The sequence below is a fragment of the Tachyglossus aculeatus genome, chromosome 1 (assembly GCF_015852505.1).
Source record: "Tachyglossus aculeatus isolate mTacAcu1 chromosome 1, mTacAcu1.pri, whole genome shotgun sequence".
In the NCBI taxonomy this organism is placed as follows: domain Eukaryota; kingdom Metazoa; phylum Chordata; class Mammalia; order Monotremata; family Tachyglossidae; genus Tachyglossus; species Tachyglossus aculeatus.
The window spans coordinates 122,321,982-123,475,414 of record NC_052066.1 but is presented as its reverse complement, the minus strand read 5'-3'; the positions used below and the strand labels follow the sequence as shown (position 1 = coordinate 123,475,414).

The 1,153,433-nt window shown below is 41.3% G+C and overlaps 2 protein-coding genes, 1 long non-coding RNA gene and 7 other non-coding genes across 30 annotated transcripts; 7 read left to right on the top strand and 3 right to left on the bottom strand.

Moving 5' to 3' along the window:
• Positions 1-86: 86 nt before the first annotated feature.
• On the top strand, positions 87-224 carry LOC119937279. The gene has a single exon (XR_005453965.1). It is a non-coding gene; the product is annotated as a small nucleolar RNA SNORA7 (small nucleolar RNA).
• An 83,741-nt stretch (positions 225-83,965) lies between these two features.
• Positions 83,966-111,353, top strand: OGFRL1 (opioid growth factor receptor like 1). 2 transcript variants are annotated; one of them, XM_038752155.1, is made up of 7 exons: positions 83,966-84,091; positions 93,912-93,998; positions 94,266-94,344; positions 100,569-100,647; positions 100,726-100,792; positions 100,958-101,103; positions 110,290-111,353. In XM_038752155.1, exons 1-7 carry the CDS (start codon positions 83,969-83,971, stop codon positions 111,044-111,046), a joined length of 1,338 nt encoding a protein of 445 aa, XP_038608083.1. In that variant the 5' UTR covers positions 83,966-83,968; the 3' UTR covers positions 111,047-111,353. The 2 variants fall into 2 exon arrangements, with proteins under 2 accessions (XP_038608083.1, XP_038608076.1); XM_038752148.1 differs by having other exon boundaries at positions 94,263-94,344.
• Positions 111,354-178,685: 67,332 nt separating this feature from the next.
• Positions 178,686-232,585, bottom strand: LOC119929850. Its single transcript, XR_005451595.1, has 3 exons — positions 232,376-232,585; positions 216,348-216,410; positions 178,686-179,148 (listed from the first exon to the last, which is right to left on the bottom strand). It is a non-coding gene; the product is annotated as an uncharacterized LOC119929850 (long non-coding RNA).
• Positions 232,586-262,949: 30,364 nt separating this feature from the next.
• Positions 262,950-263,087, top strand: LOC119936349. The gene has a single exon (XR_005453709.1). It is a non-coding gene; the product is annotated as a small nucleolar RNA SNORA7 (small nucleolar RNA).
• A 334,836-nt stretch (positions 263,088-597,923) lies between these two features.
• On the top strand, positions 597,924-1,152,563 carry RIMS1 (regulating synaptic membrane exocytosis 1). Of its 20 annotated transcripts, XM_038748550.1 has the most exons (32): positions 597,924-598,545; positions 711,545-711,625; positions 797,119-797,193; positions 821,892-822,105; positions 828,593-828,604; positions 857,186-857,523; positions 864,510-865,387; positions 919,456-919,523; positions 923,416-923,526; positions 930,761-930,860; positions 933,512-933,635; positions 937,501-937,547; positions 940,004-940,116; positions 942,349-942,479; positions 943,349-943,520; positions 944,471-944,624; positions 945,764-945,835; positions 956,669-956,825; positions 960,124-960,249; positions 963,213-963,275; positions 970,741-970,830; positions 992,712-992,783; positions 997,762-997,944; positions 999,090-999,202; positions 1,027,842-1,027,954; positions 1,044,118-1,044,284; positions 1,062,852-1,063,087; positions 1,131,484-1,131,625; positions 1,135,280-1,135,392; positions 1,144,480-1,144,581; positions 1,145,305-1,145,444; positions 1,149,991-1,152,563. In XM_038748550.1, exons 1-32 carry the CDS (start codon positions 598,376-598,378, stop codon positions 1,150,207-1,150,209), a joined length of 4,896 nt encoding a protein of 1,631 aa, XP_038604478.1. In that variant the 5' UTR covers positions 597,924-598,375; the 3' UTR covers positions 1,150,210-1,152,563. The 20 variants fall into 20 exon arrangements, with proteins under 20 accessions (XP_038604478.1, XP_038604495.1, XP_038604487.1 ...); XM_038748567.1 differs by lacking the exon at positions 797,119-797,193 and having other exon boundaries at positions 1,149,991-1,150,209; XM_038748559.1 differs by lacking the exon at positions 828,593-828,604 and having other exon boundaries at positions 1,149,991-1,150,209.
• Positions 642,722-642,859, bottom strand: LOC119936671. The gene has a single exon (XR_005453820.1). It is a non-coding gene; the product is annotated as a small nucleolar RNA SNORA7 (small nucleolar RNA).
• Positions 650,557-650,694, top strand: LOC119936661. Its single transcript, XR_005453818.1, has one exon. It is a non-coding gene; the product is annotated as a small nucleolar RNA SNORA7 (small nucleolar RNA).
• LOC119937495 lies at positions 672,507-672,644 on the bottom strand. Its single transcript, XR_005454131.1, has one exon. It is a non-coding gene; the product is annotated as a small nucleolar RNA SNORA7 (small nucleolar RNA).
• On the top strand, positions 745,920-746,057 carry LOC119935854. The gene has a single exon (XR_005453469.1). It is a non-coding gene; the product is annotated as a small nucleolar RNA SNORA7 (small nucleolar RNA).
• Positions 887,568-887,705, top strand: LOC119936912. Its single transcript, XR_005453877.1, has one exon. It is a non-coding gene; the product is annotated as a small nucleolar RNA SNORA7 (small nucleolar RNA).
• Positions 1,152,564-1,153,433: the final 870 nt, after the last annotated feature.

Sequence of the window (1,153,433 nt, the reverse complement as noted above, 5' to 3'; positions counted from 1 at the left end):
TTAGTTGACACATCACCTGCCAAAAAGTCTAGAGCAGGAGGCAGACATTAAATATAAATAAATTATGAATATGTACATAGGTTCTATTCCTCTCAGGGTCACACCTGGGGAGTTTCCAGTACTCTACCAGTCTTGGCTATGGGAGGGAGAGTCAAGCAGAGGCATACCCATTCCATTCTTAGCTTGGGCAGTGGCTAGCAAGTAGAAGATAATCTGCTACAAGTCAAAACTCACCCGTTCAGGGCAGCAGCAACAAGGAAGAGAATCGAGGGTGGAGACTAGAGTTTACTGTACGGAAGGCATCAATGGTAAACCAATTCCGTATTTTTACCAAGAAACTTCTATGAGTATAGTACCAGAATGATTGCAGATGGAGAGTGGGACGTTCTGGAGATATGTGTCTGTGGTGTTGCTATGGGTCAGAAACAACTCGACGGCATAAGACAAGACATAAGTTCTGTGGAGCTGAGGGTGGAGTGAATATAAAGTGCTTAAAGAGTGAAGATTCAATTCTATAGGTGAGGTAGAAGGGAGAGGGAGTTAGGGGAAACTGGGCTTAGTCTAGGAAGGTCTCTTGGAAGAAATGGGATTTTAGCAGGGTTTGGGGGGACAGAGGTGGTGTTACTAGTAAAATGATTTGATTTGATTTTTAATGATATTTGTAACTGTTTACTATTTGCCTAGCACCATACTAGGCACTGGGGTAAATACAAGATAATCAGGTCGGATACAATCCTTGCCCCCACATAGGGCTCACAGTCTTAAGTCCCGTTTCACAGATGAGGTAAGTGAGAAACAGACAAGCTAAGTGACTTGCCCAAGGTCACATAGCAGACACGTGACACAGTCGAGAACAGAACCCAGGTCCACTGACTCTCAGGTCTGTGCTCTTTCCACTAGGCTGTGCTGCCTCTGGGGCATTTAATGAGTGTCTATTGTGATTAAAGCACTGTACTTAGGTGAGAATCAGACACTACATGGCTCCCAGGAGGCTCAATGAAAATAAGGGGAGGATAAGAACTGGGGACAGATATATAAGGATAGAGGAAACAAGAAATATGCAAAAACAATGGATAAGATGTTGACAGAGGAATACAAAAAATAAACACAAAAAAGCCACAGTAGGATACTGTGATGAGAGGAGCAGAGTTTCAGTCACAATAGTCACAGCCTCCCCAACGTTCTCCATTCTGTAAAGACCTCATGTTGCTGAAGCTTATGTTCTTCCCACTGGTGCAGTCCAGGTTGGAAGCAAGGCCCCAGTAGGGACAGCGAGGATGCCCATTCATTCATTCATTCAATCGTATTTATTGAGCACTTACTGTGTGCAGAGCACTGTACTAAGCGCTTGGGAAGTACAAGTTGGCAACATATAGAGACGGTCCGTACCCAACAGTGGGCTCACACTCTAGAAGGGGGAGACAGAGAACAAAACATATTAACAAAATAAAATGAGTAGAATAAAAATGTACAAGTAAAATAAATAGAGTAATAAATACGTACAAACATATATACAGGTGCTGTGGGGAAGGGAAGGAGGTAAGGCGGGGGGCATGGAGAGGGAGAGGAGGGGGAGAGGAAGGAGGGGGCTCAGTTTGGGAAGGCCTCCTGGAGGAGGTGAGCTCTCAGTAGGGCCTTGAAGGGAGGAAGAGAGCTAGCTTGGCAGATGTGTGGAGGGAGGGCATTCCAGGCCAGGGGGATGACGTGGGCCGGAGGTCGACGGCGGGACAGGCAAGAACGAGGCACGGTGAGGAGACTAGCGGCCGAGGAGTGGAGGGCGTGGGCTGAGCTGTAGAAGGAGAGAAAGGAGATGAGGTAGGAGGGGGCGAGGTGATGGACAGCCTTGAAGGGTGAGGAGTTTTTGCCTGATGCATAGGTTGATTGGTAGCCACTGGAGATTTTTAAGGAGGGGAGTAACATGCCCAGAGCATTTCTGGACAAAGACAATCTGGGCAGCGGCGTGAAGTATGGATTGGAGTGGGGAGAGACAGGAGGACGGGAGATTGGAGAGGAGGCTGATACAGTAATCCAGACGGGATAGGATGAGAGCTTGAACGAGCAGGGTAGTGGTTTGGATGGAGAGGAATGGGCAGATCTTGGCAACGTTGCGGATGTAACATTGTAACAATGTTGCCCAGTGATGTAACTTTATGGAGACCAAAGGAGCTGGAGAACAAGGGCATACTTCACATAGGTCCAAACAAGGAAATTAGCCAGGTACAGACAGGAAAGAGGAAAAAGGGAAAAAGAGGAGAAATTTCCCTACTCTTTCACCTTTTGTAACTGGCATTTTCAGGACTGAGACCTTTGTCACTGCCAATATTTTCTCCATTGGCAGTGTTTTACTGAACAATAGTGAACCACCTAAGAGAGCAGTATGCAAATACTCCTTTATGGTTTCTTCCACGGGCTCAACCCAAAAAGGGAGTTTCATGGGAATCAGTGTTCCCCAGGTCCAAATTTCTGGCTGCCGTGGGGCAGAATATAGGTTGTAAATTATTTCTACCCTGTATCATTATGGTACCGACTTCGAACATGGCATTTCCTGAGGTGAGATCATTAATTGCCCAGAAAAAATGATGTCACTTGTAGCCCATGGGCTGGGCAAATGTGGAATTGATATCACAACTCTGCAAGTCTGCTAGGCCAGATGAAGAATGGCCCAAGGAGACAGGATCTGGGTCCTCCTTGTTTCTTCATCAAAGCAGAAGCAAACTGGGGGATCATTTCGCAGTCGGGCAGTGGCTGATATAAGGTTCCCGCAATCTGCTCAGAGGTAGAAGTCTGGTGATCAATCAATCAATCGTATTTATTGAGTGCTTACTGTGTGCAGAGCACTGTACTAAGCGCTTGGAAAGTACAAGTTGGCAACATATAGAGACAGTCCCTACCCAACAGTGGGCTGCTGTGCTACCCCCTAATATGGCTGCTCTGGTATCCATATGTCCTGCTTTGATGTTCTCCTGTTTTCCAGCTATGGTCTGTCTTCTTGTATAAAGAACATCTATATGTTTTAGTATGGCTGCTGTTTTTTTGTAGAGGCATTTTTTGTTTTGTTTTGTCTTTTGGCTTGTCTTACTGGATTTTTTTGATAAACACTCACTATGTGCTAAGCACTATAGTAAGTGATGGGTTAGATTCAGGTTGGACAGTCTATGTCCCACATGGAGCTCATAGTCTTCACCCCCATTTTACAGATGAGGTAACGAGTGACTTGTCCAGGCACACAACAGGCAAGTAGCATAGCTGGGATTGGAATCCAGGTCCTCTGCTCTTTCCACTAGGCCATGCTATTTCTGCTTATCAATGGGTTCTCTTAAATCTTGAATAGGAAAGGGCCCTCCCAACCCACATTGTCAATTTAGGAATTGTATTCAACAACGGCTTACCAAACAGGTGAGGGCACAGTGGTATCTGTTGCTGTTGAGGTCTCAGAGAATTCTTTTCTGTGACCACAAGCTATTCCTATTCTCCCAATTAGTGTGCTGTTGAATACAAAGGGAGTGTGGATGGCTCAGTGCACAATGTAACCACTAAATAACTCAAGTGCATGTTCTGATGGTGGTATTTGTTAATTTATTCCCCCCCTCTAGACTGTGAGCCCGTTGGTGGGTAGGGATTGTCTCAATCTGTTGCCAAATTGTACTTTCCAAGCGCTCAACAAATACGACTGAATGAATGAATGAATGAACTTACTATGTGCCAAACACTGTTCTAAGCACTGGGGGAGACACAAGACTATCAGGTTGTCCCAGGTGGGGCTCACAGTCTTAATCCCCATTGTACAAATGAGGTAACTGAGGCACAGAGAAGTTAAGTGACTTGCCCAAAGTCACATAGCTGACATATGGATTAGAACCCATTAGATTGGATTAGAGATTGGATTAGAGAAGCAGCGTGGCTCAGTGGAAAGAGCCCGGGCTTTGGAGTCAGAGGTCATGGGTTCAAATCCCCGCTCCACCACTTGTCAGCTGTGTGACTTTGGGCACTTAACTTCTGTGGGCCTCAGTGACCTCATCTGTAAAATGGGGATGAAGACTGTGAGCCCCCTGTGGGACAACCTGATCGGGGACAACCCGATCAGCTTGTAACCTCCCCAGTGCTTAGAACAGTGCTTTGCACATAGTAAGCGCTTAATAAATGCCAATTAAAAAAACCCCAAAAAACCCATAAGGTGGACCATACCTTTCCCTTCTTTGCCACTTAGTACAGTGCTCTGGACATAGTAAATGCTCACTAAATACCAATGAGAGATTGATTAACCATCAGTGTCAAAACAACACTCCCCTAAACGCAAGTGGCCAAAAAATGTGCACAGCTGTATTTACACGATCGAAGTGTGCAAGGGTTTTTCTATCAAAAGCACGCTCATTCACTGATGCAATCTGTCGGCAGCATCATCTTCTTAGTGAAGGACCATTAACTATGCAAAAAGCTTGAGGCTTTTCCCCCAGTTCAACCAGAATAAATTTAAGTCTGCTAAAAATGGAGAGTAAACTAAATTGTCATTCATCAATATTTTGATGCTTTTTATCCATATATAATTTCTATTAACCATCTTTTTTTGTTAAACAAGACTTGTTTCTTTCAGTTTCATTTCTCTGTACACTAACCCACTTTTGTGGATTCTTTCCATGTGGGCACAGAACGATAGGGCTGAATGAAACATTTTTATTGGCTATTCAGCTCCTTTAAACAACCATGGGAAGGTTCAAAAAAGAAAAATGAACTGGCCTTTAAGAAAAACCAGGTACATGAAGTCCATTAAAATATAATCTCCTAATGTAATTCAACAGAATAGCTATATACCGGTGGACTAGAGTACAATCCAGTTTCAAATCAGGTGGGAATCTCAGATTCAGATCCCAGTTTTGTTAAGCAGAGGCAAAAGGGATGCCTTCTCTGCTTACACTGGTTAACTAGGTTCTCTCCTATTATTAAGAAAATCCTGTAATTAATTTTAATATCTGAGTTATGATAAATTTAAACATAGAGGTTGTCTTCATTTTTGAAAAAAAAATAATAAAACCTTAGTACTGTATATCTTCAGCTACATTCTGAATATTTAGTAAATGTTGGGCCCAATTCTCTGTCCTCATTGAGGGTAGATCAGGTAATATTCACTTTAACTAGGAGGTAGAGCTTGGAGAGTGGAAAAGAGTGTGCAAGGAGAGGGGCAAGGACTGAACACCAAAGAAACTGTTCTGGGTGAGTATTTTTGATAGTACAATCTTCCAATGGGCTTAGGTGCACATAGCCATATCCCTGGCCTCTCTCTTCTCCACCAGTAGACTTTCATATAGCTCTGGTGGCCCAAATGGACTTCTTCTATCTCAGATTCTCAAGAAGAATGGGCACTTTCTTTTAAAATCACTTACAGTGAGTCATCCTGCCATAACTGCCCAGGATTCAAGGGCAGTTCAAGGCCCTACAAGGCCCTACTGAGAGCTCACCTCCTCCAGGAGGCCTTCCCAGACTGAGCCCCTTCCTTCCTCTCCCCCTCGTCCCCCTCTCAATCCCCCCATCTTACCTCCTTCCCTTCCCCACAGCACCTGTATATATGTATATATGTTTTATACATATTTATTACTCTATTTATTTATTTTACTTGTACATATCTATTCTATTTATTTTATTTTGTTAGTATGTTTGGTTTTGTTCTCTGTCTCCCCCTTTAAGACTGTGAGCCCACTGCTGGGTAGGGACTGTCTCTATATGTTGCCAACTTGTACTTCCCAAGCGCTTAGTACAGTGCTCTGCACACAGTAAGCGCTCAATAAATACGATTGATGATGATGATAACTGCTCAGGATTCTTCTAATTAATCTGCCAAAAGTATTTACAGTGTGCAGAACTGTACTAAGCACTTGGGAGAATACAATGCAACAGAGTTGGTAGACATACTCCCTACTCACAATGAGTTTACAGTACAGAGGTAGAAACAGACATTAATATAAATAAATATCTTATAATATAATTTATAGATAAACATATACAAGTACTCTGGGCATGCACTTTAGGGTTGCCCAAATCATTCGAATAATAATAATAATTTTGGTATTAATAATAGTAATACTAATAATAATAACTGTGGTATTTATTAAGCACTTACTTAATAAATTTATTAAGCACTTTATTAAGCCAGACACTGTACTAAGTGCTGGGGCAGATACGAACAAATCAAGTTGGACACAGTTCCAGTCCCACGTGGGGCTCACAGTCTTAATCCACATTTTACAGGTGAGGTAACTGAGACACAGAGAAGTTAACTGAATTGCCAAGGTCACACAGCTGACAAGTGGTGGAGCCAGGATTAAAACCCATGACCTTTTGACTCGTGGCCCATGCTCTATCCACTACACCATGCTTTGAAAGGAAATACAAGGCGAACTCATCAGAATTTTAACACTCCAGGAATTTAGATTGTCAGCCCATGATTAACTTGTATCCACCTCAGCACTTAGAATAGTGCTTGACACTTAGTAAGCACATGTAATAATAAAATAATAAGAATAGTAATTCCTCATTCTGTACCCTAACTGCCAATTGGGGTTGTCTTTAATACTAATAATAATGGTAATAATTATGGTATTTGTTAAGCACTGTTCTAAGTGCTGGTGTAGACAGAGGTAATCAAGTTGTCCCACGTGGGGCTCACATCTTAATCCCCATTTTACAGATGAGGTAACTGAGGCCCAGAGACATGAAGTGACATGCCCAAGGTCACACAGCAGACCAGTGGCAGAGCTGGGATTAGAACCTATGACCTTCTGACTCCCAGCCCTGTGCTCTATCCACTATGCTATGCTGCATAAACCTTGGGCTGTTGCAATGGGCCCTGATCTCTAGGGCTCCCCTCCCCTTAATAATAATAATGATGGCATTTGTTAAGTGCTTACTATGTGCCAAGCACTGTTCTAAGAGCAGGGGGGGAATACAAGGTAAACCAGGTTGTCCCACGTGGGGCTCACAGTATTAATCCCCATTTTACAGATGAGGAAACTGAGGCACAGAGAAGTTAAGTGACTTGCCCGGCTTCAACTATCACCTCTATGCTTATGACAACCAGATCTACATCTCTGCCCCTGCTCTCTCCCCCTCTCTCCAGGCTCGCATCTCCTACTGCCTTCAGGACATCCCCATCTGGATGTCTGCCCGCCACCTAAAACTCAACATGTCCAAGACTGAACTCCTTGTCTTCCCTCCCAAACCCTGCCCTCTCCCTGACTTTCCCATCTCTGTTGACGGCACTACCATCCTTCCCATCTCACAAGCCCGCAACCTTGGTGTCGTCCTCGACTCCGCTCTCTCATTCACCCCTCACATCCAAGCCGTCACCAAAACCTGCCGGTCTCAGCTCCGCAACATTGCCAAGATCTGCCCTTTCCTCTCCATCCGTACCGCTACCCTGCTCGTTCAAGCTCTCATCCTATCCCGTCTGGACTACTGTAGCCTTCTGTCTGATCTCCCATCCTCATGTCTCTCCCCACTTCAATCCATACTTCATGCTCTGCCCGGACTGTCTTTGTCCAGAAACGCTCTGGGCATGTTACTCCCCTCCTCAATAATCTCCAGTGGCTACCTATCAATCTGTGCATCAGACAGAAACTCCTCACCCTCAGCTATAAGGTTGCCCATCACCTTGCCCCCTCCTACCTCACCTCACTTCTCTCCTTCTACAGCCGACCCCGCACCCTCCGCTCCTCTGCCGCTAATCTCCTCACTGTGCCTCGTTCTCGCCTGTCCCGCCATCGACCCCCGGCCCACGTCATCCCCCGGGCCTGGAATAGCCTCCCTCTGCCCATCCGCCAAGCTAGCTCTCTTCCTCCCTTCAAGACCCTACTGAGAGCTCACCTCCTCCAGGAGGCCTTCCCCGACTGAGCCCCTTCCTTCCTCTTCCCCTCGTCCCCCTCTCCATCCCCTCATCTTACCTCCTTTTCTTCCCCACAGCACCTGTATATATGTTTGTACATATTTATTACTCTATTTATTTATTTATTTATTTTACTTGTACATATCTATTCTATTTATTTTATTTTGTTAGTATGTTTGGTTTTGTTCTCTGTCTCCCCCTTTTAGACTGTGAGCCCACTGTTGGGTAGGGGCTGTCTCTATATGTTGGCAACTTGTATTTCCCAAGCGCTTAGTACAGTGCTCTGCACACAGTAAGCACTCAATAAATATGATTAATTGATTGCCCAAAGTCACACAGCTGATAAGTGGTGGAGTCGGCATTAAAACCCATGACCTCCGACTCCGAAGCCCGGACATGAGCAGCCGAGCTATCTGATGTGGAAAACCAGTTATCCCTAGAATCAGTGGCTTCAGGGGCTCCTTAGAAGGATGGGGATCAGGTGGAGCATTTAAGGTAGAATAGCTACACTGGCAAGTACTTTGCACTCTTAAACCCTCTTCCCTTCCTCCCTGGATTAATGGCCTAAACCAGACAACATATATATAATTATTACATTATTTATTTATGTCTGTCTCCCCTTCTTGACTTAGCTCACTGTGGCAGGGAACATGTCTACCAACTCTGTTGTATTACAGAGTTCTGTACATTCTGTATATTGTGGTATTTGTTAAGCCCTTACTTTGTGCTAAGCACTGCTCTAAGCACTAGGGTAGGTAATAATAATGATGGCATTTTTATTAAGCACCTACTATGTGCAAAGCTCTGTTCTAAGCGCCGGGGAGGTTACAAGGTGATCAGATTGTCCCACGTGGGACTCACAGTCTTTATTCCCATTTTACAGATGAGGGAACTGAGGCCCAGAGAATAATAATAATAATAATAATAATGATAATAATAATAATAATGGTATTTATTAAGTGCTTACTATGTGCAAAGCACTTTTCTAAGCACTGGGGAGGTTACAAGGTGATCAGGCTGTCCCCAGGGGTGCTCACAGTCTTAATCCCCATTTTCCAGATGAGGTAACTGAGGCTCAGAGAAGTTAAGTGACTTGCCCAAGGTCACACAGCAGACATGTGGTGGAGCTGGGATTAGAACCCACAACCTCTGACTCCCAAGCCAGTGCTCTTGCCGCTGAACCACGCAGTGACTTGCCCAAAGTCACACAGCTGACAAGTGGAGGAGTCAGGATTTGAACCCATGACCTCTGACTCCAAAGTCCATGCTCTTTCCACTGAGCCACACTGCTTCTCTACACGGTACATGGTAATCAGGTCAGACACAGTCCCTGTCCCACGTGGGGCTCACAGTCTTAATCCCCATTTTACAGATGAGGTAACTGAGGCACAGAAATGTTAAGTGACTTACCCAAGGTCACAAAACAGACATGTGGTGGGGCTGGCATTAGAACCCACATTCTCTCCCAGACCTGTGCTCTAGGCCATGCTGCTAGCCCCTAGGCCTTGCCACATATGTAGTAAGCTGCATATATAGTAAGTGCTCAATATACACCATAGAAAAAAACAAAACAAAAAAAATTTGCCCTAGACAAACTTGCAGGTTTGCCAGCCCTACTGCCTATTAAATGTGAAATGAAATTTAAACATCTGATTATCAATGAGTCCTTCTGCCTCAAAAGCTTAACAAATTTGAACTCCAGTTTACGATAGAACAATTTACAGAACTGCCTTTTTGTTTTCCCTCTTGGCTGAATCTAAAAGAAATGGTTTAGACCACTCCAGTAGCTCTAGGATGTGGAAATTCCTCCTGCCCCTCAAGCCTGCCTCAAACTTTTCAAAGAAGAAATTAAAATCTGGTATTTTTCTTACGCAGTTTTTCAGCTAATAACGTGGAAATGTTCTCCCAATCTTTACCTTTCTCATCCTACTCACTCAAATAAACCTGAAAAAGATGTAGTAATGATAACTTTGCTGTACGAAGTACCACTTCATAGTTTTGGACACAGTAAATTCTAATTAGATACTATCAAATGATTGTCAGCTAGTTCAGAACCCCATTATTTAAGCACTAACTAGCATTTCTCTCTTTTCTTTCTTTTAATAGTATTTGTAAAAGGCTTACTATGTGCTAGGCACTGTACTAAGCAGTGGGGGGGATACAAGCTAAGCACACTGGACACAAATTATGTCCCACATAGGGCTCACAATCTTAATACCCATTTTACAGATGAGGTGGCTGAGGCACAGAGAAACTAAGTGACTCACTGAAGGTCTCACAGCAAATGTAATGGATCAGGATTAGAACCCAGATCCTCTGACTCTCTGGCTTGTACTTTATTAGGCAACACTGCATCCTGCTGCTTTGTTTCTTTCAGTTATCTGTACGTTATTTCAGGATCATTCATTCAATCGTATTTATTGAGCGCTTACTGTGTGCAGAGCACTGTACTAAGCGCTTGGGAAGTACAAGTTGGCAACATACAGAGACGGTCCCTACCCAACAACGGGCTCACAGTCTAGAAGGGGGAGACAGACAACAAAACAAAACATGTGGACAGGTGTCATCAGAATAAATAGAAGTAAAGCTAGAAGCAGATCATTAACAAAATAAATAGAATAGTAAATAAGTAATAAATAAGCAATAAATCTGTACAAACATATATACAGGTTCTGTGGGGAGGGGAAGGGGGAAAGGGAGAGGGAGTCTCCGTGGCTAGATCGCAAACTTTTGGAGGGCAGGAATCATGGCTACTAACTATTGTACTCTCCCAAGCACTTGCTTTGTACAGTGCCCTGCACACAATAGATGCTGAATACATATGATAGACTGATTAAGATCAAAGAATGAATGAGGCACTAAAAGACTCTCTCTCAAATTTCATTCATTCATTCAATCATTTATTGAGTGCTTACTGTGTGCAGAGCACTGTACTAAGCACTTGGGAAAGTATAGTACAGCAATAGAGACAATCCTTGACCACAACAAGCTCACAGTCTAGTAGGGGGATGACAGACATCAATATAAATAAAAATTACAGATATTTACATAAGTGCTGTGGGGCAAGGGGAAGGGGCAAGAGCAGAGGGAGCTAGTCAGAGTGACGCAGAAGGGAGTGGGAGAGATTTCAGTGGGGACATTTAGTTCACTGTTAGTGTTGCACTAAGAGCATCTAATTTAAGTTATTTACCTTCATTTCACTAAATAAAGAGAATCAGTCAGTCAATCATATTTATTGAGTGCTTACTGTATGCAGAGCACTGTGCTAAGTGCTTGGGAGAATACAGTATAACAGACACATTCCCTGCCCATAAGAATAATAACAATAATGATGGTATCTGTTAAGCGCTTACTATGTGCCAAGCACTGTTCTAAGTGCTGATAAAATTGGTTACTTCAACTAATGGACAAACTTTTATTTGCTGAACAAGTTTTACAGTGAATTTCAAAAGCACCTGAAGCTGGTAGGATTTTAGGAATATTGGTATAAATTTCATTCTACCTGAAGTCTGTTTAATAAACCTATCTGGAAAGATCATGTGGCAGGCAGAGTGGTTCTTGTAGCAAACCAATACTAAGGCAGTCCTCATCATCTGGAATATTGAGAGAGCTAATGGGAAAGTTTTAGTCGTGAATGTTCAGGACACATAAGTAGGGTGGATTGGCAAAGATAGCAAGGCTAGGAATTTAATAAATCTACAAAAAGCACTGGCCTATGTCGAGCCTTAAAATAAATCAAATTAGTCTACAGGAAATCAGTCTAGACCTAAATGAAATTTCCCATACACTTCTTCCATTTGAGTGTACTCATGTCCTTACATTTCCCTGTAGTTAGATGTTCATGGTAATCCGATCTATGAGAAACTTGGTCTATATAAGATTCTTATTCATATATATATATATACATATATATATATATATATATATATAGTAGAAGTAGTGTGGATTAGGGGAAAGAGGACGGGTTTGAGAGTCAAATGCTGTAGGTTCTAATCCCGGCTCCTCCCCTTGTCTTTTGTGTGACTGTGGGCTAGTCGCTTACCTTCTCTGCACCTCAGTTATCTCATCTGTAAAATGGGGATTAAGACTGTGGGGCCCCAAGTGGGACAATTTGATAACCTTGTATCTTCCCCAGTGTTTAGAACAGTGCTTGGCACATAGTAAGCGCTTAATACCATTATTGTCACTATTATTCAGGATGACGTTTGTATGTACTTAATCTGGTGATACGGGGTCCAGCCACAGGAGGTAGGGATGGTCAGAAGGAGCTAAAAGAACAAACAGGGGAGGAGCCAAATTAAGTTTTGTGGGCAGAAACTATTAGGCAAACTTGCTTCATTAGGACTAATCAGGGAGTACACATAGTCCTTTCAGTAATATTTATTGAGTACCTACTGTGTGCTGAAGACTATAATACAGAAAAACTACTGAGTTGGAAATTGGGCACAGGAACTGGCCCCCAAGGGGCTCCTAATCTAAGAATAAAAGAATGAAGGAGGGTCAGCTATGGACACACAGGAAAAATGAAGCAATAAAAACAGAAACATAAAAGACATGGATAACAATAATGGACCTGCTCTCCCCAGAAAAGGGTTTTAAAGCTTTGCCAGTGCGCTATCATTACAAGTCCATAGTTTCTTCTGTAGACGTGTCACAGTATGACTGTTTGGTCCTTTATTGCAAATGAATTTCAGAGTCACATTTTTGAAATCCCAAGGCAATTTACTTCAATGCTACAGCACATCGCATTAACTGTATGATGGAGAATAACTGACCAAGAGTAGCTAAGTGGCCCTAATATTGCTAAAAATGATGTTTTAGAATTTAGGCTCAGTCTGTTTCACAAGGAGCTATTCTAAATAGACTCTAATGCCACTCTACTTATTGTACCGTGAGCATATCTCTCATCATTGACCCCTTTCCCAAATCCTCTTCTGAACTGCTTTACACACTCTTGGCTGACAAATGGGGAGAAAGACCTTGGGCAGCACCAACCTTCCCAAGGCCCAGACTGACGTCCCCTCTGCTGCAACAGCCAGCTCCATCTTCAGTTTTGGAAGAAACCATGCACACCTCCAGAGCTTCATGGAAAACCTCAGCAACCTCTTCCTCGGCCCCACCCCTGCTCATCTTCAAAGGAGTAGAAAGAGAGGGATAGAAGGGATGGAACTGTGGGGCAAGAAGGAAGCCAGCTCTTCCCCTTTTCCCACTGAGTCTTGGGGAGTGGGAAAAGCTGAGGTATTCCTTGGAAGAGAGCAGCAGGGGAGACAGTGTCATCTTGGAAGAACCAGATTTCAGTGATGTAAAGAAGGAATTAGTAAATGAATCAGGAACAGGTTCAGAATGAAGGAGTGTTTATGATGGAAAGGGGGTTCCTCAGGCCTCTCTTGGCTGGGGCTTTCCAGTGAGGAAAAGTATAGGACATGGGGCAGGTGTTACCTGATGGGGGTTACCTGATGAGGGTGGTGATGCAGGGGAAGGAAGATGTGGGGTGGTGGTGGGAAAGAACAACAAGGAAAGGATGATTAGAGGGAGGGGTTTGTGGGGACATAATAATAATAATAATCATGGTATTTGTTAAGCACTTACTATGTGCAAAGCACTGTTCTAAGCACTGGAGGGGATACAAGGTGATCAGGTTGTCCCACGGGGGGCTCACAGTTTTAATCCCTATTTTACAAATGAGAGAACTGAGGCACAGAGAAGTTGTGACTTGCCCAAAGTCACACAGCTGACAATTGGCAGAGCCGGGATTTGAACCCCTGACCTCTGACTCCAAAGCCCAGGCTCTTTCCACTGAGCCACGCTGCTGTGCTAATGGTTAGGTCAGAGAGTTTTAAGAGCCATAGGTGCCAGCCAAGCCATGGATTAGATTGTAAACAGTTTGAGGGCATGGACTGTTTCCTTTATTGGAGAAGCAGCATGGTAGAGAAATAAATACAGACTGGTCAGAACACAAGGTTTTAAAAGTTCAGGGTTACCACTTTCCGACTGAGTGTCTTTGGGCAAGTCACTTACCCTCTCTATTTCTCAGTTTCCTCAACTGTAAAATTGGGATAAGATAGATTGTGAGCTCCATGTGGGACAGGGGCTGTGTTGGATCTACCTCGTGATTTAGCATACAGTAAGCACTTAAAAAATGGCATGATTATTATTACATTAACGCCAATCACATAGTGCAGTGCTTTACTAACAAGAATTCATTCATTCATTCAATCGCATTTATTGAGCGCTTACTGTGTGCAGAGCACTGTACTAAGCACTTGGGAAGTACAAGTTGGCAACATATAGAGACGGTCCCTACCCAACAGTGGGCTCACAGTCTAGAAGGGGGAATAATCAAAGCATCACTGTGTTGTTTTAATTCAGTGAGCTTCAAACATGTAGTTTACAAAGCAGAGTTAAAATATTTTAATTCACACTTCCTCAGAAGTCTGATTGAGAGGAGGAAATCCCAACCCTTGCTTCCCTGAACCCTGGCCTAGCTAATGGTTCATTCATTCATTCAATCATATTTATTGAGCGCTTACTGTGTACTGTACTAAGCACTTGGGAAGTACAAGTTGGCAACATATAGAGATGGTCCCTACCCAACAACGGGCTCACAGTCTAGAAGGGGGAGACAGACAATAAAACAAAACATGTGGACAGGTGTCAAGTCATCACAGCACCTGTATATATGTATATATGTTTGTACATATTTATTACTCTATTTATTTATTTATTTATTTTACTTGTACATATCAATTCTATTTATTTTATTTTGTTAGTATGTTTGGTTGTGTTCTCTGTCTCCCCCCTTTTAGATTGTGAGCCCACTGTTGGGTAGGGACTGTCTCTATATGTTGCCAATTTGTACTTCCCAAGCGCTTAGTACAGTGCTCTGCACATAGTAAGCGCTCAATAAATACGATTGATGATGATAATGATGATGAAGAATTAAAGCTAGATGCACATCATTGAAGGATTGAGGGTTGAAGGAACAGTAACCCAATGTAGTGCCCCTGACTGAGAGGCTGGGGGGGCCCCTGGGGGAGGGGAAGCCCTGCCAGAGATGGTGCTGCTTCTGGCACCAGTGACAACGGGGTTTGAGGATGGCTCTCCAGAGGTTCTGGGACTCTGGGAATCCACTCTGTGTGTCAGTTATGAGACTGGCCTGAGGTATGTCCACAGTCATCAGACAGGAGTGAGGCAAGCTGACCATTTTGGAAAGGCCCACCATCTCCTCTTTAATAATAATAACAATAATGGCATTTATAAAGCACTTATGTGCAAAGCACCATTCTAAGTGCTGCTGAGGCTACACGGTGATCAGGTTGTCCCACGGGGGGCTCACAGTCTTAATCCTCTCCTGGTTCTCCTCTTACCTCTCCGGTCGTTCTTTCTCAGTCTCTTTTGCAGGCTCCTCCTCCCCCTCCCATCCCCTTATTGTGGGGGTTCCCCAAGGTTCAGTGCTTGGTCCCCTTCTGTTCTCGATCTACACGCACTCCCTTGGTGACCTCATTCGCTCCCACGGCTTCAACTATCATCTCTACGCTGATGACACCCAGATCTACATCTCTGCCCCTGCTCTCTCCCCCTCTCTCCAGGCTCGCATCTCCTCCTGCCTTCAGGACATCTCCATTTGGATGTCTGCCCACTACCTAAAGCTCAACATGTCAAAGACTGAACTCCTTGTCTTCCCTCCCAAACCTTGCCCTCTCCCTGACTTTCCCATCTCTGTTGACGGCACTACCATCCTTCCTGTCTCACAAGCCCAAAACCTTGGTGTCATCCTCGACTCCGCTCTCTCATTCACCCCTCACATCCAAGCCGTCACCAAAACCTGCCGGTCTCAGCTCCACAACATTGCCAAGATCCACCCTTTCCTCTCCATCCAAACCGCTACCCTGCTCATTCGAGCTCTCATCCTATCCCGTCTGGACTACTGCATCAGCCTTCTCTCTGATCTCCCATCCTCGTGTCTCTCTCCACTTCAATCCATACTTCATGCTGCTGCCCGGATTATCTTTGTCCAGAAATTCTCTGGGCATATCACTCCCCTCCTCAAAAATCTCCAGTGGCTACCAATCAATCTGCGCATCAGGCAGAAACTCCTCACCCTGGGCTTCAAGGCTGTCCATCACCTTGCCGCCTCCTACCTCACCTCCCTTCTCTCCTTCTACAGCCCAGTCCGCACCCTCCGCTCCTCCACCGCTGATCTCCTCACTGTACCTCGCTCTCACCTGTCCCGCCATCGACCCCCGGCCCACGTCATCCCCTGGGCCTGGAATGCCCTCCCTCTGCCCATCCGCCAAGCTAGCTCTCTTCCTCCCTTCAAGGCCCTGCTGAGAGCTCACCTCCTCCAGGAGACCTTCCCAGACTGAGCCCCTTCCTTCCTCTCCCCCTCGTCCCCCTCTCCATCCCCCCCATCTTACCTCCTTCCCTTCCCCACAGCACCTGTATATATGTATATATGTTTGTACATATTTTTTACTCTATTTATTTATTCATTTTATTTGTACATATCTATTCTATTTATTTTATTTTGTTAGTATGTTTGGTTTTGTTCTCTGTCTCCCCCTTTTAGACTGTGAGCTCACTGTTGGGTAGGGACTGTCTCTATATGTTCCCAATTTGCACTTCCCAAGCACTTAGTACAGTGCTCTGCACATAGTAAGCGCTCAATAAATACGATTGACTGATTGATTGATTAATCCCCATTTTACAGATGAGGTAACTGAGGCACAGAGAAGTTAAATGACTTGCCCAAAGTCACACAGCTGACAATTGGCGGAGCTGGGATTTGAACCCATGACCTCTGACTCCAAAGCCCGTGCTTTTTCTACTGAGCCACACTGCTTATCTGGGAATTGTTACATGCTCTTAGTTGTTTATGTATAGGTAACAAAGGACTTGTATTTAAGAGGCCACAGCTTACAGACATGACCCAAGGTTTCACTTAACAGGGACTAGACATAATAATAATGATGACATTTGTTAGGCGCTTACTATGTGCGAAGCACTGTTTTAAGTGCTGGATAATAATAGTATTATTATTGTAATAATACTGTTCTAAGCACTGGAATACTAATTATGGTATTTATTAAGCGCATACTATATGCCAAACACTGTTCTAAATACTGGAGTAGATACAAGGTAATCAGGTTGTCCCATGTCGGGCTCACAGTCTTAATCCCCATTTTGCAGATGAGGTGACAGGCACAGAGAAGTTAAGTGGTTTGCCCAAGATCACACAGCAATCAATCAATTGTATTTATTGAGCGCTTACTGTGTGCACAGCGCTGTACTAAGCACTTGGGAAGTACAAGTTGGCAAGTAGACAAGTGGCAGAGCTGGGATTAGAACCCACGTCTTCTGACTCCCAAGACTGTGCTCTTTCCTCTATGCCACTCACCTAAATTCCCCGAAACCTTCCCTGCCAGCAATTGCCACGAAATATTTATATGTAGATTAGGGTCCAAGCAGAAGAAGCTCATTGTTATGTGTTAAACAGATAACCCTTTCCAAAACATGGCAGTGATATGGTATGCTTGCCTGGTTGATCAGAGGAATACAGATGCCCAACTTCCACATCCATGCCCCTCCATCATCAATCGTATTTATTGAGCGCTTACTATGTGCAGAGCACTGTACTAAGCGCTTAAAGCCATGTGCACTTGGGTACGCTGCTGCTCCTTGCAACCCAGAGGGGAGGCTAGGAAAGCTTGGAATTTGCTTGGCTCACCCGGTCCAAATGCCTGGTCCAAAGCTTAAGGGACCTTCCGAGTACCCAGCGCTTAGAACAGTGCTTGACACATAGTAAGCACGTAACAAATGCCATTATTATTACTAGAGAGGTGAAAGTGTTTGAGGACCTGTCCATCTGTGATAGAGGTCAGTGCATGCATAGGACCGCTCCGTGGTGTGGCGAGACTTTGGGGCTCTAGGGGATGTAATATGTAATAACTTTTTTTTAATGGCAAAGCACTGTTCTAAGTGCTGGGGAGGCTACAAGGTGATCAGGTTGTCGCACGTGGGGCTCACAGTCTTAATCCCCATTTTACAGATGAGGGAACTGAGGCAGGGAAAGGAAGTGACTTGCCCAAAATCACACAGCTGACAAGTGGCGGAGCCGGAATTTGAACTCATGACCTCTGACTCCAAAGCCCGTGCTCTTTCCACTGAGCCACGCTGCTTCTCAACTTTGCTTGTGGGACCCTAGGGGATGTAATACCTTGTGTTTGAGGTTTGGGTATGTTTTGAGCATTAGATCTATAGCTTTTTTCATAGGTTTATACATATATTCTAAAGCCATAGCTTTTCGTAGGTTTACGTATTAAAGCCATAGTTTTTGTAGCAAAATTCAGTGAGTCTGTTTCATTCTTTTGGGCCTGGATATAAGTGCCCACAGACAAACTCCCTCCTTCAGGGTGCATCAGTCAGTATCCTGCAGAGAGCAACTCCCCTCACCAGCAGCCTCCCCAGATGAGAAGCAGCGTGGCTCAGTGGAAGGAGCATGGGCTTTGGAGTCAGAGGTCATGGGTTCTAATTCTGGCTCTGCCACTTGTCAGCTGTGGGACTTTGGGCAAGTCACTTAACTTCTCTGGGCCTCAGTTACCTCATCTATAAAATGGGGATTAAGACTGTGAGCCCCCCGTGGGACAACCTGATCACCTTGTAACCTCCTCAGTGCTTAGAACAGTGCTTGCACATAGTAAGCACTTAATAAATGCCATTATTATTATTATTATTGACAAACAAGAATGGAGGCTGTAGAAAAGGCTCAAATCTCTAAATAATAGACCTTGCCTGATATGCCAGATCACCTTTTTCCTCAACAACTCTCCTGCGCTATAACAGTCTCTTCAATACTGTAGGCAAACAAGATTCCAAATGTTACTGGAAACCCTAGACTCATTATGAGTGACACCTGTCCGATTTGAGAAGCACGGCTCCAACAGCCTCCTTAGTGAAACTGACAGGGAGTTAGAGCAGAAACCTGATAAAATAAAACGAAATACATAGGGGAGCAACAGAAATTTTGGTATTCCAAACTGTTTTTTTTGACATCACAATAAAAAAAAGATAGGAACTGAAGACATTGAGGTCTTGGTGATACTGACATTTTCAGTGGGAGCAACTCATGAACTAGATAACCTCATATGATGAAGTGTAAAACTTTGAGGAACTGAAGTAATACTCAGTTTAGAAAGTACTTTAAATGCTGGCTTTTGATTTTAGAATAGGAAGGCTCTTCATAGATGGTATACAGAACAGTTTTACCTCAGGATAAATCCCTTCCCCATCCTCTACTCAAAATTATCAATTAATCAATGGTATTTATTGAGTGCTTACTGTATGCAGAGGACTGCACTAAGTGCTTGGGAGAGTATAATACAACAGAGTTAGCAGACATGTTCCTTGCCTTCAATGAGCTTATAGTCTAGAGGGGGGTGACAGACATTAATTGATTAAGTTATGGATATGTACATAAGTGCTTAGGGACTGAGGGTAGGGTGAGTACCAAGTACCGAAGGGGTACAGATACAAATACATAACTGACACAGAAAGGAGATGGAGTTGGAGAAAAGATGGGGAAGGCCTCTTGGAGGAGATGTGACATTAATACAACTTTGGGGAGAATGGGCATATTTGAAGAGAGAGGGAATTCTGGGCCAGAGAGAGGAAAATTACACCATCAGATGTCCTTTATGTGTTTTTTTAACCTCTTATTTTTCAAAGACATTAATTCTCCAGAAAAGATGCTTATTAAACAGTCCAGTTAGATGCAATTTCTGTTAATATAATCTCACAGATAGTGAGATAGTGTTAGTAACACTGTTCCCTTCTAATATTCTGTCAGCGTACATTATACATAATCTGGAGAGGCCACCTGGAACGACTATTGATTAGCCGAGTCTCTACGTTCTTTTAATGGGTTTAATGCTTCAAACTGACACTTTGACAACTAGAATACTGATGCTAGGTTTCGTGATTGAGGGGGTCCTCTGTCCATGGAGAAGTGCACCTTAATTCCCACATAACCTAGGCTCCTGAATAGCCATTAAGTGATGACTTTCAGACATTGGACAAAGAAAAATTTAAAATTTTGACCTGTGACACACTTTACATATATCACACTCCTGAATCATCGACTCCTCAGTTTGACGTGAATTCACATAAATTTCTGCATGCAAAATAGTAATCTCCTTACAATAGCAATAGTTTGAAAAAACAATTTAGTTGAATTCTAATACAATTTTATATTTTTTGCCTTTTTAGTGAACAGTGAAAATAGTTCTTGAAATATAAAATGAAAGATAGATCATTATTAAGATGAATATGCAATATTTCAGCCTTTAGCACATTTCCTTTTTAGGTAAAAATAATGAAAACTAATCAATCAACAAAATCTAGTTTTTGGGGATTGGGTACTATGAAAAAATATTTCAAATCCTTAGTTTTCATTACATTCTGACACTCAGTTTGAAGAGAGACAAATCAATTTAAAGGATTTTTTGTCTTCAAAGCATTAATATTTGTGCTGCCAAGCTTTACCCTGATGTGATTTGAAAATGGGCAGTTACAAAACCCTGATAAATGGAGTTCATAAGGGAACACTAATAGACCTTGAACTGTGGAATAGCTTTTGGGAACTCATATGGTGCAGTATATAAATTATTATGGCTACTTTGAGACAGTTTCCTCTCCTTGCTCCATCAAAATTTCCTCTCTGAACCACTGTACTGAGTTTTCACAGTGTTTTCCTCCAATAATTTTTGACAATTATCACAACCTACATGATAAGCAAAGAATTTGTGTTTAGTACCAAAAAACCCCCCAAAACCCTTTGAATTTTGATAACAGTGAAACAGTGTAGGCTAGTGGAAAAGCACATGCCTAGGACTCAGCGACCTGGACTTTAATCCCAGCTCTGCTGGTACCAACTGTGTGACCTTGAGCAAGTCACTTAACTTCTCTGTGCCTCAGTTTTCTTATCTGCTAAATGGATATTCAATATTTGTTCTCCCCACTACTGAGAGGCCGATATGGGACCTGATAACATTGTATCCACTGCAGTGCTTAGTACAGTGTTTGGCACATTGTCAAACACTTAACAGTACTAATATGTGAACCCACTGTTGGGTAGGGACTGTCTCTATGTGTTGCCAACTTGTACTTCCCAAGCGCTTAGTACAGTGCTCTGCACACAGTAAGTGCTCAATAAATACAATTGATTGATTGATTAATATTATTAACATATTAATAGATATGTTGTTTTTGGAGTGGGAAGAGGGCTGGTAAAAGAAGAGACCCTAGTAGGAATAACAATGCTTTACAAACCATACAGCACATTTGTATCCCAATCTCATCACCTGTTGTGAATTATACTGTGAAATTTACAAAAAAAATTTCAGGACATATGGAAAAGGCTTTCTAATGAAATGACAATAACTTCACCTCTCATAATCTTATTGCTGGACCTTCCATTTCATTAAATTGTATTTATTGAGCACTTACTGTGTGCAGAGCACTGTTCTAAACACTTGGGAAAGTACAATACAACAATAAACAGTGACATTCTCTGCCCAAAATGAGTTCACATTCTAGAACGTGTGAGACGGACATCAGTACAAATAAAGGGAGCAAGTCAGGATGACACAGAAGGGAGTGGGAGATGAGGAAAAGTGGGGCTTAGTCTGGGAAGGTCTCTTGGAGGAGATGTGCCTTCAATAAAGCTTTGAAGGAGGGGAGAGTAATTGTCTGTTAGATTGAGGAAGGAGCGTGTACCAGGCCAGAGACAGGATGTGGGCTAGGGGTCAGAGGCGAGAGAAGTGAAATCGCGGCACAGTGAGAAGGTTAGCACTAGAGGAGCGAAGTGCTATTTGGTCTCAGCCTGTTGTTGGGTAGGGACCGTCTCTATATGTTGCCAACTTGTGCTTCCCAAGTGCTTAGTACAGTGCTGTGCACACAGTAAGCACTCAATACGATTGATTGAATGAATGAATGAATAACCAAGACTAAAAAGAACACAGTTTGGAAAAGAACTAGGAATGGGGCACAGGAAATGAAACACAGAAGTAGAATACTGCATTAGCACTTTCCCAGGAGCAGATCTAATATAGAGGCAACAAGGAAGCTGCCCTTTAATGCTACCCAGAAATGAATTCATTCATTCAATCGTATTTATTGAGCGCTTACTGTGTGCAGAGCACTGTACTAAGCATTTGGGAAGTATGAGTTGGCAACATATAGAGACGGTCCCTACCCAACAATGGGCTCACAGTCTAGATGCGAATGGACCCAAAGTGACCAAGCTAATGAGCTTACAGTCTGTTGTAGTACTGCTGGAAACTGGAGGACAAGGACATTTCTGGGATGTGTCCATGAGGCAGGAGGATGGATTGCATTATCTGGTTACTCCATAAGGGACACAACAGAAATGGATGGATCTGTTATCATTCCCTGAGTAAATTATGGCACAGCTGCTGGTGGGGGGGGCAGGAGAGGAAAGAACTCCCCACTGCATCTGGGGAAGAGCAAAGCCGGATGCTCTGGGTGAAATTAGGGCACAGGCTCAACACTCTCTAGTTATGACACTACCTGGTCTTTCTCTCAGTTGTTAGGAGGTAGAGAAATTGGAAGCAACAGCAAAATAAAGTGGGAAGTTTAATGAGAAGTAACACCATTAGGATGATCTAAGAATGGGGAAATGGTTGAAGACAGAGATATACAGTGCTCAGAAAATCAGAAAAGGGGGTGGGGTGGGGTGGGAGTGTGTGTGTGTGTGTGTGTGTGTGTGTGTGTGTGTGTGTGTGTGTGTGTGTGTGTGAGAGAGAGAGAGAGAGAGAGAGAGAGAGAGAGAGAGATAGAGAGAGAGAGAGAGAGAGAGAGAGAGAGAGCAACTGGCATATACCAGTTAGTTTTACTCTTAAAGGAAATTTGTCTCAAAATGTTATATTATACAAGATTAGATTTAACAGTTCCTTGTTTTTACTTTCAAAGTCAACCAGGGGTATTTACTATATTATTGAAAAAAATTTCTGAAATACAGTTTTGAGGTCATTTCAAACCCTTGAATTGTAATGCATCCCTAATGCATACATATGGACCCTACACATTGCCAAGGTATTACTAAAGAGTAAAGGTAGCTCTATCCTCATTGAAAGCCAAGAAGAAATCTTAAAAAGCTAACAGCACTTTCAAAATCTCCTTAACACTACTTTTACCAGTGAGAGGGAGGATCTCTTAAGAAAAGTTAACTTGTCAACATGGAAGCATGCAGGTTTTACTCCTACACTTAATGAAATCACCTCTGAAGAAAAATTTCAAAGCTTCTGGACAAATGGTATACCGGCTAAGATCTCCAAACAGGGAGAGGATACTTCTGTTGAGTCACCTGCACAGACTTTTGCTCAACACATGGAATATGTTTAGCTTTTCTACAATGCTGGGATTACATTCTTGAGGAATCCCACATTAGGAAAATTTTTGATATAGTTACATGTGCCTTGATTAATGCATATGCATAAGCAAAATCATTTCTTTCAAAAATCACATTATGTTCTATCCAGATAGATGTCCAGTAATACACATTTGAAGTATTTATTCTATTATATTACAAGCACTGTACTAGCACTAGGGTAAATACAAGATTATCAGGTCAGACGGAGTACATAGCCCACATGTAGGAGAGAGACCAGGTATTAGTTTCCTCATCTGTAAGATGAGGATTCAAGGCACAGAGTAGTTAAGTGACTTGTCAAAAGATTCACAAAAGGCAAGTGGTGGAGCCTAGATTAGGCCCCAGGCCCCTTTGACTCTCAGGTCTGTGCTCTTTCCACTAGACCACACAGCACTGTTGAAAGAACATTCCCTCAATTCCAAACATTCTTCTTTACAAAACTAGTAGTGAAAAAAAATGAATTATGGAAGAACTCTCAGGCAGTCAGTCATATTTATTGAGCACTTATTGTGCGCAGAGTATTGTACTAAGCACTTGGGGAGTGCAATATAACAATAAACAGACAGATTCCCTGCCCACAACAAGCTGTCTGTGCATTAAGGAATCTGGGTACTGTTTTCAGAATATGATTCTGATTCTCTGGGGAAGTCTTTTAACCCAGAGGGCTGAGAGCATCATCACAAGTCCTTGAATCCTTTATACAATGATACTTTACTTCAAACAACTCCCTGGCAGCATCCTTGAAGGTAAAGAGATAGATGGCAAAGGGCATCACTATCACATTTTTCCTTCCAGCATTCTTTGGTGCCATGGTTACAGATTTAATACCAGATGGAATATTAATCTGATCCAGATGGTGTTTCTTATGTTCTTATGTACTGACAATTTGTAATTCACATAAGTAGATCTGTATATCACCAGTACAAACTTTCCAGGAGATCTGGGGCTGAACAGAAGTTAAAGGAAGCAACATCAGTCTCATCAAAGGAGCAGCCACAGAAGACAGAGGGCCATTCATCTCTCTCTTTTCCAAATTCTGGCTACCACCCTTAGCTCTCTTCTGCTGCAGGCTGAAGACTGCTCCTTTGTCTTAAGTAAATTCAGTTATTTTTTTTTTTTTTGCTTTCCTTGATCTCTCTTTAGCAAGAGCTAGCACTAGCACCCCCACGCCTCTGGCACAAGATTGTGAAGTCTTGTTCACTTCTCTTCTTACTGTGACTCTTCAGCATCTTTTCTGTTGCAAAATTCTTCCAGCTTCTCTCCACTCTTGGCATTCAGTGGGAAGAAAGTGGTCTTGAGAATGACAGTATCTGCCTGAGCTACTTGACAAATTTTCTTTCTCTGACAGTCCCTTAGAGACACTGCAGGATATAGCTCATTTTAAACTGAAAATAATTTCAATGAGGTGGATTTTCAAGATCCAATGGGCTGACCAGATTATTTTTTGGTATAGGTTGCATATTCACCTTCTCTCTCAACGACTAAGAGAGTGGGAGAAGGGATGAGGGAAGTGGAAGACAAAACTCCCCTATATTTTGGGATCCGAAAGCCTTCTTAATGTTGTCTCCCCTAGTAGGCATTCTGTAAATACCCCTGACCTTTCTGGCCATACCACCTGGCATCCACCTCAGCATTCACATGCTGTTCATTTTTTTGTTGTTGTTCATTTAAATTTAAAATGACTTTCTTTCTTTTGTTATAGTTGTACTTATTCTCTTTTTTCCTGCCTTAGGTCCAGTGGAAAGGGCACAGCTGTGGAAATCATCTTCTGGTCTCAGTTCTGCAAGTACAAGAATGCCTTCTGGGACTATACTATCAGAGGTGAAGGGTTCTGACCTACAAACCAGGAAAGGCATTTTATCAGGTGGACTGATCCAGTAGGAAACCTGAAAGAGAGCTGTCTAATGTGGGTGGCAGACACTGCAATGAAAACCAAGGCAAAAAATCTGCTTTTTTATGGCACTTATGTTGCAAAGCACTTTGGCCACAAATGCCAGCAAAAATCCTCTTGGACACTTGGCAATGGGCTACATCCCTGGCCACCTTGTCTCTGATTGCACTCTGAGTCCCACAGGAAACATGAAAGGCAGGAACAAGAGGATGTGATTGGTGCTGTGTAAAACACTATTTCTATAATCAACTCCTTCAGGCAGGCTCTGATTCCTAAGGTCTCAGAACTTAGGCTTGTTTTTCATTCTTTACCTATTATATACCTGGCAATTTGTAACTGATTATCTCTTCTTAGACTACAAACTTTTTGTAGACAGGAATGAACAATAATGATTATTGTGGTACTTGTTAAGTGTTTATTATGTGCCAGGCACTGTGTTAAGTTGTGGGATGGTTACAAGCAAATCGGATTGGACACAGTCCCTGCCCCACATGGGGCTCACAGTCTCAATCCTCCTTTTACAGATGAAGTAACTGAGGCACAGAGAAGTGAAATGACTGCCCAAGGTAACACAGCAGACAAGTGGCAGAGCCGGGATTGGAACTCATGATCTTCTGACTCCCGGGCCTGTGCTCTATCCACAGTTTGGGACTTCCTGTCCCAAACACCCAGGAGAGTCATTTGTCACACAGGAGGTAGTCATTGAAATTTGGGTTGATGATGTGATCTGAACTACAAGACCCCAAATTCTGTCGGATGTCGATCTCCTTACCTTCAAGGGTGCTGCCAGGGAGTTTGAAGTAATGTATCATAGTACAAGGGATTCAAGGACTTGTGATGATGCTCTTGGCCCTCTGGGTTAAAGGATTTCCCCAGAGAATCAGAATCATATTCTGAAAACAGCATCCAGATTTTTGGATGCAACTGAGAGCCCAGGAGAACTACAAAATCCAGGAACTACAGCTGGGAATCACAGCTATAAAGGCAAAAAATAACATCTTCAGCTATGAGGTGAACATCTTCAGCTATGGTATTTGTTTGGGTGGTGCTCTTTTTAGATATGTGTAGGTAGGAGTATTGCACATTATACAATACTGTATTAAATTTACATATTGTATTATTCACTTTTTATATAATTATATCAACATGATTGCTACTTCTAACAAATACATGGTGTAGCTATATTACTCATCTACAATTCCGTGTTACATTTTGATTTGATACCATTTTCATTCATTTATTAAATGGTATTTATTGAGCACTTACTATGTGAAAGGCACTGCACTAAGCATTTGGGAGAATACAGTAGAACAACAAACAATAAACTAGCGGTTTGATGATGTTACCACCATCAATACTGGGCTGTGGTGGCATGGGTTGGAACCAGTCTGCGGCCCGTAAGGGTGGGTTCAATAAGGCCCCAGATACCCAGCCTGTACCAGAGCAAACAGGGACATTCAGACATAATGGGCAAAGGAGGATCCAATAAAAGAAAGAAAAGGACCACCTCGTTGACACGGGAAGCAGCATGGCCTAGTGGATAGAGAACGGGCCTAGGAGTTAGAAGGACCTGGGTTCTAATACCAGCTCTGCCCCTTATCTGCTGTGTGACATTGGACAAGTCATTTCACTTCTCCAGAACTAAACGTGCTGCAAGCCTGAAAACTGCCAAGTACAACATCCCATGAAGTTTATTTACAAAGGGCAGAGAAATATCCCCTTCTCTTTTCCATCTTCTTTTCTGACAAGAATTTTTCTCCCTCATATTTTTCAGATATCAATCCATAAAACATAAAATTGAAAACTTCTTAAATATCATAATACAAATTAAAATCTTAACCCATGTTGCAAAATGAACAAAGGTACATTTTAGTTTAACTTCAGAAACAAAAATGCTTTCACTCTTTCTCAAGATCTTCCAAAACCCAAATTCAATGACTGGTTTCTCAAAGGAAACTTCGGTTTTATCTCTTCAGTTGGTGTTACTCCAGTCTTCCCCAATACCCAACCTTTCCCTTCCATCCCGATGACCAGTCAACTTGTAGGTTCCACAGTTAATTTAAATGCAGTTGATGTAGTTACAGCAATATAGCTGCTAGAGGTGCTCACTTCAGCACCCAAGCCAAAACTATCAGCTTTACATTAGAAAATTATCCGTATTAGGCCCCAAATTACAGTTTTTAATCTCAATTATTTGGATATTTTAGGTAACAAAATGTTTTTGGTTTGAAATATCCAGATAATTGAGGCCGGAGTAGAGGTTTCCTTGAAAATAATAATTGAAATTATCAAATTATTCTATTATCGTCAAGTCATTTTCAGCTTCTGCGGCTTGAAGGTGCCTGAAAATAAGTCAGTTATGATCTCCTACACAATTCACATAAAATGGTTTCCAAATGCCTTGCTCTTAAATGAGAACTTCAACTCACATGGACGAGTTGACTTATATTGGTTTAATTTCTTTGAAGACATATTTCTCCCAGGATGGAATTTTCTCTCTCTAAAAGCCGAATGGAGAAATATATAAAATACTTGGTGTTCTCTTTGACTCCAGGATGGAGTTTTCTCTCTCTAAAAGCCTTTAAGTGAAAACAGAGAAAATATGAAATACTTTCCTTGGAAATGTACTCAAAGCCTATATTTAATCAAGCAGGCCATTAAAATCATTGCAGCTATTACTGCTTATTACAACTTTCAATATAGTTGTACCAGCACATTTTCCAGAGAATATAATCTTATTTAAATTGTTTTAAATACACTGAATTTCTACTTTATTTTTTTATTTGGGGCTTTTAATCTATTACCTGGTATTCTGATTTTCCTTCATCTTAAATATTAAAAATTATTCTGACACTATCAAAATCTGTTTAAAACAAACTATTTAAAACTGAACTTCAAGGGTAATATGTTTGAGAAAATATTTTCTAAAATATCCCCACTTGTGTGATCACTAATGGAGAGACTAATGGTGTTGGTTCAGGGAGAAGTTGTCAAATATATGTGGGAATTTAAAAGCCCAGAAGAGTACATGTAGTAAAATCCCCAAATAGGAAAATTAAAGACCCTTATTGTGACTGTTGGTCTTAAGGGTTGCATCAAGAGAAGCAGCATGGCTCAGTGGAAAGAGCCCAGGCTTTGGAGTCAGAGGTCATGTGTTCAAATCCCTCTTCCTCCAATTCATTCATTCATTCAATCGTATTTATTGAGCGCTTACTGTGTGCAGAGCACTGTACTAAGCGCTTGAGAAGTACAAGTCGGCAACATATAGAGATGGTTCCTGCCCAACAATGGGCTCACAGTCTAGAAGATGGGCTCACAGTTGTCAGCTGTGTGACTTTGGGCAAGTCACTTCACTTCTCTGGGTCTCATTTCCCTCATCTGTAAAATGGGGATGAAGACTGTGAGCCGTCCGTGGGACAACTTGATCACCCTGTATCCCCCCCCAGCGCTTAGAACAGTGCTCACACATAGTAAGCATTTAACAAATACCACTATTATTATCCTAAAAATACATTATGGGGGTGGTGAAATTCCCCTAGATTTTCAGGCCTTTCTTCTCCCCTCTTGTTCTCTTTCCAGGAATGGGGAGGGCTACGAGCAAGGGATTGGTGATAAGAGAAACAAGCCTCAATTGCATCTGTCTCGCTGCCAGCCCCTTGCCCAAATCCTCCCTCTGGCATGGAGCTCTCCCCCACTTCATATCTGACAGTCCATAGCTCTCTCCAACTTCAAAGTCCCCCTAAAATACTCCAAGAGCCTTCCCTAGGTCCTCATTTCCCGACTCTAATCTCTCTCCCCTCTAAATCATTTTCAAACTTGGGTCTGTACTCCTGAAGCACTTTTTCATCTCACCCATAGCACTGAAATTCATTTTAATGTCTAGCTCCTGCTCTAGTCTATAAATCCTTTGTGGGAAGGCATCATGCCTACCAACTCTATTGTACTGTGTACTTTCCCAAGCACTTAGTACAGTGCTCTGCCTACAGTGAATGCTCAATAAATTCTACTAATTGATTTTATGGTCTAGGCTTTTCCCACCAATTTTTCTGACAGGAATAAAGTGGCCTTTTCCTCATTTCTGAGAGCAAATCTTTAAGGAGGTTAAAGTTAAGACTCTGTCCCAAAAGTTTATTTTTTATGAGATCAAAATGCATTCCTACGCAGCATTTGCAGTGACAAAAAAAAGGTGTTTCCTCTTTTACTTCCTCTCATCCTCCTAAGAACACAAATACAAGAAACATTGGACTTACATCACACAGAATCATCTCACTTACCATTTTGGCTGTCTATATTCTCTCTTCCCTGAAACACCAGTGTGACTTCTCTTTCCAGTCACCTTATGAATGATTATTCTAGAGCCTGAAAGAGGTGAAAAAAGGTAACAGTAAGATGCTTCACCCAACAATTCTGAATAGTTCATAAGGCTAGTGACAGAAAGCAGGGGTAGAGGTAGGGCAGACAGGTCTATCTTCAGATGGTAAGCAAGAGGGGTAGCCTCTGTCAGAGGTCATCTCTGTGGGTCAGATAATTTAAAGGAGGAATGCTTTAATTGGAGGAATTCAAATAACAAATGTGTTGCCCAGTAGATGAAAAGACAGAGTTTTTGCACTCTGAAAATCATTAAGAAAAGCTGGAGAAATATATCTGACTTCTTACCTGGAAAATACACTAGTTAAGATCATAGTTAGTTAACTAATATGTAGCTTATTCTCAATAATAAAGACATTTTAACATTTTTCCCAAGTAAGCAACTTACTTTGAAAATACAATTTTAAGAAGACTATGCTGTGACATGTATTTTATCTCATTTTTAATTTTAAAATATTAAATATTGTTTTAAATATATTTATCATATAGATACATTTCTCTCTTCTGAAACACTACCTTCAATTTACATGGGGTACCCACTGGGGAAGAAATGATTAACACTGTTTTAATTTTCCAAGGGAATTATTTTCAAAACAGGTTAAAATCATAAGAGTGTAAGAAACTGTACTAAGGAAAAAAAGTAAAACTCTAAGGCATGAAAAGAAGTTTATGAAATTTCTTTTGACTTGTGCCACCTTGACAAAATGTCCTTAGTATAAATCCACCTCTTTCATTCTCCTTCTCTATGCTGGCCTCTCTAGAAATACGTGACCAGGGTAAATGCTTTATAAATAAAATGCTATACTGCATGAGATAGTTAAATTTCAAATTGTGTATAATAAAGCCCATTCAAAATATGTCACCAGGAAGAGGAGTGATTTTTTTGTAAAAAAGCACATTTCTGAGCATCTGGGCTATTTTCAAAAAATTATGATGCTCATTAGCAAACACCCCAGAATTCAGTGACAAATCACCAGCATTACATAGTCCACCTGTCTCTGCAAAAAAGAGTGGGTAGCAGTTGGTATTAAATGATTACATAAATATCATTCCCAAATAGGAAAGAATTACAAAAAGTTTAAAAATATCCACAGAAGGACCCGAAAAAGCCATCCTAAAGAGGGCTTTCTATTGCATTTTTCAAATAAACACATTCTTTTGAATGGTCTTAAGACATTAAATCTTGATGTAGTGTTTTCCATCTTATTAAATGTTAATAAAAAGCTTTCTTGCTCAAAGGCAAGAAACAGCTCATTTGGAATGATCCATTAATCCCTAAACTATGCCTATAAATGAAGTGGTTTCTAAAGTATTAAAGCTATTACCATCTCTGCCCAAAACCCAAATCTTTATATTCCTCCGTGAAAGATTCAGCCATTCCAAGGCAGAATGTTTTAACATTATTTTAGGATGCTTCTGAATAGACCAAATCCAAAGGAGATGGACTGTCCCCTCCCAAACCGAAGGAAGATAATGAGAAAGCACAGAGCCAGAAAGAAATAAAGTAGTAAACTTCTGGAATCTCAGCTGGAAAAAAAAAGAGAAACAAAACTTTGGTAAACTTTCATTTGCAACAATTCTACAAATAATTTTCAAGAATCGTTCTCTATCTCTGCTCCCCTCTTCCCCACCAAAAATCAGATTTTAGATTTCCAGGAGACCTTAATTTTGATTCTGAGATATTATTCTTCAGGGGTGACTCCTACTCTACAGCCTAATAATACTTATGCCAAATGATTGGGAGACAATGAGTATTCGACTGACCCACAGTCCAGTCAGTTCTCCCGAAGAAGAACGCATGGACATCTGTGGGCCTGGACGTGAGTGAACCTGCAATCTAGTCCTACCTACACCAGGTGCCTGCTGGGTGGACTTGGTAATAATAATAATATAATAATAATGGCATTTGTTAAGCGCTTACTATGTGCCAAGCACTGTTCTAAGTGCTGGGAGGGATACAAGGTAATGAGGTTGTCCCACATGGGGCTCACAGTCTTAATCCCCATTTTACAGGAGAGGGAACGGAGGCACAGAGAAGTTAAGTGACTTGCCCAAAGTCACACAGCAGTTATGTCTCTTGTTGACTCCATGCCTCAGTTTCCTGTAAAATGAGGATTCAATAATTGTTCTTTGTCCTATTTAGACTGAACCCCATGTGGGACAGGGACTGTGCCAGACTCGATTATCTACCTCAGTGCTTAGTACAGCGCCTGACACATAGTAAGCACCTAACAAATATCACCATTATAATTATTAACCTCACATTCCAGAAAACTCACATTGTACTATGCCATCCATGTCTGCTGTTGTATAAATGCACAACTATGTCTCCCAATGTCAAAAGGTGGTGTAGCCTGATACACACACATTGATTTATTGAGCACTTACTTTGTGCAGAGCACTGTACTAAATACTTTGGAGATTACAGTACAATACCACACATGTGGTCAGAAAACAACTCCCCAATTCCTTCATACACATTAGAGAAGCAGCGTGGATTAGTGGAAAGAGCACAGGCTTGGGAGTCAGAGGTTGTGGGTTCTAATCCTGGCAAAGAGCACAGGCTTGGGAGTCAGATGTCATGGGTTCTAACACCGGCTCCACCACATGCCAGCTATGCGACTTTGGGAAAGTCACAACTCCTCTGTGCCTCAGTTACCTCATCTGTAAAATGAGGATTAAGACTGTGAGCCCCACGTGGGACAACCTGATAACCTTGTATCTATCCCAGCACTTAGAACAGTGCTCGGCACATAGTAAGTGCTTAACGAATACCATTATTATTATTATAGCAGAATTGACTGTCCAAAAAATTATTTACCTAATTATTGAGAGCCAATGTATGGTAAACAAAAAGCCACCAATCCATTTGCTCACTCAACTCACCTCTTTCCAGGTAAAATAAAACAAACATTCAAGCCCAGTACTTTCTGAATTACCAAAAGTTCTAGGGAACACTGTACTAGCTCTACTAAGTCAAGCATTGAGAAGAGATAATAGTACACTCTACTTGTAAAGGAAAAGGGGGACAAATTACTGTTTTCCCGAGGGTTCCCCATCGCCTCATATAAGACTTTTAAAGGAAAAATTGAAGGGTCCAAAACATCCACCTTAGCCAAAGAGAAGCACAGGCCCACTGAATGTTTAGGGGAGCTGGTCTGACAGGTCTCCTCACCTGAGTTGAGTTGCTACCACGTGATTTTCTTCAGCTGTGCCAGCCCTTCAGCCCCCTCCCCCCATGTAATAGAAGATTACTTCTAATTCACTTTTCAAATGATGAAATAAACATTTTTCCCAGCATTTTCAAACAGCTTCTTTATTGACCTAATAATGATAGTTAGGACCATTATTGTATTTATTGAGTACTCAGCATGTCCCCCAGAACAGTGATAAGTACTGGAATAGATAACATAATAAGATCAGAGTTCTTATTCCCCATGGGGCTCACAAACTAAGTTGGAAAAACAGGTTTTATCAGTAACAGATGAGGAAACTGTATATATGTATATATGTTTGTACATATGTATTACTCTATTTATTTATTTTACTTGTACATATCTATTCTATTTATTTTATAATGTTAGTATGTTTGGTTTTGTTCTCTGTCTCCCCCTTTAAACTGTGAGCCCACTGTTGGGTAGGGACTGTCTCTATATGTTGCCAACTTGTACTTCCCAAGCGCTTAGTACAGTGCTCTGCACACAGTAAGTGCTCAATAAATATGATTGATTGATTGAAACGGAGACCTAAGGAGATTAAGTGACTGTCCCAAAAGTCGCACAGCAGGATAATTTGATTGATTACTTATTGAACCCATACTGTATTCCAAAGGATTACCGGAGTAAAATAGAATTGATAGATATGGGCCTTGCCCCAGTATCATTAGGAGTGTGAACATGTAGAATATTCGGATTTAAGAGTGGAAAGGAATGTGTGAATGTGTCCCCCTCGTGTTTGTGTGCATAAAATGGAGGGTGTTCTGGGAACGATGAATAGTTGATATTTGAGGTGATGCCTATTGAAAAGTTATGTATATGGAAGTGGGTGCAGCAGGAATGAGGAACGATTGTAAAATGGAAAAGACTGAGAGGTTTGAAGGAAAGGCCCGAAGGGTTTTCTCCAAAAATAAAACAATGGGGGAATGAATGTAGCGAGAGGGAATCCCTATGTCTCAGGAAAGAATGAAAATGTTGAAGAAAGATTTAGGTATTTGTAATGAACGGGAGGGGCGAAAATTGAAATCCCTGTTTGATATTCCAGCTCTGCCACTTGTCTGCTGTGTGGCCTTAGGCAAGTCACTTCACTTCTCTGAGCCTCAATTAACTCATCTGTAAAATGGGGATTAAGACTGTGAACCCCAGGTGGGATAGGGACTGTGTCCAACCCGATTTGCTTGTATCCACCCCAGCGCTTAGTATAGTGCCTGGCACACAGTAAGCGTTTAACAAATACCACAATTATTATTGTTATCATCATTATTATTATTATTAGGGGGAATTGGTTGTACCCCACTGTCGGTGTGAAGGTGTGTTTGGTATGAGTTGCGTTTGAATGTATTGGCCAGTGTTGTGAAAACGTGTATTGCGCATTGCAAAGAGAAATTCCTAGCTGAATTTGGGTAGCTCCACAGGTTGACAGTCATTTTACTGGCCTGGTGTTTTCAATTCTTTTCCTTTCGCTCAGCTATTCATGAAATCACCTTGTTATTTGCAGGAAATCTGCAGTTAAGGCCTAGGGGTAGGAAACTTAACCAACGTGCCTTCAGGGCCGAAGCTATCAGTTTATAAGATCAAAAGGAAATTCCTTTGAGAGAAAATACCTCCCTCAAGTAAATAGTTGCCCTCCTCAATCTAAGGCATCTCCCTCTAGCAAATAGTTAAGTGTGAAACCACAGGGGAGGTAATTGGGAGAGAATTTGCCGTTGCTTTCCCAAGCTAGAAATAACTTAAGGGGTGGTGCTTCAATCACTATATCTGAAATTCTACTGCACTAGATTTTGCTAAATTGGTAAAAGAGAAAAGAGACATATAAGCAAACCAAATATAAACCGTCATCTTGATATATATATGTGTGTGTATATATATATATATGTGTGTATATATATATATATATATATATACTTGGCTGGTATAAATGTGATGGTTTGAATAAGAAGCAGTGTGGCTTAGTGGAAAGAGTTCAGGCTTGGAAGTCAGAGGTTGTGCGTTCTAATCCTGATATGCCACTTAATAATGATGATGGTATTTTTTACGAACTTACTACGTGTCAAGAGCTGTATTACCGCAGGGGTAGATACTATGTAATCAGGTTGTCCCACGTGGGGCTCACAATCTTAATCCCCATTTTACAGATGAGGTAACAGGCACAGAGAAGTTAAGTGACTTGTCCAAGGTCACACAGCAGACAAGTGGTGGAGACGGGATTAGAACCCACCACCTCTGACTCACAGGCCCATGCTCTTATCAACTGTATGACTTTGGGCAAGTCACTTAACTTCTCTGTGCCTCAGTTACCTCATCAGTAAAATAGGGATTAAGACTGTGAGCCCCACGTGGGACAACTTGATTACCTTATATCTACTCCAGCACTTAGAACAGTACTTGGCACATAGTAACCACTTAGTATCATTATTATTATTGTTATTATAACCTCGATCTCCTGACTTCCAGGCAAATTCTCTTTCCACTAGTTCACACTGCCTTCCCTTAATAATTTAGGTAGAATTTAAATGGGCAAATGCAAGGAACCAAATTCATATCTCAGATGAGTCTGAGTTTTTCTCTAGACTGTAAGCTCATTGTGGACAAGGAATGTGTCTATTTAGTATTATATTGTACTCTCCCAAGTGCTTAGTTACAGTGCTCTGCACAGAGTAAGTAGTCAATAAATACAATTGAGTGAGTGAACACTGAATTTGTACAACACTGATCTTTCACATTTTATTCTCACAATAGCCTTAGGACGTAATAATAATAATAATTTTGGTATTTGTAAAGCACTTACTATGTGCAGGAACTGTACTAAGAACTGGGGTGGATACAAGCAAATTGGGTTGGACACAGTCCCTGTCCCATATGGAGCTCCCAGTTTCAATCTCCATTTTACAGATTTGGTAACTGAAGCCCAGGAAGTGAAGTGACTTGCCTAAGGTCACAAAGTGAACAAGAGAACAATCTCTCCTCATATCCTGACTGGATTACTGCATCACTCATTCATTCATTCATTCACTCGTATTTATTGAGCACTTACTGTGTGCTGAGCACTGTACTAAGCGCTTGGGAAGTACAAGTTGGCAACATATAGAGACGGTCCCTACCCAACAGTGGGCTTACAGTTTAGAAGGGGGAGACAGAGAACAAAACAAAACATATTAACAAAATAAAATAATCGTTGCGGTATTGTATCCACAGAGTTTTCTTGGTAAAAATACAGAAGTGGTTTACCATTGCCTTCGAGACAGACAAGAAGGGGGAGACAGACAAAGAAGGGAGAGACAGACAAGTATGAACAAACATACATTAGTATGAACAAATCAGTAATTTATAATATAAAGTTTAACGATATGTACATAAATGCTGTGGGACTCCTCCCCCTCCCCATCCCCTCCACTTTACCTCCTTCCCCTCCCCACAGCACCTCTATATATGTATATATGTTTGTACATATTTATTACTCTATTAATTTTATTTGTACATATTTATTCTATTTATTTTATTTTGTTAATATGTTTTGTTTTGTTCTCTGTCTCCCCCTTCTAGACTGTGAGCCCATTGTTGGGTAGGGATCGTCTCTATATGTTGCCAACTTGTACTTCCCAAGTGCTTAGTACAGTGCTCTGCACACAGTAAGCGCTCAATAAATATGATTGAATGAATGAAGTGTGGGCTAAATATCAAAATTCCAAAGGTCATGAATCCAAATACTTAGATGATGCAGACGGTAGAGCAAGTTGGGGGAAATGGGCTTAATTGGGGAAGGCCTCTTAATCCTGATTCTGCCTCTTGTCTGCTGTGCAACCTTGGTCAAGTCATTCAACTTCTCCTTGCCTCTGTTGGCTCAAAAATGCAGATTAAAAGTGTGAGCTCCATGTGGGACATGGACTGTGTCCAACCTGATTATCTTGTATCTATCTACCCCAGCACCTAGCACAGTGCCTGGTACATAGCAAGCACTTAATACCATAAAAAAGTCAGAATGTTCAAGTGGAATTTGAGTAATAATAATAATAATAATGTTGGTATTTGTTAAGCGCTTACTATGTGCAAAGCACTGTTCTAAGCACTGGGGGGGATACAAGATAATCAAGGTTGTCCATGTGGGGCTCGCAGTCTTAATCCCCATTTTACAGATGAGGGAACTGAGGCCCAGAGAAGTTAAGTGACTTGCCCAAAGTCACACAGCTGCCAATTGGCCGAGCCAGGATTTGAACCCATGACCTCTGACTCCAAAGCTCAGACTCTTTCCACTGAGCCACGTTGCTTCATAATAATGATGGCATTTCTTAAGCGCTTACTATGTGCAAAGCACCGTTCCAAGCACTGGGGAGCTCACAAGGTGAATAGTTTGTCCCACAGGGGACTCACAATCTCCCAACTTCCTGCCTCTCCCTGCTTCAGTCTACACTCTGCTGCCCGGATTATCTTTATGTAGAAATGCCCTGGGCATGTCACCCTACCTCCTAAAAAATTTCCAGTGGCTGTCTATCAACCTCTGCATCAAACAAAAACTCCTCACTATTGGCTCTCTATCACCCTGCCCCCTCCTACCTCACCTTCCTTCTACAGCCCAGCCTGCACACTCCGCTCCTCTGCCGCTAACCTCCTCACAGCGCATCGATCTCGCCTGTCCCAGTGTCGACCCCTAGCCCATGTCCTACCTCTGGCCTGGAATGCCCTCCCTCCTCTCGTCCTCCAAACTAGCTCTCTTCCCCCCTTCAAAGCCCTACTGAGAGCTCACCTCATCCAGGAGGCCTTCCCAGACTGAGCTCCGCCTTTTCCTCTGCTCTTCCTCCCCTCCCCATCGCCCCTATTCCCTCTCTCTACTCTACCACAGCACTTGTGTATATTTGTACATATTTTTCATTCTATTTATATTATTAATGATGTATATATATCTATAATTCTATTTTTCTATTTTGATGTTATTGATGCTATTGTTTTGTTTTGTTGTCTGTCTTGCAGGAGGCTTCTAGACTGTAAGCCAGTTGTTGGGTAGGGATTGTCTCTGTTGTCGAATTGTACTTTCCAAGCACTTAGTACAATGCTCTGCACACAGTAAGCACTCAGTAAATATGACTGAATGAATGAATGAATGAAAGTAGCAGAGCTGGGATTAGAACCCATGATTTTCTGATTCCCAGGCCCATGATCTATCTACTAGGCCATGCTGCTTGATGTAGGAAGAGACCACAATTTTTTTCCCTATTTTACAGAGGAGAATGAGACAGAGGTCCAGAGAGGTTAGGTGCCTTATTCTACATTACAGAGCAGCTTCTGGCAGAGATGGGAATAGAACCCAGGCCTCCTGATACCCACACCTATAACGTGTCCACCAACCTTCACTGCCTCCCAGTGATGGACATTCTCCTAACAAAAAAACACAACGCCACAAATAAGGGATAGCTGAACTATCTCTTGGGCACAGTGAATGTATTAGCAGTGCAGTATATTATTTTTAAAATTTAGCATAACACCAAGATGTATTAACATACATGATGTATTAAAATGCATGACATGCTGGGGCCAAGAAAACAATTCTTCCATTTAATGCTTTAATAAGGGTCACACCCGTCCAGAATAGTTTCTAGTTTAGGATCATTACACTTTTAAAAGGCTGGGGATACAATAAAGATCCAGAGAAGGGTTTCAAAAAAAAAAATGAAGTAAGGGTTGTGAAATGTTTTATTGAGGAAATCAAAAGAATTAGCCTTGTTTAGCCTAGAGAAGAAAGGTAAAGAGTGACTTAAGATCTTCAAGTATAAGAATATCCGTTGGTCTCCAGGTCTACCAAGATCAAAAGAGCAGGGCATGGAGTTATCACACAAATTATGTTGTTTGGATATAAGAACTTATTTACTATTAGTATAATGTTACAGTTTGTAGAGTTCCACCTTTGGAACATTTTCAGAAAGACAACAATCGTCTTTACTGGACTATTCAATCATTCCTCTGTCCAAGGGAAGGGGACTGGAACTGATGACCTTTTGATGTCTTTCCTAGCCCTGTGAGTCACATTAGTGGAAAGTTAATTGGCAGAATTTGTGCTAACATAACAGATATGATTCTTACATGTGCATAATGAGGTAAAGTGGGCTCACACATATGTGTATATTATTATTATGGTATTTGTTAAGTGTTTGCTATATGCCAGGCACTCTGCTAAACTCTGGAGTGGATACAAACAAATTGGGTTTGATACAGTCCCTTTATCACATGGGGCTCACAGTCTCAACCCCCGTTTTACATATGAGGTCATTGAGGCCCAGAGAAATGAAGTGCCTTACCCAAGGTCACCCAGCAGACAAGTGGCAGAGCCAGAATTAGAACCCAAGACCTCTGACTCTCAAGCCCATGCTCTTTCTACTAAGCCACGCTGCTTCTCCAGTACCCTTCTTCGTTGCTTTTGCCCATTAGTAGGGTATTCATATATACAAATGGAAACGCAAAAAGAAAGCCTTATTACTAGCTGCCATACAACTGGAAGAAGGACTTCTTTAGGCAGTCAGCAGATTCACTTCAAACAGTCAATCAATCACTGGTATATATTGAGTGCTTACTGTGTGCAGACCACTGTACTACTAAAGCCTTGGGAACATAAAATACAGTTGTGTTGGTAATAATAATGACAAAGATGGTATTTATTAAATGCCTACTATATGCACTAAGTGCTGGGATGGATATAAGCAAATTGAGTTGGACACAGTCCCTGTTTCACTCACAGTCTCACAGTCTCACAGGGCTCACAGTCTCAATTCCCATTTTCTGGATGAGGTAACTGAGGCCCAGAGAAGTGATATGACTTGCCCAATGTCACCCAGCAGAAAAGTGGCAGAGCCAGGATTGGAACCCATGACCTTCCGACTCCCAGGCCTGTTAAATACCTTCCCCTCCCTTCTCAAGAACAGTATTTGGTCCCCAGTAGAGCCAGATATGACTCTTGAGTCTTAGGCTGTCAAACTTGGCACAGAGGAAGTAGGCCCGAAGGCTCATCTCAAACATGAGCCACTCTACATTTGCTCCCCCGTGAACCCCAAACCAAAAGAGAAGAAGTGTGGCCTAGTGGAAAGAGCCTGCATGGGGCTTGCAGTTAGAGGACTTGGGTTCTAATCCTGACTCTACCAATCACTTGCTGTGTGGCCACACTATCCTCTCTCATGAGGAGTTTATAGTATAGAAGGGGAGAAAGACATTGAAATAAATTTCAGATAGGGGAAACAGCAGAGTGTAAGGATATTCACATAAGTACTGTGGGGCTGGGGATAGAGTGAATATCAGTTTCTTAACGGGTACAGATCCAAGTACATAGGTGATAAAGAGGAAAAGCATATACCTGAAATGAGGACTAAGTCAGGGAAGGTCTTTTGGTGGAGATGGGATGTTAGAAGGATTTTGAAGGTGGGATGAGTGGGAGTCTGTTGGATATGAAGGGGAAGGGAAGTTCCAGAACAGAGGGAGCATATGAGCAAGGGGTTGGAGGCAAGACAGATAAGATCGTGAAACAGTGTATAGGCTGGCATTAGAGTGAAGTGGGTGGGCTGGGTTTTTAGGTAGGAGGAAAGGTAGGAGGGAGAGAGTTTATTGAGTGCCTCAAAGTCAATGGTAAGGAGTTTTTCTTGATGCAGAGGTAGACGGACATCACTGGAGGTTTTTCAGTAGAGGGGAGACATCCGCCAATCAATAAATATGATTGATTGATAATATTATTACTTTTGGGGATTTACATATGATGCAAATGGCATAACCAATAGACACCCAAATCTACATCTCCAGCCCTGCAGTCCTCCTGCCTTCACATTTCCTCCTGCCTCCAAGACATCTCTATTTGGATGTCCTCCCGTCACCTCAAACTTAATATGGCTAAAACTGAACTTCTTATCTTCCTACCCAAACCCTGTCCTCCTGCTCACTTTCTCATCACTGTTGATGGCACCACCATACTTCCTGTCTCACAAGCCCATAACCTTGGCATTATCCTTGACTCCTCTCTCTCGTTCTACTCACATATTCAAACCATCACCAAATCCTGTCAGTTCTTCCATCACAACATCACCAAAAACTGCCCCTTCTTCTCCATCCAAACAGCTACTACACTGATGCAAACACTTATCCTATCCCGCCTTGATTATTGTATTAATACTACAATAAGCCACCTTGTGACCTCCCTGTCTCCTCCCTCTTCCCACTCCAGTCCATACTCCATTCTTCTGCCTGAACGATTTTCCTTCAAAAATGTTCCTTGTTTCCCCCCTCCACAAGAAACTCCTGCGGTTGCCCAACCACCTCCACATCAAACAAAAACTCCTCACCATTGCCTTTAAAGTACTTAATCACTTTGCCACCTCCTACTTCACCTTGCTACTCTCTTACTACATCCCAGCCCGCACACACTTCATTCCTCTAATGCTAATCTTCTCACTGAACCTCGATATCACCAAGCTCACGGCCAAACTCTCACCCACATCCTACCTCTGGCCTGGAATGCCCTCCTTCCTCATATCAGAAAGATAATTTCTCTTCCGCACTTCAAAACCTTATAGAAGGCACATCTCCTTCAAGAAGCCTTCCTTGACTAAGCACTCCTCTGCTCTTCTCCCACTTCCTTCTGCACCACTTTTACTTGCTCCTTCATTCATCCTCCCTCCCACCCCACAAAACATATATCTATCTATATTTAATATGTTTATTTATTTATTATTTTATATTTATTTATTTGTATTAATGTCTGTCTCCCCCCAGACTGTGTGCTCACTGTGAGCAGGAATGTGTTTGTTTGTTGTTATAATATACTTTCCCAAATGCTTAGTACAGTGCTTTGCACAAAGTGCTCAATAAATATGATTGATTGAATGAACGAATGAATAAAATAAACAGCATTTGCTACTCCTAGATGCTGGATAGAACGCTTTGCAAAGGACATTAAAATCCTACCTGGTGCTTAAGGTTCTTGGCATCCCTTTCTTTATCCTTTTCTTCATTGCCAAAGTAAACATGACGATATTGCCAACAAGAAAAAGCTAAGTAGGCTTTACTAAAATGTCATACCCCCTGTGGCTAATAACAACCCCTATTTGAGGTTGATGAAATTTTGCTCTTGACAATTATACAAACCTATTTGTATATCAAGATGAAAAACTTTTATGTAATCAACTACTTTTCATCCAGATTTAGAAAAAAGTTTTATAAAACTATATAATCATCTATTGAAGACAGAAGTGTTAGATAAAAGGAAAAATTTCCTGAGTGTTTTGTGGTTCAAAAAATTCTATATAATCATCCACTTTTCATCTTTATTTCCTAAAAAAAGTTTGTTAAAAGTATATAATCATCCCCTGAGGAAAGAAGTGTTAGATAAAAGCAAAAATGTACTCTCAGGGTTATTTATTTTATTTTTTTTACAGGAATGGGCTTCAGGCAAGTTTTATGGCAACTCCTTCCCTGGAGGTTTTAAAGAATAAGATAGATGAAGATCTTTCAAAGATTGTTTAGGTACAGTTTTGTCTAAAGGCATGGTACTCAAAATGATAGGTTTGGTTCAAAATAGTTCTACTTTCATGACTAGAGATTTAACCAAATTCCTTTTCAATTAGCAGTGCAATCCAAATCTTCTCCTTAGTGGATTTGTTTTCAAAATCTAATGCTAAACTTCTCACTGTGCCTCAATCTCACTTATCTCACCGCCAAACCCTTACCCATGTCCTACCTCTGGCCTGGAACATCCTCACTCCTCAAATCTGACTGACAATTACTCTCCCTGCCCTCAAAACCTTATTGAAGGCACATCTCCAGGAGGCCTTCCCCGACTAAGTCCCCTGACTTTCCTCTTCTCCCACTCCCTTCTACATTGCCCTGACTTGCTCCCTTTGTTCTTCTCCCATCCCAGCCCCACAGCACTTAAGTATACATCTGTAGTTTATTTATTTATATTAATGTCTGTCTCCTCCACTGAAGACTGTAAGCTCGATGTGGACAGGAAATGTGTGGACAGGTTTCACCTAGGCCAAATGTCTCTCCCCTTCTGCAATCTCACTTCCTCTTACCTGCAAGACACATATATATGGATATCTTCTTCCTAAAATGTTGTTTGGCACATCTCATCCTCCTCAAAAACATCCAGTGGTTACCCATTTCTTTTCACATCAAATGCAAACTCCTGATCATTGCCTTTAAGGCACTATTTCATCTATCTCTTTTCCCTATCCACTCAGCTCCTCCTCTTCAAGAAACTCCAGAGGTTGCTCATCCACCTCTTCATCAAACAGTAAATCCTTACCATCAACTTTAAATCAATCAATCATATTTATTGAGCGCTTACTGTGTGCAGAGCACTGTACTAAGCACTTGGGAAGTACAAGTTGGCAACATATAGAGACAGTCCCTACTCCACAGTGGGCTAAGCACTCATTTATTTATTCATTCATTCAATCGTATTTATTGAGTGCTTACTGAGTGCAGAGCACTGTACTAAGCACTTGGAAAGTACAATTCAGCATCAGTTTGCCTCCTCCTACTTTTCCTCACTGATCTCCTACTACAGCTCAGCTCACTCCTTTAATGCCAGCTTGCTCACTAATCTATCTTGCTGCCAAACCCTTTCCCACATCCTCCTTCTGGCTTGGAACACCCTTCCCTTTCATAAATACACCAGACCACCACTCTCTCCACCTTCATAGCCTTATTAGGGTCACATCTCCTCCAAGAGCTCCCCCCGCCCCCTCAGCCCCACCAATTAAATCCTCTTTTCCCCTGACTCCCTCTCTCTTCCGCATCATCTATGTACTTGGACACTTGGAATTAACCCTACACTCATCCCCACAGAATTTATGCACATAACCATAATTCATTTATGTAGTGTCTGTCTCACTCTCTGTACTGAAAACTCCATAGTGTTGTACACTCCCAAGCATTTAGTTAAGTGTTCTGCATACAGTAAGTACTCAGTAGATCCTCAGAAGCAGCAAGCATGACATAACAGAAAGAACACAGGCCGGGAGTCAAAATGTTGTGGGTTCTAATCCCAGCTCCACCACTTGTCTGCTGTGTGACCTTGGGCAAATCACTTCACTTCACTGGGCCTCAGTTTCCTCATCTGTAAAATGGAGATTGAGACCGTGAGCCTCACGTGGCACAGGGAATGTGTTCAACGTGATTTGTTTGTATCCACCCCAGTGCTCAGTACAATGCCTGGTACAGAGTAAGTACTAAACAAATACCAGAATTGTTAATAAATACCTTTGAGTGAAGTGTTAACTACTCCTATGCCACTGCATCACCTTTGATAGCTTCACCACAGACTTGAAATAACAGCTAATACTAATTTCTATTTCTTTTAGAAAATAGAAAAATCCATTTATTAAAATCACTTAGACTGTGATTGCATCCAACATGATTGATTGTATCTACCCCAGTGCTTAGGTCAGTGCTGGACACATACTAAGTCCTCTTATCTCTCTGACTGTTCATTCTACATCTCCTCTGTGGGCTCCTCCACCCCCTCCCATCCCCTAACTGAAGGGGTTCCTCAAGGGTCAGTTCTTGACCCCCTTCTATTCCCCGTCTACAGTCACTCCCTTGGTGAACTCATTCACTCCCACGGCTTCAACTATCATTTCTACATGGATGATAAGTGGAAATCTTTATCTCCTCCCCTGTTCTCTCTCCCTCCCTCCAGGCTCTCAACTTCTACTCTCTACTTGGATGTCCTCCCGCCACCTAAAGCTCAACATGTCCAACACAGAGCTCCTTATCTTCCCTCCCAAACCCTGTCCTCTCCCTGACTTTCCTGTCACTGTGGCTGGCACTACCGTCTTTCCCATCTCACAAGCCTGCAACCTTGGTGTCATCCTTGACTCCGCTTTCTTATTTGTCCCACCTAACCACTCTGTCACCCAAACCTGCAGGTCTCACCTTCACAACATCGTCAAGATCTGCCCTTTCTTCTCCATCCAAACTGCTACCACATTAGTAGAGTCACTCATCCTATCCCAACTGTACTACTGCATTAGACTCCTTTCTGATCTCTCAACCTCCTGTCTCTCCTCACTTCAGTCTATACTTCACTCAGCTGCCTGGATTATCTGTCTATAGAAACATTCTGGGCATGTCACCCCTTCCTCAAAATCTCCAGTGGTTGCCTATCAACCTCCATTCCAAGCAAAAACTCCTCACTATGGGCTTCAAAGCTCTCGATCACCTTGTCCCCTCCTACCTAACCTCCCTCCTCTCCTTCTATACCCCAGCCCACACACTCTGCTCCTCTGGTGCTAACCTTCTCACTGTGCCTCATTCTTGCCTGTCCTGCTGTTGACCCCTGGCCCACATCCTACCTCTGGCTTGGAATGCCCTCCCTCCTCAAAACTGCCAAACAATCATAGTTCAAACCCTACTGAAAGCTCACCTCCTCCAAGAGGCTTTCCCAGACTAAGCTCCCCTTTTTCTCAGATCCCCCTCCCCTCCCCATCACCCTGACTCACTCCCTTTGCTCTACCCCCCCACCCCGCCCCACAGCACTTGGGTATATATGCACATATCTAAAATTCTATTAATTTATATTAATGTCTGTTTACTAGTTTTGATGTGTATATACCTATAATTCTATTTATTTGTATTGATGCTATTGATGCCTTTTTACTTGTTTTGATGTCTGTCTCCCACCTTCTAGACTTTAAGCCCACTGTGGGCAGGGATTGTCTCTATTACTGAATTGTACTTTTCAAGCGCTTAGTACAGCGCTCTGCACACAGCAAGTGCTCAATAAATACAATTGAATGAATGAATGAACAAATACCGCCATTATTATTCCTCTTTTTCTAAACACATCCGCCAACTAATGACCTTGCAGAATATCAGTTGACTTATTTCAACAAGAATAGTTTCAGAGATAAGTTCCTTCCCGAACTGAGTTGCCTTTTCCACCGATGACATATCTACAACATTTGGTAGAAAACCAGGTGTGATTATCTTGGCCTAAAGTTAATCACTGTCTAGCTACTTGGCAAAATTCCAACTTCTGCCTGGAACTACCAGAAATGGTGTCAAAGATATTTATGGTAGGCATTTTTAAATTTTCCTCACAATTCTCCCTTGAAATAGATCACTGGAGAAAACAACATGTGGCACTTAATGCACACTTTAAATGCCAAGGGGCACAGACACCTTAAGGTGAAGCCGGTTTTTGAAATAATTATACTACCCTGTCTAGTACATGCAGTCATATAGGCTCCTTCTACACTGCTTTTAAACCTGCCCATGTATGCCATACCCTAAAAATGCCCTCCCTTTACCTCCTGGCTCCCTCTAGTTATGGCCCTATCTCTGTCATACTATTCTTTTCCAAACTCCTTGAGTTGGTCGTCTACTTACTGTCTGCACTTGCTTGTCTCCAATTCTTCCCTCCCAACTCCTTTCAATCTAGCAGCTTTCACTCCACAGAAATGGCCCTCTCTAAAATCACTTAAAACGTCTCCTTGCCAAATCCCATGACATCTAGCAAGCTTTCTGTTGCTTTCACCACTGTGGACCACCTCCTTGTCCTGGAAACCTTATCTAATCTTAGCTTCATTGAAACTCTTCTCTCCTGGCTCCTCTCTTATCTTTCTGACCACTCCATCTCAGTCTCTTTCATTAGCTCTTCCTTTGTCTCCTACCCTCTAACAGTAGGAGTTTATCAAAGCTCAGTTCTGAGTCTCCTCCTATTCTCCATCTACACTCACTCCCTCGAAATATTCATTCATTCCCACAACTTCAACTATCATCTTTATGCACAGGAGTCTCAAATCTACCTCTGCAGCCCTGACCTCTCTCCTTCTCTCTAGTCTTGCATTTCCACCTGCCTTTAGACATTTCTACTTGGATGTTCCACCAATACCTCAAACCAAACCAGACTCCTCATCATTCCACCCAAACCCCGTCCTCCCCTTCCCTTACTCATCACTGTAAACGGCCCCACAATTCTCCTTGTCTCACAAACCCTTGACATTATCCTTGACTCATCTCTTTTATTCACTCCACACATTCAGTCTGTCACAAAATTTTGTCAGTTCTACATCCTCAACACTTCTAGAATCCACCCTTTCCTCTCCATCCAAAGTATTGCCTCACTGATCCAAGCACTCATCATTTCTCGCCTTGATTACTGCATCGGCTTCCTCGTCGACCTCCCTAACTCCCATCTCTCCTCTGTCTAGTCCATACTTCACTCTGCTGCCTGGATCGTTTTTCTAAAAAGACATTCAGGCCATATCTCCTCATGTCTCAAAACCCTCCAATGGTTGCCCATCCACCTCTGCATCAAACAGAAACTCCTTACCCTTGACTTTAAGGCATTCAACCAGCTCTCACCCTCCCATCTTGCCTTGCTGACCTCCTACTACAACCCAGCCACAAAATTCATCACCCTAACCCCAACCTATTCTCCGTACCTCTATTTCATCTGTCTCGCCGCTGACCCCCTTCCACACTCCCTCTCTTTATACCCAACAGTCCACCACTGTCCCCACCTTCAAAACCCTCCTAAAATCACATCACCTCCAAAAGGCCTTCCCTGAGTAACCCCTCATTTCCCCTATCTTCTGTCCTCACTGCATCGACTATGCACTTGACACTGGACCCCTTAAGCTCAGCCCCACAGCACTTATGTACATATCCATACACTCTGTCATTTCCCCTATCTGTAATTTAACATCTGTGTCCCCCTGTAGCTGGAAATTCCTTGTGGGCAGGGATCATGTCTACCAACTCTACTGTGTTGCACTTTCCTAAGTGCTTAGTGCAGTGCTCTGCATACAGAAAATCCTCAATAAATGCCATTTATTGATTGATTTTACAGATTGCTGATATACACTGATGAATTCCCTGATAAACCCTGATGGGGAAGCAACGTGGCTTAGTGGAAAGAGCACGGGCTTGGGAGTCAGAAGACATGGGTTCTAACCCTGGCTCTGCCACGTGTCTGTTGTGTGACCTTGGGCAAGTCCCTTAACTTCCCTGTGCCTCAGTTACCTCATCAGTAAAATGGGAATTAAAACTGTGAGCCCCACGTGGGACAACCTGATTACCTTGTATCTACCCCAGTGCTTCTAGACTGTGAGCCCATTGTTGGGTAGACATGTCTCTATATGTTGCCGACTTGTACTTCCCAAGTGCTTAGTACAGTGCTCTGCACAAAGTAAGCACTCAATAAATATGATTGAATGAATGAAATGCTTAGAACTGTGCTCAGCACATAGTAAGCACTTAATAAATACCATAATAATAACAACAATAATAATTCCTATAGTGGCATTTTAGCAATATTGAAGATTTTGGGATTCTATTTAAAACCAGATCATTACTAAACTGTATGGATACTGCCACAATTCTATAAGGTCTCCAAAACCTCAAGTAACCCGCTGATGATCATTACTCTATGGAGTTTCTAGGATGTTGAAATTTCAACCACAAAAAAATGATATGACATAAGCTCAATAGTCAGGCATTTGCAAGGGTAACCAGGACTTAGGGTAGGGGTGGCTTGTCATTTTTAAAGTTGTGGCACAATCCCTCTTCAGTGCCCTCATTTTTTTCTTACAATAGGGAGTCGTCATATTACCGCCTGGAACAACAGTTTTTATAAATAAACTCTCCCTTCTGTGTTGTCTATGCACCTGGATCTGTGCCCTCAAGCCATCTGGTATTCACACCACCCTCAGCTCCACAGCACTTTTAATAATAACGATGATGGCATTTATTAAGCGCTTACTATGTGCAAAGCATTGTTCTAAGCGCTGGGGAGGTTACAAAGTGATCAGGTTGTCCCACAGTGGGGCTCACAGTCTTAATCCCCATTTTACAGATGAGGGAACTGAGGCACAGAGAAGTTAAGTGACTTGTCCCAAGTCACACAACTGACAGTTGGCAGAGCCAGGATTCAAACCCATGACCTCTGACTCCAAAGCCCGGGCTCCTTCCACTGAGCCACACTGCATATCTCTAAATTATTCATTTATATCAATGTCTGTCTCCTTCTCTATACTGTAAATGTATAAAGGACATGGATGACAGTAAGATTAATTCATTCAATCATATTTATTGAGCGCTTACTGTATGCACAGCACTGTACTAAGCACTTGGGAAGTACAAATCAGCAACAAATAGAGATGGTCCCTACCCAACAACGGGCTCACAGTCTAGAAGGGGGAGACAGACAGCAAAACGAAACAAATAGCTGTCAATGCCATCAGAATAAATAGAATATATAGATGTATACACATGTATATATATATATATATTATACATAGCTATATACACATATACACATGTAGGATAAAACAGCTGTTCTACTTTGAGCTGAAATTGGAAAATCAAAAGCAAGGAGAACAGCGGAAACGTTTTAGGGAGACAGGAAAACCAAGCCTGCTTCTGTCTCTATTCTGCTTCTGGCACTCCAGTGTCTTTTTCTTTCTGCAGTATTTCCTATATCCTTTCCTAATGGAAAATTATATAGTATCTTTCCCTTTATTGTAGCTAATACAGAGGAAGCATGGCCTCAGTCTCTTTTGCAGGCTCCTCCTGCCCCTCCCATCCCCTTACTGTGGGGGTTCCCCAAGGTTCAGTGCTTGGTCTCCTTCTGTTCTCGATCTACACGCACTCCCTTGGTGACCTCATTCGCTCCCACGGCTTCAACTATCATCTCTACGCTGATGACACCCAGATCTACATCTCTGCCCCTGCTCTCTCCCCCTCTCTCCAGGCTCGCATCTCCTCCTGCCTTCAGGACATTTCCATCTGGATGTCTGCCCACCACCTAAAACTCAACATGTCCAAGACTGAACTCCTTGTCTTCCCTCCCAAACCCTGCCCTCTCCCTGACTTTCCCATCTCTGTTGACGGCACTACCATCCTTCCCGTCTCACAAGCCCGCAACCTTGGTGTCATCCTCGACTCTGTCTCTCATTCACCCCTCACATCCAAGCCATCACCAAAACCTGCTGGTCTCAGCTCCGCAACATTGCCAAGATCTGCCCTTTCCTCTCCATCCACACCGCTACCCTTCTCGTTCAAGCTCTCATCCTATCCTGTCTGCACTACTGCATTAGCCTTCTCTCTGATCTCCCATCCTCGTGTCTCTTTCCACTTCAATCCATACTTCATGTCGCTGCCCGGATTGTCTTTGTCCCGAAATGCTCTGGGCATGTTACTCCCCTCCTCAAAAATCTCCAGTGGCTACCAATCAATCTGTGTATCAGGCAGAAACTCCTCACCCTGGGCTTTAAGGCTGTCCATCATCTCGCCCCCTCCTACCTCACCTCCCTTCTGTCCTTCTACAGCCCACCCCGCACCCTCCGCTCCTCTGCTGCTAATCTCCTCACCGTACCTCGTTCTCACCTGTCCTGCCATCGACCCCCGGCCCACGTCATCCCCTGGGCCTGGAATGCCCTCCCTCTGCCCATCCGCCAAGCTAGCTCTCTTCCTCCCTTCAAGGCCCTACTGAGAGCTCACCTCCTCCAGGAGGCCTTCCCAGACTGAGCCCCTTCCTTCCTCTCCCCCTCGCCCCCCTTTCCATCCCCCCATCTTACTTCCTTCCCTTCCCCACAGCACCTGTTTATATGTATATATGTTTGTACATATTTGTTACTCTATTTATTTATTTATTTATTCATTTTACTTGTACATATCTATTCTATTTATTTTATTTTGTTAGTATGTTTGGTTTTGTTCTCTGTCTCCCCCTTTTAGACTGTGAGCCCACTGTTGGGTAGGGATTGTCTCTATATGTTGCCAACATGTACTTCCCAAGCACTTAGTACAGTGCTCTGCACACAGTAAGTGCTCAATAAATACGATTGATGATGATGATGATGATGATGATAGTGGACAGAGAACAGTCCTGTGAGTCAGGACCTGGGTTCTAATTCCAGTTCTGCCAATGGTCTGCTCTGTGACCTTGGAAAAGTCACTTCTCTGGGCCTCAGTTACCTCCTCTGTAAAATGGAGATTAAGATTGTGAGCCTCATGTGGGACATGGGCTGTGTCCAATCTAATTACCTTGTACCTACCCCAGTGGGTAGTACAGTGCCTGGCACATATTAAGTACCTAACAAATACCATAAAAATCTTAAAAAAGGTCTTGACACATTTTACATTATTACATTAACACTTACTTTAAATGCCTTAAACAGATCTAATTAGGATGTCAGGCAGTCTTCCAACTCTACTGATCCTTCCCTATTTTCTTCACTCTTGTTGCTGATATAATCATGTTTTCACCTGGACTTCAGCATGGTATGGATTATCCTTGCTTATCTTTGTTGCAGTCTTGTTCCATACTGGACTCACCTGAATTGCTGATTCTGACCTACAACAGACACAAAAATTTTCACAAGCAATTTCCCAGGAAAGTACTAAACACAGAGTGTCTATTAGTCAGGGAAAGATCTTCATTCAGACATGGACAACTAAAAGCCCTTGGCAATTCAAAAAGGCAGGAATGTAGTTCATAACTATCATTATTATTCAGTTTGACTTGTATCTGAAAGTGGACTAAATCTAAAAGAGTATAGAGTTATTGTTATGCTGAAGGCAGCACCAGATCTTGTATAGTTATTTTGAAACATTCAGACTTCTACCAGAGAAGCAGTGTGGTTTAGTGGAAAAAGCACGGGCTTTGGAGTAAGAGATCACAGGTTCAAATCCCAGCTCTGCCACTTGTCAGCTGTGTGACTTTGGGCAAGTCACTTAACTTCTCTGTGCCTCAGTGACCTCATCTGTAAAATGGGGATTAAGACTGTGAGCCCCAGGTGGGACAACCTGATCACCTTGTAACCTCCCCAGTGCTTAGAACAGTGTTTTGCACATAGTAAGCACTCAATAAATGCCATTATTATTATTACTATTATTATTACCAGTTGGGAAAAATAAGGCAATAAGCTTGATCAACATAGCACCAGTAGAAAGGACAAACACAGCTAAAAAAAGATACCTTGGAACTGGAGAAAAGGCAGAACACGGACAAAAATAGATCATTTTTCCAATGCTTTGTATACTGAATAAGATATGTATGATCCTGCCAGTTGGCTAGACTTCTTTGACAATGAGACACAGTGAAAATGATTTCTAAAGAATTATAACAATTGATGCTTTTCAGAAAACCTGTACTCATGAAAATTGCCAAATGGAGAAAGGGCTGGAAGGAGTTGGCTGGCATATTCAAAGAGAGCTGATGCCACTTCTGCTTCTGCTGCAAATTTGGACACCTCAGTAATGAAGACTGCAATGACTGGCAGCATCTCAGTGTGAGACTGCAATCTCTCAATCTCACAAATTACACAACTAGAATATTTTAAACTCAAAATCCAGCTCTTATGACATGTCCACCTGATCTGAATAAATATAAAAATATGCCAACAATATCAATTTTCCGTGTGATGTGAAGAAATGTAAGGAAATGAAGGAGGTGAAAAATAAGTCATGGATTTGGGTCATGAACTGTTTGATGAAGAATCTCATTATAGCAAAGGTAAGAATGCTTCTCATTTTATTTGGGTGCCCTAAGAAATAAGACATGCACTTCAATTCCTTTGGTTTCTTAAATCCCTCAGTGCTACCCAGCAACACTGTACAGGAATTTGTTGGCAAATCCAGTCATATTGTTTCAGACGAGGAAAGGTTTTATGAATTAAAAATTGTCAAGAATGAATTGCGGGTCACTAGCTCCTCAAGGACAGGGAAGATGTCATTTTGTTATCCTGTACTTCCCAAGCTCCTAGTAATATGCACCAGAGTGGGCATTCAGTAAATGCTGTTTTTCATACTGCTATGCCTAAGGAGAGACTGGGTGGACCAGCCTTCTAATAATAATTTGTTAAGCACTTACTAAGTGCCAAGCACTGTTCTCAATGCTAGAGTAGATGCAAGGTTATAAACAGTCCCTGTCCCACACTGGACTCTCAATCTTCCTTCCTTCTTCCCTCCTATCACCAACATACTCACTGTATCTCAATTTTGCCACTGACGCCTTGCCCACATCCTCCCTCAGATCTGGAACTCCCTCCCCATTCATATCTGACAGTCAATCGTTTTCCTCACTCTCCAAGCCCTCCTAAAATCGCATCTTCTCTGAGAGGTCTTTCCTGACTAAGCCCTCATTTTCCTACCCTATTCTCCCTCCCCTCTATATTGTTTCTGCACTTGGATCTGTAACTCTTAAATACATGAACGCCCCACCCACAACAGTTATATTCACATCCTCTGGCTGAAATGTTATTGTCTTTCTCCCCCTCTAGTCTGTAAGCTTGTAGTGGGCAGGGAACATGTCTGTTTATTGTTGTATTGTACTCTCCCAAGTGCTCAGTACAGGGCTCTGCACACAGTAAACGTTCGATAAATACGATTGAATGAATGAATGAATGAGCAGGGATCATGCCTATTAACTCAATTGTACTATACTCTCCCAAACGCTGAATACAAGTGCTCTGCATCCAGTACATGCTCGATAAATGCCGAATCTCTGATTGATTAATAATATATATATAGGAATTTCCAATTACATGGATAAATAGTACTTTGAATTCTTCCCTAATTTTTAGTAGAAAAACATTTTTAAGGTCTTCACAGCCCTGAATTTTCTCAGTAATTTATTAACGTAAATTGAGCTTCAGAATGTAGAAGCAAAAAAAGAAGTATTTTAAGAGAAAAAGAACTACTGATTAATTGAACAGTATAGCTTAAAAATGCAATGTAGTATCATCTTTTATCTATTGACAGCAAATCATGATACACTTTACCTTCTTCCCTAATTAATCATTATTATCAACAGCAGATGTTTGGCTGCTTTTGAATGATACAGTTAGAATACAAACTCTTGGGGATTTACTAAAATTTTTAAGCCCTGATTGCTTTCTGGAAAATCTGGGTTAAACCCAATTTTACTCAACATTTTTAAGAAATCCTGATAATTACTCCAAAATTACAAAGGGGTTTACATCCCCTCAATTCATATTCAATTCATATTGTGATATTTGCTTCTCTCTCTGAAGAAGAATAAGTACTCTTAAAACAAGTATGTTCTATAGGCAGGGCTCAGATGTGCTTTATTTTATGACATACATATTTAAAAGTCTAGTTCAAGCAATCGATCACTGGTATTTATTGAGCACTTAGTGAGTGGACAGCACAATACAATAGAGTTGGTAGACACATTCCTTGAGTTTACAGTCTATGAGACAGGTAGCATCATCATCATGTTGGGTAGGGACTGTCTCTATATGTTGCCAACTTGTACTTCCCAAGCGCTTAGTACAGTACTCTGCACACAGTAAGCGCTCAATAAATATGATTGAATGATTGATTGATCATCAAAAACAAAGAATATATGTGTCCTTTAGACATTGGCTATCGACATGATTTCACCACCCACTCTACTGAAGTAGTTGTTAGCCATTCAGATTGGGTCTATACAGATTAACCTACTGAAAGTCCTCAAAATGCTGTGAAATCTACCTGCATCCTAATAATCCTAATGAGACATCAACCTTGTTGATAGTGATCTAACTAAAAAGAAATTTACTGCTAGCACATTTGTTGCAATTCAGCCTGATAATGCAGACTGGGTATTTTCTTGCATGAGATGGCATTCTCCTTCGTATCTCCTAATTAGTCTGGAAATTTGCCCAACTAACAGCTACTGCTTGGTAATGCTGGTGGTTTGGAGCTACTCCTGGCCCCTGCCACTAGCCTAAATGGAGCACTCTGAGGCGAGGCAGAGCAGCAGCAGTGTAGGGCGTAAGCTGTAGGATAATAATAATAATGATGGCATTTGTTAGGCGCTTACTATGTGCAAAGCACTGTACTAAGCGCTGGGGAAGATACAAGGTGATCAAGTTGTCCCACATGGGGTTCACACCCTCAATCCCCATTTTACAAATGAGGTAACTGAGGCCCAGAGAAGTTAAGTGACTTGCCCAAAGTCACACAGCTGACAGGTGGCGGAGCCGGGATTTGAACCCATGGCCTCTGACTCCAAAGCCCGTGCTCTATCCACTGAGCCATGCTGCTTCTCCACCTGTCCCACCTGAAGCTCACAGTCTAGTCTGCTGTGTGACCTTGGGCAAGCCACTTAACTTCTCTGGGCCTCAGTTACCTCATCTGTAAAATGGGGCCTAAGACTGTGAACCGCACATGGGACAATCCGATTACCTGGTATCTATCCCAGTGATTAGAACAGTGCTTGGCCCATAGTAAGTGCTTAACAAATACCATAACCATTATTATTATTAATCCTCATTTTACAGATGAGGTGATTGAGTCACAGAGAAATAACTTGCTGAAGGTCACACAGCTGATGAATGGCAGAGTCAGGATTAGAACTCAGATCATTGAACTCCCAGGCCATGCTGTTTCTACTAAGCTACGTTGCTTATAATGTACATATCCTTACGCTTTGCTATTTCCCCTAGGTGCAAATTATTTTAATGTCTGTCTCCCTCCCCCTTGGACTGTAAACTCGTTTGTGTTGCATTGTACCATCCCAAGTGCTTAGTACAGTGCTCTCCACACAGTAAGTGCTCAATAAATGTCATTGATTGACTAATAACAATAATAATGATGGTACTTGTTAAGGGCTTACTATGTGCCAGGCACTATAGTAAGCACTGGGGTGGATACAAGCAAATCAAGTTGGCCATAGTTCCTGTTCCATGTCATCCCCTATGACCTTCTGACATCTAGACATATGATCTATCTACTACACCATGCTGCTTCTCATGACACTAGCTGTGTGCACCGTCTGGATCATGTCAAAATGACATGTAATGTTCAGTTTGTTCTGGCCTGTTTGGACCAAAACAGAATTGACTGAGCCAGCATGGTATAGTGGATAGAGTATAAGCCTGGGAATTGGTAGGTCATGGGTTCTAATTCCAATTCTGCAACTCATCTGCTGTGTGACCCTGGGCAAGTCACGTCACTTCTCTGTGCCTCAGTTACCTCATCTGTAAAATGAGGATTGAGATTGTGAACCCCATGTGGGGCAGGGACTGTGTCCAACCTGATTTGCTTGTATTCACCCCAGAGCCTACTACAGTGCCTGGCACCCAATAAGCACTTAATAAATACCACAATTATCATTATTATTATTATAAAGTTTCCTTCAAAAAATGTCGGGTTTATGCAGGCACGGCCCAGCAGTCAATCAGCATTTGGTAACAGCGCTGGCTTGTTAATTTAAGCCAATAGATGCAATTTTGAAAATGCTTCTTCGGAAATAGTCCCTTAAAAATTAAATTCTGAATAATGATTAGAAAAGACTACCTGCTTGGAACGGTGGGTGTCTGAGGATTTCCGTGCCAAGAACTATTATTTACTGATTTGGTTTGATGATTGTCATTTTTGTGTGTAATCCATTATTATCATTCTTTGTGCCTGTTCACCTCTAATGGGATTGCAAGGCCCAGATGAGAGGGAGAGACCATGTCGGATCTAAGTATCTTGAACCTACCCGCATGCTTAGCATAGGACTTGGCACAAGGTAGGCACTTAAATACCGAAGCTGATGAGAATTTCACTGGAGTTACAAAAAAAGAAATAATTATTTCCTATCCCATTTCGGAAGTAGAAAACAAAATTACAAAGCTGATTCCTGAAGAGTGGGAAAATTGTGAGATAAAAAAAAGTGGTTTGCTCCTTGGTATTAGCACTAACATTCTTATTAAAAAAAAGAGTTGTAAGCACAGAGATACTAAAATCAATTTTTTTTCGGTTCTGGCTTTGCGTTTCTTTGTTTCCACATGCACTGTTTTGTACTTATTCGATTTGATCCTGTTTTTCAAGGAACAATTCTCTAATTTCTCCAAGTGACATTAATTTATTCCTGCCTTTCAAAGTTTTTAGCTTCCCAGGCCAACTTAGAATAATCTGCAAACTTGATGACCAAATGCAGTGAATTTAAATTTCTAGGGGTTTTTTTCCTGTTCTATTTCTTCATTCTTACTAACAGTTTATATTCACCTTTGTATCTGATGCATTATTTTAGCTAACAGTGTTCTTTTATTATGTTATTTTGCATCTTGTAGAGAATGATTTTATTCATCCTAAATTACTATTAATCAAGTATCTGACTTCTTTGCCTTTATTTTAGTAATGATGATGCAACAGCTTCCCTTGCAATTTGTTCTTTTTGACCATTATGGATTTTACAGAATGTTCAAATTCCAAAATAGGAAACAGGAAGATTTGTTTCATTTCTGTACTTCCCAAGCACTTAGTACAGTGCTCTGCACACAGTAAGTGCTCAATAAATATGATTGAATGAATTTCTGGCGAAAAAGACAAAACAAAACATGGACTTGGAAGATGAATTGTTGATACTTGCTTACTTTGGCTTTAGGAAAATACTTATTTAGCCTCAGGATATTTTACTTAGAATGAATTTAAATTCTAAATAGAAAAATCCTCAATTTTAGGTTAATGATAAAGTGATAATGAAGAAATGTCTAAAGTGTAAGAGTGGCCTTTGATCAATTTTGGGGGAAGCTACTGTCAGAGTCAAAACCATAAAAAATGGATCTGATGATATTCCTGTAAACGTCTGCATGAAAGAATGGGACATTGCTTAGTAGCTGGATCAGTCTTTCTTCTGCATATGAAACACTGAGATAATGCCATCTGACTTCAAAGATCTCATTATAATCACATTTTTCCAAATGAAAGGTGGTAGAGAGATGGGAAGCAGCGTGGCCAAGTGAAAGAAGTGTGGATTTGCAAGTCAGAGGTTTTGAAGTTCTAAACTTGTTTCAGTCACTTTGCTGTGTGACTTCAGGCAAGTCACTTAAGTTGGTGTGCAACAACAACATTTTGGTGTGCAACAACAACATCAGTGATACGTATTGAGTGCTTACCATTTTCAGACCTCTATACTAAGCACTTGGGAGAGTGCAATACAACAAAGTCTCTGGACATTTCCCTGCACGCTGTGAGCTTACAGTCTAGAGGGAGAGACATTAGTATAAATAATTTATAATATCTTTCTCTTTTCTACTTAAACTGTCAGTCCCATATAATAATTGTTGGGTAGGGACCATTTCTGTATGTTGCCGACTTGTACTTCCCAAGCGCTTCATACAGTGCTCTGCCCACAGTAAGGGCTCAATAAATACAGTTGAATGAATGAATGAATAAATAATAATGATGGCATTTGTTAAGCGCTTACTATGTGCCAAGCACTGTTCTAAGCACTAGGGTAGATACAAGGTACCACGTGGGGCTCACAGTCTTCACCCCCATTTTACAGATGAGGTAATTGAGGCACAGAGAAGCCCGAAGTCACACATCTGCTAAGTGGCAGAGCTGGGATTAGAACCCACGACCTCTGACTCCAAAGCCCAGGCTCTTTCCACTAAACCATGCTGCTTCTCTATGGAACAGGGACTGTGTCCATCCGGCTTTGTAACTAGCCCAGCGCTTAGTAGAGTGCTTGGCACATAGTAAGTGCTTAACAAGTAACCTAATTATTATTACAATTATCACATCAGCTATCCGAATAATCCTAGCTTCCAGCCACCTCAAGCCACTAGCCAGAATCTCTCTGGACAAGCCACTGAAGGCTGTTGTCTGTGTTCCTGAAGCTCATCCCCAAGAAAACATGCAGATGATTGTGAACGGGTTTCCAGGCTCAAGCTCCATTCTATAGCCAAAGTTTACAATGTCCAATATGTATCCGGGGAAAACTTATACTCAACCTTCTAGGTCTAGACTGTTTGCTCGTTGTGAACAGAGAATGTTCTATCACCTCTGTTGTACTCTCCCAAGCACTTAGTAAGCACTCAGTAAATACCACTGATTGATTTTCACTGGCAGCACAAGAACAAAAAAGGGTATCTTCTGCCATGTTTCGCTGCATGTATTGGATGTTACCATCAGTAACAATATCCTCGACCAAAACAGGCTGACATATATATATAGATATATATCTATATATCTATATATCTCTCTATATATAGATATATAGATATATATAGATATGTAGTTTTACTTAATGTTTTCATCTGTCTTGTCTCTCCATCCAAACTTCTACCACATTAATTCAAACACTCTCATCCTATACGGTATCAGTTTCCTCCCTACCTACTGTCTCTACCCACTCCAGCCCGTGTTTCACTGTGCTGCCTGGATCATTTTTCTACAAAAACATTCAGTCCATATTTCCCCACTCCTCAAGAACCTTCAGTGGTTGCCCATCTATCTCCATATCAAACAGAAACTCTTTACCATTGGCTTTACATTACTCAATCATCTTGTCCCTTCCTAATTTACCTTTCTGATCTCTTACTGCAACCTGGCCTGCTCACTTTGCTTCTCTAATATGAACCTAATCACTGTACCTCTATCTCATCCATCTCACCATGGACTTCTCATCCACATCCTGCCTCTGGCCTGGAATGCTATACCTCTTCACATCTGACAATCACTTTCCCCACCTCCAAAGTCTTACTGAAGAAGCATCTCAAGAAACTTTCCCTAAGCCCTCATTTCCTCTTATCCCACACCCTTCTGTGCTGTCCTTCCATTTGTATTTATACCCTTTATTCATAACTCCCTAAGCCCCACAGTACTTACGTACATATCGGTAATTTATTCATTTATATAAATCCCTGTCTCACTCTCTGGACTGTAAGCTTGTTCTGGGTAGGGAACATGTCAGTCAGCTCTGTTATATTGTGCTCTCCCAAGTACTTAGTGCAGTGCTCTGCATACAGTAGTTCTCAATAAATACCATTGATTGCTTGATTTTCATAACAGTTCACAAGAAAAAGCCAACAGCATGTTAATAAAATTGTGGAGGACATGAATTTGGGAAGTGTTTCCAACACCAGTCAAGACAGGTATTAAAAAAGGACATAAGTAGTAACAAATATTCATAAAATAAAAATTTGGCTATTTGGATAAAAATCAACAACAAAAAACTGTGGACAAATGTTTTTTTTTTCCCCATTGGTGAAGAAAAATTTTTTTTTAGATTCTTCTGCTTCTCACACTCCTTTCTCCAGTATCAGACATTCACAGCTCATAGCTTTCCCTAGCAACTTTTTTTTAAGTGCTTCAATTAAACCATCTACCTAACTGAATGTAGTATTCTAACCGAGGTCTAAACAGTGTCAAAATATCTCACAACAATTTTCTCAGACCATCATCAACACTTTTTAAGTAAAGGAGAAACTTTCACTCACAATCACTTTATCATCTAAAATAGAATTCCATTTCTTCAAATGTGGAAATAGGATATTTTCCTGCTTTACGATTTAGGGCTTTTCAGGTTAGCGCTCTTACTTGGTTGCAAGAAAAAAAGAAGTTTTAACTGAAGAAATGTTAAACAAAGTAAAACACAGTCTTCTAGACTGTGAGCCCTTCTAGACTGTGAGCCCGCTGTTGGGTAGGGACCGTCTCCATATGTTGCCAACTTGTACTTCCCAAGCACTTAGTACAGTGCTCTGCACACAGTAAGCACTCAATAAATACGATTGATTGAATGAATGAATGAAAGTAGTTTCCCATAGGAAGTGATGAGTAGCCCAAGATCTAAGCTGACAAAAATATCTAAGATATTGAAAAAAGCAGTTAGCGTTATTAACTTACAAGTTAAGAAAGCAATGTAACTAAGTATTGACAGTGAAAGATTTTCCTTTTTTTAAAACAAAATACTTCTATCTGTATTCATTAAAATACTGAAGGACTTGCAGGGCTTCTTTCACCATTTGCTGGTTGTTCCTCTTCAGCCTCTATGGCAATGTCCCTTAGGCCATCCTCGTCATCTGACACAGGGTGTGCAAAAAGCTCCTGATGTCAAAGAGATTGCAGGGGTCGATTCTGCGGCAGATAGATACGGGTTGATGGGACTTTGAATAGAAATATTTCAAGCTCCATTTGCCTCTTGGTCTTTTTCTTTTCTGCATGCATGCAAGCTCTTTGCTGCACTCTGGAGCTCGGTTTAATGTTTGGATCATTTTCTGAAAAAAATCAAATACCCTTCTAAATGTTCCAACTGCTGTGGTTAAACTTTGGCTGGGGCATCTGCTTACCATATTGGCGTGGTGTCCCTTCAGGCCTCTCTCCTGATCTCTACTAATCAGTCAAGTAATCGGTCATATTTATTGATCAGTTACTGTGGGCAGAACACTGGATCCTTACCTGGTAAGTCTTCCTGATGAAATTCAATAATAACAATAATGATAATAATGATGTTATTATTATTATTAATTATTATTGTTGTTGTATTTGTTAGGCAGTTACTATTTGTCAAGGATGGCACCAAGCGCTGGAGTAGTTACAAGATAATCAGGCTACCTTAGTTTATTTAGTTCCTTAAATTTATTAGGGTGGTTTTGTTTAATCCTCAGTTCCCCCAAAGTGCCATCCATTTGTAACTGAAATCAGGGGGTGAAATATGGCTCTGCTATCAGCGAGTGAAGGTTTTTGATCAAAGAAACCCCTGAAGCGATCCAAGTGATGGCCAGGCTCAACAGAAACCCTGGAAATAGCTTCCTAATGTGGGAGGAAACTGCCTGGTCTATGGCCAAGAATTGGCACTCTGCTACAGTCACTTCAGCAATTTTTTGCTTTTGAATGTAAATATTTTTTTCATGCACAAGACAACGTTCAGTCAATCATTAGTATTTTTGAACGCTTGCTGTGCTCATCCCGGCTCCGCCAATTGTCAGCTGTGTGACTTTGGGCAAGTCACTTGACTTCTCTATGCCTCAGTTCCCTCATCTGTAAAATGGGGATGAAGACTGTGAGCCCCCGTGGGTCAACCTGATCACCTTGTAACCTCCCCAGCGCTTAGAACAGTGCTTTGCACATAGAAAGCGCTTAATAAATGCCATCATTATTATAACAGTGTTCTCTATCCCTGCTATTTGCTTGGTTCACCCATTGTCCCAGTAAAAACATAACTGATGAGAACAAGAGAAGGGGAATGGCACTGGGTAAACCGTGAACATTATAATCAATTCTTCTCCACCGGCTCTCAAACCTGAAGTTTTTCTGACTTGGCCAAGGCTTGTCTATTTACAACAGGGGATTTCATCACCTGGATCCAAAGCGTTGCTTACCCCTATCGGTTTTGAATTATCCGTATGCTGAATATCAATAATGGTCCTGCTGCTTGATAGTCCAAGTCATCTCAATACTAAAAAAAATTAATCTAGAACCTGTCTTCCTGTTAGATTGAGAACCTGTCTCAGTGTGTTTAAAGTGAGCTGCCAGCAATTTCTAAACAGTATTGGCTTTCTGCTCCAAACGTCCTAACCATTCTCCTTTCCCAACAAAAGATAAAGGAGGTAGTAAACTGAAACAAGAAGGGATATAATTTAAGGATACACTAAAGCAGCTCCTTAGGCAAGAAGCATGGAGCATTGTGATCTATCAGTTCTATATAGTGAACATCTACTGTACTCAATACTCTAAGCACTTGAGAGGAGTATATAGCACACATACCAGCCCTCTAGAAGTATACAATCTAATAGAAAGGCAGATACTAAAATAGTTTACAGCTAAAAGGAAGAAGGAAAATATTATATATATATATATATATATATACATGTACACACATACAAACATACATAATATACATACTATATATATACATATATATATATATATATACATTATACATACACACACATAAATAGTCACTTGAGTTAGTGGTTAAGTAATAGGGCAAATAAGTGGTATGGAAGGCTGTAAGCACATAAGTGCATAGGTGATTCAGAGGTGTGGAAGTAGTGGGTGGATAGTCATTCAATCATATTTATTGAGTGCTTACTGTGTGCAGAGCACTGTACTAAGTGCTTGGGAAGTACAAGTTGGCAACACAAAGAGACGGTCCCTACCCAACAGGCTCACAGACCGTCGACCCCCGGCTCACATCCTTCCCCTGGCCTGGAATGCCCTCCCTCCACACATCTGCCAACCTAGGTCTCTTCCTCCCTTCAAAGCCCTACTGAGAACTCACCTCCTCCAGGAGGACTTCCCAAACTGAGCCCCCTCTTTCCTCTCCCCTTCCCCATCCCCCCTGCTCTTCCTCCTTCCCCTCCCCACAGCACCTGTATATATGTTTGTACAGATTTATTACTCTATTTATTTTACTTGTACATATTTACTATTCTATTTATTTTGTTAATGATGTGCATCTAGCTTTACTTCTATCTATTCTGATGACTTGACACCTGTCCACATATTTTGTTTTATTGTCTGTCTCCCCCTTCTAGGCTGTGAGCCTGTTGTTGGGTAGGAACGGTCTCTATATGTTGCCAACTTGTACTTCCCAAGCACTTAGTACAGTGCTCTGCACACAGTAAGCGCTCAATAAATACAATTGAATGAATAAATGTATTTGTACAGATTTATTACTGTATTTATTTTACTTGTACATATTTACTATTCTATTTATTTTGTTAATGATATGCATGTAGCTTTAATTCTTTTTGTTCTGACCATCTTGACACCTGTCTACATGTTTTGTTTTGTTGTCTGTCTCCCCCTTCTAGACTGTGAGTCCGTTGTTGGGTAGGGACCATCTTTATTTGTTGCCGACTTGTACTTCCCAAGCGCTTAGTACAGTGCTCTGCACACAGTAAGTGCTCAACAAATACGATTGAGTGATTGAACGAATGAATAAATGAATGAATGAATATAATCTGGGGACATTAGAAGTTAATTGGGGAAGGTCTCCTGGAGATTTCAGAAAGGCTTTAAAGATGAAGAGAGCTGTAGCCTGTCAAATTGGGAGGGGGAGGAATTTCCAGGCAGCGGAAGGGCACAAACAAGAGGTTGGTAGTAGGAGGGATAATTAATCGATCAATGCTATTTATTGGGCGCTGACTGCAGCAGAACACTTCACTTGGGAGAGTACAATACAACAAAATCAGCAGACACATTCCCAGCCCATAATGAGCTCACAGTCTAGAGGGAAAACAAGACACAGTGAATAGTTTAGTTTGAGAGAGATGAAGAGTGCAAGCCAGGGTATATTGGGAGAATAGAGTGAATAGATAGGAGGGATCTTGTTGTGGCTGAAGAACATACCAACTCTGTTATACTGTACTACCCAGTGCTAAGTACAGTGCTCTGCTCATAGTAAGCACTCAATAAATAGGATTGACTGATTGAGAGAGCTGCTTTAGTGCCTTAAAACCAACTGTCAGAGTTTTTACTTGATGAAGAGGCAGAGAGGAATGGGTAACCAGTACGGGTTTCTCAGAAGTTGGGGAGATGTATTCCTGAAGGACGATTTCAAAAAAGTCAGCTGTGTGAAGACAGGAGAGACTTGAAGAAGTCAGGAAAGGAGTTGCTGTTTTGGAGCATAAGCTCTATAAGGATTGTAAAACCAGGGAGGCCAAGGGATGCAAGCTAGCACAGTGCTCTGCACACAGTAAGCGCTCAATAAATATGACTGAATGAATGAACAAACATGACAACTTAAGGGTCAATCTTTGTGTGTGTGCTATGGCTTCATTACAGGCCCTTTTCGGTCACACAGGCAGACCAAGGTGAATTTCGCTCTCTTCTAATACAGAGGAAAACTATTGCTAACAGCTATGGTACTAGCATTCATTCAGTCGTATTTATTGAGCACTTACTGTGTGCAGAGCACTGTACTAAGCGCTTGGGAAGTACAAGTTGGCAACATACAGAGATGGTCCCTACCCAACAGTGGGCTCACAGTCTAGAAATAATAATGACATTTATTAAACACTTACTATGTGCAAAGTGCTGGGGGGGGCGGGGGATACAAGGTGATCAGGTTGATCCCACGTGGGGCTCACAGTCATCATCAATCGCATTTATTGAGCGTTTACTGTGTGCAGAGCACTGTACTAAGCGCTAAATCGTCATCCCCATTTTACAGTTGAGTTAACTGAGGCACAGAGAAGTGAAGTGACTTGCCCAAAGTCACACAGCTGACAAGTGGCAGAGCCGGGATGTGAACCCACAACCTCTGGCTCCAAAGCCCGTGCTCTTTCCGCTGAGCCACGCTGCAGCCACCACTATCACGGTGTGTCCTAATGGTTAGAGCGCAGGCTGAGAGTCAGAAGGACCGGGATTCTAATTCCAGTTCTGCCATTTCTCCGCCGTGTGACCTTGGGCAAGTCACTTGACTTCTCTGTGCCTCAGTTCCCTTATTTGTAAAATGGGGATTAAGACTGTGAGCCCCATGTGGGACAGGTACTATATCCAACCCGATTTGCTTGTATCCACCCCAGTGCTTAGTATGGTGCTTGGCACATAGTAAGTGCTGAACAAATATCACTTGTTTAAAAAAGGGTCCTGTCTTGCCACCCGACAATAAGTGTCTGTGTGATGATGATGGTCATTCCTGCCAAATTACTTCAAGGGAAAAAGTTTGGAGTCTCTAGGACAGCATCTGAGGGGCAGGGGTGATCTTGCCGGAAAGGGCGGACATGGAGGACAGTCAGCTGGACACTCCGAGAAGGGAAAGGTGGAAGGCCGGAGCCAGGAAGAACGGGACCAAAGAGCAGGACTTGGGTGGAGTGAAGTAAAAAAAAGAATGGGGTCAGTGGGTCTGTGAGCTCATTGTGGGCGGGGATTGTCTCTCTTTATTGTACTTTCCCAAGTGCTTAGTTCAGTGCTCTGTACAGTAAGAGCTCAATAAATATGATCGAATAAATGAATGAATGAGGGAGAGAAGGCAGCAGACGGGCTGGGTGCCGCACTGGCTCTGGAAATCCTGGAGCTCCTGGCTCTTCCCCGCAGGTGTACGCTTGTGTGTCTGTGGGTAATAATTATGGTATTTGTTAAGTGCTTACTGTGTGCCAAGCACTGTTCTAAGTGCTGAGCAGTGTCCTAAGCATTGGTAATAGTAATGATTGTGATATTTTTTAAGGGCCGGACACTGTACTAAGCGCTGGGGTGGGGATACAAGCAACTTGGGTTGGTCACAGTCCTTGTCCCACGTGGGGCTGTGGGTGTACGAGCAATTGTAGCTGTGTGCGTCTGTATGTGCCTGCCGCCCTCTCATCCATGGGGTGAAGAGAACGGCCCCCCATTCATTCAATCGTATTTACTGAGCGTTTACTGTGTGCAGAGCACGGAACTAAGCACTTGGAATGTACAATTCAGCAATAGAGACCATCCCTGCCCACAACGGGCTCACAGTCTAGAGGTGGCGGGGGAGAGACTGACATCAAAACAAGTTCACGGGCATCAGCAGCATCAGTGTCGATAGAATTATAGATACATGCACATAAATATATAAATATTATGGTATTTGTTAAGCGCTTACTCTGTGCCAAGCACTGTTCATTCATTCATTCAATCATATTTATTGAGCGCTTACTGTGTGCAGAGCAATATACTAAGCGCTTGAGAAGTACAAGTCGGCAACATATAGAGACGGTTCCTACCCAACAACGGGCTCACAGTCTAGAAGGGGGAGACAGACAACAAACAAAACATGTGAACAGGTGGCAAGTCATCAGAATAAATAGAAGTAAAGCTAGATTCATTCATTCATTCATTCAGTCGTATTTATTGAGCGCTTACTGTGTGCAGAGCACTGTACTAAGCGGTTGGCAACATACAGAGACGGTCCCTACCCAACAGTGGGCTCACAGTCTAGAAGAGCGGGCTCACATCATTAACAAAATAAAATCAATAGAATAGTAAATATGTACAAGTAAAATAGAGTAATAAACCTGTACAAACATAGATACAGGTGCTGTGGGGAGGGGGAGGAGGTAGGGCGGGGGGGATGGGGAGGGGGAGAGGAAGGAGGGGGCTCAATCTGGGAAGGCCTCCTGGAGGAGGTGAGCTCTCAGTAGGGCTTTGAAGGGAGGAAGAGAGCTAGTTTCCCCCTCTTCGTCCCCCCCCCCGCCTTACGCCTTCCCTTCCCCATAGCACCATATATATGTATATATGTTTGTTCATATTTATTACTCTATTTACTTATTTATTTTACTTGTACATATCTATTCTATTTATTTTATTTTGTTAATATGTTTGGTTTTGTTCTCTGCCTCCCCCTTCTAGACTGTGAGCCCACTGCTGGGTAGGGACCGTCTCTATACGTTGCCAACTTGTACTTCCCAAGCACTTAGTACAGTGCTCTGCACCCAGTAAGCACTCAATAAATCCGACTGATTGATTGATCGATTTGGCGGATGTGCGGAGAGAGGGCGTTCTGGGCCAGGGGGAGGACGTGGGCCGGGGGTCGACGGCAGGACAGGCGAGAATGAGGCCCGGTGAGGAGGCGAGTGGCGGTCGAGGAGCGGAGGGTGCGGGCTGCCCTCAAGGTGTTTAGAATCTAATGGGTGCACCGATTTGTACTTAGTCCAGTGCTCTGCACGCAGTAAGCACTCAGAAAGAATGAGTACCGTGCTCTGCACACAGTAAGTGCTCAATAAATACGATTGAGTGAGTGAGTGAATGAGTGAATGAATGAATGAGAAGGGCCCTACCTGGGGCGTATTCCTGGAGGGACTGTGAGCCCACTGTTGGGTAGGGACCGTCTCTATATGTTGCCAACTTGTACTCCCAAGCGCTTCGTACAGTGCTCTGGATACAGTAATTGCTCAATAAATACGATTGATTGATTGATTGATTGAGGGGGCAGTGGGCGCGGGGCGGGGCCTGGAGAGGGGAAGGGGCCGGGGTCTGGGGATGGGGCGGGGCTCCACATGATAATAATAATGATAATGGCATTTGTTAAGCGCTTACTATGTGCAAAGCACATATTGAAGCAGCGTGGCTCAGCAGAAAGAGCACGGGCTTTGGAGTCAGAGGTCACGGGTTCAAATCCCGGCTCTGCCACTTGTCAGCTGTGGGACTTTGGGTAAGTCATTTCACTTCTCAGGGCCTCAGTGACCTCATCTGGAAAATGGGGATTAAGACTGTGAGCCCCCTGTGGGACAACCTCGTCACCTTGTAACCTCCCCAGCGCTTAGAACAGTGCTTTGCACATAGTAAGCGCTTAATAAATGCCATTATTATTATTATTACATATTTATTACTCCATTTATTTGTACATAGTTATTCTATTTATTTTATTTTGTTAATATGTTTTGTTTTGTTGTCTGTCTCCCCCTTCTCGACTGTGAGCCCGGTGTTGGGTAGGGACCGTCTCTAGATGTTGCCAACTTGTACTTCCCAAGCGCTTAGTCCAGTGCTCCGCACACAGTAAACGCTCAATAAATACGATTGAATGAATGAATGAAGACAAGGGGCGGGGCCTGGAGAGGAGTAGGGCCCGGGACCTGTGGAGGGAGCGGGGCATACGCCGGTGGCGCGGCCTGTACAGTGCTCTGCAATCAATCAATCATCATCATCATCATCAATCGTATTTATTGAGCGCTTACTATGTGCAGAGCACTGTACTAAGCGCTTGGGAAGTACAAATTGGCAACATATAGAGACAGCCCCTACCCAACAGTGGGCTCACAGTCTAAAAGGGGGAGATCAATCAATCAATCAATCAATCAATCGTATTTATTGAGCGCTTACTGTGTGCAGAGCACTGTACTAAGCGCTTTGGAAGTACAATCAATCAGTTGTATTTATTGAGCGCTTACTGTGTGCAGAGCACTGTACTAAGCGCTTGGGAAGTACAAGTTGGCAACATATAGAGACAGTCCCTACCCAACAGTGGGCTGTGTGCAGAGCACTGTACTAGGCGCTTGGGAAGTACAAGTTGGCAACACATAGAGACGGTCCCTACTGTGTGGGATAACGGCTCCCTCCACCCACCAAATCACAGTCCGAATCAGGATCAGAAAGAGTCTTTATTCTTTCTCATGAGAAAGGGCACCACCCCTGTAGCTCAAACAGCTTCAGCAGGGGATTGCGCTTGTTAATTGCGAGAAGCCGATCTTTATAGCCCTAACACATCCTCTTCCTCCCAGTGGAAAGAGCCCGGGCTTTGGAGTCAGAGGACCTGGGTTCAAATCCCGGCTCCGCCACTTGTCAGCTGTGTGACTTTGGGAAAGTCACTTCACTTCTCTGGGCCTCAGTTCCCTCATCTGTAAAATGGGGATTAAGACCGTGAGCCCCCTGTGGGACAACCTGATCACCTTGGAGCCTCCCCAGCGCTTAGAACAGTGCTTTGCACATAGTAAGCGCTTAATAAATGCCATTATTATTATTATTATTATTAGGGCATACAATTTAATCGCAGCAGCTAGCACCCAACACGCGCTGGCATACAAGGCTGACAGTGGCCTTGCGATTTAAGCTGCATCCTGTTTTTCAGTAAGCAGGTTCTGCAACGTGGCTGTTTTTATTTCCCTTTATCTCCTTCCGGTTCGTTGCATCTGGTGTAACCCAGCCTGGCCGGGGAGACAGCTTCTGCCTTCCCTCTTGGGGTCTCATGAGGGAAATTCACTGGGTTCCATCCCTCTACCCAAAAGTAGGTTCACAGTCTAGAAGGGGGAGAGAGAACAAAACAGAACATATTAACAAAATAAAATAAAAGGAATAGATATGTACAAGTAAAATAAATAAACAGATAGAGTAATAAATACGTACAAACATACACAGTAAGCACTCAATAAATACGATTGAATGAAAGAATGAAGACAAGGGATGGGGCCTGGGAGAGGAGCAGGGCCACACTCGGGGGGCGCGGCCTGTACAGAGCTCTGCAATCAATCAATCGTATTTATTGAGCGCTTACTGTGTGCAGAGCACTGTACTAAGCGTTTGGGAAGTACAAGTTGGCAATACATAGAGACGGTCCCTACTCAACAGTGGGCTCACAGTCTAGAAGGGGGAGACAGAGAACAAAACAAAACATATTAACAAAATAAAATCAATAGAATAGATATGTACAAGTAAAATAGAGTAATAAATACGTACAAATACACAGTAAGCGCTCAATAAATACGATTGAATGAATGAATGAATGACGACAAGGGGCGGGGCCTGGATAGGAGTAGGGCCCGGGACCTGTGGAGGGGGCGGAGCCTGTCCAGTGCTTTGTACACAGTAAGCGCTCAATAAATACGATTGAGTGAATGAATGAAGAGTGCTTTGCACACAGTAAGCGCTCAATCAATACGATTGAATGAATGAATGAAGACAAGGGGCGGGGCCTGGAGAGGAGTAGGGCCCGGGACCTGTGGAGAGGGCCGAACCTGTCCAGTGCTCTGCACACAGTAAGCGCTCAATAAATACGATTGAGTGAATGAATGAAGAGTGCTCTGCACACAGTAAGCGCTCAATAAATACGATTGAATGAATGAATGAAGACAAGGGGCGGGCCCTGCGGAGGGAGCGGGGCTGCACTTGGGGGGCACGGCCTGTCCAGCGCTCTGCCCACAGTGAGCGCTCAATCAATACGATTGAATGAAGACAAGGGGCGGGGCCTGGGGAGGAGTAGGGCCCGGGACCTGTGGAGGGGGCGGAGCCTGTACAGTGCTCTGCACACAGTAAGCGCTCAATCAATCAATAGTATTTATTGAGCGCTTACTGTGTGCAGAGCACTGTACTAAGCGCTTGGGAAGTACAAGTCGGCAACATATAGAGACGGTCCCTACCCAACAGTGGGCTCACAGTCTAAAAGGGGGAGACAGAGAACAAAACCAAACATACTAACAAAATAAATAGAATAGATCTGCACAAGTAAAATAAAGAAATAAATAGGTAGAGTAATAAATATGTACAAACATATATACGTGCTTAGTACAGTGCCAAGCGCTTAGTACAGTGCTCTGCACATAGTAAGCGCTCAATAAATACGATTGATGATGATGAAGGGAAGGAGGTAAGATGAGGGGGATGGAGAAGGGGACGATTGAATGAATGAATGAAGACGAGGGGCGGGCCCTGTGCAGGAAACGTGGTCGCACTGGGGGGGGGCGGCCTGTCCAGTGCTCTGCACACAGTAAGCGCTCAATAAATACAGTTGAATGAAGACAAGGGGCGGGGCCTGGAGAGGAGTAGGGCCCGGGACCTGTGGAGGGGGGCGGGGCCTGCCCAGTGCTCTGCACACAGTAAGCACTCAAGAAATACGCTTGAATGACTGAATGAAGACAAGGGGCGGGCCCTGTGGAGGGAGAGGCGGCCGCACTTGAGGGTGCGGCCTGCACAGTGCTCTGCACACAGTAAGCGCTCAATAAATACGATTGAGTGAATGAATGAAGAGTGCTCTGCACACAGTAAGCGCTCAATAAATACGATTGAATGAATGACTGAATGAAGACAAGGGGCGGGCCCTGCGGAGGGAGCGGGGCCGCACTTGGGGGGCACGGCCTGCACAGTGCTGTGCACACAGTGAGCGCTCAATCAATACGATTGAATGAAGACAAGGGGCGGGGCCTCACTTGGGGGGCGCGGCCTGCACAGTGCTCTGCACACAGTGAGCGCTCAATCAATACTATTGAATGAAGACAAGGGGCGGGGGCCGCACTTGGGGGGCGCGGCCTGCCCAGTGCTCTGCACACAGTGAGCGCTCAATCAATACGATTGAATGAAGACAAGGGGCGGGGCCTGGGGAGGAGTAGGGCCCGGGACCTGTGGAGGGGGCGGAGCCTGTACAGTGCTCTGCACACAGTAAGCGCTCAATCAATAGTATTTATTGAGCGCTTACTGTGTGCAGAGCACTGTACTAAGCGCTTGGGAAGTACAAGTCGGCAACATATAGAGACGGTCCCTACCCAACAGTGGGCTCACAGTCTAAAAGGGGGAGACAGAGAACAAAACCAAACATACTAACAAAATAAGATAAATAGAATAGATATGTACAAGTAAAATAAATAAATAAATAAATAGAGTAATAAATATGTACAAACATATATACATATATACAGGTGCTGTGGGGAAGGGAAGGAGGTAAGATGAGGGGGATGGAGAGGGGGACGATTGAATGAATTAATGAAGACGAGGGGCGGGCCCTGTGGAGGGAGCGGGGGTCGCACTTGGGGGGCGCGGCCTGCCCAGTGCTCTGCATACAGTAAGCGCTCAATAAATACAATTGAATGAAGACAAGGGGCGGGGCCTGGAGAGGAGTAGGGCCCTGGACCTGTGGAGGGAGTTGGGCCTGTCCAGTGCTCTGCACACTGTGAGCCCACTGTTGGGTAGGGACTGTCTCTATGTGTTGCCAATTTGTACTTCCCAAGCGCTTAGTACAGTGCTCTGCACATAGTAAGCGCTCAATAAATACGATTGATTGATTGATTGATTGCACACAGTAAGCGCTCAATAAATACGATTGAATGAGTGAATGAATGAAGACAAGGGGCGGGCCCTGTGGAGGGAGCGGGGCCTCACTTGGGGGGCGCGGCCTGTCCAGTGCTGTGCACACAGTGAGCGCTCAATAAATACGATTGAGTGAATGAATGAAGAGTGCTCTGCACACAGTAAGCGCTCAATAAATACGATTGAATGAATGAATGAAGACAAGGGGCGGGCCCTGTGGAGGAAGCGGGGCCGCACTTGGGGGGCGCGGCCTGCACAGTGCTCTGCACACAGTGGGCGCTCAATCAATACGATTGAATGAAGACAAGGGGCAGGGCCCTGTGGAGGGAGCGGGGCCTGTCCAGCGCTCTGCACACAGTAAGCGCTCAATAAATACGATTGAATGAGTGAATGAATGAAGACAAGGGGCGGGGCCTGGAGAGGAGTAGGGCCCGGGACCTGTCCAGTGCTATGCACACAGTAAGCGCTCAGTAAATACGATTGAATGAATAAATGAAGACAAGGGGCGGGCCCTGTGGAGGGAGCGGGGCCGCACTTGAGGGTGCGGCCTGTCCAGTGCTGTGCACACAGTGAGCGCTCAATAAATTCGATTGAGTGAATGAATGAAGAGTGCTCTGCACACAGTAAGCGCTCAATAAATACGATTGAATGAGTGAATGAAGACAAGGGGCGGGCCCTGTGGAGGAAGCGGGGCCGCACTTGGGGGGCGCGGCCTGCACAGTGCTGTGCACACAGTGGGTGCTCAATCAATACGATTGAATGAAGACAAGGGGCGGGGCTGCACTTGGGGGGCACGGCCTGTCCAGCGCTCTGCCCACAGTGAGCGCTCAATCAATACGATTGAATGAAGACAAGGGGCGGGGCCTGGGGAGGAGTAGGGCCCGGGACCTGTGGAGGGGGCGGAGCCTGTACAGTGCTCTGCACACAGTAAGCGCTCAATCAATCAATAGTATTTATTGAGCGCTTACTGTGTGCAGAGCACTGTACTAAGCGCTTGGGAAGTACAAGTCGGCAACATATAGAGACGGTCCCTACCCAACAGTGGGCTCACAGTCTAAAAGGGGGAGACAGAGAACAAAACCAAACATACTAACAAAATAAATAGAATAGATCTGCACAAGTAAAATAAAGAAATAAATAGGTAGAGTAATAAATATGTACAAACATATATACGTGCTTAGTACAGTGCCAAGCGCTTAGTACAGTGCTCTGCACATAGTAAGCGCTCAATAAATACGATTGATGATGATGAAGGGAAGGAGGTAAGATGAGGGGGATGGAGAAGGGGACGATTGAATGAATGAATGAAGACGAGGGGCGGGCCCTGTGCAGGAAACGTGGTCGCACTTGGGGGGGCGGCCTGTCCAGTGCTCTGCACACAGTAAGCGCTCAATAAATACAGTTGAATGAAGACAAGGGGCGGGGCCTGGAGAGGAGTAGGGCCCGGGACCTGTGGAGGGGGCGGGGCCTGCCCAGTGCTCTGCACACAGTAAGCACTCAATAAATACGATTGAATGAATGAATGAAGACAAGGGGCGGGCCCTGTGGAGGGAGAGGCGGCCGCACTTGAGGGTGCGGCCTGCACAGTGCTCTGCACACAGTAAGCGCTCAATAAATACGATTGAGTGAATGAATGAAGAGTGCTCTGCACACAGTAAGCGCTCAATAAATACGATTGAATGAATGACTGAATGAAGACAAGGGGCGGGCCCTGCGGAGGGAGCGGGGCCGCACTTGGGGGGCACGGCCTGCACAGTGCTGTGCACACAGTGAGCGCTCAATCAATACGATTGAATGAAGACAAGGGGCGGGGCCTCACTTGGGGGGCGCGGCCTGCACAGTGCTCTGCACACAGTGAGCGCTCAATCAATACGATTGAATGAAGACAAGGGGCGGGGCCGCACTTGGGGGGCGCGGCCTGTCCAGTGCTCTGCACACAGTGAGCGCTCAATCAATACGATTGAATGAAGACAAGGGGCGGGGCCTGGGGAGGAGTAGGGCCCGGGACCTGTGGAGGGGGCGGAGCCTGTACAGTGCTCTGCACACAGTAAGCGCTCAATAAATACTATTGATTGAGCGCTTACTGTGTGCAGAGCACTGTACTAAGCGCTTGGGAAGTACAAGTCGGCAACATATAGAGACGGTCCCTACCCAACAGTGGGCTCACAGTCTAAAAGGGGGAGACAGAGAACAAAACCAAACATACTAACAAAATAAGATAAATAGAATAGATATGTACAAGTAAAATAAATAAATAAATAAATAGAGTAATAAATATGTACAAACATATATACATATATACAGGTGCTGTGGGGAAGGGAAGGAGGTAAGATGAGGGGGATGGAGAGGGGGACGATTGAATGAATTAATGAAGACGAGGGGCGGGCCCTGTGGAGGGAGCGGGGTCGCACTTGGGGGGCGCGGCCTGCCCAGTGCTCTGCATACAGTAAGCGCTCAATAAATACAATTGAATGAAGACAAGGGGCGGGGCCTGGAGAGGAGTAGGGCCCTGGACCTGTGGAGGGAGTTGGGCCTGTCCAGTGCTCTGCACACTGTGAGCCCACTGTTGGGTAGGGACTGTCTCTATGTGTTGCCAATTTGTACTTCCCAAGCGCTTAGTACAGTGCTCTGCACATAGTAAGCGCTCAATAAATACGATTGATTGATTGATTGATTGCACACAGTAAGCGCTCAATAAATACGATTGAATGAGTGAATGAATGAAGACAAGGGGCGGGCCCTGTGGAGGGAGCGGGGCCTCACTTGGGGGGGCGCGGCCTGTCCAGTGCTGTGCACACAGTGAGCGCTCAATAAATACGATTGAGTGAATGAATGAAGAGTGCTCTGCACACAGTAAGCGCTCAATAAATACGATTGAATGAATGAATGAAGACAAGGGGCGGGCCCTGTGGAGGAAGCGGGGCCGCACTTGGGGGGCGCGGCCTGCACAGTGCTCTGCACACAGTGGGCGCTCAATCAATACGATTGAATGAAGACAAGGGGCAGGGCCCTGTGGAGGGAGCGGGGCCTGTCCAGCGCTCTGCACACAGTAAGCGCTCAATAAATACGATTGAATGAGTGAATGAATGAAGACAAGGGGCGGGGCCTGGAGAGGAGTAGGGCCCGGGACCTGTCCAGTGCTATGCACACAGTAAGCGCTCAGTAAATACGATTGAATGAATAAATGAAGACAAGGGGCGGGCCCTGTGGAGGGAGCGGGGCCGCACTTGAGGGTGCGGCCTGTCCAGTGCTGTGCACACAGTGAGCGCTCAATAAATTCGATTGAGTGAATGAATGAAGAGTGCTCTGCACACAGTAAGCGCTCAATAAATACGATTGAATGAGTGAATGAAGACAAGGGGCGGGCCCTGTGGAGGAAGCGGGGCCGCACTTGGGGGGCGCGGCCTGCACAGTGCTGTGCACACAGTGGGTGCTCAATCAATACGATTGAATGAAGACAAGGGGCGGGGCTGCACTTGGGGGGCACGGCCTGTCCAGCGCTCTGCCCACAGTGAGCGCTCAATCAATACGATTGAATGAAGACAAGGGGCGGGGCCTGGGGAGGAGTAGGGCCCGGGACCTGTGGAGGGGGCGGAGCCTGTACAGTGCTCTGCACACAGTAAGCGCTCAATCAATCAATAGTATTTATTGAGCGCTTACTGTGTGCAGAGCACTGTACTAAGCGCTTGGGAAGTACAAGTCGGCAACATATAGAGACGGTCCCTACCCAACAGTGGGCTCACAGTCTAAAAGGGGGAGACAGAGAACAAAACCAAACATACTAACAAAATAAATAGAATAGATCTGCACAAGTAAAATAAAGAAATAAATAGGTAGAGTAATAAATATGTACAAACATATATACGTGCTTAGTACAGTGCCAAGCGCTTAGTACAGTGCTCTGCACATAGTAAGCGCTCAATAAATACGATTGATGATGATGAAGGGAAGGAGGTAAGATGAGGGGGATGGAGAAGGGGACGATTGAATGAATGAATGAAGACGAGGGGCGGGCCCTGTGCAGGAAACGTGGTCGCACTTGGGGGGGGCGGCCTGTCCAGTGCTCTGCACACAGTAAGCGCTCAATAAATACAGTTGAATGAAGACAAGGGGCGGGGCCTGGAGAGGAGTAGGGCCCGGGACCTGTGGAGGGGGCGGGGCCTGCCCAGTGCTCTGCACACAGTAAGCACTCAATAAATACGATTGAATGAATGAATGAAGACAAGGGGCGGGCCCTGTGGAGGGAGAGGCGGCCGCACTTGAGGGTGCGGCCTGCACAGTGCTCTGCACACAGTAAGCGCTCAATAAATACGATTGAGTGAATGAATGAAGAGTGCTCTGCACACAGTAAGCGCTCAATAAATACGATTGAATGAATGACTGAATGAAGACAAGGGGCGGGCCCTGCGGAGGGAGCGGGGCCGCACTTGGGGGGCACGGCCTGCACAGTGCTGTGCACACAGTGAGCGCTCAATCAATACGATTGAATGAAGACAAGGGGCGGGGCCTCACTTGGGGGGCGCGGCCTGCACAGTGCTCTGCACACAGTGAGCGCTCAATCAATACGATTGAATGAAGACAAGGGGCGGGGCCGCACTTGGGGGGCGCGGCCTGTCCAGTGCTCTGCACACAGTGAGCGCTCAATCAATACGATTGAATGAAGACAAGGGGCGGGGCCTGGGGAGGAGTAGGGCCCGGGACCTGTGGAGGGGGCGGAGCCTGTACAGTGCTCTGCACACAGTAAGCGCTCAATCAATAGTATTTATTGAGCGCTTACTGTGTGCAGAGCACTGTACTAAGCGCTTGGGAAGTACAAGTCGGCAACATATAGAGACGGTCCCTACCCAACAGTGGGCTCACAGTCTAAAAGGGGGAGACAGAGAACAAAACCAAACATACTAACAAAATAAGATAAATAGAATAGATATGTACAAGTAAAATAAATAAATAAATAAATAGAGTAATAAATATGTACAAACATATATACATATATACAGGTGCTGTGGGGAAGGGAAGGAGGTAAGATGAGGGGGATGGAGAGGGGGACGATTGAATGAATTAATGAAGACGAGGGGCGGGCCCTGTGGAGGGAGCGGGGTCGCACTTGGGGGGCGCGGCCTGCCCAGTGCTCTGCATACAGTAAGCGCTCAATAAATACAATTGAATGAAGACAAGGGGCGGGGCCTGGAGAGGAGTAGGGCCCTGGACCTGTGGAGGGAGTTGGGCCTGTCCAGTGCTCTGCACACTGTGAGCCCACTGTTGGGTAGGGACTGTCTCTATGTGTTGCCAATTTGTACTTCCCAAGCGCTTAGTACAGTGCTCTGCACATAGTAAGCGCTCAATAAATACGATTGATTGATTGATTGATTGCACACAGTAAGCGCTCAATAAATACGATTGAATGAGTGAATGAATGAAGACAAGGGGCGGGCCCTGTGGAGGGAGCGGGGCCTCACTTGGGGGGCGCGGCCTGTCCAGTGCTGTGCACACAGTGAGCGCTCAATAAATACGATTGAGTGAATGAATGAAGAGTGCTCTGCACACAGTAAGCGCTCAATAAATACGATTGAATGAATGAATGAAGACAAGGGGCGGGCCCTGTGGAGGAAGCGGGGCCGCACTTGGGGGGCGCGGCCTGCACAGTGCTCTGCACACAGTGGGCGCTCAATCAATACGATTGAATGAAGACAAGGGGCAGGGCCCTGTGGAGGGAGCGGGGCCTGTCCAGCGCTCTGCACACAGTAAGCGCTCAATAAATACGATTGAATGAGTGAATGAATGAAGACAAGGGGCGGGGCCTGGAGAGGAGTAGGGCCCGGGACCTGTCCAGTGCTATGCACACAGTAAGCGCTCAGTAAATACGATTGAATGAATAAATGAAGACAAGGGGCGGGCCCTGTGGAGGGAGCGGGGCCGCACTTGAGGGTGCGGCCTGTCCAGTGCTGTGCACACAGTGAGCGCTCAATAAATTCGATTGAGTGAATGAATGAAGAGTGCTCTGCACACAGTAAGCGCTCAATAAATACGATTGAATGAGTGAATGAAGACAAGGGGCGGGCCCTGTGGAGGAAGCGGGGCCGCACTTGGGGGGCGCGGCCTGCACAGTGCTGTGCACACAGTGGGTGCTCAATCAATACGATTGAATGAAGACAAGGGGCGGGGCTGCACTTGGGGGGCACGGCCTGTCCAGCGCTCTGCCCACAGTGAGCGCTCAATCAATACGATTGAATGAAGACAAGGGGCGGGGCCTGGGGAGGAGTAGGGCCCGGGACCTGTGGAGGGGGCGGAGCCTGTACAGTGCTCTGCACACAGTAAGCGCTCAATCAATCAATAGTATTTATTGAGCGCTTACTGTGTGCAGAGCACTGTACTAAGCGCTTGGGAAGTACAAGTCGGCAACATATAGAGACGGTCCCTACCCAACAGTGGGCTCACAGTCTAAAAGGGGGAGACAGAGAACAAAACCAAACATACTAACAAAATAAATAGAATAGATCTGCACAAGTAAAATAAAGAAATAAATAGGTAGAGTAATAAATATGTACAAACATATATACGTGCTTAGTACAGTGCCAAGCGCTTAGTACAGTGCTCTGCACATAGTAAGCGCTCAATAAATACGATTGATGATGATGAAGGGAAGGAGGTAAGATGAGGGGGATGGAGAAGGGGACGATTGAATGAATGAATGAAGACGAGGGGCGGGCCCTGTGCAGGAAACGTGGTCGCACTTGGGGGGGGCGGCCTGTCCAGTGCTCTGCACACAGTAAGCGCTCAATAAATACAGTTGAATGAAGACAAGGGGCGGGGCCTGGAGAGGAGTAGGGCCCGGGACCTGTGGAGGGGGCGGGGCCTGCCCAGTGCTCTGCACACAGTAAGCACTCAATAAATACGATTGAATGAATGAATGAAGACAAGGGGCGGGCCCTGTGGAGGGAGAGGCGGCCGCACTTGAGGGTGCGGCCTGCACAGTGCTCTGCACACAGTAAGCGCTCAATAAATACGATTGAGTGAATGAATGAAGAGTGCTCTGCACACAGTAAGCGCTCAATAAATACGATTGAATGAATGACTGAATGAAGACAAGGGGCGGGCCCTGCGGAGGGAGCGGGGCCGCACTTGGGGGGCACGGCCTGCACAGTGCTGTGCACACAGTGAGCGCTCAATCAATACGATTGAATGAAGACAAGGGGCGGGGCCTCACTTGGGGGGCGCGGCCTGCACAGTGCTCTGCACACAGTGAGCGCTCAATCAATACGATTGAATGAAGACAAGGGGCGGGGCCGCACTTGGGGGGCGCGGCCTGTCCAGTGCTCTGCACACAGTGAGCGCTCAATCAATACGATTGAATGAAGACAAGGGGCGGGGCCTGGGGAGGAGTAGGGCCCGGGACCTGTGGAGGGGGCGGAGCCTGTACAGTGCTCTGCACACAGTAAGCGCTCAATCAATAGTATTTATTGAGCGCTTACTGTGTGCAGAGCACTGTACTAAGCGCTTGGGAAGTACAAGTCGGCAACATATAGAGACGGTCCCTACCCAACAGTGGGCTCACAGTCTAAAAGGGGGAGACAGAGAACAAAACCAAACATACTAACAAAATAAGATAAATAGAATAGATATGTACAAGTAAAATAAATAAATAAATAAATAGAGTAATAAATATGTACAAACATATATACATATATACAGGTGCTGTGGGGAAGGGAAGGAGGTAAGATGAGGGGGATGGAGAGGGGGACGATTGAATGAATTAATGAAGACGAGGGGCGGGCCCTGTGGAGGGAGCGGGGTCGCACTTGGGGGGCGCGGCCTGCCCAGTGCTCTGCATACAGTAAGCGCTCAATAAATACAATTGAATGAAGACAAGGGGCGGGGCCTGGAGAGGAGTAGGGCCCTGGACCTGTGGAGGGAGTTGGGCCTGTCCAGTGCTCTGCACACTGTGAGCCCACTGTTGGGTAGGGACTGTCTCTATGTGTTGCCAATTTGTACTTCCCAAGCGCTTAGTACAGTGCTCTGCACATAGTAAGCGCTCAATAAATACGATTGATTGATTGATTGATTGCACACAGTAAGCGCTCAATAAATACGATTGAATGAGTGAATGAATGAAGACAAGGGGCGGGCCCTGTGGAGGGAGCGGGGCCTCACTTGGGGGGCGCGGCCTGTCCAGTGCTGTGCACACAGTGAGCGCTCAATAAATACGATTGAGTGAATGAATGAAGAGTGCTCTGCACACAGTAAGCGCTCAATAAATACGATTGAATGAATGAATGAAGACAAGGGGCGGGCCCTGTGGAGGAAGCGGGGCCGCACTTGGGGGGCGCGGCCTGCACAGTGCTCTGCACACAGTGGGCGCTCAATCAATACGATTGAATGAAGACAAGGGGCAGGGCCCTGTGGAGGGAGCGGGGCCTGTCCAGCGCTCTGCACACAGTAAGCGCTCAATAAATACGATTGAATGAGTGAATGAATGAAGACAAGGGGCGGGGCCTGGAGAGGAGTAGGGCCCGGGACCTGTCCAGTGCTATGCACACAGTAAGCGCTCAGTAAATACGATTGAATGAATAAATGAAGACAAGGGGCGGGCCCTGTGGAGGGAGCGGGGCCGCACTTGAGGGTGCGGCCTGTCCAGTGCTGTGCACACAGTGAGCGCTCAATAAATTCGATTGAGTGAATGAATGAAGAGTGCTCTGCACACAGTAAGCGCTCAATAAATACGATTGAATGAGTGAATGAAGACAAGGGGCGGGCCCTGTGGAGGAAGCGGGGCCGCACTTGGGGGGGCGCGGCCTGCACAGTGCTGTGCACACAGTGGGTGCTCAATCAATACGATTGAATGAAGACAAGGGGCGGGGCTGCACTTGGGGGGCACGGCCTGTCCAGCGCTCTGCCCACAGTGAGCGCTCAATCAATACGATTGAATGAAGACAAGGGGCGGGGCCTGGGGAGGAGTAGGGCCCGGGACCTGTGGAGGGGGCGGAGCCTGTACAGTGCTCTGCACACAGTAAGCGCTCAATCAATCAATAGTATTTATTGAGCGCTTACTGTGTGCAGAGCACTGTACTAAGCGCTTGGGAAGTACAAGTCGGCAACATATAGAGACAGTCCCTACCCAACAGTGGGCTCACAGTCTAAAAGGGGGAGACAGAGAACAAAACCAAACATACTAACAAAATAAATAGAATAGATCTGCACAAGTAAAATAAAGAAATAAATAGGTAGAGTAATAAATATGTACAAACATATATACGTGCTTAGTACAGTGCCAAGCGCTTAGTACAGTGCTCTGCACATAGTAAGCGCTCAATAAATACGATTGATGATGATGAAGGGAAGGAGGTAAGATGAGGGGGATGGAGAAGGGGACGATTGAATGAATGAATGAAGACGAGGGGCGGGCCCTGTGCAGGAAACGTGGTCGCACTTGGGGGGGGCGGCCTGTCCAGTGCTCTGCACACAGTAAGCGCTCAATAAATACAGTTGAATGAAGACAAGGGGCGGGGCCTGGAGAGGAGTAGGGCCCGGGACCTGTGGAGGGGGCGGGGCCTGCCCAGTGCTCTGCACACAGTAAGCACTCAATAAATACGATTGAATGAATGAATGAAGACAAGGGGCGGGCCCTGTGGAGGGAGAGGCGGCCGCACTTGAGGGTGCGGCCTGCACAGTGCTCTGCACACAGTAAGCGCTCAATAAATACGATTGAGTGAATGAATGAAGAGTGCTCTGCACACAGTAAGCGCTCAATAAATACGATTGAATGAATGACTGAATGAAGACAAGGGGCGGGCCCTGCGGAGGGAGCGGGGCCGCACTTGGGGGGCACGGCCTGCACAGTGCTGTGCACACAGTGAGCGCTCAATCAATACGATTGAATGAAGACAAGGGGCGGGGCCTCACTTGGGGGGCGCGGCCTGCACAGTGCTCTGCACACAGTGAGCGCTCAATCAATACGATTGAATGAAGACAAGGGGCGGGGCCGCACTTGGGGGGCGCGGCCTGTCCAGTGCTCTGCACACAGTGAGCGCTCAATCAATACGATTGAATGAAGACAAGGGGCGGGGCCTGGGGAGGAGTAGGGCCCGGGACCTGTGGAGGGGGGCGGAGCCTGTACAGTGCTCTGCACACAGTAAGCGCTCAATCAATAGTATTTATTGAGCGCTTACTGTGTGCAGAGCACTGTACTAAGCGCTTGGGAAGTACAAGTCGGCAACATATAGAGACGGTCCCTACCCAACAGTGGGCTCACAGTCTAAAAGGGGGAGACAGAGAACAAAACCAAACATACTAACAAAATAAGATAAATAGAATAGATATGTACAAGTAAAATAAATAAATAAATAAATAGAGTAATAAATATGTACAAACATATATACATATATACAGGTGCTGTGGGGAAGGGAAGGAGGTAAGATGAGGGGGATGGAGAGGGGGACGATTGAATGAATTAATGAAGACGAGGGGCGGGCCCTGTGGAGGGAGCGGGGTCGCACTTGGGGGGCGCGGCCTGCCCAGTGCTCTGCATACAGTAAGCGCTCAATAAATACAATTGAATGAAGACAAGGGGCGGGGCCTGGAGAGGAGTAGGGCCCTGGACCTGTGGAGGGAGTTGGGCCTGTCCAGTGCTCTGCACACTGTGAGCCCACTGTTGGGTAGGGACTGTCTCTATGTGTTGCCAATTTGTACTTCCCAAGCGCTTAGTACAGTGCTCTGCACATAGTAAGCGCTCAATAAATACGATTGATTGATTGATTGATTGCACACAGTAAGCGCTCAATAAATACGATTGAATGAGTGAATGAATGAAGACAAGGGGCGGGCCCTGTGGAGGGAGCGGGGCCTCACTTGGGGGGCGCGGCCTGTCCAGTGCTGTGCACACAGTGAGCGCTCAATAAATACGATTGAGTGAATGAATGAAGAGTGCTCTGCACACAGTAAGCGCTCAATAAATACGATTGAATGAATGAATGAAGACAAGGGGCGGGCCCTGTGGAGGAAGCGGGGCCGCACTTGGGGGGCGCGGCCTGCACAGTGCTCTGCACACAGTGGGCGCTCAATCAATACGATTGAATGAAGACAAGGGGCAGGGCCCTGTGGAGGGAGCGGGGCCTGTCCAGCGCTCTGCACACAGTAAGCGCTCAATAAATACGATTGAATGAGTGAATGAATGAAGACAAGGGGCGGGGCCTGGAGAGGAGTAGGGCCCGGGACCTGTCCAGTGCTATGCACACAGTAAGCGCTCAGTAAATACGATTGAATGAATAAATGAAGACAAGGGGCGGGCCCTGTGGAGGGAGCGGGGCCGCACTTGAGGGTGCGGCCTGTCCAGTGCTGTGCACACAGTGAGCGCTCAATAAATTCGATTGAGTGAATGAATGAAGAGTGCTCTGCACACAGTAAGCGCTCAATAAATACGATTGAATGAGTGAATGAAGACAAGGGGCGGGCCCTGTGGAGGAAGCGGGGCCGCACTTGGGGGGCGCGGCCTGCACAGTGCTGTGCACACAGTGGGTGCTCAATCAATACGATTGAATGAAGACAAGGGGCGGGGCCTCACTTGGGGGGCGCCGCCTGTCCTGCGCTCTGCACACAGTGAGCGCTCAATCAATACGATTGAATGAAGACAAGGGGCGGGGCCCTGTGGAGGGAGCGGGGCCTGTCCAGTGCTGTGCACACAGTGAGCGCTCACTAATCAATACGATTGGGTAGGGACTGTCTCTCTATGTTGCCAATCTGTACTTCCCAAGCGCTTAGTCCAGTGCTCTGCACCTAGTAAGCGCTCAATAAATACGATTGATGATGATGATGATGACTGAATGAAGACAAGGGGCGGGGCTGTGCAGGCGGCGAGCGCTCAATAAATAGGATTGATGAATGGAGAGGGGAAGGGGGCGGGCTCCGGGTGGCGGGTCCGCCCCCTTCCCGTTGCGGTGGGCCGGGCGAGGCTGGCAGGCAGGCTGGCAGGCTGGCAGGCCGCGGCCTCCTTGTCGCCGTCCATGGGCAATCTGCTGGGCGGGGTCAGCCCCCGGGAGCCCGCCACCGTGGACGACTGCGACTCCACTTGGCAGAGCGACTCCGAGCCCCCGACCCCCGACACCGACCCCGAGGGCCCGGACCAGGTAAGCCCGGACCCCCGAGGGGGCACCGAAGGGGGGACAGGGCGAGCGAGCGGGCAGCCGGGCGAGGTGACCCCTTGGTGACCCCCTGCTGACCCCCTGCTGACCCCCGGCCGAGCGGCCTCCATCCATCCAAGCCGGGCGAGGTGACCCCTTGGTGACCCCCTGCTGACCCCCGGCCGAGCAGCCTCCATCCATCCAAGCCGGGCGACGTGACCCCTTGGTGACCCCCTGCTGACCCCCTGGTGACCCCCGGCCGAGGCCGAGCGGCCTCCATCCATCCATCCATCCAGTCGTATTGCTTGAGCGATTACGGTGTGCCGCCAACCAATCGATCAATCAATCGTATTTATTGAGCGCTTACTGTGTGCGGAGCACTGGGCTAAGCGTATGGATTCCCAGACTGAGCCCCTTCCTTCCTCTCCCCCTCGTCCCCCTCTCCATCCCCCCATCTGACCTCCTTCCCTTCCCCACAGCACCTGTATATATGTATATATGGTAGTACATATTTATTACTCTTATTTATTTATTTGTCGTATTGCTTGAGCGATTACGGTGTGCCGCCAACCAATCGATCAATCAATCGTATTTATTGAGCGCTTACTGTGTGCGGAGCACTGGGCTAAGCGTATGGATTCCCAGACTGAGCCCCTTCCTTCCTCTCCCCCTCGTCCCCCTCTCCATCCCCCCATCTGACCTCCTTCCCTTCCCCACAGCACCTGTATATATGTATATGTGGTTGTACATGTTTATTACTCTTATTTATTTATTTGTCGTATTGCTTGAGCGATTACGGTGTGCCACCAACCAATCGATCAATCAATCGTATTTATTGAGCGCTTACTGTGTGCGGAGCACTGGACTAAGCGTATGGATTCCCAGACTGAGCCCCTTCCTTCCTCTCCCCCTCGTCCCCCTCTCCATCCCCCCAGCTTACCTCCTTCCCTTCCCCGCAGCACCTGTATATATGTATATATGGTTGTACATATTTATTACTCTATTTTACTTGTACATTTCTATCCTATTTATTTTATTTTGTTGGTATGTTTGGTTCTGTTCTCTGTCTCCCCCTTTTAGACTGTGAGCCCACTGTTGGGTAGGGACTGTCTCTATGTGTTGCCAATTTGTACTTCCCAAGCGCTTAGTACAGTACTCTGCACATAGTAAGCGCTCAATAAATACGATTGATTGATTGATTGAGCGCTCAAGGTGTGCCATCAATCAATCAATCGTATGGATTGAGCGCTCACGGTGTGCCATCAATCAATCAGTGGTATGGACTGAGCGCTCACGGAGTGCCATCAATCAGTCAATCCTATTGATTGAGCGCTTACGGTGTGCCATCAATCGATCGTATTGATTGAGCCCTTACCGTGTGCAGAGCACTGGACTAAGCGCTTGGGAAGTACAAGTCGGCAACGCATAGAGATGGTCCCTACCCAGCGGCGGGCTCGCAGTCTAGAAGGGGGAGACAGAGAACAAAACCAAACATATTAACAAAATAAAATAAATAGAATAGATGTGTACAAGATAAATAGAGTAATAAATATGTACAAATATATATATATATATATATATATATATACAGGTCAATCAGTCATATTGAGCGCTCACGGTGTGCCATCAATTAATCGATCATATCGATTGAGCGCTTACTGTGTGCAGAGCACTGTACTAAGCGCTTGGGAAGTACAAGTTGGCAACATAGAGAGACGGTCCCTACCCAACAGTGGGCTCACAGTCTAAAAGGGGGAGACCGAGAACAAAACCAAACATATTAACAAAATAAAATAAATAGAATAGATATGTACAAGTAAAATAAATAAACAAATAGAGTAATAAATCTGTACAAATATATATACATATATACAGGTGCTGTGGGGAAGGGAAAGAGGTAAGATGGGGGGGATGGAGAGGGGGACGAGGGGGAGAGGAAGGAAGGGGCTCAGTCTGGGAAGGCCTCCTGGAGGAGGTGAGCTCTCAGCAGGGCCTTGAAGGGAGGAAGAGAGCTAGCTTGGCGGATGGGCAGAGGGAGGGCATTCCAGGCCAGGGGGAGGACGTGGGCAATCAATCGTATTTATTGAGCGCTTACTGTGTGCAGAGCACTGTACTAAGCGCTTGGGAAGTACAAGAATCGTATGGATTGAGCGCTCACTGTGTGCCATCAATCAATCAGTGGTCTTGACTGCGCGCTCACGGAGTTCTATTTATTTTATTTTGTTAGTATGTTTGGTTTTTTGTTTTTTTTTTTCTCTCTGTCTCCCCCTTTTAGACTGTGAGCCCAATGTTGGGTAGGGACTGTCTCTATATGTTGCCAATTTGTACTTCCCAAGCGCTTAGTACAGTGCTCTGCACATAGCGCTCAATAAATATGATTGATTGAGTGCCATCAGTCAGTCAGTCCTATTGATTGAGCGCTTACGGTGTGCCATCAATCGATCGTATTGATTGAGCGCTTACTGTGTGCAGAGCACTGTACCAAGCGCTTGGGAAGTACAAGTCGGCAACGCGTGAGGTGGAGAAAGCAATGATCTTTTTGATGGCATTTTGTGTTAGGGCGCATACAGCTGTAAATAAAATAGTAATGGCTCCTAAATATAGGGCGACTGTTAGGGCGATATGATTTCGTTCAAGTATGGGGGAGAATCGGATTAAGAAGAAGATCCCAGAGACGGTCCCTACCCAGCGGTGGGCTCACAGTCTAGAAGGGGGAGACAGAGAACAAAACCAAACATATTAACAAAATAAAATAAATAGAATAGGTATGTACAAGTAAGCTAAATAGAGTAATAAATATGTACAAATATATATATATATAATATATATACAGGTCAATCGATCGTATTGATTGAGCGCTCACGGTGTGCCACCAATCAATCGCATGGATTGAGCGCTCACGGTGTGCCATCAATCAATCGATCGTATGGATTGAGCGCTCACGGTGTGCCACCAATCGATCGATCGTATGGATTGAGCGCTCACGGTGTGCCACCAATCGATCAATCGTATGGATTGAGCGCTCACGGTGTGCCATCAATCGTATGGATTGAGCGCTCACGGTGTGCCACCAATCGATCAATCGTATGGATTGAGCGCTCACGGTGTGCCACCAATCGATCAATCGTATGGATTGAGCGCTCACGGTGTGCCATCAATCAATCAATCGTATGGATTGAGCGCTCACGGTGTGCCACCAATCGATCAATCGTATGGATTGAGCGTTCATGGTGTGCCATCCATCAACTCACCTCCTCCAGGAGGCCTTTCCAGACTGAGCCCCCTCCTTCCTCTCCCCCTCCCCATCCCCCCACCTTACCTCCTTCCCCTCCCCACAGCACCTGTATATGTGTGTATATATGTTTGTACATATTTATTACTCTATTTTATTTGTACATATTTATTCTATTTATTTTATTTTGTTAATGTTTTGTTTTGTTCTCTGTCTCCCCCTTCTAGACTGTGAGCCCACTGTTGGGTAGGGACTGTCTCTATATGTTTCCAACTTGTACTTCCCAAGCGCTTAGTACAGTGCTGTGCACACAGTAAGCGCTCAATAAATATGATTGAATGAATGAATGAAATGAATGGGACCGAAGGCTGCCCAGGCTGGCTGCTCTGGGGCCCTAACGGGAAGGGCTGGGGGCTGGGGTGGGTGTTTCTCTGGGGGCACCCATTCATTCCATCGTATCGATTGAGCGCTTCCTGTGTGCAGAGCACTGTACTAAACGCTTGGGAAGTCCAAGTCGGCAACACATAGAGACGGTCCCTACCCACAATGGGCTCCCAGTCTACAAGGGGGAGGAGACAGACTTTAGCAGAGCCTTATTGTTCATTCAGTCATATTGATTGAGCGCTTACTGTGTGCAGAGCGCTAGACTGAGCGCTTGGGAAGTACAAATCGTCCCCTATAGACCCCTGTTGCCTATAGAGAAGAGAGAACAGAGTGGGGTGTGAACCCGGGGTGGGTAGGGATTGTCTCTGTTGCTGAATTGTCCGGCGCTTAGAACAGTGCTTTGCACATAGAAAGTGCTTAATCCCCCTTCTAGACTGTGAGCCCGTTGTTGAGTAGGGACCGTCTCTATATATTGCTGACTTGTACTTCCCAAGCGCTTAGTACAGTGTTCTGCACACAGGCGCTCAATAATAATAATAATAATGATCATGGTATTTTTTAAGCGCTTACTATGTGCAAAGCACTGTTCGAAGCGCCGGGGAGGTTACAGGGTGCTCAGGTTGTCCCACGTGGGGCTCATAGTCTTAATCCCCATTTTACAGATGAGGTCACTGAGGCCCAGAGAAGATGAGTGACTTGCCCAAAGTCACACAGCTGACAAGTGGCAGAGCGGGATTTGAACCCATGACCTCCGACTCCAAAGCCCGGGCTCTTTCCACTGAGCCACGCCGCTTCTCTGTACACCCATATTGGCGTAAAGAGAAGAGGGAACAGAGTGGGGTGTGAGCCCGGGGTGGGCAGGGTTTGTCTCTGTTGCTGAATTGTCCGGCGCTTAGAACAGTGCTTTGCACATGGAAAGCGCCTAATCCCCCTTCTAGACTGTGAGCCCGTTGTTGAGTAGGGACCGTCTCTATATGTTGCCAACTTGTACTTCCCAAGCGCTTAGTACAGTGCTCTGCACACAGTAAGCACTCAATAAATATGGCTGAATGAATGAATGATGGCTGTTAGGGAGGGAAGGGGGCAAGTGCTTATTATTACTACCTCCCAAGCGCTTAGTACAGTATTACACAATATTCATTCATTCATTCAATCATATTTATTGAGCGCTCACTGTGTGCAGAGCACTGTACTAAGCGCTTGGGAAGTACAAGTTGGCAACATATAGAGACGGTCCCTGCCCTTAGTATACAGTAAGCGTTCAGTAAATACGATTGAATGAATGTGCTCGTTAGGTGCAGGGGATGCTCCTGCTAATTCTGTACCCTCTCAAACGCTTAGTACGGTGTGCTTAGCGCTCAGTAAATACGATTGATTGAATTAGGGAGCTGATGTGCATAGTTTGGTGCTTATCTCCCCCAATGTTCCAATTTATGTGCAACTGTCAGTGGGTCGGAGTTTCCCCCCCCGCCCCCCCACCCTTGCACCCTTCACCCCCCTTCCAGGCAAGTGGCAAAACTGTAAGCTCGTTATAATAATAATGATGGCATTTATTAAGCGCTTACTATCCGTGAAGCACTGTTCTAAGCGGTGTTTAGAAGGGGAGTGTTTTAGAACTGGGGAGGTTACAAGGTGATCAGGTTGTCCCACGGGGGGCACGGAGTCTTAATCCCCATTTTACAGATGAGGGAACTGAGGCTCAGAGAAGTTATGGGCCGGGAATGTGTCTGTTCAGTGTTATAGCATACTCTCCCAAGCGCCTAGTACAGCGCTCTGCACACAGTAAGCGCTCAGTAAATACCATGGAATGACTAACTTTGTTATAGAAGACATTGCAAGGTTATGGGCAGGGAATGTGTCTGTATAGTGTTTTATCGTACTCTCCCTTTTAGACTCCCTTTTAGACTGTGAGCCCACTGTTGGGTAGGGACTGTCTCTATATGTTGCCAACTTGTACTTGCCAAGCTCTTAGTACAGTGTTCTGCACACAGTTAAGCGCTCAATAAATACGACTGATTGATTATCTTGTTACCCTGGCACATAGTAAGTGCTTAACAAATACCACTATTATTATTATTAGTATTAGTGGTAGTAGAGAAGCAGCGTGGCTCAGTGGAAAGAGCACGGTCTGGGAGCCAGAGGTTGTGGGTTCTAATCCCGGCTCTGCCACTTGTCAGCTGTGTGACCTTGGGCAAGTCACTTAACTTCTCTGGGCCTCAGTTCCCTCATCTGTAAAATGGGGATGAAGACTGTGAGCCCCACGTGGGAGAACCTGATTGCCTTGTATCTAGAACAGTGCTTGGCACATAGTAAGCGCTTAACAAATACCAACATTATTATCACCTTAGGGTCACTTCAGCATGATGGAACAACTCCTTGCATTGCTGAGGACCTTAGGAGCACCAGGAGGTCCTTGGCTTTTGCCCTAACTCTGGCCGTGTCTGCTCCTAAGGTACTGAAGGCCTCCCGTTTGCCCTAAAGTAGGCTGGTTTTCTCTTTCTCAGGCCCGTTTCATAATTTCACAAGCACTTCGTCCTGATATTTCCTATACTTTTCACCCAGAGCCATGACTGGATTTTTAAAGTGCCCTGGCCTGGTTCTGCCACTCTTGAAAATTAAAAGAGAGAGCCCTTGGGGAAAAGGGGAGAAAGTGGACAAAGGCAGGCACAGAACAAGCCTCTTCCCCATACTGCCAACCTTTCCGGCTGCTGCTGCTGCAGCTACTTACTGCCGAGAGGTTGGGAGGGATGGTGCTGGCATCTGTACGATGATGCCCATCCCTCCCCCTGGAAGGGCCCTCTTGCCTCAAGTTAATATCTCTTTCTCCTTGGAAACTGCGACTGTGCTGATACAAGCACTTATCCTATTCCCACCTTGATTACCGCATCAGTCTCCTTGCTGACCTTCCTGCCTCTCATCCCTCTCCACTCCAGTTCAATGTTTCCCCACTCCTCAAGAACCTCCAGGGGTGCCCATCCAACCCTGAATCGAACTGAAACGCCTTTCCAGGGGCTCTAAAGTACTTAATCAGCTCACCCCCTACTTTACCTCTCTGATTTCCTATTATCCTCATCAATCGTATTTATTGAGCGCTTACTGTGTGCAGAGCACTGTACTAAGCGCTTGGGAAGTACAAATTGGCAACATATAGAGACAGTCCCTACCCAACAGTGGGCTCACAGTCTAAAAGGGGGAGACAGAGAACAAAACCAAACATACTAACAAAATAAAATAAATAGAATAGATATGTACAAGTAAAATAAATAAATAGACAACCCAGCCCACACACTTTGTCCTCTAATGCCAATCTCGTCTATCTCGCCCCTTGCCCACATTCTGCCTACCTCTGGCCGGGTACTCCGTCCCCCTTCATATCTGAAGGACTATCACTTTCCCCCACCTTGTTTTATTAAAAGCACACCTCCGCCAAGAGGCCTTCCCCCACTAAGCCCCCATTTCCTCCTCTCCCAATGCCTTCTTCATCACCTTTGCATTAAGATGTGCCCCACCCTCAGCCCCACAGGACTTATGTCCACATCCATAAATTTGTTTGTTCATATAACTCAGCGCTTAGAACAGTGCTTTGCACATAGTAAGCGCTTAACAAATGTCATTATTATTATTATTAATGTCTTTCTAGACATTAAATTCATTAAATCCCTCTCTAGACTGTAAATGCATTGTGGGCAGGGAAAGTGTTGACCAACTCTGTTACTTTGTGCTCTCCCAAGTGTTTACTACAGTGCTCTGCATACAGTTACCACTCAATAAATACAATTGATTAAGCACTCAGTAAATACTATTGATTGATTGTGACAGGTTCTGGTAGAAATATGGCCACATCAATGGACAGAACTCTCCGCTCCCCAGAATGCCCTAGTACTAAGAAACAGTGATATGTTGGCAGGTTGTTTGAGAGAGTTAGGCCATTATTTTATCCCAATGGTCATTTACAACCTGCTAGAACCCTGAAATAAGGATATTGGAGGGAAAGTGAGGCATGAAAGGCAGAAGTGATTATAGCTGCCCCTACCTGCTTCACATGCTGCTCGGGAAAATCAAGGGCTCTTGATTTTCCTGCCCCACAACAACAGAGAAAGAAAATATATGGTGTGTTTTTTTTTTTCCCCTGCCACCTGGGTCTTTGTCAGCTGTTAACCTTCAAAAGAGGTTGGAGGCGTCCTTCGATGGGAAGAAGATAGGATATGCTTACTGGTGAGATCCTGTAAAACTTGCCTGTAAAAAAAACAAAACAAGGAAGAGTTAGGTACAAGAAAGAAAAGAGACAAATTATTTTATAATCCAACCAGCCAAAACCCCAGGGAATAGGTCTTTTATACTGTTTTATTGTATTTCCCAAGCGCTTAGTACAGTGCCCTGCCCACAGTAAACACTCAATAAATACGATTGACTGACGGACCATGCCTGGTATCTTCTCCCTGAGCCAAGTCCCACTTTGCTTCTGCCTTTCTCTTCCTGCCTCTTCATTCCCATTTCTGAGGAAGTTCCTGCCCTCACGCCTACTCTTTCCAAAATTGGTTGCCTTCTCCCCAGGTACCACCTCAGTCTGAAACTGTTGGGATGATAATAATAATGATAGTATTTGTTAAGCACTGTTCTTAGTGTTGGGGTAGACCCAAATTAATCAGGCAGGACACAGTCCCTGTCCCTCATCTGGCTCACATTTTACATAGGAGGGAGGGTAAGTATCGAATCTCCATTTTACAGAGGAGTAAACTGAGGCCCAGAGAAGTGAAGTGACCTACCCAAGTTCACACAGCATACAACGGGCAGAACTGGGATGAAAACCCAGGTTCTTTGGCTTCCAGGCCTGGGCTGTGTCCACTGGGCCATGCTGTTTCCCAAGATGAGGACTGGTAGCCATGGGTGGCTAAAAACTTGACTCCAGCTTGCCCTTCTCCAAAAGCTGTAGGAGTAAATTTTCTTATGGCTTTGTCCCTGAGGTGCTGCAATCGCCTCTGTCGCTCCTGCGGAGCTGCCACCCCTGGTAAAAATCCAAATCTAAAGTTTGGTTCTCCTGTAACACAGTAATAGCAGAATAATTGTTTCATATAAAACATTGAGGAAGATTTAGTGTTCAAAGTAGTATTTATGTAACTTAAGTACTGGAAAGAATCACAATACTTCAAGAAAGTGGAAGATATTTTGGGGAAAAAATACCAATCGCAAAACAAGTAGAACTGATCATTTATGCAAAAATGCCATCAAATTAATATTTAATAGTATAGTTGTCTTTTGCCTTTAATAGTGTAATTCCAGGAAGAAGGCATTCAGTTATGTAATATGTACATTGAGATCACAGGTTTTAAGATGCGCAATGAAATGTTCACTTCATTTTAGAAAATGTGATGGGAATAGGGATTTTATCAATAATAAGTGACTTGTCCAAGATCACAGCGGATGTAGTGGAGCCGGAATTAGAACCCATTACATTTTGACTTTCAGGCCCGTGCTGTATCCACTTCACCATGCTGCTTCTCATAGCATTTTGCTAAGGCTATCAAGAAACATCTATAATTGTAAATTCTTCTTTTCCTGTGTTTTAATTATCCCAATTAATTTTTATGTACTATGTTCTGTATTATATTGCATAATAGATAATTATTCATGACTTCATGTACTTAATCTTAGGAATAGATACAGCTCCCACGGCTATTTATGGCTGTGGAAGGTCCCACTTTGGGTCATAAATATTATGTAACTCATAAACATAGACAGATTTCAGATTTAAGCATTTTAAAATTTACATTTCAATTTAAATTTACATCTAGTGTTTCAATTAAGATCCAATCTTGAGAGAAAACCTGTACATCATGCAATAAAGACATATTGTATAATTGGCTATTACTATTAAGCATTTTTTGTCACTTGTCAATTTTTCTGCCATTAAATTTTTCTTATGAATTTTATGCATTTTTTTTTTTAGCAAAAAGTACATTCTACAAAGGCATGTAGAATCCCAAGTCCAGAAAGTAGACCATTATCAGTGTTATTCAATTGACATGTATAATGCTCATTTTATTTCTCATAAATCAAATTTTAGGAAGAGTTAAATGCTTTTAAACGATGTTAAATATTTGAAATTTATCCTGGAAAATGCTCAGGGAAACAAGCCTCATTATTCTTGCTGTTACTAATGTATTTTACAGCAGTGTATTCCTTCAATGCATAAACTTTTACTTCTTTCAGAGTGATGATGCCAATGAATCCACAGCCAAACCAAAGAGAAGTTTTTATGCTGCAAGGGACTTATACAAATACCGGCATCAATATCCAGTAAGACATTTAATTTGTTTTTAAGGATTCCTTTGTACTTAATATGAAGTGACTGTGAGCCCACTGTTGGGTAGGGACCGTCTCTGTATGTTGCCAACTTGTACTTCCCAAGCGCATAGTACAGTGCTCTGCACACAGTAAGCGCTCAATAAATACGATTGAATGAAAAGTTACAATTTAAGCAGGAGGTGAATTGCTGAATGTTTGTGTGTGGGTCTGTATATACATACATATATGGGCATCAGTTTATTTTTTGTCTTTTAGCAGAATTTTAAAGATCTTCGATATCAAAATGACTTGAGCAACCTCCGTTTTTATAAGAATAAAATTCCTTTTAAACCAGATGGTAAGTAACTATAATAAAAAATAGATTTTAAAAGCCATTCAAATATACCTGTATAGAGAATATACTTTATACATACATTCATTAGATAAATGTAAATATATGCATCAATGGATGCTAGCCTAAGTCTCCCGAGAGCCCCAATAGATATAGCAAGGGCTGCCAATACAGTTGAGGTTGCTTCCATAGTTATCCTCTCCCTAGAGCTGGGAATCAGGGGCTTGGGATCACAATCACCAGTCTAAATCAATCAATCATATTTATCAGATGCTTACTATGTGCAGAGTACTGGACTAAGCACCTGGAAGAGTATGATGCAACAGAATAATAAAGCATATATAAACCCTATCTTATGTCATACTTTTATCCCCTGATTCAGAAATCTCTAGTGGTTGCCTATCAACCTCCATATCAAACAAAAACTCCTCACTATTGACTTTTAAAGCTCTCTATCACCTTGCCCCCTCCTACTTCACCTCCCTTCCCTTCTACATAGCCCGCACACTCCTCTCCTCTGGTGCTAACCTTCTCACTGTGCCTTGTTCGCTCCTTTCTCACCACCGACCCCTGGCCCACATCCTACTTCTGGCCAGGAATAACCTCCATCCTCAAATCTGCCAAACAATTACTCTTTCCCCTTCAAAGCCCTACTGAAGGCACACCTCCTCCAAGAGGCCTTCCCAGTCTGTTTCCTTTTCCTCAGCTCCCCCTCCCTTCCTTGTCGCCTCGACTCACTCTCTTTACTCTTCCTCCTTGCCGTCCCACAGCACTTATATATATCTACAATACTATGTATTTATATTGATGCCTGTTTACTTGTATTGTCAACCTTTAGACTGTGAGCCCATTGTGGGCAGGGATTGTCTTTCTTTATTGCTGTATTATACTTTCCAAGCACTTAGTTCAGTGCTCTGTACACAGTAAGTGCTCAATAGGAGCACAAGAGCACAATAAGGAGCACAATAAGGAGGAGCTGGGATTTGAACCCATGACCTCTGACTCCAGAGCCCGTGTTCTTTCCACTGAGCCATGCTTAATAAATACCATAATCATTATTAATTATTACTTCTCTGTGCCTCAGTTCCCTCATTCGGAAAAGGGGAAAAGGGGGGTTGAAACTGTGAGCCCCAAGTGGGACAGGGACTGAGTCCAATAATAATGGTGGCTTTTGTTAAGTGCTTCCTATATGCCCAGCACTGTTCTAAGCACTGAATCCGTTCTGCTTGTATCCACCCCACAGGTGGGACAGGGACTGAGTCTATTTTATTTTGTTAATATGTTTTGTTTTGTTGTCTGTCTCCCCCTTCTAGACTGTGAGCCCGCTGTTGGGTAGGGACTGTCTCTATATGTTGCCAACTTGTACTTCCCAAGTGCTTAGTACAGTGCTCTGCACACAGTAAGCGCTCAATAAATACGATTGAATGAATAAATATGATTGAATGAATGAATATCCTCTAGACAGTAAGCTCATTGTCAAAAGGTGTGTCTACCAACTCTGTTACCTTGTACTCTAAAGTGCTCAGTACAGTGCTCTGCACACAGTAAGCGCTCAATAAATTTGATTGATCTCCTGCTTAGACCGTAATCATGGTCTAAGCCCCATGTGGAACGGCTACTTCCAATCTGATGCCATAATAATTATCACTATAACCAATCAATCATATTTATTGAGTACTTTCTGCAGAGCATTGTGTTAAGTGCTTGGGAGAGTACAGTATAACAGAGACGGTAGACATGTTCCCTGCTCACAATGAGCTTGCATTCTAGAGTGGGAGACAGTCATCAATATAAATGAATTACAAGTATTACATATAAGTGCTGTGGGGCTGAGGGAGGGGTGATTAAAGGGTGCAAAATTCAAGTGCCTTCCCAGACTGAGCCCCCTCCTTCCTTTCCCCCTTCTCCCCCTCCTCCCCATCCCCGCTGCCTTACCTCCCTCCCCTCCCCACAGTACCTGTATATATGCTTGTATATATTTATTACTCTATTTTATTTGTACATATTTACTATTCTATTTATTTTATTTTGTTAATATGTTTTGCTTTGTTGTCTGTCTCCCCCTTCTACACTGTGAGCCCGCTGTTGGGTAGGGACCGTCTCTATATGTTGCCAACTTGTACTTCCCAAGTGCTTAGTACAGTGGTCTGCACACAGTAAGTGCTCAGTAAATACAGTTGAATGAATGAATGAAAGGGAGTGGGAGAAGAGAAAATGAGGGCTTAATCAGGGAAGGCCTCTTAGAGGAGATGTGCCTCAGTAAGTCTTTGAAGGTGGAGAGAGTGGTCATCTGTTATAATGAGGGAGGACACTGCAGGCTAGAGGCAGGAAATGGGTGATAAGCTGGCAGTGAGATGGATGAGATCAAGGTATAGTTGAGTAGGTGTAGGGACTGTCTCTATATGTTGCCAACTTGTACTTCCCAAGCACTTAGTACAGTGCTCTGCACACAGTAAGTGCTCAATAAATACGATTGATAGGTGGGCATTAGAGGAGCAGAGTGTGTGGGCTGGGTTGTAGCAGGAAAGCAGTGAGGTAACGTAGGAGTGAGCTGACGGTACTTTAGAGCAAATGGTCAGGAGATTCTGTTGGATGCGGAAGTGGATGGGCAACCATTGCAGGTTTTTGAGGAGTGGGGAAACGTGGACTGAATACTTTTGTCGAAAAATGATCTGGGCAGTATGGACACAGATTGGGGAGAGACAGGAGGCAGGGAGGCCAGCAAGGAGGCTGATACAGTAATCAAGGCAGGATAGGATCACTGCTTGGATTAGCATGGTAACAGTTTGGGTGGCGTGGAAAGGGCAGATTTTTGTGATGTTGTAAATGTTGAACCAGTTACTGCAGTATTCTGTACACAGTAAGTGCGCAATAAATTCTATTGATTTAGTGATTGAATGTGTGGGTTGAAAGAGAGATGTCAAGGATAACGCCAAGGTTATGGGCTTGTGAGACGGGAAGGGTGGTGGTGCTGTCTACAGTGAGGAGAAAATCAGAGGAGGACTGGGTTTGAGTGGGAGGATAAGGAGTTCTGTTTTGGACAAGTTAAGGTTGAGGTGTTGGTAGGACATCCAATTAGAGATCATCTGAAAGTAAGAGGAAATACAAGACTGCAGAGAAGGTGGTTTCTGTGGAGTGAAGGGAGCGGAAGCCCAACTGGAGGGGGTCAGGAGAGAACTGGAGACTTGGTCGAGGAATTTGGAGAGGAATGGAAGGAGGGAGATGGGACAATTACTCCGCCCTGCTTAAAAGCCAGACAATTACTCTCCCCAACTTCAGAGCCTTATTGAAGGCACATCTCCTCCAAGAGGTATCTTCCCTGACTAAGCCCTCCTTTTCTCTTCTCCCACTCCCTTCTGCGTCACCCTGACTTGCTCCCTTTATTCATTTCCCCTCCCAGCCCCACAGCATTTATGTATATATCTGTAATTTATTTATTAATGTCTGTCTCCCCTTCTTCAGTGTAAGCTCATTGTGGGCAGGGAATTCATCCATTTATTGTTATATTGTACTCTCCCAAGCACTTAGTACAGTTCCCTGCACACAATAAGCATTCAATAAAAGCGATTGACTGACTGACTGGATGATAACTGGATCAGAACCATAGGGTCCAGGGAGGGGTTTATCTTAGGGCTCAGGAGACATGAACAAGTTTGAAAGCAGTGGGGGAAATGCCTTTGGAGAGGAACAGTTGAAGATGGCTTGTTGGGTAGGGACCGTCTCTATATGTTGATGATTTGTACTTCCCAAGCGCATAGTACAGTGCTCTACACACAGTAAGCACTCAGTAAATATTCAGCACTTAGAACAGTGCTTTACACATAGTAAGCGCTTAATAAATGCCATTATTATTATTATGATAGAATGAATGAATGATGGCTGTTAAGGAGGGAAGGGGGCCAGTGCTTTGATAAGGTGTGAAGGAGTGGGGTTGGAGGCGCAGGTGGAGGGGATAGATTTTGAGAGAAGGTAGAAGTTCTCCTCTTGAGGTACTGCTAGGAAAGATGGGTGAGTTGAAGAAGGGGCAGGAGGAGAGAAGGACTGGAAAGGAGCAGGGAAAATTTTAGGGAGCTCACACTTGATGTTTTCACTTTTCTCAATAAAGTATGTGGCCGAGTCATTTGGGGCAAGAGAGTGGGGAGGCAGTGGGACACGGAGTTAGAGGAGAAAGTTAAACATCGGGTACAATTGCTGAGGGCAATGAGCATGACAGTCAATAAAGATAGAGAAATAATTTTGCCGGGCAGTGTTAAAGCATGCAAGGATGGATTTGAGGTGGTCGAGGTCAGCCTGATATCTGGATTTCTGCCAGCAGCGCTCTGTGGCTTGTGCCCAGGAGTGAAAAGAAGCGGAGTGTGCAGGTGATCACTCCCTCCCTGACCCATTATGATACCCTCTGGGACTTTTGAGTTGGTGAAGATGCCGACTTGTACTTCCCAAGCTCTTAGTACAGTGCTCTGCACACAGTAATCGCTCAATAAATATGACTGAATGAATGAATCATAGTGATAGCTACTGCATCTGAACCCCTGAATAGGATGCAAACAGAGACTTTCAGAGGGCCGCGTGCCCTTACATCACGGATGGATTAGGGCTGACGGGGTATCCCAGTCCCGCCCCAAATATTCAGCTTGTGGGGAGGTACAAGAATTTGCAAGTCCATCGCCATAGACCTGAGCTGCATTTCCTGTTCCTGTCTGGGGAACCCACACTGAATCCCCAGATGGATGATCAATCAATCAGTCGTATTTATTGAGCACTTACTGTGTGCAGAGCACTGTACTAAGCGCTTGGGAAGTACAAGTTGGCAACAAATAAAGGCAGTCCCTACCCAACAGTGGGCTCACAGTCTAAAAGATCCACAAATGCTGGGGATTTGCCAGGTACTAAAACCGTCTTCATTCACCCAGAGTGGGTAGCAGGAAGTGTCCTCTGGATGGCTTGACCATCTCTAGACTATAAGCTCCTTGTGGGCTGGAAACAGGTCTACCAGCACTTTTATTGTCCTCTCAAGCTCTTAGTACAGTGCTCTGCGTACAGTAAGTGTAAGTGGTCTGCGTACGTTTCATTCAATCGTATGTATTGAGCGCTTACTGTGTGCAGAGCACTGTGCTAAGTGCTTAATAATAATTATGATATTTGTTAAATGTTTACTACGTGCCAAGCACTGTCCTAAGCACTAGGGTAGATACAAGGTAAGCAGGTTGTCCCACATGGGGCTCACAGTCTTAATCTCCATTTTACAGATGAGATAACTGGTGCACAGAAAAGCTAAGTGACTTGCCCAAAGTCACACAGCTGACAAGTGGCGGAGCAGGGATTAGAACCCGTGACCTCTGATTCCCAAGCCCATGCTGTTTCCACTAAGCCATTCAAATTCTATTGATTGTTTGATGGATTAATTGATTATCTCCCAGCCCTATTTAGTTAGCAGGAAATCACAGCCATTGTTTTCAGCTGAAGTTTGAAGAGGAAGTTTGAGTTACTTTCCCTAACGTTCAGTTGGGGTGATAGCTAAAGGATATTTCCAACCTGTATAGTTCTGCAAAAGCATCCTTAAAGGGAACTAGCTGAATTACATTCATTAATATATTTTGTACAAGTGGGAAATAAAACTATGTAAAAAAATCAAACAATAAAGTCTGTCTGGCTCAAGCCTGAGGTTTTAGTACTCAAAGGAAATTGCTATACTGACTGCCATGAACATTCATTCTTATAAGTGAATACTGAAATTCCTTTTCATGTTAGAGCATAATGGCATCTGTATTTTCAGTCAGTGGGGATTAGACAATTTTTACATTAGGATTAAAGATGTTATCGTCCTGACAATAGAAACTTTAGTTTATTTGTTGGCATATCAATGGGATCCAAAGATTTATCCACCATTACTTCTAATAATTTTCCAAATATGAGCTATTTAGATTGAAAAGATGTTTTTTAAAGTATTAAAATACTTGAAATGCAGATATTTTACTTGAATAATGTGTTGCAATGATGGAGTTCATACTGATCTAGTGCCTAATTAACCCTATAAATAAAAAAGTGTATTGGACTCAATCAGCTTACATATTTAGTATGTAAACAGAAATTATTTTTCAAGTTTACCATTCTAATACAAGATGCTAAGCATCTAACCCTATATATAGCTGTTTTAAATTTGACTTGAAATATTTTTGAAAGATACAGTGTAGAGAACAAGTTTGTTAAATACTACTGTATCTGTTCTTTAGGCGTTTACATTGAAGAAGTCCTAAATAAATGGAAAGGTGACTATGAAAAGCTAGAGCATAATCACACATACATCCAATGGTAAGTTATTAAAACACTGATCTTTTAAATACATATTTCCCGGAAGGTATTAATATAAGACTTCATTTTCTTTAACAGGCTTTTTCCATTGAGAGAGCAAGGTTTGAACTTTTATGCTAAAGAACTAACTACATATGAAATTGAGGTAATATAAATAGCAGTTTAATTTGGACATAAATATATATATATATATATATATATATATATATATATATATATATATATTAATGGCTGATTGAGAAGGGGGGCTTTTTTGGTATTTTAATTCATGCCATGGAACCATCTTAGCTGAAAATTTTTCTTCCACTAGGAATTCAAAAAAACAAAAGAAGCAATTAGAAGATTCCTCTTGGCTTATAAAATGATGTTAGAATTTTTTGGAATAAAACTGATTGACAAAACTGGAAATGTGACACGAGCTGCTAACTGGCAAGAAAGATTTCAGCATCTGAATGAGTAAGTAAATGAATCTGTTAGAAACCTGGGAATTGCTGCTATGTCACTCCAGCTGTGTCCTCTGTAAGGGAGGGCAGACATTTCAGAGCCATAAAGACAGAAGCTATATCCAGAAATTAATAATCAAAGATAGTTTAGTGGTAATTTTATTTCAGTTTCACTCATCCTGAAAATGTGGCCCATATTTCTATGAATCTGGCAGCCAACAGAAGAGTGACTTGACTATGAATGCAGATGTGGAGATGGTTTAGGGAAAAAAGTGTGTGTGTGTGTGTGTGTAAAAAGGAAAAAAAAGTTGTACTTGTTCTTCAGGATAACAAAAGTTTTGCTTTTGGGTTGGTTTTATTTTTTTTAAACCTACTGCAAAAATTTAGAGTTCAGTCTATTTCATTCTGTTGAATCAGGTTGACAGTTTTTAAAATTTAGACTGTAAAATCATTAAGTAACAAGAGATTGAGGTTTGTTACACAATCTGAATTCCACTGATTTTTAAATTTGTAATTGACTGAGGGCGCACATATGATAAATTTCGGAACAATAGCCATAGAGCATTTTGAGCACATTTTAATTTTATGAATTAGGCAATAATAAAAAAAATAACCGTTAGAAACAACCTTGGCAATTTTCTTTATCAAAACATTCCAAAATTTGGAGAACAAGTAAATTAAGGTCTTTGTATCTTTTACAAACTTAATCTTGCTTTGACATGTGAAATTTAAAGAAAACCTTTTCCTTCTGTATAATAACATAATCAACTCCATTTATGTGGCATAAGCAAGTGAAACTATTAGTTGATGAGGGCATGGAACAGGGAAGGGAACAGAGAAGAACTAAGAAATAGCAATAATATTATTTTAGCTATAATTTAAAAAGTAGTTTGAAAATAGATCTCACAGTTAGCATTCAGATGCAGAGGAACAAGAGCTCTCCTATTTATTGCATACACCTGGATATGGCCCTCAGGAAAATCCTAGGGGACACTATTGATTCCCTTTAAAATCCTACTTTACTAAAATTTTTGCCACCTCACAAGCTTGTTGCAGAGTTTAAGGAGCTCATTAGATGTTCCCAGTGTGACCAAATCAAGAAACCCTAGACAAAGCAGGCTGTCTGATTTATATAGCACTTTAGTTCACACTCCCGCCGAGGTTTAGCATTGCATTTACCAGCAGGTAGGCCAGATAGCCCTACTTTTAGCTTTTTATGTAGAAGAGTCATACAGAATATAGGACATGAATGGATTCTCTATATATTTCTAAGTCATTTTACCAATGTCAGAATCTAGAATCAGGATGGTCACTTTGAAGTGAATTTGAAAATCAGAGATTTTAGAACTTTTGTCTAAGATTTTCCTTGGCTTTAGTTATTTCAGAGTGATTGCCAAATCACTTATCTTCAGGTATATAGAATATTTTTGGAAAGAGCTGAGAGCACATTGAGAATATTTGAGTGAGAACTGTGAAAGAGGACAAAGTGGACAAAGTACTCCTTTTATCACTCTGGGGTTTTGGTTTTTAGTGTCGTCATTCCCTCTTGTTTTTTCCCTCCTTCTAATCGCCATGTACCAGAAATAAATGAGTGGCTCAAATGTGGAAGTACCTGGCAACATAGCAGAGGGAAGGTTGAGAAGAAATGCAGGTCATTCATTCATTCAATCGTATTTATTGAGCGCTTACTGTGTGCAGAGCACTGTACTAAGTGCTTGGGAAGTACAAGTCGGCAACACATAGTGACAGTCCCTACCCAACAACAGGCTCACAGTCATCTAAATGGCTCAGTATACACCACATTTTAGGACTTGACAGGACTAATAGCCTTCCCTGATCTCTCACCCTCCTGCCACCTTTTCCAAAATAATCCCAAAACATTAAAATGCTTGTTATAAACATGTCACTACTGCATTACTTAATGTGAATTTGAAGTATCTGTTTATTAAGCAGTATAGGCTGAAAGTGATCCAGTTTGGTCTGTGATGCAAAAGTTGCTAGATTTGCAACATATTCCTATAACTGATATTGCTTGGGTTTGTTTTTCTTTTGTAAAGAAAAATACAATTGATTGGTGTTTTCTAGGGCCCAAGAACAGAGTAGTCTGATGCTTTTTCAGAGATCCAATAGCTTCTAGAAAAATTTGAATCAGTTTTCTTCAGGGCTGTCCTATGAAGAAAACCGATTACTGGACAGGGCCTTGTCTTCTTAATTTCTTTAATTCAAACAGATGACGGGTCTTTTTCCTGTATTTAATGAAGTGTCACATTCGATTGCTGGCCATCCCAACTAGTGAGTGAAGCCCCACTGTAGGAAAATGAAGGAGATAAAGGGCTCAAAAAATACCATTGATTTATTGAGAAGAGACGAGAGCCTGAACACCACCTTAAAGGACACCCACATTTAGGGGGTTGGAGGAAGAGGAAGAGCTGGGAGAAGGAGACTGGAAAGGATAAGCCTGAGAGATAAGAGGGGGACCAGGACAATTGTTAGAAAAACCACGATTAGATAGTGCTTCCAGGGTCGGGGGTGGTCCACAGTGTCAAAGGCAGCCAGGAAGTCGAGGAGGATTAGAATGGGGTAGAGTTTATAAGATTAGACAAAAGTAAATTCATTCATGACCTTGGAGAGGGATGACAACTCACTGATTTGTAGTTCAAGTGTATTTACATAAACCCCGGATTGTGATCTTTCAGACTTAGATCTATCTTCAAAGCCATCTTCAGATGCCGAAGCGTAGTGGAATGGTTGACCCCACTATACTCACTCTAGTGCTGAAGACTTTCCTATGTACAGTATCCTTAGATGAAGAAAGGCACTCCTTTTCCCGCTCAGTGGCATGCCACCAAATCAGTCCATAAATGGTATTTGAGCATCCTCTACATGCAGAGCACTGTACTAAACACTTGGGAGAGAACAGTACAGTAGAACTGAGAGACACAATTCCTGCCCCCAAAGAGTTTACAAGTCCCATGTTGCAGCCCACTGGTCCTGAGACTTGGTGTTGCTGTCGATAGTCTCACACTGCTCTTGAGGAGCTGGATAAGATCCACAGCCTGACCGAAATGAAGTGCTGTTCTGATGCAGTTTCCTCATCAGGAATGATGGTCGCCTCTTAATCTGGGGATTTAGGGACTGAGAAGCTGTGTGAAGGAATTGATTTTAGCACTGGTGGTTTGTGCTGCCCGACTTGCATTCTGTTGCTCCTACCAGTCACTTTCCCCCTGTGGTATGGAGGGATATGAGTGAGTAGACGAGCAGGAATGTGGTTTTTATGTACGGGACAATTTGATAGCCAAACAGACTGCAGCAGACTTGTCTTGGGAGCAACTCCGATATTTGTCATCCACTTTAGAAATATTCAGGATTCCTGCTGGGCCTGTTCACTCTTGGAATGCCCTAAACGTTCATGAGGAAGACACATCCCCAGCAGGTATTCCTCTACTTAATTGTGGTATTTGTTCAGTGCTTTCATTCATTGTCGTGTTTATTGAGTGCCTACTGTATGCAAAACACTGTACTAAGCACTGGGGTAGATACAAGACATTCAGTACCCACAAGGGGTTCACAGACTAAAGAGAAGGGAGAATGAGCATTGACTCCCCATTTTGTAGATGATGGAACTGAGGCCCAGGGAAGTCGTGACTTGCCCAAAGTTACCCAGCAGGTGCTTGTCAGAGCTGGGATTGGAACCCAGTCCCCCGACTCCTGGATCCATACTCTTTCCACTAGGCCACAATTTACAGTATCGGGATTAGAACCAAGCCTCCTGATTCCCACAGCTATGTTTTTAGTCCTGGACCAGCAGCCCTGCCTAGGTGCTGTTCCACATTGAGAGGACAGAAATAGTTTCCTACCAGCCTCCTGAAATATAGCCCTGTGGAAGAGTTCAGTGTTAGTTTTTCCCTCAGAAATTTGTGTGGACCAAAATTTTGAAGATTGGCCCAACCCCATCCTGGAGAGGTCCAAATTTCACGTGACTGAAGCCGATGTGAGCCCAAGTGTATGTAAACCCGTACTCTTACAAGATCCTCTTGAATCCAGCTTCATATCTTTGGGCCGGAGCAGGTGGGGAGGGTCATGCGTATACCAGGTGGTGCCTGCACATACATCCATGATTGTGCCATTAGACTGAGAGCCCACTGTTGGGTAGGGACTGTCTGTATATGTTGTCAACTTGTACTTCCCAAGCGCTTAGTACAGTGCTCTGCACACAGTAAGCGCTCAATAAATACGATTGATTGATTGACTTGTAGCCCCCAAGGATGCACTGGGGTCTCTGGGTAGGCACAGTTTTTCACAGGCTTGCCAGCTCCTAGTCTCTCACAGGGGAAGCAGGATGGCTCAGTGGAAAGAGCATGGGCTTTGGAGTTAGAGTTCATGGGTTCGCATCCTGGCTCTGCCAATTGTCAGCTGTGTGACTTTGGGCAAGTCACTTCACTTCTCTGTGCCTCAGTGACCTAATCTGTAAAATGGGGATGAAGACTGTGAGCCCCCCCGTGGGACAACCTGATCACCTTGTAACCTCCCCAGTGCTTAGAACAGTGCTTTGCACATAGTAAGCGCTTAATAAATGCCATTATTATTATTATTATTATGCAGCCCTCTACAAAATCTCATCAGCAGAAGAATTCTCATGAAAATATATTTTACTTCCTATGAGTTTGGCTCACTGATTTCCTATACTTTTTGCCCTGCCAATTCAAGGGTTTTTTTTTAATTGCTGTTGTAGCAAGATCCATGGGTACACCTCATATACATATTTGTAATTTATTTTATGTATTTATTCATATTAATGTTTGTCTTCCCTTATAGACTGTAAGCTCATTGTGGGCAGGGATTGTGTCTGTTTATTGTTATATTGTACTCTCCCAAATGCTTAGTACAGTGCTTTGCACACAGTAAGCACTCAATAAATACAATTGAATGAATGAAAGAATGATGTGATAGACCACATCACTTCTTGGTGGTAGACCACTTCTTCAAGTAATCAAATTAGGTCTTTATCAGAGCATCCTGCCTTTTGAGGCTTCCTGGCCATGGCTGACTTTTATTCCATCCCCAACCATCAATGATTTTTAACACTCTCCTCACTTAGAGGCCCCTGAGAGACCCCCTCAAAAATCAGGTCTCCTGACCTAAGCAGGAGGCCTGGAAAAGACATAAGGGCTTTGTCGTTCATGAGGAGATATTGCATTGCAACGTGCTGGTTGGACTTGAGACTGTAAATTCAAGTTCCCTGCACATTTGCGAGCTGGGAACATCTGCCCACTCTGTATTATGTTCTCCCGAGCACTTAGTATAGCACACATTAAGAGCTCCATAAAAACCATTGATGACGATGTTTCTGTTCATTCATTCAATCATATTTAAGCAATTACTGTGTGCAGAACACTGTACTAAGTGCTTGGGAGAGAACAGTACAACAATAAACAGTGACGTTCCCTGCCCACAATGAGCTCACAGTCTATCAGGGAAGTTCTAGTCAGCAGACGGGGGCCCTGGATCAGAGACATTCAAACGATAGGAGGGACTGGAGAAAGACAGTAATACTTTGAAAAGGGAGAAAACACACTTCCTCAGAAACAGACACCTCCATCCCCTTTCCCGGGCTAGGTCAATGAAAGGATGTGGAGGTTAAAAAAATACTCTGAAGAGAGAAACTAAGAGACTGCAAGAAGGAAAGCATTCCATGTCTATGCAATGAAAGAGATATTGTACATCAGAGATTATTAATTAGATTGTAAAGTTCTTGAGAGCAGGGATTGGGTCCATTTAACTGTTGTATTCACTCAAATGCTTAGTACTGTGTTTCATTCAATGGTATTTATTGAGCGCTTACTGTGTGCAGAGCACTGTACTTAGCCCTTGTTGTGCAACCAATGGGCACTTGGCAAACACCATCATCAATCGTATTTATTGAGTGCTTACTATGTGCAGAGCACTGTACTAAGCACTTGGGAAGTAGAAATTGGCAACATACCATTGATTGATTAGCTGAGATTGGTAAACAATCATACTCTAATCATTCCAAGGTGTTCCCTTCTCAGAGTTATGGCATTTGTTTGTTTCATGGCTTAGTGCATCAAGTTTCTGTATGCTCAGAACACAAAAGCTGAATCTGTGAACTATCTCCCTTAAGCTCACATTGTAAATGTCAGGAGCACTTTGCCACAGAGCTCTATAGTGAACTTTCTGCACGCCTCTCCATTGACTTTGAATATGTGGAAGTCAGGGAGAGTGATAAGTTTTTAAATTAGTAGTGTCCCAAGAAATCAAAAAGTTCACTCAACTGGTAGATGGCAGAGTACATAAAAATGATACTTTGTTCCATTTCTGTGGAAGGACTTTGCAGCTGACAAAATAAGGCAACACTGATTGTGTTTCATTGCCAGTACCAGCACATTTCAGTGACACATAATAGGCTGCCAGTCCAGACAAAACTCCCTTAGAATCTGTCATGACAGTGTATATCTATTTCAAGGGATGGCAGGGTGCTTTTTTAAAAGCATCTTCCCTCATTTGCAAAAATGGCTTTCTTAAGGGTGTACGTTGAACATGTTGCTCTTAATATGTTTAGATTAATTTCATGAGTTTTTGCATGATTACTCGGTCTCAGTATTTCCAAGAGAAAACGTAGTATGTAAAACCTGATAGCCATCCTAACATAATCTAGCAACTACCACTTGCTGAAGAATTTCTAGATTCTGAAGACTGCCCTCTCCTCATGAAGGAGAGAAAAATATTGTGAAACAAAACATTTCATTCATTCAGTAGTATTTATTGAGTGCTTACTGTGTGCAAGCACTTGATATTACCTTTATATAACTACTATTGCCATCTATCTCTTTAGCCCGGACCTCTCTCTTAACTTGCAATCCCACATTTCCTGTTGCCTCCAGGAGTTCTCCACTTGGTTAATGCCATTCATGAATGATGGGAGAAAGATTTAGACACCCATATTTAAAAATTAGCTATCTTGATCCTACTGTTAATCTTATGACACTTCTTCCTAGTGCAGAGTACAAGTATGTTTTAGGAAAAATTTGTCTTACTGGGATTTGTATTTGGGATATTTGAGGGTACAAATTGTTATTGGTCTACACCGTTATGATATACTGTGAAATGATGTGGTTTCTGAAGAGATATAAAGCAACAGGATCACCTCTAGACTGTAAGCTCTTTGTGGGCAGGGAATGTGTCTGTTTATTGTTACATTGTATTCTCCCGAGCACTTAGTACAGTGTTTTGCACACAGTGAGCACTCAACAAATACTAACAAATGAATGGATTGAATGAATGAATGAATGAGTGGTTAGCCTACCATCACCTCAAACCTAACATGGCTAAAGCCAAGCCAGCTCCTCATCTTAAACTTTGTTGTACTCTCTGAAACATTTAGCATAGTGTAAGCTCTCAACAAATTCCACTTTTGATGATGGTCTGTTCCTCCCCATAACTTTCCCATCTCAATGAATAATACCACCATCCTCCCTGTTCTAGAAGCCCACATCTTCTCTTGTTCTTCCTTCAACTCTCGCATTCAATGTACTGCCAGATTTTTCTGGTTCTTCCTTAACAATATCTTCCACATCCACCTCTTCCTTTCCACCAGTGCTGCTTCCACCTTGGCATAAGCTTTAGTTATATTGCTCAGACTCTGAGCCCCATGCAGCACATGGATTGTGTCTGATGAGTATCTTGTATCTACCTCAGCACTTAGCACACAGTAAGGGCTTAATACCATCATTATCAGCCTCTTCGCTAGTTTTTCAGCCTCTCCAATCTAGTCTACATGCTGCTACAGACTGGTGTAGTGGTTAGAGCATGGGCATGGAGAAGGTTATGGATTCTTATCCTGGCTCTGCCACTTGTCTGCTGTGTGACCTTGAGCAAGTCACTTAATTCCTCTGGGCCTCAAATCACCTCAGCTATAAAGTGGGGATTGAGACTGTGAGAGACTGTGTCCAACACGATTTGCTTGTATCCACCCCAGTGCTTAGTACGGTGCCTGACAGATAGTAAGCACTTAACAAATACCATTATTATTATTATTATTATCATCGTCCTGAAGCAATCTGTACACATCTTTCCACTGCACTAGACTTTCCATTGGCTCACCACATCCCTCCATATCAAGCTAAAACTCACCATTTGACTTCGTGGCTCTCCAACAATTCATCAGCTATCTCTTGCAATTATGTACTTGTTTATATCCACTCAACTCTCTCTCTCACACACACTGGTATTTACACATATGCACATACCCACACATACTGTATTTAACACCATTAAATAATGTTATGTTCGTTTTCCCTCTTAGAGTGTAAGCTCCTTAGGGTTAAGTAGCAAGTCAGTTCCTTGCTTTGTACCTCTGTGATGCTTAGTTCCCACTGAATACATTGTCAGAATTGCTTCAGTGTGTACGAAGCAACAATCTCCTTTCACTAGATATGATGAATAGGATACTTTAACTGAAACTGAGAAAAGTTCAGTTCTGTTTATCCAAATAGCACTGAAACATAGTAAATTTATGATTAACAACTTGTCTATCTCGCCTTCAACCTCTCACCCACATCTTACCTGTGGCCTGGAATGCCCTCCCTCCTCATATCCAACAATTACCTTCCGTCTTTCAAAGCCTTATTGAAGACTCATCTCCTCCAAGAGGCCTTCCCTGACTAAAATCTCCTTTCTTCTTCTCCCACTCCCTTCTGTGTTGCCCTGACTTGCTCTCTTTATTCATTCCTTCTCCCAGACCCACAACACTTATGTACATATCTGTAATTAATTTATATTAATGCCTGTCTCCCCCTCTAAACTGTAAGCTCATTGTGGGCAGGGAATTTGTCTGTTTATTGTTATATTGTACTCTCCCAAGCACTTAGGTACAGTGTTCTGCACACACCAAATACAATTGACTGAGTGCTGTAAAACATAAACAAAAGGGTCCAAAAATCACTTTTCCAAATGGGAAAATATTATACAAGGCAATTACACTACTTCTTGAAGAGTTTGGTTGTCGTAGAAATGGAAATTTTGGCCTAATGTCTCGTACTGTACATCGTTTTTGCTTCCAATAAATGTCCCATAATGTTTTTTTAAAATGGCATTCTAAGGCAATGTACTGCTACAGTATCCCAAGTTTCCAAGTTTTTAATGGTATTTTTACGTAATTGAAGTTAATTCTCTCTTCCAGGTCCCAACACAACTATTTAAGAATCACTCGTATTCTGAAAAGTCTTGGTGAGCTTGGATATGAAAGTTTCAAATCACCACTTGTTAAATTTATCCTGCAAGAGGCTCTTGTAGAAAACACTATTCCTAATATTAAGCAAAGTGCTTTGGAATATTTTGTTTATACAATTAGAGACAGAAGAGAACGAAGAAAACTTCTCCGGTTTGCACAGAAGCATTATATTCCTTCAGAGCATTTTATCTGGGGACCTTCTAAAAAACAGAAATCCGCAGGAAACAAAGCAACGAAAATTCCAGTACCTCCTGCCTCTGCTCAAGATGATCAAATTTCTATGCACAAAAAATCCAAGGATCCTAAGACTGCATCCCCAACAGCTGATGAGAGTGGCAAGGCAGCTGAAGAAAAGGATCTGGAACTTAGAGAAAATGGAGAAGAAAATGATCAGGTTAGAGTGGAAACCACTTGTGGAGTCGTTGAGCCGGAAGGTAATGAAAAGGGTAGCGAGACTGAAAGGCCAGATGCTAAAATAGAAAAAACTGTCAATAATTCTTCAGATAAAAGGGAGAATGTCTCTCTTTCTGAGAAAGGTGAGGACAGTGAAAATCAGGACCGAGAGTGTGAAAATGAAGGAGCTACAGGTACCGATTTCTGTGATGACGATACCAAGAACTGTTTAACTAGTTTGTCAGAAAATCCACAAACTAGTTTAGGCGAGGATAAATCTCCTGTTAATGTTACCCCCCAAAGTAATGATTAGGTCAAATCTAAAAATAAGAGTTTATGTTGAATGAATTTATTTTTAATTTGCTGATTGAAATTTAAGATAAGAAGGCTTGAAGTAGGGTCTGATAAATGAATGTCTTGAGGGTCAGTTTTCGAATTCAGCTTTTAAACAATTCCTAAAAGCTTTAGAATATTTTGAGATAAATATTTGTGTGGTTTATGTATAATTATTTTTACAGAATATAAAATGTTATCTATTGGAAAAAATAAGAAAGGCTTATTCATGAAATTCTCTCTTGTCCTCTACTGAATTTCTAAAAAATAAAAGTGAAAAAATTCGGTCTTCCCAGAATTTATTTTGAAAATCACAGATTTACTTAAAGAATAGTTTTGAAACTTGCAGATTGAAGTGTGTCAAAGGCTATATTATTTGAATTGTTTAAAATCACTCCATCTTCATCATCTTTGAAAACGGTCAGTCTTCATCAGTATGAAATGTCATTTCTATTTAAGAATAGTGTCTTAAAACAGTTGTGCCAAGCTTAAACATCTAATGTTGGAATTAGCACAAGTGTACTAAAACATTTATGCGGCGGGCTCTAGATTTAAATGAAACCACCATTTTTTTTTTAATCTAAAATACCTAAGTTGTTTAACAGGTTCATGGAAGTAAACATGATGCTCCGTTCATGTGATTATATTTGATCTAAGGCTTGACCTTGTATTCTTCAGAGGTAACGTATATTTAGCTGAACTAAAGATTGTATTTTTCATGGTCTTTCAGACTATGACTATTGGGAGGCATTTTACATCAGTGTAATCTGAATTTTTTTCTAAATGAGGAGCCCTATCAAATTAAGAATTCCTTTACAAAAATGAAAAAACCCATCTGATATATTTAAAAACTGTCTGGTTATATTTAGAAAACAGCAGAATAAATATCACTTACTAAAGAGAGAAAAAGGCTATTAGGTGAACCATTTGAAATGTTGAGATTCAAGGTGCTTGCTTTAACCTTTTTCATGGGTTTATTTGGTAAAAAAAAATTTCTATTTTCTAATGTGTATGTTTGGTGCAAGGTTTTCAAAACCTATAATACCAATTTGCTTTAGCAAGTTGCATAAAATTGTTACTTTTTATATTTCATTTAGGAATTGGATGATCTCTCCCTTTTCGTGTTTATATGATCAAACGTTAAATTGATGTTTACTGTTTTTTGTTCTTGACATCTCCATTCTGCTCCTTCAGGCTCACTTTTTCTCTCTTTTGTCACAGTTATGGTATTTAGTCAGTGCTGGGACATACAGAAGAGTAGCAAAGTGGAGTCCCCAACAGTGGAAAAACATTATGTAAGGAATATAATGAGACAGGACAAGTTTTAATCTAGCTTTCAGAAATCCTATTTTTAATTATTCTGTGGTTAAATGTGACTTGTCCAGAGAATGTAATAACATACTACATGTGCTTGCAGAAATGTGCCTCCTTTTGCATAGGTTTTGTAACATTAAAACCGGAGTAGGACCGTAACATGGTCATATAAGACTTCAGGCCAGTGAGAAAGAGAATAAATAGAAGTGGGAAGAAGGAAAAATAAAAGGTTACTTAAGATTACATATCATACTTCTATTGCATGCTTCCAAGTACTGCTAAAGTAGGCACTAAATGAATTAGTATGCCCTTCTTCCTGCCATGGTGGTGGTGTTCACATTGTTAATAACAACAATAATCGATCCATTATTTGAGGGCTTACTGTGTGCCGACCACTGTATTACATGATTGTGAGAGTCCAACAGTGTTAGTACACACAATCCCTGCCTTCAAGCACCTTGCAATCTAGAGGAAGTAGATTATAGCTATTAGTGTTAGTAGCAGCAGCAATTTTGGGGGGCCCACTTGGTATGGTACACTGAACTAGGTGCTTGGGAAGTACAGAACTATGTCCATAAAACCCATGCAGCTTTCACTGTGTACAATTATGTGCTACAAAAAACAATCTCATTCCCTCTTCAAATATTGGGGAGGGGCTATCATGTAGCTAGGTAATTATGTAAGTATAAACGGTACCCATATTTTGCTGCTTTGGACTCTAGTCTGGATCAGTTTCTGGGAATCACTCATACCTGGAGAAAGGAGAGAATCCCCAGAAATTTATGACACCTCTTGACGTTCTGCTGGGTTTGAAAGGGTTCTGTGGAAACCCGACTCCATCTGGATCTCCTGAAATTCCTTCCATAATCCAGAGGGGTGGAGAACAGGCCCAGGCTAGTCTCCTCAGTAATAATAATAATAATAATGTGATATTTGTTAAGCACTTAGTATGTCCCAAGTACTATACTAAGTGTTGAGGTATATTACAAGATCATCAGGTTCCACATGGGGCTCACAGTCTGAGTAGGAAAGAGAACAGGTATTGAATTCCCATAAAATCTCCAAAGAGAACTGAAGCACAGAGAAATTAAGAGACTTGCCCAAGGTCATACAGCAGACAAATGGTGGAACCGGGATTAGAACGCAGGTCCTCTGGCTCCCAGGCTCCTGCTCTTTCCATTAGCCGCGTTGCTTCTCTGCGCAGGGGGATCTGGCCTCTCTTGGTTCCAGAAAAATCAAACATTAAGATTTATTGGGAGTTATACTCTCGCAAGCACTTAGTAGAGTGCTCTGCACATAGAAAGCGCTCAGTAAATACCATTAATAATGAGTCTGAGTGCAGAACACTAGCAGCAAAACACATTCTCTGCGCTTAAGGAGCAGACTTAATGAAGGAAACAGACTTATTAGTTTGGTACTTTAAAGGCAGTCTGGGCCATAGAAATGTGGATGATGTCATGCTACAAACCAATTTTGGCTGCTTAGTGATGTTTTCCCTTGCTTGGAGGGCAACACTGCTGGTTGTCATGGGATATTTTAATACTCAAAGACTAATACTGAAATGTGGAGAAAAAAATCGAAATACATGGGATTGAAGGGTTTGAAGAGGTGGTCTCTTCCTATTCAGTGAATGGGCTCAATTCAAATTTACATTCAATAATATAAAATTTTAAAAATATGTGTCTTCATTGTATCCAAGCTATAGGTTGTGGTGCTTTGTTGATTATATCAGTTTCTGATAACCAGTTAGAAGGTTGCTTCTATTCCTGCTATTATGTGTGATTCAGAGAGCTGGATTGGCCATTGCTTAATACTTGCTAAATTTTCAGTAATGATCGAAGTGTAAAAATGTCACCAAACCATGTAAATGGTTGAAGAATATGTACATCTCGCAAACAATGCAGAGTAGTTCCAGACATGCATCATTTTTAACATTGTTTGTGAGGGGAAGCAGCGTGGCTCAGTGGAAAGAGCACGGGCTTTGGAGTCGGAGGTCAGGGGTTCAAATCCCGGCTCCACCACTTGTCAGCTGTGTGGCTTAAGTCACTTAACCTCTCTGTGCCTCAGTTACCTCATCTGTAAAATGGGAATTAAGACTGTGAGCCCCCCGTGGGACAACCTGATCACCTTGTAACCTCCCCAGCGCTTAGAACAGTGCTTTGCACATAGTAAGTGCTTAGTAAATGCCATTGTTATTATTATTATTACATGAAGTTTCAAAGTAGCCCTCTGAGGGAAAGGAGTCCTATCTTGACTCCAGCAGTGCAAGAAGTGAATGGTTGTCTGAGGTATTGTCTACCAGGCAGCTATTAAGACTTAAATCATGAGGAATGGTTTGTTTATGAGGATGTAGAGAGCCAATGCTACCCAGAACAAAATGGAAAGTCACAGATTTCATAATCCCTGCATGGGTCAAATGAGGAAAACATTGCATGCAATAGTACATGACCTAAAATGGTAAAACCATAACTAGGCAGAGCAGAAGGAATATTTTAAAGATATAGTGATGCCAAATCATTGGTGTGGCATCATGATGATGAAGGGTTTTGATAGAAACGCCCACCAGGAACAACAGGCAAGCTTTGGCCTTGAAACTTCAAGCCTGTGGGAAGGAAATGATTGAAGTGTGAACTGAGAAGCAACATGGGCCTAGTGACAAGAGCATGGGCTTGAGGGTCAGAGGACATGGGTTCTTATCCCGGCTCCGCCATCTGTCTGCTGTGTGACCTTGGGCAAATTCTCTGTGCCTCAGTTATCTGTAAAATGGAGATTAAGACTGTGAGCTCCACATGGGACAACCTGATTACCTTGATCCATCCCAGCGCTTAGAACAGTGCTTGGCACATAATAAGTGCTTAACAAATACCATAATTAGTATTAAGTGCCACCGACTTGCACCACCCCCATATGCCGGTCATGTGCCTGCAGGGGCATGAAGTACAAACAGGCAGGGGGTTTTTTTTGTGTGCAGCATCCATATGCAGCTGAAGGGAGTGCCAGCCTTCTAACACAACACCCTCGCTGCTGCAGCTTTGGTCTTTGCTGTTCTCATTTACCAGTTATTTTTCAGGAGTCCTTTTTGGGCCTTTCTACTTCACGAGAAGCCCCAAGTAATTCTCGGGTCAGAAACCTTTATCACTGATGGCATAATGCATAACTCCCATCAGCCAGAACCAAGACCAAAACTCGGGCCACTAGATTCCCGCAAGAGTCCTGCTGGCCCAACAGCAGGGTTTCATATTGCATAATTGTGTACAGTGGGAGAGAAGAGCAGAAAACAAAACTTCCTGACAGTACTTACAAATGGAATAATTCAAGCACAGGTTTCAGAAAGATTGTGATATGAGGTAGAAACACAAATGGCACTATGTACTCAGCCTAGGAACCCTGTTGTAGCAATTCACAATCTTTACATGTACGTTGTGTGTAAGGGGATTGTAAAATCATGCATGGGTTTATTGTCTATGTACCCATTACTGAAGATATTTTAGATTTTATTAAAACCCTAGAGGACATCCATATTGACTCATTTCATGTTAAGAAAATGTTTTGATATATTTGGTTTCTAAACCTTTCCCTTGCCATCATTAAGTAGTCTGATTTTGGAGAAAAGCTAATTAAGCACAATGCATTTTATATAGGAGTTTCTTTAATCAGTGTAACAACATCAAGGGCCAAAATTTCATATTGGCAGCCTGAGTGTATTTCCCTCTTTTGTAATTGTCTAAAAATCCTGAACTTGGTTTACAAGGAAAGTTTAGGAAATGTTTTAAAATACAATTTCTCCAAACCACAATGTAATGGTAGTCAACTTTTGTAGTAAACTCAATCAGTTAATACAGCACTTTTTTTAAGCAAAATAGAAAAACAAAACCTTTTGATGCCTCTGCCAGAGAGTAAACTATAATTTTATGGTGGTTGGCTTTTATAATAAATGTAATATCTAAATGTGGCAAAAAGTTTAGGGGAATAGCAAAATGAAACCCTTTAATTTCACAGTCAGCCACTATGCTGGTTTTATTATCATGGCACTTAGGATGTTTTGGATCTAAATGTATTGCTGTTATTAACCCATGCATCTGCCAAAATAGATGCCAAACATTCTCTGTTGGTTTCTCCTTGTAAATAATAAAGGATCCTATTTTTAGGTAGTTGTCTTGGGAATATAGATGCTTAGAACTTTGGAAGGCTTGGATCCTTGAAATTCTATCACCAACAATGCTCACATGATCTGTGGAAGAAAGGAAAAGCCATTGCAATTGCACAGTAAAAATGATGCATGTCTGGAACTACTCTGCATTGTTTGCAAGTGTAAATACGCTTACTGCCAAAATCCACCATATGGTTTCCAAACATTTATCCCTACTCACAGCATGATTCATGCCATTTTCCTCCCTGTAGAACACTTTTACTATTGATTTTTCTCTTACCTTTTGCTTTTCACCTTAACTCTATCCATTGCCACGATTTCAAACATTTTAGTACTTTTCTTCACTCTTCAGAAAGCAAGAGAAATATGTGTATTTTGTTTCGCTCATGGGTTATGCTGTGAGCCGGTTGTTGGGTAGGGACTGTCTCTATATTACCGACTTATATTTCCCAAGCGCTTAGTAAAATGCTTTGCACACAGTAAGTGCTCAGTAAATACGATTGAATGAATGAATGAATATAATCAGGCTTTAACTTTGTAAAGAGACATTTCAAACATTAAGATCAAAATAGAACATTTCCCCCATTCATGATTCAAACAGATGCAGTTACGATTCTTCCAGTTTGGGGATTAGCAATATATATAACTTTTGTTGCCAAAATATTAAAATAGCATTTAAAGTCTGCTTCACACTCTTGAAACCAGGAAGTTTCCATTGACTTGCAATTATTTTAGAATCGTTTGACTAACAAACATTACCTGAATCATTTCAGATGTTAGTGCAATTAGAGAGAAAAATGTATGTTGGTGAAACGTGAAAAAATCTGGGCCTGGAAAGTAGGACAAGTTTACATTTTCCCTTTTAAAGTATTTTCCTATTGCTTATTGTTTCTAAGTAATAAAGAAGCAAAGTCCTGGGTTATTGGCCCATATATACACATCTCCATTCAATATATTGTGTTCTTAGGTTTTTAAGTTCTCATCTAATTCACGTACAATTGAAGCCACTAAGGAAAGTTTCAAATGACTCTTTCTAGAGAAATTCTGAAGTGCCTTAATGTATGGAAAGGGATTTTCATTAAAAGGCTGACAACTTCCTATTCCTTTGAGACTGTAGGAGCTTTTAAAAAATGATGCTCATTCTAAATTTTTTTACTTTGCAGTTACCCTTTACACTTTAAAAGTGTTTATTGGAATCAAGTTGTTAGTTTCCTAAATGCTTGAAAAATGCCATTTCATCCTTTCTTCCCTTATATAAAAATACCATTCTATTCACAGCCTTCTTTTTGACTTGACGTCTATCTTCCTTACCTAAAAGTAAGATGATAATATGTATACACATGTTGAAACATAAAGGCTAGTGCAATTTTTCATTGACATCTGATTACTAAATTCAAATGACAATTTCCAAATTGTTTCTCAAGAGTGATTTTAATCCGAAGAAAGCAATTTCAGAAATTTCATGCCCCAATTTTGTTATTGCTAGACCACTGGCTGAGAATAGTTTGGCTCCTGTTCTTCTGATTGCATTGTTATCCCATGATCATTCTTCGGCTATCACAATAACCAACAACAGTTCCTAGTTTTAATCTCTTTGGTTGCTTTCTGGGAAGACATCACAGGTAAGAAGATACAGAAAATAGATTAGTGCACTTAAAAAAAAAATGAACAAGTATGTCCTTGATCAAAACTTTTAAAGAAAAAGCCATGCAATCAAAAACTGGAATAAAACACCTGCATGACAGTATAAATTACAGAATCTATCCATTGCCTATTCCTCCTAGTAAATACAAATTTGTATTAAAATGATCAGAATACTGGAAAAATGTTTCAGGTTGTTTTTTGTCACAGAAAGCTACCAATTTACCACTGTTAACCGTTGATTTCAGTCAGCTCTTGGTTACTTATGATAGATAGCTTAGAAAAGTCTAAAACCTTAATTATAACTATTAGTTTCACCTCTTCCTCCACCAAACTGTGTACCAGAACTGCTAAAATGCAGTTTAGATGACATCTGAGCTTTGCTTCCTTCCTCTCCTACCTATCACACTGTCTGGTGGAGGTGCTTTAAATAATAATATAGCCAGTCGTGGAAGCAAGGAGAACAGAAATACAATGTAAGAGAGGTGGATAATTTTCAAACTGGGAAATTTGACCCTGAATGATAATAAACAATCAAAAACATAATAATGATGCTGGTACTGACTTGGTTCTTCACAGATCCTCAAGGCCAAATAATCTTCCAAGTAGTTTTTTTTTTTTAAATCTTTCCAGACATCCAGTCATCTAAAGTTTACAATTCAACGAGAAGGCGGGGTTATTTATCCACCGTTTAAAATGTGGAAACTATCATGTACTGTGTTATGTACTTCAGGAAAAAAGTGTGGTAAATGTAATATATTTTTTATGATCCTTGCTTTCATTTTAGAGTGGCAAATGTGTCACTGGATGGGCCTGCTCTGTGCTCTGTATTCTCTTGCAGTTTCAAAATTACAGAATGCTGTGCATGTTTGTTAGTACCGATACCATATGTATGTGGTAGAAGTTGTAACCAGTTTCTGGATCTGTAAGGTACTATAAAATGCATATTTTATAATTCTGTAACTGTATGGCAGTGTTATGCCAAAATGTATAAAAGCAATAGTTTGTTGCTTATTGCTGTATTTTAAAATATTGTTTATAAAATAATATATTTGGAGTTTCTTTCAAGTATTTTTAAATAACCATAGCCGACATACGTATCCTGTAATATAAATTTATTTGATTTAGAAGCAATATTTTGGCATTGTTTTAAAGAATCTCTTATCATCTTGCATGATTAAATTATTTTTAAGCTCTGGCCTAATGGTTTCCCGTTTTCACTATGTGTGTCATTTTTTTTCCTCAAATTATATGAAAGTGCCGAGATATTAATTTTTCCATTAAAGTTATATTGGTAAATCTAGAATTTAAGTGTTGAAAACAAGGTTAAGCCTTGTGTTTATCCATTTTTCAGTGACTAAGATACTTATTTCCTGTTGGCAGTAGCACAATGGGATTATGAAATATTTAATTTGTTTGAATATTTATGATGTCCTAGGATTTTGAAACGAACATGCAGTCCACTGCCCTCCAAAAACTCATATTTTAGATTAACATGATGGATTGCATAAACTTTGTCTTATTTTTTCCACTTCAAAGGTGTAGAAAGGAATGTGGTAGTGGCCATGCCTGCGTGGGATTCGATTTTTTATTTGAATCGGATTTTGCAGAGTGTACTACTTGAGGCACATTGATAACAAGCTAGTTTACCCTGGTTGAGATGATATAGAAGGTAAATAATGTTGTGCATCATGGACCACTCATTAGTTGAAGGTCCAAACTCAGTCAGAGAACTGTGCCAGCCGGTTATCTGCCTGATAAGCAAGTTACATTTTAGGTTGTGTCACTGTCCAGTCCCATCCAGCCTCTCATGCAGGTAGATAGGCAGTGGGGCATGAAAGGATGAGAGTAGAAGGTCACCAGCAGCTTTTGGGCAGTAACTGTCAAGAGTCCCCAGACAAATACATTCAGGAGGATGTGCACAAACACACAAAAAACAGAACAAAAATCCTTTGCTTTGCAGAGTCAACCTTAATTTTTTTTTCGTTTTTCTGCGCTAAATTGGTTCTAAGCCAACCTAAGCACTGTAACTCAGTCTCGTCTATCTCGTCTCTGACCTTTCATCCACATCCTACCTCTGCCCTGTAACATCCTCCCTCTTCACGTCCATCAGACAGTTACTCTCCCCACCTTCAGAGCCTTAGTGAAGGCACGTCTCCACCAAGAAGCCTTCCCTGACTAAGCCCTTTTTTCCTTTTCTACAACTCTCTTTTGTGTTGCCCTGACTTGCTTCCTTTACTCACCCCTCCCTCTTCTAGACTGTGAGCCCACTGTTGGGTAGGGACCGTCTCTATATGTTGCCAACTTGTACTTCCCAAGCGCTGAGTACAGTACGTGCTCAATAAATACGATTGAATGAATGAACCCCACAACACTTACGTACATACCCCTAATTCATTTATTTATATTCATGTCTGTCCCCACCTCTAGACAGTGAGCTCATTGTGGGCAGGGAATATGTACACCAACTCTGTTGTATTCTCCCAAGTGCTTAGTACAGTGCTTTGTGCAACTAAAAGGTACTAGTAGCAATTTTCATAAGGTTTAGCTAACAAGTCAGATATTTTGAGTCACTAAGATTCTGCATAAACTCTATCTTATGACACTTCAGTGGTGTTGGATTCACTATTGATTAATGAGAACCTGGAACTGACCCATTTAATCAGGGCTGCTTTCCTGTTGGAAATGGATTTGAAGGTCATTTTGAATAAAGGAGATGGCTTGGCAGGACTAAGGTAGCTCTGGGCGATCCTGGGAAAGGCATGGAAAAAAAGATAATGAATTGAAAATAAACAGAAGAGCAGGAAGAGAAGGTTGTTGGCATTGGTAGGAAAGTTACGTGGAAGGTTCTAAGATAAAGCTAGAGATAGATTGACGACTTCTAGCCAGTGATATTATTGAGTATTTTCTGTGTGCAGTGTATTAACCACTTGAGAGAGTACAGTACAGTTGAGTTGGGTGACATGATGTCTGCCCAGAATGCCAATTGCTGGACATCTTAAAAACAGGTTTTTGAGAAGGAGAGTAGGTAGTTTAATTGGATAGTGCAGAACTGTTTGGAGTGACAGCATTTTATCAGACTCAGCTGATTTAGCAGACAGATAAAATGGAGACAGCTGTTGGTACAGAGGTGGAAATTCAAATTTCAATTCTATTGATGTCATCCTATTATTTTAGAACATCTAATTCAGTTGAATTAAAGTTTTACATTCAATGTAAAACTTTTAAAATCACATCTACTTGAAGTTGCTAGACCTTACGAATCAGTTAATACCCTCAATATTTATATGGAAAGAATCGTACTCATATTTTTATGGTCTTGAAATTCACAAGAACCTTTATTTACCCTTTTTGGATGTTGCCCATTACTGCTGACAGAAGAGCAAGAAGACTAGATGCTGTTCCTGGCAAGCCTCAGGAAAGGTACAAGATCAAACTGTTTGCCTTTTGTAGGACACACAAAAATTTTGTCATATTAAATTTGAAGTTTAAACACTTCATGGGATATTAACTTCACAGCTAAAGGGGATCATTTAAATGTCAGTGCCATTAACTCTTTTGACTGTATGCTTGTCATTGTGGGCAGGGAACAGGTCTACCAACTCTGTTATATTGTACTCTCTCACATGCTTAGTACAGTGCTCTGCATTCAGCATGTGCTCAGTAAATACCATTGATTGATTAACTAGTAAGTTGATCATTAAAACTGCAAACAAGATATTTTGCTTCTTTCCATCTCTTAAAAACAAGACCTCCCATTTTTGCCAAAGAACATAAGATTTTCACAAAAATCTTTTCTTAAGCTGAAATGGAGAATGAGTTAATCTCATATTTTTTGGAGAACAAACCATTCAGAACCCTAATGCAACAATCCCAGTCCTCCCAGGGCCACTTCATAGCTGTAATTTATTACAGTCATAAATTATTTATATTAATGGCTGTTTTCCCCTCTGGACTCTCAGCTCGTTATGGGCCACAATCTTTTTTTTTTAATGGATGTGTTAAGTGCTGCCTAGAACAGATTGACAAGGATTAAAGGTAGGGGTTTGAGCCTATGAACTTTTCTCCATGTCCTAGGAGGCCAAAAAGGGAAGTGACAAAATGAAAGCAGGAGATATTTTAGTTGGTTCTAAGTGCTGCGGTAGGTACAAGTTAATTATTCATTCAATCGTATTTATTGAGCACTTACTGCGTGCAGAGCACTGTACTAATTAGGTCGGACACTGTCCCTGTCCCGCATGGGTCTCAGTCTAAGTAGGAGATAGAATGGTTATTTAATCCATTTTACAGTTGAGAGATGTTGAGTGATTTGCCCAAGGTCACACAGCAGTTGGCAGAACCCAGGTCCTCTGGCTCTAAGTCCATGCTCTTTCCATTAGGCCACACTGCTTCTCCTTCTTATTGAGTGTTTACTATGTGTGGAGCACTATAGCAAGGACTTGGAAGAGTACAATAAAATAGACTCAGCAGCCATGATCCTTGCCCACAAGGACCTTACAGTCTAGGGCAGGGAGACAAATTAAAATAAATTAATGAACATAAGTATATGACATAATACAAGCACGTAAGTGCTGTGAGGCTGGGACTGGAATGTCAAAGTGGTTAAGGGGTACACACAAGTGCATAGGGAATGCAGATGGAAAGATGAACAGTCATCACACTCTTAAAAAGATACCTAGAAATCAAAGAAAGCCTGGAAGGGAGTGACAAGTATTAAAGGTGGGGGTTTGAGCCTATGAGCTGTTCTCCATGTCATAGGGGACCAAAGAGGAAAGGGGCTTAAAATGAAAGCAGGAGACATTTTAGTTGGCTATAAGAAATAATTTAACTCTCTGGGTTATCTAACTCTGGAAAAAGCACCAAATAATCAAACATGGCTGTGCAAGCTCCCTGAGGAACACCATCTTACTCTTGCTCTACATCCTCAAGTTCAAGTTCCATAAATGAAGGTTATGGTAATTCAGGGCTCAAGGATTATCGACCCTATCTACTCATTCCACCATCATGTATAATACCAAAGTAACATGGTAATGTGTTAGAAAAACTTTATGAAGAAAACAATTGTTCTCTATTTCTCTGATTCTTCAGTTGGTAGAGAAGCAGCGTGGCTCAGTGGGAAGAGGCTTTGGAGTCAGAGGTCATGGGTTCAAATCCCAGCTCCGCCACTTGTCAGCTCTGTGACTTTGGGCAAGTCACTTAACTTCTCTGTGCCTCAGTTACCTCATCTGTAAAATGGGGATTACGACTGGGAGCCCCCCGTGGGACAACCTGATCACCTTGTAACCTCCACAGTGCTTAGAACAGTGCTTTACACATAGTAAGCACTTAATAAATGCCATCATTATTATTAAATCAAGTGGTGTGGGATGGTTCCACGAGGGGTTGGCACACATTTTGCTCCACCGAACGTTATGTAGGTGAATTTCTTCAAGATTATGTAGCAGATGTAAGCTTTTAGTGGCTAACGATTGATCTTCTCATAGTTTGAATTACCAGGTCAACCGATCTTGCGAGCAGGGGATGGCGCCGGCAAAGAGGGAGGAGGGAATTTCCAGGAAGCTAAGCAGGAAAGCACGCGGGTTGACTGCGGGCGTAGGCATGGTTTCTTCTGAAACTGAAGTGGGGGTGGGTGGAGTTGGAGTGGAGTACACAGCAGGCAGGATGCTGGTCAGCTGGTGGCAAAGAACTGCCTCTGTTATCACCCACCACTACTACCACATGGGACTGGGAGGGGAGGAAGCCGGAGTGCTTTAGGCTGGTAGAGGAAAGCTGCCCCTGAGGCCATGGGTGAAGGGAGATGAACATTCATGCAGTTTCTACTGCTCGATCAGGTAACAGAGAGGCCACTCTGACAGGGAAAGAGGGGAGTCAGAGGACATGGGTTCTACTCCCGGCTCCACCACTTGTCCGCTGTGTGACCTTGGGCAAGCCACTTCACTTCTCTGGGCCTCAGTTACCTCATCTGTAAAATGGGGATTAAGACTGTGAGCCCCACATTGGGACACCCTAATTTCCTTGTAGCTACGCCAGTGCTTAGAACAGTGCTTGGCACATAGTGAGCACTTAACAAATACCATAATTATTATTATTATTATTACTTTTCCCTCCATTCAAAGCAGTAAAGTGGCACTAATTCAAGTGACTCTGTACAAGCTCCCCTGGTCCCGAGGTCCATTCTCTGTCAGCCCAGAGCATGGAAAGCAAAAAAGCACCTTCTACCACCACTCAAAGAAAGCACCACTTAATCCCCTTTGCCCCTCCTACCTCACTTCTCTGTTCTTCTACTACAACCCAGCCCACACACTTCACTCCTCTAAGCCAACCTAAGCACTGTAACTCAATCTCGTCTATCTCGTCTCTGACCTTTCATCCACATCCTACCCCTGGCCTAGAACATCCTCCCTCTTCATGTTCAAAAGAGAGTTACTCTCCCCACCTTCAGAGCCTTAGTGAAGGCACGTCTCCACCAAGATGTCTTCCCTGACTAAGCCCTTTTTCCCTTTTCTACAACTATCTTTTGTCTTGCCCTGACTTGCTTCCTTTACTCACCCCTCCCTCAACCCAACAATGCTTATGTACATACCCCTAATTTATTTATTTATATTCATGTCTGTCCCCACCTCTAGACTGTGAGCTCATTATGGGCAGGGAATGTGTCCACCAACTCTGTTGTATTCTCCCAAGTGCTTAATACAGTGCTTTGTGCACAATAAGTGCTCAATAAATACGACTGACTGAAACACCGGTGGGAAGCCTCGTGTTTGTTTACTTTAGAAAACTGACAAGCCTCTCGGGGCCATCAGTGGTCCAAGGAAGGGGCAAGGCCAAGACGAGAGAGCGCTTTAGCCACTGCCTGGTTCAGTGGGCCACATATGGGGAGCGGGCACCAGGATGGCATCAGATTGCATCACAGGGCTAGCAGGGAGTTGATGCCATGATGGATCGTAGTTCAACCCCTTCGGTTTGGGATTGGTAGGATGTCCAGACAAATTTGTAACCCATCAAACCCAGGACCTGATGGGATTTCTTCCTTCAATCAGTCTACTCACTGGTCTCCCTGCGTACAGTCTCTCCCATCTCTGGTCCATACTTCTCTGCTACCCGGATCAATCAATCAATCGTATTTATTGAGCGCTTACTGTGTGCAGAGCACTGTACTAAGTGCTTGGGAAGTACAAGTTGGTGACATACAGAGACAGTCCCTACCCAACAGTGGGCATCATTTTTAATGATACATTTTAAGTGTTTACTATGTACCAGGCACGCTATTAAGCGCTGGAATAGATACAATCTAATCAGGTTGGACATAGTCCATGTCCCATTCGCGGCTCACAGTCTTAATCCCCGTTTTACAGATGAGGTAACTAGGCACAGAGAAGTTGTCTTGCCCAAGATCACACAGCAGGTAAGTGGTGGAGTGGGGATTAGAACCCAAGTCCTCTGATTCCCGAGCTCATGCTCTTTCCACTAGACCATGCTTTTTCAAGCTTTTTCTAAAGCTTTGCTCTGCACAAAGCCGTCCACTCCTCAAAATCTTAAATGGTTACCAATTCCTCTCTTCATTAAGCAGAAACTCCCCATTATTGGCTTTAAGCTACTCAATCAGCATTCTCCCTCTCATCCATTCTTCTTCCTCTACACATCAGCTAATAGTCTTCATTCTCTCGCACCAACATAGTGACTGTGCCTCATCCTTGTCTCTCTTGCCTCCAACTTCTTGCTCTTATAGCATTCCTTCTGCTTAGAACTCCCCTTGTAAACCCACCAGATCACAGTTCTCTGCATCTTCAAAGCCCTTCCGAAATCACAGCTTCGTCGGGAGGCGTTCCCCAATTCATTTCTCTTCTCAGATACTAGTTCTCCAAATCAATTAATCAATCAATCAATGGTATTTATTGAGCGCTTTGTGCAGAGCACTCTATGGCCACTTAGGCATTTCCATGCTGTCCTCATAACCTCCCATAGCAATTAGAGTACATATCTTACATACTCTATTGTTTAAGTGGTAACATATACACCTAAATCAATTTTTCATTCATTCTTTTGTATTTATTGAGTGCTTACTATGTGCAGAGCACTGTACTAAGCATTTGGGAGAGTACAATATAATAATAATAATAATAATAATAATAATAATAGTATTTATTAAGCGCTTACTATGTGCAAAGCACTGTTCTAAGCGCTGGGGAGATTACAAGGTGATCAAGTTGTCCCACGGGGGTGCTCACAGTCTTAATCCCCATTTTACAGATGAGGTAACTGAGACACAGAGAAGTGAAGTGACTTGCCCAAAATCACACAGCTAACAATTGGCAGAGCCGGGATTTGAATCCATGAACTCCGACTCCAAAGCCCGACAGCGCTTAGTACGGTGTCTGACACATAGTAAGCACTTAACAAATACCATAATTATTATTATTATTAGACACATTCTCTGACCACACCACATTGAGCTTACAGTCTAATCCAGTCCCACCCTGCCCCTTCTACCTCCCAGCTCAGTTTTGAGTTCCTTGAAAGCAGGGGTCACGTCTACTAATTCTATTGCTCTCTCCCAGGCACTTAGTACAATGGCTGCACACAGATGCTCACTCAGTGAATGCTACTCAATGACTGATCAAATGAACACAGAAAAAGAGCTTCAGTTAGTTCAGTTGCTTAGCCGTTATGCCCATCTTTCTAGAGAAGCAAATCCTTGTCTACAACAACAAGTGTCAGCCAGTTGTCACTTTTGTGTTTGCCTTATTAGCAATATTTTAGACAGGGGAGCTTGTTAGTCTATATTTAGCTTGTTTTTAAATTCCTTGTTTCTGCCATTTTCAAATAAAGAGAAGTGAAAATATGCTGTGTACTTCCCTTTTCTTTTTTTAACTTTAAATTTGAAGCACTCATTGAAATCCATTTCTACCAACTTACAGACAAGTCATTAGAGGGGCTTTGTGAACTCTGGAAGTGGCTATGGGAGACCTACACATAAAAACACATCAAACAATGGCATTTACTGAGTGCTTAGTTCAGAGCACTGTACTAAGTGCTTGAAGAGAGGACAATACAACAGAAGAAGTGGACACTTTGTTTCCTGCCCAAAAGGAGCTTACAGTGACATGGAAAGACTTTGATAGGTTTTCACATGCAAATATTTACTTTCATTTACAAATGAGCTCTAAACACTTTAAACATTTTCTTTACATCACAGGGGCTCAAAAAAAAGCAAAAAATCTAAACGATGTTGAATGACATATATATGTCCCTTGAATTCAACTGTGATTCCTTTTTCTTGAATGTGGCCAGAAATATCCTCACAGGTCAGTAGTCTTTCATGCTATATATAAGGATTCTCTCTGGGTAGTGGGTACAGACATTATTTCTTCCTTCCCGTCTCACAAGCCCGCAACCTTGGTGTCATCCTCGACTCCACTCTCTCATTCACCCCTCACATCCAAGCCGTCACCAAGACCTGCCGGTCTCAGCTCCGCAACATTGCCAAGATCCGCCCTTTCCTCTCCATCCCAACCGCTACCCTGCTCGTTCAAGCTCTCATCCTATCCTGTCTGGACTACTGCATCAGCCTTCTCTCTGATCTCCCATCCTCGTGTCTCTCCCCACTTCAATCCATACTTCATGCCGCTGCCCGGATTGTCTTTGTCCAGAAACGCTCTGGGCATATCACTCCCCTCCTCAAAAATCTCCAGTGGCTACCAATCAATCTGAGCATCAGGCAGAAACTCCTCACCCTGGGCTTCAAGGCCGTCCATCCCCTCACCCCCTCCTACCTCACCTCCCTTCTCTCCTTCTCCAGCCCAGCCCGCACCCTCCGCTCCTCCACCGCTAATCTCCTCACTGTACCTCGTTCTCGCCTGTCCCGCTATCGACCCCCGGCCCACGTCCTCCCCCGGGCCTGGAATGCCCTCCCTCTGCCCATCCGCCAAGCTAGCTCTCTTCCTCTCTTCAGGGCCCTACTGAGAGCTCACCTCCTCCAGGAGCCCTTCCCAGACTGAGCCCCCTCCTTCCTCTCCCCCTCGTCCTCCTCTCCATCCCCCGTCTTACCTCCTTCCCTTCCCCACAGCACCTGTATATATGTTTGTACATATTTATTACTCTATTTATTTATTTACTTATTTTACTTGTACATATCTATTCTATTTATTTTATTTTGTTAATATGTTTGGTTTTGTTCTCTGTCTCCCCCTTCTAGACTGTGAGCCCACTGTTGGGTAGGGACTGTCTCTATATGTTGCCAACTTGTACTTCCCAAGCGCTTAGTACAGTGCTCTGTGCACAGTAAGCGCTCAATAAATACGATTGATTGACTTCTTTTATATTTGGGACCTCTATGTTTCACAGACTATAGTGTCTTTGCCCAGAAAGGACCCACATCATAATGATGTACATATAGCTTTAATTCTATTTGACGATTTTGACACCTGTCTACATGTTTTGTTTTGTTGCCTGTCTCCCCCTTCTAGACTGTGAGTCCGTTGTTGGGTAGGGGCCGTCTCTATATGTTGCCGACTTGTACTTCCCAAGCGCTTAGTACAGTGCTCTGCACACAGTAAGCGCTCAATAAGTACGATTGATTGAATGAATAACAAAAGCTACCTGGATCACCTTCTTGAAATGTCACTCCGAACACTCTTCCCCTCTCCTTAAAACCCTCCAAAACCTGCCTGCTTCCTTCCACATCACACAAAAGCTCCTCATCACTGTCTTCAAGATTTTCCCCCAGCACTCTCCATTTTACTTATGAACTCTTCTCACCTCTTCTCTGTGCCTCAGCTGCTCCCGAACTCTCCTCCTAATGCTATCCTACTCATCTCACCTGCTTCCATCTGCTTACTCATGCTGTCCCCCCACAGCCTGGGATTCCCTTCCCTGATAATAATAGTAATAATAATGGCATTTACTAAGCGCTTACTATGTGCAAAGCACTGTTCTAAGCGCTGGGGAGGTTACAAGGTGATCAGGTTGTCCCACGTGAGGCTCACAGTCTTAATCCCCATTTTACAGATGAGGTAACTTAGGCTCAGAGAAGTTAAGTGACTTGCCCAAGGTCACACAGCAGACATGTGGTGGAGTTGGGATTCGAACCCATGACCTCTGACTCCAAAGCCCGTGCTCTTTCCACTAAGCCACGCTGCTTCTCTAAATCTGCCAGACCTCAGCCAATCAATCTATTGTATTTACTGAGTGCTTATTGTGTGCAATCAATCAATCAATCAATCGTATTTATTGAGCGCTTACTGTGTGCGGAGCACTGTACTAAGCGCTTGGGAAGTACAAGTTGGCAACATATAGAGACAGTCCCTACCCAACAGTGGGCTCACAGTCTAAAAGGGGGAGACAGAGAACAAAACCAAACATACTAACAAAATAAAATAAATAGAATAGATATGTACAAGTAAAATAAATAAATAGAGTAATAAATATGTACAAACATATATACATATATACAGGTGCTGTGGGGAAGGGAAGGACTGTTCTAAGCACTTGGGAGAGTACAATGTAACAGAGTTGGCAAACCCATTCACTGCCCCTAATTAGCTTTCAGTCTCCCTTCAAAATCCCTCTAATCTCCCAACCGCTCCAACATGTCTTCTCTGGCAATTTTACCAGCCGCCTAGGCTTCATCAACCCAACAGCCACCTCTAGCTCATATTCTCATAGTATTAATGTTCTCTTAATAGCATAGTTAACTATTAACTGTAATAATTAGATATCACATTATTTAATTATATGCAATTAACTATTAATTAATAACTAATAATAATGATGGTATTTGTTAAGCGCTTACTATGTGCCAAGCACTGTTCCAAGCGCTGGGATAGATACAAAATAATCAGGTTGTCCCACGTGGGGTTCAAAGTCTTAATCCTCATTTTACAGATGAGGTGACTGAGGCACAGAGAAGTGAAGTGACTTGCTCAAGGTCTCAAAGCAGACAAGTGGCAGAGCCGGGATTAGAACTTGTACTTCCCAAGCGCTTAGTACAGTGCTCTGCACAAAGTAAGCGCTCAATAAATGCGATTGAATGAATGAATGAATATGTACCTGTATATATGTTTGTACGTATTTATTACTCTATTTTATTTGTACATATCTATTTTATTTTGTTAATATGTTTGGTTTTGTTCTCTGTCTCCCCCTTCTAGACTGTGAGCCCACTCTTGGGTAGGGACCGTCTCTATATGTTGCCAACTTGTACTTCCCAAGCGCTTAGTACAGTGCTCTGCACACAGTAAGCGCTCAATAAATACGATTGAGTGAATGAATGAATTGCATTTATATCCATCCTCAGCACTTATAATAATTAATAACTGTGGCATTTGTTAAGCACTTACTACGTGCCATGCACTGTACTAAGCGATGGGGTGGATACAAGCAAATTGGGTTGGACACAGTCCCTGTCCCACTTGGGGCTCGCAGTCTCAACCCCCATTTTACAGGTGAGGTAACTGAGGCCCAGAGAAGTGAAGCGACTTGTCCAAGGCCACACAGCAGACTAGTGGCCCAGTGGAAAGAGCCCGGACTTGGGAGTCAGAGGTCATGGGTTCGAATCCTGGCCCCGCCACTTGTCAGCGGTGTGACTTTGGGCAAGTCACGGCACATGCCTGGGCCTCGTGGCCTCATCTGTAAAATGGGGATGAAGACTGTGAGCCCCATTGGGGCCAACCTGATCATCTTAGGGGAAGCAGCATGGCTCAGTGGAAAGAGCCTGGGCTTTGGAGTCAGAGGTCATGGGTTCAAATCCCGGCTCCGCCAATTGTCAGCTGTGTGACTTTGGGCAAGTCACTTCACTTCTCTGGGCCTCAGTTACCTCATCTGTAAAATGGGAATTAAAACTGTAAGTCCCCCGTGGGACAACCTGATCACTTTGTAACATCCCCAGCGCTTAGAACAGTACTGTGCACATAGTAAGCGCTTAACAAATACCATCATTATTATTATTATTATTGTTAGTGGCAGAACCGAGATTAGATCCCATGACCTTATGACTCCCAGGACCTTGCTTTATCCACTAACGCCATGCTGCTTAAAAATCAATCAATCAATCATATTTATTGAGCGCTTACTGTGTGCAGAGCATTGTACTAAGCGCTTGGGATGTACAAGTTGGCAACATATAGAGACGGTCCCTACCCAACAGTGGGCTCACAGTCTAGAAGGTATGTAGGTATGTATTAAATTGAACAATGATTTATTCTGATTCCACTGTTTGTAACCATTTTTATGTCTCTTCTGTCAGAGTGTTAGGTCTTATGGGTTGGGAACATATGTTGGACTTCTGTTGTTCCTTCCCCAGCACTTTATACAGTGCACTGCACTCAGTGGGTGTTCAGTGGTAATCAATCAGTGGAATTTATTGATACTTATGTGCAGAACACTGTGCTTTGCACACAGTAAGCGCTTAATAAATGCTATCATTATTATTATTATTATTATTATTATTATTATTATTACTAAGCATTTGGGGGAGTATAATGCAATGGAGTTGGTAGATACGTTCCCTGCCTACAAGGGGCTTACAGTCTACACGGGGAGACAGAGGTAACAATTATAGTAATAATTACGGTACTTGTTTAGCCCTTACTATATGTCAATCACTGTTCTAAGCATTGGGGTGGATATAAGATAATCAGTCCGGGTACAGTCCCTGTCCTAAATGGGACTCACAGTCTAAGTAGGATAGAGTAGGATTTAATTCCCTATTTACAGATGATGCAGCTGAGGTACAGAGAAGTTAAGTGACTTGCTAGGGTCACACAGCAGGCCAGTGGCAGAGCTGGATTAGAACCCAGGTCCTCTGACTCCAGGCCTGGGCTCTTGCCATGTTGCTTCCCATTAAAGTATAATACAGATATGCACATAAGTGCTGTGGGGCTAAGGGTGGGACAAAGATCCAAGTGGGAGGGCAGTGTAGAAGGGAGAGGAGGGAATAGGGGAAGAAAGAGATGTGATTTTAGTAGGACTTTTGAAAGTAAGATGAGTGATGTTCTGTATGAGATGAAGGGGGGAGGAAGTCCAGGCCAAGGGGAGCATGTGGGCAAGGGGTCAACAAGTTGATAGAACAGTTCCTTCCCTCAAGGACCTTACAATCTACTGGGGAAGACAGATATTAAAATAAACTTCAAATAGGGGAAGCAGCCGAGTCTAAGACTTTGTACTTAAGTACTCCAGGGGTTGGTATCGAAGTTCTTAGGGATACAGATCCAAGTACATAGTTAATGCAGAAGGGAAGGAGAACAGGGAGACAAAACTAGTCAGGGAAGGTTTCCTTGAGAAGATAGGATCTTAGAGGGACTTTGAAGATAGGAAGAGTCGTAGTCTGTCGGGTATGTAGGGGGAGGGAGTTCCTGGCAGGATGAAGGGTATGAACAAAGTGTCGGTGGAGAGAGAAACAAGATTGAAGGCCAATAAACAGATGGGTGTTGGAGGAGCCAAATATGTAGGTTGGGTTGGAGTGGGAGATGGGTGAGAGAGCTGACGGAGCATCTTAGAGCAGACGAGGAGTTTCCGTTTGATAAGGTAATCAGGTTGGACACAACCCTTGTCCTTAGCAGTGTTCAGAATCTAAATATGAAGAGCAGCAGGTATTTAATTTCCATTTTACAGATGAGTAAACTGAGGCATAAAGATAATAATAATGATGGCATTTATTAAGTGATTACTATGTGCAAAGCACTGTTCTACGCACCGGGGAGGTTACAAGGTGATCTGATCGTCCTATGGGGGGCTCACAGTCTTAATCCCCATTTTACAGATGAGGTAACCGAGGCACAGAGAAGTTAAGTGCCTTGCCCAAAGCCACACAGCTGACAATTGGCAGAGCCGGGATTTGAACCTGTGACCTCTGACTCCAAAGCCCGTGCTAGAATCTATGTGATGTGAGTGACTTGCCCAGTCACACAAAACAGGCAAATGTCAGAGCTGGGATTAAAACCCGGTCCACTCTCCCAAGCCTATGGGCTTTCCACTAGACAACACTTCCATAAAAGCTGTTGTCTGAGTGATATTCCCTTTCTTCATCATTTATTTATGTGTAAATCTAGATCTTTAGCAGCATGACTCAGGGGAAAGAGCATGGGCTTGGGAGTCAGAGGTCTTGGGTTCTAATCCCGGCTCCTCCACTCGTCAGTTGTGTGCCTTTTGGGCAAGTCACTTCAGTTCTCTGTGCCTCGGTTACCTCATCTGTAAAATGGGGATTAAGACTGTGAGCCCCACGTGGGACAAACTGATCACCTTGTGTTCCCCCAGTGCTTAGAACAGTGCTTCGCACATAGTAAGAACTTAACAAATACCATCATTATTATTCCAGTGCTTAGAACAGTGCTTCGCACATAGTAAGAGCTTAACAAATACCATCATTATTATTCCAGGGCTTAGACCACTGCTTCGCATATAGTAAGTGCTTAACAAATACCATCATTATTATTATTATCCTTGCTGTCTAATGGGTTTGTCTCTTACAGGGCCTACTCCTTTGAGCCTGTCCCATAAAATCTGATGTTTGCTTCCCTCCCATCAGTGACCACAGGGCTGGTCCGTCTGTCCAAGTCATCTCCCATCACTCAACTGCTCGGGTCATTGCTTGAGGCTAAGGTTCATTATCGCTTTGCACATAGTAAGCACTTAACAAATGCCATTATTATTATTATTATTATTATTATTATTATTATCATCAATCATCAATCGTATTTATTGAGCGCTTACTATGTGCAGAGCACTGTACTAAGCACTTGGGAAGTACAAATTGGCAACATATAGAGACAGTCCCTACCCAACAGTGGGCTCACAGTCTAAAAGGGGAGACAGAGAACAAAACCAAACATACTAACAAAATAAAATAAATAGAATAGATATGTACAAGTAAAATAAATAAATAGAGTCTTATGGGTTGGGAACATATGTTGGACTTCTGTTGTTCCTTCCTCAGCACTTTATACAGTGCACTGTACTCAGTGGGTGTTCAGTAGTAGTCAATCAGTGGAATTTATTGATACTTATGTGCAGAACACTGCGCTTTGCACATAGCAAGTGCTTAATAAATGCCATTATTATTATTATTATTATTATTATTATTAATAATAATAATAATAAGCACTTGGGGGAGTATAATTCAATGGAGTTGGTAGATACGTTCCCTGCCTACAAGGGGCTTACAGTCTACATGGGGAGACAGAGGTAACAATTATAGTAATAATTACGGTACTTGTTTAGCCCTTACTATATGTCAATCACTGTTCTAAGCATTGGGGTGGATATAAGATAATTATGTACTTCATGCCCTTCCAGGAAGGGCTGCATTGACCTAGACTCTGACTCTGTATCCCTTTTATCAGTTGATGGTATTCATTGAGTGCTTACTGCGTGCACAGCACTGTACTGAGTACTTGAGCACTGATGAAACCTTTCTTCTCTCTCATGAGGTCCCTTGCCAGTGCACTAATTGCAGAGATGCAGTTGCTGAGTCAAATTAAAATCTCTAAGCATTTGCTAATTTATGACATTCGTTTGACCTTTTTATGTGTGGGTGGGGAAACCCTGAGAATTCCAAGGAATTATTACTTTGACCATTTTTCACTTGTATAAGCAAACTTGTATAAACATACAAGTCCAGGCAGTCATTTTTAATCCCTACTATACAGATGTTCAGTATGTAACCATCTACCACTGGTCCCTTCAGGTGCTTATTTTCTTCATTATTTATTTAGTGTTACCACCAACTCTTGACGTAAATGCCCCCTTTCTGAACAGAAATATCTATTTTGGTATACCCACTTGGAACTGGTTAAAATAAATAAAATCAAATATGTAAAGACCTTTGAATCTAACGCAAGTCCTAGGTTGGTTCGAAATAGTTCTAATGTGTTCTTTATTCTTGGGATTAGTTTCTCAAACTGCAAATATTCTGATTGATTAACCATTAAGGCATTTGGGATCAAATCAATAGTGTAAAAGTGTATTTAAAAATTTCCTCCAACTTAGGGGTGTTTGGGGGAAGGATAAAATGGAAATGAAAGCTGGAAATTTTCCCAAAAGGGAATGCCAGAGAACTACAGCTACCTTGGGAAGAACTCTGCTGATGAAACCTTTCTTCTTTCTCATGAGGTCCCTTGACAGTACACTAACTGCAGAAATAAAATTGCTGATCCAAACTAAAATTTCTAAAAAGCTGCAAAGAGACGCACATGTGTCCACAAATGAGACAGATCAAAGACTATTTCTGAGCAACAGCTTCACACAATTCCATACGGTGGCTAGTAATTTTGAACACATGACTTTTAGTCAAAATTTTTGAGAGTTGCCTTGTCTTTGCCTGTAGAAAGTAGACACCCCATTATCTCTGTGCAAAAATAAATGCCTTCAACTCTGCCCTGTTCACTAAGTTCAACTCCCTTGCTCCCATTCATCTATGGCTACCCAGCAGTTCTCGGATGTCCTGTGAACTAGTTGCAGGTCTATCTTCGTGCAATTAAAAATATCTTAGTTCTTCTACATTGCCACATTAAATCTAAAAATTTTCACTGGAATCCTTTTTTGCCTGAAGTGGTTAAGCAGCTTAACTTCTAGCCCCAAGGACAAGAAATTACATTTCATTGAGAGGTGGAAACAGGCCAGCAGCTGAGAAAATAGCCCCACACGGCCCCCAGGCAACAGAAGGAGACCTAAATGACCGATTTGCTGTGGGAGGTAATTCCAAAGCTAACAGCTTTGGAAAATTGTGGTCTTCGGGATAGGTCCGAGCCAGCTCGTTTTATTGTTGCTGAGTTCATTATGAGAAGCAGCGTGGCTTAGTGGAAAGAGCACGGGCTTGGGAGTCAGAGGTCGTGGGTTCTAATCCCGACCCCACCACTTATTAGCTGTGTGACTTTGGGCAAGTCACTTAACTTCTCTGTGCCTCAGTTACCTCATCTGTAAAATGGGGATTTAGACTGTGAGCCCCACGTGGGACAACCTGATTACCTTGTATCTACCCCAGTGCTTAGAACAGTGCTTGGCACATAGTAAGGGCTTAACAAATGATTATTATTATTATTATTTAAATAAATTGTGGCTTGTCTCAAGTTGTTAGGCTTATTCTGATACCACCTTTGGAGCCCTAAGATGCATTAAGTGGTATCTCAGTTACGATTTCATAGTACGGCAGAGGGAGCTCAAAGACATATAGATCACAGCTGCCATTTGTAGAGAAGAATGTTGCTTATCTCTCTGAACCCTCATTCTCGGTCTCTTTCGTGGGCTTCTCCTCTGTCTCCCACTCCCTAATTGTCGTGTCCCTCCAGGTTCAGTTTTGGATCCCCTCCTATTCTCCATCTACACCCACTTCCTAGAAGAACTCATTTGCTCACATGACTTCAATTACCATCTTTACATGGATGATATACAAATCTATATCTCCAGCCCAGATCTCTCTTCCTCTTTGCAGTTTCACAATTCCTCCTGCCTTCAAGACATCTCTACTTGGATGTCCTCACATTCATTCATCCATTCATTCATTCATTCATTCATATTTATTGAGTCCTTACTGTGTGCAGAGCACTGTACTAAGCACTCAGGAAGCACAAATTGGCAACATGCAGAAACGGTCCCTATCCAACAGCAGGCTCACAGTCTAGAAGGGGGACACAGAAAACAAAACAAAACATATTAACAAAATAAAATAAATAGAATAGTAAATATGTACAAGTAAAATAGAGTAATAAATCTGTACAAACATATATACAGGTGCTGTGGGGAGGGGAAGGAGGTATGGCCGGGGGGATAGGGAGGGGGAGAGGAAGGAGGGGGCTCAGTCTGGGAAGGCCTCCCTCAGTAGGGCTTTGAAGGGAGGAAGAGAGCTAGCTTCGCGGATGTGCAGAGGGAGGGCATTGCAGGCCAGGGGGAGGACGTGGGCCGGGGGTCAATGGCGGGACAGGTGAGAACGAGGCACAGTGAGGAGGTTAGTGGCAGAGGAGAGGAGGGTGTGGGCTGGGCTGGAGAAGGAGAGAAGGGAGGTGAGATAGGAGGGGGCGAGGTGATGGACAGCCTTGAAGCCGAGTGTGAGGAGTTTTTGACTGATGCGTAGCTTCACTGGTAGCCACTGGATATTTTTGAGGAGGGGAGTAACATGCCCAGAGCATTTCTGCACAAAGAAACAGCAGCATGAAGTATAGATTGAAGTGGGGAGAGACAGGAGGATGGGAGATCAGAGAGGAGGCTGATGCAGTAATCCAGTCAGGATAGGATGAGAGACTGAACCAGCTGGGTAGCGGTTTGGATGGAGAGGAAAGGGTGGATCTTGGCGATGTTGCGGAGGTGAGACCGGCAGGTTTTGGTGACGGATTGGACGTGAGGGGTGAATGAGAGAACAGAGTCGAGGATGAAACCAAGGTTGCAGGCTTGTGAGACGGGAAGGATGGTAGTGCCGTCAACAGTGATGGCTGTAAGTGGCACTATCATCCTTCCTGTTTCACAAGCCCATAGCCTTGGCATTATCCTTGACTCCTCTCTCTCATTCAACCCATATTTTCAATCCATCCCTATGTCTTGTCAGTTTGGCAACATATAGAGACGGTCCCTACCCAACAGTGGGCTCACAGTCTAGAAGGGGGAGACAGACAACAAAACAAAACATATTAACAAAATAAAATAAATAGAATAAATATGTACAAGTAAAATAGAGTAATAAATACGTACAAACATATAGACATATATACAGGTGAAAGTGGTTGATCGTGGCTCAGCAAGTGGCAGTGCCCCTTCCTGCCTTCCTCACCTGTTTTGTTCTCTCCATACCCCTGCTCCCGCATTTGCCCCTCAATCCTTCCCTCACGGTCTGAGCCCCAAATATCACTGACATTTTTTCCCCATCTTCCACCCCACCTCAGGTCCCTTCTTTTCTGTCTCTTTTCTACCTCCTGTTGGCTCCTACCCCAGAGGACTCCCTCTTCACCCTACCCCCGCAACAGACTTCACTCTCCCTTGTGTCCCAGGAGCCTGGTCATCTTAGGAAAGAAGCTAGTACGAACACGTTATCAGGTACCAGGAATGGCAAAAAATGTTCAAGCCTGAGCTTCAGAGATCTGCTGTGGTCTTTTCTTAAATTAGAGGCAGCTGATGAGACCTTGCCCTTTTTCCTACTGTTCATTTCTATCTCAGACATTCTCCAGTCGGCATTTTTGCTTGTGCGAGTATATCCATTTACACCCTGTCAGCTTAGTTCGCAGTTCCCTTAACTGTCTAGCTCCAAGGGGCGAGCACAGACGTTATCTGTGTTTGTATGAGCAACCTACTGGCAGGTTGAAAACGACTCCACAGTTGCTGGCTGCTTCTTAAAGAGCTAGGAGTCTGATTCTGACTCTCCTCTGCCGCTCACCTCCTCACTGGGCCTCATTTTCACCTGTCCCGCTGTCGACCCGCGGCCCACGTCTTTCCCCTGGCCTGGAATGCCCTCCCTCCGCATATCTGCCAAACTAGCTCTCTTCCTCCCTTCAAAGCCCTTCTGAGAGCCCACCTCCTCCAGGAGGCCTTCCCAGACTTAGCCCCCTTTTCCTCTGCTCCTCCTCCCTCCCCATCACCCCTCCTTCCTCCCTCTGCTCTACTCCCCTCCCGCCCCACAGCACTTGTGTATATATGTACATATTTATTATTCTATTTATTGTGTGTATACATAACTATAAATGCTATTGATGCCTGTCTACTTGTTTTGCTGTCTGTCTCCCCCCGTCTAGACTGTGAGCCCATTGTTGGGTAGGGATTGTCTCTGTTGCCGAATTGTACTTTCCAAGCGCTTAGTACAGTGCTCTCCACACAGTAAGCACTCAATAAATATGATTGAGTGAATGAGCTCCTGAGAAGTGCCTACTACCATTTTTGTTGTAGTTCAGCAGGATAGACAAAGTTTTCTAAAAAAGGTATTTTTGCCATAATTGTGTGTCATTGAATGCACTCTGTGGAGCCACAGCCAAGATGAATGCTTGCATGTGTGCACATGTCTGTTAATCTTATTCACTAAGCTCTTATTATGTGTAGAACAGTGTACTAAACACTTAGGAGGGTACAATATAATGGAGTTGGCAGACATGTTCCCTGCCCACAATGAGCTTATGGTCCTAGAGGTTGGAGATGGACATTAATATAAACACATAAATTATGGATATGTATGTAAGTGCTGTGGAGCTATCACTGTTCCCCTCCTCCAGGCTCTCTATCTGTGACTGCCTATCTCTTCTTTTTTGTTTTGTTTTGTGTTTTTCCTATCTTCTTTTCCTCTCTACACCAGCAGCCCCAACCCTGTAGAATTTCCACCTCTAGTCCGCTCAACTTCAGAAAAAACATGGTCGCTTATGGCAATTCTACTTCTGAATTGCCAAAGTTTTTTTTCAACAATCTCGAACTGAAGCTCTCAAAAACCCTTATATTTACGTTTGAAGATAAGATCATCTTTTAACCTCCAAGCTGGGAGTTTGCACCCAGTGGATACAACTAAGACCTATAGCAAAAAGAAATATATTTTAAAAATATGTTTATTATCAGAAGGCCAGCATCAGAAGAGAATGAATCCAAATTATGTTGAACTTCAGACTGTGAATCAGGAAGGAACTTGGGTGGAAGCAACAATTCTGCATGTCACTTGTGCTGTCTGGTTATCATCACAAAAATCTCTTGCTCTCTGCTTCAGAACCTGGAGCAAAATTATATTTCAAAAACTGAAACTGGAGTATAGCACATTTTAAGAGTGTCAACTTTCTAGTCCTAAAGACAAATGATGGATGCATTTATAACTCTTTTTGAGAGCGAGCGTAAGGTATAATTCTCTATTCAGTAGTTTTGCCATTCAAATTAGGGAGGACAGTAACAAACAACTACAAGGAAAGATCAGAGATGCGGCTGAGTTTGGGGATAGAGGAATTGAGCAGATATCTCTGCATAAACTTGGCATAAATACTCTGGCTACAATTTTGGTGCTTACTAAATCCTGCAAAGTTATTGTCTTCCAAGGATAGCCTCCAAGGGGAATAAGTTGCGAAGGTTTGACTTTTCCCTGACTCTTTCTTAGCAGTTTCCCCAGAGTTGGCCTGGAAATCTCTCCCCTAGGAAGTCATTCTGCCTAGACTGAGTTATCACAAGGCATTCCCTGCTCTGGCCTAATTAAACAATATACTTTTTTGGTATAAAATCAAATAGAAATGCTGACAGACAGAACATTTATGGCTGCTGACACCGATGTTCTGAATGCAGTCAATGCAAGTGATGCTGACATAAACCTTCTCCTTGAGAACAGCTGCTAGTGAAGAGCTTTCTGTAACCTCCCGTGTGGTAACTTTTGACTGCTGACAGTGCTGAAGCATCTTCTACTGAATCTTGGTACAGTTCCCTACAGCAATGGGCAGGACTGTAGCCATGGTTTCCATCGACTCTTACTTCACCCATAGAGTTAGGGATCTTTTCTGAAGGAACATACAGCATCGGAGTTCTGCTAAGTGTGTTACTGAGGGAAGAGACAAATAGTGATTGACATTGTTCCAGCGGAAACAGCCATTTTGACCCATATCTGCATGGGAAAATCCCAGCACTCAGTGCCAAACCAGCCTTTGGAAAAACAGAAACACTGTGCACCCAAGCTTAGTATTTATGGCTGCCTCGTGAATCACATCAATAGTACAGTCAGTTCTGCCAGAACACATGTTTTCAGGACCCAGCTGGATAGAACATGATGGCAGAATTAAGGAGCCCTCCTCTGGCTTCAAAAAGTGGGTCTGGAGACAGTGTCAGAGGAAACGGTTAGTACGGTGTTTTGCACACAGTATGTGCTCAATAAATACGATTGAATGAACGAATGAACAGTTTTGCTCATGCACACTACATGTGGCTACAAGACAAATTCTACAATGCGAATTTTCCTCAGCAGGGAGTTCTGCAAGAATGCAATCCCTGTGTTTATATGGGTATGGATTTTTAGCACCAATTAAGCATTAATGAGAATTTATTAATCAGTCAGTGGTCAAAGTGCTTATTATGTGCAAGTACTGTACTAAGCTCTTGGGAAAGTACAACTGAGGTGGTAGATGTGATCCCTGCCCACAAGGAGAGGAGAATCAAGTAGGGCTCCAACCTATGAAGAACTTACAGGAGCAGCGTGGCTTAATGGTTGTACATATTTATTACTCTGTTTATTTATTTATTTATTTATTTTACTTGTACATTTCTATCCTACTTATTTTATTTTGTTGGTATGTTTGGTTCTGTTCTCTGTCTCCCCCTTTTAGACTGTGAGCCCACTATCGGGTAGGGACTGTCTCTATGTGATGCCAATTTGTACTTCCCAAGCGCTTAGTACAGTGCTCTGCACATAGTAAGCGCTCAATAAATACGATTGATTGATTGATTGATTGATTAATGGAAAGATCATGGGCTTGGAAGTCAGAGGTCATGGGTTCTAATCCTGACTCCACCACTTGTCAGCTATGTGACTTTGGGCAAGTCACTTAACTTCTCTGTGCCTCAGTGACCTCATCTGTAAAATGGGGATTATCGCATTGAGCCCCACGTGGGACAACCTGATAACCTTGTATCTACCCCGGTGCTTAGAACGGTGCTTGGCAAATAATAATAATAATAATAATAATAATAATAATAATAATAATAATGACATTTATTAAGTGCTTATTAGGTGCAAAGCACTGCTTTAAGAGCTGGGGAGGTTACAAGGTGATCAGGTTGTCCCACATTGGGCTCACAGTCTTCATCCCCATTTTACAGATGAGGTAACTGAGGCACAGAGAAGTTAAGTGACTTGCCCAAAGTCACACAGCTGACAAGTAGCAGAGGCGGGATTTGAACCCATGACCTCTGACTCCAAAGCCCGTGCTCTTTCCACTGAGCACTTAACAAATACCATCATCATTATTATTATTAGAAAAACATAAAACAGCTGTTTTGGGGATTCTTCCAATTCTGTTTATCGACTTACAGATAGAGATGAATCCCAGCAACAGTGGTGGTTGGCGGGTAGATAACTTATGTAATGGCGTTTATTAAGCACTTACTATGTGCAGAGCACTGTTCTAAGCACTGGGGAGGTTACAAGGTGATCAGGTTGTCCCACGTGGGGCTCACAGTCTTAATCCCCATTTGACAGAGGAGGTAACAGGCACAGAGAAGTTAAGTGACTTGCCCAAAGTCACACAGCTGACAATTGGCAGAGCCAGGATTCGAACCCATAACCGCTGACTCCAAAGCCCAGGCTCTTTCCACTGAGCCACGCTGCTTCAGGTACTTCAGGTTGGGGGTAATGGTGGGAGCTCTAGAGTAGAATAATTTGAGAAAGGTCGCAGGTCAAGAAGTTAATGTGGGCAGAAGTGACAGCCCGAACTTGGAGATAGTGGGAAAAGAAAGTCTTGAGCCCACAGATCAAGGACTGAGAAGCAATGTCGCCTTGTGGAAAGAGCAAGCGCCTGGGAGTCAGAAGTACATGGATTCTAATCCCAGATCTTCCACTATGTTATCTTGAGCAAGTCCCTTAACTTTTCTGTGCTTCAGTTACCTCATCTGTAAAATGGGGAATAAGAATGTGAGCCGCATGTGGGGCAGGGACAGTGGACAACCCAATTATCTTGTACGCATTCATTCATTCAATCACATTTATTGAGTGCTTACTGTGTGCAGAGCACTGTACTGTTTGGGAGAGTTCAATACAACAATAAACAGACACATTCCCTGCCCACAATGACCTTATAGTCTAGAGTCCGGAAGACAGACATTAATATAAATAAATAAATTACATATATGTACATAAGTGCTGTGTAGCTGGGAAGGGGGGAGAACAAAGGGAGCAAGTCAGGGTGATGCAGAAGGGAGTGGAAGACAAGGAAAGGCTGGGGGCTTAGTCAGGTAAGGCCTCTTGGAGAAGATGTGACTTCAATAAGACTTTGAATGGGGGGAAAGTAATTGTCTGTAGGATTTGAGGAGGGAGGGCATTCCAGGCCCGAGGCAGGATGTAGGCGAGGGGTCAGCAGTGAGATAGATGAGACCAAGGCACAGTAAAGAAGGCCAGCATTAGAAGGAACAAAGTGTGCAGGCTGGGTTGTTGAAGGAGAGCAGTGAGGCGAGATAAGAAGGGGCATGGTGGCAGTGGTTGGCACACAGCATGCACATAACAAATACCAAAAAAAGAACAAAATATCATCATAATTGCCCAACTGATCTGGAAAAAGCTCCTAGCTTTGTCTTCCAACCATCCCCCTGACAACCATATGGCAGGCTCCAGGGTCTGGGTAGGTTGCCAGCTGGGCAACAGCTGACAATTGGCTTGGCCCCCTAGGCCTGTCTGATGAGTAACCGTTGACAACCAAAGATCAATTCGGCTTAGGCACAAACCCACACGTTTCAGCAGATCTAGAAAAGTTAACTTGAAAGGAACAGTTATCAGTTCCTTTTGCCTTGGACTAAAAAATTGGCTGACTCCAGTTATGCCTCTAAGAAGCACGTGAGCTCTGAATTTGATCTCAAATGGGTTGGTTCAGGTCTATGCAACATCAGACAGTGGGGCAGGACAGCAAACCTTAGGATGGAAAACATACATGGAGGGTCAAACCCTACCATTCCCAAGTAGCCCTTCAAATTCCTGGCTCTGCTCACCAAGACTGACATCATTGAAGAATCTAAGTGGTTCAGTGAAGCCTTAATGGCACAGGTCACTTATATTTTTTGCAGATCTACAAAATGCACACAATATAACTGGATAAGCTATGGGGAAAAACCAAGTAGGTGTCTTTGTGTTTCCCAAATCATCTTGTTAGATGAACATAAAGATAAGGTTAATGGGGAACTCTTGGATTTACATCACATCTTCCTCCTGAGGCAGCCGCTATGAATCACGACAGCTTCCAGATCAGCCAGTTTTAACTTGGTGCACTTGGATTATGTCAATCCTGATTGGATTACATCTACTGTTTTGTGCTCTCCATTATTATTATTATTATTATGGCATTTATTAAGTGCTTACTATGTGCAAAGCACTGTTCTAAGCGCTGGGGGGGATATAAGGTGATCAGGTTGTCTCACGTGGGTCTCACAGTCTTAATCCCCATTTTCCAGATGAGGTAACTGAAGCCCAGAGAAGTTAAGTGACTTGCCCAAAGTCACACGGCTGACAAGTGGCAGAGCCGGGATTTGAACCAACGACCTCTGACTCCAAAGCCCTTGCTCCTTCCACTGAGCCATGAGGCCAGTAGCCTCTGAAACAGGCACCAATGACTTTTCTTCCTGTCCACTTTCATGACATTGGCCACCAAAGCTAATATTCAAGGCTAAATTGAAGGTGGGATAATCCCTGCACATGTCTGTTTCTGACAAGACGGTTTTTGTCCTAGATTCATCTCTTTCATTCAAACCCACATGTTCATTCATTTATTCATTCAATCATCTTTATTGAGCACTTACTGTATGCAGAACGCTGTACTAAGCTCTTGGAAAGTACAGTTCAGCAACAAATAGAGAAAATCCCTACCCAAAAACGGGCTCACGGTCTAGAAGGGGGGGGGGGGGGGCGGTTATCAATCTTGTCAGTTCAACCTTCACAACATCACTAAAATTATCCCTTTCTTCTCCATCCAAACTGCTACCATATTCATCCAATCACTTACCCCTATACCACCTTGATTATTATCAGCCTCCTTGCTGACTTTCCTGCCTCCCAACTCCAGTCCCACTTCAATCAGCTAACCTGGATCATTTTTCTACAAAAATGGTCAGTCTGTGTTTCCCCACACCTCAAGAACCTCCAATAGTTGCCCATCCACCTTCTCAAAGAGAAATTCTTACCATACGGCTTTTAAGCATTCAGTCATCTTGCCCCTTCCTATGTTATCTTGCTACTTTCCGACTACAATTCAGCAAATACACTTCGCTCTTCTAATGCCAACCTCCGATACCTTGATCTCGTCTATCTCGCTGCCGAGTCCTTGTCCATATCCTGCCTCTGGCCTGAAATGCCCTCTCTCTTCATATTTGACAAACAATAACTTTCGCCACTTTCAATGCCTTAGTAAAAACACATCTTCTCCAAGAGTCCTTCCCCGGCTAACCCCTCATTTCCTCTTCTCTCACTCCCTTCTGTCACTCTAGCACTTGGATTTACACCCTTCTTCAGCCCCACATCATTTATGTACATATTCATAATTTATTTATTCATATTAATAATATCTGTATCCCCCCCTAGACTGCAAACTTGTTGTGGGCAGAGAACGTGTCTGCAAACTCTGTTATACGGCTTAGTATGGGGCTCTGCACATAGTACGTGCTCAATAAATACAATTGTTTATATGTCTTAGCACCTTTGCCTATTCTGAACATTAAATTACACATTTCTCCTTCCAATACTTCTGCTCTCAAAAGTCGTAGTACTCTGCGATGTCAGTCTCCCCCTTTAGAAAGCAGGGACTGTGTTTTACTCAAGTGAACTCTAGCAACAGTGCTCTGTATACCACAGGATCCACCTAACTGAAAATACTTAGGTTTTTCCATCTCCTCTGTCCTGTGCTCCCTTTCAGCTCCACCTGATTTTTTCCTGTTGGTTTATAGTTCTTTCCCTTCCATCATCTCCTGTCTCAAGCAGATGTGTGCATGATGTACAGGCCAGATAGAGGCAGTGTTTTGTTTGGAAAGCCAATGAATGCTCATCAATTTATATGGTGGTCATAATCAAATTGTCTGGACATGCTTTGTAAACTGATCATTGAAAACTTATAAAGCCAGTGCTTAGAACAACAGTGCTTTGCACATAGTAAGCGCTTAAATGCCATTATTATTATTATTATTATAAAGGAGTAGGCTACATTTTTCTACTGAGACAAGCACATTCTTACAATGGAATAAAAAATTAGCTCAGAGTTCACCGGACAGAACAAATTACTTTCATTTTTTCGTGTATATAGATACACTTTACCTTAAAATACTTTGAAATACATTTGTATTGTTTTTGAAAATATTTGCAATCAATCAATCAATCAATCGTATTTATTGAGCGCTTACTATGTGCAGAGCACTGTACTAAGCGCTTGGGAAGTACAAATTGGCAACACATAGAGACAGTCCCTACCCAACAGTGGGCTCACAGTCTAAAAGGGGGAGACAGAGAACAGAACCAAACATACCAACAAAATAAAATAAATAGGATAGAAATGTACAAGTAAAACAAATAAATAAATAAATAGAGTAATAAATATGTACAACCATATATACATATATACAGGTGCTGTGGGGAAGGGAAGGAGGTAAGATGGGGGAATGGAGAGGGGGACGAGGGGGAGAGATAGGAAGGGGCTCAGTCTGGGAAGGCCTCCTGGAGGTGAGCTCTCAGCAGGGCCTTGAGGGAACCCTTAAGGTGATACTGTAGGAAAATATCACAGCACAATTTCTCAAAGCTTTCTGATATTTTCCTTACCTTATTTCACAAAATTTAATGCAGTCACAGAGTGCCAGGTGCTAACAACTAAACCCTCATAAATCATCGGGATATTTTATTGTCTCCATAGATCAGCAAGCACTGTTCTGGTCTGTGAGAGACAACTCATATGTTTTCACAATATCAATCCATCAGTGGTACTTCTTCAAGAGGCAACTCGAATTTTGAAACCTTCAGACTGTAAACTCACTGTGAACATATCCTCCAACTCTGGGAAGCAGCATGGCATGGGCCTGGGAATCAGAAACTCATGGCTTCTAATCCCGGTTCTGCCACTTGTCTGCTGTGTGACCGTGGGCAAGTCATTTCACTTCTCTGTGTCTCCGTTTCATCATCTGCAAAATGAGGATTAGAGTGTGAGCCCCATGTGGGACATGGACTGTGCCCCAACTGATTAACTTGTATCTACCCCAGTGCTTATTTATTCATTCATTCCTATTTATTGAGTGCTTACTGTGTGCAAAGGACTGTACTAAGTGCTTAGGAGAGTAAACTATAACAAAAAAACAGAAACATTCCCTTACCAAAGCAAGCTTACAGTCTAGAGGGGGAGACAGACATTAATATACATGAATACATAAATTACAGATATATATATATATATATGTAATAAATAAATTACAGTAATTTATTTATTCACATATATATATATGTATGTGCTGTGGGACTAGGAGGGAGAATGAATGAAGGGAGCAAGTCAGGGAGACACAGAAGGAAGTGGGAGAAGAGAAGAGGAGGGCTTAGTCAGGGAAGGCTTCTTGGAGGAGATGTCTTCAATAAGGCTTTGAAGTGGGGGAGAGCAATTGCCTGCTTGTCAGCTGTGTGACTTTGGGCAAGTCACTTAACTTTTCTGTACCTCAGTTACCTCATCTGTAAAATGGGGATTAAAACTGTGAGCCCCATGTGGGGCAAACTAATTACCTTGTATCTACTCCAGCACTTAGAACAGTGCTTGGCACATAGTAAGCGCTTAACAAATGCTATTATTATTATTATTATGACAGAGGGTGTTCCAGGCCAGAACCACTCTCCCTCTGTTTAAATTCCTCCTGAAGGCACACCTCCTCCATGAAGTCTTCCCAGACTAAGCCCCACTTTTCTTCATCTCCCACTCATTCATTCAATCATATTTATTGAGCACTTACTGTGTGCAGAGCACTGTACTAAGCACTTGGGAAGTGCAAGCTGGCAACATATAGAGATGCCCATCCTCATTCACCCTGACTCGCTCCCTTTGCTCTCCTCCCCCTCAGCACTTATGTATATAACTATAATTTCATTTATTAATATTTATATATTCATTCAATTGTATTTATTGAGTGCTTACTGTGTGCAGAGCACTGTACGAAGTGCTTGGAAAGTACAATTCAGCAACAGAGACAATACCTGCCCACAGCAGGCTCACAGTCTAGAAGGGGGGAGACAGGCATCAAAACAAGTAAACAGGCATCAATAGCATCACTATAAATAGTGATAATAGTGATAATAGATAGTAATAGATCATCATTATTATAATACTCATTATATCATTACAATTATCATTATTATAGATCATTAATGCATGTTTATTTGTATTGATGTCTGTCTCCCCCTCCTCCTTCCTCCCTCTAGAATGTGAGCTTTTTGTGGGCAGGGATTGTCTCTCTTTATTGCTGTCTAGTACTTTCCAAGTGCTTAGTAGAGTGCTCTGCACAAAGTAAGTGCTCAATAAATTGAGTGAATGATGCGGGTGAGAGGTCGGTGGTGAGATAGACGAAATCGAGGTTAGTATTAGAGGAATGAAGTGTGCAGGCTGGGCTGTAGTAGGAGAGTAGTCAGGCGAGGTAAGAAGTTGCAAGGTGATGGACTGCTTTAAAGCTAATGATGAGGAGTTTTTGTTTCATATGGAAGTGGATGGGTAGTTTCTTGAGGAGTGGGGAAACATGGTCTGAACTTTTTTGAAGGAAAATTATATGGGCAGCAGAGTAGAGTAGAGATTGGAGTGGGGAGAGACAGGAGGCAGGGAAGTTAGCAAGATGGCTGATACAATAATCAAGGCAGACTAGGATTAAGTGCTGGTAAAAATCTGGTAGTAGTTTGGATGGAGAGGAAGAGGTGGATTTTAGTGATGTTGTGAAGGTAGAACTGACAGGATTTAGTGATGGCTTGAATATGTGGGTTGAATGACAGAGAGAAGGCAAGGTTAATGCTAAGGTTATGGGCTTGTGAGACAGGAAGGATAGTGGTGTCGTCAACAGTGATGGGAAAGTGAGCAGGAGTACAGGGATGGGTGGGAAGATAAGTTGAGTTTTAGCCATATCAAGTTTGAAGTGATGGGAGGACATGCAAATAGAGATGTCTTGAAGGCAGGAGAAAATGTGAGACTGTAGAGAGGAGCAAGATCAGGGCTGGAGAAGTAGATTTGGGTATCATCCGCATAGAGGTGGTAGTTGAAGCTGTGTGAGTGAATGAGTTCTCCAAGTGAGTGGGTGTAGATGGAGAATAGAAGGGGATTCAGAACTGAACCTTAAGGGACACCCACAGTTAGGGGATGGGAGGCAAAGGAAAAGCCCATGAGAGAGACTGAGAATGAGCAGTCAGAGAGATAGGAGGAGCACCAGGAAAGCACAGTTTCTGTGAAACTGAAGATGGATAATGTTTCCAGGAGAAGGGGCTAGCCAACAGGGTTGCTTAGAACAGTGCTTGGCACGTAGTGCTTAACAAGTATTGCAATTATTATTATTATTATTAATTACAAAATGTACTCAGCACACCCCAATGTTCTTAGTCACACTAACATAGCAAGCAAAAGCTCCTCACAGAGAGCTTCAAAACTTTCAACCAACTTTTCCCACCTTAAATATCAGCTCTTCACCCAGTTCTCTCCAGCTCACTCTCCTCACAACTTTTGAATTCGCAATTTTCAACCATAGCTCTCATGCAACTCCCTCTCCACCACTTCTCCCCATCTAACATATTGCCAAAACATCCTCCTCTCCCTAACTCACTCTCCCCATGTCTCCTGATCCTACCTTATAACACATAGATCTCTTTCAATTCCCTCCCCTTCAAATCTCATTCAGACTGCTTTCCCTCCCCTTCATCTCTCAATGCTTTCCCCTCCCTTCCTCCCACAGTCAGTTCCCAGCTCTTCCTAAGTTCAAATTCTTCTTAATACTTCAACTGTTCTCAGAGACTCAAGTCGTATCAATTCGGCTCTGCTACTTATCTGCTTTGTTGTGACCTTGGACTTCACTTCTCTATACCTCAGGTCCCTCACCTGCAAAATGGGGATTAGATGGTGAGCCCCATGTGGGACCTGATTATCGTGTATAATAATTCTGGTATTTTTTAAGCCCTATGTGCCAGGCACTGTACTTGTCCCAGTGCTCAGAGAAGCAGCGTGGCTAAAGAAGCAGTGTAAAGAGCTCAGTGGAAAGAGCACGGGCTTGGGAATCAGAGGCCATGGGTTCAAATTCTGGCTCTGCCGCTTGTCAGCTGTGTGAATTTGGGCAAGTCACTTAACTTCTCTGGGCCTCAGTTACCTCATCTGTAAAATGGGGATTAAGACTGTGAGCCCCACATGGGACAACCTGATCACCTTGTATCCTTGTATCCCAGTGCTTAGAACAGTGATTTGCACTTAGTAAGCGCTTAACAAATGCCATTATTATTTTTATTATTATATTGTTTAGCACATGGTATCACTTAACATATGTCACAATTATTATTAACCCAGCATCTATCTCTAACACTTATGTATGTTTTATACCCATCCTCGGTACTTATGCATACATGTCCATTCAATTTTTTATTCTGATGGCTATTTTGGCTATTCTGATGGCCATTCTGATGGTACAGGTATTTTGGTACCTGTCTCCCCTGTACGAGCTCCTTGTGGGAAGAAAACAGGTCACTTTATCCTGATGTACTCACCTAACTGCTTATTACAGTGCACTGAACGCAGAAGGCAGTTAAATGCTTTTACTATTACCTGAATTCTGAAATATCCATCGGCAGTATCTACTGAGCTCCAACTCTGTACACTTTGCAGAGTACAGTACAGTTGGAAGACAATACCTGCCCTCAAGGAGCTTATGAGCAAGCAGGGAAGATAGATACTAAAATAAATTACAGATGATGGAAACAACAGAGTTTGAAGATAATGTACATTAAGCGCTACTGGCTGGGGGCAAGCCCCCAGGTGGTTAGATGACCAAAAACTGTGACGTGAGGGGAAACGTATCTCAATTTTTGTTTTTCAAAATTACCCTATTCAATAGTTCACCATGAACACACTCACATACACCAGCTAGGACAATTTGGGACCAAAATGGCTAAGCCTATAGTAAATACAAGACTGCAATTCAAAAAAATCTAGCAGAACAAACCCAGATAAGGCAGGGAGGAAGGAGAATTTTGAGCTTCAGTGATTACATCTCCTAAATGAACATGAGGAAACAATAAAAGTGCTCAGCTGAGCTGAAGACAGACATTTCAATTTTCCTTTGCAACATTAAACAGCACAATCTGACATCCAGAGTGACAAGATGAAAAAGCCAAGAAGTAATGACTTGCTGCATAAATAATTAAGGTCCTGGCTCAGGGTCAGGATTAATTGAAACAAGGAACTTTCATTGAACTTAATGACAGATTTTCCTGTGAATAGGCTGTAGAACTTAGGCCTTCAGGGTTCATTATTTTTGAATAATTAGTTGCTTTACACTTAGAACCAAATGTTTTCCTTCCAAGTGAGAACAGGAACTCGCCCAAGTCACCTAGCCAACTCGAAAGGTAGGAAATACTAGAATTATGGCGGGTTCAAAAAAATTTCATTTTCAGACTCTTTATTTATGATCAATACTGTAAATATTAGCTAAAGTCTAAGGAGTCTTAAGCCCTAGCATGTATTAAGAGGACATTTGGGAGCAGCTAACAGATGTCACCGCTGAAACTGCAGTATTCCGTGGTTACTGAACACAATGGGCTAAGTCCGCGTGGGATGAAGCCAAGGCTAATTTCCAAAGACACTCTATACCCACAGATCCTGAACGGATGGTGTTTCCATCTTATCCCTCATTTACTTCAAAAGCGAATACTTAACCAGGAATTTGTGACTTATTTCAGGCACTGAAAGGTACTGCCTTCAGCCCCAGCCTCCAGGGATTTGGGCTGTGGAATCACAATTCTCCAAAGGAACTCCAGAAAAATCTGGGAATACGCCCAGACCTCTCTGTCTGCTGCTTGTTCACTCCAGCCCAGGATTCCCAGTGCAGCAGTGGGCCTAGTGGAAAGTGCACAGGCCTAGATGTCAGAGGACCTGGGTTCTAATTCCAGCTCTACCACTTATCTGCTCTGTGACCTTGGACAAACCCTTAACTTCTCTGTGCCTCAGTTCCCTCATCTGTAAAAATAGGGATAAGTCCTACTCCCTCATACTTAGACTGAGAGCCCCATGTGGGACAGGGATTGGGTCCAATCTGATTATTTTTATCTACCCCAGTTAATAATAATAGTATTTGTTAACCACTTTCTATGTGCCAAACACTGTTCAAAGTGCTGGGGTAGCTACAAATTAATCAGATTGGACACAGTCCCTGTTCCACATGGGGCTCACGCTTTTAATCCCCATGGCAAATGGAAAACGTTGTATTCTTCATGATTTCCTTGCTCTGGAAATAATCTACGTTCTGAGTTCCTCAAGAAAAATTGCTGTCAGAATTTTGAGACGAGAGAGACATTCATGGTGACAGAAAATGAATCTGATCTATCAAGGCTTAAGCTTTTTTCTTAAACAAGGCACATGAAGATGAATTTCACTTTATTGAAAAATTATTAGGCATAGAATTTTGTATTCCTGAGTTAAATCTTCTGGAATGAATAACATAGCATGACCCTGGCAGAAACTGATGAGGTATTAAGGAAACCGAGTGTTCAGAAACATTTGTAAAACTATGACCTAATACACTTCCTTCTAAGAATACCATAAAAGTAAATGAGTTTAGAAATTTGAGGTTAGAAATAGAGTTCTAAGATTAACATAAAAAATTTAATGATGATGTATAAACTCAAGTAAATACAAATGTATAAAATTAATCAACTTTGCAAACAGGGGATAGAGTATATATACCAGGTGATGGATTACTGATATGGGAGCAGCGTGGCTCAGTGGAGAAGAGCATGGGCTTTGGAGTCAGAGGTCACGGGTTCGAATCCCTGCTCCGCCACGTGTCTGCTGTGTGACCTTGGGCAAGTCACTTAACTTCTCTGAGCCTCAGTTCCCTCATCTGTAAAATGGGGATTAAGACTGTGAGCCCCATGTGGGACAACTTGATCACCTTGTATCCACCCCCAGCACTTAGAACAGTGCTGTGCACATAGTAAGCACTTAACAAATGCCATCATCATCATTATTATTATTATATGGAAGATCAAATCCCCGATTCTCAACCAAGGCCACATCCAGGTATTCTTGAATCCAAGGAAGGACTGAGTCAAATCAAATGAGGGGGACAGGAAAGGAGAGGGAAGGGGCAAAGGTGTTTATTACTAGCCTTTTGCTGACAGTGCTCTGTATACAGTGGACACCTCGTAAAGGCTATTACCTCCAAAAAATGGCCAAAAGTCAGACTTTAATCAATCAATCAATCGCATTTAGTGAGCGCTTACTGTGTGCAGAGCACTGTACTAAGTGCTTGGATCTGGATGGCTATCTTTGGGGGCTGGAATGTATGGCCAAATTGATATAACCCCATTTAATGCAGAAGTACTAGTTTCCTTTCCCTGGACAACAAGCAGAAGAAAATTTTATTTATTTTTTATAATGGCCTTTATTAAGCGCTTACTATGTGCAAAGCATTGTTCTAAGCACTGGGGCTGTTACAAGGTAACCAGGTTGTCCCACAGGGGGGCTCACAGTTTTCATCACCATTTTACAGATGAGGTCACTGAGGCCCAGAGAAGTTAAGTGACTTGCCCAAGGTCACACAGCAGACATGTGGCAGAGTCGGGATTCGAACCCATGACCTCTGACTCCAAAGCCCGGGCTCTTTCCACTTGAGCCACGCGGATGAGCTAAATAAGGGATTTAGATAGAAAGTGCATTGGAGCATGTACTAGAAATGCACACTCTAAAGGGCCAGTATGAACATTGTAAAATTTCTCTTCTCCTTGCGAAGGTATACAAGTTTTTGTAACGCTTTATGCTTTAAGCTTTAAGATTGAAATGTCTTTTCCTTTCCATCACCTTGTCCGTTTTTTCCATTGTTAGAGTACTAGAGTGCCCTCTGCTGCTGTATGATGCCTTACTGTAGCTAGAAGTTTTAAATAGAAATCAGTTCTTAAGAAAATGTGAAATACAAAAAAAACCCCAGTTGATGCAGCATTATAAAATTCATGAATTCATTCACAATTGGAATGTTAATCAATTCAATAGGAAGAAAAATCTCACATCCTCCTTTCATCAAGATTTTATTTAAATACTAACATGATTAACTTGGGCTAGTCAAACAACTCTCTCTCCGGAAACAATTTGGCCCCTAATAGTATCTGATTTCAATATAAATTCAAAAGAACTGATCCATATCTTTTTAAGAGCATACTTTTTTCATTCAGATTTATTCTTATATCACCACAAGTGAAATATCCAATGGTGTGAGAATTTTTTCATCATAGATTATTTTCTATAATTTGCACAAATAGCTCCTGGAAACATTTTTCAGGGTGAGGTGGTGAAACAATCTGAATAACCGTAAAATATTGATAAAATTGCCATTTGTTTTGGACTTGAAAGAGCTTTCTGCATGCCACCAAAATTGTAGCTCACAAATGGATGTACTAACATACAGCTATACATTATTATATAATAATACATAAACGCATACACATATTTAACCTTCCTATTTTGTTCGATGTATGTCACAAATGGGTGCACATGTGACTGAAAAGGCCAATATAGGACATATGAACGAGTTGTCTACACGCGCTGCCTAGAATTCCTCAACAACAACTCTCTCCTCGACCCCCTCCAGTCTGGCTTCCGTCCCCTTCATTCCACGGAAACTGCGCTCTCAAAGGTCACCAATGACCTCCTGCTTGCCAAATCCAACGGCTCATACTCTGTCCTAATCCTCCTCGACCTCTCAGCTGCCTTTGACACTGTGGACCACCCCCTTCTCCTCAACACGCTATCTGACCTTGGCTTCACAGACTCCGTCCTCTCCTGGTTCTCCTCTTATCTCTCCGGTCGTTCTTTCTCAGTCTCTTTTGCAGGCTCCTCCTCCCCCTCCCATCCTCTTACTGTGGGGGTTCCCCAAGGTTCAGTGCTTGGTCCCCTTCTGTTCTCAATCTACACGCACTCCCTTGGTGACCTCATTCGCTCCCACGGCTTCAACTATCATCTCTACGCTGATGACACCCAGATCTGCATCTCTGCCCCTGCCCTCTCCCCCTCCCTCCAGGCTCGCATCTCCTCCTGCCTTCAGGACATCTCCATCTGGATGTCCGCCCGCCACCTAAAGCTCAACATGTCAAAGACTGAGCTCCTTGTCTTCCCTCCCAAACCTTGTCCTCTCCCTGACTTTCCCATCTCTGTTGACGGCACTACCACCCTTCCCGTCTCACAAGCCCGCAAACTTGGTGTCATCCTCGACTCCGCTCTCTCGTTCACCCCTCACATCCAAGCCGTCACCAAAACCTGCCGGTCTCAGCTCCGCAACATTGCCAAGATCCGCCCTTTCCTCTCCATCCAAACCGCTACCCTACTAATTCAAGCTCTCATCCTATCCCGTCTGGACTACTGCACTAGCCTTCTCTCTGATCTCCCATCCTCGTGTCTCTCTCCACTTCAATCCATACTTCATGCTGCTGCCCGGATTATCTTTGTCCAGAAACGCTCTGGACATATTACTCCCCTCCTCAAAAACCTCCAATGGCTACCGATCAATCTGCGCATCAAGCAGAAACTCCTCACCCTGGGCTTCAAGGCTCTCCATCCCCTCGCCCCCTCCTACCTCACCTCCCTTCTCTCCTTCTACTGCCCAGCCCGCACCCTCCGCTCCTCCACCACTAATCTCCTCACTGTACCTCGCTCTCGCCTGTCCCGCCATCGACCCCCGGCCCACGTCATCCCCCGGGCCTGGAATGCCCTCCCTCTGCCCATCCGCCAAGCTAGCTCTCTTCCTCCCTTCAAGGCCCTGCTGAGAGCTCACCTCCTCCAGGAGGCCTTCCCAGACTGAGCCCCTTCTTTCCTCTCCCCCCTCGTCCCCCTCTCCATCCCCCCGTCTTACCTCCTTCCCTTCCCCACAGCACCTGTATATATGTATATATGGTTGTACATATTCATTACTCTATTTATTTATTTATTTATTTATTTTACTTGTACATTTCTATCCTACTTATTTTATTTTGTTGGTATGTTTGGTTCTGTTCTCTGTCTCCCCCTTTTAGACTGTGAGCCCACTGTTGGGTAGGGACTGTCTCTATGTGATGCCAATTTGTACTTCCCAAGCGCTTAGTACAGTGCTCTGCACATAGTAAGCACTCAATACGATTGATTGATTGATTGATTCCTATTTTGTTTGATGTCACAAATGGGTGCACATGTGACTGAAATGCCAATATAGGACTAAAATAATCCCAGTGATGGTGTTAGAGAAGTGGAGGACTGGGTTGCAATAGGAAGTCAGCGAGGTAAGGTAAGAGGAGGTGAAATGATTGAGTGCATTAAAACCAATGATTAGGAGTTTCTGTTACATGCAAAAGGGGATGGGCAACCACTGGAGGTTTGGGCAGGTATGAAATGAACATTTTGTTTAGAAAAATGATCCTGGCAACAGAGTGGAAATAAGGTCTGGAGTGGAGAGAGGCAGGACGCAGGGAGGTCAGTGAGTAGGCTGATGCAGTAGAAAAGGTGGGTTATGTGGATATCCATAAATTATATATCATGTTATGCATTTATATTAATGTTGGCCCTCCCCCTCTAGACTGTAAACTCGTTGTAGGCAGGGAATGTGTCTATTCATATATTGTACTCTCCCAAGCACTTAGTACCATGCTTTGCCCACAGTAAGCACTCAATAAATACAATTGAATGAATATACACCAAAAAATGGTTTTTTCTTGGCCTGTTAGCATCTCCTACCATTTTTTTTTTCTCTGTCTCATCATCCTCTTAATACTTCAGTTCACAAAGAGCATTCCTTTCTGGCTTGCAGTCTACTAAATTAGTCTAAAAAAAGGTGTCATCTCCCAGCTGCATGTAATCACCACCCGCCTTTCAGTGTGATATTAGGTCTGAGGCTTTGCTTGAAGGTCCTTAAAACCTTTCCTCTGGCCCTTCATTTAGGCGATCCTAAATGGTATTCAGCTACCAGCCATTCTCTCAGCAACCTCACCCTGTGAAGCAGTGTTTCAATGCTAGTGGACTGATATTGTTCTAAGGCCTATTGTTTTTGAGTCCATCTGCCATTTAATGTTGATTCTGCTTCATAAGTGACTCTGGTGAATGGCTCAAAAAGCCAGACGTGCATTTGTGATGATTCGAAGTTTCACAACCAGGCAGAAGAAAGTTGGGCAACATGACAGCACTACAGACATTTAGTTTGGGTTGAAGCCAGATGCCACACTGTCACCACAGTGAATTCCCCAAGGGTTTGTTGGCTTTCTTGATTTGCTTTTCTACTTCCTTTCCTATTATTGCAGCTTTGGAAAGTGTGTTGCGTAGATAACAGAATTCCATGACAGCATTTAGTTCTGGGCAATGAGTCTCCCTTTCTTGAGAGTGTCCCTCAAGGCACTGATCTACGCATTTAATACTCCCTTGGTAAACTCATCCCCATCCACAACTTTGGCTACCACCTCTAGATGAATGATTCTGAAATCTTAGTTTCTTAGCCCCAAAGTCTCTCATTTCCTCCAGCATTCCAAACTTCTCAATAAGGGGACTCCAAGAGTCCCTTGTGTGATCAATGGGTCTAAAACTGAACTTAAATTCATTCGCATATTCTTGCCTCCACTTAGCTTTACAATTGGCAGCCCCTTCATTCTCTCGCTCTCCAAATTTTCCACATTGGCATTATTCTTGCTCTCTTTCAACTCCCACATGCAATCTGTAGTTAAATCCTGTCTGTTTCCCTCCACAAAGGTTTCTGGATCCATTCCATCCTCTTTATATAAACAGTCCATTTTGTTCTGGGTGCAAGCTGTATCCCAACTGAACTGGCGTATCCACCTATCCTATTTCCAGCCTCTCCCTTCTCCAGTCTAAACTTCACTTTACTGCTTGGAAGATTTTTCAAAAAGTTGTTTTCCATATGTCTTTTCCACTCCTCAAACTACAATGGTCACCCATTATTCTCTGGATCAAGCAGAACCCAACTCTCTTCCTCTTACCTATCTATTGTAGCAGCGTGCTTAGAGAAGCATCGTGGCTCAGTGGAAAGAGCACAGACTTTGGAGTCAGAGGTCATGGGTTCAAAACCCGGCCAATTGTTGGCTATGTGACTTTGGGCAAGTCACTTAACTTCTCTGTGCCTCAGTTACCTCATCTGTAAAATGGGGATTAAGACTGTGAGCCCCCCGTGGGACAACCTGATCACCTTGTAACCTCCCCAGTGCTTAGAACAGTGCTTTGCACATAGTAAGTGCTTAATAAATGCCATTATTATTATTATTATTATTATTGTCTTCTATATCTCAGCTCTTCATTCATTCATTCAATCATATTTATTGAGTGCTTACTTTGTGCAGAGCACTAGACTAAGCGCTTGGGAAGTACCAATTTGTAACATATGGAGACAGTCCCTACCCAACAATGGGCTCCCAGCTCACCTATTCACTATGGCTTGTAACCTCAGATCTCCCTGCCTCATAACCTTTCCAGTCCATGGTTCACTATCCTGCCTGTATCCTTTTTCTAATTTTTTTATATATTTTACATGAAATATTTTATATTTTTTTTTCTTATTTTTTTATATGGTATTTGTTAAGCACTTACTATGCACCAGGCACTGTACTAAATGCTGGAGTAGATACAAGTTAATCGGGTTGGACACAGGGATCACAGTCTTAATCCCCTTTTTAGATGAGGTAACTGAAGCACAAAGAAGTGAAGTGACTTGCCCAAGGTCATACATCAGGCAAATGGCTGAGCTGGGATTAGAACCCAGGTCCTTTTGACTCCCAAGCCCTCCACCACATGTTTGCTGTGTGACCTTGGGCAAGTCACTTAACTTCTCTGAGCCTCAGTTACCTCATCTGTAAAATGGGGATTAAGACTGTGAGCCCCACATGGGACAACCTTATTACCTTGTATCCCCCCCCAGCGCTTAGAACAGTGCTTTGCACATAGTAAGCGCTAACAAATACCATCATCATTCTATCCACTAGGCCATACTGCTTCTTGTGTATGACTGCATGTTGTTCTACGCATATTTCTCCACTTCTCAAAATCAATCAATGATATTTATTGAGCACTTACTGTGTGCATAACACTGAACTAAGCTCTTGGGAGAATACAATATAGTGGAGTTGGTGATATGTTCCTTGACTACAAGGAGTTTACAGTCTAGAGGAGGAGCTATAAATCTTCCAATGATTGCCCATCCATCTCTTCAAACAAACTCCTCACCCTAGCTTTTAAGGTACTCATTCAGCGCTCTTCCTCCAATCTATCCTCACTTTTTTGCCACTAAAACCCAGCTTAAACACTTTATTTCTGTTAAGGCTACCTACTCACCATCCCTCACTCTTGTTTCTCACTGATGACCTCTAGCTCACATCTTCCCTTCAATTTGGAACTCCCTTAATCTCCACCAGGAGACCAGGGATCAAGCAAAAACTCCTCACTCTCGGCTTCAAGGCTGTCCATCACCTCGCCCCCTCCTACCTCACCTCCCTTCTCTCCTTCTCCAGCCCAGCCCACACCCTCCGCTCCTCTGCCGCTAACCTCCTCACCGTGTCTCATTCTCACCTGTCCCGCCATCGACCCCCGGCCCACGTCCTCCCCCTGGCCTGGAATGCCCTCCCTCCGCACATCTGCCAAACTAGCTCTCTTCCTCCCTTCAAAGCCCTACTGAGAGCTCACCTTCTCCAAGAGGCCTTCCCAGACTGAGCCCCTTTTTCCCCTCTCCTCCTCCCCATCCTCCCCGCCCTACCTCCTTCCCCTCCCCACAGCACTTGTATATATATTTGTACAGATTTATTACTCTATTTATTTTACTTGTACATGTTTACTATTCCATTTATTTTGTTAATGATGTGCATCTAGCTTTAATTCTATTTGTTCTGATGATTTTGACACCTGTCTACATGTTTTGTTTTGTTGTCTGTCTCCCCCTTCTAGACTGTGAGCCTGTTGTTGGGTAGGGACTGACTCTATATGTTGCTGACTTGTACTTCCCAAGCGCTTAGTATAGTGTTCTGCACACAGTGCATTCATTCATTCAATCATATTTATTGAGCGCTTACTGTGTGCAGAGCACTGCGCTAAGCCCTTGGAAAGTACAATTTGGCAATAGAGACAATCCCTACCCACATCGAGCTTACAGTCTAACAGGGGGGAGGCAGACATCAAAACAAGTAAACAGGCATCAATATAAGTAAATAGAATTATAGATATGTGCACATCAAAACAAGCAAGCAGGCATTGATATAAATAGAATTATGGATATATACATATAGACGTAAGTGCTGTGGGGCAGGGAGATGGGGAACAGCAAAGGGAGTGAGTCGAAGTGACATGGAAAGGAGGGTAAGCTGAAGAAAAAGGGGGCTTAGTCTGGGAAGGCCTCTTGGAGGAGGTGAGCTTTCAGTAGGGCTTTGAAGGGGGAAAGAGTGATTGTTTGGCAAATTTGAGGAGGGAGGGTGTTCTAGGCCAGAGGGAGGATGTGGGTCAGGGGTTGATGGCAGGACAGGACAGATTGAGGTCCACCCAGTTAGAAGGTTAGCACCAGAGGAGCGGAGTGTGTGGTCTCGGATGTAGAAGGACAGAAGGAAGGTGATGTAGGAGGGGGCAAGGTGATGGAGACCTTTGAAGCCAATAGTGAGGAGTGTTTGTTTGATATGAAGGTTGATAGGCAACCAGTGGAAATTTTTGAGGAGGGGGATGACATGCCCAGCACATTTCTGTAGAAAAATTCATTCATTCATTCAATCGTATTTATTCATTCATTCATTCAATCGTATTTATTCATTTATCCAATCGTATTTATTCATTCATCCAATCGTATTTATTGAGTGCTTACTGTGTGCAGAGAACTGTACTAAGCACTTGGGAAGTACAATTCAACCACAAATAGAGACAATCCCTGACCACAATGGGTTCACAGTCCAGAATGGGGGGAGACAGGCATCAAAACCAGTAAACAGGCATCAATAGCATCAATATAAATAGAATTATAGATATACACACATTAATAAAAAGAAATAGAATTATAAATATGTACATATATACACGAGTGCTGTAGGGTGTAGAGCAAAGGGAGCCAGTCGGGAGATAGGGAGGGGAGGGGGAACAGAGGAAAATGGGGGGTTAGTCTGGGAAAGATAATCCAGGCAGCAGAGTGAAATACGGACTGAAGTAGGGAGAGATAGGAAGTTGGGAGGTCAGAAAGGAGGCTGATGCAGTAATCCAGTCAGGATAGGATGAGTGCTTGTACTAATGTGGTAGCGGTTTGGACGGAAAGGAAAGGGCGGACCTTGGTGATGTTGTGAAGGTGAGACCGGCAGGGATCATATCTACTTCCTCTACTATACTCTTCTAAACACTTAGTACAGTGCTCTCTCTGCACACAGTATGTGCTCAATATAGTCCATTGATTAAGATTCAGTCTGCTCTGTCAGACAATTATTTTGTGGTTTCTGTACTTTTTCAATATTTCTTTTGTCACTTGAAAGTGTTGGACACTTTAAGGCACTTGCGTTCTCTTAAAGTAATAATAATAATAATAATAAATATAATTCATGAAGTACTCTAGCTTTAACCCAGAATCTGTTCAGGGACCCAGCTGAAAGCCTGCCTGATACTTGAAATGGATTTCTTCACTTTCATTCTCCACCTTGGTCCTCTAACTTCACTGCTGCCATAACAAGATTGTTCCTTTATCTTCTAAATACTTTTACTAATCTGAACTTTCAGCAACTTGCTGCTCTTCCCACCCTAATCGTTATCCAGAGAAAGAAAACATCCCAGGGCACAAAAGACAGCAGGCATATTGATACCTGGAATGTAATCTCCAGGAAAAAGTCTGGCTCTAGACTTCATGGTTCCTCTCACCCTCTGAACAAAATCTGCTAATGCATTTCCTCCCTTCGCTGCATCCATTCACATTTAGCTGCAGTTTTGGTCAGTTTGGTGCAAATTCAGCTATTGAGTAGGCTGTGAAAAGTGTTACACTAGGAAGAGGATCTGTTCTTCCTCCGCTGGAGAAGCGGCGTGGCTCAGTGGAAAGAGCACGGGCTTTGGAGTCATCAATCATATTTATTGAGCGCTTACTGTGTGCAGAGCACTGTACTAAGTGCTTAATTCATTCATTCATTCAGAATGAATCAGTCAGAGTCAGACGTCATGGGTTCAAATCCCAGCTCTGCCAATTGTCAGCTGTGCGACTTTGGGCAAGTCAGTTACCTTCTCTGTGCCTCAGTTACCTCATCTGTAAAACGGGGATTAAGGCTGTGAGCCCTCCATGGGCCAACCTGATCACCTTGTACCTCCCCAGCGCTTAGAACAGTGCTTTGCACATAGTAAGCACTTAGTAAATGCCATCATTATTATCCGTTCATGAGAATAGAATGGCTCATTAGCTCTCTGAAGACTTTTAGCTTCAGGACCCAGAACCGCCTGCATCATGGGGATTGGAGAAGGAGCAATGATCTGAGTCTATTACCAGAGGACTCTGGAGGACCAAACAGTTCACTCACTCAATGGTAATCGAGCCCATACATTGCACATTGGGAGGGTACAATATAGTAAGCAACAGCTGATCATTGAGAAGAAGCATGGCCTAGTAGAAAGAGCATGGGTTTCGGAGCCAGAGGACGCGCGTTCTAATCCTGTCTACTTATTTTGTTTTGTTTTCTGTCTTCCCCACTTCTAGACTCTAAGGCCAGTTATGGGCTGGGATTGTCTCTGTTGCTGAATTGTACTTTCCAGGCACTTAGTACAATGCTCTGCACACAGTAAGCACTCAATAAATACAATTGAATGAATGAATAATCCCAGGTCCACCACTTGTTTGCTGTATGACCTTGGGCAAGCCGCTTAACTTCTCTGTGCTTCAGTTACCTCATCTGTAAAATGGGAATGAAGACAGAGTCCCACGTGGGACAACCTGACTGCCTTGTATCTACCCCAGTGCTTACAACAGTGCTTTGCACATAGTAAGTGCTTAACAAATGCCATCATTATTACTATTGTTGTTATTAGACATGCAGGAAACCCATGAGCGAATTACATTCCTTAAGTTTTGGTGGAGAAGAACAGGTCAACACTCTAAATTATCCAAATCTCAGCTTCTCTACCTGTTTGCAGTGTGATTTTGGATAAATCACTTCTCTGTGCTTCAGTTACCTTATCTAAATAATGGGGATTAAGATTGTGAGCCCCATATAAGACATGGACTGTCTCTATATGTTGCTAACTTGTACTTCCCAAGCGCTTAGTACAGTGCTCTGCACACAGTAAGCGCTCAATAAATATGATTGATTGATTAGCTTTTATTTACCCCAGAGCTTAGTTCATTGCCTGGCACTTAGTAAGCACTTCACATTCATTCATTCAATCATATTTATTGAGCGCTTACTGTGTGCAGAGCACTGTACTAAGTGCTTGGGAAGTACAAGTTGGCAACATATAGAGATGGTCCCTACCCAACAATGGGCTCATAGTCTAGAAGGGGGAGACAGACAAAACAAATCATGTGGACAGGTGTCAGGGCATCAGAATAAATAAAAATAAAGCTAGATGAACATTATTAACAAAATAAATAGAATAGTAAATATGTACAAGCAAAATAAATAGAAGTAGTAAATCTGTACAACATATATACAGGTGCTGTGGAGAGGGGAAGGAGGTAGGGTGGGGGGGGATGGGGTGGAGGAGGGAAAACGGGGGCTCAGTCTGGGAAGGCCTCCTGGAGGAGGTGAGCTCTCAGTAGGGCTTTGAAGGGAGGAAGAGAGCTAGCTTGGCGGATGTGCGGAGGGAGGGCATTCCAGGCCTGGGGGAGGACGTGGGCCGGGGGTCGACAGCAGGACAGGCGAGAAACGAGGTACAGTGAGGAGGTTAACGGCAGAGGAGCGGAGGGTGTGGGCTGGGCTGGAGAAGGAGAGAAGGGAGGTGAGGTAGGAGGGGGTGAGGTGATGGACAGCCTTGAAGCCGAGAGTGAGGAGTTTTTGCTTGATGCCTACATCAAAATAGGTAAATAGAATTATAGATAACTACATATCATTAATAAAATAGAGTAATAAATGTGTACAAATATACACAAGTGCTGTGGGAAGGGGAAGGGGGTAGAGCAGAGGGAGGGAGTAGGAGCAATGGGAAGGGGAGGAGGAGCAGAGGAAAAGGGGGGGCTCAGTCTGGGAAGGCCTCCTGGAGGAAGTGAGCTCTCAGTAGGGCTTTGAAAAGGGGAAGAGAGCTAGTTTGGCAAACATATGCATCATAAATTGTAATTCTTATTATATCACATTTTAAAATATTTTAAAAGATTCTTATTTGTGACTACCAAATTTATTTTTCTATGAATCTTGTTTAGCAGTTTAAATTAAACATGCAGATTGTTGACATAATCCTTACACTCCATTTTACTAATTCATAGAGAGAAAAGACAAATTATACAGTGAGTCCAGGAATGACTAAGCAGTCATCGAGGTGAGATAAGCTTTTCTAGTCACTATTTTCCCCACCCCTCACTGCCACCTCTGCACTTGTAGTCACCTAAAACCTTGAGTTGTCACCCTCTCCTTATGCCCCCTACCACCTAGGTTGCTTTGCCCTACCTGTAACATTTTAGCGACTCTCCCCTCCTAGACTGAAAACCCACTGAGGGCAGCGTTCAGGGATAAAAACTATTATATTCTCCCAACAGCTTAGATCAGTGCTCTGAAGAAGCGACATTAGCCTACTGGATAAAGCACGGGCTGGGGACTCAGAAGGACATGGGTTCATTCAGTCATATTTATCGAGTGCTTACTGTGTGCCAAGCGCTGTACTAAGCGCTTGGGTGAGTACAATATAACAATAAACAGGCACATTTCCTGCCTGGGGTCTAATCCCGTTTCTGCCACTTGTCTGCCGTGTGATTTTGGGCAAGTCACTTAATTTCTTTGTGCCTCACCTGTAAAATGGTGTTCCATAACTATTATTATTACTACATCCTGCTCCGGAGAACCCTGGACAATGGGGGGCAATTTAACTAGGATTTCAGCGTCCCTAGAGTCTTACTGGATTGAAGCCCAGTTGCTTCACCTGAAGCAAAAGGGTCAGGGTTGACCCAACCCTACACTCTAGGACCCCAACAGGGTTGGCCAGAGACAACCCCAGTGATTGTCATCCATGTGGGTGGACCCAAGGGAAGCAGATTGGACATATCCAGACTAGAATTAGCGGGATTGGGAGAAAAAGACCTGGCCAGCACTCTTAAGAAACCAGACAGTGATCAAGCCGTGTCAACCTCCCGCATCCGTCTCTGTGTCACAAGTACAAGATAAATCATAATGAAAACTGTGGTATCCATCAAGCGCTGCATGCCAAGCACTATAAAAGGGGCTGGGAAGATGCAGTGGAATCAGATGTAGCACACAGCAATTCAGTCGGTGGCCTAACTAGTGAGAGTTACTGTTGTTAGGCCAAAGAGAAGAAATGTAATTTGAGAAATTTGAAGGCCTCTTAAGGGAAGTGAATTGAGAAAATTCAGGGTACCTATCTGAAAATCCTATGGCTTTAGGCACACATTTGATAAGCAATCAAACAATGCACAAGCCCGGGTGTTAGTTTCCAGACCTGCCCTGTGATTAGTTATCAGGGGGACACACCTGGTCAGATTTCCACCCTCCTTAGCCAGTATCAGCTATAAACCCACTGTTGGGTAGGGACTGTCTCTATACGTTGCCAATTTGTACTCCCCAAGCGCTTAGTACAGTGCTCTGCACACAGTAAGCGCTCAATAAATACGATTGATGATGACGATGATGATGATTTCCCTATTGAAAAGCAGAATAGAGGAAAAAGAAGACTGGAACAAGCAATACAAGCTTTGGAAACCAGGAACCTCTCCAGGGTCAGATTCTGGTGTTCCTAGGCAAAATATGAACTTGCTTAATGGAGATTAGGGGAGAGCCAGGAAAAGTCCACCTTTCTATATGTAGTGAGATTTCAAAGAGAGGGGAGAGATAGGAAGGTAGAGTCAATTTTTACATAACGAGCAGAATCTGACTTGATGGGCCCTGGTAGATGTGAATCTTTTTTAACTGTCTCAGTTCTAGTCTGCAGGATTGCAAATGTCATACGAGCGCTTATGAAAACTGGTTGTCCTGGAGGAAACAGAGGAAAACTTACAGTTGCTTTGGTCTTTTTCAATCCACCATAAAAGCCTTAGATTCAGGAGTTTAACAAACATCAAGGGATAGGAAAAGGGAGAATACAGGCCTATATCCAAATGTTTACATTCCCCTAAATATACAAGCTCCAAGAAATATACCAACTTCTATCAATACATAAACATTTTGGAGCATGAGAAGAAGTACTTCTAGACTGTGAGCCCGCTGTTGGGTAGGGACCGTCTCTATATGTTGTCAACTTGTACTTCCCAAGCGCTTAGTACAGTGCTCTGCACACAGTAAGCGCTCAATAAATACGATTGAATGAATGAATGAATGAAAGTACTCACAGTTCAGCATGGGGCAGGGGCAAAGTTGCATCAGAGGACATAAAGAGAGAAACGAAGCATAAATGGTAGACGCCTCAAATTTATAAGCTCTTCCTCAGCTGGTAGGCTGAGCTTCCCCAAAGATGCTATTGGCCCATCAAATCTCTTCCCAGGGGATATCAATCTACTTTTTAAAAGATTCTGGGAAATCCAGCTCTTCCAGATCTTGGAAAACCAATTCCCAGAAGAGAATTGAGGAAATATATTTTCTACTTCTCTTGGAACCCGACACTTTTGTGACCAGTAAGCCCTGCTGAATATTTCTACAATTAAACTCTGTCACACAAACGCTTCTTTCATTAGCTAATGAATTCGTGGGAAATGTGGGACTGGGACTACTCTGTTTCAGTTGTATTGTACAATTATAATAAATAATAACAGTGGTATTTGTTAAGCGCTTACTATGTGCCAAGCACTGCTCTAAGCTCCGGGGTAGATACAAGGTAATCAGGTTGTCCCACGTGGGGCTCACAGACTTAACCCCCATTTTACAGATGAGGTAACAGGCACAGAGAAGTGATGTGACTTGCCCAAAGTCACACAGCTGATAATCAATTGTATTTATTGAGCACTTACTGTGTGCAGAGCACTGTACTAAGTGCTTGGGAAGTACAAGTTGGCAACTTATAGAGACAGTCCCTACCCAACAGTGGGCTGGATTAGAACCCAAGACCTCTGACTCCCAAGCCGGTGCTCTTGCCACTAGGCCATGCTGCAACTGCTTAGTACAGGGCTGTGCAGACAGTAAGTGCTCAATAAATATCACTGATTGATTAAGCACTTACTTTGTGCATAACAATGTCCTAAGTGCTGGGAAAGAGTACACAGGGGGGATTTAGACATAGACCCTCTGCCCCTCAAGGGACTCACAATCTGTGAACCACCTTTTCCCTCCTAGCTGGGACTGCTCCATTCCAGTTCCCTTTCCCTGCTCGAAAAATAGGATGAAGATCCACGGAGTTGCAAATGGGACAACACCTTGATAGGAGCTCGCCTGAAGAGCTTTAAGTTTGGTCCACGGCTAAAGTGAGTTTGCCTGATCAGAGACAGGCTTGTAGTGGAGAAGCAGTACAGCGCATTAAATAGGGACTGTAGATAGGTCCCGGTGATGATGATGTGAATCAAGTGAGATGGAAGAGCAAATGGATCTGAGGCAGTAATAAGTGCATGGTTTATAATTATTGTTATTCATTCATTCAATCGTCTTTATTGAGCACTTACTGAGCGCAGAGCACTGTACTAAGAGCTTGGTAAGTACAATTCAGTGACAAATAGAGAGAATCCCTGCCCACAATGGGCTCACAGTCTAGAATGGGGGACACAATCAATCAATCAATCATATTTATTGAGTGCTTACTGTGTGCAGAGCACTGTACTAAGCGCTTGGGAAGTACAAGTTGGCAACATATAGAGACAGTCCCTACCCAACAGTGGGCTCACAGTCTAAAAGGGGGAGACAGAACAAAACCAAACATACTAACAAAATAAAATCAATAGAATAGATATGTACAGGTAAAATAAATAGAGTAATAAATATGTACAAACATATATACATATATACAGGTGCTGTGGGGAAGGGAAGGAGGTAAGATGGGGGGATGGAGAGGGGAGCGAGGGGGAGAGGAAGGAAGGGGCTCAGTCTGGGAAGGCCTCCTGGAGGAGGTGAGCTCTCAGTAGGGCCTTGAAGGGAGAAAGAGAGACAGACATCTAGGTTGATATATCACTGTGGGGTAGGGATAGGGGATTGATCTGGGTAATAAGTGGCTTTTGGTCAAGGATGAACAGTTCTTTTTCAACAAGTCTGTGACATGAGTGTAGTTCATCATCATCATCATCATCATCATCAATTGCATTTATTGAGTGCTTACCATGTGCAGAGCACTGTACTAAGCGCTTGGGAAGTACAAATTGGCAACACATAGAGACAGTCCCTACCCAACAGTGGGCTCACAGTCTAAAAGGGGGAGACAGAGAACAAAACCAAACATACCAACAAAATAAAATAAATAGGATAGATATGTACAAGTAAAATAAATAAATAAATAAATAGAGTAATAAATATGTACAACCATATATACGTATATACAGGTGCTGTGGGGAAGGGAAGGAGGTAAGATGGGGGGATGGAGGGGGGACAAGGGGGAGAGGAAGGAAGGGGCTCAGTGTGGGAAGGCCTCCTGGAGGAGGTGAGCTCTCAGCAGGGCCTTGAAGGGAGGAAGAGAGCTAGCTTGGTGGATGGGCAGAGGGAGGGCATTCCAGGCCCCGGGGGATGACGTGGTTCCAGTGGGTGAGTGGAAAAAGGACCTGGGTTCTAATCCTCGTTCTGCTTACTTGTCTGCTGTGCAACCCTGGGTAAGTCTCAACTTCTCTGAGCCTCAGTTCAGTCATCTGCAAAATGGAGATTCAATACTGTTCTCCTACTTGGACTGTGAGCCCCATGTGGGACCTGATTGCATTTATTATAATAATTCATATTGTTAATAAAATTAAATCAGAGAAGCAGCATGGCTCAGTGGAAAAGAGCCCGGGCTTTGGAGTCAGAGATCATGGGTTCAAATCCTGGCTCTGCCAATTGTCAGCTGTGTGACTTTGGGCAAGTCACTTCACTTCTCTGTGCCTCAGTTCCCTCATCTGGAAAATGGGGATTAAGACTGTGAGCCCCCCATGGGACAAACTGATCACCTTGTAACCTCCCCAGTGCTTAGAACAGTGCTTTGCACAGAGTAAGCACTTAATAAAGGCCATCATCACTATTATTATTAATAATACTATGTGCCAGCACTTAATAACATCAAGGGGTAACCTTTAGGGAACAGTTTCTACCTGCTTCAAGGAATAAAATAGTATAATGGAGTTTTCCTTCAGTTTGAAAATGAGGCAGCTGTTCTCCAATCTGCCAATCACACTTCCCCCTTTCAAAGCCCAATTGAAGGCTCACCTCCTCCAGGAGGCCTTCCTAGACTAACCTCCCCCCTTTCCTCTGCTGCCTCTCCCCTCCCCATCACCCCAATTTGCTCCCTTTGCTCTAACCTCCTCCCCACCCCACAGCACTTGTGTATGTAAATATATATTTATAATTCTATTTATATCAATGATGTGTATATATCTATAATTCTATTTACTTATATTGGTGCTATTGATGCCCGTTTACTTGTTTTGATGTCCGTCTTCCCCCTTCTAGACTGTAAGCCCATTGTGGGCAGGGATTGTCTCTGTTGCTGAACTGTACTTTCCAAATGCTTAGTACAGTGCTCTGCACATAGTAATCAATCAATTGTATTTATTGAGAGCTTACTGTGTGCAGAGCACTGTACTAAGCGCTTGGGAAGTACAAATTGGCAACACATAGAGATGGTCCCTACCCAACAGTGGGATCACAGTCTAGAAGGGGGAGACAGACAACAAAACCAAACATATTAACAAAATAAAATAAATAGAAATGGAGAGAGAGAAACAGAGAGGGGGCAGAGAAACAGAGAGACAGAGAAAGAGAGGAAGAAATGGAGAGAGAGAGAGGGCAGAGAAGCAGGCAGAGACAGAAAGAGAAACAGAGACAAACAGGGAAACAGAGACAGAGAAACAGAGAGAGAGAGAGAGAGAGAGAGAGAGTTAAGGCAAGTTAATCAGGTTGGACACAGTCCCATAATCCCCATTTTACAGATGAGGTAACCGGGTCACGGAGAAGTTAAGGGACTTGTCCAAGGTCACATAACAGAGACAGGATCTGTTCAGGCTCAGATCCTTCTGATTTCCAGGCCCCTGCTCTTTCCAGTAATTCAATCAATCATATTTAATGAGCGTTTACTGTGTGCAGAGCACTGTACTAAGAGTTTAGTAATTCTAATTTATAGATCGTCTGTAGATCGTCACTTGGCTCCCTCTTCCAGATTTACCCTCCCTCCAGGAGTTAGCACCTCTTCATCTGTTAAATTGCCCATAGTAAGCGCTTAATAATTACGATTGAATGAATGACCGTGAGACTGTATTTATGAATGAAATTGTCAGAGAGAGAATATCATGCACACTTTGCCCATGAAAATACAAACGTGCACCTTCTGTGGCCCTTTGCCATTCACGGGGAACACTGCTCAGACAGCGGGTAAGAGGAAAGATGTACGACCTTTGCCAGAGCTATTTTTGCAGTAGTGATGAAGGTTCGCATTGAGCCATTTACTACGCTCTTTTGCCTGTCCCTCTGTGTCCTGTGGCACACATGGAAAGAAAGCTGGCAGGGACAAGGGACATAATCAGTGGTCACGGCGCAAAACAGCTCTGTGACCTCAAGAGCAGCAGGCATGACTGTACCCTCATTTGTATAAGCCACTGTCGGGTATAATATCTGAGTAGCTTATTAAGGGTTGTAGAGGGGAGGTCTTTTTCCCCATTCATGAAAAAGCAAACAACAAGAAATGCAAAACAAAATAAAGAGCAGCAGTAGCAATGAAAGCATTCAGTTCTCAAAGCAACGAGACATGCTGGAAACCCAAATAGCTAGAAAACAGTCCATGCAACAGAGCAGAGTATGTGCAGTCTAAGACAGTTGTTTCAGGGGCTAGCATAGACTCACCAGACATCTATCTTTGGGCAAAGTCAGAAAATGTGATTCCCAGTAATTGACAGGTTGCAAAAATCACTTCCCCCGACCCCCAATACCAACCTATTGCTTTGATGAGGAAGCAGCTCTTCAAAACAAGGTACATTCTGATCTTCTCCCCGTGAGCCGTGCTTTATCAAGCCATCCTAGGTCTTTAATATTGACTTCACACGTGGTCAGCCCATACTGCAAAGTGACACCTGGTTTTCTGGGTGACGGATTTTCATCTTCACACCATGCTCAGTAAGAGAAGGTACAACATCGAAGTAACACTTGGAGATAGTAAAGGAATAGGGTAGGAAAAAAAAAACCCCAAAACAAACCTACTGTCTATTCCACACCGGTCAGCAAACCAAGAATATTAGAAACATGATTCCCCAAAAGTCTCCTTTTCTTGATTGGGAAAGTGGAAGGACAAATTAAAAAAAAAAAAAACGAGAAATGGTTTACCCCTGATTATTGCTCTTTAGTTTTCTGGATCTAGTTTTCTCGCTTTGTTGAATGGGACTTGATTCCACTTACAAAATATTGGCAGTCGGAAGGATTTTTATTTCTTTGGAAAAGCAAAAACTGAATTTTGTACTATACTCCACGATAGATAGGAGGCATACACACTTCCTCAGACAGCCCCCTTTCCTGGATTAGCCAGTGAAGGGGCCAAATAAAGTCAAAATAAATAAGAACAGAGAGAGGGGGAATTTTACCTGCTTGTTGCCTAACACTGGGTCTCCTATCACATATATGCAAGTAAGTTATGGTGGCAAAGTAAAAAAATCTTATTTTGAAAAACTTATTTCCCATTGTAAGAATCAAAACAAACCAGGCAAGACCGAAAAGTGGTGTGTGGGTGAGAGTGAGAAAGAAAAACAGGTTAGAAAATTGTTCATTACATGAAAATAGTTTGTTGATTTCTTTTCAAGTTGTTTCGAGTATGTATACCAAATTCAAAAAAAAGATAACAGTTGCACAAATTAGGAAAATATACAGTAAGCTCTTGATTACTGGTGGTAATTGGTACAGATACCAAAGATAAACTTGAACCCATGCCCTCTGACTCCCAAGCCCGGGCTCTTTCCACTGAGCCACACTGCTTCTCAATAATAATGATGGTATTTGTTAAGCGCTTACTATGTGCCAAGCACTGTTCTAAGTACTCGGAGGGATACAAGGTAATCAGGTTGTCCCATGTGGAGTGCATAGTCTTCATCCCCATTTTACAGACGGGGTAACTGAGACACAGAGAAGTGAAGTGACTTGCCCAAAGTCACACAGCTGATAGGTGGTGGAGCCAGGATTCGAACCCATGACCTGACTCCCAAGCCCTGGCTCTTTCTGCTGAGCCACACTGCGGGATCCCGTCTGTTAAGTGCTATGTGTCAAGCACAGTGGAATAGATACAAGGTAATCATATTGTCCCACATGGGGGGCTCACAGCCTTAATCCCCATTTTACAGATGAGGTAACTGAGGCCCAGTGAAGTTAAGTGACTTGCCCAAACACACAAACATATATGTGATGGTGATAGCACAGTTAAAATGCCTTATTTAACCATTACTACATCGAGAAGCAGCGTGGCTCAGTGGAAAGAGCCCGGGCTTTGGAGTCAGAGGTCATGGGTTTGAATCCCGGCTCCGCCACTTGTCAGCTGTGTGACTTTGGGCAAGTCACTTCACTTCTCTGGGCCTCAGTTTCCTCATCTGGAAAATGGGGATTAAGTCTGTGAGCCCCACGTGGGACAACTTGATTACCTTGTATCTACCCCAGCGCTTAGAACAGTGCTTTGCACATATAGTAAGCGCTTAATAAATGCCATCGTTATTATTATTATTGCTACTAATTCACCCAAGTTATCAAATGGCAAGGCAGGATCACAAGCCTCAAGGGTGTCTTTTGTTTCCTATTGCAGACATGCTGTTTGTAATGCTGTCGCTCAGGTGAATCTGTTGGCATATTTAGTCTTTATTTGCCCTGTCTCCTTGGGTGACCCTTAACCCCCACCCCCCGCAGCCTTCCCCCAGAATAAACCAGGTAAAGGAGGGAAAGATTCATTCATTCAATCATATTTATTGAGCACTTACTGTGTGCAGAGCACTGTACTAAGTGCTTGGAAAATACAATTCGGCAACAGAGACAGACCCTACCCAACGACTAGTGGCAGTCATTTTCTGATTAGCCCCCTGTTCGGTCCAGTCTCCGTTGTTTTCCACTACTGGAAAATAGAAGGGGACCCAGAAAGGAACCTTAAGGGACTGGGAATGAACGACCAGAGATAAGAGGAAAACCAGGGACGAAAACCAGAGTGTCAGTGAGGCCAAGATTGGATAATGTTGCCGGAGAAGGGGACGGTCCACAGTGACGAAGGCAGCTGAGAGGTGGAGGAGGATTAGGATTACTATTACATGCTTGGGAGAATACAATAAAGAGGGAAGACATGATCCCTGCCATACAAGAAGCATACAGTTTAATGGGAGAGACAAACAAAATACTACTACTAATGATAAATGAAACACTGTAGTAGATATAAGATAATCAGGTCGGACAGTCTCTGTCCCACATGGGGCTTACAGTCTAAGTAGGAGGGAGAACAGGTATTGAATCCCCGTTTTACAGGGGCCCAGAGAAGTGACTTGCCCAAGGACACACAGTAAGGAAGTGACAGAGGGAGGATCAGAACCCAGGTCTCAGAGCCCCAACCCATGTTCTTTTCACTAGACCTTGCTGCTTCTCAGGAAATATACCATGAAATAGCTTACAAAGGAGAGGATGAAGTACTCAGTAGAAGTGTAATAGTGTAAAATTTGCATGCAATTGTGACAAGAGGCTGTTTAAGTGCAAAAGTGCTGAGATAGTAGTGGGGATGAGACCGGGGGAGAAGACAAATGAACTGGGGAAAGCTGCCTAGGAGAATGAGGCAAAATTAGCAGGTGAGTTTGAGAAGAGCAAAGAGTGCAAGTTGGGAGATATTAATCAATCAATCGTATTTATTGAGCGCTTACTGTGTGCAGAGCACTGTACTAAGCGCTTGGGAAGTACAAGTTGGCAACATATAGAGACAGTCCCTACCCAACAGTGGGCTCACAGTCTAAAAGACTTTTAGACTGCATTAGGGGAAGATAGTGGATAAGTAAAAGGAAGAGAGCCAATGGAAGCATTGTGGCCTTTTGGCTAGAGCACAGGCCTGGGAGGTAATGAAATTGGCTGTGTGACCTTGGGCAAGTCTCTTCCCTTCTCTGCACTTGTTACCTCATCTGTAAAGTGGGGATTTAGGACTGTGAGCCCCAAGCAGGAAATGGACTGTGTCCAATCTGATTAGCTCGTATCTATCCCAAAGCATAGAACAGTGCCTGGCACACAGTAAGCATTTAACGAATACCACAAAAAAATGGACAGCCTTAAAGCCAATGGTTAACAATATCTGCTTAACGCAAAGAGGAATGAGCAGTCATTGGAGATTTCTGAAGGAATAGAGAAACGTTTTCAGCATCCAGGTGGCAGCAAGTGAACCCTGTCACTTTACTCTGTGAAAAGCAGGGCGGAAAAGGCAGGTGTTGGTTTAATTTCAAGTGTTGAGACAGGCAAGAATGGTACAAAAAAGATTTTGAATGAACTAAACACAATCAATAGATCGATGGTAGTTATTAACTGTTTACTGTAAGACAACAGAGTTGGTAAACATGTTCTCTGCCCACAAGGAGCTTGCAATCTAGGAGGGGAGACAGATATTAAAATAAATTATGGCTCTGTACTTATGTTCTATAGGGCTGAGGCCAGGTGAATAAAGTTTACACATCCAAGTGCAAGGATGACGCAGAAGGGAGAGAGTAGGGGGAATGAGGGCTTAGTCGGGGAAGGCCACTTGGAGGAGATGTGATTTTAATTAGGCTTTGAAATTGGGGAGAGTGGTGGTCTGTTGACGATGAAAGGACAGCGAGTCCCAGGGCAGAGGGAGGATGTGGGCCAGGGGTCAGCAGTGAGATAGATGAGGTTGAGGTAAGGTGAGTAATAATAATAATGATGGCATTTGTTAAGCGTTTACTATGTGCAAAGCACTGTTCTAAGCCCTGGGGGGATACAAGGTGATCATGATGTCCCACGTGGGGCTCACAGTCTTAATCTTCATTTTACAGATGAGGTAACAGGCTCAGAGAAATTAAGTGACTTGCCCAAGGTCACACAGCAGACATGTGGGGGAACTGGGATTAGAACCCATGACCTCTGACGCCCAAGTCCAGGCTCTTTCCACTGAACCATGCTGCTTCTCTAGACTGTGAGCTCACTGAAGGTAGGAAACGTATCTACACACATTGTTCAACTGCACACCCCCCCCCCAAACGCTTAGCACTATGCTCTTCACATAGTAAGCACTCAATAAATCTCACTGATATGAGGGGATGGATGGGCAACCACTGGAAGTATTTCAGGAGGGGGGAAATATGAATAGTTTTTTTTAGAAAAGTGTTCCAGGCAGCAAAGTGAAGTATGGACTGAAGTGGGAAGAGATAAGAGGCAGGGAGGTCAGCAAGGAGGCTGATGAAATAGGAGGGATAGGATAAGTGCTTGGCTCAGCATGAGGGCAGTTTGGATAGCGACAAAAGGGCGAATTATAGTGATGTTGTGAAGGAAGAACCGATAGGATTTGGTGACAGATCAAATATGCGGGTTGAATGAAAAAGATGAGTCGAGGATAACGCCGAGGTTATCCCAAAGATGCAAAATAGCGTGGATTCTTGGGAAACAACAATAAGCAAAAATCAGGTCTTTTTAGGCACACTTCACACCTCAGTATAATCTTAGTAAATATACTGTCCAGCATAGATCAGACACGTGACCAGTAAGAACATGAATAGAGCTACGGGTATTTATTAACATAATTCAATCAATCAATCATATTTATTAAGCACTTACTGTGTGCAGAGCACTGTACTAAACATCACTGTTCAAACTTGCAAGGCACATGAAAGAAAAGGCCTCATCAAAAGCTTGGCAAGTTTACATAGGCAAATATGAAGAACCCTTGTATAAACAATGGACAGACTGCTCTGAATTGTTTAAATACAGTTCTGGGTTTTAAGAGATTGACAACCACAATAAAATCCTATTCCTTAAATCAAACTTGCTTTCAGTCCATTTTTATAACTTCTCTTTTATCATCAATCGTATTTATTGAGCGCTTACTATGTGCAGAGCACTGTACTAAGCGCTTTTAATTTAATGTGTAAACACACACACAGAATAATTATGACAAAGAAAACAATACAGGAAGTAAAGTTCCACAAAACTCCCTCCATACTTCAAATTAGTTTTCCACTGTATTAATACAGCTACTAAATCATTAATAATTATGATATCTGTTAAGCACTTTCTAGGTGCCAGGCACTGTACTAAGTGATATGTTTCAACTTCCATCTTTGGACCTCCTATTTCTCCTGCACATTATCCGTCTAAATTTCTTTCATCACAATATGGCTAGGTTTTACTTCACCCTTTAACGCCAACCTACTCACCGTACCTCGATATCGTCGGTCTCGCCACTGACCACTTACCCACAGACTGCCTCTGGCCTGGAACTCCCTTCCCCTTTCTATCTGACAGACCATCACTTTCCTCCTTCAAAGTTTTATTAAAATCACATCTCAGAGGCCTTCCCTGACCAAGCCTACTTTCACTTACTTCCTAACCCTTCTGCATCATCACCCCTGCACTTAGATCCGCCCTTTAAGCGTGTTGTGGGCAGGGAATGTGACTGTTTATTGTTGTATTGTACTCTCCCAAGCGCTTAGTATAGTGTTCTGCACACAGTAAGTGCTCAATATGATTGAATAAATACACCCACTGTCTGCAGTTCCTCTCCTCCATTTCTCTTTTTGACACCCTTCAATCTGGCTTGAGCCCAATTCCACAGAAACTGACCTCCTTCTTGTCAAATCCAATGGCTTCTACTCCTCTCTAATCCTCCTTGACCTCTCAACTGCCTTTGACACTGTGGATCACTGCCTTCTCCTGGTTCTCCTCCTATTTCTCTGACTTTTCAGTCTCTTTCGTAGACTCAGCCTCTGCCTCCCACCTTCCGTGGGAGCCCCACAAGACTCAGTTATGAGTCTCCTTTTTCTCATCTACACTCACTCCCTTCAAGAATTCTTTTGCTCCTGCAGCTTCAACTACCATCTCCAGGCAGATGACTCCCAAATTTACCTCTCCAGCCCTGACCTCTTTCCTTCTCTGCAGTCTCACATTTCCTCCTGCTTCAGGACATCTCTACTTGGATGTACAATCAACACCTAAAACTTAACACGTCCAAAACAGAACTCCTTATCTTTATGGACAGCACTACCATTCACCCTGTGTCACCATAAACATGACATTATCCTTGACTCATCCCTTTCATTCAACCCATATATTCAGTGCCACCAAATCATATCGATTCTATCTTCACAACATGGCTAAAACATTCCCTTTCCTCTCCATCCAAACTGCTACTATATTGACCCGAGCACTTATATCAATCAACAGTATTTATTCATTCATTCAGTTGTATTTATTGAGCACTTACCGTGGGCAAAGCACCGTACTAAGCACTTGGGAGAGTACAATGTAAGAATAGACACATTCCCTGCCTAAAATGAGCTTACAATCTAGAGGGGGAGGGCCAACATTAATATAAATGCATAACGACGTATAATTTATGGATATGCACATAACCCACCTTTTCTTCTGCATCAGCCTCCTCACCGACCTCCCTGCCTCCTGCCGCTCTCCACTCCAGTCCTTACTCCCACTCTGTTGCCAGGATCATTTTTCTAAAAAAAAAGTTCATTCCACATCTCCCCAAACCTCCAATGGTTGCCCATCCCCTTTTGCATCAAACCGAAACTCCTAGTCATCGGTTTTAATGCACTCAATCAGCTCACCTCCTCCTACCTTACCTCTCTGATTTCCTATTACCACCCAGTCCTCTATTTCGCTTCTCTAACGCCAACTTAACTGCAGTATCATAATCTTGTCTATCTTTCTGCCAACCACATGACATATCCTGCTTCTGGCCTGGAACTCACCTCTCCTCCATATATGACAGACCATCACTCTCATCACCCTTAAAGCCTGATTTTAATCAAATATCCTCCAACAGGCCTTCCCTGAGTAAGTCCACTTTTCCCCTACTCCCCTACCTATACACTTTAAGTCTTGATATTCACCCTGCTCTCAGCCCCAAAAGCATTCATGCACATATCTGCAATTTACTTATATTAACATCGTTCTCCCCCTCTACACTCTTAGCTCCTTGTGGGCAGGGAATGTGTACAACTCTGTTGTATTGTACTCTCTCCCAAACAGTACAATGTTCTGCACACAGTAAGTGCTTAATACTACTGATTGACTGAGCGCAGGAAGTGCTCTTCCCAAATACAGTCCAAACACAGCATTCAGAAGGTGCTCACTACTATTACTATATGATGTGGCATATTTTATTTGTATATTTGTATTTCACACCATTGACACAACAACACAAAGAACTGATCACATCAAGGAGTCACAACAGTTGCAAAAAATAAACCAGTGCATGAAGAGAACATAATTCCATTAACATTACTTGGTCTGGCCAAGATAAATAGATTTCCTTTTGAATATTTCACCCTCAAATGTTAATAAAGCACAACATCGGAATGGACACCCAGGAACACCACACGATCCTCAATTCTGTTCTCTTTGGCTGATTTCCAAGGCAGAGAGAGTAAACAGCCTTCTCCCAGCTTTCTCACATCTACAGCTGAGAGTGTAGGATGTTTACAGTACCTGTCACTCAGGACTCTTTAGAACAGGTTAGGGTTCAGCAAAACAAACTTCAGGAAATCCAGTGTGCCAGCGCGTTAATATCTGTGCCACATGATTAGTCCAGAAATGACCTCATAAAACATTTCCCTTTCCCCTTTAAAAAGGACGTCTTCAAAGATCAAAGGAAATCCAGCTTCATCACTCTATGCTGTACAACTTCACTCCAGCTCACTGCCGCATGCTGCTGATGGTTGTGGCTGCGTTGTACCTGTAGGCAGAAGAGACAAGTCATTTTCATTGTAGATAATTAATGATATTCAATTATGGGGTGCACAGTAATAAATGCAATCATCAAACAAAAAAAAGAACACCTGAGGTAGCATAGTACTGCTATATGAAAACTGAAATGCCATTTCCCAGCACAACACAAATATTTTTAATCTATGTGAAAGGAACTCTTTGGACTGGTAAATATATATTCCATAGAAGATAAATTAATCCAGAAGCAGCGTGGCTCAGCGGAAAGAGCCCGGGCTTTGAAGTCAGAGGTCATCGGTTCAAATCCTGGCTCTGCCACTTGTCAGCTGTGTGACTTTGGGCAAGTCACTTCACTTCTCTGGGCCTCAGTTACCTCCTCTGTAAAATGGGGATTAAGACTGTGATCCCAAGTGGGACAACCTGGTCACCTTGTAAATTCCCCAGCACTTAGAACAGTGCTTTGCACATAGTAAGCGCTTAATAAATGCCATCATTATTATTATAATTACTTTCCCCCTCCCCCTCATATTTTCATTCATTCAATCGTATTTATTGAGCGCTTACTGTGTGCAGAGCACTGTACTAAGTGCTTGGGAAGTACAAATTGGCAACATATAGAGACGGTCCCTACCCAACAGCGGGCTCCCAATCTAGAAGGGGAAGACAAGAGTCTAGACGGGGGAGATCTATAAGGGCTGGGATTACAACTTTTGTTGTTCCTAGGTTCTCTAAGTACCTCACACAGTAACCTACACAGAGCAGGCAACTAATACTACTGATATACTCCTACTGAAATCTTGCCAAATCTAATATTGTACTCCATCTTCACACTCCACTATTTACTGTCTTTGACAATGTGGGTTGCTCCTTTCTTGTAGACATCATCTAACCTTTATGTTTCTGACACCATATTCTCCTGGCCTACCCTCTCATCTCTTTCACTGACTCTTCTTCCACTTCCCACTCCTTAACTGAGGGGTTCTCCCCCATTGCTTAGTTTTGGGTCCTTCTCTATCCTGCATCATAGATTCACTTTTTGGGGGAGTTGATCAGCTCTCCTGGCTTCAACTCCATGTGAGTGACTCCCAAATCAACCTCACTAGTGCCGGCTTCTTTCCTTCTCTTCCTACTCATATCTCCTCCAGCAACCAGGACATCTCTTCATGGTTACACCACTAGCACTTCAAAGTGTCCAGAAGTGAATTCCTTCTCTTCCCTTCCAAATCTTCTCCTCCACCTAATTTTCCAAATACAGTTGAAAAACACCACCACCTTTCCTCCTTGACACCTCCCTTTTATTTAATCCCCATAATCAGTCTGTCCCCAAATCTTAATAATAATAGTGGCATTTGTTAAGTGCCTGGCACTGTTCTAAATACTGAGGTAGATACAATCTTAATCACAACTTTAATACCCATTCTGCAGCTGAGGTAACGGAGGTACTGAAAAGTAAAGTGACTTGTCCTAGGTCACACGGCAGACCAGTGGCAGAGTGGCATTAGAACCTAGGTCTTTCCGATTTCCAGGCCCGTTCTCTCTCCACTAGGCCATGCTACTTCTCTGTCCAAAATCCTGTTGGTTCTTTCCCCACAACATCTCCAGAATACCCTTCTTTTAAACCCAACTGCCCACACACTGGTCAGGACACTTTTTATATCCCAGCTGTACTTCTGCATCAACCTCTTCGAGGGAACTCCCGGCCTCCGGTCTCTCCCTTCTCCAGGCCATAATTCCCTCTGCTGCCAAGAACACTGGCCTGAAACATCAATTAATCAATGGTACATATCGAGTGCTCGCTGTGCGCAGAGCATTGTACTAAGTGCTCGGGCGAGTGCAATCCAACAGAGGTGGTAGACACGTTTCCAGCCCACAATGAGCTTAACAGTCTAAATGGGGACATCATTCTACTCGTGTGTTCTTGTCTCACTGACCTCTTCTCCCTGGAACTCCCTCGTCGTTTACACCCAGAACACCAATGCTCTTCCGATCTTCAAGGCCCTTCAGAAATCATTTCTCCTCCTAATCAGGCCTTCCCTGATTAATCTTTCATCTCACCACCGTATCTCCTACAACTGCCATCTCAGCCACTCTGCATTACCTAAGCACTTGGATATTCAAAACCCTACACACACTCCTATAAGCTCGTTGTGGGTAGGGACTGTGTCTGTTGTATCGTTGTGTTGTACCATCCAAAGCGCTTAGTACAGTTCTCTGCACACAGTAAGCACTCAATAAATACAATTGATTTATTGGTTACCTACATACCTTTATAATCTTTTGCTTCTTCCTACCTGCAATTTATTTTAGAATATTTCCCTTGCTTGATTGTGAACTCCTTGAGGGCAGAGACTAATAACTCTACTGTACTCTACTAGGTATTTACTGCAATGCTCTGCGCAGAGAAAGTGCTCAATACACACTTTAGGTTGGTTGAAACAATAATAAATAAGGATTACTTAAGCAGAGCTTTTGCAATAGTATTTATTAACGATGAGGCTTGGCTTTCAAGGACATGAGTATCCTAAATGATGCAAATGAAAGAATGAGAAAAATAGAAGTCATGGATATTTCAAAGGGAAATCAAATACAATAAATGTGGGGTGAGACCTGGTTATAAAACTGGAAGATCACCACTCAAGCAGGATAAAAAGAAACAGAAGGTTTTTACTTTTCTTATTTACAAAATACTAAATTATATGGAAATTGAAGGGACTGAAAGGAACAGTATATTAACATTGTGTCTTTGCATTTTCTACTTCCATTGCTGGGCAGCAGCAGCAGCAGCATGGGGGAGAGTCAAGGGCAGGGACTGAAGTTGACTGAGCGGAAGGTGGCAATGGCAAACCACTTTCATATTTTTACCAAGAAAACTCCACGGGTTCTACGAGAATAATTGCAGATGGAGGTGGGGCGTTCTGGAAGAGATGTGTCTGTGGCGTTACAATGGGTCAGACACGACTCGACAGCACAAAACAACAGATGCGCAAAAATACACATAGAGTTAACAACATGCATATGTAAGTGCGTATATACAGATAGACCTATCTGTAATTTTTAAGATGATGCTATTGATGGTACAGTCCTATCCATATGCCTGCCCCATGCTGAAAACACTGACGTCTGACCAACACACCCTGCCACACCGTCTGCACTTAAAAACTGTTGTTAATTCCGCCGATTATTGAACCCCACAATAAAGGCTCACTGAGCAGTCAAGGTGAGACAGGTTTGAATTTGGTAAAGCAGGCTAGGGCACTCAAATAGGTTCTAAACACTTCCCAACAAGGTAGGAAATATGTCTTTTTGTCGTAGAATAAAGCAGCATTTGTAGAGGAAGTGCAGACTTCAGTGGGAGATGACTGCAAAGATCCAGCTGTTTTGGATAACTGTTTCCAGGTGTTGTTCATTTGAATCCTTGGTTCCAGCTCTGGATCTTCTGGAGCCCATTCCCACAGAGAAGCCAATGAAGCTTTCTTCTCCTGTGCACATCCTCCATTTGCCTTCACCGGCTCGGCTCGTTGCCCTTCATTTCCAAGCTGACCAGGCTTGACCGGCAGCAACAGTTGAATAAATGAGGGGGAGGTGCAGCTCCCTTTGATTTTCAGCCAGGGTGCTGGCACCGCTTTTATAAATCATTTGCAAGTCACTTCACTGTTATGCCTTTTTTTTCCCTCATCACAGTCAATCGTATTTATTGGGCACTCACTGTGTGCAGAGCATTGCACTATAGGCTTGGAAGAAGTACAACACAATAAACAGACACATCCCCTGCCCAAAAAGAACCCACCGTGCATATACAACTCATTCCTTTCCTCACGCTAATTTCAAAGGACTAGATTGAGGACAGGGATTGAGACTTCCTAAACTATAAAATTTGTAGTGTTTAGCAATAATGACTTATAGACATTCCGTACCTGTTGCTAATGGCAGTGGCCTTGTTCATTTCCTCTACATTGAGGAGAGATATGCTACTTTCTACAGATCTGCCAGGGCTGGGCCCCTTATATATTCAAAGGAGTCAGGGGAAGAAATAGACAATGAACAATACACCACAAACAGCTTTCCCTTAATGAAAAGCAACACTTTAGGAAGTGCCAAGTAACATTTCAGGAGGCAAGGCAGTCTGACGTTAGAATGAATTTCCAATGAGGAAAAAACAGGGGGCAACGGAAGTTCGAGCAGAGGAGACAATTATATAAACAGAGTAAAAGCAACAAGAAAAAGAGGAAATGAGTCTGCAATAAATGCTTAGTTGGGTTGGGTTAGAAAAGACTCACTTTCAGACTGTTAACACAGGCTGTAACTTCAAGGTTCCAAACTGTTTGCTAAATGTAGTCATCTATGCAATTGCAACCACATAAATGGCAAGTTTAAGTACCCAAAAAGCAAGTGTAATTAGTCACATAACTTGGAATTCTGTCTTCCGTTTACAACTTCACTGCAAAAATGAAGTATTATTTGGCTTCTCAAACCTTGAAAACATCAAATCTTTATATGAACAGATAATCTGTGAGGCTTCACTATAAGGGGGAGACTGTTACGATACAATTGCACATAAAGAAAAAATAATAAACATAACTTTGCATATTAATAACATGTAAAAAGCCTCAATAATCAGCTCTGCTTTGTTTTACAACTGAAAAAGACAAAAATAAAACAAAGCCTCGTTTTTTGTTGGGTTTTTTTTTGTGGGGGGAGGAAAGCAGGCCATTTGGAAGTAAAGTCCAAAAATAACCGTTTTTTTACTACTACAAATTCCTGGAAAATAGGAAGTTGCAGATGTGTGATCATCATCATCATCATCATCATCATCAATCGGATTTATTGAGCGCTTACTGTGTGCAGAGCACTGTACTAAGCACTTGGGAAGTACAAGTTGGCAATATATAGAGACAGTCCCTACCCAACAGTGGGCTCACAGTGTGATCTCAACTTTAAAATTTAAAATTAATATGGTAGTTTTTATATAAAGAATAACTGGGTTAAAAGTTAATATATTCACTTAGCTTCAAGTCAGAAACAGATTCTAAAATAAAACCTACAATAATTCGGATTGGCAGGGGCACTGGGTATTTACTAGCACTTAAATGGATCCTCAGGGCTATTTTAGGTGACTTTGTCAGAGTGGCAATATTTACATTCCTTTAAAATCATATAAATGAAAGAATACATCATCGTGACCACTTAGATTATATCAAAAACCACTAGTATACAACGATAATCCAGACTATTTGGGCCTCAAGCTGGTTCAGCTTCCCAAAAGTCTGGGTAACAGAACACACAGAAGCTAATTTAGATCATTACAAATGGGAATAATTGAACCAAATTATTTTAAATGACATTTTAAAAATATTATTCAAATAAGTCTCCGTTTGGATAATCACTTTTTCACTCTAAAGAGGGGTTCCTATATATGTTTGCATGCCTATCTAGCTACAACTACACACTATTTGAATGCGAGAATACCACCAGATGTCAGTGTATCCTAAAGCTAGTTTAGACCTTGCTCTCCTCCATTAAAGTGTATTTTAGCTACAAGACACGATCCAGACTCCATCCACCTGAAACAACTTGCAGCCCAGAGATAAGTCGTGTATCGGTGTCTGATGCACCCCAGGGACTGTACTTCCTGCCCCTCAAATTACATCCCAACAACGCCGGTAAATCAATCCTCCCTTTCCCTTTCCAACCCATACACGCTCCTTTCTTGCTCTCCCTTGCTGCAAACGCGAATCTTTGTCCCCACCCCTAACTCGGCTGCCCCATGTCTCACACCTTCCCTACCCTTCGTCCCTCATGGTTGCTTTATTTTTAAGCCCAGGGCCACCCAGGGGGACCTGCGCACACAAACACATCACCACAGCAGCCGATGAGAAGGGGGAAAATGTTAACGAGCCAATGCTGGCACCTGATGTAAAAAATAAACCAGAACAGTCCAGAAGTGTACAGAAAGGATTATTCTGAAGTATGGGTCTTCCGCTTGCCCGGTTCGTTCCCTTGTGGGTCGCCTCAGGTCTGGCTGCCAACTTCCGCTGCCGGGCGGCTCTTCACAAGGATCCGCGGAGGAGAAATAAAGGCTCTGGAGCATGTGCGGATCCAATTAGAGCTACGGAAATCTCCTGGGCACCAGCGCAGTTCCCCAGTTGCCTAGTGCAGGATGGTGGCCACGGGGCTTGCTGTGACCAGTGCGGGGCCCGGGCTGAAGCACACTGGCAGCACCACCAGCTCCTGCGGCACACCTGGCACAGCTCTGGGGCGGGACGGAGAAAGAAGACGCCCACTGTTGGGTAGGGGCCGTCTCTATATGTTGCCAACTTGTACTTCCCAAGCGCTTAGTACAGTGCTCTGCACGCAGTAAGCGCTCAATCAATACGATTGACTGAATGGATGAATGCCCCAGGGTAGGAAAGGGCAGCCTTTCGCCTGCCCTGCTCCAGCTCTTTAACCAGTCAGCAGATGCAGATGGCACCTGGAGAAAGATGCCAGGTGTTCGGTGCATTGAGGGTGGTGGTTGGCAAATTGAGTGCTGCCCACGGAAGCGTTTCTGCTCTCTGGCCTTGCGGCCTTGTACTAGGTGGCGGGTACGGATATGACAGCGACCTAGCACTTAACAGGCACCTGTGTGTCCTGGGTATCGAGCCTTCTCCTGAGAATCCCGAGTCCCCACCTACAAAATTTTAAATGTCCTGGTGGACAGACAAATGTCCGTCGCCTCACCTTTAGACTGTAAGCCCTTTGTGGGCAGGGAATATCACTGTTCACTGTTGTGTCCTACTTTCCCAAGTGCTTAGTACAGTGCTCTGCACACAGAAGCTCTCAATAAATATGACTGAATGAATGACCCATATGAAAATACTCTACTTTCCACCCAAGCTGGGACTTCGACACGGACAGATGTCTTGATCCTGGTCTCTCCTTCCTGGCCCAAGCGGAAGCGAGCTGGCTTGGTATGTGACACCGATGGATGCCTCCCTCTCACAGCTTTGTCTGGTTCTGCCCTCCTATTTTCCATCCTTTAATGCATGGTTAGATTAAAAAGTTAGAAAATAGGGAAAATAGAGGCAGACCAAAAGGCAGCATGGTGACGGCGGGGCCGCACATTCCATACCAAGTAGCCGGGCAGTATGGCTGATGTGGTGTTGGGATTCAAGCTTCTCCACTGCTGAAGCACGTAGGTCTAGTAGTAATAATAATAATATTAATAATATTATTATTATTATTAATAATAATAATGGTATTTATTAAGGGCTTACTATGAGCAAAGCACTGTTCTAAGCGCTGGGGAGGTTACAAGGTGATCAGGTTGTCCCACATGGGGCTCACAGTTTTAATTCCCATTTTACAGATGAGGGAACTGAGGCCCAGAGAAGTGAAGTGACTTGCCCAAAGTCACGCGGCTGACAAGTGGCGGAGCCGGGATTTGAACCCACGACCACTGACTCCAAAGCCCGGGCTCTTTCCACTGAGCCACGCTGCTTCTCGCTGCTTCTAGTACAGAAGGTCGTGCCTGCGTCTAGCTCAGCTTCTAGAGCAGCTCCATCAGGACCACCAAAGAAACAAACTCAACATCAAGCGGTAAAATAATCTTTCCCCTGAAAGACTCAATCTTCAAACTTACCTCCTAACTTGTGTCTGATAGCACCTGACAGCAGCTGCCCCAACCAGTTTGCTGAAAAGGTAGATTGCTCTACCACAGATCTGTCTTTAATGCCCTTTTAGGATAAGTTGTTAAGGTTCCTTAGTTAAAAGAAAAATAAAGTAGAAAAGCAGCTTGGCCTAGTGGAAAGAGCATGGGCTAGGAAATCAGAGGACCTGGATTCTAATCCGGGCTCCACCACTTGCCTGCTATGTGAACCTGGACAAGTCACTTCATCTCTCTGGGCCTCAGTTTCCTCCTCTGTAAAACAGGGGTTCAGTACCTGTTCTCTGTCTTCCTTAGGCTGTTAGCCCCTTGTGGGACAGGGACTGTGTTCAAAATGATTACTGTGCACCTACCCCAGCGATTAGAATGGAGCCTGACACATGGTGAGTGCTTAAAAAGCAGCATATTATTATTGCATTTTTAAAAATATCAAACCACACTATTTGAATGTGAGAAATGGCTTGTTGTTCATTTTCCCCTGAACTACTTTGCCTTTCTAACTGTAAATGTTCTCACTACTTTGCTTTTATTCTTTACATTTAATTCCCACCAAACTATTTCTCAAGACAAGATGTGTATCTTGGGAAAGCTGGGATTTAAGGCAGGTGCTCTATACACTGAAAGTCCTAAATAAACATAGATGACTGACCATTAAAGTGTGTGCACCTTTTAAAGAGCCCGATGCTCAAATGTACAGAAAAACTGAACGTCCTTTCTACATATAAATTCATCCTAAGAATTGTCTTTTATATATTGCATCCATTCTTTTATTCAATTGTAACTGTATTTATTCAATTTATTCAATTGAATAAATTCAATTGTATTTATTGAGCACTTACTGTATACAGAGCACTGTAATAAGCGCTTGGAAAGTACAATTCAAGTACATCCAGTAAAGATGCAATAGTTGGTCAGAGAAAATCTGTGCTAAACCAAGTACTGATATTAAAGCTCGAATGATTGAGTGGTCAGACTCTTCGTTTTACCACCGACTCATCAGCTGGCTTTGGTAAGTCATTTCACCATCTGTATTTCAGTTTCTCTAGTGAAACATGCATAATCCTTTCCATCTATCTTCCATGTAGGTTACCACTCAGTCAACAACAATCTGCGGGTCCCTTAAAGAAAATACCACTGTACTGCTATGCCTCGAAGACTTCCAGCCTAGTGTGATCCCTTATGTGGATTTTCAAATCCTTTTGATGACCTTTTCCCACTTTCCTATTGTCTACTTTACACCATTTCAGTCTGCATTAGTGTTCCTAAGAGGGTGGATAAAAGAAATGAAGACGAAAGTGATGAACTCTTCTTTTTCAGTTTGATGGAAAGTTTTGTGGAGAAGATAGTTGCCTTCTCCAGGAAGCCTTCCAGATTAATTCACAATACACTCGTCATGACATGTCAACATCCACTCTCGGCACTAATGCACTCGAATCCTATCCTCAGCACATATAAATATAGATACATGTGCATTTATATATTTGTACACTCCATTATTCATTGTTATTTCATTCTGACATGTTGGCATTACTTCTTGCTACAGCCTTGTTTTTCCTTCTGTTCCCCTCCCTTTAAAATAATTTTTGTTTGTTTTCCCACTAGATTTAAACTCCTTAATGACAGAAAATTTGCATCTTGCTACTACTGTACTCTCTCAAGCACTTGTAAAGTGCTCAGCAGGGAGCAGACATTTAATAAACTCTTGACCAACAGAGTGAAGCTGTAACTACTGCCTAAAATATGCTTTCTGGATTCTTTAGATTTGTCAATTTCATTTATCTTGCTCATCCCACTTTCTATTTCCAGAGATCATTTTACTAGGGCTTTTTCTCTAGAACTTAGACTATCGCTTACTTGTAGATAAGAAATACTAAATTAATTTTAAAATAGCACAAAAATCTATCAAAATATAAAGTTTTGTTACTCGCATTACTGTTCTTTAATGATATTAAATTAAAAATACTTTCATTACATGAGACAGACATTTGTATTAAACATTCAAATGCATTTTAGAGGCATTTAGCGAGCAGTGTGAAAACTCATTGATTTTCTTTCATAATTGTGTATTGTAACATGAAAACAGGATTCTTTTCTTAGTCTGGTTGAACACTTTTGTTAATAAACCAATATCTCACATTTCACTTTGACATTTCATCAATAAAAGACTCTGATCATAAATGCACGCTGAAATAGGCACCTATATATGTATATACACAAACATATATATGTCCATTGTATACCTAAAATGAAACAAAAATTTTGCTGATCAAGTTCCCGCCCCTTTTCTTAATAGGAAACAGCTTCTGGTGCATGCAAAATATGTGACAATTCACTACTGATTTTAAAAGTCCTGCTGCAAACTATTTAATAAAAATGTGTCATGCTACCCCAGTCTTACCTCTGCATTCAAACAATTCTTATGTGGACTTTAGATGCACAGAATGCTGTGAAAATTCACTAGCTCATGCTCAGTTTGATTACTGCAGTGAAGTAATGAATCCGAATTCTTGAACTTTCACTCTAATTGTAAAGAGGCTCCTTCACATCAATGTGGCATTTCTACAGCATATTTGTCATATTTGCAATTCTTTATTGTCTGCCTTAATGGAGGTGGCAAATTGGAACAGATAACGCAGAAAGGAACAATGCTTGGCACAAAATAAGCATTAAATACCATGATTATTATTATCATTATTATTATTATTCAAAACAGGGGAGGCATCTTGGGCACCTGGAACGGAGAGGAGGTGGCCCTAGTCCCTCTCTGAGGGATGGAGAATATGGTAGCCACGTGTTAATGGGACACTGGAAAGAGTAAGTGTCAAAGAGTTGAGTGTTCTGTAGTGTTTGGAAATAATGGAAGGTAGGCCAAGAACTGGTGAAATTTTAAAAAATCTGTTGTGGATAATTTATTGTGGAAACTCACGGATAATTGTGGGATGTACAATACCACTGAATGGCTACTGTACTGCTTTTTTAGAAGTTCTGTTAGGCTCTAAATAACTTTGTTCAGCCATTTTCCAGCTTCTGTAGGCCCCGTTTTTTTTAATGGTAGCAATCAATCATATTTATTGAATGCTTACTGTGTGCAGAGCATTAAACTAAGTGTTTGGGAGAGTACGCTATACCAGCTGGTAGACATGTTCCCTTCCCACAATGAATTTACAATCCAGAGGGGGAGACAAAATTATATGAATAAATAAATTACGAATACGTACATAATCACTGTGGGGCTGAGGGAGGGTGAAAATCTAAGTGCAATTCAGAGAGGGAGAAATGAGGGCTTATTTAGGAAAGGCCTCTTGGAGGAGATGTGCCTTCAATAAGGCTTTAAAGGTGGGGAGAATGATCGTACGTTGGATATGAAAAGGGTGGGCATTTCAAGTCAGAGGCAGGACGTGACGAAGAGATCGGCAGTGAGATAGAAGAGAACAAGGCACGGTGAGCATGCTGGCATTATAAGAGTCAAGTGTAGTAGGAAAGCAGCAAAGTGGTATTTGTTAAGTGCGTAATATACACCAGGCACTTTAGTAAGTACTGGGACAGATAAAAGCTAGTTCTCTGTTGCTCTTGCTCGTCTTATTTGGTTTGCTTTCCCTAGAGCCAAGCTCCATTCTGTTCCTGGTAACTCTTTCTCTCTCTGGCTCCTAATATACCTCCATTACTTGGCATTGTCTGGTTTGTCCTCAATGCCTTTCTAAAGCTCAAGTCTGCTTTTGGTTCCTTGTCAGATTATTCTCAGCCATAGCTCAGGTGCCTTTTCTGACTTTCGCCTTCCCATCAGCCAGTCTGATTGTTTCCTCTTTGATTTTTCTCCATGTCAGCACTCGTCCCAAGAGGCCCTGTTGTGGGGTTTTTGTTTTGATTTTGGGTGGGGAGGTGGGAAGAGGCGGAGTAAAATCTAAGCAATATGGTGCATATCATTTATAAATAAATCTCCGTTTCCTTCATAATTTTGCAGCAGAAACTTCCAAAGAAAGAGACTTCCTCAGGAAGTAGGGTTGGCATCTGAAAAATGCCTTAGCTTTTTTAACAAAGGAAATAGTTTAATTTTTAACCTTAGAGAAAACACGAAACAAAACAAACAGGCAATCTCAATTTGTATATTTCCACAGACATTACCATCAGTAGATCTACTCCTCAATTCCTCTTTGTGTAGTTGCAAGATGGATGATAATGAATGGGACGAGGATCACTAGAGTCAACACAGAACTCCCTGTGTACTGAAAAATGAGTTACTAAAATGGATTTGCTAATGGCATTTAAAAACTCATTTGCGGCCTAAAGGCCTCATACCTTTCTTTTGTTGAAAAAAAAAAAAAACAACAACCTGAAATTAAAGGATTTCTTAGAAGGGCACTGTGTATGTTACCTCATTTTGACCACTACTTGAGAGCTTTGACACAGGACCTCCACTATTCCATTTCCTATTTCCATTTCGTAAGTCTGATGGCTAAAATCACATCTCCTACAGGAGACCCATTCCATCTCCCCGGCCCACTCTCCCTTAGGCATTATCTACACACTTCAATCTGCCCTCTTCAAGCACTTGATATTTACCATCATCATCATCATCAATCGTAATTACTGAGCGCTTACTATGTGCAGAGCACTGTACTAAGCGCTTGGGAAGTACAAATTGGCAACATATAGAGACGGTCCCTACCCAACAGTGGGCTCACAGTCTAAAAGGGGGAGACAGAGAACAAAACCAAACATACTAACAAAATAAAATAAACAGAATAGATATGTACAAGTAAAATAAATAGAGTACTAAATATGTACAAACATACATACATATATACAGGTGCTGTGGGGAAGGGAAGGAGGTAAGATGGGGGGATGGAGAGTGGGACGAGGGGGAGAGGAAGGAAGGGGCTCAGTCTGGGAAGGCCTCCTGGAGGAGGTGAGCTCTCAGCAGGGCCTTGAGTTTTACCCCACCTTCAGTCCCGGGACACTTAGGTACATAGCTTATTCCCTACCATTTCCCCTATCTGGAATTGATTTCAGTGTCTGTTTCCCCCTCTAAGTTGTAAACCCTTCCAACTGTATTGAATTGCTCTCCCTCAAGCGCTTAGTACAGTGCTCTGCACACAGTAATCATCGAGTCACCTCAATCATACAACCCACATTATTCAATCTGTCGCCAAATTAGATCGGTTCTATCCTCATAACATGGCTGAAATCTGCCCTTTCCTCTTTCTAAATTGCTACTAGGGGAAGCAGCGTGGCTTAGTGGAAAGAGCCCAGGCTTGGGAGTCAGAGGTCGTGAGTTCTAATCCCGCCTCCTCCACCTGTCCCCTGTGTGACTTTGGACAAGTCACTTCACTTCTCTGTGCTTCAGTTCACTCAGCTGTAAAATGAGGATGAAGACTGTGAGCCCCACATGGGACAACCTGATTACCTTGTATCTACCCCAGCGCTTAGAATAGTGCTTGGCACATAGTAAGTGCTTAACAAATATCAGCATTAATTAATTACCCATGCACTTATAACAATAATAATAATTATAGTATTTATTAAGCTCTTACTATGTGCCAGGCACTGTTCTAAGCGCTGGGTTACATACAAGGTAATAGGTTTGGACACAGTCCTTGTCCACATGGGGCTCACAGTCTTAATCCCCATTTTACAGATGAGGGAACTGAGGAACAGAGAAGTTAAGTGATTTGCCTAAGGACATACAGCAGAACACGCAGCAGAGCCGGGATTAGAACCCCTGACCTTCTGACTTCTGGGCCCGTTCTCCATCCGTTATGCCATGCTGCTTCTCTTATTCATATTCATCAGTCCCTGTCCCAAACTTATATTATTCCCCCCTTGACTAGTGCTTCTGCCTCACTGCTGACCTCCCTCCCTCCTGTCTGTCCCAATTCCAGTCCATACTTCACTCTGTTGACCCCATCATTTCTCCAAAAATAAAAAATAAATGAATAAGTTCAGTACCCATCTCCCCACTCCTCAAAACCCTCCAGTAGCTGCCCATACAACTCTACATCTATCAGGAAGTCCTTACTAGTCAGAGAAGCAGCGTGGCTCAGTGGAAATAGCACAGGCTTTGGAGTCACAGGTCAGGGGTTCAAGTCCCAGCTCTGCCAATTGTCAGCTGTGGGACTTTGGGCAAGTCACTTAACTTCTCTGGGCCTCAGTTCCCTCACCTGTGAAATGGGGATGAAGACTGTGAGCCCCCGGGGGACAACCTGATCACCTTGTAACCTCCCTAGTGCTTAGAACAGTGCTTGGCACATAGTAAGCACTTAATAAATGCCATTATTATTATTACTATTGGCTTTAAAGCACTCAATTAGCTTATCCATTCCTACCTTACCTCACGGATATCCTACTATAGCCCAGCCCCGACACTTTACTTCCTAGCACAAGCTTGCCCATTGTACCTCAATCTCATTTATCTCACTGTACACCCTTTTCCCATATCCTCCCTCTGGCCTGAAACTCCCTCCCCCACCTCATAAACCAGATCACCACTCTCCCCAACGTCAAATTAAGGTCACATCTCCTCCAAGAGGCCTTCTTTAAAATGGTATTTGTTGAAGCGATTATTGTGTGTCCAACACCGTTCTAAGGGCTGGCGTAGGTAGAAGTTAATTAGGCGGACCCGATCCCTGTCCCGAATAGGGCTCACAGTTGAAGCAGGAGGGAGAACATGTATTTCATCCCCATTTTACAGTTTAGGGAACTGGGACACAGAGAGGTTAAGTGACTTGCCCAAAGTCACCCAGCAAGCAACTGCCGGAGTTGGGATTAGAACCCAGGTCCTCTGGCTCGGAGGCTTTAACTCTTTCCCCTAGGTTACTGCTGCTTCTCCAATTAAGATCTTCTTTTCCTGACTCCCTCTCTCTCCTGTGTCATCTATGCACTTGGTTCTTTTACCCTTTACGCACTTGTAATTCACCCCAGCTTGGGCCCCACAGCCCTTATGCACACATCCATAATTTCTTTTTTATTAATGCCCGTCTCCCCCTCTAGACTGTAAGCTCACTGTGAGCAGGGGATGTGTCTCCCAACTGTTATTATATTTCCCAGTTGCTTAGTACAGTGCTCTGCACCTAGTAAGTGCTCAATAAACACCATTGATGGATTGATCGAGAACTCAAAGACCACTGACTGATTGATAAAGTCACAGTAGACCACGCCTTTGATGTATGCTGACACTCAACAGTTACTTCAGAGTTTTCCCAATTCTACTGGGGAGACATCTTTACCTAGACAAACAAAATAATATAGTCTGTTTTCACTAAGATGTTTATGTTTAAGAAAAGCTGTAGGGTGCATTTTGTGTTCGCCAATCACTGGCATTAAAAGTTTTATTTTCCTGTAAAGAAAAATTGGAACTCTATATTTCTGCACAAATTCTCATCACCCAAAATGGATGAGGGAGTTGAGAATTGGAAGCTACCACTCTAATTTAAATAGAAAAGCCTTAAATAGAAATGATAAATTTGAAAAAAAAAATCTATTTCCAAGTACAGCCATGAGTAGTGTCTTCAGGCACCCTGATACCAATCTTTACACAGCGATTCCCTCCCTCAATTACTTATTTATTCCAAACCCAGGACTTCCCTCCCAACCTAAGTTTAATAACATCAATCTATTGCATTAAATGTAATAAATTCCCATTTTGAATCATTCCGCACACATCTGTGCCAAGCGAGGGGATTTGTGCTGGAGCAGTTTAGGAGCACGTGGCTTCCTCCCTCTACCCAGATGAATGCCATGGTTACCCTCTGGCAAGGATCCACATTTTTTTTTGTACTAAGGAGGCAGCTTTCCTAGATAGGAAGGATCTAGAATTAGAAGTTTTGTACTCAACCCATTTCCTCTATTGAAAGGAAGGCTCCCAAAAAATCCCCCGGGAAAACATCACTTGGATGCAGCCCACGTGAGCTGCTATTTCCTAATATGACTACGTCAGAAATAATCAAACATGGGAGTTAGACCAGAAGTTCACTGTACTTAAAAAAACATTTTTAAGTAAATAAACATGTGAATAGGCACACAAACCTATGCACACACATTCTTTGTCTCTTATCCAGATCCATTTAAGGGTCTATTAAAAATATAGTAACAGGTTTTTAGGGAAGTAATGGCTACTAAACCACAGCAATTATTTAACAAATGTGAAAAATATTATTCCCGTTTAAATATTCTAGGATTCAGAAAAGACAATCAAGATACTATGCTCATTTTGTCAAGATGTAAGAAATGGGAGTTTTGGCTGTTGCCTCGGAGAAAAGGTCAGTAAAAGAGGTGAAATGATTTAGTAATGGGTACTAGTTACAATTTTACAGTGCTCTGCACACAGTAATCGCTCAATAAATATAATTGAATGAATTTAATAGTAATCTGGCAATTATATGGAAGGAAACCATTCTACTAAGTACAGTTAAAAATAAAGGTTTTTTAGGTTCTTTTTTTAAAACAACAGACTTCAATAATACTGCAACTGAAGTACTGAAAATGACATTTACAAATGTTAGAAGGTCATAGGGAGTTTCATTGAAGGCTTGTTCACTAGCTTGGTCAGAGGTGAATTTGGCTCAGATTAGATCTGATTATGGTATTGGAAAGTATTTTATTAAGCAATAGCTCTCAGGCCTTTGTGCCATGAGATGGGGGTTACAGCCCAGGTCCCTCCTCAGAATTGCAAATTTCATTTTTACTTTTCTCCTCGGTAATATTTCCGGAAGTTAAAGATTTCCCAAGCCTAGCACTTGAACCATTCCCTTGTCTCACTCCGGTAATACCTTCATTCTTCAAAGATGTTATTTTGGCACCTTCTGCAGGACTAAAATTAACTTCATGCCAAGAGTGAGAGTCTGTGCATGTGTGGTATATGCTGCTCTGGTTTTAAAAGCAGGAGGATGTGACACAGATGATCAGTACCAAGAGCATACTTGGATTTATATATCAGCAAAGAGTTGAAATAATTTATAAATATTCTAGCAGTAATCTATTTAAATTCAATAGGATAAGGGGTAGGAAAGCATACAAATAAGATTAAGGGTGAGGATATGTGACATCTGTGCCTCAGAATGGGAGAATATCCTGGGACTGGAAACTCTTTTTCCCCCTCTTTCCATCTCTGCCTCTCCCTCTCTTGGTATTTAAGTACCTACTATAGCCCAGGCACTGTACTAACCACCAAGGTAGATCAGGTTGGACAAAGCTAATCAGCTTGGACAAGCTAATAAGGTTGGACAAACTTCCTGTCCCTCATGGGGCTCACAGTTTTAATCGCCATTTTACAGGTCAGACAACCGAGACACAGAGAAGCTACGTGACTTTCCTAAGGTCACACAGCAGAAAAAATGGCAGATCCAGAATTAGAGCTCAGGTCTTCTTACTCCCTGGCTTGGCCTGTTTCCACTAGGCCAAGCTCCTTCTCTACTCCTATCCACCTCAAGGCACACCTTAGCTCATGTGTTTAATTCTCAGTCTTTTCTTGCATTACAGCTATATTCTTTGGAATCGTCTGATAACCCACAGTCCATTACATTTGTTCTTTTCATAGGAAAGGTTCATTAAAATAATCGGTGGCCATTTCTGGGCCAATGCATTTCTAAAATGGAAGGAGCTGAGATTATCTGGAAATAATGATTCTGCCACACAAACCGAAGCCGAAGCTACAGCATGGTCCGTAACTCCATGCTCTGAAAATAGTAAGCTGCTGCTTCGTTATTTCTTCACTAATACCCCATAGTTTCTGCCACAGGGGTCTGCCCATAGTGGGTGTTCGATAAGGGCGGTTGACTATCCCTGAGGCTATTTTGCTAAGTATATTCCAAAATTGTGCTCATGCTGAAAAACGCCTGACCTTCATAATGTGGACTATTCAATAGTAATGATGCTAAAATTGGCTGTCCACAAAACTCAGCTAAAATTTAGGGATGTTCCAAGAATTGATAATCCCCAGAATTACATTATACCACATTACACTCTATCTCAATCCTATCTCCCCAACAACCTCTTGCCCAGGTTCTCCCTCTGGCCTACAACTTCCTCCCCCTTCATACATGGCAGGCCTCCCTTCTCCCCATCTTTAAAGCCTTCCAAACAACTCCTCCAAGAGTCCAACCCCAACTAAACCCTCATTTCCCTACTCCCTCTCCCTTCTGCAACACCTATGCAATTGGATCTGTACCCTATAAGCATGGGATATTCACCCCACAATAAGGCCCACGGCGCTTATGTGTACATATCCATAGTTTATGTATTTATTTTAACGTATGTCTCCCCCCAAGACTGTAAGCTCTTTACGGGCAGGGAATTGTACCTACCAACTGTGTTATTCAGTACTTTCCCAAGAGCTCTGTACACAGTAAGCACTCAATAAATACAATTGATCCTGTACCGTAAAAACTCTTCTTCCGAAGTACATATACGTGACATGCAAATGCATATGAACTACTTTGCAGAATCAGAGTGGTTCCTCAATAAGTCTGAAGAAGCAGAAGTCAGATATGAACCTGCCTCTGGAAACTCCTCCATGCAAAAGTTTTCAACAGGGAAATCACAGTATTGTCAGAATTCTTCTACCACAGAGTAGAACAAAATCAGAATACAACACAATCTCTGATCACACTTGGGGCGGAAGAGACCAGGCATTTTATCCCCGTTTTACAGTTGAGGAAACTAGGGTATGAGAATATAAGTGATGTGCCCAATGTCACGCAGCAGGCAAGCGGCAGAGTCAAAGTTATGGACTTGTGAGACAGGGAGGATCGTGGTGTTGTCTATAGTAGTGGGAAAGGCTAGGGGACGACAGCGTTTTGGTAGGAAGATGAGGAGTTCTGTTTTGGACATGTTAAATTGGAGGTGTCAGCGGGACATCTAAGTAGAACTGTCCTCAGGGAAGGAGAAAATATGTGACTGCAGAGGAGGAGAGAGATCGGGGATGAAGACGTAATTTTGGGAATCACCTGCACAGAGATGGTAGTTGAAACCATGGGAGTGAATGAGTTCTCCAAGGAAGTAGGTGTAGATGGAGAATTAAAGGGGACTCAGAACTGAACCTTGAGGGATTCCCACAGTTGAAGGTGGGACAAAGAGGAGCCTGTGAAAGAAACTGAAAATAAGCAGCCATGGGATCAGGAGAGTACTGTGACAGGGAAGCCAAGGTTAGATAATGATTCCAGACGAACGGGGTGGTCCACAGTGTTGAAGACATCTGAGAAATTGAGAAAAATTACAATGCAGTAGAGACCGTTGGAAATGGCAAGGAGGAGGTCATTGGTGACCTTTGTGAGGGCAATTTCGGTGGAGTGAAGAGGACAGAAACCAGACTGAAGGGGAACAAGGAGAGAATTGGAGGAGAGGAAGAAGAGACAGTGAGTGAAGACAACTTGCTCAGGGAGTTTGACAAGGAATGGTAGGAGGAAGATGGGCTAATACCTGGAGGGGACGGTAGGGTCATGGGAGGGATTTTTTTTAGGATGGGGGTACATGAACTTTGTACATGTACTCCCATGGCTTTGTACTTCCCAAGCACTTAGTACAGTGCTCTGCACACAGTAAGTGCTCAATAAATACGATTGAATGAATGAACGAATTTGAAAGCATGTGGGGAAGAAGTCATTGGAGAGTGAGCAGTTGACACTGGTGGTGGTGGGGGGACGGAAAATGTTTTAACAAGGATGGGGTCAGAGGTGCATGTAAGAAGAGGTAAATTGAGAGGAGGCAGGAGATCTCTTCTTGACATATTGCTGAGGTAGATGGGAGAGTCGAAAAAGGTACCGAAGGGATGGAAAGACTGGAGAAAAACAGAGGTCATTTTAGGGCAATCATGCCTGATGGCTTCAATTTTCTCAACAAAGTACTGGCCAGATCAATTAGCCTCTCCCAGGATCACACCTGGAAAGTTTCCAGTACTCTACCAGTCTTCGACTATGGGAGGGAGAGTCGAGCAGAGGCATATCCATTCCATTCCTAGCATGGCCAGTGGCTAACAAGTGAAAGGCAATCTGCTATAAGTAGACACTCACTTGTGCCGGGCAGCAGCAGCATGGGAGAAAGTCGAAGGCGGAGACCCAAGTTTACCGCGCGGAAGGAGGCAATGGTAAACCCTTTCCATATTACTACCAAGAAAACTCTATGGATACACTATCAGAACGACTGCAGATGGAGGTGTGGCGTTCCGGGAGAAATGTGTCCATGGCGTTGCTAAGGGTCGGAGACAACTCGAAAGCATAAGACAAGACAAGGTCAATCAGGGGCAAGAGATGGGGGCTGGGGACAGGTGGTTTAGGGAAGCAGTTAGAACATCTGAATCACTGGTGAGGGTAATGAGCATAGGAGTCAATAAGGATGGAGAAATCATGTTGCTGAGTGAAGAAGAGGTCAGAGTTAAAACAGAGAAGGATGAATTCATGATGGACAAGGTTGGCTGATATCTGGATTTCCGCAAGCAGCACTCTGCAGCTTGTGTAAAGAAGCGAAAAACTCAGGAGTTCTCTAATGGCTGATTCAAAGACTTTCAATGATCCTCATAGCCTATTGAATTGGAAGAATTTTTCTGATGCCTGAAAGCATATTTTAATACCAGACTGGACAACTGGTTTCCTGAAGTGATTTGCTCAGTAAGAATCCTAATATCCACATGGCCTCTTCGTAATCAATCCCTAAAGAAGTTTTAATAACTGAAGAGAAGTTGAAAATTTTGCAGGATAAATTTAATGACATTTTTGCTTTTTCCATAAAGAAAGAACCAATGTCTTCCCATTAAAATCAGAGCATTAGATTTTAAGGTGTCATATTCAAATCTACAATTGTGCTCTCCCTCTTAGACTATGAGCCCTTGCGGGACAGATACTGTGTCCAACCTAATTGACTTGTACCTATCCCAGATCTTAGAACAGTGTTTGACACTTGACACACAGTAATCACTTAAATACCACACACACAAAAAAAGAAGCTGGCAGGCTGATGGTTGATTAGTGACAGCCACCCATATACTGTCTTGCTCATTGTTCCAGCCTATCCATGCTACGTGCCACTTAGCTCATGAGCCTGTGTGGCTGAATATGTGTTTAGGAAGGAGAGAACTTGGAAAATGATGGCTAGTAGATGTTCCTGGAGATATTAGAGGGTGGGCCCTATGTGGACCCAAGAGCGCTCTTAGGACACACGCAAACTGTGCCTTTCCAGCCGAGCTGAATGGAGCCTGAGACTTAGGTGTCTAGTTGAATGGAATACAAAATTTATTTAGCAGCTGCTCCATCTCATTAAGGACATTGAAATGAAAGATTCTTCACCATTACAAAACCAGAGAGAGAGAGACATGAATCTATTTATAGATGCAGCAGGAGTCCTTTATGTATTACACAGCTTTCAAGGAAAAGAAGATATGTCTGGATGAGAATTTTATCTCCTTTTAAAAGGGGAGTCTGCCTTATGCTCGGGAAGTTTGTTTTTTTATATATATACAGAATTTTTAAAAATGCAACTAGAGCCCAATGCAATTTTTGCCTTAGCAGTTAGGATGTTAATGTTACAATTGTTACATGTTATCTTTAGTTATTTGATCAAAATTTTTCCCGACACCAAATGCCTACTACAGGCACAGTCACTCAGTAGGCGCCCAATAAATGTTAATTTATGACTGAAGTGGAACCCTGCTGAATTTTCAAACACAGCAAATACTAATCCTATCAAATCCACTTGTGTAGTCAGCACTTTCAGTAAATGTACCTGCTAGGAAAGTTTAAAAAACACCTAGCTTCAAAATGGCACTCAATGCTCCATTTCAGAAGCGTTCATTTTTTAATCAAAGCCTGAATTAATAACTTCAACACAACCTGAATGTTCCATTTTTATAAAGACAATCTTAGGGGTGGCAGGAGGAGGGCAGAGAACTGTGATGGAGGGAGAGAGAGCTGGTCTAGCAGATTTAAGAGGCACAGTGCAAGTGGACAAGTTGGAGACCCAACTTTGGTACAGAAACATAGCAGGCATGGATTGGGGAAAGACCCAACAAGTTGTTGCCAACTTGTACTTCCCAAGCGCTTAGTACAGTGCTCTGCACACAGTGAGCGCACAATAAATACGATTGATTGATTGACCGGTCCCCCTCCTGACACTCTTTCCTGAAACTCTTCACCCTACTTTACCGGACCTTTAGCCCCTCTTCAGTAGGGTGTGGATGTTTGCATGAACAATTTGTATCAACCAATCAACAGCTTTTACTGTGTTAACATACTAGAGCTTAGTAAAACTGTTATTTTTAAGTGGGGGAAATGTCTAATTTAAAGTAGCTTAGCTAAGCCCTTTACCTACAGCAACGTTGTATCCACACCTAAGGGCAGTTCGACTACTTCTGCCCACGGCTGCTGTATTATTACAGCTCATACTACTTAGGTAGGAGTACCATTTCAGTTCTCTCTTGCTATACTTATAAATCTAGTTGTCCAAATCACACAGGAACGCCAAGTGATTTTCATGTGGAAACATAGTTTAGTGCAGGATTTTCCAGAAGAGTCCTCTATTAATCTAGACTGTGAGCTCGTTTTGGGCAGGGATTGTATCTGTTAATAAAACATACTTTCCCAAGAGCTTAGTACAGTGCTCTGCACACAGTAAGTGCTCAATAAATACATTTGAATGAACGAATCTATGGAGGATGGGGGAACAGGCACCTAGAGAAGCATAGTGGTCTACCTGTCCGACTGTGAGCCCACTGTTGGGTAGGGACTGTCTCTATATGTTGCCAACTTGTACTTCCCAAGCGCTTAGTACAGTGCTCTGCACACAGTAGGTGCTCAATAAATGATTGATTATCTACCTGTTGCCAAATTGCACTTTCCAAGTGCTTAGTACAGTGCTCTGCACACAGTAAGCACTCAATAAATATGACTCAATGAATGAAAGACCACGAGCCTGAGAGTCAAAGGACCTGGGTTCCACTCTCAGTTCTGCCACCTCTCTGTTATGTGACCAAGGGCAAGTCACTTAATTTCTCTGGGCCTAAGTTTCCCTCATCTATAAAATAAGGATTCATTATTTGTTCTCCCTTCTGCCTTACACAAAGCCCAGTGTGGGTCAGGGCTTATTTCTGACCAATTATCTTCTATTTAACCTGGCATTTAGCAGAGTGCTTGGCACAAATATCACAATTCTTCTCCTTACTATAACCTATGTTTAACTAACCTTAACTCTGAAGCGTATGGCACACACTGAAAGCTTGAAGCCCCTACACCTATTTTGTGCCACAAAAATCACTACAATACACTTTTGTGTGCAGAGATTGAGTACAAGAATATAATTCCAATATTCTGTATAAATACCCATCAGTATCTAGTGAATGGTGGTTTGCTCAATTCAGTTCACCTCCAAAGACCACCAAGAGAAAAAATTTGAGCCATTGGATTAATGTCTGAAGCAGCTGCTGGGTCTCATTCTGCTCTGCCAATGACTTGGTGTGTGGCCCGGTTAATTTATTCCGCTTTCCTCTCCTCCAACATTACTTCCCTGCCTAAATGGAAGCACCATAATGATGGACGACTTAAGGTCTTCAATTAGTGCACTGGGACCTATTTGGAAAAGAGGCAATGTAAATATACACTACTTTATGAATAATAAAACCATGGGCCCACTGAGACAGATGAGGGGGCTGGGAGTACAGATTCTTATCACTTTCTGAGACCCAAACTCATTGGTGGGAAAAGCTGGGTCTAATCCAACAGCATGTGTCACTGGAAAGATCTTGGCACGAGGTGTCATGGGACTTAAATTCTAAAGCCAGGTCCGTCACTTGTCCTTTGTGTGACTCTGGGCCAGTCACTATGCTTAAGTTTTCTCATCTGTACAATGGGCATTAAATACCTTTTCTCCCACCCCTTGGACTGAGGTCCACGTGGGACTGGGACTGTGTTTGGCCTGATTATTTTTTTATCTACCTCAGCATTTAATATACACTGCTATGCACACAGAAAGTGCTTAAATACCACTGTTATTATTAGGTAATAATATTATTATACATATATATTATTAGGTAGCCAAAATTTGAACGGAGGTAGGGGAAGGCAGATGACAATTTCAGGAATTATACAGAGCAGAAATTTACTAATATCAGAACTCCAAATAACACAGATCAAGAATTAAAGACAAGATGTAGCAGAACTGGAAATGATTTTCCAACTTCTTTCCTACCTTCTCAAATGAAGGTTTAAGGTAAGGATAAAGTTAGCATAAATTTTATATGTGGGTATCAAAGAATTTAAGATTCTGACTGTCTAAAATGAATAACTTATCTGACAACCTTATTGGGCTTTTTTGAGGTTTTCCACTTGCTTTTTATGATAATTCCCTGGGGATACTGGCTGACTTCTGAAGTACACTGAATTGCTTCTCTTATGCCACCTTTAAGTCGGGTTTCAAAACTGTATCTCTCCACGGGTTTTTTTTTCATTGATAAACACCAGGATATAAAATGGACACTTTTACCACTTTTGAATTTCACAAAATTCCCGGGTGCTACAAACCCCTCTAGTTTTGAATCACTGGATAGGATTATAATAACCTAAATAAAAATGTCCTCAACCACGGGAAATACTTGGGAGTTCAATATATTAATTCAGGACATGAACACTTATTACTGTAAAAATGTCTAGCTTCATAGATTAGAACCTGTTCCTCTACTTCTTTGAGAATAAAAGGGCACAAATCATAAACAGTAATTATCTGTCCAGGACTTTCCTTTCTCTCTCTCAGCTATTAAAAAGGCTCTTTTAGAGACCGCTACTTGAGCTAGCTCATTTTCTGCCTGACCTGTTGTGGCAGAAAGAAGGCACTTAGATTTCCCAAAAGCAGAACTAGCTATTTGCTTGGATAATGGTATGGATACTGCTGAAATGACAGAGCTATAAACTTACTTTACAAAAATCTAATGTTAGGCTCTGTGCTCATTTACTTGCTCACGTTAGTCACCAGGCAGTCAAGGTCAAACCATTCCTTTCGAAGTTTCAATTCTTCAGTGCTTTCCTATTTCTATATTATCTCCAGCCTTCTAAAATTTTATATCATTCTGAAAATAAGAGACGCTGCAGTAAAACTGCCATTTAAAAAGCAGATGGAGTTGTCTTAAAAATTTGGGCTATTCATATTTACAAAGAGAACCATTACCAAGTAATTCAATGAGGCAGATTCACGTCTCCTCCGGAGAGCAGCCACGTATACCTGACCGTCCAATTGTAGCTCCCATCGTGTCCTTGTACACCACAGGCCGTGAAGACTGCAGCTATGGCTGGGAATTCCACTGTGTCTCTCTCCACCAGATAGTACCCGCTGCCCATCGTTGCTCCCAGGACCCTCAGTATCCTCTTTTATAATAATAATAATAATAATAATGGCATTTATTAAGCACTTACTATGTGCAAAGCACTATTCTAAGCGCGGGGGAGGTTACAAGGTGATCAGGTTGTCCCACGAGGGGCTCACGGTCTTCATCCCCATTTTACAGATGAGGTCACTGAGGCCCAGAGAAGTGACTTGCCCAAAGTCACACAGCTGACAAGTGGCAGAGCTGGGACTTGAACCCTTGACCTCTGACTCCAAAGCCCTTGCTCTTTCCACTGAGCCACACTGCTTTTATCACACTGCCACGGTGTCATGCTGGGAAGCTGCAGCGGCTTTCCTTTGCAACCCCAAGGAGCCTCCATTCCCACCTCCCTTCCACCTTCCCAGTGGGCCAGAGACAATCAGCCTTTCCATAAAACCTTGGAAAAACGTGGCAGCTGCAGCCGTCACCGTGGCTGCAGTCGTGACCGTGGACTTGGAACTGCAAGGTGTCGGAATCTCTGCTCGTCTAGCCGGAATACCATAATGATTTTTGTCTTTATGCTGCTTAGTGCTTTGTTTAATTTCTCATGCTTGTACTTGTCCCCAGTCCCCTCCCCTCTTTCTATTTTTAGATTGTGAGTCCCCTGAGGGATAGCTGCTTTTTTTTTTTGCTAAAAACTACTGTGTATACCATTTAAATATATCAATTTTATGGCTTAGAAGATGGACCGCTAGGGTGGCCAGGCATCGTTTTTATACCAGATAGTCTGGTGTTCAGCTGCTCTTTCCCCTGGCAGGTTTAGATACACGAATGGATAATTTTACGTCCCGTATTTTTGTTTTAAGCCCCCAGTCTCCCTATGCTGTGACTGCCGTCACGGAGTCCCATGGCTTGGATCTGATGCATGCGTTCAAGAAGATCCAAGAGGGGAATGTGAAGGCCTTGGACCATGGAGGGAGATTCACAGAGACAGAGAAACATTCAGGGTTTGGGTCAACTTGGAGTAGTGCCACTTTGTGGCATATATTTTTTGTTGTGCTGCAGTCCTAGCATAATACATATAACGACCTATGAATCGCTCCAGGTGTGCTTTTGAGTGCCGTCAGTGGGCACCTTATAGAAAGTCTTCTAGAAATGACTATACAGAAAAAAATACCTCCATCTGCCTTTTAGAAAAATACACAGAATGGGGCACATGAAGGATCCAGTTTGTATTAAGTCCTTAAAGCAACCACCGACATTTTGCAGAAAGGCTTAAAATGCCCCATCGTCTGAGGTCGCCAAAAATAAAATGAAATAAAAAGTTTCTAGAATCAGAAAAGTCAGGTTAATCCCAGTGGTACTGTCAAATTTAAACATTTTTTTGGGGGGTCACCGTAGGGTTATAGAAGCAGGGAGTGCTGCTACCCTGGACTCTGGAGCTGCTAAAACCGGCCTCAAAGGCCGGTTTATGACCCTTACTCACTGGGAAAAACACTCAATCGCCAGTCAGGAACTATTTTACGTGCCCGAGATGTGCAGTCTGCTTTAAACCACAATTAGCTGAAAACAATACGAACATGAGTCGTAAGCCTTATACGTTATAGATGCGCCAATGGTCGATTTAGATCGCTTTCTATGCAAAATAAACTATTCCATTTTTGTTAAATTACACTAATAAATAAAAATCGCCTAGATCTGTTTTGTGGATTCCTAATACCGTGTGGATTGTTAAGTTATCCTTTAATTTACTCTAACTTTGTTGACAGCAGGATTTAGAAACAAGCACTGGGTACACAATAACGCAGGCCCGATAACAGATCTCAGCTATTTCGGCATTACAGTGATGTGCTCAGGACTAAGGATTTGGGGGAAAATAGGGAAGGGGGGGAAAATGCTAGAGAACCTGGGAAAAGCAGGAATTCTCTGTTCCTTGCCCAAAACGAGCTTGCGGTCTATAGAGCCAAGTGCTTAGATGACTGAAGGGAGGGTGGAGGGGGAAAATGTGGGTTTAGTCAGGCTTGAGGCAATGGCTTTCCTTGCTTACTATCTGAAGCCACCCGACTGCTTCCTTGTGCAACTTTTGTATCATTACCACACCCGCGGCATGCAGCATACCGCTTCCATTCCAACTCACCCAGAAAACCTAGAAGAAGAAGGAAAAACAGAGTGTTGGTCTGCTGGGGAGAAGTGGGAGATCCAACAAGACCAGATTTCAGCATCTGATTGAAATTGATTTGCTAAAATGGGAATATACCAGGAAAGTGACAAAATGTATAAAGATGCCATGCTATAACAGCGTTTTTTTAAACGGAAAATCCATAAATCAACTGGAATGTAAAAATCCTTTTCTATATGATTGTCTATGGTTCTGTGCATGGATGCAGCGCGGCTCAGTGGAAAGAACCCAGGCTTGGGAGTCAGAGGTCATGGGTTCTAATCCTGGCTCCGCCACTTGTCAGCTGTGTGACTTTGGGCAAGTCACTTAATCAATCAATCATATTTATTGAGCGCTTACTGTGTGCAGAGCACTGTACTAAGCCCTTGGGAAGTACAAGTCGGCAACACATAGAGACAGTCCCTACCCAACAGCGGGCTCACAGTCTAGAAGTGACTTTTCTGTGCCTCAGTTACCTCACCTGTAAAATGGGGATTAAGACTGTGAGCCCCACGTGGAACAACCTGATCACCTTGTATCCTCCCCAGCGCTTAGAATGGTGCTTTGCACATAGTGAGCGCTTAACAAACGCCATTATTATTAACATCTTAGAGGAAAAATTAAAAAACTCCCACCAAAATGTAAAAATAATAATGAATGGGCTATTTATATTAAAACAAATGTTAGGAGTTAACACTAAAGTCCTTTTCCCATTTGATTCTTAAAAAAACTCTCACTGCCACAATACTAAATGTTAATTAAACCTGAGAAATACTTGAACTTGAGATTCTCGTATAATGAAACAAAGGAAGACGGCAAGTGAAATGAGTATCATTATCAGTAACTAAAGTATTCATCAAGAGTCCAACAAATGGAGATCATTGGATTTTGGTGCTAAAGCAAAACTGAAGTAAAAAAGCACGATCTCTTCCACAGAGTTTACAGCGTAACACATTTCCAAAGTAGTTTAATGTTGCACTTATTTCTTTAGTCTCTTCAATCAAAAAAAGTTTTGTTGTTTTTTTCAAGATTCCAGGCATCTTAGAGTCAGGACCCTGTCATCACTATAAATCATCCCCAGGACTCCAGGACAGGAAGCTGTGGAAAGCCGGTACTGGAATATTATTGATGATGGATGGTGCCACTGTAATCAATACTGAGAACTGCTTTTTGCCCAGGATAAAAGTGTATTACAGTTGGAGAGGAACAAATGCTTTACTCTTTCTCATTAAAGTACTATTGGTATAAGGCTGTGGTTTGACAATCCGGAGGGTTCCTTCTCCTGGTCAAAGCTAAAAGGAACAACTCAGCATAAAGTGATTAACCAGGACCTGCAAAAGGAAGCAAGTTTTGACTTCATTGTCATCTGAAAAAAAATAAGCGAGAAATTTAGGGTACAGCACAGTGACTCATTTTGTCAGATATACATGACCGAGATTCCATTAACAGGGAACACTGGAACCTTTAGGGACATTTTGAACTGAATATATTGGACTTAAATGGACCTCTAGGTCATTTGGGTTAATCTGCATTAAAATGTTTGCTCCGTTCACAAAGAAGACACCATTAACGTTACAATTGGATGTTCAAAATTAGGAAAGGCAGATTTCAACCATCACAAGGTAACTTCACCTTGTTTGTCTGACTTGAATATGTGACATGTATCATATTGTGAAACTGTGGTCCATGCAAAGCACTTGAAGAATTGATTCCTATTACATCAATACTTTAAAATATAAAACTACATAAGTTAGTTGAATGAAAACATGCTAATCACTGTTCCTTCAATTGTAATTTCTAAAAGGCAGGACTAGAGAGTAAAAATAGTAAATGCTCAATTTGTTCCACACTTGCAAATGCTGGCCTATCTCTGGAATACCACAGATAACTTGTCTGAAATGGTAATGTGCACATTTTTAACAATTCCTATTTCTAGTTTAGATAGTGACTACTGCTTACCAAAATTAATCTACAAGACACTTGTAAAAACTCTGGAAAAATTAATTAGCTGTCTGCTATTCTTGTGACCTAGAAAGCTGAACAGATTTTACATCAACATATGCTATTCACCTTTTGGCAAAGACAAGATTTGGAAACTTTTAGCCCCAAAAGAAATAGCGAAATAAGGAATTCCAAAAGAAAACTGTATATAGTCTGATCTTAATGTCAACTTGTATAATTGCAAACATCACTCTCTCTCAGGCCTGTTGGACAGATCTTAGTTAAAAGAGAATGGGCTTGGGAGTCAGAGGTCGTGGGTTCTAATCTCCCTTTGCCACTGAGCTGTGTGACTTCAGGCAAGTCACACCTTCTCTGTGCCTCAGTAACATCATCTGTAAAATGGGGATCAAGACTGTGAACCCCACATGGGACAACCTGATTACCTTGCATCTACCCTAGCACCTAGAACAGTGCTTGGAACATAGTAAGCACTTAACAAATACCATGATTATTATTATTATTATCTGGCAGACATTTAACAGTGGAAAACAACATGACAAGATGAAGCATTGGTTCAACACAATTTTTAAGAGAGATAAAAAAACAACTCACTGCCATTTAATGAATCATCTCACCACCCCTTCCAGCACTACCCACATTTCCTCTAAAGGTCTCCCTTCCAGAAAAATACCGACTGTTCTGTAGAACCACAAATTACACCCAAAATGTTCAATGCTCGTAACATGTTTAGTATGTGCTGAAATAACATCTTAAAGCATTATAAATTGGGTAATGGTGACATGACAATATTTACCTGGCTTGCCTGCTGACATTTCCTTCCCTTGTAAAAAAACAGCTTTAAACGTGAAAGAGTACTAGACCTAAACCCAGTACGAAATACACCTTGGAAGTTTCACAATTATGAATACAAACTGTGATGTTTTACTAGCCTTATAATTTATGCTGCCTGAATGATGATGAAATCATTTGCAGCATCACAGCAAAAAGCAAAATCCTCGGACTGGATGGGCTACAAACAATGCAGCATTTCTAGCTCATGTAGAAATGTTAATTCCATCTATCACACAAGTTTATTATGAAAGACCCTGCACCTGTATAAGTGTAGAGGTGTAAAATTTGTAGTACGGTTGAAATGTTTTTAATAAAGTGCAAATGATGAGGAAAAAGATGGTCAGCCATCCAGGTCTCAGTTGGGCTTGGCTGGAAATTACCATTTAAATTTAAACAAAGGTTTAGATATTATTGAGAAAGATAGTATAATATCCTGAAGCAGCATCGTCAATCTTACTATTGACAGGCAAAAGACCATTTTTTGGCTTAATATGCACAATTCTTCGATAATGGCTCTGCCACATGTCTGCTGTGTGACTGTGCCTCAGTTACATCATCTGTAAAATTGAGATTAAGACTGTGAGCCTCATGTGGGACCAGGGCTATGTCTAACCTCATTAGCTTGTGTCTACCCCAGCGCTTAGTACAATGCCTGTCACATAATAATAATAAAAATAATAATGATAATAATAATAATTTTGGTATTTGTTAAGCACTTAGTGCAAAGCACTGTTCTAAGCGCTGGGGAGGATACAAAATGATCAGATTGTCCCACGTGGGGCTCACAGTCTTAATCCCCATTTTACAGATGAGCTAACAGGCACAGAGAAGTTAAGTGACTTGCCCGAAGTCACACCGCTGACAAGCGGTGGAGTCGGGATTTGAACCCATGACCTCTGACTCCCAAGCCCATGCTCTTTCCACTGAGCCACGCTGCTTCTCTAGTAAGGAGCATAGTAAGTACTGATCAAATACCATAAATAAAATGCAGGTTTTAAATTTTGGATAGAATGCTGCTGGGGAGCTTTCTTCCAACAGAGAATGATTATCTGAATAGAGCACAACTGTGATGTCTAAACCAGGGTTATGTCCAGTACCAAAGAGAAGCAGCGTGGTTCAGTGGAAAGAGCTTGGGCTTTGGAGTCAGAGGTCATGGGTTCAAATCCCGACTCCGCCACTTGTCAGCTGTGTGACTTTGGGCAAGTCACTTCACTTCTCTGTGCCTCAGTTCCCTCATCTGTAAAATGGGGATGAAGACTGTGAGCCCCCCGTGGGACAACCTGATCACCTTGTAACCTCCCCAGCGCTTAGAACAGTGCTTTGCACATAGTAAGCGCTTAATAAATTTCATTATTATTATTATTATTACCAGTCGAGGATCACATACTACAGCCCGAGTTTTCTCTAATGCAGGGCACCAGGAATGTAAACTGCCTTGTAGGTGAACAGAGTGCAGAATATCAGTTACCCAATTCTATGGTGAGTAGCAATGTTCACGGATAATTAAAGTAGCAAATAATTAACAGTTCCACCAGATGCAGGCCTTTATCACTTTCCAATACCTACACAATCCCCGAACTAGAACTATTAAAGCAAAGGCACTGATTGAGCACCTACTGTGGGCACTGTACTAAATGCTTAGAGAAGTACAGTGGAAGCAAAGACATGATCCCTATTCTCAGGTGTTTTACAAGGCTGTGAAGATACTAGGGATTAGGATATTAGGAAGTTTAGGATTTGATTTGCAGAACAGAGTGTATGAGAAGCAGCATAACCTAGTGCAAAGAGCAAGAAGAGCTTGGCAGTCAGAGGACCTGGGCTCTACTGTTTGTACATATTTATTACTCTATTTATTTATTTTACTTGTACATATCTATTCTATTTTATTTTGTTAGTATGTTTGGTTTTGTTCTCTGTCTCCCCGTTTTAGACTGTGAGCCCACTGTTGGGTAGGGACTGTCTCTGTATGTTGCCAACTTGTACTTCCCAAGTGCTTAGTACAGTGCTCTGCACACAGTAAGTGCTCAATAAATACGATTGATTGATTGATCAATTGCTTGCTATGTGACCTTGGGCAAATCACAACTTCTCTGGGCTTCAGTTCCCTCAACTGAGCCCCCTCCTTCCTCTCCCCGCCCCCCATCCTCCCGCCTTACCTCCTTCCCCTCCCCACAGTACCTGTATATATGTTTGTACATATTTACTACTCTATTTCTTTATTTTACTTGTACATATTTATTCTATTTTATTTTGTTAATGTGTTTTGTTTTGTTGTCTCTCTCCCCCTTCTGGACTGTGAGCCCGCTGCTGGGTTAGGGACCGTCTCAATATGTTGCCAGCTTGTACTTCCCAAGTGTTTAGTAGAGTGCTCAGCACACAGTAAGTGCTCAATAAATACGACAATGAATGAATGAATGAACTGTAAAATGGGGATTAAATACCTGTTCTTCCTCATGTTTAAACTGTGAGCCCAATGTGGGACACGGTCTGTGTTCAACCAGATTGGCATGTATTTACCCCAGCACTTAGAACAGAAAGAGGAGGAGAAAGAAGGAAAAGAAGAAGGAGCATGGTGGGTAATAGGAAGAGATAAACTTTCCCAGGTTAGGTTTTTTTTTTTGCTTCTTAATAGTATTTATTAAGCTTTTACTATGTGCCAGGCACTGCACTAAGCACAGAGAAAGAAATAAGCTAAGTCCCTGTCTCACACGGAGCTTGCAGTCTTAAGTGCCATTTTACAGAAGAAGCAACTGAGGCACAGAGAAATCAAGTGAGTTGTCTAAGAAAACATAGCAGGCAAGTGATGGAGTCAGAATTAGAACCCAGGTCCTTCTAACTCCCAGGGCCATGCTCATAAGTGGCCCAAGAAGACTATAAGAAGACTCTATCCTGTGCAGGTAAATTTATGCAAATGTCCTGTGTAGCTAATTCACACTAGGAATATTTTGTGTGATAAGCAGAGTTTTCCGAGAGAGAGAGAGAGAGAGAGAGAGAGAGAGAGAGAGTGTGTGTGTGTGTGTGTGTGTGTGTGTGTGTGCGCACAAAAGAGACAGTGAGAGAAAAACTGAATTAGGAAAAGAGAAGAACAGATGCGCTTGAAGGAAGAAGGTTAGGGAGCCAGGAGGAGGGAGAAACACAGGGAATGAAGATGAAAAGGAAGAGTGTGAAGGGTGTGGGAGGGTGTGGTAAAGAAGGAGCACTTTCCTAAATCCATAAGTCTCCCTGAAAACATGGTTTCACAGGACGTATCTGACAACCTTGTGCCAAAGGAAATTCAAATTTCATATTAAAAAACCAGACTGTTTAATAGGTCCTACCAAACGGCACGACATAGTGAAAGTCCCCCAACCCGCTCTGATGGGATAGCCGAACTACTAACTCTGCTACTTTGAAGGATTAGCTCTAGGGATGATTAGTTGAATTCCTTAATAGATTACTTTATGCAAATGTTCAGATTAATATTTTTTTCCATTTCTGCTTGATTTCTTTGCCCTTCACGATTGAAAGCAAACTCCTGTAGGTCGACAGCTGGTAACACGGGAAAGTTTACTAGGGCTGTGCCTTTGGTAATGAAGGTTTATGACCAAGGAAACAAAAGGCAATCCTGAAAGAAGCACCTGGTAGTCGTGGGCAGCAAAGACCATAATGGCTACTAAGGCGGGGTGCCCTGTACAGTTCCATTTGTTTTAATGGTACTTGTTAAGCGCTTACTATGCGCCAAGCACTGTTCTAAGCTCAAGAGTAGATTACAAGACAATCAGGTGGACACAGTCCCTGTCCCACATGGGTTTTACAGTCTAAGTAACCGAGGACATGTCGCACGGAAAGGGAACGTGATAAATCACTCCACTATGGACACTTTGGCACTCTGCTGCTATCACTCTGGACATTCATGGGTTTGGTACATAAAATTAACGTATGCGCTTTACAGTGTGCTGGACACTCGCCCAACTTCTCGTGCACTGTAGCTGCCACTGCCCAGGTGGGAACGTGCTTAGCAAGGCCGAAAGAGGGTGAGGGGTTCTGCGTAGCCCATCGGCACTACAAGTCCCAGTGACTTCAGGATGGCCTTGAGCTTGTATGTAATTTCCACGAGACTCCGTCGTCACAGCTTGATAGATATATCAAATATTATTATAGATACAGCTATAGGTGCCAATTTCATGGGGTAATTTTCCTCACAGCTATTGGAACCGGACTGCCAATCACTCCCCCTCAGGCCTCTACTGGTAAACCTGACAGTTTCCAGTTAGGGGCCATAAAACCAGTTCTGGCCTGTTAGCTCTTAGTTCTAGCTTCTCCAAAAATCTCTGCCTTTTTCTTATCCTAGCACTAAAAGTGAGTACTTGGCATACGTAGATACAAATAAAATGCATAATCTACTTTTTATCCCTAATCAATGGCATCATCATCATCATCAATCGTATTTATTGAGCGCTTACTATGTGCAGAGCACTGTACTAAGCGCTTGGGAAGTACAAATTGGCAACATATAGAGACAGTCCCTACCTAACAGTGGGCTCACAGTCTAAAAGGGGGAGACAGAGAACAAAACCATACTAACAAAATAAAATAAATAGGATAGATATGTACAAGTAAAATAGAGTAATAAATATGTACAAACATATATACATATATACAGGGCACCGATGTGTGGCACAAAGCAAACTGCTCAGAAATTATAAGACTTTCCGCAGACTACAAAAAGCGAAACAAATTGAAAAATCATGTGCAGCTGAGATTTTCTAGACCTCAAAAATCAACTACCATATTTTCAGTATATTAAGATTGCTATCCTCATCTGTTTTAAGAGGCTTCTATTGTTTCATCAATGGAGATGCATCTATGCGAGAACTAACCACTGAGCCCCAAACACACAGATTCATTAGAGAGGGAGTATTAGTTGATGATTGTCAAACGAAAGCTGTTTGACTAACACATCAATCGATTGTATCTGCTGTGTGCAGAGCACTGTTCTAAACACTTGGGACAATTCAATACAGTTGACAGATACAATCCCTGCCTGCAAGGAGATAGGCATATGTGTATTTATGGAAATAATAACTGGTGCATATGTAAGCACATATTTGAAAGTAAATGATCCTTTTCTCCTCTCCCTTCTCAGTTTGCCACGTGGCTGAGTTTGATATCTTTGGGAGGTATTACTTGACTTTAGTGAACAATTCACTCTCACAGAGTACAAACTCAATCTTTGCTAATGAATAACTCTCTTTGGTTTTATAGACCACAGGCCCAGAAATGAATTACTAACCTAGAACACGTTTTATGAAGACAGGAATAAGATAAACTTCAGGTACTCCAGAACACCATTTCATTCAGCTCACACGCTACGCGATTGCTTCAACTGTGATTTTTCTACAAAGTATGAAAAAATGGCTGTAGACCGGTGTGGTTTGTCCAAAATATTTTTGCCTCCATCAGCTAGGTGGCAAATGAATAGAAACCTCAGTGTCTAGGTTTTTGTGCGTACACATTAAAAACAACTATATTAACACTTCTTGAAGTCTAAGGCAGTAAGCAGCTGCAAACATCCGACTGAAAGCCCCATCTGCTGCTTCACAGCTTCCAGTCGAGGATGTTTACAGTCGCTCACTGTCAGTGCCAATATCCATTCTTTAGGTGTTAACTTACATACGGTCTCAGGCAGGTTGCTTTATGAAGGATTTTACCATTCTCTTCTTTGTCATTTCAGTTTAGTTATCGGTACACTGATTTCCTGTGCTCTGATTGGTATGGTAACAAAGGCCCCTATTGAAAAAATCGCCCCCCAAAGTCAATCAACGGCATTTATTATGTGCGGAACACTACACTAAATGCTTGAAAAAATATAATATAGTTGGCAGGCACAATCCTGCCCCACAAGGAGCTTACAGACTAGAGAGGGAGAAGAGGTTATTTAGCTATCAAGAGACATCCTCCAGATGTTGGATAGTTTACAGACTACATAGATTCATGGCAAAATATAAGCACTAAAAATAGTCCTGTTTCAGAGTTGAGAAATAATTGGAAGATGTCAAGACCTTTGGTATTAAGAACACAGTACTAATTACATAAGAGAGTTAACTTCTACAGGCAAAAGTAACTAAACATTAAAAAAACCTATTTTGGGCCCAGGGTTACTGCTAAAAGCAGCTTCAAAATAATTTTCACATATCATAAAGAAAAAGCCCCAGTCCAAAAATAATATACTCAAGAACAGAAAAAATAAACGGCTCCAAGAAACAGTTTTCCATGTGAAAGTATCCACTTTGGATCTAAATTCTAGTCTATAAAGAAGTGCAGAAAACATGAATCTTGGCTCTTTTACGAATAAGAAACGTCCAGCATTAATTGGTGGGAAAAGAAAAACTAGCTTAGTACTTCATAGCATTTTACAGATCAACATTTTCCATTGGAAAAACATAAAATCCACCACCCACAGCACAGTGACACCCATTAACTTCAATTTGTGTATTCTGAATCCACTCCCATTCTCTAATGAAAATAAATGAGGAACAATGAAGACGTAACACTAGTAGTGCCTATTTTCCTGAAGTAACTCAAAACCAGGCCAAGACCGATTAACTGAAGTTGATGTAGGACGAACGGTGTGTCAGATTTTTAAAAGAAATTAACCAGTCACTTTGGTTACTGGAAAGGTTATTGGCAAGAAATAAGTGGCATTTTTATTGACTGATAAATATGAAGAGCTCCATAAATCACAAATTCAAAACACTGGGCTATTTTTTCATTCCAGAGATAGGAAAATTAATCTTTTAGGCAGCAGGTAAAAATGAAAAGCTGAATTATGCTGTGGCCTTTCACTTTATTAAGGACTGACTTTAAGATATTAAACATCCTAGGAAACCACTTTTCTCAATGGGTCAAGTCACATAAGCGAACAAAGCAAACTTTATCAGTGCTGTGCAATTCTACATTCCAGGAATTCCTAGCACTTGGCATCCACGTACCACTCGAGACTAGAGAGGGTAAGTCAATCTACTTAGCAAAAGCACTGCTACAAGCTTCATGAAGTTCTCACCATAGTGCCCACTTCACATAAAAGTTACAGACTAGGTACTCTTTAATTTAGTAAATAACTCCCCAACCCATCTGCATTGGTAGGCAGGAAGAATGTCACAGGAACTGTTTACATATGGAAACTCTCACATACTTTTCTTAAGGTGAAGGGTCCAATGGTTGTTTGGGAATTTTACCTCCTTTAAATGCTATGCAAAAAATAGAAAAAAGGGAACAAGTTGCTGTTTATGGTAACTAACTTCATAGGCAGGCATGAACAAATAACTCAGTGACAGCAAAGAAAAGATTTCAATGTAATCTTACCTTGACACAAATCTGGGAAATTAGTCTTTCTTCTAGAACTGTATTACTACGATGGACAATTCTCTAAAAGAAAAATGAAGGACAAAAAGATCTTAGTTGATTGAATTCATGATATGAAAGACTTCATAACAGCAACATTACAGAACTTCAGTACCATTATGCATGTGTTTTTTTTTTAAAGTCTTTGTAAGGCACAAGTTAGATACCTCCGTGAAAGTCAAATGCAAGGTCATCTCTACAAAATGCTGAGCAACTTAGCCAGCATGATAAAAGTCAATTTACAAAATGCTACGTGTGTGTGCATTCGGATATATAGCTATGTATATCCACATTTAGGTATAGCTATTAAATCTGTATGTGTGAATGTCTCCCCCTTCTAGACTGTGAGCCCACTGTTGGGTAGGGACTTTATATGTTGCCAACTTGTACTTCCCAAGCGCTTAGTACAGTGCTCTGCACACAGTAAGCACTCAATAAATACAATTGATTGATTGAATATATGCACACACACACATATATATATATATAGAGAGAGAGAGAGAGAGAAAGAAAGAGAAAAAGAGAGTTATCTAAAAAGTTGCTAATGTTCTAGCTATTCGGCATTTATAACATACCTATACCATTAAAAAGGTCAGCTAAAATCTAAAAACGTACTAGCCAAAGTAACTGAGGAACAAAAAGGAAAAAGGTCAGTACTGAGAGAAGAATGGACGTGAGAAAGTGGTGGGAGCCATCTTCTGCACTTACAGTGCAACAATGACACTGATTTCAGTGGTGGGAATAGGTAAATGAAGGTAGAGAAGTTTTTGTTTTAAATCCGTCAGTTTTTCTTCCAATTCCCAAAATGTCTGTGTATGTTTAATAAAATAAACATGAAAAACTAGACAGTATAATTGAAAGCATCATAGCCTAGTGGAAAGAGCATGAGCCCGGGAATCAGAAGACCTGGGTTCTAATTCCAGCCAAGCTTGCCACCTGTCTGTGGTACAGTCTTGGACAAATCACTTAACTTTCCTGTGACTCAGTTCCCTCACCTGCTAAATGGGGATTCAACATCTGTTCCCCCTGCTACTTAGACTGCGAGCCCTAAGTGGGACCTAATTATCCTGTATCTACCCAAATGTTTAGTGCAGTGCTTGGCATATAGTAGCAACTTAAATACCACAATTATAAACAATATTTTAAGGGAAGCCTGCTCTTGCTGTTGGCCTCATGACACATAAAATCGTAATGGCCTTGAAGAGGTTCACTCTGTAGAAAACAGAAAATTCAAACCTTGAATCTAATTCTAGGTCACAAAAATCAGTTCACATTCAGTTATTACTACATCTATACAACACAGAGAAAATGTCAGCCACAAGACGAAGGCCTTAATCTTAAAAGAACGAAAAACTGCTTTTAATCCGTAGCATGAGACTTCAATGGGAATTTCATCTTCCTCTAGCATCACTCCAGTGTGTAAGATACCTTCATTCATTCATTCAATCATATTTATTGAGCGCTTACTTTGTGCAGAGCACTTTACTAAGTGCTTGGAAAGTACAATTCAGCAACAGATAGAGACAATCCCTACCCAACAATGGGCTCACAGCCTAGAAGGGGGAGACAGACAACAAAACAAAACAAGTAGAGAGGCATCAATACCATCATAATAGATAAGCAGAATTATAAATACATATTAATAAAAGAGTAATAAATATGTACAAATATACACAAGTGCTGTGGGAAGGGGGTAGAGCAGAGGAAAAGGGGGGCTCAGTCTGGGAAGGTCTCCTGGAGGAAGTGAGCTCTCAGTAGGGCTTTGAAAAGGGGAAGAGAGCTAGTTTGGTAAACATAGGCATCATAAATTGTAATGTTTATTGTGAATATCACATTTTAAAATATTTTAAAAGATTCTTATTTGTGACTACAAATATACCAAATTCATTCTTCTATGAATCTTGTTTTAGCAGTTTAAATTAAATGTGATGATTGTTGACAATCCTTTAACTCCATTTTACTAATTGATAGAGAGAAAAGACAAATTATACAGTGAGTCCAGGAATGATGAAGCAGTCATCGAGGTTAGATAAGCTTTTCTAGTCACTATTTCCCCTGCCCCTCACTGCCACCTCTGCACTTGTAGTCACCTAAAACCTTGAGTTGTCGCCCTCTCCTTATGCCCCTACCACCTAGGTTGCTTTGTCCTACCTGTAACATTTTAGCAACTCTCCCCTCCTAGACCGAAAACCAACTGAGGGCAGGGATCAGGGATTAAAAACTATTACACTCTCCCAACAGCTTAGTTCAGTGCTCTGAAGAAGTGGCATTAGTCTATTGGATAAAGCATGGGCTGGGGACTCAGAAGGACATGGGTTCATTCAGTCATATTTATCGAGGGCTTACTGTGTGCCAAGCACTGTACTAAGCACTTGGGAGAGTACAATATAATAGTAAACAGGCTCATTTCCTGCCTGGGCTCTAATCCCGGTTCTGCCACTTGTCTGCTGTGATTTTGGGCAAGTCATTTAATTTCTTTGTGCCTCACCTGTAAAATGGGGATTAAGACCATGAGCCCCATGTGGAGAAAGTGCAACCTGATTAGTTTGTATTTATCCCAGTGCTTAGAACAAGTGCCTGGAAAATAGTAAGCATTTAAATACCATTAAAAAAGTGCTCAATAAAATATGACAGAAGCACTCTCAGCCTCCCATACTGCTTATATATACAATTTACATATTCTAGCACTTCCATTAATCTATGGTTTATTTTAGTGTCTGCCCCCCTATGCTAGACTGTAAAATCTCTGAGGACAGGGATTACATCTACTAATCCCATTGTACCCTCCCAAGCATTTAGTACAGTACTCTGCTCATTGTAAGTATTCATTAAATACTGCATACAACGGTCCATTTCTTACATTTAGTAGTAGAATGCTGAAGTGGAAGGTGCACATGCAGGGAAAGGAGGGAAGCTGACATCAATTTTATCCTCCCAATGGCATCTAATTTCTTTCCCTCCCTCCCTCAGAAATTCCTCTGGTTCCTTACGTACCCTCTGGATCCCTGCGCTCAGCACTTGGAACTCTAAAATAAATCCTGGGAAGGGAGGGAGGATCCATGCAGAACAGAGGGAGGAAGGGGCAAAAGTAGACACTGCAGAGGTGAAAAGCTATTTATACCCCCACAATTAAAGAAAACAAGCAAAGAGCTAGGGAATCTGCTGATGAAGCCTTCATCATCACCTTTTCCTCCTACCTCCCAAACTTGCCTAACCCTGAAAATACTCAAAATTAGAAGTGTATGTCTAAGAAAACTGACCTTAAGGTAATTTCTGTTGCTTGCTGTTCTTACAGATAAATTCCAAGATTAGAATTAGAAGAAAATGGTCTCACAGAGGTCCAATCTGATCAGCTTGTACCTAACCTAGTATTTAATCCAGTGCCTGGCACAGAGTTAAGCACCCTCCTCCCAGACCGAGCCCCCTCCTTCCCCTCCCCATCCCCCCGGCCCTACCTCCTTCCCCTCCCCACAGCACCTTTATGTTGGTACATATTTATTACTCTATTTATTTTACTTGTACATATTTACTATTCTATTTATTTTATTTTGTTAATATGTTTTGTTTTTTTGTCTGTCTCCCCCTTCTACACTGTGAGCCCGCTGTTGGGTAGGGACCGTCTCTAGATGTTGCCAACTTGTACTTCCCAAGCGCTTAGTACAGTGCTCTGCACACAGTAAGTGCTCAATAAATCATCATCATCATCAATCGTATTTATTGAGCGCTTACTATGTGCAGAGCACTGTACTAAGCGCTTGGGAAGTACAAGTTGGCAACATCTAGAGACGGTCCCTACCCAACAGCGGGCTCACAGTGTAGAAGGGGGAGACAGACAAAAAACCAAAACATATTTACAAAATAAAATAAATAGAATAGTAAATATGTACAAGTAAAATAGAGTAATAAATACGATTGAATGAATGAATTAAAAACAAAAACTAAGGAAAAAAAAAAGTTCCCCTGGGGTTTCCATTATTCTCTGCTTGTCCACTGTCTGTCAGTACTAGGAGAGAAAAGGGCACGTAGGGTTGTATGGGGAGAGTCAGTTACTCAAGTCTCTCTCTTATACAGCATTTATTGAGAACCTATTATGTGCAGGACAGTATATTAAATGTTCAAAATAAAGCTAGGAGACAATCTCTATCTTCAAGAAGCTCATATCAAGTGGGAAGACAAAGACGATACATTACAGGTAGGGGGAAGAAATGGAAAGGTGGGCATGTGGATGAGTATGAGGTTAAACTGTATACAAGTCAACAGTGTGGAACTGCTACAGACAGTTGCACGTGCATAAGTGTGGAGATGGCACAAAAATGCAGAGTGGTAGTTGAGAGGATCTGACCTGGGGAGTAAAAAAAAAAAAAAATGAATCTAGGAAAGCCTCCTAGAGGAGATGGAGTTTTAGCAGGGTTTTGAAGATAGGCAGATTTGTGGTCCAGTAGACTTGATGGAGGTGGGATGGGCAGGGGTGCTCCAGGGAGGAGGAAGAGTATGAGCAAGAAGTTAGAGGTGGAGAGATGAGAACGATGCCCAGTGAATAGGTTGGATTGAGAGGAAGAATGAGAGCTAAGGTGTAGTGAGGAAAGAACAATGGAATAAGTGAGAGGGAGAGAGTAGACAATAATTTAAAGCCAATTCTTAAAGAGCTTTTTGCTTGATGCAGGGAGGAATGGGAAGCAAATGAATGTTTTCAAGGAATAGGCAGATGCTTATAGAACATTTTAGAAAACATTTCAGGCAGAGTGAACTCAAGATGGAAGAGACAAGTGATGAGGCTCAGCCAGTGGGATATGACTAATGTGGGGATCAGGCTGGTGTCATTCAGATGGAGAGAAAGGGGTAGGTCTGGAAGACAGAAACATGACAACAATCAGCTCAGCCTTTCACAAATTCTTGGGCCTCCATCTCTCTCTACATCCCTAGAGTGAAGCAGCAATACTGTTTGGCACTGACAGAGGAGAAAGAATGAATACTGGAGCAGAGGTGAATGAAACAGAATATGTTGCAAGTACTAGGGAGGGGAGGCAAGGAACTGAGGGTGAAAGGGCCATAAGTGAAAGTGTAAGAAAGTTCTTGAAGCAAGAGAATGAGGACGGATGACAGAAGATGAACTTCCTTCTGGTTTATTTCTTCTCCATTGCTTCCTGAAGCTATTGACAGTAACCATTTTTCCCCTCTCTTCCTCATGTTTTAACTCAAAGCAATTCTCTAAATAGTAGGGGTTTTTTTGGGATTCTCTTTTCAAGTACATCTATAACCAGACCTCTCAATAATGTATGCCAGGGAAACAGGAAAGTCGGAATATTAATCACTGGATTCTCTTTTGCTCAGAAGACAGGGAGAATGTGCAGGGGAGGGGCAGATAAAAAGACAGGGTAGACATGGAGGAATAAACACAGGAGGGTTCACTTTCCTCTGTTTCCAAGGAACATCCATTTCTTGGGACATAAACCCATCACTGTTTAGAATACTTTCACGAGTGTTAGTAAAAGACTGACTTTTGTCACAGGGTCTGTAGCTAAGCAATAGAATTCAGATTCTAAGTGTCTACAATCATATAAATGGAAGATACCACCACCAGTCTGATTTTTAATAAAAATTTAGAGCCTAAAAATTAAGACTACTATTAGTTGATTTTCAATCCACTTGCTTCAGATTTTAGCAGAAAGTGAAGCTTGTTCTGGAAACAGTATTATTATTTAACTGTTACCCCCCACACACTTGGTACAATGCATTGTGTTAAGCACTCGGGAAGTACTAAATAAAGTAGTGACATCGTCCCTGACACGGAGGATTATTCTGCAATGCAGGAAGTTATGGTATGTGCCTAAATACCTGCTTGGCAATCCATCAGCAGTATTTATTAAGCACCTGTGCAAATGCAAAACCCTTTACTAAACACTTGGAAAGGTAAAACAAACAAAACACATGGTTCCTACCAACAATGAACTTGGAATGGAGTGGGGGAGGCAGACATGCAAAACACAAAGAGGGAAGAAGTAAGAACATGGATCAAATAAGGTACCAAAGTGAACAGAAATGGAATATTGGTATAAGCCAGAGTAATTGAATGTGCAGCTCAACATACGTATCAATAAGTGGATGGGAAGGGTCTTAGCACAGGAGTACTGAGGGTGACCGCTCGGCTGGTATGAGTTGGTGTGTTGGGAATTGCTTCCTGGATGAGATGAGGTTTTAGAAGGGATTTGGAAAAGGACATGGGCTGAGGTCTAGAAAATTTGGAAGGGGAGTGAGCTCCAGGGCAAACAAACATCATGAGCAATGGGTCACACAGGCAGGCGAGTTGAAAGTAAGGTACAGCTAAGATGAATTTGGGAGGAGCAAAATAGAAGCTGGAGGGAAGTGGTTGAAAAGAACTGATGTGTCAGATGGAGAAATCTGGTGGAAAGCCTTGAAACCAAGTGAGGCATTTCTACTTGATGCAGAGGGAGATGGGCAGCCACTGGAGGTTTTGGATGCTTTCCACAACTATAGAAACCATCTTATCCTTCCCTACTCAATGCTACTGCCGAAATTCCTGCTCATCACGTCCCTCTGACCTTATTAATCCCACTCGAAAAGCACCGACAACTGCTTCCATTTACTTATGGATCACGATCAAGAACCTCATCCTCTGCTTCAAGCTCTTCATCAAACATTCCCAAATTACATTATCTCTCATTGCCTTCTCTATTAAGTCCAGCTTACATTCTGTGACTGGGACCGTGTCTCTGCATGTGTTAACACAAATCTTGATTCTAACAATTACAGAATAAATTGACCACAATTGAACATGACATTCTATGCAGTTGGGCCTTGTAATTCAGTACATCCAACTTGCTCTGCTGCACTGTATTCTCTCAAGCACTTGGTATAACGCTCTGCACACAGCAAGCACTGAAATACCACTGACTGCTCGATCTGACACGATGGGCGTTTGGACAGAGAAGCTGGGGCAGATTTTGAAAATGTTGCTGAAGGTCTGGCACATGCTGATTATGGAGGTTGAGAGGGAGGAGTCAAAAATAATGCCAAGTTACAGGCTTGAAAGGTGGGGACAATGATAGCACCAACTTTCATTCAATCGTATTTATTGAGCACTTACTGTGTGCAGACCACTGTACTAAGCACTTGGAAAGTACAACTCAGCAACAAATAGAGACAATCCCTGGGAAGCAGCATGGTGCAGAGGTTAGAACACAGTCCGGGAGTCAGAAGGTCATGGGTTCTAATCCCAGCTCTGTCACTTGTCTGCTGTGTGGCCTTGGGCAAGTCACCTCACTTCTCTGTGCCTCAGCTACCTCATCCGTAAAATGGAGATTGAGACTGTGAGCCCCACATGGGACAGGGACTGTGTCCAACCCAATTTGCTGGTAGCCACCTTGTTCATGAGATGAGAAATATCTTGGAATGGAAGAAACAAACAACAGGCTTCCCAGCAATGAGTCTCAACCCTGGGAAAGAGCAACTACTAGTGTTTTCAGGAAGTCAATGGTATTTACTCAGCACTTACCGTCTGCAGAGCACTATACTAAGCTCTTGGGAAAGTACAATATAACAGAGTTGGTAGATATGTTTCCCGTCCCTGTCCTGTCTAGAGGGGGAAAGATGCAAGCAAATGGATATGCATGATGATTGTGGAAGCCAGGGGGTGAATTTTGCCACTTATCAAAACCATGGTATGTTGCCATCTCTTGGGAAGGAAATAATAATTTGTGTGGAAAGATTGAACACACAGCTTTTGTTCACCAGATCCCATAAATTCAATTCACCCACTGAGTCTTGAGGATGGTAGAATCAAAACAAAAGGAAACCCTTCTTCACACAGCTAATCGGAAACATATGGAAATCATAACCACAAAAAAAGTTGAACAGGCCAAAAACATGAGGAGGTTCAAGAACTGTGTTTAAATTCTTGGATAAGAAGTCCATAATGGGTTTCCAGAAAGTTAGGGATGTAAACAGTAAAGTTAGAGGATAATGTCTATTAAGGTGGAGACTTAGAAGGACATATAACTCCTTTAAAGACAAACTGTTGCCTCTGAAGGCAGAATTCTGGACTTAGGTTGTTACCTAGATTAGGTTACAATAAAACTTGGTCAAAACAAAACCTTTTTTTTTGCTACATTCAAAATGCTTACAAGGCAAAATTTGGAATACCATGAATACATTTGAATATTATCTTTCATTTGTCAATAATGATGAATGAGAGCCAGAATGCTGAATAATAATAATGATAATAACAGCATTTGTTAGGCACTTACTACCAGGCATTGTAATAAGAGCTGGGGCAAATTGGGTTGGACACAGTCCCTGTCCCACGTGGGGCTCAGAGTTTCAATCCCCATTTTACGGATGAGAGAACTGAGGCCCAGAGGAGTGAAGTGACTTGCCCAAGGTCACACAGCAGACAAGTGGCGAAGCCGGGATTAGAACTCATGATCCTCTGACTCCTGGGCCTGGGCTGTATCCCCTATGCCATGCGGGTTACTAAAGATAATAGCAATCTAAGGGAATGGATAAAAACTCCCATAGAGTTACGATATGTCTGTAAACATTTAGTGTAGCGTAAAACTTATTTTGGGTGCTAATATCTTTTAAGTGAACAAATACAAAAAGAAGTGTAAATACATTTTCAATTTTAGTGAAAACGTAGTGAATAAAGACTCTTTCTATCAGATTACATAATATTCCCCACTAACACTGCCAAACTCACAGCATATTTTTGTCAGGCTGTTTTTTGCTCTCTTCCAGTGTGAAGCAACTTATTACCAAATTACAAATGGAGAAACAGGGGCAACAATGTTATTCAAATGGTGAAACCAGATGCAGAGACAGGGAAAATGAAAGTACTGATTTTGGCAACATGTTCCCAGTTGGTTAGGATCCTCCTGAGTGATAAGATTGAGAATCCAGGCAAATAGATTTACTATATCACTTTGATGCTTGCCCAGGCATTTATCAGAAGAAAATGTAGGAGGATGGTTTAAGAGATTCACCTTCTCTAGCGATCTTATCTGTGCACTTTCTGTAACCTCTACCAGGGGCTGGCAGCCCCTGATTCATGTGCCAGGGCACTGAAAAAGCACCACACACTGTCTCTGGAATCCTGCTGGTTGGGAGGAAAGGGCCTCTGAGCCACCTGGAGTTGATCAGCTCCCTTCCACACTGCCTTTGCACTTGGATTTGCATCCTTTATTCACCGCTCCTTCAGCCTCACAGCGCTTATGTACACAAACATAATTGATTTATATTACTTATATTCATGTCTGGCTCCCCTTCCAGACTGTAAGCTCGTTGTGGTCAGGGAACGTGCCTACCCATTCTGTTATATTTTACTCACCCAAGTGCTCTGCACACAGCAAATCCTCAACACAAATAATTGTTTTTTTAAAAAGATTTGGTCTTCAAACTCTTCCTCTCCCTAGATCCACTGGGTTCTGCCCTGACTTAGCTGTCCAGGCTGTAATTTCGGCTTCGCTCCCTTCTCCCATGGGCAATCAGTGGTAACTACTGAGTGCTTACTACGTGCAGAGCCCTGTACCAAGTTCTTGGGAGTGTACAATACAAGAGTTGGAAGAAACATTCCCTGCCCACAGTGACACTCCTTGAATCAATCCTCGGCTTCCCTCTTCTTTCTCCCTGCACAAAGTTCTTAGACGAAATCCTGGGATGGTAAGGGAGGAGCTGGAAGTTTTTGCTGCGAGGGTGTGGGGAGAGATCTCTTGGGCTGGGAACTATGTGCAGGAGAAGAAATGAAGTGGAGATGAACTGCAGGCATCCACCACCACTTTTCCCTTCTTTCTCACTCTTCTCTAGTTCTGTTTTCTCTCTCCTCTTCTCCTCCTACACATAGCTTTGCTTTGCTTCTGTTAGCTCAAAAAGCCCTCACTGCTTAACTCGGAGCAGCAAATCTCTGTACCTCCTCCCAGATCGCAGAGCTATCAGCAGAAGCCTGTTTTATGTCCAAATAAGCAAAATACATATTTATATACGGGCGCATAGCAAGCGCTCCTCGGTTCTGCAATGTGCCTCTTTGGCAGGACAAAACTGAGAACCAGAAAGGGATCGACTGAAAGCTGCTTATGTGGAAAGTAGGTATTTGAGACTCTCTTGGGAAAGGGCAAAAGGGCAAATGCCCAGGAAGAGGAGAGAGAAAGACAGCAAGTGAGCAAAAGAGAGAAAGTAAAAAAGAAAGAGAGAAAAGACCTAAAAGAGGAAACTTTGTTTTCTTCTTTTGTAACTTCTCCCAGGGCCAAAGCTGTGTATAAGTGCCCAACACTGTTTTAGACAGTCATGATGATGACAACCTTATTTTTTAGGCTCTTTAAACCAGGGTGATCTTTCTCTAATCAAGATCTGCAATTGAGGTGGAATAACCACTGAGTGCACAGCCGAGCCAATTCTTAAAATACCTGAGTTGGCATTAGTGCTTTGCACATAGTAAGCGCTTAATAAATGCCATTATTATTATTATTATTATTATTATTAGTGCCAGAGCATATCCAGCATTAATTATGGGTAGAAAAATATCATATCATTGGTAACCGCAACTGAGTGCCTGGGTATACAGTACTGAATTAGATGTATGGGAAACTAACCAGAGAAGTAGAAAAAGCAATTTCTATCACAGAAACACTTCTAACAGGGTGAATGGTAAGGTTTTATGCAGAAAAGTGATTGTTGGATCCTATTTGTAGCCAGGGGCAGAACTACCTTTGAGATAGCAGAGCCACGGCCATTGGGCCCTAGCTACTTGGGGGCCCCTAAATGGGAATGGAGATGATATAGAAGTCCACACATTCTTCAGCTCTGCTGGGGCAGCCTCAACAAGTGAGGCTAAAAGTAGCAGATATCGCAAAAAGTACAATGCCATTGTGGCAATCGATAATGTTTTTTTGAGTATTTACTGTGCACAAAGCACTTTTCTAAACTCCTGGGAGACTACAACTCATCCAATCGTATTTATTGAGCGCTTACTGTGTGCAAAGTACAATGATAAACGGACACATTTGTTTTGCTGTCTCTCTTCCCCTTCTAGACTGTGAGCCCGTTGTTGGGTAGGGACTGTCTCTATATGTTGCCGAATTGTACTTTCCAAGCACTTAGTACAGTGCTCTGCAAACAGTAAGCGCTCAATAAATACGACTGAATGAATGAATTCCCTGCCCACAACGAGCTTACAATACTGTGGAGATGGCAGACATTAAAATAAACTACAGTTAGGTGGCATAAAGTGTACGCAAGCCTCTACTTCCTTCTCATCAGGAGAAAGCACCAACAGGAGGAATCTGCAGCCTTTCTATATAAGCCTCAAAGTTTTCATCCCTTTATAGTGCAGAGGAAAAGTAGTATTACTGTTTGCCTTGCCACTGCAAGATCTATAAAACAGACTTTGTGGCATCTAGACGCCCTCTCAGACCATAAAGTAGTTGTAGTACCTGTAGCATTTGTTAAGTGTTTACTGTGTACCAAGCACTGTACTAAACACTGGGGTAGATAAGAGATAATCAGATCAAAGTCCCTGTCCCACACTGAGTTCACAGCCCACAGGGAAGGAAGAAAAGGTATTTCAACCCCGTTTTAGAGATGAAGAAATGGAGGCACAGAGAAGTTAAGTGACTTGCTCGAGGCGCACAGCGGGCAGAGCAGGGTTAAGAACTCAGGTCCTCTGACTTCCAGGCCTGTTGTGTGCTGTGTGACCTTGGGCAAGCCACTTGACTTCTCTGTGCCTCGGTTACCTCATCTGTAAAATGGGGATTGAGACTGTGAGCCCCATGTGGGACAGGGACTGCACCCAACCCGATTCGCTTGTATCCATGCCAGCTCTTAGTACAGTGTCTGGCATATAGTAAGCGCTTAAATACCACCATTACTATTATTTCCATTAGATCATGCTGCCTAATATACATTTTTCTGCCAAATATAGGTGCTCTGGAAGAAACAGGCAACTTTAAATTTTGAATAATTTAACAGCTTATTCTTAAAAGATTAAAATTTAATACCCAATTTGGATGAAGAGTTTGAAAAACTGATCTGGGGAATACAGACTGTAAGCTCGTCTTTCTAGACTGCAAGCTCGTTGTGGACAGGGAGTGTGTCTGCACATAGTAATCGCTCAATAAATATGACTGAATGAATATAGAGGAATTTCAACCTAATGATTCAGGTGTACATAATTCCATTTTAAGTATTTATCTCCTGTTCCTGGAGAAAAGTTGATGACATACTAATCATGAAAAGTTGCACCAAGCATTGTTACTTTATATTAAAAGTCATTCTAGAAGATTAAATCATAATTACTTTTTAAAAAATTTCCTGAGAAACACTTAAAACACTAAGTTTCTGGGAAAATAAAATACTCTATTTTATGAACACAAGTTTACTACAAACACTTCACTTTACAGACACGTGCTAACTCGAGAGCTAAAACACGTTCACAAAATACGTAGTTCTTCAAATCTGCTTCAAGCAAATCTTCAAGCAAAAAACTGCAATAAAATATTGTGTAGTAATTTTAAAAAATCCTGTTAAGATGTGATACCTTAAAGCCCAAATTGTGAGTGGCTAAAATGACCTTGAAGATAACCTTATTTCAAACATCCTTAGGAAGGGGAAAACCATACTACAGCTAGACAAGAATTTCCATAACTCCCTGAAACTAGAAGCCACACCCTACACAACTTACTAATGACAGGAAAGCGTTCAATTCCAATGTCTACAAGTATCCAGCCTGAAGCAATGTTAAAAAAAAAAATAAAACATTTTCAGAGAAGGAAGGAAACCCTTGCTCAATAAGTAGCAATTATGCTGAAGTATTTATATGCTGGGCACGACTGAATGTAAAAACACCAGATCAGTCAACCATAGCTCTAGCACTTTGAGTATGATTAACAGAATGAACATTCAAAGGTCAATTAAATGTCAACACGTTTTAAAGAGATATTCTTCTTAAGTTTGGTCAATGTGTAACGGCACCTCATAACTCAGCGATGCTGTTCTTAATTTTAGTGCAATCTGCGCATGATAAATATGCACACACGGAGTGGGTTGGGCGGTCTGGAGAGAGTTAATACCTACATTGCAAGAGTAACAGCGTTAACTCATTGCAAGTTTTGAAATGTTGGTTCAAAAAGACAAATGCCTTTGATTTTTATGGCTGCCTATGAGGAGGATGAGAACATATCTAGTACATTGCGGATTCCAAGAAAATCTATGATGCCAATCCAATGGTTGATGGCTTACCTGTTCCTCAATGGAGCTCCCCTCACTCCGCGATCACTGCTTTTGCTTTCCTTCCCTTCTGCTCCTCCACCCCACGTAACTTTCAATGAATGTCAGTGATTAAAATGCTTGCTAGGAGAGAAACTACACTCCAAGAGTTGCCAGATTCGGATACGAGAAAGTTTTTAAAGAGAAACGTTCTGAAAGCAGGAGCCCTTCACCGAAAAGGCCCAGAAGCCAATTATGGACAAGCCTACTCTGGAATTTAACAACAGCTTCAGCATTTTCAGTTTCATGGCAGGCAGGCAAAGAAGTTTCGGACTTATCTCTCACTCATCCCCTGGGGAAAAAAGCAAACCGAACACAGACTGCAGTGTCTTTCTCGATTAGCAAGAGCACTACAGGTCAAGTGACCAAAGATCTTCTGAGCACCTAGGTGGGGAACCTCTCTTTTCTTGCCTTCCCTTTCCCTGGCAACAACACATCTGAGTAGCTCTCCTAAGTTCTTATCAAAGCAGTGTTGGAGGTCTCTAAACTGTCCCCCTAAGGGACAGAGGGGTGTTCTCCACAGTTTATGTAGATTCCAATCCTCTGCTGCTGAGCTTCCACATTTTTGGAATTAGCTGTCAGAGCAGCCACGATTCCCCCTATCACACCCATCCCTAGCAGGAGCTACAGCCCAGGCAATACGGCAATTCCTCACCTGACCTACTACTACTACTAACTGTGGTAGTAGTTAAACGGGGACTATGGGCCAGGCAGTGTACTAACCACTGGGATGGAGGCAAACCAAACTGGGTGGGACACAGTCCCCCTCCCTCCCCCAAGGGGCTCACAGTCTTAATCTCCATTTTACAGATGAAGTAACTCAGGTGCAGAGAAGTGAAGTGACTGGCCCAAGGTCACCCAGCGGAGAAGAGGTGGAGGCAGGATTAGAACTCAGGTCCTTCTGACTCCCGGGCTCATGCTCTATCCACTAGGCCACGCTGCATCTATTGCCATTAGGTCCCTCTAGGAAACACTTGGTTACCCCTTGCTTGGGCCTCCGGGCCTGGTCCACTTACTGTGTGCAGAGCACTGTATGGAACACCGTGCGCTTAGAACAGTGCTTTGCACATAGTAAGCACTTAAATGCCATTATTATGACTTGGGAGAGCACAACATAAGTGACAGAAATATTCCATGCCCACGGGGAGTTTACAGTCTAAAGGGGAAGTCAAGAAGTCTCCTCCCAGAAATGAGAAGATTCCTCAGTGCAGAAGTGCAATCCCTATAACACCTGTAGCCATACTGCACAAGTACAACATTAAGGATTGTGACACCCAGCATATTATTAAACTCTAATCTCTTAAAGTCAAAAAATATGACCAGTTTGCTTGAATTACAAAGACGAGTTCATTCATTCTATCGTATATATTGAGCGCTTCCTGTGTGCAGCGCACTGTAGTAAGCGCTTGGGAAGTAAAAGTTGGCAACATATAGAGACGGTCCCCTACCCAACAGTGGGCTCACAGTCTATAGTTTTGAGGAATTCTATAACCAGAATTCCCTCCTTTTCCCATTCATACCTCCCCAGTCCCCAACAAGTCTCCCTCCCTCTACACCACAATCTGTTCATATTTTCAGCCTATCAGCGTCCCTCTTCATTCCGTCCTTGGGCACGTCCCAGCAAACGCATTAAAACTTTCAGCGTTATTTTTGCATTTACGTCATCAATCCATTCTCCCACTCCTCTACTTACAATCATCGCTTTTCTCCCTGCTAGGCCAAATTCAATCTCGGAAAATTAAAAAAAAAAAATGGGAATGTAAATGTTGGCTTCAAATCCATTTCCGCTCTACGATTTTCCGTATAGGCTTATCTCATAAAGGAGAACATACTGTATCTCATCCTCGTCTTTGCTCTGTAGAAAGATGATCCAGCACTATTTCAAACGAAGGTATAAACTGAAATGGCGTTAATTCGGTTGGACTATCCCAGGTGTTGCCAGCCGAAACCCGCACCATTAAAACTTTATCCACTGATACGTGTCAGGCCACGAGCCGGCCTAATAAAAATGATGACATAAACGTTTAAGCCGGCTTCAGCAACACTAAAAAAAAAAGCAAGCGGCTATTTTCAATGCTTTCGTTAAACCTAGATACTACATATGTTAGATGTTGGTCTGAACAGGCACCAAACTTCAATTTAAGGCTCTGTTTGCGGGGGAAGGGGAGAGGGTGTAATCTCCTTTTAATGTCTTTAAGTAAGGGCAAATAGAACTATAAATAGAACTATAATAGAACTATAAACATGAGCAAAATGAAGTGGAAAAAAAACCCCAAATCCAACCACATCGCCTAGTAAGTAAACCGCACAGATTGCGTGTTTCCTCGAACCGTGGCCGGGTCCGAATCGCGGGGCCTAATATGACCGGTAATTTTGGGGGGGGATGTGAGGATACGATAGTAAGGGGGGGTTAGGCGCGCACAGAATTAGAAAATAAAAAGGAAAACCCCTTGAGTGGCAACAAACTTAGAAACTGTCGAGACTGGACCGCTTGGACGGTGAAGTAAATGCATTACTTGGCCCTATTTCCTAGGTCTGGAGGGAACGCGGCCTCCCCGGGAGAAGCCGTACGGGGGATTTGGGGGTTACTTGAAGGCGAAGCCGTCGGTCGGTCGGTCGGTCGGTCGGTCGGGGGCCCTCGGCCGCCGGAAAGGGTCGAAGGAGCGAGCGGCGGGGCGGCCGGGGAAAGCCGAGGGGCGGGCGGGCGGCGTACTCACTGGCTCCGGTGGGCGGGCGGGCGGCAGCCCCTCGGTGTCCCGGCTCCGGAGAGAAGCGGAGGAAAGTCAGCCGGCAACCGGCGGCGGACGAGGAGGACGAGGAGGACGAGGAGGACGAGGAGGAGGCCCCCCGCCCGCACGGCAGGGAGGCCAGGCCACGCCACGGCCGGCGAAGACCGTCCCTCCGGGACCCACCCCGGCCTCACACACACACACACACACACACACACACACACACACACACACACACTCAATCTCTCACACACACTCAAAATCTCTCACACACGCAATCTCTCTCACATACACAATCTCCCTCACACACACACACACACACACACAATCTCTCACACACAATCTCTCTCACACACAATCTCACACACACACAAAAAGAATCTCTCACACGCACACAATCTCTCTCACACACACTCTCACGCACACACTCAAAATCTCTCACACGCACACAATCTCTCACACACACACAATCATCTCTCTCACACAATCTCACACACACAATCTCTCACACACAATCTCTCTCACACACAAAAAGAATCTCTCACACGCACACAATCTCTCACACACACACAATCATCTCTCTCACACAATCTCACACCTCACACACGCAATCTCTCTCACACACACTCTCACGCACACACTCAAAATCTCTCACACGCACACAATCTCTCACACACACACACAATCATCTCTCTCACACAATCTCACACCTCACACACGCAATCTCTCTCACACACACTCTCACGCACACACTCAAAATCTCTCACACGCACACAATCTCTCACACGCACACAATCATCTCCCTCACACAATCTCACACCTCACACACGCAATCTCTCTCACACACACTCTCACGCACACACTCAAAATCTCTCACACGCACACAATCTCTCACACGCACACAATCATCTCTCTCACACAATCTCACACCTCACACACGCAATCTCTCTCACACACACAATCTCTCTCACACACTCTCACGCACACACTCAAAATCTCTCACACGCACACAATCTCTCACACACACACACAATCATCTCTCACACACAATCTCTCACACACGCAATCTCTCTCACACACACAATCTCTCTCACACACTCTCACGCACACACTCAAAATCTCTCACACGCACACAATCTCTCACACACACACACAATCATCTCTCACACACAATCTCTCTCACACACACAATCTCTCTCACACACAATCTCTCACAGACACACAATCTCATACACAATCTCTCACACACGCAATCTCTCGCACACAAGCGCAATCTCACACACACAATCTCACACAATCTCTCACACACACAGTCTCATACACAATCTCACACACACGCACTCACTCTCTCTCATACACATTCTCACTCTCTCTCATATACACACAGTCACACAATCTCTCTCTCTCTCTCTCTCTCTCATACGGTCCCCCCCTTTCCTCCGCCCCGCGCTCTCCCCGGGACTGTCCCGGAAACTTTTCCCTGCGAGGTGCGGGGGCGGGGCGGGGGGGTCCCCGTGTCTCCCAGCCCCCGGCGTCCCGGGCGGCGCTTCTCCCGGCCGGGAGGGCCGGCCTGACGGAAGGGAAGGGAACGGGAAGGGAAGGGAAGGGAAGCACGGAGGGGCGGGGCGGGGGGGAAGCGAAGTTTGGCTCCAGGTTCCAACAAAGTTCCGGCCGCTGGGACCGGGCGGAGGCGGGCGGGAAGGCAGGGGGAGGGAAGGAGGGCGGTGCACGCACGCGCACACGCCCCCACGCGCGAGGGGCGGGCCGCGGGCCTGCGGGAGAATCCCCGCCCCACGCCTTCTCCCTGCTGACTATGTGTCTCTCTTCTGCCTTTGACCGTTTGGCTCCTCCCCTCCCTGGCTCTGGCCAGAGGAGGGGGAACAGCAACAGCAGCAGGAGAGGGAATGAGACGAGCTCCAACCGACACAGCTCCCCAGCAGCAGCAGCATGGGAGGGGACTCGGGTCAATAGCCTCCCAGAAGTACTTTTCGACTGTGAGCCCACTGTTGGGTAGGGACTGTCTCTATATGTTGCCAACTTGGACTTCCCAGGCGCACACAGTAAGCGCTCAATAAATCATCATCAATCGTATTTACGGAGCGCTTACTATGTGCAGGGCACTGTACTAAGCGCTTGGGAAGTCCAAATTGGCAACATATAGAGACGGTCCCTACCCAACAGTGGGCTCACAGTCTAAAAGGGGGATTGATTGATTGGTGAGGACCCTCCCTCTTACCACTTCTGGGAGACCCAAGATTAAAGCATCCCGTTTTCTGTCTTCCCCCTTCGTTGCCCCCCAACTTCCGACCCGCTAAGGCTCAGCTCGGCTGAGACCGCGGGCGCGCGGGGAATCCGTCCCCTTCTGCCCCGAGCCCACCAATCAGCTCGCAGAAAAAAGGCAACATCCGCCAATGACGTGCAGGGAGCGAAGCCGGGGCCGCGGGATCAGCCAATCGGAGCGGGGAGTCGGGCAGAGGCCCCGCCCCCTTCTGTAACCACGAATCCCAAGTGCGATTGGTTAAATGAATGAATGAAAGAAGACAACGAACACGCGGGAGTAGAGACGCGAACAGAGGGACCTAGCGGAAAGGACGGGAGGCTGAGAGGCAGGAGTCCTGAATTATAATAATAATAATAATGGCATTTGTTAAGCGCTTACTACGTGCAAAGCACCGTTCTAAGCGCTGGGGAGGGGAAACAAGGTAATGAGGTTGTCCCATGTGGGGCTCACAGTCTTAATCCCCATTTTGCAGATGAGGTGACTGAGGCTCAGAGAAGTTAAGTGACTTACCCAAGGTCACACAGCAGACATGTGGCGGGGCCAGGATTCGAACCTATGATCTCTGACTCCAAAGCCCGAGCTCTTTCCACTGAGCCACGCTGCTTCTCCAATCTAATCCTGATGCTGTCCTGACTCTCCTACTATAACCCAGCCTGAACACTTAAATCCTCTAATGCCAACCTATTCACTGGTCCTCCATCTCCCCAACAAACCCTCACCCACATCCTATTTCTGGCCTGGAACGCCCTCGCTCTTTAATCCGTCAGACGAGGACTCTCTCCTCCTTCAAAGCTTTATTGAAGACACATCTCCTCCAAGAGGCCTTCCCTGACTAAGCTCTTTTCATTCATTCATTCAATCGTATTTATTGAGCGCTTACTTCCCTTTCCTTTTCTTCCACTCCTTTCTGCGTCGCCGTGACTTGCTCCTTTTATTCAGCCCCTCTCCCAGCCCCACACCGTCTCCCTCTTCTAGACTGTGAGCCCGTTGTTGGGTAGGGACCGTCTCTATATGTTGCCAACTTGTACTTTCCAAGCGCTTGGTACAGTGCTCTGCGGAGGCATTAATTGATTTATTCAATCCTATTTATTGAGCACTTACTGTGTGCAGATCACTGTGCTAAGCGCTTGGGAAGTACAGGTCGGCAACAAATGCCGTTTGCAGCGCATCGGGACAGCGGAGGGGCCTGCTGGCAAAATCTCTTGATGCGCTCTTGTCGAGCTGAACAAATTCTGTTCATAAGAGTTTACATGGAATAAAAAAAAAAATAAAAATAATGATAGTATTTGTGACACGCTTACTATGTACCACAGACTGTTCTAAGCGCTGGGGTAATAACGATGGCATTTGTGAAGCTCTTACTATATTCAAAGCACTGTTCTAAGTGCTGGGGGGATAGAAGGTGATCTGGTTGTCCCACGTGGGGCTCACAATCTTAATCCCCATTTTACAGATGAGGTAACGGAGGCACAGAGAAGTTAAGTGACTTGCCCAAGGTCGCACAGCTGACAATTGGTGGAGCCTGGATTTGAACCCATGAGCTTTGAACCCATACCTACAAGGTCATCAGGTTGTCCCACGTGGAGCTCACAGTCTCAATCCCCATTTTTCAGAAGAGGTAACAGGCCCAGAGAAGGGAAGTGACTTGCCCAGAGTCACCCAGCTGACAAACGGAGGAGTCGGGATTAGAACCCATGACCTCTGACTTCCAAGCCCGGACTCCTTCCGCTGAGCCACGCTGTTTCCCAGCAGGAAGGGAGGTGTGAAAACTTAGAAACGTTGGAGTTTGCACAACGCTTTTCCCCACCCATCTCGACTCTTGGAAGATGTTCTACTCGAAAGAAATGCTGCAGAAATTAGAGTGGTTCATTCATTCATTCGTATTTATTGAGCGCTTACTGAGTGTGGAGCACTGTACTAAGGTCTTGGGAAGTATAATTCAGCAACAGAGACAATAATAATAATAATGGCATTTATTAAGCGCTTACTTACTAAGCGCTGGGGAGATTACAAGGTGATCAGGTTGTCCCATGGGAGGCTCACAGTCTTAAGCCCCATTTTACAGATGAGGTAACTGAGGCCCAGAGAAGTTAAGTGATTTGCCCAAAGTCACACACCTGACAATTGGCAGAGCTCGGATCCCTAACCACAGTGGGCTCACAGTCTGAAAGGGGGGAGACAGACATCAAAACAAGTAAATGGGCATCAGTAGCATCATTATAAATAAATAGAATTATAGCTATATATACACATACCATCAGTGGAGTGTCTTACCTACGCTAGCTATCTAAATGCCTGTAACTCGGTCTCTGAATTGAAGGAGGGGTGCTTTTTTATCCTCAACATCCTCCTGCTTAGATTGCGAGCCCCAAACTGTATCCGACTTGGCTGTCTGAAAAGCAGCATGGCTCAGTGGTAAAAGCCCGGGCTTAGGAGTCAGAGGTCCCAGGTTCTAATCCCTACTCCACCACTTGTCAGCTGTGTGACCTTGGGCAACTCACTTAACCTCTCTGGGCCTCAGTTACCTCATCTGTAAAATGGGGATGCAGACTGTGAGCCCCACGGGGGACAACCTAATTACGTTGTATCACCACCACCCCCAGTGCTTAGAACAGTGCTTGGCATATTGTAGGTGCTTAACAAACATCATTATTATTATTATGTGCCCCAGCGCTCATTGCAGAGCTTGGCACATAGTGCTTAACAAATACTGTAATTATTACTATTGTGATTAAAACAGGAGGTGGGGTTTAAAAAAAAAATCATTTTCCAAATGGAAAGGTAGACTAACCAGATGTTAGGAGAGTAAACTCTTGGATTGCTTTAATGGATCAGAACTGGAGGAAGGTGTTTGACACCAGATGTTGGCTTCAGCAAAAGCTTGCAAGAAAACAACAGAAAACAGTAACAACAACAACAAAAACATTGAATATAGTCAGGCAGGATCCTGCACATTTATAGGAGCAGAGGATAGGGGTGGAAACAAATCCAAAAAGCTCCTCAGCATCAGCAGTGGCCTTCTGAGGTTAATAGCCAGGAATACAGAAGTAAGGCTGTTTTGAAGCTTATGGTAAAATACCAAGAAATCAAGTATCGCAGAGGTATGCTGACCAAATTTTGCAGAATAAGGGTGGTGGGAGAACATTACTATTGCTCATGCTTCTTAGTGGAATTATTTTTTTCTGTGAAAGTGAACGATCTTGAAGCTCCTGATCAATTTCTGAAAAGTTCTCAGTATTTTATTGTTAAGAAATCTGCATCCTCTGTTTCTAGTTTTGGGGGCTTATTTTTTGGATATATTTTCATTTGAGAAATTCCTGACAAGTGAAAATCATAGTGGACTTAGTGCTGAATAATGACACCCAGTATATGTGAGTAATAAAAATGATTGAATGTGATCAACCATTTTCATGGAATATCACATATTACTCCATTCTTTCAATTTGCCTCCTGGATTTGTTTTCACGGGGCCAAATTCATTGAAGAGGCTATCACTGTTTATGCATCTATTAAAATATTCAGAATCGAATCTTTTAGGCACTAAATTACAAGTGCTACTTCTCTTAGGGAGAAAAATGATTTGAGAAAAACACAAAAGTACCATCAAAAGAGTCTTTTAAAAGTGTTAGACATTCTGTCCGGTCAAAAGCAAAGGATGTATGTGAATGAGTGATCTTTAGTCATTTCTTTGAAACAGTTTATTTAATCTCATGCTTCAACTGGTCAAATTTAAGCACATTTCTGACATCAATTTTGATTTCAGACTGCAATTCGTTTGATACTCTTCCATACTCGTTTAGCCAAAGTCCTCTGTCTGTGTACAAGTATTACCAGCATTTTCCTCATTTACCTCAAAAAATGAGGACTAAAGTTGAGCATTTCAATTAGTGCTCATACATTTCAAGAAAATGTGATAGAGCAAAGGTGAATGTGAAAGGGTGTGTACTTTTGGTGAATGCAACTACTTTTGAAACAAAAGTTGGGGTAGGTAGGGGTTGCTGCCACGGCTACATCACTCTAAACCTGAGCAAATCAGAGCCATTCACTAATAATAAGTAAGAAATAATAATAATAATAATAATTGTGGTATTTGTCAAGTGCTTACTTGGTGCCAGGCACTGTACTAAGTGCTGGGGTGGATACAAGCAAATCAGGTTGCTCACAGTACCTGTCCCACATGGGGCTCACAGTCTCAATCCCCATTTGACAGATGAGGTAACTGAGGCCCAGAGAAGTGAAGTGATTTGCCCAAGGTCCCCAACAGACTGAGCTGAAGTGTGTGGCATCAATTGTTGACTCCCGAGCAGGACTTTATCTGTGTTGTCAGGTGCCCAATATTCTTGAATAAGACTTCTTGGAAAATGGATGCGACTTACTAGAGCAGGCATTGGCCCAGAAATCAGGAGACCTGAGTTCTAATCCTGTCTCTTTCACTCAATTGTTCATTTGATCATATTTATTAGAGAAGCAGCATGGCTCAGTGGAAAGAGCACGGGCTTTGGAGTCGGAGGTCGCAGGTTCAAATCCTGGCTCTGCCAATTGGCAAGTCACTTCACTTCTGTGTGCCTCAGTTACCTCATCTGTAAAATGGGGTTTAAGACTCTGTGAGCCCCCTGTGGGACAACCTGATCACCTTGTAACCTCCCCAGCGCTTAGAACAGTGCTTTGCACATAGTAAGCGCTTAATAAATGCCATTATTATTATTATTATTATTATTATTATTATTATTTGAGTGGTTACTATGTGCAGAGCACTGTACTAAGCACTTGAACTTGTACTAAGTGGCCCTGCCACTTACCCCCTGGGGCAAGTCACTTAACTTCTCTGTGCCTCAGTTCCCTCATCTGTAAAATGGGAATTAAATGTCCGATCTCCATCCTCCTGCCCCACACCTTAAACCGTGAACCCCATGTGGGATTGGGGCTCCGTCTGATCTGATTTATCATCCACCTATACCGGCGCTTAGTAGAGTTGCTTCGTAAATAGTAAATGCTTAACAGTAAGTAAATGTTTAGAGAAGCAGCGTGGCTCAGTGGGAAGAACCCGGGCATAGGAGTCAAAGGTCATGGGTTCTAATCCCACTCTGCCACTTGTCAGCAGTGTGACTTTGGGCAAGTCGCTTAAATTCTCTGAGCCTCAGTTACCTCATCTGTAAAATGAGGATTAAGACTGTGAGCCCCATGTGGGACAACCTGATCACCTTGTATCCCCCCCAGCGCTTAGAACAGTGCTTCACACATAGTGAGCGCTTAACAAATGTCATTATCATTATTATTATTAACAAATACAATAGTTGTTATAATTAGTAATAATTCTTGAATAAACATTTTCATAATTGAACAAACATTCCCACTTTTAGATAGCTTCCCGATTTTTAATTTTTACAAGCTATATTCTTGGTTGTGATCACTCTTTATTCTTCAGGTAGGAAATTCTCCCTTTAGGAAATGCCTTGATTTTCAATAAATGAAACCTGTTTTGAATATCATTCGTGTATTTAAAGGTTTTATAAAATATAGGTTCCCCCCAGATATGGTTATTCCTGGCCTTTAGATTCAAAGATGACCCAATTAATGATGAGATTTTTGTCAGTCATTCCTTTGACATATCAACCATACCGTACACAAAATGTGCATATTCTTTGCTCAAGTGTTGCATTTACTTTCACTCCTGGCACTGTTTTCATTTTTTTTTCTCTTTGTGGCACAATCTTTCCTCTGTTCATAGACACTCAACCTGTTTCTAGTTGGTGCATGCTTATATATTGATTGATTGATTTATGTATATCCATGTTTTGATATACGGGAAGCAGCGTGGCTCAGTGGAAAGAGCCCGGGCTTTGGAGTCAGAGTTCATGGGTTCGAATCCCGGCTTTACCAATTGTCAGCTGTGTGACTTTGGGCAAGTCACTTACCTTCTCTGTGCCTCAGTTCTCTCATCTGTAAAATGAGGATTAAGATTGTGAGCCCCCCATGGGACAACCTGATCATCTTGTAACCTCCCCAGCGCTTAGAACAGTGCTTCACACATAGTAAGCGCTTAATAAATGCTATCATTATTTATTATTTATTTATTATTTATGTCCATCTCCCCCTCTATATTGTGAGCTCGTTGTGGTCAGGGAATGTGTCTGTTGTTGTATTGTACTCTCCCAAGTGCTTAATACAGTGCTTTGCACAAAGTAGATGCTATTGAATGAATAAATGCTTAAACTCCTTCAGGTCTGAGTTCATGTCTATCAACTCTGGTGTATGCTTCTGAACATTTTACTACAGTGCAATGAAGAAGGTAAACACAATCAACTAGATTGATTGTTCTGTTGCTACCTCACAAATGTCCAATGCTAAACTACGTTGTGTGGCATTTTGCTTTATTGTATTTTTAAAACAATTTTTTGATAACCCTGTTGGCAGGTACCCCGTTTTAGCTAGCTACAGAACACCAAAGCGGGTGCTCTTCTATTGCCATTCTCTTTATATGTCCCCCACAGTGAAGGTGTGCTATGTTGTGTGTTGCTTCAGTACTCCTGAATGCATTGCATAGTTGTGATGTTGGTGATACCGTCTTGAGATTTGATGTTGATAGGATCATTGATAGAACTGCTCCAGTAGAATAATGAAGGCTGGGCTTTCCTCCTGCTGACTTCATTACGTGGATGCAAAACCTTAACTGCGATAATATTTCCTTCATTATTGGTGACAAATTGCTGTGTAGCTCATTAGTAACACCAGATTTGTTTAGATGTGAAATAAAAATGCTTATTGAAAAGGAGCTGATTCTTCCATACGTTGAAGAGAATGAAAATGGAGTTAATGGTGATAGATGGAAAAAAGGTGTCCTAAATTAGAATAAGCCAGAGTTTAGAGTTCGTTTTTGACATCTTTACCGTAGAACTTAAATTTGGCATCTCTGTTATAGAACTAAATTTACCTCTTTCAAAACATAGTGGAATTAGGCGATTAATTTTGTAATTCGATTCATAGGGTGTACAGGAAAAGCCGTATGGCTTAGAACGCGTAGAACATGGGCGTAGGAGTCAGGAGGACCTGGTTTCTAATCCCAGCTCTGCCACATTCATTCAGTCGTATTTATTGAGCGCTTACTGTGTGCAGAGCTCTGTACTAAGCGCTTAGCACTGCTTGACCTTGGGCAAGTCACTTCACTTCTCTATGTTTCAGCTACCATATCTGTAAAAATGAGCTAACCCGATTTGCTTGTATCCACCTCTGTCATGTAGTAAGCATTTAACAACTACCACAGTTATTATTATTATTGCTATTGTCTGTTGGGTGACCTTGGGCAAGTCACTTCTCTGTGCCTCAGTTACTTCATCTGTAAAATGTGGATTAAGACTGTGAGACCCATGTGGGACAGGGACTGCGTCCATTCCGATTTGCTCGTATCCACCCCAGCTCTTAGTTCAGTGTCTGCTACAAAGACGTGCTAAGCAAATCATCAATCGTCATCATCATCAATCGTATTTATTGAGCGCTTACTGTGTGCAGAGCACTGTACTAAGCGCTTGGGAAGTACAAGTTTGCAACATATAGAGACAGTCCCTACCCAACAGTGGGCTCACAGTCTAAAAGGGGGAGACAGAGAACAAAACCAAACATACTAACAAAATGAAATAAATAGAATAGATATGTACAACTAAAATAAATAAATAAATAGAGTAATAAATATGTACAAACATATATACATATATACAGGTGCTGTGGGGAAGGGAAGGACATTAGATGGGGGGATGGAGAGGGGGACGAGGGGGAGAGGAAGGATGCAACTATTATTATTACTATTATTATTATTATTATATAGGGAGCTAGGCAACCAATCAGGTTACAAGTTTCACTTCAGGAAGCCTGCCTAAAGTTTTGGGATAGTGCTTGGTTAGATTAAACACCCAATCTGTAGTTAAGGAGCCTCTGCATTGATATTCCTTAGGGCATAGGAGATTGGAAGTCTTCCTAATCATCATTAATGGTATTTACTGAGTGCTTACTGTGTGCAGAACACTGTACGAAGCTCTCCGGAGAGTACAACAGAGTTGGTAGGCATGTTTCCTGCCCACAATGAGCTCACAGTCTAATGTCATCCAAGATTCTCCTACCTTCTCAAGCAGCGTCATCGTGCATCAGACATGGCTCATACTCCAAATCAAGCTTTCTAAATGACGAGTGTTCTGCCAAAAGGGAGCAGACCAACTTTTGAAATCTCAGTCTGATCAAGTGGGCAGATTTCTGGGAGAACAAACCTAATATGGCAGTTGACTTAGTACAGTGCTCTGCGCATAGTAAGCGCTCAATAAATACGATTGATGATGATGATGACTTCTCATTCAGTCCCGCTGACAAACTAGTGCAGCCTAATTGTGTAAAGAGCACATCTGAACCAGGATGGGAATCAAATCCTATTTCCATAATCATCTCCTTTCTGGCAGCTTCACTTGCCATTATCTTAAAGGACTATGGATTTCAGGATCCAAAACCTCCAACAGCAATAGCAATCTGGCTGGAGTTCAGCCAATTGATGGGGTAAATCTCCTTCTGTAATGCTGAAAAGGAGCACTTCGTGCAAATCTCTACACACATAGGGTCTGCAATAAATGATGTCGACTGACTGAGTGATTGCATGTGTCAGTTAATCCTCTTTACCATAGCCCAGAAACAAATCAAACCAGTTTTCAGTGTTTATCATCAATCATCAATCGTATTTATTGAGCGCTTACTATGTGCAGAGCACTGTACTAAGCGAGTTTATAAACTCTGTATCGGGGCTCAGGATGAACCTTACTTGTCATGATCAAGAAAGTGCGACGAATAACAGTCATGCAAGCCAATGGCAATGCAATTATGGATAAATAATAAAATACTTAATTTTATTATTTGAATGTAATATTTTGAATGTATGTGAATATAATGTTTTCACGTGTACAACTGTAAATATTTAATTTTCAAAGTATTGTCTTTCACCTACTACTCACTAGAAAGAACCCGGTATTATCTACAAATCTATAATCTGTGCTAAATATGCTTGCCATTGCCAAATGTTAAGTAGAAGCAGGTTTCAATCACTATTCAAATCAGTCAAAATATTTTAAATAATAACAATGATGGTATTTGTGAAGCGCTTACTACGTGCCAAGCACTGTTCTAAGCTCTGGGGTAGATACAAGGTAATGAGGTCGTCCCACATGGATCTCACAGTCTTAATCCCCATTTTACAGATGAGGTAACTGAGCCACGGGGAAGTTAAGTGACTTGCCCACTGTTGATAAGTGGCAGAGTTGGGATTAGAACCCACAACCTCTAACTCCCAAGCCCAGGCTCTTTCCACTAAGCCACATGTTTGAGTTTTGCAGCATTGGTTTGAAGTAACAGAGCCCTAAAAGTAATTTTGTCTTATGCTGTCGAGTCATCTCCGACCCATAGCGACTCCATGGACATAGCTCTTCCAGAATGCCCCACTCTCCATCAGCAGTCATTCTGGTAGTGTATCCATAGAGTTTTCCTGGTACTTCCCAAGCGCGTAGTACAGTGATCTGCACACAGTAAGCGCTCAATAAATACGATTGAATGAATGGTAAAAGTACAAAAGTGGTTTACTGTTGCTTTCTTCCATGCAGTAAACTTGAGTCCCTACCCTCGACTCTCTCCCATGCTGCTGCTGCCCAGCACAGGTGAGTTTTGACTTTTAGCAGATGGCCTTCTACTCGCTAGCCACTGCCCAAGCTAGGAATGGAATGGGTATGCCTCTGTTTGCCGACCCCTCTTGTAGCCATGACTGGTAGACTACTGGAAAATTTCCAGGTGCAATCCTGAGAGGGGGCTACAAGTAATACCACCAGTAAAATCCTACAATGCAAAGGAGTGCTAAAAGATCAATACAGTGTGGGGGGATGGTTGTGAAAGTAAAAATAGAAAAATGACTGAATGCAAATGAATTCCCTAAGTGTACTAAATTAATCATGCATAGTTTGTCCTAGGTTTACTGGAAGTCCTGTTTTACATATTTGTGATGTCCCAAGCAAACACAGGCTTTCTAAAACGTTTTCTAAACCTCAGCCTAATAATAATAATGGCATTTGTTAAGCGCTTACTATGCGCAAAGCACTGTTCTAAGCGCTGGGGGGGGATACAAGGTAATCAGGTTGTCCCACGTGGGACTCACAGTCTGAATCCCCATTTTACAGATGAGGTAACTGAGGCTCAGAGAAGTTAAGTGACTCGCCCAAGGTCACACGGCAGACATGTGGAAGAGTCGGGATTCGAACCCATGGCCTAGTCTCAACTGGATTTGTAGAAGTTCAAGATCTAACTTTCAGGTATTAGTGCTGCAGTAGAAGTGTGTGTGTTTGTGTATGGGTGTGTCCATCTGACTGGAATCGTCCCAAATCAATCAATCAATCAATCAAGCATATTTATTGAGCACTTACTGTGTGCAGAGCACTGTACTAAGCACTTGGGAAGTACAACAGCAAACCTCAATTCTGGGTCCTGACTCCAGTCTCTCCCACTGGCTTCTGCCCATCTGACTTCATTTATTGAAGGATCCCAAGCAACATATCTGTTTATTGTTACATTGTACTCTCCCAGGCACCCAGTACAGTGCTGTGCACACAGTAAGCACTCCGTAAATACGATTGAATTGAATGAGAGATGAGTTGAGGATAATGCCAAGATCATGGGCTTGTGAGACAGGGAGAATTTTGGTGCTGTCTACAGTGACGGGAAAGACAGAGGGAGGACAGCATTTGCATGGGAAGAAGAGCTCTGTTTTGGACATATTAAGTTTGAGGTGTCTGAGGGACATCCAAATAGAGATATCCCGAATGCAGGAGGAAATGCGAGACTGCAGAGGAGTAGAGAGGTCAGTACTGGAGATATAGATTTGGGAATCATCTGCATAGAGATGGTAGTTGAAGACATGGGAGCAAATGATTTCTCCAAGACAGTGGGTGTAGCAAGAGAATAGAAGGGGACTGAACCAAAACTGAACCTTGAGGGACTCCTATAGTTAGAGCATGGGAAACAGAGGAGAACTCTGTGAAAGAGATGGAAAATGTGTGACCAGAGCGATAGGAGAAGTATGAGAGAACGCTGTCAATGAAGCCAAGGTTGGATAATGTCTTAAGGAGAAAGCAGTGTTGTCTAGTGGAGAGAGCATGGGCTTGGGATTCAGAAGGTCCTGGGTTCTTATACCGGCTCTGCCACTTTTCTGCTGTACGAACATAGGCAAGTTACCTCACTTCTCTGTGCCTCAGTTATCTCACTTTTAAAATGAGCATTAATATTAGGAAGCCCATGTGGAAAAGGGGCTGTGTACAACCTGATTATCTTCTATCTATCCTATTGCTCAGAACAGTGCCTGTCACATGATGATGATGATGGCATTTGTTAAGCGCTTACTATGTGCAGAGCACTGTTCTAAGCACTGGGAGGAGATACAAGGTGATCAAGTTGTCCCACGTGGGGCTCACAGTCGTAATCCCCAGTTTACAGATGAGAGATGAGTTGAGGATCATGCCAAGATCATGGGCTTGTGAGACAGGGAGAATTTTGGTGCTGTCTACAGTGATGGGAAAGACAGAGTGAGGACAGCATTTATATGTTAATTAATATGTTAATTAATATTATGTTATTAATATGTCACATAGTAAGCACTTAACAAATACCATTAAAAAAAAGAAAAAAACAAGGGAAGGCCCAGAGTGCTGAAGGCAGCTGCAAGGCCCAGGAGGATTAATGTGGAGTCTTTTAGACTGTGAGCCCACTGTTGGGTAGGGACTGTCTCTATATGTTGCCAATTTGTACTTCCCAAGCGCTTAGTACAGTGCTCTGCACATAGTAAGTGCTCAATAAATACGATTGATTGATTGATTGATTGGAGTGGAGGCCATTGGATTAGGCAAAAATAAGGTCATTGGTGGCTTTAGGGAGAGCGGTTTCCATAGAATGAAGGGAGTGGGAGCCAGATTGGAGTAGGTCAAGGAGAGAATTGGAGGAGAGGAAGGGGAGACAGAAGATGTGGACAGTTCTTTCAAGAAGTCTGGAGAGGAAAGGTAGGCCAGAGAGGGGGCAAAAAGTAGAGGGAGCTGTAGGGTCAAGGGAGGGTTTTTAGGATTGGGATTTATGAACATGTTTGGAAAGCAGTGGGGAAGGAACAATTGAAGAGTGCAGAATTGACTGACGATGGCAGTCAGTGAGGGAGGGAAGAAAGGAGAGGGCAACGTTTTGATAAGGTGAGAAAGTATGGGGTCAGAGGTTCAGGTGAAATGAGTAGATTTTGAGAGGCGGCAGGAACAAGGGAAAAGAGGAAGGGAAATAATTTTACCACCTCAGACCAGCGTTTAGTACAGTGCTCTGCACATGTCGCTTAATAAATACCATTCACTGATTGATTGATAATTGTAGCACCCAAGACTCCACCCTACCTTCAACCTGCTCTGGTGTTACCACATAGATTTATAGTCCACAAACATAATCCCTTTAGTGACTTTATCATCATATTAGCATACCTTGAACTCTGAATTAGATTCTGTATATAAGGCTAAAGACAGGAATTGCAAAAACTAAAACAAGAATCCCAGTGTATTTAATCACACATGTCTTTATGTGGTGTCCGCTTACAGCAACAACCTAAGAGTTTTCAACTCTTGTGGCAACTTAAATATTTGTTTTTCATGCTTTCAAAGCCTTAAGGGTAAAGTTGTGTTTTTAAAATCCTTGATCACTACCTCGTCCTATAGCTCATGCCAGTTTGAGTTTCAGGAACCAGAAATGGAAAAAGAATGAAGCATCAAAGAAGCCAATACTTTTGGAAAGGATTTGCTTTATCTTGAATGTCTTTATGATGATCTAGAAGGTGGAATACCCTTTTCATTCTCTACAGGTGGTACCATTTAGTCCCTTTAGTTATGTGTATTTTAAAAATACAAGATAGCCTCATCTTCAATTTTATACCCAAAGGCATAATGATTTACTCTTTCTTTGATGCAGAAGGATAAAGATGTAATAACATCCTCTCCTAGAAGTCAAAAGAAAAAAAACCAGACGACTTTACCTGATACAGAATGATATATATATATATAAATCTAGGGCATTCCTTCTGTGCTGTTTGAGAAAGCAGATTAGGGGAACAGAAATGCCTTTCTAGAATGAGTATACTTGTTATTTAAATAGAAACCAAATTTAAAATACATTTATTAAGGGGCTAGTATATGGTAAGTGCTGGAATGGTTCCAAGATAAACAGATCAGACACAGTCCCTGTCCCACAGAAGGCTCTGTCATCCAAAAGGTGATGGAATAAGTATTGTACAATACTTTGTACCCCTTCTTCTACAGATGAAGAAACTGAGGAACAAAGAGATTAATTACTTGCCCAAGGTCACTAAGCAGGTCAGTGGCAACTCCCACATCCATGCTCTTTCCACCGAATAAATATTATTGATTGATTGATTGATTCCACAAGGCCATCCTGTCTCTTAGCATCAGATATTTTATTTTTCCCTAGATGAATTTTTGACTCAAAAAGTCAAAACTGCTAAGAAGACGAAGACACTGACAGATCTGAACAGTGCATTAAAGAAGATTGCCATTTTCTTCTCTAGCTCAATTTCTTATTGAACACTTCTAAAATTAAATGAATTTGTCATGGTTTGTGATTGAGTCATTAAAACATTTCTTCTAGGTGTAACATTTCTCTTCTGCATCAGTTCTCTCCGGATTGTGAAACTAACATTCCAGGAGGAAGAAGCTTGGATTGCAAAAGAACAACAGGAAGTTTGGCCAAGTCTTTGTTTTGATAACCCGGCCACCTGTGAAGTTTTAATAGGAAATGGTTTCAAAGATGCAATTTGGTGTATATGTTGAAAGGTCACTATGTTCAAGTTTTTTACTAAAGCATAGAAAGTCTTCTAAGTAGAATTATTATTTAGCACACTCCCTAGAGCTAGTGTTCATAAAAACATATTTTATTCATTTGTAGAATCAAAGATGGCAAAGAGCATCTGGCACATTAAAATTTGGCCAAAATTAAATACAGACTATAGTGTGAGGAGGTTCTTTGTAGTAAGGAAGGAGGTCGATGTAATCAATGTTTATAGGAAGAAAAGGATTCCTATATAGCAAATATTTATTATAACCCATACTTCTTACTTGGGGCCACCAACATGCAGAGCAATACGTGGGAGAGTGAATAAGTGATCATTCCTCCCCTCAGGACCATAATTTGTGACGAGTTCCTACAGAGGTTACTACACGGTTAAATCACATGATTGAACTATGCGCTGAACTTTGTCAGAGTTCACTGTTTTCTCCATCATTTACAGTGCCAAGTGGTTATACAGTTGCTCATGCAGTCATATAATGTGTCTAGTTTTCTGGATCTCCCTAGACAGTTATTCAAATCAATTGCCATCATTTTAGCCAGAACATGCGAAGTTTAGAAGAAACTCTGAAATTGCAACTGTGTTAAACAATCAGTACAGGGCATAAAGATTTCAAATAATTCATTATCACTGTTATCATGCCTACTCTATGTTTTCATGCTATTCTACTGTCTTGTACACATGCACACACTTCGTTCCCTTAATGCCAACCTACTCTCTATACCTTGATCTTACCTATCTTTAATAACAATAATGGTATTTGCTAAGTGCTATGTGCCAGGCACTGTACTAAGCACTGGGGAGGATACAAGCAAAGTGAGTCAGACACAGTCACTGTCCCATGTCGGGCTCACATTATCAATCCCCATTTTATTCATTCATTCATTCAATCGAATTTATTGAGCGCTTACTGTGTACTTCCTAAGTGCTTGGGAAGTACAAGTTGGCAACATATAGAGATGGCCCCTACCCAACAGCAGGCTCGCAGTCTAGAGGGGGGAGACAGACAGCAAAACAAAACACATTAACAAAATAGAGTAGTAAATATGTACAAGTAAAATAAATAGAGTAATAAATCTGTACAAACATATATACAGGTGCTGTGGGGAGGGGAAGGAGGTAGAGCGGGGGGGATGGGGGAAGGAAGGAGGGGGCTCAGTCTGGGAAGGCCTCCTGGAGGAGGTGAGCTCTCAGTAGAGCTTTGAAGGGAGGAAGAGAACTAGCTTGGCGGATGTGCGGAGGGTGGGCATTCCAGGTCAGGGAGAGGACGTGGGCCCAGAGTCAACGGCGGGACAGATGAGAACGAGGCACAGTGAGGAGGTTAGCGGCAGAGGAGCGGAGGGTGTGGGCTGGGCTGTAGAAGGAGAGAAGGGAGGTGAGGTAGGAAGGGGCGAGGTGATGGACAGCCTTGAAGCTGAGAGTGAGGAGTTTTTGCTTGATGCATAGCTTGACTGGTAGCCACTGGAGTTTTTTGAGGAGGGGAGTAACATGCCCAGAGCATTTCTGCACAAAGATGATCCGGGCAGCAGTGTGAAGTATAGATTGAAGTGGGAAGAGACAGGAGGATGGGAGATCAGAGAGGAGGATGATGCAGTAATCCAGTCGGGATAGGATGAGAGATTGAACCAGCAGGTTAGCAGTTTGGATGGAGAGGAAAGGGCAGATCTTCGCAGTGTTGTGGAGGTGAGACCGGCAGTTTTTGGTGACAGATTGGATGTGAGGGGTGAACGAGAGAGCAGAGTCGAGGATGACACCAAGGTTGCGGGCTTGTGAGATGGGAAGGATAGAGTGCCATCTACAGTGATGGGAAAGTCAGGGAGAGGGCAGGGTTTGGGAGGGAAGATATGGAGTTCAGTCTTGGACATATTGAGTTTTAGATGGAGGGCAGACATCCAGATGGAGATGTCTTGAAGGCAGGAGGAGACACGAGCCTGAAGGGAGGGAGAGAGATCAGGGGCAGAGATGTAGATTTGGGCGTCATCAGCGTAGAGATGATAGTTGAAGCCATGGGAGCAAATGAGTTCACCAAGGGAGTGAGTGTAGATAGAGAACAGAAGGGGACCAAGAACTGAACCTTGAGGAACCCCTACAGTAAGGGGATGTGAGGAGGAGGAGGAGCCTGCAAAAGAGGCTGAGAATGAACAGCCGGAGAGATAAGAGGAGAATCAGGAGAGGACAGAGTCTGTGAAGCCAAGGTTGGCTAGCGTGTTGAGGAGAAGGTGGTGGTCCACAGTGTCGAAGGCAGCTGAGAGGTCGAGGAGGATTAGGATAGAGTAGGAACAGTTGGATTTGGCAAGCAGGAAGTCATTGGTGACCTTTGAGAGGGCAGTTTCGGTGGAAGGTAGGGGACGGAAGCCAGACTGGAGGGGGTCGAGGAGAGAGTTGAAGTAAAAGGGTGATACAGAAGGGAGTGGGAAAAGAGAAAATGAAGGTTTAGTCAGGGAAGGCCTCTTGGAGGAGATGTGCCTTGGGTAAGGCTTTGAAGTTGGGGCAGTGATTGTCTACCAGATATGAAGAGGGAGGATGTTCCAGGGAAAAGGCAGGATGTGGATGAGAAGTCATCGGTGAGGTAGATGAGATTAGGGTACAGTGAGAAGGTTGGCATTAGAGTAGCAAAATTGTGAGGGCTGGGTTGTAGTAGGAGATCAGTGAGGCAAGGTAAGAGGGGGCAAGGTAATTGAGCGCTTTAAAGGTGATGCTAAGGAGTTTCTGTTTGGTGTTGATGTAGATGGGCAACCAATGGAGGTTCTTAGAGGAGTGGGGAAACATGGACTGAACGTTTTTGTAGAAAAATAATCTGGGCTGTCAAGTGAAGTAGCAGCATGATGGAGTGGCTAGAGCACAGGCCTGGAAGTCAAAAGGTCATGGGTTCTAATCCCAGCTCTGCCATTTGTCTGCTGTGTGGCCTTGGGCAAGTCACTTAACTTCTCTCGGCCTCAGTTACCTCATTTGTAAAATGGGGATGAAGACTGTGAGCCCTCTGCAGGACAGGGACTATGTACAGCCAGATTTGCTTGTGTCACCCCAGCAGTTAGTACACTGTCTGGCACATAGTAAGTGCTTCACAAATACCAGAATTATTATTCTGAGGCCAGAGCCAGAAGGTCCAGGGTCTGGCTAGGAGCCACAGAAGATTTTCCCACTCTGGCCGCTCCTCCAGAGCCTGACATGCCCATCCACCAAGCTAGCTCTCTTCCTCCCTTCAAGGCCCTGCTGAGAGCTCACCTCCTCCAGGAGGCCTTCCCACACTGAGCCCCTTCCTTCCTCTCCCCCTCGTCCCCCTCTCCATCCCCCCATCTTACCTCCTTCCCTTCCCCACAGCACCTGTATATATGTATATATGTTTGTACATATTTATTACTCTGTTTATTTATTTATTTATTTTATTTGTACATATCTATTCTATTTATTTTATTTTGTTAGTATGTTTGGTTTTGTTCTTTGTCTCCCCCTTTTAGACTGTGAGCCCACTGTTGGGTAGGGACTGTCTCTATATGTTGCCAATTTGTACTTCCCAACTGCTAAGTACAGTGCTCTGCACATAGTAAGCGCTCAATAAATACGATTGATGATGATGACCGGTGAGGAGACAGACCTCGGACCCTCCAGCCGCCCCTGTTGGAGCGGCCTTTCTGTCCTCTGGAAGGTCAGTGTGAAATCATGTGAGGGACTGGGACAGTGGAGGAAAGCACATGCATACATGCCCCAGTAGACAGTCTTCATCCCCCAGTCCTCGTGCCCGTGGTTGGAGTGGTTTCCTTTCTCCAAATCTACACAGCGGCCACAACTCCCTCCTTCCAGGCCGTTTCCTGGTCATAGGATCAGGCGACCTAGTAATTTAAATTGTGAAGCCGGCTGATCAGGAGATGCTATAAGCCACTTAATTGATTGGATCAACTTGAGGGATTTCACCTGATTAAGGTGCAATAAGGAATAATTCACCAATCCATCGTGCAGCAGCCTGGAACTAACAAATGGTGCCACCTATTGATTGACTTTATGAATTATAACCTACCCTGAAACCGGTAAATTTCTCTGAGTCCCTGGATAACTTTAAATAAGAACCTTAAGGCTTTTCTTTTCTTTTTATTGTGTTGCTAATCCGTACAAATCCCCACAAGGAAGATTTAATTATCCTCATTTAATGAAACTGAAACGAAAGGAGGCTTAAGTGATAGGGCCAAGGTTACCCAGCAAAGCAGTTCTGGAGGCAAAAATGGAACCCGATAATAATAAAAATAATAATAATGGCATTTGTTAAGTGCTTACTATGTGCGAAGCACTGTTCTAAGTGCTGGGGGGGATACAAGGTGATCAGGTTGTCCCGAACGGGGCTCACAGTCTTAATCCTTATTTTACATATGAGGTAACTGAGGTACAGGGAAGTTAAGTGACTTGACCAAAGTCACACAGCTGACAAGCCATGGAGTCAGGATTAGAACCCATGACCTCTGACTCTCAAGCCTGTGCTCTTTCCACTGAGCCACGCAGATGACCTCAATCAACCAGTAATACTTATTGAGGGGCCTACTCTGTGCAGAGCACTGTAGTAAGCACTTGGAAGAGTACACCAGAAGCACATGACAGGTTGCTTCTAAGGAGACTTTCAATCTAATGGGGGAGACGGATACATTTATTATTTACAAATACAGGGAGCAGGGAGAAGGACAAGCATGCAACACATAGTGATGATGCCTTCAATCTTGTCACTTCCAATACATTTGGTGGAGCATTTGGAAGCCAAGGCATGAGCCCAGTCATGCAGAGGTCAACCCTGGCTGGCTGCTGTGTGGTGCCTGAAACTACCTTTTCTGGAGCATTTTTCTCTGCTGTAACAATGCATCCGTTCTCACTGGACTGAATAGACAAAAGGCAGCTCAAACCCCAAAGGGACCTGGGTTGGGCTGCAAGGAATAATATTAGTGAAGCACTTTTTGAAGTCAGCCTCCAGTTTATCTTCGTGCCTTTTCCCCTCGCTGACTCCAGCTGTCTCCAGTGCTGAACTACATTCTCCAGTGCTGAACTCTCTGTAGAAGATGGTCCGGGGATTTCTTTAATTATTCAATTATATCAGGTGAGCACACCATCATAGCTAAGCTGTGTTTTTCATCACCTCAGTACCAGTGATCCTGCAACCTGGCAGGTAGTAGTACAAATATGTCAGATGGAATAGCTGAACAGTTAAATGTACAACTGATTGTACATAAGGACATATGAGGACTGAGGGGGAGTGTAAGTGGGTAAGTTACACTCCCAAAGGGAGTCTTGGGGGTCTTTCACATCAAGTGGGAAAAGGTTTCTTGGAAGAGGTGGGATTTCAGGAGGACTATAAGGGGAAGGGTTGTGGGGCGGTGTATTTTGGGGGAATGGAAACTTCAGGTACTGGTAGGATGAAAGGCATGAGAAGAGGGTCAGAGACAGAGCACTGTAGTAAGCACTTGGAAGAGTACACCAGAAGTATGACAGGGGGCTTCTAAGGAGGCTTTCAATCTAATGGGGGAGATAGGCACATTTATTATTTACATATACAGGGAGCAGGAAGAGGACAAGCATGCAACACATAGTGATGATGCCTTCAATCTTGTCACTTCCAATACATTTGGTGGAGCATATGGAAGCCAAGGCATGAGTCCATTCTTTCACATCAATTGAGAAAAGGTTTCTTGGAAGAGGTGGGATTTCAGGAGGGCTATAAGGGGAAGGGTTGTGGGGCAGTGTATTTTGGGGGAATAGAAACTTCAGGTACTAGTAGGATGAATGGCATGAGAAGAGGGTCAGAGGCAGGAGACGTGAGAACAAGGAATTGTTAGAAGCTGTGCTTAGGATAGTGAAGACTGCCAGCTGGCTTGTGGCAGGTAAAGAGATATTTCAGGTGGAGGAAGCTGGGGGGAGAGCCTTGAAGCTAATGTTAAGTAGTTTCTGTTTGATGTGAAGGGAAATGAATAACCACTGGAGGCCTTTGCAAAGTGGAGAGATGTTTGCCAAGTGATGTTTTAGAACAATTATCTGGACAACAACACAGAGCATAGACTGGAGGCTGGAACACCATTAAGGAAGTTAGTACAATATTCTAATTTGTGATATAATAATAATAATGGCATTTTTTAAGCGCTTACTATGTGCAAAGCACTGTTCTAACCACTGGTAGGGATACAAGTTCATCAGTTTGTCCCACATGGGGCTCACAGTCTTCATCCCCATTTTACAGATGAGGTAACTGAGGCCCAGAGAAGTGAAGTGACTCGCCCAAAGTCACACAGCTGACAAGTGGTGGAGGCAGAATTTGAACCCATGACCTCTGAGTCCAAAGCCTGGGCTCTTTCCACTGAGCCATGCTTCTTCTCTGATATGACCAGAGCATGAACCACGGTGGTGAATATGGGTAGAGGGGAAGGGGCAGATCCAGGAAATGTGAAGGAAGAATGAACAGTTGATTAAATGTGAGCAATGAAAGACAGAAAAGTGTTGAGGATAATAATGATGGCATTTATTAAGCACTTACTATGTGCAAAGCACTGTTCTAAGTGCTGGGGAGGTTACAAGTTGATCAGGTTGTTCCATGGGGAGCTCATGGTCTTAATCCCCATTTTACAGATGAGGTAACTGAGGCACAGAGAAGTGAAGTGACTTGGCCAAAGTCACACAGCTGACAATTGGCAAACCTGGGGTTTGAACCCATGACCTCTGACTCCAAAGCCCGGGCTCTTTCCACTGAGCCACGCTGTGGCCTACTTGGTCAGGAAGGAGGAATTGGTATCACAAGAGAAGATATAGTTAGGAGTTGGAGAGTGTTTAGGAGGGAAGATGAGTTTATGCCTTCTAGGAGGGAGCACTATAATTAGACCATGCTATCTTCTTTCCTCTCTATAGTGGGAAATGGACTATTGTAATTGCAAAGGGAAAGGTCAAACAATTAAAAGAAGGATATAATATCGAAAGCGGGGGTGGTCTCAGATCAGTCTTGAGTAATGCCTGTTAAGTAGTTCCACTTGGAAAGAAAGTACTTATTCTAATGATGTTCAAGAGTCTCCACACTGATTCTGCTCAGGGCAGAGAGATCATTATACAATTGAAAAGTATGCGAAAAGAGAATTTCAATATAAGATTTTATAAGTATTAGGATAAATCTTCCCTCTGGATGGACTTAAAAAAGAAATCAGGCAGAGGGCCCAAAAGGAACTTGGCATTTAATCATTTCTGCTTTTGTTTTCGGTTACCTTTTTGTTAGGTTGTCCTACAAAAATGTGCTTTTTGGATAAACTCCCCACTTTTCGTAGTTGTATATGGCAGACAGCCACTTGTCTCTCCTTACTTTGGTAAGATGTTGAGCAATGGAAGGTGGAGTGGAGATTTTTTAGAGCAGTTAAAATCTCTGGGGGTCCAAATCATTTTTGATGTGATCTTTGGACTACATTTTTCAATTTTAAAGCCCTAGGGACTAAATCATGTCTTTGATTCGCTTTGGGGGAAAATTATTAAATTTTCTCTGATTGTCATGCCTATGGAATAATAAAGAATTAAGTGGAACATTTTCTAAAGGATTAGTTCAGGCGATGTATTGCTTTGGAATATCTTCCCACATTCCTTTCCATTTGTTCCACTCTGCTGGGTATCCCTCGGTCCACAGCTTAACCTTTGCTATCCTAGTTTAACACCCTGAAGAGTGGGAAAGCATTTTAAAAAGAAACAAAATTGTCAGAGTGGCCAGCTGGCATGAGGAAAATCCAGTCATACTGTGCCACCCATTGTGAGCTTTTTCTCCAAGGCTTCCTCTGGTACATTCAAGTTAAAATCTCAGCTAGTAGCCAGCTCCTTGCCTTATAACCCCATAATATCCCAAATGGTAAAACAGCAGTAATCCAAGTATGGTCTCATTGGATTTCTGAGGAATGCTTTAGTGAAGGAAATAAGTTGGTGAGACATAGGTTGCTAGCAACAAAAGTCATTAGGGCATAGAAAGCAGTTTTTATGGTGAAAAAGCAAAATAACCAAGTCAACTTAATGATAGGCCTAATGGCAGGTAAAAGCATAATAAGCAAACTTAAATGTTTCTTTATTGTCCTAGTAATGTGCAGCTTCAGATACTTGTAATTTCTTTAATAATCATTATGGTAATATTCAAAAGTGTCAGGTTCATCCGTTAAGGTTTTTTTAAAGAGATTACAGTTTTATCCATGGGTCACTTCTGACTGGCCCTGGAGATTGCCTGGTTAACAGCTGCTGCCCAGGGCACTGACAATTCTTGGGGTTTTTTTGCTCATTCCATCTTCAGGCTGCCTGGACTTTGAAGACTACCCAGAGCGATGATAGAATGGTTTGGAGACTGGGTGGAGCTTGGAGCTCCGAAAAAAGAAAAAAACAACAAAAAACCCCAAATGCTGAAATCGGGGTTTGCATGGAGTGCTGTGATGTGGGATTAAAGGTGGGTAGCTTCTAAAGCATTACTCTTGTCTTTCCATTTGATCCCATAGCATCAACTTGGTGTTTAATGTTAGATTTATTCTGCACAGACTTGAGTCAGGGTGCCTTCCAAAGTCATCTCCAGGAGCTGTCCTTTGAAACATGGAGTGGTGACTAGATCTTTCTGAAGATAATAATAATGATAACGATGAGAATAATGTTTAAATGCTTACTATGTTCCAAACACTGGGATAGATACAAAATAATCCCACAAGGTCCCACATAGGGCTCACACTCTTAGTAGGAGGAAGAACAGGTATTGAATCACAATTTTGACCATCAGGAAACTAAGGAACAGAGAAGTTTGGTGACTTGTCCAAGGTCTCATAGCAGACAAGTGGCGGAGCTGTAATTGAACCCAGGTCCTCTTACTCCCAGGCCTGGGCTCTTTCTGCTAGGCCACACTGCTTCTGTACCTTGTTTGTTGTTTAGGGATATCCTAAACTCAGGGAGGAGCAGCACTGCTTGGAAATGCTCTCTAGCTTGATAATAATAATAATAATGACATTTATTAAGCACTTACTATGTGCAAAGCACTGTTCTAAGAACTGGGGAGGTTACAAGGTGGTCAGGTTGTCCCACCGGGGGCTCACAGTCTTAATCCCCATTTTACAGATGAGGTAACTGAGGCACAGAGAAGTTAAGTGAAGCCCAGAGTCAAACAGCTGACAATTGGTGGAGTTGGGATTTGAATCCATGACCTCTGACTCTTTCCACTGAGCCACGCTGCTTCTCAGCACACGTTCAGGGGATAGTGTTTGAGACCTGGCTCCCTCCAAGAAGGGCAGAGAATTGGACATATTACCCCTTAAAGGACTATTATAGAACACTTTGGGGATTATACACATATCCTGTTTGATTATACACATATCCTGTTTGCCTCACCAAAAGTCCATGTTTTACAAACACATCAGGAATTCTCCTAAATCTGATATTACCTTACCCTCTGTGGAAAGGTCAAATGCAAAAGAGCCAAGGGAGTCAAAGGGGGGGCACCGCGTTATCAATTCATAGACTAATAATGAGAGAGGCATTGGCTTGAAGGTTTAGGCAATTACACCCCTAAAATCTGTCCCCATTTTACCTGTGACTTTTTTTTTGACCCGGCTTGGCAGAAAAGTAATCTGTGTTACAGCTAAGAATAGACTTTCACACACAGACACAATCTTTATGAAATTCAATGGCTGAGCAGCCTAAAGAAGATTTCTATTTCAGCCTTTTGCTGTCATAACAACCATAATCTGCTCTGGTTTCATAGATGCACTGAATAAAGTGCTGTGTTCTTTTATAATTACTTCATTGTAACAGTTGAAATTCTTGGCTGCTAAGAATGCGGTTAAAAGGGAGAGTGCCTTAATACTCCAAATAAAGGGCCATCTGCTAACACACAAACCCTTGCAAAAGTACTATGATTTATCTTCAAAGTGTTACTGTTTGGGCAGGAGTGAAGCAAGGGGCCACCTGCCCTATGTGGGTGACATTCTTCTCTTGTTTCCAAACCTCTTTGACAGGACAGGTGTCAACAAGCAGTGTCAAGAAACAACATGATCTAGAGGATAAAGCACAGGTCTGGGAATCAGAGGACCTGAGTTCGATTCCTGACTCCACCACTTGTGTGCTGTGTAACCCTGGGCAAGTGATTTCACTTCTCTGTGCCTCAGTTACCTTATCTGTAAAATGGGGATTAAGACTATGAGCCCCATGTGGGACAGGGACTGTGTCCAACCTAATTATCTTGCATCTACCCCAGCACTTAGCACAGTGCTTGGCATGTAGTAAGTTCTTAACAAGAACCATAAAAAAAAACCAAAAACAAGGCCAGTGGGATATTGGCTTATGTTTCTCTTCGCCATCATACTCCCCTACTTCAAACCAAAGTAACACCTTCTCATTTTACTCCCATCCCTACATTCTCCCAAATTTTCCTACACCTTTTCTTTGGCTCTGGCTCCCAACTAACCTCTCCCCTCCAAGCAGCCTCTTATTTTTAATATGGTAATAAGTCCTATGTCTAAGGAAAAATCGTGTCTCCCAACATGATTTTGTGTAGTTATTCCATTTCACCCTTAGATAAACTTCAGCTGAAAAGGAGGGCTGCCCAAGAGAACTATACTATATTACTACATATCCTATATTATTATATAGAAGAATTAGAAACAGAATCTGAAATTTTCTGAATCCCACATTTTCACATCAAGAAAATAGCCCTGCCTTAGTTTAAACCAGCCGTTTCAAGTCAGGATTTCATTTGGCCCAGGGCATATTTTTGAAGCTTGTCTGTTTATCATAGTGCAGACTGAATTGGGAACATTCAATCATAGCTGCCAACTTTTCATTTTGAAGGAAGAAGACAGATGTTTTAGTGGAGAGGAAGAGTGGAAGGCTTCAAAGCCTCTGCAGGCCAGAAAACTACCATTTTTTATTTATTCAGTCTTTGCCAGGGAGCTGGAATGACAGTGCCTGGCACATAGCAAGCACTTAAAATACCATTATTATTATTGTTATTATTATTATTAATAAATGGAGCTTAAACAGCAGTGGGAGTGATCATCCCATCACTTCCAGGGAGTTGACATCTATGCTTACAATGCAAATGCTCAAAGGTATAATGGAAAATATGCAAAATTATCATATTTGTTAAATGCGTACTATATGACAAGCACTTTTCTAAGTGCTGGGGTAGATACAGGGTTACCGGTTTGGACACAGTCCCCATCCCATAGGGTTCACAGTCTAAGAGGAAGGAGGATTTACTCCCTCAAAGGCCTTCCCACACTAGTTCCCCCACCTTTCCTCTCCTCCCACTCCTTTCTGCATCTCCCTGACTTGCTCTCTTTGTTCTCCTCCTCACCCTCCAATCCGCCGCACATCAATTTGTAATTTATTTATTTGTATTGAAGTCTGTCTCCCCAGCTCTAGACTGTAAGCTCATTGTAGGTCAGGAATGTGCCTGTTTATTGTTGTATTGTTCTTTCCCATGCACTTAGTATAGTGCTCTGCACACAGTAAGCACTCCATAAATAAGTTTGAATGAATGAATGAATCCTCATTTTTACAGATGAGAAAACTGACACAAGACTAAATGTCAGCAGACAAGTGACAGAGCCAGGATTAAAATCCAGGTCCTCTACTCCCAGGCCCATATTCTTTCCACTGGGCCACACTGCTTTCTCTACATGCCATTAATCAATCAATTAATGGTATTTATTGAGCGCTTACTGTGTGCAGAGCACTGTACTAGGCACTTGGGAGAGTATAATAAAACAGATAGACATATTCCCTGCCCACAACAAGCTTACAGTCTCGGAGGAGGGTTAGCCATGAATATAACTAAATCATTTATTGATCTGTATATAATGATAATGTCTACAGTAGTGAGAATGTTGCAGGAGGGAGGAGGTTTCTATGGGAAGCCAAAGAGTTCTGTTTTGGACATGTTTAGTTTGAAGCGTGTGGGGAATTTCCAAGTAGAAATTTTTTGAAGGCAGGAGGAGATGTGAGACTGCAGAGTCTGGGGCTGGAAGAGGTAGATTTGGGAGTCATCCACAAAGAAATGGTAGAACTACTTCCTTCACTATTTCTGAGAAATCCTATGGAAGAGCAATCCATCTTGCCAAGAAACTTTTGGCAAAGTTGGAAATGAGTACTAAAATTTTACTGGTTTATAATTATTTTTAACAGCCCACCCTATCCCTTAGTGCAGTCACTGATAGTATAATGAAAGAAATCAGGATTCTTTTCTATTCATCTGGCATAAATTGTAACTCGCCATAGGCAAGTGGCCATGTATCTATTTCAAAGGCAGATTAAAATCCCCTGATGCATGAAAGCCTTTTTGGTCTGGGTCAGCAGATCTTTCCCAGTGCTGGAACACATTTGCTGGCCATCAAATAGATGACAAATACTTAGATTCTTTGATGTTTAGATAATCAGGAAAGGATCTGAAAACAAACTGTTGTATGGAAAATGTCATATTTTTATATTCATATAACTATTAGGAAAACATTGTTGACTTACAGTGGCTTTGTCTCCTAATGGAATAGTGCAGGAATCTCTGCTGATTCTCACCTCACTTCTGAGCTTAACATACTTTCAATAATTATTTATTAGCAAGTCTCTAATATTTTTGAGTTCATGAGAAAGTCAATGGGATGAAGTCCAATTAGGGTTCCTGTTAAACATTTGCATACATGCACAATTTTTCTAGCTTGATGAAATTACCTCTCTTGGGCTTATTCAAACAATGTTACTCAGTTTCACACTGTAACTCAAGTACATAGCTCCTGAATCAAAATTTCTAGGGAAACAAATAAACCATATGCTGTTTTCTTCCTGAGCATATTTTAACCATATGGCCCTAGTCTTCAGGGTGTTTCAGTGGTACTAATTTAGATTCCCTGCGCTCTTATCATTTACCAGTCAGTCTCAAAAAATCCTTATTGCTGACCTGGAAAAACCTCCTCTGACAGTGAGTCAAAGGAACATTGTCCATATGCTTCAGAAGGGGAATTCAGTTTCTTTAGAGACTTCCACATGGATAGGAAAAGTTTAGACACCTGAATAAAAAGCAAGTCCATAGTTGATGAAAGTCATTGTATTTCTAGGCTTCACCTCATTCTTCCGGAAATTATTTTGCAATGTGCTTCCCTGGAAATACATTTTCTGCTCAACTTTGGAGAATGATTTTACTTAATGATCAGTTGAGTTAATTATCTTGACATCTCTCTCATGCAATCCACACTATCACTAAATCCTGTCGGTTCAACCTTCACAACATCACTAAAAATCCACCATTTCCTCTCCATACAAACTGCTACCACGTTCATCCAAGCATCTATCACCTATTCTATGCGGAGTGTAGATACCTAAATACCTAAATAGACAGATACCTAAATCTCCAGCCCGATCTCTCTTCCTCTCTGCAGTCTCACATTTTCCCCTGCCTTTGAGACATATCTACTCAAGAAACTCCAGTGGTTGCCCATCCACCTCCTCATCAAACAGAAACTCCTCACCATCATCTTTAAAGCACTCATCACCTTGCCCCCTCCAATCTCACTGCACTACTCTCCTACTACAACCCAGACTGCACACTTCACTCCTCTAGTGCTAACATTCTTTCCATGCCTCGATTAATCCATCGTCGCTGACCTCTCTCCCAAATCCTGCCTCTGGCCTGGAATACCCTCCCTCCTTGTATCTGACAATTTCTCTCCCCCCTCTCCAAGCCTTTTTGAAGGCACATCTCCTCCAAGAGGGCTTCCCTGACTAAGCCCTCTTTTCATTTTCTTCCATTCCCTTCTAATATTGCACTGACTTGCTCCCTCTATTCATCCCTCCTTCCAGCCCCACGACACTGATGTACATATCTGTAATTTATTTATTTAAATAGTTGTCTGACACCCCATCTAGACTGTAAGCTTGTTATGGACAGGGAATGTGCCTATTTATTTATAGTGTACTTTCCCAAATGCTTGGTGCAAGTACTCAGCACATAGTAAGTGCTTAATAAATATTACTGATTGATTGACTGACTTGCCCCCTTCTACCTCACCTCATTGCTCTCCTACTACAACCCAGCCTGTACACTTTGCTCCTCTAATCCCAACCTATTCACTGTACCTACTGACCCAAGTAGTGCCTCTGGCCTGGAACACCTTCCTTCTTCATATCTGACAGACAATTACTCTCACCATCTTCATAGCCTTATTAATAATAAGTATGACATTTGTTAAGTGCTTACTATGTGCAAAGCACTGTTCTAAGCACTGGGTTGAAAGCACATCTCCTCCAAGAGGCCTTCCCTGACTAGTCCCTCACTTCATCTTCTCACACTCCCTTTTGTGTCACCCTGATTTGCTCCCTTTATTCACCCCTCTCTCAGCCCCATAGTGTTTATGTCCATATTCCTAATTCATTTGTATATTAATCCCCTCTCAGGGTCGCACCTGGAGAGTTTCCAGTACTCTACCAGTCTCGACTGCTGGGGGGAAAGTCAAGCAGAGGCATATCCATTCCATTCCTAGCTTGGGCAGTGGTTAGAGAGTGGAAGGCAATCTGCTACAAGTCAAAACTCACCTGTGCTGGGCAGCAATGGCATGGGAGAGACTCGAGGGTGGGCACTCAAGTTTACTGCATGGAAGGAAGCAACAGTAAACCACTTCCATATTTTTACCAAGGAAATTCTATGGATACACTACAAGAACAATTGCAGATGGAGGTGGGGTGTTCTGGGAGAGATGTTTCCATGATGTCACTATGGGTCAGACATGACTCAACAGCATAAGACAAGCTATATATTAATGTCTGTCTCCACCTCTAGACTGTAAGCTCGTTGTGGGCAGGGATGTTTTATGTTGTTGTGCTCTCCAAAGCACCTAGTACTGTGCTCTGCACACAGTAAATGCTTAATAAATATGATTAAATGATAACTCCTTCTCTTCAAAATATTTATTTTCCAAATTGTTTTCCATTTTATTCTCCTTTTCAGGTTAAGGTGTAATTGAAGTAGTTAGGATGTCTTATTTATTTGAAAATTGTTTTCCTTTGCAACTACCACTACTAATGGTATTTATTAAGTGCTTAATATGTGCCAAGCACTGTACTAAGCATTGGGGTAGATACAAGATAATCAGGTCAGATTCAGTTCCTGTCCCACATGGGGCTCACAGTCTAAGGGGTTGGGAGAACAGGTATTTACTCTGTTTTTATATATGAGGAATCTGAGAGATGGAGAAGTTAAGTGACTTGTCCAATGTCACAAAGCAGGCAGGTGATGGAGGTGGAATTATAACTCAGGTTCTCTGATTCCCAGGTCTGTGTTCTTTTCTCTATACCATGCTGCTTCTTTGGTGACCTCAGAGAAAGAGGATTTTGTTGACCAGTGGGAAATGTAAACTAGATTCTAGGATGTGATGCCATTGAAGGAGTTTGGGAATTTTATGTGGAGAGCAACTGTAAGAAAGGCACCTAGGATGCAGGGGAAGCTAACTTAGCTTGGAGATTTTAGGGGGCTGATCATTGAGGGAACAAGGGAACAAGAGTTGGGGGGAAATGAGGAAAAGAGGAAGAGAAGGAAGGGAAAGAGGAAAATAGAGGAGGTAAAAGGTATAAATGAAAGAGTGTATCATTCTACACCTCCTCAACAGGCACCGGGCAAGTAAGGCAGCTCTTTTTCCCCCTGCCTCCTAACTGTCCACCCACATGCCTCACTCCTGTCCAATCAAGTGCCCTGTAGGACCACACAAACCAGAATACCACACCAAGTATGATGGTCATTCATTCATTCAATTGTATTTATTGAACACTTACTGTGTGCAGAGCACTGTACTAAGCACTTGGGACAGTACAATACAGCAATAAAGAGGGACAAACCCTGCCCACAGGAGCTCATCTTGTTGCAGCTTCAGAATTCTGACCCCCAACTCGTTCATTCCCAGCCCCTGTGCACATTGTAAAATCTGAGTTCTAATCCTGGCTCCATCATTCATTCATTCAATTGTATTTATTGAGTGCTTACTGTGTGCAGAGCACTGTACTAAGCGCTTGGGAAGTACAAGTCAGCAACATATAGAGATGGTCCCTACCCAACAATGAGCTCACAGTCTAGAAGGGGGAGACAGACAACAAAACATGATCAATTGATCTACAAACAAACCATTGATCTACTGTGTGTCCTTGACATCAGTTACCTCACCTATAAAATGGAGATTAAGACTGTGAGCACCATGGGGGTCATGGACTTTGTCCAATCTGATTTTTCTTTTTTACAGTATTTGTTACTCATTTACTATGTGCCAGGCACTGTACTAAATGCTGGGATAGAGTCAAGTTAATCTGGGTGGGTTCAGTCCATGTCCTACATGGAGTACATAGTCTTAATCCCCATTTTTTACAGATTAGTTAATTGAGGTACAGAGAATGGAATGACTTGCCCAAGGTCACACAACAGACTAAGGGAAAGAGCTGGGATTAGAACCCAGGTCCTTCTGACTCCCAGGGCATGCCCTAACCACAAGAACAAGCTGCTTCTCTAATTACCTCATATCTTCCCAAGCACTTAGTTCAGTGCCTGGCACTTAGTAAGAGCTTAAAAAATACCATAAAAAAACAGACAAAAGAAATCCCGTCAGTCACAATCAATCAATCAATCAATTGTATTTATTGAGCGCCTACTGTGTGCAGAGCACTGTACTAAGCGCTTGGGAAGTACAAGTTGACCACATATAGACTGTGAGCCCACTGTTGGGTAGGGACTGTCTCTATATGTTGCCAATTTGTACTTCCCAAGCGCTTAGTACAGTGCTCTGCACATAGTAAGCGCTCAATAAATACGATTGATGATGATATAGAGACAGTCCCTACCCAACAGTGGGCTCCCAGCTCCACACTCATGCCTTGGAGACCTCAGTCTCTATTTGTGTCACAGTAGTGGAGTCTAAATCTATTCCCAGCTTCCAGCTTGTGCAGTGGAGATCTCACACACTGGAGCAGGCACAAGAACTCCAGCCCCAGCTGGCAGGGTTAAGATGTACAGACACCATAATAATAATAATAATAATAATAACGGCATTTCTTAAGTGCTTACTATATGCCAAGCACTGTTCTAAGCGCTGGGGAGGTTACAAGGTGATCAGGTTGTCCCACGGGGGGCTCACAGTCTTAATCCCCATTTTACAGATGAGGTAACTGAGGCACAGAGAAGTTAAGCGATTTGCCCAAAGTCACACAGTTGACGATTGGCAGAGCCAGGATTTGAACCCATGAACTCTGACCCCAAAGCCCGGGCTCTTTCCACTGAGCCACGCTGCTTCTCTTCTTAGCTCCTCTCCTAATTTTTTTTTTTTCCAAATCCAATAATGGCACTAGCAACGCAACACTGACACAACAATGGTCGTGAAGCTAATGGTGCTGCTCCCAAGTGCTAAATCCCGGGCCTTCTGTGGCCTTCTCAGAATGAGTGCCCACACTAGATTCCTATCATTTAAACTGCCCTAAAGGAAGCCCTTAGTACAGTGCTCTGCACACAGTAAACACTCAATAAATACAATTGAATGAATCAACCCTAAGCTATAACTCAAAAACAAAAATTCTAAGCCTACACAATTGCTCTAACAATAATAATAATAATGATGGTATTTGTTAAGTGCTTACTTTACTATGTGTGAAGTACTGTTCTAAGCAGTGGGGGAGATACAAGGCGATCAGGTTGTCCCACGCGGGGCTCACAGTCCCCATTTTACAGATGAGATAACTGATGGACAGAGAAGTGACTTGCCCAAAGTCACACAGCTGACAAGTGGCAGAGCCAGGATTAGAACCCATGACCTCTGACTCCCAAGCCCATGCTCTTTCCATTGAGCCACGTTGCTTCTCTATCACTCACCCTTCCAAAATGAGGGAGTAACCAAAACCCCATAAAAATAATTGCTTGCTTGTCATCTGGAAATTAATTGAAGACAAATTTTTTTTGCCATAAATATAACAATAGTATGTCTGATAATAAATACCTGGAGTGTGGAGTGTAGCTCTTACCTTCCCATCTTACGAAGGTCTTCCTTCTTATTTTAGGGAAGCAGTGTGGCCTAATGTATAGAGAATGTGCCTGGAAGTCAGAGGACCTGGGTTCTAATCCTGGCTCTTCCATTTGTTCGCTCTATGACCTTTGGGTAAAACATTTAACTTCTCTGTGCCTCAGTTCCTCAGCTAAAAAATGAGGATTCAATGCCTGTTCTCTCTCTTATTTAGACTGTGAGCCCCATGTGGGGCAGGGATTCTATCCAACCTGCTTGCCTTGTATTTTCCCCAGTGCTCAGAATAGTGCTTGACATAGAGAAAGCACTTAACAAATACCATAAAATAAAGCAAAACAAACAAGGTCATAGTAGAACTGAATAAGGTGTGGAGGATGGCATCTGTTTTTATCAGGGACATGGAGCAGCTTCTGCACTAAGGTGGACTGGAAGGATTGACCCACTTTGTCTTAAATGTAGGCAAGAACATGAGGGCTATTAAGGGAGAAGGGAGGCTGTTTCCTGAGAGAAATAGGTGGGGTTCATTCATTCATTCACTCACTCGTATTTATTGAGTGCTTACTGTGTGCAGAGCACTGTACTAAGCACTCGGGAAGTACAAGTTGGAAACGTATAGAGACGGTCCCTACTCAACAACGGGCTCACAGTCTAGAAGGGGGAGACAGACAACAAAACAAAACATGTAGACAGCTGTCAAAATTGTCAGAACAAACAGAATTACACCTATATGCACATTACTAACAAAATAAATAGAATAGTAAATATGTACAAGTAAAATAAATAGAGTAATAAATCTGTACAAATATATACAAGTGCTGTGGGGAGGGGAAGGAGGTACGACGGGGGATGGGGAGGAGGAGAGGAAAAAGGGGGCTCAGTCTGGGAAGGCCTCCTGGAGAAGGTGAGCTCTCAGTAGGGCTTTGAAGGGAGGAAGAGAGCTAGTTTGGCAGATGGGCAGAGGGAGGGCATTCCAGACCAGGGGAAGGATGTGGACTGGGGATCAACGGCGGGACAGGCGAGAACGAGGTACAGCGAGGAGGTTAGCAGCAGAGGAGCGGAGGGTGCGGGCTGGGCTGTAGAAGGAGAAAAGGGAGATGAGGTAGGAGGGGGAGAGGTGATGGACAGCCTTGAAGCTGAGAGTGAGGAGTTTTTGCTTGATTCATAGGTTGACAGGCAGCCACTGGAGATTTTTGAGGAGGGGAGTAACAAGCCCAGAGAGTTTCTGTACAAAGATAATCCGGGCAGCAGAGTGAAGTATAGACTGAAGTGGGGAATGACTGGAGTTGGCAGTGGAAACATGGAGCTAGCTTCATCTAAAGAAAGACTTGGGAGAGAGGCCACCCACAAGGGAGCACGGCCCGGAGAACCCAAATGGTCATCAAAGACTTGGAATACCAATATTACTTTGTGTGTCATAGATTGTTTTCAAATTTATTTGGAAAAAAGACTTTTAAAAGGTTATTAATGCTAGTACCAAGTTTACTGCCCTTCAGACCAAGGTGCCACTCCAAGTCTTTGATGAATGGTACCTTGGGCTGAAGGGAATCAAACTCGGTACTAGCATTAATAACCCTTTAAAAGCATTTTATTTTAATTCATTCATTGATTCATTCAATCACATTTATTGAGCCCTTACTGTTGCAATGCACTGTACTAAGCGCTTGGGAGAGTACAGTATAACAACAGACGCATTCCTGCCCACAGTGAGCTCACAGTCTAGAGGGGGAGATGGACATTAATATAAATAAATGCATAGATAAGTAAACAAATTACAGATATTATACACATACATAGTGAATTTGAAAATAAATTCAAATTTGAATGAATGAATGAATTTGAAAAAGAATTTGAAAGAATTTGAATTTGAAAATAATCTATGACACACAAAGTGTTACCGGTATTCCAAATTTTTGAAATATCAGTACATTTTGACCTTCATTAAAATGTTTGATTGAAGATATCAATAAACTCTATGAGAAATAACAATTCAAGCAATGTCATCACTGTGGTGATGCCCCTGAGTAATTTTCAGTGGAAGGTCAAGCATTTAATTTGAGTGAACCAAAGAAATATGGAGATTGCTACTAACATTTGCATTGCTCTATGTTTCTTAGCAATTAAATGTCCTTTATCAGAGAAGCAGCCTGGCTTAGTGGAAAGAGCATGGGCTTGGGAGTCAGAGGTTGTGGGTTCTAATCCCGGCTCTGCCACTTATAAGCTCTGTGACTTTGGGCAAGTCACTTAACTTCTCGGTGCCTCAGTTACCTTATCTGTAAAATAGGAATTAAGCATGTGAGCCCCGCGTGGGACAACCTGATTATCTTGTATCTATCCCAGCACTTAGAACAGTGCTTGACACACAGTAAGGGCATAACAAGTACCATCATTATTATGACAAATGGCCCTGATGCTAGTCCAGTTGAGTATCATTCAAGATATCAGGAAACCTGGATTTGAAACCCAGCTCTCTCCTTTCTAGGGCTACACCTTCAATGGCCAAGGTTTTGGACTGAAGAACAAACTAAGCTATTCTGGGAGGTGGATAGGTCCAGCATGAATTCTGAAAAATCCTGACATACATGGTGGAGAAAATCAAAATGTCTATCAAGGCAAATGCCTACTGAGCATTAGCTCTACTGCACATCACTGATACTATACTGTGGTCACTTTGGCCATAAATATGTCCTACACATAAAAAAATGTGAGTGCACTTAGCAATGTCCTGCACTCCTCCCCATTAATCCTTTCCACTTGACTCTGCATTTTGGGAACCAGTGGGAACGTGACTGGCAGGGACCAGACTGGTAGGGCAAACCACTACCACTGCAATCAATTTCTTTGAACAGATTATATGTACTGAAGTCTTGGGACCAGTATTCATTCATTCAATCATATTTATTGAGCGCTTACTGTGTGCAGAGCACTGTACTAAGCACTTGGGAAGTACCAAGAGACTCACTCCATCATCACTATCACCATGATTATTACTGAATGTCTTTTTATTGGCTTGGAATAATATTCATCATGTCTCCCTGGAGAAAGGTGATCGTATGTGGTTTTCTAAATAGAGCAGGAGCAGGATTCCGGGGAGTAGGGCCCAAGGCCTGGAAGGAACCAGAAAGGTGGACAGAAAGAGCACATGGGGGCTCTGGAGGCAACAATGAAGGAGAAATGAAAAAGGGAGAAGGGAAACACTGAGGAAAATGGTTAAAAGTAGGATGCCAAGATACCACCCTTGAAAGCAAGCAAGACAGTAATGTTGTAAGAAAATGGAAAAGCAAACAAGGCTGAATGTCAGCTGAAAAATGGAAGAAACTGTGGCAGACCAACCAGCTAGGTGTACTGCCATTGTGGAAACAGCAGTTCATTTTGAGCAGAGTCTTCCTGGAGAAAGCCAGAAAACGAGACAAAATAATAATAATAATAATTATAATAATGGCATTTGTTAAGCACTTACTATGTTCCAAGCACTGTTCTAAGCACTAGGGAGGATACAAGGTGATCAGGTTGTCCCACTTGGGGCTCACAGTTTCAATCCCCATTTTACAGATGAGGGAACTGAGGCACAGAAGTTAAGTGACTTATCCAGAGTCACACAGCTGACAAGCGGTGGAGCTGGGATTTGAACCCATGACCTCTGACTCCCAAGCCCGGGCTCTTTCCACTGAGCCACGAATACAAAACCACATCAGGTACTGTAGATAAGAGCATGACAGCATAGCGAAGGAAGATCTTCTCTGTGTGCGTTGTGTGGTCCAGGACTGTGGAACCCTCACTGGCCTTTTCAGCCTTAGACGATTTTCACTATCGTTTGTCATCTTCACTGAGTATAAAGGACAACTATTCACACAACACACACACACACACACACACACACACAAACACACAAACACATTTTACTTTTTTGTTTTGCTGAGTGAAACCAAAATGCTCCTAAAGTATAGCTATATATATATATATATATATATATATATATATATATATATTTAATGGAACTAGTTGTTAGTATGTGCCAGGCACTGTCCTAAGTATTGGGGTAGATATAAGATACAGTTCCTCTCCCTAATGGGGCTCACAGTCTAGGTAGGAGGGGGTAGAATTTAAACCCCATTTTACAAATGAGGTACTGAGGCAGAGAAAAATGAAGTGACTTGTGCAAGGTCATTCATTCATTCAGTCGTATTTATTGAGCGCTTACTGTGTGCAGAGCAGTGTACTAAGCACTTGAAGTACAAGTTGGCAACATATAGAGATGGTCCCTACCCAACAACAGGTTCAGTCTAGAAGGGGGAGACAGACAACAAGACAAAACATGTGGATAGGTGTCAAGTCATCGGAATAAACAGAAATAAAGCTAGATGCACATCATTAACACAATAAATAGAATAGTAAATATGTGCAAGTAAAGTAAATGGAGTAATAAATCTGTACAAACATATATACAGGTGCTGTGGGGAGGGGAAGGAGGTAGGGTGGGGGGGGATGGGGAGGAGGAAAGGAAAAAGGGGGCTCAGCCAGGGATGGCCTCCCAGGAGGAGGTGAGCTCTCAGTAGGGTTTTGAAGGGAGGAAGAGAGCTAGTTCGGCGGATGTGCGGAGGGAGGGCATTCCAGGCCAGGGGGAGGACGTGGGCTGGGGGTCGATGGCGGGACAGGAAAGAATGAGGTACAGTGAGGAGGTTAGCGGCAGAGGAGCAAGGTCACACAGAGCAGGTAAACTGAGGAGCTGAGATTATAAACCAGATCCTCTGACTCTCACACCCAGGCTCTTTCCACTAGGCAATTCTGCTTGACAGTTTCATATTTCATGTTGATTTTAATGTAGATTTTCCTTCATTTTAAAGGTGGTGTTGCTGATAAGCTGTATTCATGAATGTGAGAATACTTGAGAGAATCTTTTGCACATTTCCACACTGCCCATGAAAGTAAATTCTAATTTCCTGCCATTCAGCTGGGCATGGTTTTTTTATGGCATTTATTAAGTGCTTACTATGTGCAAAGCACTGTTCTGAGCACTGGGGAGGTTGCAAGGCGATCAGGTTGTCCCATGGGGGGCTCACAGTCTAAATCCCCATTTTACAGATGCGGTAACTGAGGCCCAGAAAAGTTAAGTGACTTGCCCAAAGTCACACAGCTGACAATTGGAGGAGCCGGGGTGAAGAGGGGAAAGGTGATTACAGATGTAAGGCTATTATAAAACCACTTTTTAGCAGAAGATTTAAAAACACTCATAGTTTCTATGGTGACTTCTAGGGAGCTAGCTAATTGCTGAATCTGTCAAATCTCAGTCTCACTTCAGGACAGCCAAGAGAGAGCAATAGCATAAATAATAAATGAATTGGGTAGCATTTCATTTAGTAAATTTTACGTTCCCTGAGAAAATCCAATCCTGATAGTACTGTTGAAAATTTACAATTCAAAGTAAAAGATCAATATCATGACTTTTTTTTGGTTAAACCTCTCATTTTTCTGACTTGACTGGTCTATTTCATGTTGAACATTTATCTGTTATTCCATAAAAATGATGTTCCCAGAACTGTTGACTTCTGGGTTTAAGCCTGATTATGAGTTGGCAAGAGGGGTGATATTCTTCAGGAAAACACTTTAAATTCCTCCTCCCCCACCAAAAATAAAACAAACCCAACTCTCTTATTGTTCTTCAGTAAATTTTCTCAGAGGCAATATTTTTAGTTTAGAACAAGAGTTATTTTTAAGGTCTGTATGTCTTAATCCTACTTTAATGAAATGTAAACTCCTCGAGGGTAGGGCTTGTTTCTCCTACTTTAACTGAATGCACCCAGTCGCTAAATTCAGTGCTCTTTACATGATGGGTGCCAGATAACTACAGTGCTTTTCATACAACGACTAAATAAATGCTGCCATTGTTCACAACAGCCATGGAAACAAATTCAATTTCCCCAATCAATCTTCCCATATTACGTGTTCTGAGATTGAATTTGATTTCCCTGAAAAGTATGCTTTCCTGTAGGCTTTCACTCCTACAATGCCTCATTAAGTAACTTTTACATGGGATTTGGAGAGTTGTAATAAAAGATTCCTGAGCTTTATAGCACTAGCTCTCACAGGGTTAAAACATATCGATTATTTTGCATTGTTATAAGCCTAAAATGAAATAAAAAAAATCCAACATTTTAGCTTCTTCCTGGATACAGAGCATAATGTCCAACAGAACTCAAATAGCACACGGAACAAAGAGGCCAGTGACAAGTGGGTGAAAAGAAATGGCAAAAGAAGCAGTGGAATAATTTTTCCAGTTGGAAACACTGAGGTGAAGCCTACACGAATGACCAGTTTCTCAAGAGCCATAAAGGAATGAGAATGAGATATTAGAAATGGGCCTGAAAAGGCAGAAATTCAGTTGAGAAAGAAAAACAAACTCTACTGCTGGAACTAGAAGCAGACTTCTTCCAGAAAGCCCAGTAGTTGCTGGGAAATCTAGGAAGTCAGGTCCTTTGTCTATCAATCAGTCAATTGTATTTATTGAGTGCTTACCGTATGCAGAGCACTGTACTAAGCAATCAATCAATCGTATTTATTGAGCGCTTACTGTGTGCAGAGCACTGTACTAAGCAGTTGAAAGAATACAAAATAACAATATAACAGAAACATTTCCTCCCCACAATGAGCTTACAGTGTAGGACATAATGTTTAAGTGCCTACTATGTGCCAAGCACTGTACTAAGCTCTGCGGTAGATACAAGATAACCAGATCCCACATGGGGCTCACACTCTAAATAGGAGAGAGAACAGATATTGATCCTCATTTTTCAGATGAGGGAAATGAGGACTTGCAGAGTGTATTGGGAACTGTAGTTATAATTCCATTCTCTGCAGTTCCCTTCCACAGGAGATTTGATTGGCTGTTTTGAAGTGCAACACTGATACATGATGACAAAATATACAAGGGAATGTTGATAAAATAAAAATAAAATTACTAGCTCCCTCCCTTCAAAGCCCTACTGAGAGCTCACCTCCTCTAGGAGGCCTTCCCAGACTGAGCCCCCCCCTTTTTCCTCTCCTCCTCCTCCTCCCCTCCCCTTCTCCCCTCCCCACAGCATTTGTGTAGATTTGTACATATTTATTACTCTATTTCATTAATGATGTGTATATAGCTATAATTCTATTTATTCTGTTGTTATTGACACCTGTTTACTTGGGGTTTTTTTGTCTGTCTCCCCCTTCTAGACTGTGAGCCCGTTGTTGGGTAGGGACTGTCTCTATATGTTGCTGATTTGTACTTCCCAAGCGCTTAGTACAGTGGTCTGCACACAGTAAGTGCTCAATAAATATGATTGAATGAATGAATGAATAGGGGATTTGAGGAGAACCAGTGCGAAGAAACCAAAGGGTGTGTGAGAAGCAGCGTGGCTCAGTGGAAAGAGCCCGGGCTTTGGAGTCAGAGTTCATGGGTTCAAATCCCGGCTCCGCCAATTGTCAGCTGTGTGACTTTGGGCAAGTCACTTAACTTCTCTGGGTCTCAGTTACCTCATCTGTAAAATGGGGACTAAAACTGTGTGCCCCCTGTGGGACAACCTGATCACTTTGTAACCTCTCCGGTGCTTAGAACAGTGCTTGCACATAGTAAGTGCTTAATAAATGCCACTATTATTATTATTATTGTTATTATTAACAAGGTATAGCCTAACCTAGGTCAGGCCATTGCCACCATTCAAATTCACAAATGAATATTGTCTCTTTATTGTTTGCAGAAAGGGACAGGGTCATCCTTACATTACTGGTTATGGGTGTACCATCTAACAAAACTGTTCACTCTCCATTCATTCATTCATTCAATTGTATTTATTGAGCACTTACTGTGTGCAGAGCACTGTACTAAGCACTTGGGAAGTACAAGTTGGCAACGTATAGAGATGGTCCCTACCCAATAATAACAACAATAATAATAATAATAATAATAATAATAATGGCATTTGTTAAGCGCTTACTATGTGAAGCAGAAAAGCAGTGTGGCTCAGTGGAAAGAGCCCGGGCTTTGGAGTCAGAGGTCATGGGTTCAAATCCCGGCTCCACCAATTGTCAGCTGTGTGACTTTGGGCATGTCACTTAACTTCTCTGGGCCTCAGTTACCTCATCTGTAAAATGGGGATTAAGATCGTGAGCCCCCTGTGGGACAACTCGATCACCCTGTAACCTCCCCAGCACTTAGAACAGTGCTTTGCACATAGTAAGCACTTAATAAATGCTATTATTATTATTATTATTATTATTATGTGCAAAGCACTATTCTAAGCGCTGGGGAGGATACAAGGTGATCAGGTTGTCCCACATGGGGCTCACAGTCTTAATCCCCATTTTACAGATGAGGTAACCAAGGCACAGAGAAGTTAAGTGACTTGCCTAAAGTCACACAGCTGACAAGCAGTGGAGCCGGAATTAGAACCCATGACCTCTGACTCCCAAGCCCGGGCTCTTTCCACTGAGCCACGCTGCTTCCCCTGCTTCCCAATAACGGGCTCACAACAGGCCTTCCCCAATTAATTCCTCCTTTTCCTGTCTCCCTTTTCCTTCTGCATTTCCTATGCATTTGAATCTGTATCCTTTGGGCATTTGGTATTCACACCCCCTCAGCCCCACGGAACTTATGTACATATCCTGATTACTCCTCTGCCGCCCGCCTTCTATCTCTCCTCGATGCTGCCAACCTCTTCCTCCACCCCACCTCACCCACTCACCAACTTGGTCATACCCTCGACCTCATCATCTCCTACCGCTGCACTGTGTCCACCCTCACCAACTCTGAAATCCCTCTCTCTGATCATAATCTTCTCACCTGCCTCCTCACTCACACTCCTTTCTCCTGTAAATCCATATTACTCCCTCACAGAGATCTCCACTCTCTTGACCCCACCCATCTTTCGGAGCGCCTCACACCCCACCTCGCCTCCCTCTCCTCTCTCCCCAGTCTTGATGATCAGATTACTGCTCTCAACTCTACCCTTTCTACTCAGCTAGACTCACTCGCGCCCCTTTCCCTTCGTCACTCTCGTACCACTAACCCACAGCCCTGGATCACTGCCACTGTCCGCCTCCTTCGCTCTTATGCACGAGCTGCCGAATGCTGCTGGCGAAAGTCTAAACACCATGCCAACCTCATTAACTTAAAGTTTATCCTTTTCTGCCTTAACTCAGCCCTCTCCTCTGCCAGACAAAACTATTTCTCCTCCCTTATTGACACCCATGCCCATCACCCCCGCCAGCTCTTCCGTACATTCAACTCCCTTCTCAGGCCCCCGGTTCCTCCCCCTCCTCCTTCCCTCACCCTCAACGATCTGGCCTCCTACTTCATTAACAAAATTCAATGCATCAGGTCCGACCTCCCCAAAGTCACTACCCCCCCTTCTCCAACCCCCCAGCTCTCAACACTCTCTGCTACTCTCCCATCCTTCCCAGCAGTATCCTCAGAGGAGCTCTCCTCCCTCCTCTCAAGTGCTACTCCGGCCACCTGTGCTTCTGACCCCATTCCCTCTCATCTCATGAAATCTCTCGCTCCATCCCTTCTCCCCTCCTTAACTTCCATCTTCAACCGTTCACTCTCCACTGGTTCCTTCCCCTCTGGCTTCAAACATGCCCATGTCTCTCCCATCCTAAAAAAATCCTCTCTTGACCCCACCTCACCTTCTAGTTATAGCCCCATCTCCCTCCTACCATTCCTTTCCAAACTCCTTGAACGAGTTGTCTATATGCGCTGCCTCGAATTCCTCAACACCTACTCTCTCCTCGACCCTTAAGCGCTTAGTACAGTGCTCTGCACATAGTAAGCACTCAATAAATACGATTGATGATGACCCCCTCCAGTCTGGCTTCCGTCCCCTACATTCCATGGAAACTGCCCTCTCAAAGGTCACCAATGACCTCCTGCTGCCAAATCCAATGGCTCCTACTCTATCCTAATCCTCCTCGACCTCTCAGCTGCCTTCGATACTGTGGACCACCCCCTTCTCCTCAACACGCTATCCGACCTTGGCTTCACAGACTCCGTCCTCTCCTGGTTCTCCTCTTATCTCTCCAGTCGTTCATTCTCAGTCTCTTTTGCAGGCTCCTCCTCCCCCTCCCATTCCCTTACTGTGGGGGTTCCCCAAGGTTCAGTGCTTGGTCCCCTTCTGTTCTTGATCTACACTCACTCCCTTGGTGACCTCATTCGCTCCCATGGCTTCAACTATCACCTCTACGCTGAGGACACCCAGATCTACATCTCTGCCCCTGCTCTCTGCCCCTCTCTCCAGGCTTGCATCTCCTCCTGCCTTCAGGACATCTGCATCTGGATGTCTGCCCGCCACCTAAAACTCAACATGTTGAAGACTGAACTCCTAGTCTTCCCTCCCAAACCCTGCCCTCTCCCTGACTTTCCCATCTTTGTTGACGGCACTACCATCCTTCCCGTCTTACAAGCCCACAACCTTGGTGTCATCCTCGACTCCGCTCTCTCATTCACCCCTTACATCCAAGCCGTCACCAAAACCTGCCAGTCTCAGCTCTGCAACACTGCCAAGATCTGCCCTTTCCTCTCCATCCAAACCGCTACACTGCTCATTCAAGCTCTCATCCTATCCCATCTGGACTACTGCATCAGCCTTCTCTCCGATCTCCCATCCTCGTGTCTCTCCCCACTTCAATCCATATTTCATGCTCTGCCCGGATTGTCTTTGTCCAGAAACGCTCTGGGCATGTTACTCCCCTCATCAAAAATCTCCAGTGGCTACCAATCAATCTGCACATCAGGCAGGAACTCCTCACCCTCGGCTTCAAGGCTGTCCATCACCTCACCCCCTCTACCTCACCTCCCTTCTCTCCTTCTACAGCCCACCCCGCACCCTCCGCTCCTCTGCCGCTAATCTCCTCACCGTGCCTCGTTCTCACCTGTCGGGCCATCAACCCCCGGCCCACGTCATCCCCCGGGCCTGGAATGCCCTCCCTCTGCCCGTCCGCCAAGCTAGCTCTCTTCCTCCCTTCAAGGCCCTACTGAGAGCTCACCTCCTCCAGGAGGCCTTTCCAGACTGAGCCCCTTCCTTCCTCTCCCCCTCGTCCCCCTCTCCATCCCCCCCATCTTACCTCCTTCCCTTCCACACAGCACCTGTATATATGTATATATGTTTGTACATATTTATTACTCTATTTATTTATTTATTTATTTATTTATTTATTCATTTATTTATTTTACTTGTACACATCTATTCTATTTATTTTATTTTGTTAGTATGTTTGGTTTTGTTCTCTGTCTCCCCCTTCTAGACTGTGAGCCCGCTGTTGGGTAGGGACTGTCTCTATGTGTTGCCAACTTGTACTTCCCACGCACTTAGTACAGTGCTCTGCACACAGTAAGCACTCAATAAATGTGATTGATTGATTCATTGATATCCATAATTTATTTATTTATATTAATGTTTGTCTCCTCCTCTAACTTGAAAGCATCTTTTAGTCAGGGGTTGTGTCTACTGTATTGCATTTTCCTGTGAGTTTAGTATAGTGCTCTGCACACAGTAAGCACTCAATAAATACCATCAATTAATTGATTGTTATATGGCAGACCACCACTCTCTCCACCTTCAAAGCCTTATTAGAATTCCATCTCCTCCAAGAGGCCTTCCCTGACCAAGTCCCTTTTTTCCCCTACTCCTTCTTCTACATCACCTACACACTTGGATCACTCTTCACGCATGTGATATTCACCATATCCTCATCCTCACAGCATGTATGTATGTAACTATAATTTATTCATCTACATTAATGGTTGTTTCCCCCTCTAGACTGTCAGCTCTTTGTGGGTAGGGAACATGTCTACCAACTCTGTTGTATTTTCCCAAGCACTTGGCACCATTCTCTGCCCCCAGTAAGTGCTTGTCAAATACCACCGAATGATTGATTGATATAATTTCATATTTAGGAATTTGAAAGTGCAAACATGTTTGCTTTTGCGTATGCTTTTGCTGTAGCTTGACATTATTATGTCAAAAGAAAGAAATAAGCTTTAACTCGCTTGAGGGAAAATAGTTTTTAAAGTGTTGGCTTAAATTTTTAAAACCATGTAATAATAATAATAATAATGATGGCATTTGTTAAGTGCTTACTATGTGCGGAGCACTGTTCTAAGCGCTGGGGGGAGACAAGGTGATCAAGTTGCCCCACGTGGGGCTCACAATCTTAATCCCCATTTTCCAGATGAGGTCACTAAGGCTCAGAGAAGTGAAGTGACTTGCCCAAGGTCACCCAGCAGACATGCGGCGGAGCCGGGATTTGAACCCACAACCTCTGACTCCAAAGCCCGGGCTCTTTCCACTTAGCCATGCAAACTATATTTAGATAAAGAGATTTTCTTCTCTTATTTTCGGAAACAGGCCTTTTTAAGGTTATTAATTTAATGGTTTGTTTTGGTAAGCTGCTAGTTTAACTTATTAGATTTTCTTTAGAAAATAGAAAAGTAGATGGATTTGAAGAATTGCACTTATAAAACTGTTAAAAGACAGTCTTGCGTGCATGGAATGAAGAGCCACATCTGGGTGCGGCAATTGAATGGCAGGTTCAGAACACTCTATTGCTAACAAGGCACCACGGCTGAACATCATCACTCTACTGCAGTCACTTTGGCCATACACATAAAATAACAAGCAAACAAAAAAAACCCTGTAGATGCACTTCGTAAAACACTAATCCCTGCTTACCTACTCTCTCACTGCCCTCTGTGCCCCAGTGGGGACCCGATTAGCCACTGTGAGAATGCATATGTTGTGTTCCTCAAACCACTATCACTACAATCAATTCCTTCATGCAGTTTCTTGGATGATTATCGCTCATCATGGAAGATTGCATCATCAATCATCATCTCTATTTGCCTGGGTCTTCATTCCTAGTGGGAGCTCTAGGAGAAGACTAGGTTAAGGAAGAGACCCCAGGACTGTGCTTAGCTGCAAGATAATCGGATCAGACATGGTCACTCTCAACCTGGGACTCACAAGCTAAGCAGTAGGGAGAGCAGGTATCTTATCCCCATTTTTCAGATGAGAAAACTGAGGTTCTGAGTGGTTAGGTGACTTGCCTAAGGTCTTGCAGCAGTCTAGTGGCAGAGCTAAGACTAGAGAAGCAAATTTGGTCTAGTGATAAAAGTATGGGCCCAGGAGTTAGGAGATCTGGTTTCTAATCCTGCCTCTGCCACTTACCTGCTGTGTGACCTGGGCATGTCACTTAACTTCTCTTTGCCTCAGTTTCCCCAAGTGTAAAATGGGGATTCATTACTAAACTGTGAGCCCCATATGGATCAGGGGCTGTGTCAGACCTGATTACCTTAGATCTACCCGAACGCTTACAACAGTGCTTGAGAGACAGTAAGCACTGTGAGAGTGCATATGTTGTGTTCTTCAAACCACTATCACTATAATCAATTCCTTCATGCAGTTTCTTGGTTTTGAGTCTCAAGTTTGAGTCTCCTGATTTATCGCTCATCATGGAAGATTGCATCATCAATCATCATCCCTATTTGCCTGGGTCTTCATTCCTAGTGGGAGCTCTAGGAGAAGACTAGGTTAAGGAAGAGACCCCAGGACTGTGAGTTGCTGCAAGATAATCAGATCAGAGATGGTCACTCTCAACCTGGGACTCGCAAGCTAAGCAGTAGGGAGAGCAGGTATCTTATCCCCATTTTTCAGATGAGAAAGCTGAGGTTCTGAGTGGTTAGGTGACTTGCCTAAGGTCTTGCAGCAGTCTAGTGGCAGAGCTAAGATTAGAGAAGCAAATTTGGTCTAGTGAGAAAATATGGGCCCAGGAGTTAGGAGACCTGGTTTCTAATCCTGCCTCTGCCACTTACCTGTTGTGTGACCTGGGCATGTCACTTAACTTCTTTTTGCCTCAGTTTCCTCAATTGTAAAATGGGGATTCATTACTTAAACCGTGAGCCCCATATGGATCAGGGACTGTGTCAGACCTGATTACCTTAGGTCTACCCGAACGCCTACAACAGTGCTTGAAAGACAGTAAGCACTTGACAAATACCATTAAAACCCAAAATAGAACCACGGCTCTGACTCCTGGCCCCACGCTCACCCAATGAAGGCACACTTCCCCCTTACCTCTCCGGCTTCCCCCTTCCTTGACTTTTCCTTCATTTTTGCTCCGGCATAGAAAGACTGGATTAAAAAATCTGATTTACCGCAATATATGCTACTGCGGGCTATAATTCACTTATCCCTCATTTGGTGAATTTGCTTGAATCTGGGAGGGGACCTAAGCTCCCAAATAAAGAGAAGATAAATATGAATTGTAATGCCAACAGGCAGATTAGAAAACAATGAGAGGCACAGCAAGTAGCAAACCATTAGCATAAGAGCCTATTTTGAGGTTGAATTTCATCCTGTCTTTGAAGGACTCTTTATTTCATTTATCAAAGCAATTTGATAAAATGTATTTAATGAAAGTCATTTTGAATTTTATTCCTGCCTTGCAATATGTTAGTAAACTTGTCCAATTTAGAGTCATTTATAAGTCTGATCAGGATGGAGTTCTCCAAGTGTGTTTCTGAAGAATTTTGCTTACATGAAAAATGCTGTAGCACTCAGTCGTTGCCACTAACACACTATGTACAGGTGCAAAATTGTGTCTTCTGACACCTCCTTGTGTTGAATCCAAAGACACAAGCAGTTTGGGAAGAATTTGCCCTAACAGTTCAATAGCCTTCTATCCAAATTGTGTAGGGAAAACACGTGTTATAGAAGAACTGAGTGCAGCTATTTGAAACAGGTTATATGCTCAAAACTAGGAAAGGGGTTTCCCCTTGAAATTCACTACTAGAGCTATTTAAAAGTATAGTGGTCACCAGAGTTAAAATACTGAATGGGTTTATTTTCACCAGAGCACAAAGAGCATAGAAAGAAAAGGTGTAAACATGGCTTCACAGAATTTCATGGCCTTCAGTGTGATATAAAGAATCTTCCAACATCCCAATTCAGTCCTTTAGCTTCTACGATTTTTTTCTTGAAAATTTTAATGTCATTCCACCAAAAAGTATAATATTTTCTGCCTTATGAAAATAATGGATAGAGGGAGATAATCTTACCAAGTGAAAGTGGGTAAAAAGATGTTGAAGCATTAAAATGCTGTTCTGTTCCTTAAACCTCCCTAATTATTTCTAATTTGTTTATTCAAATTTACTTCAGGCCTCCAAGTATCTGATTTTTTCTTACTGAACATCCAATGGTGGACTTCCCTTATTTAGCGAAGTCCAGATCAAATCTCCATAGCTTAATGATGAGAGCAAATCAATCAATGATATTTATTGGGTGCTTTCTGTGTGCAGAACACTGTACTAAGAATGTCTCTTGAGGCCCAAGTAAAAGCCTTTCTGTGGTCTAGATTCGCATCTACTGCTTGCCTCTTCTATACTGTGAGTCCCACGTCGGAAAACCTGATCACCTTTTATCCCCCCCCAGTGCTTAGAACAGTGCTTTACACATAGTAAGCGCTTAACAAATACCATCATTATCATTATTATTACAAGGTGGTCACTTTATTGTGGGGTTGAAAATAAATGTAGTGCAAGCGTGCCCTTTGAAAATTGCCTGTTATTTTTCTTGGTGTGGTTAACTTATTAACAGAGATGAAAGAATGCTTGGTTCCAGAGCCTCTAGTTATGTTTACATTAACTACACTTTAATTAGTAATACATAATTAGCATAAGTAGAATAATGCCATTAAAAATACCAGTAGAGGAGAAAAATATAGATGCTCATAGGAACAATTTGAATGTTTGTCTCAGGTTTCAAATACTAAAACTGATTCTACTCTGGAGTGGTCTGAGACATGAGAAACCTTCTTCATGGTCAAGGAGGAGAGTGATTATTCCTTGGCCCTTCCAGAATGGCCATACTGGAGGAGAGGAGTGTGTGTAGGGACGGAATGGAATTACACAGCAGTTAGAGATCCTGAGTTCTAATCCCAACTCCACCATTTAACAGCTGTGTGACCTTGGGCAAGTCACTTTACTTTTCTGTCCCTCAATTTCATCATCTGTGAAAATGGGGATTATGATGAGCCTACAACAAGCTGCCTTATTAGTGACTGTGAACCCGTGAAAAACGACAAGGAAGGGATTCGCAAAGGCACTGAGGAGTGGTTGTAGGGAAGGAATGGAATTACACAGCAGTTAGAGATCCTGAGTTCTAATCCCAACTCCACCATTTAACAGCTGGGTGACCTTGGGCAAGTCACTTAACTTTTCCGTCCCTCAATTTCATCATCTGTGAAAATGGGGATCATGATGAGCCTACAACAAGCTGCCTTATTAGTGACTGTGAACCCGTGAAAAACGTCAAGGAAGAGACTCGCAAAGGTACTGATGGGCTCTACCTGAGGACACGTGATTGCTGGCCTGTTGGGGCATGGCCTTCTTTCCCTGCTCTACTCAGTATCAGGCCTGGACCAAACAATGACTGCCACATAGAGCCATGGCTGCGACGCTTAAGGCAGATAAAAGGCAGTGGCTTTGAATCCCCCCAAAAGCACTGAAGCACCTGGAGGGGAAGTATGCAGAGGAGAAGCAAGAAGGACGCAAGCAGCAACAGCACTCGAGAGCAGCAGAAGGCCGCAGCACTTGGAATCAGAGAAGAAGCATCGGCAGAATGGGCTCCCTTGACCAGCAGGCTGGTACTGGACCCTTGGTGAAGTGGAGTGAGTTAGTATGTGTGTATGTGTCACTCCCTTATATGTTGGTAAAACTAAGTGAAAACCTTCCCCAGTAACCCTGGTGCTCGGTGGTTTGCTCCACTACACGTCACTGAGGCTCCAGCAAAGACCTGGGTGGTAGGAGCCGGGGGAGAGCTCACAACAGGGATTAAATTCTTATTCCTCTTCTATTTAGACAGTGAGTTTTGTTAGTATGTTTGGTTTTGTTCTCTGTCTCCCCCTTTTAGACTGTGAGCCCACTGTTGGGTAGGGACTGTCTCTATATGTTGCCAACTTGTACTTCCCAAGCGCTTAGTACAGTGCTCTGCACACAGTAAGCGCTCAATAAATACGATTGATGATGATGATGATGATGAGCCCCCTGTGGAACAGAGACTGTGTCTGATTTGTCTATGCTTTATCTACCTGGAGCTCAGTACCATTATTATTAATTAGTAGTAGTATTGTTATTCCAGAACTTGTTTCCTGATCAATCAATCAATAAATCAGTGGTATTTTTGATTGCTTACTACGTGCAGAGCACTATGCTAAGCGCTTGGGTGAGCACAATACAGCAGAATTAGCCGACACGATTTTCTTGCCAGGGGTCGGAAGGCAGTGTGGCAATGTACAAAGCTGTTCCACTCACATGTAGGGCAGAGCAATTTCTCCCCTCACCCAAATTCACCACATTACAGAAAGGTTTGGGGCCACTTCCTCCCTCTAGAAAGTAGAGGAAGAGTTGGTCCTATTGCTGACAAATTTTTCTCAAAGAGACTGGAAGACACCCAAGCTGCGCTGACTGGTTAATGCCGGTCACAATTAGACAGAGAGAAGTGAATTTCCTCCGTCTGCAAAATCTTATTTAATCGTAGCTAAAACTGCAAAGTAACACGAGAATCTCAATGAGCTCTGAGCCATTCACTGCTTTTTAATACAGTCTGCTTTATATTCTGATTATGCTACTCCCAAAGAATGAACAAAGAGAAACATGGGATTTCATAAAGACAAGAAAACTTTTATTAAACTTTTACAATAGTGGAATAAATTATTCATGCAGTTGAATGAATAATGGTGTTGAGGCTCATTAAATCATCCAAAAAGGGACAAAATATTGACATGCCTGACATGTGTCTCGTTTTGCCGTAGCACTGCAGTGAAAATGTAATATGAAGCAATACTTGGGTGGGCAAAATGAAAATAAAAGGAATTTGAGTTTTTCAAGAGAAAAAGGTAAAACTGTTAAAGCCCTCTCTCCAGAGGGATTTTTCAAAGGAAAAAGAAATTCATCCCTTCAAAGGAGCAGAATGAAACATAGAAGCAATGGAAATGGCCAGGCTGAGGGCACAGGAAACTGAGAAGGGCAGAGAGAAGACTATGTGCAGAATGCAGGTCTCTTAGGGATTTTTTTCACTGGGATATTTTAATATTTAGGATTTGCTGTGAGTTGGCTAGTGGTGAACAAGGACAGCTTAGTAAGAATAATGGATCGGTATGATTTGGTTGAGAAGCAGCATGGCCTCGTGGATAGGGCACAGGCCTGAAAGTCCGAAGGACTTGAGTTCCAGTTCCAGCCCCCTCACTTGTCTGCTGTTTGACCTTGAACAAGTCACTTAATTTCTCTATGCCTCAGTTACCTCATCTGTAAAATGGAAATGAATTCATTCATTCGATAATATCTACTGAGCGTTTATTGTGTGCAGAGCACTGCATGAGAGCTTGGGAGAGCACAGTACAAAAATAAATGGACACATTCCCTATCCACAACAAGCTTATAGTCTATAAATAATAATTTTGGTATTTGTTAAGCACTTTCTCTGAACCAGGCACTGTACAAAGCGCTGGGGTAGATACCAGTTTATCAGTTGGACACAGTCTCTGTCCCCCAGGGGGATAATAATAATAATAATAGTGATGGCATTTATTAAATGCTTACTATGTTCAAAACACTGTTCTAAGCGCTGGGGAGGTTACAAGGTGATCAGATTGTCCCACGGGGGGCTCACAGTCTTAATCCCCATTTTACAGATGAGGTAGCTGAGGCCCAGAGAAGTTAAGTAACTTGCCCAAAGTCACACAGCTGACAGTTGGAGGAGCTGGAATTTGAACCCATGACCTCTGACTCCAAAGCCCGGGCTCTGTCCACTGAGCCACGCTGCTTCTCACAGTCTCAATCCCCATTTTCCAGATGAGGTGACTGAGGCAAAGTGAACTGACTTGCCCAAGGTCACACAGGGGACCCCATGTGGGATGTGGACTAAGTGCAACCTGAGAAACTTGTATCCACCCCAGCACTTAGTACAGTGCCTGGCATTGAACCCCAACTTACTCCAGTACCTTCAGATTTTCTTCACAGGCCAGGGTGGAGTTTGGAAGAAGGTCCAACTGTGGAACTCAGCCGAGCAGTCATGATGGAGAAATATTTTAAAAACAATAACAAAAAGATGTAAAATCACCTGAGTCCATTTGACTGCTGAACAAGCTAATAACCGAACACATGACCACTTTAGATAATAATAATAATAATAGGAACAGTCATGATCACATTATGCTTTATGTGTCAAGCACTCTGTTAAGCACTGAGTAGGTACAACACAATCAGATGAGACACAGTCCTCATCCAGCATGGGGCTCACGGTATTGACACCTGTCTACTTGTTTTGTTTTGTTGTCTGTCTCCCCCTTCTAGACTGTGAGCCCGTTGTTGGGTAGGGACCGTCTCTATATGTTGCTTAGTACAGTGCTCTGCACACAGTAAGTGCTCAATAAATACGATTGAATGAAAATAAGACGTAGAAAAGTTAAATAACTTGCCCAAAGTCACGCAGCGGAAAAGTGGCGGAGCTGGGATTAGAACCCAGGTCACTGACTCCCTCTTGGATTTGCACTCCCACTAGCTTTTGGATTTGCACCATTTATTTACCACTCCCTCAGCCCAACAGCACTTATGTATGTATTCATAATTTTTGTATTTATATTAATGTCTGTCTCCCCCTCTAGACAGTAAGCTCATTGTGGATAGGGAACATTATCAACTCTGTTATATTGTACTCTCCCAAGTGCATAGTACAGTGTTAAGCACACAGTAAAGCTCAATAAAAATGATTGATTGACTGATCCCAGGCCTGTGTTCCTTTCACTAGTTCTTAACATAAGGTAGTCTATCCCTGTCACTGACACTGGCTTAGTGATTATAATTCTAACAAACTAGAACTAGAGAAGCAGCATGGCTCAGTGGAAAGAGCACGGAGTCAGAGGTCATGGGTTCAAATCCCAGACCTGCCAATTGTCAGCTGTGTGACTTTGGGCAAGTCACTTAACTTCTCTGGGCCTCAGTTACCTCATCTGTAAAAGGGGGATTAAGACTGTGAGCCCCCTGTGGGACAACCTGATCACCATGTAACCTCCCCTGCACTTAGAACAGTGCTTTGCACATAGTAAGCACGTAATAAATGCCATTATTATTATTAACACAGTTTTCTAAAATATATTTTTTGAGAAGAAAAATTCCCCAGTTCCTGATCTTCCTATTCAAAGAACTGAGCACATGCAGTGAAGGAAAATCACCACCCCTACAAAGTTTCCAACACTTGAGCAAGTGCAAAGGACTTAGTGGTAGAAAGAATAAAGGTAATGGCTTTTAGAGGGAGGATGATCAATCAGTTGACCAATCAATAGTGTTTGAGTGCATACTGCATTTAGAGAAGTGTATTAGAAACTTGATTGAGTACAATACAATAGAGTAGGTAGATATGATCCCTGCCCACAAAGAGTTTGTCAATCAGTGGTATTTATTGAGTGCTTAAAAATAATAATAATGATGATGGTTTTTGTTAAGCACTTATTATGTGCAAAGCACTGTTCTAAGCGCTGGGGGATACAAGGTGATCAGGTTGTCCCACGTGGGGCTCACAGTCTTAATCCCCATTTTACAGATGAGGGAACTGAGGCCCAGAGAAATGAAGTGACTTGCCAAAGTCACACAGCTGACAATTGGCGGAGCTGGCATTTGAACCCATGACCTCTGACTCCAAAGCCCGTGCACTTTCCAGTGAGCCATGCTGCTTCTCTATACTGTGTGTAGAGAGTGTGTGTGTGTGTGTGTGTGTACTGTGTGTACGGTGTGTACTGTGTGTAGAGCATTTACACACTAGGAGAGGCAGACATTCAAATAAATGACAGTTGTATATGTACAACTTGTTATGTTGTTATGTTATTAACTTGTTATGTAACTTGTGTGTAACTTGCATATTATGTTGTTATGTAACTTGTTATGTTGCCAATTTGTACTTCCCAAGCGCTTAGTACAGTGCTGTGCACACAGTAAGCACTCAATAAATACAATTGACGATGATGTACATAAGGTTTGTGGATCTGGGAGTGAGGTGAAAATCGAAGTTCAGAAGAAAGGGCCAATAGGGGAAATGAGGGCTTAGTGAGTGAAAGCCTTTTGGAAGAGATGAGCTTTTAGTAAGGCTTTGAAAGAGGGGAGAGTGGTAGTCTGATACAGGCTGTGGGGTGGAGTTCCAGGCTACAGGGTGGATGTTAGATTGAAAGCTCCTTGTGGGCAGGAATTGAGTCTACCAACTCTATTGTACTGTAATGATGGCATTTATTAAGCACTTACTATGTGCAAAGCACTGTTCTAAGTGCTGGGGAGGTTACAAGGTGATCAGGTTTGTCCCACATGGGGCTCACAGTCTTAATCCCCATTTTACAGATGAGGTAACTGAGGCACAGAGAAGTTAAGTGACTTGCCCAAAGTCACACAGCTGACAATTGGCGGAGCAGGGATTTGAACCCATGACCACTGACTCCAAAGCCCATGTTCTTTCCACTGAAACATGCTGCTTCTCGAGTTTCCCAGGCTCTTAGTACAGTGCTCTGCACACAGTAAGCGCTCAATAAATACGATTGATGAAATATCATTGATCATCTCCTCATCATTAATGGTATTTACTGAGTGTTTACTGTGTGCAGAGAGAGCACTGTACTAAGTACTTCATTCATTCAATCATTTATGAGTACTTACTGTGTGCAGGGGTACTGTACTAAGCACTTGGAAAGTATAATTAAGCAATAAAGAGAGACAATCCCTGCACACACTGGGTTTACAGTCTAGAAGGGGGGAGAAAGACCTCAAAACAAGTAAACAGACATTAATATAAATAAATAGAAATATATATATTTTTATATGTATATATACACACACACACACACACCAAGACAAGTAAACACGCATCAATATAAATAGAATTATAGATATATGCATATATACACAAGTGCTGTGGTGTGGGGAAGGGAGTAGAGCAAAAGGAGTGAGTTGGGGTGACGCGGAGGGGAGGGGGAGCTGAGAAAAAGGTGGGCTTAGTCTGGGAAGGCCTCTTGGAGAAGGTGAGCCTTCATCATCATCATCATCATCAATCGTATTTATTGAGCGCTTACTGTGTGCAGAGCACTGTACTAAGCGCTTGGGAAGTACAAGTTGGCAACATATAGAGACAGTCCCTACCCAACAGTGGGCTCAGTAGGTCTTTCCTCAAAAAGAGGAAAAAACAATGAAAAATGAAAGAGGGAGCAAGAAGAAAAGGAATTGATTCAGTTTCGAGACATACAAGTCTTGCTAAGAACTTATTACTGGAAATACAGTGCTCTTCCTTGGCACACATTTTTATATCCCCAATCCCTCCATCGTGGCCTAGTGGAAAGAGCATGGTCCTGGGGGTCAGAAGATCTGGGTTCGGATCCTGACTCTGCCTCTTTTCTGTTGTGTGACCTTGGGCAAATTACTTAAGTCCTCCAAGACTCAGTTACCTCATCTGTAAAGTGGAGATTGACTGCGAGCCATGTGTGGGATGGAGATCGTGTTCAACCCAATTATCTTGTATCTACCTGGGTTAAGTACAGTGTACGACACATAGGTAAGAGCATAACAAATTCCACTTAAAAAGAAAATGCCAACCTCCTCTTCTCTGAGCCTAGTCCCTCCAACAGGTGACCTGACTATGGTTGTCAATTGCTGAGTATGATTTTTGGAAACAAAATGAAAAAAATGACTGAATTCTAATTTTTTTTTTTTGCTCACCTAATTTTACAAAATATAAGATGGTAATTGGGCGTCTGTTGTGGCATCTATTTGGCCCGTATTTAAACAAGGCAAAAATGAAGTTTCTTACAGATGCACGCTCTCCCCTACATCCATGCTTTCTCTGTTTCCTCAGAACATTCCCTGTTAGCCGAACCAATCCATTTAACTCCATCTGGGGGACACTGTTGTGGCTCAGCCTTCCCTAGAACCCTGCTTCGGGTCCCACCTCCAACATTGAAATCTTCTTAGCTTTAACTATCACCCACTTCCTGAACAGGTCCCCTGCTGTCCTCAGTCAGTCAATCATGTTTATTGAGCACCTACCGTATGCAGAGCACTGTACTAAGCACTGGGGTGAGCACAATATAACAATGAACAGACACAATTCTTGCCCACAACAAACTTACAGTCTAGAGGGGGAGACAGACATTAATATAAATAAATGAATAAATTACAGACCTGTACATAAGTGCTGTGGGGCTGGGAGTATTTGGCTGGTGGTAATTAATAATGACGGCATTTATTAAGTGTTTATTATGTGCCAAAACAGTGAGCAAAACCCTGCATAGATGATGAACAAGATAAAATGATTAACAAGCAGCAAAATATCATGGGCTGTCAGTCAAAGGATCTGAGTTTTAATCCTAGCTCAGAGAAGCAGTGTGGCTCAATGGAAAGAGCCCAGGATTTGGAGTCAGAGGTCATGGGTTCGAATCCTGGCTCTGCCACATGTCTCCTGTGTGACCTTGGGCAAGTCACTTAACTTCTCTGAACCTCAGTAACCTCATCTGTAAAATGGGGATGAAGACTGTGAGCCCCACGTGGGACAGCTTGATCACCGTGTATCCCCCCCAGCACTTAGAACAGTGCTTTGCACATAGTAAGCACTTAACAAATGCCATTATTATTATTATTATTTGTCTGCTGTCTGACTTTGCAAGTCACTTAACTTCTTTGTGCCTCAGTTCCCTCATCTCTTCTCCCTCCTACAATCTGATGATGCCCACTGTGGGCAGGGATTGTCTCTCTTTATTGTTTTATTGTACTTTCCAAGTGTTTAGTACAGTGCTCTGCACACATTAAAGGCTCAATAAATACGATTGAATGAGTGAATGAATGAATGATCATGATGATTATATTTGTTAAGTGTTTACTATTTGTTAGGCACTATACTAAATGTTGGGGTGGATACAAGCAAATGAAGTTGGGCACAGTCCCTGTCTCATGTGGGACTCAATCCCAATCCCCATTTTACAGATGAGGTAACGGAGGGCCAGAGAAGTGAAGTGACTTGCCCAAGGTCACACAGCAGACAAATGGCAGAGCAGGGATTAGAACCCAAGGTCCACCCTTTCCTCTCCATCCAAATGGCTACCTTGTAGGTGAAATCACCCATATCCTGACTAGATTATTGCATCAGCATCCTTTCTGATCTCCCAACCGCCTGTCTCTCCCCACTTCAGTCTATATTTCACTCTGCTGCCCGGATTATCTTTGTACAGAAACACTCTGGACATGTCACTCCCATCCTCAAAAATCTCCACTGGTTGCTTAACAACTTAGTATGAAGCAAAAACTCCTCACTGTTGGCTTCGAAGCTCTCCATCACCTTGCCCCCTCCTACCTCACCTCCCTTCTCTTCTTCTATAGCCCAGCCTGCACCCTCCGCTCCTCTGCCGCTAACCTCCTCACTGTGCCTCGTTCTCGCCTGTCCCGCTGTCGACCCCTGGCCCATGTCCTACCTCTAGTCTGGAATGTCCTTCCTCCTCACATGCGCCAAACCAGCTCACTTCCTCCTTTCAAAGCCTTACTGAGGGCTCACTTCCAGGAGGCCTTAGCAGACTGAGCCCCCCTTTTCCTCTGCTCCTCCTCCCGTCCCCATCACCCCTACTCCCTCCCTCTGCTCTACCCCCCTCCCCGCCCCACGGCACTTGTGTATATATGTACATATTTTCTGCTTCTATTTATTTTATTAATGATGTGTATATATCTTTAATTCTATTTATTTATTTTGATGCTATTGTTTTGTTTCGTTGTCTGTCTCCCCTCTTCTAGACTTCTAGACTCCCCTCTTCAAAATTGTTTTGTTGTCTGTTTCCCCTCTTCTAGACTGAGAGCCCTTTGAATAGTGATTGTCTTTATTTATTGCCAGATTGTACTTTCCAAGCATTTAGTACAGTACTCTGCACTCAGTAAGTGCTCAATAAATACGATTGAATGAATGAATGAATGAATGAGACTGTGAGCCCACTGTTGGGTAGGGACTGTCTCTATATGTTGCCAGTTTGTACTTCCCAAGTGCTTAGTACAGTGCTCTGCACACAGTTAGCGCTCAATAAATACGATTGATGATGATTAACCCATGACCTTCTGATTCCCAGGCCCTTGATCTATCCACTATGCCATCTGCCCTTTTCCTAGCCCCTTGTTTGCCACCAAGGGCTTCTTCCCTTCCAGTTCCCCCAAACCAACCTCCTGTTGTTCTTAAAATGCTCATTATGACACACATTTACACATGCAAGCTCTTGCTTTCCCCGAATCCCTTAGGTCTCTTTGTTGAATTTCAAGGAACAACAGATAGTGGAGATAAAACCTTTGTGTTCTAAGTAAGTATTCATCTCGGTTTAGCTGGAGTTGAAAGAGGGTATTTCTTAAAAAAAAATCAAAAACATTCTGGAGATGCAGATGTCCTGATGCAAGCCTGGTGGTGAGGCTCAGGGGAGAAAGAAAACTGTGGAGATTGGCTCAAATTCCACAGTAATGTTGGTTCCTCAGATCACAGCGGAAGTCTCTGTGCTGCTGTTCGAAGGTGACAGAATGGTAATTTCTTTAACATCCTCCTAAGCCCCCATCCCTATCTTTTCCTTACTACAGTGCTTTACACACAGTATGTGCTAAATAAATACCATGGATTGATTTTCCTAGCCTAAGTTTTTGCTTGCTAATAATGATTATTTTTAACCTTCAAGTTGACAGAACTTCAGTTCTAATGCATTACTCTAAGAATAAAAATGGGCCTCAACTCTGTCGTATTGTACTCTCCCAAGTGCATAGTGTAGTGCTCTGCACACAATAATCGATAAAATGCCAACTAATCAATCATATTTATTGAGTGCTTACTGGGTGCAGAGCACTGTATTGAGCCTTTGGGAGAGTACAGTATAATAGATTTGGTAGACATCTCTTCCCTAGCAGCAGAGGGAATTGAGCCGCTCTGTATCCTAGTCTTCTACAAGACTACTGTCTAGAAAGATAAAAAAATCCTGAGACAGCCACAGTAGACTACACTTTTCCGACTCTGGACTGCAAGCTTGTTGTGGGCAGGGATCATATCTATCAACTCTATTGCATTGTACTCTCTCAAGCACTTAGTACAGTTCTCTGCTAATAATAATAATAATTGTGGCATTTCTTAAATGCTTACTATATGCCAGACACTCTACTAAGCACTGGGGTAGATACAAGATAATCAGGTTGGACACCGTCCCTTTCCCACATAGGTCTCACAATCTTAATCACCATTTTACAGATGAAGTAACTGAGGCACAGAGAACTGAAGTGACGTCCAGTGTCACACAGAAGACATGATCAACACTTAACCATACCATGATAATAAAAAAAATATCTTTGGTAGATTGATTGATTGATTACAGAGTGCTGGGCTACAGGAAAGCTGGGCTTCGGGTGTTGGTTTCTGGTGTGTCCCAAGGCATGCTGCAGACTGGGAGGGAGAAGAGCACATGGATAGCACTTCAACATAACATTCCAGTCCCCATTCATTGGGGTCAGAAGATAGATTTTATTTATTTATATGGACGTCTGTTTACTTGTATTGATGTCTTGCTCCCCTCCGCTAGACTGTGAGCTCGTTTTGGGAAGGGATTGTCACTCTTTATTGCTGTAACATACTTTCCCAAGTGCTTAGTACAGTGCTCTGCACATAGTAAGTGCTCAATAAGTACGATTGAATGAATGAATGAATGAATCAGTGGTTACCTTATGTGCTTGTGAAGCAGCTTTCTTCCTCCATATCCCCAGGGGAGGAAAAGGAGAACAGTGCTGATTAAGTGTCAGCTCTCCTAGCATTTTGAAAGGGAATAATTGGTGTTTGACTTTAATGACAATAATAATTCATTCAATCATATTTATTGAGCGCTTACTGTGTGCAGAGCACTGTACTAAGCACTGGGGAAGTACAAGTCGGCAACATATAGAGATGGTCCCTACCCAACAACGGGCTCACAGTCTAGAAGGGGGAGACAGACAACAAAACAAAACATGTAGACAGGTGTCAAAATTGTCAGAACAAATAGAATTAAGGCTACATGCACATCATTAACAAAATAAATAGAATAGTAAATATGTACAAGTAAAATAAATAGAGTAATAAATCGGTACAAATATACAAGTGCTATGGGGAAAGGAAGGAGGTGGGGAGGGAGGAGAGGAAAAAGGGGGCTCAGTCCGGGAAGGCCTCCTGGAGGAGGTGAGCTCTCAGTAGGGCTTTGAAGGGAGGCAGAGAGCTAGCTTGGCAGATGTGCGGTGGGAGGGCATGCCAGGCCAGGGGAAGGATGTGGGCCAGGAGTTGATGGTGGGACAGGCGAGAACGAGAAACAGTGAGGAGGTTAGCGGCAGAGGAGCAGAGGGTGCGGGCTGGGCTGTAGAGGAGAGAAGGGAGGTGAGGTAGGAGGGGGTGAGGTGACGGAGAGCCTCGAAGCCAATAATTATGGTATTTGTTAAGTGCTTACTATGTGCGAAGCAGTTCTAAGCACTGGGGTAGATACAAGGTCATCATGTTGTCCCATTTGGGGCTCACAGTCTTAATCCCCATTTTACAGATGAGGTAACTGAGGCACAGAAAAGCTAAGTAACTTGTCCAAAGACACACATTTGACAAGTGGCGGAGCCACGATTAGAACCCATGACCTCTGACTCCAAAGCCCAGGCTCTTTCCACTAAGCCACGATATGCTTGACCATACAGTTGTTACTATTTCTAAAAATGTCTAAGGGTTATCACTTTGTTTAAATATGCCATATACAACTAGCTGCAATATTTTGATTTGCACTCTTTAGTCAGCCTTCTCTCAGCCACAGACTACTTATGTACAGATCCAAAATGTATTTATTTATATTAATGTCTGTCTTTCCCTCTAGACTGCAAGCTCACTGTAGGCAGGGAATGTGTCTATCAATCAATCCATCAATCAGTCATATTTGTTGAGCTTTTTCTGTGTGCAGAGCAGTATACTTAGTGCTTGGGAGCACTAAGCGCTTAGTACAGTGCTCTGCACACAGTAAGCTCTCAATAAATACGATTGATTGATTGATTGGGAGAGTACAACACAACAATATAACAGACATATTCCTTGCCCACAACAAGCTTGCAGTCTACCAACTCTGTTGAATTGTACTCTCTTAAGTGATTTGTACAGTACTCTGTACACAGTAAGTGCTCAATAAATATGACTGATTAATTGACTGATGCTTGGAATTGAAAATTCCTGTAGCATATGGATTCAGTAGGTTCTGTACTTCCACCCAGCAAATTGAGTGCCAAGGCTAAAACATCTCAGTGATGACCCAAGTAAATGAAAATGAAGACAAGTCTGCTCTCTCAGTGATAAATTTGTATTGATTCAGCATTAAAGGTACTGCCGGGAATGTAAGGCAAAATTAAGGACACTGATGGTCAGGAAGCAACATTTTTAACAAGTCACTGATCTGGGAATTTTAAATAGATATTGGCTTACTTGTGAATGTTTCGTGAGGGGCAGAGTTTTTTTCCAAAGGATCTATGTAAAATCTTTCCTGGAATTATAAAATGCAAACTCTGTCTTAAGTGACAAAAGTTATGAAGATATCCAAACAGGTGAAAAATAGCATGTCCGATTATTATTCAAGATCAAACATGTCATTATGATTTTAACCTTTGTTTCATGAGGTAGGACCTGACACACTCCATTAAGAGATCCTCCTGTCACTAGGCTTGAGTTCCACCCAAGAATCCCAGACCCTGATTGGGAGTCAGAGGTCATGGGTTCGAATCCCACCTCCCCCACATGTCTGCTGTGTGACCTTGGTCAAGTCACTTCACTTCTTTGTGCCTCAGTTCCCTCATCTGTAAAATGGGGATTAAGACTGTGAGTCCCACATGGGACAACCTCATCTCCTTGTGTTCCCCCCAGCGCTTAGAAGAGTGCTTTGCACATAGTAAGCGCTTAACAAATACCAACATTATTATTATTATTCTGGGAACCCCTATGGACACGACCGCTCAGAAGCACCAATAAGGGCAGTGTATTGGGTTTTAGAAGGATCAGTAGGACACCTTACCCTGGTACTCCAAACATAACACAGCACAGGTAGTCCCTCAAGAGAAGCAGCTTGGCCTACTGGGTAGAGCATGGGCTTGGGAGTCAGAAGGACCTGGGTTCTAATCCTGACTCTGCCACTTGTCTGCTGTGCGAACTTGGGCAAGTCACTTCACTTCTCTGTGCCTCAGTTACCTCATCTGTAAAATGGGGATTAAGAGTGTGAGCCCCATGTGGGACAGGGACGGTAGCCAACCTGATTAGGTTGTATCTACCCCAGCGCTTAGAATGGTGCTTGACAAATACCGTCACCATCATCATTATCATGACCAGGTCACAGGACTATGCCTTCTAGTGTAGTCTGGTGTATTAGATTACTGACATGGAAGCAGCTGTAACCCTTGTGGTTAGGGACGCAGGTCCTCAACCCATGGCTAATCCCTGCAGAAGCATCAGATCTCTTCAGGTGGCAATGGTTCCAGGGTCATAGCTGCAACACTATTCTCTCATAATGCTAGTTTGAAATCACAGATGCAGGAAATCCTAACCGGGTTTTATTAGGTCAGTGCTGCAGAAGCGGCACATAAAGTGGACAGAGTTATAAGGCTCTAACTCAGGCCTTGGGGATGAGTTTTATTTTTTCTCTAGTCAGCAAAGACTCTCGGATTTGGCGGAATCATGTTCACCAGAGTGACAGAATTTCCAGGCAACAGCTCCTCTCTTAGACTCTGTGTGGCCCTTGTACTTTCCAGTGGAGTCTGTTTTATCTTGTCTTATGCTGTCAAGTCACCTTCAACCCATAGTGACGCCATGGATGCGTCTCAACCAAAATGCCACACCCCCATCTGCAGTTGATCAGGTGGTGTATCCATAGAGTTTCTTGGTAAAAAATATGGAAGTGGTTAACCATGGCTTCCTTCGTGCAGTAAATTTGAGTCTTCGCCCTTGATTCTTTCCCATGCTGCTGCTGTCCAGAACAGGTGAGCAGAGGCATGTTAAAGCCCTATAGCTTACTCACACTACCTGACAAGGTAAAACCTTTGCTTATTTTAAGTGAAGACTTCTGCCTCCAAATATCTGTAAGATTTTAAAGAATGCATCCAGTGTTTCTTCATCCCCAGATGTCTGCTGTCAGGCAGAACAAACAGAAATAAGCACTGAGTGAATAAAACCACTCAATGGTTGCAAGCGAACAAAGTTACATTATGATCGAGCATATGGTCAGTAAGACTGACAAAATAATAATTGCCTTTTATAACATACCAATTGGTTAAAACGTGTTTCTTCTCCCCATGCAAAAAGTAAAACCAAACTGGTTGGGTCTGAATCACTTGGGGTGCCTTGCTTTTCCTTCCTCTATGGAGTTCTCTCAGTTCCCCTTTTACAGGGCTCTTACTCTCTGAACAACAGGGCCTACCATTCCTGTTGTTGAAGCTGGAATGGAAATCAGTCATTGTGTCTAAAAACCCGGTCAAATGTACCATCCAACTGAAGGTCCAGTTCAGTTGCTAGGTGGCAGCAAAATCCCTCCATGCAAGTCCTCTTGTTACATTTTGTAGTATAACCTTTCCAAAAATAACAGTATCTCTAAAATTTCAGCTGAACTTGTCTCATGGAAAATAGCATAGAGTACATAGCACAGTGTATAAAGCTGAATGAGGGAAGTAAAAGCATACCCAGCATTCCCAGCATTCCCAGACTGAGCCCCTTCCTTCCTCTCCCCCTCGTCCCCCTCTCCATCCCCCCATCTTACCTCCTTCCCTTCCCCACAGCACCTGTATATATGTATATATGTTTGTACATATTTATTACTCTATTTATTTCACTTGTACATATCTATTCTATTTATTTTATTTTGTTAGTATGTTTGGTTTTGTTCTCTGTCTCCCCCTTTTAGACTGTGAGCCCACTGTTGGGTAGGGACTGTCTCTATATGTTGCCAATTTGTACTTCCCAAGCGCTTAGTACAGTGCTCTGCACATAGTACTCAATAAATACAACTGATGATGATGATACCCAAAATAAGGTATTGGAAAAAGGAATTTTAAAATCCTCATTTCTCAGGGCCTTGGGAGAGCAGCAAAGATGTCTCTCTCTGCAAGACCTTCTATAGAGTAATATAATTCAAACGTTGAGTCTGTTTATTCAGCTCTTTCTGGTTTTCAACATTCCATCCATCAATTCATCAATCAATCAGTGGTGTTTATTGAACTTCTACTGAGTACAGACTACAGCACTAAGCACCAAGAAGAGCACTGTAGAAGCAGAACATATATTCCTGGCCCTCAAGAAGCTTTCAGTTCCATGGGAGAAATAGGCAGAAAGAATATTTACAAATGATGGAGTAGGAGGGTGAGGAAAAGCAAAAATATATTGGATAGTAGTACAATCACAGAATGAAAATAACTGAATACATGATTCATTATGAATATAATAAGAAAAGCTCTAGCTCTGATCTAGCTTTACCGTGGTGGAATAGAATTTACCTAAATCCACCAAGGATTCACCATCATAGAATAGATTGCAACTTCTGACTGATACTCTCTTGAATCACTGTAGTTGACCCCTAGATTAGATTCTCTTGTAATCTACAGAACTAATTGGCTGATGAATGGATACTTCTAGGTGAAAGTATGAAGCTACTTTTTGCCTTTATATTGGCTTTTCATTATATTGGATCTTACAAAATATTTACAAAGAAGAGAGTCTGATGTGGATATACAATTTAATGGACTGACCAAGGTAGTTTGGAAAGGTAAATACTCGAGTAGAAGCATTTGGAGGGTTGGGGTCATGTATAAGGGTTATGATTTGCAGTTCTGAGAGCAGCAGCATGCATATCTGGGCATAATCAGTGCTATGTGTGTTTTTGTGAAACATTGGCTCGCCTTCTCCAGACTCATCTGTCCATGAACAATAGACTTTCTTCCGGCCCTCCTCCAACCCTTTGTAGTTTGTCTTTGCTCAGTTTCCTCTCGAACTTTAACTGAGCTCCACCCCTTCTTTTCTCATCTCCAGATGTGCTTGTGCTTATAGAACTGGAAGGTGAAGAGGTGACATGAAGGCCATTTGGGCTGGGACCCCTGAACCAGAGTTTGACAAGCATCACCACACCAGGCCTGACAGAACTCCCTCTCCCCTCTTCTGATCTAAATGAGTCCAGGGCAAACATACTTATTTTCATCAGCACGTCCCTTTTGCTCCTTTGTTTTCTCTCTCTTTTCATCTACTGACTTCCCCATTACTCACCATGTACACCTATTCCCAGAACTTAATAAATCAATAGTATTTATTTGGTGCATATTGGGTAGAGAACTCTATACTAAATGTTAGGGAGATTTTAATAGAGTTAGAAGACATGATCTCAGGCCTCTCGGAGCTTACATTATAGCAGGGAGACAGATGCAGAATAATTTACAAGAAGAGGAAGAGGAAGTACATGGTTAAGTGTTAGTATTAGAGTATGTGAGTCAGTATGTACAAAAGTGCCAAGAGAGTATGTATACTGGATTGTAGAAGAGGACCGTGACCAGAGGAGAAAAAACATATTAGTAGTAGTAATGATTGTGATATTTGTTAAGCGTGTACTTTGTGTCAAGAGCGGTAATAAGCCCTGGGGTAGTTGCAAGATTATCAAGAACCAGGTGGGGCTCACAGTCTATGTAGGTTGGAGCACAGGTATTGAATCCTCATTTTGATGATGAGGGAACTGAGGCACAGAACAGTTAAGTTACTTACCCAAGGTCACCACAGCTGACAAGTGGAGGATCTAGGATTAGGACCCAGGTCCTCTGGCTCCCAGACTCATGTTCTTTCCAATAGATCATACTGTTTCACACGCTGCTGGTCCTCTTATTCTTTAGCAGTAGCGTAGTAGAGGTAGTAATAGGATTTATTCAGTGCAAAACATTGTACTGAGTGTTGGGAAAGAAATACATGCTTGAGGTCTAGTCACAGTCCCCTACATATCTTTTTTACTATCCCTTCCCACTCACTTGGTGTAACTCTAAGCCTCTTGTTGGCAAGTTGGAGGAGGGAAGAGAAGCCATAGCTAATCTTCCCTAGAAGTGAGTGAGCCCTGTTGGGTCGACTGACAATAAGGGTGAGAAAGACCAGGAGAGTCCCCTTGTTCCTAAAACCTTCCCAAATCTGAGAAACCTAACCTGAAATCTCCCACCTATAGTCTACTTCCTGGTGGAAGCTGTAATGAATGAATGAATGTTACTGGGCAGTCACTGATGCTCTGGATTTTAATAAGCATTACACAGCAATATGCTAGTCTACCTAAGTGCTAGTCTTTTGCAGATTTCTATCTTTAGAATACATTTTTGTTTAACTATATTAACATGGCCTTAATATTTAAAGTTTTCCATTCTTAAGAAATGATAAAAAACCTAAATGATGAAGCAATCTGAATGTTGGTTTTAAACCTGGGCTAAAAATTTCCAATTCTAATGTTACTATTCCTTGCGTAAAACCAAATGAAGTGCATATATTATTCCTGGCCTAGTAATGAGGCTGCTGACCTACAGGAAAATCTAGATTACAATTTCTAAAATAAATTGTCTTGAAACTGTAAACCCAGAACTAAATATCCCTTGAGTCTGTAAAACAAAGCATACAGAATTGACAGTAGAGGGAAACATGGGGATCCCTCTTAGTCAAAAAAATATATTCAACATGTTTTCCCACTGCAAGAATGAGTTTGAAGAAACCAGTAAACTCAGTGTGTGCAAAGAACGTTTCAACTAACTGCATATTGTACTCTTTCAAGCTATTACAGTGCTTTGCACACAGTAGGCACTCAATAAGTATGATTGATTGTTTGGTTGATTGGAGGTAAGCTATCTATTCTCTCTCCCTCACCTCAGCTCCCACTTGTTAACCATTATCAAAGGATTTCTTTGTGTTTAACAGCAATTATCCTCAAAAAGGTCCCCAAATGTTCACAACTGCTATGAATAATGTGAAGAATAAAGCTTTTATTTCTTTTCATTTGCTATGCCTGAGCTTTGGCAGGAACCATAATAGGAAAACCCATTTATTTAGGTCCATCAGTTTCAAAATAATCCTGCTCCATAAAAATAATTCAGTGATTAATGTAGGCCAAAGCAGGCATCTGTCCACCCCTTGTTCAGTTTAATACTCTTACAAAGAAAAATAAAGTTTGAGAAACAAAATAAGCTCCAAGTGTGAACAAAAATGCTCAGTGAAACCATGCAGACTCCCAAAACCTTCAGGTGATATACATAATTTGCTATGAACCTTCACCTAACTTTACAAAATAGAATCTAACTCACTATCTATAGCAATTTTAAAAGGAGAATTGTCAAATATTATCATTATTAGCATTTTCATTTTCGAGGAATATTTTTTACATTGCAAACTACGTAAAAACCCTTCACCCTCTCCATCCCCAGCAAAAGGTCCTACAAAAAACTTGAAAAAAGAGCTAGTGCAGAGAGCTGTCTCAGTTCAGTCAGTTTTGTCAATTTGACCTTCACAGGTCTGTAATTACTGTAATCATGGCTTGTTTTATGTGCTAATAATCAAAGCATCCCACTGCTAAATGGTTTCAAAGTAACCTCTTTTTTTTTAACAATGTTCAATCCATGAACACTGAAAGTGAGTTCTTTGCTTCCACCTTTTTCTGGTGATACTGGAGAATGGATTCCAAGTATCGAGCAGTTCATGTTTTTCTTTCCTTCAATCTACCACACTACAGAGAGTGATCATCTACTACCGTCAGAACCCCTGAGTGGCTAGAAAGAATATGTAATTTGCTCTTCTGTTGTTATTATTCTGGCCACTTGATTTCAGAACTGTTTGTAGCCTTGTTTTAAGAACGTTAAGCTGGGATGTTTTCTAAGGCCAAAGAGATATGAAGTTTTGGGAAGGCACAATATAGTGTAGAATATAAAGTTTCCTTAAATTACTTTATCAGCAATTTGTTTTCAGGAGAATTTGGATAGCATTTTTTTTTTTCAAAAATACCCTTGGTCTATTCCATTTCATGGAAAGAGCACAGCTCTCTTTTTTTGCTCGCATGAGCCTGACAGGGAGTGTGGGTTTTAATTCCGGCTCTGCCACTCATCTGCTGTGTGATTTTGACAAAGTCACTTCTCTTCCCTGGGCCCCAGTTTTCTCAGTAAAATCAGGATTAAATACCTGTTTTCTCTTCCCCTTAGCCAATTATCTGGATTTGGGACAGTGGTCTTATATTGTATGTATTCCAGCTCTTTGTACAGTGATTGATCCATAGTAAGCACTTAATGAGTATCATTATTATTATTATTATCAGTGGAAAGGGTATGGGAATAGAAATCTGGAGACTCGAGTTCAAATCCCAGCTTCACTAGTGTCCTGTTATGTGACCATGGGCAAGTCGTTTAAACTCTTTGGGTCTCAGCTTCCTCATCTGTAAATGGGGATGAGATAGATTGGGAGCCTTATGTGGGACAGGGACTAACTATGTTTGATCTGATATCTATTCCAGAAATTAGCATATAGTGATTGTGCTAGCTATCACCAATAGGGTTACCTAGTGGTCCCTAGGTTCTTAAAGTAATATCTGAGAAAGAAGAATGCTGCAACCCAAAGTAATAGAATGTGTCTGAATACAAAGCAATTTCACCTTAATAAAATTCTCAAGTAGTCCAAAGGAATCTGGCTTCCTGGTGAATCATTGCTTAGCAATTCACGAACCCTGTGAGTGCTTGGAATTCATTTCTATTGTACTCTATCTAAATTGCTTAGAGAAGGGATCACGTGAGATGGAAAGGAAGTTTTAACTTTCACATGCCTGTTATTACTAAGGAAGCCGCTTCCTTGGTTTTCACATATTCAGCATGTCTTCAGTTTTGGCACTCATACAAATTACTGCATTAAGAAACAAACTGGAGTGGAGAATATTTTAAAAACAACTCAACTACAACATGCACAAGGAACAAAAAGAGGAGTTTTGCAGACTTGCCATACTTTTTTGAAATAGGTATGAGTAGATGGAACCACTCAGACCTAACAGGATGTCTGAGATTCACAGGAAATGGCCTGTGATCTGCCTATAAACAAATGGAAGAACGAATACAGCTTTGTTGTGTTTTCTGACTGGCAACAGCTCTGAACTATCTCCTTCTTGTAGACTAAGACAAAGCCGGGGGAGATGAATTACTATGTTCTAGGACTAAGTGTTCCTTTACTCAACAAACTGCTATAGGAATTAAAAACTGTTTAGTGATCTTGGATTTACAGAGATAAGTTTATATAACTAATCTCTTCTGTTGTCATAAAAACAAAGCAAAGGAGTCTGGCACATGGCTGAGGTCTCATTGTAAATACGATGACAACATCCTAAGGTTATGATATGCTGAGAGACTTCTCAGTATTTACAGACTCTTCTTTCTCTGTATATTTTTATCTTCTATTTCTATTTTTGAGAAAAAACAGCAATCAGTTTTTTTTACAAAAACTTCTCATTCCCTGCTAAAGACTCCCAACCGTTTCTAATTCTAGCTGCAGTTGGGAGGGAAAAATACTTACACCATATAACCACATATTTCTGGGAATAGTTTACCATATGTTCTACAAATATGGGATTTTCCTTTATTTCTTAATGTCTCTTATTTTTTATGGTAATTGTTAGTCACTTATTAGGTACTGGCACTGTAATAGGAGCTGGTGCAAATAGGAGCTAATCAGATTGTCTCACATGGGGCTTACAGTCTTAACCCCCATTTTACAGATGAGGTAACTGAGGCTCAAAGAAGTGAAGTGACTTGCCCAAGGTCCCACAGCAGATAAGTGGCGGAGCCAGATTAGAACCCAGGTCCTCCTGATTCCCAGGCCAATGGTCTAGTCAGTCAATCAATCAATCAATTGTATTTACTGAGCACTTACTAAGTGCAGAACACTGTATAAAGTGGTTGGGAGAGTACAGTACAGTAGAATTAGCAGATAGGTTTCCTCCCATAATGAGTTTACAGTACAGTGTGCAGTTTACAGAGGAAGAGACAGACATTAATATGCATAAATAATTAATTTTAATATATAATTTAAAGATATGAACATGAGTGCTGTGGGTTTGGGGGTGAGGAAAATACAAAATGTCCCATATCATGGTTTAGTGGAAAGCACGTGGGTTTGGGAGTTAGAGTTCGTGGTTTCTAATCCCGGATCCACCATTTGTCTGCTGTGTGACCTTGGGCAAGCTGTTTAACTTCTCTGTGCCTCAGTTACCTCATCTGTAAAATGGGGATTAAAAGCATGAGCCCCATGTGGGACAACCTGATTACCTTGTAGCTACCCCAGGGTTTAAAAGAGTGCTTGGCACATAGTAAGTGCTTAACAAATACCATCATTATTATTTTTATTATTACTGTAACCACTACTTGGAAAACCTGGTTTCTGACATTCTATATTGTGATTTTCCCCTTTCTTATTAATTAAATCTTGATTTTGAACTTGTCTAGTTTAGCACTTACTATGTTAGATACAAATTAGTCATGTTGGACTCAGTCCCTGTCCTACACCAGGCTCACACTCTTAATCCGCAGTTTACAGATGAAGTAACTGAGGCCCAGAGAAGTGAAGTGACTTGCCCAAGGTCACACAGCAGATATGTGGTGGAGCCAAGATTAGAACTCATGACCTTCTAACTCTACGCCCATGCTCTAGCCACAAAGCCACGCTGCATGTGATTCAGTTGTGTTTGCTGAGGCCCAGACACTACTTTCAATGGAGTCCTGGATGAAAGTCCCCTTTCCTTGCCTTCCTTTATTCATGTTAAATACGGGATGGCTGTTATAGGTTCTAAAGTGGTCCCAAATTCCACCCAAGGGAAAAAACTTATGACATTCTAATACTTGCCTTTTATTTCCTCCTTCTTATTTCCTTCTCTCTTGTCTGTATGTCTCCTATTCTATATCTTTTGTTTCTTTCTATTCCTGCCTGCCACAGGGCCCTGATCCCACCTTCTGCCCTAACTCCTGTTAAACTCCCACTATTCTGGTCACCTTAACTTACATAAGTTAAGTGAATGAGAAATGTAGGAACTGTATGCAGAAACTCTAACCATTTATACACCTTATGTACTTCAATAAAATCAGTGATAATTTCTAATGGGATACAGTCAACAAATAGCACCTGAAATGTATTCTTTGCATATTACATAAAATCAGTTTTGTTTATTTCCAAAAAAAACTGACATGCCTCCAGTTTACTCAGAGACTATGTACTATTGAACTTATCCCAATAATTTTCTATAACCGGTTGATTATAACTAATTGTGCATTATTATTCTTGTGATTTTCATCATATTTTCTTCCAGATGCAGATGCATAAAATCGCATTTGAGTTTGTCATTTTCATGAAGGAAGAAAGACATGTATTGTCATTTACTGCCAAAGTGATTGGCAGATGTCTTGAGCAAATAGTAAAGAAATTCTATTGGGAAACATTTTTTTCTGGAGAACATATTCCATGCACAAAAATCTCAAACTGAAATATAAAGGCAGCTGTAACCATTGTCAAAATGTCAAAACAGTGATCAAATTATAATATTTAAATATTTTCCATGGTGAATCTCGTTTATTTAATGACTAAGTAAAGTTTATAACTAAATAAAATTCATTTAGATCCAGCACAAATTCCAGTTAGGTGTCTCTATAATTAAATGCCCCAATTACAATCTTTGCTTATCTAAAATACACACCTCTATCATATGTACTTGCTAAACGAGCTTAAAAAAGCTTACAGTCTCACAGCCCCTTGAACACCTGTATAGCAGACAGATACTCCAGACACTGGAATTCTAGTTTATGGTTTGAGGAGTTCTATGTTTTGGGTTCCTCTTTACTTGACCTGATCTTCCCCAAGATGGAAATTAATTTGATCTCATATGATCAGCCATTCCCAAGGCCAAGAACACACTTGACTCTTCTAAATATTTACAAATCATTTTTGGATAAGTTTTTAGTAACTGCTTAAGTATTGAACTCAAGCTGTATCAAAAGTGAGCTCGTGTGTGTTCAGGTTTTCTGAAATAGGCAGAATACATCGATTCACTGCAGATGCAGGCGTAGTAACTTTTCAATTTTGAGTGTGTGGGTGAAAAGGGGACAGGGATTTTAGTTGGCGAGGAATCACAGCTGGAAGGGGATAGGCTTTAGAGAACTACTAATCCAGAAAGCAACACAAATTGGACTTATAAAATCATCAGAGATTCAGACTGGTAAATCTGGGAAACCAGCATAGAAAGCACTAGGGAAAATTGCTTCTATTGCCATAGTAGAGTGGGCTCCTGTGTGTGTGTGTAAGATCATGTGCATATACAGATATGTGTACATAAATCACGCATCTATATTTTGATGACAATGATGATGGTAATGATGGAATCTCACATTAAGCATGATATACAGCTTTGGTTCCTGAAACTTCAGGGCTGAGAATCTGGACCAAAGGAATGGATTACAGTAATAGTGGTTTGTACAGTGCCAGTCCCATTTTCTCAAACCTACCAGTCATGTTTATCTAGACTGTAAGCTCGTTTTAGGCAGGAAATGTATCTATTAACTCTGCTCCCAAGAGCTTAGTACAGTGCACTGCATACAGTAGATGCTCAATAAATACCGTTGATTTGTTGATTTATTCATGTTAAGTATGGGATGGCTGTTATCGGTCCTAAAATGGCCTCAAATTATATCCAAGGATTGATTGATTTATTGATTGATCTAGTAGATTGCTTGAGTAGAGAGTGAAACAAACAAATGTTGGGTAGGAGTGCAGCACATTGCAAAGTACATGTAAATCCTTTTTATGTGAAAGTGTCCCCCCGAGACCATAAACTCATTATGGGCAGGGAACATATCTGTTAATTCTGTTTTATTGTACTCTCCTTCCACTTAGTAATGATGATGATGGTATTTGTTAAGTGCCTACTATATGCCAAGCACTGTTCTAAGCTCTGGGGTATATACAAGGTAAACAGGTTGTCCCATGTGGGGCTCGCAGACTTAATCCCCATATTACAGATGAGGTAACTGAGAAGTTAAGTGACAGGCAAAAGCTGACAAATGGTGGAGCCAGATTAGAACCCATGACCTCTGACTCCCAAGCCTGTGCTCTTTCCACTAAGCCACACTGTGCATAGTAAGCGCTCAATAAATATGACTAATTGATTGATGAATTTACAGCTGAAGTGACCACAGCATATTGTTGCTGTGTAGCACCATATCCCTGCAGGCATTACCTTGGAAGCTCCTGCAGCCTTCACTTTCCATGTCAGCTACCTATTTTCCAGGATTCTTGCTCGGCCCGTTCATCTCCCTGATTGCAGTAGAATCAATCAATCAATCTATTTATTGAGCACTTACTATTTGCAGAGCACTGTTTTAAGTGCTTAACAGAATGGTTCTTTAATCATCATCATCAATGGCATTTATTGAGCGCTTACTGTGTGCAGAGCACTGTACCAAGTCCTTGGGAGAGTACAATACAACAGAGTTCATTCATTCATTCATTCATTCAATCACACCCAGTGCTTAGAACAGTGCTTTGCACATAATAAGCGCTTAATAAATGCCATCATTTACTGAGCACTCATTGTGTGCTGAGCACTGTACTAAGCGCTTGGGAAGTACAAATCGGCAACATATAGAGACGGTCCCTACCTAACAGTGGTCTCACAGTCTAGAAGAGTTGGTAGACACGTTCTCTGCCCATAGACACGTTCTCTGCCCACAACAAGTTTACAGTCTAGAAGAGGAGACGGACATTAATATGAGTAAATAATTCACAATATATGATTTAAAGGTGTATATGCAATCAGATCCCATCTCAAGATTGCATCTGGAGAGTTTCCAGTACTCTACCAGTCTTGGCTATTGGAGGGGGAGTCAAGCAGAGGCATACCCATTCCATTCCTAGCTTGGGGAGTGACTAGGGAGTGGAAGGCCATCTGCTTACAAGTCACCTGTGCTGGGCAGTAGCGGCACAGGAGAGAGTTGAGGCTGGAGACTCAAGTTCACTGCAGGGAAGAAGGAAAAGGTAAACCACTTCCGTATTGTTACCAAGAAAACTCTCAGGATCCACTGTCAGAATGATTGCAGATGGAGGTGGGACGTTCTGGGAGAGATGTGTCTATGGAGCTGCTATGGGTCAGAAATAACTTAACAGCATAAAACAAGACAAGACACAATCAGAAAAACCGTCACCAACGATGGCCTAACTCTGGCAGGTAGAATTGGGGCTAACACTCAGGTCTCTTGCTTCTTAGGGCCTAATACCTTCAGAACCTTTCCTCAACATTGAAGAAGCTAAATGATCTCTTTGATTGTTCTGGCCTCCAATAAAGATTTGGATCCTACTCCATAGAATATTCCACTTGTGAACGAAACCATCAGTAATAAACAATTTAGGGCTCTCATTTGAGATAGGATATCCAAAGTGAAGCAATCAGCTAGATCAGGCAAATTAGCACTGACAAGGGCCATTTTAGTACATACTCAGTTTTTATTAACATTACACCTCTTCTCATTGAGCACTACTGGTCCCTTACAGCCTGCCTATACCCTGCACACCACCAAACATGTGTTCTTAATATCACACCTCCCACCGAACATGCCCAGAACCTGATCCTGACCCCCAGGTAATTTTTCTCTCACATCTACACACTCTTCCAGTCTTTTCTTTAGCTTCTCTATTGTATGAATGAATTTTAATGACAAATTTGAAAACAGAATTTCAAAAACATGGCTATGGAAAAATTTGTCTATAGCTAATTTTTGCTTTTGACATGACTTGGAGCTTATAAAAGTTGGCATTTGTTTTTAAAATGGTATTAAAGGTTTAATTGAGATGTATAAAAGTGGGAAGAGGGACTTTTAAAAAAATGGTATCTGTACTGTGTTCCAGGAATAGTATTAAGTGCTGGGGTAGTTTTTTTTTTGATGGCATTTGTTAAGCGCTTACTATGTGCAGAGCACTGTTCTAAGCGCTGGGGGGATACATGGTGATCAAACTGTCCCACGTGGGGCTCACAGTCTTAATCCCCATTTTACAGATGAGGTAACTGAGGCTCGGAGAAGTTAAGTGACTTGCCCAAGGTCACCCAGCAGACATGTGGCAGAGCTATAAACTAATCAGGGTGGACACAGTCCATGTCCCATGTAGGGCACAAAGTCTTAATCCCCATTTTACAGGGGAGGGAACTGAGTCACAGTGAAGTTGAGTGACTTGCCCAAGGTTACTCAGCAGGTAAATGGCAGATCTAGGATTAGAATCCAGGTCCTCAGACTCCCAGACCAGTGTTCTTTCTTCTAGGCAACACTGCTTCAAACTGTACTTCTCTAATTTGGAACAATTATGCATTCCCTCATATAGATCTTTCTTGGAAATGGGACAGTGCAGTAGGATAGGATAGGATAGGATTAATTGAGCATGTAGGGACATCTCGTAAACCTAGTTTAACTGCATCAATCAATCAATCCATCAATTCTTTTGAGTGCTTACCGTGTCCTTTCCTGTTTGGGAGAATACAATACAATAGAATTGATAGACTTGATGCCTGCCCAAAGAGCTTACTGTCTATGGGGAGAAGCAGCGTGGTTCTGTGGAAAAAGCCCGGACTTTGGAGTTAGAGGTCATGGGTTCGAATCCTGGCTCTGCCAATTGTCAGCTGTGTGACTTTGGGTGAGTCACTTAACTTCTCTGTGCCTCAGTTACCTCATCTGTAAAATAGGGATGAAGACTGTGAGCCCCCTGTGGGACAATTTGATCACCTTATAACCTCCCCAGTGCTTAGAACAGTGCTTTGCACATAGTATGTGCTTAACAAGTGCCATCATCATCATCATCATCAGAAACAAAGTAGTAGAATCTAAGTAGAGTATTTTGATTCCTTTCTCATATTCCTTCTCCTTTTCTCCATCCCCACATTGATCCTTGGGAAATTCAATATCCATGTGGATATACCTGGTGACCCTTCCCCTGTCTGCTTCCTCTCATTTCTCAACTCCAGTGACCTCTTGCTCCACCCCATCTGACACATTCACCATCCTGGACACTTGCTTGACCTCATCATCCCTAGTCACTATACCATCTCTACTCTCCCTAACTCTGAAATTCCTCTAAGCTACCACAACCTCCTCACTTGCCTTCTCTCCCCTATGCCCACACACCCTCTGCCAATATCTGTTCTGAACTGACACACTTCAATTCTCTAACTTCATCACATCCCAGTTGGCCTCCATACCCAAACTACCTGCTAAATGCACAGACTGACAGCCCCAACACATCCCTCTCCAATGAACTTAACTTCCTCAGTCCTGTCTCTCCCCAATCTCGTACCATTGGCCCACAACCCTGGACCACCTCTATAATATGCTTTTTCCACTCCTGTGCTCGAGGTATGGAGCGCTACTGGCAGAAATTCAGACCCCAGGTTGACCTCGTCCATCTCAAATTCATCTATAACTTTGCTTTAATTCTGCCCTCTCTGCTTGACAACAATACTTCTTCATCCGTATTCTACTCCCATACTAATTTCCTGAGACAGTTTTTCCAGAAGTTTAACTCCCTCGTCAAACCCCCTGTCCCCTTCCCTTCCCATCTCTTTCCCCTAATGACCTGGCTACATACATTATTGAGAAAATTGTAAACAATCAGGCATGATCTCCTTAAAATCAACTCTGCTCCTCTCCAGTCCCTCCCTCCACCTGCCTCTTCTTTGACTGCCCCATATTTCCCATGAGTATCTCAAGAGGAGATCTCCTGTCTTGTCTGAAAATCTACCTCTTCCAGCATTTAGTACAGTGCTCTGCACACAGTAAGCGCTCAATAAATATGATTGAATGAATGAATGAATATAACCTCTAACCCCATCCCTTGACACCTTATCAAAATACTTGCTCCCTCCCTTGTTCCTTCCCTGATTTCCATATTCAATGGTTAACTATCTAATGGCTTCTTTCCCATGTCTTTCAAACATGATCATGTAACCCTTTTCCTAAAAAACCCCAAAACCCTCCTTCATCCTAAGGCTCCTTCCAGTCATTGTCCCATCTCCCACCTACTATTCCTCTCCAAACTCCTTGAGAGAGTTGTGTACAACTGCTGCTCCCAGTTCCTCTCCAATTTTCTCCTTGATCCAGTCTAGCTTCAGTCCCCTTCACTCCATGGAAACTGACCCCTCTAAAGTCACTAATGACCTTCTTTTTACCTAATCCAACTGCCTCTACTCCACCCTAATCCTTAAAATGTTTCAGTACTTTCAACGCTATGGATCTATCCCTTCTCCTTGAAACATTGTCTAACCTTGGCTTCACTGATACTGTTTTCTCCTGGTTCTCTTCCTATCTCTCTGGCTGTTCCTTCTCAGTCTCTTCTGCAGATTCCTCCTCTGCCTCCCTCCCTCTAACTGTGGAAGTTCTTCAAGTCTCAGCTCTGTGTCCTTTTCTATTTTCTATCTACACCCACTCCCTTGGAGAACTCATTTGCTCCCAAGCTTCAGCTACTATCTTTACATGGATGATTCCCAAATCTACATCTCCAGCCCTGACCTCTCTCTTTCTTTGCAGTCTCATATTTCTTCCTGCCTTCAGGACATTTCTACTTGGATGTTTCACCGACACCTCAACCTTAACATGTCCAAAACAAACTCCTCATCTTCCCACCCAAACCCTGACCTCCCTATGACTTTCCCATCACTGTAGACAGCACCATCATCCTCCCTGTCCTATAAACCTACAACAGCATGGCTTAGTGGATAGAACATGGGCCCGGGAGTCATAAGGACCTGGGTTCTAATCCTGGCTCTGCCACGTGTCTGCTGTGTGACCTTGGTCAAGTCACTTAACTCCTCTGGGCTTCATTTACCTCACCTGTAAAATAGGGATTAAGAGTAATATATAATATCATACCATATATGATATTATTATTATTATTATTATCATCATCATCATCATCAATCATATTTATTGAGCACTTACTGTATGCAGAGCACTGTACTAAGCACTTGGGAAGTACAAATTGGCAACATATAGAGACAGCCCCTACCCAACAGTGGGCTCACAGTCTAAAAGGGGGAGACAGAGAACAAAACCAAACATACTAACAAAATAAAATAAATAGAATAGATATGTACAAGTAAAATAAATAAATAAATAGAGTAATAAATATGTACAAACATATTATCCTCAACTCACCTCTCTCATTCAACCCAAACATTCAATCTGTCATCAAATTCTGCCTCAACAGCATCACTAAAATCTGCCCTTCCCTCTAGATTCAAACTCTGATTCAAGCCCTAATCATGTCCTGCCTTTTCTACTGTTTCGGCCTCCTCTCTGACCTCCCATCTTCCTGTTTCCCTCCATTCCGGTACATACTTCACACCGCTGCTGGGATCATTTTTCTAAAACAACATTCAGTCCATGTCTTCCCACTTCACAGGAACTTCCAGGGGCTGCCCATCCATCTCTGCATCAAGTAGAAAGTACCATTGGCCTTAAAGCACTCAATCAGCTCATCACCTCTTTACTTACCTGACTGATCTCCTAATATCACCCAATTTGCTCCTCTAATACCAATTTACTCACTGTTTCTCAATCTCATCTATCTTGCCACCAACCTTTCCCACATCCTCCCTCTGGTCATAACCTCCCTTCCATCCTCATCTATATGACAGACCACCACTCTCTCCACCTTCAAAACCTTATTAAAATCCCACATCCCCAAGAGGCTTACCCTGATTAAACCTTATTTTCCTCTACTTTCTCTCTTTACTGCATCACTGCTGCACTTTCATCTGTACCCTGAAAGCACATGATTTTCAGCTCACCCTCATCCCCATAATACTAACGCATATAACCATCAATTATTTATGTATAATATTTCTGTCTCCTCCTCTAGAACATAGGTTTCTTGTGGGCAGATAATGTGTCTACTATCTCTGTTGTATTATACTCATCCAAACACTTAGTACAGTGCTTTGGGTGGAGTAAGTGCTCAAGAAATGCCACTGATAGATTGGTTGGAGTAGAGAATAGCTGCATGTCTCTAAACTCCCAGATTAATAATTTGCCCATTTTCCTAGGTAGCACTGCTCTCTAAATCTAAATTCCCAGGTTGCTAAACCTGAACAAAATCCTCCATATAACTATCATTTTCTCTTTTGGTAAAAGAAAATCTAGTACCTTTTATGATTATAAAAGCATTGTTATTAGAATAAGAATGCACATTGATATTTCCTCTGAGCTTCCCCCCCATAACCATATACCTGTGAGTAAGAAACACAATGACCAAATCTGTTGCACTGAACTCTCCCAAGCTCTTACTTCAGTACTCTGCACACAATAAGTGCTCAATAAATACCATTGACTGATATATCTACTGAAATCCCAAACTCAGAAGACAAGATTGATTTAGTTTTACTTCTTCCACAAGAGGAGAGCAGTGTGAATGCCTTAACACCTCATTTCCCTTCCGCATTTCACTGTAGAAAAAAAGAGGCTCTTAGTAGTAGGCTTAATTTTTGAGCCAATTTTAAGAACATCTAAACACCTTATTTTTTTCCCTTTTCATATTTCACTGCAGGAAAAAAAGAGGCTTAGTAGCAGACTTAATTTTTGAGCCAATTAATACCTTAATTTTAGAGGTTTGGCTGCCAATACTATATTGCCTACTTCATGAATTTAGTCAACTCCTTTTTGTAACTTTTCATTATTAGAATTATCATTATTATTAATAATAACAGTCATAGTGAGCACTTAGTGGGGGCAACTCTACCAACTCAACTATAATATACTCTCCCATGCTTTCAGTACAGTGCTGTGCACACAGTAAGCACTTAATGAATATGATTGATTGATTGATTATTATGTGCTAAGCCCTGGGATAGTCAGTCATGATGATGATGATGATGGTATATGTTAAGTGCTTACTATGTTCCAAGCACTGTTAAGCACTGGGAGGGGGAAGCAAGGTAATCAGGCTGTCCCACGTGGGGCTCACAGTCTTAATCCCCATTTTACAGATGAGGGAACTGAGGCACAGAGAAGGCACAGTGAAGGCACAGTGAAGGCATAGTGAAGGCACAGTGGGAGTCAGAGGTTGTGGGTTCTAATCCCAGCTCTGTGACTTGTCAGCTGTGTGACTTTGGGCAAGTCACTTAACTTCTCTATGCCTCAGTTACCTCATCTGGAAAATGGGAATTAAGACTGTGAACCCCACATGGGACAACCTGATTACCTTGTGTGTACCCCAGTGCTTAGAACAGTGATTGTCACATAGTAAGCGCTTAACAAATACCATCATTATTATTATTAAGTGACTTGCCCAAAGTCACACAGCTGACAAGTGGCGGAGTCGGGATTAGACCCCATGACCTCTGATTCCCTAGCCCATGCTCTTTCCATTGAACCATGCTGCTTTTCTGCACGTCATCCTAAATGGCTCCCAATATATTGTATTCACATTTAACAAATGAGGAAACTGAGGCCCAGAGAGGGTAAGTGGCTTGAGCAAAGTCACTCAGCAGGCCAGTGGCAGAGTTAGGAAATGAATCTGAATCTCCTGATCCCAGTCCTATGATTCTTCATATTAAATTCCCCTTCTTTTATCCGTGTCAATTCACCCTTACTCCATTTCATTTTATTCTTATTCTATTTCCTAAATATGCACTTCCTTCTTCTTTGTGGAGTGGCCATGCTTCCTCAAGCCTAATGTGGGACTGGGACAGAACTCCTAGGGAACATGTGGGCACTGTGAGCCTCTGGTGGGACAGGGATTGTGTCCAGCTTGATTAACCTGTGTTTAACATATAGCTGGTGCATAATAATAATAATAATGATAATAATAATAATTCAAAATGTGAGAGAGGCCTGGGTGAAATGATATCACAAATGCCTCTACCTGGGGGAGGGGGAGAGAGGGAGAGTGAAAGAGAAAGAGTGACATTAAAATAATTTACAGCTAGGAGGAAGAAGGAAAGTAGAGGTGGAGATGAGTGCTGAAGTAATAGGGTTTTTAAGTTGATACAGAAGGGCTACAGGTTATTATGAGTAGTTGGATTGTGAGTGCTGAGTTGGTATTTGGGGAAGCCTAACCTGGGGGTAAATTAATCAGAGAAGGCCTTGTGTGGCTCAGTGGAAGGAGAACAGGCTTTGAAGTCAGAGGTCATGGGTTCAAACCCCGGCTGTGCCAATGGTCAGCTGTGTGACTTTTGGCAAGTCACTTAACTTCTCTGGGCCTCAGTTACCTCATCTGTAAAATGGGGATTAAGACTGTGAGCCCCCCAGGGGACAACCTGATCACCTTGTAGCCTCCCCAGCACTTAGAACAGTGCTTTGCACATAGCAAGCGCTTAATAAATGCTATTATTATTATTATTATTATTATTCTGCAACATCCCTTACATTCCTTTCTCACTGCAAAGCAGCCTATCACCTCCTACCTCCATGGTCTCCTTAGAATCAAAAGTTCATGCCCTCCACCAACCCATTAATCTTGACTCCCTCACTTCCTTGTCACCCCAACACTCTACTCCCTCTGTTCCTGACTCCACACAACTATGCAATTTTGGAAGAAAGCAAAAAGCCATCTTGACCCCTCTCATTCCAAATTTACTCTACTCTTTCACCTACAAGACAACCTACAATTTCTCTCTTATTAATCCCTTCATGCAAAGCTTCCCACCAACAGAACATTAAAGAGAGCTGGGGAGAAGTCAAGAAACTTCAGCATGGATCAGTGGAAAGGGCACAGGCTTTGGAGTCAGGGGTCATGGGTTCGAATCCCTGCTCTGCCAATTGTCAGCTGGGTGATTTTGGGCAAGTCACTTAACTTCTATGTGCCTCAGTTTCCTCATCTGTAAAATGGGGATGAAGACTGTGAGCCCCTCGTGGGACAACCTGATCTCCTTTTAACCTCCCCAGTGCTTAGAACAGTGTTTTGCACATAGTAAGAGCTTAATAAATGCCATTAAAAAAAAGAGAAACTTCACAGAATCACATTGTATTTGCAAGAGGTGCTGCTTTAGGGAGCCCATGCTAAGAAAAATAGTTTCTTCCCTACTGCATAGAAAACATTAAATCAAACAAATCTCAACATAGCTATGCTTGGAAGGAGGCATGAGGAAAATGAATGACAGCAGGACATCCGAACAACTGTTGTATGGATAGCTAATATTTAGAAAACAAATTCAAGCAGGCAGAGCCAATAGGGTACAGTAAAACAAAGCCTCAGAAATGCCTCCTAGTTGAAAATTGGGAGTCAATTATGATGCTAGAACAGCATGGTATACTGCTAACAAGGAAGCATAACAAATATAATAATAATAAATAAATAATTAAAAATTGCAGCCCCAACAATATCCTGATTGTCATGACATTTACAAAGTTGAGTTTAAGGTAGAAATACTTTTCTGAAAAAAGAGCACATGCAGAAGAAAACATAATTTTTGGGGGAGACATTTTATTTAGTATTTCATATTGAACTTGACACTTCCTTGTTCCTGGAAGTTATAAGCAGCAAAATTTATTGTACATTTTAGTGATTTCTGTGAGTCTACAACCTCTTTGCCACCTGCAGAGCAAAAGCTTTTGGCAAATATTACAGAATTAAACTCAAAGACTTTTATTTAAGAGCATCTGAGCAGGGACTCTCCATGATAGTGCAATAGATCATTTTTCAATTGTTACATTCCTCCCAGTTAGAAAATGTAGGCTTTATGAATATTAATATGATAAGGCAATTACATTGCAATACAATCAAGTTCTGAAAAGAACCTATTTTTAGTGCCCACAAAATTTCTATGAATAGCAACCACTTCTACATCCCTAATTCTCAAAGAGTAAGACACTCAAGAATATGCGCTGTTTGCAGGCTGAACCCTAATAAAGGTCTGTGTTGCATTTTCACTCCCAGAGAATCTGCTATTATGTTCATGTTACAGTTGCATAATGTATACTGTGCCAGATGTTTACCACACACACAAATATACACACACCAGGGCTACTTAATATACAGTTTAGCACATTTTCTAAAACAAAACAAAAATTCATTCAAACACGGAACAGATGTGAATAAAAAGGAAGAGAGTAGTTTTAAAAAAAATTTCCGTTCCTATCAGCATTTATTTAGTCCTATGAATGATGGCAGGCAATGGTTGAAGAATCTCAATAAGGCCTGTTTTGTTTTTATGGAAGTTTGGTGCAATAGCCGGCTTTTCTGTTCATGAGATCAACACTTAGAGGTTCGTTATGCTTTTTTAACCTATATTTGAAAGAGAGTTTCAATTAGAATTTTAACAGTGTCCTAGATCACGAAACTAGAATGTTCTATATGTTTTAATGTGAATATTTACCAAATGCAAAATCTGGTATTTTAAAAAAGTATTTTTTAAAGCTTATTCAAAAAAACACCTTATTCTAAATATTTTTTTCCGTGAAAAATATTCTCAACTTTTAATCAATCATTCATATTAATTGAGTACTTATTGTATGAGAAGCACTGTCCTAAGCGCTTGGGAGAGAGATCGTTGTAGGCCAAGAATGAATATGTTGTTGTACTGTACTCTCCCACGTGCTTTGTACAGTGCCTTAAACACAGTTAAGTGCTCAGTAAATATGATTGAATGAATGAATGAACAATGCAACAGAGTTGGTAGACATGTTCCCTGCCCACAATGAGCTTACAGTCTAGAAGGATAAACTTGAATAAACTTCAGTACTCCTCATCCTCCTAGGGCAACATTTAACCTAGTATTTTAAAAAGAAATGAGAATACAATTATTCTTTTCTGTGAAGGGGCTCAACTGAGATACCTATTTTATTCTTTTGTTTTTTTCTTTCATTCACTCAATCGTATTTATTGAGTGTTTACTGAGTGCTTAACTGTGTTAAGCGCTTAGTACAGTGCTCTGCACACAGTAAGAGCTCAATAAATATGACTGAATGAATGCCAAGCACTGTACTAAGCACTTGGACAGTACAATACAGCAAAAAAGAGAGACAATCCCTGCCCACAATGGGCTTACAATCTAGAGGGGAGACAGACATCAAAACAAGTAAACAGGCATCAATATAAATAAATAGAATTATAGATATATACATATGTACATAAATGCTTTGGGGCGGGGAGAAGGGGAAAAGCCAAGGGAACAAGTCGAGTTGACACAGAAGGGATGGGGAGCTGAGGAAAAGGGGGCTTACTCTGGGAAGGTCTCTTGGAGGAGCTGTGCCTTCAGAAGGGCTTTGAAGGGAGTAAGAGCAACGGGGAGATTTGAGGAGGGAGGGAATTCCAGGCCAGAGGTAAGATGTGGGCCTGGGATCGGTGGCGAGATTTTACTTGTACAGATTTATTCTATTTATTTTGTTAATGTGTCTTGTTTTGTTGTCTGTCTCCCCCTTCTAGACTGCGAGCCCATTGTTGGGTAGGGACCATCTTTATATGTTACCAACTTGGACTTCCCAAGCGCTTTGTACAGTGCTCTGCACACAGTAAGCACTCAATAAATACGATTGAATGAATAAATGAGAGATAGAGATCGACACAGTGAGAAGGTTAGCACCAGTGGAGCAGAGTGTGAGAGCTGGGATGTAGAGGGAGAGACAGGAGAGATTTGAATTTATCTAAATAGTTTCCTTCATCCTATATTCAAAATTTCATAATCATAATTCATAATAACAATAATAATTATGGTATTTGTTAAGAGTTTACTATGTGCCAGGTGAAACCTACACTGGAAGGCTGTGTGATTGGAACTGTTACATTTCCAAGCACAAAGTCTTCACGGACTCAGTGGCATTACTGTCATGGCCTGTATAAGCATGGAGTGTAGCAGAGTTTGGGTGTGGAAATGTTAAGGCCCCATTTGGGAGTAGACCTGAAATTGGAGAGGCTAACAGAGAAGGAGGAAACCAGAAACCTCCTGTCTGAGAACTAAGATTTTCCAAATGTCTGAAGCCTATATGTACCATGTCTCTGGTCATGAGACCCACTGATCAAGTTGGGAAGAACTTTTAAATTTAGGAAGAGAAGCAATTTATTAGGGAGGCCGTTTGCTAGGCTTTCTACTGGACAGTTTGTTTTTCAGCTGGCCTCCTTTTTTTTTTTAATGGCATTTTTTAAATGCTCACTATGTGCTAAGTACAGTACCAAGTCCCGTGGTAGATACAAGATAATCAGGTTGGATACAGTCCCTGTCCCACACAGGGGATCACAGTCTTAATCCCTATTTTACTGATGGGTAATTGAGGCCCAGAGAAGTCGAGTGATTTGCCCAAGGTCACACAGCAGACAAGTGGAAGAACTGGGATTAGAACCCAAGTCCTCTCACTCCCAGGCCCGTGTTCTTTCCACTAAGTCAAACTGCTTTTCTGTTCCCTGTCTAGTATGAATTTGACACTAGACACCTTCATGTCTTTCAGTATCCTGCCCCATCCTGTCTCGACTCCCACCATGGAATTCTGTGCACAGCACAGTGTGTGTTGTCATTGTGTCATTCATTCATTCACTCGTATTTATTGAGCACTTACTGTGTGCAGAGCACTGTACTAAGAGCTTGGGAAGTACAAGTTGGCAACATATACAGACGAACCCTACCCAACAACGGGCTCACAGTCGAGAAGGGGGAGACAGACAACAAAACATGTGAACAGGTGTCAAGTCATCAAAATAAATAGAAATAAAGGTAGATGCACATCATTAACAAAATAAATAGAATAGTAAATATGTACAAATAAGATAAATAGAATAATAAATCTGTACAAACATATATACAGGTGCTGTGGGGAGGGGAAGGAGGTAGGGCGGGGGGGATGGGGAGGAGGAGAGGAATAAAGGGGCTCAGTCTGGGAAGGCCTCCCAGTGTGGCTGAAGTAAGCAGGTGACAGTGGATGCATATCAATATCCAATGTTCCCAAGGCCATCGTGGGCCCACCAAGGATTTGCCTCCTTCTGTATGTTGTCATGTTCTGCCAGCAGTGATGGATGACCAGAGACTTTACAATCTCTAAGATTTTGTGGATGTCTTTGTTGTACAATCATGTGTGCAGTGCTCTACACACAGTAAGTGCTCAATAAATACAATTGAAAGAATGTGTCCAGATCATGTGTCTATTATATTGTTGTGCTTAATAAAGTGCTCTACATACAGTAAATTCATTCAGTCGTATTTATTGAGTGCTTACTGTGTGCAGAGCACTGTACTGAGCACTTGGGAAGTACAGGTCGGAAACATATAGAGACAGTCCCTACCCAACAATGGGCTCACAGTCTAGAAATGCTCAATAAATATGATTAAGTGATCTTGGTAGGTGGGTCGAAGCCTGGAAAAAAACTGAGCATGTGGATCTGGTTTTAACACTTCCCCACTTTTTTCTCCTGTATTAAACTAAACTTCTGTTTCTTGGGTGTTTTAAACTCTCTGGAGGTGCCATGGATTGCTCTCTGGTTTCTCTGTAACTGCCCTGATAGACCATATGGACAGTAATTGCAGTGTTGTGACTTGGAAACTTGATCTGAAATGTCTTCAAGATTTCCGATTCCAACAATGGGGAAAAGCAAATGATTGCTTGAGGAAAATCTTCAGAATCCACATGTTTCTTAATAGCCTGAACTTTAGCAGCCTCATTTTCAATGCAATCAATGAATGAGAGAATTACAAGAGCAGCTTCTATCATAGTTTATATGTATTAGTTAAAATCCAGCTGGTGGAGATCAGACAGGCTGCGAGTTGGAGTCTCCCCTGCAGGCATCCTGATAATAATAATTATGGTACTTGTTAAGCACTTACTGTGTGCCCAGCACTGTACTAAGTGATGGGGTAGATACAAGATAATCAGTTCCCAGTCCCTGTTCTATAGGGGGCTCACAGTCTGAGTAGGAGGGGGTAAGATTTAATACCCATTTTACGAATGGGGCAACTGAAGCTTTGAGACGTTAAATCTGTCAGTCCATCAGTCATATTCGTTGAGTGCTTACTGTGTGCAGAGCGCTATACTAAGTCCTTGGGAGATTACAATATAATAATATGCCAAACACGTTCGCTGCCTACAACGAGTTTACAGTCTAGACGGGGAGACAGACATGTGATGTGCACACTTACTATGTGCAAAGCACTATACTAGCACTTGGGAGAGTATAGAATAAGTAGACACATTCCTTGTATGTAACAACCTTAGCCATGTGGTCCTAATGCTGTGGGGCGCAAAGGGCAGAGGGAGTAAAAATTTACTGTTTTGTTTTAGAGTATAGGCCCTCTATATGCCTTCTACTATCACGGTTGAAGCTAGGATGCTGTATCTGCCACATATAAAGAGACTCCCTAATGTGTGGAGTTGAGTTGGCCTTAACTAGTAGAGGAAACTCTGTCTTTCAACCACTACTTCCTATTAGCGTTAGTAGAAATAAACTTGTCTCTGACATATCCCCTTAAACATAATGCAGAGAAACAGCATGGCTCAGTGGAAAGAGCACAGGCTTGGGAGTCAGAGGTCGTGGGTTCAAACCCTGGCTCCGCCAAGTGTCAGCTGTGTGACTTTGGGCAAGTCACTTAACTTCTCTGTGCCTCAGTACCTCATCTGTAAAATGGGGATTAAAACTGTGAGCCCCCCGTGGGACAACCTGATCACCGTGTAACCTCCCCAGCGCTTAGAACAGTGCTTTGCACATAGTAAACACTTAAGAAATAAACGCCATCATTATTATAATGCAGAGTCTTTGAAGTTTTCTTTGACAGGGTCTTGGGGAAGAGGCTGCCTTGTACTGCCTGGTGGGCGTATAAGACCTGCCCCAAATGCCATTGAAGCTGCTCCTCCTTCCAGCCCTGAAGAGCTGCAAGTTGGGAGGTTATGTGTGTGTAGGGGTTTGCGCCATGATGGAAAGGATTCCCCTTGGGGGAGGAGTGAAATCTTACTTCCTGGGTGGAACAGAATGAAGATTTCCCAGTGCAAACGGAGCAGAGTGCATGGTTTGAACGATGTGGGTCTGGATCAGGCAACTGAGTTCCCCAGGGGGCATCCCAGCCCACTCTCGAGTCCCTTAGGAGGGGAAATTTTTTTAGACTGTGAGCCCACTGTTGGGTAGGGACTGTCTCTATATGTTGCCAACCTGTACTTCCCAAGCGCTTAGTACAGTGCTCTGTACACAGTAAGCACTCAATAAATATGATCTATATGTTGATTCATTCATTCAATCGTATTTATTGAGTGCTTACTGTGCGCAGAGCACTGTACTAAGCGCTTGGGAAGTACAAGTTGGCAACGTATAGAGACGGTCCCTACCCAACAGCTGGCTCACAGTCTAGAAGGGGGAGACAGACAACAAAACTAAACATATTAACAAAATAAAATAAATAGAATAGTAAATATGTACAAGATAGAGTAATAAATCTGTACAAATAAATAATAAATAATAAACAACAAATGAACAATAAATCTAGCAATGGTCTAGAATGAGCATTCTCCACTGTGGCTTTTAGATGGGTTTCAATGGTGGTGCTCTATGAGGTATTATCACCGTGCATTGCGCGGGGGCTCAAGGGGAGCTGCTTCCCTCGGTCTGAGGCCTCCCCATCTTTGGGTGGAGAGCGACGTTTGTTTCAATGAAGAGGCAGATCTAGCTCCAGATACATAGGTTGCAGACCCCTGGTCCAGGCTTTGTTATTTTGCTACTTGACTGACAATACAGTTCTGGGTCACTCTTGAATATTTAAGCCCTTGTAACCCTATGATGAGCTTGGAGGGAAGGTTGCCATGGAGATTAGAAGATTGGCAGAGCAGGCTGGCTTTGTCCCAACCTACAGAAGGAAGGCATTTAAGGAAGGCTTCCTGGTTTTGGAAGGCTGTTGATACTCCTTTATTTCTTTTAAGAGAGTCTGCCCCGATAAATGGGAACAGGGAGCCTGGTGAGAAGGCAGAGAAACCCTCTGCATTCAGCCAGTAGTCTTATAATGCCAGAAAAGCGGTGTGGCTTAGTGGAAAGAGGTCGGGCTTGGGAGTCAGAGGATGTGGGTTCTAATCCCAGCTCTACCACTCATCTGCTGTGTAACCTTGGGCAAGTGACTTCACTTCTCTGTGCCTTCTCTGTAACTACCTCATTCTGTAAAATGGGGATTTAGACTGTGAGACTGTTATATGTTGCCAATTTGTACTTCCCAAGCGCTTAGTACAGTGCTCTGCACATAGTAAGCGCTCAATAAATACGATTGATGATGATGATGATGATGAGACCCATGTGAGACAACCTGATTACCTTTTATTACCAGTGCTTTGAATAGTGCTTGGCACATAGTAAGTGCTTAACAAATACCATTATTATTATTATTATTATTATTATTATTATCATTATTATTATTATTATTATTATACCCTCTCAGATAAAGTGATCAGGATTCCAGCAAACCCAGGATTGTCCTCTTTTTTTCCTTTTTATTGTATTTGTTAAGCACTTACAATGTGCCAAGCACTGTACTAAGCCCTGGGGTAGACACAAGATGATCAGGTTGGACACAGTTCCTTTCCCACATGGGACTCACAATCTTAATCCTCATTTTACAGGTGTGGCTACAGAGCCAGAATGAAGTGAAGTGAACCGACACCCTACTAGCTGAGGTACATTTGCATCTCGATTGCACTTTTTTTTAAAGACAGGTATCTCAAAAGGGATTACTGGGGTACAATTTTGGATTGTTTCATTGAAATCAAGACATCTGGTCACCTAACTGTCAGTACCTGTTCTTTCTCTTTTAGTAGTAACCTGAGTACAAAGATCCATAACCCAAAAGGAACCGGAAATTTGACAGCCAAGAGAGGTCTCAAAAGACAAAGGCCAAGGAAAAGTAGGGTAAATGTAGCCTGATTTTTTTTTTTCATACCCTCTATCTGAACCTCATCCCACCATAACTTACTTGTCCATTTCTGCTTAGCTAGGGCTTTATAAGCCTCTTTAACAATCTTGCTGCGGCAAAGATTGCACTGAATTGCGGTCGGTTGCACTGAATGTCAAGGGTCAAGAGATGGACTAGTGGGATGCCCAGATCCTTCTGCCCCACTCCCTCACTAGAACTGACTGGAAAGAAAGGCCACAGTCAACTCAAAAAAGTCCCTATGGTCAAGAAAACTGTAAAAGTTCTTGATGTTCAGTTTCACAAGAGCTTTTCTAATTTTTTTTTCTATTTTCCTTTAAATCACATTTTTCTATTCTCTTCATTTGTCTTGCAAGGTTCAACCCTATGCCTTGGCTAGCAGAACAAATTTAACACTCTCCATATGATGCTACCTCGGCTCACTCTGTCACTAGTGTGGACAATCATTTCATTAACAATTTCTCTTGTGGTCATTGTACAAGGTATGTTGCATTCTTTGCTGGTGGTGGCATTGCCCCAAGTCTTTTGTGATTTTTGCCAAAAATAATATCACAAAAAATGAGTTACATTGGAGAAAATGCACAGAGATAATTGCACTAAATGAGATATTCAAACATATGCCCAGAGGAAAATACTTTGTTCAAAAATGTTCTCCTCAAATGAGAAGCAATGATCTTTCTAACAGGACTTATTATGCTGCAACACATTATTTAGGCATTTAATACATACTCGTTTACTGACTTAGTGAAGCTATTTTTCTACCAGACACAATTCATACTTTTAACGGAAACACTAATACTCCAGTGTCATTTTCAGGTAAAAGTATCGTTAGTTAGTGAGTCCAACTGTCCTACTGTAAGCTTGCTGTGGGCAGGAAATTTGTCTATTTATTGTTATATTGTAAACTCCCAAGCGCTTAGTACGGTGTTCTGCACACAGTAAGAACTCAATAAATATGATTGACTGACTCTCTTGGATGGGAGCTGGCTGTTAAGAACTTGTTGTTACCTGCTAGGGCTGTATACAAAGGGAGGAAAAAGTCTGTTTCACTTTGTCCCCATGCCACAGAACTGTACTGTATGCTCCCCCAGGGCAGGGAGCGTACATTGTATGTGTATGTAAGATGTAAGATGTATGTAAGATGTATGTATGTGTATTGTATTCTCCCAAGTGCTTAGTACAGTACTCTAAACACAGAAAGCCTTCAATAAATATCACTAACTGGATGAGGCTAATCATATTTCTGACAATCTAGCAAAAACTAGGAATTTGGCAAGGGTTGTTGCTGGCAACTGTCCAGTGGGAAGCAGCGTGGCCTAATGGAAAGAGCACAGGCTTGGGAGTCAGAGGACCTGAATTCTGATCCTGGCTCCACCACTTGTTTGCTATGTGACCTTGGGCAAGTCACTTAACTTCTCTGTGTCTCATTTACCTCATCTGTAAAATGGGGATTAAATCCTATGCCCTCCTATTTAAAAAAAAATCATATATATTCAGCACTTACTGTGTTCAGAACACTGTACTAAGTGCTTGGGAGAGTAAAATTTAACAATATAAGAGAGTTGGTAGACACATTCCCTGCCCATAATGAGCTTACAGTATAGTGGGGGAGACAGACAATAATATGAATAAATCAATTTTGGATATATAATAATAATGATGATGATGACATTTATTAAGCACTTACTGTGTGCAAAGCACTGTTCTAAGCACTGGGGAGGTTACAAGGTGATCAGGTTGTCCCACATGGGGCTCACAGTCTTTATCCCATTTCACAGATGAGGGAACTGAAGCCCAGAGAAGCTAAGTGACTTGCCCAAAGTCACACAGCTGACAGGTGGTGGAGCTGGGATTTGAACCCATGACACCTGACTCCAAAGCCCATGCTCTTTCCACTGAGTTGTTGGGCTGAGTGTTGTTGGGCTGTGTTGTTGGGCTGAGTGAGGAGAGAACTCCTCACTCAAAGAGAGCAAAGAGAGCAAATCCAAATGCAATGGTGATACAGAAGGGAGTGGAAAAAGAAATGAGGGCTTAGTTAGGAAGGCTTCTTGGAGGAAATGTGCCTTCAATAATGATTTGAAGGTGGGGTGAGAAATTGCCCATTGACTATGAAGAGGGAGGGCGTTTCAGGCCAGAGGCAGGACATGGGTGAGAGGTCAACGGAAAGATAGATGAGATCGGGGTGCAGTTGAGTCGGTTGGCATTAGCGTGGCAAAGTGTGCAGGCTGGGTTGTAGTAGGAGAGCAGTGAGGTAAGGTAGGAGGGGTCAAAATGATTGAGTGCTTTAAAGCACATTGGAAAGAGTTTCTGATTGATACTTAGACTGTGAGCCTCATGTGGGACAGAACTCTGACCAACCCGATAATCTTGTATCTACTCCAATGCTTAGTACAATGCCTGTCATATCATAAGTGCTTAAAAAGTACTATAAAAAAGCCAAACAAAAACAAAAAAAACCAGTCTGTCTTTACTACATGGGTAAAGAAATGCCATAGAGAAGTTCTTCTCCCAGTACATTCTCATTAACAGTTGAAGCTGTCCTCCTACTTACACCTGCGGTATCTAGTGAAAAGCTTTTCTTACATTGCCAGTGCTGTACAGGTAAGGGAAGAATCTCTCCCACCCTCTTCATATCAGACAACTGGTCACTCAACCCACCTTCAAAGCCTTATTAAAAGCACAGCTCCACGAGAACTTCCCTGTCTAAGCCTTCATTTCCTCTTCTCCTACTCCTTCTGTGTTGTCCTTGCAGTTGGATTTGCTTCCTTTACTGTATCAGCCTCCTCTCCAATCTCCCATCCTCTTGTCTCGCCCCACTTCAATCCATACTTCACGCCGCTGCCCAGATTGTCTTTGTCCAGAAACGCTCTGGGCATGTTACTCCCCTCCTCAAAAATCTCCAGTGGCTACCAATCAACCTGCACATCAGGCAGAAACTCCTCACCCTCGGCTTCAAGGCTGTCCATCCCCTCGCCCCCTCCTACCTCACCTCCCTTCTCTCCTTCTACAGCCCAGCCTGTACCCTCCGCTCCTCTGCCGCTAATCTCCTCACCGTGCCTCATTCTCGCCTGTCCCGCTGTCGACCCCCAGCCCACGTCATCCCCTGGGCCTGGAATGCCCTCCCTCCCAACATCCGCCAAGCTAGCTCCCTTCCTCCCTTCAAGGCCCTACTGAGAGCTCACCTCCTCCAGGAGGCCTTAACAGACTGAGCCCCATCCTTCCTCTCCCTCTCCTCCCCCTCTCCACCCCCCGCCTTACCTCCTTCCCTTCCCCACAGCACCTGTATAGATGTGTATGTTTGTATGTATTTATTACTCTATTTATTTATTTTACCTGTACATATCTGTTCTATTTATTTTATTTTGTTACTATGTTTTGTTTTGCTCTCTGTCTCCCCCTTCTAGACTGTGAGCCCACTGTTGGGTAGGGACTGTCTCTATATGTTGCCAACTTGTACTTCCCAAGCACTTAGTACAGTGCTCTGCACACAGTAAGCGCTCAATAAATATGATTGATTGATTGATTGATTGATTCCTTTAGTCACTCCTCCCTCAGCCCCATAGCACTTATGTACCTCTTCCTAATTTATTTATTTATATCAATTTCTGTCTTCCCCTCTAGACTGTAAGCTTGTTGTGGGTAGGCAACATGTCTACCAACTCTGCTATATTATACTCACCCAATAATTTAGCACAATGCTCTGCACACAGTAAGCACTCATTAATATGATTGATTGAGAATCAAGGTCCATCCTTTCACTGCTCTCTTTACGAAAAGTCACCACATAAATGATTGTATTGATCACACATTGAAGAAATTGCAACTAAATCACCTTCTTTCCTCCAAAGAACTATACATAGGCATTAACTACTGGATTGCAAAAAGTTCTGAAAAAAAACCAACCAATTTAATTTTTCCTCTTCCACACTCCTCTCATCTAATAACAAGTATGCAAAAACCCACACCTCTGCAGAGCAATCTCAGGTTCTTCCTCATTCATTAGAAATGGGAAAATAAAGTGTGAGTTGAAGTATTTTTAAAGAATAAGATTAAGAAGCTAACTAGCACAATTTTTAGGTTTTAAAACTGTCAGCTTCAGTTGATTAAAACACAATTAATCTTAACATTCCTATTGCTTTAAAAAACATTAAAGAGCTGTCCTTCTATATTTACTGTAATTGAACAAATGAAATAACTCCAATCTTTGGGGAAGTCTGAGGTTTGTCATTTTCCAGAAAGGTGCTTCAGACGGAAGAAAGTAACTACAAAAGGGGCTCGGTTTATATTTCAAGGCCATGACATTAACAGAGAAACGCCAGGTCATTCAGGCTGCCAGTCGTATGGCTGTGAAAAATAAAGCAGAGACATGAGGGGAGAACAGCATATCAGTCTGCATGAGCCTTTCTGGCTTTTGTCCATGGAATGGGTCAGGCTTTTAATGTTAAACATTGCGGGTTTATTTCCCAGAATGTGCTGGTATATTTCTTGAAGATCTCTGGTGAACTTGAGATATGAAGAAGCATTCCAGAATATAAAAGAATGAAAAGGGACTTAACAATTGATATTTAAAATCCTCTCACCCATTCAGTCATTTCAGACGATAGGAGACAAACAGCAAGTTAATACCCATTCACTAACTGTAGGCACAGGTTTTGGTGGGGAACTGCGGTCCTTTATTATGTCTGGAAATGTACTTGGGATAAAGCAATGAACAAAACCTAACAGGAAACTCACAGAATCCGAACTCCTTGGAGTGAGAAACCTGGAACTGAGCAGCCAGAGAACTGCCAGAGGGAACGAGGCCAGATCAAATCACATTGGCTTTCAGCTGTTTGGCATCAAGGAGGCAGGGCCATGACTCAGTAGTATCTAGACATTAGGGTCCCAGGGTCCCTCTAGCATATTTCTGTCCCTTTTCTGCTAGAAACAGTTGCAGTGCCACATGGCATAATAATAATTATAATAATAATAATTGTGGTATTTGTTAAGCACTTAGTATATGCCAGGCATTGTACTAAGTGTTGGGTAGATGCAAGATAATTGGATCAAACACAGTCCCTGTCCCACATAGGGCTCTCAGTCTTAATCCCCATATTACAAATGAGGAACTGAGGCCCAGAGATGTGAAGCTTTTAGACTGTGAGCCCACTGTTGGGTAGGGACTGTCTCTATATGTTGCCAATTTGTACTTCCCAAGCGCTTAGTACAGTGCTCTGCACATAGTAAGCGCTCAATAAATACGATTGATGATGATGATGATGAAGCGACTTATCAAGCTGACAAGCAGACAAGTGGAGGAAATGCCATTAGAACCCAGGTCCTCTGAATCCCAAGTGAGAATTACTCAAGTCCTCAGTACAAAAAAACAAACAAACCTGGCTAGTGTGTAGAATGGAAGACCATGCTTGGAGTATACAGGGATCAAGAAAGTCTAGGAATAATGGAGTGGAAGAGATGAGGAGAAGGGAGAGGAAGGAGCAGGCAGGATGGAGTGATATGAAATGGCTTTGTTGTCATATTGGGATTGGGACTGGAACAGTAAATAAAAAATTGTGGTGAGCCCATAGCAAATTACCTTATTAATGACTGTTTGTGATCCGATGAACAACAACAAGGGAGAGACTTTGCAAAGGCATTAATGAACTGTACCTGAGACAGATGATTGCTGGCCTGTGGGGGTGGAGCATGAAGGGAGACAGGGCTTTCTCTCCCTGTTCTACCCAACAATGGCCTAGACTAATCAGTGACTGTCCTGTAGAGCCACAGCTGCAATGAATAAAACAGATAAAGGGGGAACCTGGAGGCAGAAGTATGTAGAGAAGATAGCACATTGAGAATAGCAGCAGGAAAGCAGTACTTAGTATGTGCAGAAGCAGAAAGAAGAAGCATTGGTAGAATCAGCTCCTTTGACCACAGACTGGTATTGGGCCCTTGAGTGAGTGAGTGTGTGTGTGTCATTCCCTTGCATGTTGGTAAAACTAAGTAAAAAACTTTCCATAATAACCTTGGTGATCAGAGGTATGGTTTGACTTCTACTATGTGTCACCTTAGGAAAGTCAATCAATCAGTCAATCATTCACATTTATTGAGTGCTTACTGTGTGCAGAACACTGTACCAAATGCTTGGGTGAGTACCATGTAGCAGTGTTTTTAGACATGATCCCTGCCTATAACAAGCTTACAGTCTAGAAGGGAAGACAGAATTAATATAAATAAGTTAATAAATTATATGTCTGGATGTGCTGATGGGCTGAGGATAGGGTGAATAAAGTGTGCAAATCCAAAGTTGATGAAGAGGGAGAAGAGAAAATGAGGGTTTAGTTGGAGAAGGCCTCTTTGAAGTGATGTGCTTTTAATGAAACTTTGAAGTTGGGGACAGTGTTTATTCAATTGTATTTATTGATCACTTATTGTGTGTAGAGCACTGTACCAAGCACTTAAAGTACAATTCAGCAAAAAGAGAGATAATCCCTGCCCACAATGGGACCACAGGCTAAAAGTGGGGAGACAGACCTCAAAACAAATAAACAGGCATCAATAGCATCAGTATGATAATGGTGGTATTTGTTAAGCACTTACTATGTGCCAAGCACTGTTCTAAGCACTAGAGTACTGTTCTAAGTGGTGGATGGTATTTAAGTGCTTACTATGTACCAATCACTGTTCTAAGTGCTGGATGGTATTTAAGTGCTTACTATATACCAAGAACTGTTCTAAGTGGTGGATGGTATTTAACTGCTTACTATTTGCCAAGCACTGTTCTAAGCACTGAGGGAGACAATCAGTAAATCAATCGTATTTATTGAGCGCTTACTGTGTGCAGAGCAAGGTAGTCAGGTTGTCCCATGTGGGACTCACAGTCTTAATCCCCATTTGACAGATGAGATAACTGAGCCACAGAGAAGTTAAAAGACTTGCCCAAAGTCACACAGCTGATAAATGGCAGAGGCAGAATTAGAACCCACGACCTCAGACTCCCAAACCCAGACTCTTTACACTAAGCCACACCCCAATATATGGAATGCTTCACAAATTTGTGTGGCATCCTGGGTGTTCCAGGCCAGAGGCAGGATGTGGGCGAGAGGTTGGCAGTGAGATACTCGTCCAAGTCATGCAGCAGACATGTGACACAGGCAGGATTAGAACCCACATCCTCTGACTCCCAGGCCAGAACAGAGCATGCTGGTTCTTAGCTGTACTAAGCACTAGGAAGAGGATAATACTAGAGAGTTGGTAGATGCAATCTCTGACCTCATGAAAGCTTATAGTCTAGTGTGAGATAGGCATGATAATAATAATAATATTAAGAAGAACTGTGTTATTTAAGCACTTACTGTGTGCCAAGTACTATACTAAGCACTGGAGTTGATAAGAGGTAATCAGGTCCCGCGTGGGACTCACAGTCTAAATAGGAGGGAGAACAGGGATTGAATCCCCATTTTACAGAAGAAGGAACTAAGGTACAGAGAAATTAAGTGATTTGCCCAAGGTCCTCTGGAGCCCAGGCTCATTCCAGTAAACCATCTGCTTCTCATTGAAATAAACTACCTTCACAGTTAGCATCCCTGGGGGAACTGCCTGGGAGAATTCAGAATGTTAGTCAATCAACCAGTGTTTGGCATAGAGTAAGCACTTACTAAATACCACAATAATAGTAATTATTATTATCAATTAAACAACACTACTGACCAATTTGTTGATGGCACCAAAATGCTTAGTACAGTGCCTGGTACATAGTAAGCACTCAACGAATAACACATTTCTCCCAGGCTCACCCCACCTGCCTCCCATCCCCTCCCACCTGTCTCTCCTTCCATCCCCTTCTCTCCTCCTTCCTTTTCTTCCTCTTCCTCCCCTCCATCTCCTCCTCAATCCCTTCTCCCATCCTTTCCCTGCCCTCCCTCACCTCTGTCCCTTCTCCTTCCTATTCATTTCCTCCCACCTCCCTCTCATCCCCAAACACTTCCTCTTCTACCTCCTTCTCCTCTCCCTCCTTCCTCTTTTCCCCCTGTTCTCCCTCTTTCTCCCCTCTCCTCCCTCTTTCACCCTTCTCCCTCTTTCTCCCCTCTTCTCCCTTTCTGCCCTCTTCTCCCTCCTTCCCTTCTCCCCGTCGCCCTTCCTTCTCCTTCCCTTTCCTTCTCCCCTCCCTCTTCGTTCCACATTTTTCTCAAGTCTCTCCCACTTACCTCCAGCATCCTTCCAGATGTCCCTTCTTTTTCCCTCTCATTTTCTTGAGAAGCAGTGTGGCTTAGTGGAAAGAGCACGGCTTCAAAATCAGAGTTCATGGGTTCTAATCCTGGCTCCGCCACTTGTCAGCTGTATGATTTTGGGCAAGTTATTTAACTTCTCCATGCCTGTTATTTCATCTGTAAAATAGGGAGTAAGACTGTGAGCCCCACATGGGACAACTTGATTACCTTTTATCTCCCTCAGTGCTTAGAAAGGTGCTTGGCACTTGGTAAGTGCTTAACAAATACTACTATTATTATTGTTATCATTAGATGAATGAGACTGAGGTATAGTGAGTCGGGCACTTAACTTCTCTGTGCCTCAATTATCTCATCTGTAAAACAGAGATTGAATCATCCTCCCTCCAATTTAGACCATGAGCCCCATGAGTGTCAGGGACTGTGTCTAACCTGATTATCTTGTACCTACTTAGTAAGCATTTAATAAATACCACAATAATAGTAATTATTATTATTATTATCAATTAAACAACACTACTGACCAATTGGTTGATGGCACCAAAGTGCTTAGTACAGTGCCTGGCACACAGTTAACACTTAACAAGAACCATGAAAAAAGTGAGTAGGTTGGCTTCTGAGGAACAAAGTATGTGAGTTGGTGTGTAGTGGGAGAAGAGTGAAGATAAGTAAAGGGGTAGATCAAGATCGTCTCCAGAATTGTGAGTTCCTAATTTCAGTGGTTATTTTTCAGTTTCAGAGGCTGAATATGTGGACCACTGAGAGGATTTGAGAGGGTGTGGTGATTGTGATAATCATGATTTATCTTTACAAGACCGTGTGTCCCAGCAGCATAAAACATTTCATGTTGGTAGTCTTTTGGGCACAGATAAAGTGTGCCACTCCAGCTCCTTCCACCACAGGATACTTGGAACACCATGCTACATCCTCCACCCCATTTGTTGTTGTCTTCATTAGCCTCTCATTATACAACAAGCTCCTTCATTATCGGCTTTGGGTCATCCAGGGGACACTCTGTGGCTGAAGAAGTCTTCATCAAGCATAGGTATTGGGTTTCAAGGCTATGGGCTGCGGCCAGTAATTTATTACTGTTAGGGTTTGCTGGCAATTTGGGGTCTCAAGGCTGAGGGCTATGGACAGCAATTTATTGCTGTTAGGATTTGATGATAATTTGGGGCCCCAGGGCCGGTGATTGGTTGTTGCTAAGGGTATTGATAAGGTAGATGGCCTTGCCTGTTGCTGATTTCCTGGGTGGAACTCAGCACAACTAATCAGTATACATATTCAGTGACAGTAATGCATATACAAGAGCTAATCAGTATACATATTCAATGACAGTAATATTAATAATAATAATAATAATGATGATAGTATTTGCTAAGCACTTATATACATGAGCAGGGTTAAGTCTTGACCACAGAACAGTGCTTGGCACAGAGTAAAAGCTTAACAACTACCATTTTAAGCAGACAAGTGCAGAGACAGGATTAAAACCAAGATCCTGTGACTCTCAGGCTCTTCCCACTAGGCCACACTGCTTCTCTGCTTCAACTGGTGCCGTGTACTCTGGAAGGGAATAGAGGGTATGCAGTGCTTAAGAACAACAAGTCCATCTCTAAACACAGGGGTGTGACCAGCTTTGGCTAAGCCACTTTAAATTCAAGGGCGGTCTTGTTCTCCTAGGCAGGGTAGAACTGAGCTCAGTGATTATGGAGCTCTTTTTGAGTTGGCAGGAAGGAGACAGATCTAGAGAGAACAAGATCTCCAATGGGCTCCCAGGGTGAGCACGTGTTTTCAACTGCTTAATAAGAAAAATAGGAAAAGCGATACTGACCAAACTCATGGGGCTGCTCAAGGGACTAAATAATTGTGGTTGATGATAGAGAGTATAGTTATGTTAAAGAATTATTTGGTGCAATATGCTTATATATACACACATATATATGTATTGCTTTATGTGTGTACCATAAAGATCTGAGTTCCTAGTTGACAAAATAGTCTACATGGCTCTTCTGGATCTTCTGACCTTAATTAAATGACAATTTAGAGTGACTCATAGTTAATGGCTATAGTTATACGGGTCACAAACCTTTATTCATTTTTCAAATTTTGGATACATTTGACCCTTCTAGACTGTGAGCCCGTTGGGTAGGGATTGTCTCTATTTGTTGCCTAATTGTACTTTCCAAGTGCTTAGTACAGTGCTCTGCATAAAGTAAGCGCTCAATAAATGTAATTGAATGAATGAATGAATGAACCCAAATGGACATTTTTAAATAAAGGGAGATGTGGAGGTTTTTAGTAGTGCAGCAAGTAAAGGTTTATATATATATGCAAGTAAAGGTTTATATATATATGCAAGTGAAGGTTCATATATATATATATATATATATATATATATATATATATATATATATTTTGACCACCAGATGGAGCCAGTATTATTTCTTAAATGCAAAGAAAATCGAACAATTACAGCCCGAGAATTCTGAATAATACTTGGTCCAGCACTTGTATAAATAGATGATTTTGGATTTTCATGACTGAGCTCAGTTAATTTAGGATTGACCTTTAATGAATAAATTTTCCTAGGTATTCCTTTTCATAGAAATATTCTTGAAAAAGCCATTTCAAACCTGACTGGTTTTGGGTGTGGCTGTATATAAATGAGTGAGAGAGTGTGTGTGTGTAAATTATAAAACCTATTGTGGCATCTCTGTGCTTTTCATTGCCTGTGAGAACCCCCTGGTTTCTTCTGGATTGACCCTGGGAAGAATGTTAGTTACTCTCACACTTCACTCCTCTTACATTAACCTTTTCAATGTACCTCGATCTCATTTATCATCATCAATCGTATTTATTGAGTGCTTACTGTGTGCAGAGCACTGTACTAAGCGCTTGGGAAGTACAAGTTGGCAACATATAGAGACAGTCCCTACCCAACAGTGGGCTCACAGTCTAAAATTTATATCTTGCTGCTGACCTCTTTCCCGTGTCCTGCCTCTGGACTGGAACCCTCCATCCTCATATCCAACAGCCAGTTACTCTCTCCCATTCAAAGCCTTCTTACAAGAGGCCTTCCCTGATTTAGCCCTCTTTTCCTTTTCTTCAACTCCTGCATCATCCTGACTTGCTCCCTTTATTCATACCTCCTCCCAACCCCACAGCACTTATGTACATATCTGTAATTTATTTATGTATATTGACGTCTGAATCCCCCTCTAGACTGTAAGATTGTTGGGGGCAGGGAATGTATCTGTTATATTCTTATATTGTAATAATAATAATAGTGTTGGTATTCGTTAAGCACTTACTATGTGCAAAGATAGATACAAGACAATTGGGTTGTACCACATGGGGCTCACATCTACATCCCCATTTGACAGATGAGGGAACTGAGGCCCAGAGAAGTGAAGTGACTTGCCCAAGGTCACACAGCTGACAAATGGCAGAGCCGGGATTCGAACCTGTGACCTCTGACTCCCAAGCCCGGGCTCTTGCCACTAAGCTTGTACTCTCCCAAGTGCTTACAGCAGTGTTCTCTACACAGTAAGAGCTCAATAAATACGATTGACTGACTGACTAGAATCATATTGTGAGTTTGGACTGAACTTGTTACAGCAGTTGTTCGGTCCTTCACGGAGTGTGGAACCTTGGAGCAACCAGACTAGAGTCACTCCCAGTCAGTTTAGGGGAAGGAGAGTAGATTTTAGGGCAGAAGTAAATCTTGTACATGGGAATTAGAGGAGACTTGGTCCTCTCTCTGATGATGGTATTTGTTAAGCACTTACTATGTGTCAAGCACTGTTCTAAGCACCGGGGTGGATACAAGGTAATCAGGTTATCCCATGTGGGGCTCAAAGTTTTAATTCCCATTTGACAGATTAGGTAACTGAGGCACAGAGAAGTGAAGTGACTTGCCCAAAGTCACACAGCTGACAAGTGGCACAGCTGGGATTAGAGCTCATGACCTCTGAGTCCCAAACCCTTGCTCTTTCCACTGAGCCATGCTGCTTCTCACTTCTCCTACTTCTTGGCCCTCTACCTCCTCAATTCTCCTACCTCTCTGTGGACTGCCCTGAATCTATCACCCTAATGCACCCTGCTCAGCTACACCCTGTGTGACCACAAAATAATATAATAATAGTGTTTAAGTGCTTACTATGTCCCAGACTAAGCCCCCTCCTTTTCCTCAGCTCCCCTCCCCCCACCTTGCCCTGACTCACTCCCTTTGCTCTACCCCCCGCCCCAAAGAACTTGTGTATGTATGTAGATATCTATAACTGTTTATATAGGTGCCTGTTTTACTTATTCTAATGTGTGTGTATATAGATCTCTCATTTTATTTATTTTTATTGATGCTATTGATGCCTGTTTACTTGTTTTGATGTCTTTCTCCCCTCTTCTAGACTGTGAGCCCATTGTGGGCAGGGACTGTTGCTCTTTGTTGCGGAATTGTACTTTCCAAGTGCTTAGTACAGTGCTCTGCACAAAGTAAGTGCTCAATAAATATGATTGAATGAATGATTGAATAAATGCCAGACTCTGTTCTAAGTGCTGGGGTAGATACAAGATAATCAGGTTCCTGTCCCACATAGGGCTCACAGTCTTGATCCTCATTTTACAGATTAGAGAACTGAGGGACAGAGAATTTAAGTGACTTGCCCAAGGTCACACAGTGACTGAGCCGGGATGAGAACCCAGGTTCTTCTGACTCCCAGGACTGTGCTCTATCAACTAAGACCATACAGCTTCTCTAAGCAGGGCCTGGAGGACATTGAATGAATTTCATTACTCTGTGAAGCTTGATAATGATCTTAAAACTCTTTCTCAGAGATATGGCTGGCTATTTCAGAGTTGAAGGTTCCCTGCTGGACTCTCTGTCCTTTTCTAGTTCAGTAGTCTTTAAGCTTCCTCATTCATTGCTTCACAAATCCAACTCAGTGACAGAGCATTGTATTCTGTAAAACACCTACATTCACCCATGATCAAAGTATTTTGCTATTGGATATGTCCAGTTCATTCTTATTTTTCTGTGTGGACATGGTTATCAACTGCTCCCTGATTAGTGCACACCAAACTGGTGTGTCAGCTGCTCTTATCTCTCAGAAGACCATGGTTATGTAACATCCAGCTCTTAGAACAGTGCTTCACACACAGTAAGCACTTAACAAATGCCATCATTATTATTATCACCTTATGATACTATAAAGTCTACCTAAAAAGATTTCTTCTGCCTTTCTCAGTAGTAGTCCATCTAGGCTCAAACAGTCAATTGATCAATCAATGAATGGCTTTTATTGGGCATTTACTGTGTGCCCTTGGAAGAGTACAATATAATAGAAGACATGCTCCCTGCCCACAGGGAGCTAACAGTCTATATGGGGAGACAGACACTAAAATGAATTACGGATAGGGGAAGTAGTAGATTATACCAATATGTACATAAGTGATGCAGAGTGGAATGAATAACAAATGCTTAACAGAATCCATTGCCATTTGCTCTTCCACCCTTCTAGGCCCACGGCACTTATGCACATATCTATAATTTTATTTATTTGTATTCACATCTGTCTCCCCCTAGATTGTAAGCTCACTGTGGGCAGGGAATGTGTCTGTTTATCACTGTATTGTACTTTCCCAAGTCCTTAATACAGTGTTCTGCACACAGAAAGCACTCAATAAATATGATTGAATGAATGAATGATGTAGAAAGGAGGATGGATAGGGGAAATGAGGGCCAAGTAAGGAAGTCCTCTTGGGAGAAGTGTAATTTGAAGATGGGTAGAGTGGTGTTGAGTGGCTGTTGAATATGAGGGGGAAAGGGGTTCCAGGGACAAGGGAAAACATGGGCAAGGGATCAGTGGCAGGATAGATGAGCTTGAGGTACAGAGAGTAGTTTGGTGTTAGTGGAGTGGAGTATCTATCAGACTAGAGGGAGGATATGGGCAAGAAGTCGGTAGTGAGTTTGCCTTAAAACAGATGATAAAGGATCTCTGATGTGGGGGCAGATGGACAGCTTTTTCAGGTTTTTGGGGAAAATCTTTGAGGAGTGGAGAGTTGAGGATCCAATCAATCTATCAGTCCAGTAAGTTCTTAAAAGGTACAGATCCAAGTGTAAAGGTGATGCAGAAGGAAGGAGAGGGAGTGGGGGAAAAGAGGTCTTTATCAAGAAAGGCCTCTTGGAGGAGATGTGATTTTAATAAGGCTTTTGAAGGTGGAGAGAGTGGGGATCTGTTAGATATGAAGGGAAAGGAAGTTGCAGACATGAGAGAAAGTGGGCAAGGGGTCAGTGGCACGACAGATGAGTTTGAGGTACAGTGAGAAGGTTGGTGTTAAAGGAGTGGAGTGTATGGGTTGGGTTGTATTAGGAAATCAACAAGGTTAGGTAGAAAAGAGAAAGATGATTGAGTGTCTTAATGCCAATGATAAAGAGTTTCTTTTTAATCCGGAGGTGAACAATCTTTGGAAGTTTTGGAAGAACGGGGAGATATGGACTGAATGGTTTTTCAGAAAAAATGATCCAGGTAGCAGAGTGAAGTAGGGCCTAGAGAAGGGAGAGACATGATGTAGGGACGTTAGCGAGGAAGCTGATGCAGTAATTAAGACAGAACATGATGAGTGATTGGATCAGCATGTTACAAGTCTGTATGGAGAGGAAAGGGAGGATTCCAGAGGTGTTGTGAAGGTGGAACTAACAGGATTTCATGACATTGTATGCGTGGTTGAATGAGGGGGATGAGTCCAGGATAACGTTGAGGTTACTGGGTTGTGAGACAGGGAGGATAGTGGAGTTGTCCACAGTGATGGAAAAGGCAGGGGGAAGACTGGATTTGGGTGGAAAAGTGAGGAGTTCTGTTTTACACATTAGGCTTGTGGTATCAGTGGGACATCCAAGTAGAGATGTCCTGAAGGCAGGAGGAAATATGAGAATGCAGAGAAAGAGAAAGAAAGGTGCAATGGGAGTGCAGTTTTCATGAGACATGTTTGGTTGTCTTACAAAGTTGTCTGGGTATCTTCTTAGATCTACCAATCCCAAGGCAAAGGGGTTGACCTACAGTCCAACATGGCACTGCCTCCACCCTCCAAATGTCCCAGTCAAACAACACAATCTGATTCCCACCTGGGTAGTCCCAGTTTGTGGAGCCCAGATTTCTGAGAGAGTCTGAAGTTGTTGGATTGGCTTATTTGGTAAGGACTGCTGCCCATGCAAGTCTGAAGCAGCTGTCATGGCTCATGTATAATGAACTGCTGCTGCTCATAGGGTTAAGTTCCAGTGAAGAGGTCTCATAGCAGGGAGGACACTCCCTACCCTCACAATCCAAAAACATTCCCGGGCAGCCCTTGGCTGGGGGTCAGCTCTGGAGAAGAGTCCCACCTCCTGCTTCCCTGTCACTGCTCCATGCTCTTGGCTGATGAGCTGGGTGGTGGATTTCGGGCATAGCTGGTCTCTCCCTTCCTGAGCCCAGAAAAATTAACTGGGACAGCAGAGGAAAGTGTGTGCACCCATGCAGTCAGCCAGGTTTCCCTCCTTCCGAACTTCATGGAGAGGTCTGCCTCCTTTCCTGGTGCCACCCCCCGCTCATCAGGTTGGATGACCTCATAATAAAAACTGAGATGGATCACTTCACCCTCTAGACTGTAAGCTTGTTGTGGGCAGGCTGTGTCTGCTTATTGTTAATAATAATTATAGTAACTGTGGTATTTATTGATTGCTTACTATGTGCCAGGCACTGCATTAAGCCCTGGGGTGAATACAAGCGAATAGGGTTCGATGCAGTCCCTGCCCCACATGGGGCTCACAGTCTCAATCCCCATTTTACAGATTAGGTAACTGAGGCACAGACAAGTGAAGTGACTTGCCCAAGGTTGCACAACAGACAAGTGTCGGAGTCAGGTACTGTATTCTCCCGAGTGCTTGGTACGGTGTTCTGCACACAGCACTCAATTAATACAATTTATTGATTGATTCTGAGGACATTTATAAGCACCATTTGATATATTGTCTTGAAGATTTCACCTGAATAACACGCTACAATGAAAAATGTGCATCCCATAGTGGAACCAGGGAGAGGTCAGGGCTGGAGAGGTAGACTTAGAAATCAACCATGTGGAGATGTCAGCTGAAGTTGTGGGAGCAAACGAGTTATCCAAGGGAGTGGGTGTAGGAAGGGATGAGAAAGGGATCCAGAACTGAGCCTCGAGGGACTCCACAGTTAGAGGGTGGGAGGCAGAAGAGGAACCTGTGAAAAAGACTGAGAAGGAGCAGTCAGAGAAATAGGAGGAGAACTAGGAGAGGACACGGTCATTGAAGCTGGGGTTGGATAATGTTTCCACAAGGAGGGCATGGTTGACAGTGTCCAAGGCAGCTGAGAGATCTAGAAGGATTAGGATGGAGTAGAGGCAGTCCAATTTGGCAAGAAAGTCATTGGTGATCCTATAGATGGCACGTCCCATGGAGTGAAGCAGGTGGAAGTCAGGTTGAAGTGGGTCAAGGAGAGAATGGATGAGAGGAAGTGAAGGATATGGGTGTAGATGACTCACTCAAGGAGTTTGGAGAGGAATGGTAGGAGTGAGCTGGGGCAATAACTGGAGACAATAATAGAGTCAAGGGAGGGTATTTTTAGAATAGAGGATACATACCTACGAATCAAGCAAAAACTCCTCACTCTCGGCTTCAAGGCTCTCCATCACCTCGTCCCCTCCTACCTCACCTCCCTTCTTTCCTTCTACAGCCCAGCCTGCACCCTCCACTCCTCTGCTGCTAACCTCCTCACCATTGACCCCGGCCCACATCCTTCCCCTGGCCTGGAATCAATCAATCAATCAATCAATCGTTTTTATTGAGTGCTTACTGTGTGCAGAGCACTGTACTAAGCACTTGGGAAGTACAAGTTGGCAACATATAGAGACAGTCCCTATCCAGCAGTGGGCTCACATTCTAGAAATGGAATGCCCTCCCTTCACACATCCGCCAAGCTAGCTCTCTTCCTCCCTTCAAAGCCCTACTGAGAGCTCACCTCCTCCAGGAGGCCTTCCCAGACTGAGCCCCCTTTTTCCTCTCTTCCTTCCCATCCCCCTGCCCTACCTCCTTCCCCTCCCCACAGCACTTGTAGATATTTGTACAGATTTATTACTCTATTTTACTTGTACATATTTACTATTCTATTTATTTTGTTAATGATGTGCATATAGCTTTAATTCATTCATTCAATCATGTTTATTGAGCACTTACTGTGTGCAGAGCACTGTACTAAGCGCTTGGGAAGTACAAGTTGGCAACATATAGAGATGGTCCCTACCCAACAGTGGGCTCACACCTGTCTACATGTTTTGTTTTGTTGTTTGTCTCCCCCTTCTAGACTGTGAGCCCGTTGCTGGGTAGGGAACCAACTCTATTTGTTGCCAACTTGCACTTCCCAAGTACTTAGTACAGTGGTCTGCACACAGTAAGCACTCAATAAATATGATTGAATGAATGAATGAACATGTTTGATAGCAGGGGGAAGCAGCCATTGGCAAACGAAAGGTTGAAAATGACAATCAGTTTGGCAAGAAGGGAGGCAGCAAGTGTTTCGATAAGCTGTGAAGGGATTAATTTGGGGGCGCAGGTAGAGGGAGTCAATTTTGAGTCAAAGTGGGATATTCTATCCAGATACTGCTGAAAAATATGGGAAAGTTGGAGGGCAGAAGGAGGGTGGGATTGGAGTCAATCAGATGTATTTATTGAGAACTTACTATGTGCAGAGCACCGTACTAAGTGTTTGGGAGAATACATACAACAATAAATAGATACATTCCCTGCCGACGATGAGCTTAACCATCGAGAAGAGAGGAGCAAGGGAGTTTTAGGGGTGATTATGCCTGATGGTTTCAATTCCCTCCCTCTAACTGTGATATTCCCTCAAGGCTCAGTTCTGGGTCTACTTCTATCCTTCATCTGAACACATTTCCTTGGAGACCCCATTTGTTCCCATGGCTTCATCTACTATCTTTGTGTGGGTGATTCTCAAATCTACATCTCCAGTCCTGATCTCTTTACTTCTCTGCAGTCCCATATTTCTTCCAGCTTTCAGAACATCTCTACATAGATATCCCAACAATATCTCAAACTTAGCATATCCATACAGAACTCCTCGTATTCTCCACTAAACGTCCCTCTCCTCTGACTTTTCCATCAAGGCACCTCCATCCTCCCTTTCTCACAAACCCATAATGTTGGGAGTATCTTTGACTCATGTCTCTTCAATGTACATATGCAATCTGTTAATAAATCCTAACCCAACATCTCTAAAATCCTCCCTTTCCTCTCCACGCAAACTGCTACTACATTAATCCAAGAATTTATCTAATCCCTCCTGGATTACTGCATCAGCCTCCTTGCTGACTCCCTCCCTCCTGTCTTTCCATACTCCAGTCCATACTTCAGTCTGCTGACTGGATCATTTTTCTAAAATAACATTCAGTTCCCATTTCCTCTCTCCTCAAGAACCTCCAGTGGTTGCCCATCTACCTCCCCATCAAACAACAACTGCTTACCGTTAGCTTTGAAACACTCAATCTCCTTGTCCCCACCTGTTTTAGGTCTACTACAACCCAGCACATTCACTTCACTCTTCCAACACTAACTTACTTACTGTACCTCTGTCACATCTATCTCACCACAGACCCCTTGCACAGTAAGCGCTCAATAAATACGATTGTTGATGATGATGATGATGATATCCTCTTCTGCCTGGAAATACCTCTCACTTCATATTGTACAGACGATTACTCTCCCCACCTTCAAAGCCTTATTAAAAATCACATCTCCTCCAAAAGGCTTTTCCTGACTAAGCCCTCATTTCCCCTATTTCCTCTCCCTTATGTATATATCCATAATTTATTTAATTGTCTGTCTCCCCTCTATACCACAAATACAGCCTGGTTTATTGGAAAGAGCCTGGGCTTGGAAGTCAAAGGTCATGGGTTTGAATCTTGGCTCTACAACCTGTCCACTATGTGACTTTGGGCAAGCCACTTAACTTCTCTGGGCCTCAGTTACCTCATCTGTAAAATGGGGACTCAGACTGTGAGCCGCATGTGATACAACCTGATAACCTTGTATCTTCCCCTGTGCTTAGAAGAGTGCTTGTCACATAGTAAGTGCATAACAAATATCATTATTATTATTATTACTATTATTATTATTGTCATAAACTCACTGATGGCAGACTCACTGATGGCAGGGAATGTGTCTACGAACTCTGTTATATTGTATTCCCCCAAAAGCTTAGTACAATGTTCTGCACAGAGTAAGCTCTCAATAAATACCATGATTGAATGATTGATTGAAATAGGTGGCAAGGTCAACTGGGCAAGAGATAGCTTAGATTGGGACAGAGGATTTGAGAAGGGAGTTAAAATTCTGAAACATTTGGTGCAGGAGCAGGGGAATGAGAGATAGTGCTGGGAAAGAAGGACATGGATGAGGTGATTAGAGGGAGCAGATCGAGAGTCCCTGATGAGGTCACAGTGGTTTAAGAGTGGAGTTTTGGAACAGTAGCAGTTTAATGTGGAGTTTTTCAGCTATGATTTGGAGGTTCCTCAAGTAGGTAGGAAAAGACACACCTAATGGCTCCCCGCAAGGAGAATTTTTCAGAGTGGAAGTTGTTGATTACTTAGCTGACTGTACTGATTTGTTAACAGCAGTTCTTACCCCTGTGCCAGATTGTTCTAGGCTGAATTATCAGCTGTATATAAAGGCCAGGTGAAGCCAAAAGAGATCCTGGCTGTTGAAAGTATGGTTTAGGCTAGTTTTCCTTCCTCAACAGGCAGCCACAGGCCCACAGCAAGGACAGAGTCCCATCCCCTTGGCACGGTCTCAGGCTTCTGGTGTGCAGAGTGAGGCTGAGAGGACAACCTTCTCATCATCCTGCTATCACCCATTCTCATGAGTCCCATGGCACTTATGTACATATCTCTTATTTATTTATATTAATGTCTTCCTCCCCCTCTAGACAGGAAGCTTGCTGTGGGCAGGGAATCTGCTATTTTGCTGTATTGTACTCTCCCAAGTTCTTATTACAGTGCTCTGCATACAGTAAGCACTCAATAAATACAACTGACTGACTGACTGACCCAAACTGAGACTCTGTAAGCACCTCTTCAATATGCCAAGTTGCACAGCATTCCAGAACCTTGATTGTCGGTAATCCTGCTATAATTCGGTATTAAATTGAGCATGATGTGGACTATAAAATTGCTTAGGAAGCTATGTGACAAAAAACAACAGCTGCTCTTTAGACCTACATTTTAGGCTTATATTTTTATGCTACAATTGCACCACATACTGTAAATCTTCAAAAAATGTGCTGGTTTCCTTGATTCATTTTCTATCCCTTCTCTATCAGTGAATCATTAGACAGGATGTTGTCTAGGTAGCCATATTTAGAGACAGTTTTCAGTTCTGAATACTGATAATAGTGTTTGGTTGTGTGAAAGGATTTTTAAGTACAGCTGGGATGCAAATTTGGTGTCCTTCACATTTATCATCAATGTATAATACTGATTTTGTAAGGTAATTCAGTCAAAATATTTGTATTCTTAGCACACAATCATTCTTTTACATTCAGAAAACAGTCATTACCATGGAGAAATTCCTATATGATTGAGTCAAGGACTTTCAAGATTCTTTAGTACAACCTCTCCCAAGACAAATTTTTTTCCAGCCTTTTTAACCTAGTCCCACCTTTGTTCCCAGCATGCTGAGACCAATTTGAACTTCATAATTTTGGCATCCAAGTTCAGTGTAGGTCCAGATAACAGGAAAGAGCCTGACCTGGATGGTTACACATATGTGGTGTGGACGTAATAGTCCCATCATCTCTCAGCGACCCTCAAGCGCAACCACAAAGCCTCAGCGGGTCCCCAAATCCAGAGCCGTGGGAGAGCGTGGATACTACCCAGCCTCAAAGTTTGCTCTCGATTAACCAGACATGAAAACCCATAGAGGTGCTGCAGGTGAGGAAGCTGACCAAATGGCCCAGGCGACTGAGCCACCGGCCCCTGTGTCCCCGGGAATCCAGAGGAATCGCCTCCATATGACCTTGTCTTCTGAACCAGCACGCGGAGATGTTTCCACTGCATTCTCAGGGTCTCCCCACATCCAGAGGCCTCCTCGGGCTGGGGCCTTCTGCCCCCTCAGAGGGACCGCCTAGTGGGCTGGTGACCGGACAAGTGGCTGCTGACCTAAACCCAGCGCTCCCGGTTTGGAATCATCATCAATCGTATTTATTGAGCGCTTACTATGTGCAGAACACTGTACTAAGCGCTTGGGAAGTACAAATTGGCAACATATAGAGACAGTCCCTACCCAACAGTGGGCTCACAGTCCCGGTCTTCTCTGGAAAGGAATGGACGTGCCCTTAAGTCACTGGCACTCCCTGGCTCCCTGGAGCACCATCATGCCACTCGTGCCACAGAGTGCTTTTGGGGGGGGAATCCAGGCACTAGAACCAACTCATCCATCTCATAGCCGCCCAGCCCACAGACTCCACTCCTCTGCCACTAACCTCCTCACTGTGCCTCGTTCTCGCCCGTCCTGCTGTCGACCCCCCGCCCACATCCTCCCCCTGGCCTGGAATGCCCTCCCTCCACACAACCGCCAAGCTAGCTCTCTTCCTCCCTTCAAAGCTCTACTGAGAGCTCACCTCCTCCAGGAGGCCTTCCCAGACTGAGTACCCCCCTTTTCTCTCCTCCTCCTCCCCTCCCCATCACCCCTATTCCCTCCCTCTGCCCCACCCCCTTTCCTCCCCACAGCACTTGCATATATTTGTACATATTTAATACTCTATTTTATTAATGATGTTTATATAGTTATAATTCTATTCATTCTGATGGTATTGACACCTGTCTACTTGTTTTGTTTTTTTCTGTCTCCCCTTTCTAAACTGTGAGCCCATTGTTGGGTAGAGACTGTATCTATATGTTGGCGATTTGTACTTCCCACGCTCTTAGTACAGTGCTCTGCACACAGTAAGTGCTCAATAAATACAATTGAATGAATGAATGAATGAGAGACAGCATGGCGTAGCAGAAAGAGCACAGGATTGGGAGTCAGAGGACCTGGGTTCTAATCCTGGGCCTACTCCTTGCTTGCTGTATGACTTTGGTAAATCACTTAACTACTCTGTGCCTCTGTTTCCTCATCTGTAAAATAGGTATTCAAAACCTGTACTCCCTCTCACTTAGATTGTGAGCCTCATGTTGGATAGGGACCGTGTCATAGCTAGAGAAGTTAGAGAAACAGCATGGCTCAGTGGAAAGGGCACGGGCTTTGGAGTCAGAGGTCATGGGTTCAAATCCCAGCTACACCAATTGTCAGCTGTGTGACTTCAGGCAAGTCACTTAACTTCTCTGTGCCTCAGATATCTCATCTGTAAAATGGGGATTAAGACTGTGAGCTCCTCCATGAGACAAACTGATCACCTTGTAACCTCCCCAGTGCTTAGAATGGTGCTTTGCACATAGTAAGTGCTTAATTAATGCCATCATTATTTCCCTTCCCCATCCCCCCTGCCCTACCTCCTTCCCCTCCCCACAGCACCCGTATATATGTTTGTACAGATTTATTATTGTATTTATTTTACTTGTACATATTTACTATTCTATTTCTTTTGTCAATGATGTGCATCTAGCTTTACTTCTATTTATTCTGATGACTTGACACCTGACTACATGTTTTGTTTTGTTGTCTGTCTCCCCCTTCTAGACTGTGAGCCCGTTGTTGGGTACGGACCGTCTCTATATGTTGCCAACTTGTACTTCCCAAGCGTTTGGTACAGTGCTCTGCACACAGTAAGCGCTCAATAAATATGAATGAATGAATGAATGCCTGATTATCTTGTGTCTATCTAGTGTTTAGATTATGCTTCACACATAGTAAGTTCTTAACAACTACTCTAGTTATCATCACATTGGTACTTGTAGTCTCAGAAGCCCATAGAGATATCCATACATACTCCAATGATCATAAATGATAGAGATGCAGAGATCCCAAGAGCATGCAAGCCCCTTAAATTGGGCCAGAATCTAGGAAGGTAAAGGCTGGCTGACACAAGACAGAAGGCAAGGTCTGACCCTTGCAGGTGTCTTACTTCAGAATTATGAGATTCTTCTAAAACTGAAAATGTTTTCTTTGAGATTTCAGGTACCCTCTTATATTCTCAAATACATAGGAGCGATGGGTGTGATAGCATTTTGAGCTGCAACCCCAGCACCTTACATCCCTGGCCTCATAAAACCCGGGAGTTTCCAGTCAGAACTGAAGAGACCAAAAATGGCAGCCTTTAACTTAGAAATTTGTCCTCTCTTTCTGGAGGGGATGCCTAAATAAATTATAGATAGGATGATGATGATGACAATAATAGTGGTATTTAAGTGCTTACTATGTGTCATGCACTGAACTAAGTCCTGGGGTAGGTACGAGATAATCAAGCCCCAAATGAGCCTCAGAGTATAAGAGGTAGAACAGATATTGAATCTCCAATAGCTACCTAAGTTCACAGAAGGTAAGTAGAGGTGCTGTGGCTCACGCTCTTTCCACGAGGCGACACTGCTTCCCATGAAAGCAGTACATATTTCTAAGGGTGGTTGTGTGTATTTAACGACTTTAGTGATATGAAATTGGAGTATAAAAGGTGGGAAGATTAGCAGTCAGGAAAAGATGATATTTCAGAAGGGTGTTGAAGATGGGGAGAGCCGTGGTCCATTGCACATGAAGGGCCAGAGAATCCCAGGCTTGGGTGAGGTCTGACTATAAGCTTAATTTGGGCAGGGAACATGTCTACCAACCAACTGTTATATTATACTCTTCCAAGCTCAAAGTACGATGCTCTGCACACTGAGCATTCGATTGATTGATTGGTCTTAAGTAAGAGGCTGACGGTTTGAGAAATGAGAACAAGTCACAGTAAGTAGGGAAGCTTGAGAGGAATGAAATACAAGTTGGGGTGGTGGAGGAGAAATGAGTGGATAAGTGGAGAAGCAGCATCATCGAGTGGATAGAGCATGGGCCTGGGAATCAAAGACCTGGGTTCTAATTCCTGCTCCACCACTTGTCTGCTATGTGACCTTAGGCAAGTCATTTCCCTTCTCTGTGCCTCAGTTCTGTCATCTGTAAAACAGAGATTAAGATAATGAGCCCCACGTGGGACATGGACTGTATCCAACCTGATTACCTTGTATCTACCCCAGTGCTTAGAATAGTGTCTAGCACATAGTGCTTAACAAATAGAATTAAAAGAAAGTAGGAAGGAGAGTTCTGAATGAATATTTTAATGCCAGAGTCAAGAGTTCCTGCTTAATATGGAGAGGGGTGAGCTGCCATGGGATGCTTTTGAGGAGTGAGGAGATGAGCACAGTACAATATTTTAGAAAAATGAGCCAGGTAGCAGAGTGAAATATGGACTGGAGATAGGAAAGCCTGGAAGCAGAGAGATCAGTGAGGAGGCTTAGGTGAAGTACTGTAAGTGCTTTAAGAATAACAGGTATCACAGTGTGATAGATATTTGTTTGGAGAGGAAGGGGCAGAGCTTGGAAATATTATGGAATAATCATCGACAATTTTCAATAGACTGAATATGAGTATTGGGAGAGAGGAGTCAAAGATAATTCCAAGGTTGTGGGTATGAGAGACTTGGAGGATAGTTTTGTCAGCTATGATAGGAAAGTGAGGTATGGAGATGACTTATGGGGGAAGATAGAGAGTTCAAGTAGGGACATATTAGGCTTGAAGTGTCATTAGGACATCCATGAAGAGATGGATGGAGGCTCAAAGAAAAGTCTCATGCCTTCCCACTCTTCAGAAACCTTCATATCAAGGAAAAACACCTTCCCATGGGCCGTACACTTCTTTTCTCTATCACTAACCTACTCACTGTACCTTGATCTCATCTATCTTGCTGCCAACCCCATGTCCAAGTATGGCCTCTGACCTGGAATTCCTTCCTCCATATCCAGCAAGACCACCATTCTCCCCTCCTTCAAAGCTTTATTAAAATCACATCTCCTCTGAGGCCTTCCCTGACTAAATCCTCATTTCCCCTACTCATTCTCCCATCTTCATAGCCTATTCACTTTAAGCACTTGATACTAATCCCACTTAAATACAAATGCTTCTACCTTTTCCCTATCTGTAATTCATTTCTATGCCAAATTTTACTTTCCAAGCACTTAGTACAATGCTCTGCACACAGTAAGTGCTCAGTAAATATGATTGAATGAATGAATGCCTGTCTTTCCTAATAGACTGTAAGCTCCTTGTGGGCAGGGATAGTGTATACCAACTTTATTGCAGTTACCTCCAAAGCACTTAATACAGTACTCTGCACACAGTAAGTGCTCAATACGTATCATTGATTGATTGACTGAAAGGAGAGATTGTCGAGAAGATTAGTCAATGCTAGGGAGGTAGATTTGGGCATCATCCATGTAGAGGTGAGAATGGAAGTTGTGGGAGGGGATGAGATTCCCCAAGAGAGAGATTAAATTGAGAAAGAAGGGGACCCAGAAAATAACCTTGGGAATGTGAGGCAGAAGAAGAGCTGGTGAAAGAGCCTGAAAAAGATCTGCCAGAGAAGTCAGAGGGACACCACGAGAAAACTGTGTCAATACAATCAAGGTTAGGTAATGTTCCTAAGAGAATGGAGTTGTCCACAGTGATGAAGGTAATAATAATGGTAATGATAGTGATGGTATTTGTGGGTCATCACGACACTGTTAGGAAATATTTGGACAGTGTTAACAGCCATTGGAAAACGTTTAGTACATATTTACTATTCTTTTTATTTTGTTAATGATGTTCATATAGCTTTTATTCTATTTGTTCTGACGATTTTGACACCTGTGTACATGTTTTGTTTTGTTGTCTGCCTCCCCCTTCTAGATTGTGAGCCCGTTGTTGGGTAGGAACCGTCTCTATATGTTGCCGACTTGTACTTCCCAAGCATTTAGTACAGTGCTCTGCACACAGTAAGCGCTCAATAAATATGATTGAATGAATGAATGAATGAATCTCTTACAATGTATAAAGTACTGTTCTAAACTCTGGGTAGATATAAGTTAATCAGGTCAGACCCAGTCCCTGTCTATATGGGGCTCACAGTCTAAAAAGAAGGGAGAACAGATAGTGAATCCACATTTTACAGTTGAGGAAACAGGGAAGTTAAGTGACTTGCTAAAATCACAAATCAGGCAAGTGGCAGCATTGGGATTAGAACCCAAGTCCTCTGACGCCCAGGCTCTTTCCACTAGGCCATGCTGCTTGAAAGATGAGATGGGACTGAAGTGCTGCATGAGGAGTTTGGGTTAGATCAAAGGAAATGTTTGATGAGTACATGAAAGTTTGTGTCAGATTAAGAGGGAGGAGAATCCATTAGATTGGCAAGAAGAAGGTCACTGGCTACTTTGGAAAGAGCAGTATCAGTATAGACATAAATTAAATTAATAAAGGGTCAGGAGGAAAGTTCAAGGAGAGGAAGTGGAGGGAGTAGGTGTATACAACCCTTTCTAGGAGTTTGAACATGAATGAGAGGAAGGAGAAAGGGTGATAGTGGAGCAGTAAGGTCCTGAAAAGGTTTTCTAGGATAGAGGAGGTAAGGGCATTTTGAAGGCAGAGGGGAAATAGCCAACAATGAGTGAGTGGTTGGAGGTGGTGGTCATGGAGGTGGAATCTATTGTTTTCAGAAGGTAAGAGTTAGGTCAGAGGTATGGATGGAGAGATTAGATTTAGAGAAGGTGGAAGATCTTCACTTAAGTGGTGGCTGGGAGTGATCAGAAAAATGGATGGGTCTACAGAAAATGGGTAGACAGTAAAATGTCTACTGACTCTGTCATAGTGTTATATTGTACTCTCCCAAGTGCTTAATACAGTGGTCGTCACACAGGAAGTGCTCAGTAAATACGATTAATTGATTGAAAAAGGGATGTTGAGATAGGGTGGAGCCTGGGAAGAGAGGGGAAGATTTTTGCAGCACTTCTGCTCTTGTGAAACTCTGCTCTGGAAGCCCCACCATAAGTAAATCTTTCCCCTGCCTCCAGATTTCTTAACCTACACAGCAATTTTTGAACTATCCTTTCTAGCCCATGAATACTTGCTCTGATAGTACGTAATGATTTGTTCTGTCTTTACAGGAATAAGAGAGAGGGGCTAAGCTGAATACATTTTATTCAATTCCTAAAAAGTGACTGATAGAGTCTGCCAACAGGATGACAGATGAGCCTCAGTTCTGAATCCCAAGGACAAAGAACAACATGCGTAGGAATCGATTATAGTGATAGTGGCCTAAACAGCAGCACTCACTCTTATCCCTGCCAATCATGTTCCCACTGAGGCATGGGGTACAACTGAGCAAAAAAGGCAAGGGTGCAACACATGATCTTTGACCATGTTAGCAAACTACAGGTAGAACTCAGGTTTCCTGATTTCCAGAGCAATACTCTTTCCCCTGGACGAACAGCCAGGACAGAGCTCCAAGAAGACCGGTTAAGGAAAGGGAAAACAGTTATTGGCGTAGAAAAAGGCTTGAGGCTTTGAGGCTTGAGCCTCTGTTTTCTTTATGTATTTACCCTGTGTGAGAGGTAAAGAGGAAGAATTTAAATTCTGTAATAATTTTTTTAAACTGAAAAAATGTTACTATGCATTTTCCTTTAAATCGTTCTCTTATTTTTAAAATGAGGTACAAACATAGAGGGGTGTAGCAATATAAGAGATGAAGTCCAAAGGGAAAGAATGTTCTTTACTCATATGCACATTCAGCATACCTTTTCCAGAACAAGTTGAGCAGGCTTTATTGTGTTAGCAGACTGCAGATAACCGCTCCTGAGGCAAGGTGCTTTCCATTCATGATAATAGAATCCATTTATGCTTTACCCTATCCACTGAAAATATCTGTAGCCTAAAACCAAAAGTGTATAGAGGAAGGGATGTGGGAAGGAGGTAGGAGAGAGGAGGCTAAGAAAGATTAAGAACTAGGTATGGCATGATTCTATATTATCATTAATTCTTAGACAGTTACATTTAATCTGTTTTTAACAGATTATTATGTGATTGATTACTAAGTCATCCAGGTGTAAGACTAAAGGATTGCTCTAGCATAACCACCAACTTTGAAAGTACATAATTACTAATAAGCATTGCATCATACTATGTTTTCTTTCTAAAGAACAGTAAATAGATTAACAGTTTTAAATATATGGAGAAGTACAGAATAGATACGTAGGATCAAAGTTTGCCTATCTAACCAAGAAAGTGTGTCTTCATTCAAAATTACTTGGAGCCTAGTTACTCAAATTAAGTTTTAATGGATTCAAACAAAGCAGATTTAAAAGTTTTGTGGCTAAAGAACCCCCAGAGCAGGTGTTGGGAACTATTGGTTCTTCTTAATACCAAACTATGTGGCTTCCAACATAGAGCCAATCCTCAGGACTATCATGCCGATTGACTCAGCACTGAGACGGTGATGCCATTAGCTTGGCTCCCACAATGAAAATCTGAACAGAAAGTTGCTGCCCCAAACCAATCCCTTTTGACCTGGAAAGGAGACACAGGGCAAGATGGCAGCTTCACTTTTCAGCCTGGAAGGGCAGGACAAGGAAGCAGGAGAGCTCTTGTCTCCTGCTCTGTCTACCGTCTACCCACTCACCACTGCATCAGTGCTACAGCGGGCCAGGAAGGAAAGGAGACCACTCATTTTTCCACCTGCCCTGCCACCAACACCACTGACAATATCTCAGCTGCCCTGGATCTGGCACATGTTGGAAGTGAATCTTCCATTTCTCCAGTGCCTGTGGGGACTGCAGTAAGACTGCAGTGCTTTGGGCATAAAGGCTCAGCTTTTCCCCTGCCCCAGCACTTCCCTTACCAGCATATCATCCATGCATGTCATCTACCCACAGTTTCTATAACGCCCCAGCATGGGGGCTGCTCTTCATCATCATCATCATCAATCGTATTTATTGAGCGCTTACTATGTGCAGAGCACTGTACTAAGCGCTTGGGAAGTACAAATTGGCAACATATAGAGACAGTCCCTACCCAACAGTGGGCTCACAGTCTAGAAGGGGGAGACAGAGAACAAAACCAAGCATACTAACAAAATAAAATAAATAGAATAGATATGTACAAATAAAATAAATAAATAAATAGAGTAAAAAATATGTACAAACATATATACATATATACAGGTGCTGTGGGGAAGGGAAGGAGGTAAGATGGGGGGGATGGAGAGGGGGACGAGGGGGAGAGGAAGGAAGGGGCTCAGTCTGGGAAGGCCTCCTGGAGGAGGTGAGCTCTCAGCAGGGCCTTGAAGGGAGGAAGAGAGCTAGCTTGGCGGATGGGCAGAGGGAGGGCATTCCAGGCCCGGGGGATGACGTGGGTAGGGGGTCGATGGCGGGACAGGCGAGAGCGAGGTACGGTGAGGAGATTAGCGGCGGAGGAGCGGAGGGTGCAGGCTGGGCTGTAGAAGGAGAGAAGGGAGGTGAGGTAGGAGGGGGCGAGGTGTTGGAGAGCCTTGATTCCCAGGGTGAGGAGTTTCTGCCTGATGCACAGATTGATTGGTAGCCACTGGAGATTTTTGAGGAGGGGAGTGAGTGATATGCCCAGAGCGTTTCTGGACAAAGATAATCCTGGCAGCAGCATGAAGTATGGATTGAAGTGGAGAGAGACACAAGGATGGGAGATCAGAGAGGAGGCTGATGCAGTAGTCCAGACGGGATAGGATGAGAGCTTGAATGAGCAGGGTAGCGGCTGGGATGGAGAGGAAAGGGTGGATCTTGGCAATGTTGTGGAGCTGAGACCGGCAGGTTTTGGTGATGGCTTGGATGTGAGGGGTGAATGAGAGAGCGGAGTCAAGGATGACACCAAGGTTGCGGGCTTGTGAGACGGGAAGGATGGTAGTGCCATCAACAGAGATGGGAAAGTCAGGTAGAGGGCAAGGTTTGGGAGGGAAGACAAGGAGTTCAGTCTTCGACATGTTGAGCTTTAGGTGGCGGGCAGACATCCAAATGGAGATGTCCTGAAGGCAGGAGGAGATGCGAGCCTGGAGAGAGGGGGAGAGAGCAGGGGCAGAGATGTAGATCTGGGTGTCATCAGCGTAGAGATGATAGTTGAAGCCGTGGGAGCGAATGAGGTCACCAAGGGAGTGCGTGTAGATCGAAATTGGAGAAAGTTTCCTGAAGCAAGTGGAATTTTGCAAGGCTCAAAATTAATCAAACAATGGTATTTACTGAGCATTTACCATGTGCAGAGCCCTGGACTAAGTGATTGACAATGATTGACGTACTCTAATAATGATAATGATAATTGGGAGAGCATAAAACAATAGACACAATCCCTGCCCAAGAGGAGATTATCATCTTGACAAGGAGCTTTGAAGATGGAGATTGCTGAGACTTGGCAGATTTGAAATGGGCAGGAGTCCCATTTTAGGGGTAAGTAGGACAGGAGCAACCACAAACAGTGAGAGTGCAATTGAGGGGAATGGAGTGTGTGAGCTGGGGTATGCAGGAGAAAAATGAGGAGAAGTGAATCAATCGATCCATGGAATTTACTGAGTGCATTTTGTGTGCAGAGCACTGCAGAGCTGGAAGACCCGTTTCCTGTCCACTGTGAGCCTACCATCTAGAGTGAACTGATAGATGCCTTAAAGCCAGTGAGTTTCTGTTTGTTGTGAAGAAGAATGAATAACCATGGAAAGCATTAAGAAATGGAAAGATGTATACATAATAACATTTTAGAAAATTAATCCATGCAACAGACTGACTGAAAAAGGGAAGGCTGGAGGTAGGGAAGATAGTGAGGAAGCTTGGGGTTTTTTTATTGTATTTGTTCAGAGCTTACTAAGTGTTAAACACTGCTCTAAGTGCTGGGGAAGAAACAAATTAACCAGATTGGACACAGACCCTGTTCTGCATGGGGCTCACAGGCTAAGTAGAATAGAGAGCATTATTTAATGCCCATTTTACAGTTGAGGAAATTGAGGCCCAGAGAAGTTAAGTGACTTGCTAAGGACACACAGCAAGCAACTGGCAGAGCTGGAATTAGAACCCATATCCTCTGACTCCCAAACCCATGGTCTTTTCACTAGGCCATGTGCTTCTACAGCTGTTGCTGTAGACCATCTGGGATAGAGCTCGTTGTTGGGTAGGGACCGTCTCTATATGTTGCCGACTTGTACTTCCCAAGTGCTTAGTACAGTGCTCTGCACACAGTAAGCACTCAATAAATATGATTGAATGAATGACTGAACTTGGAACAGGGTGGTAGCCCCTGGTGTGGATTGAAAAGGGAAAATCTAGATAATGTGGTGGAGGAAAACCAATAGGATATAGCTACTTGGTGTGATAGGTGAAAGAGAATGAGGAATTCATCATTCATTCATTCAATCGTATTTATTGAGTGCTTACTGTGTGCCGAGCACTGTACTAAGCGCTTGGGAAGTACAAGTTTGCAACATATAGAGACGGTCCCTACCCAACAGCGGGCTCAGAGTCTAGAAGGGGGCGACAGACAACAAAACTAAACATATAAACCAAATAAAATAAGTTGAATAAATAAGTACAAGTAAAATAAATAGAGTAATAAATATGTACAAACATATATACAGGTGCTGTGGGGAGGGGAAGGAGGTAAGATGGGGGATGGGGAGGGGGCGTAGGGGGAGAGGAAGGAGGGGGCTCAGTCTGGGAAGGCCTCCTGGAGGAGGTGAACTCTCAGTAGGGCTTTGAAGGCTTGGGGGAGGGTTATCAATACGACTGAACGAATGAATGAAATGCTTCGCGGCGGTCCCGGGGCTGGGGTGGCTCACGGGCAGTTTCCTCAGCGTGCTGGCCCCCTCCTCCTCGTCCTTCTCCTCAGGAGGCCATTGCTCGGGGCCCGCCAAGGCGGCCACACTTCAAGGATAATGTCCAGTTGGCTGGCTTTGGAGACAGGAAAGATGGTTGTGTTGCGGAAAGTTGGAGGAGAGAATTTGAGAGGGAAGATTACTTTTGTTTTTACTAGCAAAAAGCCAAAATTTTCCTATTTTGTACATGTGGATAATAATCCTTCAATATTCCTAAGAGACTTCTGGAAAAAACCACATGAATGAGGTGAAAGCAATCCATCACTGGTATTTACTGAGCTCTTGCTGTATGCAGAGTACTGTACTAAGCACTTGGGAAAGTATAAACAACACAGTTGGTAGACCCGTTCCCTGCACACAAGGAACAACATGAATATATATATATATATATATATATGAATATATATAGATAGATAGATATAGTATTTATTAAACACTTATTATATGCCAGGCACTGTCCTAAGTGCTTCGTTGGATACAAGCAAATCTAATTAGGCACAGTCCCTTTCTCCCATGGGGGACTGGACAACCTGATCATGTTGTAGCTTCCCCAGCACTTAGAACAGTGCTTTGCACATAGTAAGCACATAACAAATGCCATCACTATTATTATTATATCCGCATTTTAAAGATGAGGTAGCTGAGGCAAAGAGAATTTAAGTAACTTTCCCAAGGTCACATAGCAGACAAGTGGCAGAGCTAGGCTCAGAACCCAGGTCCTTCTGATGCCCAGACTTTATCCATTAGGCCACACTGTTCCTCATTTAACCAATCACAGCTACATTAAAGCACCAGAAATTTATCCTATAATTCATGGCCACCTGGATTTTCCAGAAGTGGCCGAGTAGGTAGCCACCACCAGAGACATGGTCCTATGACTGCTGCCGACCAGAGTGCAGGCTTCAGGGGCTGGGGCCAGGGCTTGGGACCAACAGGCCACAAATAAGTGAACGCGACACAAAATGTTCAAATCCCTAGGAACTACTGTATTTTGTGTTTCCTTCTCAAGTTCTATCTTGAGCTTGTTTCTTTTTACTTGTTTGCTTCCATCATAATTACTCTTTTTGAATCCCAATCCTGTTCTCCAAGGTTCTAGCCGCTTCCCCACTCTCTCTCCTTAATAGCATCTGCAAATTAAGCACCGTGCCCTACTCCATCATCCAGGTAATTGATGAAAATGGTAAAGAGCACTGGGCCCAGGACTGACCTTTATAGAGCTCATTTGTTATATCTTTCCACATTGACATGGAACCACCAGTCGACTCCCTTTTCACTTTCTTGCTTGAACCTCTCTAAAATCTGAATATAGTGATATCTATTGCTTCTCCTCGACTTACCAGACCCATAACTTTACTGTAAAAGGAAATAGAATTAGTCTGATAAAACATATCCTTTGCCAAATTCATGCTGAGAATTACAAAACATGCTCTTCTCTGTAGGGTCTAGACATTATTATTACTATTTTTTACTTAATTATAGAAGTACTTTGAAAGTGGACCTCATCAGAACTTTGAAAACATGTCAAAAAACAAATTTAGAAACGTAATTAGTCTGAAGTTGTACTATTTTTAGTGGATTTTAAGGAAATCAAAAAAAGGCAGACTTTCATAATCAATCTGGTATATGTCACTTATGCAAAGATGGGTGAAGCAGCTTAAAACAGCAGCTTCTCCTACTGAGTAGAGCAGTTGATTCAGAATCAGGGGCCTGGGTTTCAGTCCTTGATTTTCTGACTCTAATCAGGGCACAAGACCTTTCTGCATTTGTTCCTTTTAATTTCTTTGGGATTTTCATTGAATTGTGCAAACCCTCTTAAAATGCCACCTCCTTCTGCCAACTTTCCAAAATGAATTCACTACACTCTAGACGTGTCAACCCAACTGTTACCTGTAAATTCATATATTTTATCCTCAATACTTCTTACATATATATATTTATTTGTATATTCAATTTACCCTGCTGTTGATCCAATGGAAAGAGAATTGCTATGACCACCTGCAAACTTGAGTTCTGGTCTTAGCTGGGAGTGTGTCACTGGTAGTGAAGGTTTCTGACTGAAGAACTCTTCAGGGAAGTCTGTGATGGACAGCCCCTGTAGGAATCCTGAAAAAAAAATATCTCCCTGACATGAGTGGCAAAGCCTGGATCGGCTACCAAGTCTTTCAGTGCTTTACAGATAGTAAGCGCTTAAAAATGCCATAATTATTATTATTATTTCAGACTATAGCATTACACACAGTACCAGCATTATTCTACATTCACTTAGCTGAAAATGGGTCCCATAAGTAAGAATCAAACTTCACCCAATCGATCAATCACTGATAATTAAGCACTTACAGGGTACCAAGCACTGTACTAAGCAATTAGGAAAATGCAATATGATATAGTTGGTAAATGTGATCCCTGCCCACAAGGAGATTAAAGTCTACAGGGGGACAGACATTAAAATAGATTGCAGATAAAGGAAATAATAGAATATTAAGATATTTACATGAGTGCTGTAGGGATCGGGTGAGACTCAAAGTACCTATCTACCCGCTCATAAAGATGTCTGGAAAGGATAACAATAATAATAATAATGGTGGTATTTGGTAAGCGCTTACTAAGTGCCAAGCACTGTTCTAAGCACCCGGGGAGATACAAGGTAATCAGGTTGTCCCACGTAGGGATCATAGTTTTAATCCTCATTTTACAGATGAGGAAACTGAGGTCCAGAGAAGTGAAGTGACTTGCCCAAGGTCACACAGCAGAAAGTGGTGGTGCATGGATTAGAACCCATGACCTCTGACTTCCCAGCCTGGGCTCTGGTGAGAGGGGCATTGCACAAACCACTATCACCGTCATCTCTTCCTTTGAGCAAATTCTTGGTCCTGAAGTCTTTAGATGAAGGTTCATCCATTTTTGCTGGGAGAGTCCATCACATTCAAATATAATATAGCTATTTCATCCTGACTCATTTCCACTACCACATGATATAAACTTGTTCTTCCTCCTGCTCCCACCAGAAGTTGCATTCATGATAAACCCTGCGTTAAGGAAACTTTGCACTATGTGTGCTGTGTCCAAAACAAAGTACGTGTTCATGACTGTTTCTCCTTAGATAGCTTCATGTTCTATCCAGACAGATGTATGTTGGAAGAATGTTCCCTAATTCCCTAACTGCCTTCATTCCAAAATAAGTAGAGAAAACATGTACTATGTGTTTAATAAAAATAGGCTTACTAACACAACACAAATTTTCCTCAACCCAAGAAGTGGGAGAAGATGGTTATAAAATAATTCTTGCACATCTTTTTTAAAGTGTGGGGGGAAGGGATGAATCATCCTTCCTCAATGCAGTGCTTTTAAGTAACTCTTGTGGTCACATGACCATTTGGCGGATTTTGCTCTATGAAATGTTAATCAGATGAAATCCTTCAAGATCATCCCACAAAGCAGTACTATATAAAACCTCCCGGCTGGCTCCCTGAATAGTTTAAAATGCAAAGTTGCTGGACTTTCTGAGCAGGGGACGGCGCCAGGGAAGACCGAGGTTTTTCTGTGAAGACTGGGAGGAAGGAATCAGGGCTGACCATGGGCGCGTTTGGTTTCCTCCATTGTCCTGACTCATTTTCCTGGGCTTTGGAGTGGGGCAAAGCAGGAAAAAGCATTTTCCTCTATTGTCTTGGCTAACGTTTCCAGACTCCAGAGTGAGAGAAGCAGGAAATTCATTTTCCTCCACGGTCGTGGCTCATTTTCCTGGGCTCCAGAGTGGGGAAAGCAGGAAAACACACTTTTCTCTCCTGCCTCAGTTCATTTTCCTTGGCTGTGGAGTGGGGGAAGCAGAAAAATGCATTCTCCTCCACTGTCCTGGGATCATTTTCCTGGGTTCCGTGGCAGTGGATGCACAGGGTCAGGGGAAACAGGAAAACATTTTTCTCCCTGCTGACCTAACTCATTTTCCTGTGCTGATCCCTGCAGAAGAAGGGGAGAGCTGCTGCTGATGCGGCCCTGCCTACATGGCCGGGCTTGGCTGGGCTTTCCCAGCAGGGCGCTAAGAGTTTGAGAAGGTTGGTACTGTCCAAGGCCCACAGTCGAAGGTCTCTCTCCTCATAGGGCAGGTAAAGGAGACAAAACAAGAAGTCTTGTGTTTGTTTTCTTTTTATTTACTAAACCAACAAAAAATACAAGTCCCCTGGGAACATCAGTCCGCCCTACCACCCCCAGACCAAGGGGCACTGTGGACATTGGCTGACTCAGTGGGGCTGTGTGTGGGGGTGGGCACTTGTACGGTGTCCAACTGCATCATATGACTAGGGGGTGAGGGAGGAGGGCAATAATAATCAATCAATCGTATTTATTGAGCACTTACTGTGTGCAGAGCACTGTACTAAGCGCTTGGGAAGTACAAGTTGGCAACATATAGAGACAGTCCCTACCCAACAGTGGGCTCACAGTCTAGAAGGGGGAGACAGAGAACAAAACCAAACATACTAACAAAATAAAATAAATTGAATAGATATGTACAAGTAAAATAGAGTAATAAATATGTACAAACATATATACATATATAATGAATGATTATGGTATTTGCTAAATACTTACTATATGCTAAGCACTGTTCTAAGCACTGGGGCAGGTACAAGGTAATCAAGTTGTCCCATGTGGGGCTTACAGTCTTAATCCTCACTTTTCAGATGAGGTAACTGAGGCCCAGAGAAGTTAAGTGACTTGTCCAAGGTCACACAGCAGACAAGTGGCAGAGCTGGGATTAGAACCCATGACCTTCTGCCTCCTAGGCTCCTGCTCTTTCCATTATGCCATGTCATGTTAGACCATCGTCCAACCCCCTTGCCTCAGGATTGGTTGAATTGATAGACCTCTAAGAAAAAATTGTAAACCAACCGAATACCTTGTATGCACATTTGACCTCTGTCATGGACTCTAGCTATAAAAGGACAGCAGCTATTCCTTGTTGCCAGGGATACTCCTCTCCAGTTCTAATTGATGGGGAGAGTCCAACGCAACAGTCCAAAACCCCATCAGAAAACTGTAGGAAATTATCACCTGGAGCCTAAGTATTCTCAGCAGATCCAAGTCAGCTGGGCTTGCCCCAGATGATTTCAGTTTCCCTTCCAGATTTATTCTTAGTTTTTCTTTTTTATGCCTGTTCTCTCTCCTATTTCAACTGTGAGCCTTATGTGGGTCAGGGACTGTGTCCAAACTGATTATGATGTGCTTAGTACAGTTCCTGACCCAAAGTAAGAGCTTACAAATACAAAACCTGTGATTATTATTATTATTATTATCGTTAATTATTGGTATTTGTTAAGCACTTACCATGTGACAAGCACTGTCTCTAAGTGCTGGATTAGATATTAGATAATCAGGTTGAGCACAGTCCCTTGTCCCCTCTGGGGCTCACAGCCTTAGTAGAAGGGAGAACTGGCATTTAATCCCTATTTTCAGATGAGGAAGCTGAGACAAAGATGAGTTAAGTGATTTGCCCAATGTCTCACAGCAGGCAAGTGGCAGAGGTGGGATTTGAACCCATTTCCCCTGACTCCTAGGCCTGGGTTCTCAAAAAAAAAAAAAAGACCCATGCTCTTTCCACTTGGCTGCATTAATTCCCAATATTATTATTGTTATTGTCATTATTACTTGAGGAAAAGAGTATTTGCATTTTACAAGCGGTTTTAGTCTGCTCCATCCTTCATGTCCTACTCTGGTTCATGAATGATGGTTTTTGTTGCCTCTTGGTAAAATTTCCCGAGTTTCCCTTATTGTATGGGTCTTTGAAGAAACAAGAATTGCTTTTTTACTCCAAGAAAAAAGAAATTAATTGTTTTGCTTAAACTACAAACTGGAAATACATTTGGAAAATGTTTAGAAGTCTAGTCTTATGCTGTCAAGTCATCTCCGACCCATGGCGACTCCATGGACACATAGCTTCCAGAATTCCCTACTTCCGTCTACAATCACTCTGCTATTATATCCATAGGGTTTTCTTGATAAAAATGTGGAAGTGATTTACCATCACCTTCTTCCACGCAGCAAACTTGAGTCTCTATCCTTGACTCTTTCCCATGCCGCTGCTGCCGAGCACAGTTGAGATTTGATTTGTAGAGGTTTGCCTTTCACTCTCTAGCCACTGCCTAAGCTGGGAATAGAATGGGTAGGCCTCTGCTTGACTCTCCCTCCCGTAGCCAAGACTGATAGGGTACTGGAAACTCACCAGGTGCAATCCTGAGATGGGATTTAGAAGTTAGACCTCCTTAATTATGAAGTACTTAGTACAGACATCTGCTTTATTTTGCTAAAACCAAACATTCTTGCCTAAGAAAAATCTATCTTCATACAGTTTTACATTTTACTGGTGCAGGCACTGCATTCGCGGAAAGCACAGAACACATTTCAACTAGTAAACCTTTTAGAAGAGATATTCCAACACGTTTTAAATTCTGAGGGATTAACATTTCAGTGAAGCGGATAACGTTTCCTAGAAAACCTGAGTTTGAATGTATTTTTGACTTTAAGCCTGAGCATAGGATGCATTTATTTAACATATGTATTTGGGAACTGGTGTGGCCTAGTAGAATGAGCTTGGACTTTGGAGTTAGAACTTGGGTTGTAATCCCAACTCCACCACTTGCCTATGGTGGGACCTTGGGAAAGTCACTTACCTTCTCTTTGCCTCAGTTTCTTCATCTGTAAATTGGAGATTAAGTCCTACTCCCTCTTACTAGACTTTGAGCCCCATGCAGGACAATGATTATTACCTCATTATTTTGAAGGCACTCCAGTATTTAGTACAGACTTTGGCCCATAGTAATTGCTATTATTATTATTCATTTGCCATAAAACTATGAAGAGTAACACACCAAGTCTCTGAAATGCAATGATTGTAAAATTCATTGAACATTATCAGAGATATTAATGTTAAATTCCAAATACTTCTACTCCTGTGACATGAGAAAATTTATAGGAAATGAAGTGGGAAATGTTTCAGCAAAATAAGAGCTGGTGAAGAAAGTGACTCAAATTTTGTGGCTAGTCTCTGGCCTTTGGACTGATCTTTCACACTTGAATTTTGTTTGAAACAGGAGAGAACTAAAGAGCCACATTGACCTGGTTTATTAGTGCTGCCTGGGCACCGAAGTGCTTACAAGTAATAATAATAATGTTGGTATTTGTTAAGTGCTTAATATGTACCAAGCACTGTTCTAAGCGCTGGATGTCACGACATTCTGAGGTGGTGATACTATATGCATTCTGGAGCAATACTCTAGCCATCTCTGTATAACCAACCTAATCCAGAACTGCTCTGGAGTCAGACAGCAGCTGTGGAAAGTCTGGTTACAGCTGGAGTGGTCTTTAGGAATGACCCTTCCCCACAGCACCTGTATATATGTATATATGTTTGTACATATTTATTACTCTATTTATTTATTTATTTATTTTACCTGTACATATCTATTCTATTTATTTTATTTTGTTAGTATGTTTGGTTTTGTTCTCTGTCTCCCCTTTTAGACTGTGAGCCCGCTGTTGGGTAGGGACTGTCTCTATATGTTGCCAACTTGTATTCCCAAGCGCTTAGTACAGTGCTCTGCACACAGTAAGCGCTCAATACGATTGATTGATTGATTGACAGTAGCAGCCCTGCTCTTGGGCTGAGGGAGATACTGGATTATTGTTGGATTACAGACTGCCCTATGCCAGGCTCAAGATTTTTCTGCTACTGTTCCTTGCTTGACTCAGCTCTAGTGGTAGCAGTAATGACAGAAGTAGCAGTAGTAGTAGCTATGGCATTATTGCATTTGGCATTTATTAAGGGCTTACTCTGTGCAGGGCACTATATTAAGCAGTAGGAGAAAATACAGAGGTGGGAATTAGATATGGTTCCTGATCCTCCAGGGGCTCATGCAGAGCACTATGCTAAGCATTTGGGAGAATACAAGACTAGACTGTGAACCTGCTGTCGGGTAGGGACTCTATATGTTGCCAACTTGTACTTCCCAAGTGCTTAGTATAGTGCTCTGCACACAGTAAGCGCTCAATAAATACAATTGAATGAATGAATTTGTATATATGTTTGTACATATTTATTTATTTTACTTGTACATATTTATTGTATTTGCTTTATTTTGTTAATATGTTTTGTTGTCTGTCTCCCCCTTCTAGACTGTGAGCCCGTTGTTGGGTAGGGACCGTCTCTAGATGGTTGCCAACTTGGACTTCCCAAGCGCTTAGTAGATTGATTGAATGAATGAATATGTATATTTGTTTGTACATATTTATTTATTTTATTTGTACATATTTATTGTATTTGTTTTATTTTGTTAATATGTTTTGTTTTGTTGTCTGTCTCCCCCTTCTAGACTGTGAGCCCATTGTTGGGTAGGGTCCGTCTCTATATCAATCAATCAATCAAATTTACTGAGCGCTTACTGTGTGCAGAGCACTGTACTAAGTGCTTGGGAAATACAAGTTGGGATGGTTGTCAACTTGTACTTCCCAAGCGCTTAGTCGATTGAATGAATGAATGAATATGTATATATGTTTGTACATATTTATTTATTTTGCTTGTACATATTTATTGCATTTATTTTATTTTGTTAATATGTTTTGTTTTGTTGTCTGTCTGCCCCTTCTAGACTGAGAACCCATTGTTGGATAGGGACTGTCTCTAAATGTTGCCAACTTGTACTTCCCAAGCACTTAGTACAGTGCTCTGCACATAGTAAGCACTCAATAAATACGATTGCATGAATGAATGAATGAGAGTTTAAGTGGGAATAAGGGATTGGGGACAGACACATCAAAAGTAATGAAACATTAAAACACAACACAGACACAGAATATAAGTTCAAAATTCAGGACACACTGTAGCCACAGCAACAGTTGCAGCAACCACCTGTCTTCCCAGGGTTTTGTGAAGGCCTCATGCTGTGAATGCACAAAACAGCAGATACCATGGGGGTAATGAGACAGTCCAAGAGTGCGTGGGTGCAGCTTTTATATCAGGCCCGGTGGACACGGGAGCAGTAGGTATGGTGGTGTTTACAATGGAGCAATCCTGCCTCCCCTCAGGTTCAGCAGGTTGGTCTGGGGAAGGCCTTTGGTGATGTGGACAGACTGGAACCAGTAGGTTTGTTGTTCTGGGGCTTGGAAGGCTACAAGGCTATGCAAATCTCCTCGTGTGACATGATGAAAGGACCTACCGCCCTGCCCCTGCCTGCCTCTCCATCTAATCCTATGGAAAATGGCCTTTAACTGTGACTGTATATACTTGCCTTGCAAAAACATTTTTATAAAATGTTTTACTGGTCACACACTATAAATCCATCAATGTATCCTTCTTTAGACTATATGCTCCCCTGCTAGGCTGTAAGTTTGTTGTGGGCAGGAAATGTGTCTAACAGCTCTGTTTCTTTGCACTCTCCCAAGTGCTTAGTATGGTGATCTGCACAAAATGATCAATAAACAAGATTGATAGATTTATATCTATTGAGTACTTACTGTGTGCAGGACACTGTACTAATCAATCAGTAAATCGTACTAAGCCCTTGGGGGACTACAACACAATTGGTATCCATGCTGTTTGCTGACAAGGAAGCTTACAATATAGTGGGGTGGAACAACAATAACAATAATTACAGATAGGGGAGCAGCAGATTATAAGTATATGTACACAAGTTTTTTGGAGATGAGAGTGGGGCAATATCGATGAGCTTGAGGGTATGAATGAAAGTGAGTTGGCAATACAGAAGGGAGAGGAAATAGGGTGGAAAGATAAGAGTCAGGGAAGACTTGGAGAAGTAGCATGGCATAGTGGATAGAGCACAGACCTGAGAATCATGACATCATGGGTTCTAGTCCTGGCTCTGCCATTAGTCTGCTGTGTGACCTTGGGTAATTCACTTTACTTCTCCATGCCTCAGTTACCTCATCTGTAAATTGGGAATTGAGACTGTGAGTCCCCTGTGGGACAGGGACTGTGTCCAACCTGATTTCCTTGTATCTACCCCAGTGCTTAGTACAGTGCCTGGCATATAGTAAGTGCTCAACAAATACAATAATTATTATTATATTATTTTATTAGAGCTTCGAGTAAGGGAGAATCTAGTTGGTCCAGTGGTCTATTAGGCGGGAGGGCATGAGCAAAGCGTTGATCAGATAAGAGATGAGACTGAGGTACAGTATGTACCCTGGAGTTAGCAGTGTGGGCTGGGTTGTAGTGGGAAAGGAGTGAGGTCCGGTACGGGGAGAGATGATTGAGTGCTCTAAAGCCAGTGACGAGGAGTTTCTGCTTAACAGAGAAATGGATAGGTAACCATTGGAGGTTTTTGACTAGATCTGCTGTTGCAGAACTACACTTCAGAATTAAATGATTTTACTTCTGGCCTGGTTTATGTTATATGGCAAGGTAACAGCTACAGTGTTATGCTTTGAAACCTTCAAACAGTCCTGGCAGCCTGGCAAGGGAATTGCAATAACAGAATCCTGAACCCCAAAGTCCATCAGGCAAAGGGGTGGATTTTTGCCCACACTTCCTAGGAGGTACTGGAACATATGAGGAGGAGATTAGCCTCTCTGACAAAAGACAGAGAGAGCCACCCCACTTCAGGGGCAAAACAGGGTTTTTCTCAGGGCAAGTTTGGGGTAGGAGCAGTTAGTTTAGCTTCCTGTGTTGTTCTGTACTCTGTCTGCTCCTTTGAGATCTAACCAGAAGTTGGTCCATATGGTAATGTATTTCTCTTTGCTTTAACTCTGGCCAAAAGGAAGCCAATCTGTGCTAATTTGGGTTTATTGTAATCCAAGCTCTCTTCCAGTCATGTCCCACCAATCAAAGCTTCAGGGTGGTCAGGCAGCTGAGAACATGGAGTTGTAATAGTATTTATTAACACTCTACTAAGTGCTGGGAAAGAATACACAAGGTGGGAATTATCAATGAATCAATCAGCTGTACTAATGGAGCACTTACTATGTGCAGAGAACTATACTAAGTGCTTGGGGGAGTACAATATAACAGAGTTGGTAGAAACGTTCCCTGCCCACAATAAGTTTACAGTCTAGAGAAGCAGAGAGACATTTATATAAATATATGAATAATAATAATGGCATTTGTTAAGCACTTACTACATCCCAAGCACTGTTTTAAGTGCTGGGGTAGATACAAAGTAGGTTGTCCCACGTGGGGCTTGCAGTCTTAATCCCCATTTTACAGATGAGGTAACAGGCCCAGAGAAGTTAAGTGGCTTGCCCAAGATCACACAGCAAACAAGTGGTGGAGTTGGGATTAGAACACACATCCTCTGACTCCCAAGCCCAAGCTCCTTCCACAAAGCCATGTTGCTTCTCTGTAAAAATAAATCCTGCAGGGCTGAGGGAGGGGTGAATACAGGGAGCAAATCCAAGGGCAAGGGAAACAGAGAAGGGAGTTTGAAAAGAGGAAATGGGGGTTTGGGGAAGGCATCGGAGGAGATGTGCCTTTAATAATGCTCTCAAGGTGGGGAGAGTGACTGTCGCACAGTGCCTAGCACACAGTTAAGCACTAATGCATCAGCCTTCTCTCTGATCTCCCATCCTCGTGTCTCTCCCCACTTCAATCCATACTTCCTGCTGCTACCTGGATTGTCTTTGTCCAGAAACGCTCAGGGCATGTTACTCCCCTCCTCAAAAATCTCCAGTGGCTACCAATCAATCTGCGCATCAGGCAGAAACTTCTCATCCTGGGCTTCAAGGCTGTCCATCACCTCGCCCCCTCCTACCTCACCTCCCTTCCCTCCTTCTCCTGCCCAGCCCGCACCCTCCGCTCCTCCGCCGCTAATCTCCTCACCGTGCCTCGTTCTCACCTGTCCCGCCATCGACCCCCGGCCCACGTCCTTCCCCTGGCCTGGAACGCCCTCCCTCTGCCCATCCGCCAAGCTAGCTCTCTTCCTCCCTTCAAGGCCCTGCTGAGAGCTCACCTCCTCCAGGAGGCCTTCCCAGACTGAGCCCCTTCCTTCCTCTCCCCCTCATCCCCATCTCCATCCCCCCATCTTACCTCCTTCCCTTCCCCACTGCACCTGTATATGCGTATACATGTTTGTACATATTTATTACCCTATTTATTTATTTATTTTACTTGTACATATCTATTCTATTTATTTTATTTTGTTAGTATGTTTGGTTTTGTTCTCTGTCTCTCCCTTTTAGACTGTGAGCCCACTATTGGGTAGGGACTGTCTCTATATGTTGCCAACTTGTACTTCCCAAGTGCTTAGTACAGTGCTCTGCACACAGTAAGTGCTCAATAAATGCGATTGATTGATTGATTGACTAAATGCATAAAACAAAAACTGAATCACAGTACCTCCAATCCCCACAACCCTGTAGAAATTACTTCCAAAGGGAAGAACTTAACTATCGCGAGGAACTGGTAGTCAATGGAGGCATCCACTTTACCAAGGCATCCAGATACTGTTATGATTTGGGTTGGAGATGAGTCAGGCTGCCTCTCTGAAAGGGAATTCCTGGCATGTGTACATGTGGATTTGGTGTCAGCTGCCCCTCTGATTTGACATTTGCAGCTATAAACCCCAGATGCCATTCCAGCAGCGGGACCAATAGACTCTGGGTCTCAGGACCCTGTTCATGACACCCCCTTACTCTGCCCCAACCTGAAACAATGCACAATCACCTGTGGTCCCAAGCCAGGAACAATAGGCAGCAGGTGAGGTGCTGATGCTGAGTATGAGCAAGGTGGGAGGCAGCCAGTTTAAGTGAGTGATCTCTATGAAGAGGAGGCTTCATTCCTCTCCTACTTGATGATGGCATTTGTTAAGGGCTTACTATGTGCCAAGCACTGTACTAAGCGCTGGGGGTTACAAGGTGATCAGGTTGTCCCATGTGAGGCTCACAGTGTTCATCCCCATTTTACAGATGAGGTAACTGAGGCACAGAGAAGTGAAGTGACTTGCCCAAAGTCACACAGCTGGTAAGTGGCGGAGCTGGGATTAGAACCCATGACCTCTGACTCCAAAGCCCGGGCTCATTCATTCATTCAATCATATTTATTGAGCACTTACTGTGTGCAGAGCACTGTACTAAGTGCTTGGGAAGTACAAGTTGGCAATATATAGAGATGGTCCCTACCCAACAGTGGGTTCACAGTCTAGAAGGGGAAGACAGAGAACAAAACCAAACATATTAACAAAATAAAATAAATAGAATAAATATGTACAAATTAAATAAATAGAGTAATAAATACGTACAAACATATATACAGGTGCTGTGGGGAGGGGAAGGAGGTAAGGCGGGGGGGATGGAGAGGGGGAGGAACTAATCCCAGCTCTGCCTCTTGTCTGCTGTGTGACCATGGGCAAGTCTATTTCTCTGGGCTCCTTCCACTGAGCCACACTGCTTTTCTTACGTACCTGCTATCACCTTCCTTCCAGAATCTTCAGGGAAGCTTGGTTGCTTAGTTGGCAAGGTCACCTTGATCCAATGCTTAGAACAGTACCAGCATTTAGAACAGTGCTTTGCACGTAGCAAACACGCTTAACAAATGCTGTTATTATTATTATTATTGTTATCTCAGGAGGCAAGACCAGGACAGCTCCCAGAACAGTCAGCATCCCTCCAGGCTCCCTGCAAAGCCCAGAGATTATGGGAGAGAGTTATAAGAATTTAGGTAACTCTGCTTCCACCACCCCACCCTAAACCACTCAGTTATGGTCTTCAAGAGCATAGGGGATTTTTACAAAGAGAAGAGTGACCACCTGAGAGAGGAGGATAAGTAGTTTGGGGCCAGGTTGCTATACCTTTAATACCTTCCACTGCATGCAGACCCTGGGTACTGAGGATGAGCGGCCTGACTGCTGAGACCCCACAGGGGAGCTGAGCGGCTTGGAGGGAGCTGATCAGGAGGAGGAGCCCCTGGGATCAGCAGCTCCCAGGAGGTAGAATTGCGGAGAAGGGACTGACTGCAGAGAGGTGCTGGAGAAGATGGAGCAGTGAGAGAAAGAGAGAAGAGACTACCAGTTCCTTGTCCTGGCCTATGGATATGGAAGCTGCTGTTTTGCTTGTGAGTAAAAAGCCTGAAGAAATGCAGTGTCCCATTCACGACCTCCAAGGTTGTGCTAGTCCACAAATCCCTTTCTCCATGGTACATGGGGTGTGTGGGGTTACCTAAATGTCCTTCTCAATGTCCTCACTGTGAAAATCCATCAGTGGTATTTATGGAGCATTTACTTTATGCAAAGCACTGTACTGAATGCTTGGGAGAGTACATGACTCAGTGGAAAGAGCATGGGCTTGGGAGTCAGAAGTCATGGGCCCTAATCCTGGCTCTACCACTTGTCAGCTGTGTGACCTTGGGCAAGTCACTTAACTTCTCTGGGCCTCAGTTACCTCATCTGTAAAATGGGGATTAAGACTGTGAGCCCCATGTGGGACAACCTGATTACCTTGTATCCCCCCACCTCCAGCACTTAGAACAGTGCTTTGCATATAGTAAGTGCTTAACAAATGCCATTATTATTATTTTTATTATTATTATTATTACAAGGTAGTGCTTTGAACATAGCAAGTACCCAATAAATATGATTGAATGAGTAGGAGTTGACAGGTATGATCCCTGCCTCACAGGAGCTTATAAGTGTAGTGGGAAAGTCAGACTTTAAAATGACAGGGGATAAATTTCAAGTTGATAGATTCATTTACACTAAATGCACTCCTAGTTGTATTACGTATTGTACAACCACATAACATGAATGGAATGCATGAGAACATAGTAATCATTATTTCTTAGTGGCTTGTTTTTTGACTTATCTCTTGAGTACAGAGATATGGGAGCTGGTTGTACTGTGATTAGGGAGGTAGGGGTTCATTTCATCTTATGAAGGAGAATGTGGTTTGATCTGGCCTGGGAAAGAAAAGAAGATTTGACTTGGTAAATGTGGAAGGAGGTCTGAGGTAGCGATGAATGGGGTAGAGAGAAAGCTAGCCTGACTGCTATCTGGTAGTAATAATAATTATGGTATTATTGTTCCAGTATTATTGTTAACAGTATTAACAATGTTAATGTTATTAATGGACTTCAGTCCATTATTGTTAACAGTAATTATGGTATTACTGTTCTAATCTAAGCACTGTGTCAGATACAAGATAATTGGGTTGGATGCAGTCCCTGTCCCACACAGGGCTCACAGTCTTAATCCCCATTTGCAGATGAGGTAACTGAGGGACAGAGATGTAAAATGACTTGCCCAACGTCACACAGCAAACAAGTGGTGAAGCACGGATTAGAACTCAAAACCTTCTGACTCCTAGGCCCATATTCTATCCACTAGACCATGCTGCTGAGAAGCATGCTCTCAATAAGCATGCCTCTGCTTCAAAGTAGTGTCTACTGTGATAGGAAAGTCAGGGTGAGGACAGCGCTTGGGAAGGAAGATGAGGAGTTACATTTTGGAGTAGCAGCATGGCTTAATGGATAGAGCATGGGCTGTGGTCCTGACTCTGCCACAAGTCTGCTGTGTGACCTTGGGCAAGTTACCTAACTTCTCTGGGCCTCAGTTGCCTCCTCTGTAAAATGGGGATTGAGTGAGAGCCCCTTGTGGGACAGGGACTGTGTCCAACCTGCTTAACTTGTATCTACCCCGGTGCTTAGAAAAGTGCTTGGAACATATTGAGTTCTTAACAAGTACCATAATAATAATTATTATTACTGTAAGGAGATGGAGGGTGTTCAAGGCCAGAGGCGGGATGTGGGCAAGAGGTTGATGGCAAGATAGACGAGATCAAGGTAGCATGAATAGGTTGTCGTTAGAGGAGTGAAATGTGTGGGCTGGGTTGAAGTAGGAGGGTAGTGTGGTAAGATGGGGGCAAGGGGAATGACTCCTTTAAAGCTGATGGTAAGGAATTTCTATTTGAGGCGGAGGTGAACGGACAGATAGTGGAAGGTCTTAAAGAGGGGAAACATGGATTAAATGTTTTTGTAGAGAAATGATCCAAGCATAAGAGCAAAGTGTGGACTGGAGTGGAGAGAGACAGGAGGCAGGGAGCTCAGTGAGGAAGCTGATTCCATAATTAAGGCAGGATAGGATAAATGCTTAGATTAACATGGTAGCAGTTGGTGAGGAAAGGACAGATTTTAGTGATGTTATGAAGGTTGAACCACAGGATTTGGTGACAGATTGAGTATGTGGGTAGAATGAGAGAGATGAGTCGAGGATAATGCCAAGGCTATGAGCTTGTTAGGAAGGTGGTGGTGCTGTCTACGGTACCGGAAAGTCATGAGGAGAACAGCGTTTGGATGGGAAGACAAGGAGTTTTATTTTAGACATGTTAAGATTGAGGCATTAGTGGAGCATCCAAGTAGAGATGTCATGAAGTCACAAGGAAATGTGAGACAGCTGAGAAGGAGAGAGATCAGGGCTGGAGATGTAGATCTGGGAATCATCCGCATAGAGATAGTAGTTGAAGCTATGGGAACAAATGAGTTCTCCAAGGGAGTTGGATGTAGATGGAGAATTGAAGGGAACCCAGAACTGAACCTTCAGGGACTCCTACAGTTTTGGAGTAGGAGGCAGAGGAGGAATCTCCAAAAAAGATTGAGAATGAAAGACCAGAGAAATGAGAGGAGAACCAGGAGGTGACAGTTTCAGTTAAGCCAAGATTGGATAATGTTTCCAGGAAAAGGGTCTGGTCAACATGGTCGAAGGCAGCTGAGAGGTCGAGGAGGATTAGGATGGAGCAGAGGTCATTGGGTTTGGCAAGAAGGAGATCATTTGTGATCTATGAGAGAGTGGTTTCTGTGGAGTGAGGGGGCAGAAGTCAGATCGAAGGAAGTCACAGAAAGTATTGGAGGAAGAAACTGGAGGCAGTGGGTATAGAAAACTCTCTCACAGAATGGGGCAATCACTGGAGGGAGCCATGGGGTTAAGGGAGGGTTCTTTTAGGATAGGGGCATCCATAAGCATGTTTGAGAGCAGTGAGGAAGAAACCTTTGGAGAGTGAACAGTTAATGATGATGCTCAGGGATGGAAAAAGAGAAAGAGGCAAGCATTTTGATAAGGTGCCAAGAGATGGGGTTGGATGCACAGGTGGAGGAGGTGGATTTTGAGAGAAGGCAGAAAGTCTCCTCTTGAGATACTGCTGGGGAAAACGAGAGAGTTGAAGAAGGGGCAGGAGGAGGGAGGGATTGAAGAGAAGCAGAGAAGGTTTTAGGGCAATCACACCTAATATTTACAATTTTCTCAATAAAATAAGTGGCCACGTCATTAGGTACAAGAGATGGGAGAGTTGGTGGAACAGGGGGTTTGAAGAGGAAGTTAAATGTCTGGAATAACTGGAGAGGGCAATGGGCATGGGTGTCAATAAAGCTGGAGAAATGATTTTTCCAGGCAGAGTTAAAGCATGCAAGGATGGATTTCCGGTGGATTTCATTCATTTAATCATATTTATTGAGTGCTTACTGTGTGCAGAGCACTGTACTAAGCGCTTGGAAAGTACAATTTGGCCACAGATGATGAGGTCATTCTGATTGGTTGAGGTGGGAGAGAAGAACATGATCTTTAGTGACTTAAGTTCCACAGGGCATAAAAAATTCTGGGACCTGAACTGGAGGAGAAGCAGGCACATGGGAATTGTCTACTGATAATCAGACAAATTTTTCTTTTGGAGCTTTAAACTATAGCTTTGGTATCTCAGTTCCTAGCCTTTACAGTTCATAATACTGATTCTTTCCTAGCATCCCAAGTCACATAAACTCATCAGCCTTCTTTATGACTTACATACTTAGTACATCCCTATCCTCAGACATATATATTTATTCAGTTGTGCACTCATTTTGAATTATTCTGTTCATAAATACTTTTCTCTGTCTAACCCCTTGGAGGGTAAATTCTTTGTGAGCAGGGAATGGGTCATTTAATTATGTTGTAATTCCCAACCACTTAGGGGGCTCACAAATGTTATTACTACTATTAATAATTACCATATTGAAGCATTTACTCTGTGCCAAGTACTAAACACTGAGGTATATATAAGATAATCAGGTCCCACATGGGGCTCACATTATAAATAGGAGGGAGAACGGATATTGAATCCCCATTTTGCAGGTGAGGGAACTAATTTCTCTGTGGCTTAAGTAACTTACCCAAATTCACACAGCAGGTAAGTGGCAGAGTTGGGATTAGAACCCAGATCCTCTGATTTCCGGGACTGTACTATTGGGAAGCAGCATAGTATAGTGGGTAGAGCACAGGCCTGAGAGTCAGAAGGTCATGGTTTCTAATCCTGCATCCGCCACTTGTATGCTGTGTGACCTTCGGTAAGTCATTTCACTTCTCTGTGCCTCAATGACCTCATCTGTAAAGTGGGGATTGAGACTGTGAGATCCATGTGGGACAGGGGTCTGTATCCAACACATTTGCTTGTATCCACTCTAGGGCTTAGCCCAGTGCCTGACACATAATGGTAATAATAATAATAATAATAATAATAATGATGGTATTTGTTAAGTACTGTGGTGGGTGGGGGGATACAAGGTAGAGAAGCAGCATGGCTCAGTGGAAAGAGCCCGGGCTTTGGAGTCAGAGGTCATGGGTTCAAATCCTGCTCCGCCACTTGTCAGCTGGGTGACTTTGGGCAAGTCACTTCACTTCTCTGAGCCTCAGTTCCCTCATCTGTAAAATGGAGATTAAGGCTGTGAGCCCCACGTGGGACAACCTGATCACCTTGTACCCCCCCAGTGCTTAGAACAGTGCTTTGCACATAGTAAGCGCTTAACAAATACCATTATTATTTTTATTATTATTAGGTGATCAGGTTGTCCTATGTGGGGCTCACAGTCGTCATCCCCATTTTACAGATGAGGTCACTGAAGCCCTGAGAAGTGAAATGACTTGCCCAAGGTCACACAGCTGACAAGTGGCGGAGTTGGAATTAGAACCCATGACCTCTAATTCTCAAGCCCGGGCTCTTTCCACTGAGCCTCGCTGCTTCTCTATTGGCACATATTAAGAGCTTAACAAATGCCATTATAATTATTATTACTTATTAAATCTCTACTTTGCTCACTATCCTGTTTGGTAATCTCATTTGGTCCTGATTACTTGGGTCTTTACAGAGCTCTAATTGAGGTACTGTATTGAGTTTCTAATCAAACATGTTCCTTGAATCACTCTGAATAGAAAGTGGCTGTGAGTCTGATACTAGTTTGGTGTTATACCATTAAATGGTCCCAATCTCTGTCAGCAAAGTCTTCAGAATCTATGTATAGGACAAACTAAATAAAATCCAGGTACTTCACAACCAGAGATTCCAGTATGCGAATGTTTCTTAGCCCAGATGAAGATTTCAGGAATATTGTTTCATTGCTGATTCAAACAACCACTGACAAAGACCTTCCACTGATACATTCATTCATTCAATCGTATTATCCATTGAGCGTTTACTGTGTGCATATTAACCTGCACATTATTTTTCTAAGGAAGATGCACGTGATCACAAGTATAAAATGTTTTTCCTGATAACTGTATTTTTTTTCATGGAATTTAAATAACCTATCCACTGAAATGAAAAATAGAAGGAAGCTTCTGATACAATGCATTCAATAATATTGGTGGCCCTTCCTGTGTACCAAACACTACTAAGTGCTGGAGTAGATACAAGATAATCAGATTGGATACAGTCCCTGTTCCACATGAGGTTCACAGTCTAAGTAGGAGGGAGTAAGATTCAATCCCTACTTCACAGATGGGGAAACTGAGGCACTGAAAAGTGACTTGCTCAAGGCCCCACATCAGGCAAGGGACAGGCTCCAGGTCTCCTGGCTTCCATACCTGTGCTCTTTCTACTATGCCACACTGCATCAATAGTGGTGAACTGCAGGGTCACAGTACAAAACAAGATTTAAGAATTTTTCCTATTATATCCTATGATAGGGAAGCTTATTTCTATAATATATAGTAGAAAATAAGATTAGTAGACTATATTGGCAGCTAATTTCCCTTTCTCCTTAGAACGTGAGCCCAAGAGGGACAGGTACTGTCTGATCTTGTACAGATTTATTACTCTATTTATTTTACTTGTACATATTTACTATTCTATTTATTTTGTCAATGATGTCCATCTAGCTTTACTTCGATTTATTCTGATGACTTGACACCTGACCACATGTTTTGTTTTGTTGTCTGTCTCCCCTTTCTAGACTGTGAGCCCGTTGTTGGGTAGGGACCGTCTCTATATGTTGCCAATTTGTACTTCCCAAGCGCTTAGTACAGTACTCTGCACACAGTAAGTGCTCAATAAATATGATTGAATGAATGAATGATCTGATCTATCTACACAAGCACTTATTACAGTGCATGGCTCATAGTAAGAGCTCAACAAATACCATTACAAATGAATAAAAAAATACATATTTGGAAGAAGATCCAAGTTATATACTGATTTAAATTATAAAATCACAAAGTAGGGTCTATACCAACCCTAACATTTTGAATAGCACCTTCCTCAATTATTAGCAATAATAATTGAATACTTGTTAAAATATAGTTTTAGCTTGATTTGTTATTCTACAATTTCAAGCTTGAGGGTTTTCCAGAAGAAAAAAGAAGTAACCCAAATAAAGTAAAACTATCCATTGGAAAGAGAATTCCCCACTTCATTATTAAATCTTTTGGAAACACTAGAAAATTCCCGGGTGTGGTCACTTTCAATTTCCTTAAACCACCAGTTCATTTTCAAGTCATATAGACTCTAAGATTAAACTAGAAACATTTTGCAAATATAGGGTTTCAAGGTTCACTTAATGGGCTTACAATTTATATTGGAGAAGAGAAGAATAAGGAAGGAAAATACACTTCCAAGGAAGTTAATTGATAAGTAGGATTGAAGGTCTTTCAAGAGAAGACAAAATCAATTTGACATCCCGCTATCTTCCACAGCTTTGACAGCCCATCTTTAAACCAAGGAACCACTCCACCACCACTATAATACCCTATATACCATAACTCTAGGTGTTACAATGACTTAAATGTCATTTTTAATTTTTTAAAGAGACTTGTCATTTTGAATTTTCCTCAGAAAACATGGCTCACAAAATTGTAAGTGCCTTTGGAAAGGGATCACATTTTCCAACATTATTATACTCTTCTAAGTGCTTAGTATAATGCTCTGCATAAAGTAAGAGCTTAATAAATGCCACCAATAGATTGCTTGTTAATTTTACAGTAGAATACAGTTTTCACATTCATCATCATCATCATCATCAATCATATTTATTGAGCGCTTACTATGTGCAGAGCACTGTACTAAGCGCTTGGGTAGTACAAATTGGCAACATATACAGTTCCTACCCAACAGTGGGCTCACAGTCTAAAATGTTCATAGATATTAAACTTCATAAGTAACATGTATTTAAATGATAAAGGATAAAGGATTTTAATAGATCCACCTATTTCTCCATATGGATTCCAAAAAAGCTTTCTTTTTTAGGCAAGATAAGGAGCTATAAAGTCACTGAAAATGCATGTCCCCCCCCCCCCCCCCCGCCCCCGGCAAAATGGCCTGTTAATAAAATCTTTTCAGCTCTCTTAAATGTAGGATTCTTTGTGGTCAATTACGGTAAGCAGTGACAAATTATCTTTACACTGAACCCATATTGATATCCTTAAAAAATGGCTCTTCCCAGGTGATATTCAATACATTTAAGCAGCTTTGCCTTTCACTGTTTTCTGTCTTTATGAGTTGATCTGCTCTCTGATAATTTCAGTGCTAGGCAACCAACCCCTCTCATGCTGGCACAGATGTCTGTAAAGAAAGGTTTGTAGGGCTGGCTCGTCTAAACGCTGTAATAGGTCCTCTTTCAAATGTAATTCAAAGAGTTGATCATAATAAATAAAAGCTCTAAATAGTGTGATTTCCATAATGTCATGTGGCCCCTTAAGCCTCAGTAAAAGAGTTAAGGTCAGCTGCATCTTTACAGCTAATCATCAAAGGATTTGAACTTTGAAAAAATGGATATATTTTTATGAAGAATTTGGATCCTTTCTCTTCCTATCCTAGTCTGATAGTTTCAGTATTTTTTCCCTGATTTCATGGTTTGGGGAAATACATTTCTACTCTATCTGGTCTACCCTGTGACTAAAGACCCAATTGAAACTGTTTCCTTTTCTATATAGCTTTTTCCTTACATCCATTACAGAATATTGTGAAGATTATTGCGATTTATTTTTGGAATGTTGGACTTCTCAGAGGAAAGTTTACTTGATTCGAGGATAGGAATAAAGTAAAGTTGAAGGAAAGCCAGTGAAAAACGGAAACTAGTACTATGTTCCGGTATGTAAACGTTATCAGACACCATTAAGAATATGGACAAAACAGAAAAAGAAACCACTCCTTTTCATTTCCCCTCTTTTTGTCACCATTTTAACTTTCTACACCAATTCTCAAGATCTCACTAAAGCTACATCCTCTTTGGTACCCATCAACTCAAACCCCTGACACCCCAGGCTGCTTATTTATTTTGTTAGTCTCACTTCCGCATAAACATCCCCTCCCTACCCCACCTCTTTTCCCTTCTTTCATGTACCCTCAGATCTGCCTCAGAGGTGAGAATCAGTCAATCAATTATATTTATTGAGGACTTGCTGTGTGCAGAACCCTGCACTAAGAGCTTGGGAGAGTACAATACAACAGAGTTGATGGACATATTCCCTTTTCACAATGAGGTCACAGTCCAGAGCGGGAGACAGACATTAATATAAATAGATAGTGGATAGGTATATAAGTGCTGCAGGGCTGAGGGAGGGATGAATACAGGGAGCAAATCAAGGCAACACGGAAGGGAGTGGGAAAAGAGAAAATGGGGGCTTGGACAGGGAAGGCTACTTGGAGGAGATGTGTGTGGAAGGTGAGTAGTGGAGAGGGAAAGGGCACAGTAAAGACAGCTGCTCCCATACTATAAGGCTATAGTTTGCCAAGAATCTGTAAATTCATGCTGCTGTGCCCACTGCAGCTGAGCACAAAGGGCTAGAGCAAGCTTGGCAGTTTGCAGTGCAGCAGGATGGAAAGTGCTTTATAAATACATGTTATTGCTATTTTATGAACAGAAAGATTCCCATAAGATAATAATAATAATAATGACATTTATTAAGCGCTTACTATGTGCCAAGCACTGTTCTAAGCGCCGTGGGGGATACAAGGTAATCAGGTTGTCCCACGTGGGGTTCACAGTCTAAATCCCCATTTTGCAGATGAGGTAACTGAGGCACAGAGAAGTTGAGTGACTTGCCCAAAGTCACACAGCTAAGTGGCAGAGCTGGGATTAGAACCCATGACCTCTGACTCCCAAACCCTGCTCTTTCCATTGAGCCATGCTGCTTCTCTAGATGGAAGTCAGCATGGCTCAGTGGAAAGGGCGTGGGCTCTGGAGTCAGAGGTCATGGGTTCAAATCCCGGCTCCGCCAATTGCCAGCTGGGTGACTTTGGGCAAGTCACTTCACTTCTCTGAGCCTCAGTTACCTCATCTGTAAAATGGGGATTAAGACTGTGAGCCCGCCGTGGGACAACCTGATCACCTTGTAACCTCCCCAGTGCTTAGAACAGTGATTTGCACATAGTAAGGGCTTAATAAATGCCATTTTTATTATAATGTCAGAGAGTGATACTGATGATAAACATCAGAGATGGTCAAAAATTGGCTCACCAAGAACGTCTTTCTACATTACCTGAATCTCTCCTCTGGTTGTGTTGTAGGGGATTCACTTCTAATTTTCTGTCAGTGGAGACAAGGATGGTTCCTTGTTCTTATACATCTGGGCTCAACCCTGGCCCCATGTATCATCTATGAGAAGGTAGGAACAGAGATTGGGTCCTGTGGTCATCACATCTGACGCATCTCAATCTGAAAGTCATCAGAAGTCCAAGGCCAGGGCCAAGATTGAAGGTAGAGATTCAAAGTGCTTAGTACAGTGCTAAGTGCTTAGGACAGTGCTCTGCACACAGTAAGTGCTCAATAAATATGATTGAATGAAATGCAAAGGCAATGCAGAAGGGACAGGGAGAAGGGAAAATGAAGGGTTAGTCAGGGAAGAACTCTTGGAGACAGTAATAATTGCAAACTGTATTGTACTCTCCCAGGCACTTAGTATATACTCTGCATTTAGTAAGCATTCAGTGAGAGTGAGAGTGGGGCTCTGCTTGATATGAATAGAGAGGGAGTTCCAGGCCAGAGAGAGGTTGTGGGCAAAGGGTCACTGGTGAGATAGATGAGATCGAGGTACAGTGGGTAGGTTGGTATTAGGTAAGATAGGAATGGGGAAAGCTGATTGGGTGCTTTAAATCCTAAGGTGAGGAGTCTCTGTTTGCAGAGTGAGGTGGGAAACCACTTAAAGTCTTTGAGGAGTGTGGAGATTTGGGCTAATCTTTTTTTAGAAAAATGATCTGGGCAGCAGAGCGAAGTATGGAATGGAGTGGGGAGAGACAGGAGGTAGGCAAGAAGGCTGATACAGATGTCCGGGTGAATATGATAAGTGCTTGGATCAGCATTTACAAAAGAATCCCCCAAACTCTGGAGGCTATCTGAAAGAAAGGCCAGAAAAATAACCACCCATGGTATTTTTTTCCCAAAAAATGTATTTCCCCATGTCCTAGAAGAAACAGCCTGTGTCAAAACCACAAACAAATCAATGAGCAGTAACACTGCCATGGAGAATGAAGAGTGATTCAGCTTCCTCACACAGCCCATATGATGAATAAAGTAGTGAAAGGTTTGATAGCGCTTTGTTGCTTGTCCCAAAATTGCGGACTCTTCCTTGTGCTCAAACAATCTGGAATCTGTTAGAAGATGTTCTGAAAGCTCTGGGAGCAGAATGTGGATCTGTTCCAGGTCTTCAGTACTTCTTATAACAGAACATGATGTCCCAGAATTCTGTAATTCCATGACATCTATTTCATGTGAGCAGATAAACTCCAAATCAATTTGAAGCTCTGCCAGTGGAGAAGGCTCTTAACCAAATTTTGGACGCATATATGCACAGAAACATTCGGCCCTCTATGCACTATTCAATGCACAAAAGCATACGTACATATGCAGGCCTTTTTCTATAGGATGCTTAATAGGGAAGGTGAGAAACTGTAAGGGTTCAAAAAATGTTAACTTTCACAGCAGGAAAGCAAGCATTTAGCCTAGGAAAAGAAAGTGGAAAGAAGAGGCTTTCAAAAAACTAACCTGGTCTTGCCACCATCAAAGGTTTCAGAAATCTTTTTATTAGAAAGAAGTTATTGTGCGCATAGGATCACAGTGCAGGCCATGGGTATAGTTTCAAAAATAACCTAACCCACCAGTTAACGGTCATGAAGCTTTTTACAATGTAAAATCTCTCCCCATTCCATATTTCTCTTATTCGTTCCCATATCCACCTATCCCTCAACTGTTTAACAATTTGATAATTGGTATTTTTTGAGCATTTACTGTGTGCAGAACACTGTACTAAACACTTGGGAGAGAACCACCAGTGGAAAGGGACACTTTCCCTACCCACAACAAGCTTCACAGTTCTCACCCAATAACTTGTATATGCACTGCACTAAGTGCTTGAGATAAGCAGCGTGATTTAGTATAAAGAGCAGGGGCTTGGGAGTCGGAAGACATGGGTTCTAGTCCTGGCTCCACCACTGGTCTGCTGTGTGATGTTGGGCAAGTCACTTCACTTCTCTGTGCCTCAGTTACCTTATCTGTAAAATGGGGATTAAAAGTGTGAGCCCCATGTGGGGCAACCTGATTACCCTATATCTACCCCAGTGTTTAGAACAGTGCTTGGCACAAAGTAAGTGCTTAAATACCATCATTATTATTATTATTATTGTTGTATAATAGAATAGAGTTGGTAGACATGATTCCTGCTCTAAAGGAGCTTACAATCTTTGTGGCGGAAGGCAAGCAGAGTATAAGGACATGTACAAAAGTACTGCGGGGCTTGGAGTAGGGTGAGTACCAAAGTGCTTATGGAGTATAACCTAAGTGCAAAGGTGACTTAGAAGGGAGGAAGAATAGGGTAGGATATCAGAGATTAATCTTGGAAAGCTCCCTGTTAACTGAGTGGGAAACACATTTGCTACTTCTGTTGTTTTGTACTTTCCCAAGTGTTTAGTACAGTTTCCTGCATGAGTGCTCATTAAATACCACTGATCGACAGCAGTTGAGAAGTCTAGGAGAATTAAGTTGGAGTAGAGGCCATGGGATTTGGTAAGAAGGAGTTTTGGGTGACCTTAGGGAAGGTCAGAGATGGAGGAGAACCATGTTAGCTCTAGACCAGCAACACCAAGTCCTGATAGTATGTTGAGGAGAATAGTCTGTGTCATCCTAAGCAACAGAGAGATTGAGAGGGATCAAAATGGAGTATAGCTCTTTGAACTTAGAAGATATTGGTGCCCTTGGAGAAATCAGTCACAGATGAGTGAAAGGAACAAAAGCCAGACTGTCTAGATGAGAGTTGGAGAAAAAACTAAAGCAGCAGTTTGGGTAGAAATTGGAGCATAGAGGGCTTGCAGCCTTATTTTTCAGATGGGTGAACTGAGGCACAGAAAAGAGAAGTGACCTGCCCAAGGTCACACAGCAGACAAATGGTGGAGCCAGAATTAGAACCCATGACCTTCTGATTCCCAGGCCTGTGGTCTAGCCACTACAACATGCTGCTCCTCAAACGTTTGTACGTATGCATCTATATAAAGATAGATGCACTGAGCTGTATATACATTTATCTCTATTTCTATATTTCTAGTTAAGAGGTTGGAAGCCTATAGCTCTCCTGCCACATCTAGCTCTTCCGATATCAGATGGGACTTTCCAGCCCCAGCATCTACTCCATGGGCAGACTCGACACCATTAATTCTTCCTTCCTTGGGCGACTCAAGATGGCATCCCCATTCCTTTCCCTTTGCAGCATACAGTCCTAAACTGGGAAATGCTGGGATTCCTACCATCCTCACCAGCTGGTGGGTAAAACCAGAGCTTGCCTTTCCCATCTTCTCTTCCCTCCTGGTGTCTGGGGAAGGAGCATCAGCACAAGGGAAAAGGATAACCAGCCCATGGATACTAGGGGCCATGCACAAGGGTTCTGGCAGTGGTTAAACACATTCTGGACTGGAGTGTGCAGGGGCAGAGGACAAGATGAAGCAACATGGCCTTTTGGAAAGAGTATGGGCCTGGAACTCAGAGGTCCTGGGTTCTAATCCTAGCGCCACCATTTATCTGCTATGTGAACTTGGGGAAGTCACTCAACTTCTCTGTACTTCAGTTACCTCAACTGTAAAATGGGAATTAACTCCTCCTACTTCTTACTTTTTTTGATGGCATTTATTAAGCGCTTACTATGTGCAAAGCATTGTAATAAGTGCAGGGGAGATTACAAGGTGATCAGGTTGTCCCACAGGGGGCTCACAGTCTTAATCCCCATTTTACAGATGAGGTAATTGAGGAACAGAGAAGTTAAGTGACTTGCCTGAAGTCACACAGCTGACAATTGGCAGATCCAGGTTTCTAACCCATGACCTCTGACTCCAAAGCCCGTGCTCTTTCCACTGAGCCACGCTGCTGCTTAAGACTGTGAGCCCCGTGTAGGACAGGGATTATATCTAACCTGATTATCTTTATCTATCTCCTGGCACACAGTAAGTGCTTATCAAGTCCATTTGAAAAAAAAGAAAGAAAGAAAAAGTCCCGGCACCTAGTACTGCCCTCTCATCATCATCATCAATCGTATTCACTGAGCGCTTACTGTGTGCAGAGCACTGTACTAAGCACTTGGGAAGTACAAATTGGCAACATATAGAGACAGTCCCTACCCAACAGTGGGTAACAGTCTAAAAGGGGGAGACAGAGAACAAAACCAAACATACTAGCAAAATAAAATAAATAGAATAGATATGTACAAGTAAAATAAATAAATGAATAAATAGAGTAATAAATATGTACAAGCAGTAATTAATATGTACAAACTGATTATGCTGTGATGGGCTGTTCTCTGTGCAGGGGGCAAAAAGGACATAGCTCTGTTTCCATTTGTCCATGTTGAGCTAGCCTCTAGACAGACAACAAGAACTTTAGATTAGGCTCTGTGTGTCCCACATACATTGAAGGAAAAGAATCATCTTCTAAAAGCAATCACTCTATCAATGGTACTTATTGAGTGCTTGCTATATGCAGAGCTTTGGACCAAGTTCTTGGGAGAAGTACAATATGACAGAGATGGTAAACTCATTCTGGATATATCTGAGGGCTATGGGGTTGAGGGAGGGGTGAATAAAGGGTGCAAATGCTAGTGCTAGAGAAAAACACAAGGAAGTGGGAGAAGGGAAAATGAGGGCTTAGTTGGAAAAGGCTGTTTGAAGGAGATGTTCTTTCAATTCATTCAATCATATTTATTGTTTACTCTGTGCAGAGTACCATACTAAGTGATTGGGAAAGTCCAATACAACAATAATCAGACACATTTCCTGCCCACAATGAGTTTACAGTCTAGCGGGAAAGAGAGAGACATCAATACAAATAAATAAATTACAAATATGTACATAAATGCTGTGGGGCTTGGAGTGTTTTGGACGTGAAAATTGGAGGGGGGGAAATGGAGGCAACAGATGTAGACAACATACCCAAGGAGTTTGGAGAGAAATGGTAGGAGGGAGGTGGGGTGATAACTGGAGGGAATTGTGGGGTGAAGGGAGTGGGGTTTATTTTAGGCTAAGGGAGATATAAGCATGTTTGAAAGCAGTGGTAAAGAAGCCACTGGAGAGTGAACTGTTGAAGAGTATGGTCAGGGAGGAAAGGGAGGAGTCAAGCATTTTGATAATGCGTGGGATTAAGGCACATGGTGAGGGAGTGGGCTTTGAGGGTAGGCTGGAGATCTCTTAATATACTGCTCAGAAAGAAGGGAGATTTGAAAAAAGGGCAGGAGGAGGGAAGGACTGGAGAGGAGCAGGGGAGATGTTAGGGAGATCATACAAATGATTTCAATTTTCTCAAAGTATATAGTCAGGTAATTAGGAACAAGGGATGGGGGAGACAGAGGGACGGGGGTATGAGGAATAAATTAAATGTCTGAAACACCTGGCAAGGGCAATGGACATGGGAGTCAATAAGGAAGGAGAAATAATGCTGAATGGCAGAGGAGAGACTAGAGTTAAAGCGGGCAATGATGAAATTGAAATAGACAAGGTCAGCCTGATATCCAGATTTTGACCAGGAGCACTCTGCAGCTTGTGAGGAGGAACAAAGGAGGCAGACTGCGGAGGTGATCCAAGGCTGTGTCTTTAGTTGTATAAGATCCGCAAACAGATAGGAATTGAGTCTGTATAAAGGGTGGTGTTGAGGACATCAATTTAATCATCAAGGGAAGGTAGTTTGGGTAAAGAGACTAAATGGGGCATGATGACTTGAGAAAATTGGATGGGGTCAAAGGTTCAGAGGTCCCTGTTGGGAAAAATAATAGATTAGTGTGTGGGAGAGAAAGGAGGTGAGGGGGTTGTAGTCAGATAGAGGGATTTCAGAGTTGGCGACGGAAGAGATAGTAATGACTGGTGATGATGAAATTGAGCATGTGTTCAAGTTGGTGTGAGTGGGTGAGGTGACGTGGAGCAGGATGACAGTGGAATTGAGGAGTAATTGGGAGAAAGCAGCGAGCAGAACAGTTATCAGGAACACCTACAGGGATATTGAATTCTCCAAGGACCAATGTGGGGATGGAGAAAGAGAAATTTCTCTTCTCATTTGCGAAATGTGAAATTTCCTTCACATTTTAAAGAATGTGAAAAAGGGATAGAAGTGGTTCAGAACGTTGGAGATGCGTTCTTGGAGGTTCGTTCATTCAGTCGTATTTATTGAGCACTTACTGTGTGCAGAGCACTGTATTAAGCGCTTGGGAAGTACAAGTTGGCAACATATAGAGACGGTCCCTACCCAACAGTGGGCTTACAGTCTAGAAGGGGGAGACAGACAACAAAACAAAACATGTAGACAGGTGTCAAAACCATCAGAATAAATAGAATTATAGCTATATGCACATCATTAATAAAATAGAGTAATAAATATGTACAAATATACATAAGTGCTGTGGAGAGGGGAAGGAGGTAGGGCAGAGAGGAAGGGAAGGAGGTAGGGCAGGGGGTGATGGGGAGGAGGACAGGAAAAAGGGGGCTCAGTCTGGGAAGGCCTCCTGGAGGAGGTAAGCTTTCAGTAGGGCTTTGAAGAGAGGAAGAGAGCTAGTTTGGCAGATGTGTGGAGGGAGCACATTCCAGGCCAGGGGAAGTACGTGGGCCAGGGGTCAGTGGTGGGACAGGCGAGAACAAGGCCCAGTGAGGAGGTTAGCAGTAGAGGAGTGGAGGGTGCAGGATGGGCTATAGAAGGAGATAAGGGAGGTGAGGTAGTAGGGGGCAAGGAGATGGACAGCCTTGAAGCCAAGAGTGAGGGGTTTTTGCTTGATTCGTAAGTTGACAGGCCACCAATGGAGATTTTTAGGAGGGGAGTGACATGCCTGGAGCGTTTCTGTACAGAGATAATCCAGGCAGCAGAGTGAAGTATAGACTGAAGTGGGGAGAGACAGGAGGATGGGAGGTCAGAGAGGAGGCTGATGCAGTAATCCAGTCAGGATAAGATGAGAGATTGAGCCAGTAAGGTAGGGTTTGAATGGAGAGGAAAGGGTGGATCTTGGAGATGTTGTGGAGGTGAGACCAGAAGGTTTTGGTGATGGATTGGATGTGAGGGGTGAATGAGAGAGCGGAGTCAAGGACGGCACCAAGGTTGTGGACTTGCTCATTCATTCATTCATTCAATTGTATTTATTGAGCGTTTACTGTGTGCAGAGCACAGTACTAAGCGCTTGGGAAGTACAAGTTGGCAACATATACAGACGGTCCCTACCCAACAGTGGGCTCACAGTCTAGAAGGGGGAGACAGACAACAAAATAAAACATATTAACAAAATAAAATAAATGGAAAAGTAAATATGTACAAGTAGGAGTAATAAATATGTACAAACATATATACAGGTGCTGTGGGGAGGGGAAGGAGGTAGGGCGGGGGGATGAGGTGGGAGAGGAGGGTGAAAGGAAGGAGGGGGCTCAGTCTGGGAAGGCTTCCTGGAGGAGATGAGCTCTCAGTAGGGCTTTGAAGGGAGGAAGAGAGATAGCTTGGTGGATGTGCGGAGGGAGGGCATTCCAGGCCAAGGTGAGATGTGGGCCGGGGGTCGACGGCGGGACAGGCGAGAATGAGGCACAGTTAGGAGGTTAGCGGCAGAGGAGAGGAGGGTGCAGGCTGGGCTGTAGAAGGAAAGAAAGCAGGTGAGGTAGGAGGGGGCGAGGTGATGGACAGCCTTGAAGCCAAGAGTGAGGAGTTTTTGCCTGATGCGTAGGTTGATTGGTAGCCACTGGAGATTTTTGAAGAGGGGAGAAACATGCCCAGAGCGTTTCTGCACCGAGATGATCTGGGCAGCAGTGTGAAGTATAGATTGAACTGGGGAGAGACAGGAGGATGGGAGATCAGAGAGGAGGCTGATGCAGTAATCCAGTCGGGATAGGATGAGAGATTGAACCAGCAGGGTAGCGGTTTGGATGGAGAGGAAAGGACGGATTTAGGCGATGTTCCGGAGGTGAGACTGGCAGGTTTTGGTAACAGATTGGATGTGAGGAGTGAAAGCGAGAGAGGAGTTGATGATGACACCAAGGTTGCGGGCTTGTGAGACGGAAAGGATGGTAGTGCTGTCTACAGTGATGGGAAAGTCAGGGAGAGGACAGGGTTTGGGAGGGAAGATAAGGAGCTCAGTCTTGGACATATTGAGTTTTAGATGGTGGGCAAACATCCAGATGGAGGTGTTCTGAAGGCAGGAGGAGATACAAGCCTGGAGGGAGGGAGGGAGCAGGGGTGGAGATGTAGATTTGGGTGTCATCAGTGTAGCGATGATAGTTGAAGCTGTGGGAGTGAATGAGTTCACCAAGGGAGTGAGTATAGATAGAACAGAAGGGGACCAAGAACTGACCCTTGAGGAACCCCTGCAGTAAGGGGATGGGAGGGGGAGGAGGAGCTTGCAAAGGTGACTGAGAATGAAGGTGGTTGTGGTAGATGAAGGTGCTGGAGGTGGTAGATGGATGTGACTAGTAACTGGAGTAGGTGGCAAAGATGGATGATATGGGCTTCGAAAGAAGTGAATGAGAGAGTATGAGGCCTCTTCTAGAAAGAGCAGGAGAGGAGAGATAGTGTCATCTGGGGAGAGCCAGTTTTCAGTGATGGTGAGAAGGAGCAGTGACTTGTTAAGGAACAGGTCAAGGGTTAAGGGAAGTTTTCCCATAATGAAGCAGGGGGTTCCACAGGCTGCAGTAGGCTGAGGCTGCAGAAGGGTGCTGGGAGAAGGGATGGTGCTGGGGGAGGGGACAGCACAAGGGGTGGAGAGGGGTTAAATGGGACTGAACTGACAGGGGCTGATGTGAGGGTGAGAGATGAGGGGTGTTGATGGGACAGGGTAATGGATGGTATGGGGAAGAGTCGGGGGTGGTGGAGGGGGCACAAGGGGTAGGGAGGGGTTGGATGGTGGGTAATGAGAAGGGGCATTTGGAAGGAGGGACAGGGTTGGGCAGATTATAGGGAAAGGATTGAGGGGACATGTTGGGGTTGTAGGTGAGGTTGTCAACAGCAGTAACTACATAATCCAGTGGTTCCCGAGCAAACCAGGCCCAGAGGTAGGGGCAGGGGCGCAGCTGGAGAATGGGTTGAGTGGGAAGTAACAATTACAGGCACAGTTGTTTTTAGCTCTCTGGCCTCATACCCACCTCCAATCCCAAATGAATTTGTGCGCTCTCTCTCCCTCTCCCGCTCTCCCTCTCTCTGTCTCTCCCTCTCTCCCTCTCTCCCACTCCCCCTCTGTCCCTCTCTCCCCTCCCTTCACCACTTTTCATTTCCTCCTCTTATTTTTATTTCCCCCACTTCCCACTTATGTTTGAATTTGATGACTGGCTCTTTGCACACTAACTTCTCAAAGATTCATTTAATATGGTTTTTCCACTGAAAAATGTTGCAGACCCCAATCTTTATAGAGCGCTATGCTCTAATTCTGCCATAACGTGCACTTGACTGGAATGGTAGCAAATTAGGAATATTTGTCCGACAGCATGAGCCAATTCAGATATAGCAGGCATGATGTTAGAACAAATGGTTTGTGCATGGGTACACAGCATAAGACACTGTGAGTGCTCTTAAACCAATTTTCCTTAAAGAGGGATTCCACAAGACAGCTGGTTGTGGGTCTCTGAGAGAAAGAGAAAGCCCTAAAATGATTCTCCACAGTTTGGTTCACCATAATCTCACATCTCAAATATCAAATTTTAACTTATCCGCACATATATTATATTTTAATCCTAGCTGATTGGTTTAGGTTTTGTAATAACCAGCATGCTTTATGCACTGAACGTTGCAAACATTTAGTCTTTTTACAGTTTTGCATCATCTCCAACTGCTTCATGCAGCTGACAGGCTAATCGTAATGCAAACAAATGTATGAGGCGGAGGCGGCTGTGAAATAATATAGCATATCATAAATGCACTTTTCCTGGCAACCAGTTGCGAGTTTTATTTTAGTTATTTGGGGTTAAACACGAGTTGGACTTGAAGTATTGACTTAGAGATATATTAAGATTGGTTAGATCTTTAGGTAGGTATTTTGGAATGCATTTTATTGAGGAAATTCACTATAGTCCATCAACCAAGGTCCTTCAGAATTGTAGATTTCCCCTTAGTCTGCAGTTGTACTCTACTTTCTCCCTAGGTAACCTCTTCCTTGGTCAATCCCACTTCTTAGTCAGTGTGGACTAGTGGAAAGAGCCTGGGTTTGGGAGTCTGAGACCTGAATTCAGGCCTGGATCTAACATTTGCCTGCTGTGTGACCTTAGGCAATTCACTTAACTTCTCTGTATCTCAGTTTTCTCAACTGTAAAATGGGGATTCAATATCCATTCTCCCTCCTACTTAAGACTGTGAGCCCCATGCAGGACAGGGGGTATGTCCAGTGTAATTAACTTGTACCTACCCCAATGCTTAGGAAATAATGTGAAAAATAATGTGAAAAATAATGTGAAAAAATATTGGGCAATAAGAAAGTGATCTGTGATTTCAGGGAATTGGGACCAGGTCATGGCAGAGGTCATCGTGGGACTGACCCAACCCTTAGACAGGCGGCCTCCAGTTCAGCCTCCCAAATAGACACTGACTGACTCAGTAGGTGATACTTTATTGGAAGTGATATACAAGGCCTAGCTCCCCACTTCAATTCTGGACCAACTAGTGGAGTGGAGAGATCAGATTTTATCTGATTCCTCTGTTCCTATGCTGCAGCTGATTCCCTAGCTCCAAAACCCTCAACAATCCCTTCAGCATCACTGGCTGTCTTACACTGCTGCAAATGCATGATGGTGGTTGGGTTGATTGGGAGAAATCTTAATAATTGAGTTATTTCTAAGTGCTTGCTAGGTGGGTAGGATTGTCTCTGTTACCGAATTGTTCTTTCCAAGCACTTAGTACAGTGCTCTGCACACAGTAAGCACTTAATAAATACGATTGAACGAATGTGCCAACCACCATACTAAGCACTACAATTAGATACAGTTCCTGTCCTACATGGGGTTCACAATCTATGTAAGAAGGAGAACAGATATTAGAACCCCATTGTGCAGATGAGAAAATTGAGGCACAGAAAATATAAGGTATTTGACCAAGATCACTGAGTGGGAAAGTGGTAGCTGATTCCATCATGTACTCTTTCCACTTCTTGTGCTCTGACACCCTGAATATGGGGTAGAATGGCAAGTTGTGGGGAAGGGGATGGGAGGGGGTTGTTGGGGTCAGGGAAAGACTGGTTCAATCTTTCACTGCTTTGCTCAAGTCTCAGCCACTTCCAACCTCTTTAGCCTTGGGGAGACTAATTTAGTGAGTCTGGGGCTTGGAATGTCATGCTGCTGCCTGGATTATCTTTGTCCAGAAACGCTCTGAGCATATTACTCCCCTCCTCAAAAATCTCCAGTGGCTACCAATCAATCTGCGCATCAGGCAGAAACTCCTCACCCTGGGCTTCAAGGCTGTCCATCACCTCGCCCCCTCCTACCTCACCTCCCTTCTCTCCTTCTACAGCCCAGCTCGCACTCTCCGCTCCTCTGCTGCTAATCTCCTCACCGTACCTCATTCTCGCCTGTCCCGCCATCGACCCCCGGCCCATGTAATCCCCTGGGCCTGGAATGCCCTCCCTTTGCCCATCCGCCAAGCTAGCTCTCTTCCTCCCTTCAAGGCCCTACTGAGAGCTCACCTCCTCCAGAGGCCTTCCCAGACTGAGCCCCTTCCTTCCTCTCCCCCTTGTCACCCTCTCCATCCCCCCATCTTACCTCCTTCCCTTCCCCACAGCACCTGTATATATGTATATATGCTTGTACATATTTATTACTCTATTTATTTTACTTGTACATATCTATTCTATTTATTTTATTTTGTTAGTATGTTTGGTTTTGTTCTCTGTCTCCCCCTTTTAGACTGTGAGCCCACTGTTGGGTAGGGACTGTCTCTATATGTTGCCAACTTGTACTTCCCAAGTGCTTAGTACAGTGCTCTGCACACAGTAAGCGCTCAATAAATACGATTGATGATGATGATGATGAAGTAGAAGCAGCATTGTCTAGTGGATAGAGCAGGGGCCTGGGTGTTAGAAGGACCTGGGTTCTAATCCTGGCTTCAACACTTGCCTTCTAGGCAAGTCACTTAACTTCTCTGTGATTTAGTTCCTTCATTTATAAAATGGGTATTGGGACTGTGAGGCCTCATGTGGGACATAGACTGTGTACAACCTGATTATCGTCTACCCCAGCGTTTAGTACAGTACCTGGCATACAGTAATAGTAATAATTATGGCATTTGTTAAGCCCTTACTATGTGCCAGGCACTTAAGCCCTGGGGTGGATACAAGAAAATTGGCTTGAACACAGTCCCTGTCCCATGTGGGGCTCACAATTTCAATCCCCATTTTACAGATGAGGTACCTGAGGCACAAAGAAGTTAAGTGATTTGCCCAAGGTCACCCAGCAGACAAGTGGTGGAGCCAGGATTAGAATCCATGGCTTTGTGACTCCCATGCTCTATCCACTATGCCATGGTGCTTCCTGTAAGTATAAGTATATAGTAAGAACTTATACCATAGAAAGAAAAAAATAGAGCAGGTCATGGCAAGTGTTTTCCGGTGCCAGGTAAGTTGCCCAAAATGATTTCAGCTAGTAATCAGCCAAGCAGGTGGAGCTCAATTTAGGACTGCTTGGCCCTGCTGCTGGTAAAACAAGTCACAGTTGATCATATTTATTGAGCACAACCTGTGTGCAGAGCACTGTACTAAGTGCTTTGGAGAGTACAATAGTAAAAACAGACACATCCCTGCTCCCAGTAAGCTTAAGGTATAGAGGGCAGTGTAGGGACAAGTAAATTTCCCCTACATGACATGCCTAAAAATGAGGGACTTTAGAGTTAATATTTGAATACTCACTCTTCTTTGCTAGAAAAGAGTTCAGTAAAATAAAGTTAATTCATTCAATTGTATTTACTGAGTGCTTACTGTGTGCAGAGCACTGTACTAAGCATTTGGGAAGGTAATCCAAACCTCCTTTTAGAATGGTGATTAATTTATATTGCCCAGCTAACAAAGATGGTCCGAATTTATTTACAGAAAAATATTTTTGGTACAAACTCCTTTAAAACAAAATCTCCATTTAATGAAGTTTTCCACTGGTCCAAGAAAGCCTCTGAGTATTTTGATAGTCTTCTGTCAGGCTTCTAAAAAAAAAAGTGTGTGTGTGTGTATGTTTGTGTGTGAACTCCTACTCCTATTCTCTAGACAACTTTACAATTTTTGAATAGTGAACATTTTTAGCAGTTTCAACAATCACAAGTTCGGGTGCTGGATATGTATGAGCAACTCACTCTGCTTACAAAGAACATAGAGGAAAAAAGCACTTGGAGGGAAACTAGGACATGCTTTGTGCTAAAATAATCCCAGTTTGTAAAAATCTGATATTAGGAATCAATCCCATTCATTTTCATTTCTTTCTGGTTGAGCTGTAATCTGCAGTATTCAGCCTTATACCGCACTTTTAACTTGGATTTAAAAATAACCTCTCGATGGTGCTTAAGATTTATGGTGGTCAGTTGGATTTTAAGAGTTGCACATGGCCTATATCTGCCCAGGGCAAAGCTCACAGAAATAGGAAAAGCACAGTTTACCTGTTTCTTAAAACAGGGTCCACAGAATCTGATTTAATAGTCATCTAATCAGAGAGGACTGTGTTATAGGTGTTTTGGCTTAAATTCAGTGCGGATCATCTGAAAAATGATGGATTGGGGTCATGCAGACAGAGTGATTTTTCAATTGGGTATGTCATCAGAACAGCTTACTAATTGGCCTCTTAGTCCATCTGATTGACAGTTGCTCCCTGGGGGTCTGGTGACCCTGTGTTGTCATTCATGATTCTGTCACAAGCCAACTTGGATACTGGAAATGGTCCTAATGTCACCCCAGAATTGCAATGGGATTTAGAGACCAGAGAAGAGTGGGACATGGAAAAAAAATAACAAGAAACAAAAAACTGATGCGATAATATTAAAGTAGCTGGAGTGACCCTGGAAGTAGGCTCCTGGTTGTAGAAAGTTTGATATTACTGCATGGCCCAATGACTATGTTAGAGCTGTTGACCATTAGCCTTGCTTTGTTCAGTTTTACTGAAATCACATCTTCCAAAAACACAGACAAAACCATTATTGGTTCATAGTTATTGAGCACATACCCCATGCATAGCACTGCACTACGCATGTGGGAGAGTAAGTACAATGTAACAGAGTTGTAGACACTCCCTGTTCACAAGGAGCTCACAGTCTAGACAGGGAGACAGACAGAATAAATTACAGATATGCACATAAATGCTGTTAGGCTGAGGGTGGGGTGAATAAAATACACAAATCCAGGTGCAAGCGTTATGTGAAAAGGAAGGTAGAAGTGAGTACCTCAGAAGTGTCCCCATCTGTGGCTGCTATTTACTTTCTCTGCTCTGTTGGTAATTTGCAATGTCTTCTTCCCTCTTACATCTTGTGCGCTTTTTTAGAAATGAGTGTGAGGAGCAAGGGGGAAGGAGGAGTGTCTGGCGGCCAGTGCTGTTGCTTTGAAGAGTCTCAGTTTGCAACTTGGATTAGGATTAAGGGAAGAATTCTGAGGTTTAGTATCCAGGCTCCCCTTTCATGACACCATTTCCTTATTTGGGAGTGCAATGGACAGCCAGCTATGCAGGTTGTTTTGGTTTATTCCCTTGCCAGATTGGGTTAAATGAAATAGACAATGGTAAGTGGAGTCATTTTATTTCATTGCCTCATTCTATCAATCATTTTTGAGTACTTACTGAGCGCATAGTGCTGTATTAAGCACTTGGGAGAATGCAGCATAGCAGAATTGGTAGGAATGTTCCCTGCCCACAGTGGCTTACAATCTAGAAGGGAAAACAGACATTAATATAAATAAATAAATTACAGATATGTTCATAAATGTTGTGGGACTGAGGAGGGGTGAAAAAAATGAGTAAAAGGAATGCAGAAGGGAGTGGGAGAAGAGGAAATGGGGGCTTAATCAGGGAAGGCTTCTTCAAGGAGATGTGTGGTCAATAAGACTTTGAAGGTGGAGAGAGTAATTGTCCGTCGGATATGAAAAGGGAGGTCGTTCCTGGCTAGTGGCAGGATGTGAGCGAGATGTCAGTGGCAAGATCAAGGTAGAGTGAGTAGTCTGGAATTAGAGTGTGAGCCCATGTGGGACAGGGACTGTGTCCAACCTGTTTAACTTGTATCCACCCCAGAGCTTAGAACAGTGTTTGGTACATAGTAAGCATTTAACAAGTACCAGAATTATTATTTTTATAATTATTAGAGGACCAAAGTGTGGGGGCTGTGTTAATAATTAATAATAATAGTAATTGTGGTATTTAAGTGCTTACTGTGTGCCAGGCACCATACTAAGTGCTGGGGTGGGTAAAGGCAAATCGGATTTGACACAGTCTCTGTCCCAAACGGGGTTCACTTCATGGGTTTTAATCCCAATTTTACAGATGAGGTAAACTGAGGCACAGAGAATTTAAGTGGCATGCCCAAGTGACAGAACCTGGATTAGAACCCAGGTCCCTCTGACTCTCAGCCCCATGCTCTATCCACTAAGCCACGCTGCTGGGTTGTGATGGGAGAGCAGCGTGGTAAGGTAGGAGGCAGCAAGGTGATAGAGTTCCTCAATGGTGTTGGCTGCTCTCCTTCCGTGAGACCAACAAGTTCTGTTGCAGGACAAACATGAGGCAGAAGCCACTTCCCCCTAAGGCTGTTTGGGAATGGAAGAGTTTGAACCCATGACCTCTGATTCCAAAGCCCATGCTCTTTCCACTGAGCCACACTGCTTCTCTATATGTATATATGTTTGTACATATTCATTACTCTATTTTACTTGTACATATATATTCTATTTATTTTATTTTGTTAATATGTTTTGTTTTGTTGTCTGTCTCCCCCTTCTAGACTGTGAGACCGCTGTTGGGTAGGGACCATCTCTATGTATTGCCAACTAGTACTTCCCAAGCGCTTAGTACAGTGCTCTGCACACAGTAAGCACTCAATAAATACGATTGAATGAAGAGTGTGGTACACTGGGTAGAACAGTCGCAGCACCACGCGGCCTGAAGGCCTTGGCAACCTCAGCTTGGCAAAATCTGCAGCAGGAGAAATGTACAGCTGATGCTACCTCACACATCTGGGTTTTCTCCAAGACAAAAGACAGCAACAGGCCCATGTTTGGAGGTCCATTCATTAGAGGGCCAAAGACCAACACAGGAGAAGACCCCCACCCTCTCACTGTACGCCAGACGCAGGTCCTGTCAGGCAAAAGACACTGCTGACAACCTATCTTCTTGACATCTAGATAATTTTTACCATGGACTGCTTACTGTGGACTGTGGAGTGGACTACTGGAGCAGTGAAAAGCCCAAAAACTGCTCCTTTACCACCCTTATTTGCTCTTAGTGACATCCTTGTTACCTTATATTGGTTAATTCAATCTTTCTTTGTGTTTCAATTGCTATAATCCTTTCCTCATTCTTAGAGTATGAGCCTATATGGGCCAGAAGCCATATCTGAATGAATTATCGTTCTTGTTCCTTTCCCCAGTGCTCAACAGTGCTTTGTACCCAGTAGGTGTTCAGAAAATACTACTGAATGGATGAATAAATGAATGATTGCTCAAGGAAACTCATGTTGAGAAAGAATCTCAGAAACTCTTAGAAAGGCATACATTTATGCACTCTGGCAACTGTAGGCAAAACTGGCTCCCTGAAAAGTTTATCCCAATCCTAAATTTATTCCATAATGGTTGGGCCAGAGAGTTATAGCTGGATATTTTCCTTTCTAACCCTCTCAGATCAATCCTGATCAACATGCTTTTTGCTGCCAAGCTTGAGGGTGTTACAGGGGAGCAGCTGGAAGCCCTTCGAAGCAACAGGAAATTATTCCAACCTAACAGTGTACTAGTATCATTGAAAATCTTTAAAGCCATCACTGTCGAGGGCTGAGTGTCCTCTGAGGTAAGTACCCAAAAAGATATTCAGATGGCTATGAATTACTTCACGAGTTAGAACATCTTTTTAGACTGACAGTAAGTCTGGTAAAAAAACAACAACCAAACAACCAGGGTTAGATATCAAACCTACACTGGGAAAACTGTAACACAGCTGTGGATTTTCATCAGCAACCTAGAGGTGAACACTGTGACCTAAGTCTTACCTGGACACTACACTGTTCAATGAGGCAACAATTAAAAATGAAATGGAAAGATGAACAAAGGAGTCTTTGTCTGGGAATCACAAAATTCCTAAAAAAATCATTTATACAAATTTATACTTAAATATCTTTTAAAATGCAGCGTATTTCCCTTTATTCTAATTAGTTCCTCTCCCCTATTGCTCCCTTCCTCTTTTTGTACTCCAGCCCATCATCTGTTCTCATCTATATGTTGCCAACTTGTACTTCCCAAGCGCTTAGTACAGTGATCTGCACACAGTAAGCGCTCAATAAATGTGACTGAATGAATAATATTCATTTATTGAGCGCTTACTGTGTGCAGAGCACTAATGTAGTTCTACATTTCTGTCTTACGGTTTAGGACATTAATTTCAAGTCATCTGTTCTCATCTGATATAGTTCTGCATTTCTGTCTTACCGTATAGCACATTAACTTCAAGGCTATCTTCCTTTGTTCTGTGTTTCTTAGTTTTAAAAACATCCCATCCATCTCTCCATCAGAGACTCTTCACCATCGGTTTTAAGGCTCTCCCCTATCACAACCTAGGCCAGATACTTTCCTCCTCTGACGCCAACGTACTACCTGTGCCTCGAGTTTATCTCTCCTGCTTTTGACCCCTTGTTCACACCCCTGCCTCTTGCTGGTAATTTCCTCTCCCTTCATATATGGCTGACCACCACTCTTCCCATTTTCAAAGCCCTGCCAAAATTTTATATCCTGCAGGAGTCTTTTCTGACTTACCTCTCATTTTCCCACCTTATTCTGTGCTTCTGTGTTATTTTGTCCCATACCTTCTAAGCACTTTGACAAGCAACCACCCTACCCCCACCCCACTATTCTTATAGTCCTCTATACTTCCCCTATAATAATAATAATAATAATGGCATTTATTAAGCGCTTATATGTGCAATGCACTGTTCTAAGTGCTGGGGAGGTTCCAAGGTGATCAGGTTGTCCCACGGGGGGCTCACAGTCTTCATCCCCATTTGACAGATGAGGTAACTGAGGCCCAGAGAAGTGAAGTGACTTGCCCAAAATCACACAGCTGGCACTTGGCAGAGCCAGGATTTGAACCCATGACCTCTGGCTCCAAAGCCAGGGCTCTTTCCACTGAGCCACGCCTATCTGTAATGTATTTTCCTGTGTGTCTTGCCAACTATCAATCAATCAATCAATTGTATTTATTGAGCGCTTACTATGTGCAGAGCACTGTACTAAGCGCTTGGGAAGTACAAATTGGCATCACATAGAGACAGTCCCTACCCAACAGTGGGCTCACAGTCTAAAAGGGGGAGACAGAGAACAGAACCAAACATACCAACAAAATAAAATAAGTAGGATAGAAATGTACAAGTAAAATAAATAAATAAATAAATAAATAGAGTAATAAATATGTACAACCATATATACATATATACAGGTGCTGTGGGGAAGGGAAGGAGGTAAGACGGGGGGATGGAGAGGGGGACGAGGGGGAGAGGAAAGAAGGGGCTCAGTCTGGGAAGGCCTCCTGGAGGAGGTGAGCTCTCAGCAGGGCCTTGAAGGGAGGAAGAGAGCTAGCTTGGCAGATGGGCAGAGGGAGGGCATTCCAGGCCCGGGGGATGACGTGGGCCGGGGGTCGATGGCGGGACAGGCGAGAGCGAGGTACAGTGAGGAGATTAGTGGTGGAGGAGCGGAGGGTGCAGGCTGGGCAGTAGAAGGAGAGAAGGGAGGTGAGGTAGGAGGGGGCGAGGTGATGGACAGCCTTGAAGCCCAGGGTGAGGAGTTTCTGCCTGATGCGCAGATTGATTGGTAGCCACTGGAGGTTTTTGAGGAGGGGAGTAATATGTCCAGAGCGTTTCTGGACAAAGATAATCCGGGCAGCAGCATGAAGTATGGATTGAAGTGGAGAGAGACACGAGGATGGGAGATCAGAGAGAAGGCTGGTGCAGTAGTCCAGACGGGATAGGATGAGAGCTTGAATGAGCAGGGTAGCGGTTTGGATGGAGAGGAAAGGGCGGATCTTGGCAATGTTGCGGAGCTGAGACCGGCAGGTTTTGGTGATGGCTTGGATGTGAGGGGTGAATGAGAGAGTGGAGTCGAGGATGACACCAAGGTTGCGGGCTTGTGAGACGGGAAGGATGGTAGTGCCGTCAACAGAGATGGGAAAGTCAGGGAGAGGACAAGGTTTGGGAGGGAAGACAAGGAGCTCAGTCTTCGACATGTTGAGCTTTAGGTGGCGGGCGGACATCCAGATGGAGATGTCCTGAAGGCAGGAGGAGATGCGAGCCTGGAGGGAGGGGGAGAGAGCAGGGGCAGAGATGTAGATCTGGGTGTCATCAGCGTAGAGATGATAGTTGAAGCCGTGGGAGCGAATGAGGTCACCAAGGGAGTGAGTGTATATTGAGAACAGAAGGGGACCAAGCACTGAACCTTGGGGAACCCCCACAGTAAGAGGATGGGAGGGGGAGGAGGAGCCTGCAAAAGAGACTGAGAAAGAACGACCGGAGAGATAAGAGGAGAACCAGGAGAGGACGTAGTCTGTGAAGCCAAGGTCGGATAGCGTTGAGGAGAAAGGGGTGGTTCACAGTGTCAAAGGCAGCTGAGAGGTCGAGGAGGATTGGGACAGAATATGAGCCGTTGGATTTGGCAAGCAGGAGGTCATTGGTGACCTTTGAGAGCGCAGTTTCCGTGGAATGAAGGGGACGGAAGCCAGACTGGAGGGGGTCGAGGAGAGAGTTGTTGTTGAGGAATTCTAGGCAGCGCGTGTAGACAACTCGTTCAAGGAGTTTGGAAAGGAATGGTAGGAGGGATATGGGACGATAACTAGAAGGTGAGGTGGGGTCAAGAGAGGGTTTTTTTAGGATGGGAGAGACATGGGCATGTTTGAAGGCAGAGGGGAAGGAACCAGTGGAGAGTGAGCGGTTGAAGATGGAAGTTAAGGAGGGGAGAAGGGATGGAGCGAGAGATTTCATAAGATGAGAGGGAATGGGGCCAGAAGCACAGGTGGCCGGAGTAGCACTTGAGAGGAGGGAGGAGAGTTCCTCTGAGGATACCGCTGGGAAGGATGGGAGAGTAGCAGAGAGTGTTGAGAGCCGGGGGGTTGGAGAAAGGGGGGAAGCAATCAACCAAATGTATTTATTGAGTACTGTGCACAGAGCACTGTACTAAACACTTGGGAGAGTGCAATATAGCAGAGTTGGTAGACTAGTTTAATGACCACAATGATCTTACAGTCTAGAGATTATAAACTTGATTGTAAACTAGATTATAAGTGGTTTGAATGCTGGGATTGTGGCCGACAACCCTATTGCACTGGCATTCTTCCAAGTGCTTAGTAAAATGACTCAATAAATACCATGTATTGCATGATTAACCAGTCAATCATCGCACACTATTCCTTTATAAATTAAATCTCTGTCGGCTTCTCTCAACTAGTTTGCCCACTTTGTCCAAAGTTTTTTTTTTTGTAACTTTGGGCTCATTTTATCTACTTTGCCTTTGCTTTCATATTCTCTTTAACTTAACTTTCCACCAATCACAAGAAATATTAGAGCCTTATGTTTTCCTCCTAGACTTATATGAATTCTGTAAACAAAAACTTCTTTAATCTCCTTTTCCATACATCTTTTACACTGATTCCGTGATTGAAGTTTCTAAAATTCTTTAAATATTTCAGATCAAGAAAGCCAATATTTATGTAGGGAGAATGATAGAGTTTGTGACAGTAAAGTATTTGGATTTATTATCATTTATAGGTCTACAAACTATAATAGTGTCTGACCTTCTTCATGGTTTGAGACCTGGTTTTCCCCTGTAATGTTCCTTCCCTCCTAAAGTAGTTATTAATATCACCTATGAGCTCTACTTAACAATGATAGGACAACTTTAAACCAATTTTATTGCTTTGTACTTCTCAAATGCTTGGTCATGTGCATTGCAGCCAGGGTTATTACTACTCAACAAATGCTTTTATTATTGCTAATAGTACTAAAAACCAAATCATTTCTGATGATAATAGTATGTGAAATACTGCTCTTTGAAAAACAGAGAGTGTAAATTTCAGCTTCAGTGAACTAGTTCCACCTTAACATTGACATTATACATGCTAGAAAATTGGGACAGAGAGTTTAGTACAAGATCACCAAAAAAATATCTTGGAAATAAGTCCATCCACCACTACTGAGTCCATGACTATTGTGACATAGCTTCTCCTGGTCAGACGTGTATAAGGAATGAATTGCAGCAGCATATTTAAGAAGATTCTGCCTGATAAAATGAAATATGTAATGAACAGTTGGTAGTGCTGTATTATGGTCAGTTCATCATCATCCAAGGGGTCATCCAAAAGATTCTTTTAAAGATTATCAAAGGAATTGCAGGGAAGAAAAGAAAAATGATCTTTATTTCTCTGGAAACAAAGTGGCTGACTGCCAACCTTTTAACCACAGTAAATTGTGGTCCTGGGTGGGGCCAATTCCCATGTTGCCTTGATTAAAGTGGAGAAAGATTTCTCCCCTCTATCATTGCTCCTGTTGCTAGGCTACTAAGGAGCTTTATTATTATACCTGCTAATAATAATAATCATGGTATTTGTTAAGTGCATGCTTACTAAACGCCAGGCACTGTACTAAGTGCTGGGGTAGATAAAAGGTAATTGGGTTGTCACAGTCCCTGTCCCACATGGGGCTCACAATCTTAATCCCCATTTTAGAGATGAGATAACTGAGCCACAAACAAGTGAAGTGATTTGCCCAAGGTCACACAGAGACAAGTGGTGGAGTTAGGATTAGAACCCAGGTCCTTCTGACCCCCAGGCCTATGCTCTATCCACTAACCACACTGCTTAGAAGGTAGGACAGGAAAGCATGGGTTGGTGATCTATTTTGATGATTTTAGATCTACCTTAGTTGTGCTGTAACTAGCTATTTGTGCTCTGAATTACTTGTTCATCCTGCCTGTTCATGTGTGTGGCACAAGGTCTACTAATAGCTTTACTAGTGGACTTTTGGGTGGAGTTTCGAGCCCATACTTTCCTTTGAGCCTTATAAATTCAGGATGGCTCTGATCAATCCTGGTTTGTAGATATGTAGCAGCCCCCATATTCAGTCGAGAGAGAAGTGGAGTGGTGGAAAGAGCATTCTCCTCATTTCTTGGGTTCCAGTTACCAACTCTGCTACATTCAAGTACTTGACCTTCTGTGTGCCTCAGTTTCCTCATCTGGTAAATGGGAATCAAACATCTGTTATCCTTCCCTATTTGATTGAGTCATGTGGAACAGGGACTGTGCCTGACTTGATGATTGTATATCTGTACCAGTGGTTAGTAAAGTGCTTGGCACATGGATTGTCCTTGAAATACCACTACTAATTATGATTATTGTGATGATTATTATCATGAACAAGTAGGAAGGTCAGAACAGGCATTTTAGAGATACGATGAAATCTTCAGCCATGTGGCATAGCAGTTAATAGAGTGGCAGCAGACAAACCATCCCAGTATGCTGCAGTCGGGGAAGGAGTTGTTTTCTTCAAAAGAATCTCAGGAAAATTGGGATACCAAGAGACAGATGGGAAAATAACAAAAAGGTGTTGCAAATAGAAAACACATTAATGTGGCACAGCATCATCTTTATAATCTTCATAATATGTAATAGTTGGCTAGTCATTCAAACTTCAGTCTTTGTGTCACTTCCTTAAATCTGACTCTTCTTATTTTCTTATTTTCAGTAGTAACATCTTGAAACACGAAGGCCAGTTATTTGTAGATAACATATACACATCCATACCAAAATACCAGTCATGTTGATGAATTCTATCTGTGTGTGGGTGTGACTGAAAAGGCTGATGCGTGAAGAGCAAGCCTTCCCACATTGTGCACATGCAAAGATCATCCTCTGCCATTCTGTTGCATTTGCTATTTGCAGCAGCAGGTGCTGTTTTGAATTATCCTCTCAGTATCTTGATTTCCCCAAAGCTTGTGCTGGAAAGGAGCTATCTCATTCCGGACTGTCACAAGCCAGGCTCTATGTGACTGCTGGTATCTGCCAGCAGCCTACTGTACTACTAGTAGTAGGAGTAGCAGTATATTGTATAATAATCATTTGTACTCTACCAAGCACTTAATAGAGTCCCCTGCACATAGTAAGTGCTCGATAAATACCATTGATCGATAGATCAGTAGTAGTAATATTATTTTTAGAGCACCTACTGAGTGCAATGCTGCATTTTACTAAGCATTTTGGCGATGCGGATGAAGCACAAGATTTTTTTTTGACCACAAGGAGATTACAGTTTAATAAGAAAGCCAATCATTAAAATGTCAAAATGTGTGTGTATTTATCAATCAATCAGTTGATGCTACTGAAGATTTACCATGTGCTGAACACTCTACTAAGTGATTTGGAGAGTACAATACAGTAGAGTAGGTCTCATCAAGTTTACAATCTATAAATATTTATAGGTCCATGTACAGGCGCATATGCACACCCACACGCAAATGTGGTGGAGGTCCATAAATAAGTAACTATATAAATGCAAAAGGCATCTGAAAGCATAATATGAATTGGGGTACTGACATCTATAAATTATATATTATAAATAATTTACATTAATGTTTATATCTCCCTCTGTACTCTAAGCTCATAGACAGCAGGGAATGTGCATCAACTCAGTTGTATTGTACTCTCCCAAGCACTTAATACAGTGCTTGGCACACAGTGAGCATTCAGTAAATGCCATTGATTGTTTAATTGATTTAGTCAAGGGTTGGTGAGGGGGTGCAATTTTAGGAGGACTTTGAAGATAGAGAAGCCTGAGTTCAAGTAGAGGATCGTGTCTACCAATTGTATTGTATTGTACTTTCCCAAGTGCTTTTTACAGAACTCTATACACAATAAGCACTCAAATACCATTGACTGATTGACTGACTGGAGTTCCAGGCTCTGTGGATATCGTGACAAGGGTTTGGAAGTAAAGAAGATAAAATGGATTCAAACAGGAAGTGGGCTTGGAAGGAGGGAAGAGGACAAACAGGAGAATAGGAGGATGAGGAAAGGCAGTAAGTACAAAGTTGAGAGAGTTGGTGGACACCCTTAAATGCATTTTTTTTCTGAAATGCAAAAAGAAGAGAAACTAATGGAGGGTTATGAGAAATATAAGTATTTAAATCAGAGGCTAAAGTATATCCTAGTTTCTGGCTTCTCTAAAATATAGGAAATGGAAAGTCTAATAAGAGATACACTACAGAAGATAGGTCTTTATCTTTATTTCAGGTTCTGGTAAATTTTAATTTTTGAAACCTATACCAGTGTTTTTAAAAATCCTCAATTACCAAAACTGTAATCAGTAAAGGACAGAGTATGTCTCCTCTAATGACATTTTCATTTATAGACTTTGGATTCTATTCTGTAGTCATTCTTGTCATTCTCACTTACAATCCTCATCATTTTGTATTATACCGGATCAACACTAGCATCTTATATACATGACATTCAGTGAAATACAGTGATTTGTTTTTTTAGTGAGAGCAAGATATATCACATAAAATCATTGACAACTCTTTTCTAGCAAGTCTGTATTTTGGATGAAAAACAAACATGTCACTAAAATATGGCTCCGTTGGGATGTCTGCTCATGGTATGAGAGCAAATCAAAGAAGCAAGTTGTGCCCTGTTGTAGACATCCTAGTGCAGCACCATGGTGCAACAAAGTCTCAGAGGGAACCAGGCCTAAAGAGAAGCAGTGTGGATCAGTGGAAAGAGCCCGGGCTTGGGAGTCAGAGGATGTAGGTTCTAATCTCAACTCCACCACCTGTCTGCCATATGACCTTTGGCAAGCCACTTAACATCTCTACACCTCAGCTTCCTCATCTGTAAAATGGGGATGAAGTCTGTGAGCCCCACGTGGGACAACCTTATTAGCTTGTATCTATCCCAGCGGCTAGCACAGTCCTTGGCACATAGTAAGTGCTTAAAAAATTCCATCATTATTATCCAGCACTTAGAACAGTGTCTGGCACATAGTAAGCACTTAAGAAACACCATTAAGAAAAAAAGGAATCTATAAGGGGTGACAGACATTAAAATAAAGTACACACTGGGGAAACAGTGCATAAGGATATGTTCATAAGCATTGCGTGGCAGGGGTGAGTATCAATCAATGGTATTTATTGAATGCTTTCTGTGTGCAGAGCCCTGTAATAAGCACTTGGGGGGTAGTGCAGTAAATTGAAGTCAGTAAACACATTCCCAGCCCACGAGGAGCTTACAAGTCTAGAGGGGGAGACAGGCATTAAATAAATTATGGTTATGTACATGAGTGCCCTGTGGCTGAGGGTGGAGTGAATGTCAAGTACTAAAGCGTACAGATCCAAGTGCAAAGGCGATGCAGAAGAGAGAAGTAGGGGAAATGAGGGCTTAGTTGGGGAAGGCCTCTTAGAGGAAATGTGATCCTGGTAAGATTTTGAAGGTGGGGAGAGTGGAGATTTATTATATATAAAAGGTGAGGGAGTTCCAGGAAAGAAAGGGAATGTGGGCAGGGGGTTAGTGGTGAGATAGATGAGATCGAGGTACAGTGAGTAGGTTAGTGTTAGAGGAGTGATCTGTGAAGACTGGGTTGCAGTAGAAAATCAGCAAGGTAAGGTAGGTGGTGGTGACCTGATTGAATGCTTTCAAAGCCATTTTAAGGAGTTTCTGCTTTGGTAACTTCTCAAGCTTCTTGGAATGGGAAAGCATGGCCTGAGCTTCTTTTAGAAAAATGACTTGGGCAGCAGAGTGAAATATGGACTAGAGTGAGGAGAAAACAGGATACAGGGAGGTAATCAGCAGTACCAAAGTACTTAAGAGGTACATAGCCAAGTGCACATACTTAATGCGGAAGAAAGAGGAGTAGGGGGAATGAGAGATTAGGTGGGGAAGGCTTGGAAATGTCTACCAAATTTACTGTCTCTTTCTTTGTGCTTAATATGGTATTCTGCACACAATACGTGCTCAATAAATACCATTGGTTAATTGATGGACTCAACATAGATAAACTCTCCATCAGAAATGTCATTGATAAACATGAAGCCCAGTTCTCTATCTCTCACTTTCTCTCTCTCTCTCTTACTTTCTTTGTCCATATGTAGCTGTATTTTAGGGTTTCCATATTGTAATGTGCTACACAAAGGTTGTGCCTATTGACAGCTTTGGTTGATATTCATTTTCAGAATATATAATATTTTCAAAATAATGATAATAATTATGGTATTTAAGCGATTACTTTGCACCAAGCACTACACTAAGCTCTGGGCTAGAAACAAGAGCATCAGGTCCCACATGAGGTTCACAGTCCAAGTAGGAGGGAGTACAGATATTAATCCCAATTTTGAAGATGAAGCAACAACGTGGTCTGGTGGTTAGAGCACAGGCTTGGGAGTCAGAGGACCTGGGTTCTAATTCTGGCTCTGCCATTTTGCCTATTGGGTGATCTTGAGCGTGTCACTTTACTTCTCTGTGCCTCATTTACTTCATCTGTAAAATGGAGATTAAGACTGTGAGCCTGAGGTGGGACATGGACTATGTCCAACCTGATTACTTTGTATCTACCCCAGGGCTTTGAACAGTGCCTGGCACATAGTAAGTGCTTAACAAATACCATTAAAAAAAGAAGAAAAAGGACCAGAGAAGATAAGTGGCTTGCCCAAGGATCCCAAAGGAGGCAGAGCTGGGATTACTGCTCATATCCTCTGTTTCCCAGGCCTGTGATTGTTTCCATTAGGCCAATTTGATTCTCTAGAATAGTTGTCCGTGCTGTAGTCAAAGACGTTATCACTGATTGACTGGTCTGAGTTGGGGAGGAGAAAAAAGGGAGAGAGAGAATTAAAGCACCATGACACCTTAAGTGGTCTCTCTGGCCATTCAGTCTCCTTTACAGGCTCTTCCTCCCTCCCCCATCCCCTAACTGTAGGTGTCCCTCAAGGGTCAGTTCTTGGTCCCCTTCTGTTCTCTATCTATACTCACTCCCTTAGTAAACTCATTCACTCCCACGACTTCAACATCATCTCTACGCTGATGACACCCGAATCTATATCTCCTCCCCTGTTCCCTCTCCCTCCCTCTAGGCTCGCATCTCCTCCTGCCTTCAGAACGTCTCTACTTGATGTCCTCCCACCACCTAAAACTCAACATGTCTAAGACTGAGCTCCTTATCTTCCCTCCCAAACCCTGTCATCTCCCTAAATTTCCCATCACTGTAAAAAGCACAACGATCCTTCCCATCTCACAAGCCGCAACCTTGGTATCACCCTTTCATTCATTTATTCATTCATTCAATCAATCATATTTATTGAGCTTACTGTGTGCAGAGCACTTTACTAAGCACTTGGGAAGTCATCCTTGACTCCACTCTCTCATTCACCCCATATATCTAAGCCATCACCAAATCCTGCTGGTCTCACCTCCACAACATCGCCAAGATCCACCCTTTCCACTCCATCCAAACTGCTACCATGTTAGTGCAATCACTTATCCTATCCTGACTGGATTACTGCATCAGACTCTTTTCTCACCTCCCAGCCTCCTGTCTCTCCCCACTTCAGTGCATACTTCACTCTACTGCCCGGATTATTTTTCTACAGAAACGTTCTGGGCATGTCACCCCCTCCTGAAAAATCTCCAGTGGTTGTCTATCAACCTCCGTATCAAACAAAAACTCCTCACTATTGGCTTCAAAGCTCTTCATCACCTTGCCCCCTCCTATCTCACCTCTTTTTTCATCTTCTACAGCCCAGCCTGCACACTCCACTGTTCTGCTGCTAACTTTCTCACTGTGCCTCATTCTCACCTGTCCCGCCATCAAACCCTGGCCCATGTCCTGCCTCTGGCCTCTAACACCCTCCCTCCTCAAATCCACCAGCCGCTCCTCTCCCTCTTCAAAGCCCTACTGAAGGCTCACCTCCTCCAAGATGCCTTCCCAGATTAAGCTCCTCTTTTCCTCAGCTCCCCTTCCCTTCTGCGTCACCTCAACTCGTTTGCACAGTAAGCACTCAATAAATAGGAGTGAATGACTGAATCTGCTGAAATACACTTGTTTAATTGTTATCTTTCAGTTTAATTGTTATTCTAGTGTTGTACCTCCACTGAATTGTGAGCCCCATATGGGAAGCCACTGTTTTCAGTTCAATTTTTCTTTGTAAATCTCCAATGCCTGCTAGTGCTATATGTATTTTGATGATGTCTGACAACCAGAAATAAAATATTAGGGAAAGGAGAACTATCCCGACTGTGTCCAATGAAACTAGGATGAAATGCTGATCCCAGCAGCTCAAGGGGATACCACAGATGGCATATGCCAAAAACAAGAAGTATGTAAGTCTATCACTTATAGTGAAAATCCATGCTACAGCATATGTATATGCACAGGATAATTGCCTCCCAAATTCCTTATTTAGCAGCTATTTAAATTAACACATTTGGCTAATACTAACTAGCTGGAAAATAAAATAAAATTTGATTCTCTTTAGTTGGAGCCCTCATTCTTGACATCAGCAAGATTTTACAGTGATGGGGCCCCATGTAGTAATTACACCTTATCCCCATAATCAATCTGTCGATCGATCGATCAATAGTATTTATTGATGGTTTACTGTGTGCAGAGCACTGTACTGAGTGCTTGGGAGAATTCAATGCAACAGAGTTGGTAGACACTTTGCCTGCCCACAAGGAGCTTACAGACATTAATATGACTACGTACATATATACATATGTTCAGCCCACATATTCAATTTTGTCACTAAGTCCTATTGGTTCAACCTTCACAACTTCACTAACCTTTGCTTTTCCTCTCCATCGAAACTTATTCCACATTAATACAAGCACTTATTCTATACCAGCTTGATTACTGCATCAGCTTTCTGGCTAATCTTCCTGTCTCTCCCCACTCCAGTCCTTATTTCATTCAATCGTATTTATTGAACACTTAATGTGTGCAAAGAACTTATTTCAATCTGCTGCCCAGATCATTTTTCTACAAAACCTTTCAGTTCATGTTTCCCCACTTCTCAAGAACCTCCAGTGGTTGCCCATCCACATGGCCTAGTGGCAAGATCACAGGTTTGGGAGTCAGATGTTGTGGGTTCTAATCCAGACTCCACCACTTGTCAGCTGTGTGACTTAGGGTAAGTCACTTAACTTCTCTGTGCCTCAATTCCCTCATCTGTAAAATGGGGATTAAGACTGTGAGCCTCATGTGGGACAACATTGATTATCTTTTATCCCTCCCTAGCACTTAAAACAGTACTTGGCACATAGTAAGTGCTTAAGAAATACCAACATTATTATTATTATTATTCTCTGTGCCTCAGTTACCTCATCTGTAAAATGAGGATTGAGACTGTGAGCCCCATGTGGGAGAGGGATTGTGTCCAACCTGATTAACTTGTATATACTCCATTGTTTAGAACAGTACTTGGCACATAGCACTTAACAAATACCATTATTATTATTATTATTATTATTATCTGCATCAAACAGAAACTTCTTACCCTCAGCTTTAAAGCATTCAGTCACCTTACTCCCTCCAACCTTACCTCGCGGCTGTCCTACTACAACTCAGCCTTCACAGTTAGCTCCTCTGATGCCAATTGCCTCACTGTACCTCGATCTCATCTGTCACACTGCCTTCCTCTTGCTCATATCCTGCGTTTGGCCTGGAAAGCCCTCACTCTTCATATAACAGAGAATTACTCTCCCCTCCTTCAAAGCCTTATTGAAGGTACATCTCCTCCAAGAAGCCTTCCTTGACTAAGCCCTCATTTCTTCTTGTCTCACTCCCTACTTCACCGCCCTTTCATTTGGATTTGTTCCCTTCATTCACCCCTCTCTCAGTCCCACAGCACTTAGGTACATATCTGTAATTTATATTAACATCTGTCTCCCCCTCTAGACTGTAAACTCACTATGGGCTGGGAACGTGTCTACAAACTCTGTTACGTTTTTATATTGTACTCTCCCAAATGCTTAAGGGATCTTTGCCCTGCCTGGAGTCCCCCAGGCTGCTACAGATTCACCTCATCCAGACTCCTGCTTCACCTGAGATGAAATCCCTGGATTCACCTCCCTAGATTCATGGTCTCCTAGGATGAGATCCGTAGATTCCCCTCATCCCCTGGGCAGCCCTAATTAATTGGGAGCTCCTGTTGGGTCAGGTACCCACTGACAAGTTCTAAGTTAAATCAAACCACCACTGTATACAGCGGAAATTTTTACTCCATCCTTATTCTACTTGGGGTAAATATACACACATATACATATACATGTATACATTTATATATATACATATAAATATACACACAAATATTATGACAAAAAGCAGCTACCCATCCAACTGCTTCTGGCAAGTTCATCCAGGTGGTTCCACGTCGGAGGAGTTCAGGGAGTCTGGGTGTTTGCAGCTCAACATCCCAGTCCTAGTCTTAGATAGTTTCTGGCAGGTGCAGTAGGTGTCTCAATGTATTAGATGGTTTTGCTGCTGCAATAGGTGTCTTGGCTTAGGTGGTTTTGCCACCCACTGTGGGACCAGTTCTTTCCCATAATAATTATATATCAGTTATACAAAGAGAAGCAGCGTGGCTCAGTGGAAAAGAGCCCGGGCTTTGGAGTCAGAGGTCTTGGGTTCAAATCCCGGCTCTGCCAATTGTCAGCCGGGTGACTTCGGGCAAATCACTTAAATTCTCTGGGCCTCAGTTACCTCGTCCGTAAAATGGGGATTAAGACTGTGAGCCCCCCGTGGGGCAACCTGATCACCTTGTAACCTCCCCAGCACTTAGAACAGTGCTTGGCCCATAGTAAGCGCTTAACAAATGCCATCATCATCATCATTATTATTATTACAGTACTCTACACCCAGTAAGCGTTCCGTAAATATGATTGCTGGACAGGCCACACAGTTTCTTAATGTAACACAGGGAATCACTTGGGTATGTTCAGACAGTACTGGACTCTGACTTTTCACCACCCTTATTGTCTTCATTGGTATAAGCTCATTGTGGGCAGGGAATGTGTCTGTTGTTGTGTTGTACTCTCCCAAAGTACTTAGTCCAGCACTCTGCACACAGAAAGTGCTCAATAAATGTGATTGATTGACTCAAATTTCTTGCCTGTCGTCTGCCCGCAGAAAACTGTACTGGGCGCCGAATGGGCCTGCTGTTGAAGAGCTTACCATCTTACAACAGGCTTTCCTTTCTCCTTGCCTCGGCTTTCTGATCTATTCCATGAGAGCTTGAAAGCTTATGCCAGGTGCTCTGACTGACACCTGTGAGCCCAAACTGCAAAATAATCTTTAAAGTGCAGTGCCAGGATAGGGTTGTGCTCCACAAGCAGGGCCGTCAGAAAGAGGAGGATAGCAGAAAGCAGATTTCAAAGGGAGGCATTAATAATAATAATAATGATAAAATTGTAATTAGTGCTTTACAATACTTTCCAGGGCAATTTTAGGAGCTTAAGGTGTGGAATGGATAGATGCTGGGACACCAGGCTGTCTTTTCCATCTGCTGCGTGTGAAATACATCTCACCCAGCAGCAGTGTCTTCCAACTCACCAAGCTCTGTCTGGAGTGGCTGCCCTTTGTGTTTGAACCACTGCCAAGAAACTTTCTATGTCTGGGAGTGGAGCTGAAAAAGTTGATGATAATCATGATTTTGGTATTTGTTAAGCACTTACTATGTGCTAAGCATTGGGGTAGATAAACGACCAGGTGTAATGCAGTCATTCAGTGGTGTTTGATTGATAATCAGTCTCTGTCCTACACGGGGCTCATTCTAAGGGGTAGGGAGAACGGGTATTTAATTCCCATTCGACAGATGAGGGAAATGAGGCTCAGAGAAGTGATTTGTCTAAAGTCCCAGAGCAAGCGAGTGGCGGAGCTGGCATTAGAACCCAATTCTTCTGATTCCCAGGTCGGTATTCCTTCCACTCGGCCACAGTAATTGACACTGCCCTCTGCACTGTTTGGCTTTAATTGGTGCTTGCTGTGTGGACGGGCCAGCTGCAGCTCCAGCCTGCCTCTGTGGCTCCTTATTGGTGTAAAGCTTTGTTACAGGAGAGCAACCTTTCCCCTGATTATCCTCCCCCTGACTGGTCTGTCTGATCAGTCAACCAGTTGTATTTATTGAGTGCTTACTGTGTGCAGATCACTGTACTAAGTGGTTAGGAGAGTACAATACACTTAACAGAGTTGGTAGACAAAGTGGAGTCTCACTCCAGACTCCACTTGAGTTGTACTGTTTAACATTGTGCTTAGCTAATGTCTTTAATGTAGGTAATATAAGTGTCATTTTAGAACTATAAAATGTGTTGTCTGAATACTAGACTGTGAGCCCATTGTTGGGTAGGGATTATCTCTATTTGTTGCTGAACTGTACTTTCCAAGCACTTGGTACAGTGCTTTGCACACAGTAAGCGCTCAATAAATATGACTGGATGAATGAATGAATTAATACAATTGAATGAATGAATGAATTCTATCTCCTCCAAAAGGCCTTCCTAGACTAACTAGGCTCTCATTTCCCCCTACACCAGCTTCCTTCTATGTTGCCCTTGAACTTGAATTTGTACACTTTAAACCCTTGATAGGGAAGCAGCATGGCTTAGTGGAAAGAGCACGGAATTGGGAGTCAGTGGACCTGGGTTTTAATTCCTACTCCTCCACATACCTGCTGTGTGGCCTTAGGCAAATCACTTAACTTTGTGCTTCAGTTTCTGCATCTGCAAAATCGAGATTCTATACATTTTCTCCCTCCTACTTGGACTGTGAGCCCCATGTGGGACCTGATGATTCTGTATCTAGCCTAGAGCTTAGTATAGTGCTTGGTACATAGTAAGTGCTTAACAAATATTTTATTATTATTATTATTATTTACCCTTTCCTCAGTCTCAGGTCACTTATGTAGATTTATTTGTATTATCCATCTAGACTGTAAGTTCTTTGTAGGCAGAGAACATGCCTACTAGCTGCTATATTGACTCTCCCAAGTGCTTAATACAGTGCTCTGCACTTTGTTCAATAAATACATTTGAAGATTTATTGATTAAACTGGAACAATAGAAAATGCCCAGCATCTTGAGAATCTGGGTGGAAGGTGCTTAAAGAATTTCAGTTATCATGAAATTGGAGTGAAACCTCTCACATGCAGAATTGGTGTATTGACAGATAAAAGCTTTTGGTACCACATTGTATTACATGAAATGTTGGAAATTAAGAATAATCATCCACTACAAGTTGTATAAAGGATTTACATTCAGGTTTAGACCATGTCTGAAACCTACACAAAATCTACAGAGGACATTCGTGTAGCAGTGGGCACATACTTATTTTGAAGAATATGCTTCCTGAAATCAAGCCCTTAATTTAGGCAGTGATTTTAAATGGGATTTTGACACCTTTGGCTAAGAGATTGGCAGATATTGTAATAACATGACAATTCAAATCCAAAATTCTTTGGAATAATTATACCTCCAATTATCCCTAATGGAACTACAGATCACATTTGTTGTTGTTGCTACCTTTTAATGATATTCAAAAAGTAACATTGTCCTGATTTGCCCTTTTCAGGTTCTCATCCTTTTTACTAAAAACTAAATTTTATTTTTTTCAGAAGTTCTGAAATGAGTTGCAGTGACAACACAAAGCAGGAAGAAGCATTTTCTTTCTGGAAAATCCTGAATGGAAAAATAACATGAATTCCTTGGGATTTCATGGAAACTAAAAATAGTTTTTCTCCCCACTGAAGATGAAAAGAATGAATTGAGTGAATGAATGAATGATCAGTGGTTCCGGGACTTGAATACACAAAAAGGAAATTGGGAAGATAAATCTCAATCTTAACATCTAAGACTGTCTCTTTGGAAATAGAGACAGAGAAGCAGCGTGGCTCAGAGGAAAGAGCACAGGCTTTGAAGTCAGAGGTCATGGGTTCAAATCCCCATGCTGCCAATTGTCAGCTGGGTGACTTTGGGAAAGTCACTTAACTTCTCTGGGCCTCAGTTACCTCATCTGTAAAATGGGGATTAAGACTGTGAGCCCCCCGTGGGACAATCTGGTCACCTTGTAACCTCCCCAGTGCCTTGCACATAGTAAGCGCTTAATAAATGCTATTATTATTATTATTAAATGGTAGTAAATATGAGTCTGAAAGATAATGAGATGCTGGATTTTAAATTTTAAATATTCAAAAACCTATCTTATAGTAAGACTGGAGGGTAACACTTCATTGCTGGAATTAAAAGAATAATGATGGCTAGATGTGCATGAAATAATAATAGCATTTGTTAAATGCTTACTATGTGCCAAGCACTTTTCTAAGCACTGGTTGGAGGGGGATACAAGGTAATCAGGTTGTCCCACATGGGGCTTACAGTCTTAATCCCCATTTTAAAGATGAGGTAACTGAGGCCCAGAGAAGTTAAGTGACTTGCCCAAAATCACACAGCTGACAGTTGGTGGAGTTGGGATTAGAGCCCATGACATCTGACTCCCAAGCCCGGGCTTTTTCCACTGAGCAACGCTGCTTCTCAGAAGAAGTGCAGACTTATTAAGCTACTTCTGATTGAGAAGTAGCATGGGCTAGTGGATTGAACATGAGACCGGGAGTCAGAAGAAGCTGGGTTCTAATCCCAGTTCCACCACTTGTCTGCTGTGTGACCATGGGCAAATCACTTCACTTCTCTGTGCCTCAGTTAATTCATCTGTAAAATGGCAATTTGAGCCTGTGAGCCTCACAAGGAATGGGGACAGTGTCCAACCTGATTATCTTGCCTCTACCCCAGAGCTTAAAACAGTGCCTGGCACATAGTAAGCACTTAACAAATACCCTTTTTTAAAAATTGCATTGTAACCATCCCAGGCACTCCTACCTGAACTTGCTTCACTCAGTTGAAGGGATTAATATACAGCACAGTTGTGATAAGTCTCATTTGATTAGTTACTGCCACCGTGAACCATGTTTTGTATTGTTTCCCCAGCTCGATTGTCCATGATGCAGGAGGGGTTGGGAGCCCCACCCTTCCTGTCAAAAGGATCTGAAATTTCATGGAGAGAATGTTTCTGAAAAATCAAAATCAGTATCCTTCCCAGTCCCTAACTCCATTTTTGCTACTCCACATCTGCAACCAGAGCCACAGAAAGGGACAGATGGATAGAAGCTGGACTCACCAGCACTGGGGGGTATACTTTTTATTTATTTTTAAATAAAAGGAATGCCTGCACCCGGCTTTTCCCTTCCACCCCCCACCCCCGATAAGTCATCTCTACAGATGGGATAGCCCTAACACCAGGGGATTGATCAATCAATCAAATTTATTGAGAGCTTACTGTGTGCAGAGCACTGTACAAAGCGATTGGGAGAGTACCATATAACAGAGTTGGTAGACATGTTCCCTGCCCACAATGAGCCTACAGCCTAGAGGGGGAAACACATATTAATGTAAAGAAATTACGGGTGTAATAATGATGGTATTTGTTAAGCGCTTACTATGTGCAAAGCACTGTTCTAAGCGCTGGAGAGGTTACAAGTTGATCAAGTTGTCCCACGTGGGGATCACAGTTTTAATCCCTATTTTACAGATGAGGTAACTGAGGCACAGAGAAGTGAAGTGACTTTCCGAAAGTCACAAAGCTGACAGTTGGAGGAGCCGGGATTTGAATCCATGACCTCTGACTCCAAAGCCAGGACTGTTTCCACTGAGCCACACTTCTTCTCGATATGTACCTAAGTGTTATGGGACAGAGGGAGGAGTGAATAAAGGGTGCAAATTCAAGTGCAAGGTCGACAAAGAAGCAAGTGGGAGAAGAGGAAATGAGGGCTTAGTTGGAGAAGGCCTCTTAGAGGCAGCTCTCAGGCTCCCTTCTTTCCCCTCCCATAGCTCCGGTGGCAGCAGCAGTAGTAGCAGCACTCTACAACTGGCTGGGAGTCCTCTGGCTGAGTCCTCAGCTTCAAGGCTGTCCATCCCTTCGCCCCCTCCTACCTCACCTCCCTTCTCTCCTTCTACAGCCCAGCTCACACCCTCCGCTCCTCTGCCGCTAACCTCCTCACTGTGCCTCGTTCTTGCCTGTCCCACCGTCGACCCCAGGCCATGTCATCCCCCTGGCCTGGAATGCCCTCCCTCCGCACATCTGCCAAGCTAGCTCTCTTCCGCCCTTCAAAGCCCTACTCAGAGCTCACCTCCTCCAGGAGGCCTTCCCAGACTGAGCCCCCTCCTTCCTCTCCCCCTCCTTCCTGTCCCCCTCTTTCCTTTCCCCCTCCTCCCCCTCCCCATCCCCTTGCCGTACCTCCTTCCCCTCCCCACAACACCTGTATATATGTATATATGTTTGTATGTATTTATTACTCTATTTTATTTGTACATATTTATTCTATTTATTTTATTTTGTTAATATGTTTTGTTTTGTTGTCTGTCTCCTCCTTCTAGTCTGTGAGCCCACTGTTGGGTAGGGACAGTCTCTATATGTTGCCAACTTGTACTTCCCAACCGCTTAGTACAGTGCTCTGCACACAGTAAGCACTCAATAAATACGATTGAATGAATGAATGGTCCAGACTGGGGTCTCCCCTTATTCCTGCCATGGAGATCAGCTCCAGGTTTGCCCAGATGTGCTTCAGTCCCAGACAAATCCTGATGGCCATATTGCCTTTCCCAGTTTCAGGGAAAGTCCAACCTCCCTCTTTCCTGGATCCTCCCCCTGTTCACCAGATCAGGAGATCTAGTAATTTGAACTGAGAGATAAATCACCCCAAGGACATTTAAAAATGCTATCTAATATATCATCCTGAAAGATTTTTTCTGAATAATGTGTCACAGCAAAAAATGCACTGCCCTGCCATGGAACCAGCTCAATGTGTACTGAGAAATACAACTTCCTAAACCCTGTGACTGAAATTTTCCAGAAATCCTGGTAGGATACAGTAACATAAGACTTTTTATGAACTGCTTGTAAATCATCATCAATTGTATTTATTGAGCGCTTACTGTGTGCAGTAAATGAAAATGTAACAAGATTAATTTTCAAAGAAAGAGCACATTTCTCCCTAGATACGTGAAATCTCCCTAGAGATTTCAACCTAGATAGGTTCAAAATTTCTGATTTCAAATCACATAGATGAATAAGAAAAAAATCTCAACTGAGAGGTAATATGTACAATCTGAAAAGTGGATGGCCTAAAATCAGTCTATCAATCAATCAATGATATTTCATTGAGCTTGTTCCATGTCAGAGCACAGTACTAAGTGCTTGGTAATAATAATAATAATAATTATGGTATTTAAGTGCTTACTATGTGCCAAGCACTGTTCTAAGCGCTGAGCTCTGTTCTAAGTGCTGATAGAGTTAGTAGACATGATCCCTGCCCACAAGGAATTTACAGCCTATTGCAGAAGATAGAAATTGATAGACTTTAAGAATCATATGTAATATATTCAAAATAATAAAAAATCTAATTTGTATTGACTCATATGTTCAAGTTACTTTCAAATGTCTTCACAGACTCCCAGACTGAGCCCCCTCCTTCCTTTCCCCCTTCTCCCCCTCCCCATCCCCCTGCCTTATCTCCTTCCCCTTCCCACAGCACCTGTATATATGTATATATGTTTGTACATATTTATTACTCTATTTATTTATTTTGTAAATATGTATTCTATTTATTTTATTTGGTTTATATGTTTTCTTTTGTTGTCTGTCTCCCCATTCTAGACTGTGAGCCCGCTGTTGGGTAGGGACCGTCTCTATATGTTGCAAGCTTGTACTTCCCAAGCGCTTAGTACAGTGCTCTTCACACAGTAAGTGCTCAATAAATATGATTGATTGAATGAATGAGTAAATAATGGAGCAGAATTATTTTTATCTCCTGGAACAGCAGTACTTCCTTAAGTAGAGTAATTAATTCAAATTTAAAGCATAGTTTCATTATCCTTGTCTCCCCTGATGAGAATCAATTTGTTAATATTGAAGAAAGTAGGAAGTACAATGGATTGTTAGCACGACTTTTCAGAAGCATAACTGTTGTGAAAAATAAAATATAAAGATAGTAATAATATTTTATTTACACAATTGCAATTGGATAAATTTATGCAATTGTAGAGGTCATTTACGCAGCACCCCTAAGAGGCAGATAAAGGGCAGGAAATGTGTTCATCGTTGGACATGTAAGAATCAGTCTGAAAATCTTGTGCTATCATAGTGCTTAAAACAGAGTTTTGGTATCTAGATAGCTTTTTTAAAATACCAAAATTAAATGCCATAGTCATTACCAGAGCTATTGTGCAATTTGTGCAAGGACTGCTCCAATACACTTCGCTGCAGTCCTTGCACAGTGTATAGTAATGGTTGAGTTCTGATTCCCAGTCTAGTTCCTAAGCTTCTTGTGGACAAGGATTGTGGCTTCCAACTGTATTGTACTGTGCTCTTTCAAGTGCCTAGTACTGTGTTCTGCACACAATAAAAGCTCAATAAATACCACTGACTGATTTAGTTTATCCCAGATAGTGAAATGCTAGGTTAGTATGAAATGTTTCTATTTTAAAAAGCAAATAGTTTCCCAACAAACACTCTAGATAACAGTTTACCCTTTCTGTTTCTCCTTTCCCAATCCAACTCAACTTTTCACCTCTCGGATTCCCTGCAAGGTTAATGTGTTGGTCTGGGTGGGAGCTCTTGCTAGGAAAAGATATCAACCACCTCCTTAGTCCAGAAATGTTTCCTTCCTCACCTGTAGTAAGAAAGTGATGAACTGCTAATAACAGCCCTGTTACTCTTTCTTTGCAGTCTTCCTCCTGCTCTCAGGACTTCTCTACCTGGATGTCCTGCTGACACCTCAAACTAAACATGTCCAAAATGGATCTCCTTAACTTCCCACCAAAACTGTGTCCTCCCTATGTCTTTCTGATCACTGTAGACAACACCACTATCCTCCCTATCTCACAAATTCATTCATTCAGTCATATCTGTAACCTTGGTGTTGTCCTCGACATCTCTCCAATTCAACCTGCATATTCAGTCCATCACCAAATTCTATTGTTTCTACCTCCATAACATTGCTAAAATCTGATCATTTTTCTCCATCCAAACTACTACAAACCTGATCCAAGCATTTATCCTATTCTACCTTAACAACTGCATCTGCCTCCTTACTGACCTCCCCACCTCCTATCTCTCCCAACTCCAGTCCATACTACACTCTGCTGAATGGATCATATTTCTAAATCCAGTGTTAAGTCCATGTCTCCCCAATCCTCACCTCCACGGATGGACCATGCACCTCCGCACCAAACATAAACTCCTTATATCATTGGCTTTAAAGCACTCATTCACTTCTCCCCCTCCTACCTTACTCCCCTTTCTACAGATCAGCTGGTACACCTCCCTCTTCTACTGCCAGTTTACACTCTGTGCTCTGATCTCATCTATCTCATCACCAACCCCTTTGCCATGTAATAATAGTAATAATAATAGTAATTAAGGTAACCGTTAAGGATTTACTGAGTGCCAAGCACTGTTATAAGTGCTGGGGTAGATACAAGTTAATCATTCATTCATTAATTCAATCATATTTATTGAGCACTTACTGTTTGTAGAGCACTGTACCAAGCACTTGGGAAAGTACAATACAACAATAAATAGTGACATTTCCTGCCCACAATGAGCTCACAGTCTACAGTGGGGGAGACAGACATCAGTACAAATAAATAAAGCTACAGATATGGACATAAGTCCTTTGGGTCTGGGAGGTAGGAAGACCAAAGGGAACAAGTCAGGGCAACGCAGAAGGGAATAGGAGATGTGCCTTTTCTCCTCTACACTTGGACTCTTGGAGGAGATGTGCCTTCAATAGGGCTCTGAAGCAGGCAAAAGTGGTTGTCTGTCGGTTTAGAGGAGGGAGGGTGTTCCAGGTCAGAGGCAGGATGTGGGCTAGGGGTTGGCGGCAAGGCAGGTGAGAACAAGGCAGAGTGAGAAAGTTAGCATTAGACGAGTGAACTGTGTGGGCTGGGTCGTAGAAGGAGAGAAGCAAAGTGAGATAGGAGGGGGCAAGGTGATGGAGTGCTTAAAAGGCACTGGAGAAGAGCTTTTGTTTGATATGGAGGTGGATGGGCAACCACTGGAGTTTTTTGAGGAGCGGGGTGATGTGTCCCAAACGATTTTGTCGAAAAATGATCTGGGCAGCAGAATGAAGTGTGGACTGGAGTGGGGTGATACAGGAGGCTGGAAGGTCAGAAAGGAGGCTGATGGAGTAATCCAGGTGGGATAGGATGAGTGATTGTATTAATGTGGTAACAGTAAAGATCAATCAATCAATCGTATTTATTGAGTGCTTATTGTGTGCTGAGCACTGTACTAAGCGCTTGGGAAGTACAAGTTGGCAACATATAGAGACAGTCCCTTCCCAACAGTGGGCTCACAGCCTAATGGAAAGGAAAGGGTGGATTTTAGCAATGTTGTGAAGGTGGGACCGACAGGATTTGGTGACAGACTGAATATGTGGTTTGAATGAGAGAGAGGAGTCAAGGATAATGCCAAGGTTAATCAGGTTGGACACAGTCCCTGTCACACATGGGGTTCACACTCTTGACCCCCCATTTTAGAGATGGGGTAAATGAAACCCAGAGAAGTTAAACGACTTGCCCAAAGTCATACAGCAGACAAGTGGCAGAGGTGGGGTTAGAACCCAGGTCCTTCTAACTCCCAGGCCCTTTCTCTATCCACTAAGCCGCACAGCTTCTAGCCTGAAAGTCCCCCTCCATATATGCCAGAGCTGAAGCACCATGGTCTAGGAGAAAGAGTATGAGCCTGGGAGTCAGAGGACATGGGTTCTAATTCTGGTTCTGCTACATCTGCTCTGCAACCTTAGGAAAGTCACTTCACTTCTCTGTGCCTCAGTACCTCATCTGTAAAATGAGAAATGAGTCACATGTTGGACAGGGATTTTGTCCAACCTGATTACCTTGTATCTACCCCAGTGTTTAAAATAGTGCTTGGCACATAGTAAGTGCTTAACAAATACCACAATTATCATTATTCACCCCTCACATCCAAGCCGTCACCAAAACCTGCCGGTCTCAGCTCCGCAACATTGCTAAGATCCGCCCTTTCCTCTCCATCCATACCGCTACCCTGCTCATTCAAGCTCTCATCCTATCCCATCTGGACTACTGCATCAGCCTTCTCTCTGATCTCCCATCCTCATGTCTCTCCCCACTTCAATCCATACTTCATGCCGCTGCCCGGATTATCTTTGTCCAGAAATGCTCTGGGCATATTACTTCCCTTCTCAAATATCTCCAGTGGCTACCAATCAATCTGCACATCAGGCAGAAACTCCTCACCCTGGGCTTCAAGGCTGTCCATCACCTCGCCCCCTCCTACCTCACCTCCCTTCTCTCCTTCTACAGCCCAGCCCGCACCCTCCGCTCCTCTGCCGCTAATCTCCTCACCGTACCTCGTTCTCGCCTGTCCCGCCATCGACCCCCGGCTCACGTCATCCCCCGGGCCTGGAATGCCCTCCCTCTGCCCATCCGCCAAGCTCGCTCTCTTACTCCCTTCAAGGCCCTACTGAGATCTCACCTCCTCCAGGAGGCCTTCCCAGACTGAGACCCTTCCTTCCTCCCCCCGCCCCCCTCTCCATCCCCCCCATCTTACCTCCTTCCCTTCCCCACAGCACCTGTATATATGTATATATGTTTGTACATATTTATTACTCTATTTATTTATTTATTTATTTTGTACATATCTATTCTATTTATTTTATTTTGTTAGTATATTTGGTTTTGTCTCCCCCTTTTAGACTGTGAGCCCACTGTTGGGTAGGGACTGTCTCTATATGTTGCCAATTTGTACTTCCCAAGCGCTTAGTACAGTGCTCTGCACACAGTAAGTGCTCAGTAAATACGATTGATGATGATGATGATGATTATCACTCTCCATACCTTCAAAACCTTAATTAGGTCACATCTCCAAGAAGCCTTCCTTAATTAAGTCCTCTTTTTCCTGGATCCTTCTCTGTTGTCTGTGATCTTGGTCTTGGATCTTGGATCAAGCACTTAGTATAGTGCTCTGCACACAGTAAGCGCTCAATAAATATGATTCAATGAATCTGTGACCCTTGAGCATTTGACATTTGTCCCACCCTCAGCCCCACAACATTTATGTACTTATTTTTATATTATGTATTAGAAATTACTTTCTGATATTAGTGTCCTTCTCCTCCTCTAAAGTGTATGCTTTTTGTGGGCAGAGAACTTGTCTATCAATTCATTTGTATTGTGCTAGCCCAAGAGCTTAATACAGTGCTCTACACACATTAAATGTTCAATAAATACCACTGATGATGATGATGATACTGAGGATGATATCTTGGGATTATTTTGCTCCTTCCATATGCCGTTTTCACAGGGCTCCAACACAAATTCTGCAGCTTTGTCCAAAGATTTGGTGGCTAAACCCCAGTAAATACTGGCATAGACTAAGTTAACAGAGTTCTACTGACTCCAGGAGCATGAGAAGCAGCATGGTCTAGTGGATAGAGCTCAGGCCTGGGAGCCAGAAGGAATTGAGATCTAAACCCAACTCCACCACCTATTTGCTAGGTGACCTTGGATAAGTCACGTCATTTGTCTGTGCCTCATCTGTGAAATAGGGATTAAGACTGTGAGTCCTTTGTGGGATAGGGACTGCATCCAAACTGATTACCTTGTTTCTACCCACAGTGTTAGTTAAAGTTAGTACTTAAGTAGTAAGTACTTAACAAATGCCATAAAAAACAAAACAACACACGTGATTTCTTTGCATACTTCACTGTTAGTAATGTTGAAGCATAAATGAGCAGATTAGAGCTTGAGCCTCGGAGTCAGAAGGACCTGGATTCTAAACCCAGTTCTGTCTTGTAGCTGCTATGTGACCCTGGGCACATAACTTCTCTGTGCCTCAGTTGCCTCAACTGTAAAATAGGGGGGAAGACTGTGAACCCCATTTGGGACCAGGACTGTGTCCAACGTGATTTACTTGCATACAATGCAACTCTTAGTGCGGTACCTGACACATAGTAAGTGCTTAGCAAATACCATAAAAATAAGTAAATAAATACTTAAATAGGATTATCAGGATTTGAAGCATGGGGGCTAGGTGCCCCACTTAAATAGAAGAAATAAGGATGTTATACGCAGAGGCATTCAGGTGTAACCCTAACCCTCAGGTACACATTGACTTCCACAAAGCATACATCATGCTCAGGGCATTTGTCCAACTGAAAATGTTCAGCAATGATCATTTTAATATTTCGGTTCATGCACAAAGTCTCTTTTTGTATCAGAAATAAGGTGAAGTTTGCTGGAATTTTGAAAACAGTTAATGTCAATTGTCAAGAAGGTTATTATTCCGCTATGATGTATAATTGTTTGCTATACTGCAGTGAAATCTGCATCTATTTTGTGGTTTCATTATGGAGTGAGTATTTCACTACAAATAGTCTGAACATGTTGTCACAGCATTAAACTTTGCTCTGTTTGAACAACAGGTATGGCCAAAATGAATTAAAACTAAAAGCAGCAATGAATAGAAATGGCAAAGCCTAATAACAGGGCTGCTTGATATGTTTTTCCAAAATGTTTCCGAATATTCTTGTTGTATGATAATCTGCATAATCTCTCTCTGCAATGGCAAAGTGAGACATGTAGCCTGCGTATTGACAGTCCCTTTGTAACAAGTGTCTTCCATATCATAGAATAGGAAATATGAAATAGTTATAAAGTGACACCATCCCTCCAAAGAACAGAGATGGCTCATTTTGTAGACTTCCATAATGCTTAGTGTCATAAACCCAGGGAGTGTTTAATACGCTTTAATTAATGAGGATACATAGTTTTATTGCTGGGTTTCTTTGGTGAATTTGTTGTAATTTGATTCTAATTATGTGTTTATCTATATTATACTGATCTGAGATTTGATTTGTGAGTATTTAGGGACTGGTTTAGAGAGGTTAATTAACCTAATTTGAGAAGAGTATATATCCTCTGCTTTTTAAACTCCTGAATAAGTACTTATCAATGCATATAATTCTTTCTGTCATTTTTGATGAGATATTTAGATCTTTTAAAATGATTTTAAATGATTAGCAGAGAATAATGCAAGTTCATTCCCTTAAAATAGGGATAGTACAACATACTTGATCACCATGATTTGTATTTTTTTTAGTATCCTCTGGCTCTGACCATTGAGACTTTACATCATGCTGAACATAAAATTGGCATTCTAACTACAATATAGTTGGAAACGTGTTCAAAGAAGGAGTATATCTTTCCAGTTCTGCAACAGTGAAGCTTGGATCCATAGACACTTGGGACTGAAACTATTAGAATATGCAGAAACTGCTTTTCTTAAAGACTTTTTTTTCTGATAGCTGAAATTTTTGTTTATTTTTCCAATTTTTACTTGATAACTATTATGAGAAGATCATCTGAGGTTTTAGTGTAATTAATTGGATAACTTGGCAGAACATTAAAATTCAGATTTGTTTTAGCCAAACAATGCCAGGGAAACACATTTTTTAATCAAATAATATAGCAAAGGTATAATGCAAGTGGTTGCTTTGATCTCATTCTATTGAGAAGGAAAAATCCACCAAGGTTGACCTAATGATGTAAATGACCAAAAGAAGTAAACAAATTTATGGGCAGCAAAAGCAAGAGTGTGTATGTTTGTGACTGTTTGTGTGGGGCGGGTGGGATGGGTGGCTGTATGTGAACATCTCTTTTTTCCTCTCTCTCTATAGGACCATTGAGTTCCTTGAGCCTAGAAAACATGACAATTTAAAAAATCAATCAAAAATCAATCAGTGTATTCATTGAGCACTTACTATGTGCAGAGAACTGGGCTAAATGCTTGGGAGAGTAAAATACAACAGAATTAGCAGAAACATTCCCTGCCCATAGAAATGGTGAAACTTAAACTGCTTTTCTGTTGAAAAAGATGAAACTACCTTTTAGACCACGAATAATTTGATTCTCTTATTAAAAGGCTAATGAGTCAAGTGGAAAGTAAAACAAATTTTCTGCAGAAAATCTTCCATCTCATGGAAATGCAGAGGTCTTGTAATCCCTGCAAAACATGGTGATTTACAAATGAAGTAGTCAATCCAAGGAAGCTGTGCAGTTGTTTGTTCATTCTCTTCATATGTCTTCTTGGCTGTTCTGCTGAGTGTTATGAAAGAGAAATCTTGCTTCTCCCTGAAAGGGATTTGATTAAAATAGAGGGTACTGTAGATAAGAATGATAAACTACTTTTAAATTATTTTCAAGGGAAGAGTAACCAACAACTTCTTACTAGAGAAGACATATTAGGAAGGATAGAAAAATGATGCAGCTCTACAGATAAACATAGTTTGCTGTTGCTCTGCATATTCGCAGTAGTGCCATTAATGGTGAAATCTACCCATGATACAGTGTGACTGACAAGATAGATGAGGAACCAAAAGTCCTTCCAACACAATACACGTACAAAGCCTTTCTCCTGTTGTACTGTGTGTTTGCTCAATTTAGCACCAACCGTTTCAGTTATTCAGTCTCACCAATCTCCTCATAGCTTCTGCTTGAAAGGAGCTACTCTATTCTTGTCTGCAGCTTTCCCAATACTCAGCTGTAATAACACGTTACCTAAGTCTGAGCTTCACTGAGTCCTCAAATGTATTTATTTATATTAATGTATTTCTCCCTTTATAAACTGTAAACTTGTTGTGGGCAGAGAACGTGTCTACAGAGACTTCTTATCATTGGCTTTAAAGCATTCAGTCACCTTGCCTCCTCCTAACTCACCTCGCTTCTCTCTTACTACAATGCACTCACACACTTTGCTCCTCTGGTGCCAACCTATTCTCTGTTTACTCTACTTTCTACAGCTGTTTACAGCTGCTGACCCCTCACCCATGTCCTGCCTCTGGCCTGGAATTCCCTCCCTCCTCAAATCTGACAGACGATTACTCCTCCTGGCATCTTCAAAGCCTTTCTGAAGGCACATTTCCTCAAAGAGGCCTTCTCTAAATAAGCACCCCCTTTCCTCTTCTCCTCTTCTCCCAGGCCCTTCTGAGTCTCTCCGACTTGCTCCCTCTGTTCTTTCCTGCTCCCAGCCCCACAGCACCTATGTACATTTATTATTATATATAAAATTATTACTATTATGTAATATTATAATATGAATACATATTATTCATTTATATTAATGTCTGTCTCCCCCCTTTAGACTGTAAGCTCGTTGTGGGCAGGGAATGTGTCTGTTTATTGTTGCACTGTACTCTCCCAAGTGCTTAGTACAGTGCTCTGCACATAGTAAGTGCTCAATAAATATGATCGCAAGAATTAATGAGTATGTACTGAGGATCCCACCATTGCTGGGGGTCTGCACTCCCTGCTTCTTCCTAGCTCAGTAGCATAAACAGCCATGTTATTAGGGAGTTCCACTGACAGCCATCTGGCATGAAGACATGTTCTGAAAATATATAAATATTTCTAAAATTAGGTTACTTACTATAGCACACTGGGGACCAGCTCATGATGACTGCTGCTGCAGTGTTTCTATTTCTGATACTGCTGATCACGTTGAGAATTTTTAATAACTAAAGTTGCCTGTGTAACTCTTTCGAGCTGCTTCTAGTTTGAGAATGAAAACCTAGAAGGGATTCTAAGCTCCTAAGAAATACTGGATAACTACCTGGGTAATAAATACTGGAGAATGAGAGATCCAGCTGACACTACAGCCAAGCCTGAACCAAGTAAATCTGGCATCCATTTGAAGAGATTCCATTTGCATCTGGAAGCAAAGTGGTTGGTGCAACAGAGGGAAAAATGAAGAGGAAATTTTCATGTTTTCTTTGCCTGGGATAAAATCCCCTTCTTTGGGACCACATAGACAGTTTTATCTGGGGGTCAGGATTTTATACCTCACATTTCTTGTGATCGTTTGGAAAGCCTCCCTGACTGATGCTTCATATCTGTCTCTTCTGGTTTCTCCTCACTGAAGAAAAGGAAGTATGTAGAACTACTGTGACCAGAAGTTCCACTCTAAATGGGATGTCACCATTTTATTGGACTCTATTCTTCCATCTGATTTCATAAGGTGGAACCCACAAAGGGTTTCTGCCTTTAGTTGAGGGGGTGGGCGGGGACCATTAGAAAAGAGAAGGAAGAAGAACTAGGCAGCTTTCTAATTAGACTGTGATGAAGTGCACTGCAGCAATCAATCTTGGGTGAGAGCTGGGTGATTTTGAAACTTTGTCAGAGGTCCAGTTGGTGGTTGCTAAGGGAGTTGTAGGTAAGGAAAAGAGAAGCCACAAAGGGGCTGATTCTCTACATTTCACAGCAGTAAACAACCTGTTTTGAGTGGTTGTCCTAGCTCCTAGAGTTCTCCTGGAGGGGCAGAACCTTTCCTTTCTGACTCTAGGACTGGTGTCTGTGGGCCATGTTCTCCAGGTTTTGGCCTGTGTCCTGTGGGGTGTCATCTTACTCAGTATCCATAGACAGGTTAATAAAAGTGTGAGGGACTAGCTTCCTTTTTTCTGGTTTATTTTCTGGTTGGTAGTTTAAATCTGAAATTTCCCTTTGGAGTACTCTTGAAAACTACACTGTGAGCAAGTTTCATTCCTATTTTATTAGGATTTACTTAGTTTGTGGAATGGAACTTTAGATATTTTTTTTAATTCTTCGGACCAATTTACACACAGGGACTCTAGAAGGTAAACTGTGGTCTAAAAGAATTATAGGGATTTAAAAATTCCACGATGCTCTGGAACCAGGTTGATCCTGGATTTAAGACTAGCTCTTAAAACATAATCCTGAAGTCAGGGGTCTCCATGCTTGACTTTAGTCACAAGGCCTAACTTGATTTGAAGCAATGGGGGATGGGGAGGAGCAAAGCTCTAAGGACTAAAGTGGGGAGAAAAAGAAAGGCCAAGCCGGGCTGGAAGGAGGAGAAATAGCCCTTGGTTCTAATTCTTTTCTTTACTTTTGCAATCAATTCCTCTGAATAGGTTATCTGTTCTGTAGTCTTTTATGGGACTGAAGCTCAACTGTTATTTTGTTTTGGATAGGAGACATCACCATAATTATTACTGTAAGTGGCCACTTCAGTCCTTTGCACACAGTAGGCATAGGGCACCCAAGTGAATGAAAACATGAAAATTGCTGCATTTTCATCATCTGTCTCCCCTTGACCTGCTACTACCTCTGCTTAGTCTATAACTGAGTGGTGGGGTCAAAAATGGGGTCCTTTGCATGTCCCCAGATACAGAACAACCTGAAGCAAGTCATCCTCTTCCCTGGTACCCATGAGGCCTGGCACTGGAGTTGCCATTACCCCCAATCCTGGCTCCAAGGGATAACAAGATTAATGGGCACTGTGTCTGGCACGGGGGCTATTGTTACCTCCCATTTGTTGCTCCTGAGGGAGATGCAGCTCATTGGAAACTGGGTTCAAGGGCAATAGCTGTTTTTGCTCACCTAGCATCCAGTGAAGATGATGGGAAGCCAGGGCAAAGGGGCAGGAGCAGAGCCACCATCTTGGTTCCACTGGAATATTATGTTTGTATTATATTCGCATATTACACATTCCAAGGGACAGAGTACGCTACCTAGATCCTTCCCGCAAAACAGTGAGAGTGGAAGTAATGCCATCGCCCCCACTGTACCGAGCTCAGTTGGGCTGTCCAGTGGAGTGGCTATGCCTGGAGGTATGAGGAGTGGGGCCATAATAATAATAATGATGGTATTTGTTGAGCGCTTACTATGTGCCAATCACTGTTCTAAGCGCTGGGGTAGAAACAAGGTAATCAGGTTGTCCCTTTTGGGGCTCACAGTCTTAATCCCCATTTTACAGCTGAGGTAACTGAGGTACAGAGAAGTTAAGCGGCTTGCCCAAGGTCACATAGCAGACAAGTGGTGGAGCCGGGATTAGAATCCACAATCCCCTGACTCCCAAGCCCGTGCTCTTTCCACTAAGCCATGCGCCTTCGGGTTTTGTTGTAGATAAGAAATGCATTCCAGAGGAAGCATTCATCAGTTTTATAGACTTCATCAAACCTTAGGGGTTGGCAGCAGAAGATAACGGGGAAGATAGGTGCCAGGAAAGGTTCAACTGGTTCGAGTAGCACTGGACTTTGAAAAGTCAAAATGGAAATTGCAATTCCTTAAGTAATCAATTGCTAAAGCAAGCCTTCATTTGCTGGTGCCCAAAATTGTTTAAAATTTCAAGGCCATATTATAAATCAGAATGTTGAGGGTTTTCTGTTCAACAATTGATGAGAATTGCCATTCATGGAAATCAAATCTTATTCCAATTTAACAAAGATTAAGACTCACAAGAGGACATTAAGATTTTTTTTTTAAACCTGGGTACAGGAGCCAGGCTGACCCAAGGTATTTTATCACCTCAGGCAAAATGTTTTTAATTGCCCTCTCCAATTAATACCCACCATCCCAAAATGTTGTTATTTATTGCTTTTTTAAAAGGATCACTTTCCCAAGTGCTTAGTACAGTGCTCTGCACACAGTAAGTACTCAATAAATACAATTGAATGACTGAATGAATGAATGAATAGAGAATTATTTGGGTGTTTGGTGCCTTTCCTCTCACTTTAGAGATTCGTTTAACTGTTTTGAATCTTTTGAAAACAAAACTCTTCTCTCTGGGATGGGGACTGGGCCATGTTTTCAGCGTTTCTAATTTGCAAATGACAAAAATCCAAGTCATTTACCTAAGCATTTTAAATTTTCTTTCCATGACCTAATATCTTCCAGGTCGCAGGATAAGATGTCTATATCATATTTGAGATTTAATCAAGGAACCCAGAATTACTGTTGTTCCAGCCCTTACATCCAGCGTGGCTCAGTGGAAAGAGCCCGGGCTTTGGAGTCAGAGGTAATGGGTTCGAATCCCGACTCCGCCACATGTCTACTGTGTGATCTTGGGCAAGTCACTTAACTTCTCTGGGCCTCAGTTACCTCATCTGTAAAATGGGGATGAAGACTGTGAGCCCCACGTGGGACAACCTGATCACGCTGTATCCTCCCCAGAGCTTAGAACAGTGCTTTGCACATAGTAAGTGCTTAACAAATGCCAATTATTATTATTATTATTACTGAGCCATGTGACATTCATTCTAGATTTATGAAATCTTTGCCAGGATGGAGGAGCTGGCTTTGTCATTATTGGCCTCAGGGCTCTTTGGCTCACTGCATTCAGACAAAATGGAGGCAATAGTTGGATTCCGGTGGCTTTATTCTTGCCACTTAATAGGATTTCAGTATGTTGATGATATCAGGAAGTAGTTTAGATTGTGTATTTGTCATTGCTACTCAGTTCTAATTTTCATATCCTTATCAGGCAAAGGGGAAGTACATGTAAAATCTATCAAAGTTTGTGACACATAAAAGTGATTAAGAAATAATTTATTCTAGATAAAATAGTGCTAAGTAATAAGCAGCTGCAGAAATATAGTGCTGGTCTGGTCCTGATTTTGTTAAGCTTTGTCAGCAAACTTAATCCAAGCATTTATCCTATCCCACATTGATTAATGTATCAGTCTCCAGGCCGACCTTCCTGCCTACTGTCTCTCCCCCATCCAATTCATACTTCACTCTGCATCCTGGATTATTTTTCTACAAAAACATTCAGGCCATGTCTCCCCACCCCACAAGACCCTTCAGTGGTTGTTCATCCACCTCCACATCAAACAGAACCGCCTTACCAATGGCTTCAAAGCACTCAATCCCCTGGCACCCTCCTACCTCATCTCGCTACTTTCATTCATTCATTCATTCATTCATTCATTCATTCATTCATTCAATTGTATTTATTGAGTGCTTACTGGGTGCAGCTTGGAAAGTACAATTCAGCAACAAAGAGAGACAATCCCTACTCACACTGGGCTTACAGTCTAGAAGTGCTACTACAACCCAGTCCACACACTTCACTCCTCTAATGCCACCCTTCTCACTGTACCTCAATCTCATCTATTCACCTCAACCTCTTGCCATGTCCTGCCTCTGACCCGGAATGCCCTCTCTCTTCATATCTCTTCATATTACTCTCCCCTCCTTTAAAGCCTTATTGAGGGCACATCTCCTCCAAGAGGTCTTCCTTGACTAACCCCTCTTCTCCTCTTCTCTCACTCCCTTCTGTGTTACCTTGACTTGCTCCCTTTATTCATCCCCCTTTCCCAACCTCACATCACTTATATACAAGAGAAGCCGCATGGCTAAGTGGAAAGAACACGGGCTTGGGAGTCAGAGGTTCATCAAGTCATATTTAGTGAGCACCTACTGTGTGCAGAACACTGTACTAAGCACTTGGGAAGTTCAAATTTGGCAACATATAGAGACCATCCCTACCCAACAACGGGCTTGTGGGTTCTAATCTCAGCTCTGCCACTTGTCAGCTGTGTGACTTTGGGCAAGTCATTTAACTTCTCTGTGCTTCAGTCACCTCATCTGTAAAATGGGGATTAAGACTGTGAGCCCCACATGGAACAACTTGATTACTTTGTATCCAGCCCAGTGCTTAGAACAGGGCTTGGCACATAGTAAGCTCTTAAAAAGTACCATTTATTATTATTATTATTCTTTTTGTTCATTTATTTAATCGTATTTATTGAGCACTTACTGTGTGCAGAGCACTTTACTAAGTGCTTAGAAAGTACAATTTGTCAAAAGATAGAGACAATCCCTACTCAACAATGGGCTCACAATTTAGAAGGGGGAGACAGACAACAAAACAAAACAAGTAGACAGGCATCAATAGTATCAAAATAGGTAAATATAATTATAGCTATATATACATCATTAATAAAATAAATAGAATAATAAATATGTACACTATACACAAGTATTGTGGGGCAGGGAAGTGGGTAGAAGAGAGGGAAGGAGTTGGGGTGATGGGGAGGAGAGGAGGAGCAGAGGAAAAGGTGGGCTCAGCCTGGGAAGGTCTCCTGGAGGAGGTGAGCTCTCAGTAGGGCTAAGAAGGGGGAAGGAGAGCTAGTTTGGTGGATGTGAGAAGGGAAGGCATTCCAGGCCAGAGGTAGGAAGTGGGCCAGGGGTCGATGGTGGGACAGGCAAGAACGAGGCATAGTGAGGAGGTTAGCGGCAGGGGAGCAGAGTGTGTGGGCTGGGCTGTAGAAGGAGAGAAGGGAGGTGAGGTAGGAGGGGGCAAGGTAATGGAGAGCTTTGAATCTAATAGTGAGGAGTTTTTGCTTCATGCAAAGGTTGATAGGCAACCACTGGAGATTTTTGAGGAGCAGGGGGGTGACATGCCCAGAGCATTTCCGTAGAAAGATAATCCGGGCAGCAGAGTGAAGTATAGAGTGAAGCAGGGAGAGACAGGAAGATGGGAGATCAGAAAGGATGCTGATGCAGTGATTCAGTCGGGATATTATGAGAGATTGTATCAACAAGGTAGCGGTTTGGATGGAGAGGAAAGGGAAGATCTTGGTGATGTTGTGAAGGTGAGACCAGCAGGTTTTGATGACAGGTTGGATGTGTGGGGTGAATGAAAGAGCGGAGTCAAGGAAGACACCAAGTTTGCGGGCTTGTGAGATGGGAAGGATGGTAGTGCCTTTCACAGTGATGGGAAAGTCAGGGAGAGGACAGGGTTTGGGAGGGAAGATAAGGAGCTCAGTCTTAGACGTTGAGTTTTAGGTGGTGAGTGGACATCCAATTGGAGATGTCCTGAAGGCAGGGAGAGAGAGCAGGGGTGGAGATGTAGATTTGGGTGTCATCAGAGTAGAGATGATAGTTGAAGCCAGGAGAGCAAATGAGGTCACCAAGGGAGTGAGTATAGATGGAGAACAGAAGGGGACCAAGAACTGACCCTCAAGGAACCCCTACAGTTAGGGGATAGGAGGGGAAGGAGGAGCCCGCAAAAGAAACAGAGAATGAATGGCCAGAGAGATAAGAGGAGAACCAGGAGAAGACAGAATCCATGAAGCCAAGGTTGGATAATGTGTTGAGGAAAAGGGGATGGTCGACAATGTCAAAGGCAGCTGAGAGGTCGAGGAGGATTAGGATATCTGTAATTTTATTTATTTAAATCTCTGCCCTTAAACTCTGTTTGATGTGGGCAGGGAATGTACCTGTTATATTGTTATATTGTATTCTCCCAAGCACTTAGTACAGTTCTCTGCAAACAGTAAGCACTCAGTAAATAATATTGACTGACTGACAAACTTTGCCTTTCTCATCACTGTGTTGTCTAAGGGCATTGGGGAAGACATGGCAGTGCCTTTAATGTCTATCAAACCCTTAAGGAACTCTATGACTTTTATCCTGTGAAGCGTTAAATGATGACTACGTTCTAGGGGCACACACAATAACAAGACAAACAAGAACTTGATCTGTTTTGCAGAATCACTTAAGTACTGTGGGCTGACAATAGTTGAGGTGTCTTCAATTCAGAAGATAACCAAAACTATATACCACCCTGCACAGGAGAATACCTATGCAAAACGTGGATTAATGTGAACTTTTGTGAGGTCATGGACAAGACATGGATAAGTTCCATGGAATCTTATTCAACTAGGGTCTACTGAGAAGAATCAAGATGGACAGAACGTTCTTTGAATAGCTCATCGAGTGAGGAGCCCATTTGGCATCGTGATTCAGACAAAGCAAAGCCTCCAGAACAATTATATTGTCCAGGCTTCTATATGACAGTGAGCAGAAACTGTAAGCCCCATGTGGGACTGAGGCTGTGTCCAATGTGATTATCTTGCATCCACATAATTTTACACATTGATCAAAGACAAACACAGTCTTAGAACACAAGCAAGTGCTTAAGAAATACTATTATTATTATTACTATCAGAGCTAGATTAATACAAGGGCTCATGGGGCTTGAAGCTCTGTGCCCTGGGCAAAGGTGGGACCCAGAACACCCCGCAATACATATTCTTCAGCTATATCAATCAATCGTATTTATTGAGCGCTTACTGTGTGCAGAGCACTGTACTAAGCGCTTGGGAAGTACAAGTTGGCAACATATAGAGACAGTCCCTACCCAACAGTGGGCTCACAAGCTATATAAGTAGCTCTCAAGCATGGGTGGTTAGAGCATGCTTTCCCCTCCAATCACTTCCCCTCTCACCGCTGACCTCTCGCCCACATCCTGCCTCTGGCCTGGAATGTTCTCTTTTCTCAGATCCGATAGGCAATTACTCTCCCACACTTTAAAGCTTTACAGAAGGCACATCTCCAAGAGGCCTTCCCAGGCCAAGCCCTTCTTTACTCTTTCCCACTCCCTTCTGTATTGCCCTAACTTTTTCCCTTTATTCACCCTCCCTCCAAAACCCACAATACTTATGTACATATCTGTAATTTATTTATTTATATTAATGTCTGCCTCCCCCTCTAGACTGTAAGCTTGTCTGGGGCAGGGAATATGTCTGCTTATTGTTGTAGTGTACTCTCCCAAGCACTTAGTACAATATTTTGCACACAAAAAGTGCTCAATAAATATGAATGAATGAATGATTGACAGAACTCCCTCACCTCCCTGAAGCTCTGGTCTGAGGGTGGGGATGGTACCTATTCCACTGTACTCTCTCCCAAGTGCTTACTATGTAGTGTTCGGCACAGAGTAAGTGTTCAACAACTTCTATTGATTGATTGATTGTTCCAGTCTAGCAGGCCAGAATGATGTGGGATCCAAAGCCCTGTTCCACCCAACATGGGAAATCTCAGGCAAAGTTCAGTGAATTGAGAAGGTGAAAAAGCCCCCAGATCCTCAGGGAGAGAAACAGAGACAGAAGATCACCCTTTCACCATTTCTCTCCCCGTTTTCCCTTCCCCCAAAACACTTGGCTGTGGAGAGTTGATGGGGTTGAAATCATAGCAGCTGCAAGTCCAAGAAAGCCTCAATCCCTGCTGCCATCATACATGCTAGTAAGACCCACTCACTTATAATAATAATTGTAATTATAGCACTGGTTAAGCTCTTACTATTACAAAGAACTGAACTGAGTGCTGAAGCAGATTCAATAGACTCATACTGGACACTGTCCCTGTCCCACATGGGGCTCATAGGAGAAAGTAGGATTCAATCTCCGTTTTACCGATGAGGAAACTGAGGCATAGCAAGCTAGGTGACTTGCTCAAGGTCACATAGCCAACAAGTGGCAGAGCCAGAATTAGAACCCAGGTCCACTGACTTGCAGTCCTGTGGTCTTTCGGTTAAGCCACACTGCTTAATAAGGTAATTCTATATACCCAAGGCGTAAGAAATGATAATAGTAATAATAATAGTGGTATTTATTAAGTGCTTACTATGTGGGGGATTTGTGAATACTAGTGGAGGGAACCATTTGTTTGGGGCCACACGGTTGGCTGGGGACCAATTAGTTCCCACTGACCTGATGGAGCACTGTGGGAAAGGCAATTTAAGGATGGGGGTGGCTGTTGGCTGATGGAATATTTTGGAGCCTCGTGTATGTAGTGCATGAACTTGAGGGCTCAGGGCATTTGCTATCAGGGGCTAGTCATAGGCCCAGATGTGTGTGTGTGGTGTGTGTGCAAAGATTGATGTGTGGGATTGGGAGGAGCTTATACACAGGCACGGGAAAAATGTCCAGATGAGGTCAGGATCAGAGCATGCCAGGGGATGCTACTCTAATGTCGACAATGACAGCACATCACACGACTTGGGGGAATCCCACAAAATTGATTAGCCTCGTGGCCCATAGATGGATTTTACTGCCATGACCACAAGTTCCGCACCTCTATCAGACATGACGTCTGCTCATCAAATTCGTATTTCCTCTTGGAAGGCATCTTAAATTGCTGGAGGAAAACAGCTTAAAATGAAAATGAGTCAGGATTTCTTAGAACATTTCAGTGCAATCAAATGCTTGCTCTGTTTATTAATTTTTGTCCCATAAGGAATGTTTTCAAATCAATCACATTCTGAATCAAGGTGACTCAGGGTAAAAGTAGTATTTTTTAAAATCCATATGTTCTTCGTTAATAACTTTTGCCAAAAAAAATTCCAAATAGGGCAGTAGCAGTTTTTATGAATGCTCTCTCAGTATTTCTAGTGAAAAGACAGTCACTAACAGCCGACCCCATTCCAATGACCCCTGCCTTTTAGACAGTGCTGAGATGACTGTTGCTTGTATTGCAGAAGCTAAATGAAACCTGTTATAGCTATAGAAAACATCAGCATTAAAGGACGAGGTAATTGCCTTCAGCAGTGTTTTTAAAATGCTACTGGAAAATTGTTATTCCTGGGTGCCTTTGTGTTTAAGAAATTTAATTGCTTTTCCCAATTTTCAGTGAGGCGAAAGAACATTTTGAAAGTATCTTCCATTAGGTGAAAATGATAAAAGATGCATCTGCTTTTAGTAATCATCAATTTCCTCATTAGAAAGTACTTTCTCCTTATTTTAAAGAATTCTATGAATCAATTGTTTATCTCTTGTGCTGCCATCAGTTCCACTGAAATAATTATTCACGACCAGAAATACTTTTCATCTCTTACCCAATATATCAAAAAGCACTTTTTCTAGTTTTGTTTCCTATCATGATTGAATCTCTATCCTATTTCAATACAAAAACTTTATTTTAACATTTCAATCCTATCATGATTGAATCTCTATCCTATTTCAATACAAAAACTTTATTTTAACATTTGCTCCATATGTCATATTTTAGTTGTTTGGCTGGAAAAACATGGACAATCTCACACTCACAAACAGGCATTTCCAGAGATCTAGTGTGGACAAACATGATGTTTTCATGGACTCACTATATCCCCATAGATGTCAATAATTTTTCATACAGTGGTTACAGAAGACAACACTTCTGGATTCGACTCCTTGTCATTGAATGACACTGAATGAATGACTGAATGACAATCAGTAGAGATGTACATAGAAATAGTGAGTTATCCATGTTAGTTTTTAATTCTCCATTTCCTTGGAAAATTGGAATACCTGGCCTTTTGACACCAAGGAGAACATAGCTGGAATTAAATATAGTCCATTGCAATCTAAAAATTTCAATAATAAAACATAGAAAAAAGTGTTTTCCCTCTCATTAGCCGTAGCTAAGTTTCACGCCTTCGCCACTTCTGATTCACCAAGTATCCATGCATTTTGAAACTGTAACAGCAATACAGAAAGTATTCCACAAGTAGAAATTAAAAATAACTGAAGAGAATAAAGTGGATTTGGCAGAAAATTTTACCCATTTTAAAACTGAATGACATTTTGTTCCAATCTCAATAAATATCAACTTTTGACTTCCATTTCCTTTCTTTTTGCTTTCCAAGGCCACAGTTTGAATGGGTAAATGAAAGTACAAATTGGAAATGGAGTCCAGGATTTGGAAAGGAACAATGAAATAATTTAATCTTACCCCTGCTTCCATGATAATGTCTTGTTTCCCCTTCTGAAGCTGCCTAGAAACATTTCTTCTGCTAGACTGTAAGCTTATAGAGTGCTGAGATCATGTCAACCAACTCTACTGTACTCTTCCAAGCATTTAATACAGTGTTCTACACCAAGTATGTGCATGCTATTAATTGATAGTTTTATTGATTGTTTTAATTCATGACTGTGTCTTTCAAGTACTGTTCCAAAGAATGGGAAGCAGGTAGTGATTTATGATGGTTTCTCAGTTTCTGAGTCCTAACTCTTTCATCTGTAAGTTAAAGTGAATTAAATGAATTTGATATTAGAAAGGACGAGAGCAAGTAATACAGTTTTGGTAAACCATCCTACCCAGCATGTTTTAAAAGTAGCCAGTCACCAATTATGATTATGCATAGATTATACCACAATGGACTGCAGACTATAACTCAGAACCTAGATGTTTCTTATAAATGGATCATTTTAAGTAGTTGCATATTCTCTATATGTTGCCAACTTGTACTTCCCAAGCACTTAGTACAATGCTCTGCACACAGTAAGTGCTCAATAAATACGATTGATTGATTGATTGATTAAAGTACTAATGATTGAGGGCAAGTTTAATATATATACATATGCACCATGTATATTAATATATTAAAGGATGTAAAGCTCATGGGTCACGCAACCATATCTTGTTAAGAAGCAGAGCTTCAGTTTATTAGACAGCTATCAGAACACTGGAACTACCATTAATCCTCTTGGCATCCAGATTTGATAAAGAAAGGAAATGAAAGCAAACTGTTCAAAAATGATACCAACAAGATATTTCTGCCAATAGATTATGACAGTCTTTTGAATGGAGTCCTCTCATGAACATGCAATATATCAGAGCTGTTCTTCATTTTACTTTTTTAAAATTAAATTTGGTCTCACTTTGCTTTTGTAAAAACAAATGCAGTTTCTTTGCCAGAACAATCAATCCCTCAGTAGTATTTATGAACGCTCACTGTGTGCAGAGCACTCTACTAAGCACTTCAGAGAGTACAATAGTTTGTAAATTTGATACTTGCCCTCAGGGAGTTTACAGTTGAGCAGGGAACAAGACACTAAACTAAATTTCAGGCAGAGGGAAGCCAAAGAGTTCAAAGATATGCTCATAAGTGCTCATTTATTAACTTGTATTTATTGAGTGCTTACTGTGTACAAAGGGTGGATCGGGGGAGTCAAAGGATTGGCACAAGGTCGGGGTTGTGTGTGTGAGTATTTAAGTCTAAGCTCCTCTTGGGCAGGGAACATATCTACCAAATCTGTTAAGAGTATATTCTCCTAAGTGCTTAGTGCAATGCTCAGTACACAGCAAACGCTCAATAAAGACTATCGATTGATTAGGCCATGCAGAAATCATACTTCACTACTAGAGAGTTATCAATCAATCAATCAGTTGTATTTATTGAGTGATTACCGTGTGCAGAGCACTGAACTAGACACTTGAGAGAGTACAATTAGTTGGTAGGCACCTTCCCTGTCTACAAGGAGCTTATAGTCTAGAAGGGGAGAGAAACATTAATATAAATACATAAATTATGGATCTGTGTGTAAGATCTATGGGGCTCAGACAGGGGTGAACAAAGTACAAAAATCCAAGTGTAAGAGTGATGTAGGAGGGAGTGGGATAAGGGGAAATCAGGGCATATTTGGGGAAGGCCTCTTGGAGGAGATGTTCTTTTAATAAGGCTTTGAATATGGGTAGAGTGATTATCTATCAGATATGAAGAGGGACAGAATTACAGGCAGGATATTGGTGAAGGATAGGTGGTGAGATAGAGCAGATCAAGGTACAGTGAATACACTGGCATTAGAGGAGTGAAGTGTGCAGAGAGGGTTATAGTAGGAAATCAGGGACGTAAGATAGGCAGAGCCAAGGTGATTGAGTGCCCCACTTTTCACTAGTGCCTGCTGTTTGTAGTCTTGCAGGCCAACAAGATTTTCAAGGGATTTTATTTCTTGTGATGGGACTCGTCATAGGTGCTGATTTTTCATTTTGAATGTGGAGGTGGAAAGAGGATAGGGGTTTGGAAGGGGCAGGTTTCAAAGAGCAAACAGTCCAGAAGGCCACCATTTTGGGTCTTTTCAGCCCTGATTAGAGACTGTTAGGCATTTCACCTGGGATGAGTGAGGTAGATAATCCAGCTCAAAATCTCAATGGGCACAATTAATTCTTTCATTCATTCATTGTTGTATTTATTGAGTGCTTACTGTGTGCAGAGCACTGTACTAAGCGCTTGGGAAGTACAAGTTGGCAACATATAGAGACGGTCCCTACCCAACAGCGGGCTCACAGTCTAGAAGGGGGAGACAGACAACAAAACATATTAACAAAATAGAATAAATATGTACAAGTAAAATAAATAGAGTAGTAAATATGTACAAACATATATACAGGACATACATGCATATATACAGTATATATACACCGTTAAAAACAGAGGGTGCTTGGATGGGCACAGAAGAGGGCGTTTAGCCTGGTATGGGACAGCGATGATCCAAAGGCATTTTGAAGCCCAGCCTCGAGTCTCTCACCTGCCCCGAGACATTTCAATCCATCAATCAATCAATCGTATTCATTGAGCGCTCACTGTGTGCAGAGCACTGTACTAAGCGCTTGGGAAGTACAAGCTGGCAACTTATAGAGACAGTCCCTACCCAACAGTGGGCTCACAGTCTAAAAGGGGGAGACAGAGAACAAAACCAAACATACTTTAATGATTCATCGAGCATTCACTCGGGCAGGTGGTATCGTGACTGCTCTCAGGGTGCACTGCAGCACAATGGGGATGTGGCAGCCCCCGGGGAGGGTAGTTGGCCAACCCTTTTAGAAGGAAGGAAGTGAGTCAGAGGGAGAAGGAGCTCCTGATAAAAAGGCCTGCCAGTGAAAGAGCAGGATGCAGAAGTGGGGAGAGATCCAGGGATTAGTTAGCAGAACAGAAAAGAGGCCAAGAATGGGAAAAATAATATGGACTGTCAGCAAGGAGACAAACGTAAGGGTTGGGAACTGAGTCTGCCCACGAAGGATTTGGGAAATCCCAAAGAAAAATGTTCACGGGCTCCCAAATGGTAGCAATGGCTTCCAAATCGGAGGCCTTCAAATCCCCTGGAATAATAAAATATGTTCTCCTCCTTTCCATCAGAAATCCTCAAGTGTAACCCCCCAAAAAGAGACTGGGACAGCTGAGAATGAAAAGGGGGAAAGTACTCAAGTCAAGTTTGAGTAAACTCAGGAGTTAAGGTGGATTAAGCAGATTTAGACAGGCAGAAAGTGGGGACCTCGCTAGGTCCAGAATTGGGTGTTTTCCCCTCGGCAGCTCCACTCGGCCACTGTCCACATGAACTCCATGCCACTTGGGGTCGGGGTCATTCTTTCCCCACTTCACTGCAATCTCCTGTTGGCCCAGGGGAAGCAGTGCAGCCTAGTGGATAGAGCCCGAGTCTGGGAATCAGAATCACCTGGGTTCTAATCCCTGTTCTGTCACTTGCCTGCTCTCATGACCTTGAGCAAGTCACTTCACTTCGTTGTGCCTCAGTTACCTCATCTGTAAAATGGAGATTAAGACTGCAAACCCCATGTGGGACAGAGACTGTGTCCAACCTGAGAAGCTCGTATCTACCCTGTGCTTACTACTCTGCCTGGCACAGAGTTAGCACTTAAAAAGTATCATTGAAAAAGCAGGGAAATCCCTGATAAAATAAATGCTTCATTTCTTTATATATAACCCTAAACTTAGAGAGAGGGAGAAAATAACTAAGTCCTTCAAGGAGACTGAAAACCTAGGTGGTGCTTGCTAAATCCAAGATGGGACATGGAGAAAATCAACACGGACCAGCCAAAAGCTGCCCTAAATCCGCCGAAGTGGAAATCGGTTGAGAACCCCAAAAACTAATCCCAATTCTGCCTCCCGTCATGCCACACTCACCCTCTCCTTCAAACGGGAGGGCAAAGAATATTCAGTGACTTCCCCAGAAATTCCAAGTATCATTTGTTTGTGAAATGCTGGCATGGTGCTAAGCACTCCCCCTGCCTCCCTCAAAAGTCATAATAGGGGATTGTCATCTGGAAGAGTTGAAAGGAGCTCAATCCCAAAAATGCCTGCTGGAATGATGCTAAAAGGGGCTTTAAATGTGTAAACTTCCTCCCTATTGTGTCTGCTTTGTTTGGCAATCTTTGGGAATAAGGGAGGGGTGGATGGTGGTGGTAGGTCTTTGGAATCCCCAAACACACTCCAGGATGGCGGGGAAGGGAGGCCAGAGAAGAGGGTCCTTGACATCTTGGAACAGGGCCAACTCCAGATGATGAGAGAGGCAGCTGCCTGAGGGGGTGCCGTCGGAGGGTGAGGCAGGAGGGTGAAGACCGGAAAATGCTCGGCTTCCTCCCGCTGTCCTTGTCTGAAGCGGCGCCTTGCCAGAGTGGGGACCTGGGAGGAGGAAGGGCGCGACAGCCCTGGTTGGGGCAAGTGTTTGGGGTCAATTCTGCAGCGCGGAACACCACAGGCCTGACATAATGCCCACAGCGAAGCCCAGTTACCTACGGACCTCTGTTTCATCTCCTCACATATCTGTTGCCAGTCCCCTTTGCCTGCTTTTCTTTTCAGATTGAGACCTTGGAGGGACAGGAACCGGGCCCAATTGCCTCTTGGATTTTAATAATGATAATAATAATAATAATGGCATTTATTGAGTGCTTACTACATGAAAAGCACTGTTCTAGGCACTGGGGAGGTTACAAGGTGATCAGGTTGTCCCACGTGGGGCTCACAGTCTTAATCCCCATTTTACAGATGAGGTAACTGAGGCACAGAGAAGTTAAGCGACTTGCCCAAAGTCACACAGCTGACAATTGGTGGAGTTGGGATTTGAACCCATGACCTCTGACTCCAAAGCCCTTGCTCTTTCCACTGAGCCACGGTGCTCCTCAAGCTAAGCTCCCAGCACTTAGTATAGTGCTCTACACATATTACTACTACCGTTACTAGACTGTAAGCTCATTGTGGGCAGGGAATGTGTCTGTTATATTGTGCTGTTCCAAAAGAGCTCAGTACAGTGCTCTGCAAATGATGTGTTCAATAAATATGATTGACTGACGGCCTGCTGCTACGATGAGTCAGGTGGTCTGAGGTCCGAAGTCGGCCCAGCTCACGGACAGCCCACAGACAGTTCACCAGCAGTCCTAAGCATCAGGCCCCCAAGAGAAGCTCTTTGGAAGAGGCTGGAGGAAGTCCATTTCAATCAATCAATCATATTTATTGAGCGCTTACTGTGTGCAGAGCACTGTACTGAGCGCTTGGGAAGTACAAGTTGGCAACATATAGAGACAGTCCCTACCCAACAGTGGGCTCACAGTCTAAAAGGGGGAGACAGAGAACAAAACCAAACATACTAACAAAATAAAATAAATAGAATAGATATGTACAAGTAAAATAAATAGAGTAATAAATATGTACAAACATATATACATATATACGGGTGCTGTGGGGAAGCGTTTAACAGATACCACAATTATTAATACGATTATTAGTACATCCACACAGACCACCACTCTTCCTACTTCCAAAGCCTTTTAAAAACCACATCCTCAACCAAGAGGTGCTACCCAATTAAGCCTTCATCTTCTCTCCCCCCTCCCTCTCCCTTCTGTGTCACTTACGCACTTTGAATTTTACCCTTAATTGATTTTAATGTCCGTCTCCCCCTCTAGACTGTAAACTCCTGGTGGACAGGGAACACGTCTACTGACTCTGTTGTAGCGTACTCTCCCAAGGGCTTAGGACAGTGTTCTGCCATTGATTGACTGACCGATTACATAGAAGTTTCACTTGGCGGCCAGCAAGAGCCCACCACCAAGCCTTAGCGGTCAGGGGTAGTCAACCATGGCCAGGTCCACCCATGTGCTGGCCATCCAGGCTTGCAGCACCACAGATCCTGCAGACTCCTCAACGGGCTGCAAAGGTGGAATGTGCAGGGCAGCCACTGCAAACCGTCCTCTGTGGTTTGACCGACGGCATCCCAAGAAGCGCGGATGCTCTCGGAACTGCTCCTGTGGCGCTGCCATCTCAACCCCTAGTTCTCAGTTGACCTATGTAAAGCTCTGTCCTGAGAATATTTTGTTAGCCAGAACCCCAACAGTTCTTCTCTCGTGCTCCCACCCCCACAAGTGACACCTGTGGATTTTGTACTGGCATGGAGCAGATCTAAGTATCAGTTCATGTCCCCAGCAAATCCTCCCTCATGTTATCTATCAGAAAAAAACATATGTTATAGCTTGGGTCCATCTGCAGACTGCTACCCTGCAGTCAGGGTCACAGTTTTATTGTGTATATTTTGTGTGAGCACCACGCAGAGCGATGTCAGTCATTTTCCTTCCCGCCTTCACCGTCTACTACACAGGATTAAGGTGAGTGTATATGCTGCATATTTTTGGTGTGACCATTCATATAAGTCTTTTGAGATGGCATCTTTGCTTCTGCACATGTTAAGTCCTCATGGCAAGGCCACAGGTCAGCTGTTAGGGAGTTGATTTCACCTAAACCATAATTGGCTCCAAATGGTGGCTCCCTGCATTGTTTCAAGGCATCCTTAGCACCATCCATGCAATCCCTTATCTTGTGATTTATCTTTGTTGATATGTTTTGTTTTGTTTTGTTGTCTGTCTCCCCCTTCTAGACTGTGAGCCCACTGTTGGGTAGGGACTGTATCTATATGTTGCCAACTTGTACTTCCCAAGCACTTAGTACAGTGCTCTGCACACAGTAAGTGCTCAGTAAATACGATTGATTGATTGATTGATTGGGGAGCTGTAAATGTGTTGTGTGCGGGGAACATACCTAGCAACTCTATTATATTGTACTGCCCCAAGAGCTTAGGACAGTGCCCTGCACATAATTGGCACTCAGTAAATACCACTGATTGATTGGTTACCTTGGGAATGGCAAAGCTTCCCTATCAGGTGTACCTCAACATTAACTCTTTCTTTTCCCAATGTATTTTCCTGTAGTAGTCCAAATCTTCAACTTCGAATTTGTTTCTCAGAATTTTTTACTAATAGGCACCTTTCCTTTACCCAGAATGCGGTAATACAAAGCCTTTTCCATATTGATATAGTTTCTCATTTGCACTACGGTTGTGGATTTTTGAAGAGTTATATTAGACCACATTGGTATGACTGCTCTGCTCTTATCTATGTCATGTTAGACAGCTGTTCACTTTGGAACCACTACACTGTGTGTCAATTCACTGCAAAAGACTTCCTACATGAGTTCTGCAGCCAAAGAGCTTGAAAGACATTTTGGCTTCTATCTCATAGCACCATTAATAAATCTCCATTTTCTGTTGATTAAAAAATAGTGTCTGTAATTGTGTGAATTGAAATTATCCCTATTACGGTCTTCAGGAACTTTTTTTTTCTCCATCACCACCACTTCTATCTTATTTGATTTGAGCTTTAATCAGCAGGCTACCAACCATGCTTCTAACCCAGGCAGAATTTGAGAAGATGGAGTGAACTGCGTTATCAACGGCAGGTGAAACAAAAACACCATCTCTTTACAGGTGGTATTGTTTCCTTAAATGGCCCATATACCTATTTCCCCTTTCATCATATCCAAATTCAAATGGAAATCTACTTGACAAATGAATCATTTTGGAAAGAGGCATACTGGGTTTGGAAAGTCCAGGTTCTGAAATTCTATATTAGCATATTAAAAGGTTTGTTTTTATCTTGTTAAAATTAGAGCTTCATTAAATGACAAATAAATCAACTGCAGTCACTGGATCAAAAGCTGATGAAGGTGATTGCTAGGATTAAAAAGCTACAGAAGTTCTGCTTATATGTAAGCAGAAAATCAGAAAAATGCTTCTAGTTCAGTGGTAAATGGAAAAATCATAACTTCCTTAGATTTCTGTTTATGATTCAATGAATAATTAATCATTACAATAATACTTGGCCTGAAACTTGAGGATGGCATATTATATCAGAAATCTTGGAAGAAATTCGTCATATAGATCATAGTACCATATGCTGCGATGAAGGTCAGAGTAAAGAAAGTTGTGTTTTTTTAAAAAACAGAACGAGCAAGGGCTATTTCAGGAAAAGGAGTTTCATCTGTATCCCAAATGCAGAAATGTCTATTAATATTAAGTATTGGATATTTTTAGTTAAAACGTAATTTTAAAAATTGAAATGAGGGCTATGTCGAAGCAAGAAGAGAGAAAATACACAGACTGTCATTCTTACCAAAATGAACCCATAGAATTGTAATTCAATTGATTATTCCAGCAGGCCCTTAGCACTAAAAGTTTAGTTCACACTTTTTTCAAGGCTGTTTATTATGTCCTCTCCTCCTTTTTGATCTCCTCTTCATCCTCTTCTCTTGGCCAAAGCTTCTCTTCCTCACAGCCTGTCTCCATGATTTTTCTCTAAATGCATCTGCCTTCTACAACCTGCATATTCTAAGTTTCTTATTAGTAAGACTTTGCTAGAAATGAATGATCCCTCTCCAGTTTGATTGGGCACCTCTACCTCCCTGGCTTCCACATTTTCCTGTTCTGAAGTGCCTCAATTCCCAGAAGCAATTAAGATCCTGGATCCTACCCTATAGAAATCCTCATCGTTTAGGACTTAAGGCGATCTGATGTAGATAAAAGTGTGGAAAAGAACACAGGTGGAGGTAATTTTTAGAGCAAGGCTGATTAGACAGAACCTTAAATTAAATTCTCACTCCACTATCAAAGGTACTTATTTAAAGTGAAAAATCAAGATTATACTGTGAAATTACAGTCCTATTCAGATTATTAAACAATTGGGCAGGGAATATGTCTAACAACTCTAAGCCAAGGGCTTAGTACAGTGCTGTACACACAGTAAATGCAAAATAATGATGATTGATTGCAAATAAGGAGCACAATTGTGAGTAGGAATCTCAGAGACTCTCAGTGTATTAGTTCAATAATCAGGAAATCAAGATTCTAGTCTTGCCTTTTTTACCTGCTCTTCTCCAAGGAATTTATTACTACAATAACATTTCCATCAGCAACATCGTATACCCCACTCTACACAAGGCATCCAGGGAAAATCTGTGAAAGCTCTTGATCCCTTAGAGTTTGTTTGCCCATGAATCTGGAGTGACATAGAAACGTTGACTGTACTGGCTTCGAGCAGAAGAATATGTTCTCATAGGCCAGTTTTCTGGAAAATGGTCAAAGGAGGTGGCACTGGTAAATCAGAATGGGTTTAATAATTTAATTCAACTGAACACGGTTGTATAGTATGGAGGTAGAGGATATCTCCAAAACTATGAAGAAAAATGAAATATTTAACTTGTATCCCTGATTATTAACTTTGAGTTTAAGCCTATAAACAAGATGACGTCTCCTCTGCTTGAAGTAAGGAAAAAACAAAATTTAAAAACTGTCACATACATTTAGCTGCGTGTTTTGTTCGAAATATCTCTACATGCATAAAGTGACCCTTATGATATTAAGTGGATGTTTTCAATGTTCTCTAGTCAGATGTTGTGCATCTGTTAAACTGCTAGTAGAAACATAATGCAATGTATTTGAAAATTAAACATTAAAGATAATTTGTCATTGCAGCATATTAAAATAATTGGTGTTATACTCTGCCCAATGCTCAGTATAGTGCACTGCCTACTGTAACGATTCAAATAGTTCAAATGAAATTGACCTCATAGTAGAAAATAGCTAATAATGCTGGCCTTTATTAAGTGCTCACTCTGTGCAAGGGCAGATGCAAGATTATCATATTGGACACTGTCCCTGCCTCAAACGGGGCTCACAATCCTTGTTATCCCCGTTCTACAGGTGATGCCCAGAGAAGTTATTTTCTAAGTGCTTAGTACAGTACTCTGTACAGTAAGCGCTCCATAAATACGATTGAATGAATGACTGAAAGTTAAGTGACTTTACAATAAGGCAGTGGTAGAGCTGGAACTAGAACCCAGGTTTCCTAACTTCTAGTTCAGTGTTTCTGATTCAGAGGTTACAGTGGCAAGTCCATCTTTTGTAAATGTGGGCTTTTCAGATAGTAAATGACATCACAAATGCATTCATTAATGCTGTCAATAGTTACAGATATGCTTCAACCCACAGTATTCTCTCAGCCAATCAATTAATGGTATTTATTAAGCACTATCTGTGTGCAGAGCAATGCACTAAGCACTTGGAAGGTAGTGTTTCTAAGTGCGGTCCATAGATCACCACTGGTCTGACAAACAGCGCTTGGCACATAGTAAGCAGCATGGCTTAGTGGAAAGACTCTGGGCTTGGGAGTCAGAGGTCATGGGTTCTAATCCCGACTCTACCACTTGTCAGCTTTGTGACCTTGGGCAAGTCACTTAACTTCTCTGGGCCTCAGTTACCTCATCTGTAAAATGGGGATTGACTGTGAGCCCCACATGGGACAACCTGATTACCTTGTATCTCCCCCAGTGCTTAGAACAGTGTTTGGCATATAGTAAGCACTTAACAAATACCATTATTATTATTATTATTATTATTATTATTAACACTTGCTTGCCACATTCAAGGGGCCAAGGGAGCAGCAGCTCCCTGCTGCAACTTTCTTCACAGCCCCTCTAAACCTCTCACCTTGGATTTTTTTTTTAATTTTCCACCTTCAACAGATCATTAACCTTCCAGTTCCTTCTCCAGGCTTTTTGAGGTGTAGTACCAGTAGTGGTAATAGTATTTATTAAGTGTTTACTGTGTAATAAGTACTGCATAAAGAACTGGGAGAAAATATGCAGGTGGGAATTAAACATGGTCTCAGTCCCTCACATACCAGTAGTGGTAATAGTATTTACTAAGTGTTCACTGTGTAATAAGTACTGCATAAAGGACTGGGAGAAAATATGCAGGTGGGAATTAAACATGGTCTGAGTCCCTCACATGGCACCCCAGAGGTAGAGAAAGGGTTAAGGGTCACTGGAAAGTGCCAGGAGAGTTTCTCCCTCCAAAGATGGAGAAAGTGGGAGAGAGACCTACTACCATGCTGGGTGTGGTAGATTTGCAAAGAAAAAGTGGTCCTCACATGGAATCAATTTGAATTCCACTCCTAGAAGACAAAATGTTTGTTAAAATGGCATAATTTACAATGTTTGGGCATCACTTAGGTATTTTTATGTCTTTTTAGTTTTTATTTTGCGGAAAAGATCCTTGAGATCATAGCTGCATTTATCCCAACATATGCAGTGGAAGAGTTATTCAAATGTAAATGCTTTAAATGAGAAGGAAACAGTTGGTAATACACACTTTGGTGCTGCAGTTAATGAACTATTTGATTTTGTTTTAATTGGACTTTTAATAACAAAGTGCACTCACGGTGATGAGTTTGACTTATTTGAGCAACATCTAACATAAGTACAGTAATTTTCTAGTAGCTTTCTGTGCAAATCAGCATTGGTGCCTTGCCCCCTTCTTTTTTCAGTTTAAACATTCTTACTGATTTCATAAATGGAACAATTACAAAATAGCTTGGTTGATAAATGAAAATAAAATATTTTACATTTCATATTATTTTCATAGGAGAACTCTAAGGGAAAATTGCAACTTAGAGGTATGGGGGAAGGGCTGTATCGTCTAATTCTATTGTATGTTCCCAGGGGCATCGTTGGCTCAGTGGAAGAGCACAAGCTTTGGAGTCAGAGGTCATGGGTTCAAACCCGACTCCCCCAATTGTCAGCTGTGTGACTTTGGGCAAGTCACTTAACTTCTCTGTGTCTCAGTTACCTCATCTGTAAAATAGGGATTAAGACTGTGAGCCCTCCGTGGGACAACCTGATCACCGTGTAACCTCCCCAGCGCTTAGAACAGTGCTTTGCACATAGTAAGCACTTAATAAATGCCATTATTATTATAAATGCCATTATTATTATAGTAAGCACTTAATAAATGCCATCAAAAAAAGTCTTCTCAGAGTAGGTCTGCAGTAAATATGGATGATGATGGTGTCGATGTTGATGATGATGAAGCATTCCAGAAACTTTCATGTGGGAGACTACACACTTTGGACACAAGAAAATTTGATTGATAGATATTGGACTTAAAATTTGGGATCCAAATTGACAGGAAAATCTTGAGCGCTTCAGGTTTTAATGACAGGACAGTAAGAGTTTTCACACACTTTTAATGAACTTTCTAACAGAGAAAACTTAACTTTTTGCTTAGCAGCTATTTATATATTTATTTTCATTGTATTTGTTAAATGATTGCTGTCTTCCAGTCAGTCAATCAATTGTAATTATTGAGCACTTTGTGCAGAGCACTATACTATTTGGGAGAGTACAATACTACAGAATTAGCAGACCTGCTCCCTGCCTATAACAAGCATTGTGCTAAGCGCTGGGGTAGATGAGCTAGTCAGGTGGGACACAGTCCACATCCCAACTGGATTTTAAAGCAAAATCAAATAGTTCATTAACTGCAACACCAAAGTGTGTATTACCAACTGTTTCCTTCTCATTTAAAGCATTTACATTTGAATAACTCTTCCCCTGCATATGTTGGGATAAATGCAGCCATGATCTCAAGGATCTTTTCCCCAAAATAAAATTCCCATTTTACAGATGAGGTAACTGAGGCAAAGAGAAGTTAAGTGGAGCCGGGATTAGAACCCAAGTCCTTCTGACTCCCAGTCCAGGGTTCTATCCACTAGGCAGTGCTGCTTCTCTCTTCATTTAGTCCTCTTTTTTGGCAAATACCTGTTACAACTATTCTCTTGAAATCAGAAGACTGGCTATCGTAAAGTAACAGAACACCCGCCTCTTCATGAAGTCAGTGATGGACAAGGAGATGCAAATTCTGCCCAGCCAGGAGGGATATCTTCCTAGCTCTGAGCCAGGGGCAAGAGTATGGGTGTCTCAGCTTTGTCTTTGAATTTTGACTTCTGATGAATAAAGGTCAACATTGCTTTTCATTAAAAATAATTCCAATTTCTGGGAAGCCATAGTAACTACCAGAGACTGCATGAGAGTAAATGATAAAAAGAGAAAAACACATGGGCCAGAGAGTCAGAGGACCTGGGTTCTAATCCTGAGTCCCCCACTTGTTTGCTTTGTGACCTTAGGCAAGTCACATAATTTCCCTTTGCCTCGGTTTGCTCATGTGTAAAATGGGGATTAAATCCTAGTCCCTCTTAACCTAGACTGTGAGCCCCATGTGGGAGAGGGACTGTGTTCAACTTGGTTATCTTTCTTTCATTCATTCAATCATATTTATTGAGCACTTGCTGTGTGCAGAGTGATAGTAATGATGATGATGGCATTTGTTAAGCACTTACTATGTGCAAAGCACTGTTCTAAGCACTGGGGAGGTTACAAGGTGATCAGGTTGTCCCTCGTGGGGCTCACAGTCTTCATCCCCATTTTACAGATCAGGGAACTGAGGCACAGAGAAGCGAAGTGACTTGCCCAAAGTCACACAGCTGACAAGTGGTGGAGCTGGGATTCGAACCCATGACCTCTGACTCCAAAGCCCATGCTTTTTCCACTGAGCCACGCTGCTTCTCCGATAATAATAATAATAATGATGGTATTTGTTAAGTGCTTACTATGTGCAAAACACTGTTCTAAGCGCTGGGGGAGATACAAGGTGATCAGGTTGTCTCATGTGGGGCTCATAGTCTTAATCCCCATTTTAGAGGAGGGAATTGAGGCACAGAGAAGTTAAGTGACTTGCCCAAAGTCATACAGCCAACAAGTGGCAGAGTCGGGATTAGAACCCATGACCTCTGACTCCCAAGCGTGGGCTCTTTCCACTGAGCCATGCTGTACTAAACGCTTGGATAGTACAATTCAGCAACAAAGAGAGAAAATCCATGCCCCAACGGTTTCACAGTCTAGAAGACTTCCCAGCCCTTACTGTGCTTGGCACTGTACTATGCCTTGGAATAGATATAAGGTAATAGGGTCAGTCACAATTTCTATCCCACATGGGGCTCACGATCTAGAATGGTAAACTGCCTGCCAGCTGGAACACAAAGTAGGGGAATCCCTTAATAGCCTCAAAGACTGGATCGGGAAGTCTATTCAGTTGAGATTTTTCCATCTTCCTTACTAGATCCTTTCCCAGAGATCCTTTTCAGGTGCCTCACCCTCGGAAGTTTCCTCTCTGTCCTATTTTTTCTTAAAAATGTAGCAGTTGAGAATAGATTCAGAGTGACATGGGTCTATCCAAGCCAGATGGCCCCAGGAAGAGAGCCTCTGCATTATTCTGAATCCGTGGCACCCTAGAATTCCACGTGCACAATCACACAGCCCTTTGTAGGTGTGGTGTAGCGTGACACCCAATCATAACTTGCATTTTCAGCTCCCAAGGTAGAAAGAAAGGCAGCATAAGCAAAAGCAAACATCCAGAAGAAAAAAAGAACAATCTACAATAAATGAAATCTCCTGTGGGTCAGTCAGGCAGCCAACAAGGCTTACTAGAAAAGAGTTTCACTGGCAAAGGAATCTAAGGAACCTGCTCTCTTTTTCATTGTCAGTCAATCATATTTATTGAGTGCTTACTGTGTATAGAGCTCTGTGCTAAGTGCTTGGGAGAGTACAATATAACAATATGACACATTCCATGTGCACAGTGAGCTTACAGTCTAAAGGAGGAGACTGACATTAATATAAAAGATAAACAAAATTACATAAATATATATAATTGCTGTTGGGCTGGGAAGGGGAATGAATAAAGGGAGCAAGTCAGGGTGATGCATAGGGAGTGGGAGAAAAGGCAAAGAGGGCTTAGTCATGGAAGGTCTCTTGGAAGAGGTGTGCCTTCAAAGAAGCTTTGAAGTAGGAAAGAGTAATTGTATATCAGATTTGAAGAGAGAGGGCATTCCAGACCAGAGGTAGGATGTGGGCGAGAAGTTGGCAGCAAGGTAGACTACATCGAGGTACAGTGAGGTTATTATTATTAGTAATAATCATATTTATTGAGCACTTACTGTGAGCAAAGTGCTATACCAAACACTTGGGAGAGTAGAATATAATATCAAGCACATTCTCTGCCCACAAAAAGCTTGCAGTCTAGAAGGCTAGTAATAGAGGAGTGAAGTGTGTGGGTTGAGTTGCAGTAGGAGAGTCATGAGGTGAGGTAGAAGGGGCCAAGGTAATTGAGTGCTTTAAAGCCTATGGTAAAGAGTTTCTGTTTGATGTGCAGGTAGGTGGACAATCACTAGATGTTCTTGAAAAGTAGGGAAACACGGCCTGAACATTTTTATAGGAAAATGATCAGGGCAGTAGAGTGAAGTATGGACTGGAGTGGGGAGAGGCATGAGGTAGGAAGAACAGCAAGGAGGCTGATGCAGTAATTAGGGCAGGATAGGATAAGTGCTGATCCTACTAACAGTTTTGCAAACTTAGGACCAACCTACCAATGCAAAGAGGATAAACATTGTAACAAGACTCCATGAAGCCAAAACCCACACTAAATGGAAGGTAAGTGAAGAAGAACCAAGAATGGAAAAATCAGGCCAGTTCACGGGAATGATATGTAAATGAAATGCATGGGCTCTGGGGAAAGGCTATAAAAAACTACTGTTACAAATTAAGATGAAGCTAAAAAGAAACATCAAGAATACTGTTTAAAATCCCTAAATAAAGAGTGAACCAAAGAAACCTTTGCATGCCCTACTGGCTTTCTTTACCTGTCAATCCTCTAAATTGTGAGCTAGTTGTGGGTAGGGAATGTGTCTTCCTGTTGTTCTATTATACTCTCCCGAGCGCTTAGTACTGTGCTTTACAGACAGTAATTGCTCAATAAATGATTGAATGAATGAATCTCAGCTAACCCCTAAAAGGCAAAGTCTTCTAGAGTGTTTTAACCTCTACATTTATTGAAATGATACCCACATCCTCAGGTAACAGAAGTAAGTGCCATTTATCATGCAAGGCTGGAAAATCAAAGTAGATAAAGAATAGAGAAAAAAAGTTCTTTACATTCTAATCAGGAAGACCTGATAATAATAATAAGTATTATTATGGTATTTAAGTGCCAGGCACTGTATTATGTGCCAGGCACTGTACTAAGCACTGGGATGAATACAAGCAAATCAGGTAAGAACAGTCCCTGTCCCACTTGGGGCTCGCGTTCTCAATACTCATTTTCCAAATGAGGTAACTGAAGCCCAGAGAAGTGAAGTGAGTTGCCCAAAGTTACACAGCAGACAAATGGTGGTCAGGATTAGAACCCATGACCTTCTGACTCCCAGGCCCTTACTCTCTCCACTATGACATCCCTAGGAACTTAAAGAATTGGTGGTTACTACAGACCCACCAGTTTGCCTAACTCCTGGAAGGGAGGGAAAGCCTCCAAAGGCACATAAAAGACACAGCGCAGGCCCACCTTCATAGAGAAATAAGGGAAGACTAATTTCAGCCTATTCTGTTGAGGTTTCAATGTTCTGGAGTTACTGGAACAAAGTGTCAGTTTACAACTTCAGTTTTGAGACTTCTAGATGGTGATAATAATAATAATAATGGTATTTAAGTGCTTACTATGTGCAAAGCACTGTTCTGAGTGCTGGGGAAGTTACAAGGTGATCAGGTTGTCCCTCAGGGGGCTCACAGTTTTAATCCCCAGCTTACAGATGAGGTAACTGAGGCACAGAGAAGTTAAGTGACTTGCCCAAAGTCACACAGCTGACAGTTGGCAGAGTCAGGATTTGAACCCATGACCTCTGACTCCAAAGCCCGTGCTCTTTCCACTGAGCAGGCTGCTTCTAATAAGCATTGTAGAGAGATATGGCTTCACAAAGTGAGAGAGGTGCTGCCACCAGGTACAGTGTTGGGGCACCAGCAGAAAAGCAGTTGTTGACAATCTAAAAGTGCCCAGACTTCCTGGCACCAAGTCGAAAGTGTTGTCTGTAGGGACCCGGGAAGGGAATACCTTGACTTAGAAGCAAGGCTGGGGAGCAGAGGGGGTGAAGGGATTATCCCTGCAAAAACACTGGGATCTGGGCAGTCTTGGATGGACTTCCATTTAGCATTGCATGTGTGTGTCCAGCATCATGTATACAGCATCACATTAAGTGTGGAAGCATCACTTTTCTAGTTCAGGTCAACCAAATATCTGGAGCCAGACCTTCATGTAGATGATAGCTGCAATGTTGCTACACTTCAATATAACTTTTTAATTTGTTAGGTATTTAATTCAAATGAGTTATTTGGATGGCGTAGTGTATGCAACTTCTTAACTTTCACCTGTTAGGTGTGTCTTTGGGAACCACCAGCTTAGGTATTGCCCTTTATGCTTTAGAGTAAGCGTGTCTGGTAAGTATTCAGGTGTGGGTCAGCCCAGAAGCAGTGTGGCTTAGTGGAAAGAGCACAGGCTTGGGAGTCAGAGGTCGTGGGTTTTAACCCGGCTCCACCACTTGTCAGCTGTGTGACCTTGGGCAAGTCACTTAACTTCTGTGGGCCTCAGTTCCCTCATCTGTAAAATGGGGATGAAGACTGTGAGCCCCTTGTGGGACAACCTGATTATCTTCTATCTACCCCAGTGCTTAGAACAGTGCTTGGCACATAGTAAGCACTTAACAAATACCAGCATCATTATTATTATCATTATTAATGCCATCTTTGTTGTGGTCAGGTACATGAGAGTCTCTCCAACTCTTGGGAGGACAACTACTTGTAAACAGTTCAATTAACAGTGGCAGATCCCCTCAAATTTAGGAGTGCACTAGAAGGCTTTCCAAATCACGAATGATATTAAAGTGAACTTGATAAATTGGAGAAATGGATCTACAATTTAGGAAGAAATGACGTATAAACAAATACAAGATAGAATGCGTAAGAATGAGAATCAAATAACCAAGTTACATGGTGTCTAGGCAAAAATTCAGTAGAAGAAAGTTCTGAAGGTCTTTATTGGACCACTATTTTTAAAAAGCCAACAGAATGCTGGGATGTACGAATGGGATTCATTCATTCAGTCAGTCATATTTATTGAGCACTTACTGTGTGCAGAGCATGCAACAGATATTCAACCTTACCTTTCTGGAGAGGACAAGACTTGTATTTTTGTCTTTTAATTATTTAATGGTTTTTTTTTACTACTTCTGTTAGGTATTTTAATACATTTTATGTTTCTAATTGTGCTCTCACATCATTCATACAAATTAAACAATTTGAAAGACTAATCAAAGGAAAATAGAAAGAAAAACAAATTTGATAAACATCTGAAAGAATCTGAAGGTAGTAGTGTTCTTTGAAGAATGAGAAAAAGAGAAAGTGAAAAATGAGACCATTATCGTAAATCTGAAAGATATGGAGAAGAGCGTAGTCATAAATACAAATTAAAAGGAATGGAAATGGTGTAGATAGAGGTGGAGAAAATCACTGGCTTAATCTTTTGAGTTAGCCATTAATCATTATAGACAAGATATCAGAGTCTGAAATATGGAATTGACTAGTAGGAGAAATGATGAAGCTAGTGTAATCTAGCATAAAGATAATAGCACTGAAACTCAGGAGACTTGGTTTCTAGTTCCAGCTCTGCCACGGGCTTGCTGTGTAATCTTGGGCAAGACACTAACCTCTCTGTGCCTCAGTTTAGTCTGTGAGCCTCTTGTGGGACAGAGACTGGCTCCCACCTTGTTATCTTGTATATACCCCAGTGTTTCTCACAGTGATTGGCACATAGTAAGAGTTTAATACCACGTTATTATTATTATTATCATCAGTACCATCATCATAATTTGTTCATCTATAAAATAGGGATAATAGTACCTGTTTCTCCTTACTTCACGGGGTTGCTGTAAGGTTAAAATTAAATAATTAACATGGAAGTACTTTAAACAATAAAAGCAGTATACAGATACAATGTATCATGCTGGGCTCATTAATTTGTGAACATCAGATAAATGTTAGTTAAAGCTATGACTGATTAAATTTCCTTGTGACAGAGTAGAGGCAGCTATTCCCTGAGAGAAAGAAGTATCTAAAACATATTATGGGGAGTTTATTAATATTATTAAAGATTGGAGAAGAAAATAAACCAGAAGCCCCCAAATTTGGTTTTGAATGTCTTTCATGGTTTTTGTAAGAAGAGCATCAGTGAAACAGAGTTGACTAGGAAGAAGATTGAGAGTTTGAAAGTTGAGGGCATTTTGAAATGTTCTCTTTTATTATCTTCAGGCTATCAGTATTTAGATATCTGAGGAATTAATAGTTGTTGAAAATCATGGTGTGAAATATATTTTTCATTTTCAAAAAAGCTAATTATTCAGAATAAATATAGATAGGCCATGCTTAAAATTTCTTACATTTTCTTTGAATAAATGCAACAAACAATGAGAAAAATTTCCAGGGAAATTCAATAAAATGCTGTTTATAAAACAGGAAAAAATATGGGACCATGTCAGATTTTGGCTTGTGGTTGTGTTTTGCTCTCAAACTGTAGTGGGATTCAGATCACGATATTCTTCGGTTGCCTGTCCTAGGCAACACTGGCTGAGCTTTTGCCAAAAGTGTAGAAGAGAGTAAGGCAACCTGATGTTTTCCTCAGTCTGCTCTGTAGCCTTTCTTCCAGAAAATGGCACTTATGATGGTGTTTTAAGTCCTGCAATACTTCTGTTGTTTCATATGTTGAGAAATAACCTTCAAATTAAGTCTTCTCCACAAGCATATTTCTGCAGGAGTGCCACCAGATTCTGAGGCTTAGCTGTTTTTCATGGCTTTGGAGAAAGTGACTTTGGAGAAAGTGACTGCTCTTTTAGTGGTAGTGTCTGAGCAAAGACTATGTTTTTCATTTAAGCCTGTTATCTCTTCTTAGAGTTCAATGTGGATGATGGAAAGTTCAAACTTCATCGATGTGTTGTTGCTGTTTCCCTAGGACTCTCCCCTTATCTGTAGTAAAGATGATCTCAGAAGGTTTCTAATGACTTATCTGAAACCAAATGACTGGCACATGCAACTGGGGTAGAGAGGGCATAATATAAGAAACTGCAATATGATATTTTCAGATACACCAGGTGCTTCATTTGCATGTCTGAAAATACTTCAACATTTTAACACACACAATTGTAGTTAAAATTCAGTGTGAAAAACTATCCCTTAGCACCCGAAATCTCTTCTCTTTTTACTCCATACTCCCCCATGGTTTCGTCATCCAAATGTCAAACATGCTTCCTATTGTGTTCTATTTAACCTTACAGATTGCCCTGTTTCTACCCAGTAAGAAGCCCTCTTTGGAGTTGAAGCGGAAAAACGTATTATTCTGTTGCATTCATTTTAAGCTGTGAGGGTAAAAGCAGAGAATTTGAAGGTACTGACTTAGAATTGCAGTATGCCATCTTGTGATGATGATGACAAGGATGGAGTCCCCCATCAGAAATGATAGATGAGTCATGGCCCCATCACTTCATCTCTTCCAGTGAGTTGCGAGAGCAGTGTGGCTTAGTGGAAAGAGCATTGGCTTGGGAGTCAGAGGTTGTGGCTTCTAATCCTGCTTCGCCAGTCATCAGCTGTGTGACTTTAGGCAAATCACTTAATTTCTCTGTGCCTCAATTACCTCATCTATAAAATGGGGATTAAGACTGTGAGCCCCATGTCAACCTGATTACCTTGAATCTACCTCAGCACTTAGAACAGTACATGGCACATAGTAAGCGCTTAACAAATACCATTATTATTATTATTATTATTATTATTATTATGGTCAAGGAAAGAGGTACAAGAGTTGACCACAGACTCTACAAGTGCGTGTTAGCCCTGGCTGTTGAGCAGAGCTTAAATCTGCCTTTCACCTAGAACTTTTCTCCTTTGCTGTGGCAGTGCATTTGTTCTCAATAGTCTGAATAGTCAAATGGCAAATGTGTCTCCTAAAAGGGTCAGATCTATTCTGTCCTGCGCTGCAAGGTACCAAGCATTGCTGTCAGTGAGCTGTTTTGACGCTGGATTCCAATACATCCTTGTACCATTTTTTTCTGCTCACCTTTGAAATGTGTTAAGCTCTACATAAAAAAAGAAAGCCTTGGGCATTTTTCTTATCGATTATATCACCACATGACTTTTCTATATCAGGTGAAGTGTAATAATCACCTCCTTGGTGCTTATGATCCCACAGTTTTGCAGGATTTTTGTTTCAGAATGAGATCTTACCACTTTATGTCAGCTCCCCACCTCAGATAGCACAGATGGAATTATTTCAAGGTGTTTGATGTGCCATCAGACAGTATGCTATTTATGCCTCATAATTGCGTAGAAGTGGATCAAGTCGTTTAATACTTTCATTCATTCTTTCAATCATACTTATTGAGTGCTTACTGTGTGCACAGCACTGTACTAAGCTCTTGGAAAGTACGAATCGGAAACTATATATAGAGACAGTCCTTACCCAACAACGGGCTCACAGTCTAGAAGGGGAGAGACAGACAACAAAAGAAAACAAGTAGACAGGTGTCAATACCATCAGAATAGATAAATAAAACAGTTCTGATATTTTTACAGCTTCTCTAAGAGCTATTTAGGATTGGAAATCTGGGAAAGTTTTCCCTCTTTGGGACAAGTCTTGGAACGGTTATGGTGAAGCAGGCAAAATAGTTCTGGGACATCCCAGGTACATGTGCATGTCTTTGTCACTTGCAAACATAATGCACATACTCTTCTACTAGACCCTGGAAGTTCCTGATGCAAACATTGAGTAGTATTTCCCAGCTGTAGGCTCTTACATCATTTTGCTTCTTCAGTGTTACAGTAAATTCATAGTCATGTGCCAACTCTATGAAGTCATGAGGGACAAGGACTGTGTCCAACATGATTAGCTTGCAGCTACCGCAGTACTTAGAAAAGTGTTTGACACACTGAAAGCGCTTAAACACCATTATTAGGGGATTCTTAATGATATTCTTTTCTTCTTGTGCACGTGTCTGAAGGGCACTCTCGTCAGTGTCCAACAGTGGTCATCATTCCTTACTTCATTCATTTGTATTTATTGAGCACTTACTGTGTGCAGAGCACTGTACTAATTGCTTGAAAAGTACAATTCAACAATAGAGAGAGACAATCCGGTAATCCACACTGGATTTACATCAGTTCTTGGATACTTGTTCTGAAGACTTCCCATCCTCACAGTTTGTATCTTGCGGGATGGGAAGTGTAAGGAGATGCCCAAATAGTTGAAAGAGGAAATATGCAAGCAGGGAGGACTTAATGGATGGTTCAAAGACATAGTGGAGCTATTAGCAGACTTCTGCAACAAACAGACCAACCAGCAGGCACCAATAGGATAAGGGGTTGCTTTCCTTGAACCAAGACATCGCAAAGAGCAGGAATCAGAAGGCAAGCTCAAAGACAGATTCAGCCAGTTAATCAGACTCAGTGGTGGGCAGATTATTCCACTCTCATTGTAGATCTATCCTGTTTCTGGTAAAATGGTAACGACTTTCTCTCTAGTGATCCCTTGATTTTGGAAATTCCTTCTCTTTCAGACTCATAAAGAAGCAGATCTCTGGGGCAGAGCACAGAATACAAATGAAAACTACAAACTGAGGATGAGAGGTGAGTTGGAGTGGATCATAGGTTCTTGGTCCAGTACCCATTTATTGGTGTATCTCTAATGATGAAGTGATCCAAAGCATGACTGGGAGAGAGATTTGGTAACTATTCTGTGATCATTCATTCCCTAATTTCAGTTTACAATTTTTGAGAGGAGTGATAATGATAGTAACAAGAATGATGGTATTTGTTAAGGGCTTACTATGTATCAGTGCAGTGGGGCAAATGCACGCTAATCAAACTGGAGGTGGTTCCTGTCCCTCATGGGGCTCATACTCTTAATCCCCATTTTACAGATGAAGTAACTGAAGAACAGAGAAGTTAAGTGACTTGCCCAAGGTCACACAGCAGACAAGCTGCAGAGTCAGGATAAGAACCCAGGTCTTTTTAACTCCCAAGACCATTTTCTGGCCACTATACCATGATCTTGGCAGAGGAGGAGGCCACTAGAAGCAGAGTAGCCTAGTAGAAAGAGAACAGGCCTGGGATTCAGAGGACATAGGTTCTAATCCTGGCCCTACCACTTGTCTGCTGTGTGATCTTGGGCAAGTCACTTAATTTATCTGTGCCTCAGTTCTCTCATCTGTAAAATGGAGATTTAATACATGTCCTCTCTCCTATTTATACTGTCAGCCCCATGTGGGTCTTAATTATCTTGTATCTACCCCAGTGCTTAGTGTCGTGAGCCCCTGATTTGTACCAACCAGGACCTTCCTGGACCAGGGGAGCCTCAGTGACATGTAATAGAAGTCAAACCACACCTCATCACCAAGGTTACTGTGTCACACGCAAGGGAGTGACACATACACACACACTCACTCACTCCACTCCATCAAGGCTCAAATACCAGTCTGTGGTCAAAAGAGTCCATTCTGCCAATGTTTCTTCTTTCTGCTTCCAACTGTGGCTGCCTTCTGCTGTTTCTCTGAGTGCTTCTCCTGCCTCAGTGCTTGCTCTCTCTGCATCCTTCTGTACCAGGTGCTTTCCTCTGCATGTGCTTTTGCATGCCTCTCTGCATGCCCCCATGTGTGCTGCCTTTCTTCTCTCACTGCCTCCTCACAATTCAAAACAAGCACCTTTTATCTGCCTTAGGCATTGCAACTGTGGCTCTACATAGCAGTCATTGATTGTTCCAGGCCCGTAACTGGGTAGAACAGGGAGAGAAGGCCACGTCTCCCTCCATGCTCCACCCCCACAGGCCAGCAATCACCTGCCTCAGGTAGAGCCCATCAGTGCCTTCAGAAGTCTCTTCCTTCTCATTGTTCACAGGATCACAGTCACTAACAAGGCAGCTTGTTGTGGGCTCACCACACTTAGTACAGTGCTTGGCACATATTTAAGAGCTTAACAAATACCATTAAAATTCTCATTAGAAGGTGGAAATTATTTGACTATCTTTTTAGGAACTGTGAGTGATATTCATCCTTCCATTTGATATTTACGTTCCACCTCTATTCAGAAGGGCCTTTGTAGATTGAATTTATCAACCCCATTTCAAAAATATACCACAAAACATATAATAATAATAATGTTGGCATTTGTTAAATGCTTACTACTACTACTACTACTACTACTACTACTAATGGTATTTGTTAAGCACTTACTATGTGCCAAGCACTGTTCTAAGCACTGTGGGGGTTACAAGGTAATCATGTTGTCCCATGTGGGCTCACAGTCTTAATCCTCATTTTGCAAATGAGGGAACTGAGGCCCAGAGCAGTTAAGTGACTTGCCCAAAGTCACACAGCTGACAAGTTGTGGAGCCAGGATTAGAGCCGATGACCTCTGACTCCCAAGCCCGGGCTCTTGCCGCTGAGCATGCCGCTTCTCTGTGTGCCAAGCACTGTTCTAAGCGCTGATAATGATTATGTATATGCAGATGTCGTCACTGAAAGGCATATATCCACACATTCTAAGCAGTGGCTGTGCCCATGGAGAATTAAAATATTAATCTTAGAATAAAAGGCTCTTTATTGCAAATATGATAATGCAGAATTTCAAATGCCTGGCCATGTCTAAATACAATCGTCAGAAGATTTTGAATAAATTCAGAGCTAGTGTTAAATTGGCATTTACTGAACAGTGCTACGGAATTAATAATTAATGAACCCTGGATGTCTTTTCAGACTTTGAATTTAACCTAGAAGCTATCCGTATTTAGTACATGCTAAGATTTCACAACAAATTATCAGACACTCGTCTATAAGGATGTTTTGAGCTATCCCAGCTACCAAAGAGATGAAGGATGCATATTTTTCCCTGCAGGTCAGTGACAGAATTAATTAGTACATTAGTGCCAACTTCACATTCAAAAGAAAACAACAATAAGTTTCATAGTATCAACATGATTCCTTGGAAAATATACTATCAGAGTGGGACCTGATAGACAATGATCAGCATAAAACTAAATATAGCAGATCCTGGAGGAAAGATGCTTAGTGGATAGAGTCAGGGCCTGGGAGTAAGAAGGTCACGGATTCTAATTGCAGCTCTGCCGCTTTGCTGTGTGACCCTGGGCAAGTTACTTCACTTCTCATTGCCTCAGTTACCTCACCTGTAAAATAGGGACTAAGTGTCTGAGCCCCATTTGGGTCAGGGACTGTGTCTAACCAGATTTGTCTGTATCCACCCCATTGCTCAGAACAGTACTTGGTACATAATAAGTGCTTAAGAAATACCATACTTATTATTATTATTATTATTAGGCATCTAAATCAATCAATCAACCAATCATATTTATTGAGTGCTTACTCTTTTCAGTGCACTGTATTAAATGCATAAAAGAGTACAGTATAATCAATCAATCAATCAATCATATTTATTGAGTGCTTACTGTGTGCAGAGCACTGTACTAAGCACTTGGGAAGTACAAGTTGGCAACATATAGAGACGGTCCCTACCCAACAGTGGTCCCTACCCTACTCACAGTCTAGAAGGGGGAGACAGAGAACAAAACAAAACATATTAACAAAATAAAATAAATAGAATAGATATGTACAAGTAAAATAAATAAATAAATAGAGTAATAAATACGTACAGACATATATACATATATACAGGTGCTGTGGGGAAGGGAAAGAGGTAAGGCGGGGGGGATGGAGAGGGGGAGAAGGGGGAAAGAAAGGAGGGGGCTCAGTCTGGGAAGGCTTCCTGGAGGAGGTGAGCTCTCAGTAGGGCCTTGAAGAGAGGAATAGAGCTAGCTTGGTGGATGTGGGGAGGGAGGAATAACAGAATTGGTAGACACTTTCTCTGCTCATAACAAGCTTACTGTCTAAAGGGGGATACTGACATTAATATAAATAAATCCATAATGGATATGTACACAAGAGCTGTGAAGCCGAGGAAGGAGTAAATAAAGGTTGCAAATCCAAGTGCAAAGGTGACATAGAAGGGATTGGGAGAAGATGAAATGAGGGTTTAGTCAAGGAAGGCCTCTTGAACGAGATGTGCTTTCAGTGATCCTCTTTGACCTCTCAGCAGCCTTCGGTACATGGACTACTTCTCCTGGAAACATTATGTAACCTTGGATTCACTGATCCTGTCCTCTCCTGGTTCTCCTCCTACCTCTTTAGCCACTCCTTCTCAGTCTCTTTCATGAACACCTACTCTGCCTCCTACCCCCTAAATTTGGAAGTCTCTCAAGGCTTAGTTCTGAATCCCCTTCTATTAGCCATCTACACCCACTCCCTTGGAGAACACTTTCATTCCCATGGCTTCAATTACCATCTCTATGTGGGTGATTCCCAAATCTACATCTCCTGCCCTGATCTCTCTCCTTCTCTGAAGTTTTGTATTTCCTACTGCCTTCAGAACATCTCTACTTGGATGTTCTGCTGTCACCTCAAACTTACGATGTCCAAAACAGAAGTCCTGATCTTCCCACCCAAACCCTATTGTCCCTCTAATTTTCCCATCACCATAAACAGCACCACCATTTCTCTGCCTTACAAGCTTGTAACCTTGGCATTACCCAGCAACTCATTTATTTCATTCAATCCACATAGTCAATCCGTCATTAAATCCTGTCTGTTCAAACTTCACAACATCGCTAAAAATCCGCCCTTTCCACTCCATCCAAACTGCTACCATGGTAATACAAACACATTTTCTATACCACCTTGATTATTGCATCAGCCTCCTTGGTCACCTCCCTCCTTCCTGACTCTCCCTAGGATAAAAATAAAGAAATTACAGATATGTATATAGGTGCTATGGGACTGAGGGAGGGGGAAATGAAGGGTGAAAATCCAAGTCAAGGGTGATGCAGAAGTTAGTCAGAGAAGGAAAAAAGAATGCTAAGTCAGGAACGGCCTCTTGGAGGAGCTATGCTTTCAGTTAGGTTTTGAAGGTGGGGAGAGTGATCGTCTGTTGGATATTCATTCATTCATTCATTGTATTTATTAAGCCCATCTCTCTCCCATCCTAAAAAAAACCCTCTCTTGACCCCACCTCACCTTCTAGTTATCGCCCCATCTCCCTCCTACCAATCCTTTCCAAACTCCTTGAACGAGTCGTCTACACACGCTGCCTCGAATTCCTCAACACCAACTCTCTCCTCGACCCCCTCCAGTCTGGCTTCCGTCCCCTACATTCCACGGAAACTGCCCTCTCAAAGGTCACCAATGACCTCCTGCTTGCCAAATCCAATGGCTCATACTCTATCCTAATCCTCCTCGACCTCTCAGCTGCCTTCAACACTGTGGACCACCCCCTTCTCCTCAACACGCTATCCAACCCTGGCTTCACAGACTCCGTCTTCTCCTGGTTCTCCTCTTATCTCTCCGGTCATTCATTCTCAGTCTCTTTTGCAGGCTCCTCCTCCCCCTCCCATCCCCTTACTTGTACCCCAAGGTTCAGTTCTTGGTCCCCTTCTGTTCTCAATCTACACTCACTCCCTTGGTGACCTCATTTGCTCCCACAGCTTCAACTATCATCTCTACACTGATGACATCGAGATCTACATCTCTGCCCCTGTTCTCTCCCCCTCCCTCCAGGCTGGCATCTCCTCCTGCCTTCAGGAGATCTCCATCTGGATGTCTGCCCGCCATCTAAAACTCAACATGTCCAAGACTGAACTCCTTGTCTTCCCTCCCAAACCCTGCCCCCTCCCTGACTTTCCCATCACTGTTGACGGCACTACCATCCTTCCCGTCTCACAGGCCTGCAACCTTGGTGTCATCCTCAAAAATCTCCAGTGGCTACCAATCAATCTGCGCATCAGGCAGAAACTCCTCACCCTGGGCTTCAAGGCTGTCCATCACCTCGCTCCCTCCTACGTCACCTCCCTTCTCTCCTTCTACAGCCCAGCCCGCACCCTCCGCTCCTCCGCTGCTAATCTCCTCACCGTACCTAGTTCTCGCCTGTCCCGCCATCGACCCCCGGCCCACGTCATCCCCCAGGCCTGGAATGTCCTCCCTCTGCCCATCCGCCAAGCTAGCTCTCTTCCTCCCTTCAAGGCCCTGCTGAGAGCTCACCTCCTCCAGGAGGCCTTCCCAGACTGAACCCCTACCTTCCTCTCCCCCTCGTCCCCCTCTCCATCCCCCCCATATTACCTCCTTCCCTTCCCCACAGCACCTGTATATATGTATATATGTTTGTACATATTTATTACTCTATTTATTTATTTATTTTATTTGTGCATATCTATTCTATTTATTTTATTTTGTTAGTATGTTTGGTTTTGTTCTCTGTCTCCCCCTTTCAGACTGTGAGCTCACTGTTGGGTAGGGACTGTCTCTATATGTTGCCAATTTGTACTTCCCAAGCGCTTAGTACAGTGCTCTGAACATAGTAAGCGCTCGATAAATGTGATTGATGATGATGATGATGATGATGATGATGATCCTCGACTCCGCTCTCTCGTTCACCCCTCACATCCAAGCTGTCTCCAAAACCTGCCAGTCTCAGCTCCACAACATTGCCAAGATCCGCCCTTTCCTCTCCATCCAAACCTCTACCCTACTCTTTCAAGCTCTCATCCTATCCCGTCTGGACTACTACATCAGCCTCCTCTCTGATCTCCCATCCTCGTGTCTCTCCCCACTTCAATCCATACTTCATGCTGCTGCCTGGATTGTCTTTGTCCAGAAATGCTCTGGGCATGTTACTCCCCTCTTCAAAAATCTCCAGTGGCTACCAATCAATCTGTGCATCAGGCAGAAACTCCTCACCCTCGGCTTCAGGGCTCTTCATCACCTCGTCCCCTCCTACCTACCTCCGTTCTCTCCTTCTACAGCCCAGCCCACACCCTCCGCTCCTCTGCCACTAATCTCCTCCCCGTGCCTCGTTCTCGCCTGTCCCGTCATCGACCACCAGCCCACGTCATTCCCCTGGCCTGGAATGCTCTCCCTCCCCACATTCGCCAAGTTAGCTCTCTTCCTCCCTTCAAGGCCCTACTGAGAGCTCACCTCCTCCAGGAGGCCTTCCCAGACTGAGCCCCCTCCTTCCTCTCCCCCTCGCCCCCCTCTCTATCCACCCCGTCTGACCTCCTTCCCTTCCCCACAGCACCTATATATATATATATATATATATATATATATATATATATATGTTTGTACATATTTATTACTCTATTTATTTATTTTTCTTGTACATATCTATTCTATTTATTTTATTTTGTTAATATGCTTGGTTTTGTTCTCTGTCTCCCTCTTCTAGACTGTGAGCCCACTGTTGGGTAGGGACTGTCTCTATATGTTGGCAACTTATACTTCCCAAGTGCTTAGTACAGTGCTCTGCACACAGTAAGTGCTCAATAAATACGATTGATTGATTGATTGATTATGTGCTTACTGATTGATTAAGCACTTACTGTATGCAGAGCAGTGTACTAAGCACTTGGAAAGTACAATTTGGCAACAGATAGAGGCAGTCCCTACACAACAACAGGCTCACAGTCGGGGGTGGGGGTGGGGCGATATGAAGAGGGAGGGCATTCCAGGCCAGAAATAGACACGATCAAAATATATTGAGTAGGTTGGTATTAGAGGTATGCAGGCTGGGTAGGAAATCAGGGAGGAAAGGTAGGAAGGGACAAGATGATTGAGTCCTTTAAAACCTATGGTAAGGAGTTTCTGTTTGATGTGGAGGAGGATGGGCAACTACTAGAGGTTCTGGAGGAATGGGGAAACATGGACTAAATGATTTTGTAAAGAATGATCTGGGCAGCAGAGTGAAGTATGGACTGGAGTAGGGAGAGACAGGAGGCAGGGAAGTCAGCAAAGAAGTTGATCGATTAATCAAGGTGGGATAGGACACATGCTTGATTTACCATAGTAGCAGTCTAGATGCAGAGTAATGGTAGGATTTTAGCAATGTTGTGAAGGTTGGACTGACAGGATTTGGTGACAAGTCGAATATGTGGCTTGAAGTAGAGAGACGAGTAGAGGCATTTCATTAGAATCATGGTGATAGTGATAATGGAGTATTTTGTTAAGAATGATGAGTCCTGAGATTTCAATATGTGAATCTGTGCAAAGAATTTGAATGTAGAGGTAGTTACGGGTTTTATCAGACTGATTCCATTTTGTTGACCAGATCCACCATTAGCTCAAACTGAGTACACCACATCGACAGGCATGGCCAGCAGATCAGTGGAGCAAATCTCAGCTGATATTGCTGACAGTGAGTGAAAGGCCACCAGAAAATGGGAAACCATGTGTTGCCAAAAGCACTGTCAGCATATTAACGGAGCAATCCTCCACCAGCATTGCAGATATCGAAAGTTAGTATTTGTCCTCACCTGCCCTGATTGGCAGAGAGAGCGACATCAGCACAGCACCCTGGGTGGGAAGGTGGATGGGCCAGATGAATCAATCAATTGTATTTATTGTGCACTTACTTTATGCAAGGCACTGCATTAAGCACTTTGGAGAGTACAAACAACAAAATAACAGGCACATTCCCTGCCCATAATGAGCTTACAGTTTACAGGGTGACACAGACATTAATATGAATAAATACATTACAGAAATGTATGTAAGTGCTCTGGGGCTGGGGGTGGGGGTGGTGAATAGAGGGCACTAGTCAGGGTAATGCAGAAGTGGAGTGGGAGAAGAGAAAAGGAGGGCTTAGTCATGGAAGGCTTCCTGGAGATGATGTGCCTTCAATAATGCTTTGTGGGGAGAGTAACTGTCTGTTGAATATAAGGAGGGAAGGCATTCCAAGCCAGAGGCAGGATGTGGGCAAGAGGTCAGTGGTGGGATAGATGAGATTGAAGTATAGTGAGAAGGTTGGCATTAGAGGAGCAAACTGTGCGGGCTCCCTAAGAAACTCCAGTAGTTGCCTGTCCACTTCTGCATCAAACAAAAACTCTTCAACATTGGCTTTAAAACACTCAATCAACTTGACCACTCTTACCTCGCTTCGCTACTCTCCTATTACAACCCAGCCCACACACTTCACTCCTTAACACTAACCTTCTCACTGTACTTCGATCTTGTCTATCTCACCACCGACCTCTTGTCCACATCCTGCCTCTGTCCTGTAACACCCTGCCTCATCATATCTGGTTGCCAACTTGTACTTCCCAAGCGCTTAGTAGAGTGCTCTGCACACAGTAAGCGCTCAATAAATACGATTGAATGAATGAATGAATTACTCTCCCCATATTCAAAGCCTTATTGAATGAACATCTGCTCCAAGAGACCTTCCCTAACTGAGTCCTCCTTTCCTCTTCTCCCACTCCCTTCTGAGTCACCCTAACTTGCTCTCTTTATTCATCCCTTGTCCCAGCCCCACAGATTTATTTACATATATGTAATTTATTGTAATATCTGTTTCCCCCTCTTGACTGTATGCTCATTGTGGGCAGGGAATGTGTCTGTTTATTGTTGTATTGTATTCTTCCAAGTGCTCAGTACAGTGCCTTGAATAAAGTGCTCAATAAATACCATTGAAAGAATGAATGAATCACTTGAGAAAATTGATGGGATCTAAATATTTGAGGTGTCTGTGGGAGGACAAGACATATTTGTGGGAAGAGAGTGTGTGGGAAATAAGGCAGGGGAGGAGGTTTTTGTTGGATGGAGGGATTTCAGAATTGGTGAGAGTAGAGATTATACAGTGACGAGATGATGAGATCAGATGTATATCCAAGGTAAGTGGGAGAGGTGGGGTGGAGCAAGAATTCAGTGGAGTTGAGGTGGGATAGAAAACTGGCAGTGGAAGGGTTGTCAGGAACAGCCACATGGATTTTTGAAGCCCCCCAGAATCAAAGTAGAGCTATAGAAAGAGAGAAAGAATGTGAGAAATGGATCAAAATGATTCAGAAAGGTAGAGTAGAACATTGAGAAGCAGCGTGGCTCAAAGGAAAGAGCACGGTCTTTGGAGCCAGAGGTCATGGGTTCAAATCTAGGCTCTGCCAATTGTGACTTTGGGCAAATCACTTTACTTCTCTGTGCTTCAGTTACCTCATCTGTAAAATGGGGATTAAGACTGTGAGCCCCCCGAGGGACAACCGGATCACCTTGTAACCTCCCCAGTGCTTAGAACAGTGCTTTGCACATAGTAAGCACTTAAGAAATGCCATCATTATTATATTATTATTAATTCCCCTGAGTCATAAACATAAAGTAAGTGAAATCCTAGTGCTACTGTTTACGTGAGACTTCAGTAGATGTTCAGGATGTTTTTTTGAAGAGGAATTATTACTGGTGCACTGGTGCCTCTCATATTCAAGGAGAGGGAATAGTCATCTGGTGTGCCAACTCTTCTTCCTTTACATCCCATTTAAGGATATAAAGAACCTAGAGAACTAGAATATCAGATGTGAAACTATAAAACAGCCCGTTTTGGTTCATCTATTTCTCTCCTTTTTTTGTCATGTTAATGATAACATCTTCCAGGCTGGAGCTCTCACTCCATAATTTGAGACCCCGAGAGATCATGAGTAGATGGGAAAAATTGATTAGTAAGCTTCTAGTAAACATCTGGGAGTGGAAGAATTGCTGAGAAAAGAATCAGTTCACAGTAAAAGTATTTGAAAACAAAACCCATTGCTTGTAGTAAAAGGGAGGTCTGAAACTCCCTTTCACATTAGCTTGTAAGTCTTCTACTGTTCTAAGCTCATGAAATGTTTTGAGATGGATACTTCTCTTAACTAAGTGCCAAGAGCTATAAATCCTCCAACACAATTGACAAGTTTGGCCAGTTAATAAATAATTTTTTATGCTGCAGGGCAAGCAGTGGACCTATATTTCCTGGACCTAGAGCTTGGAAAGAACTAGATGAATGAGTGCCATAAAGACCTTTCAATAATAAAAGCCTAAGGAATGGTTGCATCTCTACTCAACATAATCTTATTATTTCTTTTTAACTTCCAGGAGAAACTGAAACAGCTATCAAGTTTAAAAATGTTTTAAGCAATGATCAGAGTACTAATAACTAGTCTGAAAACCTCATTTATAATAACAATAGTAATTATTGTGACTCCCCATCCCCCCCGCCTTACCTCCTTCCCCTCCCCACAGCACCTGCATATATGTATATATGTTTGTACGTATTTATTACTCTATTTTATTTGTACATATTTATTCTATTTATTTTATTTTGTTAATATGTTTTGTTTTGTTGTCTGTCTCCCCCTTCTAGACTGTGAGCCCGCTGTTGGGTAGGGACAGTCTTCATATGTTGCCAACTTGTACTTCCCAAGTGCTTAGTACAGTGCCCTGCACACAGTAAGCGCTCAATAAATACGATTGAATGAATGAATGAATGTTGAGCGCTTACTATGTGCCAGTCACTTTTACTAAGTGCTGGGGTAGATACAAGATCATCAGGTCCCACAAGGAGCATCCAGTGTAAGTAGGAGGGAGAACAGGTATTGAATCCCCATTATACAGGTGAGGGAACTGAGGCACAGAGAAGTTAAGTGACTGACCCAAGGTCACAAAGCAAGCAAGTGGCAGGAACTTGAGTTGAACCCAGGTCCTCTGACTCCTAGGCCCATGAAAATGTATTATTTTTATTCTCTAAATCTTAACACAAATGCACAAAGGTAGCATGTGTCCTTCTATCTATTAATAACTTGTTTTGTATAGGCAAAGTGCTTATTTGTGCTGTTTTTAAATGGCTTATTTTAAATACACAGAGACATTTCAAATTATATATGAACAATGATATTGAATAATTCATCTATATTTCTCTCAAAGTATATATTATTTATAAAGTTTGTCTCAGGTAGATTTTTACTTTTCAGGATTTGCTTAGTCAAAAGGAAGAAAAATAATGATTTTGGATATGTACATATGAGAAGCTGAAAATACAATTGCAAGAGTATGAAACTTACAATTTCAAATTCCATTTTAATTGTGTCAGGTAATATCATTTTAAGATTTTGGAACTGGTCTATTGTCTGTATGACCACTCAGTACTAGTTGTAAATTTATGAGACAGGTAATTCATGAAGTAAGCGCCAAACCTAGCATATTTAGTATGCCATTTGGAAGGGTATCGATTTATTCTTCCATTATTTGGAATCAGTTCAGCACCTGATGATCCCATAGAATAATTGTCAGTGGATAGAGGACATCGAGAGTGCTGAAACCTACATACCCAGTTTCCGATTTGAAAGCTGACGTGGAAGACTGATTTGAATTGGAAGAACTTAAAATGCCACAGCGAGGACTCTAAAGCTATTCTTGGGCTTGATCATTAGCAGGTTTTGCAGATCATCTCCTGCAGGAGTTAAAGTATCAGTATTCCTTTATCTTCTACCTGAATTTGGAATGTATTAGCATTCCTGAGATGTGTCTAAAATGCCTATCTTTCTGGGTTTTGGAATGATTACTGTGAGTACTTCAGAATTGTAAAGTATGAAGAAAGTTAAAAAAATGAGATTTGCTATCTGATCCCCTAAAACGTCACTCCCTTGCAATGACACTTTATTTTCTAATTTATTTTATACCCCTAGACTGGATGCCCATTAATAATAATAATAATAATAATAATAACAATAACAATAATAATAATAATGGTATTTACTAAGTGCTTACAACATGCCGGGCACTACAGTAAGCACTGGGGTGGATATAAGAAAATCAGGTTGGACACAATCCCTGTCCCTCATGGGACTCACAATCTTTACTCCATTTTACAGATTAGGAAACTGAGGCACACAGAAGTGAAGTGACTTGCCCAAGGTCACATAGCAGACAAGTGGTGGATTTGGGATTAGAACCCAGGTCCTCTTGACTCCCAGATACCTGCTGTTTCCACTGGGCCATCCTGCTTCTCCTTGTGAACAGAGAATGCATCCACCAACTCTGTTGTACTGTCTCTCCTGAGTGCTTAGTACAGTGTTCTGTACACAGCAAGCACTCAATAAATACTATTTAAAGACTGACATTAAAATGGAATGACAAGCGAGTTGCCTTTTTTAAGAGTTTAGCATGTGTGGACACACATCCCTCTGCCTTCATAAAATTTCCTATTTTTCTTATTATTCAAGTAGATATTCAGTCGTTCTGTTTAAAGATAGCATTAATGAAGATATTTTCTCCTTCCCTCACAAATGGATCTTAAAACATTAATGCTTGCATCAATTCAGAAATGCAATTAATACTTTAAATATCCCCATAGACACAAAAATCTCAATCTTCCAAAACAGACCTGTCTTCTGTGGTTATTGGTTTTTATTTAATTGGATTAACACAAATATATTAATATTGTCAGACATATTAATTAGTCCATTAACTTAACCATTTTTTGATCTCTTAGTTAATGGATAATAAATAGAATGAAGCAAGTATAGTGTTGTCTAGCTTTCTGAATTCAGGTTCGACCAACTGAACCAGAAGTCTGTAGTTACAAACCAATTGTTCAAGAATTACACATAAACATTTCAGGCTGTCAGCTGTACTGAGGTAAATTGCTAAGTAGGATAATTTTGGTTCCTTCAATTTATTATGCCAAATTGAGACTTTGTACAAAGTATATATAATAATTTGGCATTAGTATTGCAGATATTTGACACCACAGAATATATTTTTCTACGGCACATTAGGGCATCTCCAGTTTTTGCCAATTCCCATTATGATTTAATGTAAGCCTCCTTAATACACAGTGTAATGAGTTACACCCTCAGGTTTGTATTAATACAGTTTTTCCTGACCGAAGAAGCATCATCATCATCAGTCATATTTATTGAGCGCTTACTATGTGCAGAGCACTGTACTAAGCGCTTGGGAAGTACAAATTGGCAACATATAGAGACAGTCCCTACCCAACAGTGGGCTCACAGTCTAAAAAGCATGGCATAGTGAGATGAGCCAAGACCTGAGAATCAGAGGATATGGGTTTTAACCCTGGTTCTGCTACTTGTCTGCTGGGTGACAAATGGATAAATCACTTAACTTTTCTGTGCTTCTGTTTCCTCATCTTTAAGGTGGAGATTGAATGAATACTTGTTTATTCTCCCTCTTGTACTGTAAGCCCCATGTCGGAAAAGGCCTGTGTCTGATCTGCTTATGTCATATCTACCCTAGTGCCTCACACATAGAAAGTACTTAAATGACATTATGATTATGATTATTATTGTAATTATTATTCCTAAAGGCCAAGTGATAAAGTTCCCAAAGTATAGCCGAATTGAAATGAACTAAGCAAATTTGTGTAAGACAACTTGGTTGAAGACATCCCTTGCAGATGAAGCCTGGCTAAATATAGACTATTTATATGTCCTCCATGTGAGGGAATTTTCACTTTCAGGTGCACCATTAGCCAGTTTTTGTCTTGAATACCTCACCACATATTTCTGCTCTGCTGAAAATTGGTGTCAAAAGCAAATCCTTGACAGATATTGCTGGATCAGGAGCTGTGTTGAAGAGATTCCTTGTCAGCTAATAAATTGAGGTCTGGGTAGAAAATCCTCCAGAGAAGTGCCTGTGTGCTTTGTGACTACACTGAAGTAGAAGACAATGTACTGATCAATGCCCACTCTGGAGGAGGGCATCCACCTGTGGAAATGGCAGCCAGGAGAATATGCACAGAAGTGCCTTGGTAGCTGCTCCATTTGGAATAATCAATAGCTCATAATCCACGTAGACATGGCTTTCATTCATTCATTCATTCATTCATTCATTCAATCAATCAATCAATCATATTTATTGAGTGTTTACTGTGTGCAGAACACAGCATTTAGTTCTTGGGAGAGAACAATATAATAAGACAGATTCCCTGCCCACAACAAGATTACAGTCTAGAGGGGAGACAGACATTAATAGAAATAAATACATTGCAGACATATACTAAGTGCTGTGGGGCTGGAAGGCGGAGGATGAATGAAGGGAGCAAGTCAGGGCAGTGCAGAAGAGAGAGGGAGAAGAGGAAAGGATGGCTTAGTCAGAAAAGGCTTCTTGGAGGAAAGGAAATAATCAATCAATGGTATTGACTGAACAGTTTCTGCATGCAGAACACTGCACTAAACTCTTGGGTGAAGACAATACAACAAGGTTGGTAGATACGTTCCCTGCCCACAAGGAACCTAAGAGATGTTTTGACTAAAAGGGATTGAGGAAAAACTGATTTTATAATTCTAGGTTATATACCCGTCTCCAAAACAAGAGAAATATGTTTTCCATTGTCCTTTCATTCGTACGTAGTGCTTCAAAAGAGGACATTGAGTTCCAGTGTAACCAGTTAATTCATGTATCGACTTTGATATTTGTTTGAGAACACGTATATGGAGTAGATGTATTTTGATGCAAATCTGTATTGTGGGGGTCATACTCAACTCTCTGGGACTTCCTGGAGCTGGTTTTTGAGCCTGAAGGAACAACAAGCAGTTAAAAGAAGCACTCCTCCTTTTACTTAATTTCAACAACTAAAATGAAATAGCTGTTTAAATTACACATCTTGTGGAGTGATCTGAGGGGCAAATTCATGATGTGTGCATCCATGAAGAGATAATTACCTCAACAACAACATGTATTTGTAATGTCCCTGACAAAAGAATCATGGGATGCTTTGCAATTAAGAGCACACACCAATAAAATTCTTTTTTTCTTAAGTATTTTCAAATGCAGCAGGAAGCAAATGTGATTTTAGTTATAATGCCAAAGTAGGCAAGTCACTTGGAATAAAATTTGGAAATGAATTCCTCAGTTGGAAGCAGACTTTCCCCAAAAGACTGGAGATTATGGGTTGGACAAGGGCAAAAGCATGATGATTCTGACCTTAATGAGTGACCAGGGACAAATACGATTGATTGATATAGTGATGACAAATTTATTGTCAGAGCCATTAGATGTCTCATCAGTAATACATATTATAAATCGATAGAATTTTATAGGTGTCAAAGCAGGGATTCTTAAATGGAGGTAATGTGTTTCGCTGTAAGAGTCATCCACATGTGCATGTGAATAGGCTCATAATGTTCAGTTTTGATTCTAGAGATGAGATACTCAAAGAAATTCAGAAACTCAAGAATTAAAACACAACAAAAATATACAATTCCACCCTTATGCCAATACATTTTATGAGGTAAAGATATCTTAGTAATAAAGATAGGATCAGACACAGAGAATCAACAAAATGTTATTTTTCCTTTGGACTGAATTTCCTGGAGTTGTGCAATACATGAGTGGGTGTCTTAGAAGCAATTAGTTCATTACAAGGGGTAAAAGAACTCCTAGGCAGGCAGTCGGTTTAATTTTCATCTAAACTATTTTCTGGGCCCAAATCGCCTTTGCCATTTGTTCATTAAGAAAGAACTTCAGTAAAACCTGAGGGGGCTTAAAAATTTACATTCTGCTTTAATGAGGTTTATTTAACTGCACACAAAATCTTGCTCAAAACGTCAGCTGATTACATGAAAAAAATCTGCAAACGCAAATAATTTTAATACAATGCGCAAATTAATTTTTGAAAATGTACAGTTTATGAACAGGTGTTAACCAAAATACTTTATATGGTCTCCTATTCCTATTTCAGGAGATAGCAGCATGATCTTGTTTATTCATTTACCTCAGTGAAATGGTAGTCAAACGTTTTCCGCTTAATGCAGCAGTATGTGCGGGTATACACAGCGCTGAACTGTGATGAGCAGAGTTGGATGTCAGGATTTGGGGAGGGTGTGGGGGTGTGAAAAGAGAAGAATGTCAGCAGCCTAGTTAACCGGGGCGTGGACCAAGGGCATTTTTGAAGAACCTGATCACTGATGAGTGGGATCAGTTATTGCAGATCATAACTCCTTTTCCTGGTGAGCCCCAAGATCTAATCCTGAGCCAGAGGGCTCTCTGTCCATGGCTGTCAGCCCAAACCACTTAAACAGTGGGAGGTGGAAGCCTTGACTATAATTTGGTGACAAAAAAGGGCCTGGTCAGAAGTGTCAGGGTTAAACCTGATGTCTGGTCCTGGACTCACAAATGGAAGCTGGCCAGAGAGGGAGAGGTGTGGCCCTGCCTCTGAGCTCCCCCACACTTAATCCCATTTCAGTATCCAGTGGGAATGTGTCCGCAAGATCTGGTGGACCTCTGCCTTGGAGCTTACTATTGCTAAAATGGCTGAGATTGCTAAATGGAAGTTATGTAGGGTACACAACAATGGGGCCACTTGCAAAATTATGACCTGCTCGGAACTCCAAAGTTTCTAGGTCTGACTCGATTAACTTGTGTCTGCTCCATCGCTTAACAAATACCAGAGTCATCATCATCATCTGTAGATTTCTCCAACTCCAAACAAAGAAATCCAATTGATGATCTCTTCCCCCTCCTCCTCTGATTCGTTCCATTAGGCCTGATCTAATTGGTAAGTAAATGTGATTGTCGAATAACTCGCCACCCCCATGCCAGTGATACCCCTCCTTTGGTCGCAAGAGGCTGGATCTAATGGGTAGCCACCACACCCCTTCCTCTGATTGGTTTCCCACAACAGTAACATACACATTCCCCTATATGACCAGGATAGTGTGTGTGGAAATAAATCATAAATCACTTCATTTGTAGGGGGGAAAGGGGAAGGGGGTAGATACAACTGCTTATTCTAGGACTCCTCTGAGCCCAGAGCACTCTCTCATGTTTCTTTCCTCCCCTGATGCTAACTGAAGGTGTGGTTCAGAGCTTCTCCTCAAGCATATATACTAAGACTTTTTTCCCAGTTTATCCTCCTCCATGTTCAGCAGGTTCCCCAAAGGCTAACATCTCCAGAAATGGATGGAACATCAGCATCCTGATGGCCACTCACCTGCTATATCTTGCTTCTCATTACTGCAGGCTGCACCTCCACCCCATACCTTGCTTTCTCACCTCCTATATTGGGCCATGCAACGTTTATCAGTGGCCTTGGTGACATTTTGGCAATAATTAATAGGAAAATGTCTCTTTAGGCAAACTATCACTGCTCTTTCAAGACCAGGTCTTAACTGTAAACTCCTTGTGCAGGGATCATGTCTACCAACTCTACTGTACTGTTCTTTCCCTGGCACTTAGTACATTGCTCTGCACAAAGTAAGCGCTCAGTAAATGTTATTGATTGATCATAACAGGTTCTGTTCTCAAGAATCTTCCACTAGTTTCATTATTTATGGTATTTACTAACGCCTGCTGTGTGCAGAGCATTATATTAGGTGTTTTGAGATCCCTGCTCTCCCACATGTCTGCAGTGTGACCTTGGGCAAATCACTTAACTTCTCTGGGCCTCAGTTTCCTCATCTGTAAAATGGAGATTAAGAGTGTGAGCCCCATGTGGGACAGTGTTCTGCACATAGTAAGCGCTCAATAAATACGATTGATGATGATGACAGGGACTGTGCCCAACCTGATTGACTTGTATTTCCCTCAGTGATTGGGAACAGTGCTTGGAAGAAAGTAAGCACTTAACAAGAACCATAATAATAATAATTATTATTACTATTATAAAATAGAAGTAAAAGACATGGCTCCTGCTCTTAAGGAACTTGCATTCTATTGGGCCTGCAGACATCAAAAAAGCATTATCTAAAGTCAGTGGAAAATAAGAGAATGGTAAGTTTCTCTGTTCATTTCTTTTGAGTGAGAACGATAAAAGTTAAAGTTTCCAAATCCTGACACTAAGTTATTTAAACGCTAGTGTCCGCTCATTAAACTGCCCTCCTGCAGGGCAGGGATCATTTCTACAAACACAATTGTACCTTCTAAAGTGCTTAGTGTATGCACTGAGAAGATGCTCATCAAATGCTATTGATTGATTCTGACAGCAATAACAATGGTATTTGTTAAGCACTTAGGAAGGACCTGAGTAATTATAAGATAATCAGGTCAGACTCATTCTGGACACAAGTTAGACACAGTTGTGTGCTAATAATAAAATAATAATAATAATAATGCCATTTATTAAGCGCTTACTATGTGCAAAGCACTGTTCTGAGCTCTGGGGAGGTTACAAGGTGATCAGGTTGTCCCACCGGGGGCTCACAGTCTTAATCCCCATTTTACAGATGAGGTAACTGAGGCACAGAGCAGTAAAGTGACTTGCCCAAAGTCACACAGCTGACAAGTGGCAGAGCAAGGATTTGAACCCATGACCTCTGACTTCAAAGCCCGTGCTCTTTCCACTGAGCCACACTGCTTCTCTAGCCACACTGCTTCTCTGCTAGAGAACATAACCTGTTATTCGTAAGTTCCAAAACCCAGAAGAGGCTCTGAAATCAGGTGCTGTTCTAAGAGACAACCCAGAAAAGAGGATTGGGAAGAGCTATACTAGAAATACTCTAAACTTCCTCAGCCGTGAAGCTCCCATAGAGTACTGTTTTGAAGAGTTCTTTCCCTATCAGCTTATTTGATTTTCCATCTGAAACAAACAGTGGAAGATTAAGGGCAGGAGAGCATAATTAGTTTGTTGTGCAGACTTCTAGTAGTACTAATGTATATTGAGCATCTGGTACCTTTTCCTATGGGATGGCAGTGTGATGTGATAAAAAATGTATATTCTCAGCTTAGTTTACAGAGTCAAACCACCATCTCTAAACCACTGGCTCAAAACTAAAGGAATGCAAATATCAAGATAAATGTATGTTTAGAGTCACTCTCTGTATTTGAAAATGATGCTATATTAGTAAATAATGAAATGCATCTAGTGCTATTTTACGATCAGAAAATACACTAATAATTAAACAATTTTGTCATTTTCCTTTAGGTAGATGCATAAAGCTATTAAAAACAGGAACATCCAATACAAATTATGAGGCAGCCAAGAATGGACTGAACATTTAAGGACTATTTGCCTCATTGTCCCTGTGCTGGGAGAATAGTAGGTCAGGTACTTTGGAAAAGACATTAAATCTTTCACCAAGGTCTCTAAGAGATCACTTTATACACTGCTACATATACAAACATATAGTCCACAGCATAAAGCCCATATATACTAACTTCTAAATGCCAGAAAGAGACTGTTAAATTAGATGTTGCCCTCAGTTTCCTCATTTGTAAAACAAGGATGACAGTACCCCCAATTGTCCTATGTGATGGTTATGGTTTTGCAAAACCTCATGTTAAGAAAGTACTCACCCATTATGATGCCACGAATATCACCAGCCCAAACTCAAACACTTTATTCTGCTAAAACCAGACTGTGACACCAAATAAGATAACATTATTGGAGGATTTTTATCTTAATTCCCTAATGGCATTCTAGCTAAAATATATATTGAAAATACAGGTTATGGAATAACTGAGTGCATTTCAGTTACCTGAATAAGGCATAGTCTTTAAAAAGTAGTTTTAAAGTTCTTCCTATGTCCTCCATTTCATTCTACATTCCAGGTTTTACGCACTGCCATGATTTCTGATTATTTTATGTTAGAGAACAATGATTGTACAGACTTGCTCAGGTCTGTCAGACCACCGCCAGCCCAGGGTCACTGGGATATTCTGGGAGGTGACTGGTTTCTTGGCCAATAGAACAATATCTCCATCCCCAGGGAGTGGGGCTTAACTCTCTTAGGAGCCCAAGCAAGGGGAATGACAGTTGGAGGTGTTACATGCTGGGGCCTTCTGTCCTGGAGATCCAGCCACAAAACACTGTTCATGGAAATATATTTCTCTTTTCCCAAACTGGACATGTGGGTTTAAAGGAAACTAGCATGAGATAATTTGGTCATTAGCTTAATCAATCAATCATATTTATTGAGCACTTACTGTGTGCAGAGTACTGTACTAAGTGCTTGGGAAGTACAAGTTGGCAACATATAGAAACAGTCCCTACCCAACAGTGGGCTCATGTGTGGGTTGTTTTAATCTTAACTTTGTTCATAAGATTTTCTCCAAGCAGAATTCTTAGGCACCACAAGGCATAAAAGCTTGGCCTGTTAATCTGACTTTCAGCCTGGCCCTGGCCATCTTATACTTCAGGTTCTGTAAATGCTACCTGACCTTTATTAGTCTCTGCTGCAATTGTTTCCATTTGCATTATTAATTAAATCCTGATTTTTATGTTGTCTGGTTTAGTAATTTTGTTCAATTATGGTAGCTGGGGTTTACGTAGAACTTTCAATTAGCTCCTGGTTGGAATTTCTAATTCCATATTTTCTTTCAGAATTCTTAAATATTGGATGGCTGATACAGTGGAAAGAGCACGGGCTTTGGAGTCAGAGGTCATGGGCTCAAATCCCAGCTCTTCCAATTGTCAGCTGTGTGACTTTGGGCAAGTCACTTAACTTCTCTGTGCCTCAATTACCTCATCTGCAAAATGGGGATTAAGCCCCCCTTGGGACAACCTGATCACCTTGTAACCTCTCCAGTGCTTAGAACAGTACTTTGCACATAGTAAGAGCTTAATAAATGCCATCATTATTATTATTGTTGATCCTTGTCTATGACTGTATAGCAAAGCAGCTCCAAATTCAATCCAGAAAGGAAAAACATTATTGAATCCTATTACCTTTTCAATAACTGTATCTTCTGCCTTTCAGTAGTAGTTGTCATTAGCATTTATTAAGGGCCCACTGTGTGCAATGCACTGAACTAATCACTTGGGAAGTACAAAGAAAACAAGTTACAAATGCCATGTCCAAAAGGAGCTCACACTCTAAAGGGAGATAGACATAAACATATTTACAAACACAGTAATCAAAATAAGTAATTAAATGTAAAGTGAAATAAACAAATATATAAGAGCTGATGAAGGGTATAAGTATACAAGTATGTGTGATAGCTTATGGGTTTATAGAACTTGGGATGCTGGAAGCAGCATGGCCTGGTGGAAAGAATATGTGTCTGGGAGTCAGAGGGCCTGAATTCTAATTCTGACTCCACCACTTGTCTTCTGTGTGATCTTGGCCAAGTCATTTCACTTCTCTATGTCTCATTTTCCTCATACGTAAAATAGATATAAAGCCCAACTACTTAAACTGTGAGCCTCATGTGGGAAAGGGACTGTGTCCAACCTGATTCTCTGGATTAGTGCTCACTTCAGTGCTTGATACAGAGTAAGCATTTAATAAGTACCATAGTTTAATTAAAGGGGTAAGGCAACATGTTTGCCAAAGGCAACCTATTCCCTTGAGACTTTGAAATGAAATGATCAGAATGACTTATGAGAGAACTATAGGGTATATGAATACAAAAAATACAATTGCAAATTCATGGTTTTTCATTATTTTTGGAGAAAGAAAGAAAGAACGAATCTTTTGAAGCCTGTGATATTTTGTTATATTTAGGCATCATTTTCATGTCTACCCACTGATATATAACCGTAATGGGATTCTTTCTTCCTTTCTTTCTTTCTGTTTCATTTTAATATACCTGTTCTTGGGACCAACTAAAGACCCTAAGTAAGATCAATGGTTGCCTCAGAGAGGCATGTAACAGAAACACCCATGATGACTTTAATACTCCCAAGATGGCTGGTCCTTGGGTCATTCAAGATAGCACCCATTTCATACCTCCTCATAAAGATAGCCACTATTCATGCGCAAAATCACTGCTGTCCCTCCTCCTGCCATGCATGCATGCATACATAATAATAATGATACCATTTGTTAATGATGTTAATAATGTTAATAATGATAGCTTACTATGTGCAAAGAACTGTTCTAGGCACTGGGAGGGACACAAGATGATCAGATTGTCCCACGTGGGGCTCACAGTCTTAATCCCCATTTTCCAGATGAGGGAACTGAGACACAGAGAAGTGAAGAGACTTGCCCAAAATCATGCAGCTGAGAAGTGCTGGAGCTGGGATTAGAACTCATGACCTCTGACTCCCAAGTCCGGGCTCTTGCCACTGAGCCACGCTGCTTCCCATAAAGTGATTACTATGTGCCAAGCACTGTTCTAAACACTGGGGGAGATACAAGTTAATGAGGTTTTCCCACATGGAGTTCACAGTCTTCATCCCCATTTCACAGATGAGGGAACTGAGGCACAGAGAAGTTAAGTGACTTGCCCAAAGTCACACAGTTGACAAGAGGCAGAGCCGGGATCAGAACCCATGACCTCTGACTCCCAAGCCCGGGCTCTCTCTGTTGACCCACGCTGCTTCTCATGCATGGTTGGAAGCTTTCATTAGTTTTATTTTTATAGGGATTCTATGCTTTCCCACTCTCAGAATGAAATGAGTCTTTTCAAAAGATTTGATTTTGTTTAAGCACTGGAGAGTTTTTCCCTCCTTCCATCTGCCTTGGCCCCAGGATTGACCCAGCCATTTGATTAAGTGGGAACTAGAGCTTTCCTTCATTTAGATTGGGCCACTGTAAGGCCCGAGATTGCGGTCAGGGTGGTAAATAAGCAATTATGAGCCGGGGAGCAGTGACTGGTAGGAGATGGAACTGGAGGACAGATAATTGGTTGAAAAGGTGCCTTACCCAGTTTGAGTCAGGGACACTGAGAGAGATTATGAGACCTCCCGTGGTCGGGGGGACTTCTCCATGTTTGGGGAAGTGGTGGGGCTTTGCTATATTCATGGGAGTACCCAGGTAAAGGGGAAAGCATCTTAGAGCCCAGTAAATCTGAGATTCCCTCCATATGCTGGGACAAAGGCTGCCAAGGAGAGTGAGTGGTACGGCTCTATATACTGATAACCTATTCTGTTCCTGCTGGGATGGGTCCCCAGGGCAGGAAACAGAAGAAAAAAGTAGAGAGCAATAGACTGCAGAGAGGGAGAAGCAAAGGAAAGAGGTGAACAATAAAAGGACAAGGGTAGAATCGGGAGTGATGGCTCTAGCCGTGGAAGGTGCTGTTTCATGAAAGATCCAGCAGTCTGGGTCATTTATGCCATGGCCCGAGGCAGGGCTGTGGGTGGTCCTGCAGCTCTGGTGTAGGGTTGAAGGGACCAAGTAAGTCTGAAAAAATTGCCATTTTGTCACGTGGTGAAATAGTGCAATTTGATGATGCATCTCTCCCCCTCGTCCCCCTCTCCATCCCCCCGATCTTACCTCCTTCCCTTCCCCACAGCACCTGTATATATGTATATATTTTTGTACATATTTATTACTCTATTTATTTATTTATTTATTTATTTATTTATTTATTTTTACATATCTATTCTATTCATTTTATTTTGTTAGTATGTTTGGTCTTGTTCTCTGTCTCCCCCTTTTAGACTGTGAGCCCACTGTTGGGTAGGGACTGTCTCTATATGTTGCCAACTTGTACTTCCCAAGCACTTAATACAGTGCTCTGCACACAGAAAGCGCTCAATAAATACGATTGATTGATTGATTGATTGATTGATCACATGGGGTGTGATCATGCTGCTTCCTGGAAGGAGCCCTGATCACTTAAATGGTTAGTATTACTATCGTTATTATTATTATTATTATTTTATTCATTAAGCTCTTACTATGTATCAAGCACTGTTCTAAGTGCTGGGGTAAATAAAAGGTAATCAGGTTGGACACAGTCCCTGTCTCATATGGGGCTCACAGTCGTAATCCCCATTTTACGGATTAGGTAAATGGGGCACAGAGAAGTGAGGTGACTTGCCCAAGGTCACACAGCAGACATGTGGCAGGACTGGGATTAGAACCCAGGCCTTCTGACTCCCAGGCCAGTGCTCTATCCACTAGGACATCCTGCTTCCCAAGATTGAACACCTGCCTTAGACTGCACGGCCGACCAAAGATTGACCTGCCTCGTCTTCTGTTTCCTATAATTTGTAATATCCCTTGGAAAAATTAAAACCTTAGGATAAGTATTGAAGTCAAACTAATTTTAAATTATGATGAAAGGGTCAGCAAAATAATCTTAGTAAGTATACAAGGAATTTAACATGTCCATTTATTTAAAAGACATAAACAGGAGTTTGGCCATGGAGTTAACAATAAATAATATAACTGAAACCGTGGCTTCAAGATGCGAATTTTAGGAAATCAATGTAGCAATGAGTTAATTATTCTCTCTCTCACCATGTTGCCAATCATCAGTTTCAGATTTTACCTTAATGGCTTTAAGTGACAACAGCAGAATTTGTTTACTCAAGCATCTCAAGTTCCCAAGGTTCTTTCATCTGAATCTAACTTGTCATAATTTCTCATAGTTTACTCATTCCTCTTCCCAGAAGAGCAACCATGTAACGCCCAAGCACTCACTACATTTTTCAATAGAAACCATGTAGCTCTGGCCTGCCTAGGTTACATAATTATGTACTTCATGTTCCGCCAATTTTGGTTTCTTTTTATTCTTTATGAAAGATCTTTACAAGAAGGGATCAAAGTAGAAAGAATCAAAACAATAGCTCATTGGCACTACTCATAAATCTATGCACTGTGCTTGGGGTAAATATAGACTACCTATCGCTCCCTTTTCTGTTCTTTCTTCCTAAACACAAAACAAGAACTTGGAAATTGTTAGGCTGCAAACCCAGAAGAATGTCTTTCCTCTGTGAGGAGGGAGTTACAAAAGCCCCAAACTGAAAATTAGAGTTTTAAAACTCCCCTGATAATGTTTACCACACAAATTTAACTGAAGTACATGGACAGGTTTTAATTTAGAAAAGTGTGAAAAGTTGGAATTGAAGCAGTATCTTCATTTGGAATATTCTGATTGCTGTTGAAGAGTTGGTTCTTCAAATTTTTAGTTTCGTAAGCTTTCTGGAAAATTGGGCCTTAGTGAGGTTGTCAGTGATAAGCACACATACTTTTAGGCAATCTGGGATGACAGGCCATTCATTTGATTCTGGACTTCTGTTACTTTGTAGAAAATGACAGGCCGTCATAATCTTGGATTGCAGGTTATTTGGAATACACTTCTGATGCATCTCCTTGTCAGATATTGGGGTTATGGTCGGTTCAGGTCAATCTGGATTTCATTGTTCCTGTCCCAAAGAGGAATACTAGATTCTCTTAGAGGTGGAGTTTGTGACCCTATTGACCTGTGATTGGCTGCAGTCCTAATAGCAGAAGGCAATTCATACTGCTTTTTTTTTTGGCCAATCCTGTTCACCATATGCATAGTGGACAGTGACAGAGTAAAAGGGAAGCATTCCTTAAAGTGTATCATACCTGTTGTAGATGGATCTTGGTGTGGTCGTGAATTGGGAATTTATCAAAGATGCTTTATACAATTAATCAATATACTTACTATATCCCAACTGAGATTTAGGTATTGTACCAAGTGCTTGGGAAAGTACAATAGCAAGGTGCATATCTCCTGGGCCCAAGAGGCTTACAATTCAATGGGGAAAGAAATGCCCAAAAAAATTATTGATTATGAAAGCGGGAGGAAAAATAAGATTTTAATCTTAGGCAGCAACACAAACATCGAGATGAAAAAGCTGGATAATTGAATGTAGAACTCTATGAATAAAAACACTGATGTGTCGAGTATAGGATTTTTTAAAATACGTAATTGCTATAAGTAGGTGTTGGACTGATAAGATTTAGATGTGTACTCCAGACCAATTGGCATTACAGTTTTAAGGTATTGTTGCCCACCATGAAAAAGATATACCTCTGCAGACACAGGTTTAATTTGTTTGTCAACAAGCCAAATTCATACAGGCAGAGATCCCTATCCTATAAAAATGCATTACAGGGCCTTCAAAAATTGAAAGATAGGTTTTAAGAATGGTGTTCTGGGTGCTATTTTTCTTCAAATCCAGGGATCATGGGGATGATTTTTTAAAACATGTTTTAGCCTGAAATCAGCAGAGGCAAAATTACAATGAAATGGAAATTATAACATGGGTAGTACTTCATGTTTGTATTCTCTGTGAAAAAGACCAAGAAAATACATTTTTTTCCACTTTCAAGTTCCAGGCTCATACTTCAGCATGGCTTAGTGGAAAGAGCCCAGGCTCAGGAGTCAGAGGTCATGGGTTCTAATCCCGGCTCCACCACTTAATAATAATGATGGCATTTGTTAAGTGCTTACTACGTGCCAAGCACTATTCTAAGCACTGGGGAGGATACAAGGTGATCAGGTTGTCCCACGTGGGGCTCACAGTCTTCATCCCCATTTTACAGATGAGGGAACTGAGGCACAGAGAAATGAAGTGACTTGCCCAAAGTCACTAACTGACAATTGGTGGAGCTGGAATTTGAACCCATGACCTCTGACTCCCAAGCCGTGCTCTTTTCCCTGAGCCACACTGCTTCTCTTGTCAGCTCTCAGCTGTATGACTTTGGGCAAGTCACTTAACATCTGTGTGCCTCAGTTCCCTCATCTGTAAAATGGGGATTAAGACTGTGAGCCCCACAGTCTTAACTTGAGGGCAGGGATCACAAAATACTTAGAACAGTATAGTCTGCATTTAGCAGGCACTCAATTCTAATGATTGATTCTAGCATTTTGGGAGATTTCTCCTCTGGATCCTCTCAAATATGATTTTATTAAGGCAATATATTGAGCACAGTAAAAGTGGCTATCTTGTCATCTTTATCCCATAAACTCTGATTTCTGGGTAAATTGTGACATTAATGTGAAGCAGTCATTCAGAACCAATTGACCAGTTAGAACTAAGCTTCCACTTTTATAATGTACACATATGTGTAAAAGGACTAGCTTAAGTTTTTATTTCAGTCAGAACAAATTGTAACATCTGCGGGTAGAGAAACCTAGCAACTAACAACTTCCACAACCTAACAACTTCTTAATAACATTTCATCTGCAGTATATTACACACTCAGTTGAATTTATGGACTAATAAACTGTGAGAATTTAGTCTTGTGTCTTTAAAATATAGCCCTATAAAATGGGAGAAGTCAAGCACAGAGAAAAAAATGTTTTCACAAAGAAAAAAAAGGTCTAAATTAGGATATACCCCTTGATCTGGGTGGTTCTTCAGACAGAAAACAGCACCTCCAATGGCAAAAAGCCAAGCAGGCATTTCCTTAATTCTGACTGCACCACAGTGAGGGTTGAGAGGGGCTAAAGCTAGAGTATATAATTTTATAGTGTCAATCTGGTTGGTTTTTTTTTTTTCATTTTAGGCTTTAAACTTAATCTATAAATACCATCTAAAATGAAAACCCAGATTGACAGTACAGAAAAATTGCTGAGCATGAGCATTTGAGTTCAACATGTCAGTATGCAAGTTGTACATTATGGAAATGTTATGCTGCTATTTTGAAAATAAATACACAGATGTGGCCTCAATCTTGTAGATTAAGCAATATACTTTTTTTCATCATACACAATAGGCTGAGAGATTGAATGAATATTTATTTTGATTTTATCTTGTTTCAACACTTTCAAAACAATGTGATAAAAAATATTATCATTATCATTCAAGGTAATGAAGAGTGGCTTTTGTTCTCCATGGAATACTTACAGGTTCAGCGATTAATCATTTATAATTGAACTCATTCATGGAATTCTATCTGTATGGATTTAAATAATCCAAATCCCTTTAACCAAAAAAAGAAATAACCTTTACCACAACTATTTTTGTTTGCGAAAACATTTTAAGAGATTCATTAGTCTCCTCATAGTATGAAGAATGTGGTTTTTATGGTTGTGTAGGCATGGATGTTTGTATTCACTGGAAAAAGCTGAAGGAAGTGTAAATGGAACCACTTCCAGGTCTTCTATAACACAGTGAGAATGAAGATGTGCAATTTGCCAAAATGCATAATGAAAATGCTCATGAGAACATAACTGAGAATATTCTCTGTATCTCAGTTTATTCATCTGTAAAGTGGGGATTAAATAGTTATTATTAATAATAATAATAAAAACAAGAATAACAATAATAATATTTAAGGGCCTACTATGTGCCAAGCACAGTACTAAGCTCCAGAATAGATACTATTTATTTTACTTGTACATATTTACTATTCTGTTTATTTTGTTAATGATGTGCATATAGCTATTATTCTATTTATTCTGATGATTTTGACACCTGTCTACATGTTTGTTTTGTTGTCTGTCTCCCCCTTCTAGACTGTGAGCCCGTTGTTGGGTAGGGACCGTCTCTATATGTTGCCGACTTGTACTTCCCAAGCGCTTAGTACAGTGCTCTGCACACAGTAAGCGCTCAATAATTATGATTGAATGAATGAATGAATACAGGATAATCAGGTCAGACACAGTTCTCTTCTCCCTGTTCTTCTTCCTACTTAGACTGTAAGCCCCATGTGGAGCTGTGTCTGATCTGATGGTCTTCAATCAATCAAGTAATCAGTGGTCTTTATTAAGAGTTTACTTTGTGAAGAGCACTAACATCACTGAATAGATACAATTCCTGCCCTCAAGGAGCTTAGATTCAACTGGGGAAGACGGACATTAAAATAAATTACACACAGGGGAAATAGTAGATGTAAGGATATTTACATAAATGCTGTGGGGCTGCAGCAAGTATCAAAGTGCTTATACACAACCAAGTGTATAGGTGATGGAAATAGGAGGGTGAGTTAGTACAGTAGTAGATAGTAAGTGCTAACAAATACCACAAATTATTATGAAAAGGAATCATGTGTTAATTTCTACATGTTCATAACTGAAATGCGTAGGAGAATTTTCATGAGTTATTTAGGCGTAAGAGTTTGTAGAGAACTATAATTATGAGGTATTTAACATTGGGCTAAAAACCTATATTATTTGGTGGTTTTGGAAAGACAAACTTAAGGAGAAGGAACTTGATCACACTTTCCTGCTAATAGTTTTTGTGTAGACCTTTACATTAACATCACTGTGCTAAAACATGCATCATTTTAGATAAAAATGATAACTGGAACAAGCAGGGACATTCTGAATCAACAACCAGTGCAGCACTTTGGTATTTCAGCTAGTCCATATGGTCAACTACCAGGGGGTCCTAAAACTCTAGGTGATCTTAGAAGAACATTTGGAACCTAGGATCAACTGGAGCTTGGTTAATACCCTCACAAAAACCTAAAATTGGCTTTAAATGGTTATAAACGGTCAGAAACAAGTCTTACTGCTATTGTTATTTACCCTTGAGTATTTAGTTACCTTTTAAATGAGCCTTAGAAATACATCCTTATAAGCAGAAGTGTGTTAAAGGCACTAGGGAGATTTCAACAGCAGAAAGACACATTTACTGTCCTCAGGGAGCTTGCAATCCAATGGGGTGATCATACAAGAATGATTTACAGAGAGAGGGAAGGACCACAAAATCATAGGTAATAGAAATGTCAGGATAAAGGAGCTAAATAAAGAAAACAACTAGACAGGCAAGGATTCTGTAGTATATTGAAAAGCACTTGCAAGACCTTTATGTGTACAAGCCATTTATGATCAAAGTGACCAGGGTACCTAATGCCATAATCTAGCAGGCGGTTGCCAGGGTTGCAATTTTGGTAGCAACTGCTGTCTTCAGTGTCTACATTAGCCAGAAATTTTCAGAATTCCTGTTGAATCTGACCATTACACAAAGTGTCCACTGAGGTTATGAGGTCAGATACTTTCATTTCTGATGACCTAGGCTCTTCAGGCATCCCCTACTTCTTGTGGCTTCTGGAGATTGTATGTTCCAGGAGATCAGGGATCATGTTTAGCAATGCTGTTGTATTGTACTTTCCCAAGGGCTTAGTACAGGGCTCTGCATGTACAAATCACTCAAATACCTTGAATGATTGAATCACTACTACCATTGCAGTGAGGTGTAGGTTAGAAGTAGAGGGACAGAAAATCCTGAGGTGACTTGGGCCAAAGGTAAACGGACATTCTTCAGACTTACATTTACTCTTACTTCCTGCTTCCTTTTTTTATTTTTATAGTATTTTTTAGGTGCTACTATATTCCAGGCACTGGGCTAAGTGCTGGGGTAGATACAAGATAATCAGGTTGGACACAGTCTATGCCCCACATGGGGTTCACATTCCTAATCCCCTTTTTTACATGAGGTAATGGAGGCACAGAGAAATTAAGTGATTTGTCCAAAGTCACACAGCAGACAAGTGGTGTAGCTGGGATTAAAACCCAGGTTCTTCTGACTCCCAGGCCCAATGCTGTATCCACTAGGCCACTCTCATTTTCCCACAGTTTGCTAGGAAAATGCCTGACTCTCTCCTATCTTCAGACCAAATAGACCAAAGAGAATCAATCCACTAATCAGTGTATATATTGAGTGCTTTCTGTATGCAGAGCAATGAACAAAGACTTGGGAGATCACAATACAATGGAGTTAGTAGACACAATTCCTGCCTACAAGAAGCCTATGGAATAGAGGGGACAAACATTAAAATAATTACTGGTAGAAGAAATGGCAGAATATAAGGGTTTGAACATAAGTGCTGCAGTGCTTAGGGGATACAGACCCAAGTGCATAGGCAATTGCAGAAAGGAGGGTGAGTAGTTGGGGGTGGAAGACAGGAAAGGCTCCTTGGAGAACATATGATTCTAGAAGGGGGCTTTGAAGATAGGGAGAGTTATGATCCATCACATATGAAGGAGGAGGAAGTTCCAGACCAAAGGAAGAACACGTACAGTGGTTGGCAGTGAGAAAGATGGGATCTAGACACACTGAGGAGGTTGACACTAGAAAAGTGAAGAGTGTGGTCTGGGTAGTATGTAGTGGGGTATTAGTGAGATAAGGTGGAAGGGGAAGAGCTGATTTGAGTGCCTTAAAGCTAATAAAAAGGAGGTTCTACTACATAGAGAGGTGGATGGGCAATGACTGGAGGTTTTTGGCAGAGTGGGGAATTAGAGACTGAATGGTTTTATAGAAAATGATCCTGGATTTGGGAGGGACAGGAGGCAGGGAGATCAGCAAGGAGACTGCTGCAGTGGTCATGCGGGATATGCTAAATGCTTGGATCACCATGGTAGCAGTTTGGATGGATAGGAAAGGGCAGATTCTAGGGATTTTGAGAAGGTAGAACTGACATATTTGTGACTGAATATGGGGGAGGTTTAAGGAGAGAGTGGAGTCAAGGATAATGCCAAGGTTATGGGTTTGAGAGACACGAAGGGTGGTGGTGCAGTCTACAGTAAGGAAGACAATAATAAAGTCAAGGAGAGGACAGGGTTTGGAAGGGAAGATGAGTTTGGTTTTGGACATGTTAAATTTGAGGTGTTGATGGGACATCCAAGTAGACATTTCCCAAAGGCTTGAGGAAATGTGAGACTGCAGAGGAGAGAGGTAGGGCTAGAGAAGTGGAGTTGGACTTCACCTACGTAGAAGTAGGTGAAGCAGCATGGCTCAGTGGAAAAGAGCCCTGGCTTTGGAGTCAGAGGTCATGGGTTCAAATCCCGGCTCCACCAATTGTCAGCTGTGTGACTTTGGGCAAGTCACTTCACTTCTCTGGGCCTCAGTTACCTCATCTGGAAAATGGGGATTAAGACTGTGAGCCCCACATGGGACAACCTGATTACCTTGTATCCCCCAGCGCTTAGAACAGTGCTTTGCACATAGTAAGCACTTAATAAATACCATCATTAAGTAACAGTTGAAGCAGTGGGAGTGTATGTGCTCTCCAAAGGAATGGGGTGTAGGTGGAGAGTAGAAGGGGACCAGAACTGAATCTTGAGAGAGACCTACAGTTAAGGGGCAGAAGGCAGCAGAGGAGCCGGCAAAAGAGAAAATGAGAATGAGTGGCCAGAGAGAAAGGAAGTGAACCAAGCTTAGAAAGTGTTTCCAGGAGAAGGGGGTGGTCTATAGCGTCGCAGACAGGTGAATGGTGGAGAAAGATAAAAATGGAGAAGACTGTCGGATAAGTAACAGGCTAACAACATAAAAATGCGTAAGAAATAACATAAATGCTTAAGGCACTTATATCATCTCCCACCTTACATCACTAATGAACCTGGTCCTGCCTCCCCGCAACACACAGCTGTCTCTCCCCCACCTATTTTACTCCACCGTTGGGGGTGGGGTGGGGCAATCTGCCAGCTGCTCCTATGATCACTTTCCCCACTTTTAAAGCCTTATTTAAATCACATCACCTCCAAGAGGCCTTCCCACACCAAACCCTCATTTTTCCTATTCCATCTCCCTTCCTCATAACGCTTGCACTTGGATTGTACCCTTTATTCAGCCCATCCTCAGTTGTATGGCACTTATGTACATATCTGTAATTGATTTAAATGTCTGTATCCCCCTCTAGAATGTAAACTTCTTGTAGGCAAGGAATGTGTCTTCCAATTCTGTTGTAGTGTACTCTCCCAAGTGCTTAGTATAGTGTTCTGCTCACAGTGAGTGCTCAGTCAATACAATTGATAGATTTTGCTGGATCAAAGCAATGGCTCTTTTGGCCTCTCATTCACCTCCATGAATGGCAACAGGATGTTTCAAGGGACAGATCCTTCCTGATCTGCTACGATCCAACATTCACAATCTGCCCCTTTAACACCAACCTACTCTCTGAACTTTCTGATTATGTCCAAGAAAAATAGGAAACATTCTTGCATATAGAAAAAACCTAGAGTACATTTCTATGGGTTGGTGATGAGATAGGTGAGATTTAAGTTCAGAAAATAGGTTGGTATTAGAGGAGCAGAGTGTGCATTTTGTATTGTAACAGATCAAAAAGGAAAAATCAATCAATCATATTTATTGAAAAAATAAGGAGAGAACTGCTTCAGTGCCTTAAAGTTAATAGTAAGAACACACAAATCAGAACATTCTTCAGTTGGAAAAAAATCACAAGGAAAGTGTTAAGCCTGCCTACCGCTAAAAAGAGTATGGACAATTGTGATTATTTATCCAAATACTATAAGGAAAATAAATGAGTTCTTACTTGTGTTGGCAGAGCTGGTTATCAGAACATTCAGGGTTTCTTTGAAAATGAACCTAAGGAACTCCTAGGGTGGAGGAACTAGAACAATCTCTCCGAGAGCATTATTACATTGAAGTTAGACAGATGGGAGCTCTTTCTAGGGTATGCCTGGCTTACTTGCTCTATATCTTATCACATTCCTATCAGCCTATAGGAGTGCTAATCCTGGCTCTGCCATTTGTCTGCTGTGTGAATTTGGGCAAGTCACTTAACTTCTCTGTGCCTCATTTACCTCAATTGTAAAATGGGGATTAAGACTATGAGCCCCATGTGGGACAGGGACTGTGTCCATCCTGATTAACTTGTATCTCTAGCAATTAGAACAGTGCTTTGCACATAGTAAGCACTTAACAAATGCCATTATTATTATTACCTCAGTGCTGAGTAGAGTGGCTGCCACATATAAATTGTTTAATAAATACCGTAAAAAAAGAGAGCATAAAATTTCTTATGCTTCAAAATAGATGCAGGATAATAGATCTTTTGAAGTGAGCCTCCAGCTTTGACCCCACTCTCTATTGATTGTTAAAGCCAATCTGCCCCATCCTTTAAACCCTTGTGATCGGGTTTAAAGAACCCGATCACACACCTCTGGTCACCTCCTCCAGGAGGCCTTCCCAGACTGAGCCCCTTCCCTCCTCTCCCCCTCGTCCCCCTCTCCATCCCCCCATCTTACCTCCTTCCCTTCCCCACAGCACCTGTATATATGTATATATGGTTGTACATATTTATTACTCTGTTTATTTATTTATTTATTTTACTTGTACATTTCTATCCTATTTATTTTATTTTGTTGGTATGTTTGGTTCTGTTCTCTGTCTCCCCCTTTTAGACTGTGAGCCCACTGTTGGGTAGGGACTGTCTCTATGTGTTGCCAATTTGTACTTCCCAAGCGCTTAGTACAGTGCTCTGCACATAGTAAGCGCTCAATAAATACGATTGATTGATTGATTGATTGATTTACTAGTATTGCAGAACTTAATCTGATTAGTAGTTGGAGTCCAAACCATTTAAAGTGCCTTGGAGTGTGATTACTAACCATGGAACTATAATGAGGATTCAGGGGCTGTCAGCAATAATTAGTTTCCCAGGGATACTGGGAGAGGGGTCTGACATCAGTTCGTGGTCTTACTATGTATTCCCAAGTGTTTGGAATTTCAACACCTAAAGGAGTTTAACTTCAAAATGCGAAAAAGGAATTGAAGACCAAGCAAAAAGAAAAACTGAATTACAGCTACAACATCCCAAAACATATACATTTCTCTCTCTCTCTCTCTCTCTCTCTCTCTCACACACACACACACACACACACACATGTAAATAAGGTTCCAAAATGATATTCTTGCATCCAGTACATGATAGCATCTTCCCCCAAATATCAAACAGAAGATAAATCCAGAGACAAATAGTGAAAGTCAGAGCTACTGCAGGTTGAATTTTAAAAGAGTTCCACCTGCTTGATTGGCTCTAATTCCCAAAGGTTTCTGGGAATTTTAGGCTGTTAACCTTCTGGGTTATGTATTACCCTTGGAGAGACTGTTCTAGTTCCTACATCCCAGTAGGTCCTTAGGTTCATGGTCAAAGGAAGCCTGAATGGTCTGACAACTAACTCTACCACCACAAGTAAGAACTCATTTATGTTTCTTATTAATATTTAGGTAAACAATAATGAGTACCCACTCTCTTTTTAACCCAATGTAGGATTAACACTTTTCTTATGATTTTTTTTTCCAACACCAGCATGTTCTGATGTATGTGTTCTTTGCCATTAGTTCTCACGCACTGAAACAGTTCTCTTATGTTCTTTCCTTGTTGATCTGCTACAATCCAAAATTAACATTCTGCTCCTCTAACACCAATCTACCGTCTAAACTTCAATCTCATCTACCTCATTATTAATGCTTCCTAGTTCTACCTTAGCACTTCTTCCCCTTTCATATCTGGCAGTCCACCACTCTTCCCCTCAAAACTCTCCTAAAAATCACGTTTTCTCCAAAAGGCTTTCCCTGACTAATTCCTCATTTCTTTTATTTGCCCTCTCTTCTTCCTCAGCTAAACAAATCTGCACCCCTTAAACACTTGGTATTCACTCCACCTTCAGCCCCACAGCACTAATGTACATATCTCTAAGTACTTTCCCATTTTGCTTACCTGCCATTTATTTTAATGTCTGTCTCCCCCTCTGGTCTATAAAATTCTTGTGTGCAGGGATTGTGTCTACCTACCTACTATATTGTATAGCTCTCTCCCAAGGTCTTAGTACAGTGTTGGGCACAAAGTAGTGTGGTCTAGTGGATAGAGCATGGAGCTGGGATTCAGAAGGACCTGGGTTCTAATCCTAGGTCTGCCATTTGTCTTCTGTGTGACCTTGGGCAAGCTACTTAGTTTCTCTGTGTCCTCAATCACCTCAACTGTAAAATGGGGATTAAGACTGTGAGTCCCAAGTGAAATGTGGACTGTGTCTAACGTGATTAGTTTGTATTTACCCCAGTGCTTAGTACAGTGTCTGATACATAGTAAGCACTGAGCAAGTACCATTAAAAAACAAACAATCAGTAAGTGCTCAATAAATATGACTCTAACTGCTACAAGACTTGGATCAGGGATATGGTGTTTACTAAAGGAAAACAGTGTGAGATCCTTGAGTAGAGTTTTTTAAGCAGAGGGGAAGCCATTTGGGAGGTTGTAATGTATGTTAACTACCAACTGAGGCAAGAATAGGTGAAGCATATTTTGGGGTAATCACCCTTCTCCCTTCCCCACAAGAAGTGTGGCCTAGTAGGAGCATGGGCCTGGGATTCTGGAGACCTGGGTCTCCACATCTGCTGCTTGCCTGCTCTGTGAACTTAGGCAACTCACTGAATCTCTCTGGGCTACAGTCTCTTCATCTAATAATTATGGTACGTGTTAAGTGCTTACTATGTTCCAACCACTATAAAATGGGGACTAAATACCTGTTCCCTGTCCCCCTTAGAATGTGAGCCTTGTGTGGGACAGGGTCAGAATGTGCTCTGGTTGCATTGTATCTAGCACTTAGTACCAAGCAATAGCACATTCATTCATTCAATCATATTTATTGAGTGCTTATTGTGTGCAGAGCACCGCCAACATGAAGCCCCCAACCTTTTCATAGTAAAATACTCAACGGATTGAGACTGTCTCTGTATGCTGCCGACTTACAAGTACTACTTGTACTTACAAGTCGGCAGCACATGAAGCCCCCAACCTTTTCATAGTAAAATACTCAACGGATTGGGACTGTCTCTATATGCTGCCGACTTACAAGTACTACTTGTACTTACAAGTCAGCAGCATATAAAGACAGTCCCAATCCGTTGAGTATTTTACTATGAAAAGGTTGGGGGCTTCATGTTGGCGGTTTGAGGAGATGTAAAGATAACCTGACTGCCTCTCACATCAACCTGGACCATCTAGGAAGCTTGTGAAGGGACCACATCCTGGATCCTCCACTTGTCTGCTGTGTGACCTTGGGTAAGTCACTTAACTTCTCTGTGTCTCTTATCTCATCTCTAAAATGGGGATTAAGACTGTGAGCCCCATGTGGGGTATGGACTCTTTCCAACCCAATTTGCTTGTATCCACCCCAGCACTTACTACGGTACCTGACACATAGTAAGAACTTAACAAATACCACCATTATTAGTATCATTATTTTGTGGTCCACCATTTTGAGAACCATTTTGACATGTGGTGGAGTAAATTTCAGGGAAATAGATAATGGAGGCCTAACTCTACCTAAAAATCAAGCAAACAAATATTCTATCCCTGGTTACAGCTGACACCTAAGTAAGGAATCATCCATCAGAAGAGCCAAGCAACCTTACAATATATTTTTTTATGCATTTATTCTTTCTGGTTCACTGTCATTGCACTGGGGTTGAATTTAAGGCATTCCATGTCCATCCAGCCCCTTAGGAGGTCTATGAATAGCTGCACATCTTACAGAAGCAGCATGGCTCAGTGGAAAGAGCATGGGCTTTGGAGTCAGAGATCATGGGTTCAAATCCTGGCTCCGCCAATTGTCAGCTGTGTGACAATGAGCAAGTCACTAAACTTCTCTGGGCCTCAGTTACCTCATCTGTAAAATGGGGATTAAGGCTGTGAGCCCCCTGTGGGACAACCTGATCACCTTGTAACCTCCCCAGCACTTAAAACAGTACTTTGCACATAGTAAGTGCTTAATAAATGCTACTACTATTATTATTATTATGTTGGAGTGTTTCTAGATCAACAGCTGCAAGCCTAAGCATAATTGGGTTACAGCACCTCATTATTGAAAATATCAAAGGCAGCTGATCAGCCTGAAACTATTGGCACAGTCTAAGTGGGAGAATCAATCAAAGAAGATTATCAGTCCCTGAAATATAAAAAGGCCTCTTACTCTAAATTTGATTGACTTAAATGGTTTCTAGACTGTGAGCCCGTTGTGGGGTAGATACCGTCGCTATATGTTACCGATTTGTACTTCCCAAGTTCTTAGTACAGTGCTCGGAACACAGTAAGCTCTCAATATATCCAACTGATTGAATGAATGGTTTAAAAGGGAAGTAATAGAATAGATTCCAGATAATCAGGGTTGACTTGGGCTAGTGAATTGTTAAACTGTGGGTTTGGTTGACTAACAGTGTGGAGTAACTGCGGTAGATGTACCAAGAAACTTTTATTAATACACTGATATGGATAATAGGGATTTTCCCCTAAAATACGTGTTTTACTAGAAGTTTTTTTTAGAACTAAGGATCAAGTCTGTGCGCTATAATCTTAGATGCTTTTCTTTGGAATGGAGAAATAAAATGATGTCAGGTTCCTGACTGGTTCAAAAAGGTAAAATTAGCAGAAAGTCATAGAGATGATCTAGGAGTGGGAAGGTAAGTGAGGCATTTGCAAACTGTTTACTATGTGCCAGGTGCTGGGGTCAATATAATACAATCAGATCCGACATAATCTCTGTCCTACATTGGCCTCACAGCCTAAGCAGGAAGAGGGAATGGATATTTAGGTCCCCACTGTGGCTCAGTGGAAAGAGCCTGGGCTTGGGAGCCAGTGGTCATGGGTTCTAATCCCAGCTCCACCACTTGTCAGCTGTGTGACCTTGGGCAAGTCACTTAACTTCTCTGGGCCTCAGTTACCTCATCTGTAAAATGGGGATTAAAACTGTGAGCCCCCATTGGGACAACCTGATCACCTTGTATCCCCCTGCAGCGCCTAGAACAGTGCTTCGCACATAGTAAGTGCTTAACAAATGCCATCATTATTATTAGTATTATAGAAGAAAACCCTAAAGCTCAGAAAACCTGTGACTTGCTCCAGGTCACACAACAGGTAAGTGGTGGAGCTGGAAACAGAACTCAGGTCTCCTGAGTCCCAGACCACACTATGAATGACAAAAGAGACTGAATGAATGACAGTACAGAAGTTAGGCCTGGAAATTAAATTAGAGGAAGGTTGAAATAGGGACAGGCAAGAAGTTCAAAGAGTCTTTCACTGGGCAGGGCTTACTGAGGCAATGCAGACCCCAAGAGGGGATAATGCGATGAAGGTATTTGAAGGAGAAGATGCCTTCGTGCATTGCTCTGCACACAGTAATCACACAGTAATTACCATTAATGGATTGATGACTGTGCCAAGAGGAAGACCTCCCAAAGACTTGGCTGCTTTCATTATATGAAAGACTGGTTATTCATTCATTCATTCATATTTATTGAGTGCTTACTGTGTGCAGAGCACTGTACTAAGCACTTGGAAAGTACAATTTGGAAACAGATAGAGACAATCCCTACCCAACAACGGGCTCACAGTCTAGAAGGGGGAGACAGAACAAAACAAGTAGGCATCAATAGCATCAGAATAGATAAATAATAATAATAATAATAATGGCATTTATTAAACACTTACTATGTGCAAAGCACTGTTCTAAGCACTGGGGAAGTTACAAGGTGATCAGGTTGTCCCAAAGGGGGCTCACAGTCTTAATCCCCATTTTACAGATGAGGTAACTGAGGCACAGAGAAGTTGTGACTTACCCAAAGTCACACAGCTGACAATGGGCAGAGCTGGGATTTGAACCCATGACCTCTGACTCCAAAGCCCGTGCTCTTTCCACTGAGCCACACTGCTTCTTGTAGCTATAATCTATAGAATCATAGATATATATATACATCATTAATAAAATGAATAGAATAATAAATATGTACAAATATACACAAGTGCTGTTGGGGGGAAAGAGGGTAGGGCAGAGGGAGGGAGTAAGGGTGATGGGGAGGGGAGGAGGAACAGAGGAAAAGGGGGGCTCAGTCTGGGAAGGCCTCCTGGAGGAGGTGAGCTCTCAGTAGGGCTTTGAAGTGGGGAGGAGAGCTAGTTTGACAGATGTGATGAGGGAGGGCATTCCAGGCCAGAAGTAGGACATGGGCCAGGGGTCAATGGTGGGACAGGTGAGAAGAGGTTAGTGGCACAGAGCGGAGGGTGCAGGCTGGGCTGTAGAAGGAGAGAAGGGAGGTGAGGTAGGAGGGGGCAAGGTGATGGAGAGCTTTAAAGCCAATAGAGAGGAGTTTTGGCTTGATACGATGGTTGATAGGCAACCACTGGAGATTTTTGAGGAGTGGGGTGACATGCCCAGAACGTTTCTATGGAAAGATAATCCAGGCAGCAGAGTGAAGTATAGACTGAAGCGGGGAGAGACAGGAGGATGGGAGATCAGAAAGGAGGTTGTGGATACTGCAGCTTGTGGCAAGGTCTGCGGAAAGAAAAGATGGTATTTTCTAACTGGATTTTATTTTAAGCATTTTGTTCTTAGTAGACTAGAATTGTAAGGTCTGTAATAGTTAAAGGCATATTTGGCTTTTTAATGTAATTTTCAAATCTATCTTTGAGTAAAAATACTCAATATCTAGTTTATATATTTTAAAAAGGTATAGAATATATTACTCAAGTTAAAGGTGAATTTTTTTTGATGGCATTTATTAAGCGCTTACTATGTGCAAATCACTGTTCTAAGCACTGGGGAGTTTACAAGGTGATCAGGTTGTCCCATGGGGGGCTCACAGTCTTAATCCCCATTTTACAGATGAGGGAACTGAAGCCCAGAGAAGTGAAGTGACTTGCCCATAGTCACACAGCTGACAAGTGGCGGAGCCGGGATTTGAACCGATGACCTCTGACTCCAAAGCCTGGGCTCTTTCCACTGAGACACGCTGCTTGAATATTGGTTCTGGGTATACATGCTGATGTGTACACAACTGGAGCGCTTAGTACAGTGCCAGTGCTTAGTATAGTGCCTGGCATATATTAAGTGCTTAACAAATACCATTATTAATTAATAATTGTGGTATTTGTTTAACTTTTACTGTATGCCAGGCATTGTTCTAAGTGCTGGGGTAGATACCAGTTAATCAAGTTGGACACAGAACCTGCCCACATGGGGTTCCCAGCCCCAAAGCACTGATATACAAAGCTGTAATCTATTTATATTTTCTATTATCTGTTTTTCCCCCTCTAGATTGTAATCTCATTGTGGGTAGGGAATGTGTTTGTTTTCTTTGGAATGGAGAAATAAAATGCTGTCAGGTTCCCGACTGGTTCAAAAAGGTAAAATTAGCAGAAAGTCATAGAGATGATCTAGGACTGGGATCCCACACTCATGGGTCTCGGAAAGTCAGAAGGTCATGGATTCTAATTCTGACTCAGGTACTTGCTGTGCAACCTCGGGCAAATCACTTTATTTCTCTGTGCCTCAGTAACCTCATCTGTATGGTACTCTCCTAAGTGCTTAGTGCAGTGTTTTGCACACAGTAAGCACTCAAATATGATTGATTGAGGGCAAGTGACTTGTCCAAGGTCACACAGCAGACCCGTGACAGAGCTGAGATTAGGAGCCAGATCCTCTGACTCCTGGCCCCGTGCCCTCTCCTCTAGACCACACTGCTCCTAATCGGCAGAAAGGTCTACAATATGGTAGCTATTCTCAGGGCCTGCTTCAATTTTCTGACTACCGAAGGCAAAAACCAAATTAAAACGCCAAATTACCACTCCTACATGACATGTACCTCAGTCATGCCATGTGCAGAGTACATTGTGATTATGCTATGAGTAGAATTTTACATAAAGTCCTCACCACTGTGAAAGCCTTGGGGGTCGGCGGTGGGGGAGGATGTTTCTGGGTCCGGGAGCAGACAAAATGCCCCAGCAGGGTGGTAATGAGGAGCCAGGCAGAGGCTAAGAAGGATTCCAGCAAGATGGTGGGTAACATGAGCTCATCAATTAATCAATAAATGGTATTTATTGTGAGCTTACTGTGTACTAAGAACTTGGGAAAGTACAATACAACAGAATTGAAAGACACGATCCCTACCCACACGGAGTTTACAGATTAAGTTTGTGTGTTAGAAGGGGATGACAGCAGCAGCAGGGAAGCCAAGGGTGGAAGATATGCATGAGGTTGTGACCGCTGCCATAGCTTTGGCTCTACACACCTGGTGGCTGGGGTACCAGGTCTACCAACCTCCCAGGGACAGTACTAGTCAATCAATCAATCCTACTTACTGAGCACTTGTTACATGCAGAGCACTGAATTAAGTGCTTGGGAGAGTACAGTACAACAGAACTACTGCATCAGCCTCCTCTCTGATCTCCCATCCTCCTGTCTCTCCCCACTTCAATCCATATTTCAAGCCGCTGCCTGGATCGTCTTTGTGCAGAAACGCTCTGGGCATGTTACTCCCTTCCTCAAAAATCTCCAGTGGCTACCAATCAACCTATGCATAAGGCAAAAACTCCTCACCCTCGTCCTCAAGGCTGTCTATCACCTCACCCCTTTCTACCTCACCTCCCTTCTCTCCTTCTACAACCCAGCCCACACCTTCCACTCCTCTGCTGCTAATCTCCTCACTGTGCCTCGTTCTCACCTGTCCCACCGTCGACCCCGAGCCCATGTCCTCCCCCTGGCCTGGAATGCCCTCCCTCCGCACATCCGCCAAGCTAGCTCTCTTCCTCCCTTCAAAGCCCTACTGAGAGCTCACCTCCTCCAGGAGGCCTTCCCAGACTGAGCCCCCTCTTTCTCTCCCCCTCCTCCCCCTTCCCATCCCCCCGCCTTACCTCCTTCCCCTCCCCACAGCACCTGTATATATGTATATATATTTGTACGTATTTATTACTCTATTTATTTATTTATTTTATTTGTACATATTCTATTTATTTTATGTTGTTAATATGTTTTGTTTTGTTGTCTGTCTCCCCCTTCTAGACTGTGAGCCGCTGTTGGGTAGGGGCCATCTGTATGTGTTGCCAACTTGTACTTCCCAAGCGCTTAGTATAGTGCTCTGCACACAGTAAGCGCTCAATAAATATGATTGAATGAATGAATGAATGAATGAACTAGCAGACACGTTCCCTTCCCGTAATGAGTTTACAGTCCAGAGAGGGGGACAGAACACTAATATGAATAAGTAATTTATAATATAATTCAAAGATATTAATAGAAGTGTTGTTGTGTTGGGGGTAGGGTGAATATCGAATGTCCAAAGGTCACAGCAGCTTGAGAAATAGGCAGCAGCTTGGAAAGGGACTGAAAACTTGATGAAAGTCCACACAGTGTTTGACACATAGTAAATGCTTAACCAGTACCATAAAATGAACAAACAAACATTTGAGTGTCTGGTAACTGCCGCAGCCCCCATCCTGTAGCTGTCCAGAATTACTAAGCCAAACCTCATGAGCCTAAACCATACTCATGGGTCTGGGAAAGTCAGAAGGTCATGGGTTCTAATTCTGACTCAGGTACTTGTTGCTGTGCGATCTTGGGCAAATCACTTTATTTCTCTGTGTCTCAGTAACCTCATCTGTAAAATGGGGATTGAGACTGTGAGTGCCACGAGGGACAGGGACTGTGTCCAACATGATTTGATTGTATCCAGCCCAGGGCTTAGTACAGTGCCTGGCACATAGTAAGCACTTACAACACACTAAGTATTCATCATCATCATCATTATCATCAATCCTATTTATTGAGCGCTTACTGTGTGCAGAGCACTGTACTAAGCGCTTGGGAAGTACAATTTGGCAACATATAGAGATAGTCCCTACCCAATAGTGGGCTCACAGTCTAAAAGGGGGAGAAAGAGAACAAAACCAAACATACTAACAAAATAAAATAAATAGAATAGATATGTACAAGTAAAATAAATAGATAAATAGAGTAATAAATATGTACAAACATATATACATATATACAGGTGTTGTGGGGAAGGGAAGGAGGTAAGATGGGGGCGATGGAGAGGGGGATGAGGGGGAGAGGAAGGAAGGGGCTCAGTCTGGGAAGGCCTCCTGGAGGAGGTGAGCTCTCAGTAGGGCCTTGAAGGGAGGAAGAGAGCTAGCTTGGCGGATGGGCAGAGGGAGGGCATTCCAGGCCCGGGGGAGGACGTGGTCCGGGGGTCGATGGCGGGACAGGCGAGAACGAGGTACGGTGAGGAGATTAGCAGCAGAGGAGCGGAGGGTGCGGGCTGGGCTGTAGAAGTAGAGAAGGGAGGTGAGATAGGAGGGGGCGAGGTGATGGAGAGCCTTGAAGCCGAGAGTGAGGAGTTTCTGCTTGATGCGTAGGTTGACTGGTAACCACTGGAGATTTTTGAGGAGGGGAGTAACATGCCCAGAGCGTTTCTGGACAAAGATAATCCGGGCAGCAGCATGAAGTATGGATTGAAGTGGGGAGAGACACGAGGATGGGAGATCAGAGAGAAGGCTGATGCAGTAGTCCAGACGGGATAGAATGAGAGCTTGAATGAGCAGGGTAGCGGTATGGATGGAGAGGAAAGGGCGGATCTTGGCAATGTTGCGGAGCTGAAACCGACAGGTTTTGGTGATGGCTTGGATGTGAGGGGTGAATGAGAGAGCGGAGTCGAGGATGACACCAAGGTTGCGGGCTTGTGATACGGGAAGGATGGTAGTGCTGTCAACAGTGATGGGAAAGTCAGGGAGAGGACAAGGTTTGGGAGGGAAGACAAGGAGTTCAGACATGTTGAGCTTTAGGTGGCGGGCAGACATCCAGATGGAGATGTCCTGAAGGCAGGAGGAGATGCGAGCCTGGAGAGAGGGGGAGAGAGCAGGGGCAGAGATGTAGATCTGGGTGTCATCAGCGTAGACATGATAGTTGAAGCCGTGGGAGCGAATGAGGTCACCAAGGGAGTGCGTGTAGATCGAGAACAGAAGGGGACCAAGCACTGAACCTTGGGGAACCCCCACAGTAAGAGGATGGGAGGGGGAGGAGGAGCCTGCAAAAGAGACTGAGAAAGAATGACCGGAAAGGTAAGAGGAGAACCAGGAGAGGACGGAGCCTGTGAAGCCAAGGTCAGATAGCATGTTGAGGAGAAGGGGGTGGATTATCCTGGATCTCAGTCTCATGGACTCAAGGTCTATGCTGCTCTATCTATCCTGCTCTACTACATGGGGTTATGATTCTTCACTGGAAGGCAGCGAGACATTAGGAAGAAAGGAAGGAGAGAATCACAAAGGGGTTTCTGGGCATGTGATTCATCAGAGGGAGTTTGGGTGGAGAGGTGTGGTGGGGAATTGGAAGTCAGCTTCATTGACACCCCATCCCATTTGACATTTTGGTAAAGACTGCCATCTTGTTAAGGCCTGCTCCAGGGGCCATATCCCAGGCCACTACTTGGGTGGGACAGGAGGCAGGCTGCCACCCCATTGATTCAACCACCGCCCAGGACAGGGACTTGCCCGAGGACACCAAGATCTCTCCATCAAGCGGCCTCAGCCTGATCAGGTCATCAGCCATCAGAACAACTGCCTACCACGATTGCAGGACACTTCATTACCAATCTGCTGCGGCGAAGAAGCAGCCATTTTCTTCATCTTCTGTCTTTCCCTGCAGTCTGATCAGAGTGTGGCTGCCTAATTCCAAGGTGTCAGAGGCCCAAGTTCACACATTATTACATTTCAAAAGCTATCTGCCTTCACACCTTCTCTGCCCAACCCAGGCTGTTTACTCCTATTCACTGGCCTCTTCACTCCCAAAGCCTCAAGGACAATTTAACTTGGGTTCTTCTAGTTCCTGGTCTTTTCACTCTCAATGACCTAGAGAAAATTCAACCATTTCCTTTGGGTATTACCAGATTGAGTTGTTATTGCTGTCGTTTACTCACTGACCTCACCATGACCCTTCCATTCCACCAGCCCCTTTCCTGTCAGCCCATCCCAGTCCTCTTCTCCTTCCACACTTCCCCTGCCTCCTCTGACATCCAACTCCCTCCCTCCCCTTACACCACCCACCCCTCCTCCTCACTCCATCCCTGTCACCCCACCCTCCCAGACTGTAAACCCTTTATGAGCAGGGATTGTCTCTCTTTATTTCTGTATTGTACTTTCCAAGCGCTTAGTACAGTGCTCTGCACACAGTAAGCGCTCAGTGAATACGATTGAATGAATTAATGAATTCTGCCCCGTCAACTCACTCCCATCCATACCCTCTCCACCCTTCATGCTGTCCCTTTCCCCACAGCCGTCTCCATAGTTTCAACCAAGTGCGGCCTTGGAACCCCTGCTCCATCATGAGGAAGCCTCCCATTATTCTTGACCTGTTCCTGACTCATTCACTCCTTCTCCTCCTCACCATTACTGAAACCTCTCTCTTCCCCAGGCAACATGGTCTCCCCTGCTCCTCTCTCCAGGCGGGGGGCGGGGGGGGTGGGGGGGGTCTCATCTTCCACTCCCCCAGACTCACTGGAAAATGAGGGTTGTTGGCTTCCATCTCTTGCTCCAATGCCATTTCCACACCATTCCATCTCCCCCATCCCTTTCTTTCCCTTCCTTTGAAGCCCATATCATCTGCAACTAGTACCGGTAACTGTAACTAGTAACTGATTCTAGTAACTGTCATCTACCACCCCCGCGAAGTCCCGCCTTCAACTTCTTAACCATTTTGATCTCTCTCTCCATGCCCACACTGATCTTTGGGGACTTCAATATTCACATATATGTTTCTTCTGACCAACGTCTTTCACTCTTCTACTCGACTGACCTCCTGCTCCACCTCACCTCGCCCACTCACCAATTTGGACACACAATCAATCTTATCATTACTAACCACTGCACAATCTCTACCTTCACCAACTCTGAAATCCCTCTATCTGACCACAACCTCCTCACTTGCCTCCTCTCCCACATACCTCCTCAACAAAAATCTGTACTATTCCCTCAGAGGCCTCTGATCTTTTGACCCCATCCAACTGCTCAGTGGAAAGAGCACGGGCTTGGAAATTAGAGGTCATGGGTTCAAATCCCGCTTCTGGCACTCATCAGCTGTGTGACTTTGGGCAAATCACTTAACGTCTCTGTGCCTCAGTTACCTCATCTGTAAAATGGGGATTTAGCCTCTGAGACCCATGTGGGACAACCTGATTACCTTGTACCTACTCCAGAGCTTAGAACAGTGCTTGACACATAGTAAGCACTTAACAAATATTATTATTATTATCATGCTCACCTAACCTCCATACCCAAACTACCCTCCCTTGATGGCCAAATAGATGCTGTCAACACCACCCTCTCTACTGAGCTCAACTCACTCGCTCCCCTATCTCTTCACTGATCTCATATCAGCATGGCTCAGTGGAAAGAGCACGGGCTTTGGAGTCAGAGGCCATGGGTTCAAATCCCGGCTCCGCCAACTGTCAGTTGTGTGACTTTGGGCAAGTCACTTAACTTCTCTGTGTCTCAGTTACCTCATCTGTAAAATGGGGATTAAAACTGTGAGCCCCCGTGGGACAATCTGATAGCCTTGTAACCTCCCCAGCACTTAGAACAGTGCTTTGCACATAGTAAGCGCTTAACAAATACCATTATTATTATTATTATATCACTGACCCATAGCCTTGAATCACCTGCACAGTCTGCCTCTTTCATTCTTGTGCCTGAGACACAGAGAGCCGTTTGCAAAAATCTAAATATCGGGCTGACTTCATCCACTTCAAGTTTATCCTTGCATGCTTTAATGCTTTCCTCTCCTCTGTCTGGCAAAATTATTTCTCCACCCTTATTGACATCCATGCCCAACACCCTCCCCAGTTGTTCCAGATATTTGTCCCCCCTCAGGCCCTCTGTTCCCCCACCTCTCCATCCCTTGCCATCAATGACTTGGCCACCTATTTTTATTAAGAAAATTGAAACTATCAGGCATGAGCTCCTTAAAATATCCCCTGCCCCTCCTCAGTCCCTCACCTTCCGCCTCCCTCTTCAACTCTCCCATCCTTTCCAGCAGTATCTCTAGAGATCTCCTCCTCCCTCTCAAAAGCCACCCCACTCAATCATCTTCCCCCCCCCAACCTCACCTCGCTATTCTCCTACTCCAACCCAGCCCATACTCTTTGCTCTTCAAATGCTAACCTTCTCGCTGTGCCTTGATCTCATCTATCTTGCCATCTACCCCATGCCCACTTCCCACTTCTGGCCTGGAATGCCCTTCCTTCTCAATTTGACAGATTTCAAAGCACCACAAAGTCTTATTGAAGGCATATTTCCTCCAGGAGGCCTTTCCTGACTAAGACCCCTTTTCTCCTACTTCCTTCTGTGTTGACCTGGCTTGCTCCCTCTGTTCCTCCCCAGTCCCTGCCCCACAGCACTTATGTCCTGACTTGTCTTATGCTGTTGAGTTGTTTCTGATCCATAACGACACCATGGACACATCTCTCCCAGAATGTCCCACCTCCACCTGCAATTGTTCAGATAGTGTGTCCATAGTTTTCTTGGAAAAATACGTGTTTTTTTTTACCATTGTCTCCTTCCGTGCAGTAAACTTTAGTCTCCACCCTTGACTCTTTCCCATGCTGCTGTTGCCCAGCACAGGTGGGTTTGACTGCTTTCAACACATCTCTACCTGGATGTCCTCCTGTCACTTCAAATTTAAAATGCCCACCCAAATCCTACCCTTCCTCTCACTTTCTCATCACTGTAGACGGCACCACCATTCTTCCTGCATCACAAGCCCATCACCATGGTATTATCCTTGACTCCTCTCTCTCATTCAACCCACATATTCAATCCATTGCTTAATCCTGTCAGTTCCACTGTCACAACATCAATAAAATCCACCGGACCGCCCAGGCTCCTGTCTCTCCCCTCTCCAGGCCACATTTCACTCTGCTGCCTGGATCAAGCTAGGAATGGAATGGGTAGGCCTCTGCTTGACTCTGTCCTATAGCCAAGACTGGTATACTATTGGAAACTCTCCAGGTGTGTTCCTGAGAGGGGACAGAACTTATGTACATATCTGTAATTTATTTTTTATATTAATGTCTGTCTCCCCCCCACCAAACTGTAAGCTCACTATGGGCAGGAAATGTGCCTATTGTTGTATTGTACTCTCTCAAGTGCTTACTACAGTTCTCTGCACAGAGTAAGTGTTCAGTAAATATGATTGAATGAATCACTGAGCACTTACTGTGTGCACAGCATTGTACTAAGCGCTTGCAAGAGTACAAAATAACAATAAGCAGACACTTCCCCTGCCCACAATGAGCTCACATTCTAGAGGACAGCCATTAATATAAATAAATGAATTACAGATATGTACATAACTGCGGTGGGACTGGGAGGGGGGATGAGTAAAGGGAGCAAGTCAGGGCAGTGCAGAAGGGAGTGGGAGAAATGAAAGGAGGGCATAGTCAGGGAAGGCCTCTTGGAGGAGATGTCTTCAATAAGGCTTTGAAGCTTGTCTGTCAGATTTGAGGAGGGAGGGTGTTCCAGGCCAGAGGCAGGATATGGGTGAGGGGTCGATGGCGAGATAGATAAGATCAAGGCATTTTGAGAAGGTTGCATTTGAGGAGCAAAGTGTGCGGGCTGGGTTGTAGTAGGAGAGTAGTGAGGTCAGGTAGGAGAGAGCAAGATGAGTGAGTGCTTTAAAGCCAATGGTGAGGAGTTTTTGTTTGATGCAGAGGTGAATGGGCAAGCACTACAGTTTCTTGAGGAATCGGGAAACATGTCCTGAACGTTTTTGTAGAAAAATGATCCAGGCAGCAGAGTGAAGTGTGGCCTGGAGAGGGGGGGAGACAGGATCCTGGGAGGTCCGGTGGATTTTAGTGATGTGACAGTGGAACTGACAGGATTAAGCAATGGATTGAATATGTGTGTTGAATGAGAGAGAGGAGTCAAGGATAATACCATGGTAATGGGGTTGTGAGTCAGGAAGAATGGTGGTGCCATCTACAGTGATGAGAAAGTGAGAGGAAGGGTAGGGTTTGGGTGGACATGTTAAACTTGAGGTGATGGGAGGACATCCAGGTAGAGATGTGTTGAAAGCAAGAGAAAATGTGAGACTGCAGAGAGGGAGTGAGATCAGGGCTAGAGAGGTAGATTTGTGAATCATCCATATAGAGGTGGTGGTTGAAGCCATAGAAGTGAATAAGTTCTCCAAGTGAGTGGGTGTAGATGAAGAAGAAAACTGAACCTTGAGGGACATCTACTATTAGGGGGTGGCAGGCAGAGGAGGGCCTCATGAAAGAGACTGAGAATGAGTGGCCAGAGAGATAAGAGGAGAACCAGAAGACAGTGTCAGTAAAGCCGAGTTTGGATTTCCAGGACAAAGGGGCGGTCGGCAGTGTTGAAGGCAGCTTAGAGGTCGAGAAAGATTAGGATGAAGTAGAGGCTGTTGGATTTGGTGAGAAGGAGATCATAGGTGACCTTTGAGAGGGATGTTTCTGAGGATTGAAGGGGATGGAAGCCAGATGGAAGGGGGTCAAGGAGAGAATTGGAGGGGAGGAATTTGAGACAGCTGGTGTAGACTACTCGCTCAAGGAGTTCGGAGGGGAATGGTAGGAGGGAGATGGGGCAACAACTGGAAGAAGTCATCTGGTCAAGGTAGGGTTTCTTTAGGATAGAGGAGACATAGGCATATTTGAAAGCAGTGGGGGAAAAGCCATTGGAAAGCAAACAGTTGGAGATGGCAGTTTAGGAGGGAAGAGAGATGGCAAGTGTTTTGATAAGGTGTGGAGGGGATTGATTTTGATAGAGGGCAGGAGAAATTTATTTTACTCCCCCTTGAAGAATCGAACCCTGCTGTGCCCCACTGAGAAGCTATTGCTGACCTCATTTACTGTCTGAAACTAGGCCTGGCTATTCTGTATGCATCAGACTAGACATGTTGGACTGAACCATTCCCCACAGCACATATGTATATATCTGTAATTTTATTCATTTAGGCATATTAATGTCTGTTGTACCCTCTGGACTGTGAGCTCACTGTGGGCAGAGAGTTTGTCTGTTGTATTGTACTCTCCTAAGCACTCAGTACAGTGTTTTGCACACAGTAAGTGCTCAGTAAATATGATGAATGAACTTATTTCCAATGCTACTTTGCAAAGATGTGGCAAGGTATAACTTGCCATTTTAGGGTGCTCTAGCCTGAAACTACTCTTATAGTAATGCAGAAAGCATGTCTTATAAAAATGACTGACAGTTTCTGGCTAAGTAAAATCTGTGGATGTGCAGAAGAAGGTCAGGACTAGGCAGGAGATTCCTTCTGTTTAGAAATTCCCTGGTGTAGTTCTGTCATGTTATGGTAATTCTGGGATTGAATATCTGGACAAGCACTGCCCCTGCTTTCTGGATGACATCAGAAGTCAATCCACAGAAACAAAAGGGAGTCAGAAGAAATGAGGACGGTAGGAACATGACATTCACACTTGAATTATTTTCCGTCAGGGCCTGGGGATGTTCTTCTACCTGCTTTACTATCCTAGCAGCCCTGACTTCCCAAGCAGATATCGAAAGATTCGTAGCTACCTCTCTGGCAACTCCTTTCTATTTCTATCAAGGTGGCCTAAAGCAGTTATCCAGGTCTGTAGCCTGGTTTGTGTCTCAGAGGCCATTGTTACTACTGTAGTGGTAAACTGATCCCATTTTCTGGGAATTGGCTTAATTGATGCAAAAATACTCCTGTTTGTGGGAGTCAGAGAGACAGTATTTGATCATCCAGTTCTGCACTGCTAGCTGGCCAGAAGGACATGGTCATATGATGGCTTGAAATATATTTCTCCAGGGCTCCTGAACCACCATTGCACGTGTCATTGTGATTAATGAGTGTTGGAGTTCAGGCTTATGGATTTCTTATGCACGTGAGACAGAGGCAGCAATTGTGGCTTCACTTCAGTTTGGCTCTTTTGGAGAATATGTTGCCGACTTATACTTCCCAAGCACATAGTACAGTGCTCTGCACACAGTAAGCACTCAGTAAATACGATTGAATGAATGAATGAGAATCCTGGTGGTAAATTACTTAAATTTGAGGAGGAATGGGTGAGATGATACCTGGATTCCATCCCTACTTCCCCTGTATGATGACAAGATTGTTCGTTCTGTCAGCCACCACTCCTGCCAACAGTAAGACATTATAATTATAATTATTATGGTATTTGTTAAGTGCTTACTATGTGCCAAGCACTGTTCTAAGTGCTGGGTAGATACAAGGTAACCAGGCTGTCCCACATGGGGCTCCCAGTTTAATCCCCATTTTGCAGATGAGGTAACTGAGGCACAGAGAAGTTAAGCAAATTGCCCAAGGTCTTACGGCAGAACAAGTGGAAGAGCCGGGATTAGAATCCATGTCCTCTGACTCCCAAGCCCATGGTCTTTCCACTAAGCCACACTGCTTCCCAGTGACATGATACCTGTCCTCAAGGCGCTAGCCACCTAAGGGAGACGCAGGCTTTAAAATATATTATAGGTAAGAGAAGCAACCTAGTACAAGGATATGTACATTAAGTGCTGTAGGGCTGATGGAGAGTCCCCAAGTGCATGGGAGAGTCAGTGGTAGAAAAAAAATCAGTAGGAGCCTGGAGTGTGGAGATACGGAAATTAGTCTAGAAAGTGGACATCAGCGAAAGATGCTTGGTGAATGGCCTGTGGAAGTGGGAAATGGCTGTATGAGTCTGGGAGTCAGAAGTCATTGGTTCTAATCCCAGCTCAGCCACTTGTCTGCTGTGAGACCTTGGGCAAATCACTTACCTTCTCTGTGCCTGTTATCTCATCTGTAAAATGGGGATTCAGACTGTGTTTGGGACAAGGACTGTGTCCAATCCAATTTGCTTTTATTTATCCCAGTGCTTAGTACAGTGCCTGGCACATAGTAAGTGATTAACAAATACCTTCATTATTATTAAATATTAACGGTCTTTGAGCTCTCTGATTTTCACATGTACTTGAATGTGTTTCTCTTACCTCTGTGGAAAAAATACCTCGTTTTTTTGTTGGACTAAAGGGTAAACTCTCTCTCCAACTAGAATTGAAGCCACTAGAATTTTCACAAGGTATTTCCCAGAAAACTGCTTAGAAGTTAGTTCCAAATAATCTCTGTCTTGGAAAGGATTTGTTTAGGATCAGTCCCTCCTCCTTATCTCCATAACATATTCCTGAGGACCCCTGATTGTTTACAATCTAGGGATTAAACAGACCCGTATAAGCAACCTAACCTATTCTGTCGAACACATGTTAGTGGCTAAACCTGAACTCATTCTACGAGCTGCCTGTTTATGATTGCTATCTCCCTTCTATTTCAAATGAGCATATGATGTTGATCATTTTCATATCAACATAAGTCTTACAGAAAGGCCATAGGAAAGTACAAGAAGCTCTTAGTTACCATAGGTGATACAAAGGTTGCTCAATTGATATTGGGAGTCCCAAATGGCAAGCTAGACGTGCAGACACATCTCCATTCATTTGTGGCTGGCAAAGAAACTTCTCCCCCACTCCCCGCCTCTCCCCAACCCCACCTAAATGGAATTTGGATGATAAAGGTCCACCCTTGAGAGAATGTCCTTTTTTTCAAACCTGGCTATGCATGCGCGCATGTGCATGTGTGTCTGTGTGTACGTGTGTCTGTGTGTACGTGTGTCTGCCCATGAGGATGGGTTAACCTTTTCCAAAATGCTGCAGTGAAAGTCATAATACGGAAGCTAATCTAGAAACGTAGTTTTTTTGACCAAGGAACCCTATACTTTCTTGCTTTACCTCCACACCCCCCTCTTTCCAGCCTCTGTAAGGTATTGTTTTCAAGATAGTGATTTAAAAATGAATACCGTATTCAAACAAATGTAAAAAGATGAATGACATTTATTTCATGCTATACTTCTCTGAAAGTCATGTTTTTTAATAACTTCATAATTCACTGGGTAAATAGCATTCATTTGTTCATAATATTGTCTGCATATTTTGGTTGCAAGGTTACATTTAGAATTCATCAATATTTACAGGTACTTTAATTGTGCCTTTAAAAATCATTATCTTAAAAGAAATAGATCCCTTCATTAATTAGAGTGGGAGTCTAATACAATTTTTTCCTCAAATTTTCTAATGAAATGAGGATAATACAAGTGTTCCATTGGACTAACTTTAACAGAACATAATTGCAAAATGTATCAGATGTGCCACTTGTCTGCTGTGTAATCTTGGGTAACTCACTTAACTTCACTGTGCTTGTTACCTCATCCATAAAATGAGGATTAAGACTATGAGCCCCATGTGAGACGTGGACTTTGCTCAAACTGATTAATTCGTATTTGCCTCAGGGATTAGCATTGTTCCTGGCACATAAGCACTTGACAAATACCATTAAAAAAATTAGTGGTATTTATTGAGTGCTTTCTATGTGGAGAGTGCAGTGCAATACAGTTGAAATACAGTAGATCCCTGCTCTCAAGGAGCTTACAGATCTGTTGCTTATGTTGTGTCTGCAAATGAACCTTCTGAGTGCTGGTAGGGAATCCTAGTGACATCTTTCATTGGTCATTGCACAGAACCCTGGTTGTGGACTCTGTCTTTTCTTCCTATCTCTAGTACTCTTAAGGTGCAGCCATTAATTCATAACATTAAATTAGCAGAATCTCACTTTCTTTCTCTATAGTGTGGGCTCCATCCATGAGAGTCAGGACTGCATATGCCTAGGAGGCTATAATCAATCAATCAATCATATTTATTGAGTGCTTACTGTGTGCAGAGCACTGAACTAAGCACTTGGGAAGTACAAGTTGGCAATCACTAACCAACAGAGTTATTGGTTAACAAATTGCCCACCCAGCCACATGCACTACCAAGTTATCTAATCCTAAACCTTGATTCCCAAAGCTTTTTTTTTTGGTGGAAGGATTTTGTTGATGATTGTATTTCAGTGTTGTCATCATTGATATCATATACCTGATGCTGCTTGAGCAGTAACTGCCTGATATTTTCAACCAGTTGCCTTTATGGTATTTTGCTAAAGCACATTTTTTTTGGCAGTGATTCAGGCTCATTCTTCAATTGTGTAAACTTCATCCTAGAGCTATCAGCCACCTGTGAGTCTGCAGTAACTCCTGCAGGCTAGAGTTCCCTAGGAAGGCAATTTAGCAACTGAAATAGTAGTAGTTCCAAGTGTGAGGTAGTAACATGTACATCTATGTAATATAACTCACTAAATGGCAAATGGTAATTTGTACTTTGAGACTTAATTAAGAATTATGAGTGATTTAAATCTTGCTGACCTAAAATGAAAGGATCCAGGGTTATCGGGGATATTGGAAAACTTGGAAATTAATGAATGAGCAGAAATTCTCATTTTCTGTAGTGGGAATAAGCTGCCTGTGTTAATTGGCATTAATGATTTCCTATAAAATGTGATTCTAGCAGTATCATGGGTCTGAAAGAGCAACTTTGAAGTGAAAATTTGTCTCCCATGGATTAATCTTTTTCCTCACACTTGCTCATTTTGGATAATTGTGGAGATGTCTTCAGGTTTTGAAGTCAAACGATATGTGATATAATAACTGCGGTATTTGGTAACTGCTTACTATATGCCAAGCACTCTACTGAGCGCCGGGGTAGGTACGAGATAACCAGGTCCCACATGGGGCTCACAGTCTGAGTAGGAAAGAGAACAGGTATTGGATCTCCATTTTGCTGATGAGGGAACTGAGGCACAGAGAAGTTAAGTCCTGTGCTAAGATTATCACATCCTCTGACTCCCAAGTCCTTGCTTTTTCCACTAAGCAACACTGCTTATAGATCTGCTAATTTTTCTTTGCTGTTATCTAGCTGTGCAATTTCCTCTGCAATTGAGCCATTGATGAGATGCCAATGTATCAGTGGATCTGTTTTTTGCTTTGTTCTGTTTTGTTTTCCGGTGGGATGCAGAATGACTATGTGGCCTAGTGAAAAGAACGTAGTACTCAGAATCAGGAGACATGGTTTCTAGTCCTGGTTCCACCACTATCCTGTTGTCACCTTGAGCAACTCTCTTACCTAGCCCGAGCCTCAGCTTTCTCATCTGTAAAATAGGAATAAAATAACTGTTATCTCTTTCTCTTAGATGTGAGTCCCATGTGGGACAGGTTCTGTGGCCTTTCTGATTATCTTTTATCTACTTCAGTGCTTGGCACAATGCTTCATAAATAGTAAGTGCTTAAAGGCTATTAGGGACAATGAAACCTAGTAGAAAGAGCCTAATAATAATAATGATGGCATTTGTTAAGCGCTTATTATGTGCAAAGCACTGTTCTAAGCACTGATAGGCTTGACACTGGACAAACTTGGGGCAGCCACAACGCGGGGTGAGGCTCAGTTTCTGTATCTGTTTTCTCATTGGCCTCTCTCTATCTCACAGAGGTCTTGTGAGGGTAAAATGAAATTAATTAATGTGAAAGTGCTCTGAGAAAATTAAAAAGGGCTATGGGGACAAAAAAGGAATATTATTATAGGAAGTAGTGGACACTAATGGGAGAAAATAGGATTTAGGCTTTAGTCCATAAAAATAAATCTTTACCTCCTTCTCTGTCTCTTTTCTCTTTCTCTCTGGCTTTGTCTCCTATGCACACACACTCTCTCTCTTTCTCTCTCTCTCTTTCAATAGCTAATCAATATCCGTCATTATTTATAGTCTGTATTATAAATCTATTTGTTTCATTTCCATGAAGCCTCGTTTCCACACTTTGTCCTGATCCCTGATTACTAATTCTTTCTGCTAAATGGTTAATTGTAAATCTAAAGCACAAGCATCACAGTTATTGCATATAGGCATCTTTTTGACAATCCTAGTTGCGGATGAAAAACATCTATGACTCTTACGAAAAAGAGTCCATAGATGAAATCTGGCACACCATGAGAGCAGTCCAATACTTTTTTTGATGACATTTAAGTGCTTACTTTGTGCCGAGCACTATACTACGTATAGGGATGGATTCCAGGAAATCAGGTCAGACACAGTCCCTGTCCTATGTGAGGCTCACAGTCTAAGTTCAATACTTTTGAACGCTAAAGAAATTCTAGCCCATCCTTTAGAAATGAAATTAAGCCGTCATACAATTGAGCAAATTAATTCACAGTGCCAATAAACTAGGTTTTTGACCAGAATCTACATATTAACCTTTTCAAATCTTGGTTTTACTATTCACCATCCAGAAATTCCTACATTTGCAAAAATTGAGGGAGGATACATTTTGTTCCACTTTTTTGGAATGTAAAATTTGAAAAACTTGAAAGCAAAATGATCAAATGGGCAGGTTTTACTTTTGTAATGACCTCATGTAAAGGTTCACGGGATTTTATGGGTGAGAAAGATGACTTCCTTTATAAAAGTGTTTAAAACTATCCATTCCTTTTAAAGGCAGTGATGCTCTTTTAAAGCAGATGGTATTTAAGACCCATAACTGTATCTATATGTGGCATGATTGTTTTGAGAAGATACATTTTCTTTTGAAAATATAATTTTGGCCACCTATGCGTGGGAGACAAGTACCCATTAAGTACTAACTACTTAATGCTTGATGCTATTGATACCTGTCTACTTGTTTTGTTTTGTTTTTGTTGTCTGTCTCCCTCTTCTAGACTGTGAGCCCATTATTTGGTAGGGATTGTCTCTACCTGTTGCAGAATTGTACTTTTCAAGTGCTTAGTATGGTGCTCAGCACACAGTAAGCGCTCAATAAATACAATTGAGTGAATGAATGAATGAACTAACCTACTGATTAACTAACCTACGAGAAGCAGTGTGGCTCAGTGGAAAGAGCCTGGACTTGGGAGTCAGAAGTCATGGGTTCTAACCCCGGCTCCGTCACATGTCTGCTGTGTGACCTTGGGCAAGTCAGTTAATTTCTCTGAGCCTCATGTACCTCATCTGTCAAATGGGGATGAAGACTGTGAGACCCACGTAAGACAACCTGATCACCTTGTGAATACAGTGCTTAGAACAGTGCTTTGCACATAGTAAGTGCTTAACAAATGCCATTATTATTGTTATTATTATTATTACTATGGCATCCATGGAGATAAAGCCAACATTGAATAATGAAATTTCTCAAGATCCATCTCTTACCTTCCTCCTGGTTCAATAAATCAACGGTATTGATTTAACACTTTCTGTGTGTAGAGCACTGTATAAAGCACTTTCCCAAGTGCTATTCACCTGAGCTGATAGACGCGACCCCTGTCCCTTGTGCACTTAGAGCCTACAAGCTCCCTGTATCCCTGTGTCAGCACATTCACTTGTCTGGCCTGCAAGCCTTTTAGTCTGTCCATTCCTGAACCCACCCACACTCTGATGCTGCCCCAAGTCAACTCTGAGTCTTCCAAGAGTTGAGGTAGGACAATAGTGGGATGGGGCAAAATGCAGATGCACCGGCAAGACCTGGCCAGCAGCTATTACACTGTTCAACTCTGAGACTAATCAGAAAGCAAAAATACCTCCTCAGCATGGCCTAGAGGAAAGATCACCGACCTGGGGGTCAGAGTACTTGGGCCCTAATCTTGGCTTTATCACTTGTCTTTTAGACTGTGAGCCCACTGTAGGGTAGGGACTGTCTCTATATGTTGCCAACTTGTATTTCCCAAGCGCTTAGTACAGTGCTCTGCACACAGTAAGTGCTCAATAAATACGATTGATGATGATGATGATGACTTGTCTGCTATGGGACCTTGTGCAGTCTGTTTCCTCATCTTTAAAATAGGGATTAAATACCTATTTCCCTCCTTCTTAGACTGTGAGCCCCATGTGGGACAGGGATTATGTCCAGGCTGATTATTTTGTATCCACTCCAGTGCTTGAGACGTACTAAGTGCTTAATAAATACAACAATTATCATTATTATTGATAATAATGATTCAACTTAATGAGTTCCGTGCCTGCCTTGCTGAACTGCAACCTGTATAGACACACTTCTTAGGTTTGTTGTCATGACCATTGCCACTTGTTTGTTGGCTAATCATAGAGAAACAGCATAGCTCAGTGGAAAGAGCACAGGCTTTGGAGTCAGAGGTCATGGGTTTGTATCCCTGCTCTGCCAATTGTCAGCTGTGTGACTTTGGGCAAGTCACTTAACTTCTCTGTGCCTCAGTTCCCTCATCTGTAAAATGGGGATTAAGACTGTGATCCCTCTGTGGGACAACCTGATTGTCTTGTAACCTCCCCATCACTTAGAGCAGTGCTTTGCACGTAGTAAGTGCTTAATAAGTGCTATTATTATTATTGTTATTATTATTATTATTATTATTATCTCTGAAAGGAAACTAAAAACATGTGATGCAATGTCCTGATCCATAAATTTCAATAATTCTTGATCCAGGAAGCTCACAGGATACATGACCTAGTTTCTTAGACCTGAGTAGAATCCTCTTCCTTTAGGCACATTTTTCTAGAGTTTGAGGCTGAGGGATTGGAATGGGAATCCTGGTAATCCTTAAAGTACTCAGCAGATTTGTGCCTCCAGTTTCAAACTGAGGTGGCTCAGTAAAACATTGAAAAAGCAGTACATGGATGTTATAAGAAATCAGAAAAACTAACTGCTGAGGTGCAGATTCAAAAATAGGTTCTGTTTGAAATGAGCATTCTGAAATAAAGGAAGTAAAAAAGGAATCGAAAGGAAAGAGGCTTCGGCCCCCTTCACTCCGCAGAAACTGACTTCTATAAGGTCACCAATGATCTCCTTCTTGCCAAATCCAATACCTCTATTCCATTCAAACCATCTTCAACCTCTTAGCTACCTTCGACACAGTCAACCACCACCTTCTTCTGGAAACATTATCTAACCTGGGATTTACTGACACTGTCCTCTCCTGGTTCTCCTCCAATGTCTCTGGTCACTCATTCTCAGTATCTTTCCCAGTTCCTTTCCTTTCATTCATTCATTCATTCATTCATTCAATTGTATTTATTGAGCGCTTACTGTGTGCAGAGCACTGTACTAAGCACTTGGGAAGTACAAGTTGACAACATATAGAGACGGTCCCTACCCAACAGCGGGCTCACAGTCTAGAAGGGGGAGATAAACAACAAAACAAAACATATTAACAAAATAGAATAAATAGAATAAATATGTACAAGTAAAATAAATAGAGTAATAAATATGTACAAACATATATAAATATATACAGGTGCTGTGGGGAGGGGAAGGAGGTAAGGCAGGGGGGATGGGGAGGGGGAGGAGGGGGAGAGGAAGGAGGGGGCTCACTCTGGGAAGGCCTCCTGGAGGAGGTGAGCTCTCAGTAGGGCTTTTGGCTCTCAGTAGGGCTTTTCTGCCTCTCACCCCCTAACTGTCAGAGTCCCTTAAGGCTCAGTTCTAGGCCTCCTTCTATTCTCTGTCAACACCCACTCCCTTGAATAACTCATTCACTCCCAAGGCTTCAAGTACCATGTCAAGTCTACATCTCCAGCCCTGTTCTCTCTCTTTCTCTGCACTCTCACATTTCCTCCTGTCTTCAGGAAATCTCTACTTGGATGTCCTGCTAACACTTCAAACTTAACATGTCCAAAACAGAACTCCTTATCTTTCCACTCCCTCCCTTTCCCATCACCATAGACAGAACCACCATTCTCCTTCCCTCACAATCCCATAACCTTGACATTATCCTCAACTCATGTCTGTCATTTAACCCACACATTCAATCTGTCACCAAATCCTTTTGGTTCTACCTGCACAACATTGTTAAAATCTGCCCTTTCCACATTACCTGAACTGCTACTATGCTGCTCCACACACCTACCCAACCTTGACTACTGTCTGCCTCCTCACTGACCACCCTGACATCCTGATTACTGTCTCACCTCACTCCAGTCCATTTTTCACACAACCACCCAGACTTTTTTTTCTAAAAAAGATTCAGGTCACATCTCTTCACTACTCAAAAACCTCTGATGGTTACCAATCGACCTTCACAGTAAACAGAAATCTTTTACCAGTGGCTTTAAAGCACTCAATCAGCTCACCCACTCCTATCTTACATCACTGACTTCTTACTACAACCCATTTTGCACCTTTCAGTCCTCCAATGCCAACCTACTCACTGTACATCCATATTGTCTCTCTCACTAGTAAAACTTTGCCCACATCCTCCCACTGACCTGAAACACCTATCCATCCCCTCCATATACAGCAGACCACCATTCTTCTTATTAAAATCACATCTTCTTTCATTCATTGTCATATTTATTGAGCGTTTACTATGTGCAGAACACTGGCTTTTCTGGCTAAGCCCACATTTAGTTTACTCCTTTTCCCTTTTGCTTTGCCAATGCACTTTGATCTGTACCCTTTGAGTATACACTCAGTCCTAAAAGAACTTGTATTTTGACTAGATGGTTTGGATAAAGCTCAACGACAGAATTAGGGAACATTCTTCTGAAATCTTGTGTGTCTGGATACAGCCTGAAACAATGTTGGAAGAAATATTTGCATGCACATGACTGGGGCCAGATGTCAGCCATACAGCACTTATATACATAGCCATTATTTACTTTAATGTCTGTCCCCTTCTCTAGACTGTAAGCTTCTGGTAGGCAGGGAACGTGTCTACCAACTTTGATGTACTCTCCCAAGCACTGAGTATAGTGCTCTTCCCACAGTAAGCACTCAATAAATACCATATATTGATTGATTGAACATGGCAGTTAAACATTCAGACAGAGAAGTAAAATTTTAGATGTGGTATACTTTACTGTCTTTTCTGTTTGGTACATACACCCAATTCTATCCATCAGGCAATAAATCGATGGTATTTACTGAGTGCTGACAGTGTGCGGAGCACTATACTAAGCACTTGAGGGAAGTGCAATACAATAGAGTTGGTAGATGCAATCCCTGCCCACAAGGAGTTTACAATCTATAAAATAGAGGTTGTATTCTTTCAGAACCCTATGTTAAAGAAAACATATATTGTAAAACTGACCCTACATAATAATAATATTAATAACGGTATTTGTTAAGTGCTTACTACGTGCCAGGCACTGTTCTAAGAGCTGGGGTGGATACAAGATAATTGGGTTGGTTACAGGGCCTGTCCCACATGGGGTTCAGAGTCTACATCCCCATTTTACAGTTGAGGGAACTGAGGCACAGAGAAGTGAAGTGATTTCACCAAGGTCACGCAGCAAACAAGCGGCAGAGTCGAGATAAGAACCATGACCTTGTGATTCCTAGGCCCATGTTCTCTCTGCTAAGCCATACATCTGGCCGCATCACTTGCATGCAAATATTTCTTCCAACATTGTTTCAGGCTGTATCCAGACAGACACAAGACTTCAGAAGAATGTTCCCTAATTCTGCCTTTGAGCTTTATCCAAACCATCTAGTCATAATACAAGCTCTTATAAGACTGAGTGTATTTATGAAAAACATTGTAGTAAACCTTGTGGTTTTTAAGATCTTGAATGACATTGGCTGCCCTCTTATATATAATGGCATTTATTAAGTGCTTACTATGTGCAGAACACTGTTCTATGTGCTGGGGAGGTTACAAGGTGATCAGGTTGTCCCACGTGGGGCTCACAGTCTTAATCCCCATTTGACAGATGAGGTAACCGAGGCACAGAGAAGTTAAGTGACTTGCCCAAAGTCATACAGCTGACAATTGGCAGAGCAGGGATTTGAACCCATGACCCTCTTCTAAGCTGTAGTCAGGCAGTTCAAGAGGCAACTGGTGTCATGAGCACATTCAGGGGATTTAAAATTGTACCAGAGCTGGAACTGATTTTTAAAGTTATTAATTTCCTTTTATAATCAACCAATGGAATTTACTGAGCACCTACTGTGTGCAGAGCACTGTACTAAGTGTTTGGGAGAATACAATATAATAGAGTTAGTGTACATGTTCCCTTCCCACAGTGAGCTTAGTCTAGTGGTTTATAATGGAAGGATATTACATTTTGAGAAATTGTCCCAATTTGTTTTCCCTTTCCTTTGCATTTTTTGGGTTGTCATTAGCGTGTGGAGAAAGAACAGGTATGTTCCATCAAATCAGCATTTTTGGGTAAGACTCGTTAAGCAAATTGCTATGGTTTCTTTTCCTTCTATTATGATAACAGTCTCCTGCAAAGGCTAACGTTGGTTTTGATGTGACAGTAGAGGTCACTTTTACTATGCATGAATTTAAAGAGAATACAGACTCCCAAGAAAATATAAGTGGATTTGGGGCAGCATCTGTCTGTGGAGTAGCTATTGAGATTCTTAGCACTGAAGACCGGGATAACTTTCCCCCACTTTAATGGTGCTCTGCTAACAAAAGTCAGGCCAAGGATGAGCTCCACCTCTAATCCTTCAATGGTTTTATTTGCACCATTAATCCTGGGCTTTTGGAAACTACAAATACAGTAAATCACCCTCTTTGGCTGTGAGGAATTAAAGGTGAAGATGCTAGGAAGGAAGCTATGCCACAGATGAGTCAGAATTATTTTTAACATGGTAGAGGGAGGGAGAAGGAGGTCAGATCCAGCTTCAGAAAAGCAATCTCTCAGATTTAGTTAACTTTAGAAAAAGGCTTTTCTTAGATCTCCATCTCCTAACCCTCTTTCCACAATCACAGCTTTCACTCCTCATGCAATTCTTCATATTTTCCACTTCCCAGAATTGATTTTTTTAAATAAAAATTCTTTGTGTTTTTTTTTTAAAACTTCTCCATTCATTGTTTGTGGTTTCTGAACAATTTAGCATTTGGAACAATTACCAGGTCCTAATAGCACATGGGGCCTGTCCAATCCGAAAGAGTGAACCATGAAGAAAAAAGTTGGATTTTTGAGCTACTTTTATTATTTAAAGACAATTTAGTCCAGTGCTAGAATATTCAGATGAAAAATTGTGCATGTGCGCATGCACACACACAAACACACACACACACAGAGCAGAAAAAAGACGGGCTTGGGAGTCAGAGGTCGTGGGTTCTAATCCCAGCTCTACCACTTATCAGCTATGTGACTTTGGGCAAATCACTTAACTTCCCTGTGCCTTTTACTTCATCTGTAAAATGGTGATTAAGTCTGTGAGCCCCACATGGGACAACCTTATTACCTTGTATCTATCCCAGCACTTAGAACAGTGGTTGGCACATACTAAACACTTAACAAGTACCATCATTATCATTATTATTATTAAATCAAATCAGAATATGTTCCTCTAAACTAGTGCCTGATTTAGGGGAAAAAAAATTGAGTCTTGAGTACTTAGTTCCTTATCTCAGTGCTCTAGTGATAAAATAGTCTCTAATCAATCTCCTCTATTATTAATATGGACTTGGAAGGCATATATCTGAGTCAGAATCCAAGTGTTCTAGACTTGGCTCCTTTCTTGGTTTCTTGGGGGCAAGTAACTACATATGTTAGTACATCTCGCTTCCTCCTGTTGGATTTGAAAGGAAGAAGCAGTGTGGCCTAGTGGAAAGAGAACAGGATTGAGAGACAGAAGACCTGGGTTCTAATCCCATCTCTGCCAATTGCTTGCTGTGTGATGATAATAATAATAATGATGGCATTTGTTAAGCACTTACTATGTGCAAAGCACTGTTCTAAGTGCTGGGGGGGGGGATACAAGATGATCAGGTTGTCCCACGTGGGGCTCACAGTCTTAATTCCCATTTTACAGATGAGGTAACTGAGACTCAGAGAAGTTAAGTGACTTGCCCAAGGTCACACAGCAGACATGTGGTGGAGCTGGGATTAGAACCCATGACCTCTGACTCTTAAACCTGGGCTCTTCCCACTGAGCCACACTGCTCTTGGGCATGTCACTTAAGTTCTCTGTGCCTCAGTTTTCTCAATTGTAAAATGGGGTTTAAGTACCAGCTCTCCCTCCTACTTAGACTGTGAGCCCAATGAGGGACAGAGACTGTGTTGCCAACTTGTACTTCCCAAGCACTTAGTACAGTGCTCTGCACACAGTAAGCACTCAATAAATATGATTGATTGATTGTGTCTGACCTAAATAAATGTACCTTCCCCGGTGGTTAGACCAGCGTTGACACAAAGGTAGCACTTAACAAAAGAAAGGGAATGGGCAGTTGTTCCAAGGGAAACTGACTAAGGGAGAAAGTTTGGAAATGGCGGTGAAGAAAGCAAATATCCCAACACAATGGAGTGGCTTTCTGAAGGGAATGAGTAGAAGGTAGATGAACATGTGTGTTGGCTTGCCCATGTTGTTTGTAAACCATCCTGAAATTGGGAAAATATTTTCTTGTTTCTGCAAAGAAAATCCTAGCCGCATGTGTCGCTTACATTTTTTCCTCGGATTAGGCCTTCACATTTCTAGTGACTGCAGGTAGGAATGGGATTTAGAGAAAGAGAAAGGAAGTTGAAGGAGAGAGCTATATGATGCCAAATGTACAAAATGGCTGTTATGGCCAGCATATAATAAAAGGGAGGTTTCTGGTTATACTATGAGTGAGGTCCCCACAGGAGAGGTTTTGATATTTGGTCACTAGAAGATGTGACCAAAATGCACATATAATGTAACGCAGAAAACTATTTCTCAGTCACTGCCCCCATGAGTTACCCATTTTCTGAATAACCCAGGCAGTTCAGCTCAAAGACTCTGCCTTTTTTTTAATAGTATTTGTTAAGCACTTACTATGTGCCAGACACTGTGTTAAGCTCTGGGGTAATTATAAGATGATCAGGTTAGATACAGTCCATGTGAACCTGGTGAATATAGTTTACTTCTGGGATGGAATAAAAGAGTGATGTCCTCCCAGTAAAGAGGGGAATCTGACTCTTGGCAGTGAAACTTTAGAACAAGTATATGTGGCAAAGAGAAGTGAGAAGTCTACTTGGGGGATTCTATGTTATTAGTCCCCAGATAAGTTCTGGGCACAGTTTCCTTACAGTTCCTTGAGCAAATGACAGTTTTCACTAAGAGAAGATCATATATTGACTTTTATGAACTACTACACTGTTAAACTTGTAAACTCCTAAAGTGTTAAGCTCCCCGGAAAGATGAAATCCAAGAGGTCTATCTCTTTTCTGCAGACACCATGGAGATTACTGTATGGGTATTTTTGCCTTCAAAAACAGTATTTCTTCAGCTCCACTAAAAATAGGTCAGGTTCAAACATCCCACTGATTTTTTCCCCTAATATAACAGGTTTTTTTTTGTGTGTGTGTGTTTGTGTGTGTGTGTGTGTATTTGTATGGGTGGGGTGGAGAGGAGTTGGCTTTTTTTGAAGTAGTGGGTATTTTATAACTACCTGACCAGCTTTTGCTGTTTCAACTTCTGTTTCCATGGTATTCTAGGAGGAGAAGAAAGAAATCTGGTAAATTTTTGCAGACTTTTAGAAGCAGAAAAGCTGATTGAGTATCCCTTTTCTTAACCCCTAGCAAGATTCTGTTGGGTTAACTCTAAAAAGAATAATTTAATTGATGTCTTTCTCCTTCTCCTTCTTCCCTCACCCTCCTTTTCTGTCTCCAGGAGGCGATAGAAAAGCTCAAGCTGGCCCTTTTGAACCTGATCTCTATACAATGGCAAACGGAATAAGCGATCCTATGCCTCATTTTATGTTTTTTCACTACTTCAGTATTGACAGTCTTTATAGTGAACCTTATGTAGTCACAGTCTTCTAGGCTAACGGTCAGGAACATACAGAAATGTTGAAAGACTACCTCCTCCAACATGTCATCCCTCATTGATTCTCAGCAGCCCAGGTCATATAAACCCACCAGCCATCTAGAGCACTGATGCACCCCAGCACCTATACATATGCATTTCTTCAATCATAAATTCAATCATTTACTTTTATTATTATGTTTAAAAAATATTTTCATGACTCTCTTCCCCTTTTAATCAATCAGTAACTCGATGGTACTTATTGAGTGCAAGCTATGTGCAGGGCACTATACTAAGCATTAGAGAAAGGGAAATTCAGTTGAGTTGGTATACAAAAGCCCTGTTTACCATTTACAGGAGACAGACGGATAGGGGAAATGGCAGAATGTAAGGATAAGTGTGCAGGTGCTGTAGAGCTAAGGTTGGGGTGAATATAAGTGCATGAGGGGCACAGATCTGAATGCATAGATGACACAGTGAAGAGAGTGGGTAGGGGAAATGAGAACTTTGTCAGGGATGGCCTCTTGGGGATGTGATTTTTAGGAGGGCTTTGGAAATGGAAGGGTGGTAGGCTGCCAGATATAAAGGGAGGGTGAATTCCAGGTCAGTGGGAGGGTGTGGGCAAGAGATCAGTTGTGGGATAGACCAGATCAAGGTACAGGGAGTCAATTGGGTTAGAACAGTGAAGTCTGTGATCTGGGTTGTAGAAGGCGATTAGCAAGGTAAGGTAGGTGAACTGATTGAATGCTTTAAAGCCATTGATAAGGAGTCTTTCCGTTTGCTGCAGAGGAAAATGTACAACCATTGGAAGTTTTAGAGAAGCAGCATGACCTGGTGGATGAGGATAATAATTAATATAATTATGATACTTGTTAAGCACTTACTCTGTGCCAAGCAGTGTTCTAAGTGCTGGGGTAGATACAAGGCATTCAGATTTGACAGAGTCTGTTTCCCACATGGGACTCAAACAACCCCCATTTTACGGATGAGGTAAGAGTCTGTTTCCCACATGGGGCTCACACTCTTAACTCCCAATTTATGGATGAGGTAACTGAGGCCCAGAGAAGTTAAGTGACTTGTACAAGGTCACACAGCAGACATATGGTGGAGCTGGGATTTGAACCCAGATCCTTCTAACTCCCAGGCCTGTGATGTATCCACTCGGCAATACTGCTCCTCTACTAGAGGAGCACAGACCTGGCAGTCAGAAGGACCTGTGTTTTCATTCTGACTCCACACTTTTCTGCTGTGTGACCTTGGGTTAGTCACTTCTTTGGGCCTCAGTTACCTCATCTGTAAAATGGGGGTTGAGTGTGAGTCCCATGTGGGACATGGACTGCTTCCAATCTAATAGGTTTGTATGTACTCTAGTACTTAGTGCAGTGCCAGGTATGGAATAAGTGCTGAACAAATTCATTCATTCATTCAATCAATCATATTATTGAGCACTTACTGTGCTCAATACTGTGCTCAATTGAGCACTGTACTAATGTCATTAGAAAAAAAAAGAGCGAGGAGACATGGACTGAATTTTTTATTTTTAAATTTTTTTTTTTACAGAAATGATCTGGGCAATAGAGTGAAGTAAAGGCTGGAGTGCAGAAAGAGAGGAGGCAGTGAGGTCAGTGAGGAGGCAGATGTAGTAATCAAGGCAGGATAGGATAACTGCTTGGATCAGGATGGTAGCAGTTTGGATGAAGAGAAAAGGGAAGACTTTGCAGTGTTGTGAAAGTAGAACCAATAGTATTTGGTGACAGTTTGAATATATGGGTTGCATGAGATAAGTGAGTTGAATAATAATAATAATGATGATGATGATGGTATTTAAGTGCTTACTATGTGCCAAGCACTGTTTGAAGTTCTTGGGGAGACACAAGATAATCAGTTTGTCTCACGTGTGGCTCACAATCTTTAATCCCTGTCCCATATGGGGATTGAGATTGTGAGCCCCTTATGGGACAGGGACTGTGACTAACGTGATTTGCTTGTATCTACCCCAGTGCTTAGTAGTGTGCCTGGCACATAGTAAGTGCATAATACCATAATTATAATAATAATGATGGCATTTGTTAAGCACTTACTATGTGTCAAGCACTGTTCTAAGCACTGGGAGGGATACAAGGTAATCACTTTGTCCCACATGGGACTCACAGTCTTAATCCCCATTTTACAGAAGAGGTAACTGAGGCACAGAGAAGTTAAGTGACTTGCCCAAAGTCACATAGCTGATGTGGCAGAGCTGGGATTAGAACCCATGACCTCTTATTCCCAAACCCGTGCTCTTTCCACTGAGCCATGCTGCTTCAGTGGGCACTTAATAAATGCTATTACAGTATGGCTGCTGCCCTTGAGGAAATTACAATCTAATGAGGATAATAGTGTACATGAATTAATGAAAATACTGTAGTTAAGATCACCAGCAAGTAAACCAGTAACCTATAAACAGATAAATGCCTGTGTGTTGAGGTGCCTGGAGGGGTGATTGGACTTGGAATGTTGGGGATTAATTAGTTGCATCACAGTACTGCACCTAGGGAAGATTTATATAAACACCATGTCCAAATGGATAGGACCTGGGAATCAGAGGACTTGATTTTTAATTCTGGCTCTGCCACTTGTGTGCTCTGTGACCTTGGGAAAGTCACTTCTCTGGGCTTCAGCAGTAAAAAGAGGATAAAGTCCTACACCCTGTACTTAAACTGGGGTCCCATGTGGCAGAGACTGTGCCCAATCTGAATATCTTGTTTCTACCTCAGTCCAGTGCTTGGCACATAGTAAGCACTTAACAAATATCAATATCATTGTAAGATGCAAGCCCAGTGTACCTGCTCTGTTGGCATCTAGAGCCTCTTTTCCTTTGCTTCCTGAATACGTAATTCAAAACTTCATGATATACTTTGTTAATTCTTGTCTTATTCTACCATAGATCAGAGTTGATTCAGTCCATTGAGACTTAACTATATTCTGTTATATATGGCACAATAGAAAGTGGTCTGTCTACAGCACTGCAAGGGTATCCAGCCTGGTACAGCTCTTATAAATTAGGCACTTGAATGCATTAAATTTTCGTGTAGACAATAAAATACTATTGATTGTTAACATTTTGAACCTATAAGACCATTTTCCTGGAAAGTGTGCTGTCTACAGACTCAAAAGGAGCATCCATGTCACAAGTTGGAGCAGTAAGGGTCAGTGAATAATGATGATATTTAGTGCTCAAGAGCTGGGCCAGATTAGACACTGCCTATATACCCCAAAGAGTTTGCAGTCTAAGGGGGAGGGAGAACAGATATTTTAATTCCCATTTTACAGATAAGAAAACTGAGGCACTGAGAAATTAACTTGCTCTAGGTGATAAAACAGATAAGTTGTAGGCCTGGGACCAGAACCTGGGTGTCTTGAATTCTAGTCCTGAGCTCTTTCCACTAGACCATGGGGCAACAGGTATCATTTCCTATAAAATAGCCTTAGTTTTTACAAATGAGAAAGGAATGTTGGGCCAGGATAAGAAGGAAAGTTTCCTGGCTTTGGACACTGCTCAGTGTCCCAGGAATCACCTCATATTTCACTGAGATGTTATGTGACTCTGATCTGGACTAGCTAACGCTGGTAGAGATGATTACATGTACTAACTTCGCTTCAGCAAAGCCTGCAGTTACATTTGGATCAACAGCAAGGAATCTGTCCTCTTCCAATGCAGTGAGTAAAGGCTCTTTAAGCTGAGAAAAGGACTGTGAATGAGTGGAGCTTTGGCTATCTAAAATACAGTTCTTAGCTAGACCTGGTTAGCTCCTAGGATGAAACTGAGGAAAGCAAGTCTCCCTCCTTTGAGAGGACAGAACAAGGTCAGCCTGAAAAATTCCCTCATCTGGTCCATGGAACCCCAACCCGACTGTTTCCTTCTGTGGTGGGGCTAGTCATGAAGGAAGCCTAGTTTGGTTTTACATCCTAGGACTTCATGATAAAATCCTAGCCTTCAGAAGCTAATTATAGTGAGCGTGAGAGGGACACAGAGTGGCTAAAAGAAGACAGTGGTAAAATCCAGGTATATATCTCCCTCAGATCCTGTAGAGAGTAGCTGTTTGGCCTAGAGAATAGAGCACAGGCCTGGGAGTTATAATCCTGGCTTTGGCACTTGCATTCTGTATGAATTTGGGCAAGTAACTTAACTTCTCTGTGCCTCAGGTTCCTAATTTTCAAAAGAGGGTTTAAATACTCATTCTCCCTCCTATTTAGACTGCAAGTTCTATGTGGGACAGGGAACCTCTCCAATTTAATTGTCTTGTATCCAGTAGTACTAAATAATCCCTAGTATCCAGAGCTTTTTAAGTGCTTGGTTCATTGTAAGTGCTTTATAATAATAATAATTGTGGTATTTAAGCCCCTACTATGTGCCAGGCACTATACTATTTGCTAGGGTACATACAAAGGCAATCAGGTCCCATATGACCCTCACAATATCAGTAGAATAGAGAACAGGAATTGAATGCCCGTTTGGCAGTTACGGGAACTGAGCAACAGAGAAGTCAAGTGACTTGGCCGAAGTCACACAGCAGGTAAATGGAGGATCAGGATTAGTACCCAGGTCCTCTGACTCCTAAACCCATTCTTTTTCCACTCGGCCATACTGGTTCACAATTATTATTATTAATAATGATAGTATTTGTTAAGTGCCTACTATGTGCCAAGCACTGTTCTAAACACTGTTAGAACCAAGGTCACCAGGTTGTCCCACGTGGGGCTCACTGTTTTATTTCCCATTACACAAATGAGGTAACTGAAGCCCAGAGAAGATACTTGCCCAAGTTCATACAGGAGACAAGTGGTGGATCCGTGATTAGAACCCACATCCTCTGACTTGTTCCAAGTTGTACTTCCCAAGCGCTTAGTACAGTGCTCTGCACACAGTAAGCAATCAATAAATATGATTGATGATGGTGATGATGATGATGACTCCCAAGCCCGTGCTCTTTCCACTAAGCTATGCTGTCTCATTATTATAGTTGTATTATATATTATATAATTATATGTTATTATTATTATTATTATTATGAGGTGGGGCTGGTAGGAGTAAATGAGGCCACCTGTCCCTTTAAGTGACAGCATGTAAGGTTTAAAAGCAATTTTTGATAAAATGAGGTGGTAGAGAACGGGAACCCAGTGCCATACAACGATGGTGAATTGGTTATGACAGTGCAACTTTCAGGAATTCTGGTTTCATCATTTTAAACTGAACAGTGTTATCAGTGATCCAATAGCATTAACATTACACTGTTACAATTGTTTACTTGAAACTTACACATTGTTTATCTGTGTAGTGTGAGCAAGAGAAGTGTCCCCCTTTTTTCTCTCCTCCTTCCTATCCCCCCGCGGTACCTCCTTCCCCTCCCACAGCACTTTCATATATATTTGTACAGATTTATTACTCTATTCATTTTACTTGTACATATTTACTATTCTATTTTACTATCACTATACTATTTCTATTTTGTTAATGATGTGCATATAGCTTTAATTCTATTTGTTCTGACGATTTTGACACCTATCTACATGTTTTGTTTTGTTGTCTGTCTCCCCCTTCTAGACTGTGAGCCCGTTATTGGGTAGGGACCATCTCTATAGGTTGCCGACTTGTACTTCCCAAATGCTTAGTACAGTGCTCTGCATACAGTAAGCGCTCAATAAATATGATTGAATGAATGAATGAATAATCCATGAAACTCTGGAAAACATTTTCCCCCTAACTCTTTATGATTAAATCAATAATTGAAGCCAGTTCTTTGGATAGCACCCGGTCTGCAGGAATTCAGTACCTTGCTGTAAGCTGAATGCCCAAACTCTAATGGACAATTGGCCCACTGGAAATTGTGATTTCAAAGAGGGGTGTGGTAAGTATAAATGATGGCATATGTTGGAGATGGAGGGAACCCTTCTATACAAGCTTAGGTGTAGTATTGTTACAGGTTAGCACTACTATTGCACAGACCTCCAAGAGAGCAACCCTGTACTGGAGTGAGTTCCAAAACACATTTTCTTCCCTTCTGTACTTTTTGGTACCCCACCCCTCTACACCATAGTACTTATGTGCATATCTTTGTTTTGTGTTGCTTCCCCTACCTGTAATTTATTTTGATGTCTATCTTCCTCACTAGATTGTAAACTCCTTCAGGGCAGGGATCATTCAATTCAGTCGTCTTTCTTGAGCCTTTAGTGTGTGCAGAGCATTCATTCATTCATTCAATCGTATTTAATGAGCGCTTACTATGTGCAGAGCACTGTACCAAGTACTAAGAAAGTACAATTTGGCCACAGATAAACATCTCTACCCAACAACAGGCTCACAGTCTAGAAGAGGGGAGACAGACAACAAAACAAAACAAGTAGACAGGCATCAGTAGGATCAATATAAAGAAATAAAATTATCAATATATACTTATCATTAATACAATAAATAGAATAATAAATATCCACATATACACAAGTGCTGTGGCGTGGGGAAGGGGTTAGAGCAGAGGGAGGGAGATGGGGCGATGGGGAGGGGAGGAGGAACAGAGGAAAAGGGGGGCACAGTCTGGGAAGGCCTCCCAGACATGGAGATCATGTCAGCCAAGTCTTTTTGAACTGTATTCCCCAAGGACTTAGTACAGTGCCCTGTACACAGCAAGCACTCAATAAATACCAATGTTTGAGTAGGATGAGGTTGAAGAAATGTTTCCAACTGCCATTCTTTAGCTCCTCCCCGGCCCAGTCAATGAATTGATGGTATTTATTAAGTGCTTACTGCATGCAGAACACTATACTAAGAGGTTGGGAGAGCACAGTATTGTATGTACTGTGTGGTATGTTCTCCCCAACGATGCCTACATCATGTGTTCTCCTCTCACTGACCTTGCCTGACCAGTTGTTGTACAGGCAGGAGATGGGAAAGTTATTTATGTACACTAACTTACTCATTTCAGCAATCCATTCAGCCCTTTATTTTGAAACAGGAGGTAATGCTTTCTGCCTCACCAGTAAATCCTTAGAAAGCCTCAAAGCAACAATTATAACTCTCACTGGGTTTCTAACCCAGGAAACTATCACAAACAAATCTCCCTTTGCCAAACTCTCTCAAACCTACATTTCCAAATGAGATGAATGGACCTTTCCTGTGGACTCACTGAAAAAAACAGAGAACCCTGTTGCTTTGGTCTTCCTATTTTCCCTCATTATGACCAGACCACATGACAACACTCTTCTTCAGACATATGCAGTTGAGAGAAAAGAGCTGAAAAGCCATATACTGAAATAGTCTTAATCTGCTTCCTGGAGTGAGAGAGGAAGGGGAGGGGAGAGCTAGCAAGTATCATAAGAGCACTTTGTTCTACCAGTGTGGGAATGTTTTTATAGCATATTTATCCTGAGCCTAACTAAAAGGATAAACAAATGACCCCTTCAGTACTTATAAATGCAAATAGCAGCATAGTCTAGTGGAAAGACTAAGGTCCTGGGAGTCAGAGGACCTCCAACATTTATCTGCTGTGTGACCTTGGGCAAGTCACTTGTCTTTTCTGGGCCTCGGTTACCTCATGCAAAATGGGGATTTGATACCTGTTCTCTCTCCTGCTTTGACTGCGAGTCTCATATGGGACTTGATTATCTTGTATCTACCCTGGTGCTTAGAGTGCTCGACACTGCTTTTGCCAAGAACCACGTTGGTATCATTATTATTATTGCCACACACGATATGGAATTCACTACTTCTGCTGCCTCTACTCCATTCTACTTCTTCTCGACCTCTCAGCTCTTGATACTGTGGACCATTCCTTCCTCCTTGAAACATTATCAACCTTGGCTTCACTTATTCTGTCCTTTCCTGGTTCTCCTCTTATCTATTTGGCCATTCATTCCCTGTCTCCTATGTGGGATCCTCCTCTGCCTCCCATCCCCTAACAGTGGGGGTCCTCAAGGTTCAGGTCTGGGTCCCCTTCTATTTTCCTTCTCATTTGCTCCCATGGGTTCAACTACCACGTCTATGCAGATGACACACAAATCTATATCTCCAGCCCTGTTCTCTCTCCCTCTCTGCAGTCTCACATTTCCTCTTGCCTTCAAGACATCTCTTACTGGATGTCCTCCTATCACCTCAAGCTTAATGTGTCCAAAGCAAAACTCCTTATCTTCCCATCCAAACCCTGCTCTCCCCGTGACTTTTCCATCACTGTTGATGACAGACCTGCATGGCCTGGAGGCAGGAGCACGGGCTTGGGTTCAAATCCCAGATCCACCAGCTTGTCTGCTGGGTGACTTTGGGCAAGTCACTTAACTTTTCTGTGGCTTCAGTTACCTCATCTGTAAAATGGGGATTAAGACTCTGAGCCCTATGGAGGACAACCTGATTACCTTGTATCTACCCCAGTGCTTAGAATAGGGCTTAGAACATAGTAAGCACTTAACAAATACTATAATAATGATAATGATAATAATCCTTCCTGTCTCACAAGCCTCTAACCTTGGCATTATCCTTGACTTCTCTCTCTCATTCAACCACATATTCAATCTATCACTAAATTCTGGTGGTCCCACCTTCACAACATCACTAAAAATCTGCCCTTTTCTTTCCATCCAAACAGCTACCATGTAAAAACAATCACTCATCCCATCCCGCCTGTATTACTGCATCAGCCTCCTTGCTGACCTCCCAGCTTACTGTCTCTCCCCACTCCAGTCCATACTTCACTCTACTGCCCAGATCATTTTTCCACAAAAATATTCAGGACACATCTCCTCACTCCTCAAAAAACTCCAGTGGTTGCCCATCCACCTCCAAATCAAACAAAAACACCTCACTGTTGTCTTTAAAGCACTCAATCACCTTGCCCCCTCCTACCTCACCTTGCTACTCTCCTACTCCAACTCACCCCACACACTTTACTCCTCTTACCCTAATTTTCTCAATGTGCCTTGATCTTGTCTATCTCGCCTCTGACCTCTTGCTCACGTCCAGCCTCTGGCCCAGAATGCTTTCCCTCCTCAAATCCTACAGATAATTATTCTCCCCACCTTCAAAGCCTTATTTAAAGCACATCTCCTCCAGTGGCCTTCCCTGACTAAACCCCCCTCACTTTTCCTCTTCTCCCACTCCCTTCTGTGTCTACCTGATTTGCTCCCTTTGTTCTTCCCTCCTCCCAGCCCCACAGCACTTATGTACATGTCCATAATTTATTTATATTAATGTCCATCTCCCCACCTGTTGACTGTAAGCTCGTTGAGGGCAGGGAATATGTTTATTGTTATTGTACTCTCCCAAATGCTTAGTAGAGTGTTATGCACTCAGTAAGCGCTCAATAAATATGATTGAATGAATGAATGCTACACTTGGTGTTGCATATGTTTCCCTGAAATGGACAGTACCATATATTGCGATTAGTTTAGCTTGTCAATATCAATGCACAAATTCTTCAGAGAAGAGGCATACACCTCTCCAAACCCATCTGGGTGGAAAGGGATATCATTCCATCATATTTTTGATCATGTAATGCAAATATCATATACAGTAGTGGGGGGGTCGAATAACCAGAGTGTATATTGGAATAATTTATAGATTTATTCCTCCATTTTATATTTGAGTTATTTTACTTTACAGTTCAATAGTATAATGTCCAGGTTAATTTTTCACTGAGTCATTTGTCAATGCATAAACTAGAATTTTTCTTCTACATTTTCTACATCTCTTCTCCAAAACTGTCACAGGTTGATATCTTGATAATGCAACTCTCCTCTAAAAGCTCAGTTTACATTATAAATGTCTCATTGTTTCTGAGATTAATCTTCCAAGTCTTATCATCCCAATTTTATATGTGATAAAACTGAAGCACAAAGAAATCGAGTCACTTGTGCCATATCACACAACTCATTCATGCACAAAAATCCCTGAGGGAGTCCTGAGGCATAAGGGGGATCTGGCATATCTAATAATTCTGTCAAAAATTTTAATAGTAATCATGATACTTACTTCTTACAAAGTACCAAAGCACTGGGGTAGATACAGGATAACCAGTTCAGGCACCATCCCTGTCCCACTCAGGCTCCCAGTTTAAGAGGGCAAGAGAGCATCTATTTTATTTGCATTGCACATATGAGGAAGCTGAGGCCCAGAGGAGTTAAATGACTTGACCAAGGTCTCTCAACAGGACAGTGGCATGTCCGGGATTAGAATTCACGTTTCCTGATACCCGTTTACATGCTCTTTCCATTATCCCTCACGTTACTCTTCAAACCCTCCAATGGTTTCCCATTTCCTCCTCCATCAAGCAAAATCTCTGCATTATCTACTAGACTATAAATCCTTGAGGGATCATGTTGAATTGTACTTCTATTGTATTTTTCCAAGTGCTAAATATAGTGTCCTGCATCCAGTAAATATAATTGATTAATTACAAGACTCTCCACCAACTCTCTCTATCCTTCCATTCATCTTCTTTCACTATTCACCAGACCATTCTATATGTTCCGGACAAGTTAACCTGATAGATTTACATCATGCTCCATGTTTCACTTCCATACCTTTGCTCATGCTTTTCAACCAACCTGAAACTCCTTCCCCCATGATCTTACAGACCGGAATTCTCCCCACCTTCACCTCCCTCCTAAGCCCCTCCAACAAGCTTTCCTTGATTAAATCCCGTGGTTTAGTCGAAAGAGTATAGGCTTGGTAGTCAGAGGTCAAGGGTTCTAATCCTGGCTGTGCCACTTATCAGCTGTGTGACTTTGGGAAAGTCACTTAAATACTTTGTGCTTCAGTTACTTCATCTGTAAAATGGGGATTAAGAATGAGCCCCATGTGGGACAACCTGATTACCTTGTATCTGCCCCAGTGCTTAGAATGGTGCTTGGCACATAGTAAGTGCTTAACAAGTACCATCGTTATTTCTAGATTGTAAACCCGGTTTGGGCAGGGATTGTCTCTTTTTACTGCTGATTTGTACTTTCCAAACACTTAGTACAATGCTCTGCTCACAATAAGTGCTTAATAAATACGATTGAATGAATTCCATTACTCCGTTTTCTCAATCTATTAGCCACCTTTAGCACTTACATTCATTTATTTATACCCTCCTTCCCTTTTATTACTACTACTAATACTACTACTACTAGAAAAGTGACCACACTACCAGCCCTTCACTAGAAATTACCCCTCTTCTAGCCCCTCCTCTCACCACTCCAATTTAGCATCTGAACTCACACTTGGAGTTTAGGTACTTTGTTGGCAAGGCAATCCTCCTAAGGCAGCAGTGCAGGGCATCATACCTCCCCATGAAGAAAACTGATAGACAGCTTCTGTGCATAGATTTACCAGATGCTTTTCTTTATTTGTAATAGTAATCATAATAATTATGGTACTTGTTAAACACTTACTATGTGCCAAATGCTGTTCTAAGCATTGGGGTAGATACAAGTTAATCAGCTTGGACACAGTCCCTCATGAGGCTTGCAATCTTGATCTCCATTTTCCAGATTAGATAATTGAGGTACAGAGACGTTAACTGACTTTCCCAAGGTCACACAGCAGATATGTGACAAAGTAGGGATTAGAACCCACAACCTATGACTCCCAGGCATGTGTTCTATCCACTAAGGGGAGAAATGGATTGATCTAATGTTGTTACTGTTCTTCTCTCCTAGACTGCAAGTTTGTGGGAGCAGGGGATGTATTTACAATTCTGTTTTATTGTACTCTCCCAAATACTTAGTACAATGCTCTGCACACAGTTTAAGTGCTCACTGAATGCCACTGATCATGATGTCAGACCCAGCAACACTATGATGTATTTATACAATGATGGTAATATACTGCTTGTTAACTTTAAAACAAGGAAATATTTCAAACACCCATGATTTGTTTCTTTGCTTCTGCAAAATTTTCTATAGTACTTTGCTATATGTTGCAATTTATTTTCAATCTAGACAATACTGGAATCAATTTCTTCTTTGGGTCAGTGATTTAATTTTTTCTTCTGCCATCCTTCGGCTTTGTTTAGACCTTCTTATCAAGTATTTTTCCATCTTTACAGAGATGTGTTTATATAAATGATCTTTTTTGTGTGAATTATCTTAAGGGTGCTTCTCCATTACCCTGTCATGTTGCAGTTGTATATGAGTTCTCTATTTCCTATTATGATTTTTATTGCATTTTTGTTTTCATAAACTCTTTGTAGATAAAATATGTTCAGCCCTGGGTTGGTGGTAGGAGGGGGAATTGTAGTAGCAATTGATTTCTATATGTGAGAAAATCTGCTTCATAAATTATTCAGGATTTGAGCCTAAATGAGTTGTAAAAATGAATGAATTCAATATTCTTAATACATCTATATGTAGAGAAGCAACCAATGGAATTCATATTTTCACTGTTCTTACTATATGACTCACCCTGCTCCACACTACATATTTGAAAAAGCCAGCATACCTAGCCTATACAAGTAGCTTTCTTGAGCTTTCTGGAACACTGAGTTGAATCAATCAATAATTTTCACCAATAATATTTACTGAGTGCCTACTGAATGTCAAGAACCGTACTGAACACATTTTATGGTATTTATTAGGCTCTACTATCAATCAATCATATTTATTGAGCATTTACTATGTGCAGAGCACTGTATTAAGTGCTTGGAAGCTTATAATACAAGAGAATTAGCAGACTCATTTTACCAGGCACTGAGTACTAAATGCTGGAGTAGATACAAAGTAATTGGGTTGGCATAGTCCCTGTTCCAAATGGGGCTCCCAGTCCCCCCATTTTACAGATGAGGTAACTGAGGCACAGAGAAGTTAAGTTACTTGCCCATGGTCGCACAGCAGACAAGTGGCACTTGACAGATAAAATGGAGGGAAAAGTCATGCTCTCTGCTCTCAAGGAGCTTGCAACTTAGAAGCAGCCACACAGCCAAAGCTAATGGTTATTGATACCCTTGTCCTATTTTATTCCCCACTCTCCTACTACAACCCAGCTTGCACACATTTCTCCTTTCATTCATTCATTCAATCATATTTATTGAGTGCTTGCTGTGTGCAGAGCACTGTACTAAGCACTTGGGAAGTACAAGTTGGCAACATATAGAAACGGTCCCTACCCAACAGTGGGCTCACAGTCTAGAAGGGGGAGACAGAGAACAAAACAAAACATATTAACAAAATAAAATAAATAGAATATGTACAAGTAATATAAATAGAGTAATAAATATGTACAAACATATATACATATATACAGGAAACATGCCTACCAACTCTGTTATAGTGTACTCTCCCAAGTACTTAACAGTTCTCTGCCCATAGTAAGCACTCAATAAATAAGATTTATTACTAGCTATAAACGGGGAGTCACTTGCTGGGAATAGACATGCATGGCACACTACCATCAAGAAGGGAGTGCGTCTCTTCAAATATAGGCTTCTCATGGAAAGACAAGGAGGCAAAAGAGAAAACAGCTCCAGGTGCTACAGACATTAAAAACAACACAACACGAGATGGTCTTTGTATACTCAGTGGGGTCAGGCCTGTGGATTACATGCTGGCCTTTTCAGCCACACCACACTAGTGAGTGAATTTTATCCTCAGTGGCATTGTCTCTGAATACTAAGGGAAACTATATATTAATTTATATTTTGCTATGGGCAGGGAACAGGTCTGCTGATTCTGCTTTACTGTCCCAAGTGCTTAGTATAGTGTTTTGCACATAGTAAGCACTCAATAAATACCATTGATTGATATATGCCTATACTTGTAATAATTAGGTGGAATAACAGTTTTAAATGTTCTCCAATAACTCCTAGAGGGGCTTGGCTCTATTAGATGTCAGGAGCTTGAGGGGATCCCTCTGTCTCAATTTTGGTTCTTTTTTGTTCAAAGTCCATCAAAACAACAGTTTTCTTAGCTCCAACACCTTCTAGCCTTCGAGCTTCTCCTCCTCATCCTCCTGTTTATTTTTGGGTTGCAACACTTGGAAAACTAGAATCTGCTTAAGAACTCTGAAGTGAGAATTCCAGCACAAATTAAACGTTACAATCAAGTGACATTTCTTCTTCACACCTTTTTTTTATTGAGTTTCATATTTTGGGGTATCGCCTTTAATACAGATTTCAATATGTGAACAGGATTTAAAGCAACACTAATTAATCGAAATGAACCTGTTGAAGTAGGATGAAAGTTGGAAACGTCGAATTGGAGAGTAGCATTTTCACTCTGTGCGAGTTGAAAGAACTGACTACAGAAAATCAACAGTTAATTATCAGAACTGTTTTAGGTTGGTAGGGGCAGGCTTATCTCCCTCATTTTTTCCTACCAAGGAAAAGGCAGCTTGTGAAAGAAATCATGGTTTCTAAATAAGAAAATTGTGCTTATCTAATCTACTGAAAAGTTATTTCAAGTGTAACTCATCAAAGCCATTGGGGCCAAATTTTCATGTTAAGTGCTGGTGGCAGTAAGGGAGCAAGGATTTTAGCAGGGCTGACAATAGTGAGGAAGCAGGTTTCAAGGAGCTAGCAGTCCAGAAAGCAACCATTTTCAGTTTTTAAGGCCTGAACATTGCTAATCAGAGGCCTGGAAAAACAAGACAGAGAGCTCAAAAATCAGTGCAGGTGATTCAGTAACAATGAGGCATTTATTAAGTTCTTACCACTTTCCAAGCACTGCGCTAAAAACTGGGATAGGATAGTTACAAGATAATCCTGTTGGATAAAGTCACTGTTCCACACAGGGTCACTGTAAGAAAGAGGGAGAACTACTTTATCCTCATTTTGTAGAGGAGGAAACAGACACAGAGAAGATAAGTGACTTGCCAAGGTCACACAGCATTCATTCATTCATTCGATTGTATTTATTGAGCACTTACTGTGTGCAGAACACTGTACTAAGTTACAAAGTATCCTAGGGGTACAGTGTATTCCAGGCAAATTGACAAGGATACATTGCCCCTGATTGAATCTGGTGTCATCTAATGAAATATCACTCAGTGATAGTGCTTATTACATTGTGATAGGATAAGAGTCCAACATTATATTTTCTATATCATATCAATGGTATTTTTTAAACACGTACTCTGTGTGCAGAGAACTGTACTAAGTGCTTGGGAGAGAACAACACAACCAATCAATCAGTGGCATTTATCGAGTTCTTACTATGTATAAACCACTATCCTAAGTGCTTGGGAGAAGAGAACAGAACATTGCTATATTTGAAAGAAGTACTAAAGGGCTATTTCAAAACACGTACACATCCCTATTTGTCATCAGATGAATATATTTAATAGACATATGCTTCCGCAAATATATTATTACATTGTTAGAATGTTGACTCTGATTTTGACTTCCACATACTACATCATTCTAAATTATACATAGCTATATACCAAACTGTAATTTTGGAGGGAGTGGGAAAGACACATTAGAGCTATGTGTTAAACATAGACTACCACCTGGGAAACTATAAGGCAGTGAGGAAAATGAAACTCTGCTATAATAGAAAAGATGAGCCCAGCAACTGAGTCCTTGCCTAAGCTGCAAGATGCTTATGGGAGAGGCACACTTACTCCCTTACTCCCTTACAAGTAAGTATTAACTTACTTGTTAATACTTGTCTCCTAAATGGGCTAGAACGGTTAAGCTTACAAGCCGCTAGAAATTCCTATGTTCTTAAGGTAATACAATCAGGATGATTGTCCAGTGTAACCTACATTATCTGTGAAGTTCCCTTTGGGCAGGGAATATGTCTGCCAACTCTGTTGTATCATACTCTTGGTGGAGTGTTCAGCACTGTAAGTGCTCAATAAATACCACTGATTGATTGACTAGAGCTCTGAGTCTGCTGTCAGAGAGATTTAGCTAGTATTTCTTTGACCTGATTCTTAAATGTGCTTGCTTCATGTTTGCCCAGTCCAGCATTTTCATTTGGTCCAAAAGGAGAGGTAAAATCACGAAGAAAGGAAAGCCATGTGGCTGTTATTTTGATCCTGATTTTGTGACATGGTGACATTTAACATGATCCATTCTGAGCTCAGTTCCCTCGTCATATGCGGTGTGGGGGCGGCTGTAGTGACTGTTTGTCAGCTTGCAGGTTGCAGCCAATCACACTGTTTCTGGTGGGAGGACTTCATCATGCATTTCGTAAGGAAGAAATGAGAGAAAAACAAGCTGTCTGGTCTGGAGACCTATCAACTGAAATGATGACATCTACTAAGAGCCTGGAGCAGGAGGGATTTACCCTTGGTCAATCAATGAATGATGTTTATTGAGCATATACTGCATGCAGAGCCCTGTAATAAGCACCTGGAAGAGTACTAACAATAACTGTGGTACTTAAGGGCTTACTATATGCCACACATTGTTCTAGGCACTGGGGTATCTACAAGGTAATCAATTTGGACACAGTCCCTGTCCCACATGGGGCTCACAATCTTAAATGCCATTTTACACATGAGGTAACTGAGTAGGAAGGTCAAGTGACTTGCCCAAAATCACACAGCAGACATGTGGCAGAGCTGGGATTAGAACCCATGTCCTCCGACTCCCAAGCCCATGGTCTTTCCACTGGACCATACAGTGTGATGGAGTTGGTTACCACCATCCTGCACTCAAAGAGCTAACAGTTTATAGGAGGAGAGAGAAATAAAAATTAAATACTGTTGGAGGAAATGGAAGAGTATAAGGATATGTACTTATTTCTGTGGGGTGAATATCAAGTGCTTAATGGGGCAGAACCATGTTCACGGTCCACCTGGGTCCTGAACCTTCCCACCATCTGAATGTCCAGTGATGTAGTGGATAGAGCACAGGTCTGGCAGTTAGAAGGTCATGGATTCTAATCCCAGCTCCACCACTTGTCTGCTGTGTGACCTTGGGTAAGTCACTTCACTTCTCTGTGCCTGTTACCTCATCTGAAAAATGGGGATTGAGACTGTGAGCCCCACGTGGGACAGGGACTGTGTCCAACCCAATTTGTTCCTATCCACTTCAGGTCTCAGTACTGTGCCTAGAACATGGTAAGTGCTTAAACATACCACAATTATTATTTTATTAACTAGAGATGAGAGTAACAGTTCCAATGAAGTTTTGGTAGCAATTAAAAAATCAAATCATTGATCAATTGAATTCCTCTGTGAGTAGGACCTGGTTTAGTTTCCTAGCCCCTTTGCTGTGGGCACACCTTCCATTCATTCATCCAGTCATATTTATTGAGCACTTACTGTGTGCAAAGCATGGTACTAAGCACCTGGAAGAGTATGATATAACAATAAACAGACAGAGATGGGAATACATGTGGGAGACTGATATCTCAAGTTGTCACCCAAGTAACTGGTGTACAGTTGATGGCTGAAAACCTCGAAAGGAATACAATTAATATGTCAAACACGATTATTTTTAGTCTCAAGAAAAATAAAACCAAATGACAGAGGATTAATAGTTTCCCAGCTTAGGTGCAGTAAGAGAGTCAAGTTGTGAGAAATGCTCTAAAATATTTGCACCAAGTTTAAAGAACTTCAGGCTTAAGACTGTTTCCCATGTTCACTTTTTTTAAATAAATGTTTTATGTATCGGTCTGCAACTTACCCCAGAGCCCGTGTGTGTGCAGAAATTACGGTTTTCATGCTCTGGCTATTGCAAGAACACTATGATGGAGCAGCTTGCTGGACACTCAATTAAGATTATCCAATGAGTTAGTAATGAATAAAAAGACCACTGGGCTGTTAGCAAAATAACTTCTTGATCAGTCATATTTTTTGAGTGCTCACTATATGCAGAACAATGTACTAAGTGCTGGGGAAAATGCAATATAACAATTTAATAGACTTGGTAGACATAATCGAGACCTAGCTAAAAGTAACTCTTTCTCATGAAATTCCAAAAATTGAAACATTAGCAGTGTGCACTCAGTTCTCCCCTAACACATGTTTTCAGTCTGTGTTTTAGATAGTAAGTTGTTGTGGAATTAATCAAATTTATTGAGCATTTACTGCATGCAGAGCACTGCACTAAGCACTTGAGAGATTACAATATAACAGAGATGTTAGAACCATTTAAAAAAATGGCCATTTGAAAAAAAATTATGGTAATTGTTAAGTGCTTATGTGCCAACCACTGTTCCATGTGCTGGGGTAGATACAAGTTAATCAAGTTAGACACAGTCCAACCTGACACCAAGCGCTTAGTACAGTGCTCTTCACACAGTAAGTGCTCAATAAATATGATTGAATGAATGTATCTGGTTGGTTAGAACACAGTGTGCTGTGAAATGTTTGTGCACATATGCACATCTTACATCAAAGTATGAATTCTGTAGCACTAGTTTTGCCTAATGAGGAGCTTGTGAAGAATGTGACCCCTGCATTTTAGTAGAACTTAGTGTACTTGTTAAGGCCCTTTAGGTGCAAAATTCCATTCTGTTATGAAAGGACTAATTGGAGCCTTGACCATTCCCAGACAGTGGTTATGAACAATTTCCATGGAGCCCTTCATTAACCCATGTAACCCCTATTTTCCCGGGTATGAAGGCCTAGGTCAGAATCAAAGTCACTACTAGAAGCAGAAATTCTCTTTCCAGCATAAAGGGGGTGAGATGATTGAGTGCTTTAAAGCCAATGGTAAGGAATTTCTGTTTGATATAGCGGTGGATGGGCAACTACTGGAGGTTCTTGAGGAGTGGGGAAATAATGGACTGAACTTAAAAAAAAAATGATCTACACAGAAAGGTGAAGTAAGGGCCTAAGGTGGAAAGTCAGCAAGGAAGCTTGATGTAGTCAAAGTGGAGTAGGATAAATGCACAGATCAGCTTAGTAGCAGGTTGGAAGGATAGGAAAGAGTAGATTTTAATGATGTGAAGACAGAATTGACAGAATTTGGTGACAGATTGAAAATGTGGGTTGAATTAGAGAGATGACTTGAGGATCATTCTCAGGTTGCAGACGTGTGAGGCAGGAAGGATGGTGGTGCTGACTACAGTGATTGGAAAGCTGGGTAGGGCAGAGAAAATGAGGAGTTCTGATTTGGACATCTTTGAGGTGGCAGCAGGACATCCAAATAGAGATGTCCTGAAGGCAGGAGGAAATTGAGACTGCCAAGAAGAGAAAACAGGGCTAGGGATGTAATTTTATGAATCATTCACATAGAAATAGTAGTTGAAACCGTGAGAGTGAATGAGCTTCCTAAGAGAGTGGGTGTAGATGGAAAATAGAAAGGGAGTCAGAATTGAGCTTTGAGGGACTCCTACGTTTAGAGGTAGGAGGCAGAGGAGAAGCTTGTGAAAAAGACTGAGAATGAGTGCCCAGAAAGATAGGAGGAGAACTAGGAGGGGACACTGTCAGTGAATCCAAGGTTGGATAATATTTCCAGGAGGAGAAGGTGGGCCATAGTGTTGAAGGCAGTTCAGAGGTAGAAGAGGATTAGAATTGAGTAGATGTCAGTGGATTTGGTAAGAAGTTCATTTGTCGCCTTAGAGACAGAGGTTTTTGTGGAGTGTAGGTAGAAACTGAATTGGAGAAGAGGAAAAGGAGGCAGGAGGTGTAAACTTGTTCAAGAAGTTTAGAAAGGAATGGTAGGAAGGAGGTGTGGCGATAGCAAGAAGGAATGGTGGGTCAAGGAAGTGTTTTTTTGGTTTTTTTAGGATAGTGGATACGTGAGCCTATTTGAAAGCAGAAAGGAAGAATCATTGGAAAGTGAATGGTTGACGATGGCAATTAAGAAGGGAGGAGACAAGGTTTTGATAAGATGTGAATGGATGGGTAGGAGGCAGATGGAAGGGGTAGATTATATTTTATAATTCTAATTAGGTCATGTTGGATGGGTTTCATTTGACAATTGTCAGTTTAAACAAATATTGTGATAAAACTTCATTTTTATAACATTAAAAAAGTGTGTGGTATGTGTTTCTAAATTAATCTGAACCAGTTTCAGAATAGCAAAATTTTAGATTAACACACACAAATCTCCCTGATGATTGTTAAAATGAAAATTTGCTTGTCACAATTCATCATCAAATTCTGCATGATGGGCCCAAATGGCTCAGGTTGAGCAGGTGTGAGGAGGATATTTTTGCAGTGAGTGTGTCCTCATGAGCGCCTACTCATTCCTATGCACAAGTAGCAGCTGCTACTGTTGACATACAGCTAATTCCTGTGCTTCTGACGCTAGACAGTCTGCTGATTCTTATGTCACTTTCCAGGATTTTAAAACTCCACAGCTCCATGACAAACTCTGTGGGTGGGTAGGCATAAAGATTAGTGATGCAGGAGGCCCTTCTGGTGGAGTACAGCTCTTCAAATGGTGAGAGGTTTGGATTTGGGCTGGTGAATAGCTCAGAGGCTGTTTCTTTATAAATCTTCTAGTCCGGGGCATAGGCCAGCCACTGACGGGGAGGCTCAAGGTGTGGAGACCTGTCCCTAAACTCAACATTTCTGGGGTTTTCCCCTGAGCATTCATTCCTCACTCTGGTGCTGCTAGCCAGTGGAAATGGTTTCTGGCTCCTCTGGTGAACCGTGACAGGAGTCTGGCCTCTGTGGAGACTTGCAGACCGAGTTTACAATCTATTGGAGGAGATTACAATCTATGATTTGGAAATTCTTTAGCCTTCTGTCAATATATTTTACAAATTCAAAGTAGTACTTACAGTATAACAGAAGTCAAGGAAAACATCTTAATAATAAGTTTCTTTATACAAGCCCCATAAAGGATTTTTTTCCACTTTTCCTGAGCACCAGCTGTGAATTAAATTCTGTAGACTGTCTACATTTCTTGGTAGAAAAATGCCCAAAAGCAAAGATCATTTCAATTAGCCCTCCAAGTTCTGTTTCTAAAAAGGTTTCATTATATACCTGCCTCTCCTTGATGTGAAGACTTCTGGATTAATGCATTTTGTAACAAAGTAAATAGCAGTCCAGAAGGACATCTTCATAAAAATTTTTAGGAATAATTTACAGTCCTTTTTATACATTGGGAAAACAGCTTCCAGTTTGTTACTAATAACATCTAGGACATGTTACTGAAGAATTCAACAAATGTAATGATTATCACTCAGTTGTATTTGAGTGTCTATTGTAGTAGTAGTAGTAATAATATTTATTAAGTATTTATGGTGTGCAGAGCGCTGAATCAAATGTTGGGAGAGAATACACTGGTGGGGATTAGACTTAGTCCTCGTCCATCAGGGGGCTCACCATTTATGAGTATAATCAAGAGGAGCGGACAGATAGATTAGGTATAATAAAACAATTAAACATTGAAACAGCATAAAAGATAAATACAGTAAATAAGAGCAAAATCAGTAGGGTGCTGTGGCTAGAGGAGCAGAATTTCAGGCCCCTTAGGGTCCAAGGCACACCCATAGCCACAACAACTGCTCCAGCAGCAGTTTTACCAAGGTTCTGCGGGGGCTTCAGGTTGCGGGTCGTTTTTCTCTCTCCCACCAGGTTGGTGGAAGGCAGGATGGGATGGAGTCTTGGTAGTTCCTGGAAAAACAACAAGGCTGGCTGTTCAGTATTAGGGGAACATTGAGAATGCACAACAGGCAGTTTTTCCCCCAGCCCGGCACACACACAGAGTATCGCAGGAGCAGGGGCCCTCAGTGGCAGAAGGGAAAGCTGCATTTACCAAGGATGCTTGGCTAGCACATTGTGCTGAGAACTTCAAAGAGTATAACAAAAGCAAAGCACATATCACCCGCCTTTAAGGAGCTCATAATATAATGGGAGAAACAGATGTACAAAGATTATGCGCACACTGTGGGAGCGGGAGGAAGAACAAAGCCAGTACTGTGAATATTATGATGAATCGATATGTATTGAGAACTATGTGCAGAGCACTCTACTAAACACTTGAAAGAGTACAATAGTGCATGTAGATATGACCCCTGCCCTCAAGGAGTTTACAATTATCGGGTTGACTAATTGCTTGCTTGATGGAAAATCCAGGAAAGTGCTCTAGTAGGATAATTGAAAGAATGAATCCATTGTAGAAAATGAGGTTCATGACTTCCTCTCCCTACAAGTGTTCTTGCTGTTAAATAGTTGGCAGATCACTGACTTCAATCATTCTGACTATGCTGTCAGGCTAATCTTATAAGCAAATCCCATCCTATTGCTTATGGGAATCGTTTCAATCTGGTATATTCATTCATTCAATTGCATTTATTGAACACTTCCTGTGTGCAAAGCACTGTACTAAATGCTTGAGAGAGTACACTATAACAACAAACAGACACATTCCCTGCCCATAACGAGCTTATAGTGTAGAGGTGTAGTTACATAACATCTCTCTTTGGCCAACTGAGCCCTGGTTTCTTCCGACCTCATACGCTAGATACTTCTAGGGCATACACAACTTTAGGTGTGGTTAGGTTCTACTACACTGGCCATCCTCTGTCATGAGTAATGAGGGTTTACTTTCCATCTGTGTGAATTCAATTTTACAAGATTGAATCATGTCATTCAAAAACTTAAAACACTACTGACTAGCTTTAGTGAAAAAACTGAAATTCAAGTTTTCAGATGTCAAAATACAAAATTAAAAATAAAGGTGTTCAGTATATTTAATGATAATGAGAGAGTGCCTCACTTTTCCCAATGGAATCTCTCAAAGCCAGTGCTTGATACACTCTGTATCTATATTCATATTTAGCAAAGGATATTAGAATGGATAACCAGCGAGAAGCAGCGTGGCTTAGTGGAAAGAGCCCAGACTCGGGAGTCAGAGGTCATGGGTTCAAATCCCGGCTCCGCCACTTGTCAGCTGTGTGACTTTGGGCAAGTCACTTAACTTCTCTGCGCCTCAGTTCCCTCATCTGTAAAATGGGGATTGACCGTGAGCCCCCCATAGGACAACCTGATTGCTTTGTAACCTCCCCAGTGCTTAGAACAGTGCTTTGCACATAGTAAACGCTTAATAAATGCCATCACCACTATAACCCTATATTACTATGCTGCAGCGGGAAATAAACTTAGTAATAATACCTTTGATTTAACTAACACTTTTTTTCCTTCAAGCTCTTCAAAAATATCTCATTTTTCCTCGAGTTATCCGAATGAGGTAGCTAATAGCGGGTGTTATTAGCTCCATTTTACAGATAAGGAAACTGGGTATAACACATCACAGCTGCAAACTCACCAGGGCTCACACCTAACTAGAAGAGACTCATTTCCTTTTGCCTGGTTGGGATTTTGAACGAAAATAAAAATCCAGGCTTCTAGCTTTCCCTACTCCTCTGGTGCCTCCCCATATGTCATTTTTAGTGTTTCAGTGGTCTTTGCTCTTAGCCAGCATTACATGCTAAGACCCCTGCTAGACACCTGTTGAATACAAACAGATTGATACTCCAAACATTGAGTTATCACTCTGAAACATTTAGAAACCTAGTGATGGTCCCTGGACTATGAGCAGCACTGGAAATGGTGGGAGACAGTTACGCTCCAATTTTGGGATACCCATTACCAGTGGTGCACAAATAACCATTCATTCATGCATTCAATCGTATTTATTGAGCGCTTACTGTGTGCAGAGCATTGTACTAAGCGCTTGGGAAGTACAAGTCGGCAACATATAAAGACGGTCCCTACCCAACAATGGGCTCACAGTCTAGACAAGCCTAGGGACCAAAGAAAGCCAAGCAGGCCAGTGGAAAATAATAATAATAATAATGACATTTATTAAGCGCTTACTATGTGCAAAGCTCTGTTCTAAGCACTGGGGAGGTTACAAGGTGATCAGGTTGTCCCGCGTGGGGCTCACAGTCTTCATCCCCATTTTACAGATGAGGTAACTGAGGCACAGAGAAGTTAAGTGATTTGTCCAAAGTCACACAGCTGACAATTGGTAGAGCCGGGATTCAAACCCATGATCTGTGACTCCAAAGCCCGTGCTTTCTCCACTGAGCCATGCTGCTTCTCTAAGAAGGAAGCTAAAGTATTATAATGGTAATAATAATGATAATAATAATGATGATGGTATTTGTTAAGCACTTACTATGTATCAAGCACTGTTCTAAGCACTGAGGTAGATATAAGATTATGAGGTTGGCCGCTGTCCCTGTCCCACATGGGGCTCACAGCCTTAATCCCCCTTTTACAGATGAGATAACTGAGGTGCAGAGAAGTAAGTGACTTGCCCAAAGTCACACAGCAGGCAAGTGGCAGAGTCAAGATTAGAACCCAGATCCTTTGACTCCCAGACTTGTGTTATTTCCACTAGGCCATGCTGCTTCACAGTGTGCCTTCCTCCCCTTCCTTTTTTTAAATTTTATTTTTGTGGTGTTTGTTAAATGATTTTTATGTGCCTGGCACTGTAATAATCAATGGGGTGTATACAAGATAAACACTTAGACATAGTTCATGTCCCACATGGGACTCACAGTTTTAATCCCCATTTCACAGGTAAGGTAACTGAGGCACAAAGAAGTTTCTTGCCCAAGGTCACGCAGCAGACATGTGATGGAACTGGGGTTGGGATCTAGGTCCTTTGAGTCCCAGGCCAGATTCTCTCCTGTTCTTTTTTGATTATGTTTCCATGTGAAGTTTCATCTGAGGAGAGGAAAGGAGCCCCATGCTTATTTTCCATAAATAAGTGTTCATCTTCTGTAAATAGTTTAGTTGAATAAGGAGGGGGAAGTATGTGTTAGCAGAAAATGAGAGGTACAAAATTAGGGAAACATAGATAAACTAATGGAAATTTTGCAGCTCGATTGATTCAAAGTATTTGTTGAGTGCCTACTGTGTGTGGAGCACTGTATTATGTGCCTGAGAGAGTACAACTAGTTACGCGACCCCCCGAAGACTGAGCCCCTTACTTCCTCTCCCCCTCGTCCCCTTCTCCATCCCCCCATCTTACCTCCTTCCCTTCCCCACAGCACCTGTATACATGTATATATGTTTGTACATATTTATTACTCTTTTTATTTATTTATTTTACTTGTCCATATCTATTCTATTTATTTTATTTTGTTAGTATGTTTGGTTTTGTTCTCTGTCTCCCCCTTTTAGACTGTAAGCCCACTGTTGGGTAAGGACTGTCTCTATATGTTGCCAACTTGTACTTCCCAAGTGCTTAGTACAGTGCTCTGCACACAGTAAGCGCTCAATAAATACGATTGATGATGATGATGATGATACAATAGAGGTAGAGGACATGAACCCTGTCCTCAAGGAGATTGTAGTGTAAAGAAGTGCTCAAATAATAGACTATGTAAATATGGACACCACCACCATCCCTCCCCATCCCACAAACTCACAATTTTGTCATTATCCTTGATCCTCCCTCAATATAAAGCCCAGCTTGTCACCAAATTCTGACATTCAAATCACCACATTACTAATCCAAACACTTGTCATATCCAAACTCGATTACTGCATCAGCCCCCTCAGACCAGCCCGCTTCCAGCCTCTCCCCTCTCTAGTGCGTACTAGTCATCTCCCCTGCCAGATAATCTACTAAAACCACTTGCATATCTCCCCACTTCTCAAAAACAGTCAATCAATGGTATTTGAGCACTTAAGATATGCAGAGTACTGTGCTGAAGGCTTGGGAGCAGAGTTCAATCAATCAATCAATCGTATTTATTGAGCGCTTACTATGTGCAGAGCACTGTACTAAGCGCTTGGGAAGTACAAATTGGCATCACATAGAGACAGTCCCTACCCGATAGTGGGCTCACAGTCTAAAAGGGGGAGACAGAGAACAGAACCAAACATACCAACAAAATAAAATAAGTAGGATAGAAATGTACAAGTAAAATAAATAAATAAATAAATAAACAGAGTAATAAATATGTACAACCATATATACATATATACAGGTGCTGTGGGGAGGGGAAGGCGGTAAGGCGGGGGGATGGAGAGGGGGACGAGGGGGAGAGGAAAGAAGGGGCTCAATCTGGGAAGGCCTCCTGGAGGAGGTGAGCTCTCAGCAGGGCCTTGAAGGGAGGAAGAGAGCTAGCTTGGCGGATGGGCAGAGGGAGGGCATTCCAGGCCCGGGGGATGACGTGGGCCGGGGGTCGATGGCGGGACAGGCGAGAGCGAGGTACAGTGAGGAGATTAGTGGTGGAGGAGCGGAGGGTGCGGGCTGGGCAGTAGAAGGAGAGAAGGGAGGTGAGGTAGGAGGGGGCGAGGTGATGGACAGCCTTGAAGCCCAGAGTTGGTAAACATGTTCCTTGTACACAAGACGTTTGTGGTCTACAGTGAAAGAAAGACCAAGGTTGGCTTTATGGGCTATTCAGCCTGCTAGATCTCCTCTAATAGAAGGAAACTGGAAGCTTTGACAGAAATAACTTTCAGATAGGGGACTAGAGGACAGGAGAACTCCTTTGCGGTCTTGGGCTTGGTATGGGGTTAGGGTGGGGCATTTGCCTCAGTAATACTGATGGTATTTAAGTGCTTACTATATGCCTAGCATTATGTTAAACACTGCGGTCGATACATTAGATACATACATATAGTATAAGCAGTCATAGATGTGGAAGACATAACTCACTAATGGTGAAGTGTACTTCCAGTGTCCAAGGGCCTCTTTAGGTAATAAATGAGCCTGGACTGGAGTGGCATGACCTCCTGGAGACACCACAGATGTATAAGAAGGCACCACACGTAAGGCAGAGCATCAGTTGCTCAGCCACTGGCTCATTATCCCAAAGACCCCAGCCCAAAAGTCCAAAAGGGAAGGTATGGAAGGCAATAACATGTAAGTATCTGCCAGTGAGAGCTTGTTGGGTGACAGTAGGGACTTCTGATATGGGACAAAATAATCCCCTATTAGCAGGTAGGGAAAATAATTGAGAATTTCATGATCTATTTCATCTAGGACACAGTATTCCAGGCACCAAAATATCCAATAGCTCCATCAACTGAAGTCACCCAGAAATTCCCAATGGAGGGAAACAAGTCGGTCAGATTGCATAGTAAAAAGTGAGGGAAACTCAAATCCTAGAAGATGAAGGGATTTCTTCCCCAGATCTCCCCAGTGGATCTTCCCCTGACCATTCTCACATTTTTAGGATTAAAATGATGATCCCCTTTGTGGTTCATGATGCCATTAAACACAGGGAAAACCCACCTTTTGTGAAAAAAAGCCAAACTACTTCTGAACAATCAAACAATTCATACAAGCATTTGACTGAGGAAGTTGCCCTGGTCCCTCCTGTCAGCCCGCCCATTCCTTCCCCCGTTCATCCATTTGGTCTATTTCCCCCACTGCCCTGGTCTCTCCACTCTGTTCATGTCCCCCACCCCCATTCCACATGTTCCACTCGCTTCACACCCTCCCCTGACACCCTGTCCCTCTCTGCTCTGGTTGCTCCATTTGCTTAGTACAGTGCTTAGCACCCAGTAAGTACTCAATAAATATGATTGATTGGTTGAGATGTCCAAAAGTGCATAGACTGTAAGAGCCAAGGTAGTGACGTGTTAGACTGTAGATGTGCCTGGGGGAGGAAAAAAAAAAATCTGGAGATGCCATCTGAAAAAGATGGGATTTAGAAGGGATTTCAAGACATCAGAGCTGTGGTCTCAATGATTTAAAGGGGGAGATATTTCCAGGCCAAAGGAAAGGTATGACTTGTAAGAGGTAGGAGAGTCTAGAATGAAGCACAATAGGCAGGTGAACTAGGGAGAAATTAAAACAAAGAGCTGGGACTGTTGTGAGAAAAGATTGTGGACAGGTAACAGGAGAGAGCAGGTAGTACTTGAAAGGTCATGATAGTTTTGAAAGATATTTTCAAGGCTGGGGAAAACATTTCCAATCCAGAGGTAAGTAGTGAACCAGGGTTCTTTTCACATAAGCCCGAGTGATCTTAAACCATTAGAAAGCACAACCAAAGTGAACATGCTATGAGGGCAAATATAATGAACCTTTATGGCCTTGTAATATCGAGATAGTCTTATTGGAAAACTCCAGCGACATGATGAGAATCAGTATACCTGTTGGAAAGAACAATGGCCTGGGATTCAGGATACCTATATAGTTCTAATCCTGATTCTGCCTTTTGCCTGCTGTGTGACTCAGGGCAATCACTTAACTTCTCTGTGCCTCCATAGAACGAGGAATCAAAATCATTTTCCCCCTCCCTTTAGACTGTGAGTTTCATGTGGGTCGTGTGTTATGTCCAGTCTATCATGTTGTATCTATTCAAGTGCTTAGTAAGGTGCTTGGCACTTAGCAAATACCAATTTTTAAAAATTAATTTTCAGCTAGGACCAACTTATGGCTTTTGCATCAACAAAGACAGAAAAATGCAAAATCACAGTCCTTCATGATTCAATGATTCTGGGACCAAGGGTAAATCACTTAGCTTCCCTGTGTGCAGAACTGATGACCTCAACACTTCTCTGTCTCTTAATACGTTTAGTGTCAGTTCAGGACTTGCACCACAAAAATCAACCAAAAATATGGGGTTATAAACTTAAAAAAGACCCTTCATATAAAAACCCAGGCCTTTTGGTTTTCTCATTTGTGAAATGGGACAATACTACGTAGCCTCAGTACCAGCTTTTCATTGTGAGCCTGGGGATGAAAAGAGGGCAGACAATTTAGGGTAAATAGGGGCTAGGAAAGGACAGCCTCAGAGAGCTAACAGGGTAGAAAGCAGAATTTGGGGTGTTGTCAGTCTTATGTAGAAGCTCTCAAGTCTTGTCAGGAGGACCTGAAAATAGCAAGGAGCAAGACCGGGAATTCAGCTCAATAAACAGTGGGGATAATCTCCCCTTTCACCTCCCAAGGAGTTATTCAAGGAGTTATTCTCTTTGCCACAAAATTAAAGATATAGAGAACCTTCATTGAGAGGCAAATGGTTACTGCAGGACTTCTTTTAGTGTGTTTATTTATTTAAGGGATCAAACTATTGACCGGTGTCTCTGAATCAAGCCCTGTTCCGTTGTCCCTGGCGAGTGCTTGCTCACTCTCATATCCATTAGTACATGTTACTCTTATAAGAACATTATACCAATGATGGATTTCTGATAAATTGTCACTGCAGGATTGTAACTGGAGACCCTGGCTTTTAGCATTTAGCAGAATGGAAACTAAAAGGGTAGTAGTGGGGGATAAGGAAACATGGTAGACTAGGGGTTTTATTAGGAAGGAAACCATCACCATGCTGCTAAGTAGATATAACAACTTGGGTAAAGACTAGTAACTATTCAGCTATCCACTGTCCATGTGGAGCATCACAGCTGGTGACAATTCTAAGGTGAGGGGCCCCATGTTGCTTCTATAGGCATCATTTAAGGAACCAAGAAATGAAAATAGGGTTTCCCTTTCCAACCATGCTGTTTGAAATAAATATAATTGATATTAAAGACTACTGTTTTGTACATTTGCCCATTCACTCCAGACAAGTGCTACCAATGTCATAACATTCGATCATTCCCTCCTCTAGCCTCTAAGCTTCTTATGGGCAGGGAACGTGTTTGTTAATTTTGTAGTCTTGTACTCTCCCTAGCACTTAGTACAGTGCTCTGCACATAGTAAGTGCTCAATAAATACCAATGATTGATTGGCTGGGATTTTCCCAGCTGGGAGCTACCAGGTCCCTGTCCACTAGAGGTATCTGCATTGGTCTTTGGGTGCCCCAGATTGCTCCTGCAGCTCTGGCTTGCTTTCTTAGACTCCCTTGTCTCCCCATGTCTGCTCAGGCTTCTCCTTCATCAAGGAGCACCTCTTACCCAGTACTTCCCTCGTCCACTCTCCAGACACTGGACTCCTTCAGCTAACTCTTATCCAATCCCTCCCCACTCCATGCACTATCCCTTGCCCCTCCCCTACCCCAATGCTGAACCTTTCCCGAAATGCCCCTAATCTTCCTCCCCCTGCATCCATCCCCATCAGTTTACTCCCATCCAACGATTTCCTAACCCTTGCGCCCTCCCCTCCCCCTGCCCAACATCAGCCTCAGTCAAGTGCAACCTGTGGAGAGGGCCTGTGGCCATAGCATCACTGGGAAGCTTCTCTTCATCCTTGACCTATTCCTGACTCAATCACTTCTCCCCGCCATCGCCGAAACCTGGCTCTCCCTAGATGACAGTGTCTTCTGTGTTTCCCCTTCCACTGGCCAGGGTGGTGGCGGGGTGGGTGTTAATTTTCTCCTACTCACCAAGACTCACTGGGAAAGGGGAAGGAGTTGTCCTCTCTTGCCCCACAAAGCCATTTTAGTATAATCCCATCTCCCCCATCACTCATTCCTTTCCTTTGACGCTCACACCATCTGGTTCTATCACCCACTCCAAATACTAATTGTCCTTATTTACCACAACGCAGACTCCACCTTTAAGTTTTTGAACCATTTCAACACCTTTCTCACTTTTGTTCTCCCCTTTTCTGCCCCTAACACTGATCCTTGGGAGATTTCAACATCCTTGTGAATGTTCCTGATGGTCTTTCCATTCATTCATTCATTCATTCAATCGTATTTATTGAGTGCTTACTGTGTGCAGAGCACTGTACTAAATACTTGGAAAGTACAATTCAGCAATAAATGGAGACAATTCCTGCCCACAATAGGCTCACAGTCTAGAAAAGGGGAGGCAAGCAGCAAAACAAGTAAACAGGCATCAATATAAATTAATAAAATTATAGATATATATACATCATTAATATAAATAAATAGAATTATAAATACAGGTCTGTGAACTCTAGTTCTGGTGTTGCACCACAGTTGAACTAATGAAATTAAATGGGCTGAACTCCTAAACCAGTAAAGGCTCAGAATATATACATTTTTTTCTTCATGTAACATGTTTGCCTGAAAAATGTCACTGCATTATAGATTTTCATTGAAGTCTGTGGAAAGACCCTTTCTGTGCTTTCTGAGGGTAAAGGGGAGCCCCTGTCATTTCTGAAATTGCGAACCATCTACCATAGGGACCAGGATGTGACTGAGCATATCAAAAAATGAAAGAAAAGTAAACTGACAGGATGACTCTGGATTTTTGGCCCTCTTCAAAAGATGAGACCAAATGATCATGTTTTGGATTGGACTATAAAACCAGCCAACCACCCTCTGAGGCTCTCCGCAGGCTTCATTTGATTAGTGGTGTGGAATCAAATCACAGGCCTGGAAGGGCGCTAGATAAAGTGTCTAATCCAGGGGTGTCCATCTCGTGGGCTGTGATGAACCCATTTGACTTGGTGAGAACTAGCGTAGCCCGGTGGAAAAAATGCCCAGGAGTGGGAGGCAGGAAACTCGGTTCTAATCCCAGCTCTGCCACTTGCCTGCTTTGTGACTTTGGGAAAGTCACTCAACTTCTCTGTGTCTCCATTATCTCACTGTGAATTGGAGATTTAATGCCTGTTCTATCTCCTTCTTAGACTGTGAGCCCCATTATGGCCAGGGACTGTGTCCAACCTATCTTGTATCCACCCCAGTGTTTGGCACATAGTAAGCACTTAATAAATGTTATTATTATGATCATCATCCTCAATTTTATGTATTTATTTTATAGTATTTGTTAAGTACCTATGTGCCAAACACTGTTCTAAGTGCAGGGGCAGGTACAAGGTCATCAGGTCGGACACAGTCCCTGTCCCTCATGAGGGTAGTTTCCACTACCAGCTTCCTCTCACTCCTCAGCTCCACTGACTTGCTCCATTCCTCCTCAGCCACAAACCTATTTTGCCCCATGCTCAATCTCATCATTGTACTCGCTGTACAATAACATCCTCAAATCTGAAATTCCACTCTCTGACCACAACCTCCTGACTCATCTTCTCTCCCACAAACCCACTCCCCATAAATCTATTCTGTTCTCCACCAATATGACCAATCTTTTGACCCCACTTCATGTTCATCCTTGCGTGCCTTAACTCTGCCCTCTCCTTTGCCTTGCAACATTATTGCTCCATCTTTACTGACTCCCATGCCCATTGTTCTCATCAGTTGTTTCAGATATTTAACTCCCTCAAAATCCCTGCCCTCTCCTGCCTCCCCATCTCTTTCCCCTAATGATCAGGCTATGAACTTTATTTAAAAAATTGAAGCCATCAGGTGTGATCTCCCTAAAATCTGTCCTACTCCTCTCCAATCCCTCCATCCTCCTGCCCTTTCTTCAACTCTCCCATCTTTCCCAGCAGCAACTCAAGAGATCTCATGCCTCTTCTCAAAATCCACCCCATCACCTGAACCTACAATTGCATCACTTTGCACCTTATCATGGGGCTTGCCCTGCCCTTGTTCCTTCCCTGACTGCCATCTTCAACTGTTCCCTCTCCAGTGGCTTTTTCTCCCTGATTTCAAACATGCTCATGTCTCTCCATCTTGAAAAGAACCCTCCCTGCCTTTCTGTCCCCACCCCTTCTCTCATCCCCCTCCATTCATTCATTCAATCAATCATATTTATTAAGCAATTACTGTGTGCAGAGCATTGTATCAAGCTTTGGGGAGAGTACATTATAACAATAAATAGACACATTCCTTGCCCATAATAAGCTTATAGTCTAGAGGGGGAGACAGACAGTAATATAAATAAATGAATTGCAGATATGTACATATCCAGCTCTTCCAGTTATCACCCCATCTCCCTCCTACCATTCATCTCTAAACTCCATGAGAAAGCTATCTATACCTGTTATCTCCAGTTCCTTTCTTCCAGTTCTCTCCTTGACCCCTCCAATCTGGCTTTTGTCTACCTTCCTCCCCAGAAACGGCCCTCTCAAAAGTCATTGATAATCTTCTTGCCAAATCCAATGGCCTCTACTCCATCCGAATACTCCTTAACCACTCAGCTGCCTTCGACACTGTCGACCACCCCCTTTTCCTAGAAACAATATCCAACCTTGGCTTACCTGACACTGTCCTCTCCACATCCACATTTTCATCCTATCTCTCTGGCCACTCATTCTGAGTTTCTTTCTCGGGCTCCTCCTCCGCCTCCCACTCCTTAACTCCCTCAATGTTCACTTCTGGGTCTGCTTCTATTCTCCATCTACACCCATTCCCTTTGAGAACTGACTCATTGATATGGCTTCAACTACCACCTCTATGGGGTTGATTCCCAAATCTACATCTCCAGCCCTGATTGCCCTCCATCGCTGCAGTCTGGCATTTCCTCCTGCCTTCAGGGCATCTCTACTTGAATGCCTCATCGACTCGTCAGACTTAATATGTCTGAAACAGAACTCCTTATATTTCCACCCAAACCCTGCCCTCTCCCTGACTTTCATGTCACGCTAAACAGCACCACCCCATCCTCCCTGTCTCACAAGTCCATTAACTTGGTGTTATTCTAGACTCCTCTCTCATTCAATCCACATGTTCATTCTGCCAACAAAATCCTGTTGGCTGAAACTTCTTCCCTTTTTTTTACATCCAAACTGCTGCCACAGCAATCCAAGCATTTATCCTATCACACATTGAATACTCTAACACCCTCCTTGCTCCTGCCTCCTGTCTCTCCCCGTTCCAGTCCATACTTCACCCTGCTGCCCAGATCACTTTTCTACAAAAACATTTAGTTCATGTTTCCCCACTCCTCAAAAACCTCCAGTTTTTGCCTATCCGCCTTTGCATCAAACAGAAACTCCTTACCTTCTGCTTCAAAGCACTCAATAACCTTGTTCCTTCCTCCTTTGCCTTCCTACCCAGCCCACACATTTCAGTCCTGTATTGCCAGCCTACTTACTGTACCTCAATTTCATCTATCTCACTGCTGACTTCTTGCCCATGTCCTGCCTCTCGTCTGGAACGCCCTCCCACCCCCCCCACCCCTTTCATATCTCTTCACCTTCAAAGTCTTTTAGAAGGCACATCTCCTCCAAGAGGCCTTTCCTGACTAAGCCCTCATTTCCTCTTCTCCTACTCCCTTCTGCATCACCTTGTACTTGGATTTGTTCCCTTTATTTACCCTTCTCTCATCTCCACAACACTTATGTACCTTGCTGTGATTTATGTATTTATATGAATGTGTGTATCCTCTCTTGACTGTAAGCTTGTTTTGGGCAGGGAACATATCTATAAACTCTGTTACGTTGTACTCTCCTAAGCACTTAGAACAATGCTTAGTACACAGTAAGTGCTCAATAAATATGATTGATTGACTATCTCCCCATATCCCTCCTACCACTCCTTTCCAAAATCCTTCAGCGAGTTTCTACATTCACTGAATCCACTTCCTCTACTCCAACTTTCTCCTCAATCACCAGCAATCTGGCTTCCACCTGCTTCCACTCTATGGAAATGGTCCTCTGTCGTCAGTGATCTCCTTCTTACCAAATCCAAAGGCCTATACTCCATCCTAATTCTCATCAAACTTTCTGCTGCCTTTGACACCCCCCCACTCTCTTCTCCAGGAAGTATGATCTAACCATGGCTTCGGTGACACTGTCCTTTCCTGGTTCTCCTCCTATTTCTCTGATTACCCCTCATTCTCTTTCATAGGCCTCTCCTCTGCCTTCCATCCTCTAAATGTCAGGATGCCTCAAGGTTCAGTAAGCAGCATGATCTAGTGGCTAGAGCACAGGCCTGGAAGTCAGAAGGGCCTGGGTTCTAATCCTGGCTCTGCCACTTGTCTGCTGGTTGACTTTGGGTAAGTTACACATCTCTGTGTCTGTTATCCCATTTGTAAAATGGAGACTAAGACTTGAGCAACCTGACTTGTCTGTATTCACCCCAGTGTTTAGTACAGTGCCTGGCACATAGTGTGCAATATATACCATAATTATTATTATTATTTTCTCATCTCAATCTACACTCATTCCCTAGTCAGTCAATCATATTTATTTAGCCCTTACTGTGTGCAAAGCACTGTACCAAGTACTTGAGAGAGTACAATGTAATGGTAACCAGACACATTCCCTGCCCATAACAAGCTTACGGTCTAGAGGGAGGAGAACTCTTTCACTCCCACAGTGTCAACTATCATCCTACATGCATGATTTTGAAATCTACCTCTCCAGCCCTGACCTCTCTCCTTTGCAGTCTCATATTTCTTCTTGCCTCCAGGACACTCTACTTAGATGTCCCACTGACACCTCAAACTTAACATGTCCAAAATAGAACTCACCTTCCCTCCCAAACCCTGTCTTCCCCCTGCCTTTCCTCTCTCTGTAGACAGCATCCCCATCTTCTCTGTCTCTTCTTTGGCATTATCCTCAACTCACCTTTCTCATTCAACTCACATTTTATCTGTCATGAAATCCTTTCAATTCTGCCTTCACAACATCTCTAGAATCTGCCCTTTCCTTTCCATCCAAACTGTTATCACGCTGATCCAAGCACATATATTTCACTTTGACTACTGCTTCTGTCTCCTCGCTGACCTCCCTATATCCTTTATCTCCCCTCTTCAGTTCATACTTTACTCTGTTGCCTGGATCACTTTTCTGAAAAAAATATTCAGTCTAAATCTCCCCACTTCTCCAAAGTTTCCAAGGGTTGCCAAGACACTTCCTCATTAAACAGAAACTCCTCAACATCAACTTTAAGGCATTCAGTCAGCTCTCTCCCTCTTACCAAACCTTGCTGATTATTTACTACAACTCACCTCACACACTCTGCTCCTCTAACACCAACTTACTCTCTGTACCTTGATTTCATGGATACCTCCACTGACCTCTTGCCCATATTCCCTTCAAGCCTGGAACTCCCTCCCCTTTCATATCAGCGCTTAGAACAGTGCTTTGCACATAGTAAGCGCTTAATAAATGCCATCATCATCATCATTATCATCATATCCATCAGTGCATCACTCTTCTCACCTATAAAATGCTCCTAAAATCATTTCTCCTCCAAAGGCCTTCCCAAATTAAGCCCTTTATTTTCCCTAGGTTCCCTCCCCTCTCTATTGACTGTGAACTTGGCTGTTTACCTCTTAAGGACCTTGATACTCACCCCAGCGTCCTAATACTTCTGAAAAAAATTAATTAATTCAATCATATGTTTATGTGCAGAGCACTGTTCTAAAGTACAGTTGGAAAGTACAATTCAGCAATAGAGACAATCCCTGCCCTCACCGGGCTTACAGTCTAGAAGGGGGGGAGACAGAAATCAAAACAAGTAAACAGTTATCAACATAAATTAATAGAATTATAGATATATACACATCAAAATAAGTAAACAGGCATCAATATAAATATAGCCCATTGTTGGGTAGGGACCGTCTCTATGTGTTGCTGATTTGTACTTCCCAAGTGCTTGGTACAGTGCTCTGCACACAGTAAGTGCTCAATAAATATGATTGAATGAATGAAAAAACATAGATATGCAGGTAATAATAATGGTAATTATGGTATTTGTTAAGCACTTACGATTGCCAAGCACTGTTCTAGGTGCTGATATATTCTATTTCCCTTATCCTTAATCTATTTTAATGTCTGTCTTCTCTTGTGTATTGTAAGCTCCTTGTGGGCAGGGACTGAATTTACCAACCTTGTTGTATTGTACTTTCCCAAGAACTTTGTAAAGTTCTATGTATACAGTAAGCACTAAATATATACTATTGATTGAATGATTGACATTGTCTCTAACCCTGAACTGAAACTCCAAAAATTGCTGAACGAGCCATTCCTAAACAAAAATAGTGTACCTGAGTTTCATTTCCTTTGCTTTGTTTTTCAAAGTATTAGCAAACGGTTTCTGAAATTGAACACACCAATAATGTATATTTACATTTAAAGATTATATGAGAATGATCACTTTCAGTTTCTTCAACTAGCAGGAACACATTCAGCTGTTTGTTTTCTATTTAAGGATATGCACAATTGAGCATTATCTAAAAGGGAGACTTGGACAGGGCTATATGGTAATGGGCATTCCACTAAATGCCATTTTCTCCTAAAGCTTAGTGGGCTCTGGCTACTCCTCACCCAGGATGTCATTCACCCACTTATGCTATTTTTCCTTCTCACTTGGACTAGCCTTGCTAGAAGGTTGGAATAACTTGGCACCCATCTTGAACTTCCAGCAGAGAATGTGAAACCAATGGGATGGAGGAGAATCAATGCTTAGCTCTGGCATTTACAGATCAGCTCCTATTTAAGTGCCCCCAAATAAGAGAAGCTGAGCAAGGGAGCTGCCTTTCCTATCCCGTGGAAAACTCCAACTCCCAGTTTCAGCTGTTTTGTTGCGGTGAACTCAAAGCCTGAGTATAGTTCTTTTGTGGACAGAGGTGACAACTCTAATTTGGGAAATGGGTGCAAAATGTGGACCAGATTTTTAAAGGGGATGAAGATTGGATGGAGACAGGCCTCAAAGATCATTCAGTAAATCCAACAATTTATAGAAGGATGCATGGTATTTATTGAGTACTTACTGTTTGCAGATCACCATACTAAGCATTTGGAAGAGTACAGTATGAAAGCTGGTAGAGGCATTCTTTACCTATAAGGAATTTGCAATCTAGAGGGGAAGATAGACATTGATATAACGTATGGGAAATGTACCTGTGTGTTGTTAAGGTGAAGGCAATAACAAGTGCTTAAAGGGTACAGATCCAAGAGCACAGGTGACAGAAGGGAGGGAGAGAGAGTAGGGAAGAGTAGGATTAGTCAGGGAGAGTCTCTTGGCAGAGATGTGATTTTAGTAAGGCTTTGATAGTGAAGAAATTTGTTGTCTGTATATATAAAGGAAAAGGAGTTTCAGGCCAGAGGAAGGATGTGGCTACGGGGTTTGTAGCAGTACAGATGAGGGCAGGGCATAGTAAGTAGGTTGACGTTAAAGGAGTAAAGTATGCAGGATGAGCTGTAATAACAAATCATACTTCATGCTGGTGCCCGGATCATCTTTGTGCAGAAATGCTCTAGGCATGTTACTCCCCTCCTCAAAAATCTCCAGTGGCTACCAATCAATCTATGCATCAGGCAAAAACTCCTCAATCTCGGCTTTAAGGCTCTCCATCACCTCACCCCATCCTACCTCACCTCCCTTCTTTCCTTTTACAGCCCAGCCCGCACCCTCCGCTCCTCTGCTGCTCACGTCCTCACTGTGCCTTGTTCTCGCCTGTCCTACCATCGACCCCTGGCCCACATCCTCCCCCTGGCCTGGAATGCCCTCCCTCCGCACATCTGCCAAGATAGCTCTCTTCCTCCCTTCAAGGCCCTACTGAGAGCTCACCTCCTCCAGGAGGCCTTCCCAGACTGACCCCCCTCCTTCCTCTCAACCTCCCCATCCCCCCGCCTTACTTCCTTCCCCTCCCCACAGCACCTGTATATATGTATATATGTTTGTACATATTTATTTCTCTATTTATTTTACTTGTACATATTTATTCTATTTATTTTATTTTGTTAATATGTTTTGTTTTGTTGTCTGTCTCCCCCTTCTAGACTGTAAGCCCGCTGTTGGGTAGAGGCTATATCTATATGTTGCCAACTTGTACTTCCCAAGCACTTAGTACAGTGCTCTGCGCACAGTAAGCGCTCAATAAATACAGTTGAATGAATGAATGAATGAATGAAATCAGTAAGATAGAAAGGGGAGAAACTGACTGAGTGCTTTAAAATTGACGGTAAGGAGTTTCTGCTTGATGCAGAGGTGGATGGACAATCACTGGAAGTTCTTGAGAAGCAGTGTGGCTCAATGGAAAAAGCACGGGCTTTGGAGTCAGTGGTCATGGGTTCAAATCCCAGCTCCGCCAATTGTCAGCTGTGTGACTTTGGGCAAGTCATGTAACTTCTCTGCACCTCAGTTACCTCATTTGTAAAATGGGATTGACTGTGAGCCCCCTGTGGGACAACCTGATCACCTTGTAACCTCCCCAGTGCTTAGAACAGTTCTTTACACATAGTAAGTGCTTAATAAATGTTATTATTATTATTATTATTATTATTATTATTATTGAGGAGTGGAGAAATATGAACTGAATGTTCTTTTAGAAAAACGATTCAAACGGCAGAGTAAGTAAGGACTGGAGTGGGGATAGATAGGAGGCAAGAAGGCTGATCATCAATCAATTGATCATATTTCTTGAGCACTCACTGAATGCAAAGCACAGTACTAAATGCTTGTGAGAGCACAAAACAGCAACATAGCAGACACATTCCCTGCCCACAACGAGCTTACAGTCTAGAGGGTAGACTGACAACATAAATGAATTACACATATATGCATAAGTGCTGTGGGACTGGCAGGGGGCAGGGGTAGTGGGTAAAGGGAGCAAGTTAGGATGACACAGAAGGGAATGGATAAAGAGGAACTGAGGGCTCAGTCATAGAAGGACTCTTGGAACAGATGTGCCTTCAATAAGCATTTGAAATTGGGAAGAGTAATTGTTGAAAAAGGGAAGGCATTCCAGACCAGAGGCAGGATGTGGACCAGAGGTTGGAGGCCAGATAGATACGATTGAGGTACAATGAGTAGGCTGGCATTATTGAAGCTAAGTGTGCAGGCTGAGTTGGAGTAGGAGAGTAGCCTGGTGAGGTAGGAGGGGGCAAGGTGGTTGAGTGCTTTAAAGCTGATGGTAAGGAATTTCTGTTTGATACGGAGGTGGATGGGCAGCCACTGGAGGTTTGTGAGGAGTGGAGAAACATGGACTGAACGCTTTAATAGAAAAATGATCCAGGCAGCAGAATGAAGTATGGACTGGAGTGGGGAGAGGGAGGAGGGAGAAAGAAGGCTGATTGGGGCAGGATAGGAAAAGAGCTTAGATTAACATGGTAGCTGTTTGGATGGAGAAAGAGTGGATTTTAGTGATGTTGTGAAGGTTGATCTGACAGGATTTAGCGATAGATTGAATATGTGGTTTGAATGAGAGAATGGGAGAGAGGAATCGAGGGTAAGACCCAGGTTATGGGCTTGTGAGTCAGAAAGAATGGTGGTACTGTCTACAGTGATGGGAAAGTTGGGGAAAGGCGGGCAGGTGTTTGGAAAGATAAAGTCTGTTTAGACATGTTAAATTTAAGGTGACAAGAAAACATGAAAGAGGAGATGTCTTGAAGGCAGGAGGAAATGTAAGACTACAAAGTGGGAGAGAGTTAAGGGCTGGAGATGTAGATTTGGCCATCATCTGCAAAGAGATGGTAGTTGAAGCCATGGGAGCGACTGAGTTCTCTAAGGGAGTTGGTGTAGATGGAAAATAGAAAGTGACCCACAACTGAATTTGAGGGACACCCACAGTTAGGAGATGGGAGGCAGAGAAGGTGCCCGGGAAATAGATTGAGAATGAGCAGCCATAGAAGATAGGAGGAGAAACAGAAGAGGACAGTGTCAGCAAAGCCAAGGTTGGCTAATGATTCTGAGAGAAGGGAGCAGTCAACATTGTTGAAAGCATGTGAGAGGCCAAGGAGTATCAAGATAGAATAGAGGGAGTTGGATTTGACAAGAAGGAAATCATTTGTGACCTTTTTGAGGGCAGTTCTGTGGAGTGAAGGACATGGAAACAAGATTGGAGAGGGTCAAGGAGAGAATTGGAGAGAGGAACTTAAGACAACGGCTGATCTTTGGCTGATCATCATTGGCTGATGCAGTAGTTAAGGTCGGCTATGACAAGTGCTTGGATCAGCACGGTAACAGTTTGAATGGAGAATTAAGGACAGATTTTAGAGATGTTATGAAAGTAGAACTGACAGGATTTGGTGACAAATTGAATATGTGTGCTGAATTAAAGGTGCACTGTGGATAAAGCCAAGTTTACAAGCTGGTGAGATGGCAAGGATAGTTTAGTTCATCATGTTGTCTAAAATGATGGAAAAGACAGAGGAGGACAGGGTTTGGGTGGGAATACTAGGAGTTCTATTTTGGATATGTTATGTTGGAGAATCAATCAATCAATCAGTGGTATGGAGAGCTTACTATGTGCAGAGCACTGTACTAAGCGCTTGAGAAAGTACAATGCAATGTAAAAGAATTATCAAATGTGTTCTCTGCCCATAATAAGCTCGCAGTCTAGAGGACTGTTGTATCAATTGGCCAAGTAGTGACGTAACAAAGGTAGGAGGAAAAGCAAAATTTCAGAGAGAGTGGTCCTATCTGGAGAGTCAAATGTAGAAGTCTTCATCATGGAGATGGTATTGAGGCCATGGGTGCAAAATAGCTAATAAATCAAAATCCAGCAGTTTTGGTTGAACAATCCTGTTTGAAAGCTCTTAATTATTTTCTGTGATATATGTCTGTCTTCCCAACTTAGACTATAAATTTCTTGTGGAGAGGGATCATTACTCTCCCAAGCACTTAATACAGTGCCTTGCATGTAGTGGGTACTCAATTAATATTATTAATTAATGAGTTTTAGAGACCTGAAATGAGCAATATTGGTATTTAGCTCAAAATGTTTTGCTCTAGTCTGTGAGATCCTTGTGGACAGGGATTTTGTATACCAGCTATCATATTGTATGCTCTGAAGAACTTAGTACAGTGCCCTGCAAACAGTAATCAATAAATACCATTGATTGATTAAAAACTCCATGGGAGATTTCCCACTTTAGACCCGATGGGTTGGGCACATTATAACAATAATGATGGCATTTGTGAAGAGCTTACTATGTGTCAAGCACTGTTCTAACATCTTGGGTAGATACAAGCTAATCAGATTGAACCCAGGCCCTGTCCCACATAGGGCTCACAGTCATAATCCTCATTTTACAGATGAGGTAACTGAGGCACAGAGAAGTTAAGTGACTTGCCCAAGTTCACACAGAAGACAAATGGCATATAATTGCAGACTGTGCCCAGGAGTTTAAGGGATTAATTTATCTGCTCATGTTCTCCTCATTGAAGCTCTTCTACGTCCTTCCACTCACATCACATATGGAGGGAATATAAGACTCCATAATCAAAGATCTGTATTAAATGCAGTTCGATTGGTATTTTCAAACTAGGTGAATGTGACCTAATGCTTTTGTCACTGGATACTGAAAGTAATATTTTGAAACTAATGCAGAGATTCAAAACAGATAATCATGTAATGATTCTATAGATGCCCTATATGTTATTGTGATTGCATGCAATTGATTTTGAAAGTTGATAAACTAAATGTTTAAGTGTTTTCCTTAGGGATGTAGTTGGCATTTTCAATTATTCTACCTGTAAGGTAGATATTAATGATAATAAATCTGCAGATTGGGTCAGCTCAGCTCACCCCCCTACCTCTAGGATAGTTTGGAAGGGTCTGCGGCCAATTGGTTCTTGGATAAGAGAGTAAAAAATCTCCTCCCCTCCTCCCCCTACAATCTCTTAGTGATAGAGATGTTCATTCATTCATTCATTCAACTGTATTTACGGGCTTCCTCTGGGCAGAACACCGTACTAATTGCTTGGGAGAGTACAATATAACAATAAAAACACATTTCCTGCCCGTAATGAGCTTACAGACTATAGGGGAGACAGAAATTGATATAAATAAATACATTTCAGATATGTACATAAGTGTTGTGGGGCTGGGTGGGGGCATAAATAAATGGAGCGAGTCAGAGTGATGCAGAAAGGAGTGGGAGAAGAGGAAAGGAGGGCTTAGTCAGGGAAGGCCTCCGGGAGGTGATGTGTCTTCAGTTAGGCTTTGAAGGTGGGGAGAGTAACAGTCAGATTTGAAGAGGGAGGGCATTCCAGGCTGGATAGTCAGTGACTAGCGTTCCAGTGTGTGCCAAGCAGGAAATGGGTCTTTTGGATTGATCTGATGACGGGGCAGCAGGCCTGATTCTGTCTGGGAACATCAAAGCAGAACGATTGCTTGTGATAAGTTATTTCTCTGTCTCCAAGTTACATCTGAAATAAAAAAGGATGCTTAGGTGGCTTAACTTGGGCATACATGTCCTTTGTAGATAATCTCACTTTAGGCTTAGATTTTCAAGGTTTTCTCAAGCAGCCAAGCCTGGCATCCACATGGACTGTTTAGACTGACTTGTAGCTGGGTAGTTTGTTAACCTTTCTAAAAACTTTTTAGGAGCTGTAGGCAGTTACCTTGCAGGCCTGTCCATCAGTAGTCTACATTGTAGTTATTTGTGTTATGAATTAAATCCTGGGTCTTTAACCTACCTACTTATGGATGTAGGCCAGCCACGGACAAAGAGAGCTGTACAACTGTGTTCTTGGAATCCTGGGTGGAATTTCTAGGGCCTTGCTGTCCTTTGGTACTTATAACTACAGAATGCTGAAATTTAGTCCTGGTTAATGGATCTAAAGCAACACGGTCCCAAATTCAGTCACAAATTTGTGACAACCTCAGCCTTAATATATTCCAACACAGAAGTTTTCCAAGCTACAAGTTCTGAAAAATGAATAATATACACAGTGTTCCTAAAGGCAGATGTCATTCCCAACACTAAATTTCAAGATCATCATATTAATACAAATGACTCTATTAATAATAGTCAATTTTCCTAGAGAAGAGCGCAACATAAACTTATGGATGTTTCTCTCTCTGGTATTCATTTGTTCATTCATTCAATCATATTTATTGAGCACTTACTGTGTGCAGAGCACTGAACTAAGTGATTAGAAAGTATAATGAAGTAATAAAGAGATAATCCCTACCCACAACAGGCTCACAGTCTGCAGGGAGGGAGACAGACATCAATACAAGTAATCAGGCATCATTATAAATAGAATTATAGATATATACATACATAAGTGCTGTGGGGCAGGGGAAGAGCAATGGAAGTGAGTTGAGGTGACGCAGAAAGGAGGGGGAGCTAAGAAAAAGGGGGCTTAGTCTGGGAAGTCCTCTTGGAGGAGGTGCGCCTTCAGTAGGGCTTTGAAGGTGGGCAAGAGTGATTGTCTGGCAGATTTGAGGAGGAAGGACATTCCAGGCCAGAGGAAGGACCTGGGCCAGGGGTCGACAGTGGGACAGGCGAGAACAAGGCACAGTGAGAAGTTTAGTACCAAAGGAACAGAGTGTGCGGGCTGGGATGTAGAAGGAGAGAAGGGAGGTGAGGTAAGAGAGGGTAAGGTGATGGAGAGCTTTAAAGCCAATAAAGGACTTTTTGTTGGTTGTGGAAGTGGGTAGGCAACCACTGGAGATTTTTGAGGAGGGGGGCGACATGCCTTGAATGTTCTATAGAAAGAGAATATATATGATATATATGGTATATGTTGACATCCCCTCTTACCCTAAAAAGAGACATTAACCTCTGCACACAGTCAGCAGTCTACTGTCTGGGAGTGAATATTTGCCATGAAACAGCCCGGATGTTTCAATTCTGAAATGCTTTGGGTTACTCTGGGCCAACCAAGGTTTACGGCTGTGGTGGGGAAAAGGTGAGGAGGGGGTTCGAAATGATAGCCGGTGTTCTGAGTCCTGCCCACATTTCTAGCCATCCCTGCATAGTCCAGATGACCATACTCTATGAAGCCTCTGTCTATGAGGTTGCATTCAGGGCTATTAGGTACACTGCATTTGAAGCCAGTGTGTCCCATGTCACGGCCACTATAATCTCATTGGGAGAATCAGGCTCCTCTTAGGCTTAGACGAGAGTATGAGTATCCCTTCCCCCAGGGATAGTGGTGCTATTGACAACAATGCCATCAGACTGGAAAGTTGGCCAGCCTGATTATTCTGCCTGCCTTCCTGGAATGTGACTCTTGTAATACGTAACAGCAGACAAAATGTTGCCCCTCTATGTACGATTGTTGTGGGGCTCAGCTTGGACCTCAGCCCATGTGTACAGTTTCAAATGTGTGTTGCTGAAAGAAGGTGAAACTGGGCTAAGTTAGGGTTGGAATAGGCAGCCATATCAATCAGTCAATCAGGGGTACTTATTATTACTATTTATCATCACCATTATTATTATTGCCACAGTAATATTGTGGTATTTGTTTAGTGCCGCTGCTGCTGAGAAGCAGCGTGGCTCAATGGAAAGAGCACGGGCTTGGGAGCCAGAGGACATGGGGTCTAATCCCGGCTCCGCCACTTGTCAGCTGTGTGACTTTAGGCAAGTAACTTAACATCTCTGGGCCTCAGTTACCTCCTCTGTAAAATGGGGATTAAAACTGTGAGCCCCATGTGGGACAACCTGATCACCTTATATTCCCCCAGTGCTTAGAACAGTGCTTTGCACATAGCGCTTAACAAATGCCATCATTAAATTAAATTACTGTGTTCCAAGTATTGTACTAAGCACTGGGGTAGGTAAATGGTAATCAGGTCCACATGGGGCTTACATTCTAAGTATTGAATCCTCATTTTGCAGATAAGGGAGACCAGGTACAGAGAAGTTAAGTGACTTGCCCAAGATCACATAGCAAGGTAAGTGATGGAGCCAGGATTAGAACCCAGGTCTTCTGTCACCCAGGCCAGTACTCTTTCCATTAGGCTGCACTTCTTCCCATTGATATTCGAGTGCTGACTGTATCCAAACCATTATACTAGGCAATCAATCAATTATATTTGAGTGCTTACTCTGTGCACAGCACTGTACTAAGTGCTTGGAAGAGTACAATACAACAGAATTGGTAGAACATGTCTATGTGTTCCTTGCCCACAACAAGCTTACAGTCTAGAGGGAGAGACAGATATTAAAATAAATTACAGATCTGTACCCAAGCACTCGGGAGAATACAATAGAACAGTTGGTAGGCATGTTACCTGCCCACAAGGGTCTTACAGTCTAGAGCAGGAGACAGCCTTTGAAATAAATTATGGATCTGTAGATAAATGCTGTGGGACTGAGTTCAAGTGGTGGTTCTGATTCCTGGAAAGAATTGTTTAATGTGACCTGGGAGCACTGAACTGAAAGTCATCTCCCCGCTCCTATGCAAATGCAACAGGCAGTCAAGGGATCAGCTGGATGCAAGTTCAGATGCACAAGATAATATTGGAGGAGAACGGTGCCTCTTATCTCCTCCCCACTCCTGAAAGCACATAAGTGCCCATGCTGCATATAATAATAACAATACAAATAATAATGATGATAATAATTGTGGGATTTGTTAAATGCTTACTATGTGCCAAGTACTGTACTAAGCATTAGGGGAGATACAAGCTAATCAGGTTGGACACAGTCCCTATACCACATGGGGCTCCCAGTCTAAATCCCCATTTTACAGATGAGGGAACTGAGGCACAGAGCAGTGAAGTGACTTGCCCAAGGTCACACAGCAGAAAAGTGGCAGAGTCAGAATTAGAACCCAGGTCCTTCTGAGTCCCAGGCCCAAGCTCTGTCCACAAGGCCAAAACTTAGCTAAGGATTATTTACCCTTCCCTGTCATCCAGCATTTTACCTTTCCAACCAGGTTTATCTTTCCACAGAGGCAATGTGGTCTAGTAAGGCCGAGAGTCTAATCCCTATTATGCCAGGTCTCTATTTGACCTTGAGCAAATCCCTTACCTTCTCCTGGCCTTTTTCCCTGGAAAATCTGAGTATCTCTGCCTTTTCCTACTTAATACGGATGTTGTAATTACAAAATGAAATAAACAATGGTAAAGTATTTTATAAAAAGTAAAATGCTCTACCAAGTCAAGGAAACACCTACCCTATTTTTAAAATCTCCCATGAAAGAGAGTGATCAGGATCATGTTATATATTATAGAGAAGTTAAAGCACTGACCAGTTTTCTATCTGTCCATCTGTTTATCTGAGTATCTTCATTCCTACGTCCCCTGTACTTGAAGACCCCACTGATGGTAAAATTTGCCTCACAGGTACATGTGTGTCTGAAAAGTCCAATAAGGGGCCCGCTTTGTAATAATAATAGTAATAATAATAATAATGGCATTTATTAAGCGCTTACTATGTGCAAAGCACTGTTCTAAGTGCTGGGGAGGACAAAGTGATTAGATTATCCCATGTGGGGCTCACAGACTTAATCCCCATTTTACAGATGAGGGAACTGAGTGACAGAGAAGTCAAGTAACTTGCCCAAAGTCACACAGCTGACAAGTGGCGGAGCTGGGATTTGAACCCATGACCTCTGACTCCAAAGCCCGGGCTCTTTCCACTGAGCCACGCTGCTTCTCTGCTTTGTGCACATCAAGGCTATTCCTTGTGCAGTCACGTTTAATGTTTGCGTACCTGTCACTGTCTTCATTTTTCTTGCCTTGTTTCTCCACCTTTACAAAGCTTCTGCCCAAAGAGAATCAGTCTTTTTCTCAGTTGCAGTGCACTGTGTCTGATCAATAAACTGCAAATGGCTCCCAGTTTTTAGTTTATACGCGGCGTTGTCTGAAGCTTTATTTTACTTTATCCTTAAGATGTTTCCTCTGTGCCCCCTGTTTTCACAATTTCAGCTCATCAGCTGTTACGGTATCCTGTTATTATCTTGTTATTATGGAGAGTATAACATAGTGGATAGAGCTCGGGCCTAGGTGTCTGAATGTCATGGGTTCTAATCCCAGCTCCTCCACTTGTCTGCTGCATGGCCTTGATCAAGTCACTTCACTTCTCTGGGCCTCAGTTACCTCATCTGAAAAAATGGGGATTGACACTGTGAGCCCCATGTGGGACATGGACTGTGTCCAACCTGATTTGACTGTATCCACCCCAGCACTTAGGACACTGCTTGGCACACAGTAAACATTTAACAAATACCATAATTATTAATAGAGAAGCAGCATGACTCAGTGGAAAGAGCCCAGTCTTGGGAGTCAGAGGTCATGGGTTCTCATCCCGGCTCCACCACTTGTCAGGTGTGTGATCTTGGGCAAGTCACTTAACTTCTGTGGGCCTCAATTCCCTCATCTGTAAAATGGGGATGAAGACTGTAAGCCCCATGTGGGACAACCTGATTACCTTGTATCTGCCCCAGCGCTTAGAACAGTGCTTGGCACATAGTAAGCACTCAACAAATACCATTATTTATTTATTTTAATCCAATCAATCAGTAACCAATCATATTTATTAAGCACATTCCAGTGCCAAAATTCAAAACTCTTTCTTGCTGGAATGACCCTGATGCCACATACAATACATCAGGCACACAGCTTCACGTGATGATGTCACCAAGAGGGCCAGAGGTCAGTCATCCCAGCCCACCCCACTGCACCTAGCTTCCACCTACTGAGCAGGGGACAGAAGTGGATATTTTCCTTCTCCGCCTTTCTCCCTGCATGGTTCTCCCCATGGCTTGGTGGGAGGGCAGGCCTGCAGTTTGAGTGGCATAAGGATTTTCGGGCTTGCCCAGTCCTTCCCGTTCAGAGCCGAGTTTTCCCTCCTCCTTCCAGGAATACTTCATTGAGGGCAGCAGAGTGTAAAGCAAGGATGGACTAGAAGGGAGGGAGGAGGGAGTAAATAAGCCAGTCACAATTGCGTCTTTTGCCACAGAATAAAGGCTGGGGTAGGGCAGGGGTCAGAGAGCATCAGGTTGACAGAAAGCTGAGGGTCTGGAGCCAGGCTGGGCCACTCCGTGTATCTCTGCACTCCCAGCAACGGTGTCCCCACAGCGGTGCTTGCTTTCTGAGGGTCTCTGTGAAGGAGGGTTTGTCCACATTCAGTTTATTGCTGATCTTTGCCTCTCCTGGAACTGGGTTTCTGGCTTTGCCTGCTGATGCCCGGGAACTCAGACCAGAGGCTCTGCTTTCTGCTGCCACTGACTCCAAACAATTCTTAAACCTGGAATGGCAGCTCTGGGCCTTAGACAAAGGCTGGATTTCAACCTATTTCACTTTACTTTCAATGCCAGAACTTGCTGTGTGCAGAGCACTGAAATGAGTGCTTGGTTGAGCACAGTAGAGTTCATCGACATAATCCCTCAGGGATCTCAAAATCTAGCAGGGGAGACATTTGTAATAATAATAATAATAGCATTTATTAAGCGCTTACTATGTGCAAAGCACTGATTGTGATCTTCATTGAGTGCTGACTATGTGCCAGGCACTGTAGTAAGTGCCAGGGTAGATATGAGGTAATTGGGTTGGACACAGTCCTGTCCCACATTGAGCTCACAGTCTTAATTCCCATTTTACAGATGAGGTAACTGAAGCACAGAGAAGTAAAGTGACTTGCCCAAGATCACAAAGCAGGTAAATTGTGGAATCAGGATTAGAACTCAGGTCCTCCAGACTCCTAGGCTCGGTCTTCAATCCACTAGACCACATGGCTTCCCCGCTTATGAAAATGAGAAAGTGCTTTCATAGCTTAAGTCAGTCACTTTATACAGAAGTGCTGCATAAGTGTGCCTATAAGTATTTTTGTTTGTGTGTGTTCCCTGGTGGATACTTATTCATCACCTTGATTTTCTCTGAAGTTATTGTCAGTCCTAGTGCCTGGGTAATTTCCTCAAGCATTTCTATCTGTAGGGAAGTGCAAATAGTCCTCAGTGGCATAATGGAAGTTGTGGACATTGTCAAACTAGTTAAGTACTATGTAGGAAAAATCATAATAATATAGAAATGTTGACATTTAAAAAATTGCTTACAAATAAATAGCTTCATTGATATCCAGAGTATTTTTTGAATGATTAATTGTCCTCTAACACTATGATTTACTCCCTCAGATATGGCTATTTGGAGTAGTACTCTGAATCTTTTAACCTGTTTCATAACTGGGAGAGGCAGCATGGCTCAGTGGAAAGAGCACAGGCTTGGGAGTCAGAGGTCATGGGTTCTAATCCCACCTCTGCCACATGTCTGCTGTGTGACCTTGGGCAAGTGACTTAACTTCTCTGAGCCTCAGTTACCTCATCTGTAAAAATGGGGATTTAGACTGTGAGCCCCATGTAGGACAACCTGATCACCTTGTATCCCCCCAGCACTCAGAACAGTGCTTGGCACTTAGTAAGCGCTTAGCAAATGCCATCATTATATTATCCAGCCTATAAGCATTGAATTTTACAGGATTGATAATGAACACACCCTGAGGTCCCATGTTCATTTAATGCTCTAGAATGAGCAATTTTAATTTCTCTTTTTATGGTCAAGATGCAGATTGTGTTCCCATGAATTTTCTTGGGAGCTCTAATTGGAACTCAAAGGTTTTCTTTCCCCCTCCCTTATTATCCGACTGAGAATTTCAGTTACAATAGGGGCTTACTGATTCCAAAAATAGCTGACAATATAGCAGATTGCATTCCTTAACTTCTATGAAATGCATATCTTTCAAGGTTTACAGTAATTAGACACAGTGCCCCTGATTTTAGTCAGTATCCATTTTTCTTGGTTCTGAATTTGATTTCTTCCTCAGGAATTTAATGGTCATTTTTTCTTGTGCAAAATGTTTTAACATCTCCCTCACTGACCTCAAATGATGATAGCAGAGCCGTAGTTTTAAAATGTGCTCTGAATGCAAATGCAGTGAAGGCCCGAAAGGTTTTCTTTCAATATCTCATATGCACATTCAAAGACTACATCATATGTAAAAGTGCAGTGTGTCCCTTTTGACTTTTCCCCCTCATTCCCAAGAAATTATGGTCTACTAGTTTAAACGCTAATCGATTTTCTGAAATGTATAACATTTATACAGTACAATCCCTGGGTAGAATAGACTTGCCTTGGTTATCATGCAACACTGTCAACTGTCTGCCCCAAGAAAAGCACTTGATATCCTTAGGTTGAAATGTGGGAAAGCAGACATTTTTTCTCATTATTCCAGATACAAACTTCATTGGACAACACCAATTTCTTTCCACTCTCTTCTGGGACCATCAGCCCATGGGTATACAACTATGGAAGAAGCAGCTAGGGAAGAAGCAACTAGGAAGAAGCAGCTATAGCAGCTAGCTATACAACTAGGGAGAAGCAGCGTGGTTCAGTGGAAAGAGCCCGGGCTTGGGAGTCAAAGGTCATGGGTTCTAATCCCAGCTCTGTCACTTGTCAGCTGTGTGACTTTGGGCAAGTCACTTCGCTTCTCTGAACCCCAGTTCCCCCATCTGTAAAGTGGGGATGAAGACTGTGAGCCCCACGTGGGACAACCTGATCACCTTGTATCCCTCCCAGCGCTTAGAATAGTGCTTTGCACATAGTAAATGCTTAACAAGTGCCATCATTATTATTATTATTAGGAAAGACTCCAGGCATGAAGGCATAATAAATAATAATGTAAATAATAAATAATAAATAAACTAATTATTGATCCCAAAACAGATGCAACAGCAAAACCTGGATTCTGCGAAATGGAAATAATCAATTAATCAAATTTATTGAGCACTTACTTGTGCAGGGCACTATACTAAGAATGTGGGAGAGTACAGTATAACAAAGTTGGTAGACACATTCCCTGCCTTCAACGAGCTTACAGCCAATGTCATTTCTTGAGCCCTTATGGTGCACAGAGTACTGTCCTAATCACTTGGGAGAAAACAATGCAACAGAGTTGGTTAGAAGCATTCCCTGCCTATAAGGGCATACCACCTACTTGCGTGAAAACAGTCCATTAGCTTCAAAACTAGCATTTTTAGAAACCCAGTAGACTGGAAGGAAACCAACTACAAACCACTTGTCTCTTGTGCTGCTCATTTCTTGCAATTCAAAGTGGTGGTAGTAATAGTAGTAATAGGGGAAATAGTATTTATTAAGTGCTTACTGTGTGTACAGCACTGTGGGAGGGCAAAGGAAACATAGAGTGTGCATTTTGCTTGGCTGAGAAGGAAGAGGAGGGTCAAGGAAGCACAGGAGCGACTATTATACTTGGCCGAAAGTGCACAGAGCCCAATCGGAGCAGGCAGGCAGAGACTGTGAGCTCGTTGTGGACAGGAATTGTCTCCCTTATTGCTGTATTGCACTTTCCAAGCGGTGAGTACAGTGCTCTGCCCACAGTAAGCGCTCAATAAATATGATTGAATGAATGAATTCTTTAACCATGGTCAGGGCAGGGCAGAGGGCATAAAGGGAAGCAAAACTGGAATTCCCAGTTGCTTGGTCGGAAGTGAAGAGGGTCTGCAAAGGCACAGGAGTGGCTTTTCTGTTCAGCCCAGTAGGCACAGAGCTTTTTGGGTTCAGGCAGATAGCTCTTCAGTCATGATGGGCGGGCTAAGAACAGTGTCCCCCTTAAGATACAGGTCCGTGTGGCGAGGTTGCCTTGCAGTAGTTGAGAAGCAGCATGACTTAGTGGATAGATCATGAGCCTGGGTGTCAGAAAACCCTGCATCCTAATCCCAGCTCTGTCACTTGTCTGGTCCGTGGCCTTTGGGAAAGTCACTTAATTTCTCTGTGCTTCAGTTACCTCATCTGTAAAATAGGGATGAAGACTGGGAGCTCCATGGGGGACAAGGTTTGTGTCCAACCCGATTTGCTTGTATCTACCCCAGTGCTTAGTACAGTTCCTGGCCCAGATTAAGCATTTAACAAATACCACAATTGTTATTATTTTTTCAATGTTCCAAGCAGTGGTAAGAGCAAGGCGGAGGGCCATAATTTTGTGGGTCAGCAGAATGCCCAACATAAGCCTGAGGCCTTCGGTTACATATCCCCTGAATCTATGTCCTCCCTCAGTCCTGCCCCACCCCTTTCACATTGGACAGATCACCACCATATTTCAAATCCTTATTCAAATTCCACTTTCTCCAGAAGTTCTTAGTCCCCTTTATTTGCCCTCTCATCTTCATCACCTGTACTTCTTAAGCACTTTGATTTTCACTTCAACTCAACAACACGTATGAACATATCTGTCCTTTTTAAAACAGTTTTAAGGTCTCTCTTCCCCTCCAGTCTATAAATACCCTGTGGGCAGTGAACATGTCTATCAACTCCTGTATCATACTCTCCTGAGCACCTAGTACAATGCTCTGCACATAAGGAGTGCCCAGTAAGTGCCATTAAAGGATTGATTGATTGAGTGATTGAAATCCTGCTTAGTTCTTGCATTAATCTGGCCCTGGAAGTCTCTGAGGAGAAAGAGAGAAAGAGAGAGAATGAGAGAGAAAATATAAAACAGAATGAGAGAAAGAGAAAGAGAGAAATGAAAATGTTGAAGCAACAGCTACAACCAACTGACCATAGCAGATCAACCAAAGACTGGCTATGGTCAGTTTTCCCCAGATATATCAAAGTGAAAGGTGGAGGCAATTTTTGATAACTTAAGGAAAAGCCCTACTTTTGGGGATAATCCACCATATTGCAAGATCCTTAAAGGCAGGGATCATGTCTACTTACTCTTTTGTACTCCCCGAAGCCCCTAGTATTGTGTTCTGCACACAATATGTACTAAATAAATACCTTTGATCTGTAATTTAGGCAAATTTTTTCTCCCCATCTTCCCTACCCTCTCCTTCTGTGTATGACCTAGTCAATATATGAACTCAGGCTTACATGAATATACACATATTATAGCTGTTGTATCTTTCATTAAGAAAGCAGTTCCTAAGCAATTGTCATGGCTACAATGGCTGCAGATGAGTACTTAATTAAAGAGCTATCCACCTGACAAGCCCAAAGGGGGAAAAAAACCGTTCTTCCTAGAGTCATAATGAAAGAACATAATAAACAATATGACGGCACAGATAATAAATTGAAATTTCAATTACTGTACAATATTTTGTATGTGTTCTAACTGGTACTTATGATTCTATTCCAAGTAGAAATGCTACAGTGATATGGAAGACAGTGGCATTCAGTCTGCTGCCTAGACTATTTTTCTACAAAAACGTTCAGTCCATATTTCCCCACTCCTCAAAAACCTCCAGTGGTTGCCCATCTACCTTTGCATCAAACAGAAACTTCCTGCTATCAGCCTTAAAGCACTTAATCGCTTTGCCCCAACCTATCTCTCCTCACTACTCTTCAAATAAAACCCAGACCACCCACTTCGCTTCTCTAATGCCAACCTACTCAATGTACCTCAATCTCATCTATCTCACCACCGACCTCTAGCCCATGTCCTGCCTGTGACCTTTGCTTTTCATAACCGAAAGACAATTACTCTCCCCACCTTCAAAGTCTTACTGAAGACACATCTCCTCCAAGCAGTCTTCCCTGACTAACCCTCATTTCCTCTTTTCCTACTCCCTTCTTCATTGCCCTGACTTGCTTCCTTTATTCATCATTCTTACCCCCTGCCAGCCCCAGAGCACTTATGTATAAAATTGTAATTTATTTAATCATATTAATATCTGTCTCCCCTTCTAGACTATAGAAGCTTGTTGTGGGCAGGGAATGTGTCTGTTGTGTTGTACTCTTGCAAGCGCTTAATAAAGTGCTCTGCACACAGTAAGTGATCAATGAATACCAACTGATTTATTGATACATAGGAAAACGCCTAAACGATTTTGCTAAGGGCTAGTTCAATTGGTAAGGATGGGAGGCAATCACCTCTTGGAGCGAGTTTAGAGAGTGGCAGTGGTTGAATGTTTAAAAGCACCCATCTGTCAAAAGCAGTGTCTGTGGGAACCAAAGTCTGAAAACAATAGCCACAGTGCATGAGGAAGCCTCCCTAGACAAGCCCTCTAGAGTCAGGGGTATGAACAAACTTCCAACTGACTTTCATTCAGTTGTATTTATTGAGCGCTTTCTGTGTGCAGAGCACTGTACTAAGCGCTTGGGAAGTACAAGTTGGCAACATATAGAGACGGTCCCTACGCAACAATGGGCTCACAGTCTAGAAGGGGGAGACAGACAACAAAGCAAAACATATTAACAAAATTAAATAAATAGAATAGTAAACATGTACAAGTAAAATAGTGTAATAAATCTGTACAAACATATATACAGGTGCTGTGGGGAGGGGAAGGAGTTAGGGCGGGGGGGGATGGGGAGGGGGAGAGGAAGGAGGGGTCTCTGTCTGAAAAGGCCTCCTGGAGGAGGTGAGCTCTCAGTAGGGCTTTGAAGGGAGGAAGAGAGCTAGCTTGGCAGATGTGCAGAGGGAGGGCATTCCAGGCCAGGGGGAGGACGTGGGCCGGGGGTCGACGGCGGGACGGGTGAGAACTAGGCACAGTGAGGAGGTTAGCAGCAGAGGAGTGGAGGGTGCGGGCTGGGTATACAGCCAACCTGCTCTACTGTATTGTATTCTCTCAAGCACTTAGTACAATGCTCTGCACACAGCAAGCACTGAAATACCACTGATTGCTCGATCTGACACGATGGACGTTTGTACAGAGAAGTAGGGGCAGATTTTGAAAATGTTGTTGAAGGTATGGCACATGCTGATTATGGAGGTTGAGAGGGAGGAATCAAAGATAATGCCAAGTTACAGGCTTGAAAGGTGGGGACAATGATGACATTGACTTTCATTCAATCGTATTTATTGAGCACTTACTGTGTGCCCCTTCCTCCCTCTCCCCCTCGTCCCCTTCTCCATCCCCCCATCTTACCTCCTTCCCTTCCCCACAGCACCTGTATATATGTATATATGTTTGTACATATTTATTACTCTATTTATTTATTTATTTATTTTACTTGTATATATCTATTCTATTTATTTCATTTTGTTAGTATGTTTGGTTTTGTTCTCTGTCTCCCCCTTCTAGACTGTGAGCCCACTGTTGGGTAGGGACTGTCTCTATATGTTGCCAATTTGTACTTCCCAAGTGCTTAGTACAGTGCTCTGCACATAGTAAGCGCTCAATAAATATGATTGATTGATTGATTGATTGTCTGCTGTGTGATCTTGTGCAAATCACTTTACTTCATGCTGCTCCCCACTTCAATCCATACTTCATGCTGCTGCCCGGATTGTCTTTGTCCAGAAACGCTCTGGGCATGTTACTCCCCTCCTCAAAAATCTCCAATGTACTAAGCACTTGGAAAGTACAATTCAGCAACAATTAGAGACAATCCCTGGGAAGGAGCATGGTGTAGAGGTTAGAACACGGTCCAGGAGTCAGGTCATGGGTTCTAATCCCAGCTCTGTCACTTATCTGCTGTGTGGCCTTGGGCAACTCACTTCACTTCTCTGTGCCTTAGTTACCTCATCTGTATAATGGAGATTGAGACTGTGAGCCCCACGTGGGACAGGGACTGTGTCCAACCCAATTTGCTGGTAGCCACCTTGTTCATGAGACATGACAAACATCTTGGAATGGAAGAAACAAACAACAGGCTTCCCAGCAATGAGTCTCAACCCTGGGAAAGAGCAACTACTAGTGTTTTCAGGAAGTCAATGGTATTTACTCAGCACTTACTGTCTGCAGAGCACTATACTAAGCTCTTGGAAGAGTACAATATAACAGAGTTGGTAGATATGTTCCCCATCCATAACTATCCTCCTGTCTAGAGGGGGAAAGTTGCAAACAAACTGATACGCATGATGATTGTGGAAGCCGGGGGGGTGAATTTTGCCACTTTTCAAAACCATGGTATGTTGCCATCTCTAGGGAAGGAAATCATAATTTGTGTGGAAAGATTGAACACAGAATTGTTCACCAGATCCCATAAATTCAATTCACCCACTGAGTCTTAAAAGATGGGAGATTCAAAACAAAAGGAAACCCTTTTTCACAAAGCAAATAGGAAACATATGGAAATCATAACCACAAAGAAGTTGAACAGGCCAAAAACATGAGTAGATTCAAGAATTGTGTTTAAAGTCTTGGATAAAAAGTCCATAATGGGTTTCCAGAAAGTTAGGGATGTAAACAGTAAAGTTAGAGGATAATCTCCATTAGGGTGGAGATTAAGAAGGACATATAAGACAAACTCATTATGTTATACTGTAAGTAGCATAGTAGTATGCAAGTATTGCATAAAATCATACAGAGTGTTGTGGGTGGATGCGGTGTATAAGGATGTCAATACAGAATGCTATGTACTCATTCAGTGTGGCATGATGGGCCATATGGAATCAGATATCAAGTAAGAGAACCTATTGCCCCAAGATACTTGACGATCCAAAAATGAGAAGACACATCAGGAGGTCCAGATCAATGTAATTTTCGGGCTTGCCTTTACACTGGAGAACAGACTAGTGCACTCTGATCTACAGAAGACGCTTGGCATAGTGGATAGAGCACGGGCCTGAGAGTCAAAAGGTTATGGGTTCTAATCCACCCTCCACCACTTGTCTGCTCTGTGACCTTGTGCAAATCACTTTACTTCATGCTGCTCCCCACTTCAATCCATACTTCATGCTGCTGCCTGGATTGTCTTTGTCCAGAAACGCTCTGGGCGTGTTACTCCCCTCCTCAAAAATCTCCAGTAGCTACCAATCAATCTGCGCATTATGTTATATTGTTATACTAATCCTGGGCTTCAAGGCTGTCCATCCCCTCGCCCCCTCCTACCTCACCTCCCTTCTCTCCTTCTACAGCCCAGCCCGCACCCTCCACTCCTCTGCCGCTAATCTCCTCCCCGTGCCTCGTTCTCGCCTGTCCCGCAGTCGACCCCCGGCCCACGTCATCCCCCTGGCCTGGAATGCCCTCCCTCCCCACATCCGCCAAGCTAGCTCTCTTCCTCCCTTAAAGGCCCTACTGAGAGCTCACCTCCTCCAGGAGGCCTTCCCAGACTGAGCCCCTTCCTTCCTCTCCCCCTCGTCCCCATCTCCATCCCCTCATCTTACCTCCTTCCCTTCCCCACAGCACCTGTATATATGTATATATGTTTGTACATATTTATTACTCTATTTATTTATTTTACTTGTACATATCTATTCTATTTATTTTATTTTGTTAGTATGTTTGGTTTTGTTGTCTGTCTCCCCCTTCTAGACAGTGAGCCCACTGTTGGGTAGGGACTGTCTCTATATGTTGCCAACTTGTACTTCCCAAGCACCTAGTACAGTGCTCTGCACACAGTAAGCGCTCAATAAATATGATTGATTGATTTACTTCTCTGCATCTCAGTTACCTCATCCGTGAAATGGGGATTGAGACTGTGTCCAACTCAGTTTGCCTGTAACCACCCCAAGCACTTAGTGCAATGCCTGACACATATTAACTGCTTAACAAATACCATTATTATTATCATCATCATTATTGCCCCCATTGTTCCCTTTTAAACCCTCCAACAACCTGTGACCCTGCCCCAGAGGTGGGTTTCCTCTTCCCCAGTGTCAATTTGGGGCACTCTGGGGCATTCTTGAGTTGTTTCTGCATATTTTAGGATGTTCACTGGTCAAGCCTGCAGAGTTCTCACAAGGGGCCATGGTCAATTCAGCTAGTATGACCTCTGTACTTGGAGAAGACTACTATCTAAACTTTGGAGAAGGGGAGGGAGCTTTCCTGTCCCTTCTGGAAATGGTATCTTTCCTTGTTTTGACCCTAATGTTCTCCTTCATGCCATGTCCTGCCTTTTGCAGTGTGGCTCAGTGGAAAGAGCCCGGGCTTGGGAGTCATTCATTCAATCATATTTATTGAGCACTTACTGTGTGCAGAGCACTGTACTAAGCGCTTGGGAAGTACAAGTCGGCAACATATAGAGACGGTCCCTACCCAACAATGTGCTCACAGTCTAGGAGGAGGAGACGGACAACAAAACAAAGCATGTAGACAAGTGTCAGAGATGTCAGGACAAATAGAATTAAATGTATTTGCACATCATTAATAAAATAAATAGAATAGTAAATATGTACAAGTAAAATAAAGACTAAGAAATCTATACAAATATATACAAGTGCTGTGGGAAGGGGAAGGAGGTAGGGCAGAGGGGGTGATGAGGGTGAGGAGGAGAGGAAAAAGGGGGCTCAGTCTGGGAAGGCCTCCTGGAGGAGGTGAGCTCTCTGTAGGGCTTTGAAGAGAAGCAGCGCGGCTCATTGGAAAGATTACAGGCTTGGGAGTCAGCGGTCATGGGTTCTAATCCCGCATCCACCTCTTTTCAACTGTGTGACTTTGGACAAGTCACTTAACTTCTCTGTGCCTCACTTACCTCATCTGTAAAATGGAGATTAAGACTGTGAACCCCACGTGGGACAACCTGATTACCTTGTGTCCTCCCCAGTGCTTAGAACAGTGCTTTGCACATAGCACTTAACAAATGCCATTATTATTATCATTATTATTATTACCAATGGTTCCCTTTAGGATTAGCAAAGTTTTGAACTATAGCTGGCTTATTTGGTAGTCCTCCAAGATGAGCAGATAATTACAGTTATATCTCACTGCCTCATATATTGTCTAAATGGTTTAAACTATATTGGTCATCCGGGTGGCCTAGCAACAATGAGGTGGATGTGGAGAAGAGGGAGGTGAGCCCACTGTTGGGTAGGGACTGTCTCTATATGTTGCCAACTTGTACTTCCCAAGCGCTTAGTACAGTGCTCTGCACACAGTAAGCGCTCAATAAATACGATTGATTGATTGACTGGGAACTTCACCGAGCTCTGCTCCAACCCCTCCAGCAGGAGGACCGAGAAGAGGCAGAGGGCTGCATTTGCTGACCTCAGACAGGTCGTTATGGTGCAGCAGCAGTGTCGTCAGCTCTTCGCTCTCTGCGGGGACGCCAGAACAATTGGGTTGAGGACTGGGAAGGGACTATTTGATTTTATAGAAATCTTGGTCTCTGCGTTTCACTCTGATTTCACTGCATCAGGAGAATGGTAGATTTTCCAGTCAATCAGATCCTGTCTCTGGTGTTTAGAGCATGAGTCTGGGAGTCAGAAGTTCAGAGGTTCTAACCCTGGATCTGCCACTTGTCTGCTGTGTGACCTTGGGTGAGTCACTTCATCTCTCTGTGCCTAAATTACCTCATCTGTAAAATGGGGATTGAGACTGTGAGTCCCACTTGGAACAGGGACCTTGTCCAACCCAATTTGCTTGTATCCACCCCAGTGCTTAGTACAGTGCCTGGCACACAGTAAGCACTTAAGAAATACCATCATTATTATTATCATATCATTATTAATTTGAGGACACTGCTCCTGAGCATGCTGTACATCAACCCCTGCTCCTGCGTGGAAGATGAAGGACACCCTAGGATGACCATAATCCATCATAGACAATGAGCACCTGTATTGTTGCTCCCCTACCAGTAATCGCCCCACTTGATCCTCCCGTTCCTTTCCATATACCCTCTTTGTATATATAGTTTGAGAACCCTAACCTTAACTTCCAGGCTCAAATGTCATCCACCCCAACAATTTGAATAAAATATAATAGAAGAGTAGGGGAACAAAGTAGCATAACACAACCAGGAATTGGTTACAACTTGTTATACTTATCTATAAAGTATATATTATAGATTATTTATTCATTCATTCATTCAATCATATTTATTGAGTGCTTACTGTGTGCAGAGCATTATCTTAATTATATTATTATAATAATTATTAGTTATATTATATATATTAATGTCTGGCTCCCACTCTGGACTGTTAGCTCATCGTGGGCAGGTAATGTTCTACCAACTCTAGTATTGCAATCTTCAAAGGATTTAGCACTAAATACCGTTGGTGGAGATGATGATGATGATGATGCCACTAATGGGAATGTTTGTGTCCATTGCTTGTTTCTGGTAGGCTCAAAGGATTGTTTAGCAACAGTATTATCATTCATTCATTCATTCAATCGTATTTATTGAGCGCTTACTGTGTGCAGAGCACTGTGCTAAGTGCTTGGGAAGTACAAGTTGGCAACATATAGAGACGGTCCCTACCCAACAGTGGGCTCACAGTCTAGAAGAGGGAGACAGAGAACAAAACAAAACATATTAACAAAATAAAATAAATAGAATAAATATGTACAAATAAAATAAATAGAGTAATAAATACATACAAACTTCAGCAGTTCCTTAGTTTGGCGCAGGAAGCCAATTGCACTATTTTGACCATTATTTAGTGGAAACTGAATGTCAGCTGTTCAGATTGGTTCTCTGAGCCATGTTAATGATTTAGAGAAGAGTAAGAGAAAAGGTTAGACCATTTATACTGCTTGAAACTCCCATTTTTTCCCATAAACCTTGAATTTCACCCAGTGTGACAGAAGTCATGTACAATTTTCAATTGTTTTCAAAACATTTCCTCCCTAACCCCTCATCAAACAATTGAAACCTTGATTGAAATGCTTTATGGACCATTCAAACAATTGTTTGCTCAGCCTGTTTGTTTTGTGTTTGTTTGCCTTTTGATAGCAGGAGTGTTTTCAGCAACTACCTTAGTGTAAGAAGAGTATATATATATACATATATACCTGTATATATGTATATATGTTTGTACATATTTATTACTCTATTTATTTATTTATTTAACTTGTACATATCTATTCTATTTATTTTATTTTGTTAGTATGTTTGATTTTGTCTCCCCCTTTTAGACTGTGAGACCACTGTTGGGTAGGGACTGTCTCTATATGTTGCCAATTTGTACTTCCCAAGCGCTTAGTACAGTGCTCTGCACACAGTAAGCGCTCAATAAATATGATTGATGATGATGATGATGATGATGATGATGATGATGAAGAGTGTCTTTTGTTGAAGGGCATGAGAAGAACCTAGAATGGGCTCCGGAAATATCAACAATTAACTCCAAAGGAAGGCTAATTGAGGGGAAGATTTAATAAAACATTGTCCTGCCCTAGTACCTCCAAATCACTGCTCTAGAGAACAAACATTCAGCCCCAAACTCTGCGATCAACCCTATAGAGGATCTGCACTCTCTACGCTCAGAGCCAAGCACAGCTTTAAAAACGGAAAACTTTGGAGTTATGGTTTTAGAGAAAAAAAATATATCTTAATGCACGTTAATTAAAACAAAATCAGTTGCCTTCTTTATGAAGCCAACTTGCAGAATGGAATAAGGGCAGGCATCTTCATTTTCCATTTTCGTGAGCTAACATTCAAGGACTTAGAGTTACCATATTTGGTCGAGGGGGGCATAAAAATGAGGGTCGGCTAGTGGAGTAGGGTTCTCACTTGGTAAACACATACACATGACCACAAACATATACACACATATACACTTATAGGTACCGAAACAAAGCAATAACTACTGTCACTGTCCAGCACATCCTGTAGTGGGCAGTGACAGTCCTTCGTTTGGACTGTGGTCCTCACCACCCTTGCTTGCATCATTAAAGGACAGGATGAATCCTTCTCATAATAATAATATTAATTAATAATAACAATATGAATAATATGTCACAACATAATAATCATAATAATAATGGCATTTATTAAGCACTTACTATGTGCAAAGCACTGTTCTAAGCACTGGGGAGGTTATAAAGTGATCGGGTTGTCCCACGGTGGGCTCACAGTCTTCATCCCCATTTTACAGATGAGGTAACTGAGGCCCAGAGAAGTGAAGTGACTTACCCAAAGTCACACAGCTGACAAGTGGTGGAGCCACTTTTTAAAATATATAAAACAATAATAACATTACTACTAATAGTACTATTAGTGGCACTAGTGGCCTCTACTGCTGCTGAAAAAGGACAACAGTGAACCTCTCCACATTCCCACCTCCCACCTATTAATAATGATAATAATAATTGTTGCATTTGCTAAGTGCCTATGATGTGTCAAGCACTGGACTAAATGCTGGGGTAGATGTGAGATAATAATAATAATAATAATAATGATAATAATAATAATAATAATGATGGTATTTGTTAAGCACTTACTATGAGTCAATCACTGTTCTAAGCCCTGATAATGATGGTATTTGTTAAGCACTTACTGTATGCCAAGCACTGTTCTAAGCACTGGGTAGATTCAAGGTAATCAGGTTGTCCCACGTTAACCCCATCCTGTAGATGAAGGAAATTAAGTGAATTACCTAAGGTCACACAACACGTGAGGGATGGAGCCAGGATTAGAATCCTCTTAGGACCTCTGATTTCCAGGCCTGTGTTCTTTCCATTAGGCCACACTGTTTCCCTTCTGAACTGTGGTTCCCAGTTCTGTACTATCATGCCTGTAAGATTGCCCCACCTCTGCCACAGTAGCTGAAGAAAGAATTCTAGTAGGTCTTGCTTGGTGACAGGACAGAAGTTCCAAATAAATTCTATACCTTCTAATTCAAAGCATCTAGTGACATTATTTGGGTTAGTAGTTTCACATCCCAGTAGTAAATCTGGTCTTGTATCCCAAAACTTTACAGCTATAAATAGTAATTTAAAATGTACTTGAACAGCATACTAGATTGAAAATAAAAACGAATATGTTCCAAAACTGTCCAAACGTGACATAAGATGTAGCTGCCAGAGATGTTAATAAGCTCTACATGAATCAGAAATGTAGTCCATTAAAACACACATGGAATTGTCTGCTTCAAGAAGATTTTGCAGGATGAGATGGAGACATCAGTAGTAGGATTCTCCACCTACATGACATTGAAATAGTTCAACAAATGCCAGGTCAGGTATTGAGGTTAGGAATAGCACTGTAAAAATCATCATGATTACCATCAGTGGTTTTTATTGAGCACTTACAATATACAGAGCTCTTTGGAGAGTTCATTACAACAGCATTGGTAAACAAGTTCCCTGCCTGTAATGAACTTAAAGTCTAGAGAGGGAGACAGATGTTAATATAAGTAAACCATTTATAATATAAAATTCATGTTTATGTATGTAGGTCCTGTGGGTAAATGGATAGATGGATTAAAAAGTGATGAATAGAGAGAAAGGCAAGGATGAGTCAGCCTTCTTTCAATAAACTTTGGTAAAACCACAAGGCAGTGCTCAATCAGACAGCACTACATCATTCAGTCATTCAATCAGTCATATTAATTGAGTGCTTACTGCATGCTGAGCACTGTACTAAGCACTTGGAAAGTACAATTTCATAACAAATAGAGGCATTCTCTGTCCACAATGGGCTCACAGTCTAGAAGGGGGGTGACAGGCATCAAAACAAGTAAACAGCATCAATATGAATAAATAGAATTGTAGCTATATACACATATTAATATAATAAATAGAATTATAAATTTGTACATATATACACAAGTCCTGTGGCAGGGAGGGAGGTAGAGCAAAGGGAGCCAGTTGGGGTGATGGGGTGGGGAAAGAGGACAGATGCAAAGGGGGGCTTAGTCTGGGAAGGCCTCCTGGAAGAGGTGAGCCTTCAGTAAGTCTTTGAAGGTGGTGGGGTGGGAGTGTGATTGTTTGGCGGATTTGAGGAGGGAGGGCATTCCAGGCCAGAGGTAAGATATGGGCTAGTAGTCAATGGTGGGACAGGTGAGAATGAGGCACAGAGAGAAGGTTAGCACCAGAGGAGTGGAGTGTGTGGGCTGGGATGTGTAAGTAGAGAAGGGAGGTGAGGTAAGAAGGCCAAGGTGATAGAGAGCTTTGAAAACAATAATGAGAAGTTTTTGCTCATCCAGGCAGCAGAGTGAAATATAGACTGAAATGGGAAGAGACAGGAGGTTGGGCGATCAGACAGGATGCTGAAGCAGTAATCCAGTCGGGATTAGGATGAGTGATTGTACTAACGTGGTAGTGGTTTGGATAGAGAGGAAAGGGCAGATCTTGGCAATGTTGTGAAGGTGAGACCAGCATGTTTTGGTGACGGATTGGATGTGTGGGGTGAAAGAGAGAGTCAAGGATGACACCAAGGTTGCGGGCTTGTGAGATGGGAAGGATGATAGTGCCGTCCACAGTGACAGGAAAGTCAGGGAGAGGACAGTATTTGGGAGGGAAGATAGGGAGTTAGGTGGCAGGAGGACATGTCCTGAAGGCAGGAGGAGGTGTGAGCCTGGAGGGAGGGAGATAGAACAGGAGAGGAGATATAGATTTGGGTATCATCTGCGTAGAGGTGAAAGTTGAAGCTGTGGGAGCGAATGAGTTCACCAAGGGAGTGAATATAGATACAGAACAGAAGGGGACCAAGAACTGACCCTTGAGGAATACCTGCAGTTAGGGGATGGGAGGGGGAGGAAGAGCCCGTAAAGGAGACTGAGAATAAATAGCCAGAGAGATGAGGAGAACCAGGAGAGGATGGAGACAGTAAAACCAAGGTTGGATAATGTGTTGAGGAGAAGGAAATGGCCGACAGTGTCAAAGGCAGCTGAGAGATGGAGGAAGATTAGGACAGAGTAGGAGCCATTGGATTTGGCAAGAAGGAGTTCATTGGTGACTTTTGAGAGGGCAGTTTCAGTGGAGTGTAGGGGATGGAAGCCAGATTAGAGGGGATCCAGGAGAAAGTTGGAGTTGAGGAATTCGAGGCAGCGAGTGTAGATGACTCTCTACAGGAGTTTGGAAAGGAAGGGTAGGAGGGAGATGGGTCGATAACTGGAGGGGGCTGTGGGGTCAAGAGATGGTTTTTGTAGGATGGGGGGACGTGGGCATCTTTGAAAGCAAAGGGGAAGAACATGCTGGAGAGTGAGTGGTTGAAGATGGAAGTTAAGGAGGAGAGGAGAGAAGGGGCAAGAGTTTTTATAAAGTGGGAGGGAATGGGGTCTGAAGCGCATCAGAAATGGATGGACTGAATAAGCCCTTCTGTAATTCTAAGATTGGAAACTCTGGTTAGTCTTACATTCTGAATAGGTAAAATCTCCATTTTGTAATGGGATTTGCTTTTTGCTTTCTTTTGCCAAATACAGATGCTATTTAGAACCCTGAGATTCATGCTCATTAAACACAAAATCACTTGTTACTTTACCTATGTAAAGCTTTTTTTTACTTTTTTCCAAAATAGCTTGTGCCCTTATATTTAAAGAAATATGTCCATATGTCATGTTTTTGTCCCTATTGCTATCATTGCCAGGGCAGAAAGGCCCTAACACAGCTTCAGTCACAGGGCTGTGAAAGACCCAGGGACACCCAGGTAGTTTCCATGACCCATTTGGGCTCATTTTCAAATCACTGGATGGGGCCATGAATAGCCTGTATTTTGGAGTGCTGTAGTGGAAAATATTTAATAAAGCACTGAGTGGGAATTTGGGGATCCTGGCTTACTAAAACCTTTTATGTGTTCAATTTGAGATCAGTCCTCTCCTTTACAGGATAAATTTAGGTTCAGAATAGACTCAAGGGATACTTGAAAGGGTTTGCAAACAGAAAAACTCCGGTGCATTAACTGAAGTGCACCGAGATACTGGAAATCTGGGTGAGGATATTTCTAGTATGGGGATGGATCTTGGAGTGGAAATATGGAAGATGATCAGCCTTAGATAACCAAAGAGAAGGCCAAGAATCAAGAGGGAGATGTGGGAAGGAAGCTACCAGAAGAAACAACAGCCAAAGAACCTAATTACTAGGGAAGAAACATGGTCCAAGACGCATGTCATTTGAAAAGAGACCCAGATGATATGCTTTCTTCTAGATGCTGGGAGAAGGTAATTTACACAGATTGAATTGAACCTGATAATAAGGAACGGAAGAGGCATTCCAGAGAATTGGATTATAACAGATGTTTAGCTGAATTCTGACCATTATGTAGAGAAACTCAGCTTCAGCCAAAGATGTCTAGTGGAATCTGTTTGGAAGCAGTGCTTTCTCACTGTCAAAGAGGCTCTACTCTAAATTACTATAGAGCCATTGGAAAACCATAATGTACATGTAGGGGTCTTAATAGGAAGGGTGAGTCATGGATGGGGTTGGTAGATGGGGTCTCCGGAACCACCAACCAAACCTGATTAACAGTGAATTCTGCCTCTGAACAGGTATTGGGATTCCTTTGAAAATCTGAACAAAATATAATCAGAGTGTAGCTGACGCATATCCTACATTTTCATGGAATTAGCTAACACTCATCCACTAGAAATAATTTTTGCAAAATCTTTAAGAAAATGTGGAGATGCCACAGGACAGGGGAAAGCAAATGTGGAATGTTCTTACATATTTGCTGAACAGGAGCTATAATTAGTCCTGATAATTAGCAATTATTCATTCCAGAATAATTTGTCCAATTTCAATTCCTAGATTATAAAGGGTGCAGGATAAAATGTTTTTCATCCCACATACTCTTTAAGTAAGAATAGAAAATCATCTCCCTGATTTGTTTGGTCATTTTCTTACCCAGGAACTGAAGCCACAACCAAATAACTTTCCTAGACCCCTTCCAGCTCTGGGATTCTGTGAATTTTTAAGATAATGAAATGTAAATAATTCCATTAATGTACAATGGGAAGATCTTTGATCTTCTAGCTATCAGCCAATTTCCAAATCCCTTGAATTCCGAGCTCATTCGAGAGACCTTCTCTGATCGCCCTGCCCCAAAATCTGTGCTTCCCAGGTTCTTTTATTAAAGGCAAAGTAAATCAATCAATCACTATTATTTACAGTGCACTTACTGTGTGAAAATTAAAGTACTAGGTGCCTGTGAGAGTACACTACTACAAGAGAAGTGGTCACCATCGTCATCAATCGTATTTATTGAGTGCTTACTGTGTGCAGAGCACTGTACTAAGCGCTTGGGAAGTACAAGTTTGCAACATATAGAGACAGTCCCTATCCAACAGTGGGCTCACAGTCTAAAATCCACTACAACCAGAGCCGGTCCATATGTGGCACAAAACAAATCAACTTTGGGATGTGTTTAATACAGTGCCCTGCATGCAGTAAATTCTCAATAAATGCCATTGATTGATTGAAGGGCTCCATGCTGCACCAGAGGGCTGTGGGAATCTAGTTAGGAGCCACTTTCCTATGTACTGAACCACACTCTAATACCTAAATAGTATCTCTTCAAGTTTTAACCCTGAGAGGAGGATTTTTTTTTTTTAGAACTCTCAAGCCAGGGTAAAAAACCAGTAGAACTACTTGGGGAAAGGCCTGGGATGCTATTTACAAAGCTTGCCTATGGTAACACAGTAAATTAATCCTAGAAAAAATAGTGGCATAGTTTGATGTGTGCATTGCTACTATCAAGTTATACTCTTATTATTCCTGGAACTCCACTATTAGTATAAAAGTTATGTCTACCTCCCTTCACCTATTAGAATACAATCTCTTTGAGGGCTGAAACCATGTCTTTTTCTTTCAAACACTTAATGCATTTCTCTGTACCCAATAGTAGGCACTCAATAGCATGGATTGATGGCTTATATTCACTCCACCCGTGGAACAGATGAAACCTTCTGGAAGGGGTTCTTCTTGCCAGGCCCCCTTCAAAACATCGTCACCCAGAAACACTCTGAACATATGCATACATTTATTTATGGATGAGCGGCCTGGTCTGAACTGGGAAATCAATAAATCATATTTATTGAGCACTTACTGCACACAGAGCACTGTACTAAGTGTTTGGGAGAATACAATATAACAGAGTTGGTTTATATTTTCCTTGCCTACCAGGAGCTTACAGTCCAGAGAGGAGTAGATGAGGTAACCATTAGTCCGAGGACAAAGGAGCTCCTTGATGCAGAGCAGGTCGTGTTGAAGTTTCCCAAAACTCTCGATCCACAAAAGGAGTTAACCATGAAACATACCCTCTAGAGTCAGTTTGAACTTTATATTCCCCTTTTTCTTATGGACTCTCCCCCTTCTAGACTGTGAGCCCGCTGTTGGGTAGGGACCATCTCTATATGTTGCCAACTTGTACTTCCCAAGCGCTTAGTACAGTGCTCTGCACACAGTAAGTGCTCAATAAATACGACTGATTGACCGTCACCACCATCTTCCCCAATGTTATTTCTGATTTTAAAAAGCTACAGTGACCCCCCTTCCCAACTTCCCTCAATACCCCCCTGCACTCAGCCACAAATAGTTATTTTCTCTAGCTATACAGGGAAAGCTCGTTTTCAATTCCTAGTCCACTGCCATATAAATGGTGCCTTATTTAATAATAACAACCACTTATGGTATAGTTAAGCACTTACTATGTGCCAGGCACTGTACTAAGCACTGGGGTGCTTGAAAACAAATTGGGTTGGACACAGTCCCTGTCCCACATGGGGCTCACGAATCTTAATCCCCATTTCACAGATCAGGTAACTGAGGCACAGAGAAATGAAGTGATTTGCCCAGTGCCACACAGCAGACAAGTGGTGGAGTCAGGATTAGAAACCATGATCTCCTGACACCCAGGCCCATGCTCTATCCACTAAGCCGAGCTACTTCCTCTCTCCTCTGCTCTGATCAGGTGATGTGTCAGGGAGAAGATGTGAAGAACACGGTAAAAGAAACACCAAGATAGTTGAGATGACACAAGGGAATCTATTTTCCTATCACAGTGAACATGAAGATTAGTGAGAGACAATCACCTCTCTGATCTCTCATCCTCCTGTCTCTCCCCACTTCAGTCTATACTTCACGCCGCTGCCCAGATCATCTTTGTGCGGAAACACTCTGGGCATGTTACTCCCCTCCTCAAAAATCTCCAGTGGCTACCAGTCAACCTACACATCAAGCAAAACTCCTCACTCTCAGCTTCAAGGCTGTCCATCACCTGGCCCCCTCCTACCTCACCTCCCTTCTCTCCTTCTCCAGCCCAGCCCGCACCCTCCGCTCCTCTGCTGCTAACCTCCTCACTGTACCTCGTTCTCGCCTATCCCGCCGTCAACCCCCGGCCCACGTCCTCCCCCTGGCCTGGAATGCTCTCCCTCCCCACAACCGCCAAGCTAGTTCTCTTCCTCCCTTCAAAGCCCTACTGAGAGCTCACCTCCTCCAGGAGGCCTTCCCAGACTGAGCCCCCTTTTTCCTCTCCACCTCCCCATCCCCCCGACCCTACCGCCTTCCCCTCCCCACTGCACCTGTATATATGTTTGCACAGATTTATTACTCTATTTTAATTGTACATATTTACTATTCTATTTATTTTGTAAATGATGTGCATCTAGCTTTACTTCTATTTATTCTGATGACTTGACACCTGTCCACATGTTTTGTTTTGTTGTCTGTCTCCCCGCTTCTAGACTGTGAGCCCATTGTTGGGTAGGGACCGTTCTCTATATGTTGCCAACTTGTACTTTCTAAGTGCTTAGTACAGTGCTCTGCACACAGTAAGCACTCAATAAATATGATTGACTGAATGAATGAAACATGGTCTGTGGGCAGGAAGAAAAGTTGGTGCTACCAGTCTGAGTTTGGTTTTCCCCAAAAAAGTAGAACAAATGAAGAAAGATAACTTTGGGAAATTGACAGTCATTCCAGTGTAGCTTCAGATCAAACTGAAGATCTTAAGACAAGCCTAGTTATCCCTCTGCTAAGATTATCTTACTCTTTGAACAGTTTAATCAGTAGCCTGTACATACATTCTCATGGACTCTTCATTCATTCATTTATTCATTCATTCAATAGTATTTATTGCGTGCTTACTGTGTGCAAAGCACTGTACTAAGGGCTTTGGAGTGTAAAATATAGCAACGCGTTCCTGCCCACAGGGAGCCCACAGTCTAGAGGGAGAGGCAGACATTAATATAAATAAATAGACAAATAAATAAATACATTTCAGGTATCTATATATAGATACATACATATGTGCTGTGGGGATGGGAGGCAGTATGAATGAAGGAGCAAGTTAGAGGAGCGTAGAAGCGAGTGGAAGAAGAGGGCTTAGGGAAGGCTTCTTGTAGGAGATGTGCCTTCAATAAGGTTTTGAAGTGGGGGGAGAGCAATTATTTGTCTGATATGAGGAGGGAGGGCATTCCGGACGAGAGGTCGGCAGCAAGATAGATGAGATCAAGGTACAGTGAGAAGGTTAGCATTAGAGGTGAGGAGTTTTTATTTGGTGAGGAGGTGGATGGACAACAGCTGGAGATTTTTGAGGAGAGGGGAAATATGGTCTGAATGCTTTTGAAGGAAAATGATTTGGGCAGCCAAATGGAGTATGGCCTGGATAGGGGAGAGACAGGAGGCAGGGAGGTCAGCAAGGAGGCTGGTACAATAATCAAGACAGGATAGGACAAGTTCTTGCATTAATGTGGTAGCAGTTTGAACAGAGAGGAAGGGGCAGATTTTGACGATGTTGTGAAGGTAGAACTGTCAGAACTCAACAGCAAATGGCAAGACACCCTCACAAGAAGTCAATATCTGGTTAACAGTAGGTCTACAAAGCAATATTCGTCATAACAGAACTTTGCTGTTGAAGAATGTAGGACAGCAGAAAAACCAAGCAGCCACAATATGGTGAACTAAAGTGGGCGAGTCATTACCAATGAGAATCGAAAAATAAGTCTTTTTAAAAAGACAGTAAATGTTGAGAAGGAGCACAGTCTAATGGAAAGAGGGTGGGCCTGGGAATCATGAGACACTGGAGGCCTGGGAGTTTGTAATTCCAACTCCTCTATGTGTCTGCTGTGTGAATCACAACTCCAATCAATCAATCCATGGCATTTATTGAGCACTTCCTGTGGTACTAAGTTCTTGGGAGAGTACAATACAGCCGCACTGGCGAACACGCTCCTTGCCCTCAGTGAGTTTACACTCTCTGCGTCTGTTTCCTCATCTGAAAAATGTGGGTTAATTACCTGTTTTCCCTCCCCTTGGACCTTGAACGCCTTGTGGGACAGGGACTGGATCCAATCTACTTTTAGTGTATAATAATAATAATGATAATAATAATGCTGGGATTTGTTAAGCGCTTACTATGTGCCAAGCACTGTTCTAAGCGCTGGGTGGGATACAAGGTAATCAAGGTTGTCCCACGTGGGGCTCACAATCTTAATCCCCATTTTACAGACGAGGGAACTGAGGCCCAGAGACGTGAAGTGACTTGCCCAAAGTCACAAAGTTGACAAGTGGCAGAGCCGGGATTAGAACCCATGACCTCTGACTCCCAAGCTCGGGCTCTTTCCATTGAGCCACGTATCTGTCCAAATTCTTAGTGCAGAGCTTGGCACACAGCAGGTGCTTAACAAATACCACAATCACTATTATTATTACAACATCAACGATATTGACCCAGAAAAGGGTTCCTGCCAAGCCCAGACGGTGTCAGGGCCGCCACCCTGACCTCTGTCAATCACCGGATTACAGTCTTTGGGAAGTTTGAGATGCCAAAGGGCAGACTCCCAAACAACACCAGACACAGAAAGTAACAATGATAATAATGATGATGGCATTTATTAAGCGCTTACTATGTGCAAAGCACTGTTCTAAGCGCTGAATGGCTTCAGCCCCGCAAAGGACAGGAAAAAAAAATGTATCCAGAGTGGGAGACTGTCAGTTTCAGAATGGGTCTTTTCAGTCCCCAGGGATGCGATTTCACCGTCAGTAACGTCATCCTTGAGCATAAAGGATGTCGCGAGGGTCTTGCCAATTCAGGCCAAATGACTTTCTTCCAGGGAATGATGAAAAAACCCAACACTTTAAGTCATGTTGCTTTAGGGGTGGGCGGGAATGTCAAGGTGTGGAAAAAAAAATGTATCCAGAGTGGGAGAGACTGTCAGTTGCAGGATGGTTCTTTTCAGTCCCACTAGGGCTCAGGGATGCGATTTCACCGTCAGTACCGTCATCTTGAGCCTAAAGGATGTCGCGAGGGTCTTGCCAATTCAGGCCAAATGACTTTCTCCAGGGAATGATGAAAAAAAACCCAACACTTTAAGTTATGTTGCTTTAGGGGTGGGCGGGAATGTCAAGGTGTGGAAAAAAAAAATGTATCCAGAGTGGGAGAGACTGTCAGTTGCAGGATGGTTCTTTTCAGTCCCACTAGGGCTCAGGGATGCAATTTCACCGTCAGTACCGTCATCCTCGAGCCTAAAGGATGTCGCGAGGGTCTTGCCAATTCAGGCCAAATGACTTTCTCCAGGGAATGATGAAAAAAGCCGACACTTTAAGTCATGTTGCTTTAGGGGTGGGAGGGAATGTCAAGGTGTGGAAGCAACGCAGAGGAGAGAAAGCTGCCCAGTGGCAGCTAACCCCGATGGGTGCGATGCCCAGGGAGTGTGGAAAAGGAGGATGACTCATGTGTAAGGGGGTACCTGGGGACAGGAATGTAGTATGCGTGTTGGCAGAGGGGGGGTGGGGGGAGAGGGAGGGCGGAGCATGCGGGGGCGGTGCGGGGCCCGGACTGAGTGGCTGACGGCCGCGTCGGCCAAAGCAGCGGCAGCCCGACCATCATCTCGGGGGGAAGGAGCTCAGGCTCCTCCTGAAAACCCACAGGCCCTCCCGCCCTTTCCCCCTCCCTTTCTGCTTCTCTTCCAGTCCGAAGCCAGGGGCAGCCAAGCCTTCCGAGGGAGGCGGAGGCTTGGAGGAGGAGCAGCTGCAAAGGAAGCAGCAGCAAAGAGCAGCAGCAAAAAGCATCAGCAAGAAGCAGCAGCAGCAAAGAGCAGCAGCCCCCGCCCTCTTCATCCTGCCTGATGCCCGGAGATCTCCGGTAAAGCCCACCAGCTTGCCTGTGTGCACATCTCCCCCGGCCCTCCCCTCGGAGGATGGGTTGCGAGAATTGGCCGATCTGCCCCAAATCCTCCTAAAGCTGCCAAAAAACCCACCCCCAAACCAAGGGAGCATCAGGGGCTGGGGTGGCTGCAAACAGCCATGCACCACTGGATCTCTTCTTGCTGCCTCTGAGCGAGCTGCCCCGTGCAGGGGGTGGGAGCGGTATAAAGGAAGAGGGAGAATTGGGGGAGGCGAAAAACACCCAAGCAAAACATGTCTTCGTCCTCGGCCGTGGGGCCCCGCGGCCCACGCCCTCCCACGGGGCCTCCCCCGATGCAAGAGCTCCCCGACCTGAGCCACCTGACCGAAGAGGAGCGGAACATTATCATGGCAGTGATGGACCGGCAGAAGGAGGAGGAGGAGAAAGAAGAGGCCATGCTCAAGTAAGCGGCTCAGCCTGTCCTTCAGTCGTTCACCGCTCATTCATTCCCTTGTGTGTGTTTGCGTGTGCCTGTGTGTGCACGGGTGGGTGTGTACACCCGTGCAGTGGGGGGAAGGCGTGCGCAGGGGCTCGGGTGGCTAGGGGGAGAGAGACTAGGGGGAGAGTGAAATGGGAGGGAGAAGAGGGTGCGATGATCCCCGTGACAGGAGAGAAGAGAGAACTGACCGGACAGGGCCAGGATGACAGGCTGGAGGCCAGGAGGATGTCCTAAATGTAGGCCAGGTGGAGGGAAGAATTTGGGTCTGGGGGTAAAGTGGAGGGGGACAGGGAAAGAGGATGGGGATGCTGGGGTTGGGCCCTGGGCAGGGCGACTACCGCCATCCTCTCTAAGTAGTTTGACATTTTGGGGGTTGTTGGAATGAGGGGTCACCATCTGTGCAAAATAAATGCCTTTTTTAATTTTATTTTTGGCAGGCTTTCCATCCTCATTCATCCCATATAGGATTGGGTCTTGGGGGAATGTGGGGTGGGAGGGTGGGGAAATGGCATCTTTGGTAAACTGCCTCCCTCGGGTCCGTTTAACCTCTTCTTCACATCCCCTTCCGTGTAATGTCACCATTTGCTGACCATCCCCATAAATAAGGCAGTTGGTAATGCAAAGTTTCCAGCGATAGAAAAGGCTGTTTGGGATTCTGGCCTGGGCAGAACAGAGGTTCGTGTTTAGTGTTTTGCTAGGACTTCCAGGGCCTACTCAGTCACTGATTGAAGTGCTTCAAAAGGCGGTTGAATATTTGGAAAACCCTTCCTTATCTTTTTTGGCTCCTTTCAGCCCCATAAAGCCCTCAGTGTAAAGCCCTGTCTCAGTGTGTCCCATTAACATGGGTGTGTAATCGGATAGGCCCGTTTGCTGGTGCATAAGGTGTGCAACCCTGTCACTGCTGCTTCCATTTGCTTCCCGAGAAATCACTTGTAAGCGTTGTTTGGCTCATTGTGCTGTTTGTGTCACTGCGAGTCAATTTTAGGGGCTATCCCTAAACCTCAGTGCCTCACTATTTTTAGTGAAGTTGTAAGCTCCAATGGGAGAGATATTTCTAGATCTTGCGTCTCTCTGCTCTGTTCGTGTCTCCTCCTTCCGGAGGGTGCTGATGAGCTCAGGGACCTGTTGCCACCAAGCTGCTATCAGGGGAAGCTTCCAGGGATCCCTGAGTTTTCTCTGCTCTATTTCCTTCCCAGAATTTCCTCCGGTGCTAAGAATGGGCCACAGAAGGTGTTCCCCTCTCCCTTTAGAGCACAGGATGTCTTCGAGTGTGGAGGGATGGGGAGATAGGACATGCCTACCGATTGGTTGGAAAGAGGAGGGGAAGGTGGAATGGTACAGAGGAGAGAAGATCCCCATGATTCCTTCCCTTCTGTGGGAGGAATTGAGGGAAGGAGGGAAAGACCCGTTCATTTGCACATCTTAGTAAGGCCAAAATAGGCACCGAGTTCCTGAATTCTTTGTACCTCCCCATCCAAAATGAATAGTGACTTGTAGAGGGGTGGGAGTGGAAGATGAAATGTAAATGCTGAAAAATTTGGGGGCCCATCTACTTAAAATACAGCTCCCTTTGCTCTGTCCTTTGTAGTTCTGAGCATGGCAGTAGTGGATGGTGGCCGAGACTGTGATTCTGTCTGACTGTGGGTCTGTCTGTCGCTGTCCTGATTGCAACCCTTGGAATCTTTCCCCTTGCAGCTGATTAGCCTCTGTGGGTCTGCCCCTGCTGCTCCTCTGGTGTTAATTGCAGTCGGTGGGTAGCTAGCTGTAGGCCTCCTGGCAACCATCCATGGAACAGGCTAAGTCCCCCTCTCAAGGCCTGTATAGGGAGGGGGAAGCCAGGGCAAGAAGAGGCAAAGCATTTCATTTATCGACTGCTCTCTTGATTCCGATATAGGAAAGGGATTCTTGTTTGGGGGGATGGGAGGAAAGCAAAAGCTGTGCACTCCCTGGGTGTGCAAAGGCCTTTTTATAGGAGTAAATGAGATTTATAGCAGTTTGAGTGTTCATATCAAAAAGAATCTTCCCACAGTCGTTCCCTGCTCTCCCCACTTCCATTCATTCATTCATTCATTCAATCGTATTTATTGAGCGCTTACTGTGTGCAGAGCACTGTACTAAGCGCTTGGGAAATACAAGTTGGCAACATATAGAGATGGTCCCTGCCCAACATTGGGCTCACAGTCTAGAAGGGGGAGACAGAGAACAAAACAAAACATATTAACAAAATAAAATAAGTAGAATAAATATGTACAAGTAAAATAAATAAATAGAGTAATAAGTATATACAAACATAAATACAGGTGCTGTGGGGAAGGGAAGGAGGTAAGGCGGGGGGGATGGAGAGAGGGGGCGGAGGGGGAAAGGAAGGAGGGGGCTCAGTCTGAGAAGGCCTCCTGGAGGAGGTGAGCTCTCAGTAGGGCCTTGAATGGAGGAAGAGAGCTAGCTTGGCAGATGTGGGGAGGGAGGGCATTCCAGGCCAGGGGGATGACGTGGGCCAGGGGTCGACGGCGGGACAGGCGAGAATGAGGCATGGTGAGGAGATTAGTGGCAGAGGAGTGGAGGGTATGGGCTGGGCTGTAGAAGGAGAGAAGTGAGGTGAGGCAGGAGGGGGAGAGGTGATGGAGAGCCTTGAAGCCAAGGGTGAGGAGTTTCTGCCTGATGCATAGGTTGATTGGTAGCCACTGGAGATTTTTGAGGAGGGGAGTAACATGCCCAGAGCATTTCTGGACAAAGACAATCCGGGCAGCGGCGTGAAGTATGGATTGAAGTGGGGAGAGACAGGAGGATGGGAGATCGGAGAGGAGGCTGATACAGTAATCCAGACGGGATAGGATGAGAGCTTGAACGAGCAGGGTAGTGGTTTGGAAGGAGAGGAAAGGGTGGATCTTGGCATTATTGCGGAGCTGAGACCGGCAGGTTTTGGTGACGGCTTGGACGTGAGGGGTGAACGAGAGAGCGGAGTTGAGGATGACACCAAGGTTGCGGGCTTGTGAGACGGGAAGGATGGTGGTGCCGTCAACAGTGATGGGAAAGTCAGGGAGAGGGCAGGGTTTGGGAGGGAAGACAAGGAGTTCAGTCTCGGACATGTTGAGTTTTAGGTGGCGGGCAGACATCCAGATGGAGATATCCTGAAGGCAGGAGGAGATGCGAGCCTGGAGGGAGGGAGAAAGAGCAGGGGCAGAGATGTAGATTTGGGTGTCATCAGCGTAGAGATGATAGTTGAGGCCGTGGGAGCGAATGAGGTCACCAAGGGAGTGAGTGTAGATTGAGAACAGAAGGGGACCAAGAACTGAACCTTGAGGAACCCCTACAGTAAGGGGATGGAAGGGGAAGGAGGAGCCCACAAAAGAGACTGAGAATGAAAGACCGGAGAGATAACATTCCACACAAATGTTGTCTTCTAGTGTAAGATTTCACATAAGATTGCAGTCTGTGATGCTGTTATACAACAGCTCTATCTAATCCAGATCCTTTGAAATAACTTTTATCAGTCAGGTCTGCTCTCAAGGCAATGTTTTAATCCTCCTTTTGTATTGAAGCAGTTTGATGCATTTTTCCAGATTTTCACGATTGACTTGTATGCATTTCCAGGAGGGTTAATGCACATCTTATGAGTTTTTTATGAAAACTTTGGGGACCATTCAAAGATCTTGGTTATTCATCAAATAAGGGCCCTTTGCTGAACTTGCATGAAAAATGGATTGCTCAACAGTATATTTTAAAGAGGCTGTCTAATTTTTTTATGGGGCCTGCTGCAGTTTCAGGTGGTTTGCCACATAACATTATTAATTTATTTTCACAGGAGTCATTTTAGCAGCTTCGGGAGGCAGTTGCAGAGGGTAATCATTTTAGGTGGACTTCCTTGTAAATTACTTGGACTTCAGTTTGAGAAATTGTCCACAGCGAAATGTATTAGCGTATATGAGCTTTGTCTTAAGTTTAACTGAAGTAGCAGTCCCCAAGGGAAAACATACTTTTACTTGACTATAGAACACTAGTCATTTTTTCCCAACTGCTAGCAATCAAAATAACATTTCATCTAAATGTACAATTACTTTTGATTATGAACCAATATTTATCTGAACTCTGCACTTTGAAATTTCCTTTTATCATGCCACTGTTATTTTTTGAGCACTTACCACATGCAGAGCACTGTACTCTACATTTGAGAGAGTACAATACCGCCAAGTTGGTAAACATGTTCTCTGCCCACAAAGAGCTTAAATCAAGAAAATAACCTCCTAACTGGTGGCTTTTGTGCTCCAGATCTTGGATCAAGTTTATATATGTTGAAGGAAAATACTTTATCATAATGATAAAAATTTGTTGTGAAGTGCTATAAATTTAAGTGCTTTTGTAGTTTGTTAGTTCTCCTCTAAAAGACATGTATGGAGCCTGTCAAGACTTCTCAATTCTTAATTTATCTTCCAACAGTGGATTTTCCCCAAATCCAACTTTCTAGTATTGAATATTCTGTAGCGTATAAATAATCAGACAACATAAGCAAAATAGGAATTAGAAATTGTATCAACTAGGGCTTAAATCATGATCAAGCTCAATATACTTGAAATACCATAATCATCTTCATCTTTTTTTTTTTTTTGAATTCCAAGGTGAGAAGCACTAGAGTTTAGAATGGGAGAGGAAGAGGAAGAAAAGGTAAAGTTGATGGTCTGAGTCATGGACTGAGATAAGGACCTAGAGGGTGAATAAGAAATCTCAGTAGTTGTTTGGGACTAGCTTTTGTCTAGCCCCTATTTCTTCTATCTGTCTGGAGAAGAGGTGGCTGTGCCAAAGATAGGACTCAAAGAACTTTCCACCATTTGGAAAAAATTATCTGTTCAGTCATCCGAAAGCAGTCTTTTTAAGCACTGTGAGATTTTCCCAGGGAGGAAATGCTAGGGAAAAATCTCCTACTGTCTGTTGGAAGGACCCCGTGCAAATGTTTAGAGCAACTTGTGGTCCAGAAATCCAAATTCAGTTACCAACCCCGGTCTATCCTGCTCTGTCCCTGGGCCCCTCTTGGATTAGACATGAACACGAGTCACAATGGAAATGGGTCAGAACTTGCTTCTGGGTAGTGTTTCACAGGGCATGTGGTATTTCACCCATCTGGGATTGTCCCAGTGGCGTATTGAAACTACCACTCATTTGCGACAAACGTGGTGCAATAATACCACAGTGCTATCTCTCGTACCTCATTTACCCATCCTGAAGTTCCCCTGAACTGAGAGTGTGGGGAGTAGGTATATGAAGGAGGTAGGGTTGTATATATCTTGAATGATTAGACCTAGCTCATCTTGACTCTCCAAATTCAGGATCTGTGAGCTTATTCATTTAGGCCAGGCCTGACTCATTTAGGGAGAGGGGGAGAGTGAAGCAGGTATTCTCAAAACCTTTCAGAAAATGGAAGAAGACCTGTGGGTGTTAGGCACCATCCTGAAACTATTAGAGGAAGGATTCTAATGGAGCAAGCAGAGGTGGGATTTTTCTAATATTCCTCTATCAACAAGCAGAAGGACTGGTTCACAGAGAGAAAGACTAGACATGAGAAGCCAGGATTCCCTCTTTACATGTATTCCTGTACCTTTAGGAGCCTGTTATGGGAAGTTGGACCCCTTAGAAGATCACAACTTTCCCTGTCTTTTAAATCACAACCCTTCCAGGACACTTTCCCAAAATAATTTTCTTCTTCCCAGATCACATCCTTCCCACCATCGGTTCAGCAATTTTGCACTTGCAACCTTCCACCACACTTTAGTATACCACATTTACTTACATAATTGCCTCCACAGATAACCGCACCCCCTCCCCCAGGTTCTTAACGGGAATAAAATATTTTTATAACCGGGATAGTAGTGCCATGGTAGATAGAGAAGAAAAGGTCAGGATGTGCTAATGGCTCAGTTACGCACTCGCAGTGGAGATGGTGTTTCTTTACTCAGACGTGTAAACTCTGGGGTATGAGCAGACGGAAGGAGAGCTTTACCCCAGTTCATTGAGTGCTTAATATAAGCAGCACTTGGGTGAATGCAATAAAAGTAAGAGAAGCAGGCTCAAAATCCTGCTTACCTTTTTCTTCCTTCTCTCCTCCTCCTTTTTAATTCTTGCTTTGGCAGTAAGGAGAGGATGAGACCATAGTTACATAATAGTCCGTCTGCTGTTTTGGGGATGCAAAAGTGGGGATAGTGGGGAAATTGTGTGAACAATTTTAGCACATCAATTTACATGCACTACTATTTGATCACTTCTTTCCCTTTTGTAAATTATTTTATGACTGTCTCTCCAGGTCAGTCATAAATTCCTCATGGCCATGGATCACTTCTTCTGCCACTGTTGTACTCTCCCAAGTCCTTTATAATAATAATAATAATTATGGTATTTGTTAAGCACTTGCTATGTGCCAAGCACTGTTCCTAAGCTCTGGGGTAGATACAAGGTAATGAAGTTGTCCCACTTGGGGCTCACAATCTTAATCTCCATTTTGCAGATGAGGTAACAGGCATAGAGAAGTTGAGTGGTTTGCCCAAGATCACACAGCTGACAAGAGGTGGAGCCAGGATTAGAACCCACATCGTCTGACTCCCAAGCCCGTGTTTTTTCCATTAAAACATGCTGCTTCCATTTATGTAGTGTTCTGCACACCAAATGGCCTCATTTCCTTTTCTCCTTCTCGCTTTTGCATTGCCCTGATTTGCTCCCTTTATTCACACCACCCCACTGTAGACCCATAGCACTTGTGTACATTCATTCATTCGTTCATTCGATCATATTTATTGAGTGCTTACTGTGTGCAGAGCACTGTACTAAGTGCTTGGGAAGTACAAGTTGGCAACATATAGAAATGGTCCCTACCCAACAATGGGCTCACAGTCTAGAAGGGGGAGACAGACAACAAGACAAGTAGACAGGTGTCAAAACCATCTGAATAAATAGAATCACAGCTATATGTACATCATTAATAAAATAGAGTAGTAAATATGTACAAGTAAAATAAAGTAATAAATATGTACAAATATGTACAAGTGCTCTGGGGAGGGGAAGGGGGTATGGCGGGGGGGCGATGGGGAGGGGAGGAGGAGAGGTAAAAGGGGGCTCAGGCTGGGAAGGCCTACGGGAGGAGATGAGCTCTCAGTAGGGCTTTGAAGGGAGGAAGAGAGCTAGTTTGGCGGATGTGTGGAGGGAGGGCTTTCCAGGCCAGGGGAAAGACGTGGGCCAGGGGTCGATGAACAGGCAAGATCGAGGCACAGTGAGGAAGTTAGCAGTAGAGGAGCGGAGTGTGCTGGCTGGGATGTAGAAGGAGAGAAGTGAGGTGAAGTAGGAGGAGGCAAAGTGATGGAGAGCCTTGAAGCCAAGAGTGAGGAGATTTTGCTTGATTTGTAGGTTGACAGGAAACCACTGGAGATTTTTGAGGAGGGGAGTGACATGCCCAGAGCGTTCCTGTACAAAGATAACCCGGGCAGCAGAGTGAAGTATAGACTGAAGCGGGGAGAGACAGGAGGATGGGAGATCAGAGAGGAGGCTGATGCAGTAATCCAGTAGGGATAGGATGAGAGATTGAACCAGCAAGGTAGCGATTTGGTTGGAGAGGAAAGGGTGGATCTTGGCGATGTTGTAGAGGTGAGACCGGCAGGTTTTGGTGATGGAATGGATATGTGGGGTGAATGAGAGAGTGGAGTCAAGAATGTCACCAAGGTTGTGGGCTTATAAAATGAAAGGATGGTAGTGCTGTCTACAGTGATGGGAAAATGAGGGAGAGGACAGGGTTTGGGAGGGAAGATAAGGAGCTCAGTTTTAGGCATGTTGAGTTTTAGATGGTGGACAGGCATCCAGATGGTGATGTCCTGAAGGCAGGAGGAAATAGGAGCCTGGAGGCAGGGGGAGAGAGCAGGGGCGGAGATGTAGATTTGGGTGTCATCAGCGTAGAGATGATAGTTGAAGCCTTGGGAGTGAATGAGGTCACCAGGGGAGTGAGAATAGATAGAGAATAGAAGGGGACCAAGAACTGACCCTTGAGGAACCCCTACAATAAGGGGATGGAAGGGGGAGGAGGAGCCCGTGAACGATACTGAGAATGAACGGCCAGAGAAATGAGGAGAACCAGGAGAGGACGGAGTCTGTGAAGCCAAGGTTGGATAGCCTGTTGAGGAGAAGGGGGTGATCCACAGTGTTGAAGGTAGCTGAGAGGTCAAGGAGGATTAGGATAGAGCAGGAGCCATTGGATTTGGCAAGAAAGTGGTCAGTGGTGACCTTTGAGAGGGCAGTTTCCCTGGAGTGTAGGGGACGGAAGCCAGATTGGAGGGGGTCGAGGAGAGAGTTCTTATAATAATATTTCTCCCCATCTGGACTGTAAACTCACTGGGGGCAGGGAATTTGTCTGTTATATTATCATGCTGTACTTTCCCAAGCGCTTGGTACAGTGCTCTGCACACAGTAAGCACTCATAAATACAATTGATTGATTGATTCTGAGCACCAGAGGTGCTCAGTAGATACTGTTGACTGATTGAAGGATTAGACTTCTAGACTGTGAGCCTGTTGTTGGGAAGGGACTGTCTCTATATAATAATGATGACATTTGTTAAGCGCTTACTATGTGTGAAGCACTGTTCTAAGCGCTAAGGGGGGGAAGACAAGGTGATCAGGTTGTCCCACTTAGGGCTCACAGTCTTAATCCACATTTTACAGATGAGGTAACTGAGGCTCAGAGAAGTTAAGTGACTTGCCTAAGGTCACACAGCAGACATGTGGAAGAGCCAGGATTAGAACCCATGACTTCTGACTCCCAAGCCCGGGCTCTTCCCACTGAGCCACGCTGCTGCTTCTGTATGTTGCCGACTTGTACTTCCCAAGCGCTTAGTACAGTGCTGTGCACACAGTAAGCGCTCAATAAATACGATTGAATTAATGAATGAATGACATGTAGTATGCTTTCCCATAAAGTGAATTCAGAAGATATGTCTTTCCAGTATTCCCCATTAGTATGAGAAGAAAGGATCAGGGTTAGAAATTATGAAGAGTGACGATCAGTGGTTTCCTATATACAAGGGCATCATCATTTGTTTTCCTGCACTCCTGCCAGGAGTGATACAATGGAATAGAGGATTTATTTAGTACTTTTATTTTTTATGTGGTTTTCACTTCAATTATAACTGTAAATATGGTACTTCTTAAGTACTTACTCTGTGTCAACCACCGTTCTGAGCTCTGGGGTAGATGCAAGTTAATCAGGTCAGACAGGGTCCCTGTCCCACATTGGGCTCACTGTCTCAGTAGAGGGGAGATCAGGTACTGAATCCTGATTTTACAGATGAGGAAACCGAGACAGGGACAAGGTAAGTGACTTGCCCAAGGTCCGACAGCAAACAAATGGCAGAGCTGGGATTAGAACCCATGTCCTCCGACCCCCAGAACTGGGCTTTTTTCTCGGTGATCCTCACAAATAGTGAGGCAGTGAGAGGCAGCTATAATTTTTTCCATTTCACCAATGAGGCACAGGGAGGTAAAGTGACTTTCTTGAGGTCACCTAGCAAACTAGGAAGATAATCCAGGTCTTCTGGCTTCCCATCCTGTGCTCCTTCCTCTAGACCACAACGATAGAGGAGACTGTTCATTAAAAGCTCAATGACTAGTTCCCCCACTGAGCTAGAAAGCTTCATTTTAGGACTGGGAGAAATAGGGAAGTGACCAAAGGGATAGGAAAAGAGCTGATCAGTGTTTCCTTATGTTCATATTTCCCATAAACAATTCTGTTCATGTCCTTTATCCTGTATGTTGCAGTTTTATGTGTATGTTTTATGTGATATTTGCTAAGTTTTTGCTGTGTGCCATGAAGCACTGTTAAACACTTGGGCAGATACAATTTTTATTATTTTTTTATTTTCATAGTATTTGTTTAGTGCTTATTATGTGTCGAAAACTATTTTAAGAGCTGAGGTAGGTACAAGTTCATTCATTCAGTCATATTTATTAAGTGCTTATTGTGTGCAAAAGCAAATTTAATTAGGTCAGGCACAGTCCTTATCTTGCACTGGGGCTCACAGTCTAAGGTGGAGAGAGAATAAAGTATTAATCCACATTTTACAGATGAAGTACCAGAAGCATAGAGAAGTTAATAGCAAACAAGTTACACAGCTGGTATTAGAACTCAAAACTCTTGTCTCCCCAGACCTATGCTCTTTCTTACTATGCTACTTTTGGGGAAGGAGAAGAGAGAAAGGAAAGAAAGAAAGAAAGAAGGAGAGAAGGTAGAAAAGAAAATCCAGGGAAAGCTGAGAAGATGAAAAGAGAAAGCTAAGAGCTGCAGCGAGGGGTAGAGAAATGTCATGTGGGAAGCAGTTTGGCCTTGCAGAAAGAGCGCGAGCCTGAGAGTCAAAGGACCTGAGTTCTAATTCCATCACTGCCGCTTGCCTGCTGTGTGATCTTGGGCAAATGATTTAACTTCTCTGTGCCTCAGTTTCTTCATCAGAAAAATGGGAATTCAATAACTGGTTCTCCCTCCCACTTAGACTGTGAGCCCCATGTGGGATAGGCACTGTGTCCAAACTGATTATCTTGTATCTACCCTGTGCTTTGTACAGTGCCTGATACATAGGAAGTGTTTAACAAATACCACAATAAAACCCAAGAAACAAATACCATCCACAACAGAAAAAGAAATAGCTGCAGGCTGTAGACGGAGAATTCAGATGCCCTACTTTATTGACACCTCTTTGTGCCTGGACTGGAGTTTAGGCTCCTACATAGAGCCTTTTTTTCTAAGAACTCTACTGGAGTAGAGTCCCCTAGCTCTGTTAATAGGGGAGCTGAAAGATGCACAGTAGGCTCTCAGGAATCACAGCAGGAGAGTAAACACATAGACCAGTAAAGACTATTTTATCCATTGATAGTACAAGGCTACTCTACACCCAGAGCTGCTAAGTAAATTATCCAGAGTCTCTCAAAAGGAAAGTAGCAAACCCATGATCAAATTCTCCTTCCTGCTTTAGACAAGAACTTGGGTCTGTGAGCAACGATTTGGTGGAAATGGCTCTTCAATAAACCTCCCTCCTTCACTAGTCTTTCCTGACCTGACTCTTGGAGTCTTTTAAAAATGTATTATTCCAATAATGAAAAGAGCCATAAAATCATATTCCTCTGATTTAATCCCAACTACAACAATTAAATGAGCATTATCAGATTTAAATTTAATTCTGAAATACTTAATTGTTAGAGGAAGGAGGCAGTACAGTTCAGGATCAAAGCAACACCCTGTTTCAGGATTCAGGGACCATATACTGATTTTCAGGGCAGGCTCAAGGCAGTTTGGCACTGGCCAGTCAGGGTTGTGAAAAGTTAGAAAGACATGGAGAGTCCCCGGCTGAACAGGGTCCAAGCCAGTTGGCTAAATTTGTCGATAAGGCAGCTAGCCCTGCTGCCCCTGAGCACATACAGCTGACTTGGAGTGGAATTGGGAGGCGGGGAAGGAATAGGTGGGGTGAGGAGAAGATCTATTCTATTTTTATTATTAAAACTCTGGCAAATCCCATATGCTATTTAGGATTATTCAGCACAAGGGGAGAATTGGCATGTGCTGGTGAATTTGGGAAGTGAAGGCAGTCAATATGATCAATTCAGGCTAACAATTCCACCTTGCAACCTGAGCCATCCATATTGGCTCTCAATACCAGCCGAAAGGTCTGACTTGCTGCCAGCCCTCCACTTTACCCTGGGCTTTATACTTGTGGCCAGGGCCTGACATTGGCCCGCTTTCCTTGTTCCATATACATTTAGGAAATGCCCATGCACTATTCCAGAAATGAGGGAAAAAGAAATCTGGGTCCAGCTGAGAGCAAGCATCAATGTTCTAACAAGAAACTAGCCCTAGATCAAATTGTAGGAATTTGTTAGGCTAGAGGGGTAGATGTTTTTTAATTGGTATTTGTCAAGTGCTGACTATGAGCCGGGCACTAAACGCAGAGTTAGATACAGGCTAATCAGGGTGGAAACAGTCCATGTCCAACTTGGTGATCCCAGAGTTAATCCCCAGTTTATAGATGAGGTAACTGAGGCCCAGAAAAGTTACATGACTTATCCCAGGTCAAACAGCAAGTGGCAGATCTGTGAGCCCGCTGTTGGGTAGGGACCGTCTCTATATGTTGCCAACTTGTACTTCCCAAGCACTTAGTACAGTGCTCTGCACACAGTAAGCGCTCAATAAATACGATTGAATGAATGATGGAACCCAGGTCTTCTGACTTCCGGGCCCATGCTTTTTTGACTAGGGCACGTTGCTTTGTTAAGATAATTGGGTGCTCTTCATGTATATAATTGTACTTTTTACTTGTACTTCCCAAGTGCTTAGTACAGTGCTCTGCACACAGTAAGCGCTCAGTAAATGCGATTGAATGAATGAATGAGTGAATATAACTGGATGAATGGAGGGGTCAGTTATTTACAACGTTGTGTTTTACACTTTGGGAAAGACTGGTTGCTTCTATTCATCCCTCTAGACTATAAGCTCATTGTGGTCAGGGATGCCCTACTCCCTCCATCTGCTCTACACCCCTCCCCACCCCACAGCACTTGTGCATATATGTACATATTTATTATTCTGTTTATTTTATTAATGATGTGTATATATAATTCTGTTTATTTATATTGATGCTATTGATGCCTGTCTACTTGTTTTGTTTTGTTGTCGGTCTCCCCCTTTCTAGCCTGTGAGCCCGTTGTTGGGTAGGGATTGCCGCTATTTGTTGCCGAATTGTATTTCCAAGCTCTTAGTACAGTGCTCTGCACATAGGAAGTGTTCAATAAATACGAGTGAATGAATGAATGGCCACAAGTGCTTAGTTTACAGTAAGCGCTCAATAAATGAATGAATGAATGAATGAAGCAATGAATCAATTTGTGGTTAGGGTCTCTAATCATGTGCCAGGTGGATCCATTTGCTGAAATTTCTGTTCATGGACCCAGATACCCAGTGCTCTGTAGAGTATTCAGCACATATAAAACACTTAATAAATAGTAAATACTCTTACTACTAGGTCAGTGTCACAAGGCTGCCACAGGACTTTGAAGAGTGTGTGGAGTCAAAATAATCTGTACTAGTAACTTCAGAACTTTATGTTGTTCAATGAAACCCTTCAACTATTGAATGAAATGCCCATATTGTATGAAATGTGTATACTAGCCAAAATTGCTTCTCCTCCTAAATCCATCACTTTAAACAGCGTGAAGTCATAGGGATAAAATGCTCAAGTTGGGCAAAATGCAGTTTTGGATGGGAAGGGATTCTCATAAAAAAAATGCTACAGCTATAACTCTAGAATTATGGGAATTGTTGCAAGTTTTCCTGAGGCCGGAATCATCTTGAAGTCCTCTTTGTTGCAAGGAAAAATTGTAAATCATGCACCATCTTCCTAAATCCAGTCGTTTGTCAAAGGGATAACTTTTGTAACTCTCTAGGGTATTCCAAAAGAATAATGTACATTTAGAGCAGACGTCTTCTATAACATGCACATTTAAGTAGTTCGAATTCCTTGTAGAAAATGGTATTTTGATGCTTCTTTCCAAATTTGGGTGTTAAAATGCATTTTTTTCAATAAAAAGTTAAACTTATTCAATTTGAAAGTAACTAATGGGCTTAACTGAAATATTAAACCATTTTATGGGATGTAATTTAATTGATATCTTTTGATACTATGGAATTATATTTAAGTTGTGGTTCACAGAGGATTTAGTATGCTTTTGCCATTCTTGTTCCTATCAGTTCAAGCTAATGCAAATTGTCTAAAGTGTACTCCTGTTAATATATAACACGAATCAGTTCTCTTAATGAAACTAATAATAATTGTGGTATTTGTTAAGCACTTACGCTGTGCTAGGCACTATACTAAATGCTGGGGTGCTAACAAGCAAATCAGGTTGCACACAGTCCTTGTCCCACATGGGGCTCACAGTCCCAATCCCCATTTTACCGATGAGGTAACTGAGGCACAGAGAATTGAAGTGAGTTGCCCAAGGTCACACAACAGGCAAGTGGCAGAATTGGGATTAGAACCCATGACCTTCTGACTCCCATGCCTGTGCTCTATCCAGTATACCATGATGCTTCTCTTACCTTTGCTTTTTCTCTAGTAACTCTTTGGAAGCAGCATGACCTAGTAGAAAGAGCCCAAGTCTGGGAGTTAGAGGTTTTGGCTTCTAATCCTTGCTACTCCACTTCTCTGCTGTGTGATCTTGGGCAAGTCACTTAACTTCTCTGTGCCTCAGTTCCCTCACCTGCAAAATGGAGATTCAGTGCCTCTTTAACCTCCTTTAACCTTTAACCTCCTACTTATTCTGTGACCATGTGGAAGCTGATTATTCTGTATCTACACAAGAGATTAATACAGTGCTTGGCTGATAGTAAGCACTTAACAAAATGCTGCAATATATTTATTTTTTCATTTAACTCTTTGCAATCCCAATTTTGTGCAGTGTTCTAGCATTGAAAATAATTGCGAAAGTGTGCAAAAGAGATTCCTTCCTTTACAGATCATATATTTAATGTTAAACAGACTAAATATATAAACAGAAATATGCAGAGGAGCAGAAATAGCAGAAGGTGTGGCTATGCAGAGGATGGCAATGGCTAATAATAATAATAATGGTAGCATTTATTAAGCGCTTACTTTGTGCAAAGCACAGTTCTAAGCACTGGGGAGGTTACACAGTGATCAGGTTGTCCCACGGGGGGCTCACAGTCTTAATCCTCATTTTACAGGTGAGGTAACTGAGGTGCAGAGAAGTTAAGTGACTTGCCCAAAGTCACACAGCTAAGTAGGGGAGTCAGGATTTGAACCCATGACCTCTGACTCCAAAGCCCGGGCTCTTTCCACTGAGCCACGCTCCTGCTCCTCCAGGAGGGCTTTGTGTAGGATGTAGGGGTGGATTCAGTTTAGTGAAGTGGAATGAAGAGACTGTGGGGAAGACAGAAACATGCGTAGCCCAGAGCCTCAGCCTCTCACCCTACTGGGCTGTCAAGCATCATTGTCGGGAACTCCTTTGGATCTCCCTCCTTTTGCCACTCCGGGGTGTTGCTTCGTACCTGGCCTGCACCAGCAGCATGAGAGGTCCACGAGATTTATAAGGTTGGAAAGGCTGCAGTGGCTGTAGTGGTTGCAGTGGTTGTAACAGCCGCTGTGACTGCTGCTGGGACTATTGGACTCTGAGCTGTAGGGAACCTGAAACTCTGTTTTGTAGTCACAGTTGCCTTTCGCTTCTTTCCTTTTCATTTTATTTTTTGTTTTTCTCATTGTTCTTAACTTTTGTTTTGTTTTTAAGCCCAGATATCTTCATGGTTCCCTTGCCAGTCCTGCCTCCCACCTATATTCCTAGATTGTGAGGTATGAGCAGCGGACATGTCTACCGACTCTATTATGTTGTACTTTCACAACTGCTTAGTACAGTGCTCTGCACACAGTAAGCACTCAAAAAATATTAAGGACTGTTAGATTGTAAGCCCTTTGGGCCTAATTATTGGGCCTAATTATTACCCCCCCCCCCTTTTTTTTTCTCAGTGCCGAGTATGGTGCTTTGCCCATAGTAGGCATTTGTACTTTCCAAGCGCTTAGTACAGTGCTCTGCACATAGTCAGCGCTCAATAAATACGATTGACTGAATGAATGAATAGGGGGGTTCATAAATAATGATAATAATGATTGATGGCATTTGTTAAGCGCTTACTGTGTAACAAAGCACCATTCTAAGCGCTGGGGGGGATGCAAGATGATCAGGTTGTCCCACGTGGGGCTCACAGTCTTAATCCCCATTTTACAGATGAGGTAACTGAGGCTCAGAGAAGTTAAATGACTTGCCCGAGGTCACACAGCAGATATGTGGCAGAGCCGGGATTAGAACCCATGACCTCTGAATCCCAAGCCTGAGCTCTTTCCACTGAGCCACGCTGCTTCTCACTACGCTTACTACTGTCTTGCTACTACTCTCATGGCTGTTACTACTACAAAATGATAGTGTGAGGAATGACTTGGAAGTTCTAAACTAGAGTAGGAAAAAGTCCTCCTAGAAAGGGGTTTTCACAGTTGGAGAACCTTGAACTGAGCAGTCACGAGCTTGAGTTATACGTTGAAGAAAGTCGAGAGCCATTAAAACCTTTTACAGAAGGCAGTGAGGTTAGAGCCCTGTATATTACTCGAGTTTGGGTTCCCTCTCATCCAGACTCAATACATCCCCACCCCTAGCTCAACAATTACAGTTTTAAGGTTGAACCCACCTGAAATCCCAAATGTAAAGAAATTTTGTATGGCAGGGCCATGTTCCCTTTGGATAGCAGCTGGATCTCCAACAGCAGAAATGGCTCTGATGTCCACAGTGAGATAGGTAGGTCATTCACACTTCATTTGTGTTCCGTATTGAACACCTTCTAAGAGAACCATAACCCCCTCCCGTTTTTGCTTCATGGAAGAATGGAAGTGCCGTAATCATCAGAGTCAACGCAAACCTGACTGGCTACGGCTTCGTGCTGGCTTGATCCAGACCAAGTCAGATCCTAGGGTGATTGGTGCAAATGCATGTGGGATTGGTTGGGAAGGGGAGAGATTGGAGGTGGAAAGCTGAGAGAAATAGAGGGAAAGAGGAAGAGAAGAAAACCGAGTCTTTGATCAGGGAACATGTCTACCATGTTATCCTTGAATCCTCTCTCTCAATCAAACCACATAGCCAATCCATAACAAAATCCTGTTGGTTTGACCTTCACAGCATCGCTAAAATCCGCCCTTTCATCTCCATTCAAACTGTTACCACATTAATCCAATCACTTATCCTATCCTGTCTTGATAACTTTATCAGCCTCCTTGCTGACCTCCCTGCCTCCAGTCTCTCCCCACTCCAGTAGATACTCACTTTGCCGCCCAGATCATTTTTCTTCAGAAATGTTCAGGCCATGTTTCCCCACTCCTCAAGACCCTCCAGTGGTTGCCCATCCACCGCCACATAAAACAGAAACTCCTCACCATTGGTTTCAAAGCACTCAATCACCTTGCCCCTTCCTACCTCACCTTATTACTCACCTACTACAACCCCGCCTGCACATTTCGCTTCTCTAATGCTTACCTTCTCACTTTACCTCGATCTTGTCTGTCTCATCACCAACCTATCACCCACATCCTGCTTCTGGCCTGGAATAACCTGTCTCAAATAATTATAATAATAATGATGGTATTTGTTAACTGCTTACTATGTGCCAAGTACTGTTCTAAGTGCCAGGGTAGATACAAGGTAATCAGGTTGTCCCACGTGGGGCTCACAGACTTAATCCCCATTTTACAGATGAGGTAACTGAGGCACAGAGAATTTAAGTGACTTGCCCAAGGTTACACAGCTGACAAGAGGCAGAGCCGGGATTAGAACACACATCCTCCCACTCCCAAGCCTGTGCTCTTTCCACTAAGCCACACTGCTTCTCACTAAGCCACACTGCTTCTCACATCTGACAGACAATTACCTCCCCTACTTCAAGCCTTACTGAAGGCACATATCTTCCAAGAGGCCTTCCCTGACTAAGCCGTCTTTTCATTTTTATTCATTCATTAATTCATTCAATCATATTTATTGAGCGCTGTGTGTGTGTGTGTGTGTGTGTGTGTTACAGTGTGCAGAGCACTGTACTGAGCACTTGGGAAGTACAAGTCGGCAACATATAGAGACGGTCCCTACCCAACAGCAGTCTCACAGTCTAGAAACAGCAGGCTCACAGACTAGAAATATTTGTACATATTTATTGCTTTATTTTTTTTACTTGTACATATTTACTGCTCTATTTTACTAATGATGTGCATATAGCTATGTGCACTGATGTGCATACAGATATGCACTGTATTAAGCACTTGGAAGAGTACAGTATAGCAATAGACACATTCCTGCCCACAATGAGCTCACAGCCTAGAGAGGGAGACAGACATTAATCTAAACAAATAAATAAATAGATGAATAAAGGTATTTCTAAGAACAAGATAGAATCTGATGGCACATAGATGAGGGATCAAATTAGAGAGTAGGTCAACGATGAACTCAGGTTACAAGTAGAGGGATAAGCAGAATTGTGATGATATTAGTGATAACAAACTTTGGAAGAGGAGAGAACTAGGTAAATGTGTTCAATTCTAGAAATATGAATGATACTGAAAAATGTTTAGGGAAATTCTGATTTCTTGCAAATTTTCTTTCATTTCTCTCTTCAGTTCCTTTGCCTGCGCAGTTTATGCATTCACAAGGGGTAACTACTTTCTAGGTAGTTTGCTGAGTAAATTCTCCACCCTATGTATGTCAATGGAATTTATTATTCTATTTGTTTTTAATTCTCTCTTCCATGTTCACAATCTATTTGCTGTCAATCTTAGAAAAAGGTTCACTGGAAGATATTAGAAGAATATTGTAGCTTGTCAAAGAAATATAATTTTTTAAGTTTCTCCTTGCCTTTTGAGTCATAGCTTTTGACAAAAAGATGATGCAATTTTTAATTACCTCTGCCTTCTACTTATATTACTGTAAAGGTAGACAAAATATTTAAGGAATGGTTCCAAAATTGGATCTCTGTCACATGTATTTTCATATAGAGATGTTAGTAAATGAAATCACATGGGACATGGCCAATGCAGCTTGAGATTATGGAAATTCATGGTTATTAAAGACGTTTTATACTGGTGGAAAAGGATGCAGAATTTATAGATGAACTAAATGGTTCTTCCCTTTAAAAATGTTACAAAGAAGAATGATAATCTATTTTCTGAATTTTTATCTATTCAAGCTCACTTTATGGTATAATAAAAATCAGAATCTCAGATGACACTCTTGTTTTTAAGTTCCATTACCTTTTATGGAAGGCCTTGAGAAATGCTGCTCCAGCAAACAATGAGAGTTTAAGATTGGGTTCCTTTTGTTTACTATTGAAACCTTGCAACGAGGAACTCTCAGTATGAATGTAATCCCCACTTTGAAATTCTGTATAAACATTTGAAAACTTTCATATGAATTGCTTGAGAAAAATGAATTATTCAAACATCAATGGTAATTTCACTAGAGGGCAGGATTATTGAGTGAAATGCAGTAATAATGATGATAATAGGTTTTGTTAAGCAACCACTATGTTCCAAGCACTGTGCTAAGTTCTGGGGAAGATACATTACAAATATTTGAGGAATACCAAAGTTGTTATTCATTCTGATGTTTTCAGGCAGAGAACATAAGGAAGGCCCTAGCCCTAATAGTTCTTAAACTGTCTATGTTTGACTAGTATTTGTGCTGGAGCTCTTTATAGGAGGAAAATTGTACTTAGTGCTATAGAATGTGGCTGTGGTTCTTTCACGAGTTCCTACTGTAACACAATGCTCGAGAAAACTATATTTCTGCCTTCAGGTGGAATTCAAACAAGAGGTTCAGAAGACTTTTAACCAGGAGTCAGAAGACTTTTAACCAAGATAAGGATCCAAATTCTCCTTCAGTTAATCAGGGCTTATGGGGATTGTTAGCATTTGATTAGTTTTAGTTGAAAAGATGACTTTGTTTCAGTGGTGCCTTAATGTGATTCATTTAGCTAGAAACTGAATTCCTTAGGAAGACTAGAGCTATAGTGCTTGAGGTGAATGCTTCCTTTGATTTGAAAGCTGCACTGATAGAATACCTTTGAGAGCATGTTGCATTATCTGTAATTTTTGATTTAGCTTTTTGAGAAAATAGCAGCTTTAAAAAATTGTTTCTTATGCAAGCTGAAGACATGCTAATGCTTGGAGACTGAAGCTGCCTGAACCAAAGTATTTTGGTAGCCAGTGTAATTCTCCCATCCCCACAGGTGATTCTTTTGTAGATGTATATTTCCACAGTGGAGAGAATCTGAGCACATAAAGATTCAATGCTTGGATCAGCCCATATGAGGAAAGATATAAGGAAAGCAGTTTGGTTTAAATCCTTCAGGGGCGGACAGTCCCAGGAGGCATTTGGAGATTTACCCAGTGGCCTGTGGGTTGCTGCATTTTTGCACTTTTTCAGAAGTGTCTGGGAGAGCTGCAACATCTCTGGATTGTCCTCAACCCAGTCTTGTAATACAGATGTCAACTTCCAGATGCCTGTCACTGGAAGCATTGAGTATTTTGGAGGTTAAAGGGTTGTATAGTGGTAGTCTAACCGTCAACCTAACATCAGGTGTGAACAAGAAGTGTATCAAAGTTTAGAACTGAAAACCAATGAGATATGTGTGGACAGGGTTGGTGTCCAACTGGATAAACTTGTATGTACCCCAGTGCTTAGAACAGGGCCTGGCAGATATTAAGGGCTTAACAAATATTGTAAAAAAAAAAAAGAATAAAAAAATAAAGAGTGATGGAGAAGTGGGAGTGGTTGGTGCCTGAATAGAGGAGAGGTTGTAGAATATCAGTTTCTCTGGGTACTGGAAAGTTCCAAGTAATCAGCTCTCATTTAGTGTGAACCTTGAAGTCAATACTGCTAGGTTACAAAGCTCTGACACTTTTAAGGACCCGGAGAATAAAGTTCAGCATCTTAAACCCACATCTGCCTATTAAAACCTAGTAATGAAATGAAAGGCAGGACAACATTAAACATTTAAGTTTTGCTGTAGGCCATGCACTCAACTTTTTCACCCCTTCTCAATTAAAGTTTGGAATAATCTTGAGGGATATGTAAGATACAGCTCAGAATGCAAAATGGAAGAGCATGCCTTTAAAAAAATGTTTTAAGATGTTAGGAAGCTGCAAGCCAGATAAGCATAATTGCAAAATGCAAAAATTGCCAGCAAACATAGAATAGACTAAGTAGGGGGTCTAAAGTGTAAGCTTCTTGAGGGCAGAGAGCATGTCTACCAACTTTGTTATATTGTACTCTTCCAAGGCCATTATACATGGCTCTGCACAAAATAACTCAACAAATACTATTGATTTGTTGATTGATTGATATAGACTGTAGACATTACCCACCAGATTCTCCTGAAGTATTTTCAGGACTCTCGATTAAATAAGAAGGTGGGGTCTCAGTTTTAGGATTGATGAATAATGAAGCATTATTGTTTTTTAGTCTTTAGACTTTCAAAATGGGTCCTAACATGGATACATATCTTAAACTTCAATTGTTGTACATTAAAACATGAAAAAATATGAACACATTACAGTAAATCTATTCAAAAGCATATTTTGTATTTTGATACCATTTCTTGAGCCAGGATTCCAGTAGGAAGTTAAAACAGCCATTAGACATTCTCATTTGTTTGGCTTTTTCACTTAGGATAAAAAGGTTAACTGAAAGTTGGGAAGACTTTTCCCTCCATAAAAAGTTTTTGTTTTTCCTTTCAACTGGTCAATTTAATCTAGTATACAGAACTCTAGGATATTGGTTGTAGTCTGAAATTGGCACCCCAATTTTTCATATTTCTGGAACACCATAATGCATTCCTCTTATTTTTCCCACTTCAGTTATTGAAATTGCTTGGACAGGTTCCATAAAGGAAAATCCCAATCTTGTGAATATTGCATTTTTTATTAAAAAATCAAGTTTTCTAAAGAAATTTGAGTTTATATAGTGTGCAGTATCTCTTCAAAGGCTCTTTTCCTTAGACATCTAACCCCAGTCTATATTGGTTTCATATTAAGTCACAGATCCTCAAGTGTGCCAAAAGTGCACATCCTCAGGGGCATAGGAAGTTGCGGCCTGTAGCCGAAGCTATTTCACTGGTTGTCCATTCATCTGAGATTTAACTATTAGAAGGGGCAAGGAAGTGGAACAGCTGTTGTAGTAAAAGGAGTAGTAACATTTACATAACATCCAGTTGGTGCATTGAGCTAGGCTCTGGGGATGTACAGTATAACAGAGTGACACATTCTCTGCCTACAAGGAGTTTACACTCCAAAGGAGTAAAACAAACATAAAATTGTGTACAACCTGAGTGGTCAAAATAAATACTGAGTTCACATCAATGCTAAGGAAGGTGTAAGTAGTGATTTATGGGCCCAAGTGAGCATATACTTGGAGCTAGCTGGAAGGCAACAGTTCATAGAGTCATATATCATAAGCACGTGGTAGGGTGTTACTATACCTCACTCTGCTCTTACATCTTCCCAGTCATCAAAAGCTTACAATTGTTGTCCATCCATCAGTGCATCAAAAAAAAAAGCAAACTTCTCACATGGGTTTTTATGTCACTCAGTCATCTCTTTCCCTCCTGCATATGTAACTCTTCTAACACCAGACTATATGATGTGCCTTGATCACCTTTCTCTTGGCAGTCTCTGAATCAGGCCACTCTTCTCGCTCACATCCAACAGACTACCACTTTCCTCTTTTTCAAAGCACTGCTAAAACCATATCATGACTAGGAAGCCTTCCATGACTAATTTCTCATCTCCCCACCCTAGTTTCATGAAATTCCCTATATCCTGACTTATTTTGATGATTCTGCCAGCTCTGTTCCTCTTCCCACCCCCTTCTGGCCCTTCTGCCTTTTCATGCTGCTCTTTGCCACCTGGATGACAGGTTGGGTATTTTCCAGTCATGCTGGAGGGACTCAACTTTATGCTGGTATCCATTAATGCCCTTCCTTCACTGCTTAGGCCACAACAACATCATCATTACCATAATTTATTGACTATCTACTATAATCAAAACATTACAATAGAGGCTTTGGAAATATGTAACTTTCAGAGACAAAGTAGAAACAATATTGATAGACTCAACTGCTTACTTGACTTTCTAGATTGCAGGCACATAGCAGTGCACTTAGGTAACATTTTTGCTCACTTCAAATGGCAAGAGGCCAGAAAAAGTTCTCTATTACATTTTCATGAGTCCAATGTGCAAGAGTTTCTTTGTCAATGACACTCACACTCACAGATGCAATTTCATTATCAGTAGTTTCTAGACTATGCTGTCACTGAGGGCAGGGAACATGGCTATCACTTTTGGTGTATTGTCTGCTCCCAAGAATTTAGTACAGTGCTCTGCATACAGTAAGCACTCAATACATAACATTGATGATAATGATGATGGAAATAAAGGTAGTTCTACTTATCATGATGCCCTGCCACTGTGATTTGGACATTTTTGCAGGCACTCTTCTGTGTAGTTTAGGATCCAATGGAATTCAGTCTTCCCTCCCCACCCACCATATCTGTAAATCAATCAATAGTATTTATTAAGAACGTATTCTGGGCAGAGCACTGTGGGAAGCACCTGGGACAGAACAATAGAGATGGTAGACATGATCCCAACCCTCAGAGAATTTAAATCAAGTGGAGGAGAAAGATATTCTGCTTTCTTCTTCCTGCATTTCATTTTAGAGTATCAAAATATACATAAGTGATACAGTAGGGGTTTGTCTGGGGTGGTTGAGTCCCTATGTGCTTAAGTGATGTGAAACTGCCTTCAGTGGCAAGAGGGGGCAGATTGTGTGGGGAGATATGAAATTAATCAGGGAAGGCATTCTGCAAGAGCTGTGATTTGAGTTGGGTTTCCTGGATGGGGAGAACAGAGGTCTGCCAGTTGTGAAGGAGAAATGCATTTCGGGAGGAAAGAAGGACTGGTAGCCTTCCCTTGTCACGTCTCTTCTCTGAATAAATTTCCCCTCCTACGCCCAATCATCCTGAAAGAAGGTGAGAATGTATATATAGAACCTGCTGTTCCATAGTGAAAAATAGGTTCATGATTCCCTCCAGTTTTTATGCTTTACATTGTAGTTTCTTAGGACACAGACCCAATGCTAAATGAGGGGCACCTGTCCAGAATTTTGAGAATGTTCATCCTATTAAGATGAGCAGATTCAAACTTCTAAACACACTTATGGGCATGAACAGACTCCCACCCTATGCACTGCTGGCATGAGCAACAGTAGGCATGGGGTTGAACTGTGCTCACCAGATGTAAATCTACTGCCGAAAAAGCCCATGCCCAGCTCTTGAATCTTGCATATTGTCTCCTGACAAGGAGGTTAATGCAGATTAGTACTATAGATATAGATATAAAGAATTATGATTATAGCTGCCTTCAGAATACTATTATAATAAGATCCTAAAAGACATGACCAATATGATAGAAGATCTTATATGAAAGCATCATCATTGTCATTATTATCATTGGATGGAGTGTATTTGTGCTATACTCCAGTATCTCTGTCACCGTAGTTGTAACATCAAGCAAAATATGTTTGTACTTGCCCATTATCCCTGGGTAAATGCTGTTCCAGTTCCAAGAACAGAACTTGCTATGTTTCTACATAAAAGAATTCTGAAGCCTACACTTCTTTCATTGTGCTAAACCAGGGGTATGTGTTCATTTTGGCTATTCCAGAACAGTGCTGTTATCCGACTTCCGAGATGCAGTCTGGTAAAACTAGGTTAAATTCCCTAACTTTAACAATTCTTTTGAATATGTTTACAGACCACTGTGCTTGTGTTTTTAATCTTCACATTCATTTCTCACTAAGGAAACATTTTGGTTCACATCATCAGTTTATAATCTCATTTTAATGCATGGGGATTTGCATGCCTAATTCAGATTGGTCTGCGTTTAGTTAAAAAAGAAAACTATCTGGCTTTCATGCTCTGGAATAAAACATAAAGCTGTGGAAACTTAACAGTGATTTATTCAGACTGTCCTTAGAAACCTCCCCCAGCCACCCCCTTAAATTTGAACAATGCCCCTACAGAAGAATATCTGAAAATAGAACTCAGCGTGAAAAACACCTCTTGCAAAACAAAAGTTTAGTTATTATTTGTCCTTTTTGTTTATTTTTTTTTGCAATGTGAAACAGCAGAAACAACTAACAATGCTCGGTTCCTATTCTGAGTAATGTTAAGGTGAAATCTCTTTTTGGTTCATCATATTGAGCACTTGATCTTATATGAGTGCCAGGTAAATAGTAGGTAATGAACTGGATGCTTTGAGGGTGGCAGAAGGAAAAACAAGACAAATTCCCCCTTCTCAGGGCACTTATAGCTAAAAGAAGGAAGAACAAAGCACACACAAATGCCAAACATAAATAATGGAGATATATATACAGCATGGATGGCAAAACATAGGCACAGAGGGATCATTTTTTTTCTTATAGGAATGTTCTGTGTGGGGTACTGGGACCTCTGCTAACACACACAGACTTTGGAAAGATGAGTGGAGAGGTTTTTACTTGAGCTATTTTCCCCCAGGCACCAACAAACAGTATATTCAGAGTCCTTCACTGGAGTTCAGAATTGTTGGCCTGGAGGTGGAAAGATCCAGGAATTTTTTTTTTTCATACATAAAGCCACAGGAGGACATAGGTGGAAGAAACATAAAAGCACTAAGGTTACATTCAGCTATTCTCGTTGGAAGACAATTCTATTGATCACAACCCTTCAGAGAGTGGGGCTCTCCCTCTAGCTCTTTTAATTGTGGGGGTCCTTCAAGGTTCAATTCCAGATCCTCTTCTAATTCTCCATCTACAACCCTTCCTTGGAGAATTCACTCACTTCCACAGCTTCAACTACCATTTCCAGGCAAATTATTCCTTAATCTACTTCTCCAGCCCTGATCGCTCTCCTTCTCTGTAGTCTGTCATTTCCTGTCCTGTCTTCAGGGCATCAGGACAGACAGTACTTAGGTGTCCCACTGACATTTCACACTTTACATGTCCAACACAGAACTCCTCCTCATCCCACCCAGAACCTGTCCTCTCCCTGACTTTTCTATCACTATAGACAACACCACAATCCTCCCTTTCTCACAAGCTGGTAAAATTGACATTATCCTTGACTCTCATGTCTCTTATTCAACCCACATAGTCAATATGACACCAAATCTTGTTAGTTCTACCTTCACAATGTCTCTAGAATTCACCCTTTCCTCTCCATCTTAATGCTACTGTCCTGCAACCAAAAACCTAGATCCCACCTTCCCTACTTCACTAGCATCCTCACTGACTTTCCTGAATCTTGTCTTTCCCCACTCCAGTTCATACTTCACTCTGCTTCCCAGATCATTATTCTAAAAAAAATCAGTCCATATCTCTCTTCTCTGCCCAAAAAATATCCTTCCAATGGTTGCCCATACACCTCTGCATCTAAAAGAAATGCCTTACCTTTGACTTTAAAGCCCACAATCTGATCACTCCCTCCCATCTTAACCAGCTGATTTCTTACTACAACCCTGCCCAAATGCTTCAGTCTTCTAGTGCCAACCTACTCACTGTGCTATGTGTTTTGCCACTGATCCCTGGCCATCTTCTCCCACTTTCTTCAATGTTCTCCTAAAATCACATCTCTTCCAAGAAGCCATCTCTTATTCAACTCTCAGTTCCACTATCCACACTTCCCTAAGAGTCGCCTATGCATCTAGCTCTGTTAGCATTTGATAGTCATCTCACCTTCAGTCTCATAGCACTTACGTACATATCCTTACAAACTGCCATTTCCCCTGCTTATAATTTATTTTAATATTTGTCTCTTCCTCTAGATTATAAATTTCTTTGGGGGCTGGGATCATGTCTACCAATTCTACTGTACTATATTGTGTGTACTTTCCCAAGCACCTAGATAAGCAGCTTGGCCTAGTAGGAGGACTAGTCAGAGGTCTCCCAGCTCTGTTCTTTGTCCGCTGTGTGACCTCGGGCAAGTCAGTTAACTTGTCTGTGCCTCAGTTATCTCAGCATTAAAATGGAGATTAAGAGTGGAGTCCCAGGTGGAACAGGGACTGTGACCAACTTGATTTAGCTTGTATCTACCCCAGCGCTTAGTAAAATGGTGGGTTTTATTTGCTAATACCAGCATCTGATTCATTTTTTACTTCTGCCATTTTTATGGTATGTGTTAAGCTCTTACTATGTTCTGTGAACTGTACTAAGTACTGGGATAGATACTACCTAATCAGGTTGGACACAGATCCTGTCCCACATATCATCCTGAAATTCTTAAAACACCTGGAATAAGAAGGTGACCTAATCCCTACCTGCTTCATTCCTCCTGATCTCTCTGCTGCTGTAATATTCCAGATGTCTACATCTGCGCACCATCATTTTAAGTTTTGCTTCTCTGGTTGTACCTATAAACATGTACAGAAATACTCATTTTTCTGATGGGTACTGGAGTAATCTCCACCTCTGTGGAGTTAATTTTAATTTTTTTTAGGAGAGAATAAGAAAGAGTGAATGATTATAGTACAATTGTGTGGAAAATATTTTCATTTTAGGCCTTCAAAAATTTTGATGTTAGCTTGGACTGGCCAATGTACATCTTTTTTGATAGACTACAAATATGTTGCAGTACTGTGCACTGTAATTTTCCTCCCAAACACACATTTTGAAAAGTGTTTGAGTCCATGCTCTCTCCAGCAGAGGTAGTAGAATTTAGTTTCCTTTAAGTCCTTTGATTTTATTATAATAATAATATTCTGTATTTCAATCAATCAGTAGTATTTATTGATAATTATAGTATTTGTTAAGCACTTACTACCTGCTAAGCACTGTTCTTAGCACTGGTAGATACAAGGTAATTAGTTTATCCCACTTGGGACTCACAGTCTTAATCCCCATTTTACAGATGAAGGAAATGAGGCACAGAGAAGTTAAGTGACTTGCTCAAGGTCACACAGCAGACAAGTGTAGGAGCCAGCGTTGGAACCCATGTCCTCTGACTCCCAAGCCAATGCTCTTGTCACTAGGCCATGCTACTTTATTTAGCGCCTACTGTGTACAGAGCATCATATTAGGAATTTAAGCATTTACAATGGAATTAGCATCGTGGTTTAATATAAGGAGCATGACCCTGTGAACCAGGAGACCTGTGAGAACCTAGGTTCCCAGGAGACCTAGGTTCTCATCCTAGCTTTGCCTCTTGCCTTCTGTATTTTACCATGGACAAGTCACTTAACTCCTCTGTGCCTCAGTTTCCTCATCTATAAAATGGTGATTACCAGTTAATCACCCTCCTATTTAAACAGTGAGCTCCATTTGGGACAAGGACCTTATCTGACCTCATTATCTTGTATCTACTCTAGCACTTAGTGCAGTGCTTGATACATAGTAAGTGCTTAACAAATACTACAATTATTGATTCCCTCACCCCTCATGGAGGTTATCACCTACTCAGGAAAGGCAAGCACCAAAATAAATTACAGATAAGAGGACATAATGCAGTATAAAGATGTGTATGTATGTGCTATGGGTCTGTCTGTGCCGTTTTCACATCATCTCTCATTTTATTCCCACAATATCCCTATGATGGGAGGAGGAAAGTATTATTATCCTCATTTTATAGCTGATGAAACTGAGGTCCAGAGGGGATACGTGACTTGCCCAATGTCATAGTGCCAGCCAGTGGCAGAGCTGGAACTAGATGGTGAAAAGCAAAATGAATGGATGTGACTGGTGGTTCTTTGGTCCTGGTATTTCATTTTTTATATATTTTGGGAGGTATAGGAGGAATATACTGAGCAATGTGTTCATAACCAGCATGCAAGGAGTGGAACGATTGTAGTACCATTTTTTTTCGTCTCTAAAGAACTAAATGAGCAGTGAGAATGGCCTATTGGGAAGAACACGGGCTTGGGAATCAGAGGACATGGGTTCTAATCCCGAGTTTGCCATTTTTCTGCTTTGTGACCTTGGGCAAGTTACTTAACCTCTTTGTGCCTCAGTTACACCATCTGTATAATGGGGATTAGGATTGTGAGTCCCACATGAGACAACCTGATTACCTTGTGTTTACCCCAGTGTTTAGAACAGTGTTTGGCACAGAGTAAGCACTTAACAAATACCATAATTACTGCCCCCGTCTAGGCTGTAAGACCATTGTGGGCATGGTTTGTCTCTATTGCTGAATTGTACTTTCCAAGTGCTTAGTACAGTGGTCTGCAAAGAGTAAGCGCTCCTAAATACGATTGGATGAATGAATAACAACTTGTCTATTCACTTTTTGTCTGTTTACCTTTGGAGAAACTGGGGGATCGCCTCTCATATTTCTCCTTTCTTTTCTTTCTTTCCTTCATCACTCCTCTTCATCCTGACTTAATGATGGGAAACAGAAATCAGAGAGCTTTAAGGAGAAATGTTCCTAGGAGAGGAACAGAAGTCTCCATTCCTCTGGGAATGCTAGTGAGGAGAGGAGTTATTTTGTTGTTTTGATTCTAGGGAGTTCCCTGCTGGGGTAATACCTTTCTGCATGTGCTATTTCCCAAAGGCATGGTGACAGGGAAGTATTCTACAGGTAGAGAGCTATGAAAGTAGAAAGTGGAAAACAAATTTTATGTAACTCATCATGACGGTAAATCCACCTTCTGCAAAGAGACTTCTCTCCTGTAGCCTGGCCAGGATTTAAGGCCAAAAATGATTTTGCTTCAGATGTTTCCAATGCCAATGAATCCTCCTACCGCCTCCCCTCTCCTGTGTCTCCTCTGCTCCTTGGGGTTACAGTGTTTCAATATTCCAGGCACACTGCCAGAATTACATTCTAGCCCCTGCTGATGGCTTGATGACATTTTGCCAGACGGATGTGCTCTTGTCTTGTGAACTTCCCTCTCTTTGACCTACCCTTTGTAGACAGATGATGTGTAAGAGGCCGCATTTGCCTTCCAGCCTGCTACAGAATAGGCACCCATGGAGCCTGCTGGCAGCTCTAAATAGGGCACTTAATTTTCCTGCAGTCAATGATAAGTTAAAAACAAAGCAAAACACACATAATGCGGATGGAACCAAACAAAGCACTTAGAAAGGAAGAGTATGCTAGATATGTACTCATTGGTGAAGTCTGTACACTCCCTATTATTTTCATTTCAACACGATACTACAATATGTCTTGTTTAACCTAAATGGAACTATTCATTTTGTAATTAACATTTTTACTATGTTTCCACTACTGCCATATATTTTGTTTGGGAAATTAAGACCATGCCAAAATCTGGGAGGAAAATGCTTATTTTGTAAAGAGCATATCTTTAAGCTCAATATAATAATAATAATAATGGCATTTATTAAGCACTTACTATGTGCAAAGCACTGTTCTAAGCACTGGGGTTGATACAAGGTAATCAGGTTGTCCTGCGTGGGGCTCACAGTCTTCATCCCCATTTTACAGATGTGGAGTTATCATAGGTGTAATGAGAAAGTTAAAATAATTTACAGCTCACATACCAGTTTCTCTATTTACTATAAAATATAACGACACATTCCAGTTATCTTAGTGAAAATCCATCGTGATAGAAGAAGCTCACTTTTTGGGGTAGTTTATTTCAAGCAGAGGATGTCAAAATGATCATCTGAAAGTAACAATTAATGAACACTAACCCATCATCAAATGGGTTAGTTCTGTGGGGCCAGAAGAGGTAGTAAACAGCACTAGAAAGCCTGATTTAGATCAATCTAACCCATCATCAAATAGGTTACTTCTTTGGGACCAGAAGAGGTAGTAAACAGCACTAGAGAAGCAGCGTGGCTCAGTGGAAAGAGCCCGGGCTTTGGAGTCAGAGGTCAGGGGTTCGAATCCTGGCTCCGCCACATGTCTGCTGTGTGACCTTGGGCAAGTCACTTAACTTCTCTGGGCCTCAGTTACCTCATCTGTAAAATGGGAATTAAGACTGAGTGTCCCCCGTGGGACAACCTGATCCCCTTGTAACCTCCCCAGCGCTTAGAACAGTGCTTTGCACATAGTAAGCGCTTAATAAATGCCATTATTATTATTATTAGGAAGCCTGAGTTAGATCACCAGTGTGGCCTAGTAGAAAGAGCACAGGTCTAGGAGTCAGTAGATCTGGGTTCTAATCCCGTTCCACTCACTCAGAAATTCAGGGAGTGTGATCATATGCATTAGTTGCATCTATAGATCACACTGCTGCCAGAGCCAGAAAAAATGCTGCCGGAATCCTTGGAACTCCAATTTTGATCTTGCTTTGTCTAATCTATTCCATTTGGGTCACTAATTGAGTTCCAAGAATAATGCATCTGTTTAGTTAATTATTTAATGTTATATTTTAGCTGTGATTAAATCTGGAAAAATAGAGGTACACTGAAATTAAAAACAATTTAAGGGTGGTTTAATTTATTAAACTTATTAAACTTTCAGAGCACAATCTACTGGGTGCAAGGCTGGGCTAGTTTTTAATTCATTAAAAATAGTTCAGAATTCCTGTTACCAGTCCAAAGGGAACAAGACGAGCTAGGCATTTGTGTTGGGGATGGTAAACGGCCCAAAATACATGGGAAAAAAATGATTGTAGAGGATATGAAGGAGGGAGAGAAAGAGCTAGGGAGCGAGCAAGCAGTGTGGCCTAATGGGAAGAGCAGTTTCCAGTTTCCAGTTTAATTCATTAAAAATAGTTCAGAATTCCTGTTACCAGTCCAAAGGGGACAAGACAAGCTAGGCTTTTGTGTTGGGGATGGTAAACGGCCCAAAATACATGGAAAAAATGATTCTAGAGGATATGAGGGAGGGAAAGAGCTAGAGAGCGAGCAAGCAGTATGGCCTAATGGGAAGAGCACAAGCCTGTGAGTCAGAGGACTTGGGTTCTAATCCTTTCTCCACCACTTGTCTGCTGTGTGACCTTGGGTAGTCACTTAACTTCTCTGTGCTTCAGTTACTTCATCTGTAAAATGGTTATGAACACTGTGAGCCCCATGTGGCACAGGGGCTGTGCCCAGTGTGATTATGTTCTATCCTCCCAGTGCTCAGTACAGTATCTGGCACATAGTAAGCACTTACCAAATACTATTTAAAAACAGAGTGAGAGAGAGAATGACTAAATCATTGAGCGTCTCATTCATGTGAACCAGGTGCACACACAGAGAAAGGAATGCTCAGGTGGGAGCATTGTAGACGTTCTGAGATGAAGTAAGAAAGAGCAGTAGGTGAGAAACACAGGCCAGTATTGCTGACATTCTCTGGGGTGCCACAGTGGTTGCCCAGTGAGGATCAAATATGTAGCTCTTCTCTGCGACCAGAAGATGTAGAAACAACAGTGGAAAGAGCACAGCACGGGGAGTCAGGAGATCTGGGTTCTAATCCCACATACACCACTTAATAATAATTATGGCATTTGTTAAGTGCCTACTAGGTACCAAGCACTGTAAGCACTGGGCAAGAACCAAGATCATCATGTTAGATTTAGTCCCTGGTCCACAAGGGACTCACTGTGTAAGTAACAATTAGGGAGAAGAACAGGTATTGATTCCCTATTTTATACCTGAGGAGACTGAGGCATAGAGTAGTTAAGTGACTTGTCCAAGGTCACACAGTAGGCAAGTGGCAGAGCCGAGATTAAAACCCAGGTCCTCTGATTTCCAGGTCTGTTCTCCTTCCACTAGGCCATCCTAGAAAATGAAGATTCAATATCTATGCTGGTCCCTCTAAGATGAAGGACCTGTTCTGCGGGACAGAAACTATGTCTGATCCAATTGAACTGTATCTATCTCAGGACTTAGCCTTGTGTCATAAGAGTTTAACAAATACTACACAATATTATTACCTTGAGGGGAGAGACAGGTTGTACGTGGTACATGAGGTCCTGGAGTAGGAGTAGGGTAAAGACATACAGTCAGAAACAGATCCACTCTTGGGCAACTAGCCAAAGGGCCAGTTAAGAGGGTCCATATAGGATTATCGGGTTGGGAGGGGGAATTGGAGCTAGATTTAAACTTGAGGGAACAAGAAACGTGCTGAGTCAAGGCCTGGAAGTATGCCTTGTGTGAATAGGAGTGGGGGTTAGTGAATAATAAATTATCCTGCTCTTGAACCTGTGATCACGTTTATTTTGATCAGAACTAGCCTTCAAGCTAACAACCCATTTCCCTGCCCCTATTCCTGTTCAGATTTCTTGAGTGGGTTGTATACATCCTTTGCTTCTACTTCCTCTCCTCAAAATCCCTTTTGGACTCACTGCAATCTGGCTTCCAACTCCTACACTTAACTGAGACTGCATTATCCGAGTTCTTTGGTGATCTTCTTGCCAAATCTAATGGCCTGAACTCTCTCTTACTTCACCTCAAACTGTCAATCAGTCAATCAATCAATCATATTTATTGAGCACTTACAGTGTGCAGAGCACTGTACTAAGCGCTTGGGAAGTACAAGTTGGCGACATGTAGAGACAGTCCCTACCCAACAGTGGGCTCACAGTCTAAAAGGGGGAGACAGAGAACAAAAGCAAACATACTAACAAAATAAAATAAATAGAATAGATATGTACAAGTAAAATAAATAAATAAGCTATTTATTTATATCTAGCTATCCTAGACACTGTGGACCACTCCCTCCAGGAAACACTAATCTTGCTTTCACCAATACGGTATGCTCCTGGTTTTCTTCCTACCCAACTCCTCTTTCTCAGTCTCTGTAGCTATCTACTCTTTCGCATATTTTGCCCTGACTTTTGGTAGTAGTAGTATTGATAATTATTGAATGCCTACACAATGCAGTAGAGATGTATAGCAGAAAGTGTCCCTTAAGGGTCTGTCTGGGTCCCTAAGCTTTTCACTCTAATGGGGAGCTCATCTGCACCCTTGATTTCAACTATTATCTTTTTGTCAGTGACTCCCAAATCTTTCTTGCTAGCCCTGACTTATCTATCCATTTGCAATATCACATTTGCTTTTGCCCACAGGTCTTTTCCATGTGGATGTTCCATTTGCATTGTCAACTCAATATGTCAAAATTTGAAATCCTCATCTTCCATCCCAAATCCTCTCATCTTCCATTATAACTGAAGTTATAATTGACAGCACCACCTGCCTCCTTTCTCTGAAGCCTGCAATGTTGGCATCAACTTTGGCTTCTTGCTCTCTTTCAACTCTTCAGTCGATAAATCTTATGTTTTCCCTCCATAGGATTTCCTAGATCTGCCCTTTCTTATTCCTCTAAATGTCCACCATTCTAGTCCATTCGCTTATCTCATCCATGTCTCATTATATCTTATCTCGGCTCTATCTCCTTCAATGGTCTCTCTGTTACCAGCCTCTCCTCTTTCTAGTTTTTACTCTACTCTTCTGCTTGAATCACCTTTCTAAATGGCCATCCTGCTCATATCTCTTCACTCTTCAAAAACTTTCAGTGGGTACTCACTCTTCTCAGCCTCAAACAGAAACTCGAGACCACGCTTGACTCTCCATTCCTCCCCAGATCTCCTTCACGCTGTACCTAATTCCTGACTCAAACATTTGACCCTGGCCCATGCCTTATTCCTGGCTGGAAGTCCATACCCTGCATATCAGCCAGACTTCAGCTCGTCCCTTCTTCCGAGTGCTTATGAAATTCCACCTTCTCCAGGAAGCTTCCCCATATTGATTTATCTTTTTCCCAGGTTGTAGCCTCCCATATATCATCTCAAAACCTCCTTAGAACTTTGTCCTCCCAACTTCCTGTTGTACTCTTGTAGATAGTGATTTAAATACATTATGTAATTAACAATGCTTTCTCCTATCTTATATGTTTCAATACCCTGTTATATCCTACACTCGTGTGCAGGGATCTATTGTATTCACCTAAACTACTAAGATAATAGTACAGTGCCCTGCACACAGTAAGCACTTAATAAATACTGTAGTCTGAATGAACCAAATCACTGGCTACCCCAGCTGTTTCCTGGAGTTCTCTCTGCTGCAGCCCCTATGGTGAAAATGTGTTTATCTGTCTTCCCACTGGCCTTCTGACAGATAGAAGGACCAAGAAGTATAGTGAACGGTGATCTTGCCGAGGATAGGATTTCTAGTCATGATGACTTCGGGCCAGGAAAAGATTCATCTGGATTACTATTTTTTTAGGGTATTTGTCCCACATGGGACTCACAGTCTTAATCCCCATTTTACAGATGAGGTAACTGAGGCACCGAGAAGTTAAGTGGCTTGCCCAAGTCACCCAGCAGACAAGTGGCAGAGCTGGGATTAGAACCCAGGTCCTTCTGACTTCCTTGACCATGCCCTATCCACTAGGCCACGTGTTTTTCGATTGAATTCAGCTTACCATAGAGGTGTTTTTGCTATATTTCTGTGTGTGTCTATTTCCTTTTGTTCACTAGTTAGGCCAAAGTTAAAAATTAAAGTGTTATGGCATTGGTTATGTTTGCCATCCCGTGGAAGGATGTCAATAACACCTGCATTCAGATTGTTATCCCTTCTCAGTATTTCTCCATTGGCATTACTTTGAGCAAGGCTGACTGAGGTTTGGCTTGGGCCTCTGTTTACCAAATAGTTCTTATTGAGAAGTGTAGGAAGGTTCCCAAAAGTCACCTTGGAAGAGGCATCAAATCTATACTCCAAAATGCATTATAAGGGAAAAAAGATAATATTGAATATTATAGTGTTAAAAATGTAATAAAATGAAATGTACAACATATTTGAGTTAATATGCTTGCAATAGATTCCTTGGGTTGAGAGGGGATCTGAAAACCATTTATTTTTCATGGAAATGTAGGTGGATTCATAAGCTAATATCCAACCTAGGTTGTAGTACCTTTGAATAAGGTTAGAAATTAGTAGTGCATACCAGTTGTGGTATGAAATGTTCCTTGTTTTAGAAAGTAAAGTCCATTTGTTTTAGTGATGTCAAAGAAACTTGTATGTTTTTAAGGAATGAGTGTCATATTTTACAAAGCAACTAGAAGGTTATTGATGCAGTGTGCTCTACACATAGTAAGCACTTAATAAATACCATTACTGCGACAGTGTTAGAGATGAGCAGACCCTTTTCTGAGATCCCAGGCGCGCATCAGGCTCTTCTTTCCTATTACAGTCTGTCACTGCTTGTTTATCCATTCTTCCAGTTCTCTCTCACCCCCCTCCAATAATTCACTCAGGTACTTCACTCCCCCTGGACTTCCTCTCCTCAGGCCATCCCCTGGCTGCTGAATCAGAGGCTGTTTTTAACTGCAGGCATCTTAAATGCTTGCTAGAATGTCCCTGGTCCTGAGTTAAAATATGGAACCAGCCTAATGGTAAGGTGTTACCCAGCTATCCAATTCTCAGGAAAATATATTCTTTGGCTTCTGTGACAGGGGAGGAAGTGTTTTTTTTAAATGGCATTTATTAAGCACTGTTCTAAACTCTGGGGAGGTTACAAGATGATAAGGTTGTCCCACAGGGGGCTCACAGTCTTAATCCCATTTTACAGATGAGGGAACTGAGGCACAGAGAAGTTAAGTGACTTGCCCAAAGTCACACAGCTGACAATTGGCGGAGCCAGGATTTGAACCCATGACCTCTGACTCCAAAGCCTGTGCTCTTTCCACTGAGCCACACTGCTTCTCTGAATTCATAGGGAGGATGTGCATGTGTTGATGCAGTTGATGCATATGTACATATTTCTGTATATCTATGTGTGTTTTCCCTTGGCTTTTGAAGATTATGCCACTTAATCATGGTGATTCCTATGGCTGAAGAGATCTATTTTCCACCAATAATCCATTACATCTTGTGTACACCTAAAGATCAGTGCTTTCTGCTCACAAATACTTTCTGTTTCAGGACCTTTTTCTGTTTGAAAGACTGTCTCTTAGCATTCCTTTGCTTTCTCCTTGTTATCCTCACTTAGCTGTACGGCATGCTGTTGTTTCCCGTAGAAACAGCATGGTCTAATGAAAGGAGCACAGGCCTGGGAGACAGAGGATCTGGGTGTGACATAGGTCACTTCACTGTTCTGTTCCTCAGTTTCCTCACCCGTAAAATGGGAATCTGACACTGGTTCATCCTCCTTCTTAAGACTGCGAGCCCTGTGAGGGACAATGGTTGTATCAGACCTGATTATATCTACCTTAGTGCTTAATACAATGCTTGGCACATAGTAAATAATTCACAAATATCATATTTATTTTTACTGTTATGTTATTATTGTGTTTTTTAACAGATGTGCTTCATTACGAAAAAAGATGTGCTTCAAAGCATTTGTTTTACCCTACTTGTGATTGTCCCTTGCAGTTCTTCATAATAATAGTAATAATAATGATGGCATTTATTAAATGCTTACTATGTGCAAAGCACTGTTCTAAGCTCTGGGGAGGTTACAAGGTCATCAGGTTGTCCCATGTGGGGCTCACAGTCTTAATCCCCATTTTACAGATGAGGGAACTGAGGCCCAGAGAAGTTAAGTGGCTTGCCCAAGATCACACAGCTGACAGGTGGTGAAGCTGGGATTCGAAACCATGACCTCTGACTCCCAAGCCTGTCCTCTTTCCACTGAGCCACTCTTCTTCTCTGCTTCTCTGTATATGTATATATACACATTACACTGGTACGTACAATTCATAGGATATTTGTTACTCATTGACGAGGTAGAGGTGATCTGTCTACAAGACTTTCTCCAAACAATGAAATTCTCCAATGCCCTGCTATGGGACAAGGAAGATTCAGATGCTGGTGGTATCAAATATTTCTTTCTGCATCAGATATTTAAGAGACATCTATAAGACTGTGTTGAAAATACAGTTGAGACTTTTTCCTCTTGGTTGGGTCATCACAACACTATGTTAGGAAATATTTGGACACTGTTAACAGCCGTTGGAAAACGTTTAGTACATATTTACTATTCTTTTTATTTTGCTAATGATGTGCATCTAGCTTTAGTTCTATTTGTTCTGACGATTTTGACACCTGTCTACATATTTTGATTTGTTGTCTGTCTCCCCCTTGTAGACTGTGAGCCCGTTGTTGGGTAGGAACCATCTCTATATGTTGCCGACTTGTACTTCCCAAGCGCTTAGTACAGTGCTCTGCACACAGCAAGCGCTCAATAAATACGATTGAATGAATGAATGAATATATGTATGTATGATTCACTTAGCCATAATTAGTGAATTACTATAAAGGATTTTAGTCACACAGTAACAATTCAGCTGTTTGATTCAAAAACTTGCCCCATAAAGATCAGTCACACTTCAGCAGTTTACCTCCAAACCTTTCCAGTCATTATCTACTTAAAAAGTGGCCAAAAATGTATACTCCTTGAGTCCCTGAAATTTTCCTGGAAGAAGTTCTGAAAACCACAGTTAGGAGAGAGTGGTTAAACGAGTAACTCCCTGAGCCCATTTTAATAATAGTAATAGTAATAATAATAATAATGGTATTTGTTAAGTGCTTACTCTGTGCCAAGCACTGTTCTAAGCGCTGTGCTAGATACAAGGTAATCAAGTTGTCTCACGTGGGGCTCACAGTCTCAACTCTCATTCCACAGATGAGACAGCCGAGGCACAGAGAAGCCAAGTGACTTGGCCAAGGTCACACAGCTGACAAGTGGCGGAGCCGGGATTAGAACCCATGACATCTGACTTCCAAGCCCATGCTCTTTCCATGCAACTGCCCCCTTGGTATCTTGCTCATGTCCATTTTGCTCATGTGTTCTGCCCTGGGAAACTTGATGGCACTGAGTGTCGTTCAGTTGTGTTGACTGTGTTCCAATGAGGTCATTTTTGGTAATGGGGAGGAGCACACCACAAAGAATAACAGAACTGTGCCATGTAAATGCTCCAAAGTATTTTTGGCTTCACTTAAATTTTAAAATGGAACATTGAAAAAAATGAGAATTTTATTTTTAATCCAAGTGGTGAAATATTTTTTTACATTTTAAAATGGGCCATTTTCCTTGTATTCTGATATCTATCTAAAAATGTCGGATTTAATTTACCGAGCATTCAAAGCCACCTTTTACCGCTATCATTTTTTGTTCTTCTATCGGGACAGGCATATTGTATTTCAGAAGGTAGTAAGATGTAGAAAAAGAATATTTCTGTCCTGAAGGTGTTGTGGCATCATTGTTCTACATTGTCTATGGCTTTAGCGATTTATGTTTGCTTGTCTCCTCCTTTAGACTGTAAGACACTTTGTTAGAGATGACATTTTTTACTTCTTTTGCATATTATCCAGTACCTGGCACAGTGCTCTTTTCATAGCTATTGTCCAATCAGTGCTGTTGATAAAAATGATTAATCTTGAGCTTTAAGCTGGGTCTATTACTGACTTGTATGACATTTACAGTAGGTAAATCACTCTGCCTTAGTTAAGTGAATTAGTGTATTTTATTTCTACAAAGGGGTAGCTCAGAAACATATAGGGAATATTAAATTAGTCCTGCTGTCTTGTAGAAGGTTACAAGGTTAGTTATATTGCCCTGAAGGTGACTATTGGCTGCCAGAAATAGGATTTGTTCTACACTCTATGAAATGGTGGAATTAGAAAGAAGGATAATAGTCCTTATTGTTTTGAACCCAGACGAACCTCTCAATTGAAAATCAAGGGGAAAAACATGAATGTAAACGTATTTCACGTGTACTCAGATTTCACAGCCTCTCCCTTGTTCTGGAAATGCCTGACTGCCATCTGATATGATTTTCACATTTTTTTTAGGACAAGATGAGGTCTTTTTTCATGCAGTGAGTGAAAAGCAGAGCAAACTTAAAATGGTGCCTGGACTTTGACAGAATGCAATTCATTAGGATAAAAGGGGTTAGCTAACCCTTTGATTTTAAGTTAACATAAATATACAAAACTTGTGAGATCATTTTATATCTTATGTTTTCACATAAATGTTTTCACATAAATTCATGTTTTCACACGAATCTAGCATCATTTTTCCCAAACCCTATCTTACTCTCAAGAACATGTTAGAGAGGGGCACCATTTTGTGTATGAGGAAGATGAGATAGAATGATTAGATTACTTGCACAGTTTATTTGCAAAGCAGTGGCAAATCCAAGAGCAGCACTCATAGCATTTAACTTATTTAAGGTAGCACATTGAGCTATTCTAACCCTCTGCTACTCCACTTTTAAGTGAAATTGATGATCTATTTTTCTTGACTTGTATGCCGGCAATACCAGAAGACCTGTTCTTTTTGTAGACTCCTGATTACCCTACCATATTTTAAAATGACCTGGCCGCAGAAAACATATTTTCAGATTACATTTGTTAAATTATCTATTCTTTTTCCTTTATAAATATCAGGTTTCATTGACAAGTGCATTCGCCTGGGTTTTCCCGAACTTGCTCTGGGAAGCAGATGTTCATTAAGAGTGTGCTCATTTAATCTTTATGCTTTCATACTGAGAATGCCAAAATAAAGCCTCTACCTCCTCTGCATTATTTTTTGAGTGAGGAGGAGATGTGTATCAAAGGAATGCATGTAGCCCCACCTCCCTAGGCATGTCATTCCATCAGTCACGCACAGCAATTATGTGGATATCTGGTTCTTTATTTCACTTATTCATTTTTTGCTTACTTTTGCTATGCCAGTTGTAATTGTTTTATTTTTTGTTAGTTAAGGTATTTATTAAGACTTAACTATGTGCGGAAAACTGCATTTGATACTGGTGTGGATTCAAATACACCAGATCAGACACACTCCCTGTACCACTCGGGGATCATAATCTTGCTCCTTTTCCTCCCATTCTCTGTGCATAAATCTGAATCTGCCTGTCTCTCCCATTAGGTTGTAAGAGCCTCTAGGGCAAAGACCAGTCTTTTTCTTTTAATTTCTCACTGAACAACTTATAACAGGGCTCAGCACTCAGTAGGCATGCAGCGGAAATTATGATAATGGTTTATCTGAGCAGTCTTTCAGGCTCATTATGGATCTGGGTAGCATTTTGATTGGACTCCAATAAGTATGCTGATACAATTGTGTTTAGCTGAGACAGTACTGGATTTTTGAAGCCTGTCCTGGAAATTTAGAAAGATCTACAAATGCCTATGAATTTAGATTGTTCTAGTTAAACCGGTACTCCATCTCTTCTTTTTCACTTTGACCTTCCACCTCTGGCAGAAGCATGCCCAATTCATTAGTACTATAGTAAGTGCTTAAGAGAGTACAATACAATATAGTTGGTAACCATGATCCCTCCCTCAAGGAGAGTGCAATCTAGAGGATATGTATAAAAGTGCTGTGGGGCTGGGGTGAGTATCAAAGTGCTTAAGGGACACAGATACAAGTGTTTAGGTGGCAGAAAAGAGGTTGAGTAGGGTGGGGAAATGACGACTCAGTCAGGGAAGGCCTCTTGGAGGAGATGTGATTTTAATAAGGCTTTGAAAAAAGGGAAAGTGGTAGTCTGTTAGATCTGTACGGGGAGAGAGTTCCAGGACAGAGCTATGATGTGGGCCAAGAGTCACCATCGAGAGGGATGATGGTGTTTGAGGAGTGAAGTGTGTGGCCTGGGTTGTAGTTGGAGATTAGTGAAATCAGGTACGAAGGGATTGCTGATTGAGTAGTGCCTTAAAGCCGCTGATAAAGGGTTTTTGAGCTCCGGTAGGTTCTACAGCCTTCTTTCCTACCACTCGCCGTAACAATTGCTGAGAGGAAAAGGAAAGACAAGCAAACTTGGGATAATGACCTGAATAGGTTGGACCTTCGTCGGGTTTTATATATGATATGGCCTAGAATACCTTCATTTCCTTTTTTAAATTTTTTTTATTTTAAGCCCATGACCTCCTACTGCCTTAGCTCCTTCCTCCAAATTCCGTTGCTTTGAAGTAGTGACTGTGTTAACAGGGACCTGAAGTTGAGAGGGAAAAGCAATGGCTCTTCAGTAAAGTGTGTGGGGTCATGAGTCACCCTGAACAAATGCTAGGGTTCGGTAGTCCCATTTGACTTTGGCAAAATGTTGAATATGATGTAATTTCGTTATTTATAATAATGACAGTATTTATCAAGCACTTGCTATTTGCCAAGTACTGATTTAAGCACTCAAGAAAATTCAAGACAATCTGATCGGACACAGTCTCTGTCCCACATGGACCTCGCAGTCTAAAAGGGAGGACAAACAGCATTTAATCCCCATTGTATAACTGAGGAAACTGAGGCACAGGAGAGTTAAGAGAATTGCTTGCAGTTCCACATGAGGCAACTAGTGGAGCCAGGAATAGAACCCAAGTCTCCTGACATCCTGTGCGGTTTCCATTAGGCTACCTGCGTGTCGGGGTGATTCATGCGATGTTGCATTTATCAAAGTGTTTGCTACCGACTAGGGGCGTCAGTGGCCACCTTTGTCCTGACTGTCTGGATTTCAGCTCATTGACTGAATGCATGTGCTCATGCTAGCTAATATCTCCAAATGCCTTTTAACCTGGAAGCCTGAAAATCATTAGAAAATGAGCCTCACTTTGATTATTGCTAGCCTCCTCTCCAGGAATTACCTCCATTGGCACACTGACTCTCCTAAAAATACACTGGAGCTGCAATTTGGACATTTTCTCTTTGCTAGTAGTGCCTCTACTAGTAAGAGACTCAAATTCTGCATTTTTCAAATTACCATGGCATTCTCATTTTAAAATCAACCTGTGATTGATTTCTTTGAAAGATTCCTTTTCGTTCAGCAGGTGGTAATATACATGAATAATTGACAGTAATAATGATGAACTGTAGTCATGTCTCTGGAGAATACGAAGACAATAAAAATATTTAACGATTAAAGTCCCTTATTTGGCTCATGAGTATGGAAGTCTGTTTAGTAACCAAAGGTTGTGACTTCCTGCACATTCATGTCTTGTCACTTCTATTCCCAGGGATGTTAAATTTTCTCTATTTCAGTAGGCTCCATCTCTCTCAGGTTTACACTGTGGAGGCCACGCTTTCCTTTATTTCTGTTTTAATGTTTACCCAGACTGAGCTGAGTTGGTTAGTAGCCACTGGGATGGGAAATGGCCAAGAAGAGCACAAGTGCAGTAGGTTCTGTACTGGGGATTTCTTAGGGGAGAGATTATATGTACAGAATGGCATTCAGGCTGAATGGCTGAATATTGTGCCCCTTTTCTTCACGAACTCAGTGGTGATTTTACCCACTTCTTTGTCCAGAAGGATCATAATTAGGTTTTTCTTTTTTGTTTTTTTTTTTATCAAGAAGAGGTACTAACCCTACTGTTCTGCTTAAATGTCAACATAGCTAATTGCCTAAGCTAATCATCTGTTTGTTTTCCCCTGATGCTGACATTCTACATTGCTGAATTGGTTTTCACTTCCTGCCCTACATTGCTGTGTAGCATGTAGTTCTGCACTGTTAAGCAGATGCCATGTTTCACTCTTGAAGGGATTTTATTTCACTGATAGGTTAATCAGTCATTCTTAGTAATTTGGTTGATGGTCGGGAAATATGATATAGAACATATGTTATTATTTAACATTTTCCCAGTGTCTGTGGCATTGAAAGCACTGTACAGATCACACAAGAAACTTGAAATCCTATCAAAGCATCCATGTCACCCATATGGGTTTCCCAGACAGATGGGTCTCACAGGGCCAGCAATCAGATTGGTAGGGGGAGGTGATTTCATTTCAGTTCCTGTCAAGATCAAGTCTTTGGAATGGCAAGCAAACACCATTGAGACTGATTTGATGATAACTACTTAGATTAAAATAATTGAAGCCAAGCAGGAAGTGCATCACCATCACCTGGTAGGAAATATTATGGGTGACAAAATGGTGACTTCCAAAGCCCTGGAACAGGGTAATTGAACTACAAAATATACGCTACTGTTGTATTCCAAAGCTGAACAGATCCAGGGAAACCGTGATAACCACCAACCTTGAGACTTTTAAAATTCATCACTTGAAAAGCTACCAAGCAGCTGCCAGGCACTATGCCCAGCCTGTTTCAGTGCTTAGCAAATAGCAAGGGCTTATTAAATACTTTGATTATTATTTTTATTATTGTAGCACTGAAAAGTATAGCTATGACCACCCGCTTTACAGACAGTGGTGGACTTTTGACCTTGTTTTCCACCAGTGAGGAGGAGGCCCTGTGAAGCATGGAGAGCTGGCCAAAATATAAAGGCATGACCTTAGCTCCTACACTTGGGGAAGTAACCTTTATGGGTAAATTAGCAAACAGCATTTTTAAGCATTGAACTAGGTGCTCAGGAAGTACAGCATAAACAAGTGACGTCTTTTCTGTTCACAAAAGGTTTACATTCTAACAGGGGAGACTGATATCAAAATATTTTCAACTAGAGTCTTGTCTAATGCCGTCGAGTCATTTCCGACCCATAGTGACACCATCGACACATCTCTTCCAGACCATGCCACTCTCCATCTGCAGTCGTTCTGATAGTGTATCCATAGAGTTTTCTTGGTAAAAATATGGAAGTGGTTTACCATTGTCACTTTCCACGCAGTAAACTCGAGTCTCCAGCCCCGACTCTCTCCCAGGCTACTGCTGCCCAGCATGGATGAGTTTTGAATTGTAGCAGATTGTCTTCCACTCACTAGCTACTGCCCAAGCTAGGAATGTAATGGGTAGGCCTCTGCTTGACTCTCCCTCCCATAACCAAGACTAGTAGAGTACTGGAAACTCTTCAGGTGCGACCCTGAGAGGGGTCAAATAGAGTAGGCATAATGAGCAATTCAATAAGTATATATTCATAAGTGCTGAGGTTGAGTATAAATAAGATAGAGAAGTCAGTGGAAAGAGCTTGGGCTTGGGAGTCAGAGGTCATGGATTCAAATCCCGGCTCCACCAACTATCAGCTCTGTGACTTTGGGCAAGTCACTTGACTTCTCTGTGCCTCAGTTACCTCATCTGTAAAATGGGGAATAAGACTGTGAACCTCACGTGGGGCAACCTGATCACCTTGTATCCTCCCCAGCACTTAGTACAGTAGTAAGTGCTTAACAAATGCCATCATTATTGTGAGCCCCACGTGGGACAACTTGATTACTCTGTATCTACTCCAGCACCTAGAACAGTGCTTCGCACATAATAAGTACTTAACAAATACCATTATTATTGTTATTATTATTATTACATTATTATTAAGTTTGTGTTTGCTGAAGTTGGCTTATGGTGCTGGGAAATCAATCATTAAAGGCATGTTGTAGGAAATGGGGTTTATATTGGCTTTGACTTTGAGGAGATCTGTGGTCTGTTTGACGACCCTTCCGCTACCTGTTTCCTGTCACTTCTCAACTCCACTGACCTCTGCTCTACCACACCTCATCCATTTACTAATTTGGACACACACTACAGCTCATCGGTCTCTAGTTACTGTTCAGTCTCTACACTCACCCAGTGCAAATGCAAGCTAGGAGGGCATAATAAATTATTTGAAAACACAATCTAGTCCAGTTTCCAAGTACTGCACTAGACAGACTGGCTGATGGACAGTAATCAGGAGAGGGATTACTTCTCTTAGGCAAAAGCTTCTCAAAGACTGGGGGATATGGGGGACAGACCTGAAAACAGACAAGCCTCATATATGACAAATGCCTTAGCATAGCAGGGAATAATCTTTATGCACAAACAACCCTGACCCCTCACTAGTCTTTTCAACAACACACAGGCAAGGATAAGAGAGCAATGAAGGAAAGGAAAAGTGGGAGAAGGAGAGAGAGCAACACCAATGGGAAAGAATGAAATTAGCTAGCAGGTCTCAGCCTGCTTCTTCTCCTGTAGGACACCTGAGCTCCCAGTGACCCTTGCTTCAGACCGGATAAAGGATTCAATCAATGGCAGCATGAGACTGCTGCAACATTCAAAATGTGGAGAATGTCACCACTGTGCCCATGGGTATAATTATTCTGACCATTAGCCTGGGGTCTGAGGACCCTTAAACTTTAACTCTGTTCATTTTTGTTTTTGTCATTGTATTTTGTGTTTTTGTTCATTCATTCATCCAATCGTATTTATTGATTGCTTACCAGGTGCATAGCACTGTACTAAGGACTTGAAAAGTAGAATTCGGCAACAGATAGAGACAATCCCCACCCAGCAATGGGCTCACAGTCTAGAAGGGGGGGGGCAGACAACAAAACAAAGCAATTGGAAAGGCATCAATATCATCAAAATAGATAAGTACAATTATAGATATATATACATCATTAATAGAATAATACATATGTCCAAATATATACAAGTGCAGTGGCACAGGGAAGGGGGTAGAGCAGAGGGAGGGAGTAGGGACAATGGGGAGGGGAGGAGGAGAAGAGGAAAAGGGGGCTCAGTCTGGGAAGGCCTCCTGGAGGAGGTGAACTCTCAGTAGGGCTCTGAAGAGATCTAGTTTGGCAGATGTGAGGAGGAAAGCCATTCCAGGCCAGAGGTAGGATTTGGGCCAGGGGTTGACTTTGGGACAGGCAAGAATGAGGCACGGTGAGGAGGTTAGCAGCAGAGGAGCGGAGTGTTTGGGGTGAGATCTCCATTTATCTTTCCTTATTTATCTGTTGCCATCCTCCCCTGCTCTGTGGCAAGTGATGGTGCCTAGAACTCCTATATAAATTTCTTTCCCAGCTCTTTGTGCCTAGTAAGCGCTAAATAAATACTATTACTTCTACTAGTCAGTCAGTAGGTCAATCGGATTTAGTCAGTGCCTACCGTGTGCTGAGCACCATACTAAGTGCTTGGGAGAGAACAGTATAACAATGTAACAGACACATTCCCTGCCCACAATATAACAATATAACAGACACATTCTCTGCCCACAATATAATAGACACATTCTCAGCCCATAAGAAGCGTACATTTTAGAGTACTGTACCACTAGTATAGTTAGAGCTAGAAAAATCAGCAAGAACAGATGCAGGGCCTCTTCTAGTCTTTGTGTATTTTAGGTTTTTTCATGTGCAAAGTCGGAAAAAGCTCCTGATTTATATTGCACTTTCAGACTGTGTATGCTCCTCTTTATTCTAAATGTTCTTTATTTTTATTGCACAGATCCATGCACGATTAAAATGTCTAAATTATCTTTTGCATGACAGAAGAAAGAAAGATTGCAAGTGCCTTTTTCATATGAGTTCATAGAATATGCTTACCTTACACTGATACTTCTACTGTCCATTTTGAACCTCAGAGATGGTCCTGAGAATTTTGAAATACAAAGTTGTGAATGCTTTCAAGCTGGTGAGTCTGTTATGGAAAAGCTGCCTTCTTGAGTAGGGCAACTCTGAGAGATTGTGGCTGATCAGGAAGCAGAGGCACTTGCTTAGTGTTGGATCCAAATTATATGGAGGTAGTGGTCTGTGGTTTGGATTCCAACAGCACTAATGGGTCAACTGGGAATAATTAGGGAGATGATTTCCAATTCTACTTTTATGTTTTTCTGCCAGAGTTTGCCCCTAAGGATCCTGAAAGCCACTGCTTTATTCTAAATTTGGCCAGTTAAATTTTCCTATGCCAGAGTGTTCCCATCCTTAAATAAATGGATGTCCAACAGTGTCTCAAAAGGATTTGTGAAAATTAATGTGATCAGTTCTATAAAGTATTTTGATGTCTAAGAGTAGAAAGGCTCAATATAAATGCCCACTACTCAGATTTATTCCTTGAGTTCTATTGGGTCAAAACAATTACTGGATGTGTTACTGTATGAAGCACTGAATTAGAATAAACCCCCATTAAGACTGTGAAGGGCTAAGGAGCTCATGAGTGAGAAAGAGACAAAGAGGCCATTCTTTCAAAAATCAGTAGTTGAAATGATGGAAGAGCCCATGCGACAGAGCAGATTTGGGACTTCCAAATAAATATTAGGGCCATGGTTAAGTTTGACATTGGTATTCACAAGATTTGTAGTACCTTCAGTATTTTTATGCTTGGGCAGTCAACTTAGTCTGATTTAATTTATAATATATTTGTGTAATTTATATTTGCAAAGGCTTTTCAGAAGTTCCTCAGCTATTTTCACAATGGATGCTACCAAATGATCAGACCTGTCACTCAGTAAAATCTGTTTATCACATTGTTGCACCTTAGATTTATAATTATTCCATAAATTCAAATTGAGAGTCTCACAGGTTAGTGGACTGGTGAAATTTCTTTTTAAAAATTCCAGACAACTACTAATGTTTTACAAATGAGTCTTTTTCCATCTGAGTTCTTTATATCAATCAATCAATCCGTGGTATTTTTTAAGTACTTGTGTGCTGAACACTGTACTAAGTGCTTGGGAGAGTACGCACAGCAGAGTTTGTAGACATAATCCCTGCCCACAAGGAGTTTATGGCCTAGAAAAGGAGGCAGACATTCGAATGGATTAGGGATAGAGCAAATAATCAGTATAAGAATGTTTACCTATCATGGGGCCAGGGTAAGTATCAAAGTGCTTAAGGAATGACTGATTGTACCAAATTTAGAGATACCAGATATTCATGCCTTACAAAGGTATTACCTCACATATTTCTCTGAATTTTCATGAAGAATAAAATTATTTTGAAGAAAACTTCTAGAGAAAAAACATTTTTTATGGTAATTTTAGTAGAAGTACCTAGAATTATCTGTTTGAGCCATATCAGTAAAGTTTATAAGTGCCGAGTCATTTTTCAATTAAGCGAAGGTGAGCAAGTTTCATCTTTCAGGAAAAAACCCACTAGAAGTTTCTAAAAAGTTTAATGGCCCCCAAAAGGACATTGTATTTTATCTTATTAGAAGCCAACCATTTTGATGTGCTGACTATTTGAAACCTGTGGAGAAAACGTGTCTTGGTTAAGCTTACTTCTTTCATCTTTCGCTGGTCCGTAGAATGCGTAGGTGAATGCAGAGCTGGAGCAAGGTATGAAAGTCAAATGTGGGAACTTCCCTGGGCTCTGTAGCACTGTACCAAGCAGGGAACTATGCTAGTCGTTAAGCTACTATGTGACCTTCTTCCATCTCAAGAGCACTCCCGCCACCAGCCCTTCTCTGCCATTTCTAGAGACCATTTCAATCTAGTCTGGAGCTTCTATTCAGGCTATTGGCTTAGACACCAATAGTGAGGAGTTTTTGTGTGATACAGAAGTTGATAGGCAACCACTGGAGATTTTTGAGGAGGGGCATGATATGCCCACAACGTTTCTGTAGAAAGATAATCCAGGGAATTGAGTGAAGTATGGACTGAAGTGGGGAGAGACAGGAGTTTGGGAGATCAGAAAGGAGGCTGATGCAGTAATTCAGTCGAGATAGGCTGAGTGATTGTACTAACGTGGTAGTGGTTTGGATGGATAGGAAAGGGCGGATTTTGGCAATGTTGTGAAAGTGAGACTGGCAGGCTTGGGTGAGTGATTGGATATGTGGGGCAAATGAGAGAGCAGATTCAAGGATGACACCAAGGTTGCGGGTTTCTGAGGTGGGAAGGGTGGTAGTCCTGTCCAAAGTGACGGGAAAGTCAGGGGAGAGGACAGGGTTTGGGAGGGAAGATAAGGAGCTCAGTCTTGGGCATATTGAGTTTTAGCTGCTTGGAGGACATCCAAGTGGAGATGTCCTGAAGGCTGGAGGAGATGTGAGCCTGGAGGGAGGGAGGGAGAGAGATCTCCTGATGTCAGAGTAGTTAAAGCCAGGCACTTAGTTCTGTCACTAAGAGCATTTGCAGAAATCCATGTGAACCTAGGTCATTTCTGGGGATGGGGAACCCTACTAGTTCCATTTATTTTGTAAGACAAGGCCCACCTTGCTAAAATACCTAGAAAGAAGCAAAAGAAGCCTCGTGTCAATCCATGCATTCAAAAAGAATAAAGGAAATGCAAATCATCGGCAGACTCTGAAAGGGAATGAATTCTGTTGCTTGAGTCTTTTGAAGAATTGTACCTCTCTGATTAAATATATTTGGTAACAAGTGGTATTTTAATTGAGGTTACAAGTGAAAGGAATGCAAAAATGAAATTCAAAGAGAGAGTTAATACCACAAACAAAGAATTAAATGAGAAAAGCCCCATTCTCTGACCTACCTTTCCATATTATTAATTAGGTGATAAATAGACTACTTATTATGTGGATCTTGCTTCTAATGAATGGAAGAAGTCAACTTCACTGTATGAGAAGCAGCGGGCCTACTGGAAAGAGGTTGGAACTGCACATAGTAAGCGCTCAATAAATACGATTGAGTGAATGAGAGTTAGAGGACCTGCATTCTAATCCCAGCTCCTCCATTTACCTGCTGTGTGACCTTGGGCAAATCAGTTAAATCTCAGTTTCCTCATCTATAAAGTAGGTTTGCAATACCTGTTCTTCCTCCTACTTAGACTGTGAGCCCTTTGTGGGACCAGATTAACTTCTGTTTCCCTGGTGCTTAGAACAGTGCTGGACACTTAATAAGTACTTAATAAGTACCTTGATAATAATGATAATATCATAATAGTAAAGGACATATTCTAATTATATCATACTATAATTATTATTACCAGATCCAGGAAAATTAAAACCTCTACACTGTAAGCTTGCCTCTAGACTGTAGAGTGCTCTGCACTCAATAAATATGATTGAATAATTTTTGTCCACCCATTACAGTAGAACTCAGTGTTGGGTTCCATCCAGAACTACCTGTTACTATTGTGAAATGTCATGAGTCAAGTTCATTTGCTTCCTGGGGCACATAGTTTCACTGGTTCCACAATGGGTTGGCACATTTTGCACTACAGCACATTAAGCAGGTAAAATCCTTCATGATGAACTAAAAAATGAGAGATTTATAGTGCCTCCTGATCCACTGGCCTCATACTTTAAATTTCTAGGTCGTCTAGTCTTCTGACCCAGGGGTGGAATTGGGGAAGCGGGTGGCAGAGCATTCTGTGAAACTCCGAGGAAGGGACTGCCACACGGATTGGGGGATGCAGCTTTAAATATGGGAAAGTGGTGGTCTGTTCTTATGAAGAGGAGGGAGTTACAGGCCTTAGGGATAATGTGGGCCAGGGATAGGTGGCAAGATAGAGGAGATTGCAGCGAGTAGGTTGGCTTGATGGAGTGAAGCATGTGGGCTTAGTTGTAGTGAGAAATCAGCAAGGTGAGGTAGGAAGGGGTGAGCTGATTCAGTGTTTAAAAGCCAGTGGTAAGGAATTTTTATTTGATGTGGAGGTGGATAGCGAACCATTGGAAGTTCTTGAGGAGTGGAGAGATGTGACTGTGAGCCCACTGTTGGGTAGGGGCCATCTCTATATGTTGCCAACTTGTACTTCCCAAGCGCTTAGTACAGTGCTCTGCACACAGTAAGTGCTCAATAAATACGATTGAATGAATGAATGAATGAATGTGAACTGAGCTTTTCTATTTAGAAAAACGATCCAGGTAGCTGAGTGAAATGAACTAAACTTTCTATAGAAAAATGATCTGGGCAGCAGAGTGAAGTATGTACTGGAGTGGGGAGAGACAAGAGGCAGAGAGGTCTGTGAGAAGCCTGATAGTCAAAGAGTGATATGACAAGTGCCTGGATGAGCATAGTAGCAGTTTAGATGGAGAGGAAAGGCTGTATTCTGGAGATGTGAATTTAGAACTTTCAGAATTTGGTGACATTTAATATGTGGGTTAAATGAGAGAGATACATCAAGGATAATGTCATGATTTTGAGTTTGCGAGACCAGAAGGATAGTGGTATGGTCTACAGTGGTACAGTGGTCTACAGTTAGGGTAAGAGCTGGGATGGGAAAATGAGATGTGTTTTGGATGTCTTGGATCGAGATGTTGGTGGGGCATCCTTATTCATTCAATTGTATTTATTGAGCGCTTACTGTGTGCAGAGCACTGTACTAAGCGCTTAGACATGTCCTGAAGGCAGGAGAAAATTGTTTTGTTGTCTCCCTCTTCTAGACTATGAGTCCATTGTTGGGTAGGGGCTGTCTTTAAATGTTGCCTGTTTGTACTTCCCAAGTGCTTAGTACAGTGCTCTGCATACAGTAAGCGCTTAATAAATGCAGTTGAAGGAATGAATGAATGAATAAAGCTGCAGAGAAGAAAAAAGAACAGGGCTGGAGATGTAGATTTGGGAATCAACCCTACAGAGATGGTAGTTGAAGCTGTGGGAGAAAATGAGTTAGCCAAGTGAATTGGTATAGATGGAGAGTAGAATAGAATAGAACCAGGGAAGCAGTGTGGCTCAGTGGAAAGAGCACAGACTTGGGAGTCAAGTCTTCTGGCTCTGGCACTTGTCAACTGTGTGACTTTGGGGAAATCACTTAACTTCTCTGTGACTCAGTTACCTCATCTGTATAATGGGGATTAAGACTGTGAGCCCCACGTGGGACAACCTGATCACCTTGCATCCCCCCCAGCACTTAGAACAGTGCTTTGCACATAGTAACATACAAATACCATAGTAACATACAAATACCATCGTTATTATTATTAACCTCTCTCTGAGTCACACCTGGAGAGTTTCCAGTACTCTACCAGTCTTGGCTACGAGAGGGAGAGTCAAGCAGAGGCCTACCCATTCCATTCCTAGCTTGGGCAGTGGCTAGCGAGGGGAAGGCAATCTGCTACATGTCAAAACTCACCCGTGCTGGGCAGCAGCGGCATGGGAGAGAGTCGAGGGAAGAGACTCGAGTATACTGCGCTTAAGGCGGTAGTGGTGAACCACTTCCATATTTTTACCAAGAAAACTCTATGGTTACACTGCCAGAATGATTGCAGATGGAGAGCGGGGCATTCTAGGAGAGATGTGTCAGTGGTGTCGCTATGGATCGGAAATGACTCGACCGCATAAGACAAGACAAGAATAGAATAGAAGAGATTGGAACTATGTGTTTCAAAAGGACCCAGTTCCCAAGAAAGACTGATGATAACACGGCACAGAGCAACATCCACCTGTTCACCCGTAGCTCCATTTGTTCACGAGTCCTTTCAGTTTCCTCGGAATGTTTCCGTCAGAACCTGGTAGTAGGAGCCCAGGCATAAGAGGTGGGGTGCTCAAAATTAAATTATTGGATATAAACGTAGTTGATGTCATATTCATACCAGCTGAAAATCAGGTTGATGTAAAACGGATGGAATAGCCACCATAGTTTCACCACTCCCTAGCCTTGAGCAGGTTCATTCCGGAGTGGGAAAGGGAGCAGCAGAGGAAGGAGCCAGGAGCTGTATCGTTTTGGAAGATTCAAGGCAGTTGACCTGAAGTCATGTGTCTGCATACACATCCCAGAATATCAAGCAGCTCTTCTGGTACAATCAATCAATCAATCAATCAGTCGTATTTATTGAGCGCTTACTTTGTGCAGAGCACTGTACTAAGCACTTGGGAAGTACAAGTTGGCAACATATAGAGACAGTCCCTACCCAACAGTGGGCTCACAGTCTAAAAGGGGGAGACCGAGAACAAAACCAAACATACTAACAAAATAAAATAAATACACTGTGGCTCCTTACTCATACACTTGGTTGCTACTGGAAAAACTTGTGCTGAAACTTGCAAATGATTTTGGGCCTAGTTGGCTCATTTTTAGACTTGCAGATATTTTGACAGGATTTTCTGAAAATACGTGTGGTTCTGTATGCATTATCTTTGTGTGTGTTTGTGTGTGTGTGTATGTTATGTGTATATATTTTATCCATATTCATGTATTGCCACTCATGAAGACATCTATAAGCTTGCATTTTTAATCAGGAGGATTTATTCAATGCATAATAATCATCAATGTTGTTGCGATTTCTTCCTCATGCAGTGCTTTATAAAATTGTTATAGCTAAAGGCATCACATAACAAATCAAATATATTTGCATATGTATAAGTGTGTCCCAGAATGAATAAATTATGAGTTAAGAATAAATTTCAATTGAAAAGATGGTTGTTGGGTGTCTGAAGCCAGATACTGTTAATGAACTGAACAGGCAAATTGCAATTTAAATTTTGTAAGCAAAGTTGGATAGGTGTGGCTGGGTAGGGTCGTGCATGACCATTGGAGGATATCTGCTTTACTATGATTTTTTTTATTTTTTTTGATGTACTAAAAATATCTAAAATGTAAATTTCCATTCAAATAATTGCAGTTGTTTCTTAGGACCTAAACACTTACTAATCCTGAATTGCATGTTAACAAAAATTTCACTGCAGTGTTATCATATTAGTGTAGTTTTGTAAGGTCAGATGCACACTATGGTTGCTACTCAGTTATTTGGGTAACAGAGAAATATGTTTTAGTGAATTACTCAGAGCCTCCCAATGCAGAACTAGTTTATTAAATTTTCCACCTAAATTATCAGTGAAGCTGTGTGCATACAACAGTCATTCAATATTTACCATGCCAGAGTACTTGAACAAAGTTTTGGGGAGAGTACAATAGAGGCAAAATTCAATCTCTACCCTCAAGGATTTTAAAATCTAATTTATATATTTTAATTTGGAGAAAGGATTAGTAAAGTGTGCAGGATTGCGGAAAAAGATACTAGTTTCTTTTTGGAAGAAATATCCTAGAAGTTAGAAGGCATCTTTTGTTATGGTGATTCAAGAGAGATATGGCATGCAACAATTAAGGAGCCCTACTGAACCCCCCAAGGGTGGCAGGGATAGTAGAGGTTTAGAATGCTGCTTCATCCTCCCCATCCTTCTTCAGTCAATCAATGGTATTATTAAATGCTTACTGGATACAGAGCACTGTACTAAGCACTTGGGAGAGTACAGTACAGTGGAGTTTGTACACATGTTCCCTGCCCAAGTTCCAAAGGAGAGGAAATATGCCTGGTTGTTTCTGCATCCTTTGTCACCTGGTGGTGTCTTGGGCAGCTGCTCAGCTAGATTCAAAGTTCATGTAGTAACAATAATAATAATGTATTAAATGCTACTATATTCCAAGTACTGTACTAAGCACTGAAGAAGAAACAAGATAATCATCTCAGACACAGTTCCCATCACTCTTACGTTCATAGACTAAGTAGGAGGGAGAACAGGTATTAAATCTACATTCTATGGATGAGGAAGCTGAGCCACAGAGAAGTTGTCACTTTCCTAAGTGACGGAGATAGGATTAGAACGCATGTCTTTTGATTTCCAAGCCTGTGCTTTATCCCCTAGGACAAGCTGCGTCCCTTCAGAAATTGGCATAGAGTGATGCAGTGAAGTCACCCAAAGGACCAGCAGAACTCCTGGCCTTGGATAGTTATTGGCTATCCAATAGCTATTAGCTATTGCATCTCCTCATAACCTTTCAGCCATGTACAGTAGGAAGAATGCAGGAGCCAACTGGCCCCTCACTTTTCACTTAGAGAAAATGGGAATTCCCTCCATTGATTTCCTCCCATAAATCCATTTTGAAGTCCAGCATCTGGGACAGATGTTGATTCAGTGCTATCATTCTTTTCCTAGGGGAGTCATAGTTTCTTGACTAGATTCTTCTGATAGATCATAAACTCCTTGAGATAGGTAGGGATCGTGGCTACCAACTCTGCAAATACTCAGCACTCTGCACATACAAAGTGCTCAAGAAATAGCACTGATTGACTGACTGATTGGCAATGAAATTGGGAAAATGAAGCAAGAGGAAACAAGTCAAAAAGAAAGCAGAAACATGTGCCTGTAGGGTTTACCACTAATTTCTTGAAATGTCTTTAATTTGTGAATGAGAGTACATTAAAAAGTAAAAGTCAAGTTAAACTTAGGGATAAAACAATATAAACATGAATATCATGTCCATTAAAGCTCCTAGACAATATGAGAAGGAGCAGGAATATTTTGACCCTTAGTTTGAAGACTTTTGAAATTACCAAGTGATATAATGAGATGATAAACTGCATCTACCCTCTAGCAACACTAAACCGACATTTGGACCCTATCATTTTTCTACCTCTCAAAAATTCTGCATGCTGACTATTAACAGAACAAGGCTCCTGGATTTTGCATTGGTGGGGCTATTTAGTAGAATTTTAGCATGAGTATGATGAGCAATTTTAGATTATAGGGCATTTGGGATAATGTTCTGATTTACAGGAAATGAAGTCAGAAGACTAACATGAAGGTTTTACACAAAAAGATCTAGCCCTATATCTCAATAGTGCAACTATGGAATGCTAGCCATTAGATGCTCTTATTGGTTCTAGAACGAGCAGCACCTTCCAATCACTATGATTGCTGCAAGTGTTAAAAGCTGTTATTAAATAAGGAGTCCAAGAGCTTTTACCCAGACATTGACATGATAAATTTTCTTACCTTTTCCTCAAATTGCATCCTACAGAACAATGTGAAACTTCATTTTCCGTAATCATATTCATTATGTATGATGTAAGAAAAAAGGACTTCTTTCCTCTTAAACTTTGTAGTTCTATCCTAGAATATTCATTATGCTTGACATCGGTAACTATCATAGGTTGCTTCATGAAAACACCCAGGAAGACTAGTACCTTTATTAAATTTTATTGATGCATTTCACTTAGAGTGGTAGCTTTTGTTAAGCACTTACTATGTGCCAGGCCTTGTACTAAGTACTGGGGTGGATACAAGCAAGTTGGATTGGACACACTCGCTTGTCAGGCAAGGGGCTCACAGTCTTAATCCCCATTTTACAGATGAAGTAACTGAGGCACAGAGAAATTAAGTGAGTTGCCCAAAGCCACACAGTAGAAAGGTGGCAGAGAAAAGTGTCTCAGCCCATGCTCTGTCCACTCACCATGTTGCTCACAACTGCCATTGATAAGAAAGAATACTGTGACATAATTTTTCATTTGCTGGGAAGCACAGTCTTTCTCATTACAATTGAATCATTGAGTTAGACATTGAAATTTGATTTTTCCAGTTTGGTATTTCAGAATCCCCCAGTTTGTCCTTTTCTCATATCAGATTGTCAGGAGATAACCCTCAAAGTGCCAATTTGATGTGTCTTTCATTTACTGAATACCTTCGCAAGACTACAACCTGCAGAAGAATTATTCCGGTGGGTTTAGGTTTGCATTAAAAAAAACCAAACAAACCCTTTGATCATATTGGGAAAGCAGCATGGAAAGAGAAGTAGCATGGCTTAGTGGAGAGAGCCCGGGCTTGGGAGTCAGAGGAAATGGGTTCTAATCCTGACTCCGCCACCTGTCTGCTCTGTGACCATGTGCAAGCCACTTAACTTCACTGTGCCTCAGTTACTTCATCTGTAAAATGGGGATTAGGATTGTGAGCCCATGTGGGACAACTTGATTTCCTTGTATCTACCCCAGTGCTTACAACGTGCTTGGCACATAGTAAGTGCTTAACAAGTACCATTAAAAAAAAAACTGCAAGGCACTTGTGCCTTGAGAACTTTCTCTACCTCCTCTAGGCTCTGTGACAAACACTGTTTTTTGTTATGTTTTGTTTTGTGTGTGTTCTTGCTTAATTTTGTACAGAATAGCTGATATGTATATGGAAGCAGCGAGGTGAACCTACAGTGTGTTATTTAGTTAAAATGGAGTAAGAATAAAGCTTCAATTGTTACAGTATAGCAACTTGTAATATATATCAGTATATCAACTTGACCCAGAGCCATTGCTCCATTTGCTTAAATGAATCATTTAGACCACTATACTGTTGCTTTCTAGTTTATGCTTATGATCAATGTGGTTTGAAAAGACTTGGCTCCTGCTGCAAAATACAAGAAGAAGAACCAGTTAGCAGCATGTCCTAGTGGAAAGAGGACATGACTGAATGTCAGAAGTCCCAGAATCAAGTTTCAGCTCCACCACAAATACAGACTGTGACCTTGGACAAATAACCTAACCTCTCTGGGACTCAGTTTCCTCTTCCCTAAAATGGAGATAAGCTAAATTGCATAACACAAATGGGAGAGGGACTTTGACCACTCTCATATCTTATATCAGCCCCAGCACTCTGCAAATAGTGCTTTGCCATTATTATTATTATCGTTAGCAATAATATAGAAACAGTAATAACAGTATTGAACACAGGTTGAAATGATTCATGTTTCATAAGTTTATGAGTATTACGATTATTCCCTAAAATTAGCCAGAATACCTAGTCCCCAAATTGAGCTGTTTACCCTTTTAGCCACTTTGAGAATTCCGGCGTTTTACATGTTTGTTTTTGAATTGTAGACTTGTATTATAGTCTTCACTCATTCATTTATTTATTCATTCATTCATTCATTCAGTCGTATTTATTGAGTGCTCACTGTGTGCAGAGCACTTGGGAAGTACAAGTTGGCAACATATAGAGACGGTCCCTACCCAACAGCGGGCTCACAGTCTAGAAGGGGGAGGCAGACAACAAAACAAAACGTATTAACAAAATAAAATAAATAGAATAGTAAATATGTACAAGTAAAATAGAGTAATAAATCTGTAGAAACATATATACAGGTGCTGTGGGGAGGGGAAGGAGGTAGGGCGGGGGAGATGGGAAGGGGGAGAGGAAGGAGGGGGCTCAGTCTGGGAAGGCCTCCTGGAGGAGGTGAGCTCTCATTAGGGTTTGGAAGGGAGGAAGAGAGCTAGCTTGGCAGATGTTCGGAGTGAGGGGCATTCCAGGCCAGGGGGAAGACGTGGGCCGGGTGTCGACGGCGGGACAGGCGAGAATGAGGCACAGTGAGGAGGTTAGCGGCAGAGGAGCGGAGGGTGCTGGCTGGGCTGTAGAAGGAAAGAAGGGAGGTGAGGTAAGAGGGAGTGAGGTGATGGAGAGCCTTGAAGCCGAGAGTGAGGAGTTTTTGCCTGATGCCTAGGTTGATTGGTAGCCACTGGAGATTTTTGAGGAGGGGAGTAACATGCCCAGAGCATTTCTGCACAAAGATGATCTGGACAGCAGCGTGAAGTATAGATTGAAGTGGGGAGAGATAGGAGAATGGGAGATCAGAGAGGAGGCTGATGCACTAATCCAGTCGTGATAGGCTGAGAGATTGAACCAGCAGGGTAGCAGTTTGGATGGAAGGGAAAGGGCGGATCTTGGCGATGTTGTGGAGGTGAGAGTGGCAGTTTTGGGTGATGGATTGGTTGTGAGGGGTGAACGAGAGAGCAGAGTCGAGGATGAGAGTCGAGGATGACACCAAGGTTGTGGGCTTGTGAGATGGGAAGGATGGTAGTGCCGTCAACAGTGATGGGAAAGTCAGGGAGAGGGCAGGGTTTGGGAGGGAAGATAAGGAGTTCAGTCTTGGACATATTGAGTTTTAGATGGTGGGCAGACATCCAGATGGAGATGTCTTGAAGGCAGGAGGAGACATGAGCCTGAAGGGAGGGAGAGAGAGCAGGGACAGAGATGTCGATTTGGGTGTCATCAGCGTAGAGTTGATAGTTGAAGCCATGGGGGCGAATGAGGTCACCAAGGGAGTGAGTGTAGATAGAGAACAGAAGGGGTCCAAGAACTGACCCTTGAGGAACCCCTACAGTAAGGGGATGAGAGGGGGAGGAGGAGCCCGCAAAAGAGACTGAGAGTGAATGGCCAGAGAGATAAGAGGAGAACCAGGAGAGGACAGAGTCTGTGAAGCCAAGGTTTGCTAGAGTGTTGAGGAGAAGGGGGTGGTTCACAGTGTCGAAGGCAGCCGAGAGGCCGAGGAGGATTAGGATAGAGTAGGAGATGTTGGTTTTGGCAAGCAGGAGGTCATTGGTGACCTTTGAGAGGGCAGTTTCGGTGGAATGTAGGGGATGGAAGCCAGATTGGAGGGGGTCGAGGAGAGAGTTTTCACTTAACAAGTACCACTTAATTGCCATATGTTTACTTTTTAAAATGAACATAATAGGCTCAGAATTCACTCAAATTGTGGGTAAAGGTTGAGATTATTGAGATTTGCAAATGAGCAAATGTCAGGAGGTGGAACTCACACACCTATGATTATGCTCCTGCAGCCTGATTGCTGAGGGGTATGCTATATGCTGCTTTGGCTCAAGCTCCCAAACTATGCTCTTCTCTTTAATCTTAGGAGTTGCAGCTGCCAAAAGACAAATTAGGAGACTGCCGCTTCTGCTTAATATTAAACATCTTCAGCCTTTGGGTTGCTTTACATAGCACAAAGAATGGCATCGCCTGGCACCCATTAACGTTGCTGGTGCTTGACAAATGTTTATTTTGCATTAGTAACTTTATCATTACTAAAGCAGGTACACCAACCACGTGGGAAAGTGGCTTTTGGTTTGAAGAAATGAGAACAGCAAGGAGGCCATGAGCCAGATAGAAAAACCCACTAAAACAAAACGGCCTCCCAGCAGATTTCTAAATGCTGCTTCCTCCCCCTTCTCTCCTGGGCAAGAACATTCTTCATACTTAGGTAATGGAAATAACTGCCTCATCTCAGAGTTCAGACACAGCTTTGATGGTGAAGATCCTTCTAGACTGTGAGCCCGTTGTTGGGTAGGGACCGTCTCCATATGTTGCCGACTTGTACTTCCCAAGCGCTTAGTACAGTACTCTGCACATAGTAAGCACTCAATACGATTGAATGAATGAATGAATTCAAAGAATATAGAGCAGTCATCATACTTCTCCACTTACACACTCATATACGGACACCCATCCTGAGACGCTGGTGGGTAAGCTCCTTGAAGATGAGGATCATGCCTACCAACTCTTGTAATAATGATAATAATAATGATTTCATCTGTTAAGTGCTTACTATGTGCCAGGCACTGTACTAAGTGTTAAGTTGATACAAGCAGATAGAGTTGGACACAGTCCCTCTCCCATGTGGGGCTCACACTCTCACTTCCCATTGTACAGGGGAGTTAACTGAGGCAAAAAGAAGTTGAGTGACTTGCCCAAGGTCACACAGCAGACAGGTGGTGGAGCCGGGATTAGAACTCATACCTCTGACTCCTAGGCCTGTGCTCTATCCACCATGCCGTGCTGCTCACTATGGCGCTTAGTACACTGCTTTGTGCATGGGTAGGTGCTCAATAAATACCATTGATTTGATTGATAGGTGAATGGACTCTCTTGGGGTGGCAAGGGACTAGCTCTATTGGTAGATAGTCCTCCTCTCTGCTGCTGCTGGGAAAGTCCAGAATTGCAAAGAGTGCTGAGGATAAAGCACAATGATGATAATAACAATAATAATGGTATGTGTTAAGCGCTTACAATTGCCAAGCCCTGATTTATTTAGAGAAGCAGCGTGGCTCAGTGGAAATAGCATGGGCTTTAGAGTCAGAGGTCATGGGTTCAAACCCCAGCTCCTCCAATTGTCAGCTGTGTGACTTTGGACAAGTCACTAACTTCTCTGGGCCTCAGTTACCTCATCTGTAAAATGGGGATTAAGACTGTGAGCCCCACATGGGACAACCTGATCACCTTATAACCTCCCCAGCTCTTAGAACAGTGCTTTGCACATAGTAAGCACTTAATAAATGCCATCATCATTATTATCATTAATCGCTGGGGTAGTTACAAGATAATCAGGTTGTCCCACATGGGGCTCACAGTCTTACTTCCCATTTTCCAGATGAGGTAACTGAGGCACAGAGAAGTTAAGTGGCTTGCCAAGGTCACACAGCTAAGTGGCAGAGTCAGGATTAGAACCCATGTTCTCTGACTCCCAAGATGATCCTCTTTCCACTGAGCCACACTCCTTCTCCTGATGGAACATGATGGAAGAGCAGATAGGAGAGGGCACCAGTCGCCAGCCTAAGCCAACATATCGCACATGGCATGGTCAAGAACATCTGATGCTGCTGGGATGTTTGTAGGGAAATGCAGATTTTGCAGATGCTGATGGCCCACACAGAGTACCTCTAAGGAATTTTCAAATATTTACCAAATTTTCAAAATACACCACAATTCTAAAAATAAAGACTCGTCACTTAGAACAATGATGCTACAAGGAAGTAATGAATCAATCCACTCATTCGTTTAATCATATTTATTGAGCACTTACTATGTGGAAAGCACTGGACTAACCGCTTGGGAGAGTACGGTATAACAACAGACACATTCCTTGACCACATGAACTCACAGTCTAGAGGGGAAGACAGACATTAACATACATAAATGAATAAATACATAAATAAATTATAAATTGATACAGGCAAATCCATATGTGCAGTGGGAATGGGAGGGAGAATGAATAAAGGAAGCAACTCAGGGCAATGCAGAAGGGAGTGGGAGAAGAGGAGAGGAGGGCTTAGTTCATTCATTCAATCATATTTATTGAGTGTTTACTGTGTGCAGAGCACTGTATTATTGAGTGCTTACTGTGTGCAGAGCACTGTACTAAGCGCTTGGGAAGTACAAGTTGGCAATATATAGAGACAGTCCCTACCCAACAATGGGCTCACAGTCTGGAAGGGGGATACAGACAATAATCAAAATCAATAATAAAAATGTGACTTTTAGTACTTTAGAAGTTCTTTCCTCAGCTCAAATCCTAACAGGCACAAAATTTCATTTTCAATTTAGTGACATTTATGAACAAAAGTTATCGTGTAGTACCAATAGTATTTATTAAGCGCTTACTGTGTGCGGAGCACTGCTCTAGGTGCTCAGAAAGAATAAACACGTGGTAAATGGACATGATCCCTGTCCCTTGTGAAGGTTCACAAACTAAAATTTCCTTATTTCTCAGTGCTAAATTCCACATGCTAGAATTCTAGCGCTCCTTAAGGCAAATCAAAGATCCAAAATGCCCATAAATTAAAGGACAGATACTAAAATGTAGCATCCATAATACTTTCCATTCAGAACATTATTGTACTACTTCCAAGTTTTGTTCTCTTTTAATGAGTAGTTGACTAGACCTAATAAAATAACTACAAATGAAGAAAACTGTAGTTGAAAATTTGACACTCTTCTTCATCAGAAAACCATTTTAAAATATTCTTTTCTGAAGAACTTTTTAGGTACTCTCAGAATACGCCAAAATGATGGAAATTGATTTTGCCAGCACCCCCATTACTATAAATAAACTTAAGAATCATACATTATGAGCTCAACTAAGATCGAATAGGATTACTATTATTATAGTATGCCATTATTATTATTATTATTATTACTACCATCTATAGTGGAAACACAGTAGTTGAGCTGAGTGATGGGATACTTGTTTTAAGTACTTAGACCAGAAGAAAGTAGCAGAAGTGGCAACATTTGCCCCACCTTACCTCCTCCCCTCCCCACAGCACCTGGATATATGTATATATGTTTGTATGTATTTATTACTCTATTTTATTTGTACATATTTATTCTATTTATTTTATTTTGTTAATATGTTTTGGTTTGCTCTCTGTCTCCCCCTTCTAGACTGTGAGCCCGCTGTTGGGTAGGGACCGTTTCTATATGTTGCCAACTTGTACTTCCCAAGCGCTTAGTACAGTTCTCTGCACACAGTAAGCGCTCAATAAATACAATTGAATGAATGAATGAACTTGCCACTCTATAAACACTGCCATGCTAGATGCGTTGGACCTAGTTGCTCTGCTCATCAATTTTTTCACTCAGCAAGACAGGTGAAAATTGCAGGTGACTTTTATGAATGTTTATAGCAGTATCTAGGACATTCCTCATGTTCTGGACATGTTTAGAAGTGGGATACACATTCAGGATGAAGGGTAAAAGAGTAGCATAAGCTATTAGCACTTACTGAACAGGCCAAATTTTTTCCTTTAATCTTTAAGCATACATACTTAGTCAAGGAAGGCTTCTTGGAAGAGATGTCCCTTTAATAAGGCTTTGAAGTGGGGGAGAGCAATTATCTGTCTGATATGAGCAGGGAGGACATTCCAAGTCAGAGGTAGGATGTGGGCGAGAGGTCGGCTGTGAGATAGATGAGTTTGAGGTACAGTGAGAAGATTAGCATTAGAGGAACAAAATGTGCAGACTGGGTTCTAGTAGGAGAGTAGCGAGGTGAGATAGGACGGGGCAAGGTGATGAAGTGCTTTAGAGCCAGTCATGAGTAGTTTTTGTTTGATGATCAATTTTCCTTAATAGGGCAGTCAAGATAACCAGCTACATTTCTGCACAGTAATACTAATAATGATAATAATGATAATGGCATTTGTTAAGCACTTACTATATGCCAGGCACTGCATTATGCACTGGGGTGGGTACAAGCAAATTGAGTTGGACACAGTCTCTGACCCGCTTGGAGCTCACAGTCTTAATCGATTAATTAATTAATGAGATTTAGTGTCACCTAATGGAAAGAGCATGACCCTGGGAGTCAGAGGACTTGGGTTCTAATTCCAGTTCTGCAGTTGCTTGCTGTATGACCTTGGGCAAGTCATTTAACTTTTCCCTGCTCAGTTTCCTGGCCCGGCCCACGTCATCCCCTGGGCCTGGAATGCCCTCCCTCTGCCCATCCGCCAAGCTAGCTCTCTTCCTCCCTTCAAGGCCCTGCTGAGAGCTCACCTCCTCCAAGAGGCCTTCCCAGACTGAGCCCCTTCCTTCCTCTCCCCCTCGTCCCCCTCTCCATCCCCCGCATCTTACCTCCTTCCCTTCCCCACAGCACCTGTACATATGTATATATGTTTGTACATATTTATTACTCTATTTATTTTACTTGTACCTATCTATTCTATTTATTTTATTTTGTTAGTACGTTTGGTTTTGTTCTCTGTCTTCCCCTTTTAGACTGTGAGCCTACTTTGGGTAGGGACTGTCTCTATATGTTGCCAATTTGTACTTCCCAAGCGCTTAGTACAGTGCTCTGCACATAGTAAGCGCTCAATAAATACGATTGATTGATTGATTGATTGATTTCCTCTGTGGTACAATGGGGACTAAATAACTGTTCTCCCTTCCACTTAGATTGTGAGCCCCATGTGGGACAGAGTCTGTGTTCAACCTAATTAACTCCTACTTAGCCTAGCCCTTAGAATAGTGTTTGATACACAGTAAGCGCTAAACAAATGCCATAAAAAATAAATAGTATTTTTATTACTACTCTCACTTTCTATAGAGCACTATACCAAGAACTTGGGAAAGTTAAATGTCCCTTTCTGTCTGAATTCTTATCGCCCCAATTCTCCAAAGTGATGGGATGGCAGGAATGGGAGTATGAGAGTGAGGGGCAGTTACCCTTTTTGTCCCTGCCATGCTAATTCTGTTCTGCTGTTATGTGGAATGGTAAGAGCTTGCCGGGATCAGTGTAACAAGGGAAGGGCAGTGATAGTGAGGCAAAAAGAAAAACAACAACAGGGAGTTACAAGATTTACAGTGGCACAGCAGAGTGGAAGAGTCAGGGAAGAGGACAAGGACACAAATTTAAAGGAGGGTGGGTCAAGTGGAAGAACACATGGAAGAGTTTTTTTAAAAAAAACATAGTCAACAGCTGACAGTGACAGAGATGTTTTGGCTCCAGTGACGTTAGTGAGTGCGTGTCTCTGACATTGAACCCTATTTAAGAGTCCTGTGCTTTCTGACTGACTGTGTCAGGTTTGTTTTTGTTTCTGTGGATTTTCATTATATGAGGTATGAAGAAAGGACATCTATTGTGAGGGCAATGATTCTTAAATCACTCATTTGAGTAGGCTTCTTGGAATAGGGGCAGTTGATTTTTCATATACTTTTTAGAGACAAAACGATTTCTTTGATTCATGTCAAGTGACTACAGGGTCCAGGAGCTCTGCTTAATTTGCCCGTTATAAGGGCACACCAGTTTGTCTGCCCATGGGCCCCAAGAATTCCTTATTTCTCTCCCCACCTCCCACCCTCATGCCTTATCTCCAGAAGCTGCCCTTTACCCCACTAGACCCAGAAGAGTTGTTAGAGGGTCACATTCTTAGTTATTTCCTTATCCTGAACATATCTGGCTCTAACCACAATCGTCTTCCCCATGTTTTGGCTCGCTCTGGAAACCTCTAGCCTTATTTACCAAAGTGACTGTTAATAGTGAGGGATGTCATTTTACTTTTCTGTTCTCCCTCCTATTTAGGCTGTAAGCCTCCATATAATAATAATAATAATAATAATAATGATGATGGTATTTGTTAAGCACTTACTATGTGCCAAGCACTGTTCTAAGTGCTGGGGTAGATACAAGGTAATCAGGTAGTCCCACATGGGCTCACAGTCTTAATCTTCATTTTACAGATGAAGTAACTGAGGCACAGAGAAGTGGCTTGCCCAAGGTCACACAGCAGAGAAGTGGCGGAGCCGGTATTAGAACCCATGACCTCTGACTCCCAATCCCGGGCTCCTTCCACTAAACCACGCTGCTTTGGACAGGGACTGCATCCAACCTGATTGCCTTGTAACTACCTCAGTGTGGTAAAATGCTTGGCACATAGTAAATTAGCATTATTATTAATAATAAATTCGTTATTACCCTTTTAAAATAACAGTTTATACCAAATTCCAACAGTTGAAAAGCATGGTTGAAGTTCTTAAAGAAAAGAGAAAATAATCCAGTCTTAAGAAAGGTTTGTAGAGTAATACACTTCTTGTGTTTTGTTGTTGCCAGACCCTTCAATTGAGTGCTCTTTCAGTTGCTTCATGTTATGTCATTAAGGAGAGAACTTTAGCATAAGCATGACCCTGTAGCTTAGAAAATTGCAGTTTTACATAACTTTGGAAATTTCTTTTCATTTTTTTATCCTTATGTAAGTTGCACTGTTAGACTGAGACAATTGATGATATTTTTCACCTCTACCCCAGCGTAAGTTATGTCACTCATTTGAGATAGTTTTCTCTGTTACACTAGCTTTCTTTTTATCCTTCATTTTTATTGCTATTATTTATTTCACCTATTTCAAGTATGGAAATTGCTAAATTACATTTCACTCTCATTATTTAATAAAATGCATAAACTTGCTCCTGTTAGTCAAAAAAGTCACATCTGACCCTGAAATTCACTTACAAGTGCATGTTGGGCTGGGAAGGCCAGTGTGGAACCCGTATTCCTGGTCACCTTGGGCACAATCAAAGGCTGCTGTTATGCTTGATTTTGCAGTGCCAGGGTCATTTTTCACAATTACTTCCTTGTCTCTTGTTCCAAATGAAGGTTTTGCTCAAATAGAACTACTCTTTTCTTGATGGTACTGTGCCATACTGGTCTGCCTCTAGCAAATTCATTCAATCAAATGTGTTTATTGGGTGCTCACTGTGTGCAGAGCATTGTACTAAGCACTTGGGAGAGTACAATGCAAAAATAAACAGGCACATTCCCTGTCCACAGTGAGCTTACATTCTAGTGGGGTGTGACTGATGTCAATACAGATAAATTGCAGATATGTACTGAAGTGGGACTGGGATGAGGGAAGAACAAAAGGAGCAAGTCAGGAAGACACAGAAGGGAGTGGGAGGAGAGAAAAGGGGGGCTTAGTCTGGGAAGTTCCTCTCAGAGTCACATCTGGAGAGTTTCCAATACTCTACCAGTCTCGACTACAGAATGGAAAGTCAAGCAGGGCCATACCCATTCCAGGCCTAGCTTGGGCAGTGGCTAGTTAGTGGAAGACAATCTGCTATAAGTCAGCATCACCTGTGCTGGGCAGCAGCAGCATGGGAGAGAGTCGAGGGCCGAGACTCAAGTTCACTGCAGGGAAAGAGGTAAATCACTTCTGTATTTTTTTAATCCAAAAAAGCTCTATGGATCCAATACCTGAATGATTGCAGATGGAGGTGGGGCGTTCTGGGAGAGATGTGTCTATGACATCACTATGGGTGGGAGGCGACTCGACAACATAAGACAATACAGCCTGGGATGGCCTCCTGGAGCAAATGTGCCTTCGATAAGGCTTTGAAGCAGGGGAAGGGGGGTAAATTCCCTGTCAGTTGGATTTGAGGACAGAAGATGTTCCAGGTCGCGAGTGGGCAAGGGGTTGGCGGCAAGAAAGCTAAGATCGAGGCACAGTGAGAAGGTTAGCATTAGAGGAGCAAAGTGTGCAGGCTAGGTTGTAGGAGAGTAGCAAGGAAGGTCAAAGTGATGTTGTGCTCTAGCAAATAACTCCCAGTTTTCAGTTGATATTCAGCATTATCTGAGGCTTTATTTTACTGTGTCCTTAAATTGTATATTTTTACTCACCTGCTTTTTGTTCCCCACTTTCAGCTCTCCATACAGCATTTATCTAGGCATCCTGCTTGTATGCTTACATAGAGAAGCAGCGGTGGCTTATTGGAAGGAGCCCAGGCTTGGGAGTCAGAGGTCGTGGGTTCTAATCTCGGCTCTGCTGCCTATCAGCTGTGTGACTTTGGGCAAGTCACTTAACTTCTCTGTGCCTCAGTTACTTCATATGGAAAATGGGGATTAAGTCTGTTAGCCCCACGTGGGACAACCTGATTACCTTGTATCTACCCCAGTGCTTAGAACAGTGCTTGGCACATAGTAATCGCTTAACAAATACCATTATTAAGCGCATAGCACACTGTAGGTGCTCAATAAATACGATTGAGTGAATGTCCCAGCCAATGTATCTGTGTTCACCTGAACATAGCTTGGGATGTTAAGAGACTGACGATATTCTCAAACTATTGTTTATGTGACCTTGTCTTGCCATTTGACATGGAGATGGACTGTAAATGACCTTGCTGTAACTGGATGTGACCTACCATCTCGCCAAAGATGCACGGGCCTTCTTGAGTCAGTTTTCTTCCTCCTGTGTAGCATTGCATCATGGTTCAGTGTGCTTCCCTAATAACAGAACTTGGTGATCAATCAATCAATCAATCGTATTTATTGAGCGCTTACTGTGTGCAGAGCACTGTACTAAGCGCTTGGGAAGTACAAGTTGGCAACATATAGAGACAGTCCCTACCCAACAGTGGGGTCACAGTCTAAAAGGGGGAGACAGAGAACAAAACCAAACATACTAACAAAATAAAATAGAATAGATATGTACAGGTAAAATAAATAAATAAATAGAGTGATAAATATGTACAAATATATATACATATATACAGGTGCTGTGGGGAAGGGAATGAGGTAAGATGGGGGGATGGAGAGGGGGACGAGGGGGAGAGGGTGATAGCATTTAACTTTGTGTTTCCAATACATTATGTATGTATGTATTACTTCCAGGTACAGAAATGTACCTGACAGGGGTGCTCTTTGCAATAAGAGGCACTTGATGGGATTGTAGTTATATCTGGGCACCACGTCCTGAAGGTATCGATTCACAACCTGCAGTTGAGTCCCATCCACTGATTGATACCTGACATTCATATGATGTGATGTGACGCAGCATTGTCTGCTTCAGCATATTAGATGGGGCAAGGGGAGGATGATAGCCCATTATATTTGAAACTGTCCCCTCCCACATGCCTGGGAGTCAGAAGGGTTTGGTTCTAATCTCTACTCCACCACTTGACTGCTGTGTGACCTTGGTCAAGTAACTTCATTTCTCAGTGGCTCAGTTCCCTCAGATGTAAAATGGGGATTAAGATTGTAAGTCTCATAGTACATAGAAAAGTAGCATGGGCTAGTGGATAGAGCATCGGCCCGGGAGTCGAAAGGAACTTGGTTCTGGTCCTGGCTCCACCACTTTGCTGTGTGACTTTGGACATGTCAGCTCACTCCTGTCTTCTTCAGTTAATTCATCTGTAAAATGGGGATTAAGACTGTGAGCCCCATGTGGGACAGAGACTGTGTCCAACCTGATTACCTTGTATCTACTCCAACACTTAGAACAGTGCCTAGTACAATGCTTAACAAATACCATAAAAAATACTAAGTGCTTATGATTTAGAAAAGGCTGTGTTAAGTCTTTCATGATCAGAGACTACAATTTCATTCACAGAAGTGCTGTTGACTCTAGTTGTGGCTCAGTGGAAAGAGCCTGGGCTTGGGGTCAGAGGTCATGGGTTCTAATCCCGGCTCTGCCACTTGTCAGCAGTTTGACTTTGGGCAAGTCACTTAGCTTCTCTGGGCCTCAGTTACCTCATCTGTAAAATGGGGATGAAGACTGTGAACCCCATGTGGGACAACCTGATTATCTTGTATCCCTCACAGCGCTTTAGAACAGTGCTTGGCACATAGTAAGCGCTTAACAAATGCCATTATTATTATTATTGTTATTATTATTATACTCTAGGCAAGTCTTGTATGTCGTCAATGAATTGTCAAATATGTGAGCCTGTTATGGGGGTGCTTAATGAGCCAGAAGAAAAATTCCTCTGCAGTGTGGTATTTTAAAACATACCACCCATTACCTAGAAAGAACTGAAGGAGGGGTGGGTGAAGGAAAGGTGGGGAAAGGTACTTAATTTATGATTTAGGAATACTTAAATTATCCATCAATCGTATTTATTTAGCACTTACAGTGTGCATAGTACCTTACAAAGTGCTTGGGAGAGTACAACATAACAATTGATAGACATGTTGCCTTCCCACAACAAGCTAATTATGGTCTTCTTCCATTTTCAAAAAAAAGCCATGGAGGATTCCATCTCTGTTGGTAAATTAATTTACTTCCTATGGGTGGAAATTTTGGTGGTTGGGTGGGGTGGAAAAGAATTTTGATCCCAGATGAGCAGGCTGTATGGGCCTGTGACCCAAAAGAGTCCTTTATTCCTCTTCTCTCTCCCTTCATAAAGTTAGTTACCTAAATTTTAATCACTCACCATATTTCGTGAGTGATATGAATTTTTATCATTCATAATAATAATAATGAGCTAGATACAAGCTAATCAGGTTGGACAGTCGCTGTCTCACAGGGGGCTCACAGTTTAATCCCCATTTTACTGATAAGTAACTGAGGCATAGAGAAGTGAAGTGACTTGCCCAAAGTCACACACTCAACAGATTAAGTGGGTTGATAGAATTTGCAGCCATCCTTTTCAGTGCCCAGGACAGTATTCAGGACATAGTGGCAACTCAATAAAAACTGATGATTGACAGATTCTTGCTTCAGCGAGATATGAAAGACATCATAAAAAGGAGGATGGTTTCCTATATAATTAGGGCAAATGTCAGTCTGCTAGAACTGAATAATAAGACAATGATTAAAAACATAAATCTTGGAAAATATGAATGGATATATTTATTGAACAATCACAGGTGGGGTTCGATGCCTTCTCTCCTTCCTTTTTAGATTGTGAACCCCATGTGAGACAGGGACAGTGACCTGATTAACTTGTATCTACCCCAGGACTTAATTTCAACAGTCCATTTCTGGCAATGGGAATGGATCAGACTGGGCTCCCTAGTTAATGACCTGACTGGACATGCCGTCGTGAAGCAATCGCAGAACCTTGATGAATTTTTCAGGGCATTCAGATTTGTCTAGTAATTTCCAGAGCCCAGATCTACTGATGATATCAAATGCTTTTTTAAAGCCTGTGAAAACTAAGGTGCTGCTCCCTTTACTTTATCTCTAGCTGATGAGCAGCAGAGATTGTATTTGCTGTCACTCATGTGTTCTGAAGTCACATTGTGATTACAGAATCACTAAAATGAGTATAAAAGCCTGGCCAGATGAAAGAAACAAATTCTAGATCTTTTTTGATTGTCTTCTGATGTTCTTTGTTGTATTTTATTGAGGATATTGCATTCTCTTTGAAGACATTATATACTGGTTGAAAAGTCAAACATATGTCTTCTAAGTGGATTTAATTACTGTTGTTTGCAGCCCAAAAGGACTAAAATCATTTTTTCCATAATGCTACTTTCTCAGTTAAATCATAATGAATGTTATGAGACAAGTGCATCATATGATTTTACTAGTTATGGGATTTGGTATGTGCTACAAGCAAGTTCTATCAAATGGCTCCCAGTGGCAGTGATTTAGATTAGATTTGTTCTATATCACAGATGTATGGATTTTTAGATCAATCAATCATATTTATTGAGCGCTTACTGTGGGCAGATGGTGCTCCCTAACACAAGTTGAAAGAGTAAATTTATTGAAACATTGTAGTTTGTAGAATTGATTAAATTCAAATTTTATAATTGCAATATAAAAAAGGAATGCTAATATATTCAATTAATTAATGCCAATATCTGTGAAATTTAATAACTCCCTTTTCAGGTAGATAATTGCAATCTAATAGGATTCACTGATCCAATTTACTCTCAGGATTTGTGACACTGTATAACAATTCCTTCGTTGATTTGTAAATTTACTAAAAATCCTAAAGTCTACCCAAGGCTCTGTAAAGATAGGGGCTAATAGCTGCTAATGGATAAACCTATTCTCCCTCTTTGTGTTTTTGGGAAGAGGAGGGGTTTTTAGTTACGACGAACAGACTATTTCTCTCAATTCCTGGTCATCAGCCACTTTAGCACTCATGGCTATATCTGTTTATCTGTACCCTATTTAATTATTTACTTTTAGTTTTTTATCATTGCTACTATTCTTTTACCTATTATAAATGGTCATTTATGTCTGCCTGTAACCTCTGTTAGATTTTAAATTGGTTGAAAGCAGGGTTCTTGTCTTTTCCTTCTATTGCATATTCCCAGATGCCTAGTACAATGCGAGGCACATAGCATAATCACTGAGTACTGTTGGTGATTGGGATGATGTTGAACAGGCTTTTGCTGTCAGACATCCAAATGGGGAAGACTTGAGCATGTTCACATCCATCGAGAGTCTGAAGAAAATCATAGCCATAAATGTGGATGAAGTCGGAGGCAGCTGAAGAAAGCAGTAAAGAAGGGCCTGAACAGCAGCAGCATTAAGAGTGTTAGAGAGATATTGGTGATGAAGTGTTCTCCGGAGACTTCAGTTCCCTGAGCTCTCTATAAAGTAATCTGACCGTGCTAGCATTAGACTTCAATCTGTCTGAACAAATGCTACATTAAAAAATATATATATTTTTATGGTATTTGTTAAGCTCTCACTATGAGTCAAGTGCTGTTCTAAGTTCCGGGCTAGATACAGGTTAATCAGATCAGCCACAGAACCTGTTCCATCCAGGGCTTGGAGTCTAGGTAGGAGGGAGAGCAGCTATGAATTCCCATTTTACGGATGAGGAAACTAAGGCACAGAACAGTTAAATTATTTGACCAAGGTCAAAGAGAAGGCAAGTGGCAAAGTTAAGATTAGAACTCGGGTCCCCAGGCCTATGCTCCTTCCAGCAGGTCAGTTCTATGGCCAAATCTTAATTAGGTACCCTAAAAATCATCCTTTATTAAGGACTGGTGTGAATTAAAAGCAGAAAAGACTACAATACCTTTCTTTAACAATTTAGCTTTCCCTTTAATTTAGCACAGTGCAAAATGTCTACATTTTCACAGATTAATTATGAACAATTTGAAATATTTCTTTTTCCTCTTGGATTGGTTCCACCTATCTCTGGAGCCTAAGTTGAACACTATGTTAAAAAGTCCGTAGCTAGTATCACAGAGAAAAGCAGTTAACACCAATGGTGAAAAATAAAAACTTGTCTTACTTTCTTTTTCCTGTAAATTTTTTTCTTACATTTATCCATGTTTCAAGAATTTTTTTACTGCTAATTGCAAAGTTTAAAAATAACATTGTATTCATCTTAGCGTTTAAGCTTAATAGCTAGTAATTTTATCTGGCTGCAAGTGACTACTGAATATAATTTCCAATAAATTTAAATAACGCTAACATTTACATAAATTGGATTAAATTCAGATATGGGAAAGGTGTAATTATTTTCTAACTCTTTTCATTTTTTCTTTCTCTTGGTGCCATTTGTTACTTCGTAGGTATTGTGTTTGAGTCTAAATAAACCATATTGGATTACTGCTCTTCTTTAGCCTTGATTTTCAGGGTCTGCTGTTGTTATAATTTTGCACTTGGATAGCCTCTCCTCAATGTAGGAATTATGGATCTCCAAAGTATAAAGTTATATGATTGATTAGGAATGGCGCTGATCAGTGACAGCCGCACATTGAGCAGAATGCTAGACTGCCCTTCACCTGAAATATTCCAAAGTCGCTTGACATTACAGTCAATGTTCCAGGAATGTTTTTGAACTACCACTGAACCTAATGGTAGGTTCCTGGAAAATGAAACTATTTATAAGGAGTTCCCCAGCAACATTCTGGCAACCAAACTACCAGTTTGAACTTCTGGTACGAACTCCAGTGTTAGCAGCAAATGGGCAAATACTGTTTGCCAGATCTATCAAGGCCCTGGTCATGGCTAATCTAAGCCTCCAAGAACAAATTCAAGGAATTGACTCTAAGATTAAAGAGATATTTGCAGCAAAACAAGCGCAGATTCAGCAACACATTACAGCTTTCATGTGTCTTGATATGCAAATCTGATTAAAAGACAAATACAATAAGTGGTGGGTTGCCCAAAGTAGAAGAGATTCAAGGCTGTAAAAATTACCACCAACCCAGACATCTTGTCTTGGCTTATGCTATCGAGTCGTCTCCGAACGATAATGACTCAATGGACACATCTCTCCTAGAAAGACCTATCTCCACCTGCAATTATTCTGGTAGTGTATTCATGGAGTTTTCTAAAAATGTGAAAGTGGCTTCCCATTGCCTTCTTCCACGCAGTAAACTTGAGTCTTCGCCTTTGACTCTCTCCCATGCCACTGCTGCCCAGCACAGTTGCGTTTTGACTTTTAGCAGATTGCCTTTCACTCGCTAGCCACTGACCAAGCCAGGAATGGAATGGATATGCCTCTGCTTGACTCTCTCTCCCTTAGCCAAGACTGGTAGAGTACTGAAAACTCTCCAGGTGTGGTCCTGAGAGGGTCCAGTCTTCTACACATCACTAAAAAAGGTAAAAAGTCCTGAACACATTATCACAGCTGTTCTGTACAGTGAAAATGCTTCAGACTGAATAGTACAGAGATACTAGCCACACTCCAATAATCTCTTGAACCTTTTAGCTTTGCACGTGAGGCCTTACAATGCAAAGAAATGATCAATATGAGAGTCTTGGTACTTGGTTCCACTTCTTTCCACTGCACATAAATTCACACCCTTTATTCTCCTCTTCCTCAGTCTCACAGCATTTATGTACTTTTCTGTAATTAATTTATATTAATGTCTGTCTCCCCCTCTAAACTGTAAGATTTTTTTAGTGGTATTTGTTAAGCACTTACTGTGTGCCAGGCACTGTAGTAAGTGATGGACTGCCTACAAGGTTATCAGGTTGGACCCAATCTGTTTTCCCTAAGGGGCTCACAGTCTTAATCCCCATTTTACAGATGAGGTAACAGGCACAAGTAAGTGCCTGTCACTGTGGGCAGAGAATGTGTCTACCAGATATGTTATATTGTACTCTCCAAGTTCTTAATATAGCCCTCTGCAAACAGTAAGTGCTCAGTAACTATGATAGATTGATTAATTATTGAGGAAGCTGCATAATGCCTCGATCTCATCAATCTCAGTGCCATCCCCTTGCCCATGTCAGGTCTCTGGACTGGAATGCTCTCCCTCCCCAAATCTGACAGACAGTTTACTCCCCACCACCCCACTCCAAGCCTTGTTGAGGGCACATCTCCTCCAAAAGGCTCTTCCTAAGCCCCCCTTCCCTTTTCTCCCACTGCCTTCTGCACTGCCCTGACTTGCTCCCTTTGTTAATCCCCATCCCATCCCCACAGCACTTTTGTACATAACTGTAATTCATTTATTTATATTAATGTCTGTTTCCCCCACTGTAAGTGGTCAATAAATACGATTGAATGAATGAATTGAAAGTAAGAGAAACTAGTTTTGGAAAGCCAGGAAACAAAAGGAAGAAGATAGAGGGGATCTTTTAGAGGGATGACATGAGAGTTTAGTGTGTGGATATGTATTTCAGGAGAAAGAGACCATATAACCACTTCCATTTGTAAATGACATGTCTATTGATGCCAAAGCCACCTCAGACTTTCTTTCCATCTTGGACCCTACATCCTGTTCTGTCTCCTAGCAACCTGATATTCCTTTTACTGGGAACTGGGAATGTGTAGAGAGACAAAGGACAGTGACAGCCTAGTTTGGAGGGACTGCCCCTCCATCAGGAGAGTTCCATTTAGGTTGCAATTAAAGATCTTTGCTCTTACCCACCACAAGACCATTTCCTGTTTTCCTGTTACAGTAAAACTTCTTGCAGACATCCAGAGGTTATGTCACCTCTTGTCTCCCAGTCCTGTGTGTTCATTGTCAGTGATATGAGGACCCTGGGACCTCAGTGCAGCTTCTAGCATTGACCTGTATTGCTTTAGGACTGTTAGGGAGCTCTTAAAGAATGTGCAATAAACATTCTCAGATGTGGGCAGCACCACACTGCCCCATACTGCAATTTCAGTGTGAACAAAATGGCTTTCTTTACTGTCTACATTAGCACCATGTCTCTTAGTTTACCTGAGAGGGCTTCAGTTTAAACCTTTTTTCTGTCTCGGTTTGAGTCAGGAAGCTTGTTGTTGTTGAAGGTTTTTCAGTGGTCTTGATTAGCCACCATTTTCGGTAATGTCATCATCAGCCGAAGTATTAATATCACTAACAACGGTTTTTTGTGCCTGTGTGTTAAACACATCAGCTGTCACTCAACCAGCTGCAGTCAGTATAGAGAGGAGTGTCGGACCAATCGGGAGGGAAGATCACACAAGATAGGGAAGAAAGATGGGGGCAAGGATAAATTCAACGCCTTAGTTATGAGTGAGAGTTACTCCCACCCCCTTGGCTTGAATCATTGAGAAAAATCAAATGAGTAATGGGAATTTCCTCAGAGCTTGCTTCTCTGTGTCCATTTGTGGATACCTTTGTGGACCGTTTGCCTATATCTAATTTGGCTCGTTTGGTGTTAGACTGACCTCGTTTATTATTTATGAGGAATTTTAAATCTTTTAAATCCCTCATGACTGTGTGCTGCAAATTGAACCTCAATCAAAAGAATTTCATCTGAATAATTACAAAGTCATTTCAAATTAGCCTGTTGTAATGAAGTCTATCTTTATTATGCCTTTTAATTAAAAGTTCAAGCTCTACAAAATACAAACATTGGGTCTAGTAATTGAACAGTGCATCTGGTTGGCGAAATACTCGTTTAATCCTAATACCTCATTCACTTGCATAACTGTCCAACTTTTTGCATAATTTTCGTTGTATTAATGATATTTGTTTAGCTCTTACTATGTGTCTAGCACTGTTCTAAACGATGAAAGTTTATCAGTCCAGACACAGTCCTTATCCCACATGGAGTTCAAAGTCAAATAGGAGGGAGAAGAAGTATTAAATCCCCATTTTGCATTGAGGAAATTTAGGCACAGAGAAGTTAAGTAACTTGCCTAAGGTCATACATCAGGAAAGTGGTGGAGTTGGAATTAAAACCCAAGTCCTCTGGCTCCCAGGTCTGTGCTTTATCCACTAGCCCAGGCTGCTTCCCCATATGTTTTGTAATATCAAAACAAGGATTTGACTATTAGACAGGCTGTATAGTAATTAGGTATAGCAATAACGACAGCAAGAGGTAAAAAAATTCAAGAAACAAAAAAGTACAGGAATAGAGAAGTAAGTGAAAGGTAAGAGGGCATTTGATGCTGCTTTTTATTCATTGATTCATTAAATCATATTACTGAGCACTTATTGTGTGCAGAGCATCATCATCATCATCAATCGTATTTATTGAGCGCTTACTATGTGCAGAGCACGTACTAAGTGCTTGGAAAGTACAATTCGGCAACAGAAAGAGACAGTCTCTACCCAACAATGGGCTCACAATCTAGAAGGGGGGGAGAGACAACAAAACAAAACAAGTAGACAGGTGTCAATACCATCAAAATAGATAAATAGAATTATATACACATCATTAATAAAATAGAGTAATAAATATGAACAAATACACACAGGTGCTGTAGGGAGAGGAAGGGGTAGGGCAGAGGGACGAAGTGGGAGCGATGGGAGGGGAGGAGGAGCAGAGGATAAGGGGTGACTCAGTCTGGGAAGACCTCTTGGAGGAGGTGACCTCTCAGTAGGGCTTTGAAGGGAGGAAGACAGCTTTTCATACTCCTATTGTAGTTACCCAAGTACTGCATGTGCCCCCACCTTCTTCTTATCCTCCCTCAGACCACAACTGTTTAAAAGAAGCTCCCCTTGTGTCATGGGATAATGCTCCTTAATTTTGCAGTTTATGAAATGATGAACTCAAAACTTCATAATTTCAATGAAAAAAGAAAAGCCCATAAGCTGTTACCTGGCTGGGACATGTACATTGTTTGCAATTTCATTTCATTGTACCTTTAAAATATTTCTTTCTCCTCTTCTTTGTAGCTGGTTCATCTATACTCACCATAGAGTCAATGTTTGGAAGACAGAAGAAATGTTTTAAAGTTACAGTTTAGAAATAAAGTCTAAAATACCGTGAGACCCCATTGACATTCAAGAGACAATAGCAAGATGTCGAAAGTTAGAAATGGGATGAGTTTTTTAGAATAGATGTTTTGAGATCACAACACTTAGGGATAAATGGAGACAACACCAAGACACCAGTAACATCTAGCTTATGCAAGAGATATTCTGTGGGAATGCACACAGCAACAAAAACTCCGCCAAAGTAGTGCCATCCCAAACTAAAAGGGTGAATATCTAAGGTATAAATAATATCCTGTGATGGAACATCCACAAAAAAACATGGCTTTCTATTAGCATACCCTAAAACTATTTTTAAAGCTAAGAGTATGTTTGGTTGTATTAGAAACTGCTTGACTTTTTAGCAGGAGAGATCAAAAGTGACAAAAATATGGTGTGGAGTCAGAGATCAAAATTTAATACCAGGCTATAGAAAAAAATGCTTTAAAAAATAATACTCTCTTTCCTCTGTGTGAAAGTCTACAGTTATTTTTGTATGATTAATCCAAGTAAACTGATCCTGATTTAAAATAATATTTTGAAATAACTAGTGCACTAAATAAATGCATATAAAATAAATCTTTTAATGATCTCTAGTCTGAGCATAAATACATACAAAACCCAGCAAACCAATGAAAAGAAGGTCTAAAATGAAATTAATACAGATTTAAGAAAAACTTTCAAAATGAAAATACTACTCAGCTTAATTAGCCTTGTTTAAAAATAGTGGTTTCTGTTAAAATATTTATTTGTGACTTTAAAGTTTTTACATACCACTGTTTTTTAATTAGTTTAACTATAATTAGTTTTCACCTGCAGCTTAGCAAGGCTGAATTTTAATTCTAACACAACTATATTTTAATTTCTTTTTCATGTATCATAAGAGGTTTTGGAGATATACTAATCCCAGGTCCTCCACCTGTCTGCTGTGTGACCTTGGGCAAGTTACTTCACTTCTCTGTGCCTCAATTATCTCATCTGTAAAAGGGGATTAAGACTGTGAGCCCCATGTGGGACAGTGATTGAGTCCAACCTAATTTACTTGTATCCACTCCAGTACTTAGTACACTGCCTGGCACATAGAAGTACTTAAATACCACAGTTATTTTTATTATTTGCTACTTTTGAAAAGCCTGGGATGGAATCTAAATTCCAGTTGGAATAATTCCACTGTGATAGATAAACATGAATAAAGTTCCATAGCATATTTCATATTCACTTCACACTATTTTTTGCTGGCTCAGTTAAATGCATTTTGGCCCACAGGCTCTGGTATGGATGGAGTTTATCATTTCAATAGGACAGAGCAGCGGTGGCTTAGTGGAAAGACCATGGGTTTGGGAGTCAGAGGTCGTGGGTTCTAATCCCGGCTTCGCCACTTGTCAGCTTTGTGACTTTGGACAAGTCACTTAACTTCTCTGTGCCTGAGTTACCTCATCTGGAAAATGGGGATTAAGAGTGTGAGCCCCACGTGGGACAAACGGATTACCTTGTATCTACCCCAGTGCTTAGAACAGTGCTTGGCACATAGTAAGCGCTTAATGAATACCATCATTATCTTAATTTTGTTGATCACTTCCCATAAGCAAATTGCATAATGCTTATTAATTGCTAATCCAACAATTTTCAGTAGTTCTGTACCACATAAAATAAAATTCTGGCAACTGATTTCTAGCACAGTGAATTGAAAATTATGTATATGTGGGTATTCATTCAGTCATATTTATTAAGTGCTTACTCTGTGCAAAGCACTGTACTAAGCACTTGTGAGAGTACAGTCAATCAATCGTATTTATTGAGCACTTACTGTGTGCAGAGCACTGTACTAAGCGCTTGGGAAGTACAAGTTGGCAACATATAGAGACATTCCCTACCCAACAGTGGGCTCACAGTCTAAAAGACTACAATATAACAATTAGTAGACACATTCCTGCTCGCAGTCAAAAGGATGAGGCAGACATTAGTATAAATAAATTAATTACAGCTCTGTACATATATATACATATATACTGTTTGGATGGGATGGGTATCTAAAATTAATTCCTTACATATTATATCCCTTAAATCATTTAACCCCAAATAAATATGAGTGATTCTTAAATTAAAGGTAAAAATAATCAAGAGGCTTTTTGGCTACTCTGTATGCTGGGTATTTTTTTAAAGCAGTGTTTTATTTCAATAAGCATCCAAATTATAATTTGCATTCTGAACTCTTTCCTTCAAGTGATATCAAACGTTGTCAGTTCTTGGGTTATATCCATGTAGGTAGTAAAAAAAATCACTAATATAGAGGCCCAGGAAGGTTAGAGAGAATAAGCATTTTATTTTGGGTGAACTAATGAAAACTTTCAAAAGAAATGAGAAACACTTGTAAACTTAGATTATAGCTAATAAATGGGAAAAGTAACTGTTCACAATTTCTTGGAGTTGCATGTTTTCAGAAAATAAATTTTTAAAATAGCTAGCCTATCCATCAGGTTTCCTGTTTATAAGACATGTATTATTTATATGTGGCAACATCTCATGGTGTTGCCATTTTTATCTTGGGGGGGATTATTCAGTAAACCTCATTTTGAAAAATAATGGATTTCTCGAGGAACAATCAAGATATGTTTTGCATGCAAACACAACACCTCATTGCAGCCCTTCATGATTAAATGCTTTGGATTAACTCTGCAATGCAATAAATTAACAATGTGTTTTTCTGTTTCTGTTAAAACAACATAATAGCAAAGTTGTGCATATACGCCAACACATTTTTTGCTGTATACATGTGTATTGTATACATCAATTCAGTCTGAATATGCTCATTCTCAGAACTGAGGCTTGTTAAGTTCATCATCAGTTTAGCTAATAGGTTGTTGCTCTCTTGGACAGACATCCCCTACATTTGCTCAATTATTTGATGATCTTCAGTACAGATAACTGTTTTTTCAAGTTACAGATACTTGGGTAATTGGGAGCCTCTCTAATTTTGCTTCTTTCTCACTGAACAGCATTCATTCATTAATTCATTCAATCATATTATTGAGCACTTACTGTTTCAGAACACTGTACTGAGCACTTGAAAAGTACAATACAGCAATAGACAATCCCTGCCTAAAATACAAGGAAAGAGGCATTAATATAAATAAATAGAATTATAGATGTACACACACACACATATATATATACATATAAGTGCTGTGGGGCGGGGGGGGAGAGCAAAGGGAGTGAGTCGTGGTGACATGGAAGGGAGAGGGAGCTGAGGAAAAGTGGGGGGCTTAGTCTGGGAAGCCCTCTTGGAGGAGGTGCACCTTCAGTAGGGCTTTGAAAGGGGGGAAGAGTGATTGCCTGGTGGATTTGAAGAGGGAGGGAGTCCTAAGCCAGATGTAGGATGTGGGCCAGGGCTGGGTGACAAGACAGGTGAGATAGAGGCACAGTGAGAAGGTTAGCACCAGAGGAGCGGAGTTTGTGGGCTGGGATGTAGGAGTGAAGGGAGATGAGGTAGGAGTATATTTCAGTATATATTTTGGGGCAGTTTTGGAAAGGAAAGATCATAGGTTTGAGGAAGGGAAAGATTTTGGTTGGATTTTGGTCAGTTAGTCAATCATATTAAGTACTTACTGTGTGCAGAGCACTATACTAAGCACTTGGAAGAATACAGAAACAATATAATAGGCATATTACCTGCCACAGTGAGCTTACAGCCTAGAGGGGGAGACAGACATTAACATAAATAAACAAAATTACAGATATGTACATAAGTGCTGTGAAGCTGGGACAGGCGAGGTATAAAAGGAGCAAGTCAAGGTGATGCAAAAGAGTGGGAGAAGACGAAAGAAGGCTTTAATCAGAGAAGGCCTCTTGAATGAGATTCATTCATTCATTCAGTCGTATTTATTGAGTGCTTACTGTGTGCCGAACACTGTACTAAGCACTTGGGAAGTACAAGTTGGCAACATATAGAGACGGTCCCTACCCAACAGTGGGCTCACAGTCTAGAATGAGATGTGCTTCAGTAGACTTTGAAGGATGGGAGAGTATCTGTTGGTTATGAAGAGGAAGGAATATGAAGAGGGAGATATCTCTTACTGGATATCTTCCTGTCACCTCAAGCTTAACATGTCCAAAAATGAACTTATTAACTTCCCATCCAAACCCTGTACTCCTAGTGACTTTTCCATCATTGTAGATGGCACCACCATCCTTCCTGTCTCACAAACCAGTAACCTTGGGCTTATCCTTAACGCCACCCTCTCATTCAACCTATGTATTCAATCCATCACTAAACCCTGTCTGTCCCATCTTCACAACATCGCTAAAATCCACCCTTTCCTCTCCATCCAAACTGCTACCGCATTAATACAACCACTCATCCTATCCCTCCTGGATGATTACATCAGCTTCCTTGCTGACCTTCCAATCTCCTGTCTCTCCCCACTCCAGCCCATACTTCACTCTACTGCCCGGATCATTTTTCTGCAAAAACAGTCAGGAAATGTCTCCCCACTCCTCAAAAATCTCCAATGGTTGCCCATCCACCTCTGCATCAAAGAAAAACTCTTCACCATTGACCTGAAAGCACTCAATCACCTCACCTCTCCTACCTCACCTCACTACTCTCCTACTACAACCAGCCCGCACACTTCACTCCTTTAATGCTAACCTACTCACTGTTGTTGTCCATCTCGCCACCGTCTCCTTGCCCACGTCTTGCTTCTGGCCTGAAATCAATCAATCAATCAATCAATCAATCAATCGCATTTATTGAGTGATTACTGTGTGCAGAGCACTGTACTAAGCGCTTGGGAAGTACAAGTTGACAACATATAGAGACAGTCCCTACCCAACATTGGGCTCACAGTCTAAAAGGGGGAGACAGAGAACAAAACCAAACATACTAACAAAATAAAATAAATAGAATAGATATGTACAAGTAAAATAAATAAATAAATTAATTAATAGAGTAATAAATATGTACAAACATATATACATATATACAGGTGCTGTGGGGAAGGGAAGTAGGTAAGATGGGGGGGGAAGGAGAGGGGGACGAGGGGGGAGAGGAAGGAAGGGGCTCAGTCTGGGAAGGCCTCCTGGAGGAGGTGAGCTCTCAGCAGGGCCTTGAAGGGAGGAAGAGAGCTAGCTTGGCAGATGGGCAGAGGGAGGGCATTCCAGGCCCGGGGGATGACGTGGGCCGGGGGTCGATGGCGGGACAGGTGAGAACGAGGTACAGTGAGGAGATTAGTGGTAGAGGAGCGGAGGGTGCGGGCTGGGCTGTAGAAGGAGAGAAGGGAGGTGAGGTAGGAGGGGGTGAGGTGATGGACAGCCTTGAAGCCCAGGGTGAGGAGTTTCTGCCTGATGCGCAGATTGATTGGTAGCCACTGGAGATTTTTGAGGAGGGGAGTAATATGCCCAGAGCGTTTCTGGACAAAGATAATCCGGGCAGCAGCATGAAGAATGGATTGAAGTGGAGAGAGACACGAGGATGGGAGATCAGAGAGAAGGCTGATGCAGTAGTCCAGACGGGATAGGATGAGAGCTATGAAATGCCCTCCCTCCTCAAATGCAAAAGACCATTAGTCTCCTCCCTAAACAGACTGAGGCCCCCTTTCCTCTTCTCCCACTCCCTTCTGCATCACTTTGACTTGCTCCTTTATACATCCTATGTCTCAGCCCCACAGCACTTATGCACATATCTGTAATTTTCTTTATTTGTATTAATATCTGAATCCACCTGTCTAGACTGTAAGCTCATTGTGTACAGGGAATGTGTCTGTTTAGTCCTGCATTGTACTCCCCCATGAGCTTAGTACAGTGCTCTGCACACAGTGAGCTCTCAGTAAATACAATTGTTTGAATGAATGAGGGCATTTCAGACCACAGGCAGGATGCGGATGAGAGGTCAGCAGTAAGATAGATGAGATCAAAGTACAGGGAGATGGTTGGCATTAAACAAATAAAGTGTGAGGGCTGGGTTATGGTAGGAGAGTAGTGAGGAGAGGTAGGAGGGGTCAGGGTGATTGAATGCTTTAAAGTACTTTGGATAAGAAGCAGCCTGTCCTATTGGAGACACCATGGGCCTGGCCATCATGAGACCTGAGATTTAGTCCTGGCTCTGCCACTTTCTGCTGAGTGACCTTGTACAAATCAATTAACTTCTCTGTTTCTATGTATGTACAATGGAGCATTAAATACTATTCTTTCTGTCTCTCTTAGACCATTAGTCTCATGTGGAATAAGACCGTGTCCAAACTGATTTTCTTGCATCATTTCCCCTGCTTCATGCAGTGCTTGACTCATAGTAAGTGCTTAACAAATATCAATCAATCAATCATATTTATTGAGTGCTTACTGTGTGCAGAGCACTGTACTAAGCGCTTGGGAAGTACAAGTTGGCAACATATAGAGACAGTCCCTACCCAACAGTGGGCTCACAGTATAAAAGATTGATATCAATCAATCAGTGGTATTTATTGAGCTTTACCATGTGCAGAATGCTCTTTATTAAGTGCTTTGGAGAGCACAGTACAAAACAGTGCAGATCCTGCCTAAAAGCAGCTTACAGACTAATAATAATTATTATTAGTATTACTGGAATAGATCCTTTTGATCACTCTTTATGAAGAAGCATGACCTTGTTGATTGTGGGTGGAAAAGCAAGGTGACTGAATTGGTGAATATGGTTGAAAGGTCACATGAGGTTGCATTAGGAAAGTGAAAATATTATTAATGTATAATTCTGATACAAATTTGCTTTTGGAACTTCAGCTGGGCTGGATCCCAGCAGTGATGTTTTACCTGTCTTCAGTCAGGAGAGTAATTAAGATTTGTACCTTTCATGTGAAGCAGCGTGGCTCAGTGGAAAGAGCACGGGCTTTGGAGTCAGAGGTCATGGGTTTAAATCCCTGCTCTGCCAGTTGTCAGCTGTGTGACTTTGGGTAAGTCACTTAACTTTTCTGGGCCTCAGTTCCCTCATCTGTAAAATGGGGACTGTGAGCCTCCTGTGGGACAACCTGATCACCTTGTAAACTCCCCAGCGCTTAGAACAGTGCTTTGCACATAGTAAGCACTTAATAAATGCCATCATTATTATTATCTCATCAGTCGATTAGTGATGTTTATTGAGTGCTTATTATATGCAGATCACTGTATTAAATGCTTGGGAAAATACAGTACAACAGAGTTGGTAACACGATCCCTTCCCACAAGGAATTTATGATCAGTAGGAGAAGGCAGACATTGAAATAGATTAGGGATAAGGAAAACAGTAGCATATAAGAATATTTACATAAGTATTGTGAGGTTTGGATGAGTATTCAGATATTTAAGAGGTGTACAGACAAGTTCAGAGGTGAGGGAGGATAGGGGAAATTATAAACTTAATCTGGGAAGGCCTCTAGGAAGAGATTTGTTATCAGGAGAATTTGAAGATGAGAAGAGTGGTGGAATGTCAGATATGAAGGGAGGGATTTCCAGACCTGAGGGAAAGCATAGCTAAGGAATCAGTGGTAGAATAGACTAAATAGAGATACAGAGAGTAGATTGGTTTTCGAAAAGTGGAGTGTGTAGATTGGGTTGTGGTAGAAAATCAGCAAGGTTAGGTAGGAGGGAGAAAGCTGATTTAGTGCCTTTTAGTCAATGGCAAGGAGTTTCTGTTTAATGTGAAGGTGGGTGGGCAACCATTGGAGGTTTTTAAGAAATGGGGAGATATGGACTGAATGGTTTCAGTTCAGAAAAATGATCCAGGATCCAGTCAGCAGAGCAAAGTATGGACTGGAGAGGAGAAAGAGAGTACACAGCAGGTCAGCGAGGAGGCTTATGCAATAGTAAAGGTGTGATATGATGAGTGCATGGAACCAGCATGGTAATAGTTTGGATGGAGAGGAAAGGAAGGGTTCTAGAGATGTTGCAAAGGTAGAACCAACAGAAATTTGTGACAAATTGTATGTGTGGGTTGAATGAGAGAGATGAGACAAGGATAAGGCTAAAGTCAAGGTTAAGGACATGTGACATGGGATGAAAGTTGTGCTGTGTATAGTGATAGAAAGGTCAAGGGGTGGCCAGGGTTTGGATGGAAAAATGAGGAGTTCTGTTTTGGACACGTTACGTTTGAGGCGTCATTGGGACATCTGAGCAGAGATGTCCTGGAGGAAAGAGAGAATTTGAGGTTGCAGAGAGGAGAGAGGTGAGGGCTGGAGAGATAGATTTGGGAATCATTTACATAGAGATGGTAGTTGAAACCATGGGACTGAATAAGGTGTCCAAGGAAGCGGGTGTAGATGGAGACTAAACAAAAGTAGATGGACCCAGAACTGAATCTTGAGACACCTCCACAGATGGGAAACAGAGACACTGCCTATGAAATAGACTGAGAGGCAATCAGAGAGACAGTAGGAGAACCAGGTGAGGACATTTTTGTTGAAGCCAAGATATCCAGGAGAAGGGGCTTGTCCATAGTTTCAAAGGCAGCAGAAAAGTTGAGGAGGATTAGGATGCAGCAGCGGCCATTGGATTTGGCAAGAAGGAGGTCACTGCTGTTGTTGACCTTAAAGAGAGCCATTTCCATGGAGTTTTGGAGAAGGGAGCCATATCAAAATGAGTCAAGAAGAGGATTGGAGGAAAGATAGAGGAAGGAGTGTTTGTAGACAGTTCCCTCAAAGAAATTGGATAACTGGAGAGTGCCATGGGGTCAAGGGAGGATATAGATTTAGGTTAGGGAATACATGGGCACATAGTGATTAGGGTTAATGGTGATTAAACTGTGAGTCCGTTGTTGGGAAAGGATTGTCTCTATCTGTTGCCGAATTGTACTTTACAAGCGCTTAGTACAGTGCTCTGCACACAATAAATGCTCAATAAATATGATTGAATGAATGGTGCATTTAAATGTAGTCAAAAAAATAAGTGAAAACTGAAAATCATCTTTAATTTACATAAAGTATAAATTCAAACATATATTCAACATACAGGAAAATGATTTGCACTTCACTAAATGTTCAAATATATGAATTTTAAAAATCAAGAAAATATAATTTCAGATAAATCACTAGCAGTTAGACACTTCACATGCATAATGAATCAACCAGTAGTATTTTCTGAGCATCTGCTATGGAAAGCACAGTATTAAGCTCTGGAAAGTATAAGATTTATGTATCAAGTGCTCCAAGAGATTATAATCTAATGGAGGAAACAAGTAGACTAAGTTATTTATCATTAGTATGATCAGAAGTAGACTAAATACATCAGCATGAAACAGCTACACAGGGAATTGGATATGAAAATAAATGTGCATATATACATAAGTGCCAAGTATAGGAATAAAATGACAAAAGTGTTTATTGTATGTAGTAGGATGACCTGATTGGAGGGTTGTGGATCAATTGGGGAAGACTTCCTAGAGGTGGTGGGGTTCTAGGAGGACACTGAACATATGTTAGGATGTGGTTTGCTAGAGAGCAGTCTGAGCAAGAGATCAGAGTGAGTAAGGAGTCAGAGACAGAAGAGTTGAGAACAAGGGTGAGTCGAAAGTTGGGTTTTGGAGGTTATCTGTTGCTGAAAGCATATTTAACAGAGCACCCTGTGTTTGTACTCTGTGTGAGATTTTTATCTATGTTGTAGTGTTATTTAAGATGTTGAATTCTGTTCCATGCTCTCCTTTAATGGGAATATTGACACCCTGCTGGCAAAGCCCAGTTGTGGAAATGTTCAGAATTAGTTTGGAGGTGAACCTGAGGCCAGAGGGGCCGATGGGGAAGTAGAATTCACACTTGTGGCAGCTAAGACCTTAAAAACTCAATTTTCCCAAATCCTCTGAGAATGAGATCTACTTAGGAAGCCGGGGGGAGGCTTTTAAATTTAGGTGTGAAAATGCTGTCTCCCTTGTTCCTCTGTTGCCTTGATAGTCCAGCCTTACTGTATTGCCTGTGTATAGTAATTTCATCTTGTAGCTGGAAAACATAGTTTGAAACACTTCAAAAATTTAAGTTCCTACATTTTCTAAATATTTTCATTTCATCCAACTCTGACTGTGGGATCCCCAAGTTCCACTTTGGGAAATATTAGGAATGATATTTTTTAGATTATTAAAATAGTATTTATTTAATATCTGCCTCCATTAGTAGTAAAAGGTATTTACTGATCTACTACTGCAGTACACTGTTCTAGTAACATGCAACTATTTGGACTACTTTGTGGGGTGAATAGGAACAGCTTGGGTTTCACTTTAAAATTTAATGATAACATGCCTAAATATGCACACAAAATGATAAATTATCAAACACAATAGTGACAGAAGAATCAAAACATACATAAATTTTATATATCTACATTTTCGAATTTTTGCGAGGCTTTTCGTATTAAGGAATGATATAGGAATCATTTTGGAATCTTTTAACTCCTATACATTGTAATGAATTCTCAGGAGTGAAAAAGTTTTGATGAAGAGGGCAAGTCACTTAACATCTGTGTCTCAATTACTCCATCTGTCAACCTGATTACCTTGTATCTACCCCAGTGTTTAGAACAGTGCTTGGCACATAGTAAGCACTTAACAAATACCATTATGATGATGATGATGCTGAAGATGATGATGACAGGGAACAATGTCTTTGAGCTCTGTTATATTGTACTTTCCCAAGAATTTACTACAGTGTTCTGGACACAGTAAGAGCTCAATAAATATGATTGATTGGTTGATGATGATGATGATTTCTGACTAGAGTTCTGGGTGAGTCTACCATAACCATAACCTCATTTCCTCTGCATCAGGGAAGGCTTGGAAATCTATTTACTGACCATGACGCTGGTTTCATTACTCACAGAACCCAATATGTACAAGCTTCAGTTCTTAGGCTTGTCCTGACCTGTGGGAGTTGGTTAGTTAGTAAATTTTCTTCCTAATTCTTCTACACTCTTCAATCAGTTAATCAATCAGTGGTTTTTATTGAGCACTTACTGTCCTAAGCATTTGGGAGAGTACAGTGTAACTGCGATGGAAAACGTATTCCCTGTTCACAAGGGAGTTACAGTCTAAAGGTATATATTTTAAAATTTTGTTAGAATGAATGTCTGGGGATCTCAAAAGTTAAAAAATTAACATTTCTTTAGGGACCATTTCTTTATCAAAGTCTAACTGATTCATCATTCATCATCATCATTAGAGAAGCAGCATGGCTCAGTGGAAAAGCCACTAAATAAATAAATAAATAAATATTTATTTATTTTATTTGTACATATCTATTCTATTTATTTTATTTTGTTAGTATGTGTGGTTTTGTTCTCTGTCTCCCCCTTTTAGACTGTTGGGTAGGGACTGTCTCTATATGTTGCCAATTTGTACTTCCCAAGTGCTTAGTACAGTGCTCTGCACATAGTAAGCGCTCAATAAATACGATTGATGATGATGATGATGAAAAGAACACGGGCTTGGGAGTCAGAAGTCATGGGTTCTAATTCCTGCTCCACCACTTGTCAGCTTTGTGACTTTGGGCAACTCACTTAACTTCTCTGTGCCTCAGTTCCCTCATCTGTAGAATGGGGATTACAACTGTGAGCCCCATGTGGGACAACCTGATTACCTTACATCCCCTCCAGTACTTAGAACAGTGCTTGACACATAGTAGGTGCTTAACAAATACCATCATTATTATTTTAATTATCATTGCTGTAGCCTAGGAAAATACATAGCCTCTGTTTATCTGTCATTAACTTTCTACACAGCTCTGCCTCTTCCCTTTCCTGACCTCATAGTCTGGACTACCTCTCTTCATAAATTCATGCCTTTATTAGCTACAACTAAATCCCAAAGTTTTCTTGAAGCATTTCAATTCTTGTAGTTCTTCAAAATGATTTTATTGTGCCAGATCCATTACCCCTGAGTCCTTTTAACTCAACAAAAGGCCAAGATGCTGATCAAAAGGAAAGGTAGAGGTAGCTAATTTTCCATTGTTTGGGAAGGATTCAACAATGTAAAGGGCAGGGAAAGAGTAATGGTTCTAACAAATAGATCACCATAGTGGGAGTGTTACCTCCCTTAGAAAGACTAATTTTAGAAATGTTTAGCCAGCAGTTAGAAGAAAGACATTTCAGCTATCAGTTGGTTGAGTGTAATAATGTTCTACATGAAAAACTTGCAATATATTCTCATAAATGATTCTTGGAAAATAAACGTTAGGTAAACAATTGAATTCAGTTGTGATGCATCTTTACTTAGCAGTAACATTAGTCTTTTCTGTTTTCCCATAGTGAAATAATAATAATGACGTTAATGGGTCTGGGGCGTTCAAATTTAGGAGGTCTTTTAGTACCTGACCAAGCATAACTTAAACATAATTTCATTAGGAAGGAAAAAGGCTATCACTCAAAATACCAATTCTAGACCTTACCACACTGTGAATACTGATAAAATACTCATTTATGAAATGGTTTAAGTAATTTTCTCTCTCAAGCAGTCAGCACCTTAATCTGGAAAGAGAGTGGTTGGATTATTCCAGCAGGAAATCAGGATTTGTTTAATAAACTACCTATTTTTGTATGTTTAGTTGATAGAATTCATATTTATATCAATCAATCAATCAATCAATGGTATTTAATTAGCACATACTATGTGCCGAGCAGTGTTCTAAGTGCTTGGGAGAATACAAGAGAATTAGCAGATATGTTTCCTGCCCATAATGACCTTACAGAGTAGAGGGGGAGACAGACATTAATATGAATAAATAACTTGTTATAAGTAATTCAGATTTATAGTGGTCAGGATTCAGATCTAAATGCTTCCTGAGTTAGTGGGCCTTGACCACTCCCCAGGCAGTCTCCACAGTGTGGGTAGGTACTCCTCAAAACAGGATGCCCGCATTTGAGACTAGGAAGCCCATTTTTTTTTTTAAATCTTTCTGAGCATGCAGACTCTGACACTATTTCATCACACCCCAACTGGCTGGGCAGCAAAGCAAGAGGAAGAGCTACTGAAGAATTCCAAGGATTGCTTCCTCTTTACCAGCTTGGGCCAGGAAAGTTGGAGGGAAGGACACGGACTCTGTTAGACTTGCAAAGCTCCTTGCTTTTAGATTTACCCTGCTGATGGTGACTAATCCTTTCTCTGACATGATCTAGAAAATCTGGAGAACTCTAAGTTTTTAGTAACTTGAAAGCTTTTGAAGTGTATAAAATTTGGAGACCAAGGGAAGTGGGAGAGGTTCCTTTGTTTTTCAGGTACATAAGCATAAACGTCTGTTTTGAAACCTTTATACATCCAAAGTAATCTATTATTATTATTATTATTATGGTATTTGTTAAGTGCTTACTATGTGCTAAGAACTGTTATAAGCACTGGTGTAGATACAAGGTAATCAGGTTGTCCCACGTGGGGCTCACAGTCTTAATCCCCATTTTAAGATGAGGTAACTGAGGCATGGAGGAGTTAAGTGACTTACCCAAGGTCACACAGCAGACAAGTGGCAGAGCTGGGTTTAAAACCCACATCCTCTGACTCCCAAGCCCGTGCTCTTGCTTTTAGACTGTGAGCCCACTGTTGGGTAGGGACTGTCTCTATATGTTGCCAACTTGTACTTCCCAAGCGCTTAGTGCAGTGCTCTGCACACAGTAAGCACTCAATAAATACGATTGATTGATTGATTAGGCCATGCAGCTTCCACATTTTCTGTGAGAAAACGTGAGCTGCAGTCTGGGAATTGCTGAAATAAGAGGTCATATCCTTTGTGGAGAGGGGGAAAATGGAATTTAGGCCATTTTCCTTAGGTCAGGGTGAACTAAAATAAAGCTTCCTAATTCTGTCCACATTCCACTAATCAGGCCCCACTTGATTAGGGTATGATCATGGAGCTTCTCAGTTATTCAGGTGATTTACGATGGTGGTTTGGACCCCTAGACCAGAGCCCGTACAGAATGAAATGATACTCTAGATAAGCATCGTTCTGCTTCATCTCAGGTGGGAGGGGAAGGGAAGTTTAAAGGGCAGGCAATCCTCTCTTGAATCTCTCCCTCTTTTTGCAATAAGAATAGGAATGGGCATGAGTCCAAAGCCAAGATACCAACACCTGTTCTGTAAGCCCCGTGCTATTTTGGTTTTGAATCCCCTTTGTGGACAGGCCTGATTGTGCCTAAAACAAAGCTAAAAACAAAACCCTTTTCATTGAATAAATTCAGTTCATACATTGTCCTTATTTGATATCTCTCCTTAAATATGATTTCTCTTTGTAGGTACTGGGGGCTTATAATGAATGACCTCTTCTTTTGTAGTAATGGACTAAATTTTGTGTTCAAAGGCCTAGTGGCAATGGACAAGACCCAAGAAGAACTCAAGTCTCTATCCCGATCCAGGAGTTCTGGGTTCTAGTCCCAGCTCTGTTACTGGACTGCTTTGTGACCTTGTACAAGTTGCTTAATCCCTCTGGGCCCAGTTTTCTCATCTGCAAAAGGAGAATAAGAAACCTATTCTCCCTACCACTTAGATTATGAGTCTGTGTGGTACAAAACACTCAATATGAACTGATTATCTCGTATCTACTCTGCACTTAGTACATATTAAGAATTTAATTATACCACAAAAGTTGAAATAATTTTGTGGGCTTGAGACCCATCGATTTACTTTGGAGGCTTACCAGGGAGTTGTTCCAGCTCTGACTTTGAGACAGGTTAGTTAAGAGAAACAGCGTGGCTCAGTGGAAAGAGCATGGGCTTTAAAGTCAAAGGTCATAGGTTCAAATCCTGGCTCCGCAAACTGTCAGTTGTGTGACTTTAGGCAAGTCACTTAACTTCTCTGTGCCTCAGTTACCTCATCCGTAAAATGGGGGTTAAAACTGTGAGCCCCCTGTGGGACAACCTGATCACCTTGTAACCTCCCCAGTGCTTAGAACAGTGCTTTGCACATAGTAAGTGCTTGACAAATACCATTATTATTAAGACCCATATGACTAATGGCCTTGCCTTGAACTCAATTTAAAAGGAAGTTTGTTTAATCATTTTGGCCAAAAGGATGTATGCAATGGTTTATCTTAGGAAAAATATTTTCTTGAACACTAAACATAGTCTCCAGACGTGAAAACATTTTTACATTTATTGGCCTAAAAGTTCATATAGGAAAGAAAGAATTACCTCCCTTTTTTTAAATTTTGAGGTACAGTAACCCATTCTAGTCAACATAATAGTTTAGGAAAATGCTTCCAGTGTACCAGATTGTAAATTCACTAATGAGAAGACACTCACTATATTTCCCCAAAGTCAGCAACTTATTCCATTTTAATTGGAATCCTAAACTTTAAAATTATTTCCCTATTGCTAGTTACAGGTAATTAAAATGTGACTTCTATAATCTATATAAAGAGAGGGAGAATGGTCTAGTTGAAAGGGTAGGGGTCTGAGAACCAGAAGATCTGTGCTCTAGCCCCAGCTATATACATATCTTAACTTATTTATTCATATTAATGTCTGTCTCCTCCTTTAGATAGTAAGCCTGTTGTGGGCCGAGAACATATCTACCAACTCAGTGGTATTGTACTCTCTCAAGCACTTTTTAGTACAATACTCTGCACACAGTAAGTGCTCAATAAACATGATTGATGGTGAAGTACACCTATGAATGTTGGTATGGTTTTCATGCACACAAAAGCAAATAAAACTCTGGAAATGATAGAGCATTATATTTCTCTTTGTAATATTAATGATATGATTTATGCTTTGGGACTTGTAAAAGGAATTCATTGGATTCTGTAATATTTTTGTCTTAAAGTTTTCATCTGCTGAAATCCATCATTTGATGTGTTAGTAGCAGCCATTTGTACAGCACGAATTGTCAGTTTAGGTCAGCTCTGCCGTTTTACTGGATTCACATTCAATGCTTAGGCACTAAAGAATTTAATAAATAGCTTGCGTTTGTCATCTGGAAGTATAATTAGGATATAAGAATGGAAAATATATTCCATAACTCTGGCTGTTCTCCTTGGTGACGTTACTCCAGATAGCTGAGTTGTGCATTTATTATAATGAAAAAGAGGGAGGCAACAGCAGTTTTGTGTTCTAGATAAGCATAATAGTACTTGTATGTCTATGTATGATGGGCTGCAAATACTTGTAAGTTGTCATACAACTTTGCATGAGGTCTAGTGAGGCAGTTAAATACCTTTTGGCATAACTAAGTCATTATTTGATTGGGGAATATGCAGGATGACCCCATGAGAATCAGCATTTTCACAGTAATGTGGTCATTTGATAGTTTCCACTAAAATAAGATATTTTAAGGAGTTTAATAGGAAATAGGACAAAAGCAGGAGATATACCTTAACTTACAAAGAAATCCCAATCTATTATTTTGTTACATGAGGCCTGTGTTTGATGTGTACACATATTTTGAGTCACTTTTGAGATCCATAGGTTTTATTTGTTTTAGTTAAAGGTTTCATCAGGTACATCCTTTTGCTTGCAAGAGAATTTATGTGTTCAGTACAAGCGGAGCATTGAATCTAGTATTAAAGAGTTTATGTTATCAGCTGGCCTTCTAGTCTTTTAGGCCGTAGGGTTCTGGAATCCAAGCGGCTTCCAAATATTCCCTACTCACACCAAGAAATAGTTCAAGCGCTGGTGGAATCAGCCCCAAATGAAGGTCAGACAGTATGAAATATTTAATGGCAGGGATTTGATCATCTTTTGTCTACGGTTTATAAACTGGGATTGAAGATTTAGATCCTGGGATGAGCCAGTTTGGGCCATGCACATCAGTTAACATTCTGCAGGGAACAGTACTAAACATAGCCTGGCAGCTAAAAAAGGTTATGGAGCTTCCTAAGGTTTTTAACATTAAAGGAATAGCTAAGGCACAGAAGGGATCCAACTCTATCATTTTAGCCTGATACCCAGAGGAGGTGATAACCTAGAAAATAGCATAGGAAGCTTGTCCTCTTGGCTGTAAGCTCATTGTGGGCAGGGACCATGTCTATCAACTGTTATACTGCACTTTCCCAAGTTCTTAGGACAGTGCTCTGCACACAGTAAGTGCTCAATAAATATGATTGATTGATTTCTGTAAGGTAAGAGTGAATTATAAATACTTCACAAAGATAACCTATTCTTCTTCATCATCATCCTTATCAGGTTCATAAAAAAATATCATTTGAACACTTAATTTGTGAACACACAAACTAGGAACTGAAGGCAGTGTTCAGAGTCAATCAGTGGTATTTACTGGTTGCTTACTGTGTGCAGAGCACTGCTCTAAGCACTTTTTTCTGGTATCTGTTAAGTGCTTACTATTTTCCAGGCACTGTAGTAAGCGCTGGGGTAGATACAAGCAAATTGGATTGGACACAGTCCCTGCTTCATGTGGAGTTCACAGTCTCAATCCCCATTTTACAGATGAGGTAACTGAGACACAGAGAAGGCAAGTGACTTGCCCAAGATCACACAGCATACAGGTGGCAGAGCCAGGATTAGAAAACATGACCTTCTGACTCCCAAGCCAGTGCTATATCCACTACGCCATGCTGCTTCCACAGTAAAGTAATCAATCAATCAGTCAATCGTATTTATTGAGCGCTTACTGTGTGCTGAGCACTGTACTAAGTGCTTGGGAAGTACAAGTTGGCAACATATAGAGACGGTCCCTACCCAACAGTGGGCTCACAGTCTAGAAGGGGGAAGTAGGCACAACCCTGCTTGCAGTCTAGCCAGGAAAACAAACGCTATAGGACTTATAACAATATCTACATAAGTGATGGTGGGGATGGGGTGAGTACCTAAATTCTTGGGAGGATTGAACTTGAGTGCATAGGTGAAACAGTAGAGAGGGAAAGTTGTAAATGGAGATGAGAGGTTAGCCAGGGAAGGCTTTCTGGAGGAGATATGAATTTAGTAGGGCTTTGATGATTGGGAGAGTGGTGGGCTGTCGGATCTGAGATGTGAGGAAGCGCTTAGTACAGTGCTCTGCACACAGCAAGCGCTCAATAAATGATTGATTGAGTGAATGAATGAATGTGGATGCTCCTTATAGTACAGAGGGTATAAGAAAGGATTTGGAGGTGAACAACGTCCAGCAAGTCGGTTGCTATTAGAGGAGTGAACTGTGGGTTGGGTTGTAGAAGGAGAGGAGACTTGATAAATAATGTGGAGAGAACTGATTGAGTGCCTTAAAGGTGATAGTGCTGGCTTTGGCAATGGCTGGTGCAGTGCTGTGCACACAGTGTAAGTGCTCAATAAAAACAATTAAATGAATGAATGAACAGCTAGAGCTTTTTGAGGAGTGGGGGGATGAAGGCAGGATGATGCTTTAGAAAAATCTGGATAGTGGATTTGAGTATGGAGTGGAGAAGGATGAGATTAGAGGTGGGGAGTGCTGCGGGAAGGCTGTTGCAGTAGTGGTTTAATGATACAAATTGTGGCAGTTGTTAAGTGCTTACTATGTGCCAAACCCTGTATGAAGTTCTGGGGTAGACCCAAGATTATCATGTCCCACATGGGGCCCACAATCTAGGTAGGAAATAGAACAGGTACTGAATCCGTATTCTGCAGATGAGGGAACGAATTTGTACTGTCCTAGTGCTTAGTACAGTGCTCTGCACACAGTAAGCGCTCAATAAATATGATTGAATGAATGAATATACATATATATATATAATGATGGCATTTATTAAGCACTTACTATGTGTAAAGCACTGTTCTAAGCGCTGGGGAGGTTACAACATAATCAGGTTGTCCCACATGGGGCTCACAGTCTTAATCCCCATTTTACAGATGAGGGAACTGAGGCCCAGAGAAGTTAAGTGGCTTGCCCAAGGTCCCACAGCAAGTATGTGGCAGATTGGGGATTAGAACCCAGGTCCTCTGACTTGCAGGCCTGTGCTCTTTTCATTAGTTCACATTGGCCTCTTCCTTTAACCCTTGCCCATCAGTGAACAACCAGGGATTGAAACTCATAATCCCTGACATTAGTCCAACTGAGCTACATAACATATTGGTATGTCAAAAAGTCAATTTTGGCTCTCAACCAGCATGGGGTAGATGTAGATCTTAAGGGAAGGCAGGGATGTTGAGCAAGGACAGTCTTAAACAAGTCTTAAACCTTTCCCTGAAGGTTTTAATATCATTACATTAAAACCCAAATACCGGCTGTCTGGTGGATTGTGCTGCTCTTGTTTGCCATCATCTTGCCAGGTGTGAAATTAGGATTTTTCAACATATTATCATTGTCCAGTGAAACTTTCGGTGATTTGTTTTATGGTCATGTGGTGGTGATCTGAAAATAGTCATGAAAGGAAAGTTGTTTAAGGACTTCCTAAAATGCAGTGTAGCTTAATGGAAGGAGCACTGGCTTGGAAGACAGATGTCACGGGTTCTAATCCAGGCTCCACCACTTATCAGCTTTGTGACCTTGGGCAAGTCATTTAACTTCTCTGTGCCTCAGCTGTCTCATCTGTAAAATGGGAATTGAGACTGTGAGCCCCACGTGAGACAATCTGATTACCTTGTATCTACCCCAGTGCTTAGAACAGTGCTTCTACTTGGCACATAGTAAGAACTTAACAAATACATTATTATTATTATTAATAATAATGATAATAATAATAATAATAAAATGGGATCAGGGAGTTATTCATTTAACCATTCTCTTCTAACCATGGTTTTCAGAACTTCTTTCAGGAAAATTTCAGGGAATCAAGGCCAGCGTTTAGGTAGATAATGACTGGAGAGGTTTGGAGGCAAACTGCTGAAGTGTGACTGATCATAATGGGGCTAGTTTTTGAATCAGACAGCACTGAACTGTTACTGTGTGACTAAAATCCTTTATAGTAATTCACTAATTGTGGCTAAGTGAATCATACACATACATATATGTGTATATATACATATACAGAGAAGCAGAGTGGCTCAGTGGAAAGAGGACGGGCTTGGGAGTCAGAGGTCAGGGGTTCGAATCCTGGATCCACCAACTGTCAGCTGTGTAACCTTGGGCAAGCCACTTAACTTCTCTGGGCCTCAGTTCCCTCATATGTAAAATGGGGATTAATCAATCAATCGTATTTATTGAGCACTTACTGTGTGCAGAGCACTGTACTAAGCACTTGGGAAGTACAAGTTGGCAACATATAGAGACAGTCCCTACCCCACAGTGGGCTCACAGTCTAAAAGGTGGGCTCACAGTCTAAAAGGATTAAGACTGTGAGCCCCACGTGGGACAACCTGATTATCTTGTAACCTCCCCTGTGCTTAGAACAGTGCTTTGCACATAGTAAGCACTTAATAAATGCCATTATTTTGTGTATATATATATATATATATATATATATATATATATGTATACATATATGTATATATGATGTTTTCCTGAAAAAACTATATTCCAATCCAAATTCTGCTTGGGCAAACCGGCTAATAACTGCCAGTCTAACGTCAGTGATGATTACGCCATGCAGACAGGACTATTGAACCCTGTGCTGACCAGTAAACCCTTCTGGGAGAGCCTGGGCTTGAGATCTGGGCCAGCCAGTCCAGGTTCCTACACCTGCCAGCCAGGCTGGTAGTGATGCTAGTTGGCAGTTGCTGGGAGGTGTAGCACTGGGAGTTCTTGGAGGCATAGTAAACATGCAGCTATGCCTTGGGGAAGTACATCCTAGCCCACTTTAGATTCATTCTTTCATTCATTCAGTCGTATTTATTGAGCGCTTACTGTGTGCAGAGCACTGTACTAAGTGCTTGGGAAGTACAAGTTGGCAACATATCAGTTCAGATCAGTTGGTGTCTTTGCTGCTAGGCAAAATATCCCCATCACCAGCTGATAAAGTGACTTCTTATCTCATGCAATCTTTTTCTCAGAGCTGGAGAAAGATACTGTACCAGATCCAGAAAAGGAGAGAGATTTTTGTCTCCATACCTTCTGCTCCTAACCAAGAGAACTCTAGGAGTTTGGGTCTGCCCAGAACAACCCTTGGTGGTGTGGAAGGTCAACTCCTTCGTTTCCTGGGAAAGTGTGATGCTTCATCATGACTTAAGTCTGGATTGCTTAACTTTGTATAGGCAAACCTAACTTAGAATACTGTCATTTTGCCTTAAAAACGATTTCATTTTTCATCCTGTCCCTTTCCACCCTTACACTCATAGCTATTATACTCTTAGACTACTGTTAGAACCATTTTTCTTGTGTACTTCATCATCATCAATCGTATTTATTGAGCGCTTACTATGTGCAGAGCACTGTACTAAGCGCTTGGGAAGTACAAATTGGCAACATATAGAGACAGTCCCTACCCAACAGTGGGCTCACAGTCTAAAAAGTGGGCTCACAGTCTAAAAAGTGGGCTCACAGTCTAAAAGTGGGCTCACAGTCTAACCTCAAGTTTCTTTCTTATTCAGACTTTCCTCTAGGTAAAGGACAGGAAAAGTGTAGAGAAAGAAGAGTAGCAGGCTCAGAACAAATACTAAAACAGAGAGAGTAGGGCAAAGATCTCTCAGGGGAGACTGAGAAGAGGTAGTCAGAGTGATAGGAATAGGACCAAGAGAACTAGGTTGTTGAAAATACAGCCAGCAAGAATTATTAGAAAAAGGTAGTCATTGCAGGTGTCAGAAGCCAAAATATCAAGGAGCAGTAGATACTGATCAATTATTTTATGACCAGAAGGCAAAACAGAAAAACAAATGTGTCATAAAGTGGAAAAATAATAAATTTGGAAATTGCCACGATTCAAGCATTCACATTTCCTGTAGACTGTAAGCTCCTTGTGGCAAGAGAATGGCCGAACAATCAACAGAGGTGGTTTTAATTACTCTTCTAAGCATTAAGCTCTACCCCCAGTAAGTGTTGAAGAAATTCCATTGAATTATTGATTTGCAATATTTTAGAGCAGGAAAGCTCTTCTTTTTGAATCATTGTTTGTTTCACAGCCATGATCTGTGTCTTTGTAAGACTTGCTGTGTCTTACAATGCAGTCTGGAGTGGATCTTCATATGTAAATGTATCTTTAATAATAAAAGTAATAATACTAATGCTACTACTCATAACAATTGTGGTACTTGTTAAGTGCTTACTATGTGCCAAGCACTGTACTAAGCACTGGAGTAGATACTAGATAGCCAGGTCTCACATGAGACTCAGAGTCTTAGTCGGAGGGCAAACAGGTATTGAATCCTCATTCTTCAGATGAGGTAACTGAGGCCCAGATAAGTTAAGTCAATCAATCAATCAATCAATCGTATTTATTGAGCGCTTACTATGTGAAGAGCACTGTACTAAGCGCTTGGGAAGTACAAATTGGCAACACATAGAGACAGTCCCTACCCAACAGTGGGCTCACAGTCTAAAAGGGGGAGACAGAGAACAGAACCAAACATACCAACAAAATAAAATAAATAGGACAGAAATGTACAAGTAAAATAAATAAATAAATGAATAAATAGAGTAATAAATATGTACAACCATATATACATATATACAGGTGCTGTGGGGAAGGGAAGGAGGTAAGATGGGGGGATGGAGAGGGGGACGAGGGGGAGAGGAGGGAAGGGGCTCAGTCTGGGAAGGCCTCCTGGAGGAGGTGAGCTCTCAGCAGGGCCTTGAAGGGAGGAAGAGAGCTAGCTTGGCGGAGGGGCAGAGGGAGGGCATTCCAGGCCCGGGGGATGACGTGGGCCGGGGGTCGACGGCGGGACAGGCGAGAACGAGGTACAGTGAGGAGATTAGCGGTGGAGGAGCGGAGGTTGCGGGCTGGGCAGTAGAAGGAGAGAAGGGAGGTGAGGTAGGAGGGGGCGAGGTGATGGAGAGCCTTGAAGCCCAGGGTGAGGAGTTTCTGCCTGATGCGCAGATTAATTGGTAGCCACTGGAGATTTTTGAGGAGACATGCTCAAAAGTGTTAAGTGACATGCTCAAGATCACACAGCTAACAAATGGTGGAGCCAGCATTAGAACCCAGGGCCTTCTGATTCCCAGGCCCGTGCTATCTCTTCTTGCCCTCCTTATTCCCTGCAGGGTTCTATATCTTACATTACCCACCATGAAATATGACCTATTCCAGCTCTTACCAGATGATCTTTTGACCTTTTGATTGTCTTTCACAGGCACCTTCCCCAGTTCTAGTGGGATTTGGGAAACAAAGCCTAGTGCAGTAAGTTAACTCACACATTCTTCTGGCTAGGCCCTTGAGACACTGATTTCCACTAAATAGAGTGTTGCATGGCACTGAATAAAACATTCATTTTCAGAGTATTTCATAGCAACGATCTCATTTGTCTTTATGGTAAATCACTTTAATAAAGTGGAGAAGGTGTTACTTTCTTCATTTTCAGAGGAGAAAACTGAGGGCCAGAGGCAATGATTTATACAAGTCTCTGTAGATCAGAGTCAGAATTGACACAGCATGCTTCTTGATCCCCAGCTAAGGTTGTATTCTAATGTTTTGGGGGGTTCGCAGCCCTAAATCGCAAACAACATAGCTGCTGGAGTTAGTCATCTCTGGGTTGTAAGTCCTCCAGCACTTCCCTTCCTGGAACATGGAGTCTTGGGGATCCTTGTGTAGCAAATCCCAGATACATATAACCACATCAATCAATCAATCAATCAATCAATCGTATTTATTGAGCGCTTACTATGTGCAGAGCACTGTACTAAGCGCTTGGGAAGTACAAATTGGCAACACATAGAGACAGTCCCTACCCAACAGTGGGCTCACAGTCTAAAAGGGGGAGACAGAGAACAGAACGAAACGTACCAACAAAATAAAGTAAATAGGATAGAAATGTACAAGTAAGATAAATAAATAAATAAATAAATAGAGTAATAAATATGTACAACCATATATACATATATACAGGTGCTGTGGGGAAGGGAAGGAGGTAAGATGGGGGGATGGAGAGGGGGACGAGGGGGAGAGGAAGGAAGGGGCTCAGTCTGGGAAGGCCTCCTGGAGGAGGTGAGCTCTCAGTAGGGCCTTGAAGGGAGGAAGAGAGCTAGCTTGGCGGATGGGCAGAGGGAGGGCATTCCAGGCCCGGGGGATGACGTGGGCCAGGGGTCGACGGCGGGACACGCGAGAGCGAGGTACAGTGAGGAGATTAGCGGTGGAGGAGCGGAGGTTGTGGGCTGGGCAGTAGAAGGAGAGAAGGGAGGTGAGGTAGGAGGGGGCGAGGTGATGGAGAGCCTTGAAGCCCAGGGTGAGGAGTTTCTGCCTGATGCACAGATTGATTGGTAGCCACTGGAGATTTTTGAGGAGGGGAGTAATATGCCCAGAGCGTTTCTGGACAAAGATAATCCGGGCAGCAGCATGAAGTATGGATTGAAGTGGAGAGAGACACGAGGATGGGAGATCAGAGAGAAGGCTGGTGCAGTAGTCCAGACGGGATAGGATGAGAGCTTGAATGAGCAGGGTAGCAGTTTGGATGGAGAAGAAAGGGCGGATCTTGGCAATGTTGCGGAGCTGAGACCGGCAGGTTTTGGTGACGGCGTGGATGTGAGGGGTGAATGAGAGAGCGGAGTCGAGGATGACACCAAGGTTGCGGGCTTGTGAGACGGGAAGGATGGTAGTGCCGTCAACAGAGATGGGAAAGTCAGGGTGAGGACAAGGTTTGGGAGGGAAGACAAGGAGCTCAGTCTTCGACATGTTGAGCTTTAGGTGGCGGGCGGACATCCAGATGGAGATGTCCTGAAGGTAGGAGGAGATGCGAGCCTGGAGGGAGGGGGAGAGAGCAGGGGCAGAGATGTAGATCTGGGTGTCATCAGCGTAGAGATGATAGTTGAAGCCGTGGGAGCGAATGAGGTCACCAAGGGAGTGAGTGTAGATTGAGAACAGAAGGGGACCAAGCACTGAACCTTGGGGAACCCCCACAGTAAGAGGATGGGAGGGGGAGGAAGAGCCTGCAAAAGAGACTGAGAAAGAACGACCGGAGAGATAAGAGGAGAACCAGGAGAGGACGGAGTCTGTGAAGCCAAGGTCAGATAGCGTGTTGAGGAGAAGGGGGTGGTCCACAGTGTCAAAGGCAGCTGAGAGGTCGAGGAGGATTAGGACAGAATATGAGCCGTTGGATTTGGCAAGCAGGAGGTCATTGGTGACCTTTGAGAGGGCAGTTTCCGTGGAATGTAGGGGACGGAAGCCAGACTGGAGGGGGTCGAGGAGAGAGTTATTGTTGAGGAATTCTAGGCAGCGCGTGTACATCACTGCCACCACTGCCAGTCTTAAAGCAAAGTGTCTCCCCAAAGTCAAGGAGATCATTAAGGGACTAAGCTATCATCCCCCTCTAGGGGCTGGCTACAAGAAACATTTGGAGAAAGCTCTCCTTCCCCTTTCCTTGGCTAAACAAGTCCAAATGTCCAGCATGTACCCACAGCTTCTCCTCCAGCCCTACTGCAAGTTGACACCAATAACTGAGATTTCAATAACTTTTAATATAGTTATTTTTTAAATGGCATTTTCAAAGCACTTACTAAGTGCCAGGCACTGTACTAAGTGCTGAGGTAGATTAATCAATTGTGTTTTTTGAGGGCTGTGTGCAGAGCACTGTACTAAGAAATTGGGAGAGTAATAATTATAATTGTGGTATGTATTAAGTGCTTATTATGTTCCAGGCATTGTACTAAGCACTAGAGTGGATACAAGCAAATCAAATTGGACACAGTCCCTGTCCCACATGGGGCTCAGAGTCTTAATCCCCCTTTTACAAATGAGGCATCTGAGGCACAGAGAAGTTAAGTGACTTGCCCAAGATCATGCAGCAGAAAAGTGGTGGAGCAGGGTTAGTACTCAGGTCTTCCTGGTTCCCAGGCCTATACTCTATCCACTAGGTCACACTAGAGTACAGTACAACAGAGTTCGTTGACACGATACCTGCCCACAATGAGTTTACAGTCAATAGGTTAATCAGTCCATGTCCCATATGGGGCTCACAGTCTTAATTCTCATTTTACAGATGAGGTAACTGAGGCACATAAAAGTAAAGTGCCTTGCCCAGGGTCAAATAGCAGATGTGACAGAGTCTGGATTAGAACCCAGCTCCTCTGAGTCCCTGTACTAGGCCCTTTCCAAGTAGGCCACACTGCTTCTCTGTTAAGTGCATTAATCAGGTTACAAATATATAGAACGCCAATCAACCTGCTTTTCCCTAGTCTAATACATTTCACCACAAGACCCTTTCTACTTTCCTGGGCTCATGTTTCTCTGATCTTCCCCCTTCTCTCTTGGAATATGCCAATCTCACCCTCTCCAAGTCATTTGGATGTCGGAGAAGATTTGTGCCATTTCTTTCCATCAAGGGCAGGAGCTTCATTCTTTTGGGGTCCTAACCTCTGGAACCCTAAACTTTTTGCATATTCTAACCCTTCAGTATCACATTTGTGATCCCTCCCTGTGCCGTGTGTCCTTCCAGCATCGCATTCTTTTCTGTGTTCCGCCCTCCAGCATTGCGCCGCAAACTTTTTTCTCTAAAATGGCTGAGGGCCTTGTTTCCTAGAGGTTCCAAAATGGATTTGCACATTTTGAGCCTGCATCATGTTAATCAAGCAAAATACTTTGCGATAACCTGAAAAACTAGAGGTTGGTAGTGACTCCTTATAAATTGTCTTCATAGTTGAAATTTTGAGGTCGCCTGATCTTCCAGCAAGGGAGTAGCATCGGGGAAGAGTGAGGAGGGACTTTTCTTGAAGCTTCAGACAAGGTTGACTGTGAGCTTGCGGATTAGGGGGTGTGAATTGTCCACTGGGGACACTGGATTTGGGGGAGAGCTCCAGATTCATGCACCTTCCCTACCTACCTGACAAAAAATAAATCTGGGTTTAGACTGTGAGCCCGGTGTTGGGTAGGGACTGTCTCTATGTGTTGCCGACTTGTACTTCCCAAGCGCTTAGTACAGCGCTCTGCACACAGTAAGCGCTCAATAAATACGATTGATTGATTGATTGATTGACTTTTCCCTTTTCTGAACAGGCTGACAGGACCTGCTCTGACTATAGAAAGACTTTTCCCCTCCCCGATGGGGCAGTGTAGTCAGTCAGTCGATTGTATTTATTAAGCACTTACTGTATGCAGAGTACTGTACTAAATGCTCGGGAAAGTACAATATTATAATATAACAGACACATTTCCTGCTCACAGTGAGTTTACAGTCCAGAGGACAGGGAAATGCTATGTGGTGGGAAGCACCATGGCCACTCCCTTGCCCAGAGCGGAGATATGGCCTATTCCTGCCTGAGCTGACCCAACTGAGGGCCAGCCCCATAGCTCTGAAACCCACCCCAATGTCCTCGCCAGGGCCATGCCCATGGCAATATCATGACTGCACAGACCCGTGTGAGAGGCAGGTGCTTGGCCAATCAGATTATGATATGGGATTTACAGATAATAATAATAATAATAATAATAATAATAATAATAATGGCATTTATTAAGCACTTACTATGTGCAAAGCACTGTTCTAAGTGCTGGGGAGGTTACAAGGTGATCAGGTTCATTCATTCATTTAGTCGTATTTATTGAGCACTTACTGTGTGCAGAGCACTGTACTAAGCTCTTGGGAAGTACAAGTTGGCAACATATAGAGACAGTCCCTACCCAACAGTGGGCTCACAGTCTAGAAGGGGGAGACAGAGAACAAAACATATTAACAAAATAAAATAAATAGAATAAATATGTACAAATAAAATAGAGTAATAAATACGTACAAACATATATACATATATGCAGGTGCTGTGGGGAGGGAAAGGAGGTAAGGCGGAGGGGATGGAGGGGGGAGGAGGGGGAGAGAGGAGGGAGGGGGCCCAGTCTGGGAAGGCCTTCTGGAGAAGGGGAGCTCTCAGTAGGGCCTTGAAGGGAGGAAGAGAGCTAGCTTGGCGGATGTGCGGAGGGAGGGCATTCCAGGCCAGGGGGATGACGTGGGCTGGGGGTCGACGGCGGGACAGGTGAGAACGAGGCACAGTAAGGAGATTAGCGGCAGAGGAGCAGAAGGTGTGGTCTGGGCTGTAGAAGGAGAGAAGGGAGGTGAGGTAGGAGGGGGCGAGGTGATGGACAGCCTTGAAGCCGAGAGTGAGGAGTTTCTGCCTGATTGTCCCAGGTTGTCCCACAGGGTGCTTACAGTCTTAATCCCCATTTTACAGATGAGGAAACTGAGGCACAGAGAAGTAAGTGACTTGCCCAAAGTCACACAACTGACAATTGGCAGAGCTGGGATTCGAACCCATGACCTCTGACTCCAAAGCCTGTGCTCTTTCAACTGAGCCACGCTGCTTCTCAATCATAGGGATGGCAGTGCCATGTTGGGTCATAGTTCAAGCCCTTCTACTTGGGATTTTGTAGATTTGCCCAAACACAGTGGTAATCCAAATAAATGCCTCTTATGCAAATTGCACCCCTGTAGCAGCCCCTTCCCAATTTCCAAAGAAGGCCCTCCTTCTTTCTTCTTCTCTCTGATTGCCTGGATTCCACGTTAAAACCGTAATTTATTTTAATGTCCATCTCCCACTCTAGTCTAAGCTCCCTGTGGGCAGGGAACATTCATTCATTCATTCATTCATTCATTCAGTTGTATTTATTGAGCACTTACTGTGTGCACAGCACAGTACTAAGCACTTGGGGTGTACAAGTTGGCAACATATAGAGATGGTCCCTACCCAACAACGGGCTCACATGTCTACTGACTCAGTTATATTGTACTTTCCCGAGTGTTTAGAACTGTGCTCTGTACATAGTAAGCGCTCAATAAATATGATTGATTGGATAATATATAGGGCCTCAGCAGCTGTTTATTTGAACTTCCCTCAGAGATGGACAATTAGGAGTCCATCTCATTGGATCCTCTTTTCTGAGTATGGGGAGCCATTTGAATTGACTGCCATAGCCATTAGTAGTTTCTCTGATTTCTCTCTGGTACAGATATGGCACTCGTCTCCTTTGTGTATGGTAGCTCTATTTGAAGAGTCCTGCTTCCCTCTCCTCAGCTCCTGCCTCTAAGTTCCATGGTTTGGAAGGAGTGCCCATATTCAGCGGGACTTGGGAGAGGAGCTCAACAGCTCTGGGACGAGTGGGTGAACTGTGGTTCCCACCACAGAGACACTCTAGGTTTGGATGGAGTTCAGTGAAATGTGTATCGGGTGATTTTGTTACATAGTGTTTCCAATGTGATGTCAGGTGCATCTGGATGTCCTTTATCTGTAGCTGTCACTGGCCACCACAGCCCAATCTCTTCTAAACCTTGCTGTCTTCTTTCGCCATATGTACACGTGTCCTATGTCAATGAGTCAGATGTTTTTGTTTATTTTGAAATTTGTCTCTCCACACTCTTCTCACTTAATTGCTGTTTTTCAAAAATCCCTTGAAAAGTTGATGTATTTGATGTGTGACCTCACCACTTGTTAATATACTCAGTTTCATCCATTAAGAATAAAGAAATTCTTTGGAGGGTTTGCTGCTTTTCCTTCATGCAAGTTACCTACAAAGAAATAGTTCTTATTGAGGGTTGAAATTAATCTCAATTTAGGTTTTAAAACAGAGGCTTGAGTTCAAAATGCCCCCCAAAAGCCTAAATTGATTTTTGACCTGTCCCCAAGTTCAGATTTTAAAAGATGAACTACTGAACAGAACACATTCACAGTAGAAAGCTAATATGCTTTATTTATAGGATGGGTGATAAGTGCTCAATAAATAACCATGATCAATTGATTCATCCAGGAAAATCCCAAATTGATGGAATTCCTGGCTGCCCCACCCAGTTGCTAATGACTCTCAGCAAAATCCCAGCTGGGAACAGTTTGACTTGTAACCTGTCCCCTGTCTGGTGCTCTAAATCTGGTGCCACAGGGATTTAGAGACCATTAGGTCCAATTTTGGGTGCTAAGATGGACTCTTTCAGGTTCAGAAGGGTAACCCAGTAGTTACTCACTCCTTACAGGGCAGGATTTGGGGTGGATGGAAGGCGCCATGTGGGTCTCTAAAATGGACATGTAGTATCACTTTACAAGCCTGCTTGGGCCAGTTTTCCTCTCCCTGACATGATTCAACCCTAGTTATAAGATCATAAGGGGATTTGAGCCACGTGATCCTCAGATAAGTGTGGTGTCCCCTAGGATTGCTGACCTTAGAGGCCATAATTTGGATAGAAGTGCACCATACATGAATGAACACTTCATGTGCATATGATAGCAATCCAGGTATAGAACTGTAGCCTTCTAGACCTTTTCCGTCCTGAGCCCAGCCCTTAACAGATTGAAGCATATCTTTGTTGGGGACTTGTAAATCTAGGCCAAACTGAGTCATGGTTTTGTGAGCTTGTAGGCTGGAAGATGTTAGGATTATTTCCAGTTCATGTTTGGAAATAGTAATTTTTGAAAAAAGGAAAATGGTGCAGTTAGATTCCAAGAAGTCCTGGTTCCTATGTGGACTAAAATCTATAAATATGAATACACATATGAAGAGTTTGAAGCTGAAACTACCATTTGGAGATAGTGTTTTAGAGTTTTTCCCACTCCTCAAGAACCTCCTGTGGTTGCCCATCCAAACTATCAACTTTAAAGCACAAAATGACTTTGTCCCCTCCGATTTTACCTGCCTGATTTCCTACCATAATCCAGTTGGCACACTTTGCTCCTCTAATGCTGATTTGCTTACTTACTGTGCCTCGATCTCATCTATCTTGTCACTGACCTCTCGCCCACATACTGCCTCTAGTCTGGAATGCCCTCCCTCTTCAAATATAACAGATGATAACTCTCCCCACTTTCAAAGTCTTATTAAAAGCACATCTACTCCAAAAGGCCATCGCCAACTAGGTCCTTATTGCCTAGTCTCCCACTCCTTTCTGTGTTACCCTTTTACTTGGATTTGCACACTTTATTCACCCCTTTCTCAGCCCCACAGAACTTAAGCACATATCAATAATTTATTTATTTATATTAATGTCTATCTTCTTCTCTAGGCTGTCAGCTAATTGTAGACAAAGAATGTGTCTACCAAGCACTGGTACAGTGCACTGCATACAGTAATCACTCAATAAATATGATTGATTGATCAATCAATTGATTTCTCATAAACTCTCAGATTTCCTGACACCCTTGCCCAAAAAAATCCTCCCCAAATATATTTGCTAAAATAAAAAGAAGGTATCATTTAACAAAATCACTAGGTGCTGTATATTAAATATTATCCATGACCCAAGCTTTCAAAAAAGGACCTATGAGGATATAGAAAATGAAGAATCATACAAAAATGAGCATTTTCTTTTTTTAGTTTGTGAGCCCCCCAAGGGAAGGGAACAGTGTCTAATTTCCACTGGTGTATTCTTTCCCAGCGCTTAGCATTGTGACTAATAATTACTGTTTTACTCTCTCAATCTACTTCATTACTACTACTACTACTACTACTACTACTACTACTACTACTACTACTACTCTTACTATTAATAGAAAGATAGTGCAGAATCTGACGACAAACTAGAAAAGAGAAAGACATTCAGTAAACTCACTTTTATGGAGGCCTTTAATGTTTAATTATTCTAATCCTAAGTATCAGGAAATACTTCTAAAAACCCTTTTGAAGAGGAAATTCTTCAATTGTAAAATGAAATGATCCTCATTTGGAATCATGAGGCACTGCTAGTGTAGCCAGGTGCTCAAGTATATACATGCTAGAAAAGGAAGTGGTTGACTGGGCAGTTGGCAGTCTTCACTGCCATTGATTACAGGCATTCATAAAAACAGCAGCCACCGAGCCGTTGAGTTAAGAACAGTTCTTGGAATATGACTTCCTTTATAAAATCTTGAGGTAATTTCTGTTCACTTAAAGGAAGATGAATATAATGAGAAGTCTGATAAATCAGAGGGTAATTAAAAGGTTACTAAATATGAGAAGCAATGTAATCCTTTTCTTCACATCATAATTCTAGTAGGTAATATTTGGTGTAGCAGTTCAGGAGACCAAATTAAGGGTTTTTTTGAGACTTATTACAGTACATTTATGGTAGATAAAAATGAATTACTTCAATTGCACAGATTCCCTAGATATTAAAACATTTAAAGATTTAAACCCACCCATAACTCTTTGACATAACACCTAAAGTGTAATTCTAGGAGATATTTGTTCAGAGTAAAGAATAATCATCAGACGATTTAGTATGATTTATATTTGTTATTCCCTTAGAGTGTGCAGTGTAGTGTTTCCTCTGCTTTTTTTCATCGTGATGTTCTGAAGAAAGATCTGTTAAAAGGATACCAAATTAGAAAATATAGAAAAGTGTTTTGGTATCTGAAAAATGTCAAATGTCAACCAAAGCCAGAAGCACATTTAACTTTATAACCACTGAAAGTAAACACTGACACACCTTTATCTCACAAACCCCTAATTTCCATATTTAAATCAATAATGATCTATTAGTATTTAAAATGCATGATTTGCTCTGATAGTATTGTGACTAACTTTAATCAATTGTATTTATTGAGTGCTTACTGTTTGCAGAGCACTATACTAAGCACTCAGGAGAGTACAGTATAATGGAGTTGGTAGACTTTAAAATCATATATTTTTGGTGTGTTCTTTTTACCCAAGGATTTACAATTAATATTAATATAGTAGAAAACTAATATAGCACAGAACCAGTCTCTATAAATGGAACAAAACACAGGGGTCTTGGAAGGACATGGGAACTAATTTTTAAATACATTATAATCTCACACAACATGAAGCCCCACAGGAAATATATATATATATATATATATATATATATATATATATATATATATATATACACATACATATATGTGCATATATGTATATATATATGTGTGTATATATATGTATATATTTGATGACCTATCTCTTTGTTAATCAGACTTATGTAGTTGGTAACTAGAATAAATACATTAAAATCTCACACTTAACATTAGACCAGTTAAGAATTATCCTTGAATCTAACCCCACAAAATTATGCAGAGGGAACCCAGATTCCAGAGACCAATAATAATAGCCCATGAAGGTGGAGCTCAATATATATTGTTTGGGGGTGTGTGGTGGGGGTGGTTTGTGTGTGTGTGTGTGTGTGTGTGTGTGTGTGTGTGTGTGTGTGTGTGTGTGTGTGTGTGTGTGCGCGTGCGCGTGCGCGTGTGTGTGTGTGTGTTATGGTTAGCAAATGTATACTTCTGATTAACAAAGAGATGGCCCATCAAATGACTGAATGATTTATTTCACTTCTACCCAACCTCACTGATTTGTTAGTTATCACTCATTATTAAGAGTGATACATTTTTACACATCAAATAATGTGACACATGTCTTTGGGTAAAGGTGTCCCCCAAATCTGACTTTAAAGTAAATACCAGGAATTAAAGAAGCACATGATTCCCCAAAGGCAAAGACCGCCAGTATATAAACTCAGTGATATTTTAGGCTTCTTCACAAAGTAATGTAGGTACATCAGAATTGAAGCAATTATATTTGCAGGAAGATGAGAATCTGAAAAGATTTTTGTTGCAATGAAATTCACCTCATGGGACATTAATTATTACTCCCCTTTTCTCCAACAACACTCACCATTCCAACGTCCCAAGTGCAAGTCAGTTTGTACTGTTAAATCTCAAGTTTTCCTGCCTAAATGTCTATAGGTATTGACCCATGTCTTCATGCACATAAGAGAACAAAAGAGTATAGTTTTTAGTATTTCTTTTGGATATTTGATTCCTCACAGTCTGTTGATAGATATAATTGGTGAGGCAGTGGTCAGTTTTCTTCAGTTCCTATTATATGTTTTTATAAGTTTGAATCTTTAAGGATTTAATAAGAGTGTAATGGAACATTGAATGGGACACATCTGCTTTTCAGGAAGGATATTTCTTGATTTTTAAAATTCATTCTCTTTCCATCAGTTGTGATTGGGGTACGTATGAATGTGTGTGGTATGGGTGTTGCCATATGTCCTTATCAAATATTTCTTTCTATAATAGAAGAGGTTAACTCTGCAGTTTCTGCTCTCTGAACTCCGCCTTTGGAGGCTATTATTATTAGTCTCGCTAAGCTAGGTTCCCTCAACAACTCTGTGGAGTTAGATCAGTGTTAATTCTTAGCTGATTTTCCTGAAACACTTGGCAAATTCAGTCAGAACCTGACAAGGCCTTGGGGACCAGGCCTTGTGTTGAGTGACTGAAGTCACGAGATGAAGAATCACAGCTCTACGGCCACATCTGCACTTTGTAAATTAACAAGTTCCAGTTGGAGTTTTCACAACAAGATTTTCCATGAACACAGTAAAAATGAAGTAATTGCAGTTTTTCAGGAAGTTTGAAAAGATATGGGAAGCTATAGATCTTCCTGGACAGTTACAGAAGACTATGTCTTTTGAGGTCAATATGGAATTGTACCTCCAACTCTTTTTACATGAGGATCTGTGTCCCTAAGTGGGACAAGGTGCTAGTGTGAACTCTCTTTGGAGTTTGTTATTACACTGTCTTTGGAAAGGAAAATCCTATGATGAGTGGGATTAGGGAACAAGATCCCTGAATTGTTTTTAGCACAGAGCTTAATATCCCTCATTAAGTATATTGAAGCATTAAATACATTTTGAGTGGTAAACTTTCCCACCTCCCTTCTCCTGTGTCAACACTGATGGCACTAGTGGTGGAATACTTGGGAAGCCCTCCGCTCTATCAATCCATCAATCAATCAGTCAATGGATCAATGGTATTTCTTGAGCACTTACTGTGTGCAGTGTACTGTACTAAGCACTTGGGAGAGTACAATACAACTGCTTTGTTAGACATGCTCCCTGCCCACAAGAATTGTACAATCTGGAGGACCTCCTATAGAAGGACCTAGCATTTGTTTTGGAGGGGAGAGACTCAGATCTCTTAATAAAATAGAAAGACTAGATGCAGGCCTACCTAACTGGGAAACATATCAAAGTCACAGTCACTTTAACAGGCCCTATTTTTAAGATTGAAGCTTTCTTCTTATAGTGGCTCTATGTTTCAGTAGCATTTTGACATCAGAGAAGCTGCCTAGAAATTTTGCCTTTTAAAATAATAAATTCATTAATCAATCATATTTCTTCAGTGCTTACTGTGTGCTGAGCACTGTATGTAATAAGTACTTAGGAGAGTACAATTAACAGAGTTGGTAGAAATATTCCCTGTTCACAACAGGCTTACCATCTCAAATTGGATTCTCTCAATAGGTGGTTCTTGCTCTGAGAGTGAAAGAGCTGGGTCAGTGAACTAGGTGACCTGAGGATTTCTCCAAGCATTTGGGTTTGTAATTCATAGGATCACAAATTTTCTTTTAGATAGCCAGTGGTCTGTTTGTTAGACTTGTCAGCTGATCAGATTTCTAGGCATGTTCCCCGTTTTTATCATTAATAGTGCATTGTGCTGTCTATCATGCGCCCCAGGTGTGTTGTCAGGGACATGGCGAAGCCCGCTGCCTGCAAAATACCAAGAAATGCTGAAAACCAGTCCCACCTTCCTCCAACGTGAGTACGGCATTGGCTTTATTGACTGAAAATGTTCTCCTTTAATTAAATCCCTGGTTATGTTTTGGTATGTTTAACTTAAAGAGTAGTTTTTATCGATTCAGTGGGTGCTTGAGAAACAGAAATCAAAAAGATTACACTGGCCATAAGTAATTAAAAAGAAAAAAAAAGAAACAATACCTTCTTTGCATTTTGCCTAGACTAATGATAAGTTGCTTTGACAGAGTAAAGCAAAGTGAACAGCCACTTGAAAACAGAATGAGACTCATTTATTGGAAGTTAGGAAAATATTTAGTAGAGTAAATGTTCAGGGAAGCAGGTGTTCTAGTGGATAAAACATGGACTTGGCAGTCAGAGGACCTGGGTTCTAATCCTTACTCCATCACTTTTCTACTGTGTGGCCTTGGGCATGTCACTACACTTCTGTATGCCCCGGTTACCTCATCTGTAAAATGGGATTTAAGACTGTGAGCCCTTGTAGTGTCAGGGACTAGGTCCAACATGATTAACACCAGTACAATCCTTGATATATAGTAATCTTTAAGAATTACTTCAATTATTTCTTAGATTGTGAGTCCCCTGAGGGATAGATACCATTTCTAATTACAGCCTGTGTATTCACTTCCAGTGCTCTGCACACAGTAAGCACTTAGCTTCCGTTGTATTCTCGCAAACTCAGTAATGTGTTTAGACTCAGTATGCCTTCAATAAAAACTGTTGAGTTATTGATTTTTATGATGCAGATGCAGTTGAGCCATGAAATGGCCAAAAGGCATGGAAGAGTGGGTAAAATAGGGAGAATAACAGTTTTCAACTTTGCAGGTCAGGGCTGCTAAACTGTCACACTGATGCCCTCTCTAATCGAGCCATTTGGGAATATCCTGAGCCGTCCTGAAGGATTGAGGGATGTCTATATGCTCAGCTACATCATTTTGACAGCAGAATTAGACTTTACTGCATGCAAAATTGTGTGATGAGAATTCTGTATCAGTTATTAATCATGGTTATAAGAAGAAGAGAAGCAACTCAGGTTATACGTTAACGCAACATCTCCAAATAATCTAGATCAGGAGTGGTCAACCCTCAGTAACCGAAGAGCTGCAAACCAAAAACACAATTTGGCAGGGAGTTGCAGATCAAATTGGCTAGTAGATATTCCAGGACAGGGGTCCAGAAGGATGGTGGCTGCAAGTGACAGTGGGGAGCAGATATCTGGAAAGAGGAGAGGAGGGGTAGGGCTTGGCAGTGAGTGAGACAGCCAAGGCTAGGGGTCGGACTGGGAACCATAGCCCTGTGTGTGGCTTGGGCCAATGTGGGCAGGGAAGCATCCACCAGAAAGATTTAATCAGTGCCACCCTGAGGTCCACAATTGTGACAAAACAAATAATCAACCACATAGCTTGGGAGGGAGAGCCCAGTGAGATTCACAATGCACAGTTTTGTCTCTCCTGATCAACTAATTGATATACACCTTGAGGAGGTTTTAGGGAAATAGAGCAAAATGTATAAAATAGGTAGGTACTGTTCATGTTGGGGAATTTTTTTAACTGAAAAATGATTGAATTTTTACATTTAAAAAAGTTCGTAGTAAATATTTTCAAGAAATAGGTGTCAACAGTGCTATCAGCTTTAGTTTAGCCATTGAAACCAAGTGCTTTAGTAATAGATCACTGAACAATGATAGGTCACTGCCTAGATAAACACATCAGGGCAGTCTTCATTAGAAACTGATGAAGAAGTTGCACCCTCAGTTTTTATGAATGAGGTTTTCTTGTTACTATAAAAGTCTCCAGTTTTTCAAAGGAGGATAATTTCAAATTACTATAATTTCATATGAAGAAAAAACTAAGCATTTTAATCTTTCTACATGCAGAATGCAACCTAATTCAACCATAAATATAGCAACCAAATGACTTTACTGGGTAAGACTGATGGACCAATCCTTTCCCACCAAAGCTTGTCTTCCACTTTTCTGCCTGCTTACTCAGTTCCATCAGGTCTCCCACAGTTGTTTTCTGGCGGCATGGCCTTTTCACCATCCAAAAGAGCTTAAGCATTATCTACCGACATGGAGATGTCACTGCACATTTCCTCTCCCGGGATAAGAATCTCCAAAATCTTACCCAGCCACTGAGAATATCTACTCAACGATGGCTTATCAAATAGGTGAGAGCAAAGTGATGTCTGCTGCTGTTGAGATCTAAGAGATATTCTGTTCTGTGACCATCAACTACACGTGTTGTCCCTACTAGTTTTCTTTGAAGCATATAGCCTAGATGATAAAGCACAGTCCTGGAAGTCAGAAAGACCTGGGTTCTAATTCCGGCTTTACCACTTGTCTGCTGTGTGAGCTTGGGCAAGTCACTTAACTTCTCTGTGCCTCAGTGCACTCATCTGTAAGATGGGGACTAAGACTGTGAGCCCCCTGTGAAACAGGGACTGTATCCAACCTGTTTATCTTATATCCAGCCCAGCACTTAGAACAGAGCCTGTCATAGTAAGTGCTTAACAAATACCACTGTTATTATTATTGTTATTATTGTTATCATTATTATTTTCTTGCAAAGCATGCTCCTGATCTCAGGGGCTCTAAGTGGGAGAGTGTAGAAAACTCAGAGCAAACCACAACCACTGTGACAAACCCAACTCGAACACACGTCCTCCTGGAGTGGGGCATATCTTTCCCCTTTTAACCACCTGTGTCTGAGCAATAATACTACTACCGTGAATAATAATGATGGTATTTGTAAAGCGCTTACTATGTGCCAAGCACTGAGGTAGATGCAATCTAGTCAGATTGGACACAGTCCCTGTCCCACATGAGGTTCACAGTCTTAATCCCCATTTTACAGATGAGGTAACTGTTGGCACAGAGAAATTATGTGACTTGCCCAAAATCACACAGCAGGTAAGTGGTGGAGCTGGGACTAGAACCCAGGTCCTTCTGGCTCTCAGGACTATGCTCTATCCTTGCTGCTGCAAGGCAAGGCAGTGGCAAGGACCAGAAGAGGCACCTACAGTACTTTCACAGACCAAGTCAACAAAAAAGTATCTCTCACATCAGTGAAGTTTCACTGTTGGCAACATTGCCTTTGATCTGAAGGTCAACTCTACTACTGCCTATTCATTCATTCAGTTGTATTTATTGACTGCTTACTGTGTGCAGAGCACTGTACAAAGAATTTGGGAGAGTAAATATAATAATATACAGACACATTTCCTGCCCACAATGAGTTTACAGTCTAGAGGGGGAGACAGACATTAATATAAAAACATAAATTGAAGTTATGTACATAAGTGCTGTAGGGCTGGGAGAGGGAATGAAGAAAGGGGACGAATTAGGGCTACGCAGAAGAGAGTGGCATAAGAGGAGAAGAGGGCATAGTCAGGGAAGGCATCTTGGAGGAGATATGCCCTCAATAGGGCACATCACATCCACACAAAAACCTATAATTGATGCTTTCTCTAATAATACTGAAATAGCTGTTGATCCTTCCTTTCTGTCTTATAATAAAGATAACATATTTTGAAACATATTGCTTTTCTGATACTGCTTTACTTCAAGTAGCCTTTGGTGGACTTCATTTTTACTTCAATGTTCTACAAAATAAAGACTCTCATGGAATCATATATTTTTTGAGATCACTGGTTGACAGAAAAGTTCCAAAGAAATATATAAATTCTGACCTGGTTCTGACTTGGATTTCAGATAACAAACTACCACTTTCATTTTTCTTAATGCCCTAAATCATAGTTCTGTTTCTTTCTTTATTAATATGGGATCTTGGCCACAAATGATTTTATCATCTCTGGTTCTGTGACAATATTGGACAAAATGGACAAGCTAAGTGGGATTGTTTTGGTGGGTTTCCTCTGTGAAGGGAGGATTTTCTCAAGAACACAAAATTCAACACAAAATCCTTTTCCCAGATGTCACTTCCTGGAACTTCCAGACTGAAGGAATTTCTTTTGGATGGCTTGGGCAATATTCCTAAGAGAAATGGAACTTCAGGTTGATTTTTCAGAGATAATGATTTATAAATGAATTTAGAGTTCATCCCACGTGAGGAAGAGATAGCACCTCTTATTTGTCCTCTCCCAAGAGTTTAGTACAGTATTATACACTTAAAAGAATATGATCAGTGGATAGATCACGGGCTAGGAAGTCAGATGGTCTTGAGTTCTAATCCCAGTTCTGCCACTCGTCTGCTGTGTGACCTTGGGCAAATCACTTCATTTCTCTGTGCTTCAGCTACTTCCTTTGTAAAATGGGGCGTCAGACTTTGAACCCCGCGTGGGACAGAGAGTGTGTCCACTTGATTTGCTTGTGTCTATCCCAACGTTAATACAGTGCCTGGCACATAGTGAGTGCTTAACAAATACCACCATTATTATTATTAGAAGATGCTCAGTAAATACTATTCGTTTATTATTTTTCCTAAAAAAACTCTGTCCCTCACCTAGCTCTGAGTTTCTCTAAAAGAACCTTTCAGCAATATTTATTGATTATTCACAGTGTGATATTTACTTTCTTTTGGGATATTCTCATGGTAGAAACATTTGTCAGAAGGAGAAATTTGAAATTAAGGTAAAAGTGTGATTATCAGGTGAGCTGATACAAATTGGTCCTGTTAAGTGAAGTAAACAAATGTTTGATGTGAAGCCAGAAAGTTGAGTGTGGGAGCAGAAGGATGTTTGGGTAATATGGCCTTAACATTAAGGATGAGAGATATAAAAGAAGGAAGGTAAGGTAATAAAAGAAGGATTATGAGGAATGATTGGCTCTCTAATGGAGGGAGAAGAACATTTTATTAATTGCCCAAGGATATTTGCAGTGGAGGAGGGAAAGAGGAGGCAAACTTTGCAGGAAAAAAAGCAGAATTTGATAGAGCTCTTATTCCATGAGATGAAATGGAAAATCGTCCGGGTGGACTTGGCACAAGTGATTTGGGCCTTTAAGACTCTTACTTTAAGGATGAACTGAACTTTACTTCATTTTGTCACAGAATATTTGCAAGCTGCACGTCTGTGTTTTTTACTCCTTCAAATGAAGTAAAATCATCAAAACAACACAAACAGAAAGTACTAGGATGATGTTTAAGCAAATACCTTCTAATATGCCTTTTGTATTTTCCGTTTTTCTCTTTCCTCATTTTAGCACTTGCATTTGCAAGCATCACTCTGGGTTGGTGAAACAAGTGACTAGGAATGGGTTAAGTAAAGTCCTTGTTGGCCGGGATTTTGTCCACTAGCTGTATTGCATTGTCTTCTCCCAAGTGCTTAGCAGGGTGCTGTGTACACATTAAGCACTCAGTAAATATCATTGATTCATTCATTTACTACTTTGACAAGGAAGCAGGGTCAGGCTTTTTGTGTTCTCAGTGTGGCTGGGACTGTGGAGTCCCATTGACCTTTTTAGTCACACACACACACACACACACACACACACACACACACACACACACACACACACTCATAAGTGAATTACACTGTAGTGCCTTATTTTAATATAAAGGGAAATATATATACATACATATATGTATATATGTGTGTTTATATAGATGAATATATATCTATACATATACAATATGTATAGGCATATTCTTAATTAAAAACATTAAAAACCTCTTCTGTAGCTAGTTAATTATGTTTAAGTCGTCATTATTTGGCTAATTTTTTGGCTTTTGCAATGAAGAAAGTATCACTGACATTATCATAAACAGCAGCAGCAGCACCATTTATTGAGAGATTACAGGTGCAGATTTCTGTACTATTTAGCTGGGAACATGCATCAGAACTAAAAGATGTGTTCTTTCCCTGAAGAACTTTCAATCTAATGGGGAAGACCATTAATGTTACTTTTCATTCATTCAACTGTATTTATTGAGCGCTTACTGTGTGCAGATCACTGAACTAAACTCTTGCACTGCACTTTTAAGTACGTTAACCTACAAATTCATAGGTAGGACTCTTTAGAGCACTACTGCGTATGAAAAAACAACCCGATTAACTATGAGTTTGGAGAAAAAATAATTTTTGTGTTTTGAAAAATTCAAAATTTTTTTTTCTGGACTTGACGTTCTTCAGGATGACTTCTGATTATATATCATACACATGGTTTGCCACTTCCTCACTTGGGACTTGTTGAATGAGAAATGTCTATTCAAGGTCACAACACTTTGCAATCATTTCTGCCGAAGTGCATGTTTTCTCTGGATGTTTTGACTAGAGCACTGTTAGCCCTCCCTTCACATATTTGGCCTCCTTTCTGCAGCACCATGCATGTAAGTCTTTTCCCTTTAAGACTTTGATATTCATCCCTACCTCAGCCCCATGGTACTTATGGATGCATTCATCTGTAACTTATTTTAATGCCTGTAATGCCTTTCTAGTCTGTATGTCCCCTTGGGGCAGGGGTCATGTATTTCTATCCTCTTGTGCTATATTTTCCCAAATACTTAGTACAGTGCTCTGTATACAGAAAATATTCAATACCATCAATTGATTGATAGAGGATATTTGTTTGACAGCACAAGTCTGTTTGAATGTCGTGTGCTGTATGGTGTTGAAAGAAACAGTTTGTAAACAGGCTTTTGCAGAATGCAGCCCTTGAATTAAAAAAGAACTGGTTGCACTTCTTTCATGTCTATTTCTCTTCTTTGCTTTCTTATTCAATCCCTACATCAGATTTCAGTATTCCCTTTAAAATAATTATTGGCCATTTGGAATGGTGATACAATTTCACATCTTTAATTGAGTGATCTTCTAGGTAGAATTTTCAAGTATCTGATTCTACCTACAGGCAGAGACCAAAATATGGATGTTTCCTACGTAGCCACATTGTTACATGGCTGCATTTCTCTGTGTTGAACTCAAGACTGAGACTGATAGAAATGCTGCTCTCTGAAAGTGTGTCAATTTGCAGTCCTTTCCAGGAACAAGCGGAGCTTGATATTCAGCAATAACAGTCTTTATTCCACCTTAGTCATGACATTATAGTGTATAAAGGGCAGAATGCAAAGATATGCACATTTATCCACTTGATAAAATGCAGCAAATTTTATAAAGTACAAGAATGAGAATCTGATAAATGTTTAGCTTTGTTAATATATACATAATAAAAATAAGCCATTAAAAACTATGTTCTCAGTCAGAAGTATGACTTGAAAACCAGATTTTCTTCTGATAAGACCTGCAAACGATGTCCTGGACAGTAGCCATGAGCTGTACAAGCTAGCTGTATTTTTAATTGTGGGGTGGAATTTACTAATCTGCCTTTATAGTTTGTTTTGTAGTGCTGAATATGTTTAATTTCTTCTCCACTGTTAAGTAAAATAGAGATGGTAATAAAATGAGCCCCGTGGCTGGCAAGTATATAAAAAGTTAAAAAGTTTAAAAATAAAATGGCATCCTTTAAAATTAGTGCTAGTGGAATCTCATAAAAATTAGATGTTAAAACAAAAATGCTGTTAGGCATTTGTCACTAAAACAGTCTTAATTTTACCAGTTTTGCAGTTTCGCAATTAATCAGGCATAGAGACTCATGTTTAATATTAAACATTCACCGAGACTGAGAGGATTTTAACTTGATCATTATAAGGAAGAAGACTGCTGGATTCAGGGGAATATTCAACCAGTTATTGGGTTTGTCCTATGTTTATATTGTACTTGACTCTACCAGATGATATAAGAACAAGGCGAGTAAAACCTGACAAGTTTTGTCTTATATGATAATGATGATGATATTTAAGTGCTTTCTATGCACCAAGCACTGTACTAAGCACTGGGATAGATACCAGATAATCAGAATCAGGACAGATGCAATCCCTACAGTCCCTAGAAGCGGTGTGGCCTAGTGGAAAGAGCAAGGCCTGGAGTAAGAGGACCTGGGTTCTAATCCCAGGTTTGCCACTTCTCTGCTCTGTGACCTTGAGCAAGTCACTTAACTTCTCTGTGCCTCAGTTACCTCATCTGCAAAATGGGCATTGAATACTTGTTCATCCTCCTACTTAAACTGTGAGCCCAATGTGGTACCTGATTATCTCGTTTCCACCCCATCTCTTAGTATAGTGCTTGGCATATCAATAAATCAATCAGTAGTATTTATTGTGTGCTTACTATATGCAGAGAACTGTGCTAAATTCTTGGGAGAGTACAGTGCAACAGAATTAGCAGACACATTCCCTACTCATAAAGAGCGTATAGTCTAGAGGGAGAGACAGACATTAATGTGAATAAGTAATTCATAATATATCATTTAAAGATATCTATGTAAGTGCTGTGGGGTTGAGGATGGGGCACATGTCAAATGTGAATATCGTGTGTACTAAGCGTTTAACAAATACCATTTACCCATTTAGAGACTCAAAGGGAAGACAGTTATTTAATCCCCATTTTACATATGAAGTCATTTAGGCACAGAGAGGTTAAGTGACTTGCCGAAATCGCAGAGCAGGAAAGTGGCAGCACTGGCAGATATATTTGATAGATCAAGGGTGAGTTTGAGAAAGAAATTGATGATAGCAATTGAAGTGTGATTTTGATTTCGTGGTGATGGCTGATGCGATCGAACACAAAAATCAACCTGCCAAAATCTATGGAGTGATGGGCAGGCTTTGAAATTATTCATTCATTCAGTGGTAATTGATGAGTGCTTACTGTGTACAGAACACTATACTAAGCGCTTGGGAGCATACAATAGAACAGGAAACAGACACATTTCCTGCCCCTAACGAGCTGTATCTTCCCAAAAACAGAGATTTTTGCATAGATATATGAATGTAATGTGGCTTTGGGAAATGCCAGTCTGATGATTTAGAACTTTCCATTTCATATCTATGGTACTGATAGACCTTACATGGTAGCTGTTTCCCAGAACTACTTGCACAAGAGGATCATGGGTTCTAATCCCAGCGCTGTCACTTGTCTGCAGTGTGACCTTGGGCATGTCACTTCACTTCTCTGTGTTTGTTACTCATCTGTAAAATGGGGATTGAGAGTGTGGGCCCCATGTGGGACAGGGACTGTATCCAACCCGATATGCTTGTATCCATCTTAGCGCTCAGTACAGTGCCTGGCACATAGTAATCACTCAACGGATACTATAGTTATTATTATAGTGGAGGAACTGTCTATACTGTGAGCCTGTTGTTGGGTAGGGACCGTCTCTATATGTTGCCAATTTGTACTTCCCAAGCGCCTAGTACAGTGCTCTGCACACAGTAAGTGCTCAGTAAATACAATTGAATGAATGAACTTACTTTCGAGGAGTGATGTGTGTGGGATACATTGTTTTGGGAGAGGAATGCGGCTAAGTAGGGAGAAAAGAGTTGGCTGAGAGCCTTGAAGTTGATGGTCAGCACTGTGTTCTGCACATAATAAGTGTTCAGTGAATATCATCGACTGACTGAAGTGATTTTGCTTATGCACGGAGGAAAGAGCAACAATTGGAGGATTTTGAGAAGGAGGGAGACATGCACAAAGTGTTATTTTATTAGAATGATCTGGGCAGCAGAGGGGAAGGCCTGGATGCAGGAAGGATCAGTGAGGAGTCTGATGCAATTTGATAACTGATGAAGGGAACTCTAACTTGGTGAAGCAAAGCTTTGGACCCTATTTAGAGGGCTCACTGCTCACTCTGAATGAGGTAGGTACTAGAAAACATGCATTGACTCCCTAAACTCAACATTGACTCATTAGAGGGTCTTGCCTGGAGACCTTGCAATACAATGACTAAGAGTAAGCCAATGGGTAGGCAAAAACCATTCGATCAATCATATTGATTGAGCACTTACCTTGTCCAGAGCACCGTTTTAAACGCTTGGGAAGGTACAATTTAACAGAGGTGGTAGACACAATCCCTGCCCACACGGAGCTTACAGTCTAGATGGGGGGACAGACTTCAGTGTAAATAAATAAATTACAGATATGTTCATAAGTGCTGTGGGGCTAAGGGATAGGTGAATAAATGGTGTAAATCCAAGTGTACGGGTGACACAGAATGGAGAGGGAGAAGAGGAAATGAGGACTTAATCAGGGAAGGCCTCCTGAAGGAGATGTGCTTTTAATAAGTGTTTCAAGATGGGAAGAGTGATTGTCTGTTGTGTGTGAAGAGGGAGGACAATGCAGGCCAGAGGCCAAGGGATTGAGGTACAGTGAGTAGGCTGGCATTAGAGGAGTCAAGCGTGCGTGCTAGGTTATAGTAATAAAGCAGTAAGGTAAGGGCCAAGGTGATTGAGTGCTTTAAAGCCAATTGCAAGGAATTTCTGTTTGATGTGGAGGTGGATGGGCAACCACTGGAGGTTCTTGAGGAGTGGGGACACATGGACTGAATGGTTTTGTGGAAAAGGGATCTGGACAGCAGAATGAACTATGGACTGGAATGGGAGAGGCAGGAGGCAGGGAGGTCAGCAAGGAGGCTGATCAAGACAGGGTTTTGCAGTAGTCTAGTTCAGCCTGTTCCCCAGCATTTGAAGGCAGATCTAAAGGCAGTCTTCCATCCTCCTCCACTCCTTGCTGCGTGTGTAGCAAATGCACGAGGCAAAAAGGCAGTGCCAATAATTATGTACTTTGAAAGGTTGAGTATCTTTCCAGTCCAGTTACTCTGCAAATTGCTGATGTTGTTAACATGTTTGGTTTCTACCAGCCAAGTATTGCACCTGGTGTAGAAATGATCTGAGGTGCCAAGAAGTGATAACTGGATACTTGTCAGGAAACAAAGGTGGCCTAAAACCAACACCAAAGCGTAGTTTGTACCTAGTGGTTAGGACTGCCTCACCTGATATCAAGAAGAAGGTAGCCAAGGCAGGCAGAGAAAAATTAAGTCAGATGGAAATTCAAAGACAGTCTGTACGGATGTTCAAAGAACAGCCATGACCATGTATCCTTGCTCCTAAAATAACCCTTTCTTAACATCATGACACCCTTCAGTTATTGTCCCATCTCCCTTCTACCAATCATCTCCATGCTCTGAGTGAGTTGTCTACAACCACTGCCTTCACTTCTTCTCCTCTAATTCTTTAACTGACCCCTTCCAATCTGGCTTCCACCTCCTCAACTCCATAAAAACTGTCCTCTCAAAGGTCACCGATAATCTTTCTTGTGAAATACAATGGCCTCCTAATCCTCTTCGACCTCTCAGCTGCCCTCAACACTGTGGGCCACCCCCTTCTCCTGGAAACATTGTCCAACCTTCCTTCCCTGACACTCTCCTCTTCTGGTTCTCCTCCTATTTCTCCGGCTGCTAATTTTCAGTCTCTGTTATATGCTCCTTTCCTGACTCCCACCCCGTAACTGTGGGAGTCCCTCAAGGCTCAGTTCAGGGTCCTCTTCTGTTCTCCATCTAGACCCACTCCCTTGGAGAACTCATTCTTTGCCATAGCTTCAGCTACCATTTCTACGTGGATGATTCCCAACCCTGATCTCCAGCACTGATCTCTCTCCTGCTCTGTAGTCTCATATTTCTTCCTGCCTTCAGGATATCATTACTTGGATGCCCTGATGACACCTCAGAATTAACATGTCCAAACAGAACTCCTTCTCTACCCACCCTGTTCTCCCCCTGACTTTCCTATTCCTATATGCAGTCATCATTCTCCATGTCTCACTAGCTCGTAACCTTGGCATTTTCCTTGACTCATCTCTCTCATGCAACCCACATAGTCAATCTGTCACCAAATTCTGTCATTTCAACCTTCAGAACATCACTAAAATCCACACTTCCTTCTCCATTCAAACTGCTACCACATTAATCCAAATACTTATCCCACTTTGTTTACCACATAGGCCTACTGCTACCCTCCCTGCCTCCTGTCTTTCCCCACTCCAGTCCATACGTCACTGCTCCCTGGATCCCTTTTCTACAAAACTGTTGAATCCACATTTCCCCACTCCTCAAGGACCTCCAGTGGTTACCCATTCACTTCCACTTCAAACAGAAACTCCTTACCATAGGCTTTAAAGTACTCAGTCACCTTGCCCTCTCCTACCTTACCTCATTGCTTTCATACTACACCCCAGCATGTACAGTTCACTTTTCTAATGCCAACATTGATTTTGTATCTTGATCTTGTCTACTTCACCACTGACCTCTCCCATATCCTGCCTTTGGCCTGAAAAACCCTTCCTCTTCATATCTGACAGAAGATCACTCTTCCCACCTTGAAAGCCTTATTAAATGCACATTTCCTCCAAGAGGCATTCCATGGCTAAGTCCTCATTTCCTCTTCTCCCACTCCAGTTCTGCATGACCCTTGCCCTTGGATTTGCATGCAGCCTTTACTCACCCCACCCTCATCCCCACAGCACTTATATACATATATATATGTATATATATGTTTCCTCTAGACAGTAAGCTCCCTGTGGGAGGCAAGGAGTTTACCTGCTACCCATTCTGTTATATTGTACTCTCCTCAGTGCTCAGTCAATGTTCTGCACAAAGTAAGCAGTCAATAAATATGACTAAGTGATTGATTGATTGATTGATAGCCAAATACTGAAACCTTGAGAGTCTGTTCTCCCTGCCCCTCCACCCTTTTCTTTACTTTCCATGAATGTTGTCATAACTGAGCTCCAGTTGTTTAGTGATTAGTCCTTAGAGGCTTGATAAGAGAATGCACCTTTAAAGCCTGAGGAATGTGGGTCCTGCTCACTAGCAGGATCAGGTCTCATGTCATCCAAGAGCTTGGAATCTGTTGCAGAAAGCTACTTGAATGATACAAAGTGATGCCTTCATGAAGTGAAATGGCTGGGAATTTCAAGAAAGCTCTTTGACAATGATTGAGTATTGAGATCTTCAAGCAGACAGAAATCAACAGGAACCAAAGGGACTCTTGAAAAGCACATCAAAGGAAATAGATTTTTTAAATTGTATTAAAAAGAGTTATATATATAGAAGAATTTAAAAAGTTATTTTTTAAATTAAAAAATTAAAGATTTTTGTCATTATTTTAAATGATGTCTCAGTTTAACAGCAGAGAATGTATCTGTTTTATGGAAGGTGTTTAAATACTTGTTCTGGAGCTTTTCACTGCCATTTTCTCTGGTAGTTTAGGTTTTGTGTTTGGAATTTTAAGAAGAATGCAGTCTTAGGAAAGTGTGACCTGGGGTAACATTTTCAATTTCCACCTACGAAAATTTGGTTTATGAATGGGAGTTTGCTGGGCATTTAAGTTATATTTTAACAGTATTTTACCCCAAAGCTCCTCTACTTCTCATCTGCACATCAAGGAAGAGCATTTCTCAATGTTTCTAAAATGGAAAATCCTCAAGCAATCACCATCTCTTAAATACAGGATTTAATATCAAAACAAGTCACATTTTTGTAGGATCGGTACATGCTAATTTGTATTGTAATGGCATTTGTTTGCTGTAAGTTCTAGTGGATGGGGATCCCTGAAATACTATAGACATACGTGGTTGTACTTAGTCAATTTGCAATAGTGAAGAGAATGTAGAGAAGCAGCATATCCTAGTAGATAGAGCACAGTCGTGGGGGTCAGCAGTATTTGGGTTCTAGTATCGGCTGTGCCACTTGTGTGCTTCAGCACATCACTCAACTTCTCTGTGCCTCAGTTACCTTATCTGTAAAATGGGTCTAAGACTTGTGAGTCCCATGGCACATAGACTGTGTCCAATCTAACTTGTATCTACCCTAGTGCTTAGTAAAGTGCTTAGTAAAGTGTTAAGTAAGCGCTTAACAAACACCACTAAAAAAGTACTGGGCATCTTGACTTCTTAATTGAATTTTTTTTAATGGGAAGACCGCCAGACGTAGCTAGCAATCCAGATATAAAATGGCTGCATTTCTTGGCTTTTCTGCTTCTCTTGGGGCCTATTATATTAAATACAAGGAAAAAAAATAAGATTAGTGTAGCTGATATTGCCCATTTAGCACTTTCACATAACAAAAATTGGATCATTTGCATATTGAAACTGTAGAGGCATCCTGCCCCTGTGATATTTGGCTAATAATCACTAGAACTTAAGTCTAAATTTTGAAGAAATGATAGGGAAAAGACCTTTAAAATGCAGATTTACTTCACTGTGGATCTGGAAAATAAAGTAAAAGATGCATAAATATGCATTATGCTTTTTAGTATCATCTATACTATACTATACTGTACTATACTATACTATACTATACTATACTATACTATACTATACTATCTATAATCAGGCAGAAACTCCTCACCCTGGGCTTCAAGGCTGTCCATCACCTCGCCCCCTCCTACCTCACCTCCCTTCTCTCCTTCTACTGCCCAGCCCGCACCCTCCGCTCCTCCACCGCTAATCTCCTCACTCCTCTCGCCTGTCCCGCCATCGATCCCCGGCCCACGTCATCCCCCGGGCCTGGAATGCCCTCCCTCTGCCCATCCGCCAAGCTAGCTCTCTTCCTCCCTTCAAGGCCCTGCTGAGAGCTCACCTCCTCCAGGAGGCCTTCCCAGACTGAGCCCCTTCTTTCCTCTCCCCCTCGTCCCCCTCTCCATCCCCCCGTCTTACCTCCTTCCCTTCCCCACAGCACCTGTATATATGTATATATGGTTGTACATATTTATTACTCTATTTATTTATTTATTTATTTATTTTACTTGTACATTTCTATCCTATTTATTTTATTTTGTTGGTATGTTTGGTTCTGCTCTCTGTCTCCCCCTTTTAGACTGTGAGCCCACTGTTGGGTAGGGACTGTCCCTATGTGTTGCCAATTTGTACTTCCCAAGCGCTTAGTACAGTGCTCTGCACATAGTAAGCGCTCAATAAATATGATTGATTGATTGATCTATACTGATGGATAAAATTTATTTTGGTGTATATGATAGGCTACTGACTCAGTGTACTGCTGATGTGTTCAGAGTGTTTTGGAAAGTGCTTTATTTTCTAATAATATTACCAAAATGGTCACATCTCAGGGGCATGATATCTTCAATCAGGGTAGGTAGAAAATAGCCCCAGAGGTATATGCACTTTGGTTTATCTCCTGAAACTTTTTGTGAGACAGTTGCTGAAATCCCTTAGCTGCTGTTGTTTATTTTCACCACCCTGATCATTTATAGTACAAGGGTTTTATGTGGGAATTTAGTGCTATTACTTTAAAACTGATTTCCAAAGTGACAGCCTATTCAGGGGTAGGGAATTGTTTTATTGGAAAAACTAAACTTTAAAAACCAGAAAACCAGCATGAGCAGACAAGCTCATTAATTCTACACCCATCAGTGATACAGTCCCATTGAGCAGGGGTTATGGTCTTTTAAAAATTTCTTAGGAGTAAATCCAAAAGCAATACATAGAGTTTAAAATCTCATGCAGTGTGTTTTAAAGCAATTGTTTTATCTTTCCCCCACCGGAGTGTTAAATATTTAGGCGGTCCAGCATTTAACAGCTGTCCAAATTTTCACTCTTCAAACAAACTTTTAGTAGTAGTTTAATTTCTTTGTAGATGTAAAATGTCTACACATGTGAAATGGCAGATCAGTCTCATGAATATTAAGAATAGTGATATCTCAATCAGTGGAATTTTTTGAGTTTTTACTATGTGCAGATCACTGTACTAAGCACTTGAGAGAAGAAAATACAATACAGCTGATAGATGCAATTTCTGCTCACAAGGAGTTTCTAGGCTCTAGTGAGAGACAGGTATTAAAATAATTTACACACAGGGAAATGGGAAAGTATGTGGATGTGTAAGTGCTATGGGACTGAAGGTATGGTGACTATCAAACTGCATAGGGGGTATAGATCCATGTGTATAAGCAATAAAGAAGTGAGGGTTAATGGGGTAGGAAAATGAGGGCTTAGGGAACTTCTCTTTTAGGTGTGATTTTAGAAAGGCTTTGAAGGTGGGGAGAGGATGATGATGGCATTTGTTAAGTGCTTACTATGTGCAAAGCACTGTTCTTAGCATTGAGGGGGATACAAGGTGATCAGGTTGTCCCTCGTGGGACTCGCGTTCTTAATCCCCATTTTACAGATGAGGGAACTGAGGCCCAGAGAAGTTAAGTGACTTGCCCAAAGTCACACAGCTGACAAGTGGCAGAGCCGGGATTTGAACCCATGACCTCTGGCTCCCAAGCCAGGGCTCTTTCCACTGAGCCATGCTGCTTCCCTGGGGAGAGTGGTCATGTCTTGGTTATGAAGGGCTGTGAGGTGCAGGCCAGAGGGAGAATGTGAGTAAGAGGTCAGCAGTAAGAACAAGGTATAATGAATAAGTTGACGCTTGAGAAGCAAAGTGCTTTAGTGGGAAATCAGTGAGATAGGAGGGGAAGAACTAATTGAGTGTCCAAAAGCTGGTGGTAAAAAGTTTCTGTGTAAAGTGGAAGTAGCAAGACAGGTTTTTGAGTATATGGGAGCTGTGGGCTGAATATTACAAAAAATAATTCAGATAGCAGAAAGAAGTATGGACTGAAGATGGCAGAGAAGGAGGCAAGGAAATCAGTGAAGAATCTGATGCAGTAGTTGAGGCTGCACATGATAAGTGCTGGGATCACTCTTGTAGCTTCTGGGTTGGAGAGGAAAGAGCATCCATTCATTCATTCATTCAATCGTATTTATTGAGCGCTTACTGTGTGCAGAGCACTGTACTAAGCACTTGGGAAGTACAAGTTGGCAACATATAGAGATGGTCCCTACCTAACAGTGGGCTCACAATCTAGAAGGGGGAGACAGAGAACAAAACAAAACATATTAACAAAATAAAATAAATAGAATAAATATGTACAAATAAAATAAATAAATAAATAGAGTAATAAATACGTACAAACATATATGCATATATACAGGTGCTGTGGGGAGGGGAAGGAAGTAAGGCGGGGGGATGGGGAGGGGGAGGAGGGGTAAAGGAAGGAGGGGACTCAGTCTGGGAAGGCCTCCTGGAGGAGGTGAGCTCTCAGTAGGGCCTTGAAGGGAAGAAGAGAGCTAGCTTGGCAGATGTGTGGAGGGAGGGCATTCCAGGCCAGGAGGATGAAGAGAAGATTCTAGAGTCATTGTAAAGACTGATAGGATAGTTGTATAGAACTAATAGGATTTGGTGATAGGTTGAACAGTGATGTGGAGTCCACCTACCATTCCCTGGAGGGCCCTGGGTCCCCATGTATATTGTCCGCCTGTGTGTATGTCTGTGGGTGTGTGAAAATGTATATATGTAAATCTGTATCTAGGCCTATGCTAGATATGCTAAAAATTGTGCAACTGAGAATAGACTTTGAATGCCACCTGTAGTTGTGGAATGTGAGAGTTTAACCCCAGTAGAAAAGTTTAATTGATGATTTAAATTATAAATAATATTTATAAGTCTTTACAGATATAAAATACATCTTTGGCCTTTTACCAGATCACAGAGTCCCTCCCTCTCTTTCTCTTGTCTTATTAGTCGAAAGACTCTTGAGAAGCTTTGATGTTGGCCTGGGCATACGGTAAACTCTATCCTACTCATGTCAGCTTCCTGGTTGGTTGGAATAACGGAAATACTACCTAACAGTGGTTCCCTTGAGGAACACCTGTGGCACCCCAGGGGACAGTTGAGAAAGGTCAATCTGGTCTCCTGTTTGAGGGTCAAGGTGAAGTAATATCATGGGAACTCTGAAAACTCAGTCTGCCAGTCTAGATAACCTTATATTACTTATTCCTGTTCATATCACATCTCAAGGCAGCACAGGCATGATGGGGGACACTGAGAGAAGGTGACCAAGACTCTTAAAGCTTCAAAGCCATCACTTCATATATATATATATATATATCCCAAGGTTTGTGGCCCAGGGACTGGCTCTTGGGTGTAAGTCTCCCTTTCCTGAAGTCACACCTGACATTAATGAGCATAGACTAAGAAGCAGTATGGTCTAATGGATAGAGCCCAGGTCTAGGACTCAGAGGACCTGGGTTCAAATAGCGGCTCTGTCACCTGCCTGCTTTGTGATTTTAGGCATTTCTCTGCATCTGTTACCTCATCTGTAAAATGGGGATTAAGACTTTGATCCCCATGTAGGACGTGGACTGTATCCAACCTGATTAGTTTGTATCTATCCCAGGGCTTAGTACGGTGCCTGGAACCTAGTTAGCGCCTAACAAATACCATAAAAAGGGATTATGACTCTTCCATATGGAAAAACAAACACATAGAGAACTATGGTTGTAGGTTCCCAAATTATGAATATGGACCAGTCACCAAATCCCACAACACTAGCACTGGGAGGCAACCTCTGAAGCTGAAAGTTGATCATTCTAAAGCAAAATGGTGAATGGACAAATGGAATTTGTCACCATAAGAGGTTGCACACATATCAAGTGATTCAAGAAGCAATGCGTGCATTGGGGCTGTTAAAGGGGAAAGTTCTGAATGTTAGCTTCTCGGGTTTAAATAGATTGCTGGATGATAGAGGAAATGGTTAGCATTGTCCCTCTAAGCTTCCTTTATCGCCCAAGTCAGAAAAGAGCCCTGAGGTGGTGGGAGAGTTGTTCTTACCTAATGTGGCATTTCTTAAAGATAAAATGTTCCAAATAAACTCCTCACTATCGGCTTCAAAGCTCTCCCATCACCTCACCCCCTCCTACCTCACCTCCATTCTCTCTTTCTACAGCCCAGCCCGCACACTCCGCTCCTCTGCCACTATCCTCTTTACTGTGCCTTGTTCATGCCACCGTTGACCCCTGACCCACATCCTAACTCTGGCCAGGAATGCCGTCCCTCCACACATCCGCCAAACTAGCTCTCTTCCTCCCTTCAAAGCCCTACTGAGAGCTCACCTTCTCCAGGAAACCTTCCCAGACTAAGCCCCCCCCACCTTTTCCTCTCTTACTCCTCCCCTCCTCATCACCTCCCCCTCCTTCTGCCCTACCACCTTCTCCTTCCCACAGCACCTGCGTATATTTGTACATATTTATTACTCTATTGTATTAATGATGTGTACATAGCTATAATTCTATTTATTCTGACGGTACTGACACCTGTCTACTTGTTTTGTTTTGTTGTCTGTGTCCCCCTTCTAGACTGTGAGCCCATGGTTGGGTAGGGACTGTCTCTATATGTTGCCGATTTGTACTTCCCAAGAGCTTAGTACAGTGCTCAGCACACAGTAAGTGCTCAATAAATACGATTGAATGAATGAATGAAAAGTGGAAATGAAGGACATCATGTTTTAAAGTAATGTCAATTTAATACTATCTTGGAGGGAGATATTCCTTACCTATGATTGAAGAAGTTAGAGACAGCATACACTTAAAAAAGATCTTCAAAATGCACAAGTCCTAGTACAGGTGTCACTTTAAATTCATTGCTTGAAGAACGTAAAATGTCTTAAAAATAGTGTAAATGTATAATTACTAAATGAATCAAGATGCACCGTTATTTTCCAGAAGACAGGTTCCAAATTTCCCACTAAAAATATGGCCCAAATAAGGATCATGGAAGGCTTACAGGAAAATATTATAAAAGAAGAATGGTATTTGAAACTATTAACCATGAACAAAGGCTTTGGCTTTGAAAGGATTCTACCCTAAATCTGAACAATTACACAAGAAAGTTGGCATTATTGTAAAGTTGATAAACAGCAGTTTGGGGAGTGAGGTGTTATGGAGGTGATACTGCATAAGGGCTATAGTTAGAAATACTTTTACCTTTAATGGATCACAAAAACTAAGGCATAGGTGCTTTCTTTCCCTAAATAAATGAAGGCTGATTTAGGCCAGTGGGACCATTTTTTTTAAAAGAAAATCACACAGTATATATTTTTATGCCTTAGATATACCTTAGGTAATCTGGCAAAGTATTGTAAAACCACAAACAGTTTTATATGATTAACCCTAACCCCAGAAAATTCACACTTGAGTATATAATTTAGTCCTCTGAGTGGAGGGAGACATGCATGAAATATGATGTGTGCTAATCATATTTGGGCATATGAGTGACATCAAAAGGCCCTCCCCAACTGTATTCACAATTCACTTACTTGAGGAGAAGTGTGGCCTCGTGGAAATAGCATGGGTCCGGAACTCAGAAGAACCTGGATTCCAATCCTGGCTCCATCACTTGTCTGCTATGTGACCATGGGCAAGTCACTTAACTTTTCTGTGCCTCAGTTCCATTATCTGTAAAATGGGGATTAAGATTGTGAGCCCCATGTGGGACATGGACTTTGTCCAAGTTAATTAGCTTGAATATGTCCCAGTGCTTAGTACAGTTTCTGGCACATAGTAGACACATAACAACAATGATTTTAAAAAAAGATCTGGTTCTAATTCCTTCTCTACCCTGTGCCAGCTGTGTGTCCTTGGGCAAGTCACTTAACTTTGAATCTCAGTTACCTCATTTGTAAAATGGGAATCCAGTGCCTGTTCTCCTACCTACTACGATTGTGAGCCTTGTGTGGGCCAGGGACTGTGCAAGTCGTGATTATTTTCTATTTTCCGCAGTTCTTAGAACAGTGCTTGACTCATAAGAATCGCTTAACTGCAGTATTTGTTAGGTATGTCTCTGGGAGGATGGGGAAAGGGAGAGAGACAGGCCTGAGCCAAAATAGACATGACCCCATTGGAATTACAGGCTGGGGTAAGTCCTGGAGAGACCCTGAATTAAATAGGGCCTCGGTGTAGTTTCCTGGAGTTGATTAAAACCCATTCTCATTGGGGACCTGAACAAGAGAACTACTCCAGGTTACTTTATTATTATTATGGTATTTGTTAAGCGCTTACTATGTGTGAAACACTGTTCTAAGCGTTATTATGCTTACTAAACCCTCACAATGATTCTGGGGTATCTTAAAGGTATTTTGGAGTTTAGAGTGGACACTACAGTGTCAGACAGAACCTTCCAGTTTTTACAGGGTATCTGATGAAGGTGCAATGTTGATAACATAATATATATTTTTCATACTTTTCTTATCTAGCTCCCAGGAAGGGAGCACTTTGTATTTTCACATCACATTTAGCTTTATAGGAGACTGCTTTGACCCTTAGCCTTATAGTAAGAATGACTTTATACTTGGATTATGTAGAGCCATTGACTCTTGGATTCCAGCCCAGAATAATTTAGTATGTTTCTCTCTATGCTAATAATGGTACTTTTTCCAGCTAATGGGAGTCACTGTGATCTAGTGGAAGATCATAATAAGTTTATTTAAATTTATAAATTGTGACCATGTAAGACTAATTTATCTGACTCTAATTGCTTAATTAATTAATTAAATTTATCTACTGGGGTAAAACCTGGTGAGAAGGCAGTCTCTAATAAACTAGAAATTTCCATTAAAAAGCTAATTCAAATATTCAAAGTTATTTCTTAGCAGAGAACTTGTTCATTTTTTGAGTTCAAAGTAAGAAAATACCATTATACACTCATGCAGCTTTTTTATTTCAACTTTAAAGATTTTAAACAATCTGTGCTACCTCTTAGTACAGATAGATTTAACGGTCCTATTCTGAAGGCACAGAATTCAGAGTGTCTATTCTATTTGAGCAAAAGTCTTAGAGCGAATAATTTCTGTTGACAGGAGAAGAATCCCTGGTCTTCAGGTTATCTGTTTGCGTTTCTCATCCTTGTAATGCTGTTCTAGACAGGTCTGGTTTCAGGTGGTTTGTACGAGAAGCAGCCAACTTAAAGCACACCACCAGGGGACTTTTTCATGGTATTTATTAAGCTCCTACTATGTGCCAGGCACTCTACTAAGCCCTGGGTTACATACAAGCTAATCAGTATGGACGCAGTCCAGGTCCCAGATAAAGCTCACAGTCTTAATCCCCATTTAACAGATGAGGCAGTTGAGGCACAGAAAAGTTAAGTGACTTGCCCATGGTCACACAGCAAACAAGTGGCAGAGCTGGGATTAGAACCCAGGTCCTTCTGACTCTATTCACTAGGCATGCTGCTTCTATAATGGGGTTGACTGTGAAGTGGTAGCAGCTAAAGTTTGAAACTGTCCTCGCAATTGGAAGCATCCTGTGTGAACAGGGTCCTTTCAGGGTAAGACAGTGGCTCTGGAGCAAGGCAAAGGGGACTGGTCAGGAAAAGTTTAGAAGGACTTCTGAATGATATCATCACCTTATTCCTGCATAAACTGCAATGCAATATAGAGGTGCCACATGGAGTTCAAAAAGGAGGCAAATCTTTAAGTGACTCAGTGTGGCCAACCTCTGAAGCCAGCCATTGTTCTAAAATAGTAACACCATAATGTTAGGTATCCCTAGTATCATTATTATTACTATGGTTATTATTATTATTGTTCATTCATTCATTCATTCAATCGTATTTATTGAGAGATTACTGTGTGCAGAGCACTGTACTATGGGCTTGGAAATTACAATTTGGCAACAGATAGAGACAGTCCCTACCTGAAAGTGGGCTTGTTGAGAAGCATCACGGCCTAGTGGAAATAGTGTATGCCTGGGAATCAGGTGACCTGGGTTCTGATCCCACTTACTGCCACTTACTTGAGCAAGTCACTTATTTTCTCTGTGCCTCAGTTCCCTCATCTGCAAAATGGAGATTCAGTACTTTTTCTCCTCCAAGTTATACTGTGAGCCCCATGTGGGACCTGATTATGTTGTATCTACCCCAGCACTTAGTACACTTGGCACCTAGTAGGCACTTACCGGTTCCACCATTTGTCTGCTGTGTGACCTTGGGCATGTCACTTCACGTCTCTGGGCCTCAGTTCCCGCATCTGTAAAATGGGGATCGACATTGAGAACCCCATGTGGGACAGATACTGTGTCCATCCCAATTTGCTTGTATTCACCCCAGCGCTTAGTACAGTGCCTGGCACATAGTAAGTGCTTAACAAATACCACAATTATTATTATCATTAATAATGATAACAGATGACATAATAATTAGTATCATTATCATTATAAATAATGATTATAATATAATAATGTGTAACATGAATTTTTATAATAATTGATAAAAACTGGACATCAGAAAATCAAAGTTATTTTTGTAAAAAATAAAGATTGGGGAAAACTGATAGCAGTGTGAAAGGAAGGTGAATCTCTGGACCATTGAGTTGGTAACAAAAGAGGAAACATGCAGGAATTTGGAATTATCATTCCTAATTTATTGTTGTATACTAAGTTCCAAGAAGCAACTGTCATCGAGGCAATTCTGAGTGAAAGTGAAATTATCAGGAAAAGGCAATATAAAATTCAAAGAGAATAAAGGTTGGTATAGCACTCCTGGCAACATTATTGTCAGTCTTGGCAACAATATACTCAGTCTGGAACAGGAATTAAAAAAAAAAAAATCTCAGTTGAAAATAGCATCCAAAAGGAAAGTGTTTAAAAATATCCCAGTGGGGAGGTAAGAACAAAAGACTAAAGTTACCTGGGGTGTGCAGGCAGCTATATCTGTAGCAGCATTCATCTGGGCTCATCCTAAAAGGAAAAGAAACTGCAAAAGAAGGTTGATACGGACAGAATCATTCATTATTTATGCATGTTAAGACAACGACCTGTATAGCAAGAATGCAGGTGTATAAGGAGCCTCACCTCAAAATGTCATAGAGTATCAGAAGGAAAAATCATATATGATTAAAACACATAGTAGGTATGAATGAGAATAAGAATTTGGGTGGTAAAACGCCAGCTGGCTAGGAAACGAAGATGTTGACCTAAAAGACTAAGGGAAACCTTTCTTTGGCCTTATTCTCCCCATATGAGAAAAATAAGGGTAACAAATTCAGATAAAGGTAACTAAAAGGGGGCATTTCAAATGAAGGCCTGTGTGACACCTTGATTTTCTGTTTTTTTTTTGCATTGCTACAAGCCATTGCATTTGCAGCCTTTATAAAACAGGGTGGATTTTCTTCTCAGTGCACAATTACCTGGCTCCTGGAGAAGTAGAGAACAGTATAGCCTTGCTGCAACCCTAAGATTAAGTGAATAAAACAGGGTCCCTAAATCATTAGGTGGCTAGCAGTATGCTTCTCTCTGTGCCAGGACAATGGTGTAATGGACTGGGATTCTGGAGCTCTGAGATTTTGGAGGAACTACAGTCCTGTCCGGGGTTACGTGGGTTGGGGGCAGGATCTAGGTGGAAAGTTCTGAGGGAGTAGAGAAGGGAAAGGAAAAGGGGGAAAAGGAAGAAGGAAAAAGGAAGAGGAAGAGAGAGTAATATAAAGGAATATAATATATATATAATATAATATAATATATAATTATATTATATATATTATATAAATATATTATATATAATATAATATATAATAATATATATAATATAAAGGAATATAATATAAAGGAAACAGGGAGAAATATGAGGAAGGAGAAAGGGGTAATAGTAGCCCTCTGCTGTGGTCATTATGACTTTAAGGGCAGCAATGGCTTTGTCACCTGACCTAGGATAAGCCAGTTGAGAAAGCTTCAATTCTCGACTCAAGCCTTGTGGGCACCACTCATTCAGGATCACATGGGGCTTGTCTCATAGTGGGAGATGCAGCATGATGTAGTGAATAGATCCTGGGCTTGGGAATCAGAGGTCATGGGTTCTATTTCCAGCTCTGCCACTCGTATACTATGTGATCTTGGGCAAGTCCCTGTACTTCTCTATGGCTCAGTTACCTTGCCTCATCTATAAACTGGGGATTGAGACTGTGAGCCCAACATGGGACAGGGAGTGTATCCAACTTGATTTGCTTGTATCCACCCCTGTGCTTAGTACAGATAGTAAGCTCTTAATAAATACCATTATTATTATTATTAGCATTATTATTATGGCAGCCCTGGGGACCAGCCACCAGGGTGGCCCCCAACTTAAACTCCCTTCTTTCGTACTCTTCCCTTCATCTACATTGATGCATAAGAGAGAAGAGAGTTTAATGCATCTAGGTCTCTCTGCCTATCGGTTCAGATTCATTTTGGTTTAAAGATCAGAGTCCACACTAAGATTCAGGCGTCCCCAAAATCCAAAGCCACTTCTTTTGCCACCTGCTTGAGGGATTCCCTCGCAAATTTCCATCTCCCCAATTAAACACCCTACATCACCCTTAGCACATATGCATAGTCAGTTTAGCCTAGTGTGTATTTTCGTTCATATTTTGGATAGAATGTTATTGCAGAATTAAGGAATGTTCTTGTGACGTGTGTGTCTGGGTACAGAGCAAGGTGATCTTGTAAGGAACAGACTGCCTACAAACAAATAAGACACTGGACACAGCATATGATTACTATGAAGTGAATTTTCATAATTGTTAGGTTCTTCAGGAGAACAGTCCCAGGACTTGGGGAAACTGATTATCTATGTGTTGATTTATTTATTTCATTTTGTAATCATGCTTTGGGTTAATTTTAATATTTCCAGTTACATCTGCATTTTCATCTTGTTTTCCTCTGTATATATACCACTTGTATCTGTTTGTTTCCCTTTTAGAACAAGGCCTAAAATAGTATTTTCAGCCCACCACTGAATGGTATTTAGAACACGACCCTGGGAGTCAGAAGACCTGTGTTCTAATCCTGGCTCCTCACCCCGGCTCCTCCATTTTACCAGCTGTGTGACCTTGGACAAGTCACTTAATTTACCGGTGCCTCAGTTCCCTCAGCTGCAAAATGCAGATTCAATATCTGCTCTCTCTTCTACTCATACTGTGAGCCCCAAGTGGGAACTGATGCTTTTGTGGCAACCCAAGCATTTAGTACAATGCTTGTTAAGAGTAAGTGCTTAATAAATACTACAATTATTTTTATTGTTTATTGAGCACTTACTGGGTGGAGCACAATCCCTGTCCTTCAGGAGCTTGTAATCAAATTATACACCAGGGGAAAGTAGGGACATGCGGTCCTGGAGAGGAATGATCACCCTCCCAACTCTTCATCTTTTTCTTACCTCCACTGAAACCTTGTGGAACACATTAGAGGACATGTGTTCTAATCCCGTCTCTGTCACTTGTCTGCTTTGTGACCTTGGGCAAGCCACTTCACTTCTCTGTGTCTCAGTTAACTCATCTGTAAAATGGGGATTAAGACTGTGAGTCCCCCATAGTACAACCTGATTATCTTGTATCTACCTCAGCTCTTAGAACAATGCTTGGCACATAGTACCGGCATAACAAATACCATAATTATTATTGTTATAAGTGATATGTGCCCTGTCTCCCCACCACTGTGGCTACAAGAACAGGACTCGGAATGTTATTAACATAATTCTGTCTCTCAAAGTTCCTTTATTTAGCATTCTTGTCGTATTGATTTTAATTGTGAACTTGGTTTAAGGTAACCCTAATTTGGGAAACTTAGTGACATGGGTGAAAGCAGAGGTTGGACATCTAGAAGTAGAAAATAAAAAGGCAGCAAAGGCAGAATAACAATAATAATAATAATAATGATGGCATTTATAAAGTGCATGCTATGTGCAAAGCACTGTTCTAAGCACTGGGAGGTTACAAGGTGATCAGCTTGTCCCACAGGGGGCTCACAGTCTTAATCCCCATTTTTATAAGGGAAGAAGGAGGAACCCATGATCCAGGCAGAGCTGGTGAAAGTGGAGGTAACTGAGGTGATTGTGGGCAGGGACCTCTCCTCCCCTCTATTCTAAAATAGGTTCAGATAGGTCCTGCTTGAGGTCAGATGGGCAATGGGAAAGTAGCCCCAAATTTGTTGTTGTTCCTTCTAACGCAGCCATTGGGTAAAAATTGAGGAGCAGCATAGCCTAGAGTATGGACACGGGAGTCAGAAGGACCTGGATTCTAATCCATGCTCCGTCATTTGTCTTCTGTGTGACTTTGGGCAAATCACTTAACTTCTCTATACCTCAGTTACCGCATATGTAAACTGGTGATTAAGACTGTGAACCCCATGTGGGACGTGGACTGTGTCTAATCTGAGTACTTTTTATCTACCCCAGGGCTTAGAACAAATAGTGTCTGGCACAGTTAGCACTTAATACCATAAAAAATGGAACTGTCCAACAACAGTGGGACCTCGTGAAAAAAGCAGGAGGCTGGAAGTCAGAGTCAGAGCCTGGGGTTTCCTGCTGGGTTTGTAATGGGGAGGGAGTTTGCATGAGAGGTGTTTGGTTGACTCACAAATTTGTCTAGGCATCCTGTCATTTCCTCCAATTCTGAGGCAAACGGGTTGAACTACAACCCCACATGCCACCACCTCCCATCTCCCAGTCATGTGAAGCACTCGACGCTGGTGTGGGGTCCACTCTTCATGTGCATCCGTGGTGGCGGCAGTGGCGGGACGATGGAGAGGAAATACCAAAGTGACTCCATCCTGTCTCTTTGGGAGGAGAGCCACAGAGGGGGATGGAGACGCTGCTACAGGATGCGTGGGAGCCGGGACTCTTCTGGCTGGATGTAGAGAACTGCCGCTGCCATTTGCCACCACCACTTCCTAAACAACTCTTCACATCCCATGAGCTGGGATAGAGCCACAGCGGTTTTTTCGTCTCTTCTCTGTTTGGGATAGCTGCGGAAGCCCATATAGGAGGGCTATAATGGCTCAATAAATATGATTGAATGAATGAATTCATTCATTCAATGAATGTAGGGGAAACAGCGTGGCTCAGTGGAAAGAGCCTGGTATTTGGAGTCAGAGGTTATGGGTTCAAATTCCGGCTCTGCCACTTGTCAGCTGTGAAACTTTGGGCAAGTCACTTAATTTCCCTGGGCCTCAGTTACTTCATCTGTAAAATGGGGGTTAAGGCTGTGAGCCCCCCGTGGGACAACCTGTTGACCTTGTAACCTCCCCAGCGCATAGAGCAGGGCTTTACACATAGTAAGCGCTTAACAATTACCATTATTATTATTATTATTATTAATGGGTGGGGCAGTAGTGGTGGCGGCAACAGCAGCAGCTCTCTGCCCTCTGCGCATCCTGACTCCCACCCACTCGTGCAGTCCCAAGAGTGGCCGTGGTGCAGGCAGCAGCAGCAGCACCACCTCTCCATGCCCTACTAGGAGAGGGCTGCCTCAGTTCCTTCTTCTGGAGCTTTACCGAATGTCCTGCCTCCCTCCCAGTAATTTAAACTATGGGATGGACAATCTGTAGCCACTAAACACCACCTGTATATCATATCATATTGAAAATTAACATTTCATAAATCAAAATTCACCAACCCCTTGTGGAACCCTTACCCTGGATCTGCCACTTGCCTGCTGGGTGGCAATGTCACTTAACTTCTCTGTGTCTCAGTTTCCTCAGTTGTAAAATGGAGATTCAATACCTGTTTTCCCTCCTACTTAGACATTTAGCTAACAGAGAGTGTCCGATCTGATCAGTCAATGTCAGTCCATCAACAGTATTTATTGAGTGCTTACTCTGTGCAGAACACTGTACTAAGTGCTTGGGAGAATATAGCAGAGTTGGTAGACATGCTCCCTGCCTACAACGAACTTGCATTCTAGAGGGGAGCTTACTGTGTCTACCTAGTATAGTGCTTAACCCATAATAAGTTTGACACATAGTATGCTGTGTGTCAAGCTTCTTGAATACTTCAATTATCATTATTATTATTAGTAGTAGTATAAACAGTATGATTTATTAATATGCCTCCTATAAAGAAGTTCAAGGGCCTGAAGTCCACTCTGCTTATTCTACTTACTGTTCCTGGGATCTTGAAACACTTCATCTTTGTTCTTTATTTTACTTATTAAATGAAGGAATCTACCTTGCAACTTTTCTCTAAATAACTCAAAACACTTTCTAAAATGACCGCTTTAGAGACATCTTTAATTTGTTATTAGTACTTTTCTATTGTGACCTGAATGACTTAAGCTCTTATCAACTATCTTTCTCATAACCTGCAATCTTTTAACTAACAACAGCATGGTTGTTATTAGTACTTTTCTATTGTGACCTGAATGACTTAAGCTTTTATCAACTATCTTTCTCATAACCTGCAATCTTTTAACTAACAACAGCATAGAGAGTGTAGTAGAGATGTATCAGAATTTTGCAGAAATCATATTGTATTACATATAGGAAGCATGATTGGCTAGATGTTATATATAGAGAATGCTGAATCTTTGGGGTTCAAATGTAAAACTTATATTGGTAAGATTTTTATAATTTTTCTATGTGTGTACCTGATAATACCCATATGACCTACAGTATTTTACAGATTATGCACCTATTAGAGGCTTGACAGATATGTAATAAAGGATCTGAAATTAAATGATAACACAATTAATGAGCTGTTGAGTTTGTACCTGGATAGGAGATTTTACAGGGGAATACTCTTTTTTAGACACATTTGTGCCTAGAATTAATTAATGATACTTTACCATTTTTTGTACAAACACTTGAGAATAGTGTTTCAGGAGCTCTGTTAATAAGGGAAGTGATTAGCCCTCGCTCTTTCTTTTTCTTTTTCTCCATATCCAAGGAAAGAGAGACAGACAGACAGACTGCGTCCTTTTTAGTACCCTAGTGAGATTTTAGTGTGAATGAAATTAATAAAACCACGTGTGACTGACAATCACTTTCACATTGTGTACAGGTAAAGATTGTCATGTTTGCTGCCCAAATGTGCCTGGTGTATTTTTTAATTCAGAGCTTGTCTTTTTCTCTCACTTTTTTAAATAGTATTTGTGAAGTGCTCACTGTGTGTTAGACACTGTACTAAGCACTGGGGTAAATACAAGCTAATCAGATTGAACAGAGTCCATGTGACCCAACAGTCTTAATCCCCATTTTACAGATGAGGTAACTGAGGCACAGAAGAGTTGTGACTTGCCCAACTTCACATGGCAGACTAGCGGCAGAGCTGGGATGAGAATCCAGGTCCTTCTGACTCCTAGACCACACTGCTTTCTCTTCTAACCTCATTTAGAGTTGCTATACACCAGGCAGGTCTGTTCCTGCTGTAGTCTTCCATTTGCTCATGGTTTTGCCATATCCTCTTAGGTTTTGCTACTTTGCATCTAGAAAATACGTCTTCCATTATCCTTGATTTTGGCTCCTAATTCTAGACCTCACCTATTTGTAGATGTTAAATGTTCAGCTCTTGTTCTCTCTTTTCACATTTCTAATCCATTGAAAATGTTCTACAGTGCTTCTACTAAAGTTTCAGTAGCTTGTTTGTCCTGTCTTGCTACTTGTTATTAAGAATGACATATAAGTGACATTGATGGTACTACTCGAGAACTGAATCAATCAGTCAGTCATTGTGTGCTTACTGTGTGCAGAGCACTGTACTAGGTGCTTGGCAGAGTACAATATAACTGAGTTGGTAGACATTTTCCCTGCCCTCAATGAGCTGTGACTGTGGTAAGCCTGGATCAGACTGTTTTAGAATAGGTTGGACACCACATCTATAAAATCTTCATATTTTCAGGTTTGTCTGGAGCTTGATTCCAAGTTGGTTCCACATTTTGTCAGCCTCCCAAAAAGATACACACAACCTCTCCTTTCTCTCTCTTGCTCTCTCTCTCTCCCTCTCTCTGACACACACACACACTCAAACACATATGTGAGCATAAAAAGGAGAGTATGACTGTGTAAGGGAGGGAATGCAAGAGATTGAGAATTCTGCTTTTCATTTTCCAAAAGGACAAGAGTGAAGGTCAGAATCTTTTCATGAATGCGGGTGTGGACAATGCCTTGTGTGGCTGCATAAGCAGTTTACAACACAAGAAGGTGATTAGGAGAGGAAGCACAGGACTGGCAAAATATATCTAGCTATATAAGGGATCTACTTCCAGGTTTGGATCAAGGGTTTCATTTAACTGGTGGGGAAGAGTGCTGGGTTTAAGGAGTGGAATCACCTGAAGCAATTCCACTGGGACAGTCATCTTTGAATAAAAAGGACACTTCTATATCGAGAGTTACAGATCTACCTCTTGAAACCCCCCAACTCTTCTCACGGATTGAGCCCTCTTAGGAGAATTCTCAGTGGATTTTGCCCTAACCAATGGCCTTCTTTACCTCACTCTTTAACTGTCTAGAAGATAATGTGTAGGTCAAGAAGAGATATGGAGGAAGCAGCTTTATTCTAAAAGGCTCCTAATACCAGGTATTTCCCAATAGCCTCATACAGGTCTTCTACTCTGGTTTCCAGTTCCAACATTACTAGAAAATAGTATTTCTCTCCATTATCTTCAGTCAGCCTCAGGCCTAGCACTTCTAAGGTGATTTCTTGAAGAAAAGAGCCTGGTACTTCAGATACTTAGTAAGTGATTTTGTACACATTTCCAGTCTCTTCCCTTTTCTGTTTTTTCATTCTTAGCACAAGATCTCAGGATCACCCTTTTAGACCCTTTTCTAAGTAATTCAGTAAACTGTTCAGTTCTCAGTTCTCTGTAAGAACAGATACATCCAAAATAGATTCACTGTATATTGTACAAAATAGTTTTTAAAAGGTTAAATCATCAAAACTTCTTAAAGTAGTTAGCAGCCTCCATTTTACTACTACCCTAAACATTTTCTGTGGAAGATAGGACTGAATTCCAACAAAATAGAATTTAATCCCTTCTCATATTAGAAGCTTTTAGAATGAAGCAAACAATTTTTAAAGAAGCCAAGCTACCCTACCCCATAATCCATCTCAAGTTAAGTGTGACTTCTGCTCTGAAAGTCTAAGTGAGCTTAAGGTATTGGGGAGAGGTTATGGGAAAGGTAATTCCAGGTTGTAGTTCTATAAGAGGAATACCGTTTGATCTAAGTACACTCTGTGGGCATCTTGTGGAAATATCACCCAATCCCAAGACACATTTCCCAGAGATACAAATTCTGGGATATTTCACAAAGCTGGAGTGCAAAACCAGGACAGTGAAGTCCAGGACAGTCAAAGGCTTAGAGTCAGGCTAATACAATTCCAGTTATTTAGCAGCGTTTAGAACAGTGCTTGGCACGTAGTAAGCGCTTAACAAATACCATCATTATCATTCTCTGTGACTCAGTTACGTCAACTGTAAAATGGAGATTAAGGCTGTGAGCTCCTTGTGAGACAGGGATTTCATCCAACCTGTTTTGCTAGTATCTACCCCAGAGCTTAGTACAGTGTTTGGAACATACTAAGTGCTTAAGAAATATTATTATTTGCTCTCCCAGATTCAGCAGAACTCAAAAGGTGAAGTTGTAAGGCCATACTATATATCAAAGATCTTTAAAATCCTACACATTTCAGAGCACCATTCTCAATATTTTCTTTAAGAATATATTACATGACTTGGAATTTATTACACACATAAATTTTCAGAATCTCCAATCTGCCTGGTAGCCCAACAATGGAAGCTGAGTAATCTCTGACGGTCTTTTTATAAATCAATACTATTTTCAGCATGATGGAAAATTAAATGCTTCCTCTTTCAGCTGTGGCATCACCACATGAGTAATGAGTCAGCAGGCTCTTCTGTCAAACCTCTCCAAGCCAGACAAGCTATAGCAAATATAGTTCATTACTTTCCCTTCAATTTGAATATATATCCCAAAATGAATGTTTCTGAAAGATTTTAAGTCTTAGCAGTAAGCATAAATACATTTCATCTATTTGTTGAAACATGGAGACCTTGGCACACATTTTCCATGAACTCCTGCCCTTTTCTGGGTTTGGTGGAGTTTGTTAGTAAAGCTTAAAATAGGACATTAATTCTAAGTAAAATCATTCAAATGTATAGCTATGGTAATGCCAAGACTCCCAGCAGTGGCTCCACATTAGAATGTAATCTCCTTGAGGCCAGAAAACAAAGAGAAAAGTCATTTGAATAGGAAAAAATAATTTTAATTAATAGAAAGTGTTATTCCATTCACTACTGGATGCCATGGACCCACTCCACTGGACATATAACAAGTTTATTAATTTGCATAAATTACTTACATGTATATATACTACATGTATATATATATACTATATATAGTATATATATATATATAGTATATATATATATATACTATGTATATATATATATATAGTGCATTAAATAGCTAGGAAAGCTCAAATCTGGAAAATGCTGGAAGCACTATTAGCCAGTCTAGTATGATGCAGCAATCAGGACAAGAAAGCTCATTTGAAGGAGACACATTAGTAAGATAATGATAATAATAATGGCATTTATTAAGCGCTTACTATGTGCAAAGCACTGTTCTAAGCACTGGGGAGGTTACAAGGTAATCAGGTTGCCCCACATGGGGTTCACAGTCTTAATCCCCATTTTACAGATGAGGGAACTGAGGCCCAGAGGAGTCAAGTGACTTGCCCAAAGTCACACAGCTGACAATTGGCGGAGCCGGGATTTGAACCCATGACCTCTGACTCCAAAGCCCGGGCTTTTTCCACTGAGCCACGCTGCTTCAAGAAACAAAATGGAACATAGTGCTAGGCACCGCAAAAAGCAAAAGATGATCTTTATAACTGCACAGCCTAGAAGGGACTGTAGACTTTCCATCCATCTTTTTAGCCACACTGACACATATGAATAAAAATCTCTCCATCAGTAGGCTGACATGGATATCCCTGAAGATCTGGAAGCATATAGTGACTTATGTAATACTTAAATACAGCAATAGTGAATGATGGGAAGAAAAAAAGAGAATGTAGGAGTAGAAAAAGAGAAGATTAACCAAACAACCAATAGTAGTTATCGAGTGCATACTGTGGGTGGAACAGTCAGTGGTATTTATTGATCACTTGCTGTGTGCAGAACACTGTATTAGGTGCTTGGGAGACTGTAGTTCAGTTGAGTTGGTAGATATTCCCTGTCCTCAAGGAGTTGATAATCAATTGGGAGAAGTTCACAATCACAACACCAAGTGCTTGGAAAATTATAGTAGAGTTAGGAGACATAATCCCTGCCCTCCAGGAACCTTAAGTCTAGTGGAGGAACTAGTTTAAAAATAATCATGTACAGGAAGAGATTTAACACTTTTGCCCACTTACATCCTAGATCATCATTCCCATTCTCATTTCCCTTGTTTCCTTAAAGTGAGAAGCTTGGCTGTGTACTCTCTAAATCAGTCCTTTAGACTAACAGATGTTCTCCTACCCCACTTTTCTTAAATTGCATTAACCGATTTCATAGTCAAGTTATGGAAATGAATTGGGATTGTCTTGGGAGAGGAAGTTCTGTGAAATGGGTTTTAACTTCTTAAACCCCTCTAGACTCTAACGTCATTATGGGGAGGGAATGTGTCTGTTATAATGTTGTGTCGTACTCACTCAAGCTCTTAGTGCAGTGCTCTGCACACAGTAAGTGCTTAATAAATAGGATTGCTTGATCAATTACTGATGACTGGACCAGCTGCAGATGTTAGCACACCTAAGGCAGGAAAAATTTGCTGCACCCTTCGGGCCGTGATGTCATATCATTTCAGAGGTGGGTATGCAGAATTCTGTTTCAAGTCTGTGTATTTGGTGGAAGGTATATGCAGTGCTTCCCTCTCAGGGTAGCACCTGGATAGTTTCCAATACTTTACCAGTCTCAACTATGGGAGGGAGAGTCAAGCGGAGGCATATCCATTCCATTCCTAGCTTGGGCAGTGGCTAGTGAGTGGAAGACCGTCTGATAGACTTTTAGACTGTGAGCCCACTGTTGGGAAGGGACTGTCTCTATATGTTGCCAACTTGTACTTCCCAAGTGCTTAGTACAGTGCTCTGCTCACAGTAAGCGCTCAATAAATATGATTGATTGATTGCTTGATACAAGTCAAAGCGCACTTGTCCTGGGCAGGAGCAGCATGGGAGAGAGTCAAAGGTGAGACTCATGTTTGCTGTACAGAAGGAGGCAATGGTAAACCACATCCATATTTTTATCAAGAAAACTCTTTGGATACACTACCAGAATGACTGCAGATGGAAGTGAGGCATTTGGGGAGAGAAGTGTCCATGGCATCGCTATGGGTCGGAGATGACGACAGCATAAGACAAGACAAGACATATATAGTGTAATGTAATGACATTTTTCAAAAGCCCATCAGAATCTTGAACCTAGAAAGTTTCTTTGAGGGAATCCTTGACCCACCTCTCTTGCTTCAGAATCAGTGCCTTCCCATATCAATTCTCTGTAAGTACAGATGCCACGTCTGAATCATGTTGACGGAATCTCAAATTTTTGACCACTGATGCTACTGCCCCTACCACACTTCTTCCTTGCAATTGCCCCCTTCCCAGAGAACCCTGATGTGGTTTTTTATTTCATGAATCACCTGAACCTGGCCATGAATGATGAATCAAAATGGAAACTGGAATTAGGAATCTATGATGCGAACATTGCTCACAGTCAATATCAGATACATGACACCTCAGAGAAATGCTTCATGTGTCTTCTCTTTTTCGATATCCTGATGCCCCCAAGAGGACCCACTGATATGTACTAAAAAGCTGTTGGGCATAGTCCACATTCCGAGAATCTAGTTGTTTCTCTAGACCTTAAGAGCCAGGAAGACCTTGCATTCCAGTGCCACAGTATAATGATTTAGTGTTTACTATATGCTGAGCACTGTACTAAGCACTTAGAGAGTACACTAGAATTTATAGACAAGAGCCCTCAAGGTTCCTACAATCAGAATAGGGAGTAAAACACTAAAATAAAATTCAAATAAAATAAATAAAATGAAATAATTGATGCTGGTGAGACGGGCAGATAGAATCTAAGTTCCTAGGTGGAGTGTCAACTTTGAGTGACAGTTGGGGAAATATATAGTGGTGAGGTGAGAAATCACATGAGTGGATAACCACCCCCAGGAAAACCTAGATTAGATACAGTTTCTGTTGACTTTCTTGAAGTCTGGGCCCCACTCAAAAGAAGCCCTACCTCTGGCAGTATCAACGCTTCCAACCTGAACTCTCCCACATGACTCAGTCCATCAGTTAGTGGCATTTATTGATTGCTTACTGTATGCAGAACACTGATCTACACAACTGAATCTTGCTCCTGATTGCATTTCCTAACCTACTCTGTGCCTGCCAAGTCTAGTATTTATCTGACTGCAAAAGCAAGAGACTTGGACACAGCTAATTTGCTATTGTCTTGGGAATCTGCAAGATGGAATTTAATCTGTTTAATGGAATCAATTTTGAGCCACACTGACTCAGCAAAGTCATAGAAATGGAAATAATATTGGAAGAAATACATACAGTGAGTTTAAAAAAACAGCAGCATGGAAATGTCCAAATGTCCAGGCAAGAAATGGCCTAGAAAAAAATACTAGTATTAAGGATGGTATTTATTAAGCTCATATTTTTTGCAAGAACTGTGCTAAATGATGGGATGCATACAATATAATTGGATATGACAGCGTTCCTATCCCACACAGAACTAATCATCTAAAACATATTGAAAATTTAAGATAAATGTTATTGTCAGAAGACTTCCTATTCTTAATGAAAAATAGTTTTGTATTAGATTTCATTTCATTACATTTCAAACACTGAATGGAAGATGTTTTGAAAGTTGACTGTCACACTCGTCAAGCACACTGATGCATATCTTCTTTGTGCTTTTACAAGACGTAAGAAGTATCAGAAATAGGTCAATAGAGAAATAATGTATGCCTAGTTGTAAAGTGCCAATCATTATAAAAGCATCTTTCAAGGGATTACTAGAGTGCTTAGAGGCCGAATATGTATGTGCATCCTTTTAAGAGTATTTGCTATTACCATATACTTCAAAATTTCAAGTTGGATTAGTAGAATGTACTTTATGTTATAGTGCATTTGGTACTTTAAAAATTAGGATTTTCTTAACCAAACGTAATTCATTTTTAATAAGGGATGTTTTAAAATGAGAGCCCTGGACAGCAGTGACTCATGTCTCCAAAACATCCCCACCTGGATATCTTTCCAGAACCATAAACTCAGCAAGTCAAAACGCTGGGGTAAATACAGTTGGACGTAGTACATGTCCCACCTGGGGATCACAGTATTAATCCCCATTTTACAGATGAAATAACTGTTTTAAGTGCTGGGGTAGATACAAGATAATCTGTTGAACATAGTCCATGTCTTATATGGGACTCACAGTCTTAATCCCCATTTTACAGATGAGGTAACTGAGCCAAGGAGAATTTAAGTGACTTGCCGAAGGTCACACCACAGGCAAGAAGTGGGACCAAGATTAGAACCCAGGTCCTTCTCACTCCCAGGTCCATGCTCTATCCATAAGGCCACTCTGCTTCTCCTGACTTTTTCTCCTAACCCCAGCTAACCCTGCTTCTCCTAGCTTTTTCTGCTAACATATATGACTAAGGGGATCATTAAGTAGATAGAGCAAGGACATGGGATTCAGAAGGATCTGGGTTCTAATCCAGTCTCTGCCGCTTGCCTGCTTTGTGACCTTGGGCAAGTCACTTAACTTCTCTGTGCCTCAGGTACCTCATCTGTAAAATTGAGATTAAGACTCTGAGGTCCATGTGGGACATGGACTGTGCTCAATTTGATTAGCTTGCATCTGCTCCAGAGTTTTGAACAGTGCCTGGCACATAGTAAGCACTTAACAAATAACATAAAAACTAGTTACCAAATATTTAAGTGATTTTGAAAGAATGGATATCAGGAGAAGACGGTTACTATTACCATTACTAAATTTCTGACCTACACCTTTGAGAAGAGGATAGTTAGCTGCAGAGTGAACCCTCTGGTCCTCCCAAGCTCATCAGTGTGGCTCAGTGGAAAAGAGCACGGGCTTTGGAGTCAGAGGTCATGGGTTCAAATCCCGGCTCCCCCACTTGTCAGCTGTGTGACTTTGGGCAAGTCACTTAACTTGTCTGTGCCTCGGTTCCCTCATCTGTAAAATGGGGATGAAGACAGTGAGCCCCACATCGGACAACCTCATGACCTTGTATCCCCCCAGTGCTTAGAACAGTGCTTTGCACATAGTAAGTGCTTAATCAAATGCCATTATTATTATTATTATTATTATTTTATTATTATTCGCTTCTTCCCACTGTGCCTTACTGTGTACTCTTCTACAGTCACTCTTTGCTCATTCTCTCTCTGCTGATTGGAACTCCTTCTCCTTCAAACCTACCAAAACCAATGCTCGTTTTGCATGCAAACCCCTCCTATAATCCCACCTGTCCCGTGGGACTTTCCCTGATTAATTGTTTTCTCCTCTGGTTGCTTCCTCCGAGTTACCACCTTGGCATTTAATAATAATGATGGTATTTGTTAAGCGCTTACTGTGTGCCAAGCACTGTTCTAAGCGCTGGGGTAGATACAAGATAATCAGGTTGTTCCACGTGGGGCTCATAGCCTTAATCTCCATGTTTAAAGATGAGGTAACTGAGGCACAGAGAAGTTAAGTGACTTGCCCAAAATCATGCAGCTAACAAGTGATGGAGCCAGGAACAGAACCCATGACCTCTGATTCCCAGCCTGTGGTCTTCCCACTGTCATGCTTCTTCTCTAAATATTCATAGCTAGATGATGCAGTTTTAGCCATATAGATTTACATTATCTACTATTTAGGCACTCATTTATTTATCTATATATCTTTCCATTTTCTTTTTCTTCCTATAGGTAATTACTCTGTGCCTATAGCACCCATTGGATTCTAATCTCCTTGAGGGCAGAAATGATGTGATTTACTCTATTGTACTCTCCCAAGGGTTTAGAATAGAGCTCTTCTTTGAATAGTTCTCTTCAAATAATGCTAAATTAAAATGAATCAAGGATTGAAAAGTTAGAATTAGACTGCCTACAAATATGGAAATGAAACCAGTGAAGGAAAGGCTCTTTAGTGCAGGCAGAATGGCAAAGAAGACAAGAAGGAAATGCATGGTATGGAAACATTTCTCACCTTCTGAAATTTAAAAAAAGGTTGATTGATGGTTCAGTGGATTGTTTTGGGTGGATGATAATTATGTTGTTCAAGAAAAGACTTCAAGATCTTATGAGCTTCAAATGGAAAAGGAATAGATCTAAGCTGAAACATTTGTAAAGAGTACAACTAAGAATAGTTAAAACAAGGGAGAACACATGTTTGGGGGAATAATTGAATGTAAGGAAGATGAGTGAGAAATAATAGCATTCAAAAGAATTCACAAGGAATAAATCTGATGTCAAGTGTGAAGAAAAAGGGGAAGGACAGATACCTTAAGTAAAGCCTGAAAGACTACATGAAAACTATTCGAAATTGGATTTCATGTTGTCAGTGTATAGACTATCTGAATGCTAATTGTATGGGAAGAGATGTTGGAATGGTATTTATTTGATGGAAAAGTCACTAAGGAAGACAGACAGTGTTTGAGTACTATTTCTGCTGCTGCAGCAACAGCAGGAGCATTTGAGACTGTCATTCATTCATTCATTCAATCATATTTATTGAGTGTGTACTGTGTGCAGAGCACTGTACTAAGCGCTTGGGAAATGCGAGTTGGCAACATATAGAGACGGTTCCTACCCAACAACGGGCCCACAGTCTAGAAAGGGGAGACGGACATCAAAACAAAACATGTGGAAAGGTGTCAAGTCACCAGAATAAATAAAAATAAAGCAAGATACACATCATTAACAAAATAAATAGAATAGTAAATATGTACAAGTAAAATAAAATAGAGTAATAAATCTGTACAAACATATATACAGGTCCTGTGGGGAGGGGAAGGAAGTAGGGCAGGGGGGACGGGGAGGAGGAGAGGAAAAAGGGGTCTCAGTTTGGGAAGGCCTTCTGGAGGAGGTGAGCTCTCAGTAGGGCTTTGAAGGGAGGAGGAGAGCTAGCTTGGCGGATGTGCGGAGGGAGGGCATTCCAGGCCAGGGGGAAGGTGTGGGCCAGGGGTTGACGGCGGGACAGGCGAGAACGAGGTACAGTGAGTAGGCTAGCGGCAGAGGAGTGGAAGGTGTGGGCTGGGCTGTAGAACGAAAAAAGGGAGGTGAGGTAGGAGGGGGCGAGGTGATGGAGAGCTTTGAAGCCGAGAGTGAGGAGTTTTTGCTTGATGCGTAGGTTGACTAGCAGCCACTGGAGAGTTTTGAGGAGGGGAGCAATATGCCCAGAGTGTTTCTGCACAAAGATGATCCGGGCAGCAGCATGAAGTAGAGACTGAAGTGGGGAGAGACAGGAGGATGGGAGATCAGAGGCTAATGCAGGAAACCAGTCGGATTAGGATGAGAGTTTGCACCAACAAGGTAGTGGTTTGGATCGAGAGGAAAGGGTGGATCTTGGTGATTTTGTGGAGGTGAGACCGGCAGGTTTTGGTGACAGATTGGATGTGAGGGGTGAACGAGAGAGCGGAGTCGAGGATGACACCAAGGTTGCGAGCTTGTGAGATGGGAAGGATGGTAGTGCCGTCTATAGTGACGCGAAAGTCAGGGAGAGGGCAGGGTTTGGGAGGGAAAATAAGGAGTTCAGTTGCATAAAGGAATTCCTTTATGCAATCCAGACAAGGAATGAAGGATGATTCTTAAGATTTATATTTCTTGTATATTTTGGCACCCATACTGGGTTCTTTTAAAGGTGAATGTATGGTTTTTGTCTTAATAAGCCAAGTGGCCAAAGTGGGCTGCATCAGTATCTGCTAAAAATTCACTTACTGATTTTAATCTTATGGGGATTCTCTCCTTTGTATTTCATTAGACTTTATAGGCAGGGAAACATCATGACCTAGTGGCCTACAAGTCAAAGTACCAGTCTTATCCCTGGTCTGCTGCTTATCCCAGTTATCTCATCTATAAAATGGAGTGTAATTCTTTCTCCTTCTGATTTAGACTGTGAAGGCCATGTTGGACAATAAACATGTTCAAATATGATTATCTTGTGTCTACACAAGAAGTTAGTATAGTGCCTGGCACACAGTGAGTGTGCCATGAAATACCATGAAATAAAAAAAAAAGATTTCATGATCTGTGTATGCTTATGTTTTCTAACAGTACCAGGTAAGAATTCCTATAGATTATTTTTCCCCTTTAAAGATCAAAAGCTGCTGGCCGTACAAATGGGATGTGTGATTGTTTAGCTTTCGACTGGAATGTTAGACTATCAACATTCATTTTACTCCTGCTGCTGATCTATCTATCGCTGACACTCTATCATTTATTAAGTGTAATATGGCTATAGATATACCCAAACATGTTTGTAGTATGTACTTATCCCTCTCTATGATACATTTAAAATATAGCCATATCATATATATCTTATAATGCATCTACATCTTAAAATGTATATATGTGTATGTATATGAATATATACAGCTGTAGATAATAAATAATAATGACGGCATTTGTGAAGTGCTTACTATGTGCGAAGCACTGTTCTAAACGTGGGGTGGGGATACAAAGTGATCAGGTTGTCCCACGTGGGGCTCACAGTTTTAATCCCCATTTTAGAGATGTGGTAACTGAGTCCCAGAGAAGTTAAGTGACATGCCCAAAGTCACACAGTTTACAAGTGGCAGATCCGAGATTAGAACCCATGACCTCTAGCTCCCAAGCCCATGTTCTTTCCACTGAGCCATGCTATTTATCTTCCTCAGTTATACCCTCTTTTCCCCAACTTCCTCTCCCTTCTGCATCTTTTGCATGCTTGGGTCTGTACCTTTTGGACATTTGATATTTTTGCCCCACAGCACTTATCTGTAAATTACTTGTTTATAAAAAATGAGTCTTCCCACTCTAGACTGTAAGCATGTTGTGAGCAGGGAACGTTTCTACCAACTCTGTTTTATTATTCTCTCCCAAGTGCTTAGTGCAGTGCTCTGTACGCAGTAGACACTAAAATCTCCCCAACTCATCTCCAGTCCCTCCCATCTCTTGCCCTTCTTCAACTCTCTCATTTTTCTCAGCAGTATCTCTTGAGGAAATCTCCCACCTCCTGTCAAAATCCACACCCTCAACCTGCACCTAGGACCCCATCCTTTTTCACCTTGTCAAAATGTTTGCCTCCTCCCTTTTCCCCTCCCTGACACCATTTTCAACTGTTCACTCTCCAATTGCTTCAGCCCTCTGTTTCAAAATATGCTCATGTCTCCCTAATCCTAAAAAGTCCCTCCCTTGACCCCAAATCTCCTCCAGTCTTTTCCCCATTTCCCTCCTATTCCTCTCCAAAGTCCTTAATCAATCAATCAATCCACAAGTCAGTGGTATTTACTGTTTACTATGTTCAGAGCACTGTCCCCTTCTCTTCGTAGAAACTGCTCTCTCAAACATCACCAGTGATCTCCTTCTTGCCAAATCCAATGGCCTCTACTCCACCCTAATGCTCTTTGACACCTTAGCTGCCTTCAACACTGTACATGGAATCAATTTTGGGAAATCCCTTGCTTGTTGTTGGAGAGCTCTTCCAATGTCATTCAGATCTGTCAAAGGAATGTATGCAAAGGGATGGCCTAAATCAAGCTTTGATAATCAAAAATGGTTATCAGGCAGATATCATCAAGAGCCACCTCCTGGCGTAGCATCTATAGGCACCTAGAAACTGCTACCTTTCCAACTTCTCTGGAACTTCTAATCAATCAATGGTATTAGTGTTTACTGTGCGCAGAGCACTATACTAAGCATTCTAGACTGTAGGCTCAGTGTGGGCCGGGAACATGTCTACCAAATCTGTTATATTGTACAGTGCTCTGCACACACTAAGCACTAAATAAATATCCATTGATTTGGAAGAGTACAACAAATAGTCTACCAACCCTTGGTTGGTAGATGTGTTCCTTGCCCACAGGAGCATACAATCTAGAGGGGAGACAGACATTATCTGATTTTAACTTCACTGACACTGTCCTTTTCTGGTCTTCTTCTACTTCTGGCTGCTGAGTTGGTCTTTTTTTGCTAGCTCCGTCTCTGCCTCCCACTTTCTTGCAGTGGGAGTTCTTCGAGGTTCAGTTCTAGATCTCCTTCTATTCTCCATCTACACCCACACCCTTGGGGAAGTCAACTGTCATCTTTCCTTCGATGAGTCCCAAATCTACCTCTCCACCCTGACCTCTCTTTATGGCCAATCCCCGTCTTCCCATTCCTGAATCATTTCCAAATTAAACAGACACTCCTTACCCTCAGCTTTAGATAACTCAGTCAGATCCTACTTTAACTCACTGATTTCCTACTATAACCCAGTCCACATTTTTCTCTCCAGTAATACCAATTTACTCTGTACCTGTCTGTCTCACCACTGACACCTTGCTCGTGTCCTCTCTCTGGTCTGGAAAGCCTTCCCTCTTCATATATGACAGACCACCACTCTCTGATTGAATGCTTTAAACCTGATGGTTTGGAGTTTCTGTTTGGTACAGAGGTGGATGGGCAACCGTTGGAGGTTCTCGAGGACAGGGGAGTTGTGGACTGAACATTTGTTAGAAAAATGATCTGGGAAGCAGAATGAAGTGTGGACTTGATTTGTCATCTATGCACTTGGATCTGTACCCTGTTAGCACTTGATAGTCACCCCACCCTCAGGCCTACAGTGCCTATGTACATATTGTAATTTATTTATTTATATTAATGTCTGTCCTCTAGACTGTAAGCTTATTTTGGGCAGGGAACGTTTCTAGCAACACAGTTTTATTGTACTCTCCTAAGGGCTGAATCCAGTGCTCTGCACACAAGTTAGTGCTCAATAAATATTACTGATTAATTGAGTATATGTCTGGTCTGCCTCCCGGGGTGTGCATGGGTGGGGGCTATGACGAGAGAGCCTGGAGTCAGTCAGCCAATCGTATTTACTGAGCACTTAGTGTGTGCAGAGCACTGTACTAAGTGTTTGGAAGAGTATAGTGTAACAATAAACTAACCCATTCCCTGCCCACCAGGAACATACAGTCTAGAGGGGGAGACAGATGTTAATATAAATGAGTAAATTACAGATATTTAAATGTTTTGTGGCTGATGAATAAAGAGAGCAAGTCAGTGCAACACAGAAAAGAGTGGGAGAAGAGGAAAGGAGAGCTCAGTCAGGGAAGTCCTCTGGAAGGAGATGTGTCTTCAATAAGGCCTTGAAGGGTAGAGAGTGATTGTCTGTAGGATATAAGGAGGGAGGGCTTTCTAGGCCAGGGGCAGGACATGGGTGAGAAGTCAGTGGTGAGGTAGAAGAGACTGAGAAAGTTAGCATCAGAGGAGCAAATGTGCGAACTGTGTTGTAGTAGGGGAGTAGTGAGATGGGATGTTCATTCAATCATATTTATTGAGCACTTACTGTGTGCAGAGCTCTGTACTGAGTGCTTGGGAGAGTACAATGTAATAATGAACAGTCACATGCCTTGCCCACAATGAGCTTACATTGTAGAGGCAGAGATGATTGAGTGTTTTAAAGCCATTGGTGAGGAGTTTCTGTTTGATGTGGAGGTGAATGGGCAACGATTAGAGTTCTTGAGGAGTGGGGAAACATGTCCTGAATGCTTTTGTAGAAAAGTGATCTCGACAGCAGATTGAAGTGTAAACTGGAGTGGGGAGAGTCCGGAGGCAGGGAGTTCAACAAGGTGGCTGATATAGTAATCAAGGCTGGATAGGATCAGTGCTTAACCTGGTAGCAGTTTGAAATGGAACAAAAAGGGTAGATTTTAGCGGTTACCTGTGCCATTTTAGAAAGTGTCAAGTGACAGAAATTTCAGATCATCTCAAATATTGTCTGAAGCCAGCCTCACCCTAAGAATCTCAAAAGTTACACACACAATCTTTTTCCTGTTGAACTGCATAAAACTAGCCCCTGCCCATCTAAGGTATTTAATCATGGAGAGGGAAGCAGCGTGCTCAATGACAAGAGCCCGGGCTTGGGAGTCAGAGGTCATGGGTTCTAATCCCGGCTCCACCACTTGTTAGCTGTGTGACTTTGGGCAAGTCACTTCACTTCTCTGGGCCTGAGTTTCCTCATCTGTAAAATGGGGATTAAGACTGCGAGCCCCGTGTGGGACAACCTGATTACCCTGTATCCCTCCAGTGCTTAGAACAGTGCTTGGCACATAGTAAGCGCTTAACAAATGCTATCGTTATTATTGTTATCATTAGTAATAATAATCACATCCCTGTTCATCAGGGATTTCACAGCTTTCAACCCTACACCTCTGGACCTTGCTGCCGCTGCGGCTGCCTTTCACAGACCAAGTCTGATCTACCCTCAGTGATCTGTGCTGTCAGGATGGGGCCAAGGTCAAAGGGAGAACAGACAGCAGCAGTGGAGGCACAGTAAGAAAGAGGGGTTAGGGAGCACCTTGGGCCTTCTCCCCCAATCCTCCATCCCTCCTCCTCTTCCTCTGCTGCCACGTCTCCAGATTCATCTTATCAAGTTCCACTGTTGGCCACCCTGATTGTGTAGTCCCAGAAAGCGGGGATTATCATCAGATTCAATAATAATAATAATGTTGGTATTTGTTAAATGCTTGCTATGTGCCAAGCACTGTTCTAAGCACTGGGGTAGATACAAGGGAATCAGGTTGTCCCACATGGGGCTCACAGTCTTCATCCCCATTTTACAGATGAGGTAATTGAGGCACAGAGAAGTTAAGTGATTTGCCCAAGCTCACACAGCTGACAAGCGGCGGATCCAGGATTAGAACCCACGACCTCTGACTCCCAAGTCTGGGCTCTTTCCACTAAGCCATGCTCCTTCAAGAGGGGCCAGGGTTACCTGAGTAGCAGAAATAGAAGCAGCAGTGAGCTTTGAATGTTGAAAAGATTCACAGAGGGAAGAGGGTTGAGTATATTCTTCAAGATACAATTTTTCCCCCTTTCCCCACCAGGCTCTGAGCATCCATGTCCCACCACATCCCTGAGTAGAACACACTCATGTGAAACCCCATTGTGCAGTTTTGGTTTGGTCAGTTCAGAAGCTGGAGTAGGACACCTCCGTTTGGCCTCGGTGTTCCAGCCACTGTAGCCATCACCCCCTGCCCTTCCGTGCCACCACCGTTGTGCCCCCTCTAGGGTCTGGAGTCTCCAAACTCTGGGATTTATTCATTCACTCAATCGTATTTATTGAGCGCTATGTGCAGAGCACTGTACTAAGCACTGGAAAAGTACAATTCGGCAACAAAGAGAGACAATCCGTGCCCACAACGAGCTCAAAGTCTAGAAGGAGGTAGACGGACATCAAAACATAAACAGGCATCAATAGCATCAATATAAATAAATAGAATTATAGAAATATATGCACAAGTGAAGAGACATTAATATAAATAAATAGAATTATAGATATGTACATACATGCACAAGTGCTGTGGGGCGAGGGGGTTAAGCAAAGAGAGCGAGTCGGGGCGATGGGGGCGGGGAGGGGGAGCTGAGGAAAAGAAGGGCTCAGCCTGGGAAGGCCTCCTGGAAGAGGTGAACCTTCAGTAGGACTTTGAAGGGGGGAAGTGTGATTGTTTGTGGGAACAATCCACAATCCAATGTGATTATTTGTGAGAAGTGGGATTGCTTGTAGGACTCTGGGTCTGCTGGCCTGTAGTCCTCTAGACTGCAAGCTCCTGGTGGGCAGGAAATGTGTCTGCTATATTGTTATATGGTACTCTCCTAAGCGGTTTGTACAGTGCTCTATACACAGTAATCACTCAATGAATAAACGATTAGCTGACTGACTGACTGCTGCTCTCCCTCAATCAATCAATCAATCAATCGTATTTATTGAGTGCTTACTGTGTGCAGAGCACTGAGCTGGCTCTGTTTCTGAGGAGACGATGGCAAGCATTCTTGCCTATTACAAATACAGAGCTGGGGAGCTGCCCAAAGAGGCCTCCCTCGCTTTTGCAGCTCCTAGGTATATGATTCCCGGGCCACACGGTGGGAGAATCAGACCCATTAAATCTGGGTCTTACTTAACTAAGGTCTAATGTTAACTGAATAACTCTCCATGCTAAAATTGAAGTTAGTGAAAAAAGGATGGGATGGGCAGCGTAGGAAGGGCACATTTCTATTTAGAAAGTCCTCAAAATAAACAACATTATGACAATATTATTAACTACTGAGGACAAACATTGGAATTGGAGAGGAAAGTGTATTTTCACGTCTCCACTTTTCCTTGTTAGCTCTTAACACCCACTCAGGACTAATTATAAATTTCGGCTATAACTTAATTTATCTTAAAAAATATGTAGCATGTAACAGCCTAGTTATGGGATACCGGAAACCAAATGTGCTATATTTGAGTGGTAGGATTGCTACCCTCGCCACTATGTAGCATCATATTCACCTCCTGGAAAGGAAAATTTTTTTATACTCTTTATAAATAAATTTCATATGGTGCTATTTTGCAAAAAAAGAAATGATTGGTTACGGTGAACACTTAAATACTCCTTGAGGGCAGGGATCATGTCAGCCAACTCCAGTGTATCACTCTCTGCCAAGTACTTAGCACAGTGCTCTGTACACTAGAAGCAATCAGTAAATACTATTGAGTTGCTTGATTAAAGTTTAAGTAGGTTTGCAAAACACTGGTTCCTTTGTCTCAGAAAATACATGATGATGATAATGATAATTGTAATAATATTTGTTAAGTGCTTGTGGTTTGTCAAGCACTGTACTGAGCACTGGGGTATTCAGGTTGGACATAGTCCCTGTCCACATGGGACTCACAGTCTAAGCAGAAGACAATAGGATTCAATCCCTATTTTACAGATGAGAAAACTCAGGCACAGGGAAGTTGTGATTTGCCCAAAGCCACATAGCAGACAAGTGATGGAGCCAGGATTAAAGCTCAGGTCTTTTGATTCCCAGTCCCATGCTCTTTCCAATAGGCCATGCTGCTTCTTGATGACATTCATATGCAGTCTGTGCAGTTGCAAAAAATGATTAACTTGATGAGCAGAATTTCTGCAAACAGTTGGATTATACTGATATTTGGGGGTGATTGATCAACTTTTTAAACAAAAGGTACAATCTTTGTGAAGTCCCTTAGGGACAGGGACCGTTTCCAGTTCCCTCCTGCATATTTTGCCTGAGTGCTTACTACTCTGCTCTGCCACACAGTAAACTCTTAATAAGTATTACTACTACTACTGCTACTACTACTACTACTGCTACTTCTACTACCACTACAGTCTCTCTTTTCAATAGGAAACATTTTCCCAGGAATTCTCTTTTTTTCTCTCATATAACACACACACACACACAAATACATGGCCACCCTGATTGTGCAGTCCCAGAAAGTGGGGATTATCATCGGGTTTAATAACAATAATAATTAAGTTGGTATTTGTGCTTGGAGGATAGAAAAGTTAAGGGAAAGTGCCACCAGGAAGAGAGGGCAGGACAGAGAAGATCTAGTTATAGAGAAAAACCTGCAGGGGAGGTGGGCATACAGGGGAAGTGATGAGGTAGGCTACAGGGAAGATGAAGGTTTGGGTATGTAGAGGTAGGAGAGAAGTGGGGCTGTGATTGGAGGCAGAAGAAGAGTAATGGGGATGGGGTTGAAGGATTGGTTACTAGGAGACAAGGGAAATGGGCCTAAAGGAAATGAGTCCCAGAGAAGATGTGTTCATGGTAAAGAAAAGTGTGAAACATGAACCCTGAGGAAACAGACCTGGAAAGGACTAGTCCAGTTATATGGGGTCCGGGAAGTAGAATCAGGAGAAACAATTTCATTATGACATTTTGAATGAATGTGTCTCTTACGTTGTACTCTCCCAAACACTTAAGGCAGTGCTCTAGGCCCATTTCCCCAGTGTACAATAAATATGATTGATTGATTGAAATGCATAATGTAGATGTGTGGTAATGGGAAACTGGAACCATTGTGATTGTGAAGTAAATTTCAATGCTAATTAGACTGTAAAGTGTATTTTCACTCTGTTTTTGTGGTGATCAGATCACCATATTTTAGACAAGCCTAAATTGGGATTACGGGAGCATCTATTTTTCCTAAATATGCCCTATCCTCATAAAGGAAAATCCCAAAATAGCTACATCTTGGGTGGATTTGCTTGGGCGGACCACAGGTGGTCCTAGAGAAACTCTGTCAAGGAACACGCAGTTTCTTCTTTCTGTTTCCAAAAGGTAGAATGCCCTATTGCAAAGAGATTGGGCCTGGGAACCAGCGGACTTGCGTTATAGCCCTGGCATTGCCACTTTTCTACCATGTGATCTCTCTGTACCTCATTTTCCTTATCTGTAAAATGGGGGTGAAATACTTGCCTACTTAGACTGTGAACCCCACAGAAGACAGGGACTGTGTCTGAACTGTTTATCCTGTATAAGTAGAGTGCTGGGCACATAATAAGCCCTTAACAAATACCAAATAGCAGTGGGGTTTCAGAGGATGAACTCCCTACCTTTGGAAAATCCTGTTCTCTGGAAAGAGATTGGTTCCAATTTTATGGATTAATGGGACCAATACTTTCTAAGTGACCCAAAATCTTCTTGTTTTATAAAGTATATAATCAAAAATACTTTGAACTAGTTCTCTCTTATAAATTCTATATTTACTCCAAACGACAGGAAGCAGTATGGTCTAACGGAAAGAGTGGAGGGCTAAGAGCCAGGAGACCTGAGTTTTAGTCTCAGCTCTGCTGGTATGACCTTGGGCAAGCTACTCAGCTTTTGTTTCTCAGTTCATGCATCTGTAAAATGAAAATAAAAGCCTGCTTCTCCCTCTGTCATAAAATATCCATTCATTCATTCAATCATTCAATCGTATTTATTGAGCGCTTACTGTGTGCAGAGCACTGTACTAAGCGCTTGGGAAGTACAGGTTGGCAACATACAGAGACGGTCCCTACCCAACAGTGGGCTCACAGTCTAGAAGGGGGGGACAGACAACAAAACAAAACGTAGTAACAAAATAAAATAAATAGAATAAATATGTACAAATAAAATAAATGGAGTAATAAATATGTACAAACATATATACATATATACAGCTGCTGAGAGGAGGGGAAGGAGATAAGGCAGGGGGGATGGGGAGGGGGAGAAGGGGAGAGGAAGGAGGGGGCTCAGTCTGGGAAGGCCTCCTGAGCCCCATGTAGACAGGGGCAGTGTCCCAAGTGATTATTCCTGACTACCCCAGAGCTTAATGTAGTGCTTGATACATTGTAAGTGCCCAGTGCTTAGAACAGAGCTTGGCACATAGTAAGTGCTTAACAAATGCCATTATTATTATCATTATTATTGTCATTACTATTAATAAACACTATACATACTTGCATAATTACTCCACCCCGATTTTTGAGGAAGGAATGAAGGATTATATTTTGTAAGACATAATTATAATCCGTGAAAGCTACATGCTGGGAGAGGCTGGGGAACAGATAGATGAAAGTAGGACAAAGCAGATGAGGGTAATTAATTACATAGGACTGACTGGAGAAGGAAGAGAACTCAAATGACAGAGGAGGTTTGGAGTTATTATATTAAATTCATTGAGACATATGGGGATTTGCAGGAGAAGTAAGAGATATAATCTGAAGTGCTTTCTTTGCTTCCTCTTCCTTCTCCCCTCCTTTCCAGTCCTTTTTTTCACTTCCCCTCATTTTTTGGCTGCCAAAAATATGCAAAAAAGTGGGGCAATTATGCAAGTAAATGTGTTATTTTCATTAGCATAATTAGCATTAGCATAGCTTTTGAAAATGGCTAGTACCAAGACACTTTAAAAAATATGCATTTTTTAAAGGATGATTGAAGAAATCACAATTCAAACCTGAAAATGATATTTAAGAGAACAGCAATGGAATCTCCTCTTGAGAAATTTGGCTGAGTCTTGGTCCTGTGACTTGGAATTGAAAACCTAAGCGGGGGAATGAATTAGAGTGATAGTGGTTTGTGCAGAATCTTTCACACTACTTCAGTCCTGCCAGCCCTGTTTCCTCTGGAGGACAGAGTGTAGTGAGCGAGGGGTTGGGTAGGGGTGCAGCACATTGTGAAGTGCACTCAGAGGTTTTGTTTTTATCACAGGACTCGTTGCAGATCAAAGTGGACCATGGACAATGAATCATGCATGAGACTTACTGGCTACAACCCCAACTCGTATTCTTTGCCCCTCCTAGCAAACCTTCTAACTAAAAGTCACTCAGGATTCTTCTGACTGACACGTGCAACTCCCTTTTCCTTCAAAGTCACCAAATCATAGTTCTCTATAAAGCCCTGCTAAAAAAAAAAAAGAGGATTTTCCCTATTATTTGATCCCCACATTTCTGGTCCTGTTATCCATTAACCACTAGCTACTCATTCATTCATTCATTCATTAATAATAATAATAATAATGGCATTTATTAAGCACTTACAGTGTGCAAAGCACTGTTCTAAGCACTGGGGAGGTTCCAAGGTGATCAGGTTGTCCCACGGGGAGCTCACAATCTTAATCCCCATTTTACAGATGAGGTAACTGAGGCACGGAGAAGTTAAGTGACTTGCCCAAAGTCACACTGCTGACAATTGGTGGAGTGGGGATTTGAACCCATGAACTCTGGCTCCAAAGCCCGTGCTCTTTCCACTGAGCAACGCTGCTTCATCCATTCAGTCATATTTATTGAGCACTTACAGTGTGCAGAGCACTGTACTAAGCACTTGGAAAATACAATTTGACCAAGACAGGTCCCTTTTCCAGGGCTTGAGGGTTTGCAGGTTGACCCTACAGATAGGTTGACCCTGCAGGGTGGTTTAATCCAGCCATAGAATTAAGGGCCCAGGGCCTTCTCAGTCCCACAGTCAAGTCAGACAGAACCAGTTCCCTGCACAGAGTCCCAGGTCCTGTTTCCAGAACCAGCCTCCATACCTAGAGTGGCAGCCTTGTCTTAACCATCCTTTCGCAAAAGCTTAACCCCCTTCACACACATACTGGCGCCCGCACACACACACAAATCCTCATGGGTATATCTGATGACTTATTAATGTCAATCAATCATTTGCATTTATCATCATCAATCGTATTTATTGAGCGCTTACTGTGTGCAGAGCACTGTACTAAGCGCTTGGGAAGTACAAATTGGCAACATATAGAGACAGTCCCTACCCAACAGTGGGCTCACAGTCTAAAAGCATTTATTGAGTACTTATTGTGTGCAGATCACTGTCTTAGTGCTTGGGAAAGTACAACACAATAATATAATGGACACATTCCCTGCCTGCAATGAGCATACAGTTTTTATCATTCATATCTGTGCTTTACTCTTTTGCTTATTGAATGTTTAGCTTTCCTTCTCCATTAGAGTGTAAGCTCCCAAAAGTCAGGGACTATGTCCTTCTTTCTATTGTGCCTAGCACAGTGTTCTGCACATAACAGGTGGTAAATCATTGGTATTCAATAGTGGAGAAGCAGCGTGGCTGAGTGGGAAGAACATGGACTTGAGAGATAGGGGACGTATGTTCTAATTCCACCGGTGCCACTTGTCTGCTGTGTGAACTTGGGCAAGCCACTTAACTTCTCTGGGCCTCAGTCCCTTCATCTGTCAAATGGGGATTAAGACTGTGAGGCTCACGTGGGGCAACCTGATTACCTTGTAGCTACCCCAGTGCTTAGAACGGTGCTTGGCACATAGTAAAGCGCTTAACAAATGTCATTATTATCCAGTGCTTTGAAAAGTGCTTTGCACATAGTAAGTGCCTGACAAATGCCATCATTATTAATAGTGATGCAGATGATCATGCAGCTAGCTCAGCTCAGATGTTGTGATGTATTTCAAAAATAGATTACCGTTGGGTAAATCAAAGCAATAAAATATTGCTTTCCCCAAATTATAGCAGAGCAGGAAATTCCCAGCATCTCATGATAAAGCTCCTTTCATTGCTGAGGAGATTCAAGGACCAGTAGTTTTTCACAGTTTCAGTTTCAGTTTCTGATCCAGTGGTTCAAAGTCAGATCATTCTGGGTCAAAGGATCTTTTGTTTAAATAATGATTTTTCTTTTTCAAAACCACCAAACAGATTAAATCTTTTGGCTTCAGGCTATGAGAAAAATAATGTTCTGTGGGGTATTTGTGTTTGTGTTTTGCGGTGGGGTATTTGTGTTAATCATACCAGTGTTTCTGTTGTGGTTTTAGAATTGGGTCGAATTATCATAAACAGTGGGCTTCTGCTGTTCCTGTGTGCCCTGAGGTTTTTTGAATAGAGTGCATATGAAGTATTGAAATAATTAAAAAGAAATTACCTGAGAGATGAATCTTTGCATTATACCCAGGAAATAAAATTTGAAGTCAATAAGGCAAAAAAAATGTAAATACTGACTATTGAATGAGTTACTGAAATGCCCCTATTCATTATAGAAATAGTATGAATCACTGTTATTTAAAAAATCTATTTATATTGGGTAAAGTAATACGGATTATAGTTTTGAAATACCAATGAGAAAAGACAGGAGTCATATTTTTTCTGTTCTGAAGTTTGGCAGTTTTAGCAGCGATTAGCATTAATTTACTCCTTGTGCTAGCCATTGGAGACCAGGGATCCTTTGAATATATTTATGAAGCATTACTCCTTGTTGTGCCTTTATTCTTTCAGGCTTCATTGTATTATCTGACAAAGACTGATTTAATTTGAAACCAGGCCTTGGGATTTTTCAATTCCATGAAGTTTTTTTCGATGTCTTGGGAAGCGCAGCACTAGTGGAATTTGGGATTGGAGCAATTCTAAAACTCATATTCACATTAGAAATCCCCCAACTACTTTATTGACATGCTTTCAAAGAACTGTTTTAGTCAGTATGCTAATCTGTCAGGAAGTGCTTTGAAATGCATTCCCTTTGCCAAAGTAAGAGAGAGAGAGTGCTCACATTGATGGTGGGGATATACTCCTTGCTAAAGTTGTGGGTAGGGACCATGCTTATCAACTCTGTTATATTGTACTCATCCAAGCACTTAGCCCAGTGCTCTGCACACAGTAAGCTCAATAAATATGATGGATTGATCGATTGCTTTTTTTTCTCTCCACACCACTAACAATGATTCTGCAGATAAGGAAGTAACTGACAACTTGAGCTTCAAATATTGTCAGAATATCACAGAGTACCTAGGAAAGAAAAAGAAAATATGTCAATGAAAAATATTCTGATGTTACTGTCCTATTTGTATTCAGGAAGCATGGCAGTGAACCTGCAATGAAGTGCTACTTTGGAAAATGAGGGATGTAATCAAGTGACTTAGTTGATCATGAGTGGGAAGATTAGGAAAAAGAATTACAAGACTTGAAAGGATAAATAGGATAAAGCATTAGAGCTCATGACGTAAAAAGAGCTAGAAGAGGAAATTTCTCAGAAAATTCAGTGAAAGGATGGAAGTGCCTGTTCCCAGCACTTTTTAGGAACACTGACATTGTGACATTGGGAAAAAAATGACAAGGCATATTACTTTTGCTACTATTTTATCTTTAATCGTCAGGTGGATTCCTGCAATTGCTGTCTTGGAGTAGTCCGGAACTCAAGCGTAGAGAGAAAGATAAAAAACATGATCCTACTTTGTGTGTGGTCTTGCCACTGAAACAAATTGTTAAATCACCTAAAATCTGTGAATCAAGTACATATAAGTGATGAAAAGTGTGAAGCAGATACCTAAGTTTAATACACAACAATTCAAGGAGAAAATTAGGTACTGTGGAATCTAATTAGGGTTTACATTTGAACATTATCAATCAATCCATTGTATTTATTGAGTGCTTACTGTGTGCAGAGTGCTGTACTAAGCACTTGGGAGAGTAACAATAAAAAAAGATTTGGTAATCATGTTCCCTGCCTATAACAAGCTTACAGTCTAGAAGGGGAGATGGACATTGATATAAATAAATAGATTAAGTTACAGATATATGCAGGAAGTGCTGCAGTCTTGCAGTTCCTCCTGCTTCCAAGACATCTCTACTTGATGCCCTCTTATCAACTCATTCATTAATTCATTTAGTTGTATTTATTGAGCAATTACTGTGTGCAGAGCACTGTACTGAGTGCTTGGAAAGTACAGTTTCAACTCAAACTTAATGTGTCTAAAACTAAACTTATTATCTTCCTACCCGAGCCCTGTCCTGCCCCTACCTTTTCCATCATTGTAGACAGCACCACAATCCTTCCTGTCTCACAAGTCGTAACCTTGGTGCTATCCTTGACTCTGCTCTCTCATTCAAGCTACATATTCAATCCATCACTAAATCTCGTCAGTTCTGCCTTCATGACATCTCTAAAATCTGCCCTTTCCTCTCCAGCCACACTTCTACATTGAATGAATGAATGAATTAATTAATTAATCCAGTCAATTATCCTGTTCCCACCTTGATTCTGCCAACCTCCTGTCTCTCCCCACTCCAGTCCATAGTTCACTCTACTGCCCAGATTGCTTTTTTACGAAAACATTCAGGCCATGTTTCCCCACTCCTCAAGAAACTCCAGTGGTTACCAAGCCATCTCTGCATCAAACAGAATCTACTTGCCATTGGCATTAATCACCTTGATTACATGATTGGCATTCAATCACCTTGCCCTCTCCTACCTTCATTCATTCATTCATTCAATTGTATTTATTGAGCGCTTACTGTGTGCAGAGCACTGTACTAAGCGTTTGGTAAGTACAAGTCAGCATCATATAGAGATGATCCCTACCCAACAATGGGCTCACAGTCTAGAAGGGGGAGACAGACAACATAAAAAAACATGTAGACAAGTGTCAAAATCATCAGAACAAATAGAATTAAAATTACCTCTTGCTACTCTCTTACTACAACCAAGCTCACACACTTTGTTCTTCTAATGCTAACTTTCTCACTTCACCTCGATCTTGTCTATCTCTCTGTTGACCTTTAGCCCGTATCCTTACTCTAGCCTGGAACATCCTCTCTCTTTAAATCTGGCAAACAGTTACTCTCTGTCCCTTCAAAGCCTTATTGAAAGCACATCTCCAAGAGCCCTTCCCTGACTAAGCCCTCCTTTCCTCTTCCCCCACTTTATTTTGTGTCATCCTGACTTGCTGCCTTTATTCATCTCCCTCCCAGCCCCACATCACTTATGTTCATATTTGTAACGTATTTGTTTATATTAATATCTGTATCTGCCTATAGAAATAATAATTAGGATAATTATGGTATTTGTTTGAAACTTACTATGTTCCAAACACTGTACACTGTACACTGTATCTGGGGCAGTTAAAAGCACATCCAGTTGGACACAGTTCCTGTCTCACATGGGGCTCACGTTTCAATCCCTGTTTTACAGGTGAGGGAACTGAGGGCCAGAGAAATGAAGTGACTGGCTCAAGGTCACACAGATGACAAGTGACAGAGCCAGGATTAGAACCCATGACCTTCTGACTCCCATGCCTGTGGTCTAGCCACTACACCATGCTGCTTTCCTAGATTGTAAGTTCACTGTGGGCAGGAAATGTGTCTGTTTACTGTTACATTGTGCTTACTGTACTCAACCAAGTGCTTAGCTTCAGTGCTCTGTACACAGTAAGCACTCAATAACTGTGACTGAATGAATGAGTGAATGAAGTGCAGTAGTGTTGGGGGGGTACAAATTATAGTGCAAGGGTGATGCAGAACATAGAGAAAGAAGAGGAAATAAGGGCTTAGTTGGGGAAGGCATCATGAAAAAGATGTATTTTTAATAAGACTTTGAAGATGAGGAGAGCATACATCTGTCAGATGTGCAGAAGGAGGAAGTTCCAGGCCATAGGTAGGATGTGGGTAAGGGATTAGAGATGTGATAGTATTGAGGTACAGTGAATGCGTTGGCATTGGAGGAGTGAAATATGTGGTCTGGGTTGTAGCAGGAAATCAGAGAGATAAGATAGGAGGGGGCTAGGTAATTGAGTTCTTTAAAGCCTATAGTAAGGAGTCTCCGTTTGATACAGAGGTGGATGGGCTACCACTGGAGATTCTTGAGTAGTGGAGAGACATGGACTGAATGGTTTTGTAGAAAAACGATCTGGACAACAGAGTGAAGGGAAGACTTCAGTGGGGAGAGACAGGGGGCAGGAATCTCAGCAAGGAGGCTGATGTTGCAATCAAATTCGGGTAAGATTAGGGCCTGGGTTAACATGGTAGCTGTATGGTATAGACAGGACAGATTTTAGTGATGTTCTGAAGGTTGCACCAACACGATCTGATAATGGATTAAATATGTGGGTTGAATAAGAGAGATGAGTAAAGAATAACAGGAACTTTTCCGCCAACTCTATTAGATTATACTTTCCCATGAGCCTAGTACACTTCTCTGTACATGGTAAGCACTCAATAAATACCATTGATTGATTAGTTGATAATGCCAAGATTATGGGCTTGAGTTAGGGAGGATAGTAGTGTGGTTTGCAGTGATGGAAAAGTCAAGCAGAAGACAGGAAATGGGTAGGAATATAAGGAATTCTGTTTTGGATATGGTAGGTTTGAGGCATCGGAGGAGCATCCAAGTAGAGATGTCCTGAAGTCAGGAGGAAATATGAGATTGCAGAAAAGGAGAGAGATAAGGGCTGGAGATGTAGATTTGGGAATTATCAGCATAGAGATGGTAGTTGAAGTCACAGGAGTGCATGCATTCTTCAAGGGACTGGGTGAAGATGGAGAATAGAAGGGCATCCAGAACTGAGCCTAGAGAGACTCTCACAGGGGTTGGGAGTCAGAGAAGGAGCCTGCAAAAGGGACTGAGAAGGAACAGCCAGGGAGATAGGAGAACCAGGAGAGGACCAGGAGAGTGTTGGTGAAGCCAAGGTTGATCGTGTTTTCAAGTTGAAGGAGGTGGTTGGCACTATCACCTGTCCACATGTTTTGTTTTGTTGTCTGTCTTCCCCTTCTAGACTGTGAGCCCGTTGTTGTGTAGGGACCATCTCTATATGTTGCCGACTTGTACTTCCCAAGCACTTCGTACAGTGCTCTGCACACAGTAAGCGATCAATAAATATGATTGAATGAATGAATAAATGAATATTATTTGAGCATGGTAAAATTGAAAACATAATGGGTCTAGTACACTAAATTAACCCGTGACTATATATAAAATGTATATATTTAATCAAAATGAACTTCCTATTGTGACAACATTTTTATTAATCAATCATTACTGTTTGTTAGGTACAAATTGTGGGCAGGACACACTGTGTTAAAAGTTTGGGAGAGTAAAATACAATAGAGCTGGTAGAAATGATCCCTGCCCTAAAGGAGTCTACATCTATTCGCACACGCATCTCTACACTTATCCACTGATCCATAGCATTTTTCAGTTAACTGTCAATAGAATTCATTGATCACATGGGTGCAATTAACTGAACTAAGTTTTTGGAACACTACAGTAGAATTAATGGATGTGATCCCTATGCCCCTGTGCTGAAAGATCTTTCTATCCAGGGAGGTAAATACTAAAAGGAATTATAGATAGTGGGAAGTATTAGAGAATGGAGATATATACCTATGTGTGATGATGGGTTGTGGGGGCTGAAGTGCATAGATGATGTCAAAGTGAGGAAGGGAGACTAATTAGCCAAGGCTTTCTGGAGGATAGATGATTTCAGAAGGGGTTCAGGATGTACATTCAATTTACATACTCATCCATTTTTTGTAATGGTATTTGTTAAATACTATGTTCCAGGCACTATACTAAGCCTTGGGGGAGATACAAGTTAATCAGGTTGTACACAGTCTATATCACGCATGAGGCTCACAGTATTGATTCCCAATTTACAGATAAGGAAACTGTTACAAAGTGAAGTGACTTACCCAGGTTCACACAACAGACAAGTGGCAGAGTTGGGATTAGATCCCTGGTCCTTCTGACTCTCAAGTCATGCTGCTCCCAATAGAGTATGAACTTCTATTTAAGCGATTTCATACTAATCAACATAACTATTTTTGCATTGTTTTCTTTCTACCTATTGAAAATTTGATTTGTACTTGTCCCAACTGATAAGCTCCTTGAGGACAGAATTTGTGTTTTCTAACTTGACTGTCCTCTCCCAAGTACATGTAAATGAGGTTACATATAGCCTAAAGGCCTAAAGCATTGATATGGTTCCAGTATTTAGGGTTACTCTTCATTTTGCTTCAGTATTCAGATGTCCTTTTGGGTTGTTCATTATTTTTTTTATCTGAGACAAGATGCTAGATAGGAATCCTTCCAGTTACCTGCTTTCCATTATTATAAATAGGAAATTTATTACAACTTTTGTAAACTAGGAATTTCCAAAAATGAAATTTAAAAGGTTTTACATAGTCTTATATGTTGTATTCCTTCTACCTTACCTTGGATTATTTCTGAGAATGCACCAATATTGTCCATTTAACATTTGGCAAAACATTCAACTGAAATTTAGATTTGAGTTTGTATTTTGACTTTCATATGACACATTTTTAAGATATGGCACTAGAATACTGACAAAAAAGAGCTGCTGAGAAAGATTGTATCAAGAGATGTCATAACTGTCTCAGTGTAATCAATGGCACTTCAGGGTCATTTAAAATTATCTTCACAATATTCAAAATGGCAATCCTGGGTAATCTTTGACACCACCTAATGTCACTTAGCACCATTATTAATGCTTTTTGTAATATGAACAATTAGATTATTGATTTACCACCTTGCTCCATGTGCAAAACTGAGAAAATTCCTCAGGATAGATTTTTCTTATGGATGGTGCTGTTTGCATGCTGGTATAGAACGTTTTATTGAGTTTTATGTAAATGTGATGTGAAAGAGATGGAGAATTTGGCAAACAAATTATGGAGGATCAATTTATCTTTTGATTTCTGAAAACAAGAATTACTTGGGTTTAACATTATTAAAGGTTTCATTCCTGATCTAAAAGTTCAAAGTACATTTTTTTTCAGCAAAAACCCTTTGGTTAGAATCTTAGTCTTCAGTTTTATCTTAGGGCTCATTTAATGCCTTGCCCCCCATATTGATCTAATCTTTCTGCTATTGACTCGTGCTGGGGCCATTTCTTTCTGAACGAGCAGAAAACTGATTCTCTTTTGAATATTGCTGGCAGTGCCCCTGTAATAATCAACCCATATGGTTCTAAATGTGACTTTCTAGGTAAGAGGAACCTGGCACTCTCATCATTTACTTACTTTTTCCTGATCTTTGGTAAGGTAGGTTGCTGAGTTAATGCTCCCTCTATATTCACACTGGAAATTTGAAGAATAGTTGAAAGCATGTCATACCTAGAACATTTGAGTCATTTAGCATCTTTGACCATTTTTTCAAATAGAATCAGCCATTTAATTTCATTGATCAGAACTCTATATCCCATAGTAAAGACTCAAAACTGTATTTAATCCTTTGGATAGATTATCCTTTGACAGTTCATAACATTTACACTAGAGATGTCAGATGGTCATTTTCAAAGGTTCATGCAAATTGTTTCTAAGTAACTATTGCACTTATGGACTAGCCACAGGACAAGATTAATGGTGGCCTTGGATCAGAAGGTGCTAGGAATGAGGACACCTTCAGCAGTCTGTTAGAACCTCTCCACTCAGTAAATATGGAGCACTGAAGGGTCCTCAAATTGTACCTGGGCTTCCCCTCCTCAAATTACGCTCTGTCTTTCCCTCCCACTTTTCAAAGTCAACACGGAGCACAGAAAACAATATTCTTGTGACTCAATTTTTGGTAGAGGAAAGGTTTTTCAAGTCATGTCTAATAAAAGTATCTTCGACCAAGTACCATTGCTATGCAGGGATCAAGATATTTTTTCAAGGTAATGCAAAACAGAAAAGACAAAAAGTATAAATGGAAAAATATAGGGTAGAGAATTAAATAAAATGATCAATAATTTTCCTATTTCTCCCTAAAAATGCATTTATAGTTGGAAACCTTGAATTTCTATAGAATAGAGTGCACCAAATAGTCTCTACAAAAGAACATAGTTATGTGTGATACTATTTAGTGCTTTGCTTAAATATTTTAAGTTTACAAGATGATTGTTCCCTGAGATGAAGCCAATCAGAAACTAGAAATAGATGAGCAGCACGTTTGGCATATAATTCAGAGAAGAAATTTTTTTGATCTTTAATATTGTTGGCAGGCATGTGAGAAGGAGGTAAAAGGCTTAATATTCCTGTGGTAATTATTTGGAGAGTGTATGTCCCTTGGAAATACAATACTTAAAATCTTAAAATGTATGTCTTCAGAGAATGTATAATTAATGAATTTTGGCTGAAGAATTAAAAAAAATTAATGTTCCTACTGAAGAATACTCCATGCCCCATGCCTCCATAAGATAAAAGAAATGTGCTAATGCATTTGTATTAATAATCATATACATTTCTTGTAGTCTGAAAGGCACCAGTAGACAGTAAAGGTCAGTAAAGGGCAAGAAATCCTTCTTCAGATTGTATCCAATACCTACTAGTCTGGGTTCAGTATGACTTAGATTTCTTTAGATCATATTAGGTCCCCAAGTTTCATGATTATTATCAAATGCTGTCAAGTCGTTTCTGCTACATAATGATTCTGTGGACATCAAAACATCCTATTTTCTGCCATAATCCATAAAATAGATACTAGTGTATAGTAATCAGAGCAGCTGTGAACTGAAGAGTTGATGTGGGTTTCATCCCCAGATACCCCAGATTCTCAGAGGTTTTGCTGGTTTCTCAGGTGGCTAAGTTTCAGCATTAGACCGAGCATTCCATAACACAGGCTAGATGAAGGCCTTCCTCTAGCTCTGGAGTAGGAGGTAGAGAGAAAGAAATAGGGAGTTGCTCCCATATGCTGCTGTTGCAGCATTCACCCCTCACCCACAGCAGGTGTTGCCATAGCTACTTTGGCACAGGCCAGGGTGTTTTCAGTCAGTAAGCAAGAGATGCAGCCACCTCAGGGCATTCAATCAGAGGGGTTGGTGGACAGTGCTGGAGTAGGATGGCATCACAATTCTGCAAGGATTGTTTGTTCAGAACTTTTGAAGTCTGGCACTTTTCAGATCCACTAAGTGCAAGACTAAAATTGTTTGTATTTCAACTTGGATTTAGCCGAGCTTTTGTTTTTATTTTGTATATTGTGTATTCGTCCTTGTGTTTTATGCTGATTTGGTGGTGCTATCAATGGGTCTCTCTCCAGTCCCCTTCCCCACTTATATTCACAGACTGTGGGCCCTTTGAGGAACAAAGTCCATATCTAATTCCCATCTGGGTGCTGTTTCCCAAAGTTTAGTACAATGCTCTGCATCCATAAAGTGCTTAATAAATACTATTACTACTACTATCACTACTGCTTCTACTACTAGTACTAATATATTGCACTTATCTCTTGGTTTTTCAGTGTTATTACGCTTTTATGCCTAATGGTACATATGCAGAGTCATGTGTTTGAGGACCGCCACCCTAGGAAGGTGATGGTTAATTTTTTCCACTTATGGGTGACCAAATTCATTCATGTGTGCAGAACACGGTGACCAAATTCATTCATGTGTGCAGAGCACAGTGACCAAATTCATTCATGTGTGAAGAGCACGGTGACCAAATTCATTCATGTGTGCAGAGCACAGTGACCAAATTCATTCATGTGTACAGAGCACTAAGTGCTCAATAAATACGAATGAATGAATGAATGAATTTGGTCACCCAGAGGCAATTTCTTCTTTAAGTTTGTTGCACCGGAAAGGGGAAGTGAGAGGGACAGAGGGGAGAAAAACTCCCGTAAAGCAAAACCTCTGCCTCCTTCCCCCTCCGGCTCTGCGGGGTGCCACGGCCGTAGTGACCTTTGGGCCTCAGAGAGGGGAGGGACACAACTGCCTCTCGGGATGTGACATCCATCATCAATCGTATTTATTGAGCGCTTACTGTGTGCAGAGCACTGTACTAAGCGCTTGGGAAGTACAAGTTGGCAACATATAGAGACAGTCCCTACCCAACAGTGGGCTCACAGTCCACAAATATGACGTAGGACATAGGTGCAGTGGCAAAGAAGTGCTAGGCGAGGAGCAAATCTGTCTTTTCTGTGGATCCTCTCCTGGCCGCTGTAGCCCTGGGGCGACTTTCCTAGATGTCCCAGTGTTAATTCTACTCCATGAACCCAACCAAAGCACTTTTATACGGATATACAGTATCAAAATAATCTGGGAGAGAAAAGTATTTGTCTTCTGAGTTTCACCGGGGATTAAAGTTGAAACATTTATGAACTAAGTGTTTGATTTCACCTCTGTGTCACCCTTGCATTTGGATTTTCACCCTCTGTTCACCCCTCCCTCAGGCCTAAACCACTTATGGACATAGTCATAATTTATTTTTCATATTAATGTCTTGCTCCACCATTAGACTGTAAGCCTGTTGTTTGCAGGGAGTATGTCTTCCAATTAAATGGCATAATAAATAGAGCATTGGCCTTGGAGTCAGAAGGTCATCCGTCCCTGCTCCATCACTTGTCTACTGTGTGGCCTTGGGCAAATCACTCCTCTGTGCCTCAGTTACCTCATCTGTATAATGGGAATTGAAACTGTGAGCCCCATGTGGGACAGAGACTGTGTCCAGCCCGATTTGCTTGTGTCCACCCCAGTGCTTAGCATGCTGCCTGGCATATAGTAAGTGCTTAACCAATACTATAAATATTACTATTATCATTACTCTCCCAAGTTCTAAGTATGGTGCTCTGCATGCAGTAAGCACCCAATAGTACTATTGATTTATTCATTTGTGATATAGTAACACCTTGAAATGTAGAAGTCTTTCTTTACCATGTCAGTTTCAGCAATATTCATGGTATGGAGAAGATGGTACTGAGTATTTGGGAGCCATATAGAAGTGTAACTAATTATACCTGACCTTGAGGAACTTAGTCAAATGAGGAAAAATATGCATATATAAATGGACGATTATTCAATATTAACAAAGATACATTATTCAGAATTGAGTAATTACAACCAATCAGTCATTCTTATTGAGCACTTACTATGTGCAGAACGCAACACTTATCTCTTAGTAGAGTACAGTATAAAAGAGTTGGTAGACTCATTCCTGTCCCCAAAGAACTTACAGTCTAGAGAGGGAGACAAGCATTATTATATATTAGTTGAATACATATATATATATATATATATATTTACATATATATATAAATTACAGTTATGAACATGCTGTGGGATTGAGGGCAGGAAGAAGGAAGGATACACATTCAAGCATGAAAGTGATGCAGAAGGGAGTGGGAGATGAGGAAATGAAGGCTTACCTGGGGAAGGCCTTTTGGAGGAGATGTGCTTTTAATAAGGCTTTGAAGGTAGGAAGTCTGATTGTCTCTTGGATATACAGAGGCAGGGTGTTCCACGCCTGAGGTAGGAGGTGGGTAAGGTGTTGGTAGTGAGATCAAAGAAATCAAAGTATAGTGAGTAGGTTGACACTAGAAGATCAAAGTGTGCAGGCTGGATTGTCGTAAGAAATCAGGGAGGTAAAATAGGTGGGGGTAAAGTTATTGAATATTTTAAAGCCTATGGTAAGTAGTTTCTATCTGATCTGGAGGTGGATTAGCAACTATTATAGGATATTGAGGAGTGGGGAGATCTGGACTGAAGTGGTTTTGTAGAAAAATGATCCAGGCAGCAGATAATAATAATAATGATGATGGTATTTGTTGAGCGTTTACTATGTGCCAAGCACTTTTCTAAGCTGTGGGGTAGATACAAGGTAATCAGATTTTCCCTAGTGGGGTTCACAGTCTATAGTCTCATTTTGCAGATGAGGTAACTGAGGCACAGAAAAGTGAAGTGACTTGCCCAAAGTCACATAGCTGATAAGTGGCAAAGCTGGGATTAGAACCCGTGACCTCTGATTCCCAAGCCCAGGCTCTATCCACTAAGCCACGCTGCTTCTCATTAAAGTATGGATTGAAGTGGGGAGAAACAGGAGGCAGGGAGGCTGATGAAATGATCAAGTTGGGATAGGATAAGTGTTTGCATTAACGTGGTAGCAGTTTGGATGAAAAGAAAAGGGTGGCTTTTAGTGTTGTTGTAAAGGTTGAACTGACAGGACCTGGTGGCATCTTGAATACGTGGATTGAATGAGAGAGATGAGTGGAGAATAACGCCAAGGTTATGGGTTTGTGAGACAGGGAGGATGGTGGTGCTGTCTACAGTGATAGGAAAGTCATGGGGAGAACATGGTTTTAGTGGGAATATGAGGAGTTTGGGTTTTGACACGTTTGGTTTGAGGTGTTGGCGGGACATCCAGCAGAGATATCTTGAAGGCAGGAAGAAATGTGAGACTGAAGAGAAGAACAAAGGTCAGGATTGGAGATGTAGATTTGGGAATCATCCACATAGATGTGGTAGTTGAAGCCATGGGAGTGAATAGGTTCTCCAAGGAAGTGGGTGTCAATGGTGAATAGAAGGGAACCTAGAACTGATCTTTGAGGGCCTCCTTCAATTACTGGGTGAAAGGGAGAGGAGGAGGCTGTGAAAGAGTCTGAAGAAGAGAAGCCAGACAAATACGAAGGAAAACAACTGGCTAACATGGGCAATGGAGCCCATGTTATATAAACCTGCCTTCACTGTCACTGTCCACCCCTGTTTCTCCTCGTACCTCTCTAGCTACTTCTTCTCCGTCTCTTCCACAGGCTCCTCCTCTGCTACCTACCCTCTAACAGTGGGAGTCCTTCAAGACTCAGTTTAGGATCCCTTTGTATTCTTCATTGACACCCATTCCCATGGAGAGCACGTTCACTCCCATGCCTTCAACTACCAACTCTATGTGGATGATTCCCAAATTTACCTCTCCAGCCCTGGCATATCTCATTCTCTGTAGTCTTTCATTTCCTTGTGCCTTCAAGACATCTCTTATTGGATGTTCTGCTAATGCCACAAATTTAACATGTCCAAAACAGAATTTCTCATCTTCCCACCCAAACCCTGTCTTTCCCTTCATTGTAGACAACACTACTCCCCTGCTGGTCACAAGCCTGTAACCTTGGCAATATCCTCAATTCATGAGAAGTAATGTGGCTTAGTGAAAAGAACATGGGCTTGGGAGTCAGAGGTCATGGGTTTTAATCCTGCCCCCGCCACTTGTCAGCTGTGTGACCTTGGGCAAGTCACTTAACTTCTCTGTGCCTCAGTTACCTCATCTGTAAAATGGGGATAAAGACTGTGAGCCCCACATGGGACGAACTAATTACCTTGTATCTACACCAGTGCTTAGAGCAATACTTGGCACATAGTAAGCGCTTAACAAATACCAACATTATTATTATTATCTACCTCTCTTTTTAAACCCTCATATTCATTCTGTTACCAAAGCCTGCCAGTTCTGCCTTCACAGAACCTCTAAAATCTGTTCCTTGCAATTCAAACTGCTGCCCGGATTATCTTTGTCCAGAAACGCTCTGGACATATCACTCCCCTCCTCAAAAACCTCCAATGGCTACCGATCAATCTGCGCATCAGGCAGAAACTCCTCACCCTGGGCTTCAAGGCTCTCCATCACCTCGCCCCCTCCTACCTCACCTCCCTTCTCTCCTTCTACTGCCCAGCCCGCACCCTCCGCTCCTCCACCACTAATCTCCTCACCGTACCTCGCTCTCGCCTGTCCCGCCATCGACCCCCGGCCCACGTCATCCCCCGGGCCTGGAATGCCCTCCCTCTGCCCATCCGCCAAGCTAGCTCTCTTCCTCCCTTCAAGGCCCTGCTGAGAGCTCACCTCCTCCAGGAGGCCTTCCCAGATTGAGCCCCTTCTTTCCTCTCCCCCTCGTCCCCCTCTCCATCCCCCCGCCTTACCGCCTTCCCCTCCCCACAGCACCTGTATATATGTATATATGGTTGTACATATTTATTACTCTGTTTATTTATTTATTTATTTATTTTACTTGTACATTTCTATCCTACTTATTTTATTTTGTTGGTATGTTTGGTTCTGTTCTCTGTCTCCCCCTTTTAGACTGTGAGCCCACTATCGGGTAGGGACTGTCTCTATGTGATGCCAATTTGTACTTCCCAAGCGCTTAGTACAGTGCTCTGCACATAGTAAGCGCTCAATAAATACGATTGATTGATTGATTGATTGATTGATACTACGCTAATAGAAACACTTAAATCCTACCTTGACTGCATGAGTCTCCTCACTGACCTACCTGCCTCCTATCTCTCCCCAAACGCTTCCTTACTTCACTCTGCTGCCTGGATTATTTTTTCCAAAAAATGTTCAATCCGTGTGTCCCCATTCTTCAAGAATCCCCAGTGGCTGTCCATCCACATTTCCATCAAGCAGAAACTACTTGCCATTAGCTTTAAAGCAATCAGTTCTCCCCTCCTACCTTTGCTTTGCCAATTTCCTATTGCCACCTACCCTGAACACATTGCTCATCTTACACCGCCCTATTAATTGTACCTCATTTTTGTCTATCTCACTGCCGACCTGTTGCCCAAATCTTCTCTCTGTCATGGAACTTCTTCCCCTTTCATGTACAACATACCACCCCTTTCCCCACCTTTGAATCTCCAAGAGGCCTTCCCTCACTTAGCCCTTATTTTCTCTACTCCCTCTCCATCTTACCTCCCCTAAGTATCCTTTGAGCACATTATGTTTATCCATCCGCCTCTCAACCCAACAGCACTTATGTACATATGTGTAATTCATTTCAATGTCTGTATCCCCCTCTAAAATGTAATCTCCTTATCGACAGGGAACATGTCTCCCAACTCTATTGGATTGTACTCTCCCATGTGCTATGTACTCTCCCATGTGCTGCATACATTAAGCACTCAATAAAATACCATCGATTGATTGATACTGTGGCAACCACCTGCTTGGTTACAGTGCCAAACAACTTTGATAATCTGCTGTGGTCCTTTTGGTCTTAAGTGGTCTTGAAAGTAGACACGCAGTGCACACATTTAGCAATGTGCTGAACTTATGCCTGTGTACTTATTCCATACCCGTGTGGCTCAGTGAAAAGAGCATGGGCTTGGGAGTCATAGGTAGTGTGTTCTAATCCTGGCTCTGCCACTTGTCAGCTGTGTGCCTTTGGGCAAGTCACTTAACTCCTCTGTGCCTCAGTACCTCATCTGTAGAATGGGGATTACGACTCTGAGCCCCAAGTGGGACAATCCAATTACCTTGTATTTCCCTCAGTGCTTAGAACAGTGCTTGGCACATAGTAAGTGCTTAACAAATACTATCATTATTGTAATTATTATTACCCAAGCAGGGACCAGAATAGTAGGTATGATAGTGTAAATGGAACAGCACAAACCATTGCTACTAAAACCAATTCCTTAGCTCCAGTTACTGGTCATAATTCACAAAGCTGAGGTTCCTCTGTTACCATCATGGGGAAACTTCATTATCATCAGCTTGGGAGTCAGAGGTCATGGGTTCTAATCCTGGCTCCACCACTTGTCTGCTGTGTGACTTTGGGGAAATCACTTCACCTCTCTGTGCCTAAATTACCTCATCTGTAAAATGGGGATTGAGACTGTGAGCCCCATGTGGAACACCTTGATTATCTTTTATCTACCCCAGCGTTTAGAACAGTGCTTGGCACATAGTAAACTCTTAAATACCATAATTATAATAATTTAATTATTATTATCAACATCATCAGCAGAAGCATAATAATAAGCCAAACAGATAGAATGCCAAAAATAAACGTTGGCAATGATTCATAAATATTTCAAGCTTCATCTGAAATATCTTGGTAATTAGGGCTAAAATGTGTATTTTGATTTCCAGTCATCTGAATGATTTACTCATGTAGATCCATTCTTAATTCAGGGGTTGGAAGATAGATGTGAGTGCATTTTTAAAATGATTTTAAAAGTGAATGATCATCTAGATCTCTAGATTTTGAAATATTTAACCTACACACATAATCCAAGACCTTAATTACACTTAAGTTATTTATTAGCTCATATCACATAAATATGATAATACCAAAGATTATGCTAAATATGTATAATATATATCTTATAGTATGAATTTTCAGTCAAAACTATTATTAAATTCAGCATGGCATATATTGTTGCAAAGATCAGGAATCGGTAAATTTTTATCTTAATGCAATTATTGAAAGGCAGTGTGGTTTGAATAGTACTGTGGTAAAATTGTCAACAAGAATAAAATTATACAGATTTTTGTTGGGCTAGCTATTCCAGCATCAGGAGACACTGCACTGTAAAAAAGTAGGCCATTGAGATATCATGACTCAAGGAAAACATCAAAATTATTAGAAATAAAATGAACATGTTCATATAAAAAACATCTACGCAAACCCCAGGAACATATTTAAGCTGTTACCAGAAATACCAGAAAAATGTATAATAACATTTTCCCCTTGGGAGTTCATTTAATTGTTTCTAAGACAGAAATGACTGCATTCTCATAAATATATTAATTGTAAAGTGCATAAATTTGACTATTCAAAACAGTCATGTCAGCAAGAGCAGCAAAGGCAGTTTGTGCTTGACCTTTCCTATAAAAAGAAAGAGATCGTTTTATATCACTTAGATCATTACAGAAATTTACAATCTTAGCAGAAGATTGTAGTATATATGGTTGTCCACTGTAATAAAAGAACAATTGAATGTATGCCTCTATTAAGTAATTTTGGAACTGTTAATCAGTCATTCAGGAGTATTTATCTGGCACTTACTGTATGCACTGTATTAAGTGCTTGGGAAAGTACAGTATAACACATTTGTTGACACATTCCCTGCCCACAACAAGCTTACTGTCTAGAAGGGGATTCAGACTTCAATATATAAATTATAAATATGTACATATGTGCTGTATAGCTGAGAGGGTGGTGAATGAAGGCTGCAAATCCAAGTGCAAAGGTGACACAGAAGGGAGTGGGAGAAACTTAATTTCAATGTATGTATAATTCTTATCTTTCTTTGGGTTCATATTTCTCTCAATAAATTAGTAGTAGCCCAATGATGGAACAGAGGCCATAATCTAACTCCATATAATTTAATTCAAATCTTTTTTGTCTGTGCCCCACCAATTAAGTGGTTGTTTGCATAATAATAATAATAATAATAATAATAATAATAATAATAATGTTGGTATTTGTTAAGCGCTTACTATGTACCAAGCACTGTTCTAAGAGCTGGGGTAGAAACAAGGTAATCAGGTTGTCCCACGTGGGGCTCACAGTCTTCATCCTCACATTACAGATGAGGGAACTGAGGCCCAGAGAAGTGAAGTGACTTGCCCAAAGTCACACAGCTGACAAGTGGCGGAGCCGGGATTTGAACCCACAACCTCTGGCTCCAAAGCCTGTGCTCTTTCCACTGAGCCACACTGCTTCTCAGAAAATGTTGAAAATTCCCAGTGACGCCCAACCCTTCATTAGAGAACCTAATGTTAAGTAAGGTGTGTATACGTTACTAACATAATGTTAGACTGTAAAGTCTTTAAGGGTCGGTATCATGTCTTTTACCCCATCGTACCCCTAAATGCTCAATATGGTGCTCTGCACATGGTAAGTGCTCAATAAATGCTATTATTTGATTGATTATGTTAGTGGGATTGCACCTGGTGATGAAGAGCAGCATTTTGCTATGGAATACTAATTCAACCTGAGCCCATGGACCAGTTTTCCTGTGGTACTGAGTATCTGCTCTTCAGGCTTCTCTACTATTTATGTCTCATCGATCACCCTGGTTTACCTCCAAGCTGTCCCCACAGACCATTTAAGCTGGTGGGGAGCGGAAAGGTGGGCATGAGCTGCAGGTCAATACCCCCCAACTGGTAGCCACCAATCAAGTGGATGCCAGAGCTAATCAGAAAGCATGATTAAGCATACATTACTGTGGGAAAAAAAAAATACTCCACTTGGACTCTTGCTGTACTGAGATTCGTTCTAATTGGGTTTCATTTGATACGCATGTTTAAGCAGGAAATACTCTTTATATGGAGAGATTTCGAGGCTAGTGACGAAGGTGCAGACAGCTTCTACAAAACATGTCTCTCCTCCATCAGGGCACTGAAGCCTGCCATCCTGGAGGGATGCCATCCTCCTGCCACTGCCATCCAAAAGATTCCAATATGTCCCATTGGAATGTGGCAGGAAGGTGGGGAAGTGGTGGCTGGCAACTTGGTGGCTCCGTTTAAGAACAGAGAGGCAATTCTGCTTAGTTGTAAGAGACCAGGGCTAGAAATTGGGAAACCTGGGTTCTAATCTCAGTCCTGCCTCTTGCTTGCTGGGTGACTCTAGGCTTGTCACTAAACTGCACTGTGCTTCAGTTTCCCTATATGTAAAATGGGTATTAAATACTTTCTGTCTCTCCCCCTTCAACTCTGAGCCCCACATGGGACAGGGACTGTGCCTAATCTGGTTTAATCAATCCCAGCACTGAACACAGTGGCACATAGTAAGTTCTTAACCAAAATATTATTATTATTATTACTATTATTGGTAATGTTATTTGTTATTATTACGCCTTATGCCTGTGTGAGATGCTACCCAACAACCCCCAGGGCTGGATTCAAATATTTGGTTACTCAATCACCCACTGACATTTCCCATTTTTCTTCTGAGCTATTGTGTTCCTTTTCCGTGACTCCGTAAAGAACAAGCCTCACCTCCGGCTTTTATAGAAGATGCATGGGCACCTCCATATGCCAAAGCTACCATACCACTACATCCCCATCTAATGTCTATACCTTAAATAGCTCCTCACTTAGTTTGCACCGGGCAGTGGACCTACTTACCATACCCCATCCTGTCCTCTGGAGTGGGCATAAAGAAGTTTTTGTTGATTACTTATTTCTTTATTTCTCATTTCAGTCTTTCCTTGAGTCTTCATCTCCCCACCCTCCCTTTCTCTTAGATTATGGCTCCCCTGCGGCCAGGACTGAGTTGGAATAACATCCTTGCAACCAGTGCTTCATATCATGCTCAAAGTTGGCACTCAAGGAATACTGTAAACACTTGTGAATGAATAACTGGATGACTAAATGACCCTTTTCCTATCTACTTTAAATCTGCTAGACTACAGCTCTCCCCATATTTTAAGGCCTCTAGAAATCCTATTCAGGAGGCAAATGTTTTTTCTTCCAAATCATACCTCTACATTTTTTTTCTCTAAATTATATCCATACAACTACCATCCCAACACTCTGGCACTTATGGACATACATAGCAATTTGTATACATCCATATACATTTATACATATATACATATATTCCACTATTGGTCATTTTTCCTCCTTCTTCCTACTGCTTATCTTTGTCTGTCTGACTGCCCCATTAGATTGTAAGCTCCTTGAAGGCCTGGTCTGATCTTTGTTGTATTCTCACAAGTCGTTAGTAAAGTAATCGAAGCACTGATTGGTTGAATATTCTCCCATCCACTGGGGCTAGTGGATAAATCAAGAGCCTTGGAGTCAGAAGGACCTGGGTTCTAATGCCGACTCCACCACTTGTCTGCTGTGTGACCTCACACAAGTCGAGTTACTTTCCTGTGTCTGAGCTTCCCCATTAGTACACTGGAATTACGACTGTGAGCCCTGTGTGAGACAGGGACTGTGTCCAACCCCATTTGCTTGTATTCACTCCAGCTCTTAGTACAGTTTCTAGCATACAGTATATGCTTAACAAATACCACAATTAAATACCACAATTCTTCTTCTTATATTTTTTAATATCTCACCTCGTTTAGGTTCAAAACACCTTGAGGGCAGGGTTTGCATGTGCCCAAATATCTCTTATCTGCTATGAACATAGCAAGACTTGATTGTTTGTCTGATAACTTCCTCCTTATGTTTTTCGGCCTTTCACACCAAATTCTGAATTACATTAAAAATGAATGATCATCTAGATATCTAGATAATGAAATATTTAACCTGCACACATAATCCAAGACCTTAATTACACTTGTTATTTATTAGCTCATGCCACATAAATATGATAATACCAAAGATTATGTTAAATATGTATAATATACATCTTAGAGTATGAATTTTCAGTCCAAAGTATTATTAAATTCAGCATGGCACATATTGTTGCAAAGATCAGGAATTGTTTAAATTTTTATCTTAACGCAATTATTGAAAGGCAGTGTGGTTTGAATAATACTGTATTAAAATTGTCAACAGGAATAAAATTATACAGAGTTTTGTTGGGCTGGCTATAAATTTACTTGTATAAATGATAAAATGTACTGGTGTGAATTAGCCTTACATAGCAGTCTAACAATGCCAGGCCCTAAAATATATGCCGAGTCTGTTAATATTTCCACCTTACTGTCAGGGCTGGAAGACTTCCTTGATTCTCACCTGGCCACTGATTCAACATAGAAAAACATATTTGACATAAAAAAAACTAGTCTGTCCCAACAATGTTTGTTTAATTATTTCCAGAAAGACCTGCTTGAATGTTTATTTTGAATTTTTGATAAAATTTGGCAGAGCTTCCTATCTAGATATGTTCAACCTGGAACTAGATAAATTGTAGACTATTGAGGATATAATAAGGTAAGATTCAATTAAAAGTCAGTTTCCTGGAAATGAAAGAAAGAATATCAATTATGTATCTTAAAGATGTGTATTATAAGGAATGCTGAATCACAACATCAATCAGGATGTACTTGACATACAGGTAGAGAAAAAGCTGCATGTAATTGATTGGAAAAAGCTGCATGTAATTGATTGGATCAGCGAAAAAAACAAAAAAATGAAAGTGTTTCATTCATTCATATTTATTAAGTACTTAATATGTGCTGAGCACTGTGCTAAGTGCTTGGGAGGGTATAATGTAGCAATAAACAGACACATTTCCTGCCCACAGTGAGCTTACAGACTAAAGGGAGAGACAGACATTAATATCAACAAATAAATTACAGGTACGTATGTAAGTGCTGGGGATCTGTGAAAGGGGATGAATAAAGGGAGCAAGTCAGGGCAACAAATATGGGTGTGGGAGAAGAGGAAAGGAGGGCTTAATCAGGAAAGGGCTCTTGGAGGTGATGTGACTTCATTAAGGCTTTGAAGTAGGGGCAGAGTAATTGTCTGTTAGATTTGAGGAGGGAAGGCATTCCAGGCCAGAGGCAGGACATGGGCAAGGCGTTGGCAGTGAGATAGATAAGATTGAGGTTCAATGAGAAGGTTAACATTAGAGGAGCAAAGTGTGTGGGCTGGGTTGTAGTAGGAGAGTAGCGAGGTGAGGTAGGAGGAGGCAAGAAAATTGACTGCTTTAAAGCCAATGGAAAGCTTGCATTTCTGGGCCCCATGGTTGACAATGTTGCCCATTGTCATTATGAAAGAAATCTGAGAAGAATGTAGCTAGGACTGGAAGGCTGATGTGCCTAACAGATGATATTATCGTCTTTCCACCCAAACCCTATCCTCTCCCTGACTTTCCTTCAGTGTAGACAGAACCACTCTGCTCCCTGTCCCACAACCCCATAACCTTGGCATTTTCCTTGACTCACTTCTCTCTTTCAACCGACATATTCTGTCTGTCATAAAATCCTGTCAGTTCTGTCTTCCCAACATCTCTAGAGTTTGCCCTTTCCTTTCCATCAAAAATTTTTCCACTCTGATTCAAGGACTTGTATTCTGCTTTGACTACTACATCTTCCTCCTTGCTGACTTCCCTGTACCCTGTATCTCCCCTCTCTATTCCTTACTTCACTTTGTTTTCTGGATCAATGAGCATTCAACCCATAGATTAAATCTGTCACCAAACTCTCTTGGTTTTACCTTCCCCAAATCACCAAAATCCACCTTTTCCTGTCCATCTAAACTCACTGACACACTATATCGCACCATGCGTACTGCATCTGCTGACCTAAAATCTCCAAGATCTTTAAAATACCTAAAATTTCCCCAACTACTTTACAGTCTTTCCCTCTTCCTTCCCCTTCTTTAATTCACCCATCTTTCCCAGCAGTATCTCAAGAGGAAGTCTTCTGCCTCCTCTCAAAACCCAACCTCTCTCGCTGCACTTCCAACCCCATTCCTTTGCATCTTATCAAAGTGCCCTTTTGCCCTCCCTGACCACCACCTTCAACTGTTTACTGTCCAGTGGCTTCTTCCCCAGTGCTTTCAAACAATATTCATGTCTCTCCTATCCTAAAAAAACCCCTCCCTTGACCCTACACCTCCCTCCAGTTATCATCCCATCTTCCTCCTACCATTCCTTTACAAACTGCTTGAGTAAGTTTTATACACCCTAACCCTCAACTTACTTTCATCTAATTCTCTCGTTAACCAACACCAATCTGGCTTCCCCCACTCCTTTACACTGAAACTGCCCTTTTAAAGATCACCGGTGACCTTCTTCTTGCCCAGTCGAGCAGCCTGTACTCCATTCTCAACTCTCAACTGTCTTTGATAATGTTGACCATCCCCTTCTCCTGGAAGTATTATCTAACCTTGATTTCACTGACCCTAACCTCTCCTGGTTCTCTTACTAACTCACTGGTTGCTTATTCTCAGTCAATTTCACGGGCTCCTTCTCTGCCTCCCACTCCTTAAGTTTGGGAGGTCCTCATTGCTCATTTCTGGGTTTCCTATTCTCTGTCTACACCCACTTCTTGGAGAACTCATTCACTTCCATGGCTTCAACTAACATCTCTAAGCAGATGATTCCCAAATCTACATCCACAGTCCTGATCTCTCTCCCTCTCTGCAGTCTTAAATCTACCGCCTTAAGGACAGCTTTACTTGGATGTTTGCCGACACCTCATCTAAACATGTCTAATCAATCAATTAATCAATCAATCAATTGTATTTATTGAGTGCTTACTGTGTGCAGAGCACTGTACTAAGTGCTTGGGAAGTACAAGTTGGCAACTTGTAGAGACAGTCCCTACCCAACAGTGGGGCTCACAGTCTAGAAGGGGGAGACCTTCTAAAGGTCTTTAGGTTTTCTAAAACAGAAGGCCTCAAATTCCCATCCAAATCCTGTCCCTACCCTGACTTTCCCATCACTGTAGACAGCACCACCATCCTCCCTGTCTCACAAGCCCATAACTTTGGCATTATCCTTGACTCATCTCTATTGTTCAATCTACATATTTTATCTGTTGCCAAATCCTATCAGTTCAGCATCCACAACATTGCTAAAATCTGCCTTTTCCTCTCCATCCTATCCCGCCTTGATGACTGCATCAGCCTCCTTGCTGACCACTGTAGTTACAGCTTGTCTATCTCGCTGATGATATTTTACCCACATCCAGCCTGTAGCACGGAATGCCCATCCTCTTCATATCTGACAGACGATCATTGTCCCCACTTTGAAAGACATATTCATTCATTCATTCAGTTGTATTTATTTTCAAGAGGCCTTCCCTGACTAAGCCCTGATTTCCTCTTCCCCCATTACCTTCTGTGTCACCCTTGCACTCTATTCACCATCCTCTCAATCTCACAACACGTATGTACATAACCATAATATATTTATTTATTTTAGCATCTGCCTCCTCTTCTAGAGTGTAAGCTTATTGTGGGCAGGGAAACTGGGTACCAACTCCATTATATTGTACTCTCCCAAGCACTTAGTATAGTACTTTGCAAATGGTAAACGCTAAATAAATACAGTTGATTGATTAATGGATTGACTGACCTCCCATCCTTCTGTCTCTCATCACTCCATTCCTCATTTCACTTTGTTGCCCAGATTATTTTTCTAAAAAAAATTCAGTCCATGTACCCCCACTCTTCAGGAACCCCCAGTGGTTGCACATCCATCTCTGCATCAGAGACTCCTTATCATTGGCTTTAAAACACTGAATCAGTTCTGTACTACAGTCCAACTTGCCCACTTTGCTCTCTAATGCAACCTGATCACTGTACCTCGAACTTGTCCATTTTGCTGCTATTCCCTTGCCCCTCTGGACTGTAAGCTCATTATGGGCAGAGAATGTATTTGCTAATTCTGTTGTATTGAACTCTCCCAAATGCTTAGTTTGGTGCTCTGCACATAGTAAGTTCATTCATTTATTCATTCAATCATATTTATTGAGTGGTTCCCATGTGCAAAGCACTGTATTAAACTCTTGTGAGAGTATAATGTAACAACAAACAGACATATTCTCTGCCAAAGTGAGCTCACAGTTTAGAGGGGGAGACAGACATTAATATAATGAATAAATTAATGAATGAGTCCTTAATAAATACGACTGATTATTGATTGATTCTCCCTCTAACTTGGAACTCTGTCCCCCTCAAAAAAGACAGACCACCACTCTCGACCACTCTTCCAAGTTTTGAAGCGTTATTAAAATCAAATCTCCTCTAAGAGGCCTTCCCTATCTCCTCATTTTCCCTACTCACTCGCCCTTCTGCATTGCCTATTCACCTGGATGCTCGGAGAACATTCTTTAAGCATTTGAAGCATTTAAGCAATCCCCGCTCCTCTTGGGGCTCAGTCTAAGTAGGAGGAAATGGATTGAATACCCATTTTGCAGTTGAGGAAACTGGGGCCCAGAGAGGTGAAGTGACTTGTCTATGGTCACACAGACAAGTGGTGGAGCGGAATTGGAACCCAGATCCTCTGACTCCCAAGCCTTTTTCCACTGCTGTTGCAAGCAGGGAGGTGGCACCTGGAAGGCAGAACACTAGTGGGTAGAGTTCAGGCCTGGGAATCATAAGGTCATGGATTCTAATCCTAGTTCCACCACTTACTTGCCTTCTGTGTGACATCTGGCAGGTTGCTTGACTTCTGTGTGCCTCAGTTGCTTCATCAGTAAAATGGGGATTAAGACTGTGAGCCCCATGTGGGACAGGGACTTTGTCCAACCTGATTAGCTTGTGTTTATCCCAGTGCCTGTAACAGTGCTTGGCACATAGTGAGTGCTTAACAAATACCATTATTATTAGTATTAGTAGTACTACTACAAATAATAAAAAAAGGAGCAGTTTCAGGCAAAGTATGTATCCAGGAAGGGCATTGTCAGACAAAACATTGAACCTTATATTAATTTCTGTCTTCCCCTCTAGAATGTAAGCTCACTGTGGGCAGGGAATCTGTCTGTTTATTGATCTATTGTACTCTTCCAAGTGCTTAGTACTCTGCATACAATACTCTTCCACTTGTCTGCCTTATGACCCTGGGTAAGTCACTTTACTTCTCTGGACCTCAGTTATTTCATCTGAAAAAAATGGGAATTAAGAGTGTGAGCCCGGGACTGTGTCCCACCTGGTTAATGTATATCTATCCCAGTGCTTAGAACAGTTCTTGGCACATAGTAAGCGCTTAACTTTAATTATTGTTATTATTATTTCCCTAAAGTTGCTTTTTTTTTAAAAAAAGGGATATGAAGCAATCACTCTACAGGAGGTCAGGGAAGCCTGTGACAAGCCACTCTGTCCAGCAAAAAAGAACTCCAGATATCCCTTCCAGTCCTGTTTCTCTGATAAATAGTTTATAACTGAGAAATGATTAAACCCTCATTCTTTTCTAGATTTTAATGTCCTCCCTAAATTTTGTTAGCCAAACTAAAAACAGTTTTTAATTTACTCTAGCATTTTTTAGGCCATTTCAGCAGCACTGGGCATGATATGTTGTCTCTTTCTAAAACTTCCACGGCAACTTTCTTTTTTAGGCCGTAGAGTCGTAGAAATCAAAATTTACTCTGCTGGCTCATCTTTATGCAGGTTTGTTTTAGCATGACTGATTTTTAGATTTCTTCTTATAGACAGACTTTTCTTTCATGGATTTTTTTCCCTGTCAGTTGAATTTCTCAACTCAAAACAGTCTTCTCCACTTTGGTGTTCTTTATTACATTTTTCTGTGCTCAGTGGAATTTGAAATATCTCCCAGATGAACATCATTGGCTAATTTCATTAATTGTGCTGCTTATTCCATTAATAAGGATGACATATATGATCAGGCATTTCCCAATAGTCTAGCACAAGAAATGAGACTCCTTTTTACTAAATGTTTTGTTTAATCTTCAGCCAATTTTCAGCCTTTCTGATAATGCTGTCATGCAAGCTAATTTAAAATAATTTTGCAACTAACATTTCATGAGTTTATGTAAATGCCTGAGCACAAGAATGTAATATCGCCCCCTGCATTCTGTTTCTTCACAGATTCTGCATTTTAGAGGGTTGTCTTTACTGATGTGGGAGGACTATGAATATGGGAATAATAGTAATTGGATCGATTGGTGAGGGGGTAGGGGAGTTCAGAAAAAGTGATGAAAGACTCACAGGAGATAGATGATTTTGAAAAAATGCTACCAGCAAGAAATGTTAATGGAAGGGAGGGATTCATTAAATAAAAAATTATGTTAGATTGTAAAATCACTGTGGGAGGAGGCTTGCTCAATCATACTCTCCCAAGAACTTAATACTACGCTGTGCACACACTGGGTGCTCAATAAATGATATTGAATGATTGAATATTGGTTGACATATTTTTAGAGTCTATTTGTGAACTGGTGGGAGTAATGGAACCAATAAACTAACACATGCAGAGGAAATGGAGCAACCCAAGGACCCTGGCCAAAGTGAGGAGTGCCAGATGAGAGTAGGTATTGAAGAAATGAGGTTGATGAAGCATTGATTAGAATTTGGATTAGTTACAGAGGAAGGAACGTCACTTTTCATCAGTGATGGCATTTACTGATATTAAAAAGACATGACATAGCTATGAACAGTTGGGTGATAGCAACCTTCTATATGGCTGTTAGAAACTGGGTGACTATCAGAATGGAGAGTTCAAGAAAGCATTGAAATGAAGGAAAAATTAAAAAAAAAATTGTGACAGACATTACAGGTAGCAAATGCAAGTTTGCAGGATGGGACAGCCTTTCCATGCAAATGTTGTAGAGGAGAATTTGTCGGTTATGCCTCACTCTTCTCACATCTGTGTCAGAAGTATAAAGTTTTTTATAGGGAAGCAACTAGAAAATTTCCCCTAGAAAGCTTCTCGTCCTTTGTGTCCTCATAGTGTTCCTTGGGATGCAAGGATGGGGGCATTGTAGTTTAGTGGTGTTTTCAGTGGGGCAGAAGCTCAGGTTTAGCAATTGGTCAGTTGGTTTTGTAACTGGAAAAATCCCATTGCATTATTATTGAAGAAGAAGAAGAGAAGGCTGGAAAAGAATGGAACCACAAGAATAAAAAAGGAAGTAGAGGAGGGAAAAATGGAAGGCAGAGAAGGGCTGGGAAAAAAAATCATGATTGTTTTCATGATTCTTCCAGTCATTTAACTGTACAGAAGGTGATTGCCACTGTTCAAAAGACATTTGTTTAAAAGACACTGTTTAAATCAAATCACAAATTGCTTCAAACTGACGTTGCTCTGACAATAGCCTCCAAATCAAATAAAATTAGCATTGCCATTTATCAGAGGCCCTTAAGAAGCCCAAAGGCATGATTTGGCCATTTCCTTGCCCTATAACAGGAAGGAAATCAATAGAGAACTATAAGGATTAAAAACATGGGCTGGGTAAAAAAAGTGATTCTTGAAATATTTGACTTTCTCCTTCAACCCTGCTCTTTTTTCTTGAAGAATGTTTGCATTTTCATTGTCTAGTCCCCCATTGTATTTTTTACAATGTTCAGGTTTGAACTGGAAGCTGTATATAATGCCTTAGCTTTTATTGCTCTGTTTCATTGTGTGAATTAGTATTGGTCTCTCTTAAAATTGAAGTGTAAATCATAGCTTTGCCAGAACTAAGCACTTATCTGAACAGAATCAGAACAGATAGTCAAAGGTTAAAATTGAGATTCATTGGTTAGGGGCAGAAAAAGAAAAAGAAAAACACTGAATGCAATGCAGATCTTCAAGTGAATTACACTCAAAACATTAACCACAAATTCAGAAGATATGAACATTGTTTTTCATAAGCCAAAAGATGGATTTTCGACTTCTAAGTTATAAATCAGGTTATTTTATGATCTGTTAAAATAGGACCTAATCATGGCTAGTGGTTTTAAAATCCTGTATAAAATTTTTGAGATTAGTTAACGGTGGCATGGCAGTGGTTGGATAAGTGTCAGGCCAAGGAGATGCTTCAAATCTTTTAGCAAAGGAAGTTGTAGAATGGAAAAATAAAATGGGTTTCTGCATTCAAAACATAAATATTTTGAGGTTCATAAAGTGAGGTCAGTTGACTTTAATGTTTCCTATTATTTCAGGTTTACTAATAATTACTTTGTGTTTACATTTATATTTTTGTTTGAAATTTCAGGGCTATTTTATTTCTGTGTTCTGGGAATGATCAGCATGAATGCTCCCTTGGGCAATTAAAACCTATTACTCAAGGGAGAAACAGTTTGGCTTGAGTGATCATCTTTCCTTATTTAATCCAAAGGACTGGAAAAACTGGCTATCACAATAATAATGTTAATTGTGGTATTTTTTAAGCACTTGCTAGGTGAAAAGGACTTGCTAAGGACTAACAGTGTAGTCAGATCAGATCCCTGTCCCATGTGGGGCTACAGTCAGAAAATTGAGACACTGAGAAATCAGGAGAAATTTAGGTAATTCCAAAGGACAGTATCAGCATCAAAGTACCCTTAAGAGGTTCAATCCCAGACATACTTGGTTTTCTTTAATTCTTGGGAGTCTTTCGCCATCTGAGCTGGGAAAGCCATTCTTTCTTATCCTTCGCAGTGACAATATTCTCTTTAGACTTTGTATACATGTTTAGTCCCTGCAGTTTAAAAATGGGAGCATTAAACCCAGAGAAAAGTGATCAAAATAATCAAAGGGTTGGAACAGATTCCATGAATAAAGATTCAAGGAATTGGGCCTATAACATCTGGAAAAAAGAAATGATTAAGTGGGTGGTAATGGATGGAGGCTTTTATGTGGAGACTGCTGATGAGGAGTTCTCCTCACTGGGGACAACACAAACAGAAATGCACTTAAATTGCAGGAAAATAATTGAGATAGACATGAAGAAGACTGAAGGAGGGATTACAGGCTGAAGCAGGCTAACGGGAAGGTTGTGGAATTTCCAGTGCTGGAGGTCTGTAGAAACTGAATTAATAAACAAATATTGGCCACCTGTGTGAAGCTGCTCTGGTTTATTACTCCAGGGTTTGGTCATCAGTGTAATGCTGGACTCAGGAAAAAGCAGTGCAGTCATTCTGTCTTTACTTTTTTGTGGATAGAGAGTGTGTCTTCCAACTCTGTTATATTGTATTCTCCCAAGCACTTAGTACGGTGCTCTGCACATAGTAAGCTCTCAATAAATACAATTGATGGATTGATTTATCCAGGTTCTTTGTAGAGAACCAAGGTATACATTACCAAAATCTAGGTTCATCCACGAGAAATAATTGGTAAGCACAGTGGTGAATCATTGCTTTGTACTCCTTAGTTAAACATACATAAATTTTTAAGATAAAGTGTGATTTAAAGTCATGTATCTATTTGACTAGTTCTGATCTAATCAGTAATAGTAAATGAATTTGCATGGCTTGTGAATAAGGGTGAATAATTGAAGCAAAGGAGGAATTTCAATCTCTAACTTTCTAGACATAGAATCTACTATTTAACGGTATTGAATCACAGGTAACTTCAAGAAAAACCACACAAAAATAAAGCAAAAGCATTTTGTAAGTAGTAAGTAGTACATTTGGGTCTAGATTGTTTTGTACATGTACTACTTTTAACCTTACCAATAGGCTATTTTGAAAAATCATATTCAGGTACTCTATTTTGAAGAGATCATATCCCAAGGGTAGGGAGATGTCTGATGCAGTTACAAAAGCTACCATTAATCTGCTTATTACTATATGCTTGGCATATACTAAGCGCTTAACAAATACCATCATCATCATCATCATCATCATGAATGCACACCTTGTTTCCTCTTTCCTTAAAAACACTCATTTTTGGCACCATTTTTCTGTCTAGATCAAGAAATGTCCAGGATGAGAATAATGTGTCTTTTTACTGAAGAGAATTAACTGAGAATTAATGCTATATTAACCATTAATTGGTTAATGGTGGAAGAAAAAAGGCATGGTGTGCAAAGAGTGCCAGAGAATTTAGGATGCAAGTTTTTGAAGTCAGTTCTGTGGGTGCCTATGATATATCAGTTATTCAAATCAATGGTATTTACCGAGTGTGCATTATGTGCAGGATACTGTACTAAGCACTTGAAAGAGTACAAAACCAGAGTTGATAAATACATTCCCTGCCCACAGAGAGCTTAGTTAAATACAAAGAGCTTCACACAAATGCTAGGTCTAAAGCTGCCAAGTAGATATGTTTAGAAGTATTACCTCCAAAAAATAAATGAACAAAGCTATTGTTTTCATCATGTTTATTGTATACGCTAGTGATCTTGTAAATACTTACAAAAATTGAATCTCTGTACACCAGGAATTCACTAATGCAAGGGGAATCAATCTTCTGTAGTTGATTCAAGAATTAATAAATATGATCTGTAGAAGTAGAAGGACAGTAAGATTCATATGAAAGCTGAGTGCTTCTGGGTTCAACTGATAAAGTAAGGTCTCAACATCCAGGATATTAACTCAGAAAATCTGACATCTTCTGTATTCCTGTGTAGCCTGGGTGTCTTTTTAAAGAACGTATTTTTAGAGAAGCAGTGTTGCCTAGTGAAAACACTAGACCTGGGAATCAGAGGATCTGAGTTCCAATCTTGACTCTGTCACTTGTCTACTGGGTGATCTAGGGCAAGTAATTTAACTTCTCTGTGTCTCAGTTTCCTTTTCTGTAAAATTGTTATTGCTATTGTTATTAATTATTTTTAGAAAGCACCAGCATCCCTTTAACCTCTTAATTCTTCAAAAATGTCATTTTCACATTTCAAATATTCATCTGAGACCTTATATTTTCATAAATAAAGATAACATTTTCTTTGAACCCAATAGCTTGGATGATGTATTGAAATGGGTTTTTGGAGCTTTGTGAAAATCGATTTTATTTGGGTCCTAGACAAAGCAATATGAACTGAATGGTAATGGGGGCCAATTAATGGTGCCCTTTCTCAGACCGAGTCATGCCTATAAATAATTTAAACAATGATTGTCTATTCTTTTATTTGTGGATATAAGGCTGTGACTGATCCCTGTAGGTTTTTCTTAGGGAGTCAGTGGTGATTTGCTTTTCTTCTTGTGGTGACATTCACCCTTTCCTCTTCCCTGTTGGAGTCATTTTATTTTTTCTCTCTTCAGTATTTCAACCTTCTAGCTGATAATGACATTCTTATGGAGGTGGGTGAAAAATGGAACCACAAGTACTTTCTACAGACAGTTAATTCTCTTCAGTAAAAAGACACATTATTCTCATCCTGGACATTTCTTGATCTATACAGAAAAATGGTGCCCAAAATGAGTGTTTTTAAGGAAACAGGAAACAGGGTATACATTCATGATGATGATGATGATGATGATGATGGTATTTGTTAAGCACTTACTATATGCCAAGCACTGTTCTAAGTACTGGGGTAGATACAGGGTAATCAGGTTGTCTCACTTGGGGCTCACAGTATCAATCCCCATTTTACAGATGAGTGAACTGAGGCCCAGAGAAGTTAAGTGACTTGCCCAAAGTCACACAGCTGACCATTGGCAGAGCCGCTGAGACTCAGAGAATTGAAGTGACTTGCCCAACTCCTTAGCTCTCAACTGCTATCTTAGCCCATTGCTGCTGATTCTGGAGTAAATAAGCAGCAACTAAAAGCACCCCCACCCCCCAAAAAAAATAATAGTAGTGAAATTGGCATTTTCTACAATAGCCAGCATGGTATATAATCAATCATTCAATCAGTCAATTGTATTTGAGTACTTAGTGTAATTGCACTTGGGAAAGTACAATCCAGTAGAGTTGGTAGAAACAATCCATTTCCACAGGGAACTTACAATCTACAGGAGGAGATGGACATTAAGGGCTATAAGGCTGGTGAAACAGAACATGGAGTTTTACAAGTCTTTATCAGGTTTGCCCATCCAGGCAACATTATTTTCCTCTAGTGGTTTCAGTGAGTCAAAGGAAAACCTTTCACGGAAGACCTTCTGAAGAAATCCATAGTTTTCAGTGAGTCAAAGGAAAACTTTTCACAGAAGACCTTCTGAAGAAATCCATGGTTTGCCGACCACCAGGTTTTCAATCACTTAGAGAATTTGGATGCATTGAAATGCATGGAATTTCTTGGAATGGCAAGTGATTTAGTTTGTTACTTCCTTCCTTCTCCAGTATATTTTAGTAGATTTAGTAGATCAAATTTTTAAATTGATGAGGAGCCAAATTATACATACATAAATTGAAATGTATGCTGCTAGAGGTTTATTAGGGATTCTCAAATACAGTAGTATTTTAAACTATCAGCTACTGTAGGTTTAGCACACATAACGTTTCTCTTGACTTTGTGGTAGAGTCCCTCAGCAACATTTTTTGGAAATGGAAATATCCTGGTAGTGAGAAGACCTGGTTCAAATCCTGGCTCCACCATTTGCCTCCTATATGAAGTTAAGCAACTCATTTAATTTCTCTGTGCCTCAGTTTCTTCCTCTGTAAAATTATTCAATGCCAGTTCTCCCTCCTGCTTAGTCTGGGCCCCATGAAGGACAGAGATTTTGTCTTATCCAATTGTGTTATATATACCCAAGCGCTTAGTAGAGTGCTTGGCATATAGTGAACCCTTAACAAATACTAACATCAGTAGGAGTAGTACTAGCTGTAGTAGTAGTAGTAGTGTATAATTGTTAAATTGGGCTCTCGTGCTGGATGCAGTGCAGTGATAATTACATTTGATGGGGCGGTAAGTTGTGCAGGGTGATGGCCCAAGTGAAACTGAGAAACAAGCAGAGCGCCATTTAAAAAAGTATGCTTCATGCCCAGGGCTTTGAAGAAACCTGAAAAGGCCTAATGAAAATCAAAAAGAATCTTTGTGAAAGTCACGCAAAGCCATTTAATATACTCCATCTCTCCTTTTGATTTATTTCTTTTTATTTTTTTCCACAGGAATCTGTGCTATGGGGGAACTCTGGGAGCTTATACTATTACTGAAGAAGGATGCTTTTGTTTTCTCATGCCAAGGTGGGAAAAGCAATAGAAGGTGGTGGTTATGGTTAGGACCAAGAGCTTACAAAAACTGGCAGTTTGTAACTACTGCCCTGCTCTTAACTGTTGAAAGTTTTGTCTTTCTCACCTTGATCACGTTGGGCTTAATATTCACACCCACAAGCATACACACATATGTGTTTGTCAAAAATAATTCATATAGTTGTGCAATCCCATCCAAACATAAAAATGTGGCCAATAAGACCACTGCAGCACACTCACAATGCCAACAAAGCAGAGGTAGTGGCATTGGAAGGATAGTGTCTATAACATTGGAAGACCTAGTGGAAAGAGCATGGGCGTGGGAGCCAGAGGACCTGAGTTCTGTCAGTTCTACCATTTACCAGCTGTGTGACCTTGGGAAGTCATTTCACTTTTCTGTGCCTCAATTCCCTCATCCGCAATGTGGGGACTCATAGCTGTGCTTCCTCCTCCTTAGAATGTAAGCCCCATCTGGGACCGGATTACCTGTACCTTTCATATAGTAATGACTTAAGAAATACCACAAAAATTATTATCATTAACAGCAGGAGCTGAGGTGACCATTACAAAGAGCTTTGCTAAGGAGCAGGTGGTGGCTTGAGAGTTTTGCTGTTTGCAAGTCTTGAATTACTGGAACTGGAATTTACTTAACATTAACCTAGTTACTGAGTGAAATAATTAATTCTGCTCCCAAAGATTTTAACATACTTCCTGGCAAGAGTTGACTTCCCTGTGGAATCTAGTTCTGTATTCTAAGCTGTAAAATCCCCTTAGTATTGGAAAAAATGAAATACTATTTGAACTGTAAACCTCTCCCTGAAACTTATATTTACAATCACATTAATGTACTCCTATTTCCACTCCTTCCATTGACGCTCTTTTGCAGCTGTTATTTAAATAGTTTCCACACCAAAAGCAAAATGGTGTGGTCCTGCTCGGATTAAAATTCACTCAAATTCTCCTAGATAATAAGGGCTCTTAATTTCCCACACATAGAAGTGCTTTCATTTTCGTAGCTCCATTGCTCCAAGAAAACAGAAGATTTAAAAATACTGATGGGTAGTTAATCCAAAGAGCTCAATTTTCCAGCGGCCAAGTGGGGTACATGATGAATCGGTTCCTTGCTAATCTATGACTCACACAGGAAACCCCTTTGTTCAGATTCTTCCAGTTCAAACATTGGTGTACGATCTGCCGTCCTTCGATTTTTTGCCCTAGTCAGGTTCTGATTGGTGGACAAATCTGCGGGTTGAGTTCCTCAAGCCATTTTGGAACCTACCATGAATATATCTGAGATGAGTCTTGTTTGCTGCTGCTTGTCCTGGACCAGACCGAGCCCAGATCTATCTCCAGTCCTTCGGGTGTGAGCCAAAGGAAAGGAGCAGGTCTGGAACCAAGAGGGACCCTTATAGAGGCTCCTCCAGAGAAGCCAATCCCTTGGGAAATTTAGGTTACACCACTCAGAACACCTGACCTGGATTTGAGGAAGGTCTACACTGCCTCCTCCCTCTGCCCTCATTCATTCATTCATTCATTCATTCATTCATTCAATAGTATTTATTGAGCACTTACTGTGTACAGAGCCCTTTATTAAGTGGTTGGGACAGTATAAGGAGCAGTGTGAAAAGAGCACGGGCTTGGAAGACAGAGGTCATGGGTTTTCTAATCCTGGCTCCGTCACTTGTCAGCTATGTGACTTTGGGCAAGTCACTTAACTTCTCTGTGCCCCAGTTATCTGTAAAATGGGGATTAAGACTGTGAGCCCCACGTGGAACAACCTGATAACCTTGATAATCTTAGAGTAGTGCTTGGCACATAGTAAGTGCTTAACAAATACCATCATTAGTATTATTATTAAACAGACACATTCCCTGCCCACAACGAGAATGCAGTCTAGAGGGACAAGGTTGCCCTCTCTTCACTAGCAGTGCAGAAACAAAGTCTTAAATCACTTAAGAAAGGAAATAGTCACTTTTATAAGCAAGTTTGAAAACTGTCAGTCATTGAGAAATTCTCCAAATAGGAGGATCTCTGTCCATAAAGTCTGACTGACCTTGTTTCACCATATTAAGTAGTAGACTATGTCCTTTGAGAAGAGCATAGACCCTTTCAGCTCAGTAGGACTTGTGTTCTACATAACTGTTATCAAGAAATAGTTGAACATTTCTCCCAATGGGCTCAATTGTAGTTGTAATCCATAGTTTTTCCATTTTCTTCTCAGGAAATGTATTACTATCATACTTGTCTCTAAACAGGTTTTTAATGAATTATTAAATTTTAAACCATGACATAATATCTGAAGATGGAGGGGGGAAAATTGGGAAAAATTGTTAGACATTCATATGCCATTTGGTTTGCCATTAAGGGAAAATAACCAGAAAATTGGTTGTAGATAATACTGTATCTCTTTTATGTCTTTGAAAGGGAAGTGGTTTTGTTAGGGTGAATTTGTGGAAAAAAAACACAGATGAATCACAGGAACATTTTTGATAGAAATTCAGAAATTATTAAAATTTTCCATGACTCCATTAAGAGGGGTGTGTGTGTGTGTGTGTGTGTGTGTGTGTGTACATGCATCCTAGTAGAAGTAAGAAGTTAGTAAGAAGAGTTTTTTATGGTATTTGTTAAGCACTTCCGGTGTGCCAGGCACTGTACTAAACACTGGGGTAGATACAAGGTAATCATGTTGGGCACAGTCCATGTCCCACATGGGATTCACAGTCTTAATCCCCATTTTACAGATAAGGTAAGTGAGGCACAGAGAAGTTAAGTGACTTGTCCAAGGTCACACAGCAAACGTGTGGTGGAGCAGGGATTAGAACCCCTCTAACCCTCAGGCCCACACTGTATTTACTATAAAACACTGATTCTCATTGGACACATAATGAATATAAACTTTTTGGATACTTCCAACTTAAGCAAAATGTACTTACTTCATTCTCAGACAGTAAACTGCTAAGGTAAAGGTTTCTTTAGTCATTTCCAGAAGATTCTCCAACAGGGAATAAGAACTGCTCATTTTAAGCTAGGACGAATTCTTTCTTTCCTGTTAAGTAAAAACCACATTATATGAGTTTCTTCTATACCAGACATCTCTGGCTGAATCAGAAGTAAAGGTAGTTGCAATTAATGATACCTTAGATTGTTGAATTAAAAGAAATCAACACAAATATTTACCCATGAAAATTATTTTGATGGCTGTGGAAAAGCCTTATCACCAGCCTTTCAGATGTATTTCTAAAGGTACTCATCCTGTGGAAATTTTACCGATTGTCTCAAAAGCTCTTCTGCATCACACCGTCCTCCTCGAAAATTTTGTATCGTGCTGTGAGTGACACAACAGGGACACAGGAGATTGGCATCACTTCGACTCCCCTGTGTGCTAGAAGTATTGCTAAGAGGCTGATATAAATAACTCATCTTGACATCAGTGATTATTTTGACATTACTAATGACACTGTCCAAATTCTAAGATTCTTTATTTGCAGAGGTTGTAGTAATCATTTTCATTGTAATTCTTCAGGATGACTCCTAGGAATCACTGGTATTACTGTTGTCTATCACAGATGAGGACAGTTGATGTTGTTACTTATTCACTGTTCCTCAAGTTAGTGGTAGAGACAGTGAAAATTAAAATACTGCCTCATCTCTCTTCCCAAGCCGGTCCTTATTTCACTCTGTTGCCCACATCATTTTTCTAAATAAAATTCTGTCTACATCTCCCAGCTCCTCAAGAACCTTCATTAGTTGCCCATTCAGCTCTACATCAAGTAGAAACACCTTACCATAAAATATAAAGCACTCAATCAGCTTTCCCACTACTACCTTACTTTGCTGATTTCCTACTATAACCCAGCCTGAACTTAACTCCTTTCCCACCAACCTACTTACTCACTGTACCTTGATTTCACCTATCTCATTGCTAGCCTCTTTCCGACATCCTCCCTATGACTGAAACTGCCTTTCTTTTCATATAACAGACCACCTTCCTCCACACTTTTATGTCATTAAAGTCACATCTCCTCCAAAAATTATTTCCCCACCAAGCCCTCATTTCCCTTACTCACTGTCCCTTTTGTGTCATTTATGCAGTTGGATCTCTACTCTTTAAGCACTTGATATTCACCCTACCTTTAGCCCCACAGCACTTATGAACATATCTGTAAATTATTTTAATGTCTTTCTGTGTCTATAGACTGCAAACTCCTGTGGACAAGGAATAAGACTACCAACTCTATTGTATTGTAATGTCCTAAGTGCTTAGTTCAGTGTTCTGCATAGAGTAAGCGCTCAATAAATAAAATTCATTAATTTATGTTGGGCTAAGATTTGTCTACATGTCATACCTCTGTGTTCTGTGGCCCTGTCAGGGAGGGTTTTGATCCTCCACAAGCAAGCCAAGGATGGGAGACATTAATCTCTAATTAGTGGAAAAGGTGTTTTTTTCATTTACCCCTCAGTACTTACATTTTTGTCCATGCCAGTGTTGTAACAGAAATATTAACATCCTGTGTTCCAAAATACAAGGAATTAGTGGAAAAACTGAAATTGAGGCTTAGCGTCACTCATAACTTTCACTGGAAACTTAATAGAAACTACTACTATGGCCAGGGTAGATATCAGAGAATCAAAGGAAAGATGAAATGTGAATGTCAGTGGTCAGAGAAATGAGCAAAACAGAAGAAAAGCATTATACCCAAGGTAAAAGGCAGAGAGAGGATGTTGAAACATGAAATATAAAATATGTTTCTGACACCCCTACCTATAACCTTTTTCATGAATATGTACCAAGAAATCATTTGAGAAGAATTCAAGGAGCGTTTTGTTAACTTGCCTTCAATAGAACAATAGATCATGATCATGCATAATACTATTTATGCTATCTAAGTTGGACAAGGAGTGCACTTAGCAAAAGTCCAAGTCACTGCCACATCTGAAATGTAGCAATGAGATGGAAAAAAGTAATGAAGACAGCAGAGAAAGCTGTGCTACCCTACGATGGTTATACTGGCTGTTTGGTCTTATTTTTGATATATGTGCAGTGTAAGATCCCAAAATAAGTCATCTAGAAGCAAACCTTGGTAACAAGAGGGCTTTATGTTTCATCTTGCCATTTAAAAATAATTAATATAATAGAGGATATAGTAATTTCCATTTGAAATAAATCTACACAATAAAAATATCCCCTGGGAACTGCAGTATGCCGAAGACCACTTTTGAGGCCATTGCAGAGAACATGTAGAATCAGATGTTCTGCTTCCTAGGCAATAAACCACTAAGTAATAAAGTATAAGTGAATATAAAGGCTCAAAGAAGCCTCATTCATTTTCTTTTTGTTTTTTAATTTTTGACAAAGCACATCAGCAATGATGCAATATCTTTCATGGCCAATCAAAGATTTACAAAGTAGGGCTGTTGTCCATCCAGCCTTCTATGTGGCTTCAATACAAGAAATTACAAGAGAAAATGTATGTGACTTCCCAGAGTTTCATCTATTCACTTCGAATCCATTTTGATTGTCAAAATATAGGGCACAGTTCTCCACAATGAAATCCTAGGATTTAACCAACCTGGAGATACTTGCCCTGGGAAGGACATGGGAGGAGAATGGGCTATGAGCTGGATTCCCAAGAAACTGTTGTATGATGGATTTACAGGGGATGAAAGTAAATATGGAAGGCAGAATGTTCATTTATAAAATATAGGCTAGGAACTACATAATATGGAATGGAATATTAGTTGTGTGAGGCCTTTTCACCAGAGCCACATACATAGATACAGTCTCACCATCTCTGGTGTCATCTTTTAAAAAATAAGTTGTATTTTGTATTTTCATATATCTGCATATTTTGTGTGTATCTGTGTGGGGGCATTTTCAGACACAGACATTTAGACATGAAATGAAAATGAATGGAGGCTTTCCACTGGCAAGATACTTCCTCAAAAGGAAAGTCTTCTAAAAGATTTTCAATTTACCTTCAATTATTTAGCTTAAATATGTTTACCTCAGATTAGACTTTCTTAGATATTGGCATAATAATAATGATAATAATAATAATGATAATTGTGGTATTTGATAAGCGCTTACTATGTCCCAGGCACTGTACTAAGTGCTGTATAAAGATAATTGTGTTGAGCACAGGTCCTGTCCCTCATATAGGGATCACAGTCTTAAAATCCCCATTTTGCAGGTGAAGGAACTGAGGAACAGAGAAGTTAAATGACTTGCCAAAGGTCACACAGCAGACAATTGGTGGAGCTGGGATTAGAACCCAGGTTCTCTGACTTGCAGGCCCATTTCTCTTTCCACTCTAGGCTGCATTACCTTAAACTCAGTATCTGTGTGCCTTATCATACTTTTATCTCCTGTTCCCCTCAACCTGTCAAGATGATTACTGGTTTCAGCTCCCACTCCTCCCTTCCTTAGATCATGCTATCCCCCACTAGCAGACACGCCTTCAATTCATCATCTGTCAAGTCACACACCTCTTATTCTTTAGTTTCTCCCTCTTCTGTGATGCCGTCACCAGCCCACCACCTATCTGTGCTTGATTATGCTTCTCTCCTTCATCTTCTAGGTTAACTAATTAGCTGTGGTTGTATTTTACTACATTCTAGTAGGTAGTAAAATGCCTGAGTCCAATAAGTACTCAGTAAATATTAAGGAAAAGTGATGCAGAGGAGAAAAAAGTGATCCGTTTAACCACTACCTAGGGGATTAGATCCATTAATTCATAAGGGTCGGACCAGTAATTTGTCACAATCACCATCATTACTGCAATTAGAGGGAATATGCAGACTTTGCAGAAAGGAGTTATTTGTCAATTAGGAGTTTAACTTTTCAGAAGAAAGGTGAAAGAGGTAGACATCATGTTACAGGGACATAAACATTTATGGGATGCCAAAATAGTAGACAACCATTTCCAAAGGTGTACCCCAGTTTAATATTGTAAGTGAATCAGCCATGAGGTAGTGTCTTTTCCTGTTGTTCTTTGTTGTGTGACCTTGGACAAGTCACTTAACATCTCTGTGCCTCAGTTACCTCATGTTTAAAATGCGGATTAAGACTGTGAGCCTCATTTGGGACTTGGACTGTCAGTCAGTCAGTCAAACATATGTATTGAGTGCTTACTGTATGCAGAGCACTTTAGTAAGTGCTTGGGAGAATACAATACAACAATATCACAAAAACAATCCTTGCTCCCAATGAACTTACAGTCTAGAGAGGGAGAAAACCACTAATATAAATACATACGTTACAGAAATGTACATAAATGCTATGGGGCTGGGAGGAGAATAGTGAGGTGAGGTAGGAAGGGCAAAGGTGATTGAGTGCTTTAAAGCAATGGTAAGGGGTTTTTATTTGATGCAGAGGTGGATGGCCAACCACTGGATGTTCTTGAGGAGAGGAATCATGGCCTGAATGTTTTTTTCAAAAACTTAGAACAGAGCGTGACAAATAGTAAGAGCTTAAATAAAGGAAGCAAGTCAGGGTGATGCAGAAGGGAGTGGCAGAAGTGGGAAAGAGGACTTAGGGAAGGACTCTTGGAGAAGATATGCCTTCAATAAGGATTTGAAGCAGGGGAGAGTAACTTTCTGTCAGATGTGAAGAGGGAGGCTGTTCCAGGCCAGAAGCAGGACGTGGGTGAGAGGTCGGTGGCGAGATAGACGAGATTGAGGTACAGAAAGAAGGTTGGTACTAGAAGGGCAGTACTAGAAGTGCATTGGCCGAGTTGCAGTAGGAGAACAATGAGGAGAGGTATGAAGGGGAAAGGTGATTGAGTGCTTTAAAGCCAATGATAAGGAGTGTCTGTTTGCAGAAGTGGATGGGCAACCACTGGATGTTCTTTAGGAGAGAAAATCAATCAATCAGTTGTATTTATTGAGTGCTTACTGTGTGCAGAGCACTGTACTAAGTGCTTGGGAAGTACAAGTTGGCAACATATAGAGACAGTCCCTACCCAACAGTGGGCTCACAGTCTAAAAGAAAAATCATGGCCCAGATGCTTTTGTAGAAACTTAAAACGTAGCCTGACACATAGGAGGAGCTTAAAAATACCACAAAAAAGTTTAAAAACTGACCTGTCAGCCCTGATGCTCTACATGTAAACCTGAAGCGTAATTTAGCATTTATAGCAAAGTTACAGGTATTGCATGGCTAAGACAATAATGAATGAGTCCAAGACACATAATGACACTTCTCTCTTTTGTGAAATTTATTAAGTGCGTACGATCAATCAATCAATCAATGGTATTTATTGAGTGCTTACTATGTGCAGAACACTTTGCTGAGCACTTGGGAGAGAACAATACAACAGAATCAGCAGACACTTTCCATGCCCACAACGAGTTTACAGTCTAGAGGATGAGTTTACTGTGTAGAGCTTTGTGCCAAGGACCAGGAAGTAATACAGGACAACTGATGCAGTCAGCCCTGACTCACAGGAGTTACAATTTGGGAATACTGGGGAGAGGAAAATACAGAGAGGAAATTACAGGGCTGAATTCAATAAAAAATAGTGGCAGTCCATGGTCCAAATTGTCATGATTTTCTGAACGTTTGAAAAATGAAAAATTAGGAGTGTTACTGCTGTCCCTTTATCTTTCTCCTCTGACTGTGACAGTCTGGGAGTGTCAGTAGTGATTTAATCGTGGTGATGGGGTTGGAGAGGGGCAAAGCCATGCAGCCCACTGCCCAGCAGCTTAAATCCATTGGTAAAGTCATAAAGGCATATATACACAAAGGGTTAGGCAGACATAGAAAGAAAGAAGAATATGAAGACATTGACTCGAACACAAAGACACACATACATATGTACACATTTACATATAGAGAGAGAGACACAAAGAAAGGTGTGGACTGAGGTTTTGAAGACCTAGAGATCTTGAAAATCATCCAATTGCAGTACAGAGTGATAGAGCATGGCCTGAAGTGCATGGAACCGGGAACCATGAAGCAGGTGTTCTAGTTCCTGTTCCCACTTACCTGCTGGGTGATCTAGCCTGATTAACTTGTATCTACCCCAACACTTAGTACTTTGCCGGGCACATAGTAAGTGCTTTTCAAAAATTTCATTAAAAAAGTGTGTCCCAATGAAATGTAAAGCATATTAAAAATAGCAAAACAATGTAAAATTGTAAATGGACTATTCCTACTTTGTGCACCATGTGATTAGAAAGGTATAATTATGGCTCCTATTTGAGTAAAATGGGGTTACAGTATCTGTTCTTCCTTCAATTTACAAGTCCTATGAAGGGCAGGGCTTGTATCCAAATTGGTTTGTGCAGGGAATGTGTCTGTTGATTGTTATAGTATTCTCCCAAGCACTTACTACAGTGCTAAGCACACAGTAAGGACTCAATAAATACGATTGAATGAATGAATGAGTGAATGATTGAATGAATGAACCTGGTCATCTTGTACCAATTCCAGTGCTTGGTAGAGTGGTTGGCAGATAGTAAGCTCTTAACTTGTATAATCCATTCAGTCGTATTTATTGAGTGCTTACTGTGTGCAGAGCACTGTACTGAGCACTTGGGAAGTACAAGTCGGTAACATATAGAGACGGTCCCTACCCAACAACGGGCTTACAATAATGACAATAACAATAAAACTATTATTATCATTTTGATATATCTATTATTATTGTTGTCGTTGGGTGTAAAAATTTTAAAAAGGGAGCGAGTGGTCCCCCAAGCAGGGGATCTGAAGCAGAGGAAGCTGGGGAATCAGTGTGTCTCGGGGGAAAGAGCACAGGCTTTGGAGTCAGAGGTCATGAGTTCTAATGTCGGCTCCGCCACATGTCTGCTCTGTGACCTTGGGCAAGTCACTTAACTTCTCTGAGCCTCAGATACCTCATCTGTAAAATGGGGATTAAGACTGTGAGCCCCACGTGGGACAACCCAATCACCTTGTATCCCTCCCAGAGCTTAGAACAGTGCTTTGCACATAGTAAGCGCTTAACAAATGCCATCATTATTATTATTATCTGAAGGCCAATAAGGTGGTGTCTGGAATCAAAGTACTGCTGTGACTCAGGATAGGGCAGGTTCACAAGGATCAGGGCAAATTCTACTTCTACTTCGAAAATGCAGCATTTTACACAAGGTGGTTGGTGTTCAGAGCTGACTCCTTGGAATGACTTACCATCTGATCAGCATTTGCATGTATGTAAAAGTGGATGCAACATCTGTTTTATTTTTCAGATCATAGTTAGGTCTTAAAAGCTTATTTAACAATATGTTTTAATTAAAGAATGAAAACAGATGTCACCATTAGCAAATATAACAGAAAGGAAATTACAACTTGTCACTTAGGCATTGAAATGTACTTCAAAAATCACTTTGAAATACTGTACCTAATGATTGCTGACTAATTTGGAATACAGCACAAGGAAAATCCAGGAAATGAAGATATCTCTGTTTAAAAATTGAAAGCTAAATAAGTTGGCTATGAATACATTTTCTCATGCGCAGAAAACCAAATTGAGCTTCAGATCAGTGTATGACCATATATATGTTGTTAATATATAAAATAAACCTTGGCTGTTTTCGGCCAGGGTTCCTTATTTTAATGTGTGCAAATATAAATTTATAGGTTATATATATATATATATATATGTATGCATAATTTATTTTTGCAATAATAATTTGATCTCATGTGATTGCTTGTTTGTCTATTGTTGAAAGACAGTGACTCTTTTTTCGATTGGCTACCTTTTTGTATTTTAACATATATTTTCGACATGTCGTATCATTAAGAATTGAATGTATAAAACTAAAATCAACTATAACACCTCTCCCTCCATTCCTATCCAGTAAACCATACTCCCCTCTGGCCACCTCCCACTTATCTGAACCTTTTACCATCATTAAAACTCTCTTAAAATTCCACACCCTCGAGGAAGCTGTACTCAATTCATTCACACACCCCAATCATATCAAAATAGCATTTATGTATTTTATTCATTCCTATCCTTGGACTTTATATATCTACTTATAATTGTATTCATTTATTCACTTGTTTACTTATTTATTTGTACATACAACACTTTACTCTTCATCCTGTTGTATTTGCATTAGTTCATTCATTCAGTCATATTTATTGAGCACTTGGTGCAGAGCACTGTATGAAGCACTTGGAAAGTACAATTTGGCAACAGATAGAGACAATTCCTACCCAACAACAGGCTCACAGTCTTGCTATTCTGTATAATTATAATAATAATATTTGTTAAGCACTCTGTGACATTGTTCTAAATGCTGTGATAGATGCAAGATTATTCGTTCATTCATTCAATCGTATTTATTGAGCGCTTACTGTGTGCAGAACACTGTACTAACTGCTTGATAATCAGATTGGAAATAGTTCCTTTCTTTCATGGGATGCTCACTCATTTTACAGATGAGGAAACTGAGGCCTAGAGATGTAAAGAATCTTGGCCAACGTCACACAGTGGGCAGTTAGTACTTAGAACAGTGCTTAGCACTTAGAACAGTGCTCGGCACATAGTAAGCACTTAACAAATACCATTAAAAAATCGGCAGTTCAAAAAAATCAATATTTATTGAGTGCTTAGTGGGTAGAGCACTATACTAAGCATCATGGAAAGTACAGTATGGTAGAGTTGGTAGATCCTATACCTGCCCACAGAGAGCTTACCGTCAAGACAGGGAGGCAGACAGAAAAATAAATTACAGATAGTGGAATTGGGAGAAGAGAAGGGATATATACATAAGTGCTATGGAACTGGGGTTGGGTGAATATCGCTTAGAACAGTGTTTGGCACAGTAAGCGCGTAACAAATACCATCATTATTATTAAAGGGTACAGAGCCAAGTGTGTTGGTAACACAGAAGAGGAGTTTACACAGGGGAAATGAGAAGGTTTGATTTAAACAGGGCTTTGTTTGAATGTGGGGAGAGTGGTGATGGTCTGTCACGTCTAAACGGGGAAAGAGTTCCAGGCCAGGGGTTGGATATGGGCAAGGGGTCAGAGATGAGGCATATGAGATTGAGTTACAGTGAGTAAGTTGACATTAGTGGAGTGAAGTATGCCCATTGGCTTTTAGTAGGACATTATCAAGGTAAGGTTATTTTTATATTGTATTCGCCCAAGTGCTTAGTAACAGTAAGTGCCCAATAAATATGATTGAATGAATGAATAGGAAGGGGAGAACTGATTGAATGTCTGAAAACCTATGATAAGGAGTTTCTGTTTTATATAGAGATGGATGGGCAAAGACCGGAAGTTTCTGAGGTGTGGGAAGATGTGGATTGAATACTTCTTTAGGAGTTGGATAGGGACTGTCTCTATATGTTGCCAACTTGTACTTCCCAAGCACTTAGTACAGTGCTCTGCACACAGTATGCGCTCAATAAGTACGATTGATGATGATATGAAAAAAGAGAAAATAGCAGTGAATGGTAATGGTGCACATGCCTTGGAAAGCTGTAGCAGCTATGCAAGGGTGCCTAGCCCCAGTCCCTCGCTGAGGAGGTATTCGTCAGGGCAACGACTTTTGCTACACAGGGAATCCAGAAATTACCCACAGAACCTCTTTCCTTTCAATTAATCAGTACTTAATGAACATCTACTATGTGCAGAGCACTATAATAGGCACTTGGGAGATTTCTATAGAGTTCTATAGAGACACAGTTTTTTCACTTAAGGAAATTACAATTGTCTAATGGGAGGGAAAAACACAATAATATGCAGATGGGGGAAGAGTGCTTAAATAGTAGACTGCATAAATCAATATAGGTATGTGAAGATGTGGTAAATAAACCCCGAGGTCTGTAAGGTCAGGGCTTCCCTCCCCAGTTCCATAACTTTTCTGGCTCCCCTCCCTATACCCTTAACTGGCTCCCCTAATGTATCTCCATCATATTAATCCCTCTATTCTGTGTATATTATTTGGACTATTTTCTTTTTTAACAATTCCAACATCAGTAGATTCTATTAGGGAACTCTCTGCTTCTGGCATTGCCACCACTTTTCCCTTCCCCTCTCCCTGCCACCCCCCTGCCCCATCACCTCTCCCCCCGCCAATTTTGGCCATTTGCAGTCCGCAGTGCCTGCCAATCGGGGCTGAAAAGCTATCTGTCTACAGTTGGACTGGATTGCATAGGGGAGGGGGCAGGGGATCAGCCTCTTCTGCAGCCCACTCCTATCCTTCCGCTTGGAATCTTCACCCTCACACCTCTTCCTCTACCTTTGCAGACAAGAGCCAGAACCGGGAAATAGCTGAGCTAGTGAGGGGGCAGGGCTACTTCCCTGTCAAGTTCACAAAAACAGAAGGTCAAGAGAAAGTGATTTTTGCCAGGTCAATGGAGAACCCATTCAGTCATATTTAATGAGAACTTACTCTGTGCAGAGCACTTGAGAGTGCACTCTATAACAATGAACAGACACATTCCCTGACCACAACGAGCTTACAGTGTATAGAATAAGCTTACAGTCTAGAGGACGTATTTACCAATGCTTAAAAGCAGAGCGGAGAGAACAGAAGACTGAGAGGAAGAGCCGTCATTTTGTGATCTTTCAAGGGTGCAGTGACACTTGCTACTTTTCACTGATGCAATGTACTTGTGCTAGTCCATTAGGTATTAGGTTCTCTGCACATCAGAAATTGGGAATCTTTCAGGAGGCACTGATCGGTCTTCTTTAAAAAGTCTCAAAATGAAATTAAAGGAAGCTCATTATGATGTAAATGGAAACTACCATAGGTTCCAGAGCTGAAGCTCTGTTTTCTTATCTTCTAACTTTTCGGAGATACCATCCCAAGGATAAGTTCCTCACCTTAGGGACCACTCCCCACCCCCAACTTCTGGGCCCCCTTCTTTCAGCCCATCCAAATGCTCATCTAAGTGTCTAATGCTGGCACAGTCAAGATTCAGTCTCTCAGGTAGATTCAGCGCATAGAACAGTGCTTTGCACATAGTAAGTGCTTAACAAATGCCATCATTATTATAGGTATAGGTTTCAACCTTTATCAGCTACTGGACTCAGGTGACAATAATTTTAATTGATCTATTCAGACATGATACCCTCCAGCCCTTGTCCAGAATTGAAGAGTTTAGGGAGGAGATACATTTCTAATTTAAAAAGAGCATTCTTATATTACACTTAAATTGATGCTTGCACATTTTATTGTAAAAGGGAGGGACATAGTGAGTAATATTTCAGGTCTGTGATGTCTCCTTTGTGTCTATTTTGCCTGCCCCACAGTTCCTCTGATATCAAAAAGAGTGGACACAGGTGACTAGGCGCTCAGGGCAAAGGCTAGAATCCCAGAGCAGCACTAATATGTTGGCTCCAGCAGGGATCTCTGCCTAATAGAGGGGAAAATAAAAATAAAAGTTGCCTCGTACTGGATTAAGGGTAGGGGTTGCAGAGGACAAGGCATCTTTTAATGCCCAGTTGTTCCAATAAGAGGAAGTTGAGTGAAGAGGGTGGTGAGGTGGAGCAGGGCAATCAGAACCACTGCAGTTGTGAGACTTCACCTGATCCTAAAGCCGAACAGACTAAGAGGTGACACACAGCAGGCAAGCTATTTCCTCAGGCAGGGCCCGGTGTTGCCTCAGGGCTGAGTCCACTCCTTGGCAGCTTTGCCCAGCCCTCTCTCTTTCATGGTTGACTCAGAGCAGAAGAAAATACAGAAAAAGCAGCCACTCTGAAACATTTTCAGCCAAAATAAGAGATCCGGTGTTTCTCCTTTCACAAGTGCTCTGTTCAGGATCAAGTCTGCTTCATTTCCATCCTTGTGGCCTAAGCAATGGTAGCTAGGTTGTATTGTAGGCTGGCATTCTGGGCACAGTAGTCGGGTGTGTTGCCTTCTTGAAGCAGCGTGGCTCATTGGAAAGAGCACGGGCTTTGGAGTCAGAGGTCATGGGTTTGAATCCCGGCTCCGCCACATGTCTGCTGTGTGACCTTGGGCAAGTCACTTAACTTCTCTAAGCCTCAGTTCCCTCATCTGCAAAATGGGGATTAAGACTGTGAGCCCCACGTGGGACAACTTGATCACCTTGTATCCCCCCCAGTGCTTAGAACAGTGCTCTGCACATAGTAAGCGCTTAACAAATGCCATTATTATTATTATCATTATTAGTGCTAGAAGACCAGGGGATAAATCCTTGTAATGCAGCTGTTGGAATTAATTTTAAGGCGAAGCAGCGTAGCTCAGGGGAGAGAGCCCAGGCTTGGGAGTCAGAGGTCATGGGTTCTAATCCCGGCTCCGCCACATGTCTGCTGAGTGACTTTGGGCAAGTCACTTAACTTCTCTCTGCCTCAGTTACCTCATCTGTAAAATGGGGATTAAGACTGTGAGCCCCACGTGGGACAACCTGGTCTACTTGTATCCCCCCCAGCGCTTAGAACAGTGCTTTGCACATAGTAAGCGCTTAGCCAATTCCATCATTATTATTTGACACCTGTTAACCGGGCAGTATTACCAACCATAGCATTTTCTGTAGTTTTCAGTTACTAGTATTGAGATATTGACTATGCCAAATTATTGCGATGTACACCACTTTAAAGAGAAAAATATATGCATATGGTTCAGATTTTTATTGATTTGTTTTCAAATAATCAGATAGACATTTTTGTTAGGGATAGTCCCTTAGTTAAATAATTTGTCCAGTGTCTTGCAACAACCTTCGAGGCTACTATACCGTACACTTTTAAAAGTGAGGGGATAGTTATCTGCACCTTTCCCCTGAGGTAGCGTAAGTGTGGAGCACAAGAAGATAGAATCTTCCCTTCTCATTGGCTGCTAGAAGTTTTGCAGTTCTTGCTAAATGTCCTAAAGAATCAGGGCAGGGTACCAAAGTGTGGGAGGCAGAATTTGGACTGAATTTCTTCAGAGCCAGAGTACATTTCTCTTCCCTGTGCCCAAGTGAAACAAATATTAAAGCTCAACAGCTTTTATTTAGTTCCTTTTTTCCCAATCCTTCCTCCTCTCTTGCCAATGTTCCCTGCCCCCCACCCATTCTGCAATAGGTCAGATATAAGGGGAAAAAAGCATAACTAGATTTTTTCTTTTTGCTTAAGAATTTTATTTTTTTAAAGTTCCCTGGATAAGCATGTTCATGGTGAAATTCACAACTCCTTGTTTCTAAAAGACAGAGAAGGCATTTAAATGTTTGTGTTATAACCAGAACATTGAGGACATTTATTTGTTATTCTTTAATTGAAATTACACACCCAGATATTTGACTTCATGAAATTATCCTAGCTTTCCTCAGTGGACTTTTCTCTGATGTTCCAACAACTCCCCCTCATCAGCATTAAAAAGCACCCTGTGTCTGAGTTTTCGTGATATAAATCTGGACAAGATAATTATTTTCCTTTTGACCTGTGGCAATTTCATACCAGGGGATTGATACCAGTTGCAACATTAAAAATGCCAGCCACAGAGAGTGCAATATAAAAATATAACAGACTGTAAACTTGTCGTAGGCAGGGAATGTGTCTGCTTATTGTTGTAGTGTATCCACAATGAGCTTACAGTCTAGATTTGACAGGGTTCTTGTTGGGAGAAGGATGGAAGAAGGTGATATAGTGAGGTGGCAGTGGGAAAATATAAGGGGCAGCAACACAGCTCTGAAAGACTTTCTCCTTATTCCCCCAGGAAGTGGGCAACCACCCAAAACCTGACAACTATATTTCTGCTGCTGCTGCTACAATCATTGGGTACAACAGTTGCTTCCCCCTTGAACACAAAGTGTCGCCATACCCTTCTGACAATGACATTTATAATTTATCATTCTCTCTTGAGCATTCCTTTGTTCTTTCTTTTCAAAAGAGTATTGCTTTAGAAGTTTTGATATCTAGGTTAGGCTAGTAATATCTCTCTACTATGAAAAACGTTCAGTTCCAAATTCTGAAGGGTACCAGTATTAGAAAAACTTGTTTGAACAATGTTACCACCTTGCCACCTAGGTAAAGGATTTTCCAGTCTGTTCATTTATCAAAGGTAAATTTCCTGTGAGAATGACTTTGGGATAATTGAACAAGTTTAGTGATGACAGCTTGCCAAAGTAAAACATTTAAGGGACCAGCCAATAGCGCTTAGGGCCATATAATAATAATAATAATAATTATGATATTTATTAAGTGTTTACTATGTGCCAAGCACTGTTCTAAGCCCTGGGATAGATACAAGCGCTCAATAAGTACGATTGAATTGAATGAATGAATACACGATAATCAGGTTTTCCCATGTGGGGCTCACAGTGTTCATCCCCATTTTACAGATGAGGTAACTGAGGCACAGAGAAGTTAAGTGACTTGCCCAAAGTCACACAGCTGACAAGTGGCAGAGCTGGGATTAGAACCCACTACTTCTGACTCCCAAGCGCATGCTCTTTCAACCAAGCCACCCTGCTTCTCGCTACTTCTCATATCGTTTCATGAGTATGCTTTGTCAGACTTACAGATCACAACTGGGTGCTGATTATATCAGATACATTTGGAAAGAAAGCTTCAACATAAGAGGGGTAAGAAAAACATGTCAAAAACCTAAAAAACAATAAGCAGGTTGAAGGTGGGGCCGTATAACGACAACATATATAGTGAAATGCACTTGGTGTTCTTTGCCACCACTGAAAATGCCAATACATTTTTAAAATAATTTATATTCCCTACTAATCATCCTAAATTGTATTTCAACACAATACTTGAAAACCAAGGTTTTCTCATTTAAATGAATTTGTGAGAACTTCATGTAAAAAGAAAATCTCCAGTGCCATCTGCTGGACATTGGAAGAGAATATGACCTACATTAAAAGCAATTAAAAGCAATGAATATTTTGTGGGTGTAAATTATAAATTATTAATATCTCCAAAATGTACACATTTAAAGTACTTTACTCAGTAAAATATAGACTATCAAAGCTTTGGGGACATGTATTAACTTCTTTTCTTGCATATAAAGTTAAGCTGCCGAAGAATACACTATAGGAATTTATAAAAAATTCTCTCAAAAAAGCCAGAGAAATACAAAATGAGGATAAAAGTTGCAAATTGTAAAGTCCATCTGAAATAAAATATTTATTAAAAAATATAATAGAGGTAAAGTGTATAAATTGTAATAACAAAAAATCTCAGAATCATTAGACAAATGTTGTATTTCCACATAGCATGAGAGTATGCCATATTCCCTCTAACATTAGCATTTATTCAGCACTTACATTGCCCTGTATTGTACTCTCTAGATTGTAAGCTTGCTATGGACAGGAAAAGTGTCTGCTATTTTTGTTGTACTCTCTTAAACGCTTAGTACAGTCCTCTGCACACAGTAAACACTCAATAAATATGATTGATTAATTTCAGACAACACTTGGCTAAATAAACAACAGCCGTCATATTGCAGGAACCAGAGAAGATCACATCTCTGAATCTTGCTAATCTTTTTTGATTTGTTCATTTATTTGGGTCTTTGTCTAAGAACTGAGTGGCAGAGTAAGGACATGACTTCATGCTAATATATCACATCCCTGTGTACACAAATTCTTCAGAGTAGGATGCTTGTCCTTCTAGCTGGCATGTTTCCATTGTTATTTCAAAGCTGCAGAGGAAATGTGTGAAGACCAGTCATTTGCTTTTAAAAAAATGAACTGTATGAACATATAAATTACAGGCTCCTAAATGATTAAATATTTATCAATTGAAGTGATTATCAAAATATTGCAACAGGAAAATTATCAGAAAGACGTATTGCAGTTTTTGACAACAGTAAAACTATTCGTGGTAATCAGAGTCCCATGGAGTCTAAATCTCTATTGTGTTATTCTGGTGTTTCTTTCAGAGAATGAACACTGAACATTACTATTTTTATCTCAACAACTCAACATGTAGTCCGGGAAACTGTACCATTCCTTGACTACTGCCAGAAAAAAAAATCATTACTAATAGTTTGACACTGTTACATATTTGGAGAATAACTGCAATTATTTAGACGATGGCACAGAATTCTTCAACAAATACCAGGTTTTAGGTATTGCTTTTCCCTGGAGAATGTGAAGAAATGCAATAGTTGTCCCTCTTTTTCCTGACAGCTACTTCCCTCTTTCTTCCCTTGGCACACTTTTCTTTCTCCTCAGCTTTGCCAAATCAATCAATCAATTATTAGTACTTAAGAGCACTTACTCTGTGTACTAATAGCTTGGGAGAGTACAATAAAGTTGACATATAATCCCTTCTACCAAAGAAAGACTTTCTGGAGGAGATATTATTTCCATAGTACTTTGAAGATGGGGAGAGTGGTGGTCTGTCAGGCATGTTGCAGAAGTGAGTTCCAGGCGGGAAGGAGGGTTTGAGCGAGGAGTCTGGTAGTTGAGGTGAGCGCAAACCACAATAAGCCTTTGTTGTTGGGGACTGAAGTGTGCAGGCTGAGTTATATTGGGAGAGGACCAGGAGAGTAAGCACTTCCTTTCAACCATTCCTGAAACCGCCCTCCACTTGGTGTTGCCCCCTGGAATTCATGAATACAAATTGGGGGGAGGAAGGATGGTCTCGTTTTATGCTGTCGATCATCTTCAGCCCGTAATGCCTCCATGGACACATCCCTCCCAGAACGTCCCAACTCCATCTGCAATCATTCTGGTAGTGTGTCCCATAAAGTCTTCTTGGTAAATATATGGAAATGGTTTACAATTGCCTTCATCATTGCAGTCAACTTGAGTCTCTGTCTTTGACTCTCCCTTGCTGCTGCTGTTCAGCATAGGTGAATTTTGACTTGTAGCCACCACTAGTTACTGCCAAAGCTAGGAATGGAATGGGTATGCCCCGCCCGTAGTCAAGTCTGGTAGAGTCTTGGAAAATCTCCAGGTGTGATTTTGAGGGGGGGGGGGAAGAAGGTGGAGCAATATATTTCACCTGGATTTTGTAGGGCAAATAAATCATGTCATCAGGTGAAGAGATGAGGAAGTGCCAAGCTAAGGTCTAACAGTGAGTCAGGGCCAAAGCTGAAAAGGGAAAATAAAATTCATTCACAGGATTTATTCAGGTTAAGGGTGGCTCCCAGGGTGAGATAGTTGAACATCTGACCAGATTGTCTCTTGCTCCCCATCCTCCAATAATATCCATGTCTGCTTTGACCTGTACTCCCATAGCTCCTATGTTGGTGGGGTTGGAATAGGCTAACTCAAGCCTCCTCCTTATTGCCAGAACTATTTTTAATAACAACAGAGGCCGTTAAGAACAGTGATATCAGTCAATTAATGGTATTTATTGAGTTCTTACTATGTGTAGAGACACATACCCAGGTACCTCCTAAGGGGCAATCAGGGGGTCTAAGAGAACTTCCAGTTTTGCCTAACTGTAGACAGTAACTCCAGAAACAAAAAAATATTGTCAGAAAACTGGTCCTAGCCTTATTTGGGGTAACATTTGGTGGCCTCTTATAAACAGACCTGGATGCATCTCCAGGGAGAACCAGAAAATATAAAAATATCTAAGTCTTTGCTTTACAGTTTCCTTAAAGTTTTTCTTCTGTCCTCATTGCTTGCCAATTAACATTTACCATATAGCGGATGTGTGGGAATCTTCCTGTCATGATAGATAAACCTTCAACTGAATTATAATAATAAATTCTAATATAATTTTGCCCATATAGAATTTTGACTAGTAATTTTGGTCCACATTCAGTTCATCATCTAACAATGCAAAAGATGCCTAAATGGTTTGACTGGAACGTAGAAAAAGGCATTTTGCTGTTTCTGACAAGTTTTGCTGTAGCACAAACTATGTATATAATTCAAAATGAAACAGAGTAGATAGTTTTTCTTCTTTCTTGCTTTTGTTCATCACTGTATTTCCCCTGTATATACTTCCTTTATCTCCCATATAGGTGACAGAGGCCAATCAGGTTATCTACATCAATGATTTTTATACTAGAAATTGAAGAATTCACATTATTTCCTTTGTTATTTGAGTGGAGAGTGTGTGTGGGGGTGTTCAGCCTACTTGTAGAAATTGAACTTCTGATGCCTTAAGGTTTCATCTTCACCCTTGCTCATCCGCAGTCCTCTTTTCCCTGACCTTCTCTCTTTGATACGTATCTCTGCCCATCTACTCACTTAAGCATAGAAAAGCAGATAGCAGCAGCAGGTACCTACAGGAGGAAGGTATGTTACATCTTCGAGAACTATTTTTGATTCTGTTCGCAGTGGGAGGAGATTACAAAAATGAACAGATTCAGGACCCTCTAAGCAGGGCATACTAAGTAATGTGCTTTCTAATCAATTGCTGCTATTGCTTCTTCTTGCTGGATTTCCAAGATTTCCATTGTCTGCCACCATAGCTGGGTCCACTAGCGAGTTTTGATATTCCTGCATTGCAAAGATTCCAGAGGAAAGTGATTCATGTCAGTTTGCTAGAATAAGTGAATTAGATCCCTCTTGGCCTTGCTATTTTGATAAATCTGAAATCTACAGCAGTAGATAGTGATTTGTACATATGAATATATAAATATCATATATAATAATAATTGTGGTATTCTTTAAACACTTATTATATACCAATCACTGTATTGTGCACTGGGGTAGATAGAAGAAAATCAGGTCACACAGTCCCTGTCCTACATAGGGCTCATAGGAAGGTAAACAGGTGTTTGATGCTCATTTTACAGATGGGGAAACTGAGGCACAGAGAAGTCAATGATCTGCCCGTGGTTACACAGCAGGCAAGTGGCAGAGCCAGGATTACCTTCTCTACCTCTCACGCCCATGCTCTTTCCACTATGCAGTACTGTTTTGTCACCCCCTTATATCTCACATAGTATATGAACATTTGTACAATGATTTGTATAAATACACATAAATATCATAAGCAGTCATATAAATATGTATCATATATAAACATGCATCATATAAATGCATCATATATCTGTGATATGATCCATGTAGTTCAAAATCATAGTAAAAAATGGACTCAAAGCGGCGGAGTAGTTAGTTGGAAAACTCCTGCAGCTCGGCCAGCCCACTGAGCAGCAATCAGGAGAAGAAGTACTCTCCTGTAACAAAAAGTCTAAATTAGGATACCAAAAAGCATGCTCAAAAACAGTTAGAGGCCTTATAAAGCACAGCTCCAATAATGCAGCAAGGAACTAACAAGACAGTGTGTTGGCCACATGGTCTTCTTTTCAGCCAGTTTCTTGGGTAGATATGATCTCACTCTCTGAAACGGACTTTACATAATTGAATGACAATTACTTATTGACCTATATATCTATGCATCTGTGTATCTATCTATCTATCTATCTATCTATCTATATCTATCTATCTATCTATCTATCATCTATCTATCTACCTATCTCTGTCTAGCTATCCATCCATCCATCCATCCATCCATCCATCCATCCATCTTGTGTGCTTATCAGTCACCATGTGCAGAGCACTGCACTGAGTGCTTGGGAGATACGGCCAAATTGGAGTTCATAAACTCTCCTAGCCTTTAAGTTTCAATATGTAAACACATATGTACCTATGCATATATCAATCAATTAATGATTTATTTAATAAGCCATTACTGTGTGCAGAGCAATGTACAAATGCGCTTGGGAATGTACAGTATAACAGAGTTGGTAGACACAGTCCCTGCCCACAAGGAGCTACATAGCTATATATTTCTATATGGTTCAGATTTGGATGAGTGTGGGAAGTAAGAACTAGGAAATATGTTGTTGGCAGGAATGGTAAAAAAAACAATAGTTTTAGGTTTTTCTTTTTAGAATAATTGACTTACTGTGAAAGATAGTTTTGGAGAGGAAAATCTGATTTTGATCCAGATTTGCTCAAGGCCTATCTGGCCTGGTGCCAGCCAGATATTTGCATGAATAGCATCATGCAGAAAACGGAAATGATTCAGGACTTCCAACCTAAGCCCCGTCTCAGAACAGTCTGTATGAGTAATAGGAAGTATTTTCTACCCTTATCCTTGCCTGCTAACTCTATTGTCAGTCAAGACAGTGCTAGATTTCTGGAAGACCTGACCATGGGATGAGGAAGGCAGTGTAAAGTCTCCGGTACTTTGGGCAGCAAATGTCAGTCAGACAGGTTGTCAGTCAGAATGAATGTAAAAAGACATTCATTCATTCAATCAATCGTATTTATTGAGCGCTTACTGTGTGCAGAGCTGTACTAAGCGCTTGAATGGAAGGACAAAGAACAAGTTGCCAATTCCACTGCAGTTTGATTGAAAAGGAGGCTGTGAAAACTGTGGCACTAAGAGACAAGTAGATCTGATTTTTTTTTCAGCGAACATAAAAAGCAGGCTTAAAATTAATAATCACTGGATTTTCTTTCAGCCTTCATTTTAGGATTTTGCATACAAAAGCATGTTTATGGCAAGTTTTCTTCAATAATATTACACTTTCCTGGAATTCACTAATAACACATTTCAATTATCATTATCAATCAATTAATCAACAGTATTTATTGAATGCTCAGTATGTGCAGAGCATTCATTTACTCATGCAATCATATTTATTGAGTGCTTACTGAGTGCTTACTGTGTGCAGAGCACTATACTAAGCTCTTGGGAGAGTACAATACAACAGAATTAGCAGATACATTCGCTGCCCATAACAAATTTAAAGTTTAGAGGAGTCTTTACTGTATAGAGAGATAGCTTAATTTAAGATGGTAGATTCCAATGTTGCACATCTTGGTCTTGATTTGAAAGAGATGCGTGTTAGAGCAAAGAGAATGATGGCCCTCACACAAGAAAGAAGCAAAAAATTGACCACCGATACTAATTACCTAAGGAAATTCTAGACCATTAATAGAGTGGAAAGAAGGGAAATGACCAAAAATTTTAGATACCATTTCCTAAAATTTGTATTGATTCTGTTGAGTACAGTGGCTTTATTAAAAATTTATCACCCAAGGGCCAGAATTAAAATTCATTTGTATTGAGTCAATCAATTTTGGTGGATGAAATATGAAGAAAAACCTAACAAATTTTTTAGTGTAGCCATAATAAAAAAAAAATTGAAGGACATAAATCATGATAAATTGGGTAAAACTGTAAACATTGTCATTTCTAATCATACTGTAAGAAGCTAGAAAATATATGTGGAATGTAAAATCCTTCTTAGTTTGCAAGGGACTTCCACCTCTATAAAAAATCTTATTGATTCATTCAATCGTAGTTCAGTCATATTTGTTGAGCTCTTACTGACATCATTGCCAAGTAATAATAATAATAATAATAATTGGCATTTGTTAAGCGCTTACTATGTGCAAAGCACTGTTCTGAGAGCTGGGGAGGATACAGGGTGATTAGGTTGTCCCACGTGGGGCTCACAGTCTTAATCCCCATTTTACAGATGAGGTAACTGAGGCCCAGAGAAGTTAAGTGACTTGCCCAAGATCACACGGCAGACATGTGGCAGAGCGGGGATTCGAACCCGTGACCTCTGACTCCAAAGCCTGTGCTCGTTCCACTGAGCCACGCTTTTTAAGCAGTGTTGGCACTAGTTTCTCCACTATGTCAGATAACAAATATAAACTTGTGGAAAATGAAAGGTACAACAAGACATTTATTTGTTATTCTCCTTGATATCTAACTTACATATGCCTTGGTGTACCTATTCATATAGCTGTTTTTGGTCATCTGGTTGTAAGGAAATGGCTTGCCACAGGCAAGTTTCACTTAGTTTTCCTCTGTTTTGTTTTTTTTTTCTCAGGAGATTGCATCAACAGTTTGAAAGCTACAAAGAACAAGTGAGAAAAATAGGAGAAGAAGCCCGGCGCTACCAAGGAGAGCATAAAGATGATGCCCCCACTTGTGGAATCTGTCTGAAAACAAAGTTTGCCGATGGCTGCGGCCATTTATGCTCTTATTGCCGGACCAAGTTCTGCGCACGATGTGGAGGTCGCGTTTCTCTACGGTCAAACAATGTAAGTGTTCTGTAAAATAGAATGTTTTAGAAAATGCCAATCCATGAACACCTGCAAGTCTGGATTGACTTTATTTTTTACAAGTTACTTTATTACTGTTTTCTCCTCCATATTTTTCCAGGCATTTCCTTCTTACATGCTTCAGTGGTGCAGATGACACCAGGGAATGACTGGATTGAGGTTTTGTTTACTACCTGTGAAGAAATATAGGGCATAATTTTAGAGAATTCACTTTTCTTTGGACAGGATGAGTGCAATTGTACAATCCAGCAGTGCAAATTTTCCTAATCAGTTTTATTAAAGTCTAAAACAATTTAGATATGAAAGATGCTGAGAGACTAAATTACATATTTACCTTACATTTATTGTTTTAAAGGGAAGTATGACCATTTTCAAGTCATATTAATTTCATATGTAAAATCTTTAATGGAACTCTGCATTTTACATAACTATTGAGAATTGGAGTAGCATCTGAGATAAATACTGCAAATATTTATCTATTACATGTAAATTCTAAGGTCCTAAATGTGGTAAATGGAAGTTTGCATAAAGCCATAAAATAATTTTCATTACTGACAATTTTGCTTGCACATTTTCTCCTCTGTCACCTAATTGATTTTTTCTTAAATGTCTAATTAAGCCATTTTATATTCATATCTGTATGAACTGATGGTTCCATTTCCACTAATATTATGGGAGTGTGATAACTTAGTGAGGAAAAATTGGGAACTGATTCTAAGAATTGTAGAAATATTCGAGAAATGCATTGCAATGTATATCCTGCAGGTGGTACCAGTTGAACTTGTTAAAACAACTTTCCAATTCTGTATCAGAATATGTAGAGGCTACTTTGAGTTAGAGCTGCCTTTTTAAAAATCAGGTTGAATAGTATGAACTTCAGTAATATACTCTTTACAGAGGATGTTCAGTTTTTTTATTTGGTCCTTTAATTAGCTTTACTTTATTCCTATTGCAATGAAAATAATGTTTAAGGACATGGAGTCAGATACTCACAACTGAAAAGTTTAGAAGTTAAAGTAAAAAGGCAGCATGTAAGTTTTCCTGTGATGGATAGTGTGCCCAAGGCCAAAATGTAAAGAATGTGCATATTGAGTACTGATGGTAAAGTATAATGTGACAGAACATCCCACATTAGACAGGAGAGTTGGTAGGGACTGTCTCTATATGTTGCCAACTTGTACTTCCCAAGCGCTTAGTACATTGCTCTGCACGCAGTAAGTGCTCAATAAATACGATTGATTGATTGATTGATTGTTTGAATACCATTAGTAACCAAATTGGATCTGACAAGGTCCATTCAAGTCTCACTTTGGGCAGAGTTGGCAGTCTGCCAACTCTGGTATACTGTACTCTCCCAAGCACTTACTACAGTGTTCTGTGCTGTAAATTCTCTATAAATATGATTGATTTGGCCAAAATGTCTTTGGAGGTGATGGCAGTCGCAATGGCTTGGTGATCAATCTCTACTATAACCCTTAGTTAGTAACACAAGACATGGGCAGTTGCAGTAGGGAAGGCTGTGTCAAGGTCTGTTACCACCACATAATAATGATAATAATAATAATAATAATAATAGCATTTATTAAGCGCTTACTATGTGCAAAGCACTGTTCTGAGCGGTGGGGGGTGGGGGGATACAAGGTGATCAGGTTGTCCCACGTGGGGCTCACAGTCTTCATCCCCATTTTACAGATGAGGGAATGAGGCACAGAGAAGTTAAGTGACTTGCCCAAAGTCACACAGCTGACAAGTGGCGGAGCCGGGATTTGAACCCATCCAAAGCCCGGGTTCTTTTCCACTGAGCAACGCTGCTTCTCTATAATAATGATGGTATTTGTTAAGCACTTTAGGGTAGGTACAGGCTAATCAAAATCCCTGACCCAAATGGGACTCACAATCTTAATCCTCATTTAACAGATGAGGTAACTGAAGCATAGAGAAGTTAAGTGACTTGCCCAAGGTCACACAGCAGGCAAATGGCAGAGCTGGGATTAGAACCCAGGTCCTTCTAATTCCCAGGCCCATTCTCTCTCCAGTACAACATGCTGCTTCTCTAGTCAATCAATCGATCAATCAATCATATTTATTGAGTGCTTTCTGTGTACAGAGCATTATATTAAGCTCTTGGGAGAGTACAGTATAATAGAGTTGGTAGATATGTTCCATGCTCACAGCAAGTTTACAGTCTAGAAGGGGAGATTTCTGAGTTCAGATACTGCAACCCCCAAAGAAAAGCCTTGGGTCATGGTCCTCAGAAGTTCTGAGTGGGATAAGTGAGGAACATGAATGACTAGCATTACCAAACATTTTCTATAACTGAGCAAGAAAACAAGAGGGCAGAGGAAGCATTTTAAGGACACATTAAATTGAAACCTCAGACAATACTACATCCCAAAGAAAAGAGGCATCAATAGCCAAGGATAAAGTATTATTATTGTTATTATAATTGTATTTGTTAAGTGCTTACTATGGGCCAGGCACTGTACTAATCGCTGGGGTGGATACAAGCAAATTGGGTTGGATACTGTCCCTGTCCCATGTGGGGCTCACAGTCTTAAACTCTGTTTTACAGATGAGGAAAATGAGGCACAGAGAAGTTAATGACTTGCCCAAGGCCACACAGCAGATGAATGGTGGAGCCGGGATTAGAATCCCTGAACTTCTGACTCCCAAGACCGTGCTCTATCCTCTATATGTCATCATTGTCTACCTTTATTCAAAAGAGACACACTCTTTTTAGGCAAAATTCCATAAGGAATGAAAGACAAAGAGACACAAGAGAAAACAGAATGAGTCACTGCAAAAATCAAACATGAAAACTCAAGGCATAGCATTTTTGTCTGCACAATGTGGCCGGGACTGTGGAACCTACATTGGCATTTTTGGGCATACACACACTCATAAGTTAATTTTACCATTAGAGGTGCCTTCTTTGAATTCATTCATTCATTAATTCATTCAATCATGTTTATTGAGCGCTTACTGTGTGCAGAGCACTGTACTAAGTGCTTGGGAAGTACAAGTCAGGAACATATAGAGACGGTCCCTACCCAACAATGGGCTCACAGTCTAGAAGGGGGAGACAGACAACAAAACAAAACAAGTAGGTGTCAAAACCGTCAGAATAAATAGAATTATAGCTATAGGCATATCATTAATAAAATAAATAGAGTAGTAAATATGTACAAGTAAAATAAATAAAGTAATAAATATGTTCAAATATATGCAAGTGCTGTGGGGAGGGGAATGGGGCAGGGGGAGGGGAGGAGGAGAGGAAAAAGGGGGCTCAGTCTGGGAAGGCCTCCTGGAGGAGGTGTGCTCTCAGTAGGGCTTTGAAGGGAGGAAGAGAGCTAGTTTGGCAGATGTGTGGAGGGAGGGTATTCCAGGCCAGGGGAAGGACGTGGGCTGACGGTCAATGGTGGGACAGGTGAGAACCAGGCACAGCGAGGAGGTTAGCGGCAGAGGAGCGGAGGGTGCGGGCTGGGCTGTAGAAGGAGAGAAGGGAGGTGAGGTAGGAGGGGGCGAGATGATGGACAGCCTTGAAGCCGAGAGTGAGGAGTTTTTGCTTGATTCATAGGTTGACAGGCAATTACTGGAGACTTTTGAGGAGGGGAGTGACATGCCCAGAGTGTTTCTGTACAGTGCAAATGAATACAAAAGACACACACACCTCATTAGTCACACACCTCATTAGTCAAGTTTGGATACCAAGAATGAGATGGTAGAAGGAGAACAGCTTGTCAAGAATATCCATGGCTGTGGTTTCCTGGTGCTGTTACCTGGTTGATTGGGCAGTAATAATAACAATGATGGCATTTGTTAAGCACTTACTATGTGCGAAGCACTGCACAAAGAGGAGTAAGATCATAATAATAATAATAATAATAATGATTGCATTTGTTAAGTGCCTACTATGTGCCAGGCACTATACTAAGCACTGGGATAGATACAAGCAAATTAGGTTGGACACAGTCCTTGTCCCACCTGGGGCTCACAGCCTTAATCCCCATTTTACAGATGAGGGAACTGAGGCACAGAGAAGTAAAGTGACTTGCCCAAGTTCACACAGCAGGCAATTGGCAGAGCTGGCATTGGAACCCACGACCTTCTGATTCCCAGGCCCATGCTCTATCCACTACTCCATGCTGCTTCCAGAGTTCTTGCTATTTCCCACTGCTATGTTCCCATTGTGGCCTCAACTCCATCCTTTAGTCCTATTATTCTTCTGCTGCTACTGCTGCCTCCATGGGGCAGAAAGTCCTGATGCTCTGGCAGAAATGGTAGTAGATGCAGCAACAGAAGTCCTTCCAAAGCACATGAAAGGACAACCGGTGGGGAAGTGGGAAGCAGCAGCAGTGAAGTGACTGATTTCTCTCAGCTTTGCTCAGCTATAGTCATTTCCCTGGTGACTATGGTGTGTGTCCCCTGCCTATGTCTTTGCCCATCTTTTCCTTTCTTCCCCTTTTATTCCTCTCTACCCCTAGCTTTGGGTCTCTATCTCTATCCCCTTTCTCTATACCAACCCCTCTCTTTCTCCTATTTTCAGTCTCTTTCTCTGTCTTTCTTCCTCTAGCTTTTTCTGTTTTCCTTTCCTGCCCCTTTCTCTCCAATACATTCAGATGGTACTGTGAAGCCAATGCAACTCTATGCACAGTGATTCTCATGTTTGGTGAATTTTCCAAAGACTTTAGAGGTTACAAAGCAATTATTCCCAATCTCACTTTACACTAAGGCTTGGTTTCAGGACTGCTAGCAAAACGGGGGTAAAGTAAGGTGGAGAAAGCAAGTGAATCAGGGTCCTGCCAGGGGTTTTTTTTGGAGATTGGCAGGAAAGGAGGAGAACAGCTTCAGGAGAAAAGAATATTTTAGGCATTCCCTCTCACTTATTTGCAGTATATTATCTGCTCTCCTCCCACTGTCTCCCCCCGCCCAACAAGGAAAGAAGCTGCAGGAGAAAAGACTATTTTCAGCTTTTATTCCCACTAGTTTGCATTTTGTTATCTGTTCTCCTCCCACTTTCTCCCTCCGCCCAGCTCTCACGTCCTGCTCCCAAACAGGATTTAGAGGGAAGCAAGAGAATCAAGAGAAAAGCTGTGGGAGAATAAAATATTTTCTGTTTTCCACCCACTTGTTTGCAATTTATTATTGGATTTAAAAAGATACTGAAACTCTGATTGTAAGGGGAACAAAGCACCTCTCCTTCTACCCTAAAGCTTAGCCATGAAATCCTAGTAGTCAAGAGATCTGGGAAACAAAATTCCTGCTGTCCTGAGAAGCAAGATACAGTGGGTTCTGTGTCCACCATACCAACATCCCGCCCTAAAATCCATGGGGAGGGTTACATCACCGTTGTTAGGAATTCAGCATCCAGATTTTCCAACCAGTCAGATCATGGTGAGCACTCAACAGGCAGATTTGCACACCAGTCTGATCCAGCCTGGGGCTACCATTTAGAGAAGGTGCAGGAGGAGCAGATCATAAATTATGTTTTGATTTAAAGAACCCGAAAAACAAAAGCTTTCCTGAAAGCCTCTCATCTGTCATGGAAGTTGAAAATTAGCAAGACTCGAACCTATTTTGTTCCCATTCAGATCATCGACCCCTTCATCATTGAAATCATGCCTCCAAACTCCCGGTCCCTAACATACTTTATGATTTGGAAAACAGGGTCACCTTAGCCCAGTTGCCCACAACCCAGCAGTCTTGGCCTGAAATAAAGCTTTTTGAAATATAACAAATATCTTATTTGGGGAAACAAAGCACTTAAAATTTTCAACTGCTAAATAGGACAGAATATGAGGAGGAGCCAAAAACTTAACCAGATAGGCCATTTAAATATTAAAACTATTAAGGTCAAACTAAAGAACATCACTTGAACTAAATATAGCCTAAAGCCCTCCTCGAAGAGAAGGCCTTCAGATTATAGATACTGTCTTCCTCCCATGCTCTAAAACGTTCAGTGGACAAATGCCATCATACCCATGGAACTGGAAAAATACTTAAAAGAAAAATGAAAAGGAAGCAAAACTGTACATCTGCACTCTTAGGCGTAGACCTTGTGTCCTGTATTTCTTCATAGAGTAAAAGTAACAACACATTGAAAACAAATATTAGCAGAAATGCTCACAGAAGATTGTTAAAAACCCCACTTGAAGAAGGTACCGATAGCATAACCGCAGTGATGTCTGCTGACATTTCTTGCTATTCTGGTCTTCATTTGCCATCATTCTTATTCTTGAACTTGTCTAAATTGCACCATGTACGTTTGTATGCATGGAAAACTATACTTCTTTTTAGGAATATTATACTTTTGCTTTTAAAATGCGTAAGGTTCAACGCCTCATAGAAACGCTTATTAGAATGGACTTTTAAAAATACCTGCATATTAATATTTTCCTCCTTTTTTCTTTTTCTCTTCCTGTTTCTTTTCTTCGTTTACTCTGCTTCCTTGGATGCTTTCCCAAAGGAGGACAAAGTGGTTAGAATCCATGCTTTCTCTTTTATCATTTATAATTCTGATGTTATTATCTTTATCAATGTTCAGCTTATTGATGTGAGCCACTGTTCATCTTAATGAGCTCTAAAAGGAGAACATTTTTAGCATAAAAAAATTTAGAAGTCTCCAGGGTCATTAAAGATTTTTTACACTTATAAGTATAATATTAATGTTTGCAAATTCTTGAATATAACAAAACTTTAAAATATTTCCAATAATTACAAGTTCATTTTGGTAGTGAATACTTGTGGCTTTCACACTTCTAGCTGCCCGTAGGGTCATTTAAACACTGTATTACAACTAAACTACAGGTGAAGTCAGAAACAAATTACATCTTAGTGTGTGGTAATTACTTAAAAAAAATAAGATAGATGAATAGAATAGGTGGGGTGTTTTCATACTGAATGTGTAGCTATCCTGATAAATGTGATTTTTTTAGGTTTTGCTCCAATGTCTTATGCTTTAAGACAGACCTCCCTTTGGCTCTTGAATTCTAAAATGTTTACCAGCACGTTTCATTTTCTAGTAGAAACTTTTTTTAATAGATGAGTTCTGAACTTTGGAAAAAGTGTAACCTAGTATTTTCTAAACTCATTCAAAGGATTTAGCTATCAATGTGTTTGGTAACTGTGACATAGCTTTTTGTCAGCTATGTTTTTTAGCAATCTGATGTGATAGCATAATTGTTCAGTTTTACAGTCACAGAAACTGAGGCACCAAAGGTAAGAGGCTTTCATACATCACCAATCAAAAAGTCAGGACTAAATCAAAGTAATGATGATGATGATGATGGTATTATTACATAGTGCTTACTATGTGCCAAGCACTGTTCTAAGCGTTGGGGTGGATACAAGGTCATCAGGTTGTCCCACGTGGGGCTCACAGTCCTAATCACCATTTTACAGATGAGATAACTGAGGCACAGAGAAGTAAAATGACTTGCCCAAAGTCACATAGCTGACAAGTGGTGGAGCTAGGATTAGAACCCACGACCTCTGATTCCCAAGCCCTTGCTCTTTCATTAAATCACACTTCTTCTCTTGGAATGGATTTATACCACTAGTCACACTTTGAGAGACAATGTGACCTAGTGGAAAGAGCACCAGCCTAGGACTCAGAGGACCCGGGTACTATTCCTGGCTCTGCCACTTGTCCTCTGTGTGACCTTGGGCAAGTCATTTAGCCTTAATTACCTCATATGTAAAATGGGGATTAAGATTGTGAGCCCCATATGGGACAGGGACTATGTCCCACCTCATTACCATATATGTTATTAAGACTTATTTAAATGTACTGTATAACAGTTTCGTAAACAAAAGAAGTATATTTTCTGTGCCACTCTTTGCCAAAAAACTAATAGTCATATTTAGCCATAGGATAGTTCAGCATAAGATGCAACAAAAATAATTTGCAAATAACTTGGAAGATAGTGTCCTTTGTGCAGAAAATGGCTGGCTTAAAAAAAATCACATCTTTCAAAAATGGAGTTTCCTTAGAATCTGTCTTCAATAATGGTTATATTTACTGAACACTTATGGCGTGTGATCACTTTCAACTCTTGGGAATGTACAACAGAAGCAAATAACCCTATCACCGCTCTGCCGAAGTTTGCCTCTGAAAGAAAGACCTAATGATGTAGTGGAAAATTTACTGGACTATAAAAAGGCATCTCAAAAAATTCTCCATGATATGCCAGTGTCCACCTAAGTGAAAGGTATCTGAATCTCCTATTCTAAACAGCATAATGAGATACTCTGCCAGCCAAAGGTCCATATCATTTTGTGATGTTTCCAGTTGGATAAACCTGAAATGAATTTGGAAAGCTCATGTAATAACAAAAAGACTTGTGCAGTGAGTGGGCCAGATGAATTGAGGATTCCAAATTCAGTTCCCTTTAGAATTAGGTACAAGTGCTGATTAGCATTGTTCTAGAAAACATCCCATAAATACAGCAACTAAAATGTCCTTTGATGCATTTCCAGTTTGTCTTTATTTTCACAACAGAGAGCAGAGTTTCCAGTACGATAAGAATATTTGGTACTAAGTACTGATGTTACTCTAAAGATCACTTTATTACATTTTATTGAATTCCTGAGATGTTGCCTTTTTTCCCCTTCTCCTTGGAAACAATCTTTGTTTTTAAAATCTGAGAGTAATGGGGAGTTACGTTTACAGACTGAATATTCTTGGCATTAGCTCATCAACATTTTTCTTGACTTTTGCTCGTAAGCTACTTCTCTGGTTCTCTAAAGCTTTCGTTACTCCACTTCCCGTTGTATCTCCCCTCCCCATTCATTCACTCATTCAGTTGTACTTATTGAGCGCTTACTGTGTGAAACACTTGGTACTGTCCACTTGGGAGAGTACAGTACAACAGTAAACAGACAGATTCTCTGCCACAAGGAGCTTGGTGGTGAGCAGGGGAGAGCTGGGTTCAGGTCACACGGTTGTGAGGGGAACCATCAGCCTAAGAGATGAATCAGTGGCACGCTGCAGCCCCTTGCCATTGTGAACAGAGAGCCCAAAACACATGTTCTTTTTATAGATGCCTTTTTATAGTCCAGTAAATTTTCCACTACTACATCCTGTATATATGTATATATGTTTGTACATATTTATTACTCTATTTATTTATTTATTTATTTTATTTGTACATATCTATTCTATTTATTTTATTTTGTTAGTATGTTTGGTTTTGTTCTCTGTCTCCCCCTTTTAGACTGTGAGCCCACTGTTGGGTAGGGACTGTCTCTATATGTTGCCAATTTGTACTTCCCAAGCGCTTAGAACAGTGCTCTGCACATAGTAAGCGCTCAATAAATACGATTGATGATGATGATGATGATGATGTTCCCAAGTTGTTTACCTCGGGCTGTGTGCCAATTGAACGCTGCAGGTTGACCACCCCTGAAATATAATTAAAATGTGTGAAAAGACAAACCCTCAATTTTAGGTGAAGCCCACTTTTACAAATAGATGAGAAATACTGGCTCTTTCTATTATTTTCTTGGAGCAGTGGAGTTACTCAATTTCATTTAAAATCAGAATGGTCAGCTATTAAAAAGGCATGAGCTAGAAAATGGGTTGGTAACTTTTTCATTAAGCACCTTAATTTGCTTTATTGTGTGACATTTTTCTTTTTTGAAATAGGTTAACCAAAGTTTTCCTTTCTCTTAAATAATAATTCTGACGATGCCTACCTACTTCCAAAATGTGTGCTAAACATAGACGGTATATTAAGTCAAATTCAGATGAGGTGTATGTAATTCTTTCTCACTCTCTTTTTCTCTTTCTATTTTTCCCTTTCTCTCCATCTCCCTGTCTCTTTCTCCTTTTTCTTTCTCTCACTCTTTCTATAGGAAGCTTCCCATAGAAATACCTAGAATTAGATTCAAAAATAAAAAATGGTTTGAGATTTTGAGCTCTCAGGTGAACGATGCTTTATAAACAAATATTTCTCCATAAAATTTTGGTTGCTTCACAACAGAGCTCATCCCGTTTATTTATAAAATGTAGGTGTTACAACAATATAGAATGGGTGTAAGAGGAGAGTTAAAATGCAATATTTGCAGAGTTTCAAGCAATAATTTTATAGTGATATTAACGTTGGACAAATTAATCCGGATTAAATAATATGAAGTTCATTAAGATTCTGGCCCTCCTTCATGGTAGTATGTCTGGCCAAGTCAGAACGAAGAGTGTCCTGTCCAATCCATTCCCCACTGCTAATATAGTAAAGCAGAAATTCATAGTGGTCTCAATCTTGTTAAGTTTATTCTATGTACCTCTGGTAAACTCTTCCATCTAACCAGACTTTGAACATCATCCAAAGCCCTAGAAGCAGTTATTCAAGGATTACTAGAAGCAGATGACTGCACCATATGGTCACACACCCAATAAATCCATCCAATAGAACAGTGATCGGCACATAGTAAGCGGTTAACAAATACCATTGTTATTATAATTATTAATATTATTAATAATAGAAGATACACGAAGAATTGTGAACCAGTGCACTGAAACAGCCAGGGTCTATTATAGACTGCTGATGAATCTGAGTAACGCTGAGGTGATGCATCAGCCTGCACTAGGATAGACATGCACACCCAAAAATTTACGTCGGTAATATAGAACTATACACACTGTCACAGAATTCTGGTTCCCAAGGATGCACACTGACCAATGACACAATGATAGGCAAGAAAGTAGAAAACCAAATCAAGAAGGTGAGCAAATCATTTGGGAGACTGTCAGAGTGTGTTGGTATCAGGGACCAGACCTGACTAAAGGTCTACCAGGATTTAGTGCTGGCCAGTTTGCCCAATGTGAGACCTGAACCCCACAATGGCTCCACATCTGGCTCCTTGAGCAGTTCCATAAGTTACAGCAGTGTCATTTAAGGGCCATTCCCAAAATCAAATGGCAAGGCAAGTCATAAACAATCAAGTTCTGGAATGTAGTAAATCTTCTATCATCAAAAATATGCTTCTCTTAACACTCCTAAGATGAGTGGAACACATAAAGAGAATTAGTGACAGGTGGAAACAACTGCTATATGGAGAGTTGAAATTGAGAAATGTAAGTGAGGAGGGCAGAGGAACATTTTAAGGACATGGTTAAACCATTCCTCAGGAAATGCCGCAACCCAGCTGTAAACGGGCAGTCACTTGCTGAGGGTACATGGATGTGAGCCACTGCCATTAAGAAAGGAGTAGCTTTTTTCTAACAAAACCGTCCCAAAGAAAGACAGAGACAAAACAAAAATGGTGCCGTCGTGCTGCAAATTCTAGGTATTAACACTCCTAGGTGAATTTCCCCATTATTGGCCATCGTCTTTGAGTGTGTAGGACAACATTATAAAAATAAAAATTTCACAAAATGAGAAACTTTATGTGCGTTAAGACCTGAAGATTTTTTAATGGTTCAGGCTTACTCAACATAAGTAAGTGTGCAAAAACTTGGGCTCTTTTCCTGAGAAGGAGCCATTATTTGGAATTGTTGTAAACTGTTCCCCTTCCCACTCTACTTTGTGAGAAAGGAATTTAATCCTCATCCACGATTAAAATTCAGTATATTTTTAGAATTCTGTGACCTACATATACTGTGCTGCCAAATTTTTCTTATGCCACCTGTTAGGTTTCAGTTTTGCAATATGCACTTGATGCTAACATAAAATATTTAAATGTGCCACAGATAATTGAGGTTACCTTTATTTAGACTTTGTTCCCTGACTTGTCAATAAAACAGTAGGAGGGTGTTAATTCCCATTTAATACTTGCTTAGTTCCTAAACATCTTACACTGAAATGAGAAATACTCTGGAAGAAGGTTTAGCACTTGTGGTCAAATCCTTTTTACTGTAACTTTCCCAGTTTTGTTTTTCCCCGGGTTATTTTACATATTCATGAACCTGTACTGGTAGTTCTTCTTCATGAGAAATAATACATTGAGACAGATATGATAACTGAAGTTCTTGATCAGTGTATCAAATTATTGTTGTGTTAACGATAGCACACAATATAAGGCAAATAACTTCCTAAAATTATGTTTCCTTTATCTCATGTCAGAATGGATTTGTTTTTAGAGGGTAAACTAATACATTTTGTTCAATGGCTTTATACAAAAGCTTCATAAATGAATTACTCTCCTGATGTTCTGAACATTTAATTCAGTTTTGTGTTTAAAAATTAGTTTGCACAATCAAAACTGGAAACGTATCTTTTTAGATTTACCAAAGTATGAGATTACTAAATCATGATTACCAAAGCAAGAAAGTGCATAGTAATAAAAAATAGTCTAAACCTGGATGTGGAATTAGCCAAATGTTTATTTAGAATTCAGTATATTCCAGTATCTTGTGGGTTTAAGATAGTTATTGTTATTCCTCCATCCTGGCACTACAGCACTTATGTACATATCTTTAATTTTTTTAGTTTATATTAATGTATGTTTCCCCCTCTAGACTGTAAGCTTGTTGTGGGCTGGGAATATGTGTGTTATATTGTACACTCCCAAGTGTATAGCAGTGCTTAGTACACAGAAAGTGCTCAATAAATATGACTGACTGATTGACTAAAGTTAGCGTTGAATGTTGTTAATAATTTCTCATTTTAACAGAAGATGAAAATTCATTCATTCATTCAATCATATTTATTGAGTGCTTACTGTGTGCAGAGCACTGTACTAAGTGCTTGGAAAGTATCATTCAGCAACAAATAGAGACAGTCTCTACGCAACAAAGGGCTAACAGTTGAGAAGGGTGGAGACAGACAACAAAAAACAAGTAGACGGGCATCAATCGCATCGATATAAATAAATAGAATTATAGATATATACACATCATAGTATAAGTATTGAAGGAGACTTGAAGAACTGGATGTTTCTTAAGAAAGCAATAGTAATGGTCCATCTGTTTATAAATGGCATGAAAAGCCATTATTTTTAATTTTTCTTTTAAATGTTTGCCTATAGAAGAGAGATCAGTAAAAGAAAACACAAAAAATTTGTAGGGGTCAGAAACATGAATGGGGAAGACAAGGTATTTGTTATGCTCTTACTCTGTGCTAGGCACTGTAGTAAATGCTGGAGTGGATACAAGCAAATTGAGTTTGATACGGTTCCTGTCCCATGTAGGGCTCACAGTCTCAATGCAGATGAGGTGGCTGAGACACAAAGAAGTGAAGCGACTTTCCCGAGATCACACAGCAGGCAAGTGATGGAGCCAGGATTAGAACCCATGACCTCTGACACGCAGGCCTGATCTCTTTCCGTTTTGCTGCTTTGCAAAAACCCTACACAGCTATGCCTCTACCAGTTAGACAGTATTAAAGACCCCTATGTTTCTGTTGTTGCATTAAGATGTTTTTGACCCGTAGTTGCTTGCTCTGCCTCAAGTGGATTTGGCCTTGTAGAATATCTTTTACCATTCGATGTTTAGAGAGTAATAGTTAGATCATCCCAAATATACTTTTTCTAAAAAAAAATAGGGTAAAATGATGTGCATCAGAGATTGGAAGAAGTTGTTCTAAGTACTAGTGAAAGCTTTAATCTGAAAAGATAATTATAAATATAAATATTAAGTTAAAATAAATCAAGCCAAGGGAAAAAAGATCCAAGTAATGGAGCACTTTCCAATTCATTCCCCCTTAGCTCACCCAAAGTGGTCTCCCTTCAAGGCCCTACCTCCCTTCAAGGCCCTACTGAGAGCTCACCTCCTCCAGGAGGCCTTCCCAGACTGAGTCCCCTCCTTCCTCTTCCCCTCCTCCCCTTCCCCATACCCCCCGCCTTACCTCCTTCCCCTCCCCACATCACCTGTATATATGTTTGTATGTATTTATTACTTTATTTATTTATTTATTTTATTTGTACATATTTATTCTAATTATTTTATTTTGTTAATATGTTTTGTTTTGTTCTCTGTCTCCCCCTTCTAGACTGTGAGCCCACTGTTGGGTAGGGACCGTCTCTATATGTTGCCAACTTGTACTTCCCAAGCGCTTAGTACAGTGCTCTGCACACAGTAAGCTCTCAATAAATACGATTGAATGAATGAATGAATGAAACAGTTGTTAAATCCCTGGGTGTGATATACTTTAAGATTTCCCTGGATTTGAGTGGCTCTATTAGTTTGTAAGCTCCTCAAGGACAGGAACTTAGGTCTTGTTCCTCAGTCGTGTGTTCCCCAGATCTTAGTTCAGTGCTTTAAAAATATTGGGCCCTGAATCAATGTTGTTGACAATGATAAAGGTGATAATTTGATACTTTTACAAGAATGTGTATTAAAAGAACTACACAGCCAATTTCTCTCTGTCAGTCAGTCAGTCAATCAGATTTATTGAGCACTTACTGTGTGCAGAGTACTGTAGTAAGAACTTGGAAGATTACAATATAACAATTTAACGGACACATCCCCTCCTCACAATGAGCTTACAGTCTAAAGGGAGAGTCACACCTTAATATAAATAAATAAAATTTTATACACACACACACACACGCTATGGGGTTGCGAGGGAGGATAAATAGAGGGAGCAAGTCAAAGCAACCAGAAGTGAGTGGGAGAAGAGGAAAGGAGGGCCCAGCCAGGGAAGGCCTCTTGGAGGAGGTGTGCCTTTAATAAGGCTTTTAAGGTGGGGGAAGGGAAGGAGAGTAATTGTTTGTTGGATATGAAGAGGGAGAGCATTCCAGCCCAGAGGCAGGATGTGGGCAAGAGGTCAGCAGAGAAATAAAGGAGTTGAAGGTACAGTGAGAAGGTTAGCATTGGAAGAACGAAGTGTGAGGGTTGGGTTGTAGTAGGAGAGTAGCAAGGTGAGATAGGCGCGGGCAAGGTGATTGAATCCTTTAAAGCCAATGGTGAGGAGTTTCTGTTTGATGTGAAGGTGGACGATGTGGTGGACGGAGGTTCTTGAGGAGAGGGGAAACGTGGTCTGAACGCTTTTTATAGGAAAATGATCCAGGCAACAGAGTGAAGTGTAGACAGGATTGTGGAGAAACAGGAGGCTGGGAGGTCAGCAAGGAGGTTGATACAGTAATCAAGGCAGGATAGGATAAGTGATTGGATTAACATAGCAGTTTGGACAGAGAGAAAAGGGCAGATTTTAGCTATATTGTGAAGGCCAAATGACAGGATTTAGTGTTAGGTTGAATACGTGGGTTGAATGAGAGAGAGGAGCCAAGGAAAACGCTAAGGGTACAGGCTTGTGCGACAGGAAGGATGGTGGTGCTGTCTACAGTGATGGAAAAGTCAGGAAAGGACAGGGTGTTTGGGAAGTTAAGGAGTTCTGTTTTACACATGTCAAGTTTGAGGTGAAGGTGGGACATCCAAGTAGAGCTGTCTTGAAGGCAGGAGGAAACACGAGATTGCAGAGAGAGAGAGAGGTCAGGGCTGGAGATGTAGATTTGGGAATCATTTGCATAGAGATGGTAGTTGAAGCTACTGGAGTGAATGAGTTCTCCAAGGGAGTGGGTGTAGATGCAAAAATAGAAGGGGATCCTGAACTGAAAACCTTGAGAGACACCCACATTTAGGGGGTGGGAGGCAGAAGAGGAGCCCGTGAAAGAGACTGAGAATGAGTGGCCAGAGAGATAGAAGAAGAACCAAGAGAGGACAGTGCCGGTGAAGCTGAGGTTGTTGTTTCCAGGAGAAGGAGGTGATCAACAGTGTCGAATGCGGCTGAGAGGTTGAGGAAGATTAGGATGGAGTAAGTGCTGTTGGATTTAGCAAGAAGGAAATCATTAGTGACTTGGAGAGGGCGGTTTTTGTGGAGTGACGCATCGGACAATATGGGCAGTGGTAAACCAGGATCCATAATATCCTTTCATTGTTTTAAATGTCCCCATCCCACTTAACAAATAAATAGAAGAAAACTTGAAGGCATTCATATTTTTAAAATGGCATCTTGTGGATTCATCATAGCCCACACCTCTCGTAGTGGGCTGTAGGCAGTGATTGCCTTAGTTTCACACTGAAGCTGGGCAATTGAGAAAGTGACAGACATGCTCTATTTTCATTACTCCCAAGAGATTCTCCCCATGGTACTGTAGGAGAGTCGAGATAAATATATTTTGTTTAGGAACATCACTAGCTAACAATAATGTCGTTCTATTTATTCATCCTTTTCCAGTTATAAAGCTTCCATCTTTGTGATTTTTCTAGCATCATTTCACATTGTGCATTTCTACTTTTCACTTTCTATTTGTAGTAACATTCAGGAGTTGAAATGCTAGCATTTTGTAGCTGCCTAGATTTTTCTTCCTCCATAACATAAAAGGGATTGAAAGAACTAAAGAGATTTTTTTTTTAAATAGTATAGTTCCAGGAAAGTTAGCAGTGAGGTTATCCAGGCTGCCAAACCTTTTGATGTTTGGGATTTTAGAGAAACTTGAAAGTTCCCTGCCAGAAGTGAGAAAGTATTAGGGTTTAAGAAGTAGTATATTTAGGCTGTATAGAGAGATAATACCAATTAAATTTGAGTGCTCAATCTCACATTTCATAAGCCAGATCAGGGCCTGAAACTAAACTAGGATATATGACTGAGGAGGAGGGCTTCACTCCTATGGCCCCTTTGTGACTGTGATAGAAGAGTGGCTATAAACTGGCATGTCATACAATATCCAGGCCCTTTGGTAGTTGGTGGGTAATTAAAGCTTTGTAATCAATATTACAGAGGAAGAGGTAAAGAAGGGGAGGCCAATCTGCAAAGAAGCCAGTCAATCAATGGCATTTATTGAGTGCTTCCTGAGCCCAGAGCATTGTACTAAGCACTTGGGAGATTACAGTACAATAACATTGGTAGATGTGTTTTCTGACTAGAAGGAGCTCACAGTTTAGAAGACGAGCTCACAGTCTCACATGCAGAAGTATTTTTCAAAAGTGCATATATGAGCAAGTGTACAGATGCACGTGTAACATCTGGTGTTAGTATGTCTCCACCGACATCTGGTGTAACATCTGGTGTTAGTATGTCTCCAGTCATAGTATGTATGACTGAGCTCCTTGTCTTCCCTCCCAAACCTTGTCCTCTCCCTAACTTTCCCATCTCTGTTGACGGCACTACCATCCTTCCCGTCTCACAAGCCCGCAACCTCGGTGTCATCCTCGACTCCGCTCTCTCATTCACCCCTCACATCCAAGCCGTCACCAAAACCTGCCGGTCTCAGCTCCGCAACATTGCCAAGATCCGCCCTTTCCTCTCCATCCAAACTGCTACCCTGCTCATTCAAGCTCTCATCCTATCCCGTCTGGACTACTGCACTAGCCTTCTCTCTGATCTCCCATCCTCGTGTCTCTCTCCACTTCAATCCATACTTCATGCTGCTGCCCGGATTATCTTTGTCCAGAAACGCTCTGGACATATTACTCCCCTCCTCAAAAACCTCCAATGGCTACCGATCAATCTGCGCATCAAGCAGAAACTCCTCACCCTGGGCTTCAAGGCTCTCCATCACCTCGCCCCCTCCTACCTCACCTCCCTTCTCTCCTTCTACTGCCCAGCCCGCACCCTCCGCTCCTCCACCACTAATCTCCTCACTGTACCTCGCTCTCGCCTGTCCCGCCATCGACCCCCGGCCCACGTCATCCCCCGGGCCTGGAATGCCCTCCCTCTGCCCATCCGCCAAGCTAGCTCTCTTCCTCCCTTCAAGGCCCTGCTGAGAGCTCACCTCCTCCAGGAGGCCTTCCCAGACTGAGCCCCTTCTTTCCTCTCCCCTCGTCCCCCTCTCCATCCCCCCGTCTTACCTCCTTCCCTTCCCCACAGCACCTGTATATATGTATATATGGTTGTACATATTTATTACTCTATTTATTTATTTATTTATTTATTTTACTTGTACATTTCTATCCTACTTATTTTATTTTGTTGGTATGTTTGGTTCTGTTCTCTGTCTCCCCCTTTTAGACTGTGAGCCCACTGTTGGGTAGGGACTGTCTCTATGTGATGCCAATTTGTACTTCCCAAGCGCTTAGTACAGTGCTCTGCACATAGTAAGCGCTCAATAAATACGATTGATTGATTGATTGATTGATTGATCTCCCTGTCCTCTCGCTTGCTTTATTTTAATGACGTTTGTTAAGCACTTGCTGGGTGCCAAGCCCAATATTATTCATTCATTCATTCATTCATTCATTCAGTTGTATTTATTGAGTGCTTAGTGTGTGCAGAGCACTGTACTAAGCGCTTGGAAAGTACAATTCAGATTGGACACAGTCACTGTTCCACATAGGGTTCCCAGTCTAATTAGAAAGGAGAACTGGTATTGAATCCCCATTTTTCACTTGAGGAATCTGAGATACAGAGAAGTTAAGTGACTTACCCAAGGGCACAGAGCAAGCAAGTGGTGGAGTTGGTTTTAGAACCAGGTCTTTCTGGCACCCAGGCCTGTGCTTTATCTATGCTGCTCTCCTAAGTCTACCTTTGCTCTCTAGCTCGAGCTGAAGGGCTGCTCGTGTAAGAAAGACCCAATGGGCATAGGTTTCCAGGGTGTCTCCTTGCTGCCAGCTCACATTTACTAAGGTGCCGTACTGTCTAGTCAAAATCTTTTGATGTTGGTATACTGAGGCTCCGTTAACCACAATGAATAGCAGAATCTTTTTACTTTTACTCGAAATCTGCCTGCTTTTGACTTCAGTGCAAAGGTGAAAATAAATTAGCAAAAGGGAAAATGCTGGGGTCCGTATATCACAACTTCCACCTTGATGATGATGCCGGAGATTTCCTGTCGAGAACTCATGAGTCTCAGACCTCATACTTAAGGTCCAGGAGCTCATGTAGATAATTGATCGTACAGTTCAGTGCCATTTTCACTTTCACTCCTGTCAGTTGGGCAATACAGTGTAGAGTAGACGGTAGATCAGGTGTGTAATACAGTGTGGAGAACAGTGAGAGAGTAGATGAGCAGGGGTTCACCACTGTGAAATGCAAGTCAAGACTTTTTTTGTACAGGCCCCATTTTTGGCCAAAGTGACCACAGGATGAATACTTTTCTGTGCCCAAGTGACACATCCCAGAAGTTGTTTGCCTGGGAAGGCGCTGGGGTCTTCACTGCCCTCATTAGCCAGGTGTGATTCAGGCTATCTGGTAGGCTTGTGCATCTCATTAAAATCACTAAATGGTTTCTTCAGTCAGAAACTTTCACCACTGATGGTAGCCCCAGCATACATTGCCTAATTTGTGCAGCCAGTTCTGAATCCAGGTCTCCTGATTTCCAAATCCCTGTTCTTTCTAACAGTGGAACTACAAATAATAATAATAATAATAATGTAGAATAATATATAATAACAATATAACAAGAATTTGCTAAGGGCTTACTATGTGCCGAGCACTGCACTAAGGGCTGAGATGATATAAGACAATTAGGTCCCTACCCCAGAAAGAGCTTGCAACTTAATAGGGAGGAAGTTGTTTAATGCCCATTTTACAGGTAAGGAAACTGAGGTTCAGAGAATTTAAATTACTTGCCCAAGGTCACACAGCAGACCAGTGGAGAAGAGGGAATTAGAACTTACCTCCCCTAATTTCCAGTTCAGTGCTCTTTCCAGTAGGCCAGAGTGCTTGTAACTTTCAGTTTATCGGGGTTCTGAAAAGATAAATATCACATTTCTCAATTTCCTCTATGAACTGGAAAACTTGCAGTTCTAGTGTCTGCTGACAAAAGTGTTCGCTGACATTTTTAAATAAATTAGATTCTGCTTCTATTTTCAATATATTATGTTAGTTTAATATTTTAAAGAATTAGAAATACAGGCTATTTATGCACAACCAAGTTATCTGAAATTCAGTTTATTTCAAACCAAAATATGCTGATGTTGTGACATGCCATTTTTATATCATTTCACAATTATTTCTTAGTCACTGCTTGTTTTGAGGTCACAGTCTTGAAAAAGCTACATTATTTTGTGTTAATGGCAGTACAGAGTGGGAGACCAATATGCTATTACTAGACAAGGTGCAATTTCTTTTGAAAAGAGGGAATAAAGGTGACAAAATTAGTCATTCTCCGATGAGGTTTGATAGGTACACTTTATTTTAAATTTTAAACTTATGGAACATTTTTTTTTACCCAGAAGAGCCTGCTGGCCAATGTCTTCCAGTTGTTATAGATGGTTTCAGAGAGTGACCAGAATAATAATAATAATAACAATAATAATATTATGCTATTTGTTAAGCGCTTACTATTTGCTGAGCACTGTTCTAAGTGCTGGCATAGATAAAAGGTAATCAAGTTATCCCACTTGGGGCTCACAGTTTTAATTCCCATTTTACAGATGAGGTAACTGAGACACAGAGAAGTTAAACAGCTTGCCCAAGGTCACAGAACAGACAAGTGGCGGAGCCAAGATTAGAAACCAGGTCCTCTGTCTCCCAAGGCTATGCACTTTCCACTAAGCCTGAATGGTCTGTTCTAGGACATGTGCTAGCATGCTTTTTCTATGTGGTATTTTTTTTTCTAGGGAAGCATGGGGAAGAGGAGAGGGGCTCTTAGAGTCACCTTCTGAAAACTTGACTTTTCCCCTGTTTGTAGAATTCTGAGGCATTTCTGTCACTGTCTCCACCTCTCAAATGATTCCAGAGCTATTGCTGTGCCTTCACTGATTCTCTGCTGCTTCAGTGACAAGATGGGCTGGTATAGGTCATCTGCCGGCATCTGGATATCATAGATGGAAACCTAAAGCCAGAGAAAAAGTAGTGGCTTGTAACAAAGACTGGTGTGACAGGCAGAAGGTTTGAATGCAAAGTTGTGAAATGCCCAGGACTTCTTGGTGCTCTTCTAGAATGAGTGTGTTGGAAATTTTTTACAGGACCTAATACAATCATCCAAATGGTTTGCATAGTGAATATAAACCATTATGAAAGCAGGTTAAAAAATCCTTCCTTTTTGGAGCCATATTATTTAAGTAATACAATAGATATGTTTGGTATAACTGAAACTGTTTCATTTTTCTCATGCTGTTTCAATCAGTGGTATTTACTGTTTGCATACTGTGTGCAGAAAACTCTACTAAGTGCTTGAGAGTACACTATAACAGTTGACATGAGATTACTCCCCTCCCTAAATCCAATAAGCAACCCTGTCCATATTCAAAGCCCTCCTGCAAGTCCCTTATACTGTGTCTTCCCTGATTATTTTTGAGCATTCCAAGTCACATAAACCCAGCAGCCAACTTCAGCGTGCTTGTACTTTTGTATACCCATCTTCAGCATTTATATGTTTATTAAGTTATTTATTTGGGTGACTCCTTTTAAATATTTCTTAGGTCTGGCTCCCCTTTAGAGTGTAAGCTCCTTGTGGGAAGCTCCCCTTCTAGACTGTGAGCCCATTGTGGGCAGGGATTGTCTCTTTGTTGCTGAATTGTACTTTCCAAGCGCTTAGTACCATGCTTTGCACACAGGAAGCGTTCAATAAATTCGATTGAATGATTGAATGAATGAACTCACTTGTCTTGTATTTCCTAAGCACTTAAGGTATCATAAATGCAATTGATGCTAATAATAATAGTATTTATCAAGTACACATTAGGTAGCAATCAATCTGTTAAGCATTGAGGTGGCTACAGAATAATTATATTGGACACAATTACTCACTGGAGCTCACAGGCATTTTATCCCCATTTTATAGATGAAGATACCCAGCACAGAAGACTTACGTGACTTTTCCAATGGTTACATAGTAATCAATCAATCAATCAATCAATCATATTTATTGACCGCTTACTGTGTGCAGAGCACTGTACTAAGCGCTTGGGAAGTACAAGTTGGCAACATATAGAGACAGTCCCTACCCAACAGTGGGCTCACAGTCTAGAAGGGGGAGACAGAGAACAAAACCAAACATATTAACAAAATAAAATAAATAGAATAGATATGTACAAGTAAAGTAAATAAATAAATAGAGTAATAAATATGTACAAACATGTATACATATATACAGGTGCTGTGGGGAAGGGAAGGAGGTAAGACGGGGCAGATGACAGATCCAGGATTAGAAACTGGACCTTCTGTCTCTCAGTTCCATGCCCCTTCCTCTAAGCCTCATTGCCATTATTGAGATAAGGTCCATTTTAAAAACTATGTCATATGTAAATCTTCCTCAGTTCCAGTTTAGTTAATAGCTATATACTCCTTGCTAAATTTGAAAGGAAAAACCACCCTAGCATTAGAATTGACTTGAGAACAATTTATCATGGTTAGAAATTTACAAACAGTATCATCAGAAACACATTCCAATATCCATGTCTTTAAGACTACTGGCAGCACATTCCCCACCCAGTTAAAATCATTAAATTGAATCAGGTATGCTTTCCAGATCCTGGAAAAGAAAATAATTTCTCATCTATCATCATCTCAGATCTATGACTTTTATAAAACTCCTCCCCAAAGTCCAATCATTTTGTTATTTAAAAAGCAGAATCGAGAAATAGTTGGTCCACTGATTTAATTCCATTGTATAGCTCACATCCAGTTCTAACCTGATTTGTTGCCAGATATATTGTTCAAGTGGGCATAATCTTGAAAGGACAGGTGTTTCTGCTCTGTTGTGACATCATCATTTCCAAGGTAACCAAGCACAGTATCATTGAGGAAGGATTATGATTAGTAAGTGTGAAATAAACAGCAGGAAGAATCCTGAAAAAGCCTCAAAAACAAATGTCACATTGATGCAAACACACCTAGAAATAATGAATACAGGGATGATGTAGAAATGAAGAGGACTATGAAAAACATGATATAGGCTAAAAACTATGAAATTAAAACCAGTTGAAAAGAGCTTCCAATAGCCTCAGTATGGGGGTAACAATGTTTCCCTCAGGCAGCAGAAGCTTGGCTCTAGTATATCAATCAAGCAATCAATCATATCTATTGAGCGCTTACTGTGTGCAGAGCACTGTACTAAGCACTTGGGAAGTACAAGTTGGCAACATATGTAATAGCAGCAGCTGTTATTTCACAACTACATCTCTTTATTTTACTAGTAGATCTTGAATGTTCTTAGTTGTTTTCCTACCTCACTTTCTTTTGCTGCTGCTTCAGCTTAAGGTCCGGACTTCTAAACTTTCACTAAGGCTAAAAACAAAATATTACAAAGTAACATCCACCCCACATATAGTAAAATGTCAAACTTTTGGAGCTAGGATATCTTCCCAACCACACTCCAAAGCCAACCACAACCAAACAAGGATCCTCATCTACCTCTGTGCCCAATAAATGGATGTTTCTATATTATAAAGTATATACACAGCTATTAAGATTGAAGGTGTTGTAAGAAGCAAACACCCAAGTGGTTTGGCAAGAATTAACACTTATTCATTGTAAAGCTTCCAGAGCTGATGGAAACAAGCACAGTTCTGCAATTAGAGAGTGGATTATCATTGTACACCACTGATGAGGAGATCATATACAGAGCCCTTCATGGCAGACAGCTGAAGAATGTTGGGAGCCATATGTTCCTACAGTCTCAATGCAGCTTCAAACAATATGAACCCCAGTAAATATGATTATATTACACATAACAGAATCATAAAAATGCAGGAAACAGCAGTATAGGAAGAAAGCTAGGCTACAACCACACTGCAACGCAACCCGGACCACTTAATGCTTTACCCTTCAGATATATACCTGCTAATGTGTGACATTCCAGCTGAATGCTAAAAGTAAGTAAATCCCTTTCTGTCTCCTCCCCACCTGGGTAGAGATTAATCAATCAACAACAAATGGGTTTTGGAGGAAACTGCCCAGAGTTTTTGTCATATTTTCAAGGGGTTGAGACCCATGAATAGATGAAGTTGCTCAAAAAAAGCAACTTATTTTAGAAAAGGATGTCAGTGTGTTAACTGCACCTCATTCAGAGAAATTCAGAGGATCTCATCAAACTTCAGAAATCCAGTGTATCATTACAGGAGGCTAAACAGCTAAAGAAGTTAAGGTCTCTCCAGCACCAGTTGAAATATTGGAATTTCAAAGTCTCACATCAATTTTGAAGAAGTTGAACATTTAAATATGATAATAATAATAATAAGGGTATTTGTTAAGTGCTTACTATGTGCAAAGCACTGTTCAAGCGCTGGGGGGGTCACAAGGTGATCAGGTTGCCCCACAGGGGGCTCACAGTTTAAATCCCCATTTTTCAGATGAGGGAACTGAGGCACAGAGAAGTTAAGTGACTTGTCCAGAGTCACACAGCTGACAAGTGGCGGAGCGGGATTTGAACCCATGACCTCCGACTCCGCAGCCCGGGCTCTTTCCACTGAGCCACGCTATGATTAAAGATTGTAAGCATCCAGGAGTGTTCAGGAAGAACCTGCCTATTATGAATATGCTTTAAGAAGAAGAAAAGGCTGCTACACAACCTCAACTGGACTAATTATTCATTGAAGTAACATTGCCTAGTGGTTAAAGCACTGGATTAGGAGTAAGAGGACCTAGGTTCTAATTGCAGCTCCACCACTTGTCTGGGGTCTGACCTTGCACAAGTCACTGCACTTCCTGTGCCTTAGTTACCTCATCTATAATGGGGATTAATACTATGAGCCCCATGGGGGAAAGAGACTGTATCCAACCTGATTTGCTTATACCTATCTTAGCTCATAGTACAGTGCCTGGCACAAATACCAAAAAATCCCCCCCCCCCCCCCCCCAACCAAACAAAAAACACCACCACCACAGTTTGCAAGCATTTTTTGTTTCTGTTACCTCCTGCAAGCACTCATTTATTTAAGATTGGGATAATGAGCTTCAAATTATTTTAAAAATATTTTACAATTATCATGGCTCAGTGGAAAGAGCACGGGCTTTGGAGTCAGAGGTTATGGGTTCAAACCCCGGCTCTGCTAACTGTCAGCGGTGTGACTTTGGGCAAGTCACTTAACTTCTCTGGGCCTCAGTTACCTCTTCTGTAAAATGGAGATTAAGACCGTGAGCCCCCTGTGGGACAGCCTGATCACCTTGTAACCGCCCCAGTGCTTAGAAAAGTGCTCTGCACATAGTAAGTGCTTAATAAATGCCATTATTATTATTATTATCATTAATATTTACAGCATGTTAAATAGTGTCATATTAGGTTTCTGGGGGTTCTGGAATCAATCCCAATTTTCAACATGTAGGTTTATGGGAAAATGGATATGGTGATGAAATTGTACATGAATATAAGTTCAAGCACTGCTCATTTCTGTGCAGCAATGTTTGATGATACAGCAAAGAATCTTGAAGAAGAAGAGCTGTCAGTTAGGATTCTAGTGCTCTAGTCACCCTTGCAACGCAGCAAGCACGGAGAATCACTAAATGTTCCAATACAAAAGAGAATCAGATAATGATGTTGATGATGCTAGTTGCTGAGGCAAGATTCAAGATAATCTGATTGGAGACGGACCTTGTCCTTTTCAGAACTCATAACCTGAGAGAAACAAGTACCTTATCTTCATTTTATAGATGAGGAAATTGAAGTAGTGAGGTAAAATGGCATTTTGCTTCTATATACTGATGACTATGCTAGAGGAAGACACATAGGGACACATGCAGGTGAATATGAGTTACTTCACAGAGTCAACAATGTATTTATACCCTTCAAAGTCTACAGTGGCCTTGTAGTCATTAAGTTGTATTTATTGAATGCTTACTGTGTGCACTGCACTGTACTAATTGCTTGGGAAAGATTACACAATGAGCTTACAGTCTAGAGGAGTTTACAGTATTTGAAGAAGTTACCACTGATGGACACATTATTCATTCATTCATCCAATCGTATTTATTGAGCACTAACTGTGTGCAGAGCACTGTACTAAGCACTTGATCATTATATATGCAAAAAAACCCTTTATGTCATTTTGTCAAATTTTTTTCAGTGTCCAATGCTATATTCTCTTTCATCATCTTGTCTCTTGTTCTGTAAAATACATTTACGTGAAAAGAGTTCCTCCTTTCTTGATAACAGTATCTATCCTTGATACTGATCTATCCTTGACGTTTGACTCCCAGTTTTCAGCTGGGATGTAATATTGACTGAGACTTTATTTTACCATGTCCGTCAAATATTTTCCTCTGCCTTAATTGTCCTTGGTTTCCCAATTTGATCTCTCCATACAGCAATTATCCGGCTGTCATTTATTCTTGTCATGTATCCCATCCAATGCACCTGTGATGAGGTGACAATAACTTTGATACTGAAAGAATAAATACATTTCAGAACTTCATTTTTTTGGCAACTGGTATTGAATATGGACCGTAAACAATGTTGATGGATCTGTTCAAGATACTGGTTCCGTCCTTGATTACTGGATCCAAGATCCTGGTTCTGTCCTTGATTACTGCATCAACCTCCTTGTTGACCTCCTTGTCTCCTATCTCTTGCCACTCCATACTTCACTCTGCTGCCCAGATCATTTTTCTTCAAAACCGTTCAGTCAATATTCCCCGACTCCTTAAGAAACTCCAGTGGTTGTCCATCCTCCTTGTCATCAAACAGAAACTCCTTACCACTGGTTTTAAAGCACTCAATCACCTTGCCCTCTCCTACCTTACCGCAATGATTTCCTACTACCACCCAGCCCATACACTTCACTCGTCTAATGCCAACCTACTCACTCTACGTCTATCTCATCTGTCTCACTGCCAACCTCTCCCCCACGTCCTGCCTCTGGTCTAGAATGCCCTCCTTCTTCCTATCTGACAGGTGATCACTCTCCTCACCTTTAAAACCTTATTAAAAGCACACCTCCTCCAAGGTGTGCTTTTTCACCCTCTCTCAGCCCTACAGTCCTTATGTACATATCTGTAATTTATTTTTTATTATCAATGCCTGTCTCCCCTTCTAGATTATAAGATCACTGTGGGCAGGGAATGTGTCTACCAACTTTGTTACATTGCATTCTCCCAGGCACTTAGTGCTCTGTACACAGTATTTGCTCAATAAATACGATTGATTGATTCTGTCCCCTGTGTGGTGTTCAGTTCTCTTAGCAGTAGATAAGGTTGGACAGCATTAGAGTTCTGTAAATCTTTAGCTTGGTCATGAATCTGATCCCACATCACTACCACCTTCCCAAATAGGGTGTACTGGTCTTGATTTGGTTTTGCGTTTCCCTGTCTATCATGTCTTTGATCAGTGTGTTGCCAAGATAACAGAATTCTGTTGCAGCCTTTAGCTCTATGTTGCCAATATACAGTTTTAGTTTTGGGTATAGCTCCCTGGTGCAGGTTAGTACATCATCTCAGGTTTTCCTTAAACTTGTCATCAGCTCATAATGCCTGGTTGATATAGTGAATCAGTAGTACAGTGCTCCGCACATACTAAGCTCTCAAGCTCTCCAGGGTGCAATCATTTGATACATAAATTATTCAATAATTGATTCTAGGACTCTGAGTGGTGCACAACAAATTTTGAGTTGGAAAAGTTTCCTGGAAGTACAGAAGCATAATCTAATAACTGCATCCAGATTTCTCATTGCATCTTCCAAAATGGCTGCATAGAATACGGTGAAAAGTACTGGGTCCACTATTCTTCCCAGCTTTAATTTATCTCGTTGCTAGTGGAGAATGGATTAGACAGTTCACCCTCTACCCCGATCCAAGTACATAATTCTTTGTTTCATAGCATGTCTTATAGATACCTATACAATCCACCTCTTTCATAGCTGGACCTTCTGAGGAGGTGAGAACAGGATACATTCAAAATGATAATGAAGGAAGCTTAGAATAGAAATATGTTCAATAACTGTTATCACTTTAACAGACAGAATTTACTGCTGGGTATCTATTTCAAACTTTTATTGATGTCATAAAGACATTTTGTAGTCAGTAGCCAGTTGTAGTGATCGTATAATCATGAAAGGGGACAGTAAAAATATTAGAGAGAACTAAGTTAAATTCTGGCTTTATTTCCAAAATGTTACCACTGCATTTAATTCTTTTACAACATGTCTTTTCACTGTGCATTTTAACCAGGGGATTATTAAGAAATTAAGGAACATTTGGTCAATAATGAGAGCTGTTTTAGAGACAAAGAACCATGGGGCAGGGAGAAATGGTTCGTGCATGTGCACGACATTGAGCTACTGAGTACTACAGTATGAGTTATTTAGAATGAGAAGTAATGGGAAATTGTAGATCAGCATGAGATACAATTAAGAATTAGTCTGTAGAATGAAAACAGTTCATGAGGCAGTTTTCACATTCTGTTACAGAAAAATTCTCGTATTTAAATTCTGTAGAATGGTTCTAAAACCTTGGTCCAGGTTCTCTCAAGTAGAGATTTTATATTATGTTAATTTAGGAATTCTGCTCCTCACTGTCACGGATCACTTTCAACACTGCCTATGGGAGGTCATTCTATTTATAAAGAACTTCTGTGCATATTCGCAGTGATAGGAAGCTAATGTGTTTTAGATATTTGAAGAATATATTTCCCTCAAGCTCATGCTTTGTTCTGTGTAAAAGGTATGTGTTGTTAAAGCCCCTTAGTCAAATGCCATGGGTGCTATGTAGTGTGTGAAGTGATAGCAAAACTTATGACTGAGAAAATGCCCACTTTTTCATACATGGAATTTTCTCTGTTCTTGAATGTCTGAATTAAAAATTCTGCCTGGGGTAAGAAGTTTGATGTTTATAGCTCCATTTGCAAATGCGCGGGTTATGTACTGATTGTCCTGTTATACAAATATGTCCTGTAAGTCTCCAGAGTGGTCTAATGTAATGATGCTTTAGACTTCATCAAGTGAAAAATACGGAATTATGAATGTTGCTAAAGGAAAAGACCAGAAGGAAATTTCGATTGTTCATCATTTTATTGATATATTACGAGGGATTTCAGAAGCCACATTAGATCAGTATAATCCTTCATCAGAGCGTGTACTTGGTTGCCTAACATCTGTAGATTGTTAAAATAAGTTATTACACAGACTTGCTTTAGTTTAGATTAGTTTGGATTTGATCCCAGGATATTCAATCAGGATCATTCCTGCATGTTGCTAGATTGCCTGCTCCACACATTTCTTCAAAATGGTTTTCATTAAACAGCATTCTTGCTGAAACTGTTATGCTTTTTTTATTATTGTCGTTTCAAAGAAAACCTTTTGTTGTAATTACTTTCTGAAAATGTTTTTTAGCCCTTTGGGCTAAGTAGAGCTCAAGGCAAACAGGACATTTAATTTCAAACTCACAAAGAGAATCTTAGATAGACATGGTAGCATAGTTTCTGCGTGAGTATCATGCTTATGATCTGCTATGTAATTTGTGGGGCTCAACGTTTGTGCCGTGAGAGCTGCTGGAAGAGCGAAATAGAGAAATGTTTCATTTTAATCTCAGAGTTTTCTGCCTTATATTTCCTGAGTGTATTTTTTTTTGTGATTTAGATGTGCATATCTGGCTAATTAAGAAATAAGTGTATAATAGAACTGAAGGACATTAGATAAAAATGAGGTAGCAAATTTCTAAAAAAGAGCAGTGGTTTTGGCTTTTCTAGTTGTCAGTACTTGTTCAAAGTAAAACTCCTATTTGAAGTGATATATTTGCATATGCAAGATCATCTTCAATGTGTGACCCTAAATTGTACAACAGTATTAAAACTTGGTATTTTAAAATATCTTCATTAGCTTTTCAACTTCAGGATCATTTATGACAAACGGTTAATTGCATTAAAAAGAATAGTAAACTGTGGTATCACCTTTTTCTAGCTTTACCCAAAATAAATATTTGAATTAATCATGAAAAATAATTACATATACTAAAAACCACACTACTCAAATTGTCTAGGGCATTTATTCATTGAATTTCAAATTTTAATTCAAATTTTATTCATGTAGTACTAATTAACGTAATCAGTACTTAATGATTATGCAAAGTTTTAGACTTCCATTTTACTTATTAAATTTTAAATTAATAAACTATTATTTATTAGAAAACAGTTCTAAGATGGTAGAAATTCAATTTTATGAAAACATGCCAAAGGAAAACTATATCCAGATAAAACTAAACCTCTTGCAAATGAAAAACAATTTCAAGAGTTCATATTCATTGCTGTTTCCTATTTTCCTTTTACCTTTCCATAACTTCATGTCTGTATCACAGCTGAATTTTTTATAGAGCTTTTGAATCATTGTATGATCTTCTGAAAATTTTATTGCAACTTTATTTAATCTGGATCCTTTAATCTTAAATATGAATTTTGAAGGGAGATCCAACTTTTGGGGCTGGGTAAACTATTTTATATTTTTGTTAGTCTATCTATTATTATGGGCCTCTAACCAAAACATGGAGGAAAGGAGCAATTGCTACAAACTCACTATTAACAAAATCCCATTTCTTTTCATCGCTTCCCAAGCATCTGGAGGAAGATGAACAGCAGGAAAGGATCCTAGAAATTTTAGAAAATATTCTTGGAGAATGAGCTCAGGCTTCTGAGCAGACAGGCTTCTTCCCCATCTTAACTAGACTCTAAGGTCTAACAGCCTTGATAAATTGGCTTTAAAAATAGTGAGAGACAATAAAATAAAAATTGGCCTGTTGATGAGTGTGGCAATAAAATAGAAATTGGTCTAAATGAGGAAAATCAATATTTATGAGTGCTTTTATTCTCATAAATATTAACTGTCTTCTTCTTGTCTATTAATAGAGCAAGGCTAGTGATAGTAATCAGGATTCTTCTCTGGTTTTTTTGTGAGTTTTTGACTTGGGACCGTGGGAGTGGAGGAGGAGTATGGGACTCCTCTGCCGCCTGCCGTCTATCACTCCTTGACTCCGCCAACCTCCTGCTCCACCCCACCTTGCCCGGTCACCAACTTGATCACACCCTGGATCTCATCATCTCTTACCGCTGTACTATCTCCACCCTCACCAACTCTGAAATTCCTCTCTCTGACCACAACCTTCTCACATGCCTCCTCTCTCACACTCCTCCCCCCGTAAATCTATATTACACCCCCATACAGACATCCGCTCTCTCAACCCTATCCCTCTCTCTCAGCACATCACACCCCACCTTGCCTATCCAGTCTACTCACTCCTGATGACCAGATTGAGGTTCTCAACTCCACCCTCTCTACTCAAGTCAACTTACTTGCTCCCCTTTCCCTTCGTCGCTGTCACACCACTAACCCACAGCCTTGGATCACTTCCACTGTCCACCTCCTTTGCTCATCTGCTTGAGCTGCTGAACACTGCTGATGAAAGTCTAAATGCCAGGCCAACTTTGTTCACTATAAATTTATCCTTTCCTGTCTTAACTCTGCCCTCTTCTCTGCCAGACAAAACTATTTGTCTTCCCTTATTGACACCCGTGCCCATCACCCCCGTCAGCTGATCCGGACATTTAACTCCCTCCTAGGCCCCCTGTTCTTCCCCCTCCTCCATCCCTTGACCTCAATGATCTGGCCACCTACTTCATTAGGAAAATTCATACCATCAGGTCTGAGCTCCCCAAAGTCACCCCTCCCCCTTCTTCATCCCCCCAGCTCTCGACCTCCTCCTCTACTTTCCCATCCTTCCCAGCAGTATCTTCAGAGGAAATCTCCTCCCTCCTCTCAAGTGCCACCTCCTCCACCTGTGCTTCAGACCCAGTTCCTCTCACCTTATAAAAACTCTCACCCTCCTTAACTTCCGTCTTCAACCACTCAGTCTCCAACAGCTTCTTCTCCTCTGCCTTCAAACATGACCACGTTTGGACCATGGGAGACCCCATCCTAAAAAAAACCCTCTTGAACCAACTGCTCCCTCCAGTTATCACCCCATCTTCCTCCTACCCTTCTTTTCTAAACTCCTAGAGCGAGTCATCTACACTCGCCACCTCGAATTCTTCAACTCCAACTCTCTCCTGGACTCCCTCCAATCTGGCTTCCATCCCCTCCACTCCATGAAACTGCCATCTCAAATAATAAATAATAAATAATGATGGTATTTTTTAAGTGCTTACTATGTGCGAAGCACAGTTCTAAGTGCTAAGGGGGGATTCAAGGTGGTCAGGTTGTCCCACGTGGGGCTCACGGTCTAAATCCCCATTTTGCAGATAGGGAACTGAGGCTCAGAGAAATGAAGTGAGTTGCCCAAAGTCCCCCAGCTGACAAGTGGTGGAGGCAGGATTAGAACCCATGACCTCGGACTCCCAAGCCCTTGCTCTTTCCACTGAGCCACGATGCTTCAGAGGTCACCAATGACCTCCTTCTTGCCAAATCCAATGGCTCCTACTCTATCCTAATCCTCCTTGACCTCTCAGCTGCCTTCGACACTGTGGACCACCCCCTTCTCCTCAACACACTATCCAACCTTGGCTTCACAGACTCTGTCCTCTCCTGGTTCTCCTCTTATCTCTCTGGCCGTTCATTCTCAGTCTCCTTCATGGGCTCCTCCTCCCCCTCTCATCCCCTTAACTGTAGGGATACCTCAAGGGTCAGTTCTTTGTCCCCCCACCCTGTTTTTTAAATGGTATTTGTTAAGTGCTTACTATATGCCACGCACTGTTCTATGCACTCTGTTCTCCATCTACACTCATTCCCTTGGTGAACTCATTCACTCCCATGACTTCAACTGTCATCTCTACGCAGATGACACCCAAATCGACATCTACTCCCCCTATTCTTTCTCCCTCCCTCCAGGCTTAAATTCATTCAGTAGTATTTATTGAGCGCTTACTGTGTGCAGAGCACTGTAATAATATCTCATCCTTCCTTCAGGACATCTCCACCTGGATGTCCGCCTGCCACCTAAAACTCAATATGTCTAAGACTGAGCTCCTTATCTTCCCTCCCAAACTCTGTCCTCTCCCTGACTTTCCCGTCACTGTGGACAGCACTACCATCGTTCCCATCTCATGGGATGGTCAGCATGGCATCCCACGCTGAAGCAGCATGGTTCAGTGGTAAAGAGCCCGGACTTTGGAGTCAGAGGTTATGGGTTCAAATCCCAGCTCCACCAATTGTCAGCTGTGTGACTCTGGGCAAGTTACTTAACTTCTCCGTGCCTCAGTTACCTCATCTGTAAAATGGGGATTAAGACTGTGAGCCCTCCGTGGGACAACCTGATCACCTTGTAACTTCCCCAGCGCTTAGAACAGTGCTCTGCACATAGTAAGCACTTAATAAATCTCATTATTATTATTATTATTATTATTATAAGCCCACAACCTTGGTGTCTTCCTTGACTCTGCTCTCTCATTCACCCCCACACACCCAAACCGTCACCAATACCTGCCGGTCTCACCTTCACAGCATCACCAAGATCAGCCCTTTCCTCTCCATCCAAACTGCTACCTTGTTGGTACAGTCTTTCATCATATCCCGACTGGATTACTGCATCAGCATCCCTTCTGCTCTCCCATCCTCCAGTCTCTTCCCACTTCAGTCTATATTTCACTCTGCTGCCTGAAGTATCTTTCTATAGAAACACTTCGGGCATGTCACCCCTCCTCCTCAAAAGTCTCCAGTGGTTGCATATCAACCTTCGCATGAAGCAAAATCTCCGTACTGTTGACTTCAAAGCTCTCCATCAGCTTGTCCCCTCCTACCTCACCTCCCTTCTCTCCTTCTACAGCCCAGCCTGCACACTCCGCTTCTCTGCTGCTAACCACCTCACTGGGCCTCATTCTCACCTGTCCTGCCATCGACCCCTGGCCCACGTCTTACCTCTGGCCTGGAATGCCCTCCTTCCTCACATCCGCCAAATTACCTCTCTTCCCCCCTTCAAAGCCTTATTGAGAGCTCACCTCCTCCAGGAGGCCTTCCCAGACTGAGCCTCCCTTTTCCTCTGCTCCTCGTCCCCTCCTCATCACCCGTACTCCCTCCCTCTGCTCTACCCCCTTCTCCACCCCACAGCACTTGTGTATATTTGTACATATTTATTATTCTATTTTATTAATGAAGTGTATATATCTATAATACTGTTTATCTATTTTGATGCCATTGAGGCCTGTCTACTTGTTTTGTTTTGTTGTCTGTCTCCCCCTTCCAGACTGTGAGCCCATTGCTGGGTAGGGATTGTCTCTATCTGTTGCCAAATTGTACTTTCCAAGCACTTAGTACCGTGTTCTGCACATAGTAAGCGCTCAATAAATATGATTGAATGAATGAGATAATAATACTAATAATATAATAATAATAATAATTGTTGCATTTCTTAAGTGCTTCTTATATGCAAGGCACTGAACTAAACATTGGGGAATGCTGGCAGAGCTCCAGCAGGGTCTCTTTCTGACTGAACAGATACACTTGAGTGAATTGATTTCTCACAGTTGAGCTTCTCACCAGCTCATTTGTTAGTGAGATGAGGGTCTGCATCTTCCAATTTCCATACTCCCAACAAATCTCTCTCTTCCTCCCTCCCTGTTGTTTGATAACTGAAGAACTGATGACAGGAATGTGAAAGGGTAGAAATGAAGATGGCTGGCAGTGGAATAAATGAACCTGAAACTTTCACTCTGGAGATTAAGAAAAGTATTTGTTTAGTTGTCATTAAATATGATTTTGTGGTCCGACTTAAATACTCACAACATTTGGACAATGGACTGGTAAGGAGAAAACCTGAGTTCAGGCAAATGATTATCTCTCTGCTGAAGCATACTAAATTAGAATTTTAGGAAAGCATACCTGATACCTTTGTATATTATACTTGATCTCTTGGGGGGAAACATGATTTAGTAGAATGAGCATGGGAGAATTAGGAGACCTGAATTCTAGTTCCATCTCTAACATTAGTCTGTTGAGAGACTTTGGACAACTTACTTAACTCTATGTGCCTCAGTTTCCTGACCTGTAAAATGGGAATGATGATACCTGCCTCTCTTTGCCTCACAGGACAGTTGTGTGGGTGAAGTGAGATCACTGATCTGATCAGATCACTGATCTGAAAACTACTTGGAAAAATAGAAAGTGCTGTACAAAGTGTAAAAGGGAAAATAGCCAAGCAAATATTCTGGGAGAAATTGAATTTGTGCATTTTAAGCTATAGAACTTCCTCATTTCCTTTTTAAAAATAGTCCAATAAAAGTTGGAAATAATTATTTCCCTTTTATCTCCCTTCCCTGTTCTCCATCCTTTCCCCAATCTACATTTTTGAGGCTAGAAAATTCATTTTGTTTTTTCCTTGTCCTCAACTAGGTTATGTGGGTTTGCAATTTGTGTCGGAAGCAGCAGGAAATTTTAACCAAATCTGGAGCCTGGTTTTTCGGTAGTGGGCCTCAACAGCCACCTAGCCAGGATGGAACATTGAGTGATACAACCACTGGTGTGGATGCACCTCGAGAAAAGAAAGCAAGACTTCAAGAGCGGTCAAGATCTCAAACTCCTTTAAGCACAGCAGCCGTCTCAGCACAGGAAAAAATTCCATCTGGAGCACAACCTGACAGAAGCAAAAGAGCAGAGCCATCACAGCAAATTATGGGTCCTGAGCAGAAACAGGTCTCTTCAAGGTCTCGAAGTGAACCCCCACGAGAGAGGTAATGATTCATCAACCTCCTTCAGTGAGTGCCTACACTGCCAGGTTTGGGGGGTGTGGTGGTGGGGGGCACGGGGCCGGGCTGGCTGGGAAAGGAGGCCCCCCCTCCACTACGATCCGGCCACGTGGAGGGGACCAGTCCCCTTTCAAACCTCACATCCTGAGTTTCCTAGCACGATAGAATTCAGTTCTCATAATTTTTCCGATTATGATGGTACTTATGTAAGCACTTTCATTCAATCATATTTATTGAGCGCTTACTGTGTGTAGAGCACTGTACTAAGCGCTTGGGAAGTACAAGTTGGCAACATATAGAGACGGTCCCTACCCAACAGCAGGCTCACAGTCTAGAATAAGCAGTTGGGAGGCAGCGTAACCTAGTGGGTAGAGCATAGACCTCGTAGACAAAAGGACCTGAGTTCTCATCCCAGGTCTGCCACTTGTCTGCTGTGCGACCTTGGGCAAGACATCTCTGTGCCTCAGTTACCCCATCTATGAAATGGGGATTAAGACAGTAAGCCCGATGTGGGACAGGGACTGTCTCCAAACAATTCATTCATTCAGTCGTATTTACTGAATGCTTACTGTGTGCAGAGCACTGTACTAAGCACTTAGAAAGTACAACACAGCAATAAACAAAGTCCCTGCCCACAATGGGCTTACCATCCACCCTGGTGCTTAGTACAGTGCCTGGTGCATAGTAAGTGCTTGCAAAATACCACTAGTATTATAATCATTTTAACTTGAATGTTTCAGGATTTTCAGAATGAACTCGCCTCCCTTACAAAGATGAAGCTATTTCCTCAATTCTAATAAAACTGAAATAGCCCTTGATCTCTAATGCACACTCTCTCTGTTTCCCTTTCCCCTCTATCTCCTGGTCCTACTCAGCGATTGCTTTTCCTGTTTTCATCCCTTCATTCAATCATTCATTCAATCGAATTTATTGAGTGCAGAGCACTGTACTAAGAGCTTGGAGAATACAATTTGGCAACAGATAGAGACAGTCCCTACCCAACAGTGGGCTCACAGTCTGGAAGGGGAAGACAGACAGCAAAACAAAACAAGGCCTCAATAGCATCAAAATAGATAAATAGAATTATTGATATATACACATCATTAATAAAATAAATAGAATAATAAATATGTATGAATATACGTAAGTGCTGTGGGGAGAGGAAGGGGAACGACCAGAGGGAGGGAGTAGGAGTGGTGGGAAGGGGAGGAAGAGCAGAGGAAAAGGGGGGGCTCAGTCTGGGAAGGCCTCCTGGAGGAGGTGAGCTCTCAGTAGGGCTTATTCCTCTTTTCCTCACCCATAGATATTCCAAAGTAGGTTCAAAGTAGGCTTTAGACAATTTTCCCTTAAATCTCACCTGGGCAAATTGTTCCTTTGGCAGTAAATACGTCACCCTGTGAGAAAAGTCTCCTGCCTTTCCTCCCAATTCTCCACTGACTTCCAGTGACCTTTCATTATGTTTAGGATGGCATGTATTAACTGTGTTCAATCATTTAATCAGTGGCATTTACTGAGTACTTGCTATGTACAATATAATAGAATAGGGAGACTCAATCCCTGCCCATAAGGTTCTTACAGACAAGAGGGAGATAGGAAACCATGTCTAAATTGATATTTTTTGAATGCTTAGAGCTTGATCAATGTTTAACACAGAGAAGCAGCGTGGCTCAGTGGAAAGAGCACGGGCTTTGGAGTCAGAGGTCATGGGTTCAAATCCCGGCTCTGCCAATTGTCAGCTGTGTGACTTTGGGCAAGTCACTTAACTTCTCTGAGCCTCAGTTACCTCATCTGTAAAATGGGGATTAAAATTGCGAGCCCCACGTGGGACAACCTGATCACCTTGTATCCCCCCCAGCGCTTAGAACAGTGCTTTGCACATAGTAAGCACTTAACAAATGCCATTATTATTATTATTATTATTATTATTATTATTATTATTAAATCAACTAAGTAGGTAATTTGGAAAAGCTCCTTTTTATTGTATTTGTTAAGCACTTTCTCTGTGCCAGACACAGTTTTAAGGGCTGGAGTAAATACAAGGTACTCAAGTTGGAGACAGCCCCTGTCCCATATGGGACTCACAGTCTTCATCCCATTTTACAGATGAGGCAACTGAGGCACAGATAAGTTAAGTATCTTGTCCAAGGTCACATGGCAACTAGTAGCAAAAATTCCACAATCAATCAATCAGTCATATTTATTGAGCACTTACTGTGTTCAGAACACTATACTAAGCCCTTAGGAGAGTACTACACAATGTAAAGGACACAATCCCTGCCCACAACAAGCTTTCAGTCTAAAGGATAAGCTTACCATTTTTTTTTAATAAGCATGCTGTCAGTCCTTGAAGCTAGGTGGGAATCAAGGGATGAAAATGGCAATAGGGTTTAGAGTTCAGGGGACGAGAACAAAATGACCAGAATAAAGAGAAGAATGTAGTATTGCTTGCTCTATTTGATCTTTCACCAATATAACTATTTTCTGTTCCTGTAAGTGAAGACATCATTGGTTATTGTAATACATAGAATGATCTAGAATTGCATTGTGGGAGATAGTTCATATAGGTAACTTTTTATTTGGGCTTAGTGGATAGAGCATGGGCCTGGGAATCAGAAGGTCATGGGTTTAAATTCTGACTGCGTCACTTGTCTGCTGCGTGACCTTGGACAAGTCACTTAACTTCTCTGTGCCTCATTTCCCTCATCTGTAAAATGGGTATTAAGACTGTGAGCCCCATGTGGGTCAGGGATGGTGTCCAACCCAATTATCTTGTATCTACCCCAGTGCTTAGAACAGTACTTGGCACATAGTAAGCACTTAACAAATACCATCATTATTATTATTATGTCAAATATTACCTATTCTTGGCCTCATGATTTTAATATTTCTGTTGCTCATCTAATGCCCTCACAGTTCAATATACTGAAGCCAACTCTACACAACAAAGTAGACTAAAAAAATAACTTGGCAGCATGTTTCCAGAAATATTTGCAGCCAAATCAACAGGTCTGATAATTTACCTGTAGGGTCATGCTCCTTGGCTTCAAACTTCACCCAAACTGCTTCATCTTCTGGGGAATTTACTAATATATCTCTCACCTGTGTTTTACCTTGTCCAATAATGGGGATCTGATCCTTTGGGATCTGAGTTCATCATATCTGGAAGCCTTTGTTGTTAAACAATACTAATGTAGATTCCTCATGTAACTTTTTTGCTGATGAAAACATACCGTTTTTCTAATTTCAATATTGCCATAAACACTTCTGGATTTCAGGAACTTGGGTACTGGGTAAAAAAATAAAGCATTAGAGTATTAAGTAGGAATGAAGATTTGAGAATGAAGAAAATTAAAATGCAAAAATACTTTAACTTTAGTTACTGAAAGTTTCTTGTACACATCATTTTTTAATAAATCAAGCAGATATTCAAAATAACCTGTTACTAAAGTCAGCCTGAGAAAATTAATGTGTAATGTGATCAATTTTGTTGGGCCAGGTGGGAGGTCCAGGCTAAAATATTGCACAAAGAACAGAATAGCAATTTATAAAGCCAACCACATTCATCCCTTGTCATTGTGAAAAATAAAACAAAGGTCTTCCTGCCACTCATGTTCTCCACTAGCCAAAAAAGTTGTCCAACTCACTCTCAACATTTCCTTGAATGTTTTCCTTGCCAACCCATCTGCTACAACTGAAAACCCCAATTCTGGGTGTTAGCCATTCTTATCATTGCACAGTGCTACAATTAGGAAGGTACAATATGGAAATGACACAAAGATAGCAAAGAATGGGCTAGAAAATGTTAGATGCCTAAATAGATGTAAACCCACTTTGCCCCATGCAAGGAGATAGAGTAACCAAACTTCCTGCCAATATTGGTGCTTAAATCAGTGGGAAAACATATTACACAAAAAGGAAATGGCTTACCCTGCTTACTTATTGTCCTCATATTCAATCAATCAATGGTATTTATTTATGAGTGCTTATTATGTGCAGAGCACAATACAAAGTGCTTGGGAGAATACACTGTAACAGAGTTGTACACATGCACCCTACCCACAATGACCATACAGTCTAGAGGGACCAGCTTACAGTTGCCTGCATATGATTTATCTGGTGTAAGGTAGCCACTTCAGCTGTATAACTTTTTGGTAATTAGAGGGGTTGCAGATAGCGAAGGAATGGAAAAGAAAGAAAAAGCAAAATATGTTGGTTGCCTCACCCTCTACTCTGTGTTAGCCAGAAGACTTAGGCAGGGTCACCTCTGTCTTCGGAATAAAATGGTGGAGGAATAATTGGAGTTTGGGCAATACTCTCCCAAATGTCATGGAACCATAAAAGGTGAAGTCCTTTATTGTTATGGGCATAGTGTATAAGTCATGCTGAATTTCTAACTAGCTCAATGGCAGCCTCCACCAACCCTCCCAACCATCCTCACCAGCAAACACCTTCCTCCACCACAACTGTTTCAGAACATCAATTCTGGGAATTAATCTTATGCCATTGCAAGTTCAAGTTGGTTCTGACATTTCCAGTGAGGAAGAGATTCCCTCTCAGCAACATTCAAAGAACATTCCAAACGTTGGTCATGTCATCTTTTAGAGGAAGCACAACTTTCACTAGCCCTATCTTTTCTAAGTTGAAAAATACTCCTAATAGATAAATGTATTGATATTATGACATATTTCCCATTTTTGTCTATAAGTTGACAAGCATATCAAAACAAATTTTCCAATCATGATGTTGAGCACTTAGTTATATTTGCTCTTAAATGAACTGTCTAGAAATATCCATTTTTCTTTTCCCAACTATTTTGCATTTCATTAAGCAACTTGTAGATATTTTAGATACATGTTTTGGGTTCAAACTGAAAATATTTTTCCACAAATGAATGGTGACTGAAAGCTGTTCCCCAAAGGGTATAGTAGTTGATTACCCAGAAAGTACTGTCATTTAAAATATATCAAATCAATCAATCAATTAATCAATCAGTGATATTTATTGAGAACTTTCAGAGTTCGTAGACTGTTCCCTAACCTCCAGGACTTTACAGTCTAGAAGATATATTTCTCACACTGGGGCTCAGATATTTTACTTTCCCCAATTAACCAAGATTAAACTGACTTTAAGCCAAGCTATCAGAGACTTCTCTGTTAAAATAAGATGAATATTTTTGGATAGAAGTATCACTTGGCCTACTAAATAATTTGTTTGAGATATGTTGACATCAACTTATCTGTTGATTTACAGATAAAGTTTTAGAGTTTTGTAATTCCCTGTTTGATTCCTTCTTCCAGGACTCCCTTCACACATTTGAGTACCCTGAGGCAGGAGAATATTTGCCATGCCTTCCGTTTCATATAACTTAATTACTTTACACTGCAGGCACACACAACACTCTGAATGATGTTTATTCATTAATTCAATGATATGATGCAGAGCACTGTACTAAGCGCTTGGGAGGGTACAATGCAATAATAGGTACATTTCTTGCCCACAACAAGCTTACAGTGTAGAGGGGGGGACAGACATTAAAATAAAAGAATAAATTACGATGTTCGTTCATTCATTTTTGTATTGAATGCTTACTGTGTGCAGAGCACTGTACTAAGCGCTTGGGAAGAACAAGTCGGCAACATATAGAGATGATCCCTACCCAATGTGTACATAAGTGCTTTGGGTCTGGGAAGGGGGATGAATAAAAGGAGCAGATCAGGGCGACAGAAGAGAGTGGGAAAAGATGAAAGGAGGGCTTAGTCAGGGAAGACCTCTTGGAGGAGATGTGCCTTCAATAAGGCTTTGCTGGGGGGGAGAATAATTGTCGGATTTGAGGAAGGATGGCATTCCAGGACAGAAGCAGGACATAGGCGAGGGGTCAGCAGAGAGATAGACTAGATTGCGGTACAGTGAGAAGGTTAGCATTAGAGGAGCCAAGTATGTGGGCTGGGCTGTAATTGGAGGTTAGTGAAGTGAAGTAGGAGGCGCCAAGGCAATTGAGTGCTTAAAGCCAATAGTGAGGAGTTTTTGTTTGATGCAGAGTTGGATGGAAAACCACTGAAGTTTCGTGAGGGGTTTGGAATCATGTCCTGAATGATTTTATAGGCAAATGATCCAAGCAGCAGAGAAAACTATGGATTGGAGTGGGGAGAGAAAGGAGGCTGGGAGTTCAGCAAGAAGGCTGATATAGTAATCAAGGCGGGATAGGATAAATGATTGGATTAACATGGTAACAGTTTGGGTGGAGATGAGAGAGCAGATTTTAGAGATGCTGTGAGGGTAGAACCAACAGGATTTAGTGATGGGTTGAATATGTGAGTTGAGTGAGAGTGAGGAATCAAAGATAATGCCAAGGTTATGGGTTTGTAAGACAGGAAGGATGGTGGTGCCCTCTAAAGTGATGGGAAAGTCAGGGGGAAGACAGGGTTTGGGTAATACTACGGCATTATTCCAGGGGATACCTGTGATCCACTCCCTAAAGCTATAGAGCCACTGTGTTTCTTCTCCCAGCTCTCTGCTCACAAGGCAGTTCTTCCACAGGCAGTGCAGAAAATTTTTAATTTTGAACTCCTGCTACACCTCTTCCATCCTGCCACCATTTATCTGTTGTTGCACTCTGATGCAAGATTGACTTCTGAATGTGGTCTTTCCTTAGCCCACTGCTAACCCGAAGACCTTAGTTCATACCCCAGAATACAGGCAGGTAGTTTGTATGAAGGAAGCCATAAGGAACTACCAGCTATCATGCAGAAGAACATAAGCTTACAGAAAAACAAATTACCTGCACTGTCACAATCCAAGGGTTTTCTCATTTTCCCTATCAAATGTGAAACAAAACTCTCATCCCTTTTCCTGTCCAGGATTGGAGACATAGTATACTAAATAGTCTTTCAAAGTCTGCAGAAGTATTTTGTATTTTCGTTTTTGTTTCATGTTATTGTTGGGCTCATTGTGGTACTTTTCTATTTTTATAGTAGGAAGAAGACGGCAGTGGGTTCTGAGCAGAATGGCAAAGGAGGCCTGAAAAGTGAGCGTAAGCGGGTGCCAAAGTCCTCTCTTCAGCAAGGGGAGGAACCACTGGATGAGAGGGAACGTAAAGAAAGGCGGGAAACCAGAAAACTAGAAAAAGGGAGATCCCAAGACTACCCAGACGTGCCAGCAAAACGTGATAAAGGCAAGGGTGGAAATGAAGAGAAGCAAAGAAAAGAAGAGGAATACCAAACGAAGTACCGCAGTGACCCCAATTTAGCGAGATATCCTGTCAAACCGCATCCCGAGGAGCAACAGATGCGCATGCATGCCACGGTTTCCAAAGCAAGGCACGAAAGGAGGCACAGTGATGTCTCTCTGCCACACACAGAGGTGGAAGCAGCAGAAGCCCCGGAGGATAAATTAGGGAAACATTCCCAGTTACCAGGACCTCAGGATCGAAAGTCTCTGGAAACACAGAGGTCATATTCCACTGAAAGGACTGGGGATGTTAGAATTTCTGTTTCTAAACAATTAACTAATCATAGCCCACCAGCTCCTAGGCACGGTCCCGCTCCTTCAGAACACCTAGAGTCTAAGAGTCAGGAGTCTTTGAAAAAACAGAGTCGCCTAGATCCTAGCTCTGCTATTCTTGTCAGGAAAGCAAAACGGGAGAAAATGGAAACTATGCTGAGGAATGACTCCCTTAGTTCTGACCAGTCTGAATCAGTTCGACCATCTCCACCCAAGCCCCATAGATCTAAGAGAGGTGGGAAAAAAAGGCAGATGTCAGTTAGCAGCTCAGAGGAAGAAGGAGCGTCAACACCTGAGTATACTAGCTGTGAAGATGTGGAAATAGAAAGTGAAAGTGTCAGTGAAAAAGGTAAGAGATTATTATTATACTAATCGCAAAGAAGCAATGCACATCCTATTTCCACATTCTTGCTTTGTGATATGGCATGTTTTTTCCGGTCCTAATTTCTTCTCTTAATTATGCTCTCTGGTGAAAGTATGACTCACAGAATGTGAAAACTGGTTTAACTCAAGGAGTTGTATTTTTCATCTAAAATTTAGGACTCTGACCTTGGTTATGCTCTACTTTTCGAGGATAATGTTATAAGCTAATTTTCAAATATAGATTTCCTTTTAAAAAGAACCACCTATGTTTTTGGAAAGTAAAACCTACTGAATCTTCAATAGGAAGAATAGTACTTTTGCCCATGTCCTATGACTTAATCGATAAAACCAAGTATAGGGGTAGTATCACTCAAGGGCATGTGCTTTGAAAAATGAACTTACTACATTATATCATCTGAAATCATATTTAAACAAATATTTATATTTATTCTAGCCGAGTTCTGTTTTGCCTACCTTAATTGTTTAAATTGATAATGTTATGGAATGAGTCTAGAAGGTGTCTCCAAACATTCAAGGTCATTTGGGAAAATCAATTTGATTATTAGCAAAAATAGCAGTTACTTTATTTAGAAGCCTACAAAGCATTTGTTCATCTTTTCTTCTATCAACCATATTTTATATTAAAAAAAACAAATTTTCAATTAAATTTCCACTTTGGGGTCACTTGAACAAGTTACATGACCCTTGGGCAGATTTGAAGTCAGAAAATCAGTAATCTTTCACTTTGGATATGTTCTTAAAAAAACCCCAGAAGTTTGTTAGTTGATTGAATTATCTGTCTAAACTAGTCATATTTCTGTATTCTTACAAAGGGGGATTCTTGGTTGAAAGCTGTTTTTTATGTGTTTTGACTATATAAAGTTAAATTTCTTTCCAACCAAAAAAGCAATGCAAAAACATAAAAAAACACATTGCATTGTCCCCAAACCAAAAGTATCTCTGCTTTATAATCCTGCCCCATAGAGTGGGAAAAAAAACCTTCCATGTACTTTTCTCCTCCTCTGCCGTGTGTCTCCCATCTGAAAGTCACTTCCATTCAGTGCTGGAAATGAAGTCAGAATTGGTCTGAATTTAGCTCTGAAATAAGACAAAGTAATGAAATGGTGGTGAGGGGCCTGGCTCGGTCTGGGGAGGGGCTCTGCTGCTCAGTACTGCCTCCAGATGCTGTGATTGCCGCCTCTGTGGTCTAAAGAAGCCATCGCCACACTTCTCCCACTCTTATTACGCCTAGAGTTTCTGAGTGAAATATCTGCAGTCATCCTCTGCCCTAGTTAAAAGAGCACAGACCTGCAGACTGTAAGCCTGTTGTGGGCAGGGAATGTATCTACCAAACTCTTCCAAGTACTTAGTACAGTGCTCTGGACACAGTAAGTGTTCAATAAGTACAATTGATTGATTGATTGATTGGGAGAAGCAGCGTGGCTCAGTGGAGAAGCAGCGTGGCTCAGTGGAAAGAGCATGGGCTTTGGAGCCAGAGGTCATGGGTTCAAACCCCGGCTCCACCACGTGTCTGCTGTGTGACCTTGGGCAAGTCACTTAACTTCTCGGAGCCTCAGTTACCTCATCTGAAAAATGGGGATGATAACTGTGAGCCCCATGTGGGACAATCTGATCACCTTGTATAGCGCTTAGAACAGTGCTTTGCACATAGTAAGCGCTTAACAAATGAAAAAAAAAAAAGTTAGAAGACACAGGTTCTAATCTAGGCTCTGGCCTTGGCCAAGTCACCTGTCTTCTCAGTACTTCATTTTTCTCATCTGCAAATGGATAGTCAGTACCTATCCTCCTTCCAATTTAGACTGTGAACCCCAGGTGGGACAGGGACTGTGCCCTACCTGATCATCTTGTATTTACCCCACAGCTTAGTACAATGCTTAGCATATAGTAATTTATTATTCTAATAATTATTATATTATTAATATTAATATAATTAATTAAAGAAGCAGCGTGGCTCAGTGGAAAGAGCGTGGGCTTGGGAGTCAGAGGTCATGGGTTCTAATCTTGGCTAATTCTAATTAAAATTAGATTAAAAATTAGATTAAAATTAGATTAAAAAGGGGGTTCTAATCCCCCCTTTTAGACTGTGAGCCCACTGTTGGGTAGGGACTGTCTCTATATGTTGCCAACTTGTACTTCCCAAGCGCTTAGTACAGTGCTCTGCACACAGTAAGCACTGAATAAATTCGATTGATTGGCTCTGCCGCTTGTCAGCTGTGTGACTTTGGGCAAGGCACTTAACTTCTCTGTGCCTCAGTTACTTCATCTGTAAAATGGGGATTAAGACTGTGAGCCCCACGTGGAAAAACCTGATCACCTTGTATCCCCCCAGCGCTTAGAACAGTGCTTCGCACATAATAAGCGCTTAACAAATACCTTCATTATTATTATTTTTTTTTTTTAGAGGGTGGCTAGGTTCACTTTCTCACCCTACCAAAGCCTGTTTGGGTGGCTAGTCAAAGGCCTAGGAGCAGTGTGATTTACTTTAAAGAGCATGTGCTTGGAAGTCAGCGGTCCTGATATTTAATCCCAGCTCTACAGTTGCCTGCTGTGTGATCTTTGGCACATCACATAATTTTCCTGTGCCCCAGGGTCCTCGTCTGTTAAATGGGGATTTGATTAGTGTGTTCTTCCTGTGAGCCCCATTAGGGGCAGGGATTGTGTCCAACTGGATTAATTTGTATCCACCCCCGGAACAGTGCATGTTACATAGAAAGTGCTTAACAAATGCTATAATAATAATAAATAAAAAACAACATGGCCTGGTGGAAAATGAAGAAGCATGGTCTAGTGGGTTGAGCACAGGCCTGGAAATCTGAAGGACCTAGGTTCTAATCCCAGCTCCATCACTTTGCTTGGGCCTTGGATTATTCACTTAACTCCCTGGGCCTCAGTTACCTCATCCAGAAAATGGGGATTAAGACTGTGAGCCCCATGTGGGAAATAGACTGTGTCCACCTCATTAGCTTGTATCTACTCCAGTGCTTAGTATAGTGTCTGGCATATAGTAAGCACTTAACAAAGACCATAAAAAAATTAAAAAGCATGGGCCCAGGAAGCAGAAGATCTGGGTTCTAATTCTGACTCTTCCACTTGTGTGACTTAGGGCAGGTTTCTCAACTTCTTCATGACTCAGTTTCCTCATCTGTCAATTGGGGATTAAATACTTATTCTCCATCCCACTTAGTCTCTGAGGCCCTTGTGGAACAGGGCTTATGTCCAACCTGATTATCTTGTAGCTAAACAGTTCTTGGCACGTACCAAGTGCTTAACAAATATCATTAGTAGTAGTAGTAATATTTGTCGTAGGAGGAATCAGAACCTAGGACTCCTAACTCCACGTTCTTTGGTCTTTCCAATAATATTAATGATGTGTGGTATTTGTGAAGTTTATACTATGTGCCAAGCACTGTATTTAGTGCTAGTAGGTTCAAGACAATCAGATTGGACAGAATCCCCCATAGGGCTCCTTCTGGGCCATGTTACTTCTCTGCTTCTTAAACCAGGCTTCATATAAGACATGAGAAGAAATGCCATTGATGAGTCAAGCAAATTTTTCATCTGGCCCTGTATCCTGTCTCCAGTAGGGTGCCAGGGGAACTATGCAGTGGTTTCTCTCTCCAATATCCCCATTAAATACCTAACCTTTCCTTTATCAACCCTTTGCAGACTCTTCAACTATGAATCGATACAACATCTCATAAGCATACCGGTATTTTCTGCCTAGCCAACTTCCTGTGTTAAAGAATTGCATTTGCCCTCCACCCATTGCCTGAGGAACAGTGGAGAGGCATGTTCAAGCTCCACAGTTCTTGGAGAGCATTTTAAAAAGAAAGTTTAACCATCCCTTTGAAAAAATGAACTTCTATAGCTTCAGCTAATCAAACCATCTATAATTATCTTCAATTTTAAAGGAGCACTTATGACTGCAAAGGAGATTGATAAACAAAATTAAATTAAATTTGTAAATATAACATGTTTAGACAGTTTTTTATAGGAAAGCTGCAGCCAAAAATTTTAGTCATATTAATAGTCACTTTTTCAACAGATTTCTGCTCTTGCATTAGGAGAAATTCTGTTAAAACATAGACCAGTTTTGCAGAGATATTCTTGTGCGAAGATGCATAGTCGTTTAACTGTTTAGGGTACTGGAGGTCCCTGAAGAATCTTCTGCCTTTCCTGCTTCAGAGTGAACAGAGAGAAATTGCTCATGATTTCAGAACCACCTGCACTGCCTTTACAGGGTTTTGATGCCAACTTCTTTACCATAGGATCAGATGAAAATGGGCAGGGAACATATCTACCAACTCTGTTATATTGTACTCTCCCAAGGGCATAATAAACTGCTCTGCACACAGTAAGCGCTCAATAAATGCCACTGATTGAGTTTTAATTCCCACTAGATCAAGGAACAGTAACCCACTATTTGGATTTAAACTGGAAATCCAAATATATTTGTTCCCCAGGTCTGTTTATTTATAACTTAAGTGAAAAATAAAACGTAGTACTCAACTTCTTTTCAAATAACTCAGTGTCTTCAAGGAATTTGAGCAAAGATACAAGTATACTGCATTGGATTAAAATCATACATTGGATACTGTGAGTTCTCTTGAAGAAAACAAGGTTGAATATTCATTTTGATTTACTTACCTTGTTCATGAGAGCTACTCTGACAAATACCCCTGACTCACCTAACACAATTACCATGATTTGGGATATGGTGGCTGGATTGCTGAAAAAAAAATAATAAAAACTTAACTCCTACTTTTGGTCAAGTAAAAAACACTGGGTTGCTTCAGAGAACAAAACAGTGTGATTAGTTGTGATAGGGGATACTTTGCCTTGCCTTGGAAACAATGTATTTTGTTCTCTGTGGTCCTTCAATCTTGTCCTACTACCTTGTCTATGCTTTCTCTCTTAAAATCTTCCCCGTCCCTTGCTTATTGATATCTCCTCATTCTTCCTCACATACAATTCTCTCTTCCCTATAAAATGGGTATTTCCTATGAATACTTGATCTTTACTACCTTTGTGTCCTTCTGCTGCCTTTTGAAGCACGCTTAAAGAACCTTTACTAAATCTGAAATCAGATTGATGGGATAATCAGACAGAAGGGATTAAGGGCCCGAAGTTAATACTAGAAAGTGGTTCTAAGTTGTCAGAGAAGAGTTGCAGTTTGGAAAAGCACATTTTTCACTCTAATAATTTCTGGTACATTCCTTTGGTTTCCTGACATAACCGAAAGAAGAATCGAATTGTACTTTCCAAGCGCTTACTACAGTGCTCTGCACACAGTAAGTGCTAAATAAATGTGATTGAATGAGTGAATGAATGAATGATTGTTTAAATGAAAGATGCCTCAGCCTGTAGACTGGGACCGCTCTCTTCTGGACTGTAAGTGCTCAAATAATACCATAAGTGCTCAGTAAATACCACTGATTGAGTGCAAATAAGACATAATGGGCTGGGATTGATTACTAATTACATGTTTAACCACACAATTGCCTCCCTTGCATAATTGCCAAACCCCAATTTTTGAGGCAGAAATAGATTATTTTTAATGCCACATAAAATTGTAAGTGGTGATAGCTCTCTGGCTCAAGGAAGGAGGAGCAGCCGAAGGATGAAAATGTGGCAGCACAATGGTTGGTGGAGAGGATTAATTCATTGAGTGCCTAGTATAGGGGAGCACTTGGGAGAGTGAAATGAGATACTGCCTCAATCAATCAATCAATCAATCGTATTTATTGAGCGCTTACTGTGTGCAGAGCACTGTACTAAGCGATTGGGAAGTACAAGTTGGCAACATATAGAGACAGTCCCTACCCAACAGTGGGCTCCCAGTCTAAAAGAGTTCTCAAGAGTTCTGTTGCTTTCTACTTCATAATCCCCTACTTTCCTCCTTTTCCCTTCCTCTTTTTTCTCTTCCTTCCGTACTCCTAGATTTAATTCAATCATTCAATCATATTTATGGAGCACTTACTATTTGGGAGATTGGGAGATAGTATATGAAAGAGTTGGTAGACACATTCCCTGCCCAAAAGAAGTTTATAGTTAATCTTATATGATACCTGTAATATCTCCAACCCCACTTTTAATATTATAACAATTATGCAAAATGAAGGACAATTTTTTTAGTAAATATGGTGCAATCTACCTCTCTGTTTGTGTTTTTTTATGTTACTTGCTAAGTGCTTACTATGTGAGAGCAGCATGGCATAGTGGATAAAGCATGGGACTGGAAGTTAGAAGGTCATGGGTTCTAATCCCCGCTCTGCCACTTGTCTGCTTTGTGACCTTGGGCAAGTCACTTCACTTCTCTGTGCCACAGTTACCTCACCTGTAAAATGGGGATTGAGACTGTGAGCCCCACGTGGGACAGGACTGTGTCCAACCCGATATTCTTGTATCCATTCCAGCACTTAGTAGAGTGCCTGGCACATAGTAAGTGCTTAACAAATACCGTAATTATTATTATTAGTATGTGCCAGGCACTGTACTAAGTACTGGGATATTTACAAGATAATCAGGCTGGATACAGTCCATGTCCCACATAAGGCTCACAGTATTAATCCCCATTTTGCAGATGAGGTAACTGAGGAACAGAGAAATTAATTGAGTTGCCCAGGAGACAAGTGGCAGAGCTGGGATTAGAACCCAGGTCCCCTGATTTCCAGAGCTATCCTCTTGCCACTAGGCCATGCTGCCTAACCTGTAACCTTCCTGAATTTAGTTGTCTTTGAAGTTCAGCAATTGTTCTAAGGGTTTTGGCCGGACCATTTTATTATCATTAGAAAGCGTATTGCATAAAGGGAGAAAACTCTATGTTTTGTGTACTGTATCTTCACAAAGCATTAAGACTATCATCAAGCGCTTAGTACAGTGCTCTACACACAGTATGCCCTAAATAAATACAATTGAATGAATGGAGGTAGATTCATGGTTTGATAGAATCAGTCAATTGATCAATCATTTATTTAATGATTAAGCAGAACACTGTACTAAGCACTTGGGAGAGCAAAATATAATATTACAACAGAGTTCATGGACACATTCTCTGCCCACAGTGAGAATCTGCAAGAAATCTATCAATCAGTGGTATTTACTGAATACTTACTGATGGATGTTTGATAAATCACGGTTTGATAGAATCAGTCAATTGATCAATCATATTTATTCAATGATTAAGCAGAACACTGTACTAATCACTTGGGAGAGCAAAACGTAATATTACAACAGAGTTCGTGGCCACATTCTCTGTCCACAATGAGAATCTGCAAGAAATCTATCAATCAGTGGTATTTACTGAATAGTTACTCATGGATGTTTGTTGTCATGGTTTGATAGAATCAGTCAATTGATCAATCATATTTATTTAATGATTAAGCAGAACACTGTACTAAGCAGTTGGGAGAGCAAAATATAATATTACAACAGAGTTTATGGACACATTCTCTGCCCACAGTGAGAATCTGCAAGAAATCTATCAATCAGTGGTATTTACTGAATACTTACTGATGGATGTTTGATCATTTTGGATAAAAGATCAGGTTTGAATTTCAGCAGGAGCCGAAAATCGGGACTGATTTAATTCATTCATTCAATCATATTTATTGAGTGCTTACTGTATGCAGAGCCCTGTACTAAGCAGTTAGAAAGTACAAATTCAGCAACAAAGAGAGACAATCCCTGCCCACAGTGGGCTCACAGCCTAGAAGACACAGCTCCTCCATGTATCATCCCAGCAGCATGGCTCAGTGGAAAGAGCACGGGCTTTGGAGTCAGAGGTTATGGGTTCAAATTTTGGTTCCACCAATTGTCAGCTGTTTGACTTTGGGCAAATCACTTGACTTCTCTGTGCCTCAGTTCCCTCATCTGTAAAATGGGGATTAAGACTGGGAATTAAGATTGTGAGCCCCACTGTGAGACAACCTGATCACCTTGTAACCTCCCCAGCACTTAGAACAGTGCTTAATAAATGCCATCATTATTATTATTATTGTTATTATTTCTCTCCTACCATTCCGCTCCAAACTTGTTGGGCAAGTTGACTACATCTGCTGTGTCAAATTCCTCTCCTCCAATGTTCTTCTTTACCCTCTCCACTCTGCCTTCTGTACCCTTCACTCCACAGGAACCGTCCTCTCAAAGGTCACCAGTCATCTCCTTCTTGCCGAATCCAATGACCTTTTCTCCTTCCTAATCCTCCTCGACCTCTCAGTTGCCTTTGACACTGTGGGCTACCCCCTTCTCCTGGAAATATTATCCAACCTTGGCTTCACTGACTCTGCCCTCTCCTGGTTCTCCTCATATCTCTGGCTGTTCATTCTCAGTCTCCTTCACAAGCTCCTCCTCTGCCTCCCACTCCCTAACTGGGGGCGGCCCTAAAGGATCAGTTCTGGGTCCCCTTCTATTCTCCATCTACCCCCACTCCCTTGGAAAACTCATTCACTCCCATGGTTTCAACTACTACGTCTATGTGGATGATACCCAAATTTATATCTCCAGCCCTGTTCTCTCTTCCTCTCTGCAGATTTGCTTTTCCTCTTGCCTTCAAGGCATCTCCACTTGAGTATCCTCCTGTCACCTCATTCTTAACATGTCCAAAACTGAACTCCTTATCTTCCCACCAAACCCTGTACTTCCCCTGATTTTCCCATCACTGTAGATGGCACCACCATCCTTCCTATCTCACAAGCACATAGCCTCAGCATTATCCTTGACTCCTCTCTCTCATTCAACCATATATTCAATCCATCACTAATTCCTGCCAGTTCCATCTGCACAACATCGCTAAAATCTGCCCTTTCCTCTCCATCCAAATTGTTACCATGTTTAATACAATCCCTAATCCTATCCTGCCTAGATTACTGCATCAGCCTCCTTGCTGACCCTTCAGCCTCCTGTCTCTCATGACCCCAGTCCATACTTCACTTTGCTGCCCAGATCATTTTTCTACAAAAACATTCAGGACATGTCATCCTGCTCCTCAAAAATTTCCAGTGGTTGCCCATCCACCTCTTCATCAAACAAAAACTCCGCACCATTGGCTTTAAAGAACTTCAACACCTGGCCCCCTCCTATTTCCTCTCACTAGTCTCCTTCTACAACCCAACCTGCACACTTCACTCCTCTAATGCTACCCGTCTCACTGTACCTCAGTCTTAGCACTGCCGACCCCTGGCCCAAATCCTGCCTCTGGCCTGTAATGCCTTCCCTTCTCAAATCCTACAGACAAATTACTTTCCTCTACTTCAAAGCCATATTGAAGGCATATATCCCCCAAGATGCCTTCCCAGACTAGATCCCCGTTTTCCTCTTCTCCCACTCCCTTCTGTGTCACTCTGACTTGCTATCTTTGTTCTTCCCCATTCCCAGTTGCACAGCAATTATGTACATATCTGTAATTTATTTATATTTATGTCTCACCCTCTTAGATGATAAGCTCATTGTGGGCAGGGAATGTGTCCATTTATTGTTGTATTGTACTTTCCCAAATGCTTAATATAGTGCTCTGCACACAGTAAGTGCTCAATAAATACAATTGAATGAGTGAATGAATGAATGTTATATCATGTATGACAGTGCATATATTATTAGTTATTGTACATTATATATACGTTAGAAGAAAAGAAAAAAGTGGTAGAAAGAAAGAGTGAGCCTATCTTTCAGGTTCAGAGTTGGTGCTACTGATAGTGAGATGCCAGCAGATTGTGAGTATGTACATGTGCATGTATCTGATAAAACCAATGCCTGACTGACAATTTGTTCCTTTATATGTTGCTGTAGAAATGCCCTCTCGAGGCACAGTGTATTTGTTACCAGAGTTGTTTGATGCTGTTTTCTTTTCTCTTTCTGGGTGTCACAATCTTCCTGAAGTGTTGTTTTTCAGACAGTTGCTACATATTTGCCATGTTGATTTGTCTTCTGCAGCTGGCTTCCAATGGATACTCTATTTTTTGTTTTTATTATTTAGTATTTACAATGATGAGCAGTTTCCTTTGCCAAGATCCTTTCTAAATACTGTTTAGAAGATACAGGCTGAATTAGAACTTTGGGGATCTATTTCTCTTCATGGCTTCTAAAATCAAATTTTAATTATAATTATTGTTAAATAAACCAGTGGATCACTTGAAGAACTATTTTGGGTATTTCATAATTTAATATTTCTCAACAAAAAATACTGAAAAAATGGCTGAGGCATCTTGGAAGATAGTCACCGATTCTTTGAAGTGAATGGGTAGAATTTATGCAGTGAAAAATAAATTGAAAAAAAAAAGTTGCAGTTTGGAAAAAAAAATTCAGAATGTTAAGTAGCTGCCATCGATCAGTGGTATTTATTGAATGCTTACTTTGTGCAGTCCCTATATTAAGAACTTGAAAGAATAACATACAGTTGGTAGATATTAGAGAAGCACTTTAGAGAAGCAGCATGGCCTAATGGATAGAGCATGGGCCACGGTGTCAGAAGGACATAGGTTTTACTCCTGGCTTCTCCACTTGTCTGCTGTGTGACCTTGGGTGAGTGGCTTCACTTCCCTGGGCCTGTGTTACCACATCTGTAAAATGGGGATTAAGACTGTGAGACATGGACTGTATCCAACCGAATTTGCTTCTATCCATCCATCCCAGCACTTAATACAGTACCTGGTGCATAATAATAAAATAATAACGGTATTTGTTAAGTGCTTACTATGTGCCAAGCACTGTTCTAAGCACTGGACACAAATACTACAATTATTATATGATCCTTGCCCTCAAGAGACCAACTACAACGATGATGATAACTATAATGATAATATGGTTGGCCTGTGGATGGAGTGAGTACCTGAATAATTAGGAGATAGGACTAAGTGCAGGGGCGAGAGAGGATGAAAGTTTAGTCAGGGAAGATTTCCTGGAGAAGATAAGTTTCTAACGGGTATTTGATGATGGATAAAGCTCATGTCTGTCAATCAGTCAATCACGGTTTGCAGTATGATTGCAGTATGGTTGGGGAAGAAGAAGCAAATTCTGAAGATGTTGTGTATATAGAATTGATGAGATTTAGTGACTGACAGGATATGCAAGTTGAAGGAGAGAAATAAGTCCAGTATAATAACAAGGTTGCAGGCTGGTACAGCAAGGTGGATGGTGGTGCTGTCAACAATGAGAGGAAAGTCATTGGAATGAAAGCTATGTATGCAAGGAAAGGTGAGAAATTCATTTTTGGAGATGTTGAGTTTGAGGTTATGATGAGGCATCCAGATAAAAATGGCCTGAGCATAGGAGGAAATGTGAGATTTCAGAAAGGGGGAGAGGTTGGGTTTGGAGATGTAGGTTTAGGTGTCGCTGGCTTAGGGATGATAGTGCTAGCCAAGAGAGCAGATAAGCTCTCAAAGGGGTGATATAAATGGAAACTGGAAGGGTATCGAGAATTGAGCCTTGAGAGATTCCACAGTTGGAAGGTGGGAGGCAGAGAAGGAGCCCGCTAAAGGGACCAAAAAGGAGCAGCTAGAGAAGTAAGAGAACCAGAAAGAGGAGAGTTTCAGTTTAAGGGGTGATAGTGTTTCCAGGAAAAAGATGTGAATCACCGTGCCAAAGGCAGCTGAGAAGTCTGGAATTAGAATGGAATAGAGTCCTTTGGATTTGACTAAAAGGAGGTCATCGGTGGCTTTGGAGAGAACAAGTTCAGTGGAGTGCAGGAGGCAGAAGTTAGATTGTAGTGGATCGAGAAGGGAGTTGGGAGAGAGGAAGTGGAGATTGTGTGACTAAACTTGTTCAAGGAGTTTAAACAGGAATGGTAGAAGGGGCTGTGGGATTGAGGGAGCTTTTTTTATGAGAGGGTATGCATGAGTGTGTTTGAAAGCAGAGGGGAGGGAGCCATTTGGAGTGTGAGTGGTTAACTACTGCATTGGGGGAGGGTAGAATGATGGGAGCAAGTATTTTAATGAGTGATGAAGGGCTTGGTTTGGAGGCACAGGTGGAAGGAATAGACTTTCAAAGAAATAAGGGATCTTTGGGAACGATGAGAGAGTGTATTTGCAAGTTGGATGGGTCATGAACTGAAGAGGTGAGGGGAAACTTTTAGGGAGTTTGTGCCTGGTGGTTTCAATTCTGTCGATGAAGTAGATGACAAGGTGGTCTACACACAGAAGTGCTCAATAAATACCAGTGATTGAGCACAGTGTGCAAAGCACTGCACTAATTGCTGGGGAAGAGTACCGTGCAGGTTAAACTCAACATCAACATCTTGGTCCTCAGGATCCTGGGCAACCCACTTTTGGGAAGATATTTTATCTCCCTTCTCCCTGACTCTTACACTATGAACATCATGTGGCACAAGGACTGTGTCTGATATTTTATCTACTGTGTCTCTATTTTATCTCCACCAGTACTTAGAACAGTGCTCAAAACGTGGTAAATGCTTAACAAATATGAATGATAATAATAATAACTGTAGCATTTGTTAAGCACTTACTGATAATAATAATAACTGTAGTATTTGTTAAGCACTTACTATCTGCCAGTTGTACTAAAAAAGACCATTAATAATAGACAAAGCTACATTAAAAATGCAAGGACATCAGTAAGAACAAAACTTACAATGTAAGTACCAAACTAGCAGTAGAACATTGAAGTGAACAAAGCTGTTTTGAGGCTGTTGAGTACTCAGGCAGGGAGTGTGTTGCTAACAAGAGCCACAACCTTGCCAATGTTGTAAGTGTTCAGAAGGCAGTGTTACCATTGAGTCTTCCCTTCCCCTGCTCCAGCGTGGCAGGACTAAGTGATATAGAGATTGGGTGGCGTGACTCAGCCCCGTGATGAGGTGAGAATGGCCAGAACCCTAATGCTCTGTCTCTCCCTGTCCTACTCCAGCCAGCATTAGGGGTGGACCTGATGTGTTCTGGGTGGCCTGCCTCGGCATTCTGGAGGTGCATAAGTTTCCAAAATCCATGTACTATAGATTTTTAGATATGAATCTGAGTAACAAGTATATGGCTGTTACATACAAATGTATTGTCAGTGTAGAAACACTCAAACCCATACCGTATTCATCCATTTATGGAGAATTTTCCAGTACAGATTGTTTCTGCTGTCCCTCCTTATTTCCCTTTTGGGTTCATTGTCCTGGGAATTTGTGTCGAGTGGGGAAATTCTTAAGTGCATTTGGTGCAGGCAGATGTATGTACTTAGCTTTGCAATGTGGAGAGCTGTGGGTCAGAAGCCTTTAGAAGGAGAGGAAATGAGTTTGGTAAGTGTGGATAGGCAAATGCAAACTTTATGGCATCAGATAAGACTTTAGAGGGTCATGTGATCGTTTTTCTAAGTTATTTTACCCTTTGGGTAAATAATAATATTTGTAAATATTTGATCCCTTGAGTGATTCCTAAAGGTTCTGAACCAAAATATATATATAATGAAAAAAGTCTAGGTTTATATGATGATAGACATAAAATGGAATTGCTTCTTTTTTCTCTAAGTTTCTAGCTTTGGTTCTTTTGGCCTTGTTCTTAATTTTAAAAAATACTTCAAAAAACAACGAGTTAAAAATATACTACTATTCATTAGGTTACATGCAGTTGTGGAGAATCATCTCTAGTATTTTTGTTCTATTTTTGCAGCTCCACTGCTTTGCTTGAAAACTTCTGTAGTTTTGACAATTATCCATCCAGCTCTGACAAGCTGTAATGTCAATAGGAATGATATTTCCAACAGTTGTACTACTAGAACTCCATGTGGGCAGGGAACATAGTTATCAAATCTATTAGCATGTACTTAGTACAGGGCTCTGAATACAGTAAATGCTCAGTAAATATGATTGATTTATTTATAAAGATTTATAATTTAAGCAACTTCCTGATCATAAGCAGCAAGCCCAATTACAGGTTTTCTGGGATCTAAATAACTTTATACATGAAAGATGTTTGGGGAGCAGAGCTGAGGCCCTCCACGACCAGGAGTATGATCACAGATGACCATTAAAGTGAAACTGTGAACAAAAAATCCACAGGTTCCAATGACTACTTTATTTAAATACACATCCTCTACAGATATACATGAGTCTAAGTTTAGGGATGAGTGAAAACAATGCTAAGTGTGGGCATTAGACTCGTACAGCCCCTCTGGTATTCGAGCCTCCAGCCTCTGCCCGCTCCAATCACTACCGCATGCTGCTGCACAGATCATCTTCCTTGGCCATCTCATGACACACATCCAATTCGCAAAGTGCCTTTATTGGCTCCTAATGCCCCTCTGCATCAAGCAAAAACTCTTCACATGCTTAAAACAGTGCTCTGCCCACAGTAAAAGCTCATTAAAAAGCATTGATTGATTCAGGATTCTTCACCAACTCACCCACCTTAAAAATCTGCTCTCTTTGCAGGTTACCCATCCACCAGTTCACTGTGTTTCTCCTAAAATAATCCAACTCCCAACACTCCTGCTCCCGACCCCTCATTTATTCTGTTCTTTGCAGCTTTGAATTCCCCCTTCCCTAAATTCCACAGGCCACAGTACTTCTCTGTTAATTTCCAGTCATATAAAGCCATCAGTCATCTCTAGCACTTTTGGCATCACTTAGTTATATCCATCCTCAAGACTTGTTTATATACCGTTAGCCAATTGTATACTCACTAATTTTAATTTGATTACTCTGTTTGTAAATACTTCTATGTGGGTCTCTCCCATGAGACTGTAAACTCTTTATTTTTAAGGAATGTGTCACATCCTTGCTTTGTATTGTCTAAACATTTAGTACAGTGCATTGCACGTAGTAGATGTTCAATAAATATGGGTACTACTACTGTAGTGAATTGGGGAAGCATACTTGGAATAGGTGGGTATTTTGGAAGGCTTTAAGTATGGGAAAGCTGGGATTTTGGAGGACTAAGATCTTAGAGGACTGGGGGAAAGGGGAGTTAAGGAGTAAGAAGGACCAAAAGTGCTGTTTTTCATCACTACCCTTGGGAAACATTCAAGACATCTTGTTTACTTGATAGAAAACAGGGTGATGGAACAACCCCTTTGTGGTAATTTAGCTCAGATGACTTGCAGTAAACCTCTCAGAGTCACACTTGGAGAGTTTCCAGTACTGTACTAGTCTTTACTACAGGAAAGAGAGTCAAGCAGAGGCATATCCATTCCATTCCTAGCTTGGGCAGTGGCTAGTGAGTGGAAGGCAATCTGCTATAAGTCAAAACTCACCTGTGCTGGGCAGCAGCAGCATGGGAGAGAGTCGAGTGCGGAGACTCAGTTTTACTGCAGGAGGCAATGGTAAAAAATGTCCATATTTTTACCAAGGGAACTCTATGGATACCCTACCAGAATGATTGCAGATGGAGGTGGGGTGTTCTGAAAGAGATGTGTCCATTGGAGTTCCAATGGGTCGAAGACAACTCGACAGCATAAGACAAGACAAGACTTGCAATGTGTAAACTTAGGTCATGTCACTTTAACCCTTTTGCAACTTGATTTCTCCTTTGAAAAAAAAACATTGATAGTTCCATTTGTCATCAGTTTCAGTCAGCAGGAGAAGGTTAAGTGCTCTGAGACATGTGTAGCGATGTTCAGGATATGAGTGGGCCTTAGACATTAGGCTGGAAGCCCCTCTGGTATTCTTGCCTCCAGCCTCTGCCCTCTCCAATGTTCCTGTTCATGATATACTATTTAAATCTATCTCCAGTCCACAAGTTCGGCTCTTTCTTGGGATATCCTGTTAGATGGAAGGAAATTTCTGCTAGTAAATGATTTCTTAGAATATATTTTTAATGTCCTGTATTCTGTCATGTCTATTTGCTATTGTTTGCTAACAGGCAAACAATGACAACAACCTTTAAGGCCTTATTAAAATCAGATCTCCTCCAAGATGCCTTCCCCTATTAAGGCCTCTTTTCCACTACTCCCTTACCCTTCTGCATTTCCTACACACTTGTATCTGTTCCCTCTAAGCACCTGATATTCAACTTATCCTCAGCCCCATAGTACTTATTTGTATAGCCTTAATTTATATATTTGTTTTCCTTATACTCTGGGTGTAGGCTAGTTGGTTCAACTCTGAGATTGGTAAATACTAAAGCTTCCATATCATGCCAGCATCATTTGCGTTACTTTGCTGTTTGAGTCTATCTGAACTATGGGTTCCTGATATTTTGGAAAGTGTAATCACACCTGCTGTGGTATAAAATGCACAGAATTATGGAACAGCTGGAAAAGATTATGTCTTTGAGCAATAACAGTCTGTTACAAAATACACAGAGGAGCCAATCAGTGCTAGTCAACTGTGAAAGTACGAGGGTGGTTTCAAGTTTACCAAAAGTTAAAGGAATGGTCTTTGGCCCTTTGAAAAGAAGTGCACTGCCAAATTGCCTTATTTTGTCCCAGGAGAGAACTGACTACTTGTACATCAATATTTATGTTAAAATGTAAGTCTTTCTCATTGTGATCTTTTGGTGGGAGTTTGGTTTAGCATTTAGAGATGTTAATATATTCATCCATTAATAGAAAAATTGGAAAATTGCCTTGGCTCAGGTCTTGATACATATTTTCAACAGCTACTTGCATTGTCAGCCTCCAGAGAACAGTATAAAATATTGCTAATACATTATGATAAAATTTTCAAAGAATCTTTTACAACTGGTAAGACCAAATCATCTCCTGCTCAGGAAAGTGAGGAAAGTGTTAAATGTCAGGAACAAGTAGCAAGGGTGATGGACATGGGTTTCAGTAAGGGTGGAGAAATAATTTTGCTGGGCAGAGGAAAGGCTAGAGTTAAAGCACACAAGCATAATCTTGAAGTGGATTGAAGTAGGCCTAATATCTAGATTTCCACCAGCGGTAGTCTGTGGCTCATGCACAAGACCTAAGGAAGAAGACTGTGGAGGTGATCCACGGCAGTGTGTTAGTAGTATGAGATTGACAAAGGGATATGGGAGTGAGTGAGTTGTGTTCAGCATAGAGAGGGTGGTGTTGAGAAAATTAATTTGTTCATCAAGGGAAGGAGGATGGGGTATGGAGGCCAAGTGGGGCATAATGAGTTAAGAAAATTGATGGGGCCAAAAAATGGGAGTTCTCTGTTGGGAAGAGATCAGATAAACAGGGAGAAGGTGTGTGGGAGAGAAGACACATACCAGACTGGTACCCCTAGTTGCCGGAAGTAGGGAGAAATTTAACCTTCCTGCTTAACACATCAGGAGCATGAGGAACCTTCTTCCCCCCAAATTCTTTGTAATTAATTAATTAATTGTCCTCTTTCATGAGTCTGAAAAATATTTTCTTGTGCATCCTTTTTGAGTCTGGACTGGCTTACCTTTTCGTACAAATGTAATTTCATAGCTAGTTTGTACATTCTCCGTAGGAAGGATGGAGTTTCTAGACTCATTACTATTAGTTAACCCTCCACCTCAGGGGTTGATACAGTTAATTATGCTAATAATTGTATTTTGATCCTGCACATTGACTGCCTTGTTGCAGTGGGCCCCAGCAAACTCTGACAATCAGATCTGTTTGAAACACTTATGAGTAGAGGATTGAAAAGTAGACATAAATATAAAGTAGACCTTTTTTAAGAAGAATATCTATTGCATTAGATTAGAAAAAATGTAGGAATATTGCTTTAAATGTCTGACTTAAAAAGTCAGTTTAAAGTTGTTCTAAGTGTCTTTTATAATACATTTTTCATTTTGGTCATTTTAAATTGGATGGCTTAGATTGGTTTGGTTAGTGAGAAACTGCATGGCCTATTGGAAAGAACACAGGTCTGGGAATCAGAGGATCTATGTTCTAATCTTATCTCTGCAATTCTCCTGTTATATGTGACCATGGGCAAGTCATTTAAATCTTGTTGTTAAAGTTTCCTCATCTGTAAACTGGAGATTCAATACCTTGTCTCCTCCTCCTTGGACTCCGAGTCCCACTTCAGGCAGAGACTGTGTCCAACTTGATTATCTTTTATCTATCCCAGTGCTATAAAGAACTTGGAAAATATTAAGTGCTTAACAAATGTTACATATTATGGGAAGCAGCATGGCCTAGTGGATAGAGCACGGGCCTGGGAGTGAGGTCAAGAGTTCTAATACCAGCTTCACCACCTGTCTACTGTGTGACCTTGGGCCGATCAGTTTGCGTCTCTGTGCCTCAGTTACCTCATCTGTAAAATGGGGATTGAGACTGTGAGCCCCACGTGGCTACCTGATTTGCTTGTATGCACCCCAGTGCTTAGCACAGTGCCTGGCACATAGTAAGTGCTAAACAAATACCATACCATAATTATTATTATATTTCCATTATTATTTTATTAAATATTGTGGAGACTTTTGTCTTTGACATAAGCAGTACTATCTGCATCCTTATATTCCATTTGCTTGAATGGGCCAAGTATCCTGTTGGGGTAGAGAGGTCAACTTTTCAATAACTACATCTGTTCTTAAGTTGCTTCATCACTACATGGAGCATTTATTATATTAATCATTGATGCTCCATCTAAGAACCATAGCATGAAAAGAAAAGTGGGAAACAAGGTACCATGGAGGTCAAAGACAGGAAAGATAAAATGGAAATCTGTATCTCCAATTTTGTGTGTTTTCTAAGCCTGATGTGGCCCACATTTTTCCCACTGAGGAAAGGTCCAGGGAAATCAACAGAATAACTGGCACTGAAGATGGTACCTGACTACCCTTGATGACCTGCGACACCTCCCTGAACCTCATCCAGGGAAGCCAACCATTCATTTTCTAATTTGCTGGCTGCGCCAAAATTGATTGCTGAGCAGGCAAAAACCCTGCCACTTCTTAGCTCCTAGCAGGTCACACACATTCCTTTTTTCACTTTCCATTGGTGGTAAGGAGAAGCGGTGTGTCCCACAGGAAATAACTCAGGCCTGGGGGTCAGAGGACCAGGTTTCTAATTCTGTCTCTGCTATTTGCCTGCTATGTGATCTGCTATCTGTTGCCGAATTGTACTTTCCAAGCGCTTAGTACAGTGTTCTGCACACAGTAAGCACTCAGTAAATATGATGGAATGAATGTAAAAATGAATCTTGGGCAAGTCATTAACTTCTTGGTGCCTCAGTTCCCTCATCTGCAAAGTGGGGATTATCTGCTTTCTCTCCTACTCTTACACTATGAGCCCTATGTGGGACTTCATGATCTTATATATACCCCAGCACTAAACACAGTTCTAGTCTCATAGTAAGTGCTTAACAAATCCTACTATTATTACAGATACTCCATTTCTACAGAATCCATTTCCTATTAAAGTATTATAAGGCACAGGGACTAACTTTATGAATGTATTGGGGATCTTCTCGCAGTAGCTTTTGGAGTTGAACTTTAAGCTTTGCTCAACCCAGCTTCCTGACAGGATCTGAGAATTTCCAGACAGGATTGAAAAGACCCAAAATGCTTGATTTCTTCCAGTTCTTTGTCCTTTCCCAGTTCCCACCTCTCTAAAATCCCTAATCATGCTCCACCTCTGTGCTAAAACTGAACAATTAACATCTATGCTTGTGAACCCCCAGAGGGACAGGGAACATGTCTAATACCCATCTGTGTATTCTCTCTCAGAGCTTAGTAGAGTGCTGCACACACAGTTATTGCTTAATAAATACTATTACTACTATGTAGTGGAAAGCTGAAACTTTCCCAGTCCTTAATTTTCCTCTTCTCTTTGCTGTCTGTCCATTCTGATGGATCCTATTACTACCATTGCCTGCTACCTTCTCAAATGACGATTTGTACAGTGATTGCAATTGTCCTTGGATTAACTGAAACTTGAAACAAATGAGTCTAAGGACTGCCCTTGGTTTTTCTTCTCATGTATGATTCTTAGGCTATCTTGGAGTTGTTCTCTCTATGTCACTTAGTGGAAGAGAAACTCTGTTCTAAGGTACCATTGAATCCAGTGCCCCAAAAGGATCAGGAATTAGTCAGCTGGGCTTCTGAAAGGAGAAACAGCAGTTGGGGAATACAAAGTTATTGCTATATTCCAAGGGGCAATACCTACAATAGAGAATCTACACCTATTCATTCTTTTGATTTTTAGGACCCACACAAGCTTGAGCAATGTAATCCCCTTTTTAGGACTTGAAAATCGTGACAGATATCAGTGAAGACATGGTGAGGGGAGTAATGCCATGTGTCTGCTCTAGGCTCTTGTGGTAGACAAATAACTGTGTTGGTAGACACAAGATACCTGTGGTGTCACCTTCAGAAATAATAAATATCACTGACCAGAGGTCTTGTGAAAGTACTGAGCAATGGAGCCCTGAGTTCCACTTACAAGCTGAAATCCCATAAGGGACTAATCATCCTGTTGTCTGTCCAGACTCCACAGAAGACAAACATCCCTTCTACCTCTTCCCTCTAAAGAGCAGAGAATGTGTGAATGTCTGCATCCAGAATTGTTCATACCTGAGGTGGTGAATTGCCCATACTCTGAAATGGATGAACTTGCAGGCATTTTTATTGTTGATATATCTGATTTGTTAATATTCTTGTTTATTCTAATTCATCATTCAATGTTTCCATTCTCCTCACTTTTTGATTGTGACCTTAATAAATCAGTCATAATTATTGAGTGCTTACTGAATTCAGTAAATATGTTATGTAAATTGAGTTTCATCAGATCACCTTAGTATTTTGCACTCTGCAAGCTCTTAACGAATATCAGTAGTCATTATAATATCACTGTTTTAGGGACTAAAGACAGAACTCAAGACATACTCTCTACAAATCAATGCCATATCGAGGCAGGTGAGTTTGTGTATGCTGATGAAGCTTAGAGCTAAGCCATATAGTAGAAGGGTCTAGGTTGAAGACAAAAGTTGATTCACCTGTGCTGGGCAGCAGCAGCATGGGAAAGAGTCAAAGGCAGATGATCAAGTGATCAAAATATTGATCAAAGACAGTGGCAGAGACTCAAGTTTTTTATTGCATGGAAGAAGGCAGTGGTAAGCCACTTCTGTATCTCTTTATGGATACACATACCAGAATGACCTTATGGTAGATTATGGGACATTCTAGAGAGCGTGTGTCCGTGGAGTCGCTATGGACTAGAAACAATTCAACAGCATTTGAAGAAGAGAGACAGGGCTCCCTTTCTGCAGGTAAACATTAGAATAAAGAACTGCAGCTTTGCAATGGGACTGGTCAGAATCCCAGATGGACTCAACACAAAATGAACACACAGGATAGGAAAGATAAGTAAAGAGGTTCCATCCTGCTCTTATGACCACAGAGTCCCCAGATTTCTGTTTGTGAGGAGTATAACTTTCCCCACCCAGCCTTACAACCTGTGCAGATTTGGAAAGTGATCATCTACAGCTATTTTTTGATAGACCAATTAATTGGGCCACCTTCATTTCCATAAATAGTAAATGTCACTGGGTAGTTGAGTGAAAGTGCCAAGAGAGTCTGAAGAAAGGCTGATCCACTGTTTAGAGCTGTGCCTACTTATGAATAAATCAGTAATTTTCCCTTCACAAGAAAAATGGCTGTGGGAAAGTATCATCTAAAAGTCCTGAAGTTTAGTTACCTGTTTGTAGTACTGCCCAGATTAAGAAATGTCAGTACATTAATTCAGTACCACATAAGAAGTGATAAAAATGGTAACAAGGTTTCCGTGATAGTTCTGACAAAGATGGATTCAGGTATGATCATTTATCAGTGTAGATAAGTCATAATTATCAGAGTCATTATGAAAAATGGTTTGATGTTCTCTATATAGTTCTGTTAGCTGAATTGCTTTGAAAAGACCCTATTAAGGACTAGCTAGGGTCTTTTCAAAGCAATTTGGAGGATATTATAGAGAACAGACTGTCAAACTATTTTTAGTGAGGTAAATTCAAGAAATATGTATGCATTTTTTGCCTTCCTGTTTTATCAATGACATGATTAATAGAGTATTCATTTGCCCTGATTTTTTTTTTTGCCAGAGAATGAGATTTTTCAAAATAGAAATGAATCCTTCAAAACGAACTCAGAACCATTCAAAACGAATAAGAAACTGGTTCATTTAGAAAATGCAAGATTAGATTAAGGTAAAGATCAAAATAAATACGACGGTGAAATCCATTTTTAAATCAATCCCTGTCTCTCTACAGTCACTGCATTAGTCCTGTCTCATGGATCTCTTGCTTAGACTATTTTTTAATAAATGGTGTTTATTAAGTACCCTTCTCAGGATTGCACCTGGAGAGTTTCCAGTACTCTACTAGTCTCAGCTACAGGAGGGAGAGTCAAGCAGAGGCATACCCATTTCATTCTTAGCTTGGGCAGTAGCTAGTGAGTGGAAAGCAATCTGCTACAAGTCAAAACTCACCTTGTGGTGGCCAGCAGTGGAATGGGAGGGAATCGAAGGTGGAGTTTCAAGTTTACAATGCAGAAGGCGACAATGGTAATCCGCTTCCATATTTTTACCAAATAAACTCTATATATACACTACCAGAACGATTTGGAGAGATGGGACATTCTGAGAGAGATGTGTCCACTGGAGTCGCTATGGGTTGGAAATGACTCAACAGCATAAGGCAAGACAATATATTATGTGCTTACAGTATGCATGGCACTGAATTAAATACTTGGGAAAATACAATACAACAGAGTTGGTAGACATAATCCCTGCCCACAAGGAGTTTACAGTCTACATGGGGAGACAGATATTAATATAGGCTAGTGAAAAGGGAAATATAATCTAAGAATATTTATATACGTATTGTGGGGCTGGAGTATCAAGATGCTTTACGGTCAAGTTAGTGGGGAGGGAGTATAAGGGGTTAGAATGAAGGGGTTAGATTGGGAAGGCCCCTTGAAGGAGATATGATTTTAGGAAGGTTTTGAAGAGGGGGAGAGTGGTGTACTGTCAGATCTGAAGGGGGGGTTCCAAGCTTGAGGGAGAATGTGGGCATAGTGTCGATGGCAGGATAGATGAGAGCAAGGTACAGAGAGTAGGTTGCCGTTCATTCATTCGTTTGGGTTAAGAGGAGTGAAGTGTGGTTTGGGTTGTAGTAGTAGATCAGTGGAGTTAGGAGGGAGAGAGCTGATTGAGTGTCTTAAAACTGATGGTGAGGAGTTTGTTTAATGTGGTGGTGATGGGAGTTTTTGAAGAGTAGAGGGATATGGACTGAATGCTTTTTTTTCAAAAAAATGATCTGGACAGCAGAGAGAAGTATGGAATATGGATAGGGGAGAGAGATTTAGTAGCCAAAGTGGGAAATTCTGAATGATAGCATGGTAGTGTGATAGCATGGTAGCAGGGCAGTCTTCACCACTACAAATCCCCTTATCACCACCCTCCTTCAGAATGGCTTGTCCATGACCCTGACAACATACAGCATGTATAGGACATATCAAGGCTGTTCACTGAATTTGGGTCATCCCCTTCTCCTTCAAAGCCCTTTACTAAGGCAAGACAGATTTCCTCACTTTCCTTGTCTACTCATATTTCTCAGCATCCTCCTCAGCTAACTTGGTATCTGCTTCTTGGCTTACTGAATTCTTTCATTCTTCAAGTGAGCCACTCCTGAAATTCCATCCTCTATAAGAAGCCCTTCTAATTAGAAAATAAATATAGTGCTTGCTTGATGATACTTACCTCTTTGTTGGTACACCCAGTACTCCTATAAGGAGATGTATTTCACGTGAAATGAAAGTCACACTTTTGATTGCATGCAACAATCACATTCAATGAATAAATAAATGGTATTTGTTGAGAGCCTACTGAGTGCCAAACACTGAACTCAGCACAATGGCACGAACAATATAGTTACTAGAAATTAGCCCTAGCCCTGCCCTAAAGAGGTTTAGAGTCTAGCAGGAAAAACAGACCCTAAAATAATGTTCCAATAGGAGGAAAGAAGATAACGGGGTAGATAAATGAGCAAGTGTTCAAGGAATGGGGTGTGTGCAAAAATGCACAGGTGATTGATGTTCTATATAGATAGAAGGATAAATCAATTAATTGTATTTATTTAGCACTTACTGTGTGTAAAGCACTGGTACTAAGCACTTGAGAGAGTACAGTATAACATGGTTGGTAGACAAGTTCCCCAGTATCTTGTTGAAAGAATGCTCTATCCAAAAAACAGTGAAAACACTTATAATGGAAGAAATGAGTGTACATAATGATAAATGCAGCTTTTGTTTCTATATTTGGTTTATGTGTTTGTTCACTGAAGTTCCATCATCTGTCCTCCTCTGTATTATCTCCCAGATTTTAAGCTCCTCGAAGTGGGAAGCCTATGGAATAGAAAAAATAGGGAGACCATATATAATTCATTATAAGTGCCCAACACAGTGCCACCCCTAAACAGGCACTTAATGAATTACTTTCAACAGAGATATTGGAATTTATTTTCTCTTTATATTTCACAAATGCTCCATCATCAACATTTTTTACATGCACCTTTGGCAGGTATATGAAGGTTTTATGGATCCTGATTCAGTAAAGTTTTATTAACAGTGAACTGAGCTCTACAAATAGAAAATTTCAAAGTCCTGGCTAAAAGCTTATTCCTCCAGCTTTACTTCACTTAATAACAATACATTTTGGAGCAACATTCAATTTAAAAGAATCTAAAAGAACTCCAGCTTACCCAGTTCTACACTTTTCTCATCTTAGAGCAAACATCGAAGGATAGAAGAAAGGAGCACCTATCAACCTTTCCTTGTCACTTCCCAATACACTCCTGTCCTAGATGGAAGGCAAAGAATTGAAGCCTGGAAACCACTTCCACTTCCACTCCTCCAATTCTCTTTTTTATCCCCTCCAAACTGGCTTCCAGTCCCTTCACTCCGGAGAAACAGCCCACTCAGAGGTCACAAATGATCTCCTATTTGCGAAATCCATCAGCCTCTACTCCATCCCAATCCTTATCAGACTCTCAGTTCCCTTTGGCTCTGTCAATGACCCCTTTTTCCTGGAAATATTATCCAACCTCAACTTTGCTGACAGTGACCTCTCCTAGTTCTCCTATCTCTCTGATGTCTCATTCTCAGTCTTTTTTGTGGACTCCTCCTATGCCTCCCACGCCCTGTATGTGGGGGTCCCTCAAGGCTCAGTTCTGGGTCCCTCTTATGTTCTCCATCTATATTCATTTCCTTGGAGAACTCTCATGGCTTAAACAACCATCTACATGCAGATGATTCTCTAATCTAAATCTCCAGCCCTGATCTCTCTCCTTTTCTCCAGTATTGCATTTCCTCCTGCCTTCAGGACATCTCTATAATAATAATCATAATAATAATAATAATAATAATGTCATTTATTAAGATCTTACTATGTGCAAAGCACTGTTCTAAGTGCTGGGGAGGTTACAAGGTGATCAGGTTGTCCCACGCGGGGCTCACAGTCTTAATCCCCATTTTACAGATGAGGTAACTGAGGCCCAGAGAAGTGAATTGACTTGCCCAAAGTCACACAGCTTGACAGTTGGCAGAGCTGGGATTTGAACCCATGACCACTGACTCCCAAGCCCGTGCTCTTTGCACTAAGCCGTACTGCTTCTCTGCTTGGATGTCCTACCATCACCTCAAACTTATAGTGTACAAAAATAGAAGCAGCGTGGCTCAGTCAAAAGAGCACGGGCTTTGGAATCAGAGGTCATGGGTTCAAATCCCGGCTCTGCCACTTCTCAGCTGTGTGACTTTGGGCAAGTCACTTAACTTTTCTGTGCCTCAATTACCTCATCTGTAAAATGGGGATTAAGACTGTGAGCCTCCTGTGGGACAACCTGATCACCTTGTAACCTCCCCAGCGCTTAGGACAGTACTTCACACATAGTAAGTGCTTAATAAATGCCATCATTATTAAAAACAGAACTCCTTATCTTCCCAAACAAACCCTGTCCTCCCCCTGACTTTCCTGTCACTGAAGACAGCACCACCTTGGCTTTATCTTCGACTCATCTCTCATTCAACGCACATATTCAGTGTCACTATATCCTATCAGTGCAAACTTCACAACATTGCTAAAATCCACCTTTTCCTCTCCATCCAAACTACTAACATGTTCATCCAAGTCCACCGTATCCCGCATGATTACTGCATCAGCCTCCTCTCTGATCTCCCTGCCTCCTGTCTCTCTCCATTCCAGTCCGTACTTCACTATACTGCACAGATCATTTTTTTACATAAATCATTCATCCCATGTTTCCCCTCCTCAGGAACCTCCAATGGTTGTCCATCCACCTCTTCATCAAACAGAAACTATTTACAAATGACTTTAAAGCCCTCATTCACCTTGCTCCCTACTATTTTACCTACCTGATTTCCTGCTATAATCCAGCCCTCACACTCTGCTCCTCTAAAGTCAACCTAGGCACTGTATTTCAATCTCATCTATCTCTCCACCGACCTCTTGCCCACATCCTGCCTCTAGCTTGGAACACTCTCCCTCCTCATGTTTGACAGACTAACTTCCCCACATTCAGTGCCTTATCGAAGGCACATCTCTTCCAAGAGGCCTTCACCAACTAGGTCTTCATTTCCTCTTCTCCCACTCCCTTCTGTATCTACTTTAAACTTGGATTTGCGGCCTTTATTCACCCCTTCTTCAGTCCCACAGCACCTATGTACACATCTTTAATTCATTTATTTAAATTAATGTCTGTCTCCCTCTAGACTGCAGTCTTGTTGTGAGCATGGAACGTGTCTACTAACTCTGTTGGTAGACTGGGAGATTTGGGACTAGATGAAAAGGAAGTGGAAAGAACTCAAGTTGGACATGTTCGCAGGCTGAGAAAAACTAGGAACCTCTGAACAGAGAGAGAATCAGTGCCTAATAGGACATAATCTATAGTGGGAAGTGGTGAGAAACATAAAAATCAAGATTTTACTTTCTGGGAAATATTTCATGTGGCTAAGGTTTTTTGAACTGACAAAGAACCACAGGAGTATTGGTAAGGAAGACATCATAAAAAAATTGATTTAAATGTTTCAATGACAATGGATATATACCAAGAGTATACAATTTAAAATGTATTTCCATTAGTAAGTCTTTCTTATTTTCAAGATAATAAGGAAGACAATTGGTAAAATTCGAATTTCATTTTTTCCAAGAGCATCATGAGAAGAAATCATTCGGAAGGCTAACGGCCACTTAGTTGTGCTTTATTTAGTCCTTTCTGCAAATAAATTCACAGCAGGAGAAAGGACATTGGCTAGAGCAGATCTGGGATGGGAAACAGGAGTGAGTGGCTTGGAGGAGTACGTCATTCATCAAGAGGCTTATTTCCTGACTCCTGTGGATCTGGCGAAGACCCAACAGAGATACCAATATGCTGCTGCTCAGTAAATTCTACCAATCTACCGTGCACCAGGCCCACATAGGCTAAATAATTATGCACTGTATTTTATCGAACCATTCTTCACATAGCTACACCGTGCCTGCAATGACCTGAGTCAGTCAAGCAAAAGAGTCTTTCTTATGCAATACTAATGTTCTCTTTCAGGCTCTATTCTCTGCTGCTCCTGACCCATAGTATTTTGCGCAATGATATAAGCAGAGTGAAGGGAGAATTGCATCCTTCATGCACTTTGTAGATAAACTCTCAGGAGACAGGAGAGAAGTTAAAAAGAAAGATTGAATTTGTGAAAAGCTGGAGCTTGTTTGCAAGGCTGACTCCAATTTGATTTGTAGTGGGTGCACCTGAGATGTCTTTCCCTTCAGAAGGGCTGGAGGAAGTGTTGTTTGTTGATTCAGAAGAGGAAGCAACCGAGGCAAAACTGGCAGCTGCTGGTAAGCGACTGAGGATCAGTTTGGGGTGGGGAATTCATGGCTTATTTTTTAATCCTTCTATAGGAATACCTATAGCCAACCAGCAGTTGGCTTTTCTGACATCTGCTACTCCAGCATGGCTGGTTCTCTTTTCTGGTATTGGATGCCGAGGGATTTTATTTTGTGTCTTTCCCAGAGCAGAGTGTCATTTTATTGGATTTACCATGCTCTCAGTAGTCAGTTCACCTGAATCAGGATGACTGAGTTAGACAGTTGCCTTAATAGAGTGAAAAATTCAATCACTGCAATGGATTTCTTGTATGTTATCCTAAGATAATATGTGGGCAACTCTCAATTTGATATTATTATATATTAATTCCATAATTGCAATTGATGTCTATGTTTTTCACCAGGCTACCTCCCATTAATCAGCTAATGACTCTATTGTTACAGTAAGCCATTCAGGTGGGCTGCCTGATAGGGGATGCTATTAGTTTGACATCAAACCAAGCTACTTTTTCTTGGATTTTGTCTTCAAAGTGGTAGTGCCCGGACTTCAGTGAATGGGCAAGATTGACTTTGTGGAGAGGCAGGCCCTGCTGCCATTCCAAAGGAGAATTTTGTAATACCAACCCAGGCTCCCCATGTCCTTTGGGATAGTAAATGGGTGAAAAGTTAGTCCTGGTAGTTGTCCTTGTCTGATTTAGGATTTTAAAATTTATAAAACAATGCAATACTTGTTGGTGTTCATTCATTAAGTATCTGTTTCTCTCAAAGTATTGTGTTCTGTGTTTGACCAATTGTACCCAAATGCCAGTAAGGAAAGTAAATAGTGGCTTTTAAAGTGATAAATGCCAGACACATCATAAGGAGTATTTGAACTGGATTCAAATATGATTTTATGAAAGGAAAGTAAATGGTCTAAGTGGAAGTAGTTCTGTTTATTTTTGGTAGGTGTAAAATGAATTGACTGTTAATTTCTTTAGTGGAAAAGTTCTAAGCTGTCAAATTCATTTCCATGGAGCCTAGTTTAATATTATCTTTTCCAGTCCAGTAGGGTCCTTTCCAGTCCTGTAATTTTTATGGTGTTTACCCCAAAGAATAGTTACTCTAACTAGTTTAATAGGATCTTGGTGTTGGAGTTACGTTTTTGAATTGTTGCAGTAGTTTCTGAACATTTTCCAAGAAGCCTTATGGAAAATGAGCACAGTAAAAGAAGTGATTAAAAATACTCAGTATGCATCCATTCTGGTAAGAAAGGATCATTATAATGTAGTTATAAATATATACGGTACATAAATAATGATGTTATTAATAATAACTTAAATTTGGGTTTAAAGAAACACTGGTACTTGATGCTGTGGAAGTAGGGAGGGAGAAATGAGTCTGAATCAAAGGCCAGAACAGAGGGAAGGTAAAAGGAAAAGGAAAAAAAATATACTAAGCTCATGTCAGTTGATAGAAGAAATAAATCACACCTAATGGAGAAAATATATAGTTGCTGTACTTTGTTTTACTTTGTTTTACTTAATTCTCACCCCCACCTTTTATTTTCCAAAAATAATGAAAGCTTTCCTCTTTTCTGGAAAGATTCAGCAGCTGTTTATTCCTTTGTTTTCCTTGGTACTTTTGAAGATTTAGATTTAATACAGTAGGATTTTACCACATCTCATAAGATTTCACTTATACTCATTTTATTTTGGGAGGGAATATAACTCAGAATTCATGTTTGGGCAACTTGATGTGGAGGGATTTTGTTCCTCTGTGGAGTAAATTGGGTAGTGGCTCTTTACAGAACAGAGACCATATCTAATTCCCACCTGTATATTCTTTCCCAGTATTTAGTTCAGTGTTCTTCATTAAATAATCAATCAATTCATGGTATTTATTGAGGGCATACCATGTGCAGAGCACTGTACTAAGCACTTGTGAGAGTACAATATAACAGAATCGGTATACATGTTCTTTGCCCACAAAGAACTTACTGTACAGAGGGGGCAAAGGAAGCACTTAATACATACTATTACTACTTTTTAAAGATCATCAAATATGTGATAGAGATGAAATCTGACTCCCACAACAACTGACATTTTGGATAACTCAAGTCCATTTAGGATCCCCAGTTATAAGCAGGAGTCATCCATATCTGAAAACTCTCTCTTAACCATTTGACAGAGCTTTAGAGGAGTCCAGATTCAGTATCTCCTAGTGATAACCTCATATAACGAGTCGAGCAGTAGGAGTGAGTAAATTGCTGACTTCAAAGGGCACTGCTACCCTTGTGCTACCAATCATTGTATCCATTCAGTTTCTACAATTTTCTCTGCTGCCTGTTAAAGCCAGTAGGAAGAGTTTAAAATTCCAAAGATGATAGATAAAGAGCAGTCCTACATAAACAGTCTTCACTGAAGACATTGCAGTGGAACAAAGTGTGTCATATCCAACAGTATACAACTGTGACAAATAATTTCAGGTAAGTGTATTGCAGCTCTCAAGTTGTCTGGACATAACGGTGTTTTCTGTTTAGTCCTTTGGTGTCTGTCAGTGAAACCGACTGAACAGAAATAATAAACAGGTTCCAGAGCCTGTACATTCTTTTCCCTGTGTCGGTGTTTAAGAGGCTTCAGCATTCATCTCCTACTGCCGGCAGAGAGGTAGCAGCTATTTTGTATTCTGCTTTGGAAGGTAGTTAATCCTGGGCTCATCCAACCCGTAATGTTTCTTTCAGCAGGAGCCTTTTCAGCATAGCACTGAGCAGCTATAGATTAATGCAGTAATCAATAAAAGCAGTACACTGCAGAGATTTGTTTTGATGACAGCAGCACTTATGGCCTTGTTTGGTGTCACCGTTGTATAATGTTGGACACTGCAGGCTTTTCTGGCTTTGACTGAGAACGCATAGGCCACAGGGACGTCTTTTCCCGAATCTCCTTTATGATCCGATGGATTTTTGATTGTCTTGTGGGTTTGTTTCTTTTGCCTGCTGGAATTTGGGGAGCGACTGGATGCCGGTATCATTTATTTAACCACTCTGACGCTGCTGTTATGTTTTCTGGGTTTCTGCAATTTCTCCTTCCCTATACGCTGTATTCAGGAACAGGTAAACTCAACTGTGATATTATCATTGTGATTTCATACGGAATTATCAAAATATGCAGCTTAATGTCTGGAAGACATTATTAGATTGTAATTTCATTCTCTATTGAGAATACTATATCTTTTTTTTTCAAAGGCTGGAATTCTGTATGCAGACTGTCATTTTTAAAATGCGATGGCTTGAAACTATTGCAATATTCCTACGTAATGTATCTAAGGTATTGTAACAATTTCAAAACATGACTTTCAGGTGAAAATGTTCAGTTAGAAAACCACAGTGCAGTATTTTTTGCAAGGTATTAAGCTCTTACTGTGCTAAACTATACCCGTCCCAATAGTTAAATAAGATGGTAATAATTTAAAAACATGACTTTGAGAAAATGATGATCTCCTAGGTATATTTTTTTCTGGTTCAATTGACCAAGCACCAATTTGTGTTTTCTGAATCCTGAGGAGGTTAATCCAAAGGTGTGTGAGGAAGACCAATCTTTTACATTTGGGGTATTTTTGAAAGCACTTCAGTGATGTAGTTAAGTGTGAGGTAGAGGGGCCTTGTAGCTTCTGGTTGGAAAAACTGTTCTTAAAAACAAATGAATGAATCTGTATTTTGCTTTATATAACAATATGTTTTAGACACATTAGGAAAAATGACCAAACTCTCAATGTAAAGCAACGGAAGGAGATTGAGAATGAGGTAGAAAAACTCAAGGAAGCTTTACATTAGTTTCTACTCTGCAAAATGGGAATAATAATAAATCAATGGAATTGAGTACTTTATGCAGAGCACTGCACTAAGCACTTGATTACATTACATTTTTGTTTGTTTTTTAAAGTGCCTTGAGATATTCAGAGGAAGGAAGCTAAGTCTAAACTGTATTTTTCCAGAGTGTTTTCACAGCAATTCTCATTTGATATGTGAAATATCTCCCTCTGTGTTGAGATACACATATTTTCCCCATTTTACATTTAAGGAAATTGAGGCTAAGATGCAGCAGGCCAGTGGCAAAGCTGGAACTAAAACCCAGGTACCCAGGTACAACTCACAGCCCTGTGATTTTTCTTTTTGACTATTCTGCCGAGACTTTCTTATCAAAGAAGAAAATTGAGTCCCTTCTCACTTAGTCTCTTCTGCTGTGTTCCTATACTTTTCAAATGATATTTAAGGCACTAGTCTTTTCTAGAAAAGAAAACTTCTTCTTTTAATTCCATGACCAAAACCAAATAAAAAAAGGTTTAGAGAAAGTTGAAGGCATTGGAGTTGTTATATTGCACTCCACCCAAGTGGAGAAGACATCACATGCTTTACTGCTACTGCCTTAGGTAATGAACACAGAGAGAAAGCTACTGGATAGATTCTTGAGGGCTTGCCAGATGCAATGATTATCTGAACTTCCAGGAACTGAGGGTACAGGACAGTATGTACTGGAATTTCCCATTGCCATGCTGCATTCAGTGGACCCCTCTTTGCTCCTTTCAGAGGCTGAAGTAAATAAAACCAGAAGGAGTTGGGTAATCATGGGGAAAATTACCCTTGTACAGCTCCGTAAAGGAAACCACCCAGACAGGCCCATGTATTTTCTTGTATAAGTGACTTGGCAAGGCAAATTTGTTAACTTTTATGGTTGCTTGTTAATACTTATGATACCCAGTAAGTTGAATCTTAAATAAGGGTATGGGGACATTGTCCTATACTAACACTAGCTGATAGATGTGTACTCTCTTCACAGTCAATCTGGGCTCCTGTGAATTTTGGTTTTATAGAGTATTTTAAGCCTGTGATGATTGGGGAGCAAACCTTAACGTCCTAAACATTTGTAAAGAACACAATTTTTTTTGGTTTGCACTTTAGAAAGCTGCACATAGACACACACATACACACACATTTCAGATGTTACCTTAAGGTATGGAAGTTTAAATAATGTGACATCTCTTTAATTTATTGAGATAATTCAGTTTTTCTCATCATGTAAATATTATGAGCCTATACAGGGGCATTCAAGACAATTTATTTAAGGATAAGTTTAAAATAAGAAAATATTCATCACTCTTTTCTGTCAAGGAACCTTCTTCATTTATTTTTGTTCTCAGATATATTTAGAAATGGGTATTTGAATTTTTTACAACTGAATTAAGTCAGCAGAAAGGAGGAAATTTAAGGATGGTCTAAGGAGTGATCATTTGCTTCAAATCCAGTAGATGGGAGAAGAATAGTTAAGATTTTGTGTAGAAGCAGCAGTGATTGCAGAGAAGTTCAAGGTTGGCTTTGTCTTTGTTGTCTTCATTCTCCTTCAGAGTTGACATTGTGAATGGGATGCTCATTATCCACTCCGAGGTGGTAGTGGTGATGATGGACTCTCACATAAAAAAAAACGAGCTTCAGTCCTGAGACTTCAGGATCAAGTACCTAAGTGAAGCAATTGATGATAATGATGAAGTTTGGCACACTGCCACTAGCACCCTCTCAGTCATGTCCCCAGGAGCACACAAAGAGTGTAGCTAACAAGCAGGCAGGCATGGAGGCTGTGTGTCGCTAAAGGTTTCCCTTGAACAGGACTTATTCACAGCTGGTCACAGCATAGAGCTGATCCTGTGCTGTAGCCTCATAACCCTGTGGGAACTTACCTGGGTAACAACTGGTATCTTCTGACCACATTAGCCAATAATATTTTAGGATTCCAGCTATCCACTCAATGGTGGAGGCTTGTTTGAAGTTTGCAGATACATGGCCATGCCTTGATGGATTTTAGGCTATGACGTTACAGCTAATGATTGGTTAATGTCTCTTGAATGGTTTAACATCCATGACATTTTTGCATCTGTCAGTTTGTTTTGATAGTGTTCCATCGTGTAAGTTTGATAAGCCAATGATGATATTTGGTTGGAGGGTAAAGAAGAGGCTGATAATGGTTCCTTTCTAATTTCTAAATGCCACAGGTAGCAACCATTAGGTTTGATGGTAAATGACTCAAGTCAAATTACCTAAAAAGTGAAATATTTAAGGATTCTTAAATCCATAATAAGCACTACTAAAAAGACAGTGATCAAATTGTCATGGAATCACTGACAGAAAATCTTATTTTATATGAAAATTAATTTTCAGGAACTTTGGAGAATGCTAGACTCTAATTTTTAGATGTTTTTAGTCCTTTCTTGGATGACTGACTATGCAGCTCAACCATTAAGCTAACTAAAGGGTTATTTTCCTTTGAAGTTGAAGTCTGTTTATCAGTTCTTCCTCAGTGAGCACATCTTTACAGTGAAGCTTTTACTGCAGTAGCTTCAAATATGATACTTGGATCTTACTCCCATTTCAGTCTAACCTCTCAAGTGTAGTGTTTCTGTTTGCCAAGAGTGTGCATTTCATTCATATTCAGAGAGATGCTACTCATGGTAAAGTCCTATCCATTACATATGTAGGAGAGACAGAAATGACCTATACATGACTGAAAGTCTGTCTATTTCATTCCTCGTGCATGAAAAGAAGGTCTTTGCTGCATTGATGCATTTATTTGTAGCTTTTGAGTTGACTACTAGCCATAGAAGCACAAGGCTGAGGTTAACAGATGTGGTCCTCTGTTGAATTTGCTTGGAGAGAAAGAGCTTTGCCTAATGGGAAGAGCACAGGCCTAAGAGTCACAGGACCTGGGTTCTAATTCCAGTTCTGCAAGTTGCCTGCTATGACTTTGGGCAAGTCGCTTAACTTCTCAGTACCTCAGTTTTCTCATCTGTAAAATGGAAATTTACCACTCACTATTTAATGATTGATTAGAAATTATTTTTATATAAAATAAATAAATGATGGCCTTTGTTAAGCACCTACTATGTGCAAAGCACTGTTCTAAGTGCCGGGGGCTGGGGATGAACAAGGTGATCAGTTTCTAGACTGTGAGTCCACTGTTGGGTAGGGACTGTCTCCATATGTTGCCAACTTGTACTTTCCAAGCGCTTAGTACAGTGCTCTGCACACAGTAAGCGCTCAATAAATATGATTGATTGATTGATCAGTTGTCCCACGTGGGGCTCACAGCCTTAATCCCCATTTTACAGATGAGGTAATTGAGGCCCAGAGAAGTTAAGTGACTTGCCCAAAGTCACATAGCTGACAAGTGGCGGAACTGGGATTAGAACCCATGACCTCTGGCTCCCAATCCCATTCTTCTTCCACTGAGCCACACTGCTTTAAGGTCATAGGTTTCATGTAATAATAATTCTTATCATTATTATAACTGTGGTCATTGTTAAGTGCTTCCAGTTTGCCAAGTACTTTATTAAGCATTGGGGTAGATATCAGATAATTAAATTGGTCAAGGTCCCTGTCCCACATAGGGCTCACAGTCAATCAATCAATAAATTGTATTTATTGAGTGCTTACTGTGTGCAGAGCACTGTACTAAGCGCTTGGGAAGTACAAGTTGGCAACATATAGAGACAGTCCCTACCCAACAGTAGGCTCACAGTCTAGAAGGGGGAGACAGAGAGCAAAACCAAACATATTAACAAAATAAAATGAATAGATATGTACAAGTAAAATAAATAAATAAATAGAGTAATAAATATGTACAAACATATATATATATATATATATATATATATACAGGTGAACAAGTACTGAATCCCAATTCCACAAAGGCAGTCCACCACTTCTCCCCCTTCTACTTATCACTCTCTTCTTTCTACTAGTCCATGTGTGGCCACAGCCAGAAATTTCCACAAACTTCTAACCATCTTCAGAATAGAAGCAACATGGCCTAGTGGAACAGAGGACATGGGGGTCTGCCACTTTCCCCCGTGTGACCTTAAGTCACTTGACTTCTCTGTGCCTCGGTTCCCTCATCTGTAAAATGGGTTTTCAGTACTTGCTTTCCCCACCGCTTGGACTGTGAGTTCCATGTGGGAACTGATCATGCCGTATTTACCTCAGCACTTAGTACAGTGTTTGGTGCATAGTAATTGCGTAGGTTATACCATAATTATTATTTTATGGACAAAAAGCCCAGAAACACAGTATTGTCGTGTTAACTCTAACCACTGCCCCCTAACACCTGGAATATGGCCTATAAAACTATATCTCCAGCCCTGTGCAATCTTACACTTCCTCCTGCCTTCAAGACGTTTCTACTTGGATGTCCCGCCAACAACATGTCCAAAACTAATCTCCTTATCTTTCCTCACAAACTCTGTCCTCCTCCTGTCTTTCCTATTACTGTAAAAAACACCACTCTAGCTCGTAACCTTGGTGTTGTCCTCAACTAAATTTCTTTCATCCCACCCATATATTCAATCTGTTACTAAATCCTGGTGGTTCTACCTTAACAATATTGCTAAAATCCACCCTTTCCTCTCCACCAAACTGCTACCATGCTGATCCAAGCACATGAGAAGCAGCATGGCCTAGCGGCAAGAGCACAGGTTTGGGAGTCAGAGCACATGGGTTCTAATCCCAGCTCCATCACGTGTCTGCTGTGTAACCTTGGACGAGTCACTTAACTTCTGTGTTCCTCAGTTACCTCATCTGTAAAATGGGGATTAAGACTGTAAGCCTCACGTGGGACAACCTGATTACCTTGTATCTATCCCAGCGCTTAGAATAGTGCATTGCACATAGGAAGCACTTAACAAATGCCATCATTCTTCTTCTTCTTCTACTTGGAGCCCAATGTCAGACAGTGTATCCAACCTGATCGTCCTGTATCTACCCCAGAGCTTAGTACAGTGCTTGCCACTTGTAAGCACTTAAATAGTACCACAACTGTTAATATTATTGGTTTGTGTGGCCAGCCATCATTAGACACATTTTCAGCCTTTGCCCTCATGTTGAGTGCTATTGGTACTGCAGATTTCACTCAGAAGTTGAGAGTGCTATTCAACTAACTAGTGGTAGCTGAATGTGAATTACCAATAATAAACTGGACTGCCTACTTGCATATGAATTTTGTTGGGATGCAATAGATGCTAGTAAGATACAGCCATAAATTATATTTGCAATGTTGGCCTTGTATTAGTGCCGAGCCATACAAATTCTTCACATAATCACCTGTGATTCTCAGTATGTGCTGCTACTGATGGTGATGGTATTTGTTAAGTGCTTACTATGTGCAGTGCACTAAGTGCTGGGGTAGATACAAGGTAAGCAGGTTGTCCCATGTGGGGCTCACAGTCTTAATCCCCATTTTACAGATAAGGTAACTGAGGCACAGGGAAGTTAAATGACTTGCCCAAGGTCACACAGCTGACAAGTGGTGGAGCTGGGATTAGAACCCACGAACTCTGACTCCCAAACCCATGCTCTTTCCACTAAGCCACAGTTTACCAAGAGCCTGGCTTTGAAGTCTTGGGGAAAGCAAACTGGCTGAGGTACTGGAAAGGAAACGAAGAGAGACTGGAAAACCTGGTAATAGACATCAAAATCTCCACTTGTCAAGAATCCTGCTTGTCCATCACAATTCTAAATTGTTTCTAAATTGTTGCATACTATAGCTATGTAAGGGCTCCAGTTTATACTTATGATGATTGTTAACCTCTTGCATTTACTCTTCGTCCAAATGTTGTTTACTTTCCAGCTACTGAAATATTTATACAAGACCAGGTTGAATTCCCTAAGTGAAGGGTATATATGTCAAATCAGTTGAAAAACATCCAGAAACATCCAGCCTTCTCAAAAATGTAATCACGAGACACAAGTTAATGCTGGTCCATGAAGACTGCATTAATTTTGGACAGTTTTAAATTGTAATACAACATGATTTAAGAGATGACTGACCCACAACCCATTATTCTTCGCAGCATGTTGAAAGAATAAGATGGCCATACTTTTTGTAACTCAAGAGTGGATTTTCATGGACAGGACTCAGACACCCCTTACAGAACCTGAGTTCATGATTCAACAGTGTGGGAAGAAAAGAGAAGGGGAGATAGGAGGGATCAAAATGGAGGAAAGGAGGTTTCTTTTGACTGTACTCTAAATACAGCGCTTTGCCCACAGTAAGTGTTCAATTAGTCCATTAATAGTATTTCTTGAGAATGTACTGTGTGCAGACCACAATACTAAGTTTGGAGAGAGTTCAGTACAACAGAGCTGGTAGCTACAATTCCTACCCACAAGACATTACAGTCTAGTGGGGAGACAGGCATTCAAACAAATTACAGATATGTCCATAGGTGCTGTGGAGCTTAAAGTGGGGAGGATATTACCAATAATAATAATAATAATGGCATTTGTTAAGTGCTTACCATGTGTGAAGCACTGTTCTAAGCACTGGGGTGGATACAGGATAATCAGGTTGTCCCATGTGGGGCTCACACTTTTAATCCCCATTTTACAGATGAGGTAACTGAGACACAGAGAAGTTAAGTGGCTTGTCCAAGGTCATACAGCAGACAAGTGGCAGAGCTGGGATTTGAACCCATGTCCTCTGACTCCCAAGCCTGGGGTTTTTCCACTAAGCCATGCTGCTTTTCTGCTAAAGTGCTAATGGGTATCAAGTGCTAAAAGGTACAGGTGTAAGTGCACAGGTGATGCAGAAGGGAGAGAGAGTAAAGGAAATGGTGGCTCAGTCAGAGAAGACCTCTTGAAGAAGATGTAGAGCTGAATAAATACCACTGATTGATGGAAGTAAGAGAGGTAAAAGGAAGAGGAAAGGAGAGAAACAATAGAAGGAAAGACAGACTGTTGGGATGTGAAAGGTGAGAGAGAAAGAGAGATATCCAGAGTATGGGAAGGAGCAGGCAAGAAGAGAATGAAATGACAAAAAAAGGAGGGAGGGAAGGTCAGGAGGAGAGAAAGCAACATGCTGACAAACCAATATGAATGAACAGAGAAATGAAAGTCCCTGCTTATTCATATCCACAGGGTGCATTTCCATACACTCCTACAGAAATCTGTCCCTTCCTACTCTCCCCTGACAGAAATACTCTCCCATTTAATGTTTTGGTTCAGGGAAATAAAACAGTTAAATGTAGAGAAAAGACATTCAGTGCTGTCCTCTCTTGTGGGCAGGGAATGGGTCCGTTATATTGTTATATTTTGCACTCTCCCAAGCACTTAGTAGAGCGCTCTGAACACAGTAAGCTCTCAATAAATACAACTGACTGACTCACGTCTCCACTGCCATTCCCACTACTGCTATCATGTCCTCTCGTGCTGCAGACTGCTCCCTGGAAGTTTCCACCGTGAGCATCATATATGAGGCAGGACTGTGTCTACCAACTCTGTCATATTGTATTCTCCCAACTACTTATTACTTTGTACAGAGCACTATTTAGCAGTCAGTAAATGTGATTGATTGGTTGATTGAGGTTCAGGCCATATTGTCAACTTTGGAAAGCAGCTCATGGCAATAGTACCAAAGCAGCATTGCCTGCCTTTTCTCTCGAATACGTTGCCATTTCTGGCTGGCCTGTGGCAGCCTCCACCAACCAGCCAAAAACATGACTTATGGGGTCCTGCTGTTGTTTTTTGTTGCTGTGACTGGTGATTATGATCCTGCCGGATGTGACTCTTGTTCATGTTTTAAAAAACTGAACTGCGACCTGAGGCTTCCAACTGTAACATAGATCATGGTAAAAATTGCTCTGTGCTGAGAATGGTGAGCCCTTGAGCAGCATGAGGCCCTCAGTGTGTTTGACTAGGGCTCAGAAGGGATAGCCACAATGGGAAAATGGAAGGAGAGCCCTGGTCAATCCCAGTCCCTTCACTTTACCTGTATTCTGAGCTGAATGGGCTGTTGCAGCCACTTCCAAGAAACTACTCTTTGAGGCTCCAAGTGGAGCCCACTTCTTTTTCTGAGAGATACCCTAGAATCAATAGCATTGTCAGAGGTAGCCCCTTCCATCCTGAGCTAGTGAAGCCTGGGTCAGAAGAAGGAATTTCCATTCTCCACAGAGGTCAACTAATTGATTGAAAACAGTGAGGAAGGAATATGTCTGTCTCCATGTCACAACCTCTGTCTCTTGCTATTTTTCACCCACTGTAAATTTTGATCTTTGCTCATTTCAGACCCTGTCTCTAAGTCTACCTTTATATGTTATGTTCTGCCTTTCTTTCACCCAGGGTCTTTGTGTCTCTTTTGTCTTTTCCTGACTACTTCTCACCCCACACCTTGTCACTTCCTGCCCTAAGGAAGCCTTGTCCACCAATACAGCGAGAAATGAATAATTTTATAGTCCAATTTCATTTCCTTATATTTTATTTGATTATAATGTTCTGCATGAGATTGTTAATCATTTCACTAAGGAACTGCTAGTCATTTGCAGCATTTGAAACTCCTGTTTCTCCCTTTGATTGTATGATCCCCAGAAGCAGCCACTAGGGTAATGAGTTTTACATGCCCGTTAGAAAATATTGTTATTCCTCTTGCTCACGAATGCCTGAGAGAGCAAACGAGGGTGGCTGAAATGACCAACTTATGACTTTAAATCCAGGTTATGCTGCTATTGTGAGAGGCTGTCAACATGGAATGGATTTACAAAGTTTCCTCTCAGCGTATGTCACTTCACATGGACTTCTAGTCTTTTAAAACAAATACGTAAATTACACAAACAGTGGGATCCAAGAACTTTCATAATTTCCATTCTATTCATAATGGTGAGTAGAATGGGTGAGCAGAGGTATTTGTTTAAACAGTTCCTATTTCTGCTATCAAGATTTATTGGCAAAGTGTAACTATGTTTGACTTTCTTGCACCCTCAGATAATAAAGTTGTATAAAATCTACCTTTGTTCTGTAATTGATATAAAATTAATTTTGAATTTTAGAAAATAATTTATTTTATAACCTGCAGTATAGACCCTGGCGTATGTTAACACATCTGTTTAAGTATTCCCAATGAGCATTTCTCCCATTCACACTTTCTAAAATACATGGTTTTCCCTTGTGTTCTTGAACAATTCTGAGTGCCTAAGGTTTATTCAATGCTTGGCAACTTTCACTGTGAAAAATAAGAATTTTTATACGTTTTAGAATATTGGAATATTCCTGGTAGCATTATTCATAGCACTCCCTTCAGTTTCCCTTTGGCTTAGCACTTATTTACTATGTTATGTAATGTATTACAAAAAAAAGTTAGATTACCATTTAAAAGAATCTATTTAGATAACATGACTGCTTCTACACCATGTTCCTTGAGGTCCCTTTCAGTTTTATTTATTTGATCCTCTGAAGTTATAAGGTTGTATACATATCAGTTTTGTTCTGTGTAAAAATGAAGCATAAAAACAAGTACATAAGGAAGTCAGTAAAACACCCACAGATGGTCCTGGCAAGTGAATATGCTTTGCTTGTCAGCACTCATCTTAACTAAGGTTGTCTTTAAAAAAAGGATGAACACTTTGTTGGACTAGAAAAATTAAATGAATTCAAACCATGGATCCTAAAAATTACTCTTGTACTCCAGGATTATACCCATGACTGAGTATACACATGTAATTTAAACTTCAGAAGTAATCAGCATTGCTGATCTAGTTTGTGTGTTTCCATTTATTTCTTCTTTTTGCACTTACAATTCATCATTATCATCATCTGGCTTTGCATCCTTGCAATTTGTATGAGTAAATCACTACCTTATTTCAGTTTTCATAATTTCCATAAGCATGTGAAAGTCTAGCAGAAGCTGCTTAGTGTGCAGAATCACCACTGTAAGATATATGCTTTTATTAGTGCTTTGGGGATGTGTTGTTTTAGAGTATCTTCTGGATAATGATTGACATTGCCCTTTGTCCAAGATGATTTACATCTGGCCTGCTTTCTTCTAATGTCTCTGCTTTGACTATGCCCAGCACTACAATTTCTTAAACCTTTGGTAACTATCCAGTCCCCAAACAATGAAAACAAATAAACCCCAATTTTTTCCACAGGGTTTCCTGGCTGGTTATTACGAGGCTTTGCACGTGACAACCTGTTCTCCCACGTGAATGGAATACTCAGTGTCAATGTGGAGGCCTGGTCAGTTGGAAAGTTGCAGTTAAATCTTTACATCCTGCTGGAAGCACTTCCAAAATCATTCTTAATGTATAGATTTTTATGTTGGCTAAATTTTCCCTATTAGTGATGTTTAGAGCCATGATGTGCTAACTCTATTTTCCCACACTGGAGAAAAATCCCTACCTAGGGTTATTCATGCATAATAGACTCATGCTTCTTTGATTTGCCAATATATTTCAGTAACTCTTCACCCAAGTACTCTCTGAGGTCTTGGGAATCATACATTTAGTTATTATTTTCCTCAGGGTATAAAATCGTTCGTCATCCTGACAAGACTATGAAAGTTACATTTCTTTAGGGCCCACACAAATTCTTAGGTAGGTACTCATTATTTTAGAAACATATGCTATTTTTTCATTTTATTTTACTTTTTGCAAATCTCTTCTAGTCTGATTGGAACCCAATCAAGTTCACTGTTTTCCATGTTCCTTTATCTTTAAGCTTAATTTGTGCAATTCGTCTCTTTTTTTAAAGAGGCCTTCATTGCTACATTATTTACTGGCTTAGTAAAATCTGGAAAAAAAATCTTTAAAAAAATCTGAAAAGTTGATCAAGAGGTCAACGGTAAATTCTCAAGTAATTTGCCATTAAACAGTTAATTTATGAGGTTATTATTGGAAATAGTTCCATAAAAACTGGTTCATAATTTTAATTTCAGTTTTGAAAATTGACAGGAATGCCTCTCAGGTTTCTCATCATAGCATGCTCCAATAATAATTGTCTATTTGTTGAGTGCTTACTATCTTTACGGCAGTCAGTCAGTCATGTTTATTTGAGAGCTTACCATTTGCAGAGCACTTTACTAAGTGCTTGTGAGAGTACAATATAACAATATAGCAGACACATTCCCTGCCCACAGTGAGTTTGTCTAGAGGGGGAGACAGACATTAATATAAATAAAATTACAGGTATATACACAAGTGCTGCAGAGCTGAGAGGGAGGATGAATAAAGGGAGCAAGTCAAAATGGCACATAAGGGAGTGGGAGAAGACGAAAGAAGGGTTTAGACAGGGAAAGCCTCTTGAAGGAGATATGCCCTCAATAAGACTTTGAAGGGAGTAATTGTGTGTGGATATGAAGAAGGAGGGAATGCCAGGCCAGAGGCAGGATGTGGGCAAAAGGTCTGTGGTGAGATAGTGAGATTGAGGTACTGTGAGAATGTTGGCATTAGTGGAGTGAAATTTGTGGTCTGGTTTGTAGTAGTAGATTAGCAAGGTGAGGTAGGAGGGGGCAACGTGATTGAGTGCTTCAAAGCCAATGGTAAGGAATACTACACTGTAAGTACTGTACTAAACAAATGGTAGATACAAAATAATCAGGTTGGACACAGTCCGTATAATAATAATAATAATAATAATAATGGCATTTATTAAGCACTCACTATGTGCAAAAAGCACTGTTCTAAGCACTGGGGAGGTTACAAGGTGATCAGATTGTCCCACGGGGGGCTCACAGTCTTAATCCCCATTTTACAGATGAGGTAACTGAGGCACAGAGAAGTGAAGTGACTTGCCCAAAGTCACACAGCTGACAGTTAGCAGAGCTGGGGTTTGAACCCATGACCCCTGACTCCAAAGCCTGTGCTCTTTCCACTGAGCCACGCTGATCACTGTATAAGTAGGAGGGAGAACAGAGGAGCAAACTGAAGTGATTTTTCCCAAGGTTACACAACAGGTAACTGACAGAGCTGGGATTAAAATCCAGGTCCTCTGAATCCCACGCCCATGCTCTTTCCACTAGTCTCTGCTATCAATTAAACATAATCATTATGCTTAGTTTGATTAGCATTAAAAAAATGAGGATTACTAGAAAACCTTTTTCTTTAGATGCAAACATCAAACTGTTAATTTAGTCCTTTTATATTTTCATATTAAGAATCTTTGCCTAATTTATTTCTTGAGACAACAGGATAGTAGCTTCAGTTCTTTTCTATGTGTATAATACTTCAAGTCCAAAATGAGCAGAAAGTTTCCCTTGATAAATTCACACAAATAAGTCAAACTCTGGAAAAAGGTTCCCATGTTTATATTTCAGATCACTTGATAAAAGTGATAAAAGTGATCACTTGATAAAGTTCACATGTTTGGGTTGGAAGCATCTTTCTGACACAATTGTAACACTGTTATATGGTGATGGGAATAACAACTTCTCTTTGCTTCAAGTTTCGTTATTTACAGGAGCTTTGTAAGAAATAACACATTTTTCGATAAATAGCATGGCTTTGAATAACATTAATAAGGAAAAAACTAAAGAGGACTTCAATCATTTTCAGATTCATTTAAAACACAAGTGAGAAGTAGGGCATGAAATAGAATATTGTCTTGTAATTCTTGCGCACTGTAAAAACTTCAAGAAATGATTTGATTAGCTACCCAAACTGTGCCTACACCAACTCCTTTAGGTAAATCCCATTTTTACTGTAGATACTTGGTTTCCTGAATGATAGACTGATTTCAAGTTTAGTTCTCAGTCATCAATAGTAAAATGAAACATATTACATGTTCATGATATTACAAATGTTCAACTTTACTGATTATCTGCAAACCAAGATACAGAAGATTAGTAAGTATGACTTCATATAATCATTTTAGCATAAAATAATGGAAAATCTTTAAAAATACATTTAAACATTCATAGTTAAAAGTGCAGAGCATCCAAAATGCGTGTGGGTATTCAAACTGGTTCAGTCATTATTTTTGACCTCTGGCTTAGTGAATGGAAACCATAGAAAATGCTTTAAGCTATTTCACTCTTCTTAAATCAACACTGGATAATATTTAGCCATCCACAGTACTCCAAAATTAAGTGAGTAGATCGTTGCCTGTAAAATTGTATACTTTAATCACTAATGGGAAGGCATTCTTCTTTATGAAGAGGTGACTTCTTTCTGTTCCTTTTCTGGATAGTACTTTTTTTTAACCCTTCTCTCAACTTGTATTATTTGGGAGTTTTGCAAGCCAGGAGAGGTACAGATTTCCAGCATTTCATTGCCTGACATACCTAGCCTGAAGTTATTGTAGTTGAGAAATAATAGGATATTCTAGCCTCTATTAATTTATCAAATCTCATGTGAACTATTCCTTGTGATCATTTCCGTTAATTTCCAGACAGCTCAATGTATTAGATCAACTAATATTTTCCAAAAATTATATATAAATCTGCCCATATTACAAAGCTGTTTGATGAGCATCAGGAATAATATCAATTAATGGCATGTAAATAGCACTGCATTCAATTCTATTCCACACAGAAATTCACATAAGCAGACATACAAATTACACACACACACACACACACACACACATACACACAGAGCTCTTGCCTTCCAACTTTAAAACTCATTAAAGACATGAACACAGACTGGTATCATCCAAGAAAAATATAATCCCAGCTCCTCCACTTGTCTGCTGTGTGACCTTGGGCAAGTCATTTAACTTCTCTGTGCCTCAGTTCCCTCATCTGTAAAATGGGGAATAAGACTCTGAGCCCCATCTGGGACAACCTGATTACCTTGCATCTACCCCAGTACTTAGAACAGTGCTTGGCATATAGTAAGTGCTTAACAAATACCATCATTAGGAGAAGCTGCATGGTGTAGTGGAAATAGCCTGGGCTTGGGAGTCAGAGCCTTGTGTTCAAATCCTAGCTCTGCCACTTGTCAGCTGTGTGACTTTGGGCAAGTCATTTAACTTCTCTGTGCCTCAGTTCCCTCATCTGTAAAATGGGGATTAAGACTGTGAGCCCCACGTGGGACAACCTGATTACCTTGTATAAATCCCAGCACTTAGAACAGTGTTTGGCACATAGTAAGTGCTTAACAAATACCATTATTATTATTATTATTATTATTATCATTATTATTATTATTATTATTGTTAGCTCTGGCCATTGGGTGCTGTTAGGGATCTCAAAGACAAATAAAACTGAATAATATATGCCAAACTTAAATTTTGCCAATAGTTTAATATCCACCATAGCAGTTTGACACTAGAGTCTAGTGCTAACAAATAGGTCAGGTGTCTGATCTGAGTTCAGAATCTCATTTTGTTTCCCTTCCAACACCACAGTGAAGTCTCTTCTGATGTAGCAGAGCCATTGCCAAAGGGCAGGAAATAGGAGGGAGATAAATCCCAGGCTAAGGATATTCAGAAGCAGGAAAATCAAAAGTTAATGGTGTAATAATTATATTGATAATTCTATGCCAGATATGGACCTGTGTGGAGATAGTTATATAGAAAGTATGGGCAGAAATTAGTAGTGAGATTGTCATGGAATTTTTGGGGCACCCTATCTGTCTTTTCTGTGTAGTTTAAGAATTGTATTACAATGAGTGACAAAGAGGAAGGCTATATGATTCTGTCAAATGAGCATTCTTTGGTAAAAGTAAACAAAATCCAATCAATCAATCACATTTATTGAGCACTTACTGTGTACAGAGCACTGTACAAAGTTCTGGGGGGAGTACAGTATAATAGAGTTGGTATATATGTACCCTGCCCACAGTGAGTTTACAGTCTAGAGGGAGCTCTTTATGGTGTGTGTTAGGCACTGCTCAAAACACAGGGGTAGATATTTAAAGTAATCAGTTTGAACACAGTCCATGTCCCACATGGAGTTGAGAGTCTTAATCCTCATTTTACAAATGAGGCAACTGAGGCACAGAGAAATTAAGTGACTTGCCCAAGGTCATACCACAGACAAGTAGTGGAGGTGGGATCAGAACCCAGGTCCTTCTGACACCCAGGCCCATGCTCTATCCACTAGATAATAAATATCAAGATTTCTACATGGTGTTCAGAGACCTTATTAAAACATGTGACACCAACAATTAATCTTGGCTCAGTCAATTAAAAACATTTACCAGTTCTGATATATTCATAATAATAATAATAATAATAATAATGGCATTTATTAAGTCTTTTAGACTGTGAGCCCACTCTTTTAGACTGTGAGCCCACTGGTGGGTAGGGACTGTCTCTATATGTTGCCAATTTGTACTTCCCAAGCGCTTAGTACAGTGCTCTGCACATAGTAAGTGCTCAATAAATACGATTGATGATGATTAAGCGCTTACTATGTGCAAAGCACTGCTCTAAGCGCTGGGGAGGTTACAAGGGGATCAGGTTGTCCCACGGAGGGCTCCCAGTCTTAATCCCCATTTTACAGATGAGGTAACTGAAACCCAGAGAAGTTAAGTGACTTGCCCAAGGTCACACAGCAGACATGTGGCAGAGCCGGGATTTGAACCCCTGACCTTGGACTCCAAAGCTCAGGCTCTTTCCACTGAGCCATGCTGCTTCTCTAAGATTCTAGCTCTAACATGATGCAGCTATATTAAATTAAAGTCAGTGATCCAATCTTTTTTCCTTCACTAGCAGAATCAAATACGGCTCCTTTTCAAACTGTTCTGTGCTGTAGGGTCAAGGATGCACTAAGGAATTTTGGAAGTTAATATCACTATGTTATTCTCTCTGAAATTCTTTCAACTCAGTAGGCTGGGAATAAGATTAAATTATATTGAATATGTCACAGGAGTTCCCATTCTCAAGAAGCACATGTACAGACACACACACATACACACACACACCCACAAAGGCAGGAAAAAACTGTGCTACTCTTTATAATTTAATGGACTGAGTTTGAAGAAAAGGGGAGTAATGTAACAGTCTGCCCCAGTAAACATCATACATGATATATATAAACATTCAGTGAAATCTGCCAATGTTCACTTAGTGTATAATTCAGTAGAACAAAGGTAAATGAAGAAGTGGAAAAATATTGAGTCAAGATGGTTAGTATGAAGTTTGGGAGATCAACAGTGTAACATCAACATTGCATCAAAATTAATTCCAATTGAAGATCAATTTGGGAATTTTTGTGTCTAACCTTTTTGTTGGCAGACATGTATGAACTTATCACAGACTCCACATCTGTCTCATAGAGCAGTGACAGAAATATGGCACAAAATCATGAACAATGCAAGCAGATCAAAATCACTGGAGCAGTGTTTATCACACTAAAACTCCACTGTGCAGGACAGGAAAAGGCAATTAATGATTGCAAGCTTCCTCTAGGCTTCATGATGGTTCACATCATAGAAAGCAAGTAACAGATAATGTGGTGAGCAGAATAAAAATGTTAAAAATACAATGAAGTAAATGCAATGAAGTAAAATTTCAAGTAATGTGGCATATCAGTGGATAATTGGGTGACAGGTTAGCCTGAAATATAGGAAATATAAATTGGGTGAAAATATTCAAATGAAGGTTTTAGGAAAATTGACACCAAAGGGAGAAATGTCAGTGTTGCCAAGCAATATGGCTAAGTAAAGCAAGCATGTTGCAAACATCCATTTTTGCTAACACATTCACATACAGAATTGATGATCCCACACTGGTATTTTCAGCCTCACTTGCATGCACTGATAGGAATCTCACTATCAATGGAATTAAATTTTAGCTCATAGACTGCAAGCAGCGTGGCTTTGGAGTCAGAGGTCATGAATTCAAATTCCGCCTCCACCAATTGTCAGCTGTGTGACTCTGGGCAGGTCACTTAACTTCTTTGTGCCTCAGTTACTTCATCTGTAAAATGGGTATTAAGATTGTGAGCCACCCGTGGAATAACCTGGTCACCTTGTAACCTCCCCAGTGCTTAGAACAGTGCTTTGCACATAGTAAGTGCTTAATAAATGCCATTATCATTATTATTTATTATTACACAAAAATCAATTTGAATATGAAACTAGAGGTGTAGTTTCCCTTGAAATCCTTCATCATTTACAATCCTACACATAAGCTGATTTTAATTTATTTCATCAGTTTTATGGAAATTTTCTGCACTAGGGATTCAGTGTGTTGTCATCATGCTTATAGGGAGAGGCTTGTTTATGGAGTGAATAAATACTCAAACCTTAATATGACAAACCTCCTTTAAAGGAAGAGCTACCATTTGCCCTCTGTTGAATTTTTCGGTCATATTTTTTAAAGTTGGAGGCATAAATCTGCTATAGTTCATACAATGCATTCAGCAGCAAATCTTATGCTTTGAAATAATCACACACAGAAAAAAATACCCAAATCTAGATGACTTTAATGGACTTGCGTAAAAGTAACTTTAGTCTATTTTCTTAAAGGTAGGAACATTTTACCCCCCTTTTTCCCTAGATTCTACATCAAGGATCATTTTCAGTTTATCTTTTACAAGCTACTTGAACATTAGATTTGAATATTATGAACTATTGTTGACATAGAATATTTTCAATTGGTTTATTATTCAGAATGAAGTTTTATTAAGAATTTATAATTTTTTAAAAGGAGAGTAATTTGTATATTCAGGAAAAAGATTTAGTTAATGTCATTTTTCTATGGAATACAAAATAACAGTATAAATGTGAATAAAAGTAAATGAAGTGAGTAAAATTTAATGATCTTCAAAAATCTGTGTATAATAAAGAATCAAAACATTAGATTCATGTCTAATGATTATCATTGTAATGTATTTTATATGGTAGAAACTGCAGATGTATTTTTCTTATATTCAAGTATTGACAATTTGGAATTTGGAATTATTTTTCTCTTCAATGGATGATTGCCAAAGCATGGACAGACAAGACTGGATAAAGAAATTAAAATTAAAGAAATTTTAAAATTATAAAAAGAAAATTAAAATTAAGAAATTAAAATCTGGCAGGGAAGGTTTATCCTATTGCCAAGGTACGTTTGAGAAATGATTATTTCCATGGAATTAAATATAGAAAATGGTTTTGGATTTAAGAATCATGAATATTGAAGACAATTTGTACTTACCAAGTGCTTAGTACAGTGCTCTGCACATAGTAAGCGCTCAATAAATACGATTGATGATGATTGATGATTTTAATTCATACAATAAACTTATGTTTCAAAAAAATTCAATTATAATAGATGGAACATGAAAACATTGACCAAAATTACCTACCCAAATTTTCATTTCAGAAGGAGCCATTTGTTTTTATTAATGGTATTTGTTCAGTAAATTCATCAGGTTAATCCGTGATCTAAGAATTCCAGCAGTATATTTTACTACTATGCGGTATTACAGAAATAATTTAATCCACTGAAAATGGTAAAATTGGATCTTAGGCATGATTTTTCTGTTAATTCTAAGGACTTTAACATATACCTCCCAGGCACTGTACTAAGTACTGGGGTAGATACAAGATAATTGGGTTGGACACAGTCCCTGCCCCAAATGGGGTTTACAGTCTTAATCCCCATTTTACAGATGAGTTAACTGAGGCATAGACATGGGAGGCAGACCCGTTGTTGGGTAGGGACCGTCTCTGTATGTTGCCGACTTGTACTTCCCAAGCGCTTAGTGCAGTGCTCTGCACACAGTAAGCGCTCAATAAATAGGATTGAATGAATAGTGGGAGATTTGCGGTCCTAGAAGTTGGATTCCCCAGGTTAAGCGCTCAGTAAATACGATTGATTGATTAAAAAAAAAGCTCTTAGTACAGTGCTCTGCACAAAGTAAGTGCTCAATAAATGCGATTGATTGATAATCATGGCTTTTGTTAAGCGCTTGGTATGTGCCAAGCAGTCCTGGCTCCATCACATGTCTTCTGGGTGGCCTTGGGCAAGTCACTTAACTATCCAAAGTCTCAGTTTCGTAATTTTTAAATTGGAGATAATAGTACCTGAACCCTACCTTGCAGGGAGATTGTGTGAAGCAAATTAAAATTTTGAGAAGAGGTTAGGCCTCATAGAATGAGCACAGGCCTGAAAGTCAGAGGACCTGGGTTCTAATCCTAGTAATGCCAATTGTCAGCTGTGTGACCTTGGGCAACTAATTCAATGTCTGTGTACCTCAGTTTCCTTAACTTTAAAATAGGGACTGTGTGGTTCAGGGACTGTGTCCTACCTAATTAACTTGTACCTTCCTCAGTGCTTTGAACAGTGTTTGACACATAGTAAGCACTTAAATACAAAAAAAAAGTAACTAACCCAAGATCACACTGCACATAACTGGTGGAGGTAGGATTAGAACCCAGGTCCTCTGACTCCCAGGCCCATGCTCTTAATAGTGGGTCATGCTGCTTCTTTGTACGTTTTATTTTTTTAAGTTTATTGCTTCTCCACCCTGCCAAAAATGAAACCAGGAGGTTAATACGTGATCTAAGAATCCCAACAGTGTATTTCACTACTATGAGGTATAATAGAAATTAATTTAATCCATTTAAAATGGTGAAATTGGATCTTAGACATGAGTTTTCTGTTAATTCTGAAGACTTTATACATATGAGCTTATGTAAACCCCATTAAGTGATTCTAGGCTTAAATGAAATACATAAATAACCCAATTAAATTGTTTTAGCAATTTTATATGGCAGAATACCTTCAAATTTTAAAACACTAATTTTTTTTTAGGATTGTCATCTGTGTCTGCAAATAAGACATTTGTCTTTAATGTAATCTATTCAAATATTTTTGTATTCTTAAGTGTTAAAATGAGTTTTTCTTTTGCAATTCACAAATAATGAAGACCACATATTTTGGCACACATTATAGAAAATTCCACTTTTGACAAAATTCTGTATGCATGATAATTTTAGAAATATTAATGCATGTAATGTGCATATACACCAATCCTGCAAATGCAAAGGCTTAAGACTTTCACGTCTGTGAAACTACACATTTCTCGTGATATTTTACTTCGTCATTGGACTAAACTTTGTCAGAAGTTTAAAATGATAACATTCTTCCTTTTGTCTGTATTTTGAGGGTGGAAACAAATTATGTTAATATTTAGTTACAAAATGTATATGTAATAGCCAAGTAGGGAAAGGGAGAGGTAACTCTCCCAGTATATTTGATATTACCCAGGCTACTGGAATATTATGCCTAGACTGGGGTCACTGCAGAACAGGAAAGGAAACCTTCAGATTTCAAAGGAGATTCAAAAATTGGATAATATGGAACTCATTCACGCAGTGAAACTTTTAGATTGAAAGATTTGGAGTACAAATAACATGAGAAACAGTTATAGGCATGGGGATTATCCCATTTGGAAATCAGAAGGGAAGGTTCAGTTTCATTATTTAGCCCTCGAGGGATATTAAAATGTGACCTGCTAATTTGTAATTCTGCCAAACACTGAACTTGAGAAAGTGACCACTTGTTACAATTGGGTGGCTTTAGGTTAGATTTAAGGCAGCATTTACTGACTGGGAGATTGCATATTGGAAGATTTTTTTTTTTTAGGAAAGTGATGGAATCTTTTTTTCTGAATAAATCGGTGGTATTTATTGGATACTTACTGGGTGCAGAACACTGTACTAATCATTTGGGAGAGTGGCAATGTGCAGTGCAATACAATTGGTAGACACAATCCCTGACCACAAGGAGCTTGAAGTAAAATTGATTTTCATCTGTTAGACTGGTTTTGGGGTGCTCTTGCCTGGTCAGGGGTAGATTATTGTGACAAAGTTTCCAATTTTATGATTCTATGAATATATGTAAAATATAAAATATTTTTCTTCCTTATGAATCTAAAAAAATACTGATGATATTTTCTCACTTAAAAAAAATCTAAATTCTTAGAAAGCCTCTTTGATCAATCACCAGGTTGAAAGGTTAGATAAGAAAATGTTTGAGAAATTATGATGCCAATTTTATCTTCAGCTTGATTTATTTTTAGCATTAATTGTATCTTAGACCCAAGTGAACATTTTCATTTTCCTTTCAGGAGAGAAGTGTGCTACAATATTAAGGGCACAGAGGGTTTAACTCTGCATTAACTGTTTTTCCAGTCACCTTCTCCTAATAGATGCCATGTTGCTCATTGTTTTTCTCCTGACTACTATTTCTTTTGGGTTGCCTTCCCTTTAGCCTTTCATTCTTTTTCATTATCTACCCAGGTTTTCCTACACTACAAACCCATGTGTATTATGCATTTTCACAACTCCACCAGACATCATTGACTACCAACCTCACTAAGAGGCAAAGTCTTTTCTTTAAAATTTGAAGAGTTTGGGCACAGAAGAGATAATAATAATAATAATAATAATAATAATAATAATAATAGCATGTATTAAGCACTTACTATGTGCATAGCACTGTTCTAAGCACTAGGGAGGTTAACAAGGTGATAAGGTTGTCCCACGGCGGGCTCACAGTCTTAATCCCCATCTTACAGATGAGGTAACTGAGGCACAGAGAAGTTAAGTGACTTGCCCAAAGTCACACATTTGACAATTGCCGGAGCCGGGATTCAAACCCATGACCTCTGATAATCTGATTCTTATCAATGAACAACTCATTCTTTTACTATTTCCCAATCCAGTTCCCAACTGAACCATTCTTCTTTCCCTTCCATCACACCCAATGCAGTTTTACTTATCCTCAAACACAATGCACCTTGTTCTTATTTTTTCTCCCTGACCTTGTCTCTAAGGTTTACCTCCTCCTCCCCCATAATAACTTAGATGAATGGTTTTATCATTCATTCAATTGTATTTATTAAGTGCTTACTGTGTGCAGAGCACTCACTGAAACTACTTCTTTTCCTAATAGACTCCTCTTTTCTTCCAGCCTTTCCAGCTCCTATTTGTCACCCATGATAAAGTTTAATCAATTTGTAGTTTTGTACTTCTCAGGCTTCTCATACTGATGGTTGGCCTCAACCTCTTTGCTTAACTTTATTATGTGCAGAAATTAGAACACTACTAGTTCATGGGCAAGTTGACTATGACATGCTCCTTTGATACGATTGATTGATCGTGGTACATCCAGAAATGCGTAGGGAATTTATCTCAGCACATAGAACAAGGAAGTGAGAAAAAGGGCTATGAAAGTGATATTCAGAAGGTGTGGTGGATGAGCGGCCAGATTTCTGGTTCCATTATTCGGAGTTCATTATGTAGAATACAGAGAACTCAATAACTAGATTCCCTTTGAGATATTAAATATGTACTTTGTGTTTTAGTTTGTCTCACTTGTTGATGTGCTTTCCCAGTGGTTTTGGATAACATAAATTTTAACATAAAGCTCTTGAGATTACCAAAGTGTTTAAGGCAATGGAGAAATACTTAACTTGCAAATTATGATTACTTGGCAGATTGTAAAATCTTATATAAATTCAATAAATTTGGGATTCAGCAGCTGTAATTTAACTTCTGATTTGGGAATGAAGATTATGGACTCTGAACCATAAACTAATTTGGGGAATTAATGCATTCACTCTTTCTAGTTTGAGAAATTATGCATTTTGTTCATTAATGTTTTTCCAGGTGACTTGGATTATTACTGGCTGGATCCTGCAACGTGGCACAGTCGAGAGACATCCCCAATTAGTTCGGTAAGTAACAGAAGAGTTAGGTATGGGATCAAGTTAAAATATGTTCAACTCATTGAATTTCTGTTCTTCTCAGAAGCTTTTGCTTCAAGAGTTTGAGATTGAGACCAGTTAGCTGTATAATATCAAAAAAGGGCCAAAGTTAGTTATTCCATATTTTGAGCAATCTGAGGAATACTCCATCCAGGACACAAATGATAACTCTGTGAAGGGCTAAGTAATCACAGCCAAAATAGATGCCCAAATGACCAATTAATGTAATAACCAGTAGTACAAATTGCCCTGATAACTAGATTCCCAAAGGGAATCTAGTTTTTGCATCACTAACCTCTCTGCATCCTGTCTCTCCTCATTTCAGTCCATAGTTCATTCTTTTACCATATATTTTTTCTAAAACATGTTCAGTCTATGTCTCCCCACTCTTCAAAAACCTCCAGTGGTTGCTCATCTATCTCCACATCAAACATAGACTCCTTATCCTTGGCTTTAAAGTACTTAATCAGATTGGTCTCCCCTCCTACCTTACCTCGCAATAGCCCAGCCCACACACCTTGTCTGATGGCAACTGTCTCTACCCAAATCTAATCTAATTTGAAGCTGACCCTTTCCCCACATACACCCTCCTCCTCCATATGTGCCAGATGACCAATCTTCCCACTTTCAAAGCCTTGGATCTATGTAATGATAATAATAATAATAATAATAATAATAATAATAATAATAATAATGGTATTTGTTAAGCGCTTACTATGTGCCAAGCACTCTTCTAAGTACTGGGATAGATACAAGGTTATCAGGTTGTCCCACGTGGGGTTCACAGGCTTAATCCCCATTTTGCAGATGAGGTAACTGAGGCCCAGAGAAGTGAAGTAACTTGCCCAAAATCACACAGCTGACAAGTGGTGGAGCTGGTATTAGAACCCACAACGTCTCACTCTTAAACCCATGCTCTTTCCATTTCCACTAAGCCACGATGCTTCTCTGTGTGATTTGGGCACTTGATATTCACCCCACCCTCAGCCCCACAGCACTTATGTATGTATGTGTAACATTTATATTAATGTCTGTTGTCCCCTCTAGACTCTAAGCTCACTGTGGGCAGACAACGTGTCTACAAACTATATTATATTGTACTCTCCCTAGTGCTTAGTTCAGTGCTCTGCAGACAGTAAGTACTCAATAATACTATTGACTGATTGAAAGACTAGCAACAGAAAAATACAGACCTTGAGGTATGATTTGAAAATATTTAAAGCACAATAGTTTAAAGCTGCAAATGTCAAGCTCGATTGCCTTAACAACCAGAAATCAGTTATCAAGTTCTGGTCCATATGGTCACTTAAGGCTTTACTTGGGGTAGTGGCCGAAATAGGGTCTAGTTTACCCTGTAACTCCAGTATTTCTTAAGCAAAGAGAATACAATAGCATGTAATCAATCAGTCAATCAACTATATTTATTGAGCCCTTGCTGTGTGCAAAACACTGTAATAAAACCTTGAGAGAGTACAATGTAACAGAGTAACAATTTAACAGAATTCATTCATTCAGTCATATGTATTGAGTGCTTAATGTGTGCAGAGCACTGTACAAAGAGTTGGTAGGTACGTTCCCTACCTAGAGGGGTATACAGACATAGCTATAAATAAATAAATCATGAAAATGTGAATAATTGCTATAGAGCATGGAGAACTATTCTTCTGGTATTGTCACAACCGGGATTTCACCAAACAAACTGTGTGGGTAGAGGAAGCCAAATATTGACCTTCTTCTCTAAACTCTTTCTGAGAAGAATTCAACCTTGGCAATGGGATTTTCCCAGTACTGGCAGAAGAACAAGTATCTGAGAAAATCCCAGTAGCTTCCAGAATTGTTGATGAAACTAGTCCCTATGAACTATTAACATTTTAGTTTTGTGCTTGCAGTGGTAGCAGCAGTATTAGTGGAATTTAAGATCCCGCTTGGAGCAATGTGTTATACTAAGTTATTGAGAGGAACATAATAATTAAGTTGCATATAGCCCATTTGAGAAGCAACATGGTGCAGCAGATAGAGCCTGGCCCTGGGAGTCATAAGGTCATGGGTTCTAATCCCGACCCTGCTACTTGTCTGCTGTGTGACCTTGGGCAAGTCATTTCACTTCTCTGTGCCTCAGTTACCTCATCTGTAAAATGGGGATTAAAACTGTGGGACCAGCATGGGACAGAGACTGTGTCCAACCCGATTTTTTCGTATCCACCACAGTGCTTAGTACAGTGCCTGGAACATAGTAAGCGCTTAACAAATACTAGAATTATTATTAGTGTTATTGTAAGAACCTTACACTCTAAGAGGGGAGACAAATATAAAAAAATTTACAACTAATGTGGTCAAAATTTACAAGTATTGTTTGGTATAAATAAGCTCATAACTTATTAAGTTAAAATTAAGTGATGTTGAGAGATTAACCAGGGCAGGCTTGCTGGAAAATATTGGATTTTAGGAGGGATTTGAATGTGCGGAGAGCTTAGTTTTTTCTGATGTGAGGAGGGAGAGAATTCAAAGCTGGGGAAACAGTGTGTGCCAAAGGGTGGAAGCAGGAGACTCAGGATCAAGGTACACCTAGAATTTTGGCTTGGGTGAAAAGAAGACATTGAGTGACAGAGGGATCATATCCATCAAATCTATTGTTCTCTCCCAGTTGCTTAGTACAATGCTCCGGATGCACTAGGTGCTTAATAAATATCAATGACTGATAATAGAGGGTTAAGAGAGTCGATAGATGAGGTAAGGGTAGTGGAAGTAATAATAATAATAATGGTAGCATTTATTAAGCACTTAATATGTGCAAAACACTGTTCTAAGTGCTGGGGAGGTTAAAAGGCGATGAGGTTGTCCCACGGGGGGGCTCACAGTCTTAATCCCCATTTTACAGATGAGTGAACTGAGGCCCAGAGAAGTTAAGTGACTTGCTCAAAGTCACACAGCTGACAAGTGGCGGAACCAGAATTTGAACCCATGACCTCTGACTCCAAAACCCGGGCTCTTTCCACTGAGCCACACTGCTTCTCTAGTAGTGAGAAGTAGTGAGAAGTTTGGGGGGGTTTTTATATGGGAAGACATAGGAAGTGAGGGTAAATGTTTAATTGAGAATAGAAACGTGGACAAAGCAATGCGTCAGGAAAATGATTGTATATCAGCCTACACTATAGATTGGAGCAGACAGATGCTGGAGGCTGGGAGAATAGTATGGAGGTTTATGCAGTAGTCTAGACATAGCTAGACCAGAATTTATCCCAAACTGGTAACTGTTTGGTTGGAGAGCAAGGAATTTCTGATTCCTTCCCTGGACTTCTCCAGCTGGGTCTGTTTTAAAATAATTTTAAAGTACACTGCTTTTGCTGTGATCTTGCTGCCTATTAGTTTCAATCTGGTTAGCATAGTCAAAGTATTGATGTGTTCTAAATGCATAGCTTTTAAAACTTTGAGATGCCTGGAATCCATGAATAAAGAATGTGATATTGAATTATTTATATTAATAAGATATATAAATGAACGATGAAGAAAAACACATAAACAATCTGCTTAAAGCCAAAGCTAGGTAGAATGTAAAATACATGTTATTTGTAAGATCAATAATTAACAATTATTGCTATGTATGTTTAGGTTTCCAGCCTCATTTTAACAATGTACAGTAAGAGTATCAATTAACTGAAAGCAACAACAGTTTAAATACCATCTTTCCTGAGTCTTAGCATCTTTACTATGAAGTACTTCTAGAATAGTTGAAAAATTACAATTTACTAGACACATTTCACCAACCACAACAGCGACATGATAATCAGGTTGGACACAATCCCTGACACACATGAGCCACCAGTTTAATAACATTTCCATTTTGTCCTCTGTTTTTTAATAGCATCCTGTAACGTGGCAACCATCCAAAGAGGGAGATCGCTTAATAGGGCGTGTCATTCTTAACAAGAGAACAACCATGCCCAAAGAAGCTGGTGCATTACTGGGGCTTAAAGTAAGTATGCTAAGAGTCTTTAAGAGTGGGGCCATGAAAAACACCACATTGCCAACCAAACCACGGAATGTAACCTCAAATAATGGTGGAAAATCCTCAGCATCTTCTTTTCTTCTAAGAATAGCTTTTAGTCAATAATTTCATATTTTTTTATCTTTACACAATGTGGTTCTTATGCTGAAAAGCATCTCATTTATATTTTATGTGTTGAAATTGTTGGGGAATTTTAACATTCATTTCAAGGAGTGACTGAAAATGTTTGAATTTCCAATATACACATAGCTCCAGTTCACCACAAGCATGTTATATAAATAGGAAACAAAGAAGCCACAGAATACTTTGGAAACAAGTTCAACTGGAGAATAGTTTTATTCCATAGACAAATGTGTTGACCAGAGATGATGACTGATATTTGAGATTTTCTTTATTCTTTCCATTTTCTTTATTGCCCTTCCACCTCATCAACCAGCCACTTTTATTCCCTTTTTATATATTTACCAAATTCCAACTACTAGATTTTCGATCCAAGTGTTTGCACATCAACGAAGGTACATGAACCAAATGAAAGAACCTCTCTGCCTTTTTCTGGGAGATTGCAAATATGCATAATTCTACTGCCACTGACTGCCTTTACCCCAGCCAGCCATCTGGTGATGTATGCCGTTGGTCGCAAGGGAAACAGGTGGTATGTGAAAGATTCAGTTCAACCCATCCTTTTACCAGAAAAATCAACTCCAAAACAACTTCAAATATCCAGGACAACACCGCTTTTGGGTTTTGATTTGTGTGAGAAGGGAAAAAAGACCATCCCAAACTCATTACAAGCAAGATATGTGCCACACTCAACAGTGGATTATAAATGAGAGCCCATCAGATGCTGCTGATGACATCTCACGGAGATTTTCTGTTTCATGACCACATACCACAGCCATTATCCTTGCCAGTCATCTTGCAGTGCATGCTGCTGATCAGGGGGAAACCAGAGAATGTCATGGGAACATGGTTCAGTGCAAGTCCCAAAGAGCCTGAAATTCTGCTCTTCTAGCCCAGTAACCTACTGATTTTGTTTTTATGCTGTGTATTTGCTACATTCTAAAGTTTTATCATTCCTGTTGCATGTATTTCCAGTCCCTTTGACCCCCACTCTCTTAGATTGTGAGCCTCCCAAGGGTCTGGGACGATGTTTAATTCCCACCTGTATATTCTTTCCCAGTGTTCAGTACAGTGCTATGCATGTAGTAAACACTTAATAAATACTACTCCTATTTCCAGAGAAGCAGTGTGGCTTAGTGGAAAAAGCGTGAGCTTGGGAGTCAGAGGACGTGGATTCTAATCCCAGCTCTGCCACTTGTCTGCTGTGTGACCTTGGGCAAGCAGCTTAAATTCTCCATGCCTCCATTACCTCATCTGTAAAATGTGGATTAAGACTGTGAGCCCCTCATGGGACGACCCGATTACCACGCATCTACCCCAGTGCTTAGAACAGTGGTTGGCACGTAGTAAGCTCTTAACAAATGCCATAATTATTATTATTATTACCACTAAACGGCCAACATTACTACAGAAATAATGCATGTCCTGCCACTGATTAGATAGATCTTTCCATTACAAATTCTCAAACGTATACTGAAGACCTATGAAACCTGGGCATCCGCTTTCTGCTGTCTTGCTAAGGGAGAAATAACTCCAGCTCCTTCTAAGACCTAATTGTCAACATCTCCTGCTAAACCCTCACTGAGTATCCATTACAACAGTTTCTGATTCCTCCTAATGATCTACCTAAACATGCCATAACATCCTAAGGTCGTGATGCCAGCTCCCCAAAAAAGAACTGTATTTCTCCTCAATACTTTTCATTGAACATGAAAAGGGTCCCGCTAACTTTAAGAAATTATTGGCAATCTGATCATACCACAGCCTGGTCATCGCGCCTCTGTTCATCATTTATTCCACTGGTCTAATTTCTAGATTTGCTGGAAGCCTCATCCTGACAACTGGTAACAATCCAACTGTTTAAAGAGTGATTTGATAAATTAATAATGCCATGTGGTAAGCAGACCAAGTCTTGGATGTGAGCATTTTTTAAAAATATATTTTTAGTAATATGTGTAGAACATATTTACATTCACTTCTAAACTATCCCATGACTAGTTGGTGTTTGAGGAGCACTATTAATCCTCAGTACATACTTAATAAATAAAATTGAAGTAATGCCCCCTTCCTAAGAGAAGGGACCATTTTAATTCATGGTCACAGCTTGGAAGAGATGATTTCTAAGCAACAGACATGAACTATCTATTTCTCCATCCTTATTGACCTCCATGTGCATTGCTCTCTCCAGTTGTCCCAGACATTTAATAATAATGATGGTATTTGTTAAGCACTTACTATGTGCCAAGCACTGTTCTAAGTGCTGGGGTAGATACAGGGTAATCTGGTTGTCCCACGTGGGGTTCACAGTCTTAATCCCCATTTTATCATCATCAATCGTATTTACTGTGTGCAGAGCACTGTACTAAGCACTTGAATATGTACAATTCAATTTATAAATATGTATAGATATGTACATGATAAATTGTACATAATAAATATGTATATAATAAATTCATAATATGTATGAATTTATACATATTTACCTGTATATATGTATATATGTTTGTACATATTTATTACTCTATTTTACTTGTACATATCTATTCTATTCATTTTATTTTGTTAGTATGTTTGGTTCTATTCTCTGTCTCCCCCTTTTAGACTGTGAGCCCACTGTTGGGTAGGGACTGTCTCTATATGTTGCCAACTTGTACTTCCCAAGCGCTTAGTACAGTGCTCTACACACAGTAAGCGCTCAATAAATACGATTGATGATGATGATTTTACAGATAAGGGAACTGAGGCACAGAGAAGTTATGCGACTTGCCCAAGGTCACACAGCAGACAAGTGACAGAGCTGGAATTAGAACTCATGGCCTCTGGCTCTCAGGCCCAGTCTCTTACCACTAAGCCAACCTGCTTCCTGGGACTTGTACTACCACCCTATCGCCACTAAATTCTGGAGGTTCAACATTCACAGCACCACTAAAATCTGATCTTTCCTCTCCAAAGCACTGCCACATCAATCCAAGAACTTAATAATAGTAATAATTGTGGTATTTGTTGAGCACTTACCACGTGCCAGGCACTGTACTTAAATGCTAAAGCAAGGAAATTGGGCTGGACACAGTCCCTGTCCCAAGTGGGGCTCACAATCTCAGTCCCCATTTTGCAGATGAGATAACTGAGGCACAGGGAAGTGAAGTGACTTGCCCAAGGTCACACAGCAGACAAGTGGTAGAGCTAGGATTAGAACCCGTGACATTCTGACTCCCTGGCTCATGCTCTATCCATTATGCCATGCTGAGCCCAGGCTTGGGAGTCAGAGGACGTGGGTTCTAATTCTGGCTCTGCCACCTGTCTGCTGTGTGACCTTGGGCAAGTCACTTAACTTCTCTGTGCCTCAGTTACCTCCTCTGGAAAATGGAGATGAAGACTGTGAGCCCCACGTGGGACAACCTGATTACCTTGTATCTACCCGAGTGCTTAAAACAGTGCATGGCACATAGTAAGTGCTTAACAACATAATAACGTAATTATTATTATCATAATTATCCCACCTTCATTACTGCATCAGCCTCCTTGCTGAGCTCCCTGCCTCCTATCTCTTCCAACTCCAGTACATACTTCACTCTGCTGCCTGAGTCATTTTTCCACTGAAACATTCAGTCCATGTTTCCCAACCCCTCAAGAGCCTCAGAAGGTTTCCTGTCCATCACATCAATCAATCAGCCAGTCAAACAAACAGAAACTCTTACCATTGGCTTTAAAGCACTCATCTACTTTGCCTCTTCCTAGCTCACCACTTTCCTACTACAGTCCTTGTTGCACACATTTTGCTCTTCTAATGCCGACTTACTCACTGTACCTTGATCTCGTCTATCTCGCCATATGATATATGGATGATCACTCTCCATATCTTAAAAGCCACACTGAAGGCACGTCTCCTCCAAGAGGCCTTCCCTGACTAGGCCCTCATTTCCTCTTCTCCCATTCCCTTCTGTGTTGCCCTTGCATTTGGATTTGCACCTTTTTATTCACCCTACCTCAGCTCCACAGCACATATGTACATACTAATAATTTACTTATCAATACCTGTCTCCCCCAGTAGACAGTAAACTTGTTATTATATTGTACTCTCCGAAGCACTTAGAAAAATGCTCGACAAACAGTAAGCGCTCAATAAATGTGATTGATTGATTGATCTTTGAATATATAGTCACAGATAGGGAGGGCTATTTAGGTTGCTGTGTATGGCTCTGGGTCATAATACCTGTGCATAACAAACAATGCATTCTCTGACTGTATACATAGATTGATTGACCCTGCTGTTCTAGTGTGCTTGTTTTTCACAGTACCTGTCACTGTTTTCAGATTTGCATCTAAGTTTCCTGGTCTTCTTAAGTCCTCCAGTCAGCTCTTCCCTTGACTGGTGTTCACCAGCCTTGCCTTTCTACTGCAGTTCTCTTCCAACAGTTCACTGCTTTTATAGTTGTTTGAGACTGTGTCTCCTTGTATGTCTGTTTTGCCTTTCCTGTAGCATGGATCCAGTTGAGTTTGAACAGAAGCTTCTCAGTTATATCAGTGATAACTCATTTTCCTCTCAGTTCTCACCCAGCAAAGCCAGATCACTTTGAGCAGTGCATTCCAAATGAAATATCCTGTGTCTGGGACATATCCACTTGGCTAACCATTTGGTTGAATACTTGGCTGACATATCCATTTTGGCTGACCTGCCCACACATAAAAGTCAGAAACTCTTTAACCATCAACTATAAGCACCCAATCATCCTCCCTGCACTTTGGTATTCATCACCCCATGACCAAATCCAGAACACTTACGTACAAATCCTTATTCTCTGCAGCTTCCTCTATTTGTAGTTTACTTTAATGTCTTCCACCACCACTAGATTGTAAACTTCTGATTTGCATATATCCACCCCCGTGCTTAGTACAGTGCCTGGCAAATAGTAAGCGCTTAACAAATACCGTAATTATTTGTTATGTAATACCGTAATTACCATAATTATTAACAAATACTGTAGAGAAGCAGCTTGGCTCAGTGGAAAGAGCACGGGCTTTGGAGTCAGAGGTCATGGGTTCAAATCCCGGCTCCACCACTTGTCAGCTGTGTGACTTTGGACAAGTCACTTCACTTCTCTGGGCCTCAGTTACCTCATCTGTAAAATGGGGATTAAGACTGTGAGCCCCTGTGGGACAACCTGATCACCTTGTAACCTCCCCAGCACTTAGAACAGTGCTTTGCACATAGTAAGCGCTTAATAAATGCCATTATTATTATGTAATGTACTCTCCCAAGTGCTTAGTAAAGTTCTCTGCACACAGTAAGAGTTCAGTAAATACCATGGATTGACTGATTACTCTTAATCCTTGTCCCTGTCCTAATTGTCAGAAGCCCACAAATCTTTTGTCACCTTTTGCTCTTCTTAGTCATTTAATCTACCACAGTCAATCTCTAAATCTTCTATTTTTCACAGATCTGCCCATTTCTCTTTAGCCTTATGATTAGCATTTTTATTCAAACCTTCATCTCCATTTCCTTTCTGTTCTCCTCATCTCTAACTCGCCTCTTCAAGTCTATTCTAAAGTCACTTGTACTGTATTCAACTTGAATTTAAAATGTCACACCTCTTCTCCAGACTCTCAGATTATCCATTTCTTCACAAACCAGAACATTCTAACCCATCAACTGCTTCCTGTTTATTTTTTATCCACCATCTTCTCCAAATTCTCAGCTCCTAAAATAACTTCAGAATGTATCTCTTGTATCACTTGATCCATTGCTGATCCATTTCTCCTTTGAATGGAACTTCTCTCCCCACTCAAATCCACCAAACCAGATTCCTTTACACCTACAAAACTCTCCTGAAAAGTTATTTATTTCAAAAGGAATTGAATTCCCTGACTAATCTCCTGGTTTCATGCATATCACATCCTACCAGCCACTTGTGTATGTATCTGTTTATTAACATATCACTTAGCTGTTCATTAAGCTGTTTCATTTTGTTTATATCATCATCTATGCTCTTACTCTTTTACTTCTTTGTGCATTTGTCAGTTTGTATCTGCTTGTCATACTTTATATTGAAAAGTTTTTAAGGTAGAGACCATATTTTTAATTTCTACTGTAAAAATGCCTAGTACACAGCTATGCACACAATAAATCTTAAATGTGAGTGATGGATGACGATGATGAAAAGAAGGAAGCCAAAGCTTGGAATTCTGAATGAGCTGTTATTCTTCAACATTTGGAAGAAACACTGGAGGAATATTGCAAGACTTCAAAGTTGCTACAGAGATCAAAGACGGACTCTAGATCCTAACTGGCAAAATCCTAGCCAGATTCCTAGACAAACTTCTCTAGGATTTTGTAAAGCTTGTCTTCCTTGAATCTCAATATGACTTTAGGTAAAAACATTAAGACTGCCTGATTTTTGCAGCCGAGCAGAAATTCAAGCCTATATACCGTATTTGTTGATTTAATAAAACATCAATACAACTGGCATCTGCTAAATAAATCTAGATGCCATAGAAATTCATCTTGATCTTTCTCCATAATAATTTGGCCCGTCTAGTGAGAAATTTCTCCACCAGCAGTGAAGAGAACTATATGGAAGATTAAATTTCTTTCAATCAAATCATGCTTCCATACTGAAGACCTCAATGAAGAATCTGAGTTGGTATCAAGAAAAGCTTTCAATCCACTGGGAAATATCACAGACATTGAACATTAATATTACTGAAGATAGAAGCAGACAATCCTCTGACAATGTAAGCCTAAAGATTGAATACAGCTACATAGATCATAATATCACAATAGCCAAATTAAAAAATCACCCTCAATAGTTTATTACACCATAATATGATACAGAAGGCTCCAGAAGGGAAGTCTGATAGACATTTATATCTTTTTATATTTCTACAGTTCTGTTGTTTAACCATGTGCTATGTAAAGCAGAAGGTTTCATGTGCCTTGGAAAAGTATTACCACCCAGTGTTTCTAAATGAAGTGCCTAATGTACAGAAATGATTTCTGAATCAATTATAGATGATAATTACATAATCGTGCTTAATATTTCCAATTCTGTATTTTTAAATTTGCAAATTTATAATTTCCTAGGTCGTTGGGGGAAAAATGACAGATTTAGGACGTCTCGGTGCCTTCATCACCAAAGTGAAGAAAGGTAGCTTAGCTGATGTAGTGGGACATTTACGAGCAGGTAAAGTTAATAATTTTTATAGATAATGCATGGTGTTTCTTTTCTCAAAATTGTGCAGATTGTGCAGTGTAATAAATAGCATTTATTTCCTGTCATTTAGTGAATTATTTCACTAGTATTGAGGGCATACACATGTTAATAATATTTATAAATAAATAGAAGCAACTTAAAAACTGGAAATATTTGTGAGTCTTTGTGAATTTCTAACTGTTTCTTTTAAGGAAAAAATTATTGTATACAAATGGAAATTTTTTAAAAGCCACTGTTAGGAAAATATTATACTCCAAGCAGAGTGTATGCTCTCATTTTTTAAATTCCTTTTAAAATGTTGAGGTAAAATACACTTGAAATTAAATTTGATTTCATTTTCGAAATACAGCTGATTGTCTTACATCTACCCAAGCACAGTGCTAGGCACAAAGTAAGTGCTTAAAATTATCATCATTATTATTATTGTTGGTATTAATATTATTACTATTACAATGCCATGAATATATTTGAATTCCAAGATCTCACTGTCCAGAAAATTATTTCAATGTTAAACTTGATAAGTATGAATAGCTTTATATTTCTCAAATGTTTTTATTAGAGATATTTTAAAGGATAGTCTAAAAAATACACTTTAAATTGTCGTAATCATATTTTAACAAGACTAGTTAGCATAATTTTTATTTACAAATGTGCTTTACCAAAGTTTTCATTACCATGCTGCATTGATGTCATCTCTTTGATCTATTATACAGAAGGAACATTAAAGAAATTTAGAATTATACATTGGGCAGCCTGGATCTTTGTCCAAATTCTTTCTTTATCTTAAAACTTGAAACAAGAATTGTATATTTTAACTGATTCACAATTCACTTCAAAAATAATTTAATTTCAGAATTTATGGAATGCTTACAATGTGCTAAACACTGTGCTAAGATCTGTGGTAACAGATGGTTTAGGAGGCTGGGAAACCGTATCTTTGTTCCTTTTCCATTCTACCTATGTGAAGCTAGTCCTACTCTTATCTCTTTTATGGTCATACCTGCCATGCCCGCACCTGATGTTCCATACCTACACACACCCCAAGCAGTAAATCCTAATAGAAAGTCAGAGAATCTAGCTCTAATTCCAGGTTTGCCTCTTTTATGCTGTGAAACCCTGGACAAGTCACTTAGCTTCTCTGTGCCTCAGTTTCCTCATCTGAAAAATGAGGATTAAGTACCTATTCTCCCTCCCACTTAGACTGTGAGCTCCATGGGGGGACAGGACTATCCCTGACCTGATTATCTTGTATCTACCCCAGGGCTTATAATACAGTGCTTGACACATAATCATCACTCTATCATTATTATTATTGTTATTATTATTACTGTTACTTCGGGTTTCATGACCCTTTCCACCTCAAATATACTCCATGTACCAATACGAAGCTTTGATGCAGTGGACCTTCATGAAGCCCTTTGCTGCTCCAGCTTCTGTGACCACCCTATACTGCAATCCCAAAATCCTGGTCTTCTTTGACCGCTCTATATTGCGATCACAAAATCATGGGGCTTAGGCCGGGGCTGATTGGGGTGGTGTGGGTAAAAACATGGGGGCAATAGCAGAGGAGGAGAAATGGTGAATAGGGAAGAGCCTCAGAACTAGTCTTCAGAGCCATCCTTTTCCCCAAACTCCTTTTTCATCTGAATTCCTCCATTCGCCTCTGTAGCCACAGCCTCCAGCTCTCCTCCACATTCATACCCTGAGCTAGTGACAGCATCAGTGATGACCACTGCATCGGATCTGGGGAAAAGCAAAGGTTACTGTAATAAACTCCATTAAAAAGAAGGGTGGGGCAGGAGACGTGGGGAATACAGATGGCAAACCTGGAGTGTAGGGAAGGACTTTAAAGTGTAGGTCTCAGTCCCTGATCCCCACCTATCCATAAACTCAATGTCATGGGCATTAGGCAAGACTTTCATTCAATGCATTCGGTTGTATTTATTGATCATTTACTCTGTGAAGAGCACTGTACTAAGCGCTTAGCAAGACTTATGTCAACGCACTTCAGTTCTTGTTGACAGTTATGCTTGAATGGTCCTGTTAGGAGTTAAGATGTTGCAGCTTTTTCCGTAATTTCAGAATACATTTTGGAAGTGTTTTTTTCAATATTAAGCGCTTTAAAGAATGTGGTATTTACTGACTGTGGGGACTGTGAACATCTGGAAATAGCCTAACATCAGGCAGAGTTTTGTGTTTGTTGGCTTTATTTTGCCACATCACCCTAGATTACACTTCGTGTGCAGTCTTGAAATGTTTTTACTCATTTCTTAATTTTGAATGCAGTTGGAGTCTTCATGAAGCTTATATTATGCTTATAAAAATAATTTTGCTGTACAATGGATATAGCTTTTGCTAAACGTAGGCTGTATGTATCAGCTCAAAGTAAGAATTGTACCTATTTTGAGTCACATAAGGTGCTTTTTTCGGTATATTAAATAACCTTTACTTTACATAGTTGTGGCTAGAAAGGGATAATGGTTTATGAAAAAGGAATGTTCAGAAGCTAATGGATTCATTTTACTAGTTTCCACGGTCCTCATCAAAACACCAAAATTATTGTATTTTTTTAAATTTGTAATAAAAAACAAGATAAATTATATCTTTCTTTTAAATTCAAGGAGATGAAGTACTAGAGTGGAATGGAAAACCCTTACCTGGAGCTACAAATGAAGAAGTTTACAACATTATTTTAGAATCAAAATCAGAACCTCAAGTTGAAATTATTGTTTCAAGGCCTATTGGGTAAGACAAAAACAAAGTATTTCTTAATTTTAGTTTATAAGATATTCATTGGTTTATAAAAGGAATTTGGTACATCTATCTAATACCTGTTCCCATATGGATTACAGTTTCTTCAGTGTTGGACAGGGTCTATCTGACATTTAAAAAATTTTATTTTTACGTCTCTTTACTAAAAAGAGAAAGTAATGTTAGAGAATGTAAAGAATGTAAAACGTTATTTGAATATACTTTGCAAATAACCCCCAAATAGCTCAATTTAACACTTTCTTATCCAGAATAGTTTATTAATCTCACAAAGCGAGAGAGAGCCATTAGTGGTGAAGAAGAAAAAGAAAAAGGAGAAGAGGGAGAAGGAAAAAGAGGAAAGTAATTGGTATCCATTCTGTTAGATAGGTTTATATTTATCAATATAAATATATTTATATTTCCAAGAATTACAGTAAACATTGAACAAATTGTTTTTTCTCAGAATTGTTTCCCAAAAATAATGATTATGATGAACAATGCTTTTGTTTAGAAATTTCAGTTGGGCGACATGACTAATATTTGATTTTTCTTGAATGAAATTTTCAGTTGATTTCCTTCATTTTGGTCATGATAATATGAGGGCAAGAGCACAGGGCATTAAGTGGACTTCTCTAGAGAGGATATTTACGAGCAGCAACCTGAAGGTCATTTATGAAGCCTGTCTTTCAATCCACAATCGGTCCACCCATTAAATGATATAAAGCATTCCTGCTTCCCTCTGCCATTACCTCCTGCTCATGTGGTTAGTTCCTGACTAGATTGTAAGCTCCTTAAAGGGCAGGGATCACATCTAACAATTCTACTATACTGCACTCACCCTAGCGTGTAATACAGTACTCTGCACACAGTAAGTGGGAAACTTAAGATGTTTCAAATCATCCAACTTTATGGAAGAAAATTGGTGCAAAATATTGAGAAGAAGGTGTAGAAGAATGAGCCAGTGAATAGGAAGGAAATTTTGGGGTCCTGTAGTCTGGATGTGGTCACGAGCACCTCCTTTGGAGTGGACATAGATTCGATGAACAATCCCAATGGCCCCTTTCTTAGATCAATAAATTACTCTCTTTAAGTTTCACAAGTCCTCTGCTCCTGCTCACAGTGGTGTTTCCTTCCCTCGTACCAGTTTTGGAAAATATGAATATGTCTGTTTCCCCGGGACTTCTTGGAATTCTTTGTTGGTATCAACCACAGACTCAAAAGAAAGGTGTTCACATGGGCACAGTGGATTCATCGACTCTCACTGCTCAGATGGTAGCCCCGAACCCAGTGAGAAGAATCACTTCTACAAAAATATGGCTGACTTGGAGATCTAGTTCAGGCCATCATCTTTTTTCGCTGAATTTGAACTACCAGCCCAACTCCGTTTATGTGTCTTATAACCTGGTTATTCACCCTGAAGTCCGGAAAAATCTACAAGAGAGGGTAGATAGCATTTTACCCAACAAAGCCAGTCCCACCTATGATTTCACCTCACAGATAAAATATCTCGATATGGTTTTCCAGGAGACCTTCAAGTTCTTCTTCCCAGGAGGTCGTGTAAAAAGGTTCTGTAAGGAAACAATTCAAAGGTCTGACCATTCCCAAGGGGATCATGGTCATGATCTCAGCTTTCGTTCTGCATTGGGATCCAGAATTTTGTCTGGAATTCATGGATTTCTGGCCTGGTAGGTTTAGTAAGGAGATGAAAATGTCAAATGAAGCTTATACGTTCCCACCATTTAGAGCTGGTCCTAGAAACTGCATTGGAATGAGGGGTTGCTCTCCTCAATATGAAAGATGCTCTGATCATCCTTCTGCAGAATTTCTCCATGGAACCTTGCAAAGAGACCATGATTCTCCTTGAAATGGATTTGAAAGGTTTTCTGAAACCCAAGAAGCCAATCATTCTGAAACTTATCCCCATATCAAGAATGAATTCTGAAGAGCAGGAACAGAGTTAGGTCTGTTGGGATAATGTTTTTCCCACTTTCTCTGAAAGCAGGAACTGGGGCAGGGAACATATCTATCAACTTCTTTGTACTCTCCAAAATGCTTATCACAGTGCTCTGCATACAGTAAGTGTTCAATATATATGATTGATTTGATTGAACAGTCCCCAGAAAACAGGATACTGGCAGTGGGGTGGTTATAGGGAGCCCAGGGCCAGTAGCACCCTAGATAATCAGCTGCCAATTTACGTGTACAAACAGGAAGCAATATTGATTCAAAACAAGTCCAAATTAGGAGACTCAAAGTAAACAGTGGTAAATTGTTGTCAACAACAACAGTACTCAAAGTTACATAGGGCTGGAATCACCATGACTAGATGTGCAAGTAGCTGGGATTTCTTCTCAGATAGTGCTTTTTCTTTGTTTTTGTTTTTTAATTCCCAGCCAGTTGGGCAGTCCACTTTGTAAATCATAACATTCCTCCATACAACCACTTCTGAAACATAAAATAAGGTGATTGTATGAAAGCTTATTGATCTTGAAATATTTTGAATAATATTTTATCTTTTGATCTGAGTGTGTAAACCTGTAAAATAGAAACTCCTGCAAATAATTTCTATTAAAACTCAAAATCAGTAAGGATGCTGCATGAGAAGCAGCGTGGCTCAGTGGAAAGAGCCCGGGCTTTGGAGTCAGAGGTCATGCGTTCAAATCCCAGCTCCGCCACTTGTCAGCTGTGTGACTTTGGGCAAGTCACTTCATTTCTATGAGCCTCAGTTCCCTCATCTGTAAAATGGGGATGAAGACTGTGAGCCCTCCGTGGGTCAACCTGATCACCTTGTATCCCCCCAGCGCTTAGAACAGTGCTTTGCACATAGTAAGTGCTTAACAAATACCATCATTATTATTATTATCATCAATCGTATTTATTGAGCACTTACTATGTGCAGAGCACTATACTAAGCGCTTATTATTATTATGCTTCAATTGAAAAGGTATTCTGATTGTACTTTCTGATAGACACTTTGTAGTGTCTGCTACTTGACAGTTTATAGTGCTCTGGATAGTCATATTTTTGTTAACTGTTTAGTCATTTTTAATATCTTTTAGGGAGGATGTCATTTTGGTACTCCAAACCAATCTGTTTACCTTTGTTTGTGTTAATGCTTGCTTATTTATGCTCTCTTACTTTCATTCTTGCAAAATATTTGATTACAAACTGGTTATACAGTAATTACCATGTGAATCATTTTAATAATTATGATAATGAGGTAAAACTTGTGTAACATTCTCACAGATAAAAAGTCATTTTCTTATTGTGTGGATATAAATTGTACACTAGAATGCTTCAAATATTGGAAGGCAGTCATCTCAGTATGAGCATACATAGAACCTCAGTGCTTTTATTTCTTATGCAAGATGGTTTTATTTTCCTTTTTTGAAAGATTTTCGTCCAGGTAACATTACTTGTGTGGTCTGTTCTCTTCAGTACCAAATTCTCATCCATTTCATTCAAAATCCTTCAAATGTTTGTTATAAAATATACTATAGAATTGCATACTATGGCATTTTGATTTTGTGGCATTTTAAGGTACTGTGGATAAAGTACTGAGTGATACTGTGGATAAAGTACTGAGTGATCATTTCTATTTCCATATACTACTGTTTGGTGGTAAAAATATTGTGGAATATCTAACCAAAATATTAATGTGATGGTTCATGCACTATTTTATGTTGTTCATTATGCTGTTTTTATGGATTTATATTAGTACTTCCTTATAAGAATGTACTTTATTTTTTGGAAGTTTATGATAGCTCAAAAAATCATATCATGAAGTAAACTGTGTCATGCATTATTCACAAATGGCATTTTGACTTGTCACATTAATGTCTTAATATTCTCTTTTTAGTGACATTCCAAGAATTCCTGAAAGTTCCCATCCTCCACTAGAATCCAGTGAGTATTTAGAATTTTATCTCATTTAAAACAAGGATGGGGCAAAATGTAGTTTTGATACTGCTCATTCGCAGACTTTTTTATGGTATTTGTTAAGCGCCTACTGTGTCAAACACTGTTCTAAGTACTGGGACAGATACACAGTCTCTGTTTTTCGTGGGCCTCATAGTCTAGGAGGGAGAACTGAGGCACAGAGAAGTTGAGTGACTTTCTGAAGGTCACACAGCTAACATTTGGCAGTCCTGGGATTAGAACCAGGTTCTCTGATTCCCAGGCCCGTGATATTTCCACTAGGCCATGCTCCTAATCATTAGGTCATACTTCTTCCCATATAGAAAACTGATAATTGTAACCTGATCAGTTGAAAAAAACCAACTTCCGATGCCTGAATAATATGAATGGCAAAAGAGAGGTTTGATAACAAGAGGATTAGCTTCATAAACGCTTCTCCCAGAAGCTAAACATTATATTGGCTCAAGAAAAATCTACAGGCTTCGTTAAGTTGATCCTTCTTTCCTCTGTGAAGTGGGGACATATTGGCACTTGCAGAATTAATCACTTTTTCACACAATATGCTATTAGATACTCTCAAGGGGTAGTATTAATATTACTTTATTTCATGATAAAAGGGGTTATTCCACTTTGTATTCATGCTAACCACTTTAAATTCCAATTTATCTTGAAATCTTTCATGTTTGTCATAAAGTTTGAGTAAGGATTCAATTCTATCAGGTTTGACATCTTTGACATGCACCGACTTCTTTGGAAATCTGTACCAATTCAAAACAAATTGTTCTTCATGAAAATGTGGGCCATAATCATTTCTCAACATCATTTGTATTTACTGAGTTTCTGCCATGTGCAAAGCACTATACTAAATGCTTGGGAAAATGTAGTAGAAATAAAGGACACTAAAGAATGAAAAGTGATGAAAGTTTACCTTGTCCATTATGGTGCATACTCTTTGCATGCAGAATAATAATAATAATAATGATGGTATTTGTTAAGCGCTTACTAAGTGCAAAGCACTGTTCTAAGCGCTGAGGGTATACAAGGTGATCAGGTTGTCCCACGTGGGGCTCACAGTCTTAATCCCCATTTTACAGATGAGGGAACTTAGGCACAGAGAAGTTAAGTGACTTGTCCAAAGTCACACAGCTGACAATTGGCAGAACTGGGATTGGAACCCATGACCTCTGACTCCAAAGCCCCTCTTTCCACTGAGCCATGTGTGTCACTTGTTTGTTCTATATTGCTCAAGCATTAAGAATAGCATATTGCAATCATTGGGCATTTAGCATATTTTGTTACTTTGATTACTACTACTACTACTCCTTCATCACATTCCAAATAGTATTAATTTAATTGTTTGGATTCCACTCCTCAGAACCTAAATTCATTTTCCTTTTTGCTTTCTCACTTCTCCCCTTTGGGATTGTCAATGTGTGGTACATTGGAAATGATTCTCACAAGAACAGGGTACAGACTGGATCCAGGCAACAAGAGGGCAGTAAGCTTTCTCACATTTTATGCATCTCACCACTGGCCTGACTCAAAAAAGGAAACTTTTCGTTTCCCTGCTCTGGGCTTCCTGACTGACGTCAACTGGTGTTATCTATTTACGTGTTTTGTTTTGTTGTCTGTCTCCCCCTTCTAGACTGTGAGCCCGTTGTTGGGTAGGGACCGTCTCTATATGTTGCCAACTTGTACTTCCCAAGTGCTTAGTACAGTGCTCTGCACACAGTAAGCGCTCAATAAATACGATTGAATGAATGAAGAGGATAGGGTTTTATCTTTTTCAACCCTCCTCCCTCTCTATAAGAATCATTTCATTCTTTTTTTAAAAAAATAATATTTGTCTAAGTTCTTACTATGTGCCAGGCACTGTAACTGATACAAGCTAATCAGGTTGGACATTGTCTATGTCCCATATGGGGCTTACAGTCTTAATCCCCATTTTACAGAAGAGGTAACTTGAATCACCAAGAAGTGGAGTGACTTGCCTAAGGTCACACAGCAGACAAGTGGCAGAGCAGGGATTGGAACCCCGGTCCTTCAGACTCCCAGACTTGTGCCCTATCCACAAAGCCATGCTGCTTCTCCCAAAATATGCCATCTGAATGGTTGTGGTATTGATAGCCCTGCCCTGGGCAAAGCTCAATGTCCCAATGAAGGATGACTCTTGTAGATGGTATATGATGATACCTTGTTCTGGGGAGATCTTTCCTCATAGAGGTGTTTGAAGTGGATGAGGTTCTCTCTGCCCAGTGGTAGAAGTTTGGTGATGCTTCAGCACTGCCCACTAAAATAACCAAACCTTGCTAGCATCTGCCCAGCTTCTACTATTTTCTGGTTGCAGCCCAACTACTCTATGGAAGACAACTATTTTTTTGTTGTTTATATTGTTGCTGCTGCTTTTTTTTTCCCTTTTTTTCACTTTATTCATTTTGTTCCAGGTTCAAGTTCTTTTGAATCTCAAAAAATGGAAAGGCCATCCATTTCTGTCATTTCCCCAACTAGTCCTGGAGCATTGAAAGATGCCCCTCAGGTCCTACCAGGGCAGCTCTCTGTAAGTATTTTCTGTTTGTATATTATTATTTATTGTATTAGTTAAGTACTTACTGTCATGCAGTGTTCTAAGTCTGTGCCCTCCCCAAGTTACATCTCCCAACTACTACATCAGCACTTCTGTGCCAACTATGCATTTGTGTACTCACAACCAGTTTTGTGGATTAAAGAAAAGTGCACAGGCTGAGAGAGAGGAGACCGGGGTTATACAACTGGTTCCAGGAAGCAAATGACCTTGGACAAGTCACCTAAGTTCTCTGAGCCTCAGTTTTCTCATCTGTAAAATAGGGATAAAATACCTGTTTCCCTCCCCCTTAGGTTGTGCACCCCATGTAGGACAGAAACTGTTTCTGAATTGATTAACTTGTATCTACCTCAAGACTTAGTACAGTGCTTGGCATGTAGTAAGTATGTAATAAGTATTATTATTATCATTATCATCTATTTTTAATGGTATTTGTTAAGCCCTTCCTATGTGTTAAACACTGTTCTAAGTGCTGGGGTAGATACAAGTGAATTAGATTGGACACAGTCCCTGTCTTACATGGAGATCACAGTCTATGTAATGATAATAATGATAATGATAATGATAGTGATAACTGTGAAATTTGTTAAGCGCTTACTTCATGCCAGGTACTGTACTAAGCACTGGAATGGATATAGGCAAGTCAGGTTGGTCAGAATCCCACATGGAGATCAGTCTTAATTCTCATTTTAAATATGAGGTAACTGAGAAGTGATGTGACTTGCCCAAAGTCACACAGCAGACAAGTGGCAGAGTTGGGATTAGAACCCAGGTTCTTCCGATTCCCAGGCCTTTCTCTATCCACTAGGCAATGCTGCTTCACAGAAGGGAGAAGAGGAGAGCTAAGGCATGGAGAAGTTAAGGGACTTGCCCAAGGTCAAACAGCAAGCATTAGGCAGAGTTGGGATTAAAACCTAGGTCTTCCGACTTCCAGGCCCATATTCTTTCCACTAATCATCCTTCTTCTTCCTAACTATAAATTATTTCAGTGTCTCTCTCCCATGATAGATTGTGAGCTTTCTAAGGTTTGGCTTGTGTCTATTGACTCTGTTGTACTCTTCCAGATACTAAGTACAATTCTCTGCACACAGTAGACATTCAGTAAATGCTATCAATTGGGTACTTGCCTATTTTCCTTGCTCGTTTTCATTGTAAGAATATGGGAAACAGAGTGGATGATGACTTAGACAAGCAATTCAGATGCTTTTCTGGGAAAAAGTCTCTAAGTCTCATTTGCTAAAATTTAGTGTAAAAAGCAGTCATCAATTAACATACTTATATGATATAAATATAATGTTACAGACGGTTTACAATATGTCACTCTAGAGCCTTTATGGATACTCTGAGGAGTTTGAGATAAACCCCTCCCACAACCAACTGAATTCTCAGGAAATTGCCTGCTGCCTTCCACACTTCATCATCTCCATCATCAGTATTTATCAAATGCCTGCTGCGTAAAGACCATTTAACTGGCCACCTACTGTATGCAGAGGACTGTACATACTGGACCCTTGGGAGTATACAATAAAAGTTTGAGATAATAACACCTGCCCACATGGAATATATAATATAATGATTTTTTTTTCCCCGATACCTGATCTGACCACTGGTGGGATTAGGAGAAGCAGGGAAAGTGGCTTGGGGAAGAGACGGTGAGCAGATGTGAAGAATCACACATGCATGGCAACACTTCATAACCTCACTTGCCATAAACAACAGGTTTTATGTATTTTAATTGTGTTTGTTCAAAGCTATGTGCCAGGCACTATACTAAATGCTCAGGTAGACATACACTAATCTGGTTGGACACAGCCCACGTCCCACATAGGGCTCACAATAGTAATCCCCATTTTACAGAGGAGGTAACTGAGGCAGACAGAAATGAAGTGATGCACCCAAGATCACATAGGAGAAAAGTGGCGGAGCTAAGATTACAACCCAGGTCCTTCCGACTCCCAAGCCTGTGCTCTATTCACTGCTGCTCAGGGTTGAGCATGACGGTGATTTGCAGACTTCTGCTTTCACTGTGGATTCATGTGATATACCTAAAACAGACCTAGAGTAGAATATAGCTTCAAATTCTATAAGAAAAATTGAGAAAATAATGAATTGATTTTTCAGGTTTTTATTTTTCTATTTAGCATGATATCATTTTCTTAAATCATCATGAATAATAACTGTTAACATTAACTGCTGTTATTGTCTCAGGTGAAGCTATGGTATGACAAAGTGGGGCATCAGCTTATAGTAAATGTTCTGCAGGCAACGGATCTGCCCCCTCGAGTGGATGGGCGTCATAGGAATCCTTATGTGAAGATGTACTTTCTTCCAGATAGAAGGTAATAATGTTGTCCAAATATTTCTACTGATGACTAAATGAGGAAGAAGTACAAAACCAGCAGAGGCAGCATTTTCATTAGCAAAAGGAAATAGTCCCTCAGTGTGAAAGTCATGAGCCCCTTGGTGATTGCCATAGGAGTTTATAGAACATTCTTCTGTGGAAACTGTTAAATTTGGGAAGAAAAGTCTGCCAAAGGGGAAGCTGAATGTATTAGGAGTTTCCTCAAAGTCCTTCTTCTAGTATAAAGTTTTTATGAGAAATCATTTGAATTGTTTAGTTTCATTGGAACTGAAATTCATAACTGCCTTTGGTAACCATAAAATACCTAGAACATCTAAATTAGACACGTGACATTCTATTTATTAGAATGTAACTAAGCATTTTTTCTCTATGAATATTCTGAGATATCATTCTTATACCTTTTAAATTTAATATCCATTCTTCCTTGCACATATACGATAGCTTTGGCAGTGACTGATTCCTTTATTCCAGTCAGTCAGTCAATCGTATTTATTGAGCACTTATTGTGTGCAGAGCACTGCGCTTGGGAGCGTACAATATAAAAATATAGCAGACACATTCCCTCCCCACAACATCGTTCATATGAATCAAAGCTCTGAAGCTTTGCTTTGGCCTTGAGTTCATTTTTTTTTACTGGGAAATAAACATCAATTGTAATGCTGGGTAATGTCTGGTTTTATTAAATCTACCAAACAATTGAAATACAGATTAAACCAGAATACCTTTCATCTGACAACCCTTTTCACAATAGGAGTTTTAAGAACAGTGAAACTGCAATAATGAACCACAGTAGGTGGCAGTGCATACCTTGTTTTTGCTTTCTAATTTTTAACCATTTATCTGCAGTGATAAGAGTAAAAGGAGGACTAAAACAGTCAAGAAAATCTTAGAACCAAAATGGAACCAAACTTTCCTCTACTCACATGTACATCGTAGAGATTTTAGAGAACGAATGCTAGAAATAACTGTGTGGGATCAACCAAGAGTACAAGAAGAAGAAAGTGAATTTCTTGGAGAGGTGATGTATTTTTAGAGTTATGTTTTATCATGTAATAATGATAATGATGGTATTTGTTAAGCGCTTACTATGTGCCTTGCACTGTTCTAAGTACTGGGGTAGAAACAAACTAATCAGGTTGTCCCAAGTGGGGCTCATAGTCTTGATTCCCATTTTATCGATGAGGTAACCGAGGCACAGAGAAGTCAAATGACGTACCCAGAGTCACACAGCTGACAAGTGGAGGAGCCGGGATTAGAATCCACGACCTCTGACTCCCAAGCCCATGCTCTTTCCACGAAGCCACGCCGCTTATCCAATAATATTTATGGTGTTTGTTAAATGCCTACTATGTGTCAAGCACTGTCCTAAGCACTTATATAAATTAATTAGATTGGACACAGTTCCTGTCCTACATGGAACTCACAATTTATGTAAGAGGGAGAGCAGATATTTAACCCCCATTTTACAGATGAGGAATTTGAGATACAGAGAAATTAAGTGACTTGCCCGAGGTCATATAGCAGGCAGTTGGCGGAGCCGGGATTAGAGCCCAAGTCCTCTGACGCCTAACCCCATGCTCTTTCCACTAGGCCATGCTGCTTCTCTAATTTAATCATACAGTAAATATTAATCAAATATCTTTGGTCAGATATCAATTTTGATTTACTTTAAAAGCATCCTTATTAGGTAATCTCAATCCAGTGTAAATTTTTTGTAGACTACATGTATGCCTGGTTTGAGGGGGTGTATTAGCTCTGTAATTGAATACATAGAATTCTGAAGTTTAATAACTGTATATGAACATCTGGAAGTTACTTTTGGAAACTTTGAACCACATCACTTCTCTTAGTGGAATTTAGTTTTTAATAAATACATTAAATATCAATCAAATGTTTTGGTATTTCCTAGACAAAAATTAAGCACTGGACATTTTTGTCAGCTCCTTAACTTGACAAATGTTCCTCTAGATCCTCATAGAGTTGGAGACAGCACTATTAGATGATGAGCCACACTGGTATAAACTGCAGACACATGATGAATCCTCACTACCTCTGCCTCAGCCATCACCCTTCATGCCAAGGAGACATGTTCACCCAGAGAGCTCTAGCAAAAAACTTCAACGTAAGTGAAAATAATTTCTAGTTATTCAGCGTTTTCCTTGATTAGCCGAGTGTGGTGTTGTAAGGCTTATATGCACATTTAGTAGATGTGAACAAAGTGAAATTCTTTGTAATTTTTTCATGTGAAGCCTTAGAACATTAAAGCACTTATGTACTAACTCCTATGAATTTTAACAAAACCAATCCATACTTGGAAAAAGTTTTGTAGGCAAGGTTTTCTCCCTCTAAAGCATATTGGCATTAATTTTTTACTTCAAAAATGGTATCTTTTAACTTATGAAGAAACTTTACAAAGCACTTCTGTTTAGGAGCATAAACCAGTTGTTTACAGTTATATTACTGTAATGCCAGTTGAGAGGACTATTTTCCCAATTCATATGTTGCTAGTGGGCCACTCAGGGATAGAGTTTAGCTAGGCTTGTAGAAGTCATCAGCCTGAAGCAACTTCCTGTGTACCAGTGAGAATAACTAAAAAAATACATATTAATATTTTTGGTATTGAAGACTGTGAATGTGTGGATTTTAGGATTGACAAGAGAAGAAGATTCATCATAAGAGAATGTTTCAAAATTATCTTTGGTCAGATATCAATTTTGATTTGCTTTAAAAGCATCCTTATTAGGTAATCTCAATCCAGGGTAAATTTTTTGTAGACTACATGTATGCCTGGTTTGAGGGGGTATATTGGCTCTGTAATTGAATACATAGAATTCTGAAGTTTAATAACTGTATATGAACATCTGGAAGTTACTTTTGGAAACTTTGAACCACATCTCTTCTCTTAGTGGAATTTAGTTTTTAATAAATCTTTTTCAAAAATCATAGTTTCCAAGCAACTAGTTTAGAATCATTCTTCCATCTCTCAAGTTCAATATGTTTTTAGTAACATTTTTGAAATGGGAAAAATGGTAAAACTCAACCATCGCTTCATTGATGTTTAATGATGATGTTGGGTAAAGATATCAGGGTGTTGAGTCATTGTAAAAATGCTAAGGAAATGGGCTCTATCACTGTGGGTAATATTATAAAACAGTCAATTTGTACCTTAGCTGTAATTGGAATTTTAATTTGAAGATTCTTTTTTGACAGTTTACAAATCAAACAGATATATAGGTATCTATTTGCCTTACTGTTGCACAGGATCTCAGCGAATCAGTGATAGTGACATCTCAGATTATGAGATTGATGATGGTATTGGAGTAGTTCCTCCAGGTGCGTGGATGAAGAGCATGACACTGCTTCTTTGTGCTTTCGCTTATTTTCACTGTAATATTTTGGGCTCCTGCAGGATACTGATTTGGAAAGTCAGTGTATTGTGGAAAAATCAGTATTAATTATTCCATGGTGACTCTTTCCTTCTAAATTATTCAGAGTGTAAAATGGACTTGTATTTAGTCATGTACATTTTGTTCATTCACTTTTGTTGGGCTATCACCTCTGTCATGAACAGCTGGGTTACTTAAATTACTTCACAATGCTCTGAAGACAAGTGAAAAGATCCACTTTATTTCAAAGAATGTGGTTCATTTTATTAAATAACTATCCCATTCTCATATTTTTTTCATTGCATTTTTATAATTTTGCTTCCTAAACTTCTGAATGTAATGAAGCCTTCCATGGAATATACTGAAAAAGGTGCATGGTAGAAGTAGAAGTTGCATGCAGCATGACAATATCTTTTATGTTTTTCAAATATATTCATGAATAATCATTATTCCAAAATGGATATAAACATATAACTATATATAGGAGAATGATACCCTATTCATTTAAGTCAATGCCTGTATACCTTATTTTCAATTTCTGAAGTGTTTTGTGACATACGAGGCTCAATCTACTTATACATTTCTTTTGTCCAAGATGTTAGAATCAAATTTTTTGACTAATACCAAAGCAAAATATAATGTTTTTGATGTGCTCTACTTGTGAAAGATAAGGAATAAATTAAAATGAAAGGAGCTAGATAAAGAAATAGTCTCTGCACATATCAATAAATAGCTCTCTTAACAATATTCAGTGAATTTGGGTCATTCTTGTGAGATTACCTTTAATTTGCATAATATATAAAATGCTGATTTGGGACCATCGAAACCATGGATTATTCACTATCCACTTCACTAAGTGTTTCATGTTGAAACAGAAATTTATAATGACAATGATTAGTCTTCTCTGCACATATCAATAAATAGCTCTCAACATCTATTCAATGAATTTGGGTCATTCTTGTGAGATTACCTTTAGTTTGCATAATATATAAAATGCTTATTTGGGACCATCGAAACCATGGATTATTCACTAACCACTTCACTGTTTCGTGTTGAAACAGAAATTTATAATGAAAGTAATTACCCTGGCTTCTAGTTAGTGGTGAATTGAGGAAATAATATGACAAGAATTGTTGATTAGGAAAGTAGGATAGTGGAGTGTAATATTTGCCTAAATAAAGTCCCATCTGAACTCCAGACTCTAGGATTTTCATACACCTCAACTGAAGCAGCATTTACACAAGTACTCAATGTCACTCCATTCTTTGCCTTCAAAGTAGCAGTGACCCTAACTGGTATATTCAGCTCATGAAGCATATTATAACTTCATTTAGGCTCCAAATGGGGAAAAAGAAACTGCAATTGTTTCTAATTTCCACATATTTGAGCCGGAAACCACTTCATGACACTGGATCTCTCTGATACTGCCATAGTATATTCCCGAACATTAAAGGAATAGTTCTCAAAGGAGAAATGAAGTTAATAGAAATGGCATTACTTGTATTAATTGTGGCATTTCTCTATCAATGATCTCCAAAGGTTTTCATATAAAACTGTTCCCAGACTTCCTTTAGATTGAAAGAAGGACCTTTCTTATTTACCTGAATGGGCATGGAAGAATGACAAATCTCTCGCTTTCCATACCTGAAAATATATATATAGAGAGAGAGAGAGAGAGAGAGAGAGACAGACAGAAAAAGAGACAGAGAGAGAAATGGATAGATAGATATCCATCTATCTATATGTAGAAGGCAATACTACAAATCAAAATAATCAGTAATATTTATTGAGCCTCTACTTGGTTCAGGGTACTTTGTTGAGTGCTTGGAAAAGGACAGTAGGGTTAGTAGATATTATCCCTAGACATTATCCCTACCTTCAAGAAATTTACAATTTGGTGAGGGAGACAGAATTAATATAATCTACAGGAAGAAGGGAAAGGTGATATGTAATGAGTCTTTAAATAATAATAGTTCATAAATAAATATAACACTATATACAGAAGTGCTAAAAGTGGTTATAAGTATATAAGTGCTTAGTTGGTGCCAAAACACTTAAGTGGCAGTTGGGGATATGCAAAATAAATCATGGTAGGCCTCCAGGATTAAATTGAACTTTAGCAGAGCTTTGAAGATGGGGGAAGCCATGATCCAGTGGATAGGAATAGGGAGAAAGTCCTAGACAAAAGGAAGGATGTGGGCAGGGTGTTGGAAGTAGAAGAGATGAGAGCAAGGTACGGTAAATTCACTAAAGAGGAGTGAATACTGTGAATTGGAGTGCAATGGGAGAAGAGAGAAGATAAATTGGAGGAATAATGATAATAATGATGGTATTTGTTAATCACTTACTATGTGCCAAGCACTGTTCTAAGCACTGGGGGTTTGTCAATCAGATTGTCCCAGGTGGGACTCACAGTTTTAATCCCCATTTTGCAGATGAGGTAACTGAGGCCCAGAGAAGTGAAGTGACTTGCCCAAGGTCACATAGCAGACAAATGATGGAGCCGGAATTAGAACCCATGACCGCTGACTCCCAAGCGCGTGCTCTTTCCACTAGGCCACGCTGCTTCTCTATGAATAGATTTAGTGCCTTAAGGTAAATTGGCAGGAGTTTCCATTTGATATGGTGGAGTGGAATGGGTCATTCATTGAAGGATTTTGTGGAATCACAAGGTGTTTGAAATATGGGCTGGAATGAGGAGATCCTGGAAGCAGAGAGACCTGTGAGGAGGCTCTAACATTTTCATACAGGTCATTTGATGACGTATGTGCTTAAATACTAAATCCTATGCAGGTTATGTTTTCCAAAAGATATAAACCCATTCTCTAGCTAACATATACCGCTAATGGGTATGCATCCAAGCTGGGACAGTGCTTGGGCCAGAGAGATGGCCATTTGAATTGAAAGAAAGAGAATACCCTGGAAATGCTGTGGGTAATTAGATGTCTATATCTATGAGTAGTCTATGTATTGCTATATATAGTTATATGTATAACTATATAGATAGTGAAAATATAGTACTATGAACAATTGAAGCAATATTCATATTAAACTTGGTTTGGAAGCCACAGTCTGAAGTTGTTAAAGTCTGCTTGATACCTAGATTTCCAAAAGTGGGCTTCTGCAGCACGAATACAGGAGTGAAGAAAGTGTACCGTGGAGGTGACTGGGCCTGGGAGATGGCATAAAATTGATGGAAGGATAGGAAGGGTTAGAGAACTAAGTTTGATCTAAACTGTAAACTTGTTATGTGTCTGTTTATTGTTGTATTTTCCTCTCCCAAGTGCTTAATACAGTGTTTTGCACACGGTAAGCTCTCAATAAATGAATGAATGAACGGAGAGGGACGAGTTGAAGGCATGCATTATGAAAAGGATGCATTATGAGAGGTGAGATTGGGTAGGAGTAGTATTAAGACAATTGGCCTTGTCTTAATTAAAGACAACTTAAAAACTTAAAACAAGTTTTTCCTTCAAGCTGTCCTTTTGTAGGGTGAGGGAGATGGGAATAATGGAAAAAGAAGAGAGGACAAGAAAGGGGGTGGGGAGAAAACTGAGGGGGGAAGAGAAGCATTTATTCAGCTTTTATGGACAAGCTATCCCTGCTATTTTCTCCTGCTACTGTCATTGGACAAACTGCAGTAGCTATGATAATAATAATAATAATGGCATTTTTTAAGTGCTTACTATGTGCCAAGCACTGTTCTAAGCACTGGGGTAATCAGGCAAGGTAATCAGATTGTCCCACGTGGGGCTCACAGTCTTAATCCCCATTTTACAGATGAAGGAACTGAGGCTCAGAGAAGTTGTGACTTGCCAAGGTCACACAGCAGACAAGTGTCAGAGCTGGGATCAGAACCCACGACCTCTGACTCCCAAGCCTGGGCTCTTTCCACTGAGCCACGAGCTATGGCACCCAGTCTAGGATAGGCTAACTAAGGTGGAGCCTTTACCATTGTGGGAGTGGCAGGAGAGAAAGAAGGCCTCTGCTTTCAAGCTAGTGGCCTGCTTAGCAGTTTTTAAGTCATCAATCCAACAGAGTGCATCTCTCCCCATGTTCAAAGCCCTACTAAATTTCACCTCCTTCGACAAGCCTTCCCGTATGAACTTTCCGTACCCAAAGTTATGTTAATCCAACAGTTATCTCTAGCACTTGTATATTTAATTGATATTACATAGGTATGATCAATTATACAGTCAATTATACCTTCTAATTACCCTTTTTGAAATAATTTTATTTCAGTCTTTCCCATTATCATCATCATCATCAATCGTATTTATTGAGCACTTACTGTGTGCAGACCACTGTACTAAGCACTTGGGAAGTACAAGTTGGCAACATATAGAGACAGTCCCTACCCAACAGTGGGCTCACAGTCTCAAAGGGGGAGACAGAGAACAAAACCCAACATACTAACAAAATAAAATAGAATAGATATGTACAAGTAAAATAAATAGAGTAACAAATATGTACAAACATACATACATATATACAGGTGCTGTGCCATTAGTGTTTACGTTCCTCAAAGGCAGGGGATGTTTCATTCTTCTGTTGTTCTTTCCCAAATGCTTAATACAGTGCCTTGCACCCAGTAAGTGTTCAGTAAGTGTGTATCATTGCTGCTATTTTCTACTTTGGTCTAGGCAAGCAAGACATGACTGAGACAGGCTGCCGTATGGTTTCAGTGCCAGGAAAGCATGGTCTGACAACAGGAAAAAAACAAAAAGAACAGTCTTTCCCCCAGTGCAGCTTGAAGAAGTAGTAGTAATTTTCCATTCTGCCCAACAGTCAGAAAAAAGCTTTCACAGTGGGAATTCCTTGGGTAATGGCCCCTGTGATATCCAGAGGGTTGAATATCTACTGAAAGGGAAGAAAGGGGAAAGAGTAAGAAAAGGAAATGTTAAGCTCTGTAACCATACTGCTAGACACAATCATCATAGATAAGTTATTTACAGCAAATAAAATAAGAACACCAGAAAAATAGAAATGCCATAAAGTACAGAAGATTTTTGGATGAGTGGACAGTAAGCAATAATACCCGATAATAGTTTTAAAAATTCCACTTCAGTTTCATTGTCCTTTATTAGGCATATTTTTTTTAAAAAAGGATAAATTTTCGGCCAGAAAATATGGAGTTTAGGAAGAAACCTGTTGGTTGCCCAGAATCTGGTTTCATTTGCTTTCTGTTAGTGAAGAAGATATTCCTTTTCTTCTTAAAAAAAAGTAACACAAAATGAAAGGAATATTCTCAAAATATTGAAACAGTAGTGGGGAAAGTATTTTTGTGCTATCATAGTTTTATGCACATAAATGAGGATGATAAAAGTGAAAAATCTGAATTTGCAGTAACAAAAAAGCAGGTTTGAATTTTGCTTACCATCCTTGATTATGGCAATATTTGGACACAATAATACCATCTATCTGAGAATCCCATGTGACTCTCTCAATAAGGCCTCCATTTTTTAAATATTAACTTAACAACTTTAGTTTAGTTCTAAAAGGGAAGTCCTTGTAATTGAGAGCAGGGAAGGAGAAAATAAAGAGGAAGAGGAGTATTTCCTAGTGTAGTACAATAGCTGATATAACTGGGCATTCTGAAACAACATGGCCTAGTGGATAGAGCATCTGCCTGGGAGTCAGGAGGATCTAAACTCTAATCCTGGCTCTACAACTTGACTGTTGTGTGACCTTGGGCATATCACTTAAACTGTGCCTCAGTTACCTCATCTGTAAAATGGGAATTAAGACTGTGACCCCTACTTGGGAGGTGGACTGTGTCGCTTAGTGGCAAGAGCCCGGGCTTGGGAGTCAGAGGACGTGGGTTCTAATCCCGGCTGCGTCACTTGTCTGCTGTGTGACCTTGGGCAAGCCACTTAACTTCCCTGGGCCTCAGTTACCTCATCTGGAAAATGGGGATTAAGACTGTGAACCCCAGGTGGGACAACCTGATTACGTTGTCACTACCCCAGTGCTTAGAACAGTGCTTGACACATAGTAAGTGCTTAACAAATGCAATTATTATTATTATTAGCTTGTATCTACCCCAGTGCTTAGTACACTGCTAGAAGCAGCATGGCTCAGTGGAAAGAACCCGGGCTTTGGAATCAGAGGTCAGGGGTTCAAATCCCGGCTCCGCCACTTGTCAGCTGTGTGACCTTGGGTAAATCACTTAACTTCTCTGAGCCTCAGTTACCTCATCTGTAAAATGGGGATTAAGACAGTGAGCCCCACGTGGGACAACTTGATCACCTTGTATCCCCCCCAGTGCTATGTGCTCTGCACATAGTAAGTGCTTAAAAAATGCCATTATTATTATTATTATTATTATTATTACAGTGAGCTTCCATTCTAGAGAGGGAGGCAGACAGTATAAATAAATGAATTACAGATATGTACATATATTTTGTGGGGCTGGGAGAGGAGATGAATAAAGGGAGCAAGTCTGGGTGAAGCAGAAAGGAGTGGGAGAAGAGGAAAGAATGGTTTAGTCAGGCAAGGCCCCTTTGGAAGAGATGTGCTTCTAATGACGGAAAGAAATTTTCTGTCAGGTATGAGGAGGGAGGACGTTCCAGGCCAGAGGTAGGATGTGGGTGAGAAGTTAGCCGTGAGATAGATGAGATCGAGGTAGGGAGCATGGTCTAGTGAATACAGCATGGGCCTGGGAATCAGCAGGACCAGGGTTCTAATCCCAGCTCCTCCAGTTGTTTGCTGTATGACCTTGAGCAAGTGACTTAACTTCTCTGTGCCTCAGTTTCCTCATCTGTAAAATGGGGATTAAGATTGTGATCTCTATGTAGGGCAGGAAATGTGTCCAACCCGTTTATTTCGTGTCTGTCCCAGCGCTTAGTACAGTGCCTGGCACGTAGAAAGTGCTTAACAAATACCATGAATTAAAAAGAAAACCCTGGAAAATGTTTTTTGCCCTAAGATTGTTTCTACAGTAAAGGATGACTTTCTATCTTAAGCAGTGTCCTGCATTATTTTCATATTTCAATAAAGCATTCTGAGAGCAATATGATTATAGTAGGCCAAAAGGAAGGTGACTTCTAGTCTTTTTAGAAAGATTCTCTAACCTGTCATATTCTGATGAATAACATAAATACTTGTAGATACCTTATCAATCAATCAATAATCATATTTATTGAGCATATACTGCATGCCGAGTACTATACTAAGTTCTTGTGAAAGGACACTGTAACAAAGTTGATAGACAAATTACCTGCTGACAACAAGTTTACAGTCTAGATAGGAGACAGACGTTAACAGAAATAAAGTATGGATCATACTTAACTCATCTCATTCAATCCACATATTCAATCGGTCACTAAACCCTGTGGGTTCAACCTTCACAACATTGCTAAAATTTGCCCCTTCCTCTCCATCCAAACAGCTACCACATTAATCCAAGTACTTATCCTATCCCACCTTGATTATTGCATCAGCTTGCTTGCTGAAGTCCTTGCCTCCTTTCTCTCTTCACTCAAGTCCATACTTCACTTGACTACCTGAGACATTTTTCTAAAAATATGTTCAGTCTGTGTTTTCCCATTCCTCAAGAGCCTCCAGTTGTTGCCCATCCACCTCTGCATGAAACAGACACTCCTTACCATCAGCTTTAGAGCATTCAATCACATGCCCCCTCCTATTTTACCTCACTGCTCTCCTACTACAAGCCAGCCCATACACTTGGCTCCTCTAATGCAATCTACTCACTGTACCTCCATCTCATCTATCTTTCTACTGAACTCATTCCCACATCCTGCCGGGAACATCCTCCCTCTTCATATCTGACAATGTATCACTCTCCCCACCTTCAAAGGCTTATTAATAACACATCTGCTCCAAGAAAGTTTCCCCAACTATGCCCTTATCCCTCTTTTCCTATTCCATTCTGCATTGCCCTTGTACTTGGCTTTAAACCTCAGCCCCACAGCGCAGCACTCACATTAATATTTGCCTCTCACTCTAGACTGCAAGCTTGTTGTGGGCAGGAAATGTGTCTACCAACTCTATTATATTGTACTTTCCCAAGTGCTTAGTATAGGGCTCTGCACACAGTAAGTGCTCAGTAAATATGATTAGTTGATTGACTGACTGATTGGATATGTATATAGGACCTGTAGGGCTGATGTAGGAGTGAAATAAGTGTGAAAATATAAGTGCAAGGGTGATGCAGAAGGGAGTGGGAGAAGAGGAAATGAACAGCCTAGGCAGGGAGGAGATGTACCTACAATAAGGCTTTGAATGTTGGGATAGTGATGGTGATAATGGTAATTGTTAAGCTCTTACTATGTGTCAGGCACAGTTCTCTGGGGTATATACAAGCTAATCAAGTTGGATACACTCCCTGTCGTACATGGGGCTCACAATCTTAGCCCCCATTTTACAGATGAGGTAACTGAGGCACAGATAAGTTAAGTGACTTCCCCAAAATCACGCAGCAGACCAGCTGGTACTACAACCCAGGTCCTTTGACTCCAGTGAATATGAAGACGTAGGGCATTGCAGGGCAGAGGCAGAACTAGGGTAAGAGTTTGGTGGTGAGATAGACAAGATCAGTGTACAGTGAGTAGACTGGCATTAACAGAGCAAAGTGTTCAGGCTAGGTTTTATTAGGAAAGGAGCCTGGTATGTTAGGAGAGGGCAAGGTGATCGAGTGCTTTAAACTGAAGGCTATTGAGTTACTGTTTGATCTAGATGGGGATGGAAAACCTCAGGAGCTCCTTGAGGAGTGGGGAAATGTGGATTGGATAGTTTTGTTAAAAAATGATCCAGGAAGCAGAATGAAGTGTGGACTGGAGTGGGGACAGACAGAAGGCAGCAAGGAGGCTGATGCAGTACCCCAGTGGACAGCCACTAAAAAAATGCTACATTATCTTGAATTAAAAGTCCATGTTGGATTAAATATTTTAGAGCATCCCTACATCTCCCAATTAAGTGGTGATCATTGATTGGAGTTTAGCCTTTAGTATTAGCCAGTCTCTTATCCCATATATATTTCCTAAATATGGTGCCCAACTGAATGTATCCTCTTGTAAACTCTACAGTTCTATACAGTGTAGAGACGACCTGTCCTCCTTTCCCAATTGACCTTCCCTTTCTGTATAAAAAAAAGCATATACTCTTCAGAAAGCAACAGCCAGTGCTCAGATTGGATTCTTAACTACAGTTTCCATAGCAAATGCTTTGCCAAGTAAAAAAATAGACAATTGTAAATTGTCTTATATGTTTATCAAATTATGTCACAGTAATGATAATTTGAAACACAAAATGTGTAATGCGTTGAGATTGCTAAACCTAGTAATAAGAACTTAATGTGAGATTAAAATGCATTTTATGCATACACCAAATAGGATTATGCAGATAGGTAAAAATAATTTTAGGGGAATAGTATTACTCATCTTTTGTGAGTAGACTATTAGAACTGTAAAAAGGAATCAAAAAGCATTAATTAAATATGCATCCCTCTTTGAAAAGACAGAAATATCAAGATGTGGTCCAGCCCTTGCATTAAAAAGTGCTAGAACTCCATTTCACTTTTTCTTTTGCCACAAAATGCTATGTATATTTATCCCAGATAAACTTGATTTATCTGAAAATAGGAGAAAGAACTATTACATCAAATTTATATTGAAATATAACTATAATTGGAATTATGGACTAGAGTCAACCAAAATGATTAGCTTAATTCAAGCAAAATCTCAATGACCTTAGCCTTTCAGGTTTCTCCCTTTGAAAAGCTAGAAATTGCAATTAACATAATCATTTGCCTTATTGTCATCTTTAAAAGTAAAATGAAACATCTAAAATATTTGTAAAAACTGCTTTGCTATAATTTTATTAACAATTAGTAGAAGTAATGACAATATTAATCCTGAGCCTCCAATCTGAGGCTCCTGAGGTGCACTAATATGCCACTGGGTAAGGGAGGGAAAGGAAGACAAACATCCTTTCAAAACACCTGTCCCATTCATACAAGATGTGATTGATTCTCCTCACTGTTACGATTTCACAGCAGAACAAGCCACAAAAACCATGCTGATGATATAGTTTTTGCATGAATCCACTTTCCCAGCTCTACTTCACCTTGGATCCATGCCCAAAAGAGTCTGCATGTTTTAGGGTATTCCCCATGTAAGGAGATTTGTAATGTACTGGGCGTAAGATAAAGAGACTGTAAATACTTCAAGGATTTATAAGTCTCTTCTTTCTTGAGTAGCAAGTCAGCAATTCCTTGGAGTCTAATATATCCTTCGTCTTCTAATAGTTTTTGTTCTTTTTCCAAAAGCTAACACTCTCTGGTCCAGAGAAAATGTCTTTGCTAATGTGTTTTGTTGTTTTAGTTATAGTAGGGTGATTTAATAAATGATGTGAAATGAAAATTCTTTAGAGATTTGTGGTACGTGCATGGACTGGGTTAGGTTTGTATTGCGTAAATATGATTTTTCATATGATCTCTTGCAAATCATAATGTTTGAAATTTCGACTATCATATCATGTTCAAACCTCCATGAAAAAAATATGGATCACTGAATTCTAATCTGCTCTTGTGCATGTTCATGTTATATTAGGTTGTATATATGCATATATACATATCTACATATATATGTATATGTATATATACTTGCTCTGTTTGAAGGAAATGCTAATATGATTCTAATTGCATGGCACTAGTCTTCAGTAGGTAAATGGCTATTTATTATTTCAAGCCTCTTTCCAACAAATTGTTTTCTCCTACTGTTTATGACGATCTGACTACGTACTGTTGCACTTCTGTCAGTCGGTTTTAGGTCTAATACTAGAGAAAGCAAATCTGCAACATTAACTGTGCCAGAACAGCAAAGAACCACTCATCACCGCTCACGATCTGTATCTCCTCACCGTGGTGACGATCAGGGCAGGCCCCGTTCCCGTTTACCAAATGTGCCATTACAGAGGTAAGCTATTTAGCAAGTCAAATGCCCTTCATGATAAACATCATCAAAAAACTGTTTATATTGAAGTCTAGAGAAAACACATCAAGTTTTTAAGTGAGAGAAAGTAAATAGTCCACATAAATCATGGGCAATATTTAACTTTTCTAAATACCTTTGTTGAAGCTAACAGTGTTATTAAGAGGCTTAATCTCTACATTGCACAATTTATCTTCTAAGAAATGTCCTTGAAAGGGAGAGAGATTACTTACGGATTACAATTGTTGAATGTAATTTTCCTTTGTGATTTCATTACCAATGCCTCAAAAATTTCCAGTGGCTGCCTGTCAACCTACGCATCAAGCAAAAACTCTTCACTCTCGGCTTCAAGGCTCTCCATCACCTCTCCCCCTCCTACCTTACCTCCCTTCTCTCCTTTTCCAGCCCAGCCCGCACCCTCTGCTCCTCTGCCGCTAACCTCCTTACTGTGCCTCGTTCTCCCCTGTCCAGCCGTCAACCCCCGGCCCACATCCTTCCCCTGGCCTGGACTGCCCTCCCTCCACACATCTGCCAAGCTAGCTCTCTTCCTCCCTTCAAAGCCCTACTGAGAGCTCACCTCCTCCAAGAGGCCTTCCCAGAGCCCCCTTTTTCCTCTCCTCCTCCCCATCCCCAGTGCCCTACCTTCTTCCCCTCCCCACAGCACCTGTATATATGTTTGTACAGATTTATTACTCTATTTTACTTGTACATATTTACTATTTATTTATTTTGTTAATGATGTGCATTTAGCTTTAATTATTTTTTTCTGATGACAACTGTCCACATGTTTTGTTTTGTTGTCTGTCTCCCCCTTGTAGACTGTGAGCTCGTTGTTGGGTAGAGACCGTCTCTATATGTTGCCAACTTCTATTTCCCAAGCGCTTAGTACAGTGCTCTGCACACAGTAAGCACTCAATAAATATGATTGAATGAATGAATGCCCCCACCCTTGTCTACCCCTGTATGGACCAAATACAATTTTTAAAGATGCCTTTCTTAGGGAACTCTCTTATAGCCTAAATTGGCAAAGGATAAGCCTCAAGTTAAGAACCAAACTGATGTAGGTGAGATAAAATCATTCCTTCTTCAATCCTTCCTAATTTTAATCAATCCATTAAATAGCATTTAAGTGCTTATGTGTGCAGAGTTGTGATTCCGAAACGGGGGGTGGTGTGTGTGTACGTGTTCGTGATTCCTAATCAGGCTAATCACACACACACACACACACACACACACACACACACACACACATGTCATCTCCTCAAACATGGCCCAAACCTCCATTTTAAACCCTAAATACCAGGCAGGGCCCACTCCATGATGCTGAGGGTAGCCTGCTTCATCTGGTTTGTGGGCAAGCTGGGCTGAACTGGGAGACATGGTGGAGCTTAAACTTCTAATGGGGAAGACAGACACAAAAATAATTTATGTGGAGAAGGAAGACGAAGGGGATACACATGTAAGTTAGTGGTTAACATGGAGGAGATATGATCTTATCAAGTCTGGCCTAGTGAAAAGTACCTAGACCTGGGACTTAGAGGACCTGTGTTCCAATCGCAGCTTGGTGACCTTGGGCAAGTCACTTAACGTCTCTATGCCTCAGTTACCTGATCTGCAAAATGGAGGTTGAATGAATGAATGAATGAATGAGATTCAATGCCTGTTTTCTTCCTACTTAGACCATGACCCTCATATGGGACCTGATTATCTGGTACCTTCCCCAGCACTTAGCATAGTGCTTAGGGCACAGTAAGTGCTCAACAAATGCCACAATTATTGTCAAGAATATTTTCAAAACTTAGGATAATAATGCTGTTAAACTATGATTAAGAAGAGAAGCAGCATGGCTCAGTGGAAAGAGCACGGGCTTTGGAGTCAGAGGTCAAGGGTTCAAATCCCAGCTCCGCCAATTGTCAGCTGTGTGACTTTGGGCAAGTCACTTAACTTCTCTGTGACTCAGTTACCTCATCTGTAAAATGGGAATTAAGATTGTGAGCCCCCTGTGGGACAACCTGATCACCTTGTAACCTCCCCAGCACTTGGAACAGTGCTTTGCACATAGTAAGCGCTTAATAAAATGCCACCATTAATAAAATGCCATCATTATAATAATAATGTTTGCATTAATTATGTCAAGAACTGTGCAAGTAAGTGGTAGATACAAAATAATTAGATCCTCCTCCAAGCCCTACTTTTCCTCATCTCCCACTGCCTTTTGCATCACCGTGACTTGCTCCCTTTGCTCTCCTCCCCCACACAGCCCCACAGCACTTATGTATATATCTGTAATTTTATTTATTTGTATTGATGTCTGTCTCCCCCCCAACCAAGAATGTAAGCTCATTGTGGAAAGGTATTGTCACTCTTTATTGTTGCATTGTATCTTCTTAAGCACTTAGTACAGTGCTCTGCACACAGAAAGTGCTTAATAAATATGATTGAATTGAACTGAATTGAATCAGACAGCACTCTCCCATATGAGGTCCACAGTCTCAGAAGGAGGCAGAACAAGCATTTTATCCCATATGTACAGATGAAGAACCTGAGTCACGGAGAGGTTAGGTGACTTGCCCAAAGTAATTCAAAAGGCAAATTGCAATCTTTCTCTAGGCCTAATGGGAAAGTTAGGTATAGGAGAGGATTTTGGAGAAGATAAATGCCATTGATTGATTGATTGATTGAATATGAGGAATTCAGTTTTGGACATATTAAGCTTAAGGTGCCAGTGGGAAATGTGTTTAGTGATGTCATGGAGGTAGGAGGAAATGTAAGATTTCAGAGGCGAGAGATCAGAACTAGAGAGGTATATTGGGGCTCATCGGCAAAGAGGTATTTTTTGAAGCTGAGAGAATTTCAGGCTTCCCCACACCTCACGCCCTGTCTTCTCAATCCTGAACCAGCCCCAGTAACCTCTTAATCAGTCAATCAGTTAAGCACTTACCATGTGCAGAGCCCTGTAATAGGTGCTTGGGAGCATATAATACAACAGATTTGGTAAAGAGGATTCTTCCCCTCAAGGAGCTTACAGTCAAATGCAGAGTCTTTTCAAAGGAGATTCATAATGTATTTGAAGACATGGAAAATGGACTAATCAAACTGCAGAATAATTATACACTGCTATCGTAACTAAACCAGTCATTTTGTTAAAAAAAGGCACCTTGTCAGATCATGTAAAATCTAACTGCTGACAAACATCCTGCTTTCCTATTATATGCATTTTGAAATGTAAAAAGTTAAGTACTGAGGAAAGCATGGATAATAATGTATTTGAACTTACTTTTAGGAGTTTAGATGAAATTCATCAAATGAGAAGATCACGTTCTCCAACCAGACACCATGATGCCTCTCAAAGTCCAGTAGACGATAGGTCCAGAGACATGGATGATCAGTATTTGTCAGAGCAAGAAAGGTACCATTTCATCATAATTATTTCAAAGTAAACTTCTAGTAGGAATCTCTCTCTTTGATTGGGTGTTTGTAGTTCTGTACTTGAAAAACGGAAGCCATTTCAATGAAATAATTTATTCATAGGAAATAGTTCAGTTACCATCATGGGTCCTGCAACTAGCTGTACCGATCAAATGTTTTCTCCCTAGTCTCCATTATTGAATATTAAGGTCACAATTTTCATATATCCATTTAGTCTGAATGTCCTCTGAAGACCAAAACATTCTTTTATGAGATAATTTTCCATCTAAAAAGTATCTTTCTCACTTTTAGCAATTACTCCTGGAAGCATTCTTTGAGGTTTTGCAGCAGGGAAAACAGAGAGGGAAAATAAATGTAGTCCAGTTTTTATACTTCAGTTCCTGTGAAAAACAGAATTTCAATTGGGAGGTTTTGTGCTTCTGGAATAGTATAAAGAAACTCTAGGTCATTTCTCAAAGAGCGGATCCCCCAAATGATCCTGGTTAAATCAATCAATTGTATTTATTGAGTGCTTACTGTGTGCAAAGCAATGTACTAAGAGCTTGGGGAGAGTATAATATGACAGAGTTAGTACACATATTCCCTGCCCACATGGAACTTAAAGAAAATCGAATCATTTTTTTTCTTTCCCTGAATGGTCTGGGCTGATTAACACCATCAGATTCAATTGAAAATTACCGGTCTTTCACTTTCACTTGGCTTGGAATACACTTTTAGTATTTGTTAGTTCTGAGGCACAGATATAATTCAACCACAAATTACTTCCATTATCTTGTCTGCGATGTAGCTAAAAATACATATGTGAGCATTTCAGTTGCAACGTCCTCTGCAGTGTAACAGAAAAGATTTACCCTATGCAGTTTTTAATCAGTCATGGATACATTTATAAAACAAATATTAATGATCATTTATGATGCAATATATGCTATCAATAGATGTAAACTAAAATTTTGTAATGCATCTATTTGAAAAACTAAAATAATTTAAGGTTAAAGCAGCATGGCCTAGTGGATAAAGAATGGGCCTGGAAATCAGAAGGACCTGGGTTCTAATCCTGGGCTCCACCACAAGCCTGCTGTGTGGTCTTGGACAAGTCACTTCATTTCTCTGTGCCTCTGTTACCTCCTCTGCAAAATGAGGATTAAGACTGTGAGCTCCATGTGAGACACGCACTGTGTCCAACTTGTATCTACCCAGTGCTTAGTACAGTGCCTGGCACATAATAGCCTAACATATACCATAAAAAAAGGCAGAGAACTAAAAGGCACCTAACGTACCAGACTGGCAAGTTTGCTTCTTCACCTTCATCTAAGAATTATTCATCCCACTTACATAAGAAATTCAAGGAGTAAAAACCTCTTACAACTTTAAATGGATAATATAACTTTTATGGTGTAAACCAGGACACTGAGACTTGAGCTCTAATTTATGATTAAGGAAAAAGCACCATTTGGGTAACTAATGTTTTCCCTTAGTAATTTATCATTACTTAGAATTAATATTTTTATAGTAATTTGAAACAAAAGAACTTCAATGCATAGCTAATATGTATTGTTGGCATATGATGATACCTCATCTGAAAAAAAATTAAGTTTTCAAAACATTTAACTTCAAGCATGATAATCTGGATCATACCATAAACAGTTGTTTCTGGCACAATAAAGAATGATTTTCTGTTATGTAAATATCTTTCTCTTCAGAGAACACAAGTATTTTGTCCTGATTTTCCACATATTGATTAAGGAGCCAAGCAATTTGGGCATTTCTACTTTGTAATTTACATGGACATTTTTTGAGGGCATACTTTTATGAAAATATAATGTAATGATGTTTTACACGTGCTCTCCAATCTTTCATAATTCTCTAATATTTTCCAAAAAATTGGAATGGCAAATCTTTCCATCTGAATACTGATACTTTTCTAGAAAGCATGACTCTTTCTAGAAAAATCTTGGAGCCTTGATCTCAAACTTTCAATGGTGAAAAGAGTGCATGTTATCATAAGATCCATTTTATGGTACAGTGGGTGAAGCACTGTGCATGTAATGGGCTGTGGGAGGTTCCCTGCACATTGCTTAAGACATGGTCCCTGGTCGTACTCTAAGCAGAGGGTGGTTGAGAAGAGTGACATGGAGTCACAGGTTAAAAAGTCACTGGAGACTCAAAACTCTAAAAGCAAAACAGTAAAACTAATACTTCATTGCTACCTAACCTCACAGCTCCAACAGGTATAAGTGGGTGAACTAATGTGAGCAAAATTTCTATTCCCCCCTAGAAGTTCTGATTATTCCATATTAATTTCAAGATCATGCTCGCTGGCTGAGAACTGAAAGAAATATTTAATTTTCCGAATTGGTCAAATAATTATTTTATGTACATTTGAAATGCTAAGAATAGTAAATTTACTTACATAGTAGAAAAATGTCATACATCCATTTTATTATGCATGGTTTGACCCCCACCAGGTGTTGATCTCTTGGAGAGAACTCAAAAAGCAACAGTGATCACAAGTTTACGGTGACATAGTAAAAAATTATGTTTTGACACAAAGTCAGATCTGCATTATTTTCCTTTATATTTCCATGAATAAATTTCCATTCACTTCACTTTCAAAATTGTTAACCTCTGAATTGAAATAAAACTATCTCAAGCATTATTTGCTTTCCAGTATTCAGATAGAAAAATTCTAATTTTAAAAAATACTAAATGGAGTGATTAACAGGCTTTAGTGTGTAATATAAATTTTGTGACTTCCTTATTTAATTTGCCTAAATACTGTCACTTTTTGTTTGTTTTAACACTCTCAAGAAAATATACCAGTGCAGACTATCTGGTTTCTGCCCCTTTTTTATGCTTTCATTGCTACATCACTGACACAATCCATGTCATCTAATGTATCGTGATTTATATCTGTTTCACTCAACATCCATCCTGTCTGTGCAGTGAGCTTCTTATGCTGCCCAGAGCAAAACGAGGACGAAGTGCAGAGTGCCTTCACACCACCAGGTAAATACAGGAATTTGATAACAATGACTGTCTGTGAAGATTTAGGTTTTTCTCAATATAAATTTTGTCATTAACTGAAATAAAATGTTTTATTCACAACACTGCTTGAACAAACTACATTTTCATATCCTATACTTCTCATTCCTTTAGTGGTAGAAAATATTGCAGATGGGTAAACCATATTTCCCAATTAATCATTACTCTTGTTCTTTTAATCTTGGAAAATTATTTATTAAATGTGTTCATGTTCTAAAAGGATGCAGGGTAGTTAACCTACTTTATATTACAAACTAGGGACTTTAAAACTGAATGGGGAACTGCTATCTTTTCTTTGCAGTTACAGTGCAAATAATGTGATAGATACTGCCTGTCTAGTCACAAGTGGCCTGGTCTTTCAATGTGTGGCCATTTAATTTTGTCTCTTATGATTACATTTTTTTCTTTTTGTAATTTTCTTTCATTTTAAGTCCCTGTCCTGTGTTTCTCTCTCTGCGTGTATGTGTGTGTGTGTGTGTGTGTGTAATTTTTAATATGCTCCATACTTTGATGTTAAAACTCAAAAGCTATCATCTCAAACCATCTTGAATGCTAAATGGACTCAATGATGATTGAAAGATTTTTTTAACATTGCTAAGTGATGATTGAAAAAGATAACAAAAAGTATAAAAAAAGTGTTTGCAAACTTAGATTTATTTCCATCAGTCCAGAAGGGTGGTCTCTAGGCATGTAGGAAAGAGGAGGAAAACTCCAGTATATTCCCTCAGTTTTTGTACTTTATCCACGCCCTGCAATGTGCACAATGGCATACTGGGAAGACTCTTGAAAGAACATTATGTCAAATTTCGGGAATTCATTACTAATATTTAGAGAGTCACCATGATGATTAAAGGACTGGAAAGACAAACTAGAAAGTCTGTGAAGAAAAAGCAAGTGAAGTAGGAATTATTTAATCTAGAGAATGGAAATTTAGGTATTTCTCAATATAAATTTTGTCAGTAACCGAAATAAAAATGTTTTATTCGCAACTCTGCTTGAACAAACTATAAAATGATCATGGGACTGTTTTCAAAGAAAAATAGCCAATTTCTTGCAAAATATAAATTTAAATCTTAAATATTGTTCAACTGAATCATTATTCTTGTTCTTTTAATCTTGAAATGTGTTTATTAACTATGTTCATGTTCTAAAAGTATGCAGGATAGTTAACCTACTTTATATTAAAAACTAGGGGCAATAAAACTGAACAGGGAACTGCTCTCTTTTCTCTGCAGTTACAATGCAAGTAATGTGATGGATACTGCTAAATTCTACTAAGAATTTCATATTGATGGACTATTGAGGCAGCCAGTATCTATTTATTTTCTGTTTATTGTATCAAAAGTTAAAGATCAATTACACCATATCAGGGTAATCTTTTGTAATATTAATTCATCTACATTTTCTTTTATATATTCATTGTTGGCAAGATTTGTACTAATTCCAGAACCTTAACTTTACATTCCTGATTTAGTAATAGATTTTGGATCCCTCTGGTACACTATGCCTGCCTTTCATTTTAGCAAATGAATACAGAGTAAAACTCACTGATTCCTCAATGCACTGATACTGTACTGGAGTATCATTGCTACTATAATAGATACAAGGGAAACAGAGGCAGCAAATATATTTTTTAAAAATACACCAGTAATTTCTCTTTTGTGATAAATTCTCCCAATCTTCATTAACAGTGCATAACCCCCACCAAGTTCTGAGCCACATATCTAAATTCAAAATCAACATTCACACCTATCCCAAAAACATAATGCTGACAAGGTAGGGTATGCAGAACTAATATTCATATTGATCAGTTCCCAGTCCCAAGTCCCCAATTATTTTAGGTGGTCTTCTTGGTTCTAGTCCTAATTCAGCTATGTGACTTTGAGCAGTACTTAACTTCTCTATGTGTTAATTTCCTCATCTGTAAAATGGGGCTATCCATTAAGGTGGTTGGTTATAAGGGTAAAATAAGATAATCTGTTAGAAAGACCTTAATAATAATAATGGTATTTGTTAAGTGCTTATTATATGTCAGGCACTGTTCTAAGTGCTGTGTAGACACTGGTTGAGCACAGTTCCTGCCCTACATAGAGCTCACAGTCTTGATCCCCCTTTTACAGATGAGGGAACTGAGGCACAGAGAAGTTAAGTCACTTGCCCCAGGTCACACAGCAGACAAGTGGAGGACCCAGAATTAGAACCCAGGTTCCGCTGACTTCCGGACCTGTACTGTATCCACTCTACCTTGCTCCCTGCTTCAATCTCGTCTGTCACACTGCCAACTTCTCGGCTATGTCCTGCCTCTGGCCTGGAACGTCCTCCCTCCTCATATCCGGCAGACAATTGCTCTCCCTCTTTAGAAGCCTTATTGGAAGCACATCTCCTCCAAGAGGCCTTCCCTGACTAAGCTTTCCTTTCCTCTTCTCCCACTCCTTTCTGCATCACCCAGACTTGCTCCCTTTATTCATCTCCCCTCCCAGCCACACAGAACCTATGTACATATCTGTAATTCATTTATTTATATCAGTCTGCCTCCCCTCTAGACTGTAAGCTCACTGTGGGCAGGGAGTGTGTCTGTTTATGTTATATTGTAATAATAATAATAATGGCATTTATTAAGCGCTTACTATGTGCAAAGCACTGTTCTAAGCACTGGTACTCTCCTATGCTCTTAGTACAGTTCTTTGAATACAATAAAGATGAGTGAGTGACTGATAAACGTGTTTTAAGCAGATTAAAACTATTTCTACTCAAGGTAATTGAGACTCCTCAAACTATATAGACTTATCAATCACAAAGGCTCAAGCTGCTCTCAGCCCCTGCTATTTCTTTGTTGCCTGCAGCTGTAGCCCTGCCTCTCCCATTTCCACTCTATCCCCAAGGCCCTGGACTGGGTGCTCAGAGTGCACTTTGATCCAGATATGGCAGGGTTGGAGGTGGAATCAAGATGGCAAAGCCCTACATTGCTCTCTGCAGACAGCATGTGGGTCCTAGTCCAGACCAGAATTGCATAATGATGTGCCAGGCTCTTCCCCAGACACCAGGCTGATCTCGTGCCCTCCTCTTTCCCCATCTCATACAATGCCCTCTCATCGTTGTTCACTACTACCTCGGGTGGCAAAAGCATCACTGTTAGAAAATATTTTTATTTCACCTCTATAAGTCTTTTTGCAAGTGTAGATCCTAGAACCAGGGAAATGAAAAACTGTTAGATTGTCATGAAATATATCATGAAATAAATCCCCACTTATTTGGACCTACTGTTAAGTTAGTAGTTGAATAAAAACAAAAGCAATGTTTTTGTGGGTGGTGTGGATAATTTTCTAGTGGTTCATGACCGTGACAGTGATAACAATAATAATTGTGGTATTTGCTTAGGGCTTGCCTTGGCCAGATAGAGTCTGAAGCACTGCATAGATACAGTACAATCAGATCAGACACAGACCCTTTTCCACATAGGGCTTGCAGTCTAAGATAAAAGCAGCATGGGCTAATGGAAGGGCCCGGGAATCAGACCTGGGTTCTAACTCCGGCTCTCACACTCATCTGCATCGTGACCTTGGACAAGTCACTTCACTTCTCTGAGACTCAGTTTCCTCATCTGTAAAATGGAGATTAAGGCTGTGATCCCCATGTGGGATATGGACTATCCCCAACCTGATTAACTTGTACCTATCTCAGCACTCAGAACAGTGCTTGGCGCATAGTAAGCACTTAACTAATATCATAAAAAATAGAGAGGAAAAACAAATATTTAATCCAAATATTGCAGATGAGGAAACTGAGGCACAGGAAAGTTAAGTGACCTGCCCAAGGTCATGCAGCAGTCCAGTGGAAGAACTGTAATGATAACTGTGGTATTTGTTAAGGGCTTACTGTATGTCAAGCACAGTACTGAGTAGTGGGGTAAATGCAAAGTGTTATGTCAGACATAGCTTCTGTCCCAGTCAGTGTTCACATTCTACAGATGAGGAAATTTGGGGCGCAGAGAAGTTAAGTGACTTGTCCAGGGTCACACAGGAGGCAAGTGGCAGAGACAGGATTAGAACTCGGGTCCTCTGCCTCCCAAGTTCATGCTCTTTCAATTAGGCCATGCTGTTTCCTACCTTTCTGTCTGCTTGCTTTTCTAGTAATTTCCTTTTATAGCTCTAACACATCCAAGCCCTGGTTTCCAATCTGATTACCAGACTTTTGACTTGTGATTCAGATAAAAAGTTGCAGGTCCAGGAGAGTTTAAACTCGAGAAAGTGCCCCCCATTCATTCATTCATTCATTCAATTAATCATGTTTATTTAGTGCTTACTGTGTGCAGAGCACTGTACTAAGCACTTGGGAAAGTACAATACAACAATAAAGAGTGACAATCCCTGCCCACAATGAGCTCACAGTCTAGAGGTGGGGAGACAGATAGTAATACAAATAACCAGGCATCAATACAAATAAACAAAATTACATATATATATATGTACGTATATGTATATATATATATGCATATATATATATATATATACGTACATATATATATATATAAATGCTGTGGGGCTGGGAGGTGGTGGGGGCAAGAGCAAAGTGAACAAGTCAGGTCAGCGCAGAAGTGCGTGGGAGATGAGGAAAAATGGGGCATAGTCTGGAAAGGCCTCTTGGAGGAGATGTGCTTTCAATAGGACTTTGAGTGGGCGAGGGCAGTAATTGTCAGATTTGAGGAGGGAGGGCATTTCGGGCCAGAGGCAGGATGTGGTTTAGGGATCAGGCAAGACAGGTGAAATCGAGGCACAATGAAAAGGTTAGCACTAGAGCAGCAAATTATGTGGGCTGGGTTGTATAAAGAGAAGCGAAGTAAGTTAGGAGGGTCAAGGTGATGGAGTGCTTTAAAAAGGCAATGACGAGGAATCTTTGTTGGATATGGAGGTGGATAGGCAACCACTACAGATTTTTGAGGAGGGGGGTGACATGTCCTAAACGTTTCTATAGCAAGGTGATCTGGGTAGAGGAATGAAGTTTGGACTGGACTGGGGAGAGGCAGGAGGTTGGGAGGTCAGCAAGGAGGCTGATGCAGTAATCTAGGCAGGATAGGGTGAGTGACTGTATAACATAGTGGTAGTTTGGATGGAGAGGAAAGGGTGGATTTAAGCAATATTGTGAAGGTGGGACCGACAGGATTTGGTGACGGATTTAATATGTGGGTTTAATGATGATGATGATGATGACATTGATTAAGTGCTTACTATGTGCAATGCACTGTTGTAAGCACTGTGGAGGTTACAAGGTGATCAGGTTGTCCCACGGGGGGTTCACAGTCTTAATCCCCATTTTACAGATGAGGTAACTGAGGCACAGAGAAGTTAAGTGACTTGCCCAAAGTCACACAGCTGAGAGAGAGGAGTCAAGGATAACACCCAGGTTTACAGGCTTGTGAGACGAGAAGGATGGTGGTGCTGCCTACAGTGACAGGAAAGTCAGGAAGAGGACCTGGTTTATGTTCCTCACTCCCAACCAAACAATCAGGGGTATTTATTAAGCGCTGTGTGCAGAGAACTATACTGAGTCCTTGGGAGAGTGCAGTACAGTGGAGTTGCCAGACATGATCTCTTTCCTCATGGAATTTACAGTCTAGTAGTGGAGGTTTCTCTGTTTAGCTTTTTAATGGTATTTGTCAATCAATAACACTGTACTAAGTGCTTGGGAGGGTACAACAGAATTCCCTGCCCATAACATGTTTACAGTCTACAGACAAAGCGCTCTCTATGTACCCGGAACTGTACTAGGAGCTGGGGTAGATTCAAGCTAATCAGGTTGTACACAGCCCATGTCCCATGTGGAGGCTCACAGACATAATTCATATTTTACAGATGAGATAACTGAGGCACAGGGAAGTGACTTGCCCAAGGTGGCACAGCAGACTTGTGGAGGAACTGGGAATAGAACCCAATTCCTCTGACTCACAGGCTCATCCTATTTCTACTAGAACATATTACATCTCATGAGGAGTTTACAATATTTTTCTCCTCACCCTTTTCCTTATGTCACTTCTCTCCCCACTATAAAAGATGAACTTTTCATGAACTGCAACTTTAACTCTTAAGGCACTTTTCAGTCTTTGAAAGGGATTAACTAGGCCCATAGTAAATTAGTGATAGCACTTCGCTCACCAGGCTATAGATAATTAAAAGAATGATTTAAAAGGAATTTAAGTTCTGGATTAATTTTAAAGACCAATTTAAATCTAAATCTGATTTAGAAATAGCTTGCAATTCAGAGGAGAGTATTATGCAAGTAAGATATTGTTAGCTTAATTTTACCCAAAGTGATAATATGCAATTACTCATCTCAATCATTCTATTTTTCTATCCATAATTCCACTCAATTAAAGAGGACCTCCAGCATCTTTAATTTACAGCTTGACAAACCTGCTGTAACACTGAACCTTAATTCAAATTTAAGTAAAGATTGCTTCATTTTTTTTGTTTCCTACATTTGTCTGTTGACTATCCCACCATTCTTTTAGGCAACATAAAATATTACCACCCAAGAAGCAATTGCTAGAGAATGGTACTCATTGGAATATTTTCAGGTAAGAGATAAAGCACTGAGTCCCAGTTAGCTGAATCCTTCCAAGGAGTGGAAAGCTTTCCATTACGTTTGAATGTTTGAAAAAATAAATGTTCTGTAATTGCAGTAAAATTACATGGAAATGAATTTTACCATAAACTGTACATTCTCTAGAATTCCACTAACCCCTAACTCAAGATATTTTAGTTACCTCTTATTTGTCATTTAATTTTATGTGTGTCAATTGTTTGATTTTGAATGTGAGATTTAATTTTATTGTATTTGAAATCATTTTAATTTATAAAGCTCAATATTGCCTGCATTTGCTAAGACCAACTTAGTGATTAGACAGGACATACACCACTTTGTGATTGGCTTAAATTCACAACTACTGAATTATCTGGATGAGTTATTTGTTAGGTAAGATCAAGTGGAACTGCCTTTTTTCCATGTCTGGTGTCTAATGTGGCTCGATGGCCAAATTAGTTCAGTTGCATCATTCATGATCCTCTAGATTGCCCTTCATTTTGTTTTGGAGTAGCATTTCCTTTTACTATAAGAGGGGTTGATATTTTGCTTTCCTGCTACCCTTAGAGTTTTTCATGAGTAGGTATTTTTTATTCTCATTTTCAGTCCACGATACTTGGAACAATTATGCAAAGCAGTTCAAGCATAATCTTTCGTTTAGTTTCATTTTCTAAACAAGTTTTGCACGGTTCATCCAGTTGTCTCTTTTACATCCTTTATCAATTAGCCCATGATGATTCTGCATCTTGTGTAAGCAAAGCATTATTTTATGATTTAATATCTAACATGATATTCCTTTCTTTGTTTTCTTTTTCTTTCTCTTGTACCATTGGATGCATTGCACTGGCACTAGTGAACTGCAGCCCTCCCTTGACAGGGCTAGGAGTGCTAGTACCAACTGCTTGAGACCAGATACTAATTTGCATTCACCAGAACGAGAAAGGTATAAAATAAAGACTTTCTTAATTTCTTGTCATCATTTTTGGCAGTCTTTATCAGTCTTGTTCCATGTGAATCTTCTACATGTCTGTTCATTCATTGTTGGCCTTGGTATTTGGTGTGAGTGAATACAATTCCTCTTGGGTACTACTTTTTCCTTCTCGTTTCAGCCAAGTATCATTAACCCAAGAAAAAACTCAGTAAGCCTTCAGTATGCTGATACCACTGCAGGGTTCAGTGAAGTAGCTGAAGGGACCATTGCTTGACTGTTGTATCCATTATTGTCTGTCAGTGCTATTATAAATGATTTTGTTTATATTCCAACCTATTCATTCATAGTGGGGTGTAATTATACTATAATGTGAAAAAAAGGTAACATGATCCAAAGCTGTCATTTTTCAAAAACGATTCTATCCCTGAGCTAGCAAAGACACCAATTTTTATCTATTCTTCATCTTTGGTAATCATCATCATTAACATAAACTATGTTTTTCACTAATATAAAGGATGTTATGATCACATATTTTCAGGAATTTCTATTTAATTTTGTGAGTGTTTTTCTATTTAATAGTAAATTTATTTTTTCTAATTATTTCAATGGCTTTCAATGCAGACTATGCCTAGAGATGTGAGGTATAGAAAAGGCATTTTAGTACATATTATAAACCTAAGAGTTCTAAGTCTTCTCAGGGATAGTGTTGTGAAATAATCCTTCTTAGCTTTTTGTAGAATTTGAATTGTTTTTGTACTATTTGGGTGTGATTGCTGAAGCTTTTCATTTTGTTGCATTCAAAAATGCCTGGATTTGCATCTCTTTCTTTTTACTTACTGATGGGGTAAAGAAACAGTTTAAATGAAAAGATGCATTTAATATTTTAAGCAAAATTAAAATGATGAAAGGGTTAGTAAGCATCCTTCCTCCTTCGTGTAAAATATTATTTTTTAAAACAAAAAGGTGAGGCGAGTATTTGAGACATCATAGTGATATTTCTGTGTGTCCGTTAAACATTTTCTTAAAATCTGCTCCTTAGAAAAATATTACCTTTCTTCAGTTTTAAATTGAGAGCAAATACAAACAAATAAAATAAATGATTATGAAATAAAATTTACAATGATTTAGTAGAGAGATAAAAGTGTAAAAAAGGAAATAGCGTTTCCAAACTTAAAGTTTGTAATTGTAGAACTTTATTTTAAAATGTAGTTTTTACCCATACCCAGACATACCTGAACAACGATGAATAATTTAAATTCTTTTTGTGGACTGAATACAAATTATTAGGAACTTGGAAATCTGTGGAAATTTGGACCTATTCATAGAGTCAAAATGGGTTAACTAAGACCATAGTTGAAGAAAAGCTAAATAAAGTACCCAGTTTATAAATGAAGATAATATTAAGGACATTCTCTATATAAGAAATACAAAAAAAATCGTAATGTAGACAGTTGCGCTCAAGGAAAAGGCACATTTGCTGTTTCAGTTATTGCATCATCTTTGGCATCTCCACAGACCTGTTCAACAAATAAACACAGTGAATTTCTTTAAAAATCCAATGCCTTTGAGGCTCCCAATTTTTAACACCTATTTGTTTAGTTCCTTAAAAGTAATCATACATTTCTGCTGGACCTGACAAAATCTGCATGCATAATGAAGATGATGTATTAGGGAAGTAGGTGGCCAGCAGTCTAGTTTAAAATGAAACAATCCAGTTTTCAACTGGTCTATTATCTTCTTGCTATTGATAAACATAAACTTTTACATATGCTTTTTAAAACCTTTGGCACCAAGCTTCTGCTGATGCAACTTCTGCAACTTGGACATTGTAAAAAACTTCACATTGACATTGGAAAGGAATGCAGAAGCTCTAGAGCAAGTGGAGAGCTCAGGAAAACACTGCAGGAACCCACAAATTTTGCATTATTATGGGTAATAGTCTTAGTTTTACCATCTTATCATGCTGCAAGCCTGGCGTGATGCATGGGAGATCACATTTCCTTGTCCAACGTGTTCGAGGACCATTAGTGATCACCCTAACTAGAAGTTGTTGATTATCCTGTCTCAGTGATAAGCAGTATAGACAATGTAACTATGGACAAGAAATTCCAAGTTATGAAATCAAGAAGTTCACACATCCTTCGGAAGACTGCCAGAAAACAGATTGTGACAGTAACAGGGCTTCAGGGTTTAAACCTATGCAAGTTTTGGAGCTGTAGTGCTGTTACATACTAAACATGGCAAGCCAAGATCAAAGAATAGAGATTCATTGAGCATTTGCTGTGTGAAGAGAGCTATACTACCCACTTGGGAGAGTACAGTATTACAGAGTTTCCTGCCCACCAGGAGTTTAGAGGAGACAGACATTAAAATAAATTGTGGACATGTACCTAAGTGCTGTGGGGCTGAGAGTGGAGTGAATATCAAGTCCTGAAAGGGTGCATTCCCAAATGCATAGGTGATGTAGGAGGGAAAAGTAGTAAGGTAAGGAAGATTTAGTCAGGGAAGTTCTCTTGGAGGAGGTGTGATTTTAATGAGGCTTTGAAGATGAGGAGAATGGTGGTCTGTCATATATAAGGGGAGGGAGTTCCAGGCCTTCTGGACATGGGCAAGGGGTAAGCAGATATATAGATGGGATCAAGGTACAATCTGAATGTGGTTGATGGTTGATGAGACGGAATGAAGTGTGTGGGATGCATTGTAGTAGGAAATCAGCAATATAAAATGTACCGTAAGAAGTAAGTAGGCAAGCTGACTGTGCTCTTTAAAGTCAATGATAAGGCATTTCTGTTCTTAAAATCTTAAACTGTGGAGGTAAACAAGCAACCATAGGAGATTTCTGAGGAATTGGGGAGATGTGAATTTAATTTTTTTTAGAAAAATGATCGGGGTGGCTTAGTAAAGTAAGGACTGGAGTGGAGAGAGACAGAAGGTAGGAATGTCAGTGAGGAAACTAATGAAGTAATCACGAAGGGTATGATAAGTGCTTGGATCAGCCTAGTAGCAGTTTGGAAGGAGGGAGGGTGGATTTTAGCAAAGTCATGAAGGTAGAACTGACAGGGTTTGGTGGCAGATTGATTATGTGGGTTGAATGAGAGACCGAACAAAGGGAGTCTGTCAGTATTGAAGCTGTGGTCACTTTAACTCAGCTCCACTGGGTGGACTTTATAAGAAGAATGGATGGTGTTAGGATACACCAACAGCTTTTGAATGGTGAACTGGAAAAGGATGGCTGAAAACAAAGGGTCCAGGGGAAATAGTTTTAAGGACTATGTGGAAGAAATGTGAGACTGCAGAGAGGGAGAGAGATAAAGTTAAGCCTCACACAATATGGCAATCCAGCTGGTTGCTTAGGAACCAGTTGCAGCAGTCAAGGCACTATGCAATCAAAAAGGAGTGATTTTTCTGGAACAGAAAATTCAGGAGGATTTTACGAACATAAGTGAAAACAGTATCTGTCCGAAAAAGCTGTTATAGAACAACCTTTGTGTATAATGTGTTCAGACTGTCATTCTACATGGACCCTTTCACCCTCACAGGTCTCCAGAGATAATTTCGTTATTAGTGAAAATTCCAGTAGTAGTAGGAGGAGGAGTATTGGTATAGTGGTAATAGAAGGAGGATTTTCACCAACAAGCTAGGTTTACCTCTGTAAACCTGTGTGGTTGAAACGACCAATACAGACTTAATAGTCCAAACACATTAAGCACAAAATTGTTCTACATTGATTTTTTTCAGTCATACACTGTTATAATTATCATTATTTTAATAATTATTATTATTATTATGGTACATGTTAAGTGCTTATTATGTGCCAAGCACAGTATTGAGCATCTAGATAGATACAGGGTAATCAGATCAGATGCAGTTCTTGTCCTATGCAGGGCTCACCTTTTAAAGGGAAGAACAGGTATTTAATATCCCTTTTGTAAATTAGAAAACTGAGGAACAGAAATATTAATTGTCTTGCCCAAGATCACATAACTTCATGTGATAGAGCAGGGATTAAAATCCAAATCTCCTGATCCTAGTCCTGCCCGCTGTCCACTTAGATAACACTGCTTCTCAGATTATTTAATAGAAAAGGAAAGCATTCTACAAATAATTTTGAAAAAGCAAAAAAATCAATCAATTGTGTTTATTGAGAATTTACTGAGCTCAGAATACCGTACTAAGTGCTCAGAGAGTACAGTATAACAGAGTAAGTAATGTGTTCCCTGGCCACAAGAAGTTTACAATCTAGAGGGGAAGACAGACAATAAAATACATTACAAATAGGTACATAAATGCTGTCAGATGAAAAAAAGGTACAAATCCAAGTGCAAAATTGCAAGGAAACTCCCACATGTGTTTAACTAAAATTATATATTTAACTCTTTCTAATTCATAGCTAAACAAAGGTCTTGCTGTTTGAGACTGTGATATTCAAGATTACATGTTAAAAATTATGCCCATATTCATGTCCGTACTTAAGAACATATTTGGTAAATGACCATGGTGTTTGAAGGTATAAAGAAATAATAGCATGCCTACTCTTCCAGCTAAGTATCGATCAGCCAATCAATAGTATTAAGTGCTTACTATGTGCAGAGCACTGTACTAAGCATTTAGGAGAGTACAACATAACTAGCAGATATGTTCCCTGCCCATAACAATCTTACAGTATCAACCAGTCAAGGAATGGTATTTATTGAGCACATACTATGTGCACAGTTATGTGCATACTAAGTGCATGGGAGAATAATACACCAGACTTGGTAAACATGTTCCCAGTCTGCAATGAGTTTGCAATCTCGAGGGGTTATTTGGACATTGTAAGCCTATGGAGAACTATCTTTGATGTTCCCAAAGGAAAGAGGGAGAAGGTTCTAACCCTGAGGTAGGCAGCATCAGGTAGGTATCTTACTTTTTCCTGAGTGAAACTCATTGAACTGTTTTGCCTTCTTTGGGCCTGAGAGTCAAAAAGAATTCAATCACCTAACAAGAGATATGCTTTCTATAAATTACTATTTTAAATTACCTGAAAGGAAGTAGTTAATGGCAGATTCAAATGAAAAGAAAGCCATTTTATAAAGGACCAAGATAGACTGTGAGCTCTAAGTGATCCGAAAAACTACTTTCAAAATCTTAATCAATCATAATAAATTAAACAAATGATTTTTACATTTGTACATCTAAATAATATAAACTTAAAATAGATTAGACTTAAAATACCTTTAATTTTAATGAATTCCCACAAAATCAATAGAATTAATCATCTTCAATGATATATCTTTAGGTTATGTTCACAACATTTTCCAGGGAGGCTACTACGTCATAAACTCTTGCTAGAGATTCAGCACTCCAAAATTATTCAGATTTTGGCATTATATATTCTATGCTCTCAAATACTAATTTTGGTCAGCCATAGCATTTATAATGCTATTTATAATATTGAATGAGACATAACATTAATATTATACGCTAAATTAAAACAATTTTTTCAGGCCTCATTGCAGTTTATAAAATGTCATTATGTGTTTTAATTGTGTGCTACTATTAAAATGATTGCAATGCATGATACATAGCTTGGCCCAGTAAATAGAGCTCAGGCCTAGGAGTCAACAGGACCTGGGTTTAATCCCATTTCTGCTACTTGTCTTCTGTGTGACCTTGGGATAGTAACTTCAGTTCTCTGTGCCTCAGTTCCTTCATCTGTAAAATGGGGATGAAGGCTGTGTGGGACATGAATTGTGTCCAACCTGATAAGCTCTTCCAGCCTTATGATGAAAAAGTGCTCTTTGCAGATCTTGAATTGTAAAGAGACAATATACATCAGCCATCATCAGCACCGTTGCCATAAAAAAATGGCATATGCTAAGTACTCAATAATTATCTAAAAAGAATCACTTTCACTAGATCAGTTGGGATACTGTAAACTAATTTGGTTTTATTTTTATTGTTCCAAAGGATATCAGTGTTAGAGAATGCATCGTGTACTTTTGTTAAATCTGGGTATGCTGAACCTCCTTGATTCATTTTATTGGCCAGGATTTTTTTTTATGGTATTTGTTAAGTGCTTACTTTTTATTCATTCATTCATTCAATCGTATTTATTGAGCACTTACTGTGTGCAGAGCACTGTACTAAGCGCTTGGGAAGTACAAGTTGGCAACATATAGAGACGGTCCCTACCCAACAGTGGGCTTACTAAGTGCTAGGCAGTGTTCTAAGCACTGGAGTAATCAGGTTGGACAAAGTCCACATCCCACCTGGATCTCACAGCCTTAATGCTCATTTTACAGATGAGGGAACTGAGGCACAAAGAAGTGAAGTGACTTGTCCAAAATCACCCAGCAGACAAGTGGTGGAGCCAGAATGGAAAGAGCCCAGGCTTGGGAGTCAGAGGATGTGGGTTCTAATCCGGCTCCGCCACTTGTCAGCTGTGTGATTTTGGGTAAATCACTTAACTTCTCTGTGCCTCAGTTACCTCATCTGTATAATGGGGATTACAATTGTGAGCCCCATGTGGGACAACCTGATAACTTTGTATATATCCCAGCACTTAGAACAGTGCTTGGCACATAGTAAGCACTTAACAAATACCATCATTATTATTATTACTATTAACTTGCAAAAGTCCCAGATTTCACAGAGCAACTGTGTCCTTTAAGAGGTATTCATTACAACAATCCATTTTTGACCCAAATCTACAAAGGAGAAACCTATTAATTTTTTTTCTAAGAGTAAATTGGGTGATCCAACTTCAGGATTTCTATCTGATTGATTAAAAGAATATTAGGTTCTATCTACCTCTCCATCCTCATCAACCTAAACCACTACATGGTTGATTTAAGGACAGTACCCTGCATTCAAGCATGCGGATGTCAAGGTGAAAGTAAAAAGTACAGGATTGCCTATAGACCCAGGCAACAGCTGTTAACTGAGTAAACTCAGTTAACCAAGACTGCAATCTTCATACCAAAAATACTCTGCTTACACCATTGCCATGAAAAAATGACTGAATCTGCCTTTGGCTTGCTGTGGAAAGCTTTCTTTGGGATAATCTCCATTTTCTGTAAATGCTGATCACTCAGATTATGCCGTATTTTTCCATCTTCACTCCCTAAGAGTGCTGTAACCCTCAGGGGCCACAGTGGGAAAGCCAAATCCGTATATCGCTTCCCTTTTTATACCATTTATAATAATGTTCGTGCACCAATAAACCATAAACACAACCAAAAATTCATAATGGCAATGCAGAGGTAAGAGCTGTGAGCATATTTCTCTGCACCATGACCAATGATGCAACGATAGATAAATAGAAACCTGACTCAAAAAGCCAGCACATCCTTTGGCAGACTGTCAAACAGAATGTAGCAGTAGCAAAGGCTACAAAGATGTTGTCTAATTTTTTGTATGGCCAAACCACCCTGAGCATCATTTAAGGGCCATATATATAAAATGGCAATGAGCAATGAAAGTGTAGAACTTGAAGTTTAGAAATCAGTCTCCTAGCATAGAAGCTATGGGGGCACTTTAACACAGGTATGCTGGATTGAAGGTGCTGCAAACTTTAAGCACAGCAACACAAGGGACAATCTTTTTGTGTGCCTAATGCGGAGCCCTTATTGTCCTTTTCAGCCACACATTCATTTATAGATGAACTTCACCATCAGAGGTATCTCTCTAAAATACGATTATTATCATTATTCATTCACTCAATCATATTGGGTGCTTACTGTGTGCACAGCACTGTACTAAGTGCTTGGACAGTACAATTCGGCAACAGATAGAGACAGTCTCTACCCAACAATGGGCTCACAGTCTAAAAGGGGGAGACAGACAACAAAACAAAACAATAACATCAATAACATCAAAATAGATAAATAGAATTATAGAGCTATACACATAATAAAATAAACAGAATAATAAATATATACAATAATGCACAAATGTATTACAAAGCAGAGGGAGGGAGTGGGGGCGATGGGGAGGGGAGGAGGAGCAGAGGAAAAGGGGGGGTTTAGTCTGGGAAGGCCTCCTGGAGGAGGTGAGCTCTCAGTAATGCTTTGAAGGGGGAAGAGAGCTAGTTTGGTGTATTTGAGGAGGGAGGACATTCGAGGCCAGAGATAGGACATAGGCCAGGGGTCAGTGGCAGGAGAGGCGAAAACGAGGCCCAGTGAGGAGGTGAGCGGCAGAGGAGCTGAGTGTGTGGGCTGGGCTGGGCTCCCACCCCCAGATTGACCTTGCAGGGGTCCGCGTCCTCCCGAAAATCAGCGGTGAGTTTAAAGAGCAGGAAGGGCTGAGCCAAAGCAGCATGGCTTAGTGGAAAGAGCCCAGGCCTGCGAGTCAGAACGTCGTAGGTTCTAATCCTGACTCCACCACTTATCTGCTGTGTGACCTTGAGCAAGACCTTTCATTTCTCTGTGTTTCAGTTCCCTCGTCAATCTGACTGGCTCCCCCAAATGTCCTGAATATAGTCCCACATCAGAGGAGTTTCAAGGAGTCTGGCCCCCCACAGCATGCCATCCTGGTTCTAGTCTTAGGTGCTTTGTCCTTCGGTCCCAATAAGGTGTCTCAACGCAGGTCTTAGGTATTTTTTTTATCTAAGGTGACAGAGTGCTTTAGAGCCAATAACGAGAAGTTTGTGGTGGATACAGAGGGGGATGGGCAACCACTGGAGATTTTTGAGGTGGGGTGGGTGACATATCATGAAGGTTTCTGTAAAAAGATGATCTGGGAAGTGGAATGGGGAAAGGCAGGAGGTTGGGAGGTCAACAAGGAGGCTAATGCAGTAATACAGGCAAGATAGGATGAGTGATTGTATTGATGTGGTGGCAGTTTGGATGGACTTAAAGCCTCTCTCCAACTATTTCTAAAAGCAGTATAAACTCTAGTGGTCATAGCTGAACATCAGCATAGTCTAGTGGAAATAGTACAGACCTGAGAATTAGAAGACCTGTGACTGGGCAAGTCACTTAACTTCTCTGTGCCTCAGTTCCCTCATCTGTAAAATGGGGATTAAGACTATGAACCCCACGTGGGACAACCTGATGACATTGTATCTACCATTGCACTTAGAACAGTGTGTGGCACATAGTAAGCTCTTAAGAAATATCATCATTTTTTTAATACTGTATTTGCCACTTGTCTGCTGTGTGACCTTGGCAAATAAATTAATTTCTTTTTGCCTCAGTTACCTCATCTGTAAAATGAGGATTAAGACTGGGAGCCGTATGTGGCACAGTGACTGTGTCCACCCCGAACATCTTGTATCTAGCCCAGTACTTAGTAAAGTGCCTGGCACATAGGAAGCACTTAAACAAATACTATAAAAAAACTGAGCTAACACCTACGAACAGGTAAGAGAAACAACCAGGGTTTAATTCTGAACATTAATAGAGAGACACAGCACAGAGTATGGAAAAAAGAGATTCATAATATAAATGATTAACATGCTTTCCACTTAGGCATTAGTCCCAACTCACAGACCATGTGGGCTGAGGCCTGAGCTGCTTGAGAGATCCCTGGCACAGAGATTAAACTAAATCATTCACCAAAGATGTTTATAACACAGTTAACCCACATGAAGCTTTTTATCCCTGATGTAGTTTGGAGGGAAACAATTACTCCACGTGGTGAATTAGTCAGTCAGTCAATCATTTTTATTGAGTGCTTACTTTGTGCATTGCACTATACTAAGTACTTGGGAGAGAACAATACAACAGACACACTCCCTGCCCACAATGAGCTTAAAGTCTAAAGGGTTTTAGAATTAGGTGTGAAGCATCTCAGGACACGAGTCAAACCTCCAATCACATATCCAGATCCCAGTTTCCCCCATTTCTCCCAGAACTTGTCTCTACCTTCCTCCTCCTCTAAAAGCAGGTCCTCCCCACATGTTTCCAAGCATCCCAGAAGGGTGGGTGGAAGGAGGATTGCACCAATATGTCATTGCACACTTTATACTCTCACTTCAAATCATACCTTTCCTTTCTCAGAAGTATATATTTATTGTAACTGTCAAAAAACCCCACTCAAAATGTAACTTTTCTTTTCCAAGGTTAAGAACTGGCATTTAAATGGGCAAAGCCATATATTTGATAAACAAAGATGGGTAATTCTATTGCGTTCCAGTGGTGGTCCATGTCCACTGAGTAAAATTGCCCCTCCGGAGTTGTGGAGGGAGGGATGATGCTGAAGTAAAAAAAAAAAAAAAAGTATTTGTAATAATAATACAATTCTGACAGATTCTGACAAATATAACAGTAACAATAACAATGATTTCACCAGTGCAGTGTATCCCTTTATAAATGGGGTTTATGAGAGCTGCAAAATGAAAATGCTTTTAAATTCCCTCATAATTCGCATACACATTTACCTTGAGTGCATTTAGGATTAAAAACTTTCATTTAACGATTCTCCTTAAGTGAAAATGTGCACTGAAAAAGACACTCTCCATTTTAATTATATTAAAATATTTTACATTTATATTATATATTAAATTATAGATTATGAAGCAGTGGCAACATGCACACTTTAATGAATAGAATCATTCAAAGTCAAAACACTTTCATGTGCGTTTAAGAATATAGCATGTTTAAAATACACACAATTAAAAATACACATTTATTCTAAACGTATTTTAATAAATATGTCTCCAGAAAATGAGATTAAGTATTAAGAAAGTGGCAACAACAACATTTTTCAATCTTAATTGGAAATAATTAAAATGTCACTGTTATCTCAAATTCAAACAAAATGTTAAAAAAGTAGAAATTGAAAATAGCATATGAGAAGGAAATGTGATATATTTTAAAGTAAATCCTGTGGAAAGTGTTAGATAGATGACCTAGAAAAACAAATACTGTTAGTAAGAAAATTCATGGAATTATCTAAATGGTATAACAAAATAGGAAAATTTATTTTCACAATTTCGGTGGCTTTTAATATTGTAATAATAGAGTGATATCAAATCAAACTCTAAAAAATAACTGTGTTGATATAACATGTTCGAAGGTACTTAATATATGAGAGAAAATGAGGTAAACAATTTTTAGTGTTTATTCACTCTATCAGCATATTAACTGTACTGGTGCATTTATTGTGCTTTATTCTTGCTTTATAATAAGCACTTTACTCATTTTCTTAAGTGTTTTCCTAAATGTACAAACCTTTCTTCAAATGTGTAACCGCATGTTCCATGAGAAAGTGACCTTATTTCTTTTACTTTTGTCTCAAACATATGGACTGGAATTTTGCCTCAAGAAGCAAGTTCATATTCAATAAATTAAAAGTATCATAATATGTTACTTTCTTAATAAAATGAAGAGCTTTTCCTTACCTGTAAGTGGTGTCAAATGATATTAGACTTTGGTGGATTTAATATAATTTTTAAAGGGGATTGCAGATATAATGAACGTTTTCAGAGATTCATTTCTCAGAAACAGTATGAAAATGAAACTTTAATAAACATTATCCAAAGTAGAAAATGCTAGAATTCTCAAATATATCCACAATATTTTTTATAATGAATGTTTAGAATACGTATGCTAAAGGTACTGAACTTCGAGTAATTTACAAATGATTTAATAAGCATATTAATTGCATTTTAGTTCATATCCTAATTAAAACTATGGATTCAACTTTTTACTTAATTTTGATTTTCCCTAATTAAAGTGGTTACCAGTTTTTTTTCCCTACCACCAATCCCATTTCATTATTTTCTCCCATCAAATCTGTAACCTTAGTTTTGAGGAAAACCTGTTGACAGAGTTTATAATCCCCAATACTTCAATACTTCACTAGAAATATAAAATCATTTATTTTCCCCCACCCAAATATTTGTGAATGTGTTTATTCCCTAGAATTGCAGCGCCAGTTAGTATCATCAGAAAAAAACACCCCACACTCACCATATGGAGTTGGCTAGGACTCATGTCTAATTTTCCAGAGTAACTCCATCATCAGAATCAGTGCGTTTTGTGGTGGTACTTCTTGGGTTTTTTTTTTCTTTTTGTCAAAATTTTGAACAAATTAATGAAAATGGGGGGCTACTAAAAGAAAAATATAAATATAACCTTGAGGAAATAACTCAAACTACCTGTAGAGTAATTTTGAGTCTCACAGAGCTGCTGGAGAAAAAAAGAACTCTTTAATAAAATCAACATGTACTATCAATCAATCAATCGTATTTATTGAGCTTACTGTGTGCAGAGCACTGTACGCTAAGCACTTGGGAAGTACAAGTTGGCAACATATAGAGACAGTCCCTACACAACAGAGGGAAGATAAATATGTATATACCTTTAGCTTTCCAATACCTTATGTGAAAGTTTAAAATTTAAAATAGTAAAATAAATAGTGTTTCAGTTGGTCCATAAAAATTCAAGTACATTGTTCATTCATTCATTCAGTTGTATTTATTGAGCACTTACTGTGTGCAGAGCACTGTACTAAGCACTTAATTCAACATGGTGTTTCACCATGTTTCAGAATGTTGAAATTTAAAGAATTTTAAAATTTTTTAATTAATATCTGTTAAGTATAACACCAAACAATCACATCCAGTTACACTTACCATTTTAATATATTCATTTAAATAAATTTAATTTAAATATTTTAATACTTCTTTTTTGCAATTCTTCCTTCCTTCTGTGAAAAGTGGCATCACTCTTTTGAAGAAATGGAGGATATGGAAAGGACAAAAATATGGCCAAGATTCTTTATTGCAAAGAGAAATCTGCTTGTTCATTCATTTTAAGTGTGCCAGTGCCATTTGTATTGTGAATACTTAGAATGTTTTAGATATGTAGGATGTCTCCCATTATAAATATTTCCCGGTGAAATTAATTTCCTAGTTCTCCAGAGCACACTACAGGTTTCTCTGTAGGCTCTTCTTTTTCTTCTATCAGGGTCTGAGAGTGACATCACACATTCCATTTCAGCCAATGATGTACAGGTTTTAAATCTAAAATAGAAATCTGTGCAATATACTCAGTTTTCAGAAGATAGTCCAAAGTAAGTTTATTACAATGATTTATTGTTCTTCCCTAAATTACCATAAATGTAAATTTTAATTTAAAAGTATATTCCATATTGATTTTGGAAACATTAGAAAGAGTAAATAAATAAAGGATTAGAGAAAGGTTGCTACCATGTCACAAATGAAATTCTTTGACACACTATTTTATTAATTAAATGCAAATAGGAGTTTTTTAGTTTCTCACATTTAACAATAATAATAATAATAATAATGACATTTAGTAAGCGCTTACTATGTGCGAAGCACTGTTCTAGGTGCTGGGGAGGTTACAGGGTGATCAGGTTGTCCCACAGGAGGCTCACAGTCTTCATCCCCATTTTACAGATGAGGTGGCTGAGGCCCAGAGAAGTTAAGTGACTTGCTCAAAGTCACATGGCTGATAAGTGGCAAATCCGGGATAATAATAATAATAATAATGACATTTACTAAGCACTTACTATGTGCAAAGCACTGTTCTAAGCGCTGGGGAGGTTACAAGGTGATCAGGCTGTCCCCTGGGGGCCTCACAGTCTTAATCCCCATTTTACAGATGAGGCAACTGAGGCACAGAGAAGTGAAGTGGCTTTCCCAAAGTCACCCAGCTGACAATTGGCGGAGCCGGGATTTGAACCCATGACCTCTGGCTCCAAAGCCCGGGCTCTTTCCACTGAGCCACGCTGCTTTCTGAATACATCATGAACGTTGAATTTACTGTATGTATTGGGGCTATTTAGATTATTCCAAATTCTTTATTCCTAGAACAACAATTTACGAATGGAAAACTATGCACATTAACATTATTTGATTTAAAAAAAAAATTACTACGGGAGCAAATTGTGGAGCTGAAAACAACCATCTTTGCCTTTTTGGGGTACTCTTCCAGTCCCATTATTCCTTATTTCCTATACTTACAGAAGATCCTAAATATCCTATTTTTTCCTGTCTTGTTGATGGGGCAAACAGGGGTACATGGTCCCCCTCCCTAGATAGGAGACGACCTATTAGTCCCAGGATTAAAATCCAGCATGCGTCTCCGGAGGATAACAGGTACTAGTCAACTCCTCCTAACTGAACAGTGGTGTAGCATATGCCATATTCTGTGTAGTAGAGAGAAAATTCATTACACGCTTATTTACTGGAGCCCAAAGTGAGATGCATTTTGTCATTCCATCAGTGAGCACTTTGGACTATTATAAAGCACCTAGGAATGTTTATTTGGGTAATCATGCAAACATTTGACACTCAGTGTTTCAGCTGATGCTACTGCAAATTCAGTAGCTTCCCTAAGAAAATTGATGTACTACTTTGCTGTCATTGGAGTTTTAAAAAATGACTTCATTACTTCGTGATAAAAACTAACATTTAGATATAATATCTTCTGAGGTGCTTTATAATATACTGATACCTGCCAGGGAACCGCTTTCTTTCATATAGAGTAATATTTTATTCTCAGTTGTAACAAGACTAAAATGCTTACTTTTTTTATCATTTTCCTTTGACTCCCCTGTTGATTAGAGAAGCAGCATGGCTTAGTGGAAAGAGCATGGGCTTCAGAGTCAGAGGTCATGGGTTCTAATCCCGGCTTGTTAGCTGTGTGACTTTGGGCAAGTCACTTCACTTCTCTGTGCCTCAGTTCCCTCATCTGTAAAATGGGAATTAAGACTGTGAGCCCCACGTGGGACAACCTGATTACCTTGTATCCACCCCAGTGCTTAAATCAGTGCTTGGCAAATAGTAAACACTTAAATAATGCCATCATTATTATTATTATTATCAAGCACTTTAATGCATGTATAGAAAGAAGTTCTGTGTTATGTTATCATAATTGGAACTGCTCTGCACCTGTATTTGCTTTTCAAGGGAAATATTGTTTAAAGGCAGCTTTTTTTTTTTTTCCACAGGTAGGTTTTCAAGTAATAGGGTCAGTGCTTGGAATTCATTTTATATCATGATTTCACAAAAATTACAATATCTACATTTTTCATTCTTTCCCTTAGGGTTGATGATTTCTATTTTGTCTTAGTTTTTGTTTATGTCTTTACTCTATTTAAATATGGCTATTTTTTCTATTTTCTACAATTTGTTTATTTGAATATGCTTTACTGACATAGCAATTCATTTGACATTTAAAATGTTTTTCGAAAGATTATATTGTTCTCAGTATGGCTTACTTGACTGTTCTATTTCAGAAAACTTTGGCCATTATTATGAGAAATATGTATCCTATTCTATAATAATATGGCCTTAATTAGCCACATTATAATTAATTTTATGGGTTTCTATACTCTCATTTTTGCTTATAATTATTCACTTACACTCTGGACAAATGAGGTAGAGTTTTAGGGGGAAATAGCTAATGAGTTAAACAGGGTTCTTATGGAAGATATATATATGGTCACATTCAAAAAATGAAGGCTCAGGGATAAGAGCAGTGATGTTTACCATTAATAATCCCCTTGGAATTATATTATGATTGAATTTATTTTAGAAATAATTGGTATTATTAAAATTTTGAAAATCCAAAAAAAAAAGGAAGCTTGTGGCATTAATTTAGTTGCTATTCTACAATACCCACTGCTTCATTGTTTTCTTACAATCTTCTCAGAAAAAAACATTGATTTTAGCAAACAGACTCAGAAAAGTATATTTAAAATCATTCTCTTATTGAAATACAGGTGCTTTTATATGTGTTTTTATTGCGGTAATAGTATCCTTTGATTTCTAATGTTAATTCCCATCATTTTCTTCCTAGTTATACAGAATTACAAAATGAGATTTTATATTGAAACTATATCTGAGCACTGTTACAAACAAGGGCACTTCTAGTAAATCTCAAATTAAATCTTTACCTCTTCAGTTTGAACTGCTCATCATACTAGAAAGTTATTGGAGATCTTTATAGTTATTGTGCATTATAAACCATCCAGTTGGTGGTCTTTGTCATATATGTTAAGTATTACTCAAAAGACATTCAAAAAAAATGTTTCATAGGTTAATCATTAGAAATGGGTACTCTATACTTGGTCTTTAAGGGCTTTATAAAAAAATAGTATAAATCAGAATATCATTGAAAATACCATTACTTTATTACTCTACTGCTAAGGTATGGTGTGAATTGCTTGAAATGTCTATGATTTGACAACTTTACTCCAGAAAAACATCCAAATTACCATCCTTGCGGATAAAATAATATGTACATGTAGAAAATTTCCTCTCAAGAAGAAACGCAACGATTGTATAGAAAATGGAAAATGAACAGTAGTTAACTTTTTCAGAAATGTGAGGGTCATTTGGGCCCACAAAATGAAGGAAAATATGACCATATTTGTACCCTTTTTTTATAAAATTATATTCATGGACTTAAAAATTAGGGTATGTATTGTAAATTGGCGTAATACACTTTGCCATTAAACATAAAACAGGACAATTCCAAAAATTGATATTTTCATTCATTCATTCAATTGTATATATGGAGTACTGTGTGCAGAGCACTGTACTAAGCGCCTGGGAAGTACAAGTTGGCAACATATAGAGATGGTCCCTACCCAACAGCGGGCTCACAGGAATCAACATAAATGTAACCAGTTTAAATATTTTCAATAAATTTTAAAATACTCTTCTTTCTTCATGCTTTAAATTCAATAATCATTACATTCACCTTCCTTGAAGTAATTTGTATTTTTTTATTGATGCTCTCTTTTGATTATTTAATTGTAGTAGTATTGATTTAAACAGTCCATTGGTTAGGTCATCATATTCTTAGTCATTCCAACTTTAATTTCTGTAATAGTGTATTTCAGTCTTTGAAGAACATTGCTAAAAGACAGCATGCTCATAATAATAATAATGATGGTATTCGTTAAGCGCTTACTATGAGCCAAGCACTGTTCTAAGCGCTGGGGTAGATACAAGGTAATCAGATTACCCCACATGGGGCTCACAGTCTTAATCCCCATTTTCCGGATGAGATAAATGAGGTGCAGAAAAATTAAGTGACTTGCTCAAAGTCACACAGCTGATAAATGGTGAATCTGGGATTAGAACCCACGACTTCTGACTCCCAAACCCATGCTCTTTCTACTAAGCCAGGCTGAATCTCATGGGTTCTGTTCTCTACTCTAACACTGCCTTGCTATATGATCTTAAGCAAATCACAAAAACTGTTTAGGCCATTTTTTTCTTTTCTGTAAAATGTACATTAAACTATTGCCCTCTACCTCACAAGGATGCTGTCATGACAAAATGCAATCAATAATATGGAAGCAGTTTGTAAATATAAAAGTATTATGTTCTACTGCTTCTACATGGGGCAGGTCAGACAGGCCTATTTCCATGTAGGGATGCCTATCCTGAACTGCAGAGAGTGGGAAAACATACCAATCAATCATTGGTATTTATTGATCACTTACTTGTACAGAGCACTGAACTAAGAGTTTGGGAGAATATTAAATACAACAGAGTTGGTAGACATGTTCCTTGCCCAAAACAATTTCTCTTTTTCTCAAAGCCTAAAGAGCACTGTTTGGTAATCGCACACAGGAGCTCTGATAAAATCATGGGTGGGTTCCCAGATATCTGCTATGAGCGTATCCCCATTGAGCCACTACCTTTCTCAATAATAATGATAACAATAATAATGGCATTTGTTAATTGCTTACTATGTGCAAAGTACTGTCCTAAGTGCTGGGGTAGATAAAAGGTAATCAGGTTGTCCCACGTGGGGCTCACAGTCTTAATCCCCAATTTACAGATGAGGTAACTGAGGCACAGAGTTAAGTGACATGCCCAAAGTCACACAGCTGACAATTGGCGGAGCCAGGATTTGAACCCATGACCTCTGACTTCAAAGCCCATGCTCTTTCCACTGAGCCACGCTGCTTCTCTAGGCATCTGAAAAGGAGCACAGAGAGAAAAAGAAATGATAAAGCAGAGAGCACTCGCCATACATGTTGTTAAATCAGATTGGGAGCAAAACCTATTGAAATTTTCTCTTGGCAGAGTCCAAAGCAACCAGCAGCAAAGAAAAGGGTATGAAGTCTGAATACTCACTAGTAAAGGGATTACAGCATTATTCACACAGTTTGAGTATTACTCTTATCTCTACTTGAAAGATGAGCCTAGCTTTTCACTCCCGGCAGTGTAGACAAATACCTCCCAGGAAACCCCACAGGCCTCTGGAAAATAGGAGAAACCAGCCCCTCTGTCTCCTAGGAAATATAGTAGCATTGTACTAAGTGCTGCGGCGGAAATACAGTAATTATGTTGGACACTATTCCTTTCCCTCATGTGGCTCACAGTGTAATGGGCAGGGAGAACAGGTTCAGATTCATTAAATAATCTGAGTCACAGAGAAGTTAAATAACTTGCACTGGTCACACAAAAGGCAAGTAGCGAAGCAGAAATTAGAATCCAGATCCCCCTGACAGAGCCCCTGGTTTTTGTGGAACTGGCAATAATCCAATACTATATATACTATTCTATTTAAAACATTTTCATAGGTATTATAATGTGCTAAGGAAAAATGCAGAGCCTTGGTTTTTATATAATGTACCATGTAATTTTTGTTTTCGATGCCACTTCTCCAAAATTCCATAAGTGTACATGAAAGTAATAAATCTAATTTGGGGCATCAGATACTTTTTTTATTTATTGTAGTCACTGGTTTGACTGTTTTAAACTCATCATATCTTTTTCTTGGATTGAATTCAGTGAATGACTGATTTCTATTTTAGGGCTGAATATTTATGTACTTGTATTTCATATCTTGACTGCATGATTTCATCTTCACTGCATGTGACCATTTCTCTGTTTCTGTCCATTCTGTTCGCATTCACTTCTGTGTTCCCAAATTTGTGAAGAACTGAGGCATTGGAGTCTTGCATTCTTAAACAAGACAGTATAAATCGCCCAAGTGCTAAACCGGAAGCAGCCCAGAGGTATCCTTATTATGTTAGATTTTCGTTTCAACAAAATGAGTTGCCTTGTAGTTTCTTTTTCACATTACTATTTCTTTCCAAGGGCTTTTCTATAGTATTGCTAACAAAATCATTTTGGCTACTGTTTTGTTGATATTATAATGATTTTTGTCCTGTAAATCTTTCCAATGAATAAAGTGCCTGTTTAGAATGGAACGATCGATAACCACCCAATATCACCACATCCAATTGAGAAATTTTGAGTCCCAGCCTCTCCCAGACCCAGCAATTGTAGCACTTGGTGAGGCAGGGGAATATCGATAGAATCTTATTGCTTCTTATCGTCAAAAGGTTGGTTGCTGTAGGTATAGGACTGTAGTTCTGGACCAGTGCAGCCCTAAATTGATTGCTATCTTAGAATGCAATTTACAATCTGGTTGGAGTTCCAAATGGGTATCAGCTTTTGGAGAATCTGTAGGTGTCCTTAAGGGAACACAGCCTATTCCAGGCCTTAAAAATGCCTAGGCCGTCTCTAGAGAAGGATAGTTCCATGAATCATTTATGCTTTGTCTCTTCATCACCTCACTTACACCCAAATTCATTCATTCATTCAATCATATTTGTTGAGCACTTACTCTGTGCAGAGCACTGTACTAAGAGCTTCAGGGAAGTAAGCTGTCACTCAGAGGTATATTAGATGATTCCTTTCATTGGTTTTGTTAACCAAAAATGGGTCCCAGTAATCCAGTTATTCAAAGGAAATGTTAAAACAACCCTTGTCCATAATATAATTAAACACGTAAAAATGGATTTATACATTTGTTTCAGAGAACAATAATTTTAAAATGTCAGGAATATGACTGCTCTCATCCTTCCCAGACTGGGAACATTGACCTCTTTCTTCATCCTCCATGAAATCATGGATCTCCATAAAAATTCCCTAGCCGTTCATTCATAGAAGTTGACCTGCAGGAGAAATAATCTGAAATCATGTTGAATGGTCAGGGAGATTTGAGCCCTTTGTAGTGTACAGTTTCCATGCAAACCAATTATATCTGAAATTCTGAAAATAAAAATTAAGATATATTTCAAACTGATTAGTGTAAAATTATCTTACAAATCTAGGACATAATTATGCTGTAAGTGGATCCTACTTTTTTTTAAAAAAAGGGGTCAATTAAGCATTTTTATCTAGGGAAAAATGGTTTTATTCAATTCCTGCTATTCTTGCCAAAATTAAACTGTTGAGATCATATTAAACACTGTTTGGAACCTTTTTCAGATTGTGTTTATATGGTTAGGGGAGTTCCAATAATTATTCTGCCCAAATATCAGTAGTAAGAAGTCCACAAGATTAAAAACTGTTAATATTACAATGAGATTGTGACAGTTATAGTATGTAAAGTAACAACAGTCTAATACATAAGAGTTTTTTCTTAAAAGATAATTTTCAGTTTAAAAAATGAATAATTGTAGTGGAAATTAGCAGGATTTTTCTTCAGAAAGGGTATATTCTGTTTCAAGTTCCAGAAACTTGCAGCTAGTTTTTATTTTAATGGTTCAAGTACAATGACGTCACCATAAATATTTCTTTAGCTAATAATTCTTTGTAGTTTTTACAAATTATGCAAATGGGTAAAAGAACCAAAAAAGCACAACCACTAGTTTGCCTGCACATTAATTTTAAAACAATTTTGTGCAATCTGGGAATCAGATTCCTGTATAAATCCAAGTTTGAACAGCAACCTAATCTTGAAGTGAAGGCTTGTACATTGGAATAAGGAAATGACATACATATAAGACATAAGCAAAAACTGATCAAATATAACAGTAACCACAGGAAAACCACATAGTTTTCATGTTACAGGAAAGGGAAGTCAACAATAAATCCAAATATTGCTAAATCTTCCAGATAACACATTCCAAATTATACTTTCATCAATTGATAACAGTGGAGATACTGACATTGTGTAACACAGATGTTCTGAATCAACTCGAATCAACCAGCAGTAAACAGGTAGAAAAAACTCAATAAAATTTTATTTTGGAGATTTAGCCCAAATTTATTTAAAAAACATATCTATATATACATGCTTTCTAATATAACATGTATTTTCATATTTAGAGGGGTGTGTGTGTGTGTGTGTATACAGTTTGGACATTGAAGAAAATTCAAAGATTGAAAAATATTTCCAAATATTAATGTGGCATATGAACACCACACAACTTGTACAGAAGAATCGCAAAGCAAGTGAGAAAAAAATCCTCCATTAAAATAGCCTACAAAAGGGTGGGAAAATACATAACCTACTCTCTCTCTCTTTTTCTCTCTCTCTCCATCTCTATCTCTATCTCTAAATATGTATATATGAACATATACATAATATAAACATATTTTAATTGGGAAAATCCCCCAAATCTGTGCTTTCATACTTGATGGACGAAAATAGATTACAGTGTGAATAGAATAGGTTACATGTTTTTTCCACCATTCTGATGCCTATTTTATTGTTGAATTTTTTTTCACCTGTTTTGTGGTTCCTTTGTGCAAATCATATGGTGTTCCTCTGATACATTTATTTTTCGATATATTTTCAATTGTTTAAATTTTCTTCAGTGTATGAACTATCATCTTCTCTCCTCAGAGGACTTTCAATTTGTCAAATGGAGGAAAGTTGCTGCAGGGTGTAATCTTCTGCTATTCCCCTAGATTATGTTTTTGGCACCTACTGGTGATAGGGGGTTGCTAATATAATTACATTTCTGTTCCTACCACAAAGTGGTCCTGTTCGATAACATCCTTTCACCTCACCAGTATGAACTTGGCTGTTTATTGCAAAATATTAAAGCATAAATCATTTCCCAAAGATACCTGCCAATTTTCCATCTGCCAGTCAATATTATCATTATGTTATATGAATTATATGACTATTCATCATATTTTCTTTAATTTGTTACATCTCATTTCACAGGCAGTCCCGAAAATCAGAAAGATCTAGCAACCAAAAACAGACTAGGAAAGGCACTGCTTCTGATACAGAAAGGTAGGACTCTGTTATGTTACATAGCCATCTTCTGTTTTAACCCAAAAATTAAACTCTTGGTTTAAAGGGTTCAAATACTAACTCTCTGTATGAAATTGAAATGGGTTGACTTTCAGGTCACGTTACAAAATAAATTCAGAATTATACAAGATGTCTTTGATTAGTGTAGAATACAGTTTACATGGCACCTGTTACCTTTTCTGGTCTTGATACATTAATATACTTTTGCTACACAATCACTATAATAAATCAGAAAAAATGCACTTCCATTGTTTTTGAAATAAATATTTTAATTCTAGATTAGATAAAAAGTAAAACAAAGGTGGCATGTTTTAGATATTTCACCTAGTCTAAAATGAGCTTCATTGTTTGCAAAGATATAGGTAAATGAAATTACAGAACATATGGGAGGACATTACCTTTACATTACCTAATTACCTTACCTTTGGTAAGGAGTTGCCATCAGGAAATATTTACTATTTGGATTGTGCTTAAATTCATGGAAACCTCAGGTGTTTGCTTTGTTATTGAAATGGGCCTTGTTTAATTTTATTTTTCCTTCTTATGTATTACAATTTTCTGATGTAACAATATTTGATTTTCATTAGAAATTCCTGAATTTTCCTAGTATCATCTTGGTGATGGTTTACCTGATGCTTGTGAGCATTCCTAAACAGATGCAATAAGTACCAATATTGTGGTTCATCACATTCATTTTATTTAATAATTCACGTGGTTATTTTGACTACTTGAGGCCCAATTCATTTTCTAACAGACCCTAAGCCTGTTTCCCTTGACAACCTTTTTATTATATCTACTACATTACCACTAATGTTTTGGGAATCAAATTAGTAAGCTTCCTAATCATCCAAATGATTTTGAATTCACATTACACGGGTGAGGATGATGATTGATTTTCCTCTGTAGAAAGTATAAACTAATCAGCTTTGGGGAAAGACAGATGTGATTTGTTTACAGAAACTGAAGTTGGCACATCTCCCTCATGCTATGCCTGCTCTTTTAAAAGCGTTGCTATTTATTTATTGCTGAGGCAAATCAGAGCAATAATAAGCACTCCTGTGGGATAGATGATGAAAAAATGAAGGCAAGGATTCTTTCTGATTCAAAAGACAATCGATACTTTACATTTCATAAGATTCTTAGTATGGGGAGTGCATTTTATGGAATTCTAAGGAATTTTTTTAGACTGTGAGCCCACTGTTGGGTAGGGACTGTCTCTATATGTTGCCAATTTGTACTTCCCAAGCGCTTAGTACAGTGCTTTGCACATAGTAAGCGCTCAATAAATACGATTGATAATGATGATGATCTTTCCAGCTACCTGAAAAATGGCCTTTGAGGACCCGCAGAAGTCTTACTTTTGGCCAGAGGGGTTGAGAGGGACAGACTGTGAGCCCACTGTTGGGTAGGGACTGTCTCTATATGTTGCCAACTTGTACTTCCCAAGCGCTTAGTACAGTGTTCTGCACACAGTAAGCGCTCAATAAATACGATTGATTGATTGATTGATTGACAGCTCTAGCAGTTAGTTGGTAATAGAGGGCTGGGGAGTCAGCAATGGCAGGAGCTGGAAAACTGGAAGAAAAGGTATCCAATTATGTGCCTTTCCCTACTGCATCAGTCACCTAGTAGTCACTTCTGCCAGATTTTTTGCCTTTGCTGCTTCCTGTGGTACACACTACTCCCAGTGATTTCTGTTTTGGCCAACGCTGCATAGAAAGAGGTGTGTGAGTGTGTGCGTGCATGTATCCAGCAGCCCTGCTTATTCCTCTTTCTGTTTCTTTTCTGTCTCTTTTTTCCCCTACTCTCTTCCTGAATCACTGGTCCTGTTCCATGGAAGCACTGCCTTTCTACTGCATTAAGATTCAGTAACTATGCTCACCTAATATTATGTCTTTATCCAGAAAGTGGAAAAGATAAAGCTTTGTAAAGATTGAGAAATTGTTCATGGTAGAATTAGTGGTATTAATCCTCAGCAAAAAAATTGAATTAGATTATATTTTTTAAATCCCTTACTTTAAAGGTATAAATAAATAATCAGCAAGTTGTTTTTGAGCCAAAAGATTCTTTTGTTTTAAAGTGTATTCAGCTAAGGTTTCAAAATTATCAAGAAATAATCTTCAAACTTCCAAAGGAATAAATTTTCTTCCCTAATGAATGAGGACTGAGTATAGAAAACACAGCAATTCATACAAATGGGATTCATGAATTTTACTCTACCTGGTACTCTCTAATCCAGTTATTAAATGTACCGAGTTCCAAAACCTCATTTGTAAAACTGGAAAAAATGAATTTTCTACCTTCTTTCATCTGTTATATTTTTGCTCTTGCACTTTGTATTCAATTTCTGAGCATAGCATCACATTTGTTGGTCTTTAGAACCAGAACAGAGGTTCATTATTGAAGTATATTCTTTTCAAACCTCTATAGAGAGATTGATATAATAATAATAATAATAATAATAATAATAGCATTTATTAAGCACTTACTATGTGCAAAGCACTGTTCTAAGCGCTGGGGAGGTTACAAGGTGATCAGGTTGCCCCACAGGGGGCTCACAGTCTTAATCCCCATTTTACAGATGAGGTAACTGAGGCACAGAGAAGTTAAGTGACTTGCCCAAAGTCACACAGCCGACAATTGCTGGATCTGGGATTTGAACCCACAACCTCTGACTCCAAAGACCGTGCTCTTTCCACTGAGCCATGCTACTTCTCATATGTATATGTACATAGAAGAATGGATTTTTAATAATGAGTAATAGACCTAGAACCTTCATAATTTTAATATCTGTACATTGATACACTCAGAAAATATAAAGTCTAAATGTTTTGTGAACATATACACATATGTACTTAGATCTAAGTCTAGAAATGAATATCATAAGGCTGCTTTGGGTTTATTACTCAGTTTGACTTTGTTACTCAAATATTACTCCAATATTCTGTTTGATAACATTTATTTATAACCCTACTAGCACACCTGTCTACCTTTACTGTTAGCAAGCAAAGCTTATGAAATGCATAAGCGAATTTAGCCGAATTTTCCACAAACACGTATAATGACGGTCTGCTCTAGAGACTGCCACAAAATTCAAAATTTAGGAAAGTAATCTCATGACAAAATTTCATTTCACTCCATAAGTTCATAAATGCTAGAAATGACTAAAAGGATGACATGGGTCATGGTTCTGAGAAAAGAATTGGGAAGCCTTGTTGGAAGAGCTAGGATTTGAAGAGGACTTTGAATGTGAGGAGAGCTGTGGTCTGTCTGGCTGAGGAGGGAGGAAGTCCAAAGTTTAGGGAACAGCGTAAGTGAAGGGATAGAGGTGGGAGAGTTGAAAGCGAGATACAGCTGGAAGGTGGGCTTGGGGGAAGTAGAGACAGCAGATTGAGGAATAGCACATGAAGAAAGTAGATGGGTAAGGTAGAATAATAAGAACATTAATTGTGGTATTTGTTAAGTTCTTACACTGTACTAAGGGCTAGGTTTGATACAGTTAAATAAATCAGATATAGTCCCTGTACCATATGGGGCTCACAGTCTAAGAGGGGAAATGGGGAGCAGAACAGATAATTGAATCCCTTATTTTACAGCTGAAGAAATTGAGGCACAAAGAAGTTAAGTGACTTGCCCAAGGTCCATGGCAGGCAAATGGCAGAGTCAGGATTAGAACCCAGACCCATGCTTTTCCCAGTAGGCCATGCTGCTTCACTAAATTGAAGAAAAGAAAATTTTATATATAAGAAAAATAACTGGCTAAATAGTAGCATATGTAACTTGTGCATAAATTGGTAATTGGCACCGAAGTACCAAGATGGTCACTGGAGGAATATAACCCAGGAAAAAGGAAATTAAAAGGGGTAGGCCTCGAGGAATTTTTATAAAAGAGTGTAATGTTCCTCACCTTAACTTCTTGACAAATTTGATCCTATATTTATGAAATAAGAAAGATTTATTTTTAAGCTACTTTATACGTAAAATACAAAATCCTATCCCATGTGTCAAGCAACACTAGGAATTAGGATTTATGAATATTTACAGTTGGCAATATCTTTGCTGTCACCTGATTGTCTAAGATCCTGATAATGAATATTCAGTGTTACTATTCATAGTTTACTAATCTAGAGAAACAATTGAAGTAATTCATAATCAGATTCTTCATTCAGGGCCATCAAATCACTTCAGTTTGAGGCATCCAAACACAAAGACATATGGTAGGATCGTTTTAGTCCTTGGAAAAATAATAGCACGTTAATATTATTTACCCCAGCTGAGGAAGCTTTATGTCTTCTTGTCACTCTTCTTCCAGCCCCCTTTGAGCTACAGTTAAGGCAAACAAGACCAAATTATCTTTTTTGTCATCCATTACCTGTCCATATCTTGGCCTTTCTCCCCCTCCTTCTCACTTTCCGTCCTTTTTCTGAGTATATCTCCTTCAAGCTAAAGACTCATTTGCCTCTCCTTCTGACTGGTATAAAGAAATGTAAGCACGGAAATAAAAACTGATGCAGCATATATATTAAAGGGCAAAAATAAAAACGGGACAAAAAAAGCAACCTTTGTGATATCTTGCAGAGACAAAAAAAATAGCAAATTTACAGAAATGTGTGTGATTGGAAATGTGAACTAATTTTGCATCATATATCAAGGGTTCATCATGAGCCCAGCTTCTTCTTAAGGACATACTTTGAAATCTCAAATACATTTTGTTTTAAAAATCCCCTCCCCTTCAAATGTGATTACCTAGATTAGAAAGGCAAACTGAATGTTGCTTCTCAGTGAGTTTCAGAAATCTCCATTTTCAGCTGACAGCATTTATAACATTTGCATTAGTACAGTTTCAGCAGTAGCACTGTCAAATATGTGTTCAGGAGTTTTCCTTGGGCAACTGTTTAGTGGTGAACCTAACGTGGACCTATTGACTGAAAACTCTTTTTTGACCCTAATGTTTTAGGGTTCTCCCACCATGTGTTTCTAGAAGGGGACACCCAGGCCCAAGAACAACTGATCAGCCACTCATTAGGGGAAAACATCACACTCGCTCAAGGTCTAGTGAGCATTCTAGTGTCAGACCATTATGCTCTATGCATCATCTTGTTCCCGGAGGGTCGGCGCCACCTTCTCCGCTTCTGACAAGGTTGCTATTCATTGTAAAACACAACATTCGTGTTCTACCTCCCAGGTGTCAGTGTGGTGGTGTACCTTCCTGAGCAAACAGTGCTTTCACTCATTCCGGCACTCTGCTATTGATCTTTTTTGTGATATTTTTTATACCTCGCCCACATCCTCCACTGCATCTACTTTCTCTGTTCTGATGGTTCTCTATAGTCTCTACCCAACAGCTGCCATTACAGTTTACAGTTGGCTGTGTTCTGTCCTTCCATTTGTTTGTGGCATATTCATATGGATTTTTTAAAGTAGTTTATTTACTTAATGTGCAGTAAATTACCTGAAGAAAAGCTGAGTGAATTGTCCCTTTCTCTGAAGTGTAGGACCCAATCTCTTTGTTCATGTATTAAGACAAATTTGAACTATTATGTAGCTTTAGTACTCTAATGAATTTCAAGCTAAAGAATGGTAGGATGTTTCATGCCTTTTTATACTACTGGTAGGACCAAATAAAGGGAGTTTCCTCTTTTTATACCTAATCTACCTTTTACATTCAGACCAGTGTCTGAATAAGAGGTTCTTTTCTAGGATATGTTAGGAGCCCTTTGAACAATGTAGTGCCCTCTGTGAGTGCTAAATAAATATTTATCTGACTGACATACTCTAAGCAACATGTTTCTAAAATGGAAACTGAATGGAAGTTAGAGTCACAATTGCAGTTTAAATATCCTAAGAATGTGCATCTACATTTAAAAAGTCTCAGTAATTTAACGTAACAATTTCAGTCACTGATAAAACCTTATGTACAATCAGTGCTTTAAACTTGTAGGGGGAAGAATTAGAGTTTTTTAGTTTATTGTTATCAAGTATAGAAATGTCATAAAGTAGCTCGTTTCAGCTGAAGAATAATCAAATATTGACATTAGATGCTTGTTCGGCCCTCAGAAATTCAATAACTAGTGTTTTGTTACAGACAAACACTGACTGCCTTTTCCTGCTCTTCATTGCATTTCCTTTATGCATACTTCAGATTGATTCATCTTTGTCTTGAGGTTCAGGATTTCATTATCTGGGGTTACTAGACTTTCCCAGAGAGACTGTGGATTAGACCAAGTTTTGTTGAGCTGTGTTTTTTATTGCACTGTTTCATTTTTATCTTTATTTCATCTGCAGAATACACCAACAAGGAAGTCCAGGGCAGTCCCCCCCTGCAGACACTTCCTTCGGCAACCGGAGGGGAAGACAGCTTCCACAGGTTCCAGTGAGAAGTGGCAGTATAGAACAAGGTATCACATAACGTGCAATCTGTAGTTCCAAAACTTTAGGGTTTGAGAACTCCTTTTTTATAGTATTTGATTATCTTTTAGAATACCATTTGTAGTGTTCTATTATTCCTCCTAAATACAGAGAGTTTTAGCGAATTATAAGAATGAGAGAAAGCATAATTTACCATTAAGATGGAAGTTAGTGTGTTGAATTGCTATATTAGTTGATCTTCACGGGTTTGGTTCATTGTTGAGTTAATGTTCACATTAATATTTCTTAGTTGGGAATATTTGAACTCTTGGATTCAACATACTAGATGAAATAATACACATACATGCAATCTACTGTAGTCTGATTTCAGCAATTGGTCAACTCTTATTTTGAATGCATATGTTGTGCTGTGTTTATTACACCAGAAATGTATTACATCTCCCAAGCACTTAGTACAATGCTTTTTACATAGTAAGTGTTCAATAAATATCAATTTGTCAACTCTGAACAATATCAAAAACTTAGTTAAGAGCCTCCACCTTTGGTTTTATATATAATTCAGGCTTATATCTTTAAGCCTGAATTCTTTCCCTTGTCAGTTAAAAAAAAGGATACATTTATCTTGATCATTTTTCTTTGCTATATGATAAAGGTACAAAAGAGAATAGTAAATTTTGGTTTATGAACAATTATCAAGGAACACAGGAAGCTAATAGTGAAAAGAATTGTCAGCCTGATAAAATGTGTTGGGATGATTTTTAGTGTGAGACAATCATTTTTGAATTAGTGTTAACTTTCAGGATTTTGTACTTGGGAATATTTGAACTCTTGCTTGGATTCAAAATACTAGATGGAATAATGTACATACAACCTACTTATTTATTTACAACATATTTATTGCTGAATTGTACTTTCCAAGTGCTTAGTACAGTGTTCTGCACAAAGTAAGTGCTCAGTAAATATGAATGAATGAATGAATGAATGAACCTACTGTAATCTGATTTCAGCAACTTGTCAACTATTACTTTGAATATGTATGTTGTACTGTATTTATTACATAAAAAATGAATTGCATCCCCCGAGCACTTAGTATAGTGCTATGTATACAGTAAGTTCTCAATATATACCATAAATTAATTGACTGATCTCTAGACTAAGCTGAAATCAGTATATAAAAAGGTCAATGTTAGACATCAAAATGCTAATGAGGTTTATTCTTATGCTGCCTGTAACCTCAGGTAGCCATGAGGCCCACTGTACCCTTGCTGTATGACAAAAAGACAAAAAGTTTGCAGATATTTGTTCCCCTCAAAAAAATAAGTAACAAAACTCATCCTAAATTATAATTGCTATCCGGAGCCTCCTCTCTTTCCCAAACTGACTGCTTGTTTTCCCATGAGGTTTGATACATTTTTCAACAACTTGGCTTTAGTTCATTTTGCATTCAGGGATTTTATCAACTGCTACATATGCTAAATGTTTCCATGCTGGTTGACTTCCGTGATGTATTTTTCCAATGGAATCTTGGGGTTGCAATGCTCAGGTGTTGAAATCTATTTGTCATTGTTTTCAGTTTCTGATGTAAATTTAGGCCATCATTTCTCTTTTAATGTTATAGGAATTCAGTTTGTTTCTTACCACTTTTTTTCTGGGTACCCTATTGATTATATTATTATCCTATTACTGAAAGTTTGCAGTAATTATTTTGCTTCAATATCTGGGAAGACATGGTGAACAAAGTGGAGAGGCTTAGGAAGACAGACACAATTTTTTTCAAAAAGATAGAATGTAAATCAGAAAAGAGGAAAGTAAATGTTCCAAATGATTTGGATACAGCTGAATGTTGGATTTCCAAGCAGTAGAAAATGACTAATGATCACTCTTCCATATTTATAGCAAGGATTATCTTACCTAGACAAGACATTCAACCTCTTTCACCCACTGAATATGCATGAATTCTAATGTGTTTTGTGGAAATATATTTTTAAAATGACTTCAAAAGCAAATTCAGCTTTCATTTGAATGGTAAATTGACTTTTTATTTTTTAAAAATGCTTTCCAGAACACTGTTTTTGAATTTCTAATTTGCACAAACACAGGACAACTTGTTACAAATGTACTGATTTGCAGAATGTAGAATTGGTGAAAAGTGTTATATGTATTTCTTCGAACTAAATGACATCACTCAAATCACTACTAAATTGTGCTAAAATACGAAACTATGAGTTGTCTGGCTGGCCATTTTGTGCTGGGAGTTGGTGTTTCTGCCATTAAAATTCTTTGCATTTCCTCCAGTTGTAAATAAAATTATCTAAGGGTCTTTTATCTGAAAAAATGTCAATGCATTTGAAAACATTGTTTATGTTTGATCATAATATTTCAACAGAACTCCTAAAGTTATACCCAAAATGCTACTCATTCAATAGATCTTATCTACAGCAAGGAAAGATCGTATAATTATAAAGCCTAAATATTGTATTTCATCTTCTTCATATTCACAGATATCTTTCAGCTTTGATATAGAAAGAAGTAGCTGAAAATGAATGGATTTTTTTTCTGTTTTATTTTTACATTTTGTTTCTCAACAATACAAGGTTTCCTTTTTTCTAAGGCTGTTGGTAACTCTTACAGAGATTTGAGCTACAAATGAGTCAGAAATCTGGCACAATGTTTGAATTGTATATAAAAAACTTATAAGTGTTTTAGCTATTTTTTTTTGGAAAACAACACTGTTTATGCCAATATGGTAAAATTTGTTGAAATGTGCAATAAGCCTTAATCAATTTTATTGTCTACACTGTGATTACTGTTATCTTTTTCCTTTTAAGCAATTGTTGTTAAAAAAAAAACCCCTTCCTGCCTAATCAACTGAATGTCATAAATAGTGCCAGTGAAAAAAAACAAGATTAGATTAGGATTGCAATGGGTTATTAAAATTATGATTCTCCTATTATTATTTTCTTTGGAACTTCAAATTATAGATCCTCACAATTAATTTGATTGTCATTTTTCCTCCATGCTGATGTAATTGTGATGCATTTAATTACCAGTATTTTAACTTCTGTGGTGTGAGGAGAAGTCTTGGTTCACTGAGGTTCTATTTCTGGGTAGCTGTATTGGAAAGGATACTGAAGAATGAATAACTTCAGTTATCTACATTTTGGAGACACTGAGACAGCCATTTTGCCAATTATGTGAGGTGTCTGTTTTTTATAGTCTTATGGACAAGCTTAGTTTTTATTCTAATGTGATTTAATCTTCACGGAATAATTTTTTTATCAATTTTATGTGATTATTTCTCAATTTTGTGTTGTGATTATCAGAATGCCTACACAGGGCTTGGTATATTTTTCTGTCCAATCAATTCTGTGAGTTATTGCATTCTACATTTTTTAAATGCTGTATATTACTAAGGAAGAAAAAATGAAATACTTTCCAAAAGTGTTTATAAGCTTCTTTTTAAAACTAGGGTTGCCACCATTTTTAATACAGTCTGTGAGTTTTGAGGTCAGACAAGAAATGTATTTTGACACTATAAAAGCCAATATATAGATAGTCTAAAAAGTAAGCAATACTCAAAAAAGCTTACCAGGTGGGACAAAGCCCCCAGCTACCATGTCATCCTTGGAAGTAAAGACTCCTAGACACAATGGTGCATTCCCCAGTGAATTGGTTCCCACAATGAGGCAGTGAAGAGGTGAGTTGAACATGTTTTATTGTGAAATCTCAGAGATTTTCTTCTGCCAAAACATAATAGTAATTGCTGTTGCTACTTAACCAGAATCCTTTTGGAGGAAGAGAGTAAGGAAAGGGTAGGTATGTAGACGTCTACAGCGAGTGTCTTGTACTATCACAACTTTTGGTGGACTGCTTTGATCCAATAGCTCTACCTTATTTACCCTTCCCTAACCCAAGCAGGTAGGGTTGAAGTTTCTAGAGAAGATGTAATCCTGGCATATATGCTCAGATGATATAATGGGATCCATAGTAACCTTTTAAAGCACATAAGTAAATGCTTTTGTATGCATGTTCCTTCTGCTATTTTAACGCAGCTTATTTGAGGAGAGAGAAGGTTTATTAATTAGAAAATGTATTAATCATGAATAGTATCAAGAAATAATGCTAGCAACAGTACAGTCAGTGACAACACAGTAAAGAAACTAGAATTTCTTTTATAAATTTTTTACAAAAAATTGTTCATTTATATTTTGGATTTATTGGTAGTCTAGCAAAAATGGTTTTATTAAATATGTTTGCAAGTAAGAAGTAATTAATTTCCATTCAAATTAAAAATAATAAAATATTGTATTTTCACACCCAGTACTAAGCAAACTAGAATTCATCCAGCTCTCACAAAATCGTCCTGGGACCTCTGAATCCCTGGTAGTTGAAAGTATTCTGGATCCACTATGGAGCCACTCTTCTGAAGAGGAGGGTAGATAAAAGGTTAGAAGCACTCTTCTGTTATTTGCCAACTCTGATGTATTATACTCTCCCGAGTGCTTAGTACATTACTGTGCATCCAGTAAGCACTCAATAAATACCACTGCCAAATTGACTGCCAAATGTACAAATGGTGCCTATCTAGGAGCTATTCCATCCCAGGGCCCTTTCCCTTAGTGGGTCTGTATTCCAGTAAGTAATTTGAGCTGCCAATACATTAGAACAAGTATCATGTTACAAATAGACCAAAGATGCTTTTCTAAAAAGAATAAAGTTGCCATAACTATTTTTGTTTTAGGCATTTGACATTTTTATGTCTCCATGTTACCAATTTCATTTTGCATTTTGTAGTTATTGGAGTCATTTAGAAGTCAAAACGTCTCATTTTTCTTTGATTACTGTTAATACTCAAGTTTAAACTTTCATGGTTTGCCATACAATTTTTCATGTCATTTTATATCTTGCATATTTTATTGTTCTGCCATTTTCAGATTACACATTTTCTTGTCTAACTATAAACTTGCTGATTTCTTCCTTTTGTTTCCATCATTCTGTGCATTTAATTCATTGAAGAACGAGAGAATTGTAGCTCTTCCTCAAAAGGTAAATATCCATGTAAGATTTTTAAATATTTTAAGAGCTTTCATTTTATATCAACATTTAATCTCATAGGTAGTCCCATCAGATAATGGTAGCATATGGGGAGATCAGCAAAGAGAGCCAGTCTAGGGAGGCCGGGAAGAGAAGAGTGCTGCATGCTAGTGAGAGTTTACGCCATTACTCTGCCAATCTCAATCTAATTCTCCACAGCTGGGCCTCTGTCCTTATGCCCAAGGTTCTGTCAGACAACAATCTTTCTTCAGGAGTTTCTTCCCAACTAATAGCCGCCCTGACTAAGTGAAAGGAAAAGAACCTTGTTTTCAGATTGGATAGAGGTTTGGTTGGGAAGAAATGCATGATGAATGCACAGGTGTTTCTGAAAAGCTTCCCATGCCTGGGCTGGGTTAATAACGAATAATTTTTTAACTCTCATGAATTTTAAAGTCAAACATTTTATGATTAAAATCATTTAAATTCTTTATCAGATTACCTTTTTTAAATTTTGAAAGTGAGATTTTAAGTAGTTAATGTCATGTAACATTGAACCTGTGTTCTTTTAAGGAAAAAAAGGAGGGTAGATAAAAGGTTAGAAGCAGAGAATAAAGATTAGGTAATTAGGTAATGGTTTCAAAAACTGTCAGGTTTTTAATGTATTTCCTTAAATTTTAAGCATGATACTATATCAAACAATAACTCAAGAACCTAATGTATATCTCAGAATAATAAGATGACTAAATATTTCTTTATTTTGTGTTTACCAAAAAGAGTTAAAGTTGGGCACATATTTTTTTGTAAAGTGCATCAGTTCCCTAATGCTAGTTACGCTACAATACAAAAATTGCAATCACAGTGCAGTAGAATATGTTTATGAAAGAAATTCTTGATGCTCTATGGAAAGAGCTGTGGAAATGTCAAGCAAATATGACGAGAACTTTGCTGTTATTATCTTAATAGGTCAAATGGCATGTGGTTTTTATACACTGTAATTTAGAATTAAACTTTAGGGGTTTTTTTTCCAGTAGACATAGCAGAAGGCTTGTGATTCAAACTTGGAGGTACTTCTGAAAGAAGCTTGAATTATCCTTTTATGAGATTCGTGAAAAATTTGAAATTTTAAAAAGTAAATAAAAAACTTCCATTTATAAAGAGAGCTTATATATAAAATTTAGGGTGAACCTTTAGCTCCATGCCCTGGGCTTAGTTTGGAAATAACAACTTCTCTGCTTTTATTATCCACTGATAAAATTTACTGAAAAAAAAAAAAACTTTTACAGATTCGCAGAATTAGTAGGATACTACATATAGATCACTGGGAGTAATAGAGATTTGTATATTTAAAGGAGTAAATTTTGCTAAGTTAGAGCTTTCCAATATATGCCATTTTATTATAATGGTTAAATAATCTGGAGCCTATGAGCTGTTGATGTTCAGTGATTTTAGTACTGTAATATCAATTCAATTCTGTTTCTGTTACAGATCTGATTTGCATTTGTCTGAAATTAGTCATTTAAAGTGCTTGTGCTTTCAAAATGATCACATTATTGTTTAATACATCACTAAAGAGTATGGTAATCTCAAATTCATTCATATGTTCCAATGATTGCGTCATAATAGGAGCCAGGAGTTCTAGAGCTACTTCTGATTCTGCCATTCGGGATCAAAAATTTTTGTAGTTGACTACCGATTCAATTTCATATACTCTTTAAAGGTGACATTCTTATGATAACATACGTTACACTTCTATTCTTCCAATGCCATTTTGGAAGAAACGGTTGGGTGCATATGCCCACAATCACTTAGCATCCGCCTTTTGAACCTTTTGAATGCTGGGGAGGCTTTGAAGGTTTACCTATAAAGACTACCTGGAGTTTAGTGCACATAGTTAAGTGCATGTGCAAACCATCATTTCTCGAATGACTGTAGCAGCCTGAATAGGTCAAGGGACTGACTCTTAGTTTCTGAACCAAGGAACCTGTTGCTCAGAGTTAGCCAGAGAGCAGGGTATCCCTTTCCACTCAGGCTCCTGTTACAATAATTTTAACTGCATGATTTTCCTTAAAATGGATAATACACTGTACTGCATACTGCATGTAATTTGGAGGTCCCAAAGGTAAACCACCTTAGTGATCAGAGAGATTGAATAAGCCTTACAGAGTATCAATCAGTGCTATTTATTGAGTGCATATTTTGTGCTAAGAGAACAATATAACAGAGTTGGTAGACATGTTCCCTGTCCAGAAGAAGCTTGCAGCCTAGAAGCAGAGACAAATATTAAAATGAATTATTGATATTATAAATAGGTTCTGTGGGTCTGAGGGTGGGGTGGCTACCAAATGCCAAAAGGGTGCAAATCCAAGTACAAGAGCCTTGTAGAAGGGTGTGAGAGTAGGAGCTTTTTCTGGGAAGGCCTTTGGGAGAGGATGTGATTTTAGTGAGGCTTTGAAAGTGGGGAGAGTGGTGGTCTGCCTAATACAAAGTGAGAGGGAGTTCCAGGCCAGAGGAAGATTGTAACCAAGGGCTTGGTGGCAAGATAGATGAGATCAAGCTACAGTGAGTAGGTTGGCATTAGAGGAGTGAAGCATCAAGGTGGGGTAGGATAAGTGGTTAGATAAGTGTAGTAGCAGTTTGAATGGAGAGGAAAGCATAGATTTTAGTGCTGTTGTGAAGGTAGAACCAATAGGATTTGGTGACAAATTGAATATGTGGGTAGAATGAGAGAAATAAATTAAGGACAACAGCAAGGTTATGGGCTTGTAAGGTAGGGAGGTTAGGGAGGTGGTATTGTCTACAGTGAGAAAGATAGGGGAAGGACAGGGTTTGGGTGGGAAGATAGGTAGTACAGTTTTTTGACATGTTTAGTTTGAGGTGTGAATGAGACATCCAGGTAGAGAGGTCCTGGAGGCAGGAGGAAATGAGAGACTGCAGAGAAGGAGAGAGGTTAGAGTTGGAGATGAAGATTTGGGAATCATCCACATAGAGATGGTAGTTGAAACAGTGGCTGCGAATGAGTTCTCCAAGGGAGTGGGTGTAGACAGAGAATAGAAGGGGATCTAGAATTGAGTATTGAGAGGACCCCCCACACACACATTGTCTGAGGGTGGAAGGCAGAGGATCCAGCTAAAGAGACTGAGCAGGAGCAGTCAGAGAGACAGGAGGAGAACCAGGAAAGGAGAGTGTCAGTGCATCTAAGGTTGGATAATGTTTCAAGGAGAAGGAGTAGTTGACAATGTCGAAGGCAGCTGAGAGGTCTAGGAGGTTTATTAGGATAGAGTAGAAGCCATCAGAATTGACTAGAAGAAGGTCATTGGTTACCTTAGAGAGGGCTGTTTCCATTCACTGAAGGGTGCTGAAGCTGAAATGGAGGGGAACAAGGAGAGAATTGGAGGAGAGGAAGTGGAGACAGCTGGTGTAACAACTCTCTCAAGAAGGTTGGAGAGAAATCATAGGAGGGAGGTGGTGGAATGATATCTAGAGGGAGCCATGGGATCAAGGGAGTGACTTTTTTAAGGTAGGGAATTTTTGAAATATTTGAAAGCAGAGGGAAAGATAACAGTTGACAATAGCAGTAAAGGAGGAAAGAAGAGAGGAGCCTTGTGTTTTAAAAAGTATGAAGGGATGGGGTCAGAAGCAAAGGTGGAGGGGTTAGATTTAGAGAGGAGTGAGATTTCTTCTTGAGTCACTGCAGGGAATATAGAGAGAGCGGAAGAGATTGGGGAGAGGGGGGTATTGGACAGGAGCAGGGGAGACTTTAAGGAGATCCCGCCTGATGGTTTCAATTTTGTTGATGATGTATGTGGCTACACCATTATAATAATGATGCTGATGGTATTTGTTAAGCGCTTACTATGTGCCAAGCACTGTTCTAAGCGCTGGAGTAGATACAGGATAATCAGGTTGTCCCACGTGGGGCTCATGCTTTTAATCACCATTTTACAGATGATGTAACTGAAGCACAGAGAAGTGAAGTGTCTTGCCCAAGATCACACAGCAGACAAGTGGCATTAGAACCTACGTCCTCTGACTCCCAAGCCAGGGCTCTTGCCACTAAACCACATGGGAATGAGATTGTGGGAGAGGGAGACAGGAGGTGTGGGTAAGGAGTTAAATGTCTGGAACAGAAGGCGGAGACAGCGGGTATGGGAGTGAATTATGAAGGAGAAGTACTGTTGTTGGGGAGAGGAAAAGACTGAATTGAAGCAGGTAAGAATTAAAGTGGTCAAGGTCAGACAGATGTCCCGATTTCTGCCAACAGTGCTCCACAGCTCAAGCACAGGGGTAAAGGAAGCATACTGTGGATGTGATCACTTCCAGGGTTGTGGGTTAGTGGTGTAAGATCGGCAGAGGGACGAGGAAAAGGGAAGTTGAGTTTAGTGAAGATGGTGGTGTTGGAGGGTGTCGATTTGTTGATCAAGAAAAGGTAGTTTGAATATGGTTACCCAATGGATAGGATGGTTGTAGATATTGGAGGCGGTCAAAAGACCTGAGGTATCTGTGGGGGAACAGCATAGATTTGTGGGGGGTGGGGATGGGAAAGAGAACAGATGAGGAGGTTGTGTTAACTCTACCAGGTGGCCTGTTAGAGGAATTTCAGAATTATTATTATTAGTTAGTAGTAATAATAATAATAATTGCAGTATTTGTTAATCTCTTATTTTGAACCAGGGACTGTACTAAACGCTGGGGTGAATACAAGCAAATCGAGTTGGACCCAATCCCTGTCCCATGTGGGACTAACAGTCTTAATTCCCATTTTACAAATGAGGTAACTGAGGCCCAGAGAAGGGAAGTGACTTACCCAAGGTCACACTGCAGACAATTGGCGGAACTGGGATTAGAACCTATGACCTGACTCCGAGGCCCCTGTTCTATCCAGTACACCATGCTGCTTCTCTTTTAATAATGATAATGATTAGTATTATGGTATTTGTTAAGCACTTTCTTTGTGTTGTGCCAGGCACTGTACTAAGCGCTGGGGTGTGTGCCAGCAAATCGGGTGGTACACAGTCCGCGTCCCACATGGGGTTCACATTCTCAATCCCCATTTTACAGATGAGGTAACTGAGGCATAGAGAAGTTAAATGACTTGCCCAAGTTCTCACAGCAGGCAAGTGTTGGAGCCAGGATTACAACCCATGACCTTCTGACTCCCAGGCTCCCAGGGCCGTGCTCACTTATCCACTAAGCCATGCTGCTTCACTAGTAAAGGTGGAGATTGCATAGTGATTACAGGTTATAAAATCAAGAATGTGCCTCGAGTTGGTGAGTGTGTGAGGTGGGGTGGAGCTGGAGGTCATGGGGGTAGAGGAGGGAGAGGAAGTGGAGAGTGGAAGAGTCGTCGGGGACATCCATGTGGATATTGAAGTCCCTAAGCATCAATGTGGGGGTGGAGAATGAGAAAAGAATGTAAGAAAGAGAGCGAAATGGTTCATAGACTTGGAGGAGGGCTCTGGGGGTGGTGGATGATGGTGATTAGTAATTGGAGTTGGTAGTACAGGTGCATATGGTCTTCAAAGAAGAAGAAAGAGTGGGGGAGTGCAAAAGTGACCTTGGGGAGAGGGAAGGAGACCAGTGAAACTATGGGATTGGCAGAGGATGAATGTGTCCCCTCCTCCCTCACCGTCCCGGAGAGAGCAGCAGGGAAGGCCGCGTCATGTTGGGAGAACCAGGTTTCAGTGATCAATCAATCAATCAATCAATCGTATTTATTGAGCGCTTACTATGTGCAGAGCACTGTACTAAGTGCTTGGGAAGTACAAATTGGCAACACATAGAGACAGTCCCTACCCAACAGTGGGCTCACAGTCTAAAAGGGGGAGGCAGAGAACAAAACCAAACATATGGCAAGTGATGGCAAGGAGGAGCAGTGATTAGGTCAGGAGCAGGTCACTGATGAAAGGAAGTTTTCCTATGATGATGGAGTGGGTGTTTCCAGTCCCCTCTTGGCTAGGGATAAGGGCGACGAGGGGCGTAGAAAAAGGGTTGAATGTGAGTCAATTGGTTGGGACTGGGAGGGGGAAGAGGGGAGGCCCTGGGACAGGATGACAGGGATCGAGAGGAGTGGGAGCGGCCCAAGGTGGGTGGAGGGGTTGATGGAAGCATTGCCTAATGGTTAGAGCCCGGTCCTGGGAGAAAGGCATGGGGTCTAATCCCGGCTCCGCCACTTGTCTGCTGTGTGACCTTGGGCAAGTCACTTCACTTCTCTGTGCCTCAGCTACCTCGTCTATTAAGGATTAAGACTGAGCTACGTATGGGACTGGGAGTGTATCCAACCTGATTATCTTGTAGACTATTATTACTCTGTTATACTTGTACATATCTATTCTATTTATTTTATTTTGTTAATATGTTTTGTTTTGTTCCCTGTCTCTCCCTTCTAGACTGTGAGCCCACTGTTGGGTAGGGACCGTCTCTATATGTTGCCAACTTGTACTTCCCAAGAGCTTAGTACAGTGCCCTGCACACAGTAAGCGCTCAATAAATACGATTGATTGATTGATTGATTGTACCTACCCCGGCGCTTAGAACAGTGCCTGGAACATGGTAAGCGCTTAAAAAATGCCATTATTATTATTATTGTAGTGAGTGATTTGTACTTCCCAAGTGCTTAGTACAGTGCTCTGCACACAGTAAACGCTCAGTAAATACAATTGAATGAATGAATGAACTGAGGAGGGCCGACCTATGGGGGAAAGAAACGAGGAGGGGTGCTGGGGTCGGGGATCAGGGTTAGAGGGATCAGAGGGAGGGGACTGGAGGTACATGGGAGATACTAGAAGCAGCGTGGCTCTGTGGAAAGAGCATGGGCTTTGGAGTCAGAGGTCATGGGTTCAAATCTCGGGCCACTTAGCTGTGTGACTTTGGGCAAGTCACTTCACTTCTCTGTGCCTCAGTTACCTTATCTCTAAAATGGGGATTGACTGTGAGTCCCACGTGCGGCAGCCTGGTCACCTTGTAAGTTCCCCAGCACTTAGAACAGTGCTTTGCGCATAGTAAGTACTTAATAAATGCCATTATTATTATTATTAGGCCCTACTGAGAGCTCGCCTCCTCCAGGAGGCCTTCCTAGACTGAGCCTCTTCCTTCCTCTCACCCTCGTCCCCCTTTCCATCCCCCCATTTTACCTCCTTCCCTTCCCCACAGCACCTGTATATATGTTTGTACATATTTATTACTCTATTTATTTATTTATTTATTTTACTTGTACATATCTATTCTATTTATTTTATTTTGTTAGTATGTTTGGTTTTGTTCACTGTCTCCGCCTTTTAGACTGTGAGTCCACTGTTGGGTAGGGACTGTCTCTATATGTTGCCAACTTGTACTTCCTAATCGCTTAGTACAGTGCTCTGCACACAGTAAGCGCTCAATAAATACGATTGATTGATTGATTGATTATTATTAAGAGAAAGAAAGTCCGGAGCTGCAGCGGTTGATCAGTTGATCCGTAGAGCTCTGTGGGCAATACTTATTCCTTTAGTAGCAGGGGGGAAACCACAAATTCTAAACCGCGGTTAGCAAATCATTAAAGCAGCCATCCAGTGTGAATGGGCGAGAGTTATCAAGTCGTTAGGTGTTAATGGGTGATTGTTGACACGTTGTTACCGCTTTAGTGAGTCGCTATCAATCAATCAATCAACCAATCGTATTTATTGAGCGCTTACTATGTACAGAGCACTGTACTAAGCGCTTGGGAAGTACAAATTGGCATCACATAGAGACAGTCCCTATACAACAGTGGGCTCACAGTCTAAAAGGGGGAGACAGAGAACAGAACCAAACATACCAACAAAATAAAATAAGTAGGATAGAAATGTACAAGTAAAATAAATAAATAAATAAATAAATAAATAGAGTAATAAATATGTACAACCATATATACATATATACAGGTGCTGTGGGGAAGGGAAGGAGGTAAGACGGGGGGATGGAGAAGGGGACGAGGGTGAGAGGAAAGAAGGGGCTCAGTCTGGGAAGGCCTCCTGGAGGAGGTGAGCTCTCAGCAGCTATCCTGCTTCTTTGGCGGGATGTCGGCATCCTGGTGTGCGGAGAGGTGGGGAGGCCTGACAATTCCTTCCCCGTGCATTACCAAATAATAATTATGGTATTTGTTCAAGCTCTTGCTATGTGCCAGGCATTGTTCTAAGCGCTGGGGTAGATACGAGGTAATCAGGTTGCCCCACGTGGGACTCACACACTTAATCCCCATTTTATAGATGAGGTCACTGAAGCACAGAGGAGTTAAGTGACTTGCCCAAAGTCACACAGCTGATAAAATGGCGGAGTGGGATTAGAACCCACAACCTCTGACTCCCAAGCCCGGGCTCTGGATGGGGGGAGTGGGGAACGAGAGTGCAGGTGTTTCCTTCCCTGTTACAGTCCTAAACTCCGGCTGGAGGGATGGTGTGAACAGAGACTGGGAGGATCAGAGGGGGCCAGGGCAGTCCTGAGCCTTCAGTGGACAGGGCTGGGAGGGTGGGGGTGGACGACCCTCCCTTTTGCAGCCACGTGTATAGGTCGACCCTTCCTTTAGGCGTGAATTTAGGCCTCCAGCGGGTTGGCAATTGGAGGAGAGGAAGTGGAGCCGATAAATGTAGATAATTCGCTCAAGGAGTTTGTAGAGGAGTGGTAAAAGGGAGATGGAGTGATAACTGGAGAGAGCTTTGGGGTTAAGGGAGATTTTGGGGTTTTTTTAGGATATGGAATGGTACGTGAGCATGTTGAAGACAGAGGGGAAGAAGCCATTGAAGAGGGAAAGGTTAAGATGGTGGTAAGGGAGAAGCAAGTGTTCTGTTAGGGTACGAAGAGATTCTAATCCCGGCTCTGCCACTTGTCAGCTGTGTGACTTTGGGCAACTCACTTAACTTCTCTGTGCCTCAGTTACCTCATCTGAAAAATGAGGATTAAGACTGTGAGCCCCACCTGGGACAAACTGATAACCTTGTATCCCCCCTCCCCCCAGCACTTAGAACAGTGCTTCGTACATAATAAGCACTTAACAAATACTATCATTATTACGGTAGAAGCAGCGTGGCTCAGTGGAAAGAACCTGGGCTTGGGGGCCAGAGGTCATAGGTTCTAATCCCGGCTCCACCACTTGTCAGCTGTGAGATTTTGGACAAGTCATTCCACTTCTCTGGGCCTCAGTTACCTCATCTGTAAAATGGGAAGTAATCAATCATATTTATTGATTAAGTAAGACTGCGAGCCCGGCATGGGACAACTTCAGCGCTTAGAACAGTGCTCGGAACATAGTAAGTGCTTAACAAATACCAACATTATTGAGAAGCATTGTGGCTCTGTGGAAAAAGCCCGGGCTTGGGAGTCAGAGGTCGTGGGTTCTAATTCCGGCTCCTCCAGTTGTCAGCTGTGTGACGTTGGGCAAGTCACTTAACTTCTCTGGGCCTCAGGTACCTCATCTGTGAAATAGGGATTAAGATTGTGAGCTCGACGCGGAACAACCTGATCACCTTGAATCCCCCCAGCGCTTAGAGCAGTGTTTTACACATAGTAAGCGCTTAACAAATACTATTTTTATTATTATCATTAGATAGGGTTGAACACACAATTTAAGGGGCTAGATTTTTAGGAGGCAGGAGATCCCATCTAGAGATACTGCTGGGGAAGATGGGAGAGTCGAAGAGGGGGCGAGAGGCTGAAGCAATAATGTCATCTGGAAGAGAAGGCAGGGTTAATGATGGTGAGGACGAATTTTAGGTGAACGAGTACAGGTCGATGACTGGATTTCTGCAGCTTTCTGCAGTTCGTGCACAGGAGCAGAGGAAACAAACTGTGAATTTGTGGTAAGAAACTGGCTAAGGGAGGGGAGCGAAGGAGTTGGGTTAAGTGGAAAGGGCCATGTTGGGCCCATCAGTGTGCGCATCAAGACAAAGAAGTTTGGTTGGGGGACAAAACGGGATGTAGTGGTTTTAGAATACTAGAGGGGATCAGGCTCAGAGGTCTCTCTGGGGGAACAGGGCAGTTTTGCCTGGAGGGTGTGTGTGAGAGAGAAGGCAGGTGAGGAGGATGTGGTCAGATAGAGAAATTTCAGAGTTGGTAAAGGTAATAATAATTACGATATTTGTTAAGCGCTTACTATGTGCCAAGCATTATTCTAACAGCTGGAGTAGGTACAAGGTAATCAGGTTGTTTCACGTGGGGCTCACAGTCTTAATCCCCATTTTACAGATGAGGGAACTGCAGCACAGAGAAGTTAAGTGGCTTGCTCAAGGTCACACAGCAGACAAGTGGCAGAGACGGGATTAGGACCCATGACCTCTGACTCTCAAAACCGTGCTCTTTCCTCTGTCACACTGCTTCTCTATAATGATGGTATTTGTTAAGTGCTTACTGTGTGCCAAGCACTGTACTAAGCACTGGTGTAGATACATTCATTCAACCGTATTTATTGAGTGCTTAGTATGTGCAGAGCACTGTACTAGGCGATTGGGAAATACAAGTTGGCAACATATACAGTCCCTACCCAACAACGGTCTCACAGTTTAGAAGGGGGAGACAGATAACAAAACAAAACATATAGACAGGTGTCAAAGCTGTCAGAATAAATGGAATTATAGCTATATGCACATTATTATTCATTCATTCATTCAATCGTATTTATTGAGTGCTTACTGTGTGCAGAGCACTGTACTAAGCACTTGGGAAGTACAAGTTAGTAAAATGAATTATTATTAGTAAAATGAATACGTGGTAATCAGGTTGTCTAATCCCCGTTTTACAGATGAGGTAACTGAGGCACAGAGAAGTAAAGTGACTTGCCCAAAGTCACACAGCTAAGTGGCAGAATTGGAATTAGAACTCATGACCTCTGACTCCCAGGCCACTACACCAAGCTGGTTGATAGGGTAGAGCTTGGATAGTGATTTCAAATGATGAGGTTGAGCTTGTGTTCCAAGTTGCTGAGTGGGTGAGGTAGAGTCAGTAGAATTGGTGTTGGCAACATCCATATTGATATTATTATTAAAGTCCCCAAGGATCAATGTAGGGATGGAGAAAGAAAGAAGGGATGTGAAAAAGGCATCACAGTAGTTCAGAAAGTTGGAAGTAAGGTTTCAAGGGATGGAGATGACTATGAATAGTAATTGGAGTGGGTGGTAGGGGTGGATGATATGGGCTTTAAAGGAAGGAAAAGAGAGAGATGGAGACAGGAGAACTGCAGAGTGATTCTCAATACATCTCTTTTAAACATAATGTGATTATGTTTGAAAAATCATACCTCGTTCAAATAGTTATCCAAGGAGAAAGGCGAACACGAAATCATCACCACATTCTTTTCCTCCTCTATCTGAATAATAATAATAATAATGGTATTAAGCACTTTGTGCCAAGCACTGTTCTAGGCTCTGGGGTGAGTACAAGCAAACTGGGTTGGACACAGTCCCTGTTCTATATGGGGCTCAAAGTCTCAATCCCCATTTTACAGATGAGGTAACTGAGGCACAGAGAAGTGAAGTGACTTGCTCAAGGTCCCACAGCAGACAAGTGGCAGAGTCGGGATTAGAACCCACAACCATACTCTGCTACACCATGCTGCTTCTCTAAGACTAAGGCCTTCTCTTTGAAGAGAGGCCTGACAATAATACTGTTTCACAGTGAACTGAATCATGGCCCCGTATTTGCAGATTTTCCTACTCAAGCAAATCCTTCACAATTTTTTTTCTCAGAGATAATCTTATTAGTGTGGCCTAGTGGAAAGAGTGTGGTCTGAGAGTCAGAGGACATGGAGTGTAATCCCTTCTCCACAATTTACCAGCTGTGTTCCCTTGGGCAAGTCATCTAATTTCTCTGTGCCTCAGTTCCCTCATCCAAAATGGGGATTCAGTCAGTTACATTTATTGAGTTCTAACTGTGTGCAGAATACTGTGCTAAGCACTTGGGAAAGTCCAGTATAACAGAGTTAGTAGTCACATTCCCTATCCACAATGAAGTTCTGTCTAAAGGGGAAGACAGATATTACTACATCAATACCTGTTCTCCCTCCAACTTCGAGTGTGAGCCCCATGTGAGACCTGATTATCCTGTATACACTCCAGAGCTTGGCAAAGTGCTTGGCAAATAGTAAATCACAATCTGGGGGAGGAGGAAGACAATATAAATTCACAGATTAAAATACCGATATAATAATGATGATGGCATTTATTAAGCGCTTACTATGTGCAAAGCACTGCTCTACGCACTGGGGAGTTTACAAGGTGATCAGGTTGTCCACGTGGAGCTCACAGTCTTAATCCCCATTTGACAGATGAGGTAACTGAGGCACAGAGAAGTTGTGACGTGCAAAGTCACACAGCTGACAGTTGGTGGAGTCAGGATTTGAACCCATGACCTCTGACTCCAAAGCCTGTGCTCTTTCCACTGAGCCACGCTGTTTCTCATCTATATATGGTGGCTCCAAGTTTCATGAACCTCTTTCTTCAAAGAGTTTCTCTTTCATAGACTGCTCTCTTCTTTCCTTGGGCCTGTTAGACTGTTTGGCTTGAATAACAGTAAGTAGCAGTAGTAGTAGTTAGTAGTAATAAAAGTACCATTTATTGAATGTTCAATGGTTGCATACCGATATGTTCATAAGGGCTTTGGGGCTGAGGGATGGGTGAAGAAAGGGTGCAAATCCTTGTGCAAGGCTGAAACAGGAGTGAGGGAAGAAGAAATGAGGACTTGGAGAAAACCTCTTGAAGGAGATGTGTTTTTAATAAGACTTTGAAGGTGGGGAGAGTGAACGTCTGCCAGATATGAAGAGGGAGGGAGTTCCAGGCCAGAAGCAGGATGTGGGCAAAGGGTCGCTGGTGGGATAGAAGAGATCGAGGTTTAGTACACAGATTGGCATAAGAGGAGCCAAGTGGCTGTTCTGGGTTGTAGCATGAAATCAGAGAGGTAAGATAGGAAGGGCAAGGTAATTGAGTGCTTTAAAGCCTCTGTCATGGAGTTTCCGTTGGAGGGATGGTCAGTCACTGGAGGTTCTTGAGGAGTGGGGGAAACATGGATGAACGGTTTTGTAGAAAAATGACCCAGGCAGCCAAGTGAAGTATATACTGGTGTGGGGAGAGACAGGAGGCTGGGCCAGCATCAAAGAGGCTGATGCAGAAATCTAGGTGGGCTAGAATAAGTGCTCGGATTCACATGGTAGAAGTTTGGATAGACAGGAAAGGGAAGATTTTAGTGATGTGCAGGTTAAACCGACAGAATTTGATGACAGATTGAATATGTGGGTTGAATGAGAGAGATGAGTTGAGGATAATGCCGAGTTACAGGTTTGTGAGACAGAGAGGACAGTGGTGCTGTCTATAGTGATGGGGAAGACAAGGTTTGGGTGTGAATTTGAGGAACATTTTTTGGGATATAGTAATTTAGTAGAGGAACATCCAGGTAGAGATGTCCTGGAGGCAGGAGAAAATAAGAGACTGTAGAGGAAGAGGAAGATCAGGACTGGAGATGTAGATTTGGAGGTCATCTGCATGGACATGGTAGTTGAAGTCATGGGATCGATTGAGGTCTCCAAGGGAGTGGGTGTCCATGGAGAATAGAAGGGATCTCAGAAGTGAGCCCTGAGGGACTCCCACAGATAGGCAGTGGGAGGCAGATAGACGTGAGATATATATATGCCCTCTACCAACTGCTGTAAAAGAAATGTTTATGCACATTCAATTTGCTCTGCTCCAGTTGAAATTTTAGTAGTCTAGGACAAATAAAGATACTTTACACTAAATTAAAACATCTTGAATTTTTGTAACTTCAGATTTATACAGGAAAAGTTTTGTTCTCTGCTCTTCATATTAATTTTAGGCTTTTGTAAACCAGAATATGTGGCTAGCCTAAAGAGGGAGCTGAACGTAAGTGGAAAACCTGTAGTCTATTTGTTTGAGTAATTGACTGATCACTTCCTTTCCAATGAAATATATTTTTATAAAGCTACTAACTTGAAGGAGTTATATACTTCAAAATTTCCAGTAATCTTTGTGGTTGGTGGCAGGAGGGCAGCATTCTAAAGGGAGAGTTCAGTCAGTTGTATTAATTGAGTGCTTACTGTTCAGAGCACTGTATTAAGTGCTTGGGAAAGTACAATATAACAGAGTTGGTAAACACATTACTGCCCAAAACGAGCTAACAGTCTAGAAGAATTAATTCATTCAATAATATTTATTGAGAGCTTACTGTACGCAGAGCACTGTACTAAGTGCTTGTGAGAGTGCAGTATAACAAATGAAAAGACACGTTCCCTGCCCACAACCTGCTTACAGTCTAGAAGGGGAGACAGACATTTATATAAATAAATTACAGATATGTACATAATTGCTATGGGGCTGGGAGCAGAGTTGATGAATAAGGGAGTAAGTCAGGGCAGTGCAGAAGGGAGTGGGAGAAGATGAGAGGAGGGCTTAAGCAGGGAAGACCTCTTGGAGGTGATGTGCCTTCAGTAAGACTTTGAGGTGGGGGAGAGTAATTGTCTGTCAGGTAATAATTGCCTGTCAGAGTTAAAATAGCTGATTCTTTGTTGCCTCATCAGTGGCAAATCTAAAAATCATGAAATCTAAAATGAAGGGCTTATGCTGTATTCACCACTGTGGACAAAAATTACTAGAAGCCAGCCGAGCAGCTATGGTCTGCAATGAACTCCATACTACTTTAGGTAAAAATGACACTAGTTGGTTTGGAAAGAAAAGTAACAAATTCTACATTTGTAGTCACCATTGTGTAAAATGAAATCAGTGACTTTGAATGATTAAAAATCAGGAACTATGTAAGTGGGGTGGATGCTCCCCTCCCTTCCTTGGTTCATAGGACCCGGTGCTGTCCATACTCCCCCACTCCTCTGACAGCTGCCAATATGGATCACCTTCACCACCCATGACTCACCCAATCCTCATTTTACTCCCACCCATATTGATTGTAATTCTTATTACCCAACTCCCTGCATAGCCCCCTTCTTCCCAGATGAGCTTGGTAAAGTAGGCAGGGGTCAGGATGGGTGGGGGCCAGGGATAGGGTGCAGCGTGGGTTGGGGAGAGTGGTAAATTTGGGTTAAGACAAAATCGGGAGCTGCCGGGGTTGGGGGCACAGTACTGACAGAAACTGCAGAAGTTGGGGAGTAGATGAGAGTATGATGGTATTTGTTAAGCGCTTACTATGTGCCAAGCACTATTCTAAGCAGTGGGGTAGATACAAGGTTATCAGGTTTTCCCACGTGGGGCTCACACTCTTCATTCCCATTTTACAGATGAGGGAACTGAGGCACAGGGAAGTTGTGACTTGCCCAAAGTCACACAGCTGACAAGTGTCAGAGCTGGGATTAGAACCCATGACCAGTGACTCCCAAACCCATGCTCTTGCCACTAAGCCATGTGAGAGCTATAGGCCTAGGGGAGATGGCATGGAGGGCAGGAGGAGTGGGAATTTAGGAAATAATGGACCAGGGATTTGAAACCTTCCATGCAATTGTTGTGTCCTGTGATCACATTTCTTTTTGTAACATATCACAAGTTATTCCCAGTTCTGTGTACTTCCTCCCTGTCAAACCTACACATCATCCTATTTGATTACACCTAACTTCTATGTATTTGTTAATTGGTTGATCTTTATTCAATTGTTTTTAAATTCACTTTTGAACTGTTTTAAATACCTCAGTTCAGTTTCAACTTTATCCTGTACTTAGTACAGTGTTCAGCACATAGTAAGCACTTAACAAATACTGTTATTATTATGATTATTATTGCTATTATTATTATTATTATTCACTTCAAAACACCTGTCTTCTAATTTGAAAGAATGATCATCTAGATTTATCTAGTGCCATATTTGTCCTAATAATGAAAATTTTAATTGTGGTATTTTAAGTCCTTACTCTGTTTTCAGCATTGTGTTAAATTCTGGGGTAGAAATAAAACAATCCAGTCCCACATGGGGCTACCAGTCTAAGTAATAGAGAGAATGTCCTAGTTCCCCATTTTTCTCATATGAGGTAACTGAGGTATGGAAAAGTTAAGTGACTTGCCCGAGGCCACACAGCAGGCAAGTGGTGGAGCTAGGATCTGAAACTGTTTTCTTGACACCCAACCATGCTTCTTAAAAGTCCATATTACTATTCTGTACCTATTGAGGTAGTAGCATGTACAAATAATGTAAAGGGGAAAATATGTCGCCAGATAAATTGAGATAATCTTTCTTCCAAATGAGAAGATGAGTGTGTATATATATCAGAGCCTTTTGATCTAGTCCTGCAGTGAACTAGCTTTTGTACTAGACAAATTTTCAGATTTCTGCCATGGTTTATGGCATCTCCTGAATATGCTTTCTCCAGTGCAATACAGATAGATTTTATGTCCAAGCCTCTCTTTTTCATTCATTCATATTGGGTAGGTATTGTCTCTATTTGTTGCCAACTGTACTTTCCAAGCACTTAGTACAGTGCTCAGCACAGTAAGTGCTCAATAAATACGATTGAATGAATGAATTCGTATTGTTCACTTTGGTAATTGATAAAAGTGAGCCACAATATATAAGAGATTAACCAATGTTAATTGGTTTAATTAACATTTAAATTAACAAGGGGGTCACAAACAAATTTTTCCACACAAATTGAATAAGTATAGAATTTTAACTGTTTCTAGTTTGGTGAACCAAACTGAAAAGTATTCCTTATTTTATTATCCGGTCATATTTGTCACCCTGATTCAAGAAACCTGTTTCACTTGTTTCTTTCCAAATTGTTATATCATGCTATACTTTTTACAGGTCTGCTATTCTCTGCTGATTGTTTTATTTTATTATATAGTTTTATTTGCTCAAAGTAATTTGTCTCATCAGTCAAGAAGTTCAGATGTTTAGAAAATATGGAATATATTCATTAATAACCCTAATTAATAAATAAATATTTATTTATATTGTCTCCCTCTCCAAACTGTAAGCTCACTGTGGGAAGGGAACATGTTTACCAACTCTGTTATATTGTACTCTTCCAAGTACTTAGTTCAGTGTTCTGCACACAGTAAGCACTCAATAAATAAGATTGATTGATTTTGTATATGTGACTGAGTTCAGTTACAAAACTTCCTGAAATAAATTATTAGTGATTCTGTAGCCTCCAAAATGCATTCATCTATTGAAGTCCACTTGAAGTAAAGTCATTTGAGTCATATTTGATGAAGGTATTTTTTAATATAATATGTTTGAAGAAGGGCTGAAATTATTTTCCTTTAATGAATAATTTTACCAATAGAAGGCCAGCTTGAATAAGCATTGCCTAAAATAAGCCGTTTACATTTTGAAAGCACAGTGCAAATACATTTTTGATATTGACATTTTCAGAAATCTAGTTTTATTTTCATATACATTAAAAAAAAATGCATCCATGATCATTCTCCCTAAAATTATACAGTCCCCTATAGGTGGGATTGTTTAGGGACTAGATATTCTTTCATTAATTTCTTCACTGTTCTGTATATATTAGGCAAAACCTAACCAATGTTTAAAATTACTTTGAAGTATTTTGAATTCCAATGGAATCCTTCAAACATTTTAGAAAGTTAAAATAGTTGTATTTATACACATGACCACTTCCCTCAAGTTATGGAATAACCTTGAATTTACACTTTGGTCATTTTAAATCTCTGAAATATGGCATATTTGGAAAGCTAGGCATTATTAGTAGTAGTGTCTCAAAAATTAAGTACATACAATGTTCCAATAGAATGATTTGTCAAATGTTGAAGGAAGCATGATCACACTTTAGTAGAATGCAAGGAAATGGAGAATTTTTTTGAGACGGATGCCGCATTATTCAAAATTCTTTCAACTGGTGTCTGATCAGCCTTTTATACTTTATAGCATCAGTCAATAAAAGATTGAAAAATCTTGTATGTATACTTAAGGATATGTAATCATATTTCACAACCTTAAATTGATTCTGAAAGCATGTAAAATATACACAGCACAAACAACATGCAATACATATAACAATTATTCTGTATCTACTGTGCTGTGTAGAGTTCATTCTTATTTTTTTTCTGTTGCTCCTTGTGATCACCTGTGTATTATACTTCTGGAAGGTCCAAGGAAAAAATGGCTTTTCTAGTGTCCTGATCCTTCATTCTGAAATGGACTTTCTATTTGTGAACATGCAAATTTTTTTTTTCTGATTCATTGATTGGATAAGTGGTAACATGGTAATAAATACATCTAATTAACATATAGTTTAAAATTTTGAAATTATATTCCTCTAAAGATATTTTGTACATGAGAAGTGGTGGAATTTTGGTACCTAAGTTATTTAGTTTGAGTACAAATACTACATGGAAAACAAATTATTGACATTATTTCTCTGGAATTTGGACACTGCTTACATTTTGGTGATGTAACAATGCAATCTGTAGGATAACATAATTCATTTTTGGTTAATTAGGTGTAAATATGAGTTTCTGAAGATGTTTAATTTTATTTTTAAAAGTTCATTATTGATGCTCTTTCACCTATGGTAATTCATTCAATCATATTTATTGAGCACTTACTGTGTGCACAGCACTGTACTAAGCGCTGTGAAAGAGCTTTTCTACCTCAGTTGCCACTTAATCCTCATATTTTTAATGACATTATTTAACTTTTATTCTCTTAATTTTTGCCCTTTAAAATAAATTACATTTGTAATATTCAATATGAACTGGGAAAATATTGCTTGCCTTGTTTGTAAAATTAATGAAGGTGCAAGTTATTCGCCCAAGTGAGATAGCAAGTCAGTGCTCCAGACACGATTGAAACTCCCATTTTCTATTTTTTGCTTGTAATAAACCAGTACTATTTACTGAATTTTTACTCTGTATTCTGTACTAAGCCCTTAGCAGAGTTCAGTAGAATTACTTGACAAGATCCTTGCCCTCAAGGAATTTACAATCTAGCAGGGGAGACAAACACCAAAATAATTTCCAGGTAGGTCCACTAGATTGTAAGCTTCTTGAAGGTAGGAATCATGTCTTACAACTCTATTGTACTGTACACAACAACATAGTACAGTATTTTGCACACAGTAAGTGCTCAGTAAATACCATTGACTATCAAGAATAAAATGCGTAAGTTAAACACTGTTATAAACTAGGTTGTAAATAAATAAGATTGATCACTAACCAGTGAGCAGTATCTCTGGAGGCCAAAGACCCAACCTATGTAATTCACATTTGAAAGCCATGTTTCCAGAATCATCCAGAACATATATAATCTACCAAATGCTGTTTTTGTATACCAGCTGGCTATTATTATTATCATATTTTTAAGTGCTTACTATTTAGCATTCACTATACCGAGGACTGGGCAGATACAAGATAATCAGGTCAGACAGTCCCTTTCTCACATTAACTACTCAATCAATGATATTGATTAAGTGCTTGCTATGTGCAGAGCACTGTACTAAGCACTTGGGAGAGTATAATACAATAGAATTGGTAGACCAGAACCCAAACTACAAGAAACTTTCATGAATATCACAGTCTTGTGGGGCGGTAAAACATGCATTTAACCCCTATTTTACAGATGATGAAACTGAGGCCTAGAGAGTTTAAGCAACTTACCGAAGGACCCTTAGCAGGCAAGTGGCAGAGTCAGATTTAAAGTAATGGCCACTTGACTACCAGGGCTGTGTTCTTTTTTCTAGGTCATGCTACCGTGTTGGATGTTCAGGCAGAAGTTAATGAAAGAAGGGAATTGGGCTCCAGGGGAGGAGAACCAGTATTCTCCACGGCAACAGGCAACATTAAAAGGAGTAGCTTAATTCATATGGAAGATGTTACCAACATACAGGCTTGCACTAAGCATGCATATCTGGTGGAGATCCGTTTCCAGTGGAAAGGATCATTGTGCCCCAAATCTTCAGGGGGAAAATAAGTTCCCAGTTGATGTTAGCAGCTCCTTGCCATACAGAGGAAACCAACGTTAAGGAGGCACTACCAAGCCGAGAGCGTCAGCTCTGGGTCATTCGGAAGGCTGCTGCAGGGAAACTAAACCGTCACATCCTTGTCGGCTTACATTCAATGTAGGATTCTCAAGCCTAAGCATGTTAAATTGAGACAGAAAAAGAATATTCCCAAACCTCCCTCATGGAGGTAGAACATGAGGTTGATGATGCCGGCACATCCAGAAATGAGATGGCATGAATTTTCTTTTCATTTCTATCACCTTTCAGTCAAGGTCACCCTAGATCCAGGACATTTCAAATGAGGCTTTTCCTGCCATTCTGATAGTAAATTGGATGACTGTTCCAGGTACACCCTGAATTAAAATGTACCTGCTTGCCCAGGTGATTTTTGGTTACCCAGAAGCCAGTTCAATTGAATGTACCATGGTCTGTCTCAGTTCTCTGAAAAACTGAGATAACTGCAAAGGATTATGACCAGGATGGGCTGGTGATCCAGGTGTAGGAATCATTAAACCTCAGAGAGCGGTGAGTGGTTCCCCAACTTCTCTGTCTTGTAATGTTGAGAGAGTTGGAGGCATAGAGGGAGAGTGGGATTTAAGAGGTGAATCTGGCTATACCTCTGTCTGCAGTAGCTTCTAACTGGATCTTATCATACCATAGGTGCCTCAGATGCAGTGAGCAGTTTGCCACAGGTTCCTCCCTGGTCCAGTAGCTCTAGGGGTCACAGCATATGGGGTTCCTGACTACATATGTAGCAGGGCTCAGAATCAGTTAGTAGCTACTGTTAATAAAATTACAGTTGCTTTGGCATAAACCACATTCATACATTCATTCAATCGTATTTATTGAGCGCTTACTTTGTGCAGAGCACTGCACTAAGCACTTGGAAAGTACAATTCGGCAACAGATAGAGACAATCCCTACCCAACAATCAATCAATCAATCATATTTATTGAGCGCTTACTGTGTGCAGAGCACTGTACTAAGCGCTTGGGAAGTACAAGTTGGCAACATATGGAGACAGTCCCTACCCAACAGTGGGCTCATGGTCTAAAAGGGGGAGACAGAGAACAAAACCAAACATACTAACAAAATAAAATAAATAGAATAGATATGTACAAGTAAAATAAATAAATAAATAGAGTAATAAATATGTACAAACATATGTACATATATACAGGTGCTGTGGGGAAGGGAAGGAGGTAAGACGGGGGGGATGGAGAGGGGGACAAGGTGGAGAGGAAGGAAGGGGCTCAGTCTGGGAAGGCCTCCTAACAATGGGCTCACAGTCTGGAAGGGGGAGACAAACAACAAAACAAATATACAGTCATCAATAGCATCAAAATAGATAAATAGAACTATAGATAAATACACATCATTAATAAAATAAATAGAATAATAAATATGTACACATATACACAAGTGCTATGCGGCAGGGAAGGGGGTAGAGCAGACGGAGGGAGTAGGGGTGATGGGGAGGAGAGGAGGAGCAGAGGAAAAGGGAGGCTCAGTCTGGGAAGGCCTCCTGGAGGAGGTGAGCTCTCAATAGGGCTTTAAAGTGGGGAAGAGAGCTTGTTTGGTGGATCCTGACATCCAATTGTCAGTTGTGTGACTTTGGACAAGTCACTTAACTTCTCTGAACCTCAGTTACCTCATCTGTAAAATGGGGATTGACTGTGAGCCCCCCGTGGGGCAATCCGATCACCTTGTAACCTCCCCAGCGCTTAGAACAGTGCTTTGCACATAGTAAGTGCTTAATAAATGTCATCAGTAATAGTAATGGGTGGAGGGAGGGTATTCCAGGCCAGAGGTAGGAAGTGGGCCAGGAGTCGACGTGGTGAAGGCCCAGTGAAGAGGTTAGCGGCTGCAGAGGAGCAGAGTGTGTGGGCTGGGCTGTAGGAGGAGAGAAGGGAGGTGAGGTTGGAGGGGTCAAGGTGATGGAGAGCTTTGTAGCCAATAGTGAGGAGTTTCTGCTTCATATGAAGGTTGATAGAAAACCGCTGAAGATTTTTGAGGAGGGGGAAGTGACATTCCCAGAGAGTTTCCTTAGAAAAATAATCCGGGCAGCAAAGTGAAGTATAGACTCAAGTGGGAAGAGACAAGAGGATGGGAGATCAGAAAGGATGCTGATGCAGTAATCCAGTCGGGATGTGATGAGTGATTGTACTAACAAGGTAGCGATTTGGATTGAGTCAGTGAAACAAGTCAAATTCAAACTAGGGGCTAAGTTTTTCTACTTACCTCCATATTATGGGCTTAGCTCTCAATGACTGATATATTACACAAATCCTGACACTTCCAAGGCTGTGTAAATATGACCATTTTATGCTCAGTGAATAAGATCCTGTACAGTAGAGAATGTTATCATGCTATTAAGTAAGTCTCCTTCACACCAACTCTGCCAGCTCTGTGTCAAAAAATGCAAAAGATATGTAAGAAGGTATGTTCCTGAAGCCATGGTGCTTATTGGTGATTGTAACTATTTTTTTAAAAATAGAAGATGGTGTTGTCTTCAAGGCTGCAGCCTCCAAAAGTCAATGACTATTGTTACTATAAGAGAAAAAAACATCCTAAAATGGAATAAATTTCTTCACATGTTCTAAGTTGAAGAAAGACAGGTAAACCTTTGAAGCCATATTTTCACATTTTTAAGCTTCTGTGCTAGTGGTTTGGACAAAGCAATGAGAAAGTGGCGTGTATTGTAAATTGTGAAAACTGGTCATTTCTATGTGTAATCCAAACATGAAGTAAAAACTATAGTAGGAAATAATTGTTCTCTTCTAATCAGGTTTGAAGTAGGTATTGAGTTCCACTCCATAGGTTTTCACAGAACAAAAATGTTATAAAGAAATCACATCACCATTTTCTTCTTACTTACTGTGGCCCTGCTTCACATAATGCCATGGACTTGAATTTATAGTTCTTTCAAAATATGGAAGAATCATGCTAATAAAAAAATTATCTCTAGGCAGAAATTTTGGATAATTTCACATAATCTTTCAAAAAATATCCGAGTGTATGTGTTTGTATTTGTTTCTGTGTAGCTGTATCCTGTTATTCCCTTTATACGTACGCAGGACACTTAGGGCCAGGCAGGCTCCAAAGTTCTTAAAGGGGCCTTCTGGTGAGAACACCTGGGAGTAAGGGGAATGAATGGGATTGAGGAGACAACAGCATTCCTTTCTTTCCACTGGGCTACCGTTCCTACCTGCTTCGAGCTTTCCCCAGGCCTGAAGCCAATAAGAATAGCATAGCAGAAATAAACAAACTTCTATGAGATACTCGGAGTCCAACACATCCCTTACAGCTTCACGGATACAGGCCTCTGACATTTTCCTGGTATCACAGTGGCCATTTCAACCCTGTCCCTAAAATCAGTTGAATACATAAGGAATTTTGAAGTTAAATTTAAAGTTGCTGCTTTGATGTGAGTTTAATGATGAATGAATATTTAGAAAACTCAATATCAGGTAAAGATTCTAGTCAGTTATCTTGAGTGACTAACATACGTGTCCCCGTTCTTTGTGGTTCAGTTCATGATCATTTTTTATTGTAGGATCTAAAGCGTTTTAAAAGCATCCTATTTTTAACATGTGTGCAGCATTTCAATTTATCATTGAATTCAAAGTAAAACCAAAAGCCTTGCAATCTTACACCACTCCTTTCTTTCTAAGTATTTTGCATATTGTAATGGACTTCCTTGTATGTTTTTACAGCAAGCTTAGTAGTGGAGGAGCGAACGAGACAGATGAAAATGAAAGTACACCGATATAAGCAGACAACAGGGTCTGGTTCTAGCCAAGAACTTGATCGAGAGCAATATTCTAAGGTAAAAACAGCACTGTATTAAAATCAGTATTTTCTCCCTTAAGAGTGCAAGTACTCACGTGGTCTGTCAATTATGGGATGATCATTTTTAAGGAGCACTAATGGTTATGTGGTTGTAATCTATGATTTGAAATGAGGATTCTTACTTTATATTTGTTATCAACGTCTGAAAAACCTACCATTTAACATTACCATGCATGCAGATTCCTTGTACGAAATGCAGATACCTGGGATTGCTTGTACCAAACATCAGTACCCAAAAAAATGAAATCCTGTATGAAATACAGGACTTCTATTTTATTGATTCTTAGAAATTGAAAATTATAAATCTTTACTTGGATGCCCTGCCTTCACCTCAAATTTAACATGTGCAAAACGTAACTCCTTATCTTCCCAACCTGTCTTTTCCCTGACTTTTCCAAATCTGTAGACAGCGCTCTCCTCCTTCTGGTCTCACAAGCCTATAAACTTGGCATTATTCTTGACTCCTTTCTCTCATTTAACTCACATATCTATCTATCTAGTAATCTATCACTAAATCCTGTGAATTCAACCTTTACATCGCTAAAATATGCCCTTTCCTCTCCATCCAAACCACTATCATGTGAATCCAAACACTTATCCTATCCCATGTTGATTTCTGTATCAGCCTCATTGCTGACCTCCTTCTCTCCTATCTCCCCCCATTATAGTCCATACTTCACTCTGCTGCCCAGATCTTTTATCTACAAAAAGCATTCATTCTGTGTTTCCCCACTCCTTAAGTACCTCTAGTGGTTTCCCATCCACCTCCGCATCAAACAGAAACACCTTACCATGGGCTTTAAATCACTCAGTCATCTTGCTCCCTCCTACCTCACCTTCCTCCTCTCCTACTACAACCCAGCCCTCACACTTCGCTCCTCTATGCCAACCTACTTGATCTTTTCTGTCTATCTGCTAACCTCTGGCCCACATCCTATCTCTGACCTGGAACACACTCCCACTTCATATCCGACAGATAATTACTCTCCCCACCTTCAATGCCTTATTGAAGGCACATCTCCTCACAACTCCTTCAAAAGGCCTTCCATGATTAAGCCTCATTTCCTATTTTCCCCTCTCCCTTCTGTGTCACCCTGATTTTCTCCCTTTATTCATCTTCCCCTTCTATCCCAGCCTTTTAGCACTTATGGAAATATCCATATGAAGAGGAACTCCATCTAGACTGAAAGCTCATTGTGAGCAGGGAATGCTTCTTCATCATCATCATCATCAATCGTATTTATTGAGCACTTACTGTGTGCAGAGCACTGTACTAAGCACTTCGGAAGTACAAGTTGGCAACATATAGAGACAGTCCCTACCCAATAGTGGGCTCACAGTCTAAAAGGGGGAGACAGAGAACAAAACCAAAAATACTAACAAAATAAAATAAATAGAATAGATATAGACAAGTAATAGACAAGTAAAATAAATAAATAAATAGAGTAATAAATATGTACAAACATATATACATATATACGTATGCTGTGGGGAAGGGAAGGAGGTAAGAAGGGGGGGATGGAGGGGGGACAAGGGGGAGAGGAAGGAAGGGGCTCAGTCTGGGAAGGCCTCCTGGAGGAGGTGAGCTCTCAGTAGGGCCTTGAAGGGAGGAAGAGAGCTAGTTTGGCGGATGGGCAGAGGGAGGGCATTCCAGGCCCGGGGGATGACGTGGGACGGGGGTCGATGGCGGGACAGGCGAGAACGAGGTACAGTGAGGAGATTAGTGGCAGAGGAGCGGAGGGTGCGGGGTGGGCTGTAGAAGGAGAGAAGAGAGGTGAGGTAGGAGGGGGCGAGGTGATGGACAGCCTTGAAGCCCAGGGTGAGGAGTTTCTGCCTGATGTGCAGATTGATTGGTAGCCATTGGAGATTTTTGAGGAGGGGAGTAACATGCCCAGAGCGTTTCTGGACAAAGACAATCCTTCTGTTATATTGTACTCTCCCAAGCACGTAGCACGGTTCTCTGCACACAGTAAGCTCTCAATAAATATGACTGATTGAAATAGGGTACTTATGAATCCAAAAATTTAGATACTCATACTCAGTAATGCCAAGTTTTCATTTTGAGAAAGGGGATGTTCTTGAGCCTGACAGTAAGACTCCTGCAAGGCACAATTCTATGTCCCCTTCTATTCCAACTCCCTTGGAGAACTCATTTGCTCCCATGGCTTTAATCACCATCTCTGTGCTGATGATTCCCAAATCTACAATTCCAGCCCTGACCACTCTCCCTCCCTGCAATTTTGCATTTCCTCCTGCTTTCAAGACAAATCTACTTGGATGTCCTGCCACCTCAAATTAAACGTATCCAAAACTGAACTCCTTATCTTCCCACCCAAATGCTGTCTCCCATTTCACCTAAAACACACCGTTTCCTCTCCATCCACTCTCTCCAGCTACCATGCTGATCCAAACATGTATCCTATCCTTTACTACTGCATCTGCCTCCTTGCTGACTTCCCAGCCTCCTGCCTCTCCCCATTCCAATCTATACTTTCATTCAATCATATTCATTGAGCGCTTACTGTGTGCAGAGCACTGTACTAAGCATTTAGAAAGTACAGTTTGGCAACAGATAGAGACAATCCTTACCCAACAACAGGCTCACAGTCCAGAAGGGAGAGACAGACAACAAGACAAAACAAGTAGGCAGGCATCAATAGCATCAAAATAGATAAATAGAATTATAGATATAAAATATAGATCTAAAATAAATAGAATAATAGATATGTACAAATATACACAAGTGGGGGGTAGAGCAGAGGGAGGGAGTAGGGACAATGGGGAGGCGAGGAGGAGCAGAGGAAGAGGGGGGCTCAGTATGGGAAGGCCTGGAGGAGGTGAGCTTTCAGTAGGGCTTTGAAGGGGGGAAGAAAGCTAGTTTGACGGATGTGAGGAGGGAGGGCATTCCAGGCCAGAGGTAGGATATGGGCCAGGGGTCGATGGCGGGACTGGCGAGAACGCAGCACAGTGAGGTGGTGAGTGGCAGAGGAGCAGAGTGTGTGGGGTGGGCTGTAGAAGGAGAGAAGGGAGGTGAGGTAGGAGGGGGTGAGGTGATGGAGAGCTTTGAACCTAATGGTGAGGAGTTTTTGCTTCATATGAAAAGTAGATAGGCAACCACTGGAGGATTTTGAGGAGGGGGAGGTGACATGCCCAGAGCGTTTCTGTAGAAAGATAATCTGGGCAGCAGAGTGAAGTTTAGACTGAATCAGGGAGAGACAGGTGGTGATTCTGTTTCATAAATCATTTTTCAACACAAACATTCACTCCATGTCTCCCCACTCCTCAAGAACCTCCAATGTGCCCATCGACTTCTGCATCAAACAGGAACTCCTTACTATCGGCTTTAAAACACTTAATCAGCTTGCCCCATCCTACCTCACCTCACTAATCACCTACAGCCCAGCCTGTACACTCAGAGAAGCAGCGTGGCTCAGTGGCTAGAGCATGGGCTTTGGAGGCAGAGGTCATGGGTTCAAATCCTGGCTCCACCAATTGTCAGCTGTATGACTTTGGGCAAGTCACTTAACTTCTCTGGGCCTCAGTTACTTCATCTGTAAAATGGGGATTAAGACTGTGAGCCCCCCGTGGGACAACCTGATCACCTTGTAACCTCCCAAGCGCTTAGAGTGGTGCTTTGCACATAGTAAGTGCTTAATAAATGCCATTATTTTATTATTATTGTTACACTCTGCTTCTCTAGCACTAGTTTACTCTCTCTTCTGCATCATCTGTGCACTTGAATCTATGATCTTTGGACATTTTATATTTGCCCCAACCCCACACCTTTGTACATATATTTAAATTACATATTATAAATTACTTGTTCATACAGTCTCTCTCCCTCTAGACTGTAATCTCACTGTGTGTTAAATTGTGCTCTCCCAAGTGCTTAGTACATTGCTCTGCACATATTAAGTGCTCAGGAAATATCAGTGACTGATATTGTGGTTCTGTACATAAACGCTGTGGGGCTGAGAGAGGATGCAAATCCAAGTACAAGAATGACACAGAAGGGAGTGGGAGAAGAGGAAATGGGGGCCTACTTGGGGAAGGCCTCTTGGGAAAGATGTGCCTTCAACAAGGCTTTAAAGGTGGGGAGAACAATCATCTGGAGAAAATGGAAACTACTTACTGCTTAATTTGTACCGGGAAGGGTGCTCCAGAACAAAGGAAGGACACAGTAGGGTTGCTATAGGAGACTGAGCAGGCAGTAGGTAGCGGGATTGAAGAGCTGAAGATCCTTTACTTCTAGAACCATTGTACTGAGGTCAATGCCTGGAGATCTAATTTTGAGGCATTGTTCAGTTCAGAGGTTCTGCAGCTCTAATCCAGGTCTCAGGATCAATCAATCAGTCAGTGGCATTTATTGAACAGGTACTGTGTGTAGAGCACTGTACTAAGCAGTTGGGAAAGTAAACAGAGATGATAGATGTGGTCCCTGCCCACAGGGAACTTACAGTCTACAGGGAAAGATAGACATTAAAATAGATCAAGTATAGAGAAAATAATAGAGTAGCAGAATATTTACATAAGCACTGAGGACCTGGGGTAAGTATCAAAGTGCTTAAGGGGTACAAAGCCAAGTTCAGTCAATGCAAAGGGGTTAGTCTGGGGTTATTTTATTTATGCTAATATCTGTCTCTCAGTCTAGACATTCATTCATTCATTCAATCATATTTATTGAGCGCTTACTGTGTGCAGAGCACTGTACTAAGCGCTTGGGAAGTACGAGTTGGCAACATATAGAGATGATCCCTACCCAACAACGGGCTCACAATCTAGATGGGGAGACAGACAACAAAACAAAATGTGGACAGGTGTCAAGTAAGAACAAATAGAATTAGAGCTAAATGCACAACATTAACAGAATAAATAGAATAGTAAATATGTACAAGTAAAATAAATAGAGTAATAAATCTGGTACAAATATATATATATACACAAGTGCTGTGGGGAGGGGAAGGAGGTAGGGCAGGGGAGATGGGGAGGAGGAGAGGAAAAAGGGGGCTCAGTCTGGGAAGGCCTCTTGGAGGAGGCGAGCTCTCAGTAGGGCTTTGAAGGGAGGAAGAGAGCTAGGTTGGCGGATGTGGGGAGGGAGGGCATTCCAGGCCAGGGAAAGGACATTGACCACGAGTCAATTGCGGGACAGGGAAGAATGAGGTACAGTGAGGAGGCTAGCGGCAGAGGAGCAGAGGGTGCGGGCTGGGCTGTAGAAGGAGAGAAGAGAGGTGAGGTAGGAGGGGGTGAGGTGATGAAGAGCCTTGAAGCCCAGAGTGAGGAGATTTTGCTTGATGCGTAGGTTGACAGACAGCCACTGGAGATTTTTAAGGAGGGGAGTAACATGCCCTGAGCGTTTCTGCACAAAGATGATCCAGGCAGCAGCGTGAAGTATAGATTGAAGTGGGGAGAGACAGGAGGATGGGAGATCAGAGAGGAGGGTGATGCAGTAATCAAGTCAGGATAGGATGAGAGATTGAACCATCAGGGTAGCAGTTTGGATGGAGAGGAAAGGGCAGATCTTGGCGATGTTGTGGAGGTCAGAATGGCAGGTTTTGGTGACGGATTGATGTGTGGGGTGAACGAGAGAGCGGACTCGAGGATAACACCAAGTTTGCGGACTTGTGAGACGGGAAGGCTGGTAGTGCCGTCTACAGTGATAGAAAAGTCAGGGAGAGGGCAGGGTTTGGGAGGGAAGATAAGGAGTTCAGTCTTGGACATATTGAGTTTTAGCTGGCGGGCAGACATCCAGATGGAGATGTCCTGAAGGCAGGAGGAGACACGAGCCTGAAGGGAGGGAGAGAGAGCAGGGGCAGAGATGTAGATTTGGGTGTCATCAGCGTAGAGGTGATAGTTGAAGCTGTAGGAGCGAATGAGTTCACCAAGGGAGTGTGTAGATAGAGAACAGAAGGGGACCAAGAACTGACTCTTGAGGAACCCATACAGTAAGGGGATGGGAGGGGGAAGAGGAGCCCTCAAAGGAGACTGAGAATGAGTGGCCGGAGAGATAAGAGGAGAACCAGGAGAGGACGGAGTCAGTGAAGCTAAGGTTGGATAGCGTGTTGAGGAGAAGGGGGTGGTCCACATTGTCGAAGGCAGCTGAGAGATCGAGGAGGATTAGGATAGAGTAGGAGCCATTGGATTTGGCAAGAAGGAGGTCATTGGTGACCTTTGAGAGGGCAGTTTCCATGGAATGTAGGGGATGGAAGCCAGATTGGCGGGGGTCAAGGAGAGAGTTGGCGTTGAGGAATTCGAGGTAGCGGATGTAGATGACTCATTCTAGGAGTTTGGAGTTTGGAGTTTTTGGAGTTCTAAGAGTTTAGACAGACACATTCCAAGTGGGCAGGGAATGTGTCTAACAACTCTTTGGTATGGTTCTCTTCCAAGCACTTAATAGAGTGCTCTGAACACAGTAAGAACTCATTAAATACCATTGAATGATTGATTAAGCAGGTCTCTTGGAAGAGATGTAACTTTGGGGGGAGTTTAAAGGTGGGGAGAACAATAATAATATTATTGTACTGAGAACAGTAATAACAGGTGTGGAATTTAAGCACTTAATATGTGCCAACCACTGTACTAAGTACTTGAGTGGATACAAAATCATCAGGTACTCACATGATGGGACTCACAGTCTAAGTAGGAGGGAGAACAGACATCAAATCCTTATTTTGCAGGTAAGGGAACTGAGGCCCAGATAAATTAAGTGAATTGTCAGGCAAGTGGCAGAGCCAGAATTGGAAACTTGGTCCCCTGCCTCTCAGGCCCACGCTCTTTCCACTAGGCCACCCTGCTTCCCTGTGTCTGCTGGATATGAAGCAGGAGGGAGTTCCAGGCCCAAGGGAGGATGTATGCAAGGGATTAGTGGTGGAGTAGAAGAGATTAAGGCATGGATAGTAGGTTAGTGTTAGATGAACAGAGTGTGCATGGTGGGAGATCAGTGAAGTAAGGAAAGATGGGGAAAGCTAATTGAGTTCCTTAAGGCTGATGATGAGGAGTATTTGTTTGATAGTTACTCTCCCCTTCTTCAAAGCCTTACTGAAAGCACATCTCCTCCAAGAGGCCTGACCTGACTAAGCCCTCCTTTCCCCTTCTCTCACTCCCTTTATTCATCCCCTTTCCCAGCTCCACAGCATTCATATACATACCTGTAATTTATTTATTTGTATTAATGTCTGTCTCCAACTCTAGAGTTTAAGGTCACTGTGGGCAGGGAATGTGCCTGCTTACTATTATATTGTTTTCTCCCAAGCACTTAAGTGCAGTGCTCTGGATACAGTAGGTGCTCAGTAAATACGATTGAATGAATGAATGAATGAATGAAAGATAGGCAACCATTGGAGGTTTTTGAGGAGTGGGAAGATAAAGGACTTCCCAAAAGTCCTGGGCTTATCCTCAGCCCAGATGTAGCCCTGAAACTAATGCTAGTGGGTAGCCAGCAGAAGGGTTTCATACGCATATGCATTATTGCAGGTAAGTGCTTTGCACATGGTAAGTGCTTAATAAATGCTATTAAAAAAAAGTGGAGAGAGCTTTCAGGATAATTTAAAGCAATTGGACTTTTCTGGACCTTTCAAGACTGTGCACTTGCACTTGCTCAGCAAAAGTCAATTTCTGTACCCACACAGCCTGGAAAAATTTTCCATAAAACTTTGACCTTTTCAGCCATGACTGCATGGATAGTTAAGATTTCAGCATCAGTCATATCATCTGTAAACACAAGTCAAATTTCACACTAAAAGCTTTGTTTTCCAGCCTGCTCGTAGGCTAGGAAACACTAGATAGGCAAAATGTTTGTTTTACAAAGTGCCAGAGATACTCAGGACCTCTTTCCCAGAATGGAACTATGCACATATCATCTGGAGGTCCAGATAGAGTCACATAACTAGGAATAAAATTGCTATAGAATCACAGTTGCTCTAGGAAGAACTGCAAGAAGCATCAGTGGGGAGTGGGAGTTCCTTGATTTGTTTAATGTTGGCTGTACTTTGGTTTAGGTATCTGGAGGGGACGCTGCTTCAGGGCTGAAAGAAAAAACATTTCTAGCCAGCAGACTGGCAGCTTGCCCCCTCCTATCCTGTCTTCCTTTGTTCAGCCAGCCCCTGAACAAGATGTCGGGCATACAGGCCAGTACTGTGGGGGTTATACAAGACAAAAGGCAAGGCAGTTGCTGCTGGCTTCCAAAGAGACAGCAGGGGATGGGGTTGGGCTGGGTGATTCAGTCCCTCCCTGCCAGACCCCACATGGCAGGTGATACCGTCCCCCACTGCTACCACACCCTCCTCTGCCAATACCCCTGACCTCCATCACCCACGCCTGCCTGGTCATGGGTGTTTTTCTTATCCCAGAGCCAGGTTCAGGGCAATCCCAGATCATTTTAAGCACTACTCTGTCAGAAAACTCCAATGTAAATTATTTACATTAATGTCTATCCCCTCCTCTAGACTGTAAGCTTGTGATGGGCAGGGAACTGGTCTGCTAATTCTATTGTATTCATTCATTCATTCATTCATTCAATCGTATTTATTGAATACTTACTGTGTGCAGAGCACTGTACTAAGCGCTTGGGAAGTACAAGTTGGCAACATATAGAGTCCCTACCCAACAACGGGCTCACAGTCTAGAAGGGGGAGACAGACAACAAAACAAAGCATGTGGTTAGGTGTCAAGTCATCAGAATAAATAGAAGCAAAGCTGGATGCACATCATTGACAAAATAAATAGAATAGTAAATATGTACAAGTAGAGTAAATAGGGTAAAAAATCTGTACAAACATATATACAGGTGCTGTGGGGAGGGGAAGGAGGTAGAGCGGGGGGATGGAGAGGAAAAAGGGAGCTCAAGCACTTGATATGGTGCTCTGGTATGGTGCTTGGTATAGTGCTCTGAACATAGTAAGTGTACAATAAATATCATTGGTCGATTGACCCTTCTTCAAATGCCATCAAGTTGTTTCCAACCCATAGTGACTTCATGGACATACCTTCTTCAGAACATCCCATCTTTTGTCATAAAGTTGTTCTGGTATGTGTATTCATAGAGCTTTCTTGATAGAGATAAGGAATTGGCTTACCATTGCCTTCCTCTGCTCAGTAAAAACATAAGTCTTTGTCATTGTCCTTTGATCAATGTTTTGATCACTTGACTCTTTGACTCTTTCCAATGCCACTGCTGCCCAGAATTGATTGACTGCCTACCCAGAGTTTTAGGGCAACCTTATATTATGACAAAATGCTCTTCCTCATAGCGGCTTGGATTAATCTTTTGTAGAGTGCCGGAATTGATAATCTAGCAATTAAATTTTGGGAAAGAAAATCAAATATCAATTATTTTTAAAGTATTGCCTCATAAACCCGATCAAATCATTTATTTGAAAAACAGAACTGTAATGCATCTTTGGTCTTTGGACTGCTCTGAGCCCTTGGCTCCCAGTCTATCCTAGGCTTTCCAATTAAATAGTGGCAGATCCAAGTTGTTCTTTTTCCTGCCCCTTGTGGGTGATCCCAGATAATGTCTCTCACCAGAAACCATGTTCCTATTTTATAACTTTGTTGAGGGACTCTAAAAGACCTCATAGAGAGCCCTGTACCCTCCTTCCCCATCAGTCCTATTCTCCAAGTCCAGAGTAGACTGATTTTAGATTATTTGAGAAGCAGCATGGGACAGAGGAAAGAACATGGGCCTGGAGCCAGAGGACCTATGTTCTACTTTTGGTTCTGGACTTGCCCACTGTTTGACCATGGGCAATCACTTAACTTCTCTGTGCTCTGCTTTCCTCATCTGTAAAATGGGGATTCAGTACTTGTTCTCCCTTTCTTCTAGATTGTGTGCCCCATGTAGTGTAGGGATGGTCTGACTTGAATATCTTGTATCTCCTCCAGGGATTTGTACAGTGTTTGGTATGTTGTAAATGCTTAACAAATGCAACAAGTATTTATTGTTATTATTATTACTTGCTTTAACCCACTTCTCCCTCAGAATCCAGGTGTCAGAAGAGAGAACCCATTTCTGAGCCTAAGCAGGGTTTGGAGACTGTTTGGCTGTGCAATAAATAGCACAGAAATTCGATATGCTCCCACCATCTTAAAGTATTATCGGGATCCAATCAAGCTACAATGGATCTCCCTATTGAATTAAATGCACCTTATAGTAATGAAAATAGGCAATGTTACTTCTATTACAGCCTCCCAAGTGATTAGTACAGCAGTCAGCGAGTATTAATGCTCAGTTTAGAAAGATTTTATTTTTATATGTCCATTCTTCTTTGAAGTTGGTGCACCCATAGTTTATCAAATATGTTCTGGCTTCTTTAATGTATACAGAGCAATAAGACATAAATATACCATGGATATTAATGAGACTCTAGGAGCTTTGCAGTTGAGCTCTACTTTTAGAGAATGTTTATGCTTCTGTAACCCATTAGCAGCAGTCAGTGCTAATGTAACAACTGTTAGCCAGCAAGGTCAAACAGACCTGGAAGGAGAATTGCCTGGAAGGAAGGAGAAGCACATATACCCCCTTATTCTCCCCAAAACTATTGGGACATTCTGGAAGGAGACACTGGGAAAGTCTCAATCCCCCAGGGTTATAACTGAATGGAGCTTGGTGAAGAAATCCATCTATAGCTTCGTGAGCTATGGTGAATGTCTAGATTAGCCCTGGTCAAGACCCACGTGAAGAAGAATTCCATATGTTAATACTTAAGCTATACTTGAGAGAAGCTAGAGGATTAATTTTGGGTTATTTTTGGCCTAAACCCTTTTCCGACACTTCTTCTGGACAAAGCTTTAAGGCGGTCAGTTGGGCAAGTGCATGGTGACTGGTTATTGGTACTACAACAATCCAGCTGGGCATTTGCAGCTGATATCTCAGTGGCTTTAAAGAACATTCTGTAAGTCTCACCTTGTTGTTGTTGCTCTTTGTTGTTGTTAGGTATTGATTAAGTCTCAACTTCAGTCATTGTTCTGTTTGGGGAACCTATAAGCTCACTGTGGGCAGGGATTGTGTCTGTTATATTGTTGTGCTTTACTGTCCCAAGTGCTTAGTACAATGCCTTATAAAAAGTAAGTGCTCAATAAATATGACTGATTGATTGGTAGAGTTTTGCTTTTTGGGGCCTTCACAGAACTTCCAGTTGGATTTCGGCTGGAGTTCCTAATTCCCACAGCTTCCTTAGATTGCTCTAAATACAGAATGACTAAATTTGGTCCTAGTTCAGTATGGCTAAATGGGGGCCCTAATCTCAAACCTGTGAAGCAAATGCACCCAAGTAATAATAATAATAACAATAATGGTATTTGTAAAGTACTATGTGCCAAGCACTGTTCTAAGCACTGGAGTAGATACAAGATAATCAGGTTGTCCCACTTGGGGCTCACAGTCTTCATCCCCATTTTACAGATGAGGTAACTGAAGCACAGAAAAGTTAAGTGGTTTGCCCAAGGTCACACAACAGACAAGTGGTGGAGCCAGGGTTAGAACCCATGTCCTCTGACTCCGAAGCCCAGGCTCCTTCTGCTAAGTCACACTGCTTCAGTTGTTGTTATTATTTGTTTATTATTTTATTGCCAGTGGATAGATGTTCTACAATTAAAAACATTTTCAATAAACACATTTTGGGTTTTTTTTTGTAATTGGGATTTAATTATGTTGATGCAATATTCCCCAAATTACTTTGGGAATGCCTGTCATTTTGGATAACTAGTTGATGTAGTTAGACTGCGAGCCCCAAATGACACAGGGACTGTGCCTAATCTGACTGTATTTTATCTAGACGGTAAGCTCCTGAGGACAGACATCATATCTGTTAACTGTATTGTACTCTCCCAACTGCTTAGTACAGTGTTCTGTACAGAGTAAGCATTCAATAAATATCACTCGTTGACTGATACAATGCTTGGCAAATAGTAAGTGCTTAAATGTGATTTTTATTGCTACTAGTACTACTAATAGTAATGGTCATATTTTTTGCCTGGTTGAATAAGAGGTAGTCCTATTTTTTCTGAAATGTGTAATTTAGGGGGAAAATATGTGCTCTGTTTTGTTTCTAAATTAATTCCTATTCTACCATAAATTGTGTAATTACAATGAGCCACACTTCATAAAATGACCTCTGTTGTCCATATTGTGCTTCATTTTTTCCTTTCTATACCCCAAACCCCTTTTCCTCCCTCTTTTATACACCCCCCCCTTCTTCTCTTCCTTCTCTCTTCATCCTTCATTTATTCACTTATTTGGTCTCATACATCTACCCTCTCTCAGCCTTCTTCATAACCAGGCTTTCTCTCTCTCAGTGAAACACTTTTGGCATTAATAGTAACAAAGAGGGTGTATTACAAGACTAGGTCTGAATCTGAGTTTGGCGAGGAAGAGACTAAGATCTCAAAAGCTCAAGGAAATGTACCTATTTCCCTGCCTCTCCCTCCTACGTCTGGATAAATCAGTATTTCACCATCAACCACTGAAAGTTATCTGCTTGTTTACTTGTTTGTTTTAGATTTTTATCCTTTAATGTAAAGGGATCATTTATTTAGATTTTGCTAGAGACCTCTGAATCAATTGTTTTAATTCTCTATTTGGGCCTGTCAACTATTTCTCCTACTACAAGAAGCAGAGGAGAGGACAGGAGACAGCAGAGCTTTTCAACTATGGTACAAGTAAGAACTGGGAATTGTAGGAGTGAAGCTATCAAAAAAAAAAGAGTGAGAAACATCAATCTAAGGACCTGGTGTGAGAGTCATTTCCTACTTCACATGCCAGTATTTATTTAACTGCCCACTGAGTTCAATGCCCTGAACTAAGCACTTGAGAAAATGCAATGTACACCCAATGGAAAAATATAGTCAGGTTGCATACAGGGTGTTGTAGGGAAAACAGATACAGAATTATTTGTTTTGTCTTATGCTGTCGAGTTGTCTCTGCCCTATAGTAATTCCATGGGCACTTCTTTCCCAGAACACCCCACCTCCATCTGCAGTCATTCCAGTAGTGTATCCATAGAGTTTTCTTTGTAAAAATACGAAAGTGGTTTACAATTGCCTTCTTCCACACAGTAAACTTGTGTCTCTGCCCTCCATTCTCTCCCATGCCACAATGCTGCCCAACACAAGTGAGTTTTGACTTGTAGCAGAGTGCCTTCCATTCGCTAGCCACTGCCCAAGCTAGGAATGGCAAGGCTGTGCCTCTGTTTGACTCTCCCTCCCATAGTTGAAATTGGTAGAGTACTGGGAAGTCTCCAGGTGTGATCCTGAGAGGGGAATAGAAATATTTACAAATTAAAGAATCTGAATACAGTGTTTACTCACATAATTATCTCCATTGCATTATTATCTTACCCTGATTTTTGAGAGGGAAATTAAAGATTAATTTTTGTATAATTTTAATCATTTGCAACCACAGGCTAGGGAAAACCTGTCTTCTAGACTGTGAGCCCCTTGTTGGGTAGGTATTGTCTCTATTTGTTGCTGAATTGTACTTTCCAAGCGCTTAGTTCAGTGCTCCGCACACAGTAAGCGCTCAATAAATATGATTGAATGAATGAACAGTGCTTTGCACATAGTAAGCGCTTAACAAATGTCAACATTATTATTAATGAAAAAGGAGGAGCAGAAGGGTGAGAATTCAGACAATGCAACAGGGGAGGGGGAAGCAAAGGGGAGGTGGTTCATTCACATATTGAATGCAGCACTTGAGAAAATGCAGTAAAAGTAAGAAAAGTAGTTTCAAGTGCCCTCTCCCTTCTTCCTTCTCTTCTTCCTTTTCTTCTGGTCTCTCCTTTCCCTGCTTTCTCTCATTTCTTTTCTTCTCATTTCCTTTCACTTACTGATAGGCTTAATTTCACCGGTAATAGTAACTTTAACCTCTCTTGGATAGAATCTTTCTGAACTAAAACAGCATTTTCTGCATAACTCTGATTTTCATTCAGGTATTAACCAGCTAATTTCGACCTTTGTGGTAGGACTTGCTGCTGGGAAACTTCCGAAGTGGCAGAGGGCATTTCTTAGAATGGTCAAATATTTTCTGGAGAGCAACTCCTATAGAGGCAAGATGTAGTTCAGTGTGTACATAGGCTAGTTGGGTAAAATAATAATGATGATGATGGCATTTGTTAAGCGTTTACTATGTGCAGAGCATTGTTTTAAGTGCTGGGGGGGATACAAGGTGATCAAGTTGTCCTACGTGGGGCTCACAGTCTTAATCCCCATTTTACAGATGAGGTAACTGAGGCTCAGAGAAGTGAAGTGACTTGCCCAAGGTTACACAGCAGACATGGCGGAGCTGGGATTCGAACTCATGACCTCTGACTCCAAAGCCTGTGCTTGCTCCACTGAGCCACACTGTAAAATGAATAAATAATAAGTTCCTCTGTAGCTGATGTGGTGGCATAACCAGGAATTTGGGTGTGGGTGTTAATCAGGAAATTGTACTGTTAGTAATGTAGGGCTGCTATTCCAACCTAGGGCACATACTTTCACAGTACAATAATTAGCAGAATCATGATGGGACTCCTCTCTGACCCACCCAAACCCAAACTTCACTTTGAGACTTATTAGAAAATTAACACAGGAATTGGAGTATCCCACTAACCCTAAAACAGGATTGTGGAGCTTATATTTGGTGGAGATCCATCTCATTCTGAGCCCGTTTCCAAGCCCATTGGTGTGGAACTCAATCAGCCCTATGGAAGGACTGTTCAAAACCCAGCTGTTGGAATTAAATGTTTCTCAAAACCATTTTAGTGCAATTGTGCAGGGTGCCCCAAATTGAGCTACCCTGGGTTCAGTCAATCAATCATATTTATTAATAATAATAATAATAATAATAACTTTGGTATTTGTTAAGCATTTATTCATTCATTCAATCGTATTTATTGAGCACGTACTGTGTGCAGAGCACTGTACTAAGCGCTTGGGAAGTACAAATTGGCAACATATAGAGACGGTCCCTACCCAACAGCGGGCTCACGGTCTAGAAAAGTCTTGGTTTATTATATGCCAAGCACTGTTCTGAGTGCTGGGGGAGATACAAGGTAATCAGGTTGTCCCACATGGGGCTCACAGTCTTAATCCCCATTTTCCAGTTGAGGTAACTGAGGCACAGAGAAGTTGTGAGTTGTCCAAAGTCACACAGCTGATAAGTGGCAGAGCTGGGATTAGAACTCATGACCTTGGACTCCCAAGCCTGCACTCTTTCCACTGAGCCACACTGCTTCTCTGCTTCCGTTAAGCACTTACTGTGTGCAGAGCACTGTACTAAGAGCTTGGGAGAGTGTAAAATAACAATATAACAGATACATTCTCCCAAGGAACCCCTGTTACCCACAAGAAGCTCCCACCAAGCCCGTGCTATGTCCAATGTACCCCAAATTCTGTGATGCCCAAGGGATTCAGCCGGTGACTTTGCTTTCTGGAAACTCACCAGAGCAGGCTGCATTTCTAATATGGGGGTGGACGGGGGGAAGCTGAGCACTCTATATGAGGCCATCGTGGTCCTGCTATATTTCAAGAATTGGAAGGAGTTCAACAGAGAAGCAGTGTGGCTCTGGGGAAAGAGCACGGGATGGGGAGCCAGAGGTCGTGCGTTCTAATGCCGGCTCGGCCACTTGTCAGCTCTGTGACCTTGGGTAAGTCACTCAACTTCTCTGGGCCTCAGTTCCCTCATCTGTAAAATGGGGATGAAGACTGTGAGCCCTACGGGGGACAACCTGATGACCTTGCATCTACCCCAGCGCTTAGAACAGTGCTTGGCACAAAGTAAGCGCTTAACAAATACCAACATTATTATTATTATTATTCCCTCTAATTCAAAAAAAATGCACAGCAACTCTCCCTGGAGAGGCTTAGGAGGGCTGAGCTCATTATTTTTAATTCCAATTTCAGAAGCATGCTAATTAATTGTTTGTTAAGAGTCCTGATCCTTATAATTAAAATCCTCTGTAAGCAACGCTGTTAGCATTGTCATTCTAAGACGGTTCTTCTTCAAAGCTTGACGTAAGTGGAACAGGCCTCTAGTTTGTACACCTGCCCAAAGTTCTGCATGCTTATATAGTTGGCTAGACCTTTTGGTTTTAAGGGACATGCATGTATCTCTGTGTGTTTGGGGATTTGATGAGAGAGCTCACATTTTCTTGTTTTTACTCTTAGTATAACCTACATAAAGAGCAGTACAGAAGCTGTGATAACGTCTCTGCCAAATCATCAGATAGTGATGTCAGCGATGTGTCTGCCATTTCCCGCACCAGCAGTGCCTCCCGCCTCAGCAGCACAAGCTTTATGTCAGAGCAATCTGAGCGTCCCAGGGGCAGAGTCAGGTGAGTTTCCAAGGCTGTATCATGGAACTCGGAACTTCTCATTTGGTGGATGACTTGGTCGGTTGTAAATCGGAAGGAAACGTACTGAAGATAGCAATCATTTTGTCTTCCTCCTTTTTTTTCTCAACACTCTGACCTAATAATCTTATATCTACCACGGAGTTTAGGACAGTGTTCAGTGTATAGTAAGAATATATCAAAATTATTATTATTATCATTATTATTTCTAGATATGAGGCTTATAAATGCAATTCCATATGTTTGCCAAAAAGGATTTTAAGCTTTGGAGTCCACAGGGAGTTCAGACCAGGAGAGGGAATATTTTATTCCTGTTGAAATAAGCCATGGTTTGAATCTGTTGATCAACTGCTCTAGACTGTGAGCCTGTTGTTGGGTAGGGACTGTCTCTATACGGTGCCGACTTGTACTTCCCAAGCACTTAGTACAGTGCTCTGCACACAAGTATGTGCTCAATAAATGCGATTGAATGAATGAATGATTAAGCTGTTAAACAATCTAGAAAGAGTTGGCCATTACTGGATGTTATCTACTTTAATCATCTTTAAAGTGTACTTCCAAATAACTTACACAGTATTTTACTTTGTAAAACGGAATGTCTTTTTTTTAATAAATCTAGTTTTCTTTCCCCCCCCCCCAATAGACTAAGGCTTATGGCTCATTTCTAGAGGTTGTTCAGCAGTTTTTGAGGGGCCAAGGCATCTATCTGCCTGCTGCTCAGTCTACTGCCAATTTTGTTCTGACTACAGTTTCTTCTCTCCAACATTTTAAAATGACGTCCCACACACTTCTCTCCTCTAATGCCAAGCTACTCACTGTACTTAGATTTTGTCTAGCTCGTCGCCGACCTCTAGTCCACATCTTGTCCTGAAATGTCCTCCCATTTCATATCCAAAAGACAATTACTCACCTCACTTTCAAAGACTTATTGAAGGCACATCTCCTCCAAGAGGCCTTCCCTGACTAAGCCATCATTTCCTCTTTTTCTACTTCCTTCTGCATTGCTCTGACTTGTTCCCTTTATTCACCACTCCCACAGCACTTATATACACATCTCTCATCCTATCCCGACTGGATTACTGCATCAGCCTCCTTTCTGATCTCCCATCCTCCTGTCTCTCCCCACTTCAGTCTATACTTCACGCTGCTGCGCGGATCATCTTTGTGCAGAAATACCCTGGGCATGTTACTCCCCTCCTAAAAAATCTCCAATGGCTACCAATCAACGTACGTATCAGGCAAAAACTCCTTACTCTCGGCTTCAAGGCTTTCCATCACCTCGCCCTCTCTTACCTCACCTCCCTTCTGTCCTTCTACAGCCCAGCCCACACCCTCCACTCCTCTGCCGCTAACCTCCTCACTGTGCCTCGTTCTCGCCTGTCCCGCTGTTGACCCCGGGCCCACATCCTCCCCCGGGCCTGGAATGCCCTCCCTCCACACATCCGCCAAGCTAGTTCTCTTCCTCCCTTCAAAGCCCTACTGAGAGCTCACCTCCTCCAGGAGGCCTTCCCAGACTGAGCCCCTTTTTCATCTCCCCCTCCTCCCCCTCACCACCACCCCTGCCCTACTTCCTTCCCCTCCCCACAACCCCTGTATATATGTTTGTACATATTTATTAGTCTATTTATTTGACTTGTACATATTTATTCTATTTATTTTATTTTGTTAATATGTTTTGTTTTGTTGTCTGTCTCCCCCTTCTAGACTGTGAGCCCACTGTTGGGTAAGGACCGTCTCTATATGTTGCCAACTTGTACTTCCCAAGCGCTTAGTACAGTGCTCTGCACACAGTAAGCACTCAATAACTACGATTGAATGAATGAATGAATATCTCTAATTTATTTATATTAATGTCTGCCTCCCCCTCTAAGCTGGTTATGGGCAGGGAATGTGTTTGTTATATTGTTGTTTGTACTTTCCTTAGTGCTTCATACAGTGTCCTGCACACAGTAAGCACTCAATAAATATGAACGATTGATCCTGAAATGCCAACTACTTTACGAACAGTAAGTCTGCTTATTTCCCCATTTCAGATCTAATATAGGCAGGATTTCAGAAAAGAAGATTCATAATTAAACAAAGCACCAAATAAATGTAAAACAAGTTCTTTTACAGAGTAGCTTTGGTTTTATTTATATCTTTCTTAACAGTATTCTTCCCAGGTATTGACTAAGCACGTAGTACAGTGCTCTGCACACAGTAAGTGCTCAATAAATATGATTGAATGAATGATTAAATGAATGACTCAAACATAATCTATGCAAGCTCAAGGAATTTCCTTGTTATGCCATTTGGGCTCTTGCATGGTAAAATCAAAACAAAAATACTTTTTAAAAATAAAATATTTGAATGAAGCAGCGCCTTTCAAGGAGCTTACATAAGAATGGGATGAGGAAGGTGGGATGACATCTGGAGGGGCTGTGAGATTCAGAAAAAACTTTTTTTAATATAGGTGAGATTTAAGTGTGCTTGAAGGCATCTAAAGGTGAAAAGTTGAAGATAGCACTAAGGGAAATAAATCCCTGCTGAGAGTTAAAGAAAATTAGTGTGAACCACCAAAGAGGCAATAAGAGTAAAATAATGGTGGTGGTAGTGGTGGTGGTAGTTGTAGGTAATAGTAGTAGTAACGGTTTTGAGTGACTACTGAATCCAACACAGTGTATTAATTGCTTGAAAAAGTATTATGCAATCTGGACACATGTCCCTATGCACAAGAAACTCAACATCTAACAGAGAGAGGCATTCAGAATATTTAAAAATAGTGAAAGCCTTAGAATGAAAAGGATCAGATAAGGAGTAGAAAAAATAAGCCAGCGTAAACTAGCATAGTAAATTAGAGTAAATCATTGAAAGCACAGTTATAGTGTACATCCACATAAATGATAAGCCTGAGTATGAATATGTGGTAGGGATGGCTGTTTGGTTAATAGGTCTTATGATATTGGGGGTGAGGATGGAGGGGCTGGTGGGCTGAGGGAGCATCCAGGCTAGGGGAATGGCAAGGGATCAGGGTGAAGCAAATTGAGAGCAGGGTAGAGTTAGAACATGTTTGGGGAAGATGAAGAGTGCAAACTCGGAAATAGGGGATGAAAAGAGCCAATAAAAAAGATAAGAAACCTGGTGGCAAGCCTTGAAACCAATGGTAAGGAGTTTTTATTTGATGCAGTGGTGAGATGGACAGCCGTTTCATGTTTTTCTGAGGAGTGGAGATACGTGTGATGAGCAGCATTTCTGGAAGATTATTTGGGCAGCAACATGTGTATAGACTGAAGTGAAGAGGGTCTGGAGGCAGGAGGCAGGGGGATCAGTGAAGAGGTTGATTCAGTATTTAGTTGAGAAGTAAAAGAGGAGCTAGTGAATGAAACTGAAACTGAAGAGGAGTGAATGGAAAGGAAGATAACCAGGTGAGTTTGTGTGTTGGAAAAGTAGCAAGGCCTAGTGGAAAGAGCATGAATCTGAGGGTCAGAAGACTGGATTTTAATCCTGGTTCTTACACTCAACTAGTGTGTAAACTTGAACAACTCACTTACCTTCTCTTTGCCTCAGTTTCCTCAACTGCAAAAAGGGAATTCAATAACTATTCTCTTCCTGTTTAGACTGTGAGCTCCTTGTGGGACAGGAATTGTGTTCAACCTGATTAACTTATCTGCCCCAGTGCCTAGAACAGTGCTTGAGTCATAGTAAGTGCTTAATAAATACCATTATTAAAAACCAAAACCTGATGGCATTCTAAGGAGAACATGGTGGTGAACAGTATTAATGGCATTTGAGAGGGTTAAAGAAGAATGGAACAGAGAAGAGCCTATTGGACATGGCTCTGAGAAATTTGGTGGTGACCTTGGAGAGTGCAATTTCAGTTAAGTGAAGGCACAAATTTAGCATGAGTCCAAGAAGAGAGTTGGTGTAGAAGAAGTGAAGGAAGCAGGTATGTACAGCCCCTTAAAGAAGCTCACATAGGATGGGGATGAGGGAGATAGGGTGACATCTGGAAAGACTGTGAGATTCAGAAAAAAAAACCCTTTTTTAGTATAGGTGAGATTTATGTATGCTTGAAGGCATCTAAAGGTGAAAAGTTGGAGATAGCACTAAGGGTAAGGAGCAGAGTTTGGAGAAAATGTGTTTTATCAGATGAAAGGGACTGGGGTCAGAAGTGTAGAAAGAGGGAGTAGATTTAGAGCACTAAATGAGAGCTTAAATTAGAGAAAATAGATTCACTCTGTGTATCTGTTCTTGTATTTTGTAGGAGTTTTAAGCAATCTGTGTTAGCCTTTTTTTAATGGCATTTATTAAGTGCTTTCTTTCTATGTGACAAACACTGTTCTAAGCATTGGGATAGATAGAGGAACAGTGTGGCATGGTGGATAGAGAACAAGCCTGGCAGTCAGAAGATCATGAGTTCTAAACCCACCTCTGACACTTGTCTGCTGTGTGGCCTTGGGAAAGTCACTTCACTTCTCTGCCTCAATTATCTCATCTGTAAAATGGGGATTGAGGACTGTGAGCTCCATGTGGGGCAGGGATTGTGTCCAACCCGATTTGCTTGTAATAATAATAATTATTATTATTATGATGGTCTTTGTTAAGCACCTACTGTGTGCCTGGCACTGTGCTAAGCACTGGGGTGAATACAAGCAAATTGGTTTGGACACAGTCTCTGTCTCACATTGGGCTCACAGCTTCAATCCTCATTTTACAGATGAGGTTATTGAGGCCCAGAGAAGTGAAGTGATGTTCCCAAGGTCGCACAGCAGGCAAGTGGCAGAGCTGGGATTAGAACCCATGACCTTCTGAGTCCCAAGCTGGTGCTCTATCCATTATTCTATGCTGCTTCCCTTCCCCAGGCTTAGTACAGTGCCTGATGCACATAATCACTTCACAAATACCAGAATTATCATTATTATTATTATGATTACTCATTCATTCAATCATATTTATTGAGTGCTTACTGCGTGCAGAGCACTATACTAAGCGCTTGAATTATTATATGTTATAATAATATATTGTATTATAATATAGTTATAATATATTATAATTATTATTATAGATGCAAGATAATCAAGTTGGATGCAGTCCCTGTCCCACATGGGGCTCACAGTCTAAGTATGAGAGAGAACAGGTATTTATTTGGTAGTTTTTTGGGAAACTTTGAGTGTGCCCGCACAGGCAGACATCCATGTTCTCTTACTCGGCAACTTTAGAAAGCAGTTGAAAAAATGTAGGAATGATGGGAAGGGTAGCATTTATACATGTGGTTTTGGGCTATTGCAGATTTTGAGGACTAAATGGAAAGTTTAAGCATGCCAAATTTTGAAAAATACTTGCATGGCAGGTATAAAGACCTCCTTAGGACTCACATATAGAAAACTACACTTTTCAAAATAACCACCTCAAATAGATTTGCAAATCTACAGTCTTCCAAATCATTTTCACAATACATTAAGCTTCTGAAACTTCTGTTTGGTCACAAAATTGACATATTTTCCTTCCACACTTAATAGTCCACTGATTTGGATAATTCTCATTTTTCTTTACTGCCTCTACCCATAGGAAAACGAGCACCAACCTCCAGCAAAAAGTTCTCTCGAAAGCATTTTCCAATATAGAGGGATTGTACAGAAAGGCAGAGAATATTGTGTTTGGTTAGTCCCATTGCTTCATTCCTGTTAGGACCAATCTGATTTTTTTAGTAACTGGATTTGATCATCGAACATCTAGGGGTCATTTTTTGGTAATCAAAAATGATCAGTTCAGTGTTGACTAAGCAGTTAGCAGTTAGTGGCTGGTTTGAGACATTGTAAGTGCTTGATAAAGTATTTAATAAGTCCTCAGTAAGTCTCTGAGTCCCATTCTGACAGAGCTGTATCTAATACCACCACCCTCAAGACCCTCCCTCCTTTTGTTAAGTATGAATTGAATACTTACACATAACTAACTCCATAGTCCATATGCTGGAATAGGTTTGACATTTCTGATCAAGAAGATTGTAAAAAATTTGTGGCTCTGGGAGTTTGCTTCAGCAGGGGCCCTAAGCTAAAAATGGCAATTGTTTTGCTTATTGCTGTTGATCTGTTTTGAGTCAGTTTGGGGAATTTCTAGTTTTTTCATTCTTTTCTGATCAATTTTTGAGGGCGTATTTTATGTCCTTCCCTACTTCCCCAGTCATAAATAATAGATTTAAAGCTCCCACAGGGCATGGAATTCATCTTCTACTCTTTGTGATGTACACTTCCAGTACTTTGAACAAATCTCCATTTATGGGAGTGTATTTAATATATATTTAATGATGATTTTGTTTTCAGAGATAATAAATGGAGCCCTTGCTCTAATCTGACTCTTATACCTAACCCTATTCACACTTCCAATGCTAGAGATAACTCTAATCCTAGTTAAAAGGGAATTTTCTTTACTGAGGTTGCCAGCAGGTTGATTTTGATGTTTAAACTGCTATTATTACCACTACTACTACTACTATCAATAATAATAACAATGGTGATTATGGGTTTTATTATATACTTACTGTATTCCAAGCATTGTACTAAGGGCAAGGATAGATATAGTACAATCAGATCAGACACAAACTCTGTCCCATATGGAGATCACTATAACAATATTTAATCTCTGGTTTACAGAAGGCAAAAATGAGACATAGAGAAATTAAGTTAATTGCCAAAAATCATACAGCAGACAGGTGTCAGAGCCAGGATTAGAATTCAGGTCCCCAGACTCCCAAAGCCTCTTTCCACTAACAATGCTGCTAACTGAAATTTGTCACTGATCAGACGTTAAGTGATTTGTTGTTCCTTATTTCAGTCAGTCAATCATTGGAATTCTTGAATGCTTGCTGGGTCCAGAGAACTGTACTAAGTGCTTGGAAAAAGTAAAATAAAATAGAGATGATAGACACAATCCCTGCCCAAAAGGACCTTTCAGCCTATAGGGGGAGATAGGCATGAAAATAAATTACATAAAGAGGGAATGGCAGAGTATAAGGATAGGTACATATGAAGCAGCATGACCTAATGGAGAGATCTGGGAATCAGAGGGCCTGGGTTCTAATCCTAGCTCTGCTACTTACTTGCTGTGTGATGTTGGGCAAGTCATTTAACTTCTCTGTGCCTCGGTTTCCTCAACTATAGAATGGGGACTAAATATCTGTTCTCCCTCCAATTTAGACTGTGAGCCCCAGCACTTAGAACAGTACTTGACACATTGTAAGTGCTTAAAAATATAATAGTAATGATAATAATAAGCACTGTGGGTCTAACTAAGGGTGGGGTGAATATCAAGTGCTTAAGGAGGACCGATCCAAGTACATATAGAATGTAGAGGAGAGGGCAGGTAGGGAAAAGAAAGGCTTTGTCTGAAAAAGCCTTGGGGCGGTATGTGATTTTAGGAGAACTTTGAAGGTGGCGACGGATGGTCTGTAGGATAAGGAAGGCGAGAGAGTTTCAGACCAGAAGGAGGATATGGACAAGAATCATCAGTGATATAGACAAGATGGAGGTCCATAGCGTAGATTGGTATTAGGGGCACAGAATATGAGGATTGGTCTGTAGTAGGAAATCAGCAAGGTAAGGTAGGAGGAACAAACTGATTCAGTGTTTTAAAGCTGATGGTAAAGAGTTTCTCTTTGATGCAGAGGTGGATGGGCAGCACTTAGAAGTCTTTGAGGAGTGGGAAGACATGGATTGAACATTTTTTTTAGAAAAGTGCTCTGGGCTTCAGAGCGAAATAAAGATTCAAGGTGGAGGAGTGAGAAGAATGATGCAGTAGTCAAGGTGGGAAATAAATGCTTCACTCAGTTTGGTGGTAGTTTGGGTGGAGAGGAAAGGGTGGAGTATAGAGATGTTGTGAAGGTAGAATCCCAGAAATTTGTGATAGATTGAATGTGCAAAGTTGAGAAAGGGAGGTGGCCAAAGATAATGCCAAAATGGGCCTGGGAGACAGGGACGATGGTGGTGATGTTCACGGTGATAGGAAGGTCAGTTGAGGACAGGGTTCAGGTGGTAAGATAAGGAGTTCTGGTTTGGACATGTTTAGTTTGCGGAGTTGCTGGGCCATCCAAGTAAAATGAGATGTCATGAAAGCAGGAGAAAATATGAGGCTGCAGAGAGGGAGAGAGGTCGGGGCTGGAGAGGTAGATTTGGGAATCTGTCGTGTAAAAATGGTAGTTGAAGCTAGGGGACCAAATCAGTTCTCTGTTATATCATTCATTCAGTCATATTTATTGAGTCCTTACTGTATGCAAAGCACTGTACTAAGTGCTTGGGAGAGTACAATATAACAACAAACAGACACATTCCTGCTCACGACGAGCTCACAGAGTGAATAAGCAATGTCATTAATGTTATGATTATTATCTTGATGGAAACTAATCATTTTTAGTGATTATACTAATCATAAACCATAGATCCTAGTTGTGTTTTTGGTAAGACATTAATAAGAAGTACCTTTTGGTCTTAGGAGTCTAAATAAGGACCTTTCCCATCAGGAGGTATGGACAGACTCCCACTGTTTCTCCCTTCTGAGTTTTTGCTTCTCACGTCTGAACCATCAAACCTTCATCTCTTTTCCCCAACTTCCAATACTCTTATCACCTCCTCGAGACTGATTAAATATGTTGTTGTTCTCTCTATACCCCCAGTAATTTTTGTCATTCTCTAAGTTTCCTCCATTTTCTAGCACATCCTTCTGTTCTCCTCTGGAAGAGGATCACATCTAATGAACTTAAAACTTTGGTTCTACCACAGCACTTCAGTCTCAGACTTGATGCCACCTCTCAATTAATAGATCAGTGGTTTATTTGGCTCAGGGCACTGGAAGATTGCAATGAAGTAAGTAGACCGGATCCCTGCCCTCGAGGAACTTAAAACTTCACAGACATTTCTAGATTGGTGTCTTGCCAGCATCTCAGATCCAAAATGTACAAAGATTACTTCCTCATTTTCCTTCCCAAATCCACTTCTCTGTCTATTCTTCCCATTACAGTTGACAACATCGCCACCCTTTACATCTCTCTGAAGCCAACAACCAATGCATTATCTTTTGACTCCTCCCTTTTTCAACCCCTGAATTCAAGGTGTCCCCACAACATGTCCAGGCTCCAGTGCAGTGTGGCTCAGTGGAAGGAGCAAGGACTTGGGAGCCAAAGATCATGGGTTCTAATCCCTGCTCCGCCACATGTCTGCTGTGTGACCTTGGGCAAGTCACTTAACTTCTCTGAGCCTCAGTTACCTCATCTGTAAAATGGAGATTAAGACTGTGAGCCCCACGTGGGACAACCTGATCACCTTGTATCCCCCCAGTGCTTAGAACAGTGCTTTGCACATAGTAAGCGCTTACAAAATGCCATCATTATTATTATTACTATTAATGATTGCTCTCCATCCAAACAGCCATTTCCCTTGTTCAAGCACTTGTCAGATTCAGCATCCTCATTGATCTCCATGCCTTTCAGTCTTACCTCTTTCTAGTCCTAAATTTGTTCTGCTGCCCAGATATTTTTTTCTAAAGTGACATTCTGCACACATCTCCTCACACCTCAATACCTATCACTGTTGCCTATTCTCCTCCACATCAGTAGAAATGCCTTATAATTGATTTTTCAGTTACTGAATTAGTTCTCCCACTATTACTTTTGTATCTTCTGCTCACTATCTTTGGTCCTCTTGTGCTTACCTATTCCCTGTGCCTCATTATCATCTTTCTTGCTGCCTCCCTACCTCTTTATACTCACAGAACACAGCTCTCCCCATTTTCAGAGTCCTTCTCCTCCAGGAAGTCTCTCCTGATTAATTTGTAATGTTCCATCTCTGATCCCCCAAATCCCATGGCAGTGCTTTTGGACAGCCTAAGAGCTTAAGTACTCACAATCCTCTACAACATTTATGTTCTTGTCATGTAGATTGTTTAGGAAATGGAGATTCAGTGAAATGTGGAGCCAGCTACCCAGGGATTGCACAATTACCAAGAGAGTGCCTGGGTCAGGGGTAGTAAGGGAATGGGATTAGAGTTCATTTAGTTTACAAATGTGAAATTATCCACTGTTTCACTAGTAATAATAATGATAGCATTTGTTAAGTGCTTACTATGTGCAAAGCACTATTCTAAGCGAAGGGGTAGATACAGGGTCATCAGGATGTCCCACGTGGGGCTCACAGTCTTAATCCCCATTTTACAGTTGAGGTAACTGAGGCTCAGAGAAGTTAAGTGACTTGCCCAAAGTCACACAACTGACAAGTGGTGGAGCTGGAAACCCATGATCTCTGACTCCCAAGCCCGTGCTCTTTCCACTGAGCCATGCTGCTTCTCTGTAATAGTAACATACTATTTTTTGAGGGCCACGTGTACTAGAAACTGAAATTAAAACAACACAATTCATGCCTTAATTGGCTCAGTAGACAAAACAGGCAAATTTAGCCAAATCTTCATATGGAGGCACTTCTAGTGGCCTGAAAAAGAAGAAAGTTGCATGCTAGGCTCTTGAGTTCACTAGCTACAATTTGATGGGCATCTCGGTAATATGCACTTGGGTTAGTACCTTATTGTTCATATAATTGAATTGATGTAGGTATTTACCTCCATGAAGTGCTAGCTTATTAAATAGTTATGCAGTTGGGTGAAAATGATCTATCACACATCTGAAGTGTCAGTCTATATATTCTTTCTTCTTTTGACTGGCATAGAAATACTCACAAAGAGTCCTTCTGTCTTAGTTCTGAAAAAGACCTGCAAGGAGCCTTGGTTTTAAGTTAATAGCAAGCTATTCAAACACAGTCAGAGTTTTAAATAATTGCATATATATATATAATTTTATAAGCAGTCTGACTCAACCAATGAGCACTGTACTTAATTAATGGATTTTTTTAGAAGTCCTAAAAAGATGAGGAAGTACTGGAGTTTCATACAATGTACAAAAATACATAGTGTCTGGGGAAAGAGATAGCAGGACTTATGTCACTCCTTATGCTGCAGACAGTTGGTCTGAAGAGATGCTTATTTAGCTGTTTTCCTGTAGCCTAGGTTTTGTTCTATAAACAGTCCATGGAGCATTTTGATTCATCCACTTGAAGGTCCACTTTTGATTTAGGGTCAAAAAAACCATTTGAAATGCATTCAGCCCGTTTGTTTATAGCCTCTCTTTGAGTTTGTATGATTACTTAGCTGAGATTACTGAAAGGAATGTATTTGATTTCTAAGCTGCCTGTGTCTGTTAATCATTCTGCCATACGGACAGGTTACAGACTTCTGTAGTGTGCGTCATCTTTAAAAAGGAGTTAAAATTTAAAAAATAAAACATTCATTGAATATCTTGAGATTCTTGAGGGGATTTGAATTTTTCAAATTATTTCATTTCCCTAGCATCTGATTAGTTAGCTTTATACTATTTAAATTTTGCTTTTGGTTGCAGATACCCCAAGAAGTACTTTGTATAGGGTCATTGTAAAAACCAGAACAAATCCCCCCCACCCAAAAAAATGTCATGGTAAATTGAGAAAATTGTAGCATTACTCCCACAACACTAACTTTTTTCACACTTATAAAATGCTTGAAAATTAGCAAGAGAAAACTTTTTTTAATCAAGTAAAATAGTACAACTTACAAATGATATTTAGTAAAATTTAGATTAAATTTGATTGACATTCAAGTTGATCAGTGGTATTTTTGAGTACTAACTATATACAGAGTATTATAGTAAGAGCTTTAGAGAGTACAATTTAATTAATAAACATGGTCCATGTCCACAAGCAGTTTACAACCTAGTGGAATTAATCTAGTTAATCAGTGAGTTCTAGGAACTGTATCAAGCACTTTTGAGAGTACAGACAGTCAGTACTTAGAGAAGTGCTAGTACCATAATTATTAGCATGGTGCAACTGCTCTGTTCTAAGGAGTTTGCAGTCTGGTGGGGTGAAACAGACAAAAATGTAAGTATAAGTAGTGAAAATCAGAGGTAGGATAAGTCTCGAGGTGGAAGCAGTACAAATGCATCAAATGAAAGGCAGTGGGGGTTTAGTGGAAAGAGCAAAGGGCTGGAAGTCATGAGATGGATGTTTGTGTCCCAGCTCTGCCACTTGTCTGCTGTATAACCTTGCACAAGTCTGTGCCTCAGTGTTATCGTATGTAAAATTTGGATAAAAGCCACACTCTCCCAAAAAGTGCTTAGTACAGGGATGTACACATAGTAAACACTCAGTAAACGTAATTGATTACTTTTCAAAAAAAAGAATATATAATTTTTCCCTGACAAAATTCTCCTTACCTTTCAGAATATAAAATAATTTAAAATTATCATATTCGGAAATGATAATAAGATCATTTTAAAAATGTGTGCATATTAACCTTTATTAATTAGATGTTTGTGATTAATAATTGAGAATTCCTTACTCAGGATATGTTAAAAGCAAAACTTAGAGTTCTCAACTCTAATAAAGTGTGAAGCTGCACAATTCAAAATCTACCCCCTTCTCCTGAGCCTCATTGTTTTGCAATTTATCAAAGCACTTGCATCCTTCTTTCTTCCCTTCCCTGACTGCCATCTTCACTCTCCAATGCTTCCCCATTGCTTTTCAATATGCTCATGTATTGCCTATCTTAAAAAAAAAGAAACAAAAAAAACTTCCCTTAACCCCACAACTCACCCCATGTTATCTTCCCAGGTCTCTGCTACCGTTCCTCTCCAAACTCTTTGTGTGAGTGGTCTGCACACACTGCCTCCACTTCCTCTCCTCTTATTCTCTCCCTGACCCCCTCCAATCTGCCTTCTTCCTCCACTTCACTTGACACCAACCTACTCTAAGGACCTCCATCTAATCTATCTCACTACCAGTTCCTTGCCCAAGACCTCCTTCTGGCCTGGAATTCCCCCTCCCTTCATATCCAGCAGACCACTACTCTCCCCATCTTCAAAGTCCTCCTAAAAACACATCTCCTCTAAAGGCCTTTTCTGACTAAGCCCTTATTTCTCTGTGTGCCCTCTCCTCTGCATCCTATTCGCCCTTGGATCTGTACTCCTTAAGTACTTGATTTCACCCCACCCTCAGCCCCACAGTACTTATCATAATTATTATTATTTTATTATCATCATTATATTTGTCAATAACTTACTGTGTACCATTCTAAGTACTGGCATAGATACGTGTTTAGTACCTCGCCATGAAAGAAAGATACTCAGCATTCTGTCCTGAGCTGGAATTCAAAGAAGGATGTACTGAACTCCCAGGAATGAAACACCCAGCTTTTTAGTGATCAAATTCACTTTATCTTTACTCATTGGAAGAGCAATTATCTAGAACAAAAATTACGGGCAACGGTATAATCCAGCCTGCCTTTTTGCTATTGGAAAGGCTGCAGGAAACTTCCAAGAGGCAGGCCATATTGCCACTCCCTCCATCTCGAACAATAGCAACCAACTGAGAAAGAGGAACTGGGTAAAATAGGATCAGCGAACAGCTCTTAAATTGCATTCTTGTCTCAATCAACAATCATTTTTATTGAGCTCTTATTGTGTGCACAGTACTGTACTAAGTGCTTGGGAAAGTACAGTATAACAGAGTTGGTAGACATGTTCCCTGCCCACAATGAATTTACAGTCTCAGGGTTGAGATAGTGAAGGTAACAACAAAGTATGGCCCTCTTTCTAACAATCCATTTTTCTGTATTTTTAATGTTTTCTGGGAATCTCCCATATTCTGACAAGTAAATAGTAAGAAATGAGTAGGGAGGGAAGTACATTCTGAAAATTGATTTAGAAAAAGATACCAAGTGTGCCATTTCATATGTTAACCAATAATTATTTTGTCATCTGCAATCATGCATATAGTGCCACGTTGCATGGAATAACTCTATGTTTTTAGTCAATTTTTTATAGTAAAATATATTGCCTATGCAAAGTCAGCCTCTATGAAAAGATACTAGCCCTTATATAATTCCTGCTTGATCCTTTTTAATTTGATATTTATCGAAAGTTACTTCTTTTTAAAAATAACATTGGAAGGTGTATATTTAGCAAATGCATTTTCAGGTGTGGAATTCAGTAATTATTCTCTTTTACATATGATCATTTTACCTTGACCACTAACATACAAATTATCTTATTTCTGCCAGCACCTATCATGAATTTAATTAAGACTAACCAGACAATTAAAAGATTCAGGCATTTACTATAAAGGTTTATTTGAAGTTTTCTTAACACAGTTTCTCTTCAGAATAGTGTTCTTATTCAAAATGAAGTGATCATCATTTCTTTCAATTCAGGAGTCCAGGAAATATTGCCAAGGTTATTAGTATTCATGAGCTCTCTCTTTGCAAATAGGGCCCTAAAGATTAGTTTGTTACTCTGTATTTAAAAGACAAGAAAATCAATTTATTAGATGGAGCAGATGAAGACCAGAGATGTCATTTAAAGATACAGGTTGCTAAATTGTATTTCTGAAAATACCATATTAATTTCATTAGTCATGCAAGGAATATTAAAATGTTTTTAGTTATTGATGGGAAACTTGTCCAGGAAAGAAATTGCTGTAATGAAGATAGATGATCAGACAAAGAAACAGCTAAGTCACTTCTTCAAAATTATCTGTGCCTGACCAGATAAAAGAAACTATGTGGTTTTAGCACATGACAAATGACTAAATTCATTTCTGAATATAATTTATTTTTTCATTAATTGCTTAGGTGAGTTCCTTGGTGATATTTAATTAACTACTATAACTTATAAGGTTATGTTCAGAATGTGTAGACAGTTTATGCATGGCTGTGAGACTAAAATGTAGTACAGTTACCAAAACAAAATTAGACTGACCCTATTGTTGGGTAGGGACTGTCTCTATATGTTACCGACTAATACTTCCCAAACACTTAGTACAGTGCTTTGCACACAGTAAGTGTTCAATAAATACGATTGAATGAATGATTGAACCAATAAAGCTTTAAAAAAATCTCAAAATTAATCATTTTGTGGATGAGTTTATATGTTCTTATGGATTATTTGGTGCATGCATTTAGTTCAGAATTTTTGTTCAGGTTGTACAGATATTTAAATTTGAAGAATCAGTATGCTTAATATTTAAATAAATTAGGTGTCATAATTGATAAAATATACCCTGGTTGATTATTTGGTCAAGCATATACCAGTGAAGTATTTTAGGTACAAAGAAAGCTTTAATAAACTCATAGTGTCTAGGTCTTAGAAAGCAACAGATAAACATTTACCCAGTTACAATTGTTTCATCATTTCAGTAAAGCCATAGCAAAGAATTTAGTTCTTAAAATATTTTTAGTACAAGAGTATTTTCAAAACCTTTCTTGTACTCAAAAATTGACATGCATCAGCAGTGCTGAAGAACAGCTCCTGTAATGTGAATTAATTGCTCCGAATCGAATTACAGTATTTCAATACTTTATTCTGATTATTGATCACATTAATTATAGTTTGTGGTAAGTAAAAATGAATCAGTTCCAAAGTCAAGTGCAGTTTATTGGTCCTATATTCTTTATGACTTGAGATGAATGTTAGGCACTAACAGAGCTCAGGTAATGAACTCAAGGTTAGAATTCTAAATGCAGTGTAGTAGTTATGTATACACATGTAAAAGGAAAAATTAGATTTTGTATGACTATAAAAGGCACTCTGAATTGGAAATTATAATTTTTAATTCAATATATTGTAAATGAGTTGCTAATTTCACAAAAATACCAAACACTAAATCACATTTTTAAATTAGCACTAATGACACTTTGGGGTAGCTTCTACATTCTTGTTCTGTGTTTTAAATAATGAGCATTTTGTCTTTACAATTTCATTCCAATACAAGAAACTATGTCCAAGTTTTTTTGGGGGGAGCATAGTTTGGTATAATTTGAGCCCTGTACTTTATCACTAAATTATAAATTTCCAGCAGCTCATTCATTATATTTTCCATTATATTTTTTAACCCCCAAAAGTAGACATTTCGAGAGATTACCAAGGATTGATAATTTTGTCAACCAATACTTTAAACTCTTTTAAAAATGAATTTTTGTCAATATTGTCCTATTGCCCTAGTTTTTTACCCACACCGATCAGTAAAATATGCATAATATAGTTGTCCATTTTCTACATGATTAATTGCTTTCTAAAATGTATTTTTAAGTGCTTCAAAGTGAAAGGAACATTTTAAATTACCATTCCACTTTTTCAAAAATTTCTATGGCAATTTGAAAGTCCTGTTCAGATGCAACAGGTACTCAATATTTTCATTCATTTTTCATTCAGTAGTATTTATTGAGCATTTACTGTGTGCAGAGCACTGTACTAAGTGCTTGGAAAGTACAATTCAGCAACAAATAGAGACAATCCCTACCCAACAATGTGCTCACAGTCTAGAAGGGGGGGAGACAGACATCAAAACAAGTAAGCAGGCAAATTTTGTTTTAATTTATTGGTTGCTTCTATTTTTCGCTAATTTTTTGATAGCAAGGTGAGTGTATGTTATAAATCTCTAAAAAAGACCTTTTTATGACTTTTCTATGTAAAAATTAGAACCGAAGCAATTTATTCCTTAGTATTCAACCCAAACATTGCAGTAAATATTCTGTAAATACCAGTCTTTGCCTAATGAACTAGAGATCCAACCCAAAAAAGATGCAGTAAAAACAAAGGAAAGTTTATTATGCACTCAAGGAAGATGTAGGATTAACATAGCAAGGAATAAAATAAAGGAGTACTCTAGAAACAGATTTTCATTGTCATACTATGGGCAGAGGTTCTTTGTAAGGTAGCCTTAAAAAAGAGTTTGAAGTAGGATGGATAATTATTCAAAGGAATTGTTGAATATACCAAAAATTATGACTGAACTCAGTCAGATATTTTCTTTGTTAGAGTTATCACTCTAATCATTATTATCAGTGATCTGATGGGATGTATTTTGATATGGATGGGCTAGAAAAGATATCTGAAAAAAATTAGAAAATTTTCAACTACATTGTCTTCCTCTAAGGGATTTCATTCCTGGTCAAACTCATGTTAAGGTAAACTCACATTGTAGTATGTATTGTCTGGACTGATACCACGTGCATGGGCACAAACATCTTTTCTAACATTGCATGATATTCTATACAGGAATACACATGTTGTTGGAAGAATATTTCATAACTCTCAACAGAATTCTACCCAAAGACCATTGGGAAATATATTACTGAAGAATTGAGAATATGTAGATCCGCAATTACTCAGATCTGTAGCTATTCCAGAACAAGCAATCCAGGCCCAAATTCCCAATTCCAGCCTTAGGGCCAGCTGCCCAGACTCTGGGGCCAGGCTTCTAACTCTGGCTCTGACTTTCTACTTGTCTCTTGGAGATTTAAAAAAAAAAAACTTCTTAAAGCTGTCTTCATCGTTTATCCTTTCCCCCTTGGGGAGGGTGTTGTAAAAAATAGCATGGGTTTATCAACATCAAGATTGGATCCGTGTAGAATGAATGGGAAATTACCAGTTCAGTTCCTGAGTAAACTCAAACCTACTCATTTCTGAAACCAAGAGAGAAAATAACAGAAGTAGAGCTAATGGTAGGGAAGCAATTCATCTTGTTTCCTATTGAACACTCTGTTTTTCATCTGATCTGTCCCTACTCTGGTAGATATGGATGCCAGGTATCTGGAACTTTCTTTTTAAACAGCTAGCTTCCCATTACCATGACCCTTGATGCAGGAACCACAAAGAAGTTTAGGAACTCTCCAGGTAACATGGTCTAAACTTTGCAGATTTCCATATAATTTTTCTTGCGTTCTTATGATGTCATTATATTTCAGTATATAGGCCAAGTAAGGTAACAAATATCTGTGGTTCCAGATCAGCACAGTGTTCTCAAGTGCTGTCAGTGGCCACTCTAGCTGTTGGTGCCTGGATAAACCTAAGTATACTTTGGTTTGAAAAATCTGAATAATGGTTCAACGTTTATCTTTGGTTCTAAATAATTCAGACAATTTGCTAGTAATTATGTGGCCTTAAGATACTGTATGTAGTACAATTACATTTTAATTTCATTCATGAAATTCAAAATATGTCAATATTCTTTCCTGACTAATTGATACTATAATTTAGGTATTTCTGTATTTGATTTTGCCACTGATAATCTACATTCATTTTTAAAGTAATTTGGGATCATTATCATCATCATCAATCACATTTATTTAGCACGTACTGTGTGCAGAGCACTGTACTTGTACTCTCCAAAGCACTTAGTACAGTGCTCTGCATACTCAATAAGCACTCAATAAATACCATTGATTATGATGATAATGCTAACTGCTTGGGATACTATAATACAACAGAGTTGGAAGACAGGTTACCTGACCACAATGAGCTTATGGTCTAGAGGGGGAGACAGACATCAATATGCTATAATATAATGGATAATAAAATGAAATAGTATATCATACATTAATGTAATGTAGACACAAATCTAATATTTGTAATTTGGTTTTTGGTAAAGTAGGATGAACTTAGAGACAATTTTACACTTCCTTTTAATTTATGTCTCTGTGTGTGCTTTTATTTTGTATATATAGTTCATTCACTCCAAAAATGCAAGGCAGACGAATGGGGACTTCAGGAAGAACAATCACAAAGAGCACAAGTGTGAGTGGAGAGATGTATAAACTGGAGCATAATGATGGCAGTCAGTCAGATACAGCTGTTGGTACTGTTGGAACAGGCGGAAAGAAAAGAAGATCCAGTCTCAGTGCCAAAGTAGTTGCCATTGTGTCCCGAAGGAGCAGAAGCACATCACAACTCAGTCAAACAGGTGAGTGCAATAAACTCAAATCTTGAAACAGTCAAACTATTGATAGTCTTAGAAGTACACACTCTTTTCTGTAGTCTTGTGTGTTTGAGTGGGACTAAGTGGATTTGTTGATTCCGAGAAAGCTTTTGACCATTTCTGAAAGCATATTTCTAGGTTTTTGTTACAGTGAGAAGAAAAATGATAAAAAACAATGGATTTTATTTTTTGCTGAATGTATGTGCCGATTTATAATAATCTTATTTACAAATGTGCAAGGAAATGCAAAGAAATATCATATGATAAAAATTAATAGACTTTTGATTTCAATAACCTGATTTTTATGTGAAAAATGGAAAAAAAACTCTCTTGGGAAAAGTAATTTTCACAAATACAAAAGGTACACCCTTAAGAAAAGAAGACCAGTCGTGCAATCCAGAAAGGGGTCATAAGGTATTGTGCCTATCACAGTTAAATGTTCAGTCAAAGCTGTGTTTTATGCTGAAAAGAATAGAAAACCTGATACTTACTTTTAATCTGAGCTAAATGGGTCAGTAGTTTCCATTAAAGCATGTTTCAATGTAGGCATTAAGGATTCCATTCTTTGTTGCAACTTCACATCTTAAAAAGCCTCATATCTATGAGGCCTCAAGGGAAAACAAATTTATATAAAGAGAAGCAAAGACAGATGAAAGGCTTTATGTGCCACCAAAAAGCTGCCTCGGGAAACAATATTGTTCAGTCAGGTAGAATTCAGAGATTCATGTTATTACTTCTCAACATAAGGTAAAACTAGAGGTAAGTAAATATTTGACTGGTTTAAAATACTGAGACCTTATTCCACACTCCCTGTTCATGTGTTTTTTAAATTATCAACAAAGGTCTTGTTTGGGAAGAAAGTCTATTTGAACAGTTACTTCTGTTAAACTTCTAAAGACATTCTTTTTATTATTTTGGGCTTCATTTTAATTAGCCAGTAGAATCTCACATTTCCTCTTCTCCCTCTCCTTTCTTCATCACCCTTGAACTTGTATTTGCACCCTTTATTCAACCCTCCAGCAGCTCCAAAGAACTTATGTACATATCCATAATTTATTCATATTGATGTCTGTCTCCCTCTCTAAACTGTAGATCATTTGGGGCAGGGAACATGCCTGCCAATTCTGTTACACTGTACTCTTCCAAGCACTTAGTACAGTGTCTGGCACACAGTAAGCGCTTAATAAATACGATTTATTGATAACCTTAAAACAGGTGTGATAAATTAATTGCTTAACAAATACCACACTCAGCAGTAATAGTAGTAGAATTGTATATATAAGTGTGTATTATGTAATAATAATAATAATAATGTTAATAGTGGAAACATGCCTGAAAGAGTGGCTTTTATCTTGTTGTTTTTTATCCAGCATGTTGTAGTAAGTGCTTTAACAAATACCCATTCCTTATTTTTATTATTGTTTGTATTTTATATATACTTACATGTTATGTAATAATGATAAAAATAATAAGAATGAAAACACGCCTGAAATAGTAGAATTTGTCTTGATTTTTTTACTTAAGAAATGTATTTTTAGCATGCCCATCTTACAGGACTGGAAAAGGTAAAACATACATTTCTTTCCAGGGCCAGAATTTATTTATCAGTCAGTCAGTCAATCAATCATATTTAATCATATTTAATGAGCACTTACTGCATGCAGAGCACCATAGTTAGCACTTGGGAGAGAATAATGTAACAATAAACAGACACATTTCCTGCCCACAACGAGCTTACTGTCCATTACAGATATGTACATAAGTGCTATGGGGATGGAAGAAGGCATGAATGAAGGGAACAAATCAGGGTAATGCGGAAGAGAATACAAGAAGAGGAAATGAGGGCTTAGGGAAAGTCTCTTGAAGGAGATGTACATTCAGTAAGGCTTTGAAGGGGTGGAGAATAACTGTCTGATGGATATGAGGAGGGAGGGCATTTCAGGCCAGAGGCAAGACATTGGCAAGGGGTCGGTGCCAAAATAAATTAGATTGAGGTACAGCGAGGAGTTAGCATTAGAGTAGCAAAATGTGCAGATTGGGTTGTAGTAGAAGAGTAGTAAGGTGAGAAAGCAGGGGGAAGGGTGATTTAAAGCCAATGCTGAGCTGTTTCTATTTGACATGGAGGTGAATAGGAAACCACTGGAGATTCTTGAGAAGTGGGGAAACATGGCCTGAAAAATGATCAGTGCAGTGGAGTGCAGTATGGACTGGAGTGGAAAGAGGCAGAAGGCAGGAAAGTCAACAGTAATTAAGGTGGGATAGGATAACGGATTGGATTAACATGGTAGCAGTTTGGATGGAGAGGAAAGGGAGGATTTTAGTGATGTTTGTGAAGGTCAACCGACAAGATTTAGTGACAGATTGAATATGTGGGTTGAATGAGAGAGAGGAATCAAGGATAACACCAAGGTTACATGCTTGTGAGACAGGAAGGATGGCGGTGCCATCACTGTAGATGGGAAAGTCAGGAGGAGGATGCAGTTTGAATGGGAAGATAAGAAGTTCTGTTTTAGACATGTTGGATTTGATCTGACAGGCGGACATTGAAGCAAAGATGTCTTGAAGGTAGGAGGACATACAAGACTGCAGAGAAAGAGCGACATCAGGGTTGAAAATGTAGATTTGGACATTACCTGCATGGAGGTGGTAGTTGAAGCCATGTGAGTGAATGAGTTCTCCAAGCGAGTGGGTGTAGATGGAGAATATAAGGGGACCCAGAATTGAACCTTAAGGGACACTCACAGTTAGGGGATGGGAGGCAGAAGAGGAGCATGTGAAAGAATGTGAGAATAAGTGGCCAGAGAGATAGGAGGAGAATCAGGAGAGGACAGTGTCAGTGAAGCTGAGATAGGATAGTTGTTTCCAGGAGAAGGGGGTAATCGACGATGTCGAAGGTAGATGAGAGGTCGAGTAGGATTAAGATGGAGTAGAGGCTGTTGGATTTGGCAAGAAAGAAATCTTTTGAGAGGATAGTTTCTGTGGAGTGAAGGGGATAGAATCCATATTGGAGAAGGTCAAGAAAAGAATTGGAGGAGAGGAATTTTAAACAGTGAGTGTAAACAATTTACTCAAGGAGTTTGGAGAGGAAAGGTAGGAGGGAGATGAGGCTATAAATAAATAATAAATTATGATGGCATTTGTTAAGTACTTTCTATGTGCCAAGCACTGTTTTAAGCACTGGGGTAGATAAAAGGTAATCAGGTTGTCCCATGTGGGACCAACAGGCTTCATCCCCATTTTACAGATGAGTGTAAAAATCTCTGAGTAGAGAAGTTAAGTGACCTGCCCAAAGTCACACAGCTGACAAGTGGCAGCAGAGGCGGAATTAGAACTCACAACCTCTGACTCCCAAGCCCGTGCTCTTTCCACTAAGCCACCGTAGCGTCAAAGGAGTGTTTTTCAGGGTAGGAGAGACATGGATGTGTTTGAAAGCCATAGGAATTAAGTAATTAGAGAGCAAACAGTTGAAGTTAGTTGTTAGGGAGGGGATAAGGGAAATGAAAAGTGTTTTGATAAGGTACTTAGGAATGAGGTCAGATGCGTAGATGGGGGAAGTGGATTTTGGGAGATGACATGAGATCTCCTCTAAGTGATACTGCTGGCAAAGATGGGAGAGTTGAAGAAGAGACAGGACGGGGAAGGAATGGGGATGGGCAGGGGAGATTTTACGGAGGTCATGCCTGAAGGTTTTCAGTTTTCTCAATAAACTAGGTGGCCAGGTCATTAGGGGCCAGGGATGAAGGAGTCAGGGGGACAGGGTGTTTGAGGAGGGAGTTAAATGTCTGGAGGGAGATGGGCATGGGCATCAAGGATGGAGAAATAATTTTCCTGGACAGAGGAGAGGGTAGAGTTAAAGCACTCAAGGATAACCTTGAAGTGGAGAAAATTGGCCTGATGTCTCACTTTCTGCTAACAGCGCTCTGAGGCTAATGTACAGAGTGAAGGCCGTGGACTGTGGAGGTGATCCAGGGCTGTGGGTTAGTGGTACAAGATCGTATTTATAATTATAATTCTATTAATTTTATTAATGATGTGTATATATCTATAATTCTTTTTAAGTATAATAATACTACTGATGCCTGTTTACTTGTTTTGATGTCTGTCTCCCCCCTTCTAGACTGTGAGCCCGTTGTGGGCAGGGATTTTCTCTATTTGTTCCTGAACTGTACTTCCCAAGTGCTTAGTAAGTGCTCAGAAATATGGTTGAATGAATGAAGGGATAGGCGAGTAAGGGAGTTGAGTTCAGTAGAGAGGGTGGTGTTGAGAGCGTCAATTTGGTCATCAAGGCAAGTTTGTATATGGAGGCTCAGTGGGGCATGATGAGATGAGAAAATCAGATGGTCGAAAGATCTTGGGGAACAGCACAGATTTGTAGGGAGGAGGTGTGTGGGAGAGAAGGCAGGTGAGGAGATTGTGATCAGATAGAGGGTTCAGAGTTGGTGAGGGTAGAGATTGAGCAGTGGCTTGTATGCTGGAATGGTTTTATATTAAGATTATTACATATTTACTCTAAATTGCTCTATAATTTATGGTAAGGCATCTCTTCTTGAGTAAGAGACTTAAAACTGTCTTACATAACAGGATCTTAAGAGAGCCTTCCCAAGGTTATGATACTGATGCTTATCGCTTACTGAAAGAAATGTATGATTTTCTAAACATAACATCATACTTACAATGATGATGGTGTAGTTAACATCAGGCTCTTGTCGAACTGAGCCATGAAAATATTATTTTTTAGGGCTTCAGTGTAATAGAAATTATGAATATCTGAGATAGACGTAGTTAAAATATTTTACTGTATTAGAAGGGGTGCAATAGATGTGCAATAGATGAGCTTTTCCTATAATTGAGCTTCATTTGAATTTCTTTCTTTTGAAAGAAATCCACAACATTGAGAAGAAAGATTTGCTTGTAACATTGTACTGACTGTGATGGGGCTAGGAATTTCTATTTAAGATATAGGTGGATGCCAAGACTTTCAAAACAACTATGAAAATACACAATATTTTTGTGGTAATTTGTTAAAATATGCATCTTAAAACTCATTTAATACATGTGTTTTCATAGCATCAAGAATATCAGTATTTGATACTCTGGTACACTTCTAAGACTCATCAATGTAGAAATTTTATATTGTATTAACTCAGAACAGGGTTCTAAAAATAACAGATCAGCCATATTTCTAAATGCCCCTTTAGAGAAGGACCTCTCTGTCTCTGTGTCTCTATCTTTGTCTATCTGTCTGTCTCTCTCTCTCCTTCTATATATATATATACTTATATGTATGTGTATGTATATATATTTCTCTCTATCTCTTCCCCCTCACTCCCTCCATCTGTGTTTTTTTCCATTGGATATAGGAAATACAGGGGAAGAAAATGAGGAATGCTACTGTCCTGGAATCAGCAGTTTCATCTTTCCCACATGTTAGTAGTAGGCCTGGGGATATCTGCCTGACAGAGGTTATTTGTTTCAGACAATCTTCATATTTAAAGTGAAACTGCAACTCAGATAAATTCTAATTTAAATAAAATAGTAGTGCAGGGCAGCTATTCCTGCCAGGAACAAATAAAATTTCAAACATTGAACTATGTCATATCCTGAATATTTAGTTAGGATTTCTTCAAGAACTCAACTATTACCTTTTACAATTTCCTTATTATGGCTCTGAGCTGAGATATTCATTAACACAACCTCTAGGTTGATATCAATTCAAGGAAGGATTTCAGAAGAACCTGTGAATTTCGGGTGGATTTCATGAACAAAGATGATCACAATAGTTCTCTGCTCTTCAGAAGGGAAGACTGAGTCATGATAGCATGACAAACATTCCCTTCCACTGCTGTTCCTGTAGAGTGGGAGGGCTTTTTCTACACAGCTGACAGAGCTGTTCTTGCACATTTCTGTTTCAGAGTGTGTCCAAGACTGCATAGCTATATATGAATAGCTTTCAACAATGGATAAAAGGGGTATACCACCTCACGGGTGTGTGTTTCATGTATTTTTATGGAAGCTCCAGTGTGGTCATACAAACAAGAACACACCCTATTTTGCTAGGGAACATGTCTACCAACTGTATTATAGTGTATTCTCCCAAGTGCTTAGTACAGTGCACTGCACACAAGCGTTCAGTAAATATGACATTGATTATTCTGTGGCAATTATTCCATGCTAAATACAGCCCAGCATATCAGGAAAGGGAGTATGTTATCTGGAGGAAGGAATGAATAAAAAAGAAAATTAAATTATTCAGGTTTCACATCTGTTATAAAAAAATGAATTGGAGAGTAGATATTAAACTGGATAAACCTTAAAATTCAATTTCTCCCTATAGTATATATAGGAAAGAAAAAAATGGTATATACATATATGCCGTATATCTATATTTTATATAGATATAAGATATATGATATATATATATACTTTTTGAGAGAAACAATTGAATTTTAGGGGTTTATATAAATAATTTAGATTTTTTTATATACCCTTTTTTTATCTTAATATAGGACAAAGCCCCCCAAAGTTCATCCGGGTGTGTGTTAAGGAGGGTGAGCCCGTTGTTGCATAGGGACCATCTCTATATGTTGCCAGCTTATACTTCCCAAGTGCTTAGTACAGTGCTCTGCACACAGTAAGCACTCAATAAATATGATTGAATGAATGAATGGTTAAAAAAAAGGTGATCTGAATTCGACCTTCCAGTCTAATTTGCTTATAAATGTTTTGCCATTATATTTCCATGCATCCCAATCAAACCAAGGTATCGTTCCCTTGATTTTGAAGCCCTTATTGAATGTGCACTTGAGAGGTCATTTTTTTTTTGACAAATGCTTTGCTGGCTAGGTGCAATGACATCAATTTACTAAGGTATAATTTTGTTGTATTGCTATACTTGGACTACAGTCATTTTTTTCAGCGACATTTTCCAAAAAACAAAACAAAAAAAATAAACAAAACTGATGATACTTTCATTTCACTCTTATATCCCCAAAAGACATACAAGTAAGGCAAACAAGAACAAAGAAATTATTCATTGAGAAATGGTCATTTGAGTCATGATTAGCACTAACCTGGTCTTGGAAATACCTTCATCCTACAATGATCAAGATTAAAATATGATATTAATTATATCCAGACATGATCAATGTATTGAAAATACACCCAATTTTTCTGGAAGCACCCCTTGATGAAGATGTTTGTCCTTTAGTCCATAAAATGGCAGGTAGAAAGCAGCAAGGAAAACAAAAATGTTAATTTGACCTCTTCCCTTTAATCACACTGAGAAAAATTATTGGCTTGGTTCATATCAACAGTTAGCATTTGTGGTATTGTAGGAGGGGTTGGTGTCTAGAAATGACCTTCAGAAACCCAAAGCTAAGATGATGAAAATATTTTGTTGAAAAGAATAAAAAATGCCACACACATATTTTGCTTCTTTAAATCAAACTCTAATCCAGGAGAAAATCATCCCTAGAAACTAAATGCTGTTCCTCCTTTCTTTAAATGAAAATCCATGTACAATGTGGGTCATCATAACTGGCAAGAAAATGTAAGCAAATGTTCATTTATTTACTGTTTCTGTCTAGCTGAGGAATTCACTAGCATTACTAGAAATGATTTGACTATCGTTTCTTCATCTTCAGAAGAAATTTCCTAATAAGGGTTAGGATTTTCAAACATACTCAAGCCTGTTCAGTTTGCATTTGGTTCTTTTCTTTTAATTATAAACTTTGACTTAGACGGAAATGCATTTACATTAAAGTTAATTAATTTGTTGTAGATTCAATAAATATAATTCTATTGAGGCAATGGGATGTTTTGATAGCTATAATCCCTTAATGGGTAACTGCTGTTTATTTTAAGCAATGATTTTATTGAAATAACAATTCCAGAATTAATATTAAAATGCTGTATTGTAATTGAGAAAGCTTTGTTCATTACTCTGAGAAAAAGCACTAGAAGACTTGTGGTGGCTTTCTCTCCCTCTTCCACCCTCGCCTGTAATTCGTACAGGGATTTTGTTTTTAAAGCTCCAAGAGGCTGATGCGTGGGTAATTGTAATCCAATTGATTAAGAAATTGGAGGTAATCTCAGACTCTGAAAAGGAAAGTCATCTGTGCTGCAGCCTGGAGAAGAATGGGTTAGTGACCCCTTTTCCTCAGGCTTTTGAGAAGCAGTGTAGCTCAGTGGAAAGAGCACAGGCTTGGGAGCCAGAGATCGTGGGTTCAAATCCCAGCTCTGCCGCTTATCAGCTGTGTGCCTTTGGGCAAGTCATTTAACTTCTCTGTGCCTCAGTGACCTCATCTGTAAAATGGGGATGAAGACTGTGAGCCCCATGTGGGACAACTTGATCTCCTTGTATCCTCACCAGCGCTTAGAACAGTGTTTTGCACATAGTAAGCGCTTAACAAATGCCATCATTATTATTATTTTGAAAGGGCAGAGACGAGAGGTTTTCTCACTTCTCCACTCAGCTCTCCCAATCTTTATCCGTTGTGTGGCTGATAGTAATAATGATAATAATAGTAATAAAGCATGGCTCAGTGGAAAGAGCACAGCTTTGGTGTCAGAGATCATGGGTTCAAATCCTGGCTCTGCCAACTGTCAGCTGTGTGACTTTGGGCAAGTCACTTAACTTCTCTGTGCCTGTTACCTCATCTGTAAAATGGGGATTAAAACTGTGAGCCCCCTCGTGGGACAACCTGATCACCTTGTAACCTCCCCAGTGCTTAGAACAGTGCTTTGCACATAATAAGCGCTTAACAAATACCAAAAAATTAAAAAAAATAACATTTGTTTAGCATTACTGTGTATTCTAAGTACTGGGATAGATATAAATAAATACGATAGATGATATAAGTTGTTAAGGTCGGATGCAGTCCTTATCCCACAGAGGGCTGACAGTCTATGCCATTTCAATTGGCCATATTGTGTGGAAGGGTTGGAAGGGTTGCTTCTAGAGGGCCACACACACAATGTACAGACCTACAGATATCAGTGGGCATGCCAAAACACACAAAACACTGCTCACACCACAGTAGAGACTCCGATCCCCCCAAATCACAATTTTCTGTGCTCCTAGAGACCAGAAGAAGTGTAGGCTCCCCCTGGCCTGGAATGCCCTCCCTCCCCACATCTGCCAAGCTAGCTCTCTTCCTCCCTTCAAGGCCCTACTGAGAGCTCACCTCCTCCAGGAGGCCTTCCCACACTGAGCCCCCTCCTTCCTCTCCCCCTCCCATCCCCCCGCCTTACCTCCTTTCCCTCCCCACAGCACCTGTATATATGTATATATGTTTGTACGTATTTTTTACCCTATTATTTATTTATTTATTTTACTTGTACATATTTATTCTACTTATTTTATTTTGTTAATATGTTTTGTTTTGTTCTCTGTCTCCTCCTTCTAGACTGTGAGCCCACTGTTGCATAGGAGCTGTCTCTATATGTTGCCAACTTGTACTTCCCAACTGCTTAAAACGGTGCTCTGCACACAATAAGCACTCAATAAATACGATTGAATGAATGAATGAATGGGCTAGTTAACCGTATTTGCTGAGTGGTTATTATGACCAGAACAAAGTGCTAAGAGCTTGGTAGAGTACCATACCATAAACAGGCACATTCCCTGCCACAACGAATTTAAAGTGCAGTTGAAAGATCATGACCTTGGGAATCAGAGGACCTGAATTTTCATCCCAGCTCTGCCTCTTCCCAGATGTGTAAGCTTTGGCAAGTCACTCAATGTCTCTGTGCCTCAATTCTTTCATCTGCAGAGTGGGGATTCAATCCCTGTTCTCCCTCTTACTTAGATTGTGAGCCCCATGTGGGACCTGACTATCTTGTTCAGTACTTGGCACTTACATATCGTCATTATTATTATGATTATTATCATTATCATTATCACCAGCATTCTGACATGACCAAAACCACCAGCACAACCACCTGGGACATGACCAGTACAGTTTTAGTGGCAGCTGCAGAGCCATCTGCTGCCACTGAAAAAGACAGAGGAAGAGAATGTAGAGAAGAATGAGGAGAAAAAGACAGGGCAATGTCACTGCCACCCTTCTCCCTTGCCATTGTTAAGGCATGCTGCTGCTTCCCAGAAATTAAATTTTCTTCTTGCTGTAGGCTTTTCAAAGTTTAGGATGGAATCTCATTTTTTTAAATAGTATTTAAGTGATTATTCTGTCCTGATACTGTACTAAGCCCTAGGTAGATAATCAATCAATCATATTTATTGAGCATTCACTGTGTGCAGACACTTCACTAAGCGCTTAGGATATAGTATAACAGAGTTGGTAAACATGTTCCCTGCCCACAATGAGCTTATAGCCTAGAGGAGGTACAGACATTAATATAAATTATGGATATGTGCATAAGTACTGTGGGGATGATGGAAGAGTGAATATGAGGGCAAATTCAAGTGCAAGGGTGACACAGAAGGGAGTGAGGGAAGATGAGATAAGGCCTTAGAGGCCTCTTGAGGGTGGGGAGAGTTAGATTGGATACTTTCAATGCCCAACACAGGCTCACAGTCTTAACCCCCATATTACAAGCTAATATGGCATAGATAGTCACATTAATCTGTCCTAAAATACATGACCCATCTTTCCATCAACATCTCCACTTCCTACCCAACTCCAAGTGGAGAAGCTTAATAGAGCCCCGTATCTCCATTCTATATCTCCATTCTCTCTTGGACCTTGGCAATGTGCTGCCCTACCTTTCTGTGGGCAGGAAACATGTCTACCATCTCTGTGATATTGTACTCTCCCAAGCTCTTAGTTCAGTACTTTGCAGACAGTAAGTACTTGGTAAGTATGATTGATTGATTCATAACCATTGGAGATCAGGGATGTGGTTTGGCCCAAGGGGGTCACTCTTTCTACCCTATTCACTTGCCATCCCCCTTCTGATCCTTCTGGCTATCATATTGCAGGACCCAGATTGAAGGGGTAACCTGTGGTTTGACTGAACAGAGCCCCAATTTTGGGAAGCCCTTACATTTATCTTCTGTTTTCTAATTTTCCATATTCGGTTTTTTTCCCATAAAAATGATTTTTCACATTGGCATCCTGATTTGTTTTTTAACACCTGGTTTGCATGGGTTCTAAAGAACATGAATTGCAAAACTACTTATAAAAGAGAGAATATAAAAACACTTAAAATGGTTTGAATTTTTTCAAAATGGCATGTTATTTCCTGGTACAGGGTCCAGAAAATTCCAGTGCCCACCTGAGTCATTGTCTTCCCTATTTATTGACATTTCAGTGTCATGGTTTTGTGCGCAGTGTTTTAGCTGTACATTTAGTGGTTTTAGTGATACTGCTCAGTGCTTCAACTAGGGTTATTGAGGAATTGTGTACCACACATTCTCTATCTCTCAGTGACTTCAAGGACTGGATTTCTTTAATCAAATAATGGTCTTTAGTTTCAGAATATTGACGAAATTACCAATTGTTACAACTTTATAAGTCCACCGCTTTGTGAGTGCCTGTTCTCCTTCTCTGGCCCTGACATCAAATTTCTTTCTTTTTCTTTTTTTCATGGTATTTGTTAAGTGTTTACTATGTGCCAGGCACTCTGCTATGTGCTGAGATAGATACAAGATAATCAGGTTGGACAGTCCATGTCCCTCATGGGTCTCACAGTCTTAATCACCATTTTACAGATATGGTAAGTGCAGAGGAATTCAGTGATTTGCTCAAGGTCACAAAGCAGATACGTGGCGATTCCAGAATTAGAACCCAGATTCTCTGCTTCCCAGTCCTGTGCTCTTTATACTAGGCCACACTTCTTCTCTTTCCCTCGTGTGTTGTTTCAGAACAGGCCAGATTAACAATACATAGGAACCTAGGCTACTGCTCCAAATCCCTCTAGGGTAGATCAAATCTGTTTCAGAAAATGAGGCAGATGGTTAAATAACTAAGATGAATAGTAGATTATACCTATATTTACACTATTAAGAAGAAATCTGCAATTTCTTATCTCAAGATGAAGACTTCCATTGTATTATTAGTAAATCCACTGACAATAATAATTGTGGTATTTTTTAAGTGCTTATTATGTGCCAGGCACTGTACTAAGCACTGGGGTGTTTGCTAGCAAATCAGGTTGGACACAATCTTTGTCTCATGTGGGGCTCACAGTCTCACTCCCCATTTTTCAGATGAGGTAACTGAGGCCCAGAGAAGTGAAGTGACTTGCCTAAGGTCACACAGCAGAGCTGGGATTAGAACCCATGACCTTCTGACTCCCAGGCCAGCTCTAGCCACTACACCCTGCTGCTTCCCCTAATGAACTGGAACTGCTGAATATGAAGTCACACATCTAATCAAAGGGCTAGCACCTGGCAGATGAACTAAATCCAATGAATATTTTAATTTGAGCAGCTGCAAAGAGAGATTTAACAACTTGGAAATAAAGGATATTCATTGATAAGTCTCAGTGCACATTTCATTTTGTGGGGAAAGAAATTAGGTCTTTGAGCATCTGAGCTAAGGTTGTATGTGCCTGATAGCCCTGAAAGGTGGTGTTCCAATTATTACATCTCAGAATCATTTTTGCAGTAAGGGTGTCATGGATTGATAAATATCATGGATTGATTGATTGATTGCCCTGAATGTAAGGGTTGAACCAATTGCATCACAATATGAAACTTAGGGGCATTGCTTTACCTTTACGATTCACAGTTTGATTTTCTCCGGGGTTTTACTATTCAGGTTAGAGGTTGGACAATCAAGGAAGTTCATTTATCAATTGCAGTTGCCTAACTGTAACTCTGGAAAGGGGATTGGAAACATTCTGTACTGGAATATATAACGTGGTCATAATGAGCCAATATTTGCATTATCTCACTGTAGATATTTTTTCCTTTCTCCTCTTTTCTTCCCTGTAAGGAGGTAGCTCAATTTTGTGATTTGGGGATTAAGTGGATTTGCATTTTCCCTTGATGGACGATGATTATATTTTCCATACTAAAAATATGACAGAGAAGGAGCCTCTTTGGGGCTAGGCCTCCAGGGGATAGAACCCAAATAACAGGAAAGTCAGAGAGATAGAGTGTGAGGGTTAAAGGCACTGAGTCACAGATAAAAGCCACACAAAGGCCACATACACCAAGATGTACACACAGTACATCCCTGCCCTCATAGAAACACTCTCTCTATCCTTCCTTCTACCTCTGCCTCATGGCTTAAACTTTCCTCACATTTCCCTCTTGCTTCTCTTCATGCATTGCCTGTTCTGTGGATGTACCAGCTGCCTTCCCCATATGCTGCTCCCAGTGCCCAAAAACAGCAACAGGGAGCAGTGTGGAGAAGGAAAGCTGGGGTGAAAGATAGAAAAGAGGAGGAAGTGGGAGAAGGGAAAAAAGGAGAAATGGAGTAGTTTACCAAGGAATGGAATAAAAAGGTAGGAAGAAAGGAAGAGCCTCACCAGCATCTAGCTGTTGTGTCATTGTCACCATGCCCTCTCCTGAACCCAGCTGACAAAGCAGAGCATTATCTAATCCCAGTGACCACTTTTTGGAGGGTCAGAAGATCCTTAAAGTTTATGGTAGTCCTGCCTAATTAAGGACATTATATTACCATTAACTATCATCTTAAATGGCTCTATAAGGACTAAACACCAGTCACATTTTTTAGCATGAACCATTTTCTAGAGGATTTGTTTGCTCTTTGGCCTTATCCTGAAGTTCTAAGGTGGTCTAAAAGTTTCACATGAACTAAACAATTTGGAAAACTGTTGTTTCCTTTTCAGAGGTGACTTCCAAGGTGCAGACTTAAATAGCCAAGTCAGAAACAATGTTTGAACTAGTCATATAATTACCAGTGATCTAGATGATCCCAGGGTTTAGCTTTCAGACTGGGAGTAAGGTAGGCCTAGCAAGCAACTCTCCTTCTGATCAAACCACTCAGAGAGTACTATCTATGCAATCTAAAGAGGAAGGCACATGTCCAGGTCTGGTAAGTGCCTGGACTCCACCACTTGTCTGCTGTGTGACCTCAGTCAAGTCACTTTACCCCTCTGTGCCTCAGTTACCTCATTTGTAAAATGGAGATTGAGATGGTGAGCCCCATGTGGAACAAGGCCTGTGTCCAACCCAATTTACTTGTATCCATCCATCTCTTAGTATAGTGCCTAGCACAAAGTAAGAGCTTAACAAAAGCCATTATTATTATTATTATTATTCTCTAGACTGTAAGCTCCTTATGGTTAGGGAATGAATATTGTTCATTCATTCAGTCATTTATTTGAGTGCTTACTGTGTGCAGAGCACTGGACTAAGCACTTGTGAGAGTACAATACAAAAATAGACACATTCCCTGCCCACAATGAGTTTACAGTCTAGAGGAGGAGACAGACATTAGTACAAATAAATAAATTTAGAGATATGTACATAAGTGCTATGAGGCTGGGAGGAGGGAAGAGCGAAGGGAACAAGTCAGGGAGATGCAGGAGTAAGAGATGAGGGAAGGTGGGGCTTAATCTGGGAAGGCCTTTTAGAGGTGATGTACCTTTAGTGAGCCCCCCCGTGGGACAACCTGATCACCTTGTAACCTCCCCAGCACTTAGAACAGTGCTTTGTGCATAGTAAGCGCTTAATAAATTATTATTAAGTCACTTGAAGGAGAGTTCTTGGTGTCCTTGGTCAGGTCTCTGACCCAGAGTGTGGTTGATGGTCCACGATGGTTTGTGGCCATCTGGATAGAGAGATCTCAGCATCTGTATTGTACTCTCCCAAGCTCTTAGTACAGAACATAGTGAGACTCAATAAATGTGATTGATTGAGGTAAGCCCACCATTGATTGGCAGATCCCAAATGTAGCAGTCGAGGGGTAGTTTCTACATCTGGATGGTTTTACAGTTTCTAAAACAATTTCCCTACTCAAAGTTACTTTTCTTAGTATTTATCCAATAGAATGGAATACTGTAACCAGATGGGTCACATTAGTACATGGTGAATGTTTGACTTCTCTTCTAAAATATCCTTCTTCTCCACCACCACAGATGGGAGAGTTCTTTTGGAAGTCTTATTACCATTCCATAAGACCTTCAAACCCCATCCTGTTATCATTGTGGTGGCTGTGACCTACTGATTGCCTTAAATCCTAATTCCTAAATCACACAAGAGGATGATGTGGAGTTGAGTCAGTATTTCCTCAAAACATGATGGAATTACAGTCAAAACATTGCTTTGCTGAATTGGTTTCTTCAGACTTCCCACTTTGGATATTGTTAGCTGAGGCCATCTTCCAGGAGGGAAGAGCTGCAAAAAGGACTTTGGAATGTTAGGAAATTTTTTATCGATAACTAGAATTCTCCCAGTATGTAAGGGCAGGGTGTTCACCCTGATCCACCAGCCCCTGAGAGCAGCATGATCTTATTCTCAACTTACTCTTCAACCTAATTATCAAGTGGAGCTCTGTACACTTGATGATGTGTTCTGATGGGCATGCCCAAAGGATTTGAATTCTTCTAATTTTACCCTTGTGAAGTGGAGCTCATGATTGATTTTCTGAAATCAGCCCGTCTTGCCCCCGAATTCTGTGGCCCACAGATGCATGTCTGATGTAGGTATAATTTTAATTATAAGTGGAATCTCTGATGTAGATGAAGAAAGAAAATCTGCAAAGATAAATAAAAAAACTAATCACAAATTATTCTTCTCTGTCACTTCACAGAGAAAAATGATTAATGGTGAACTCTCCTGAATGACTCCATGCTTGAATAGAAAGAAACTCTAGGACAGATATAGCCAAAAGTAGAGACTAATCTTATCTTTATCAAAAGTAATATTATATATGCAATGAAGACAAATAAAAGATAGTTTTTAATTAGGGGTTTGAAGGCTGAGTTGTACCTTAAAATCCAAATGACTCATTTCCAGGAAATAATTTGAGCAATACATAAGGGCATGTATTACAGTTAATAACATTATCAAAATCTCTAGGTTAAGCCCATAACCTTGGCATTATTCTTAACTCCACCTCCTCCCTTTCAACCCTCACTTTGCTTCCAAATCTTACGGATTTTCCCCCCATAAATTTCCAGAATCTGTCCCTTCCAGTCCATTCAAATGGTTAGCATGCTGATCCAGACATATCCCAGCTTAACTTTTTGATCAGCCTCCTTTCTAATCTCCTCATACCTTGCCTCCCGTCTACAATCCGTATTTCTCTGTTACCTGAAACGTTTTTCAAAAATTATGCTCTACACAAAGTGAAACCTCATTAAGTAGGATTGATTTCAGGTGTATTTGTTTGTTCTTTCTCCTTATACTGAAGTCCTACGGTGCTTTGACAATTGGGTAACTTTTGTGTCCTCTTCAGAGGTGATTTCCAAGTAATGTGATGCAGAAACAGTATCTTCCATTGGTCGCTCAATTTCTCCCTGTGTCAAGCTGAAATTCGTAATCAATACATTTTGTTGCACCAAATGACATGTTATTTGCTTTCCATTTACCATAATTAAGATTATTGGCTTTAAAGCACCATCTCTTCTTCCTCTGTACCACAGCTTTCCATCCTTTCAAGCTCACTCCCTTATCTAACAGACCACAACTCTCCCCATATTCAAGCTCTTCTAATATTACACCTGTTCTTTGTATAATTATTATTAGTAATAATGATAATAATAATAATAATGCTTATTATATATGGAGTGCTGGGTTAGATAAAGAGTAATCAGGTCAGACACAGTCCCTGTCCCCAGCAGGGCTCACAGTCAAAGGTGGGGCTTGTGGTCTCTTCCAGGAGGTTTCCCCAAGTGATCTCTAGTCAACCCTTCTTACAACTTGCAGCTGGCATTTCAGTTCTTCAGTGTCACATAATTACTCAAATTACTCAAATTCCCACAGCCCCCATTTCATTTATGAATACCTTATATCTTCTGTTACTCTGCTATTCCTCTGCTAGACTGTAAGCTCTTTGAGGGCATGAAGTAAGTGTGTCTCCTAAAGTTTTATAATCTCCCAAACATTGAGAAGAGTGTTCTGCACATAAGAGGTGCTCAGTAAATACTGTCAATCAGTAAATTTTATTTATTCAGCACTTATTGTTTGCAGAGCACTGCACTAAGTGCCTGGGAGCATACAGTGCAACAGGGGTGGTCGACATGTTCCCTGCTCATAAGGAGCTTGCAGTCCAGAAGGGGAGGCAAACATTAAAATAAATTACATACATGTACATAAATGCTGTGGAGCTGAGGGTGGGTACTAAGGGTGATGCAGAAAGGAGAAGGAGTAGAGGAAATAGGGGCTTAGTCGGGCAAGACCTCTTGGAAAAGATGTAATTTTAATTAAGGCTTTGAAAGTTGAAAGTGTTATGATCTGTTGGATATGAAGGAGGAGGAAATTCCTGCCCAGAGGCAGGAACTGGGTGAGAAGTCGGCAACGATATCGATGAGATCAAGGTATAGTGAGTAGATTGGCATTAAAGGGGCAAAGTGTGCAGGCTGGAATGTAATAGGAAATCATCAAGGTAAGATATCGTCATCAAGATAGGCAGGTAAAATAGGAGGTGGCAGGGTGGTTGAGTGCTTTAAAGACAATGGTATGGAATTTCTGTTTGATGCAGAGGTGGTTGGGCAACCACCGGAGTTTCTTGAGGAGAGGAGAAATGTGAACTGAATTTTTTTTAGAAAAATGGTCTGGGTAGCAAAATGAAGTATGGACTGGAGTGGGAAAAGACAGGAGGCAGGGAGGTCAGCAAGGACTCTGATGAAATAGTAAAACTGGGATATGTCTGGACTGGTGGCCATTTGGATGGTGTGGAAGAGATGGATTCTGGAAATGTTGTGGAGGAAGAATCAACAAGAATTGGCAGCAGACTGAAAGTGAGGATTGAAAGAGAAGAAGGAGTCAAAGGATAATGCCAAGATTATGGGTTTAACCCCTAGAAGTTTGTCATGTTATTCCTTTATACATTCTTTTGTGTTTCACGCAAATTATTTTGGAGAAATGTGTCTTTGGAATTTTAAAGTACACCCGAACAATGAAGATTGGACAGGATGTTTGGATAATCATAATATCATTTTGGATGGAGTGGAAAGAGCAGATTTTAGCGATGTTGTGAAGGTAAAACTGACCTGATCTGATGAAAGATTGAATATGTGAGTTGAATGGGAGAGATGGGTAAAGGATAGATAATGCCATGGTTACAGGCTTATGAGATGGGAGGATGGGGGTGCTGGCTACAGTGATTGGAAAGTAAGTGGGATGGCAGAGATTGAGTGAGAAGATGAAGAGTTCTGTTTTGTTCATGTTACTTATGAGGTGCCAGCAGACCAACCAGGCAGAGATATCCTGAAGGCCCAAGGAAAAACAAGATTGCAGAGAAGAAGAGGGGTCAGGGCTAGATTTGGGAATCATTCATGTAGGGCTAGTAGTTGATTCCATGAGACCGAATGAGTATTCCAAAGGAGTGGGTATAGATGGAGAATAGAAGTGGGGACAGAATAGATCCTTGAGGTACTCCCACAGTTCAGGGGAGGGAGGCAGAGCAGGAGCCTGTGAAAGAGACTGAGAATAAATGGCCAGAGAAATAGGAGAAGACAGTGTCAGTGAAGCCAAGATTAGGTAATGTTTCCAGGAGTAGAGGTGGTCTACCAATAGTAATAATAATAATGATAATTGTGGTACTTGTTAAGCACTTACTGTGTGACAAGCGCTGTTCTAAGCATTGGGAAAGATACAACATAATCAGGATAGACACATTCCCTGTTCCACACAGGACTCACAGTTTTTTAATTAAGAGGGGGAACGGGAATTGGATCCCCATTTTATAGAGGTAACTGAGGCACAGAGAGGTTAAATGATTTGCCCACGGTCCACACAGCAGGCACATAGTGGAGAGAAGAGTAGAACCCAGGTCCTCTAACTCCAGACCCAGGCTCTTTCCACTAGGCAACGTGACAGCTGAGAGGTTGAGGAGAATTAGGATAAAGTAGAGATCATTAGATTTGGGAAGAATTTGTAACTTTTGAGAGAGCAGTTTCAGTGAAGTTAAGGTGGCAGAAGCCAGGTGGAAAGGGGTTCAAGGAGAAAATTGTAAAAGAAGAAGTGGAGGCAGTGGGTGTAGACAACTTTTTCAAGGAATTTAGAGAGAGGAATGGTGTGAGGGAGATGTGGCAATAACAGGGGCCCAGGGAGGGTTTTTTTTTAGCACAAACATGAACATGTTTGAGAGTAGGGAAGAAGTCATTGGAGAGTGAACAGTTGAAAATGGCAGTCCCGGTGGGGAAGAAGGGAGGAGGAAGTGTTTTGATAAGGTGCCACTGATTGATTGGAATGTGAGCTACGTTCCTCAGTTCATTTCAAATTTTACTAAGACCCAAGTGAAGGAAAAAAATCTTTAGATCTTTCCAGATTTTCTTTATTTTTCTGTTTATTATCATTACCCATCGTTATGGTAATTAGGAAGCAAACAGTATGTCAGTTGGGCTTCAAAAAATGCAGTCTAATCCCCCTAGACCATAAGTTCATTGTGGGCAGGGAATGTGTTTGTTGTATTGTTGTGGTACTCTGTCAAGCACTTAGTACAGTTCCCTGCACACAGTAAACACTCAATAAATATGATTGATAGATTGATTGATTTCCCCTGCTATTTGAATCATTTTTCCTTTTTTGATATTATTATCTAAAGCCTCAGCACACACTTCGCAGACAGAGCCCCTCAACTGCCAGAAGTAATGGGGCTTGTACCTGCCTGCCTCCAATCCTTAGCCCAGTTCTGTATGTGCCATGGGAGCAGTGCTGCCAGATTGAAATTCATCTGCTTTCCAACAACCTCAGGGCAATGCAACCTCCTTTCTAAAACAGGGCTGCGGAAGACCCACAGGACTTCTGAGTTTAGCTGAGTTCTGCTTGTGCCAACCCTATCTGGCCCCGAGATCTCAGGTCCTGGCAGAGCAACAGACTCTCCTGAATGTAGACAGTGCCCTGATTTCAGGCAAGTTATGTTTCCCATCCTTTGTTTTACAAATGGTTTGGTTTCTTGCTGCTCCTGAATGCTTTGGTCCAAGTGGGAGTACAGTAATTAAGAATACTATTTGGTATTAAAGTTTCAACAGGATATTATAGAAAATGGTGATGTAATTGGACATTAAGTTCTTTCACTTGTGCAGTCGTTAATGGGAAATACACACTCATCCAGTGACATTTTAAAATTCTGCTATTTGGAGTATGAACTTATTCTTGTTCATGTGGGTTCACTCTGCCATATTAGCTTGTAAAATAGGCCAGTGATGTTTATTATTTTGCAGACGGTATTTGGTGTCCTGCCAGTACATCTTGGCACTTCTTATGAAACCAGTTACAATACAGGGATTCTTTTTCTGTAGAGAGAATTATTTGAATGACTAATGGCTGTTCATACTTTTATTCATTCATTCATTCAATCATATTTATTGAGCGCTCACTGTGTGCAGAACACTGTTCTAAGCACGTGGGAAAGTATAATGCAACAATAAAAGGTGACATTCCCTGTACGGTGAGATATAGTTGCAACAGTAAAAGGTGACATTCCCTGTATGGTGAGATATAGCAAGCAGTATTAAATTCTTTAATTGTAGAGGTAGATTTCCAGACATATTCATTCATTCATTCAGTCGTATTTATTGAGCGCTTACTGTGTGCAGAGCACTGTACTAAGTGCTTGGGAGGGACAAGTTGGCAACATATATTGTATACATACATGCATGTGCACGCATGCACGTGCGCACGCACACACACACACACACACATCTGTCTGGTATGTGTCTGACCTAAGCTTCATTTATCTTCAGGAATTGAAATGGGTGAAGATAGTTGGTGTCCTGACTTAAAACTGAAATCTGACGTGAAGCGTAATGACTTTGGTCAGTAGTCTACATCCAACTCTGGGACCCTGAGAAAAGGGGTTAGAAGCTGTGAAATGAGACAGATCTTGAATTTTAAGGAACTAGAGTAATTATGTGTGTGCATATATATATATATATATATATATATATATATATATATATATTATAATAATTGTCATTGTCTCGGCTGATGAATGGGGAGGCCTTTATAATGCAAGGGAGAATGAGCATATTTAATACCAAATAAAATTGTGTGTGAGGAAAACATACATTTCTAGAGGAATTTGGATAAATATATGGAGGTGAATCCATAATAAATTACAACGGGAAATTTTGAAAAAATAAGGATAATATGAGTACTATCAATATTAAGCCTCTATCCATTAGACTGAAAGTCAGAAGGCAGCTACTGCACTCTTCCTTCAAGTGTCCTGTTGTCATTGTCATAAAGAATACTCTGGTTCATGGGGCATTCGTCTGATTCATTATTGACATTTCATTCATTCATTCATTCAATTGTATTTATTGAATGCTTACTGTGTGCAGAGCACTGTACTTAATGCTTGGGAAAGTACAATAGGGCAATAAAGAGAGACAATCCCTGTCCACAACAAGCTCACAGTCTACGAGGGTGTGTGTGTGGGGGGGGGCAATTATAGTCATATGTTTAAGGATGGACCATCTAAAATCCCCAACTTTTCTCCCTACAGCCATGTGTTTCTGCACAGTTCCCACCTTCTCCCCTCTATTATATGAAAGATATGTTTCCCTTGTATTTTTATGAATCTCAAGCTTCAGGGGTGTATCCTCATTCTGGTGGAGGGAATTTAATAAAAGAGCAAGTCTGTGTTCTCCCTATTCCCACACTTCACAAAGCATTTTATCCTTTGAATGAGAATGTCAAATTTTAAGTGGAAGTTGTAAAGGAACACTTACCTGCAGTCTTAGTTTTCCATCATTTATCTTTTTAATAAGAATATTTTCTTTGTATTAATCCTAGCCCAGATTCTTCCAATGCTGAAACTCCTGGCTTGTGGTAAATTAGACTTTCAGATACTGTGGCTCAATCTTTTGAGATTGTATTCTACAATATGATTTTTTGCCAATTAAGCAAATATGAATTGGAATAATTGCAATTTTTAGCATTTCTCACTGAAGAAAGACAAATACTTTAAATTACATTCAGAGATTTTCTTCACCCTGACTTGGTGTTGCTGCCCTCCTTATAAGCATAGAAGAGAAATGAAGTAAATTTAAATGTGCAACGTTCTGAAGTCATTAAGTTGGAGCATATTCTCCCAGTGGTTATTTTCTTTCATCCAAGGGCAATCTAAATAATGATTTTGATCTGCAAAGTCTTTTATGGCTTGAGTTTCAGTTACCTTAGTAATAATTTCAGTCTCTATGCATCGTTGTGATAACTGAGATAAACTACAGCACTTCTGCTAATGGAACTGAATGCCAAGAACTGAGAGGCAGAGATATTTTCTTTAAAGGTTCATGGCTGGCCATCTTTTCCCTCATATTCAGTGGATCCAGAATCCACTAGCCTGGAAATGATAATGGAGGCTACATCTTTTCTCTTTGCCCTTTCCCTGAATGACAGAGAAACTTACTTTGACAGGTGTTTTCATATGTTTGCTTTTCCCTTTTTACTCTGGATTCATATTTCCACAAAATAAGAAATTCCAATGGACAAATCTACTAAGCAGAAGGTGGAAAATAATAACGTACTATTTCCCCCTACCATGTCCTGTGAGAGTGGGGCTAACTGTTCAAGGTCTTTCATTATTTCACAATTTTATGTTCATTAGCATTTTAATGGGAAAATGGTGTTTCACCCACTTTCCATATGTTACTTAGGATGTTGTCTCTTTGTCTCTGTTGCTGTGCCATACATATCCAGGAGCTCTAAAGATGTTGAGTATATGTGTGAAAAGAATCTTTTCCCCACTCTCATCCAATGGCTGGGCATACAATCTTGAAAGCGGGAAGGGTTTGTGAGCTGTAGTATTTTCTATTTCCATCTACCAGGCTACCCTACCTGGTTCTGAGTGACTCCTGCTTTCTCTACATTCCAGGAAAAGAACAACACAGGGCCAAACACAGATGATGTGGTTGGTACAGGGCCCACACCACTTCACATAATAATAATAATAATAGCAGCATTTATTAAGCGCTTACTATGTGCAAAGCACTCTTCTAAGCTCTGGGGAGGTTACAAGGTGATCAGGGTGTCCCACGGGGGCTCAGTCTTAATCCCCGTTTTACAGATGAGGGAACTGAGGCACAGAGAAGTGAAGTGACTGGCCCAAAATCACACAGCTGACAAGTGGCGGAACTGGGATTTGAACCCATGACCTCTGACTCCAAAGCCCGTGCTGTTTTCACTGAGCCACACAGACTCCAACCCACTGAGATTTCCTCAGTATCCTCATGGACCGATTCAGTCATAGTAGCAACCAGCTCCCTTTCCCTATTGCTCTTTAGCTGCTACTACCTACACCAGCACAGTGTCAGCTCCCTCAAATTCACCCAACCACGTACCATGCCATTTTGATATTTCCGTCCTTCTTAGCCCTCAGGAGAAGTCACATGAGAGGACTGCACCAGGGTCGATGCCAAAGACAGGATTGAATAGGAGGGAAAAGGTTAATGGTAGGTGAAGTGTAGAGGGCTTCTTGGATGTGGGCTGGTACATTATCTCCTTTGTTTTTCAGATTCATTTTCAGTCCATAGCACAGTGCTGCATCTGCAAAGCAATTCAGCATTCGTTTGTGCTCATGTGTGTACCTCCAGAACACAGCTATGTGCTGTCTCATAGACTTTTGAAGAAACCCTAAGAATGCAACATCCTGCTGCATTACTATTGTATATATACATGTGTAGGTCACTGAATGTGTAATTTTTTTTAATATCACTAGACCCTTGGGCTCATCTTCATTACATACGCTTGGGACCAGTTGTCACTTTGAATCTATTGCCTTCCTGCATACAAAAATCAGTTTTGAATTTGTGAAAATATGAGTGGAGCTAAAGGATATTTAATAACCTGACAGATAATTTTAAAACTATTTGCATGTTTCATGAATCTCTCTTACTTAGACTGTGAGCTACATTTAGGACAAGGACTGTGCCCAGCTAATTAATTTGCATCTATCCCAGCACTTAGTACAGTGCCTGGCATATAGTAATCGCTGAATTGTACTTTCCAAGTGCTTAGTACAGTGCTCTGCACACAGTAAGTGCTCAATAAATACTATTGAAAGAGTGAACTTAACTACATAAAATAAAACAAAATAAAGAATTGGGATCGCTGAGTGGAAATGTGTCCCAAAATGATGGATCAGATTTGAACCTTCTCCCTCATTTGAAGTATTAAAAAAGTTGGTATCAATCAAACAGTGGCATTTTTTTGAGCATTTACCATGGGCAGAACACTGTACTAAGCACTTGGGGAAGCACAAGGACAAGGACCAAGTCTAATTCCCCAGCTTTGTATTATCTCCCAGTTCTTAATACATTGCTTGGCACACAGTATGAGCTTGATAAATATATTACTATTATAATACAGTGACTTAGTGGGCATGAACCCTGCCCACAGGAATTTACAATCTAGACAAGGGGACAGGCATTATATTATATTTCAGATAGAATACTAGAGTATAAAAATATTTATGTAAATCCTGTGGGGCTTGGGTGGATATCAAAGTGCTTAAAGGGTATTCAGCCAAGTGCATAGTCTGTTCAGAGGAGAAAACTGATAGGGGAAATGAGGGTTTAGGCAGAAAAAGCCTGTACTTGTAAATGGCTGATGACCTCTTTCTGGAAAAACAGATTCTGTGCACCTCGGGCATACATTTCCCAGTGACCATAGTAGGCTCTGTGATATCCTTTGTCTGAGATGCACTGTTTGCTGAGCCACTGTCTACAAACTCTATCATTAATTGTCTTGTCTTATGATGTTGAGTCACCTCCAACCCATACATACATAATAAGAATAAGAATGCATAGCGATGCCATGGACACTTCTCTCCCGGAATGCCCCATCTCCATCTGCAATCGTTCTGGTAGTGTATCCAGAACTGTACCCAAACTGTCATTAATAATTTTAGTATTTGACTATAAAAAATAATTAATAGAATTATTCAACATTGGTTGTTTTTTGGAATGTGCTTTTTCGCTATTGAACTGTCACTGTGAGCTCTTCGAGTAGTAGTAGTAATAGTATTGATAGTATTGGTGAATGCCTTGTGACATCGTGGCAGGAGCCATTCTGAAATAGAGGAGAGGGAGGCTTAGGCAGTTCCCTCTTCTTCTGACCGAGTGGCATTTTCGGGTCGGTACTGGTCGGTTCTCCCCCTCCTAGACTGTGAGCGTGTTGTTGCGTAGGGACAACTCTATATGTTGCTGATTTGTACTTCCCAAGTGCTTAGTACAGTGCACTGCACACAGTAAGCGTTCAATAAATACGATTGAATGAATGAATGAATGAATACCAGGGTCATTCTGGTGCAGAAGGGCTGGAGGGTGAGTTTCTAAAAAGTTAGCAGCAAAGCACATAGTCTCCTTTCATGCGTACGTATCCCTCTACCATGTTCTTATGTTGTGTCTATTCAGTCAGTCAATCATATTTACTCATCATATTTTCCTCATCTATCTTTCCACCAACCTCTAGCACATATCCTGTCTCTGGCCTGGAGTGCCCTCCCTCTACATATCCGACAGACAATTACTCTTCCTCCCTTTCAAAGCTTTACTGAAGCCACATCTCCAAGAGGCCTTCCCCGAATAAGACCTCTTTTCCATTTCTTCCACTCCCTTCATCAGCCTGATTTGTTTCCTTTATTTGCCCCCTTCCCCAGCCCAACATCCCTTGCATACGTATCTGTAATATATCAATTTATATTAATGTCTGCTCCCCCCTAGACTGTAAGCTCATTGTGGGCAGGGAATGTGTCCATTTTATTGTTATTTTGTACTCTCCCAAGGGCTTAGTACAGTATTCTGCACACAGAAGTGCTCAATAAATTCTATTCTTTGAGTAGATAGTCTCGAAAAATCCATTAACATAAACATTGAATTTTTCTTTATTGTATGCTTCCATTGGCAAGCTCAGTGCTCCATTAAGTATGATGAGGACGAGAAAATGTTTGATTTTAATAGTTAATGAGTGATGAAAATAATTGTATGATATTATTTGTGTTGCCCCTGAAATTGCACCCTTTATCACCCCACCCTCAGCCCCACGGCACTTATATGCATATCTGTAACATTTATCTATATTAATGTCTCTCTCTCTAGACTGTCAGCTCATTGTGGGCAGGGAACATGTCTACCAACTCTGTTATATTGTATTCTCCCAAGTGCTTAGTACAGTGCTCTGCAAACAGTAAGATATTTTCTACCAAACAGCATTTCTTGCTCTTCCAAATGCTAGGGGTGTGATGGTTTTGGTTTTTTTCTCAGTGTGCTTAGGAATGTATCAATAGTTTGTCATTGGCAACTAGCTTCCAGCCAAACATTTGTGACTGATAATTTAGGAGCTTTGTATGAAAACTTGCAACTACTAACTATATTTCAGATCTATCCCTTAAATAGGCTTTATTTTTCCACTTGCAGATTGTTGGGAGGAATTGAGAAGGGAGAGGAAGAGAGAAAAAGAAGAGTCATATTCCCTCTCTCCTCTTTACAAAAGAATCTTAGACATTGCAGAGATAGGGACTGCATCTCAGTTTATCTTGTATTTAGCCCATTGCTTAGTATGGTGCTTGGCACAATGTAGCCACTTAAAATACCAAAATTACTACTAGTAGTAGTAGTAGCAGTTGTAATTGGACTTCTGATGAGAAGATGTTCGTCATGCAGTCATCTTTGGACTGGTAATATCGACCAATAACACTAGCAAAATTCCTAGAGCTTAGAGCCATATTCCTTGCCTATTGTTTTTGCCATGGTTCTGTGTAAAATACTGTACATATTATATTAAGTTTTCTTCCCAATTAACACCTATGAACCCATGTAAGACATCTGAATGCAGAAATCGAGTTCTCCACCCTCTTCCAGAAGGAGATGAAGCCTCTCTGTTTTCCTAAGATGTAAGTGATTTAAAAAAACAAACATATATGACACCTTGTTCTGTTAGGAGCTGTACACCTTGTTCTATTAGGAGCTGTAACTCAAGAAGCATATATTATTGTCCCTTATTTTCTTTCATAGACTCTGAGGTAATGTGTTTATTTTACATCCTAGCACATTGTGACCAGACTTTGAGAACACCATTATTTTTTTTTTCTTGTTTGATGAGGCTGTCATCATTTTAGGTTTATTTTTCCAAGGGAAAACTGTAAGTAATAGAATCAGTTTAAAAGGTTTTTATACTTCTCTTTAGAAAAAGCTTCTCTCTATATATTTATTTTTAAAGAATAGCCTTGAATTCATACAGTACTTTTCCTTTGAATACAGGGAGACATTTATGTAAAATCTTTTGTGCCTTTTGGAAGAAAGATAATTTATAGATTCATGGTAGAAGTATGGACTTATCTGAGGAATAGAAGTAATGTTTACATTTCAGTGATCATTTTGTGTGGCCTAAAGTTTCATAATAATGACTAAATAAGAATTTCAAAACATGACATCTTTTGCCAGCAGTAAAAGGGGACATTTTCACAATGTTCTTATCAACCACCCAAGCAAAGTAGAATAATAATAATAATAATAATAATAATAATAATAATAATGTTGGTATTTGTTTAGCGCTTACTATGTGCCAAGAACTGTTCTAAGCGCTGGGGCAGATACAAGGTAATCAGGTTATCCCACATGGGACTCACAGTCTTCATCCCCATTTACAGATGAGAGAATTGAGTCCCGGAGACGTTAAGTGACTTACCCAAGGTCACACAGATGATAAATGGTGGAGCCGGGATTTGACAATCATGCAGCAACTCTACAGGCATGAGATTTATATAGAAACTAGCTGACTTTATTTTATCCAGAGAGAGTTCACTCTTTATGTTAAGATTGAGTCATGTTGCCAAACATGGTGACCAAGGTGGAATGAAGGGGATTTGAGTGATCAGGCTTTCTTATAGGTAGTTCTTAGTTGCAGTCTTAACCCTCAAACCTGCATCCCCCAGTAATATGCTAATGTGAGCCTAAAGCTCTGTGATCCTGTAGCTTCATGAGGTATTTTTACCCCTCCATTCATTCATTCATTCAATCATATTTATTGAGTGCTTACTGTGTGCAGAGTACTGTACTAAGTCTGGGAGACATAGTTCAGTGAGGGTGTGCAATAAAACTAGTGAAGTACTTAACTGGTTGTGAACCTCACTTAAACAAGAAAACAAGAACTGGTCTTGGAGTTATGTTGAATTTAGCATCCCTGCTATTCCTCAGGGCAAAATGCTTGAGCAAGGAGATACCGATGCCATCTTCAGAATTCTCCAGGCCCCCTAAGCACAGTGTTGCCCAGCTGGGTAGGGTGTACTGAAACAACACCAATGTGAGGGTGTTTGAGGGGTTGGTTGTAATGTAGTGCCCAGTAATGTATGAGAGAAAAAAAAGGTAAATTCTGGAGGGGATGAGTGTCTAATTGAGTACCCCCTGATTCTCATGATTCCCCCACCTCTCCTCTTTTTACACTTCTCTTCCTGCCCTGCCTGCCACCCGCAGTGTTGGAGCCAAGATTAATGTATTTGCCAGCAGTCACAGGAAACAGTCTCCATCCTCTGAATTCCTCTTTCCCTCTCTTTTTACTTAGGTAACTAAATCACATGACTTTTCTGGGGAGTTTCTGATGGTTTCTTTAAGTAGACCAACTATCGGATATTTGCTTTATATGATGTGGGGTTTTTTGGTACAACTTTCTCTGAACATCTACCTATTTTCATAATTTAGCCTTCCTTTGGGAGCTCCTGTTGGCATTTTCTTTCCCTTGAATGCTGCTACAATATATGCTACTAAAATAGCTATAATGATGATTATTTAACATACTCAACACTTACATCTCTAAAGTAAAACATGCTATTTCATTTACCTCAAGCTATTTGCAGTTTATTACCTAAGATGCAGTGGAACTCAGCCTGATTGATGATTTCAGTGCAGAGTCCAGCACTGATGTCTTTGTCACTCTGTACTGTAGTTCAGAATGCTGTTAACTTGTTAACTTACAGTTTCTCTAGGCTTCTATTTATTCTATTTTGGGGAATAAATGGAGGAAGAAAGTCTACTAATAATCATGAGAGTTAGAATAGATAGCTTTTCATTATCACGTATATTACACAGTCTATTCAACATATCAGGGATTGTCTCTTGCTGAATTGTACTTTCCAAGCACTTAGTACAGTGCTCTGCATACAGTAAGTTCTTACTAAATATGATTGAATGAATGAATGATTGACTATCAACATTTACAAACAATATTTCCGGAATGATGTTGATAGAAAATAAATTGCACACATCCTTTGGTCATAATTTGTAAGGGAGAAACGGAAAGGGCACAGGACTGGAAGTCAGGAAACTACATTCTAATTGCTGTTCCAGACATCGTCAGCTGTGTGATTTTGGCCAAGCCACTTAAGCTCCCTGGGCCTGTAAATTGGGGATAAAATGGGTATTAAAAACCTATTCTCTTTTCCCCCAATACTGTGAATGAACCACTGACCCTGGTTTTGTTTCAAATATATAGAGAATAAATTGATACAACTATTTCTCCTTACCAAACTTTGTGTCTCTAGTTGTTCCTGTCCTCACGTGCACAGTTCCCCAACAATCAACCCTTATCCCACTGGGGCTGTGTTATGAGAGAGACACAGAGACACATGCACACACTAGGAAGAGACAGAAAGAGACAGGGAGAGAAATGTAGACAGGGCTAGAGAGATAGGAGATGATAGAAAAAGATATGTAAAACAGAGTGAGAGATAGCAGGAGAAACTGGGAGGAAAAGGAGAAAGGGCTTTGGGAAGAGAGAAAAAAGAGAACCCAAGCAACAGGCTATAAACCTCCAACCCCTTTTGTTTTTCATATTGTTATTTCAGAGTCTAATCTTTGGGCAAGGTGAGTGGAATCAGAGGGCTGATAAATATCATGCCATGATAAAAACACAACATGCATACACCCAAAGATTATTCTACCTTCACATGCCATCCCGGGAGAGAATATGAGGACCCAATGTATTACCATATGATAGTAGGACAAATGGGTGTTTTATATTCTCGATGATTATATACAAGGACAGGGGATGTACTAGACCATTGGACATGATGGACTTCAGTTGGATAGTTGAAAGGGGGAAAATTCAGAAAGTCAAAGAACCCTATATGTAGGAGAAGTCCATATGGTCATATTTCTGCTAGTGTTGTATGAAAAATTTATATCTTTAATCATATCTGCTCAGTGAGTTAGGCATATATATATATGGATTTTAAATGGATTCAACATGTCTATAACCGTTTCTAGAAAACAATTTTGAGCCACAAACTTTTCATACTTTCATCACTGGATTTTCTGACTATCCACCAAGACAATTTATTGACTGTTCGTGTCAGAAAGAGACTCCTCGGGCTTTGTTCCAATATGATAATCAGCATGGCAGCAATTTAATATGGTGCAAGAGTTATGGAGCTACTATTCTAAAATAGGCCACACTGACGCAGGCATGCAAGAAGACAGATTAAAAAATAGGGCCACACAAGCAGTCAAGCAATTTTTCAATGTGAACATGGAGATAGAAGTAAAAATCGTTCACTTTTATTTTTTTTACTACTCCCTACCATTTTTCCAGGTTCAAATGCAGTGTATCAAATGTACCAGAAGCTTGTGACCATAATGAGGAAGAGATAACTGAATCATCATAACATTTAATAACACATCATAAATGAAATATGTCAAGATTTAATTGTTTAAAATATTTACTATCCATATTATCAAAGCATTTAGTATAGTGCTTTCCACATAGTAAATGCTCAGTAATACTACTGAATGAATTATCAATTTGAGATGCTTAACAGAGACTTAACAGCACTTTACACCTTGCAGCACTTTATAAATATCACTAAAAACCCAGAAAGTGACCATTTGCCATGGGTGGAAGGTAGATTTATTGCAGCTCATAAGATACATGAAAGAGTTAAAAACCTCAAGTTAAGTTTGTTCCATTATCATTGACAATAATAATAAATTGTAATGGCATTAGTTAAACTCTTACTACGTGTCAAGCACTGATCAGAGAGAACAGATATTGAATCCCCATTTTACAGATGAGGAAAGTGAAACCCAGTAAAGCAAAGTGACTCATCCAAGTTCATACAGGAAGCAAGTGGCAGAGCTGAGATCAGAATCCAGGTCTTCTGACTCCCAGGGCTGTGCTTAATATTCATTCACTGTCAGTCACATTTATTGAGCCCTTACTGTGTGCAGAGCACTATGCTAAGTGCTTGGGAGAATACAATAAAACAGTAAACAGACACATTCCCTGTTCACAGCAAGCTTACAGTAGAGAGGGGGAGACAAACATTAATATGAATAAGTAAATTACAGATATGTATGTAAGTGCTGTGGGGCTGATAGGAGGGTTGAATAAAGGGAGCAAATTAGGGCTATGCAGAAGGGAGTAGAAGAAGAGGAAAGGGGGTCTTAGTCAAGGAAGACCTCTTAAACGAGATATACCTACAATAAGGCTCTGAAATGAAAGAGTAATTTGTTGGATTTGAGGAGGGAGGGCATTCCAGGCCAGAGGGAGGACATGGGTGAGTGGACCATGGTGAGATAGATGAGATTAAGGTACAGTGAGCAAGTTAGCATTAGAGGAGCGAGGAGTGTGGTCTGGGTTGTAGTGGGAGAGTAGCAAGATGAGGTAGTAGGGGGCATGGTGATTGAATGCTTTAAAGCCAATGGTGAGGAGTTTTTGTTTGATGCGGATGTGGATGGGCAACTACTAGAGTTTCTGAGGAGTGGGGAAACATATCTGAATGTTTTTGTAGAAAAATGATCTGGGCAGCAGAGTGTAATATGGCTGGAGTCGGGAGAGACAGAAAGCTGGGTGGTCAGCAAGGAGGCTGATGTAGTAATCAAGACGGAATAGGACAAGTGATTGGATTAATGTGGAAGCAATTTGGATTTAGAGGATTTTAGCGATGTGAAAGTGGAACAGGCAGGATTTAGTTATGGATTGAATATGTGGGTTGAATGAGAGAAGGAGTCAAGGTTATGGGCTTGTGAGACAGGAAGGATCATGGCGCTGTCTACAGTGATGGGAAAGCAAGGGGGAGGACAGGGTTTGGAAGGGAAGATAAAGAATTCTGTTTTGGACATGTTAAGCTTGAGGTGATGGGAGGACATCCAAGTAAAGATGTCTTGAAGACAGGAGGAAACGTAAGACTCTAGAAAAGGAGAGAGATCAGGGCTGGAGATGTAGATTTGGGTGTCATCCATATAGAGTTGGTGGTTGAAGTCATGGGAGCAAATGAGTTCTCCGATGGAGTGGGTGTAGATGGAGAATAGAAGATGACCCAGAACTGAACCTGAAGGACCCCAACAGTTAGGAGGAGGGAGGCAGAGGAGGAGCTTTTGAAAGAGAATCAGAATGAGCAGCCAGAGATACAAGAGGAGAACCAATAGAGGATAGTGTCAGTGAAGCCAAGGTTGGATAACATTTTCAGAAAAAGGGGGTGGTCAGTAGCATCGAAGGGAACTGAGAGGTCGAGGAGGATTAGGATGGAGTAGAGGCCTTTGGACTTGTCAAGAAGGAGATCATTGGTGACCTTTGAGAGGGTGGTTTCTGTGGAGTGAAAGGGGCTGAAGCCATATTGGAGGCCATCAAGGAGAGAATTGGAGGAGGGGTGTTTGAGTCAGCAGTTAGAGACCTCTCGCTATAATATATGGTTTTCATAAAATCTTCATTGTCTCCACCATGACCTGAGTTTTACCCCTACAACATTATGTCATCCTTGTTTTCTTCCCTTTTTGCCTCTTTAGCTCTTTACCAAGATATACCTGCAGCAGAGATGTGGGATATTATGTCACAGGCCCAGACTGTACTAAACTGGAGTAGCAGGGGAATGTTGGGCAAGATAACATTCATTTTTAACTTTCAGCCCAAGCTAGAGAGCACTGAAACAGGAAACCACTAAGATTGTGTATGTGCAGCGTAAGTAATGCTGTTTGGAGCTGCTGTTTATTCAAGAACATCAGAGAAGTTTGGCGGTAAATCAGAATTTTTCCCTTTCCACTTTTAGTCCATTTACAAACAGAAAGCTCTACTTTTTGATCAGCCTTTTCCTGGCCAAGAGAAGTTGAGGATGACGCTATTTAATGTTTGTGATTTAATTTCCCACCTACTCTCACTGTACAGCATTTTAGCACTATTTGAAGTGTGATTCTGCAAGGAACGACCCCAGTATTCAATTCCGAATCACTAGCTGTGAGTTGTTCCCTTATATTTGGAGGGCAATAGAGTTTGCACCCATGCAGGATCAGAAAGAAGAAGAAACACTTCTTCCTGTTGTTCTCCAGAGACTGGGGTTTACACCAAGGTGAACAGGAAGATTTTCTAGGAGCTATTGGAAACTATAAAGCAGTGACAAGTGGGACCTCTTGGAATTTATGTAGATAAATTCGACCTATACGTGTGTATGGACTAATGGTGACCCTCTAGTATTTGAGAAGTACTTATTGAGTACCAAGTTCTGTACTAGACTAGGTTATAGAGAAAAGATAATCAGGTGAGACACAGTTCCTCTACCAAATGGGGATCCTAGGGTAAAGGAGGTATTTAATCCCTATTTTGCAGATGAGGAAATTGAGGCACAGAAATAAACCCCTCTAGTTTACAGTCCCCCTACGCTGTAAATTCCTTGTGAGCAGGGATCATTTCTGCCATCTCTGTTTTATGGTACTCTACCTAGTACTTACAGTGTTCTGCACTAAGTGCTAAGTAAGTACCATTGGTTGATTGGTTAACAGACTTCCCCAAGGTTACATAGTAGACAAGTGGTGGAATGGGGAAAAGAACCCAGGTGGTCTGACTACTAGGCCTGTGCCAGTAGGCCACCCGACTTCTCTGGGATAGTAATCATATTTATTAAGGGTTTACTGTGTATGGGAAACTATGCTAAATTCCCAGGGTGGAGATTAGAAAGGGTCCCTAGCCCTTAAGGGGAGAAAGGACTGGTAATAATACATAAGGAAAGATGAAACAATAAAAACACTAAAAGCAATAAAACAACAATAACACACATGAGACAAGTACAAATACACCCTCAAATAAAAAGAACAGAACAACAACAAAAAACGTAGTAGGGTACTATGGGTAGAGGAGTGGAGGTACACTTACCCTTGGTTCCTCAAAGTCTGTCACAACCTCAACCATCAAGAAGCAGCGTGGCTCAGTGGAAGGAGCCCAGGCTTGGGAGCCAGAGGACATGGGTTCAAATCCCAGCTCTGCTGCTTGTCAGCTATGTGACTTTGGGCAAGTCACTTCACTTCTCTGTGCCTCAGTTCCCTCATCTGTAAAATGGGGTGAAGGCTGTGAGCCCCACCTGAGACAACCTGATCACCTTGTATCCTCCCCAGCACTTAGAACAGTGCTTTGCACATAGTAAGCGCTTAACAAATGCCATCATCATCATCATCATCATCATCTACAGCAGTTGCCACAACCAATGCAATGCTCTACACATATGACAATACAGCCCACTTGTGGCATTTATTACTTCTTTAGTTTCTCCATCTTTAAATGGCAGTTGACAAATAATTGCTGTTGCCATATCTCACAAAATATGTATTTTCAGCAGCTGTTTAAATTTCTTGCAAAATTGTGACAGTCTCAGTTATGACCTAATATTTAGCACAAAGTAGAAAATACTGTACAATAAGAAAGACAGTGGTCTCCACTCAGGTCTCTTCCTCCTGCCCAGTCCCGCACAGTTTCATCATCATCATCATCAATCGTATTTATTGAGCGCTTACTATGTGCAGAGCACTGTACTAAGCGCTTGGGAAGTACAAATTGGCAACATATACAGTCCCTACCCAACAGTGGGCTCACAGTCTAAATGGGGGAGACAGAGAACAAAACCAAACATACTAACAAAATAAAATAAAAAGAATAGATATGTACAAGTAAAATAAATGAATAAATAAATAGAGTAATAAATATGTACAAACATATATAAATATATACAGGTGCTGTGGGGAAGAGAAGGAGGCTATAGCTGCCCTGAGGGGCCAGGGAAGAGGCAGGTGGCTGCAACAAGACAAGCTGAAAAAACACAAAGGCACAGAGTAGATTCGATTCCCGGCACAGGACCAGTCCCAGATTGATATGGAGGGAAGGTAAGGTGGGAGAGGTGCTCAGGGATGGAGGCAAGAGTAGTTTGGTAACACCACTGGGAGCATGCACGAAAGCCTTGGGGAATGGAAATTTAAAAAGCCATGGGAAAAGTGGAGATTACCAGTTTAATGGGAGGGGCGGGAAGTGGATGTCATCCTGGTTGTTGCAGCAAACATGCTGCAACAGGAAGTGAAATTTGCCAGATTTTCACTAATTGCTATTCTTTTGTTAATAAATCTCATTCTTATTGGACTCCAGAAGCATACTCTTATAACTGTTTGATGTGCTTTAATTTTGAGCTCAGCCTTTAGTCACCCAGTGGTGAAAGTTAATTCACCAGTCTCAGATTTATCTGGGCTGTAGTTTTTTAAGCCCTTTTAAAGTCGAAGTACATGAAGAGCTTTTCTGAGGCACCAAGAAACAGAAATCATTTCGCTTAAATTAGCTGGAAGAAGCTTAATTGTTTTTGAAATATTTAAAAGACTCAAAACCCTTACATTCTCCATACCATTTCACCCTTTAACATGAAGCCACCTCCAAAGCTTAAAGATTTCAACAATATTTTATTTATGACATATTAGTTGACAGGTTGTTCTATGTGTTTGCACTCGTGGACCCATAATATAATCAGGTGTTTGAAGAATTTGTGCCTGAAGCAATTTGATCCTTCTTACAGTGCCAAGTGTTAGAGAGAGACAGGAAGGTGATAGGCAGGAGAGAGAGCGGGGAGGGGAGGAAAAGAGAAAAAAAGAAAAGGGTGGGAGAGAGAGGAGAGGAGGGAGAGAGGAAGAGAGAGGGAAAGAAGAAAAAGAGAGAGAGAGAGAGAGACTGATTACACATAAAGCTCAGCTAATATTCTAGGTGGATTCAGTTTTAGTATTTAAACTAGGTTGATGCTTCCAGCATTTCATCAAAGAATATATCAGAGTTAATTCATAGTTTCTCTTAAAACAAGAGGTAAGTGTCTTCTGTGAATTTTTGCTGCACTTAGCATGTGGTTAGAAGATGATTTATTCTGAGGTTTAAAAATGAAGCTGAAAGTTTTCGATCCAAATTGAAACTAAAAGTTACATTTCCGTGTGTATGTAGTTACAAAGTATCTATTATCTATCATTATAATTAACAACTTTAGAGCAAAGATAATTGCTGTGCTTGAAATGACTCTGGTAATGGGGAAAAGAAGCTTATTTGTAAAACAGTCTAATCTTAATTATCTCAAAACTTTGTCTTTTTCTTTAAAGCAGCTAAAATGTCATTGAAAAAACATTTTGGATGGTTTAAATATCACAGACAAGTTTGCAAACAGTGGGAAAACTATAGTTTCACATTTGTTAGGAATCTTGATATTTATTTTAATCGGTAATTAGATTTTCCGCTACAAATGGTATTTTGTAACTCTCTCAGAACTTTATTATGATGCAGAAAAGGAATTGAATTTTCTCAAAGATAGGGAAATAGCAGTACTAATATTGTGAACAACTTGCATTTTGGGACCAAAGCTAAATACATTGTTAAATATAATTAATTTTTTCCAGGAGTTTATAAATACATTTAAAAGTAGATATAGTGAAGGGAAGACTCATTTATAAAGAATGGGATTATAGAGAACTGCCATATCATTTGAGAGCACTAATTATGGCTTGCAGGAAAATATATGAATTTATTAATATTTTTAAAGGTACTCAGAATTCATGGGTGGGCAATAGTTTGAAAGTAAATTTGCCTGGTGTGAAGTATGTTTGATGTATTCTTCTGAACCTAATTCTTCCCTCCCTCTGTGCCGCTGCCTAAAATGGGATGAATAGACATAATTTAGGAATGGCATGGGTGTAGAACTCAGTTTGAAATTTACCTGGCAAATAATTCTAATCTCTCTCTCTAAAGACTAAACATAATCAGCCTTGTGAAATAAATAACCTTCTTTAATTGTCACTCTCCAAAAACTATCTATTTATATTTAAATTTAGATGCTCTTTGTTCTTGAATACTCTGGAATAATATAAAATATAATTTTGTAAAACATTTAAGGAGAATTCCCTGATTTGTGTATTTGTATTGTTTGATTTGATTTGATTTGATTAATGAACAGAAACTTCTACCTTTTAAATCTGTTGAACATTAAACATTATTTCCATTTTAAAGTATGTCTGGCTTGGAGATATAAGCAAATGTAGACGATGCTGTCACTTGCTAAATTGTGTTTCTATATGGCTGGCGTCATCTTAATATGAACCTTAGTGGCTAACTAGACTTGATCTACCAGAGACAATGCCCTGTTGTTAATTTTTGTTCACTAACTTTGACAAGTAAAAATACTTATTTTTGCTTCAGGGAAACATGGCTTGAAACTTCTTCATAGCTTGAAACTAATTCTTGTCACAGGTCTGCAAACAAATTTCAACTAAAAGTAAAAAAAAAAAAACAGAAAAAAGTCATTCTGGACTTTCTCTCTTTGACTTGTTATTTAAGTTTATTTGAAAGGTGATAGTAGATTAAATTCCAAATTCGTAAATCCTTGAACTTTAAGATCAGATAACCATATTCTGCTTTTGGCCACCCACATACACTAGGGAAACAGAATAAAATATAGGGGATGTTTTTCTTCACACGAACAATGAGGAATCCTTCTGGGTTTTTTTTTTTTTTGGACTCTGCTGCTGGTCAAAACCACATACTAAATCTGTCTTCTAGTTGCTGTATGTGTTCGTTTGGCCTGTAGCTTTTATCCTAAAAGTGCTTTGCAGATACCCTGCTCAGCAACTGCTATGCTGCAGAGAGCACTACTCTTATTTCTTTTACCTTCTTTGTACATTCCCTGTGATAGTGTCTAGAGACATCATTGAAAACCATTCACCATATAACACTTCAAAGTTACATTTACAAACAGACGGACTTGTACTGTTTCTACGGGACTAAAGGGACTCAATGTGTTGCAGTGATTTGTTTGCAGTGTGTTTGACCAGTATGAATATGCAAGGCTCAATATTTCAGTTTGCTCCTAATTATTTCTGTCAAACTAGGCTTAGATCTAGTCAGGTTACGTCACCTCTTACATAATGGCTAAATGCAGCCTAAAAATATTAAAATCATTGGAGAAGTCCAGCTCAAGCTTATTTAAGTACTTGGGTGGGATGACATGTGCTGCTTCCAACTCCTAGGAATACCAACTCCAGTCTTTTGGATTCTGAAAGCCTGTAGTGGACTGAGAATGTGTCTACCAATTCTGCTATATTGTACTCTCCAAAGCACTTAATACAGTGCTCTTAACATATTAAACACTCAATATGATTGATTGATTGACTGGAGTATAACCACAACTGTTTTTTTAATTAAAAAATGAAATTCACCACTCAAAGAGAAAATAACTCACAGATACCTGTTACCTGTCAGAATTTTAATTTTCATTTACCATTATATCTAACTTTAATATTTTTAATAAGTAGTAGATTCTTTTGCAGCCAAATTATTTTATGCACTCAAAATTGATGCTTGCTGAAATGAGAATGTTAGGAAGTTTTGCATGGATAACTTCTAACAGGAGTATAAAGGCAAAAGGGCACAGACCCAAAGACATTGTTTCAGCTGTGTTCCTCTTCAAATGACAAATGGTTTGGCAGGAATTGTCTTAGCAATAACATTCTTTACGTGTTACTGCCAAAGCAGCTAGTGGAAAGATCCCCAGGATTGGGTTCTAATCCTGCCTGGCTATTCAACTAACTACTGTGTGACTTTGGAAAAATCGCTGAAGTCTGTGCCTCAGTTTCCTTATCTGTAAAGTAGGGAATAAATACCTATTTCCCTTTCTCAGATTGTCAATACCATGTAAGACAGAGTATTTCTAACTTCATTATATTTATTATTATTAATAATTACAATATTAGTAATATCTATTAAGCATTTACTGTGTGTCAAGCACTGTTCTAAACACTGTGGTAGATACAAGATGATCAGGTCCCACATGAGACTCACAGTTTAAGTTGGGGGAGAATAGGTATTGAATCCACATTTTGAAGATGGGAGAACTGAGGAACAGAGAAGTTAAGTGATTTTTCTCAAGGTCACACAGCAAGTGGGGCCCCTCCTTCACAGACTGAGCCCCCTCCTTTCTCTCCCCCTCCTCCCCTTCCCCGTCTCCCCCGCCTTACTTCCTTCCCCTCCCCACAGCACCTGTATATATGTTTGTACATATTTATTACTCTATTTTGCTTGTACATATTTACTATTCTATTTATTTTATTTTGTTAATATATTTTGTTTTGTTGTCTGTCTCCCCCTTCTAGACTGTGAGCCCGCTGTTGGGTAGGGACCGTCTCTATATGTTGCCAACTTGTACTTCCCAAGTGCTTAGTACAGTGCTCTGCACACAGTAAGCGCTCAATAAATACGATTGAATGAATGAATGAAGTAAGTGGCAGAGGCAAGATTAGAACCCAGGTCGTTTGACTCCCGGGCTCATGCTCTTCCCACAGGCTATAATGCTTGTCTATACTATACTAGGTGCTGGGGTAGATACAAGCTAATCAGGTTGACACAATCCTTGTCGCACATGAGGCTTATGGTTTTAATGCCCATTTTACAGATGAGGTAACTTAGGCACGCAGAAGTGAAGTGACTTGCCCAGAGTCACACAACAGACAAGTGGAGGAGCTTGCTTTAGAACCCAGGTCCTTCTGACAGTGGGTGTCTCATTTGTCATTGTTACTCATTTGTATCATAGAAACCTTAACAAGGGTGCTGATGAAAATGCAACCACATAGAAATCTCTAAAGAGCCAATACTCAGGACCTGCTAAATAAATTTTTTATTCATTTATTCAATCGTATGGAGACAGGGAAAAATTAGCTGACAACTCTCATTCCATATGATCAATCAATCAATCAATTGTATTTATTGAGCGCTTACTATGTGCAGAGCACTGTACTAAGCGCTTGGGAAGTACAAATTGGCAACACATAGAGACAGTCCCTACCCAACAGTGGGCTCACAGTCTAAAAGATCTTATGCCCTAGATCTTAATGTATGATGTCGTTACACTATAGGCACTATAGGCACAACCAGGAGGGTTTGGTATAGAGGCAGGTTACACTGCATGCCGTGATACATTTCATATGAAATCATGTGGAAGTCTATTCAAGCCCCCAATTTAAAATGTTTCTGCAGGGGATCCTTTCCTCACAGTCCCTTGGTTCGTTGTGTTTCTTTCCCAGGTCCCTGTTCACCCCAGGCATTGCTTCCGGCAGAGGGGCCCTTCCAAATTTGTAACTTTTGCCACCCTTCTGCCAATGATTCCTCATTCTATTGCCTCACTCAGTTACCGAAGGCAGCCCTGACAATATAGAACCTTAAAATGACCACTGAATTGCCCTTCCTCCAACATTAGATTTACATTAATAGTACTAATGTAATTTATTAATCACTCTGTGCTAAAAACTGTACTAAGCACTAGGAAAAAAAAAACATGTGAAGGTGAGAATTAATTACAGTCCCTGGCCCTCCAGGAGCTCCCAAGCTAAAAATGAGGTGGGAAGGCGTTTGGCAACAATAGGAGGAAATTTAAAGTAACAAAATGCAAAAACATTAAAAATAAGTAAGAGTCCAAATGCAGTGGTAAAGGAGACCGGAAGGGGCCTCGGGATGCTGTCTCCCATGTCATCCAAATGGAGAAGCAGCGTGGCTCAGTGAAAAGAGCCCGGGCTTTGGAGTCAGAGGTCATGGGTTCAAATCCCGGCTCCGCCACTTTTCAGCTGTGTGACTTTGGGCAAGTCGCTTAACTTCTCTGGGCCTTAGTTACCTCATCTGTAAAATGGGGATTAAGACTGTGAGCTCCCCGTGGGACAACCTGATCACCTTGTAACCCCCCCCCCAGTGCTTAGAACAGTGCTTTGCACATAGTAAGTGCTTAATAAATGCCATTATCATTATTATTATTATAGCCTAATGAAAAGAGCATAAACCTGGGAGTCAGAAGTACCTGGGTTCTAATCCTGACTCCACGTATCTGCTGACTCCACATATCTGCTCTGTGACCTTGGGCAACTCACTTCACTTTTCTGTGCCTCAGTTACCTCATCTAAAAAATGGGATTTAAGACTGTGAGCCCCATGAGGCACCTGGACTGTGTCCAACCTAAGTAGCTTGTATCCACCCCAGAACTTAGCACAGTGCCTGGAACATAGTAAGTACTTAACAAATATCATTTAAAAAAATCCAGAGTCATCACAGCCATGTGCTAAAGTTAGTGGAGACCTCTTGCTGCCATAGTGTGATTCCTTCGCAGTCCAGAGATGCGGAACATGTTGGGAGCAGGGGCCCAGTGAGAATGTTAGCACTAGAGGAGCAAAATGTAAACGCTGGGATGTAGAAGGAGAGAATTGTATTGTACTTCCCAAGTGCATAATACAGTGCTCTGCACACAGTAAGCACTTAATGAATATGATTGAATGAATGAATGGATGGCATTAGGGGTTCCTGGTGGTTTCTCTCAGCAGTCCGGTGGGTGCATTTTCTTTTTAGCTATTCAGTTGAAATCATGTTATCTTGATTATATGTATGAGTAAAAGTAAAGTGTAAGGTGACCACATTTTCAGAAGTTTCTGGGTAGATGGAATCTAAAGGAAGGCAAGCAAGTGAGAGTCAGAGAGGGGAGAAATGGGGAAAATGTGGAAGCATAAAGATAGGGAGAAAAGATGGGTTAGAAAAGAAGAGAGGGATATGAAAAGGAAGAAGGGAAAGAGCCAGGAAAGAAAAGAGAGAGGGGGTAGAGAAGAAGGTAAAAGAGAAGGGGGAAGGGAGAGGAAAAGAGAGAAAGAGATGGAGGGAGAGAAAGAAGAACACAGAGAGGGAAGGGGTTCAGAGAGATAATAGAGGAGCAGTGTTGCCTAGTGGAAAGAGCACGGACCTACTAGTCACTGCCTGACCTACCAGATCCACCACTTACCAGCTGTGTGACCACTTTTAACTCTTTTATGCCTCAGTTTCTTCAATTGTAAAATGGAGATTCCCACCGTCTTAGACTATTAGCCCCATCACATAGCACCCCCCTACTTCAACTCCATCCCCCCATCTTACCTCCTTCCCTTCCCCACAGCACCTGTATATATGTATATATGTTTGTACATATTTATTACTCTTTATTTATTTATTTATTTTACTTGTACATATCTATTCTATTTATTTTATTTTGTTAGTATGTTTGGTTTTGTTCTCTGTCACCCCCTTTTAGACTGTGAGCCCACTGTTGGGTAGGGACTGTCTCTATATGTTGCCAATTTGTACTTCCCAAGCGCTTAGTACAGTGCTCTGCACATAGTAAGCGCTCAATAAATACGATTGATTGATTGATTCAACTCGCTTCTCTCCTTCTACATCCCAGCCGTACATTTTGCTCCTCCAGTGCTAACCTTCTCACTGTGCCTCAATCTTGCCTATCTCGCCACCGACCCCTAGTCTACATCCTGCCTCTGGCCTGGAATGCCCACCGTCAAATCCATCAGGCAATTACTCTCTCCCCTTTCAAAGCCCTATTGAAGGCACATCTCTTCCAAGAAGCTTTTCCAGATAAAACCCCACTTTTCCTCATCTCCCACTCCCTTCTGCATCACCCTGACTTGCTCCCTTTGCTTTTCCCCACTCCAAGTCCCATAGCACTTATGTACCTATTTGTAATTTTATTTTATGTATTTGTATTGATGTCTGTCTCCTCACCTCTAGACTATAAGCTCGTTCTGGGCAGGGAATGTGACGGTTCATTGTTGTAATATATTCTACCAAGTGCTTTGTACAGTGCTCTGCACCGATAAATATGATTGAAAAGGAGAAATGTGGCACAGGAACTTCAACTTACCTGATTAACTTGATTCTACCCCAGTGCTTAGTACAGTACTTGATACATAGTAAATGCTAAACAAATATGATAATCATAATCATCATAATATATGCATAAACACACAAGGATCTAGTCACAAACACACAGGCATCACTTAATCGGCATCACTAGTTTCTTGTCCTGTTTCCTCGTGCAGCATGGCTTCAGCAATGTCTGGTCATTAGAGCCAGAGTTGAGCTGTACAGGCATCTTAGATGCTATGGCCATCATCCTGTAAACCAGGCCCCAGATCCTCCGTGTGGTTCACTTTGATCCACACCAAACTGTGGCTCAGAGGCCTGGACCTGTCTGAGGTAGATGTGGCTATTATGGAAGGTTTCTAATGCAACCAGTACTAACTCATTCGCAATCAGCCTGGAAATATCCAGCCAATGGCAGAAGAGAACAGTTCAGCTGCCCCCATAATGTTGACAACAGCAGTAGTGGTGGCAACAGGGAGGAAGAGGACAATGAGCAAAGTGGGTAACATTTCTCCTTTTCCATCTAATGACTATGCTGCCATTGCCTCTGTTGTTCTTGTTCTCTCCTACCACCTTTCTTGGAGGAAGGTTTGAAGCAAAATCATCAGCTATTTCATTTTTTTTTTTTTACTGTGAAGCACATAGTAAGTGCCAGGCACTGCATTAAGTTCTGTGGTTAATACAAGCTAATCAGGATGAACTCAGTTCATGTCCCACATAGGGCTCACAGTCTTAATCCCCATGTTAGCAAAGTGATGAAGTAATTAAATTAATTGAAGCACGGGAGTTAAGGGAATTGTCCAAGGTCACACAGCAGACAATTAGCAGAACCTGAATGAGAACCCTGGTCCTCTGACTCCCAAGCCCTGTGCTCTTTCCACTAGACCATGCTGCTTTTCAAGTGGTGAGTTATAACCCTGAAATATGGGACCATCTCACTTTATGCAGGATGACTGATCACTAGAGTCAAGTGAGACCAAACCTTAAGACTTTGCAAAGTTGATAAATTGTCTTTTTAGTTTTCCTCAGAGCTACCAAATGTATCTTTCTGTCATAGAAGTCTTGTTCCTTAGCAAGCCATGGTTGTTATTGTCCAGTGCCCCGTTCTTTCCAAAATGTCTATAAATTAGACGTTTGTTTATTTTCCCAGCATTCTCCTATGTCTAAAGGTTAACCTCCCAGATGTATAATTTTCCTTTTTCCTTTTTTTGACCATTTCTCTGTAGGTAGTTTACCAGTCCTCTTAAACATTTTCATACTGTACAGACTTGAACCCATCTAACTGAATTCAGTAAAGTCTTACTGACATTCCTCTTCCTGTCTTTGTTTCTTGAGTTGCTAATTCTTATTCCCAGTTCACAAATAAGCTTCTGCCTAGTATTTTCTATTGTCAACTTTTATGGGTCTGGATGTCAAAAGACCTGATTATCTTGTATCTACCCCAAAACTTACTACATTGCTTGACATGTGGCAAGCACTTAAAAATATGACAAGTATTATTTACTCTCCATATATTGAGGGGGTAATATTTTTCTTGCTTCTGTGTCTTGTTCTTTAAGATCTGATCTCTCCTCAGGCAAAGTAGTATCTTTTCTGAAATACCTCTTCCACTTTTTCCACTTTTTGAGAAGCAGCATGACTCAGTGGAAACAGCCCGGGCTTGGGAGGCAGAGGTCGTGGGTTCTAATTCTGGCTCCTCCACTTGTCAGCTGTGTGACTTTGGGCAAGTCACTTAACGTCTCTGTGCCTTAGTCACCTCAGCTGTAAAATGGGGATGAAGACTGTGAGCCCACGTGGGACAACCTGATCAACTTGTATCCCCCAGCTCTTAGAACAGTGCTTTGCACATAGTAAGCACTTAACAAATGCCATCATTATTATTATTTTTCCTGAAAAATTTGCTTATGTGAGTCAGATTATGGTTAGTTACCTGAGCAGATGAAATGAATATGTATAGTTGTGTGTGTGTGTGTGTGTGTGTGTGTGTGTGTGAGAGAGAGAGAGAGAGAGAGAGAGAGCAAACAGAAAATCCTGACTTAAAAGTGCATTTCCAGTACACCCAGGCCATAACTTCCCCCTCCCTGCCTCAGGCTAAGTGACATGAGCAGACATTTCCTGTTCAGCTATCTTAAGGACCTTATATGGGTTCATATTTTACTTACCACTCTGAAAGCAGACAACTATTAGCCTAAGGCCTGCTGCATGCATAGATTGGAAAAAAGAGGACAAGATCATATAGATACTCAGATTTGGTCCTCTTTTTAGCTCAGGGCAGTTCAAATTTCATGTAATGACAGTTACAATAGAAAATAGGAAGACCCTTAATTCCAGTGCTATGCCTCTTTTCTCTTTGATTTCCCCCTCCTTCTGAAAACCCCATTGAAATGAAGAGTGATAACTAAGTCTGCTCTGTGACCATGGAATCCATAGCTTCTTATGGGGTCTTATCTAAAGTGTAATAGATCGTATTACCCAAATCTCTGTTTCTGAATAATTATAGTTATCAGAACAAAACTAGATTGGTTTGTTTGAAGAAAGAATAACCGGAAAAAAAAATGAACTCTGGCAAAACTGAATTTTCTTCTGTTAGAATGATTCTTGGTTATAATAACTGTGGTATTTGTTAAGCGCCTACTATACAAGATAATTGAGTTGTACAGTTCCTGTCCCACACAGGACTCACAGTATTAATGCCCATTTTACAGATGATGGAACTGAGGCACAGAGAAGTCAAGTGATTTACCCAAGGTCACCCAGCAGGCAAGTGGCAGAGCTGGGATTAGATCCCATGTCCAAAGTCAGTGATCTTTCTACTAAGCCATTCATTTATTCATTCATTCAATCATATTTATTGAGCACTTCCTGTGTGCAGAGCACTGTATTAAGCACTTGAAAAGTAAAATCCAGGAATAAAGAGAGACAATCCCTGCCCACAACAGGCTCACGGTCTCAGCCGGGGGGAGACAGACATCAATACAAGTAAACAGGCATCAATATAAATAAATAGAGTTATAGATACATCCATATCTACGTAAGTGCAGTGGGGCAGAAAGAGGGGGAGAAGAGGAAAGGACGTGAATTGAGGTGAAGTGGAAGGGAGGGGGAGCTGTGGAAAACGGGGCTTAGTCTGGGAAGGCCTGTTGGAGGAAGTGTGCCTTCAATAGTACTTTGAAGGGGGGAAAGAGTGATTGTTTGGTGGATTTGAGAAGGGAGGGCATTTCAGGCTAGAGATAAGATGTGGGCCAGGGGTTGGCAGTGAGACAGGCGAGATCAAGGTGCAATGAGAAGGTTAGCACCAGAGGAGCAGAACATCTGGGCTAGGATTTAGGAAAGAAGCGAAGAAAGGGCAAGGTGATGGAGAGCTTTAAAAGCCATTAGTGAGGAGTTTTTGTTTGATAGGCAACCACTGGATATTTTTGAGGCAGGGCGGTGACATTCCCTGAACATTTCTGTAGAAAGATAATCAGGGCAGCAGAGCCTTGGTGTCATCCTTGACTCCGCGTTCTCATTCACCCCACACAACCCATCACCAAAACCTGCCGGTCTCACCTTCATAACATCGCCAAGATCCACTCTTTTCTTTCCATTCAAACCGCTACCTTATTAGTACAATCACTCATCATATCCCGCCTGGATTACTACATCAGCATCCTTTCTGATCTCCCAACCTCCTGTCTCTCCCCATTTCAGTCTATACTTCACTCTGCTGCCTGGATTATCTTTCTACAGAAATGCTCTGAGCCTGGTCACGCCCCTCCTCAAAAATCTCCAGTGGTTGCCTCTCAACCTTTGCAGGAAGCAAAAACTCCTCACTATTAGCTTCAAAGCTCTCTATCACCTTGGCCCCTCCTACCTTCTCTCCTTCAATCGTATTTATTCCTTCTCTCCTTCTCCATACCAGCCTGTACACTCCGCTCCTCTGCTGCTAACTTCCTCACTGTGCCTCATTCTCGCCTGACCCGCCTTCGATTCCTGGCCCACGTCCTACCTCTGGCCTGGAATGCCCTACCTCCTCACATCTGCCAAACTAGCACACTTCTCCCCTTCAGAGCCCTACGGAAAGCTCACCTCTTCTAGCAGGCCTTCCCAGACTAATTCCCCCTTTTCCTCTGCTCCTCCTTCCCTCTCCATTGCCCCTACTCCCTCCCTCTGCTCTACCCCCTTCCCCGCCCCACAACACTTCTGTATATATGTACACATTTATTATTCTATTTATTTTATTAATGGCATGTATATATCTATAACCCCAGTTTCATTACTGAACTTGTGTTATTTAATCTAATTCCTAGTTAAAATACTTATTTCTAATTAGGCCTTCAGGCAGGTCCACCCAGCTTGTTATAATCATTCATTTTATAGCAGTTCTAAATGGTTGTTGCATGTAAATGCAGTAGAAGCAGAAAATTATGAAGAGGGAATCACTGATTCCTGTGATATTATTTGCACACAGTCTTCTTCTATACAGACCAGTCAATCAATCAGTGACACTGAGCAGTTACTGTGTGGAGAGTACAGTACTGTGCAGACTGAGCCCCCTTTTTCCTCTTTCCTTTTCCCCCCCCACCCTACCTCCTTTCACTCCCCACTGCACCTGTATATGTTTGTACAGATTTATTACTGTATTTATTTTACTTGTACATATTTACTATTCTATTTATTTTGTTAATGATATACATCTAGCTTTACTTCTGTTTATTCTGATGACTTGACAACTGTCCCCATGTTTTGTTTTGTTGTCTGTCTCCCCCTTCTAGACTGTGAGCCCGTTGTTGGGTAGGGACCATCTCTATATGTTGCCAACGTGTACTTCCCAAGCTTTTACTACAGTGCTCTGCACACAGTAAGTGCTCAATAAATACGATTGATTGAATGAATGAATGAATGAATTCTATTTATTTACATTGATGCTATTGATGCCTGTCCACTTGCTTTGTTTCGTTTTGTTGTCCGTCTCCCCCCTTCTAGACTGTGAGCCTGTTGGGTAGGTATTGTCTGTATTCGTTGCTGAATTGTACTTTACAAGCACTTAGTACAGTGCTGTGCACAAAGTGCTCAGTAAATACGAATGAATGAATGAAGGACCGAAGTAGGGAGAGACAGGAGGTTGGGAGGTCAGAAAGGAGGCTGATGCAGTAATACAGTTGGGAGAGGTTAAATGAACTTGCCTGCCGCAATTAGTTTATATAATAGGCTTTCTACTAAAGATTTGGCTAAGCTCTTAATTCCCATTACATCGAGTCCACACAAACAATTACATCATAAGTACCAGCATTTATTGAGCACCTACTGTGTGCACAACATTGAATTAGGGGTTTGGAAAATTATAAAAGTGATAGACCCTGTTCCCTGCCCTTGAGAAGCTTACAGTCTAATAGTGAGAGACAAGCAGACACATCTAACTAAATATGCAATAATTAAAAGACTAAGAAAAGGAAAACAAATCAAATGAAAGTAAGGAATTAAATACGAGTTAAGAAATGAACAGAATATGCTTGAGTGCTAAGGTATCTAATAGGGTTTCACTGAACAGGAAGGTGGGGCATTAATCATAGAGTGGTTTTTGAAGGAAATTTCCAGTTGGAGTGTAAGTTCCTCGTACGCGGGGAATGTGTGTTTTTGCATCTGTTGTGTTTTTCCAAGCACTGAGTATAATAATGATGAGGATAATAATAATAATAATAATAATAATAATAATAGTACTTGTTAAGCTCTTACTTTGGGCTGCATTGGGGTACATACAAGTTAATCAGGTTGGGCACAGTTGCTGTTCCACAAGGGGCTCACATCCTTAATCCCCATTTTGTACATGAGGTACTTAGGCACAAAGAAGTGAAGTGAAGGAAACACAGCAAGCATGTGGTGGACCTGGGATTAGAATCCAGGTCCCTCTGATTCCCAGGCCCATGCTCTATCCACTAAGCCATGTAATCATGTGGTTAATAAATACCATTGATTGATTGAAATGAGGTGTCTTTTGAGGGGATTTGAATCAGGGCTTTTAGCAGGGCTTTGATGGATGCTTGATGGAGAGGAGTAACCTGTAGGAGGAAAGATGTGAGTAATGAACAATAGATGAGAGGCAGAGTTTTGAATGAGATACAGGTAGGTTCATTTGGGAGAAATGAAGAACCTACGCTGATTGTCACAAGAGAGTGGATAGGTTAGGGAGAGAGAGCAAATGGAAAACCCTGAAGCCAATAGTTGGATATTTTTGTTTTATGAAAGAAGATATGGCTAAGGATTAATGGGATAGTTAACGGAGCCAAGGAGCGGATGGGGTGGCAGGAATAGGGGACTTGGAGAGTAATCTGGTAGCTGGGCATTTTGGGGTGGGTTGGGGGTGTTAGGACACTAAGTCAATTTAACATCTCAAAACTTAATTTCTCCTCACTGTTGTGGAACTTTTCGCACTCTGCTGATTTTCACTTCATCCAAAATTTGTTTGCCTTCTCTGAATTTCATCCCCTTCTTTTTTTAATGACATTTATTAAGTGTTACTGTTGCCAGTTAATATGTGACACATACTGTACTAATCACTGGGGTCTTGTCATGCCATCGAGTAATCTCCAATCCATAGCTATGCCTTGGGATACCTCTCTGCCAGAACGCCCCCTCCCCCTCTGCAATTGTTCTGGTAGTGTATCCATAGAGTTTCTTAGAAAAAATATGGAAGTGGTTTACCATTGCCTCCTTCCAAAGTAAACTTGACTCTCCGCCCTCAACTCTCCCATGACACTGCTGCCCAGCACAGATGAGTATTGACTATTAGCAAATTGCCTTCCACTTGCTAGCCACTGCCCAAGCTGGGAATGAAATGGATATTCATTCATTCATTTCAATTGTATTTATTGAGCACTTACTGTGTGCAGAACACTGTACTAAGCGCTTGGGAAGTACAAGTTGGCAACGTATAGAGTTGGTCCCTACCCAACAGTGGGCTCACAGTCTAGAAGATGCCTCTGGTTTACTTTCCCTCCCATAGTCGAGACTGGCAGAGAACTTGAAATTCCCCAGGTGCGACCCTGAGAGGGAAAATACTGGGATAGATACAAGTTAATTAGGTCAGACACAGTTCCTGTCCCACACAGGGTTCACAGTCCTCTCCTGGTTCTCCTCTTATCTCTCCGGCCATTCATTCTCAGTCTCATTTGTGGACTCGTCCTCCCCCTCCCATCCCCTAACTGTAGGGGTTCCTCAAGGATCAGTTCTTGGTCCCCTTTTGTTCTCTATCTACACTCACTCCTTTGGTGAACTCATTCACCTCCATGGCTTCAACTGTCATCTCTACGCTGATGACACCTAAATCCACATCTCTGCCCCTGCTCTCTCTCTCTCCCTTCAGACTCGTGTCTCCTCCTGCCTTCAGGACATCTCCATCTGGATGTCTGCCCACCATCTAAAACTCAATATGTCCAAGACTGAACTCCTTATCTTCCATCCCAATCCCTGCCCTCTCCCTGACTTTCCCATCACTGTAGATGGAACTACCATCTTTCCCGTCTCACAAGCCCGCAACCTTGGTGTCATCCTCGACTCCGCTCTCTCGTTCACCCCTCACATCCAATCCGTCACCACAACCTGCCTGTCTCACCTCCGCAACATCGCCAAGATCCGCCCTTTCCTCTCCATCCAAACCGCTACCCTGCTCGTTCAATCTCTCATCCTATCCTGACTGGATTAATGCACCAGCCTCCTCTCTGATCTCCCATCCTCCTGTCTCTCCCCACTTAAGTTTATACTTCACGCTGCTGCCTGGATCATCTCTGTGCAGAAACACTCTGGGCATGTCACTCCCCTCCTCAAAAATCTCCAGTGGCTACCAGTCAAACTACGCATCAGGCAAAAACTCCTCTCTCCCAGCTTCAAGGCTGTCCATCACCTCGCCCCCTCCTACCTCACCTCCCTTCTCTCCTTCTACAGCCCAGCCCTCACCCTCCACTCCTCTGCTGCTAACCTCCTCACTGTGCCTCGTTCTCGCCTGTCCCGCCGTCGACCCCCGGCCCACGTCCTCCCCCTGGCCTGGAATGCCCTCCCTCCCCACATCCGCCAAGCTAGCTCTCTTCCTCCCTTCAAAGCCCTACTGAGAGCTCACCTCCTCCAGGAGGCCTTCCCAGACTGAGCCCCCTCTTTCCTCTTCCCCTCCCCATCCCCCGTCCTACCACCTTCCCCTCCCCACAGCACCTGTATATGTGTTTGTACAGATTTGTTACTCTATTTATTTTACTTGTACATATTTAGTATTCTATTTATTTTGTTAATGATGTGCATCTAGCTTTACTTCTATTTATTCTGATGACTTGACACCTGTCCACATGTTTTGTTTTCTTTTGTTGTCTGTCTCCCCCTTCTAGACTGTGAGCCTGTTGTTGTGTAGGGACCATCTCTATATGTTGCCAACTTGTACTTCCTAAACACTTAGTACAGTGCTCTGCACACAGTAAGCGCTCAATAAATACGATTGAATGAATGAGTGAATAAAAATGTCAATTTGCTGGCACTTCAGAGTACTTTTACTTTGGTCTTTGGCCACAGTGCTTAGTACAATATCCAAGCGCTTAATAAAAAAAATTGTACTGTTAAACACTTACTGTGTGCCAGGTACATTTCTAAGCACTGGGGAAAATACAAGTTAATCAAGTTGGACACAGACCCTGTCCTACATGGGGCTCACATTCTTAATCCCCATTTTACAGATAAAGTAACTGAGTCCCAGAGAAGTTAAGTGACTTAACCACGATTACACAGAAGACATGTGACAGAACTGGAATTAGACTACCAGCCCCATGCTCTGTCCATTAAGCCACTCTGCTTAGTACTGTACTCCACACATAGTAAGCGCTCAATGAATACCAGTGATTGCTATGTACTGTAAATTTCAGTACGAGTGGAAAATTACTTAACTTGAATGTTGTGGAGTCAGGCTTTAAACGGTCACCTTTACTTCAGTGGCATCATTGTCTGATAGAAGAGAAGAGGAATCAAGATCACTTGAGGACTTGTTTGTTGCAGAGATAGTATGTGCAGCTGAATAAAATGAAATGAATGAGTAAAATATATTCATTCATTCATTCAGTCGTATTTATTGAGCACTTACTGTGTGCAGAGCACTGTACTTGGGAAGTACTAATCGGCCACATATAGAGATGGTCCCTACCCAACAGCGGGCTCATAATCTAGAAGGGGGAGACAGAAAACAAAACAAGTAAACGGGTGTCAATACCGTCAGAATAAATAGAATTATAGTTATATACACATCATTAATAAAATAGAGTAATAAATATGTACAAATATACACAAGTGCTGTGGGAAGGGGAAGGGGGTAGGGCAGAGGGAGGGGAGGCAATGGGAAGGGGAAGAGGAGGAGGAGAGGAAAAAGGGGGGGCTCCATCTGGAAAGACCTCCTGGAGGAGGTGAACTCTCAGTAGGGCTTTGAAAGGAGGAAGAGAGCTAGTTTGGCGGATGTGTGGAGGGAGGGAATTCCAGGCCAGAGGGAGATCGTGGGCCAGGGGTGAACAGCAGGACAGGTGAGAACAAGGTTAGCGGCAGAGGAGCGGAGTGTGTGGGCTGGGCTGTAGAAGGAGAGAAGAGAGGTGAGGTAGGAGGGGGTGAGGTGATGGAGGTGATATATGAGGTACGTGGACAAAACTTCATCTTTAATAAATGTGTTTGAATTGGTGGATAAGTTTAATAGATGACATTAGAGTTTTAAAACGTTTAAATGGCTGAAATATTTGAAGTACTATTAATCACGGGTACTTAAAATGTATTTCCTCAAGATGCAGGATTTTCAAAGAACTCAGTATACAACAGTAAAATAAAACATTTTATCTCTCTTTGGCAAAGATAATGGAATAAATAAAGGTCACTGTCTTTAGCAAGACATGGAAAACATTTGAATTATGCACTGAAGCATTCATAATGATTGAAGATCATTTTCTGTATCTTATAAAATTCATTATGTATCATGCTATTTTAGGCTTCTTTAATGGTACAAATTCTGGTTTCCTATTTTCTTCCATAGAAGGGGAAGACTACTAAGAGCAAAATATAAACCTTCAGGGTAAAAGAGAGCGAAGGAGTGAAACTTTAAATGTCAGTCCAAAGTCTGTGACGCAATATTTGAAAACAGGCCTGAGGGTGCTCTCCTTTTCTTGGACTGTACTCAACTGGAATGTAATGAAAAATATTCATAATCTCAGAAGTAGCACAAAAGTGATTCTTTTTTGCAACAGTGAAAGGTGTATAGCCTTATTAGGGCAGCATATCTACTAAATTTCAGATTGCAAAATAACCTCAATTATTAAGACAAATTTGTGATCTTTCTTAACAAGCGTTTCTTTTTGGCTGTGCCAATTACTATTGATTTTGTATTGTGGTATGTACCTGGATTTGACCAGAAAACTGAAAGGAATCTCATGAAGTCACTGGGCCCAGATATTTCTGTACTAGTCTAGGCAGATAATTGGATGAGTGTTTCATTTTATCATGGCAGTTCATTCTTATTTTTCTATATGTTCATCTTTCTCTACTGCGTGCCAAACTTTTGTGTGCACTTTGGCACATGCTGCATCCCCACATACCTATTCTCTTGTTTTATTGTGTGCTCCAACGAAACTATGAATGCTGGCATGAAAGAGAGAGGACAAGTGGTCCTGTGCAAGCCATCATCATTATAATCAATTCCTTGCATGGGGAGTTCTCAATCCTTAACTATTCCTGTCCAAAGTCATGTGGAAGTGGGTAAGTGTTGACAGGAATAGGCAGAGTGTGCTGCTGAAAGCCCTCAATCATCAATTTGTACACAAGTGGTGGGAGAATAACAATGGTTCATTGTTTTATCAATAATAATAATAATTCTGGTATTTGTTAAGCTCTTACTATGTGCCAGGCACTGTACTAAGTGGTGGGGTGGATACAAGCAAATCTGTTTGAACATAGTCCCTGTCGCACATGGGGCTCACAGTCTTAATTCCAATTTTGCAGATGAGGAAACTGAGGCACAGAGAAGTGAAGTGACTTGTCCAAGGTCACACAGCAGACAAGTGGTGGAGTCGGGATTAGAACCCAGGATCTTAACAATAATAATAATAATTTTGGTATTTGTTAAGTGCTTACTACGTTCCAGGCATTGTACTAAATGCTGGGGTGGATACAAGCAAATCCATGGGGCTCACAGTCTTAATTCCCATTTTACAGATCAGAGAAGTGAAGTGACTTGCCCAAGGTCACACAGGCAGTAGACAAGTGGCAGAGAGGGGCTGCCATTACCTTAATAATAATAATTGTGTTATTCGTTAAGCCAGGCCAGGCAGTGCCAGGCACTGAACTAAGCGCTGGGGTAGATACAAGCAAAATGGGATGGTGACATGAATAGCCTTTTCCCAGGGCAGAGGAGTCTTCCTCAGGGATAGTGGTGCTCTCTGCCTCCCAGGAGAGAAGTAGAAAATGATCCCTAACGGTCACTTGCTTCAGTCAGATTTGTTGGCCAGCTGAAGCCAAACTGGTCATCTAATGTAGTGGGAAGAAATCAAGAAAATAAAGGATGTAATCAAGTTTATCCCTGGAATGTTCATACGCTGTCAGTGACAACTGGCTTGAGTGACCACCAGTGATCATCAATCAGAGAACCGGCCAGGCGTGACACTGGCAAGGTGGCACTGAGTGAGATAATACTCCTGAAGAATATAGTTGGGAAGAAGTTGGTTCTGGATACATTTTTTTTACTGGATCCACAGACCACTTCCAGGAGCAGCAGCAGGCTAGTGTTAGCTTCACAATCAAGACATGTCTCTCTAAAGAAAATTCAGTTTGATCCCAGAAGGAATCAAGTTGCCTGATGATGTTATACCTGGTTTTAATGCAGTCATACTATTATGGTGCTATTATCATCTCTTCCTCCCTTTAAGGCCCTACTGAGAGCTCACCTCCTCCAGGAGGCCTTCCCAGACTGAGCCCCTTCCTTCCTCTCCCCCTCTCCATCCCCCCATCTTACCTCCTTCCCTTCCCCACAGAACCTGTATATATGTATATATGTTTGTACATATTTATTACTCTATTTATTTATTTATTTTACTTGTACATATCTATTCTATTTATTTTATTTTGTTAGTATGTTTGGTTTTGTTCTCTGTCTCCCCCTTTTAGACCGTGAGCCCACCGTTGGGTAGGGTCTGTCTCTATATGTTGCCAATTTGTACTTCCCAAGCGCTTAGTACAGTGCTCTGCACACAGTAAGCGCTCAATAAATACGATTGATGACGATTGATGATGATCTGATTATGGTAAGGAGCATTCTAGGAGGATTTTGATGATGTCGGCAAGGCAGTCCTGCAGAAGAACAGTCTCATTATTCTAGGTGACTTTGATGCCAAAGCTGACTGCAGTGTTGAGGCCTGGCCCAAAGTCTTGGGTAGGCATCATGTTGGTAAAGCCAACACAAATGGCTCTCATGATTATATGTCCGAGTAAACTGCTAGTTATCTCAAACACTGTGTTGCAGTCAGCAGTCCAGTCAAACACAAAAGCACACAGATGACCTATGTTCCTATCTTATTAGATTGGGTCCTTGTAAGGCAGCATGATTGACAGGATGTCATGGTCACATGTTCTGTAAAAGACACATCCTTTGCTCTCTGGACCTTGTGACCAGCAGAATGAGATTTGATTAGGCATTGTGCCTAGTGGAAGGGGCACAAGCTTGGATGTCAGGATACCAGCCCCATCACTTACCTGTGTGTATCCTTGGGCAAGTCACTTAACTTCCTTGTGCCTCAGTTTCCTTATCTGTAAAATGGAGATTAATTGCCTATTCTCCTTCCCCTTTAAACTGTAAGCCCCATATATATCCACCCTGATTACTCTGCATCTGCTCCTAAGCTTAATACAGTGCATGGCACCTAGGAAGTGCTTAACAAATATCATACTACTAATAATGATTATTTTTATAGCATTCACAGCACCACCATTGTAAACCACTTTCAAAGAAGCTCAACATGTGAGTTTTGACTCTGACTACCAAATATTGTTAGCCATCAGAATTGATCAAATTCTTAACTCACTGTCATATACTGATAGTACAGATCTTGAGACTTTCTTGGCTTTACCAAAACACCAAGATTTATTCAATGTAAATGAGAGAGAAGTTGGCAGTTGCTGTATAATCAACCTCAAGCATAGATTAGACTGTAAACTCCTTGTGGGCAGAAAGTGAGTCTACCATCTCTATTGTATTGTACTCTCCCAAGTACAAAGTACAGTAGTACTCTTCACACAGTAAGTTCTCAATTAATACGATTGATTGACCTCTGCTAAGAGTTAAGTGGCCTGCCAACACACCAAGCAGCTGACACCAGCCCATTTCCACCATAGGAAAGAGAATTATCATTAGTATTATTATTATTTTTGTTATAAGTGTTCAATATGTCTCATGCACTGCTTTAAGCACTGGAGTGGACATAATCATTCATTCATTCAATCGTATTTATTGAGTGCTTACTGTGTGCACTCTACCCAACAATGGGCTCACAGTCTAGAAGGGGGGAAACAGACAACAAAACAAAACATGTAGACAGGTGTCAAGTCGTCAGAAGAAATAGAATTAAAGCTAAATGCACATCATTAACAAAATAAGTAGAATAGTAAATATGTACAAGTAAAATAAATAGAGTAATAAATCTGTACAAACATAAATACAGGTGCTGTGGGGAGGGGAAGGTGGAGAGGAAAAAGGGGGCTCAGTCTACCTTGAAAATTGTGGTATTTGTTCAACATTTGCTATGTCCTGAGCACTGTACTGAGCTCTGGGGTAGATACAAGACAGGTAGGAAAGATCAGAGTTATTAAATTTCCATCTTGCAGATGAGGAAACTGAGGCACAGAAAATTTAAGTGACTTGCACAGCAAGCAGTTGGCAGAATGGGAATTAGAAGCCAGGTCTTACTCCCAGGCCCGGGCTTTTGCCAGATAGCAGATGGCAGAAGTTGAGGGCAGCTCTCATCGACTGACCTCAGGGACATCAAGAAGATTCTTGAAGGACTCTGTTCACTTTGTAGACCAAGGCTCAGTGGTGCTAATACCATCCTTAAACTGGAAGTAGTATCAGGATGGGATCCTCACCTTCAGCCCCACATCACTGATTGAATTAGTACAATCACTCATCCTATCCCGACTGGATTACTGCATCAGCCTCTTTTCTGACCTCCCAACCGCCTGCCTCTCCCCACTTCAGTTCACACTTCACACCACTGCCTGGATTATCTTTCTACAGAAACGTTCGGGGCTTGTCACCCCCTTCCTCAAAAATCTCTAGTGGTTACCTATCGAACAAAAACTCCTCACAATTGGCTTCAAAGCTTTCCATCACCTTGCCCCTTCTTACCTCACCTCCCTTCTCTCCTTCTACACCCTAGGCTGCACACTCCGCTCCTCTGGTGCTAACTTTCTCACTGTGCCTCATTCTCGCCTGTCCTGCCGTTGACCCCTGGACCACATCCTACCTCTGGCCTGGAATGCCCTGCCTCCTTACATCTGCCAAACAATAACTCTTCCCCACTTCAAAGCCCTACTGAATGCTCATCTCCTCCAAAAGGCCTTCCCAGACTAAGCCCCCCTTTTCCTCAGTCCCCCACAACATTTATGTATATATGTATATATCTATAATTCTATGAATTTGTATTGGTGCCTGTTTACTTGTTTTGATGTCTGTCTCCCCGCTTCTAGACTCTAAGCCCAGTATGGGCAGGAATAGTCTCTCTTTATTGCTGAATTGTACTTTCCAAGTGCTTAGTACAGTGCTCTGCACACAGTAAGTGCTCAATAAATACAATTGAATGAATGAATGAATATATGAATTATTTATTTATTCTAATGTCTTTCGTCTTCTGTAGACTGTGAGCTCATTGTGGGCAGGAAATGTATCTACCAATTCTGTTGTATTATACTCTCCAAGTAGCTTAGTACAAAGTAGGCAACATGATGTAGTGGCTAGAACACTGGCCTGGGATTCAGAAAGTCATGAGTTCTAATCCTGACTACTGTGTGACCTTGGGCAACTTACTTTGCTTCTCTGTGACTCAGTTACCTCATCTGTAAAATGGGGATCGAAACTGTGAGCCCCATGTGGGACAGGGACTGGGTCGACCCAGATAAACTTGTATCTACCCCAGCACTTAATACAGTTCCTGGCACATAGTAAGTGCTTAACAAGCACCACAATTATTATTATTACAATAATAATAAATAGATTTCATTGATTGGTTGATTGTGTAGGTAGGCAGAACACTTTAAAGAAGTTTTCATCCCCTTGCAACAGTCTCCAATACTAACATGTAAGGAGTAGCTTACAATTCACCATCTCATTATTTCCGCAAACTTTGTGAGGAGTAGTTAAAGACCATAAAGCAAGCTTTAGATGGAAAAACCACCAGACCAGTTGACATTCCTGCAGAGTGTAAAAGTGTGGTGAATACAAACGCATCATAAGGCTTACAATCTTCTGTGCACAGTGTGGAAGAAATGCTCCAGGTGTTCAAAGATGTATAAGAGGAAAGGCAATCATGCCTCATGTAATAAAGGATATCTCTTCTGGCTGTGGCATGGGGGTTTCTAGTCAGAATAATCCTGAAGTAATGGAAAAAATATTTCCTGAAAGGCAATGACAGCTGCAAGAGAAATGCGAAGAGCAGAACCAGGATCTATGCAAGGTCTGAATTCATCTCACAAAGGCTTTGACTAAGTAAATCTCAATGGTCTGTTTGAAGTTCTTTACAAGTTTGGAATGTGAAAACATTTGTAACTTTAGGTCAATCCCCAGTAAATCCAAGTTGTTGAGAAGCAGCCACAATCCAGAAATCCTCATTTTTTTCCACCCACACCCTCTCCTCTCCATGACTTTCCTATCACTGTTGACAATACCCAAAGCCTCTTTCTCTCATAAGCCCTCAACCTCAATCTAGAGAATCAGTGTGGCTCGGTGGAAAGAGCACGGGCTTTTGAGTCAAAAGTCATGGATTCAAATTCCGGCTCCACCAATTGTTAGCTGTGTGACTTTGGGCAAGTCACTTAACTTCTCTGTGCTTCAGTTACCTCATCTGTAAAATGGGGCTTAAGACTGTGAGCCCCTCATGGGACAACCTGATCACCTTGTAACAGTGCTTTGCACATAATAAGCACTTAATAAATGTCGTCATTATTATTATTGTTATTATCCTAGACTCAACTCTCTTCAACTCACATATTATGTCACACAACAAATCCTTGTTCATTATTCACAACATCTCCAGAATGCATCCCTTTTTCCCATCCAAATTGTCACCAGGCTGGCCTAAGAACCTGTAATATCCCTGTGATGAAAATCCTCTGGAAATCCAGGTACATATACGCAAATATCATAAAGAGATGTCTGATACTAGTTCAGCATTATATATACTGGACTGTGTTTACATTTTTTAACCCCACATCTTACCTGTCCCTTTAAAAGGCAAGTGGGTTTACTCAAAACTGCTCCAAAAGACATATAATTTGTGGAATTTCATGGTAAGATAATAATAATAAATTGAGGCACTTGTTAAGCACTGCTATGTGCCAAACATTGTACTAAGCACTAGGGTAGATACAATATAGCAGACCAGACACAGTCCCTATCTCACATGGGATTCAGTCTGTTTTTAAATTTGAAAGTGTTGGCCTTTATGCCTTTATTATTTCTTTACTGTATGACTGTGCAAATAAATAATGGAAATACATTCATTTTTATATGTATATTTAATGTACACTATTATGTTTAGAATGTGTATACATATTAAGAAGGAAATTATATTCAGGGTGTTTCCAAGATAAAGTTTCCTTGTGTTGTTTTATTGCTCAGTTGTCAGCTGAATAATAAAGCATTAAAGCATTGATCAGCTTAACATTGATCAATCAATCATATTTACTGAGTGCTTACTGTGTGCAGAGCATTTTACTAAGCATATGGGAGAATACACTATAACAGATTTGGTAGATGTGTTCCCAGCCCATAACGACCTTACAACCTAAAGTCTAGATGTAACGAATAGAGTCTAGATATAATACAACAAAATCAATCCGTTAATGGTGTTTATTAAATGCTTGCTGTGTGCAGAGCACTTTGCTAATCTCTTGGGAAAGTACAATACAACAGAGTTGGTGGACATGTTCCCTGCCCAGAAGGACCTGTCGAACAAAGGGTACCAAATGTCTCATATTAGGCAGACAAGTTATTCATTAATTCATTCATTCATTCAATCATATTTATTGAGTGCTTACTGTGTGCAGAGCACTGTACTAAGCGCTTGGGAGAGTAGAATACAAAAATATGCGGACACATTCCCTGCCCACAATGAATTTACAATCTAGAGCTGGGGAGACAGACATCAATACAAATTAATATATTACAGATATGTACATCTCCCCCTCTTCATCCCCCCATCTTACCTCCTTCCCTTCCCCACAGCACCTGTATATATGTATATATGTTTGTACATATTTATTACTCTATTTATTTATTTACTTGTACACATCTATTCTATTTATTTTATTTTGTTAGTATGTTTGGTTTTGTTCTCTGTCTCCCCCTTTTAGACTGTGAGCCCACAGTTGGGTAGAGACTGTCTCCATATGTTGCCAGTTTGTACTTCCCAAGCGCTTAGTACAGTGCTCTGCACATAGTAAGTGCTCAATAAATACGATTGATGATGATGGTACATAAGTTCTATGGGGCTATAAGCACTTAGTACAGTGCTCTGCACACAGTAAGTGCTCAATAAATACGATTGAATGAGTGAATGAGGGGGGAAGAACAAAGGGAGCAATGCAAAAGGGAGTGCCAGAAACAGGTGAAGGGCGGCCTGCACTCGATCCACAGCATCGATCATTTCTCCCATCATTGATGAAATAGAAGTCGTCTCCTCTATTTATGGCGACAAATGGTGTGTTATTGATGAAGCTGCAAGAATATTTTGTATTCGAATTAGCAATCACTTAGATCATCCTAAATGGACACTCTGCCTACAGCCCAGCCCACACCCTCTGCTCCTCTGCTGCCGCTAACCTCCTCACTGTGCCTCTTTCTCGCCCGTCCCACCGTCGACCGCCGGCCCACGTCCTCCCCCTGGCCTGGAATGCCCTCCCTCCACACATCCGCCAAGCTAGCTCTCTTCCTCCCTTCAAAGCCCTACTGAGAGTTCACCTCCTCCAGGAGGCCTTCCCAGACTGAGCCCCCTCCTTCCTCTCCCCCTCCTCATCCCACCCGCCCTACCTCCTTCCCCTCCCCAGAGTACTTGTACAGATTTGTACAGATTTACTACTCTATTTATTTTACTTGTACATATTTGCTACTCTATTAATGATGTGCATATAGCTGTAATTGTATTTATTCTGACGGTTTTGACACCTGTCTACATGTTTTGTTTTGTTGTCTGTCTCCCCCTTCTAGACTGTGAGCCCGTTGTTGGGTAGGGACCATCTCTATATGTTGCTGACTTGTACTTCCCAATCACTTAGTACAGTGCTCTGCACACAGTAAGTGCTCAATAAATACGATTGAATGAATGAATGAGTGGGAGAAGAGGTAAGGGGCGGCTTAGGTTGGGAAAGCCTCTTGGAGGAAAAGTGCCCTCAATAAGGCTTTGAAGAAAGAGAGAGTAATTGTCTGTTGGATTTGAGGAGGGAGGGTATTCCAGGCCAGAGGCAGGACATAGGCTAGCTGTCAGTGGCAAGTTAGGTGAGACTGAAGTACAGTGAGAAAGTTGGCATTAGAGGAGTGAAGTGTGTGGGCTGGGCTGCAGAAGGACCGCAGCAAAGTGAGTTAGGAGGTTATGTGAGGTTAGGTTATCTCTCGGCTTCAAGGCTGTCCATCACCTCACCCCCTCCTACCTCACCTCTCCTCTCTCCTTCTCCAGCCCAGCCCGCACCCTCCGCTCCTCTGCCGCTAACCTCCTCACTGTACCTTGTTCTCGCCTGTCCCGCCGTCGACCCCCGGCCCACGTTCTCTCCCTGGCCTGGAATGCCCTCCCTCCACACATCCGCCAAGCTAGCTCTCTTCTTCCCTTCAAAGCCCTACTGAGAGCTCACCTCCTCCAAGAGGCCTTCCCAGACTGAGCCCCCTTTTTCCTCTCCTCCTCCCCATCTCCCCGCCCTACCTCCTTCCCCTCCCCACAGTACCTGTATATATGTTTGCACAGATTTATTACTCTATTCTACTTGTACATATTTACTATTCTATTTACTTCGTAAATGATGTGCATTTAGCTTTAATTCTATTTGTTCTGACGACCTGACACCTGTCCACATGTTTTGTTGTCTGTCTGCCCCTTCTAGACTGTGAGCCCGTTGTTGGGTAGGGACCGTCTCTATATGTTGCCAACTTATACTTCCCAAGCGCTTAGTACAGTACGCTGTGCACAGTTAGCGCTCAATAAATACGATTGAATGAATGAATGAATGAATGAATGCAAGGTATTTGCGGAGTTCCATCCTGCCAACTGAAGGTCCCAAGGAGAAATTCATTAGGGTCCTGCTTTGTGCTGGGTTGGCCGGGAAATACTTCTCAGCTGAGGTTCCAAGGTTCTGGTAGTTGAAGCTGCTTCCTTTCCTCTGCTCAAGATATCGCAGAGGCTTGTTCTTCCCCAGTGGCAACAGCACCTGCTGCTGCTACTTCCATCACCACTGTTGCCACCACTATGGCTGGAGTTTCTGGAAGGACTGTTCTCTTAGACTGTGAGCTCCTTGAGGGGCAGAAACGGTTTCCATCCTGACGATCTTCCCTCTGTCCCAGTGCTTACTATAGTGCTTGGCTCATGGAAAACACCTAACAAATATCACATTTATTATATTATAGCCACATGAGAAAGTTTTACCTGCGATTTAGAATCGACAGTTCTGGCACAACGAGGTAGCAGCCCGGCCTAGCGGATAGAGCACAGGCCTGGAAATCTGAAGGATCTGGGTCCCAGTCTTGGCTCTGCCACTTATCTGCTGTGTGAACTTGGGCAAGTCACTTCTCTTCTCTGTGCCTCAGTTACCTCTTCTGTAAAATGGGGATTAAGACCTGTGAACCCCATGTGAGATGGAGACTGTGTTCAACCTGATTATCGTGTATATACCCCAGAGCTTAGAACAGTGCCTGGCATATAGTAAGTGTTTAACAAATACCATAAAAAAAACCAACAGCAACAAAAAGAAAATGAGGTGTTGTCACCAGAGCTGCCTGCTGATGGAAGCCCTGCTCTGCTATTGTGGGTGGCAGCAGGAAAATTTCTGTGTGTATATATCTGTCTGTGTAAGTCTTTGTAAATCTGTGACTCAGTGTTTCTCTATGTCTGTACCCCATCTACTGTTCTCCCTTCTGTTTTTCCTGTCCCTCCCTATCCATTACCTCGTCTTCTTTCATCCACTCAAACCTCTGTATTCCTTTTCTCAGTTCCTAACCTCTCTTTCTCTGAGTCATTTTTTATTTTTTTTTGTTTTTGTTTTTCTGTCACTCCATCCTGGCTATTTATCTTCTTGTCTTTCCTGATTTTTCAATCCTGCCCCCCTGACTCCACCTTATCCCATTTTGTGCTTTCAAAAATCTGGTCCTCTTAAATCAAGCTGACTTATACTAGTTTCGACTCATGCTCACTCCCTTAGTGTTTTTATTAGCATCATCATGACCTAGTTGAAAGAGCATGGGCCTGGGAATCAAAAGATCTGAGCTTTGCCACTTGCCTTCTGTGTGACCTTGGTAAAGTCACTTAACTTCTCTGTTCTTCAGTTTCCTATGAAATGTGGATTAAAGACCTTTTCTCCTTCCTGCTAAACCTGTGAACCCATCTGAGTTAGGGACTGTGTCCAATCTGATTATTTTGTATATTCCCCAGCATTAGTACAGTGCTTGGCATATAGTAAGCACTTAACAAATACTACAATTATTATTATCATTCATAAATTCTTTAAAAAAATTTGTGTGACCTCATTTTCATGTTTTTCAATCAATCAATCATATTTATTGAGCGCTTACTGTGTGCAGAGCACTGTACTAAGCACTTGGGACGTACAAGTTGGCAACATATAGAAATGGTCCCTACCCAACAGTGGGCTCACAGTCTAGAATCAAGTATGATTTAAGATTTAATAGCTCCCAAAGTGAATTGAGCAACATTCAGAAGAGTTCTAGATTTGGTTCCTTCTATTCAAGGCAGTTTCAATCTAAAATAAGAAAAGAAATATAATAAACCAAAGGAAACGGAAGTGGAAAGGGCCCCGGATTCACTTCAAGCAGAAACTCATCACAATTGGCTCCCATTCTACTCTCACCACACTACTTATCTATCAGTCTATGATATTTTATCAATCAGTGGTAGTTATTGAGCACTTACTGTTTGCAGAGCACTGTACTAAGCACTTGGGAGAGTAGTAAGCAACTGGCAGAGTTGGTACACATGTTTCATGCCTACAAGAGGCCCACAGTCTATACTTACTCCTCTTCAATTATTCAGTCGTATTTATTGAGCGCTTACTGTGTGCAGAGCACTGTACTAAGTGCTTGGGAAGTACAAATCAGAAACATATAGAGTCGATCCCTACCCAACATGGGCTCACAGTCTACAATTCAGCCTGCACACTTTGCTCACTTAATACAAATTAACCGTTCTTTTTCTCTCTCATTCTCTCTAGCCAGTGACTCCTTGCTCACATACTTCTTTTTAATAAATTAATCAATTATATTGATTGAGCATTTACTGTATGCAGAACACTATACTAAGTACTTGGGAGACTGTCCGCAACTAGCTTTCTGCCTGGAACTCTTCCTTCACCTCTGACAGGGCACTACTCTTCCCATCTTTAAAGCCCTACTAAAATCATATCTCCTTCATAAGCCTTCCCTGATTAATTTCTTATCTGCCGCTTCATTTTACCTATCTACTGCAACACCTATGTACTTGAGTCCATCCATCGTAAGTATTTAGACGCTCACCCCACCCCTACCAGTAAGTGTGCATCTTTATACTTATTGCTTCTCCTACCTGCAATTTATGTCAATGTCTTCTGATATAATGTAAATTCCTTGAAAGTAACGATCATGTTTACTCCATTATTTTCTTTAAAGCATGTAGTGTACTGGTCTTCACAGATCAAGTTCTCAATACATACAATTAAATGAGTGATTAATGTAAGGTGAGCCACTGTTTCTTTATTTTCTAATGTAGTATGACAAGGGTTGATAGTTCCAAACAGTATTCTTCCTGTGAGTCAATTTCTTCACCTTAAACATGGGAATGTAATAATAATAATAATAATGACATTTGTTACGCACTTACTACATGCAAAGCACTGTTCTAAGCACTGGGGGTGGGGGGATACAAGGTGATCGGGTTGTCCCACGTGGGGCTCACAGTCTTCATCCCCATTTTGCAGGTGAGATAATTGAGGCCCATAGAAGTGAAGTGACTTGCCCAAAGTCACACAGCTAACAAGTGGCAGAGCTGGGATTGGAACCCATGACCTCTGGCTCCCAAGCCCGTGCCCTTTCCACTGAGCCACGCTGCTTCTCTCAGTACATATATGTACTGCATATATGTGCATATGCAAGCTTTGTTGTAGTCTGTTTAGGGGTTTATTATTCAGTGCCGTCAAGTCATTTAAAATTCTTAGGGATTCCATGGATATATTTTCTCCAGAACGTCCTGTCCCCTGGCGAAATCCACAACCTTTCTTTTGGTTCCTTTGTTATTGTTGTCATGGTCTCTAATCCATCTAGCTGCTGGTCTGTTAGCCCACTGTTGGGTAGGGACCGTATCTATATGTTGCCAACTTGTACTTCCCAAGCGCTCAGTACAGTACTCTGCACACAGCGCTCAATAAATACGATTGATTGAATGAATGAATGAATGAATGGTCTGCCTCTTCCACTTTTTGCCTGTACTTTTCCTAGCATTAATGTCTTCTCTGGAGAATTAGTCGTCCTGATTATGTGCCCAAAATATGCTAATCTAGGTCAAGTCATTTGGTCTTCCAAAGACCAGTTTGGTTTAATTTGCTCCAAAATCCATTTGTTTGTTTTCTGGGCAGTTGATGACATTTGCAAAAGCCTTCTCCAGCACCACATTTCAAAAGAATCAAGGTTCTTTCTATCCTGTTTTTTCACTGTCCAGCTTTCAGATCCATACATTGTCACTGGAAACAGCATAGGGTTGACAGTTTGTATTTTTGTGGCAATTGTTACCTCAGCACATTTCATGACTTTTTCTAGACTCTTCATGGCAAGCCTCCCTAACATTAATCTTTGGTGTATAATACTGAATAAGAATTTTTAAGACTATAATAAGAATCAATAAAAAATGTTTCCTGATTCACAGGGATTTTGTGAGGATAAATGAATGATATGTAAATACTTTGACACAACCAAAAATTCATATTGGCCACAGAGAGCTCAAAGCCAGAATTCCGTTACTTAGAAGACAATGCACTAACCAATGATTCAGTGATAGATAAGGAAGTAGAGAACAGACTGAAGAAGGCCAGTACATCCATTGGGAGACTGTCAAACAGAAGATATCAAGTTGAGAACATATTAAAACGCTACAGGGCTGTAGCATACTGTACAATCTTTTCAACTAGAAGAAATGTATGCCTTACCACAGACCACCTCCACTCCTTGAGTATCTCCATCAGCATCACTAAGGGTCCATGCTCTATATGGAGATAGGATCATGAACAATGAAGTTCTGGAGTGTAATCAGTCTCCTACCTTTGAAACTGTGAGAATCTTAACGAGCTACACTTGTGGGAAACGTGAAGCGAAAGAATGGTAGTAGCATACCCAAATCACTGCTGTACGGAGAGGAGAAATTGGGAAACTGAAAGCAAGGAGAGCAGAATAAGAATTTCATGGACACGGGAAAACAAAGCCTCAGACAATGCTGTATCCCAGCTGAAGACTGGCAGTCCGTTGCTGAATATAGACCAGTTTGGCACAATGCTACGAAGAAAGAAGCTGTTCTCTCTGATTAATCCTCAGTATTTATTGAGTGCTTACTCTGAGCAGAGCTCTGAGTAAGCCCTTGGAAGAGTACAGTAGAGCTGGTAGATATGATCCCTGCCTTCGAGGAGCAGATGTTCCACAAGGAAGGGGAAAAATGTCAACGTAGAGCCAGGTGTTTCAAACATTAAATGTGACAACACAATAAAGACAGCCTTTTGGGAACAGTATCCTGGAATTGTGAGTCCTGCATTGGTGCTCATAAGTGAACTTTACCTACAGTTGTGTCCTTCAAATATGAATATTTTCTTCTGTATATATATATATATATATATATATATATATATATATATATATATATATATATATATATATATATATATATTCTTTTACTATTGTACTAAACAAAAATAGAAAGCAATGAGTTTAGAGGAACAGAAAAATATGAGATGCCATTCATGTCTGATAGGGATATCCTCATTATCATTTCATTTTTTCAGGGCATATGTGCTTTGTAGTAATCTAAAGGATTTCCCTCCACTCTAGACATTGTGTGGAGGAGGAATTTTATTGAGCTTCAACTGGGCCCACATACATCTCCTGAACTTAAATCACCAAGATGACTAATTTTGTTGTGGACAATTTGTTGGTCTCTTAAAATGTTTTTCTCTCATATGGAAGAATAGCATATGAGGAAATGCAAGTGTTTTTTACGGGGCTGGGGAGGTGGTTAATGTATTTTTCTTTTTCTTTTTTTTTTTTGTTGGCATTTATTAAGTGCCTACTATGTGCGAAGCACTGTTCTAAGCACTGGGGAGGTTGCAAGGTGATTAGGTTGTCTCATGGGGGGCTCACAGTCCTAATCCCCATTTTACAGATGAGGTAACTGAGGCACAGAGAAGTTAAGTGACTTGCCCAAAGTCACACAGCTGACAATTGGTGGAGCTGGGATTTGAACCCATGACCTCTGACTCCAAAGCCTGTGCTCTTTCCACTGAGCCACGCTGCTTTTCTTACCTGTGGTACTATCCCCTTTATGGGCTGATATTTATTTGAAGTCCCATAGCATCTTTTCTTAACCTCTGGTTTAAATCAACTCTCCAGGAAACTAATGAAGTGATGTGGCATCTTTTCTGATTAAGTTTGTACCAAAGCCTTTTGCCACTGGATTTTGTTGGCATCCAAAATATAACTTTGGAAACAATTTGTTTTCCAGCTCAGTGTCATGTTTGGCTGAGAAAGATTATATTTCAAAACTGTAATGACCTCCTAGCATCTATTTATTTAGTCGTATTTATTTTTGCGTGCCAATTAGGATGAAAACACCAAATCCTGAATGGAATCAATAGTCATCGCTTCTCTCTTTTCTTCTTGCAGAATCTGGCCACAAGAAATTGAAAAGTACCATACAAAGAAGCACAGAAACAGGAATGGCAGCTGAAATGAGGAGTCGGATGGTACGACAGCCAAGTCGAGAGTCCACTGACGGCAGCATAAATAGTTACAGCTCTGAGGGAAAGTAAGTGCGCACTGGCATTTTGTGATTGCCAAGATGTTAGAACTGTAGAAGAGAACTTCTGGTTTATTTCATTTTTTAGTCTAGAATTGTATCTGATTTTGGACTATGACCTTGTCTTGGTGTCCTAAGATAGACAGCAGTGAATAATTTCAAGTGAACAACTGCAAGACAGTAAATCAGGTTCAACTGGAATAATAATAATAACAATGAAAATAGTAATGGTATTTGTTAAGCGCTCACTATGTGCCAAGCACTGTTCTAAGCACTGGGGTCGATATAAGGATATCAGGTTGTCCTACGTGGGGCTCACATTCTTAATCCCCATTTTACAAATGAGGTAGCTGAGGCACAGAGAAACTAAGCGACTTGCCCAAAGTCACACAGCTGACAAGTGGTGGAGCCAGGATTAGAACCCATGACCTCTGACTCCCAAGCCCATGCTCTTTCCACTAAGCCATGCTGCTTGGATAGAAGCTGTGAATGTTTTTTACTTGAAAAAAAATTAAAGGGAGATTTAATGTTCTGAATATATTAAGGAAGTGGTTTTATAAATGCAAGTTAGCAATACTTGTAATTTTCTAAGCATTTACATTGCCCAAGGCTTTAATATTCTGGTTGGAAAGCTGGTGGAATATAATGTAAATGAATCTGTATTTAATGTGTGTTGAAATCCAATTTCCAGCCATTATCATCTGCATCATTAAATAAATGCCCTCAAGTACATGGCTCATATGAAAAATGCTGCCACTGCATGAACAAAGGGAAGCTTTTGTTTTTTGTTTTATAGAAGCAGCAGTGTTGCCTATTGGAAAGAACTCAGAATGGGACATCAGGAGACCTGGATTCTAATCCTGGGTCTGCCACTTGGATGCTTTGTGACTTTGAGAAAGTCACTTCAATTATCTGGGCCACAATTTCTTTATCTATAAAATGGAGATTCAATACCTGTTCTCCTTCACCCTTAGACTGTAATCCCCCTAATAGGACAGGTACTGTGTCTCATCTCATTGTATCGTATACCCACCCCAGGACTTAGCACAGTGCTCCGTACACAGTAAGCATTCAATAAATACCATTGATTGATAAATTTATTTTTTTCTTCACTCTCTCATCCCATTCAAAATTTCTTTTTTGAATTTGCTTGATTTCCATAGTCTGCTGGAAAGAAACAAAATACAAATGTGCAATCACACTAACTAGCCTCCAACTGCAAAAGGTGGAATGGGAACCCGGTAGACGAACTCATAATGGCTTCTTCTGTAGTAAGTTCAGTTGAACAGCTACAGATACACTTATATGGTATCAATATGACACCAATCCTTTGAACCGTGACCCTGGGAGGTCAGGACAAAGGGGAGACCCAGAGCTCTGATCGTGGAAGGACACAAGGCACAGGGAGAGCTAGAAAACGTGATCCTGGAGGGTTAGAATACTCAGAAATTTAGCAGTCCAGAGGTTAGGGATCAGTTAAGTGAGATTGCAGCATCTGATGGGAAGAAATGGCATAGTCTCCCTGGCTTCCAAAGGACTCAGAAAGGGTGAGGCTGGAACGTGGGATGCCCTTAGATAAGAGGGGAAAGAAACAGAGGACCTTTAGATTGGGGATATCTACAGGAAAGTAGAAAGGGTCCTGGGGGGGGCGAAGTACTTATACAGGGAAAGACAATTTGGATTGGAAATCTGTTTTTGCCTAATCAGCATGTCATTAGTACTTACAAGAAGATTATTCAAGTTATTGAGATCTCTGATTTTAAAGACTGCCAGTAGTAGGGCTAAGAAAGTCCCAGTGCCGGGACAGACACATAGACCTGAGAAGCTGAGGGAAGGGGTTGGACCGCTTTCTCTGCCAGCTTCCTGAGTTAGCCCTGGTAAGGGAATGGTAGACTACCTCCCAAATTATCTACTTGCTTTTACAGAGATGCCTTAGTTTGAGTCAAGGGTTGGTGGGGTGATGATGATCCAGGGATTTGGAGTTCACTAGTGTGGGATTTCCAAATCTGCCAGTCCTAGCAAGGAAGGGATTGGAGAGCTTTAGGACCCAATGGAGTCTATTAGGGTGTGAGAATTCCTAAAGTGACCCTGGGGTTTTCTCTTGGCTGAGATTTAGGGCTGAGAACCACTGGAAATGTTATAAAAGAAGAGTGTTTTCCATGCTGTCACTATTTCTCTATACAGTGTTTGAGTATGTTGAGTGGGAACAGAAAAATCTAGCCATGAGTGACCATTTGAGGGGTCTCCTTACAAGCCCCTCTATAATTTTTTTTTGTTTATTCCCAAAGGCTCATTCCTATGACTCTAGTTCAAAATGCAGTTACTTTCCTGAGGGCCTGAGAAATCTTTAGATTATATGTTATTGTTCTCGTTTGGCCAGTGGCCTGGGAATTAGTCTTTTACTTGTTAGCTGTGCTGCTTGTTTATCAGCGATCACCCCATTCACACCAAGTTGATATTCAAAAATAATTTTTCCATCTTCTCTGGTGCTTTCTCTTTTTCCTTCACAAATAGCAATTTGGTCATTCACAGAGTCTTCTATACTGTAAGTTCGTTAGGCATAAGGAGTGTGTCCTCTAATTATGATGTATTGTACTCTCCCAAATGCTTAATATTATGCTCTGCATATAAGTGCTCCATAAATGCCACTGATTTATTGATTGATTGCTCCCCACATAATAAGCCCTCAATAAATGCCTTTGATGAGTAACATTTTCCTAGTAGATTTTGATGCCAGTTTTCACCATTTATATAAAGGATGGCTCCCAGAGTTATTTGGCAGACATGAGCCGAATCAGGTGTCTGCCAAGAGAAGAGATCAGGATACGTAGAGAGTGATGGGTCTATTTTTCTCAATAATTCTGTGTTCTTGATGACGAGTTGTATAATGTGATGTTTGAAAGTCTCAAAGTCTGTTTAGATTCCCTTTTTTTAGGCATCCATAGCTCATATTAAAACAAACCTAGAGGAAATTGTTAAAATAATGATCAAACAAACCATAGTGACAGCAGAGTTGGAAAGCAAACACATCAATATCAAGAGCTGTTGGCTCTTTTGAAGTTCTCCGAAGGCCCAATCATGTTTAAATATTTTAAAATAGCTTTCAGAGCTAGTTGTCAACTTTACAAAATAACTGTGACAGAAAAGCCATGAGGACAAATTAACTGTCAGCCCTCCATGTCAGGGATTTAGAGAAAATGGGGGTGTATTATGTGTGTGAAGTCTACCCTCCAAGGATGAATAGGGATGCTTTCTCCACCTTGATTCTCTTTTCTAAAATGGGTTCAACTACATTCAAAAAAACTTTTGAGATTGATATCAAGAAATATCCATCCAAAATAATGAGCTCACCACTTAGCTCTAAGATAACCACACAGTGATTTTTGTAAGTGCTTTCATATAGTTTAATTGTAACAAATTAATAATCATGAAAGGTGTGCAGTGAGCAGTGGCTTACATTAACATATACATGGTGACTTCAGTAGAAAGATGTTTAATATAGCTGTCGGTGTGTTGGTGGATATCCAGAGCATTGAGTTCATTAAAATTATGTTTCAAAATAGCTAGGATTTTTTCTATGCATTGGCAGCTCATATGGAACACAAGAAAATATTTGGAAGATCAAGGTGTGTTCTAATGATTACTATATCATTGTTGTTTTAGTTTAATATTTCCTGGGGTTCGGTTGGGAGCTGACAGTCAGTTCAGTGACTTCCTCGATGGACTTGGACCAGCCCAGCTTGTAGGCCGGCAAACGCTAGCCACCCCGGCTATGGGTAAGAACTATTGAATCTTTCATGTGGAATAATCAGTATTTTATCTAGAAGATAGATCATTATTTGGGGCAAATTGAAAAGTAGTCGATGAATAATTTGGAGGGTTGAGATTAAACTAAAAGACTAGGGCAAGGAAACCGAATTCTGAGCCCAGCATGAGATTACTATGGGCCAGGATGTCTCTTGTCTGTGTGCCCTCTGGATTCCCCTCTATAATGTAAACACATTGTGGGCAGGGAATGTATCTGCCAATTCTGATGTATTGTACACTCCTAAGTGCTTAATACAGTGTCTGCGCACAGTAAGTACTCAGTAAATACCAGTGATGACTATTGATTGTTGTGCCTCTGGAGTATAATCATGAGCATCTTACTCGTTCTAGATAGCCTTACTAAAGATCTTTAGTGGTGCCTCTTTCTGTTTGAAGAGGTTGAAATGCATTCTGATTCCTGCTTCCAGGGTTCTTACCACATTCTCAAAAAATCCCTATAGTGCATTCTCTCCCTCTCTCTCTCTCTCTCTCTCTCTCTCTCTCTCTCTCTCTCTCTCTCTCTCTCTCTCTCTTTCTCTCTCTTTCCCTTTCTCAGAAATAAACCAGGCTTACACTGTCCACCCTGCCCCTAACTGGCCAGAATATCGACAGTCTAAGAACCTGTTTGTTTTGTAGACTTTTAGAAAAGGGAAACTTCTAAAGAGATACAGGAAATACTGTGGGAGCCCGGTGAAGCAGAGAAGAGCATGAGTGGTATTCACTGGAACATATTTTGTGTTCTAAATAAGGCAACTTGCTGTTAATAATTGTGGCATTTGATAAGCACTTACTATGAGTCAAGCACTGTTATAAATCCTTAGTATAGTGCCCGGCACAGCTTATTTGCTTAATAACTTTAAAGAAAAAGCTCTGGGATAGATACGAGGTAAACGTGTTGGAGATAGCCCCTGTCCCAGATAGGGCTCACAGTCTAAGTAGGAGTGAGGAAACTGGGGCACAGATAAATGACTTGCCCAAGGTCACACAGCAGGCAAGTGGCCAAGCTGGAATTAGAACCCAGGTCCTCTGGCTCCAAGCCTGGGCTCTTTCCGCTAGGCCATGCTGTTTTATAAAATATAAGTGGTTTAATTGATTCTTAATGAATGGACAAGAGCCTTGCCAGGACCTAATGGATCTAATTTCGAAGGGCTTGGACTGGCCTGCGAAAGATTAGTAGAAAGCTGAGTTCAAGAGGGCTTTTGCCAGTCGCAATTCCCTTTCTGCTATAGCCTCTTCTTTGTTCTGCCATCATGGAAGGCTTCAGGAGGAACAAGCATACTGCAACATAGGCATCAAGAGAGGGACCACATAATGTATCAGTCAAACAATTAATGGTATTTATTGAGCGCTTATTATGTGCAGAGTGCTGTACTATTCACTTCACTGGTAATGAGCCACTGGAAGAACAAATAACAACATACTGGAACATCACATGTAAAAATACACATTGGACTATCACACCACCTACAGATGAGACCCAGAACCACTTCCAAAACAGCAATGTGTAGGCCAGGCCCAAACCTCTGTAGTTCTGACTTATTTCCATGCAAATAAGTCAGACAAAAACTAGTGATGTTATAATAGGTTTATGAAATTATGTTCTGTGCAAGGTATCACATGATGGTGGAGGGATGAGGAGCCTGTAGCCAGATCCATTTTGTGTAGGGAAGCAGCGTGGCTCAGTGGAAAGATCACAGGCTTGGGAGTCAGAGGTCATGGGTTCTAATCCCGACTCTGCCATTTGTCAGCTGTGTGACTTTGGGCAAGTCACTTCACTTCTCTGTGCCTCAGTTCCCTCATCCGTAAAATGGGGATTAAGACTGTGAGCCCCACATGGGGCAACCTGATTACCTTGTATCCCCCTCAGTGCTTAGGACAGCTCTTGGCACATAGTAAGCGCTTAACAAATATCATCATCATTATTATAATTATTCAAAGCAATGAATAAGTTGTAAATAGGTATTCTGTAGCAAGAGTTTTGTTTCCAGGCTACATTAAGTTAGTCAAAAGATGAAGATTCTTGTTCAAGGTCAAAATTTAAGTGCTCTCTTCAGTAGGACTTGAAAATAATGTGGCAGAATTTGGAACTAAAGGGTAAAGAGCCTGTAAATTGATAAAACAGGGAGAATAAAATGTAAAATCCCAGGTAAAGATATCTGTATTTATGCAGCCATTAAACTGAGAACTGGTTGTTATGCCCTGGGCCTGAATATATTAGGCAACAGGCCAAATCCAAGTGTTTTAATCAGCTTTCTACTCCCTTGTCATTTGGGCTTCTTGGAAAACTGGGAGAAATCTTGGGAGATTTACATAAGCTTTGTACATGATTTAGTAATCCTTAGAATAACAGTTGGGAAAAGTAATAGCTCAGGGTGTGGCCAAGGAAGGGAAGGAGTGGCTGGGGAGAGGGGTGGCATCAGAAATGCAGATTTTGCAGTGGAATAGAATTGTGCATTCATTAATGGTTTTGGAAAACTCACTTCAAGGGGACAGTTATAATTTATAAAGATATAACTGCCTTTGGAGAGATAAGGATGACTTTATTCTCATTCCTGAACTGTATCTTCCAAATGGTTTCAAAGATAGGATTTTTAAATGACTTCTTTTTTTTTTTTTTCGCTGTTGTTGGGAGGAAAGGGATGGGGTGAGTTATAAGAACTCTGCATGCTTAGCCAGTCTAGCGTCGGGGATACTTGTTTAGTTCCAGGCTGACATTACCTGGAATATGACGTGTACTAACAGAAAAGGAACCCAACCAAGAGATTTTCAATTTATAAATCATTGCATACCCTAAAAAAGAAATTTGCCACAATTAATTCCTGCAGTTTCAAGGAAACATCTGAGATGCGACTATACGATTGAATGAATGAATGAAATAGGACAAATAAGTTCAGTCATGAAATAGCTTGAGAAGTCAGTGTTAAATCAGTTGCCACTTCGTTTTTAAACAACTTTATCCCAAAAGCATTTGTTCAGTGTTAAGAGAACAATAAAACATTCTTCAGTGAAGTAATCTACCCTGTCAGTAACGTGTTCTGGCACAGTGCTGTGCACATGGTGAGTGTTAATCATTGCTAAGTTGACTGGCAGATTTTCCTACACTGAAAAGACCTGAATGTGGTGAGACCGAATAGGGTAAGTACTACGTAATGCCTTAGTAATAAAATAGGTCATCCTAGATGGTGTAAAAGCAGGGACTTTAAATTTGTTTAGAAATTATACTCTTGGAACTGTATTCTCCTACTCATTAGTTCCACCACCTCCATTCACCCAGGCATGCTAACTAAAGTCTGCTCAAATGAAAAGCAGCAGTAGCCAGAGCACGAGAGAAGACTGCTCCAGCAGCTGAGCCTCCATAACTGTCAGGGCTGAGCCAAAGCAATCTCTTCTCGCCTGTTCCTCATGGCACTCCTCGCTGAACTCCCCAGAAGTCCCCTTATCTGCCACAGTTTTTCCAATATTGTCTGTCATCTGTACCTACTAACATATCCTTATATAGTCTAGGGCTGAGCATCCTGCTTGAAATTTGTTGATAAAAAACTAGCAAATTAGAATGACTGAAAGTCAGGCAAATGCAGTAGTGTTTTTGTATGGAGTGAGAGAGAGGTAATTGAGAGGTTAGAATAGCAGTGAAAGGAAACAGAATCAAACAAGCAAAGCTGCAGTAATACTAAGTAATACTAAATACACTTAGGAGTCTTTTAAGGGCCCAGGTAAAATGTTTTCTACAATAAGGAAAAAAGAAAGAGCAGGTGACCAAATCTGCAGTTAGCCATGCAAGGCAAGAAAGATCATCAGAGAATAAAAGATATCCTTTAAAAAACAGAAAGTCATTCATTCATTCATTTATTCCATCATATTTATTGAGCGCTTACTGTATGCAAAGTGCTGTACTAAACTCTTGGGAGAGTACAGTGTAACAAAAAACAGACACATTCCTGCCCCCAACGAGCTCCCTATCTAGAGAGGGAGACAGACATTAACATTAATAAATAAATAGATAAATTAATAAATAAATTACAGATATATACATATGTGCTGTGGGTATGTGAGGGAGGATGAATGAAGGAGCAAGTAAGAGCAATACAGAAGGGAGTGGGAGAAGAGGAGAGGAGGGATTAGTCAAGGAAGGCTTCTTGGTGGGGATGTGCCTTCAGTAGGGTTTTAAAGTGGGGGAGAGCAATTATCTGTCTGATATGAGGAGAGACAGTGTTCCAGACCAGAGGTAGGATGTGGGAGAGAGGTCGGCGGTGAGATGGATGAGATCGAGGTACAGTGAGAAGGTTAGCATTAGAGGGACGAAGTGTGCGGTCTGGGTTGTAGTAGGAGAGTAGTGAGGTGAGGTAGGAGGGAGCAAGGTAATTAAGGGCTTTAAAGCCAATGATGAGGAGTTTTTCTTTGTTACAGAAGTGGATGGGCAATCACTGGAGTTTCTTGAAGAGTAGGGGAGTGTGGAAAATGATCTGGGCAGCAGAATGTGGAGTATGGACTAGAGTGAGGAGAGACAGGGAGGCTGGGAGATCAGCAAGGAGGCTGATACAATAATCAAGGCAGGATAGGATAAGTGCTTGCATTAGTGAGGTAGCAGTTTGGCAGAGTAGAAGGGGTGGATTTTGGCCACAGGAAGGATGGTGGTGTCATCAGCAGTGATGGGAAAGTAAGCAGGAACAATTGACTGAAATAGGGTTGATTAGCTGACTAAACCAAGGTTAGGGAAAAGCAACCTCTTTACAGGATGGACAGATAAAAATAGTGGGACCTTTTAGGGATCAGTGCTAGGACTGGATTTATTTTAACATTCATTCATTCATTCATTCATACAATTGTATTTACTGAGCACTTACTGTATGCAGAGCACTGTACTAAGCACTCGGGAAGTACAAGTCGGCAACAGATAGAGGCGGTCCCTACATCTTCATTAATGATCGGGAAGAGTGAAATATAATGAAATCCCAAGTTTGCAGGTGAATTAAGGTCTTTAATTTGGTGAACAAGGGCAAGGTAATGAACCTAGGAAAAAAATAATCCAAATTCCACTTCAAGATGCTGGGTTGTGAGCTATTGGTCATAACTCAGAAAAGAGATCTCAGAGATATTCTTGGCTGTTCTTCTGAACACCAGTTCTATTTTAAGGCAGAAGTCAGAAAGGCCAACCAAATGCTGGGCACTATCAAGAAGGAGATTAAAAGCAAAACAAAAGAGATCATTTTGGCCCTAAATAAATGCTATGGTATTCTCCCAAATGGAATCTGGCGTCTAGTTCTGGCTGACACCTCTTGGGAAGGACGTACTGGAGCAAGACAAGGTACAAAGAAGGGAATATATGATAAACCAGAATAATGGGGAAGCTTCAATATAAGGATAAACTGAAAAGTTTATGATTCGTCAATTTGGAAAGGTGTAGCCTGAAGGAGAACTGGCTGAAAGTTGGAAGAAAGTTGAAAATCAAAGCAGCATGGACTAGTGGAATGGGCCTGGAAATCAGAAGGACCTGGATTCAAATCCCAGCTCTGCCACTTGTCTGCTGAGTGACCTTGGGAAAGTCACTTAACTTCTCTTTCCTTCAGTTACCTCATCTGTAAAATGGGAATTAATATGGTGAGCCCATGTGGGAGATGGACTGTGTCCAGCCTGATTAGAGGGTATCTACCTAAGGCCTTGGCATGTGGTAAGTGCTTAACAAATACCATTAACAACAACAACAACAAAAAAGCCTGAAAGGTGTAGGCTAAAGTTTTCAAAATCATAAAGGATGTAAGGCTAACAAGGGATTGTTATCAATTAAATCCCATTACACCAAAATAAGGGATTTCCCATTATAGGATGAAGTCTGAATGTTAAAAATAAAGGAAAGAAAACATGACAACCCAGCAGGAGGAAATCATACATGTCAGGCACTAAACTAAGTGCTGGGGTAGAAGCAAGCTAATGAAGTTGGACACAGTCTCTGTCCCACACAAGGCTTACTGTCTCAATCCCCATTTTACTGATAAGGTAACTGAGGCCCAGAGAAGTTAAGTGATTTGCCCAAGGTCAGACAACAGATAAGTGACAGGGCCAGGAGTAGAACTCAGGTCCTTCTGACTCTAGGCCCATACTTTATCCACAGGGCTATGATGCTTCGTTGCTACTTTAGGAAACAATGCAGACAGAAATATCAGCTGGTGCTTGTGGAGTTTGGATGTCAATAATTGAGAAATCCATAGTGGATGCCTAGAAGCATTCATTCATTCATTCAATCGTATTTATTGAGCACTTAATGTGTGCAGAACACTGTACTAAGCACTTGGGAAGTACAAGTTGGTAACATATAGAGACCAGTCCCTACCCAACAGTGGGTTCACCATCTAGAAGGGGGAGAAAGACAACAAAACAAAACATATTAGCAAAATAAAATAAATAGAATAAATATGTACAGGTAAAATAAATGAATAAATAGAGTAATAAATATGTGCAAACATATGTACATATATACAGGTGCTGTGGGGAGGGGAAGGAGGTAAGGTGGGGGGATAGGGAGGGGGAGGAGAGGGAGAGGAAGGAGGGGGCTCAGTCTGGGAAGGCCTCCTGGAGGAGGTGAGCTCTCAGTAGGGCTTTGAAGGGAGGAAGAGAGCTAGCTTGGCGGATGTGCGGAGGGAGGGCATTCCAACCAGGGGGAGGACATGGGCCGGGGGTCGATGGTGGGACAGGCGAGAATGAGGCACAGTGAGGAGGTTAGCAGCAGAGGAGCGGAGGGTGCGAGCTGGGCTTTAGAAGGAAAGAAGGGAGGTAAGGTAGGAGGGGGCGAGGTGATGGAGAGCCTTGAAGCCAAGAGTGAGGAGTTTTTGCCTGAGGCGTAGGTTGATTGTAGCCACTGGAGATTTTTGAGGAGGGGAGTAACATGCTCAGAGCGTTTCTGTACAAAAATGAGCGTGAAGTATAGACTGAAGTGGGGAGGGACAGGAGGATGGGAGATCAGAGAGGAGGCTGATGCGGTAGTCCAGTCGGGATAGGATGAGAGATAGAACCAGCAGGGTAGCGGTTTGGATGGAGAGGACAGGGCAGATCTTGGCGATGTTGCGGAGGTGAGACTGGCAGGTTTTGGTGACGGATTGGATGTGAGGGGTGAACGAGAGAGCAGAGTCGAGGATGACACCAAGGTTGTGGGCTTGTGAGACGGGAAGGATGGTAGTGCCGTCAACAGTGATGGGAAAATCAGGGAAAGGACAGGGTTTGGGAGGGAAGATAAGGAGTTCAGTCTTGGACATATTGAGTTTTAGATGGCGGTCAGACATCCAGATGGAGATGTCTTGAAGGCAGGAGGAGACATGAGCCTGAAGGGAGGGAGAGAGAATAGGGGCAGAGATGTAGACTTGGGTGTCATCAGCGTAGAGATGATAGTTGAAGCCGTGGGAGCGAATGAGTTCACCAAGGGAGTGAGTGTAGATAGAGAACAGAAGGGGACCAAGAACTGACCCTTGAGGAACCCCTACAGTAAGGGGATGGGAGGAGGGCAGTCATGTCCCATTATCTCTAAGTATTCTGTGGTCATTATCAGAGACAGAATTCTGGCCTGGAAGGGCCATTGATCTGAACCTTTAATAGCATTCCTTATGTTATTGTGTTCTGTGTTCTAATACATTAGCCAATAAAAAAGTTTTCCATTTGAGATGCATCATAGCTTTTACCCAATTTTTTATAAATATGCTACTATAGCTGGCCCAGAATCCTTTTGTCCAGCCAGTTGTCAGATGGGAAAATACTGAATATTATTATTAAGTGCTATCGAGTTGTTTACGATTCATAGCAACTCCATGACTATACTTTCTCCAGAAGGTCCTGTCCTCTGCTATTATCTACAACCCTTCTAACGGATCTTTCATTATTGTTGTTATGGTCTCTATCCATCTAGCTGATGGTTTGCCTCTTCCACGTTTTCCTGGCATTAGTGTCTTCTCCAGAGAATTAGTCCTCCTAATTATGTGTCCAAAATATGCTAATCTGAGTTGAGTAACTTGGCCTTCCAAAGACCACTTTGGCTTAATTTGCTCCAAAATCCATTTGTTTGTTTTTCGGGCAGTCCATGGTATTCGCAAAAGCCTTCTCCAACAGCAAATTTCAAAAGAATCGATGTTCTTTCTATCCAGTTTTTTCACTGTCTAGCTTTCAGAGCCATACATTGTCACTGGAAACACCCTCTTCATAGCAAGTCTTCCTAATATTAATCTTAGGCATATTTCTTTTCTACTATTTCTTTTATTATTGATTTTTGACCCCAAGAGAGAAAAGTTGTCAACTATTTCAATCTTCTCTCCACCCACTACAAATGTGTTATAACTCAATAGCACTTGGCAAACATGTTCCTGGTTTTTCTTCATACTTCAGATAATTTTTGCAGGCATTGGATTGAAAACCTACTCGCCTTGATTACTGCATCCTCCTCCTCGCTGACCTCCCTATGTCCTGTTTTTTGCCACTCCAGTCCATACTTCACTCTGCTGTCCAGACCTTCAAATCAAACAGAAACTCCTTTCCATCTGCTTTAAAGTACTCATTCACCTTGCCTCTCCTACCTTGCCTCACTGCTATCCTACTATAACCCAGCCTGCCCACTTTGCTCCTCTAATGCCAACCTACTCACTGCACTTCAATAACGCCTATCTCATGTATTGATCCACGTTGTGCCTCTGGCCTGGAACACCCTCCTTCTTCAGATCCAACAGACAATCACTCTCCCTTCCTTCAAAACCTCACTGAAAGCACATGGCCTCCAAGGGACCTTCCCTGCTAAACCCTCATTTCCTCTTCTCCCACTCCCTTCTGCAGCCCTACAGCACTTATATATAATTTATTTATTTATATTAATATATGTTTCCCCCTTTATGCTGCAAGCTTGTTTTGGCAGGGAATGTTACTAGCACCTCTGCTCGATTGTACTCTCCCAGGCACTTAGTTCAGTGCTCTGCACATAGCAAGCACTAAATAAATATGATTGGAGAATCTAGTATTATGGAACAAAGATCAGTTGGACAAAATGGAATTAACTTTTTGGTCATCTGCTCTTCCGCTTTTTCCAGGTGATATTCAAATTGGAATGGAGGACAAGAAAGGCCAGTTAGAAGTGGAAGTCATCAGGGCAAGGAGCCTCACACAAAAACCCGGCTCCAAATCTACCCCTGGTGAGTAAAGAAAATTGTGTCTGGGTTTAACATTACCAAATTTGGAATACCAAGATCTTAAAAACTACAGGAAGATGAATATATTCCACTTTTGAAAGTCCAGTTGATTGAAATCTCAAAATGTTTCATGTTCTGTTTTGTATTGGGCCATTCAACAGCTAGTTACATCCTGCCCTTGGTAACTCTCCAGATGATTAGCCTGGATAGTCCTTGTTTGTTTGTTAAATCAAAATTATTTCTGAATGCAAGTATGTTTGTATGCCATCATATTTTCTGAAGATCAATTTCTAGAATTGTATCTTGTCCAAATCTGTACAGAGCAGATTAAGTGTTAGTTATCAATCAAAAGTTAGTGGGGACCACACCATTACTCAATTAGTAAATCAATGGCATTTGAGTGCTTACTTTAATGAGAGCTTGGAAGAGTACAATATAACAGAGTTGGTAGACCCCATTCCCTGTCCATATTAAGACATATTCTTGATTTTCTTCAATCTGGCATTAGGTTTGTGAATTCCTTTACTAACATTACCCTAAAAGTAAGTAAAAATGATTTTCGCATGCTGTGTGGTCCTTTATCATCTTCTTTATTATTATTAATGCAGGCTTAGAATGCTCATTTTTCATTGTCACAAACCCTTTTAACCTGGGTAAATTGAGCTACTTCATTTTACCTTGAAGTATAAAAATGAACTGTACTTACATCAGTCTGCTTGAATGCAGCCCCATATGTCAAAGTGTATCTCTTGGAAAATGGAGCCTGCATTGCCAAGAAGAAGACTAGGATTGCAAGAAAAACCCTTGATCCTCTGTATCAACAGTCCCTGGTTTTTGATGAAAGTCCACAGGGTAAAGTTCTTCAGGTCAGCAATATTTTTTAAAATATTCATATATCACGATTCTGTTAGCACAAAAATATTGTTATTTTTTGTTATTCTAATTATTATTTCTAATATGTCATAAGTGGGTGATTACATGAGATTCAGCCAGGACATAACTCTGGACCACCAGGGGCTCACAATCAAAATGGAAGAGGTCAGATACATAGAAACATGAGAAAATAATAAGAGCAACAAGAAATTCAGTGTGTTGAAAATAAGAGCAGTAAAATTCTGCAAGTTACATGAAAGTTAAAAGCTACAACTTCAGGCACCTTAGAATGCCAAGCAAAACCTTGGGAATTGCCATAACCATTTTGTAGCTAGACGTAGGTTTCCATTTCCCTCTGTCCTAACACCCCCAGTGTGGGAGTGATTTTTCTGCTTGATGATGGCAGGTCAGGTGGTCTGCCTGGTCATCAATAATAATAATAATAATAATAATAATAATAATAATAATAATGGCATTTGTTAGGCACTTACTATGTGCCAAGCACTGTTCAAATCACCAGGGGAGATACAACGTTATCAGGTCGTCCTAGGTGGGGCTCACAGTCTTAATCCCCATTTTACAGATGAGGTAACTGAGGCACAGAGAAGTTAAGTGACTTGCCTGAAGTCACACAGCTGACAAGTAGTTGAGCCAGGATTGGAACTCATGACCTCTGACTCCCAAGCCCGTTCTCTTTCCACTGAGCCACAAGAACACCTCAGGATATATTGTTTGGGGAGTCTGAGCTGTGCAGATATAGTATGTCAAGAGAATAATAACTTGAAATATACACATTTTTCAGAACTACTCTTTCCATAAGTAATTTTGAGAATTGGTGTTGGAAACAAAGTTCGGCGGGAATGATAGCAGGATGTAGCCAGAGTGGAAAATAGACTCTACCAACACTGCAACAATCAATGGTATTTCTTAAGAACTTGCAGTGTACAAAGCATTATACTAAGCAGTTGGGAGAATACAATGCAACAGAGTTGGTAGACACATTTCCAGCCTACAAGGAGCTTAAGGTCTAGAGGGAGAAACAGACATTGAAATAAATTACAGCTATGTGTAGAAATACTCTGAGGCTGAGGGTGGGATGAATATGAAGTGCTTAAAGGGTACAGATCCAGGAACAAATTTGACTCTGAAGGGAGGAGTAGGGGAGATGAAGGCTAAATTGGGGAAGGTCACTTGGAAAAAATATGATTTTAAGGAGGCTTTGAAGATGGGGAGATCGGTGGTCTGTTGTGTATGAAGAGGGAGGAGTTCTAGGCCAGAGGGAAGACATGGGCAGGGTGTCAGCAGCACAACAGAGAGAATTGAGGTATAATAAGTAGGTTATGTTAGAGGAGTGAAATATGTGAGTTGGGAGGCAGTAGGAAATCAACAATTTAAAGTAAGAGGAGGAAATCTGATTGAATGCTTAAAAGCCAGTGGTAAAGATTTTCTGTTTGATGTGGTAGTGGATTGACAACCACTGTAGGTTCTTGAGGAGTAGGGGAATGTGGGTCCGTTGTTGGGTAGGGATCGTCTCTATCTGTTGCCAAATTGTACTTTCCAAGTGCTTAGTACAGTACTCTGCACACAGTAAGTGCTCAATAAATATGATTGAATGAATAAATGTAGACTGAACTGTTTGTTAAAAAAGTGAATTGAACAGCAGAGTGGAGTTAAGACTGAAGTGGGGAGATATAGGAGAGAGGGAGGTCACAAGGAGGCTGATGCAGTAATCAAGTTGGAACAGGATAAATTCTTGAATTAGTTTAGTAGCAGTAGAAACAGTAGTACTTTGGATAGAGTGGAAAGAGTAAATTTTAGTACTGTCAAAGCATAACAAACAGGATTTGGTAACTGATTGAATATAGGGATCAGATGAGAGAGATGAGGCAAGGATATGCCAAGATTATGGGCTTGTGAGACAGGGAGGAAAGTGTTATTGTCAACAAGTAATGGGAAAGATAGGAGGAGGAAAGGTTTTGGGTGGGAAAATGAGGAGTTCTGTTTTGACAGGTTGGAGGTGTTGGCAGGACATCCAACTAGCAATGTCCTGAAGGCTAGAGGAAATGTGAAATTCTAGAGAAGGAGTGAGGTCAGGGCTGGAGAGGTAGAATTGGGAATCATCCCCGTAAAGATGATGATTGAATCTGTGGGAGGTAATCAGTTCTCCAAGGAAGTGGGTTTATATGGAGAATAGAAGGGGATCTAGAACTGAGTCCTGAAGGGCTCTCACAGACTGGAGGCAGAAGAGTAGCCTGCTAACAGGACTAAAAAGGAACAGCCAGAAAGATAAAGGAGACCCAGGAGAGGACTCTGTCATTGAAACCAAGGTTGGATGATATTTCCAGAAGGAGGTGGTCCTCAGTGTCACAGGCGGGATATTAGGATGGAGTAGAGGCCATTGGATTTGGCAAGACGTCAGACATTGTACCTTAGAAAGGGCAGTTTCAGTGGAGCAAAGGAGGCATAAACCAGATTGGAAGGGGTCAAGGAGAGAAATGGAGGAGTGGAAGTGTAGGAACCAGGTGTAGACACCTGTTCCAGGAGTTTGGAAAGAAATATTAGGAGAGAAATAGGTGAAAGCTACCTGGAGGGAGTTGTGGAGTCAGAAGAGGGTGTTCCTTATGGTAGAGGATAATACATGAGTATTATTGAAAGCAGTGGGGAAGAAACTATTGGAAAATGAATAGTTGAAAATTCATTCCACCATGTTTATTGAGTGCTTACTGTGTGCAGAACACTGTACTAAGCACTTGGGAGAGTACAATACAATAGTAATACCAATAAACAGAGACACATTCCCTGCCCGAAATGAGCTTACAGCCCAGAAGCGGGGGAGATAGACATTAATATAAATAAATTAATTACAGATGTGTGCATAAGTGCTGTAGAGCTGGGACGGGGAAGAACAAAAGGAGCAAATCAGGGTGACACAGAAAGGAGTGGAGAAGAGGAAAGGGGTCTTAGTCAGGAAGGCCTCTTGGAGGAGATGTGCCTTCAATAAGGCTTTGAAGTAAGTGGGGGAACAACTGTCTGACATATTTGAGGAGGGAGGGCATTACTGGCCAGAGACAGGATGTGGGTGAGGGCTCGGTGGCGTGACAGGTGAGATCAAGGCATGTTGAGAAGGTTAGCATTGAAGATGACAGTCAGGAAGGTAAGAAGGAGGGTACTAGTGTTTCAATAATATACAAAGGGATGGGGTCAAAGGCAGGGGTGGAGGGGTTAGATTTTGAGAGTTGGTGGAATATTACCCCTGTCTCAGAGTCGGACCTGAAGAGTTCCCAGTACTCTAACAGTTTTGTCTAAGGGAGGGAGAGTCAAGCAGAGTCATACCCATGCCATTCCTAATTTGGGCAGTGGCTAGCTAGTGAAGGCAATCTGTGAGCCCGTTGTTGGGTAGGGACCGTCTCTATATGTTTCTGAATAGTACTTCCCAGGCACTTAGTACAGTGCAGAGCAGTGCACACAGTAAGCTCTCAATAAATACGATTGAATGAATGAATGCTATAAGTCAAAACTCACCTGTGCTGGGCAGTAGGGGCAAGGGAAAGAGTCAAGGATGGACACTCAAGTTAACTGCATGAAAGAAAGCAATGGTAAACTACTTAAATATTTTTCCAAGAAAACTCTATGGATATGCTACCAGAATGATTGCAGATGGAGGTAGGGCATTCTGGGGGAGATGTGTCCATGTCATCGCTATGGGTCAGAGATGACTCAATAGCATAAGACAAGACAAGAAATATCCCCTCTTGGGAAGTGCTTTAGTACGGGTTTGATCATAATGGAAAACCAGCAAATTGTGAGTTAGCAACATAGCTCCATATCGAAAACAAGCAGAACACTGGAAATACCAAATTCTCCATTATGATCAACATCGATCATATCCTTACTAGAAACTTGGAATAAAGTGAACAGAGAACGATGAGCTAAATAAAGGGAGAAATATGTGATCTAATACATCAGCTCTGTCAAAGAGAAAATTGAGGGATGATTTAATAATAGTTTAAAGACTATGATACAACCCCTCCATAAGCAGAAAGAAAATGGCCCAATGGTGTAATATAAAGGATGAGGAGAAAGCTATATAGATGTCTCTAAACCAAGATTCATGTTCATCTGCAGAGGCTGACTTAAATATGGAGTATTTTTCCTTATCCTTAGAGGCTAAAACTGAAGAAAAACTTGCTGTAATTGTTAAATAAATTAGGAACATGTCCATGTAATGGGGCCATTTACCCCCCCCCCCCCAAAAAAAAAAACATGTTCTGCTCCAAACTCTGTGCAATAGAATCAGAAAAACAAGTTGAAGGAATTCCAAGTAAGCTGACCTTGCTCCAGAAGTATCAGGAATTTCTCCATTTCTGATAACTGAGAATTTATCTTGGAACCCTGTCATTTTTGCCTCGATTTTACGAGCACTGATTCCCTCTCTTCAAATGATCTTACCAGTTTTATGGGACAACTGCCATACGTGCTTCAGTAATGAACTGGGTATCATTTTGAACGTCTTAAAACCTCTGCTCTCTGTCTCTGCAGGTGATAGTCTGGGGGGACTACGGAAGAATGGATCACAAATGCTTCATGGGTGTGGCCCAGATCCTTTTGGAGGAACTGGATCTATCCAGTATGGTAATAGGCTGGTACAAATTATTTCCACCCTCGTCATTGGTAGATCCCACCCTGACTCCCTTGACTCGCAGGGCTTCCCAATCATCTCTGGAAAGTTCAAGTGGGCCTCCTTGCATTAGATCATAGTGAACTTGTAGCCGATCCTTGTCTAACTAAAATGTTACCACCCAGGATAACAAATCTGAACCAGATATTCACATGATCAAAAACATTGTTGGAGACAGACAATCACTTCTGTTTTGCCTGTAGTAGTTATCCAAAAGTGTGTCTGAATTGTTTGTTGAAACCAGGCTCCGAATGACAGAACAAGGCAGTCAGTCCACTCACAGTCAGCGTCTATATGCTAGTGAGAGTCGCTCTGCTCCTAACAGCCAAAAGAGGGAACTTTTGAATTAGCACACAAAACGAATGAACCAACTGGAAGCTCTCACTCTGTTCAAATTATTGTTTTTCCCACCTCAAACAGACCACAAGCAGTGTTATCTCCCCAGTATTTGAGCAATTTTGTTTTTCTGTACCTGTTATTTCCACTAGTTTATTTCGGTGTAATTCTACCAGTTTTGTGAGATCTTGCAATGCTAGCAGAGACCCTTCCTTTCTTTTTCTAAAACTTCAGTATAAAAAAAGGGCTGAAGTGCATCTCTGCAAGCATTCTTTAAAATGTGCATCAGCCAGTCGATTTATGCCCATGAGATTTCCCGGTTTCACAGTTCAGATTCTCCCAAGTCTTATACAACCATTATGTGAAAACCCAGAACAAATCATCGACAGTTTTCTTCAAAACAACATTGTCACGGCACCACTTTTTCTTTGTACAAAGCAGATCTGTTTGCATTATGAATAATGTTCTTTTTATGTTTCCTGATGTTATGCATGGAAGAGTTTTGAAAACAATCTACTGCACCTAAAACTGGAGACTGATTTGAGCAACTTAAGTCTTCATTTTGACATTGAAAATATTACTTGTAATGCAGTTTTCTTCCTAACATCAAAGAAAGAAGAATTAGTTTCATGTGTATAAAATGTATATTTGACTTCCCAAAATGTTAACCGGTAATGGCGTTGAGCATATGACACTTTCAGCTGTATTCAGGCTTCCTTGATGTGTGTCACTTCAGATGCACCTATCTCCCCTGGATAGAGCATGGTATGAGCTGTTCAGTATTTCACTGGAAATTCCCGTTGAAATATTCTGCACTTAACTGATGTTTTTATCAAATTTTAGTTTACATTTCTTTGAGATTGATGCAAGCACAAAGCTTGATTTTTTACTGCAAAATATCTTACTTTTTTGAAGGAAAAAAAGTCAAATTTCAATTTGCCTTTTATTCATTTGGGTTCTTGGCTTTGAATTCCCTTGTGATTTTCTGTAGATGTGCTGAAAAACTGCAGACTGTGCAGATGCATTGAGATGTTTTCCCTCCTTTCTGGGCCATTCAATTTTGTGATCACACCAATAGAGCAGCATGACTTGGAACTCTTCAAAGCTGCATGCACGTTTTGTAAAAAAAAATTAAAAAAAAAGATTATTTAATAATGTATGTTAGTTCCACATAGGCCAGCTTGTTTGTTGCATGTATTTGTACAGTTTGCTCGTAATTATGATATGGAAATAACCAAGAAATCTAAGCCATCCATTTTTCTTATAGACATTTGCAAGTTTTAACCAGACTCAGTCTGTCGGTCTGATGCTGAATGTCTATAGATGGACTTTATTTTTTACCCTATGGAAAACGTGATGTAGTATGGACCAAATTCCTTCTAATAAATATTTTGGTGTAGATTCCTACTGTGGGGCCGTAACACATGTAGAAACTGTGTACACACTAGGTTTTAATTCATAGACATACTGCCTGCACCGAGTGAATTATTTATTATCATTTAACATGCCAGAATTACATGGCCATCTTTCCATAGGGCACAGATTGATTACTGCTCGACCTGCTGAGCAGGAAGAACTGAAGTATTGGGGCACTGCTACTAGATCCTGTTCTGTCTTAGTGGCCAACAATCAACTAATTATAATTCGGTAGTATCTTTCTATTTGACCACTTGTCTTAACACACAAATGCACATACACACACACATGCACACACACACAAACACGCGCACACACACACACATACACACACACACTCTTCCCCTGACCCCCTGTGCTTTTAAATGAAATCCCAACTCATGTTATGTAAACATGTTTAATAAAATTTACTTTTCATGTCAGTCCGTAGCCATCTGTGTTGTATGTTTTGTCAGATTTGCCAAAACTGAAGCTGGACTATGCGAGTGAGAGAAACTGGATTTGTTTTCTGTTTGCTGGTATTTTACTTGACTTGTCAGTACACTAATTATGTCTTCAAGATTTGTCTCAAGGGTGCATTGCATTACTTAAAGTTTTCATTGTCTCCATACCTAAGTGAGCACATCACTACCCTTCTGAAACGTGGCATTATTAAAAATAATAAATCTTAGAAAGAATTGAATGGAGGGTTTGTTTTTCCTATGTTTCTTTGGGTGTGTGACTAAAGAAGCAAAGTGATTGCCCAAGGCATTGCACATTATATGAAATATTCAAATACTGAGTCTTTTGGACATAAGGCCTAAGGAAATACCTTTAAATGCTGTTTCTCTTCCTTTCTTTTTCTCCTCAAATAATAAGTCTTAGTGCTGAGCTCAAGGAAGGTATGCCAAAAGCAGGCAGTGCTTTTGCTTTAAACTGGTTTTTATTGAATGAATAATTTCTGATACACTGACACATTTTCAATCAATTTATACTCTATAAAAATAACCCCCAAGAGACTAATCCTTAACCTCTCAATGTATTTTTCTCCTGTTGAAAATTTTTATTAAAATCTTTTATCCATTTAAGGGAAAGGTATAATGACAGAGTAATCAGTGGAAATCCTCATTCACTAATGACTTGAGCATGAAATAGAAAGCAATTAGCATTTTAGCAGCTGAGAGACTGGAGCCCCTAGGAAAATAATTCAAAGAAAATCTTTGCAGGAAGAATCCTAAGCATTCCTGCTAGGGAAACTAGGTTGCCTTGGAGGAGCATGTTAGATGGGAGGTGAGAACAGGTCAGCCACATTGACCAAGCCTGAGCTTTGATGATCTATAAAACAAAGAATGAGTGGCAACTTGTCCAGAGCTAAAGATGTATCTTTCTGTGGTAAACACCCAGTACAATTAAGTTTGCCTCATATTGCCATTAGATAGAAAATTGGCTCTCCCAACTCCAATTGCCTGGGTTTAAGCAAAATTTAGTATTAAGGGCCTAAACTGTACTGGGTAATTGGGAGAATACAGAATAAGTAGGAGCACCATTCCCTTGCCCTTAAGGAGCCTACAAT

Coding starts and splice junctions, on each gene's coding strand:
- OGFRL1 (XM_038752148.1), top strand. CDS start 83,969: ATGGGCAATCTGCTGGGCGGGGTCAGCCCCCGGGAGCCCGCCACCGTG. Junction 84,092..93,911: donor ACCCCGAGGGCCCGGACCAG/GTAAGCCCGGAC, acceptor TACTTCTTTCAG/AGTGATGATGCCAATGAATC. Junction 93,999..94,262: donor AATACCGGCATCAATATCCA/GTAAGACATTTA, acceptor TTTGTCTTTTAG/CAGAATTTTAAAGATCTTCG.
- RIMS1 (XM_038748550.1), top strand. CDS start 598,376: ATGTCTTCGTCCTCGGCCGTGGGGCCCCGCGGCCCACGCCCTCCCACG. Junction 598,546..711,544: donor AAAGAAGAGGCCATGCTCAA/GTAAGCGGCTCA, acceptor CATGCGCCCCAG/GTGTGTTGTCAGGGACATGG. Junction 999,203..1,027,841: donor AAGTGGCAGTATAGAACAAG/GTATCACATAAC, acceptor ATGTTTTTACAG/CAAGCTTAGTAGTGGAGGAG.